Below are 1,100,108 nucleotides of genomic sequence, written 5' to 3' on the forward strand. Positions count from 1 at the left end.
TTTCCCCAGCCCTCAGTCAAGATCCTCGCCTCGATCACTGAGCGCCCTCCGGCGCGGAGCGCAGAGGCCTGGTCCTCCTCCGCCGCAGCCGCGGCTGCAGGACGCAGGGCCAGTCGGAGGCCAGCTCCGCCCTTGGCACCGCCCACAACCCCGCCCCTCCCACGACAGCTCCGTCCCCAAGCTTGGGCCTCTCCCAGCCTCAGGCCCGCCCCCAGCCCGACCCCGCCCTCAGCCCCGCCCCAACCGGAAGAAGCGCCGGCACCAGGCACTTATAGGGTCGGGAATGGGGGTGCCGCCACCGCCTAGTCGGCTTTGCGTCCGCTGAATCCCGGCAGCCGCCGCGTTGTCGTCGCAGCGCCCCCGCCCGTCTTCTGCCCGCCCGCCCGCCTGCCCGCACCGCCCCCCTGGAGCCGGCCGGCCCGGCCCGGAGCCAGGGCCGAGTCCTCGCCATGGATGCCCGGCTGCTGCTGCTGCTGCTGGCGTTGCTGCTGCCCGGCCCCGGGGTGAGTGACCGGGAAGCTTGGGGTGGGGGACAGCACAGGGCGGACCGGGGTCCGAGCCGGGAGCGTGGCGGCGGCAGCGGCCCGAGGTCTGGTGCGCCTCGCCGGAGGCGGCGCTGGGCAGGAGCGACGGCCTCCAGACCGGCCGGAGTGGCGGCCACGGCCGGCCCCGCCGAGGCGTCCACCACCCAGGGGCCTCGCGGGCCAGCGCGGCTGTCACCAGCAGCGCCTCCCGGGCCGCGTGCTCTATGTTGCAACTTTGTGTCGCTCTGGCGGCATCTGGGAGTCTCCAGAAGGCCCCGGGTCCTTGGGAGGCGGCCCCACCTGCCGGACCCTTCCCACAGGTGGGCGCCGGCTCTGCCCGGCGGTGGCCGAGGAGGAAGGACCTACAGGGCCTGTAATCAAGGGGAAGGGAATGTCTTGCGTTTGTAATCCTCTTTTAAACTTTTCAAAATGCTGTAACTTTGGGAAACGAATGCAACTGGAAGTGGGCAAGCATTTTCACCCAAGAGCTTGACTCTTCTTACCTGCCTTGCAGGTTTCTTGGCAGTGGAGGCAGCGGGTTTCCTTTCGTGCTGCAGGACTTCGTTAGGCAGGTTAAGCGGTGAGAATTGGACTCTTTTTCAAGACCCCCACACGGGACAGCGGTGAGGCCGCTTTAAAACTTTAAACCAAACACTATCGCCTCACGGGAGAGCGCCGTGGGGTTGTCCAAAATGTCTTTTCATCTTTTTCTGGAGAGAAGAGCCTGGTTTACCTTTGTTTAACAATTTCAATCCTTCACTCAGGCTGTGGATTTGGACTGGGAGGACATTTTGTGGACAGACTTGCCTTTTTTTTTCTGGTTGGAAGAACCTAAATTAGCGAGTGTGGTTTTTTTTTTTTTTTTTTTTTTTTTAACTATTGTTCAGGATGTGGGTATGGCACATTGGAGCAGGTCCTGTTTAATGACCTCCACTGTGTACTCTTTAATATGGTATATCAGGTACCAGGTGGCCAGGTGGAGAATTGACTTGTGTGTACCTGAGTACCACCGCATGAACTCTTTGGAGGTTATGCATTTTAGGTAAATAATAGTCCATGCTCTTGAGATAACAAGAATTTGGAAGCAGCTGAAGTAATACTGGGCCACCTTTTTCAATTTCAGGGTTTTTTTTCCTAAAGGAAAATTTGTACACACTTCACGATAAAACTCATGTAAGTTAAGTTTTCCTTCTAATTTAAAAAAAAAATCCACCTTTACAACTAGGGTCCAATTTTGAACTTGAACATTTCATCTTGGGTTGGTTAACTGCTGCCTGGCGTCTGTTCACAAATAAGAGTATAAAGAGAATGACCAAAATACATGACACAGAAATCAATCATTTCATATCATCTGGACCCAGGTGTACATGATTTTCTTTGCCACAGCTTTCCATTTGCTGTTCTTTCACTGGATTCTAGTGTTTTGGGTTATTGAATAACTTTGTCTAAAGAGCCAAAAAATAACTATTTCCCTTTTGTTGGGACTATAGTTTCAGTTCATGTAAATATTTCCTAACTGTATTTAGAAATCCAAACTTCTCAGAGTTCACGGTATAATAGTCCAGACCCTTATCAGAAGGTTATGTTTTAGTGTTAACTGCTTTTTAGGGAAAAGCTCAGACTTTCACTCCCAGAATTGTCTACCTGTAAAAATTTTGATCCCTAAACATAGAATTATTGTTTTAAGATTCTAAATGTGGCCCAGTGCAGAGCTTGCAGTTAAACTAGGCAGCAGTGATGTGCAGAACATACTACTGGCTGTAAAATCAGACAAAGCTGAGTTGTTTCTGGTCACTGGCTAGCTGTGCCCTCAGAGTCTTAGAGGCTCAGTTTCGTGATCTGTGAAATGGGGACAGCTAACACACTAACACTTGTGAAGGGACCTGGTGCATCATCGATAATAATGTAAATTCTCCTTACCACCCCGTAAAGGTGTTTTTTTACTCTAAGACATTATTTTTTAAATGTTATACTGTGCCTCTGCAAAGACTATTTTCTTAATGATATTACTTTTTGATTGATGGAGTAACTAGTGCATTGGAGGCAGTATTGTGATTTTTCTTCAGTGTGTGTCTGAGCCAGACATTGCTTCATCCATGAGCTGAGACTCTACACTGCCGGATCCAAAATGCAGTTACATCGATGTTCTTAAGCACTTTAGACTGTGTTTTGTTAATCCAGAATGTGCTGCTTCCGCCAGTGAGTTTTCCCCTCCTTGCTAGACCCGGATCTTGTGCCTGATGTTGGTTTGTGTTGCATCATTGCTGTCACACCATTGCTGCCCTGGGGTCCTCATTGTTCGGGTGCCACTGCTGTCGGGTGGCAGAGACCTGTAGCCTGTGAGGCAGGATGCTTTCTTCAGTTATACGTACACTTGCTTTTATTCAGCTGTTTTGGTTTTAGAGGGGAATAGACAACGTCACTGAGAACTGCAGACCACGCACTGCAATGATCATCTTGAGATACGAGTCTTAACTAGACATGACCTTGTTTATCACTTATTCTGATAGTTATCACCTCCATGAATTATCCTAATAGGAAATATCAGGTATTTATACTGGAGCCAGGAGGAGAATGTTTCATTAAGCTCACCTCCTCCAGACTGCTGGTCATGAAATTAGACTGTAGTTGTGCACATGGGTTTGTGTTGTTTCATTAACTTGCCTGCCCACTTGGCTTTCCCCAGTAGTATAGCTTCTCAGAGCACAGGAGAATATGTGTGTGAGAGTGATTCAATCTTGAGAGAGTTCAACAGTAGACCATATTCCTGAATATAAAACCAGTGAGCTACAATGTAAAGGTTTCTTCATGTCTGGACGGAATGGCACCACCTGCACGGGCCTGGGGGATGTGGTTATTTGCCTGCCGCCAGCGGTGACTCCATTTTTCGGGTTGAAGAATCACTGAATAACTGTTTCATTTTCATTAGAAACCTCTTTGGTTTGGAAATCCAGAGTAATCTTTAGGTTCTATATTGTGTGTGTTTCAAAATGATCAAATCTCCCTAAAGAGATGATACAGGGAAGAAAAGCCTAGTGTATCATTTTAATGGATTCAGTTTTTATCATGCACACATAACCCGGGGCCTGTAACCTAGCAATATGATTAGAGTGTGATGCTGGCTTAAAAAATAGGGACAGTGAATCATAGTCTGTGAATAATAAACATGCTGGTTGGCTCTATTTCCCAGGGGCTGGGGATTTTTGTTTTTCAATCTTTATCTTTACCTATATCTCATGTTGGTTTCAAACTTCCCTGCCTCATGCTCACAGATACTTAAATGAATGCAACAGACCAGATACAGAGTGAGAAAAGTAGAATTAAAAAAAATAATCCCAAAGTCCTTGCTTGCATTATTAAAAAAGATTTTTAAATTACTTTTACACAGTCTCGGCACCACTTCTGATTGTCTTAGGATCTTTGTTCACGTAAATTACACACACCATGTGTTCTGTAATTTTGTTCAGTTTTTTTTTCCCCACAGAATCTTTCCTATAACCTGTTAGGAAATGTTTGCGTGCACCACTGTGTTTGTCACTTTGAGTAGCACCTTAGTAAATTATCATCCACACAAAAGGCATTTGAGCTTTCTGTGCCCAGCCCTGGATTAGAGACTGGGGTCATAACTGACCTATGACCCTATGACCATGGTAATAAGCCATGCTTTACCCTAGTGATCACCCTGCCGGGGTCACCTGGGTTGTTTCCAGTTTTTCTACTATTATAAGAAAAGGTGGATTTTCTCTTTTTTGAATCTTATGTGTTTGGTGCTTTCTGTATGATAACATGGGAAGATCTAAAAAAAATCTCAAAAGTAGAAAAGCTATAAAAAAATTTGTCGTAAGGAAGTTAGACAGCATAATCTAAATTTAAAAAAAAGCACCCACAATAAACCTATACTTATGTTACCCAAACATTACCTCTATTAACACTTTCTTTAATTGACGTATAGTCAGTTTACAATGTTGTGTCAGTTTCTGGTGTACAGCATAATAGTTCAGTTATACATGTACATACATATATATTCCTTTTCATATTCTTTTTCATTATAGGTTACTACAAGATACTGAATATGATTTCCTGTGCTATACAGTATAAACTTGTTTATCTATTTTATGTATAGTAGTTAGTATCTGCAAGTTTCAAATTCACAATTTATCCCTTCCCACTCCCTTTAACATTTTAACAGCTTTATTGACATATAATTCGCATATCATACAATTCACCCACTTAAAATGTACAATTCAGTGGTTTTTAGTATATTCACAGAATTATATAACCATCCCCACAATCAGTTTTATGATATTTTCATCATCACTGAAAGAAACTCTGTATCCATTAGCTGTCATTCCCCATTTCCCAAAAACCTCCCAGTTCCGGTAACCACTGATCGAAATTCTCTCTCTCTAGAGATTTGTCTATTCTGGACATTTCGTATAAATGGAAGCGTATTACGTGTGATCTCTTTGTGTCTGGCTTCTTTCACTTAGCATAATGCTTTCAAGGTTCATCCGTGTTGTAGCATGTGTCAATGCTTTGTTCCTTTTTATTGATGAATAATATTCCATTATATGGATGTGCCCCATTTTGTTTATCCATTCTTTATCTGATGGACATTTGTGTTGTTTCCCCCTTTTTGGCTTTTATATGAATAACGCTGCTGTGAATATTTGGGCACAAATTTTTGAATGGCTGTGTATTTTCATTTTTCTTGAGTATATACCGAGGAGTGGGGTTTCTGGGTCATGTGGTCTAACATTTTGAGGAACTGTTCTCCAAAGCAGCTGCACTATTTCACATCCCACCTGCAGTCTAGAAGGTTCCAGTTTCTCTACATCCTCACCAGCACTTGATACTGTCTGTCTTTTTGATTATAGTTGTTGTCCTACTGGCTGTGAAGTGCTAACTCCTTATGGTTTTGATTTGCATTTCCCTGATGGCTGATCTACTAATATCTAGAAATAATCCTTCCAGATGTTTTTTTATGTGCACATATTTGCATAGATGTTTTTCTTCCCCAAACTGGAATACATTATAGATCTTTTTGTGCTAATAAATTTAATTCTACAACATTATTCCCACTGGCTGTGTAATATTTCTCTGAATGGGCATACCATATCTTGACCACTCGACCATTTAGATATTTTTAGGCTGTTTTTAATTTTCATTACTATAAACAGTTATGTTAAACCTTATTGCTAAACTCTTGAACTATCTTAATTGCTTAATTATTTCCTTGGGATAAATTCCTAGAACTGGAATTTCCTGGTCATATGTGCTCTTTTACAGCCCCCAAGCAATACTGAATGTTTTAAAAAGCACAAAACTAATCTTAAATTGGTTTCATGATAGCCATTTTACAGTAAGTATTTTAGCAGGGTGGATTTTAATTCAAGTGAAAATGGAATGTTTAGGTTTTATTTTGCTTATATTTAGAAGACCTGAAAAACCAGAACAGTATCCTTATGACACCTTATGTACCTAGTAGTTACTGGGAGAATGTTTTATTCTGATTTGTTAATAACTTGTTTGCAGGGTCCTCTGGCCTGCAGTGGTTTCAGATCAGCTTTCTAGCAGATGTGGCCCCCGTGAGCACCCTGAAATACCTCGGGATAATTCTGTGAGTTTGGTTTTGAGGGTAGGCCACCCACTACAGACAAGATTCTTTCGATATTGGTTGTGAGGCCGTTTAAAATTTTACCTCAAGACTGTTTGTAAATCAAAAGTTGACGCATTGGTTGTCCCTTTTGGAGGCCGCAGTTCTTAAAACGTTCATCTGGTCCATACAGCTGCTTTTCCTAGGAAAATTAAAGTACCACTTGACAATAAAGTGAAATGTTTGGTGGTGTTTTGTTTTGTTTTTCCTGCAAACGTACCTGAACTTATTTATCCAAAGGAATGCTGTTTCTTTCAAAACAATCACCCCTTCAGGGTCAATGTTCATGTCAAACAAATCAGTCCTTTTTTTTTTTTTTAACTTCTCAGTACTTCATTTAATAATTCAACTTTAAAATGAAAAAACGGGGGCAGGGTATAGCTCAATGTTAGATCCCGTGCTTAGCATGCACAAGGTCCTGGATTCCATCCCCAGTACTTCCATTAAAAATAAATAATAATAAAATAAATTTAAAAAAACAAAAAAAGGAACTCTGAAAAAGCAAATATTTATTTTTAAGCCGATTATCCTTACAACAACTTAAAACATTTCCCAATTTCTTCCAGTTCTTGCTTGAATATAACTTTGATATGGTCCACACTGAAGTTTTGATCTAAACTGTTATTACTCAGCTTGATTACACAATTTATCGAGAACACTTGGATTTTCGGTTGTGTCTAAAAACCAGTAAAAGACTTTCTATCACGTAGAGGATTCAAAACTATATTCTTTGAAGGGGATTTCCAAAAAAATTCCAGTAACGTGGACAGTGGGAGCTCGTCTGGATAAATGTATAGCTTCCCATCACAGTACGTTAGACTCCTTGAAGCGATCTTGCTGGTCTAGTCCATCGAGTCTTAATATTTTCCCCACCTGACCCCACATAAAGAATAGGGTGTACATCCATCAGTAACAGTGGGAGCACATTAGAACCTTTGGGAGTGGTATTTGGGGGCACATACTACCCTCGCTTAGGCATCACCTTGCCCTCCCAAGTTGAACTGTCACTGCTCTGCTGTGTTCCTGGAGCAGACAGACAAGGAAGCTGAGGCCAGAGAGGGCTGGTGACCTGTCCAAGGTCATGTGCCGGTGGTGGAACTGAACCTTGAATCTGATTCTCCTGCTTCCCTGAAGGAGCAGCTCCCTCAGTGCTATGTTCTGTATGTGTGTTAGAACAAGTAAGTCCTGCTACCCCAGTGACACCTGAGGAGTGGCCACACCATGATGCAGTGGGAGATGGCACCTGGAGAAGGACCAGGAAGAGGAGAAGGTAGATGTTCCTGTAAGCTTCAGAAAGTACTCGGAAAATGCTCTCGTTCCTCCCAGAAGAGTCGCAGCCTCTTTCCCTTTGTTTCAGTCGGCGAAAGATGCAGCTTTGAGATGGAAAGGCTGCCTTCCCCTGAGAATCTCCATCAGGGACATTGACCATTTCCAATGCTGGAGCCAAATCCAGCGACCATGGGGAGAGGGCAGGTTCAGAGGCTCTTACACCGAATTCACAGTTTAAGCACATTTCTTTGCTTGAGGTCTAATAATACCCAAGCAGGTGCATGTTTTTCAGTCAGATCTTGCCCTGAAATGTTTCTGAAATAGCAAAACTGAAAGTTCATGTCTTAGACGCCTTTAACCAAAGTTGCTCTTCCATACTGCAGCACAGCCTTCAGCAAGGGATCCTGAAAAGGCAGAACTCTCTAGTCATCACGCTGGGTCTGTGATGTTTGCCTTTGCAGAGAGGCCCACACCTGCCACAAAGTTCTGGCACCAGAAAGTAGGTGTATGACTCCAGGAAGGAGAGTGGCCTTGGCCCTTGGACCGCAGTGGAAGGACATAGGTTAGCTCAGGTGGGTCTCAGGAGAGGGCAGTGAGGGAGAGAGGAGGGGGCTGGGAAGGTGCCCCGCGTTGAGTTGGCGCTCTTCTCTTGCTGGCAGGGACCGAGTCTTTCTTACCTTTGCATCCTGCAGGGCACTTAGCACAGCGAGGGGCATGAAGCAAGTACTGATTGGATTTCTCTTTGGGGCTCTTGAAAACCCATAAAATAAGGAGCTGTCTTTCATCCTCAGGCAGGTGGGTTGTGGAGTTTTGGCTAGGGGGAGGAAGATGTTGCTTTAGCTGTAATCTGTATTCTTTAATGGGATCTCATCCATAGCATTTCTTTCTACAGAATGAGAGGGGCTTCCTGGATACTTGCTTGGGTGGACATGACCCCTAGTGTATGGTGCTCTCTTGATGGGCTCCCCTCGTCAGTCATGAGATTAATTTTCCCATCGCCAAACCCCAGAAGATTAAGTAGTCTGTGATTATTCCAAGTCAGTTTCATTTCTCACGAGCATGTTTCGCCATTAAAAAATAAACCTTGATCCAGGGTTGTCCTCTTACGTATGTATTAAACATGATTTCCCTAGTTAGTAGACAAATTTTATAATTATAATTCAAAACCACTGCTTCCCCCGGTGGATGATATTCCCCCTCTATTTCAGATGAGGGAATAATTGTTTGTCTAGGCTGCGGAAGTGTTTGTCATGGAAACCGGATTTTTTCATACGTTTTCTGAACAAACAGTGCTGTCAGATCCCTAGAACCTGACGCTGTCATTGATCTCCAGTTGGGTTAGAGGAGTTTGTGGACCAAACTAGCTCTGATCTCTTTTCTCTTAAAGCAAATGATCCATGACTCCTCAGGGGACTCTAGGAGTGAGAGAAACACCTGTACAGGGGCCACAGCTGCAGCCAGGAGTGTGTTATTTGAGGCAGCGCTCCTCCAGCCTGGCTGAATGAGTCACCTGGAGTCACCTGGAGTCCTCTTTAAAAACTATGCCAAGACCCCACCCCAGATGAATGAAATCAGAATCTCTGGAGGCCAGCATTCTTTCTCTTAAAAAAAAAATTATTTTTATTAAAGCCCAGATGACTCTAATGTGTAGCCAGGTTGAGGCCATCAATAATTTCTGTCCCCTCCGGTGGGGAAGGTGTAGCTCAGAGTGGTAGAGCGTATGCTTTGCATCCACAAGGCCCTGGGTTCAATCCCCAGTACCTCCTCTTAAATAAATAAGTAAACCTAATTACCTGCCCCATAAAAATAAATTAATTAAAAAAAAATGATATCTGTCCCTTCATCCTGGACAGAGCCAGTGTGTCCCCCTGTGCCCTGTGATGTCACAGAGCCCTGGACCAGACCGAAGCCAGCTTTGGGCTCATTTTATAGAGAAGTTAGGGATTAATACATTTTGCTAGTTAGCAACAGAACTAAAAATAGAGAAGCAAGCATTGCGTGTTTTCTAATACACTATATTGTCCAATTTTAAAAGACAGATGGATATTTGTTCTTGGAGTACTAACTACTGAAATTGCTTTTTAAAAAATCAGCTTAAACTGATAACTGGCCTTCAGCTGAGATAAACTTAGTTATTGAATTCTAAGATGTTTAGAAGTATTTAAAATTCCACTTACGCTTACTTACTTCTTTTTGCCTTCTGTCTGTATTAAGAGGCCTAAGGAATCAAAACAATATTGTTTTCTAGGTTGCTTCAATTACCTGGCAGGTAAAACATCCTCCAAGTCTGAAAAGAACCTGTAGCCAGAGTGAAGTAGCCAGAGGGACTGGGTATGGAAGAAATTTGTGGAAAGAGTAAGTTCGAGAGTTAAAGTACTAGGAATGAAGCATATAAACAAAAAGGGACGGGGTAAGAATGTGTATGTTGGAAGCAAGTCGTGAGAGGGTACAGCTGGTGATGCTCTCTTTCCCCTTTCTGGGTGAGAGCTGGATGTCTGGGTATTTATCAGCCCTGCAGCCTGAAGGGTTTTTACAGCAGGTGCACAGTTGAAAGGCGCCACGGCAGGAGATGGCCAGTCACCTGTCTCAGCCCCTGCACCAACCTTCGTTGTTACTCAAAGAATCCTAACAGCTGGTTCAGAAACAAGAAGAAACTCACTTCTAAAACTTGCATGGACTGAGCTGAACTAAATCTAAGCTCTGCTGGAACCATGTTGACAAACGTCAGTAGAATTGGGAGACAGCCTCAGACCTAACAGTCGGGTCAGCTTCGGGCCCAGAGCTGCGTTTCCTGACCCAGCTTCACGCGGAAAGGAAATCCCGAGTGGCAGCTGTGCTTCTCAAGTCGGTGGACTGGCGCAGTCTGTCATTTTAGTTGTTTCAAAATGCAGTTTATAGGCACGGTCTTTTGTTTTCATACATGTTTTGACCCACACATGAAAATGTATTCTTTCAGGGAGTGGGAGCTGAGAGAGCAGGGGTTGGGTACTAGCTCCCTGGGAGACTTTGGACAAATGAGTTATTTGCCTCTGTTTCTTCATTTGTACAACAAGGCCATGGAACTAGGAATCTCTTAAGTGGGCTTATTTCTAAATGTCTTCAAGTTAGGAAAACCATTTAGGTTGAGGGGATGAGTCACCCAGCTGTACCGTTTCATGTTCCCTCTTACCCGGGTCATGGAAGATGGGAGGGCTGCTCTGCCTTGAGCCTCCCAGCTTCCCAGCTCCTGAATGTAGTGGATTCCAGCTGTTCAGCCATTCGTTCATCCACCAATTTTATTGAGTACGTATTATACGTTTGAGGTGTTTGAGGCACTGTTTGAGGTGCCTGGGACACATTAATGAACAAAATAAAGACTCCTGCCCTCATGAAACTTACACCTACTTCGCGGAGACAGACAAGAAACAAGAGCATGATAAATACATAAATTATATAGAATGTGAGAAGGTGATAAGATTCTGTGGAAAGAAGGAAGACGTGGAGCAGAGCAAGGGAGACGGGGGCCTGGAAGGTACTGCAGCAGTGGGCTGTCGTCTCACCAGGTAGAGCTCACCTGTCCCGCAGGGCCCAGCCCGAGCGTGGAGCCTTCCCTGCCGGCTGTGTGCTCTAGACGCGAGCCCTCCCAGAGCTCAAGGCTTGGTGTCGGGGTTACCATACAGGTTTGTCCTCTAGTTTGTTTCTCAGCTCATCTTCAGAAGGGCTGGTGCTAACTACTCATGTTTGTTTGAAAATCCTGGGCAAATAGGAGGTTTTGAGTATAATTGTTGTTGATTTTTAACAATAACATAACAAGAGAAAGTTTAAAATTCTGTCAGGGTAACCCCCATGTCTCAGGGGACAGAGCCAGCAATTCTTTGATTTTTGTGATGGTTCTGCTCCCAAATACACGTGGTATATATCGATATATATGGTTGATATAGTATATATACCTTTTTTTTTTACAAACAAAATTAGTTTTTTGTTCTTGTTTGGTTTTTTTTTTTTTTTGCTGTGGAAGTATTTATAAGATCTCCAGATAAACTGAAATACTACAAGAAAGGTGTAAAACCAGGTTCAGGGAATCTGACCTCGAAGGTACCACCTCCCTCTGAACAATCCAGTGACCTTATCCAATCGTTCTGTTAGGGTTCATTTTCCGCTTGCTGTGTTCTAGTTTTGCAAAGAAGAAAACGGTTTCCTTTACACACAGAGATTAAGGACAAGTTTATCTCTAATTTTGGTACTAGAACTGGGGACCAAACCACAGTTGCTTCTAAAACCAACCCTAAGTCAGTCATCTTTATCTGATGATTCAGTACTTGGAAGTCTCTGGGGCTTTCGGTGCCAGGGTAAAGTTCACTCACTTATCTGATTTGTGGTTTGGAAGAGAATAGAGATCTCCCTTTCAGTTTAGGAGGTGGTTGGTTTTAAGAGTCTACATCAAGTATGTGTGCTTGGGAGTCACCCACCTCCTCCCGCATAACATTAGTCGATTTCTATGGTGTTTCTTTTCCCCACTCCGAACACTGAAATGAATCAAATTATTACTAATTTCCAGTGTTGCAATATTTCAAGGTAAGTGGAGACACTGGGATGTTGAAAGACCATGATTGGGAATGACTGTGTTCAAAGGCATCAAGACTTCTAAACTATCAAATTCTTATATGAGTCTTGGGCATGTTTTGATTGGCTGGGGCCAGAGGAGCCTACAGTAAAGGGTGGTGAGAGATGAGGGCCGGGTAAACCATAGATCATCACTCTTCTGAGCTAAAAGTCACATCTAACCCAGTTTTCTTGCTTTATGGAATCGGAAACTGATGCCCAGAGAAATGTAATGACTTACCCAGAGCCCGTACAGAACACATATCCCTGTGCCCAGCTCATCTTCTTCTAGCTTCATTTGCCCAAAAAATGTCTATTGAGCATGTGTCAGTCTCGTGGGGATACCTCAGGAACTTTGGGTTTTTTTAACTTGGAGTTTTAAGGATAATTAACAGGCTTTGGAGTCAACAGGAACACAGGAGAGGCCACGGAATGAGCAGAATGCCTGAGCGGGGATGTGTGGGCTCAGAGTCTTAGGGAATTACTCTGGGCAGGGCTGGGGCATGTGGCCAGGTCAGCTTCCCGCAGGCACAGGGGTGGAACCGGCCGTCTCCATCCTTGCATTGAACTATTTCTCTGCTAGATGGTAAACTCCTCGAAGGAGGGAGTCTTACTGGACTTGGGGCTCCAGTGCCTTGTACAAAACCGGTCCTTCTTTCTGTGTATCTGTGGGATAAAATAGAGTCCAGCGAGCGGGTGGGGTTGAAATAAGCAAACTAGCAAGTAAATTGGATGTAGAAAAGTCAGCCATCAGGAAGAGGCGCGAGGCAGGGAGTGCCTGGGAGAGATTGATAAATCCTTTGTATCCTTGCCAACCTGCTGAGTAACATGAGACCATGACTTACCTCGTCCTGTAACGTTACTGCCCCCCGGATTTCTGCCTCCTGGAGCAAAAGTAGCCTTGAAACTGGCTGCAGGTACTGCAGGGAGGGAGCACCCCAGGGAGTAAAAATAGGGGGGTGGCACCCAGATGAGGGGTCTCAGAAAGCAAGAGACCTGGTGTTGGAGGCTGTCCTGTAGGCCACATTTTGTCACAGGAACAGCCTCATTTATGAAACTCTCCCATGAAATTTTGGGATGTCAGGCTCCTGTTCAGCTGTAAACCAGCTCAGCAACATTCGTCACACGTTTGTATAAATTAACACACCAGAGAAAACTCACCTCAGGTGTGAGCCCTGATTGTGTTGGGCACATCTGACGCCTCACCTGAGAGGAGTCTGTCTTTCCCTCCAGATCTGCTTTGCCCCAGTGTGAACACCATGTCCTCCTGCTCTTTTTGTAAGCTGCAGAGCTAACAAGACATGGAAAGACAGTTCTGATTTTTGTGGCCCACTCTGTTCGGGTGCACACTTGGCCTTCTGCCTGCTTTCCCAGTGCCCTCCTCTGCTTTCTCTCAGCAGCCCTGGCCCGAGAGGTCCTCAGTCCCAGCAAATTCTCTTCAGTCTCAGTGCCTTTGCACAGGCTGTTGTTCCCTCTGCCCAGGAAATTCTCCCCTTCCCTCCCCACTTCCTGTAGACCTTAACTCAGCTGCTGCTCCTTCAGAAGAACCTGTGACACGGTGCTGCCCGCCCCCAACCCTGGGCCTGATCGGGTCCTGTTAACGCGCGCGCGGTTCCCTGTACGTCTCCTTCCCGGCACGTACTGCAGTTTGCTGTTCTGTTTGTGTGATAGTTTTACTAGCATGGTCCCTTAGACTATAAGCTCCACGGGGGCAGGGGTCAGATCACTGTTGTGATGCAATCCTAGTGTCTTACACAGTTCTTGATTAATCTTCATCATAAGAACTGACGCCCAAATGGTGCTCACCGTACACTCAGAGCTGGACACTCATTTAAATCTCTGTGCAATCCTCTGAAGTCGGTGTTACCCCCCATTTCAGAGATGAGAAAACCAAAGCACTAGGGGGTGACCATCCCGGGTGGTCTGGCTCCAGAGTCAGCCACCTCATACCACCCAGGCACTACAGTGAAGCAAACAGATAACAAATATATGTTGAATTGTTCAGCATCATCACACAACAAGGGCTACTACATAAGCGAGTCTGCAGATAATTCAGGTACAGCCCTAGAACTTTTAACGCAGTGCCGATGGGTGAAAACTTCGGCAGTTATACTCTCTTCCTTCTTAAATACCACAAACCAAACATATTTTAACCTTTTCTTAATTATTCTAGATTGTCAGCACCAGCTCTTGTGCGATTGCCATCTGCCTGTGAGGGTAAGAGATGGGGAGCAATTGAGGGTTGAGACAGACTGGATAATCAGGTTTTTGAGTTTTGTTTACCTTTCGATGGTATCTTTGGCTCGCGCCAACTTCTTTAGTAAAGTGATCTTCCTTAATATTTATGTAACTCTTGTCTTTGAGATTCTTAATATGTATTTTGCTTTCTGAGCATTTAAAGGGATGTTGCCGTTCCTCAGCTTTCAAAAGAAAAAACCAATTTGGAGGCTTGGGCACCTTGCCCCACAGTTCAGATGCCCACGTAAGCCACTCCTCTGACCTGGAGAAATTGGCAGTAAGGTTGGATGACCTCCAGATGAGGCAGAAGCCTGACCGGGATGGCGACTTCAGGGAGAGGGAGCCCTGGGAGAAGGGAGCCCGTTGGCAGCAGGGCATGTTCCTGTAAAAGCACGTCCCCTCTCCGCTCCTGGCCCCACACAGCTGTTTTTCCTTTCTCAGGAGGGAGTTCTGTCCTCCTCGGTGTCTGGAAGGGCTTCTTCCTTGAACCCAAAGGCTTGGTATCTCCCTGCTCACAGTTCTTCCCTGCGTCTGTTTCCTGCCTGTCATTGACAAGCTGGAGAAAGCAATACTGTTCGATTGTGGCCAGTCCTCTTGCTTTGCTTTTTATTCCTAAGTCCTCAGTTTCCACACCACAGCTCTGTAGGTATGGTTGTGCCAACGCAGCCTGCCCTTTAGTTCCTTACGCTTTCCCATCTCTGTCCGAATATGAGAGAACTGCACCGAGATGTTTACATCGGCCTCTCAGAGGAGCCCAGAAAATAGAAACCCATGCTGAGATTATGGAAATCTGGTGGCATAAGATTTTCTTTCACATGAAAAAGTCAACATTCAGACCTGTGTTTCCTTCTTTTTTGGGGTGGGGGGAGCACCTTATCCCTGCTAAGCGAAGCAGTCACGGCTGACTGCGTGAGGCTCATCGGTGTATGTATGTCATTGAAATGGTCCTCGCTGCTCAGAGGAGTTGTCCTGCGCTCATCAGTAACGTGCGTTTCCTTGGCACCGGCATTAAGAGAGTGACTCGTTTCATCAAAGGAATCGGCCATGGCTACTGCATATCATCATCTTCCTCATCATCAAAGAGCACTTTATTTAAAACCATTAGAACTGGGCTGGATAAATGTACTGATGGCTGAGACTGTGACCTTTGACTTTTTGTGGTGTTATTCCCACCCCCTTGGATCTACAGTGGGATGTCAGAATTTTTGTCCCAGACATTATTTTAAAGATTCCACCCCGTATAATTTGCAGTGCCTTTTGGTATATTGGTTGTCTATGTAGAATCTACAAATTACATTTTGGTCTCATCCAAAAGATCCTACCCCCGTATCAGAGCAGTGTGCTGATCTCCATCTGCCTTGGCAGGACTCAAGGAGCCCTGGGCCTCAAGTAATTGAAGCTTCTGTTTCCCAGAGAACCGTGATTTACAGTAGTGGAATTACAGTGTGGGGTGGTGGGCAGAGGAGCAGAAGGGGAGGCGGAGACCTTGGTTCCGGTCCTGTGTTAACTGTCTGTGGTGCGTTGGGCAACTGACCTCACCTCTCTGGGCCTTGACTTCCTCTCCTGAGAAATGAGAGGTTTGGAGAAGGTGATCTTCTTCACTTCTTTCCATCTCTTAAATTCTGAAGTTACGTATCCCAGAAGCCATAAACAGTCCCTGCCGACTGATCTGTGCTGTATGGAGCCATTTGGTCATCAGGGACTCTCCAGCTAATTGGAGAGGGGAAGGTGGCCTGGCGGACAGGCCAGCAGGGAAGTGGGTAATCCCTGAATGTGCTTCAGACAATGGGGATTGGGCGAGGGGGAGTCAATCTGGCCAGGTATCTCAACTTGAGGCGTATTTCATCGTGTTTGACTTCTATCGTAAAGGTTGGCAACATCTGGCAAGCAGAGGTGGCAATTATGTCACACATACAGTTGTTTGTAGGTAATTTTTATTTAACTAGAGCATTTATCCACTTTCTGCTTGACCCCTTCCGGTCCCCCCCGTCCCCAAAAGAAATCTCTCAACAAGTATGAAGAACTCAATTGACATTTCAGATTAGTTGCTATTACCAGGACTGAAAAATCTGGTATCTAATTGAGTCTTTTTTTTTCCCTTGGGGTTTTTGTATGAGGGCTTCCTAATAGGTTTAACTGCGGATGAATGTACATACTCAAATGGATCAAATCTGGCTTTTTATACGGCTGCTAGTCCCCTTATGAATTTACAGTCTAAAACCTTTATTAATTTGTTTATGATGCTGCTCTGTTAAGGTGAGTGAGCCTAATAGATTTCTCTGTTTTTCAAGACCTGAATTGCTGCTGTTTCCCTGTAGAGATGACAACAAAGTAATGGTGGCAATACCTGCATTCTAAATCTCAGCCACTAAATGATAGTGAAACCTTGGGTTTGGGTTTTAATATTTATAAAATGTTTGGGGACCTGAGGAATTTGATGCCACCCTAAGAACAAGGGCTTGGTTCCTTGACCAGAGTGTGGTAAAGGGTTTCCCGTAGAATGTTTCATGCCTCAATGTGCTTCCTCCTTTCCTGGTGTCAGGATAAATTGATGGCAGAGGGACCATGAAGACAAGTTGAACTGCCAGCTGCTTGAACTTAGATGCTAATTTAGCCCGGGGCTCCAGAACCAGTTTGGGGGAAGTATGTATTTACCTGTTGTGAAATTAGCTAACCTTTGCACTCAGGAATAAAGTGGGCCTATGAGGAACCTTTTATCCGATCCTTTAAAGGAGTAGCCTAAACCCTGAATCGTTAACTGTCTTGAGAGGTGGTGAATTACACCACACACAAGAATTGCCACAAATACTAGTTTAACACTCTTTGTGGCTTAGTTTGGAAACCACACAGTTCTGTTCAGTTAGGCCTTGCCCTTCACTGCATCCCAGCCAGACACCTGACTCCTATCCAAAGCAAATGTCACGGTTACCTTTATTGACCTAATATCAGGAAATGTAGCAGCTGATAGGCTGGTTGGAAGGAACTATGGTTGATGGATTATTGCTGACCTACACACAGGTAAACAAAGCATAACCGAATTTGGCGTGATTCTGTAATAGACCGAAATCGTTAAAACATAGACACAATAAAAAGTCTCTCAGTATCACCAGTGTTTTAATTCTGTTCTTAATCTGTAGTCTGTTGAATTGGGACAAATGCAGTGGGCTTCCTGTGTCACTGTACAGATGGCCGTATAGAAGTCTCCGTATTTGGAGCTGAGTACTTTACTGTCGGATCAGGTGTGTAAATGAGATGGGAGATGGGGAGCAAGGTTTCAGTAGAATGAGAGTCTTTGTTGTATTTGTCTAACCAGGCCTTTACCTGAGATACCTTCAAAGGAAGGCCTTTGGGAGGGGTGGTGTAGCCTGCCCTCCTGATGAGTGTGAGGCTGTTACACTCACGTGGGCTTTGTTTTTCAACAAGAGACATTATGTAACGGATGTGTGCTGGCATTTACTGGGCACGGATTTCAATCTTCTGCTGCTTTATTGAATTCTTGATGGTTTTTTTGGCCATCATTGGGCACAGTCTTCTACCGTGTGACCAAATGGCATTAGAATGACAGCGCTCTGCTTGGTAGTTTTTGAAAGCAACCAGAATTGCAAATAGCCAGGCTTTGTTGGAGTTTATAGACTAAAGTAGATAATATGGCTGCGAATAGAATTGTAGACGTAGATGTCCCTTTTTTTGAATATCGTTTATTACCTACCAAGGGATTATGTTACGTAATACTATACAGCTGAACTGACATATTACTGTGCAGGTTGACTGGGTTTTTTTTGTTTTTTTTGTTTGTTTGTTTTTGGTGAGAAGCCCTATAGGACTGGTATCCGTCATCATGGCATACCAGAAAGTGTCTTACCCATAGCTCTTAAAATCAACTCACCCATCCTGCGGCTTTCAGCTCATTCTAGCCAGCAGAAGAATCCAGTCTATTTGCCACTAGCCCTCACCTCTGCTCTTACGCATCAGAAACCACCTCCCTCACCCCATCCACACAGGCACGTGTGCAGTCTTATTTTCTCTCCCCTTTAAGGTCCTCTGGCTTTGGTACATCCCCCGGCAGAGAATGCCCTTCTCACCTCTGAGCATTATTGCTAAGGTTAATCATTATAAGCTCTGATTCCTTAGCACATTTTACTCCATCTGCAATTTATTATTCTACGTTTGATGACATGCAGTTGTAATCATTCTCAACATTTCATATGTCCTAAGTAGTAAAACAAAATACCTTGAAAATCTTTCTTATGTAATCCTTCCCTCACTTGCGTACCTGTTTTGAGTATGACCTGTAATCCTGTAATGTATATATTCATGTCAACCAAAAGTTGCTTCACCATCGCTTTACCTCTGTGGCAAGCTGTCTGGTGGGTTTGAGCCCTGGCAGGGAGCCCTGCACTGCACAAGGCAGACTGGTTGTTGGTGGCTGGTTGTAGGTTCCAGGAATTAAGGTACACACTATATTGTGTAAGAATATTCTATTGGAAACATGCTAATATCCTTGCTAGAGTTACACAAGTATTGTATTTTTAGTTTGGAGGAATGGTTTTCTTAACCTTAAATAAATAAAACTAAAGTTAGGATTATGCAATATAACAGTAATCCAATGAACACTGAGGAAAAATTAGTTTAAAAACAAAAAAACCCAGCCTCTCAGCAAATCCTGGAAATCGATGTGATCCTCCTAAAAGAAAAATGCCATTTTGTTACTAGCCAGGTTATTGTATTCTCAGATTACTAGGACTATTTTGGTCTGTTGGGGGTAGGAAGGGGAGAAAATTCACAGGAAAGATTTTTATTTTAACCATTTTTACCGTTTTTACTTCCACTAAGCTAACACTACTGCACCACACACATTTAACTCTTGAAACATGTACCCTTGGGTTAGACCTCATCAATTTGCAGGCCACCTGAGGCATGTATGGCTCTCCTGTTGACTGTGGGGGCCTTCTGTGTGTGTGAACGCCTTTTTCGTGGGGGCAGGATACACAAGTTTGGGAACCTTAACCGATACTGCAATCCTCATCACATGTGCCTCACTCTGGGAGCTGGGTGTGAGACACATTTGCACGGCCCCACTCCTTCCCTCTGACTTCCAGGTGAAAGGTCTGTGTCAAGTTTATTAATCTTATTTCTGACCCTTGTTATTAGGTAGTCAGTTAACCCTTGGGCTAGCTCTTAAAATGTGGGTCTGAAACCTAAGAATTGTATTTCTTTGGAAAATGCAGCCTTTCTGAAAACCCTGTTGAGGAGCATGGGGCTGCCCTGTGCTCTGAGTCTTAGGGCAGCAGCCGCCTGCTGCCTGCTGCTCTTCCTCGGGGACCCGAGGGTGGGTGGAAGTGAGCAGCCACTTCAGTGATCGTCGCGGCAGCTGGAACCGAGCCCGGTGCTTTGCTGGTGGTTCTCCTCCAGCCACTGGTGAGCTGCCTCTGGCCTGACCCATCCCAAGTACTGAGTCATAAACTGTATGTTTATGTTAGAGGCTGTTTCATTTGTTTTTCTGCTACCTAAACACATCCTTGTGTCCATAGTGCCTTCTTCACTGAAGATATTTTCTAAACAAAGTTATTTCAGAACTCGTTTTAGAAATGTTTTTTTTTCTTACCTGAAATACAAGCAGCTGAGTTAATTAATGATGCAGGTGCAACTAATAATTAGCTGAGTTTAGAATATTAGAGAATGAAATTGTTGGCGACTCACTACCTTTTAATCATCTCTGTATGAGCAGGTGGTAGCTGCTTTCATGTGTTTGTGGGAAATGCAAAGTGAGTGGTGCATTTTATGAAATGGTGTCTCTGCCGGACTTTGTGAAATCTTGCTTTATAATCAGAACACTGAACACTAGGATCCAGCCCCAGAATTACGTTTGTTTTCACGGGAGGGTTTTCAGGCTGAGCAGGGCAGCAGCAGGAATCAGCCTAAGTGAAATAAGCTGGTTTTACAGGCGCCCACTTCCCCAGCATCATCTGGCCCGAACTGGCAGGCTTCATGGTCCTCAGACTGAGCATTTCCAGAATTGTTATATCGGGGTCATCTCGTGTGAGAGAACCAAATAGCTAATGGGTGTCTAGTTTTAGGCTAGACCAGATTACCTGCCACTGCCATTCTCACCCTCCACAGTGTTACTGTGATTGGTTTTCAGAAGTCGCCGTGGGAGCCAGGAGTATATAACCCACTAATTTGAAAAATGCGTCAGATTCCAGGTAGTCAACTTGAAACAGATCTGCAGATTCAGCACTTTCTTCCCTCTTTCAGGCTCCCTGGAAACTAGCATGCATAACTCTAGGGCCTGTTGCTGTTTCCTCCATCGCAAGGGGAAAAGGGAGCACTGATGGGGTGAAGGTGACGTGCAAGGTCATCACTGTGAAGCAGTGTTTTTAGATGTTGTGGCACAAATAGTTCTCAGCTGTGCTTGGTATCGCACAAGCCATCTAGACGCTTATTTAATTCACTTGAGTTACAGCAACTGTATCTGAAGGCAGGCATTTTTGTGCTTTAAAAAAGGAGGGGGAAAATAGGCAGAGATTTTATAATATTAATTTGCCTCATGAAAGAATAACACCGTTCAGAGTGGCTTACTCTAATTGAAACTGTTAGGAGCTTCAAAGAAGAGAAAAATCTGTCAAGTGTGATAGGGTTTGTGACATCACTGGACATTGTGATTATCTGTCAGCGCTCTCAGTTGCCATATTTGACTTCTGGCCAAACCTAGTCTTTCTGAGATTTTTAGAAGACTGTGTTAGTTATGTGATTAGTGTTTTATTTCGAGTCACCAACCAACCGTAGACAATTGCTCTTCCTGTGGTTTCCAAGATACTGAGACGAGGCAGGTGGCTTTTGTTTCCATGCTAGTAGTGGAGCAGCACTGATATGTTTTAGTAAGTATTGACCCTTTAAAATGTTAATACTATGATAGGATATATTTGAGGGCATTTAGTTTATTATAATTGTACTGTGGGCTTTAATAACAACAGAATTCTTTTATTCTAGATGCTCACTCTGTCTATGATTCTAAAGTTTTGTCCCTTGTTTAGTGGATATTAGTGATCAAAAGTGGTTGGGTTGCCTAATATCCTGAGATGGAAAGTGCTTCTGGAACTTAATGCTGCTCATTGAAGTTATTTTATTTTATTTTATTATTTTATTTTATTTTATTTTATTTTATTTTATTTTATTTTATTTTATTTTATTTTATTTTATTTTATTTTATTTTATTTTATTTTATTTTATTTTATTTTACTTTACTTTACTTTACTTTACTTTACTTTATTTTATGTTTTACTGGGTCACTGGTTTATGATAAGAGGATATAATTCAGGGACAGCTAGATGGAAGAGATGCACGGGACAAGGTATGGAGAAACGGTGTGGAGCTTCCTCTCCGCGTGCCCTCTCCAAACATACCACCCTTCCAAATCTCTACGTGTTGAAACAGAGCAGGATCCTGTGGGGTCTTCCCTGGTACAGGTCCTTTCCGTGTCCCCCCACTTCTTACTTGTAGGAAATAGGTGAAGCTCCTTTAAATTCCAGCTTCTCTTCCACATACTGACTTGTCCATCTCCTTTCTATTTTATAAAAAATTCATTGCACATTATGTGATCATATTACACAAACTTTAGAAAACAGGAGAAAAAACTGGCTGTAATTTTGCAATATTTTCTTCATCATTTATATATATATATATGTATATGTATGTGTATATTTTTAAAATAGCTTTGCGTATGTATGTGTATTTAGGACTGTTTTAGTTGCAAGTGACAGATACCTCGTTCTAAAACTTAAGCAAAGAGGGGATTTTGCTGCAAGGACTGAGTGTCCCTGAGCCCAAGGACAGGGGCCAGGCCTGAGGAGCAGTGGGAGCCAGGGCGCCTGTTCCCAGCCTTTCAGCCGTGTTCCTTCCCAGGCTTCTTTCTCAGTTCCTCTCTCTCATCTAGATTTGTGCACATGGCAGAAAACATATCCACAGGAATCTCCCGAGTTTAACTTCTCACCACTTCAACCACCCAGATTGTTCAGCCCAATTCTGATCTGATCCCAGGACCCAGTGTGCAAAATGGCTGTTCCTGGGCCACTGTTTGGCAGATGGTGGGGTTGAGGGGCTGCTCAGCAGGGGTTCCGCCTGTCGGGCCCCCAGATATGCATACATCTTCCCTTTTCACATATTCAGCCTTCAGACTGCCCCCGCTTAACATACTGGAGCCATCCCGCATCAAGCTGCAGACCCTCCCCCCTCTCACTGGGGGCAGCCCCCAGTCCCCTTTAGCTGTAGCCCTCTGTGGTCTTATCACAGGGCCACTGTCCTCCCTGCCGACTGCTCTGGGTGACATGTGTTCCTCTGGTTCAGGTGTGAGCAGGTCCAGATGAGGCTTCACCATCAATACTCTGGACTAAAATAATTTTAACACCCCTGAAATTGTTGGTGTACGTGACCTTTGGATTCCAGCTGGGGCAGACCCCACCTACCTCCGGGGCTTCTGTTTTCCTACAGGGTGTACAGAGACTGATTCCCTAGTTCCAAAGGTGGAGTTAAAAGCAGACTCTTCTTCCTCAGCCTTGAGGCTTTCCACAGAGAATAGACCCTGCGGTCAGGCTTGTGAGGGCCCTGGGTGAGCGAAGGGCAGAACGTCTCCCCCAGGCCGGACACAGGCTGAGAGGAGGTGAGCCAGGTTCTGCCTGCCAGGGGGTCTCCACCAGGGAAAAGGAACTCAGGGACTGAGTGTTTGTCCTGCCACCTCGGACTGCCCTGAGGAGAGCCATTGGGCTTTCATTTTCAAGGGGTTAACTTAACTGGGCATCATGCTGGCTCTTAGCAAGAGTGACCAGGTATTCTGGGGTCCGGCTCCCGTACACAAGTAACCCTCCAACCTTTATGTTTAGTGCGAAAAGCCAGCCATACTCCTGTACTTTAAAAATAGCATTTGTGCCAAAATTCAAACTGTTACAATATAAGCAAGTTGCTTTGGCCTGTGTTTAATTCAAGACCCATAGGAACCAGCTGATTGGTGGGACAGTATCATGGTGAAGGAAGAGAAGAATCTCATTTCAGAGTGGCATCGCTAAGTGGGTCCAGACCTCAAAAGGATGTTATTCTAGGAGACCATACCAGCTATTGCCTGCATGTGTGTGCACATGCGTGTGTGCACACACACACACACACACACGGCTGCTATCATGGGAACCCTGTGGATGAGTGCACAGTACCTAGCGAAGGCAGAGGATAGGCAGACCAAAGAAAAAAATTCTATCCAGTATAATTATAACCACAGTGTACATTAAATTTTGGATTGTGTATTTTTAATGTTATATATAAGCTTTTTCTATATTATGGATTTTTTTCAAGTGATATTTTAATGTTTACATATAATATTCCATTGAGTGTATGTATCATAATTTATTTCAGCCATTTAGATTTAATCGGAAGTTCAGGTCTTTCCATTTTTTGTGTGTTTATAAATGGGTTGCAGTGAGTATCATTGTGCAAAGAGCTTTATCCAGTATCTGGAGTTTGCATTATGTCTTTTATACATTTTATTTTATAACATGTCTCTTTTGAAATCTTTATATAATGAGAATTGTTTTTTCCTATTTTGCTTTAAACATTTTCCTCTAATTCTTTGCCTTTTAAAACTTTGTGTTTCGTAAGTATGGGTGTGTGGGGGTGAGTTAGCAGTCTTCTTTATCATGGAGTCTTGCAGGATAACCAGGTTTTCGAAATACAACCAAGAGAAGGAAGTCGGTCAGGAAGCTGAGTGTACTTTCTCCCTCTGTTTCAGCGGAGGCTGTCCCTGGATTATTTCAGAATCTGCAGCCCTGACATGTTAGGGCCTGTGTGCAGGAAGGATTGCTGCTTAGATAGAATCAGGCGACCTGGGTTCCAGTCCTGACCAGCTGTTGTCCAGACATGTGCCCTTGATGGGGACTTGTGCTCTTCAGCCTGGGTTTCGCCATCTGGATCTTAGAAGGACAGCTTTGGGGTAGTGGGTGGGGGGCTGTCTGTGGTTGTCCACGCCCAAGGTGAAGAATCATATTGACCAGGTAGATTCTTCTACATCTCATTGCAGATTTTTGGAAGCCCCAGCACTGTGACGCTTCCTGAAACCTTACTGTTTGTGTCAACCCTGGATGGAAGTTTGCATGCTGTCAGCAAGAGGACAGGCTCCATCAAATGGACTTTAAAAGAAGGTAATTTGGATTTGGTCCTTGGCTGACATGGACATTTGCTCTCAGCTGCTCCTGAGGGAACATGTTCCAGAAGAAGAGAAAAGCAGTCATATGTTATTTAATAAAATAAAAAAAGATAATGGAGGCAAGGAGAGGAGAGGAAATTGTACTCAGAGGGGTTTACAGCTTGAATTGTGATTGCCCGCTAGGTGCATCAGTTGAAGAGGCAAGCTTTATCTTCTTTTGTTTGTTTGTTTGTTTGTTTGTTTGTTTTGCTCCTGTTCAGATTTTATGTTTAAATGGCTCTAGGCTTTTATATTAATAGTTCCGGCTGGTTGGTCTTTACGAAGACAAGCTGCATTAAATTTTTTTTTGTTAAGTTCTAATGATTAGGATCTTGTCATCGTAATTACAAGAAGGTATCTTCTCTAACCTCGAATTACTCATTTGTTTTTATAGAGGCTGAAATAATTAAGAGCTGTAAGATTTGACGTGCATCCAAGTTAGTCGCGTTGTTGGCTCTTTATGCTGAGGGAAGTTGAAGGCGGAGCTCGTTTCTCATTTACTCCACCACGCTTCCATTTTATGATCTTGTCTTCCTGGTGATAGTTGGCAGAGTGGAGGCCCTCCCGCTGGGAAATTGTGTTCAGTTCCCAAAGTAATCTTCCCGGATAAAACCCAGGCAAATCCTGGGATTTGGGGCTTTCGGAGTCATCTCTATTACTCTGTCCTGTCATAATTCTCATTTGGTTTTAGATTCAGGTCTGACCAGTGTGTTCTCTTCCGTCACTAATCTGTGACTCATTATTCTCCTGAGCACAGCAAGTGTTTTTCCTTCATTAATAAAATGTTCCAAAACAGTACCTTAGATGGAAAAATATTGACGTATGTCAGGTCACACATCTTCTTGTCAATTCAGCAGCAAACCTAGTTGCCATCCATAGATGACCTTAGCTGGGGTACCGCAGGCTCCCCGCCTCTGCTGCCTGGGTCGGCGTGGATCAGCAAGAGCTTTAAGTAACGGAAAGGACCAACTCCGTCAGGAGCGAGGGGTCATGAGAAGACAGGGGAGCCCGGTGGTGGCACTGCATTACTAGGCTCCCAGAATATTACCTGTCTTCTTTCTCCATCATGTTGAAGCAGAGATCTTTGTATTTCAGGATTTCTGATTTTTGTCCAAAGATGAAAATTAACAAGTCACAAAAGAATTGAGATCTGCATTTTCACTGTTAAATGTTAGCGCTGGTCCCTCAGTTTCAGTATCCCAAGCAGGGCATTTCTGCCCCAAGCCACTTCATTCTTCTGCTTTACTTTTCCCTGTGTGTATTGTTTTGTTTTTAAAAATTTTATTTATTTTTGCATATATTGTTTTAACTAGGTCTTCTCCAAGTCTAATTTAATTTCTGCAAGTAGCCTCAGCTGTATCCAGCAAAATTGTGTCCTGCCTTGTTTGTTATATAGCCAAACATAAGAATCAATCTGTTCTTTCCTCTCACTTAGAGCTTAAAGAATTTGCCTCCTTTTAAATTTAACACGTGTTTAGAGAACTTAGTCTGTGAAAGACACTGTATGGGGCACAAACAAGGAAAAGACAGCCCGTGCCCTCCAATAGGGCACAGTCTGGGAGGGAGAAATGACAAGTACACAGAACTTCAGCAGAGAGCGGCTTTGTGACCACCAGAGAGGTGCCTGGAACCGCTGTGGGCCCAGGTCCAGCTGAGGCGGTAGCTGGGGGGTAGGCAGGAAAGGCTTTGTGAAATGTTGTGTTGGAGCTGAGCCTCAGTAGGTGGACTGAATTCCAACGGAGAGAGGCCTGGAAAGGAGCAAAGGAGGCACCAGGTCTAGGATGTGGGGACAGGTCCAATCTGGGAAGAGCTTAGCAATGGAGGTGGAGGGAGGGAGGCCAAGGGATGCTGAGCCCTGTTGTACTTGAGTGAACAGGAGGTTGGGAGCCATTGGTGCGACTGAGCAGGTGAGTGATCCTGCTTCCAGAACAATCCAACAGCAGTGTGTGGGACAAGAAGGGCCGGGAAGGCCAGTGATACATGGGGCAGACCTGAAAAGGGGATTTTAGGGAAGGGAGGGGGTGGGGAGGATGAGAGGCATGCCAGAAATAGGATCAGGAGAATCCAACAGCTGGTTCGGTAGGCAGAACAGGGAGGTTAAAGACACTTAAAGGCAGAATTAGAGAAAGCTGATTAAGGTCTAATAATTTCAAGTAATGAAATTCAGTTCACTGAAATTTCAGTATGTGCTAAGTCTCATTGTTTTTCTGAGAATAAACTGGCTTATTTTATCTAAATTGAGCCCTGGGTATCAGTAGCCTTGATATATATATTTCCATACTAAGATTAAAGATGGTACCAGAGACCCGGAGTTTTTGAATTTAATTTTTATCTTGCAGTTATACCTAAAGATTTCTAAATTGGTATTTCTAAACCTTTAATATGTAAATAGATTATACAGGTATCCAAATACCGTTCTAGGCTCTGAGGATACAGCAAAGTCCTTGTCCTCACAGAGCTTTCATTCTGTGGGGGAAACAGTTAAGGAGGTAAATTACATAGTGGTGATAAGGGCTGTGGAGAAAGATAAAGCAGGGAAGCGGCCTGGGGAGTGCCAGGTGGCTGGCTGGGCACGGCCCGGGCGGGGCTGCAATTTTACAGGGATGGTCCCACTGAGAAGGCCCCACTGAGAAGGCTTCAATTATTTGAGCAAGAACTCCTGGAGGCTGGGGAGTCTTTGTGCAGAAGGCAGGGGGTGGGGTGGGGCAGAGGTGGGCGCAGTGCCAGGCAGGGAGCAGGGAGCAGAAGAACAGAGGTGAGAGCGGCTGGAAGGGGCCGGAGGGGAGAAGTAAAAGAAGAGCTCAGAGGCCACGTGTTAGGGACGCAGTGCTCCCTTTCAGAATATATATATTTAGTTCTCTTTTTTTGAAGTACAGTTGGCTTACAGTATTGTGTTAGTTTCAGGTATACAACATAGTGATTTGTTTTTTTTCTTTTTGCAGATTATATTCCATTATAGGTTATTACAAAATATTGGGTATAATTCCCTGTGCTATACAGTAAACCCTTATTGCTTATCTACTTCATACATAGTAGTTTGTATCAGTTAATCCCATACATTTGTCTCTTTCCAACTTCCTCTCCCCTCAGAACATTTGTTGTCCCCATCACTGCCTGAAATGCAATTTATAGACAGTAACCTGCATACACACACAGTTTTAAAAAGAAATGTATTAGGGGGAGAGTATAGCTCAGTGGTAGAGTGTGTGCTTAGCATGCACAAGGTTCTGGGTTCAATCCCCAGTGCCTCTGTTAAAAAACAAATAAATTAATAAACCTAATTACCTCCCCCTACATAAAAAAAAGAATAAAAAAAAAAAAAAAAGAAAAAGAAATGTATTACCTGACTGGTAATCCGAAATAGTAGGAAAGTGACTTTTCACCACATGTATGTAATTTAACATGGAAACGCTTTGGAGGCATACTGACATACTGACACTGCACCCGTGAACGCTGTGCTGTTAATGCAGGCTGACAGAAGTGCAGACAGGATGGTGAGTGGATTTCCAAGATGGTGAACAATTCTTGTAACATTTCAAATAAGAGAAGTACATTCTTACTTGATTTACACAGTAGTCACGGTTTGAGAAGATTCATTGGGTAAAATTATGCAAAGAATGCTTTTGCACTTTTATGTAAAGCAGTTCAGGTTGTAGGCTCAGATAATTATTAAAGGTTTTTGGCCCATGTGAGTGTCTGGCAGGATGTCAGAGCGGCCTGCAGATATGGGTGATTTTCAGCCTACCGAGCATCCCTGGCCTGCTACACTTAGTACCCACATCACCACCCAGTTCCTGTGACCACCAGGAAATGCCCTCGTAGATTTCCTGAGCACTGCCTGTTGAGCCCTCCCCATGGAGACCACAGGTATAGGACCTAGTGGCTGATGTTAAGAATGTTGGCTTTTTTGAAGCCGCTGGAGGAATCTGAGCAGGAGAGTAACATACTCTGGTGTTGTGGACTGAATACTTGTGTCCCCCAAATTCAGATGTTGAAACCTTATCCCCCAGTGTGCTGATATTTGGAGGTGGAGCCTTTAGGAAGTGATTAAGTTTAGATGAGGTCATGAGAGTGGTGCCCCCATAATGAGATTAGTGCCCTTATAAGAAGACGAAGAGACCAGAGCTCACTCTGTCTCCACCACGTGAGGAAACAGTGAAAAACAGCCGTCTGCAAGCCAGGAAGAGGGCTCTCAACGGAACTCAACTATGCTGACACCCTGATCTTGGACTTCTAGCCTCCAGAACTGTGAGAAATAAATGTCTGTTGTTTAAGCCACCCAGGCCATTATTTTGTTACTGCAGCCCGGGCTGACTAAGTCACCTGGCATCCACTTTACAGGATCAGCAGGTGCTGGGTTGGGGCTGAACTGACGGGGCCTGGAGGAAGCAGAGACCAGGCAGGGGCTACGGCACCAGTCCAGCTGAGGGAAGACACGAGCTCGGGCCTGAGTGGGGAGTCAAATTCAAATGGAAGAAATTTGCCAATGCAGACAGACACCTTTAAGTCATGAAACTGGGGTTCTGTAAAATATATACCTGTTATTCCATTTCATGGTTTCTTAACTGTTTACTTTTTTTTAAGGGGCCAAAAAACTAGGAATTTTTTTTTTCTTCCCACAGAGCGGTTCTGGCAGGTGCTTTTGTTCCTCAACTTAACATGTGTTGCTGTTCCCAGAAATGGAGATTTCTCACATCACAGCGGCAAACTACACTTAGTACAGAAAACGAGTTTTATATGTTTTCAAAAACTAATTTGAGTCCTGACAATCTACCTCAGGTGCGATCTTTCTAAGCTGTGATTTTGTAACTGTAGCAACGGCACTGTCTGTCTCTGAAATATCACCAGTGAACACAGCTGTGTATGTTTCATTTCTGCGCCTCCAGCCCAAGTACAAACTGCGAATGCTGCTGTCATGTTTTGTGTTGAGTTTTACAAAGCTGGCCTTGGCTTGGTGCAGTTAAAGGACTTTCTTTTGTATTGCATTGGCTAGTTTGGGGCTTCTTACGCTCCCCTTGAAATACTAGTTAATGCTAAGGTTTGACACTCAGATCACCATCAGATTGCAGTCTATTCTGTAGCAACCTCACTCCCATTCCCTTCCATCTCCTTTCTAGTAATAATAGGTACAGAGGACCGGGTCTGATCTAGAACCATTCTTTATTTACCCTAAAAATAGGCTGCTCTCCCAGCTAGACAGGCCCAGACTCCTGCGATGTCCACTGAATGGTTAATTTTGGAGATTTCTTATGAGGGAAGGATCAGAACAAAATTAGTTGTTTGAAGTTTGAAGAAAGCCTTCCAGGATGTTTCCCGTTTAAGCATGTGCCTCTTCCCGTAACTCCTTCCATGCTGACAGCGCAGCCCTCCCAGGCCGGGAAAGAGTGTGTTCTGCTGCTTATGCTCCCTCCCCTCCAGCAGCCTGCAGTGTTAGGCGCCTGCAAATCCGTTAAGACCCCCTTCACAGCTCACCGCCCTGACTCCTCAAGCCCCGGGAGCCCCTCCCTTGGTGGGTCCCAGAGGCACTGCGCTGAAGCCTCTGGTGTGGCGCTTCCTGCTTGTTGTGACTTTTTGGTTACATTCGTCTTCCTACTGGATTCCAGTAGTTACATCTGTCTTGCGTTCTAACTCCTTGAGGGAATGGAGTCTCCAGACCGTGAGGGATGCTCAGTTAACGTCTGAGACACGCAGCGCCACCTCGGGTACCAGAGCCCTCCTGACCAGACCTCTTTTGGGAACCCTGAGAAACAGATGGGGCTTGACTTTGCCTCCTCAGGATGCATCGTCATGGAATTTTCCACTTCCAGTGTCTGGTCTCGAGTTGCATGGCTTTTTGCGACTTTCTGCAGTTGGTTTTCTCTCGTATCCTTTAGGCAATGTGCACATTCCTCTGAAGAGTCAGAGACCGCACTCAGAGGTGCGAGGGCAACAGGATTGAAGGGGAAGTTGTGAAAGGGATGACGTTGAGTTAGTGGTTCTAACCTGTTTTCTCTTCAGGAGTTTTCTAGGCTTAAGATAGGCATCTTTCTGCTTCATTGCTTAAGCACAAGAAGGTGCTTATTTGCTCTCCGTTGTTTTGCAGGACTGAAAACTAAATTTTTGAGAAGGAATATGACAGAGACTTGTTTCTGCTTTTGAGTATCTTGAAAAAAGTGTTTTCTCTCTTTTTCTTTTTTGTATTTTACTTTTTATCACCAAGATTCTAAACATACACAAACAAAGAGATAATGATGTAATGAACCCTCCTTACCCCATCAGTCAGCTTCAGTAAGCACCAACTGGTGCCTGGTCTCGTTACTCCCAGTCACGTCCCTTCCACATGTGTGGGGTCTGCTTCAGAGCAATACACCTCACATTAGGGAGGGGCCCCCATGAATAGCAGTCACCACACCTGGTGGCACAGATTTCAACTCCAGCGGGTGGGTACTGTCTGCAGCATCTCTTGGTATGTATCGGAGTACAGTTGTGAACACCGCTGAAGTACAAGGTAAAAGGCCTTTTTGGGCTGTGACTTAGTTATTGTCCTTCTGCTCGTCTTTGGATGAACACTCCCATGGCTCAAGAATGAGTTCTGTGAAGTTAACGACATCCTGAGAGGCACTGGGGCGTAGGCCCAAGCGTTAATTTGTCCTGCCCTCCCCTCTTTCAGTCCTTCACGATTGGTTAGAGCATTCAGTGTGCGTTTTCAGGTCTGAGTTACTTCTGCCCAGGTGAGGATGCGTAAGAACAGTAGAATTCGACAGCCATCAGTACTGGGCGGTTTCTCAGATTACTTTGGTGTTTCTACAGGATCATCTTTGTCAAGCATGACGTTTGGTGACTTGCAGAGATTACCCTGAAAGAAAGCCTGTGGCATCCTCTCCCAGTTCTGATGAGACTTGGAATTTCATCGTGTATTTGAGGAGGTTTTGATTAGATGCCCATTTTGAAATGTTCTCCTCATGAAAGCTGAACTTTGAGGAACGTTTGAGAGTTGCTACCCGACAACTTGGACCTAACAACTTTAATGGGAGTTTAAGATGTAGATTACCGAAGTGCCTTTCCTCTGGAGGGAGGAAGTGAGCTGCCAGCGGGGAGAAGTATTCCCTAACTGGTTCACTTGAGTGCATGAACCACATTGGGGAGACTTGAGTTTTGAGTTGGGGAGGGGTGAATGACCTTGTTTCTACCAACAATTTTTATAAGCAAATGGGATCATAAGGCAGTTAGGAATTCATTAGGAGTCTTTTGGTCCTTAAGTACCTTTCAAAAGGGCCAGCCCAGAACACTTTAAATTATTACTAGAGGTGCCCTTAGAAGGGTCTGGTTTGGAGAATTTCCAACTGTGTCATGACGTCGTCCTTGAACCTGGAGGAGTCTTCCAGTCAGAGAGGAAGCTGGTTTTAAATGCCAAGTGTGTTGGGGGGGGGGCAACTGGGCGGTTGTGCTTTAGAAAGAAGAGCGAGGAGGAGCAGGGCCCATCTAGATTCCCCCGGAGCAGCACCGTGTTCCAGAAATATCAGTGCTCATCTGGGGAAGAGAAGAGAACAATCTCTTAGGGCTCCTTGAGAGCCAGTCAAATGGGCAGCCTGTTCTTGCGGCTTCTGTAATCAAAGGGATCTTACTCCTTCCTACGTGAGCGTAAGTCTGCCCAGAGTGACCTCCAGAGAGAGGCCGTCGGGCCCAAACTCCGGTTTGAGACAGTTACCTAAATTGTGGCTGACTTCATCAGAGACATTTTTCTGTGTCTAGGGAAGCCTGACCTGATGCTGACAGGGTCCTTCGTGCTGTTCTCCGGGGATTTCTCTTTGCACTTCCAGCCCCGTGGAAGTGTAGGATCAGGCTGTCAAGATTTCTACTATTGCTGAGGGTGGTAGGAAGAACTGGCCTTTCTTTTCAACCTCCTGGAAAGATTTTCCTTAAGTAGCTTTTTTTTTTTTTTAGCTTCTCTTTTTAAATTTTTTTTTCATTTTAGAAAAACTTTAACATACACAAAAGTAAAGAGAACAGTGTCATGAAGCCCTTGTGCACCCAGCACCCAGCTTCAGTAATGATCAACATGACCATCCCTTCCCCTCTCCTCCATTATTTTGAAGCAAATGCCACATCAGTTTTTGCATAAATTTAAATAATTTTAAAATGTGAGTGAACAGACTGAGCTCTGCCTGGGCAGCTCTTTGTCAGCTTGTATCATGTAGGTGTCTGTGTGAAAAAGTTCTTTTCATTAGGATAAAGGTATTTGAATGACTATATTCCACATTCAATGTTGGATATCTTAAATTCTTGACTTCCTTTCATTCTGCAGACAGCATTACCTGCTAAGTGTAAGGGAAGCGAAGACCTGAGCAGCAGTTACACAGGAGTTCACTTTGATTATTCACTGAACTGTCATTAGCCCCAGGCACTTTCCTGTGTGTATTTCACAAGAAACAAGCTAGATGGTCCTTGCCCTATAAAGGGCTTAAAATTCAGTCCAGCCCCCAGATATTTAAGAACCAGAGAGGCCACATGCAATGAAGTGCCTGTTGCCCAAGAAATGTGGTAAGTGCATCGTAAGAACATACCAAGTGCAGTGGGCGTTCAGTTTCCGATTTTCTGCGGAAAGGGGTGTTTGAAGGACTGGCAGAGTTAGGCAAATGGAGTTGGGGCAGGTAATGGTGAGCACAGAGACCAGCACGAGAGCGTGGGCTGAGTTTGGGGAAGAGATGTGATTGAAGGGTGATCACAGAGGAGAATTGGGTCTGGATTTTGCAGAGCCTTGAATGCTCGAGGACTGTGGTTCCCAAACCCTGCTGAGGGGCCTGGGCGCCACAGTGCTCTCTTGAGGCACTGCAGCTGGTTTAAATGTGTGCGAGAAACACAGCAATACTCCACCAGTGTCAAATACTACGTGAAAATCTATGTGGAATGGTAATGAGCGTGGCCGTGTCTATATGAGTGTAAGATCTGAAGTATGTGTGTAGCACTCAGCAAGTACGCACGGTCCATTACTAAGTGATTATGGTTAACAATGAAATAAGTGTTTTTCTTTCAATTTATATATAGTATTTTTTTTCACATGGCTTCTAGACCTCCTTTTTTTTTTTTTATTTTTTTTTTTTAATTGGAGATCCTGGGGTTTGAACTCACAAACTCGTGCATGCTAAGCATGGGCTCTGCTTTTTCACATGGCTTCTACGTTGCAAGGCCCTAAGTACCTAAGTCGTTTGGACCTGACTGCTCAATAAATGGAACCGTTGGGTATTTCTTTTGGCCTCGGGCCCTGGGGAGAAATTACCCCGACACAAGGGGTGCTGTGAACCAAGAAAGTTTGGGAACGTTTGATTTGAGCCACAGAGACGGAAGATATTTGGGAGGCAGAGGGATCTGTTGTAGGATTTTACGTGGAGGGAAGACGGGAACAGACTTGCCTTCGCGGAGCCCTCTCCAGCAGCGGGTGGAGCACGATCTGAAGGGCAGAGATCCGAGACAGACCTGGCTAGGAGGCTGCTGTAGACCCAGTGGGAAGTGGCGACCACTGCATTTTGTGGTGGTAAAGGAAATGAAAAGGGGGATGACGTAGATTTTTGAGAAAGTAGGTCAAATCTTATAAAACTTAGGATCTAATTGAATGGGAGAGGGTTAGAATTAAGAGAAGGGGAGAGTCGAGGAGAACTCTGAGATTCCAGGCTGTGTGCGTGGGTGGAGGTGGGGTCAGTGAGCCCATCTGGGGGGTGCGAAAGCAGGAGCAGGTTCTAGGAGGGGGAGGGGGACAGGCTGGGGACTGAGGTGCCCCATGAGCAGTGGGGAGTGGGACTGGGTGATGGACTCCCCAGGAGAACGTTGTCAGATGTCAGGTAGAGCCCAAATAAGAGGGATTTGCAAGTGTTAGATTGGGCCCCTGGAACTTGCCGCTGGCAGTTTTGAGCTTATCCTGGGGGTAGGGCAGAGAGTGAGGTGAGAAAGGCTCCGAAGGTGAGAGGCGCGGGACCAGTGGCTTCCTGTCTGGCTCAGAGTCAGAACTACCTTGCATGTGTTAAAAACACAAATTCCCTGGCCCTACCTACGGAATCCACTCCTTAGGGGAAGGACCTAGGAATCAACATTTTTAAAACTATAGATAACTTCCACACTGGTGGGAGTGTACAGCCGTACAGACATTTCCGAGAACTGTTTGGCAGTTTCATGTCAAGCCAAATGCAAACAGTACGGCTCAGCCGTTCTGCTTCTAGGTATTTCCCCAAGAGAAATGAAAATATAGGTCCAAAGACTTGTACACAAACATTCATAGCAGCTTGTTCACATTCTTCCAGCCAAAAACTAGAAATAACCCAAACGTCTGCCAACAGATAGATAAACAAACTGTGGGATAGCCATATAGCGGAGGCCTAGTCAGCAGTAAAAGAGAACAAACTGATACAACAATATGAATGAATTTCAGAAGCATGATGCAGAGAGAAAGAAGCCAGACGCCAACGAGAACCTCCTGTATGAATTCTGTTTGTGAAATTTTAGAACAAACATAAGGAACGTATCGGTGGTTGTCTGGGGTGGGGAACCTTGAATCAACAGGTGTGTGAGAGAATGTTTGGGGGTGATGGAAATGTCATATCTTGATCATGAGGGGAGCTATGTGGATGTGTCTGTTTTTCAAGACACACTGCACCCTTAAGGTAGATGCATTTAGGAGAGAACAGGGAGCATGTGGAGAGGAGGGAGGGGGAGCCCAGAGATTCAGTCTGTTTGTAGGCGGAAGGGAAAGAGTTAGCTGGAAGGGCATGAAGTTCCTTGGAGACACAGTATCATCTGGGCTCTGGATATGTGAGTGTGAAGTAGCTGTGAACACGGAGGTGAAAGCATGTCCTTTTACAGAGGTGTGAAGGGAAGGGAGGAGTTGGGCCAACGTGAAGGGTGAAGGCTAGAAAGTTTCGAGGTGCTGACCCTGCCCCCCCCCTAGTTCCTCTGTGTCACAAGAAGGGCATCATGGGCGGAGAGTAGGGAGCCTTGAAGCAAGGAGTGGAGGTTGGAAATACCAGGTGTGAGGAACAGAGAACAGAGGCCAACCAGGAAGTAGATAAATATATCTCCTGTGACGTGGGGCCCAGCTGCCCATACATGTTTAATGGTGTCTCCACAAGTGATGAGTGTTTTCTTCCACAGTGCTCCGAAGCCTGGGCGGAGGAAAGGGGACTGCAAGGTGGATTCTGGGCTCAGGGTTGATAGAGCGTGGCTGCTGGATTACAGACGTGATCAACGGTGGATATCCAGGCAGGGCGAGGATGAAAGTAGGAAGGAAACTAACATTCATCGATTGCTCCATTCAATAAATATTGAGCACCTCCTGGGTGCCAGGCACTGTTTTAGATGCTGGGGGTGTAGCAGACAGCAAAAGATGAACCCCAGCCCCTGTGGATCTACAATGGTCAGAAGTCAGACATTACAAAAATAAGTAAAATACACAGTATTTCAGAAGTGGTATCACGGAGAAAAATTAAGCAGGGATGAGGGGTAGGGAAACGTGGTGGGTAGGAGGTGGTCATGGAAGACCTCTCTGAGATGGTGACATTTGATCAAAGACTTAGGTAGCGGGAACAGCATATGCAAAGGCCCTGAGGCAGGGGCAGGCTTGGCATTACTCAAGGAATACCCTGTATTTCATGATGGCTGGAATGCAGTGAGGAGGAGACAATGGGAGATTGCCAGAATGGCTGTGGGAGGGTGGGATTGCATGGGATTTGTAGGCCACTGTGTGAACACTAGTCTCTGCTGAGTGAGATGGGACCCGTCAAAAGATTGTGAGTGGCAGAGAAGATAATCTGATTTATGTCTATGGAAGGATTACTCTCTTCTGTCAAGGCACTGGCTTTAAGTCTCAACAAACATTTAGTCCTTCTTTAATCCACATAGAGATGCCCTATAAGGTTGGTGTTGTCATCTCTATTTCTTTTCTTCCCTTTACTGATGAGGCAGTTAGGGCCTCAGAGAGATGAAGTAACTTTGCTGAGGTCACTCAGCTGGTAATTGGCAGAGCTAGGATTTAAGCCTAGGTTGTTCTGATTCCAAAGGCCACATTGACTAGGAGAAAGGGAGTGCTTGAAAGACAAAGGGTCTGGTGATGTTGAAGGGATATTGGGAGTAAGAAACAGAATGATGGTCATTCTAGAAATAGACCATAGAGTTTTGCATCCCATGGCATGTGCTGGGGGAGAATGAGTGTCCACAGTGTGGTTTGAGGCCTGCCTGTCTTCTAGAATAGTGTTAAAAAAAAAAACAAAAACAAGATAGTCAAACCAGTCTGGGGAGAAAGCTGGAGGGTGTGATTTGGGCAAGTGGTGGCTGAGGTGCTGGTAGGAGATGGTGGAAATGTCCAGCTGGTCCACAAAGAGGAGCTCCCGGGAGGGGGACTTAGAGTTCCCCACGTGGGGAAGCTACAGAGATGGACGTGCTCTCTGAGAGAACTGAGGGGTGGATCCAGAAATTTTCTTCCCTGTTGGAGTAAGGAGTGGAGTGAGGAGTGGAGGAGGGACGAGGGGCTGGTAGAGAGAAGAGTGAAAAACCAGGCGGTGCAGGGCCACAGAAGCCGGGAGGTGGGGAGATTCAAGGCGGGGAGGGCCGAACCACACGGTCTAGGGCAGCAGGCGTGTGCGATCCCCCGGGTGCTGGGGAAGTAGCAGAAAGGTCAGAGCTGTTGGTGCTGAAGGACCGAGACCTCAAGTCCCAGGGCTCAAAAGGGAGCCAAGTCAGGTGTGCATTTGGGGCCCGGTTCTGAGGGAGAAGGTACAAGGCTTGCGAGAGGATGGGATGGAGGGTGAAGGTGAAAAGGTTTTTCGTGAAAAGACGGAAACTCACTTCTTTTGGAGATGAAAATGTTTAAGTTTTTACCCTTATGAACTTGGACATAGGAAGGATGTTGAACATCTCTTTTGAGTCATTTCTGCCTCAGGTTGCAAAGGACTAGTCGGTGAGCACAGAACAGGAGCAGTGAATGTCACCTTGCCTGAGCCGGGCTTCTCCCATGTAAAGGCCTGAGCTGGACCTACGAGGGAAACCGAGGCCAGCGGCTACCCCCGGAGAAGTGGGCCGCTCTGTTCCTCCCTGCGTTAATCTTGGAGACCAAACACTGACTTCAGCCATTTTTCCCCCCTCTTCTGATGTGTTAACCTTTACCTTGAGTCACACCCATTTTTTACACTTGCAAAGTAACCCTTTTTTTTTTCCTTCTGAAAGTAGAATAGCTTTGTGAGATGCCTTTTATCCTTATCAGACTCCATATAGATAGAGAGGCTTATTTTGTAGCAGTGTTTATTGATAGTCTTAGAGCTAGGCCACTGTTTCTTTTTACGTGGCTGATTTTTTTTTAAAGCAAGAATCTTGCCTGGTACCGGTTCTCATTATTAAATCCCAAACAACTACTTTTTCACGTTAGGCTTTCATTGCACATTTTCAGGTGATGCTTTTTGCTTTTATTTTGCTGGCTTTCCAAGCATTTTCATCTCTAACCTTTCCTATTATGGAAAATTTCAAGCCTTTGTAGAGAGAATGATAAAATGACAGATCAGTATTGTCAATTCTGTTTTTAAACAGTTATCAACAGGCTGCCGTTTTCTGTTTTATCTGCCCCACCATACGATTTTTTTTTCCTGTAGCATTTTCAAGCAAACCTCAAATGATTTAAAAAAAAAAATCTGTGTAACAGGTCAGTGTCACACACTGGCATGCCTCCGTCAGCTGTCCTGGTAGTCGTGCTGCGACGTGGCCTGCAGCTCTGCCGGTGTTTGTTCAGGGGCCCTGTTTTACCGAGTGGCTGGGAAGGCGCCCCTGCTGGAGTTCGTGTCCTCCCAAGCCTAGGAGAAAGCATGGCTCGTAAACAGTGACGTAGGTGCTCATCCATCCTTCCCTGGCTCCTGCCAGCGGCCTGTGTCTTCACTGGAACCTTTCTGGTGCAGGATACACTCTGGGACCTGAGGCTTCCATGGCGGGTGACCAGTGGATAAGCTCTAGAAAAGCAGAAAAATCTGCCCCTAAGGACGAGACCCTGAGAGCGAGCAAACTGTCCAGCCAAGATAAGCTCAGGAACAAGAATCGGAACCCTGTTGGTGTCCACGTCTTATTTCTGGTGACTTGCTAGAATTTGGTAGTGCCTTCTTTGTCTGTGTTTAACCACGATACCTTTAAGTGGCTGAAACCGCCAAAAACGACGCCCTCTGGACTGCTGTGTTTTCTTTGGTATATGGCATTCTTGCTCCTCCCGGAGTGCACGGCTTCAGGGCTGCGTTGGAGGAGCCGGGTTATAATTGCACCTTGACTCGTTTCAGGAGAGTGAGTGCCGTGTGCCCTCATTTCCTGTCTCTTGCATCAGTCTGTTTGTGAGAGTGTACCGGGAGGTGATTAATGGGAACGATAAACATGTGCTCGCTGACTGAAAGTTCCTCCTGTTTCCTGAAATGCTCTTGGTTTTAATGAATTGTTTGTTTGCTGCCCACAGACCACATGTGGTGTGTGTGCTTCGGTTGTTGTGAACACTGTATGCCTTCATGTCGGAGTTGGGCTTGTAAAGCAAAGTCAACATGTGATAAGGCTTGAAAGGGTTTTCTTCATCCGAGAATCCAAACTGGCTAGGGAAATTAGACAGCTGTCTCTCACCAGAAGCAGTGCCCGTGGAGCCTGGACCTCGGTATCCAACATCATATCGCAGTATTTGACGTTCTCGCCCCCCAGCTTTGAAGTGATGGATAGCCCACGGGGTCTTGACTGCTGGCAGTGCCTCTCTGCTGTGCGGCCTCATGCCTGTGGATTTTAGCTCTGTTACTGCACTGCTGTGTCCACGTCCTCTCACCCCCGCCACCATCCACCCCATGGAGTCAGGAGCACCCTCTTGATTTGCACCTGGGAGAAGTTCTGCCATTTTGGACTACTGCAAATATTAAAACTGATTTGGAGAAAAAAAACTCTTTTCCCCCTATTTCAAAAGTAATGCCTACTTTTGTAGAAATTTGGGGAAATACAGGAAAGGTGGGGGAGTCATATTTCCAACAAAGATAATTTACAATTAACATTTTTTTTGTCTTTCCATATAGTTTTTTTAAATGCACATTGAAAGTTTTCTCCTCAGCTGCAATAATACTCTATGTACAATGTTATCTTTTCACTTGAACATAATAATATAAAGATTTCTACATGTTTTTAAACTTTATAAGCCCTTTTAGAAGCCTTAATTTGCTGCCAAGTGGACATTCCATAATTTAACCATACCACTGAATATTTAGGTCATTTGTGGTGCTACTGTGAAGATCTTTGTACAGAAAGCATTTTCTATAGTTTGTGTTGTTTTTAAACTAGATTTTATAGGAATCAAATTAATGAATCAAGAAGAATGAATCCTTGAAGGCTCTGAGATTGTCGCATTGCTGCCCCAAAGGGGTTTACCATCCAAATTCTCATCAACAGCAAAATTGCTTCTTAAGGCAGTTTTGCTTTTCCTAATGGGACTATCTAGTGCCACAACCAGGTATCTGACCAAATGATGATTTAGGTTTTAGAAGTCCTTGGTATGTCAGGTAGCGACCCTGTGACCCATTGTCTACTTGGGTTGTCACTGGTGCGTCCCTCTCTGTCCATCGCCCAAGTTCCATGCACGTTTCTTGACAGCAGTTCCATTCTGCCCTCAGCCCTCTCTCCAGTCTCAGTGAGGGTCATGGGAGCTCACATTTGTGTTTCTGTGTGTGACTTTTCTAAAGTGCCTTCACATACGTTATCTCCCAGTGATGAATTTAAGTTATCCGTACACTTTGTGAGTTGGTCCTGGGGACTCTCGGAATCTTGATATAATCTGCCTGACGATGCCTTTGTTGTTGTTCTTTTGCACAGATCCAGTCCTGCAGGTTCCAACACATGTTGAAGAGTAAGTTTTCTGATTTGCTTCAATACTTCCCTTTAATTCATTTTCTATATTATTCAATCAATATTTCTGAAGCTCGTTGCTGGGAGCATGAGTTTCAGGTAGAATGAGAGAGATGGAGAGACACAGGAGACACAGGATGTCTTGCAGGTGCTGTGATAGATGCCTCTATTGGGGAGGGGAGGTCAATTCCCTATGGGGGAGGCGGGGAGGCAATGGTATTAAAAAGCCTTACTTGAGATGTAACTTAAGTTGTGTTGTGACCTAGCCTTCCTAAGTCCTCAGGAGGACCCCGGGGTCTTTGGCCCTCTCCCTCTTCATAGTGCTTAGCCATGGAGAGGATGCACGAACATGACCCACTACTGGAGTGTGTGTGTCGGAGCAGAGGTTGGATAGCACCTCTAAGAGCCTCAAAGGATGCTATGTCCTGGGTGGAGAAAAGATTCGGCAAGGGGTTGCTGAGTGACTAGTCGTAAGTCAGTCTTTAGCAGGTTAACTTTACCAAAGAGCACCTCAGACCTGCTTCACGGGAGGCCACTGATGAGACCTTGACCCATCTCCTTGGCAGGTTCTTTCTCATGTCCAGCTTTCAGAGTCTACTTTCATTGCTTCTTCAAAATAAATGTTTGTTGAACACCAAAGGTAGATTTGTTCTCCCTGTTTATGTACTGTGCCATGCTATTAAATATTAATTGTTGAAGTTCTCTATACATTTGACTTGGAAACTGACAAGCAGACGTGCTGTGTCTTTCTTATTTATTTTACGTTCATCCAGAGTGCTTTGACCAAATGATGATTTACTCTTCTGTGATTTTGCACAGGTTTCCCTTTGCAGGTTGCTTTCCTCCATCCGAGTAGAATGTATGCTGCCCTAAGGATAGTTTATTATCTGTGGCTAAAATGAAAGCAGTGGGTGGAATTGTCTTACACCCCCCCCCCCCATTTCCCTGCTCCCTGCCAATCATGGCTTTGCATGGCTTTGGTATTTTGTTCTGTGCCCTAGGCTACAATCTATCTGATACTTAACTGCTTAATCTCTAGGCCTGCCTTCCTCCCAGATCCCAATGATGGCAGCCTGTATACGCTCGGGGGCAAGAATAATGAAGGCCTGACGGTGAGTGTATTTAGCTTCTTTGTCCTCCTGAGGTTCTAGATCACTGACCTTCAACTGTAGCTGCGTGTTGAGATCACTTGAGAGCTTAAAAAAACGAAACAACAACAAAAAAATTCCAGGGATTCTGAATCAGGTGGTCTTGAGTGAGGCCTGAGCGTCAATATCTTTTCATAGCTTCCTTGGTGAGCTTTTAAATGTACAGCCCAGAGTTCAGAGACCTTGCTCTAGACCAGCAGGTTCTCATGGCTTAGCCAGCACACTGGAAGGCTATGATACTCCTTTCAGTAACAGGGCTCACTTTAGTGATCCTTAATTTGGGAGGTTGTATAGTTGGAAACACCGTGCACACCCCCAGCAGACATCCCCTTGTTGAGGGGCTGGGGGTGGGCACGTGATAATTCCTTTCCCCCCTCCACTTGAGAGTCTAGACCAGTGCTTCTAAGCCTTGGCTGCACGTTGTAATAACCTGGAGAACTCCAAAAAATACCGTCTAGGTCCCAATCCCAGAGTCTCCATTTAACAGATCAAGGATTTTTAAAAAGCTCCCCCAGACAAGAGAATTTAGAAACGGTCCTGTATAGATGGTCACCTGGTTTGTGACAAAGGTGACAGACCCTGCAGTGCAGTGGGGAAGGACGGTCTTTTCAGTAAATGGTATGAGTTAACTGGGATCTCCATATGGAAAAAAATCTTGGCTCCTACCTCACACCAGCCACACAAAACTCAGTTCCATGTAGACTGCAAATCTAGGTGTGAAATGTACAGCCAAGCTTTAAGAAAAAGGAAGAGTACAACATTTTCATGACCTTAGAGCAGGTAAAGATTTTTAAAATTAGAGACAATAAAACAACAGACCATAAAATAAACAAATAAAACAACTAACCATAAAAGAAAAAATTGATATATTGGGTTTTATTAAAATTAAGAATTTTTCTTCATTAAGAGAGGCAGGCCACAATGTATTTGCGATACACATATTCAACAGATGATTCATATTCAGAATATGTAAAGAATTCCTATGGTTTATTTTTAAAAGACAAACCAATAGAAAAATAGAAAAACCGGCAAAAGAGGATATCCACATGGTCAACAAACATATGAAAAGATGGTCCATAGGGAAAGGCAAATTTTTAAACGCACAGAAATAAAACATCACAGTGTCATACTACTACCCACTCACTAGAATGGCTAAAACAAGAAAAGTGGAAAAAGAAAACAGGCGTTGGGGTGCAGTAGAGTAACCAGAACTCCTGTCCACTGCTGGTGGAAGTATAAATGGGTGTAACCAGTTTGGAAAACTGTTTGGTAGTATCTGTCAAAGCCTCATGACCCAGTAATCCCCTCCCAGGTTATATACCCAACAGAAATGTGTGTATATATTCACCAAAGACATGGACCCAAATGTGCTTCGCCTGTTTATGATAACCAGCAAGTGAACACTACCCAAATGACATGGGTAATAAATGGGATAAGTAAGTTACGGAATAGTCCTAGAATTTAATAGTCTACACCAGTGAGAACAGACAATCTGTGACTCTGCACAACATACATGAACCTCACCAGCAGAAGCTTGGATAAAAGACCAGCGAGAAAGGCTGCACACTGAGTGATTCACTTTTATGGAGCGTGAGGACAGGAAAAACTAGTCTATGCTGTTTGGCGGTTAGGATGATGGTTTATTACCTGAGGTGGCTAGGGGGCAGCGGTTGTGATTGGAAGAGAAGGCAAGAAGGGGGCTTTCAGAGTGCTGAAAACGTCCCATTTCTTCATCTGGTGCTGGTTGCAGGGGTGCATTTTCTCTCTGCAAAATTTAACGAGCCGTACACTTACATGAGCTCTGTTTGTAGGCTCTGTTTCAGTAAAAGGTTGTAAAAGGCTCTGCATGATTCCCATGTGCAGCCAAGTTTGTGAACCACTGGTCTAGATCATAAGTGTCCTGTGAGTTCTAGTTTGGGTATTTCAGAATTATTTTGTGAAGACTTTGTATAAAGTGTCTCATTCCAACATCTCAGCAGCCCTCTGGGATATAGGAGTTATCTCCACATTAGAGGTATGGGAAACCGCCTATCTAGGTGGAGGAATGTGCCCAAGGCCACGGCGTCAGGGGTTGGGGTGGGGGAGGCTCCCAAGAGCTCCACCTTCCGAAGGACCCTCTTATCACCACCTGAAAGCCTCCCTATGCTGTGACTTAGCCGCTCCGGGAACAGCGAGTTTCCAGCTTGGGCCTTGAATCAGGAGGCCCAAGGCAGCCGTGCTCAGCGGACCCCACAGCACTCCAGGCTGGAAGCCTTATGACAACTTTCTGATCCTCTGAAACATCTGTTGGAAACCTAGTCATTGCAGCCTCTCCGTGGCATTGTTTTCCTTTTCGAAGTCTTAGTTTCAATGTTGGGATGATGAGAAAATCCACACGTTATTGGTTATTTAAAGTTCTGTTTATTAAAGCTAGAGAAAAATCTTTACTTTCGTGGACAAAAAGGTGACAGTGTCATAGAAGCAGGCATCTACAGGACAGTTTCAAGAACACAGAATGTTCCAAAAATAAAGTATTCTGAAACAAACATCGGCCAGAAGAACTTGTCAGATGTCAGCTGTAGACTCAGAAGAATCGGTTTTATGATGAAATTCAGTTGAAACATGTGGATTGCCCTGAGTTTCTTTTCCTGGCACCTACCATAACCTCCTTTTCATACCCAAAGGCCCAGTTTTATTTTGTTTTTCAGTAGAGAATTATTTGCTGAAGAATTATCAGAACTTCTTTTCCCACCTCGAACTCCTGTGTTACCCACAAAGTGACTCCTTTCCCTTGGGGCTTCAGCTGGTCACCCAGGCTGCTTCTCTTCACAGCAGTCTCAGGGCTCCCTCCCACCCCAAAGAGCGTTTTCTATTCTGTCTGGCCGGCTCTGGAACGATTTTCCAAGACAGGAGAATTCTTTCTGTCCCTGCTGCCCCCGAATTTCAAAGATTCTGTAACTCTCCATATTTGTGTGTCTTTTCAGCAAAGTTGTGTCATCCCCAGAAGTGCTCTGGACCAGCAATTTTGAGGGGCTTGTGGAGGAAAGGAAGTTAGCATTTACAGTGCCCAGGTCCTGGGAGCCGAGGGCTTGTCGCAAGTGGCTGGGGGAGCCTGGGGTACCTCTTCTCCTTGGTTTCCAGTTAGGAACACTCCCCTCTACCATCAAGAATGCTTCTCTCTTTTTAGCAGAATTGGGTAACAGAAACAATGTGTGCAGTAAAATTGTAATAATTGCACAAGACTTGGTTAACTTCTTTTTCCCTTTGCTTTTTCTTTCCCTTTCTTTCTTTCTTTTTTTTTAAAAGAAACTTCCCTTTACGATCCCGGAGTTGGTGCAGGCATCCCCATGCCGAAGTTCAGATGGAATCCTCTACATGGGTAAGAGTTCCTGTTTTCCCCACTGCAAAACTTTGATCCCATTGGAAATGAACCCCAGAGTCTGGGAGAGTGGCGTGTCGGAGGGAGGTGTGCACTCACTCCCCCACCATCCCTTCTGGGAAAGGTCTTTCTTGCCTCCCTTGTGCTGGTTCACGCCAGGATCAGCTGACCAATTAAGAAAGGGTTCCCCCCGCTTGGGAGCAGACGTGACACCAGTAATATGGTTACTCATTTAACAAGCTTTCAGCTGCTGTGTTGACCTACCCCTGCGATTCAAAGATTGCAACATACCCAGAGCAACTGGATGAAATTTAAAGTGAATACAATAGTCTGAGCCAAGAAAGGGAAGCCAGGCCCTGCCTATTAATTATAGGGCTTTCTTAGTATTTCCTGCTATCAGAATATTGGGTAAAAACAGCACTTAACAGCTTGCTTAGATAAGCTGCCTTCATACCTACAGAGGTCACATCTTTCTAAGCATCAGATCACCTGCTTTTCTTTTACCACGTTGCTGCCAAAATGTCAATAAAAATGCATTTGTAGCACAAAGGAGAGCTGTATTTATCTGGAAAGTGTAGTAGTGATAACGTTCTGTATTCATAAAGCAGCTTTCTTTCTGAGGGACTGAAAGTGCTTGTTACCTCTTCATCCCTCGGGAGCTGTGTCTGTTTCTGGGCCTCAAGCACAGACCGGATTTTAAGTTTTTGGCAAAGGAAACTGGTGCTCCTGCTTCCTTCCACACCTTCAGAATGAGGAAGCCCCCAGCCCGGGGAGTCAGAGGAAGTGATCAGCACGGGCTTTCTCTCTCCTCTGGGCCGTGCCCCGGGCCCATCGGAGCATCTCACCATCCTTGTCAATGTCTCTGTCTGGGCGTCCAGCTCTGGCCCACAGTCCGTCACTTAGGGTGCGTTAAAAGTTGTGGCTGTTGCCCAGTCCATCCGTTGAAGTGGTACCTGAGTTAGCCGACTCTGACAGTCCTTTAGATAACAGAGGGGTGCCACGGCAGATGGAAAGGGGTTCTGGTCACAGCTGTTTGGTGACGTTTTCTCTCTATCTCCATATCTCTTTCATATTAAGATTTTGTCATTGAGAACGGAGAGTTATGATCCACAGACAAGTTTCAGGCGTGTGGACTGGGCATGTATGCTACATCTGTTAGGACTAAATGTAGCTTTAGCGAATTCTAAAGCCCCATGATCTTGCTGACATCTCAGTATTCTGCTTCCAAGAGTCCCTTGAAATAGGAAACTTTTGGCCAATAACATAGGAAAAGACAACTGACCAGAGGTCTTGCCTTACAAAGCAGAAGTGTGCCCATCAGGGTGTATGTATTGGCCTTCAGGCGCTAACTGTATTTATGTTGAAATCTTAGTGGTAATTATATCCTGTGTTTATAAAGCAGCTTTCTTAGGAACTTGCCATCAGCCGGATGCTCTGTATACATAAGCCTTGGTACTTATGCTTTAAGTTTTCCTAATCGTGTTATTTGGCCATGCTCTCTACCTGTTTATACCTTTTAATCAGCCAACTGAGGTGACAGGGTGGCGTGTGGCTGAGGAGTCACGTACTGGCGGGGGTCACAGGCTGAGCTAACTTTGGCCTCTCTTGTGCCAGGCTGCCACCAGCTCTGCCGCCTCTTCACAGGTACCAGCTCATTAGAGCTGTAAATGGTAACTGTAGATCTTCTTTACGTGAGGGCTCATTAGTAGGGCTGTTGAGATATATGGATGATGGTTACCAGAGAGATGAACCCCTGGATACCTCTCTGGATTTATATAGATCCTAGTCTGTGGGAAAAGGATTATCGTTATAACCCAGGTTCTTCTAATTTAAGGCCACTCATCAAAGCAATAAAACCTGTGAGTTATTATGTTATTAGGCTTGGAGAAATTTTTATACCATGACTAGGTTATTAACTGGTTATAAGATTCAGTGGCCCGAGAAGTTTTATTATCTCCACATTACCATTAACCTCATCACCCTTGGAGCATCATAGAAATGTCTTTGACATCGTAAGAATTTCAGGCCTGTCTCTCAGCTCAAGAGAACACCTGGGGCTACTAGTTTGGTAGTGATTTTTTTTTCAATGTTGGGCGAATGTAAACCACACTTTGTCCTTGTGACCTTTCAGGTAAAAAGCAGGACATTTGGTATGTTATTGACCTCCTGACCGGGGAGAAGCAGCAGACTTTGTCATCGGCCTTTGCAGATAGTCTGTGCCCATCAACCTCTCTTCTGTATCTTGGGCGAACAGGTAAGAAGGAACCTTTTGTCAAGTACAACCTACCTGTTTGCAAAAAAGGACCTGAAGTAGCCTCCCCTTGGGTCTCTGCCTCTGGGCTTCATTCTCCAGAAGGTTGCCAGACCTGTCTTCTCCACATGCAGATTTTACCCCGTTGTGCCCCTTTAAAAGCCCCCCTACAGAGGCTCCCCATTGCCCCAGGATTATGGTCCAAACTGCACCGCAGCCCACAAAGCCAGTGATGTAGCTGCTCCTCCTCTGTCTCCTCCCTCGCTGCACTTCCCTCCCGTTGACATTTTCCAGGCAGGGCGAACTACCTGCAGTTTCCAGAATAACCAGTGCTGTTTTAAAAAACTTGGAGTCTTAGGTCCATCTCTACCAGGCACCCACATTTTTGCCTGTTTGGCCGGTGTCCACTCTTTTTCCCAACGCTGCTCAAAAGGCACCCTCTCTGCGAAGCCTCCCTAACCTCACAGCCGCACCCCCCTACCCCCCAGCCCAGGGACGGCAGCCGTCCCATCCTCCACGCACTGCCCATCACTGGCCCTTTATGGGCATCGCAACCTCCTTGCTGCACTGTTTCCCATCTCGTCTCTTTTCAGCCTCCTCCTCCTTCTCAGTGCTTGACACTGCATGTTTCTAAGTGATATTTGCCTATTTTCTGCCTCCCCCACTAGACTGTCAGCTTCCTGAGAGCAGGACCTGGTCTTGTGCACCTGCCAAGTCTCCAGCGGGCTCAGTGCTGGCCCACTGGGTGCTCAGAGGCCACAACGAGTGAGTGGGTGGCCCAGGGATCCACCTCACTCCCTTCATGAGTGCAGCACCTGGCCTATACCAGTACCCCGTAAAGACTGTGGAACCAACAGTGAAAATAGAGCTGAAGGGGGAAGCAAGAAAATGTTTAGTATGAAAAAACTATACCAAAAATCTAGGATAAGATCGTTATAACTGAGCACTAAATCTAGGTCTAAACGTTCAGGTAGCCAAATCTGTTAAAAGAAGAGAGACAGAACCTTCCTTCAGGTGCTGTGGGAAACATTGCTTTTGTAAACATGAGGGACACTAGTTTTGGGCCCTGGAAACTGCCTGGGCTCTCCTGCAACCAGTGAGGGTTGGCGGGTGTCTCTCTTAAAACTGTGGGACCCTCCACTAACTCCCACCCCCTGGTAAGAATCAAGTATTCCAACTGTAGTGGCCACTTAGGGTTGGTTGGTTTGTTTACTGTTTCCATCAAGTAAAGCCTTGTAGTGGCTCCACCTTCACCCAGGAATAAACAGTGTTTGCTTCTCAGGTAGAACTGCGGTGTCTGAGGGAGCTGGGCTGCGCTGGCGCTGGGTGGAGCGTGTGTGCGCGGGTGTGGAAAGCTGTCTGTTGTTTTCACCGTCTGTCGCTGCGTAACAGACCACCCTAGCTTAGTGGCTTTGAACACCGACATTTTACTGCTCACAGTTCCGTGGGTCAGGAATTGGGAAGGGCTCTACAGGGATGGTTGGCCTCCCCTCTACAGACTGCTGGCTGGGCTCGCTCAGATGTCTGGGGCCTTGGTTCAGCTCCACGCAGATAGCCTGGCAACTGAGTTCGCCTCTTGAGTAAAAGTGGACGTTACGATGCCTCAAAGGCCTGGGCTCGGAAGTCCTGGAATTTCACTTTCACTGCGGTCTGTTGGTCAAAGCAAGTCAAGAGGCCAGCCCAGAATCAAGGGAAATGGTGGGGAAAGAGACCCAGCCTCTTAATGGGAAGACTGACAGGTGCATTACAGGGATGAGAGGATTGGGGGTGGTGATCTTTGCAGACACTGCCACTGGTTCTGGTTGTGTTAGTTCACAACCCTCCCACATGCAGAATATACTCACCCCTCCCCAGGACTCTCGGAGGCCAGTCACAGCAGGGGCTCAAATTCCCTATCTTGTGATCCACATCAGGTTTGGAAGTGGGTGAGGCTCCTCTTGATCTGGAGACCTGTGAATTAAAGAGACACATTATCTCTCCCCCAACCCCACCTCTTCCCTCCCCTCCATCACACAATGCTGAGACAGTAGGAGCCCTGCAGAAAACTGTCCCATTCAAAAAGGGAAGGAAAGAGTGCCACGTAGCAGTCCCTGGTCCGTAGTGGTTCTGGAATCCAGCCAGGCACTTGTTTTCGGGTTCCCCTACTCTGAAGTGGGGGAAGATTCCTTCACTAGGGCCCAGTCTTGCCCTCTGGAATTGGTTCCCCAGTATATTCTTAGCAGCCTGGCCCTTCCCTCTGAGAAGTCCTCTCTCTTCCATAAGAAAGAGTTAGGATTTTGTCGCTTTCTCAATCTGTTCCTTGTCCATTGAAAGCTGGGACTATAGAGGCTTCCCCACCCCGCAACTTTTGACTGTCTCTGGCTTTTTCAGTCCGTGCTGATGTCACTCCTTGAAAAATCTTTGTGGGTTTCCTGTGTGTCACGCTATAGTCTACGCCATTAGATAAAGCCATAGCCACAAACCCCTCTCCTCTGAGGTATGGGACAGCACTCTTACCCAGCAGAGGGTCTGTGAAGGACCCCCTAAATCCTTCTGAGGTCTTACAGCCTCACCTTTGGTTTGATCTTGACCCCGACACCATTTTTCAGTGGTAGTACCTAAACTTGATCTTTGCCCTAAGACCATTTTTTACACTGAGAATCTTTTCCAACTGGAGCATCAGTCCCGGACCCTGTACATTTCCTCTGTACTCAGCTTGAACACCAAATGGTTTCTTCTTTAGTTTGCCTGCCTTGCACCATAATGTATTCAGTTAAGAGAAACCATTTGGCGCCTTCTGCATTCTGCCTGGAAATCTCCTTCGCCAGATCCACAAGTTCATTCAGTGCTTTCTTTCTGTTTTCCAAGTTACTGCAAGTTATTAATCGTGTCACCACAGCCTAACCTGGGTCACCGTTTTCAGCTTCCAGGATCAGGATCCTTACTGCTCTTCTGGCCTCCATCTGCCGCCCAGTCCCAAAGTCAGTGCCATCTGTTTTAGGTTTTTGTTACGGCACCATCCCATGTCTTGGTGCCAATTTCTGATGTCAGCTCTTTATCGCTATATGATAAACCCCCAAAAACATTAAGTGGCTTAAAACAACACCGTGACTTTGCTCATGATTCTGTGAGTCTTGAGTTCAAGGGCACAGCTCAGGCGGCTTATCTCTGCTGCTGACTGGGTTCACTCATGTGTCAGGGACTCTGTTTTCCTCCACATGGCTTTTCTCTCTCCACATGGATGGCCTGGACTTTTTTACATGCCATTTAGGGAGGATTTGTCTGTTGTGACTTAGATGAGGTCAGCAGCTCCGCAGGCGCCGCGGCCCCTCCGGGTAACAGGCTGGTGTGTGTTCCCCAGAGTACACCATTACCATGTACGACACCAAGACCCGCGAGCTGCGGTGGAACGCCACCTACTTCGACTACGCGGCCACGCTGCCCGAGGACGACGGGGACTACAGTAAGTTCCCCCGGGTGGCCTGGGTGCGTGTGACCTACGGGGAAACCAGGGCTCCAGAAACCTGGATTTCCTCTTAAGATACTCGGCCACCAGGTTCAGGACTTGCTGGACTTGCCATGGATTTGTGTAAGTACTTCAGCAGTCAGTGTTGAAGGCAGGGGCCTGGGAGACAAGTGTGGAGGGGACCCGGGTGAAACGGTAGCGAGTTTAGCCTGAGAGGAGGGAGGACACACTTTGTTGAGTCCCTCTGTGTCACAGAAGGAATGGACTTCGAGCCCATGACAAACAGAATTGAACATCAGCTTGTGACATTAACCTCCTGCTCCCTAAGTGTGCTCATCCACCACCTGTTTCTCTCGTGAACATTCCCCCAACTCAAATGAAAGCTGAGAGCCAGTTTTGCCGTCTTAACACCGGCACCTGAGCGTCTGACAGAAATCTCTGTGGTCACGTGTGGGCAGCGTCAGTGCTCAGCTCTGACTTTCAGCTTGACCGGTGGGTTCGAGATGGTTGCTGTACAATGCCAAGTTCACAGGATTGCCATCGGTTCCTTTCTCCTCAGTATTTACTCTCACTAACTGAACAGAATGCTGTCACCAAGTGAAGAGGGAACATTACCAAGCAAACTGCCTTCGAGAGGGCATTCCTCTCTTATGTTTATAAACTGGGCAGTGCTCAGTGTCTTGATACCAGAGAGCGTGAGCGAGTTCATTGGAAACAAGTGAACTTGTTCAGAGGTGATCTGAGAATGCTCCAGAAGGCTGGTTTCCTTTAGCTGAGTGACTGCAACTTGTCAGGAGAGCAGAGGATGTGGTTGCAAGGTGGGGTGAGACTCGACATGCTGTGTTTATCTGATCTGTACAGAAATGTCCCACTTCGTGTCCAATGGCGATGGGCTGGTGGTAACTGTGGATAGTGAATCTGGAGACGTCCTGTGGATCCAGAACTATGCTTCCCCCGTGGTGGCCTTCTACATCTGGCAGCGGGAGGGCCTGCGGAAGGTGATGCACATCAACGTCGCTGTGGAGACCCTGCGCTACCTGACCTTCATGTCCGGGGAGGTGGGGCGCATCACCAAGTGGAAGTACCCATTCCCCAAGGAGACGGAGGCCAAGAGCAAGCTGACGTGAGTCGGGGGACTCAGGGCAGGAGGGGGCAGCTGTGACCATGGTGTTCTGATCCTGTAGCGGCAGCATGGCGAACGCCAGGGGTCAGGGCTCACGGTGGGAATCCCTGAAGCCACGAGAGATAGAAAGAGCCAAGCCCTGCTGGTTCAGAAACCTAAGAATCTAAGAACTGGGCACCCCTTGATGCTTCAGATTTTTGAATATTAAATAAGTTAAAATTATGGGTGGGGATAAGAAGGAGACTGCCAGTGTAACTATATTACAATCTGGACATCTCTCAGGTGGTGGGAATATAAGAGATGTATTTATTCTTTAACTTTCTATATTTTCTAAATTTTTATTGTAAGTTATATTTTCTTTAAAAAATCAGAGGAGAAAAGGGTTAGGGTGCGAGTGTCTGCGACTCAGCAGGCCGGTGCTATCCACCCGCACCCGTTGATAGCCCGTAACTCGGCCGCTTAGCCTTGCCGAGCCTGTTTCCCGTTTGCCGAGCTGTGGGGAAGGTCACATGAGATAAGGTGCAGGACAGCGTTCTCTGAGCTGTACAGCCCCAGTCAGCTGTAAAGTGTTTGTTAAGAGAGGTTTAGAGAATTTAGTAGGTGACCCACCCCAGACTGGCTATTGACAGTAACCAGCTGGTGTGTCGCCCTGCGTTCTCATGCTGACAGCCACGGATAAAGCCAGACACCCCGTCCCATGCCCCAGAGAGGGGCAGACCACCCACCAGAAGTCTCACCCAGTTTGGAATCTCCTGTGCATCCGCTTTGCTTCAGGGTCCAGATCACAGCAGTTGACTGTCTCTCAGTGCTTCTGTAGAAGTTGTAGAATCTTTAGGAATCACAAGACATTTTGGTGCGGGTGCTGGTGGCAGCGCAGTTGCCAGGGCCGTCTTGGAGGCCGTGCGGTGGTTGCGAGCTTTCAGTCTCTCCTGGATGGTGGCTGCACGTGGCCCTTTCTGCGGGCTTTTCAGGCATAGTCTAGTGCAGCCCTGCCATTTGCAGATGAGGAAACCAAGGCTAGCAGCCAGGTGGCTTGCGTGTGCTTTGCAGACAGGCAGCGACAGTGGGGCCTGCAGCCCACTTCTCCTGGTTCCCGGGGCAGGGACCTTCACACCCCCATGACTCTGAGCTCAGGGGCTAATGTGACTTTTCCTGGGGATGGTATTTGGGGCTGTGATACTTCTTTCTAAAAATCTCCCTTCTGTGAGATCCAGAAATTAAATGACAGTGGAATGCATGTATCTGTCTGTCTCCTAGGCCCACCCTGTACGTTGGGAAGTACTCCACCAGCCTCTACGCTTCCCCCTCAATGGTACATGAGGGGGTCGCTGTTGTGGTAAGTCCACTATGGGGGCCCTCAGATGCCTCACCACTCGTGCTCCATTTTAGCAAAGAATGACTGAATTATATATGAACATCCTGTTAGTTACGGATGCACGACACAAAGCTTTTTTGGGGGGGGTAGTAATTAGGTTTACTTATTTATTTTTGGAGGAGGTGCTAGGGATTGAACCCAGGACCTCATGCATGCTAAGCATGCACTCTACCACTTGAGCTATATACCCTCTCCTCACGACACACATCTTAAATCCACAAAAACAATTTCTTCATGTACCACGTTCTGCTTTGCGAGGAGAGACTTGTGACTAAAGCAGCCTCCTAAGCCTAGGAAGCCCCGCTTACTTGTGGGTTCAAGTCTAGACTCCCCAGGCTGGAGTTCCCGCTACCAGTCCACCACACGCTGGTGTCTCTGTGGGGCTGCACACTCACCTTCTCCCTGAGTCCCAGGAGCGCCCTGTTCATCTTTCTTAGCCTTTGTTCAGGCCGTGCCTCACACTTCCAGTGCCTCCTGTCTTCCTTCTTCCTTTTCAAATCCTTTTCATCCTTTCATGGCCGGTCCAGCCTCCTTGGACCTCGCAGGTCGGTGTCTCTAAGTGTCTGAGGCATCATGAACCCGGCCACTGTTTTGGTCCTTATGGCGTTTGAGCTGTTTGGTTGGCATCTCCTGTCTTCCCAGTGAGTTGGTCAGCAGCTCCCACCCCAAGGCCGCGCCTGCCTGGGTCCAGTGGTGCCCAAGCCAGCGCCAGGCTCGTGGCCGGCGCCTTCCCACCCTCGCCAGTTGTATCATTTGTGAACTCCTTCGCTTATATCTGCTTCTCACAGTAGCCTTTTGCACACACCCTTCCTGTTTCACACCCAGACGTAAGAATTTAAAAAGATGTCCACGTTTAAAAAGACATCTGAATTTTGAAAGACATTGGTGCAGCCTTGTTGCGTCCCGAGGGAGGTGAAGCCGCTGCAGGGGCACTGCTGTCCTCACGGGGGTCCGCACGGGCCGCCCCGGCCTCACTGCAGTCTGTCTCCACAGCCCCGAGGCAGCACCCTTCCTCTGCTGGAAGGCCCCCAGACCGACGGTGTCACCATCGGGGACAAGGGGGAGTGTGTGATCACGCCCAGCACGGACCTGAAGTTCGACCCCGGGTTCAAAGGGAAGAGCAAGCTCAACTACCTGAGGAACTACTGGCTGCTGATAGGTGAGAGTTGGGTTCCCCGCGGCCCCGGGTGATGACGTGCTGCCTCCTGGTGGCCAAGAGCCGACATTGCCTGTTACGGTCCTCAGCTCGGCCTTGTGTGCTCAGTTCACGTCCAGGCTAGTCCTTGAGACCCTGAAATATTTCACCCCCAAGGAAAATAAACAGGGTAGCTGGGTGACCACGTCAGTCTTCAAAAATTGTGTAACTGATGTTCTAAAACGTTAGTTTGAATTCACATGGGAAGAGTTCATGTGGGAGTTGGTGTGGGCGTGGGTGCGAAGGATTGGGGAGGGAAAGATTTGAAGGCGCAGGAGGGATTGAAGTGGTGAAGAGACTGAACTTGGGTCCAAGAGCCACAGCAGGAGCCCGGGGCCACAGGAGTAGGGGGCAGAACCTTCTTCCTTCTCTTCTTTTCTGCCACCAACACTACGGGCCCTGGGATTGAATTGGAGGCTCCTGTCAGCCAGAGATACGACATTGAGATGACACCGGGCTGGGAGTGTGATAAATGAAGGCCGAGGTGACAGGAGCTGTGTCTCTGGCAAGTGTCCCAAGTAATTAGAGCAGGACAGAGTTTTCTTGAATTGGATTTGCCCTTCCGGGGAGCCCCCCACGTCTGCTGCTCCGTGCCCCAGAGGCTGGCGGGAGGATGCAGCCCCATGGGAGTGCCTGAGCACACAGGGACTTACGGGCTTTCTCCTCCACTTTCTGTCTTGGTGCCAGGGCGGAGGGCTCAGGCCTGGGGGAGCCGGGGAAGGGATGTGGAGTGGCCTGGGAGACTGGGGGCCGGGAGGCAGCAAGGCCATGGTGTCTGGATGGGGGTGTATCTGAGCGTCACAGAGAGGAGACGGGATGTGCTGGAGCCCTGGCCTTCCCTCTGTAGTCATCCAGGTCTTGTTGCTCTTCGTTCATCCTCACTCCTTGTAGCCATTTTTCTTTTGGTTATGATTTTTACCAAATATTGGGCAAAGGAGATAAGACAATTCTACCCTTTTTTGAACAGAAGTAGTTTGGAAAGCATGTGTGAAGGGGCCCACAGTGAAGGAAAAAAAGAGCTGATGGGCAGAGGCCATTAAAATCATAAGGCCACTTAGTTTTCTGTACCCGTGAAGGGAGACACTGACTGCCCACCAGTGGTTAAGAAGTGAAAAAATTATTCAAAACTAAGGAAATGTGTATGTGAGGCCATAAAAGATATGGGAAAAAGTCTTCGTGGCTCAGTTGCAAAATGATATTCTTTTAAAATGGAAGGGTCATCCAAGTAAGAAAACTGAGAAACCCCACAAAGTACGAAGAAGTAATCAGGGAAGCACCAGCAGTTCCAAAGGCCCTTTGGAGAAACTCCAGAGCTCGTCATTTCTAAGTAAGGCAGTGGGACCACGGGACAATCTTTGTGAAGACTGAGAGCCACGGGAGAAGGGTATGCCCATTTATGGCCACACACGTCCTTTGATTTGGTTTTTTGTGGAAGACATTAAGGACATCCCCATTAATCTTGAAAGTAGCTTGAGTGGTGAGGTCCATGGGTTTCCCCAGCGCAGTGGCCCTCACCTGGGGTGCTCTCAGCTTTCCCTGGGAGCCTTGTCAGGCAGACACACATGGCCCCAGAGATCCTGATTCAGTAGGTTCTGGGCAGGGCCTGTGCTTCTGGCTCTGGAGCCTGGACGTAATGGATGCTGAGAGGTAAATCACAAAGGCCAGGTACGGTTTGTACAGAAATGTTTCAGGAGCTCACGATTATGTTTGTAGCACAATTGGTTCAAAGCACAGCGTGATAACAGCTAATGGCCCAGCTACAGGAGAGGCCTGGTGCAAGGATTCCAGGAGGGAGAGGGAATTTGGGCCATCACTTCCATCGCAGTATGTTGGTCGGTGCCTTGCTGAGGGGCAGGACTTGGAGCACTGAGGGCAGGCAGGCAGGCAGGGCCCTGCAGCACAAAGAGGCCTGTGGAAGGGCAACCTCACTTCTCTTAGAGCGAAGGTCTCCTGTTAATGAGCCTCAGAGTTCCCTGGAGGTACTCCTGTTCAGATCCCTGGGCCCCACCAGCGAGTCTGAGATCTGACGTGGGCAACCGCTTCAGGAGATCCTGCATTCTCAAGAGTTCCTCGGAAGACAAGGGGAACCAGGGATGGTTCAAAACACTAGGTTTCCCTTAATGAAGAGTGTCACATTGTAGATAGAGAACTGACCTACAGAGAGAGAGTTAAAGAGGAGTTCTCAAGATGAAGAAACGTACGTAGCTCGGACTAGTTCTCTCGTGGAAATACATACCGTACAATCTTTGATAGGTTTGGGAGAACAGTGGGCAGATCACAGGGTGAGACTGGAATTGGGGAGAGACCTGGTCCCAGGGAGAGAACAGGAGAGACGGTAGTCCTGGTGCTGAGAGCCCAGCCTGAGAGAGTGGCTGGCTCTCTTGGGTGGTGTGTGGAGTCGGTTAATTTTAGCACTAAAGGCATTGTCAAGCCACATCAAGCCTCAGTTCCTTGTTTTATTCAACTCTTGCCTTTCCTATGGCAATTTGCACACAATAGATGCTCAGTAAACACAGAATGAATAAATACTAGGCAGTCTTGAAATAGTTGAGCGGGGAACAGAGAAGGAACGCTGGGAGCCGGCGACCCCCTTCCCTCCAGCAGACGTGTCCTGCCGCTCTCCTGGGACCCCTTCACTGCTTCCCGGGCTGGAAGCTCATGTTTAGGTTGTGGGTATAGAACTCTGCCTGAGCAATTTAAATACCAAGATGGGAATTTGGTACCCTTGTGGGGAGTGATGTGTTGGATGAAGCTTTGTACTGCCTCACGGCACACAGGCTCGATTAGGAATTATCCACACAATCATGCTCTGACCGTGTCCCCGACATCCCAGTCCCTGTCATGACAAGGACACTTCTTTGTTCCAGAAGGCTGCATTCGTGCCATGGAGAATGAAGTTTCTGTCTCGATGGGATGTTTCTGGTCATGGCCTCTCATTTTCTCTCACTTTACAAACCTGAGCGCCTGTGTCATGGGCCCCTCACTGGGCAGCAACTGTTGCCTAAGCTTAGTGTCCGGAGTGACCGCCGTACGGGGAAACCGTTCTCATTAGAGGTTTTGTTTCCTCTCGCAGGACACCATGAAACCCCGCTGTCAGCGTCCACCAAGATGCTGGAGAGATTCCCCAACAACCTGCCCAGACACCGGGAGAATGTGATTCCTGCCGACTCCGAGAAAAAGAGCTTTGAAGAGGTGTGTGGGGAAGGGACAGGTGTTACTGGCTCCTGTTGGCAGGTTTGTCCTCATCCCTCTGAGAGTTTGCAGGCTGCCCGGGAGGGAGGAGGGTGTACAGTACCAGCAGCAGGCAGTGCTGAGGGTGGACACAGAGGAAGGGGCGCATAAGGGGAGGCTGTGGGAAAGGCCGTATGATGAGAGAGAAGCAGAGAGCACTGGGGGGCGAGTGCAGCAGAGGGAAAGGCCCAGAGGTGCCGCTGACCCTGCACGCCCAGCTCTGGGGCCGAGGAGACAGGCTGCCGGGGAGGGAGCAGTGGAAAATGGGGTCACATGCCTGCAGAGGAACCATGTTCCAAGCCCCGCAGTGAGTGAGGAGCAGATAAGGGAGTAGGTACGGAGACCTAAGGTTTGGTGAAGCCAGATGTGGCCCACTGTGGCTGCTTGGTCTGGCAGGGACACAGGGGACCCGCAGAAAGGGCGTTGGGTGGCAAGGAGGCCTACCTGGTGGCAGCAGCCAGGAGGCGCTGGCCTCCTAACCCCTGGGGGATAGAGCCTGCCATCAGGGTCTCAGCTGGAGGCAGACGCCACCCTGACTAGGATGGTTTGAGGGGAGTTTTGTCGGGAGACCGTTCACACGGTGGGCATTCTGGGGTTCTCTCAGGATACTTGGGCTGAAGCTGGTGAGGAGAGAGTGGAGGGGGCCACAGACCAGGAGCCTGGAGCTGCAGTTGAGACACTCACCATCCCCTCAGGACTCCAACTCTGTCTCATCTGCTGGTGTCCCCATCAGAGACCAGGGGCAGGGCGACCACTGCTCTGCCGTATGGGCAGACTTCTGGGGCAGAGGGCAGGTGGAGCAGGTTGGAGGGTGGCTCTGCTGGGGGCGGGAGCAGGCCAGTGCGATGGTGGGGAGGGGATCCCAAGGCCGCTGGGCTTGGTGCTCCGACAGCCCTGCCATGAGGGGCTGGCGAATGAGAAGAGGCCCGGGCTGTGGGCGGGGTCAGAGGAGGAGGGGAGTAGCTGGCTGATGTGGGCTCCTCCATCATGACAAAGTCATGTTAGAGGTTTAAGATTTTATCCAGAGAGAAAGGAAAAGAAAGTCACATGGATGGTTAAGATTCCAGGATACACTGAGTTGTCCCTCATCTCTAGAGGTAGCCAGCCAGAGAAATACACTGAGTCCTAAAACGGTGATCTTGAATCGCATCGGTGTCCTAAAATCTTGATGTGATTTTGATCTGATTAAAGTCAAGCATATTTTTGTTATTAAACACTTAGAAAATAGAAATATAAAGAGGAAAATTAAACAATACCCTTAATCTAACACCCCAGAGATGGCTGTAGTTGAAATTTTCCTACTTAATCATTTAATCTTGAAAAGTCCATTAAAAGTCCTTTAAAAGTCCATTCAAATACTCTGAGGTGCAGTTATCTCGTAATGAGCCTAACTTTTTAAAACAAACACACTTGAGCAAATATAACCAAACGAGTGTTGTCTCTGGTCACATGCTCAGCAGACATTCCTCAGCTGCCCGCTGCTGACCGGCCATGACCCACACCCCCGGACACCTCAGACACCTCTGGAGGGAGGGCTGGCAGGAGGCGGAGGGCGGGTCTGTAGGTTAGTCTGGGGAGTGGTCGGAGCAGGTCGGGGGTGCCAGGGAGGCTGTGTGTCCATTTCATCAGGCAGACAATAATGGCACACCCAGAATAGCAGATGTTCCAGAAGAAACCAGTGCATTTTCTTGAAGTCCCAGAGATTCTGACGAGCTTGGGCCAAGGCTCCACTTTATCTTATTTAATTTGGGGCTTTAACAAAGGGTTTTGATGCTTTTTAAAACCTTTGAAACATGGTGGAATATTTGAATAAATGACTTTGTGTTTGAAGTCGCACTGAAAGTTTCCAAGCAACATAAGAAAGCTGCTTTATTACCTTATAGCTTTGTGTGTGTGTGTGTGTGTGTGTGTGTGTGTGGTTTTCCTTTTTTTAATGTGGAATGGTATTACCAAATTGACTACCAGCCTTCCACTAGACTTGTCACTTATGATTTCAGAGTTTCCCCAAATATCAAATCTACCATCGAAGGAGGTTTTTGCCTTTAGTGAGGATTTTCGAAAGAATATAGGATCAGAAAACACTTTCAAAAGTACTGCTCTAAACCGTTTTTGAGTGATGCTACCATCACTGCAATAGTACATGGCCTCCCAAAGCAGTTGCTTTGAAAAAGGCTACAATTATCAGGCTTTGTGGTCTTGGGTGGGCTTCAAAAAAAAAAAAAATCAAACACATTTCACAGTATAGCATTTCTCATAAATTGCTTCTCTCGATTGTTTGACTCATTTATATCTGGCTAGAAATTTTGCAGTGATGTAGCCACTCTCTCCCACGCAAGGTTATCGACCTGGTTGACCAGACTTCAGAAAATGCCCCTACCACGGTTTCCCAGGATGTGGAAGAGAAGTTCGCTCATGCACCTGCCAAGCCCGAGGCCCCCGTGGACTCCATGCTCAAGGACATGGCCACCATCATCCTGAGCACTTTCCTGCTCATCGGCTGGGTGGCCTTCATCATCACCTACCCCCTGGTAAAGCTCTGCCCCTTCCCTTTGCCCATCTTCAAAAACTTTGTAATGAGAGAGACACCAGCTTCTCAGGAAAGGGCAATTTTATACCTACATCTTATAGTTTACTCGACTGTAAAAACCAATCTGTAAACCTTACTCGCAGATCATTTTAAATACTTATTAACTCTATTTTCATTTTAATGACTAGGCATATGAGGTGAAAATCTGTTTAATTTTCCTCCCTTAAAACCTGCCTGTTAGACAGTTGTAAATAGTGCTGCTGCTAATAACAGGGTGTATGTATTGTTCTGAATTAATGTTTTTGTTTTTCTCTGATATGTGCCCAGGAGTGGACTTGCTGGGCCATGTGGTGGTTCTATTTTTAGGGTTTTTGAGAAACCTCTATACTGTTTTCCATGGTGGCTGCACTAATTTGCATTCCCTCCAGTAGTGCACAAGGGTTCCCGTTTCTCCACATCCTTGCCAATGTTTGTTATTTGTGTTCTTTTTGACGATGGCCATTCTGACAGGTGTGACATGGCGTCTCATTGTGATTTTGATTTGCATTTCTCCAGTACTGGTGATGTTGAGCAGCTTTTTGTGTTCCTGTTGGCCGTCTGCATTTCCCCTTTTGGAAAAATGTTCAGTTCTTCTGACCATATTTTAAATGGGTTGTTTGTTTGCTTTTTAATTGAAGTACAGTTGACCAAAAAAAAAAAAAACAACTGAGGAGAAGGGTCTAGCTCAAGTGGTAGAGCACATGCTTAGCATGAATGAGATCCTGGTTTCAATCTTAACCGCAGTACCTCCTCTAAAAATAAATAAATAAACCTAACCCCCCGCCGCTGCCCCCAAAAAAACCCTGCCTGTTAGAGATATCAGATAGAGTGAAAAAGGTAGCGTGGTTATTTCTTTGGCTTTCTAGTTGGAAAGAAGTGGCTAAAATTACATAGTTGAGTAGATCGTGGGTTGGATAGAATATTATGAAGGGATAGTCTTTCATCCGGTTGCTTGGAGCATTGAGACGTTACCACGCAGAACACAAGTGCTCCAAAGGCTCCTGTCCCGGTGGAGGATGGGAGCGCCAGGCCCTGTGTGGCATTTTGCATCTGCTGAAATGTGTCCACTTGCATGCTTTATTTTCTACCTCACACAGTTCTTCATTATTTTCTATCCCCCACCCACAAATAAGGAAATGAGACTCCAGGAAGCTGAATAACTTTCCCAAGGTAATTCAGCTAGTAGAATTTCCAGGATTTCAACCCAAGGTGGAAGAGAGTGAAGGAGAGACAGATCTCTAGAAAACTCCCAGAGGGGTTGCTGACTACACACCCATCACTTCAGTGACCTTCCCACACATGGGTAGTAATTAATAATCACAGGTTGCTGCCCCTTGAAACTAGGATGGAATGGATTGTTCAGAATAAATGAGAGAACTGTGGGGAAGGCAGCGTGACAAAACGGGGAGCGGGACCTCGGCCAGGCTCCCTGTGTCTCAGCTCCGCTCAGCCACATCCCAGCTGTGGGGCTGTGGGCGGATGGCCAGGAAGTCCTGAGCTCCAGCCGCCCCCTCCGCGTCTCTGCATCGCTGACAGCCTGTGCACTGACCTCCATCACGTGCGCAGTCAGAGTAGACAGCAAGCTCGGGTCTTCCCTTTGTCCACCGCGCTCTCAGGCGCCTGGGAAACTTTCTTACAGGCTGGTTTCACTTTTGCAATAATTCCCAGACTTTCATAAAAGTCCCAGAATTTTAGAATTGATTGGAACCCCCTCCATCTGGTTCAGCTCTCCACCTACAGTGGAATCCCTCCTCTGCTGGCCCTGCCAGGCCCCTCCAGGCCGGGGAATGGGCTGTACTGGGAGGTCTGACTGAACCCTTTGTGCCCCCTCTGCCTTCTCCCCAGTCACGTTCTGCCCTGTGGGGTCACATCAGGTGTCCCTGCTTCTGCTGCCACAGGGGGCCTCTCCTCTCCCGCCTGCTGGTCCCGCCAGAGGAGTGGCTGCACTAGTCTGGTTGTGTGTTTCCCTTCCCAGAGCATGCGTCAGCAGCGGCAGCTCCAGCACCAGCAGCTCCAGAAGGAACTGGAGAAAATCCAGCTCCTGCAGCAGCAGCAGCTGCCCTTCCACCCACCTGGAGACGCGGCTCCGGACGTCGAGCTCCTGGACTTATCCGGCCAGTACTCTGAGAGCTCGGGCACCAGCAGCCCCAACACATCCCCCCGAGCCTCCAACCACTCGCTCCACTCCAGCGGCTCTACCTCCAAGGCTGGTACCGGCCCCTTCCTGGAGCAGGACGACGAGGGTAACATGAGCTGCCATTTTGGTGCTGTTTCCTCTTTTGTTGTATCACCACCTGAGCGCCATAACCCTCCTGCCCTTCTAGGAATCTCCATATCCCACGGGTTCCCCAAGTTCCCTCCTACGTCCCTCCCACTCTGGGGCTGGGCTTCTGCCCCATCCCATGGCCTCTCCACCTCAGTGGGCCTTCTGGGAGCCACCTTGGCCCTCCCTCCATCTTGCTTCACACGGGCTGAGAATCTCTGCAGACCAGAGGTGCACTGGCCTTCTGGCTTGAGAGCATCCCCGAGGCCGGCCAGCGGTCAAGTGTAACAGTGCAGCTGCTGATCCATTCTCCTCCAGGAGGTTGGCTCAGGCCGGCTGTCAGGGCCGATATTCTGAAGGGACTGACGCAGACCTAGTGCAGGAGACCTCAGGTCCTCAGGCTCAGGCTGGAGACCCTGCTACTGGTCGCTCCATTTCACACATCCACCGTCGCTACCTGAATGTTTCAGGTGCAAACCTTTATGTGGACCTGTAGAGAGCTCCTGTCTTCCGACTTCCATTCTCACAGTCATTAATGTGAAGGCAGGACCAGAGGTCAGGGGCAGGGGGAGGAGGTGGCCCCGGTGTGAATGTACCAGGGCCCTGGGGCGTGAAGCCTCTGAAGTCCTATCCCTTAACCTGAGCTCAGGAAGCTAATAGCCGTTCTAACCTCAAGGTTGTTAAGGTTATGTTTGTTTAAAACAACCGCTTTTTCCTGTCTTGTCCCAGATGAGGAAACCAGCATGGTGATGGTTGGGAAAATCTCATTCTGTCCGAAGGATGTCCTGGGCCACGGAGCTGAGGGCACAATTGTGTACCGGTGAGTGAATCAGAGAGCTCTGTGCCTTCACCACCTCTCAGTTGAGCTCCCAGCAGCCACAGGGGCACAGCAAGGTCCTAGTGATGAGCAGACAGGAGAGTTCCTCCAGGAAGAGAAGTGATGGCCACAGGGCCATGGGTCCAGGGGTCTCCTTGTGTTTCCACAGCCTATGTGCATCTCCAGACCCATCCTCCGCTCCTTGTCCCACAGGGGCATGTTTGACAACCGCGACGTGGCAGTCAAGAGGATCCTCCCCGAGTGTTTCAGTTTTGCAGACCGTGAGGTCCAGCTGCTGCGAGAATCTGACGAGCACCCGAACGTGATCCGTTACTTCTGCACCGAGCGGGACCGGCAGTTCCAGTACATCGCCATTGAGCTGTGCGCGGCCACCCTGCAGGAGGTGGGTGCCCCCAGGTCACTACCACCGCAGCCTCCCTTCTGGCAGCTGGGGCCTGGTTTTAGGGACTGCTGGGTGATTTCTTTCTCTCTGTCTCCTTTTATTAACTTTATTGAAATTACAATACGGTGTACTCATTTTAAATATCCGATTTGATGCATTTGACAAGGGTATGTACCTGTTTAACCACAAACAGTGGAAATGTCGAGAATTTTCATCACCCCAACTTTAACTGTGCAGTCCCCTCAACTGCCTGGGGCGGTCTTCATTTGCAGTTGGCACCTCTCTCCCTCTTGGCCTCCAGGAAACCCAGTCCATTCTTCTTCCCATCACTGGTCAGGGCTGGTGTGGCCTAAGAGGATGCTGCTTGATAACTCAAGTCATTAAAATCATCCATCGAACCCCTTTTACTTGGTTTCCAGGCTGTGAAACTGTTTCAGTATCATTTGGCTTCACTGTAGGTTTCCCTGTATGAGGCAATGAACTTGGGTTTCTTGACTTCTTATCATCTCACCCGTAAACTAGTAAGCAGAGCTTTGTTTGCTTGTTTAAGTTCGCCTATGACTTTAGGAGCAAGTCTGCTGGAAAATGGGGATTTGGACAAAGAATTTTATCAGTGAAACTTGCTATTTCTTTCTTAAAATGTGATCAAAGAAAATGAGCTGACCCACTATCAAATGTTAATTAAAGCAGAAAACTTCAGGCAGGATTTTTCTGAATAAAATGGAATCACTTAAAAAGAAGGGAGAGAAAGGGGTATGCTAGGGTGCCATGACCCAGCCTCTGTGTCTCTTGCAGTACGTGGAGCAGAAGGACTTCTCCCACCTCGGCCTGGAGCCCATCACCCTGCTGCAGCAGACCACGTCGGGCCTGGCGCACCTGCACTCCCTCAACATCGGTGAGAGGCCTGCCCTTACCAAGGCTGTGGTCCAGGTCAGGTAGTGACTTGCTCAGGTGGGCCTTGCCTCTGTCGAAGCTCTTGGCTACATTGCTGGTGTCCCATTTGTGTTAGAACTTAAGGGGGACTTAACCCATTTGAAAACCAAAACCTGGGTCCGAGAAGGGCGCATCCCCATTACAGAAGGAGGCCAAACACCAGGCTGACGTGGAGTTCTGCATTAGTTCACAGAGACCTGAAGCCCCACAACATCCTCCTCTCCATGCCCAATGCACACGGCAGGATCAAGGCCATGATCTCCGACTTCGGCCTCTGCAAGAAGCTGGCAGTGGGCAGGCACAGCTTCAGCCGCCGTTCAGGGGTGCCCGGTACAGAAGGCTGGATCGCCCCGGAGATGCTGAGCGAAGACTGCAAGGAAAACCCCGTGAGTAGAGGACGCAGCTGTGTGAAAACCGCAGAACCAGCCTTTTGGGCCTTCAGGAGTCAGAGCCTCCAGCCCCAGGCGTGGGGCCGGGCGCTCGCTGCCGGAGAGGGACGTTTCTTTACAAAGAGCTTCTCTCTAAACAGCCCTCCTGTTCAGATGTATGAAAAGGGCGAATGTGGGCAGCTGTCTGTTTACCCTACTCTCCCAATCACTTTCCCCATTTTGGGAACCTGGGAAATCATGACTCACGTAAGGTGAGCAAACTTGGAGTTTTCATTCTTTCTTTAAATTTGTTTTTCTTTTGACAACATTCTATTTTAAGATTTTTTTTTTGGCATACAGAAAATTGAGAACAATGAACACCTCTTTACCTCTAACTAGATTCAACATTTGTCAATATTTTTCGCTTTCTTTCTCTCTGATCCTGAACCATTTGAATATGTGGCCTGCCTCCGAACCCTTTACCCTTAAATATTCAGCATGCATCTCCCCAGAACAAGTACATTCTACTTCCTCACCACCACACTGTTCTCACACATCAGCCATTAATGTTGTTTTCCGTGATCGTTTATTAGCTGACATTTTTCTGTAAAGAAGAGCTTTATTTCTATCCCCTTTCCTCTCTATTTTTTAAAAATCACTGTGGAGTCATGGATTTTAAAAACAGTAGTATAATCCACTATAGTCTTTACTGTTTTCGTTCCTATTCCTTTTGGTACTTAAACTGTTCCAGACTTGGCTAACAGGAACCCCTTCAAGCTGGCTTTTGCATCCTTTTGCTGAGAGCCCAGTGTGTTAGAGCACCTTGCTTTCTAGCTCAGACTTTGGAGAATTATCTGGCAGTTCCCTGATCAGACCTGCATGGGATCAGCCACCCTAAAATAGATTAGATACAGTGGAGTCTTCTTTTTTGGTGGGGGGAGGTAATTAGGTTTATTTATTTATTTATTTATTTAATAGAGCTACTGGGGATTGAACCCAAGACCTCATGCATGCAAAGCACACGCTCTACCACTGAGCCATACCCTCCCCCCAGAGCCCTCTTATCTTACCAGTTCACTGGGGACCAGCAGCTGGTCATTAATCAAAAAAGTCAGTTACGATAAAGAATCATGAGAAAATACATACACACCTTAAACATTTTCTTTTAACTTTCAATACTGTGATTCTTGAAGTGATAGAAATCTCTGATGTAAGTCAAGGTCTTTCCTTCAAATTTGGGTCCAACTGAATGGAGTTGTTCCCTTTCTCTTTTGCGCAAAGCACATTCACATGCTTCCTGTGACTTCTAGATGGAGATTAGACGTTTCAAACACCTCCTGAGTGATCTGAGAGCGGAAGCCTAGCCTCCAGCTATTTACTCAGCTTACAGCTGCGTCTCCCACATCGAAGTCCACCGGAATTTTTGTAACAACTCCCTTGTATCGAGTCTTTCCGAAGATTGATCTTACCTCAGACTTGGTGGCACGTGCATTTTATCAGCTTATGGGGTATTTAAATCACAAGAACAAGTGGTAGAAGTGAGTCTGGGAAAGAACATAACAGCATAAAGCCGAGCAGGTGGGGGCAGAGGGACCCAGGCATGCAGGACAAGAGCCCCCGAGTCAGCGGTGAGGATGCTGGGGACGTCAGGCAGCGTCAGGCAGCATGAGCTGTGGAAACGGGGAGTACTAAGGACCCAGTGAGTAGGTGGGACGTGGCAGTCAGGTAAGAGCTTCCATGGTGGTGGACTTGTTCCTCCTGTACTGAATCTATCACCGACCGAAGGAAAATTCTGCGGTAGAGCTAAGATGATGGGGCTTGGGAATTGAGACCTGCATCTTGTCCTGGTTTGTCACTGTCCAGCTGTGACCCTGCACTTGTCACTGCCACTTTCCATCTATGACTTCATCTGGGGATGGTGACGTTTGCTCTGCTCGCCTCTCAGGACTCTTGTGAGGGTGAGTGACAGTAAGTAGGGTGTCATTAAGGTGAGTTTTCTACACTCTGGGCTTCCTCTCACTAGCACCTCACTTGGTCTGGTGGAGAATCCGAGTGGTGGAGCCCCGCAGCAGGGACCCACGCTGTGCCCAGGAGACCCCCGGTTTACACCCCAAGTAGACAGGCCAGAGGTCACACACACACGTTCCACCTGTAGACACGGGATGGCTTCACGGGATAAGTAAGAGCTGTTATCAAATGTCAAAATGAACTCACTGGAAACTTGTCAAATAAACTCTCTCTCTGGGGCTGTTTTTGCACCAAAAATTGCTGTTTCTATTTCGTTTATTAATGAAGTTTTAAGACTGGTCCTGTGTGGCACCATGCTAGTCCCTGGGGGTCCGACAGGGAAGCCAACACACCAACATCCTTGCCTGCAAGGAGTTCCATGCTCGCTGGGTAAACAGTAACTAACAGAGAGGTCGGTTTGCAAACTAAGTTCCTGCTGCTCCATTCTTTGGCCATTGAATAAACCTGTGCTGTTCCAGTCCCACCACTCCCACCCAAACCACCGAAAAAAGGAATAGTAGCAGCTAGGAGAGAGAGTCCTGTGGGCCCGGCACTGGTGCGAGTCCCCATTTCCACAGATTAGCTCATTCAGGCTTCACAAGAGCCCCGTGAGGTTATCCTCATCTTATCGTCATGAATGGCGAGGCGCAGAGTCAGTGGCAGAGCCGGCGTCCCAGGCGGTCTTTCCCAGGGCCCAGTTCTCCCCTGGGAGCACCAGCACATGCAGGGGGCCCTGCACTGCTCTGAGCAATTGCAACACATTAGCCAGTTCTCCGAAAACACCTTCAAGGTGGCAGAAGCAGCAGCAACACCCCCTGCTCTCCCTGCTGAGCAAGAATGAGATTCCTCCACCTGACGGCCTCTCATGCACCATGTTTCTTTTCAGACCTACACGGTGGACATCTTCTCTGCGGGCTGCGTCTTTTACTACGTGATATCTGAGGGCAGCCACCCCTTTGGCAAGTCCCTGCAGCGGCAGGCCAACATCCTCCTGGGCGCCTACAGCCTCGACTGCCTGCAGCCCGAGAAGCACGGTGAGCGGCGGCGGGCGGGAGGGTCAGGATGGTGCCCGCTCTGTGTCCCCGGAGGCGCTTCTTCCCAGCTGCTCTCCCGGGGGCCTCCGTGAACCGACAACCCGGTCGGAGGCTGGTGGAGGGCGGGGTAGGGGATCCTTGGAGGGCTGCCTTCTAGAGCCGAGCAGCTCCGAGGTCCATTCAGGTCACACGATGACCCGAGCAAGGCCTCTGTTTTCCAGCTTGTGACTTGTGAGGGTTAAAAAAACAGTCTGAGGTCCCTCCCTGCCCTGGCAGTTGAGGAGACAGAATGTCCATGCTCCTTAAACCAGACTCACGTGTGGGCCTGCGGTCAGCATTTGTGGCCTGGGCTTGGGGCGGACAAGCTGGGTCGTTGCTCTCCAGGGACGTGGGCCAACAGGTGTTTCTCCCTGACTTCAGGGTTTCTTGCATTATCATCGGGCCTGGTAACCACGGTTGGCATTTTAATATATTCTCTTCACACAGGCACCTCACTGCTGCCTTTTTAAAAAAAGTACAACTAATTGTTTTGTTCATGGATTACTTTCCCTTTATCCTTGGAGACAAAACAGCTTAGCAGAAAGGCCGATAATCCCTTTATACAGCGATGAACGACTGCCGTTAATACCTTTATTTATAAATTATTTCTAGATATTGGCTATCTAGACATGTGTGTGTATTTTTGTAAAAAATGGGTTAAAACTACACGCTGTATTGCAGCACATGCATTTTTAAACTTCATCTTGAATATCTCTGCATGTTGATCCATATTCAGCCAGAGTGTTGTTCTGGTCACTCACAGTCCAGTGAGTGGAGGCACATGGTGCCACCCGGGCCTCGGACATCGGGGTCTCCAGTCACTCCTCTCCACGAAGCGCACCGCCAGTCCTCTCCGTCAGCTGAAGTTTCGCACAAGGTCTCACTTCCGCTATTGGAATGAGTTACTTTCAGGAGCCTGGAGTCGGAGGACTTGGAGACGTTGTTGAGGTTTGGTGATTTGCTGGCAGCCGTTGGGAGGGAAGTAACGAGTTACACATGTGTTTCCTTCTCCGTAGAGGACGTCATCGCCCGGGAACTGATAGAGAAGATGATCGCAAAGGATCCTCAGAAGCGCCCGTCTGCAAAGCACGTGCTGAAACACCCGTTTTTCTGGAGCCTCGAGAAGCAGCTCCAGTTCTTCCAGGTGGAGACATTTCTTTTCTTTGTCAAAAATCTTCATTTAAACATTTTCCAGTTTTCTTCCAGAAGTTATATAGCAAAGGACGTAGCATGAAACAAATGACCCGTAATCCGATAACTGAGAGATAACCATGGTTGACATTTTAATATATTTTCTTCGTACAGGCAGACCTTGGGGATCTTATGGTTCAGTCCCAGAGCACTGTCATAAAGCAGATATCGCAAAAGCGAGTCATACGAACTTTTTGCTTCCCTGGTGCATAAAAAAGTTACGTTTACACTATCCTGTAGTCTGTTAAGTGGGCCATAGCATTATATCTAAAAAATAATGTACATATTTTAATTGAAAAATACATTATTGCTAAAAAATGCTGATCATCATCAGAGCCTTCAGCGAGTCGTAGTCTTTTTGCAGTAGTAACATCACTGATCACAGATTACAGATCACCAAAACAGGTATAACAGTAATGAAGTTTGAAATATTGTGAGAATTAGCAAAATGTGACACAGAGACATGAAATGAGCAATTGCTGTTGGGAAAATGGCACCAACAGACTTGCTGATGCAGGGTTGCCACAAACCTTCAATTTGTTTTAAACAGAAAAAAGCAGTATCTGTGAAGGGCACTGGAATGAAGTGTGCCTATATATATAAATGTGTGATTACGGTCAACTTGTACATATAGTCTTGTGTTCTTTTTAAAATTTATATAATATTTAAGTATTTTTCCACATTAAATTTGTAAAATTTTTACAACTATAGTCTTCTGTCATAAGGGTGAACCATAATTTAAAAACTATATTATGAGAACATTCAAATACACAAGTACAAAAGTAGAGGAAATACTATAATGGACTCTCATTTATCAGCCAGCTTCAACAATTATTAACTCAACCTCTGCCCTCTCTCCACCCCGTCTGACCCCAGATTATTTGTAAGCAAACCTCAGGCATCATATAATTTCATTCAAGTTTCATAAATATAAACATTCCCTTACTTTGGATTTTTTTTTTCTATCATCTTTTACTCAGTCTTTGCCCAGATTTCTTTTTCCTTCAGATAGATTCTGAGAGGTTATGTAATAGGGTCATCAAATATGCTCTCCGCTGGTGCTTTGACTATTCTGAGGCTTTGTGATTCTGCCTGATGGCTTTGTGAAAAGATGACATGTTTCTGAAAGTTTTCCCTGGTGTGAGTTCACCAAAACTCATCCCAGCGCATCCTTCCCAACGCACCAGCTCTGAAAGGCAGGCACTGGGGCAGTGCTTTTCCTCCTGGGCCTGGGCCAGAGCAGAGCTTGGATTTGGAAGTGACTGTCAGGCTGTCCCAGAGGCTGACTAGAGCTGTGGCCATGGTGGGGCCCCCAGGATGTAAGCTCCTTGAGGGCAGGAGCATCTGATTTCCGGATTTATCACTGTGTTCCTACTGCCTGGGGTACTGCCTGGTCACTATTTGGATGGATTGGGAGGGTGACGCTTCAATGCTGTTCCCCATGGCAGCAGTGGGTACGTATAACAAAGAGCAAGATTGATCACTGTGTCCCACGGGATGTAACATGAAATTTCTAAGGTCAGATGCCTTCAAGAGGCCTCCAAAACCTAGCCGAGTCACTTTGATGATGACAAGATGTCGAACAGAAATAAAACTCACACACAGGGACCTTTCCCCTATGAGGGGTTAGGACGTAAAATCTTAGTATCTCCAAGTCACATGTCCTGGCTTCCGTCCATGTCACCAGCTGTACCAGCTTTGCAGCTGAGAACCATGTGTCCCGAGCGTGCCCGAATTGACCATCAATCCCCTCAAAGGCTTTCCTTTCACAATTGCAAGTTAGATGGTCAGATGACCTGGCTTTGTCTCCACTGCAGAAGGAGAAGACTGCGGTCCACATGAGACCGCTGAGCGTTTCCTCAGCTGTCGGTGGAGCTGCCCTCTGGTGGGGGCTCGGAGAGGTCCATGCTCAGATGTGTCCCTCAGACACGGGGCAGGATTTATGTCCAGGGCTGAGGCCCCTGGAGCCCACGCTCTTGTCACCAGCATCCTCCCCTAAAAGACATCTGGCTTCACCTGTCTTTTCTGATTGTTTGTATGAGGAGTGACAGCCCTCCCTGAGGCATGGATTGGAGCATGTCCGGTGTCAGTGGGTAGACAAAAGTCACACGAAAGAAGTCAGAATGGACTGTTTTTGGTTTTGTTTTTGGAGCCTTGACGAACATAGATAAGACACGGGGTTCTGTGTGGACTCTGGTGCATGTGAAGCACGGTCAAGGCCTTGCGCATCTGTGTACAGCTGTGCGTCTCTGGTGGCTGCTCCTTGGAGAGCAGCAGACGTGGCGGCCCCGGGGGCAGCATTAGCGGACGTCAGGGAGATGGCAGGATGCTTGTCACCCAGCTCTGGGCCTGAGACTCACACGGCAGTGACCAGTTGGCTGCTTCAGTGTGCCTGTCCCTGGCTCTCAGCACCTCCGCACACTGACCGTCACCTGTCGCCCTTGTTTCCCTCACAGGACGTGAGTGACCGAATAGAGAAGGAGTCCCTGGACGGCCCGATAGTGAAGCAGCTGGAGCGGGGCGGGCGGGCCGTGGTGAAGATGGACTGGAGGGAGAACATCACTGTCCCCCTGCAGACAGGTGATCCACGGAGCCCTGGGCCTCTGGGTTGGCGAGGTGTTTGAATAGCAGCAGCCTTTTCTGAGAAGGACATGTGGAAATGGCAACTCCAGGCGGCTGGGGCTCCAAAGGCCACTTCTGGGGTTGAGGCTTTTCTGTGGTTTGGATACCGATCAGACTGTTACTCTGATGGGTGTTCCGTTTGGTCTCTCAGAGTGACAGGTTAGTGACAGGCTGTCAGTGGTCATTTCCGGTCACAGGATCTATCAGGAGGTGGAATTCGAACTCACACTGCTGCTCTCGGGTTCAGTCTGGGAGATGCTCCGGTGCCCTGAGAAGATGGAGTTAGGTCTTGTTTCAGTCTGATTGCTTAATCCCCAGGAGCCCCAGAAATTGTTTTCTTTTGAAAGCTGTGTATTTGTTACATCGCATTCCTTGTGTTTTTCCTAGATCTGCGTAAATTCAGAACCTATAAAGGCGGCTCCGTCCGAGACCTCCTCCGGGCCATGAGAAATAAGGTGAGGGCCATGAGCGCTGGGCGGGCGGGGCCTGCAGCACAGCTGCCTCCTCCTCGTGTCCCTCCTCTGTGGGCCCCTCCATCCACACTGGAATCGTGACCTCAAGAGGCTGGGAGGCTTTGGCCGCAATGGAAAAATTAGAGGCTGTTTGTCCCCTAAGTGGATTTTCCCTTCAGGGGTGTTGAGGTGGGGGGTTATGCTCTGGGAAGCGGGCTCTCTGGTGCCCCCTACCGGCCCCAGGAGGCTCCCTCTCCCGGGACCTCCCCGCCCTGGGCCTGGCCAGGCCCCACCCCGCCTCGGAGCCCCGCCCCTTGCCCCCAGGACGGGAAGAGGCCTGGGAGCAGATGGGTTGTTCCTTTACCGAGACCCAGCTAACGTTCTGTCTGCCTTGAATAAGAGGCTCCTGCCAGCGTTCAGCGGGCTTCCTCACCGCTGACTCCGGTGTCTGTGTCCCGTCTGCAGAAGCACCACTACCGGGAGCTCCCCGAGGAGGTGCGGGAGACGCTGGGCTCCCTCCCCGACGACTTCGTGCGCTACTTCACCGCCCGCTTCCCCCACCTCCTCTTGCACACCTACCGGGCCATGGAGCTGTGCTGCCACGAGAGACCCTTCCAGCCCTACTACTCCCTCGAGCGCCCGGAGTCCCGGCCCCCCATGACTCCAGACGCCCTCTGAGCCGGGCAGCCTCCGTTCTGGTGGCCCCGGCTGTGACTGAGGGCCTGGTCTCCACGGGCCTCACTCAGCCTGACGCCTCCCAGCTTAGCAGGGAGACCAGGCTCCGAAGCCAAGTGCCTTGAGCTGGCCGCTCTGCAGCCGGCAAAGGAGGGTGCTGACCCATGCTGACCTGCGAGGGACCTGGGAAGACGTTGGCCCCGAAAGCTTTACAAAGGCGTGGACGTCTGCAAAGGAGGGCCGGTCCCAGAAGCAGCAAGAGGAGCACCCTCAGCCTTCTCCGGGATAAACTTGCTTCACAAATTGCATTTCTTTTTAAAATTCCTGTTTGATGTCAACCTATGGGCCTTCAAGGAAGAGATGAGGGTATCCTCAGTGTTGCCTGCGTGCTGGGACCAGGAGCATCTCTCTTGGACCAGCTAGGCCGAGATGCACCAAATGCAGCCTCTGCTAGAAGCAGGGCTCGAGAGGTGAGGGTGCCTGGGAGGAAGGAGAAGGATGTTCAGAGGGTGTTGTCCCCCGGATTCGGAGATGCCTCACCGATCACAGATGCGCCCACAGTTTATGAGGTCACTGTAACCAGTGTTTCCTCCCGAGCAGGGAAAGCCTTGAACTTGGGGGGCACGATGTCAGGATAGGTCAGCACTGCGCGCTGGAAGGTGAGGCAGAGACTACGGGTCTCTCAGAAGCGAAGTGGGCTCTCTGTCCTGAGGCAGCTGTGGCCTAGCACACTGGTGGCCTGAATGGTGGCCTTTGGTAGATTCATGTGCTGGGCCACCTGGGGATGTTTAGGAGCATTTGGGGGCAAGAGGTGGTAAGTCCCCTGGCCACCAAGGAGAGCAGCTCAGAATCAGCAGCTTAGGACTGGAGAGGAGCAGTCCAAAGGGACATTCGGCCACCCAGGGAGAGCCCTGGTCAGCCGGTAAGCTTTGAGGCTGCTCTGTCCCTGGGGCCAGCAGGACAGGCCAGGGGGTTGAGAGCCGAGGCCAGGGTCACCACATGCTTCGTGGACAGGCTTCTATGTTTCTCTCAGCAGATTTTAATGACTTTATATTTTGATCATAGTGTAGAATGCTACATAAGCGTGAGATCAACTTCACTTGAAGCTTACTCATGAGGAAGTAATGCAAGAAATATGACATATCTTCTATTTTATGTGGTACCCACAGACCCGTTCCCCTCCAGTAAGAGTGTTCATACGCAGAACATTCTCTGATGCTGAAGAGTTAAATGTTATAGCAACACTATATGCATGTGTGAAATAACTTCAAAGTAATATTTCTAAATTATGTCAATACCATGGGTTTTTTTCCCCCTAAAATTAATATAATTTTTAACTTCAGTTTCAGTCAAAAATTTCTGTCTTCTCTACCGAGAGCCTTAGAAGTTAAATGCAATCAGGGTACCAGTAAGGAAACATTTTCCGTATACTTTCTGCAGCCGGGGGAATGGATCATTGCAGTTCTGTCCTGGTGAACTGAGACTCCACTCAGCTACTGTCGAGGTTTGCTGACTGACAGAGAAATCACTGTTTCTTCTTCTTGTGAGATGTTTCTGCTGGTGTATTTGAATGAAGGCTGTTCCTCAAAAACGCTCATTCTGCCTTCAGAGAACTCAGTTCCCTTCCTTTCCTAATACCTAACGTCACTCTTTCTTCTCCTTTAATGTTATCCTACATCTTTAAACCGCATCAGTTACCTCTCTTAGACCTTGGACCCCGGCATCCTCTGTGGGTCCTGTGGTGTCTTGTGCACAGCGTCCGTTTTCCAGGAACACAGCCAGCCGGTCTTCCTCTCCCCGCTCTGACTCCCCGAGCCAGCGCCTGCCCCTCCCCGCTGTCCTCCATCCTGCTCTGCAGGTCTCTCAGCTGCCCGCTGGCTAGAGGCTGAGCCAGTCCAAGCTGAGTGACTTAAAGGAACACGCCAGCTCTCCACGAGGTTGGGGGGCAGCTGCCTTGCCTTCTCCCTGCTGCTGAATGTTGTCTCTCGGGGGGAGCCAGGTCATTCCCCGCAGCCCAGGATTTGTGTCAGCTCCCTGTTTTGGCCCAGCTCGTCTCCAGAACAACTTTTTAAAAAAATGCCTTTTCTGCTTATCACACTAGTTTTTAAGCATGCAACTTTCTCAAACTCATTTATACAGAGTATTTCCTTTGAGCGCTCACTGTGTCAGCTGGGCAGGACGCAGGTGAACAGAACAGGCAAAAGCTCTGTTTCATAAGAGCCGATGAGACAGAGAGAGAGAGAGAGAGAGAGAGAGAGAGAGAGAAAGAGCAGTGAGTAAATGTCAGCGCCGCCAAGAAAACTCGGGAGTAGGGGGAGGAGGAGGAAGGGCGTGCCCTGGGGGTTTGCACCCATCACATCTGGCCAGGTTGCCTTCTGTCCTTTTTCCCTCTGTCACCGATAGGAACCCCGTCCCCTGCCTTTAGGTGGTGTGAAGAGTTCTCATGTGGGCACTTGTCATGGGAACACCTTGGGCAGCATGTGGCGTATCCTGTTCTGGTTTCTAGAATTCTGGTTTCCTGTTGTGCTTGGTGCAGGGGGAAGGTATCTTTGTTTTGCTAGAAGAGGGTTCTGCTGCCTGCTGCGTCCTTTCACAGCTGAACTGTTTGATCTTTAGTAAGGTTCCTGGAAAGCTGTTTGACTTCTTAGAGGTACACCATCGTATTTTTTAAGACAGATTTTAGTCGCATCTGTTAGGAATCCCAGGGACGCCGTAATTTGTTTAAATCTCGCGTGGAGCCTTGTATTGATTCTGCCTTTGGCGCACCTGCCAGAATTCTCTTGTTGCTTCTTGAGTCCTTTTAACTTCAGTTTTCGAACAGCTCGACGGGTCACTAGGCACCAGAGCGTTTGCACTTTTGGGAATCGTTGCTGTTATTTGATAAGTCACTAAACTACCTGGAGGCTGAGGTATAAGATCCTGGGTGCAAAGGTCCTCTCCCACCTCCCCATCACTCACTCAGTCCCTTGTCCTCATAGGTTCTTCCCAGGGAGATGTCACTCCGACCCATTACATGTGTCATAGTGGAAGATCCCCAGGTTAGTGGGTCCAGCAAAGTACTTCCCTTCCACCAAGTCTAGAAGGGTCCTTAGCAGAGTTCACCCTGATCCTGTGGGTGAGGTTTTGTGTGAATGCAATTCGTTTGTCACTGAGATCTTCCTCACTCATTCAAGAGATGAGCTGGTGGCTGATCTGACCGCTTCCCCCAATGTGGTTGTAGGGCCTTCTCCTCTTGGCCACTTTCGTCTCAGCATTTGGACTCTGACCAAGCCTGGGTTTCCCGGGGCTGTTCTCATCCTGCATCTCTGTTCATCGGACCCTCAGCCTTGAGGGCCTCCAGGAAGGTGGGCTGGTTCCACTTCCGCAGCCTTCTCAGGCTGGAAGGCAGACCTCAGTACATCTGTAAAGAACCTCTTCAAATTCTCTTCAGCATTCTCTCTGCTCATGCAGTTTCTGAAACCCCTCTTCTTCCTATTCCCCAATGTTTCTTTTCCTTGGCCACCCTTCACCGTTCTGAGCAGTCGTTTCAGCTGACCGTGGCCTGGCGCATCGACCTTGCGTGGAAGGAAGTCACCAGGTGTCCTGTCCAGATGAGCCAGAATCCCAACTGCCAGGGCTGGACCTTATCTTTTAAACCACAGGGTCTACTCTTCCTATACTTGGTTTTCTTTCTGAAACAGTGATTTCCCATGAGTAACTGCTTCTGATTTTTGTGTCGGCACTTTAATCCTCTCTGTATTCATTGGAAAACCACAGACAGCATGTGCGATGAGCCGCCCCCTGGAGCAGCCTTAACGGACACTTCCAGCCAAAGTCCCCACCCCGCTCGCCTCACCCGGGCTGTGTGTCTGGCGGGTACAGTATTCCTTTTCAGTAACCCAAAAGCTGTGACGCGGCAGTCCCCACCTACCTAGAAAGCATTAGCAGTCAACTCCGCAGCACTCTCAGATGCAGACCTTATGTAGTGTTCCTTTTGCCATCACCTATTTATTTAACCTATTTATATTTATTTAATTTTTACTCTGAATTGTATCCAGTGACAATTGCACTTGCTTAAAGCACATCAGATTTGTTTTGGACAACACCCCTGACCATTTTAAAACTGGAAAAGGAAAAGTTATACTGTATCCTTCCATGGGATGGACGCCTTACAGTAGTTTTGTCATTGAAGGGTGAATAATTTGGTCAGGGTAAAAATACTAATTTTTGAGTGATTTTTAAAAAAAATTCTGTGCCATTGTGTGTTCTCTGTGAACGGTTAATTGTTTAATGGATATGTGTTAATTGTGTGATACAATCCTCTTTGTGGAACCTAAAACCCTCTTTTTAGCTTTATATTTTATAAACTGCCAGATTGTACAATTTTATGTATTTTTAAAGCTTGATGATGTGAGGGTAATTATCTAAGTTAAACGGCCTATTTTTGTACCTCTTGTACAGTTTTATAATTCTGTTGATTGATGAAGGCATCTTCTGTTGAGCCAACCACAAATAAAGGTAGTTTTAGATTTGGAAGCCAGCTGCATCTTCTTACAGACTTTCCCACCCCTCTCAGACCAGGGGCTGCTCTTGGCTGGCATCCCGGTAGGGGTTTGGCTGGCAAAGCAGGGGGAGGACAAAGGGGAGGGTGTGCTTGCCTGCTGGTGTCATGGCAGGACCCAGGCTGGAAAGCCCTCCTTCGTTTCTGTGGGCAAAGGTTCCTTGCAACACTGCAGCAAGTCCCCCAGAGTATCGATTCCAGGGGCTGAATTCCAGGAAGGTGGCCAGTTTGGGACAGAGATGCCCCCAGGTGAGGCAGAGTTTGGGACAGGTGTGACTAGGTTACTGGGCCAAGAATTCCGCAAGGGGAGAAAAACCAGCAACCTGTGTGTGTTGGAAGCCCGTGACACATCCACCCACACGGAGGGAGGGAGCGCAGCCGCCAGTCAGCTGGGATTTAGGGTGCTTTCAACATGCTTTCACCTTCCCTGACCCCACCGCCTCTGGTGAAGTCAGAGGAGGCTCTGCTTTCTCTGAACCACCAGGAGGGGGCAGCTCCCAGGAGGACCCCGAGGGCCCACCAGTCCTGGGACAGCTTAGCAAGCTGGCTCCTTCCACTCTGCCCACCAGCATCTCATCTCCCCTCTTCAGTGGGCACCAGGAGCATCCCTGAGAGCCATGGGCACCTCGTCTCTCTGCAGCGCTGGCCCTTGGATGCAGCCAAATGCACGGGAGCACGAGGGGGACATTGTTGGCACCTGCTCCCTGTCTCCTGTCCTTTGACGCTACAGCAGAGACAGCTCTTGGAGTCCCTGAAAAGGTATTAAAAGCCCATGCTGGGGCCCAAGTCTTGAACTGGCCCCAGCCAGGGAGGGAGGCACCTGCTAGCACTGTCAGCTGCCTCTTAGAACAGAGAGGTGCAGGTCTGCAGGACGGAGGACACTGCAGGCAAGGGCCATGGTCTCTGGGCCACTGAGACGGGGTTTGCTGTTTTCGTGCTGAGTCAGTGTTGGGCTGTGAAGAGGACTTTTTTCTGAGTATTTGATATATTCTATTAAATACATGTGTATGTAGACGCAACTGTCCTCGATCAGTGAATGCACCTCCTTATACTATCGTTCTCTCCTTCTTTCTCCCCCTTAATGGAGGTACGGAGGATGGAACCCAGGACCCCGTGCATGCCAAGCTCGTGCTCTACAGCTGAGCTATACCTCCCGCCCTTGTACTTTCTATATTTGTCCCACCTGTGTCACTTGTGCTAGACCCATGCCTTGGCTTCAAGAGATCCTAACAGCCAGCATAACCGCCCCACCTGTTTGCCCTTCCCACTGAGCCAGGCACAGCGCTGGGGCATCTTGTGCCCCAATTGCAGGTTGGCCTCATTCCTCGCTCCTTGACGACCAGTACTTCCCTCCAGATCAAGAACATTTAACAACCTCACATTGATGAGGGACTGATCAGATCCTTTGTCAAGGCCAAAAATCAGTCATGATCCTGTATCTGGGCCGGTTAGCTGTGGGCAGAGGAATAGGGCTGGTGAGAAACCTTATTGAAAGATGGCAGGGGCTGGAGGGGGCAGTTTCCAGAAGCAGGAGGGGCAGGGTCAGCAGGACAGTAACTGAGTACACTTGGCCTTGGAGGAGGTTAGCAGGTGAGCCCAGTAAGCATTCTTCCCTGCCCTCTGCTCCCTGTGCCTCCAAGTCGGCCTTCCCCTTCCCAGGCCGGCTCAGTGATTTGAATGAGCCCCAGAAATAGGTTTGTTCTGTTTCCCTGCAGACTACACAAAGCTGGAAAGAGTGAGTGATCACCACCACCGTGAGTCGTGACCCAATTAGGATTCCAGCAGATATGGACAAACTGGAATGCTGGGCCCAACCCCAAGGATGATGGGAAGTCTGGCCTTGACACTCGTGGTGGCTCTGGGGGTGGAGAGCAGGGCCGTGAGGGGCCTGGAAACGGTCACAGACTTTTGAAGAGACAGAAGTTTGGCCTAGAGATAGGTGGGGGGAGCAGGTGGGCGCTCAGATGTCTGTCACGTGGTGATGAACGGGCTTGGCTATCTTGCTTCAGAGGATTTAAGCTGGAAGCAGGGGAGCAGGGTCCCGGACAGCAGATCCCCGGCTGTAGGAGGGAGGTCTGCCTAACACTTTGAGCTGCCCAGCAAGGCCAAAGGAGGCTTTGCAAGTGAGCAGGAGCTGGGTCCTAGGAATCCAACCGAGGGGAAAGGCCTCGCCCTGAACAGGCCAGGGAGAAATTCTGCTTTGTGTCAGAAGTTGGACTCAGGTCTCTTCCAAGTGAGCATTTATCTATGCCTGAGGCCCACCCCTCCGTGGGATAGTTCCTGCAAAGGGGCTGCCGGATGGGTGTGAATCACAGGAAGCCAGTGGGGGAGGCGCTGAGAAAGAGCTGTTCACCATGGGGTGGGGGTGGGGTGGCCGTCCTCCAGGACCAGCAGGGGCTCCTTCTGGTCCAGACAGGCTTCTCTGAGAGGTGGCTGGCCCAACGCGTGAGAACCAGGGGCCACAGGTGACGCATTTAGTCAATTTCCCAAAGTTTGCACCTCAGAGTACTAGTTCCAAAGGAGATTAAACTTAGAAAAAAGGGCTCAATGACCAAAGAATTTTAAGAAATGCTGAATTAAAGATTCCTTATTTGCTGCAATACTGGTCAGAGGCCTTTCACATGCTAACGGGATATTCTCCAAGAGAGGAGATACCCTCATCTCCAATTACTGTCTTTAGTGTAAAAAAAAGAAAAGGAAAGGTGTTTGGAGTGGCAGAGATAATGCTGTTTTTCACCAAATCTTCCTTCCCTCTTTCCGGATACCCAGGAAAACCACATTCCCAGCCTCCCTTCAAGTTAGGTTGGAGATCATAACTAATTCTGGCCTCTGGGCTGGGAGTGGAAGTAACACGGGTCTTTTCTGAGCCAAAGCACTTCAGAGCTGGCACAAGCCTCCAGTTCCCTCTCCCCTGCCTCAGTGATGGGCCTCCGTGCAGGCACAAGGTGGAAGCAATTCGAATCAGGGAGTCACCTGACTCAGAAGACTTCTCACCAGCCAGAGAAGCCCTTGCGTTTGGCCACCGAAATGTCACCGCAGTGCGCTGAGCCCTCCTGACTAATACATTACGGAAATATGTCCAGGGAAAAGGCTGCTACACACACTGGAAAGGTGAGGTCAGCTTTGGCAGGATAAAAAGTTCATGCTCTGAGACCATCCAAGGGTGCAGAGAACAGGGGTTCTCTCCTGGTGCTCTGACTTCCCCTTCCTACCCCTCTGCTCTCTCCATCCGTGACTGATTACCCTGTTTGGCCCTGGGGTGATACCTGATGCCATGTGGGCTGAAGCCATGGGAAGGTGGGAGGGGCAGGGATAGCACACCCCCACTGCCCTCCCTTGGCACAAACTGCGGGGGGTTTTGGTGTCTTTTCGCAGGGGCTGGGATGGCTAGGTTGGAAGGGAGAGGGTAGAGGGTGAAGATGGAACGGAGATTCTCTCAGCACCCGCTCTCCTCAGAACAATTTTAGGGGGAGTGAAGGAGGACCAAGGGTCAGAAAGGGGATAATTTCTACCCGGTGCCACGAAGTGTGGAGCTGAGGTCTGACCTCCATCCTGGGAGGCTCAGAAGGCCCCTTCTTTCTTTTGTGCTACAGAGGGAAGAAACTGAGGGCAAAAGAAGCACAACAACAGGGGATGGAGGGTATAGCTCAGTGGTAGCGTACGTGCTTAGCGTGCGCGAGGTCCTGGGTTCGAAACCCCAGTACCTCCACCAAGGTAAACAAGTATTTTAATTCCCTCCCCCACCTCCTTCCAAACAAAAGAGAAGCAAAATGATGAAAAAACCCAATGAAACCACAGCTGTGGCTTAGCAAATTTGCCCTTCCCCTACCAACGTGGGCTTCGTCACCCCAAGGGGCTGAGGGGTTGGTTTGGCTGTTTGAACACTTCTAGCTGGGCCTTCTCATATCAGAAGCAGGGTCTGAGGAACTTGGCCAGCACACACATGCCCAGGCCAACAAGCCGGGGCTGTGCAGTCTTTCACCCCCAGGTGATGCTTATTATACAAAGGTGCATCGCAAGAGGATCATCATTCATGGTTTGGTGTATCTTTGTCACCTATTAAATATACACGTACATCAGCTTTAAAATCCCATTTTGAAGAATATTGGATGTTGCTTTTAAAAAATCCTGGTTTTGGGGGTTGGGTATGGCTCAACTGGTAGAGCACATGCTTAGCACTCATGGGGTCTTGGGTTCAATCCCTGGGACCACCTCTAAAAACAAACAAACAAACCTAATTAGCCCTCCCAAACTAAGATCCATCCATCAATCAATCAATTAATTGTAAAAAATCCTGGTTTCCACAAGCCAGTCCCTGGGACTGAGAAAGAGCTGGTCATCCAATTCCATGGCAGGGTGGGTTCTCACTGCATCCAGGTAGAGTGAGTGCTCATCTGGTGTCCTTGGCTACTGGCTCCCTGAAGGAATGAGGCCAAGTCCTCAATCGGGGACCCCCGGCGCCCGCCCAGTCAGTAGAGTGTGATCTAAGGAAACCTTTGGGACAGTCCCCTGCTAGTTTGCGATGACATACCTGGGTGCACATCCTTTTATTCATTATGCTAGGCACAGGGTGAGCCCTTGTAACCTAAAGGATCATGTGCTTCCATTACGAAAAATGTGCCTGTGTATTTTCTAAACAATTGTCTCCCCTCTGCTTGCTCTGTGTGTGTTTTCTGGAACTTTTACAGTAGCATGTTGGAACTCTGAGTTTAACCCTCCATGTCACTTACCTTTTTATGTCTTATATTCCCTTCATTGATTTTTTTTGTTCCTCTTGGAAATTTTCCTGGTGTTATTTTCCAAATTTCCTAGGACACTTTTCTCAGTTTCAGCGATCATTTTTAATTTCCAAGGGCTCTTGACCCCTGTCCCTTTCTTAAGGGGAAATTAGTATTTGAGGTAATCAATTCAACATTTTTAAAAAATTTTCTTCAGTTCCCTATATTCTCTCTGTGACCTTTGAGATCAGTTTTGTTTCTCTTGATCTTTTCCAAGTTGCAGATTTTCTAAAATGTCTGGTGATCCTTCTGGGTTATACACACTTAAATATGAGGCTATTGGCAGGGGAGGCTTACCGCTCAGTGGTAGAGTGTGTGCTTAGCACACCCGAGGTTCTGAGTTAAATCCCCAGTACCTCCATTAAAAAAATAAGTAAAAATAAATAAACCTAAGTCCACCCCCCGTAAAAAACAGAAAATTAGGCTATAAAAAGCTGATTGAGAAGCATTAAGCTGTACACCAGAAGTTGACACACTCACACACACAAAAGCTGATTGAGGCCCTACACTGGTGCACAGAGCTTGACAACTAGTGAGTCCTGTTTTTAGGTTCAGTTTTTCTTTTAATAGAGTGTTTCTTTTTTAATGTTGAGTTGTATGATTCTTTGTATATTTTGGATATGAACCCTGAATTGGGTATACCATTTGCATACATCTTCTCCCACTTTTAGGCTGCCTTCCCATTTTGTTGCTAGTTTCCTTCACTCTGCAAAAGCTTTTTACTTTGATGTATTTATTTATTTTTGCTTTTGCTTCCCTTGCCTGAGAAGGCATATCCAAAAAATATTGCTAAGATGAATTCCAAAGAGTGTGCTGCCTGTGTTTCCTTCTACAAATTTTATGGTTTCAGTTCTTACATTCAAGTCTTTGATCCATTTTGAATTTAGTTTTGTATATGATGTGAGAAAGTCATTTAGTGTGACTCTTTGCATGTAGCTGTTGAGTTTTTCCAACACTATTGATTGAAGAGGCTCTCTTTTCCCCATTGTTTCTTCTTGGTTCCTTTGTTGTAGATTAATTGACTATATAATCTGGGCTTATTTCTGAGCTCTATTGTATTGTCTGTTTTTGCATCAGTACCATACTGTTTTGATTATTGTAGCTTTGTGGTATTATTTGAAAACAGAGAGCATGATACCTCCAACTTTATTCTTCTTTCTCAAGATTGCTTTGGATATTTGGGGTCATTTGTGTTTCCATACAAATTTTAGAATTCTTTGTTCTAGTTCTGTGAAACATGCCTATGGTATTTTGATAGGGATTGCATTGCATCTGTAGATTGCTTTGGGTAGTATGTTCATTTTAATAATATTAATTCTTCCAGTCCATGGGCACAGAATCTCTTTCCATTTGTAGTCTCCCATTTCTTTCATCAACTTCATGACCGCTTTCCTGTGACCCTGGGAAAGTCACTTAATCACTCTGGCCTCAGTTTCCCTGTCTGTAAGAGGGGGCAGTAAGTTGGATGTTGATTAGTTAATATGTGTAGAGTGCTTTGTCAGTAATTGTTCACTGTTGTATTATTATTGCTATTATTTTTGTTTTGTTATTCTTATTCTGACCCGGCAGAAACCACAGTCTCTACTATAGCAGCACCCACTGTCTGAGGCCCTGGGGCCACCCCCTTGGCATCTAGCTTGGGTTGGAGGAGTATTTCCTGCATCCTATGTGGCATCAGATCCCTGGACTAGGGTTACAGCTCCACCCTTTCCTCCATCTGCTCTGGGCATTGTTCTGAATCTGAGTGCTGCCATTGAGGGTCTTCTCTGGATCTGACATCTGCACACAGTAATAACAGCCTTTGGCCTCAGCAGCCAAACAGAAGGGCGTGAGCTTACCCCACCCTCCCAACCCAGGAATGCAGTTTGGCCTGAGTCCCCAAAACACTGGGGCGTCTCTTTGGAAGGCCGTATCTGGGGTGCCCCTAAGAAAACAAGCAAGTCTTCTCCTCTCCTGCCTTTCCCAAGCCCTGTCAGTCCACAGGGCTCCAGGCATAACTGGGGCCTCAGAAAACTGGTGTCGTGATCAGAAGCCTCCAGGGAAGGCCCTCCAGAGCATCAAATTCCCCTGTCACCTGCTCACTGCTTTTGGGGATGCCCTCAGTGCTAACATATCCTGTCTAGCAACACACTGCAACTTCTCAGGTCCTGAGCCCCAGGATCAAGTCTCCCTGCCTGGAGTGGGGTGCATCATGAGCCAGGCCAGGGAAATGGAATCTGGGGGTTTGGGCCTCAGCCAGCTTGACCCTTGGTACCTCTGTCTGTAACAGTCCAGACTGCTGGGGAGCTACTGTGGGAGCATTTCCCTCAAGGTGTCCCTGTATCAGCTGAGTCAGCGGCTGGTTGAATTGAAGGCTGAGCAGGGTGTCAGGGTTTCAGTGGACTCATGCTAGGCAGGTGACCAGAGCACCAAGAAACCTGCCCAGGAGTCTCTGCCTGCTGAGCTGTGGTGACCGTCTGTCCTGGACCTGGGACCTGAATTTAGGGCGTGTGCCAGGAGGACTAGGTTATGCCCTCTGCCTCCTGGTTCTTACAGACCACGTGGCTTCCTCAGGACCGCTCAGATAATAAGACGAAATGCAATCATCAGTGCACAGAGGCTGAGGGTTCCGGGCTGTGGCTCCAGGCCACCAGTCCCTGACCCGCGCCCTCCAACTCTCTCCAGGTAGTCCTCGGCTGTTTCCTGTGAGCCCTTGGACACTGCTCAAGATGTCCCCTTTTTGTTGTTGGGGACTGTGTGTGGCCTTTCTCACCCTGCTCTGCTGCCCAGGTGAGCCAGGGCCTGGGGTTCCTGACTGGGCATGTGCCAGCCCAGAGGGTGGGGGGCCTGTTCCCCTGGCTTTGGGCGGGAGAGCTGTCCTGGTCCAGAAATCTCTGAGGCTTTGAGTCCAGCGGCCGCCCACCATGGGTACAAGATGCTGTGCCAGCCTGGCTTCCCGTGACCCTGGGTTAGGGTTAGGGTCGTGGCCTTTTGGATGCCAGGTTATTTGGACCCCACAGCTTCCTGGCATGTGGATGTGGCAGGTTGGAGGCCGAGGTGAAGGGAGACAGAGTTCAGGAGAAGATGAGGGCATGCCCGACCTGGTCAGCAGATGTGGCCTGGCGGATAACAGAGGGCATCACCTTCTGGATCAAAAGTGAAAATGAAACCTCTTGCAGTGGGTCCAGGGGACAGAAAGGAAAATGCCAGCATGTACCCAGCAGTCTATTCTGGACAACCCGCCAGGTGCTTTTCATGACAACCCAGCCCACATGACAGATGGGGAAGCTGAGGCTCAGAGGGAGGAAGAACATTGAACAAGGCCACACAGCTAGTACCTGGCAAACTAAGGATTCAAATCTAGTTCCCTATTCCTGCAAAGCCCCTCTCTCACCCCTTCATTATGCTATTAGTTGAGGGCTAAGAGGGGGCTTGCCAGTGTGGCGGGAGATTAGGACGCAGACAGACCCAGCTCACTGGGATCGAGCACCTTCAGGTCATCACTTGGTGGGGGTTGAGCGCCCAGGGCCCTGTCTACATACATGAAACACTTCTTGGCTCTATGCCACACACAGGGCATTGTGCTGACAAAAGGAAACATGCAAAACCTGGGCCCTGCCTTCTAGAAGCTCCAAAGGGTCTAAGGGAGAATCAGCATGAATATCAGTCATTTGCAAGAGGGTCCCATTCCCTTCTGGATCACACCTCCCCCTGCCTTCCTCTTCACTGAGCTCCAGCCATCCTCATCTCCTCTGGCCTGGCCCCGGGGTCTTTGCTCTGGCAGTTCCCTCCACATGCAGATCCCTGCTGGGCTTTCCAAGTGCCACCCCTGGCCCTGCCACCGGCCATCCACCACTGCTTCTTATCTTTGCTCAAACACTGGTGTTTCCGTGAGGCCTGTGCTGACTACGCTGTTTAACATGGCAACCCCGCCCCGCTCCCTGTTTCCTTTCCCAGGCACTTAACCACCAACTGACAGGCTGCCTATTTCACTTGTTCGTTATCGCCTGTCTCCTTTACTACAGCTTGAGCTCTGCAAGGGTGGGGTTTTGTGCGCTTTGGTGCCTGTTGGATCCCCAGAGCCTAGAAGTGCCTGGCACACAGCTGGTGGTCAAAAAGGATTTGCAGAGGAAGGAAAGAAGGGACGGAAGTGTCAATCCCACAGCCATGGAGGCTCAGAGGACACAGTCCACCTCCGTTTCACAGGAGGAGACATTTGGGCTGGGCCTTGAAGATCCCTCAGCATGGAAATAGATGTGCATCAGAAAGACTAATCTTGAGGTGACAGAGCTGGAGGAAGAGCAACCAGAGGCAGGGAGCGAGCTGTGGGGGCAGCCTCCTTGGTCTCGACACCAGGCGATCAGGTCTGAGCAAGGGGAGAGGACCAGAGGGGCCATCCCTGGCCTTTCTTTTCGGACCCCTCTCCCTTCATCAGACTGGCAGCCATGGGCAGCTCTACTGGGCAGGGCAGCGAGGACACCTGCTACCCAGTGTTTCTTGTCTTCCAGGGTCTGGTGAGGAGGCATTCGAGGTACACGTGTCACCAGAGCAGCTGATGGTGAAGTCCGGAGGGTCTGGGGTGATTAACTGTAGTACCAACTGTACCCACCCTAGCAAGGGTGGTCTGGAGACCAGCCTAGACACAATTGTCCTTCAAAAAGACCAACAGTGGATATCGTTTATGATCTTCAACGTCTCCCAGAATTCGAGTATGCGTTGCTATTTCTGGTGTTCCGGGAAGCTGGGGTCCAAGAGGCTCAACATCGGAGTGTTCTGTGAGTGCTGTGTTGCAGGCCCCTCCCCTGTGTTCTGTGAGTGCTGTGTTGCGGGCCCCTCCCCTGTGTTCTGTGAGTGCTGTGTTGCGGGCCCCTCCCCTGTGTTCTGTGAGTGCTGTGTTGCGGGCCCCTCCCCTGTGTTCTGTGAGTGCTGTGTTGCAGGGCCCTCCCCTGTGTTCTGTGAGTGCTGTGTTGCAGGCCCCTCCCCTGTGTTCTGTGAGTGCTGTGTTGCGGGCCCCTCCCCTGTGTTCTGTGAGTGCTGTGTTGCAGGGCCCTCCCCTGTGTTCTGTGAGTGCTGTGATGCGGGCCCCTCCCCTGTGTTCTGTGGGTGCTGTGTTGCAGGGCCCTCCCCTGTGTTCTGTGAGTGCTGTGTTGCGGGGCCCCTCCCCAGGCCACAGCCTGTGTCTACTGGGTATTCGCAGAGCCGCTGTGTTCTTGCTGCTGACTACTCTCGGTTTGGCCCCCACTTCCCTGGGCTCCTGGGGTGACAGGGAGCAGGACCTGGACCGGGGGCTCAGCGGCTGCTCACACCCTCCCCTCAACTCCTTCAGGCTGCTAGAACCTGTTTTTGAGGTTTGCTTAGAGAATGGCAATCCAAGCAAGACTGAGACAAATCTGAAAGTCATTTCCCATGCAGCACGACAGTCTCCTCTCAGCTCAGTCACACCCCCATCACCAGGACACCCCAAATCCCAGCACAAGCAGCGTGGTGCCCGTCAGGAGCACTGGCAAACCCCAGTAGCCCTTTCGCCTCCTGGAGAAAAGGTTGAGGCACCACCCGGTGGTTGTATCTTCCCCTGAGGGCCCTTGGCAAAGGTGTGACCATCACACAACCTGCCCACAGGCTACGGAGACCTTGGATAAGCCAGGGTTCTCTCAACAGCTCGGCACCAAGGGTGGTGCTCAAGTCCTCATTACCATCATCAGTGGATCAAAAGAGGAGGAAGATGCCCTTAGTCTAACGTATTGTCATTTGGTGACCGGGGCAAGTTATTCTAATTCAAAGAAGAACCAAGGGACTACTGAGTTTGATGGAGAAGAATAGAGGTGGCTGACTCCAGCCTGCACCTCTTAAGAATCTCACAATTCACGGCCCAGTTCCCATGAGTACTCTTTTGGAAGTCTCCTTCAACATACTTATGCAACCTGTTTAACTTTTGAAATTGTATTTAATTTCCAGAGAGGAAGGAGACAGATTCAAACTTTGCATATCCTTCTACTTGGTTGTATTACAGAATCTGGAGCTTTTCCTTGTAGACCCCAGGCCCCCTCCATTCTTGTCCATTCCAGAAATCGTCATGTCCGGAAAACAACCACCCAGTTCCTCCTTCACGCTGACCTGCTTCCTCCTTCCTCTCTTGACCCTCTAGAGCAGGCCAGGCCCCAGCCCACTTCCTGAGAACACGTGGTAACAGGGGATGGTCCTGGCTGAGTGGGGCCTGCTGCTTCTGCACCCCTGTCCTGACCAGACCTGCCTTCCTCCTTCCCTGCAGACCTTCCAAAGCAAGTGCTGCTGAAGCTGCAGCCCACGCGGGTGGCCGTAGGGAGCCCGTTCACCATCGAGTGCAGGGTGCCCTCCGTGGCGCCCCTCGAGGGCCTCACTGTCACCTTGCTCCGTAGCAATGAGGTCTTGCACAGCCAGACCTTTGAGGGGACAGCACTTTCCCCTCAAGAGGCCATGGTCACGTACAGCGCTGAGGCTCAGCTGGAAGACAGCTCCCACAACTTCTCCTGCCAGGCCAAGATGGACCTGCGGTCTCACGGCGTGAAGGTCGTTGACAGCGTCTCAGACTCCCAGGCGCTGGAGGTCTTTGGTGAGGGGGAGCCCCCAGAGGAATCGGAGGGAGACAGTTCACGTTTCAGCCCCTCAGAAGAATAAAAGCCTTCGTCCTGCTCTCTGCCGGCTCAGGGGGAGGCTCCCACGGCCCCGCACTTGTACCAAGGCTTCCCTCTCGCTCTGTCTCCTCCCTGGAGCTCTCTCCAAGCTCCCAGGTTAGACCCCAACTACTTGCTTGACCATTAGTGAGCTGCGGGACCTTGACCAAGTCAAGCTCCTCTCCCTGGCCTTGGCCCGGCTCCACTTGAGAAGTTTGGCCTGACTGACCCCGTAGGTCCCCTGGAGCTCCACTGTTCTGTGACTCTAGATGGCCAAGATGTTCCGTGTCTTCACATGGTTTGGTAGAAGCACCCTCATCTCCACCCAGGGAGGGGCTCAGCCTGGACCATGCCACTGTCCAGGCCATAATGTACAGCAACCACATGCTGGTGCCAGGGGCCGGTGCCAAGGGGACATCTGGGCCCTGGTGGTCTCACAGAGGCCTGGCTGGTGGCCAGGAACCTACTCCGCCTTCCCCCTAGTTAATACCCAACTTGCCACTCATGTCTGCAACACAAGGTGACTGCAGGATGGACGAGGGTCAGGTGGGTGATGGGTGGACCTCTGCTCCCCCTTAGGCTGTGACGCCTAGGACCAGAGGACTTCAAAGACCACTGTCCCCTCCCTCCCCAGAGCCTGTGCAAGACAACTGGATGGTGATCATCGTGGTCCTGTCAGTGCTGCTTTTCCTTGTGACATCCGTCCTGCTCTGCTTTGTCTTCGGCCAGCAGGGTAACCATAGGCGGAGAGGTATCCACGAGGTGCAAGCTGCTTGGATGAGGCTGAGAGGGACCCACCCAGCACAGCCTGCCTGAGCGGCATGGCCACTGGAACTGAGTGTGGCTCCTTAGGGTTGTGGTCCAGCCCTGGCTGAAGGACTGTGACAAGCAGCAGAGGACTTGGGGCCATTTCCTTTCCTAGTCCGAACACAGACCCCTGGACTTAACCCCATGCCTCAGTCTCCTCCTGGGAATGGCCAGGAAGGGGACCCACCAGGCCTTGCTGGACTTCTGTCTCCAAATGTCTCGTCAGCCTCCCTCCACCCTCTCCTTCACAGGGGCCTTCCAGAGCCCCAGCGAGCCCAGGCCCTGGGCGCCTCCATGCTGACCAGCCCAGGCACCGTTCACTCACCCTCATCCGCCCTGGGTGACTCATTCCTCCTGGGGGAGGGTGGGGGAGACGCAATCTGGCCAGAGGAGCAGTGAGACACTGTTCCCCCATGGCCCTCTGGAAACACAGGCGACTTCCCGTTGGAGCAGGACATGGCACTGACCTCTCCTTTCTCCCAACAGAGCCAGCTTACAGGGTGAGAGCAGGAGCCCCGAGGGTCTCCCCCATCACTGGGCCTTCAGAGAGCCATGGATAACATAAGCAGTCCTGTCCTCATACTTCCCGCTCATTATTGGGCCAAACCGAGATACTGCAGCCCTAGTCATCCCAGAAGGAGGGGAGGGGAGGAGGTCGAAGGGGGTATCTGGTTCTCAGGCCTTCCCTAGCCCAGGCAGCTGTCAGTGGGGCAGGACTGGGCGTTCATGTGGCTTCCAGGACCTGGGCACTGCTCTAAGGGGCTCTCCCTCAGGAGCAGAGATCTGGCTGGTTCAAGGTCTCCCTGGAGTGGAGAGGGGACTGATTGACCTAAGGGAGAGGGCCTGGTGTTCGTTGAGGGAGTAAGAAGGGCTGTCAGGTGTGAGTGCAGGGTTGGCAAACGGAGTCTTCAGGGCTGTTTCCAGCCTCATGATGAAGCTGGCGTGGATCCCAGGGCCACGGTGTGTCCTCACGGTAGGCTCTCGGCATCATAGTAGTCTGGGGGGAGACAGCACCCTCATCTTGACTCCCTCCTGCTTCCATGGACCCCAAGGAGGAAAAGGGAAGGGGACAGGCCAGTTGCCTGCCAGTGACACCTGAGTTCCTGCTACACACAGGGCACGTGGCCCTACTGGTCTTCTGATCCACCCCTAGGCCTGGGCCCCGCTGCCCATCCATCTAGTACCTACCTGAAGCCGGGGGTACATCTGCACCCACAGTCTCTGTGGCACTGGGGGGTGGAGGTGGGGGCACGGCTCGCCTGAGGTGGGTAAGAGAAAAGAAAGACCCTCCCATCAGAGGCCCCAGGGTGGCCCCTGGAATTTTACCCACAAGTATCTCCACCCTCAGCCTCTGGCCACCTCTTCCAGCCCAGCCTCAGAGAAGGGCCCTGGCAGCTCCCAGACCCCGCCCCCCTCAACCTCACTTACATCTGCCTTTTCCCAGAGGCAGGAGGACGGTGCTGAACCCTGGCTGTGTCCTGCAAGTGAGGCTGATGGAGGGGAGAGGAAATGAGAGGAGCTGGCCAGGGGAGCAGGGCTCCCAGAGCGGGCATCGGGCAGGGCAGGTAGTGATGGTGGAACACCAAAGGGCCTTCTTCCTGAGCCCTCATCTCTTCCTCCTCCTCCTCCTCCTCCTCCTCCTCCCACTCCTCCTGTTGACCTTCCAGGTAGACCTGGGGATTGTGCACAAAGGAATGGGAGATGATACAGGATGAGTCTCCACTCCTTGAAATCACTTCCCGAGATACACCACAGAAAATGGCTACTGTTCATTGGGACTTTACTACTGGCAAGCAAGGCGCTTTGGAGACAGTTACTGTTTATTTCGCAGGTGGGAAAACTGAGGCTCAGAGGTTAAGCAACTTTTCTAAGGTCACTCAGCTAATAAGTGGCCAAGCAGGGACTGGAGGAATCCAGGTATGACTCCAGAGCTGGGGCAGGGGGACCAGCAAGCTGCCCCTCGTCTCACCCTGTTATGGATTCTGGGTCCTAGGTCTCTTTAATCAACAGAAACGGATAAGAGACTAGACAAGGAATTCAGGCTGGGAATTCACTGGGAACAACAAACAGGTGCCCTTGGTCGCTCCCCCAGGAGGCTGGGCTGGTTCCTTAGATGGGGAGACGGTGGGGTCTGATCGGTGGGTCTGGCTGCAGGGGTGGCCTAGGTGGTCTGCCCACCCCCTTGGTGGTGCTGTGTGCAGGGGTCATGCGCAGTTCCCTGCTTTTGGTCTCTGCACCTCAGACGTGGCAGTTGATCTGTGACCTTTTTGCATCTTACTGTTCATCATTGCCCCGAGCGCGCGTGCGTGCAGTTACTTCGTGCCCTTTGTAGTTTGTGCCTTTTATATCCTGTTGCTGGAGGAGACATTTGTCTAGGTGCAAGCACTGCAGTAAAGGGTCCCAGGTCCCAGCCTATGTCAACCCTCAGTCCCTGGACCCACCTATGCCTCATTGGTGACGGGGTGGCGCTCATCCCAAGGGCCCTGTGAGGGCCTGGGGGTGAGGGCCCGCAGCAGCTTCTCAGGGTCTCCCTCAGCCTGGACTCCTCTGACCAGCCCCGCCTAGAAGCCTGCTCTACTCAAACTGATAGGCATCCTCCTTCCACCCAGCTGTCACTTCTCCAGACCTCTCAAGGTGCCCAGCACTGGTTGACCTCCTGACTCAGCCCCTGCCAGCCTGGATGGTGGAGACACCCCTCACCTCTTCCAAGCATCAGAATCCTACCTGGCTTTCAAGGGCTGGTTCCAAGGCCACCTGCTCCTCCAAGGACCTTTTCCTCATGCCCCAACCAGGTGGCACTCACACTTTGTGCCAATCACAGTCAAAGTTGCCTTGTATTCACAGTCATTCATGTATTCATTCACTTGTTCAGTAAATATCAGTTAAGCCCTAAAAGTATCAGGCACCCTGCAGGCCCCAGTGCAATGGTGCCTGCCCTCCTGGGCCTGCAAGCCAGTGGGGGCGTGCACTGCAGAGCAACCTTGAAAACAAAATCTTCAATGTCTGGATTTTGGGGCCCTCCTACCGCCACCCCATGGAGGCTGACACGGGGCCTTGCAGATAACAGATGCCAAAGAGACCCAGCGAGATGGGTGTGGGCTGTCTCTGGCTCCTTTGTTGCCTGGTCCTTTTTCTCAAGATCGGGGAACCCCAGATGGCTCCTCATCTCTGGACCTGCAGATGGGCGGCCCGGTGGCCCACCCCCTACTCCCCCACCCCCAGCCCACGCACCTGAGGGCGGGGCCAGGCAGGCCAGGGGTCGAGGGCTGCTGCCACCTGGGCAGTCGGAAGCAGCTGGTGCATGTGTGCATTCTGCAGCAGCATCAGCTCCAGCAGGCCTAGGGGACCGGAGTTCAGCAGGTCCATGCCAGGCCTCCCTCTGCCCTTGCTCCGACCCTAGGGCCTTTTCCCCAGTGACCAGCCAGGGGCGCGGAAAGGGGCGTGCAGCAAGGACAGGCAGAGGTGGGTACAACGTGGAGAGATCCCGGAGTCTCACCTTCCTTCACGCGGCTTGTCTGTGGGGATGGAGGTGTGATGGCCCACGGGAGGGGCTGCAGAATGGTCACCCAGGGCTGGGGGGAGGGGGAGACTCAGTCAGGCTAGGTGGGGAAGGAATGGGGACCACAGCCTCACGCTGAGTTGCCTCCCTAACCCCCCAGGAGCCGCATTCTCCTTTTTCCCCCCAGATGCCTACCAGCTCTCTTGTTATCTTTTCCTCTCTGGCTGGGGTCGCTCTCCTCACCCACCCAATAGGGCCCCACCCGAAGTTCAGACCCTCCCGAGACAGCTCCCCAACCCAGCCACCCCCACCCCTGGCCTCTTGGGTAAAGGCAGGCTCCACTCCCTGGCTCAGCCTTCACCGTCAGGGCTGCACTCTGGGCTGGGGGATGACCCCAGCTCCCTCCAGTCCCTGATTCCATGACCAGCTGTGGTGGATCAGGGTTACCTTGACGACGCTGGGCGACGCCAAAGTCTCCATCGGCGCATGCGCAGGTCCGCCCATGCTCCGGGCGCCTGCGGCTTTCACCCGATATCGCCGCCTCTCTCCCTTCTCTCTGTACCTCTGCGACCAAGGGTCCCCGAGGACTCTCACCCCCTACCCTCTGAGGCCTGTCTCTTTCCCGATGTCCACCTCCAAACCCCTGCGCCTGGGCTCCCTGTGTATCGCGTCCCATCCCTCGCTGTACCCCCTACTCTTGCGCATCCCTAGCATGGGGACTCTGGTTGGTGTTGGTTGAGTGAGTCCGTGAGTGACTAGAGAGGCCCGCCCGAAGTCAGATACTTGGTTTTCCGGTTCTAGAGCCCAGTTGACTAGAGATAATGAGTTAAGCAGGGATAGAGAATTCTGTAGGAGCAGGCTTGGGTGCAAGGGGCAGGTGAGTGAGGAGGGCAGAGGATCTGCCCCCGTTCACTCTGAATCAGAGGGCCATCCTGCAGATCCAAGAGTGGTTTCTGGAGCAGACCAAGGAAGGAAACACCAACCAAGTTTACAGCAAAGTCTGAGCCCTGGCCAGAAACAGGTGGCTGGCCCCTTGACTCCCTGCTTGTAACTGTTTGCTCCCTGGTTCCTGATCAAGGTGATCCGCTTCTCCAAAGACGTGGAAAAGTCTGGGGAGTTTCACACCAGTGCCGGCAGTGTCCCTCATCCTGGAAAAATTACCAGAGCATGCATTCTTCGAACAGGAAGTTATCGAGTTCTTCTTTGTTTAAGAACAGGTGAAAAGAGAGATCTGTTTCGGCATCTGTGACCATCCTAACATAGACCCTGTGCAGCAGCCAAAGAAAATCCTAACAGGACGCTGGGATCAGCACCCTTGAGTTGCTCTTCCCCCACCCTCCACTTCCATTCAGCTCTCCTTCCCTGCAGTCCTGGTGTCCCACCTCCTCCTTTGTACCTTAGTCCCTGTCTCCAGGGTCCAGGGCCTGTGGGCAGTGCATTAGCTGTCCCGGTGGGTGTGATGGCTTCAACAGCCATCACCAAGCTGAGATCAGCCACACTGGTTCCAGCGTTGGTTGGCAAGTGAAAACATATCCATGAAAGGAGAGCAAACATACAAGTCTGTGCAAAATCTCCTCTGAGGGAGATGTACAGGGAGGGATCACAAAAGAGAGCACTCAGTTACTGAAGGATAGAATTCCGAGGGTGGTGGGGACCCTCACAGTGTGGCAGGGCGAGGGCAGCCCATGCTGGGGACACAGCCTGGGCAAAGGCACAGATGCAGGAATGGTCAGGGCCTGTAAAGACCCAGTGGCTCGCACTGCCAGGCAGTGGAAGAGGAGCTGGGTAGAGGGCAGTCCCAGCGGCCCAGGCAGGCATAGGTCAGACTCCAAAGCCAGTTTATAAAGTTAGGCTTTGCGGTGTGGGTAATGGAGAGCTGCGGGTGTGTTTTGAGCAGGAGAGACACAAGGGGACGACGTGTGCACAGCCATATTTTAGGAAGACTGATCTCGTTCCTCACATCTTTCTGTCAACCAGAATGAGAACATATGTGTGATGGGGTTGTCCTCCCGGTGGAAGACTATTAGCCATTGACAATTTTGGTGTGCAATACACCAATTAACGTGCAATGATGTCCAAGGCAGTTAAGCAGAACAATCAGAAAGCATAGTAAGATCTAATTTGTGTTTTAAAAGTTATATGTATATATGCATGTGCGTGTGTGTGGAGAGAATGAAAGAGGGAAAGAGGGAGGGAGGCAGGGAGAGAGGCAGTTATGGAGAAGCTGTAAGGGCCGCCCCATCCACCAGCCTACCCACTTCTCCACTCCCTCACACTGCTTCCTAGGACCTCCTTCCAAATAAACTACTTGCTTCCAAATCCTTGTCTCAGGTTCTGCTTTCCGGGGAGTCAAACTAAGATACCCGCCTCCCACTTTCTCCACATCTGCTCCAAGGCTGCGGAAAAGTCCTGGGAAAACCTATTCTAAAATCTGACTGATAAATTTGTGTTCAGTGACGTGAAATGTGGAAATAGACATTGAAGAACATTTGTTTGGGAGTGTAACGCTCATTGGATTAAACTGAGGCAAAGCTGGAGGCAGGGAGGCCAGCCAGGAGGCTGCCACCCTCATCCTTTAAAGGAAGCCCAGAGTAGGGCGAGAAGGCTGTGGAAAACCAGCGGGAAACCTGTGGGCTACTTGTCCTGCCTGCTAGTATTTCCTTTGGGGTGCTGAATAGGCCACCTAAACCTTTTCCATTTCTTCCTACTGGGGACTCTTATTTATGTCTTTGGGGTGCGGGTTGTGGGGTTTTTTTAAGTGTCCCAAGAAAATAGTTATGGAAATATCTCCCTGTCGCCTTGGTAAATGTATTCCTGGAAATAAGCTAGACATGAAAAAAGACTTCTACTCAAATGTGTTCTTTTTAAGAGTGTAATTTTTAGGCGTTGAAAGTGGAATGCTATCCAATGTCCTATGATAGGGAAATAGGTATGCAAATAAAGACAATTCACTCAAAGGAGGAGTGTGCAGACTTTAAAAACCAGGGAACTGGAAAAATGGGCTCCCTCCTCTTCTCCTCAAATCGAAATGGAGAAAAAAGGATCCTTTTAAGATTTCAAGTGGAAATGTCAGTGTTTCTTTTCTGTACAGATGAGGAAGTGCCGAACAGAAAGGAAAAGCTGTTGGAGTCCAGAGGCGTCCCCTCTTGGGATCCCTGGAATTGGGGGAGCCCTTGCTGAAGCTCCCAGAAAGTCACCCCAGATGAACTGACTCAGGGAAGAAACTGACTCCTCAGGCCAGGGTGTGATGAGGCCAATTTCTGAGGGTCCGGATGAGGTTTTCTGACAGGTGATTCTGGTTTGCAGAATTCTTTGGTGTGGGTGACTGAAACTCAACCCAAACCAGCTTAGGAAAAGGGATTTGGGGGCTCATGTAGGGAAGTTTAGTGATGGAGTTGGCTCATAGTTTAACTGACTCAGGTGTCTTCAGGTCCCTCCCTCCCTCCTTTTCCTCTCTCTGCATGGTGTTCCCTCTTCCTACAGACTGACTCTTCTGCTTGTAGGAGACACACCTCAGGCACCTCCAGATGTACTTCAGTAACTCCAGACATACTTAGACAATCCCAAGGAGAGATTATCTTTCTTTTGTACCAGTACATACAAGTCCCAAGGAAGGGCCATGATTGGCCACACTTGAGTCACATATGCAGCTTTTGGACCAACCACTGTGACCAAGAGGATTGGCCAGACCTCGGTGACATGTCCAGCTCCGTGGCCGGGGCAGGGTGTAACCGGAAACGCCATGAGAACCACATATTTGAAGTATGGGAGGAGCCGTTCCTCAAAGCAAGGAGGAATATTGTTACCAAGAGAGATATTCATTCCCCTTGTGCTGTGGGAAACAAGTCATATTTAACACACAGCTTTTGTTTTCCCATCAACCTCATCCCTAATCCAAATGGCACCCTGTGCAACTTAGAAATATTAGCCCCTTCCTCTAGACATTTTGCTACCATTTTCCAGAAAATGACCATCTTAAATATACTGATCTATAATGACTACGAAGGTGATAGGTGTCCAGAATTGTGCAGTGCCCAACCCATACAACTAAATGTAGCATCCCTTCCTCCTCATGGGTTATAATTCCCTTCAATGATGTCAATCCCTCATTAAAGACGGTCTTACTCCACAGAGCTTTGGGTAGTGGCAGGCAGTGCCCAAAAGGGCAGAAGCATAATTGGGAATGACGGCTGCCTCCCACTGCCTCCCCTCGAGTGCCCACAGACAGAGCAGTGTGTTGTCAAGGGAACACTGAGCAGGAATGCCAGACAGTGGCCAGCAGCAAAGCAAACTGGAGTTGCAGCAGGGTTGGGAGTGATGAGAGGGATCCCGAGGAACAGCTCTGGTGAGACAATGTGGGAAGGATCTGAGATAAAATATTTGCTTTTCTGTGAATGCTGGAAGATGCAAAGAAGAGGCAGGGGCCAGCAGTCACTGGAATACATTAATGATAATATACGTGCAAAATGTCAGGTCAGTGAGAGCAAAGTAGGATGAAGACCTTCGGAGAGAAAACACCAAGGCTCACACCTCTGAGGGTGGGAGGAGATGGAACTGTGTGAAGTCTGGCCATAGCAGGGACTTCTCACACCAGAGCCAGGCCTGGCCCCCAGGGAGGGGCTGGGCAGTGCTGTGGCTGTATCCTTGGAGAGTCACTGAGAGCAGAGGGACCTTTTTACCCACCGCTAGGACAGTGGGTGACCACTCGCTGGGCCTTCCTGTGGGCCTCCCTCTGCAACTCTCAAAGGCCTCTCTGGCCTCGGCTCAGTTTGGAGCTCTGGCTGCCAGAAAAGACCACTGCAGTGATGGGTATGGGAGACTGCGGGGAGCTTTAAGGGACACTCTGAATTCACCCACGCATTCTCTCCTCTGCCGGGAGTGGGCGCTGGTGAGCGAGCTGAGATGGGTCATTTCTCAATATGTCCACAAGGGGGCACCACAGCCCCAAAGTGGAAAGTGAGGGAGGGGCGCTAAAGTAACCTCTCCCTCCCTCCAGCATATCCCCTCCCCAACGTCTGAGGGACTGATGTCTAGCCAGCGGGGTGAGGGGAAGTGGGAGTGGAGAAATGACCCTCAAGACTGCTGTGTGGTCCAGATAAACAGCATTGTGTGTGTGTGTGTGTGTGTGTGTGTGTGTGTGTGTGTGTGTGTGTGTGTGTGTTCACGGGATAAGTAAGAGCTGTTATCAAATGTCAAAATGACTTCACTGGAAACTTGTCAAATAATCTCTCTCTGGGGCTGTTTTTGCACCAAAAATTGCTGTTTCTATTTCGTTTATTAATGAAGTTTTAAGACTGGTCCTGTGTGGCACCGTGCTAGTCCCTGGGGGTCCGACAGGGAAGCCAACACACCAACATCCTTGCCTGCAAGGAGTTCCATGCTCGCTGGGTAAACAGTAACTAACAGAGAGGTCGGTTTGCAAACTAAGTTCCTGCTGCTCCATTCTTTGGCCATTGAATAAACCTGTGCTGTTCCAGTCCCACCACTCCCACCCAAACCACCGAAAAAAGGAATAGTAGCAGCTAGGAGAGAGAATCCTGTGGGCCCGGCACTGGTGCGAGTCCCCATTTCCACAGACTAGCTCATTCAGGCTTCACAAGAGCCCCATGAGGTTATCCTCATCTTATCGTCATGGATGGCGAGGCGCAGAGTCAGTGGCAGAGCCGGCGTCCCAGGCGGTCTTCCCCAGGGCCCAGTTCTCCCCTGGGAGCACCAGCACATGCAGGGGGCCCTGCACTGCTCTGAGCAATTGCAACACATTAGCCAGTTCTCCGAAAACACCTTCAAGGTGGCAGAAGCAGCAGCAACACCCCCTGCTCTCCCTGCTGAGCAAGAATGAGATTCCTCCACCTGACGGCCTCTAATGCACCATGTTTCTTTTCAGACCTACACAGTGGACATCTTCTCTGAGAGCTGCATCTTGTACTACGTGATATCTGAGGGCAGCCACCCCTTTGGCAAGTCCCTGCAGCGGCAGGCCAACATCCTCCTGGGCACCTACAGCCTCGACTGCCTGCAGCCCGAGAAGCACGGTGAGCGGCGGCGGGTGGGAGGGTCAGGATGGTGCCCGCTCTGTGTCCCCGGAGGCGCTTCTTCCCAGCTGCTCTCCCGGGGGCCTCCATGAACTGACAACCCGGTAGGAGGCTGGTGGAGGGCGGGGTAGGGGATCCTTTGTGGACTACTTTCTAGAGCCGAGCAGCTCCGAGGTCCATTCAGGTCACACGATGACCCGAGCAAGGCCTCTGTTTTCCAGCTTGTGACTTGTGAGGGTTAAAAAAACAGTCTGAGGTCCCTCCCTGCCCTGGCAGTTGAGGAGACGGAATGTCCATGCTCCTTAAACCGGACTCATGTGTGGGCCTGCGGTCAGCATTTGTGGCCTGGGCTTGGGGCGGACAAGCTGGGTCGTTGCTCTCCAGGGACGTGGGCCAACAGGTGTTTCTCCCTGACTTCAGGGTTTCTTGCATTATCATCGGGCCTGGTAACCACGGTTGGCATTTTAATATATTCTCTTCACACAGGCACCTCACTGCTGCCTTTTTTAAAAAAGTACAACTGATTTATTGTTTTGTTCATGGGTTACTTTTCCTTTATCCTTCGAGACAAAACAGCTTAGCAGAAAGGCCGATAATCCCTTTCTACTGCGATGAATGATTGCCGTTAATCCCTTTCTATATAAATTATTTCTAGATATCGGCTATCTAGACATGCATCCTTTTATAAAAAAATGTGGTTGAAAGTACACGCTGTCTTGCAGCACACGCATTTTTAAACTTTATCTTGAATATCTCCTCACATCGATCCGTACTGAGCCGAAGTGTTGTTCTGGTCACTCACAGTCCAGTGAGTGGAGGTACATGGTGCCGCCCGGGCCTCAGACATCAGGGTCTCCAGTCACTCCTCTCCACAAAGCGCACCGCCAGTCCTCTCCGTCAGCTGAAGTTTCGCACAAGGTCTCACTTCCGCTTTTGGAATGAGTTCCTATGAGGATCCTGGAGTCGGAGGACTTGGAGACGCTGAGGTTTGGGGATTTGCTCCCGGCCATCGGGCGGGAAGTAACGAGTTGCACGTGTGTTTCCTTCTCCGTAGAGGACGTCATCGCCCAGGAACTGATAGAGAAGATGATCGCGAAGGATCCTCAGAAGCGCCCGTCTGCGAAGCACGTGCTGAAACACCCGTTCTTCTGGAGCCTCGAGAAGCAGCTCCAGTTCTTCCAGGTGGAGACATTTGTTTTCTTTGTCAAAAATCTTCAGTCAGCCTTTTCCAGTTTTCTTCCAGAAGTTATATAACAAAGGGTGTAGCATGAAACAAATGACCCGTAATCCGATAACTGAGAGATAACCATGGTTAACATTTTAATATATTTCTTCGTACAGGCAGACCTTGGGGATCTTATGGTTCAGTCCCAGAGCACCGTCATAAAGCAGATACCGCAATAAAGCGAGTCATACGAACTTTTTGGTTTCCTGGCGCATATAAAAGTTATGTTCACACTATCCTGTAGTCTGTTAAGTGGGCCATTGCATTATATCGAAAAAAATAATGTACACTTTAATTAAAAAATACATTGTTGCTAAAAAATGCTAACCATCATCTGAGCCTTAGGCAAGTTGTAGTCTTTTTGCAGTAGTAACATCACTGATCATAGATTACAGATCACCATACCAAGTGTAACAATCATGAAGTTTGAAATACTGTGAGAATTAGCAAAATGTGACACAGAGACATGAAGTGAGCTATTGCTGTTGGGAAAATGGCACCAACAGACTTGCTGATGCAGGATTGCCACAAACCTTCAATTTGCTTTAAACAGAAAAAAGCAGTATCTGTGAAGGGCACTGGAATGTGGTATGCCTATATATTTAAACGTGTGATTAGGATCACATTGTACATATAGTTTTGTATCCTTTTTAAAATGTATATAATATTTACGTATTTTTCCACATTAAATTTGTAAAATTTTTACAACTATAGTCTTCTGTCATAAGGGTGAACCATAATTTAAAAACTATATTATGGGAACATTCAAATACACAAGTACAAAAGTAGAGGAAATACTATAATGGACTCTCATTTATCAGCCAGCTTCAACAATTATTAACTCAACCTCTGCCCTCTCTCCACCCCGTCTGACCCCAGATTATTTGTAAGCAAACCTCAGGCATCATATAATTTCATTCAAGTTTCATAAATATAAACATTCCCTTACTTTGGATTTTTTTTTTCTATCACCTTTTACTCAGTCTTTGCCCAGATCTCTGTTTGCTTCAGATGGATCCTGAGAGGTTACATCATAGAGTCAACAGGTATGAACTCCGCTGGTGCTTTGACTATTCTGAGGCTTTGTGATTCTGTCTGATGGCTTTGTGAAAAGATGACGTGTTTCTGAAAGTCTTCCCTGGTGTGAGTTCACCAAAACTCATCCCAGCGCATCCTTCCCAACGCACCAGCTCTGAAAGGCAGGCACTGGGGCAGTGCTTTTCCTCCTGGGCCTGGGCCAGAGCAGAGCTTAGATTTGGAAGTGACTCTCAGGCTGTCCCAGAGGCTGACTAGAGCTGTGGCCATGGTGGGGCCCCCAGGATGTAAGCTCCTTGAGGGCAGGAGCATCTGATTTCCGGATTTATCACTGTGTTCCTACTGCCTGGGGTACTGCCTGGCCACTATTTGGATGGATTGGGAGGGTGACGCTTCAATGCTGTTCCCCATGGCAGTAGTGGGTACGTATAACAAAGAGCAAGATTGATCACTGTGTCCCACGGGATGTAACATGAAATTTCTAAGGTCAGATGTCTTCAAGAGGCCTCCAAAACCTAGCCGGGTCACTTTGATGATGACAAGATGTCGAAAAGAAATAAAACTCACACACAAGGACCTTTACCCTACAAGGGGTTAGGACGTAAAATCTTAGTATCTCCAAGTCACATGTCCTGGCTTCCGTCCATGTCACCAGCTGTACCAGCTTTGCAGCTGAGAACCATGTGTCCCCAGCGTGCCCGAATTGACCATCAATCCCCTCAAAGGCTTTCCTTTCACAATTGCAAGTTAGATGGTCAAATGGACTGGCTTTGTCTCTGTTGAAGAAAGAAAAGACTGCTGTCCACTTGAGACCTCTGAGTGTTTCCTCAACTGTCGGTGGAGCTGCCCTCTGGTGGGGGCTCGGAGAGGTCCATGCTCAGATGTGTCCCTCAGATGTGGGGCAGGATTTACGTCCAGGGCCAGGGCCTCCGGAGCCCACGCTTTTGTCACCAGCATCCTTCCCTAAAAGAGGTCTGGCTTCACCTGTCTTTTCTGATTGTTTGAATGAGGAGTGACAGCCCACCCTGAGGCATGGATTCGAGCATGTCCTGTGTCAGTGGGTAGACAAAAGTCACAGGACACAAGTCAGAATGGACTGTCTTTGGTTTTGTTTTTGGTGACTTGACGAATACAGATAAGACACGGGGCTCTGTGTGGACTGTGGTGCGTGTTAAGCACGGTCAAGGCCTTGCGGGTCTGTGGACAGGTGTGCGTCTGCGGACAGGTGTGCGTCTCTGATGGCTGCTCCTGGGAGAGCAGCAGACGTGCCGGCCCCAGGGGCAGCGCTAGTGGACGGTAGAGAGATGGCAGGATGCTTGCTACCCAGCTCTCGGCCCAAGACTCACACAGCAGTGACCGGATGGCTGCTTCAGTGTGCCCGTCCCCCGGCTCTCAGCGCCTCCACACACTAACTGTCACCTGTCGCCCTTGTTTACCTTACAGGATGTGAGCGACCGAATAGAGAAGGTGTCACTAAACAGCCCGATACTGAAGCAGCTGGAGCGGGGCGGGTGGGCCATGGTGAAGATGGACTGGAGGGAGAACATCACCGTCCCTCTGCAGACAAGTGACCCGCGCAGCCCCGGCGTCCGGGTTGGCGAGGTGTTTGAACAGCAGCAGCCTTTTCTGAGAAGCACATGTGGAAATGGCAACTCCAGGCGGCTGGGGCTCCAAAGGCCACTTCTGGGGTTGAGGCTTTTCTATGGTTTGGATACCGATCAGACTGTTACTCTGATGGGTGTTCCGTTTGGTCTCTCAGAGTGACAGGTTAGTGACAGGCTGTCAGTGGTCATTTCCGGTCGCAGGAGCGATCAGGAGGTGGAATTCGAACTCACACTGCTGCTCTCGGGTTCATTCTGGGAGATGCTCCGGTCCCCTGAGTGGATGGAGTTAGGTCTTGTTTCAGTCTGATTGCTTAATCCCCAGGAGCCCCAGAAATTGTTTTCTTTTGAAAGCTGTGTATTTGTTACATCGCATTCCTTGTGTTTTTCCTAGATCTGCGTAAATTCAGAACCTATAAAGGCGGCTCCGTCCGAGACCTCCTCCGGGCCATGAGAAATAAGGTGAGGGCCGTGAGCGCTGGGCGGGCGGGGCCTGCAGCACAGCTGCCTCCTCCTCGTGTCCCTCCTCTGTGGGCCCCTCCATCCACACTGGAATCGTGACCTCAAGAGGCTGGGAGGCTTTGGCCGCAATGGAAAAATTAGAGGCTGTTTGTCCCCTAAGTGGATTTTCCCTTCAGGGGTGTTGAGGTGGGGGGTTATGCTCTGGGAAGCGGGCTCTCTGGTGCCCCCTACCGGCCCCAGGAGGCTCCCTCTCCCGGGACCTCCCCGCCCTGGGCCTGGCCAGGCCCCACCCCGCCTCGGAGCCTACCCCCCCCCCCCCCCCCAAGGAGGGGAAGAAGCCTGGGAGCAGATGGGTTGTTCCTTTACCGAGACCCAGCTAACGTTCTGTCTGCCTTGAATAAGAGGCTCCTGCCAGCGTTCAGCGGGCTTCCTCACCGCTGACTCCGGTGTCTGTGTCCCGTCTGCAGAAGCACCACTACCGGGAGCTCCCCGAGGAGGTGCGGGAGACGCTGGGCTCCCTCCCCGACGACTTCGTGCGCTACTTCACCGCCCGCTTCCCCCACCTCCTCTTGCACACCTACCGGGCCATGGAGCTGTGCTGCCACGAGAGACCCTTCCAGCCCTACTACTCCCTCGAGCGCCCGGAGTCCCGGCCCCCCATGACTCCAGACGCCCTCTGAGCCGGGCAGCCTCCGTTCTGGTGGCCCCGGCTGTGACTGAGGGCCTGGTCTCCACGGGCCTCACTCAGCCTGACGCCTCCCAGCTTAGCAGGGAGACCAGGCTCCGAAGCCAAGTGCCTTGAGCTGGCCGCTCTGCAGCCGGCAAAGGAGGGTGCTGACCCCTGCTGACCTGCGAGGGAGCTGGGAAGACGTTGGCCCTGAAAGCTTTACAAAGGGGGGCGGGGGACGTCCGCAAAGGAGGGCCGGTCCCAGAAGCAGCAAGAGGAGCACCCTCAGCCTTCTCCGGGATAAACTTGCTTCACAAATTGCATTTCTTTTTAAAATTCCTGTTTGATGTCAACCTATGGGCCTTCAAGGAAGAGATGAGGGTATCCTCAGTGTTGCCTGCGTGCTGGGACCAGGAGCATCTCTCTTGGACCAGCTAGGCCGAGATGCACCAAATGCAGCCTCTGCTAGAAGCAGGGCTCGAGAGGTGAGGGTGCCTGGGAGGAAGGAGAAGGATGTTCAGAGGGTGTTGTCCCCCGGATTCGGAGATGCCTCACCGATCACAGATGCGCCCACAGTTTATGAGGTCACTGTAACCAGTATTTCCTCCCGAGCAGGGAAAGCCTTGAACTTGGGGGGCACGATGTCAGGATAGGTCAGCACTGCGCGCTGGAAGGTGAGGCAGAGACTACGGGTCTCTCAGAAGCGAAGTGGGCTCTCTGTCCTGAGGCAGCTGTGGCCTAGCACACTGGTGGCCTGAATGGTGGCCTTTGGTAGATTCATGTGCTGGGCCACCTGGGGATGTTTAGGAGCATTTGGGGGCAAGAGGTGGTAAGTCCCCTGGCCACCAAGGAGAGCAGCTCAGAATCAGCAGCTTAGGACTGGAGAGGAGCAGTCCAAAGGGACATTCGGCCACCCAGGGAGAGCCCTGGTCAGCCGGTAAGCTTTGAGGCTGCTCTGTCCCTGGGGCCAGCAGGACAGGCCAGGGGGTTGAGAGCCGAGGCCAGGGTCACCACATGCTTCGTGGACAGGCTTCTATGTTTCTCTCAGCAGATTTTAATGACTTTATATTTTGATCATAGTGTAGAATGCTACATAAGCGTGAGATCAACTTCACTTGAAGCTTACTCATGAGGAAGTAATGCAAGAAATATGACACATCTTCTATTTTATGTGGCACCCACAGACCCGTTCCCCTCCAGAAAGAGTGTTCATACGCAGAACATTCTCTGATGCTGAAGAGTTAAATGTTATAGCAACACTATATGCATGTGTGAAATAACTTCAAAGTAATATTTCTAAATTATGTCAATACCATGGGTTTTTTTCCCCCTAAAATTAATATAATTTTTAACTTCAGTTTCAGTCAAAAATTTCTGTCTTCTCTACCGAGAGCCTTAGAAGTTAAATGCAATCAGGGTACCAGTAAGGAAACATTTTCCGTATACTTTCTGCAGCCGGGGGAATGGATCATTGCAGTTCTGTCCTGGTGAACTGAGACTCCACTCAGTTACTGTCGAGGTTTGCTGACTGGCAGAAACATCACTGTTTCTTCTTCTTGTGAGATGTTTCTGGCGGTGTATTTGAATGAAGGCTGTCCTCAAAAATGCTCATTCTGCCTTCAGAGAACTCAGTTCCCTTCCTTTCCTGATACCTAAAGTCACTCTTTCTTCTCCTTTAATGTTATCCTACATCTTTAAACCGCATCAGTTACCTCTCTTAGACCTTGGACCCCGGCATCCTCTGTGGGTCCTGTGGTGTCTTGTGCACAGCGTCCGTTTTCCAGGAACACAGCCAGCCGGTCTTCCTCTCCCCGCTCTGACTCCCCGAGCCAGCGCCTGCCCCTCCCCGCTGTCCTCCATCCTGCTCTGCAGGTCTCTCAGCTGCCCGCTGGCTAGAGGCTGAGCCAGTCCAAGCTGAGTGACTTAAAGGAACACGCCAGCTCTCCACGAGGTTGGGGGGCAGCTGCCTTGCCTTCTCCCTGCTGCTGAATGTTGTCTCTCGGGGGGAGCCAGGTCATTCCCCGCAGCCCAGGATTTGTGTCAGCTCCCTGTTTTGGCCCAGCTCGTCTCCAGAACAACTTTTTAAAAAAATGCCTTTTCTGCTTATCACACTAGTTTTTAAGCATGCAACTTTCTCAAACTCATTTATACAGAGTATTTCCTTTGAGCGCTCACTGTGTCAGCTGGGCAGGACGCAGGTGAACAGAACAGGCAAAAGCTCTGTTTCATAAGAGCCGATGAGACAGAGAGAGAGAGAGAGAGAGAGAGAGAGAAAGAGCAGTGAGTAAATGTCAGCGCCGCCAAGAAAACTCGGGAGTAGGGGGAGGAGGAGGAAGGGCGTGCCCTGGGGGTTTGCACCCATCACATCTGGCCAGGTTGCCTTCTGTCCTTTTTCCCTCTGTCACCGATAGGAACCCCGTCCCCTGCCTTTAGGTGGTGTGAAGAGTTCTCATGTGGGCACTTGTCATGGGAACACCTTGGGCAGCATGTGGCGTATCCTGTTCTGGTTTCTAGAATTCTGGTTTCCTGTTGTGCTTGGTGCAGGGGGAAGGTATCTTTGTTTTGCTAGAAGAGGGTTCTGCTGCCTGCTGCGTCCTGTCACAGCTGAACTGTTTGATCTTTAGTAAGGTTCCTGGAAAGCTGTTTGACTTCTTAGAGGTACACCATCGTATTTTTTAAGACAGATTTTAGTCGCATCTGTTAGGAATCCCAGGGACGCCGTAATTTGTTTAAATCTCGCGTGGAGCCTTGTATTGACTCTGCCTTTGGCGCACCTGCCAGAATTCTCTTGTTGCTTCTTGAGTCCTTTTAACTTCAGTTTTCGAACAGCTCGACGGGTCACTAGGCACCAGAGCGTTTGCACTTTTGGGAATCGTTGCTGTTATTTGATAAGTCACTAAACTACCTGGAGGCTGAGGTATAAGATCCTGGGTGCAAAGGTCCTCTCCCACCTCCCCATCACTCACTCAGTCCCTTGTCCTCATAGGTTCTTCCCAGGGAGATGTCACTCCGACCCATTACATGTGTCATAGTGGAAGATCCCCAGGTTAGTGGGTCCAGCAAAGTACTTCCCTTCCACCAAGTCTAGAAGGGTCCTTAGCAGAGTTCACCCTGATCCTGTGGGTGAGGTTTTGTGTGAATGCAATTCGTTTGTCACTGAGATCTTCCTCACTCATTCAAGAGATGAGCTGGTGGCTGATCTGACCGCTTCCCCCAATGTGGTTGTAGGGCCTTCTCCTCTTGGCCACTTTCGTCTCAGCATTTGGACTCTGACCAAGCCTGGGTTTCCCGGGGCTGTTCTCATCCTGCATCTCTGTTCATCGGACCCTCAGCCTTGAGGGCCTCCAGGAAGGTGGGCTGGTTCCACTTCCGCAGCCTTCTCAGGCTGGAAGGCAGACCTCAGTACATCTGTAAAGAACCTCTTCAAATTCTCTTCAGCATTCTCTCTGCTCATGCAGTTTCTGAAACCCCTCTTCTTCCTATTCCCCAATGTTTCTTTTCCTTGGCCACCCTTCACCGTCCTGAGCAGTCGTTTCAGCTGACCGTGGCCTGGCGCATCGACCTTGCGTGGAAGGAAGTCACCAGGTGTCCTGTCCAGATGAGCCAGAACCCCAACTGCCAGGGCTGGACCTTATCTTTTAAACCACAGGGTCTACTCTTCCTATACTTGGTTTTCTTTCTGAAACAGTGATTTCCCATGAGTAACTGCTTCTGATTTTTGTGTCGGCACTTTAATCCTCTCTGTATTCATTGGAAAACCACAGACAGCATGTGCGATGAGCCGCCCCCTGGAGCAGCCTTAACGGACACTTCCAGCCAAAGTCCCCACCCCGCTCGCCTCACCCGGGCTGTGTGTCTGGCGGGTACAGTATTCCTTTTCAGTAACCCAAAAGCTGTGACGCGGCAGTCCCCACCTACCTAGAAAGCATTAGCAGTCAACTCCGCAGCACTCTCAGATGCAGACCTTATGTAGTGTTCCTTTTGCCATCACCTATTTATTTAACCTATTTATATTTATTTAATTTTTACTCTGAATTGTATCCAGTGACAATTGCACTTGCTTAAAGCACATCAGATTTGTTTTGGACAACACCCCTGACCATTTTAAAACTGGAAAAGGAAAAGTTATACTGTATCCTTCCATGGGATGGACGCCTTACAGTAGTTTTGTCATTGAAGGGTGAATAATTTGGTCAGGGTAAAAATACTAATTTTTGAGTGATTTTTAAAAAAAATTCTGTGCCATTGTGTGTTCTCTGTGAACGGTTAATTGTTTAATGGATATGTGTTAATTGTGTGATACAATCCTCTTTGTGGAACCTAAAACCCTCTTTTTAGCTTTATATTTTATAAACTGCCAGATTGTACAATTTTATGTATTTTTAAAGCTTGATGATGTGAGGGTAATTATCTAAGTTAAACGGCCTATTTTTGTACCTCTTGTACTGTTTTATAATTCTGTTGATTGATGAAGGCATCTTCTGTTGAGCCAACCACAAATAAAGGTAGTTTTAGATTTGGAAGCCAGCTGCATCTTCTTACAGACTTTCCCACCCCTCTCAGACCAGGGGCTGCTCTTGGCTGGCATCCCGGTAGGGGTTTGGCTGGCAAAGCAGGGGGAGGAAAAGGGGAGGGTGTGCTTGCCTGCTGGTGTCATGGCAGGACCCGGGCTGGAAAGCCCTCCTTCGTTTCTGTGGGCAAAGGTTCCTTGAAACACTGCAGCAAGTCCCCCAGAGTATCGATTCCAGGGGCTGAATTCCAGGAAGGTGGCCAGTTTGGGACAGAGATGCCCCCAGGTGAGGCAGAGTTTGGGACAGGTGTGACTAGGTTACTGGGCCAAGAAATCTGCAAGGGGAGAAAAACCAGCAACCTGTGCGTGTCGGAAGCCCGTGACACATCCACCCACACAGAGGTAGGGAGCGCAGCCGCCAGTCTGCTGGGATTTAGGGTCCTTTCAACATGCTTTCACCTTCCCTGACCCCACCGCCTCTGGTGAAGTCAGAGGAGGCTCTGCTTTCTTTGAGCCACCAGGAGGGGGCAGCTCCCAGGAGGACCCCGAGGGCCCACCAGTCCTGGGACAGCTTAGCAAGCTGGCTCCTTCCACTCTGCCCACCAGCATCTCATCTCCCTTCTTCAGTGGGCACCAGGAGCATCCCTGAGAGCCATGGGCACCTCGTCTCTCTGCAGCGCTGGCCCTTGGATGCAGCCAAATGCACGGGAGCACGAGGGGGACATTGTTGGCACCTGCTCCCTGTCTCCTGTCCTTTGACGCTGCAGCAGAGACAGCTCTTGGAGTCCCTGAAAAGGTATTAAAAGCCCATGCTGGGGCCCAAGTCTTGAACTGGCCCCAGCCAGGGAGGGAGGCACCTGCTAGCACTGTCAGCTGCCTCTTAGAACAGAGAGGTGCAGGTCTGCAGGACGGAGGACACTGCAGGCAAGAGCCATGGTCTCTGGGCCACTGAGACGGGGTTTGCTGTTTTTGTGCTGAGTCAGTGTTGGGCTGTGAAGAGGACTTTTTTCTGAGTATTTGATATATTCTATTAAATACATGTGTATGTAGACGCAACTGTCCTCGATCAGTGAATGCACCTCCTTATACTATCGTTCTCTCCTTCTTTCTCCCCCTTAATGGAGGTACGGAGGATGGAACCCAGGACCCCGTGCATGCCAAGCTCGTGCTCTACAGCTGAGCTATACCTCCCGCCCTTGTACTTTCTATATTTGTCCCACCTGTGTCACTTGTGCTAGACCCATGCCTTGGCTTCAAGAGATCCTAACAGCCAGCATAACCGCCCCACCTGTTTGCCCTTCCCACTGAGCCAGGCACAGCGCTGGGGCATCTTGTGCCCCAATTGCAGGTTGGCCTCATTCCTCGCTCCTTGACGACCAGTACTTCCCTCCAGATCAAGAACATTTAACAACCTCACATTGATGAGGGACTGATCAGATCCTTTGTCAAGGCCAAAAATCAGTCATGATCCTGTATCTGGGCCGGTTAGCTGTGGGCAGAGGAATAGGGCTGGTGAGAAACCTTATTGAAAGATGGCAGGGGTTGGAGGGGGCAGTTTCCAGAAGCAGGAGGGGCAGGGTCAGCAGGACAGTAACTGAGTACACTTGGCCTTGGAGGAGGTTAGCAGGTGAGCCCAGTAAGCATTCTTCCCTGCCCTCTGCTCCCTGTGCCTCCAAGTCGGCCTTCCCCTTCCCAGGCCGGCTCAGTGATTTGAATGAGCCCCAGAAATAGGTTTGTTCTGTTTCCCTGCAGACTACACAAAGCTGCAAAGAGTGAGTGATCACCACCACCGTGAGTCGTGACCCAATTAGGATTCCAGCAGATATGGACAAACTGGAATGCTGGGCCCAACCCCAAGGATGATGGGAAGTCTGGCCTTGACACTCGTGGTGGCTCTGGGGGTGGAGAGCAGGGCCGTGAGGGGCCTGGAAACGGTCACAGACTTTTGAAGAGACAGAAGTTTGGCCTAGAGATAGGTGGGGGGAGCAGGTGGGCGCTCAGATGTCTGTCACGTGGTGATGAACGGGCTTGGCTATCTTGCTTCAGAGGATTTAAGCTGGAAGCAGGGGAGCAGGGTCCCGGACAGCAGATCCCCGGCTGTAGGAGGGAGGTCTGCCTAACACTTTGAGCTGCCCAGCAAGGCCAAAGGAGGCTTTGCAAGTGAGCAGGAGCTGGGTCCTAGGAATCCAACCGAGGGGAAAGGCCTCGTCCTGAACAGGCCAGGGAGAAATTCTGCTTTGTGTCAGAAGTTGGACTCAGGTCTCTTCCAAGTGAGCATTTATCTATGCCTGAGGCCCACCCCTCCGTGGGATAGTTCCTGCAAAGGGGCTGCCGGATGGGTGTGAATCACAGGAAGCCAGTGGGGGAGGCGCTGAGAAAGAGCTGTTCACCATGGGGTGGGGGTGGGGTGGCCGTCCTCCAGGACCAGCAGGGGCTCCTTCTGGTCCAGACAGGCTTCTCTGAGAGGTGGCTGGCCCAACGCGTGAGAACCAGGGGCCACAGGTGACGCATTTAGTCAATTTCCCAAAGTTTGCACCTCAGAGTACTAGTTCCAAAGGAGATTAAACTTAGAAAAAAGGGCTCAATGACCAAAGAATTTTAAGAAATGCTGAATTAAAGATTCCTTATTTGCTGCAATACTGGTCAGAGGCCTTTCACATGCTAACGGGATATTCTCCAAGAGAGGAGATACCCTCATCTCCAATTACTGTCTTTAGTTTAAAAAAAAGAAAAGGAAAGGTGTTTGGAGTGGCAGAGATAATGCTGTTTTTCACCAAATCTTCCTTCCCTCTTTCCGGATACCCAGGAAAACCACATTCCCAGCCTCCCTTCAAGTTAGGTTGGAGATCATAACTAATTCTGGCCTCTGGGCTGGGAGTGGAAGTAACACGGGTCTTTTCTGAGCCAAAGCACTTCAGAGCTGGCACAAGCCTCCAGTTCCCTCTCCCCTGCCTCAGTGATGGGCCTCCGTGCAGGCACAAGGTGGAAGCAATTCGAATCAGGGAGTCACCTGACTCAGAAGACTTCTCACCAGCCAGAGAAGCCCTTGCGTTCGGCCACCGAAATGTCACCGCAGTGCGCTGAGCCCTCCTGACTAATACATTACGGAAATATGTCCAGGGAAAAGGCTGCTACACACACTGGAAAGGTGAGGTCAGCTTTGGCAGGATAAAAAGTTCATGCTCTGAGACCATCCAAGGGTGCAGAGAACAGGGGTTCTCTCCTGGTGCTCTGACTTCCCCTTCCTACCCCTCTGCTCTCTCCACCCGTGACTGATTACCCTGTTTGGCCCTGGGGTGATACCTGATGCCATGTGGGCTGAAGCCATGGGAAGGTGGGAGGGGCAGGGATAGCACACCCCCACTGCCCTCCCTTGGCACAAACTGCGGGGGTTTTTGGTGTCTTTTCGCAGGGGCTGGGATGGCTAGGTTGGAAGGGAGGGGGTAGAGGGTGAACATGGAACGGAGATTCTCTCAGCACCCGCTCTCCTCAGAACAATTTTAGGGGGAGTGAAGGAGGACCAAGGGTCAGAAAGGGGATAATTTCTACCCGGTGCCACGAAGTGTGGAGCTGAGGTCTGACCTCCATCCTGGGAGGCTCAGAAGGCCCCTTCTTTCTTTTGTGCTACAGAGGGAAGAAACTGAGGGCAAAAGAAGCACAACAACAGGGGATGGAGGGTATAGCTCAGTGGTAGCGTACATGCTTAGCGTGCGCGAGGTCCTGGGTTCGAAACCCCAGTACCTCCACCAAGGTAAACAAGTATTTTAATTCCCTCCCCCACCTCCTTCCAAACAAAAGAGAAGCAAAATGATGAAAAAACCCAGTGAAACCACAGCTGTGACTTAGCAAATTTGCCCTTCCCCTACCAACGTGGGCTTAGTCACCCCAAGGGGCTGAGGGGTTGGTTTGGCTGTTTGAACACTTCTAGCTGGGCCTTCTCATATCAGAAGCAGGGTCTGAGGAACTTGGCCAGCACACACATGCCCAGGCCAACAAGCCGGGGCTGTGCAGTCTTTCACCCCCAGGTGATGCTTATTATACAAAGGTGCATCGCAAGAGGATCATCATTCATGGTTTGGTGTATCTTTGTCACCTATTAAATATACACGTACATCAGCTTTAAAATCCCATTTTGAAGAATATTGGATGTTGCTTTTAAAAAATCCTGGTTTTGGGGGTTGGGTATGGCTCAACTGGTAGAGCACATGCTTAGCACTCATGGGGTCTTGGGTTCAATCCCTGGGACCACCTCTAAAAACAAACAAACAAACCTAATTAGCCCTCCCAAACTAAGATCCATCAATCAGTCAATCAATTAATTGTAAAAAATCCTGGTTTCCACAAGCCAGTCCCTGGGACTGAGAAAGAGCTGGTCATCCAATTCCATGGCAGGGTGGGTTCTCACTGCATCCAGGTAGAGTGAGCGCTCATCTGGTGTCCTTGGCTACTGGCTCCCTGAAGGAATGAGGCCAAGTCCTCAATCGGGGACCCCCGGCGCCCGCCCAGTCAGTAGAGTGTGATCTAAGGAAACCTTTGGGACAGTCCCCTGCTAGTTTGCGATGACATACCTGGGTGCACATCCTTTTATTCATTATGCTAGGCACAGGGTGAGCCCTTGTAACCTAAAGGATCATGTGCTTCCTTTACGAAAAATGTGCCTGTGTATTTTCTAAACAATTGTCTCCCCTCTGCTTGCTCTGTGTGTGTTTTCTGGAACTTTTACAGTAGCATGTTGGAACTCTGAGTTTAACCCTCCATGTCACTTACCTTTTTATGTCTTATATTCCCTTCATTGATTTTTTTTGTTCCTCTTGGAAATTTTCCTGGTGTTATTTTCCAAATTTCCTAGGACACTTTTCTTAGTTTCAGCAATCATTTTTAATTTCCAAGGGCTCTTGACCCCTGTCCCTTTCTTAAGGGGAAATCAGTATTTGAGGAAATGAATTCAACCTTTTTAAAAAAGGTTTCTTCCGTTCCCTATGTTATCTCTGTGACCTTTGAGATCAGTTTTGTTTCTCTTGATCTTTTCCAAGTTGCAGATTTTCTAAAATGTCTGGTGATCCTTCTGGGTTATACACACTTAAATATGAGGCTATTGGCAGGGGAGGCTTACCGCTCAGCGGTAGAGTGCGTGCTTAACACGCCCGAGGTCCTGGGTTCAGTCCCCAGTACCTCCATTAAAAAAATAAATAAAACTAAATAAACCTAATCCCCCCCCCCCGAAAAAACCCAAAAATTAGGCTATAAAAAGCTGATTGAGAAGCATTAAGCTGTATATAGAAGTTGACGCACACACACACACAAAAGCTGATTGAGGCCCTACACTGGTGCACAGAGCTTGACAACAATGAATCCTGTTTTTAGGCACCCATATGGGAACCCTTAAATGCCAGAGTGCAAAGGCCTTTGCTCTGGGTTCTTAAATATCTTTGGAGAAGAATCTTCTGCTAGTTGGCCTCGGGACTGGCTGCTACTGTCTGTTCCTCTGCATCAGGGGTAGAAAGGAAGGGTCAAATATTCTATGAAGTAAATTCCAGTTAATTCCAGTTCCCACACCTCCTTCCCTGAGTCTCCAAGTTGAAACCTTTCTCTGGTTCTTCCAGGCAGATCTGCCGTCCTGAGTGACACCACACTCACGCATAACTGTCTGCAGAGGCAACCTTGGCTAGAGCTGTGGCCTGCAGAGAAAACCATGCCTACTGTGTGGGCACAGCAGGTGCAAAGCAGGGACACTGGGGGAGCTGATGCGAAAGTGGTTGTCCTTGGCGTCTAGACTGAGGGAGACAGGGATGTGGTCAGAGGAAATTCTGGAGGTGCAGGATATGGAGGAGGAGCAGTTCTGCAAGGTAACAAAGTAAGATGTGCCTGCAGGGGTGGGTGGTAGGATGGAAGTAAAGATTTGTCACTGAGAAAGTGAGCAGGTGTTTGGGCTCAGGTGTCACTGGGCATTCTTGTAGACACTGGGGTTGCCCAGGATGACAGCAGGAGTCAGGAGTCGGGGAGATGGGGGAGACAGGAAGACACAGCCAAAGTCCTCCATGAACCCCAGGTAGGAGGAATGGCCTTGGGATGGGGAGCTGGCATGGGCCTCAGGGAGGACAACCCAGGAGAGCGGGCTTGCTTCCAGAACACTGAAGTCACGAGGAGCCACCCAATACCCAGTGCCCTCTCAGCTCCAAGTAAGAGGCACACGGGGAGGAGGCCTCCTCAGAGGAGGGCCAGGCTCCAGTCAGAGCAAGAAAACAAAGAGGTGTTTGACAAGGTGAGGGATGTGGGCAATTTCTATCCATTAAAACAGGTTTTAGAGGGCAAATGGGGGAACTCGGAGGCAAGAGTGAAAATGGGGGAACGCTCAGGACCCGGCGGGAAACGAGCAGCTTGTATTCAGACTGGGGAGGCCTCGGACTCCACTCGTGGGCAGATTAGCTCGCCTTTGGGTTCTGACTGGAACATTATGGCAAGTTGCTCAGAAGCCAGAGGTAACTTTGGCAAAGCCTGAGGCCCTTTGATCCACTGACAGGGGCTGAGGTGGTTCTCTGTTGTTGCCACAGAACCTGACTGGCTGGGTGGCCTCGTTACAGCTGCGGAGGCCTGTGCAGAGCTGGGACAAAGGGAGGCCAGGTTCAAGCCCCAGAACTAGCCTGGTAAGGCCCTACTGTTGCCTCTGGGTCCAGCCCCCACAGCTGTCACTTCTGACCTTGGCACATACTCTAATGGTTAAAAAAACACACAAACACCTGGTAGTATCTAATTGATGTTTTAAAAACTAACATTTGACTCTACTCAGATATTTCTGAATCTAATATTCAGACCTCAAAAGAAAGCAGCCTCACAGTAAAAACAAGACAAAATAAAAAATAATCTCGTAGAGCCCTTGGATTTTGCCTTTGCTCTCTCTAACAAGCCAAGGAGCTGTCTTTGGCATCTTCCCTAAAGAAAGAGTTCCGCTTCCCGTCTGAGTTCCTAGTCAGGCACCTCAGTTTATTCTCCCCCTTGCAGTAAAGGTGAAGGGAAGAAAAGACCAGCTGGCTACCTTGACACCCGTGTTTTCCGCAGAGAAAGCCCTCTCCGTTCCGTGAGAGGCCATCTCAGCCCCTCCCACCCTCAGCTCTTTGGCTGTTGGGCATTTATGGATAAAATCGCTGCGCCCACATAGATCGCTCCCCTTGAAAACAATCTCTCAGGATCCCAGCTCATTTCAAACCTACTTGTGATTGTAGAGGAATGTCATCTACCACGTGGCCGAGGGACCGAATTCCCCAGCCTTTTGCACTAGGCGGCAGGACACTTGCTCGCTTTGCGCCCGTGCCACCTCTGTTCCCCCAGGGCCCCCGGTGCTTTCATTCCCCAGGGTCCTCTTTCCCACTGCTAGGTGGCTCCCTATGAGATGAGGCTGGGGTCCAAAAAGAAGACCCAGGGGCTGGCTTTATCAACAACTCAAATCTTTCATGAGCCAGTACGTTTCTAAGTAGCTTTTCTCAGTTAAGGATTAGCACAACAATATATAACATAATATGTCAGGCCCTTCCCTGTATAAGGATGATCTTGGGGTCCGACACTCTGTAGATCCATGCAGTAGTCAAGCCACGTACTGGGGTGTCCTTGAGCACAGCCTACAAGGACACAGGTGGGCGCATGTCCAGGCCCCAGCTGCAAGAACCACCACCATCGTGGTTGAGTGTTTACCGTGTAGCAGGCTGTGAGTCAGTATTTCATATATTGTTGTAAAAGCCTTCGAGGGGGGCTCTGAGGTGGGTGGGAGGGGCTTAGAGCTTGGGTGTGGGCTCCCAGTGGGCTGGACTGGAATCTCAGCTCGGTCTTGTGCTATTGCTCAATTACTGCACACAGCGTGCGTACGAAGTAAGCTCGAAAGAAAAGTTGTCTATTATTATTACCCCCATCTTACAGATGAGCAAACTGCAGCTCAGAGATGTTAAGCAACTTGCCCGAGGTCTCACAGCCGGCAGCGGGCTGAGCTGAGAGTCAAACACAAGCCCTTGAACTCCACTTGGCCAGACTGACCGCAGGATCTCTGTCATTCGGTCTATAGGCCGGTAAGTCTACAGCCTGCTCTGGGGAGCCCTGGCCTCCCAAGAGCCTGGACAGTGTTTCTATTCTGAATCTCTGGTTTCTGCTTGTAGTTGTGATTACCTTGACTTTATTTAAATGGAGAATACCTTCTCATTCTTGCGAAAACGTTGTGGTCCCAAGATCAGAATCATGAGCATTACCTGGGAACTTGTTAAAGGAAGGCACATTTATTCTCACACCTCACCCCAGACCTGCTGAATGAGAAACTCTGGTGGTGGGGCCCTCCCGTGATGCCATGCATGCTAAGATTTGAGAACCTTTGCTGCGGAACACGTGTTTCAGGAAACCAAGCCACGAGCAGCAGTATGGCAGTTAACATTGATTGCTCCTGCTCTTGATGGTTCAAAGGGGAAGGCACCAAGCTTAGCAGAGGAGGGAAGGAAATAAACAGACGTAAAAAGTGATCTGCCCAGAAGCCACACAATGGGTGGAGGAGGAGAGGGGAGTTGAGGAGGGTACTGGCCCAAATGATGCATTAGAACTGTCTGTGTAGCTCTTAAAGCAGGCACACAGGATTAGAGTTGGACGGCGGTGGGGTGGGCCCGGCGCCGATATTGCTAAAAGCTGCGTATGTGGTCCTATCCTGCTGTCTAGACTGGGAACCCTGCCCTGGTGGAGGTGGCTTTGGAGGCTTCACAGCCTGCATCAATCAGGCTTCAGCATCCAGGTGGAGCTTAATAGTTTGTAATATGAAAACAACATCCTCCCTTCTGAAGATGGACACACTTAGCATTTCTGTCCCTCTCGCTGGGTGCCTCCTCGTGTGTCCTCTGTGCTCCCAGTACACGGAGCCCGAGCACACCTCTGTGCCTTTCCCCCCAGGGTTACTGCATGAGTTTTCACCCAGCTTTCTGCTCTTCCACCCTGAGTGCTGGGTCTCAGCACTGTGCACACTGGAATCACCTGTAGAGCTTTAAAAAGGACATGTGTGTGTATATATATATATATATTACACACACACACATACAGATGCATACGTACATATATACACACACAATATGCAACTGTTGCAAAATGCAATAGTTGAGGCATACTAAAAATAGTTACTGAAATTTAACTGGGAGCCCTGTATTTCAGGAGAGTCAGAAATAGTGCTGGTGACTGGGTCTAGACCCCTTGGACAGGAAACTGTTCAGTGAGATGCACTGGAATTCTGGGCTCAAGTCCCCTTCCTGGACCAAATAGGGGGTCCCCAAGGATGTGCTCAGCCAGCAGGGAGGTCTCACTGGCCCCTCCCCCTGACTCCAGGTTATTACAGACCCAGCTCTGGTGAATGTGGGACCTGATGCCAAGTGAGCTGTGGGGGGCCCTGTTGGGGCTCCTGCCATGTGGTCTGAGGCATCCACAGTCTCCCCTGGCCCGAGGAGTGCCCAAGTGCAGCGAGATGCCGTCTCTGACAGAATAAATTCTGTGTTATGAAGGAATGGTGCGTCAGGCACAGCGACCTGCGGTGAACCGCGTACAATGTGTATGTAAGTTTTCTCATCGCTATGCAATTGACTTTCACCCAGAAGTAGAAAAGCTATCGTCAAAATGCTGTATTACTTCCTAGGGCTTAAACCACAATATGGGGGAGATGTTCGCAGACACTGATGTCATTGCATTCAGCCTCTTACTGTGAAGACCTAGCACCAAATTAAGCCACTGGTGCCAGGGCCAGTTCAGGCAATGGGCAATTTTGTTCCAGAACATTCCTTTGCTGACTGACGAGCTTCTCTGGCATAGTTCATGGCCTCTTACTCTGGACTCTGGTTGCACAGGGCAGTGACCAGCTGAAACTGGCATAAGCAAAAAGAGCAAAAGGATTAGCTTGTGGAAGCCAACCTGCAGGTACGGGCTTCAGGAGTGGCTGGAACCAGCAAATGGAACACCCTCAGGACCCTTTCACCTCTTCTCTGTGCATTTTGACCTTCTCACCTCCTGCAAACCCACCTCCCCTGTGGCTGTGGGGCATGGCTTCAGGCAGCCTCTGCCCTCTGCAACCAGGCAGGAAAAGGCTCTCTTTCCCCAACTTGTTTAAGAAAAAAACAAAACTCAAGGAGAGACCTGAAGGTTAAGTACTATGATGCCAACCTTTAGGGAATCATTGCACTAGGAAGGTGGGATCTTATAAGTAGGAGGACAGAAGCCCCCCAGGATAGAAAAGGAGACCTTCCCCTCAAATAAAAAACAAAAAGGCAAGTCCAGACATAACTCGTGGCGAAATTGTGAATGAGACACGCACTCTAATTGGTGTCTATGACAGACGCTATCCAAACTGTGAAGTCACATGGGCCCCTCAAAGCCTTGGACCCCAATGCCCCCCGTTCCTATGTTCTTCACTGGCTTCGTTTTGCCAGCAGTATGGCAGGAAGATTCCAAAAAGAGCTCCTGTGAAGAAACTGAGGCATAAAAGTACCAAGAGAGACAGCTCCAGGGCCAGCAGACCCTCAGCGTTTGTGGCCTTGGTGTCCTGGCGGTCCCTGAGTTGATCTAATCTGTGACTTTGCCAAGCCAGGAGTTTCAGTGGTAGGTGCTGTGGGGCGGGCATGTGGGAGCAGGAACCTCCGCTTATGTGTGGCCCAGTTGGGTGCCCGGCACCCACTTCTGCACCCAGCTTTGATACTTTCTGCCTGTGGGTACAAAGCCACTCTGCTAAGGCAGTTCTTTTTTTTTTTTCTCATCGCCGGGTGAGGTGTCAATTGTGCAAAGATCTGAGACAGTTCTTAGTCGTAAGTAGAAGTTTTGTTGTGGCGGGGCACGTCAAATGCAGGGAAGACCCAGCTGTGTGCTGTTGCCCAGCCACCTGCGGGGGTTCACGGGTGGCTCATCCTGGAACTGTCTCATACGTCACAGGCCCCAGGTGGCGCAGAAACCGCACATGAAAAGACAGGATGGAGGAAAACAATATGGCGGCTTCCGAAAAAATTAAACAGAAAAAAACTACCATAGCTCCAACAATTCCACTTCTGAGCATTTACCTCCAAGAGTTAAAAGCTGGGTCTCGAAGACCTGTTTGTACAGCCATGACCCCCGCAGTGTCCCTCCCAACAGACAAAAGGTGGAAGTAATCTGAGTCCATCGACCAATGAGTGGATAAACAAAATGGGTGTGTTCATACAAGAGAATATTAGTCAGCCTTAAAAAGGAAGTCTTAATACATTCTATGGCACAGATGAGCCTTGGGGCATCGTGCCAAGTGAAATAAGCCAGTCACAAAAGGACCAGTGCTGTGTGAGCCCGCTTATAGGAGGTCCCGAGAGAGCTGTCAAACCCTGAGACAGAAAATAGAACAGTTGTTGCCAGGGGCTGGGGGGAGTGGGGAGGGGGAGTTAGCGTTTAAAGGGGCCGGGGTTCCAGTTTGGGATGATGATAAAGTTCTGGAGAAGGATGGTGGTTGTGGTTGTACAACACTGTGAATGTAGTTAATGCCGCAGAACCGGACACTAAAAATGGTTAAAATGGAAAATGTTACACTTATCAGAATATGAAACAAGCTGTTAAGTGGCTGAAAGTGAGGTTAGTGTGAAGAGAGGGCCAGGGACAGGAAGAGAGGCTCCTGAGAGGGAAGTGTAGTCAGAAGCCTGACTGCGCACACTGAAAGGCTGGCGGCCCCTCCGTGGCCAGAAGCTGGACCCCCGCCGCCCTCCTTCCCCAGCACAGCCACTCCCTGTAGCAGATGACAGGTAAGACCAGCTTTTCATTTTCCTCTTGGCCGTGAAGAAAGAGCTTGGGAAGGAATGTCAGTCAAGACTTGAGATATAGGGGGAGGGTGTAGCTCAAGTGGCAGAGCCCATGCTTAGCGGGCATGAGGTCCTGGGGTCAACCCCGGGTACCTCCATTAAATAAGTAAATAAATAAGCCTTATTCCCTCCCCACTACAAAAAAAAGAAAGAAAGAAAAGAAAGAAAAGAAAAGAAAAGAAAGAAAGAAAGAAAGGAAGAAAGGAAGAAAGGAAGAAAGGAAGAAAGGAAGAAAGGAAGAAAGGAAGAAAGAAAGAAAGAAAGAAAAAAGACTTGAGATCTTGTCCCTTCCCCTCTCTGGTGGACCTGTTCCCCTTCCCCCCTGCCCCCAAATCCCAGTAACCATGGGGGCTGGACCCCAGAGCTCCCTGGGGCTGGAAGTTCCCTGCTCTGCTCTGCGGAGACCGGCCTGTCACTTTCGTGGTTGTTTCCTGGTTTTGTTCTCTTTTGTCCTCTCTCTTCCTCTCTTGCTGGACAACCGTGATTGACTCAGAAGTGTGGGGCTACGTCCTTGCCGTGGGCCACGTGCTAGGGCCTGGACCACCTGAGCTGGGGCCCCACCGGATGCGTGCCATCCTGGCCTCTCGAGATTACACCTGGGGTTCATCATGAATCCCATTCAGTGAAATCCTCAGTGACGTGGGGGGGGGCCTCCTAACCTGCGGTTCATAGTCCCACAGAGCCTCTTCTTCTTTCTAGATATGTAGGAATTTCTCTTTTCCCTTTGGGTTCCTGTCGTAAAACTTAACATGTGACACAAAACGTACACATATATATGCATTATGTGTAACGCAGGAGAGTATAGTGAACAGCCCTGAACCCACCGCCCAACACAGGGATGGAATATCACTAAACGTTGCGTCTACCTACGTGCTATTCACTCCCACTCAAGACATAATAACCACCCTCCTTCATTTTGTGTTAAGTGTTCTCTTGATTCTTTGGGTTTTTTTTTTTTTTTTTTTAGTCTTTATCACAGATGCATGCCTATTTTTTAAAAAAATTTTTATTGAAGTATAGTCGACGTTCAATATATACATGACAGAGGTAAAATAGTGATTCACAATTTTAAAGCTTATACTCCATTCATAGCTATTATAAAATATTGGCTATATTTCCTATGCTGTACAATATATTCGTGTAGCTTATTTTATACCTAATAGTTTGTATCTCTTAAGCCCCTACCCATATGCAGCCTCTCCCCCTTTCCCTCTCCCCACTGGTAACCACTAGTTTGTTCTCTGTATCTGTGAGTCTGCTTCTTTTTTGTTATATTCACTAGCTGGCATACCTATTTTTATTTTATGAAATAGTTCTATAACATTTACTGGGTACTAGGCACTCTTTCAAGTATTTGAAAATACTAACTCACTTAATTTTTTTAATCCACACAGCATCCCTAAAGGAAGGTACTATTGTTAATCCCATTTTACAGAAGAGGAAACTGAGACATAGAGAGATTAAGTGACTTGCTCAAAGTCACACAGATCGTATGACATTAGAATGGGACATATCTCCTGCTTCCTAGTGCAAAAGTTTCTCCAGGGCATGTATCTGTCGACTGAAATAAATGCACAGCCTAGAAGCTGAGAGTTATGTTTTATTTCGTGCGAGGACTCAAGCCGAGCTAAGATGACAGCCTCTCAGATCGCTCTGAGGGACTGCTAGGAAGAGGTAGGGGAGGGGCTAAGATATATAGGAGCTTTACAACAAAGACCAGGTAGTTAGAACAATAAAAAAAATTACTTGTTATCTAAAGAAACCAGGCATCTCAGGTTAAAGAGTGTAGTCCTTTTCTATGTATGGGAGGAAGCAAACATTTGGGCTCATTGAATTCATTCCCTTGACAAGCAGCTAGCTATCTAGGGCCAGTATCTTGTCTCTTACTATTCTGAGTCCACTCAGGGTGCACCATTGTGAGTGGCTGCAGAGGCTGGGCTGCAGGCTTGTCTTGACGGGAGGGTGGCGGCAGCCGCTGATGACTTGGTTTCAGCATTCTTTATTTACTGATATGGTTTGCAGTATTTTCGTTCACATATCTAAGGGTGGAATTGTGGGTTTAGAGTATAAAGGACATTCAGCTTTACAAGATAATGCCTGATTATTTCTGAGAGATCCAATGTACACTCTCATCAGCAATTATAAGTTTCTTCTGACCCACAACCTCTCCAGCAATTGGTCTTGTTAGCTCTTAACTTTTGCCAGTCTAGTAGATATAAAATGATATCCCATTGTGCTTTTCATTTTAAATTCCCTGGCCGCTGTTGAGTTAAATCATCTTTTCATTTGTCTAGATGTTTTGCTTTCTTTGAAATGTTTGTCTGTATCTTCAATATAATCAAAATTACCAGCTGTTATTCTAGTATTGGTGATCTTGAGGTCTGGCTTAAGAAATTCTTCCTTGCCACAAAGACACAAAAATAGTCTCCTATATTTTCTCATAGAAGTTTTAACGGTGTTCTTTTCCATAAAAGTCCTTAAACTGGATGGAATTAATTTCTACATTTGAGTGAGGCAGAGATACATTTCTCCTCTTTTTTTCTCCTTATAGTTAACCGCTTGATCCAGTGTCATCTATTTAACAGACCCTTCTTTCACCCAGTGATCTACAATGCCACCTCTGTCATGTGTCAGAGTTTCATACAAGCCTATTTCTGGCCTCTTTATTCTGTTCCATCAGTTAATTAGCCTACATCTGCGCTAATACCATATTTTATAGTAAGTCTTAATATTTAGTAGAGCAAATCCACTTGTTTTATTCTTCTTTGTCTTTGTCCCTTTGTTCTCCCATGTAAGTTTTATAATCAGCTCTTCTTTTCCATGGAAAATTCTATTGGGATCAGTTGGAATTGCATTAAATTTGTAAGGAGAGAATTGTCCTCTTTATGATACTGAATCTCTTATCCATGAACATGAGCTATCTTCCCATTTATTTAGGGTGCATGTAATGTCTTTCAGTAATGTTTTATCACTTTCTTTGTATAGGTCTTCTATATGTTTTGCCAGACTTGTTCTTATCTTTTTACTATTGTCAATGGTATATCTTTTAAATTATATTTTTGTATGTTACCCATATACACAAAAGCAATTCCTTTTTGGATATTGATCTTAGAGCTAACTCCCTTGCTAAAATCTCTTGTTCTTTTGAATTACTTGTCTGATCGATCTTTTGGACTTTCTCTCTAAGCAACCGTATCGTATGAAAATACTGATAATTTTGCTCTTTTCCCATTGCTAGGCCTTTATTTTCTTCTTCTTCCTTCTTCATTGTCTAGGGCCTCTGGTATAATGCTAAGTAGAAGCAGGGATAGTGGGCATTCCTGTCTGGTTCCTGACTTTAAAGGAAACGCCCCTTAGATTTGCTCATTAAAAAAAAATCTATATTGTAAGTTTCCTTAATCAGGTTAAGGAACTTTCCTGCTAGTTTCCTAAGAGTTTTTATTATGAAAGGATGTTGAATGTCATCAATTATTTTTCCTGGAACTGTTAAGATGATCATATGTTTTTTCTTCTTAAATGAGTTAATGTAAGTTTTTAGTCTGGGTTCCTTCAAGAGCAGAGCCTGGAATAAGGACTTGGGTTCAGGTGGATTATTTGAGAGGTGATGCCAGAAAGCAGGATTGAAGGAGCAGGGAGACTGAAACAGGGAAGGAGGAAAAGCCAGTTAAAAGTGTTGATGCTGTAGCTGTAGGCAAAGGATGTTCAATTCTGTTGGGATTTCTGATAAGCTAATGACATGTGGAGGTTTCCCTTCTATTGTTAGACCACATTTGCATAGCTGAGATAAGCCCAACTTGGATGTGATGGCTAATATTCTTAATACACAGCTAGATGTGGTTTGCTTATATTTTTCTTATAATTGTTGCATCTGTATTCATGAGTGAGATTGGTCTTTGATTTCTCTTTTTCATCCTATACTTGTCTGATTTCGGGATTAAGGTTACACTGTCCTCATAGAAAGAATGAGAGTGTGTTCCTGCTATTTCCATTCTCAGAAAGAGTTTTTATAAAATCAGAATTATCTCTACTGAAACTTCTGTAACACTATCTAGAGCTGGTAATTTCTTTGTAGGAAGATTTTAATTTATGGGTTTAATTTTTTTAATAGCTGTGAAACCATTCAGGCTTTTTATTCCTGCTTAAATCAAGTTAGGTAAGGTCTATTTTTCTAAGATTTGGTCTACTTTGTTTCATATTTCTTGGCATAAATGGTTTACAGTCTTTTATTTTTAATTGTGGTAAGATCCACATAACATCAAATTCACCATTTAACCATTCTTAAAGGTATAGTTGGTTGTGTTACAATCACATTGTTTTGCAACAAACTGCCAACACTTTTTTCTCTTGTAAAACAGAAACTATACCCATTAAACAAACAATTCACCATTTCCCCCTGCCCTCTGCCCCTGGCAACCACTGTTCTACTTTCTCTTTCTATGAATTTGTGTAGTCTTCTAGTTCCTTTTTTAATTTTAAGATACATTATTTTAATTTTTAAAATTGAAATATAATGTACAATATTGTGTTAGTTTCAGGTGTTCTACATAGTGGTCTGGCATTTGCATACATTATGAAATGATGACTATGGTCGGTCTAGTAACCATCGGTCCCCATACAGGGTGATTACAATATTATCGACCGTATTCCTTATGCTGTGTATTATATACTGGTGGCTTATTTTGTAACTGGAGTTTTGTGCCTCTTAATCCCATTCACCGATTTTGTACTCCTCTCTCCCCTCCCCGCTCTGGCAACCACCCATTTGTTCTCTGTATCTAGGAGCCTGTTTTTGTTTGGTTTTGTTTGTTGGTTTTGTTTTTTAGATTCTACATATAAGTGACATCATAAAGTATTTGCCTTCCTCTGTCTGATTTATTTCATTTAGCATAATACCCTCGGGATCCGTCCATATTGTTGCAAATGGCAAGATCTCATTTTTACGGCTGAATAGTATTCCATTGTGTAGCTATACCACTTCTTTATCCATGTATATCAGTGCACATTTAGGCTGCTTCCATCTGTTGGCTATTGTAAATCGTGCTGCAATGAACATTGTTGTGACTCTATATTTCCAAATTAGTGTTTTTGTTTCCTTTAAGACAATACCCAGAAGTGAAATAGCAGTTCTATTTTTAATGTTTTTGAGGAACCTCCATACAGTTTTCCATAGTCTTTTCACCAATTTACAGTCCCACCAACACTACAAAAGTGTTCCCTTTTCTCCACATGCTTGCCAACACTTGTTATTTGTTGTCTTTTTGAGGATAGCCATTCTGACAGATGTGAAGTGATATCTCATTGTGCTTTTGATTTTCATTTCCCTGATAACTAGTGACATTTAGTAAATTTTCATGTGCCTCTTGGCCATCTGTATGTCTTCTTTGGAAAAATGTCTCTTCAGATCCTCTGCCCATTTTTTAATATGGTTTTTCCTTTTTTTTTTTTTTTTAATGTTGAGTTGTATGATTCTTTGTATATTTTGGATATGAACCCTGAATTGGGTATACCATTTGCATATATCTTCTCCCACTTTTAGGCTGCCTTTCCATTTTGTTGCTAGTTTCCTTCACTCTGCAAAAGCTTTTTACTTTGATGTATTTATTTATTTTTGCTTTTGCTTCCCTTGCCTGAGAAGGCATATCCAAAAAATATTGCTAAGATGAATGCCAAAGAGTGTGCTGCCTGTGTTTCCTTCTACAAATTTTATGGTTTCAGTCGCTACATTCAAGTCTTTGATCCATTTTGAGTTTAGTTTTGTATATGATGTGAGAAAGTCATTTAGTGTGACTCTTTGCATGTAGCTGTTGAGTTTTTCCAACACTATTGATTGAAGAGACTCTCTTTTCCCCATTGTTTCTTCTTGGTTCCTTTGTTGTAGATTAATTGACTATATAATCTGGGCTTATTTCTGAGCTCTATCGATTTTTGTGTCAGTACCATACTGTTTTGATTATTGTAGCTTTGTGATATTGTTTGAAAACAGAGAGCATGATACCTCCAACTTTATTCTTCTTTCTCAAGATTGCTTTGGATATTTGGGGTCATTTGTGTTTCCATACAAATTTTAGAATTCTTTGTTCTAGTTCTGTGAAACATGCCTATGGTATTTTGATAGGGATTGCATTGCATCTGTAGATTGCTTTGGGTAGTATGTTCATTTTAATAATATTAATTCTTCCAGCCCATGGGCACAGATCTCTTTCCATTTGTAGTTGTCTCCCATTTCTTTCATCAACTTCATGACTGCTTTCCTAGGTATGTGACCCTGGGAAAGTCACTTAATCACTCTGGGCCTCAGTTTCCTTGTCTGTAAGAGGGGGCAGTAACTACCTCATAGTCGGATGTTGATTAGTTAATATGTGTTGAGTGCTTTGTCAGTAAATGTTCACTGTTGTATTATTATTGCTATTATTTTTGTTGTTGTTGTTATTCTTATTCTGACCCAGCAGAAACCACAGTCTCTACTATAGCAGCACCCACTGTCTGAGCCCCTGGGGCCACCCCCTTGGCATCTAGCTTGGGTTGGAGGAGGGTTTCCTGTAGACTATGTGGCATCAGATCCCTGGACTAGGGTTACAGCTCCACCCTTTCCTCCATCTTCGCTGGGCATTTTTCTGAAGCCCAGTGGCACCATCTAGGGTCTTCCCTGGACCTGACATCTACACACAGTAATAACATCCTTTGACCTCATTAGCCAAAGAGAAGGGCACGACCTCACCCCACCCTTCCAACCCAGGAATGCAGTTTGGCCTGAGTCCCCAAAACACTGGGGCGTCCCTTTGGAAGTCCGTATCTGGGGTGCCCCTAAGAAAACAAGCAAACTTTCTCCTCTCCTGCCTTTCCCAAGCCCTGTCAGTCCCCAGGGTACCACGTCCATAACTGGGGCCTCAGAAGACTGGAGGTGTCTTGGTCAGAAGCCTCCGGGGAAGGCCCTCCAGACCATCAAATTCCCCTGTCACCTGCTCGCTGCTTCTGGGGATGCCCTCAGTGCTAACATATCCTGTCTAGCAACACATTGCAACTCCTCAGGTCCTGAGCCCCAGGATCAAGGCTACCTGCCTGGAGTAGGGTGCACCATGAGCCAAGCCAGGGAAATGGAACCTGGGGGTTTGGTCCCCAGCCAGCTTGATCCTTGGTACCTCTGTCTGTAACAGTCCAGACTGCTGGGGAGCTACGGTGGGAGCATTTCCCTCAAGGTGTCCCTGTATAGCTGAGTCAGGGGCTGGTTGAATTGAAGGCTGAGCAGGGTGTCAAGGTTGCAGTAGCCTCGTGCTAGGCAGGTGACCAGAGCACCAACAAACCTGCCCAGGAGTCTCTGCCTACTGAGCTGTGGTGACCGTGTGACCTGAATGGGACCTGACTTTAGATTCTCTCTTCCCTGAGGGAGCCCCAGCAGTGTGTCCTGTGGGATTTGGGGCTCCCTAGATGTGGGGCTTGTGGGCATCACTGTCCTCTGTGTCTACATGTCACTCAAACACATGTGCACCCAGCACGTGCCCTGCCTCTAATGGGAGCGTGCCAGGAGGACTAGGTTATGCCCTCTGCCTCCTGGATTCTTACAATCCACGTGGCTTCCCCAGGACCACTGAGATAATAAGAGGAAATGCAGTCATCAGTGCACAGAGGCTGAGAGTTCTGGGCTGTGGCTCCAGGCCACCAGTCCCTGACCTCCGCCTTTCAACTCTCTCTAGGTAGTCCTCGGCTGTTCCCTGAGAGCCTGTGGACACCGCTCAAGATGTCCCCTTTTTGTTGTTGGGGACTGTGTGTGGCTTTTCTCGCCCTGCTCTGCTGCCCAGGTGAGCCAGGGCCTGGGGTTCCTGACTGGGCATGTGCCAGCCCAGAGGGTGGGTCGCCTGCTCCCTTGGCTTCAGGTGTGAGAAGGGATTCTGGTCCAGAAGTCTCTGAGGATTTGAGCCCAGCAGCTGCCCATAATGGGTACAGGATGCTGTGCCAGCCTGGCTTCCCATGACCCTGGGCAGCGGGTGGGGGTCCTGGGATTTTGGACGCTAGGTTGATTGGGCCGCACAGCTTCCTGGCATGTGGATGTGGCTGGTTGGAGGCCGAATGGTGGGCTAGGTAGGGGCCTCAGGAGGTGAAGGGAGACAGAGTTCAGGGGAAGGTAAGGGCACGCCCCAGCTGGTTGGCAGATGTGGCCTGGCGGACAGCAGAGGGCATCGCCTTCTGGATCAAAAGTGAAAATGAAACCTCTTCCACCGGGTCCAGGGGACGGGAAGGAAAATGCCAGCATGTGCCCAGCAGTCTGTTCTGGACAACCCGCCAGGTGCTTTTCATGACAACCCAGCCCACATGACAGATGGGGAAGCAGAGGCTGAGAGAGAGGAATAACCTTGCACAAGGCCACACAGCTAGTACCTGGCAAACTAAGGATTCAAATCTAGTTCCCTATTCCTGCAAAGCCCCTCTCTCACCCCTTCATTATGCTATTAGTTGAGGGCTAAGAGGGGCTTGCCGGTGTGGCGGGAGCTTAGGACGCAGACAGACCCAGCTTGCTAGGATCAAGCATCTTCTGGTCATCACCTGGGGGGAGGTGAGCGCCGAGGGCCCCGTCTTCATGCATGAAACACTTCTTGGCTCTATGCCACACACAGGGCATTGTGCTGACACAAAGGGAAACATGCAAAACCCGAGCCCTGCCCTCCAGAAGCTCCAAAATGTCTAAGGGAGAATCAGCATGAATATCAGTCATTTGCAATATGGTCACATTCCCTTTCTGATCTCACCTCCCCTTGCTTTCCTCTTTGCTAAGCTCCAACCATCCGTGTCTCCTCTGGCCTGGCCCCGGGGTCTTTCCTCTGGCAGTTCCCTCCACTTGCAGATCCCTGCTGGGCTTTCCCAGTGCCACTCTGGGCCCTGCCACCAGCCATCCACCACAACTTCTTATCTTTGCTCAAACACTGGTGTTTCCGTGAGGCCTGTGCTGACTACGCTGTTTAACATGGCAACCCCGCCCCGCTCCCTGTTTCCTTTCCCAGGCACTTAACCACCAAGTGACAGGCTGCCTATTTCACTTGTTCGTTATCGCCTGTCTCCTTTACTACAGCTTGAACTCTGCAAGGGTGGGGTTTTGTGCGCTTTGGTGCCTGTTGGATCCCCACAGCCTAGAAGTGCGTGGCACACAGCTGGTGGTCAAAAAGGATTTGCAGAGGAAGGAAAGAAGGGAGGGAAGTGTCAATCCCACAGCCATGGAGGCTCAGAGGACACAGTCCACCTCCGTTTCACAGGAGGAGACATTTGGGCTGGTCCTTGAAGATCCCTCAGCATGGAAATAGATGTGCATCAGAAAGACTAATCTTGAGGTGACAGAGCTGGAGGAAGAGCAACCAGAGGCAGGGAGCGAGCTGTGGGGGCAGCCTCCTTGGTCTCGACACCAGGCGATCAGGTCTGAACATGGGGAGAGGACCAGAGGGGCCATCCTTGGCCTTTCTTCTTGGACCCCTCTTCTTTGATCACACTGGCAGCCATAGGCAGCTCTACTGGGCAGGGCAGTGGGGACACGTGCTGCCCAGTGTTTCTTGTCTTCCAGGGTCTGGTGAGGAGGCATTCGAGGTACACGTGTCACCAGAGCAGCCAATGGTGAAGCATGGAGGATCCCAGGTGATTAACTGTAGTACCAACTGTACCAAACCAGAGAACGGTGGTCTGGAGACCAGCCTAGACAAGATTGTCCTTCAAGATTCCCCGCAGTGGAAATTGTTTATGATTTTCAATGTCTCCCAGAATTCGAGTATGCGTTGCTTTTTCTGGTGCTCCAGGAAGCAGGGGTCCAAGAGTCTCAACGTCGGCCTGTACTGTGAGTGCTATGTTGTGGGGCCCCCTCCCCTGTGTTCTGTGAGTGCTGTGTTGCGGGGCCCCTCCCCAGGCCACAGCCTGTGTCTACTGGGTATTCGCAGAGCCGCTGTGTTCTTGCTGCTGACTGCTCTCGGTTTGGCCCCCACTTCCCTGGGCTCCTGGGGTGACAGGGAGCAGGACCTGGACCGGGGGCTCAGTGTCTGCTCACACCCTCCCCTGGATTCCTTGAAGCTGCTAGAAACCCCAGCACAAGCAGCGTGGTGCCCGTCAGGAGCACTGGTACACCCCAGTAGCCCTTTCGCCTCCTGGAGAAAAGGGTGAGGCACCACCCGGTGGTTGTATCTTCCCCTGAGGGCCCTTGGCAAAGGTGTGACCATCACACAACCTGCCCACAGGCTACGGAGACCTTGGATAAGCCAGGGTTCTCTCAATAGCTCGGCACCAAGGGTGGTGCTCAAGTCCTCATTACCATCATCAGTGGATCAAAAGAGGAGGAAGATGCCCTTAGTCTAACGTATTGTCATTTGGTGACGGGGGGCAAGTTATTGTAATTCAAAGAAGAACCAAGGGACTACTGAGTTTGATGGAGAAGGATAGAGGTGGCTGACTCCAGCCTGCACCTCTTAAGAATCTCACAATTCACGGCCCAGTTCCCATGAGTACTCCTTTGGAAGTCTCCTTCAACATAGTTATCCAATCTGTTTAACTTTTGAAATTTGTATTTAATTTCCAGAGAGGAAGGAGACAGATCCAAACCTTGTATATCCTTCTAGTTGGTTGTATTACAGATTCTGGAGCTTTTCCTTGTAGACCCCAGGCCCCCTCCATTCTTGTCCATTCCAGAAATCGTCATGTCCGGAAAACAACCACCCAGTTCCTCCTTCACGCTGACCTGCTTCCTCCTTCCTCTCTTGACCCTCTAGAGCAGGCCAGGCCCCAGCCCACTTCCTGAGAACACGTGGTAACAGGGGATGGTCCTGGCTGAGTGGGGCCTGCTGCTTCTGCACCTCCATCCTGACCAGACCTGCCTTCCTCCTTCCCTGCAGACCCTCCAAAGCAAGTGCTGCTGAAGCTGCAGCCCACGCGGGTGGCCGTAGGGAGCCCGTTCACCATCGAGTGCAGGGTGCCCTCCGTGGCGCCCCTCGAGGGCCTCACTGTCACCTTGCTCCGTGGCAGTGAGGTCTTGCACAGCCAGACCTTTGAGGGGACAGCACTTTCCCCTCAAGAGGCCATGGTCACGTACAGCGCCGAGGCTCAGCTGGAAGACAGCTCCCACAACTTCTCCTGCCAGGCCAAGATGGACCTGCGGACTCGCGGCGTGAAGGTCGTTGACAGCGTCTCAGACTCCCAGGCGCTGGAGGTCTTTGGTGAGGGGGAGCCCCCAGAGGAGGTGGAGGGAGACAGTTCACGTTTCAGCCCCTCGGAAGAAGAAAAAGCCATTGCCCTGCTCTCTGCCGGCTCAGGGGGAGGCTCCCACGGCCCCGCACTTGTCCCAAGGCTTCCCTCTAGCGCTGTCTCCTCCCTGGAACTCTCTCCAAGCTCCCAGGTTAGACCCCAACTACTTGCTTGACCATTAGTGAGCTGCGGGACCTTGACCAAGTCAAGCTCCTCTCCCTGGCCTTGGCCCGGCTCCACTTGAGAAGTTTGGCCTGACTGACCCCGTAGGTCCCCTGGAGCTCCACTGTTCTGTGACTCTAGATGGCCAAGATGTTCCGTGTCTTCACATGGTTTGGTAGAAGCACCCTCATCTCCACCCAGGGAGGGGCTCAGCCTGGACCATGCCACTGTCCAGGCCATAATGTACAGCAACCACATGCTGGTGCCAGGGGCCGGTGCCAAGGGGACATCTGGGCCCTGGTGGTCTCACAGAGGCCTGGCTGGTGGCCAGGACCCTAGTCTGCCTTCCCCCTAGTTAATACCCAACTTGCCACTCATGTCTGCAACACAAGGTGACTGCAGGATGGACGAGGGTCAGGTGGGTGATGGGTGGACCTCTGCTCCCCCTTAGGCTGTGACGCCTAGGACCAGAGGACTTCAAAGACCACTGTCCCCTCCCTCCCCAGAGCCTGTGCAAGACAACTGGATGGTGATCATCGTGGTCGTGTCGGTGCTGCTCCTGTTTGTGACATCCGTCCTGCTCTGCTTTGTCTTCGGCCAGCAGGGTAACCAGAGGCGGAGAGGTATCTACAGGGTGCAGGCTGCTTGGATGAGGCTGAGAGGGACCCACCCAGCACAGCCTGCCTGAGCGGCATGGCCACTGGAACTGAGTGTGGCTCCTTAGGGTTGTGGTCCAGCCCTGGCTGAAGGACACTGTGACAAGCAGCAGAGGACTTGGGGCCATTTCCTTTCCTAGTCCGAACACAGACCCCTGGACTTAACCCCATGCCTCAGTCTCCTCCTGGGAATGGCCAGGAAGGGGACCCACCAGGCCTTGCTGGACTTCTGTCTCCAAATGTCTCGTCAGCCTCCCTCCACCCTCTCCTTCACAGGGGCCTTCCAGAGCCCCAGCGAGCCCAGGCCCTGGGCGCCTCCATGCTGACCAGCCCAGGCACCGTTCACTCACCCTCATCCGCCCTGGGTGACTCATTCCTCCTGGGGGAGGGTGGGGGAGACGCAATCTGGCCAGAGGAGCAGTGAGACACTGTTCCCCCATGGCCCTCTGGAAACACAGGCGACTTCCCGTTGGAGCAGGACATGGCTCTGACCTCTCCTTTCTCCCAACAGAGCCAGCTTACAGGGTAAGAGCAGGAGCCCCGAGGGTCTCCCCCATCACTGGGCCTTCAGAGAGCCATGGATAACATAAGCAGTCCTGTCCTCATACTTCCCGCTCATTATTGGGCCAAACCGAGATACTGCAGCCCTAGTCATCCCAGAAGGAGGGGAGGGGAGGAGGTCGAAGGGGGTATCTGGTTCTCAGGCCTTCCCTAGCCCAGGCAGCTGTCAGTGGGGCAGGACTGGGCGTTCATGTGGCTTCCAGGACCTGGGCACTGCTCTAAGGGGCTCTCCCTCAGGAGCAGAGATCTGGCTGGTTCAAGGTCTCCCTGGAGTGGAGAGGGGACTGATTGACCTAAGGGAGAGGGCCTGGTGTTCGTTGAGGGAGTAAGAAGGGCTGTCAGGTGTGAGTGCAGGGTTGGCAAACGGAGTCTTCAGGGCTGTTTCCAGCCTCATGATGAAGCTGGCGTGGATCCCAGGGCCACGGTGTGTCCTCACGGTAGGCTCTCGGCATCATAGTAGTCTGGGGGGAGACAGCACCCTCATCTTGACTCCCTCCTGCTTCCATGGACCCCAAGGAGGAAAAGGGAAGGGGACAGGCCAGTTGCCTGCCAGTGACACCTGAGTTCCTGCTACACACAGGGCACGTGGCCCTACTGGTCTTCTGATCCACCCCTAGGCCTGGGCCCCGCTGCCCATCCATCTAGTACCTACCTGAAGCCGGGGGTACATCTGCACCCACAGTCTCTGTGGCACTGGGGGGTGGAGGTGGGGGCACGGCTCGCCTGAGGTGGGTAAGAGAAAAGAAAGACCCTCCCATCAGAGGCCCCAGGGTGGCCCCTGGAATTTTACCCACAAGTATCTCCACCCTCAGCCTCTGGCCACCTCTTCCAGCCCAGCCTCAGAGAAGGGCCCTGGCAGCTCCCAGACCCCGCCCCCCTCAACCTCACTTACATCTGCCTTTTCCCAGAGGCAGGAGGACGGTGCTGAACCCTGGCTGTGTCCTGCAAGTGAGGCTGATGGAGGGGAGAGGAAATGAGAGGAGCTGGCCAAGGGAGCAGGGCTCCCAGAGCGGGCATCGGGCAGGGCAGGTAGTGATGGTGGAACACCAAAGGGCCTTCTTCCTGAGCCCTCATCTCTTCCTCCTCCTCCTCCTCCTCCTCCTCCTTCCACTCCTCCTGTTGACCCTCCAGGTAGACCTGGGGATTGTGCACAAAGGAATGGGAGATGATACAGGATGAGTCTCCACTCCTTGAAATCACTTCCCGAGATACACCACAGAAAATGGCTACTGTTCATTGGGACTTTACTACTGGCAAGCAAGGCGCTTTGGAGACAGTTACTGTTTATTTCGCAGGTGGGAAAACTGAGGCTCAGAGGTTAAGCAACTTTTCTAAGGTCACTCAGCTAATAAGTGGCCAAGCAGGGACTGGAGGAATCCAGGTATGACTCCAGAGCTGGGGCAGGGGGACCAGCAAGCTGCCCCTCGTCTCACCCTGTTATGGATTCTGGGTCCTAGGTCTCTTTAATCAACAGAAACGGATAAGAGACTAGACAAGGAATTCAGGCTGGGAATTCACTGGGAACAACAAACAGGTGCCCTTGGTCGCTCCCCCAGGAGGCTGGGCTGGTTCCTTAGATGGGGAGACGGTGGGGGCTGATCGGTGGGTCTGGCTGCAGGGGTGGCCTAGGTGGTCTGCCCACCCCCTTGGTGGTGCTGTGTGCAGGGGTCATGCGCAGTTCCCTGCTTTTGGTCTCTGCACCTCAGACGTGGCAGTTGATCTGTGACCTTTTTGCATCTTACTGTTCATCATTGCCCCGAGCGCGCGTGCGTGCAGTTACTTCGTGCCCTTTGTAGTTTGTGCCTTTTATATCCTGTTGCTGGAGGAGACATTTGTCTAGGTGCAAGCACTGCAGTAAAGGGTCCCAGGTCCCAGCCTATGTCAACCCTCAGTCCCTGGACCCACCTATGCCTCATTGGTGACGGGGTGGCGCTCATCCCAAGGGCCCTGTGAGGGCCTGGGGGTGAGGGCCCGCAGCAGCTTCTCAGGGTCTCCCTCAGCCTGGACTCCTCTGACCAGCCCCGCCTAGAAGCCTGCTCTACTCAAACTGATAGGCATCCTCCTTCCACCCAGCTGTCACTTCTCCAGACCTCTCAAGGTGCCCAGCACTGGTTGACCTCCTGACTCAGCCCCTGCCAGCCTGGATGGTGGAGACACCCCTCACCTCTTCCAAGCATCAGAATCCTACCTGGCTTTCAAGGGCTGGTTCCAAGGCCACCTGCTCCTCCAAGGACCTTTTCCTCATGCCCCAACCAGGTGGCACTCACACTTTGTGCCAATCACAGTCAAAGTTGCCTTGTATTCACAGTCATTCATGTATTCATTCACTTGTTCAGTAAATATCAGTTAAGCCCTAAAAGTATCAGGCACCCTGCAGGCCCCAGTGCAATGGTGCCTGCCCTCCTGGGCCTGCAAGCCAGTGGGGGCGTGCACTGCAGAGCAACCTTGAAAACAAAATCTTCAATGTCTGGATTTTGGGGCCCTCCTACCGCCACCCCATGGAGGCTGACACGGGGCCTTGCAGATAACAGATGCCAAAGAGACCCAGCGAGATGGGTGTGGGCTGTCTCTGGCTCCTTTGTTGCCTGGTCCTTTTTCTCAAGATCGGGGAACCCCAGATGGCTCCTCATCTCTGGACCTGCAGATGGGCGGCCCGGTGGCCCACCCCCTACTCCCCCACCCCCAGCCCACGCACCTGAGGGCGGGGCCAGGCAGGCCAGGGGTCGAGGGCTGCTGCCACCTGGGCAGTCGGAAGCAGCTGGTGCATGTGTGCATTCTGCAGCAGCATCAGCTCCAGCAGGCCTAGGGGACCGGAGTTCAGCAGGTCCATGCCAGGCCTCCCTCTGCCCTTGCTCCGACCCTAGGGCCTTTTCCCCAGTGACCAGCCAGGGGCGCGGAAAGGGGCGTGCAGCAAGGACAGGCAGAGGTGGGTACAACGTGGAGAGATCCCGGAGTCTCACCTTCCTTCACGCGGCTTGTCTGCGGGGATGGAGGTGGGATGGCCCACGGGAGGGGCTGCAGAATGGTCACCCAGGGCTGGGGGGAGGGGGAGACTCAGTCAGGCTAGGTGGGGAAGGAATGAGGACCACAGCCTCACGCTGAGTTGCCTCCCTAACCCCCCAGGAGCCGCATTCTCCTTTTTCCCCCCAGATGCCTACCAGCTCTCTTGTTATCTTTTCCTCTCTGGCTGGGGTCGCTCTCCTCACCCACCCAATAGGGCCCCACCCGAAGTTCAGACCCTCCCGAGACAGCTCCCCAACCCAGCCACCCCCACCCCTGGCCTCTTGGGTAAAGGCAGGCTCCACTCCCCCGCTCAGCCTTCACCGTCAGGGCTGCACTCTGGGCTGGGGGATGACCCCAGCTCCCTCCAGTCCCTGATTCCATGACCAGCTGTGGTGGATCAGGGTTACCTTGACGACGCTGGGGGACGCCAAAGTCTCCATCGGCGCATGCGCAGGTCCGCCCATGCTCCGGGCGCCTGCGGCTTTCACCCGATATCGCCGCCTCTCTCCCTTCTCTCTGTACCTCTGCGACCAAGGGTCCCCGAGGACCCTCACCCTCTACCCTCGGAGGCCCGTCTCTTTCCCGATGTCCGCCTCCAAACCCCTGCGCCTGGACTCCCTGTGTATCGCGTCCCATCCCTCGCTGTACCCCTTATTCTTGCGCATCCCTTGCATGGGGACTCTAGTTGGTGTTAGTTGAGTGAGTGTGTGAGCGACTAGGGAGGCCCGCCCGAAGTCAGACACACTCGGTTTTCTGGTCCTAGAGCCCAGCTGATTAGGGATAATGACTTAAGCAGATATAGAGAATTCTGTAGGAGCAGGCTTGGGTGCAAGGGGCAGGTGAATGAGGAGGGCAGAGGATCTGCCCCCTGTCACTCTGAATCAGAGGGCTGTCCTATGGGTCCAAGAGTGGTTTCTGGAGCAGACCAAGGAAGGAAACACCAACCAAGGTTGCAGCAAAGTCTGAGCCCTGGCCAGAAACTGGTGGCTGGCCCCTTGACTCCCTGCTTGTAACTGTTTGCTCCCTGGTTCCTGATCAAGGGGAACCGCTTCTCCAAAGACGTGGAAAAGTCTGGGGAGTTTCACACCAGTGCCCACAGTGTCCCTCATTCTCGAAAAATTATCAGAGCATGCATTCTTCTGACAGGAAGTTATCAAGGTCTTTGCTTAAGAACAGGTGAAAGGAGAGATCTGTTTCGGCAGCTGTGACCATCCTAAGATAGAGCCTGAGCAGCAGCCGAAGAAATTCCGAACAGGAAGCTGGGATTAGCACCCTTGAGTTGCTCTTCCCCCACCCCCCACTTCTGTTCAGCTCCCCTTCCCCGCAGTCCTGGTGTCCCACCTCCTCCTTTGTACCTTAGTCCCTGTCTCCATGGGCCAGGGCCTGTGAGCAGCGCATTAGCTGTCCCGGTGGGTGTGATGGCTTCAACAGCAACACCAAGCTGAGATCAGCCATACTGGTTCCAGCGTTGGTTGGCAAGTGAAAACATATCCATGAAAGGAGAGCAAACATACAAGTCTGTGCAAAATCTCCTCTGAGGGAGATGTACAGGAAGGGATCACAAAAGAGAGCACTCAGTCACTGAAGGATGGAGTTCCGAGGGCGGTGGGGACCCTCTCAGTGTGGGCAGCCTATGCTGCGGACACAGCCTGGGCAAAGGCACAGATGCAGAAATGGTCAGGGCCTGTAAAGACCCAGTGGCTCGCACTGCCAGGCTGTGGAAGAGGAGCTGGGTAGAGGGCAGTCCCAGCGGCCCAGGCAGGCGTAGGTCAGACTCCAAAGCCAGTTTATAGAAGCTAGGCTTTGCGGTGTCGGTAATGGAGAGCTACGGGTGGGTTTTTAGCAGGAGAGACACAAGGGGACAACGTGTGCACAGCCATGTTTTAGGAAGACTGATCTCGTTCCTCACACCTTTCTGTCAACCAGAATTAGAACATATGTCTGATGGGGTTGTGTCCTCCCAGTAGAAGACTATTCGTCATTGCCAATTTTAGTGAGGAATACACCTATTCATGTGGAATGATGTCCAAGGCAGTTAAGCAAAACAATCAGAAAGCATAGTAAGATCTAATTTGTGTTTTAAAACACAAATATGCATGTATATATGCATGTGCGTGTGTGTGTGTGTGTGTGTGTGTGTGTGTGTGTGTAGAGAATGAAAGAGGGAAGGAGGAAGGGTGGTGGGGAGAGAGGCAGTTATTGAGAAGCTGTAAGGGCCGCCCCATCCAGCAGCCTACCAGCTTCTCCACTCCCTCATACTGCTTCCTGGGACCTCCTTCCAAATAAACTACTTGCTTCCAAATCCTTGTCTCAGGTTCTGCTTTGCGGGGAGTCAAACTAAGATACCCGCCTCCCACTTTCTCCACATCTGCCCCAAGGCTGCGGAAAAGTCCTGGGAAAACGTATTCTAAAATCTGACTGATAAATTTGTGTTCAGTGACGTGAAATTTGGAAATAGACATTGAAGAACATTTGTCTGGGAGTGTAACGCTCATTGGATTAAACTGAGGCAAAGCTGGAGGCAGGGAGGCCAGCCAGGAGGCTGCCACCCTCATCCTTTAAAGGAAGCCCAGAGTAGGGCGAGAAGGCTGTGGAAAACCAGCAGGAAACCTGTGGGCTACTTGTCCTGCCTACCAGTATTTCCTTTGGGGTGCTGAATAGGCCACCTAAACCTTTTCCATTTCTTCCTACTGGGGACTCTTATTTAAGTCTCTGGGGTGCGGGTTGTGGGGTTTTTTTTAAGTGTCCCAAGACAATAGTTATGGAAATATCTCCCTGTCGCCTTGGTAAATGTATTCCTGGAAATAAGCTAGACATGAAAAAAGACTTCTACTCAAATGTGTTCTTTTTAAGAGTGTAATTTTTAGGCGTTGAAAGTGGAATGCTATCCAATGTCCTATGATAGGGAAATAGGTATGCAAATAAAGACAATTCACTCAAAGGAGGAGTGTGCAGACTTTAAAAACCAGGGAAATGGAAAAATAGGCCCCCTCCTCTTCTCAAATCGAAATGTAGAAAAAAGGGTCCTTTTAAGAATTGAAGTGGAAATGTCAGTGTTTCTTTTCTGTACAGATGAGGAAGTGCCAAACAGAAAGGAAAAGCTGTTGGAGTCCAGAGGCGTCCCCTCTTGGGATCCCTGGAATTGGGGGAGCCCCTGCTGAAGTTCCCAGAAAGTCACCCCAGATGAACTGACTCAGGGAAGAAACTGACTCCTCAGGCCAGGGTGTGATGAGGCCAATTTCTGAGGGTCTGGATGCAGTTTTCTGACAGGTGATTCTGCTTTGCAGAATTCTTTTCTTTGTGGGTGACTGAAGTTCAACTCAAACCAGCTTAGGGAAAAGGGATTTGGGGGGCTCATGTAGGGAAGGATAGTGATGGAGTTGGCTCATAGTTTAACTGACTCCGGTGTCTTCAGGTCCCTCCCTCCCTCCTTTTCCCTCTCTGTGCATGGTGTTCTCTCTTCCTACAGACTGACTCTTCTACTTGTGGGAGACACACCTCAGGCACCTCCAGATGTACTTCAGTTACTCCAGACATACTTAGACAATCCCAAGGAGAGATTATCTTTCTTTTGTATCAATACATAGAAGTCCCCAGGAAGGGCCATGATTGGCTATGGTTGAGTCACATATGCAGCTTTTGGACCAACCACTGTGACCAAGAGGATTGGCCAGACCTTGGTGACATGTCCAGCTCCGTGGCCGGGGCAGGGTGTAACCGGAAACCCCATGAGAACCACATATTTGAAGTATGGGAGGAGCCGTTCCTCAAAGCAAGGAGGACTATTGTTACCAAGAGAGGTATTCATTCCCCTTGTGCTTTGGAAAACAAGGCATATTTCACACACAGTTTTTGTTTTCCCATCAACCTCATCCCTAATCCAAATGGCACCCTGTGCAACTTAGAAATATTAGCCCCTTCCTCTAGACATTTTGCTACCATTTGCTAGAAAACGACCATCTTAAATATACTGATCTATAATGACTACAAAGGTGATAGGTGTCCAGAATTGTGCAGTGCCCAACCCATACAACCAGATGTAGCATCCCTGCCTCCTCATGGGTTATAATTCCCTTCAATGATGTCAATCCCTCATTAAAGACGGTCTTACTCCACAGAGCTTTGGGCAGTGGTAGGCAGTGCCCGAAAGGGCAGAAGCATTATTGGGAATGACGGCTGCCTCCCACTGCCTCCCCTCGAGTGCCCACAGACAGAGCAGTGTGCTATCAAGGGAACACTGAGCAGGAATGCCAGACAGTGGCCAGCAGCAAAGCAAACTGGAGTTGCAGCAGGGTTGGAAGTGATGAGAGGGATCCCGAGGAACAGCTGTAGTGAGACAACGTGGGAAGGATCTGAGATAAAATATTTGCTTTTCTGTGAATGCTGGAAGATGTAAAGAAGAGGCAGGGGGCAGTAGGCACTGGATTACATTAGTAGTAATATACATGGAAAAATGTCAGGTCAGTGAGAGCAAAGTAGGATAAAGAACTTCAGAGAGAAAACACCAAGGCTCACACCTCTGAGGGTGGGAGGAGATGGAACTATAGGAAGTCTGGCCGTAGCAGGGACTTCTCACACCAGAGCCAGGCCTGGCCCCCAGGGAGGGGCTGGACAGTGCTGAGGCTGTATCCATGGAGAGTCACTGGGAGGAGAGGAGCCCTCTGTGCCACCGCTAGGACAGTGGGTGACCACTCGCTGGGCCTTCCTGTGGGCCTCCCTCTGCAACTCTCAAAGGCCTTTCTGGCCTCGGCTCAGTTTGGAGCTCTGGCTGCCAGAAAAGACCACAGCAGTGATGGGTATGGGAGACTGGGGAGCTTTAGGGGACAGTTACTCTGGATTCACCCAAGCATTCTCTCCTCCGCCAGGAGTGGGCGCTCGTGTGGTAGCTGAGATGGGTCATTTCTCAACATGTCCAGTAGGGGTCACCACAGCCCCATAGTGGAAGTGGGGGAGGGGCGCTAAAGTAACCTCCCCTCCCCCCAGGATATCCGCTCCCCAACCTCTGAGGGACTGATGTCTAGCCAGTGGGGTGAGGGGAGTGGGAGTGGAGAAATGACCCTCAAGATTGCTGTGTGGTCCAGATAAACAGCATTGTGTGTCTGTGTCTATGTGTGTGTGTGTGTGTGTGTGTGTGTGTGTGTGTGTAGTATGTGGATTTGGATATACAGATAGGCATACACTTAATAAAAATGTATTGAAACTAGGTACATACAGGTGGTCCTATGTGTATGTGAACAGACAACTGCATGGATATAAGTAACATGCATGGAAATTGACAAATGCAGGAGCGTGACTGGGGTGTGCACATGGCGACACCTGATACAAGTGCAGCATCTGGGATATGCGGCATCTGTGTCCATCTGGGCGGGAGAGTGTGTATGGCTACATGCATGTAATAGTACACATATGTGCATGAGCCTGACGTGAGCGCAGGAGCGCATCTGTATGTGTGAGCATGTGCGTGAATGGGTGTGACAGGTGGTGGAAGGAAGCATTTGTGTGTCTGTGAATGATGGTTTATGTGTATGGCTGAGAGGGTGATTGTGACATTGGGGGGTTGTGCAGGCATGCGCGTGTAGAGAGTGTGTGAGTGTGCAAGCCGTATGAGCCCTGGGAGTACTTCCAGGGACGTGTGAGAATGAGCCTGCATTAGTCTGTCAAGAGAGGGAGACAACGGCGCGTGTGGGCTAGCCGTGTGCCCCAGTAAGTACGTGTGTGCCACGTGTGGGTGGGAGAGAGTTTCGAGTGTGTCACCCCCAGGGTCAGCCAGCCCCGGCCCCAGGGCAGTCCCAGGCCGAGCCCAGCGCACACCCAGTGAAGGAAGAGCGGCCGAGGCTCCCACCTGAAGATTGGCCCAGTCCTCAGGTTTCACTCATGACCCTGTGACATCAGCGGCAGCAGCTGTCCCCGCCGGCCCGGCCCCCCGGCCAAGTCCCCCGGAGTCCCAGCCCCAGCCCGAGGTGGGCACGACACTCTGGGCTCCGCAGCAAGCACTCCACTCCCGTCCAACAGTGAGTACAGTGCCCCTCCGCACCCCGCCCCGCACCAGGCACCCCGAGGGCAGGCCACCCCAAGGGGCAGGGTGCCCTGGCCCCAAGCCCAGCCTGGCGCTGAGGAAGACACCACTTTGCTCCTGGCACCGCCGTCCTCCTGCCCACACCGGGCCCTGCTCCGCGGCTGCCGCTGCCCAAGCTCCTTGCGCCATGACCCTGGGTCCCCACGCTGGCCTCTCTTGGCACTGTCATCTGCTCTCTGTGCCCCTGCCTGGCTGGCTGTCCCTGCCCTCAGCAAGGGTCCTCACCCTGGTCACAAATGGCCCAGTGGCTAAGGCTCGGCTCCTGGCGGGGTGACCCAAGGGACAGAGACTGGGCTGACTTTCTTCAGGAGAGGAGAGTGGAGGAGCCAAAACAGTGACTCGGCTGGGCCTGTTTGCCGTGGCCCAGAAGGCAGGGGTGTGGGGGGAGGAGAGCAGGAGGCCGAGTGGAGGGTGGCAGGCGGCTCCTTTGCTCAGCTGAAACAGTAATCTGCGAGATGCCAGCAGAGGACACATCTCAGGCTGCGTGGCTGGCCGGGCTCTGCCCACCGCCCCTGCCTCTCCCCGCCTGTGTGGGGCACAGTTGGGCCCCTTTCCTGTAGAATCCGAGGAGAGGGCCAGAAGAGCAACCCCACAAAGCGGAGTGGGTGTACAGACGGAGAGCCAGAAAGCCTGGAGTGTGGGGGAGAAGATCGGGTCACAGCACTGAGGGGACTCTGGGAGACTCAGGGGGCAGGAGGTAGGGGCCAAGGTGAAGAGGCAGGACAGATCTCAGCTACCCCTCTCCCTGCTGACAGAGCTGGGCACCCAGGACTCTGGGAGTTAGGGTGGGCAGGTGCTAGCAGAGAAGGCAGGATGGCCTGAGCAGAGATGGGAGAAGGTGTTTCGGAGGCACATGGAGCTGAAGGGAGGTGTGCTTTGAGGGCTGGTGTGTGTGTGTGTGTGTGTGTGTGTGTGTGTGTGTGTGTGTTAGGAGGCATTTGTTTAAAAGTTTGGGGATTTCTCATCTAGAGGCCTGGAGGGTGGGGGCTGCTTGGGGCTTTCCAAGAATGCACTGGTTGGGGAGGGAGGCCCTGAGCCCCTTCCTGTCCACCCAGTTCAGTACTGTGTTCTGCTGCCTCTCCACCCTGCTCAGGGCATGGGGCCAGGTCATGATGAGAGCTCATGGTGGCCCCCTGGGAAAGGCGGCCTCCAGGTGAAGACTAGACATGTCCCTCTCCTATGCAATCCACCTGCCTCAGGGACCTGCCCAGAAATCAGTCACCCCAGAGCCCAGGAAGGTTAGAACCCAAAGGAGCCTTGAAGGCCATTTAACTCAGCCCCTAAGAATAAGCCAGCTTGGGGAGAGTAGCTAGAGACAAATTTTGGGCAGGGGTCTGGCTAGCCTGGAGAGGGGAAGGGGCTGACAGAGAGGTGGGGCAGAGCCACAAGTGAGCATTCTTGTCACTTGCCCCCCAGGGCCCTGAGCTAAGGAGACCTCAGGGGTGGCCATGACTGAACACAGGTATGCAGAGCTGGGGTTGGGGGCACAGAGGGCTGGTTCTCTCAGGACCCTCCAGATTCTTCTGGAGTCATCCGCAGTCCCCTGCCCATGGCCAGTGGTGTGGACAGTTGTTGCCATTGTGCTAGTATTTGGAGCCACGTCACCTGTGCAGGATGATACAGGGGCCCAGACATAACCCAAGGGCCCGTCCCCGTTTCCATCCCAGGCATCTTTTAAGGGATTGGCTGAGATTTTAGCAGGGCTTGGGAAATGTAGGTAGTCCCATCCCAGCCTGGCCTTGCTTGTCATTTCTGGTTGGGGACCTGCATGAGGTGGGGGCTCAGGACTCAGGGTCACCTCCAGCTCTAGGCTGGCCTGAGTATCAAGGTCTCCTTAGGTGGCTTCCCAGCCGCAACCCCAGGCCCAAACCCTGAGGTTGATGCCGAAGGCAGAGGACTCCTGGCCCGATGTTAGGAGTGGTCCTGACAAAGTCCCTGCCTTCAGGGGCAACTCTGGCCACCAGAACAGAGAAAAGTGTGGCTATTGTCCAGGAGAGGGTCAGGGTGGCACAGCTGAGGTAGGGTTCAGAGAAGCCCCGCCCCACAGGGCAGGAAGAGCCAGAGAGGAGAGAAGGGATTGGACCTCCCAGAGAGGAGTGGAAAAGCTCTTTCCAGGTGAGCGTTGAAGGGAGATGAAAAATCTGAGCCTGGAGGCCTCAGAGAGCAGGTAGAGAGAAGGGAGGGGAAGGAGGAGGGGGGACGTCAACGACCACAGTCCAGGTTACACAACCCTTATGCTCTGTGACTCCACTTACAGGAAAGGCTCAGGCTCAGAGGGTCCTGTCACTTCCCAGAGCACACAGCTCGTGAGTGGCCAGGGCTCTGTCCACAGCAGACAAGGCCCCTGCTCCCTGGGGAGGAAATGACACTGGGGCAGGGCTGGGTCTTGGGCAGAGCTTGAGCCCGAGACCCAGGGGGCAGCCCTAATGGTTCCCAGCTCTGCAGCGGCAGGGACAGGTCCGGGCTCCATCAGAAGGTGCTCCTGGGGCTGGGGAATCCCGGGGTCCCTCCACCTCCACCGCCCCTGCCCCAGGCCTTTCATGTGCTCTGGCCCCCATTCTGCCTTGTCAGCAACAGCTATTTTTATTCCCTGCAGTTTTCAGTCAACAGCCCTTGTGCGGGGGATGGGGCAGCCGGAGGAGTGGGAGGGGCTTGAGGAGCCCACAGGCAGCGGGGGTGGCAGGGGAGCCGCTGTGCCCCTCAAAGGGCGGGCTGACCCCCCTCCTGCAGGCCTCCCTGTTCTCTGCCAGGAGCCCTGGCGAAACTGGGTAGTGCAAGACCACAACAGGTCACCAGACCCACTGTTTCTGAACTGGTTTGTGAAACCAGGTGCCCCCCTCCCCCTCCATGGGTGCTAGAAGGTCATGGTCCAGTTTAGACTGGGGTGATGATACACCTTAGTGGTTAGGAGCCAAGGTCTCCTTCAAGAGCCCCAAGGGCCAGGCTTCCAGCCCCAGTGTACTACATAAATAACACTTGGTAAGTTCCCTACCTTCTCTGTGCCTCTGTTTCCTCATCTGTCAAATGGAGTGATAACAATAGGTGATGGTCAGGATTAAATAAGCTCATGACATACATGTGAGGTGCCCACGACAGTGCTTAGCCAGTAGTTAGCTCTACATAAGTGTTAACTAGTAATTCATTATTATGCTTGTTACCAGGATGTGACTCTGAAATAAATGTCTCCTTGTGGGGAGCAACAGAAGTGAGGAAGGAGTGGGGCATAGCTCACTGGTAGAGTGCACACCTAGCAGGCATGAGGCCCTGGATTCAATCCCCAGTACCTCCACTAAGTAACTAAATAAATAAACCTAATTACCTCCCCCTCTAAAAAAAAGAAAGAAAAAGCAACAACAAAAAAATTGGGGAAGTAGCAACAAAGTGGGCCTGGCCAGGCAGGAAGCAGGGCAGCCCTGTCCAGCTCTGGGTACCCTGCATAGCTGGGAGAGGGTGGGGGTCTTATGGGGAGCCCCTTTTATCAGAGTCTGGGTTTTGCAAATGTGGCCATAAGGGCTGTGAAACGGAGAGGGAAAAATCCAACCCACCTTCCCTGAGGCACACATTTTAGTAAGAGCTGCAGGTGACTTTTATCTTTTCTGAAGCTTGTTAAGTTCTTGATTGGCCTAATTTTGGAGAAGGATCTTTCTGCAGGGTAGCTGGTGAGAAAATATCCATGGAGCAGTTTCTGGGGTAGAGCAAAATTCTCTGAGTGGCAGAGCCGCCCTGGCTGAAGGGGCGGGACAGCCCATCAGCCTTTCTAGGGGGTTTCAGGTTATAGGCTTGGGTTCTGCAGGCCACTTGTCCTGGTCCCTGGGCCAACTCCCAGGGCCTGGCAGGGGCCACTGCCCAAGTCGGGAGGGTTCAAAACCCACCCTACCCAGAGGGATAGGGGCTGATGGAGGGAATGGGGAGCCAGGCTGACCCTGGAATTCTCCATGCTGAGGATCAGTTTTGCACAGTCCTCTTCTTGGCCTCTGGGTGGATATAAGGCAGGAAAGAGGCCTGTCCACTGAGCCTGGGAGTGGGGCGGGTGCATAGCAGAGAGAAGAGAACAGAGGCGGGCATCTCCAGGGGGAGACGGTATGTAGGAGCAGGCAGGGTGAGAGGAGGCAGCCCTGCATCAGGGGGAAGGGGTTCCACCCCAGGGTGGGTGATGTGGGCCTAGATGGGTGTGTACACACAAGTTTAAAGGGAGCATCCATGGCACTTAGGGGCTCCTTTGTAAGAGCCGAACCAGCAAAGGGCAGGAATCCGCAGGCCTGGTGGAACTAATGAGCCTCCCTTCCCTTTGGAGCAGCTGGGAAATGACTCACAGAAGCAATGAGAGAGAGAGAGAGTGTGTGGGAATGGGCTGCAGACGGACTCTTGGGTACATGAGGGTCAACTGGTGCAAATGAAAAGCCAAACCTCGACGAAGCTCTTTACCAAACTACAGGTGAGGAGTAGAGATCCCCACCACCCACAACTCCCACCACGAGACCCCAGAAAGCCAGAGCCTGGCCCCACCAGCACCTGCCAGATGCCCACCCCACCCCACCTCTTTCAGGGGCTTGGCCCAAGGATCTGGTCTGCCCTTTGAAGAGGACAGACAGGTGAGGATCAGGCCAAACCAGGGGGCAGCCGGATGGGACCTCAACCTGGGCGTGCCCTGTGCTGGGGAGGGCAGCCATGCCCAGCCCAGCTCCCCACAGGCCAAGAGGGAGTTGGTGTTTGTAGTAACAGGCTTGTGGATTTGGCCTCAGAGAGCTACGTTCGAATCCTGGCTTTGCCACTTGTTAGCTGGGATGATGAATGCAAAACACTTGGAACAGTGTCTGGCACGTGGTAAACACCAAAATGAACGTACGCATGACTGCTCTGCATCAAGAAATAATTCTTACGCCTCCACCTCTTGGGCCCATGCACGTCACCTTGACAGGTGACTACACTGAGATTTGGGACCCAGAGGAACTAACCCCCTCCCACTCCGTATAGACTCTTTCCCGACCTGACTGAAACCTGGAATTCCACATCTTGAGATAAATTCCTTTGATTTAAGGCTCAGTTTTGGGAGGGGAAAACAACTCTCAGGTCTTTGGTTCTGGGGAGAAAAGGCTTCCAGGGCTGACAGAGGAGCTGGGAGGGCTTAGCAGAAGGGGCACAGTTCACTGAACCCAATTTGGCCCTTTTGTGGCTTTTTATTTCATCAGGTTCCTAATCAACCAGAAGCACTCTGGGTGGAGGAAAAGGGTTGGGTCGGGTTTGGGAGGATGAGGCAAGCTGGGAAAAAACTAGCGGATGTTCTCAGAGAGCCTTTGGGGATTGGCAGAACCAGAACTGATGGGGGGGGCACCAAAATATCCTGAACAGGAAGCCAAAGTTGGCATACAGTAAGTGCAAAATAAATGTGGCCACCACTATCATTCTTACCCCATGGGGAGGACAAATCATCAGGCTGGTTGAACCAGGTGCCTAAAAAGGGAAGCTTGTTTTGACCCAGTGAGCCCCACCTGGAAAATGCAATCAGCATCGGCTTCCCCTTGTCCAGGGTACCCCCATGTGACCCTCATGGTTTCCGGAACATTCAGGGCTCCTGAGTGTCCGGAGGTTTCTGCACTAGGCTCCAGGCTGTCCTCCAAGATCTCCTGAAGCAGATTTCCTCTGCAGAGAGTGTTAGCCCAGGAGGGGAGGGCCACCTGGGGTGACTTCCTCCAGGCCGCTGGCCTGCCAAGGCCCTAAGTGCTGGCAGAGAAACAACACAGCTACCCCCTTCCCACCCCTATCCCCAGCCAGTCCCGGCTGAGAAAAAGCTGGGACTTGAGATTTACAGCTAGGGGGATGCAGGGATCCATTGTGCGTTCTTGGCGCTGGGCCACAGCGGAAATGCAGGAATTTGGGAAGTAGGCCACCTGGATGCCTGGTGCTGTCTTTGGCCAGGACAGGAAAAGTTTGATCTCTTTCAGTCTCGCAGAAAGTTCTCAGTCTGAGCCCCCAAAGCAGGTGAAGGCTGAGGAGGGGCCTCCACTGACTGGCTGCAACTCTGGGTAATTTTGCTTCCAATTCACAGAAAAACAAAACAGCTTGAGCCTGGAAATGCAGCTTTACTAGAGATGAAGGGCATGCTTGCTTGGCAAGCAGGATGGTGATGGGGTCTGAGCAAGGCCAGCAAGCTACCCACCATCTCTACTTCCTAAGGGATGTACCCTATAGGGAATAGGGAAGGCTGTGAGGGGCAGGCCACAGCCATTCTCAACCTTCTGGGAGTATCTCACACTCATTTTTACATCCCAGGCTGGCAGGACATGGTTGAGGCTTCCTGGAGGGATTCAGGCCAATGCAGTGCAGCTAGGTGGGTTTCTGGATGTTTGAAGGACTCTCCTTGAAATCTTGGTGTCCCAAGAGAGAAGGTTCTAGAAGCATATAATGGCAGGAGGGGGGGATGCTGTCTGTCTTGAGCCTCACTTGGCCAATAATTTGGGACAACCAGAATCACAGGCACCCAGCTAGCTATAAGGGATGGCCTTGAACTGAGAGAATCAAGATCCAATAAACTTTCACAAAAGACTGCATGTGAAGAAGTGCAATAAATGAGGGGAACTTAAACAGAGGTACATGGAAAATCCTGCACCTGGATTTATATTAACCTTACATCCTGAAAACTTGCTGTAATCATTATAGTTCCAGGAGGGTTTTCTGCCAATTTTTTTTGGACTTTGTACATAGACAATCATGTCATTTGTGAACAAAGACGATTTTATTTCTTCCCTCCCAATTAGTATAGCTTTTATTTCCTTTTCTTGTCTTATTGCATCAGCTAGGACTTCCAGTATGATATTGAAAAGACGTAGATAGAGGCAACATCCTTGCCTTGTTCCTGATCTTAGTGCAAAAGCACCTAGGTTTTCACCAGTAAGTGCTATGTTAGCTGTAGGATTTTTATAAATGTTTTTATCAGGTTGAAAATTTTCCTCTCTATTTTTAGTTTCCTGAGAGTTTATCGTGAATGGGTGTCGGATTTGGTCAAATCCTTTTTCTGCTTCCATTGATATGATCACATGTATGATTTTTCTTTTGACTATTGATGTGATGGATTACATTAATTGATTTTCTTAGGTTGAACGTGCTGTGCATACCTGGGATGAATCCCATTTGGTTGTGGAGGATAGGTTTTTATTTTCATACTGTTGGATTTGATTTGCTAATATTTTGTTGAGCTCCACCTGGATTTAAAAGAGAAGAATCAATTATAGGATGAGGAAGAACTAATGTGTCCACAGTTCATGAAGAAAAGCTGCAGGGGTGTCTGTAAACTCACCTTGTGGGTGGACTGCTGAAAAAGTAAATGCCATCTTAGGATGAATGAATACAACGAGAGTCCAGGCCAAGGAGAAAAGGCCTCTCCGTGTGGTCAGACTATATCTGGAATTGGGTGTTCCAATCTGGCAGCCCCACAGAGGGAGACAATGCTGGGCTGGACCTGCTCCAAAGAAGAGCCGCCTCGCCCTCTAATGTCCTCACCCTCGGCTCCCTGCCTGTGGACAGCTGGCCCCGGCCTGGTTCCCTGACTCCAGACCCTTCCTCTCCCGCCCTGTCTCTGTCTGCCTTCAGGCCCCCAACACTTTCCCCACCACTTCCGCCCAAACTTCGGTCTTGACGCAGTTTCCGACAGAGCTTCTCACTTACTAAAAGGGCCCTGGCGCCTGTGGAGCAGGGTTTTTAATCTTGGCTTGGCCTTTCATTTATCACTCTCTAAAATTATCTTATTTGCTTCCCTATTTACTATCTGCCTCCTCCCTCGGGAATGCAAGCTCAATGAGGCCAGGAAATTTGCCACTCCTGTATCCCTGGCTCCCAAAACAGAGCCCGGCATGGAGCAGATGCTCAGGAAGTGTGTGTTGAATGAATAAGTGTGTCAGCTGGGGGGCGTTACTACGCCTCTCTGGGCCCCAGTTGCCCCATATGTAAAATGAGGGAGTTGGACTTGATCTCTCGGGTCCTTGCAAACCCAACGTACTTAAATTCGGTGAGAAGAAGAACCCCCAGGCCCTCAGCCTCCACATCTCAGGAACAGGCTGGGGAAGAGGCCGGAGACTGAGTTATGGCTGGTGGAAGGAGGGTTCGAACTGTCACATGGTTTCCTTTACTCTGAATTGTGGCCTGAGGGACCACCTGGAAATCTGCCAGCAAGACACCCAGCCAGTGAGTGACATGGGGCATTACCAGTGCTTGTCCCTGCCAGAAACTCACTGTGCCCACATCCCAGATGTCTTCCCTCCCCTGGTGCCACTGAAAACAAGGCATCTTGTCCCATCTGTTCTAGACACACTGTAAGGGTAAGCAGGAGGCACATCCATGCCGGCCAGTTGTGGCCCCAGCCCGATCCACCATCCCTGGGAAGGGCTCTCCAAAGCAGCAGGATGATGTCCAGACTCCTAGACGTGGTTTCCAAGGCCCTGGCCACGCTGCCCAACCCATCCCCCCCCCAAATCCCTAAACAGATTCTGTGCCCCACTAAGGCCAACACAGTATATTTCCTTATGTCCCGCCTCTGCCTTTGCGCTGGCTGTTCCAGGGGCTGGATCACCCGGTCCTTGGCGGCTACCAGAAGTTTACTTAAGTTTTACTCTGAGTGCAATAGAAAGTTCCTGGAGAAATGTAAGCAGGAGAAACAACGTGATTTGTTTCTTTGTAAAATGGCACCACTGCTTTACGGGACTGGTTGGGAGAGGCCAGGGGCAAAAGCAGGTAGAAACTACAAGAAACTGTTGTGATAGGACCTGGGGGGGAAGGAGAGGTCAGGTGTATTTTGGAGATGGTATTGATAGAGCTTTGGACAGGCTGGCCGTAGAGGTGAAGGGAGAGGAGAATTCAAAAAGACGCCTCAGTTTTTGACATGAGCAAATTTTGGTTTGGACGGATGACGGTGTTTTCTCCTGTGCTGAGGGAGACTGTGGGAGGCAGGGGGTGTCAGTGGAAAAGCACAGATGTTTCACTCCAGGTACTGCAGGTTGGATGCCTACTAGCTATCCACATGCTGGGGTCCAGTCGCCAGTTGACTTTATCTGTCCGGAGTTCAAAGGAGAGGCTTAATATATTCCTGTAACACTAGTTACACAGGAATGATGCCATCCAGACCCAGACAGAGCCCTGAGATTGGGGAGAAGAAGAGGGACAAGCAAAGGACACTGAGAAGGAACAGCCAGGGAGGCTGGAGGTAAACCAGGGGCGGGCCGTCATGGAGGACAGAGAGCATAGAGCGTTTCCAGAAGGGGGCTGCGGCCAACTGGGCTGAATGTTTCTAAGAGGTAGAGGGAGGTGAAGACAGAAACGTGTTCAGCAGACTTGGCAGCAAAAGAGGGTGCCAGCGACCTGACAAAAGCCGCTTCCGTGGAGTGAGGGAAACGTAAGCCAGGTTGGAATGGGTCGGAAAGCAAACGAAAGGTAAGGTGGTAAAGACAGCCGGTGTAGACACTTCCCAAGAAGTTTGTCTGTGAAGAGGAACACACAGCGCAATAGTGAAGGGAGATGTGAGGCCCGGAGGGTGGTTTTTGTCACCACTGCCACTATTTTGAAGATGGGAGAGCCTGGCCATAGACGGGGAAGAGGTGGTGGTGGGAAAGAGAAGGTAACTAGAGAATGAGGTCCCTGGGAAGGCAGGCGAGGTCAGCGGCCTGAGCCCAAGTAGAAGTCCTGGTCTTGACTCTCCTTTTGTTATAACAGGATGGAGGAAGAAGGGGCGGGGGCAGCGAAGATAGTTCTGTTGATTTGACTGTGTGTGATGGATCCTGTTTTCTCACTGAGGACTCAGACCGAGTCACCAGCTGGGAGCATCAGTGGGAGAACTGTGGGGGTGTTGAGGAGAGAAGAGAAGGCATGAAATAGTTGTTCTCAAAAAGTGGAGAAGTGAGACTCGCAGAGAAACCTACACTTAACGGGGCAGAACTGAGGGCAACCCTGGAGTTTGTAACCATGAAGTCAGCATGAACCCAGCCAGGTCCTGCCATCGCTGCAGTTCAGGGGCGGACTCAGAAGAGCATAGTCGGGGCAGGCAGGCTGTGGTGTCCCCGGGGAGGGGCATTGATGGAGAGAGAAGGTGGCAGTTGAATACTTAACGGCAGGATTGTGATGATGGCTCTTGTAACTGAGGTTGGAGGAGGAGGGAGGGAGGTGAAGTCTGAGGCTTCTGACGCCGAGGAAGAAATCCCAGGGTCAAGGGCTGAAGGAGAGAAGGAGCCCAAGAATTACTCAACCAGGCACTTGAGCTGAGAGGTAGGAGGTCGGGGAGGGGAGCGCTTGAGGCGGCGGGTACAGAAGAGCTCCAGTTTCTGGCTGTGATTTAGGTTCAGGGTGGGCTGAAAGGAGAAGTGGGCTAAGGAAGAAGGGTCCTCTCATCCATCCATCCATCCATCCATCCATCCATCCATTCATTCATTCGATAACCTTTTATTCAGCATTTGGCACACTGGTGGTACTCAGCCAGGAAGCCACTGAAGGATTAGGCAGGGGGTGACATGATCAGATTTGTGACTTTACAAATGTAGATGGTGGATTGGAAAAGAGCTGGGCGGGAGGGAGGCAGACGGGGTGTTGTTTGAATAAAGCCCATGAGGGGTGATGAGCAGAAATAGCCTGGGGGATGCAGAGACATGCGGGTGCTGTGCGGTTTGGAACCGACCAGATACACAGCAGGATGCCTTCACCACCAACAACCAAAACCGTAGCCTCCACTGGCCTAGCCAAGGAGGGCATTTCACAAGACATCCAGATGTGAAGTGGCTTCAGGCGTGGTGAAGAGGGTAGGAGGAGAGGAATTTAGGATCAAGGGCAAATTTTGAAAGGAAAGATGAGGAGTCCATTGGGGGCCAGCTGGGGACCAGCAGGAGGAGGTGCCATGCTGGCTGTGCCATCTGTGGGTCTGGTGCCAATGTGCCAGGCACTGGATTCCGGAGGACCCCAAGCCCCGGCTTGTGAGGGGTCTGGTGGGGGAGACAGACACCCACAGACAGTCTCACAAGCAGGGCATGAATTACCGTTAACCAAACTGCTGCGAAGGCTGTGGCCACACATGAAAGGGAGTTGTGACTTGACCCGCCTGGGGCTATCAGAGTAGCGGGAACAGATGTGGCAAAGCTGTAGAAGCCATGGAAAGGAGGTGGATGGTGGTTGTTCCTGTGGCAGAGGAGAAGGGCATGGGTAGAGGTGCATGCTGCAAAAAGAAAACAAGGCTGCTGACCAGGCCCTGGAAAAGCAGCGTCTTCCAGGGGCCGAAAGGAGGAGCTCACAGAGCAGATACGGAGAAAGCGGATGGTTGGGCAGGTCACGTCCTCCTCTCAAGAATAAAGATGGTGACAGTGAGATGCTGGAAGGAGGGCCAGCTGTGAAGAAACCACTGGGTCTGTCCGCCGGGGGCCTCTGGTGACACTGATGAATGCAATTTCTACGAGTGCTAGGGCACGAGCCAGATTGTTCGTTTCTGGTTTTCTGTGGTTCCACATGGGCTTCGGTGAAGGAGGAGTGGGCAGCCTCAGGCCAGAGGGTTGTTGCCAAGTGGGGCCTGTGAGCTGGGAGGGTGCCCAGCAGCCGTGGTCCCTCCAGGGCTATCTGTCAGGTCAGTGTCTTCTGTTCTGATGGGTATGTGGCGATAGTGATGGGGCTGAAGGTGTGTGGCCAGTGGTGGGTACGACTATGGGGTCCACGTGAGGGGTGGTTTGGGGCTGGTTGTGTGTGTGTGTCCACGTGTGTGTTTCTGCACACACACTCCCACGTGCACAACGGGGCCAATGAGCAGCTGAGGGACGGGGTCAGCTGGAATGAGCAGAGTCATCCCCGTGGAAACACGACTCCCCAGTGATGGTAGGGAGCAGCTGGGCAGCCGGCCCAGGGGCGTGGCCAGCTCTGCCCAATGGCTCCAGAGGCTCCCTGGGCCGCCCTCCCCACCTGTTGACCAAGCCTGAGGAAGTGCCCGCACTGGCTAGGGCAGGAGTACTGCTCGGACGTCTGGGTCCGCTATCACAGGGCTGCCCTCCAGTGTGGCTCTGGGTGTCCCTGGGAGGGTCTGTCTGAGCCCCTTTGGTGGAGGGGTGATTCCAGGGCATCTGTCTATGTGGGCCTTGCAGTGGCTGTGTATGACCAGGCTGCAGTGGTGTCCCTGTGCCTGCTAATTGGTGTAGGTCATTCCCCAGAGCCTTTGTGATAAGTGACCCCCCCACCACCACCTTCCACAGGGAACAGGCTCAGGAGGGCTGAGCAGGAACGGGGAGGGGCCAGGAGAGGCCAAGGGACTGACCCAGGAGACACAGTCTGCACAGCTCTCACAGGTCTTTAAAGCTCCTGGTGGGTTCCCCTCTAGCCACCCAGTTCATACAGGGGTCATCAGCCAAAAGCAGTCCCTGGGAGCTCTAGCCCCGCCCCCACCATTGAAACTGTCCATCTCCGTGTCCCCAGGACCTTTCCTGTGTGTCATCCTCTTCCATGTTAGCATCTGCAGACTCTCCTGACCTGCCCCCAACCCACACCCTCACACTGCATCTTCCTGTTCCCAGCCTCTCCACCTGTCCATTGGTTACATCCCATGGGTCCTGTGGGAGGGAGCTGGTGGGACCCTCTACAGGGCCCTTCCTTCCTCCCTCTCCACACCCAACACCACGCTTCCCCAAAGCTCAGGACAGGGTACTCCACATTCCCACATCTTCCCTTTCTCTTCCCTCCAGATCAGGTATGGCAAATACAGGCAGGTGCACCACATTCTCCTTTCTCACGCCCCTGGCAGACAACACTAATTAATCACAGCAATGATTTTGCACTGAGTCTGGCGCTGCAACGTCCGTGGTCCCTGCCCATATCTTCAGGCAGCCAATAGCAGCTGATCCATGTCAGCCCCCAAGATGAAATCCATTTGCCCTTCCCGCTTTAGGCTGATCCCACCAGGCTCTCACCTTGGCCCATCCTCTGGCCCACCTGCACATTTCATGTCTGATTCCTTTCTGCCTCACTGCAGAATAGAGGCCACATGGGCATAACCAGCTGTGGTTTTCTCTGTTTCCATAGGCTGAAGCCACACAGTCCCCAGAACTTGGGCCCAGGAGGCAGTTGAAGGCACTGGGGCGTTGGCCCTAAGTCCCCAAGGTCAAAGAGGATCTGGTTGGCTTGCTGTCAGTCCAGAGGGCAGCCAATCCCCTGCTGGGGAGACTGTGGTGCAGGGCTCGGGGGTGATGCACTTGTGTCCAGCACCTGTGCAGCAGCAGCACCCGGGCCCTGCAGGCACACCTCCCAGTCCCCACAGGGCCTGCGCGCCCACCTCCCCACCCTGGCCCCTGGGCAGGCAGGAGGTGAGTAGTGGACAGCAGGCCCAGGGCCAGGTGGCCGCCCAGCACCCCGGGGGCTGCACACTGCAGCTGCCCCGGCTGCCCGCCACCCTGCTGGCCCCTGAGCCCAGAATGCAAGGATGGCCAGAGCATCTCTGCCCGTGGTGGTGCCTCTGGGCCCCGACAGCCTGCGCCCCTTCACCCGGGAGTCCCTGGCAGCCATAGAACAGCGGGTGTTGGAGGAGGAGGCCAGGCAGCAGCGGAACAAGCAGATGGAGATTGAGGATGCTGAACGGAAACCACGCAGTGACCTGGAGGCCGGCAAGAACCTGCCCCTTATCTATGGGGACCCCCCGCCAGAGGTCATCGGCATCCCCCTGGAAGACCTGGATCCCTACTACAGAGACAAGAAGGTCTGGGCCTGGGAGGGCTCCCTCTACCTGTCTGCCCACCTCCATCTGTCTTCCTGTCCCAGGCTCACGCTCTCTCCCTGCCTCAGACCTTCATCGTGCTCAACAAGGGCAAGGCCCTCTTCCGCTTCTCCGCCACACCCGCCCTCTACGTGCTGAGCCCCTTCAGCATCGTCAGACGCTGCGCCATCAAGGTGCTCATCCACTCATATCCTGCCTGAGAGCGAGCGGGGCGAGCACAGGGCCAGAGACAGGCGGGGAGGGGTTAGGGAATGGGCAAAACAGTGGAGGGGGACACTCCGGGCCAGGAGGCCCTCTGTCCACCTCCCCTCCCCACCTGCTCCCTCACTTTCCTTGACCCTCCCCCCAACGCTGTTCAGCATGTTCATCATGATCACCATCTTGACCAACTGCGTGTTCATGACCATGAGCGACCCGCCGTCCTGGTCCAAGCACGTGGAGTAAGTCTCCCCTCCCCTGTTCCCCGGTCCCAGGGGTCTGCACTCTGAGGATGCTCAGAGTGACCCTGCTCTTGTCTTCCCAGGAGACAAACACTGTCACTGTCACCCCATCAACACTTTAAGCCCCTGGGGTGGGGCACACACTCTCACCAATGTCCTCAGCCCCCTGGGTGGCATATGTCATTTCTGTGCCCTCCCTCCCATGAGGTCCGTCATGGCCACCCACACCCCAACCCAGGCGTGACAGGCCTGGACCTGGCCGGCCCTCTGCTCGCCAGGTACACCTTCACAGGGATTTACACCTTTGAGTCCCTCATCAAGATTCTGGCCCGAGGCTTCTGCATCGATGACTTCACATTCCTCCGGGACCCCTGGAACTGGCTGGACTTCAGTGTCATCATGATGGCGTGAGCAAGGCCCCAAGGGCATCCTGAGACTGACAACAGGGAGGGGAGAGGGCCAGGCCTCAAAGAGGGCAACTGCGTGGGCTGACCCTCTCAGAGGGTGGACCGCAGGGCCGCGGGTCGGGCATGCAGACGGTGAGCTGCATACTTCTAGGAGCTGCCATCCCCCAGGGTCTGGCTTGGAGGCTGTCCCGGGCCCCTCCACGTACACACAGCAGCCCTGGGTCCCAGGCCCTCAGGCCCTCACCCACAGGAAGAGCTGGGCTACCCTTGTCACCCCTACTCCTCAGCAAAGCTCTGCACTGACTTCCCCACCTCTCAGGCCCTGATAGGAATCTTGGGGTATCTGACCTATCCCACCACACCGCCATGGTAACCCCAACTACAAGGATTCCTTGGAAGTCCTCTTTCTGAACCCGGAAAAGCTGTGGCTTCTGCCCTATCACCCCACCATCCCTCGGCTCTGACACAGCCTTCACCCCAACCCCTCCCCAGGTACCTGACGGAGTTTGTGGACTTGGGCAACATCTCAGCCCTGAGAACCTTCCGGGTGCTGCGGGCCCTGAAAACCATCACGGTCATCCCAGGTACTGGGGAGGAGCAGGAACCCCCCATGCCCAGGCCTGGACCCTGACACTCAAGTTCTGGGAGCCTGACCCAGGTCACAACCCTCCCAGGCGGAGTAGGACCCACACCAAAGCCTGGACACAGAGGGAAACTTGTGGCCAGAGAGAAGAGGTCCCAGGTGGGAGGATGGGTGTTTGAGGGGCAGCATAGCAAGATGATTAGAGCAAAGACTCTGCAGCCAGACTGCCTGGGTTCAATTCTCACCTCCACCACTTCCTAACTTTGACCTTGGGCAAGTGGCTTACCCTGTCTGCCTCAGTCTCCGTATCTGTAAAATGTGGATAATAACAGTACCATTCATGGGGTTGTTATGAGGATTCAAAGCCTTGATAGTGATAAGGTACTTAGAACCATGCCTGGCAAGTGAAATAAGCAGAAACCTCCACCTGAGAGGGACAGAGGGAATCAGGGATGGAAAGTCCCAGCCCTGAGGGCTCAGTAAGGAGCATGCCACATACCCACTGAGCAACAAGGCCAGTGCAGTTCCAAAGTAATGCATCAAAAAGCATGAAGTAAATAGAATCTGGCTCATCCAGAGCCTCAAAAAAACATGTGGAGAAACTGGAGAAGGCTCATTAAATGAGGGAAAGATGATCTGAAAAGGTATGGAGAATAGACTCGGGGAGGAGGAGAAATTAAGTCCCAGTGCTAGAAAGCTCTGTGGTCAATAAGGAAAGAGTATTAAAAAATTATAATAAAATAAATTTTAAAAAGGAAACATCATATGAAAGATTTTGTTTGTTTCTGTAGGACTTTTCAGAGCCTCTGATAGGATAATCTGCATATGGACTCTCCAAGAGGGAACTACAGAGCTTAGCATTTCCCAAACACGACTGAACTCGTTTTGTTAAAGGCACAGCTTGCCAGATTAGTGTTCTAAGGAACAAACTTGGGGAGTGCTGACTGAGCAACACGTGTGAAGCTCCCCAATAAGCCTGTGTGTTGCTCTGAGTCAGGCCACCCCCTGTGAAGTCCATTCTTTGTAGTCCATTCTTCTAGTGGCTGAGATTCTGTGGCCATTTGAAGGCTCCAGATTGAGAATGTAATCAGAGAAGAACGGGGCTAATTTGGGAAGGCTTCAGGGAAGCCCCAAGTAAGTCAAGGCTTGAAGAAGGCAGAGTAGGCAAAGGCTCAGGGGAGCGAAGTCAGTGAGTTATCCCCTGCCCCACCCATCCCCATGCTCTTATCCTCTCTGTGGTCAGGGCTGAAGACGATCGTGGGGGCCCTGATCCAGTCAGTGAAGAAGCTGTCGGATGTGATGATCCTCACCGTCTTCTGCCTGAGTGTCTTTGCCCTGGTGGGGCTACAGCTTTTCATGGGAAACCTGCGGCACAAGTGTGTGCGCTGGCCCCCGCCCTTCAATGACACCAACACCACGTGGTACGGCAATGACACCTGGTACGGCAATGACACCTGGAACAGCCAGGAGAGCTGGGCCAGCAACTATACCTTTGACTGGGATGCCTACATCAATGATGAAGGTAAGCATGAGGGTGGGGGGCCAGTGGGGTCTTTCCCAGCCCGCACAGCAGCCTCTTGTGAGATAAAGAGCATGGGGGAGACCTGAGATAAATCCATCACTTATCAGCTTGGGTAACCTCTGATGAGTCACTTCATTGCCCTGACCCTCAGCATCTTTACCTATAAAATGGAGACAACAGTACCCTTCTCAAATGCTTTGTGTAACAACAAATGCCAGATTGTTTTGAAAATCCTGAAACGTTTGCTATAAAAAGCAACAATCCATAGTCCCTATTCCCTCTCCTACACACTGCCTGTTCTTCTCCGTCACACCACGTGCCCGCACCCTGGCGGGGCCACCACCAGGCACCCGTACACCCACATCCTGTTCACATCCCCATACTTCACAGGCACACACACAAGACACAGTCTCGTATAGCCGCCATGAGTCCACACAGTGCCATCTGGCAGATTAGAAAGTGGCACCTGGCACCCAGGATTCTGTCTGCCACTCACCCCTTAGTCAGGGGTCCTGCCCTGGTACACAGTAGCCCCATACACATCCACGCATGCTCTCCCCACACCCCACATCTCCCCCTGTGCCCCGGCCGCATCCCACACTAGGCACTGAGCTGACACCCAAATGTATCCACTCAGAGACCTTGGGACTTGGAGCTGCCCTTAAAGGAGAGGGAAGGGGCCCTCAGAGAACATCCATTTAGTGCATGTGGCCCCCACTGCACACAGACGTGTCCACAGGTGTGCAATGGGTACTGTGCCCACAGTGTCCACATGGTGACATACTTCCTTTTTTGGCCTTTGACTCCCAAAGGGAACTTCTATTTCCTGGAGGGTTCCAACGACGCCCTGCTCTGTGGGAATGGCAGCGATGCTGGGTGAGTGATTTAGGGGGTGGGGTGAGGAAAGGTGCCCCATGGGTGTTGGAAGATGGGGGAGTGATTTGATTAGGGACAAGGACCTGGGGTAGATGGAAATACAAAGAAAACTCATGGGCATGGGTGGAACGCTTTCCTGTTTTCGGGACACAGACAAGACTGAAGGATGTTTTTGTCTTGGGGTACCCCCACCTATCCCCTACCTGGAGCTCTCCTTTCTCCCTAAAACCAGTCCCCATCCTATCCCCAGGCACTGCCCCGAGGGTTACGAGTGCATCAAGGCCGGGCGGAACCCCAACTATGGCTACACCAGCTATGACACCTTCAGCTGGGCCTTCCTGGCCCTCTTCCGCCTCATGACACAGGACTATTGGGAGAACCTCTTCCAGCTGGTACAGCACCAACCCCCACCCCGCCCATCAGCCCTACAGCCACCTCCCCCCATCTCCACGGCTTCCTCAGGGCTTGGCAGGGCTCCTAACACGGCCGTCTCCTCCATGGGATCCCCTCCATACCACTCCATACGGGTCTCGGAGCCCTGTGACACTGGGCCCCCGGCCAGAAGTGAGCCCAGCCTTTCCTTCCTTTTCCTTCTTTGCCTTAGGAGCTGAGATCTGGGCCCAGCACAGACTCCCAGGCCTCACAGTAATCAGTAGGACAGCTTAGAATCCAACTCTGCTCATACACAGTTATTTAGCTTCCACTGTTTGCAGGCAGGCAGGTTGAGTCTGGAGCCACAGACAGTGCCTTCTGGTCTCTGGTGATGTTTCTAACACTGATGATGTTAATGATAATAGCAGTAATAGTAATAATAATAGATATTACTTGCTGAGCTCTAGCTAGGTGCCAGGCACTGTGGGAAAGCTAGGATTCAAGCTGACCCCCAAAGCCTATGTTTACTATTTTTTTATCCTGGTTCTCTATCTCAAGATGTCTGGCTGGGGTTCTCAGGGCTCTCTGAGCCAGGAGACAAGGAAAGTCTGGACCCCAAGTATATCTTTTGGAGCTCCCCAGGAGGTGGCTTAGCCTGCCAAGGATGGCCACACCCTGCCTCAGAGGCTCTCAGATCGCCAGACTCTGTGAGGCGCCCTCTCTGTTTTCTTCTTGGGGCGATGGGTGTGGGTGAAAGCAGGCAGGGTGCTCTGTGATGCTTCCTCTCCCTCCCCCAGACCCTTCGAGCAGCTGGCAAGACCTACATGATCTTCTTCGTGGTCATCATTTTCCTGGGCTCCTTCTACCTCATCAACCTGATCCTGGCAGTGGTGGCCATGGCCTACGCTGAGCAAAACGAGGCCACCTTGGCTGAGGACCAGGAGAAAGAAGAAGAGTTTCAGCAGATGCTGGAGAAATTCAAAAAGCAGCAGGAGGAGCAGGAGAAGGTCTGGACTCAGGAAGAGGAGGCCGAGGGTGTGGGAGAGGCACGGGGTAGGGGCTGCAAGGCCGGGGAGGGCCCATGCTGGAGCTCTGGTTGGGTGGGAGGCATCCAGGCAGTACAAAGTATTTTGCAGCTCAGTGCCTCAGTTTCCCCATATATAACAAGGAATCTGGAGTAGTTAAACCTGAAGTAGCCATCCAGCTCAAATGGTCTTATGATTCTCATGGGCAGGGTTTAGGTCCATGCTGGGGGCGAGGTGGGTTCTGATGAGTCCCTAGGGAGCAGCTGCCCATCACCCATCATCTCATGAAGCTCAGGGTCCATCAAGGTTTCAGAGAGAGAAGAGTCCTTTGATCCCTACCCTGTCACCCCCACCACCACTGAGGTTGCCACCCCTACCTACACTAGGCTGGGCACAGGCCAGATAAAGGGGCCTCAGCCTGAAGGACTCAGGAAGAAGCTTGGAGAGTCCATTGTCCATCCCCATGGCTCAGAGATGGACTTTATGTCCATCACCCTTGCTGGTCCACAGGCCAAGGCCGCCCAGGCTCTGGAAATTGGGGATGCAGATGGGGACCCAGCCCACAACAAAGACTGCAATGGCAGCCTGGACACATCGGCTGGGGAGAAGGGGCCCCTGAGACCGAGCTGCAGCGCAGACAGTGGTGTTTCAGGCGCTATGGAAGGTGAGTGCTCGACCTCCCCATCCCCATCCTACTCTCAGGGTGGATGAGGAAGGGGGTTGCCTGGCTGGGCCCAGCTTCAGGACAGTAACTTAATATTGGCATCGAAGAAATGGCTGTGATAAATATAGTTCTGGCTTAACCTGCCCCAGTTCTGGCTGCAAGGCTGGGCTGCTGTGGGAACTGGGGGCTTCCGGGAGGGCCCTGGGGGCTGCCAAGGCCATGGGGAAAGACAGGATAATAATACTAACCAGGAAGGTCCAGTGTTCCGGAAACTGGAGATTGTGCTCCTCAAATATATTCTGGGTAAAAGTTAAAGGTCAAAGACCAGACTCTGCCCAGATAGAATCATAGACTCCTCCAAATTCCCATGCTGCCCCTCATGCCTCGGGAAGAGATAGGATAAGGTAATGAGGAGAGGGTGGATAGACACATGGATGGATGGATGGATGGGTGGGTGGGTGGATAGGTGGGTGGGTCGGTAGATGGATGGGTAGGTGGGTTGCTGGGCTGAAAGGTGAATAAATAGGAAGAGACATGGGTATATGGATGGATGAGAGGGAAGGAGAGAGGAGGAGGAAGGGAGGAAGCAAGGAAATCTGGCCTAGAAGGGATCTGGTCCCCTCCCAAGGCTTCTTGTTCCAGGATTGGCCTGGAGGACTTCGCCAATCTCTAGAGGGCTCCATTTTCCCTGACCTTGTGTGACAAGCACCCAGGTGTCTATGTGCCCTACCAGAATACGCCCCAGGGATTCTGGACAGAGCTGGCCAAGGAGGTCACTCCACACTGCCCTTGCTGGGACTGTTGTGAGGAGTTTTGGGCCTCAGACACATTTTGAGGCAGCTGCTGGAGCACCTGGGTTCGGGTTGGGGTGTTGCTGTCAGACCAGAATCTGCAGCCTTTGAGAGGTCCAGTTTACTAATTCCTGGATGGGGGTGAGGGTTAGCCATCCCCACCCCTGGGGTGTCCCAGTCAGGCACTCACACCCAGGTCTCCACGGGGCTGCCCCCAACTCCAGCCCCCTTTCCTCATATATGACATGGGGGCACTAGTATACTCATCTCCTAAATACTAAATACCATCTCAGGTGGTAATTAAATGAGATCTCACCTAGGCTGAGAACTCCCACAGGCAGCAGAGGCCTGGAAGACCAGGAAGAGAGGCAGCTTCACCCATAGGCCTTACAGAGCCCCAGGGTTCGGAGCTGGAGTGACCAGAACAGGGAATGTTTCCAGAAAGCTACCTTGTGGGAAAGGAAGGACTGGCTGGGGACAGTCTTAGAGGGGCCGTATACTGGCAGTGGGAGGGAGAGCTCTCAGAGGGACTCTCGAGCGGCACTGGTCAGTGGCAGGTGGGACTGGGACCCAACCCTCAGGCCCAGGCACAGTGGTGTCTCCCCTGCTGGGATCGCAGCCCTGAGCCATGGGTAGGAGATGGAGGTCAGGAGAGGAGCCCGGGTGTTGGAGGGGGTTTGCCAGGAAGGTGGAGTTGTAGTAGAGCATTGTTAGAAGGAGCCTGGGGTAAGACTGCTGAGGGCGTGGCTTTTGAGGGTCAGAGCTCTAAGGGATTGTGCTTTGGGGGCGGAGCATTGAGGAGTGGGGCCATGTAGGCGGGGTCTAGGGGTGGGTCTTGAAGGTGACCCGCTGAGAGGCAGGGCTTGGACTAGGCCTCCATGAGGGGGCAGGGCTTGAGATGTGGTACTCTAAGGGGCGGGGCTTGGAGGGTGGGACCAAAGATCTAGGTGGAGGAAGGAGCACACGAGGGGGGATCCTCATCAGGTGTATGTTTCCGCCCAACTCCCAGAGCTGGAAGAGGCCCACCAGAAGTGCCCACCGTGGTGGTACAAGTGTTCCCACACAGTGCTCATATGGAACTGTTGCACCCCGTGGGTGAAGTTCAAGAACATCATCCACCTGATCGTCATGGACCCCTTCGTTGACCTGGGCATCACCATCTGCATCGTGCTCAACACCCTCTTCATGGCCATGGAGCACTACCCCATGACCGAGGACTTCGACAGAGTGCTCAGCGTGGGCAACCTGGTAGGGACAGGACATGGGGAGGTGGTCCTTCCCGGGCAGGATGGGAGAGGGGCCACAGGGCCTGATGGGCTGTATGGAAATAGGGGGCACTATTAGGGGGTGTACGGGGACAGACTGGGGTTATTTTCCCACATATGGGGGCATGAGTTGATGTACAGGGAGGTACATGGGGTGATCGATGGGAGGTGGAATTTGGGTTTCAGGGTATTTGGGGGCAGAGACAGTGGGGATGAGGTGCTGGACTTCTTAAGATCAGGACTCCAGGGGCTCTGGTGTGCAGGCCATGCCCTGCAGGCAGAGATGGGGGAGTGAGAGCATGGAGGTGGGAAAGGGGCTGGATACCAAGTCTCCCCGCTTTCAGAGGTTGTTGTGGGCCTAAGAGGGACTGGGGACTTGGAAGTGGGGACATAGAGCCCCGGGAACCTGGGCCCAAGAGGCACTGGCTCACCCTGGAGGCCCAGCCCCACCCCTGGCTGCTGCCATTTCTCCAGCATGGCCAGGCCAGCTCCCCTCTCCAGCCCTTTCTGCCCCACTATTGTTGACACTCACTGATCCGCCTGCTTATCCCTGCCCATTAGGAGCATTATCACCTCGTTGCAGCCCTGGTGGAGCCTGACAAAGGGAAAAAACCGCCTCCTCCTCCAGCCCTGCCCCACCCTTCCCAATTCTCTTCCACAGTCTTTCCCAGTTGGCAGATTGGCAAGATGCTCCCCCTCCCCTGAGGCCGAGGGGAGCCTAGAGAGTGGAAGACTTGGGGCCTGGAGCAGGACGAGGACTGGGTGGGTGGCACAGGAATCAGACCCCAGACTCCCCAGCCTGCGAGGCAAGCACGTTTATCCCATGGAGATGCCCCAGGCAGCCGTGGCCAGGCTGGGCTGGAGGGACAAGGGTACACTCTGGACTCGAGGCGCAGCTGCTGGGGTGTGCGTGATGGGCCCGGCCCGCCGCCTGCCCACCCCCTGCCCACACTCTGCTGCTGTCTGGGCACCTGCTATGGCCGGGACAACTCCTGGGCGGGGCTCAGTATGTGTCTGGGCAGGCTGTGGACCCGGGGCAGCTGGTGCCCGGCAGGAGGGGGGGCCCTGCCTAGGGAGCTTTCAGGGGCTCTGCAGCCCTCAAACTCCAAGTCAGGGGGTTGCAGGGATCAGCTCTGGCTTCTCACTGATCCTCAACTTCATCCGCTTTTGGCCCCTGCCCTAGACTTCTGAGTCCACCAAAATTTTCTGAGTCCTGGAACCCCCACCAACCAGGGTAGAGAGGCTATAGGGTGTAGAGACAAGAGACTGTACTAAGCACCCCAAGATCTGGGTTTGAGACCTGACTCATTCCCATATGGGCACATGACCGAGAGCTTGCCGCTGACTGCTCTGAGCCTCAATTTCTCATCTCTGGGACAAGCGTGATAATCTTGCCCAGCTTCAGAGAGATCGGGATACTGCTGAGGTCGTAGCCACATAGCACTCTGTGAGTGATGAATATTATGATTGGGGTGAAGCCCCAGGAAGTCAAGTGACTGGCCTATGGTCACAAGGCCAGGAGCAGATGGGTCCTGGGCTCTAGATGGTACCCGGTCTGCCCTGTGGCATGGCCGTTCTGCTCCTCACTCACGTACACACACCTGCCTACCCACCTCAGGGCTCTTCCGCCCTCCCCTTGAGCCCCTGGGCTCTGCCAGGAGGTGGGAATAGGGCGGGAGACTCTTGTGCCCCCGAGGCTCTGTGACGGGGACTGCACCCCACCCCACAGGTCTTCACGGGCATCTTCACGGCTGAGATGGTACTGAAGCTCATCGCCCTGGACCCCTATGAGTACTTCCAGCAGGGCTGGAACATCTTTGACAGTATCATCGTCACTCTCAGCCTGGTGGAACTGGGCCTGGCCAACGTGCAGGGGCTGTCCGTGCTCCGCTCCTTCCGTCTGGTGCGTGAGGACCCAGGACCCGGGACCCGGGCTGAGGAGGGGTCGGGTGGGGTGGGGATGCTCAGAGGATAGGTGGAGAAACCCCCAAGAAGCCAGAGGGCTGGAAGTGAGGACCCCCTGCCCTTGTGGGCACCACTTCACCTCTCAGAGCCTTTCTTACTGGAAATAGGGAGAAAATTGTCCTTCCCCTTATTACACAGAGCTGCTGGAGGACCAAAATGACAGTCCAGGAGCTGACATTTGGACTTGACTACTAAGTGACCTTGGGCAGCCGTAGGGCAGACCTGAGAGCTGAGGCTCAGAAAACGCATCAGTAGTGGAAATGGAACTCTGAATTAATGTCTCTCCCACCACCCCATAGGAGCACTTTTATTATGTTTTTAACTTTATTGTGGGACCTATCATGCACCCACCAAAGCATAGAGAAGGTAAGGTGAACCTCTGTGTACCTATCACCCAGCTCCAACAACCATCAACATTCTATAGCTCTTGTTTTATCTGTCCCCCAACTTTTTATGGTAGGGGGAGTATGTTAAAGCAAATCCTGACATTTAATTTCACTTGCAAATACATTAGCCTGTATCTTTAAGAAAGAAAGGCTCACACAAAGAGGATGGGGTGGTAGGTTATGAGCATTTCCATTTAACAGAGAGGTAAACTGAAGTCTTGCATCCCTCAGGGGGTGGGGGGTTCAAGCTGCTCAAAAGCATTATTTCTCCCATAAGGATGGGGCTCCCTCGGGGTTAGGTCAGGAGTCCCTGGGCCTCACTGGCCCCTGCACCCCTCTGCCCGGCAGCTGCGGGTCTTCAAGCTGGCCAAGTCGTGGCCAACTCTGAACATGCTCATCAAGATCATCGGCAACTCGGTGGGGGCGCTGGGCAACCTGACGCTGGTGCTGGCCATCATCGTGTTCATCTTCGCCGTGGTGGGCATGCAGTTGTTCGGCAAGAGCTACAAGGAGTGTGTGTGTAAGATCTCCTTGGACTGCAGCCTGCCCCGCTGGCACATGAACGACTTCTTCCACTCCTTCCTCATCGTCTTCCGCATCCTGTGTGGGGAGTGGATCGAGACCATGTGGGACTGCATGGAGGTGGCCGGCCAGGCCATGTGCCTCACCGTCTTCCTCATGGTCATGGTCATCGGCAACCTGGTGGTGAGTGAGGCTGGCTGGGTGGCACCCCCACCCTCGCCCAGGAAATCCAAGTGTTCAAACCTATCCTGTGCCTTTATTTCCTTTAAATCAGGCTGTCGTCCAAGGGCCCTTTTCCTCCGAGGTTGAACTGTTTGAAATCCCTGATACTTGACCATTTTCTCTCTCTCCCCAACCCCAGATGGCAGCTGTATGTGATTTAACCCAGCAGCTCTCAAATTTTAACCTGATTAAGGACCACCTGGGGGTTTCTCAAAATCTAGATTCCTGGGCCCGTCCCCCAGAGTCAGATGCAGCAGCTCTGAGCTGGGGCCTGGGAATCTGCATGTCTCATGCATTCTGGGGCATGTTACTGAGATGTTACTGCTGCTGGTCCAGGGACCACAGTTGGAACCTAGTGTTTTGGGTAAAGTAATATGATCCCTGGAGTCAAACTGACTACGTTCCAGGCCCAGCTCCTTCACCATCTGTGTGACCTTGAACTAATTACTGCTTTCTGGTTGGCTGGGTTCTCTAACTTCACGTGGAAGAATGGTTGGCACCTCATGGGGTGGCCGGGAGGACTGACTGTGACAGAAGAAGGCCCAGGGAGGGGTTGGCACCGGGAACTCCTGGGCCTCTTGTTCTCCTCTCCTCTCACCCTCCCTTCCTGGGAATCAGGCCCCGGGCATTGGGAGGACCAGAGTTGGCATAAACTGTACCCATCCTGCTACTTTCTGTGGCTCCGGGCTTGGCGTGGGAGATGGTGCAGGGAAGGAGGTGCAAGGGCAGATGAGAAGCAGGGGCTGGGGGCCGTGGGCCAGCTGACCAGAATTTCTGTGGCTAGGGCCTGGGGAAGCATCTCTCCTTACCCTCCTGACCCGACTCCTCCCCTTCTCCGGGTGGGGGTCACCCCTGCCAGGAGTGCCAGGCCCAGCTGCCCCCTGCAGTGGCCAACGCTGCCCTGGGCAACAGGGGGGTGGGAAGACGCATGTCCCCACATTCCGCAAAGGCTGGTGGAATCCTTGAGCTGCTGGGTCAGCACTTCTCAGATATCGCTGAGCTCCAGCTGGGGGCTGGGTTGGATGGGTGGCAGGGGTGTCACCTCGACTGAGAAGGGGACCATGGGATGGAGTCCTGAGCCCCCAGGGGCAGCTAGACAGCAGAACCCAGGCTGGCTGTTCCTGGGATGCGGGGCTGGGGGAGCAGGGAGAGAGAGGGAAGATGCCCCAGCAGAACTTTGGGGCAGGATTCGGAGTGGGGGTGGTGTGTGGCAGACTCTGAGTAGAAGTGTGTGAAGGCAAGTTTAAGGGCTTGGGGGTGACTCACAGGGCCTGCAGGGGGTTTCTGTCTGTGTGTGTGTAAACTCAAAAACATTTTAGGCCCCCACTTTGCTACTTGCTGACTAGGAAACCTTGGGCAAGTTACTTACTCTCTCTGGCCTCAGTTTTTCTCATCAGGAAAATGGGGATAATGATGGCGGTGATGTACTCCATTGGGTGGTCGTAACGATTACATAACAAATGTTTAAGTGCTTAGTGATGTGCTTGGCCCACGAGGCCAGGGGAGTCCAACATCACAGGCTTGTTGGGAGCAGTGGCAGTGTAGGTACCCGCCTCTATCTTCACACTCCTGCCCCAGTGTTGGGCTCCTGCCCTGTGCCAGTTCCAGCACAAGGGGCTTTACGTGTATTATCCCTAAGGCTCTCCGTAACCCTGTGAGGCAGGTAATGTTGGCTCCGTGCTCCCTGGAGGCACAACTAGTGTGAAACTGAGCCCGGACTAGAACAACCTGGGTCTGTGCAACTCCACTAACAACAGCATCAATAGTGGCAGCAGTGACACTCATCATAAGGCAGCATCAGCAACAGCACTGCTGACAGCTGACCTCTATTCATGTTTATTTCGCGTTCTGAGCACTTTCTGTGTTGATTTCTCAATGCTCACCACCCCCATCCCTGATGAGGGATGGACGTGCTGCTGTATGTCTCTGTTGTAGCTGAGGAAGCACAGGCTCAGGGAGGTCCATTGGTAGCCTGTGCAGGATTTGAACCCAAGCAATCTGCACTGCACTGAACTGCTCTGTGTGTCACCCACCCCTCCCCCAACCTCACACAGACATGCCACTGACACTGTTTTCCAGCCCAGCTCCGTGGCTCTCCCACTTTGCTCGAAGGGAGCGAAGCGGCTGAGGGAGGTGGCACTGTCAGCTCCTTGGGCACTGTCCCCACCCACCACCTTCCCAGGCCTCATGGAAGCAAGTGTCTGCCAGAGGGCACTGGGACACCTGCCAGGGAGTGTGGGGACCCAGGTCCCCTGCATCCATGACACTCCAGCACTTCCTTGGGGCTACAGTGAAGGAGAGGAAATGACCAGGTCATAGGTAACCCACCCTTCAGAGCCCCCCGGGGAAACATGAGGTCCACCCCCCTTCCCTCCAACCCCCCCCCCACGCCTTGCCTGAAGCAGCTATTTCTGTCCTGGGCAGGAGCCGTGTGCAAACCCTGCTGACCCAGAGAGCAGCTAATTCCCATCTCAGATGTGTTTCTGGCAACTGGACACCTCCCCCCAGAGAAGGAAAGAAAGATCAGTAAATGTTGGTGGGGGGCAAAGGCAGAAAAGCAGCTAGAAGGCGTGGAGATGGGAATGAATCCCCCCAGCACATCTTCCCAGAGAGAAAAGATATACATTACAGAATATACATAGTTTAAAGATATTATGCCAACATGATAGTTAAGACAATGACAAAAAGACCTTGGAGGACACTGGTGAAAAGCAGGTAGTGAGACAGGTGGAGAAGACAGTCAAAGGAGGCAGTCGCCCCTTGGTATCTTGGGAGATTGGTTCCAGGATGCCTGCAGATACCCAAATCAGAGGATATTCAAGTCCTATAGAAAACAGCAGTACAGTTGGCCTGATTCCTCACATCCACTCACACACCAGTCATGCCCCAGGCCCCCAGAGTAAGACCTGCCTCTGGCTGACAGGAGCCAGGACCCCCACCCTAGCCAGGCTGCACCTTCTTTCTCACTGCCCTGGAGTGTGGGCTGTGGAAGGCAGGGCCGCTGCACTGTGCAAACTCTGGGGTGGCCATTCACATTGTAGTCTAAATAAATGTTATCCTCTAAAGTTGTACAATGACTGGAAACCTGGATGCTAGTTCTGAATGTGCTGTGTGTCCTAGGGAAAGTCACTCCGCCTCTCTGGGACCCAGTTTCCTTATTAATAAAATGCTTAGCTGGCCTCGGAGTTCATTGCACTCCTCTCTGTACCTTGCAGAGTCTTCTGCTATTGCACACATAACAGTCAAAATGTTTTGAGTGCCTACTGTGTGCACCACTTGTATGACCTTTTAATCGTCACAACAACGTGAGGAGGTAGGCACAGAAATCATCCCAATTTTACAGATGAGGAAACTGAGGCACAGAGCAGTGATATGACTTGCCTCAGGACACATAGCTAGTAACCTGAGGTTCAAGGTCAAGCAGCATGGTTTCGAAGCTCAGGCACCCCAGTCTCTACTTCCATGCAAACCCACTGCATTGTGTTTGATCACATGTCTGTCTCTGGGCTGGGAGCAAACTGAGGCCATTTGCTCCTGCACACAGTGGGAAGGGCTCAGCAAATTTCTGTCTGATAGAAAATAAAGTTAGTGGGGTAGATCAGTAGCCTCTTAAGTCCCTTTCAGTGGGATATAAGAGTAAAGGACCAGGTAGAGCAGAGAACCCCAAAGGAAAAATAGGAGGTGAATAGCAGTAGGTCAGATGCCCCTTCCACAGCAACAGGGGACATATATCCGAGCACCAGGGAGCACAGGGTCTATTAAGAGTCCCACTTAGACGAGAGAAGAAGGCTCAAAAGATTCAGGTTCCCAATAAGTCCTGGAAGCTTGGACGCATGAGCCCTGTTTTTCATTCTGCTTCCCCTGGCAGTGGAGGTGGAGGACAGTCACAGAAATCATCCCTGTCACCCTGTGGGCCTCCCCAAACCCTGCCTTCATCTTGGTTGGCAGAGTCCTATCATGTACCCAAGCCCCAGTTCCCTCATCTGTAAAGTGGGCGTGATGGTAACACTCCTCACCTCCATGAGCAGTTGTAAGGATTCTGTTGGGTGACATCCTCATCGATGGCCAACACGTGGTAGGTCTGATCGGGAGGCTCATGGACCCTTGCAATGGCTGAAGGTGGCACCCTCAGGAGCCCAGAGGCTGAGCTCAGGATCCCCCCACCCCCTGCTCCCCAGGTCCTGAACCTCTTCTTGGCCCTGCTGCTCAGCTCCTTCAGCGCCGATAGCCTGGCGGCCTCGGACGAGGATGGCGAGATGAACAACCTGCAGATTGCCATCGCACGCATCACATGGGGCATCGGCTTCGCCAAAGCCTTCCTCATGGGGCTGCTGCATGGCAAGATCCTGAGCCCCAAGGACATCATGCTGAGCCTCGGGGGGATTGGGGAGGACGGCGAGGCCGGCGAGGCTGGGGAGAGTGCCCCCGAGGAAGAGAAGAAGGAGCCGCCGCCCGAGGAAGGTGACAAGGACCTCAAGAAGGACAATCACATCCTGAATCACGTGGGCCTGGTTGACGGCCCTCCCCCCAGCATCGAGCTAGACCACCTCAACTTCATCAACAACCCCTACCTGACCATCCACGTGCCCATCGCCTCCGAGGAGTCCGACCTGGAGATGCCCACGGAGGAGGAAACTGACACTTTCTCAGAGCCTGAGGATGGCAAGGTGAGCCCGTCGCAGGGCCTGGTTCGAGGGGTCAAGGGTCACAGACACGACTTCATATTTTTGTGTGACTTTGGGCAAGTCACCCATCCTCTCTAAGCCTGTTTCTCCATCTGTAAAATGGGGTAATGGTATCTACCTTGTGGCACTACTGTGAGCATTAGATGAGATGCTGTGTGCAAAGCACATAGTCAGTGCTCTGTGAATGGTGACTGTTAGGACTGTTACTAATACAATTATTCTGATCTGTCCTGCCTGTCCTAATACCCCAGGCCCCTCCCTTCACTCCTGCCCCACAACTCCGCCTGGGTCCCCTCTCACCACCAGGTGGCGCTCTTGGACAGGATGTTCTTACCTGTGGCACCTCAGCTCGAGGGCTGGAACTCGAGGCCTCTCTTAATCCTGCTCTGGGCTTGAAACCCCAGCCAAGTCCTTGCCGTTATCATCTACTTCTGTTTAGGGGCTGGTGCCAACCTCCAAGCATGGGCCAAAATGCCAGGTCTGGGCTGAGGACTCTGAGGAGAGGGGTCAAGGGCCCCCTGCCTTGGGTACAATCAGAACAGAGAGCTGGTGTGCAGCCTCAGCAGGAGCCCTGAGCCACCTAGGCCGCCTGTGCAGGGCACCTGCTGCTGGGCTGAGATGCCCCTCCTCTACGAGAGTGGGCATAGAACTGGCAGTCGCCTCCCAGAAGCTCAGGCTGAGGCTGGGCTTTGCCTGGACCTCTCAGGGGAGCTGACTCTGAGGCCCCTCGCCCACCCTCCAGCTCTGGCAGGGGACGGACTATCACATAAGCTAGGACAGGGTCCCCTGCCCACCCCCACCCTATGGCCCTGGGCCTAGCTGGGCACCAGAGCCTGAATAAACTTTGGCCTGAAAGCTCTTGACTCCTTATTCCCCCCAAATTCGTGGCATGCTGACTTACCAGGGGGCTGGGTGCCTGCCAAGCTATAAATACCCTGGGAAACGTGGCACCAACCTCGGTAAGAGGAGCAGAGGTGGAGGACGGCTGGAGAGCACCCAGGGCCAAGGCTCTGAGGACTCTGTGTGTATGGGGGGTGCAGCGAGCGTGGCTCCCAGGGACTCTGAGGGTTGCGGTGCACAGGCAACGAGCAGGGCAAGTGGCTCAGTGGGTGCCCGGCCTGACTTAACACCCGGTGCCTCTGTTTCCCTTTCTGTCAGCTGGGCACAGGGACCTCCCTAGTTTTCTGGTCACCATTCTGGGAGCTGCTCCCCAGCCTACCCTGTCCATCTTCCTTTTCAGGGGCCTCCCCCCACCACCTGAGCCACGAAGGGGCCCCCTGAGGAGTGGAAGCTGGGGCCAGGAGGCTGGCCTGGAATAGCACCAGGAGGAGGTGGGGGAGGCCTGGCCAAACTGGAGCCCCAGCCCCACCTCTGCCCGACCCCACTCCCATCAGGTGCTCTTGGCCTCAGGCTGGAACTTCTGCTATGGAAAAATTTCCATCCTTTCTGGATTCCTCAGCCAAACAGGCCCTGAGGATGGAAAGGCTCAGACCTTGGGGGCACCATCCTCCATTATCTGCAGGCTGTGGCAGCCCCAGCTCCATCCTGACCCGCTTCCCTCCCTAAGCCTCCTCCCTGTCCCACTCCAAACCTAAGGGCCATGAGAGCTGGACCACAGCTGCCTCAGTCACTGTGCTTCTTCTGCAAAGGGCCCAGTGCTGGCTCCATAATCCAGAATTGAGTGAATGAATGAATGGATGAATTGAGTGAATGAATGAATAGATGAATGAGTCTCCTCGTCCCCTCCTTCCCTTCTCCATTCTGCTCTCCCATCTTGACTTCCTCGGCCCCACCTGGTGGGAGGACCCAGGGGTCATGTGACCCTGTGGCCCCTGCAGAAGCCGCTGCAGCCCCTGGATGGGAACTCCTCCGTCTGCAGCACTGCCGACTACAAGCCCCCCGAGGAGGACCCCGAGGAGCAGGCCGAAGAGAACCCTGATGGGGAGCAGCCTGAGGAGTGCTTCACGGAGGGTGAGCCCACACGTGCATCCCTACTTGCCTCCCCGAGCGCAGCAGACGCCAAAAGGGACAGGTCAGGCTAGGGCCCAAGGCGGGAACAGCCCTAGCCCCAACTCATTGCCTCCTTGGGGACATCACAGGGACACGCACATCACAAAAGCAGACAGGGCCTCCTTCCCTTAATGCTACCCTGCCTTGCTGCACCCTAGGAGAATACAACCCCAGGAAGCAGTGTCAGAGCTGAGGATGCCTCTGAATCCCTGACCCCTGACCCCAAGTGTGTGCAGTGTCAGCCCTGTGGGCTGCTGTGCAGAACCCCTGTGAGCCCTGAGTGTGGCCAGCATGAAGCAGGTGCTGAGCAATGGCTGCTCTAAGACCATCATCCTCCTCCCCGGCTTCATCTTCCAGAGAGAGGCCTGCCCAGCCCTTCAGGAACATTTTACCCAGAGGGCCTGGATTGTGCAAAGTGAAGGCTACCTGGGCAAGGTGGGGAAGGGTGGGGACAGCTGATGGTTACCTGTGCTGGTGGCCTGCACCCCTGCGCTCTGGAACGTGTCTCTGCACGTCCATCCCGGGCAGCGGGTGACACATGGCTGGAGTGGGCTGTGGAGGGAGGGCCTGAGGCCCCCATGTGAGGGGTGGGGCTGGACTGCCCTACTTCTCACCCATTTCCAACTGGCAGCAGAGAACCCAGAGACAGGTGTTGGAAGAAGGGGCCCCTAGTCTGGGGGGTGGGCATCCTGGGCAGGTGTCAGGAACAGGCTGACTGTGCGTCCTAAGGCAGCCCCCAGGCCTGTGACGTGGTACCCCTGCTGCCTTCCCTCCCCAAGCCTGTGTGCAACGCTTTCCCTGCCTCTATGTGGACATCTCCCAGGGCCGAGGGAAGATGTGGTGGACCCTCCGCAGGGCCTGCTTCAAGATTGTCGAGCACAACTGGTTCGAAACCTTCATTGTCTTCATGATCCTGCTCAGCAGTGGAGCCTTGGTAGGCACCACCCCAGGGGACGGGCACGGGCAGGGGCCATGCCTGAAGCAGACCTCCTGGGGCTCCCTCCTTTCCATACCCTGGGAGGGATGCAGCCTGGACAGCCCCGAACCCACAGAATCCTAAAGAACTCACCAGTGGTTCCAGGATATGGTGTAGAATGTACTGATTTTTTTTTTGAGACAGATGGGCTCTGACTCTGCATGCATCCCCAGTTACCAGGTCCCGACCAGGCGGCAGGCGGGGAAGACCCCGCGACTGTGGGGTTGAGGGGCAGGATATGTCACTGTGACCCCCCCAGCAGACTATTGAGTGTTACTATGATTAGGCCTGGGAAAGAGGAGGCGAGGGGCTTCTTCGCACTGGGAAACTCACTGGCTCACCCCCTTGATGGGTGTGGGGAGTCTAGGGGATGCCACCAGCCTGGACCCCCCACAACCCAGGCCCAGTGCCAGACTCCTGGGAACCAGCAGCATCAGGCAGGGTGGCTGCTGCCCCAGCCTCCGGGCCCCGGTCACCCCGCCCCTCTGGTGCCCCCAGGCCTTCGAGGACATCTATATCGAGCAGCGGCGAGTCATCCGCACCATCCTGGAGTATGCAGACAAGGTCTTCACCTATGTCTTCATCTTGGAGATGCTGCTCAAGTGGGTGGCCTACGGCTTCAAGGTGTACTTTACCAACGCCTGGTGCTGGCTCGACTTCCTCATTGTGGATGTGAGTCCGCCCCACCCCTGGCCCCACCGCCCAATCTGGAGGCTGTCCTTTTGGCCAATGACCTAAGGCAGCCTGGTCAGGCCCTGCACTCCCTGACTACCCCACCCTCCCTTTACAGGTCTCTATCATCAGTCTGGTGGCCAACTGGCTGGGCTACTCGGAGCTGGGAGCCATCAAATCCCTGCGGACGCTGCGGGCCCTGCGTCCCCTGAGGGCACTGTCCAGATTCGAGGGCATGAGGGTGGGTGCTGAAGGGAATTCCAAGCAGGGCTAAGGACTAAGGGAGCAGCCACTGCAGGGCAAGGTGCAGGGGGCGTGTCTGTACTCCGGCCACCACCGGGGGAGGCATGGGCCCAGGGCTCTGCTGAAGGCCAGATTTGGAGACCCACAGGTATCCTCCCACACCAGGCCAAGTGCCCATTCCTGCCCTCAGCCCCTCTCCTTAGCTCATCTCTGCCACCACTGGGGGCAGTAGAGGCTGCAGCAGCTCCCAGGAGGGGCCTGAGGGCACCCAGGCCAGAGGAGAGGAAGGAAAGCAGGTCTGTGGGTTTATAGGTGTCCCTCCCCAGCCTCAGACTGGGGCCCCCAGGGCTCTGAGCCTGCCCACCCTTCCCTCAGGCCCTTGAGGGCGGAAGTGACAGGTAAATACAGGGTTGGGGCAAGACCAGTGGGACTTCCCCAGCCAAGGGAGCTCTGTTAGGAACAAGACCCACTCTGGAGGGACAGAGCTCCATGAAGAGCTGGTTGCAGGCCAGCAGGGCACTCAGCCTGGGGGCTCCCTCATGTTCATGTGAGAGGCCATCCAGTGCTGGGCCCTCCCATCCCCAGAGCCGGGGACCCACTGCCCCCAGCTGGGGGGAAATGACCTGGCCATGGCCACACAGCTGGTTGTTGCCCCAGCCAGGAATAGAGCTCCCCTGGGCATCACCAGGCCTGTGCCACCCACTTTGTCTGGAGGTCCTGAACCAGCTTCTCCTTGAAAACAGACAGTTCTCAGATTTAGCCCAGCCTGAAATAATGAGGTTGGCCTTGGTGGCCAGAGCTGGTGGGGCACAGGGCTCCGGTCCCAGGGGTCCTACAGCTTCAAAGACCCTACTGGCTTCTTTTCTGTGTCTGTGTCTCTACTCCTGTGAGCAGATAAGCAGGGGGCTGGGTCACGGGGACTGAGTTTCCTATGGGGGCCGAGGAAAGAGTGTTTGTCTCCTGCCTGGTGACCCGTGGCCGGGCTGCTTCCAGAGAAGCCCAGCCCACCACTCTGGGCTGATGGCTCCAGCCAAGCAGAGAGATCTCTTCAGCCACCAGGCCGGCAACCCTCTACCCTCCTCCTTGCTTACCTCCTCCCCTACCGCCATGTAAAGCCCAGCAGACTTCTCCCTCAGGCTTGGCTCAGATCGGGCCCCCTCTAGGAAGCCCTCCCTGAGTAGCAAGGTCCAAATCTGCCTGGTCCCTTGGTTAGTGTGGATGGGGAGCCCTCTCCCAGAGGAGACCGGGTATCCCCACCTGCCTGGGGGCAGTTCAGACACTGACCCCGATCCCCGGCCGCCAGGTGGTGGTGAACGCCCTCCTGGGAGCCATCCCCTCCATCATGAATGTGCTGCTTGTCTGCCTCATCTTCTGGCTCATCTTCAGCATCATGGGTGTCAACCTGTTTGCCGGCAAGTTCTACTACTGCATGAATACCACCACCTCCGAGAGGTTCGACATCTCCGAAGTCAACAACAAATCTGAGTGCGAGAGCCTGATGCACACAGGCCAGGTCCGCTGGCTCAACATCAAGGTCAACTATGACAACGTGGGTCTAGGCTACCTCTCCCTCCTGCAGGTGGTGAGTGTGACCTGCTGCCCCTGGTGGTGGTGGAGGTACCCCTGCATTCTCATTGTACCTGAGCCCACTGCCACTCCTCTTTAGGGGGCCACCCAACCTGCCTCCAGGGCTGTGGGACCCTGAGGTAGTGTTTAGACCTCTCTGGTCTCTGATGCCTGCCCAGTGGGGCTCGGAGCAGGCAGCCTCTGGCGAGGACCAGGCTGGGAAAGGGAGGGAAACTCATGGATGATGGAAGCCAGGACCTGCCCCTCTCCTCACACCCAACCACACTCTCTTAGGCCACCTTCAAGGGCTGGATGGACATCATGTATGCAGCCGTGGACTCCCGGGAGGTAAGTGGGGGGGGTGGAGTCTCTGCAATGTGGCTGGTGAGTGAGCCAGGGGAGAGGTTCCAAACCCATCGCCACCTCATACCACCTACTCAGGAGCCCCTGAGGGCCTGCAGACTAGGGGTGGATTGGCCCACTGTGAAACGGGGAGCAGGGAGCAGGCAGCATGTACCCTCAGCCCACCCAGCAATCCATCCCATCCTGTGGCCTCTGCAGCAGGGGGAGCAGCCGCAGTACGAGGTGAACATCTACATGTACCTCTATTTCGTCATCTTCATCATCTTCGGGTCCTTCTTCACCCTCAACCTCTTCATTGGTGTCATCATCGACAACTTCAACCAGCAGAAGAAGAAGATGAGTATCCGACCCTGGCCCCCTGCCTCCTCCCTCCCTTCGTCCACTCCTTCCTCCATGTGTTCACAAAAGCTGCCTCAGTACTCTGCTGTCACCGGTGGCCTGATTGAGGCAGCAAGCCTGGGTTCAGACATGGCCCTGAACCTCAGTTTCCTTATCTACAAAATGAGGTTCATGCCACCTAACTTGCTGGCCCCTTCCAGGGACCCAACAAGGTGCTGATGGAAGGTGGCCCAAAGCAGGCTGCGAGGCCCCTTCCCTCTGTCTGCCACCCACTCCCCTCTCCTCGTCTCCCCTCTCTGGACCCCTCAGCCCCCCTTCCTCTTCCTCTCTCCCCCCTCCCCTTGCCTGTCTCTGTCCCCTCCAGGTCCCCCTCCCCCTTCCCACCATTCCCCTCAGCTGGGGTGGGGGCTGCTTTAAGGGTGGTGCCTGAGGTAGGGAAGTCCTGGAAGCCAAGAAGGGGGACTTCCCCAAACTTACGGGCCCCATCCCACTATACTTTGGAGGGAAAGACATCTTCATGACGGAGGAACAGAAGAAATACTATAACGCCATGAAGAAGCTTGGCTCCAAGAAGCCCCAGAAGCCAATTCCCCGGCCCCAGGTACCAACCTTCCAGGCCCCTCCCACTGCAGCCTATATGAGGCTCCTGCTCAAGGGGGCCAAGGGGGCAAAATGCAGTCTGTGCTCTGCCCACTAGGCTGTGTCCCTGGCATGAGGCTGGGTCCACCTACAGGAAAGTTGGGTCCAGCTGCTGGGAGGGGTGCCTCTTTGTAACTGTACAGATACTTAATGCATACGCAGCAGCTGCCTGATAAACTCTGGCCATTGGTTTACTCCTTACTCAGACCTGCACAGCCCCCTAATGTCTACCTCCTCCACTGGTGGCCTCTGGGTCAAGGTCCCCTCCAAGAGGGAGGTGGAGGATGTCCACACAGCCCCCCCAGGGAGCAGTGACTTTGGGAGAAGGATGAGGTGTTGTTGGGGGACCTTGATGGGAGGAAAGGTCCCAGAGTGAGGAAGGATGCCCACAGAGCCCATGGAATGGCCTGTCTGGTGGGGCTCCCCTCCCTGCCCTGGCCAACTCCACCACCAGCCCTGACACCTTCTCTCTCTCCTTCTCCCTCCCCACCTCCCTCTCTCTCTGTCCTGCTGTCCTGTCCTGCTGGTCCCTGTCCTGCCCTGACTGCTGCTGCCCACACCCCCCACGTGCATCCCTGCACTCCCTTCCCTGCTGCAGAACAAGATCCAGGGCATGGTTTACGACCTTGTGACAAAGCAGGTATTCGACATCACGATCATGATCCTCATCTGCCTCAACATGGTCACCATGATGGTGGAGACGGACGACCAGAGCGAGCTCAAGGTGGATATCCTGTACAAAATCAACATGGTCTTCATCATCGTCTTCACGGGCGAGTGCGTGCTCAAGATGTTCGCCCTGCGCCAGTACTTCTTCACCATCGGTTGGAACATCTTTGACTTCGTGGTTGTCATCCTGTCCATTGTGGGTGAGCAGGGCCAGATGGGGCTGAGTCCTTCAGGAAGGCTCGGTGCTCCCATCCTCATGTCCACATCCCAGCTCGTGCACCTGGAGTGCTCACACACACACACACACAAGTGCGTGTGCACCTGGCGTCTATGCTTAATGCACAAAGGCATATATGGTGGGCTCCCAGGCAGCCTGTCACCTGTACACACATGAATACACCTCAAGAAACATTTACCTGACTAGTAGCTGCACACTCAGATGCCCATGTGCTTCGTGAAAAACGTAAGACGCTTCCAGTATCCATACACATAAGACAAGTGCGTGGATGCGTGTGTAATTATTATAGTAACTAGCTACCACCTATTGATCATTTATGACTTGACTGACGCTGTGCCATGCCCTTCATGGGTATTAGCTCGCTAGTTGTATATAACAATGCCCCAAGGCTGGTACAGTTGTCGCCTCCATTTTACAGATGAGGAAACTGAGTCCCAAGCCAGTTACGTGACATGCCTGCAGTCACATGCCCATAGGTGTCCTCTCACTGTTATCTATGGCCTCCGCAAGGAGCCAGGGAATGGGCCTTCCCCTCACAACACCCACTTTGGCACATCCTACCTCCATGCAGCCGTGTCAGGGCAAAGCTGGAGCCCTGGGCCCCACGACCTCTGGGAGAGCCTAATGGGTCAGGCCATTCGGGCTGTGCTCTGAGCGCTGGGCTTCTCCTGACCCTCCCCAGGGACGAGCGCACCTGGCCAGGGCCCCCTTGAGCCGTGCATGCTCCCCGCTCCCCAACCCAGCCTCCCATCCGGAGGGCAGCCGTCCTCACCACTTCCTCCCTGCAGGACTCGCGCTCTCCGACCTGATCCAGAAATACTTCGTGTCACCCACGCTGTTCCGTGTGATCCGCCTGGCGCGGATCGGGCGCGTCCTGAGGCTGATCCGTGGGGCCAAGGGCATCCGGACACTGCTCTTTGCCCTGATGATGTCGCTGCCCGCGCTCTTCAACATCGGCCTCCTCCTCTTCCTGGTCATGTTCATCTACTCCATCTTCGGCATGTCCAACTTTGCCTACGTCAAGAAGGAGTCCGGCATCGATGACATGTTTAACTTTGAGACCTTCGGCAACAGCATCATCTGCCTCTTCGAGATCACCACGTCAGCTGGCTGGGATGGACTCCTCAACCCCATCCTCAACAGCGGGCCCCCTGACTGTGACCCCACCCTGGAGAACCCAGGCACCAGCGTCAGGGGCGATTGCGGCAACCCCTCCATCGGCATCTGCTTCTTCTGCAGCTACATCATCATCTCCTTCCTCATCGTGGTCAACATGTACATCGCCATCATCCTGGAGAACTTCAACGTGGCCACTGAGGAGAGCAGCGAGCCTCTCGGGGAGGATGACTTCGAGATGTTCTATGAGACTTGGGAGAAGTTTGACCCTGACGCCACGCAGTTCATTGACTACAGCCGACTCTCCGACTTTGTGGACACCCTGCAGGAGCCGCTGAGGATTGCCAAGCCCAACAAGATCAAGCTCATCACGATGGACCTGCCCATGGTGCCAGGGGACAAGATCCACTGCCTGGACATCCTCTTCGCCCTGACCAAAGAGGTCCTGGGCGACTCTGGGGAGATGGATGCCCTCAAGGAGACCATGGAGGAGAAGTTCATGGCGGCCAACCCCTCCAAGGTCTCCTACGAGCCCATCACCACCACCCTCAAGAGGAAGCAAGAGGAAGTGTGCGCCATCAAGATCCAGAGGGCCTACCGCCGGCACCTGCTCCAGCGCTCCGTCAAACAGGCGTCCTACATGTACCGCCACAGCCAGGACGGCAGCAGCGATGGGGCCCCCGAGAAGGAGGGGCTGATTGCCAACACCATGAGCAAGATGTATGGCCGTGAGAACGGGAACAGCAGTGTGCAGAGCAAGGGGGAGGAGAGGGGCTCCACTGGGGACTCCGGACCTGCCATGGGGCTCATGCCCATCAGCCCCTCAGACGCTGCCCTCCCTCCCTCCCCGCCCCTGGGGCAGACGGTGCGCCCAGGGGTCAAAGAGTCTCTTGTCTAGCAGGCGACGGTGAGGAGCCTGGCACAGCCCCAGAGCTCCCCGGTGGTGCCTGCCCGCTGAGGGAGTTAGGGCTTTGAGTCTGGGACTGACCCAGCTCCCTGTCGGGGACAGGATTTGGCCATGCTGGGGCTGTCACCCAGGCCGTGGATAATGGGAATTGTACCTGAAGGCTCCACTCTGGGCCTGAGGCCTCTGCCTCCATGATTTTACCTTCAAATTGTTCTCACCTCCTCGTGGGCCCTGCTGCCCTCCTCATGGCCCTGGGGGAGGTCAGAACATCCGGATCTCTGTCCCCTACTTGGGGAGGAGCTGGCCTGTGATGGAAGGATTGGCTGCCCTCCTACCACCAGAGTCTTAAGGGCTACTGACCTCTCCCCAGGAAGTGGCTCAGGTCCCCCAGCCCATCCCGGACAAAGTCGTCTTAACCTCAGTGAGAGCAGACACCTGACCTCAGGGCCTGCCAGCCCTCCCCTGACTCTGGGATGCGGCTCTGCTCTGCCAGCTCAGGAATTCCCTGAAAGAGGGAAACATCACTGGTCCAGAAATGGCTCCACAAACCTGATGGGCCGCTGGATCCTGACACATCGTGCTGGGTTGAGGCCCCTGAAACCCTTTCCTGATTTGTCCATTTTCCAGGTCCCGGCTCCCCTGGCTGGCTGCTGGGGGAAGGGCAAAAGGGAGGAGTCCACTTGGGAACTGTCTTTTCCTAGGAAGCACGGATGGGCGGTGCAGCTTGGGTCCTGCCAGTGTTATTGCTGCACTGGGGGCTTTCTTGGCCTGAGCCCCCAGAGCTGGGGTGGGGCCAGGGGCCCTGGTGCTCAGGAAGATGATCCCCGTCCCCTCCGTTCCTCCCTCCCCGTCAGCACCACTGAGGGTCCTGGCAGCCTCACCAGCCCTAGAGGTCTCCTCCTCATCCCCCCCACCCCCCTCTCATCCTCCTTCCTCATCCTTCTCCCCTCCTCAAAATGATCCAAAGAAAGTTCTAGTTGAGCCCATGTTAGAGATTTCAGAACGGGGCAGGCACCACTCACCTGGCTCAGACCCAACCTTCCAGCTTCCTGCTGCCTGGAAAGCCAGGCGGCACTTCTGCCCCGGGGATGGCAGTGCCAGGCCTTGGCCGCCTCCTGAGAACAGACGAGGCCCAGCTCGGAGGAGGGGATGAGACCCCGGCTCAGGGGTCACTGGATATACTCACCTGTGTGTGCGCCTGTGTGTCTGCTTCATGCTGTGTGTCTACCCGCGTGTGTGTGTGTGTGTGTGTGTGTACCACTGTGTCTCATGGAGCCTGTGTATGCATGTGTGTAAGGGTACATTTGTGTATCTGTGTGGCAGTGTGCCCCGTAGTTTCTGACTGGTGTGTGTCTATGTGTGTGTGTTTTCTGTGCAGGCCTGTCCATGTCCATGTGTGTGTGTGCCTGTAAGTGTGAACACTTGTGGTAAGGTTTGCACGTTGAGTCCCCTGTTGCCCTTAGTTCCTCTTCTTTTTCTTCTTGTTTCTTGTGAACAGTTTGATTAAAACTCAGGAAGCAGCAAAACCTCCAAAACAACATGTGCGTGTGTCTGTGTGCGCACTGGCCGGAGCCCTCCCCTCTGCCCTGCTCACGGCCTCCTCGCCGGCCCTCCATGCTTCCCTGGAGGAGCCCCCACCCCTTCTGTCTCCTCTTGGCTCTTCCTTCAGAAGGTTCATCCTGGAGGGCTCAGCCGCCTCCCTGACCCACACCCAGCCCGCTGCCGCTCCCTCCTCCTCATGCTCCAGACTTGCGTGGCCCAAAGAGCCTCAGCCTCTGTCGGTCGGGATACCATCCATCGGCCCGGTACAGATTGCAGACCCAGTGTCACTGAGCAGGGTCCAGGCCTCCCCCTGCCTGCGGCCTCCTCCCCTGCAGACCCACACCCATTGGCGCCCTGTCCGGGTGGGAACAGGCCAGCGGACAGGCCCCTTTGTACAGTTCTTACAATAAACCTCCCCCTGGTGCCTCTAACACGTGGGCTTCTTCCTCTGTGCCTCTGTGAGCAGACATCGCCGGAAGTTGAGGACAGCCAGAAGGGCTGAAGGGACCTGGAGCCAAGTTGGGGAGAAGTGGGGAGCTGCGAGGGGTTGGGGAGTTGGGAGAAGGAGGGCCCCAGATCCCTTCTCTGGCTGTCTCCTGCCCCCCTCCAAAAGGAGGCTAGGGCTCCAGCCAAGAGGCTGGGGTCCAAGTGCCACCTTCCCCTAACCGTCAGCGCCATACGCCCTCTCCCCACCCATGACAGCACCCAGGAAATAGGTGTTGGGACCTGAACCCCAGCCCCTCCTCTCTGGAAGCCCCTTTCACTTCTCTGGCCCCAACCCCAAGGCCCTAAGGTGCCTGTGGGCACATGACGGGCCCCTCCCTCTCCTCGGAGATACAGTCCCCCCAGGATGCTGCCTCTGACCCCTGACCCCAGAGAACCCCAGGACCCCATGGATTTATGACAAAGAGTAATATAATGTAGTGAGCTCAGTCCACAATCCTCGTGGGTAAAATAGAATTTTAGGTATAATTTTGTTGTCTACACCTTGATTTCTGATAGCCAGCGCTGTATTCCTCCAAACTAGTAAATACTTAGTCCCTTTCAGGATTTCTGTGTCCCCTTTTCCTGGGTCCTGAGGTTACCTAGCACCCCTGGGGGCTGGGGAAGTGCACCCACAGGCCACCCCCAACGTCCCTTAGCCATGTCCCTCAGCCATGTCCTTGAGGCCCCTTTCCATCCTGCAGTTCTCTTTGCCTGTGGGCGAGAGGGGTCCAGACCCCTGCAGGGTTCTCTGTGCCTTCAGCCAGGATGCTAACTCTCCTCCCTGGGGTGGGGAGGCCCCTTCTCCACACCTCTCCTGGGCCCTCTCTGGCCCCAAGGATGGGAGAACTTGAGGGTGCCCCGGCCCACCCTTCCCCTGAGCCTTGAATGGTAGAAGAGAAAAGGCAAAATCCTGGGTGGAAAACCTGGATAACATGGGCCACTATTTCAGAATTAGACCCCACACCCAGTTATCAGCGCTCCTCACAGCCCCGAGTGTAGACTGTGCTTCCAAGTACCTCACCAAGCCCTTCAGGTGCACGGTTCCTTTCAAGGCTCACAACGACCCTGTGAAGAAGATATTATTACGATTATTTCTATTTTACCCAAAAGAGGAAACTTGGTCTCTGAGAGGTTGAGACTGGGTGTTGCTTAACTGGGTTGCTATTGGCACAGGAGGCAGGGAAATGCTGCTTTGTGAGATGCCATCCTTCCCACTGCAGGGCCTTCAATGTCCCTGGCCCAGGAAGGCCAGTGATGCCCATTGGGGATTTGACCTTGGCAATGGCCCTCACGTGTTTCCAAATGCTCTCGGGGTGGTGCAGGACCACCCTTCGTTGAGAACCACCAGGTAACTTGGCGGGGCTTTCTGGCTGGTATCCTGCAGGGTCAGGATTCAAACCTGCATCCTTCTGAGCCTGCAGGCCTCTGGTACCAACAAGCCGAGCAGGGTCAGTAAGAGAGGGCTGGGGGAGGGCAGAGGACAGAGCCCTTCTTTCCAGACTAGAGTTCTGCCCTCCCCAACCCTTCCCAGTGTTGCCGGGGGTCCCTGCCCTCTTGTTTCCCCAAGCCCCCAGGCTCCTTGTCCCCTCTCCCTACACTCCCATCTCGTATTTTGATGCTGCCTTCCTGGAAAGGTGGGGTGGGAGCTGCCAGATGTCTGGACATACAGCCCAGGGCAGCCAGGGACAGAGGCGTGAGTGGGCTTACGAGGCCTCCTGTTCCAGGAAAGAAAAGGCGTCATGAGCCCCAGACAGAGCTCAATACTGTTGTCACTGGGGAGGGAACAGCATGGCCCCAATTGTGACAAATAACCCTGCAGATGGTGGGGCCCTCACTGTCCCCACCCCCTCTTGAAAACAGATCCCTGCCTGGCATGAATGGGAATGAAGTCCAAAGGACACATCTGCATCCCTGCCCACGGGGGATGCGGGTAGCTTCATGTTTGGAGGATGCCAACTACTCTCCCCAACCACCATGCCCCCTACAGTCACCCTGGGCCCCAGGACCAGATCCTGAGCACGCCCCGCACCACACAGCCCGGGCAGCACACCCATGTGAGGAGGTACAGGCACACATACACATGCGTGTCCCCTGCCTTCCCCAGTCATCCTCCCCACTTTGGGGACACCAGCCCCAAAGCTAACCAAGGCCTCCATCACCAGGAGCTACTTTGCTAAAGGAAGAAACCTCTGGATTTTTCCCTATTCCTTTGGGGGGGGGTCTCCAGCTACCCCCACCAGCCCCAGGGGCCTGTGATCCCCAAGCTGACCTCAGGTGATGTTTATATTCCTGGGCTGTTTGTTCTGTGAACTGAACATCTGACACCTTTTCAGAGAAATGTTTTTCTTCATCTGAAACATCTGGAAACAGCAGGAACGTCTGGGACTGCCGGGAACAAGCTGTTCCTTGGATGAAAACTTAACCCTCCCGTCCCCACTTTGCATAGCTCCAGTCCTGGCTTGTGCTTCCCCGGGGGTGGCCCCCACTGTGCCAGGTGGGGCCTATGCCCAGGACCTAGAGGGCAGCTCCCAGACCTCTGCCTTCCTCACAACTGACCCTGGCATGGGAGGCAGGTCCACGTCTCCCTGAACCAAACAGAACTGCCAGCAGCACAGGCCATTTGAAAACTGGAGGGTGGTGAGGAGAATGAGATGTAGGCAGAGGACACACAGGATTGAGCGTCTTCCCTCCCCTCCTGGGGATTGGAAGAAGAGAGAGTGAGGGGCCGAGAGAATAAAGAGGCTGCCATAAAACATAAAACTCAAAAGTGGGCTCTGCTGTGGGGCTGAGGGGTACAAGCCTTCTGCAGGTGGCTGTGCAGGTTGTGTATTGCAAAAGGGCACCTCCCTCCTTGCCCCCAAGGGGCCAGGGCTGTGTCTGATCCAGGGGCAGGGGCCCAATGTTGAGCTTCGACAAGCTCCTGGACACTATGGTCCCATCCATCATTCTGCTGTTGGGTGAGATAAAGCCAGAGAGCCTTTTTGCTGCAGAACCTGAAGGCTCCCCTACACTAGCATCCTGTCCTCCACCCAAGACCCCTAGAGCCGTGAATAGCAACACTTCAGTTCCCTGGGAGTCCCCGATTGCTGAGTGGTGGGTTTTCCCTAAGCCGTCTACACCTAAGTCTACCCCTCTTTGGCAGCTCCTAGCAAAGGAGGGGGAACTGTCACCAGGGCCTGGACCAAATCTTCTCCCAAGTGGCAGCCACTCTCAGCCTGTTCTTGTGCAAGAACTTCTGTGGCTCCCTTTCCTCCAAAGGGTCAAATCTCTGTCAACCCCCAACACAGCCACCTGCACTTCAGCCAAAAGGCTGTGTGCTGGGCCCCTCTGGGTGCCTGGCCTGGGCCCATAGCTAGCCCCCAGCCCTCCTGCACCATCTTTCCTTGGTACCCCTCTTCTCGCAGGGTGCAAGTGGGTCCAGGGCAGGGGGGCTGCTCACATTCAACCACAGGACCCATGTGTATTCAGCTGAGTGCCTGTGAATCCAGACTGGGAAGGAGGCTGGCCGGCCCTAAGGCATGACCATGGGGATGGGTGGGGACACAGGGACGGAAGCACAGAGCTCCCTTGGAAGACTCGGAGTTTCCCGCCTCCCAGGGGCGTCCACCTCGGACCCCGGCTGTAGTGCCCAAGCAGGGGTGACCTTTGAGCCTTAGCAGCACAGCTGACAAGACAGCCGGCCCTCCCCCAGGGTCCCCGGAGAGCTGGTGCCTCCCCTGGGTCCCTATTTGCATGGCAGGAAGGGGCCTGGTGGGGAGGAGGCGGGGAGGAGACAGACTGCAGCCGGAGCAGTTACACGTTTTCCCCCCAGGAGCCTCCGTTGTCACCGGCTTGGGGTAGGGGACAGAGCATGACCATGGCAGGGCCGGCGCTGTCTCCAGGGCTCAGCAACTGTCTGGTGCTGCTGCTGCTGCTGTTTTCAGGTACAGCCCCGCCGAGACAGGCCTGCTAGCTGGGCTGCTTCCCGCTGGTTCTGTCTCCTGCTCTCTCCAGCCTCCTCCTTCTGTCTCTCACACTTTCTGCCTCCTGTCTCCCTCCGACAGCCCTGGGGACCAGGTCTGTGGGTCTCAGCCATGCTGACGGGCTCAGGGGTCTGTGGCCCCAAGGCCTCTCCCGCCTGGAGCGGGTCAGGCTGAGCTGGGTGTGAGGGATTGGCGGCTCTGACAGCATAAGGGCTAGGCCTGGGAGGAAGAAGGGAGAAGAGTGTGGTTCACCCCCAGCCCTCGAGGGCACCGCACGGGGGAGACAGTGGAGAGGCTGCCCCCAACCAGATCCTGGGGCAAGCATGTCCCAGAAATGGTGCCCTGGTCTGGAAGACAGTAGAGCCTTCCAGCTGCAACTTCCTTCCTGGCTCAAACTGGCGCCTGCTCAAGGTCAAAGACAGAAACGGGGCTGGGAAGTGGGTCTTCTGGTGACCCCAGCCCACTCCAGAGCAGGGGTATGGAGGGCTGAGGGGTCTTGAAGCTGATGTCCGGGCAGGAGGAAGTGGGTCCGGGAATGAGAGGGCGAGCAGGGGTGGGGCAGCCAACTCTGAGTGACTGGCCCCGCCCATTTCCTCCCATCCAGCAGGTGAGACGGTGTTGGTGTCAGACAGAAAGGACCTGTACCGGGATCCCGAAGGTCAGCACCTCCCCCTGCCCCTTCTGGGGACAAGTATGTCTGTGTCCAATGCCAGTCACTGTCCTATGGGCTGTCCCACAGCTGCCCCTTGTGTCCCTGTCCCCCCTGGGTCTCCCACCCAGGACTCCCATCCCCAGGCCTCCTTAGGGGCTGTCTCCCTCTGTAAGACCTGGCTCCAAGGTCCCTCCAACCTCCACTCCTCCAGTTGTCATCCTCATTAAACATAATTTCTCCAGTCCCAGCCACGAGGGGCTGGGCTAACCCCAGGATTGGAGGGAGAGCCAGAGGGAATCTTGCTGAGGACTCAAGCCCAGTCTGTCTGGCTGGGGAGTTGGGCTCAGCCCCAGCAGTGGCCCTTAGGGGCCCTGTAAGGCCGCAAGGGCTCAGGGGTTCCTAGGGGACCGCTGCCTGGGAATGAGGCAGGAGGGAGGTTCTTGGAGCAGGTGGGTGGGGAGAGCACGGCAAGCTGAGAAAGAAGGTTTAGGAATAAAAAGAGGAATGAGTCTATGCAGGAAGGAAGAGGGAGATGATAGAGGAGAGATAGGCTGGGGGGTGGGGTGTCCTCAATTGCCAGGCTGAGGATTTGTGGGGTGACCCTGAGGATTTCAGACTAGCGCAGGCAGCCTAGGGCAAGGAGAGATGAGGGCACCAGGCCAGGGGGGAAGCTGTCCTACGGGCCTGCATCGGGCTGCTGTAATGGGCATAGAGGGGAATCGGAAGGTTCCAGACCCCTTCTAAAGGAAAATCAAATAGGGAGAGTAGGCAGTCAGGAAGAGGCAGGTCTGGTGGTTTGGCCTGTGGCCTCTCATGTGGCTCGGCTCCCCTACACCTCTGCCTCATGACTGTCCCACACCCTGAGAAGCAAGGACAGACAAGGGGGCACTGAGCCAGGGTTAAGTGCTGCCCAGGGTGGGGGCCCACTGTCGGGCTGGCCATCAGGACGTTAAGAAGTGGGATTTTGATCCTAGCCTTGGTGCCCACAGGAAGCACTTGTTCCCACATCCTTCAGTACCCACGTTTCATGGCCAAGAAACGGGGCTCCACGGTGGAAATCAAGTGCTACGTGGAGTACCCGGAGAACTCGGACATTGTGACCTGGTTCCGGAAGCAGGAGACGGACCCAGAGCCCAAGTTACTTCCTTATGAAGAGGGCCGCATCTCCCATAGCCATAATGGCTCCACATTCACCCTCGTCATCCAGGGCATCCAGTTTCAGGACAACGGCATCTACTTCTGCACGAAGAAATGCCGGAAGGAGCCCTCGAGGACAGAGCATGGATGTGGCACGGAGCTTCGGGTCATGGGTGTGTGCAGGGCCTGCCTTCAAGCCAGGGAGGAGAACAAGGGTGCACATGGAGCCATCCGTACCCAACCCCACCCCACCCCACCCCCAGCCCAGCCCATCCTGCTGCCAGTAGGAGGCAACACTGTGGGAGTGGCCATGGCCCTCGAGCATCCAGGAGAGCCCCTGAGAAGCAAGTCCTGAGAGGTGTGGCCCCAAAGAGGGCCCCCAGCCTCACTGTCCCCGCCCTGCTTTTCCCCAGGGTTCAGCACCTTGGCACAAATGAATCGGCGGAACATGCTGAAAGATACCATAATCATGATCCAGACCCTGCTCATCATCCTCTTTATCATTGTGCCCATCTTCCTGCTGCTGGACAAGGTGACCGTGGGAGCGGGGGAAGCGGCTGCAGGGCAGATCAGACATGGGCAGGGTCTCTGTTTCCCCAGCCCCAGAGCCCGTCCATTGGCTCACCTGTCCAATCACGCCTTCATTCATCAGCTGTTCTTGCACCTCACCCCTGACCCCTGACCCCTGACCCTAGGCCAGTCTCTCTGGCCCTATCCCAGCCTGGCCCAGCGGTAGATGGGTGGGGAAAGATAACACTGCTCTCCATCCCTCTCCCCACCAGGATGACAGCAAGGCCGGGATGGAGGAAGATCACACCTATGAGGTAAGGAGCAGGGTGGACCCTGTAGCTCTGAGGGCAGTGGGGGGTGGTCAGAGGCACCATCTGTTGCTATGGTCAGTGAGTGGCCAAGGCCTGAGCTCCCTTCCATTGTCTCCAGGGCCTGGACATTGACCAGACAGCCACTTACGAGGACATAGTGACTCTGCGGACAGGGGAGGTGAAGTGGTCGGTGGGTGAGCACCCAGGCCAGGAGTGAGGGGCCGCCCTTCCACGCCCTGGGCTCAGCCCGCTGGGCCCTCGCTGACTGCTTCAGAGCCGCCCAGCTCCCAGCCCACCCTCTTTTCCCTGGATTCCCCCCGTCAGCCTCCAAACTGGCCCACCAGATTCACCTGCCCCACCAGCCCCTGGTCCCCAGCTCTTGCCAAAGAGACTGGGTTGGAAGGGCCACAGGGCCGTGATTTGGAGCAGGGAGTTCTCTGGGGATAGACTGGACCCAGCCCTCTGGGGGTGCTATGCTGGGATCCATTCCTGTTCAGGACGGGGAAGGCAGAGACTTGTTTGGAACCTGCAAATGGACTCAGATGAGACCGGCTTCCTGTAGAGCCTGGGAAGGGCCATGGCCCACCCACCATGGCTGCAGGTGGGCCGCTGAGAGCTTCATCCCTTTCCCATTCTCTCCCACCCTCTCCCGCCCCGGGGGGCTCCTGGCCTTGAGCCCACTCTCCCACAGAATAAACAGTGTGTTTTGAGAAACCACACACAGGCTTGTGACATCTATGGGGACGGGGTGGATGACAGTATCTGTTTGGGCACAAATGTCTGGGTGCCTGCGGGCCCATGGGGTGTGAGAAAGGCCCTCTCCTGGGCTTACTCGCTGCTTCTCTCTGAAGGCCCAGCTGGGACCCGTGGTCATGGGCTTTCTTCCCCTGCTGGGCCCCCAGCAATGGGGAAGGGCTGACGGGACTGGCCCTTCTCCTCGGCCGGATGCCATCAACCTGTGTCAGCTTCAGCTGGTGATGAGCAGCACCTGCGTCCTGGGCTGCAGGGCGAGTCTCAGCCCTGGAGGAGACTGCCCTCCCCCAGCCACCCCAATCCTATTGTCCTTCAAGGCGCTCCACCTGCAGGAAGCACTCCCAAAGCTCCCCAGTCCCTGCCCAGTCCCCGCTGGGACGCCAGCCTCTGCAGCTCTGGGTAGGTACTGCCCCGTACTCCCCGTGCAGACCTTGTTCTCCAGTTAAACTAGAAGCTCCCTGTGGGTAGGGTTTCCCCTGCCTCTGCCACACCCTACTGTCCCCACCAAGCCTGGGCTTTTTTTTTTTTTTAAGTTTGACCCAGAGCTGTCAGAGAGAGATTCCTAAAGTGAAAGGCTTTGTGTGGTGAAGTCTGGGGGGCTTTAGTCAGGTGACTAAAGGTTATTCCCAGCATCACATCAGATGCCCCCTAGGTCCCCCAAGGTCCCCACAAAAGGGACTCTATGGGCCTACAAATCAGGGCCCCAGCCTGCCAGCTGTGGGGGTGACTGGGCGCAGCTCACAGCTGGGAGCCGAAATGCAATTAAGCTCCATGTACAGAGCCAGGCTGAGCTCCATCTCTTGTCGACCTTGGAGGGACTCCAGAACACCTCTTTGCCATTTACGCTCTGGATTCGGGTGGGAGAAATCCCTGCCCTCAAGGAGCTGCCAGTTTAGCTGGAGACCCAAGGCCAGACCAGTGAGCGCAGCACCTGTTTTGACCAGCTCCTCCTTGGAATTTGGTGGAGGGGGCAGGTGGCCCAGGCCCCCATGCCTGGGGTTTCAAGTCAGTCTCTGAGGCAAACAGCGCCCACTCAGAGCCAGGCTGGGCCAAGGGGGCCAGGCCTGCTCCCTCCCTGGTCTCTGGGCTGCCAGAGGAAACTGGCTTGTTTTGGCATCTGCCTCCACTGAGCTGGAGCCCTTCCTCTCCTGCTGCTTTGCATAGTGGCGCTAATTCTGTCCTCGACCTCCACCAGGGACCCTGGGCAGCCGGCTGGGGGTGGGAGGGAGTCATCACTTCTCCCCCCAGCAGGGTCTCCCCCTGCTTGAGACTGGGGAGGCCTTGGCTCTTTTTGAAAGACAACTTAGTACCTTTGAATAAGTCACTTTCCCTAATGCATCGAAGTCCTATTGGCAGAGAATCACTTGAGCAAAGAGGCCTGCCTCGTCCACCAGACACCCCCAAAAGGCACTGCCTTCATGGTTTGATGGGGAAGCACCCCCACCCCAGTCTGTTCTGTTTTAGAGGCTCACACTCTGGGTGTCCCCCACATCTGTCCGCTGGGTCCCTGGCCCCCAGAACTGACTTAGGCCATGGAAACAAAGCTGGACGAGGCCGGTGGGGACGAGGAACATCAGATCTCAGTTGCTTTATCTACAAAATTGTAATCATAAAACTTGTCCCAAATTGAACCAGAGGCTGGCTTCTAAAAAAAATTATCCTACTGTAAAATGGACTTGGTTTTCTTGCGTGTACAGCTCAGTGAATTAAAGCACGTGTTCAGATTTGTATAACCACCACCACAACCAAGATGCAGAACATAAGCCAAAATCTTTTACTGGGCCCCCCAAACACTTATGTATTGAACATCCTTTAACTGCCAATAAGATTTCACTGAGCACCTCCACATTCCTTTATATGATCCTGCTTAAGCCCCAGCATAACCCTGGAAGGGGGGGTCACACCATCCCCACTTTACAAATGAGGAAATCAAGGCCCAGGGAGATTATTACAATAATTGACCGGAAGTCACATACAGACCTTCTGACTCCAAACTCAGCATCCTTTCCACTACATCACAGCTGCCTCCCTCCTTCCTTGAGCTAGAGGAGAAAGAGTCTGTAGGGAATCTGGGACAGCTTTGCCATGTCCAAAGGTTCCCCTCGGTCACAAGTCCCAAAGCCCTGAAGGCCCCACTCCTTCCTAATAGGTCAAGACATCACGCCACTGGGCCATCCTTTCAGGAGTCCAGCTCTGGGCCACTCCTCAGCCCTCTTCCTCCCAGAATGCAGCCCCAAGGCCCCTTGGTGGGCACATAGCCGGCTGCCCACTGGGGGAATCCAGCCCAGTCCCTCGGGGCCCTGGTGTCAGCACAGGCTGGTTCCTCCTCCGTTCTAGCTTGACTTCCGGCCCCCTCGCTGCAGGTGTTGCTAGGCCGGGGTGCTCTGACCCGAGTGAGGGTTTGGCTGTTTTTCCAGCAGAATCGGAGCTGAGAGAAAGACTAAACAAAACTCGGAAAGCTGCCCCTGTTTTGGTATCCTGGCAGGAAGCATAGGACCCTCAGCTGGTGTCCAGCCTGGCCGGGTCTCCTGAGGAGGGCCTCAAAGCCCATCCAGAACACGGGGCTTGGGATTCCTGTCCGTGTGTACTCCGCTCCCTGGAGGCCACCTTAGCACCTGGATTCAGAGCCTACACCCGTGAAATTCCTGGATTGGTCTCTGCTCTCCACGCTGCACCTGGTTACAATGCCCTGGGGACCAGCCACTGACTCAGGTGCAAACAAAAACAAAACCCAACAAACCTGCCACCTGGGACACCTCAGTTGCCCTTTCCCACCCAAAAGCCTTTACTCGGAAACTTAGGTGACTCTACAAATCAACAATCCTTAAATCCTGAATTCACAGTGTAGTTTGTTAAAACACATTTAGACAGAGCCTAATGCACTTTTCAGATTTTAAAAAAAAAAAGATATTGTCCCCTCGGACCTAAGACCACTTTCTCACATGGCAGGAGTGGGTGGGCCAGACACCTCTTGAGGTCCTGTTTGGGGCTCTGGTTCTGCAGGATGTGGGTCTGTGTGAACACCGTGTGTCCTCGCAATCAGTATGTGCACGCTGCCCTGTCTAAATTTTACATTTGAACTTATCCAGGTATGGACTGCTGTGCATTGCAAGATCCTGTACTTTTATTACCATTTTTTAAAACCCATTATGTTAAAGTCACTGTACGGTGAGGCGAACACCTGGACACAGCGTGCGCTGCCTTGCCGTCTCCGGCTGGGTGGCTATTTGAGTTCTTTCCTTGGCACTGTCCTTTCATCCATTCAATCCACTCCACACATGCTCATTGAGTTCCTGGGCCTGAGATGGTGCCAGCTGCCAGATCCCCCCATTCCCAGGGCTGTGCTCTCACCGCTATATCTTAGCTGTTGCCTTCAGGGTAGTTTTCACAATGTGAAATTTTTGTACATATTTTACCATTAGGCATTTATTTGTTTGCTGTTGTCTCTCTTTCCCGTAGACTGTAAACTCTAGCAGAGAAAAGATCGTGTCCTGTGTTCCTCTGGATATACTCATCTGCCTGGGATGAGGTCTGGAATGTGAAAGGCACAATGACTACTTGTTGAATCAGTCAATTTGTAAAGAAGAGAATGAGTGAATGAATGAAGAGATAAAAGGCATGAATCCAGCCTCAAAGAGCTTCCATTCTTGTAAGGGGAATAAGACGTTTACAAACAACCACAGAATAAGGTAAAAGGAGGCAGAGGTTATTTCCAGCTGACAGCACCAATCAGGAAAGCACCCCAGACTTCCCATGGCTGCTGAACACACCCCGGTACTTATTATTTCTTTTTCAATGGGTCTGTGTCCCTAGGGAATAATCCCCAAAGTGGAAATTGCTTCGTAGGTCCCATTGTGTAGATTGTTTTGCACTTCTAAATTGTTCAGAGATCCTCACCCAGTGTAAACAACATCCCCATCAACCCACAGGAGTGCCCATCCCCATCCTCCCCCTAGCCCCAGAGCCCTCCAAGGCCCTTCCTCCATGCTTGAACCCTCTGGCAAACTCAAGGGTCCGAAGAGATAAAGGAAGTGAAAATGTGATGTACACTGAAACGTGCAACACAAATGTGGAGGATGATATGATTTGCTTCATTAAATCGGGCTACAACGGGGTGTTTTTTTCTGCCACTTTTCTCGGTGCCTATGGACCTCACTCTGGGCTGAAGCTTCTTGCATTCAATCCCCCCAAACTTCACTAAACATTTTCTGGGTGGGGACTTGATCCAATCCTGCTAGCTTTGCACTAACGATAGTTCTGTCCATGCCCAGCAGCGCCACTGTCTTTCCTGGATGAGGCTTCTCAAGAGCTCAGCACGGTGGGAAGACTGGAGATTGGGCAGCCATCACTTAATGCTGGAGACTCCAGGCAAACTTCTTATCCCTTTGAACCTGAGTGCCCTCGTATGAAACGCACCTCACCCTCCCCGCATCACTCAGTAGAGTGCCTGGCACATGGAGAGCACTCAGAAATATCGACTCCTTCCCCACCTCCCCTGGAGAAGCCCTTGGGAATCCCCATATAATATTCTTCGTTTTTCCTTTTGCTCTGCCTCCCTTTTCCCAGCTCCACGTCTCCACATAATATTCTTTAAAGCTCTGACCCCATGTGCTGTCATCAACATGGTGCTGAGACTCATGCTGGAAGCAAAGAAGAGGAGGAACGTATCCCGCGGGCAGTCCCAGCCTCTGGCCTCAAGGGAGGCAGGCCAGAGCTGGAGGTGGGAAGCGTGGACCTCCAGTGACCCACGGAGGACTGGAGAGAGCTGCCACCAGTCCCTCTGACACTGTCACTAAGACCAGGGCAAGTATGACTCTCAATAATGATATGGCCCCAAACCCCGCGGACCTGAACCTCAGAGGGGCTCTGGAAGCCTCAAAGAGGCCACTTTCGGATCAAGAGTAGATCTGTGAGTTTGTACAGTAGGTACAGAGAACTCCAGAGATGGTCAAATTTAGGAATATGAAGGGCTTCTAAACACACTGAATTTCATGGATTCCACGATGATGGGGGTTCATCCCAAACCCTTTGAGGCTGACCCTAGATATGCTGATCACAGCCTCTCCCCACTGGCCACCATGCAGAGGCCTTTGCCGGGCAGTCTCTGAGCCTGGAGAAGCTAGGGGTCTGGCCCCAGGCTGTGCTGGGTGACTCCCTAGCACTGGAGGGAAAACCCCAGTCTAATTCAAAGTTTATCTTCTACTAGCAGTGAATTATGTGTGTGTCTCCATCACTAAAGACCCTGAAAAAGTCAAGACTAGAGAGAAGGAACACCAGTATCCACCCCCACACCCTTCAGCTCTTCCCTGTTTGGGTCCAGTGGCTGCCATCATGGTAACTTTTATAAAAGTGTAATCCCAGGGGTTCCCGGAATCCTGTGGGCCAACCTAGTTCTGGGGTCAACAGATATGGGTTTGATGAGAGGAGATGCTCCCCCGCCTGGCTGGTCCCACCTGTTCTTGGCTGCCTGATAGGGAGCCTTGGCCACCCCTCACAGGTGCCCACCTTGTGTGGCTCTTGAGCAGTCCCCAACTTGGACTCCTGTACCCTCCATCCTGAGGCTTCGCCCGTGGTCCACAGTTCCCATGAGAGTACCCCCAGTGTTAGCTAGGAGCCTGTCATGAAGGGTTGCACCTCAGTGCCCCTTTCCCCAGGTGACATAGAAGGAAGAAGTGGGGGAGGAGGCAGAAGGCTGTGTGGGGCTCTGAGACCCTCCTCCACTTCCTGCCAGGCTCCTCCCCTTTGGTGGAGCTGAAAAGAGAGGAAAGGGGCGTCCTCACCTTCCCTGTGGCCCCACCTTCCTCAGAGCCTGTATCTTAATAACACTCCACTCTGGTCCTCCTACAGTCCTGTCTGGGAACAGTTCCTACAGGTCCCAGTACCCTCCTTAGCAAATACTAAATCAGGGGCATGTTTGGGTAATGGTTCAGGAATGACGGGAGAAAAGAGAGCTCTACCTTCTGGTCCTAAAAGGGGGAGGTCGAAAGATGCAAGCACTCATGTTCTGGACCATGGGGGTGTGACTTTTCACATCATAACCAACCACCGCTAGAAGGGTTTGCTTCTTTGCTTTCTCACAGAATCAAGTGCTAAATGTTCTTAGACTCCAGGGGTGGAAGGTTTAAATGGAGGGGAATGTGTTCTTTCCTGCTCTTATCCCTGGGGGCAATTTGATGCTGGTGCCTTCCAGATGTTGAAAAAGCCCCAACCCTGGGCACCAGGAGGCTGGACGGCTGCAGCTCTAGCCTTCCAGACTCTAGCCTTGCCCTGCTGTGGTCTCCACCATGCAGCCTGTGTCTCTGGGCCAGCCTCACCTAGAAAATGAGGGACAACAATCTGCCTCCTAAGGGAGGACAAAATAAGGCATCTGGGCCTTTCTGATTAGCGGCAGGATCCTTGTGTCCTGAGGGATTTAGATGTTAAAAAAAAAAAGAGTGGTCCCTACTCAGTCTGATTTGAAGAAAGGGCTTAGTTAGCATCCTGCAACATGGAAAGGACAAGGATTTGGAGATCTGCTGCCTTGGCTGAGGTAGCTCGTGTAAGTAAGCCTCTCTGAGCCTTGGTTTCCTCCTCTGTAAAATGGGGTGAAAATAATATCTCCTTTGCAGATGGTCACAAGGGTCTAATGTGAGATTGCATAGGCATGCTCTTCACAACCTGGTAAGCTCTATGCAGATATTAAAAGGAGAAGAAGAGATCCTGTGAGGAGGCTACAATGACTGGAGAGGGCATCTTTCAGGGTGCGGTGCCCGTAGCTCCAATGTTGGGAGTGAGACTCAAGCCCTCCAGGACGCTTTCAAATTTAAGATTCTCTGACAGTGACAAGGCTACGGGAGGAAGCACTTGCAGGTAGTGTCTGTTCCCGGGATTTCTGCTTCTCAGTTTGCATCTCTGTGGTAGATCCGAGGAGCAGGGGCAATGCCTCCAGTTTTGGTTCTGAGCCCCACCGTCCTAGGGGAGCCTCTGAGCTTGGGGAGAGGGGAGGGCAATGTGTGGGGCTGGAGCCCTCTAGTGGTCAGTCTTAGCACTGCATCCAGCTGCCTCAGGTGGATTAGGTGACAGGAGGATGGTGAAGGGGCAAAGGCAGAATCTGTGCCCAGAAACCCCATAATCTCTTGCTATTGGTAGCCCCTTTTCGCAACACACACATTCTCTCTGATGGATGGAGGGGAGTAGTGCAGGAAGGGGGAATGGAGCAGTAGAGAGCGAGGAAGCGTCAGCATAGCTCCATCCATCCTGACACAGCCTCTCTTTGGGGGACCAGCTTGGGCCCTCCTCACCCTGATGGACAATACACAATGACACCCTGCCAGCGCACACCTGGACTCAGGTTACTTCCTTCTACCACCTCTCCCTTAAAAAGAGAACAGATTGGGTGGTGTCTCACACAGATGGACCCTGCATGTACAACCCTCAGGGCTGGTGACAGGGGCGAGGGGAAGATGACAAGCCTGGGGTACATGACCCCAGAGGAGGAGCGGGGACAGGATGAGTGGGAGGAGGTTCTAAATTATCCATTAGCACAGGCCGGTCAGCGGCCCATGCATAAATGTATAGAAAATAAGTGGGGGCAGAGGGAGAGAGAGGAGGCCGGGGCATAAAAAGGGCCCACCAGGGACCAATTCCAGGATCCCAGGGCCTCGCTCCCCAAACCGCTCAGGGTCCTGTGGACAGCTCACCAGCTGTGATGGCTGCAGGTAAGTGCCCTAAAATCCCCTTAGGCTTGATGTGTACGGAAGGGTGATGTGGGGGCCCTGCAGATGGATGGGGCACTAACCTTGGTCTTTGGGGCTTCTGAATGTGAGCGTGGATATCTATGCCCACACATTTGGCTACATTTTAGAAAGGAAGGGCCCCTGGAGCACAGAGAGGGCTGGCAGGAGACGAGGCCTCTGGCTCTCCGGGCCCCTTCCTCGCTGGCCCTCCGGTTCTCTCTCTAGGCCCTCGGACCTCCGTGCTCCTGGCTTTCACCCTGCTCTGCCTGCCCTGGCCTCAGGAGGCGGGTGCCTTCCCAGCCATGCCTCTGTCCAGCCTGTTTGCCAACGCTGTGCTCCGCGCCCAGCACCTGCACCAGCTGGCTGCTGACACCTACAAAGAGTTTGTAAGCTCCTCAGGGATGGGTGCTAGTGAGGGGTGGCAGGAAGGGGTGAACCCACCCCCCTCTGCATAATGGGAGGAAACTAACAAGTTCAGGGGTATCTTATCCAAGTGAAGATGCTGTCAGGTGAGCATAAACTGAGGGGGGCTGTTCTGCATAAAGCAGTGAGGAGGACAGTGCACCAGCTCAGATCTGGTGCGGGTGTTCCTTCGTCCAGGAGCGCACCTACATCCCGGAGGGACAGAGATACTCCATTCAGAACGCCCAGGCTGCCTTCTGTTTCTCGGAGACCATCCCGGCCCCCACAGGCAAGGACGAGGCCCAGCAGAGATCGGTGAGTGGTCATCGCCGCCCGGCCGAGGAGCAGGGACCTCGTTCTTCCTAAGAATGTTGCCCCATCTCTTCACACTGGATCCTGGGTAGCCTTCTCTCCAAGGCGGCGGGTGATGGGATGGCGGCGGAGGGTGATGGATTGGCGGTGGCAGGTGATGGTGGGTGGCGGCGGGTGATGGTGGGTGGTGGCGGAGGATGGTGGGTGGCGGCGGAGGATGGTCGGTTGGCCTGAGCCCGCAGCACCCACCGCCCCCACTTTGGTCCACAGGACGTGGAGCTGCTCCGCTTCTCGCTGCTGCTCATCCAGTCTTGGCTCGGGCCTGTGCAGTTCCTCAGCAGGGTCTTCACCAACAGCCTGGTGTTTGGCACCTCAGACCGCGTCTATGAGAAGCTGAAGGACCTAGAGGAAGGCATCCAGGCCCTGATGCGGGTGGGGATGGCCATCGTGGGTCCCCTATCTGGCCCCAGGCCCGCCCTCTCCTGCCTTAGCCTAGGGGTGGGGGGCTCAGGTGGGCTGGGAAGAGAGGCGCCCTGCTCTGTCTGTAGCGTCCAGCCTAGACCCAGGAGAAATCTTTTTCCCATTTCCCCTTTTGAATGCTTCCTCCTTGCTCTTTTCCAAGCCTGGAGGGGAGGGTGGGAAGTGGAGGGGAAGAGAAGGAGCGGCTCCCAAGGACTCGGCCTCTCTGTCTCTCCCTGTCTTTTGCAGGAGCTGGAAGACGGCAGCCCCCGGGCTGGGCAGATCCTCAGGCAAACCTACGACAAATTTGACACAAACTTGCGCAGTGATGACGCGCTTCTCAAGAACTACGGGCTGCTCTCCTGCTTCAAGAAGGACCTGCACAAGGCTGAGACCTACCTGCGGGTCATGAAGTGTCGCCGCTTTGTGGAGAGCAGCTGTGCCTTCTAGTTGCTGGGCAATCTGTTACCCCTCCCCAGCGCCTCCCCTGACCCTGGAAAGTGCCACTCCAGTGCCCACCACCCTTTCCTAATAAAATGAGGTTGCATCATATTGTCTGAGTGGGTGTCATTCTATGACGGGGAGGAGGGGGCGTGTTGGGAAGACAACCTGTAGGGATCCTGTGGGGTCTGTGGGAACCCAGACACTGAATGATAGTTGACCCAGTTCTTCCTGAGCTCCAAAGAAGCGGACACGTTCACTCCCCTCTGTTACACACCAAGTCCACTCCCCAGGCCTGAAGTCCTGGGCGGCTGGAAAGTCATAGGTCAGCATCTCCCCACCCCTACCCCATGACGTACTTGGAGGCTGCCCAACCTGCACCACAATCCCAACCTAGCCCCCAAGAGTGGGAAGAAAGGAAAGCAAGACAGGCTATTAAATACAGAAGCAAAACGCCCCAATGTATGAGGAAACAAGAGAAATCATAGAATTACTTTTGTGTAGAAATTTTAATGTGAATACACATTAGGCCAAATTGCCCTTGGGCAATGGGAACAATGAACTGGGGCAAGGGACGTGAAAGAGAGATTGTAAATCAGGGCTTGCAAATTCAGTGCCAACAGGTGCCAGGTAGATAAATACATAATAATGAGAACTGCCTGGGAAGGGAGACATGGCAGCTGGCACTCCGCTGCCTTGTGAGGATACAACAAGGAGTTGGGGCGGGGGGACCAGAGCAACCTAAAGAACTCAGGCTCTAGCTAAGCATGGGACCCATCCCACCTCCTCACTCAAGTCTGCATTCAAGTTCTGCATTCAATTCCTGCATTTAGGACTGCAGGAGCAAGTCTGCCAGACCTTCTGATTATTCGGGACAGACAGGACATCCAGACTTTCACATGAAATCTAATTTTTAAACATTGGTAACTAATTGATATTGAAAGTTTTAAGGGCAAAAATTAACCCAGACACACTTGGTCTTCAAGCTGTTAGGGAGCAATTTGTTCTAAGAGGAGTGGATTGGGATAACTTGGTATCAAGGAGCGAATCAGAGAGACTTGGACTTGAAACCATGCTCCTGAATAAATTGCTTAACCTCCCTGAGACCCAGTTTCTGCACCTACAAAATGTAAATAATACTATATTGCCTTGTAAGGCCTATGTGAGGGTTAAATGAAATGGTGTTTCTGAAGTGATTGACACATTACAGCACTCAAGAAGTTGCAGCCGTTTTTACACTGAATTGTGGGGTTTTCCATGTTTTCCAATGGAATATTTAACTACTTGTTACTAAATTATGTTCTGTTTTCCTAATGGCGTCTCAAATGTTTCTTTTTTTATTTCCAAATGAACTTAAAAGGGCGGCTTTTTTTTGCTGAAGTATAGTTGATTTAAAATGTTGTGTCAGTTTCTGGTGTTCAGTATAGTGATTCAGTTATACATAAATATACTCTTTTTCATTATAGGTTATTACAAGCTATTGAATATAGTTCCCTGTGCTGTACAGTAGGAACTTGTTGTTTATCTATTGAATATATAGTAGTTTGTATCTGCTAATCCCAAACTCCTAATTTACTGCTCCCCTTTCCCCTTTGGTAACCATAAGTTTGTTTTCTATGTCTGTGAGTCTGTTTCTGTTTGATAAATAAGTTCATTTGTGTCACTTTTTAATATTCCACATATAAATGATATCATGTGGTATTTTTCTTTCTCTTTGTGGCTTACTTAGTATGATGATCTCCAGATCCATCCATGTTGCTGCAAATGGCATTATTTTATTCTTTTTTATGGCTCGGTAGTAGTCCATTGTGTATATATACAACCACAAGTTCTTTATCCAATCATCTGTTGATGGACATTTAGGTTGCTTCCATGTCTCAGCTATTATAATAGTCCTGCTATGAATGTTGGGGGGCATGTGTCTTTTAAAATGAGAATTTTCTCCAGATATATGAAGGACAGCTTTAGAATTAAGTTTTTAGTCACCCAAACATCTTGGCTAAGTAACTAGTGACCCATAAATCAATATGTAGATGCTCAAAGTAACTATTAGTCAAGCATGATTTTACAAAGTCAATCATTCTTTTACAATGCAAATATTCAACCTAATAAATCATCCTGAAATCCCCAAATTTTACATGCTATAATGAAGTGTCCTCAAAATTGGACTCACCTGTGTTCATTTGGGATTGTTTACATTTAGTAACGTAAATGTAAACGGGGGGAGTGGTTGAAAGTTGGAACAATCAGACCCCTAGAGCTCCATTTCTTAGCTCAGAAACCACTCCTCTACCTTAGAATATTCTTTAATTGTCTGACTTTAAAATCATGGAGTTTTGAAGTTAGAAAGGCCTCCTAGATCATCCTAATGTCTTCTAATTTAGGAATCTTAACTATATAGCATTCCTCACAGGTGGTACTCACTTGTATAGCACCCGTGTCAAGGGAAACACTGTTTCACAAGATAACTTATTGCATTAAGCCACTCTGTTTTCAGGCAAGTATTTCTTACATCAAGCTGAAATCTGTATTTCTGTAACATCCCTCATTTAAACTTAGAATTACTTGCAAATCTCATGGTCTTTAGAAATTGATGTATTGAGCACAAATATAATTATCTCTTGCACTGAATAAGTGTTTTAAAAGGAAAGTGGGCCTTCTTAAGAAGTGTATGCTAAATCAGTGTGGCAGGAGAGGGGTGCCTACAGAGAGGGGAGTTACAGCCACTAGAGGGTTTTAAAGTAGGGTTGTCATGACAGCGGTAGACTGCAAGGGGAGCCACACTGCAGAGAGCGTCCTCTCAACTCCTTAACAGTGTTGCTGAATCAACGCAACCAAGGCTGGCTGAGAATTACGAAGATGCTAGTTGATTTTGCAAACTTTCTGAATTTAAAAGATCTTAAAGACCATCTACCCTGAACTCTGATTTGCCAACTGTTATTCTGCCTTTCAGCTCTTCAGTTAGGCAGTGGATACCTTCACTGCAAATTAGAAACGCCTGGGGTATTTTCTAAACAATTCTGACAGTAGCCTCCACTCCCTGAGATTTTAACTTTAACTGATCTGGGATGGGATCTGGACAAGAGAATTTTGAAAGCTCCCTGGGTGAGATGGCTGAGATGCACTGAGTCAGGACCACAGAAATATGATGCACGTGTCCTCAGGTACTGTGCTGGTAAAGGAGTGGGGGGTGGGGAGCTGGGGGAGGACATAGGAGACCTGGGCCATTTGCTGGGCTCTCTGCTTCTAATTCTAACCAGTCATTTTACAAAGTTCTAAGCCAGTAGCAAAAAGACAAATACTGGGTGATTCCTCAAACATGAGGTTCTTAAAATAGTCAAATTCATAGAGACAGAAGGTAGACTGCTGGTTACCAGGGTCTAGGGGGAGGGCCCATGGGGAATTGTTTAACGGGCAGAGTTTCAGTTTTGCGAAGTGAAAACGAGTTCCAGAGATTGGCTACACAACAATGTGAATGTAGTTGATATTATTGAACTGTACTCTTAAAATGGTAAATTCTATGTTATGTATATTTTGCCACAATTTAGATTTTTTAATTGAGGTATAATTGGCATAAAACATTATATTAGTTTCAGGTGTACAACATAATGATTTGATATTTGTATATATTGGGAAATGATCACCACAATAAGTCTAGTTAATATCTGTCACCATACATAGCTACAAAAAGTGTTTTCTTGTGATGAGAACTTTTAAGATGAACTCTCAGCAACTTTCAAATGTGCAATACAGTATTAGCTATAGGCACCACGGTGTACATTACATCCAAATGCATAATTTAAAAATTTTTGAAAATGTTTTCTAATGAAAAATCTTCCCCTGGGTAAGATTTGTGAGATTTGAACAAGGAAGAGTTCAGTAGGCAGAGCTCAAGTAATCCTAGACCCCTTGGAATAATGCTCTTCTGACTCCGTGTAATTTTTAAAATTTACTGGAACCATTCTGAATTTCTTCTATCAGCTTTGCTGAGACACATGGTGAGTTGTGTCCTTTTTATATGCAGCTCAGAGCAGAACTGAGCCTTTTTCCTTTCTTTACAAGTCCTCCTCAGAATTACAGGACATGGGCTCCTGGGATAAGCAAACATGATACTGCTTTGTGCTTCTTTAATTCAGAAGGCCCCAGCAAGGCTGAGAAACACTTTGAGAGATACCAGTGTTAGGGTGACCAACTCGTCCCAGTTTACATGAGACTTTCCCAATTTTAGCACCAAAATGTTCCAGTGTCCCAGGATCACCCTCTGCTCGATGCAGACTGGGACAATTTGTATCCTCCTAGTAGTCCTAAATCTTAGAGAACAAAAAAAAGGGGGTGGGGGGGGAAAGAAGAGAAAACAGAATAGAAAAGGAGAAAGAGAGAACACAATGGAAAAAGAGAAAGGAAGAATTGATGGTATATATCACTTTTTTGTATATATATTTTTATTGAAATATAGTCAGTTTACAATGTTGTGTCAGTTTCTGATGTACAGCATAATGCTTCAGTCATACATGAACATACATATATTCATTTTCATATTCTTTTTCACCATAAGTTACTACCATATATTGAATATAGTTCCCTGTGCTATACAGTATGAACCTGTTGTTTATCTATTTTGTATATATTAGTTAGTTTCTGCAAATCTCAAACTCCCAATTTATCCCTTCCCACCCCTTTCCCCCTGGTAACCATAAGTTTATTTTCTATGTCTGTAAGTCTGCTTATGTTTTGTAAATAAGTTTGTCTTTTTTTTTTTAATTCCACATATAAGTGATATCATATGGTATTTTTCTTTCTCTTTCTGGCTTACTTCACTTAGAATGACAATCTCCAAGTCCATCCATGTTACTGCAAATGGCATTATTTTATTTTTTTTGGCTGAGTAATATTCCATTTTATAAATATACCACAACTTCTTTATTCAGTCATCTGTCAATAGACATTTAAGTTGTTTCCATGTCTTGGGTGTTGTAAATAGTGCTGCTATGAACATTGGGATGCAAGTATCTTTTTGAATTGATTCCCTCTGGATACATGCCCAGGAGTGGGCTTGCTGGATCATATAATAAGCCTATTTTTAGTCTTTTGAGGAATCTCCATACTGTTTTCCATAATGGCTGCACCAAACTACATTCCCACCAACAGTGTAGGAGGGTTCTCTTTTCTCTATACCCTCTTGAGTGTTTATTTTCTGTGGACTTCTGAATGATGGCCATTCTGACTGGTGTGAGGTGATACTTCGTGGTAGTTTTGATTTGCATTTCTCTGATAATTAGTGATACTGGGCATTTTTTCATGTGCCTATTGGCCATTTGTATGTCTTCACTAGAGAATTGCTTGTTTAGGTCTTCTGCCCATTTTTGGATTGGGTTGTTTATTTTTTTCTTATTAAGTTGTATGAGTTGTTCATATACTCTGGAAATTAAGCCCTTGTCAGTCTCATCTTTTGCAAATATTTTCTCCCATTCCATAGGTCATCTTTTTGTTTTGCTTATGGTTTCCTTTGCTGTACAAAAGCTTATGTTTAATTAGGTCTCATTTGTTTATTTTTGCTTTTATTTCTGTTGCCTGTGTAGACTGCCCTAGGAGAACATTGCCGAGATTTCTGTCAGGTAATGTTTTGCCTATGTTTTCGTCTAAGGTTTATAGTGTCTTGTCTTTAAGTCTTTAAGCCATTTTGAGTTTATTTTTGTGTATGGTGTGAGGGAGTGTTCTAACCTCATTGATTTACATGCAACTGTCCAGTTTTCCCAACAGCTGGTGTGTATGACTTCTGATGGCCCTCAATGGCTGCCACAGATTTTTTGACTCTTGCTTTCAGTTTATTATAATTGTGGGAATGATTACCGTCCACATGTGATAAAAACTAATACTTGTGAGCACATGTATATGACACCATGCTGGTGTTTTTTAAAATTTTTTAATTGAAGTATGCTAGTGTCTTGACAAGTACTAAGTCATTTCTTTCCAAATGGAATCCTATAATAGGTTATCACTACTATTATCCCTATAGTAAGAAGCCCCACTGAAGATTTGTATTTTCTCAGGCCTAAAAGAAAATCCCCTTGACTTTCCTAAGAGGATAAACTTTTGGAGTATTAAACGTAGTTTTCACCTCCTGGAGATAATCAGCGTCGTCATAGTTAAGTGTGAGCCAGTTGCTCCGTTGTTCAGAAGAGGAGTGTGATCAAAGCCTTTTAGGGGGTGGGGCCTCCTGGAGAGGATGGCAGAATCCTTCTAATTCCCTCCTTAGAAGGAAGGGCAGAGACCAGCTCTATACTCTGGAAAAGAGATGTAATGAGACCCTTTGTGCTGTAAGAATTGACTGGGAGGGGCCTCCTGAATCCCTGGGAAGAGAGACAGAGGTTCCAAATCTACAAGGGGAAGGGCCTACCCAAATCTGAGGACCCTTGGGGAACAGCTAATCCAAAGTACCCAGCTCTGTCACCCTGGAAACCCATGCAAGGCATCACCAGAGCTGGACCAAGCCCTGACCAAGCTGGACCAAGCAGATCATCCTCCCGGAAGATCCATGGCCGCCAGCCTGGGAACCTGGATCTGCAGTACCACAGGGCTTGATGGACTGTGTAGGAATCCCTGTCAACAGTGACACCATGTGGCAGTGAGAAGCAACGGCAGGAGGAGGCTAAGCCTCCAGGCTGAGGTGGACCCGAGTCTGAGCAGCCCAAATGACTCCCTTCTTCCCTCCTGTTTAGGAGTCACTGTGCTGGCGAGCACAGGGGCCATGACATATGAGACAGCTACTAACCTGATGCAGCTGAACCCAAGACACTGAAATGGCTAAAGATTCCTGGATGAGGCAACTCTGTACTCTTCTCTCTTAAAACGGCTTCCTATTTCTCCAAGTGTCCAATTGAGAAAAGTAGGTAATTTATATTACTCACATGATGAGAGAGTAGTGGCTACTACATTTAGTAGAAAAATTAAAGCTGAGAAGGTCATTTTGGAGGGCTGCTGTTTTGCAAAATCAAATAAGGTATTTCCAACCCTCCCCCGCTCCCCTCACACCGGGAGCCTTCCTTGGTCCTGAGTTAGGTGTTCTAAGGAACTGTGCTTTCTTAGTCATAGTTTATGGTAAAATTGTGCTTTCCAATTGACTCGCTCTAGCTTGTAGCGGCAGGGACAGTGTTTTGTTCACTGCTGTATCTCCTCTGCTTTGTACGTGTTGAAACCAAAGGCTTATTTTATACCTAATCCATAACCCAGACTCAGGGAAAGTCTGGGATGAGTAAAACAGTTTTTTCTCTTTGATGTCTGATGCTGTGCTCTTTCTAGCTGGTGTCTTCAATTTGGAAGGCTGTGGACCTCGATCTGAAAGTCTTTAGTTTGCAGGGCAAGTCAAAAAGACTGTTCTGTGAACTAATGCACCACTTGCCCTGGGCTGGTTAGTTATGTTACCCACTTGACATTCTTTTCTTAGAAATTGTACTCAAAGTAAAACTATATGACTTAATAAAAGCTTTCAGCAGTGACACAGAAAAGAAATACTTTCAAATATCATAAAATCACTTTTATTTTTATCATATCCAACATTTCAGTGACCCATAAATAACTGATTTGGGAGGAAAGATCTGGTTTTACAATTCCTCCTGTCATCTCTAGGGGGTGAGTATAATCTTTCCAGAGAGCAGAGAAGGCATCTCAGTCATAAAATTATATAGTGAACACTGTCACGGAGGGATTCCTCCTGAAGCTTAAAGTAAGTAGTTTGCAGACATATGAAAATATATATACTTCTTCATGGACAGGGGGAATAATCATTAGAACTCTACCCTAAGAACCTGTATGGGTAAAATAAAATTAATATGCTTAATGTGAACTGATAGATGATTACAAAAAGGAATTCAGAGATGTCTGGAGCTCAGTTTCACGGAAGAATGCTACCTTCCACTTCAGGGACAGAACACTGGGCTAGGTAAGCTACCTGTATGACCCAATGTAGAATTTCTTATGACTTTTATGTTCCTCTAAGGTACACAATAGATGATTAGTGAGTTGGAGCCTGCCCAGCTACTGGGCCTTAATGATGTCATCGAGCTCAGCTCTGGGAGCTGGCATTCCAGAACCCTGCCTGGCTCAGGGGAGCAGGGGGATGTGCAGGCGCGAATAGGGTTCTGATTCCTAGCCCTTTGTTTGGTATGGACTCCCTTCTAAGTCCTGTCCCCAGACTAAGAAACTGGTTCCCACTTAGTCATGAGGAAACCATGAGAAATGAGCTGTATTTCAGAGATATTTCTGACTATCTCTTCTCTCTGATGTTTGAGAGCAGAGGGCAGTGGGAACAGGAATGACAGGCATGGCAGGAGCTTCTTCTCTGAATCTTAAGAGTGGACAGGTTAAGCATGCAGCCAAGAGCAAGAGGTCCTCTCAACTAGCTGAACAATGAGACTGAAATTCCTACTCAGAGGAGTTGAGCTTGTGAGTGGATTGGACACATGGGACATGAGGGCCTGAAACACTGTTTTATGGGACCACAGAACACAAAGGGTAATGTCTCTTCCTTTCTCCTCTATCCTCTCTTCCCTCTCTTCAGAAACCCCAGTAGTAGAAGGTGCTTTCAACCAAACAGCTGCTTCTAATTAACAATTATGTGCATTGTACTTTTCTGCTTGCTGAGCGGCAGACTGGCTTTCCTCTTCTTTCTTCTTCTCCTTCTGCCTGTAGGGCAATTTCCTCCTCTCTTTTTTGCAGGGCCGATAGTTCAAGTACAGTGCTATGGTGATTACACCCACTCCAAGGGCGACGATAATAATGATGAAGATGGTGGAACTGACTCCTTCACCCAGTCCTGCCCAAGCACAGAAGACAGAGAATTGAGAAGGTTATAGGGCAAGAGAATCACCCCACCCCAGGCCCCCAAGCCCAGCTGTCAGTCTCACCCTCCCCAGCCCACTGCAATCTTTCCTCTTTCCATGTTCGTTTAAGAATCTCAAACCCTCCGGGGGATTTCCATCCTGGGCCTGGCAGCAGGGAAGCTGCAGTCACCTTGCACAATGACAGCAATGTCTTTGCTGGCAGAGCCCAGGTGGTTAGTGGCTGTGCAGCAGTAGATTCCAGCGTGGTTCAGGGTTGCCTTCTGTGGCACGTCAAGGTCAAAGATCATGCCATTCCAGGTACACACCAAGGCTGGTGTCGGGTTTCCCTTTGGGACACAGGCAAGCTTCTGCTCCATCCCTTCCAACCAGGTCTGGTTGCCAGGGCAACCAGATTCCTCTAATCGTGGCTTGTCTGGAAAAAAAAGAGTCCTCAGAAGAGCCAGCTCAGTGTGCCACATTCCCTTGTCACCATCACCATCCTGTTCAGCTCCCTCCCCCTCCCTTAATCCAAATGCTGTGTCCCTTCCACCCAACAGCTTTCTTTCCCAAGGTGAGGACCATCAGTTCCCTGCTTTGAGCTATTCTTTTTCCTCCTGTGGACAAGTCTGAGAGGCAGCACAGGGCATTTTAATGGTTTAAGACTAAATGATCCGAACTGCTTGGTCAATGGTGGCCCTGGGTCCCCTGCTTCCCATCTTTGCTTCTCAGTGAGTGACATGTGTAGGGGTGAACCCAGAGATGAGGATTTTTCTACTCTTCAAATACTAAGTTTTATGTGGAAATTTCCCTCCTCAGCATAAGCTCCAACTGTCAGTTTCTATGTTCTCAGCCACTGGCCCTCAACTGATACTGCCTGATCACGTTAACCACTGTGTCTCTTCTGTTCCCAGTTTCCCCCCAGGTTTCTCCCCACTCACCTTCCTAGGGATAAAGTAAGCTTGGAGAGCTTTAATTTTATTGTCTCTTTTGATTTTTTTTTGAATGAGAAAAAGGTGGCAACTCTAATAATGAAGCTGCTGGCCAAAATCTCTGGAAATGAAAGACTAATAATCTTTGTTCTGACAAGAAAGATCAGGTCTCTACTCACATAAGACATGGAGCTGGATCACAGTGGTTTTGCTCAGCTGCTGACCCTGAACCTCCAAAGAGGCTTCACAGGAGAGATTTCGGCCATCATCTTCCTCACTGGTGGTAAGTAAAAGCCAGGCAGGCTCCCCAGGGGCAGGGAGATCTGGGGCTCCCTGAAGCCGAAGAGTAGGGCTGGGTGATGTTAACACATGCCCTGAGCAGGTCACATTAATGTCCATCCCTGCCAATGGGTATAATTCTTGGATCTCCAGGATCGGTGGAGGGAAGCCTATAAAGGAAGGAAAAAGAATCGAACATACTTCTCGAAACTGGCAGCCATCTTGTACTCTTGCTGCTGGTGGTACCTCTTGGGTAGACAGACGACAGGGGAAAGGCTTTGGATGCCACTGCTGCTTCTGTGCTCACTGGCAGGAGCGACGAGATGGTTTGGGAATTTGAGAGCTTCTCCTATAATAAATGCCACATTTGTGAACATTCGGCTATGCCTCTGTGGCAAGGATAGCAAGATGTCTTTTCATCTCACAGGTTTCCTCCTCACCTCAAATCATTGTTCCTAGGAATAAGTTCAAGCATCCGCAACCACTCTGTAGGTGGGATGGCCCAAGGAAACAGGGTGAAGCCTGGATAGAACTACTGCCTCAGGCCTGCACTTAACAGAGAAAGATGAAGACTAATGTTCACTTGGGAGAGTACCTAATGAAGATCAGTAGGGATATTTGCAGTTGAATTACCAAACCTTTACTACAGAAGTTTTAATGGCAGAGAATCCTCATGAGGGAGGAGGCAGGTCACTTACTATAGACATGCACTGGCTCTTTTGTTTTCTGTTCCACTGGACCCAGCGATACAAGGCAAGACAGCTCTTGATCACCAGTCTCCATGGCCCGAACGGTGGCATTGGCCCAAACTGTGTCTCCCTCCCAGGAGAGGCAGGGGCTCAGCTCCTGGTCTCCCAGGAACATGTGGATCATTACTTCTTTGGCTGGGAACACCCTAGCCACCTCACAGCTCACAGTCTCTGCCATCCCAATCTCCAGAAGTGAGGAGACCCAGATTTGGGGACTCTGAGACAATTCTGTCAAAAAATGAGGAAAAGGAAAGAAAGGAAAAAAGCCAAGATAAATCATGCGTCATATAGGACCCCACAATGTAGGGAGGGGGGCTAAAAGTTCTCTGTCCCCCACAATGAGCTTAAAACTCTAAGTAGAGGTGGTACTCAATTACCCTTACACCTCATCCTAAACTCTATGGAAACAGAGTCCCAAAGGCAGTAAGTCCCAAAGGCCCAGGTAAGATGAGGAAAATGAGCCTCAGGATTCCTTCCACACCTGGGCTCTGACTCACCAAAGATCCGAAGTACCCTGATGGCCGAGCTGTTGTGAAAGAGCCCTCCACCATGTGAACTCAAGTCCAACTCTGCGTGGCAGGAGAAATTGCACCGGTCATCCTCCCTTTGGGCTTTGGCACTGATGGTGACCTCAGCTCTTTGGGAGGCCACAGCCAAGTTCCTAAAGTCCTTTCTATGCAGTTCTTGGTTATCCTTGAGAAGGATAAGGGTGAGGTTCTCCAGAGGTGTGACACTGGGCACATGGCACGTCACTGTAAAGGCTTCACCCACAGCCACCCATGCAGGCTGCAGTTCCATGATCACCTGCTCTGGTGGCTCTTTAAGACAAAAAGGTGGGTTTGATGAGAGAAGACTACTCACCTCTCCAGAAATAAATGGATTAGGGCAGGAAACCTGTGATGAAAGGTGACCACTACCCTTCAACCATCTGGTGAACGGTGTCAGTTTTCTGCTGCCCCTGCCCTAGATGGGATGAGTTCGCCTTCCAGCTCTTCTTCCACCCATGGAAGGTGGCTAAAGGCTTAGCCAAGAAATGTGACTGTTGAGGGGAGGTCCCTTGCTTTGATTGCTGCTGCCATTCTGGAGAGCTCTTCTCTCTGACCAGAGGAGGTTCAGAGGCATGAGAGCTTCTGAGGAGCTCCTTAGCATCACATGAAAACTACACCCTAGCTAGCCAAGTTCCTACCCCACAGAGACCACACTGACTCTTACGGCTGTATCTTTACCAATGCTATTTGCCCATCTGAAAGACGCTTCTCACCCGTCCCCATCACTTTAAATCCTAACCATTTGTAAGAGTGAAGCTCAAGAGCCTCCTTTTCCATGGAGACTCCTCCAACTATCCCAGTCCACAAAGACCCTCCTATCTCTAGTCCCTATTTATTCTAAGAATTTGTGACAAACAAGAATTCTAAGAATTTGTGACAAATAATTCAGCACTAATTTTATACTTTTTGATAATTTATAAATTAGCATTATTAGCATATACCTCCTGTATTTGAACATATTCTCAAGCACACATGTCTGGGTGCTCTCTACAGTCTGTTCCTAATTTAAAAACCTACACCAAAAGGAAACAGAAATGATTGGCTCTAGAATTCCTACAGTATGACAGAAATCCTTATTAAGGGCCCTAATTCTCTCCCCTAAAAGAAATCTCTTTCTAATTATTTCCTAAATAAGGCACAGTCACATTCTCCCACTCTCCCCACCATCCCCAGCCCCCGGGCCCACTCACGATACACGGTGACGCCGAGGCTTATGTCCTTTTGGACCCCAGCGCAAGAGAAGAAGCACTGCAGGACGGAATTCTGGGTGACATCCTCCAGGAGAAACTCTTTCCATTGAGGCCCTTTGCCCACCTGGGTTTTCTTTAATAAGGTCTCAATTCCACTGGGCCCTGGGTCTGGACAGGTGGTGCTGCAGTTGACCACTAGGGACTGTCCATACTTTACCACAGCCTGATCTGGCCAAACAGAAACCTCAAAGAGCTCTTCTGCAGCTCCTGAAAATGATCAACCACATATGCCAAAGGCTCTGGTGAGAACCACAAGACCTAGAGAAAATACACAACCTATTCTGTCTAGTTACAGGTTAGAGAATAGGATACCTACCCTGCATGAAAAGGTACAGGGGCCTAGATAAGAAAAAGACCTGTAATGAACAAGTTAGAAACCTGATTCTACCACCGTTCCCTCCTCTCATCATCATTCCTGGATCTCAGTTTCTCCATTAGTGTCACCACGGAACCTGTGGCATTGCTAAAAATCGTGCCCAGGAAACCATTCTCTTCCTAAACTTCCAGAAATCTGGAAGCTCCCGGGACTGGCTGCTGAGGGCCCTCATGGGGTAAGTAGACCCCTGAGAAAAAGAGCTTTGTTACTTATACCTCAAAGCAGTGTTTCTCAAATTGGGGTCTAAGAATTGCCTTCACCAGAATTATGCTGGGATGCTTGCAACTGCGGATTCTGGCTCCACCTCAGACTGAATGATTAAGAATTTGTGAAGGTGGGACCTGGAAATACTGAAGCGAACAAAACAAGCACTCCTGATGACTTCTGTGCCCACCAAATTATGAGAACCACTGGTCTAAAGGTGGACTTCCAGGGTCACTCATTTCCATAGGACTTTTCACCTCTTCTTCTCAAAGTGAGACAATTCCATTTTGCTTTGGTGCTAGGGCAACAGATTTTTTGATGCTTAGGAGTTTAGTCTGTTAGGGAAATCTTCTCAGGTACAGTGAGAGAGACATCGGGTAAGTTTTAGATGTCTGATATAGGTGAGGGGCACAGTCTCCTGAAAGCTTTCCTTACAAGTCCCCTTTAGCTATTCCATGTCCACCATCCACTTCATCTCCCAAATACCAGTCCCCTCTGGGAATTCACAACTCTCGCAGCAATGTGACCTACTGAGGCTCCAGTTTCTTTCTTGCCATCTGGAGAACTCACTCTTCACAATGAGCTATGGGCTCTGTCCTATCAAGATCCTACTGTAGCTCATCATGACACAAACGATGGCAACAAAGAAGTTAAAATATTCTTGAGAGCAGAATAGGACAGTCCTGGGGCAACAGGGAGCCAAGGAGAAGGTATATTTCTTAGAGACGGCACTTTCTTATGGTCTATTATCCCATCCCTTAATTTGAGTTATCCCAATTACAAGCCAGAAACACCTAAGGACTCTCTGTCCTAGTGCTCCAAGAAATAGGAATCTCTCCCAAGGGTCCGGATGAGTAAATACTAAAGTGTCGCCCCACTCAGGATTTCCTATCCTCTTCTTCATTGACCTGTTCTCTGGCACATACTAGCTAAAGAAACTTTCCCAATAGCCTCACCTGGGCAAGGGATCAAGGCCAGCAGGGCCTGGACACCAAACAGCAACATTTCCATCCTTATAAGAAGGGCAAAAAGCTGGAGAGGAAGAAAGAAGAAAGCAATACTGGAGAAAGTGACAAAAATAGAGAAAAGGGGTACAGGGAATTCTTTGGTACTGTTAAAAGTTAGCTTCTTTCCTGAAACCTTATGTGGTCTGGAGAAATTGCAGCAAGAGTATCAGTGGTGTTATCATACTAAAAGAAATTCTTGCATCTATTTCAGTTTGGTTTATATGCTTAGCAAAGACATAGGAAAATATGAGAAAGAATGAAGGGGATATTAGATTAAGTGAGGTCCCTGTATAAGCTTGTATTGCACTTAACTGTTTACATGTTTGCCTCTAAGGGAGTAAATAGAAAAAGGCTGTTAGCATGGAAATGTGAAAAATGAGGTTCAAAGAAATGAAATTTGGCTGTGGTTATCTGGCACTGTCTGGTGGAAAATGACCCTGAATCTAGAAAACATGTTCTCTTAAGGGAGAAATGCTTCATCAGGCCTCTCTTTTCATGACCTCTGTGGAATAGCCCTCAAGATAACCCATCTCTTTCCGATCTGCCTCCAGGTTCACCGAGCAACAATTGGATTACCAATTTGGCTTAAGTGTCCACTTCTTTTCTCTGCCAATCGATACCAAGTTTTTCTTTCAAAACCTCATTCAAGCAAATTTCTTCTAAGAAAGGTTTCTTGACTAATCCTATCCCATTTCATAATTCCTCACTTAATTACACATTATCTGTACCTCACTTTATGCCAAACATGCTTTCTGAATCTATGTATGTTAAAATGTAATTCACCTCAGTGAATTGTTCTCATGATGTAATCATTCCTATACTAGGAATTCCTTAAGAACAAGAGAATAATTTTATCACCTTGGATCTGCAGCACCTAGCACAGTGCCTAGCATATTATGGGTATTCCATAAATGAATGACCCTCTAATTCTACATTTGAATTTTCATACACTAGGTTTTGTACAGGTCTACCTTTACTTGTATGTTGGTCTGAAAGAGGGTGTTTTTGGTCTTTCTTATACATGCATAAAACAATAGGCATATCAAAATTTACACCTGCAAGTAAATGTTACCATTCAAAACAACCACTTTGGGAGGCTATAATCTTATTTCAGTGATGACACCATTATTCAAAACATTTTTGGGAAGTGATTTTAGAACTGGCTTTTAAGCTGCATTAAAAAAAAAACCAGCCTCTTTATTAAGCTATTCTATTATTGATATTACTTATTACTTAATATCATTAAAATGATATTACTCAGTCACCTTAGTCCCCAAACCTAGCTCTGAGTGACTTAATCTCTTTCAAAGGAAGATCTCCTATCACTGAAGAGATTCTAAATAAAGTAACCTCAGACTCTGAAGGAAAATTCAAAACAAGAGTTCTGAGTAATAATAGCTTGGTTGAAAAAAGTAGAAAAGCCCCAAGCGGGACTGCTTAGATTCATACATTCTTTCAGCTAACAGTTGTTGAGCCAGGCTTGTCGTAAGGTGTTGAAGTTACCAAGGTTTATCCCGTGACGTAGGAATTCCTGGGAGTTAGTCAGAAAGACAAATGTAAATACAAATAATGATACACTGTGCTGAGAAGTTTATTAAGGCATGAGGTGATACGGAGAAGAGGTCAAGCCAGGCTTACTTGAGAAAATTAGACTAGTTCATCCTTGTTTTCCCTTGGCATGATATGATCAGGTACTGAAACATGAAATTTTATATTCATTCTCTTAAGGAGAAAGAAAGCAGTATCCCGAACAGGAAACGGTCTTTTTAAATCTTGAAATTCCTTTTGCTTACTCTGTAGATTATACCCTACATTAAGGGTTTAGACGGTCTGAAATTCGAGGCCCATACTCCAGCCACTAAAGGGTTACAGGGAGAGCAGTGGGCAGTGAGCCGAGGGCGGCAAACGCCTACGTGCGGCTGGATGGCTTTGGTGGTGTAGCCTGAACTGGACTCCTGTCCAAGGTTGGAATTCTCACCATCCATTTACATCCCAGAGTTTCGTGCAGTTTCTTGTACAGACCTGAGTCGCATCCCGCCCTTTGCACTGTCTCTCCCCTCTGCTGGAATTCGCTTCCTCCTCCCTGAACACTCCTTCACCCAGTTTAATGTACCTTTGCAACGAGGCCTACAATGACCGCCCTCTTTTAAAGCCTGGGTGCCCAGCCGCACCTCAGCACACCGTCCATCGACTGGACTGCCTTCTCCTCCCCCAGCGGTGCCACCTCCTACCTCCCTGCCCTTTACCCCTTCGGCCTGGGAGAATTGTCCACTTCTGGCCCCGATGGGAAGCCCATGAGGGCAGGGTCTTTTCACGGATGGATCCCAAGCACCCAGAACCAAGGCAGGCGTTTCAGCAGACTATAAATGAATGAATGAACTAGATAAAATATTTACCAATATTGAGTGAGGGTCTGTGACCTCTGCAAATACTCAAACTGAGGCCACTTGCTGCTCGGAAGGAGTTTCCTGTGAAGCGTGTACACTACGTGGCTCTCAGCCTAACAGGCCATGAAGGCTTTTAATGGCAGATTTTTTTTTTTTAATTTTTGATTACACGGGGAAAATACTTCAGTGAATGCTCCTCACGGCTTCCAGCCCACTAAAGTGTGAGGAGGCGGGGCCCGCTGGGAGATCGCCACAGATTTAATAGGAAAACCGGGAGAAGACCCCGGCATGAACCTAAGCAAAGAAAACAAGACCTAGATTCTCACTGAGGGTGGCTCCTCGCTGCTCCAGCCGCTCCTCCAGCCGCTCCTCCAGTCGCTCGGAGGCCTCGTCCGCCGGGTTCTCAGGCGCCCGCCACGCGCTCAGACCGTTTGATAGGCACCGCCGGGCGGGGGCGCGCGAAGACGCTCCTGGCCAGAGGATTTGCCTGATCTGCCTAGAAACTCATGACGTCTACAAAGAAGCTTAGCGAGGGTTGGCTGAGACAGGGCAGGAAGCTAGAACGACAGGAGGGGCTTACGGGGAAGATGAGAGTAGGGACGCCGGTAGCCTGCTTGGCTGAAAAGGCATATTTAATTCAAGGTAATGGCTATTAATAAAGCAACGTGAAAACAAAAGAGAAAGGGTTCTTGTAGCAAATAATGGCTCTATAAGGAAAACAAAAGTTTGTGGGCACCCCTGTGCCTCTTCGTCTAGTGGTGCGGCCTGAACACGTGAGACTCCCGCGCGGAAGTGGGCTGAGCGCGCAGCCTCGTTCCCGCCTTGTCTTGGCGGTAGGCTTCTGTTCGTCGCTCGCTCTAAGTCCTGCCCCGACTCCTCCTGGCTCTTTTGGGTGGGCTGGGCAAGGGGTTGGAGGAGACGCCCTGTCAATGTCTGAAAAGTCTTTTCGGCGCCGCGCCCCCAGTGTTTCTATACCCCACTCTCCACGTACAGGTAACACACCTGAGCGAACTAGAGTTTCCGGCCTCACTTCCTACCAAAGGTGCCTGCGCTCTTGCTCCACCCTCCCAGGGGTCTCAATGAGATAAAAATGAGAATGAGCGTGTAAATCCTCCTCCGTTGCTTCTTTTCACCCCAGGACCCCTTTCTTCATCTTCCACTTTAAACGTCTCCCAAGAGTCGTCTCTAAACCCTTTCCCTGAGCACAGGTTGGGCCGTACTCATTAGCATCCTAGTGTGGCTTTGGCTCCTCCTGAGTCCTTGGTCGGATCATGATCCATGGGCTGAGTTTCTTGGTGCAGTGAAGTTTGAGGATTTGGGAATGTTTTTTCAGGACGGCGACTATTATGTGCATCCACTATTTGGTTTTATAGAACTACCTCCGAGCGAAGAAGAGGCACTACTTTTAACCCCATTTTACGGGTGAGGAAACGACTTGGAGAGGCCTTGGTACTCTTTATATGGTGGCAGGCAGAGAAATTATTAATGTAGTTGGCAACTTTGGTGTCCATTATAAGTAAGAACTGTTTCTTTTTGGCAGCCTAGGGCAGCTGCCTTTCTTGTACCCTAGTACCACTGCCTCATCTTCTTACATACTGATAGTTTGAGGGAGAATATTGGATAGACTAGAAGCTTTGGGACTAAACAAGCTTGTGTAAGAAACCCTCTTCAGTGTCTTACTAACTTGAGGACTACGGGAAATTTACGTAACTTCTAGTTCCCTCATCTGTCAAAAAGAGTGGTATTTAGTTTATTTATGCAAAAGTGCCCCCTACCATTGTTTTTGACACTAAAAATAGGTGTTCGATAAACGGTCGTCTGTCTTTTCCTTTTACAATCTCAGAAAGGCCTTTCCTGACTACTCCCGCTAAAACTGCCTACCTTTATTTTTCTTTATAGCATTTATCAGTACCTGACTTGAAGCTAAATATCTAGTGGTGCTCTAGACCAGCTGGTATGGGCTAGCCCTTCCCTTCTCAGCTCCGCATATGGTGATGTCAGGTTGAAAATCTGAAAACAGGCATGATGGAAATATTTACATCATTGAAATTGTCCAAGGTTACAGATTAGGGTTTGATTTTGTTTTTCTGAGAACTGGTTGGTAACTATTTACTAGCATACCGCTGTATATGTCTGTTTATTGTTCTCTCTCTAGAATCTTATGGGTCATGAGAGCATGATTTTCATCTGTCATATATTGCTGTCTCCTTAGCCCACAGAAAAATAACTGCACATAGTATGCACTCTATAATAAATATTTAGTAATTGAGTGAGCTGAGAGTCTGTGCAGAGTAGTGATTTCACACCTTAACTTTCTTTGTGGGGAAGCATCACACAGCTCCCTTCAGAGGATTGGTAGTTTTGTGACACTGGCCTCCTTTGACTGCTTTCCATTTTCCTTCTGCTTTTCCTTCCCTAGGCCCCAAAGGTAGTGGTGAGGATGAGATTTTGGATCTGTTCAGAGAAGACATCACCAGCCCCTTCTTCCAGGCTACAAGGTTGGCTTATCATCCCCACCCCTGGCATCCTCTATCAGTAGGAGGGAGTGGAGGAACTAAGCTTGTCAGAGACATGCCCTCAACTTGTTCCATCCCCAAATAGCTCAAAAGGGCAAAGTAGGGAGGAGTCCTAACACCATTTCTCAAAAAAGATGTTTCTTTTACCTCTTCATAAAGTTCCCAGCAATCACTAGGGTATGGGCTAGTTTTAAAAGCTTTTGGAGCTTTCTAGGAAGTTTTAATAGATAGATTTTTCATGGTAATATTTTAAGTAATATTTAATTTGTCTAAAGTCATAGAGTAATTTAAAATCTTTATTAAAAATGCATATATGTCCAAATTTATCAAATTTTACAATTTAAATATAGGCAGTTGATTGTCAGTCATTTCAATAAAGTTGTTTTTTAAAAGTCTTTATAGAAACATTTAATATTTGTAACTTTTTTTTTCTTTTTTAGTATCAGTAACCAAAACTTCAGTTTCATGCAAGAATGTTAGCATTTTCAGGAATTTTTTTTTGGCCAATTTCTCAATTTGCATATCACTTTAGTATGTTATTTCTAGCAAAATACATTTGTGATGTGGTTGCTTCTGTTGCTTTCAAGTAAATTTCTTATTTTACCTGATTTTTAGCATGTTCACTATTTTTTATTTGTTTGTTTTCTTTTTGGTCCTTTACAAATTTATTTTTCTGGTTAATGCATAGCACATCTGAGACTCGTTAGTAAGATCTATCATAGTAAGCCCTCTGGCCACCCTCATTTCTCTTTTGTAGCTTTGAATGGTCTTGCTCATTTTTGGTAAATCTTTCTGCAAAGTGCTACCAAATCAACATCCTAGTCACTCTTTGTTAGAAACCACAATTTCTGCACTTACATTTGGCAGAATTTTTCCCACTGCTTAGTTTTTTCAGGTAGTTTTGCATGTCATTTTCTATTTTGTCATATGCTTACATTTGTATTATCCTTTTTCCAATTCCTTAATGGCATATCAGTCTTAACTTTCATTTCTTCAACTCACATTTTAAACTTCAACATCTTTAAGGGTGTTAACATCTAACAAAAATAGCTATATAGTATAAAAGCTGTTTTTTAAACTATTTTTTGATCACTTAGTGACTTGAATTTTGGCAAATGAGCTTGCTCCACCTAACCTACTTCTTTATGTGAAAGGTGCTTTCCTAGGGAAGTGGAGAAGGCATTCCTTCTAATGGATGATTGCTTTGGCCCAGGTAGTTCATGGTTGTGGGACTGGGTTATAGAAACAGCAGGTTTGAACCTGACAAAAGGAGGAGAAGCCCCAGGTAGGCAGCCGTCTTCTTCTGAACCTGCATCTCTCGTTTGACTGCTTTTTAAACTTGGTTTCTGGACTCTCCAAATCTGCCATGTCCCTGTTCCCTCACGACTCATTCTCTCCCTTACCTGCTCTTTATCCCTGGGGTTGTCAATGCCTGACTCAGGGCAACTTGTTTATAAAGGCTAAATGGCTAGTTAGGATCAGTACAATCTTAACCAGAATTCGAAGAGCACATAGATTAAGGGTTAGACATCAGGAGTTAGTACTAAGTGAATCAACCTTGGCGGCCCATTAGAGTCAAGGTGAGAATAAGATCTGAGCTAGGGAGTAAACAAAAAATATCCAGGAATCCAGGTGGAAGGTTACAAATCAGTAAGTCCAAGAAAGGCTCAAGAAAGACACGGAACTCAAAGTTAACTCTATGGTTAAGCTGGTTTTAACCTTCTGCCCTGATGAGTTAACTCCTGATTGGGACCAACTTGGGACAGAGTTCTGGAGTAGGAAAGCAGAGGTAATTTTTCAGAGTTATTTCCTGAGCAGGCATTGTGTCTGCACTGTCCTGGAATTCACACTGGAGGGGGTATGTGGATAAAGACAGCCCCAAACAAAAGCCACAGCACAATATATTGAGGACTCTTACAGAAATTTAGTGCGAGTGCTATGGAAAACAGAAAAGAGAGCAATAAATTGACAATGGTAGTTGTAGGGTGGGGATAGGAAGTCACGGAAGATTCCGGAGGCAGTGACATTTGAGTTGGCCTTGAAGGATAAACAGACTCTTGCATAGCAGAGAACTGGGGAAGAGCACTTGTTCGTTTAATAAATATGTATCTAGTACTTTACTTTGTGCCAGGAGTAGTTCCAGATAGTGGGGATACAGCAGCAAACAAGACAAAGTCCCAGCCTTAGAGGGGCTTACATTCTAGTGACATCAGGCAGAAGAACCTCAACATGAAAGGCATGTTCAGGGAAGGGCAAGTTCAGTGTGGCTTGATGGAAGAATACATGGGATGTTGGTAGAAAATAAAATTAGAGAGGTAAGGAGGAGGACAGAGAATACAGAGCCAATTAGGCCATGTTTAGATACAGACTCTTCTGTAAGCTATTGGCTTTAAGCATTTTAGAAACAGTTTATGAACCCTTTCTGCCAAAGAAATCTTGCAAGATCATGTAACATAAAAAAAGCAATAAAAGTAGAGCTCCTTGGTTGAAACAGGGATGGGGGTGGGGGTGGGCAGCAGCACAGGGAGGGGGAGCAAGGAAGGAACTCCTAGCTCTGCCCTCTTACCTCACTGTCAACTCTCCTCAACAGCTCTGAGAAAGCCAGAGGACTATAGTGGGTTTAAAGCCCACTGCTGAAGATGATGGAGGGCACACAGACATCAGAAAATGGAGAGACGTGATCAGATTTGCTATCTGGGGATAAAATTGGCAGAGGAGATGGGGTAGAATGGCCCCCATCAGGGAAATAAGTTGGGTAGGTTTATGGAACAGATGCTGAGAACCTGATCTAAGATGGGTAGGGTGGATCCAAGAGAGATTTAGGAGGTAAAACCAGTAGAACTTGGTGACTAAGACCAAGGGGAGTAAGACAGGGAAGAGTGAAAGATGATTCCAAGAAAAAAGGTACTTAAGGCTTTCTCTGTTCTCTTTGCTTGGGTTGCAGGTACCCTGGGCATCTATTTGGGTCACTCCAACTTCTTTGGCTCTCAGTTACCTGCAAGACCAGTTTGAATGTCTCAGCAAGGCAGGGCTGGCCCTTTGCCATGTCTTCATGCCCTTAATCAAGGTAGATACAGGGGAGGAGACTCGGAAGGAGAACATTAAGATTCTGATTTCGGACAGATGGGTTTAAATAACCTACAGAGCATGTAGAAGGGAGTTGGAAATAGGTCTGAAGCTCAGGAGAGAGGTGGAGGTTGGAAATAAAGATTCAGGATCATCAGAAAGTAGACAGTAATTGAAGGGATGGGAGTAGATGAGTCTAACTGGGTAGGTCAGGCATAGAGAAAAGAGATGAAGATAGAGTGTCAGAAAACAAGCACATTTAGTGCCCGCGAGGAGAGTAAGGATAAGTCAGAGATTCCCGTGGGGGACCCTTCTCTTTCCTCTGTCTCAGTGGTCTGTTTTTCAGTTCTACCAGTAGCTCTGGGTCCAAATTCAAGAGCTAGGAGGTCACCTCTGGGAGGATCTGAAAAGTGACTAGCAAAAGGACTCTGAGACCACAAAGCCACCCAGGTCTCTGCATGTGCAGTAACCCTCCACCTTGCACGGGGAGAGAACAAATGGTAGGATTATGTCCCAGACCTCGGCTCCCGAGAGGCCAGGAGTGTCACCTGGGCTGTGGACCTGAAGCCCACTTCTATTTTTTTCTCCCAGTTTTCAGTTTTATTAGGTAAAATTGATACAATTTGACTGCATATTTACAATATATTGCATGTAAATGCTTATATACAATATACTGCACATTTAAAAAAATTTACATATATGTACTGTTCATTGTTCCTAAGAACAGTTTAGAGCTTTAGCTTTTTAAACTTACGTAGTTATCAAAGGAATAAAGCCAACTACAAAATAAGAATCAACAGAATACTGTAATCCAATCATAAAGGACAGTCAGATGTGCTTACACATATTCAAGGATTCAATCATCTAAGTTATAAATAATAAGTAGTTCATTTGTGTCCTTTTTTTTAGATTCCACATATAAGTGATATCATATGGCATTTTTGTTTCTCTTATTTCACCTAGAATGATGATCTCCAGGTCCATCCATGTTGCTGCCAATGGCATTATTTTATTCTTTTCTATGGCTGAGTAGCATTCCACAGCATACATATACCACATCTTCATGCAGTCATCTGCTGATGGACACTTGGGCCAACTCCATGTCCTGGCCATCACAAATAGTGCTGCTGTGAACATTGGGGTGCATGTACCCCGTTGAATTATATTTTTCTCCAGGTATATGCCCAGGAGTGGGACTGCTAGATCACATGTTAAGCCTATTCCTAGTTTTTTAAGGAATCTCCACACTGTCTTCCACAGTGGCTACACCAATTTACATTCCCACCAACGGTGTAGGAGGGTTCCTTTTTCTTCACACCCTCTCCAGCATTTATCATTTGTAAACTTTTTAATGATGGCCATTCTGGCTGGTGTGAGGCAATATCTCATTGTAATTTTGATTTGCATTTCTCAGTGATGTTGAGCATCTTTTCATGTGCTTGTTGGCCATCTGTCTGTCTTCTTTGGAGAAATGTCTCTTTAGGTCTTGTGCCCATTTTTTTGGTTGGATTGCTTGTTTTGTTGTTGTTGTTGTTTGATATTAAGGTGTATGAGCTGTTTGTATATTTTGGAAATTAATCCCTTGTTGGTTGCATCATTTGCAAATATTTTCTCCCTTTCTGTAGGTTGTCTTTTCATTTTATTGATGGTATCCTTAGCTGTGCTAAAGCCCACTTCTTGAACCCTGATATCTGCTCCCAATATTGGAAGTCTCTGCTCCAAGAGTTCTACCTGCTAGACTGTGTTGGCTATGAAAATATGTACGTTGAATACTGTGACCTCAATGTGCACATGGGAGAGGAGCTTCTTGTCTTACACTGATAATCCAGTAAAACTGTTTTCTTTGCCTAGCTCATCATAACTTCTTTTGCATAACCTCCTCCACAAAGTCTTCGCTAATCCCTTTCTCCCACTAACAGCCTCCTCTGGTTCCCCAAAGTACCTTGTGAATATATTTATCTTAGCAGTTGTCATATGAAGAAATGATCTATTTATGCATTTTCTTCTTTACTAGAATATGTTAGGGACTGGAGCATGGAAGATGTTCAGTAAATGCTTCTCAAATGGCAAATACAGTGTCTGCTGCTTTACTCTCCAGCCCTTCTGCTGCTCTGACTAGGCAGTGCCGTAGGCCTGCCCACCTCACCCCACCCCACCCCACCCCCGCCCCACCACCACATCCATGTGGGAGGTAAATGCATCAGCTGCCTGGATGCTCCATTTGGGACAGGTTCTCCTGGTATAATCCCAGAATTCTGCTATCGTGGTAGATGTTTCCCACCATGACCTGACTATCCACATTGTTTCTCTTGAAATTCCAACCTCCTGAGGGCCGTCCACACTGAGGAATGATCCTTTGCTCGCTTGCTCTAGGGCCATCTTGTTCCAAGGGCCTCCCTCTTGTGAACACTTTAGGGGCTATTTTCTCCACCAAACAACCAGGTGAGGAGCCAAAGAGCCCATGCTGGAAATTGTCCCTTTGCCTTTGGTTGTATTAAATACTTTATTATTAAACACTTTATTAAGTTCTTTCGTTCCATTTGGTCTCTTTGAGCCTCTGTAGATGCAACAGGGTCCTGAGGTTATAGGAAAGTCCCTCTTTTGAGACCACAGAAATTCTCAGAATGAAATTCTGAAAAGTGGTCACAGAGCAGAATAAGTATCAAGGGGAGAAGGGAGGAAGAGAAAAAGACATTCCAAGTTGAGGGAACAAAGGCATGGGAATGCTGCCTCCGTGACTGCAGGTCCTGTAGTTGGCTGCCCCATTAGGTCCTATGAGGACGCCAGTGGGCATGGCTTCCCCTCCCAGCATCTCTGTGGTTTCTTCAGCATTAATTTAGTGCTCTCTTTTCACAAGGTCCTGAATTGTCTCTAAGTGAGATCAGATCCACTCAGATCCACATCCTATTGAGTGACCACCAGTAGTATCTCCTTCCAACCAAAGTACTCCAGGAAACCTCTTCTGATTAATCAGGCCCTACCAATCAACCTCCTTTCCTCTGAGTCCCCATGGCACTTGCTTTTCAGTTTGAGCACTGTTTCTCTGCAAGTAATAATGGACCACAGGTAACAGAGAAATAACAGCTACTAATGAGAAATCATATATAGGGGGTAAGTGCCTGGATTGTGTATTCTGAAGCCAGATCAGAACCAGGTTTGAATCCCAGCACCATCGCAGTAAGAGCAGGCAAGTTACTAAATCTCTTTGCCTTGATTTTTAAAATAGAGGTAAAAGTAGTATTTATCTTATATTTGTTGTGAGGATTAAATGAGATAATATGTGTAGTAAATGCTTAATGTGTGTTAGCTATTCTCTGCCTACTGTCTAGGAAATCTTCCTTAATCTCCACCACGTCTTAGATATATCTATTTATCCCCCCTAATACCTTGAGGATATTTTATTGTAGCAATTAACTCATTGTTTACATTTTTTATCATTTTATCTCACTATGCCTGAAGATCATTCACTTGTTTACATATTTGTTGAGTAGACTGTAACAATGATTAAGAGACAAAATATGGACCCAAAATAATTGAAAACAGGTACTTAAATAAATACATGTAAATGCACGTTCATAGCAAAGCCACTGATAATAACCAAGAGGTGGAAACAGCCCAAATGTCCATCAATGGATAAATAGATAAGCAAATCATTGTCGGTACACACAGTGAATACTATTCAGCCATAAAAAGGAATGAAGTATTAATACATGCTGCAACATAAATGAACCTTGAAAACATCATGCTAAGCAAAAAAAGCCAGGCACAAAAGCCACATGTTATATGATCCCATTTATATGAAATAATTAGAATAGGTAAACCCACAGAGACACAACCAAAGTTGGTGGGTACCAGGGAGTAAGAGGAACAGGGAATGGAAAGCAACTGTTTAATGGGTTTAAGTGAACTGAATTGTGCACTTTAAAATGGTTAATTTCATGTTATGTGAATCTCACTTCAATAAAAAAAATTTAAAAAGAGGAAGTTCTTGCCTTCATAGAGTTTATATTTTAGTAATGGAGCCAGATCAAACAGTAAACAAGTGCACACATAAACAAGTAATTACATATTGTGATAATCACTTGGTAGGAAGTAAAATAAGGGTTGAGAGTGGAAAAGTTAAGCAAGAGCTGAGGGCAGAGGCTCTGAGGCCGGAAGAGGCTTAGCAGTTTGAGAAATTGCCAGGAGAAACTCTAGACTAATTCTTAGGCAAAGGCAGCAATTTAAAATGAGCCCGAGAGGTAAGCAGGAGCCAGGCCGTGCAAAACCTTGAGTCACGAGAGGGACTTTGATGTTCAATCTAAGAGCAATGGGGAGCTGGGGAGGGTTTGAAGCAAGGGATTAACAGGACCTGAATAACGGTTAACAGTTTTATCTGTTTTTAAGCACATTTAAATGTTTAAAATCTTTTCTAGAGTACAGGTTCTCTCAGAGGGGGTTTGTATCAGAATTACCTGTGAGGCCTTTTTAAAAATACAACTGGGAGCTGTTGCTGGGGGTGTGTGTGTGTGTATGTATGTATATGTAGCCAGGTGGCTTGGCAGGGATATTCTGGAATAGCTCTGCACGGGGTTTACCCCTACCACTTCCTCTGGAACAACTGTTGCTCTAGCAGCTTGAAAGGGTTGAAACGGACATTGACTGCATTATCATGAATTCATTACCCACTTTACAGGGGTGGGTAAGGGGCCTGGTTCAATGACAAAACAATTCTAGTGACCTATTCTCAGACTGGCAGATAACCCACTTTTAGGGAGAAAGAGGAGGGGGATCTCTGAGAAGAACAAGAGGCAGGAAAGCAGAAGCAGCAGCAACAACAGCAGGGTTTATCACTGGAGGAAAGATATCAGGAAGTACAGATGAACAGAAGTAAATTTCTAAAAACCGTTGCACTATAAACAGGATCTGGGGTGCTATGGTGCAAGACTTGGTTGGGGATGAAAACAAAGCAGAGGATTTGTATGGTGAAAAAATCTATCTCCGATACTCAAAAGTGTAGTCTGAGTAGCTTGTTAGAAATCCAGAATCCTGAGCCCTAACCCAGAACCTAGGCCTACTGAATCATAATCTGCATTTTTAACGAAAGCCTAGATGTTTCTTATGCTCTTTAGAGTTTAAGAAGCACCGGTATCACCTGGATAAAATTCTAGAATACCAGAGGGTAGGCTTCCTGGCACAGCTGAAGCGCTGTATTTTGAATACCTTCTGACACAGGACAGTGATTTCTGACAAGGTATTGAATTTTTGAAAAGTGCTATAAATCCTAGAGAAAGACCTTATTTAACTCCGGGAGGTTTCTCCTAATGCAGAATTCCTTCGCTTCGAAACACTTCCTGTGAAGTAAAGTACTAGGCTTCCTTAAAGAGAGGCAGAGGCATGTTCAAAATATGCGATAAGAACTCGGCGCTTGGCCAAGCCGACTCTTCACACAGCTGGATCGGGTCTGGAGCAGCCCTTGTCCTTTGGCAGCTCTGAGCCACCAGGATAGGCTTTTAAAGAAAGTCAAGTTGGCAGCTGTTCTATTCCAGAAAACAGCTCTAAATTGTCTTTAATGCTGAAAACGTAGAAGGGAGATTTGACAAAACTATTTTTAGGGAGCATGGACCGGAACCTCGGCGAGCCGGAGGAACAGGAAGAAGTGCTGCAACTACGGTTCACTGCTGAAGCCCTACGTGACCTTCTACCCCTGACCCCGCCCCATACTTCCGCCCCCGCCCCATCGGTGGAGGGCCAGCCCAAGGCTTGTGGGCGGGACTCTGGGTTCGGCAGTTAGGGGCGGTGTCTGTTGGGGGCGGGTCTCGCGAGGGGCGGGATTTGAGGAGGCATCCTCACATTGGGCGGCTGAGTATAGGTGGGGCCTAACGCTGGGCTGGGTTAGGCGGAGTTAGTTGCCGCCTCTGGGTAACTGGACCCGGGTGGCCAAACCTCCGGAGGCCCGGGGCGGCTGGCGGGCCCGTAGCAGATCCCGGATCCGGAATTTCCCGGGCAGGACCGGAATCAGGATCGGCTCTGCCTCAAACTGGGTTTGTGAGGAACTCGCGAACTTGGATTAGGAAATCCCGGAACCCGGATCAACAAACCCCAGAACCCGGAATTTAGATCGGAAAGTCCCGGAGCGCGGAGCGCGGAGCGAACTCAGCACGGAGCCCGGAATCCGGATCGCGACACCGCCGGACGGGACGGAGCGATGTCGGGCCGAGGCGCGGGCGGGTTCCCGCTGCCCCCGCTGAGCCCTGGCGGCGGCGCCGTTGCTGCAGCCCTGGGAGCGCCGCCTCCGCCAGCGGGACCCGGCATGCTGCCTGGACCGGCGCTTAGGGGGCCAGGGCCGACTGGAGGCGTGGTGGGCCCCGGGGCTGCAGCCTTCCGCCCCATGGGCCCCGCGGCACAGTACCAGGTGAGGAGGGCAGATAGGCGGGCGCCGCCGCGAGCACGCCTGGGGTAGGGGGCGAAGGGGGCCTCGAGTGAGGGCCCTGGGGCTGCCTCCTGGAAAGAAGGCACGGGGGCTCTGCATGCGGAGTTCACGGGGCACCGCGGAGGGCAAGGCCAGGGACCCTCGGGCTCTGCGAGGTGGTGGTGGAAGAGTTAAGGGAGAAGGTAAGAGTGACTCTGGGATAGAGAGTTTGAGGCAGTTGGGAGGGTCTGGGGTCTTGCTTGGAACAGGAATTCTGAGTGAGAGATGGAGTTGTTGGAGCTAGTGAGTTGTGAACGGTGGGTTGAGAAGTCTACTGTAGCTTTTCAGGTAAGGGGTCCTGGGAGGTGATGAGAAAGTTTTGCAAAAGGGCCCTCACTGAGACACCAGGGTTACCCTGCATTGGTCTTGGTCCTTCTCCAAGTTTGCTCTGTGTTTTTTCTAGTTGGGAACTGGCAGAGTTTTAGCGTGTCTGAGATGGCTCCCAGCTGCTGAGGAGGAGGAAGAAGGGCCTGGCTTCCCACAGCGCAGGAGGCAGAAGATAGGGCCAGGGAATTCCAGCCTGTGCAAGGGGGAGTCTACTCCTGCATCAGGCCCAGGGGCCTTCACGCAGGGATAACTCTGGGTTAGACCAGAGAGGGTGGTGGACAGGCCTGAGGAAGGAGAAAAGCCCAGCCCATTGTGGACAGACTGTTTTTGGCGTTCTGCCTGGTGTCATAGTGTCCAGGAGTTGATTAGTCTGGAGGAGCAGAGAGGCTCCACCGAGCTCTGCTGGTCTGGGGCTGGACCAGCCTGTAGAGAGCTGCTTCAGAGGGTTCTGTCCTGACCCCTATGGGGTTTGGCTTTGCAGAGGGCTTCTCAGGTTGCAGCTTCAAAGGCCACTGAGAGTCCGAGACTCTGTCCTTGGGGTCAGTGTGTGAGGAACTCCGTCTAACCCTGCTGGAGGGGCTTATCAGTCCTCCAGTGCATTGTTTCTGGTTGCCCCTGAATGCTTGGCAGTTGTGTCCATCCTTTTCCCACCTGTCTCCACTTTTAATTAGCTTTTAGGTTTTAACAATGCCGCGTCTCAGTCCTGTGTCTTAGCTCTTGACACTGGCTTCTTTCTAGTCTTAGGGAAGCTGGGACTCTCCTCTACCTCAGAGCTCCAGGTAGAGGCCCCAGAAATGGATTCGTATAGAGTAGGGTACACATATCTCCCCTGACCCCTCCGCCCTCACTTTGTAGAGATGCTTAACAGTAATTTTTCCCTCTTACTCCCCTTTCTCCCTCCTACCTCTAAAGTAACAAAAGGTCTGGGTATTGACAGAGACGGACCTGGTCCCAACGACTCCAACTGGGATCCATCATTCCCATCTTGCTCTCTCTCATGGGGATTCATGGGCCCAAGATGTCTCTGCATCTGTCATTCCCACCCTTGGGCCAGTTCACTGGGTCTTTGGCCTGGGACAGATCTAAGGAACATATAGGAACCTCTGCAGTTTCCTCAGCTTGCAACCTGTGGGAAATGTGGCCTGGAGAGAGCCCCTGAAAGGATGATTCCACAGCGATTTTCAGGGAGTGTCCTTGGGCCATGGCAAGGCTGAGCTGGCTGGCTGGGTAGCCCCAGGCTTCTAGGAGCAGGGACGCAAGGAAGGCACTGAGTATCTGCTCCCAGGGGCTTCTCATCTCCCTCCGCACCCTCCTCCTCTGGTCCCCAGCTTCTCATGGCTGTAGAGGTCGATGGGTGGTGGGGGGAGGCCCCAGTTCACTTTGGCTGAGTTCAAGAAGGATCCTGCTTGGCCTCTTTCCAAGTTCAGTTATGTGACTTCCAGGAGAAGGGATTTGAGATTTGAGGAGTGAGGGGGCGCCTCTCTGTTGGGATGCATGAGGTGAACTGGGAGAGCAAGGCTCTCAGGGCCCAAGTTGGGCAAATAGGGGAGCCTGTTAATAGGAGGGAAGCAGGGACCCCATCTCCTTGCTGTGGATCACAGTCTACTAAGGAGCTTAAAGAAAACAAAAAATAACAACCCCCCAAAAAACACAGATTGCTGGGTTCACTCCAGAAAGTTGAAAATATTTTCTGCATATGCAGGGCTTTCTTCTCTCCTCCTAAGTCCTTAGGTCCAGCCACCAGGAGCACCAGGGCCACAGGCTCTGGGCCAGGGCAGAGTGTGCTCTCTGGAGGCGGCAGCCTCCCGCCCCTGCTGTCCCTGGTGGTGGAGAGAGAATCCAGCTGGGGATGTGGGCTGCTGCTGGGCTGAGGGAGAGGAGGTTGCTGCTTGCTTCTGAGGCTCAGGGCACAGAGCTAGGCCTGCCCAGCCCTGCTGCAGGTCGGGGGTTAGGGAGCCCAAGAGTTTGGGGATATTTTTGTTTTTTTTTTTCTTTTTTTTTTTTTTTTTTAACTCTTGGGTTGTTTTTTAGAAGAGGAGGAGTTACTGGTGCTTCAGAGCCCAGGTGTGGAGCTTGGCAGGGCCGAGCTGGGACTTCATGAACTGTAAGCAGCCTTTCCCTGGGCCCCTTCCCCCTCGGGAGAAGCCTGGGGCCCTGGGCGAGCTGGCGCTCCGCGCTTGGGAAGTCTGGAGCAGATGTCTGGAGGGGCCTCTTCCCGGCCTGCCGCCTGGTTTGGGGACTTCCTGTTCCGGGAGCACCTGCCTAGGCGGAGTCAGTGTTGCCGAGGTTTTGTGAGCCGCCTAGCAAGGAGGCCCTTGCTCCCACTCTGCAGGTCCCCGCTTCAGTTTTTCCTTCCCTTCAGCTCAGGAGCTGTCGGCAGAAACTAAAGCCCAGGGTGCTTGGCGCTGGGCTTACATCTGTGGCCACCCTGAGTGTTTTTTTTATCATCTCTGGCTGTGGCTCATTAAGGCAGAGAAACAGACTGTCTTTCGCCTCTCAGCAGCTCAGCTGAATCTCTTCCTGATGAGGAGAGACTTGTGGCAGGACTCCAAAAGTCTCAGAGCCCCCCATGTTTAACCCCATCCTCTCAAACGCCTCCTTCCCACCCTACTCCTTTCCCCTTCCCCACATCTTTGGGGCTTGTTTCTCTCCATCTCTGCATCTGGTCAAGAATCTGACCCTCCTTGGTGAGAACATGGGTTTAGGGCTAGATGAAGAGGTGGAGTGGGAATCTCATCTCTGTGAGGCTGGACTGGGGGCGGGGGTCCTTTGATTTGGTGTGAGTCCCCACCCAGCCTGGCTTGGTTGGCTGATTGTGCTGGTTGCATAATCTGGGCCCTGGGGCCAGCCCTGTGAAGCTGCCAGGGACAGTGTGTGCAAGGCAGAGCTGCCAAACAGGCCTTACAGGCAGCAGCCATGGGGAAGGGGGGTGGGGGTTACTCCCAGATGGGCTCCACAGAAATGTTGGGGGCTGGACCTCAATGGGAAATCCTGCAGGCTTCTAAAGAAGCCGCCTCTCACCCAGATTCCTCTGCTGACCCTAAGGCTTTGGTCCTTGCATCCCAGGATAATCTAATCTCCGTTCTCCAGTCTGGCATTGCCAGGGCTACGCTGAGCCCAGACCAGCCCCAGCTGCCAGGTGGTGTGTGGACCACGGGCAGAGTCCAGGTGCCAGCTGCTCTCTCTCCCTCCAACCACTCAGGAGCCACAGCTTCCCCTTTGGGATCTTCCGGCGTAGGGATTGGGGGCCAGGCAGCAGGGAGGTGAGAAAAGGGTCCACTTCCGGGTTGTGAGCATGGGCCATATGGTGACCAGATGGTCTCTGTACTCTGCCTGAGGCCCCCCCCACCAGTTGGGACGTGCTCCAAGGCCTCCTGTTGCAGCTTGCTCACCTGGGGTGCCGCTGCCTGGTGGGCTTGCCAGCCCATTGGACTGCCTTTCTCCCCTCAGTCACACCACCAGGCTGGCGACAGGGGATGGACATTGGGGCTGTGCCCGTCAGCCTGCTCATATCACACTGCACCCCACCGCCTGGCTGTGACACTTTCCCCAGGCCTCGTATGCTGCGCTTCTCCCTCCAGTTGGGAGAAAGAGAGGGATGGGAGTGCTTGGTGGAAACATCTGAGAGCCTCCAGAGTGCCTAGAAGCCGGCTGTTCCCCAGGAGCAGGGGCACAGTCTGCTAGGGTTGGAAGGTGGTTGGAAGGTGGTTGGAAGGTGGCGATGGGCCCTGAGAAACTCCCATGGGCCCTTCTCTCTGCGGGCAGGATTCTCCTCCCACCCCCTGGGCTCTGCAGGCCTCATTCGCTGGCACAGCTGCCAGGGCGGTTGAAGGGGGCGGGGCAGGTGTGGTTTACACTTCTGCTCTCGAGTGCCTGCTCCCCTTTGTTCCTGGCACTCCTGCCTGGGCTCTGGCGTGCCGCTCAGGGCTGGACCCGGCCGAGGAGAGGGATGGAGGGAATGAGTTATGGGCCCCGTAGGGCCCTGCCGCTGACCTATGTACCCCCATTGGCTCACTTCCCTCAGCGGCCTGGCATGTCACCAGGGAGCCGGATGCCCATGGCTGGCTTGCAGGTGGGACCCCCTGCCGGCTCCCCATTTGGCACAGCTGCTCCACTTCGACCTGGCATGCCACCCACCATGATGGACCCATTCCGAAAACGCCTGCTTGTGCCCCAGGCCCAGCCCCCGATGCCTGCCCAGCGCCGGGGGTAAGACCATCCTGTTTCTTCTACCCTACTTAGCACAGCTCTAGTGGAACAGAGGGTTTCCTTCTGTCCTAAGAGCTGTGATGACTGAGGAAGTCTCCTGGTTCTCTTGGGGGAAGGTCCTGGGGACTGGAGAGGTAGATGGGGCTGGGGGGAGGTCCTTTGGACCATTGACCTCTTAAGGGGTTTCTGTCCTCCCAGGTTAAAGAGGAGGAAGATGGCAGATAAAGTTCTACCTCAGCGAGTGAGTATGTTGGGAGGGGGCCCAGGAGGCCCACCCAGTGGCTGGTCAGCTTGGGGTGGAAGGAAGGGAGGAAGGAGCCAGAGTTACAGCTGAAACAAGCTGATGAATAAATTCCTTCTCCCTTCCTCCAGATTCGGGAGCTTGTCCCAGAGTCTCAGGCGTACATGGATCTCTTGGCTTTTGAGCGGAAGCTGGACCAGACCATTGCTCGAAAGCGGATGGAGATCCAGGAGGCCATCAAAAAGCCTCTGACGGTGTGTGCAGACCTGGCCGCTACTGGGCCTTCCCAAGCTTCTCTGCCTCTCCCTGGCCTGGTTTTCAGGGGCTGAGTGAGGATCTGTGATGGGCTAGAGCAGGATTAATCACACTGCAGGATACTGCCCATCGAGCACGAACTCAGTGTAAAGTGGTAGGGCCAGCGTGTTTTAATGAAATATAAAATAGTAGAGATTATAATAATTCCTCACAATAGTACTTACCATAGTGGCAAAGAAATTATTTTATGACATTTTTGTTTCAGATATAAATATGTGTGTGTGTGTGGATCCTGGATCATGATTTAAAATGTAAATATTATAGATCATGGTCAGAAGTTTGAAAGGCAAAACTAGAGCGTAGATAAGGATAGTTCGTATCTTCTTCCCCATCCCTAGAGAAGTTTTCCTTTCTTTTTTTTCCTCTTTCTTTTTAAAAAATAGTAATGTAGAACAGTCCCTTGAATGGTGAAGGCTTTCCAGGAGATGATATTTTGGGGCCATGGTGGGTGTTTCAGTTTCATTTAAAATATGAGCCAGAAGCTTCTGATTTGCCTGATAGCACCCTGTTTGTACCTCTGTCACACCACTGATCCCCTGTTGTTGGAACTGTTGGTAGTACATCTGTCTGTCTCCCCTATAAAATTGTGAGTTCATTGAAGACCAGGACTGGGATTTCCTACTCCTGATTCCAGCTCCTAACAAGGGGCCTGGCCCACAGTCACTGTGTTGATTGCCGAATGACTTTGGTTGGGAAGATTGGGTGGCATTGTTTTCCAACACGTTGGTCCGCCTCCAGCTAATCAGTTGTCTTTCCCTTTAGCAAAAACGAAAGCTGCGGATCTATATTTCCAATACATTCAGTCCCAGCAAGGCAGAAGGTGATGGTGCAGGAACCGCAGGGACCCCTGGGGGAACCCCAGCAGGGGACAAGGTGGCTTCTTGGGAACTCCGAGTAGAGGGAAAACTGCTTGATGACGTGAGTTGGGGAAGGAGGTGTCTGAAGGGGAGGTGGCCTTTGTGGGTTTCAGACTTGGGCCAGACACCTGGGCACTTCCGGGGAAGTCCTGCCTGAGGGGGACGACTCTGCCAGAGTTCTTGCTCAGCACGGCTCCAGGCTAGTAAGAGGTTGGAGATTTGTATGGTTATTACAACAGTTTTCCTGCAGATGGCAGTAAAGTGTCCCGAGGAAGGGGTACCCCTTTCTCATTCAGGGTCCTCTATTGGCTGGCAGTGGGCTGCATAGAGCCCTTTCCCTGCCTCCAGTCTCTCACTTTTCCCTGCTTCCTTCAGGGCCCAGGAATCCTCAGTGCCCTGAGCTTAAGGGCTGAAACAATATTCCTCTGTTTTGGGTTTAATATAGCTTAAGCTTGAGAGCTCAGCAGCACCCCCATCTCACACCCTTTGTATCCGCAGCCCAGCAAACAGAAGAGGAAGTTTTCTTCGTTCTTTAAGAGCCTCGTCATTGAGCTGGACAAGGAACTGTACGGGCCTGACAACCACCTGGTGGAGGTGAGAGTGGGTCTGAGGTTCTGGTGCACAGGCTGACCTGCTAGGTGGGCAGAGAAATGGCCTTGGTCCCCTTGCAGGGCCACATGTGCATGCTCTTCTCCCCTCCTCCCTGCCAGTGGCACCGGATGCCCACCACCCAGGAGACAGATGGCTTCCAGGTAAAACGGCCCGGAGACCTCAACGTCAAATGCACTCTCCTGCTCATGCTGGATCATCAGGTGACATGCCCTGGGGCTATGTCTGGGGTCATAGGGATGCCCTTCTAGGGGACAGGAGCAGGTTCCTATTGTAAACCCTTCCCATCCCTGCCCTATTCTCCCACTTTGATTTTTCACAAGAACCCCTCCTCTGATCCCCTCTGTCCATTCCCAGCCTCCCCAGTACAAGTTGGACCCCCGACTGGCAAGGCTGCTGGGGGTGCACACGCAGACGAGGGCTGCCATCATGCAGGCCCTGTGGCTTTACATCAAACACAACCAGCTGCAGGATGGCCACGAGCGCGAGTACATCAATTGCAACCGTTACTTCCGCCAGGTTAGCTGGGATGCCACCCCACTCTAGTCTCGCAGCCCCTGCCTTGCCTGCTGCTCCAGAGCCCCACTGGCCAGTCCTTGGCCACCTTCTCCTCATGGACCCTGGGACTCTGGGTCCACTTCCCTTTATGCCCTCAGAGGCATCACCAACCCTCTGGTGCCCTCTCCAGATCTTCAGTTGTGGCCGACTCCGTTTCTCTGAGATTCCTATGAAGCTGGCTGGGTTGCTGCAGCATCCAGACCCCATTGTCATCAACCATGTCATTAGGTAAGTGGGAAGTGGGGGATGGGAGGGCTCATCTAAGAGCAGTTTACCTTTGGCTGATGTAAAGCCAGAGAGAAGCAGCAGGTTTGGTTGCTTGCTCCCAGAGTGTGTGCATTTGGCCCTGGTGGGCGGGACGGAGACGGCTGTGTGCTCACCTTTCTCACCCTGTCCTGCCTTGTATCTGTAGTGTGGACCCCAATGACCAGAAGAAGACAGCCTGTTATGACATTGATGTGGAGGTGGATGACCCGCTCAAGGCCCAGATGAGCAATTTCCTGGCCTCTACCACCAATCAGCAGGAGATTGCCTCCCTTGATGTCAAGGTGGGTCCTCTACCTCCCAGCCTCCTCTGGGGCCCAAGATGGGGATGGGCAGGCTCTGTCGGTTATTTGCATTCTTGTAGCACCTTGGAAAGTGATCTTCATCTGAGTTCTTTGGGGTTAGGCCTAGAAACAGACTCCCTAGGGGTGGGGACCAGTCTGACACATGCACCCTTTCCCCAGATCCATGAGACCATTGAGTCCATCAACCAGCTGAAGACTCAGAGGGATTTCATGCTCAGTTTCAGCACTGACCCTCAGGACTTCATCCAGGAATGGCTCCGTTCCCAGCGCCGAGACCTCAAGGTGTGGTCCTCTTTCTGGAGGTTGAGCCCATGTTAAGCTCTGGATGGTTTTACCCCCATCACTATGCTTCTGGTTCCAGGGGCAGATCAGCTCAGGTGGGTATCATGCTAAAGCTTTCCTCCTGGCTCTCTGCAGATCATCACTGATGTGATTGGGAATCCCGAGGAGGAGAGACGAGCTGCTTTCTACCACCAGCCGTGGGCCCAGGAAGCAGTGGGGAGACACATCTTTGCCAAGGTGAGGCAGCTCTGCCCTGCCTGCTGGCCTGTGGTTGTGAGCTGCTACACACGGGAGGGGCAGGGTGAGCTGCTGGCCACAGCGGGCAGGAGACAGGCCTGAGCCGCTGGTCTCTCCTCCTCCAGGTGCAGCAGCGAAGGCAGGAACTGGAACAGGTGCTGGGAATCCGCCTGACCTAACTGCTCAGGGATCCTTTCCTCTCTCCAGGCCCTGGAGCCACCCCCTCCTCCGCCCGGAAGGGGACCACCCTCTAGGGTGCAGACGCGTAGGATAAGGAGCGGGCTGAGGATGTCTCCTGTCACCCGCTGCTCCCCGGCTTTAGCTTCATAAATGTAGTGATAGGATTCCTTGTTGCTTGTCCCCAGAGCCTTACTTACTGACCCACTTCACACGTTGGCTTTAGTTGGGTTCACATCAGAGGCCTCCTCGCCCCGGGCAGGCAGGCCCAAGTAGGGCCTGGAGGCTGTGCTCTGACATAGTAACCGAGACCTTTCAGAACCAAAGGCCGCTGGCTTTGCTTGTTTACAGACCCCCTTGGGGCGAGTGTCAGCACTGGCTCTGGGGAGCTGGGCGAGGAAGAGGGGCACAGCTCCCTCTTTTCCCAGCCCTTCTAAACCAAAGTTCTTTGCCATTCCTACCAGCCCAGCCTAGCTGCTGGTTTTTTCCTTTCCTTTGGGTATTTGCACTATTTGTGGAGCAGGTTTTTCTATGCGGGAGCCACTTTTTTTGTACGGGGGGGTAAGTTGGGGTTTTTTAGGGAGCCCTAATCGGTGCCTCCTCCTTTCTTTTCTTTCCTCAATCTATGCAAGCGGCTCTGGCCGCCATCATCTCCTGGGATGCCAGAGGGCTGCCACCCCAGCACTTGGGCCCAGGGGTAACGCCTCCTCGAGGGAGTGTACACACTAGTCCTCCAGCAGGGCCTGAGGTGTGGGTGTGCGCGCTTGGTGGAGAGCAGGGGGAGGCGAAGCAGGAAGGTGGGGAGGACTGTTGTTGCCCTTTGGAGCTCGGAAAGGAGGGTGGGCCTAAGGCTTGGCAAGTGCCACTTCTGGCAGGTTTGGAAATTTCCAAATAAACCTTTGTTTATTGGTGGTACCCAGACCTGGTCACTGAACAGTGCGGCCACTCATTAACAGACTCAAGTCCTCAAGGGCTTGTCCTGCAGAGCTTTATTTGAGGGATCCACACTAGGGACACCCGCCTCACTTCCACAGCTTCTTGATAGACATGTTTTTCTCACTGTCCTTCTGCATGACCTGGAGAGAGACAACATTTGAGTTAGAAACTGGGTGAACACGTACCCTATCCCCACTGCTCCAGAGCTATCATCAGCAAAGGCAGAAAGATGGAGGCCTGTACCTTGGCTACTGCCATCTCAAAGTCCTCCTGGGTGACATGGACTCGCCGTTCTCGCAGAGCGTACATACCGGCTTCGGTGCACACGCCCTGCGCGGGGAAAGGAAGACAGGTGCTGCTGCAGTGCCCTTGAACCCAGAGCTTCCTGCCTCTGCCCCTCTCTCCCTGGGCACTCCAATTACCTTCACTTCAGCCCCTGACGCTCCCGGCATGAGCTCTGCAATTTTTCTCAGGTTGATCCCCCGGGTCAGGTTCATTTTCCGAGAGTGGATCTTCAAGATGTCCAGCCGGGCCTAGATACGGGAGAGAACAGCCTGAGCCCACAGCCTACCCCCAGAGCCAGAGCCACTCCCCAGCACTACCCATCACAAACCTCTTCGTTAGGGGGAGGGAATTCAATTTTTCTGTCGATGCGCCCTGGGCGAAGCAGTGCTGAGTCCAGGATATCAATCCTATTAGTGGCCATGATGACCTGAGTAGACAGAACGGGTGGCATCAGCTAAGCCCTTCCTGAGGCTGCACCTCACCCAGGGCTTTCCTTTGGCTCACCCCACGGCCAACCCCACCTCACCTTGATATTCTTGGTGGCCTCAAAGCCATCCAGCTGGTTGAGCAGCTCCAGCATCGTGCGCTGGACCTCACTGTCTCCTCCGGAGCCCCCCTCCAACCGTGAGGAGCCGATGGAGTCGATTTCATCCATGAAGATGATGGACGGAGCGTGTTCGCGGGCCATGACAAACAGCTCCCTCACCATCCTTGCCCCTGTGCAGAGGCCAAGCTGGCATCAAAGAGCTGATGAGCTCCCTACCCTCGCCTCCACCCCTCTATTCCAGCTTTAGTTGTGGTGTTTCTGGCCACAGTTACCTTCCCCGATGAATTTCTGTACCAATTCAGAGCCAGAGACACGAATAAAGGTACAGTCTGTATGATGAGCCACAGCCCGGGCTAACAGCGTCTTCCCAGTGCCTGGGGGTCCGTACAGAAGCACTCCCTAGAGAGCAACAGCACGACTCAGGGCAGAAAGCCAGCCCCATGTCTCACTCACTGAACGTTTACTGGGTTTGCACTGTGCTAGATAGATCCTGTGCTAGACACTAGAGACACAAAAAGTGAGCATCAAGGTCCCTTCTGGAGCATATACCCAAACCACTTCAGTGCTCTGGCACCATCTGCATGGGAAGGGCCAGCTTAAGTAGGCTCCTGTCAATCCCAACATCTCCCCGACCTTGCCCCCCACATTCAGTTCTGCCCCAGCCAGGAGACATATGGCAACAGCATAGCCTCCTCCACAGAAGCCCTGCTCACCTTGGGCTGTGCGATGCCTAGCGCTTCAAAGAGCTCAGGATGCTTAACGGGCAGCTCGATCACTTCTTTGATCTCCTTGATCTGCTTGTCGAGCCCACCAATCATCTCATAAGTTGAATCTGGCACCTTCTCCACCATCATCAGTGACACTAGTGGGTCTACCTTGTTAGGCAGGATCTTGTGCAGAGTGTAGCTGTCATTTCTGAGGGCTACCCGGCAATTGGGTGTCACCTGGGTGAGGGGAGAGAGTTTGAGGAAGTGGTGTGGTGAGAGCTGACCCCCACCTCCCACCTCACCTGCAGCACTCACGTCATTGATGTCGATGTTCTTGTCCACATCTACGACAAACTTGCCCTCGGGATGTACCTAGAGAAACAAGGGCTCATGACCTTCCCTGACAGCCACTGAATCACCAACCTCACCCAGGAAGACCCATGAGTCTTATTACAATAAAATGACAGAACAGTGTCCTCACTGCACATAGTATGGCAATGCAGTGGGCAGTGGGCTGGCCCCTAGGGTCATACTGTCTTTACCTTAACCAACACTTTCTTCTTATCCATGGCCCGGACCACTTCCCCCACATAGGAGCCCTGTTCCTGCAGCAGCTGGAGCTCTTCCCGCAGCAGGCGAACTGGATGGGAAACAGACATAGTGGTCACCCAGACACTTTGGTGTCCCCTCGCCCATGACTAAATTCAACATGTGTGAACAAAGCGCCGTTTTAAAGTTCTGAAGGGAAAGCCTCAAAAAAGTAAAAAATTCATGTTTTAAAAGAGATTACGATGGGGCTTGGGAGAGAGATGTGCATGTGAACAACTATGTGACGAGTGCAAAGCATCCCCTTCTACTGGGAGAAAATAGTAAGCACCAAATGTGAAGACTCACTTCAGGAAGACTGAACAGCCAGACCTCAGACAAAGTGCCCACACGGAGCCATCCCATCTCTCCCCCCTCACCTTTTGCATTAAGCTCATTCCTCTGTGCCTGCAGCCTCCGGAGATTTTGGCTCTTATCATTCACAATCAGCTGCAGAGGACAAGAAGCAAAGGGGTGAAAACAGTAGGAGGTTAAAATGTTGGCCAAGACCCTCATAGGCTGGTATGAGTTGAGTGAGGAAAGAGTACAGGGCACCTGCATGTTTCAGATTCTCCAATATTGATCCTAATGACCCTGTACTGTCCTCCAAGAGTCTCTCTGGAGCGTAGGACAACCATCAAAAAACAGCTGCTTGTCTAATACTGGTCCAGGAATAACAAACTCTAACTAAGAAGAGTTAATAGCTGGCTCATACAGTCAGTCTCACAAAGTGGTAACATGGTAGAGTGGGAAGATCTCTGAGTTAGAAGCCTAAGTTCTAGCCCCACTGCTGGCAATTAACAGCTGGGTAAGGCTAATGAAAGCCATTTAAAAGGTCTACATCTATTACCAAACTGCCAGTGGGTCCAGCATCTCCTACCCTGTCTCTTCTCAGGACTAACGTGAAGAACAAATGAAAGCACACGTAAAACATTTCAAAAATGACAGACCAAATACAATATCTGCAAATGTGACTGGAGTTCAGAATTTTTCGTTGTGGCTCTCTGCCATTCAATTTATATTATTATTCTCATTTCTGTGGTCCCTGCTCCCTCTTTAGGCTAGAGCACTGGGTTGTCCAGTTCTTCATTCAGTCCCATGGAATCAGCATTGTCCAGACTCCTCAGTTCTGTCTTTCCTCACTATGCCTCAACCTGTCTCTGATAAATTTCATCTCCTGAGCCTGTGTTCCCTTTTGTAAGAAAGCCCTTCATTCAGGCTTCTTCCAAAAGGTATGGCCTTGGGCTGCGGTACCTTTCTTGTTAAATCTGACTCTTGAAGATGTTTAACAAACTGAGTATTGATTACCTTCAAATGGACGGGACTTAAGGGGAACAAGAGACTGATAACTTCATGTACTTTACATTGTTGGCCTGTTTCTTCTTTCACTGAGCCACCAGTGGAACTATATGGATTTGAGAAATCTGCTTCGTCAATCCTACATCCCCTTCTAGCTCCCTCTGGACCTTTGGAGTCCATTCTCACCTGGAGTTCTTCAATCTTGGACAGATAGTATTGGCGGAGTCCACTGCCTGCCTTCCCCTCTTCCAGCTCCATCTGAAGACACAGTGTAACTATTACACAACAGGCTAAACATCGAAGGTAAAAAGCTACTTCCAGCTTGGACTATGAAGACTTAATAAAACTTGAGTTCTAACCCCTCACTCCATCTCTTCAGAACCCTCCATTTCCCCATGACTAAACTAAAAGCAGAATGAGAATGCCTCCTACATCTTAAGACTATCAGGAGATCAAGAGACGACACACACGGGAACGCTATACAAACCCGAGGCGTTATTACTACAGGAGGAGCCAGCAAGAAGGACGGGTGCCCTGACTCCAGCGACTCGCGAAAGGGCCGGTTCCCGCTCCCCCGGCTCCTCTCACTCCGCTTCCACCGGGTCCTTCACTCCTGGCTCTGCCCTGACCCGCCGGGGGCGGCGCTGACAAAGCAGATCCGGTCCCAGGCAGGGCCCAGTCTGCATTGGTCCACCCACCCCCAACTCCCCAGACTCTGTTGCGCCGGCCGACTGCCCACTTTGGATCACACTTGTTCCGCATCAAGTCCCGGTTCCCATCCCGGCCGCCGCCACCGCCATACCTGCTCTGGTCCGTCAAGCGCCATCTTCCCTCTTCCGATATGACCGCCGGCATCAAAGTCTCCTTGGCGCGCAGGCGCAGAATCAGGGGCTTGGGGCCCGAAGACAAGGACAGAGAACAGTTCCGGGTCAATGTGCGGGGAGAAGACAGACGATAACAAATAACAGGGACCATGAGAAGAGGAGGGCTAGGGGAGGTCAGGAGATTTGGAAGGGGATGAAGAGGGCACGAAACTCCTAAATGTTACTGTCTAGAAACTCGGTTTTGGTTAAAGTAACCTTCTTTCCTGGTGCCAGCTTCCAACTTACAGAACCTGGGGACAAAGTGTAGAGAAAAATTTGTGGCCACGCTCAAGATGGCGGAAAACTTGGCGTCCTGGACGCAAGAGACGCAAGCGGAAGCGGAAATGCGTTTGCTGCCTACATGTGCCGCTCCAGGGGTGGTGAAAACGGCGCTGGGTGGTGGAGGAAGGAACGGTGTTTGCGGCGGCGAGTGGAGAACGGAAAGTTTCGTCTACTGCTCCGGGAAGAGACGTCCCTATTTCTGCTTTCTCTCCAGATTGAGTGACACTCCCCCATTCCTCCATGGGCAAGAAGGGCAAAGTCGGGAAGAGCCGGCGGGACAAGTTCTATCACTTGGCGAAGGAGACTGGTGAGTCAGGGTTCGCGCCGTTTGCGGGGGAGCGAGCCACAGACCTTGGGCAGTTCGCCCCTCTTTCCGAATATTGAGTTTCTCTTTCGCTGAAGGGGTGGTGGATTGTGAGGCCGCAGAAATCCTGCTGGGAAAACGCTTCGCGGACTTTATTATTTTATCGCTGTCCCCAGGTTACCGTTCCCGCTCTGCTTTCAAGTTGATCCAGCTGAATCGCCGCTTTCAGTTTCTGCAGAAAGCTCGAGCCTTGCTGGACCTGTGCGCTGCACCAGGTGGATGGTGCGTAACACCCGGCACTTGTAGCTCCTTAAGGAAGCTTTCTGGGTGCCGGCCTTGGATGACAGAGTTGCACTGAGGGAGGGAGGGATACAGTAATACCAAACTCAAATTTCGTTACTCTTCAGAACATAAACTGCAGAGAAAAAGGTTTGGAACGTGTACACATGACATGTCTGGCTACTGCACTTGGCAGGTGTTCCTCACACCGGTGTGAGAGATCACATTGCCAAAAGAGGGGGAGGGTTAGTTCTGGGTATTTTAATCTTTATTTCTCTTTTATAGGCTGCAGGTGGCTGCCAAGTTTATGCCTGTATCCAGCCTTATTGTGGGTGAGTGACAGGTAGCTCACCTGGGTATTTCAGAGGGTGGAAGTGTGAGACACTAACTGTAATCTCCATTTCTTTCCTGCTTGAGGCACCGTTTTTCAGTAGCCTGCCCTGATTTCTTCCAGGAGTGGATCTGGTTCCAATCAAGCCTATTCCCAATGTGATAACACTCCAGGAGGACATTACAACAGAACGCTGTAGACAGGTGATGGCAGCCTCTTTTCCTGTCCCCATTATATGCAGACACCCACAACCGTTCCTCTTCCCACCCTGGTCCCCTGAAGGTACATTTTTCCTGTTTACCATACCTTAAGAAGTGCCTGCATACTGTCTATATTACAGATCCCATAATATGTCGTGTCTACCCCGACTTTATTTGCTCAGGAAAGAGGTGTTTGGGGAAGGGTATAGCTCAAGTGGTAGATCTGCTTGCTTAGCATGCACAAGGTCCTGGGTTCAAGCCCCAGTACCTCCTCTAAAAATAAATAAGTAAATAAACCTAATTATCTGCCCCTGCCCCTGACAAAGATAAGAAGAAAGAAAGAAAAAGAAAGAAAAGGTGAAATAAAGACATTTAAAAAAGAGAGAGACGAAATAGGTGTTTAGAATTGGAGGAAGTGCAGAGATTTCTGTGAAATCCTTTCCAGTGGATTCACTAGTAGACTGTAAGCTCCATGGAGACAAATGTGTAATTTTTACTTATTGTTGTATCCTGTGGGCCTGGCACAGGATTCGGCCCATGGTGGGCACTCAACAAATGACTGGGTGGATGAATGTCTGAACCTGGGAATCCATTCATAGCCATCTCTGCATTTCTGTTGTCATTATCTCTTTCCTTCTTTGTAGGCCCTGAGGAAGGAGCTGAAGACCTGGAAAGTTGATGTTGTGCTCAACGACGGGGCCCCCAACGTGGGAGCTAGCTGGGTCCACGATGCTTATTCACAAGGTGCTGAGATTGGGGGATGGAGAGGGAGTGCATGGAGATGAGGGTGGAGGTGGGCACGCCCTCCCAAGCTGTGGAGGTCCTCAGCTGTCTCTCTCCCACAGCCCATTTGACATTGATGGCTCTGCGTTTGGCTTGTGATTTTCTGGGCCGTGGTGGCTGCTTCATCACAAAGGTCTTCCGTTCCCGTGACTATCAGCCCTTATTGTGGATCTTCCAGCAGCTGTTCCGCCATGTCCAAGCCACCAAGCCACAAGCCTCTCGCCATGAATCTGCAGAGATCTTCGTGGTCTGCCAGGGTGGGCATAAGTTTCTTTGTTCTCTCGACTCAGTCTCCCATCTACCAAAGCACACTTAATATTATTAATAATATTTTATTATCTCAGGATTCCTGGCTCCTGACAAGGTTGACAGTAAATTCTTTGATCCCAAATTTGCCTTCAAGGAGGTTGAAGTCCAGGCCAAGACTGTTACTGAATTGGTGACTAAGAAGAAGCCAAAGGTGTGCTTGGGGAGTGGGGCCACCCTCAGGTGGAACTCTGGGGCGGTTGGCCTGATGTGTCCTCCTAACACCCCAGGAGGGACTGCTCAACTTTATTTCCCTCCCTAAGGCTGAAGGCTATGCTGAGGGCGACCTTACTCTCTACCACCGAACCACAGTCACTGACTTCCTCCGAGCTGCCAACCCTGTTGACTTCCTCTCCAAAGCCAGCGAAGTGAGTCCCCAGACCTGAGGGGTGGAAGGGGCCCCAGAAACATGGCCTGAATATCTCCCCTGACTCCTTCCCCTTCTCGAAAACAGATCTCGCTTGATGATGACGAGTTGGCACGGCATCCAGCTACCACTGAGGACATACGGGTGTGCTGTCAGGATATCAAAGTGCTGGGGCGCAAGGAGCTTAGGTGTGCACTGGAGGGGGGAGCCCCGAAGGCAGAGGAAGGCCTTTGAGTGAAATGTTGGATCTCTGGGATCAGGATGCTGCTGTGCTAGAGGTTGGGATGGGGGCCTGAGCCCTAGGAGTTATGTGGCTCAAATGTGGAATTTGGGGTGTGCACCTAAAACAGAGGAGGAGGTGGGGACAAAGAGGGAGACAGAAAGGTCAGGAATGGTGTTTCTGGGGCAGGTGCCTCCTGAACTGGAGAACGAAGCTTCGGCGACATGTGGCCAAGAAGCTGAAAGAACAAGCAAAGGCAATGGACATCAGGTGAGGAGGGGGATAAACCAGTGCAGGTGTTGACTGGGTGCTGGGGGGAAGCGTCTGGGAAAATAACCAGCTCCTGGGGCTGTTTTGTCAGCCTCAGCTCTGGGGAGGAAGAGGAAGAAGGTGATGAAGAGGAGTCAACAGCTGGGACTGGGCATCAGCCCTCTAAGGAGGAGGAGGAGGAGGAACAACTGAACCGGACCCTGGCAGAGATGAAGGCCCAGGAGGTGGCAGAACTGAAGAGGTGAGGGGAGCTGGAGAGAGTCCCTCAGCAGGTGAAGATGGGAGAGGATAAAGGCCTGGACAGGGAGTCTTCAGAGCTGAGCAGCTCTGATTCCTCAAACCGTCCCATTCCCTCAGGAAGAAAAAGAAGCTGCTCCGTGAGCAGAGAAAACAGCGGGAGCGTGTGGAGCTGAAGATGGACCTTCCTGGGGTTTCCATCGCAGACGAGGGGGACACAGGCATGTTCTCCCTGCGCACCATCCGGGGTCACCAGGTGAGGCAGGGTTGGGGCAGATAGGAGACAGGAGGATGTGTTTGGGCATTTGGAGGTGGGGGCACCAGATGTCTTTTTGGTAGGTGCTGAATGGCCATGACTCTTGGTTGCTGTTTTACCCATAAAAGATGACTTGGTGAGGGGAGACAAGAGGAAAAATAAGAGCCTCTTTTTTCAAAGGCCAGGAAGGAACATACACCTGAAATGATGAAAGTAGGGAGATTTGTGACTGTGATGTAGATTTAACCTCATAGAACTAGGATATTAGAACCAAGAAGCCCTTGTTGTAAGAAGCTTGCGTTATAGATGAACCCGGGCCCTGGGTTACCAGCACGTGCGATGGACGGTTCATGGGAACGGCGTTCGTCAGTTCACGGAGACCATTTAGCACCCTGCTGCACTAGGCTGCCCGTGGGGCTATCTGCTGATTACTGGACAGTCTCCTTTTCTTGATAAAAGCAGTGCACAAAGTGAGGTTTCGTGGCTGTTGTGTGGGAATGTAATAACCAGGTCATCAGGAGAGGCAGTAGCAGATGACCACTTATGCACTCTCTGCCTCAGTTTCCTCATCTGTAAAAGAAGTAACAAAACCTACCTACTAGAGCTTTTGGAAGGAATAAAAAATGATGGTATGTGATTCAAAAAATAGTAGTTACCTTTGCAATGAGGAAAAGATTTAACCAGATGTCACCTCCAAAATCGAAGTGAAACAATTCTTCCTTTTAGATGTATGTTGCTTGGGTTCCTTTATTTAGTAGAAACAAGAGTTGTAGATTGTATATTTCTCAGGTGATAAGGTCTGAGAGTAATTTTTTAAAAACCAGTGTTGTAGAACATTTTAAAGTTTGACACTATATAGACCACGGGGTTCTTTTCGGTAAACCTGTTTCTGCTGTCATTGAAGATGAGACAACTGAGTGAACTAGAATGGGATGTTTTAAAGTTAACCCCATCACTTCCATGTTTGTAAAAAGTAGATAATGTACTTGCCACAGTATGTTTTGCTAAGTTGCTAAGAGTAAACTAAGATAATGAACATGGGGGGAAGAGAGCAGTATGTTCCTTGTTAGTGCCCTTGACCGCTGTTTCTGTCAAACCTCAGTTGTTAGAGGAGGTAACACAAGGGGACATGAGTGCTGCAGACACGTTTCTGTCTGATCTGCCAAGAGATGACATCTACATATCCGATGCTGAGGAGGAAGATGCATCTCTGGATAGTGACCTGGATCCAGAGGAGCTGGCAGGAGTCAGAGAACCTCAGAGTCTAAAGGAGCAAAAGTGGTAAGAGGGGGTTTGGGGGTGGTGTGCAGGAGGAAGTCCTGACACCCTCAGCTTGAGTCCTGAAGCAGAACTGGTGGCAGGTACTGCCAGCAGGAGCAGGGGGAGCAAGTCCTCCAGGGCACTGACCCTCCACCCACTTTCCTTGCATCTGCAGTGTACGATTTGCTGAAGCAGAAGATGATAAACAGGAAGAGGAAGAAGAGAATCCACTGCTGGTTCCATTGGAGGAAAAGGCAGTACTGCAGGAAGAACAAGCCAGCCTGTGGTTCTCAAAGGTAAGCAGAGGCTGGGGGCTGGGACAGACAGGGACTGGCGTTCCCTGGGAGAAGGGTGCCTGACGAGTTCCCTGTCACAGGACGGCTTCAGTGGGATGGAGGATGATGCCGATGAGGCCCTGGAGATCAGTCAGGCCCAGCTGTTGTATGAGAGCCGTCGGAAGGGGCAGCAGCCACCACCACCACCTTCCAGTGTGCAGACTGAGAGGAAACCTCCTCCGTGCCAGGAGACCCTTAAGGAGGCAGAGGCTCCTTCAGAAACAGAGGCTGCCACTGGCCCTGGAGGGGAAGAGAGAGATGGCAGCTCTGACAGTGACAGCAGTAGCAGTGAGGACGAAGATAGGTGAGTGGTTGCACCTACCGGGAGAAGGGATGAGAGGGAGCAGTGGTTCTAACCGTTACCCGCTAAGTTGGGGGTTTTCAAACTTGGCTGTAGACGGAGAACTTTAAAAACACTGACGATTCTGATTTAAGTGGTCTGCAGTATAGCCTGTGTGGCAAGCTTTCTGCAAATTCCTCAGTTTTAAATAGGAGCCAGGGTTGAGGTGACGCAGGAGGGGATCTGAGTGGTCTGGGTGATGATGGGACATTCGTGCACGGTCCTCACTTCCACAGCTGGAAACCACACCGCAGGAAGAAGCGAAGCCGCGGGCCCAAGTCAGATGACGATGATGGGTTTGAGGTTGTGCCTATCGAGGACCCGGGTGAGAGCTCTGCACCCAGTGGAATGGGAGGCGGCATGAAGGCTCAGTGTTGGGAGCTGAGCGTTCGCCAAGGCATTTGACTTTCTCCTTCCCTCTCTAGTGAAACATCGGATACTGGACCCTGAAGGCCTTGCTCTAGGTGCTATTATTGCTTCTTCCAAAAAAGCCAAGAGGGACCTTATAGATAACTCCTTCAGCCGGTAAAGGACCAAAAAGTCGTGATAAGTGGCGGGGGAGGGGTAGGTGGATGATTGCTTCTTTGAAAGCCTGGTCATGAGGGCTGTGTCCTCTCCACCAAGGTACACATTTAACGAGGATGAAGGGGAGCTTCCAGAGTGGTTTGTGCAGGAGGAAAAGCAGCACCGCATACGTCAATTGCCAATTGATAAGAAGGAAGTGGAGTATTACCGGAAACGGTGGCGGGAAATAAATGCACGTCCCATCAAAAAAGTGGCTGAAGCTAAGGCCAGAAAGAAACGGAGGGTAAACAGCGGGGCTATCGGAGATTCTGGGTGGGTAGGGCAGGACAGGGAAGAGGTCAACCCTGACGGAGGTCCCCACACAGATGCTGAAGAAGCTGGAGCAAACCAAGAGGAAGGCAGAAGCTGTGGTCAACACAGTGGACATCTCAGAACGGGAGAAAGTGGCACAGCTCCGAAGGTGAGGGGCTGGGGGGTGCTGTGGGGAGAGGTCACCACAAAGGTGCATGGGGTTGAGGGGCAGAAAGCCTCTAACCTGTGTCTTCCATTTACAGTCTCTACAAGAAGGCTGGGCTCGGAAAGGAGAAACGCCAAGTCACCTATGTTGTAGCCAAAAAAGGTGTGGGCCGCAAAGTGCGCCGGCCAGCTGGGGTCAGAGGTCACTTCAAGGTGGTGGACTCGAGGATGAAGAAGGACCAAAGAGCACAGCAACGGAAGGAGCAAAAGAAGAAGCACAGGCGGAAGTGAGCAGAGCCACCAGGACCTCTGGGAGGACAGTATGAGGAGGAGTGACTTGGTGCTGCTTACACTCCAGCCTCCTTGGTACAGCCCCACCCTTGTCTACATGGAGTCATCAGAAAGAGAGGTGCAGGGTACTTAGAACTCTCCTCCTGGCCAGAAGAATGGTGCTTCATTGAAGCACCATTGAAATGTGTTGGTGCTGTCCCAGACCCTACAGCCCTTCTGTGAAGAATGTGAGGTGCTGGATGAGAAGTCACAGCATTTTTAAATCATGAGGAGGTCAGTACTGTACTCTATTCCTGGGCAAGTGGGCCTCTCAAGTCTTCCCCCTTTGTTAACGGAATAAAATCAGGATGGACGATAGATGTCTTTTCTGACCGTTCCTGAAACAAAACATGTGAGTGTCCAGACCATGTACTGCACTGTTCGCAATCTATTTATATATGGACTTACTGTGAAGCAGAAAAGACAGACAATCCACAGGTCCCAGTAGTAAAACATTTACTAGAGCAAGCAGAAAGGAATGCACATCTTAAAGAAATCTTCACAAAGTCACAAAATTCGATGTATATTTCCGTTTATAAACAAGATAGAACAAAAATCATCAAAATCATTTCAGCAAAAGATTTTTCTACCATTGTGGCAAGTTAAAAAAAATACAATGAAATAGGAGAAGACACTTTAAAAGCTCTTGTATTTATTTTTGTTTTTTAATTTTAAATTTAGCAACACTTTAGACCAGGAGCAATCCTCGGCCAGGGCCATCTTCCCCGTCCCAGCGTGTGGCTCTGGGTCGAGCAGGCTGCTGCTGCTTCCTGTCTCGGGGCTGGATACAAACCTGTCTGGGGAACCTGAGCATCAACCCTCACTTCGAATCAGACACCTCCCTTCCCTGCAAACATTCAGAAGCACCACAGTGCTTCCCAAACATCCCTAACACCTCCATGGATTGGGTCTGCAGAAGCCAACTCCTAAAAAGGGGACTGACTGGCCACAGAAAAAGAACTTTATTTGCAGATGTTCTTAAGGTGACATTTTAGTAAAAAATACACACTACATATAATATAAACCTAGAGTGAGTTTTGTGCCCTATAAGGCCCTTTCTTCCAAGGTATCCTCAGCTGACCCTCGTGACATCTCACCCAGAGCCAAAAGAAGCTTCCCAAGTCTTAACTGCTTCTAAGGACCAAAGCAGCTTACCAAGAAAACATCTGAGAAATTATCCAGATGAAGGAGTAATGTCTCCAAGCTCCAGCTATCCACTAAGGGCAGGGGGTCCTTACACCTTGGGCCCCAACCCAGCCCTGAGACACCTAGTTACCAAAAATCTTTCTAAAAATAAAATTAAAGACAAGTGATTTCACGCTTCAGCACATACCCTCTAACTGTCCCATCGACTTTTCTTGCGCTTAGGTGGCTCGGGGACAGCGAAACCATCAGCTGTCTTATCTGTCTTGCTGTCCGTCTTGTCCATCTTGGTGCTATCCACCTTGGGGTCCATCTTGCTCTCACGATTACAACTCTCTTTTCTGCTTTCACCATTCCGACCATCATTTGCACCTCGGCTCTCCCCATGTCGGCCTCCACCTCCTCCATGCCTGTTCTCTCCATGAGGATGGCCATCAGTATGACGGCGGCCTTCAGCGTGACGGCTGCTGCTTTCTGGGTAGCGGTATCCGTCTCCATGACGACCACCATCTCCATGACGTGGGCTATCACCATGCCGATTGCCACTCTCTCCATGACTATGACGGCTGCCACCCCGGTTCTCAGTGTATCTCTCTCTTTTCCCATTGCCACCCCCAATCCCTTCTCGGCTGTTATTCCCTGAAGCTGTGTTGTTGACTCCCTGGGCTCCAGGAGGAGGATAGGTCACTGGGGCACTGCTGAGGTTCCCAGTATTGCCAAAGCCTGGGATGCCCTTGGTGGCACTGGGAATGGGGCTGTCAGGACTGTTATGGCCCTGCTGGGCTGAATTAGTCGGAACTGAATTCAAGCTCCCCGCACTAGTCCAACCACTCGCCCCAGCAGCAGAGCTCCCAGCCTTCTGGTTGCTTAAGCTGGCAGCAACAAAGTGACTCTTGTACTGTGACTAAAAGAAAGAGACAACAGCATTAGGTAAGACAGTAAGTTCAAGAAACTTGACAGCCCCACAGTGCTGTGGTTTCTGTACCCCTCTATTAATGAAAAGGGTAAATCTTGGGCTCTAACTGAAACATAAGTCCAGAGAGATAAAATACGTAATCTAAAGCCTAGATAGTTAATTGGACGCCAGCTAGCTAACTGGAGGAGTATGTATGGAAGAAAAATGGGTTCCGAGTTCACAAGAGACACAAGAGTCAAACATGTCTTAGCTAAAAAATGGCAATTACTCTCAACCAGATTACGAAAGCCATGGAGGTGGGCAACACTGTAGGCTGTCAAGGCAGGGAGGGAACACCAGTCCTGCTGTAGGACAAGAGCCCTGAGCGTGACTGCGGATGACCAGTAAGAGGGGCTTCCCTAGCCTCTACAGCTGCATCTCTGTAAACTACAGTTAAGTTGATATTCAAACTGAAAGCGGGGGGAAGGCCCTACCGAAATCCAGCAAGCACTGAGTCTGCGAGGCCAGCTACCATCACAGGACGATGGCCCCCTCATCACTGCCCAAGAGGTACTACTGAAAGCTCTTTTAGCTAAAAGCTAAATGCTTAGTTTCAGACCTGGAAAGCTGCTTTCATTGCTGTCAGCCGATCTCCCATGGCTCCTGTGGACGGCTTGTAGGCTTCGTAATTGCTCATTACATTGTTATTATTTCCTCGGTCCTAAAAAATAAACACACCCACGAGGATGGAAGATTAAGTAGGAAAGTCCACTGCCACAGACTGGGCCTCAATATGCTGAAAACTGAAGTGGGAGCTAAAAAGGGAATGGGATGTTTTTAGAAAGTACTTATGTTTTGTGAGAAAAGGCACAGTAATGAATCATTTTTAACATGCTTATGCCTTTCAACCCAATAATTCTATTTCTGGGAATTAACCCTAATAATCAGAAATGAGGTCACATTATGCCCAAAGCTGATCATGTGGCATAATTTATACACAAAAAATAAACATGTATTTCTGTAAAAATTATGTAAAAGCTGAAAAGGACACAAGGCAGTATAGCGCATACATGACTGCTCAGGGATTCAGAGTCTGAATCTCAGCTTTAACACTTCACCAGCGTAAGCCTGAGTGCCTCCGTTTTATTCTCTCTGCCTACTCTCACTGAGTGGTTATTAAGATTAACTGAGTTAACCTATGTGGTTGCCTGGGCTGGCCATGGCATACACTAAGTGCTATTAGTTATTGTGATTATCTGCGTGATCCACATCATCACCATCATCACTAATGTGTGAACATGGATTTAACAAAGACACCAAGTTAATTATAAGGCTCCAGAAATAGACTGGCAGCTTTCTTCCTTAAGAATCAAAGTGACAGGAAACGAAGTTAAGAAAGCCAGTCAGAGGGAACTTTTATTACCTAGTTTGTGAGAAAAACTAGTTCTCATATCCCTGATGTGATTTCCCAGAGAGTGCAGGAATCATTCCTGAGTTTAGTCACAAAGCATAGCCAGAGTTTACAGAGTGACCCCGATGGCTCTAGACCAGTGTTGGAGGGCTTGTAAAAGACTGCTGGGCCCCACCTCCAGAGTTTGATTCAACAGGACTGGCAGGGGAGGGGGCCCACGCACGCAGTAGCCTGCATTTGCCACTGGTCCAGGGACCACAATTTAAGAACTACTTCTAAACTAGACTGATTTCCTAAGCATGCCTAGCCAGCCAGGAACACACAGGTACTTCTTCAGTAGAAAGTCACACTAAGAACCAGCACTGTATTGACTCCAGTCAGCAGACTAAACACAGCTCCCTTCTAGACACAGTTCTGAACTCGCTGAGGCTCTCGGGTAGACGAGAACAGGACTCAAGACCAGCCCTAAGGACACTACTGTAGCCCACACTCACCGTGTTCTCAGCGCCGAGGCCAGGCCGCTCCCTGTAGCCTAGGCCTCCTCCACCAATGTTCAGCTTTTTCCCTTTCCCTCCTTTGAAGCGGGATTTCCGAAACCAGGCATTCTGCATTGAACACAATTCAAGGTTAAGCCAGGAGAGGACGAGGACAAGTTCAAAGAGGAAACTAAATGGAAGGGAAGAACTTTTTGCTTCATCTTCAGCCAATGTATCTATAGCAAGGGGGAAACCGTTCACAGGAACCACAAATTAGCTTCTTTTTGGTAATTTAATCCACGAAATTTGTCAGGAAGCTTTGATTCTTATCTAAGTCTTCCTTTTACTGCTGCTTCCTTCCTTCAGGGCCTTCAGGAAGGGAAGTGATTAAGATACACCTCAAATGCAGAGCAGTTATTTGGCCATTTCTAACTTCCTTCAAGAAAATGAATTTATTTTCTATTTCTCAAGCAACCTTTTTTAACATCTCTGGGGGAGGTTACAGCTTTATCTGACAATCACACGTTACAATCAAAAAGTACTTGAAAGGTAGGGCAGCCTTGGGCAAGGTACTGATCAGGGAAGCTGATTAATTTGAGAGCACAGGAACCCTGAATCACAGTGAGATGCAGGAAAATGCCAAAGACAAAATACATCTTCAAAATTTTAGTTTCAGATTGGCTCTCTATACCCGGGAAAGGGAAGGAAACATTCTACTCTCTCCTGAAATGCAATCCTTCACCCAGGACCTGAAGCACGGGTAGTACAACACCACAACTGCAGTAAGGGTTAACAGTTCTGTGGGCTGGCCTATGAATTGTATCCCAAACCCATTTGTAATATGGGGGCTGTGTGTACTAAGACTCAAGATTTAATTCATTAGATGCCTCACTCAGTTTTGAATTGGTAACCAGTGGAGTCAAAGGTCTGAGATGTAGATCTGAGGAACAGTGAAATACACCGTACTTTTTAAAAAAATATCACACATTTTTAGCCCTCAAAAGAAAAAACTGGGGGAAAGGGCAGTGAGGAGAAAAGTTGCCTTGAGATTAAATTTACAAGTGTGATATGGGGCAAGCAGGTGGAAATTTCAGAGGGACAGATTTTAGCCAAAGAAAGGAAAAGCTTTTCAACACAAATGCTGCTGAAAGGAGAGGGTGAGAAAACAGAACAGATAAATTTTAATGTCCTACAATACCAATCTATACCTCATAAGTGCTGCCCCGGCCCGCCCAACTTCCTTGTCATGTTTCTGTTATCTGCTGTTAGCTGCCTGACTTACTGAAGTTTTTCACGTAGTTTTACAACCTGGAGCAATCTGAAGTGTGCCCAGCTCCTCACCTGCATTGCCAGATCTAGGAGTTCCTTAGAAACATGTTGATTGGCTCCTTCCAAGTTCCGGACAAGGTCACCAGCAAAATTGCTGTCCTTGGGGGTCAGCAAGGTATAGGCCACGCCCTTCTCACCCGCTCGTCCTGTGCGGCCAATCCTATGAGTATGGGTATCAATGTCTCGCGCCACATCATAGTTAATGACAGTCTTAATTGACGGAATGTCCAGACCACGGGCTGAAATAAAATAATAATAATTTTAAAACCCCAAATTCTTTTATTCAGGAGTCAAAACAACAAAGTAACCCAAAATGCTAACCTTCTAAGAACCCACATTCCTCTTGTCTAGGCAAAGTGCATGGTCTGTTGTGCTGAGATACAGGCATGTAAGTTGCCCTTCTAGAACAAATGCTACTATCACAGATTCTGTGATGCTGGGCCAACTTAGTGTAAAGGAAATCTATCTTTTGCTATCAAAAACCTGCCATGGTGCCTCTCTCGCACCAGAAACATGTTTAAAAAAAATTAAAACCAATATCAAATGTGCCTTGAAGCTGAGAAGTGATCTTTCTGGGAGAAAATACCAGTTTTTAAGAGTGCCTATTAAAACTCGGAACAAACTCAAAAACCATACTTCAAAATTTTTCTTCTGATCTTGAGTAAAGTATGCCCGACCTAATAAATCAATGTAAGATATCTACTATATTCAGACACGCAACAAGGGCATAACGTATGATGTAACTGCGAAAACAATTTTTTCCAACTGTTTTCAGGGATTCTTTTCTTCAGAGCGAAACATTAAGTGAAAAGTGGTACCTGGAGCTCCAGGTTGTGATCAGTGTGCTCTGAACTGCTGCTCCATGGGGCGTGGCCAGCCAAGCCAGCAGAGTGCCTTCAGTCAGCCCCCTCAGGTATTGTACGTGTTATACAGCAAGACAGAGCACCCTTATAGCACAGGCATCTAAGGTTACTGGGGAAATTCATATTCTACCTGCAACATCTGTGGCCACAAGGACTGGGATGTCCTTTTTCTTGAAGTCTGAAATGACCTTGTTTCTTTCACTCTGATCCATGTCACCATGAAGCAGGCCAAGATTATGACCCTCCTGCTTAAGGTTATTGGCCAGCTCTTCAGCATTGGCTTTTTTAGTAACAAACAGGAGAACACTCCCGGAAGAGGTAAACTCTACCAGACGCCGGGTAAGCCAGTTCCATTTACTAGGCCCAGAATGGAGAATCTCCACAATCTGAGTCACATCTTCATTTGCCTGGAAAGAAATAAATGAAATAGATGACTGACATTTGTGCCTCAGGACACATGAGCAAGGACCAGACATCACATTTTCTACCTGCATCTAGAAGAACCCTGAACAATCCTTCTCCTTGGGCCTTCCTTCAGCAAGTCAAATGCAGCCCAAACCTTAACATGTGTTCTCAAATCACAGTGATCTCCATCTCCTCTAACGTGTATGTACATGTAGCTAACTACTTTGTAAGCCCCGATACTCTGCCAGTACTTTCCTATGTACCTATTCAGATTACTCCTAAGAGAGTAAGCTCCTTCTCTGTCCCTCCCACTTGCTCCCAGCACAATTCATACGTGCACATACAAGGCACTCAGAAATGAAAACCAGACAATGTTAAAATACTAACTGCACAGAACTTTAATAATAAACCAAGCAAGCAGCTTAAGGAATTCTTAAGGCTTTACTGAATTCCAAATCACAATTCCAAGAAATTTTCCACATAGGGCATATGTATAGTTAAGAGAAAAAAAAAACAAACAAATCTTAACTCACTTTCAAACCACCCCACTCCTCCTCCCACAATCATTAAAATGTCAATTCCAAAAAAGTAATTACTTACTTATTTAATTAAAATAAAATAAGACAAAATGTCAGCTTCATCCTAACTGACCAGTAGTCTTCCAGGCAAAACTTGCTTTTCCCCCAAAAATACTTGGAAAACTTTTAAACATTCAGAAAGAGTAAAATGAACAAAAATCAACTCCCATGTACCCATCACCAAATTTCAACAATTACCAACATTTTGCCAATCTTGCTTCATCTATCCTCCCTTGGGTTTTTTAAAGCAAATTTGAAACATGTTGCCTCATCTGTAAATGCATAATTATTTTTTTTCTCTTAATAGTGAGAAATTAATTCCATGTCTCCATAATATGAGAAATAATCCACTGGGATCCCATCCAACCCTGCTCAGGGTTACCTCTCCAATATCTCCCTGCACCACACGAATAGGGTCAATCAGGATGTCTCTGGCCAGTTTTTCAATCTTTTTCCGAAAAGTTGCACTGAATAAGAGAGCTAAAAGGTAAAGTAAATTCTGTTAAAGAAACAGTATGACTTTTCCTTTTGAATACTCAGTAAGCCTCCTGTTGACATTCATTGTTCAGTTAAAAAAAAAAAAACCTATATGAAATTTTAAACCTAGTTTAAAAATTGATTCATTAAGGAAAAAAGATCTGCCCTTATTCTATTATTATACATTTTCAGTTAAGACAAGGGTTGTCAGCATGGTTCAGAAAAAGGCTCTTGACTTCAAATCAGCAGATCTGCACTGTGTACTGCCTCTGTATGGACTGGGGCAAGAATTTAACTCTCACCCTTGGTTTTATCATCTGTAAAAATGACTTAAGTTCTATCCAATGATCTCTAAGGTCCTATCCAGCTCAGATAAATTGTCATTATCTCTCCCTTTATGGATCTCACTAGTACACACATGGTCATTTTTGCTGCCATGACTGTGAATGCTTATAAAGTAACAAGGTGTTTATTCTGAGTACAAATATAGCTTAGTTAAACTGCTTCATACATACTCTGTCTGTCAGGACGGACATGACTTGCTATGGATCGCACTTGGTACTCTGGAAGAAGTAGAACAGTAAAATTAATATTATAACTCTGTATGATAGTTTGGGATGCCTAGAAAAAGTCATTTTATTTAAAATCTTCATATAAAACATTATAAACATTAAGGAAATTCTGAAACTTCTAGACTTATCACTCAGTATGAAACTCAGAAACACCTGCCCTCCATCTAGCTGGGCCAGGCCCAGTGGTGGTCCAATCAGTAAGACAGTTATTTAGAATTTTCACACAGCTGGGTAAGTCAAGGAGGACAGGAAAGCAGAAGGCCCTGAATATGATATCCACCTACTTAAGAAAAGAGACCTAGATCTCCACAATCAAAGGCACAGGAATAAAAACAAAGCCTAGCGACAATACTCACCCTATACACACAGACACTTTCAAGTATCTTCAACCTAGTCAAGCCTAACATACTTCTGAGAGAACTTCTAAAAATAGTTCATGTCTTAGCTATATCCCTATGGTCTATCCCTGTCCAGAAGTATCTTTAGCTTCTCTCATGCAGATAAAACACTGGTATGTCTAGAAAGACATGGGAAAAATAACATCATGAGGATGGGACAGAAGAAACTAGTATTCAAGGCATACCAAATCCCATGTCAAACATTCGATCTGCTTCATCAAATACGAGGTAAGAGACTCTCTGAAGATTGGTAGCTTTCTTCTTCACGTGATCTATCAGTCGACCCTATGAGATCCAGAAAATGAAAAGTACAGTCATCCCTCAGTATCTGTGGGGCATTGGTTCCAGAATTCCCCACCCCAACCCCGCCAGGAGGACTCTCAAGTCCCTTGTATAACATGGAGCAGTATTTGCATCCTGTGTACATCCTCTTGTATACTTTATCCCATCTCTACATCACTTATAATACCCACTACAACGTAAAGGATACATAAGTAGTTGCTGGCACAAGGCAAAGTCAAGTTTTGCTTTTTGGAAAATTCCCCCCCACCAATACTTTCAATTCTTAGTTGGTGGAACTCACAGCTGGGGGAAACTTGTCGATGTGGAGGGTCGACTGTATAATTAAAGGCATTTACAAGAACTTTCTAGAATTCTGCTAACAAAAGTGCTAATACTGTCTTGGACTGTAACAGACACTAGTCTGACAGCCTTAGACTACGCGCTACAGAGACCAAAAGAACAGAAATTTTGTAAACTCAATTGGATTCTTCCTTTACATTAATTATAATTTAAATTGTGAGAAGGTGGCCAGAACTATTTTTGTGAGGCATTCTGAAATGACCTAATTTAAAGCCTCATTGCTGATTTTTAATACTTAGACTACAGTCTTCTGGGCAGTTCTGACTACTCTAAATATGTTTCTGATTTTTGATGCTCTCAGTTAAGCATGGCTCCATTTTTTAGAAGAGCATAAGAAAAACTCTGATGTAGAGGGAAACTGGTAGCATAAAGAATCTTACTGGACTGCTATTTTAGTCAACCAATCGAAATTCAGCTAAATCCAGCCGCTGTCACTCAAGAGTATCCTCAGCCCTGCCTTACTAACTACATTTTCGAGGAAATGCCCTCCAACAACTGACCGATGTCCCCACACCAAAAGAGGCTGAGAAGCTACTCAGACCCAAGACATACTTACTGGTGTACAAACAACAATCTCTGCCCCTTCCTGCAGGGCTTTGGCCTGCTCCCACATGCTCCCGCCTCCATACACGGCCACTGATCGAAGATTGTATGCTTTTCCAAACCGCTTACATTCTGCATGGATCTACAAAGGCGACAGAATGATGTATTAACAAACTGTGACACTAACAGATAACCTCTGTCATAACCCAGAAGGGAGTTCTGAAAAACACAGAATGTGATAACAGAAAACCAAAAGCTAGAAAATGCTTTAAAATCAAAATTTTATTTATAATGCAAATGAAGAGTACCATTATCACATCTCCATAAGCTATCTAAAATCTTGTGATTAATTTTCACTTCTCTTCCTGACCCTGTCTCATTGCCTTTCCACCAAGCACAATGAATTAACAATGCAGGAGGGAAACACTGGGAGCTTACAACACAAACAATTCCCATATTATATTTTTTCTCCTAAAATAGTAGTTTTTTTTAGGGAAACGTATGTATTTGGTGATACAGAAAAAATATAACACATAATATTTTCCAGAAATTTCATGGTAGCACTACAATGTGAATGTACTTAATGCTCCTGAACTGTAAGTTTAAAAATGGTTAAAATAAGTAAATTTTATGTATTTCACTACAATTAAAAAAGCTTCCTGGTAATTCTACCCGCTTGACTGGCTAGTCCCTTTTCAGTTCACACATGGAAGGGGGCATTCTACATAAAGCACATACCTGCTGGCACAGCTCCCTAGTAGGACACACAATCACTGCAATTGGTCCATCACCTGGTTCCAATTCCTTCTGGTCCATTATGTGAATCAACATGGGCCAGATAAAGGCTGCAGTCTTTCCACTGCCTGTTTTGGCAATACCAATCATGTCTCTACCACTTAACGCCACAGGTACACCCTAGAGGAAAAAAAAGTATCCACTCTAAACTTGCAGTCTTAAATGTGTACTGAAGGAAATCCCAGGGAAGGGTAAATCACTATTAATGACATTTATTTCCAATGGAACAAAAATATCCTGGGCTATGCATACTGGCTATGGAATAATGAGAAATACCTGGCATTCCCATAAACAATTTTTAAGAAATAATAATATCATTGCTAAAATTTTAAAAAATTTACCCCCTTGAGAAAGTACAGACTACCTATCTCATCTATATACCGAAAATTTTCAATAAAATTCATATATAAATGGAAAACAGAAGCTATTACTTTCAGTTATAAATGAGAATTTTCAAGTCAAGGACAGAGGAATCCTTGTCACTGGCTGTGCTAAATTTGTCCACACACAAATGTTTTTTTGTTTGGTTTAGGCCTAATGAACTATATTCTTCAAGACGTATTTTGAAATATATCATATCCTATTTTCAAGACATTTATCAGACACAAAAGAATATTTCCCAGACCCTTACCACTTAACAGTGGTAAAAATTCACTTTTGCTTTTTAATTTTTAAAGTTTTCAAAAATACTATCCATGTCAATACAGTTCTGTACTAAACACTGTTTTACTGCTTTGACTTGTTTGTAAAATAAATATAGTCACTGAATGTCATTCTACTTCATTTTCCTTTCAATATGTTTTACTTACCTGGCACTGTATTGGCGTGGGCTGTGTGTACTCAGATTTCCGAATCTGGTGCATAAGTTGTTCATCAAACCCAAAATGAGCAAAACTACTTCCTGGTCTAGGAGGTGCAGCACCAGAAACCTAGAGACAAAGACAACTTGCAGGAATGACTTGTACTTCAAAATAACCAGCACCGAAAGTTCAACAATATCCGCCTTTATCTATCTAGCAGTTAGGTTCAGTATGAAGAAGTGAAAATACAAGTCTGCAACCAATAGCCTACACTGTCTGAAAAGGTAAAACTCAAAATAATAACAGATCTAAAACTTCATGTAAAAAACTCCAAGATAAAACTCCTGAGAAAGCAGTCACGTGATTTTAAAAGATTAAGGGCCTAGAAATATCTTAAAATTAATTTTCTCTTAAGAGATAAAAAGAAGTAATGTTCAATGAATTAGAAGTCATTAACTTTTTTTTCATTTGTATAACTATTAGGTAGGTAGCAGGAAAAAAAAATTTACTCTTGAAATAAAATGAGGAGTGCAAATGAGTTCCAAATAAGACATGTCTATACCCACTGGTTATAAAGATATAATCTACTGTCTCCAATTTGTTATTCCTGAAGAATTAATGTCCCACTTAGTGACAGTGCAGACAATGCCAAAACGTTTCAACTGTACCCAGGTGAAGAATGGGGCTCCACCTCCATGCTGACTCCAACAGTGGTGACCTTTCAATGTTTCTCCGGTGATGCTGATATTTCTAATCAGCATTTCACTTCAAAGTTTTTTTTGAAGGGGCACTTCTTGGAAAATAGGCAAGTACATGCGCGCGCATATGCATGCACGCGCACGCACGCACACACACACAGAGCACCCCCGACAACCACTCACCCACCCCTTAGAAAACACAAGTTCAAACATCATGTACCAACTGGTAAAGCCAGAAAGTTGTCCACACCAAAGCAGACACCACCATATTATCTGTATGTTTCACGTAACATCTAGCATCACCCTAAATAGTGTGGCCAATGTGCAGCCCAAAGCTTTTTAGTGAACAATTTAAACTATTATTCTGATATTAGTGCATGCATATTTTTTAGAGTTGTTAGTTTTTTCTTCTAATTAAAAAAAGTGTGCTGCATATAGTTTGAAAAGCAAGTGTATCTTAATTTTGAAATATTCTAACATTTCCCATGTTAGTCACCTCCATTAATCTTGTCTCCTCTTCCTGAAGATGGGAACCCCTTGCTTCATCTCTAGCCCACCCAATACAGTTCTTAGCACATTGTTCTCACTGCAGAAATACTTACTGGTTTTAGTTTTAAGGTCACATGACCTACTGTTCCAACACAACATACAAAGTTGACCAAACATACTCATACAGCATTCATGTGTGTCACATGAAAGAAAAAAATAATCATATCTTAAAATATCTGGAAGACTAAAACAATAAAATCAAGACACAAGAGCTCAAGGATCTAATTATTACTCTATCAAAGAGAGTTCAGGGACCATTAAAAAAGAAACTAAAGGTTATTTTAATTTGGATAAACAACAATACTAACTCCGGACTTATTAATATTAATATGCACATTGCCTTAACAACTGACTTACCCGAAGATTGAGCTTATGCCGGAGATCTATTAGCTGCTGTGGGGTGAGGTTGGTTATCTCTTCATGCTCATTGTAAAAATTTTTTTCAAATGGTGGATAGTCAATCTGCAGGTCCAATTATTCAAAGTTAGTCTAGAATTCAAGAGTCAATCCTGTAAGTTTGATTTTAATGCAAAATAACCTCTTACAAATATTATACAAGTAAAGCCATAACCAGCTAGAGAGAACAAAGGAATTCATTTATCCATGACAAAAATCCCAAAAGTACAGCCAGTACGTTCTCTTATTCCCTTTTTCAATATAAACACAAATCTACTTCCTAAAGAGACTCTTAAGAACACCTCAGATTTGGACAACTTTGACACAGACTAAGGAATCTCTAATGCCAAAGGACTCAGATATTCCACATGTAACAGATCTAGGCATTTAAAAACACTTCTAGTATCTAGGCATTTAAAATCACCTAGATCTAGGCATTTAAAAACACTTCTAATATTTCCTTTGGGGAGAGCTCTGCCTTTAGTGGGAGTTCTATTCTTTTTGATAACATGGAACTGTTTACATAACTTTTAAATTATATGCTCAAGCATTTCCAACTCCAAAGAGGGAAGAAGTCACATTTGCTACTCTTTTCATAGCCTACTGTACTAATAATACAAAACATTAGCATATTATTACATATGAATTTGGCTAAATGATTCTCTTTTTTGACATGATATGTCTACAATAAACTTATTTTTTAAGAGGAACTTAAGACTTTCATAGATGGTCAAAAACTTCATAATCTTGGATACAGCCTAAAATTAATCATCTTTCTATCAACAAAAAATAAAGAAGTATAAAGTTTTCCTTTAGCATTATTAATAGGACCTTTGTTATGCTCCCTACAATGCTGCACACTATGCTGTTAACAGGATTTTATTTAGTTCTCTTCACTTATCAAAATGGAAGCTCCATTAGGGCAAGAATTTTTGCTTCGTTCACAAAAACTCACAAATATGTAAATTTTTTACACACACTTTTTTTTGTATCCAAAAGAAAAAAAGAAGAACAGAAAGAAAGGGGTATCCCGTCCACATTTCTGGTCTCTCCTAGTAGACCGCCCATTCGTATTAGGACAACTGTGGGATACCCCAGGCATAATAATGAAGTTCAAGCACTTTGTCAAGTATCTCAAACATTTTATTAGACAATTATTTCAAATACTTGTATGTTTTCCCTTACTGGATTTTTCACCCTTTATCATGGATATATCCTCCTAGATCAGTTTCACATATTTAGTTTCATTTGCCACCAACTTCTTATGTGGTAACAGCTATGCAAAAGGAAACTGAATATAACCCACACTCCAACCTAGGCCAGTAGTTCTCAAACTTGTTAGTCTCAGGTGCCCTTTACACTTTTTACACAAGTTTTTGTTTATAGAGACTAAATCTATTGATATTTACTGTAGTAAAATTAAAGCAGAGGGGAAAAATTTTAATTTATAATTCACCTAAAAATAACAAACCCAATACATTTTAACATAAGTGCTTTAATAAAAATAACTACTTTATAATACTGTTCTACATTTTTGCAAATCTTTACTCCTCTGATACTATACTGAAACCTGACAAGCGGTCATTCTTAAAGGTTACTGTCATTGTGAAATCTGAAACCGTATCAATAAACTTTCATTTTGTTATATTATAATTCATGGGTCTATCATGTAGTTTGAGTGGAGCTTTTATTCATGCATGATTTTGTAACATACACTGGCCAATTGAAAATACTGGTTCACTGAGATGGTATGATGATCATCCAAAACATTTCATTATATAATTATATATAGATACACACACACACACACACACACACACACACACACACACACACACACACACATATAACATTTATCACCATCAATTTCATTACAACAGACTTTAAATATTGGAAAGCTGTCAAGCTCACTGTGGTGAATTTAAGTTTCCCAAATTCTAATTTTTGTTTGAAAGCTTGAATTTCTATTGTCGACTGAAATAAATGCGCAGCCTAAAAGTTAAGAGTTATGGTTTATTTGGCGGGAGGACTCGAGCTGGGCTGACAGCCTCTCAGATCACTCTGAGGGACTGCTCCCAAGAGGTAGGGGAGGAGCTAGGATATATAGGAGCTTTACAACAAAGACCAGGTAGTTGGAACAACAATAGATTGCTTGTTATCTAAAGAAAACCAGGCATCTTAAGTTAAAGCATTTAGTGCTTTTCTACATATGGGAGGAAGAAAACATTTGGGCTCACTGAATTCATTCCTTTCGACAAGCACCTAGCTATCTAGGGCCAGTATCCTGTCCTTTCTTATTCTGAGTCCGCTCAGAGGGCACCACTGTGAGTGGCTGCAGAGGCTGGGCTGCAGGCCTGTCCTCACTGGGGGGTGGCGGCAGACGCTGATGACTTGGTTTCAGCATTCTTTGTTTACTGACATGGCTGCAGTATTTTCATTCACATTGCAGTATTTTTGTTCACACTATCATGGGCAATAAAAACTTTCAACTGTTTTCCTTAAAGTGTCATTCATTTTCTCAAGTGAAAATGGTGTTCCATGAAGAAAAGCAGCTAGTTCAGCTCACAACTCAAACACCTAAGTGCCTGTCCCCTTGAAACAGCTGTCTTATTTTGCCATGTGATAGAAATGCTTTATTCATTCTTCCCATTTTGTCACACACAATGAAAAGACATGTAACATAAGGATCAAGATTTAGTAAATAAGAATTTTTACTGTTTCGTCAAGGATATTCTTAAGTGAAGCTGGCTTTGGGGGGGGGGGGTAACCATGATGGTCTGGCAGGGAAGAACACAGTGACAAGAACAGCTGGTACCACTGTCTTGATTCATGCTAAGGTGTCTGCACTGCTTTTATCCACTGGTGCAAATGCTGACACAGTGAAGAAGGCAAATCATCTTAGCATTACTATAAATTCTTCTGACTTTGTAGACTCCCTGAAAAGATCCTTCTGAATCCTAGGGCCATACTTTGAGAACCACTGCTTTAGATCTAGAATCACTAGGGTATACAAGATCTATCTAGTCTGATACTTAACCTGCATGAAATACTGATTTTTTCTTTTTTTCTCCAAGTGGATATACTGATACCCTTGTTTCCTTTTCCTGATTTAAGGAACCTGTAATTCTTGGTTCCATTTTGAAGGAATAGCCTCTCATCTGCCCCAGATCTGGGAGAAATAGTAAAGATTTACAGCAATTAAAAAGCAAATGCAGGCCCAGGGACTCACTGTGAAAGAAAGGTGGCAAGCGATGGTGTGGAAAACAAGTACAATTGCTTGAAAAAAATTCTTAGCCAAAAATCGAATGTGAGCAAATAATTCAGCTATACCTTGAACAAAAATATAGGCTATAAAGCCTCAACCACTCAGTCACTTTCTGACTCAATCCCTGGGCAAAGACCTCAAGATCCCAGAGGACAGATGGTCTTGTGATCTAAGGAGTACAAATCAGGAGTACTCAGATACTGGGAAAACCTAAATATTAAAGCTGAAGAAAACTGTACCAGCTTGAAAGAAGAGTTAAACTCAGCAAAACACCATACCTCTGAATGATCAATAGGAGGAAGAGGATCAATGATTTTTTTGGAAGGTGCAATTGGATTTCCATCACTATCATATTCCAAATTATCTTCCTCCTCCTCTTGAACCACACCAGCAGTTGGGTTCTCTGCCATGTACCGAAAATAAGCTTCCTGCAGGAAAGCACAAGGACATAATCATACCCAAGTACAATTGAGAACATTTCTGCTCCTGTAATTAGTGTACACAGTGTACCAGATGACTGCAGTTTAAATATCTACCAAGTAAGGCAAGACTCTTACTAGCAAAGATTCCTTTAAACAATAGCAGTATTCAGAGGGACAATCAGAGGAAACAAATGAAAGTTAGTACCATAAAAATGATTTAGCTTGCTTAACAGAAGACTTATAAATCTATCTGTTCCACAGCCTTCCTGATTTAGCCTGCTTAACAGAAGACTTATAAATCTGTCTGTTCCACAGCCTTCCTGGGGTGTGGTGTCTAGCTACCCTGCCCAGAGCTGTGGAACACATGCTGTGACTTTACCAATCCAAGTTTGGAAGCTGACACTGATTAGAAGGGTCACAAACATGGAAAGGGCTATTGATCACTCTGGTTCCCATCTCACCATCCCACAACTGAATGGGGAAAAAATACTGAAGGACAGTCAGTTAATTAGTGTTCCATCTCGAGACACAAGAATCACAAACGGAGCCCTTAGGAACAGGTAGAGGTTAGATATTGCTAGAGGCTATCTGTAGATCCCACACTACTGTTATTTCTTGATTTATCAGACTACACGTTAATTTTAATTAAAAAAAAAACAAGCTGAATAAAGCTCATATTTGTTTTTGATGCCATAGGTGATCAAAAGTTCCATCTTCAACATGGGGGAAAGCCACATGAATCTTTATATTACCAGTTGGTCACACATGTAGAAAAGGAGCAAGTCAAATGACATTCCCTGCTGAACGTCAGGAATGGCCATTTCAGTGAAGGCAAGCTCTAGCTTGTCCCCAGTATAGACTTTGTGGGGTAAATGTAAAAGATAGAAATACTGCATAGGAACTCACTTGGTCATCTTCCTCTTCAATGTCATCTCGAATACCCCTGGAAAAACAAGCGGAGAAACAAACTTCCCTGCAAATGTTCCACATACCCAGCTCCACACTTATAGCACATTAGTGTTGAATTCCATACAGCCAGGAACTCTCAACACTAACAATAACAAAGCAGCAATGAGCACAGTGTAAACTATCCATCCATCATATATGCCTGGTTTCATTCTATAAGCTGCAGTTTGCATTTCTTTTGAACATGATGATATGATACTCCTAGAAACATCAAATTCTAAAGGATATAGGGAGTAAAACTTTTAAAGTTAGATACCCAAGGATCCTAGTCTAGTCTGGTCAACCCCATACAAGAAACAATGCAGTTGTGAAAAGCATTTTTTAAAGTATATTTTTAAAAAAACAAACCTGCATTGGGCATACACTAAAAAGAATGTTATAACCTTCTTAATGTACCTCAGAGTTTCTAGCTCTAGAGTAATTGCATTCAGCCAAAATCCTTGGGGATAGAGAGAAAAACTACATCACCTCTTTAAGTTTGGCACTAAAACTCCCAAACAATTCAAAGAAAACTTTCACCTCCACTTGCATCTCTCAGGAGCTACAAAACGTACAGCTGCTTAGTTCCCACAATCATCCCTTTTTAATCAGACTTTCTGCCTAACCTAGGGGACTTGTAATTCCTAAGGCAAGCAACACCACCAGTACAGGGCAGCTGGAAGAGAACGCAATACAGAGTAAGCACTGAAAAGAGGGCTGAACCTCCTTATGGCACAGGAACTTTGCGGGGGGGGGGGGGGTGAGCACTGACTGCAAAGCAGAGGGAAAAGTCCAACCACGCCTTCTTGTGCTTAGAAGCAAAAGACTTAAGAGGAGTGTCTTCAGCAAGGGAAAGAGAAGAATTCTCTTTCCCAGAAAATAAAGTATTTCAAGTTCTGACTAGTTGCTAAAGCATGATGTCACCCTTAAATGAATTAGATTACTTATTCATAATATACATAGTATGTTATGATATAATCACCATTACTTCTCAAAAATAATGCATTAACTTCTTTTATATTAGTTACGGGACAAAACTCAAAGCAATGAACCCGAACTTTAGTAATGATGCTCTCTTGACTCCCATTGTAATTCATTCTGTTTACTAAAAATTATTTATAATTGAATACCAAGTATTCTACCAAAAAGAATGTTTTTTTAATTACTGCAAATGCAAAGTCATCTCTATTAACTATAAAAACATTCAAGATAACAGGAATAACTTCAAGTCAAGACATCTGTGTACTTTAATTTTCTCTATAAACTTTGGGGGTACAGGTTTTGCAATAATGCAGCAATTTTCATGTAACTTTTCTGAAGGAGAAGAAAACAACTTACTTTACGTTTTTCCTTTCCTTGTCCTTTTCTTCAAGTCTCTTCATGTCTCTCGCCGCTTGATCCTAATGAAAAAAAAAAAAGAAAAAAGGGGGAAAAGAGGTCATATGGAATCAACTAAAAACACTGAAAGGGAAATTTCGTGAAGAATTTTTAGATTTGAGTAAGAACCACCACAGTTCTAGCTATATGCCTTTGCTGCAATCAACGATTATTTTTCAAAGAGAAACACCCAAAGGTGGGAGGGTATAGCTCAGTGGCAGAGTGCATGCTTAGCACGCACAAGGTCCTGGGTTCAATCCCCAGTGTCTCCTCTAAACATCAATCAATCAATCAATCAATCAAAGTACCCCTCCCATAAAAATAAGTAAATAAATAAAGAAAATTAAAAATTGAAAAAAAAAGAAACACCCAAATGTTCTAAAAACTTGACTCACCATGGACTGCATGATTTTTATCTGCAAATATATCATGTATGGAAAAATTAGCAAAATTGCTTGATTAGTCTATTTTTTAAAGACGACTTACATCAGATTACCAATGGGGCTAGTAAAAAAAAAAAAAAATGCGTATTTCTGGATCTGGCTCTGGAAAGGTGGGACAATTTTGTCCCCAGTGGACATTTGGCAATGTCAGGAGACACCTGGTTGTCACAACTTGGGGTGAGGGACCGTTACTAGCATCTAGTGAATAAAGGCCGAAGATGCTGCCAAACACCCCACAATGCACAGGACAGCCTACAAAGCAAAGAATTATCCAGCCCCACTTGTCAATGGTCCTGAGGTTGAAAAACCCTACTCCAAATCTACTAAATCAGAATCCTTGCTGGTAGAGTTAAGTGCATGTAATTTTCCCACTTTCCATTGGCAATTCTTATGCACAACAAATTGATAATTACTGATCTAAATTAATTCTCTGTTCTATACATGTGAAAATCAAGGTCATAAGAATTAAGTAATTTACCCCAAGGTTAAAACACATTCTGCATAACTGTTTATTACAAAACAACATGAGTTTTTCCGACTTCTTTGATTAAAGAAATACCACAATATATTACCTGACATGGTCAGATTTTCTATCTATTCAAACATTCCTTATTAAGAAATATTTTAAAAACAGAAGTTACACATAAACAACTTATTTTTCAAGGGACTGGGCCACATATAAGATACACTTCAGGCCAGGGCTAAAGTGAAGATGACAAAAGTAGTGCAACATAAGAAAAGGGCCCAAAATTTATAGAACATATTTTTTAAGCCTACATAAATCTTTGTTGAAACACTAGCTAAAAAATCAATCTTCATCCAGTTCAAACACTAGAAAAGTTTACAATTTATAGAAAAGTTTACACTTGATCAGGGATTAATACAGTATTTTGGAATAACACTCTCCCCAAGATCAGACAATATCCAATCTCTGTCCTAAAACCAGTAAAACCCCTTTGGATACTGTACCAAAAAACACCCAGAAGAATGATTCTATATCAGAAAAATTTAACCCCCCAAAAGCTTCAACTATTTAAAATTCCAAGCAAGAGAATCTGGGCAATTATTGGATATTCCTACTCAAAAAGGGCTATGCCAGCTTGAACTTAACAAAAATTAAGTTTAAATTTAAACCTAGAAAATTAAGAGCTGATTTTTATCCTAACTCATCTCTAGGGATCTCAAGAAATAATGAGAAACCTTTGGGAAATGTCCATAGCTCAAGAAGACGGGAAAAGAAAAGGATATGCGTAAGATATCTCAAACACAACAAACCATTAACTTATTGCCTTTTACTTTTGAGAGAATCATTCAACACATTTACTAAATTGCTACCATGCTGCAAAGCACATGTATGTTCTTAGTAGTTTTGTAAGCATTATGGTAGAAATACACAATGCTACAAGAACTCAGATACGGAATGATAAAGCAGAAAGAATACGGGCTTTAGAGTTGAATCCTGGCTCAGCTACCTATTAGGTGTATATTCTTTGGCAAGTAATTTGAGTTGTTCTAAAACAAAGGCAAGAAACTCAAAATACTTAATGGGTACCAATTTGACAATAAACAAAGTCAGGCCAGGGTAAGAAAAGTTGTACTCTTTTGACAGACATGATTTACTTGTACTTTAGCAAGGAAGAATATTCTAAAGCATGCTCTAATTTTTCTTGTATCACATAGTCCTGAGTCTTTAATTTTCTGATATTTGATGAGACCTGAGCTCAAGAAAAATATTTCTCCACTGTAAGAAAATTACAACACAAGTGTGATGATAAATGGTTCTAAATGACGGCCTCAGTGTCAAGTAAACAATAGGGACTGATGGGACTCCCATGAACTGGAAAAAGCCTGCCGTGTCTATAGCAGGCAGCCATTTGCTCAGCAACAGCCTATTTTTGCCACAAAAGTATGCAGGCCTAGCCTTGCCAGATTTTCCACTTTTCAAGAGTCTGGACTTTTAGACAAAATCTCTCAATCTTAAAAACACTGGCTCACATTTTTAAAAAGCAATGTTTAGGCCAAAACAAAAACACATTTATATTGGATTCTTTATTCCCTTACTTCCTGAGAGGAGAGATGAATTCTGGCTGAAGACTTCAGGAAACAAGTAACTGAGGAATCTAGAAGGATTTTATTTCATAAGCAATCAAGTGACAGGTTCTGAGCAAGAGTTATAGCATGATAAGAAACACACTTTAGTTTAAGTACTCTGTAGCTGTACACCACATAAATGGGAGAGAGGAGAAACCAAAGCAGGGAGAGAATTTAGACCAGGCAAGAATTAATAAGGGTATATGGTAGGATGACTACTGTGAAAACAAGAAGAAATAGATGCAAAAGGATATTGTAAAGACTGACAGAACTTGGCAAACAACGAGAGGAAAGACAGCATGATGTACTGCAAAGAGCTAGTCCTTGGGACTACTAAGCATGAAAAATTAGATTTGAGTCCCAGCTCTGCCACACAGTACAATGTGATTTGGGGAAAGGATTTGAATTACCTTAGGGTTCAGTTTTCTTATTAGTTAAAGTTATATATATATTTTTTTTCCTCTGCCTATTTCTCTTTGTTATTCTTAGGATTAAATAAGTCACAAACATGCTAGATTATCTGCTAAGAAGAAAAGAATGGAAAATTAAAGGGAAAAGTTAAGCCAAGGTAACAGTGTGAATATTGCTGCCATTAAGAGAATTGAGGCCAAAAAAAAAAAAAAAAAAAAAAGACCCGGTTGAGGAGGAAAAGATGATAAATTAGGTTTAAGGTGCCAGGGCACACATCCACGTAAAAATGGCCAATATGCGCCTAGAAAAGCAGATGAAACCAAAGAGAGATTATGGGACAAAAGATATTAATTATTCACATACAAGTTACATTTTAGAAGTGGATGAGGTCACTAAGTAAGGTATAAAGAATGAAGATAGCAAGTCAGAACAGAGAACTGTAGGAGAATCATATTTGAGAAACTGGAAGAGGATCACAAGAATGACAGAAAACAGTCAGATGGCTACATTAGGATTTATTTGGGTCTACTGATATGGTAGTTACTGTTTTTTTAAGAGTTATAGAGATACAGAGATACTAATGGATGAAATGATTTGTCAGAGACTTACTTTAATCTAAAAGAGGAGTGGGAGGTATTAGATAACACAAGACTGGCCAAAAGTTGTTAACTGATAAAGGAGGGTGAACGGTACGTGGGGCTCATCTTATTATTCTACTCTTGAATGTGTTTGAAATCTTTCATTAATAAAAAGTAAATAAGTAAATAAATAGAGAAGTCAGAGAGATGGGAGAAAAGGACAAAATGCAAAATCACAAGAGCCTATGGAGAAGAGTTTTAAGAAGGAAGTGGTCACAAGTTTCAATTTCTACAGTGAGGTCGTGAATGTTGATGGTAAGACATAAACATTAGCAGTGCAGAAGAAAGAATTTGTAATTTTAGCAAGTTCCTAAAGGTTAATTACTTTACATAAATATGTATTTAATAAATCCTAGATTGAATAAGATAACATTCATTCCATTTTAGAATATACCAAGAATTATTAAAACAAAACACACACATGCAAATCTTGAGCTAATATGTTCAAGGGCTACCGTTCAAATTCCTAGACACTAATCATCTCTGAAAACGCTAGAAGGCAAGTAGAAGTCTATTTAAAAAACTACAAAATACAAGAGCAACTCTGCCCCAGAAGGGCCAAAAACCAAATACTGAATGAGGACTAAAGCACGAGGTTAATTTGATCTACTTCTAATTGCTGAAAATTTTAACGTAACAGAGATGATACTTGCCTCCACTTCAGCCATGAATGCCTCTAAGGGATCATCATCGCTGTCAGAATCTACTGGCTTGGAATGAAACTGCTGGCGAGTAGGTGAGTTTTCAGCAGGAATGTAAGGTAAATCAACATTGCTAGAATCTTCTTCCTCATCTTCAAAATATCTGAAAATTAAGATGTATAATTGATAAAGTGTTTAATTTGGGGTCAGGTGAATCTTGCATTTAACAAAAATTTTTATTATGGTATATGTTACTATTAAGAGATTTAAAATATAAAGGTCAAATTGGAGACCTTCAGCCTTTGGCTTAGGATCTAACTATTAAGTATCAAAATGCATGCAAAATCCTAATTGCAAAAAAAAGTCACAGCAGATTCTCCATTCCAATAGTGTCTGTTAAAATCACATTTCCAGTTCTGTCAAAAGGAATTAGTTTTCAGTACAAATTTAGTACATCACTGTTAAATAGATATAGCAAATATTAGCATATGTTATGGAAAAAATTACTTTTGTGTGTTTATTCTTTACAATCCTTCAAAAATTTTTAGAGACATATTCATTAGACTAGAGACTTTCTTCAGAGGTGCTGGGCTATTTTCTGAGGACCAACAGAAAACTTCTAGAATTAAAAATAAATGTTTAGGAATATAGCCAATATTTTATAATAACTATAAATGAAGTATAACCTTTAAAAATTGTGAATCACTATGTTGCACACCTGAAACTTATATAATATGGCCTATCAACTATACCTCAAAAAAAAAAAAAGTGAAAAAAAAAAAAAAAAAAAAAAAACAGAACAAAAAACTCAATCCAAAATCCTCACCATATTAGTTAAGTACTGAGAAAAAAATCTTCAAAGTCTGGAGAAAGCACTACTTTCCCTCTAACAAACAGCCCAGAAAAGAGTATCTATATAGCTCTTTAAAAACTAATAAAACAAAAATATTCTTTAGACTTTACCTCAGAATTAAATGCAATAGTAATACAACCAAGTATTAGTTTAAGGAAATCACAACTGCAGCTTAAAATTTTGAAGCATTTCAAGTCTTCATAGGAATTATTTCAAAAGCTCTAACCACTGTTATGTGCTACACACACACACACACACACGCATGTTCATTTATATAGTAGTTTCATTTAAAGTATCCCTGAATTGGTAAACTGCTCTCTAGAATAATGATCCTTGACTTTGCTGAAACTTAAATACCTACTTCTGCATTTAACTGCTAAATAACATACTAGTTTTTTTTAAATGCTGCTGTGTACTTTTAAAACTCTGTTCTTGAGGGGTTTTTTTAATTAAAAGAAAAAAATCTCAAGCAGTGTCACAACCAGGCTGGAAATAACAGCAATACAAGATTTCTTCATACTCGGCAAAGAGGGAAGTTACATATAATCTACAGGAATCAGAGCTCAAACTTTCAAACCCCAGCTTTTTAAAGCTATCACCTTGCTAGATAATCAAGTTAAAAAAGATAACTGGTAAATAAATATGTTTCCTGAGAACTGCGGGCAAAAATATGAGATTTTCCTACCACTATTAAGATGTTACAAAGTAAGAGTTTTAAAGACTTGGGTTTTGAGTTCAAACTATATCTCTACAGGCAGACAACTTCCTGTGTTTCCAAGACCATTTATATGGTGTAAATAAAAAACTTCAGTAAAGACCATCAAAAACCACATGAATTACTTAAAACTCTTTAACCATATTCAGGTTTCAATGGCTTCAAATCCTTTTTGGAACAAGTAAAAGTAAAGAGGCACACAAGTACTGTATTCCTTAAGAATGAGTAAACTTGACAAGTTAACTTATTAGGAATGATGCAATTCAGTGAGATAATCAATTTAAGAAGTCGTATTAATACTGGAAAAATAAATGGTTTCTTTGCTTCAATTTCTGTTGATATAATGAATGTCTCAAAGCACAAACTTTGCTAAATTACCAGGAATTACCACTTACGCATTTTCTTCATCAAAGTTGGCCCGTTTAGAACCAATTTTGTAGAAAGAAGGGAGCTGTGGTGGAGCTGACTTTCCAAATCCAGAAGAAGAGCTGGTTGCCCCAAAGGCACTGTGGGACTGTTGTGGGAGTTTTGGTTCCTCCTTCTTTCCAGCACTAATAGCAAAACCTCCAAAGCCAAATCCTCTCTTAGTACCAGGGCCACCTTTATTCCAGTTCATGGTGTCAATGATTGATCTGTTAGGAACAAGAGACATAATACAAATTTTATTTTATAAAGTAAACAGCCCACTGATTTTTACATCTCTTCCAACATCTACCTACAATTTTATTTTAAACTTTTGCCTCTCAATTAAAACTTTAGGTTTGTACTTCAGATATGCAATATTCTACCCTAATGAAATGGTCACATTTTCTGAAACACTGAAGAAATTATTATTTTATTGAGATCTCACTCCAAACAGGAATGCATCATTTAATATCATACATTTCAAAAGGATTTGATTGTTGGTTTAACATCTTATTAAGCTGCCAAAAACATTCACAACATAACAAATATTTGAGGGAATCTGACATGCACTAGGCTTGTGTCAGACAACTGAAGATACCAAGATAAAAAGACTTAATCTCTTAATCTTTATTCTCAAGGAATTTACACTCTACCAAAAAAAAAAAAAAAAAAGACAAAAACAACCTACAATTATTATAATATAATGTAATGTTTGCAGTAACAGGGATTGAGGTACTATCAGAAAACCGTTCCCAAATTAAAGTTCACACTGTAGTTTTAGCTAGCTAAAAAGTTTTAGCCAGATGTCTGGTAATGACTTCTAAATGAAGAATCAAAGAATCAAAACTTAGATGACAGATGAGTTATTTGTAGTACCTATGTGATTGTCTCTAAACGGCACCTGTAACCCATGCATTTATTGAGCAACTGCCCACTAGAATACCACCCAGGAAGAAGCCATGATTCACTGATATGTTGCCTGAAGTATTCAGTTAGCCTATTATTAAGGATTACAAAGAAATTTCCTGAACACTGATTAAATCAGTTTAAGTAACACCTTATATTTTGTTAGTCTTGGTTCCAAAAAATCTTTTTTAATGACACAACCTAAGTTTTGTAGAAAAGCAGAAAACTCAGAAAGCAAAAAGGAACAAAATTTAAAATTACCTGAAATTTCCTCTCTGATATGCAATTTTGTTGATATCTTTTACAATTTTTTCCATGCATATATGTACACACACACAAATTTAAAAAAACTGAAACCATAGTGTACATATTTAGCTACTGATTTCTTCACCTAATAACATGAACATCTTTAAATGTTAATAAATCTATTTCTCCACTAGTTTTACAATGTTGTGCAACATATATAGCTGTATCTTTGTGCATACTCTTGATTACTTCCTTGGGATCAATTTTTAAAATGCAATTGCTGAGCCAAAGGGAATGTGCATTCCATGATTTAAAAATTTTAATTACTACTTAACATTTATGGAAAAGTGTCCATTATACACTGAGTAACATGAGAAGGGCATGAACAAGGTGGGTGGTATGATTCACAATGTAACTCAATGTAAAAGCATGTATTACCTATACAGAGATTGCTGGAGGGCTGTTTATCAAAACATTAATAGCAGTTATTTTATTTTTACTTTCTTCTTTGTATTAAAGTTTACCATTAATAAGAAGAGTTTAAATGTTTATAATAGACTCTGAATCCAATGTGGAAAAGAGTTCCAAGAACTGCTTTTTACAATGGCATTGCTGAAGTAGACCACGCTCTACTTTCCTGGTTCCATGCCCCTCCCCCACGTACACCTGGTAGGTTTTGTTTCAACTACTATTATATAGCAGTTCAGTCTGCTAAGTATTAAATTTGATTTATGCTATGTCAATCTCCACCCTTAGTTCCAGGTAGGGACTGTCCTTATTCATTTTAGACCTTCCATAGAAGTTATTTATGGCTATAATAAGCACTTAATAAGTAACAGTTTAGTTGACCTTAAGAGCATTTCCTGCTTTCTTCAGGAATCCCTTTAGGGGGATCAGCATAATTCTAGTGAGATGAGATTTATTAAGAATATTTACAAGCCAGAAAACTTTACCATCTGATAGTACTGTTTAACCAATCTGTAAGCCTGGCTTTACAAGAGTTGTTCCTAAGCAACAAAAACGATAGATTCTGAATTTAAACCTCATTTTTCCTAGTGCATATAATGTAAGAAGCTGCTAATAAATAAGCCACAGAAATCAGAAAGTAGGCAAAGGAAGGATGGAGGGGAAAAAAAACCTTTACGTTTGGGTAGATTTTAAGAATTACAAGAACAAATCTCCTAGCAGGAAAACTTTCAATGGCTTACTAAAAGCTTGCTGAGGAAGGTCAGGCGGCATACTGGGTGCTGGGCATTTACAGATGAAAAATAACAGTCCTACTCTCAAGGAGTTCACAGTATACTTTAGCCAGCTTTAAAAAAAAATGACATGTTCTTACAGAGATACTGCACAAAGTGCACTCATTGATGGCCCAGCAGAAGGGTACCCAATCTATGATGAATGGGGTAGAAGGCAGTTTTTCTGGAGATGACACCAGTGTTAAGTTTTGAAATCTGAAGAGGCATTAGATCCAGGAAGAAGTGTCAGAAGAGGGCATTTCAGATTGAAGGCACCGTAAATACTACCACAGAAAACTGGAAATAGTTCAGTGCAGGTGCAGTTCAGTAGGACACTTAGGAAAGTTACAGGGCACATGTTCAGAAAGACAAGGAGGGCTCAGATGAACAGTTTTCTATGCTATGCTAAGAATATACTGTATTCTGCCAGCTATCAGGAACCATTAATTTTAAGCAAAAAGGGGACATGTTTCTGATGAGTGTTTTAGAAAGATTAAATGAGTGATAGTAGGACAAGTTGGACAAAAGGAAGGTGATTAGGAAGTTGTTATAAAAATACAGATGTAAAGTGACAAGGTACCTGAACAATGAAGGAAGTGGTTATGAGGAAGGAGAAAAGGCGGAGATGGTGGATCTGAGTTATTTACTTAGAGATCTGTGAGGAGGAATCAACTGTGGTGAGTGACCAATAACTGGATGTAGAAGCTAAGGAGGAAGGAAGAGTCTAGAATAACTTTGGAGGTTTCTGGCTTTTACAGATTGGGTGAATGGTGGTGCCATTAACAGAGATGAAAACCTATAAAGCCAGGCATGGAGAAGCAGGCAGAAGATGAGATCAGTTCAGTATCTACAGGAAAGCTAAGGAGAAGTAACAAGGTCTGTAACTACAGAGAGAGATGTGTGATGGAGCGATAGATTTGATATGAGACACTTGCATTTGAGGCTACCTATGCAGATAAGCAAGCAGAGACAGGGCACAGAGAGAATGACAAGAGGGGCAAAGCAATCGTAGTGCACGTCAATATCTAGGAACGGGCTGGGAAGAGAAGCTCATACGGAAACTTGAGAAGGAACAGACAGGAGAATAGCGGAGAACAGTGACACAGGTGGTTGGGAAGTTTTACAGAAAGAAAGTAATGCCCAGTGGTAAAAACTAAAGAGAAGACAGGTGAGAAAAGAAAATGCCTCTGTTGGAGCAATAGGGGCAGGGTTAAGGAATGATTGGTAAGTAAGTGGTAGAGGATGAAGACTAGGCCAAGAGGAATACAGATTACTTTCCAGGCTGTTTAACAATGACAGGAAGGAGAGTGTGAGGTGTTAACCAGAAGAATTTTGTTTAAGGAAAAAGGTAAGCACGTTTTTATGCCAAAGAGGAAAAGCCAACAAACAGAAAAATCAAAGATGTAGAATGAAAGGAGAAATCATAGAAACCAGGTGCTGTGGAGACCTGACAAGACCAAAATCCTTAACAAGGAGTAAAAAACTCTTCCCTCACCCCCCAAGACTGAGGATAGGAGAAACGGATGGGCATGACATAAATTAATCCTACTAAATAATCAAAGGGCTCAAATTACAAAAGAAACAAATTCAACACTTGGTTTTAAAAATACGACTTTTGCCACAAACAGGCAGGCTGTGTGACTTTGGGCAGGTGAGAGTTGTTTAATGGCTTACAGACATAAGATGCACAATATGCAATACTTTCTTCTTTAACTCTTGGAGATTTGGGTCAACTCAAAGGCTGAGAACACTTAACTGTCCTCAAACCTTTCACTAGTGTGATCTAGGACACACTGTTCATTTTCCCTAATTAATTGCCTCTAGTAAGGCCAAACAATTGTGCTTTCTATTTATCCCACTGACTAGAATGTTAGCTCCACAAGGGCAGGGACTTCGCCTGTTTTGTCCAGCACTGTATCCTTAGTGCCTAGTGTGTGTATAGTATTCAAAAATTTTCTGTTTAATGAATAAATATCATGCATTCAGGCTTTTCAACATTCATTTTTGGAAAACCATCATCCCCCATTATCAAACCTTGCTATCTAGCTATCTAGATCTCCTGATTAAATCTAAGCCAGATCATCCGCAATGTACCATTAATTCCACACTCTCTTGAGAAAAGTTTTTCCTACATTAATCCATATATATGGCTACAGATCCTTGACAATCACAGAGGTTTGAGGGACTGTAGCTGATATAAGAACCAAAGACAGAAGATCTAATCTCTATTTGGTTTTATGATGTTTAAAAAAAAAAGGGAAAAAAAGAAAAGAAAAAAGGAACCCTCTTTCGCTTAAACTTTTAAGGCTATTAAAATTAATCTGCATCCTCTAAGTAAACACTGTTTGGAGAAGAGACATCTACTAAGTAGTTGATAAGAAAGTCAAAACAGTGAGAATATTAAAAAATTAACTGTAGTCCTGCTATTTGTGGGTCTCCTCAAAGTTCCTTTTATTTGGTCATACAGGACACACACACATGAACTTCTAAACCTCCTCTCTAGTTATAATAATACGCCTGGAAAATCCTTCCCACAAGCTGGCAAACTCCTATCAAACAGTTCTGAAATTTCACCTCTGCTTCCATAAACACTTCTAAAATTGATGACAGGAAAGATGAAAACACGCAACAGCTTCAGAGGATACAGAAATCGCATGGCTCCCAATACCCAGCTAAAGTTCACACGTTTCATTAAAAACAACAACCAGCAACAAAAACAATCCAACTTTAAAAATGGGCAAAGGACTTGAATAGACATTTCTCCAAAGATATACAAATGACCAGTAAGCGTACGAAAAGATGCTCAACATCATTAATCATTTGGGAAATGCAAATCAAAACCATTATCACCTCACACTCATTAGGACAGCTACTATTAAAAACAAACAACAACAAAAACTCCCACAAAAACCCAACACAACAGAAAATAAGTGTTGGCAAGGATGTGGAGAAACCAGAACACTTGCATATTGCTGGTAGGAATGAAAATGATTCGGCTACTATGGAAAACAGTTTGGTGATTCCTCAAAAAAATTAATCATAGAACTACCATATGATACAGCATTTCCTCTTCCGGCTATATATCCAGAAGAACTGAAAGCAGGGACAGACATCTTTACACTCATGTTTATAGTAGCATTACTCACCATAGTCAAAAGGTGTGTAAGTAACCCAAGTGTCCATCAATGGATGAATAAATTCTGACGCATGCTGTAACATGGATGAATCTTGAGGACATCATGTTAAGGAAATAAGCCAGTCACAGAAGGACAAATGCTGTATGATTCCACTTAGGTGTGTAAGTAACCCAAGTGTCCATCAATGGATGAATAAATTCTGACGCATACTGTAACATGGATGAATCTTGAGGACATCATGTTAAGGAAACAAGCCAGTCACAGAAGGACAAATGCTGTATGATTCCACTTATATGTGGTCCCTAGAATAGTCAAACTCATAGACAGAAAGTAGAATGGTACTTGCCAGGGATTAGGTGGGTGGAGGGTGGGGAGTTACTGCTTAATGGGGAGAGTTTCAGTTTTACATGATGAAGAGTTCTGTGGACACTATAGTGGTGATGGTAGCAAAACAGTGTGGATGTACTTAATGTCCCTGAACTGTACACTTAAAAATGGTTAAGATTTTTTAATGTGTATTTTACCACAGATAAAAAAAAAACTATGAAAACTAAAGAATTAGAATTCCACTTGCACATATATTTTCAGATTATTTTATTCAGTTTATGACAGAGATTAACACTGTCTAGACCTCAATTTCTACTCTGAAAGGCAAACATATTTGTGAAATTTTAGCTTTTTTCTTTTTAAAAAAATAGTGCTTTTTAAAATAAAACATCTAATTTGAAAAGAATTATCTGTATAATAGAATTATAAACACAATTTATGAGATTTGCTTTAAAGAGAACCACCTAAGTTTAGTCTGAGAAATAACTTTGCTTTATTCTATAAACACTGATAACCACTTTCTGTTATGTGCCCAGTATTGAGGCACACCTCTCCTTTCCCACTTCCACTATTGCAATAATTTCCTAAAACAAACAACCAGACAACCAAGGCAAAAGGGAAGCTATTACAAATAGAACCAGGTAAGGCCTCTTTTGAGGGGACAGATTCTTGACATTTGACAAGTAACCCCCAACCTCACAACTTAACTGTTCTAAGAATGTCTTTTATCAGAAAAGTGGTGGTGATATACATCTAGAGCCTGCATCTACAACCAGCAAATACTCCATAATCCACGAGAAGCGACACTACATGGTAAAGTATTAAGTGGTGAAGTAATAGAGGGTCAGAAATAGAGAAAAGAGAAAATAAATTTCCATCTCCTTTGGCAGGTGTTTGTTAATATTGTGAAACTAGAGAAAGTCACACTCAAGGGAGGTGAACGTTCAGATTCTCAGCAAAACCTCCTTCCAGGTTCCTCCAGACACTGGGCCCAAACTTTCTTGCCTTACATTTCTGATCCTGTCATTCCCTTCGATTAAATAGCTTTCCACAGTTACTTAGGCTGGAATGAGACAACAAACTACTTTACAAGCACTTTGGTGAAGGCTCTTCCCTCCACCTGCATTCCCTCCCCACCACATCTCTCTCTATACCTACCTACCTAAGTCCTATTCCTCAAAGCCTATCTCAAATATCAACTCCTAGAACTAAGGCACAAATATGATCCTCCCCAGAGAAGTGGTATCTCCTTCCTCAAACTCCCCTTCTAGTCTTCAAAAACCCAAGATTTACTCGTAACTATCTGTGTTCTGGATTTCTCTCTCCAGCTCCATGTTACAAGTTTTATGAGTGAAGAAGCAGGCTTATTTATTTTTTCCTTTTCTGTTTTCTAGAGAATACACTCATTGTTCATGTTTATTTGATACACAGGAGACCCAAGGATATTTACAATTTGGCTGAGGAGAAAAATTAAAGATAACATAAAGTCCTGCTTGATACTGTTTTAGGCACTAAAATGCTGTGGTTTAGCAGAAAATCATAACAGCAGATTCTGGAGCCAGCCTGACTGCGTTTAAACTCTGGCTTTGCCATTAACTTGATGGGAAACTCGTGGAAGTTATTTAGCTTCTTTGGCCTCAGTTTCCTCATCTGTAAGATGGTGAGACTATCACCTACTTCACAGGGTTGATGTGAAAAATTGAATTCATACCCAGAAATATACTTAGAACAAAGCTTGGCATGTTGTAAGTGCACAATATATATTAGTTGTCATGTGTATCACTAATAGTTTTTCTCCAGAAATCAATTTCTCCATTGGTAAAAGGAGAATATCAAGCTAGACTTCTCAGGTTTCTTTCAAATCAGGAATTCTATGTATCAGTGCCACATGACACTTAAGATGTCAGAGATCACCATGAGCTGACAAGTGGGAACAGGCTTCAAAAGAGAGCTAGGAACTCAGGCTAGACACAGAAAGATGCAAGCTGAGTAGTGAAGTGTGAAGGAAGAAGACACTCTAGGCACAAAAGCTAGAAATAGCAAGGCTAGGAAATTAGAATAAGTGTGGAGCATAAGAAAGATAATTTGGCTAGAGCTTATGTTTTGGGCAATGGTGGAAACTAAGATATAAACTAAATGACTTTAAAAATAACTAAGAACCAGTAAGTATAAAATTACATTACTTTATCACTTGTGTTTTTGGAGGGGACAGTTCTAGCTGATCACCATCTACTGTATCTAATAACTTGCCCTGAGACTATCTCGTATTATAAACCTGTTAGTTCTTTAACAAGAATCTGTTAAGACCCAAGAATTTCAACACATTATTCTAAAGGCAAAAATAAGTAAATGCTGGGTTACACTTATTTTAGAAGAATCTCTTTTCTCTGTTGGCTTAAAGAAATTAAAAGCTGATTATATGACTATCAATTTGATAAAACTGAAACATAAAGAACTGTACTCTTTCATGAATTACACATATTATTACAATGTAAGTCAAATCTTACCACTCCTCTACTGCAAACCTTCAGATAGGTCCTATCTCAGGCAGAAGAAAAGTGAAATCCTCACAACAATCTAAAAGGCCCTGATTGTTCTGTGCTCTCCCCCACCCCCACTCCCATTCTTCCCTGACCTTATCTCCTACTACTCCCTCCTTTGCTCACAGTGCTCCAAGCATACTGGTCTTCTAACTGTTCCTCTAACAGGCCAGCATTGTCCTTTTCAAGGTCTTTACACTTGCTGTTGTTCCCTCTGCCTTATTTCCACAAAAACTAGCTAGGCTCACTCCCTCACCTCCTTCGAGCCTGTCTAAATATCATCTTGTTTGTAAATACTTCCCTGACCACTCTATTTCAAAATGCAACACCTCCCCATTGTTCTTTCCAGCCTAATTTTTTTTTAACCTAAGGCATCAATCATCTTCTAACATATAGTATAATTTACATATTGTTTTGTCTCTCTTCCCTCCGCTAGAAATTAAGTTTCATGAGGGGAGGGATCACAGACCCAGAACAGTGGGAGGAAACAGACACACAGAAGGTACCGACAAAAATATTTCTGGAATGAATGAAGTGCAGATTAGGCCATAAAATGCCCCTTCTAGGTAAAGGAAAATAGAAGACATTTTTATCCCACTGCTGAAAGCCCAAAAATCAATTCTGGTACGAAAGACTTATTGTTCACCTTCTATGTGCCAGAACTGGGCTTGGTTCTGGAAAGTTAGTGAATTAAGACAGAATCTGTGCCCTTAAGAAGCTCGGAGGTGTGTGCACAGGAGGGAATAGATATAAAAACATCATTTACAGAAAACAATATACATGGGAAGCCAGAGAAACTGAATGACCGCCTAAAGGAGTGAGGGGATAAGGGGACAATGCTTCACGAAAGTGATAAGGCGGCTATGACTCCCCCAGACTCTGGAATAGTACCACAGTTCTTCCTTACATTATTATTAGCCCGTATGCTTGCAACTCCACATAAATTATTTAGTCACGTCAGATAAGCTCTTAAGTAGGCCGCAAAAAAGTTTGTGTGACGATGGTGATGCTAATCACTTACGTACTCAAAGCTACACAAAGATCACCGACCACGTCTTTTACCGTCTTCCGATTTGGCAACTTTTGCCTATAGGGTCCCCCTGATTTGGAGGCTAGCATCTGCCAGCTGCTGCCGACCTGGGTCAGAATCCTCCCCGTAGCTATCCCTCTCCCGGAGCCCAGTACCCTGCAAATACCTTCCCTAGCAGGGCGGACGGGCGGGCGAGCGCTGCCTCCGGAAAGCCGCCAACTGGGCCTCCGTAAGAGTTGCGGGAGAAGCGGGAGTCGTGGGAGGACGAAGAGGCTCGAAGGACCCCTCGAGGCTTCAGCCCCGCACTCCCACCCCTCCCCGGCCTCCTGGGCCTCAGATTCCCGGAGGTTCCACTGACTCTTTGTTAAGAGAGGCCGCGGTTCCCTGGCCCTCATTAGGCCCCGCAGTTGCCTCCGGTGTCCCATGGGTTACGGCCCCGAGTTCAGACCCACCTCGCACAAACCTGCAGCTGTGGCTGCAGCGGCAGCTGTTAACTACCGCCGACGTGAAGAAAATCCCACAGACCGAAGTACGCGCGGTACAGGCCTGGTCCCGCCGCGCTCCTCCCTCTCCGCCCCCTTCGCAGCCGCCGCCGCCGCCGCCGCCGCCGCCTCTCGGCCCGTTGCTGACTGGGGGAGGGGAAGACAAACCGGACATGCGCAGTGCAGAGAGCGCGGGCAGAAGGGCGGGGCCTGGGTCTACGGCTCCCGGAAGGCGCCGCGAGTTCCGGAATTTAAAGCTCCAGAATGCCTCCCGGACTCAGACTCTGGCAGGCAGTGATGCTGGTGAGAAGTGTTCATGGCCTGTTGAGGAAGTGGGCCTGGGAGTGAAGAAAATAGCAGTGACAGGGAGCCTCCCCAAAGTCATAAGAAAACGGCTTGGGCAGAAACCACATATACATAAAACTGTCGATCCCCTGAACTCCGCTCTTTTGCAAAGAAGACCTGGGCAACATTTCTCCGCCTGCCTCTGGCCACGTGGTCCCGTAAAGCATGGCGACCTTTAGCTTCCGGAGCACGGGTTCAACGTGACGACAGCTTGACTGCACCCTAGTGGAGAGCGCTGGGATCGGCTGGAGCAGTTCCGGCCCAGGGGCGGGGGTTATGTAATTCTCCCAGCAGCCCCACCTCGCCTCAGCTGGGCGGGGGAGGGCGCGGTCCCCGAGGCCGCGTCCCGCCCCCGCGCCGCGCGCAGGCGTGGACAGGCCGCACGCAGTCTACGTAACGGATGGCGGAGGCTACGTGAAGAGTGGTGCGGCGTGACCGAGCTACTTCGTCCCACTGTGTCCTAGAGGCGTCGCGGGCAGTGAAATCGTAGTGACTCGGCAGACGGTGGCCTGGCCAAGAGGCTGGCGGGGTAGAGGAGGCGGCCGGAGAAGCGTTGGGCCAGGTTCTAGCCCCCAGTACAGGTAGGAAGCGGGCCGTGACGGGCTAGCCGGTGGGGCCGGGCAAGGCCGAGCGGTGACGCTGAGTTGCGTGGCCTAGCCAGGTCCCATTTCCCACCCAAGCCCCTAAGTCCAGCCTTTGATGACATGCACCGTCCCCGCGCCTTCTCGCCTCTCCCGGGTTTCTTAAAAACAAACCAAACTTTGTCCACCCCTAGGCCCATTTTCTGTTGGGGGTTCTGTTCGGAGTTAGAGTGACTTTAACGGTTTGGGGGAACTTCCAGAACTGTAAGCAAATGCCAACTCTCAGAGCAGAGTTAGAGGAAGCCTACAGTGTGCAGCAGAAAGAATGGAGCATAGAATTGATTCTCCTTGCTGGGAAAAAACGACCCGGCTGGTTTAAGAGAAGCAGCAACCTCTGTGGTCAGTCCTCTCTGAAGGTTTCTAACATAAGGCATGTTTTTACCCAACATGGGTAAGGAGACAGGGGAATGTCTCTGTGATATCCAGAAGCCTCAGAGTCTGGCCATTGTCAGGAAGGCCTAATCTAACATGCCAGCAAGGAATGATTCCTGCACTTACTCCACTTTCATTTTTAAGTCCAGACCCAGTCTATGAGACTGGCAGGTGAGCCAGCAGAAGGAATCACACCGGACTTGTTAGTGCTGGTGTTCCCTGCCCCAGGAGTCTCAGGCAGGGAGTTGTGCGTTTGAGAAATGAGGTGACAGGTGCAGCAGAGGGAAGGCCAAGGCACAAATGGCTTAGGTAATTTTAACCTAAATAACCTTGAAGGAGCCCTGTTACACAGTGCTGAGAGATCTTAGAAGTGCTTTTATTGGTGTGAACATTCTAAGTGGAAATTTAGTTTGAAGTGATCAGACCTTTTGGCAGGCAGTTAATCAGGTTGACTGTGCCAGTGTTAACCTTGATTTGCTTCTACTTCAATAAGTTTAAAACTGAGATCTGTAAGGGAAACACTAACAATGAAGTATTTTTAAATCTTAAAGGGCTCAGTGGAAGGATATAATGGGAACTAATATTTAATGAGTGCCTGCTGTGTCCCCGGCACATACCTCCTGTAACATGCACTACAGTCCTATGAGGCAAGTAGCCACTGAATATCCCTTTGTGTAGGTGGGGAACCCAGATTTAAGTAATTAGTCCAAGATCATATGGCTGGCAAATAGTGGAGCTGATGTTTTAAAACAAATATAACTCCACCAACATGTGTGCTCTTTTTCATATTTCTTCTACTTTTGGTTATGAACCTGGGGATGCTTAGAGACACATCACAAACCTCTTTGAGGTTGTTGTTGAGAGGGCAGCTATGTTTTCCCATAAAATGTCCCCTGGTGCTAACCTCAAAGATCGAGTATTGGAAAGGATATAGTATTGGCCTATCCGTGGTGACATTTCTCAAATCATTTGTGCCTTTCAAAATTTAAGAAATTTGTCCAATTCTGAGACTATTTCTTGAGCAGCCAGTGGTTGCAAGGTATTGGGCAATAGCCTTTGATAGTGAACTGATTTCCTTTATGAATTTATGGCATTATAAATACGAGATACAGAATATTTGTTATCCCAGAGCACCTTAAGAAATTAGTACATACTTCTTTTTGCCACCCATTCACTCCATTAGTACTTAGCTCCCTGCATCCTGGCTTCCATACTTAACCACTCCTCCACAGTTGCCAATAATGATTTCTTTAGAAACATTTGGAAATTTTTAGTCCATATCTTACTTGAACTTTTTGCAGCAATTAAAACCAAGCTTTGTTTTCTTCTTAGGTATATGCTTCTGCTTTGACTTCTCTGATACCGTTTTGACCAAATTCTCTTTTTCTCTAACCATTCCTTCTTAGTTTCCCATTACAGTTCTTCCTATTATGCCCACCTCTTAGCTGTTATGATTTGCTTCAAGACTTTTTGGTGTCCCCGCCCCCTTTTTTTTTAACCAACTCAGTGCTCCCTGGGATCTCATCAATTTCCACACCATCTCTATTTCCAGCTTCAGCTTGTATCCTGAACTCCAGACTTACATTTCAAACTACTTCCTTTTTTCCTTTTGTAAAATACCTTAGAGATATTGTGAAAATTAAGAGATAAATGTTAGTCATCTAACATTCTGCTTGAAAACACTCCAAAATTTTCAATAGGTACTACATTTAATTTACTGCATTTCCCCCAATTTTTTCCTCCTTTATTGTTCTTTATCTCAAGGATGAGTTTGTCCAGCTGTTAATCAAAGCAAAAGTTGGAATCACCCCAGATCTTTCTTTCCTACATTCCGTATATTCAGTCACTTTATGCTGACAAATGTAATTCTTAAGTATCTGTCAAAATCTGTTTTCCTGTCATTCTCCAGTTCAGTCTGTTTTATCTCCTGTCTAATCATCTCAGCCACTTCCTATTTTTCCTGCTTCAGGTGGTATTTAAATAAGGATCATCATGACCTGGCCCCTGCTGGCCTTTTTATCCTCATTTCCCCCATTTGGGTCTGCAGACCCAATGCTCCAACACACCAAACTCCTGAAATATGCTGTTTTAGTCCTTTATGCTATAGCTGTTCCTCAGTCCAGTGCCTCTTCTTGAGTGCAGAAGCTGTGCTTTCATTTTTTAAAGAACTTTTTATTGCAAAAACACATAAGAGGGAAATTAGAAAAATAAAGGCAAAATGCTTATAATCTTATTATATATAATAACTTTACATGTAGGTGTATGTTCTTCTAAATCTTTTTGTTTGTGTATTTGCTTCTAAAACAACATGAGTTCTAACTTAATTTGTGACAATTTTTTAATGAACAAGAAGTAAACTTGTTTTTTGTTATGTATGCGTGTTTAACCAGTTTCAGATTTTCCCTATTGTAATACTGTAACACATATCCTTGAAGCTAAATTTTCTTGGCATAGCGTCTGATGTGGGGATATGCTCAGTGAAGGCACATTTGATTCGTTATGGTAGGATCATTTTATGAAAAGCAGCGAAAGCCAGAAGAGTTTTTACATAATTCTGCAGAAATTGGTTAGCCTTCAATGATTACTGAATCCTGACATAGCAAAAGTTGTGTTTTAGAAGGATAATAGTTGCTTTTAGGTTGGAGAAGTAGGGTGTAGGGAAGAAGTTAAGACAAGGGATGCCGTTTAAGATAATACTGTGCTTCTTGAGGAGGTGGTGATAACTTGGATTATCAGGGTGGCTTTGGGAATCAGAGAAGAAAACACCAGAATTTGATGGCTGATTAGATTTCAAAGGGAAAAGAAAGTGAGAAATTAGGTATCTTGCTGTTTTTGACAAGTATGAGACTGGAAAACATGGGATTGATGATAATATAGAAAAATTCAGGTACCTGTTGATTTTGAGATAATTGGAGGGCAGGGGTCAGCAGAATGCAACCCCAGAGGCAGACTGTTTTTGTACAGCCTGTGAACTAAAAATTGTTTTTACATTTTTAAAGGTTTGTTTTTTAAAAAAGAAGAATATGCAAAGAGATCAGTATGTGACCCACAAAACCTAAGATATTTACTCTCTGACCCTGTGCAGAAAAAACTTGTATGGCATCAAAATGGACATGTCTGTTAGACAATCAGTGATACGGGGCTGGTGTTTAAATAAGAGGGGAGGACTGGAAATACAGCCTAGATAGATTTGATGGTTGAAGTCTAACTACCATTCAAACTCTAACTCACATGATCTCCCCTTTTTTGTAAAGCCTTAAATGTTTGGTAAGATGATTTCATTGTCTTTCGTGTTTTCGTATCATTTGCTATATTTTTATCACAGATCTGATTTCATTATATTTGTTGGTTCAAGAACTTGTTTAGATGGTAGAATACCTAGTGTTCTCTTCAGAAAGCTATGAAATATTAGTGTATTTAATTCCATTAGCAAAAAATTGCTACTTTAAGTAAATAACAGAATCACAGCCACTGTCTTACACTATTGAGAAGCAGCCTGAGAAGTGGGTCATATCAGGGATTCTGGAGGCAAAATTGGGATCAAACCATAGCTCTGTGTCACCTGGTAGTTGTACTACTTAGCATCTCTGTGCCTCACTTTTCCTTATCTGTGATGGGGATGTTAATTAGCTACTTTCCTCAAAGGGTTGTTACGAGAATTAAATTAGTAGCTTTTTGTAAAGCCTTTAGGACAGTGCTTAGCACTTAGAGTCTTAAACATTTGCTTTGATGATGATGATGATGATGATGATGATATCCGCACATAAAGATCTAAGGATGAGTGGCTTTTCTATTCATGTATCGTTTTTGTTACCCTAAGAGATAAGTGATTGCATCTCATTCTTATTTCATTATTCCCCTTCCCAGTTCCTATGTAAAGCTTTTTATAGGCGTTCCAAGAATGCTCACTGAATACATAGTATAAATGGAAACCAACCTAAAGAAATTAAATGACTTGTCTGAGATTTTACAGATAACTAGTGAGAGTCCAGACTAGAACCCAGATCTCTTGATCCTCACCTTAACTGTTGTTTATATAATGCTGTTGGAAATGAATAGTATTAAATAAGAGAAAAGCAGGAAAGAGGCTTAGATATATTTTTAACTATTTACAAAATTTGATTGATATATGTAAAATGGCAGTCCTTTTAGGTTTTTTGTTTTTGTTTTTTAAGCTCATTTTTAAAGTGCAATGAAAGCCTTCCACGCTTTCTGTGTTGTCCTTTTGGTATTTGGGAGTGTCTCTGAAGCCAAGTTTGATGATTTCGAGGATGAAGAAGACATAGTAGAGTATGATGATAATGACTTTGCTGAATTTGAGGATGTCACAGAAGAGTCTGTTACTGAATCTCCTCAACGGGTGATAACCACTGAAGATGATGAAGATGAGACTACGGTGGAGTTGGAAGGGCAGGATGAAAACCAAGAAGGGGATTTTGAAGATGCAGATACGCAGGTAAAGGCTCTTTTTTATTGAGTTCTTGGGAAATTGGAAGGATGGGAAAATGCGTAACTAGCACTTTCCCCAGATGTTAATTAATAGTAATGCCCAGGTCCGAGGGAGACCTTTACTCTCTGGTATGTTCATTTTTATTCAGTAGGTGGAGCTCTTCTAAATGTTTGCAGTATGTTCCCACCTTTTACAGTCATCAAACAGTGAATTTTATTTTTCTCCTGTGTGGAAAGCCTGGCTGGGGAAGGAGTTGGGTGGGTGGGTGTTGGTGGGTGGAAATTATGTCATTTAGAATTAGAGTTCAAAAGCATGGAGAGTCATCATTTGTTAAAAACATGTAATATCTCTGTGTTCTATGCTTGCTGCTTTCATGTTCTGTTTTCCTCTGCAAATGTTGCCTATGAAAATGAGATAAAATTGCTGGTGACATTTGTGGGGAAAAACAGATTGTGCCTCATTTCTGTAGGAGGGAGACACCGAGAGTGAGCCATATGATGATGAAGAATTTGAAGGTTATGAAGACAAACCAGATACTTCTTCTAGCAAAAATAGAGACCCAATAACAATTGTTGATGTAGGTATACAGGATTTTGAACTTCAAAGTAACAAACAATATCTTGCTGTCATTCATCTCAGAAATATAATTAGTGACACATAGCTGGTGTTGGTGTAACAGTGGGAGCCATGAAAGAGTCTGGCATCAGTTCTCCTAATAGTGCTCTACACCCAGTGAAACAACCCTGTGTTTTATTCCAGCCGTCCTAGTTTTATTTATCAAGGAATGAAGAGGATAGACACTGGATTTATTTGGGGCAAAACTCAGAATCAAGATGAATATAGAGGGCTTTCCAGCTTTTCATCCCATTTGATTATCCTCATAGTTCCTTAAAGACTCTTTTACAAAGCTGACCTAGAACACCAAAATGGACGTATTTGTCAAAGTATAGCTGTACTCAGTGACAGTTATGTAAAGTGTCTACTTCTGTTCATGGACTTTCTCAGTCTCCTTCATCCTGTGAGTTAGACTTCAGCCTCAGCCAACAATTAATGGAATGATTGTTCTTCTTTAGGTCCCTGCACATCTCCAGAACAGTTGGGAGAGTTATTACCTAGAAATTTTGATGGTGACTGGTCTGCTCGCCTACATCATGAATTATATCATTGGGAAGAATAAAAACAGTCGCCTTGCTCAGGCCTGGTTTAACACTCATAGGGAGCTTTTGGAGAGCAACTTTACCTTAGTAGGTAAGTTAGGCTAACAAGTCTAGCTGCCTGCTGAAAACCACCTGGTAAGAACTGCTTATTTCCCTCAGTGTAAGCGTCTCACTGCTTTCATGGACTGCTGAAGAGGATGCTTTTTTCCTTCCTCAAAGATCCCATTTTTGTTAGGTATTACACACTGAATAAATTGCATTTATGACATAATTTTCTCATCTTTATTAATTAACATTTGCTATACAGCTTCAGACTATGAGATGATTGGTGTTATCGAAAGTTGATAAAAAGTCTGGCCAAAAGCAAAGAATCCTGACATTTTAGGTAGATTGATAAAAGCTTTCAGTTCATCTTTTAGAAATCAGAAATCCCTCAGAAGTCCTTCAGGTTTTAGGCACGTTGGTCTGAGATCCACTGCAGAGGTGTACACTAAAGTGTCTTAGAGGAAGCCCTGTCATTGTGTAGTATGTGGGGTAAGGTGGACTCACCCACCTTCACCTGTTTGGCTTTCAACACTCTGCTTCCTTCTAATAACAAGCAAGTATCCATTTCCTCTGCTCTTTAGCAGGACTGTTTATTATGTTGTGCTACGTACTTTGTATACATTGATTCATACTTTGTATTCATTGAGTCTTATTTAATCTTTGTAACAATACTGTCAGTTGGGTATAGTTTCTATTTTCCTAAGGAAGGAGCTGAAGTCCAGAAATGTTAAAGGTTGTCTGAGCTATTAAATTGCAACCATGATGTTGGAACCTAGTCTACCTGCTTCCAAAGTCCAAAGAGGAAAAAAATAAGCAGCCTTTAATGCCCTCTACTTCTGTTCGTGCGTTTTCATGTGGGTCAGTCTGCTTTACCTTGTAAGGCTGAGCACTTTTTGGTTCACTTAATGAATAAAGTGAAGAGAGGAAATGATTGAAATTTGAGCTTTTTCTAGATCTAAAATACAACTCTTAATACCACTATTATCATTTTGCTGTAGGAAAAGCAAACTTGGATAAAGTTAACTGGAAGGTGACACAGTAAGGGGGTGTTGAACAGTTTGTATTAATGATATTTTTTATTCACTATATAGGAAGATTTTTTGTTTGTTTGTTTTTTAAATTTCTGGCAGAGACATTTAAACTGACTTTGCTCCATTTTGTACCTGCTCTTGAGAAATTTGTACTCCATGCTGATCATCATTTTAAGTAACAAGGACACAGAAAGTAAAGCTGGAGTCCATGATTTTTTAATGGAGACAGTAAAGCATTTTAAAAGTGAAAGGAATAATAATGCCCATCTATTGTAATCTGTTCCAAAGGAGAGTTCTATAAGATAGCAAAGTATGCTGACCTGAAGTTATCATCATTCTGGGGTCTGAGTAGAAGAGGGTGTGGTGTTAAGGCCCCAACATTTCCAGTGAATCACATTAAGTGGTATTACCTCTAGGGGATGATGGAACTAACAAAGAAGCCACCAGCACAGGAAAGCTGAACCAGGAGAATGAGCACATTTACAACCTGTGGTGTTCGGGTCGAGTGTGCTGTGAGGGGATGCTTATCCAGCTGAGGGTAAGTAGGGAATTTCTGGTACAGTGAATATCTTTGTTTCGTTTTCTCCAGTGTGATCCCAAATCATGTAGGTTCAGAGTCTTATTTCTTTCATGTTTGACTTAAAATGAGATCTGAAAATCATCTTTTTGCTGACTGGCAAATGTAGAATATATTTGATAAAGCATTTGATTCCCCCTCCAAAGTCTTTTCTTTATAGTAAGTAGGAGTTGCAACTGTTCTCTTGATCTTTGTTTTTGTTTTGTTTTTCAGTTCCTCAAGAGACAGGACTTACTGAATGTCCTGGCCCGGATGATGAGGCCAGTGAGTGATCAAGTGGTATGTATTCTTCCTGCTGGTTTTCTCTGTACAGAGTGAATTTGTAACTTCTTAGAGCTTATTCTGTTTCTTGCCTGGATTCTCTTTGGACTTTCCTGACAGTGTGTCCCTTGCCAAAAAATGTAACCTTTTCTATGTAGACAAATCATCTTCCATTCAGTGTGCAGTTGTGTGTGTGTCGGGGGCGGGGGATAGGGGTTGGGGAGACACACATGCTTTTTGTAGGGAAGGAGGTAATACTCTACCACCAGGTAGATCAGCTGTATCAACCTGGATGATGGAGGGAAAATCGATGGTTGCAGACAGTTTACCCTCATAGCTAATTCTTCTCCTTGTGTCTGCTTTTATCTTTGGCAGTAAGCTGGGTTTTTTTCTCAAAAATTTTTTGCTTCAGGTAATGGATCTTGGGCCAAATGAGCTCATCACATGATCTGGGGACCTTATTGTTTGGTATACCTTCTTCCCTTTATTGAATTAACATGTTAATCTGCAAATTGTGTCCTTCATCAGAAATGCCACATTCCCGCTCCCTTTATTCTTCCAATAAATAGTTGTGCTGACTCCCACTGTTACGAGAAGCAAAAATACACAAGGCAGCTTTCTTTTTTATAAACTAGTAGAACAAGAAGTGTATGCATACATATCAAAATATAAAGGTGTACTTGGTTAATAAGTGCTACATTGATATAATTTTTACCGGATTGAAACTCGTTGCTGTTTTAAAGATCTCATTTTTAGTTGCGAACCTGTATCTTTTATTTATTTCAATTTTTATAACATGGCCACTGATTATTTGATCTACTAATTTTTAGAGCTTCGTCAGTTAAAATTCAAAGGAGGAAGTTGTGCTGCATTTTTTGCCTTCCTTTTGTAGAAATTATTCTTCGGAGTATTGTTAATCATTTTCCGTTCTTTCCTGAGATAGACTTAATCTTCTTTATGCCTCTGAGCCAGCCATCCTTTTACCTTTTTTTTTTCCCTCCCTGCAATGACAGCCTCAAAAAAAAATATGGTTCTTTATATTTTTTAGCCCTCTTTCCTGGGTTCTGTCTAAAGTGTTACTTTGTGTAATTTTCCCTCAGTGATGGAAGGGCAGGAAACCTTAAGCAGCCACCATCTTGCCAGATGTCTTCTGTATTTCCCTACATTAGCATTGTCCTTCTTACATGTATACACTGGTCATTTTTTATCTAATAGTAGTCATGTTTTATCATACCAGACTCTTCAGGCTTATAACTGTATCTCTCACCCAATTTAGAGTATTAAAAACTGTTTAACCTGCCCCGGGGTTTTTTTTTGTTTTGTTTTGTTTTTTTCTTTTTTAGGGTGGGGAGGGGAGGTAATTAGGTTTGTTTATTTATTTTTGGAAGAGGTACTGGGGATTGAACCCAGAACCTCATGCATGCTAAGCATGTGCTCTACCACTTGAGCTATAACCCCACCCCTGGGGTGTTTTCTAACACCAACAACCAGTTTTCTCATTCACCAGATACCAGCTGGGTATCCAACTATTCAATTTAATTTGGTTCTCATATTATCTACCTGGAGTTAGTGCCAGATCCCACAGGTTAAAGGTCTCAGTCCCACAAGATTGTTGACACTTAAGATGCAAGTTGCAACTCCCAGGCCACCATACTTTTGACTGCCCAGCTCTAAATCAGAAGTTCCCACAGCCCTCCCCTCAGCTTTAATAATTTGCTAGAATGACTCACAGAACTCAGGAAAATACTACTTGTATTTACCAGTTTATTGTAAAGGATACAGTTCAGGAAAGGCCAAATAGAAGTGAGGCATGGGGTTGCAGGTGATGCACAGAACTTCATCCCCTCTCTGGGTACACTGCCCCCTCCCGTCCGCCAGTAAGTTGATGTGTTCAGTGACTTGAAGCTCCGGAGCTTGGGGCCTTCTTGAGGTCATTTGGGCTGTTGGCACAATTCAGTTTCCCGTAGTTGTAGGTTCCCATTTTCTTGCTAGTTGTCACTGGGAACCACTCTTAGCTCTTAGAGGCCATTCTCAGGTCCTTGCTGTGTGGTGCACCCCAACCCCCACAGCTCTTTCACATTTTGACTCATTCTTCAGGAACGACCCAGTCCCTTTTGAGGACTCACTTGATTAGGTTAGTCCACTGATCACAGTGCACCTTTTGATTAACTCAAATCAGCTCATTAGGGACTTTAGAACCTAACAGGTTAGCTTTGTTGTTTTTGTTTTTGTCTTTTTTAAGCAAATAAAAGTAACCATGAATGATGAAGACATGGATACCTATGTGTTTGCTGTTGGCACTCGGAAAGCCTTGGTGCGACTACAGAAAGAGATGCAGGATCTGGTATGTCAAGTTCTTCCAACTCAAATAATATGCAGAAACTGTGCCTTTTCATTACATAAACATTCCACTTCAGAGCATAGGATAATTATATCACTTGAACATTGTTAAACACCAGTTTGAAATAGGTCAGTACATATTCTCTTGAGAAAAAAAAGTCCTCGTGCATAATAAAATGTCATGTCTTACTTTCAATTACTTCTTCCTCTAGAGTGAGTTTTGTAGTGACAAACCTAAGTCTGGAGCGAAGTATGGACTGCCAGACTCCTTGGCCATCCTGTCAGAGATGGGAGAAGTCACTGACGGAATGATGGATACAAAGGTAAATGTAACACTGACATGTGTTTGCATACCTTGGCCATTTACAGGGCAGTCTCCCTGAAAGCCGCACTGTACAAGTTCTTTTTTATGTTTCTTTCCCACACAACCATTAAAACACCTTCTTTAAACAATAGATTAACTTGTCAAAGAGGCAGTGTGATTAGTTAAGACGTTCTCTCTAAATCAAGAGGAAATTGTCCCTAGGGTTGCTAACGGCTTTCAAGTTTTTTGAAAAAGGACTACAACTTTAATCCTTATCACCATGTCATTTAGTGCCATTTTTTTAAGGTTTCAGGTAGTATAGCAGATGGGTACATAGAGAGCTATCTTTTTCTTACTAGTTGTGTATCGTAACAACACATCTTAGTATCATAAAAATACAGGATACCTCAAAGACAGTTCTAAATGTAAGTTCTGGGAGATGTGGTTGTGAAGAATCCCCTGAAATTATTTTAGATTTTATGTTCATGCTCTCATTCGTATTTAGGACATTATTTTGAAAGATACTTTCAGCAGCTAAGTAGGAAGAATTTTAATCGTTGGTATGACTAAAGAAAGGTACTAGTTTGTTTGTAGAGCGAGTCCTTATTTAAATTTAATTTTTTTAAACTTTAGCCTTAACGACATTGTATAAAAGTAAGAAGGATTAAATAGTGAATATCTTTATGAAAAAAAGGAAATGCATCAAACCTACTTTAAAAAAATAATTTTCTTTTCTTTATTTCAGATGGTGCATTTTCTTACACACTATGCTGACAAGATTGAATCTGTTCATTTCTCAGACCAGTTCTCTGGTCCAAAAATTATGCAAGAGTATGTATGGAATAAAAATACTGAAATTATTATCTTCACTAGCTCTCTGTGTTGAAATACTTGAAAGGTGCTCCTGCAATTTCTCTTCCCAAATAAGTGAGGGACGTTGGTGACAGGCATCCAGGTTTTCCTTTACTTTGACTACATGCATTGTGAAGGTAACTGGAAACCCATGGGAGACAAATAAGCCTCCCCCATTTGCATGTGTCACCGTGTGTGTAAACACCACCCACTCAGTGAGGCAGCTGAGAATCTTATAGAATGGCTAATAGAAGAAAGTGCATTGGTAATCTCTATCCTTTGTAGTCTTAAGTGTTTTTTTTTTAATTTATGATATGAATCTGTAACGTTTGATTGCAAATCTGTGAGTTTTGTAATTCATGGCCTTTTCTGGCTTCCTTCTTTAAATGGTTGGGTGATTATATTCTTTCTGGCATATTATCAGACACCCTTAATGCCCATAAAGTTTCTGGCTTTATAGTAATAATGTTCAAATGTACATATTAAAGGCTTGAGTTTGTTGTTTGAATTCACAGCCTGTCTCAGAGCATATTTAAGCTTATCCTTGGTGTAGAATTGGTTCTGACCTAAATTTTTGGCTAAGGGCTACTCTTTCATAAGCTGCGGAGTTGAGTACAGTTAAAAGCCAGTTTGGATTTTAGTTCTGTGTCAGAATGACTCGAGTAATCAAAATTATTTGTGCCTCTAGATAGTGTTGCATCATCCTTGCCTTGCTCAACTCAGTAACAGCACTGTGGGCAAAGTATCATGTTGTGGCATTCGTGTAGCATTTTGCGTGTTGGGGAAAGTGAGGGGGGGTTGAAAGTCAAAGATTGCAAGAGGAATCTTTGGTGAGTCAGAACTAAAGTATATATGCTATAGTAGGTTACTTCTAAGTTTATTCTGAGGCTGAATCAAAATAAGATCCTATATTATAGGAAGATAGATTAAGAGTTGGAAATAAAACATAAAACTCCATCAAAATAAAAAGGTTATTTAAAATATGGGCCTCATACTTAAATATAGGCTCATTTCTGGCTCCCCTGGTGAGATGAAATATATCCTCCCTGGAGGGGACATCACTGGGGTTGTTCAAGGATAGGATAAAGATCACTTGGAAATACATCCGTCAGATAAATGAGTAGACCAGATGACTTGTAAAGCTCCTCTGGGCTCTGAGATTGTATTGGACTTGGGGACGCCAAGCCAAATACTGTGCTGATTATTTGCAGGTATCTGTTCATCTAAGTGAATTGGGTGACTTATGTACTTGGAAAATCTCTCTCTCGTGTTCTTTCTAAATAGCCTTTTCTTTTATGACAGGGAAGGTCAGCCTTTAAAGCTGCCTGAAACTAAGAGGACACTATTGTTTACATTTAATGGTAAGTGTTCTGTGTCCTGTGGATTCTTTGTTTTCTGTGAGATGATCTTAAGGAGAGTATTGTTTCTTCCTAAATGGTAGCTATTAAAAACTCCGTTAAAACTAACCCCATGCCAGCTTATTGGTTTTTGGGTTTCTTCAATAAGAGATATTTTAATTTCTATTTTCTTTGCATTTTAGCTGCCTAAGAAACTTGGAGAAAGGTTAATATAGAAAGAAAACAAAGTTAATTAATACCAGAAGTATGAATGCTGCCATTAACTCAATAGGAAAATGGCTTTGTTTTCCAGTGCCTGGCTCAGGTAACACTTACCCAAAGGATATGGAGGCTTTACTACCCCTAATGAACATGGTGATTTATTCTATTGATAAAGCCAAAAAGTTCCGACTCAACAGAGAAGTAAGACCTGCAGCCTTTATTGTATACGTTGGCGCCTTTTATTGTGTTTTCCCCGTGGGGGGGCGAGGGGGTGTCTGCTATCAGTGATTTCAGCAATTGTGTCTTTGCTAGTTGACTTGAAAGTGCTAAATGAGACTGATTTTATGAAGGAATAGTAAATGGGATTTTGCTTCTGTCGGATTGAATTAAATTTCTTATGAAACGCTTTGTTTCTTGGGGAAAGGGCAAACAGAAAGCAGACAAGAACAGAGCTCGCGTGGAGGAGAACTTCTTGAAGCTGACGCACGTGCAGAGACAGGAAGCCGCACAGTCTCGGCGTGAGGAGAAGAAAAGAGCAGAGAAGGAGCGGATCATGAATGAGGAAGATCCTGAGAAACAGCGCAGGTTGGAGGTGAGACAAACTTTCTTGTTGCTGGGGTAAAACTAAGACTTCTAAGGATGCCTATTTGTGCCATATTGGCTCCTAAGGTAATTCTGTGTGGGAATGTGCACAGAGTAAAAGCTTAGCATGTCTCAGCACTTGGAACAGTTAGTTGGTGGTCCTATAAAAAAGAATAAAGAATCCTTCCTGTTTAAATTGTGTTAGAGTCTGTGATCCTAGAGAATGATGTGAATTATTCCATTCCTCCAGCCCAATCCCTTTTTGAAAGTTCCACTGTCACCTTTCAAGCTAAGCAGTTACTGAAGTGGAAAGAAATTAAGAATTTTAATAGAAGCCAGCACATGTGCCCTGTGGTCCAAATAACCCTGTTCTATGAAATTTTTATTTTGATCATAGAATTAGAGAATTCTAATATTTTTTGTTTGTATTTTGTTTTATATTTTGTACATAACTAGAATGTCAAACTTAGGAGCTTTGGGGGCTGTAGTGTGCTGTGTTTCAAACATCAGCATGTTCTCACATTTTGTGAGGTGAAATGCTGTAGTCCAGCTCGAAAATTTTAATCCTTGTAAATGCTGGTCAAAAAAAGAGGAAGGGAACAAAGCTAAGAAATGTGAATTTTAATGAGAATAACCTCAGGGATTGAAGAAAATTCTTGCAAGTGGAGGGAGTAGGCTGCCAAGAAAAAGTGAGCCCTGTGTGGCACTTCAGTTGCCGGTAGAGTTATTAATGCTGTTGGGTGAAGTGCCCAGAATACAGCAGGACTCCTCTCATCCTATCCTTCCTCATCATGTTTGGTTTGGTTTGGTTTAGTTGACGGGTATTTTCCCTCTGAAAATAGAGCTCTGTGTTTATGCAATGTTCTTTATAAACATAAATGGCTTTCTAATGGATATGCTGGAAGAATCTACATGGACTCATTAATAGACAGTCCCTTTCATTTTTCTATGAGAAAAGAAGTTCTCTAGTTATTTCTAGGGTTTGAAACTACAATAGGTTTAAGAAAAAGGGGGCCCAGAACTTGAGTCAGATTGTAAACTGCTTGTGGCTATAAACCATGTGTTTTTTAGAACTACCACTGTATAGTATCTAGGCCTAGGTACCTTGTGAAAAGATCCAGTAAGTTAAATGAGAAAGGAACCAAAAAAAAAAAAACTTTAGTGAATTTCTGGCTTGAATGGCTCATTTATACAAACGATTTGGACCTTCCTGCCACTACTGGTATAGCTTTGTTTGTTTTGTTTTGTTACATATTTAATTTGAAAAATATAAAGAAACATATACACAGATGTTAAAATTAACCTTAATTCTATCCTATAAAAATATAATTCTTCAGACAACTGCTATCCTTAAAGTAACCACTGTTAACCCTATATAGTTTATTTAGTTCATCAACTACATATATGTTTAGTGTACGTATCCTTTTTCTTAATGTAGATCATCTTATAAACTTTTTATATTAAAAATACAGTAGTCTATCAAGAATCTTTCCATATTTGTGCTTTTTTTTTATTTCCTGAGGAAAATGATCCTAGGAGAGAAAGAGAGAGATTGGCTGTCAGTAAGAAGTTGTACCAATTTATACTTTTACCAGGATATGGTATGAGTTCCTCTTTACTCATATCTTTATGAAAACTATTTAACAAGCTTTTAAATGTATGATTCTGATAGTGTAGAAGTGGTATCTCATTTGTTTTGCATTTTTTGAATTATTATTGAAAAGGAACATTTTTCATGTAATTTATTGACATTAACAGAAATATGTTTCTTAAATATGTTAAGGTAAACAGATTTCTTCTCTTAACCACTATGCTGTATTCTGTGCATTGGTAATTTTACACATGCATATAGTATGTAATATGGTAAGGATGGAGAGTGTTGGGGAAAGAATGAGTATGATGGAGGTAGGGCTTGGGACAGTGGGAAAGGGACTTTGCGACAGTATTTTGACCATTCTATATAGCTGTCCCAGAAGAGTATATAGCTTTTGACATATACGCTATTGCTGTTTGCTTGCTCCTGAGCCCTCACAGGAGGCAGCAGCTGCCAAGGGAGGTGGGTTCGTTCCTGCCTTTGTGAACCCAAACTCAGAATGCATTTTTCCAAAGAAGTTCAGTTCTTCGAAATACTTACATAATAGCACAGCTGTGGATATATAAACATTCAGGCTTATACTGCTGTATAGATGGATAGTTTTCTGTTATCTAGTGTGGGAACCTGACACAATCAGTAGTTCCCAAACCAACAATTTACAGATCATCCTTTGAAACTACATTTATTATACTGTCAAGAACTTTATATATACTATGTTCTTTTATTTTTCCTCCCCTATATTTTCTCAATCTTGTACCAGTGGAGGTGTATTTTGTTCAGGACTTTTCTATCTTAAACCCCTAAAAAAAAAATTAAGTTTGAGATTGCAGCTGAAATAAGCTTTAATCAGATATGACCACTAATAACTAACTGTGGAGTCATACTTTGGCCTCTGTGACTTCACTCAGTATAGATAATAATAACCAGTAACTTTTGGTACCAGAATTATGTGTTTGAAGCTTCTTTCTCCTTCTGCACAGCCTCCTAATTCCTAAATAAAAATATGATAAAAGTTCCCAATTGAACATTATAAATTGAAAAGTGTTGTGCTTGAATGTAACATCTATGCTAATAAGAAGGGATTTACAATTAATAACCTGATCAAACAAGATCTTAAGGTTTTAGAACTGAAATACAAATCCTTGGCAGATACATATGTTAACAATGAAAGTTGGGCTAGTGTTTCCTGTGTATAGGAAAAATCAGACCAGAATAACAAAGTCTGCTTAAATGTAGTGTTTAGTTTCTCCCTAAGTTGAGGTTTTAGTTACCTTTACTTTGTTTCAAGTTACTTTTCAGTGACCAACATACATAATTAGCAATTTTTATAACTATCTTCTGGAACGTTATTTGTGGTGCAGGCATAAATAGTATAGGCAGTATTCTAATTTTGATTCTTTTTTTTTTTAAAACAAGTGCTCAGATCTAATTTTGGATTCCCTCTTTTACTCTAGGAAGCTGCCTTGAGGCGTGAGCAAAAGAAATTGGAGAAGAAGCAAATGAAAATGAAACAAATCAAAGTGAAAGCTATGTAAAGTCATCCCAGAGATCTGAGTCCTGATGCCACCTGTAAATTTTGAAATCCCAGGAAACAAAAAACACCAGTTCATTTTTCATCTGAAAGTTTCCCAGAGACTGAGAAATCCTTATGTCGTCATCTGTTCTGTTTTGGGTATGGAGTTTTACAAAGGTTATAGATACATTGGAAGGACTCTGTTTCAGTAATTTTCTTCCAGGTAATCCAGTTTTGATTATTTTATAGAAGGAATGCTATATGAAATCTGTAGTTTTAAAACATTTAAAAAATTAGAACATGAGTCATCAGTGCTTTTAGTGCTTTGATGTTTGAAGAAATACCATGGAAATTTATAGGTACATAGTTAGATTGTTGCTTTTGTTCAAACTAGGCAGTTGAAATGGCTATGAAGACTGACTCTAAACTGAGATTCCACAAATAACTATTGGAATTGCACAATAAACATTGCTTGGTGTTTTCTTCTGTGTCTACATTAAACTTGTAAAAAAGTAAAATTTAGAACACTATACATACGTGGTATTGAAATTTCAGGGACTCAAAACAGTCTAGTTCAGTATATGTTTTGTAGGTGGGAGGTGCTGATGCCAGTATTGTAGGCTACCTGTAGGCTTTAGGATACTTATGCATACGTGGAAAATTCTAGGGATAGGTAGTACAGGAGCACGGTTTTCTCCTACCTGCTACCACGAGCCAATGACAATGTGAATGCTGTATTTTAAGTGGTTGTATGTTTTAAGTAACACATGCATGAAAAGTTAATTGCTTCATCTAGATGAGCTCAGTGGTCTATGTGAAGTCACAAATGTTTTCCTTCTTGGTTGCTGCAACCTATTGGATGTTCACGGAGAAGCTCTGTTCTCTGTGTTATGGCTGCGTCCCTTTGCTTCTCCTTCTGCTTTTATCTCTTCCACAATTGAGGCTGGGTATATTCTTATAAAGAAATAGCCATGAATATGCATAAATGTACTTTTAAAAATGAGCTTTCCTAAACTATTGAGAGTTCTCTCTGCCTCTGGAGGAGGGAACTCTTGGGGGAGAGGCCCATCTATCTGCACGAGCTTTTAGCTTGTTCAGATATCTGCATTTTATAAATGCTTCCTACTAAGAAAGCATTTTTTAAGTCACTGCTTGTACCCGGTAATTTTTGCTGGGGATGGGAAAGGGTTGGGTTTTTGGTGGGAGAGGGGTGGGTGGGTTTTTGTTTGTTTGTTTTTGATGCTTTATGTGCAGGTGTGTTCTGAGGCAATGACAAGTTGCTGTGAAAACAGCATGTGCTGCTGCCTTTGTAACTGCATGGAAATTTTTCACATGGGTTTTTCTCTTAATTTTTCTCTTAATTAATAACCTGCAAAAGTTAATGCAGAAATGTGTAAACTGAGATGCAAATGTAATATTTTTTAACAGTTCATGAAATTAAGTTATTAAAATAAGAAAAATAACATAAAATTTAATTACCTTAATGCTATATAACTCTAGAATTAGTCTTGTTTTACAAACCTTTAAAATGCATTTTAGAAATCAAAGTTGATTTGCTTAGCTATCTTTTGACTAATAAAAGCTTTCTTAAAATCCCACACATTTGGACCATGGCAGCTAATTTTGTAATTTAAGCATTCATATGAACTACCTACGGACATATATTAAACTAATTGACAAAAATATCAGAGTGCCGCCTTTACTTTTCTGGGATTGCCCTACAAGAGTATAAGCCCATAGGAAGGTTCTTGTTCAATAAAAGTCAGCACTGAAATGCTTTTCCTTCAAAAGAGTTGGCATTGACAATAATCCTTTAGTTGTTACCAGTTAGTTTTAGAATGTTTTATATTTTTAGAGCCCCATATGTTTTTAAGGGGCTCCTCCCCAAAGACCCCAACTAGAGTTAAGACACCGTTGTCTCTCCTGTGACTAAGAGGACAAAGAGAGGAGAATGTTGTTGACTGTCACACATTGGAAAGCCACTAAGCCTACCAATCTTGCCTACATTGCCTGGGCACTTAGCAATGCCAAAACAAGCACTGGACTGGAGGATAAAGACCTGGCTTTTAGTTCCTGCAAAACCCGTTACTAATCCTTTGATTTGGGTCAAGTCACTAACCTTTTGAGTCTCTGTCTAACCCTTCTACAAAGTGAGGATAGTAATTATTTTCTTTACCTACCTCACATGGAGGTAAACACCAAGAGGTAATATATGTAAAATTCTCCTGTAAATGATAGCACTTTAGCCGGGGAAGGTATAGCTCAGTGGTAGAGCGCATGCTTGACACACAAGGTCTTGGGTTCAATCCCCACTACCTCCTCTAAAAATAGATAAACCTAATTACCCGCCCCGCCCCCAATGATAGCACTTTAAAAATGTAAGGTATCATCTAGGCCTATTTTCCAAGTGGTGTATTTTTGCTTTATTCTGTTTTGCTTTTCTTTACCCCAGTGGAAACCAAGTAGACCCTTTCAGAGTTCTCTAACTTCACCTGCAAAACTTGACAGGTGTACTGGGGGATGTGGAGGGGGAGGTACTTTACAATTCTGTTTCCTTAGTAATAGAATCTTTCCTTGTCAGGCACCAGATGTGAAACTCTTTCTTTAGGTGAGACTTAGACCAAACAAAAACATTAATTAGCATTCTCATTCCACTATCCAAGATGTATGGGTTTTAGTGTGAGGGGTGAAATACTGTGTTTTATCATCCCAGATTCTTTCCTCGCTGTTCCTGCCTCCATTTATTTTAAATGATTTGAAAGGATTAAGAGGGAGGACACAGTTATATGCATAGGAGTGGCTTCTATTACAGACTGCTAAAACAATGGTGAAAATTATTTTTTCAGTTTCTGGAGTTTGCTAATGGGCAAAAGATTTAGTTGCATTTGGAAAAAAGTGTAGTGTCTTTATCTTTGTACAAGTTGAATGCCATCTTAGCTCTCTGAGCTGAGAAGTAATACCAACTTCAGAAAAACTTTTTTTCTAAAAGGGAGAAACTTGTATCTACTACTGTGCCACTTTTAATGGATATTATCTTTTTATTTTCATTTTTTAAATTAACTGTCCTTAATTTCACCTATTTGCTTTTATCCAAATATAACTTTTACTTATGTAAAAGATATCCAGGCTTTTTAAAGTATTTAGTTCTATGGGAGTTACCTGGAAATCAGATATTGCATCTGCCTAGGTTATTTGTTATATCAACTTTGCTTGAGGGAGAACTCTTTAACTATTTTCTTACCATGTTTTCAACTTAAATGCTTAAATAGCTTTCTTTTGCCTCTATTTCTTGCATGTAACTATCACTTAGCAAGGTTATAGCAAAGCTAGAATTGAAGACAGTTTCCTGCTTCAGGAAAGAGCTCTGGATTTGTGGGTAGAGACCCAGGTACTATTCTAGTGCTTTAACAAGCCTCTTTCCTTATCTATAAGTGGGCATTATCTACTTTCCCCTTTCTAAAATGCCTATTCAGAGGATCATACTAGATAACATGTATAAAATGCTTTGACATATGAAATGCTCTATAAATTAAATAACCTTGCTCAACTTGTTAATTACACATCATAAGCATTTCTAGCTCTTACATGAGTATTCTAAGCAATTAGTTTTACCTTTCTCACAGTTAATTTATGAGATATCTTGAAGAGGGCAGTGTGCTTAGTTAAAATGATACGCAGAATTAAAAACAAAAGAGCCAGGATCTTCAGTCCATCTCCATTCCTCTAGATTTCAAGCCAGTTTCAGAATGCTTTAGAAATCTTGGAGAGTTCCAGCCCTTATTATATCTAAGTGGAAAGCATTAGGGAGCTTGTGTATTCCAGGACTCATAAGTCAAAAGCAAAGCAAGAGGAGACTGTAAACTCTGAAAGTTGATCTTCCATTACATCAGTTTTCTAACATCTGAATTTAGGAGGCCCTTTTGCGAAGAAAACTAAAGCTAATTGAAATTTGCTCCTTGAAACAGTTACTACAGAGTATAGGCCAAAATGTTCTTAATCCAGCTTTTGTAGGCAGTCATATAGATGGTGAGATCTTTTAGCCACTCCTCCCCCCCCCCCCCCCGCATTTAGAAAATGACACAGCTACTGGGCTAGGTATTAGAACAGATGAGAAGTATTCCCGTGTTTAAATTCCCCATTGTGATGGCTGCATCAAGTTTGGCATCTTTTCAGGCCTGACTTCTCTAGTATCCTCGATTCCAAAGACCACATGTGAAGATGGTCTTTTCAGAAAAACACTGCAGGAATTTTGTCTCAATTTGTTACTATCTTGCTTTGTCGATTTACCAAGTTTGCTGCTGAGAGAAGAAGTATCTTACTTGATAATGAGAGAACAGTGAGGATATTGCTTAGGGATGTTAAAGCACTCTGTAAGATCAAAGTGATGTATGTAAAATTGAACGAGATACTGAGATGGACTGGCAAAGCTCACATTCAGTTTCGGCGTCAAATTTCCATCAGTCCGTGTTTGAATGTAGCTGAACTCCCCCATCTTGGAAGTTAGATCGGTATAAATCTGTGTCAAGAATTAGCTGGGAAGGGCTAATGTTCATTACTTGATGGTGGGTGTGTTATTCAACTTTCGATCCACTCCACCCCCGTGGACGGAGTCAGTCACTGAAAAACGCAGTTTCACCGAAGGGAGTCTCTTGCTCCACCACTTATTGCTTCATCATTTCTCAAGCCTGCATGCCTCAGCTTAGACTAGCTTCCCCATCAAGGCAAATCTGACAGGTTTCTGCAAACAGTACATGTCGCAGAGTTGTGGGTAAGTAAGATTCCAGAACAAAAAGATCTGGGGAGGGGGAGATAGTTCCCATTAGTTGAGCTATTTTCCTCCTTTTACAGATAAAGAACTTGAGGCACAGAGAAAGGGTGGGTTTACGCTTTGAAGCTTGGCAGTCTGGTACCCGAGAGGCCAAAGTGAGAAGCATTTGAGATACTTTCAAAGAAAAGTGCGAGGCAGGTCTTTTGAAGTCCTGCCACACGAAAGGAAAAAGAACAAAAAAATACTAAGTAGCCAAGTCAGCAGCCAGTGTTGATTTTGCCTTAGTCTAGTCCCCTTGACTCTTCATTGCTGAAACCTTCCTACTTCCTTCCTGCTGCGGGGGCGGAGGCTCCGGGGAACCCTTTTCGGACGCCGAAGGCCACACCGACAACTAGGTCGTTGGCTTCCACGCTTGGGAAAACGAGTTCCTTCTGTTGGAGACGTAACGCCCTTAGGTACGCGCAGCGCTTAAGGAGATAACTCAGAACTGGAGAACCGCTCCCTTCTTGAAGTCGCTGCTGAAGGCGGGTCGCACCCAAAGCAACGCGGGAACCGGGCCGAGGCGGGGCTTCATCACCCGCTAGGGGCTGGGCGGGGCTTCCTCACCCGCGCGGGGCGGGGCGAGGCGGAGTGAAGCTTCCCCAGCCGCTCTAGGGTGGGGCGGAGCTTTCTCATCCTTGCGAGGTGGGGCGGGCGGGGAGGAGCTTCTCCACTCGCCCCGGGGTGGGGCCGGGGATGGGGCGGGGCTTCCTCATCCTCGCGGGGCGGAGCCGGGGTAGGGCGGGGCGGAGCTCTCCTCTACCCGCCCACCCTAGATCCCTCTACTGCGCATGGCACGTTGCGTACCTCTCTCCCAGCAACCGGCCTGGCGGCGGCGCGGCCTTAAACTAGGGAGGCGGAGCTGAGACGGGGTCGGAACTGCCTGCTAACTTCAGGACCAGGTACCGGGCTGGAGGGGCCGCCTGGTGCGCTCCAGGGATCAGTCCTTCCTCGCCCCGACGCCGATTCCATCTCCCCAGGGGCGGCTTCAGCAGAGCGGCCATCCTAGGTACCCCCCTCACCTTCCACGGGCCCCTTTTCACCCGAATCCTTCTCGATTCCCAAGATGAGGGGCTGCAGCCCGAGAGTAGAATAGGCTTGGGCCTGACCCGGAGACACTGGAGCGGAGTTACCCCGCGGGATAGGCGAGCGCCTGCTTTCCCTCTCCCTTTCCTCTCTCATTTTCAGGTGGGAAACTTGGGGCCCAGATGGTAGTTTGTCTGATCTTTCAAAGAGGAGCCATATCCTATTGCTGCCTTCTCCCCGCACCCTACCCCCCACCGCATCCCCATCTCATCCCAGGCTGGATAGGCAGTGAGTCAAGCCCTCTTAACGACAGAGATCCAGGTGACTCCCAAAATCAAACTAAACAGAGCTTCTAATTATCTTGTTTTCCAAAATGTTTAAATGCCCACAGTAGATTTCGGGTGGAGATGGGGTGCGGGTAGGGGAGTAAGTGCGAGGGAAGGCGAGTGGTTAAATAAAACTGTTCACGGTTTCAGGAAATAGGGAACTAACTTCTCTGCCCAGCCTTCTGCTAAGATATCCTGGCATATTCTAATTCGACTTCTTCTAAAAGAGGAAAAGCCTTTTGAATTGGTCCTTTTCTTATTGTAGTATCTGTTGAAGTAGAACCATATTCCAATATGGGAGACCTTCCTGTAGCAGAGAACACCTGAGATGAGTAGTGAGGGACAGGTAAAAGTTAACCAGGTTGCAGGGAGGGTGTAGCTCAAGTGGTAATGCACATGCTTAGCATTCATGAGGTCCTAGGTTCAATCCCCAGCACTTCCTCTAAAAATAAACAAACCTAATTATTCGCCCACCCCCACCAAAATAAAATAAATAAATAGTGCAATAATAAATCAAGTAAATTTATTTTAAAAGTTAACCAGATTGGGAGAGTGAAAATGGTCCAGAAAGGGAAGCAATATCTTTAAAGTTTCTTCCTTTGGTCTCCATTTCCTACCTGCCTTTCAAGCTCCATGTCCTAAATATGGACCTATCCCAAGGCTTGCTTCCCAGCCTTCTGCTTTTCTCTCACCATTTTCTTCTTTGGTGAATTTCTGTCACTCGTATAACTTTAGCTAACTCCCAAGACCACACAGACTCTTTTAAGCATCAGTCTTAACTTTTCTAACTGAATGCTATATATTTCCCCTTAGGATATATAACTGTTTTCTCAACCTCAGTATGACTTAAGAGCTCAAACTCATCTTTACACCAAAACCACATCCACCTCTGAGCTTTCCTATTTTGTCTTTGACACACTACTCTTCCCCAGTTACTCAGCACAAAAAAATCGGAGTCGTCAGAGTTGTTCATAGGTAGAATGGATTCCCTTATGAGTAGTGAGTCTCTGGCACGGGAAGTTTTGAAGCAGAGACTAGATAACCTTATATCCAGGAGTTTTTGAAAGCTATTCCTCCAAAGAGTGGAGGATGGGCTAGATGACTTATGGTGTCTTTACTAATTAAATTTCTTTATTTTTCCTTCTCCACTCTCCATCTGTTTCTCAGCATTCCCTCTGCTGCAGGCTCTTATCATCACAAAATTGGTCCTTTGTAATTGTATTCTAACTGGCATTCTTTTCTCTGGGTTATTTTCAACTCCCCTTCTCCCACCCCTTTGCAGGTTAATAATATTCCTTAGAATGTTCGGTAGAACGAGGTTTCTCAAATGTTAGTCAATATGGCAGCATTACCATCATATGGGAGCTTGTTAGAATGACTCCCTAATGAAAATCTGCACTTTAACAAGATCCTTAAGTGATTTGCATGCACAATAAAGTTTGAGAGACACTACCTTAGACCACTGTTTTGTGTTTGTCAGCTTTCTGTTCAAAACCTACAGTGGCTTCTACTGCCTGCTGAATAAAACCCATACTCTAGCATGCACTTCGGGCCTTTTCGTTGTTCTCATACATGTGGAGTTCTGCCTCTGTGACTGCCCTCACGTTACCTGGAGAGAATATGCAAAGTGCTGACACACCTCTCAGCACATTTGGTCACTCATTCAGTATTACTGAGTGCCTACTGTGTGCTGGGCACTATTCTAGAAACCAAGAGATACACCTATGGACAAGTAAGCACTAAATAATCAGTAGTTAATACTATTTCCTGCTTGAAATTCCCATTTTCTTTAAGTCCTATGTGACATTTAAACCCTACCCATTCAATGAAACTATCCAGGTCCACCCCAACACATGGTAATCTTTCCCTTTGCTGAACTCCATAAGTAGTTGCCCATTTCTACTTGTGCATTCCCCAGACCTGCTGAATTAAAATTTTTGGAGGTGAAAGGTCGGGCATCCATAGGTTTTTCTAACTACACAAACTGATTTGAAACATGTCCTGGTTTGGGGACCAGTGGTTCAGATCATTAACGAAGCTGTTGAAATGGCAGCTAGAACCAGTTCTTGGGTCTCTCCAAATGGGCGGTTATATTTGTTGATACAGTGTTTTGATTTTTTGTTTGTTTTTTGTGGGAGGGGTAATTAGGTTTATTTATTTATTTTTAATGGAGGTACTGGGGATTGAACCCAGGACCTTGTGCATGCTAGGCGTGTACTCTACCACTGAGCTATGCCCTCCCTCTGATACAGTGTTTTGGAGTTGACTTTATTTTCTGTTTCCATTATTTTTTCCAGAGCATAGATAATTACTCTTGAGGATAAAAACCATGTTTATCTACATTAATATTTTTTCTTTCTGTTGTAGACTACTATTAAATTTCTTTTACATGATGCTTTTTGTCTAATGTTATTAGACAAAGTGCATTTGAATAATCTTGTTTTTCAAATTCAATCTGTATTTTTACTATTTCATGGCAAGATAAATGAGTCTAAACATGGTGGGGGGGCTTCTATAAGAAAAAGTTAGGTGAGAATAAATGCAATTTGATAAAAATCAATAGATGATTTTGAAAGGCCTCCTCATTCCCCTAGATTAAAAAAAACATTGCTCTGCCTTCTTTGAAGCAGTTCTAAGGATTTCTAGAATTCTATGTACCAGACTAAGTCCCTCCCACCCTCCATTGTTATACCACTACCACAACCCCTCACAACCCCAGCCCACCTCAAAAAAGAAGGAAAATGTGGGAGGTGTTTTCCTAGATTCTTCAAAAGCATTTCTAATTATTTATCTTAAGTCATCACTTTTTACATCAACTTTATTGAGATACAATTTACCTATAACAAAATACCCTTATTTAAGTGTACAGATTGTTGAGTTTTGACAGATGCACTCACATCACCACCACGCAGTAAAGATGTAGAACTTTTCCATCACCCTGTAAAGTTATCATATGTCTCTTCGGAGTTGGCCCCTCATCTCACTATTGGTCCCAGGCAACCAAGATCTGCTTTTTGTCTTACTTTTACTTTTTCTAGAATTTCATGTAAATGGAAACAATACATAGATTTGTCTGACTTCTTTCACTTAACATGATATTGTTAAAAATTTTTTAAGAACATGATATTGTTGCATATATCAGTAGTTTGTTCCTTTTTATTGCTGAGTAGTATTACATTGGTGTATATACCACATTTTAAAAATCCTTTTCAGTTGGTAGACATTTGGATTATTTCCAGTTTGGGGCTGTTGTGAATAATGCTTTTATGTACATTCATGTACAATTCTATGAGAATATGTTTTCATTTCTCTTGAGTAGGCTACCTAAGGAGCAGAATTTTGGGGTCATAAGAAGCTATTAAACTATTTTCCAGAAAGGCCATACTTGTTTGCATTCCTGCCAGCAGTGTATGAAAGTTCCAGTTGGTTGATAAACTTTCTAACACTTGGTATTTACTTTTAGCTATTTTGGTGGGTGTTTAGTGATATCTCATTGTGGCTTTGTGTACATTTCCCTGATGACAAGTGACGTTGAACATCATCGTGTGCTTAGTGACCACTCGCGTATCTTCTGTTCAGATTTTGCCCATTATTTAAACTAAGTTGTCTTACGGAGTATAGAAATTCTTTATATATTCTGTGTTTAAAGTCCTTTGTAGACATACACACACAATATATTTTCTCACAATCTTTTCATTTTCTTTTTTTTTTAAGTGAAAGTAGATTTATTGAAGAAGATACACACTCCATAGACAGAGTGTAGGCCATCTCAAAAGGCAAGAGAGGCAACCAGTCTTTTCATTTTGGCAGAAATTTTTAATTTTGATAAAGATCAGTTTATCATGTTTTTCTTTTATATTTCATGCTCTTGATGTTTTTTTTTTTGAATCTTTACCTATCCCAAGATCATGATTTTCTCCTCTGTTTTCTTTACTAGTTTAAACTTTTCCTTTAGTTCTATGATCCATTTCAGATTAATTTTTGTGTACACCATAAGGTAAGGGTTGAGGTTCATTCTCTCTAAATAGATACCAAGTTGTATCTAGACTATTTTTCCCCATGAAATTACTTTGGCCATTCTCTTGAAAATTAATTAACTGTATATGCATGAGTCTATTTCTAGATTCTGTGTTCTATTCCATTGATCCATTTGTCTATCCTTAGACCAAAATACACTCTCTTGATTACTGTAACATTAAAGTAAATCTGGAAATCAGGTAATGTAAGTCTTTTAACTTTGTTCTTTTTCAAAATTATTTTGGCTATTTTAGGTCCCTTGTATTTCCATGTAAATTTCAGGGTCAGTTTATCAATGTCTTTTAAAAAGTCTGCTGGGATTTTAATTAGGATTGAGCTGAATCTGTAGATCAGTTTGGAAAGAATTGATATCTTAGCATTATTGAGTCTCCCATTTTATGAACATGGCATATCTCTTATTTAGATCATCTTTAATCCCGCAGTGTTTTATAATTGTAAATGTACAGGTCTTATCCATAATTTATTAAAATTATTCCTAATTATTTTATGTTTTTATAGGTATTGTAAATGGTATTGTTTTTTCAATTTCACTTTCTAATTGGTCGTTGCTAGGATATAGAAATTCAGCTGGGTTTTATAATTGACTTTCTTTCTAAATTCCTTTTCTTAAGTATAGAATACTTAGAATTTTCTATGTGTACAATCATGTTGTCTATCAATAAAGAATTTTACACCTTCTTTTCCAATCTGTACACCTTGTATTTCTTCTTGCCTTTCGGCATTGGCCAAAACCACTAGTACAGTGATGAACAGAAGTGATAAGAACATTCTTGCTTTGCTTCTATTCTCAGAGTAAACTCATTCGTTCTTTTTATTGCTAAGTAAGTTGTTAGCTATAAATTTCTTATACATATCTTTTACCAAGTTGACTTAGTAAATTCTATTTCTATTTTATTCCTATTTGACTATTTCTAGTTACTGAGAGTTTTTTTTTAAATCATGAATTGGTGTTGAATTTTGCTTTTTCTCCATCTATTGAAATGATTGTATTTTTTCTTATTTACTCAGCTAATAAGGTAAACTTATACATAATATAAAAATTGTATTATTTTTAAAAATCCCTTAAACTTGGTTCTTAATTTGCAAACAACTTCAAAGAAAGACAGTTTTGTATATATTGATCCATTTTTTTAATGTTAAATCAATCTTTTATTCCTATGGTAAACCCCATTTGGTCATGATGTGTTATGCTTTTAGCCATTCTATAAGTTCGTAACTATAAATATCAAAGATAAAACAAGATCAGGGTGATTTGAAAAAAGATAAGATACATTTGAGAAATGGCAAAAGCTCTTGGAAATGGGTAACTCAAATTTAAAACTTAGTAGAAAGGCTGGAAAATAGAATTTGAAGAAATCTCCTAGAAAGTGGAGAGTTGTAAAGTAGGAGTGAACTAAGTATAATGCTAGGGGATAACTCTAGAATTACACCTTTAACTGTTAGAACTTCTGTTCCTATCTCTTTTCAAAGAACTAATATTCCCCAGAATTGGAAGATCTAAATCTCCACACTAAAAAGACTGACTAAGTGCAACTGGCCTAGAAAGCAACCAGTCCAGACTGCAGGAGGGAGATGGAGGGCCTCGGGAAGGCAATCTCCAGGGAAACTTTGGAATGCATGAGTTTGAGTGTATGGAAAAATACATTGATAAGACTAATAGCAGAGACGTTGGGGTATTTGGGAAAAGTTAATAGCTACATGGAAAAATAAGCAAGCGAAAAAATGAGGCAGTTATTAACTCTAGAGGAAAAAAATGGGTGTACAAAAAAGAAGACGTGATCATCTCTAACTGCCTCAACTAAGAACCGTGTTTGCATAGTCATAGTAACATAAATGTGGACTATTGTTTTAATTAAAAACTATGTTAGAACTATGTTGGGAGAATGAAGGCAGGGAAGTAGGGTGCAGGAAGGTGATATAGGAGAGCTGAGTCTTCATCTTCCATGGTAGGAAGTTAGTAGATAAATGTTTAAAGTGGGTAAGTCATGGACATAAACAGTATTTAAGAATGCTGATAAGAAGCAGGATAAACAGCCACAAGAATTGAAGGTAATTGCTTCTTCATAGCGGTCAGTGGAGGACTGGGTCAAGAGAAATTTAAAAATTAATTTAAAGAAAAAAAACCATATAACAAACTTCTCTTTTCTTATAGAGACTGCAGTATTTCCGAACGTACTTGGCCAAAGTACACCCAGGTTTATTGTCATTGAAAGTTTCTCTAAACAAATCCTTAGAATCTAGCAATTTGTAGGTCTAGTACAGTGCTTTGAATGTAGACTCATGGTAAGTTTTTATTCATCAACAGGTATTTTTATAAAAGGAGATTTGACTAACTCAATTTGTGTCTATCTTCCTTTTAGGTTTAAATTTTTGAAATTGAAATAGGTCTACACATTAGGAACTCATGTCTTTTCTTGTAAGTAAACCAGAGCGAATTAGGGTGAGTGTTTCTATTCTTCTTGCTTTACTATTTTTATTTTCTGAAAAGCAATGTGTTTTGGCAGACATTGTAGGTGGTTTTTTTATATGGTGCTCAGAATCATACACAAGTGAGGGATATATATAATGAAGCAGGTATTAAGGCCTCCACTCCTGAGAAAAGAGTTTGCAGGCAGAGACTGACCAGAGACACAATATGGCCATCAGCTTGTCTGATAGAGAAGAAACAAGGTGGCCTATGTTACGAATATCAGTCATGCCACATTAAGTTAGTTGCTAGCCCTTTTCAGTGTAGATATGTACCGGCTAGTGATCGTTCCATTTCCTATGTATTTTCAGTGAGTGTGTGTGTTTTAAAAATCAGCATCAAAAAAAGATCAGCATCAAATTGTAATCATTGAAACACTTTTTTTCTAAGTATATTCATAGGTATTATACCTGAGGATTTCACCAGCTAAAATGATCTCAAGAACAAATACTGGGTTTAGCTTCTTTACAAGCTTCTATAATTTCGTAAAAGACTGTCTTATTTTATTTATTATCAAGTACTTAATTTCTAAGTGCAGTAGTAATTATTTTAAAATTCTGTAACAGTACATATGTGCTGTGAGACATTATGAATATACCACTTTCTGTAAATATTAAGGTCAAGTTATATTTTGTGGTACAGTGCATATGAACTTTTTATATCAAGTTTTTTTAATTTAGGGTATTCTTCTTTTAATTTGGAAAAAAATTGGTATAGAGAAGGGCAGAGAATGATGTTATAGTTTCACTTCATAATCCATATTATGCGAATTATTTCTGAATGTTACTTAAGCTTCCTTTTTCTTCTGTTTATGTGTATAAGAACAGTTTATATTGGAAAGAGTAACTTTCACTGTTAATTAAGAGAAAAAAACCCCAAATCTCTCCTTAGCCTGAACTCTACCCAGTGGAAAGGATGCCCCTGAGCCAAACTTTAATACCAGTCCTTAAGTGAAATGCAATCTTGATTCCATTGCTTTTAAATATGAGCTTCCTTTCTATTTCAACCTAGCCTGATTCAGGTGAAACCAGACCACTGACCAGTATGCTGGAAATCTAATACTCGCTTGAAATAGGCCAGTAAAGTGAACCACGGTTTGGTCAGGCTAGTTTGGTCCTTGTAAACCTGGCAGAAAATGTAAATGTTGGTTAATATCTTCAGAAATCTTAGTGGATGAAAGAATATGCACTGTGCTGTTTCCTTTTACAAATTAATAGAGACTTGTGAAAAACTGTTTCAGCCCTGTTTTCTGTTTCCAGCAGTATTGTTCAAATTGGCATTAATTATGCAAAGCATCTGTAACAGACAGCCATGGAATGACTAAGATGGAAGCAAAGGCAGTTTTATATGTAGGAAGGATGAAAACATTCTTCATTTTTAGGACCAGTACTACTTGTTCCTCTTCTGTCAGATTTAACAATTGTTCATCAAATTAGGCAAAGAAGAATAGAGAAAAAAATTAATCTATTGTTTTCAATTGGTTTAAATCCAAGATTGTTCTCAAAACTTTTCCATAGAATTGTATCTTAATTGTACTACATGATTCTGTTTTTGTAGTTATGAATTTGTTTGTCTATCTAATGGCTGATAGCTAATTTGTTGTGGCTTGGAAGAAATACTAATTCTCTTTGGGGTTTTCCTCTTTAGCGGTGGGTCTCGGAAAAGTTCATTGTTGAGGGCTTAAGAGATTTGGAACTATTTGGAGGTAAGTACAGTATGGCATTTAGCTATCACTTCAGGATAAATACCACTACCCTTTATTGATTACATCATTGTTATAGACGTTAGTGATTTGAAGGACAAGTCATACTATATATTTGGCTCCTTTTTGAATCCATGGTTTCCCTAAAATTTGAGGACTAATCTGGCAGTTGGCCCCTGCCTGTCTTGATTGTTAGAACGCCAATATTTACTTAAAAACACACATTTCTTCTAAGTATTTGTCAAGTTGAAATTCACATTTTTAGAGGAAAAAGCTAGATATTTAAAAGTCTCTATCCTTGAAGATTTAAAAAATAAAATTATAGTCAGGACAAAGGCAGCAGTGATATAAAAGTTATAGTTTTACAGACCAATCTAGTTGGCTGATCTTTTCATGGTAGAAATTATGAGACTTAAGAGAACTAAGGAAAAAATCTGTAAGGCAAAAATATTAACTTCTATTGTAACACCCAAATGTTGACTCAGAAGCAAGGTAGATTTGCAATTTTGAGGTTTAACAGACCCAGACATTCCCCTTCAGCTGTTTTCAAATTGAGCTTTTTGGGGAACTGTGATCTTAATTTAAAGCAAAGAAAATTCTTTTTCTTTTTTTGTTTTCTATTTAATTGGAGGTACTGGGGATTGAACCCAGGACTTTGTGCATGCTAAGCATGCGATCTACCACTAAGCTATACCCTCCCACTTGAACGTTCTTTTTCTATAAAAAGAATTGTAGTAAAGCCCCGTTCTTTGTGTCTGAACACCAGGGTACTCTCTTTGACTCCTATAGCTAAAGAAATGGGTTATCAGATTGTGCACATTGATTGACTGGTCCAGAATACCCTCTAGAGGCTTGAGTAATTGAAAACTCAAACTTATTAGTTACTAGGTGGTACCTATTAATTCATTTTCCGAATGCTACTCAAAGAACTTTTGGCATTGTATTATTCATGAACTTTGTCAAAGGGTTGTGTTTTAGACAAATAAGAGTTTAGAAGAATGATGAGTTATTTTTGATTCAGTTATAAAGAATAAAAATAAGCTGCACAATGAAGGAAAGGCTAATGGAACACAAATACTATATTCTGGTCCTATTCTCATTTTTTCCCATCATTAATGAGAATACAAAGGTTTAAAAGTAAACATTAGCATTAATGGAAATTGAGTTGGGAGGCCAGTTTACAATTAATTAGTTAAAAATATTCTGGTTATATGAATTGGATTAATGGATTTTAGCTTCAGTGTCTTGAGTGTAAGATCTCTCCCTATCTTTTGATAATTCCCTAGTCTCTGGTCTGAGGAGGATAAAGAGATTGTTCTATATATTGTTTACATCTTGATGAAGTGTATATTACCAAGTTTGTACACTTTGGTATATTACCAAATTTGCCTTCTGCTCTGGAGTACTGAGTTTGATTTCCTCTCATCTATTCATCTGGCTTCTTACTTTTGACAGACTGTCTTAAGCAACTGCTTCTGCTATCTGTGTACCGGGAAACTGATGTCCAAGGCACACACACACACAAAATCTTATTTTGATAAATTGAGGCTAATTTATTCTGCAGCCAATCTCTAACAGCATAACATAAAATATTTGGTAATGTGTAATCATTCCAGTACTTCACAGTTAAAAATTTGATCATTTTTATCACTTTTACAGGATGGAGAAAATCAAAAGCACAGATATGAAATTTGTCTGATTTTGGAGCAGAAAGTCGTTTCAGTTGTCCTTTGCTTTATTTGTTTTCACCAGAAGTAGCAGAGGGTCAAAAAGCCCTTGCTTTATTTTCATTCAGAATAGCTTGTATCTGGCTGGAGAATCATATTGGGTAATGATCCCACGAAATGATCCCACATGTTGCTGTATAAAACTTTTTTGGGTTTTGTTTTTTTTTTTTTGGTAAACCTGTTTTCTAGTCCCTGCACTTCCTGGGAAATAGACAGCCAGGTCTATAACTTTATACAGAATTTTTTGTTCACAGCATAAGACTCTGAAACCAGCCTATTGAAAGTAGAATTGTGTGCTGATGGAAAGTCACTGTATGACAAGAACTGCAGGAGTTGGGTTATACTCAGTAAAGAATGCTCTCTGTAGAACAGGAGCCTTGTCCAGTTTTGAAGAGCCATAGATTTATGTTTAAAACCCCATCTAGCTGCAGCATTTTTACTGTGGATCTCTGTGTCTGTGTGCGTGTGTTTACATGTAGCACTGCAGGCACTTTTTGCTATAATGACTCTTAAGTAGTTTCTATGAATAAACGTAGTCCTAAGTGCAATAGTTGCTGTTCTGAATGTGGGTGTGTCTTCTGCTAAAAACAAAATGCCAACAATCCATTTCTCTACTCCAGAGCAGCCTCCGGGTGACACTCGGAGAAAAGTAAGTGACTTTCTAGGCTCTAGCACCATGGCTGTTGCATGGAGATGATTTGTTGTGGAATTCTGTGAGTTCTTTTGTTTTTTGTGATTGGCTTATCATTTTATGTTTCTGCTCATCTGTCATTGAGCTTTATTTGTAGTGTAATTCTTCTACTTGTGAAGACTCAGGTTTCACCCTGGAGAGATTATGATATGTACTGTGAAAACTGAAAAAGTCTCAGGCCTTTTCTGTCTCTCTTGGGGATTAAGGTCTCCTGTCCTTCCCAGCCCTACCAATCACCCACCACCCTCTCCAAAAACAAGAGAAAATGTCAACAGTCTAACATGTGGTTATCTTTTAGTGGTACTAAATTTTCCAACCTTAGTCTGTTAATGATAGATTCCAGTCCACAGAGATAATATAGATTCCTGTCTATATTATATGGCAGGACCTCAAATCTCCAACTTTTAAAACAAAACCCCAAATCTTAAAGTACAAAACAAAAAAAATGTATTATTTTATTGGCAGAAGTTACAAGACTCCTGCCCTGCCTCTTACTGTTCTAGTTTGTTTTACCAGTGGAAATGAAGCAGCGTACCGAGCTGTTTTTGATGCTGTGAATCATTGTCTCACAAAAAAAGGATAAGAGTCCTTTTCTCCACAGACTTCTTCCTCTTCTCAGATGACAGACCTTTGTGCCTTTTGCAGGACAGCCCCAAGGTGAATGCAGGATAATGCTGCTGACTAGGGGTTTCTCTTTGAGTAAAGCTTGGCTGGGCTTTACTAGCAAAGAGCACCTTTCTATCAGATTCAGATATTTTCCAGTCAGGAGACCAAAAACATGCCCCACAGGGTCAGTTAGGTATTTTTCCAGAGTACAGTACCAATTATATACAGTTTTTATATTTTCACAGCTGCCCATGTTATACCAAAAGCTATCCTGTGTGAAACCTGTGGGAGGTTGAATGTGTTTATTCGTTGGGCATTTCATAAATATTGTCTTTATGTGCTTTTTTGTACTTTGTTTTAAACTCTTTAAACAAAGTTATTTTATGGTCATTTCTGAATATCAGTAACTTATGTATTTTCAAATGCTCCAGAATGAACAAAGTGCTTTTCATGATGGGATAAACTAAAAAAAGATTTTGACGGAATTAGTTTCTCGCTCTAGGCAATTGGAGGTTGTGCATTACACTAATACAACTATGCCATGCTGTGTTTAAAGAGAATGGACTTAATAGCTCATCCTTTTCATCTGAATTTTGACCTTTTCTAAATCTGAAACAGTATAATGGACTAACATGCCTTTCTTGTGGTAAAGTCAGACCAAACCTCCTCCACTCAACATATTGCCTTTGTTTGTTTGTTTTCCTAAACACAGGTTGGCTTCTCTCTGCATTCAGACTAGAACATGCACAGAGTAGGAAGCCTCCATTTTAGGATCATTTCCAGTGAGCTGGGGACAGAATGGTGGAGGAACCACAGCAACCACCAGACTAGTTCATTCCAGATTGCCCAATGAACTCACAGTCCCAATTCCCTAAAGAATTTTATTTTCTAAAACTTAACATTTTTAAGTAGTTTTCTATAGTCAGCAAAGACGGGGGAAATATTTGTCAGGTTACAAAATAATCACATCAGTAGATTTATGAATCATTCCCTTTCTAGGCTCAGCGAAAGTGTGTCTTCAGTGTGTAGCCTGGGAGGTGGCATGACTTACATGCACTCCTAGCAAGGAAAGGGGGGATAGGCAATTTAAAAAAAAAAAAAAAAAGCATCCTGTCTGTAGTTCTTCCAAAGGGAGTTATTTAAAGCGTATTATTATTTTTTTTAATCTCAGGACTCAGCTATCCTTTATAGTCTTTTTTTTTTTTTTTTTTTGAAGTTAGAGAAGCATTAAGGAGTTTGCCTGGAGATCAGAGGAGAGACCTTCAAATACAAAGTAGTTGTAGATTTGTTCTCATTGGGCCATATTGTTACCTGCTGAAAAATGCAGTACTTTCTCATGTGCAGGTGTCAGGTTCTGATCTACACAGTTCCCCTAGTAACAGGGGAGCTAGTGAATATGTTATAGGAGGGCTGGCATTTCCAGTCGAGGTCAGCATGTTGAACCATCTCCAGTGGAACTGGCTGGTTCGGTTGCTCTCCTCTTCAGCCCATTGGAATGACAAGGTCATGGGCAGAAAACCTCCTGAGTTCAAATGTTGCTTGAATGATTCTTTTGTAAGGATGTGCCAGCATTGTTGTAGGCGTTGGGAAATACATCAGTGAAGAAGACAAGGCCCTGACCTCATGGAGCTCTCAATCTAGAGGAGGAGACGGGCAATAGATAAACTAAACTGCAGTGATCACTGTGAAGAAAAGAAAGCAAGATGATGCAATAAAGTGACTGGGAGCCTCCCTGACTTTGGCTGAACTGTCTTCAGTGAATAGATGACATTTAAGTTGAGACCTCAGTGACAGAACAAGAAAGGTGGTGGGGGCAGGGAAGGAGTAGGGCAGGGGTGCTCCAAGCAAAAGGATGGCAGGTGCGAATTTGCTAAGGCTGTGCTTGTCCAGAGGGGTCCGGTGCAGCAGGTCCAGGGAGTGTGGTGTGGGATGGAGTCATGGGAGCAGGTGGCAGCTGAGTCATGTGGAGACTCACAGGCCAGGGTAGAGGGGTAGGTGACCCTGATTTTATCGAGGAGTAGATTGATACCTGAGAAAACAGCATCTGCAGAGCAGCACGTGTGCAGCGGGTTAGAGGTACAAGGTGGAGATGGACTCTTCCAGACGAACTTTGCATGCAGCTTAAATTCTCAGCAGCGGGGAGTCGCCGTTTCCAAGCTCGCGGCTTCAGCTTTTTGTTCACATCGCTACTCCGTTTTGTCCCTGGGTTGTCTGTACCTCTCTCACCTGTGTGAGGCCCCTGGCTTGTAGTAACAAGAACCTTAAGGTTGTTTTGAAAACAAGATAGTTTCAAGAAGCTACAGTGGCTATTAAATGATCTGAGAATTTGTTTTCAGAGCATTTGAAAGCACAGATATGTGTAAAAACCAAAATCAAACCAACCTTAACTTATCAGGCTCTACTTAGGATTCTGTTTTCTGCATTCTCTCTGTTCTGTCTTCTTTGTTGAACACGAGAGTGACCAAAAGTAGGCAGCAAAAGGAGGAGGAGAAGAATAGAATTTATAGTTATTGAACACCCATGATACCAAGTAGCATAAGTTCTTTACATATTTTATCTCATTTCATTGTCACGACAAACCTGTGAAGTGGGAATTATTCTAGTGATGAGATGCCGAAGATCCCAAGGGTTAGAGGGGCTTGCCCAGGGTCACAGAGTAGGTGATAGACTGAGTTCAAGTTCTGCCTCTCCCTGGACCCTAAGCCTAGAGTCTTCACATCGCACCATATGTTTTACTCAAAATAGCCTTTCCCAAATTGGGCAGATGTTAGGCACAAAAGACTTCTCTGTACAGGTACCTCTGGGAAGTGTTAGGTTAAACAAAGTTAAACTTTGTCAAACTACAGAACTTCTCAAAGCCTTTAACACAATACATAGTACCCGTTGTAACAGTCCATGAGAGAGAGTGCTGCATTTTGTAACTTACTTGGCCATGTAAACTTCTTTCATGTGTTAACTGCCAGGATCAATGTTCCATGGGGTCTGCTTTGGGGAAATCCTACAGAAAACAACTAGGTAGAAAAACGGACAAGAGACAGAAAGAGGCATTTTCACTTTGGAGGAGTCCCGCATGGCGAATAAATATATGAAAAGATGCTCAACTTCATTAGCAATCAGAAATGCAAATCAAACCCACAGTGATATTGGCAAAAATTAAATCTGAATATATCAAGTGTTAGGGAAAAGATGGATCAGTGAGAACATACTTGAATTGCTGGTGAGGGTGTAAACTGACATAACCATTTTGGAAAACAATTTGGCATTATCTCCTCAAGGTGAGTGTTCATATACTCTGACCTCCAATTCTACTCTTAGGTATAAGCTTTAGCATATATGCGTCAGGAGAGATGTTCAAAAGTGTTTTTAGTAGTACAGTTCATAATAGCAGAACTGAAAAACAACCCAGAAGCCCATCAGCATTGGAAGGATAAAGTGAAGTACATTCACAAAATGAATATTGCACAACATGGGTGTACAACTTGGCTTTATATTTCTATATGTAATATATATAATAATATATGGGTGAATCTTAGAAATATAAAGCTGATTAAATTAGAACTGTGGCTTGCCAGCAGGGGTCAATTTTGTTTGACTGGGTTCCTCTCAATGTCAGTGTAAATGGTACCAGAGGCAGAACCCCATTTGATTTCCTTCTATTGGTTGTGTCAACTGTTTTGAAACCAGATGTGCTTGAAATGTCAGGACACCCCCCAACCCCCAGAAGGTGATGCCGCCACGTGGGAACATTCTCAACTGAAACACTTCTGGCTCGTGCTGAGCCAAAAGCATTTCATGCGTTCAAAGACCTTTTCCTGATCAGAGGTCAGGTTTATGAAATGCAGCATGTGAAATATGAGCTGGCCTAAGGCTCTCTGTTTCAGTTTTACACGTACCTGAAGAAAAAGGATCCAAAAGAAAGAAAAACACTCATAGTCCCTAAATCATACAAATAAATTTGGTCTGGAAGAAGGAAACAGCCTGTTAAGCTAAAGGAAGAGCTGTTGGCCTGCTATGAATTCTGCTGGGCACTTTCCATCAGGACTTCAGATATGATGCCTGCATCCTAGATGGCTTGCGTCCACCTTCATTTGCAGCCTGAGTGGGCAGGACCGAGGGAGCAGGTCACTTCTGTCTGGGATGATGGCTGAGACCTGGCCCAGTGTGTTACCTGTTTTCTTGCTTCACTTGGAAATATCAGGTTATAAATAGTCTGGGCTCTTGGTTTGCTAAAGAGGAGGCCTCTTATAGCCACATTTTGCCTATAGCAAGATTCAACATTTGGGATACGGTAGTCAGGACCTTAAAAATGGGACCCTAAAGCAGCAGGAAGTTCAAGAGAACCTCCCCCTGCCTACCCGTCTGCCTTCTCTTTTCTAAATGTGCCTTTCTCCAGACATCCTTCCCCAAGTAAGACTTTCATGGTTTTTAGCCAATGAGGACAAGGACAAGCAGATCAGTTGTTGACTGGAACTGGCCCTTGTCCCCCATTTGTAGATAGCACTCACACTTACTCTGGTATTAGTGCCGATTACTGCACTGAACAGCTGAGATTTTACTCTATTTCTCATCAGATAGTGCTGGAACTACTTCCTTGCTCCAGAGTCAGAGTTTATGTGTTTGTTTAGAAGCCAGTCTCCTCGTGGGTCTGAGTTACCATCTCCTCACTCCCAAGTTTCCCTTACTAACCTATTTTTCTTTTTGTTTAGACCAATGAGGCGAGCTCAGAGTCGATAGCATCCTTCTCCAAACAGGAGATCATGAGTAGCTTTCTGCCAGAGGGAGGGTGTTATGAGCTACTCACCACTATAGGTAATGTCCAGGGCTGTCATTGCTTTCATGCTCCAGGGGCCGCTGCAGCTTTCTCGGCATCCTTAGATGGATGTGTGCCAGAAGCTGTCAGCCAGTTAGCAGGATTCATGGTGACAAAACTGGCTTTTGTGGGTCTTCTTTGGTTTTCTTCTTCCAAGTATGAAAAAGAGATCACGTTTCCAGGAGAGAAGCTTTTTGGCAATTTTCTCTTTCGGGCTGTATACTTCTGGAGTCCCAGGCCATAGTCAGAACAGTTGGCTGAGAAGGAACTGATGGAAGGAAAATCAAGAAATAACAGAAGTGAAAAGTTTTACCTTGAGTTTTCTTTTAAAATCAGTCTCTGTAAGGAAGCTGAAAACCTTTGTTATTGTCCCTGTTTATGGCATTCCTCTGTCCTTTTAGGCAAAGGATTTGAGGACCTGATGACAGTGAATCTAGCAAGGTACAAACCAACGGGCGAGTATGTGACGGTACGAAGGATTAACCTAGAAGCTTGTTCCAATGAGATGGTGACATTCTTGCAGGTAATAAAATGTGAATGTGACACTGGAGGGTGGGCACTTAGTTCCAGTAGTAATTACAAGGCATCCCTTACGTCTGTCTTCTGAAGTAGCTTCCAGGAAATGAAGTGAGATCAAACCAAGAAGTTACAGAAGCTCTCGGTGAAAAATCTTGGGCATTTGGCATTAAGGATTCTGTAACACTGCTCGGCCCAGTTTATATTCCCCTCTTCTCCAAAGATTCCTTTGGGCTCATTTATTTATTATTCAGAGAGGCTAAGCAACTTGTGCCTGGTCATACACACTAGTCAGTGGCAGAGGTAGGATGCACACCCTGACAGTCTCGTTCCAGGTAGAGGGCAGCCTGCCCCACCACAGTGGACCATCTTCCAGCTCTTACTGTCCTGTTAGCCTGATGGGCCTTTCTATTGGAGAAGCAAGTAGCTGCCCTCATATTAAACTAGGAGAGGCTGCAGGTCTAGTAACTGCCTGGAGACTGGATTCTCCTTCACAGATGAAGGCACGTGCTGAGAATTCTTCCAAGTTAGGGCCTGGGTCAGTGTATTTGAGTACAGTTGGTTGCAGCCTCTCCCCCTTCTTTAACTACAGTGTTTTTCTGAATTCACGCTCATCTGATGCTGCTCTAATACCAGCTCCTGGGTTCAGTGTAGTTTTGTGGGTCTGAGGATAGAGCAGAAAGTCAGTCCCAGCTCAGCTATTTGGGGAAAAACATATCTGAGTTTGTTCTAGAGCATTCTGGGCTTTGTGATTCTTTATTCTGGAGACCCGTGGACAGATAGCAGGTGCTGCCTATTTAGTCTTGGCTCATTTCCCAGAGCCTAGGACCCTGGAGTTTCTGCTGTTCTTTTGTCCAATTTTTTTTTTTTTTACATCTCTGTCCAAATTTATTTTAAAATTCGTGTATCTTACAATTTCTATAGCTGCTCCTGAGGAAGGTGCCCTGAGCCTGAGGTCACTGGAGAAATCTCTCCTCATACTTAGTAGTTATTGTTTGTTCTTTAATGCTTTCTTTCCTTGTTTCTCTTGATAACGACATTTTCCTTTACAACAGGAAAACATTTTTTGTTTTCTTATCTTGGAGAGGAGTTCTGTGTCTTGGCCCTCGAAGTCGAGCTAAGCTTGTAAGTTCCTCAGTCTTCAGTCAGCAGCTTGTTTTTATCGTCTCCGAGGTGAACGGTGACCCTCGGCTGTGTTGCTGGCTGTCCCCCTGTCGGTGGGGAGTCATTTCTGGATGCTGTCTACAACTCGCGGGCAGAGCCGGGCTGGCTTCCCCGCTGAGACGGCAGAGCCTAGTCTCTCTCATACTGGCGGGATCTGCCTAGGCAGCCCCCAGGATTCTAAGAAGAGGACCCAGAAAGGCCTAGGTCCCCGTACAAGTCATGCTGCCACCTTCATGTTGCGCGTCACTCCTCGGTGCCCCTGGGTTCTGACTGCAGCTTACCATTGCTTTCAGGGGGAGCTCCATGTCTCTAAACTCTTCAACCACCCCAATATCCTGCCGTACCGAGCCACCTTTATTGCAGACAATGAGCTGTGGGTTGTCACGTCATTCATGGCGTATGGTGAGTGGGAAAGGGGTCCTGGCAGAGAGGGGTTCTGTGAACTCTGCTGTCAGCTTGCTGATGTGTGTGTTTTCCTTCTCTGTTTCCCTTCCCTCTGTCCCCATGATTCCTACTTCAGGTTCTGCAAAGGACCTCATCTGTACACACTTCATGGACGGCATGAATGAGCTGGCGATCGCTTACATCCTGCAGGGGGTGCTCAAGGCCCTGGACTACATCCACCACATGGGATATGTGCACAGGTGCTTTCTTGGGCCTCCTCACCCTTTACAAGAGGGGTGTCTGGGTGCATGTGCCCTCCAGTAAACAGTTGAAGGTTGACTGAAGTGAGTGAGGCCAGTGTTTAAAGGCTCGGACTCTTGCCCTTGCTTCTGCTGGGGGGACAGAGCATTTCCCCGTCAGTGCTGAAGCCTGGTCCTGAGTGCTGTGTGAGGGGGACATCTGACATGTTGTTGCCTCTGCACGCCTGCCCCCTCCTTCCTTGGAGCACCCAGACTGGTGAGTGTGCCCCAGAGTCAGCCTTGTGCCGAGAGGCTCAGGAGAAGACAGATTGCTTGGAAGACAGTGTCAGGAAAAGCGGCTCCTGGTAGGAAAGATAATAAAACTAGGACCCCTACCTAAGTCCACATACAGAGGAGCACTTCAGATGGATTACAGGCCTAAATGGAAACTAGACACTTAGATAAGAGGAAATGTGAGGAAATATTTTTGTGACCTGAGGCATACCATAACTTCTAAATGTTTTACAAGCACAAAACATAAGGCAGGAAATTGATTGATTTGATTATATCAAGATTAAAGCTTTCCCTCCAATAAAGGACACCATGAACAAAGTTAAGAAAGGAGTTACAGTGTGGAAGATGTTAGTTTTGTCTAAAACACACAGGAGATTACTAACAAGGAAATCTTGTGACTCAATAAGAAATGGATAGCAAAGCAGTAGAACAATGAATAAAGGAAAGAAAGCCCAGAAGACTAAAGGTCATATGAACAGACACTCAAACCTAGCAAGAATCAGATAATCAAATTAAAGCAGGAGGATGTCACCTCATATACCTAGGACTGGCAGTAATTCGGAGGCTGAGTAAGGACTGGTGTGGCGAGGAGGTAGGTCTCCTGTCTGGATGGTGGGTGGTGGCCCAGTACAGCCTATCAGGGTCACTTGGAACTGGGACCATCAGTGCTGCCTCTGGGTGCACACCCCCAAAGAAGCCTGCCCACAGGCCCATCGGGGGTGTGTATGTGGCCGCCTTTGTTCATATTTGTGGTGATTAGGGGCAGCACGAGTGTCCCTTCCTGGAAGAATGGATTAGTAAGTGTTAGACCCCACCCCAGAGAGCAGGTGGCAATCAGAAGCAACAATTAGATGTATACAGATGGTGGTTGGAGAGCTTGAAGATAGAGTACTGAAGAATGGGATGCATAACACGGTACCACTAGGTGAATTGAAAATGGCATGCAGAACAGTGATGCACTTTATGAGAATGCTAGCAAGCAACACGCGCAGATTAAAGGCAGTGGACAGTAGAGGAAGCAGTGTTCTGGGAGCATAAACAAGAACTTTAACAAAACATAAATAGGTTTTAAAATCTGGTGATTTGAAGAAAAAAGCTGGTAATATGTAAATAGGGTCATTCTGTTTCTTCTTTTTCGTATATGTTTGATTTTTCATAAGAATACGTGTTTATGTGTATATAATACATACATATACACGTATAACACTCACACACACACCAGGGTAGAGCACTGACTGGATCTGGTGTTTGAAGACAGAGATTCACAAAGCTTGGTGAGGGACTCCTGCTGCCCGGTGACCCCCCTCTCTGCCCCCAGGAGTGTCAAAGCCAGCCACGTGCTGATCTCCTCGGACGGGAAGGTCTACCTGTCGGGTTTGCGCAGCAACCTCAGCATGATCAGCCACGGGCAGCGGCAGCGTGTGGTGCACGACTTTCCCAAGTACAGTATCAAGGTCCTGCCTTGGCTCAGCCCGGAGGTCCTCCAGCAGGTCTGTTCACGGGGTCCCTAGGAGCCCCCATGCCCCACCAACTCATGATTCCCCAAGGAGACCTTCAGGACTTTCCCGGCGATGGGGTTGCCCTCTGCTTCTGAGTGGAGCAAGGGCTTCTTGGAGGGAGGACTTCCCTGTTGGCAGGTAGACCTGGGAGGCCTCTCTGCCCAGGCGTTCCGGGCCCATTGCAGTGATGTCGTTCCCCTCTGTGGGGTCCCAAACTGGACCTCATGCTCCCTTCCGAGAGGCTCCCATCTGAGGGGAAGAGCAAGCATTTGGGAAATGTTTGGTTCTCTCTCCACCCCTGTACTAAGCAGGAGCGCTTCCTCCTGCGGTTCCACAGCATCACCAAGACATTCATTCCTCCTAAAATAGCAACTCTTCAGTGGTGCAGGCGAGGAAAGTCTTAACCACGGGTCCCAATTTGGGTACAAGCATTCTTTTCTTCTCCCCAGTTTTTGCTCCAGTCACTTCTTTTTCTACGAACAGTGACCAAGGCTCCAGTGGAGTGACCTGTGGCTCTTTTCTCCTGATTTAGAATCTTCAGGGTTATGATGCCAAGTCTGACATCTACAGTGTGGGAATCACAGCCTGTGAACTGGCCAATGGCCATGTCCCCTTTAAGGACATGCCTGCCACCCAGGTAAGCCTTCAGCCCAGAGGTTTCCTTCTGGCCTCACTGCCTTCTACAAATACTTGTTGAGGACCTGCCACACTCAGGACACCGCCAGGGCTACTAAGATGAAAGACCCAGTCTCTTCCTTCAAGAGCCCTCCCAGTAGGGGAGATAGCTGTGTGACTGTTGACCTCTGTCTGTGATATCTGCGGTGGTAATGGAGCCCAGCTAGGGCAGGGCAGGAGCAGGCTCTCTGCTCACAATCGCATGGCCTGGAGCCTACATACCAGGTGTCTATCTAAAACATATACATCAAGCTAACAAATTTTTATAAATTTGTAAAATATGTCTATCTTCATACCTTGATCAGTATACCTGGAAGGCCAGTTTCTAACTTAGGATTCTTAGACTTCTCAGGTTCTGCGCTACCATGTTGCAGCCAATACCACTGGAGCCTCCAGCCTGCAAGTTCACCTTCTGTTCATGCCCCTTTTAACGACTGCCCTTTGGCCACTCTAGGCATACACACAGCCAGTGGCATTGGAGACAGACCCAGGGAAGAGGCTTGTCTAGGTCTTATCAAGTCCAGGAAGTGGACCTGGGTCATTTGGGCAAGGATACCTGGGTCCCAAGTACCTGGAGAATGACCTAGAACTGGGAGGGGGTTGGGGCAGGGGTGTAGGCTCTGAGTGAGCCTCTCTCTGAACCCACAGACTGCTTGTCCTGTGGGAGGCGAGCAGCTAGAGAACAGCCAAAGGGCTGCTCTAGAGGAGAGGACCCAGGGAGGCTTCTGGGCAGAGCTGACACTTGAGTCTTGAAGACAAACAGGAATTAACGGTGTGAAGAATGGAAACTGGAAGGAGACTCTTTTAGGCAGCAGGAAAAGCATGTGCAAAGACCCAGAGGCAAGAAAGAATAGGATCTGGGAATAGCTAGTAGTTGTAAATGGCTGCAGTACAGGTGCTTCTGGGGGTCTGCTGGGGGACATGGCTGGAGAGGGAAGCGGGGGCAGATCATGGAGGACCATGTGGGCCATGCCAGGGCATTTGGTTCCAATCCCAAAGCACACGGAGAATTGCCAAAGGCCTTTTTTTTTTTTTTTTTTTTTTTTTGACAGGGAAGGTAATTAGGTTTATTTATTTATTTTTAGAGGGGGTGCTGGGGATTGAACCCAGGACCTTGTGCTTACTAAGCAAGCGCTCTACCACTAGAGCTACACCCTCACCCCCACCAAAGGCTTTTAAGCACAAGAGTGATAGCATCAGATACACATTTTAGAAACATGACTCACAGATGGATTCGCTCTGGGAGGCTGTTTAGGAGGATATGGAAATCTATCCTAGGTAAGGATCTAGAAAATCTAAGTAAGATGGTAACAGATGTTCAGGAAAGAGTGAAAAGGCTGTTTAAGATAAACAATAGATACAGTTCCAGAAACAGAGTCTCCAGTAGAACTCCCGGTGATGATGGAACTGTTCTGTATCCGCACTGTCCAACACGGTAGCCACTAGCCGCCTGTGCCTGCTGAGCACTTAAAATGTGGCCAGTGAGACTGAGGAACTGAATTTAAGTTAATCTAAACATAAACAGCTCTCTGTGTGACTGGTGGCTGCCATATTGGACAGCACAGCTCTAGAGGGAGTTCCAGGTTTCTGTATTGGGTCCCTCGTGAAGGTGACGAGGACATCCATGAGGACAGCAGTTCCTGCGGTGGGCTGCTGGGACATGGAAGGAGTCTGAGGACTTTGGAACAGCTGCCCAGGCCTAGCCTGCCCCTGGGTGCACTGGTCCCCTGCGGCAGCTGCAGCGACACCCCAGGATACGGCGCTGTGGGCGCTGCGGAATGGACCCCATCGGACCCACCTGGGAGTGGCAAACTAGGGCCAGGCTTCAAAGAAAAGACCTGGCTGCTGCCTTGACCCTAAGGCGAGGGCTCTAGTTAAAAAGATATAATACCTTATAAAGGGGCAGAGACTGTGCACCCCTTCCTTCCAGCCATGGTGAGGGCGGGTACTTCTTTGCAGTCCTCCTCTTCAGTTTGGGCTAGCTAGGGTGTGGCTGCCGAGCCTGTGGCCAGCACGCCTTTGGAAAAGTCAGACTTAGTCCACTGCTGCCTTCACTCCCCCTGAATCACTTGTATATTGGGAAAAGTGTATTTGTGAAGAAACCCTGGCTCTGTCCTCCCCAGATGCTGCTGGAGAAACTGAACGGCACGGTGCCCTGCCTGCTGGACACCAGCACCATCCCCGCTGAGGAGCTGACCATGAGCACTTCGCGCTCAGTGGCCAACTCCGGCCTGAGTGAAAGCCTGGCCACCAGCACCCCCAGGACCTCCAACGGCGACTCGCCGTCCCACCCCTATCACCGCACCTTCTCTCCCCACTTCCACCACTTTGTGGAGCAGTGCCTTCAGCGCAACCCGGATGTAAGGTACGCCTGCTGGGCTGGGAGGGGCTTCTGGGGGCGCCGAGGCAGCTCTGGAGTTTAAGGCAGGGTTTGAGGGGACGCATCTGCCCTGTGAGGGTCTGGGTTCCCCGGAGGAGTCCGGAGCTCCCGCAGCACGAGGGATCAGCACGAGGCTTTGCTGAGAAGCCAGCATGGCTGTTGTTTCTTGTTGAGCTGAGGGAAGGCTAGAGGGGCACTTGAGGATAAGGCAGAGCAGCAGGATTCTGGAAACCAGGCACAGAGGTGATGCTGGTCTCTCCTCCCCTTTCTCTACAGACCAAGTGCCAGCACCCTCCTGAACCATTCTTTCTTCAAGCAGGTACAGTAGCACTCTCCCAAGGCCCCCTGGGTTTTTTTTTCCTGGCCTATGGTTCCAGCTACCTTCAGTCCCCTCAGCTTTGAGGTCTTTGGGTATATTCTTCCTTTGAAGCAGAGAAATGACTGTGTTTCTGAAGCCCTTTGATGGCAGTGCTCCTCCCTCTCGTAGAGACTCTTGGCTCCAACAGTCCATCTGTCACTGGGCCATGGTCCCTCACCCCATGGTGTCCTGGGACTCAAAGCAACAGGATCCACCCCCAACTCTCTTTCCTCCCCCAGATCAAGCGACGTGCCTCAGAGGCTTTACCTGAGTTACTTCGCCCTGTCACCCCCATCACCAATTTTGAAGGCAGCCAGTCTCAGGATCAAAGTGGAATCTTTGGCCTGGTAACAAACCTGGAAGAGCTGGAAGTGGATGACTGGGAGTTCTGAGCCTCTGAAGAACGCACATTCTCTGTCCCAGGACGTGTGAGCCTGCAAGGACCCTTCCTGAGGGCTGGCCACATTCCTACCCTCCTGGGTGCAGGTTGGGCAGAAAGGACATTTCTGCCAGGAGAGTTGGCTGCTTACTGACTGGGAAAGAAATTCCTCGAGAGAAGCTATCCTTTATTGCTCCGAGGCTTTTAAGACACAAGGGAATCCCAACAACCAGGGATTGGGAGGGGCTGGAAAGCTGACATTCACAGTCCTGTGAGCTCAGGCACCCTGACCTCTTCGGAAGGAAGAGATGCTGTTCTGGCCCTGAGGGCTGAAGTCCAAGCCCAGAGTTTGACTCAGTGCCCCAGGGAACTGTGTGACTTCTTCTGCCCACCCTGGCTCTCCTACCAGCCTGATTCCATTCTTTTCCTCTGCTCTCGGATCCTATAGGTTCACGGAGGGGCAAGCAATAAGACCCCTTCCCCTCAGACCTCGCCCTAATAACTGAAGAGAAGGGTATTTTTTCTTTTTAAGCACTAGGTTAAGGCTGGGGAAGTCCCTCCTTATCCCCCTTTCGCTTGGGCCCTGACACCTAAATCCTTCCCTTGATTCATCTGTGTTGCTCATTCCTTTCCCACCAAGAGTCCATGTGACTGCCTCCTGCCAGCTTCCTCGGTGCTTCCTCCAGGGGCCGTAATGTCTTGCCTAACCTGAGGGCTTAAGTCCTTATGCTGTATTAGTTTCATTGCCAGAACAAATTAAAATTTCCAGAGAATCCACAGGAGAATGACATTGTTGTGTGTTGGCCGCGCAGGCTCAGACGTGACTCATCCCACCCCGGGTTCTACCATCAGAGAGTGGTCCCACAAGTGCTTGTGGAAGCACAGCAGTGACCTATTTCATGAGCTAAACAACCTCACAACACACACACATTTCTTTAAAACTCATCATGGATTTGTCTCTTAATTATCTAATGTTGATACTATCAGTTTTACCCTGTGGCCATCAAACTGCTCTGGGGCTAGAAAGGTCTTTGTGCAGCCCATCCGCAGGACCACTTCTGAGCCACCAGGAGTCCAGGTAGCAGAGGCTCACTTTTGGCAGGAAAGGAAGTGGAGGGGTTTTGTAACAGGACTCATGGTATCTCCTTACCACTGGAACTAATACTCAAAGAGCAGGTAACCTAAGAACCAGACCCGGCCCCTCCCATTGTCCTGGCTGGTGGCCAGCGAGTCCGGTCTAGAGGACAATTCTAACCTCAGCCTCCTCCATGGTCCTTCCCAGCCTGCGTGCGTTCCCTGCCAGTCCCTCCGCAGGGGGTGCCCTTCTCCAGCTCAGGCACTTGTCAGATGAAGGAGGCACCCCTCCCTCTTCCCTGGAGATGCTTTGATCCATCAAATGCCCTCACTTTCCCTTTCCTCAGAAATTGTAACACCAGTTTACAAAAGAAAAATAGAAAATCTCTTGGGCAGTTACAGGGGTTGAGGGGAATGGGAACGACCTGAAATGGCGGAGGGAGTGAGAAGGCCAGGTCACATTTATTTCCAGTCCTGCCCAGCTTTTTTTTTTTTTTTTTTTCTTTTTCTTTAAACCTCAAGTTCCCTTTTCTTGACAGCATTATCAGCTTGTTTTCTTTCCTCTGAAGTGCTTTCTTCACCTTGCCGTCAGCTCATCCTCAGCGCCCAAAGTGCTGATTCTGTGGTGGCCACCTTCAGTTCAGCCCGCAGACCGTCCTGGGAAGGGCAAGGGGCCTCTGGAGAGGCAGCCAGGCAGTGCCCACGTGCCCGCCCGCCCGGCTCCTTGTGCTTCCGAGGGCTTCACCTTCCTTCCATCACCACAGCGCCCCTTGAGAGTCTGAACGCAGGTGTGGAAGCTTGGCCAGGAAAGATGCACATTAACAGTCTTAGAAGTCTCACACACACCACATCCAGGGAGTGCTGAGGCCTGCAGCTCAACCCAAACATAAATCTTTCTCCAGAGAAGGATGGGGTGCTGAGAAGCTGAAGCACAGCGTGGGTGTGCTGAGTGAGCCAAGGGAACAGCTGGGAGCTGGGGAAGCCTGCTGCCTCCCTCACTCCCCTGCCAGGCAGAAGGTGCTGCGCTGTTCTGTTCCCTGACAAGTGTGTGGGCTGCACTCTGGAGCCACTGGTTCTATTCCTGCCACAGTATGGGAACAAGCTATGTTGAGGGCTGTGCTTCATGAAATAGCTTCCAGCCCAACAGTCCCTGGTGCCCAGTGTCTCTGGTGTCACCCCCAGAGATACCAGCTGTGCTCCCTGCACAGCTTATGCTCCACCCCACAAGTGAGTGACAGTCCCCTGCCCCCTGTGTGCCTCAGACCTGTTGTGCAGTGTGCTGGAGCCGAGACCGCCGGCTTGGCCAGAGGGCAGGGAGTAAGGAGCCAGGGTTGGAGTAAGGAGCCAGGGTTGGGGTCAGGAGGCCTGGCTTCTCACGCCAGCCCTGCTGCTGTAGCTTTGCTACTTGGAACAAGTCACTTCAAATCTTCAGGCCTGGCTCCCTTGTGTCAGATGAGGTTTGATGAACCGAGGTTTGCTTATTTGAAGAATGTAAATCTCTTTGCCTGAAGAGGGTGTCTTCGACTTCCCGCAGGGGCTGGGGAGGAGGGAGACGGGGGTGACTAAACCTACAAAATCCAGTTACAGAAGTGCTTTAGGACGGCAGCGTCGGGAGGACATGCGCTCCTGGGCCCGTCTCCGGGACGGCAGAAGGCGCTGAGGAGTGGCGGCGGAAGGTGACTAAACACGGGGTTCCCACGGCCCTCCCTGCGGCACAGGCCGGGCTTCGCGGCCTCGCTTGGCAGGACCGCGTGCCCGGCCGCCGCTGCCAACTTCCTCGACCCAATGTGCGCGCGCGGGGGCGCCCCTGGCGGCGGGAGGACTCCGCGCCAGAGGGGCCGTGGGAGCCGCGCGGGGGCCCTGGGCGGGTCCATGGTGCCGCAGGGCCCTTGGAGCGCCGGACGGGCGCGGGGGCTGTTGGGTCTATCAGGGAAAAGGAGGCAGCGAAAGGCCCAGGCGCGCCTGGTTATCCTTTTCCGCTGCGGGGGCGCCAGGAACGCCATTTGTCCCGCGCACGCAGCCGTCTCTACCTGAACTTGCCCCTGCCTCGAAGCCTGTGGTATCGAGCCCTCTGGCTCCGGGCCCTGCCTCCGTCCGGAGCGGGCCGACGGGGCGGCCGGCTTCGCGAGGCCCGCGATTGCGGGGCTCCAGGGGCGGTGCGGAGCGCCGGGAGCGCGGGGTCGGCGCGAGGGGTAGACAAAGGCGGGGGACGCCGAGCGAGGGGAAGACAAAGCGCAGAAAGGGGGTCGGCGGCGGCGCCGGAGCCCCGGAGGCGGCTCCGGGCGCGGCGGAGCCAATGGGCGGGCGCGGGGCGGGGGCCGGCGGGGGCGGTGCCGCGATAAGGCGGTGGCGGCCGCGGCCGCTCAGGGACCACTGGCAACCGCGGCAGCTTGCGCGCGCGCACTCCTTGCACTCGAGGCGTCCCCCGGAGACCGACCCCCGCCTCGCGGCCCAGGCCGGGGCCCGGTGAGACCCGCGGGCGGACCAGGGGAGGGGTCGGCGTCCGGCTTGCAACCCGGGCCGCCCAGGTGGGGGCTGCGGACGCGAGAGCCGCCGCCCATGGGGTCCGGACGCCGAGCGCCTCAGCCCGTGGCTCTCGACCCGGGCCCCGAGGCCGGCGTCCGCAGGGGTCCCAGGTCTGGAGTCCGCTTCACGCGGGTCCAGGGCCGAGGAGCCAGGAGCGCGGGCGGCCAAGCCGGCGAGCGCTGTCCAGAGGCTGCGCCGGCCCGGGCGGCCAGGGCCCCGGCCTCCGCGCTTTGGCCCCGCGCTGGGTACCGGCGGGCCGGGGTCAGGCCGGGGCGGCAGATTCTAGCCGCGGTTCCTCCAAGCCCGCCCTCTGCTGACCTCCCCTCTCGCCAGGCGGGGTCTGGGTCTGCGGGCGCTGGGGCGGCTGCGCGCGGAGCCCCTCCCCCAGCTGCTACCCGCTAACTCTGTTCTTCCCCTGACACATGGTTCCACTCAGGGACCCCTGCCCCCTGGGGAGCCGCTTTAGGGGGTGGCGGGCGGAGGGGAGGTGGGTGAGGGGCGGAAGTGGCAAGACCCAGAGCAACAGGAAATGACTTAGGGAAAGTCCCAACCACAGCCCCCAGCCCCCTGCTTGTAAACACCCCTCCCCCACCCTGCGGGCTGGGGAAAGGCTTGTGGGGCCCTCCCAACCGACTTCCCCTTGCAGAACGCACCGGGTGCACTCGGGGACTCCATCGCCTCCAACGAGCCATGTTCCAGGCTGCAGGAGCCGCCCAGGCCACCCCTTCTCACGTAGGTGATCAGCCCGGTGGGAGGGCACTCCCCAGCCCCTGCAGGTGTCATGCCTGCGGGTGAGGGGGTGAGGAGCAGCTTGTTGGCCTGTCCCCTTCCTCTCCCCCTTGAGTGTCCCTGGGATCTGGGCTGGTGACTGCAGCGATGGTCTGGGACATCCCTCAGCTGACCCTGCCCCAACTGCCCTCTCCCTCAGGAAGCCAAAGGCAGCGGTGGCAGCAGCACGGTTCAGCGCTCCAAGGTAGGGCCCTGAGCCTGTCGTGTGCGGGGAGGAAGGGATGGGAGCTGCTCAGGTCCCTGATGGAGGCTCTTCCCCAACAGTCCTTCAGTCTTCGGGCCCAGGTGAAGGAGACCTGCACTGCCTGCCAGAAGACCGTGTACCCCATGGAGCGGCTGGTGGCTGACAAGCTCATTTTCCACAACTCTTGCTTCTGCTGCAAGCACTGTCACACCAAGCTCAGGTGCGCCCCCGCCCTGCCCTTCCCTTCCCTTCCCGCCCTGCCTTGACCTGACCACAGCTGTTTTGCTTCTGCAGCCTGGGCAGCTACGCTGCACTACACGGGGAATTTTACTGCAAACCCCACTTTCAGCAGCTGTTTAAGAGCAAAGGCAACTACGACGAGGGCTTTGGCCGGAAGCAGCACAAGGAGCTCTGGGCCCACAAGGAGGTGGACCCTGGCACCAAGACAGCCTGAGGCCCCTCTGACTGTCCACCCCTCCTCCCTCCTTAGAGGGTCTGGAGCAGGCGTGGGAAGGGTGGGGAAGAGATTGGTGCGAGTGGGGGCAGGGTGGGAAGGGGATGAGGCCCTCTTGCTCAGGCAGAGGGTTTCCGGCGTAGGGCTCTGCTCCAGGATTCCCTCCTCCTCCCTCAGTGGGTGGGGGTTTGGGAACCAGGATTGGGGTTTGCTTACCACCCTGCTTCCTGCTTCTTTCAGCCTGCCCCAACTCACCCCATGGCCTCCTGGGAGGCCCCCAAGCCCAGCTTCCCTATCTAGGTGCCTTTTCTCCAGCAAGGAGTCAGCATGCCCCCCTCAGGGTCCCAAGCTCCCTCACTGCCACCAGGGGCCCTATGTGGCCCCGTCTCCCCATCTACCTCTGCCCTTAGCCTGGTCCTGAGCCATGGAAACTGGAGAAGGTGAGCCAGTGTGTCGTCTGCCGGGCCTCACTGAATGCCCACCAGGACCCTGAAGGGGAGGGGAAGGGAAGTGGAGCAGCCCTGCTGCCCTGAAAGGCAAGGCAGGGTGTGCCCAGTGGGGCTTGAGACCGTCTGGCACCGCTGAAGTCAAGCAGAAGCTAAAGCACCCACCAGGCTGAGAGCCACAGAGACTGGTGGGGGGCTGGCGGGGCCATGCTCCCCTCTTTTCCCATTTCTTCTGGTTCTGACTGTTGTGATCAACCCTGTTTTAAACATATTTCAACAGATCCTGACTCTGTATTATGTGGCCTGATGGGGGGCTTGTTGGCAGGAAGGACAGACTCACCATGTGGAGGTGAAGGGGGACAGGGTCAACCCAGAGCACTCCTGCCCTTGGTTGGGGGGGCGGTGGGTGTCAGAGAAACACAAGGCAGCCTGGGAAAAGGGGATCTCCTCTTCCCTGTCAAGTCTCCATGCTGCCAAACCCAGAGTATTTAATAACCAAATCCCTCAGCCTTGTGTTACATAAGAGGTCAGGCCAATCAGTGGGTCACATTGCCTAGCTTCACTGCACTTCAGTGTGTTAGGGTGAAAGGCAGAATCCTTTTACCAAGTCTTTGGTGGATCCCCTTTGCCCTGGAAATCAGGAAGGGATGGTGGGAACCAGCAGACCCATTGCTATCAGAGGTTCCTTAGTCTCTGTGCCTTTTCCCCATTTGTCATCTTCCCCCTGCTTTTTCAAGCTCCAGGGAATGTGGCAGCTGTAGTCTATCACAGGTAGTCTAAGGAAAAGCAGCTCATCTGTTCCTGAAGGACAACGGTTTACAGCAGAACAAACAAGGAAAGCTTGAAAGACCTGAGGCCTCCCCGAACCCCAGCAGCATCCAGGCAGAAAGTCTGGGTTGTCCTGCCCCAGACTCAGCTGTCCTGAATTCCCCCAGCTGTCCGTGGACTACATGAGTTGGCGGAACAAGAGGGCAGACTCCTTGGGGATATGCTGCTTCCACCCCATACAAGTTCTTAAGTTCCCAAGTAAGCTTATGTCCAGAGGACATGAGGGAGCTGGGCCTCAAACTGGTGGCAGGTGGGCCACTGTGCTGTGCCCCTGGAAGTGGCAGAGCTAACAGTAAGCAGAAATGGCACCCTGAGCCTGGGTCCTCAGAGTAAGGAGAGCTGCTAATAGCCTCACTCAGGACAGGTTCAACTTCCGTACCAGAGGCATCAGATGGGGACAACAATGGTCTCTTTCTGCTTGAGCTAAGCAACAGCGGCAGATAGACTGTGAGGGAGACACCAGATCCCTGCCCTGCAAGGATACGACTTAGGAGTCCTTCCCTGAGCTGGCCGAGCACAAAGGTCCTGGGAACCCAGCCACAGTGATGCTCAGGTCAGGAGAGCGATCAGTGCCACCTCAGTAAGTCAGCCCTGGTGGAACCACCCTCAGCAGAGCTCCTAGGAGTGGGGAGGAGAGGAGGCGGCCCCTCTGAGCTAGCGGTCCTACCAGCCAAGTCACATCATCCCAGGAGCCCTCTTGCAGCTGTTTCAGGTTGTCTGCTGAGGGATGTAGGCTTATTGTCTGCATACTGGGCTCCTCCTGGACAGACACCTACTTCCCCCACACCCCTGCCCAAAAGCACTGCCACAGGACCCCTCAGGTATAAATGATCCCTTTTATTGTTAAGTAATGCGCGACACTGGCCTGGCTTTGCACTGCAAGCCCTCGGTCGAGATATAGTCAAATAACTATGGCTGCAGGTTCTTCTGCACGATCCACAATTCAGACACAGACACAGAGCTGGGGTGGGCAGGAGGGGCAGGAGGGCGGTGGAGTGTGGACTGTCCCCGGCCCTGGCCTCTCCGTGTTGGGTTGGCCAAGGCCGACATCCCCCACGGAATGACAAGCAAATGGTGGCACGGCCCTTCCCACAGCCAGCCTGGGGCTGCTAGGAGACTGCCCTTCAGAGCCTTTGGGCCAGGCCATCTTAGGCCCATAACTTCATCTGGATTATTTAATAAAAAAACAATAAATTAAAATTAAGCAACAGCTTGGTCCTGAGGATGCTGAGCCAGCATGTCCACAGTTTTTGGCACAAAAAAATCAGGGTCTTTTGTTCTTTTTGGAGTGCAGGGTTTGTTGGCTTGTTTACAAAATCATTTTTTAAAACATTCCCTGTGAGGTAAGGCCCCGGGGTGGGTGGGGCTCTGTGAGAGCCTGAACCTGGGACACAGAGTTGTCTTATCTTGACAGTGCCGGCACCACGCTCTTGTTTCCTGTTGGGGGGTGGGAACTGGGGACGGAGTGTGGGCCCAAGAAGAGTGCTACAGCCGTCAGGAACGGGGTTGTGGAGAGGCCGAGCTGCCACCTGGCAGCTTTGGTCGAGATGAGGGGCCGGTCCCCACCCTGGGCAAGAGCCGAGGTGGAGGTAGGAGCACATGCTCACTGTCTTCAGAGGGCTGGGCTGGGGGTGCCTGATAGGCACCTAGGGGAAGAGGATGGAAACAGGGCCCAGGCCCATCTGGCACCGTGCAACACACATTCCTGCAAAACCAGCTGCTTTCATTTTCTCTTCTCTCTCTTGAGGCGTCCATCACCTGTAACAGTCTAGAATTGATATATATATAAACCATCAAATATGATCTGAGATATAAATTAACAAGTACAAGGCCTCACATTACATGATGTGAAAAGGCTAAAAACAGCGATAGAAACTACATTCATAAAAGTGCATCGTCAACATACAACGAAGGCTTTGGCTTGTTCTGGTGCCCATGGGGGAGTGGGCATGGCTGGCAATGAGCTGCCTGGAGCTAATCCCCAGCTCCTTGGAGATATGTCATCCCTGGGCACTGGCTTTTTTTTTTTCCTTTAATGACAACTCCCAAGGAAACTGGGTGTTCAGAGGGAGGAGCTCTAGCAATAGGCACATTTTGGAGGGGAGGGGCCGGAAGAAAGGACCAGCGCCCCAGGCTGAGGTAAATAAGGCCAACTCTAAGCTGCTTGGAGATTCTGACTCCCTGGCCCCTGCTGCCATTCCTCCCCCACAGGAGCTAGAAGGGAAAGAGGCTGAGACCTCATGGTGATGGGCAAGGGTGGCCATGGAGGAACTGAGCTGGTGGTTTTGGACACAGTTGGTGGCATCATTCAGGCTCTCCTTTCTACCAGATAGATCTCCAGCCTAGCAAGTCACGACTCACAACCAGCCTAACATGACTCCCCTGGCTGTCCTGAATGGCCCACTCAGTGTGGCCAGCAGGCTCAGATGCCTTCACTGTGTTGTCCATCTTTCTTTCTGCTCCAGTGGGGGGAAAGGTGCCAGACAAGGAGCACAAAAGCCCTTACCTTCCTTCAGCTCTTTCCAATCTGGCCCAAGGCCCAAGCCCACAGCAGGGGTACTCAGCCCAGAGGGCACGCAAACTCTCCAGTTTAGAAACTGGGTACATAAGAGTGACTCCAACTTGTAAAACAGAGACAATTGCATTGACAAAACTGGGTCTCCCCCTCAGTGGGGACAGTTCCACATCTCAGGCCCCTGCTTGAGGGTGAGGGGAGTTGGTCAGGGTCATGGGGGCAGGCAGGACAGGCTCCTCCTTCCCTGAATAAGGCAGCATAACATTTGCTTCATTCATCTTTGGTAGAGGACTAGGACTGGCAAAGCTGGCCTGGGGGCTCCAGGGAGCACGTGGCCCAGGCCTCTGCTTTCCATGGGCTACGGGATGCTGGACTTTACCTCAGGCTTGGGTGGGCCTATCCAGCCCAGAGATGCCCTGATGGTCTCCAGATATGAGGAGGACAAACAAAATAACACTCTGAATGAAAGTAACACTATTCAGACCCTCGTGTCCATCCTGTGCCCCCAGACCCTCCTCTGGGGTCTGGTGCTGACTGCATTGTCAGGACACAGCCCCGAGGGAGGGGCCCATGGTGCCTTGAACACTGTTCCTAGCCCCTTCCCCTCCACACTGAGCTTAGGACGCCGGTGCTCTTGGGTCTGGTAGGCTGGGGGCTCCCAGTCCTTAAGGCTGCAGCCACCCCACCTGGCTCTGAGCCCCAGTAGCAGAAGGGCACAGACAACGCTGGCTAGACTGCAGCTCCATGGTCCACAGCCTTGCCTGGGAGAAGCAGCAATACTGCTGAGCCCCACAGCAGCCCCCTGCCCTTGCAGCAGGGGACAGCCAGCAGCAGCGTGGCCTTAAGAGCTCAGTACACGAGCTGTGCAAAGTGGTGTGTGAGCAGCTCCTCGGCTGAAGGTCTTTGGCGGGCCTCCACGAAAATGCGCCTCAGGAAGTCCCGGCCATGCTCAGAGATGTGGGAGGGCAGCTGAGGATTGGTGGGCTGGGTGGCAATCTTGAAAATGGCGGCCATGGCTTCATACTCTGCCCAAGGTGGTTTCTCTGTCAGCATCTCCACCACGGTGCAGCCCAGGCTCCTGGAGAGAGAGAAGCCCTGTGTCACCCCTCAGCCAGCCCCAGGCTCCCAGCCTCCCTGCCCACTGAAGTGAAAGGAAGTGTTTTTCTCACAGCACATTGAGGCAGGAGATAAGCTGGGGGCTGACACCCCTGTAGAGGGTTCCTAAGGCCAGAAAAGGCTTCAAAGCCCTGTTAGCCTTGTCTACAAACTACACCCACCTCTGAGCTCCAGGATACATTAGTTTCCTACTGCTGCTGTAACAAATTACCATAAACCTAGTGGCATAAAAAAAAAAAGAACACATTTCTGGAGATCAGAAGTCTAAAATTAGTTTCACTAGGCTCAAGTCAACGAGTTGGTGGGGATGGTTCCTTCTAGACACTCTGAGGGGAGGATCCATTTCTCTGCCTTTTCTAGAGGCTCCCTGCATTCCTTGGCTGCTGGCCCCTTCCCTGTATCACTTCAGCCTCTTGCTTCCATTGTAACATCTCTTACTACCGACTCTGTTCTCCTGCCCTCTTTTTATAAGGACTTGTGTAATTATACTGGGTCCATCTGGATAATCCAGGATAAACTCCCTATTTCAAAATTCTTAAATTAATCAAATTTGCAAAGGCCCTACTGCCTATAAGGTAACATTTACTAACCCCTTAGGGGTCAGTACATGTGTATCTTCAGGGGGCTGTTATTCAGCCCACCTCAATAACGTTCTAAGAGGAAGAGATGCTCTCAAGATTCTCAGGCCCTTTCAGAGGATGGACATGAAATTAGGTAGCACAAATGCAAGCCATCTGAGCACTAGGAGAGAGAGCAGAAACCTGCTATTGTTTAGAACACTGATCCAGGCCTTGAGAATGGATCCTACTTCTTTCATAGATTTAGCAGACATCAGGGATGTCTTCCACGGCCTAAGTTTCCAGCAGTAACCAACAGTTGCTACTCAGAGTTAAAACACAACGCTTCTGCTGTATGAGCTGCTGCAGGCACCACCAGCTCTGAGTACATGGAGCCTGCATCTTGGCTGGCTTTGCTGGCCAGAGGCAACTGTTCTCACTTCCTCCTGCCACACTGCAAAGCCCCCAGGCCTCATTTCTAAGTTGGTGCCACTACAGCCCAGACAGGGAGATGGGGTCCCAGCATATCCCCAGCGCTCACCACACGTCTGCCTTCCTTCCGTAGCCCTCACCGCTGATCACCTCAGGGCTCATCCAGTAGGGTGTGCCGGTGACTGAGCGCATGCCCGTGCCTGACATGCAGATGGTCTGCAGGCGCTTGCTGGCCCCAAAGTCCCCCAGCTTCACATTCCCAGCAGAGTCTCGGAGGATGTTGGCTCCTAAGGCATGAAAGAGCAGAGGTTGCAACCCTGGACCCCTGGGCACTTTCCATCATCCTCCCTCAGTCCTTCCCTCCCAGGTCCAAGGGCTGCTGGGGAGAATGGGGGCTACCAAGAATTAGACCCAGACTGCACAGAGCAAACAGGCTAGTGACAGGAAGCCTCAACCCTGCAGCACAGAACGGTCATCACCATGGCCAGCATCAGCAGAGCACTTAACAGTATTTCCCCCAGTTGCTTAACTGATCTTTACACCAATCCCCCAAGGAGGCAATTAGGGTTCTTTTCAGAAAGTGTGAAATGACCAGGCTGGAAGTTCCCAAGTGGCCAGATCCTGTGGACCCCACAGCCTGCCCCTGCTCACCCTTGATGTCCCGGTGAACAATCATGTTGCTGTGCAGGTAGGACATGCCCTCCAGGATCTGCCGGGTGTATTTTCGGGTCACACTTTCTGTCAGAGCTCCATAGGCCTTCAGCTGGTCTTTCACTGAGCCCTAGAGCCACAGGAGTCAGAGGGAGTCACTGCAGGAAGGCAGCAGGAAGAGGGCAAGGCTATTTCCAGTCCCCAGCGCTGCAGCGAAGGAGTGAGTCATCAAATCCCCATATGCAATGTGCCAGGCACTTTGCTAGGGACTGTTAGGCAGCTTGCAGAAAAGTGGGAGACAGGCTTTCCCTTAAGCAGTGGATGACCCAAATCCAGAAGGGAGACCTGTCTGCTCCAGGTAAAGGCGGCACTCACTGGCCAGTGCAGCTGCCCTGTAAGCCTCGGGTCAGGCTGGCCTGGGACATTTCTCATCACACAGCATCACTGCAGCCAGAGGAGGGCCCTGCTGACTCCAAACCCTGCTGTTATTTCACCTTCTCCCCTGAGCCTCTGGGGTCTCAGGTGATCAGACCCATGTAAAAGGGACCCCCATTCCACAGCCCCCAGCCCCAGGTCGGGCCCCCTCTTTTGTGTCCCACACGCATCAAGGGGCACATACCCCCGGCATGTACTCCATGAAGATGGTCAGAGTCTTCTCGGCGCGGTCCCGCAGGCAGCCATAGTACTGCACTATGCGCTCGTGCTGCAAGTTCTTCAGCAACTGGATCTCACACTCCAGAGCACTCACCTCCTAGGGGAGGGGCCCAGAGGTCACCCAGGCCCTCAGGGTGATCCTGCCTAGGATCAGCTCAGCCTCTAGTCAGTGGCTTCAGAGGAGTCTGTCTGCCTTGGAAACGTCAGCTGGAGAAAAGGGGGACTCACAATGGTCTGGCCCTTGTCCACAATGTTGGACAAGCCTTGGGATGGTGGCACTCCCAAGCTGGAAGATAGCAGCAGTGGGGTGGGGCTGCTTAGTTAAGGTAACTGCTATATTTGTCCACTCAAAGTGGAATAAAGGCCATATCCAAGGCCAAAAACTCCAAAGATAGGCTCCTTCCTGGTTCAAGGGCTGAGAGAACATCTGTTTGGTGAGAGTAGGGCAGGTACTGCTCCTTGTGGCAGTGGCCATCACCTCTCAGTTTGGGTTGCTTGGCACTTTGGCACCAGCTCAGTTCCTCATACCCAATCCCTCCCCAGGGCCAGGGTAGACAGCAGGGGAGCCTGGGAGGAAGAATGATGGGGGAAGCAACCTGTAGCACCTCAAGCAATTAGTCTGTGCAATGAGATGGGCATTTTGTTGAGAGGGAGGAACAGAAAGTCAGACTATGAGGAAGGCAGTACCTTGCTTGTCTCAGGACTGTCTGGGTCAAACTGGACCTGCTTAGAAGCAAGTTCGCGTCCTGTGTCCACGTCATAGCACAAATAGACCCTGCCAAAGGCACCCTGGCCTAAGAGCTTCCCCCGGCGCCAATTGATAGGAGCACTAGGAGCTACAGGGGAACAGAAGGAAAGAGCATTCAAGTTCAAACACTTACTTCCCGACATTCTGCCTCATTCTCCAGAGGCTCCATCCACCCCCGCCAGACCTGGCAGCATCACATCTCTCAGCCAGCACCTCCACCCCCATCTGGAGTACGCCTATAGCCCTGGTCAATCAGACCTTAAGGCCCAAGTCCCGAGAAGCAGAGGACTGGCTAAAATCATGGTTGAATGCTCATCTGTATTGATCAAATACCTTTACTTCCAAAGCCCCTAAATATCTCGTTATGTCAGGGATTAGGAGATTGTTCTTCAGTTTAAACATGAAAAAACTAAAGACCAAAGAGGAGAAGTGGCTTGTCACACAACAGTGGAGTGAGGACTAAGGTCCAAGGAATGTGCTGCCCACCCGCAGGCTCTTCTATGGGGTGTGGATGGGTCAGAACAGCCAACTGCTGAGCCGAACAGCCTCAGTGGACCCACTGGCCTCCTGCCCAGCAGGTGGTCTGAGCATCCCCAGGGCAGCCTCCTATTGGCTAGGGCCCACTCCTCACACTTGGTCGGCACGTTCCTCTCCTGCACAGAGAGGGCGTTCTCACTGTCCGCACTCCGCAGGCGTCCTCGAGGGTCCAGGTACTGCACCGCCAGACCCATGTTCTCGCCATTCGTGCTCAGGGAGCGGCTGGAGGGCACCAGGGTGAACAGGTTGCCTTGATGTCGCCGTATTCGGGGAAATGTTCTTCTGCCTGAAGAGGTGCAGGGGCCAGAGCAGAGCAAGTCAGATCCCTGGCCACGAGGCTGAATGTGCAAACCGGGTCATAACACCAGCTCTGCTCCCTCCTATCTGCCCTCCTACCAGACTCATGCCAGAATGGCTAATGTCTCAAGCACCCTGAGAACCAGGACAATAGTGGGAATTAGGAAGCAGCCACAGGTGGTTCAGTGAGCCCTGGCCAAAGGGAAGGCACAGGGCTGGCCCTCAGGCCCCACATCACTCTCAGGGCCAATCCACGGCTGGTTTCTGTTTTCCTTGGCATCCTAACCCTAAGCCGCTATGGAAGCTCCATCCCATTTGCTGCCGGGAGAGGCAGAAGAGGGTGTCGGAGAGCTGGAGCCCTGGAGCACACTGTGCACTCAGACAAAGGATGGAGTTGCTGTAGCATTTGTAGCATCGTCTGCAAATACCATCCTCCCTCCTTTTTTTAAAAAACAAACAAACAAACAAACAAAAAAACCCTGTCTCTACTGCCACAAGCCTGGGCACAGTTCCTCCGGAATAAACAAAACACAGAGTTTGGAGTGTCTGGGCCACCGCCTTGCAGTGGCTTTTCTGTGGTGGAGCTCTAACCACAGCTCTTCTGAGGTGGCCGGCAGGGGGCAGGATGAAGGTGCACTCACCATCGTTGTAGTCCTTGTGGTGCACAGACACGTGGTAGCGCCGGGGGTAGGTTCCACCTTTGACCCCTTTGTCATAGAGCTGAGTTTCCCGATCTGAGTAAGACAGAGGAATCACTGGCTTCAGGATAGGCCAGTGTGAGTGATCCATTTAAGCCTCTAGGTCACCCGAGACCTCAGAGCAGTAGGCCCGAGAAGAATTAAAAAACAGCCTTGCACCCATCCCAAAAACAAAACAAAACAAAACAAAACAAAACAAAGAAATAGCCTTGGCTTCTCTTCCTAACTCAGCTCTCAGGAGCAGACTGCCTGCAGCCCCACCCAGACACCCTACAGTGCTCACCCAGGCTCTGGAGAACTCACCAGAGAACTCCTGTCTGTTGTCTGGGAAGCTCTGGGCTCGGGACATTCGTGATTTCCGGAAGGATGGGCTAGAAAAATAAAACAAATCACAAAGTAGACTTCTGGGTACCTCCAAAGCAGCTCACCCAGATAGCCTCCTTTTCCTAACTCCTTCCCACATTATCTGGTATGAAGCAGAGTTCGAGAGAAACAGCCATCTTCTGAGCTCAGCATCCTACTTTACTAGTCTGAGGCTCTCATCTGACTGGACCCTGAATAATGAATCCCTCCAGTCCAACCAACTTCCCCTCTAACAGCACTTTCTCTTCTTGCCCTTTCCTCCCGCTTTGGTAACAGGGGAAGAGCTGTAAAACATCCCCTACCCAGGGCAGTAATAAAGATAGCAACACCCTGCATCTTCCTTTCAGACTAATCACCACCACCCCATTTTAGAGATGAGGAAAACTGAGGAACAGAGTGGTTAAGGGAAACTTGTCCAAAGCTAACTGACCAATATTTGGTGGTGCTGGGTCTACATGGCTCCAGACCCCATGAAAGGAACATGGCAGCCTTGAGCTCAAATCAGGCCAGACCTCAAGGCAGTAAGTCCAGGTCACTGAGTTTGACTCCCAAGGAGGAGAAAACAAAGCACTGGAGGGACAGAGGATAAATTAAAGAATCAAGTAGGTAAACTGAGCTATCTTTCCCAGCATCCACCTGAATGGCCCTTTCCCTCATGTACGAGAGCTTTTTGAGAGAGTCATAGGTCAGAAACTCTCAAGGCAGTGATGCAGGGCTATCCCCTACTTCCCAACTGCTAGACCTTCTGTAGTCCCGTCCCATCCCCTTCTCCTCCCCTGGCTTGGCAACAAAACTTAGAAGCGAGTCCAAAAGTCAGTCCCTGTCCTGGCAGAGCCCTCAATTTGTGGCAGCAACTTCTGGCACTTTTACCTGTGCCTCTTTGCATTCCTGGTTGGAAAGCAAGCCCAAAACAAGGCTACGGATTGGATGCCAACAAGCAACTGTGACTGTTCTATGATACCTCGAGGGGAGACCACACTCACCAGTGCGCAGGTCTGTTAGGAGAGACACACACAGATCTGGCCATGGTCACAAGGAGAGTACCGATGTGAGCAATTAATCAGTTACACAAAGAAAAGAAAACTCCCCTAACCGCTCCAGAGCCTCTGACCACAGCCCTAAGCCCAGCCAGACATGGTCAAACGTGTTCTTGGGCATAACAAGGACAAAGTGAGAGACTGGTTGGATCAATGCCAAAGCCACCTCCAAACACCCCCACTGACCAGTAAACCAGCTCTGCAGAACCATGTGGTGTGTAAAGGACAGCACCTGTCCCCTCCCAAAGTGTAAGAACAAGATTACACACCAAGCAGGCAGTGAGGTAAGCTAGGCAGTCTAGATATTTTGTTTCCTGGTTTTTATATTCCACTTTCTTATTCTACCAGAAACACTTGGAGAAAAAAAATGAAAGTAAACCCACAAATTTTGTCCCTAATATGTTGAAGGTCTGCTGCTTCTCAGTCCAGATCACAGCAACGAGGCCGAGAGTACAAGAGCAGCATGTATTATGTGGAAAGTCAAAGCACGTAAAGCACTTGGAACTACAGAGCAGGCATTTAACACATGTGAGTGGCTATTATGAGCTACTATTATATTCATCTAATTATACAAACAACATTCTCCTGGTGTTTGGAAAACTAAGGAGAGGGCTAGGAATCCCAGTGAGAGGCTTCTTTCCCAGAAGTAAGATGTTTTAACCAGGGGCCTGCAGACCAGTGCCTAGATTGGAGACACATACTAGTTAACTCTATTTCCTCAGTTTATTAGTTTCAAGAACACCTAGACACTAACCCCCAAGCCAGCCACAGCCCCATACCTGTCTGCTGACCTGTCCAAGGATTGGCAGCTTCCTGACAAGGAATTTTCAGCACTGCTCAGGGGATCCAGCATCTGCAAGGCAAGTCGTAAAATAAAATCCCAGCCCCGGTCCCAGCCAGGTGACCCAGCCAAAGCCAGCAAATGGTCTTTTTTTTTCAAAATATAAAAGTGCCCTTTCTCTGCCTGGGCAACGAGAAGACTGGTTAGGAAGGTACCACTCTCCGCCGTAGTCAACAAGGCACATTTCCAGGAGAGATGAAAAATGCCTGGCTGGCATCCCAAGGAGCCCGGCCAGGAGAGCAGAGCAGAGACGCTGCTTTTCTCATTGGCATTTTCTTGGCTTGTGAACTTTGGATCCTGGCGCCAGAGATGGTTCTACCCCACAGAGGCTTCTAGTGCATTTGGGTGGGACTGTAAATGCTTCTGTTCACAGCCCATAATTTATAATTTACAAAGACAAGTATTGCCCTCATTTCACAGGTGAGCCAACTGCAGGTCTAGAAAGGTGAGGAGAATTATCTGAAATCATGACAGCAGTCAGTACAGAGCTGACACAAAACAAAACCTTCCCAGGTTCCTGGCTCCCATGCGGAGCCATTAGGTATCTATGTAAATTAACATGCTTCTCTGGTCCTTCGTCAGACTAACAGAAAGCCTTCAGATTAGATTTTTTTCCCAATTAATTTCCCCTTCATTTTGCCTATGGGGGGTACTCACTATCAGAGAATTCATTACCTGAGATCTAAACATAGGGAATCGGAGTATGAGAATTATGACAATTCATGAACAACTTTTATAAAATTGGTTTCCAACTCAAACTTTCTCCTCCCACTTAATTCTAGAATCCTACTCACCTACAGTTTCACCCATATACTGACTTATATGATTTTTAAAAACTGCCAATAAGGCAAATTAATTGCAAAGTAAAACTGCAAAAACCTTGCTAAGGATATAGGATTTCCCCAAGTGGATAAAACCAACATGGGAAAGAACTGCTCCCAATCCATCAAGTGCATATTTGGCAAAGTCAGACCAAATAACAGAAGAAGAGAGAAAGAGCAAGTATAACTAGGTGACAGGTGTAGTGAAGGAGGAACACCAAAGGTTCAAGAGGAACCTTCAGAAAACACTGAATCCCATGAAGTCTTCTGGGGAAAGGACCCTCTTTATGACAGTGCTGCAGAAGTCAAAGGGAAGTGAAGGAAGTTACATTGTGCTAGCAAGATTTTTAAAAATTAAGGCAAAAAAATTAGCATGAATCATGCTTTGTTCATCCTGAAAATTAGCAAATAGATGCAACTATTACTCAAATCTGATCAAAGAAAAAACAGGATAAATTTATCTTAGTTTCACTTTTCAAGAAAGTCCTGGTTGAATATTCTTTCACTATGCTGTTTTGGTCTCGGTTAAGTGGATTTATCTTGAACAGCCCTTTACTGGCAGCAACTCTCTTTAGCTAAAGAGGCGGGCAATGGAGAAGGACTTGGGCATTCCCCAGCTGCCACCCTCCTTGGCCTCTTCTTAAAAGTCTGTCTTCACTAGGAGTCTAACACTTCCATGCCTTCCAGGGCAAGGGAGGTAGAGCAAGACAGCGAAAGGACCAGGGTATAGGGCCACGGGGAGGGATACGAGCAAAGACAATTGAACTCATTTGCAATCTCTGAGGTTTTGCACCCAAGTCACCCTACTACAGCTGATGCCCAGAGGTACTCTGTTTAGAGAAAATGGAAAGGATGGTCAGTAAGATACCTAAGAAGGGAATCTGCAGCTAACAGCACTCTACGTCACTGTTCTAAACGTAAAGTTATCCGGAAGGCAGGACTACAGGAGAGAGAAGCAGCAGTTTAAAAAGGCTTCTCACAGCCTATATAGTTTGAATAATGCTGTACAGAGACTAGCTATTGAGGGGGAAAAAAGGCTGTAAGAATTAGTTTTTGGAAAAAGGAAAGTTATAAGAATCAGGGTTTTTTGGTAAAGTCCCCCATGTGATCGTGCTGGTTCTTCAACTGTATCCACTTACCCTTAAGAAATTTCCCCCTTCAAGATCAAATCCCCAAAATTTATAAGACAGATCTTTGCAGTCAAAGCAAGCTCACTGAAAGAACTTCAGAATGAAGCCAGAGATCTCATTCTTGTTGAGTTCACTAAACCAAAGGGCAATTTTCATCAAGTGAGCCACTAGTTTAAAAAGCTAGCCATTAAAATGGGTGAACCATTGTGGTAGACACACCCTAAGGTGACACCCACCCCAATGAGTCCCAGCCTTGTATAACCCCCTCCCCTTGAGTATAGGCAGAATTTGTGATTTGCTTCTAGTGAACAGACTACAGCAAAGAGGATGGGATATGCATTCCCATGATTATAGGTAAGTTACACAAGACTCCATTTTTGCAGACTGGAGCAAGAGATTCTCCTGCTGGCCTTGAATAAACTGTCATATTGTGAGAGGGTCAGATTTCAAGGAACTACAGGCAGCTTTTAGGAGCTCAGAGTGGCCCCTGGCTGACAGCCACCAAGAAAACAGGTACCACAGTGCTACTGACCTCAAGAAACTAAATTCTGCCAACATCTATTTGAACTTAGAAGGGAACCCCAAGCTTAGAAAGAAATGCAGCCTGGCTGGCACTTGACTGCAGCCTTATGTGACCCAGAACAGAGAACCTAGCTAAGTCACGCCTGGATTCCAAACCCAAGGAAACTGTAAAATAATAAATATTATGTTGTATGTTGTTTTAAGCTAAGTTTGTGGTAATTTGTTCTGTAGGAATAGATAACTAACGTAGTTGTCTAATACGATAAAACCTCACCTGAAGTAACAGTCCTACTTTGGATTGGTATACTCCCTACATTTCATCAAGAAATGGCCAAGGAAAAACAAAATCTGTCAGCTTAGGGTTGGTCATATGTTAAAACTCTGCAGAAATGACAAGTGGTTGTAAGAAGTATGCAAAGAGCAGAGTGGTATTCTGCAGGGAGAACCGTGAGAGGACCACAGAAGAGGAAAAATGTGTTGAAGGCACATCCAACACCAAGGAGGTGAGGTAGCTTAGATCCTGCCTTTGGTAGGAACTGATATTTGGCCCCCAGAAAGAAATAATCCATATTTGAGCAGGCCTGGTAAACAAAACAGCTATCTGATGGGACTCAAGCACCTGACCTCCACACTATGCCCACTAAGATTCTTCCATTATAACCTTGGTCTGATGCACCCCAAGCCGCACCCCAGCCCTGTCTCCCCCTCCCCCCCGTGTTATACTCACACACTGCTCGCTGGTCTCTGGGATGAACTCCCCCTCACTGTTGATGCTGGTGTAGGACCCCTGTCGGGCAATGCGCTGCTGCCGCTCAGGCACGTAGCCAGGGGGAGGTGAGCTTCGGCCAGCGTTCTGGGAGCCTAGAGCACAGAAACAAGACCGTTGACTGCAGAGCCCAGGACCTGCAGCCTGAGAGGAGCAGGAGGCCAGCCCAGACCAAGCACCTGCTGCAGAAACTGGTGGAGAGCCGTTTGGCTCTTTGCACATCATGGAAGTGAGGGTGGGCCTAACAAAGTGCTGAGGCTCAAGGAAATGTCCCGAGCCAGGTGGCTCCTCCCACTAATCCAAGGATCCTGAGAAAGAAGGAAAACAGCAGAAAAGTCAAAGAATGATAGGGAGCATATCTTTGAAAGATAGTCTTTAAGGAATTTAAACTCTTACTTTCAATGTCCTTCAAGAAACTGACTCCGTCTTTCTTCCACACAAAGTCAGTCATTCAGAATATATGACTCATTTAGTTTGTAGGGAAGATATGGTAATGAATTTGCCACCAAGAACACTTCCAATCTCTTGCTGGAGGCATCAACCCAGACTCTCTCTGGGGACCACTGGCACAATTAGGTATCTCAGGTGGGAAGGCTAACCTGAGGTTCTTGGTAGCCTGGCTTCCCCACCTGACTCTAAAGCAGAGGCCAGAAACAAAACTGCTCTGAAGACAGGCATAGAATTTTGCTGGATTTCCAGTCTCAAAACCCCACTCACAGGGTATGGGCTACCAATTTCAAGATAAAAAGGTACCCGAGCCATGTTTCAAATGATCTCCAACAGCCCACAGAGGAGAGAATCTGTTTGTCCAAGTTAGTTCTAAGCCCTGGCAGAAAACTGACACTGCTCAGAGTGTGAATTTAGGGGTATTGTTTCATGAACTAACAGAGCAATGAAATCAGCCAAGGCAATCCTTCTTTTCTTTTTTACTCTCTGTTACCTCTCTTTTAATCCTCACAACACCCCTGCAGTGGAAGTGCATTCAAGTCATCCACAGTGAGCAGAAGGGGAAGCCACAGCTCAAACTTATACAGTGACTTAATGGTGGGGCTGCAGCTAGATAACAGACTTTGTAAGTCCCAGTGAAGTTTGGCCAAGACAATTTTGAAACCATAATTTATTTTCAAAAGGGCAGGCATGCTGCTCAACACAGTGGTGGAAAGCAAAACTTCTCCCGAAACAGGTCAGGCCATACATTCTCCAATCCAAACAGAGGAGGGGGATGGATCCCACCCATGGGGAAATGTCACAGCCTTTCTGCAAGGAGCAGGAGGGAGGCTAATATGGGGATTTCTTCACAGCACAAGGGAAACACAGTGCCCTGTTCCATGCAGCTCAAATTCAGAGTTCTTTCCCTGGTCACTTGTGAGTTGGAGGCCAAGGATGCAAAGTGCCATCAAGGGGAAATCTGGAACAAGAAGAAGAAAGCTACTCCATTTTCCAGAGGGCCAGATATCAATGATCCATGCAGCTGGACATTTCCCATGCCGCTGTAGCACAAAATCCCAGTGCAACCAAGAAAAAAAGATGGTTTTCTCATGCCATACCATGCCTCAGAACATAGAGCACAATTTAACACTTGGCTTACAAACAGCCTAGTGCCTGCATCCCACTTCTAGCTTTGGATAACATTCTAGTAGCCCACAAGTTCTGTGGAAATCCAATCCCTAAGTTGGCAACATTTGTCAGCAGCAGAAGTAACCTAAAGAGGTGAGCAAGGTATAGTGAGAAAAGTCTAAGCTTGAAAATTAGATGAACAGAGGTTCAAACCACGCTTTGCCATTCATTAGCTGAATAATTTAAGCTCCCGCCTTCCTCACTTGCAAAAACAGGGAGAACTATCTAACATATAACCCTTTTTGGAAATTACGAATGTGGTAGAATAGGTACACATCTACATGGTAGGAACTCAGTAGAGTTCCATTCGTTTCCTTCGCTCTATGTGGCAGATACAATGGCTTAGACTCAAGATCCATCCGACCCTTCTAGCGGACCTTCCTGCACTTCAGAAGTTAATCAGCTAAAAGGCCTCCTTCGTTACGTTGTATCTAAGATCTCCTTTAGGTTCAGCCAATCAGAGGCACTTGTGTGAGATTTAGATGACTTCCTACTGTTCCTGGGCATAGCCCCGAAGCCTTAGTTTTTCTGCCACTGCATTAGCAGAGGCCCCACACCCGGTCCCCAGTTTCCCTGATGTTAAGATATCCCTGTGTAAGTGGTGTGTGGACAGAGCAGAAGGGCCCTGTGCTTCTGAACTGGTGGCTTCCTGATTACAGAAGAAGGAGGAACTCTGTGGTTTATCTTTAGACTTAGAGTCTGTTTTTTCACTCCCTATGATTCTGTAAGTCAGAATATGCACTAAATGCCTTCTTCCTGAAACTCATTAGAGTGGATTCTGTTCTGTGCCACTGAACCCTGACCAATATAGTCTGGAGTGAAAAGGTATTACACATTTGACCTAAACAAACAACAAAATGTCTCTTGTGAGGGACTGATAAGAGAGAAAGAAAAACTCTCACTTATTGATGAAATCCCAGACATTGGTCCAGACTATCCCTAGACAGGCTGAACTATCCTCAGTCTGTTACATGGAGTGTCGAGGGTCAGAGATCCCTGGGATAAAAGATCCAAGGCCCCTTGACATCCATTCTCTCCTTCACCAGTCACCAGTGAACTCTCCTCTGGTTTTGCAGGTGAGATGGGACTAGCTTACATGAGGTCAGCACTACAGATCCAGGAGGGGCTGGGGGAAAATAGCAAAGGTTTTCTGAGCTTTTATTTCCAGCCAGAGACTTTCACTTTTTCCAATACACATTGCTGCCTGCAGAGAGCCAGCCTTGTTATCTGATGGGCAATGAGCCAGGGGCTATTGTGCACAGGCCCACAGCTCAGGGCAGGAAAGGGAAGTCTCCCCAAACCAATGGCTATCAGAGGAAGCGAATGGAAAAACCAGGAGCTGGCAGAACTGCTCCAGAGCATTTTCGGTTTTGTTTCTATCTTCATTTCAGAAATTAGGGGCCAATGAGACACACAACAGCAGTTGAGAGCAACTGAGACAGGGTCCTGAACAGGACAGGACACTGAACTATAAGATGCATCAATGTTCACATATTTACCAGCAGGGAGCCAGACAGCGCAAACCACAGTGCTATGCAAGACCTATCCCAGGTCTCAGAAGGCAAGCACAGCAGGGATGGCAGGTTCTCTGGGACACCCTTCCCTGGCATTCCAGCCTGATCTTGCTCTAGTCTCATAGGGCCATTTGTGCCAAGGGGCTCCCTCTCAGCACCAGCTGAAACAAAAGAGCAGAGTAGTCATCCTGTGTTCAGAGTGGCCCACAATTTCCCATGAAAGCACCCTACACAGGATTTAAGCTGCCAGCTGTCTGCATTCCTCCCAGGGCCTGCTAGCTCTCTGTAGCCTCCTCCTTAACCCAGAGCCGCAGAGTTGGAGGAAAATGCTTGTCCTAGGATACAGTTGATTTTTTTTTTTTTTGCTCTGTTCTCTGACTCAAAGCTGAAAGATAGGCTCTTGGATTCTAGCTCTTCTCATAGGAGACTCCTGTCAGGAAGCGATGCAGCCAGGAAGTTGCCTCCACAGGGAGTTCTGGGGCTTTGGGTCAGTGTTAATGTGCGGGTCATTGCAAGTACAAAGAGATAGCTTTTTTTTTTTGGCCACCAACTATTTTCTCTAAATCCTGTTCTCTCTTGGGGGGCAGATGAGATGAGGGGAGGAATCAAATCTTTTTTTTCTTCCTCAATGGAAAATCTTAACTAATGTTTCCCAATGTGCTCACACTAAACCAGCCTGTGCAGAACAAAGCTTCTCGATATTTTCATCCCATAAGACCCTGAGAACGTCATGTGTTTCTACTAGCAAAACTCCCAAATTTTATGTTGAAGTTGCTAATATCACTAAACAGTTTCTGGTCTCATCTAGTATCACAGAAGAATTTATAGGAAGAAGGTGGAAAACCTGTGGAAGTTAAGGCAGCTGACCACGCTGTTTCCATATACACACGGTCACCACCTCTGCCGTCCTGGTTTCCACTTTTGCAAATCTGTACCAGGACTGGAGGTCTGCACTGTGTACTGCTCTCTAACTCATTATATATAAGTCATCTCATCCTTTCAACATTCCTTTTTTCCCCTCTGCCTGAGTTTTTCCTCTTTTCTTCTCAGAAAGAGGGCTCCTCTCTCTTTGCCACGGCACTATAAGCCCCCTGGCCTGGATCCCCACTTCATCCCAGCAGGAGTCAGCTCCCCCACGGTCCCCTCTTCATCACCTTCACTCCTCTTTTCAGCTGTCTTTGTGCCTCCTTTCATAAACATGCTCAGATCTCTGGCCTAAAAATATCCTGACCTTGTTTCTGCCACTCCCTTAATCCACTAGCCCACCTCTTTTTTTCTTTCACGGCCAAACTCCTTGAAAGAACTGATTGCCTCCACACACTGGCTACCCATTCCTTAGGGACTGCAATCCGGTTTGCCCTACTGTGGGATGCAGTGGCAAGAGGAGGAGCAAGATGGAGTAAAACGGAGTCAAAGGCACCTAAAATGCACTAGACCCAATGGGGGTCAGATGTGGCAGCGACAAGTCCTTTAGTTGAAGCTTGCCTATATGGCTTAAGGGTAACACCATGTATCAGGGAAGACAAGGTGCTTGAGCTGGGCTTCAAAAGTGGACACAACTTCCATAGGCAAAGACGTGAGGAAGGGTATCTTCATGTAGGGAAATTCCATTTGCCTTGTCTGGAGCTCTTCCCAGGGGTCTCTCTTTTGCATTAACTCATTACCTAGTAGGTTTGTTTTTTGCTTTTTTTTTTTTTTTTTCAAGCATGAGCTAGTTTAACAGAGTAACTGGCTTAAAAACAAACCTGGAATTCAAGGTATGTATATTATGATGGAAAAAAACAAAAGGTGGACATGATAGCTGGTTTCAAATATCTGAAAAACTGTCATAGGAAAGATGTTATCTGTGTTGCTCAAGAGAGCAGTACTAGAGTTACTGCGTAATGTGAGAGAAGACAGAATTTTCATTCAAAACAAGGAAGAATGTCAAATAAACAGAGCTGTCTAAAATCGGATTGGGCTACCTTGCACTTCCTCATTATTGAAAATGTTGCAGCGGGAGCTGAATGGCCTGCATGTTCAGTCTTTCACTCAGTGCTCACAGGTACATCAGTGCTGGTGGGCAAGGAGAGCAAAGAACCTCCCTCCAGTTGAGAAGGGTTCAGCCACTAAGGATTCTCTCCTTTGACCTGATTTCTACTGCTAGGACTTCTCCTAGTCCCTCATGCTTAAACTCTGACTCCTTTCCTTCTGTTTCTTTCTACTCCCAGAAGGCTTTACCCTATACCAGCATAGCAAGTACTCAGACATTTGTAGATGAAAATGACAAGTCTGTGTCTCTTACTGTCCTGTCCAACTTGGCTGGTACCATGTAAGGCCTCCTCCCCACCCTCTCCCAGTTTCTCTCCTACTTCTCTGGTCACTCCCTTCCTGTGTCCTTTGCAGGGTCATCCTCCTCTAACTGCCACTGTCTGAGTCCCTAAGGCTCAGTCCTAGGCTCTCTCCTCACTCTATAGTCTGCTTAGAAACCTCCATTTGAGCCCATGGCTTCAAAGTGACAACTTCCAATTTTTCCCTCTACCCTAGTTTTCTCCCTTCTGAGCTGGAGACCTGTGTAGTTAGCTGCCCATTTGCTATCTCCTACTGGCAGTCTCAGAGGCATCTCCAACTCAATGTGTCTAAAATACCAGGTCTGTCCTTCTCAGCAGGTGAGCCAGGCTCTCTTCTAGTGTCCCTGTCTTGGTGAAAGGCAGTGCCATTTATCCAGATCCGTAAATCAGTAACTTAGGTCCTGATCTCTCAGCAACTTAAAATTCAATCCAATAGTGGTTCTTAAACTTTTTGATCTTGGAACCCTTTTTCATTTCTAAAACTGAGGACACCAAAGAGCTTTTTTTTATGGGGGTTGTATCAGTTGATATTCACTGTATTAGAAATTAAGGGTCAAAAAGTTTTATATCACAATAATATACAAGCACACATTCCATTAACCATAGAGCAATGACATTATCTCAGGCATGTAACCTCTGGAAAACTCCACTATATACTTACAAAAGAATGAATGAAAAGCTAAATCATATCTTAGTATTATTATGAAAATAGTTTTGACTTCGCAAGCCCTCTAAAAGGATCCCGGGGACCCCCTAGTCCCATCCCCAGACCCCACCACAGCCACAATGCCATGTTCTGTCACAGTTTCACCTTCTAAATGTCTCAGGTCCACCTGCTCCTCCTCTCTCCACTACCGTCACTAGCCTGATCCAAGTTACTGTCTCCCTTTACCCGGACCACTGCATTAGCTGATACGTAATATGGTTCTCTTAGATCCAATCTCCAGTCTGTTCCCCACACTGTATGCAGCTAGAGCAGTCTTTTCAAAATACAACTCCAAATATGTCATGCCATCCATTCCTCTTCACTTAAAAACCCTAAAGTGGTGCTCACAACACCACACACCTTTTAGTCACAGCCTATAATTATACATGAATCAGATCATGACAAGTAAGATCTGACCTCCCACAGGTCTACAAGGGCCATAGGGACCAGAGCTGTGTCTTTTTGCTTCCCATGATTCTGGCACACAGAAGATACTTTGGTAATTCTTTCTTAAATGAATAGATGAATGAATGAATAAAAATGCAATCTGATCGGGAGAAGGATACAATAACAAGGTAACATAATAAGCAATACAACAGAGAGGTACAAGGGGTCACCATTTTCAGTGGTTCCCACTGCCTACCAAACAAGCCCACGTGCAGTCAAGGCTCCTCAGTCAAGGCAGGCATCCTCTCTCAGCCTTCTCTGTTTCTCCTCCAAATACATCAGCCAGTGTTAAGGATTTAAGTGAGATCTCTAGCAGCAAATCATTGAAAAGTCCCCTCCCCTAATCCTTCTATGGAAATCCTCCATAATCTCTAAAAATCCAGCTTACACAGCTCCTCCCCTGATTGCATTTCCCAGGTCATTTCAGTTAGACATAATCTCCGTCATTTTCCAGCTTTAGAGAAGGGCTGGCAGGCTCTGCTCACTTCTCTCGTCAAATTCACCGCTCCAACCACCCGGGTTCTCAGAACTCACCACCTTCTTTTGTGATTGTGCCTGGCAGATGGTCTTTCCTGTGTCTGGAATATCTGTCTCTGCTTTAAGCTCAGTAAATCTCCTTCCACATGTCAGCTCTGATGTTCCCCTACTTTTGTGAAAACTGTTCTCCAAAGTCCTGGGCAGACTTGGTTATTGCCTTCTCTGTGCTCCCACACCACCTCCCACATGCCTCCACTGCACCACTCATCCCAGCCCAAAGGCTGGTATATAATGCCTGCTGAATGAAGGAACCCAGGATCTATGTGTGCTGGGAGGCTGTGTTGCCCATTCTCTAGATGAATAGGAACTTGTTTGCAGAAATCTTATTCCTCAGCATTTGCAGACAAGGAGATTCCACATATGGCCCCTACAGTGACGGCCCAGCATTCAGCCCCTGCCTCCATACACAAGTCACAGCACTTGTTTAGGAGCAGGGGACCTAATCACTGTCCCACATCAGTCATCAATGTTCACTCCAAGAATGCCCAACACCGCCCTTCTCCAGCCCCTCACTCTACAAGGGCTCTGGAACAGAGGCCAAACTAGCAGACATTCCCAGATTCCAGGGCCAGAGAGGTTCTGGGTAAGGTCTCCCTGCTGGGGTGGTGGCTTTCTCTCCTCAACCAGCTTATTGAAAACATAGCCACCAATTACCCACAACATTAGAGAAATATGAAATGCATATACAGACTTTCAGCTTGGCAATACCTACTACCAGTGCTTGCTCGGGTTGCAGAATTATTCAGTGAGGCAAAGTCAGTGCCTTAGCAACATATTCTTCCTGCTGCTCCCTCAGGAGGCTTATCAACCCCAGACAAGCTCAGCGATAGGACCAATGCTCAGATCTCCCCAGGCTCAGCTCAAAATCTCCAGAGAGCAGTTCAGATGGTGCAATTCTACCTATATGGCTAGAACCTGGATGGAGAGCAGCAGGGGTCTCAGCAACACGAGGGCAGCAACCTCAACACAGAGCTGAGGAGGCCAAATTTCCACAATTCAAGAAATAAGCTTTCTCCTCACACTGTAGGAAGTGGAATCCAGAGCAACACTGGATTGCCTGGAATACTGCACAGACCTGAGTGAAACTCTTTTCCTGGGGAGGTCTGGCAGCAGCTATATAGCCTTCTTCCTAGTGAGCCAACTGTATGCACTATGTCAAGGACAGTGTCCTGTCCTTCCTAAACAATTTAGTTTGACTCTCCAGCGGTTTTATTGGTCTATATGTTCCTCAAAGCATAAAGACTCCTCAGGAATCACAAGCAAGAAGTTTGATGTAAAACTCAAACTTGGACCTAACTCCTAACTCCCCAAGTCCCCAGTCCTTTGGGGAAAGAATGGTAAAAGACGAGGGTAGGCTGCAGCTGGAGGTCTTCAAGCAGATGTCTGAGGAGATTACGTCAAGACTGCTGAAAAGGAATTTGATTATGCCATTACAACATTATAGTGTAAGCTCCCTGAGGGCCAGGACTCCATCCCAGTCATTTCTCTACTTCTTCTCCCCAAAGAAACACATGGAAGATTATTCTGAACAAATTAGCAGTCAATAATGTTTGATGATTGTTTTTAAATTTATAATTTTTAAAAATAACATTAAAAAAATGGACAGATAAATGAGACGAGAGGAAAAAGGGGTGAAATACTCACTGACAGAGAGGTGCCTGCTTCTGGGCTCGGGGGGCTGGTAGATGGTATTTATATCTCCCGCCGACTGGGAAGCTTTGATTCGCACCTGCCTGGACACCCCGGAGTGGGGGGAGGAACTGGTCTGCAAGATAAGAGGAAAAAGCTGAGCTCTCCAAGCAGGCAGGCTGAGAAAGGCCCCGTTATCCTTCCCTAGGACTCCCGTGCTCTCAGCCACCTTCAGGCTTTAAGTACATGAGCTACCCAGCTCTCCCCCAAATCTCACTCCTCAGTCCAACTGAGCAAATCACTATTTGCTCAATGTAGTTTTACGGCCTCGGTGATACAGAGCACTGAGACCCAGTGCCCGAATTTAATAGGTGATGACCCAGACACGGAAGAACAACAGGCGTCCCTGTAATAATCTGCCAAACAGAAAAGAGAGTTGTAAAAACTCTCTCATAAAATTCTCCAGAGAGCTTGGGAAGAATAGGAAAAGCAGGAGATTATTTCAGCTGCAAGATCACCTGCTGCACTGGGGGTTCAGAATGGCAACCTCCTTGCCCCCCAAATTTTGGTTGGTAAATATTTATCTTTAAAATAGTTTGATATGCTGCTTCTTCCCTAACCATAATCACTCCCTGAAAATTAAGGTAAGGAGATCTCAGTTGCTTCTTACTACTGGGGTTTACATGTGAACCATCTCAGGACTGTGTTCATCTCGGAAAGGCTAGCACAGGTGCGATTCTGCCAGAGGTCAAGGACTTCAGAACAGGGTCAGCAACCTTGCCATGTCTACCCCCACTTTTGCACTGACCCAGCTGAGCCACCAGGTGAGCCCTAGAGAGAAAACAAAGCAATAAAGGGGGGCCCTTGCACAGAGAAGGCTGAAAACTGAAGCATGGCAGTAAGCAAGAGATGTCAGGATGTGCTCACAAAGAAGCAGGGCACTAAAGAGGGTGGAAGCTCGGGATTTTTAAGTAATGTGGGTCAAAGTTTCTACTTGTTTCTCTCTCTCTTTTACCTCCTGTAAGAAGAAAAAAAAAAGTCCGACCTAAACAAACTATATCCTGCCTTCCAGGAAAAAGGCGTCCCACTTTCAGGGGCGAGATCAGCTGCCAAGCAGCCTCCTCTAGTCTCCCCACACCAGACTTTATCACATCCAGGATTGCCTTGACAAACTGTCTTGCTCTAATGGGAAGTCAGAAACAAGGGGAAGTGACTGTTCTTGCTGAAGCCTCTGATGTGCAAGAGCTCTCTGCCGAGGGTCAGAAAGGAAAAAACAGCCAAAGCCACACACTGGGGAAGCAGGCCAGCGAAGGGCAAGGAAAGGCCACAGCCTCACAGTCAGAAAGAGAAGAGCTACATGCTGAGCACCCCAAGGACACCTGCTTGGACACAGTTCCTTACACATAGTGGGAATTCAGTACATCTTGGCAACATGAATCTGAAATGTACCAAAGAACATACACTTTAAACTCTCAATTTTCAAATCTAAAGGACGAGACAGGAAAGTAGGTTCAACAGCCAGCACAAGCATAGGTTCCTAAGAGAAAAGGCTGACCGTACAACAGGTTAGAAAACAAAGAGAATCAGTGAAGGTTTCAAAGCAGGGCTTCTCACACTTTCATGTGCACATAAATCACCCGAGACCTGTTAAATTTCAGATTCTGATTCAGTAGGTCTGGGGTGGGGCTGAGAATCTGCTCTTCTAACAAGCTTTCAGGTGAGGCTGATGCTGCTGGCACACGGACAGCGCGCTGAGCAGCAAGGTCTCAGGAGGCGAGTCATGCTTAGGGTGAAGGCAATGGTTCTCAGGCCTAGCTGCCCATCAGAACTGCCTGTGGGGTTTTTTGACACCTCAGACCATCTACAACAGAATCTCTGGGGACAGGGCCCAAGGACTGGTATTTTTTAAATCTTTCCCCAAGTGTTTACAATATTCAGTCAAGTTTGAAAACCCTGATTTAAGGAGATAAAAGAGAACAGTGTGGTAAACAAAATGAGGTTGACACAAGGGTTCAGGGAACCTTGAACAAGACCAAGAAGTGGGAGAGAGGAAGACAGGACTAGGAAAAATAAAAGGGGCCTGTAAGAGAGTGAAAGGAGAGCCATCAAGTATAAAGTGTGTACCTGGCAGAACATTCTAAAGACAGCAAACAGAAGGTGGCATTTGACCATTCAATGAAAACCTCACTGAAGGACTCTGTGGGCAGCAGTGTGCTGTGGCTGACACAAACAACATGAAAAATTACCAGGGAACCACCTACATAAAGACTGCAGTCACTAGAAGTTAGGAGATTAGCAGAAAAAGAGATTATAAAAGTTGACCCACAAATTATCTCGATAAAAGATTTGATGGTATCAGACAAAAGGAAAAAGTGGACTCAACGATGCAAGGAGAGAAGAAGGGTATGTGTGTATATGTGTGTCCGTGCGTGAGCTTTAGTTTGGATCTCACCAGTCTGCTTCACTGGTGGCAAGAGACCTTTCCTTGGAAGACCATGATAGTTACGAAAGCTGTGGAAGTATCCAGGTTATTTAATAAATTTACAGCTTTAATATCCATGACTTTATTAAAAACCTTAAAAAAAATCTGTTTTGAAGCTATACAACTTGAATAAAGAATGCCATGTTTACAATCCATGTACAAATTCTCACTTCTGTTTTGTTCTATGATAACCCCCAATATTCAAAAGGTTCATCCAAATTGAGATTAGATGTATGAATCTGTGTTTTTATTATCCCTACTCTTCAATGCCTCACAGACTTTCTTTATACATATGTACGCTTAGGCTGCCTTTCCTGAATAAAGAGTTCCAGGCTTTCCAGACTATTCACATATAAAACTGATCCAACCCCTTGAAAATTTTGTCTTCTCTTGGACCTTTCTTATTAGTTCAGTTACTTTCTGAGCTGCGGGGAAGAGAATGACACATCTTACAAGTTTTCCTCACAGGCACATTATACTTTCTGCTTTGCTTCTAATGAACTATGGAAGAACCTGGGTGAGATTTTTCAAGGACTACAATAATTCTAAGATCCATTCCTTGGATGGCATCTGATATGTACTGGACTAGTTAGAACATCCAGATTCTAGACCAGCTCCGTCACTATTTACTGTCTCACCTAGGGCAAGTCACTCTAAGCCTCAGTTTCCCCAGGAGTAGACTGGCAATAACAGATGCCTAACCAGGACTCCTCAAAGCTGCAAAAATCAAATAAGAGATGAAAGTACCACATATACCTTAAATGTTATTATTTTTAAACAACAGCCATACTGAAGCTATTCTGTCCAACAAGTTTCATTCTAACTTCCTGCACTTGCCCCATTATTCTAGGAAAACTGAAAGAATTAGCGTTTAGATTATCCTTGATATTTCAAACTTAAATAGTAGACAAGATAGTGTAAAATTCACTGATGGGAAATTTGGAAAGTGGGCAACACTTGGATGAGATTATAAGTTTACTTTTATCAGAGAGAATCTAAGGCAACAAAACAAAATGCCACACTCAGTTTAAGGTGGTTGGGTATTTAGTTTTTATCATATGCAGATATAAGTGACGATAGAATGTTAAGATTGAGATTACATTATGATAGTAGAAGGTCTAGAAAGTTATAAGAAGGTCAAGAACAGAAAGATAAATTAAGAGTTAGATGCACGCATGTTTAGAAAAGAAGTCTTTAATAGGAAATGGCTAAGAGTTGATGGTGCAAGGCAGAGGCCCAGGGCAACAAGAACTACTGAAAGAGATGGTGAAGTATCGTAAAATGGCAGTAAAACCAAGGCTAGAGAAAAGCTCTTAAGACTAAGAAGAGGTTCTGTGACTACCAAAATCCAGGAGTTCTCAGGTAAGAACAATACTGAAGCGTAAGACATGGCCTTGGCCAGGTGAGATAGGAGGGGTATGACTATACATCTTGGTGAGAGATGAAGACAGAGGAAAGATCAGAAGTGGTCATAGAAGGATCAATAAAAAAAGGAATCCAGAGAGAAGAAAGAGACAGTACATTTAAAAACAGGAATAAGAAGGGAAATAAAGGTATAGGTGGTAACAAAAGGTGGACGAGGTGACAGATTGCTAAAAATAGAGGAAACTAAGTAGAGAATGAAGTGACTGACAGTTACCATCAAGAGGAGATGGAGACCTGGGTGATAAGGTATTCTGGAGAAACATATGTAAAGTGTGATCTGTGAGCTGGTGCCAGGCTGTACCAGTCCTCAACAAGGGAAATACGGAAATGGTGAATAATCCTTTAAAGACTTTTACAACAGTTTGGCAGAGTGACTTATGTCTATTGAATCTAACAATAAAAATTGTGGGCTTATACTTTGCAGATGTCTAGTTAATTTTTCCATTTCATTTTTCATTTTTTTTTCTGTTTTTAAAAAAGAATTGGTCCTTGACAGATTGGAAATCAGAACAAAACTGGTATTTCATCACAAACAGAGAAGCACTGCTCTAGAGGTGGGACTCCTGAGAATATAATTTTGGATAATGATACCTCTGTTTATTAAGAAGCCAGAAGTCTAGCTGAGGACGTTCCCAAGGAAAGATTTCATCACCACCAATACCTGTTAGTCTTAAATGTAGAACTTCATAAATGCAAAAATTAGGAGCAGCTTAAGTGTTGCAACAGCAGAAAAAATAGTTAATTAAATTATGGTATAGCCAGTCAAGGGAATTATGTATTCTTATAAATTATAATCATGAACAGTATATATTAATAGAAAAACATACATGACAATGTTAAGTGAAAAATTAAGTTAGAAAATTGTATAAATACCATGACAACACTTAAAGTGTGTATACATATGGCCAAAGACTAGAGGGGCGTATGCAAAAATTAATCAATATTATGGTGCTAGGATTGCACAAGATGGCCCTCTTTTTAACTTTACAGTAAGTTTTACTGATTTTATAATAAATTTTTAAAATATACAGCCTTAGGGGAAATATATATATATGTATATATATATATATTTATACATCCTTAGAAAGAGACATCAATATGGCATTTATTTTATGCAACATCTAACGCAATGCCATGAGTGTCAGAGCTCCAGTGGTCATCCTTCAAACAGCTCTGGGTTGCAGCAGCATCTGAGGCTGAGTGCACGCCTTCGTGGATGGGAAAGTGGATGTAAAGAACCAGCTGTCTACAGCTTGTCATCAGGGGAGTGGAGGGATCACTAGCAGAGGTGCTAGCCCCCAGTTAAACAGTGACATCATTAAACTAAACCCCAATTCCAGCTCCTTCTGTAAAGAAGGGGTTTGCTGAATATGATCTCTGCTTGACTCTTGCTAACAATAAGCAGCACTCACTCTGTTCTCCTAAGAGGATGGGTGGGTAAGGGGTTCCAAAACAGTAAGACACAGCTCCTGCTCTAGAGGAGCTTGTAACTTTTTGGGGTAAAACTTAACAATATGCAACTAGAGGGCCCCCACGAAGGAACCTACGAACTAGTACGCAAATTATATCCAATGACTGAAGGAACAGGGAATAATCAAAATGACTTAAGTCAAAAACACTAATTAAACTGTAGCAGGCAAATCAAGCTAGACCCTTAAAAAGCTTGATACGGTCTGGCAGAGGGGAAGAAGGAAGAGCTGCAGAATAGGGGGAGAATGCTGAAGAATGTGGAAAGATGAGACTGGGGAGCTGAAAGCAAGGGTAGTCAGTGATAAACCGGGGATGTTGGGCTAAATTTAGATTTTATATGATAGGCAATGAGGATGCATTTTAAGGAGCAGGTGAGTAACTTGAACAGAGAAGTGAAATAATAAAGTATATATTTTACTTCAGAATACTTCCAAAAACATATCCAGAAAAAAGATATATTGGGATAGAGAAGACCAGTCTGTGTGCTCAAGGACACACCTGTAATATTAGAAAATGTCTTCTTTATTACAAGGCTTCCTAACTGCATTCTCCTGCGTCTTCCCCTAATCAACAGACAGCCCAAAGTTTCTTTAAAAACAAATGGTCAGCATGAGCTCCATTCCATCTAAACTCTGTCCTGGTATGTGCGTCCACAGTCCTTACGCAGCAGTGTCAGGGGTCCACAGTTGGCTGTTTTCAAGCATAAGGAAAGAGTGTCAAGAAACCTTTAGGAACATGCAACTAAAGAAAGGTGATAGAGGAATCAATGATTAGAAGACACACCCAGATTACAAGCATTCTTTTGAAACGCAGGCCCCCAGGGACCCTTTAGGAGCAGAAACTGTGCAGGGATAACTCCTCACCTCTGACAGCCCCTGCAGATTGCCCGCCATTTCCTAAAGCAGCAGCTAGTAAGTTAAAAGAGGCCCTTCAGCCCATGGCCTTTTTGCCATTGAACAGAAGGGAAAGTTTATTTCCTACACACGTCCCAAGAGAAAGTCAAGGGTGCTGAGGAGTTGTGGGAGTTGGGTTTACAAAGCATGATAGTCTCAAATCCTTGACCACCTTTGCTAATCAGCACCCCACACTAACCAAGTCTCTCTTCTTGGGGCCCAAACCTAATTGGAAGAACATAAATACAGAGAAAAAGAACTTTCCCCTTTATCATAAAATGTTTTCTTCCTCCCACACCACAAACCAAGTAATCTTTAGTTGCAACTTTTTAACACTAATATTAAATCAAATGTAGAAGGTTAGCGGGCTGCTGACCAGTGGGCTGGACCACAATTATGGTCTTGCTTTAGCAGTGGCTGAGGAAAAGAACATTTTCAAGGAAGCAAGGTGAACTCCTGAAGGACTGCAAGCTTTGTCTTCAGATGTCAGGCCATGACAGGGGCTACTTACATGGTTTCTGTCCTGCGACAGCAGCAATATCCTAAGACTCTTCATGCTTGAGCTTCTATCCAAGATGTCAATTGCTTTATCAAGATCATCTTGGTTCTTCAGCAGGATGGAGAGCTATGACACAGGACACAGAGAAGGAAATTACGTAAGTCTTTAGTTTGCAAAAATAAAATAAGTTCGGAGGAAAACAATTTCATTGGATATTATGGGGTCTTAAAAGATCTGAAACCACAGAGATTTTTTTCAATTCAATAATTTTTAATAAATTTACAGAATTGTGCAACCATCACCACAATTCAATTATAAAACATTTCCATTGATCCAAAAGGATCTCTTGAGCCCAGTCATAGTCACTTCCCCATTCTATCTCTTACACCAGGCAACCACTCATCTACCTTCTGTCTCTAGAGATTTGCTCTTTCTGGATATTTCATATAAATGGAATCATAAAATTCATATATATTCAATTCAATTCATACAGTCTTTTGTGTCTAGGTTCTTTTGCTTTGCTTAATGTGTTTGAGTTCATCCATGCTGTAACACATTAACACTTTGTTTCAAGATATTTTCTGAGAAGAGCTTTGTCTCTAAAAGTATCCTTTACTCCAAAGCATCAAATCCCAAACAGCTATAATCCCCATATTTCTTTGCAAATTAAGCAGTAGAATCATGTCCCACCCTACCCTATGCTGACATCAACAGAAAAAGCAGAAAAGGCACAGGAGGAAGAGGGGGCAGGTAGAGGATGAAAAAGTTACTCAAATAAGAACACAAACTTAGACTGCATAGCAGAGTTTAGTATCTTAATGTTTAAAGGTAAAAATCAGTGACTAGAACCAAAAACTACTTCCTCTGTTTTCATTCCACTGACATATTAAAGAGAAGATCCTTGAAGTACAAATAAGTCTCCCTTGCTGTTAAAAGCAGAAGACATTATAAGTACTTACTATTAAAAGATGCAAAAGTATGCTTTGCCTAAGACCTAATATCAGATCTTACATATTTGTGGCAAACATAAAGCAAAAATCCAATTAACTTCTTCAGTTCCCAATTTATAATCCAAGGAAATGAAAACTAAATCATAGGCCAAGAAAAAAGAAATAGTAAGAATAGTGTTTAAAATAAAATCTCAAGGCAACTCGTGGAATGAAAGAAAATTTTATAAATCATATTGTTAAAGAATTCCTTCCTGGGTAACATTCAAAGTAGGGATAAATAAGGACTGGGGTGGGGGAGAGGGTGGGTGGAGATGGGGGAAGATAAACTACTGAAGTAAGTTTTAACTTTTAAAAAACCTACAATTATGCAAATGTATGATAAAAATCTAGTATTCAGAATATATAAAGAATTCTCACAATTCAACAATAAAAGGACAAATAATCCAGTTTTTTTAAGTGGACTTGAATAGGCATTTGTCCAAAGGACTTGAATAGATATTTGTCCAAAGAAAATAAACAAATGGCTAATAAGCACATGAAAAAATACCTAACGACATTTGTCATTAGGGAAACGAAAATCAAAACCACAATGAGATACCACTTCACACCTACTAGGATGGCTATAATTTTTAACAACAGAAAATAACAAGTATTGGTAAGGATGTGGAAAATTGCAACTCTCATACATTGCTGGTAGGAATGTAAAATATGGGATATGGGAAAGTTGGGCAGTTCCTGAAAAAGTTAAACACAGAGTTACCATTAAGACCCATAATTCCACTCCTAGGTATACTTTAGAGAATTGAAAACATATGTTCATATAAAAAATTTTACACAAATGTTCATAGCAGCATTATTTACAATAGCCAAAACATGAAAACAACTCAAGTGTCCATCAACAGATGAACAGATACACAAAATGTGATATACCAATACAACAGAATATTATTTATTCATCAGTAAAAAAAGGAACAAAGCATTGACACATGCTACAACATGGATGAAACTTGAAAACATTATGCTTAGTGAAAGAAGCCAAACACAAAAGGCCACATATTGTGTGATTCCATTTACATGAAATGTTCAGAATAGGCAAATCCAGAGAGATAAAAAGTAGGTATGTAAGTGGTTGCCAGGGACTGGGGAGAAGGGGGAATGCGAAGTGACTGCAAATGGATACAGTGTTTCTCTTTGGGGTAATGAAAAAGTTATAGAATTAAGCAGTGAAGTTAGTTACACAACTCTGTGAATATACTAAAAACCACTGAATTGTACAGTTTAAAAGGGTAAATTTTACAGTAGGTGAATTATATCTCAATAAAGCTATTATTACAAAAATATAAACATAAAATAAAATCTCAACAGATTTTTCACTTGTGGTTCATAAATCCTGGTAAGGCAAGGTTTACAGGGGAAACGAAAGAAAAATAGGTTGAGAGATTTGAAATTAATAAAATGTAAATTAGGCAACTCTAGGTCATTGACATCATTAGCTGAGTATAGAAAGATGTGCATGATTTAAAATAATAACAATTATTTATATTTGTATTTAGAATTAGTATCTGCATAAGCATTTGAATAAAGGAATGCCCAACATTCTAGGCAGTCACTTTCTTGGCAAAAGAGTCTGAAAATGCATTTGGGGACATCTGGAATTCTTAATGGAAATACTAACAGAAAGAGAAACAAGCACTAAATCATCCAGAAGTGTCTATACTAACTAAAGAACACCTTCTTTAATGCTGATTGGCTAGCTGACTTTAGCCTTACTTTTGTATACAGTCACTGAAGCTTGAGCTACAATTTTTTAAAGTTCCATGAATTTAACATTTATATTTTTGGGATTTTCATATCTTTTATTTAAAATGTGTTAGTCTACAAAATTTTTTTTTTTTTGGTCAGACTTTTTTTTTATAAACATTTTTTATTGAGCTATAGTCATTTTACAATGTGTCAAATTCCAGTGCAGAGCACAATTTTTCAGTTATACATGAACATACATATATTCGTTGTCACATTTTTTTTCGCTGTGAGCTACAAGATCTTGTACATATTTCCCTGTGCTATACAGTATAATCTTGTTTATCTATTCTATATATGCCTGTCAGTATCTACAAATTTTGAAATCCCAGTCTGTCCCTTCCCACCTCCCGTTCCCCTTGGCAACCACAAGTTTGTATTCTGTGTCTGTGAGTCTGTTTCTGTTTTGTATTTATTTATTTATTTATTTATTTATTTATTTATTTATTTATTTATTTATTTATTTATTTAGATTCCACATATGAGCGATCTCATATGGTATTTTTCTCTTTCTGGCTTACTTCACTTAGAATGACATTCTCTAGGGATATCCATGTTGCTGCAAATGGTGTTGTCATTTTTATGGACGAATAGTATTCCATTGTATAAATATACCACATCTTCTTTATCCAGTTATCTGTTGATGGACATCTGGGCTGTTTCCATGTCTTGGCTATTGTAAATAGTGCTGCTATGAACATTGGGGTGCAGGTATATTTTTGAAGTAGGGTTCCTTCTGGATACATGCCCAGGAGTGGGATTCCTGGGTCATATGATAAGTCTATTCCTAGTCTTTTGAGGAACTTCCATACTGTTTTCCACAGTGGCTGCACCAAACTGCATTCCCACCAGTAGTGTAGGAGGGTTCCCTTTTCTCCACAACGTCTCCAGCATTTGTCATTTGTGGACTTCTGAATGATGGTCGTTCTGACTGGTGTGAGGTGATATCTCATTGTAGTTTTGATTTGCATTTCTCTGATAATTAGTGATATTGAGCAGTTTTTCATATGCCTATTGGCCATTTGTATGTCTTCCTTGGAGAATTGCTTGTAGTCTACATATTTTAAATACTTTCATTTGTGTTTTTTATTTACTATAGAGTTACTGGTTTATTTTCTAAATTTGCTTTATTTCTAAAATTTATCCAAAAAACAAAAGATTAGATGGTCTTTTGTTAGCTATTTGGCAGTGCATACATCCAACTGTAGTTGTACATTTTGTATGAAGAGGACCAGAGAGTTTTTAGCCAAGAAATCTCAGCCCCAAAGTATGGAAGAAATTCTTAACTCTTCAACCAGTAAAATAAAACTACACAGTAAGGACCTGACTCTCAAAGAGCCAATGAGGTTGCCCAGCTTTCCGGCCTCACCCCACCCAACTCAATTCCCTCTCTTAACTAGGCGCGCGCCTTAACTCACACACACACACACACAGCCTTTCAAACTAACGCAAAGCACCAGCCTAAGCAGATATAGCCTCTAGGATCTTCCTTGGAGCTGGGAAAGCAGCCAAAGAACTGACATTCGAAAGAATTCCTTTCTGTGCTCACTTCAGCAGCACATATACTAAAAAAAAAAGAAAAAAAAATTCCTTCCTGGGTGATACTAGAACTATGAATAAGTAAGGACTGTTGGGCAAGGGTAGCAGGAGTTAAGAGTTAAAGAAATGATTAGAGTAGGTGCTAACTTTTGAAACAAGCTACAATCAGAAGTTAAACTCTGAGAGAGGAATCCAGCATTTATGCCTGTCAATAGAGGACCAACCCACCAATTTCCACACCTCCCCAGCCCCTGCTGAACCCTCTGCTATTAACGCTGTGCTAGAAAGAAAAAGGTAATCTACAAAATGCAAAGGAGAGAATATAAGCCCTGGCCCTGATCCCATACCTGTTTCCACCATGGAGTATTAGAGCTACCGATACTGGATGAGCAGAGGGAATGGAAATAGCTACGTAATCTCACATGTAGTAAAAAACAGAAATCCCAGAATTACTGGAATTAAGAAAACAGGCTCCAGAAAATGAAAACAGACGATACTGGAGGGACAAACTAGGAAATCCTCAGTTAAGCAGAGAGAAAAAAGGTAGGCAGCTGTGCCTGCCTTGTCCACACACTATCCATCTTTCTTACCTCATTGTTCATGTAATGTAGATCAAGAGGCTGCCCAAATACTGTCGTCACCTTGTGCTCCACATCTTCGTATCTTACAGGCCGGCTGAATGCTATAATTCTGAAAAGGAGTAGGAAGTGTGGTTAATTGTATATTTTAAATGCAGGATTTAGAAAGCTACAGCTTCTGAGTGATGTCTTCCTTTTCTTTTTCAACATAGAATTCTTTCTCTGTATTCTTTTTCTTCTCTTATCTACCTTTATCTTTTCACCCTTCTTCTTAGCATCTCTCAGATTTGCCAGTAGTACCTACAAGCAGTACTCAATCCCAACCATTGTTCCACCAGTTTAGCTCAGATCTTTCTGTCAACAACAGTTCGGTATCATAGCAGAACACCTGGATTTTAAAGCTATGTTCCAAAGACTCTTGTTAGGAAGAAAACCTGGAGATTGGAGCAGCAGTCCTGAAAAAATGGTCTCAACTCAATCTCAGGACTTGAAAGGTATTTCCATTGTCCATTTCAGAGATGCCACAGGAATCTCAATGCTGATTTCCTCAGAATTGACATTTCCTACCACAGAGTCACAGGAATTTCCCTTGAGCTTGGTTATGTGCCTGATCAGTCTTCTTAACCAGTGACACATGTGAGCATGTAAGTAGTGTTGATATTGATGTTTTTCTATATATAAAGACTCATCAGATCAGTTCAAAGAACAATTTCTATAGAGAGTAGAATAAGAGCATGTTCAAAGAAGGAGGCCTTAAAATGATTTGTCATTAAATGTCACAACAAAATGTAAAAGTGGTGATAGAGGAAACAAGGCTGGCAAAATGTTGATAATACCGAAGGTGGGTGACAGATCCATGGAGTTCAGTATAATATTCTACTTTTGTGTATGTTTGAAATTTCTTTAATAAAAAGTTCTAATCACTGTAGTAGGTTTAACTATATGATAATGGAGATGGTCAAAAATTTTGATGTACAAAAGTGGCAATTTCATATGGATCCAACCCCATACTCTAAAATTTAAATAATTAAAACAAAAATAGGTAGGGAGGTATAGCTCAGTGGTAGAGCACATGCTTAGCATGTACAAAGTCCTGGGTTCAACCCCTAGTACCTCCTCTAAAAATAACTAAATAAATCATCCTGGGTTCAATACTCAGTGCCTCCTCTAAACATAAATAAATAAATAAACCTAATTACCTACCCCCTCCTCCCAAAATAAGCAAAGAGATAAACAAAACAGAAGAAAATATCAGAAAGAAACATATATATTCTTTCTCTCTAATATATATAAAAGAAAATATAGGATTAAAAAAATATTGGAGCAGAGGTCTTCCTAAGTATTATATAAAATACAGAAAACCAAAAGAAGACAAATTTGACAACAAAAATTTAAACTTTTGATGCCAAAATAAGCCATCAACAAAGTTAAGAAGACAAACATCAAACCTGGAAAAATCAGTAAGAAAAAGACAACCCAATAGAAACGTAGGCAGAGAATATGATGAGACAATTCACAGGAAAGTTATGAATGATTAATAAACACATGAAAAGATGCTTAATGTGATGGGGAAAAATGTATACTAAAGCCACCTCCATCTCTCAGGATGCCTAGGCTGGATGAAATGTGACTAGTGTGTGATGGAGTAGCAGCACTCAGCCACGAGCCTCTATAGTTCTTGCCTTCCTCCCTGCTGAGAGGAAGAAGTGTGTAGTTCTTTGGTTCCCTCCTTCCCCAGAGTGGGAAGTGCTCTGGAAGAAGCAATAAGCCACAGGAAAGAGGGATCTAAGCCATGGGACTGTAATGGAATCTGACCAGTTTCTTTAATGTTCTTCTGTGTCAGCCTGGCTCAGATCAGTGGGCAGCATAAAACCCTTCATCATCTAGAACTGTGCTGTTCAATATGGTAGCCACTAGCTACACGTGGCCATTTAAATTCAAATTAACTAAAATTAATTTTTAAAATTGGCTCTTTCAGTTCTATTAGCCACACTGCAAGTGCTCACTAGACACATGTGGCTAGTGGTTAGTATGTTGGAAAACACAACTATATAGTCAGCCCTCCATATCTGCAGGTTCCACATCCACAGATAGAAAATATGAAAACAAAAGAAAAAACCTCCAGAAAGTTCGAAAAAGCAAAACTTGAATTTGCCGCACGCTGACAACTATTTACATAGCATTTACCTTGTATTTACAACTATTTACGTGGAGTTTATATTGTATTAGGTATTTAAGTTATCTAGATAAAATTTAAAGAATACAAGAGGATGTGCATAGGTTATATGCAAAGATTGTGCCATTAAAATTTTTTATTTGAAGTATAGTCAGTTTACAGTGTGTCAATTTCTGGTGTACAGCATGTTTCAGTCATACATATACATACATATTTATTTTCATATTCTTTTTCATTATAGGTTACTACAAGATATTGCATATAGTTCCCTATGCTATACAGTATAAACTTTTAAAATCTATTTTATATATAGTAGTTAGTATCTGCAAATCTCAAACTCCCAATTTATCCCTTCCCACCCTCTTTCTGCCCAGGAACCATGTTTGTTTTCTATGTCTGTGAGTTTGTTTGTTTTGTAAATAAGTTCACTTGTGTCTCTTTTTTAGATTCCACATTTAGGTGATATCATATGGTATTTTTCTCTTTCTGGCTTACTTTACTTAGAATGACAATCTCCAGGTCCATCCATGCTGCTCCAAATGGCATCGTTTTATTCTATTTTATGGCTGAGTAGTATTTCTCTGTGTGTGTGTTTGTGTATATGACAACTTCTTTATCCAGTCATCTGTTGATGGACATTTAAGTTGTTTCCATGTCTTGGCTATTGTATGTAGTGCTGCTATGAACACTGGGGTGCATTGTATCTTTCTGAATTAGCATTCACTCCAGATATATGCCCAGTGGGACTACTGGATCATATGTTAAGTCTATTTTTAGTTTTTTGAGGAATCTCCATACTGTTTTCCATAATGGCTGCACCAAACTATATTCCCATCAACAGTGTAGGAGGTTTCCCTTTTCTCCACACCCTCTCCACCACTTATCATTTGTGGACATTCTGATGATGGCCATTCTGACTGGTGTGAGGTGATACCTAGAAGCTTTGATTTGCATTTCTCTGATACAGTGACACTGAGCATTATTTCATGTGCCTATTGGCCGTTTGTATGTCTTCATTGAAGAACTGCTCGTTTAGGTCTTCTGCTCATTTTTGGATTGGGTTGTTTGTTTTTTTCTTATTAAGTTGTATGAGCTGTTTGCATATTCTGGAAATTAAGCCCTTGTCAGTATCATCATTTGCAAATACTTTCTCCCACTCCATAGGTTGTCTTTTTGTTCTGTTTATGGTTTCCTTTGCTGTGCAAAAGCTTGTAAGTTTAATTAAGTCTCATTTGTTTATTTTTGCTTTTATTTCTATTGCTTGGGTAGACTGCTATAGGAAAACATTGCTAAGATTTATGTCAGAAATGTTTTGCCCATGTTTTCTTCTAGGAGGTTTACAGTGTCTTGTCTTGTGTTTAAGTACGCCATTTTACGTAAAGGATTTAAGTACCCAAGGAGTTTGCTATTCACAGAGGGTCCTGGAACCAATTTCCTCAGACACCCAGGGACTACTGTAAAACATTTCCATTATAGCAGAAAGTTCTATTGGACAACATTGATAGGATATTACTATAAACCATAATCTGTCCTTCACACAAAGCCTAATATCCCAGGAAGATAATTTCTCTACAACTTTTCCTTCATCCATCACTACCTTTCATTTTTGAAAATTATATTGAATATATTAGTTTATATTCACTGGGAAATCCATCCATATTATGATCCTTATATTTTTTCCCTCAAACCAACTGTCTTAAGCAATAATTAGGTGCTATCTAGATTGAGTGTCTAGATATGAGTGTTTTCTGAATACTTCTGAGAGAACAGCTTTCTATTAATTCCTAATAGTAAATCATACCTCCTTCATCAGAACCTCAGCAACAGTTCAAAAGGGGCCAACCTTTCTGAATAAAATACCAGGAGACCACTCAGATGTCCCTAGCACACCATTAGGAAAAGATTAGGCTCAGAGATAAACTCTCTGCACTCAGCCTGGTGACAAGCCATTCATAGTCCCTCAAAGCAGCCCAAATGTCTGGTCAAGATCAGAAACCAGGACTTCCAGGTCTGATAAGATCTAAGCTGCTGCCATCACATTGAATAACAGGCATTTTTAGACCAGTGCTTCAAAGAGGGGTCTAACACCCAGGACAACCACCTCCATTAGTGTCCAGACATGAAGGGAAGGAGATTCTAATCTACAGTCCTCTTCCATCCTCCTGGAGCTAAGAGGGAGGAGGGTTAGGAGTTTGGTCCCCAGCCTTCCTAAGCCAAGGGGAAGTCAGCCCACCAGAACAGACTTTTGGCAAAGACAAATGGGAAAAGTCACTATTTCTTTCCTCTTTTCTGTCAATTCTAATTCTATAAGGGCCTACAACATTTAGATAGATAGTATCTACACTCCCAGTAAAAAGTAAAGAAAGCCCACAACAACATTCTCTACAAAATCCTAAGACATGAAATACATGAAACCAGAGCTGTCTGGCACACAGTAGCTTGAACTTGGCTTCCCTATACAAACTCTATGAAGTCCTCAATTCCACACATAGTACACAAACAGTGAAATGCCGTGGCTCCTGAAAACAGCCCCATAAAGAGAGAATGTAAAGTTTTCAAAACCTTGATACCAACACTGCCGCTCAGGGCTTCAAAAGGCCATTCCTGCCTGACCACCTTAAATATTTGTGGTTTCGATCTGGCAGTGTCTCTAAAACTGAACACACACACTTTTTCAGTGTAAGTCCGCTCACTGTAACTGCATACCACTTTGGGAACAGGAATTCAGGAGAGCGTAACTGTGTAATTAGGCTCCAACACAATTGAGCTTTTGATTTCATATCTACTTCTGAAAACTCTCTGCTGCTCCAGGTTTGGCAATCCCTCCAAAAACCCAGTCAGGTCAGACGTATGAGTCAGAAGTATGAAAAACAGCAACAATGAAGTGACAATTTAACTTCCGTGCTATTGGAAGGACACAGGATGAGCAACTGGGGACAGAGCTCAGAAGACTTTCTTCCCTGTAGGCCTGTAACAGCCCTAGAGGCCACACGGCAACAGCAGGAACCTGGCTCTGCAGACCACTTTTGCACAATGTTTCCATCGGGCAAACTTTGACAACCTGCAGGAGCGTGAACGTATCTTTTTTAAGGGAGAATAGTAGCCACAGATCTCCTGGGAAGCTAGCCTCAAAGTGGGCTGAAAGATGCCAGCAGCAGAGAACTACCAGTACAAGAACGTTTGAAGGTACTAAGGTCCTCTGGTGGGACTTGTAAAGTAGGAGGATCTTATCCTCATGGATATGCTCTTTGCCCCTCCAAATGCTCAAAGCCAAGGAAAAAGGGCTAGGGGCATGGGTGTGAAGGGGGGAGGGGTGGTTATCAATGGGACAGAAAGGCAAAGAGTGGGAAGCAGATACCGAAAAGCATACTTACATGCATACATGCCACACACATGCATACACAGGGTCTCATATATCCCACGACCGGAGTTCTGTATGCTTTCTTAAAGTTCTTCCTTAAAATAACTTGAGAAATTAAATGGAATCATATTTTTTTCCACTGAGAACTTCTGCCTTGACTTTCTACAAGAAACTAAATACTGACAATGGAGTAAAGGATAAGAAGAGTTTTGTAACGTTACTTTCATTTCCCTGACAAGGTAAGATATACTGACTGAGAAACGCCCTCTCTCTATGTCTTCAAATGATCTGAAATCTTTCACAGTGGAGGGAATTGCTGCAGTTTCCCATGATCTAGACACATTATAAGGAAACTTTCAATTCACCAGCCTGACCCCTGATGGGGACAAAACCAGGGACACTAATCCCAGGAATGGGAATGGCACCACGTCACAGGAGAACCCTCATCTCTCTCTGGTGCCCACCGGTGGCACAGTGTCAGTGTGTCTGGAAGCCATGACTCAGTAGAGCTGGAGTCCTGACTTCCTCCCTGAGTAAAATGGCAGATCTCACAGTAGCAGAATAAGAGCAAAAGAGTAAAACCTTAACAGTTGGCTTCCAATTCGAAGACCAGAAACAAAGTTCAATTGATAGGCCAAGCCAAGAGTGAAATTTTCCCCTTGATGCCCAATAAACCCCATTACCCAGCCAGTGGCCCCATGGGGAATCACTCCAGGGAAACAGCTTCCACAAGCTGAACGCTTTCTGAGGAATGCAGCACACATGAACACAACCACTGATAAGAAGGCAGACTTACCGCCGCTCCCCGTTGTGCTCAAACTTGATTCTGACGTCACTCTGCCAAAGAAATGATAAACAGGTTACGGGGGTTCTCTGGCTTGTGTCACTCCCGCCCTTCCCAGGTTAAGCCTCAGGCAGTCCTTTAGCAACATCAGGCAAACATCCCTGATGGCCCCTGTTGGAGCTTCTCTACCGGACAGGCATTCCTTCCAATGAGTTGTAGCCTTCCAGTTCTAACCTCAGGGGCAATAAAGCTCTTGGGACAAGATCCCCAGGTGGCTGCCCCAGCTCAGGTCCTCTGCTCTGATATGCCATTTGGAAGTTCACACTCTCTGTTCCCATAACTGGCTCTGGAGTTTCTCTCCCACCATATCACTGCCTCCTGGCCAGGATACTTTTCCTTCTTGGCTGATGTCACTAAACAGAAAAAGAAATCTTAATACTGATACTTCCTAGCTATATGACCACAAGCAAGTAACTTATCCTCTGTGAGTCTTAGTTTTTCCATCTAGAGTAGGCCTAAACACAATTTGCACAGTTGCTATGAGAACTAAAAAAGAAAATGTAAGTAAAATACCAAATACATCGTAGACGAGTGATAAGTTGCTGCTGCTACTGATAATTTCCATGATCCTTCAAGGCTACCCTCAGTGGGCGTAAAGTGTGACCCTGGACAAATACCTTATAATTGCCCCCAGCTTTAGCCTAAATGTCCATCATGGGTACCCTCTAAGCTCCAGGAGGACAGGAATCATGTCCATCTTGCTTCTGTAGCCCAGTGACAAGCAAAGGTTGGTATATGAAAAGAGTTGGGTGCAAGTATCTGAAATAAGAGGAAGTAGAAGTGTTAGAATGTTAAGTAACAAATCAAGGAGGAAAAGATACTGTGAAGGGCAAACAAACATCCTGAGGCGTTAAAGATGACAGGAGAAGGGAAGAGATTTCACAGAAGAAAAGAACAGGTATAGAGAAAAAGAAAGCTAAGATTGTTAGGAAACCAACAAGTAATAAACATGAAGGTAAGAAAGAGTTCATAGTCAGTGATGAATATCATTATAATTCTGTATAGTGAAAACTATACTGAGATAGACAAATTAAGAGATTGTGTGGTTTGGAAGAAAGAAGAGGGTTTCAGAGTATTTGAAGATGAAGAACACAGAGCAGACAGAGAAAACAACAGAAAAGGGAAAGCTGACAGGTAGGGTGGGTGCACAAAGGACTTCTTTTTCCCAAGAGATTTGGGGGGCTACACTTCTCTTCCAGTCAAGAACTAGACCAGTGGTTCTAATTTACACTCTAAAAATTATTGAGGACCCCAAAGAGCTTTTGTTTATGTAGATTGTATCTACTGATATTTGCCATATCAGAAATTAAAGTTGAGAAAATTCAAATTTATCTTATTCATTTAAAAATAATTAAAAGTCATTACATGTTAACATAAATACATTTTAATTTAAAAACTGTATGTTTTTTAAAAAGTGAAGTGAGAGAATGCAAATCTCTTTAACGCATGGCTTAATAGGAGGCAGCTGGATTCTCATATCAGCTTCTGTTTTCAAACTGTTGTGATAATACTCATCATGCAGTTTCTGGAAAACTCTACGTTCCTAAGAGTATGAGGGTGAAAAGGGCATTATTACGAAATAGTTTTGACCTGATGGACCCTCTGATAGGTTCTCGAGAACCTCCTAGGGGTTCCGAGAACACAGCTAAAGGGTCACTAAATTAAAATATGAGTACATCCTCTAACCCGTTATTTTAAAGACAAGGAAATAGAGGCTCAATGAACTTCATATCCCTGAAAAGTTCACATACCAAATAGTGGACAGCAAAGCTCCCCTGAGGAGCAAGGCTGCAATGTGACAGTTCTTCAAAATAACAGCCCTGATACAGCTCTCATCCTTTGATGTAATATATGGACCACTTTATCCATTAACAATAATATGACAAGCGCTAACAATTATTGAGCATATACTATATACTAAATCTTGTTCTAAACATGTTGCATATATTGATTAAACTAACCCTATTTTCCAGGAGAAACTGAGTTACAATGAAGTTATATCAGTCCTCTCAAGATCACAATGCTTTAAGAGAAGAACCAAGATTCGAACCCTGGAAGCCCAAATATGCTACAACTTAAGTGTCACACAGGCAAGGGAGGTTTATTTTACTCACAGATGCAGGGCTTCAATGGGAGCAGTGAAAGAAACTATAAAAGAATCTTTTGAGACCTTACTTTTCAGAAATCATGGAGGAGATGAAGTAATAATGGAGTCAAAATCAGGAGATCAGGGTAGCAGTCATGCAGGAAGCAATGAGGCCTGGGGAACCAGTAGGGGAGGCTTTGGCTGAGGTTGTGAGTGGATGAAGATGAAGGAGTTGAAATGGAAAGGCACTGTGCCCCATCCGGTCTACATTCTTGGTGAGAGAGTGAGTGTGGGTGTGTGTGTGCATGTGTGTATGCACCTGCATATGCACAGGCACCTGAGCAGAAAGATGGACACTGCTGCAGAGGAGATTATCACATAGATTCAAGGCATGGACGAGTGACAGCAGTTTTTTCACTGTCTTTTTTTTCTCCTTCCCCTGAAATGCTAAGCCCTTCCCATGGCAAGGGCCTTCCAAAACATGATGCCTGCGACACGCTACCACGAAGTGACTTGCCATCTCCAGCATCCCACCATCCAGTTCCACAACTAGCTCTGGACCATTTCAAGTGCTCCACGCAGTTTACAGTCCTGCCCGTCCCTGTAAGTAGGTTACCACATCCTTTCACCTACTCCTGCTCACAGCCTGGCATAAACTTGGTGGAGCTCTCATTATTATTTTATTAATAGATTGTATTTTTAGACCAAATTTTTAGATTTACAGAAAAATTGAGCAGATAGAGCAGAGAGTGACCATATACCCTTTTCCCCCTCCCCAACCCCAGTTTCCCCTATTATCACACATTAGTATGGTACATTTCTTACCACAGTTAATTAACCCATACTGATATAGTAAATAAAGTCCATAGTTCATGCAGATTTCCTTAGTTTTTTCCCCCTGTGTTGATTGAAAACATTTTTTATTCCTCTGCTGATTTTTATCTAATTTTCTAATAGTAATAAAAAACACATAGCTCTCTTCCGTAAACTGGGACACTATATTCAGATGCACCAATGAAGGAATCCCCTCTGTCCCTTTGTGGGACTGAAGGAAGTAAATCTATTTCACAATGGGCCATAATGTAAATACTATTCTACATGAATTTAGTCAGAAAGGGAATCAAACTTGTGCCTCAAGCCACAAATCACTCTTACTCAAGACTAATCTAGCCTATGATTAGTAAGCAGTGAAAGCAAAGATGCCTAGACTTTGAATCCCTTGTCTGACGTGGTAACAGCCTTTTCAGGTGCAGGCCCATGACTGACTTCCAAGTACCACATGGTGTGCCCAAATCTGCCTAGTTCCTAAATCTCAGTTTACCGTGTCAGAGTGACTAGAAGAAGCCATGGACAAGAAAGTTCAGCTAAAGACAACTGGATTCAATTCCTCCCTGCCAACCATCCTCCTGGCCTCTCTGAGGCATTTCGCACTGGTGGCCACAACCTCTGTCATGAGATTCCCTCCCCTTGGCCTCTGTGACTCCACCCCAACCCAGGGAGCTGCCACCACTCTAACCACTTCTGCTTCTTTGCCGATTCCTCTTCCTCATGCCTTCTCCCACCCCTCCCCCAACATGTGACTGTTCCTCAATGTTTGGACTTTTGGCCCCTGGATTTCTCTCCCTCTTCTCACATCCTCTCCTCAGAAGGAATTTTTTTAAAATATGAAGCAACCTCTAAACAGAAGATTCCCAAATCTCTATGTCCAGTCCCAATTTTTCTAGCAAAACCTCATCTGTCTGCCACATATTTGAGGCAGATAAGTCATTGTTAGGAATACAGCACTAGAGTCAAACTACCTAGCTTCAAATCCTAACTCTACAACCTCCTTATTGTAACCTTGAACTTGTTACTAATCTCTGTGAGTCAGTTTCCTCATCTGTAAAGTGAAAATAGTGATAGTATCTATCTCATGGAGTTATCAAAATAATTAAGTGAAATGACTGGGTAAAGATATGAGAAGAGTACCTGACACAAAGTAAGTGCTCAATCAATGATAATACAGGTCCATTACCCTTCAGCCAAAACCTCTGGGGCCACGAGTGTCTCAGAACGCACATCTGGGTCTAGAGAGGTAGTGGTATGTGTTCTCTACATTAAGTGACGCCTCCCCCAGGGAGAGGGTGTCTGGGCAGCACTCCCACAGCAGAGGCCCGAGCGCTCGCGGGTATTCCGGGCACGTCTCTGCATTGCTTAGCCTCTCCTGAAGTTAGCCTGGGGCTTTGTAACTAGTTCTGACCAAGAGCTGGGAACAGAACTGACTTCTGTACTCTCTTCCTTGGCAGCCACGTGCTCCAGGTCAGTGGAGCCACCCCCAATCAGGAACCCAGGAGTGTGGGAGCACTGTCCTCACCTCTCTGTGCTGAACATGTTGTGTAAAGTCACTAAGATTTAGGGTTTATTTGTTAACACAGCCAACACAAGTTTTTATAGAGAAAAGTGTGACTATTCACAGTAAGTGGAATAAGTAAAGATTATAAACAACCCTGAGTCTGTTTAGGCAAATTCTGTTGCCAAATGAGTCTGCTGCAAATTAAACAAACCAACAAAACCCAGCAGCAACCACCCTTTTAGCTTGTAGTACTCTCTGGATTTCAGAACTGCAGATATGTGACTGTGCACCTGCAAAAGCCACACACACAGTCTCAGAGTCCTTCACTGTAACCACAAGCTCAACCCTACCATGTGTGTATGCATCAACTACCCACCTAAACTAGTCTGCCTTCTCAGTGTTGCCATTTCTCACACTGGCTACAGGCTCAAACCTCTGAGTTCTGCTTGATTCTTTCCTTCCTTTCCCTTCCTCACAGCCAGACAGCAAGTTCCAATTCTCCTCTCAAGGGATCCCAGCGTGAGACTCTGCTTCCCATTCTCTCCTGGCCATTACTCTCGCTGAGCCCTCTCCCCTTCAATCCTGAGTTCCTGAAGCAGCTTCTGTGCTTCCTGGCTCCCCTCTTGCCGCACATTCTACATTCCTCCACAGTCTAAATCATCTTAACCACCACTTTCACCACATCCCTTCTTTGTTCAAAAAGTAATCAATGATACCCACGACCTATGGAATAAAGTCTAAATTCTCAACTATCATTGAAAGCCCTCTGGAATTTAAGTCCACTCCATTTACCTAACCATCTCACACCATCTGTTCTCCACGGAAACCCTCCCTCCAGCCAGATCAATGGACACCCTATTTCCTGAAATGTGCCATATACATTCCTTTCCCCAGGCCTTTAACAAGGTTTCCTGACCTGGAGTGCCACACTTCCTCCTTTCCACCTAACTAACCTTTCACACATTCTTCACAGTCTAGTGCCATTGCCACCTCCTCCAGACAGGACTCCACAACTCCTTCGGCCCACGCTCCTCTTTCACTTTCCTGGCCTCCTGTAGCCTCAGTATCTGTACCGTATATTTAGGCATAGTCACATCCTACCTCAGTTTCTTGTTTTCACATGTTTCTCATTTCCAAAAAGACTGCATGACTCCTAGGGTACAGGGAGCAATACTAATATTTATTTTGTCTCAGAAGCCTGAGTATAGCATAGGCATATGCTGAACTGAATGGAGAGGTGCCACAGCTGCTGAGAAAGAAGTTCTAGTACAAAATTCGGGTCTAGGCAGGTTCAAGATGCCTGCCCACCAGAGCCAAGCTGGTGAAAGGAAGAGTGAGAGCCACGCCCAGGAGAAGGACAGTGCAGGCTCCAGGCTGAGCTATAGATCTGGGGACTCAGCAGGCAGTAACAAGACTAAACAACGATAATGCCAAACTTCAGTAGAAATGACCTTCTCAGAGTTTGAACTCAGTAACTGAACATGTAACCCAAGAAGGTTCCAAAGAGTCCAAACAAATCAAAGTGTTTATTCAACAAAGGTTTGTGAACCTCTGACTGGCAAAGCCCCAGCTAACCATCCCCTCTGGTACCCTGTCTCTGATTCTGTAGTACTCCCTCTCCCTATATTTGCTACAGACCTTTGATGGCTCCCACATCTTTGGCTCTAGAGTCCTTATTTTCCCAAAGACAGTAAATAAATGAGAAGAAAAAAAGGAGGGGGAACAAGAATAATTTTACTTGTATGACTCAGGAAAGTCCTAAGAGATCAGTGGAAGAGATGATTATAAAGCCACCTTCTTCTCTGCCCTAGTTCTTTCAATGTCCCCAGTCCTCGCATTGTGCCTGGCATGCAGTAGGGACTTGGCGAGTGTTTGAATGAATCAATGATTGAATGGTGTATTAGTTATTTGTTGATACTTAATAAACTACCACAAAAAAAGGGAACCCCTTACCAAACAGAACATGAGGCTTGTATATTGCATTATGTTTTATTTTCAAACTAGCCAGCCTATCTAATCACATCCTTTGAAACAGAAAGGGAAGTCCTGAAGAGTTAGGTCTATCACAGTAAAAGCAAAAGATAGTCTGCTCAATACTGACCCTGCTGGAGGAACAGCTCATAGAATTCTCCTCTAGAACTGATGGCCAAGAGCCTGCCCTCTTCATGCCTTCTATGAAGAAAGCAACTTTTCCACTGTGAAGCACCCACTGGTGAGCATCTGGAGGGTCAGACCCAGACCCTGGGCTCTGTTCAAGCCTCTACCTACCATTCTGATAAGATTCAAGGGAAGCAGGAATCCGTGGAAATAAGGATTCTATTTCTTCCTCCACTGGGACTTTCATATATTTGGCTAGCTTCAGAAGTCTACAAAGGTCCATCTGACAGACAGTAATGACAATCCAATAAAGGTAGAAAACTTTTAACCCTTTCAGTTCCATGACAATCTGCATGGTTCTGGTTAGAAGTGTTCACAAGAGCTCATACCCACAATGCCAGAACATAACAGAAGTGATGTAATCACTACTACTTTACATCTGTACATTATTTTACAATGTATAAAATGCTGTATATTCTGTCTACAGTCTTACAGTAACTTTCAGAGGGAGGCACTATGTCTATATTTTCAGATGGAAAAACTGAGGTTTAGAAAGATTATCAGACTTATACATGTTAAAATTACCGTGACCAGGAGTCAGAAGAGCCGGGTTTGCTTCCTGGCTTTACTCAATACCTTTGCATAAGTGTTTTTGTAAACTTTAAAATATTACACACATGCTTAAAGTTGTTGTTACTATTGAAAAGCACTCTGTAAATTGTAAAATCCCACATTAATGGATTATGAACAATTCAATGACTGCCACCCTGGTGCTCTTCTCACTATACTAAACTGTCCACCATCAAGCACTGTGGAGTTGATGACTGCTAAAGAGATGTTGCACACTGGCCTATAAAACCACCCACAGGCCCCAGCTACACCTAGGATGTGCCATACAGCTAAAAATGTGCAGCCAGCTCTAACCAGGTTATAGGCTTCCAGGGACCTAATGTCCAGGTGGGAGAGCACAGAGAACACAGATCCTACCTCCCAGCACATCACTGGATAACCGAGCACCTCGTGCCCATGTACTTCCACAGCTGCTCAGAATGCTTAGCTCTTCTCAAATACATTCTCTTTTTCAATTAATTACCTAGCCTGTTTACTCAGGGAAGAGAATGTCTGGAGTCTTGCCAAGCAGAGATATTAAATTAGGTTTTCCAGGCCTCAGCTCACAACAATTCTGTCAATGAACGGCCAGCTCCTCTGGCATTCCTTGCTGCGCCAAGCTTGAGCCCCATGAAGTTATGCCAATCCCAGCTCCGCCACCTTACACTGGAGTGCTGCTTGCCTCTGCCAGCGCCATCTTCTCCCTGAACAAATCACCTTTCCTGCTGGCCAAAATACTTGGTTATTTTCAACTGGGTCTCTGCAATTTCAATCTTTAGCCCAATTTGACATTTCTCAGACAAATTTGGCATCTCTTAGCCATTTAAATTAGGTGTTGATCTTTCATTCCTCTCTCCTAAGCATGACCTTCTGGCAGAAGAACTGGTAATGGAGAAAACTATTCAATCCTATCCCAGGCCCAAGCAACAAAAACAAGAATGAAAAAACGTGAATTCACTCTGTAAACTATAAAGTCCTATGTTAACAGATTATTAACATCTTGAGACTCTTAGGCTGGGCTCTTTTTATTACATTAAGCTGTAAACACCTCTCCCCACAAATGTTCCCACTACCCACATAGCTCACCCCATCCTTCCTTGGAAATGCGTTCACCGAGACTTTCTCTCTCCTGCTTTCAGGATTTTGCTGAAGAATACTACTCCTGGTCAGCAGCTGAACATCTGCTATACTTCCCAGGAGAGACACTTCTACAGCCTTGGCTTTACTAAGGGGAGAAGCTATTTGGACGTTTTCATTGCCCTTTTACCCAATATTAGCATAAAACTTTGAGCTTCAATTTCTAAACAGCCATGCTAGTTCCACAGCTTCATCTTCCCCCCCAGACTCCTATGTTCCTGGAACAGAATCTATAGAATTCCCATTGATAAGCTTATCACAATACGTAGAAATTCATGACCTGTATGGAGGAGTGAATGTACCAATGAATCATTACACATCTCCAAGCATGTACGTAATTTCTTGCCCAACAAACCAATAGTCCCTTATATAATATATAATAAAGTTGTGCTGTCCAAGATAATAGCTGCTAGCCACATGTGACTATTTAAGTTTAAATTAATTAAAACTAAATAAAAATTTAAATTCAGTTCCTCAGTTGCTCAATAGCCACATGTGGCTAGTGGCTACTGCACTGGACAGCACAAGTTTAGACCATTTCTGTCATCACAGAAGTTTACTGGACAGCACTGACAGAGGGCCACTTATAAGTAATACTGCTGTGAAAAACAGTGACAGAACATAGGTAATGAGTAACCAGTGCTCCCTATAAATCCACTAAAACAATTTGTCCAGGAAATGAATTCCACACTCTTCCAGCACTAGTATCAGATTTAAAAGCACATTTTAGTTTTAACGAGTAATTTCGTTCCTTACCAAAAATTTCTTTTTCTCACTGGCCCCTGCACATGAGCTTGTTGTTACTGTGGGGCTGTTCAGAAGGGTTGAGCTGCTGCTGTTGTGTTTTTTCTTTAAAAACAAAAAAACTGAGGTTAATAATTTGTATTCTTCATGCAACAGAAAAAAAATGATGATAGTCAAGTCAACTATGGGTCCAAATAGTTAGTACCTCTTAAGATTACTTGCTAACACTAGTCAATCCTTTTCACAGCCTTCTACCTCCATAAACACTGCCTTCACTCCAACAACACAGCAGCAGTCACAGTAAAAGATTAGGACTTTTCTTATAATAGCTTTTCTGCTCGAATTAGGATTCCTAAAAGGTAATCCCCTTTCAGGGAATAATCAGAGACCACTCCACCGCCCTCCCTTCTCTACCTGGTCTTTTTGGGCCTTTCAACTCAAGAAAGTTTCCCCTTTTCACCTCCTAACTGATACCTACGCTAATAGTCCCATTTGGAAAAAGATCAGCTGACTGAAGCAGCGCTAGCAAGCACACTCCACATAGGAAGACAGGAAGGAAAGTGAGGTCATTAGGCTCAAACGTGGGGGAGGGGATTCACTTCTGGTAAAGCTCCTTCCAAAAGCAGCTTTGAATAGAAATGAGTTACAGCAAAGGAGAACCCACACAATCAGAATAATGTATAAGAACAGTGTAAGAATGGGCCTTATTCTGTTGTTCCCCCAATTCTGTATGGTAACCACACAAAATGAAAGCAGCTTTCTAAACCATTCTGTCTGTTATAACAGAAACAAAAGAACTCAGGGTCTCTAGTTTTCCTGAAGGCAGGAAATACTCTAGGGGCTATATCTAGCAGACTTCAGACAGAAAAAGTTCTAGGCCCTTATACTTTCTCTAGAAACTAAGAGTCCTTCTGAAGAATTGGTAGACAAGGTGCAAATGAGGAGACAGACGCTTAGCTGATAATGGAGAGAAGCTTAGCTGGTAATGGGGAGGACCACAAGGGAGGATTTCACGGGCAAATTTTCATCAAATACACCACACACAAACATTTGATACCCACTGGGAAGTAAAGCTCACCATCATTCACTCCTCTCTGCCGGCCAAAGGACCCAGGAAGAGGGAGGTAAATGACACTGGAGGGGAGAAGAAGGTTCTCACCAGTGTACAAGTTTAAATGTTAACAAAATAGAAACTGTTTTCTTAAAGAGCACAACTCTCAATAAAACAGGCACTCTCAACTACCTGAGTTAATGAGGAGTAACAACTACAATCACAAAATAAACAATAACAAAATCACGCATTGTTACCTTTAGAATATATGTTTCATTAAATAAATTTTTCTTCCAAATTATGTTTTACATAATTAATACTAAAATCAATTAATTTTCCTAAGTATATACTGTAAGATAGCTAAATACTTTCTAAGTTAGGGATCGTGAATCTGGATAAAATATTTGCCAAATAATTAGTAAAGGAAAAATTATATGAATAATGTCCCCATAATTAGTGAAGAAATTACGCTTATTCTCCACAGCTGAAACACTATGCACACAGTCAGATGCATGAGGCACTGGGACTCCAGATCATGACCTACACCTGGTTGGTATACATCACTTACCATTTAACAGACTGTGAAAGGAAGGGGCCAATGGCATTCAAGCCTGGTATTAGAGTATCACCAGCTTCTCACATACTTCCCACCTGAAAACTGCTCCCCAACAAATTTAGTTAAGTCAGCCATGGCTGCACACACCTGCCTATTTGGGTGACCCGAGTCTTTGTTCTTCATGGTCTCATATCCGGGCACCCGGGGACGTCGGCTCATCTGGAGGGCCACCAGATCCTTCATGATTGAGTTCAATGCCTCCTGTTCATCTGCAAAGAAAGAGAGCACATGGGCTAAGACACTTTAACACAGACTAGAAAAGTTCTTCAACAACTTATATGACTAATACTCAGGGAGTTCTGCCAGGGTGAAATGACAGACCCTGTCAACTATAATCACATGCATTTGATATGTTTGAAAAGTAGATAACTGAGGTCAGACTATGGTGATTTGAATTTTAATGGATTCTTCTTTTTTTTTTTTTTTAATGAATTCTTAACAGCTCTCCGATCATTTCTGGCAGCAATATCTACCAATTCACCAGGGGAAAGGGAGGTGCTAAACAGAGCAATTCTTCCAGTGCCAGAGAAACTCAACCAGGAAAAATAGACGAAAAGTTGGAGTGAAGTGAAGAACACCACAACACAGTGTAACAGAGTACTGAGTGAAAAGATGAATTCATGGAGAGCTGATTAGGGAACAGAGTTAGTCACAGACTTATTCTTAATGCATCATATGTAGAAGAGCATATTTAAAAGGTAACAAACAAGGACCGCAGGTCCCTGCTTTGAAAAGAAGTTGTTTTACAAGCCTAGCCTTTAAATGCCTGTCTCCCAATTAACAAGTTTACAGGCTTTCTGCTTCCCACAGGGAAGTCAAAAGGCAGTTCTATTGTTTTTCTTCCCTAACTGGCGAAGCAATGCATTGTCTCTGCCTGACTGGCATTACTTTTAATCCCCCTTTCTTGAAATAGCATAAGCACTAGAGTTCTCATGCATTGAAGACAACTGGCCATAACCCAGAAACTATACCAGCCCAATTCCATGTTTTGCAAAATTCTCCCAGGTCCATCAAGAGATCCTTGTGTGCTCAAATAGCAATGGGGAATTGAAAATAAATCACTTGCTCTGCAAAGGGACATGAAGAATGAGTCGTTACACTTGCTTTAGTGACAAGTGAGTCACTTAGGGACTTGGGGCACACCTTAAAAGATGTATAGAAGATTCCACCCAAAGAGTGTGCCTATCTTCTGCCCTTTTATCATTGTCTCTTGGAAATATTCTAACACCTCGTGAAAAGGAAAGAGCAGCATGAAGTATAGGAAATAAAATGGTATTATTTGCCTCTTTCCTCCTAGACCAAATTTGCTCAGGTGCCCCACATGCCCTCTGAGGAGGGGCAGGAAAGGAAGAAGGGTGCCCATGAAGAGATTTTTGCCTGCTCAGAAAAACAAAATTAGATTCAAGACTTGCAGGAAACACAAGTAGAGTAGCTTCCCAATTGATTTTACTTCAAAATAAATACAAAAGTATGAGAGTGGTATCACTGTAGCACCAAAAGAATGCGGTAAATGGGATAAGGAATGAGGAGGAAATAGGTACCTATAGAAAGACATTTACCAAAATTAAAACACATATATCCCATCAATTATTTTATATTTTCTAGAAATTTACCTATAGGCTCCTTAAAGAAAGGGAACTTGCTTTGTTTTGTTTTGTTTTGTTTTGTTTTTTACCTCCCACCAAGATTTAAAAACTAGAGCATAACAGCTAAGCTAGGACAATTGGCTGTGTGTGTGTGTGTGTGTGTGTGTGTGTGTGTGTGTGTGTGTGTGTGTGTGTGTAAGCTTATATATTAAATTGGCTTATATGTCACTAAATATTATATGTATAAAATTATTGGGCCAACTGTAACAGTAAATTGTTGGAGTCACTATAAGTATGATTACAACTAGGTGGATGTTCTCTGAGGAGCATCCAGTGATAGTCCTAACAGCAGAATTCGTGGAGTTTTTACTATAACTACCCTTGGAATTGAGAATTCAGTTGTCTTAGCTCAGATACGGAATCAAGATGGCTCTGCATACATACACACAGACACACACACATGCTTTTCAAATCAAATCCATGACAAGTATGACTAGAGAAATCGTTTCTAATTTTGTATGAGATGATGCTATTACAAGAGCTGGTTTATCAGGTTGACAAATTCTGTTTCCAGGAAGCTAACCAATTCCTGGCATTACTTAATGGATAAACTTGTTTGGTAGTTCAAGTGCTGAGAACATACCAGAGGAATGGCTTAGCGTTATCTCCTGAAATCCAGGACAACTGACTCAAGTGAAACAGGGGTACAGAATCTAACTTTGTGTAAAACGTGAGTACATTTCTAGACAGGTTCTTAAACTGATACTTCAAACTGAGGACATGGATAAAGACAGGAAGTAAATCAAGTGGCTCTTTTAGGCATTTCTTCCTGGATTGAGATTTTTAACTGAATTATCAGCGTTACTGTATGCATTCCTTAAGAAATAAAAGCAAACAAACCTGTTAAAAACAAATGTCGGCTTTCATAGAGTGCAGTAGTTAGTTATATGGACTTTGGAGTCAGAAAGACCTGGATTTAAGGAGGCCTTAAATAAAATCACTTTTTCTCTCTAAACCTCAATTTCCTCATCTGTAAAATGGAGGTAATAAAAGCATTATTTCACAGAGCTGCTGTGAGAGTTAAGCGGGGAAAAAAGCTTACAAATTATTCCACATGGTACCTAATAACGTAGTAAAGCTAAAAAAATGCTGGCTGTTATCATCATCAGTGGAAAAAAAGGTTAATGGGGAAAGACCGGAGGCCATTTAATGTACCTTAATACTTAATTTTATTTCTGAATTTTTATTAATCATTAACAACCATTTACTAAATAACTATCATGTATTATACACTAGACAGTTTAAGGTACTTTAAGGTATTCAAACTCTAGGGGTAAAAAGATAACACATAAATACAAGGTTATACAAATAAAGAGACTAAATTAGACAATATACAAGCCAGAATACATATACACACATATGTTAAAAAAATTTTTTTACAGTGAGTAGCAAGAGGTTATGTAGATGATTTTACAGAATAAAGATTCTTTCAGAAAAGCAAGCTGATCCAGCTATGCAGGAGAGCTTTACAAATGAACCAAGGAGAAGGGACATGAAAGGAAGTGAGCGGTAGAGGAAAAGAAAAGAGGGTCAGGGACTGATCCTCAGTGAGTAGTAATCCTATCGAGTAGAGTAGGAAGAAGGTATGTTGGCAGAGAAGCCTTTAAGAGGATTGGGGAAAAAAAGAAGCTAAGACCAAAGAAAAGCCAAGGCAGGGGTAGGCCAGGCAGATCCAATAGGATAGTAGAGGTAGAAACAAAATTTTACAGGGAATCAAGAAGCTGGAGATTAAAAGAAAATTCGAAGTAGTGGAAATCAATTCACTTACGAACTTAACAGGTGAACAAGCTGATGCAGAAGTAATAGTATGCTATAGCCTTGAAAAGATTTCTCTAAGGATGGGGGTGGTCTGACATATCTAAAAGCTACCAAGAAGAGGCATAGAGGAAATTAAGAATCTAGAGGGAAAGAGAAGTCATAGGAAAAAGAAAAGAAGGGATCTACGAAATAAAGTTTACAGTTCAGGCTTGAAAAGTAGAAGCGCTTAAGCAGTCAGTTATCTGTAATTATCCAGTGGCATGTACTTTTTCTTCTCCGGATACCCTGACCTATAGCATGGGGGCTGTCAGGCAACACACGCCTCTCTCACAAGCTCCAGCAGGAAGTCACTCTTCCAGACGGAGCTATTACTTCTATCTAAAAGCAGCGTCTTAAGACACTCCCACTTATGAATTTCCTTGGCTAAAAACCAGAAAAGTTTCCAGAAACATGTCCTTTGATAAACATTGTTGTTCTGCATGATGCCAGACACTCTCTCTTTTCCATATCCACAAACCCCAAATTTCATCTTCGTCTTCACTTGATAAAAAATGTTATTTCTTCATCTCCCCCGTGTTCTCCCCAGCTCTGCCAACTTGCCCGATAACGGTGCTCACCCAGGAGGTCCTGTGCTTTAGAGTGTTTGTGAGTCAGATTTTACTATCTTACTCTTCATGACATTTCTCATACTCCCACTGCCTCCACCCTATCCATACCTGGGAAAACATCATTTCATAGTAAGTATAAGCAAAAAGGTCTGATACTCAATTCACAAGAAACATATTTTTCTTCAAGGACATGGTTGAACCTTTACTAGATCTCAAAGTCAAATTCTGGTGTTTATTTTTCTGTTTCTGGGATATAACAGCCCTTCAGTATTAACTGATGACTTAAAATTTAAAAATACATATTACAAACTAAGCTACTGCTTCCTCATAAGAATCAGTACATCACCATCATATTTTATTTTAATGTTTAATGAAATTAACCTTAAAGGTCTGGGACCACAGGATAAAGTATGTCAATCCCAAAACAACAGAATTAGTCTCTCCCTCCTGTAAACTTTACAGTTTTGACAAAGTACCTATAACACCTCATTGCATTTACTTGTTTATATGCTCTGGTTCACCTTACCTAACTATAACTTCTTAAAGATGGGATAAATACAGGTACAGAGCAAACACCGTATCTGACACATAAGAAATGCCCAGTAAATGGGCAAAAAAATAAATAGCTTACATAGTCAGAATCAAGAAAACTGCTTCTTGTCCTGTATGTAGTCCCCTACGTAATGCTCAATGAACCAACACTTACTTTTTATGAGTATCTACAATTCATTTTTAACATCCAACCATCATTTCATAAAATATCATGACATAGCCATGTTGATTTAATAAACTGTGATCCCAATTTCAATCAAAACAACTGCTAACTATTTAGAGTCTACACAGGTGGCCAGATTCTAGCCAAAGTAAATTGAGACTAGTTTAACTGGGAGTTCCCAAAAGCCCTGGACCCTACAAACACACGGTATCTGTAAATCACAATGATTCTGACTTCAAACCAAGTTAGCAAACCAGAACAACACTATCCTAAATCCTAAACTCAGCTCAGGATCATTTCCTGTAACATTTCCAAGTTGTTGCATATTTTTCAGTAATACTTCCCACTAAATTTTAGATTGCACTTATAAAGAATCCAAATAAACACTAGCAAATTAATCTTAGGTGTTATTAACAGCCTTTGCCACTGTAATTACTAAAACTAGGAGAGAATTTTGGTGTGATCAAGAAAAAGTGACCAGCCAATTCCTACTTTTTTTTAACCACATAGCACCAAACCCCCCAAAAAGAATATTTCCTATTATTTACAGGAATAAGTGCAATTTCCACTAGAAATTTACTAGGGCCAACAGCCAATATAAAATCTGACCTGTTTTCACTACCAACCCAAGTTGTCAAACAAGCTTGAGTCTGGGGCTTAGAACAGCTCAGGAAAATTTGACTGTTAACCAAGGAACCTGTAGGGCAGGGACTCAAATTAGTTTTAGTCCTTTCCTTACTGGGTTGGAGTTTAACAAGTATAATAAAAATATTAATAAGTCTGTGTTTCTCTCCTATTACCCCTTGAATTTATTTAAAACTACAGCAACTAAAGCAAACTAACCCGGGAATTTGAATTTTCATCATGTGTATCACCAAAATGGAAACTAGTACTTAAGTGAGACTCTGTGTGTTTGTATGTGTACATACATCTTCGTTGAGCCCTACGCAAAGCAAACTAAAGATCTAGGTTCCAAGAGAATTCAGTATTAGTTCTAATTGCATGTCAAGGTCATCTACGAAAAAGAAAGCGAGGTATGAGGGGAAAGTGCTGAAGAAAGCCAGGCAGTGGTTCTTAAACCAGCTTGTCTAGTAAACTGCAAAAACCAGGCAAATTAATTCTCCCTTCACTGTCTCACTTTCTTCATGTAAACTGACATTGGGACAAACGAGAAGACACCGAGTTCTTGGTCCTTTTACCTTTGGGGCTCTGGACCCTACCTATACAGTTTCTTTCCTATCTCTCCACATAATCACATACAAATCTTTAGAAAATGTTTTGAAATGTGAAAACAGGCTGACATCTATTTTGTTGTTAGACATGAAATGTAGCCAACACATCTGGACACTCTGACTGATTTAGCAGTCAAGAAAAGTGGAGAATGGCAGTGCACACCCTCAAGTGCTTCACACTCCCCTTTGGGGCTTAAGACTGCCCTCACTGGACAGAGAGGAAAGACTTATTAGCGAGATTATAGCAAATACAGGTTCACAAATCAATTGAAATAGTAAGTAATCAAATTCCTGAACATAAGATAAATGTTTGAAACCTGGGGGGTATAGTAAATGTTCATTTAGTATTTGTTGAATTATGTATTGCAATACTAGGCCTCACTGGGTTCCTTTTCTGCTTACTGTCACACACTTCCCCCCAAAAGCAAGCACTTCTGAAGCAAAGCATAAGAAGGAAACAGTAAACTCAACAAATGAACAAACCCAACTCTTACTGTATGAGGGGCAGCGTGGAAAAGAACAAGGCAGTTCATTCAAAGCCAGAGTTAAAAGATGGACTGCAAAAGAATATCTGCGCGATGTGACACAGCAAACACTTAACCTCCTACAAAAACCGACTTGACCTTGCTACAGGGCAAAGCAAACATTAATGTTCCCTCTTCACAGATGCATTCAAAGGCTTTGCAAATGATCCTTTTACTAGAGTTTAGCACTTGATTAGTTAGGACAATACCAAATACTCTGCAAAACTTAACACTGCGACAACAGTATCAAAATAACTGATTCAACCAGAGAAGCAAAGTACATCTAAAATGTTATTTGGTACTTAACCTAGTCCAATAGTCATTTGCTAAATTACCAAAAAGGACATGAAATACAATTCAGTTCAAATGCTGCATGTGGAAGACATTAAAAGCTCTTCGTAGATTACATCTTCACAACAGAAACTGCAAATATCGATAAAAAAATAATTTCAGAGACTCTTTTGTGTAGTGAACGTTTCTCTCTTTTAAAAGTTACATAATTTCAGGGACAACGATAAAAATAATGGATGTAGAACATTGCAACAGGTTTTTCAAAAAGTATAATGTGTATTATAATTGGCAGCCCGCGACCAATTTCTAACCTCCAGCAATCTGCGTGCAGTTCGCATTTCTCAACCGCGCTGTTGATAACAGTGATTGCCGTTTTAATCACCTCCCAGCCTATCTCCCCGCACGCCCTCCCCCCTGCGCTGGGGCACGCTCGGGGCTGAGAGCAAGCCCCGGGAACTCTCACAGGCCGGCCTGTGTGAGCAAAGGGAAGGAAATGACACAGGCAGGGAAAAAAAAAAGCAAATCAAGGAAAAGACACAACAGCAGCTGGGCCTGCACCAGCCTCCAGCCCGGGCCCCACACTGAGCTCTCGCTCCCCCCGCCCTCGGGCTCGCGGCCCGGCTCTTTTGGGCCGGAGCGATCTGCCCCGCGGAGCGTGGGCCCTCGCTCCTGCCTCTGCTTCCTTGGGATGCGCCCGCCGCGCGGCCCAGCCGAAAAGAAGGCTGCTGAGTGGGCTCAGCCGGCCGGGACCGCCCCGGCGGGCCAGGGGTGCCAGAACCCCCGCCCGGGCCGCGGAGCCACTGAGCCGCTAGCAGGGCGGGAGAGCGCCGGCAGTCCGCAGCCCGGGCCGGGCGGGCTGTCCATGCCTGTCAGGCGGCGGCCCAGGGTCCTCCTCCCCTCAGCCCGGGGCGGGGCGACGCGAAGCAGCGCGGGCACAGGCCGGGGCGGTGGCGACACTCACCCATGGTGGCGATGGCGGCGGCGGCGTCTCGGGCCCGAGTGTCACCTCCGCAGCCGGGGCTGCATGCCGGGGGCCCGGGCGGCGGGGACGGCAGCGGGCCTGGCTCCGCGCGGGGGGCGCGGGCTGCGCTCTGGGCCCCCGCCGCCTCCCCAGGCTCCGGCTCCGGCTCCGCCCGCGGCCGGGCACTGTGGCATGGGCAGGGTGACCCGCTACATCCCTGGCGCTCCTGGGCTCGGCCCAGCCCGGCCTCGGCGGCCCCGCTCGGCCCGCCCGCCCGCCAGTCCCCCAGTCCCGCAGTCGCTCCGTCCGGCCACCGTTCTCCACCTCAGGAACGCTCCGAAAAACAAACCGCTGGTCGCGCAGCTCGCCCCCTTGCCTGTCACTCACCCCAGCGCCCGCCAATCCCAGGCAGTCGCTGGACGTTGGTACCACCTCCACTCACTTCATCGGCCAATAACAAGGAGGAAGTCATTGCCCCCACCGCCCCATCTCCCCCCGTTCTCTCCCCAACACCCCAACTCTCAGCCGCCAGCTAATCATCAGCACCACACGATGAACCAATCCCGCCTACTCTCGCAGGATGCCAATGGGCGAAGCCAAGGAGGTTTCCGAGGGCTGTCTACCGCCTGCCAATCATAGAAACAGCGGCCGGTTCCTTCCGCTGCTAGCCAATCACTTAGAGGGCTCTGAGCACCCTCCTCTGCGCATCCCTCGCAGGCTTGCCCGCCCTCTCTCCCCAGGAGGTGTTGGTGGCTCCAATCACAGCTCGCATTTGAGGCTCCGCCCATATTCCCACCTCCCATCAGTCACCAAAGGCTCCGCGGGCGCGCGGGCTGGCGTGGTTCCCCGCCGGCTACTTTGAGGCTGGAGTTTGGGAAGACGGCTGCAAGGGCCCCTGGCCTCCAGCCCCTCGGCGGTCCCTGAGGCTGACGTCCTACCCCTCCCTGTGCCCACATCGGGAGCGTAATAAGCGGGGAGGGTTCTGGCTCTGAGCGCTTCCCGGCGTGTGGCCACCTCTGCCGCCGGATCCCCTGGCAAGTCCTCCTGTTCAGACGCTGCGCTTGCCGGGAGGCAGGATCGGCTTACCATTGCCCGCCTTCTCCTGGGTCTCACACCTCCAGGGCCACACCTTCCAAGGGGCTGGGGTAGTGCCGAAAGGTGGGTCCTTGGAATCCGCTGGCCAGGGCCGAAACCATTAAGTGGCAAAGCCAGAGAGATTATTTCGGAAAGAAAAATTTTTTCCTAGTTATAATAAAAGCAGTACAAGCTCTTTGTGTTAAAACTGAAAAAATAAAAATTCAACCCAGAGATAATTTTATCTCTTTCCTACCTAAATATGCAAGTATAGCTTCACATTCTTTTGTCGTGTGCTTACATTTTATTATGTGTTTCCCAAGTCTCCAAATATTGTTCGAAAACAATTGTACTGGCTGCATATTTCAAAATGCAGTGACTATAATTAATTTTCCCAACCTCCGTTTTTCAACATTTTATACACCCAGATCTTCAGATTCCAAGTCCAGCAAAATTAATACAGGCTCCATTCCTCTGGCTCCAGTGTAATATAAATCAGATGCCAGAAACATCTTCCTCTGATGTCAACTAAAAATCTTTAGCAGTGGCTTTTCCTTGGGTGTCAAATTTCTTAAGCATTATTTAGACTTCCTTCTTTCTTTACACACCCCCCACCCCCCAATATTTAATCAGGCCCCATGTCCTGTTAGGTTTTTTTTTTCCCCAACAAGCTTTTAAGTCAGTCATTTTCCCACTTGTTGAGATCCCTACTCAGTTTACTGCAGTTCCTTAACTATAATAATCTCTCTTTTCTGGGAAGGGGAGGTAAAGTGGAGAAAGAATTAATATGTATCAATCATTTACTATATATTAGGCACATCATCTCATTTAATCTTTTCAATAACTCTGAGGTAAGTAATATTACTGTCATTTAAATGATGAAAGTGAGGCTCAGAGAAGTACCATGTCCAAGTGGTAGACCTGGGATCCATATCAGGTGTGTCTGACACCCAAAGGCCATGTTCTTGCACTAGGTCAAAGTTTCTCAACTGTTTTTTTCATTATCACCCATCAAGGAGAAAATTTTTAATTACTTAAATTCTCCCTAATGATTGGGATTAACAGATACACACTACCATATATAAATTAGCTATACAACAAGGACCTACTATATGGCACATGGAACTATATTCAATATCTTGTAATTACATGGAAAAGAATCTGAAAAATAGATATATACGTGTATAATTGAATTTTCTTTTTTTGTCTGTGTGTATAATTGAATCACTTTGCTGTATACCCGAAACTAACACAACATTACAAATCCACTATACATCAATTTTAAAAAATTCTCCCTAATGAGAGAAATTAAATACTAAGGAAGATTTTGTCAAATAGCGTTGAGCTTTGAAGGCCACATTCCATTAAAAAATTTTTTCACCTTTTTAGAATCATTTTTTGCCCTGTTGGGGATATCACCCTATTGAGACTGTGTGTAATAAGCCACTACTAGAGGTCACAATCTGCCAACCTGAGGCTGAGATCTGACCCTTAATTTTACTGAGCTGTGAGATATTTTTAAAAAGACCCATTTATGCTAGCGGAAATCTAGTACCCACTCCATTGTCTGTATTCAAAGGTTTATTCAGCAGCTTCTCCTGGAATGTCTAAAACACAACTCCAATTTAACGTATTTTATACTGAACTCTTGATTCTTTTCCCCTACCCCCAAAAAACTTTGCTCCTCTATTTTCCCAGTTGTTAAAATACAAACCTGGGAGAAGTATTCCTTGATTTTACTCTTTCACTAACATTCCTATATCCAAGCATCAAGGCTTTTTGGCTCTTGTTTCAAAATGTGTCTGAATCCAACTACTCACCACTTCCAACCTTGTGCAACCTGCCACCCTCTTTACTGGATGACGGCCCTAGCCTCCTAACTTGTCTCCTTGTTTCTTCTGGGGCCATGCAACAAATGATTCTCCACACAGCAGCCAGAGCGATCCTTATAAAATGTAATTCAGATCATGTCACTCCTCTGATGTCAACCCTCCAATGGCATCCCATCACACTCAGAATAAATCCCAAACTCTCTGTTATGGCCTTCCAGGCCCAACAGGAGCTAGCCCCAGCCAACCTTTCCTACTTCATCTCTCCTACTCCCTCAATCACTATCCTCCAGCCACACTGGCCTTCTTAGCATACTTTGAACCTACCAAGCTCAGGACCTTTCACCTCAGGACCTTTGCACTTGCCATTTGTTCTGCCTGGAATGATCTTCCCCAACATACTCCCACAGCTAATTTCTGCATTTCGTTCAGGTCTCTGCTCAAATGTCAACTTTTTAAGAGTGCCCTACCACCCCAACCAAAATACCCTCTCTCCCCTCCATCATTCTGTATTTCCATTCAGTATTTCCATATTCTGCCTTATTTTTCTTCACAGTGCCTGAAATTATATACTAACGTGTCTTTCCTCCGGCTACAGTGACCATAAGCCTTGTAGGAGCAGGGATTTTGTCCTGTTCACTGCTCTATCATCAGCACTTAGAATAGTGCCTTGCACATAGGAGAGAACTGTAATACAACTACAGTAAGCTTTTAGCTGAAAAGAGCATTCTGATTTTTCTTCTACCTTCCCAGCAACTGCTTTCCTTGAGGGCTTCATTTCCATTTTCTGTCCCTTAACCAGCCATCTCAAAAATTCCCATGCTGCTGTTACCATACTGGACTCTCTTCTGAGTTTCAGAGGCATTTCCTCTCTCCATTTTCATTTCCTCAAGTTGGGTGCTTTTGAGTTATCTAACTTGGAGAGCTCTTCCCCTCCATTTCCCCTCCCCCACTGCTAATCGTGACCATGTCTCCAATCCGTCCACTCCTCCTCCGACCCCAGCTCCACCAGCCTGATTCATACCATCATAATCTCCTATTTGGATTACTAACTGTAACAGCCTCCCAGTGTGTGCTCACATTACAGGGTGATCTTTTTAAAACAAACACCTGATCCAGTCATGCTCTGCTTAAAAATTTTTAGTTTCTCATCATCCTTGGGATAAGTCAAATATGTGAATGTAGCTAAGAAGGCCCTTCAGGACCCAGGCCATTCCTTCTCCAGCCACAAGTTTTTCCATTTCCCACCTCCACCAATCCCATCATTCACATTCTATGTTCTGGCCACAGAGAATTACCAGCAGTTCCACAAATATGACTCTCTCTTGCTTCTAACTAAGCATCTGCTGTTTTCTCTGTCTCAAACACATCTCTCCTTCATTCTTGCCCCACCCCCATTCTTTCAGGGAAGAAATAAGCCTAAATATTGCTCCTCTCAGGGAGCCTTTCTAGACAGGTGCCCCTAAATCTGGGTAGCAGAGCACCTAGTACTTTCTCCATCAAAGCACTTGTCCTACTCTACTGTAACTGCCTTTAAGAAAGTAAGCATGGGCGGGAGGATACAGCTCAGTGGTAGAGTGCATGGTTAGCATGCACAAGGTCCTGGGTTCCATTCCCAGTATAGCACCTCCATTAAAAAATAATAAAAATAAACAAATAAACCTAATTACCTCCCCCCCCACAAAAAAAAAAAATAAGAAAGAAAGCATAAAGACAGAAGCCATGTCATTCAAAATGGTATGCCTAGCATCTTTCATAGAACATTCAAAAAACAAATATTTGTTTACAGAATAAGTGAACCTCAAGAGGGGATGTTAGTAACTGAATGCAATTTCCACAGATATGCCCTTTTAGCTATATGTTTATCTTCTCTATACTGTTTCTCTCCTCATTTTCCCCATGTGAAACCTCCCAACTGGGCCAGGCTTTCTCAAGTCTGTTCCCCTAGTTTTACACTGAGTAGATGCCCCTGGTTAAACATCTAAGTCATCCCTGCTCCTAGTGCTTAGGGCCTCAGAAATGCTGGTCCCATTAGGTGGCCAGTCACACATCAGCTGCACACTTTCCCTTTCTTCCTTCAAGAGCACAGGACAGGGAACAATACAAATGAATAAATTCCCTTAAGAGCTAGCTCAATGAATTTGCTGTAAAAAAGAAAACAAGCCAACAAACCTATCACCTGATTTGATGAAAATTCTTTTAAATTCAGAGGTAAAGTGGAATAAATTCAGATTACCAGTTCAACCAATTAGTTTACCTGCATTGTTAAGGAATAATGTAAATAGAGATTTTTACATCTTGTTTACATTTTTATATATTAGTGACATTTACTTCTATAGAAAAATTGCTTTTCATTTTGATTTTTTTTTTTAATCATGCTGAGTCATTTTTTTTTTAATGGCGGTACCAGGGATTGAACCCAGGCATGCTAGGCATGTGCCCTACCACTGAGCTATTTTTCTCCCCATCTTTTCATTCTGAAATTCCACCTCTATAAATTTATCCTAAAGAATATTTTGCAAGAGTGGAAAGGTAAAGAATATTCATGTAGCATCTTTTGTAAGAATGATAACCCAAATGTCCACTGACAGAGACTAGTTAAATAAATCATGGCACAATAATTAATACAACAAAATACTATGTAGCTACCAGAAAGAATGAAGCAGATCTCTCCAATCTAATACCAAAAGATATCCAGGATATACCTTGGTGGAGAATTGGGGGTGGGGGGAGGGGGGAAGCAGGGGTGGGTGAGACAGGCTATAAACAGGTATGTACAGGGTGATCACATCTCAGTTTTTAAAATGCTCATTCATACTTACTAGGGGGAAAAAGGCCAACATTTATTGAACACTTACTATTGCCAGGTACTGTTTTAAGGGCTTAACATATATTAACTCACTTAATTCTCAAAACAGCCCTATGAAATAGGTACTATTATCCCCATTTTATGGATGAAGAAATAGGTACAAAGAGCTTAAGTTCTTGCCCAGGGTTGCTAGCAATTGGCAGAGTCAGAATGTGTTTCCTGGCATACTGGTACCAGTGAGTAGAGTAGGTTGTTAATAGCAGTTTTATTTTAGGAGGCAGGATTAGATGAGACTTTTTATCTTTTTGTTATATATTTCTATAAGGTCTTACTTTTTAAAAAAACAATAAATATTACCTTTTTGGTACAAACCAAAAAAAAAAAGAAAGGAAAAAGTAAAAACTGCTTCTTGGGTTAGAACAAAGAAATTGATTTCAGTCAAGACTAGTGTGTTATCTATCACGACACCCTCTTTTGACAGACCTACTGGCTCATTTATTTTCTCTTCACAGAACATCTCCAGGAGTCCCCTGGGATTCAGAAGCTGGGGACTCTTATTAGAGTATGGAGCTTTACTAATTGCTATGCTAACTCAACCACATGGCTGAATTTCCATGGCTGGCTGGAGGCAGAGCCTTCACTGCACCTGTTTCATTCACCCAGGGCCCCTGGCAGAGGTGGGGCAGCTACGTACCAACTGAACACTTCTTGTAAGAGTCAAGGCTGTGGACAGTGCCTGTCACTAGTACCCCATCCCACTGAAAGGACACTTGAAAGTGAGCCTGAGCCAGCTCCAAGGTGCTTAATGATTTTGTGTTGCTAAGACAATGACTAAAGATAAGGCAAAGGCAAGCCAGGACCAGACCCCTTTCTTTTTTGACTTTAAGGTGCACCTACTCTCGGCCTCTCACATGCTGTCTCCCTAGTTGGACAATAATGTGACTAGTTTTCCTTTTTTAAAAAATGTTTCCCATGATAAAAGTAATCCATGACTACAGAAAATAAAACTCAGTTATAACACCACCACCCAGAGATAACCAGTTTTGATATTTTGGTATACTTCCTTCTAGACTTTTCTTTTGAACTTCATATATACAGTATGATACATGTTAAAAATTTTTGGATCATACTTTATAGATAAATAGATAGATAGAAACAGTTTTGCATCTTTGTTTTTCACTTAACATATTACACACATTTTCTGACATAAAATATTCTTTGAAAAATAATTCTAGTGGCAGAATAACTCATATCCTCTTTACTTAACTATTCAGTTAAATAGTTACTTAACTATTTAATCTATGTAGCTAAGGGTCTCTTTACCAGATCTAGAGGCAGATCAGATACAAGTAAGCTTTCATTCCTGCCTTTCCCATATTAACTGCAGGGAAGACTGCAGGGCACCGCCAGGGGTCAGTACAGAGCTGCCTAGTATGCTTTGATGTATGAAAACTGGTTACACAAGAATTCATATAAACAAATCCTATCTATTAGATTAGAGGATTATTCACATGAGTAACCAAGTTCCCTTCTAGAGCAGGCTTCCTTAGTACAGACTTCTCAGATCAGAAATGATCACATTCCTTCAGGTTAATTTTTATTGAACATTTACAAAACAGAGCTATTTTATAAACCAAGGTCTATCAATACAAGATGTAGTTCTCAACTGCTTGGTATGAGATCATCTGTGCATAAAGCACTTGAACTTGTTTTAAAAATCAAATAAATAAAATATGAAACTATCTTATAAACTATGAAGTGGCATTTAAACTTTACGTTGCCCTATTTTATGATGTGCTGTTCAGATATTTAGATAGCTCCTATAAAAACTAAAGAATCTCCTAGTATCTATCCTGATATGAAATGAGGCATAAAAGCCTATGCTTTGGCACGATAGTGGATTATTTAATTGGTTTTCCTCCCCCTAGCCTTCACTCTCCAGTCATCATCAAATTAGTAATCTGTTTTCCTACACGGTGAAATTATCATTTACAGCCAATTTGGTTTTAGTTGTTTCTATCCTAATTTACCTTAGGCACATTCAGGAAAATTACTCTGAGCTTAGAACTGGCATAAACAACTTATAAATAGGTGAATAACAGGGATCAAAAAGCCACTCCAGGCCCGACACGCTTGACGGGCTCCAGCACAGGTGGTTGGCACTCCTGGTCTCTCTAAACCCAGAAGTGACTCTTAGGAGCAAAAGACACCAAGGCCCCTATTTCCCACCTGGCCAGGCTTCTGACTCAGCCCTTCACCCTTCCTTCTGTTCTCAGTTCCTCTCCAGTCCCCAGTGCCCCACCATCTGGCATCAGGGATGAAAAGGAGCTAGGGTTGGGCATTCTGGGGATCAAGCATCTTTCAAAACCAGCTTGGTACGGCCTTTCCTGAGTGCAGCCCACTGACAGGTCCCTTCTGACCAGTCTCAGAACACAGTGAGTGACCCAGGCAAAGCAGGGCCTGAGAGTCCCTTATCATTGGCATTTGATTTCCTAGTGGGATTGGGTCTTACTCTCTGGCAGAAGGGCACAGAGGCTCCATGAAGAGGACAAGGATACATGCACAGCAGCTCACACTGCCCTGGGACAGCTCCAGTAGAGTGCAATCCTGTGTCTTCCCTGTGAAGTTCTGTGTCTTAGAGCAGGATCTAACACAGGGCATCAACTGAACAGCTTGTACTCTTCTTAAGTACAGTCCCTGGTACATAATAGGTGTTTGATAATTATTAATTGTGTGAATGAGTGACAGGTTTAGACCATTAGACCAGCACTAGAGCACAAAGTAGCAAGAGAGAGCTCATTTCTAAGGCTAACAAAAAAAGTCTGGGGATTGGAATAGTGGAACTAAGCCTATAGACTTGAAAGAAAGTCAAGAGGGTCCCAACAACTGGACACAAACCCAAGAAAACTCAAGAGCCATACAGCAGCAGAGCAGCAACCCCGGTCAATCACTGTTATTATTTAAGAGCAGTTTCTAGTACATGGACCCTCGGGGCACCTACCATCCCCACAAGGGCTAACTTCCTGAGATCGGAGTCTGACTAACTACTGGCCACATCCTGCATCCAAAAGAATGGGGACGGACTTATCCAGGAGGGTTCTGAGACACCCGCAGAGCTAAGAGGCCTCAAGGAAGTGCAGGGATTCCCTTGACCACAGAGCTGCAGGTCTTATGCCTCCTAACCTGTTAGACTCCCGCCACCCCAACCAACCTGCTTGAGTCTCAGAGGACGCTGCGGAAGTTTGTGCTCCAGAGTAGGCTGCCAGTTACCTGGGAAGGAGCTTGGGGGCATGTGCACCCAGGTTACTCAATGTTGTCATAGACGTGGATCACGTCATCGTGGTTGCCAAGAGCCTGGATGAGCTGGGCAGCCTGCTCCAGGTCAGGGTCAGCCAGTCGCACCTTTGTGTTGGGGATGAACTCTAGCGCACAGGACACAGAACACAGGCCCAGGGAGTCCAGCTTCTTCCTCACTTGATGCAGTAAAGAAGCATCGCAAATAAACTAGGGACAAAGGAAAGTCAGGAGGTGAGGAGCCAGGAGATAACAGGACAAAGCCAGACAGAACTTTGTAAAACCTAGTGGATGTAATGTATCACTGGGTTTAAGTCTTCACTGGCAGAGATGAAGTTTCAGGTATTCTGAATCCTTCTCATTGTCCTCAGAAGAGTAAGCCCTATCCAGCAATCACTTAATAAATGTTTGTGCAATAGGTGAGCTCTTTACCTCATCTGTACCCCGGGTGCAGGAAAGAAGAAACTGGGAGAAAAATGACTTAACGTGTCTCTTAGGGCCCTCTTGGAAGTCCACTAAACACATACTCACTTTAAAAATGTTATTTTCCTCTTCGTCTTCAGTTTCCTTGACATCCTCAGCTCCTGCTTCGATTGCCAGCTCTAGGGCACGCTCTAGGTTCACAGCTTTCTTCTCTCTGTCCTCCACTCCAACCACAATCACCCCCTTTTTGTCAAAGGAGTGGCGAGCTCCTTCAGCCATCATTCCCCTAATAGGAAAGGAAATGGGCCAGAACTGAGTGCCTTTAGACACTCAGCCTCCACACAGCACTGCACAGCATCATTCCCACCCAGCCCCTGGAGTGTATACAGACATGGAGCAGCTCTCTTCCTGAAGAAGATGCAGCTACCATTGCGCCAGGAAACAATTCAAACATAATCTACCCTCTATTTTCTGCGCTGACTGGAGTTTGGAGAAGGCAAAGACTTTGTTCACCAATTCCCATGCAATTAAGATTCCATTTCTGGTGGAACATTTTAAGACCAGGACATTATATGACTACATAAGATAATGGGACACAGGGGTCCTTCCTCACTGGATCCTTTTGGATCCTGTCTAGTATACAACACATTAAGGGAGAATAAATTATCCCATTTGAACTCTGTTAAGGATGAAGTGTGTGTAAAACTCGGAACACCACCAGGAACAACAGTACTTTCCTTACACACAATTGGAACCTAAAGGTTCTGTCCGCTTCCACTCCCCCCAGACACACACCTACCCATTCTTATTCAGGATACGTCTGATGTCCGACTGGCACTTGGAGCCACTGTTAGATAACGCCTCAATGAGAAGAGAAGAGCCACCAGGGCCTCGGCCCTCATACAACAAATAAATGCCCTTGGTTTTCTGCAATAAACAACACAAGCACATTTTCCTGTTTCCTAATCCCCTCCTACATGCCAACCCAGAACCATAGGCACCACAAAGTTGACTCCATGGGATGAGCTCTCTGAGCTGGAGCCTAGGCTCTTAAGTCTTTATTTTTGTTTTCACCCTCTTAGAGGAGGCCCTTGGGGCCAACTTTTGATGTAACTGGAAGTACTTGGGAGGGAGTCTGTTTCTCCTGTCCCTGAACAATCAGTCAGCCATCTCCCAACTTTATTTCCTCCCCTCCCCAGCTGAATCCCACACCTACCCCTCCATCACGCCCACTATAACTCATCCTCCCACATCTTATCCCAAGGGAAACATACCTGTGCTCCTAGGCTGCTGAGTACTGGTACATGAAATTACACATCTGAGCCTTATCAAATAGCATGGCCTCCAAATTCAGTCAATCAAAAACTCTAATGACCAATCTCATTCAGACCTCCCATACCACCTCCGCTCATCCCTTGTCCATGTATCCGATCTTCATCACTCTTGCCATCACCCTGCCCTGCTGTCTTCCCAGGAACTCTCAACTGATGACCTCTTTCTGCTTTCACAAAGGAAATAAAGGACCCACAGGTCGGGGAAAATCCTCTGCCTCCACCACCTCACCTGTACCAGGGCTGACGGGAAGGCAGTATGTACCATGGTTAGAGCATAGGCTCTGGAGTGTGTATGGTGCCAAGTCTGTCATTTTCTGTGTGACTTGGTCAGGTCGCCTAATCTTTCTGTGCCTCAGTGTCCACTTAAGGTTGTTCTGAGGATTCAGTGAGATAACGTATACAAAGTTCTTATCAAGTGCTTGGCCTGGAGTAAACACTCAATATCTATTAGCTGTTAAGATGATTACTTCCTCAGATCCTTTCCACTCATCCCAGAGAAGAGGTGTCCCCTTACCTGGGCTCTGAAGACAACACCCACACCTAGGGTCTACATCCCAGACCCTCTCACCATCACTATCATCTGCACCCTCTCTCTTTCTACTGGCTGTTCTCCTTCAAGGCATAAATATTAGAAAAACAAAGGTTTCCTCAATTTAACATCAGGGCTTTCCCCATACTGTGCCCCTTCTTTTTACGTCATCTCCTCACGATTCAGCTCAACAGTCCTAGGCAGTATGGTCCTGCACCTTATCTATACAACCTATTCCTGACTGTGCTCCCATAACCAATGGCTGAGTCATCAGAAGGCTCTGGGTTGAGGGTGTCAACCACACTGTGACCCTTCTCTCTTAATTTAAAGAGTATGTGATGGCATTCCAGACATGGGGTGCCCTGTTGGGGCTGTGAGCAGTAACAAGGATGTCAAACTGAGGACACACCTCCATTTTCAGCGCTCCCTCAATTGTTGACTTGGGCATTTGCTTGCTGCGACACACCTCTAAGATGCTGGCCAGACTGCTGTTGAGCTCAGGGTTGGGACCTCCTTCTGAGATCGAAAAGAGTAAGCAAAGACATCTCATTATGACATGGGAGAAAAAAGGGACTTCCCTCTCCCCTCTCCACCCCCATCCCCATCAGCCAAAAGAGTGACAACTCACCACTTAGCCCTCGGTTAGTTTAGAACACTCTATCCAGTGTTTGAATGGGATATAAATTAATATTTCGGTAAAGTTTTTAATTCACTCTGAATGAACGACAGAGCATCGGGATGGGCCCTGGTCCAACTCCCGGAGGCAAGCGAGGCCATGGGCACAGTGAGGACAGTGGCGGCCAGCGGTGGGTGACCGTCAGGTTCTCACCTTTAATCGCTAGGCGAATGCTCAAACTGAGCTTAGAAAAGATGCGACTCCTTTCGGTGTCCTTAGGACCCTTGATGTGACGGACTTTGGACCACTTGTTGTGCCCAGCGGGGACAGCCGCGGTGAGGTGCAGCGTCCGACCCCCAGCGGGGCTACAGCCCGGGGGCTCAGGCTGGGAGGCCCGGGGGACCTGGACCCCAAGGCCTCGCGCCCGCAAGCATGGAGCAGCGGCCCGGTTCAGGCTGAAGGTGGCCCAAGCCGCCATCGGCTCTGACCCTGGGCCAAGGTCAGTAAGAGCAGCGGCCAAGGTCAGCCCGCTCCGTCTGCCGCCGAAACAAGCAGATCCAGAGCCTGCGGCTCCCTCCGCCCGTCACCGGAGACCCAAAGTCTCAGGCCCGCTCGAGGCAGACTCCACGCGAAAACCCCACTGTCCCCGCGGCAGCCGGGAATGGGTATTTTCGAGGGTGTTGCACACTTCCTTTCCCCGGTCCGTTCCAAAAACGCGTCCCCACCGCCCGCAAAATCGGTTCCGCCTCTGCACGGTACTCGCCTTTCTGCTGCCCCCGCGCAGAGCTGGGGCTGAGGTGGGGCGACTTAGTGCTCAATCCGTCCTGGTTGCCGGCGCCGGACTTTATTTCCCCACAATGATTTATAGAGGTACATCTGAGTTATGAAACAGATTTTGCTTCAGAATGGCTTCCCAACTCTGAGCAGATCTAGAATGAGAAATGTTTTGTTGTTGCAAAAAAATAACGTAGTTCAACCACCTCATTTTACAGGTAAAGAAATTGCAGCCCAGAGATGTGTTTTGCCCGATCCTTTAGTCTCCCTAAACTTCCTCTTTGCTATCTGTAAATAAGGATGCTACTACTTGCTTTACCAACATAGGCAAGTTGAAAACACAAAATAAGCCCTTGAGGTTTTAAAGTAATAAATTCTTATGTAAATAGCAGTACGATCATAGTGATGAAGTCCCTAAATGCCAAAGACGCTTGAGATTCAGATTGGATTCAGGACGTCCTAAAGAGGGAGAATAATCAGAAGAGATTTCTGGAGCCAAATTCCCCTCTGCATTTTCCCTCTGCTCTCCCAAAAAGAGAAAGCCAAGGCCATTAGGAAGAGAAGATAAAGAAGAAACCAAACAGCAACTGCTGAAAAAACTTTCCACTGGCTCACTGTACTGGTGAGATTAAATCCAGAGGGCTTGGTGTGTTAGATAGAGAACGGCTTAAGCTTGTGGCCTCTGGTTTGAACTTTTAGGTTCAAAACCCAGTTGTTACACTTACTAGTGTAACCTTGGGCAAGTTGCTTTACTTTCCTATATTTCCGCTTCCTTAAACTGTAGAATGGCCATGCTAGGATTAAATGGGATAATGGATAAAGTACATGGGCTTACATTTATGTTAGTTATTATTATATAAGAACCTCCATAACTTCAGATCTACCAATTTTTCTGGTCTCATGTCCTGACACTGCAGTCCAGTTGGAGGGAATTACTCACTGTACTCTGAATACATGTTCTTTATCTCCTCTTTGCTCCTCTACCCTAGTGAACTTCATTGTTTCACTGGTAAGATTTTTATCAGGTTTCAAGACCCAGTTCAGCTGTCACCTCCTTGGTTAAAGCCTTCTTAAGAGTCCTTCTTGGAATTTTTAGATGTAACTAAGAGTGCAATTATGAATTGTTCTTTTGTTAGTTTATTACCAGAGCTACTTGGACTGGGCACTCCCCTCCTTGTACTTTGCAGATTATATTGAAACACCAGATTGCTCCTACTTCTCTTCATTCTTGTATTGAGCACAAACCTGTGTCTTTGCTGTTCTACCTCACTTTTCCTGGCTAATTTTTCAAGAAATCAGCTCAGGCATCATTTTCCATAGGAGGAAAACATCTTAACATTCTTCATTTGCGCTCAGATGTCCTACTCTGTGTGCTTACATAACACTTCATACATGTCTATACCATAGCACTTTTAAAATTCATAATGTTTATGTTTGTCTCTGCCATGACATAATACTTTGAGAACAGGATTATACTTCTGTGCCCAGCATAGTTCTTTTTTTAAAAGAACTTTATTGATATATAAATATACAAGTAACCAATTTAAAGTGTAAAATAATTTTTAGTATTTTCACAGATCTGTGCAGCCATCACCACGATTTTATGTTTTAATCAGTCCCAAAAGAAACCCTGCACCCATTAGCAGTCACTTTCCATTTTCCCCCAATTCCCCCAGTCCTAGGCAACCACCAATTTACTTCTATCTCTATGGGTTTGCCTATTCTGGACATTTCATATGAATGGAATCATATAATATGTGGTCCTTTGTGACTGGCTTCTTTCATTTGGCATAATGTTTTCAGAGTTCATCCCTGTTGTAGCATGTATCAGTCCTTGATTCATTTTTGTTGCCAAATAACATTCCATTGCATTGAATATACCACTTTTTATTTATCCATTCATCAGTTTATGGACATTTTGGTGGTTTCCACCTTTTGACTATTATGAATAATGTTGTTATGAACATTCATGTACAAGCTTCTGTGTAGACATATGTTTTCATTTCTCTTGGGTATATGCCTCAGAGTGGAATTGGTAGGTCGTATAGTAACTCTGTTTAACCTTTTGAGGAACTGCCAGAGTGTTTTCTGAAACAGTAGCATTGTTTTACATCCCCACCAGCAATGTATGAGGTCTCCAGTTTCTCCACATCCTTGCTAATACTTATCATCTCTTTTTGACTCTAGCTGTTGCCATCCTAGTGGGTATGAAGTGGTATCTCCTTGTGGTTTTGATTTGTATTTCCCAAATGACTAATGATGCTGAGCACCTTTTCAGGTGCTTATTAGCTATTCATTCAGAGTATTACTTTTTGTAATTTAAAAATATAGCCTAATATAAATGTTACTTTGAGTAGCAAAAAGCAAATTAAGGGAATTTAGAATCACAAATAAGTGTAGAGGCCAAAACAAAGTTTGAGACTGCCCTAGTCCAATTGGTCTAAATACACCAGGGCAAACCTGTAGTCCCATGAAGTCAGGCTATCCACTCACTGCAACAAGGGAAACTGCACAACAGAGGGATGGTGGGGGTTCCTCACCAAACAAAGGAAAATATCGTTATTATAGAATTATGGGGAAGAGTGGAGGATAGGTAAAGTTTCATTGAAACAAGAGTTTGATAGACTCAAAGGAATACAGAGCTGTATGAAGAGGGTCAACGTCAACTCTGGACTACGAAGTGGACCCAGGGTTCAGTTTCTTCGGTAACTACAAAGTTAAATGTGGAATGTTGTGTTCTGAAACCCCTGATCTGAAGCTCTACATCTGGGTTGGAAATCAAGGCTGCTTCTCTGTCAAAGCAACTTAGGTTTTCCAAGCAAGACTATAAGGCTTCATTCTCAGTGACATAGTTTCAAAAAGCAAGTTTTCTGACAGTCTATGATTTTAGAGAAGAAAGATTCTTAGTGACTTAAAAAAAAAAAGTCACTCAGAAAAAGGAATTGTATATAATACTTTAAGTTGCAGTGTGTGCTTGGGAGAAACAGTTTCTTGTTAACCTTGCAGCTGGTTCTGCTTGTGTCTGTTTATCTATGAAGAATGGCAGGGCAGATTTTTACTTTCTCATCTGAGATAGTATTTACTGTCTCAAGATAAATTCACAAGTGACTGAACCATCTCTAGAGGCCTAGTTGTCAGGGTCATTGAAATCTTTAACTAACAGTGAGCCTTGGATGCCAAAGACTGGCTGAGGGCATCATTCCATTAGGTTTGAACAGGTGTTGTGCAGTACGAATGGCTCTCAATGAATGAGACTACATTCCAGATACTGTGCTAATTTGATGGTAAGGTGGAGACATTACTATTTATTAACTACTGTATTTCCTCTTCCTAGGCACAAGGGAAGACTACATTTCTTGACCTTCCTTGCAATTAGGTTGGAATCACGTGACTAAACCTGGCTGATATGGGCATAAATAAGTAAGGCTTCCCTCTACAAAGCAGCCTTGGAAGCCGTATGTTCCAGATGATGGAGCTATAAGATGGAGGTGGGCTGACTGACCTCCAAAGGACTACATGTGAGCGAAAAATAAGCTTTTGTTGTGTTCAGTCTCTGAGCTTTGGGAGTTTGTTACTGCAGCATAACCCAGTCTGTTGAGATGAATAGTTAGTATTACTCTCCCAGCTTTCCCCTTAAAAACCAGAGTAGGAGAATCATGCTTTTCCCATAAAATATATATTGTCAGACCACAACAGCACAGTACTAACAGAGCCAGCAGATGCTTGTTTTAACACATAAAGTTTCAACTCTCATACCACATACTTATCTGCAGACTTACGGCCACCGCCAGCTCCACGTCCTCTGACGCAGCGGCAGGCACTTACTAAATATTGGCTCACTGAACCCATCACAGTTTGCCTTTCTTCTCTTCCTTTGAAATGGCTTAACATGAGCCCAGAATGAAAATAAACGGAGTATTCATCCAGGACTCACATTTGAATGGCAATGGGAATAGAACTCCTCTATCCTATCACGTTGGGGCACAGGCTGCAGAAGCCGGCTTGGACTTGGAAACTCCAGTCAGCCATCAGAGCCTGGTGTCCTGACCCACAGGATCTGGGAGTTTCTCGGTCATCCTTCCCAGGCAGTAGATTACTGAATCCTGATTATCCCGTCCTTTAGTAAGTCTCTTCAGTTGTGCCCCACCCTCCTTCCCTGCTGCTCCTGCTTTAGTTCAAGCTTTCACTTTTTCTTACCTTGACTAGTATAATAGGTGTAGTGACTCCCTGTCTCACCCCGACTCAGATGCATTTTCTTCATTGCCTCCTAAAATGCAATTTTGAGCATGACCTCCCTCTATTTAAATTTCCTAAGTCTCATACAGGAGTAAAGTCTGGCCTCTCTGCAAAGCACAAAGACAGCCTGCTCTGGTCCTGCTCGCCTCTCACCACACTTCCCACCATCCTCCATACAAAACCCCATGTCAACGTATGATTCTCTGAATAGAATCACAATCTTTCTTGCCTCTATAGATTTGTACATGGATGTTCTCTCTGCCTCAAATGTCTTTATTCCCAGAGAACTCCAACTCAGCCTTCAAATCCCCGTTCAACCAACCTTCATTTGGTGAGATTTTCCCTGACCTCTGTTGACTCCTACCCCTCCTCAGGGCCACCAGTAACCCTGAACACACCCATTACTGCACAACGCTGCCAGTGTTTGTTTATGTGGTGGTCTCTTCTGGCAGATATTTAAACTTGATATTAAATATCAATTAAATTGGGGATCATGGCCCCCGGCATAGAGCAGGTACTCTGTGATTTGTTAAAAGGTGATGAGTGTGATGGGCTAGGGTGGAGTCTGATTCCCTGCCAGTGTCTCTGGAATGTGACCACAGTGGCAGAATGGGAAGAACCGAATTCATCACGAGAAGAAATTCAGTCAGTCTCTACATGTTCAAGTTTTATTACAAAGTATGATGGGCAGAAAATATGGTACTTCTTATACAGGAGGCTGAAACAGAATGAAAGGGTGAAAATTAGGTTTAATATACTCAGGAAGCAAGAAATAAAGTCATAGATCTAACACTCCACTTTCAGGTGCCTTTGAAGTAGCCTTCAATGGAGATTTACCATCGTGGTTTCACATCACAGTGTTAAAATTTTATTACAAGCCCTGTGTATAATCAGTCCTGTGAAAATAATGTTTTAAAAAGAAAAATGGCTACAGTACAGTTCTGAAAGGGGCAGCTTCCTCTCCACCTGATCACGGGATGCCACAAAACCTATAATATAGAGGAAAAGTTTAAATATATAACAAATTAAGTTCAGACACACTAGGCTAAAGGGGACAGAAACTGACAGGCTAGAGCTTAACATTTCAGAGAACAAGAAACCTCCATTTTCTACACAGAGATGTGTACAATCATGCTACAAGTTCACACTCGAGGGAGGAAGGATGGAAAGTCACTGACAGAGGGGTCATAAAATACACAGGAACCAAAGCAAATTGATTCAAATTCGACTCAAGCAAGTCAAAGCTTTAGCTGCACAAGTTTATAACACACTGTATTACCACAGTCAACCCAAGGTGAGAACATTTCTTTTAAATAGCAGATATCACAAGATCTTATTCACTGGGTTGTCCAAAAGGCGGGTACTAGTAAGTTTTCCAGCTGTTCCACAGACTGCCAACATAGTTCCTCTTGAGTTCACACTTGCATTAGCTTATCTGTTTCTGGTTTGATACACAGGTCCAAGCCTCCTGGGAAGGCACCTGCATGTCTCTATACTTACAGAGTCACACCCAGAAAGTAGCCTGAGAGGAGCTGGCCCATCTCATGTGGCCACACATTTGACTTTGACCATTAGCAGCAATGACAATGGTGGGAGAAGAGGATGCAGATGGGCGAGACGGGTGACAGTCTTGGGGAGCCTGGCCCGGGTTCGCAGTGACTGCTCAGCTCAGCTTTGCTCCCGGGGAAAACCCAATTTAAATGCCAAGCATGACCCTCCTTCCTCATCCTGGAGTACAGACAGTAAAGGGAAGAGTCTGCTTCAGGGCTTCTCCTTTAACGGTCTCCTTAAGCCCAAGCCAGGTCATAGAAGGAGCTGCCACGTTCTCAAACTGGGAAAGGCGGAGGGATGGTACTGGGCTCGCCCTCCCATGGTAGTTAAGCCCTGCAGCTCCTACATACCTTATAGCCTAGGAATTCAAGGCTCAGGCTGCAGCAGGGAAAAAGGGGTAGGAAGGTAAGAGAAAGAGAAAAGAGAAAAGGGAGGTGGGGAAAAGTCAGCATGACTGTTTACAACCATTGCTTCTGCTCTCTACAAACCTACAACCAAGAAAAGCCACGGTCCAGAAGAATCAAGGGATTGCCAACACCTGCAGATTTCTACCACCAAACGTCACCAGGGCTGCACTGCAGCAGGAAGGGGCCCCTCTGCCCAGAGCTGTCATCCTGGCCCCACAGTTACCTAGTGTCAGACACCAGATGAACAGTCCACGCCAGCCGCGGGCCAGGCTCACTCCACAGCCACACGACGGACAGTCTGAATGCTTCTCCACCTCATACCTTTACTGCCCTCGGCTATCTTCTCCTTTGTTACCAATGATTTTCTCCCACATCCTAAATCTCCTAAAATTCTAGCCACACCTATCATCAATAACTTGTAGTTGTCTCAACTTTTTCTGTTTCTTCCCAAATCTCAATCAGTTCTCTAAGAGCCAATCCTGTTCTGATAAGAAATTCTCACAGGTTATCAAATATCTTCCCTCTTCAAGTCCTCATCTTGCAGCCTTGTTCCTCCCTGGAAAGAGAAGGTCCCCACTCTCCTGGGTGTAAACACTCAAGCTCTTGAAGGAGAAGGACTTGGACCCATTCACCAGCTCCCTGACGGGGAACCTGAGGCCTAATTAATTCAGCACCTCCCCCTCCTCTCAGAGCAGACAGGAAACAAAGGCAGCTCCTGCTGGGGGGAGGGGGGGGGACAAGAGCAAGTTGAAGGGCCACCGCCAGGAGAGCCAGCGCCCTGAGGTGCCACCGAGGTCTTTCCAGTGCGGTGGGGCAGCTGCTTGGCTGGCACTCAAAGGGAGCAGGCGCAGAGCCTCCCACCCATTCTCTCTGGCTGCCAATCTGAGAACCTAAATGAATCCAACAAACACTTGCTTTGGAAACTACAAAGGATTTCTGCTTCCTGGAGCACAGCTGACCAAGAGGCTTTCCAAATCCTGAGACCACAGAAATCCCCTCCTCAGCCACGAGGCCATCTGGCCCACGGCATAAGGGGAGGGTAAGAGAGCCAGGACTTCAAAATACCAGCATCCCAGTAACTCTGAGTGTGTGTGTGAGAGTGTGTGAGTGTGTGTTTGTTTAGGGAGACTGGGCCCATGTGGGATGTCAGGAGGAAGAGGACCACACTGCGGGCCTAAGGAGGGTGATGGGGCTGGGAGCCCACAGGGCAAGGGAAAACAAAAAACAAAAAAAATGTTGGTTTCCAGAGTAAATAACAACTTATCCAAATATACCCCAATTACTATTAACTAATGTTTTCTCCAAGTTGTTTTCAAGTTCCAGTTGACAAATCTCACCACTCAGACCAGGGAAAGTGCCGAAATGAATCTTAACTCAGAACTCAGTGTAATTAAGCACTGCCCCAACGGGACCAGCCCTCTCTACCACTCTGACATCCATTTCAGACCCTTTTCCACAGAAAGGTACTGATGGCCTCCTAGAGCAAGAAACATTCAATTTAGACTTGCTACCCTTGAGAGAAGGACCCTGGAACCACCAAACACAATGACAAACACAGGATGGTTCTGACCAAGAATTGTTTGCGTCACATCTCCAAACAGTGCAGTACAAACGTGGTGGTAAATGCAGGAGAGCTGACCTCCAACAGACAGCTGGCTGAAGAGCCCCCAAATCAGAGGAAAGCATAAAGGTAGAAGGGGAAATACCCTGACTTAAAAAAGAGCCTTTTTCTTTGGGATAAGCCCCTGTGTATTAAAGCAAAGAGCTCTGACTTTGGGGATACAAATACATCTACTTTTGAAAAGGAAGACTCAACCAAGAGAGTTTAAGGGCCCAGAAGAACAAAGCTAAGTGCTTTGTTTCTCAAGAGCAGGTGAGAGTCCAAGTGGACAAAACCCTGGACTTCAAGTCTGCTTCTCTCTACTCTCAGATGCTCCACTCAGAGGGGACCTGGCAGAGCACATCGAACCAATATCCCCCCAAACTCTGAGCATGTCCCAAACTCTGCCTGCCCAAGGACTCACCTACTACCCCAATCACATGCAAAAGCCCCTATCACGGAACTTGTTTGTGTAACGGAAAACAGACACCTGCAGCCCACAAGTCCAATACTGCTCAGAACCTCACCTGGAGACAGGGCGGCTCACAGGGGTTTGTGGGGCTCTTAACTGGCTGACCCTGGGCCCTGATGCTTTCTTGCTACCTATTTAACTGACGGCCTGGGATCATCACAGCCTATTAGTCCATCCTGTGCAAGAGCAGACAGCCTCTCACACTCTAAAAGACCTTGTTCAGTCTAGACTGGATGCTCAGATTGTGCGCCTCTCAAGCAGGGCTCTCTCCGCTCACAGCGGTCTATACAAAGCGCAGCCAGTACACCACCAGTCACAGTCAACTACACAAACAGATACTGAAGTTCACTTTATACGTCATTCTTGTCTGTCATTCAAGACATGAAAGAGAATGGTCAGGGCTTACATCTGGAGGGCAAGACAGACTCCTAAACTAGGTACTGGAAATGTACTCTAAGCTCAGCTTTCCTGCAACTATTCCCCAGTCAGGCACCCCATCAGCCAGTCCAGCTCAGCTCTAACTCATGCCCAATAGGTTCGGGGGACTTTGACAGAGGTACTTCAGGGAGTAACAGAAGGCTTCCCACATCTGTTTTGGAGCCCAGAATGCCCTTGAAAAGAGCCAGGCTGAGAAAAGGTGTGAGAGTTGGCCGACTTCAGAGCACCAAGGAGGTTTGGGACTCCCCGATCAGGTACGTTCCGCTCAGGCAGTGATTCAAGAAGGCAAACTGCTCAAGGGGTCAAGGGCCTGGGGCCAGATCCAGGCTTGGAGGGAAGAGAGGAAGGTGCTAATAGGGAGGGCGATGAAACAAAGGAAGAGACCAGGGAGTAAAATTCTTCTTGTAAAAAAATTAGCCTGATAGATAAAAAATATACAAAGTTGAAATTTGCTAAAGACATTGATAACAGGAAGAAAGACAACTTCAAATTGCTATTTGTTCCCACTTAAGTGCTAACATGGACAGGGACACAGACTGCTGCCTCGGGCAGCAGACAGACAGACAGACAGAGACATCTGGACAGATGAACACAGCCAGTGCCTACAAAGCTCATGAACACAACGGCTGACAAACAAATATACAGAGATTTTTAATTGAGGAACCAAAGGAGAAGAAGAAAGGAGAGAACATCTTAAAACTCAGCCCTGGGCTGAGAAGGCGCCACACAGCACTGAGTCCGGCACAGAGGGCGGTGGGGTGACTGGCCAGGAACTCCAGGAGCAGCTTCTGGTAACGGTGGGTGCAAAGCAATGAAAGACATACTGGCCACCGGAAACATGTTTCTTCTTACTTTGGGGGTGGGACAGAGGCGGAAACACACAAGCCCCTGCCCCATGGGCATGGCGCCACCAACTCTACACTCTGAGTATCTCCAAGCAGTTGTTGTAGCAGATGGCAATCCAGTCAGGCTGGGTAGACGCCCACTGCACGTTGTTGATCTCTCCCTCGGCTGTGTAGGCCAGGATAGGGTCCTCGATGGCCCGGGGCATTTGCTGGATGTCCCAGATGAGAGCCTGATGATCATCCGCTAGGGACACAAAAAGCCAGCAAGTAAGCTCACAACTCAGGCAGTGAGGATACTGAGCCCTGCATTTTTGGGTGAGTGGGTTGGGGGCGTTGGCATATGTGTGTGTGTGTCACAGTATACAAAGCATCTGTTCACCAAAACCCCAGTGAGGGAGGTTTTATTTTAAGCCCCCATTTTATAGATGAGGAAACTGAGATTCAGAAATGTTGAAGCGCCTGCCCCAAACCACAGATCTATGTGATCTGTGAGTGGCACAGTTGGGACGCAAAGCATGGCCTCTGACTCTCAGGGCTCCATTCACTGCAGCAGAGCTAGCTTGGCAGAAGGGACTTAGATGGGCACCTCTCATCTGGGGCAGGCATCAGGAAAAGAAGATGGGATGGGATAAAAATGATCCCAAACATGTCATTTTCAGCCACTCAAAGTACTTCAGTGATTAAAGATCTCTCTCTGATGATTCAGTTACTTAATGGGATCCCCACCCCGTTTTATTTATACATCAACGACATGTTATACAGATAATGAGCTAAAGTGCCATGTGGACATGTGCCCAAGAAAAGGGCCCTGGGAAACACCAGAAAGAGGGTAATCATCCTAAAAATATATATAAGCACACGAAAAATGTCTGGAAGGAAACCTGTCAACATAAGAACAGTGGTACGAGTAGGGCGACGAGGTTATGAGTTATGTTTACTTCTTTCTAGTTCCTAAGTGACCTACATGTGGTGGTCATATTACTTTCATGATCAAAATAAGGAGTTCTTAATTTAAGAGAAAGAAAAAGGCAATGACCTTCAAAACCACAGTGCCCTCTAGTCCCACCAGCCAACCTGATGTGAAAGCCCATCTCTGATACATAGGGGATCCGAATGAACTAAACTCTAACAGGCCTCCTACCATGGCCTCATAACCTGGGCAAGGGTGTGAGGTGCTCTCCCGGAGACAGCCTGTGTCAGGAGGTCTGGGGGCTTGTTTTGAACACCCAGCACTTCTAAAGCTCGAAGCCCCTCTTCCTCAACGAGCTCAACCGAGCATGCTCTTCAGCAACAGCTCCTTCAACTGGCAGGACTCGGGGCAGGTGCAGTGCACACAACAGGAGCGGGTCTGGCAGAGGCAGCCGCCGGAAGCTGCAGATGGGCTTCTGCAGGGTGGGCCAGCACGTTCTCCTTTCCGTTTCCCCCTCCCACCCTCCCAACCTGCACCCCTGGGAAAGAGGGCCACAGTGAAGAAGTCAGGCCACAACCTGAGGTACAGAGGGAGGCAGCGGGCCTCTAACTGCTCCTCAATGAGGCAGACAGGCATGAGCAGAGGGCCCCAAACAGGAAAAGCTTCATGCCTTTCAAATGAATGCTAAGATGGCAGAAGACCACCAAACTACATTGCTCCTTTGGCTCCATAATGAACAAGGAAATGAGGATGCTACTGATTAGTGAGGAGAGGAAAAGTATGTTAGAAGGAAACCCAAGGCACTGAAGAAAATAAGGAGCAGAGTAGAATCCTGTCTGTGTAAAATCAGGGGATAAGTGTTCATACAGGAGGATGTGTACGCATGGATCCACCTAAGAAGGCATGGAAGGAGACACACAAGCTATTGTTAGAGTCACCTACGCGGAGTGGGACTGAGGTGGAAATGGGAAAGGAAGGAGAAGATGAAGACCTTCCTGTTTTATACAGCTCTGTATTATTCTAATTTTTAATAATAGACATTCCTAGATGGCCAGCATATTTTTAAGGGGTACTCTTCTTGGTCTGGCAAATGGAGAAATGGGAACAAGTCACATACCACTAACCAGGCCAGGCTATGCAGGGCCCTTCAAAGCACCCAGAGCTCAGTGCAAGGGGATATGTGCTTCTGACATCTCCCAGGGGACAGTCCCAAAGACTCAGTTACATCCAAGAGAGGCTGCCCCGCTTCTCCATATGCTTGGATGAGTCCTCTGTGCCAATCTAGATTTCAGAGCCGCACAGTATGCAGCACAAGCCTGCAACTGATACACAATGTAAAGAGTATACAGATGCCCTGATACCACTGAAGGTTACAAGATCATCTGGAAATCTGGACTGCTTCAATTTTGCAAGTGTAGGGAGGCTCTCAATGGAGTTATTTGTGTAAATCTCTCGAACTATCCTTGGAACAGAGTAAGGATTAGAATTCTAAAGAGACAAGAGGAGACAGATCTTACCTCTCCCTTCCATTACTCCCCCGCAAGCAATTACCTGCAGTACAGATATGACACGATGAATGTGGGGCCCAAGCAATGCCGTTGACACATGCTCGGTGGTTGTTTAACCTGGCGACAGGTGTGCAGGGAACTCGGACGTCCAGAATCACTACCTGAGGAAATAACAAGAAAAAGGCCCAGAAACTTCAGGATATGATAGAAAGAAAACATAAGAAAAAAAATTTAAGTATAACTTGTTAATTTGTAGATTTAAAGATTCTTAAGAGAAAGAGGGTCTCGGTCCCAAAAGTATCTACAGGATTGAGGAAAAAGAAAACACAGACCTAGGTAGTTTATAGTCTATGTCATGAGCAACATAGGACCTTTAGGCTGATAAAGAAGGGGAGAAGCGGGAATGGGTAAAACAAATTTGTATAATTCACCAAGCCCCATTAGATGCCTGTGCTAAGAATTCTGTGCACGCTCAGCTGCGCAGGATGAGAGCCCTCTCCCCCGATCCCCAAAGCAGAATTTGAAATGTAAGCAGCCTGAGGTACTGGTTTCATCAAAATAAAATTAATCACTACATCATCTCCATCCACAATTTACCACTTTCATCAAGTAACAGGCTTCAGAGAGTTGCCATTTCCACGTCTGTTCATTAAAGCTGGAAGAATCTATCCAGACTACAGCGGGGTAAACTGCCTGTTTCTTTACTCAGCACCAGAAGCATGTATGATTTGGTTTACTTTTTAGATACTGCTTTTCTTGGCTCTGACTCCAACTCTCCAAGTATTAAAAGTTCTTAAACACACAGTCCTTGTTCTAGATCAGGTTATTTCAATTTCAGCACCATTGACACCTTTGGATAATTCTGTGTTGTGGGGAGTGGTCCTAAGCACCAAGGATGTGTAGGAGCATCCCTGGCCTCCACCCACCAGATACCAGTAGCACTGCCCACTTCCCCCTTCCCCGCTGGAAATATCTCCAGATATTTCCAAAAATCCTCCGGGGAGAAAACGGCCCCCCAACTGAGAACCAGTCTTCCAGATGCACTAAGCAGTGCCAGAGCTGAGCGGCAGAGTCTCTGTTCACCTGAAGTACTCACCTCCATTCCATCCATGGCCATGGTGGCCAGGTAGTTGGGGTCCTGCTTGTTCCAGCAGAGGCGAAGCAGTGGGTGATGCTGCGGGTCTTCGTAAATGATGGTGCTGTGTTCTAGATGACGGAGGTCAAACATCCGTACCGAGCCATCGGCACCCACAGAGGCAAACATGTCCCTGCCACCCCCAGCCCGGCTAAACGCAATATCATAGACCTGTTGGTAAATAAGAAGCTTTAGTCAGATTTAGATCCATTACTGCCCTTTCCTGTAGCAGGGAAATCTGCCATCCCCAGTGCATCTAAATCCCCGCTCATGACACAGAAGGAGGTAAATAAAGCCAAACAGCGCCTGTGAAGACTAGAACCTGAGAGTGCTAACATCAATGACTTTCCAAAAAGTGAAGGTCACTCTGCTATGGAAATTGGCTGGCTGCTTCTCATATTCCTGCGTTCCAAGTCTTCTTCTTCCAGCCCCCATGATGGAACAAAGAGCACACACCCTGCTGACCAGCAGATCACAGTGACTCTGAGCACGTGTTCTGTACGCTTGGACAGGCCCAGCGAAGCCAGAGCCAGCGGCTGTTTCCCACCACCCTGTCAGAGATCGAGACGTTTATCTCCTGGGCCTTGGTGGCTTTCATTTGTGTGCAATCAGAGGCAGATCCATGACCACATCAAGGCCAAGATCATCGATTTGATAGGTGGAGGCCGCCCTCCTGTGGCCACTTAATAGCAGACAAGCTGGTTGTGCGGCAAAATCTGGACCTGAGACTCTTGCAAGAAAGAGGTAGCCGCAGTTCTGAATCACAGGAGGCTCAGGTGTTCCTACATTTACAAAGAGGTTTAATAATTGTTCTCTTGTCCTAGGACATGCTATTACTTCTCCTGGTTGGTTTGTGTTCATTAGTGAGTCAATTTAGGTTTTGAATCACAGTTTTCTGCATTTATTACTTGCTGCAAACATTGCACACCACTAACATCTATGAGAAAGCAGAGGCAGGGAGCTTCAGAGAAAGGGACGAGGAGAGACAGACAAAGCCAGAGCCAGACACAGGGAGACAGAGAGAAACTGAAAAGGAAAAACAAAATGCCAAACAAAATCCATCTTTTGGGGTCAAGGACAAAACAGCTGACTTCCAGCAAGACATGAGTAGAATCTCTCACTCAAACCGTGGCTCCAGCCTTCTTGAGGTTCCATCTACTAAGGGACACTGACAAGCAAGCATCTGTTTCTACTCAGCCTCATAAATTCCTTTTCCTCTGGCTCAGTATGAGAGAATCACACTTCTCTTTCTACAGTAGGAATTAGGAGTAGTTCAGAGGGGAATTGGGCCGGTTATCACAAGGAGGCCTGACAGACCAAGGCCCTGTCCAGCACTCACCAGCTACATGAGGGCTGGGGCGTGTCTATCAGTATGTGCACCCCAGGGGCTGGCTCTCAGTAACTCCCAGGAACGGGGCACCACGGCAGCATCGCTAAGCCATAAGGAGCCCACAGGCAACATGGCCGAGTGTGTAAAGCTCTCTCAGCTTTGCTGCTCCTTCCTCTGTGTGCCACTTGTGTATTTCCTCATAAGCCAAGGGAGGGTGACAACTCCCAGATATATGCTACCCTCTTCTGCACCAACCCACCAGGCAGCAACAAGAGCCCCTGAGCAACTCTTTACTTTGACAGAAAGAGGTGGCTGGAAAAAATCAAAAGTGCCAGGAGGTACCACTGTTTCTCTCAGGGCAACCATCCTTAGGCTCATTCCTTCAAGGCCAGGGTGTTGGTCCAGGGCCTGTTTGCTGTTAACATCCATTCCTGGCCCTTCCCTCTTGTAGGGAGAAGCTAAGGGATTTCTCCTCCTCTCTCTGTTTCTGGAAGCTTCTCTGGCAATGGCGGTGCCCCCTCCATGGCTCTAGCTTTTGCCTAGTAATCCCAGCCCCTGGGCTCCAGGAACCCTGCCTCCTCCCTTGGCCCCTCCGGCCTTCCAACAGTGGCAGCTTCCTGCTGCTCCTGCTCTCTGGATCACCTCACTGTTGCCTCATGGTGTGGCTTCTCACTCTACCATCATCTGTGAGCAATCTCCTGTATTAAATCCCCTCAGTTTAAATATTCAGAGTAGCTCTAGTTTTCTGGATTGGACCCTGAAAGAACAGCAGGCTAAGTTGTCACATAACTAAAATGTAGCAACCTGTTCCACTCGATGCCAAGAGGGTTTCCAGAGCTTTCTTACTGGTCTTCTTTGCAGGGCAAACTCTTCCTTTGCCCCTTGGTTTACAGCAGCCAAGTTCAGCAGACTAGTAACAGACCTTACCGTCGGGAGCACAGAAAGCCAAAGAACAACCACATATTAAGAATGATAACCTGGTTACCAACCTCCCATTCTGTGGACACCCTCAAGTTTCTGACCTAAGGTCAAGGAATCTGTACAGATATTAATACTCCTCGCTATGCAGAGTGAGGTAGAAAAAGAAACACTATCTACAGGAAATTTCCTGTAATTTTGCTGGTAGAGTACTAGCATGTTCTAGAAGTTAAAGATTTGTGATCATTTTCCAAAATCACTCAGAAGAATGCTTTGATTAAGATAATTACAAATAGCTCCCCTCGGCTTTTCCAATAAACATAGAAGAAACATCACTATCAAAATAAACCACTTTCAACTCCAAAGAGTACTAAAAGTATAAGTATTAAGAGAACATACTAGAATTTCATAAAACAAGTTTAGAGATAAAATGATGAATCAGGTTTGTCTGCCAGGAAATTTTCCCTCTTCCTCACACCCTGTTTTCAAAAAAAAAAAAAAAAAAAAATCGAGACAAGTGTAAGATTATTTTTCAATCACATCAGGTCCAATTTTGTCTATAAGAGATTTCGTTATTAAAAAACAGCAATCTCTGGCACAAAAGGAAAAAAATAGACTGTAGAATACGCTGTTTATATCAGCTCAAAAAATGCACTCATTTACAACAGTGTTGTTTTCCACTGTTTTGACACATTACTACTTTCAATTTAGCCAAGAAGACATCAACATTATGTTATGATTTTCCACATCATTTGCAGAACAGTGAGAGAACAGTCTGACCTCACAGGGAAGGCAGAGAAAGCAGCTGCGGAACAGCACCCTTACCTCTTTGTCATGGGCGATCAGCTGGGTCTTCACATGGCCAGACACAAGATTCACTCGCCCCAACACCTGCCCTGTCTCCAGCCCCCAGATGGTACAAGTCGTGTCAATGCTGGAGGTACCTGGAAACAACCAGTGCAAGTCAGTGGCTGACAGGAGTGAGGTTCCCATGCAGGCTTCCTTCCTTGTGCCTATTCATCTGTTCCACCCAGGAGACAATATGCCGCAGACACTTCCTGAGTACAGGGAGGGTACCAGGAGAGCCCCAAAGAGTCAAGTGTTCAATCTGTACCCCAGGGCCTTAGACTCTGACTGGAGAGACGAGGTATCTGCGTAAGGGAAGCTCGATTCTGTATAAGGAATTGATAACCACATTCCATATTTAGCCTCTTTCCCACGTGGCCCCATTTTAGGAAACTGCATGACCTGGGCCCCTGGTTAAAAACTGGCCCAGTGTTACATCTGAGAAAAATGTTTCTCTGCTTCTTTAAAATAGAATACACACTCCCTCATGCCTTTACCTAAAAGATAAGGATCCACCTCATTCCAGTCAAAGGAGGTCAGAGGCGCACAGAAATCCGAGTTCTTATTATTGTTTAGCAAACATTCCAGCCTGGTCTCTGTTTCGCCAACCTGAAGGAACAATGATTTTGTTTTTAATCAGTCAGTCTTATCCACACAAAAAAATCTTTCAAGTCTTTTTTAGACAATATCTTAGTAAATTTAAGCCATGGGGACTTTTTATCATAAAGAGTAATAAAACCCTGAGGAACTAATTGAATGCTACTTCTTTCTAAGCTTTCTCCTCTGCTCAGTTTTGTTTTCCAAATTTTCACCCTCAAATCCTTCTAGATGATCCTTTTCATCCCCAAATCTTCTCACCTTGCCCAAACCAGAGTCTTTGTTCCCTGCAGGCTGGGCACCCAACTCCAGGCTACAGGAGATGCCGCAGGTGATGAGCTCAGCTGAGAGGGGAGGTGAAGCTCCATGATCCACTCCCACACTTTACTAGGGTCAGTATTTTGTTTAATTTACTCAAAAATATCCTGGCCATACATAAAAAAAAATACAATAATGCTACTTGCAGCAACATGTATGAACCTGGAGATTGTCACTCTAAGTGAAGCCAGAAAGAAAAAGAAAAATACCATATGATATCACTTATATGTGGAATCTAAAAAAAAGACAAATGAATGTATTTATAAAATGGAAACAGACTCATAGACATAGAAAACAAACTTACGGTTACCAGGGGAGGGAAGGGGGGAAAGGGGTGGGAAGGGATAAATTGGGAGTTCAAGATTTGTAGATACTAACTACTATATATAAAACAGATAAACAATAAGGTCCTACTGTACAGCACAGGGAACTATATTCAGTATCTTGTAGTAACTGATAAACGAAAAAGAATCTGAAAGTGAATACATGTATGTATATGTATGACTGAACTATTATGCTGTACATCAGAAACTGACACAACACTGGAAACTGACTAAACTTCAATTAAAAAAAAAAAAGTCCTGGCTATAAACAGAGTAAGAGGCCTCAAGTATCCCCACCCCCACAGAAGTCTATTGTCCATACATCACTTTAACTGAGACTTGAGTGTCCACGGCTGACTGCAGCCAGCAGCAGGGCTTAAGGATTCTCGGCGAGATTTACTAGGAAATCTGCTGAGCCAAACAAGGTCAGCCCAGATCCACTACCACTTGTTTCTCCAGGGCTGCAAGGATACTGCCTCCTACCCCAGTCTGTCCTCCGTGACGCCACGCTGCTAACAACAGCAAACACGGAGAAAGCTCGTTGGTCTGGCTGCCCATCAAGCACCGCTTACCCTCCATACACGGAGATAGTCGCCACTTGTCGCCAGCAGGTCTGGATAGACGCCTTTTGTGTCAGGGATCCACATGAGCTTTGTGGTGGGGTAAGGATGGTCAAAGGTGTTTCGGCAAATAAACTCTGAACTCTCTTCATCTAAACCAACAAGCTGAACCTGTAACATGACAAAATTGAGCCATATAAACATTTGTTTCTCTGAAGCAGTATCAAATATACCAGATTCCTGTCAGTGACAGAAGTCCTGAGCTGCCCTACACTCAACTGCAGAGACAGGAACCATGAGAGAGGACATCGAGGCCAACCATCCCACTGCTCAGAAGAGGAAACCCACACTCAATGGGCTGAGCTACACTGAACAGACTGCAAAGCTAGTAAGAGGCAGGGACATTTAAATACAGATTCTCTCACTCCAACTTCCGCACTCTTGATCCTACACCATAGAACAGCATTATTTGCCCAGCTGGTTACACCTTCCCCCACAACCCCTGAGGCACTTGACAATGTGCAGCCATGGTTGTAGTGACTCCAAGACTGGAAGTGCCATAGGCATTTGGTGCCCAGGGGCCAGGACTATCAAACACCCTGAGGAGTGCATCCAACAAAGTAACATCTCACCTAAAAAGGCAATCGTGCACAAACTGGCTGCTCCTCCACCCCTTCATCCCCAACACACATGCTGGCTAGTAACAGGCTTACACGTAAGGGTGTGCCAAAGGACCATTCACGAACCCAACCACCATAAGTGGCCAAAAAAGTGGGTGCCGTTGATGAGAAAGTCCCATCTGGTTCTGGCCACTTTTTCTTTGAGTCAGTTTTGGACCAATATTAACTTCCATCCTTTGCTATAAAACTCAGTCTAGCTCAGTAGGAAACGCCACTTGCTACCATTTGCTTATGAACTTCCACCAGCTTGAAGATGGAGCAGTGGGGATTTCTGGATGATCCATAGTGAAAGGACAAGCACTAACTGTAGAGCAGGAAAATAGAACTCCTGCTCTTCCTGCCTTTCTGACTTCAGTCTCAGATACCCACCCTTCTTTTTTTTTTTTTTTAATTTTATTTAGGTACAACTGCATACAATAAAATTCACTCACTTTAAGTGCATAGTTCAGTGATTTGGGTCTTTTGTGACTGGCTACTTTCAACATGATGCTCTTGAGATTCATCCACGTTGTATCAGCAATGTCTTCTTTTTAAATTGCTGAATAATACTGCATTATGTGGATTTATTTACCTACAATTTATTTACCCATTTACCAGCTGATGAACTTCTGGGCTATTTCTAGTTTAGAGACATTATAAATATTGCTGCTATGAACATTTACGTGTAAGTAGACCGCCAACCCATTTTCTAAAGCGGCTGTGTCATTCTGCATTCCTACCAGCAATACAGCAATATGTGAGTTTCACATCTTTGTCAGCACTTGGTATCGCCAGCTTTTGAACAAAAGTCACTCTAAGAGGGGTGTGGTAGTATTTTACTTTGTACTTCCCTAATAATTAATCATACTGAATACCATTTCATGTGCTTATTTGCCATGCGAATTTATTCTCTTATGATTCTGTTCAAACAGTTTGTAGTTTAAAAAAACTTCATATTTTAGATTCACAGAAATACTGGGCAGTAAGTACAGAGAGTTCTCATATACCTTCTGCCTCCACACACGCACAGCTTCCTCTGCTGTCAAAACACCTGCACCAAAGTGGTACATTTGTTACAAGTGATGAACCTACACTGATACATCACTATCATCCAAAGTTCACGGTTTACACTAAAGTTCACTCTGTGTTGTATAACCTTTAGGTTTTGACAAATGTTTAATGACATGTATCCACTGTGACAGTATCACACAGAATAGTGTGACTTCATTTTTTACTGGGTTCTTTCCTCAGTTGAATTTAGGGAGTTCTCTGTATAGTCTGGATACAAGTCCCTGCTTATGCGCTTTGCAGGTATCATCTCATAGTTTATGCCTGTTCTGTCATTTTCTTTCAGTGTGTTTTGAAGAATAGAAATTTTGAAGTTTGAGGACATCAGTTTATCATTTCTTTCTTTTACAGCTCCATGCTTTTTGTGTCCTAGCAAAGAAATCTTTGCCCAACTCCAGCTCATAAATATTTTCTCCTATGTTTTCTTCTACAAGTTCGGTAGTTGTAGGCTTACATTTAGCATACATTTATGCTACATATGCACATACATGTAGTATGATCCATTCCAAGTTAAATGTTTTATATGATGCAAAGTAGGAATCAAGGTTCACTTTTCTACATGTGAATGTCTGATTGGCCCAGCAGCATATGGTGAAAAGACTGTCCTTCCTCCTTTGAATCACCTTGTTGAGAATCAATTGACCATGTATTTGTGCATCCATTTCTGCACTCTCTATCCCGTCTCAATGATGTATATGCCTGTTCACTGACCAGGATCACAATGTACCGGCTACAGCAGCTTCCTAGTGAAGTCCTGAAATCAGATAGTGTCATTTCTCCAACCTACTGTTCTTTTTCAGAGTGGTTTTGCTATTCTATATCTTTGCTCTTCTGTGTAAATTTCAGAACCAGCTTGTCAAATTCTACAAAAAGCCTGTCGAGATTCTGATTGAGATTGTGTTGAATCTATAAATCAGTTTGTTAGGTTTTCTTTCATTTCTCTCAGCAATGTTTTGAAGTTTCCAATGTACAAGTCTTGTATTTCTTTCATTAACTTTATTCTTAAGTATTTTATACTATTATAAATGGAAGGGTTTTTTAAATTCCATTTTCAATTGTTTATTGCTACTGTATAAAAATACAATTGATTTTTACCTATTAATCTTGGATCCTCTAACTTTGCTAAATTAGTTATTCATTTTAACAGCTTTTTCATAGATTTCTAAGAATTTTTCTATGCATATTTATAGATCTTGGCATCCACATCTGACTTAAAAATCCATATGATGACTAAACCTAAATATTCATTTTTATGGAGCACTCACAGGCTTTCAAAATCTTGTAATGTGCTGGGGGAGATAACCTATGAAGATATAAAAGGAGAAAAAACCCACTGCCCTAAGACAGCAATAAAAGCGACACCACAAAGTAATATATTAGCTGCTTATTTATGACACAGATACAGTTCAGAGGAAAGAGCAGTAATTCAAAATAGGCAAGTGAGGTAAAGGAGCTGGGATCCAAGCAGTCTTCAAGGGTATGTGGAAAGGTTGTAGGGAGGCAAAGAAAGGGAAGGCATTCCAGGCAGATGGGACAGAAGAACGAACTAAATGACCCACTTGATGGCAGCAAGAAAACCTGTTTGAGAGGAACCATCTGAAAGAGCAGCGCAGAGGCTGGGAGTATGTGCCTGGGGCAGGCTGGAGAGCCCTGAAAGCAAACTGAGGACAGAGGTGGGCTTTCCCCTGTGAAGGAATCTGAGAAGCAGTGGTAGGACCAGGAGTCCTCGGAGGTGTGAGAATGAGGCCTGGTAATGCCCTGCAGGACTGACTGGATCCAGGAAGAGGCGGGAGGCGGGAGCTAAGTCCAGAGACCCACAGGGGAACAGGTGGGAAAGGTTTGGGGCCTATGGTGACCAGCAGTGAGAATGGCAGGGGATAACCAGAGATGGCTGGAAGAGGGATTATGACAGAATAAACAGTTTTTAAGGAATTAAAAAGTTGACATTCTGACCTCTGCAGAAAATAAAATGTAAAGAAGGAAGATTCTAAATGGAACAGGGAAAATTGGTATCAGGCTTGCTGGGGGAGGGAGGAGGAAATAGATGAGAAGCTAAATTTTGTGGCTCATTGAGCAGAATAAAGAATAAGCCTCTCATATAGTTTCTGAGCCAGATACTGCATTCATGTATTTATTCAAATATTTACCAAGTGGCTATTAGGTTTCAGGCGCTGTTCCAAGTGCTGGGGAAATGGCAGCGAGCACAAAAGACAAAATCCGTCTCTCTAATCAGAAATGTAACACTGCGAGGTTAAACTAGAAGAGAAAATGCTACACTCACTCCTAAATGTTGCTTTTCAAGTCACCAGATATTTCTCCCCAAACCTCAAAATGTCAGATCCTGTGAGCATCTGACACTTAGGATCCACTTAACCAGACATTCAAGGCTTTCCACCACTCAACCCTAGCCTACCTTATCTTCCACTTTTATTTATCTGGTCAGTGCTTCCCATACCCTTCTTTATGCTGTCTTCATGCTGTAAAATCCTCATCCTTTCTATCGACTCAAATCCCGCCCAATGTTAATAAGTACAGTGGCATCAAGCTTCCAGGGCTCCTTATGTACCTACCACTTGCTAGCAGCTGTAGGAACTTGGACACGTTACTCAACTTTGCTAAACCTGTTTCTGATCTGTAAAGTGAGGATATTCACAATACCTACACCCCATAGAGTTGTATGTAAATTGCTTGGTATAGTGCCTTCCTCAGTGTACGTATGAGCTTTTAATATTACTACATCCCACCTCCTTTATAAACCACCTGCAGTCTTCCTAGTGCAGTAAGCTCTCAGTACTTATCCACACCACCCCTTTGGTGACTAACCCCATACTGCATCACTTACATTACTGCCTCGTGCTGTTTTGTTTAGTAAATGCCTTAAAAACAGGGCCTGTGTCTTAATTCTGCTTGTACTACCAACAGTGATGGTTTCCGAATCTGGCTATCAGATTTACCTAGGCTCCCCAACTCTAGCCCAAGATTCTGATTCAACAAGTGTCAGGTGGGGCCCAGGAGTCAGTATTCTTAAGAACCTCCCTGGTGATCCGATTCAGCAACGTTTGATAACCTCTGCACAACAGCACCCAAGCCGGGGAAGAAGTAAGGAAATGGCTGGACTTAATCTTTCCTGATCTCCCCAAAGACTTCATGTGTTCGTAGACTCGTGTGTTATCTATCCGTAGCCTAACTCACTTCGTTCTTCTGCTCCAAGTTGCCAACCAAGTATTGAAAGGAATAACAATTAGCTTTCACTGTTATTCAATTTTTTGTCCATATACACAGGTGTTAAAAATTTAATGATGAAAGCAATGTAAGTTCTCTGCGAATATTCACATAATACAGAGTGAAGTGGTAAAGTCTCCCATTAACTTCACCCTCAGTTCTACTTATTGACTCTCAAACCACAGTATCTTTCTGAATGGTTCTCTGTACATCTATATATGTGTATATATGATGGGTTAAAAAAAAAAGATAGCCTTGGACAATAAAATGTATTCTGCAACTTGCTTTTAACATATCTTGGGAGATCTCATGTCAGTACAGATAGCGCTACCTCACTCTTCCACAGCAGGCTGTGGTAAGCACACCATAATTTAACTATTTGTAGTTACTGTGTTTTGCTATTATGAACACTACTATGTACACATGTGCAAATGCTTTTATTGGACAGACTGCTAGAAGTGTAAACTATTGCATCACGTTTTAAATGTTAATACCACAGGAACAATGAAATAATAAACTTGTGTTGTTTTAAGCTTAAAAAAAAAAGTAACAAATTCTGTCCAGCAGTCTTTGAAAAGGTGGCTTCCATTTACATTTTCACTAACAGTAATATAAGAGTTACCATTTACGCACACCTTTAAAAACACTGAAAATAATCTTTAACATTTTTGCTAATCTGATGGATAAAAAATGGCATTTTACTACTGAGGATGAACATATTTATTATTTTTACTTCTGAATAGCAATTTTTAATATCTGAGTGCTTATAATGGACAAAGTATCAGCATTATGCTTAAAGCTTTACATGCACCTCCTCATTTAATCCCCTCAACAGCTCCATCAGGTCAGTACTATCATTTTTCCTACCTTCATAATATACTGAGTAAGAGATGTGAAGTATCCTGCCCCGGATCACAAAGCTAGCTGCCTTTTAAATACAGGCAGTCACATTCCACTACCCAAGCTCCTCACTGCTTGCTGAAAAACACCAACTTAAAACATTTGCCCAGTTTATCCCACTGAGTTGTGTCTTTTTCTTTCCTGATTTGTAGGAACTCTTATAGATGGCCACTGTGCCTTTATTTGTTACATACTTCCTTTGGTAAATTTGCCCATAAAAACTCTGAGGGTGGTGGCTTTTTGACAAGACCGGGCGTGTTCAGGGTGGTATGGCCGTAGACAGGGTGGTGGCTTTTTGGAGGGAGATCTTTGAGGAACTGAAAGATGAATTTCTGCCCCGTCCCCCTTGGGGGAATACTAAGGGTGAGGAGTTCTGCTCTCCCAACCCCGCACATAACTAGCTCCAACTGCTAAACTGGTTGGCTGGAGCCTGTGCCAGGGATGTGGGCCACCTCCCCAGCAGGCCTGAGAGCCCTACGTGAGGCAGGCACCACAGCTCTCTTGCCGTTGCACAGCCTGCTCCTGCCCGGACAGGCAAGGTGGCCTGCTCATTACAGGTCTGGCCACTCTTCACTCCAGTTTCTCTGCACCTTTAACTGAGCGAGGGATGTCAGTCAGGTTGGGTCTGCCCATGAGTTAGAAGTGGAAAAGCTGAAAGTCTCACTTAGGCTTTAAAGCCAATCTGCAATTTTCCAACTCACTTTACCAAGGAGTCGCACCACATTAGAAGTGCTTGTTCAGCTATTAATAAGAGTGGGGCTAGATTTCTCCTTTGGTGATTATTATTTGTACCATATAACCCCCTTGATAGGACGCTCCCAAGGGAAAAGGGGTGAGTGACAGAATTTCAACACCAAAATTCTACCCTGAACCTCTTACCATTATGTCCTCTATCATTTTCTTGATCATATTTACAAGTCTTATCTATATTTTAATGATCTTTCAATTGGGTTTGTTTTATTCTTTATATGAACTTTTAGATTAAGAGAATTATAAAACATGTGACCACTATATCAAAATATAGGTATACCAGAAAAGGTTAGTAACTACCCCCATCCCATCATCAATATATCACATTATTAATTTTGTGTGTGTTGCTTCTACATTCTTCTCTAAGCTCAAACAGATTTATGCACAAGCAGAAGGTTTTCCTGCAACTTTTAGAAAAACAGAATCCTATAGCCAATGCTATAAATCTTCTTATTAACTTAACAAAATAACGGGCATCCCTCAGGTCAATATGCAGATCCAACTCATTCCTTTTTTTTTTTTTTTTTTTAAGTTTTTAGGGAGGGAGAGGTATTTAGGTTTATTTATTCACTTATTTTTAGAGGAGGTACTGGGGATTGAACCCAGCACCTTGTGCATACTAAGCATGTGCTCTACCACTTGAGCTATACCCTCCTCCCTCCAACTCATTCTTTAATTGATGCATAGTATTTCATAGAATAAATGTACAATAGTATATGACCACTCCCCTAATGGTGTGCACTGCTTCCCTTTTCTGGCACTACTTCTTACAAGCTTCACTTCTGGAGACCAAAGTCCCAAGAGTGTGATGGCTGTATTAGAAGGTATATGCATTTTAAATTTTAGTAGATGCCGATTTACTTCCCTGACAGGCTGTAGCAACTAACACTCTTACCAGCAGTAAGTAAAAGGTGTTTACTTCCCATACTGTCAGCAATACTAGAAGCAGTAATTTAATTTTTATAAATTTGAAAGGGAAAAGTAGCATCACAGGGTCAATTCTCATTCCCTTTAACTACCTCTGAGGTGGAGTATCTTTTCCTGTTTATTGATCGCTTGTATTTTCTCTCCTATGAACTGGCTATTTATACTTTGTTCATTTTTCTATCATACTAAGTAAATTAGCTCCAACTAGGGTGTCATGTTTTGAAAATATTTTTCCTTGGCCTATCATTAGTCTTTTGACTTTGTCCACAGCTTATCTTTTCACAAAGAAATGTTCTATTTGTATGTACAGCTGACCTTTGAACAACGTGGAGGGCTGATCTGTGCATAAGTTAGTATGCGAGTCCTCTGCAACCTTGGATTCAACCAACCACAGACCCTGTGCAGTACTTAGTATTTACTATTGAAAAATTCCCACTTACAAGTGGGCCTGTGCAGTTCAAACCCGCACTGTTCCAAGGGTCAACTGTACTACAGTCTGTCAGTCTTTCCCTTACTTGACTCTGGACTTAATGATTGGCTTAAAGACTGCCTTCTCCTCTGCTCACCCTCCACTTCCCCAGTACAAATTTCCTAGTCAATCTTCTACTGTGATTGTGGGAATTTCCTTTACATTTAAATATCTGATCTGGAATTTTCATATACGCTGTAAATTAGAGGGCTCTAATTTTTTTCTGCCAGGTGGACAATTATGCCATACAATTTATTCATTTTTCCTAGTGAATTAAAGTTCTATCTTATCACAAACTACATTTCTATGTGTATGTATGTGTACATACACATAGAAATACCTTGGAACATTCTATGTGGTTCAATCAACTATATGTGGCATTGGCTATAACTACACCAATTCCAGTATGTTTATTCTGATCTGGTAGGGCAAGTGTTCCCGTTTTTCAAAACATTCTCTCTCCCCGACCCCTCAACTATTGTTGTTTTTTGGGGTTTTTTTTTTACATCGGTATATATTTATTTTTAAGACTCTGGAGACAGACAGCATTCTAGTTCTCACCCTGCTCTTACCTTCTGTGTCACTCTGGGGAGTTACTTAGTATGTCTGGAGCTTTAGTATCCTCATTTTCCCGTATGTTTTGATATACATTATTTTTATCAATCAGTTGATTTCCCTTAACTTAAAAGTATTTTCCCCTTAATACACAATTTTTATAAATTATCTTTTTAAAAAAGTGATTTATTTTCCCAATGGAAATCTTACACATTCTTAGGTATATTCTCAGGTATTTACAGCAGTACAACCTATAATAGCTGCAGATCTGTTGACACTGCTCCATTCTTTGTCATCAAATGTGGCTAGATTTCTCCCTCCTCTCTTCAAGAGGATGCAATCATTTTGCCTGGATGTCCAAAAGATTCTTTCTTCACTCTTAAAATGTAGAAACTTTCCTAGGAAAGTTTTCAGTGCCAATTGTTCTGTGTCCATTTTTCTTGAGATATAGTTCGTGACTCATCACTTCAAACCTTTATTCTATAAAGTCTTCTTTAACTACATATTTGAGTTTTTGTGTTTCACTTCTTTGATTTTCTTCAGAGACACCAATTATACCTAAGTCAGATCTTCTTTATTTTCTGCATCAATTACATTCTTATATCCATTTCATTTTCTCAATCTGTCTTCCCTATCCTTCACTGTTTTCAGCTGTTTGTATTCATTTTTATTCTCTTTCCAATGTGGCTTTTACTCTTGTGATAATTTTTGTTTTCTCTTCCACTGTTTTTCTGGGCTCTATCTGTTCCTGTCACCAAGCCTTATTTTACCTGATCTCCTATACCTCTGCTTGGAGTTCTTTATTTTCTTAAGTTCTTTGAGTCTACGGTGACAGGACTGGCCATTAATTTTCAACTAAGGTGAAAACATTTTTCTAGTGTGGATACTTTACTTTCCACTTGTTTCCCATTCCCCCCCCCCCCTTTCTTATAGTATCTCTCTACTGCTACTGTACTGGTTCCTTTTGAATGAGGCAAGTTCTCTCTAGATGATCTGAAGCACATTCCCAAGGTAGAAAAGTCAGGACCATGTTCTAAGTTAGTATAAACACATGAAGCTTTTGCATCTTCCCAGTCTACAGAGATGAGGTGCTGTCAAGCTGCTCACAATTCAATCTCTCTTCTAACCTGCCTCATCTAATGCTTACAGAGACGATGGCACGTGTGTGTGTCTCCTTGTATAGTGTAGCCCCCCTCTCACCCAAGGTGTCAAATGGGGTCTGGAGAAGCTCCTGCTGAACCAGATAAAGGATTGTTGATTTTGCCCATCAAAATCCTACTCTGGAGAACTGTGCTCTTCTGATTTGAATCTGCAGTCACAGATATTCTTTCGCAGCATTTTCCTGTACCCATTTGATCTTCATTATACTGCCATCCTTCCTCACTTACTGTGGGAGCATAAGGAAAAAGTATGACTTTAATCATCTTTTTGTCAACATTAGGTTACTCCTCTGCCTTTTCCTCCATAGTCTTCCCTGTCCTCCTGCTAAACTTCCTCTATCTCCCACCTCCACTGCCTTTCTGCAACTATTGCTTCACAACTCTTTATCCCAACATGTGAAACAAATGCCCCTACAAAGAAAAGACTGTGAAGCAAGATCACTTTTACTTATTTTTAAACTGTGGCTATTACTATCAGATGTCTCCTAAGGAGTAGATATGAAATATAAAATATCTACTCCTTGGAGGCATGACCACATCTTCACTTTCAATTACTTTCATGAATAACAACATAAATTACTATTCGCATCACTCATACCTTATATTAAAAAAAAAAATTAAAGCTGCCATGTCTATTTTGTTACTATGCTCCTTAAGGGAGGAAACTGTGTATTCAACTTTAATTACATACAGTGCTAGCACCAGAACATGAAGGTGAATGCAAATGTATACATGTGTGTGTGTATATATGTGATTTTTTAAAAAGCCCTCAAGTTATCTAAATCAATATACCACTCTTGTCAGATAGACATTTTCCCACAATTGTTAATAAAACCAAAATCAGCCAAGGCAAAATTCTGTCAGAATAAGCCAGCTTTTCTTGGTCTATTCCACTTGTCTTCCCTTTAAGCCTGTTCCTGACTGACTATTGTTGATCAATGTCTGCAGAGAGGTTCTGCCTTGTCAGACTTTGAGGTGAGTTCTGGCATAGCACCCAACACCCCACCACCACACCTGTCCCTGGCGCCCCGGGCTGCTGGCTCAGAGGCTAAACAATCATCTCTGACATCACAGCCCCAGGTAGACCAGACTATCTATTGAACACAGATTCATTCCTTGTTCAAATCACAGCATCTCCAGTAAGTCTGTGTAAACTAGGTTAGGGCAAAAAGCAATAAAGCAGCAAAACTTTTATCCAGTGCTCCCATGGAGGAATTAGTTCTCTCACTGTCTAGAAAACAGGAAGGAAGCATTCAAACCAGAAGAGTTTTAGACTTTAAATTCCTCTGCTGACAGTCTTGCCAGGGAGGACTGATGGAGCACTGCAAAATACTAAATATCTACAGAAATACTTATGTGTACTAAAATACTTTCTTTTGATTGCTGCCAATGTTACAGCTGCTAACAAAGGATACCATCACTATGACTAAAAGACACATGTAGGTTCAATACATATTTGTTGACTTAATGAACAAATGAATGAAAATCCTCAAAGACTGCCACAAATACTGAGAAATGAAAATTTATATGCCAGAGTCAAAATCATTGTGTGCTAAATAGATAAAGTACCTCTGCATTAAAGATCTCACAGAAATCAACACAGCCTGACATGGCAAGCATTCATCCCATGTGTACTTCAAGTACAAGGCAGTCTTATCTAGGTTTACTACCAGTATTCTTCAAAAAGCATCAGGTATACCTATGGTTTCTCTCCTCAGAACCTCAACAATGTTTTCTAGATGCTAAATCATAAAATACAAATGGTTAGCTAGTTAAATATCAGGGCAAAATAAATCCCACTCACTCTACCAATTTTATTCAAAATCAACCCCGAAACATACAACTAAGTGGAACAGAAGTCATCTTTCCCCATAAAACAGGGGAAGTACCACTTGTCTAAAGACCATAGACATTGTCAAAACTCAGGAGACATACCAGAGTTATTGCCTCTAAGCCAGGTAGAAAAAGAAAAAATATGCTTAAACTAGCACATTACAGTACCTGGAGTCCAATAACAAAAGTTAAGAACTCTGACCTAGGTGAGGGCATTAAAATAGTTTTAAGATGCTGCATTACCTACATACATGTAACATGTATCCTTATACTAGTGCTCTCAATTTTATTAATCCAGCTTCCAAATCAGGACCCCGAGTTCCATTCTCAACTCTGCTATCTACCACAGGCCATAAGGAAGAAAGAGGTTCAAGCTATGTTTTGTTAGTATTCTGCTTTCTGTAGGCAATGGACTCCAAGATCAATGTATACTCCCTGGGATTTGTTTGTAAATCGTGTATGTGTGATCCCTGGGCAATGAGAGACCATCATTTTCATGAGTTTCTCAAAGGGGAGTCCAAAAAAAAAAAAGTTAAGACCTAACTCTAGAGAAACAGATGTGCTCCTGAAAATGTAAACAAAATTACAATGTTCAAATGTTTATTTACAAGACCTTTATGTGTAAAAAAAGAACGTCTTTCCTACAACAGTGGGTCAGAAATAATAAAATTTACCTGTGCAATGCCCCACAACTAGTCAGTGAATTAGACAGGACCCAACCCGAGAGGACCTGGCTTTCTTCCCTGCACCATGTCTGTGTCCACACAGTTCATTCTTCTTAAGTCACAGCGTTCACGGTGTCAAGTAGGTGTACAGGCTTTAAACACCACTAAGCATGGCTCTCAGTTGCTCTGAACACTATCAATCACAACGTTTACTCTAATACAATAAATGGAAGAGATTAAGGAGTAAGGGAAAGAAAATGCTTCCCACGGACTTACTCAACAACTTTCAAAAATAAGTTTATGCTGCACTGCCGGCTTAAAGCTTCCTCCTACTATCCGTGCTTCTATGAAGGATTCTCAAATTGTGGATGTCCAGAAAGACTTAATACTCAAGGTTCGAGCCCAAGAAAAGATCTGGCAAGTATCATCCTTTTCCATTCGCAAAACAATGGCGGGATCACGACCATACGCCAAGATTTCTAAAAAGAAATCGCTCTGAAGAGGTCGAATATGAGGCAGCAATGGCAATGCCAATCCCGGCAGAAGGGCTGAGGATCCTTGAATAGTACCTGAGGGTGGGAGTAGGGGGCGGGGAAGCCTGCGCAGTAAACAGTCCTAATAGAAATCTGGCGTGGCCAGGAGTCAATGACCCTTAGCTGAGGCGCCAGCATTTTCTTCACAGCCATCACCCCCTCATCCCTCTTCCGCCCCCCAACTGAAGCAATGCAGCAGGAGGCAGGGGACAGGAGTGATAAATGGCATAACTTTTGGGTGTAAACTCGCGTTTGAGACCTGTTTCCGTCACGAAATAGCTGTGTGACTCGGACAAGTCACAACACGGTGCCTCAGTTTCCCCATCAAAAGATGGGGATAAACTACACTCCTAACTACTCAAGAATGCTGCCAGGATTAAATAAGAACGAGAGCGAAACCCTCTGCACAGGGCCAGACACAGAGGAACCGCTCCATGGAGCTACGGCAGGTCCGCAGGAGGGTCCCGGGGTCTGGACTCCAGCCCGAAAAGGGCGCTCCCGGGGCCCGCTCCCCGCCAGCGGGGTTCCGAGCCCCTGCCCGGCCCACCTTGTTGTTGTACTCCTCCACGAAGCTGCCCAGCGCCAAGCGAAAGCGCTTGTCGGGCCGCACGCTCCAGTTCATGGCGTAGACGGTCCAGGGCGCTTCATACTTGTAGATCTCCTTCCGCTTGCCGTGCAGGGACATGGTGGCGGCTGCGGGGCCGCAGTGAGGGCCCGGACGGCAGCGGGCTGAGGCAGGCGGGGAGAGAATCGAGCGGGGAGAGAATCGAGCGGGGAGCCGGGACTGGGACCGAGGGGTCCGAAAGGAGGCGGGGCGGGGGCGGGCAGGGACGGCCTAGCCCGGAAGCGGGGCCGCGGCGACAGACAACGACAGCCGGGCCCGACCCCCAGTTTCAAACCTGCTTCGGCTCGGACAACAACCACCTTCCGTTCGAGACCCCGCCCCGCCTTTCGGAACGGAAGCCGCGGGTCTCCCGTAGCGGCGCCGGCCGTTGGCTGCCTGACACGTCCTTTTGAACGATTCCTTCTCCTCATTGGCTATTGTGCCGGCAGCTTCTGAAACATCCTCACTATTGGATTAAATGTTTGTCATTCCACTACTTGCCCCGCCTAATTCCAGAGGGGCAGGCCCTTTCACAGAGCCAAAGGTTATTGGCTGACACGGATGTCAGTCAGAGAGATAACGGCGCAGTGCGGGTGAATGGGGGAGTGGGTGGCATAGAAGCCAGCGTGCGGGTGGTGCAGGCCTCCAAGTTCTAGGCCAAGTCTCTGGGAGTGGAACCTCTTGTGTGACCTGCTCTGACTTCCCCACTGCAGCTGCTGTTCCGAGCGGCTTCTCCACGCTGTCGAGTAAAAACGAAAATTCTGCCGTAAGGGAGGGCTTCCTGCATTTCGCGGCACTGAGCTCCGCCGCCTGGCTGCCTGGTCCGCCCCAAACGGGAACTACCTTAATTCCCCGCTCTGCCACCCAATCTTTAATGGGAATAATTTTCTCCTAGCTAAGGGGTAGGCCGCGGACAGGCTGTTTGCAGACGGACCCGCCAGTGTACTCAGAGCCAGGCCAGCTTCAGTCCGGCTTTGCTCCGCTTACCTGGCGGTTCTGGAAATGCTCGGAATTCTATGGTTGGTCTTAAGCAGGCAGCAACCCGACTAGCGTGGCTCTCAGTTTTTGTCGTTTCCCATTCTGTCCTTTCCCCCATCGAGGGTCCCAAGGCAAATGCTAATCTAGCCCTAAATACACCTATGTCTCCAGTTTGAAACGGAGAAGGGTCCAAATCTGAGTAACATGTCTTCATAATTTAAATGGTTTCCACTAATTTGATTTCAACAAAACTAAAGGAGGATTGTATTGTTAGAGGATATTATTAGATATAGTTTTGATCAATGTGATTGTTAACAGACAACTCAAAGAATTCATGAATTGAGTGACACTGTTACCTCTAGCAAACCCCTTAGAGTCCCATCCACTTTCATATGTTAACCAGTTTTCTGTGTTTACGTTTTTAAAAAAAGGAAAGAAAAAGTACAAAAGTGTTGCTGAACCTTATCTTACTCTAATAAAAAAATGCTTTTCATCCACACACATGAATTCATTGAGAGGAAAATACCCTCTTTGAAGAGATGCATTTCCAATAAATTTTAGTTTCTATAAATATTTGAATAGAGATATTTATGTTGTTTTGAACAACTCAGTACTAATAAGTGTAACCCTTAAAAGCCTTAGTAAGGTTAGAAAAATTGATATAAACATTTCAATTTATGTATGTGTGTGTGTTTCAAACAGATATAATAAGATTATTAGTGATAGGCTTTCCGGCATGGAAATAAATTACATGTTGGGTAAACTGTGGATGGATGGAATAGAGTGGAATTATGAGCAGAGAAAAAGGAATGATGTTAAAGAAGAGCCTGTTATCCTGTTTTTAAAATGAAAGATGTTGGCTTCTGAATCACTGCTATTTGGATAGAAACAGATCAGTATAAAAGAAACAGTTTATAAAATGTCAATATTTACAATACACTGGAAATTATGTCCTTTGCAACTATTTAAACTTACCAATGAAATATTTCAGATGTCAACTTAAAAATGTGTGAGGGGGGAAATACATTTTCAAACTTCTTTTAGGGAGTACTGAAAAAAAGGACTGAGGACCAGTGACTTTTTGGACAACAACCCATTTCAGTGGAGTAATTACCTGCATATGTTCTCAAACCAGATCATCTGGGTTGAAATTATATCCTCCTTTTCCTATATTTTTGGGGAATGTTCTTTTTTTTAACTGAAGTATAATTTACGCATAGAAGTGCACATATTTTTACAACCTGAAGCACACTCATGTAATCGCCCTTAGATCAGGAAATAGAACAGTACCAGCACCCCCAGAAGTACCCCTCTTGCCTGGGTAAACTTCTTGGTCTCTCTCTCTGTGCTTCTGATCCCACATCTCTAAAAGGGGGATAATAATACAGACCCCACAGGGTTGTTGTAAAGAGTTAATGAACTAATATCTTCAGAGCAGTCAGCACGGTGCCCCCCAATACAGGGTGAGCACTCTGGAAGTACTGGCTGTTGTCATGATTCCCTATGGCCACCAAGTCAGGGCCTCTCTGCTTCCTTTCACCCCAGCCTAGCTAAGAGTCCCCTGCTCCTGGACCCAGTGGAGCCACCTTCAGGTCCCCAACACACAGCTCCTGCAAGGACCTGATGACCCTCAGGTAAGTTACACACCGAGCCCAACATGAAATGTGCAGGCTTTATTAGCTGTGAGACACTCCACTGCCCACTAGGGTCCCATTGGTCATCACAGAACCATCAGGGGCATAGTGGCTGGGGGCTGGAGCTCTGTGCCCTGATGTGTCCACACAGAGGACACTTTCATCTCCAGCTGGTTCACAGGCTCTCAGCAGGAGGTCTTGACCGCCTGTAGGGGCTGAGCTATGTGGTGGTGGGTAGTTCTAAGCTGAGAGGTGAATGTGCCCAGCCCAGAGCAAGGCTCTGACATAGATCAGAAATGTCTCTTATCTTCACTGACCCATCTGTCCCATAAATTAGCTCCACACCTGAGGCCCACTCACCCTCTGCCAGGCCTGCTGTCTGAACAGAGCCCTGGAGGAGGCTGGGAAAATCCTGAGCCTCTTCACTCATGCCATCTTGGATCAACTGGATTGGCAGTCTGTAGCTATTCTAGGTGAATGGTTTTCAGAGGGCTATTTTAGAGGCTGTCTGCCTCCCCCAAATCCTTAACTGTCATCTCACCCACCTTCAGTTCCTTCATGGTGTCTTTTATCTTGGGGTTCAGTGACTCTAACTCCCCATAAATCCAGGATCTGAGCCGTGTCTCTGGAACTCCAGCTGTTTGGGGACAGAGCTGAGGTGTTCAGGGAGGGAAGGAAATCGGGGACCACAGACAAGTCCCTGTACCTCCAGGGGAGACAGAGGTGAGGCCAGGGGTGACAGGAGCCCCTCAGGCTGCTCCTGTTCCAAGGATAGTGTCAGAGTTTTGTCCATTTCCAGGGCTGGGTGGGGCATCCTGGAGGAGGAGTTCCTGCGCTTCAGCCTACATTCATCCAAATCACTGTAGTTTGGGGTCTGGGAGGGTCAAGAAAGAGGGAGACACACAGTGTGGGGCACTTCCCCCCCAGCCCCTGCCACCCTGACTTTAGGGATGAGAACTGGCAGGAGCTCTGTCCTGCTGCCCTTGCCCAAGATGTGAAGTCCATGGTCACGATCTGGGCTCTGCTCAGGCTGCCTGTCATGACTCAGACCATAAAGGAGGACAGCAGAAGTCACAGCTGCTCTTAGGCCACAGAGGCCCTGTGTTTGATGCCCACTGAGATCAAGTTAGGGGTGGGGGCAGGCTGCCTCCAGACAAGCCCCTGGGGATGCCCTCATCTGCTTACCTGTGCAGGGGGCAGATTGCCCTGGGGCAGTCTAGTTCCTGGACTCTGAGGAGCTGAGGTCGCAGGAAACAAGGCCAGGTTGTTGGAGGCAGGTGCTCCCAGAAAGTAGCCAGTGTGGTCCTGGGGCAGGGGCTGCTGAAGGAGCTGCAGGATGCGGCTGAGGTCGGAGGACATTCGGGACTCCAGCCTGCCAGACAGAACCCCACAGTCAGGGTCAGATCAGGGTTGGGGTTGGCAGGAGCAATTTAGGTCCTGAGGGCAGTTCTGCTGGATGAAGCTATTTCCCTGCTGCAATTCACACCCCCTGCCCACATTCCCCCTAGCACATCCCTGACTCCAATAATAACAGTGACCAGGCACCATGCACACATCATTTAGTCCTCATAATGAAGCTTTGACGTGGGTATTCTAGTTATCCCCGTTTCAAAAAGGGCAAACTGAGGATCAGAGTGGTTAAGTGACTTGACCACAATCTTGCTGGTAAGTTGCAGAGCCAGAATTTGAACCCAGTACTGTACTGCCCCTAAGCCCTCACTCTGCCACCACTGCCCTGCCACCCACAGGCCATGCCCCTTTCCCAGGGTCCTTGGAATTTTTTTCTGCAAGCGGTTATGTCCCTCCCCCCAGAAGGCTTCCGTAGCACATTCCAGGGTTTGCTGGGACAAGCTATCCAAGGAACTGTGCTTAGTGACAGGGATGGGGAAGTCTGCAGCTAAATAGGACTGGCTGTTCTAAAACCCATGGGGCACCCAGCTATGTCCCTGAGGCACCAGGAGGGGGCACCCATGCCTAGCCTGCCACTGGGCCTGCCTTCTATAGCTGCCCACATCCCTGGCCTGCAGGTCACTCACCTGTTCATCTGGGCCTGGAGCTGCTCTAGCCTGGAGCCTAGCTCCCGAGGCCAGCAGTCTGGGTCTCCCTGAGGGTTTGAAGGGCTGTGATGGTTTGAAGGGCTGTGATTTGGCCTTGGGGGCACTTGAGGCAGCAACTCAGGCCAGAGGCCAGATGCATCCGAGATGCTTAGGGAAGGGGTGGCACCTGCAGTGGGAATAGGGAAGCTTGAGCTTCGGACCAGCTGGTTCCACAGGCCTGACCTTCTGGAGCAGAGCCCAGGGCCCTCCCCCTACCTGCCACGGGAACACAGGGTAGGGGGAGTGGAGCTCCTTACCTGGGTGCCCAGGAGTACGAGGTCTTGCCCCCATAGAGGTCTGGCTTCCAGGACCCAGAAAGCTGTAGCCCTGGGAGGGGGGCTGGGGCCCCAGCTTGGGGGGGTTGGCTGGGTGGGGACGTCCAGCCCTGGCCTCACTGTCCAGGGAGCTGCTGCCCAGCGGATCCCTTGGTGCTTTGATGTGGAGCCCCAGAGGGCTGGCCGGTATCCACCCCTGGGGGCAGCCCTCACTCAGGCTCTGAAGACACAGGGGGAGGAAGGGTACAAGGGCTTCTAGCCCTGAGCCTAGGGAGGGAGCCCCTCTCTACTCACTGAGGGACTGCTGATGCCTCTCCCAGGGGAGGCAGGATGGGGAAGACCTGAGAAGGGGTGGGAGGCAGGGCAGGGGCAGACACTCATTGGGGCTGGCTTTGCTCACCTGACTGGTTGTCACCAAGGAAGAAGCCTTGGTGGTCCTGGCTGCCTGGAGCCTGCTGGGGTGATGACTGGAGACCCCCACCTGCCTTGTGGGGAACAAGAGCATCAAGTAACAGGGACCAAAGCTGGGACAAGGCCTCTTTGCCCTCCCCTGCCCCTCTCCCTCCGTGGCCCTGTGGCAACTAGGCAAGAAAGTGGTGACAGGTGGCTGGTCTCCCCCATCACGCTCCAGGCAGCTTTTCTCCTGTACACGTGGGCAGGAGATGAACAGGAGCTTGGAGATGTGCAGCCCCCCACAGAGTCTTGGGAGAGGCTGCGCTGAGCAGCAGGGTTGGAGTAGGGGGAGGTGGAAGCGCTGTTCTCCTCGCTTTCCCGAGTGCCCCTGGTGCCCCTGCCCTCAGCGTGGGCTGATGGGGGAATTTCCTCTGAGGAGACGGGATCTGGAAGTCCCAACCCATTCAGGAGGTGCCCTCAGCAGTGCCCTTGACAGCCCACCCTCCTGGCACCGTAAGACCTAGGGGCACCCAGGGGCTGAAGGGGCCTTGGAGGCCACATCCTTCTTGTCCTGGTGTCCAGCCGCTGAGCACTTCGGCCACCTGGTGGCTGCTAGCTGCTGGTCCCCCAAGGCATGGTCCTTACAAGATGTCTCCTAGGCAGGGCAGGTGGGAAGGGGAGACACCGGGGAGGGGGAGGACAGCAGAGGGCACAGGGTGGGGAGGGCTGTCCGTAGCATGTAGACCTGCCTTAGCACTGCCTCCAGAAGCTGGGCGTGGACTGGGCCAGCAGAACCTCTCCTCCTGAGGCTGGTGGGGGGGAGGGGTCAGTGTCAGGGCCTCAACCACTGTTGCCCCTGCCTGTCCCCTCCATCCCACTGGCTGGTTCCAGACCCCCTCCTCCATACAGCCCCTCTGGGCACTTCCACTCAGGGCTGGCCACCCGCTCCTTGGCAACCCTGAGCTCCAAGGAGGTTTGGTCTCCCGCACACCCTTGAGACGTCCTTAGTTGTTTAACTACGCAGCACTTTCCTCCCCTGAGTTGTTATAACCTCTCCATTGAGTGATAAGCTTGAGAGGGGAGACTGCGCTCTCACTGTTTACAGCCCTGGGACAGGGATGGCAGACCCCACCCCCACCCCCTTGCAGCTTATAGGATGTGGTGGGGAAAGCCTGGGCCATGGAGTTGCGCAAACCAGAGTCCCATTTTGGCTCTGCCTAGGACTATATGGTTTACTGTATGCCACGTGGCTTTGGTCATTTGTCCTCTGTAACCCTCAGTTACCTCATATGGAAAATGGATAGCACCATTTGCAAGGAGAAGACTAAATGAGATCATGTAAAAGTAGCCCAGCGCCTGCCACGGTAGCAGGTGCACAGTAACGGGCAGCTGCCATCAGACTTAGCAACGTGCTGGCCATGGTAGGCACAGAAGAAATGATAGCAAAGGATGCAGGAGGGGGTTGAAATAAAGGGAAGTGGTCAGATGAGGCCCCTTGGGCCAGGCAGGCCAAGCTTTCAGCAGGTGGCCTGTTCATCTCCCATTACCAGCTGGCTGAGGGCCATCCCTTCCCCTGGCCCACTCAGCCCAGACTCACATCCCGCAGGTTGAAGGTGACTTCCAGCTTACTCCAGAAGCTGTCTGCGAAGGCGGGGTACATGTCCAGCACCTCCAGCAGGTCTGCCCGCTGGATCTTGTGCAGGTCACAGTAGGTCAGGGCCCGTACATCTGCACTGGACTTGCCCGGCCGGGCATGGAGGCTAACAGGCTCCCCAAAGATGTCATTCTTTCCTGCCAGCCAGAGGGGTGGGGGTCTCTCTAGTGCCTGGCTCCAAGCTCTCTTCTGAGGAGCCCCCCTGAGGACCTCCTGACCTCCCCTCACACTTCAGGGACCCTGCTAGGCTGCGCCTGGGGCTCAGGATCACGTGCTGGAAACCAGGCTGGGCTGCTGACTGAGGGTGGGGAGAGTGCCCTTTCCTTGTCCTCAGAGCTCTGCAGAGACCCCTCCCTCCCCAGCAGGCGGGGCCCCTTGCTATCTCCAAGCCCTTCAGGACCACCTTCTGTCAGAATCCCCCCTCCTAGTTCCACTTGCTTTGGAACTGCCCATACCACCCCTATCCCCAGGGAGAGTGGGCAGTAGGGACACTAAGGCTTCTTGCGCCATGTCTTCCTCTTTCCTTAACCTGCTGCGGTGCTGTGGGAGTAAAGGGAACCCAGGGTCAGGAGGAGGGCCTGAGGCTTCTCTCTCTTTGTGTTCCCACTCCGATTGTGGGGCTAAGGGACCAACATGGCCCTAGCAGAGGAAGCATGGGGAAGTTACTTCTCTCTGGACCCTGGTGGCCTTATCTTTAAAATGAGTGTAACCATATCTGCCTTGTCTACCCCATTGGGCTGTCCAGAGGAGCAGACATGAGGCTTGAGGAAGTGCCTTGAATTGCAAGAGGCACCAGACAGGTGCATGCAAGGCACTGGGAGGGATGGATGTCACAGGTGGACAGGGGCTGGATATGGGGGTGTGGGGTGAGGGTATTGGGTCCTCCTGGTGCTAGCCACTGGATGTAAACATAAATAGATGCTGTCCCACTCACAAGGAGCCCCCCAAATCCCCAAGGGACAGATTACAGAATGCTCTCTAGGGCCTTAGAACAGGGGAGAGCCAAGAGCAATGGAGCTATGGACGAGGGAGGGGGCTCATTTCACCCAGGGTGCTTGGGAGCAGGGAGGAGAGGGGCTTACAGAGAAAGTGAAGTGGGGGCTGGGTTGTGAGAATCTAGGAGGACTGGGCCCCCAGGAGAAAGGCAATCTGGGTGGACAGAGCAGCGTGTGGTCAGTGCTGCACAGTTAGGGCTGAGGGCAGAGAGCCCAGGGCCGGGGTGCCAGGGACTAAGATTGCTTGCAGCCCACTCCCAACAGGAAAGCCCAGCCCCCTAGCCTGCTGTTACTGCACAGGGGGCACTAATTGTTTGCACAGTGATGGGTGGAGGCATGTGCCCCAGGACAACAAGATGAAAGGTCGTTTACAGAGGAGGGGACTGAGGCTTAGAGACAGAAGGGACTCTCTAGGGTCACATGTGAAACCTAGAAGCTGGAAATCTGGGCAACATTATAAAGCGATGGTTTTCCACTAGATAAGGATTATGACCTAATGTCCATTTCCACTCAGGACAAAACGAGAAGAGCTCATGTCTCTAACTGAAACTTAAATTGGACTGGCTTCTTAATTATTAATAATAATTATCATCTCTCCCACGTGGATGGCACTTCTAAGCTTGGCTGGGAGTGAGGGAAGGGCTCATTGAGGAGCCCATGCTTGAGCTCAGCCTTAAAGGATGACTGGGGTCTGTCAGGCAGGGGTACAAGGTAGGGGATCTGAGCAGAGTGGCAGCATGTGCAAAGGCACAGATGTGTGACAGATAAGTAGGTTTAGAGAACTAAGTAGTTTGTATGGCTGGAGTGTGAAGTACCGGGGGAGGGTGGCAGGACTTAGGGTGGCCAGAATGCGGAGGGCTGTGCATGCCAGGTGCAGGGGTTTACGTTTGTCTCATGGGTCATGGGGAACCACGGAAGGATTTTGAACTGAAGAGGAATATGCACAGATGTGAGTTTCAGGTCACTGGCAGAAGGTGGAAGATGGAGTATGAGAGTAGACCAGATTCAGGGTCACGGGAAAGGAGCTCCTGACACCTGCCAGGAAGGACACAATGAGGTCTGGACCCAGGCAGCAACAAGGAGACGAGATATTAATGAGGGGAACAGACAGGGCTCTGTGGCTGCCTGGATAGTGAGGGTGGGGCAGGAAAGGAGAAGGGTGCTTCCTTGGTTGACTCTCAAGTCTCTGGCCCAGACAGTGGAAGGTTCACAATGATGAGGATGCCAATGGAGCTGCTTTTGAGGGAAGATGATGATTTTAGAATGAGATATGTTGTTTGGTCTGCCTATGGACTATAAGGGTGACCATGCCCAAGAACAAATGGAATATTCCAGTCTAAGGAGAGATTGGGGCCAGGAGACCTTGTGGCATAGGTGAGACTGAGATCACTGGAGCAAGGAGCTGGCCCAGGTGAGGGTGTTGTGGGAGAAAAGAGTGAGCTCCACACATGGTGAAGCCCAGCTGAGGGGAGACCAGAAGGAGATGACTGGGCAGAGAGGTGGGAGGAAAGCCCGGCCATGGAGACCAAAGGAGGGTGAGGCTGCGGTCTGGGACTTGGAGTGGCTGAAGTCAGGGGGAAGGCAAAGAAGACGAGAATCATCTCAGACAGGTGAAACGACCTGCCCAAGGTAAATGACCTGCCTAAGGTAAGTGGCAGAGGTGGTCTGTGCCCCAAATCTGTCCCCTGCCCAGTGTTCGTATTCCTTCCTCCAAAGTGTCCAGCTGTCCCTGCAGCTGTGCTGAATGAGACTCGGGACACCCTGCCCCCCCCCAACAAACAAACAAACAAATAAATCTTGTTTTCTCACCCTGAGTTTCCCAAGGGTGGGAGAAGGTAGGAGCTTAACTGGACTTCTGAGTCAGACACATAGCCCTGGAAGCCCTGCTTGTCCACTTACCCACATGACCTCTCTGAGCCTCAACTTCCCTATCAGGAGAATGGGGCCTTTGGCAGGGGTTTGGTTTAAGGATTCAATGAGCTGGGTCTACAGTTCTCTGTGGCACAGGGTCAGCACATGGCAGTGAAAGGTGCCACCATCATCGTTAGGAATGGACTGGTCCAGGCAGGACATCTCCAGTCCACCGCACCCCCAACCCTGGCCTGGCCCTCTGCCCCCGACCCACCTAGAATGGCTACGACCACGTCATCACGCAGGATCTCGATGGAGCCGCGGGAGATGAAGTAGAGCGTGGAGAGCACGTCGCCGAGGTGCACGAGCGTGTCCCCCGGCGGCGCGTGTGTCGTCTTGAATTTGACTGCGAGCGCGCGCAGGCAGCCTTTGCTGGCGCCATGGAAGGCCGGGCAGTGCTGCAGCAGCGCGCGGTGCAGGTGCAGGCAGATGTCGGCCTGCAGGCACTCGGGGAAGCCCTTCAGCACCTGCGAGGCGGGTGGTCGCGTCCAGTTGGGCGCAGCCTGGGGTGGCGCTGGGGGAGTGGGTGGGGAGGGCTCTGGGGACGCCCTGCGCCCTCGGGACCTGGGGCTCCCCTGGGTGTAAGCCCGAGCTGGGACTTGAGGTGGTCGCTCACACGACCCCAGGGAAGGGCGGCAGGGGCTCACCGCGTTCATGTCGATGCCGTTGGTGTAGGACCAGGCATGTTGGAAGTATTCTTCGAGGCGCTGCCGCAGAGGGTTGGGGATCTGATGGAAGCGGATGAATTCCTTGACTCGCAGCATCTGCGTGTGGTAGCGCGCTGTGCCCGAGTATAGGCGCTGGATGATGGCGGACACGTTGCCAAAGATGCTGGCGTACATGAGGGCTGGGCAGGCGGCAGGGAGCAGGGTATGGGAGGTGAGCTCCTGAGCATCCCCACCAGCCCACATCGCCCCGGGGCCTGCTCCAGGCCTCCCTCTCCCTGGGATCCCCCAGTTAAGGATCCCTCTGTCCTGGGCAAAGTCGGAAATGTCCAGGACAGAGCCAGGGCACATGGGAGACAAAGACCCCAAGGCTTCCTACCCTCCTCCCTCTGCCCTCTGCCACTCAGCATCCTCCTGGGCCCAGAGGCCAAACTCCTGAGAAGAAAGAACTAGGGCGATGAATTTTTTTAGTTCAGATTTATTTTCTTTGTCAAGTTGTAAAAATATAATAAAGGGAAAACTCTTAATCTCCTGTTTTCACCCATTTTCCCCCCTTGTTTTTGTTTTTCTGAGCTTTCACATCTGTAAATACTCTGAACATGACAACTTAATCTACGTGTAAAATTCCACACTGCCTCTGTGTTCTTAGACGAGGTGTCTTGGGAGGAAGCACAGTGCAGGGCCCGAGATCACACAGTCCTGGGAATCAGCTCCTGGGGCTGCAACTGGGTCTCTGTGTAACTCCTGGCAAGTTAGAACCTTTAGTTTCTCAGTCTGTGAATGACTCATACTATGGCCCTCATGGGGTAGAGATGGGAACAAAAATTGAGCCTCTGAAAAGTACTTAGAAAAGTGCCTGGCGGGGCTAGCTTTGTGGGCGTGGACCTATGCTAACAAGGACCCGGGCTTGGTTTAATGCTCTGCCATTACCATCTTGAAATTCTTAATAATTTTTTAACAAAGGGCTCCACATTTTCATTTTGCATTGGGTCCTGCAAATAAAGTAGATGGTCCTGGTCCCTGACATATAGCGAGGGTTAAATTCTGTGAACAGTTGATGCACACATATGCAAAATTTCATTGTGCTGCAAACTTAGGATCCGCCTATCACACACATTGTTACTGTGTTGGTAGATCTCACTACAAAATGAAAATGGAATTCAACGGACATGAAGTGGCACTCACAGCCGATGAGCATGACGCAGATGGAGAAGACCTTTTCAGAGTTGGTGTTGGGTGAGACGTTGCCGAAGCCCACGCTGGTAAGGCTGCTGAAGGTGAAGTAGAGGGCCGTGACATACTTGTCCTGCACCGAGGGGCCTGAGGCTGGGTCGCTGCCATTGTAGCGCTTGCCGAGCTGAGCGCCTAGGCTGTCCAGCCAGCCGATCTTGGGCTCCAGGTAGGGCCGCTCCACGTTGCCAATGGCATACCAGATGCAGGCCAGCCAGTGTGCAATGAGTGCAAAGGTGCACATGAGCAGGAAGAGCACAGCCGCCCCGTACTCAGAGTAGCGGTCCAGCTTCCGAGCCACGCGCACCAGCCGCAGTAGCCGTGCCGTCTTCAGCAGCCCAATCAGGGTTGTGGTCTGGAGGGGCAGGGAGGGGGCCAAGGGGCTGGGGGTCAGACCTTGAAAGGCTATGCTTAGGACCACATTTATTCACTTGTGAGTATAGTCACCCAGTCATTCAACAAACATTTTTGGAAAGCCTGCTTTGTGCCAAGCTCTTGGCAGTGGGGCACAGTGCAGGACCTTAAGGAGCTCTCAGCCTCAAGCTCAAAATAGTGTTGTGGTTGCTAGGACAGAAGTCCAAGAGGAGCACAGAGGAAGGGAAGGTCAAGTCTGCAGCAACAGGGCAGGGGAGGCTTCCTAAAGAAGGTGACATAGGACCTGAGTCTTGAGAGACAAGGCTGGGTCTCTAGGCAGATGGGAGGGAGAGGGAAAGGGCATTGCAGGCACAGGGAGCAGCATGAGCAAAGGCATGGAGGTGTGAAATGGCACAGTCCACGTGGGAAACCTAGGGCGATGCTGAAGCCTGGAACACAGAGTAGTGAGTAGTGAGGAATGAGCCTGGAAGGTGGACAGAGGCTGCTACTGAGGCCACAGGGTCCACAGAGAACTTGGCTTTTATTCCAAGTCACCAGGGAGCCATTGAGAGTTCCAAAGACTGGGTCAGATAAGGGAAAGAGTCAGATAAGTGATCTGAAACTCATTCTGGTCTCTGTGTGCAGGGGGTGAGGCTGTCAGGTGTGCGGCTGGGGCAGAGGTGGGTAAGAAGGCCACTCAGTGTCTAGGCAAGGACAATGGGGTGGAAAGGAGGGGAAAGGACTTGGGGACAGATTTTCCGGGAGTGAGTGGGCATGGGAGCAGGGAGTCACGATGATCACCCCGTGCTGGACAGGCTGGGTGATTGGGAGTAACTGGAACACAGGAGGCAGAGCTGATTTGAGTGGAAAGCTGATCCCAAGAAGGTACAAGAAGAGCATGAAAATGCCCTCATATCAGCTGTGGGAAGCGGAGTGGGCATGGGGGGATGGAATTGGGAAGGGATTCAGGACAGCCCATGGATTCCCTTTCTAACTCCAGGGTATGTATGGTTTAGAAGTCAGCACAAGGAGCTAGGACTTCAGGAGTGCCGTCCCAGAAGGGGCAGAATTCTGGAGCACAGAAAAGGCACCTTGGGCTAGAGGATAGCCTCAGCTTCTCCTTCTCCAGGGCTGGGAGATGACAGATGTCTGAGGCTCGGTTTCTGCCTCTACCTGCTTTGGCAAAGGTGCCCAGTGCTAGGGCTGGGGCACAGGGGACGGCTGCAGCAGCCAAACTGAACGGGGTCTGCTTACCTCATCAGAGCCAGTGCGGAAGATGAGCAGGTCGAAGGGGATGGCGGCCACCATGTCGATGAGGAACCAGCCCTTGAAGTAGTGGACGGCGATGCGGCGGGGGTGGCTGACCACCTCGTCATTGGTGTTGACATAGGTGGTGCGGAAGTTGATGACAATGTCAACGACGAACATGATGTCCACGATGAGGTCTACCACGGTGAGCGGGCTGCAGGTGTAGCCGCAGTCCCCGCGCTGAGACTCGTCCTGGTCGCTGAGCAGGAAGGCGGCCGAGTAGGGCGTGAAGACTGCTGTGTAGATGACTAGCAGCAGGATGAGCCAGTCCCACACGGCCTTGAAGGGGCTGTAGTGCAGGAGGGTCCCACGGTGAATGCGTGGTGCCTGCAGCTTGTACTCTGGCAGCACATCCGCACCCAGGGACAGGACCTGGAGGTGGGGACCACGGGGTGGTCAGCAGGGTGGCCACCACTGGTGAGATGAGTCTGGGAGGGGTGAAGATGTAGGGGTGAGGCCTAGGAAGGGAGATGTGGGTGGTGGTGGGTGAGGAGGGCTGTGCAGGGCAGGGGGATGTGGCAAAGATGGGGTGTGTGTGGCATGTATGAGGGGGCAAGTTCACAAGGGGATGGGGTGCTGGGAAGAAAAGCAGAGAGGAAGTAGGGTCCAGAGGAGGGGTGCAGCTCTGTCCCATAGTGACCCCAGGTTTGAAGCTCATAAACTCCCTCAGAAACAGGCCAGCCTGGAGAGGGTGGAGACAGGGCTCGGGGAGGGGAGAGAGGAGGGTGGGGCTCAAGTAGACTGAGGGGGTGGTTGTTGAGGGGTCAATCCTCTCTGGTGGGTTTGGGAGGTTCCCAGCTGTCAGGTTCCTGGTGGAAACAAGTCACTCCCAAAATAGCCTCTTCATGCCTGAGGGCCCTGTGGAGCCTGGACCAAGGACGGCCTTCTCTCAGAGCCCTCTAGGGAAACAATCTAACTGCAGGGTATGGAGCTTATCTGGGCCCTTGACAGATCCTGAGCTCCAGAGGCTCTGACTACTTTGCACACGTCCAAGGAGGTTTTGATCATTAGACTCAGCTGAACCCCCTCTGCTCTGCCCCTCCGACCCCCACCTCTGAGACTATGGCCAACATAGGGTCAGTAGGGCCCAGCCCAGCATGCCTAGGCTCTGCCCAGGTGCCCAACACAGGAAAGACACAGTTGCGGCATCTGGAAGGGCATGCATTTTGAAGCCAGCCCTCCCAGGTTGATTCCAGTTCTGACACTGCTATATGTCTGTCTTGGGGCAAGTTTTATAACCTCTCTGAGCCTCAGTTCCCTCATTGGCAGAAGGGGATGACAAAGGACAACAAACTCTATGGGGCTCTTGTGAGGAAATGAGCGGGTGCATCTTGATAGCAGACACTGCGCCCACAAGGATGGGGCCTGAGGGGTGTCCCGTGGACCCCACCACCACCACTGGAGAGGGCCCAGCAGATGGTCCTGGTTTAAGAAAATCTGCAATGTAAGGTTCTAACCTTGCAAACCAGATCCATTAGCAGATGGGATCACAATACGGAAGATCCACCCAAGGGCTGGTTTCAACCAGAGTCCCCGATTTGCCATCCAAATTCCTAGGAAGGGCCGTAATGTCCTAACCCTGTGGTGACCTCCTGCTCAGCCCTGTCCTCACCTCCTATTTTGCCTCCCCAGGAAGTTTCCTCTGACCCTGCACAGACTCGGATCACCTTTTCCAATCTTCACCCTGCTCCTTATAAACACCCCTGAGCACAGTCATTCCCCACTGGCCTATAGGCCGCAGGTCCCTCGTCTGGCATGCCCATCTTCTATTCCCAGCACTTAGTCCCCATGGGGGCTCAACTAAAGGGGACCAAATGAGCACTGAAAGCTTGGGCTGTCATAGCCATCCTCTCCCCTGGCTGCTCAAGACCAGCCAGGATGAAAGAGCAGAGCACGGGGAGCGAGAGGGAGGCAGCAGGAACTCTGAAGGTGGGGTCACAGGAGAGTGTCTGCTTCCTCAGGCCATCTGGCCGGGGGCCATTTCCCCCACCACAGACCTCCCTAGTCTTCCACCACCTCCAAAGCCAGCACAAGGGCCCTTCCCTGGCAAAGCCAGCCCTTCCCGGTGTCCCTGGAGCTGCAGGGCCCCCAAGATGTAGGAACTCGGGTGTGGGATCACAATCTTGTAGGTCCTTTGAGTTCTGGTTGAGGCCAGTGTGACTTCCTTGCTCGGGGCCCATGCTGGCCCCTCCTCCGAGCTCTGTCAGGCACCTCCTCATCTTAGGGCCTGCATGGGGTGTGTTAATAAAGCCCAGAGGGACTAAGGCAGGGGACAGGACAGGAGTAGGCAGGTTGGATGAGGGCAGTGGCCAGGGGCCCGAGCCAGGTCTACCAGTCTCCACATGCAACTCTTTAGTCTTACAGCCCCCATCACCCCTGCCACCAAACTGAGGGCTCTGGGCTGTGCAGCTAGATGGGCTTCCCAAGGTCAGGCCATTGGGCCACCTTGCCTGACCTCTGAGGGTCCAACCCTTCAGCCTGGGGTCCTTTCTTCCCCACAGTTCTTGTGCTGGGTAAGGAGGTGGGTTACAAGGAGTTCCCACTCGTGTGGTCCAGCACAGAGAGAGCTTCAGGTGACAAGGGGGGCAGGAAGGCAAAAGAGTGGCCCCCATCCCCTCATGAAGGCAAAGTCCCAGGGGAAGCTGGGAGCAGGCTCCCTACCTTGCCCTGTACCTCCTTGCTCAGCCCTGGCCTAGGCCACCCTCGATGCCTCCTGGGACTAGCATACTCAATGTTAAATGTGTCCCCAGTGGCCATAAGGCCCAACTCTCTCCTCCAGATGAAAGCCTTGGGGCCCAGAAAGAGGATAAGGTCCCTTGCCCAAGGTCACATAGCGAGCAGGACCCTGGTCACCCGAACCTCGGGCAGGGCTCTTTGCATTTCCCTCTGGAGTGGTCAGGTGGAGACTGGGGCATCAGGCCCTGTGAGAAGGGACAGTGGGCTTGGCTGAAACAGTGGATCCAAGGAGGTTTGCCTTGGGCTGGCCAAGGAGGGGAGGGAGGCATTCTGGGCCTGATCCCTAAGGAGCCATGCAAAGGGGCCTGAAGATGCCAGAGGCTGCTGCCCCTCCACTGGGATTGCAGGAGGGTCCTGTTGTGGGGGCTGCCTGTCCCCTCCAAAGCAAGGGGCAGGAGGAGGACTTAGGGCCCCCCCCATCCTTCTCAGTATGGCCCTGACACCTCCCCTCTCTGCTTCTTCTCTGGGACTGGCAGAGCCTTGGGTGAGCCCTCATGGTGACCTGTGTTTTCCTCCCTCCTAGGCTTCTCCAGGCCTAGGATGTGGCACTATTCACAGGCTCTGCTGACCCCATCCTCCTCTGGTTGCAGGAGCTGGGCATCAGCGTGGTGGCCCCAGGGGAGGCCTTTAAGGCGAAAGAATCAGACTCAAGCAGGACAGGAAGCCTGGAGCTCAGACCAGACGCTAGGGGGCTGGACAAGCTGGCTCCCTCTGCTAGCCCAGGCCCCAGAGGAGACCTGGCCCAGGGCCTGAGAAGGGGCCCTTGAGGCCCAGCACAGCCCCATCCACCCTGCCCTACGGGCCGCACCTGGGTGACCTTCTCAGTGACGTTCTGGGTCCGCTCCACCACCTTGTGGGGTGCGATGATCTCAATCTCTGTAGTGGAGCCTGAGCGGTGCTTCTCCAGGTTGAACTCCACGAAGTTGAGTGTGAACTGTGGGATCTGGCTGATGGTTCTGTACTTGACCCTCCCCGTGCCAGGCCCCTGTGCACCTGGCCTGCCATGAGAGCCCTCTGAAACCAGGGCAGGGTCAGAGCAGCCAGGGCCAGGGGACTCGCTGATCCACCTGGTGCCCGCTCCTGCCCCGCTCCCCCCCAACCTGCTCCCCGCCTCACCAGAGCCCAGAAAGCTCTGGGACAGCAGGCGCTGGGTCAGGCTGCGGCTCCCTCTCTTGGCCAGGAGCTGGGCCAGGTCCTCAAAGTTGAGGATGAACATGATGACAGCCCCATCTTCATTCTTCACAGGCACCACATCTACCAGGCAGCGGAAGCTGGAAGCTGCAAACAGCATGGGCAGGGGGTTGTCACTGGAGGGTCCTCTCCTACAGAAACCTGGCCAGGGGGAGCCAGGGAAGGGGCTGGGCTAAGGTCAAGTTAAGGGCAGCTGTGGTGGGTGAGGAGTCCTGCAGGGTGACCAGAGCTATTGGGCAGAGGGTTGCTGATGCTGCCCAGCAGGTGCCCCACCCACAGGGTAGAGGTGGAGAGAGCTGCTAAGCTTCTCATTAGGAGATAATGTAGCATCGGGCCCAAGTCCACACTTGGCCCTCAGCTCAGGGCTTAACCTTGAGGTTTGCTTCTGCTGTAATTAAAGCCGAGCAGATGGGGTGGATTAAGTGGGGAGGTGAGGTCGGGCAGTCTACCCCCATGTAGCTCTGCCTGGCCCTGGGTTCAGCTCCCATATTCCCATCCTACAAAGATGTCCTGCTCCCCTGATGCTGGAAGGAACTCACTGTTGAGAACACACAAAGTGCTGGGCACTGAACCAGTTGGCACATTAGGCCTCAAGCTCTGTCATGGCACCCAGTGGGTCCTTGCGGGGCACACGTAGACCCCTGTACTGCAGAGCCTGGGGTTCTGAGAAACTGACATGCTGGGGCTGGGTGGCGACATGGAGTGGGGATCCCTGGGCTCTCAGTACACAACACTTTGGAGAGGGGAGGGGACTTGTCTGGGATGAGGACACTGGAGTGAAGGTCTGGAAGGGTTCCACTGTCCCAAGGCAGAGGTGCAGGGATGGGTGGGGAGCAGGCAGGGCAGTGGCGTGGGGTCTGGAGAGGGAGAAGGAGATAGATGGCAGTGCAGGGACAGGACAGGCCCCTCCTGCCACTCTCTCCACCCTCTTGCGCAGCCCAGACCCAGCCATTGGTCCCACTCTTCCTCTTCCTTGGCTCCAGGGTCTCACTTTGCCTCCCCCAATAGGTGAGTGGAACAAAACAAGCTAAAACTTTCACTCTGTGGGCTAGGTAGATGCCCCAGGGCACCCCCTCCCTGGTACCTGGTCATCCCATGTCCCTCAATTCAAACTGTTGGCGGTGTCAGGCCCAAGGGTCAGGATGCTAAGAGGCAGGGCCTCAGGTAAACATGGATTTCAGAAGGCGGGTTTGTGTCTGTCTCAACTGCCAGCACCCAGCACCTGTTCCAGGTGTAGCTTGTTAACTGAGTGAATGAAAGAATGTGTGTAAATGTGAGTGGGTGGGAGGTTGGCAGGCAGGAGTACTTCTACTTTGGGGTCCACTACACTCACTCATCCCCTGGCCCCCCCTTTTGTGCTCACGTCCCTTGGCACCTCCTCACACCATCAGTGCTGGGGTGCAGCTGAGCTGTCCCCATCCTCCCTCCCACTTTCCTCCCTGGGAGCAGGAATCTCCCGGATCAGATTCCCGGACTCCCAGGCACCAGGCAGCCATCTGCCAGCTGCTGCACTGGGCCCCGGGGGAGACATCCACACCGAGGAGAGGCCGTCCACTTGCCTCTGTGACCCACCCCCGGCTCACAGTGCCAGACGCCTGCCTCCCAGGCCAGCGCCAGGCTCTCTTGTCAGCCTGGGGCCTGGCAATCCCTGGGCACTGGGACCTACCCAGGAAGCCTCCTTGACCAGGGGCTTGAGACACCGTGTCCAGGGCCAGACTATCTCCTCACTCTCTCTGGTACTGCAGAGATCTGGCCTGGGATGGGGAGAGGGAGGACAGAGCTGGACAGGGGCAAGGCCTCCAGGCTCTCTATGCTGCTAGAGGCTGCCGAGGCCCAGTGCATACCCACTGATGCTATCTTTGGAAAACTGAGGCTGAGAACAGACCAAAGACCAGCCCATCAGAGCAGTGAGGGCTGGAAGAGCCACACCTGACACCCCGTGCCTGATCTCCGTGCCTGCTGCCTGAGGGGTGGGTAGAGACAGGAGGCTATGAGGATTTGGATGAGTTCAGAGCTTTCTCTTTCTGATCCCTAAGCTGTCCTTGCTCACAAGTAACTGTGTCTGGGTGATCGGAAATGGGTGAGTCTGTCACCCTAGAATGTGCCCAGGAGTGGCAGTGTTCCTGTGCCCTTGCTCCATCCCTGGAGAGGGGCCACAGGCTATGCCTCGTTCTCCCTTCTAGGGGCCTCTCCGGGGACCACCTCTCTGACCAAGGACAGCAGGCTTGTCTGCCCCCTGTGATACTGCACTTCTCTGTCTCTTGGATGACCCCTTCCTTCAGTTTCAGAGTCCTCACCCCTCACCTGCAAGCGTCCTTGTTTTCTGTTGCCCCCATCTCTTTACACATCCCATCCAGCAGGTGGTGAGCCCTCAGGGAGGAGCTGATGCTACAAAAAGTTGCCACTAAGAGGGTGGCTGCTCCATACCACCTCCCTGCTGGCTGTTTCTGGCATTCATGGGCACTCACTGGTGCAGAAACACCGGGGTCCCAGACCACAGCCCTTACCCTGTCCTCCTTACTGGGAGCTGAGGACTGGAGGAGCCCCAGGCTTCCTCTAGTCTGGCTGGGAGATAAGGGGACTCTCTGGTTTGGTGTCATCAGAGAAGATCCAGTAAAGGCAGGCAGGGCTGGGCCCCTCTGGCCGGTCCCCAGTGGGGACAGGGCTTGGGGGGCGGATCTGAGTGCTCTCCATCCCTCCCTCCAGACTCTCACTGGCACTAGTCTTGTGGCCACCCCCATTCCTCCTAGCTGTTAGTTCTTACTTTTCCTAGTGAAGGCAGATGGAGGATGAGCCAGATTCTCAGGGGTCTCTGAGCTCTGTCTCATGGGGTAATTTTTGTCAAGTGCCCTGGCTTCTTTAAGCCCGACTATACACAGCTGCACAATTTGGAGATATATGGATACAGACCCTCCACTCGGACTTGGAGAACTGTCAGTGGATTACCCCTTTAGAGGAAAAGAGGATTATAAATCAGCTAGAATTCTGTTCAGGACCCCTTCCCTTCCCACCTCCCTGGAGTCAGTGGAACAGTGGGGAGAAGAGGGAAGAAATCACCATTAGGATGCCCTTTAGCAGGACTATAAGATGTATGTGTGGGGGTGGAGATAATTCAGTGGTAGAGCGCATGATTAACATGCACAAGGTCCTGGGTTCAATCCCCAGTATTTCCATTAAAGAAAAAAAAAAGGTGTATGTGAATATGGAAGAAAAAATTCATGTGGTCAGAGTGGACCATAAAGTGAACATAAGTTATCTGAGCATCATAACCTTCCTTTAGGGGAATGTAGGCCAGGAGTTTCCCTTTTCTGGGTTTCAGGCCAATTTCAGGCAGGTCCAGGTGGTCAAGGTCTTGGGCTATAGGACAGGGAAGGGCTTAGGGTTGGGGTGGGTATAGACTGGGATTTATACGGCACCAGGTATATGGGTAATTTTTCATTTTCACCCAGGCCAATTTCCAAGACTAGGTCTCCAGGGTCCCTTATGATTACTAGAGGATGCCAGCAGGGTTCTGAAAACCTGAGTCCTGATCTCAGAGGGTCAAGGCCTTGCCTTGACCTCTGTCCCCTGCCCAGGCATGTGCAGGATGCTGAGGGGACACTGTGAACCATGATCTGACATCACTGGGAGTCTGTGATCACCCCTCACCTCTCTGGGACCTAGGTAGAGCTCCGGGGTCAAGGAGAGGGACAGAAAAGGATGTGTTGTCCCTCATCATTTCCTGCTGTCCCATCCTGTTCCCCTGGTACACTTCTCACTCCTTTGACTGGCACTTCTTCTCTGCAGTGATGTGAGGAGGTGAGGTTGCAGCTTTTAAAAGTATTCTGACTTCATTAACTCTGTGGATGCTGCCAAACTAAGACAGGTTCTTCCTAGTCCCCTAATTACCACCCCTGCATTCAGGGGGTTGGTAGCAGCAGAGGACAACCAGAGGGACAGCCAGGACCTGCCCAAGAAGCACCCGGAAGCTCTTAAAAACACACGCTCAGGTTCACACTTACACTCAGGCTCCACATACATACCAGGGCCCTGGAACTTGGGCTCTCAGTACCCTCAGCCCCAGTCCAAAGGTGCCTGCCCTTTACCTGCACTCAGGTGGCCCTTATGCATTCTTCCCTAACGAGGGCTCTCTTCTGGGGCTTCCCTCCTTAAAAGTCGTGCTTACAAGCACAGAGGCTATTGGAATCCTTTATTCTCTCTTGCGATTATTCAGACCAGATATCGCTGAGGGGAGAATCCAAGGACTTGGGGTCCAGTCCCAGGTTGGACCCAAGCAACAGGATCTTGGCCAAGTACCTTCTTTTTCTTGGGCCTTGGTTTCCTCGTCCATGAAATGAAGGGATTTATCTAAGCCAGTGGTTCCTGAACTTGGCAGAACATCCAAACTGCCAGGGAGATTTGTCCAAGTACACCTGCTTGGGCCTCACTTCACACCTCTGAGTCAGCTTCTCTTTACAGAGGGTGTGTTTTAGAAAACAAACTTCAGGTAATTCTGATGCTGAACCAGGCTTGGGTGGGGGGCATTGGTCCACGTGATTTCAAAATGACTTTCAGGATCTTAGTCCCCACCCTTCTCTTTCCTCCCCACACTGATCCAGTGGAGACTCTGAAGTCCTGCAGGGAGGATCTTAAAGGGCTGCAGAACTCTTTATCCTCAGCCCCTGCTCTATGCTTTTGTTCTGTTTGCAGTAAGCTTGGGCTGGCAATAATACCCCAAACTGGGTGAGCCTCCAAGTCAGGGCAAACTCCAGACCCTATCTCCCCAAGGAGCTGGTGCTGGGTGAGCCAGGCCCACCCCTCTTTTCAAGCCAGCAGCCCCCATGCCTTGCCTGGCCATGAAGGCCTTGAGGGGGTGACTCCTCCCCTAATCCCCAGAGCAGACGGAGATGAGGAAAGGTTAATTTCCGTCCCAGCTGCCTGACAGCTGGGGCTGACAGTGACAGAGTGGACAGCCAGGAGACCAGGGATACGGGGGAGGGATGGTGGAGCGGGAGGCCCTGCCTGGGGCCAGGACCAGTTGGTGGTTCAGCCTGGTCCCTGGCCTCTGAAAAGGACCTCAGAAGACACTGCATCCAGTGTCCATCACTTCCCCCTATGGATGAGGAAACTGAGGCCCAGAGAGGAGACAGCATTTGTCCAGGCCCTTTGGTTCCCTGGGTCAGTGCCCTTCCCATGGCCACTCTGTCTGGACAAGGGAGGGGCCAAGCCTGCATTCCAGAACCTGTGGCCTGAGGGTGCCTCACCATCCTTGCGGTAGTAGAGGATGTCCACCTTGCACTCCTCGGCCCCCAGCAGGGCCTGCGCCAGGCGGGAGACGGCACTGCGTGGGGTGTTGGGGCCTGTGAGGAAGTCGCAAGTGCATGGTCTCTGCATCACTTCCACTCGGGAGTAGCCGAAGAGTTCACAGAAGCCGTCGTTGCAGTAAATGATGGCACAGTTCTCCATCTGAGCATTGGCAATCAGGAACTTACGACCTGGGGTGGGAGGTGGGAAGCCCATGGCAACCAGGATTGGGCAGCAGAGAGGGAAAGATCAGAGGGACCCTTGGAAGCAGTGAGGGGGAATCTAGAAGGTGGGACAGAGCAGTAACCAGAATGAAGGAGGGGGGAGGTCAGCTCTGGGGACAGTGGGCAGACCAAGGTGGCCAGAGTCATGCGGGAAGTTCATCGAACTCCTGAGAGTAAAGAGAGGGTGGTCAGGAGGGGAAAGCAGAACAGAGATCAGAGAAGTGGGGGAGGGGGAGTCAGGCCTGGGGATTGTGGGAAGACCAGGGCAGTAATGGGGTCAGTGAAGTGGGAGGGAGGCCCAAAGCTTCCTGGAGGCTGGGAAAGGGGTCAATGAGGAAGAGGGAGCAGGGATGTGACCATATCGGGGCCAGGCCTGGGAGAGCTCCAAAAAGACAAGAGTGGCCAGAGTGGGGAGGTGAAAAGAAGAGAGGCAAGGAAATCTCTGGAGAAAGTGATGGCGGTGGTGAGGGCTGTCCGAGGGTGGCGGGACAGTGATAGAAGGAAAGGTCAGGGCTTGGAGGTGGGTGCCAAGAAAACATCTCAGGGGAGGAGGGGGCTGCACTCTGCCCACCGTGCCCCAGAAGAGAGGGTGGCATTTGAGGTAAGTGGATCCCACTGGAGAAGGTGTTCCGGGATATTAAAGGGAAAGATTTTGTATTCAGCATCAGATATCCCCCACCCTGCTCCATTCGAAGTTAGTAAAGAGGTCTTGTCACTCCTGTCACGGAACCAGGACTCCAGATCCTGCCCCCACCCAACGCATACACTCACTCTGGCCCTCGAACTTGCGGATGATGGTGTCCAGGTAAGTGTTTTGGGGCGCGACATGGCCCCTGCGGACCGGCATCTTTCAGCTGCGGCCTCTGCCCGGAGCCACCAGCGTCCCGGCTCCCTCCGCCTCCGCCTGTCCTCGGGCTCAGCGCGTCCGGCTCCGGGTGGGCGCCGCCCCCGGGGAGGGCCGCGGGGCTCCGTGCCCCGCCCGCACGCCTGCGTCTACCCTCCGCTGCCCTCCCGAGCCCTCCCCGGCCAGCCGCTTGCCGCGCCTGCTCCTCTCGGCTGCCGCCCAGGAGCTGTCCGCGCCGCGGTGCTGAAAGAAGCCGCGCAGCGGCTGCAGGGCGGGGTCCGCGGGGCGGGGGCAACTTCTCCTGGACTCAACGGGGCAGGGGCGGGGCCTTGACTCCTAGGGGGCGGAGCTGGGCTGGAGTCCCGCGCCAGGAATGGGGCAGGGCTTCTCTGAGGAGCTTCTGCTCTGTCCCAATGGCCAGTGGCCTCAGCCTTTCTCGGACACTCTCCCAGAAACAAAGGGCAGTTCGGATGTAGCCAGGCCGCCTCTTACAGGCAGGGGAAGGCGGAGGTGGGTGGTGTGCGCAGAAGGGGTTGTTAGAGGCCTCAGGTGGTCTTCTCTGAAGGTTTCTTTCTGGATCCGACTGTTGGGCTGCACTCTTGCGCATCCTTACCAAGTGCCCTCCAGCTGAACTCTAGTGCCCATGCAGAGCTCCTAGTGGCAAGCCCATCCAGGACCTGGTCCTGGGAAAGTAGGGTAGTAGTATACATGATGTACAGGAAATATACAATGAGGTGCTTTCTTTAGACGCCTGAGAGAGCTATTAGCATACCGGTACTTCTTGGGAGGAGAACAGATTTAAAACCACTTGTTAGCCAGTGACCACTGATAAAAGTGTCTGAGTGCTGACTGAAAATGAATACACTAAAAGAAGCAAATGGGGATGGGTGAGGTTTATTGAAAGAGGCTTCTTGGAGAGAAGGGAGAGAAGGGGACTACTGTTCACTGAGCATCTTGGTGGGCTTGGGAGTTTTGCATAGTTTTGAGTCAGGCCTTGGAGGGCAAGCATTCATATGGGGAAAGTACCTTAGGCAAAGGCCAATAGTGGAATCAGTGAAAGGAGCTAAGCTGGGGGATGGGAGAGGTAAGGTGGGAGAAAAAGGGAATTGATAAAGACCTTCAGATCCCATTTTGAGCGTCTAAATTTAATTGATGGACAACAAAGTTCTTAAGCAGTTAGACATGAAGGAAATATTCTAGTGAAAGAAACTTTACAATAGCAAGTGGGAGAGGGAGACTGGACAAGGAGGCTCAGTGAGGTTTTTGCTGGAGTCCAGGTGAGAGGCTTGGAGTCGTGGGCTGGGTGTGCCTTTGCCATGCAGAGCCACAATGTATGATGGGGGCCTCGTTGGCCACTGTGGCTGGGGGATGGGAGGGCTGCAAGTGCGGCTTCCTGTGGGGGGCAGAGTTGTCCTGGCTGCTCCTGTGTTGGGGGCAGGCAGGCTGGCTGTGGAGGAAAAGTGGGACTGCTTCTCATGGGCTCAGTGCCTGAGGTGCTGAGCTCTGAGGAGGGATTTGGGCAGTGGGACACTCATTCATTCATTTGCACACTCATTTAAACATTTTCCAAATACCCACTATGTGCCATAGTCTGTGTTGGCTGTAGATGTTACACCGTGTCCTGATGGCTGTCTTGCCCTCACAGAACTGACAGCTAGTAATGAGGACAAATAAGGGCATTACAGCACAGCAAAGTAAGAGCAGTGAGAGAGACATCAAATGAGGGTGCTGTGGAGTCTGCAGTCAGAACAAAAAGTGCTTGGGCTCAGTCAGAACTCAAGAAGACCTCTTGAAACCTGGGCAGAGGTGAGGACCATGGAGATCTCAGCCCAGTCCTTCTATACCTTGAACCCCTGACTTCTGGGCTCAGATCCTCAATTCAGAGAAAGCTGGTACCATCTTTTGGCCACCTCCACACTAGCTCAACTGCAACCCTGGAGCCTCCTCCCTGTGGTTACTGACTGTGATGCTACTTCCCCTCAAGGTTCCCCTAATCTCTGACAGGCATTGATTCTCAGCCTCCCCAGGTGCCCCTGGGGCTTCAGTCCAAACTCAGTAAGTTCCATATATTGGGTGTGGCAGACAGACCTGGGCTGGAAAGAAAGGGCTAGAAGGGGCAGAAGCAGAGGCCTTCCCTCTCTGTTCCTAGGTTTATCCCTAGAGTACTCATTTTCCAAATGTCCTTCTAAAGCTCTCCCTCCCCATCTTCCCCTCCCCTTTGAGCCTGGAAAGGTGCTGTTTGCCCTATGCTCGATCCCCAGGGCAACAGGCGAGGCAGCAGGTGTGTGTGCTGAACAAGGCCATCTCCAGAGCAGAGTGGCTGGAGATGAGCTTTGTTTAAATATTAAAGAAGTCAATCATTAATCAACACTGGCTTGGTGCCCAGCTACCCACTGTCTCCATTTGGGAGGGCCTGGACTGCGGCAGGGAGGGCCATGGGGCAGTTTTTAAGGCTACTTGCATCTCAGATAGCCAACAAGCAGCTTTCGGGGCCTGGATTATGCAGCCCAACATAAGGCAGGCCAGAGGATCAGCAGAAGGATGTGCTGGCCAGTATGCAGAGCACAGTGCTCATGAACCAGGCACCGACGATTTGTACAGGAATGTCTGGTTCTACTTGAATACATTTTATAAGCAGTGTCCTGTTTCTGACCAGAGCAGATACTCCTTGGGCACTGCAGTCCCTGTCCAGTCCCGCAGTTGGGCTCCTGAAGAAAGTAAGACTATGTGAAGAACTAGTTCTGGGCATGAATTGGGATGGAGGGCTGGTTTGGAGGGACACAGCCACTGGGTTACTAAAACTATGGTTCCTGAGCCCCTGGGGGAAGGAGGTTGGCCTGGAGCCCAGGGTATACATGGAATCACACAGTCACCTGTGGATATGGCCTCACATACATGAGTTCACACTTGTACAGTTACAACCCCTGTGTACCCAGATCTGCCACAGCTGCACCCAATTACAGTTGGGCACTAGGCATGCAAGCAGTCCCCTCCCCAGACCCCCAACCCTCTCTAGTTTGGCCACCCTCCTCCAGCACCACCCCTTCCCCACCCTCCCACTCCCACCTCACCAGTCGCACTGGTGTCTAGTCCCAGCTCCACCAGTCAGATCTCATCCACGGAGGCATCCTGTTGTGCTGTGTGGAAATCCGAATGATCAGGCTGATTGAGCACAGTATCAGGATGAGGCAGAGTCCCAGCAGCATCCACTGTCTTTTGGCAACCTGGTGGGGCTCCATGGCTATGCCCAGGAAGTAGGCTTTGGGTGGCGTCTTGAGTGCATTGGTGTCCTGTGCACTGGTGTCCTGTGCGCTGGTGTCCTGAGCGCTGGTGTCCTGTGCACTGGTGTCTTGGGTCAGTAACCTTTTTTGCAGGGTGTACAGCCTGTAGGCCAGCAGCAGGACCACCAGGAACATGACAAAGCTCAGGGCCAGTAACATCCACTGCCCAAATTTGGCCTGGTCAGGGTCCAGCTCCAGATCCAGGAATGCCACTCTGTCTGTCTCTTTTTCTGTGGAAGACATGGGAGGTTTATAGAGCAGGTAGAACTGGGGAGGGTGCCTGGGGTGTCCCATGGCAATCAGAGAAGATTTGACAGCTACTGGCTTTCTCCCTCAGCCTCTGGCACCTACTTTCTAAGCCAAAGGTGAGGTCTTGCCCTGGAAGGAGAGAGAAAGAGGAGAAGGAAAAGAAGGAGATGGTAGAGGCAGGGCTATGTGACACTCACAATGGCTCCATGCAAGGGTCAGGAGGCAAAATACTGACCCTGTGCCAGTCCGTTAGTCTAGCTGGACAGTATGCAAGGAAGCAACTGAGCCAGCGGCTGGAGCATGGGCTGTAGTCTTGGCTGAGTCTGCATCAGGTGCAGACAGGGTCATACAGCAGTAGTGCTGTGCTCATTCAAGCCAGGTCATAGATAGGCTAGGTGTTAAGGCTGGTTTGGGTTAGGGGCTGTCCCAGGGCAGGCTGGGGTGGGGCTTGGGGCTGGAACAGAGGTGAGACTAGCATCAGATTACCAAACCTTCAAAGGAACAGCTGAAGTCTGGCCAGCCCAAGATATCCCCATGCCGCACATTCTCAGTGACCAGCCAGTCCAGCAGGGGCTTGAAGTAGGTCATGAGGGCCTTTGCAGACACCTTGGTCTCCCCAGTTATCTTCTCCAGGACTTCTGGCCAGGGCTTGCTCCAGCCCAGCTTTAGGACATCCCTGGAAGAGTGGGTACAGCTGTGAGGCCGTGCGGGGCATCCGGAGTTACTGCTGGGACCCCCTCAGTATGCCTCCCCCCACCTTTAGGGCTTTGCCAGCCAGACTCTTCCAACAGAGCTCAGCGTAGTGGATGAAATTGCAAGCTTTGAAATAACACGAACCTGTGTTTGAATTCTGACTCTGTCACTCAGCTGTGGGAGCTTGGGCGAGTACTTAACATTTCTAAATCTCAATATCCATGTCCAGAAAATAGAGAAAATAACAGCATCCATCTCCTAGGGTTGTTGTGTTGACTAATAAACACAGTTCTGGGCGCATAATAGGCAGGCAATAAGTATTTGCTGCTTCTTCTATTATTATTATTATTATTCTTACCACTACCGTGATGATGATCATCCTCCTAGACTCAAATAGGCATAAAGTCTTGAGACACTGTTTCCCGTGAGGTGCTCAGTGTCAGTAGAGAAAGGCAGCTCTTCAGCCCTTTCTGGTCTCACAGGGAGTGTTTGGGCGGATTAGAGAGATAATAAGCGTGGGATGTGTTCTGTGCACTGCCTGCAGCGCTGCGTAAATGTCAGCTCTGTCTCAAGGCACACCCAGTGCTGGGTGGCGGGGGTCTAGCTTGGCCTGTGCACTCATGGTGGGGGTACAGAGTGTGCTACAGCCGGGGCTCTGGGCTCCTCCACCCCAGGAGCTCCCGCAGAGGCAGTAGGAGACATATGTTGACGCTTCTCAACCTGTTTCCCTGATCTGACCAGAGGAGAGATGGGGTCCAGAGGTCCAGAAGTCAGAGTGTAGAATCTAGGCTAACAGGACCCAGGTTCCAGATCCAGCAGTGCTAGTTATGGGCTGCAGAACCACAGACAATCAACCAAACCTTTCTTAGCCTCAGTTTCCTCATCAGTAAAATGGGCCCCTATTAATACCTGCAGTTCACTATGGTGAGGATTAAGTTACATAATGGCAGCAAAAGAGGGCTTTGTAGCTTGCAGAGACTTATACACATGACTTAACAAACAAGTGGGAAAGAGTAAAGTGGGGAAACTAAAGGTCAGTGGATCCTTGGCAGAAACCACTGGGGGAAAATGTAGTTAAGATTCTAGAGAAATAGAGAAACGTTATCAAGATAAAAAGAATAAAAAACATAAACAAAAACCCATATCTAGCTTTTGGTAAGAGGGTTTTATCAGATGCCAGTCCTTCAGGCTGGGCTGACAAGAGATTTGATGTGGGAAGCACATGAGACTTGCAAAGGTGACAAATGGGCATTGTGCAGAACCCTCAACTCCCAGATGGCAGCAATGGGACCCACGGGCAAGGTCAGGTCCTCATGGCTGGCTGGGTGAGGCAGAGGACTTTGGGAACTTGGACCAAGTCCACTTTGACCCTCCATTCCCAGCAGAACCAGCCCAGAGCAATCACATTTAGGAAGAGGAGTCAAAAGTAGCAAAAATAAGTTTTAAACTATATCAGGCAAAAGAGTGGCCAAGAATCTTGCCCTTCTCCTTCTCCCCTGCAAGCAGTTGCCTGCCCCACCCTGCCACAAAATTACTAGTGATGACTGGCAAGTCCTCTACATGTTTTGGTGCCAAGTCAGACCCTGGGAACCTCGTATGCCCTGGGTGGAGTCAGGAGGGAAGTGATGAGAATAACTGAGGTCAAATGTCCCGCCAATCAAGTGGGATGAAGGTGCAGAGTAAAAAGTGAGTTGATGTATAGAAAACGGATGTCTATGAAAAATGCTCAGTATCGCTAGTTATCAGAGAAATGCAAATCGAAACTACAATGAGGTATCACCTCACACCAGTCAGAATGGCCATCATTCAAAAGTACATAAATGATAAATGCTGGAGAGGGTATGGAGAAAAGGGAACCCTCCTACACTGTTCGTGGGAATGTGGTTTGGCACAGTCATTATGGAAAACAGTAAGGAGATTCCTCAAAAAATGAAAAATAGAGTTACTATATGATCCAGCAATCCCACACTTGAGCACATATCTGGAGGGAACTCTAATTCAAAAAGATACAGGCACCCCAATGTTCATAGCAGCACTATTTACAATAGTTAAGACATGGAAGCAACCTAAATGTCCATCAATAGATGACTGGATAAAGACATTGTGGTATATTTATACAATGGAATACTACTCAGTGAAAAAAAAGAATAAAATAATGCCATTTGCAGCAACATGGATGGACCTAGAGATCGTCATTCTAAGTGAAGTAAGCCAGAAAGAGAAAGAAAAATACTATATATCACTCATATGTGGAATCTAAAGAAAAAGAAAAGGAAAAAAAAGCAAAAAGAGAACACTAATGAACTCATCTACAAAACAGAAATAGACTCGCAGACATAGTAAACAATCTTATGGTTACTGGGGGAAAGAGAGTGGGAAGGGATAAACTGGGGAGCTTGAGATTTGCAAATGATAACCACTATATATAAAAATAGATTTAAAACAAATTTCTTTTGAATAGCACAGGGAACTATATTCAGTATCTTGTAATAGCCTTTAATGAAAAAGAATATGAAAATGAATATATGTGTATATATATGCATGACTAGGACATTATGCTGTATACCAGAAACTGACACATTGTAACTGACTATACTTCAATAAAAAACAAACAAAAGAAAACTGATGCCTGCTATTTCTTGTACTCCTATGTTGAGGAACAGCGATCCCTCCTTTGTACCCTGGCATGACCCCTTCACCCTCTTTGCGTGCTCACCAAAGCCCTTTCCTACTGCACCAGCTCCTTTCTTAGATTATGGTTACTGATTTATCCTGTGGCCTCTTGCCCCCTGCTGGACACAGGGCAGGCTGGTCGGCACACATACAAATAAATGTTTGCTGAATAAATAAATGATGGGCAGGGAGCAGAGAGGGCTCTTACGTTTCATACATTCAGAGAAACTCAAACCTGGGCAGTCAACTAGAATAAACCCCTATAGTGTGAAAAGATGCAAAAGCAAATAGACTATGGAGACAATGAGGCACTCAAGGTGTAGCCCTCCCTGAGAGCAAAGCCAGGGATCAGTCTTACAACTCCATTTGGCCACATGGTTGCTGACCAACTGCATAGTGGAATCACAAGTATGCTCATTAAATTTGCAAAAGATCATAAATAATTGTGGATATTTGTTAGGATACTAAATAGTGGCTTTGTTCATCCTCTGGAAAGCAGGATAAAACTCCACGACCTCAACCAATTAGGGAAATAGACCTATTGAAATCAGCTGAAACTCAATGGGGAAAAGCACATGTCAGTGGGTAGGCGTCACATCTCAGTGGTTGGATCCCTGATCTTGGAACCAGTAGACCTAGGTTTAACCTCACCAGACTGATATCCTTTGACTTACAGAAGAAATAGGGTGAAAGACAATGTCTTCCAGAGACAGTCTGGGGCTCAAAGCATGACTTTGCCACTTGCTAGATGAGCTACGTACAATGATATTACCTCTCTAAGCTTCAGTTTCATCATTTATGAAATGCGGATAATACTATCCATTTTGCAAAGTTATGAGCTGCTAATGTGAAACACCATAAGAGCGCTAGTTAGCCCAGCCTGTGGCAGTAAATGCTTCCCACCATCAGGTCAGCCTCCTGCCCGCCCTACTCCAGGTTTGCGTCAGGACCAAAGACCAACTCCACAGAGGCAGGGCTGGAAAGGATGGGCTAGATAACAAGTGAAGGAAAAAAGACTGCAGATAGAGGGTCAACGTAGACCACAGGCTGATCAGAGCATGCCAAGTGGTTGGTAACCTGGATCAGCCTGGGAACCAGATCTAGGCATTTCTGAGAAGAGAGGGGAAAAGCAGAGTCCACCCAAGGGTGCATCCAATGCTACTGGGAGGATAGGCAAGCACTTTGCAAGGAAAGAATAAGGGGATTCAGATGGAAGATAAAGACTGAGGCGCGACTCCTACACCGGCACCTCATCTGGGACAATTTGATTTATTGGCGTATGTGAGCGAGAGAGGGAGTGTGTGTGTGTGTGTGTGCGCGTGTGTGTGTGCGTGTGTGTGTGCGTGTGTGTGTGTGTGTGTGTGTGTGTGTGTGTGTTTTAGCAGGAGGGGCTAAACAGTCTCTCTGGGGCTTTCCAAGAGAAAGCCTTGTGTAACCACAAGGGACTAAGGGCTACACAAGAGAAAATGGGCTTTGATTAATGTAGGAGAGACTGCAGTTTGACAGAAGGAAGAACTTCCGCCAGAACATAAACTTTGCTCAGGGGGCCTAGTGTGGCCAGGTGAGAAGAGGGAGCTGGGGGTAGGCTTCCAGTGAGGCAGGGGAGGGGAGCTGAGAACAGATGAGGGAGAGGGGCACTCACTCCAGAAGCTTGCCAGCCTCCTTGGAGTTATAGATGTCACAGCGGTGTAGCGGTCCCATGTGGCCCGAGGCCTTGCAGAGCGCTTCGTGGAACTGGAACTGGAGCACTAGGCTGATGAAGTACCTGGGGAGAGGCACGTGGTGTCAGGGCCTGGCCCACGTCAGCGGTCACAGCCTAGGCAGGTCCGCCTCGGGCTGGCCCTGGAGTATGGCAAGGGCTCTCCTTCTTCGCCTTCTGGACCAGCAGCTGCCTCCTCTCCCGCCCTCCTCTCAGGGACAGCAGAGATGCTTTCACATCAGCTCTGCCCTCCCCACAGGATCAGATGCAAAAGCCCAGAGGATTCAGGGCACAGCCCTCAGAGGGTTATGCCATCCGATGGGAGGAGGTGGCTATGAGTGGACATTTGGATCTAGGGCCTTCCTGGAAGTCCTCAACCTGGCTCCTATGTCTCCAACCCCCAACTCCCATGGGCGGTTCTGCTGGCGGGGCCCAGGCCTTTACCGTATGTAGGGCAGGCTGGCAGAGATGTGGAACTTGGCGCCTGGATCAAAGTCTTCCTCTGACCGAGCGACAGGGGGGCACAGACCCTGGTACTTCAGCCTGGTGGGGTAAACCGGGGGCTTCATAGTGCCACGGTAGGGTTCCCAGAGCCTTTTCCTTTGGAAGCACTTGCACAGCTATCAAAGCGACTTGGCATATGAAGGACACTTAATGCATATTCACTGATTAAATAAGTGAGTTGAAAACACATGGGATTGGGAATCAGAATTAAATAATAGCAGTAGTTAACATTGACTGAGCACTTCCTCTGTGCTAGGAACTGCGCCTAGCTCTTCACACAGACTCGCTCAACACTGCCCTGGTTCTGGGGACGAGGAGGGAACGAGCTCGGCAAGATCCCTGCTTGCATCCTAATGATGGGGGACGGTTGGAGGCCAGTCAGCAAGGCTGGTTCATCTCGTACCAAGTGCCAAGAAGAAGACAGACTAACATCCCTGTGGGGTAGTACTACTGTTATTCCCTTCCTACAGATGAGGAAACTGGGGTTTAGAGATCAGGGAATTGTTTAGTAGGACACAGAACAGTCATTGGCAGACCCCAATAACTTTCAAGTTAAAGTCCAGCTTTGCCCCTCTGAGCTATGTGACTGTGGGAAAGTTACTGACCGTCACTGATCCTTGTTGTAAAATGTTGTCTGTAAAATGGGGATTAAATGACACATCTTTGGGATGAGAAAAAGTTTATGAAAAGCCTCATCATTTCATTGCTGGCCCACTGGAGCCTTGAACCATCCTCCCAGGGAGGTTCCACTCAGTTGACAGGGTCTTGTTCAAGCACCAGGGAGCTGCCACCCCTCCCCTGCAACCTCTGGTTTCCATCACTCAGCTGGTGGCGGGTGTGGCTGAGAGAGGAAGGAAAAGGTCCTGTGCGGACATACCAGGTGGCTGGGGTAGGGGGGTTGCCCTTGGAGGGGCACAAGGTCAAGACTTTGCCAATCCCACCAGTGGGGCCTGGTCCTGAATTTGTGGCAGGGGTGGGAGGGTGAGAAGGCAAAAGGAGGGCGCCCAGCTCTGCCATCCCTGGTTTGCAGTGTGACCTTGGCCTGGTCACACATTCTTCTTCTGTGAACAGCCATGGGTGGTGGTAAAGGTTCAATCCACATAAGGGCCTGGTGCAGAGCTAGCAGGCCCTTCATGGTCTGCTGTGGCCAGCCAGCAGCCTTGAGCTGGTCAGTCTGAGGCCAGATGGAGATGGCAAAGCCCTAGCCATGGGCAATTATCCAGTCAGTCCTTGTGTGAGCTTCCCACCCACCCAGGGAACGGGTGGGGACCCTGCCAGGATCTCCAGAGAGGTTGAGGCCTACTCAATGCTGGTTCCGGATACGCCGTTGAGGCCCTCTGACTGCTCGTGCTGGCCTTATACCCTTTAGCAGGAATGCTTTTGTCTGGTGACAACAAACAGCCAACACCACTGTGGGGCTTCCCCACAGCCCCAGGCCCCCAGCAACACACACCCAGCTCTGCCCTCAGAGAAGAGGCAGCAGTGCTTTTCAGGTGGTATCCTTCAGGCTGCCTGGAAAGCCCTGCCCATACCGGGGCTGGGAGTGGCAGAGAGCCCTGGCAGTGGTCCTCCTCACCTGAGGCTCCACCACTCCTGGTTGTAGACAGCCTTCTGGATGGTGCCATCAAAGATCTTCCAGCGATACAGGTCCACCAGGTAGGCGAAGGGGATGAAGGCGATCTTCTGCAGGGCAATGCCCATCAGGAAATTGACCTCCTCCTCTGGGGAAGATGGGACAGTCAGGAGGCAGCTTCTGGTTCCCCCTCCCTTCAGCCTCACCTGGAGAGTCCTAGCTGCAGCCCCAGGCCCAGGTTGCCCTCCTCTGGTCCTCTTGGTCCCCCCATCACCTGAGTCCTGGTGCTGGTGGCTGAGCAGTCCTCGGTTAAGAAGGTACTTGTGGGAGGAGGCCGAGAGGGTGACCACTGACCCCACAGCTTCTTCAAAGGCTGGGTTGGCACCTTTGCGGAAGATCACGGAGAGGTTCTTGTACTGCAGGAAGTACTGGATATGGCCCATCTGGTGGAAGATGGAGAGCAGGTCTTCTATGGTCACCTCGGTGCACTTCTTTATCCTAGGGTTAAAAGGCAGGGGTCAAGGAGCATGGGGATACCCTGGGAGAAGGAGAGATTTCTCCATTCAGGCTTTGTTAAGGGACTAGGGTGACTGGGCTGGAGACCAACAGGGCCTTTACTCCAAGCCCCATGTCCAAGCAGTGGCCAAGCCCTTTGCTCTCACACCCACCTCACCCATGTTGCCGGCTCACACCCGCTCTTCAGACGGGCAGCCGGGTGGAGAGCAGAAGGAGCAGAGGGAGGGGTGGGGTGATGCTGGTCACAGGGTAAAGCACCTGAAGTCCTTGCCGTTGTAGAAGTCCCAGGAGGACGCGTGGCACTCCACCTCCCGCCCGTCCGTTGGCCTTTCCATCATGGAATTTTTCCAGAACTCAGGAGGGGTGGAAAGCAGCCCCAGGGAGGTGAAGAATTTTTCAGCCTCTTGGAACATTTTCTCAGGCTTCCAGTGCTGTGGGGAAGAGGGAGTGTGTGGGGCTGCCCAGGGCTGCGGAGTGCACGGGGCAGATGGAGCTGAGCACTGACCTGGCCTTTCATGATCTTTGTGATGTCCTCAGGGGGCTTCTCCGGGAAAGGGAGGACCAGGTCTAAGATGCTGACCCAGGACTGAGCCCACATATTCCCTGGGAGGAGAATGGAGGGGGTTAAGAGGAGGCGGGACGCCATCTCTCTTCTCGCTGAGCGCCCGCTTGGAGGCCTCCCCCGCCTGCTCCACCTCTGCCACCCGCTGGGGTTTTACCCAGGACGTGGGCAGGGATGGGCCCCCTCAGGTCGATGAGCTCGGGCCCGTAGAAGCGGTGCAGGGCCCGGCGCACGTAGGAGTGTAGGTTCAGGTAGAGCGGCTGCAGCTCCTGGTAGAGCTTCTCCAGGTCTTCCTCCAGCATGTTGGACTCATATGTGGACCGCCACAAGGCCCCCATGTCTTTGTAACCTGGCACAGGACAGGGGGCTCAGAGGCACTCACCACCCATCCTTCAGCCTGGCCTGGCCTGGCCAGCAGGAGACCCAGACACCTTCTGGGAAAGCCACTTGACCCCCTGTCCTTGGGGTCTTCATCTGCCAAATAGGAGATGGGCCACTGTCCATATTGGATGAGACTGAGGTGGAAAAGCACTAAGCAAAGTGCATACTGTGCACTCCTCCCCCTGGCTAAGGCCCTGTTCCTCTCTCAGCCACCTCGAGCCCCACCCACCCCGGCCCTGGGCCTCAGATCCTCCCAAATCCTGGCCCCCCCACCGTGGCGGAGCCTGGGGTGCTCTTTTCTTCTTGCCTGGCTGCTCCCAACATCCAGGCCATGGATAAATGGCAGAGAGGCTCTCTGACCACTTCTCTGAAGCAGGTCTCCCCTATTCTCTCTCTTAGCAGCCCCTTCCTTCTCAGCATTCATCCTGAGTGGTAACTGGAGGCGTGTGTCTGTCTCCCAGAGGACTGTGAACCCTAGGAGGGTGAGCGCCTTCTCTGTCTGTTCACCTGTGTATCCTCAGAACCGCCCCCTACTCCGGCACTGGCACATAGTAGGTGCCCATCACTGTTTGTGCAACAACACAATAAATAAGCCACATTTGCCCTCCCTAGGGGCAGGGCTCAAGGCTCCCATCTCCAGGTCCGACCACTGCCCTTCCCCTCTGCAGAATCTGCCTCGCCCTTCCCAGGCATTGCAGTGTGCGGTCCCCGGGGCTGGGCTGGCTGGCAGGGGTGGGTCAAAGGGCCTCACCGTTGAGCTTTGCAGCCTTGTTGCTGAGCTGCACATAGCGCTCAAAGGTGGTGCGGAGCTGGCGACCCACAGCATCCCTCCAGCCCTGCCAGGCCCATAGCAGCTCCTTTTGGTCCCGGGAGGTGGCCATGACTTCTTCGAGGTCTGTGTCCAGAAAAGGAACCAAGGTGGGACCCTACTCAGACCTGCCTTCTGCCCTTACCCGCCCGAGGCAGCCCCTCACCCACCCTGTCCCCACCAACAAATGCATTTGGGGCAGGGAGGAGGGTGGGAGTTTGGGAGGCTCCTGGAAGGAGACTCACGTTGGAGAGGGGTGGCCTCGGGCACTCACCGGGCTCCAGGGACAGGCAGGGTCCCTCATTCAGGCACACCTGGCCCATGCTGTATGTGGTCTCCATGTAGGCCAGAATCTGGTTGTACTGGGGGAACAGGTGTCACCTACGGTAGGCCCGTGACTGTGGGCCCACCCCTAGAGCTAGCCCTACCAGCCTGGAGCGGGCAGGCCTGGCTGAGGCACCTTCCCACCAGCCTCTGCTTCCCTCCTCCCCCAGAGGAAGCTCTGCCCCTGCCCCACCTACCTCCTTCCTGCCCCAGACACTATGGCTCCCCACCCAGCAGCCCTCCAACCCCCAGGGTAGGGAGCATGTGCCTGGAGACCTGGGGGCTCCGTCCGTCACCTCCTGGAGCTTGTCCTTGGGCAGGGCCGCCTTGCCTATGTTCTGCAGGTTACTCAGCATGCGCTTCACGTCCGGGTCTTGAAAGTTGGCAATGTTAAACAGGCGGGCCCGGGTGCCAAAGTATAGTGTGTGCTGGGACCTCTCCATGTCCTTGTGCAGCTGGAAGTAGGGTCACAGTATTTGTTGCCAGAGGTTGGAGGAAGGGGTAAAGATCCTACGTTGAACCCCAAGGCCACAGATCCCCAATCTCCTTCAAAAGCCCATATCATTGAAAATTTGCTGAGAGGGAGAAGGGAGGAGCCCAGTCCCTAAAAGCAAGGAGGGGATATTTACAAGGGGAAAGAAGCAAGAGATCCTCGACCAGTGAGCGTTTAGGGCTACCAAGAGGCCTGGAGCTCGCAGTCTGTTCTAACATGTACTTTGAGTCTTCCCTCTTTCCTCTGGCTCTGGACAGGGGGCAGAAGGTGTGGTTCCCCCAGCTCCCCACCGAGACCCCTGAGAAGAGCAAGGGGAGAAGGGGCTGGGGTGGAAGTGGTACCACACCATCTCCTCTCGATTTTTCTTGGTGATGTTGGTGACATAGTTCCAGGTGGCTTCCATGAACTGGTTCCAGACAACCTGTGCTGTATGCTCGTAAAACTGCAGGAAGGTCTTTGCCACGGTCTCATTGTAGAGCTTGTCTGCAGAGAAGCAGATGGGCATTGTGCTGTCCTGGGAGGGGCCTGCCCGTGCCTGGTCCCCTTGTCTGATCCCATGCTCCTTGGGGTCCCAGCCCCACCTGAATCCTGATCACCCTTGGTCCTGACCCATGGCAAGAGCTGCCCATAACAGAAGAGCACAAGTAGGCAAGGTCCAGGCAAGTCCATCTTGTGCCCATGACCAAGAGAACAGCAGAGCTGGGTAAGGCTATGGGCCAATCATGATCCAGCTCCATATTGTGACATCAGGGTCTAAAGGGACAGCCATGGAATGTCAGAACTGCAAAGCCCCAACCCACCTTCAGGTCCATCTGTTCCCATTTTACAGGTGAGAAGATTGGGGTCCAGAATGGTCAAGCCATACAACCTGGTTCACACAGCTAGTCAGTGGCAGAGCCAAGAGGAGAACTAGGGTTCTTGACTTCTAGGCCAGAGCTAGTCCCACTTTACTTGGTCACTTCTCCCTGGCATTGGAGCCATCCTTGGCCTTGGCCAGGGATTAATGAGCCCCCTCCCTCCAGAGGCTGGAATCACCTCTTAACAGGTGAGTGGGGAGATGGAAGAATGGATGGGTGGATGAATGGAAGTGACATCTCTGGGTCTCTGGAGTCTGGAAGCACAGTTATCTCTCCATGTTCTTCTGACTTGACCTCCTGTGTTCACATTTTTGGCCTTTTTCTCTCTCTCATGGGATATGTGATCACCCTTGGGCTGTACAGGACCCTTCCTCCCTTCCCCCGTCCTTACACCTGTTTCTGCAGGGACAGTCTGGTACTATGTTTGTAGTCAGGAAGAGGAACCAAAGGTGGAGGGCTGTGAGAGATGTAGGGGTGTGGCTGGCACCTTCTATTTAGGGTGCATGTCCTGAGCCTGGTTTGATCACCACCTGGCAGGACCCCAGCTCTCTGTGGCCTTTGCTGACTCCCCAGTAGCCTGACACCTATAGTCTTCATTTTCTTTGGGTAAACACCCAGAAGTTGAATTGCTGGATCATATGGCAGTTCTATTTTTAACTTTTTGAGGGACCTCCATTCCGTTTTCCAAGTGGCTGTACCAATTTCCCTTCCCACCAACAGTGCACAAGACTTCCCTTTTCTCCTCATCCTCACCAACACTTGTTACTTCTTGTCTTTTTGATAATAGCCATTCTAACAGGTGTGAGGTTGTTTCTCATTGTTTTTTTTTAAACATTTTTTTATTGCATTATAGTCATCTACAAATTTTGAACTCCCAGTCTGTCCCTTCCCATCCTCCTCCCCCTTGGCAACCACAAATTTGTATTCTATGTCTGCATTGTGGTTTTGATTTGTGTTTCCTTGATGATTAGTGATGTTGAGCACAATTCATGTACCTGTGGGTCACCTGTATGTCTTCTTTGGAAAAGTATCTGCTCAGATCCTTGCCTATTTTTTAATCAAATTGTTTTGCTGTTGTTGTTATTGAGTTGAATGAATCCTTTATATATGTTGAATATTCAACCCTTTATCAGATATATGATTTGCAAATATTTTCTCCAAGTCTGTGGGTTGCCTCTTCATTTTGTTGATGGCTTCTTTTGCTGTGCATAAGCTTTTTAGTTTGATGTGGATCCACTTGTTGATTTTTGTTTTTGTTGCCTTTGCTTTTGGGTCAAATCCAAAAAAAATTTTTTGCCAAGACTGATGTCTAGGAGTTTACACCCTATATTTTCTTCTAGGAGTTTTATGGTTTCAGGCCTTACATTCAAGTCTTTTTTTTTTTTTTAATTAACAACTTTTATTATAATTCACATATTTCATAGAAAAAGGAATGTGGCATCAGATCAGGTTGTATGAAAAATACTAAATGCAGGTTTGTCCACGTTGCTCTGTTTACATCTGGGACAGGGTCTCCCCGAAATCAGGTGCAGCAGCAGCACTTGTCAGATGCCCCTTTGCAGATGTAGCCCTGGGCACACTTGGCACAGCCCACAGGGCAGCAGGAGCAGCGGCTCTTCTTGCAGGAGGTGCATCTGCAGTGTCTGCATGTGCAGGAGCCACATAGCTGCAGGAGCTGCCAGTGGAGCAGGAGCAGTTGGGGTCCATTTGGTACGAGGTGAGACCGGAGGTCCAAAGAAAGTTGCAAAGAGGATCTAGTTGTCTGGTGGTAGGCGTGTTGGTGCCCAAGACCCGCATGCTCCCTTTACAGCCAAAGGACATTCAAGTCTTTAATTTATTTTGAGTTGATTTTTGTCCAGTTTCATTGTTTTGCATGTGGCTGTCCAGCTTTCCCAATACCATTTATTGAAGACATTATATTTTCTCTATTGTATGTTTTGACTCTTTTGTCATAAATATATTGACTATATATGCGTGGGTTTATTTCTGGGCTCTCTATTCTGTTCCATTGGTCTATATGTCTGTTTTTATGCCAATATCGTACTGTTTTGATTACTATAACTTTCTAATATAGTTTGAAATCAGGAAGTTGAGATGCCTTTAGCTTTGTTCTTCTTTCTCAAGATTACTTTGGCTATTCGGGATTAAAACACCATATTTTAAAAAATGCAAAATACAGAGCTGAGATGGAAAGCAAGAAAAGGGATGCTTCAGATGCTGGGGAGACAACAAGGGTTCATGCAGCAGTAAGTGGAGGCCCATGCAGGAAATCAGAGTGCATCCACACCCAAAGGGCTGCAGCATTGGTGCCTGTATGGGGGTGGCTGGTCACAGTGGCAGTAATGCCTCCATCAAGGGAGCCAACAGATGGCTTCCCTTTTAAAGGGGACTTGCAAGAAGCAACCATGAAACTGACCCTGGGGACAGCTTCACAACCTGTTGTGTGCATGGGAAGGGTCCCGCTGCAGAAAGCTGTTCCCACTGAAGATGGCTCATAGGTCAAGATTACCAAATACAAGAGAAAGTCCCATGCCTGCAGTGTCAATAATGACCACCAGTCCCCACTAAGACCCTTAGACGGCTTTCAGGATAAGAATCCTCACAGCCAACCCATGAGGTAGGTACTGTGATCAACACCTCCAATTCACAGATGAGGAAACAGAGGCACAAAGAGGCTGAGCAACTTGCTCATAGTCAGTCACATAGCAAATAGTGGAGGGGGTCTCAAATCCACATGTTTTGCCTCCCAGAGTCTGTGCTAAACTACAGACACATGCATGGATAGACCACACCTGAGGAAGGACAGCTATTAAAGCAATCTGAAAGGGACTTGAAACACAGGGCTCAACAACATCTACAAAAACTAACTCAAAATGGATTACAGACCTAAATAGAAGAACTCAGACTATAAAACTCTTTGGAGAAATCATAGGGGGGAAGCTTCATGCCATTGGATCTGGCAATGATATCTTGGATATGATACAAAAGCACAGGCAAAGAAAAAAAAAACAGACAAATTGGACTTCATTGAAATGAAAAGCTTTTGCACATCAAAGGACTCTAACAACAGAATAAAAAGGCAACCCACAGAGTGGGAGTCAATATTTGCAAATCATATGTCTCGTAAGTGATTAATATCCAGAATATATAAAGAGCACCCCAAACTCAACAACGAAAAGATAACCCAAGTCAAATATGGGCAAAAGACTTGAATAGACATCTCTCTGAAGATGATATATAAATGGATAATAAGTACTTGAAAAGGTGCTAAACATGACTAATCATTAGAGAAATACAAATCAAAACCATGAGATTCCACAAGGATGGCTATTATTCAAAAACAAAAACAAAAACAAAAACAGAAAAGATCAAGTGATGGCCAATGTGCAGAGAAATTGGAACCCTCGTCATTGCTGATGGGACTATAAAATGGTGCAGCCACTGCGGAAGATAGTATAGAGTTATGGTAAGATCCAGCAATTTCAGTTTGGGGGTGTATACACAAAAGAAGTGAAAGCAGGGACTCAGTGAAGGTGATGGCTGCACAACTGAATGTACTCAATGCCACTGAACTGCACATTTAAAAGTGGTGAAAATGGGAAATATTATGTTATGCATGTTTTATAACAAGTAAAAAAGTACAGTTCTCTCAAGTGATAAGGAAAAGAATCCGTGAAGCAAGAATGGGCTTTTGTGAAAACACAGTTTTGAAAGAAATCGAGATGCAAAGATGAAAGATACAATTATTAAATTGGAAAAATTGTCATCTCAATGCACAGGCTAAGCAGTGGGCTGGAACACAGGGGAACAGAGGCCTGAGAAGTCACAGCTGGGGAAATGGCTTGAAGCACAGGACAGAAAAGGAGATGAGAAACAGGAGCAGGAATTAGGAGTCCAAGAGGGGTCTGGCAGGTGTCCTGATGAGGAGATGGAAATGGGTGAGGAGATGATGGCTGAGCGTCTCCAAAACTGAAGAAAGCTGAGTCCCCAAGGTGAATGAGCTTATTGCACTCCCAGGAAGAAAGTATTGAATGATGCAGGGAGGAATCACCAGAGAGCTTGATCTGGCTGTCAGGGAAATGCCCTGGACGACTTTCTCCATCGCTCTAGTGAGGGGCTGATCTCAGCCTGCCCTCCCAGCTCTCAGGGTCCAAGACTCCAGGGTGTGTTTGGAGTCAGATATGAAACCATCTTTATCAGGAGATAATGCATTCATTATAAAGAGAGGATACGATGGACTAGGAATTTCCCTATGATCTCGCTCAATCAACTGCAGCCATCATGACAGGGTTGATAAGAACCATTTCACACGTGTGAAGCACAGAGGCTCAGAAAATGGAAGTTAATCGCTCAAGGTCATATAGGTACTAAGTGCAGAGGTGGGATCTGACTCAGGTCAAATCCAAAGCCACTGGATTCATTCATTAGAGCTACAGGGCAGCTGCAGGCAGAGTGGGGAGATCAGAGAAACTGTCTAGAACCACCACCACCAATAGCCTGCATAGGTCAGAGCTGTTCACCTGGAGTAACGGGCATCGGCAGGTGCAGCTCAGGGAGTAGGTGCTCCTCAGGGAGGAGGTGCTCAGCCCTCAGGTCACTGGTAGAAAATGCCAAAATGGCCTCTATTCCTGTTGTTACCACTTCCTCTTCCTTGGCCACCTCCCAGGTAGACACGGCCTCTCCCTGCTCATCCAAAGAGGCAGAAACAGGAGTCTGAACAACTTTAATATTTCATAAGGCTGAGTGGATAAGGCTGTTTAGTGTTCTCTGCAGCGCAGACCTTTGGTGTTGGATGCTGGTGCCCTCACGCTGCCCACAAGCTCTGACGGGCAACATGAACCTCTGCCATTCATGAAGACAGGAAAGGGGGTGATGTGACAATAACCTTGTATGGCAAAGAGCTTTTGAAACATCAGGCTGGGGAAGGGGGTGATTAAAGAAGTCTTTGGTGGAAGAGAAGGCTTGGAACTATTTAGAGGCTATGTTTATAAATTCCATTGTCCTAAGTAATCATAAACTTTCACCCTCTTGCATATCCAAAATACCTCAACTCCACATCCTGCCGCATGCATAGGCCTGTACAACCAAGTCTATGCCAGCACACACACATACAGACACAAATCCAGACACACAAACACAGACATATGCACAGACACACACACACACACACATACACACATGATCACAGACACACACACAAACCCAGACACACATACAGTGACAGCTGGAGAATGGGGGGCAAGGGCTGTGGACTAAAGGATATTGGGTGACAGATATTAGGGGCTGAGCCTGGCTGGGGCCAAGGCATCACAAAATCAGGAAGAGGCTCAAGGCCGAGGGTCCTCACTAGGGACCTCTGGCCCCGGAAGATTGACCAACTACCATTTGGCCAGGTCCTAGGTTTGGCACTTAAATACCTGAAAAGTAGGTCTAGTCATGTTAACTGGAGAAAGGATACACAACTGTAAATGCAGTGTGATCCCATTTAAAATACGTGCTGGGAAAAAAAGGCTGGAAAAGTACATACCAAATGGCAGCATGCTTATCTCTTGGTGTGGATATAAAGGGCTCTTATTTTCTTTATCGTTTTCTGTATTTTCTAAAATAAATATGTAGATTAAAGGTTTTAAAATGGCCCTCAAAATGATTCTCCCTCAAACCCCGCCTGGCCTTCCGAGGGAAGGCTCAGGGTGAGGGTGTGTGCAGGAGGTCGGGCAGGGGTGGCCTCTGGCAGGTAATCCCTGCATGGGCGGCGTCGGCTACTGCTGGGCTCCAGCATTTAGGGCCCCTGCCCAGCTGGGGCAAAGGGACCTGGCCCCAGGCCCCACAGGCAATACTCAAGTGGCTCTGCCCACACGCACAGGTGGACATGGAGCCCATGCAGGCAAGCACTTGAGGTGACCACGGGGCCCTTTCTGCACCCTCTGCATGTAAGGCACTGTTCCCAGGGAACCAGAGGACAGCCAGGAGCCTTCCATCTGGGGGACTTGGCCATTTATGGGAACAGCTGGGGCAGGGCTCCAGAAGCCTGGGATGTCTGCTCCCTCTTCGCTGCCCAGAGCCCTCCTGGGTTGGTGCCCAGGCCTGGCAGGGGCTGCGTGCCACGGCAGGACATGGGCCAGCTGTGTGGGCTGGAGGGACGACAGGTGTGGGCGCGGGGTGGTGCTATGGCCAGAGCTCTGGGCCATTTTCCAGCCTCTTCCTGGAGGAGGAGGAAGACTCCCCAATGAAGTGACCCACTTGACTGGCAGGAGGTGGGAGGGCATCCCTGTCCCTGTCCCTGGCTTCCCCTTGAGGGACACAGACGCTGATGGGGAGGGCAGGACCTTTAATTGTATTCACAGAGAGACGGGCGGGGGCTCCATGTTAGGTGGCCTGGTCCCTAGGGACCAGGGTGCAGGGGCCACAGTGTTTGTGGTCTGGAGGAGGGGAGGAGGGGCGGGGCAGGAGGAGGGGGAGGAGGGGGAGGAGGATGGGCTGGGGTGAGTGCTGAGAGGAGCCCAGTGTCCCCGGCCCACCCCGGGCCCCCTCCCGGTCTCTCGGAGGCACGTTCCCCGGCAGGCCTGGTGCAGCCTGCTCATCTCAGGAGTGTCTCAGCTCCACCTCAGAGCCAAACTGGGGCCCACGGTGGGGCTGGTGCAGGCTGTGGTGGCGGACGCTGAAGAGCCGCTGGGTGAGGCCCAAGGTGGCCACCAACAGGGTGACACCCAGGAAAAGCAGTACCCACTGGCCCACGCGGGCCTGCTGCTCCTCCAGGTTCAGGCCCAGGAAGTTGACGCGGCCAGTGCCCAGGAGGGAGCCTTCCAAGCGAGCTGGGCCGGGGAGGAAGGAGAGCAAGGTGGTGGGTGGTGCTGGGGGCCCTAGGCTGGCTTCCCAACCCCTGTTCTGAGGTCAGATTCCAGCCTGGTTGAACTTGGGAAGGGTCCCAGCCCCGAGTGAGCCCCTGGGGCCAGCCTCGGACTGAGGTGGGGTGGATGGTGGTACCAGAGTTTGGCGTCCAGTTGTACTGAGGCCAGCCCAGCGTCTCCCCGTGCCGCCCGTTCTCAGTCTGGAGCCAGTCCAGCAGTGGCTTGAAGTAGGTCATTATGGCAGAGGCGGACATGTTGGGCTGGCCTGTGATCAGCTTCATGGCTTCCGGCCATGGCTGACTGAAGCCCAGCTTCATGGCATCCCTGGGGAGAAGAGAAGGGAAACAGAGTCAGAAGGACAGGTTGGGGGGCTCAGTGCCCCTCCTACCCCAGCCTAGCACCCGCATTTTATACCTTGTCTCCCAGCCCCCACTTCTCTTTGGATTGAGAGGGCCTGGGCCGGTCTAGGGTGGTCACAGGGAGGGGCGACCCAGGCTCAGAGGGCTCTAGTTCCCTACTGGAGAGGGCAGCCCCAGTGCCAGAATGACGGGTGTTCCCAGAAGAGCCCCACTGGGCTCCTCAAGGCTGAGCGAAGTAGGTCAAAGGGTGAATGACATTCAGGAGGTAGCCAGGGAAGACTCACGCCAGGCGCTTCCCGGCCTCCTTGGACTGGTAGATGTCACACTTGTGCAGGGGGCCCTGGTGGCCCGCCGCCTGGCACAGTGCCTCGTGGAACTGGAACTGGATGATGAAGCTGATGAAGTATCTGCAGTGGGGCAGGTGGGCCTGAAGCGGGTGGTGGAGGGGCTGCGCCACCGAGTCCCACCCACCCTGCCTCTCGCTGCTGTCAGGGTATCAGGGGGAGACCACCCTGGCCTGCAGAGTCATCCAGGCCCCCTGCACGCCTTCCACCCGTGAGGCTGCCTGCACATCTTGGGAGGACCTGCTCTGAGCAGCTCTGGGGATCCCTTATGGGAGAGGAGGGGCGGAGGCAGAGCCCTTCAAAGATCTGGCAAGCTGCTCTGGAGCCAGTGAGGTCTGCTTCCCTGCAATACATGCAAAGAGAGGCCAGGCGTTGCCCAAAGGGACGCGTTTCTGACAGGCAGAGAAGCCAGCCCGAATGACCTCCTTTATCCCAAAGCAGCAGGAATTCCCTGGTAGAAGCCTGCCACTCAAGGCTGGAGCAGCCTTTCCAAGTCTGGAGAGGTTTGCATGTCCTAAACTGGTGGTGCAGGTCTCCCGCCTTAAGTGCTGGGCACAAGCCGTGTGCCGCTGACTTTCCTGGCATTTCCCAAAAGTGCTTTGCCAAGGCTGCTGGCCAGAATTTGGAATGTGTCTCCTTCGCCCACCCCAGCCTAAGGAATTATCTGTGCTAAGCTCGGAAGCTAACCATCACGTGGGTCTGGCTTCTGTATGAGAGTGATTGCCAGCTTGGAAGCCCAGACACCTGCTGAGAAGGTGGATGGAGGCCTTCCCTGTGGGTCACCCTGGCGCACTGGCCAGGTCAGGCCTGCGCTGAGGTGCCCTTGAGTCTCCTTGGCTCCCTGCCCACTGCTGCTCCCTGAAGCATCTGAGCAGCCTCTCTCCCCATCCTGGACTCGGAGACAGTTCGCCCACCCCACACCTATTTATTATGTCTTGACGGTGGGTGAACATCGTGCCAGGTGCTGGGGAGGAAGGCTGGGCACAGTGGGCATGAGCCCCCATCACTGGACTCTGGGGGACACAAGGGGTCAGGGCTAGGGCAGCCACAGCCCTCCTGGCAGCCCTCACTGCCCTCTGCACTTCACTCCTGGGCAGCCTGGGTTACCTGCAGCCCAGGGGCACCCAGCGCTCTACTCTGCGGTCTCCCCAGACCCCGTCCTCCTGGGAGGGCTCCGGATCCTACAGTTACCCTCCCAGGCCTCAGCAAGTGCTCTCCTGCAGTACATGGAGGGAACGGGGCTGCACTGGGCACATTCATGCTATGGCTGCATGACTCACAGCGCTGGTGTGTTTCTGAGTTCCGTTTAAGAGAATATTTAATAAGCTGAGCTACGGCCACCACTTCCCAAGCATGCTGTGTGTTAGCCAGTATGCTAAGAAGTTAACTCTGGCAATGATTCCATGAAATGGGATTTCTACAGGTGAGGAGCATGCTAAGGGGAATGAGGAACTTCCTCAAGGAAACAGAGTTCTGGAGACGAGATTTGAACCCAGTTCTGTCTGAGCCCAAGCCTCTGACCCCACACCCCTAACAATACAGCCTCCCAGGCTAGCTGGGTCTCTAATCTTAGTTTCAGTGTATAGAAGGTATTCCAGGAACAGCTTAGATTTTATCACAGGAAATACAATATATAGTAAAGAAGTCATAGTCTTGTTTAAAAAAATCAACAAACAGTGCTTAGGTCATGATCTAGCCATTGGTCATGGTTAATGTTCACTAACCAAGGTCTTGTAACCATTATTCAGCCATAGTGGAGTTTCTGTTTTCAACTGTCTGGAGTGTGGAGGCTCTCGTCAAATTAAAAGAGTGAAACCAGGGTCAGCCTTGGTGACAGGTGAATGGCCCAGGCACAGCTCGCCATGCAGCTGTGCCCCCAACAGGGCAGTGAGGAGAGTCTGCACACTGAGCCGAGGTGCTGTCCCTCACCCGCCCTCCTCCCTTTCCTGTTACCTGATGTAAGGCACACTTGAAGGAATGTGGAACTTGGCCCCTGGGTCAAAGTCGCCTTGAGACCTGGCCACTGGTGGACAGAGGCCCTGGTATTTCAGCCTGTCGAGGAGGAAGATACATTGGAGGAAAGGTTTGGGGCGAATCAAGCCAGGGAGAGGTGGCATTTTTGCCTGGAAGGACAGTCCCTGCACCTGGGGCTGCACAGGGTGCAACGTCACCCTATGTCCCCCACCACTGGCACACGCATGCACACCTGGATGCCACATACACAGACCCTGTTACCGTGGGTGCACAGACACAGGCATCTGCACACACACCCACAGCCGCATTCTAGAACCTGAGGCTCCACCACTCCTGGTTGTAGTTCTCCTTGGTGATGCTTCTGTCAAACACCCTCCAGCGCCACTGGTCAACGAGGTAGCTGAAGGGGACAAAGGCGATCTTGTCGAGCGCCATCTTCATCAGAAAGTTGATGTCCTCCTCTGCCAAGGGAAGGGAGCCCCGTCACCAGATCTAGCCTGCCTCCTGCCACGGCCATGCTGGGTGTGCGAGGGGAGGGGAGGAGCGGTCTGTATCTCTTTGGGTCTTACGACCTGCCTCTTGGGATGGTCTGTGGGTTGCATCCTTCCAGCTCACCCTGCTGGTGGCCCCCCTAGTCCCCACTGCTCTGTTCCCACCTCTGCCCATGGGCCATGAAGGCTCCCCTCTCCCACTCCCAAGCTCACTGCCCTGTCTTGGCCGGTTTGCCCACCAGGGTCTCCTGTTCCTCTCTCACCATAGCGGCCATCCTCACTACTCAGCAGGTTGATGTTGTACAGGTGTTTGGGGGTAGTCACTGAGAGGGCCAGCACGTCCCCAATAGCCTCATGAAAGCCTGGGTTGGCCCCCTCCCGGAAGGTCACAGGCAGGTCCTTGTACTGCATGAAGTACTGTATGTGGCCCATTTCGTGGTGGGCCACCACCAGGTCCTCCATGTTGACAGAAGTGCACTGCTTGATCCTGGGATACACAGGGGGTAGGGAGAGGATGTGGAAGGGGGCAGTGAGGAGCCCTGGGGCAAAGGGACCTGCTGTCATTACTGTATACTGAGCATACCCCCATGACTGCTAGATGCATGGAACACAACATTATGAGAAGGAAAACCAAAAGGAGAAATGGAGTGAGCCTGAGAAATGGGGAATCTGGGGATTGGAAGCCCCTGAAGCATGGTCCTTCAGGCCACTCCTCTGCCTCCGCTTCCCTGAGCAAGTCCAGCCCACACCACCATGTTGCCTTCTGACCGCGCTTGTGCTCTACAGGCGCGGGGCGCCCAGTCACGGCCAGCTCAGGGCTTTCTAGGGCGTGGGTCCTGGGCTTCCATATTACACACGTTGTCTTCCCAAGACTTGGGCCTCCTGAAGGAAATGACCGTGTCCGAGCTTTTCTGCATCCCACGTACCCAATGCCAGCATGCGTGTTCACCCCAGGATTTCTCACGGCCGGGACTGAAATGACATCTGCAGAGCTGTCCAGACCAGAAGCTTCCACCTCCCTCTCCATCTTGCCTTGTTCTTGTTCGGAAGCCCATGAAAATTTCCCTTGGATCTAACCAGAGCTCTTCAGCTCAGCCGACCCCATTTCCCTGTCATTCTAGAAGGTTGGGGTCTGTCCGCCTTCTCCTATGACTCTCCATACAAGGGAGGATCCCTGAAAGAGTGCCCACTCCCTTGGTTCCATATAGGCCCAGCCCCACAGCTGCAGCCCTCATGCCTTTGAAGGAAGCTCCTGAGGCCAGGCGAGCCAGTGGACCCTGTCTGCTTCATTCCAGGATCTCTGTGTCCACCCTTCTCATAAGACACGCTAACTCAGCTGTGGCAGATCATTTCTGCCACTTCTCCCAAGAGGTGGGGTCTTCTCTCCCTTCTCTTGAATCTAGTTTGGACTTGTGGTTTGTTTTAGCCAACAAAATGTGGCAGAAGTGACTCTGTGCCAGTTTCAGATTTAGTCTTTAAGAGGTCTGGCTGCTTCTGCCTCTGCTCTGCGATGCTAGCTGCCAGGTAAGAAGTCTGACCCCCTCAGGCTGCCAGACTGTGAGGAGGTCCAAGCTAGCCTGGAGAGAGATGTCCCACCAGCTCCCAGCTGCTCCAGCCATCCCAGCCCAGGCACCCAGCACATGAACAAAGAAGCCAGCACTCCCATCCCAGCATCTGCCACGTGAAGGAAAGCTGAGGAACCCAGCCAAAAGTCAGAACCACAGCCCCAGACAGACAACCCCACTGAGTCATCCCAGCCATCATAGCTACCCCAGCAGAAGTTTCCACTGTTGCAGAGCAGGACAAGCCATTTCCACTGTGCATTGCCTAGATTCCTGCCTCATAGAATCATGAGCATAATTAAATGGTCGTTTTATACCATTAAGTTTTGGGCTTGTTTGTTATGCAGCAATAGGTACCTAAAATACTGTCTTCCACCGAAGACAGCTTCTGAGCCTTTGTAAGTGGTGAGAGCAGATCTGTGCGAAGCCCCCACATTCCCATGTGTCTCCCTGTCAAGGCACACACACTCAGGGAGAAGGCCAGCTGTATGCAGGGGCCGCCCTAGAGGGAGGGAAGGCAGGGTAGCGCACACAGGGCTCACACCCAGGGGGGAACCTTGAACGCTGACCATCTGACTGAGCTGACAGGTTGGTCAGTTGAGGAGACCCTTGTGTTACGGATGTGGTTCCCCCGGCACAAACCACTAGCCAAGCTGCGGCCAGGCCCAACTCTCTTGACCCTCTGTCCCAAGATCTGGCCTCTGCACCCGCGGTTCTGCTCATGTTCTGGCAGAGGAGACGGCAGTGCAGCCTCTACTTGGCTCGTGTCCTTGCCCTCTGGGCTCAGGATCAGGTCCCTCAGCTGCAGCCTGGACACACCTGAAGTCCTTGCCATTGAAGAAGTCCCAGGCAGAGGCGTGGCACACCACCTCCCGCCCATCAGTTGGCTTCTCCAGCATCGACTTGTTCCAGAACTCGGGGGGCACAGGCAGCAGCCCCAGGGAGGTGAAGAAATTGTCTGCTTCTTTAAATATCCTTTGGGGTGTCCAGCCCTGCAAGCAGAGGGAACACTGCCAAAGCTGAGGACGACGGGGACAAACTGTGCTGCAGTCGGGGAGGGGACTTGGGGAGGGCCAGGCTGGAAGGAACTCCTGTATCCCACCTGGGCAGCATCCCCCGCCCCAGCCATCCCGTGTCCTGTGGCCGCCCTGGAGGAGCAGGATTGCAAGCAGGGGGCAGTTGCGGACCTGCTTTATCATGGCCTCTGTGACATCCATCCTGGGGGCTGAGGGGAAGGGTACCACCAAGTCATAGATGTTGGACCAGCTCTGTGCCCACATGTTCCCTGGAGGTGAGGAGGGGAAGAGATGGCAGAGAGGTAAGATATGATGTCTTAGGCTCAGCACCATTATGCAGGGAGAAGGAACTGGATCCCAGTTTTGCTGATCATAATGGTGTCTCTTGACACCAATCTACTGTTTGCAGACTGTGCTTGGCATTTGACATATTTCGTTTTCAGTCTGCACATCCAGTCCAAGAGGCCATCACTGTCCTGGCTTATGGATGAGGACCTTGCTGTCCCTGAGCAATGAGGACCAGCAGTGAGGACTAGCAGCTGTGACAAATGTGGAAGCTTCAGGTCCCTGGAACATCTATGCTCACACAGCCACCACTTACTGAGAGTTAAGTAACCCATGCAGGGGCCCACGGCTCCTAAGCAAGAGGGCTGGGGTTTGAAGGAAGGCAGGCTGCCCCCTTACCAGCCACTGCTGTGTTCCCCCATGTCACCTGAGGTCAGTTTATGTGGTCACCTGGCAAGAACCACCCTCCTTGAGGAGAGGTTGATGCCTCTGCGTTTAGGGCAAGAGAAAAGTGGAGAAAAGGAGGCTATTCAGAACAGGTGGAAAGTGCAGGGGAAGATCTGGAGAGTCTGTTGTAGGCACAGGAGATGAGGCTTGAGCTGACATCAGGTGGAGTTGACAGTGCAAACCAGTGAGAGTTGGGGTGAATGAGGAGAAAGAGAGACGGGGTGAGCAAGCTGGGGCTAGCTGCTCCGCTCACCCGGGGCTGAGTTCTAAGCCTCAGCTCCTGGGGCCACCGGGACACACCGCTTCCTGCCCTGGCACCTGTGTTTCTCAGCTGCCGAGCCGATGTCCACACTGACGCTCTTTGGTCTCACCACAGGGGGATGGGGGGCAGCTGCAGGGACCCTCAAGGCTGAGGAGGAGCTAGACCCCAAGCTGGACTGGGGTCTCCCTCATGATTTGTAAATGGTCTGTGGCCCTGTCTGGCCTCTCTGCTCACAGTAAGAAGCCCCCAGGAACATGCTCCCGATGGCCCGAGAGAGACGGGAACCCAGTAGCCTCTACTTTGCCCCAGTCCCTTCCATCCCTTATGGGGAGAACCTCCTGGGGAGGCCTCAGCTCCCACTCATAGCTCCCTCCTGGAGCTGTTCCTGTGGCAGGCATATGAACTTCCCCCACCATCCCATCCCTGGTGACCTGCACGACGAGGATCCGAGGATCCGTAGCAAATGTGCCACCAAATGCAAGCAGGGGGCTCTTCTCCCCATGCCCCTCCCCCACCCCACATTCTGGCCCTGGGCAATGTTCCCTCTGGGCTCAAGTCTTCACTCCCCCAGCCTCAAGTGTCACCTGCAAATGCCTCTCAATCTGCCCTCTGGCCAGCCTGGGCCCACTCTCCCTCCACTTGCTCTCACCCAGCAGATGAGCTGGGATGGGGCCCTCCAGGTTGATGTGCTCAGGCCCGTAGTGGCGGTGCAGGGCCCGGCGCACGTAGGCATGTAGGTGCAGGTAGAGTGGCTGCAGCTGCTGGAAAAGCTGCTCCAGGTCATGCTCCAGGAATGGCATCTCGTACATAGATCTCCAGGAGTCCCCTCCATCTACATAGCCTGCAGAGGGGACACGGCCAGGCTCTCTGAACACCTGACCATTCCCTGACACCCCTGCCTCCTCCAGGGACCCCCCTCTCATCTCTCTCAGGTCTCAGAGGACCTCTGTGAGGGCCCTGGTGGGGCTGGGACCAGACAGCCAGTGATACTGGCCAGCAGTGGGTAGGGGTGGGGGGACTCACCATTGAGCCTGGCAGCCTTGTTGGTGAGCTCGACATATCTGGGGAAATGAGGAAGAATGGCCCTCCCCACCTTGTCTCGCCAGCCCTTCCATGCCCACAGCAGTTCTTCATAGTTCCGGGATGTGGCCATCAGATTCGACAGATCTGTGGGGGAAGGGTTGGATGGCTTGAGCCCCCAGCTCTCGGCTCACCTCCCACCTACTTCAGAGCTGGAATAAAACTGGAAAGGGACTGCACAGGCAGTAATTGGAGACAGGCTGGTGTCCTTTCCCCAGGGGCTCACAGGGAGCCAGGCCCAGGCCTCGGCGCTGCATGTACATGATCTCTGGCATCTGCGGGGTTGCAGCAGCCCTGTGAGGTGGGACCTTGTCCCTCTTTCCACAATAGTGGTTTGGTGACATGGCTGCATCCCCCATCCAGGAAGTGGCCAAGCTGGGGCATAAACTAAAGGCCCGAACCCCAGAGCTGCCACTCCCCACTCGTTCCCCACCCACCTCCTCCCTGGGAGAAATGGCTTGGAGGTCCAAAACCCTAAGTCCTTGTTTAGTCTCCTCCTGACCTCAAAATTAACCTAGGCAAGTCAAGAGACCCCTCTTCCCTATCTATAAAACGGGGATAATGCTGGCCTGGGGGCACAAGGCCCCTGAGCAAGGACCATGCCTCCTTCACGCTCCGTGTCCCCCCAGGGCACAGGGCAGCTTTCACACATTGTTATTGAATTGATGGGATAAAAGCAGAGCCATGAAGATAAAGTACAGAGATCCATTCCAGCATCCTCAGGGAGCCAGAAATCTTGGGTTTGTGTCCTTCAAAGCCATGGCTGTGTGAACGGCATCCTCGATTACGGATTACACGGAGCTGACGTCCACCTTACAGAGCTGGGATGAGGATGGCGTGAGCTCCAGAGTCAATCCTGCGATCCTGGCAGTGGCTCCCCTTCCTGCCTGGCCTGGCCTGAATCCGAGGACACTTGGGGCCCCCACAATTCACTGACTTGTGCTATCCAGCTACAGAACATGCTATGTGCCACCTACTTTCTGCAGAGAACATACCTTCAAATTAATTTTGACTGGGGAAAAAAACATATTTTGAGGATTTTACATCTGTTCTTGCTGACGTGAGTGTTCTTTTTTGCGAGTGTTTCTTATTTTCACTACTGGCACTGACCTGATGGCCTAGCCCCAGGTTAAGGGGCCGCCTGACCGATGAGGGTGCTGAAGACCACCTTCCCTTGAACCCTCTTCTCTGTAACACGTGCACATGTGTCCCCTCTCCCCGACTTTGCGTGTCTACCCACATACACAGCGTGCAGGCCAAGCCCTGGCCCAGGAAAACTGTTCTGCTCTCTTGTTTATTTTCCACTTCCCTTTCTATTTGTCAATTGTTCTACCATGGGAGTGGGCAGAGGGCCAGGAAGAGACTGTCTCTGGGTGGAGATTTCTTGGGAAAAATGTTTATGCCTCTGGCTCCCTGATCCTGGGAAGGATGGGTCAGAGGGAGGAGGGGGTGTCTCTGCGCGCAGGTACTAGGGTGTCAGGGCTGAGCTCCCTCAAAGGGGAGAAGGAGGGAAGGACTAGCCAGTCTCCTGGGAGAGAAAGAGGACACGCATGAGCCAGTTTACTCCTTCCAGCAGGAAGTGGTGGTGGAGGGAGTGCAGTGGGAATGGCGTGGACATGGCTTTTAGGGGCTGAGGCTTCAGTTTCTGGGTGGGTGGGTGGGGCCAGGAATGGCCAGAGAAGGCTGTGAAGACAGGGATATGATCAAGGAAAGAGAATGGAGGGGCAGTGCCTAGAGTTACTATCCCTACTGGGGAGTCTAAGACCGGAGAGACAAATGTGAGATACCCCTGCTCTGAAGGGCAGAGGTCAGGGAGGAACAAAGAGGATGGGACCTAGAGGGAGCAGATGGGCGGAGCCAGGGGAAGGGCGGGGTCTAGGGCAGAGATGAAGTAGATGCTGACTCTAAGTGGCAGCAGAGAAGCCCTACTGGTGGAAAAGAGAGAAATGAGTTTCCTGGGCATGCTGACCCAGTGAGTCAGGAGAACCAAGCTCCGCCCTTTCATGGCCAGCACCCCTAACACCTGCCTCCCCAGCCCTCCCTTTCACTCCCCGTGCACTCACCAGGCTCCAGCTGTAGACAAGTGCCATTGGCGTAGCACACAGAGGCCACGCTGTACTTGGTTTCCAAGTCCAGCAGGATCTGGTTGTACTGCAGGAGGAAGAAGAGGGGCGTGAGCTACACCTCTGGGCTACCAGCTCAGCCCCAAGCACCATCGTGGGGCCTGTGCAGCTGGGGAGGGTGCTCCCAAGGCTCCGCCCTCTCAGTAATTCTGTAGGTGTGTGTCAACACGGCAGAAGAGGAAGCAGCAGGAAGGCCAGACGCTGTCCCCGCTGTCCCCGTAGCTGGGACCTGCTCCTGAGCTTGGATCCGCCAACCCCAGCTCCCTGCAAGCCACGCACCTCCTCCAGCTCCTTGACAGGCAGCGCTGCCCGCTCTAGATCCTGAATCTTCTTTATCATCCGCTTCACGGTGGCATTCTGGAAGTTGGTGACATCGAACTTCCTAGCCCAGGTGCCGTACTTGACGGTGTGGTTTGCCATCTGTGTGCTCATCTCCAGCTGAAGGCACAGGGGGAACCTCATTATGAAGCCCAGGTGCTTTGGAAAGGCCGCCTAGGAGGAGGCGCCATGTGGGGGAGCCGATGGGTCGGGGGTGGCCAAGGTGGGGCAGTTTTATCATGTTGCTGCCTTTGCCTATAAAGACCCTCTTCAACCTGGACACCCTGTACTGTTCTGTGTGCAGCACCTGCCCCTCAACAGATGCCCACAGTTGAGTAAGACATGTAGTGGCAGAGGCAGAGAAGGAAACCCCACCGATATCTTAAAGGCTGTCAGGATGGAGGCAGCTTGAGTATTAGCTCTGTGGCCTCTCTGAGCCTCAGGGGCCAGTGTAAAATGGGAATAAGATCATTAGTTCTTCAAGGTTGTTGAGGAACAAATGAGGCAACAGATGTCAAGTGCCAAGGAACAGTGGCCAGCACACAGCATGTCTTCAAGAAATGTTAGTTCTCTACAGCTTGCCTTTGTATAATCCGCGCTCAGCCACACACACGGTGAGTGGGGTTGGAGGGGAAGTGTGGCATTCGCCATGGTGGCAAGCGAGGGCTTCCAACCTTTTAAAAACTGACTCTAGCATCACTTATTTATATATAAATGATTCCCTTACCAACAACAGATTGATGATTAATGAAAGACAGCCTGTTCAGGCATTGAATGTGTGTCCACCCAAGTCTGAAATTGAACACTGTTTTCAATATGTCTTTGGACTATTTCACAAATTCTGACCACCTGCCCCTACTGAGATGACACCAGGGTGCCCTGGGGGAGAAGCACGTGTGTGCAGTCCATGGCCAGGTGCGAGCACTGTGGGGTATGTGGAGGGGCCCCTACCAACATCTTGCTGCCCTCCGATGTGATATTGGTGTTGTAGTTCCAGTTGGCCTCTGCGTACTGGTTCAATACCACCTGGGATATCCGGTCATATTCCTCTACAAACTTGCTGGCCTCAGTCTCATCGGACACTAGGTCTGTGGACAAAGCAGAGGGAAATAGGCAGGCCTCCCCTTGCCCTCCCGCTGCTGCCCCTGCCTCCGTGCCCCGCTCCCCGGCCGGTCCCACTTGGGCTCTGGGTTTTCGGGCTGCTGGTTGTTGTCTGGTGGGTTGTTGTCAGGCTGGTTGTTGTCTGGCTGCTGGTTGTCGTCTGGCTGGTTGTTGTCTGGCTGACTGTCACCTGGCGGGTGGTCCCCTGGCCAGGGACCAGCAGGGGGCACCCACAGCAGAGCAGGAGGAGGAGGAGGCAGGGCAGTCCTGGAGCAGCCCAACCTTGGCCCATGGCCGCGCAGGAGAGCAGAGCCCTGCAGCCACCACTCTCTGACCAATAAGAGTGGAGTCTGCAGTGTGACCTCATAGAGCAGTGTGCCCCCCAGCCAGCCCCCAACTGGGGCCTCTGACCTGGGCACACCCTCTCTAGGATGTTGGGAAACATGTGCCCATCTCACCCAGGGTCCTGCCAAGGAGCTCAGGGGGCTGCCTGGCCCACCAGGGCAAGATGCCAGGGCCCCTACGGGAGAAGCTGGTCAGGAACTGTGAACTGAGGGCCTAGGTACAGAGCCCAGAACTGAGATCCCGCTGTAGCGCCCTGCCCACCCCCACTCAGGGCTTTACCAATGCCCTCTGGGTAATTGTCAGGCATCGGTGGGTGCCACTGATATTCTGGCCAGCCCAGGACCTCGCCGTTCCGCTGGTTCTGCTCCTCCAGCCACTGTGTGACTGGCTGGAAGTAGTCAAGCAGCGGCTGAGCATCCAGGGCACCTGAGCCGACCATGTCCTTCAGCACCTCCTGCCAGGGCTGTGAGGAGCCTGCCTGCAGCACCTTCCTGTCAGGCAGAAAGGGCACTGTGGACACAGGGGCCTTGGATCGGGGTCCACCACTGCTGCCCTGGCCCTCCTGCCCCACCTCTGGCCACTTCTGACACCACTGGGAGGCAAGAACAGCAGCATTTAGACTTGGGGGCCTTGGAGCTCTATGAAGGGTGTGGGGGCCATTTGTCTTGCCCCATGCCAGCCAGAAGGCCCTCTCAACAAATATTTGATGAGAGAAAGAAAGGGAGAGGAGAGGAAGGAAAGGCTCCCTCCACTGCTGTGGCCCCATGGTGCCCCCACCAACAGACTCTTCATCCATATCTCCCCTCACCTCCCACCGCCCTCCCTGTGCCCCTACACACCGGAGCTTGGCCCCCGCCTGGGTGGACTGGTAGATGTCACACTGGTGCAGTGGGCCCTGGTGGCCTGCCTCCTTGCACAGGGCTTGATGGAACTGGAACTGCAGGACAAAACTCACAAAGTACCTGCAGGCACAGGGTGGGCGTTAGGGGGTGGGGGAGTCCCCTTGCCCAGACACCATCCTGCCTCCTACAGGGCAGAGGTGGGATCAAGGGCTGCCTTGGGGGAGAAGGGAGAACCAAGCTTGGCTCAGGAAAGAGGCCCACTTGAATTCTAGGCCCTTTGGGGGATCCAGAAGAGTGTGGGGACAAGCCCTGGGAAGGGGGGCCCAGGATCACAAAGGACGGGGAAGGGAACTCAAGATGTGACAGCACTGGGGGCGATAGTACCTGATGTACGGTGTCACATTTGGGATGTGAAACTTGGCCCCAGCATCAAAATGGGTTTCGTTTCGGACAACTGGAGGACAGATCCCCTGATACTTGGTTCTGGAAGAGGATGTGGTTAAATTGTCTTAGGACCCAAAGGTTGTACACAGGCTGACTTTGCCTTTGCAGAAAAGGCTGCTAAGCAGGCATTCCAACCTGCCACCCCTTCCCCACCCTGATGAACTGGGAAGACTCTCTGGTGGAGGGAGTTTAGGCAGGAAAGAAGAATGCAGTGGGTCAGAGGATGGAGGCACTGTCAGAGAGGTGGGGCCTGGGACTGATGGAGGCAGGAGGCGGGCTGCTCAGGAGGGTGGGGAAGGCCATTTGGGGTTAGGCCCTCTTTGGTACGTCTTTGCTCACCGAAGATACCACCAGTCATAGTTGTATCGTGAAGGTGGGGTATGCCCACTAAAGACCCCCCAACGCCACTGGTCCACCAAGTAGCCAAAAGGCAGGAAAGCAATTTTTTCCAGTGCCATCTTTAACAAGTAATTGATGTCATTTTCTGTCGGGAGATGAGAAGAGAGAGGTCAGAGGGAGAGGGGAGTCCAGCCAGGACAGGGTGGGCCTGGGGAGAAGCCAGCAGGAGGTGGGGCTGGGCAGATGCAGAGAAGGGAAGGCTGGTCTTTGGGACTGTGGGGCCTGACTTGGAAGAGGGCCCTTGGGCAGCTGAGTTGGGACTCAGGTCAGGGTGGGCTGTGAGGCTCTGGGTGGACCTCCAAACCTGCCTGACGTGGGGCATTGAGGCAGAAACAAGAAGAGCAGATGGAAGCTGGGGCAAGTAGGGACCTGCTGTGGGACTGAGTGGGGTCTGGGTGGAGCTGGGCTGGATTCTTCTCACCCCCTCATACCCGTGTCATTGGTGACATGGTCCAGCAGGCCAATTTTGTACAGATGTGCAGGAGTGGAAGTGGAGAGTGCCAGCACATCCCCAATGGCTTCGTGGAAGCCTGGGTTGGCGCCTTGGCGCAGGGAGACGTGCTGGCCCTTGTACTGCAGATAGTATTGCACGTGGCCCATCTCGTGGTGCACCGTGGACAGCTGGTCCATGGTGACCCGTGTGCACTGCTTGATCCTGGGGCAGGGAGAGGGCACAGGTGAGGGCAGAGAACAGGGCAGGATAGGGACAGAGCATGGGGAGGATGGCATTTTAGGAAAAGGAGCCAAGAGGGCACTGCCCTGGGGTGAGAAGGAACTGGTGGAAACCTATAAATCCTTTACCCTGCCCCAACCACACTGAGGCCTTTCCTTCTGTTCCAAGGTACAGGGCTGGCCGCCTGTCAAGGCTGCCCAGCCAGTGCTGGGGCTGGGATGGATGCAGGCCTGGGAACTGGCTTCTCTGTGCCTGGGCTGCTGGCCCTTCCCAAGCCCCAGAACCCTCCTCCCACATCTGGACCTGAAGTCTCTCCTGTTGTAGAAGTCCCAGGCAGAGGCATGGCACACCACCTCGCGCCCGTCACTTGGTTTCTCCAGCATGGACTCTGCCCAAAACTCAGGAGGCATGGGCAAGAGCCCCAGGGAGGTGAAGAATTCCTCTGCCACCCGGAACATGTGCGTAGCATTCCAGCCCTGGTAGGGGTGCGGCCGTGAGTCAGGGGCCAGCTGCTGGGGCTCACTGTGGCTGCCCCGGGGGCTGGGGTAACCCCCCCAGGTCAGCTCCCTGCTTCCAGAGGCTGAGCCCCTACTGACCACAGCAGATAAGCAAAAGTGGACTACAGCTCACACCCCCCAGCAAGGTCCTGGAGGAAGGGGTTGGCACCTCAGCGAGGACACAGACCTCAGCTCACAGCTTGTGCACACACTCCAGGCTGCTGCTCTGTAGAAAGGGAGGGGCCCTTCCCGCCCCCTCTTCATCTTTGACTCCCTCTTGTTGCCCCCACCCTGGCCAGACCCCAAGCTTACCTTCTGTACCATAGTACTGGTAACATCAAGATTGGGCTTGTCAGGGAAAGGCACCACCATGTCGTAGATGTTGTCCCAGCTCTGGGCCCACATGTCCCCTAGACAGAGGAGGGGAGCCAGACAGCATGGCTCCCCATCCAGCCAGTGCCTGCTTCCCCATGCATGTTGCTGGACAGCACCTGGGGCCAACACCTGGACCCAGTGGTGCTCCAGGGCCACAGCCTGCTTAGCTGGCTCACACACTAGTCCTGCCCACACTCCCGAGTGCTCTGTGTTTCCCGGGACTTGCAGAGGCCAAGTGTGAGCCCAGGTGGTACTGCTGGGGTCCTTTCTAACAGTGCCAGGGTTCCTGCCTTCCAGCCCTGACACAGGCCACAGGATTGTTTCCTGGGGCATAAACTAGACTTATTTTTCCTCCTCTGCTGCACCAGGAGCCAAAGTCTTCAGTGTGACTCCTGGCTCTGCCTTTAACTAGTTCTCTGCCCTCTGTCAAGTCACTCACGCAACCTAAGCCTCAGGGTCTCCATCTGAAAAGTGGGAACAATTATGATCATGAGAAGGATCACCTGCTTTGTAGTATTGCCGATGAGCCACTCCGGCTCATGTGCGGGGGAGTAAGCAGTGCAGTGCTCTGAAATGTGAGACACAAGGACTCTGGGACGTGTGTGAAGGCAAGACCAGGTCCTTACCCAGCAGGTGAGCAGGGATGGGTCCCCTGAGGTTGATGTATCTGTCCCCATACCGGCGGTGCAGCGCGCGGCGGACGTAGGCATGGAGATTCAGGTAGAGGGGCTCTAGCTGATGGTAGAGATGCTCCAGATCCTCCGTGAAGGTAGGAGAGTCGTACCAGGAGCGCCAGTAGGCCCCCGTGTCTGAGAAGCCTAGACATAGGGTGGCATTGGGGTGCAGCTCAGGCCTTCCCACCTCCCAGCTACCACTTGGCCATCCTCCTGGCTTGGAGCCAGTGTATCTGTCAGCCAGCTGGAAGGGATGGCTTGAGGGGTTGCAGTTCTACAATTTTGTAGCTAGGAGTTGTTCCAACTCCAGCTAAACAGATTCTGGAGAGCACAAGAAGCAAAGATGAGCCCTAGGGCTGGGAGGAGTGCCAGGAGGGGTGGTGTGAGGGCAAATGGGGCTCAAGCCCAGCACGACCATCCACTACCTGTGTGACCTTGGGCCGGTGTATGGAGTCATCGTAACAGCTGCTCTGTCTGCCTCAGGGCGGTGAGGCTCATTGGAGACTGCAGATGGGAGGGCAGTGCCCACACAAGGGTTGGGGCGGGCATGCTCACCATCCTGCTTGTAGGCCTCATTGCTGAGGGCAGTGAAGTCCTGGTACAGGGGTTTCAGTGGGATGCCTGCGGCGTTGTGCCAGCCCTCCCAGGCATATAGCAGCAGAGTGTAGCTTCGCGAGGCAGCCAGAATGTTGGTGAGCTCTGAGACACAGGTGAGCAGGGTCAGTTAGAAGAGTTCAGCAGAGTTCCTACACTGGTCCTCACTATCTCCATCTTGACATCATGATACCCGCAAAGCCAAGGGCAACCTACAAGCTGGACAGGATGGAACTGGGAGCTATACAAAGCAAGCACTCAGGCAGGATCCTGGTCCCCAGGGAAATGATGATCTAAGGTGGCTGACATAAAGAGGACATTTAGAGGTCGAACTCAGACAGACTCTTCAAGGCTCCTTAGGCAGAGTGGATGACCTCAAGGCTACCGGGTCCATGGGGGTGGGGGGTGGGGGAGAGGAGTAGGGTATAAGGGAAGCCATGAGAATGTAAGGCCTCTAGAGGGCTCATAGGGAGAATGAGAAGACCCAAGAAAGGGCAAACCAGACAGCCAGGAGGAAGGCCAGTGGTAGTGGGAAAGGCCAAAGCACACATGGGGTAGGGTTGGGAGTTGGGGCTGGAGGCTGTAGATTCCAGGAGTCAGTGTGTCAGGAGAAGCAGGGGTGTGGGAGCATCTGAGGGTCCAGCTCCAGTTGGAGGTCAATGCCTTTGGGTTTACCCACTCACTCTGCAGACCCTCCCCAGAAACATGCGGTCCTCCTGGGTGCAGCAGGGTGATTGGGAAAGGTAGGCAGCCTGAGCAGATGGAGACAGTGGACACAGGGCCATACCTGGGTCCAGGGACCAGCAGGTGGCAGTCTTGTTGGGGAAGCAGACCTTGGCTGTGGAGTAAATCCTGGTCATGTTGCTTAGCAGAGAGTTGTACTGGGGAGTGAGAGTTGAGAAAATGTTAGCGAAGAACCGCTCTCAGAGATAATCTGGTTACCCCCTCCTCCTTTTGCTGGGAGGAGAAGGAGGTGCAGAGAGGGGAATGTGGCTTGGATAAGGCCAACTTCGTAGCACTCAGAGCACATCTGAACACGAATGCACAGATTCCCCTTCCAAGGGGGGGCAGCCTGTGAGGGTAGGAAACAAATATCCTTAGAATTAGGGATCAGGGTTCAAGTCTGATCTCTGCCACCATCTAGCAGTGAGGGCAAATCCCATTCATTCTCTGGCCTTGATGCCTTCTCAGTCTTCCTCAATCTTCTAAGGAAGCCCATAAACTAAACCACCTGTGGAGAAACTTTGACAACATGTTTGATATTTTACAATTTAATTGAATCTTGTTTTCTATTCCATAGTACTTGCTTTAATATAAAGTAACTTCTCATCCCATCTCCAAGGAAATTCAATGCTTCAGAAAGCCGTCCTAGGCTTACACAGGCTTCCCCTACAGTCAGGGCTAGTAGAGATTCCAGGGCCCCTCCGTGGCAGGCTCCCCACCTTCCACCACCATGGGGCACTGGGAGGCACCTCGGTCACTTCTGCCTCCACCCCTCAGGTCCACCAGGCCCACCTGCTGCCGCTTTGCCTGGGGCAGGTTGGCAGGGCCCAGGGTGCGCACGACACTTATGATGCGTCTCAGCGTGGGGTCACTGAAGTTCTGCCAGATTGGGTCGTACAGAGCTTTGGCCTTCTGGCCCCAGGCCTCTGAAAACTCCTGAGTGAGCAGGGCTGCTTCCTCCTGTGGGCACCAGAAGGGCACAAGAGGGTCAAGAGGAGAAGCCATAGCGCTGGGGGAGGCGAGGAAGGCCAAGGCCTTGTGGAGACTGGGGCTTGGGATTACTGCTCCCTCTTCCTGGGCCCTCAACATGAAGAATGAGGGAGTCTGCCTCAGGGAGGCGGTGGAGCAGAAACTGGGGCCAGAAGAGAGGCAGGGGGAAGAGAGGGTGAATAGACAGTGATGATTGGTGTCAGGCGCAGTGAGACAGGGGTAGGTTGAAGCCAGAGAGGACAAGAACCCAGAGCAGAGCGGGCACCCTCAGCTAAGACTGCCGCCGACCCACCCGCTATCATCCCGGACGCTGCCACCTGAGGGGACTCGGTGTCGAGGGGCCAGCCTTATCCATTCGGTTCCTTATTGGGTAGGGACCACGTGCCCAGCACCCTGCTCGGGCACCCACTGCTCGTCTGGCGGAGCGGGATTCGTGGAGAGGCCCGCGGGCCCCGCCGGGACCACACGGCTCTGGGGCCAGGGGCGCGCTCCGGGCAGTGACTCCCCGCCCCGCGGCGCCGGCCGGCCGCCGGCCCGTGATTGGACGCCCAGCTCCGCCCCGCCCCCGCCCCGGGCCCGCGCGCCCACCTGGCGCTGCGCGTTCTCCTGGGTGATGTTGGTGTCGTGCGCCCAGCTGGCGGTCGTGCTCTGGAACAGCACCTGCTCGGCGCTCGAATTGAAGCTCTGAGCGAAGAGCTGTGCCCCGGCCTCGTCGGCGGTAAAGTTCCCGGGCTGTAGCGCGGGGTCCAGCGCCAGGACTACCGGTGGTGGCGGCAGCGGCAGCAGCAGCAGCAGCAGCAGCAACGGCTGGAGCGGCGGCCACGGCCTCGAACGACCCGACGCAGTCCCCATGGTGCGGTGCGCGGCGCTGCCCCTTCTCCCGCCCGCGCCCGCACTGTAGGTTATAAAACCCGGCCGCCGCCGCCTTCCGACACACCCCCACCTCCCCGCCCCGCCGCGCTTCCTCCTCGGCTCCAAAGTCCCCCCGGTCGCCGCGCGGGCCTGACGGAGCGGGGCGGGGACCGAGGCTTCCCGGCCCGCCCCAGGCAGGAACGCATGCCCGGGGAGGGTGCCGAGGTGGCCCCTGAGAGATGCATACAGCCCAGGGGTGGCGGATCGGCCTTAGGTCAGACTCTCACAAGAGAGACTAGGAAGCACCCCCTACCCCCAACACACACAACACACACCTCTGGGGGACCCAGCAGTTTGCTGGAACACCCAAGCCTGCCCAGCGTGCCCTCTGCATCCATCATACAGCCTCGGCGCAGGGACCCAGGAGCCTAGCGGTCTCTGACGCTCAGTTTTCCAGCCTAACCGCCCCAGGGCTCTCTGGGCTCGGGAGTGACAATGTGCGGGAGCTGTCCGCACTGCTGCTGGTGCAGCGGGACAGGGTTAATGATCGTCACCCGGTCCAGCTTCTCCACTTAGGGGGAAGGGGTGGGGCCTACGCTGATGGGAGTTTGGCCTTCCGCAGGAGAATGGAGGCGATGCTCAAAGCCCCTGGCTCACCTGGGGACTGGGTGGGGCACCTGCTTTCTTCATACAGGTCATTCACTCAGGCAGAAACAACCACGTAGACTTTGAGAGCTAGAGAGATGAGAGCAACCTCCTTCTTCGACAGATGAAGACATTAAGACTTAGGTTGAATGGCTCGCTCCAAGTCGCCGGAGATGTCCACACTCCCCATCACTTTCTCTGTCTTACCCATGTGTCCAAGTGACAAGCACGGGGGAGGAAAGAGTGGCATGCTCTTGAGGCCACAGTAGAGGCTAAGGGTCCTCCCCTAACTCTTCAGCCCTGGGAGGACCTACACCTAGCAGACACCAACAGGGTGTGGGCAGGGAGATGGAAAAAGCAGAGTCTGGGCAGAGAGAGCAGGGAAGGAGCCATGACAGCTGCTCAGGAGACCTCAACCCACTCGGCTGCTTGGGACCCTTGGGAATCACTTAGGCTCCAGTGTATCTGTGTGTGGTGCCTGGGGCTCTGAGGGACATGTGGGCCCATCATGCCCTGTGGAATGTGTGCAGAAGGCTGTGTTGCCCGAGTACTCCCAAGGTTATGCTGAGTTGTCAGATGACATGGTGCCAGGCAGAGGATGTGTGGAGGAGGAGGGGGGCTGGGGAGGAAGGTGGGGAGAAGAGGAGGGTGGCTGCCCACCCCTAGGAGGAGGGGGAGACAGGGCATTGTCAGTGTTGTCATTAAATACTATGGAGGGGGAGAGTAGGGAGAGAGCTGAGCCCATGGCTTTCCCTCACACCAGTGGACACTTCAGGGCTAAGTGGATGCCTGTAACCAGAGCAGCCCCATTGAGGGCAGGGGCTTGGCTCAGAGCCAGCCTCCTCAGAGCCAGCCTGCTCTCGGGTGGTCCTAACAGCTTGGTTTTCCAGGCTTTAAGGGCAGTGGGCTGTGTGTGCACTGTGAACTGCTGTCTGCTGGGAGGGCACAGGGTCTCTTGACCAGTGGAGGCTTTGGTGGGGGTGTGGGTTTTCAGAGTGGTACCCCTTCGGGCCCTAAAGGAGGGGTCCTAGACAAGACGGGTAGGGAGGGAAAAGAGCCTGAGGCTTAGTTTGTAACCAGGGAGCCCTTCTCTTCTACCGGGAGAGAAACAGGAGGGAGGCAAGTTTGAGCCAGGACTTGTGTTTGAGAACTGTGTCTGGGAAGCTGGTAGGGCAGGTGTTCCATTCTGCTGGTCCATTCTCAGGTCTAACCATGTGACCCTGTGATGATGTCTAAAGAACATCTGGGTTCCGGACTGAGTTCAGTATGGAAAAGCGTCTGCCTCATTGAAAAATCATAAAAGCAAAGGCTAAATGGAGTTGGAAGATAATCTAAAAGTAAGTACAACTTACATTTGGATAGCACTTTAGACTTTTCTAAATTCTTTTGTGTAAATGATCTAATTTGATATTTATATTAACCTTGAGAGGTAGTAAAGAGATAAGGTCTTTTGTTCAGTCAACTACCTCCCAGCTGCCATCAAAACAATGGAGCATGTTCCAAATCCCCCAGGAGGATGTAATTATGACCCCACGGATACCTGACCCACCAAGGAAATGCAGTCTGCTTGGGAGAGCTTGCCATCGCTCCATTTCTCTTCCAGGGAAGGACAGGTTACCAGTTACCAGTTTGGGAAAAATATCCATTAGAAAATATGCCCAACAATGGAGTAGTCCAGAAATAAACCCACACATTTATGTTCCACTGATTTTTGACAAGGGTGCGAGGACAATTAAATGGCACCCTTGGGGTAGGGGAAAGAGAAGAAAGTCTTTTTAACAAACAGTGCTGGAGCAACTGGATTTCCACAGGTAAAAGAATGACGTTGGACCCCTACCTCATACCATTTTAAAAAATTGACCCAAAATGGATCACAGACTTAATGTAAGAGCCAAAATCATAAAAATCTTAGAAGAAACAGGTATAAATCTTTGTGACCTTGGGTTAGGCAATGGTTTCCTAGATATGACACCAAAAGCACAAGTGACAGAAGAAAATAGATAAACTGGTCTTCATCCAAATTAAAAACCTTTGTGCTTCGAAGGACACCATCAAGAAAATGAAGACAACCCACGGAATGAGAGAAAATGTTTGCAAACCATGTAAATGACAGGGGACTTGTGTCCAGAATATATGAAGAACTCTTACAACTCAATGATAAAAAGACAAATAACAATTAAAAATGGGCAGAGGATTTGAATAGGCATTCTCCAGAGACACACAACTGACCAATAAGCACATGAAAAGTTGCTCAACTTCATTAGTCATCACGGAAATGCAAATCAAATCACAATGAGATACCACTTCACAACTACCAAGGTGCCTAAAATAAACTTTGGAACACAGATGGGCAGTTCCTCAAAATGTTAAACAGAGTAACCATGGGATCCTGTAATCCCATTCCTAGGCATACACCCAAGAGAATTGAAAACATGTCCATACACATACAAATGGCCAATCGGCACATGAAAAAATGCCCAATATCACTAATTATCAGAGAAATGCAAATCAGAACTACCATGAGGTATCACTTCACACCAGTCAGAATGGCCATCATTCAAAAGTCAACAAACGATAAATGCTGGAGAGGGTGTGGAGAAAAGGGAACCCTCCTACACTGTTGTTAGAAATGTAGTTCAGTGCAGCCATTATGGAAAACAGTATGGAGGTTCCTCAAAAAACTGAAAATAGACTTACCGTATGATCCAGCAGTCCCACTCCTGGGCATATACCTGGAGGGAACTCTAATTCAAAAAGATACATGCACCTCATTGTGCATAGCAGCACTATTTACAACAGCCAGACATGGAAGCAACCTAAATGTCCATTGACAGATGACTGGATAAAGACGTTGTGGTATATTTATACAATGGAATACTACTTAACCATAAAAAACAATAAAATAATAACATTTGTAGCAACATGGATGGACCTGGAGATCATCATTCGAAGTGAAGTAAGCCAGAAAGAGAGAGAAAAATACCATATCATATCACTTATAACTGGAATCTTAAAAAAAAAAGATATAGATGAACTTATTTACAAAACAGAAACAGACTCACAGACATAGAAAACAAACTACGGTTACCAGGGATAATGGGGGTGGGAAGGGATAAATTGGAATTTCAACATTTGCAATTACTAACTACTATGTATAACATAGATAAAGTTTATACTGTATAGCACAGAGAACTACATTCAATATCTTGTAGCAACCTATAATGAAAAAGAATATGAAAAAGAATGTATGTGTATGTATATGTATGACTGAAACATTATGCTGTACACCAGAAATTGACGCAATAATGTAGACTGACTATACTTCAATTAAAAAAAGAAAGCATGTCCATACAAAAACTTTTACACAAATATTCAAAGCAGCATAATATTATTCACAATAGCCCCAAATTGGAAACAACCTAAATGTCCATCAACTGATGAACAGATAAACAAAATGTAGTGTATGAATACACTGGAATATTATTCAGCCATAAAAATAAATGAAGGATCGATGACATGCTGCAACATGGATGAACCTTGAAAACAGTCACAAAAGGCCACATATTGGATAAAATCATTTACACGAAATGTCTAGAATAGGCAAATCTGTAGACAGAAAATAGATTAGTGGTTGCAAGAGGCTAGGAGGAGAGGGAATGGGAGTGACTGCCAATGTTGTGGAATTTCTTTATGAGGTGATGAAAATGTTTTGAAACGAGTAGTGATCAGTGACTATTCTAAAAACCACTGAACTGTACACTTCAAAAGGGGGGAATTTTATAGCACATGAATTATATCTCAGTAAAGCTGTTATTAAACAGTATGCCCAAATGTTGACTTCCATCATTCTATGTTCATCAGGGAATCTCCTGATTACTATTATTTCCCACCTACTACCTCTCTGCTTAGCCAAAACCTACCCATCTCTCAAAGCCCAGCTCAAGTCCTGCCTCTAACATGAATAGGCAGCTTCCTCAACCCAGGCTAAATTGCCTTTCTCCATTTACTCAGCATTAACTCAAATGGACACCAAAAGCCAGGTGTAGGGGAAATAGCCTGAATTAGGAGCCAGAAAAATCTGGGCTACACTTAAGCCTTATGATATAAGCAAAATAACCTCTTTGAGCCTCAGTTTCCTCTGTATATTAACTGTAAACATGTTTACCCATCCTCCCTCTAACGGTTGTGGGAAAATGAAGACAGATATCTCTTGTCAGTTGTCACATGAAAATAAGATGTTATTATTATCAAAATTATCAGCCAACACTCTTTATCGGTAAGGCATTCGGCTGAGAGAGAAATACAAGATAATTGCCTTTAATGTAGAAGCAGGTGAAGAGAACAGAGCTCTCCAAGGTTGTGCTTATGGCTGTTTGTGGGAGCACAAACTTGGGTTAACAGACTTTGATACTGAAGTGATTGCTTTATCAAATCATATTCTCACCTTTATGTATTCTCAGCTGTATGTAAGCACATAAGAAATGTATAATCAAAACCAATGCTTTCTATATTTGTCATTATACTGCTACTTCAAAGCAAAATGTCTAAGAGCAAAAAAGACTGAATTCTCAATACCTGTCACCACCTTATCTATGGAATTTAGCTTACTTGCCTTGAAGCTGCTTTGCTAGCAGGAATCTGCTACAAATTGTCTCGTCGTAAAAAGCAGAGACATGCTTTCCTTGCTTTGCTTACTTAGCTCAAGGTCATAGGTTCAGGGCTGCTTGTGCTTATGGAAAACCATAACTTGTCCCCTGCCCTAACCTGCAGGACGTGCTTTGCTTATCAGGCGCAGGTGGATGTGAGCTGCTCTTGCTCACAGAAAACTGTGACTTAGCCCTTGGCTGGGAACAGTTGGGCTGCTTTGCATGCTTAGATGATTTCTGATCATTGTATAGAGACTCTGGTGGTCTGGGTTATCAATTATTTGGAACACTAACCTTGCTCATGATTGAGGCTTAAAATAACCATTTGTACCATCAGTATTGTAACCTTCTCTCTAAATTTAAATTAAGATTATAATGTCTCTGTGTTTCACGAACTGAAACTGCTAACCTGCATCCCTGCATGTATACCATGCCCTTTACTCATTCTTATGACGTATTTCACTTTGATTCTTTGACTATTCTCAATAAATACAAGAGCTTTGGAGGAGCTAGGGGAGTCAGTCTCCAGCTCCCTCTCACTCTGTTGACCTGATAAAGTCTTGAGTAATTTCGTTCTTCCGTGGTAGGACTTCTGCTGGACAAAATCCACAGAGAACAGAACCCACAGCTGTTATAAATAGGAGGTGCTAAGGAGCTAGAGGAGGATGGTCATGCAGGCTGGAGGGGACTGGCAAGGCAGCTTCACCCAGAGGAGTGCAGGGTTTAGCCTCAGAGAGTCGGAGAGGTTTAGGGCTCCCTGGCAGAAAGCTTGGGCCAACTGTGGAAGTGCGAATGACGAGGATGCTTGGAGGCCAAGGGTGAGTACAGTTTGTTTAGACTTTAGACCAGTAATGTTCAATGGAACTTTCTTGTGATGATGGAGATGACTGTCTAATGGAAAGATAATGAGAACCACATAATTTTATGTTTTCTAGGAGCCACATTAAAAAATTTTAAAAGAAATAGGTAACATTCATTTTAATAACATTTTATTTAAATCAATATATCCAAAATATTATGTCATTATAAAAATCAATATAAAAATTATTAATGAGATGTTTTACCTTTTTTTTGTGTACAAGTCTTAAAACTCTGGTGTGCATTTTACACCTCTGAATTTAGATGCTAAAATTTCAACAGCATAATACAGCAATAAATTTGTGTTCAATGGGGAAATAGCTTACACTAAGTTAAAATTAAGTAAAATTAAAATCCAGTTGGACTGGCCACATTTCAGATGTTCAATAGCCACACTGGCCAGTGGTTTCCATGTTGCTCACTGCAGCCATAGAGTTAAGCTTATGTGGGCAGATGGTGAGACTGGTACTGGAAACAGCTTCCAAATCTACATTGCCAGCTCAGAACTCCCTGGGTTTTTGGGCTCACACTCAACTGCCTTCCAGAAGTAACTGTCTGCGGTCTGGATTATGATGGTGACGACGGTAGGGCCCCTTTACCCCAGAGATCACCCTGCCATGGAAATGTGGAATCCCAGCTTTGCAAAGTAAGGCTCACCTAGCCCAGCTGCCTCCAATTGAGCTCCTGGACCCCTAGGGGTCCTTGAGGGTGCTTGTGGGGGGTAGGGGTGGAGTTTGATAACCATTTCAAAACCTCAAACTGTTCAACTGAAATTATACCTTCCTCTGGGGGCGTCTGCACAGGTTGCTCACAGCACCGCATTTTGTGCCTTCAGCTGACGAGAGCCGCTAGTTGGATACCACCAGTGTTCGCCATCTCATCACAAGCTTGGCTGCTTTAATTAACTCAGTATTTACTGATTCTCGTTACGGCCAGGCACCTCTGCATGCTGAGGACTTGAGGACTCGGCAGTGAGCCCCACAGAGCCCAGATTCTGGGAGCTGACATTCTGTGTGCTTGTGTCTGTGGGTGGCAACAGACACAACAAATAAACATGTGCCGAGGATGATAAAGCTGTGTCCAAGAGTAACTGAAGCTGAGGGGTTTAGAGTGAAGGGAGAGGACACGGGTGTGCAGTCAGGGAAGAAGGGCCCTTAGGGGGCCAGGGAGCAGACTTCTGGGGAGCAGCTTTTCAGTGAAGGCATTAGCACTTGCAGGTGCTGCTCCTTGCCTTTGACGAACAGCTAGGGAGCCAGTGCAGCCAGAGCAGAGGGAACTGAGAACAGGCTGAGTACAGACAGGTGGCCGGAACAGTGACTTGCTTATTCATTCTTTAAAAAAAAAAACAACAAAAACCTTTATTGTGGTGTGATTCCTGTACAGTAAACTACACATATTTCAGATGGACAATTTAATGAATTTTGACAGAAATATACACCAATAAAACTACCACCACAATCAAGATAGCTAACATTTCTATCACTCCCCAAGAGGTGCAAATTTCAAACTCCTGATTTATCCCTTCCCATGGTAACCATAAGTTCTTTCTCGATGTCTGTGAGTCTGTTTCTGTTTTGTAGATAAGTTCACTTGTATTCCCCCCCCTTTTTTTTTTCAGATTCCACATATAAGTAATATCATATGGGATTTTTCTTTCTCTTTCTCGCTTACTTCACTTAGAATGACAAACTCCAGGTCCATCCATGTTGCTGCAAGTGGCATTAATACAATCTTTTTTTATGGCTGAGTAATACTGAATTGTGTATATATACATATATATATGTATATACACCATATCTAAATATATGTATATACACTACATCTTCTTTATCCAGTCAGCTGTGACCTGGTTATTCTGAGATGAGAACCCAGTAGAATTGTTGGGTATTGGAGATAGGCTTTCATTTTTTAAAATGTCTCCTTATTATGTTACATATATAACATAAACACGTATGTATATATGCTATCTAATGTATATGTAAGTTATGAAGCATAATAAAATGAAGACCCATAAACCTACCACCCAACATTACTCTGGTCCAGCTGAGTCCTGTCCTTCCCTTTTCCATCTCCTGCCCCCACATGCACCCCCAACTGACTCCCCCCAAAACTGTCTTTGTCATTCTCTTGTAAAGAATAGTTTTAGACAGAAACAAACTCACAGACATAGTAAACGATCTTATGGTTACTGGGGGAAAGGGAGTGGGAAGGGATAAATTTGGGAGTTTGAGATTTGCAAATATTAACTACTATATATAAAAATAGATCAAAAAACAAATTTCTTCTGTAAAGCACAGAGAACTATATTCAATATCTTGTAGTAGCCCTTAATGAAAAAGAATATGAGAACAAATATATGCATGTATATGCATGACTGGGACATTGTGCTATACACCAGAAACACACTTTGTAACTGACATACTTCAATTAAAAAAAAACAATAGTTTTAGGACTTTGTATGTATCTCTAAACATCACACTGTTCAGTTCTGCTTGTTTTAGAGCTTTACAAAGATGATGTCACCTAGGTATGTACCTAAGAGAAATGAACACGTCTGTGCAAAGACATGCCTGCAAAGCAGCATTATTCAAAGGAGCTGAAAAGTGGAAATGACCCAAATGTCCATCAACTGATGAATGATTAAACAAAATGCAATAGATCCACACAGTATTAGTTGGCAATAAAAAGGAACAAAGTTCTGTTACATGCTACAACACGATGAACTCCAAAAACATTATGCTTAGGTGAAAGAGGCTACCTATCCCATGATCCCATTTATATGTAATGTCCAGAAAAGTCAAATCTATAGAGACAGAATTTAGATCAGGGGTTGTCTGGGGCTGGGGGTAGGAATGGGGAGTGACTCAAAATGGGCATGAGGGTTATTCTGGAGGTGATGGAAATGCAGTGAAATTAGATAGTGTGATAGCTGCACAATTCTCTAGATAATCTAATAATCATCAAATTGTACACTTAAAATGGGTGAATTATGCCACAACATGGAAGAGCACATTGTACTTTGATAAGGCTTTTTAAAAAAATGCATTATATTAGAGTTTTCTGAGGCTTGTTTTTCTCTCACAGTTATGTTCTGAGGCTTTATTGGTGGTGTTCTTAGTTACAGCTCAATTATTTTCACAACTCTATCATAGGCCATAATAATCTGTCATGTGATTATGCCACAATTTCTTTCTCTCCAATCTCTAATCCTGTCACCAGACATGTGAGTTACTTCTTGTTTTTCATTATTACAAAACAACTTCCCAGTAACATTCTTGCATGTCTCCTTGGTTTATACATAAGTAACTTCACGTCTGTTGAATCTAATAATAAAATATCAGGGCTTGTATAGTGTGTCTTTTTTCACTTCATTTTTTAGGAATTCATTTTTACTGTATTTTGCAAAAGTATTATTCCCCCAACAAATAGAATATCAAAACAAAAACTAAACTGGTCCTCTTTGAGAAATATTACTCAATTTCTGGCTCAAGTGCATGCAGATGTTCAAAGGTATGCAAAAGTTCTAGAGGGTCCAAATGTCAAAGTGCTTTCTGAAATGCTCGTACCGATTTGCACTCCTGCCAGCAGTGGATGGGAGTTTCTACACTGCTCCGCATCTTCACTGACACTTAGCATCCTCCAATTTTTTGTGCCAATTTTGTGCATGTGACATTTTTATTCCTTTGTTGCTAATGAGGTTGAACATCTTTTCATATGTTTATGGGGCAATTATGCTTCCTCTTCTGTGCTATTCCTGTTTGTTTCCTTTGTCCATTTAAAAAATTTTTCTTATTGACTCATACAGTTCTTTATATATTCTGGATATTAGTTCTTTGTCATTTAAATGTGTTGCAGAAACCATTCCCAGTGTCTGACTCGGAATTTCCTTGCGGCGTCTTTGATAAGAGAAGGTCTTACTTTTAAAGTAGTTGGATTTTCTCTATTTTTTCCTTTTTTGCCTAGCTCCTCTTCACTCCATGCAGATTCTGCCATTTTCTGGGTCAAAGCCTCTGCATGGCCCCTACTGAACTCCGGAGCAGAGTGTGGACAGCCCTTTTGAGTCTGCATCCTCCTCTCAGTCCCACTTTACGCTCAGCAGTTTATTCTGGAGCTGATGTTTTCATCCTCCAGTCTTTTCTGCTGCAAAAATCTCTCCTTGTCTGCTGGAAAAATCCCGTCACTCCTCAAATCCCAGCTCCAGCACAGCCCCCTCCCCTCCTCTTCCCCCTTCTTCTCCTCTTTTATTTATTTTTTTTAATTTAACAGTCCAGAGATCTTTTACTTTTTTACACCCATCAAGCTGGGTGTGATGAATTCATGGGGAATGGGTTCCAGCAGCTCAGGCCCTTCTCGCTGGTCTCACTGTGGGGCAGAAGAGGGGGAGGCTAGCACTTCAGTTGAACCCAAGTAACTCTCTCTTTGGCTTCCTACTTGTTCTGATCACTTTTCTTCGCATGTTTCAGGATGCTATCTCCACTGGTGGGGTGCTTCCCATTGAAACTGAGCAGGACACAAAAACCTTTCCATGTCCCCCATTTCTTATTTATGGGGTTCAGTTAATGTGAGTTTACTGGTGCAGCCCAAGAGGGCTGGGGTGGTTCTGGCAGCCTTGTGGGCCCAGTGACATGCTGAACCTGGGAGTTGACGGAAATCCTTAGATCTTTTTCATGTGAAAAATTACATTTGTTTATGGGCATCTGATTTTCCCCTTGTCTAAATGCAGAATATCTGTAAAATTCAGTCTTACTGCTTTTGACTTAGCAATACCATCTTTTGATGAAATTTTCTTAACTTTAACTTTCACGTCTTAGTTCTTCCCCCTCAGCTTCATGTCAAGCACAAATTTAGAAGAAAGATACTGTTTTTTAAAAAATGTTGACATCCCAAGGACAGGGCCCTACGGCAGCTACGCATCCTTGGACCCTGGCTCCACTATGCTCTGCCTTTGGAGATGTCAGGCCCCGACTCCCCGGCAGGGGAAGGGGGTGCATTTCTTCACTCCAGGCCCAGCTCTGTCACAGTGGACAGTGACGATCCATCTCTGCCTCTCAGTCGGGAACATCTGAGTAATCTTTGACTCACATCTGTCCTGTCTCCTATTGCCTAATCTTGCCTGGTCTACATTAAAAATGTCTCCCTCCTTTCTTTCATTCACTGGATCCCCCACACAGTTCTCCAGAGACCACGCATTGTGCTTGTGCTGGAGATGGTCTCACCCACAGACTCCCCAGATGCTCAACAAGCAATTCCTAAAGAGGTGACAGGCCCTGAGTGCTGGCTGGGGGTGTCAGTTGGGCTGAGTCCTGAAAGGAGGGGTAGGACTTGAGCAGGCCAGTCACTAGAAGATTCATATTTCAAGCAGATGAAACAGAAAGCAGTTTCCACCGGTGAACACAAGGATGTGAGCGGAGGCTGCCAGGCCAAGGTGGGACTTCCTCCTGAGGAAGGTCTTAGTTTGCGCATTGCCAAGACTGCATTTGTATCTCAGAGCCGCCAGTGAAGATAAGTGATTAGCAAACTCTGGGGCTCAGGGGCGCCCAGAGGCTGAGGGAACTGGTAGACTATTTAGCGTGTGCCCAAGGAGGCAGCTACTGATTGGATGGGTGGGTGGAGTTGAGGGGGTGATGATGCCTTGAAAGGCATGTTCCTAGGCGGAAAGTATTCCAGAAGCAGGTGTGGGTGGTGGGAGGGCAGGAGATGAGGATTTGGTGTTGCATGGCACAGGTCCTTCACTGTGAGGAGGTGTATGACAGGAGCCAGCTCTTCTCACTCCTACTGCCACCAGGGTTCCTCCTGTCTGCTCGCCCTCCTCTGGCCACGAGACACTTTGCCCCCTTTTTCTGCCTGCTTCCTGCCTCTCCAGATGCAGCTGGACTGGGCATCCACTGCAAAGAACCTTCCAAGATGTGTCAAATCCCTTCCCACGCCTAGGTCCCAGGTGGTCACAAGCTCAGTTGAGTTTCCATCTTAATCACTGGTAGCTGAGTGTAGAGTGGCAGATAAGAGCTGCCCCCAGAGAACCAGGAGCTTTCAAAACACTGCCCAAGACCCCGGAAGGCAGGCTCTGAGCCCACAAAGCCAGGCCTAGAATTTTACCGATTGTGCCCCCTCCCTTCACTTCGCCAGCATTAACGGTGCCTCCTAGGCCCCGGGGCTGTGTAGGTGCTGGGGATACAACGTGCACCAGTGTCCGGCTACGTCTCTCAAGCCAGGCATCTAAGCACTTTATACATCTTCACTAATTTGAAACTCCAAGCAACCCTGTGAGTTAGGTACTATTTGATTCCCATTTTACGGCTGAGGAAACTGAGGCAAAGAGAGGTTAGTAAGTCGACGAAGGTTGCACAAGAGGTGCGGCCCAAGTGCAAAGTCAGACAAGTGCCGCTCCACTGCCCACTCCTCTGCCACCTTCCAGAACGCTGGTCCACTCTCACCAATGTCAAGGGTCATATTCTTTACAGCAAGATGTTCTTATTTTCACTCCCAAGTCTTAAGCCCACTTCTTCTGGTTCTGCCCCTAGTGAGGCTCCTTCCCTCTGTTCATGGTCCCTGAGTGGATGTGAGCGGAATGACCTTGCTCTTCCAGCTCCTCCCCCTTTCCCAGTCCCACCGCTACTATCCCCACCTTGGGACAGACCTTCATTATTTCTGCCAGCCCCTCTTCTGGGCTCCCCGTCTCTCTCCCTCAGGTCCACCCTTACAGCTGTGAGAATGAATGTTTGTCCCAGAGCACGGATCTAACCTGAGAACCCCTCCCAGCTCATCAGCTGGAGGATGAAATCCAAACTCCTGAGTGTGAAGTCCAAAGTCCTTCCTGCAGTGGCCCCTGCACCCTCCAGGTCCCCAGCCCTTGCCCTACCTCCACAGGCCCCTCTATCAGCGTTTCCCAGAGACCAGTGCGCTGGCTGGTTGTGGCCCTTGATAAAGTGTTCAACAGTCAGCAATAAAGGGAGAAGAACAAGAGTGAGACATAGAAAAGCAATCAGCATCTATCAGCCAAGATGCCAGCTGTCTTTTCTGGGTCACAATATCTTTTATCCTAAGAATTTGTTCTGGTTTTTTTTTAAGTGAAAAATACTACTTCTTTCATAAAACGGTGCTGAGAGAAAATGATGGATTTTTTTTTTTTAGTGTCTTTACTTGGCAAACTAAAAACGTTTGCAACTCTAGTCAGATTCCTTTTTCCCCTGACAGTTCAGTGGTCTGCGGGGCTCACCCCACTGGTGTGTCAAACAGACCTTGATGTCTTGGGCTCCTGGGTCTTTCTTACCATTCATTCCTTCTGCCTGGAATGCCCACCCACTGGGTTGGTCGCCACCCACTGCCCCTCAAGGCCTGATCTGCCTTCCTGAAAGCATGTCTGAGGCACCGCTATCTTCACACACATTTCCAGAGCCTGGAGCAGGCCAAGCCGCCCATGTACTTGGCAGGTCTGCTGAGAGCCGGACTAGGACGAATGAATTCCAGCCTTCAAGGCAGGCTGACTATGGTGGTGGCAAGGGGCAGTGGGTGGGCGTGCCAGGCTTCCACCGGCCTCAGCTGTCAGGCCAGGGCATGGCCAGCCCTCTCCTGTTCTGAGGGCCCAGCTGAGCGCAGCGAATCTGCCTCAACCCCAGTGAGGACCCGCTTGGGGCTCTGGAGCTGAGGTGTCTAACTGGCCCTAACATACCCCCTGGCACCTGTGTGTCTCTTACTCATTGTTGCCAGAGGGGACAGGAAACTGAATGAAACCACCCATGCTCTGAAATGCTGGAGATTATCATCTGCCTCCTGGAAGCCCAGGGAACCCAGGGTCAAACAGGAAGACAGAGGTGGAAGGAAGGAGAGACGAGCGAGAAACTGAGAGACAGAAGGAAACAAAAGCAAGCCTGTTGTGGAAACAGTGACAGCAACAAGGGGGACCCACAGAGAAGGGGAGTGAGGAGGACAGCCACCATCGGAATGGCACGGGAGCCTGAAGCTGGGGGTCCAGCCAGCCTCCCACCGAGCTGGGGAGGGGCACCCCACTGCGGCCTCTAATACGGTGTCCATCATGGGACCCAGAGCCCGAGGCAAATTCATCCTGGGTTCTGCTCCCACCTCAGAATGCCCAGGGCCCCTGAAGGGCCTCCGGCCCCAATGCCAGCCCCAGCAGCATCCTGCACCTGCCTGGTCTCCCATTCCTTCCCTGGGACCCTTCCATAAACTCCCTGGAAGGCATCAAAGATGGCTCAGGGGAGGGGTTCATAGGGGAGAAAATGACATTTTTTTTAAAGTTACCCTGAAGAGTTCGCTTTGTTTTAGGAGGCTCGCTTGAGTGGATCTTTCATGCAGATGTCAGGCAGAAAGTCCCATGTTGAGTAGAAGGAGGCAGTGCCCTTCTGTGGCTGGTCAGAGGCCACCTCAGGTCACCCCCCTTGAGAGTGGGGTGGGTGGGTTGACCAACGTGCATAGGAGGAAGAAAGAATCTGAGATGAGACCCTTTTAGCTCAGCAGACCTTCTCTGCTGAGAGGCGCTGGGGCTTCTGGGGAGAAACTTCTCCATGGAGGAACCTGGATGGGGCCCAGTTGGACCCCGTCATCTTGGGGGCAGCGGCTGGTGCTTGCTGTGCATGACTGATGCTGACCTGGCCACCTGGGCACTGTGGAGATGCCATGGGGGGCAGGACACAGAGCATGGGTCCCTAAAGTGCTTAGAAGCTGGGCTCACTGGCATGGCACCATTGGTCTTGACTCCATGGCTAGTGAAGTCAGGACTGAGCCCTGGGTCAAAATAAGCTCTTTGAGGTGCCTGGATTTATTAGATGAAGGGAGGCCTGTGGAAGGAGAGAAAACTCCCCAGGATGGATGAGAGCACTCTAAGGCATGTCCGTTTGGACCTGATGTTGCCTTTCAAGCCATGAAGGGCTACAGATCATAGACTGCTGGGATGGACAAAGATATATTAGAGTCTCCAAGCAGTATCCTTGCCTTCCAACAGCCTTAGGCCGTGGAACCTAAGAGCTGGCCCTTAGAGTACATTTCTCGGCCCTGGAGCTTTGGGATGAGCTACCCAGAAGTCTATCCAGAAGACCTGAGCTACCCCTTGCTGTAGGAGCAGGAGGGCCCAGCTCCGGCCCTGCTCCAGGCACTGACCCCTTGGATCCCTTCAAAAGTAGGACGCATGACTGCTCCACAGTGGGTGATGAGGCAAGAGACTAGGGAACAACTGTAGTTCGGGGAACTGACTGAGGGGTGCGATTTTCCCCGGCCCCAGCCCACCTCTTAGGGTCTCCCACTGGCTGGGAGAGATCAGAGGAGTGTGGCTTCTTGGGTGAGGGAAGTTCTGAGCTAAGGTCAGGGTGCCTTTTAATCTGCTCTCAAAACAAGGACCAGCTGGCTGATAGGAACACTCAGGCAGAAGGCGATGGCCAAGGTCAAGAGAGGTATAAAGGATGAGAGGAGGGACAAAGCGAGGCCAAGTGAAACCTCTGACTCAGGACACGCAGGATGCTGACTGGCGGGGACCCTGGAAGAGTCGGCAGCCTTGTGCACACTCCTCAGAGACAGGGCCTCATGTGACCCGCCTCCGTCTGCTCTTCTGGGTTCAGCTGGGCCCTCCTCTGGGAGAGGGTTGCCCTAAAGCTCCAGCTGGGAAACCCTGCCTGAGCCTTCAGCAGTCTCCCACTTGGGGCGTCCTCCACCGTGGCTAGGTCATCCTGTACTTTCCTCCACACCGCATTCCTCACGAGTTGCTGGGCTGAGAATGAAGGGTGGCGGGGTAGAAGGGATGGAGCCAGAGTTGGAATAGCTTTAAGGAACCAAGACAAAAACAAAGTGTGGGAGTCCTGTCCCTGGGGTTTATGGCTGGCTGCAGAGGTGATTAGATGGCTGGCGTTATCAGCAGCTCACACCCTCCACGTCCATGTCTCTGCTGACACCACCCCAAGCTCTGGCCACTCCTCACCCCAGGCCTCACACCCTTGAACCCCTGTGTCTTTCTTGCTCTCCACAATACCCCTGGTGTTCACAGAGCAGGTCTTCAATGTTTGTTGACCGACTGAATGACTGGCAGGCTCAAGGAGAAAAGTGCGGAGGTAGAACTGAGGACACGACTGGGACACAAACCTCCTCCTGGTTTCCTTCCTGGAGGGGAGAGCTGGCCCAGTGAGTGTGACACTGGAGCTGGGCTCCAGTGCCTCCTGCTCAGGCCGCATCACCAGACACTGGGCAAACGGGCTGGACCAGGGGAGCTTGGTGGTGCCTACCAACTGTGACTGATGTCCAGATTCTCCAGACGGTGACAGATGTGGTCAGTGCTCAGGACTATGGACCCTTCTTCAGCGCCCCAGGAACCTCTGGTGGAGTCCCTGCTACACCCCTCACATCTTCAACCTGACTTCTGCAACAACCTGTTTGCATCCCTGCTCTCTGGTCTGCACATGCAGCTGACTTCTCTGCTTGGGGAAGAGGAGTGTTGGCGGGCAGGGTGGAACGGGGATGGCGTGCACGTTCCTTTCCAGGGGGCCTCTGCCCTCCCTCTGCTTCCCTGGTTGGAACCACATCCCCTGGTTCTTCCCGTGCCTGAACCTCACTCTGCTCTCCGCAGAGAGCCGTCCCTGGCACCCCTCAACAACAGCCCTCCCTCCTGTGACACTGTCCCCTTCCTCTGCTTCATGTTCTTTGCAACACTGGTTCCTACATGCAAGTAGGTTTCTGTGTGTGTGCGTGCACGTGTGTTTATCTTTTAATTATCTGTCTCTCCCACTTCGTATAAGTTACATGCAAGCAGGGACCTTGTCTGTCTTATGGATTACTGTCTCTCCAGGGCCCAGAACAATGTCTGGCACAAGTAGGTGACCAATAAACCTTTGTTGAAAGAAAGAGAGGAAGGGTGAAAGGAAGGGCGAGAGGAAAAACAGACTTCTTCCTGATCCCCCCACCATGCCCTGTGGGGGGCTGCGCAGAAGCAAACTGCGAGGCTGGGCAAGCCCACCCCTTCCACGGTCGCGCCCCTTGGGTGCCCCGTGCTGTCGAGCCACCTCCTGCCCTGGGCTGGTCCCCTCTCCGCCTCTGCCTCCCATGTGCCTGTTCTGGGCAGAAGTGAAAGCTGGCCTGACAGTCCTGGTTCTCATTGCTTCTCCATCCCTCCTGAATGTTCTTTTGGCTCGCGGACAGGTTACTCTTGTTTATCTACATCTTGTTTTTCCAGACTGGACCAACTTTGGGGTCAACTCGGGATCCACAGCCTGTGACGTCCCTCAGCCCAATCCCCTCGCACTCCGGAGTCCCAGGTGACTCATTGTCTTCAAAGGAAGCTTTGTGGCCAGTCCCCCACCTTGCTGCCCCTCCTGCCACCATCACTGCTCTCCGCTGGACATGCTGGCTGCACCTACTGGGGCTGCTGATTTTCTGGCCACCTCCACTACCCCTGAAGCTGGAAGAAAGGATTTCCCCACTGAGCAATTATAGTTCCATTTTAAGCTCATCAAAGTAGCCGTGTACTTTCAGATTCAGATCAGTTTTCTTTTCAAGGATGTTGGAGCAAGGGCCCCATGGAGCGAGCCTGACAATGCCGCCACTGGCTGACAGCCACTCTAGCCCTTAGTATACAGGTCAGCAGATGTGTCCTTTGATGATTATCACCCCTGGGCCAGGCCCACCGCCTGGAGCTGGAGGAGCTGGCGCAGGCTTTGGTTCAGGCATGTGGATTCCTATTCTGGCAGTACTGGTGGGCCTCCTCACCTGCCTTCCAGCCAAGCTCCTGCTTTCTCTCTGCTGTCCCTTTGCCGGGTTAACCCCTGCTCGCCCTATGGCTCTACAATTCTATGCCACTCCCCAGAAGCTTTCCCTGGCCCTCACATCTGGGATAAGCACCCTTTCTATGTGCTGTTAGGGCCTGAAGAGGACAGGGCTGGGCCTGTCCCACTTCTTGTTACATCCCCAGTGGCGCCCAGCACCTGGCACCTTGAAGGGACTCGACAAAAAGAGCTGTAAAGAGTGACTGAATTTGAATGTTTGCATCTTACAGTGCCTTAGGTCTGGGGAGCCCCATCTCCAATGCCTGTGGGGTTCTCTGCAGCCCAAGGTTAAGGCCTGTGCCTAATGCTTCTGCTGAACAGGAGTTAACTGGGTGTTTCAGCCTGCTAGGGGTAGGGAAGCTTTGCTGGGAGAGGCCAGAACTGCTGAGAGGCCCCTCACCAGAGCAAGGGTAGAACTGCCATATAAAATGCAGGGCACCCTGTTAGATCTGAATTTCAGATAAACAGCAAATACATTTTTAGTATATTGTATGTGCTATGTGAGACATCCTTGTGCCAAAATAATATTAAATTCAAATGTAACTGGGCATCTGGGTTTTCTTTCCCCTTCTAAGTCTGGGAACCCTAGCAAGGCAGACGTGATCAGCCAGGCACTAGGGGATCTGAGGTCCTGCTTACGAGGTACATTCTGCTGGCTGTCTGGGTTCTTCCTGCTTTTCAAATGCTTTTGGCCAAAGAACAGGGTGAGCTCAAGGTGTGGTTTCTTGGGGCTGCTGCTAGCACACTTAATCCAGGGTATCTCCCTACATCTCAGTCCCTGACCCCAGCTACTGGACTGAATGGTCAGGAGTGGCCTTTCTGAGGAGGGAATGTTTGAGTTGAGATTTGAAGGAATGAGCCAAGTGATAGAGGAAGAACATACCAAAGGAGAGTGGGAGTGAACCTGGTGAGTCTGAGGAACATAAAGGCTAGTGTAACATTGTAAACTGACTGTACTTCAGTAAAAATATATTAAAAAAAAAAAAAAAGCTGGTGTAGTGTAGTGAATGCAGGAAGGGATGGGTTTGCATAGAAAACCTTGGCCACATCTTGGTCCCCAAGAAGGGGCCTTTGGGCTACTCTCCTTGCTGATCACCATGGCCGGCTAAAGAGTAGGTGCTTCTCTGGTCTCCAAGGCTGAGTCTCAGCAGCAGGGACGGGGTAGGGAGGGACTGAGTGATCGCCATTCTAGGTTAGGGATTCTAGCGGCAGAGGAAAGGACACGGGGTCTTGGTGCTTGACCACAGTTTGGTGGGATCACCTGCTCTTTAAAATGGTGGGGTGGAGGCATGAGTCCTTAGAGATAGGTCCCATGGGACTGCTACCCATGGAGGCACCCTGCCTCACTCAGACAGCCACTCCCATCTCATGCTGGGAGCACTGCTGGTGGCTGGATGTGCTCTCCCTCCTAAGGGGTGGGGGGAGGACCCAAAGGTCCCATTCCACCTGGCAAGAGTCTCTCTCCCAGTTTTGGAAGGGGCTAGGGGCTGAAAGTCCTACATCAAGAAGCTCAAATCAGGTCCTCAGCAAGGCTCTGCACCTCTGTGCAGCCCTGTCCATTCCAGTCCTCATCCTCTAAACCCAAATATGCGGACCAAACAATGGGAAAGGGCTTGGTGCCAAGGACTCAACTCACAAGGCACTTGTTGCCTGCTGTTTGCCTGTCGGTATGTGAAGGAAGCTGTTTCTTAATTTAAAATGTCCATTAACTCCCTCCAACTGGAAGGGTTTGGGGGAGGGTTGAAGTTTGGTCACTCTGAGGGGGTGGGCCCAGCTGAGTTTGCCCTCTGGGAAGATGTGCTCAGGGCAGTGTCTTGCCATGCTCCTGAGACTATATTCTCTTTGTAAGGAGGCACTGGATCCCTAAGGTCCCCCTTGGCCAAGGACTTCCAGAAGTCTCCAGCCAGGGCCCATGAGAAGTCCTCCAGTGCTGGGGGCGGGGGGGTCCCTTTGCTGAGGCTCATATACGTCTCCAGGGGAGGAAACCTCATTTCCCTACTACTGTCAGGCCTTTGGTAAGTCTTGCCAGGCATCCGACACGAAAGAACCTTTTGTTCTGAGCTTGTAGGAAGTCTGAGCTGGAGTTGTTATCTACTCACAGCGTTTCCTGGATAGGGGGCCTGGCCCGGGACTTCGGTAGGGGCTGGCCCCTAGCCTTGGCCCTGGCTCCTTCCTCTCTTAGCCGTCGGGGCAGGGGAGGTTGCTCATGGCAAGCTCTAGGCCTTCAGGAAAGACTGGCGAGAAGTGATATTTATCCGTACGCTGCAGGGTTGGGGTGTAGTCAGTCAGGCAAAGACTCCTGGCTTGGGAACGGAGGGCAAAATCGTCATCTTGCGTTGAGGGGGGCGGAGGAGGGCACTGCAAAACTGGGCAAGGGGTGAGTTCAGCCTCCCAGCATAGTGACACCTCCTCCCTCCGGGCAGTGAGGGAGGGGCGAGTACCCCTGGGGCTGCAGGAGCAGCAGCTCGGGCCAAGACCCGGGCCACTTCTGACACCTAGTGGCCACCTGAGCTCGGGGCGGGGTTGGGTGGGGGGAGGGGAGGGGAGGGAAGAAGGTGGAAGGGAAAGGCAGGGCGTGGAGGGAGGGACTATGGAAGCTCGGAGACCAGGCCTGGGCGGGGCGGCCGTTCTCCCGGCCCGCATCCCTCTGTCCTCTGCCCTGGGCCGGGCCTGGGCAACCCTGGCAGCCCATCCCCTCTCATCTTCTCCCGCGGCCTTGGAGTCAGGCCTAGGCTAGGAGGCCCCCCCAATCCCACGGGCCACGCAGACTACCGTACGCCCCCGAACGTGGCCCGGATTCGAAGGTTACCTGAGCTTGGGTCCGGAGGCTGGGTCACGGTGGCCGTGGGTCTCCCGCCGGAGCCCCCGCCACGCAGGTGTCAAGGTTCTGGCCCGGGGTCTGGCGGGGCCCTGTCCCCAGACCGGGGACCATGGTGGGGCTGGGCCCGGCTGAAGCGTGAGGAAGCGCCGGGGGTACTTCCTGTCCCCGCGCCTCCGCTCGCCGTGTCGCCAGCCTAGTGGCCAACCCGCCGCGGGCGCCCGGTCGCCATGGCGACGCGGCAGCGCCGAGGGCGGCGCGGCTCGCGGAACCTGCTGAGCAGCCCGGGTGCGGCGCGGGGAGCTCGCGGGCCTGTCGGCGGCGCTGCGCAGCGGGGTCGAGGTCCGGGCCCGGCGTCCGGCCAGGTAGGCGCCCTGGGCCGATGGGTACGAGCCGAGCCCCGGCGCGGAGTCCGGACCCCAAGGGCTCGGGTGTGTGTATGGAGGGGGGCCGGCGGGCTCAGGGACGCTCTGGGACGGGCCAGGATCCCAGCGCCGCATCCAGTTTTTCTCCTTCCCTCTCCTGCCACCACACCTGACTCAACCTCACCTGCTTCCCCGCCTCGGAGCTTGTCCCACTCCTTCCTGGAGCTGTCAGCCGTAGGCCCTGTGTCCGCCTCTGTGCCGAGTCTCTGCGGAAGTTAGGACGGAGCGGCAGGTGACCCCAAGTTTATCTATGGGCACACGACTAATATTTTGCCCTGTTCTACAAACAAGATAGCTTAGAAGTGGATCGACTAACGTTTGCCACGGCTGTCCTTTTGCAACCCGAAACCGAGCTGCCAGCTGCTTTTCTAGTTGCGGTGTCTCCATCTGCCTGTTTCCTCTTGCGGTGAGATTTCTAGCTAGATCCCTTCCGTGTTCCTCTCGAATATCTCCAGCCTCTTGGTGTGAGAGTCGGGGTTTCTCGTTTGGGAAATCCTTATTCGTTGGGTTGGCTTTAGTGGGCCCTGAACTGTGGGTAGAGGGGTGCAGAACTGACCTGAGGAAGGGATCTGCTGCTGCCTTTGACACCTGGGTAATGGCAGGGCCACCTCCCCTCTCTGCCTGCTCTTTCCCCAGGACACCCCAGAGGGGAGGATCCATGTGGGCCCCGGAGTCCCAGACATGTCTTTAGAGGCTGGCACCCCTCCCAAGTCTTTTTGCCTTCTGGTTGCCTCTCTCCTCTCTCACTCCACCTTGGCTGTCTTTGAGGATTTTCTAAGACTCATTAAATGAAGCTCTATCTTATTTGAATTCTCTTTCTTTGTTTTCATAGCAAATGAAAACACCCAAACACACACACACACACACACACACACAGCTTTGCTACTTTCTCATGGATTATCTTGATTTCTCTTGTGAAATTGGATTGAGGCAGAAAATACAGGCAAGTCATAAATGCTAACAGGAGCCCCACAGGGAGAAAGCGCTGCTGCAGCCCCGCCCCCAAGCAGGAGGAAACTGGGACCTGAGTGGAATGCTCTGCTTGTCCCACTGCTCCCAGCCTGTGCCACCTTCCCTTGGCAGGCAGAGCTTGGGCAGCTTCTAATATAAAGCGGTTCAGCAGCACTAGAAGGCTTTGGTGGAGGAATTCACCCCAGATCCAGGGGTTTCTGCCCACTGAGGGGATTCATGGTAGACAGAAGGGGCTTGTGGATTTATTAGCAGGTATCATGCTGTCTGCTGCCATCTGGCTCTCTGGGCCCCCAAACCTCACGTATTAATAGCTTCTGATGTATGACTCTTGCTAAGGTGCTATTAGGACCGGATTTAGTGTTTGTTAGATTGCTGTTTAATTGAATGCCTACTGTGTGGCAGGCACTGTGCTAGGCACTGGTACATATTTATCCTGCTTAATCTTTCCTACAGGCCAGTAAGGCAAATCTCAGCATCCCCCTACCTTATCGATGAGGAAGCAGGCTCAGAGATGGCACTCGGTTGTGCAGGTGCACGCAGTCATGAACAGTGGGGCTTTGAAATCACATCCATCTGACCAGGGGTGCATTCTGACTTTCCTATTCCTCCATTAAAAAATAATAAGAATTATATTTTACAACTGCATTGGTATAAAGACAAATATTATCCGGGTTGGATTAAAAAGTAAAATATTTCCTTCAACCCTAGAAGTTTGTTTTTTCTTATGTTTGTAACAGAAATCAAAACCTTTTTTGTGAGTCCCTACAAGTATTGAGCTCTGACACTGGGCCTCTGGACACAGTGGGGAACTGGGGTCAGCGTCTGACTTCAAGCTCTGCTTTCTTCCTGGGGGCTTCTTGGGAGTGGGTGGTAAGAAAGTGGCCCACCTAACAGCTCGGGTTTCATTTTGCCTTCTTGTTCATCACATTCGAGGACATTCTTGGACAAATGGTTGTTTCCCCTCTTCACCCATCAAGAAAAGATCTAGCCCCCAACACAATCTTTTCTAACCCAATTAAAACCCTGCTGCGGATAAGGAGGACTATGGCTGGGCCAGGCTCTCTGCCTCCAGGCTGTGGGACGTGTGCTGTGTCTGGTCCCCCTAATGAGATTAGGCCTGGTGGCCTTTCAATGAAACCTAGTGCACCAGGGGGTGGGTAGAGCGGGGAAAGGGGTGCTCAGCACGTCCAAGCCCTGCGGGCAGCTCCTGTCCCTGTTTGATTGCATTAAGTGGAGTCTGACTGCAGATGTGTGTGTGGGGGGGGAGGGGTGACTGTCAGAGGTCCGACATCCACATCCTGTGCTCTGACAGGAGGGTGGCCTAGTAAGTCGCCATGTGAGCCTTCTCTGGTTCTGAGACTCTTGTCTGCTGGGTCCAGGAAGCCTTTGGGGGTGCAGAGGGGCTGCTCCCAGGCTCTGACACTGTTGCTCTAGGAATGCAGGAGGCGCAAGAGCAGCCAGCATTCTGTGGTTCCACCCAGTTAGGAAGGAAGGGTGAGAGAATTTTCCCGCTGGCCAGATTGGGAAATGAAGGAGCAGGATTCAAAGGTATTTGCTTAATAGGGAGTGAATCTCAACTGATTTCAAGGTTTTCAAATGCACACGTGTTTGTGGGTGAGTCAGATTCCAGCTGGGGTCCTTGCAGTGTCTTCTCTGCGTCCCCCGGCATTGGAATCAGCCACTTTGTGCAGACATAGGTTGTTGTTTATGTTGCACTGAGTAAGCGATGGGGCGATGGCACTGCTGAAGGGTCTCAGTTCATCTCTTAAGCACAGAACCACTCACTACTGTGTCTTTTCTGTAAATCTGGATTTTTCACACTTAGATCTTATTGGCTGTGAGGTCACCACCTGTGGGCAAGCCAAAGGCCTGCCCGAGGTGGGATGGTGTGCATTTTCCTGTTACCCCTCACACGTGGACTTATCTTCTAAGTTGGAAGGGGCCATAGGGGAGACCGCTTGGGCCTCCATGATTCCAAAGGTCATTTTTCATCTCTGGCTTCCTCTGGGATGCCCAGTTACCGCGGCACAGGGACCAGGAGAGATACCTTTGGAGCAGTTGTCATGAAGATCTTGCAGCTAGTTTGTCTCCGTCACCCCTTCTCTCTAACCCACCCTTTCCCATCCCTCAGCCTTTTCTCCCAGGACAGCCCACAGGGGACACCAGTGCTTGATGTCGTGGGGGGTGTTAAGTTGCCTTAGGAGCATGGTTCCCAGGGGGGTGAGGAGGGCCCAGGAGGACTGACATGGGAGGGGAGAGGCCGTTCTGGAGTCCTGCTTCCGAGCAGATTCAGATGCCCTGAACACTGGCTTCGGTATTTGGGAAGCTTTCCGCTCTCCCATGTTAGGAGGTTCAGAGCCACACCCCTAGCAGACAGCAGCCTATCGCAGCTCAGAGGAGCGGCCACTCGAGTGTGGTGAAGTCAGCGCGCACAGTGGAAAGTGCTCTTGGAGCTTAACTCATAGCCTGAATTCTCATGGCCTTTTACTGTAGAATCTGCATCTACTCTGCATCTTGTCTGCAAGGTCCCCCGGAAAGGCGGGGGCCTTGTCTCATCTGTGTGTTCCAGCATCCAGCAGTGTGGCTAGTGTATCACAGGTGTTCAGTAAACAACTGAGTTGAGCAGTTCTTTGCTGTGGATGATTTGGGGCAGGTCATTTATCTTCTCTGAGTCCCAATTTCCTCATCTGTCAAAGCGGGCTAATACTCCTGTCATCCTCGTAGGTTGCTGCGAAGACTGAAGGAGAGAAGTGCTGAGCACAGAGCAGGGCTTCTTAACTCTCATCTCCACTCCGCTACCTTGGGTGCAAACCTCGTTAGGGTTCGGATTCCCAAGGGAATTCAGGGTGATGGTTCTCAGTGTAGGACATTAAAGCTACATGTTTAGTCATTGCGCTGTTCCAATGTGTTTTCTTTTCAACACCACCAAGCAAGTCTCCAATCCTCAACAGATACTGCTGGGTGTCCTACAATTTAACTCACCTGGAGACAGCGTCAGATCCCACAGATGACAGGCTCAGTCCCACAAGACTGCCCCCTACCCACCTTCAGACACCAGTTACAAGTCCAGGTTTCACCTGTGCTGCTGACCAACAGGCTATAGATCAGAGCTTCCACGACCCCTCCTCGGATTCAGTTACTTTGCTAGAGCAGCTCACAGAACCCAGAGAAACTTGCTAGGTTACGGGCTTATGACAAGAGGATATGATAGGGACTGCCAGATGAAGAGATACATAGGGCAAGGTCTGCTAGGAGACACAGGAGCTTCTGTCCCAGAGAACTGGGGTGTGCCACCCTCCCGGTATGTAGATGCAGTATGCCGTCACCAACCTGGGAGCTCTCCAGACCCCGTCCTTTTGGGGTTTTGTGGAGGCTTCATGACACTGGCATGACTGATGAAATCATTGACCTTTGGTGGTTGCACTCAATCTCCAGCCCCTCTCCCCTCCCTGGAGGTCAAGGGTGGGACTGAAGGTGCTGACCCCCAGTCCTGTGGGTGGTTTCCCTGGCAACCAGCCCCCATCCTTCGGGGCTTGGTTTACATGATGTAAACTTTAACACAACAAAAGAAACGTTTCTGAAAAAAAACAAAAGAAACGTTTCTGGCTTTCTTCCACTTGGGGAACTCCTAGGGTTTAGGGACTCTGTCCTGTGCACTTCTTGTTATAAATCACAGTATCACAGCTATGAAAAGAACTCTAATTTCTGCCTATCTCACTAGGAGATTGTCTGGGAAGGAAAAAAGCTGGCTCTGGCTTAAGTCACCACGGAGTGAGTTGGGACCCAGAGGCGACAGTCCTTTGCCACTCGAGCTCCCTCTCGTCCTCTATCTACTTGGTGGGGCAGAGCACGTTCCTTCTGTTCTTCCTAATTTGGAGCTAATCAGATTCCGACTGCGCCCAGGGCTCTCGGGGAGGAATTAAATAAAGGAGAGGAGGACGACATTTCTCATTTGGTACATTTCCTGTTGGAGTTGGCGCTGGGGATCAGATCCCCGAGGATACCCAAGGGAGAGTCAGATGCGTTCCGGCCTTCCTGGAGCTCACAGGGCGCTTCAGCGGAGGGGCCCACAAGAGCTTAACGTGAGGCAGGACACCAAAGAGGGTAAGTAAGCGCCAGGCCAGACTTTGGGACACAGACGAGGGGGACAAAGTGGTGAACAAGATGCCCATTTCAAGTCGTGGAGCAAACTGATAGAGGTAGGGAGGGTGGAGAGGAGCATGAAGGGGAGGGAATAAGAGCAGGTGGAGTTAGAGCTGGGGACCTGGGAGCACATCCTCCCAGTCGACTTGGTAAGAAAAGAGAGAGGGCTGCAGAGGAAACAGAACTACGATCAGGTTATGGAGTTGGCACCTGACCAGCACACACGGGAGGCCCTCTGTGAGGGTGTGGCAGCATGACTGGGGCCCTGGCTTTGTCCCTGTCCCTGGTGGGTCAGGCAGGCTGAGGAGGGTAGGGAGATGGGGGCAGAAACTCCAGGCCCTGGCTGGGGTGGTGGTCATGAAGATGGCCAACAGGAAAGTGTGGCGAGACGTCGGGGAGAAGCCCTAGGATTCAGCGGCCAGTCTGCTGAGGCGCCGAGGTGTCAGCGCTGGGAGGTCAGCGTAGACGGGTAACTGGGTGTGCTGAGTCTGAACTGTTTGAGGGATGTCCAGGTAGAGCTGCTAGTGGACAGTTGGAAATGGGGTTTAAATTTGGGGGAGAGGGCTGTCGCTAGATTTAGGAGTCACGGGGGTAGAGGTGATAAACATGGAGGCAAAAGTTCCAGAAACGCGTTCACTGTTGCTGAGGGCTCCTAGAAACAGGGCTTCCCACCTGCCATGGGTAAGTTTCTGGAAGATGACTTGACAGAATGTTTCCAAAACCTAAAAAAGAAACTAGCCCTTTGCTCAGGATTCCATTTCTCCATTTAGGAATTAGGCAGGTGTGCAAAGATGATCACAGTGTTGTTCATTTAGTGAAAAACTGAAAGCTGGCTAAGTGTTGAGATGAGGGGGTTGGTTAAAACATGAACCAGCCGTACAATGCAATACTGTGAACGTATTAAAATGATGAGGTGGGTGTATATTCACTGACATGAAAAGATGTGTGTGCCCTATCATTAAGTTAAAAAAAGTAGGTTAGAAATTGGTATGAGATCCTGTTTTTATAAAAGAAAAAATATCTATCTCTAGAAGAAAAGGATATAAATCAAAATGTAAGTTACTTGTAATTTCTCTCTTTTTTTTTTGCTTATCTGTATTTTACTTCAAGGAATGTGTATTAACACCCCCGGTGACCCCTCTTTTAAAAATGGGGCAGTTGCCAACAGTTGGCAAAGGTGGCAGAGAGAACTGGAGGTAAAGACAGCCTGGTGACCAGGAGGACAAGCCAGACTGACTGGAAACTGGTTCTTGAGCAGCTCAGGGTAGAGGGTGTGTGCTCGGTGTGAGGGAAGGGACCCCGAAATGTGTTAGTCGAACACTGCTGCTCAGCTGCTCCGCTGTCCTTCTCTGCTGATAAGGAAGGAGAAACAGGGTGTCTTCACTGCTGCTGGGAGAGGCCGGGCCGTGGGAAGAGGGGAGCTGGGGGAAACGGCGAGGTCGACCCTCTGGCCACAGGCCGCCAGCGCCCAGGCCGAGTGAACAGAGGCCAGGCTTATTTATCAGCCCCCTCTTCTCCTCCCCTCCCCCAGCTGCCTCTCCCACCTGCGCCTGTGTGTGGGGAGAACCAGCAGATTCAGGGTGAAGAGCTGGCATGGAGGCCATCCTGAGCCCCAGCAAGGCTGTAGGGACATCAGGGATGGGACTGAGGAGCCAAGAAATGCCTCCCACTGGCCCCTGAGCCTGGCTCCCTTCCTCAAACTGCCTTGAACCCCTTCCCTTGTCTGTGGGACAGGATCCTTGGGAACTCAGTGACCCCAGGAGTTCTCATCTTGTAGGTCTCCTGTCCTGTGCCTTTGGTTGGGGAGCTTGGCCTGAGGGAGTGCAGATCCACAGCCCGGGTGTGGAGGGGAAGAGGCAGGAAGGGAAAGTCCTGTCCTGTGAAGCGGCTCAGAGCACGTTCCTTCTACCAGCCTGGTGGGGCCTGTGCGGTGGGCAGGATGCCTCTCATCTGGGGGCTCAGAAAGCTGGCACGGGGGAGGCAGGCTCCCCATTTCCCAGCCTAGCTGTCCTTAATGATTCACCTGGAAGAATTCCTGCACCTTCAAGGAATTTGCTCACTTCTCTGTATTTCACCCTTGAACCCCACCTGAGAAAACCCAGGGCCTTCTGAAAAAGAAAGTAAAGCACAGGCACTGGGCCCTCCTGCTCTCGCCAGGACTGGGAGGAGCTTTACTCACACCATCATGTCATTGCACGTGGAGAACTGCCAGCAGGTGTGGGTCTGTCTCCCAGCAAGGCTGGGCCCTCCTGCTGAGCTGCTCCTGGGCCTTCAGACTCTACGTTAGCACCGAGGCCTGGGGGAGTGGGCTGAGAGCCCAGCGGCAGGGTTCTGTGTGGGAGGACTGGGATGTATTTTCGGTGGCCGTGGGCCGTTCCCCTGAGCTCTGCTGTTTTTCCTGCCGCAGCTGCCTCAGCATGGAGAGCCATGCCAGCTCGGCATCCACCCCTGGGGCGCTGCCTTACTACGTGGCCTTCTCCCAGCTGCTGGGCCTGACTGTGGTGGCCACGACTGGTGCCTGGCTCGGTGTGTACCGAGGGGGCATTGCTTGGGAGAGCGCCCTGCAGTTCAACGTTCATCCCCTCTGCATGGTCATAGGCCTGGTCTTCCTGCAGGGAGACGGTGAGTCCCGGGGCCGTGCCTCCTCAGACAGACAGTTTGCAGGGACTCTCTCACCCCTGAGGTCTCTCCAGTCAGAGAAGGAAGCTGGCTTAGAGCCTGGGGACACTGGGAATCGAAATCAGAGGCCCTTTGGTGGGTGGGTGGGTGGCAACTCCTTTCAGACCTGTCCCAGCTCTTTTACCCCTTGATTCAACAGGGAGCATCCCAGGGTGTATGCGCTTCATACAGCAGAGGCCCCAGGGCTGGGCTGTGAGCAAGGCCCTCAGCTGTAGAGGCAGTTTGAAATTGGGGGAAAGAAAGTGAGTGTGTGTGTGAGTGTCAGGGGAGATGCTGCACTGGGCCAAGTGAAAGCTCCTCTAGGATCCAGGCCGTGCTTGGATCCCACCTGCCTTGAGGCCAGGGGACCATGGCCTTCTCTGGGCAACAAGAAAGCTGATCTGTATCTGCTAGATCCACACCTCCTAGAGGTGGTCCAGGTGACAGCCACCCCCTCAGCAGCAGAATCCTAAGAGGCATTCCCCAGACCCCCCGACCCTGACCTCCTCTGCCCAGTGAAGGGGAATTAGCTTGGGAACCAGGGGTTTCCCACCAAGGGAACCTGTTTACTAAAACTAGTGAATATCTGATCAAGCTTCAGTATTGGACAGTTTGAGGACCATCATAGCTAAGAGGTGAACTCAAAAGCCTGGTGACACCTCAGTATGACTGCATGATGACCCTGAAACACAGCCTGGAATACACAGGACAACTGACAAGGAGGTGGCGGGTGGGTGGGGGTGGGAGGTGCGAAGGCACCGGGAGCCTTGTTTCCTCCCTCACTTCCAGTGGCTTGGGGAACCTGGACAGGCCCTTAACTCCCGTCACCTCTCCAGCTGGGCTGCCTCCTTGCGCAGGCAGGAAGACCTCGAGCTCAGGTTAGCGCACTGACATTTCCTTTCTCACGTCCCATCAGCCCTGCTGGTTTACCGTGTCTTCAGGACTGAAGCGAAACGTACCACCAAAGTCCTGCACGGGCTGCTGCACGTCTTCGCCTTCATCATCGCCCTGGTGGGTGAGTTCCTGGCACGGCCTACCCTTCCCCACCTCTGCGTAGACTCGGGAAAGAAGCTGCGTTACTGTCTAGTCCCCCCTCTGCATCCCTCTCTGCCTTCCAGGCAGGGACTGTGGGTGCTGGCAGCCACCGAGCCGGGCCTGGAGCCCAGAGTCAAGGCTAGTCGAGTTTCCCTGGGGCCACTTCCCGTTCCCTCCCTGTCAGCCCTGTCCTCAGCCGACCCCTCTCTGGTGCAGGTCTGGTGGCGGTGTTCGACTACCACAGGAAGAAGGGCTATGCCGACCTGTACAGCCTGCACAGCTGGTGTGGCATCCTGGTCTTCGTGCTCTTCTTTGTGCAGGTGGGTCCTCTCTGCGCCCCAGGCACGGGGAGGGCTGGGCGGGGCGCGCGCTGCGGGCGCCCGCACAGGTGAAGATGCTCCAGCAGGGCTGGGCGCGAGGGGGCTTTGACCCCGACCCCGCGGCCCCAGGCCCAGCCCTCAAGCGCACAGTGAGGGACTGGGACCGGGTCTGGAGCGCCCGCTGGGGCCGACATTATCCCTAAGTGCCCGCCGCCCACCCGGGGCGCCAGCCGAGGCCCGCACGCGGTGGGTGGAGGGGCCCGCGGTCCTCGTGGCGGCGGCCCCCCTGTGGCGGCCGCGGGCTGCTCAGTCTCCGGCACCACTTGGCCTTTCCTCCCAGTGGCTCGTGGGCTTTAGCTTCTTCCTGTTCCCTGGAGCGTCGTTTTCCCTGCGGAGCCGCTACCGCCCCCAGCACGTCTTCTTCGGCGCCGCCATCTTCCTCCTCTCCGTAGGCACCGCCCTGCTGGGCCTGAAGGAGGCGCTGCTGTTCGAACTCGGGTGAGCGCCGCCGCCAGCCAGCTTTGTGTGGGGCCCCCGAGCAGGGGCTTCTCTCCCCCCGGGGGGCGGTGGGGCTGGGGTCGGGATCTCACAGCACCTTTCGGCCCAGGGGCGACCGGCACCCGGCCTAACGGGCCCCCGGGGCCTCCCCATCCCGACCCCGCAGGGCCAAGTACAGCGCGTTCGAGCCCGAGGGCGTCCTGGCCAACGTGCTGGGCTTGCTGCTGGCCGCCTTCGGCGCCGTCGTGCTCTACATCCTGACCCGCGCCGACTGGAAGCGGCCCCTCCAGGCCGAAGAGCAAGCGCTCTCCATGGACTTCAAGACGCTGACGGAGGGCGACAGCCCCGGCTCCCAGTGACCGGCCGCCACCGCCCATGTGGCGGCCGCTGGGGGTCCCGTCTGTCCCGCACCTGCTGGGGCCGCCGTGGGTCTCCAGGACGGTGGCCCGTGGAGGGCTGGGGAGGCGAGGGGCTGGGCAGCGTTCCTCTCTGAGCGCTTAGGGTTTGGCCTCCTCCGCTTCCCCTCTTCGCTGCTGCTTTAGTCCTGTTGTTCATGCCCAGACCCCCGCCCTGTTGTCCCTGTCACCACCCCCTCAGATGGAGAAGCCTTGGGTAGGGTTTTGTGCCCTTAGTCCTGGTCGGAGAAGCACAGATGCCTGAAGGAGACGAAGAGTGCTGGGCCACGTCCAGGGAGAAACCCGGGGCTCAGCGACGGGCCTGGCAAAGCCAAGACTTGCTTTGTGTAACACTGGACTCGTACCAGAAGTCTTGCCGGCCCGAAAAACACCGGCCTTGAATGGGCCCAGTCTTTGGCAGCGGAGCAAGTGATATTATGTGTAAAATATGTTGGTGTTCAGGGCAGTGTTCCCCAGGAGAGGGGAGGAACTGGCCCTGGGAAGCCCCAGAGATGTGGCTTTGGCCCAGCTGCTCTAGAGCCTTCCCTTTCTTTAACCCTTTGGCCCCAGGACAGCTTTGTGGGGAGAGGGGTTCAGGCACAGGACTTCAGACAGACCTGTCCTTGGCGGCCAAGGGCAGCCCAAAGAAGAGAAAGGAGATGGTCCCCTGTGTAGGCTGCTGTGGGTGGTGGGCTTCCTTGCAGCTCCCTCCTGCAGAGGCTCCGCTCCCCGCAGGGCCTCCTCCATCCTCAGAGCTCATCAGGCGCTGCTCTGACAGGCTGACGGTACAGACCTTTGTTTTAAACAAAAAGCTGCCGCTTTTGCCTTTTTTCCCTTTTGATGGGGAGGGGTGGGGGCTGCCTGCTTCTGTTCAGGAGGAAAGCCTCATCCTCTCCTACCTGAGACCCATCTTTGCAGGAAGCTGGGGACTGAGTTGGAATCAGATTAATCCCCCCAACCCCATGGCTGTGTAATGCTGTTAGCTGAGTCACTGTTTGGCTTCAGTCTAGAAATAACGTGATTAGAGCATCGATCTTGTGCTTCTTGGACTCGGTGAATGCTCTCTCCTTGTTTTCCTTGTTTTTCGGGCTTTGAGGAGCATGACGTAGTTTGAGACAAGACCCAGTTTACCTAAGTGAAGAGATTAATGAAATTTCCAAATCTGACTACTGTTCCTTTAATGGTTGCCTTTTTCACACCTAAATGCTGCCTTAGAGAAAGGGGCTTGTCTCCTCTAATGCTCAGATTTCTAAAACTCGGCTTTTGCAGTGGGTCCTCCCTCAGGGATGCCACTTCTCAGAGCAGGGGGCTGTGGGTGGCACCCTCCACAGCAGGGCTGCCTGCCTCCCTCCCCAGGCCTCTCTCGCCCGCTGCAGCCCCTGCACCAGGATGCTTGCACCCTGTGTAGGTTGTAGGCTCTGCAAGGGCGCAGGCTCCAGCAGTTCTTTCATCGCCTGGTATAGTCAGTGTTTACACGTGGGAAAACTCCACCTTAGACAAAGTACCAAAGTACAATTGTGTCTCTTCCTTGGCAGAACATAGAGAAACAGAACCTTGGATTTGCAGTAACAGTCTGTAAACTGGCCTGTTTGCTAAAGTGTATGCTGGATGACTGAGGAGCCAAAAAGCCCCCCAAAAGCTGATCCGTGGTGGTTTATTTTGCCTGTGGCCAATCTTCTGTGATGTAGTGTCGTGTTGGTGCAACAGATGATTCAATAAATGTCTACAGCAGATCCCTTGCCTGTTATCTTCATTTACTGTGGCAGTAAAAGGAGCCAGTGCTGTTAGCAGATACGTGAAGTTAGTCTAGGAGGGTCAAGAGAAATTGAATATCCCCGGGTTGGGCACAGCTGGTAAAGTGATTAATGATATTTATCATGTACAAGCGCAGAAACAGCCCACTGGCTGTTCTGACTCTGGACCCAGTGAGGGAGGCTCTTCCACATGGTTAGAGAAATTCTCTTTTCTAGGTGGCAGGTGGAGCTGTAAGAGCCTGACAAGGGCATTGGCAAGAAGTTTCCGGAGTGTTGAGTTAACCCTTTTCCTTTTGAAAATGTGTCTCTTCATTCCTTAAGAAGAGGAGCAAAGCTTTGAGAACAAGCCGAGATTCCACTTCAGATCAGTTCTTGAGGCTCAGGCAGATGTGCTTATGGTAAACCTGGGTGCGATCTCAGGTCTCACTGTGATGACGCACCATGTGCTCCTGAAAAGCACTGTTGCTTAATAACTGAAAAACTAACCGAGGGGGCTCTCTATTGAAAGGGACCCGACAGCAAATCCTCTGATAAGGTAAATAATCCTTAAGTGACATGGATTCTTACTTCCTAGCATTTACTTTATTTTCTGTATCTTACCCGGTTTCTAACGTGTCTGAGCTGGAGTGCAAGAGGTCTTTGCTTTATGCATCTGTAGAGTCTTTCTCCTGAATCAAGGCTTCTGTGTGGACTGTGCTTAAAAGCCTGCGAAGCATGGCCTGGTACACGTTACAAGCTGATCTCTCGGTCACGGTCAGGGCTGGCTCTCTGTGTACGGGCAGAGGTCTCCTGACCCTGTGAGTGTCCCATTTCACTTCCGCCTTTTGCACTAGCCTCTGAATCTTAAGCGTCTCTTTGTGTCTGTGAATATTCAGAGGATCCCAGACTTGTGGATGCTGCCTCTCCCTCCAGGGGTCTACTCCTGCACCAACTCAGTGGGTACCTCACCTTCTCACTGGGTTTGGAACCTGGTTATTCCTCTTGCCCTTGGCACAGAGTTGTTTCTCCAAAGGAGCACAAAGTAGCATCTTCCAAGCTTCCTTCTTGACCACTGCCTGTGCTCCCAACAGGTCATTTAAACTGCTTGCTTTTCTTGAATTACCCCTTATGAGGAAGCGGGCAGCAGGGTACCAGGCTTTCAGGACAGATCTGATTCAGAGTCCCACCTTTGCCTCCACGACCTTGAGCAATTTAAACTCTTAGGATGTGCTTCCTTATTTGTGTTCTGGAGAGAGAGCAATGTGTTTTAAGAGGAGTAAATTAAAAGAATTCATGCGATGCCCCTATCACAGCTTCTGGGACACAATGGTCTTCTCAAGAGAATGGCCCATTACAACGGACTCTGAGCGCGGTCTCTTCTATGAGGCCCTTGTAATCACAGGGCCTTCCAGACAGGATGCCCTTGGTATGAAAGTCCCACCCTTATTCCTGCAATGTGAGGTCTCCGTTTTCCAAGTTTCTTCAAGCCCCTTGAGGCTTTTAGAGCTGAAAGAAGATGACGCTACACTCTCCGCCCTCCCTGCCTCCACCTCAGCCTGTGGAAGGGAGTTCGACCTCCCACGTGCATGTGTGCACAGCAGTGCGTTGAGCTGTAAAGAGCTACTAAAGGGCACCTGTCAGGGAGTGAAAGTGACAAGGACAAGAAAGTCTGATCTGGGACTTCTGAGAACCTATTAAGAATGTGCTGAGTTCGGCTTGCTGTTGCTCTGAGCAGCTTTTTAGTCAGGTCAGGGCAAATTCTTGGGAATTAGCTTTTTAGGAATTACTACCTTTCACATTATATCCAGTGCTCCAGGAATCCTTAAAAAGGTGTGGTTTTTTTCCCAGCCACTCACCCATTTTTTGACTTTTAATGAAATAATTGGAGGAGACCAGGAATAGTTTTTCGGACTGAGCAGGTAGTTCCTTCTGGAGTCCTCTCCTCCTCTTTAAAGACAGTTCTGGTGTCCAGGCTGGGATGACTGAATGCCTGGAGTTCTCCTGCTTCCTCAGCTTTGTTTGGGGGAAATGGATGTAGTTACACAGCAGGGATGTTTGTTCAACACAATCTGGCATCTGGAGGAAGTGGTCTCCTTCCTTGCTTGTCCCTGAAGTAAACAGAGAGGTCGCAGCTAGGCAGGAAAGACTGCAAGACTCCGTGCAGGCACTTTTAAAAAGGCATGGAGTCTCCAGCCAGTTTCAGGAAATCTGCAACCTCTCTGTCCACAATGCAGCTGCCTAGCTCTCTCTGTGGCAAGGATTAGAAATTCTGGCCGGATTTCTGAAGGAAAAAATAAAGTCATTGGAAGCAGTGGGCTTCTGGCTTTGACCAAGTAGACTTGGGAACTAAAGCTACAGCCATCCTGCTACCTCGGGCTACAGTCTTTTAACTTACCAGCTCTATGTGGCAGTCCACTTCAGCCTTGGATTTTGGTATGGCAGCTGGACTGGGGTGGTGGGTAGCCTCAGCTATTAAAGTGAAACAAGGAGAACACGCTGCTCCTTTACACTGAGTATGGCTGGAGGAAACCTCTCAGTGAATGCAGCGAGCCTTGGCTGATGGCCCTCAGGACTGTCCCTCTCGAGTGCCTACCACAGTGTCCAACTCTGAAGAGAAGTGCTCAGTAACTTCACTGAGTGAATAAGAGCCTAGAGGGGTGACTCTGAATGTCCCGTAAGAGACCAGTCAAATCATTAGGAACCTGGTCTTTGCCAGTCTTCCTTGGGGGAGGCTCCTCGGCTCTGCAGGCCGCAGTGAGGATGAGCTTGAGTCAGCTCCCTGGAGACGTATTGTAACGAAAGGAGAAAGCACAATGCCGTGTTTTTCCAAGTGTTACCCATTTATAAATAAGTACATTTGCTTTCATACATACGGTTCATTGTACAGATGGCGATCTGTATACATGGGCAGGAAGTTGCATTCATTTAACTTTTCACATCTATCTCACACAGCTCACATGTACAGACAATAAAACTGCTCAAGCAAGTACAGCAAAGGAAAATGTCTTTCCTTATACACAGGGGGCTAGGTGCCTCTGTTGGATGTGGGACATCCCCACTGCACGAGTTCACAACTGTGTGGTGTTCAATATATCAGGATAGAGAACAAACATGCATTGGATAATATACTGTACAGAGAAAGTCCTTTACATCTGAGTTATAGAAAACCTAAAGGAAAACTAAGTGCATTAAAGCTTTTTCCAGCAAGTGTCTTGAAAGGACAGCAAAGAGGAGGAAGAATCAAAATCATATTAGTACAAATCACTCTTTTATTGTAGACTGTACATGTCTGTACTAATTAAAATCATCTTGGATTTGGAGGAGACAGAACAGAGACAAAGATGCTATGCTGGATGGAAAGGAGGCCATGCCTGAGAATGGCACCTGCCCTGAGCCTGACGAGGAACTGGCCCCATCCGCAGGAATCAGCCAAAGAAGAAAAAAATGGAAACAAAAAACAAACTGAGAAGCCAAACCAGAACAGGAAGTGTAACTTACAGGATTTCCAAAATAACCTGTGATGAAGTAGAGATCTGGAGCCAGCATTTCTAACTTTTTTTCCAGTAAGTTGGTTCACAATAAGGCAGGTACATTCAAGTACTGAATATTCCAGAATTAACTCTCTGGTCCTGGGGACCAAAGGGATTGAGTCGAGTCCCCCCTAACCAGATGTTCCGGTTAGTGATTAAACAGAAGAAAAATCCAGCCAGCAAGTGCTCCAACAACAAAGCAGCCGGGCTCCTTCCTTTCCACAGAGTAGGTGCAAAAAAAACAAGAGCAGTGCTGGCCTGCATCTACATGCAGCCAGCTACAACCTGACAGGTCAGCTTAGTGGAGATATCACCGAGTCAGGAGGAAGAAATGAGATGATATGGGTGAGGAAACATGAAAGTAACACTTGATTTTTGGTGTCCAATTATGCGTTCATTTGGTACTGACTTTCAAAGCTCTGACTGTGGCCATCACTTGGCCACAAGCATCTCAGGGTGGGTCAGCTGCTGTGAGGCATTGGACACCGAAATACAGGTTACCAACACTTCAGCCCTTGAGTGGTCTGTGTTATAAAAGTTGATGAAGACCCAGTGATTATTCAGGTAGCTCTGCACAGTGGCTCCACCAGCCCCGCTGTGCTTGTGTCCAGGCCCCCAGCCAGCCACCTTTTCTTGGGAGCAGCCAGAGCTGAGTTCAAGGCATTGCATGGTGAAGGTTTCCATGACACGTCTTTGTAGGTAGCTCCTACCCCTAAGCCCTTTGTTCATTGTTGTTAGTCATGGTAGATGGTCAGTCTGGAATTCCTAGAGGAGAAAAAGCCACACCTCCCAGTGCACAAGCAACTGGGCAGCACAGGCCTGGTGTGGGAGCAGCAACAGGCTGCCTCTGCAGGGTAGCCTCTCGAGAAGTGGTCAGCCCAGGGACAGTCAGGTAGGGTGGGTGAGGCCAGGACAGGGTGGGTATATCCTGCCCACCCCCCACCCCAGGGGCAGCCTGTTCCATTTTGTGGCAAAAATTCAGTGAGCAACTGGTTTTATTCAAGGCATTTCTGCAGTAGAAAAATAACTGTCATTGAATCAAACCATCCAACTGTGACATCTCTGGAGTTATATAAACGTTGGATGCCAAGAGGAGCTGAAAGGGGTACTCACAGAGAAGAAATGGGTCTTTTACATACCTGTCCATCCACCAGAGCAAGGGAGTTCTGGTCAACCTTCCCTCAGCCCCTGCCTGGCTGAAGGCCCAAAACAGGTAGTGTTCAAAGAGCTTATCTTGCCACTACTGGCACAGATGTGTGAAGACCCCTTTCCTGGCTTTTGTTCCTGCCTTCCTGAACTCTCTGAGCCCATGGGCCTGCCTGCTGGCCTGGAAGTGGCTCCTCCAGAGCTGCTGCCATTCTTTGCAACCAGATTAAGCCTGGTGCAGAGCCGCAGTGACACCTAGTGGTACAGTATGGTGAAGCAAGGTGACATCCACATAACCCACTGTCTATGACTAAAATCTAAGGAAAATACTTACGGATATTAAATTAGATACTGATTAATTTTTCTATTGGGTACATCTCTGGATTATAAAAATACCAATATTTAGTGAGGAGGGTTCATAAACTATTATACAATATAAGGACCGAGAATACCTTTCTCTAAACTGTTCTGTTTACAATAATTTAGGAAAAGTGTTTAATAATCCAGGCTTAACTAAATTAGCAAACGTGTATCTCTGGACAACGACCTGGGGTACTGTACAAGATTCTAATCAGTGGAATTTTCCTGAGCCTTCGAGTTTAAGTTAAACACATCTAGAAAGAGGGGCACATGGGAGAGGAACAAGAAGGGTTTGTGCTCTATTAACTTGGGACTTTAATAGTGCACGCCTGCAACCCGGACAAGATACAACAGCAGATACAAAATGGTCTCCATTTTGTCCATGCCAAATTCTCATGTTACACAGGTTTTCCCTTTACTTTGTAAATAAACATTAATTTTTAATTGTTAATTGTGTGCCTTACTGATCCAGTAAATAAAGTAAACATGTCTCAGGAGTCCCTAAGAAAATTGCTGGAAAAGCACTTTAAAATCACTGCAAATTTTTTTTTGTATTTAAAAACTCTTAATCTTTTTGATGCTTATATACAAGTTATTTCTTGTGCTATAAATGTTGTGATCCACTGCTTGCTTTCTTTCCTTTTTTTCCTTGAAAAATACACTAAAAGACAAGGGTGGTTTTGCTATTTTCTAGTGAAGACATTACTCACACTTAAATATCCAGTATTTATCAGAGTTACAAATTCAAACAATAAAGTGCACCCATATATAGACATGATGTGATGGAAACCCATTAGTGCAAGAATTCTGGGTGAACGGAACATACGATTTGGTGAGAAACCTGTAAGCTGAAGTTTGTCACCACTGTCTCCATTTCAGGGTGATGTGAACTGGGTGAATGGAACTTACCAGGTTCATCTGAAAGACTTCCCCCCACCTGAAGCCAGACACTGATTCAGCAGGTGCCGCTGGGGGAGGGGCATCTGTAAGGTACAGCACTAAGACCACCCCGTGGCAGTGAAGTAGCAAAACAGGGCACAGGCAGTCTGCTCACGAGGAAGAACTTCATCTCCTGCTCCAGTAAGGCCCAGCTGGCATTTTCTAGTCAAAAACAACTGGCGCCCAGTAGTGATATTCATGCCCTCTACCAGTGGCTAAAAAAGAATTGCATTTTGACTGTTACAGTTTAGGTGTTTTGCCCAGTAAGGCATGGACCTTAAATCTGTCTGTCCTGGAAAATCCTAAGAGACACACTGGGGAGAAGTAGCATCAGTGACGTATTTGTGAAAAATACAGAACCTGCTCACCCACTGATAGGTGAGTGCAGGTGGTGTATGTGGCACTCCAAATACACAGGGGCACTTTTCTCACAGACACTGAGAAATTTTCAAAATGTAGCAACAGCTCCTCAGTGAGAGGTGGTTAAAAAGGGTAAGATGCAAAGAGCCCAACGGGGCTGAGACCTGGACAAAAATGTCTGAGCGGCTGCTGGCTGCCATAGCTATACATTTCACCTTCTTGATGAGAGGAAGAGAGAAGGGAAGAGAAGAGACACTGATGTCTGCTCTGGTCTAGCTGAGTAGGAGACAGTCCTTAAGCATCAGAGAGAGGGGAAAGTCTGGGTTTGAGTTAGCCCTGCTATTTACTTCAACCACCCAGACCCAAATCCTGGCCCATTTCAAGCCTGGGGGTGGAGGGGTCCATCTGTTTGGCAGAATCTAAGTTAGTAATGATTCTGATTTCAGCTTCATGCTCCCCACGTCTTAACAATTCTTTCAGAGGAGACTTACTATCACAAACAGGTCTGATCATATCTGGATTTTTATTCAGGAAACTGCCCTTTCTATAGCCCTTTACTAACAAGAGCAGAACGATCCTTAAGAACAGAGAACTAACTCTCTTTTGATATTTTTAGTTATTTTGTTAAATTTTAAGAGGTGATGTGCGGTAGTACCAGCCTGCGCTAAGCCATTGGTTTCAGTGTTCTTGCCGTCCACCTCAAAGGACCGGTAAGCGAATGACCATGAGACACAGAAGATGCGTGGGGGTGACTGGACCAGAGGACTTGCTCCCTATCTCATGTGCCCCCTCCTGGGGCTGAACAGGCTCTTTCTTCACCCTGAAACACTCTGCTGCGTCTGGTTTTCAGTATCACTCCCCAAACACTCCTACCTAGACAAAGAAGAGACAATTCCTGTAGTAGCAGGTAATGAAACTATAGATCTTGAAATGGAATCAGACAACACCTGGTGTGGAATTCAAGGGCCCTGGGTGCAAGCTCTGGGAATAAGCCTACGGTCCCCAGAGAATTCAGTTTCCTTCTCAAAGAACCAATTCTTCATTATACTATCTAGGGTTTGTTTGTTTTTTAGTAAGAGGACCAGTAGAACAAAACCTGGCTCTAGGCGAAGATCCAACTAACAGGATTACTACAACAGTCAGCCTTCAGGAAGAGTATGCTTTTTGTGGACCATGATGCTCAGTGACATATCAAGACCTAAAAAGTAGGTTTCTTCAAGACAGAGATATTCTGCAGCCTTTCATGGAGAATCCAGAACAGTCTTTCTCTCTATATATATTTATTTATTCCCTCCCCAACCCATGGAGAATTGGTAGCTTTAAATGGTTAATTTGGCTAAAAACATAAAGAATAACTCGCCGTGAATTGTTTAAAAATATCCATCACTCCCATCTGATTTCCTCACTGACTGAAATATTTAAAGGGCTGGTTGTTTTCCAAATGTTCCTAAAATGCCTCTTGGTAAATCAACGTAGTGACATTTCAAATAATTAGGTAGGTGTTTTTCTTCTCATTTAATAGACCTATTTCTTCTCTTTCTCCTTGATCCTTTACCCCCGTAGGAAGACCAGCAATTATCTAAGTAAACATTCCAGACCTGACAGCTGCAGGGAGCTGGCGGTCCAGGGGAGGAGACCATGGCACAAGAATGCACTGGGGCCGCTATTTGGATAACACTGGATAAGAATGCAAAGGCAAAGGGGCATCACACTCTTTCTAAAGTTCCTAGAAGAAAACGAACAAGAACATCTTATTTTTGTAAAAAAGGAGAAAGACATTTACACGACAAGAACATCCGTGAAAGCGATTGTCTCCTGGAAAAAGCTGACCAGTGTGTTAAAGCGCGTGGCACGACAATCTCCTCGCTGGCTTCTGAAGAGAGAGAGCGTGTGGCTGGGGCACAGACAAGAGAAACCGAAGTCCTGGCTCGCTCGAGGCCAGCTTCCCAGTCGGCTGCATGCAAAGGATTTCAGCATGTGGGCTGCCACCTCTGAACACCACGCAGAAACTACATGAGAAATTAAGCCAGAGAACTACCTCAAATGTGGAAACCAAGCCTGAAAATGTGCAGTGAAAACATACGGGTCTCACTCCAACAAACGTCTTTTAAACATTAGACTCCACAAATGGTCTCTTTGGTTTGATAGGGGATGTCTGCCCTTGTCGAGAGTCCCGGGACAGCTGCCTGTACAGGTTGTCCTGGTACGCCTGAGCCACAGGGAGGGTCCGAGCCACCTTTACGTCGGGGTACGAGGAAGCCTGGCTGACTCTCTCCAGGAGGTCCCCACGGGACCCATTAGCCAGCATCCCATGGGGGCTGTAATAATCATCCTCCAGCAAATGGCCATTCTGTGCATTGTTGGTTTTGTTATAAAAGGCAATGTTGCTGATGGATGACGGTGGACTGAAGGACTCAGGCTGAGGCAGGTTGCCGGGAGACGTGGGACTGAGAACGGTATCCACTGATGACACTGCCCAGGTCCGATTCTGCTGGTGAAGGTGGGGGTACTGCTGAGTCCGGGCTGTTTTATCTATGATCCCCATGAATGGTGTGGTCCTGGATCGGGTGGGCTCACTGGGGTAACCTCCCTGAGTGGGAGACACTGGCGACAGCTCATCACATGACCTATCGTACGCCGGCTTCAGTGGGATCTCCATTTGCTGAATCGAGGAGGACGGCCGGAAGGTCGGAGTTAGGTTGGAGGCAGATGAGATACTGTTGCTAGATGGAGAGAAGCGGAGGCCTACACTTTGGGAGTGCAGCAGTGGCCTGGGAGTTGGGGGGTGGGGTTTCATTTCATTAGGGTTGACACTAATAGGTCTTCTGATTAAATGTGACACATCAGGGGACCCTAGTTGGCTGGAGGAACGCTCCAGATCTAGTTTTGAGTGACAGACTGGGTAGTAGGATGCAGACTGGCTACGCCCAATCTGTGGTGTCTGGCTGTATCTCACGCCACCGCGATAGGCTGAGGAAGGTCGCTGTGGAAGGTCTTCTTTGGTCAACCCCCCATGCTGACAGATGGCACCCGCACTCAGGCTGGCCTGGACATGCTGCACAGGCCTCCCATCCCCTACAATCCCCCCGATTGACCCTTGATAAACCAGCCGGCTCTGACTTACTCCTATGTCTCCCTGTGAAGACTGGTATTTACCAGCCATGGGATGGGCTACTTGGCCATAGGCCCCTGTGGAGATGACGGTGCTGGAATGAACGGCAGAGCTGGGCTGGTTGCTTCTCACAATCTGGGCTTTGGCAGGCTGGAGCCTGAGCCCTTGCTGGGGAATGGCCACAGGAAGCTGGGGCATCTGGTAGGGCCGCTGGGCCATTTTGGACAAAGGCGATTTCGGTCTGCCGGGAAGCTGACCAACGTTTGTGTCTTGCTGGTAGCGCACGGGTGAGCCTGACTGTGATCTATAGACACTCATGCTTTCCGCGGGAGGGCTGGCCCGATACTGAGGGCCTCTTCGGAGAGGGGAAGGGGGAGGGCTTGGGTATTCCTTGCTCTGCCCTCCCACGGGAGGGGGGCTAAAGCGGTAAGACCCACCCTGGTGCGCTGGGGAAGTATGCGGAGGACTAGGCCTGTAATGCGAGTTCTGGTGAGTTGGAGAAAGAGCAGGCGAGGTGGACTGATAGCTCTGCCTGGTGGGAGACCCTACAGAACTACTGGACCGGAAGTCAAAAACCTGATGAGAACCAAGAGGTGAGCTGGAGATGTAGGCTGAGTCGCGATGCGCCGGAGAGGAGGGCGGGCTCTGGATTATCGGGAGCCCCTGACTGGGCCGGGCCTCCGTCTGGAGGCCAATGGAGACATTCTCAACTTCCTGCTCCAGGTACTCCTCCTCGAACATGTCCTGTGCCGAGTAGATGTCTTCACGCTGCGGCTCAGGTTCCGCTTCTTCTGGTAATGGCTGCTGCGGCTGTGGCGGCGGCGGCGGCTGCACCTGTCTACACTCCTCCTCCACTCTCATCAGGAGCCTCTGGATCTCACGGTTGTTCGGACAGAGCTTGATGGCCTCGTTCAGGTCCTCTAAGGCTGCTGCAAACTGTCTGCTTGACAGAAGGTAAACACAGGAACTGGAGTTATTCTGAATCAACAGGAATCACCAAGAGCTGAGACACGGTCACTCTTTCAGAGAACTGTTAGCATCTTGGGGGAGTCTGGGGGTGCTTTGGTTTCGTGTGATTTGTAAGAAAGGAAAAAGGCAGGCTGTCATTCTAGAAGAATCCAGAATGACTCCCTAGCCCGTTCAGCCTCCATCTTCCTTCTGGCCTCTCTGGGATTAGTGGAGAAATGTCCCCATTTTGTCAGTCCAGTGAGGCTCTTCAGGAAGTTTCTCTTAGTGTCCAGATGCACACCAGGGAGTATGAGGATTGGGTGGGGTTGTCATTTACAGGGTCACTGTCAATTAGCTTAGGAACAAAACAGTAACTACAATATTTAAAAATCTTGCTGATCCAGCAGAATTTTTTCTTTATATTTTGGCTCCAATTTTCAGGCCTGTTCCATCCCAGGCAAGAACCCTGTCCTCTGCCCTTTCGACCCCTCGCCCCAGAGCACCACTGCTCCTTCATTCTGCTACCTCAATGCTGGGCAGGTGTTAGGCTTGCTGACTAGAAAACTCAGGCTCTAATTTACAAACGAGGACACAACTATCAGAGGTATTCCCATCCTCTCTGTTAACGCTGCCCAGAAAACGGGCAGTTGGCCTTGTGGGAAAGGAATGATCCAAGGGGAAAGAGAATTTGACAGTCAAGCTTCTGTAAGAACTCTGTTACCCCGGCTAGTTAAGACTAAGATCACTGCCACCATTACCACTAGACTGAACCTGGGTTTGATTTTCAGGACCATATCCCCCTGGTCACAGTAGGGAGTCTGAAGGAGTTCTTTCCCAGGCAGAGTTTGGGAGAAGGGCAGGGCGCTGGGCAGGGCGCTGGGCAGGAGGCATGAAGAACAGTGACAAATTATCCAAAGATCATCGACGGCAGGTTCTAGACCTTTCTGGAGCCTTCTGTGCCCATTGGCCAAACCATAGCAGGTGTCATGAGGGATGGGGTTTCTCTTGGGCCCTCTCAATCCTGGCAGCAGGACCTCCTGTCTCCATGCATGTGTGGTGTAGTGTTGGGAGAAGCAGGGAGGCGAGAAGGAGGTTTGATGCCACCAGACTTGAGGAGAGCCCAGAAGGAAGACTAATGATCCAGGGATTCCCCAAATGCCTGTAAGAGAGAGGAGCCTGTGATGTAAGTGACCCACCCTACTTCGCCCCCTAAAAGGGTTGGGAGGATATTTTGCTTAAGTGACCTCTTCTCAAGTCACCAGTGTCTCTTTGTGCTATCTGCTTTGGGGGTTCAAAAGTGATTGAGATATGGCAGAGGCTTCCTGGAAGAAGGTGCCATTCTCCAACAATGAAAAGGCATTTTCTCCCAAAGTAAAATGCTCTAGATCTCCAGAGCCCCGAGATTTGCCAGCCGTAAGATGCGCCCTGTGCTATGGGAGCCATCCCCTAAGCTCGGCCCCGAGAGTCCTCAGGGACAGACACAGTTGGGTACATAAGCCCCAGGATGGCCTACGTTGTCTTGGCCAGATTTCCAGAAAAGAGACCTCTTGCTTCTCACCCTCTCTCTCTCTCCTCACCTGCTGCTGCGTTTGGCCCTTGCTCTTGCATAGTAAGCTTCATAAGATTTCGGTTTCAGCTCCAGGGCCTTAGTAGCAAATTCCTCCGCCATTCCAAAATCCTGTCATTACAATAGGTGTGCAAATGAGTCATTGAAGAGATATGGAAAATAGACAGCTTGGGAATAAAACAGATTATATGTACATTTCTTTGACATTTATGGATGGAACACCTGGGATTCTCGACATGCCTGGTGTGGCTCTAGCCACGTGGCCCAGACGGGAAGTTCCTTCTGCCTTTTGCCCTGTGTTGTCCTGCAACTGCTCATGGGAATTTACCTGCCCAGAAGTATTAAAATACTTTTAATGTGCCCTCTTTCTGCCTTTCTAACAAAGTTCTTTCTAGCTCAGAAGCCAAATGTCAACCCAATGAAGCTCTTGAAGTTGGAAACCTGAACTCCCGCCATTCCTTGGCTTTAAAGGGATGAGAGAAATCCAGGAAGATGGTGTCTGTGTGATAAGCAACTGACTACGGAGACTAGACAGAGCAGGGACGTCAGACAGACGTGGGCTCAGTTCTCTGCTCTGCAATCCCACAGAGCGTGCTGTGTGCGTCTCACCCACACCTACCTCACAGGTAGGATCAGGAGCAACAGGGCCTTGGAAAGCCCCGTACCCAGGTCCTGGCAGGTAGGAGATGCTCAATGGATGGTAGTTTCTTTTCTAACTCACAGAGGCTTCTCTGGCCTGAGCTTTCTCTTAACTTGTTCCTTACTTAGGAAACATTTAAAATTTTAAAAAAAATAATAGAACAAGAGAGAACCCTAGCTATGACTAGGGTCTGTGCTGCCACCTCATCTCTTGTGAGGCTTCCTGGAAGAACATGGCCTCGTCTGTCCTCATCCTGAGAAGCCCTAGGAACAGGAACCAGGGGAACAAAGCCAGTTTTCAAGACCCCTTACATACTAAGCCAAAGCCACAGAACAGCACAGCAGCCTCTGGTTAACCTTGTGACTCCTCGGGCAGAACAAGGGCCCTGAGACAGAGGTAAACATGAAAAAAAAAATTAACAGGCAATTTTCTACCAAAGACGACAGACTTCAGGTGGTCCTGGGAGGTGGTTAACTGTTTCTGACCAGATGTGGAGCTAGAGAGACGGTGTTCCACCAACAGGATCATCTTCCAGCTCTAGTGTTTTCAACCTTACCCTTTAATTTTTTCTTTTGGGACAATCAATATTGCTGGGAAGATGAGAGTATTTTTAAGAAGCAGGATATTTGTTAGACAAAAAGGAAGCCAGCAGGTTGGCAGCAGCTTCGGAGCCCTGTCTCACTCTCACTAGCTGCTGCCGGAGGAGACCCCTGGTGCTGTTTCTTCTGTTTCAGGTAAGAACCTCACTGCCCTCTCCTGGGAACCTTGGCCCTGTCCCCACTCATCTCAGCGCCAGGGGCAACTCTGCCTCTTGGGCATCACACCCAAAGTCTACATCTGGGCTCTTTTCACTGTCAGGTTTTAGATAGATGATATAAAGGTCATCTTTCTGGAATTGATAGCAGATCTCTTGCCACGGAGGCTAAAGGCTCATTTCTATATACCTGAGTTCTTTATTCCTTTACTAAAATGTTTCTGTTTGGATTATTTTTATCTCCTAAGGAACTGTGAGACCTCAGGCTGGTGGATGTCAGAGGTTGCTGACATGATCTTAGCTATTCCCAGTATCTGAGAGAGGGTTCTTGGCCCAGGAGTATCTGCATGTCAAGGGAGCAGTGGCGGAGGCCGCCAGAGACTATCTACAAGGCAGGCAAGAAGGGCCAAGGACTACTGCGGAGGCAATAAACGACCAGGAGAGCTCTAAGATTCCCTCTGCGACAAGAAGGGGCACGGCATGTTAGGATAAAAAGATGAGGAAAGAACTGAAAAGTTCAAGATTAGCCTTAGAAATTAAACTTTGAAGTCCATGGTCCTGAACCCTCTTTCCAGCCCTTCCGTAGTAAATGACAAAGGGGCCTACCAGAAAGGAAGGGGACGACTGAGATTGTGTCTGGCAGCGGGGGTTCTCATGACTAGTGCTCTCACATCCTGGGGGCAAGGGAGGATGATGCTGATAATTCTCACTTGCAGTGGGAATTACGAAAATTCAGAAAGCTACGAAGTGCCCACTAGCATTCACTTTTTTTAATAGTTTGAGATATGGATTGTACTTAGACTTGATTTCTTTCAAATTGCAAATGTCAGTGCTCTGTGAAGGACAACCAAGTTCCAAATGGGGCAGACAAGGATCTCAGGGGCCTGGTAAAAGCTAGCATGACATGGACCATCAACTTCCAGGACGGCAGAAAGGAGCAGGGACAAGAGGGACTTACGTTCATTTTCCTGCGACATCGAGAGAGGTTGAGGAGGAGAGACACCTTTAGTTCCCGGAAGGTTTTCAAGTCCTCACCAAACCCTTCTCTAGGGAATTTCTTCAGGGCGTACTGGTAGCGCTGGGCAGCTTCCTTTACTTTACCTTTCTAATGGGAATACAAGATGGCAAAACATACTGTTGGTCTGGAGCAGCTGAGGAAGTTTGTCCCCATTCGTTTCCTCCACTCAGCGGTTACTACTAAGGGTTAGCCCTCCCAAACACAGTCCTGATGGTGACAGCCCAGTCTTCTCTACACACAGCTCCCCGGGCAGGAAGGGCATGGTGAAGGGGATTCCCAAGATCCAAGCCAGAGAAACAAAGCCTGGGTGAACAAAAGGCCTGGGTTCGCAGCTTCCCAACTGGATTCCCAAGGGACTGAGCTTGTTCATTTCAAAGGAGCTCTTTCTTGACCTGATCTCCCTGGGATACATCATTTCCTAGTCCCAGCCACTCCAAAGGTATTACCACTTCTCTGCTTTTGGCTTATCTGGACATCTCTTTTTGTTTGATGTTCCACCTTGCCAGTCCTCCAGAAGAGGCCACTCTTCCTCACAAAGGACGTGGGAGCTAAAATAGTCTCCTACTGCTTCCCTAACCTCATGGCATAAAATAGTATCAGTCTTCCTCCATTTTTGGAAAAGACCTGGGGTAGGGTGGTGGTAGAGAAATGAAATTTAGAATTTGTGATACCATCTGATTATGCAGGAGGGTTTTTCCAAGGTGAAGTAGATCTATGACCCACCTAGAGACCTGGTCACAGGGGCCTTGAAATTTTCTCACATTTTGTATCTGAAAATCTATGAGTTGAGCCCAGAATGATACAGGCACCTGCTGTTCCTTTAGCTGATCTTCATCTACTCTATTCCTTCTGTACAGCTGCAACTCCCCTAGGGATCCTCATCTTTCATTTTCTCGTGAGCACCCTTCACTAAGGAGAGACTTGGAGTCTTCCAAGGTAGAGTTCTGAGTAGGAGCAGCAGTAGCTCTGCCCGTTCTCATTAGGAGGTAGGACTCCTTGACTCAGAACACTGGAAATTATGTTACAAACAGGGCTTAGATCCTTGACAGCAATGCCATTCTCAAGTCTGTAAGTGTGACACCGAGGGAGGCCCTTCTTTGAAGTCATGTGAAATCACAGTTGGGTCAGCACTCAAGTTACCTAGAAGCCTAGGGGCTCTAGATTATTATGACCCACTCAAAGGGTCCTCAGGAAATACAACTCGACTCCCAGGAACTCTGTACACTCCTCACACAAGGCAAGAATAACGTGCTTCAAAGCATTTTCTCATCTTTGGGCCTGGGCTTGTCTCAGTGACGCTTGCTGCCAAAAGCTGGGTTGGATTTGTATTTACCTTTAGAAGAAGATGACTCAGCTAATCTTAACACAACAAGATAACCCTGACGTGGAATGTTCCTAGGGATGGGAGTCTGTGTTAGGGCGTGGTGCCTTCGGCTTGAACTGTGAGTACAAAATACGCCACCTTCCACACTCTGGCTGTCACTCAGTGAGTGGCTTCAAGCAAATCTTATAATTGCTATTTGTCTCAGTTTTCTTATCTTATTCAGGGATGCTGATAAGCTATTATTACCACAGACTTTAAAATCTGTATATATATTAAATAGGAAAGCTAAGATAATGCCTCTTTCCCACAGACTGGAAATATCTGCACTACATAATTTTTCGTTTACTTGTCCCATGGCTTCTGGGCTCCAGTGAGCAGAGTTCATGCAGCATCTATGTAACCGCCCGCCAGTGACCAGGCAGAACTCGGTTTTTAGGTTCATCGGCTGCGAGCACGTTTAGGTTACTCTTGCTCTCTTGCTGAGAAAACAAAGACCTGAGACCCTCACCCTACAAAGCCCATCTTTGAGGGCTGGCATTCTCTCTTTGCCTCTAGAACCAAGGATAAGAACGGTCAAGACTGGTAGATTCTACATCTGGAAAACAGTCAGTGGCTGTTTTGAGGGAACTTTGCTCCTTTCTCCCCTCACCTTATAAAACATGTCCCCCTCTTCCATCAGCTTGCTCAACAGGATGATCATGATGTCCGGTTTGGAGGTGGCCATCGCCCATGTGGCTGGACCTGTAGTGTACAGGATGCATGATGGGTAAAAAACTCATACAATGTAAGGGTGGTAGGAAGCTAGGTGAAAAAAACACCCTGGGGGAATTTCTGCTGAGAGAACAACTTGCTCCACAACGATTTCCTCATCTTTTAGACCTGGGAGTGTCCTAGTGACTCCCACTGCCAAGAAGCTGCGTTGGATTTGTATTCACCTTAAAATAAGAATATGTGAACTGTCTGAGTTTGCACCACAGGAGGGCAGCAGAGCCTGCATGCTGTATTGGGGCAGGCGATGGCTTAGTTTGGAGTTATTTTAAATAAGGAAACTGGGAGAAAGGGTTTATGTTAAATGTCACCATAAGATTTAAAAAATCCAAAAAGGTAATTTATTTCAGAATCTGGAACTCAAACCCCCCAGCTTTATTTAGTCTCTTAATTTTTAAAGATGTACTTTGCAGAAGGGAAACCATTAAAGACTAAAGGCTCCCTTAATTTGTAAGTATTAACTAGGACTCCTGGAATTCACGCTGAACCAGGAGCACAGTCCCAATGTCAGACAGATGTGAAACAAGCCAACACTACTGAGGACTACTTCACCCACAGAGAGAAAGAAGAGGTTAACTCGATTAGTTTACAGATGCCTGAATTATTTACCAACTAAGCTTTTCAGGGTTAGTTATCAAAAGTTCAAGTTATTCTCTACAACAGTCATTAAAAAAAATCTTCTTTTAAGGTGAAGTAAATTAACAGATTAGAGGTGTAGGGAACTCATGCAGGCTAAATCAAAGAGGAGAAGGCAGAGCTGACCAAGCCATCAGACCACGCCTGATGCTGACAGCGGTGAAATATACCTCGTGGGCGACTCGGTAACGTCTGACAACCTTCAAAGAAAGGAGAAAACAAAAAGTTGTAGGAGAGGAAAAAAAAATGGATGAAGGTGAAAAAAAAAAAAAAAAGAAGGAAAAAGCAGCAGTGAGAGGCAGGCAGCAAAAAAGCCAGCATATCAGCCAACCCTCGTCTACAGGTCTGTGGGATGGGGAGCGGATGGGACAACAGCAGCAGGGACTTGAGAGTCCGAAGCACATACAGAGCAAGGGAAAGCAAAGGCTCATGGCAGTGCAGGGATCCAGGATGCTCACGGGTGGGGCTGCTACAGAGGCATCAGCACACAGATGTGCTTAAGGTCAGAGCAGCCTCCCGGCGAAGGCTGCAGGGGCATGGCAGGTGACCGTGTGGTTCTGCACACAGGGAAGTGTGGATCTCGGCTCAGATGGTGCCTTCTCTGAGCTGAGAGTCCTTCTGTTCACTTGGACAATAACTGGGCCAGGGCAGAGGGGAAACTACACACACTCACACCAAACACCCAGGGCAGCCAGACCACTGGACCAGTCTGGCCTCCGGGCACAGATGGCCAACACCTTCTTCCTTTCTCCTACCTATCTTGGCTCCTTTCTTCAGAAGAGTGACAACAACAGAAGTGTTCCGGCACCCCACTGCCCTATCCAAAGGGCGCATTCCGCTGTAGTCAACATGCTCAATCATGGCCCCGTGATCCACCAGGAACTGGACCTAGGACATGGATCAAGCAGCGCAGTTAACACAGGTGTCACGGCTCAGCACTGCTCTACTCAGGGCTCTGGCTGCTACCTGCCCTTTATTCAACTGCAGGTTTGAACCAGGCTGGGCAGCCATGGTATTCCAGGCCATATGTATATTTTTGGTCTTTAATGGTGTTTTGAATATTCCTGTCCTCTAGCAAGTATAGATCTGAGAACTTTTATCAGAAATCATCAACCCCAGATAACATTACGGATGGAGAACCTTCCCGATTCCTACCACCTGAGGCTTGGTTAAGGGCACTCACCACTTCAGCATCACCATAGAAAGCTGCCAGATCCAGGGGGGTGCGGCCGTTCTTGTCGGCATGGTCCGTGGCAGCGCCATTATCCACCAGAGAACGTACTACTGAGAGATGACCCTTCAAACAAGCCCAGCTGAGCGCCGTCAATCCTTCTTTGTCCATTAGAGCAATGGAGGCACCTACAAGAGCAAGGGTAGCACAGGGCTGAGGAAACATGAAAAACACAGAATTTCACAACAGGAGGGGAGCTGGTACTTAAGGTGAACACTCAGCCAAAGCACAGCTTTTTTTTCTGGTATGTGAGTTATCTTTGGATAAAACTGTTTAAAAAACTGACCCGACAAGCCGTTAGTAGAAAGAGAGTCCACCTCTTTTACTGGGTGTCCTTGGTTCTGCACAATCTATCCCCAAGCTTACTGTCTGTCCTTCAGTTTCATTACTCCCCTGTGAGAATCCTCTACTCTGGCCAAAACGGATGTATCCACTGTCTCTAAAATCTCCTGTAAGTATTTCTGTATACTCACTTCTGGTTATGTTGCCCCTGTGTGTGGAACATCCTTTCTTTCTCCACAAGTTGCTCCACTTTTACCCATTTTCTAGGAACCATCTCAAATCCTTGTCTCCAAGAAGATTCTCCTGTTCACCGTTCCCTCATCTTGAATCTGCTTAATGTATGTTACCTTATTCTGTTAGTAATCTTTTTTTTTAATGTATCCCCCACTTATATGTAATAAATTCTCAACAAGTATTTTCTGAACTCAGCAAAAGTCTTCAATTCATAATAGTATAAATTCCTTGAGAGGGTCTCATAAAATAGCTCAGAACATGTTTACCATTGATGACAGTACCAGGCCACTTTCTCCCTCCTTAGAATGTGAGGGAAACGGTCTCATGGGAAGAGACTGAGCCCCGGCCACAAAGGGAATGAGGAGTTGAATTAGACTAGTCAGCCTTCAATAACCCCATCCTCACTCTTAGCCCCTTTTATATTCTGCGTATTCTTTCCTTCAGCATTTCTATTTTCATCTATAAAGAGCAAGCACATTTGACATAAAGTTTTGCAACTAGTCTAGAATTCAACATACTTTTGGTTCTCAGCCTAGACTGTAAGCTCTGGATGGCAAACAGCCTCTCATTCCCTTGCTAGTTTTGAGGAGTACCTGAGACAATTCTTTTCCCAAAGCTGGCATGTCATACTGAGAAATTAGAGATCAACTTACTGCACACACAGCACACTTTCCAGGCTGCCTCCCCAGCTGGACAGGATTCAGATGTCAGGTCAAGCTTAGGCCCTGCCACGGCCAGGCTCTGGGGCTACTCTGCAGTTATCTGGCCTATCACCTCTGTATCCCTAGAGGTCAGGTAACCAGACTTTGCGGCTTCCCATAAAAGGATGAAGGGCTGGAAGGAATCACACCTCTAACCCCAATGAGTGCCTTCTATGTCCTGGGTTATCTTTTCACAATGGTGTAGTTTGCAATGAAAACACTGACTCTCTAATATGGAATGGATTTGGATATTGGACAGACTCTAAGGAGTTTTTGCAGATGCAACATCCATAAATTCCCTGGACAGAGTCTCCAGTGGTGGAAAAATCAGGATAAGAAGGTTCTGGATGTATGTTACAGATAAACTGATTTTCCAAAGATCAGGAAAGCTGAAATTTAAGAAATTAAAAGGAGATTTATATGAATTCGTATGAATACACCCATATATTCAACTTACTTTGCAAATTCAATTTGTAATCTTCCTCTTCTCTCTTTTATTCCCCTTGTAGTTAATGGAATCACAGTTCTCCAAACATCCATTTAAAAACTTCGGTGTATCTTCAACTCATCTTTCCTTATTTCCTACATGTAATCAATCTTTGTATCCAAAACCTTTTTTGCACTTGGCCTTTCTGTTCTATCTTAACAGCTACTGCACCTGGATTAACCATCACTCTCATCTCTTCTATGACAACGGCTACCTAATTAATCCCCTGGCCTACTACCATCCCTTCATCAACAACTACTAGTCCCACTACTGCCAGAGTGATTTTTTTTTTTAAAGCACAATTCTGACATCAATTCCCTTTTTAAAAATCTTGAAAGGCTTCCTCTTGCCCTCCCATAAGTCCATACTCTTTTAGTCTGTCCCTTTTCAATTTCTTTTTACATATGTTTCCAATGTTATTTCCCAGTAGTCCTCACGTTCATCCCTGGACAACTTGCACATTTTCCCAAACCTGTTGTGTATCGTTCCTCCTCTCTTACCTTTCATTTACATGATTTCCCCTCCCTGAATACAGAACATTTTTCTTATTCAAATTTCAAAGTCTGTCCTGTTCTAACTCAAACACCTCTATTAGAGCACTTAGGAGCCTCTGCTCTTTAAGGCAGTTATTTAGCTTTGTTTTAGCCCTTCCTTGTCAGATTATGGACCTTTTAAAGACACAGATTATACTGTATTAATTAGAAAAGAATCACTCATAGTTCCTACCATAGTGTTTTGCAAATAATGCAGGCTAAATAAACATTTGTAGAATTTGTTGATTTAGTCAAAGTCTCTGATTTAAGTGTGAAAAAAAAAATGAAACAGTACAAAGAGCAGAATGTCTGCAGTGTAAGAACAAATGTCTGGAATCTGGGCCTGATGGCTTCTACTGGCATGCGGCAGACACTGTGCAGTCACCCAAAGCTTATCAGTGGCTGAAGTCATCCTGCCTTTTCCAGTAGAGTCGAGCGGTTCTGGGACATTTACTCCAGCCATGTCTTATCCTGAGAATCTAGGTATATCCCCCTTGCTCCCCCTGCCCCTTCTTAGCAGAAGTAAGGGTAGATAGCATGAAACCAGCTTTGTTTGGTGGCTTGTACTGGGGAAGTAAGAACCACTTTGCACGCTGGGAGAACAGTTCTCTGACTCTGACCTAGTTTTGTGAGTCTGAGGAGACAAATCTTCTTTGGAGGAGAGTGCTAGAGATCCAATAAGTCTTTGACTGAGTTGTAGTTTGAAATCTTAGAAGAAATCTTGTTTTCTTCCTAACTCAATTACCCTTCAGCTGCTCCAGCCTGGGTATGATTCTCAGGAGGTTTGTTTCCTTGAAGAGTATGTGCTTGTAGAGATTAATTATAGATGATTAGATCCAGTTTACTAACAGGGGAGGCTAACTGGAATGTAGTCAAGGCTGGTCAGTCACACTACCTCCTGCTTCATATAAATGCTCAAGCTCCAGTAGGTGGCACTGTAGAGTCACCAGTGACTTGCGCTTTTCTACAACAGAGGTCCACCATCACTCACCACTGCTTCGCATAGGTGACTGAGGTCACAGCATTTTGAAGGAGCCTGAAATGCTTTTGATAGTTGACCACAATTTCCTTTAATTTTTTCCCATTCACCAGGAATAGGTGAATGTTGGTAAAAAAGGAATTTATTACAATAGGAGGATAATAATATCCGGATTCCTCAAATAGGGTCCCCACTGTCAACAATTGTTTCAACCTCTGTTTGCCTCCTTTGGATACAAGAAAAATATTAGTTGTGAAGGCTTAGGAAAGAATTGATAGTTAAAGCCAAAATATAATCCCTGGAAGATGAACATTTATTGGGTGTACATTAAAAATTCACACTTTGGAAATCACTGATTGAATTAAAGAGCTTAGAATGTATAAATTTGATTGGGATACCAAAAATCCCTCAAGCCATAAAGAAATAGAGAATGTCAAAATTAGAAGGGTCCTACTGTATATGAGGAGAGAGGAGATGGATTTTGTTTTTCTAACCAACTGGATTAATGATATCCATTCTCAACAGTCCTGGGACCCGTCAGTGGAAATCATGAGTTCCTTGGGTTATTCTGGGTACTGACTGCCCAGCTCTGGCATCCTAGAACTGACCTTGTGCAAGGAGAAAGTCCACAGTTCCTAGATGGCCTTCGGAAGCTGCCATCATCAGGGGAGTACGGCCCTGCTTGTCTGCCATGTTGACATCAGCTCCATGGGTGAGTAAAAGATCAACAATCTGCAAGTGCCGAGAAACAGGGTCCAATCAGCCAGGAAGAGCTGCCGAGCAGACACACGCACACCATCCCCGAACAGGCAAGTCACCTCTAATGTAACTTCCCACTGCAGGAACCCCCTCTGGTTCCTGCACAATCTAGTATAAGATTTGATCTCTGACTCTCTTAGGCACAGCCAAGTGAGAAGAACTCAACTCTAGATGTCTGACTCAGCCACTAAGTAAAAAAGAATCTAAGATAACAAAGGCCAAGATGTAGACTAAAAACCCCATAATGGAAGTGCCAACACAAGTTACTGCCTATGTCAGTGCCATTTTATTGACCTCTAGGGGTTGCAGCCTGCCTGCAGTGAATATTTATGACTGAACAGAATATGGTAAAGTGCCTCTGATAAGTCTGGCACTGTTGGGCTCTTAGAACTTTTTTTCCACTCAAATATTTTCAAAGATTATAACCAATATGCTTTCTTTTCCATCCTAAGTATATAAATGAGCATTTATCCAGATCCAAACATCTGGAAATCGCATAACTAGAATTTACATACACCACATTTTCTTTTTGCAAGTCTCAGACACCTGCACATACGTGGCTAGCAAGGATCAGCTGAGGTTTGAACCTTCCAGAGAACCTGTGGGTGCTGTGAAATATGAGAAGGAGGTCACTCCATGACCCAGTGGCTAGTCCTTCTGCACAATACAGATCTTCATGATGATTTTGAATGTTAGCTACTAGACATATTCTCAATTAACCAGAATATTAATAATGGAGGCCCAAGTCCTCAAAGCCAGTGAATGCTGGGTAACCCAAATTTTGTGATTTTTTTTTTTTTGTTCTCTGCTTCAGAAGTTCTTAAAACTCACCCCTGCCTGGGGGACTGGAAGTAGCTACCCTGCTTACCTGCCAGTGGCCCTGGCGAACAGTGCTGAACAGGGGCACTGCCCCTCGGCGATTTGGTTGGGCCACTGCCGCCCCTTGTTCCAAGAGCAGACGACACACCTCCAGTTTGCCCCTTCCGGCTGCAGCTGTCAGGGCTAGGGGCAGAGAGCACAGACTGAGGACAGTTGGCCTTGCTCTCTCTAGCCCTCTGTGTTAAACATGGCAGCAGATCTGTGTTTGATTAATGTAACTGCTACTCTACCTCTGAGAGTGACTTTGGCTACTTTTGCCATGTAGGAAATTTTCAAAGAAAAATAATGAATAAAACTACAAGTAAATGGGCTTACAACACATAGAGACAATTATAATAGCAAATTTATTGAAAAACCACCTTCGATCAAACTTACTTGGTTTCATTTTTCCTACCCAGACTGTCTTCTTTGCTTTTGACTTCTTTTCTGATAACTCTTCCTAGCTACAAACCTTTTCCTGGGCTATGCATGAGTGAGAAAGCAGAGAGAAGGGCCTTTGCAGAGTCAGGCCTTTCTGAGAGTTACGAGAAACCAACTCTGGCCAACCTCTACTCCTGGAACCTTAAACTCAGAGAACCAAAGTCAGAAATTGCAGTCTAAGAGCCTTAGGCCAGTTTTCATTCTTTTTCTTCATCAGCTGAGACAGAAGTTTCTACTACACGTGCCACCATTTTTATATGAGAGAATTATTCACGGTAATAGTCTTAAAGATGAAAGAAGTGTGACAAAGTCTCCCTTCTTCTGAATACAGAAGAGTGGATTTACAGATAAAAATATCAGCTACAGTGAGTCTAAGGGTCAGACACAGCAGGAAGAAACTTAAACATTCTTCTTTGTGTGCTATTGTCCATTGTTTAAGGTCTCTGATACAGTGGAGTGCTTATTTCATCCTCCGAGTATTATTTCAATAGCAGTAAGAGGAGTTTGTCGATATAATTTGTACTAAGTTCATATTTGAACAAATACATATTTGTCTCATTTAACATGGATCTCAAACGCGTAGGCTTAGAGTTTTAAACGGCTGAGGGTGTGGAAGATGATGAATACCATCATCAGATGGCAGGAGTTACGCTTTTAAGAAAGAGGACATAGAACTTTTTCCCCACATAGACTTGAAAAATTGATGTGGTACTCAGGCCTTTATTATGGCCACCTACTCAATGACAAATCAGAAGACGATAATATTTGTGAGGCGCAGATAATATTTCAGTTTGCAAATGTTGGTATGTAATCAAGGAAGCAACTGAAATTTAAATCAAATGGTCACTTGTGATTTTTTTTCATTTAAGTGCCAATTATGGCACTTTGTCTTTGGGCCTGGACAAATTTATCTACAACTGACTCATATGCAAAACCAAAACTACCTATAATTTCCACTAAGATAAACCTTCAAAGTAGTCTTTTCCTTCCTCAAGGATAAAAAGGGCTTATAAAGGAAAATGTGACAGTTTTAGAAGCTATATTCATTCTTTAACCAGATGTATTTATGCCTTGTCTTATGTGTATTTTCAGTTTTATTTTGGAATTTTTTTGGGGGGGAGGGGTAATCAGGATTTCTTTTCTTTTTCCTTCTTTCTTCTTCTCTTCCTTCCTTCCTTCCTTTCTCCCTCCCTCCCTTCCTCCCTTCTTCTTTTAATGGAGTAACTGGGGATTGAACCCAGGACCTCGTGCATGTTAGGCATGCACTCTATCACTGAGCTACACCCTCCACCTCTGGGACTCTTAACATAGGCATTTCTGTCTTGTTCCTCATAGAAGGGCAGAGGCTTCATCCTATCTGAGGTGAGAGTCACTTCCAACCCCTGAATGGATGAGTTACAGCTACTGATGGGTTTGATTATTTACATGACAAAGAAGTTTTGTCTCTTCTTCTTTAAATCAAAATGACCTTCCCTCTTTTCCAAGTTCATATTTCTAATAGCTCAGGAAAAAAACCCCACAAAACTTTAGTTCTTGAGTCAGAACATAAGAGTAGCTTAAGAACTTGACTGGCGATCATCACATTGCATACATTAAATTTACACAATGTTGTATGTCAATTACATCTCAGTAAAGCTGTGGGGGTGGGGAAGAACTTGACTGGGTTAGACACTCGTTAAGAACCATAAGAATCATCTTGTTAGTACATAAAACAAATGATTTGGAAAATTTCTAACTCTCATGTTCTGACTCCATTTAAAGCAGCTTCTAGGTGACAGGGCTGTGGCAAACCTCCCTTTCAATGTCTTGTGTCTGGCAGGGTGTGGAGGTGCAAATACATTCTTTTTCACAAAAGAATTTCCAGTCTGGAGAAAATACAGACAGTACTTCATAATCAAGCCTCTCATCAATGATCTAGGTCACAGAACACATTTGAGAATTCACAACCAGTGCCCACCCTGAAAGCTAAACTTACGCTGTCCACTCCAACCTGGAGTTGTGGTGCTCTGGCTGGCCCATTTCAAGCCGCTGGACAACACATTTACATGAGAGGGAATGTTCCATTTGGCCTTTTTCTTTGTTGTATCATCTCTGTTGCTTAGGTTATGATGTAATTTGGCAGGAATCTCCAGCTGATAGCTGGATATGGTCATTAACACAGCTGGCCAATTTCATCTCAGAACAACACAACTATGTAAAATTGGAACTGTACTTCTCAAAATCCAAGAGCAAGGAGTTGCTTTGGCTGGATTTTATATAGGTCTTATCAAAAACTGTTAAACTTTTTGAAAGAGAGAAGATTAAGGCAAAGCCAGTTCTGTAAAACAACAAGCTGATTCTTAGAGTGAATGTAGCAGTCTGGACCCAAATCTCTTCCTAAGAGACTGGTAACAGATTTTGTTCCCTAGCTCATTGGCATCTGATGAGATTATCTGACAGGAATGGTCCTTTTTCAAAGGGAAATGCAAAGAGTTTGAAGAGACAGACAGGATGTAGCTCAGAGTTGAGGAAACAGCCAAAGCCTGCTTGGATGGGATGATGAGACTAAACAGAATGCACAGAAAGCAAATGGTTCTTTTGTTGAGCTATTTTCAACCTTGAAAGAGTACAGCACAGATAGATCATGTAAGACCAATGGGATGGAGATGGTGGGGGAGACATAAACTGGTCACTGCTATCCAAAACAATATTAATTAGTTAAACGTTTATGGGCCTCTTTGTCAGACACTGTCTCTGCTCTTAAGGAACTCGGGGTTGAGTAAGGATAACAGACAAATAAACAAATCCATTACTATATAGTGTGACCAGCACAACAGAGATAAGTCCACAGGGGTTGTCTGGAGGTGGCTTGGAGGTAGAAGTGTCTGAGAAGGTCTCCAGGAAGAGATGACAATCTGAACCAGACACTGAAAGAGAAACAGGAGACTTATAGGCAAGGACAAGGGGGCAGCATTTGAGGCACAGGGAGAGCACGTATAAAGGCACCGAGGTACGAAATAGAATGTTTATCTATTTTGAGAAGATAGGCAATAGAGGATGCTACAGATCATGACTGGCCCTTTTATGCTACATTAAATAAGTCACTTAATGCTACAGGTGGTCACTGAAGGGTGGTAGCAGGAAAGTGACATGAACAGATGTGGCTTAGAGAGATCACTCTGGCTGAGATCTGGGAGATAAATCACAAAAGAGTGAGGCCAGAGAAGTGAAGATCAGCTAGGAGGCAGCTGCAATAACTTAGGCAAAAGATGACGAAGGAGTGAATTAGGGGTATCTTGTTTATTTTATGAACTCTCACTTCTTTTGGGCCATGGGATAGCCCAGGCCCTCCAGAGCTGCTAGAGTTGTTTAATGCTGGTTCTGGTCTGCAGCCGTAAGACAAAGGAGAGGAGGGACCGGTGAACAGTCTTGTCACCTTAATTGCTTTCTTTCTGTGTTGTTCTGTAAGAAGTCTGTGAAAACCCTGCGGGATGGGAGGGGGTCAGCCAGATGGTGAAAGCCAGATGTAGGAAGTCCCTCTCTGAAAGGATAAAGGGGCCATAAAAGGAGGACAAAGACAACCAGGATACTCTAGTGATTTGCTTTTAGAAAATCTGGTATATAAAAAATACATTGCAATTAATATTTCACTATATGCTAAGATAATGTTTCACTGATTCTAAGATGAACTTTTTTTCCCTCCACATTTTAACAACTCTGAAATCAAAATGCATCTTACAATTGACATGAAAATAAAGAACTTTTAGTTGAATAGGTAGTTTTTTTTTTTTTTGGTAATGACATAGAATAATGGTTATGTAGTTTCTCATAGTTAGTAGTGTCTTGGATTCAATATAGTAAATGATACAGATTGTTGGAAATGTCATGACCACTGTATTTTCCTGTGGTAAAAATTATGTTATTTAGGGCAGGGTTGCAGAAGTGAGACCCCAACCAGCTGACTGTAGGTAATAGACCTTCATTCCCTATATGAGGGAAACATGTAAGATTCCGCTATTGGAAGAAATAACACAATTCAATAGGTCATTATAAATTTTAAATGATTATGTGCTATAAGTTTGAAAGAAACACGTATACTTAGTAAATTGATCACTATAGATAGAAAAGCAACTCAGAGACTATTTTATACAAGTGGTGAGTTGTAGGGACTTTTTTTTACATAGCAAAGACATTATTTCCCAGAAATTTTTCTGAAGTCAAATAACTTTTCATAGGTCTATAAATTATACTGCAAATGTATTTCATTCTAACTTATATTTAAATAACATGTTTATAATGCTGAAATTATTTCATTTAAATGTCAAATTAAATACAACACAATTCTGCTTACAAGCAAATTGACATGAAACTTTGATTTTTTTTTACAATCTTGAGAAATGTTACATATGTAAGAAAATTAATGTAACAAACTTTATTGCACACTTTAAAGCAGGAAATATTTCTAAAGTCCTGAGATCGTAAAGTTTTATTCTAACAAGACCTTTATAGCAAGAAAAGTAAGTCTTCCACTTAGTTCACACTCTTCTTGAACATTTGTGAGGAATTCTCTCAAGTACAGCACTAGCATGTGTTTGACAGTCATCATTATGATTGTTTGTCTTGTAATTTTATCCATTATCACCACTGGGTCGCGGCTCTTTTCGCCCTCCCCAGTGGTCACATGTGCCCGGCGGCAATAGGAGATGCTGGGAGGTGTGGTGACCTTGTGCTGGGGAAGGCCAAGCTGATGGGCACGGTAAACCCACACGTTCCTCCTGCAGCTCCAGGTCTCAGCAGGCACACTCCAGGACTGCTGACGTCCCGGCCAGTCCCTTCCCCTTAGTCTGTCCTCTGGCTTCCCTCAGGGTGGGGCCCCAGAGACAGCAGCTGTTTCCAGCTGCACATTTTCCTTTAATCTGTCACAGGCTCTTAAGCTGCAGCTGCCTGGCATCTGCTCTCTTTGGCTCTTACAGAGGGAGGGATTGTTCGAGAAGCAAATTCCTAAGCTTTGGACCATTCTACATGATGTTGAAGAAGCCATGAAAACCTATGTAAGGTTTTTGCCATGCGTGGAAACATCCCAATTCAACAGGTAATTATAAACTTTAAATGGATTCAAGTGTCTTCTCTTATTTTTAATAACATTCTGACCCTAGCCAAAGCATATCCCCTTCTTATTCAGTAAAATATTCTCCCTAAATTGTCCATCTCGAAACATGTCTACTTCTCCTGGCAAGTATGACACATATCTGTGGTGACTCTACAGTTTTCATTGCCCTGGTTTCATAAAAACACATAAAAAGTTATTAATGTTTCTCCAGATGTTCCAGTTTAGATTTGGGGGAAAGACAACAATCATTTCCTGCAAAGGCCAAAAGGAAGAGGCTTCTGCTTGTGTAGTAAGTACCAGGCAACATGGAAATAGCTTTGCTACAGACCAAGAGGGACTGCACAGGGCTCTGCCCTACAGGGGCTACTTCATTTTGCATCCTCATAGCAAGTGTACTCAGAACATACCAGCTTAACCATGTCACATACCGCCCTGCCATGGTAACACTTGGTTAATTAAGCCAGAGGTGTCGATAAAAATTTAACCTCTTGGTGTACAACTACAGGGGAAATATTTATTCCTAACTGCTACAAGAATCACATTGAAAAAAAAAATACAGAAAATCCACAACTATTTTCTGCTCTGGCTTGGCACATTGGAAGGAAACTCTCAGCCTTTTAAAAATATTTGGAAACAAGATGGGGGGAAAGTTTTGTTTGAAATACTCTGGTGCTAATGGCATGGAGCATCCAAAGGGAAAGAGGACTAAAAGAAGGAAACTGCTTGACTTTTTACTTTGGCTGAATCGGTCTCCAACACAAAAGCCGTAAGACAGAGACTGCCAAAGGTCTGCCAGAAGGAAAATCAGGGTGTGAGATGCAGAGTATATCCCCACACAAACAACACATTCACGAGACAAGAGAGTGATGGCCACGAGAGATACCTGTCTCTCCCCAGAGACTGTCAAAGCTGTTGATCTGTGCTCGCTCCACTTCCTCTTCATCTTTTTCTGGAAGATCAAGTAGGTAGGAGACAATCTGAAACAAAAAGTTGTGTCAGCTCAAACTTCAGGTGGAAAACTCTAATACTGACATTAGCCTGTGAGGTTTGGAAGATACTCGGATAATTCAAGGGTCATGAAATCTCTTGCACAAAAAAGAAGTCAGAACTGACTGTCTTAGCAAAGAAACCCAAAGCTTCTGTGATGAGCATTTGTTCTACTAGGTACAGTTTACAAGTTTCTCTTAAACACAATTGACTTACACAGCATGTGGTTTTTAAAAATTACATACTTATCACAGTCAAGTTAAAGAAGCAATGAATCCCTCATCTTCCCAGGAAAAATACCAAGAAATAAACAGAAAATAAATATGGAGAAAACTGAGGGCCTGTACTTTTTCACAGGAAAGCTGTTATCTTCTTGTTTCCTCTCCGAATTATAAGGACTGCTTTTGAGGATATTACAGGGAGAATGGCTGCTAACAAAAAAGGAAAGTGACAGCTCTGTTTCCAGGAATTTGACTGTAAAAAGAGCTGAAAAACCTCCCACAGATAATAAAAATTCCAGTTTTACTTAATATTCCTTTGGTTATGTATCAGGTCAGTTGGCAGGGTAGCTGTGTCACTGAAGCATCCCATGCAGTGGTGAGCAAACATATACTGGCCCATGAAAGCTGATCATTAAATTTTCAGAAGTTTGCAAGCCAGTTGTTAAACAAAGATATTTATTACAAATTAACAATTAAATAAATCATACTAAAAAAGTTAAAATATCAAATCTCATAACTCCTTCATTATTTAACCACATTTTACTATTATCTACACTCTTAAGGTTATTTATATTTATTGTGTCTGTATGGTGGAAATTTTAAATAATTACGTGCTCTTGTGCATCTCTCTGAAACTGTGTGTTTGGTGATGTCACACTGGTAGCTTGAGATCAGTCATGGTGGGAGTATTTATACCCTGGAAACTGGCAAACTTTACAAATCAGAATTTGATTTAGTGGTAAAGCTAAGAGGTTCCAGTTTAATGAACATAAACTGTACGAGGGTGAGAAATAGTTTATCAGTAGATTGCATATCAGATTTAATGACAACGAAATTATTGGGAAAAGAGTTATTAGCAAATTGGGGCACAACTTCATTTATCAAATTATGGCTGAGTTGTAACCACAGGTTGGGTACAGATATAAATTTAGCAAAAATCAACAAAAGCATTCAATTAAGAGCACTGCATATTTCATTATTATTTGTAAACCATGTGCTATGTTTTTATACCTATAAAATTTATAACAAATCTAAGTATGTATATATACACACACACACACTCTCTTGCTCCATTCCACCACTCTCCCCTCCCCAGAGCTGGTTGTTAAACATTTTCTAGCACACTACCAATTCCACATATTTTGTCATTATATTAATTACTTTCATTAACAAATAAATTAGCAAAAATACCACTTATATAGAGTTTAATAGTTTACAAAGCACCTTTCATATCAGCCTTGTAAAAAAGAATTTTTTAGTCTCACTTTGCTGGTGGGAGACTAAGATTCTAAGAGATTAAGCAAATTGCCCACGGTCTAGAGCTAATGAGTAGGAAAGCTGGGACTCAAACCTGGTCCTTCTGAGATTCCAAATGTTGTACCCTTCCCATTCCACACTGCCCACCTATGTGAACACAAGTCAATAAATCATCCCTCTGAACCTAGTGTCACAGTCTGTTAAACAGGGCTGGAAAGATGGGGAGGAATCAGTGTAGACAATTTCCAAGGTCCTTTCCAACTCTTATGCTCTATAATTCCATAATTCTGGATACCTTGGCACCTCCTTATTCCTCAGAGCAGTGACCAAAAAGCTAATTCACATTAATTAGGCTGGCAATTTTGTAATAATGCAACCCCTTTTTTCAGGTTTCCTAGGTCCCTCAATACATAGCTTGAACCTCCCCGCCCCCAGACCTCATCACCTGCTTTCTTACCTCGGTGTAACCCATGCTGGCTGCAGCGATGAGGGCCTGCTGGATGGCGTGGCTCTTCTTAAACACTCCTTGCTGCTGGCCCGCCATTGTCCAATCACACTGAATTAAAAACTTGACAACTTCCAGGTGACCTCGGAGTGCAGCATGCACTAAAGCACACTGCCCATTTTTATCCAAGTGATCTACCTAGGGGAGGCGACAGAGAGATCCGTGTGAAAAAGCTCTGCGGCTGCACTCCCCGTCTGGTCACACCAGCCACTGCACATGTCTGGACGACTAACAGTCATCCTTTCCTATTCCTACTTCCATTCCTTTCCTATTCCGATTCCTTTTCCTCTAAGAAAACTTAGAGGATACTTTCCTACTCAGGCTAGATCTTCAACGAGCTACAACTCTGGTAGATGCCCTTCTGGGGAGAATCTGTTTGCATAATGTCAGGCTTTTGTTTTCACATCAAGAGAAACAAAAAAGCAAAACTCCCAGCTCCAATTTTGTTTTCCTGAGGAACATTCTCCTTTGTCCTCAATTAGACCCAAATTTGAAAGACTCTGTAAGCTCTGTTGGCACAAAAACACTGTCTTTGAAATCATGAAGGAGAAGAAAAACATTCTGAAGTTCAAATTTTTCGGTCTCCTAAAGAAGCAAAATATCTCATATCATGAATCACACATTCAACCACTAAGCTTTGGCAACAGCCACTTCTCTCCTCCAACGGGAAGACAGAATCTCAAAGATCTGGCCAAAATGGCTAGAGGTACTTGGAACTTAATGCTAGACTAAGTTCCAACAGTAGTTTTTACAGTTGCAGTGTTGGTTACAAGTTTAGTCTGAAAGAAGAGACTGATTCAGATCAATCTAGTAGAAGGTCCCCAGACACAAATCTTAATAGATGAACAGCCTTTTCTGGCAGGTGGGCAGGTTATCTTCCAGTGGTAGGTAGAGCACGTATAACCTAAGTTCTGTATGTATCTGGTTCTCTCCAGCTTTAGTTTCACCTAGTCATCCACATAATAAATGGTCACTGAATGCCTACTAAAGGTACCACATAGGATACAAAGGTGGTAAGACAGAAAAGTATAGATTCCCTTCTCAAAGTTTTGAACAAGATAGGGGAGATGAGACCAATAAGACAAAAACCTGTCCAACAAAGGTGTAATATAATAAATGTCATAAGGTGGAAGAGGGTATATAGCTCAAGTGGTAGAGCGCATGCTTAACATGCACGAGGTCCTGGGTTCAATCCCCAGTAAGTACCTCTTCTAAAAACAAACAAACAAACAAACTTAATTACCTCCTCCTTGCAAAAAACAAAACAAAACAACAATTAAAAAACACAAACAAAAAATCCTAAAAAAAAAAAAGTCATAAGGAAAGTAAAAGTGCAATAACATTTCAGAGCATTCCCAGCCAGACTCAGGAACAGGAACATTCAATTCAGTTATTCAACAAAATAACTGGCTAAGTTCTTAAGTGGCTTAGAGGGGTGAGAAATGAGAAAAAGTGACTTTATTTGGTGACTGGCAGTTGTTAGTGACTTGAGGGAGTAGCTTCAGGTGAACACCAAGAGGCTGGGATGTCGTTTTTCCTTTTTCCTTTTTTTTAAAGGATATTATTTATTAGGCATTGCATGAGATTAAAAGAGACTTCATCTCTTTTTAAAAAGGTTCTATCATTTTCAGTTATCACAATGCCCCTCTCAATCCTTTTTCTAGAAGAAAAAAGTGAGACTGAGAGAGGTCAAATGGCTTGTCCATGCCCTCACAGAAAGCAAGTGTGAATGCAGGTTTTGACCACGCTGTGCTTAATTCCAAAGCTGATGGTTTTAATGACTTGCCCCCTCTTTCTCTCATGGAAGCCAGACTACAAGTGCTTAAGGAGTAGTGAGGAAGAAGTGGTAGCAAGTAGAGATGGCTCTTAGGACAGGCTTGGTGGACATGGAAGGGAAGAGACGAACGGTGGCTTCTGCTTAGGAGAAGAGAGGGAAGTTTCTCTTTGGGGTTAGGGAAGACATTCATAGGTTTGTGGGAACTGAGAAGAAAGGTAGTATGAATTTAGAAAAAGAATGAAATGATGTGAGAGAATGAACAACGTACTCTGATAAAAAATATAGGCGGAGGCAACTGCTTTGGAAAAGAAGGTAAAAAATTCCTTCTCTGTGGCGGAAGTAAAGGTGAGTGCAGGTAAGGATTAATAGTTTTGAGACAGAGGCACACTGAGATAAACTCAATCTTGGTAATTGTAGGAGGGCAAGAGTTTGATAGGGTCTTGAGAAGATCATGAATGATTTACATATCTGCTCTGGGGAAAACAAGAGATGAAAAAAATCATAGCTGAGCAATAGGAAAGACCCAGCTGAGATTAGAATATGAATTTACAGTGACAATAACAAGGCCCAGTTACCACTGTTTCTAGGGTGTTCATTCAAATTACTAGAACATTATAGGTGGATCATCCCTGTGTCACAGTTAAAATCTAAGGCTGTAGGATTTCACTGAGAATCCCAGGTCCCAGTTCCCAGTGGAGTCTTAGGAGTCTGAGTTCTTCCCAAGTACGAACACTGGACGCCTCAGAACAAGGTCATACATACTACTTATATTTCACTGCAAAACCACCAAAATGCTCAGTGTGTTTTCAGGATGTAAACAAAACGCTACTGGGCTACAATTTTCCCCAGAGGTCTACATTTTTGAGACCTGTATTTTTCTTTTCACCAATATTTTGAAATTGAGTTATTTCATACCAGTGGCTCTTGAGATATGATAAAGCAAAAATATTTTTTAAGGAATGTTTTGAGAGAATTAAAATACACTAACAGAAATGATCTGAGCACCTCTGGTCAGTATGAGTATAGAGAGAATCACCTTCTCCCCATGCCGCTACAGGGATGGTCTTCAAGGACTGAAGAGGGAACCTCTCTCCGTTCTTATGTCCATGGCTAACAGGAAAGGCTTAGAGTCTGCAGGCGCCATTTGCTCCCCCACTTCTCTTTCCTCACTCTGAGCTCAATAGAGAATTTCTTGGTTATTACGTGGGGACTTTTTATGGCTGCTAATAAATACCAATTTCCTAAGTGTCTCTCAAAAGTTTCAGAACTGTGTCCAGATGCAGTGTGGAACTGGCCATGCGAGTGGGCAAACAGTAGGATGTAATCAGAGCTACTTCTCCCTTTAATCTGCTCCCTAATAGGGTCTGATGTACTCTACCTAGACTCCTGAGGTAACACAGGGGATCAGGACTACAGCAGGAAGAAAGAAAAAGGGAAGGAAAAAAAAAAAAGCAGCAGAGCCGGAGAGCCGTTACCTTGGCCCGTTTCTTGCACAGCAGCACAACGATGCTCAGGAAGCCTGCTGCTGCGGCATAGCCCAGAGGAGTCAGGCCGCTTTCAGAGGAGGCATCCACGTTGGCCCCAAACTCTAGCAGCAGGGCCACCATTTCTGTGTAACCAAGATGAGACTGGACACAAAGAATTGGAGCATTATTTAAAACCTCTGTCCGGTAATTAATGTTGGCACCTCCCAAAATCAGCAGTCGGCTGACCTAGAAATAAGCAAATAAACAAAAATAACATTCACACAAATTATCAGTCACATTCTGTTAGCCATCTTTTATTAAGTCATCTGGGACTCCACAATAGTGCCCAGTAGCATTTAGTAACTGCTTTATTTTATAAACTTTATTTGTTCCTGTTTCAATACCTTGCCTTTGAAAAGGGATGTGAAATGTCCCCTTTATGTAAACTGTTCAGTAATTAGAGCAAACACCACCCACACTTTAGTGTCGGTCAGAAAAGCTCCCATCGAAACAAAGGCGACCTGATTGATACACTCCTTCGAAGCAGCAGGACTGATTCTATGAATCAGAGTCGGCTTAGAGAAGGTAGAAGGTCGACACGTTTGGTCTTCAATTCACAGAATAAAATATAACAATTGAAAATATATTAAATTATCAATAAAAGGCTAATAAATAGGAGATAGTATAAGACAAGTCAAAGATCAACTAAATAGCTACTTAAAATGTCCTCCTAATTTTATTTTCTCATGGTTAATTCTTTAATCAGTCTATAATTTATATGTATTTACTTTTATATTTGGAGTGTAGAGGTTTCGTAAAGATGCCAATGCCATGGAAAGACCTTCTGTGCTATAGGAGATCCAGAGACCTTGGAGGATGGAAGATGACACGCCAACTTTTTTACTCAAACCCTGAAAAAGAAATACAGAGACAGTTAAATTACTAGCTCAGCTAAAAAGTACCATCAGTAGTAAGTTAGGGGCCTCTAGGTTTGTGGTACCAACAAATGAGAATAGAGTCTCGCTCTAACAACATCCATGCAAAACAAAGTTCATCTACTGATGTGGACGTGGACCAGTCCCGCAGGAACAAGCTAACGTAAATTGTCTCTACCTTGGCAGTCTGTGGCAACAAATCTACTTAATACCTATCTTTTCTATGTCTGGATGTACTTTTCTCCCCCGTATCTTTTCTATTAGGCTTACTGAATCAATCTAGTACCGTGTTGTTTAGACTTCATATGTTTGGGTTTTTTTGGTATTTTTTTTCTTGTAGTTGATTTCTAGTTTCATACCACTGTGGTCAGAAAGGATGCCTGATATAATTTCAATCTTCTTAAATTTATTGAGAATTGTTTGTGGCCTAGATCTACTCTAGAGAATGTTCCATGTGCACTTGAAAAAGTGTGTATTCTGCTGTTATGGGATGAAATATTCTACATATATCTACTAATTCCATCTGATTGTCATTTAAGCCTAGTGTTTTCTTACTGATTTTCTGTGTGGATGATCTGTCCATTGATGTAAGTGGGGTATTAAATCCCCTACTATTATTGTATTACTGTCAATTTCTCTCTTTATGTTTGTTAAAATTTGCTTCTTGTATTTAGATGCTACTATATTGGATGCATATATATTTACAATTGTTACATCAACTTGTTGGATTGATCTCTCTATCATTATCTAATGTCCTTCTTTGTTATAGTCTCTGTTCTAAAGTCTGTTTTGTATGATACAAGTATTGCTACCCCAGCTTTCTTTTGTTTCTCTTTGTGTGTAATACCTTTTTCTATCCTCTTACTTTCAGTCTGTGTGTATCTTTGATTTGAAGTAAGTTTCTTATAGGCAGCATATATATACATAGGTCCTGTTTTTTTTTTTAATCCATTCAGATATCCTATGTCTTTCAATTGAAGTATTTAGTCCACTTACATTTAAAGTAATTACTGACATGTATGTACTTACTGCCATTTTGTCAATTATTTTCTGGTTGTTTTTGTGGTTCTTTTTACTTCCCCCTTTAATGTTGATCATATCACATTTTACATCTTTTTGTTTTGTGTATCCCTTAACTACTTATTGTGGGTACAGATGATTTTTACTACTTTTGTCTTTTAACGTCCCTACCAGCTAAATGGTTGATCTATTGCCTCTACTGAATGTTTGCCTTTACCAGTGAGATTTTTTCCTTTCATAATTTTTACATTTTTTAGTTGTGGCCTTTTCTTTCCCATATAGAGAAGTCCCTTTAACATTTCTTAGAAAGCCAGTTTAGTGGAGCTGAACTCTTAGCTTTTGCTTATCTGTAAAACTCTTTATCTCTCTTTCAATTCTGAATGATAACTTTGCCAGATAGAGTATTCTTGATTGTAGGTTTTTTCCTTTCATCACTTTGAATATATTATGCCACTCCTTTTTGGTCTGCAAAGTTTCTGCTGAAAATTCAGCTGTTGGTCTTATGGAAGTCCTTGTATGTAATAAGTTGGTTTTCTCTTGCTACTTTTTAAGATTCTCTCGTTATCTTTAATTTTTGCCAATTTTAACTATGAGTCTCGGTATGGACCTCTTTTAGTTCATCTTGTCTGGGACTCTCTGGGCTTCATGGACCTGGATGTCTACTTACTTCCCCAGGTTAGGGAAATTTTCAGCTATTACTTCTTCAAATAAGTTCTCTGTCCCTTTCTCTCTTCTCCTTCTTAGACCTCTATAACACAAATGTTGGTATGCTTGATGTTGTCTCAGAGGTTTCTTTGTTTATTTACTTTTATTGAAGTATAGTCAGTTTACAATGTTGCATCAATTTCTGGTGTACAGCATAATGTTTCACTCATCCATATACATACATATATTCCTTTTTAGATTCTTTTTCATTATAGGTTACTAAAAGATATTGAATATAGTTCCCTGTGCTATACAGTAGAAACTTGATGTTTATCTATTTTATATACAGTAGTTAGTATCTGTAAATCTTGAACTCCCAATTATCCCTTCCTGCCCCTTCCCCACTAGTAACCATAAGTTTGTTTTCCATGTCTGTGAATCTGTTTCTGTTTTGTAAATAAGTTCATTTTTGTCTTTTTTTTTTTTTTTTTAAAGATTCCAGTTACAAGTGACATCATATGGTATTTTTCTTTCTCTTTCTGGCTTACTTCACTTATATCACTTACTCTGATGATCCATACATGCTGCTGCAAATGGCATTATTTTATTATTTTTAATGCTGAGTAGTATTCCTTGTATAAATATACCACAAATTCTTTATCCAGTCTTCTGTTGATGGACATTTTGGTTGTTTCCATGTCTTGGCTATTGTAAATAGTGTTGCAATCAACACTGGGGCACATGTGCCTTTTCAAATTAGAGTTCCCTCCAGATATATGCCCAGGAGTGGGATTGGTGGATCATATGGTAGGCCTATTTTTAGTTTTTTAAGGAATCTCTTCTAGCTCACTGATCTGTTCGATATCATCTAATCTACCATTTTTTATTTTTATTTTAATTTTTTTGGGGTGGGAGGATCAGGTTTGTTTGCTTATTTATTTAATGGAGGTACTGAGGATTGAACCCAGGACCTCATGCATGCTAAGCATGCACTCTACCACTGAGCTATACCCTCCCTCCCTCATCTAATCTGATTTCTTCTCGTGTACTTTTAATTTCAGTTATTGTATTCTTCAGCTCTGTTTAGCTCTTCTTGTATTTTCTAAGTCTTTGTTGAAATTCTCCCTGTATTAATCCATTCTTCTCCCAAATTCAGTGAGCACCTTTATGAGCATTACCTTGAACTCTTTAATAGGTACACTTCTTATTTCTACTTCATATAGTTCTTTTTCTGAGGCTATGTCTTATTCTTTTGTCTCCTCATTTTCCTCAATTCTCTGTGTTCATTTCTCTAATAGGTAGAGCAGTTACATTTTCTGATCTTAGAAAAGTGGCTTTATGTAGGAAATGGCCTTGGGGCCCTGCAGCATATTCCCCTCTGGTCACCAGAGCTGTATGTTCTAAGGGCACCCCATGTGGGCTGCATGTGCCCTTTTGCTGTGGCAGCGCTGATTACTGTGGGTGCACTGGCAGGTGGGACTGGATCCCCAGACTGGTTGGCTGCAAGGTCATAGCTCATGAAGGTAAAGTAGGCTTCCTGTGTGATTAGCTGTGTGGCCCAGGGTGGATGAGGGGCCGCTACTTGTCCACTGGTGGGTGGGGCTGGGACTGCATGGCTGTCTGCACAGCCTAGGGGCCTGGGGCTGGTGCCAGTCTGCTGGTAATTCTAAAATCTTAGCTGGGAAAGTAGCAACTAGAATAGACAAAGTAGCTCATTTCTGACTTCTCCCTTTACCTTTAATCCCAAACCATTTTCCATCCTTGGGCCTCTTCCCAAAACTGTCCTTTTTTATCCTAGAAAATCTGATCTACTTCTATGGCTTTACTCTTACGATTTTAACTAAGCATTATTTACTTCCTTTCCAACTATAAAATGTATAAAGTAAAGCTATGAGTAGAACCGTAATAGTCAACTTTCTCTTGAGCACTGACTTAAATGGGATTCCTTGGATATGGTCATTTAATCCAGAGAAGTACTGTGAATATTATCTTAGAGAAGAATAATGCTGGATCAGTGTTTATTAAAGAACATGGCAATTTTCCTTTGGCTCAAGGTGTCTGGCATCAGAGGGAGTTCAGAAAATGCCATATTTAACTTCTCCAAAGAATGGAACAACTTACTCATCTGTTCATGGTCTACAAGTTTGGATTTTGCATTCCTGAATGTAGACTGCCTGTTTTTTCTATGTGATACAATTCCAGTCATTTAAGAGTACCAGAGGAACTTTAAATGAGAAAGCCTAAGATGTTTAGAGAAAAGTGGATGTTTCCAGAATAATGAGTCATAATTTTTGCTCCAGGGGACTTGGTTGGATTTCCACATCTCATAATGGTGGATATAGGTAATTTGGACAAACATTCCTGCTAAGGACAGCTAGGAAAAGCTGTATAAAATTAAAAAAAAAATTCTCCTTGAAGACATGGGAAGACTAACAAGTTAAATAATTACTGGGCCAAGATCCAGTATAGGCTAGAGCCCAGGAGAGCAGTTTAGAGTTGCTTTTTCCCTGGATATATTTGCCAATTCTGGAGAGTTAGCGAGGAGTACTTTTGATAGCTTTGGGATTTTAAGGGCAGTGAAACTATTCTGTATGATACTGTAATGGTGAATACGTAATCCTATGCATTTGGCAAAATCCACAGAATTGCATAACACAAAGCATAAACCCTAATGTAAGCTATGGACTCCACATACATAACAGTGGGGGAGTGACTAAATGGGAAATATCTGTATTTTCTGTTAAATTTTTCTGTAAACCCAAAATTGCTCTAAGAAACACAGTATATGAATTTGGGGGGAAAAAAATCCCTGGGTTTTACTCCAGAACAATGAATGATAATCTCTGGGAGTAAGGCTCAGAAATATGTGTGTGTGTATGTGTGTGTGTGTTTAAAGCTCTCCAGGAGAATATAATGTATAGTCAAAGAAAACCACTGATCTAGAACTATAGATAAATCTCAAATATACAAAGTTAAGTAAACAAGTTATAGAGTTATATGGAGAGTATGACACTATGTTAAGTTTAAAAAGCATGAAATACTTCTGTACATTGTTTATGAATACACACCTATGTTGGTGAAGTACAACATATGGATGAGAAGAACACATGCTAACTTAATAAGGGTAGAAATTATCTCTGGGATGGGAGAGAAATGGCGTAAGAAAGGGATATAAAGGGGGCTCCTATTGTATTTGTTACATTTTAATTTCTTTAAAACAAAGAAAAAGACTTGAAGGAAATATGTAAAAATCTTTTTAAATCGGGCCGATAGTATCTGATTATCCAATTATCTGTGCTTTCCTGAATGTTTGAAATATTTCATAGTAAGATTAGGAAAAAAGAGGAATAGGGGTATTTCTTCCTGAGACAAGAAAAAGTGAGGTAAGAACTGATGATGATGTAGATTGATTTATTGGTGAAAAAGGAAGAGGAGAGAAGTTAAAGGAAGTCACACTTGATGGCTTTGATTTTTTCAGTGACTGATAAATCAGGCTGTTTGTTGAGTTAGTTGACTTGGTTAAGAGCTAGAGGGAAAAAAAAAATGGGAAAAGGAGCTGAGTAAGAATAGACTGTGGTAAATGAACTTCAATTAAATGGTCCAGTAAATGGACCACAAATCAGCACTGAGAGTCCCAGTGAGGCTAGAATAAATACACAGGAAATAAGCCTGAAATACAGAGGTGGACTCTAGATTTGGAGTATGAGCTTTACTTGTACGATGGACTTGTTCTACTGATTACTTCTGCTTGGTGGAGTTGACCTTTTGCTATGAGGTATGGGAGAAAAGAGTTTCAGTTCAGTTAAACTGAACTCATCAAACGTGACAGACAGATCCTAATACCAGGCAGAATAAAGTAAAAAATAACCCTTAATTAAATTCTGAGCTGACAGATTTCTAAAGAGAACCTCAGATTCAGATAACTAGAGAAAGCATCTTTTAGTATTCATCTATTGCTTACGCCAAAAGGAATCTCTTTTTGTCAGAGATAAATGGTAATGGAGTCCCTTCCTTAAAATATTTGTTAGAATCAAAAAATTTTTTTTCAGGATCTAAATTTTTAACATTGTTTACCAACCTGCAGTAAGCTTGTTCAGTATTTTGAATACTTCAAGAACACAGAGAAAGCATGAAGAAACAAGAGCAATTTTGTCTTAGGGATCTTAGAAATGGCTCAAGTATCTTAAGATCCTGGCAAAAACTAACCTTAGGGCTTATCCAACAGGCTTCTTTAAGGCAAATTATTTACAACTATATTATCAGGGATCCACGTGTAGATATCCAAGCATCTCAAATGGATTATTTACTGTTCTTATCTGACCACCCACATGACCATGTTTGGTTATAATACAAGGATCCTGGTAAAAATGGGAATGGTGCCTTTCATGGTAGAGAAGGGGCTGGAAAACTATAGCCTGGTGCCAAAGCCAGCCTTCTCTCAGTTTTTATAAATCATGTTTTGCTGGAATATGGCCATATCCATTCATTTCTGTATTGTCTCTGTTTTTGAGCTAAAATCGCAGAGTTAAGTGGTTTCCACAAAGACCAAATGGACTGCAAAGCCATACTTGCCAATCACTGTTGTAGAGATGCTAGGTAACCTCTGAAATGAAAGGGTGATATTACTGTCTGGAATTTATGCTTATTATTGTCTTATCAAGAAAAATTTTTACTAATAATTCTGATCATTAGACCTTATATTAGATATAGGTCTAGTACATTACATTTTATGATATACCTTTATATATTTTATATCCACGATCCTTGTAACAATCCTGAGAATTAGATATTGCCACCAATTTACTGCTTAAGGTAAGTGGAAGTCTATACCTGAACCCATGATTTTAACTGATGTAAAGGGATCTTTCTTCTACCCTCCAGATTCCTACTTATAGCACTCTTCCCCCCGGCCATTAGTTCTGTTCTGGTAATAAATGTTAGAAGATTGATCAATTAAAGGAATATTTTAGAGGGCAGCATTTAGGGAGCTGATCTCAACAGTACTCCGATTAGCACTCTAGTGACCAGACCCAATCCAACAAAACACCCTGCATTACAAACTAGATTGAAATATCTCTGCTATAATTCACAAATATCTTGCTTTCTTTTCATAGATTAAAAACAATCTAATGGCAGTTAGAGGATTACAGAAGAATTATAAACACTAAACATCACTGGTCATTAGGGAAATGCAAATTAAAACCACAATGAGATACCATTTCCCTTCTTTTTTTTTTAATGGAGGTACTGGGGATTGAACCCAGAACCTCGTACATGCTAAGCATGCACTCTACCACTGAGCTATAACCCCCACTTGAGATACTATTTCATAACCACTAAAATGGCTAGAATAAGAAAGACTATTTCTAACAAGTAGTGGCAAGGGTTTGAAAAAACTGGAACCCTCATACATTGCTGACAGGATTGTAAAATGGTGCAGCCATTTGGAAAACAGACTGGCAACTCCTCAAAACGTTACCGATGGAGTTACTATACATCTAGCACTTCTACTCCTAGATTATACCAGAGAACCAGAAACATGTCCACACCAAAACCTGAATACTAGTATTATAAATGTACTAAATGCCACTGAGTTGTTCACTTCAATATGGCTAACTTTATTTTAAAAAAGAAGAAGAGGAAAAAAATCTGTATGGTAAGTTCATAGCAGCATTATTAACATTAGCTAAAAACTGGAAACAACCCAAATGTGCAACCAGTGAATGGATAAACCAAATGTGGTATATCCACAAAATGGAGTATTATTTGGCAATAAGAAGGAATAACAAGAAACTAATAACAACATTGTAAATCAACTATACTTCAATTTAAAAAAAATTAAAAAAAGAAAGAATCAAGTACTGATACATGCTACAACATGGATAAACCCTAAAAACATGCTCAGCAGAAGAACCCAGAAGCAGATGACCATATATTGTATGATTCCACTTATATGAGATGTCCAGAAAAATTAAACTTATAGAAAGTAGATTAGTGGTTGCCAGCGGTTGGGGGAAGCATGGAGAGTGACTTCAAATGGGCACAAGGTTTATTTTTAGGGTGATGGAAATGTACTAATAGTGGTAAATAATTACACAACTCAGTAAATATACGAAAAGTCATTGGCTTGTATACTGAAAATGGGTAAATTTTATGGTATATAATATTATTCCTCAAAAAGCTGTTAAAAACAGAAAGAATAAAAAGGTTCCATAGTCAGCCAAATATTCAGAATTATGGACCCTTAACCTCAAATTTTTAAAGTGATTAATGACGTTATATGTAGTTTTATGAACAAAGATAAAATAAGGGAAATGTAAAACTCATTGGAAAGAAATATAAATTGGACTGTGTCACTGCTGACTGGAAGTTCTTGGTGGTACTGGTTATAAGCAGAGTCTATCTCTGCCTTTTCATGACCCTCAGCTGACAGGAACTGAAAATTCTCGCAGTCTAGGAGAAGCTAATGCCTATCAACAAGGAGCCCGTGCGTTTATAGGACCCTGAAAAGAGCAGCATCAGATAAACCACGTCCAAATCTACATTCTTCAGCTCACAGTCATGTCATCACCATATGCTATACACCCGGGTATTTATGGCCTGAATCACACACGGAGCCAGTCTTATCTCAGGCAACCATGTTGTCTACAGCAACATAAGATAAAACTGTGTCAATGACAGGAGCATATGGTTTAAGGGCAGGTCTTCATGACAGACTGGTGGTTGCCAGCGAAGAGGAGGGTTGAAGGAAGGATGAAATGGGTGAAGGGATCAAGAGGTACAAAATTCCAGTTATAAAATAAACAAGTCATGTGAACATTAAAAAAAAAAAGTAGGTCTCCATGTGTTGGATCACACCAGGTCAAATGAACCTCAGCATTTATCTGTTTCATGTGGTATTTATTTTATGGTACAGAAAAGATAGGCATCAATTTCTTTGCATTTGATCCTAGGCAGAGAGTGATGCTAAAAGCTTAAGCATTTAAAGCAGTGATACTTAATACCTAGTTCGCCATCTAAACGAAGGATAATCATCTCAGAGTCTGCAGAAGTGGCGGATATTTTTTGGTCCACTTGAAATTGGAATGAAACACCTTGTCTGTTATTTTAGTATCACTCTGCTCCCATTAAGGTCACTGGGTAAGGTCATTTTTGGTACAGTAATTTGTTAGATAAGACAATTATGATTCAAATAAAGGACCTGTCACTGTGGGTTTCACTTCTGCCCATCTGGGGAACAGGCTTTTCTGGCTGTGTGCTTATACACTGGGAAGAATTTGCTAGGCTCTTGAAGTTGCCCTTAATGCCATTTTTCTCTCTGAAGAAAACCATTTTATCTTTAACAGTATCTCCTGGGGGAAGTCCTGTTTTTCTCGATCCTGAGTCAGCAGAAGTGGTCTGAAAAGACTGTAGGAATTGGGAGGAAGCAGATGCAATAGCAGACTACGGGCTAGAAAAATCAGGAGAACAAATTTCCTCAACTTTTGTGCTTTACCCCACAACTGCTATCTAGACTATAAATTCCTTGAAATTAGGGGCTATATCTTTTTTGGTTTTATGTCCCCAATACTTAGTACAACGTCTCAGTAAGCAGTGAATAAACAAATGAATGCATCCAAGCACAAACAGATGAATTACATGCCCTCTTCTGGGTCCTCCATCCTGGCCCTGTGAATGTTGAGAGAGGGAAGCTGATGCTTAGAGTTCTTAAAAGTTTTAAAACTACTGAAAGAAAAGATGGAATTAAAATTTGAAGAGAGAATGGGGGAAGTAGCTCAAAGGAAGGTTATGGTTGGTTCTAGATCAACAGTTTGGAAATCACAGCACTAGGAATATTAAAATCTTCACTAAAACAAGTAACAAAACTGCTCTAAGTGATTTTTTTTTTTAAGAAATTGTGAAAAACCTGTAACTAATGCTACTACATGACTATTTTCAGGAGATGGGAGGTGATATATGGAGTACACAAGTACATGTGTGTATGCTTCTTACATAAATGATTATACATGTAATTTCCTGGACAGCCTAGCAATCCACTAAACTGGGAGATGACAAATGGGGTTTTGGCCTAGGGAGGAACAGGTCAGAAATTTTACGAGATGGACCAACTTTGCAACAAACTAATTTCAGAAAGCAGAGACCACACTGACACAACAGCAGCTTCGTGCACACAGTGTTACGGAGAGCCTGCTGGAAATGGAAAGAAAAAACGCCTCCAACTTCCTTAATTACCTTAAAAATGTGTGCTTTGAGGATGTGATGTCCCAATTCAATAGTCTGCTGTCGGTTTAGTTTTCCCTCTTGGCGGGAAAACCAGAAGGCAAGTAATGTGTGACCACTCCTGCAAAGAAAGAGAGACTCATTTTAGAAATTCTAATGCCTTAGTTCTTCTTTGGGTAGAGGACTGTTCAGGTCTATCTAGCCATACCATCAGCAAAACTGTCTCATTCAACCAGTTTCTTACAGAAGGGCACCTGCTACTGGGTAAATAATGGGTACTGAAAGGTTCCTAGCTTTTACCAGTCCTTTACCCAAATCACACGTGTGAATATCACAAAATGTCATTTCTAGTTGGCTTACACCCGTCCCACACACAGATGGCATTGAAAGATTCATTTTATTTTCTGTCTCTGTCAGCTCCTCTTATTTCACCCGTGCTTTAAATGTCAGTGTTATTTCCTCAGGATCTCATTTTTGGCCCTAGTCTGTCCTCCGGATTAGTTCATCCATCCTCAGAGCCTTTGCCACCAGCTAATTCCCATTATCTTTGTCTCTATCTAGACTTCGCAGCCTTAGGTCAACATACATCCAACTGTCTACTGGATTTCTCTACCTAGAGGTCTCATAGTACCTCAGATTCAATGTGTCCCAAACTGGATTAACAACCTCGTCCCCATGTGAAGTTTTTTTCCCGATCAGCCTCTACCAAGCCTCTCTCCATTCTAACATTTTCTCCCAGGCAAGGAGTACTATCATCACAGGTTGTATATACCCTTAGTAGAGTATCTACCACACTGTTACATGTTCGCTCCTCTACTAGACTGTAGGTTTCCTGATGGTACCCATTCCCCATCCCCATCTCCTTGTTAACAGATCTCCAGTCTGTTCATGAAAGAGAAACCCTTTCTCTGCCTCTGCATGTTGTCTGATCTGCCCATGATGCCAGAGCTGCCACAGCCCTCTTGTAATTGTGTGGTCTGCTGGCCTGAAGACAAAGTCAACAAAAAGACGAAGCTAGGAGAACTGCTGAAAAGGAGAGCCTGAGCCCTGACTGTACAGAATCAGAAGCTGCCCTAAGTTTGGACTACTTGTTACATGATGTGACAAATGTCTTTATTGTTTAATCCATTTAAGTTGGTGTTTTCCATTTCTTCCAATTCAAAGCATCCTAACGATGATATACTCTTATGTGTGTGGATGTATGTATGCATATATGTATGTAAGATATGTGTGTATGCACAGGGCTGTGAAGTATATTTTTATTTCCATTTACGATAGAGACCTTGAGTTACTTATAGTCTCCATAGTGTCATATGTGGTGTACTGCACATAAAAATTCTCAATAAAATTTTTTGGAAGCAAGAGAAAATTGGGCATCAAAGAAAGGACACTGGATCAGCTTTGGGATGCGCCTTCTTACCACATTTACTGTAGCCTGTAGGAATCATGGACTCTCAGCACTGTCTCTATACTCCCCACCACCTTAGTGTCAGCACTGGTATTTATGCTACTGATAACACAACTCCTTTACTCCTTTCACTTGGAGAGTCATAGAGAAGGGAAATGAAACCTTATTCCAGTTTCAAGCCTAATGAATTAATCAAAAGAAGGAAAAACAGCAAGTGAATTTTTGTCAGTGACACTTTCTTTAAAGGAGGCCCAAATGTCTACTGGACGATTTTCTCTCATATTTAACACTGGCTACTCTGCCAGGCTCAACATTTGAAGATATCTTATACTGAAGTCTGAAAAACAAATGTGTTACACTTTTTTCTTCCTCCCTCCCTCCCTCCCTTCCTCTCTTCCTTCCTCCCTCCCTCCCTTCCTCCCTCCCTCCCTTCCTCTCTTCCTTCCTCCCTCCCTTCCTTCCTTCCATAGCTTCAGTAAAGAACTTGGAATACAGGAGATGGGACAGCTCGCATCCTAATAGGAATCATCTCAGATTTCATTTCTGTAAAACTTTAGAAAGAAATTCTACCATCTTCTGACCTTCAGCTTCACAGAATTTCTGAATTCTAGTGGATACCAGGTCACTTTATTTGACTGGGTAAGATTAACCATAAAGGAAAGAGACTTATGTAATTGAGAGAATGTCTCAGACAACTGTACCCTGCATAGAATCATCAGTCTCATCAGAAGGTGTAAGCCCAGGGTTGTTTCACACTCACAAAATCTAGAAATTGCTACCGAGCTTTTATATATCCTTGAAATATAACCCTTTATATATCCCAAAGTAGTCGGTAGGCTATTTTAATAGAGCACAGGCAAGTTAGAAGTTAATGAGAACCATTTATAAAATGCCCTATCTCAAGTTCTCAAAATCCTATCCACTTATTAACAATGAAATTATTGTCTCCTCCCTGGTGTAGGAATTATTACTTTAAGTGACTCATCCATGACTGTGCACAGTGACTAGAACTCATGAATACAGGCCTCTGATCCACTACTTATGCTTCAGGCCACTAATGAGAATCCATGCCCAGCAGGATTAAGGAAAAAGCTCATGTCTGACAAGGACATGGATTTTCAGTTAAACACAGAACTGACTGCCCAAGTGCTTTCATTTTACTACCATAACTAAGACACCCGGTAAGATGCTTGCATTTCTCTAGGAGGCATTTTAGCAGCTCCAGGCAACACTTTGCTTTTGCTGTTGTTGATCAGGCACCAAGGAGAAACAGCAAGCCATACAGGTCAAGGAAAAGTGGAAGGTGACAACTGTAGTTCATTTCTTTTTGGATTCAGGCATATTACATTGTTCATAAGAGAACGATTCTGATCAGTTCACTGGACTCAAAGCTTATGGTGTTCAGGACGCTAAAAGTAAAATAGCAATTTACACTGAGGGCTGCCATTTCCATTTGTGTTTTACTGTTCTGACAAAATACAATGCCACTGGCTAACCTATAGTCTGAATGTGTCTATATGTGAACTTGTCTGTATTTATTTCTACTTTTCTTATTATTTGCTCACTCCTGAACCTTATTCCTTTTGACTCCTAGCCTCACCATTCCCCAAGATCCTTAGTAGCCTCTTAATTGGTTTTCTTTTAGTCTTTGATCTTCTTTCCTTCCTTTTATTTTCTCCCTCCAGCATTAGGTCTTACTATTTCCCTGGAGACTGTCTCTTTTCTCAACATTTGTGACACTGCCTTAGTCCTTTTCCCTCCATTTCCTTCAGTTACATAACTTCTTTGCTTTATTCTCCCTTCACTCTTCTTCCCTAGGTAGCTCTCGCCTGGACTCCTGGCTTCAACTCTCATTTCAATGTGAATGGCTTCTACAATGACTTCTCCAGCACTGAGATCTCCTTTTGCTTCTCTAGCTGCCTGCTGGATCCCTCTCCCTCCAAATGACCTGTCAGACGGCACTTTTTGAAGTTGAAGCTTTCCCTCAAAACTAAATCCCCTTAAGACTCTTTTATTTTTTAAAAAAATATTTCCAGTCACTCAGGCATAAAACCTAGTGGTTGTTTTTCTCCTCCCTTTACACTTTCTCTCTTGGATAATCATTCTCTCCACTGCCTTCTCCCTGGCCCATGCCAATAATCTACACCGCAGAAACCTGAGCAAAATTCTCCTCAAAATTCTTCCATGATTGGCAAGCATGGCCTCAATAAAAAAAATTCTTCAATGGCTTTATATTTACTCCTATACATAATCCTTAGCATAGTGTTCAAAGACTCTCCCTAATTTGTCCCTTATCCATTTGTCTGTCTTTACCTCCTTATCTTGTACTTTTAATTCCAGACAAAGTAAATTATTTTGGAGTTGCAAACATGCTTTCCTTCTGCCTGGAATTCTCTTCTCCATTTAGCTCATTGGGCAAACTATTTCTCATTCTTTAAGTCTCAGTTCACATCATCTCTCCTCCGTGATGCCTTCCCTGGTACCCCCTACCCCAGACAGAGTGAGGGGTTCTTTCTTTTTGGTACTTGTCCTTGGCACATAGCTTCATAGCTCCATCACAGCCCCGACTGCAGCACACTCTCTCTGCCTGCATGTCAGTCTTCCCACTAGACTGCCCTGGGCTAGAAGCCATGTTTTTTCACACATGTACCCCTAGCTAATAGGAGTACATAGATGCAGAATAAATGAATAATAATACCTTACATTTGTACATTACCTTTTGGTTTTCAAAATACTAGAACACTTATAGGCATAGGAGTAAATATTCCTCCTAATATGGCAGGAGATTGACTGAGACTCAGCAGGACTGAAGAACAGATCCCAGCTCACATGACTAAGATGTAAAAGAAATGAGGTGAGAACCCAAAGTCTTCTGAAACCTAGTTCCATTACCACGCTGACAAGATTAGCAACTTGTTCTTCACTTCTGGGCAAGTTTGTATGAAAAAGTAATGTAAAGAATAATATATTCATTTTCATAGTATATACTCTGAATTCTTTTAATTAAAATCAATAACTGTCAATTTTGACACTTTTTGATTAGCATTTTGGGAGAGAGTAGTTAAGAAATAGAGACAGCTCTAGTCAATGTGACATTTTAGGCATCATTGAACACAACTGTGTTTTTTCCCTCTATAATTAAAGATGATGGTAATCAAAACCAGCTTTAATGTGCGTTCACATGTGGTTATAAAGACACATATGGGGGATGGCAGTGGCGAGGGCAAAAGAAGTATTTCCCTGTAGCTTATATAATGAGGTCACCTTGTGATTCAGTTACCCTGCAGACTCCCCATCTGCATTCACAGTGCTGCCTCCTCACCTCTGAAACAAAATCAGATAGATCTATGTTCAAACCCCAGTTCTGTCCCTTACAAGCTATAACCTTGGACAAGCTTTTTAATGTCTCTGTAAGACAGGGATAGTAATACCTATCTTTCAGGACTTTGGTGAGAAATAAATGAGAGATATTCCGTGAAATGTACTTTATATTTCTTTTATATCCTCCGTAGTAAATAGCATTGTGCTATATTAAAGGAATGTACATTAACCACCCAAGACTTTAAACATATTAGAAGATGACTGTGTGCTCAAATAGACTTTTAATCTTTAATGTGTGCAGCCGGGTGATATGTGATATCCTAAAGTGAAGTCTTTGCCTCTCCACACATAACCCCACTACCTTTACAGCCAGGAGGGAAATCCATGTATGGGTACCATTCACTGTTAGCCATTGCAGGAAAACCTGGTAGTGTAACTTCAGGCAGAGTAGGGATAAGGAAAGAGCTAACCGGTCTCAAGAAATAAGGTAAAAGTTAAGCTAACAGGAGTAATATAAAATTCGCATGTAGATCAGAGGTCTTCAGGAGGATATAAGCCTTACATTCAAGATATATTTGCTTTGAGATATTTTAGGAGAGAGTCAATCACATGTCAGAGGTAGACTCTTCCCCCAGCACTGTCCCCTCTCCTGGACATACATGCTTTGACAAAAGGCATAGAAGGTAGTATCCAGAACAGTCGAGGGTAGATACAACCTCCACTCCACTTTCAGGCATCAGCAGCCCCTCGATATGGATTGCTGGAGACAAGTGGTATTCACACTTGGGTAACTACAAATGAGGAGACAGTGAGGAGCTACCCTGACCTGGTGTCCCTGTTTCCCTATTCCTCAAGAGTTCAGGGTTATGGAGTCTTTAAGACAAAAAACCCTTTCTAAGGCAAGAATCACCATCTCTACCCTCTGCCCACTGAACAGTTTGGAAGTTGGGTAACAGTCGTTTTACACAAATATACAATGGAGCTATGTCTGTTTTTCTAATAGATTTTCACTTAGCACCCAGGGAGATAGTTAATCTTAAAGTTTCTATTTGTAGTACTGAAACATACTAACACATGGACTCAAGTATTTCCAGCATGGATGTCTTCTCCATTGTTCTAGTCACAGTCACTAATGTGTAGTCACACAGATTTCACCAGCTCTTGTGATGACAAACTGGATACACAACACTTCAGGGTTTCAGGGAAACAACACTTAAGTGTTTTGATACCCTTCTATGCGGTGCTCAGATGTGATAAAATGTATAGGTACAGCCAGCTGGCGAGGAACTGCTTATAATCTAAAGCTTATCCTATCTGTTTTCCAATGTAGGCTGAAATAACGTGTGTTGCTGTGGAATGTCTCTGATTATAGAAGTAAACGTAGGAAATTATTTAGGGCGATTGAATGAGGGTGGTATTATGGGGCAGAGATGGAGAGCTATCTAGGTTTGTGCTCCTTTCCACAGTCAAGAGTTGTTGGGAAGCAGTTACTTTGCCAGGAACCTTGTGTTCACATTCAAGTGGGATCATGTGACTGAGTTCTGGCTAACGGAATATAGGCAGAAATTATATTCATCACTTCAGACCCAACCCAGAAACATCTCCTTTGTCTTCCACGACCTTACGCTCCTTGTTTCCCTAAGTATTATTCTTGTAAATTATTATCTGGCTCACCATTTTCTTCTAGCATTTAAATATACATACTCTGTTTTCATGATTCTAAACTTCTTGGTTTATACTCTTAACCTGGGTGATCTTGTTTAGTTCCATGGCTTCTACTGTCAGTTATTTGCTGATAACGCCCAAATCCATAACCCTGTGCCTTCAACTTTCTCCTTTTCTATTTTCCAAAGTCACATTACTAAATATATCTGCGTATCTTCCCTTGAAGGTAGTTCATCATAAACATGTCTAAAATAGGACTCACCTTATCCCCTAACTCTGTTCTTCCTCCTGCCTTTGTTTATGCTAGAATCCCTACTCCATTCAGAGTGTTCTTACATTAAAGGTCTTGTTATTTCTCACCCAGACCATTGCTATAAATCTCATCACTAGTATCCCTACCTGTTTTTCAGAGCTATTTTTCATATCATCAGAGTTATCGGATCATTATCTCCTCCTTCTCACAATGTTATAGACACTTTCCACTGTCTGCGGAATAAATTGTAAAGTCTTAAACATGGCATTCAAGACTTTTTTCCTAGTGATACTTCCTTTCATTCTCTGGCCATGTGTCATTTTCTAATCATAGCTTCTCACAATTCCCCAAAGGTACTTCCTATCGTCACTTGCTTTTTTTTTTTAAATTTAATTTAGTTTTTTAGACCTTTTTTTAATTGAGTTATAGTCAGTTTACAATGTTGTGTCAACTTCCAGTGTAGAGCACAATTTTTCAGTTATACACGAACATACATATATTCATTGTCGCATTCTTTTTCGCTGTGAGCTACCACAAGGTCTTGTATATATTGTCACTTGCTTTTATTCCTGCCATTATGTTTTCTAGCCTGTCTACAGTGTTCTCCTGTTCCAATGCTGCTTACTGGAATCAACTCATCCTTCAAGGCTGACCCTGAATGTCACTTGCTCTGCAAAGTATTTTCTTTGTCTAGGTTCCCTTGGTACTTTGTACTATGGCACTGTTACTGGCTGCTCTGTGTCTGATATCCCTTTGGAGGGTAATGGCTTTAGTGACATGGCGTGTCTTATTCACCTAAGTTTCTCTAGTATATAGCCCAGTCTTTGATGTAGAATAAAAGTTCAGTAACTTTTGGGTTTGAGGAAGAGCAACGCAATGACTTCCACATCTACTTTCTAATTTCACTACCCAGTTCAGCCTTAAATTTGTAGGCATCTCTGCTGCTACTGATCAACTGTGAAATGAGGGTGACTGTGACTCAATTAGTGAGAATAGATTGACAATCTTGATCTTTTTCATCTCTCATCTTAAAAATCCTGCCTGCAGATAAACTTTGGTGGTTGCTGCCTTACAGTCTGCTTATTGCAAATGACACCCACATCTTTACAAAAATTCTTCCCTCCACCTTTAGCTTATCAGGCAGTAACTGCTTTGGCATGTTCTTTTTGTGGCTTTCTCATGGAACCTGAATACAAAATACATTTCTAGTTAGCTTGTCTTGCTGTTTCACTTTCAATGTGGAAATGAAAGAGCTGATGATAAGTAGCAGACTGTAAGTAAGGCATGCCCAAGATGAACTTTTGTAGAAATGGGTGGAGCAGCGTAATTTCTTTTCAAACATAGAACCTGGATAGAAATTTACTGCTTTCTCCCACTTTGCCTTATAGTTTCCCACTGCCCTTCTGTTCTGTTAATGAATCTCTGACCCTAGGAGAATGGACACTTCTCTGCCTCTCCTCTGCCAGTGAAGTCTTTAGGCGGTTGGCAGGGCTTCATGAAGCAGAAGAGCTGTGACTCCACTGGACTGTCACAGTTTGAAACACCAACAACAGGCTTAGGAAGATTGATCACGTCTTCCTTCTCCATGTTCCTTGCTCTTTGTTTATACCTCTAGCACAACACTCTGCCTTAAATTATAGCTAGTTCTAAACTTGCCTGTTAAAACTAACCTGTAAATCTTGGTAGATAGATCAACCTTACTTATTTTTGTATCCCCACCCACAGTGCTTAACACAGAGCCTTGAATATATTACTTAATAAATGCTCACTGAATGCATGCTGAAATGCATGCCTTCACTTACTCCTGCTGCACAGTAACAGAATGAACAAAAGATACTTTCTGTTTAACTGTGAGAAGAGTTTCTCAATGCAAACTTAAAATCAGTACTACTTATCATTTCTTTGTTCACTCATTAATTCATTATTTTAAAAAATATTTACTATGTACCAAGCACTCTATTAATGCTCAGAAAGACCAAGATGGGCATGACAAGAAGGTTCTTGTCCTCATCAAGTTCATTCAGATTCTAGAGAGGAAAGTGGACAATAAATAAGTATTCACAGGCAATAAATTAATAAAAGACTGTGGTCAGCATTAGAAAGTAAGAAGGCTGCTATGATAAAGAAAACCAGGAAGGACTTTCTTAGATAAGGTGACAAGTGGAAGTCTCTTAGGAGGCTGAGATCTGAAGGAGGAGTGAAAGATCTTGCCATGTGAGGAGAGAGGGAAAGCTGGCGGGAACTGTCAAGTGCAAAGAGCCAGGGGTGGGAAAGAGCTGAGCAACTTCTAGGAACTGGCAGATGACCAATTATGACGAGAAATTGTGAGTAAGAGGGAAGATGAGTGAACTTAGTTACAGAGGTAGGCAGAAGCTATCTTTGTAATATAGAGCTTTGACGAATCTGGCTTTGATTTTATTCTAATCACAAGAAGAAGCCATTGAAGGATTTTCAGGAAGAGGTCACATGGTCTGATTTGTGTTTTTTAAAAATCTCTTTGGCTGTCAGGGGGAGAATGGAATGAAGGAGACACCAATTAGGACACTAAAGTAAGAGCCTAGGATATGGTCAGTAGTGATGGAAACAAGAGGATATTTACAAGTAAAATTTGGGTGGTAGAACCAACTGGATATGCTGATGGCTACAGGGAAAACATGTCTCACAACTGTAGGTTCTTATGGTTTAGAGAATAGAAGGCTATTAGTGTTGATTTTACCAAATGTGAAGATCTATCTGTTTTGGAAAACCTCTAGAGACAGCTGATTAAGTGGCTCCACTCACAAAAAAAGAAAATGTGCTGTCACATCCCACTGAGCTGGCAATAACTCCTTCTGATTGCTGTGCCATTAATCTCGGTTTGACAACCTAGGAAAGCCTGTGGGATTTCCATCTTTTCACTCAGCCAGTGTTCCTTCAGAGACTCATTAACAGAGGACAAATTAGCCTCTATTTCCTATGCTACTTTTAGTACCAAAAATTTCCTTTAAAAATTTCCTGCTCTACTTCTTAGGTGAAGTTGCTGTTACCAGTACTGGGCTTATACCCACCTTAGAAAAGCAACATATATAAAAAATTTAAATGTATAAAGAAATATTATTTTTGTGGTAAAGTCAGACAATATAGGAGAGCATAAGTCTCTTCTGCGTTTTCATCAGCTGACTATCCTGCATGCCTACCAAGTCATAAAGTGATGCTCTCTCCATCTTACAAGCAGAATTTCTCTGTATATTTATTAACTTAGCAAACTTCACATGAGTTTTTATGACAGTAAAAAGAGGTAGTTCTTAGTTTTAAACAGGCATGGAGAAGGATTCTGATTACCAGCTTTTTTCAAACCTAATTTTGGACTCAGAAAAGGAAAAAAAATTTTTTTTGCTGCCCTTTTCAAAGGTATGCGAGTTTTAATGATGGGAACAATTTACCTATTTGACTAACAGAGGTGGGTCCCATGATTTATGCTAAGAGAAACAAATTTCTAAAGTTTAAGGACATATTCCAAGATATATATTAAATTGCATGTAATTTCTCCCTTGCATTATATTCCAAAACCATGACCATGGGTCACTGGAATAACAGTTATTCCATTATTATCCTGAGTCTCAAATTTATTCTTGATGCCAACAGGGAGTTAGAAACTGGATTAGATAATAAGGAAAAGATATTTATTGGCAAATTAGACAAATCCCCAATAATATTACAGTCAACGAACTCCCTCCCCAGAAATCGCATATCCAAATCATGACATCAGAAGACTGACTTCCCCTTAGTGGTAAAAAAGAATTAGAAGTGAAGCAGATCTAGACCCAAACAGAGATCAGAGAGCTAATATTTCTAGGCAGATAAAATCATCAACTAGTACTCAAGGGCTAGTAAAAATGTGTTACACCTCTCTTCTCTCTGCTTTAACTCTTCCAAACTTCCTAAGGGCTGATTTAGTTCCAGAAGCCTTTTTTTTCTCTTCCTATGATCTATCACTTTGCTGAATTCTTTCCTAGTGCTTTTAGAAATCAGAATCCATCTGCCAAGTTAAGGGTTTGCTGTGGGAGCCTGCAATGGCTCTGAGAAGTGGTAAGCTCAAGTTTGTGCTTCAGTGAGGGTAGGGTTAAATGTCATCCTGTCTGGAGGCTCATGTTTGGAAAAACCAAGTAAATAAAACCACCACAACCCTGCAACTCACCATTTTGTGGTCATTTCAGTTTTATGTATTTTACAAGAAGAGAGGCTGCACAAGTCCCTGGCACAAAGTTAGTTTTCCTTTATAGGGAGAATGCCCTCTTTTTTCCCCCCTTAGACAAACTATTTCTTCTCTGTCACTCTGCTTTGTGACGTGGATTTTGGAGCACCCACTTCCAATGCGTAATTCATTAACATGGCCAAAGCAATTAGGAAACTCTTAACAGAATATTTATTTCTGTGTCAATTCTGGTAACAAAGAATCAGGTAAGTACTCAACTACCCCCACAGGTACAGGTAGGACTTGGGCAGCCTTTTCCCTTTTCCACCACCAAAAATTTGCTACTCTTAGTTTGCGGAAATCATGTCAACCCAAACTGGGCTTCGAAATCACCACCTCATTAGGTCACACAGCTCAAAACTTGTTACATAAAGTCTACAACAAGCGTCTTACATTTTATTCAAATGGTTAAAAATAAGGCCGCTGAGTGTTCTAATTTTACACACACACACATATATACACATCAAACTGTTGATCTGAAGCTGTTCCTGGGGAAAGGGAGGCTAATATCATGAAAAAGAGATAACGAGGAAAGGAAACAGAAAAAAAGAGTGGGGATTCACTCAGGGCTAGCCTAAAGCTATGTAGAAATATTAAGCAGTAACTGGACAGCACCACAAGGCTGGTGGCTCCCAATTGTCTATTCTATCAGCCTCACATTTCAACCATCAAAGTCATTGATGGATTGGATTAAAAAAGGCTGGTGATGTCTTAAAATGCACAAGTTGCTTCAAATGAGTTTTCTACTTCCCTCTTATTAGTATAACAGCAGAGATTAGTTTATTAGATTAGTGAGTTAATCTGATATCTCAGTGGTCAAGGGAATAAAATACAGGACAGATTGATCTCAGAGTATGACAGAATAGGATAGTAATGAATAGTGGGAAACAGAAAGCAGAATAAGGCGGTGAGGTCTAAAGCTGTGAGTGCTTCAAGGGGCATACTTTTACCTAGAATGCAGATCTAAAATCTTAGTTTTGATGTGATAAAGGATTTTTTAGTGATACTTTGCTTATAGTTTGTTAAACACAAACATGCACATATGTACAAATATCCTACACTTTGTTACCAAGCCAAGAAAAAATATCAATAACTCATTTCTTTCTGTGACAGTCAGAGGTATATGCAACATTAGGTCACTTCTTCTAGGATGTCAACTGTCTGCCCTGATTCTGGGACAATCAGCCGTCTGATATTTAAAATACAGAAAACTATCTCAGCTGTAGCACTGGCCTCTAGCTCTGCTTCCCAGCACCACCCTCAGATTACTGACTCTCTTCAATTTAGCAAAAGTACCTCCCTGGGTGGTTTATTTCTGACAAAGGTCAACTACTTTCTGGCTTCAGTAGAATATTCTCATTTGTGTCTAACTCCCTAATAAGGCCAGTAAGTTCAGGGTGAAGAAGTGAGGGTTGAAAGCCCAGGAAAATGGACTAGGAGAGATGTTCTGTTGCTTCTGAAACTTCTCCCTACACGGAGTTTATGCATGTCAGGTACTGGCCTACCTAATGTGATTTCAGAGGCACTAAGTTAGTCTTCCTTTGTCTACTGAAATACATTAGATGCTCTAGAGAGAAGTTGGAGAGAAAGTGGAGAATAGTTTGTACTCGGGAAACAATGTACAGGAAGTAGAGGCTGAAGGCCATAAAGGCAAACTCTGCCTGGAGAGAGTCCTGCTAATCATACTCGCCTAAAATGGAAAGCAATTACAGCCAGTTTCTTTGAAAGGCCAGCTTGGGCTTTGCCAATGACATTAAATTCTTAGTGAATTTCCATCTCATTGACCCAGGGGGTCTTAAGCTCTGAGATCAATACCTTAGTAACGAAGCTGGTGCCAGACAGCGCTGGGTAGAAGGCTGAATTCCAACTGAGATGAAAGAAGTGAGGAAGCTTTTTTGATAACTCCTGATCCTGTTTATTCTCTGCCATTAAGTGATATATGATGGTCCCTCAGCAGCCCTGAGTGTTATTCAATCACCAGGGAACAGACTACACAGCATCTGAAGTTACAAGTGTTTGCTCTTCTTGTCCCAGTGCACCAGCCTCTTGCCAAAACGATCCTAGTTAATAAACAATGTTGAGAGGGTAAAGCCATGATACGGCTGCATAAATACCATATTTTCTCCTTTGGGAGCCCGTAGTTCTATCTGTTGTAAGGACACTGTTAGTTCAGTGCTTGTCAGGCTGCCTTGGACCTCAGTTTTCAATCCTCTGAGATGTTCCAGGATGAGAGAGCAGATCAGCTAGGAAAGTTTCTCTGGAAACTGATTTCAAAGTGTTCATTAGGCGAACCTGACTGGTTCTTAACTATGTTTCTTAACTATGTTCTTAACTGGTTTCTTAACTATGTGGTTGCCAACTTTGTATTATGCATCAGCAGCAGTACTAGTGAAAATTTATAATAAAAATCCTCTTGGGAATGGTATACAACTTACAGAAGAGACTCAGACCCAGTTGGTAAAGTCTTGTGCCCCAAAATGCTAATAGCAGAGGATTATTGCTGCCTATTCAACGAGCCACACACCTTAGTTAAGGTCCACCTAAAGGGTCTATTACTGCAAAGAGCGGAGGACAAAGAACATTTCCCAAACACTTTCTTCATCCTCTGTGCTAGTCTAGACATTACACTATGTGACCTCGCTTAATTCTCAACAACTCCAGGAATTATTATTCCTTTTATGTAGATATGAAAACTATCTCAGAAACATTATATAACTTTCCAAAGGTCACAGCTCCTAAAAGAGGTAGGATTTATATGTAGGTAATGTGACTCAAAAGTTCAGTTTCTTTCCACTACAGCATGTTTCTTTAAAAAGTTCCCCTCTCAGGGAAAATAGCACAAAATCTCCCGCCTGACTATATCTTCATCAGAATCTGGAACTAATTTTCTAATGAATCGGCATGAAGTAGGCTGCACAGCATGCCCACAGGCACAGTTGCCTCTAATAAGGCCTGAGGAAGAATGTGCCCCCAGAGAATAAGACCCCAGCACGGCAGAGATGGCTTGTCTCCCTGAGGAGTCACAGCAGAAGGCACAGTCAAATCTGGCCTGTCCTCTTTTTGAGCCAGAACAAGCTCTGTGCTTGCCAGCTATGTTGTTGGTGTCTTCTTTGTTTCCAGGAAATCAGGAACATACCTGCTTTTGAAAACACCAACTTCATTAAAGGAGTAACTCTTTTAAAAAGGCAGTGTGGAGAAGAAAGCACACCTCCCTAGAAAGCCAGGATCTAGGTCCTATCCAAGAGAACGGCAAACAGTTTCACATCTGGTCTGGTTTGTTGAGCTGAGAAGGATTCTTAAGTCAGGGTCAAGCTCATTAGGAAAGAGTGCTGGGGTCAATCAGAGACACCTGCCATGGGTGCAGGGTAGGGGAGTGGTGGTACATACATTTGCCTAACCCCTCCCCCTCTCCCCTACCTATTAATTTTATGACTTTGGGCAAGTGATTCAGCGTCTTAAGGCCTTTACAGTAAAATGAGGATAATGACACCTCATTTATCTAAAGGCAGAGTGGCTAGATGAGCTGATCTCCTCAAGTTTTTTTTCAGCTATTAGGTTTAAGATTCCATTTTCCAGTGTAAATCTTAGCACCGCTGGGCTTTAATGGGGTCAGTCAATGGTGACTATAACTTTTAAAAGGGCAAGCACAATTTTAAAACGATTCTGCTCTACGACAAAGTGATGAACAATACAACAATTCTTTCTGAAGAACACTGAAGAGGTCCGTTAAATGGTTAATTATATCCTGTGACCCATACTGGGATCAGAGAAAATTATTTAGAAAAATATAGGAATGTAGGGAGCATTCTAAACATCTATGCAGATTTTTAATCTTAAGGAAATAATATTGTGAAAAAATATAATTAGTTAACTTCAGTATAGCCTTGTCTTAAGGAGAAACAGAGACGATGTTTCCTTTATGTGAAATGTTCAATAAAGAACACTTCTCACGGCTTTCAATACCCATGCTCCATGCAATAAATACAAAATAGGCTCAGAATTGCTTATTACAGATCTATGGCTTACCTGGGATCACAGAGAAATTTGGTTTTCTCTCCTTCTTCTCTCCAGATAAGCCATTCTCGAAAAGAAGGATGTACAAACATACGAGTCATGTCTCTGCGCTTGATTAGGAACATGGAGAGGTTCTCCATTCTCTGCTGAAAATCCTCCCATTCTAGTGTGCCTTCAATGCTACCTGCATTGATGGCTTGGAAGATATGTTCATCAGTCAGTGGGTGGAGAGAGGCCACTGCCACATTCAGGAGAGGCATCACCCGGTCAAAGGAAGACTGGGTTGGGAACTTCATATTGCACTGCAGTAAATAAACCTCAGAGAGAGAAACAGGAACTACTTTGTAGCTAGAGCTCTTTAACACTAGATAGCCTTTCTCTATGAGGTCAAATGTAAGTTTCAGGTATAGATAGGACCCTTGACTGAGGGTCTTGAGATGAGAACTGAGTTTGCCAAATGTAGTATTGTCCATTTTGCCATTAAGTGAAATATTATTCTGGATCTCTGAGCTGCTGTGTATCCGGTGCAGGATGTAAGCCTGCAGGTCCTGGTCTATGGCTTCATTCTCTTCTAGTCGATCCAAAAAAATCCTATGGAAAGGCAGCAGCTTGGTAATTTCCTAAAATAGATGGAGAGAGAGAAAGAGAGACAGAAAGACCTTCAGTTTCCCCTAACTCTTAGATAAAAACCATGAGGTCCACAAATTTATCCTGAACTTCCAAGTAGCCAAAGAAAAGAGGGAAATATAATCTAGTATTAGCGTCCACAGAGTAAAACATATTAGTTGCACAGGAGGGACACAACTTTTCCTAATATTGAGACTTAAAATAACTTTTATGGGTCTTCATAAAGGATACTGCAGGAGTGATTTAATGGGCAATATTCCAAATAACACTCCTAAACTAGAAAACAGAGTGCTGTGTAATTTTTCTCAGTGTAAACCATGGCATAATGTCAAAGTACAATTCATGAAGAGATATGTATAAGGACTCAAAGAACGTCACGTAAAAATGTCACTTTCTAATCCTCTTAATAAAATGACTTTATTTTAATGTAGGTGTTTTGGAGATGTCTTAGCCCAAAGGAACACTTCTTATAGTGGGAAGCTTGGTAACTTGATGATCTGCTTGGAAGTTATCTTAAGGAGGTAATAGGGCTTTGTGGTGACTCTTATGCTCTGGGATCCATCTTTTCTTATCTGCTACACACTTTGCTCCTTAACTATCCATTCTCTCTCCTGTATCAATTTCTTCTCTCCTGAATCACACAAATGTGACTCCATACTCCTCCCTCCAACTACTATCTTAGTTCCCATTTTTAGCAAAACTTAACAGAAAAGTTTTCTCTGCTTACTGTATTGAATTCCTCCCTTCCCATTCTCTCCTCCATTTGTTGCGATCAGGCTTTAATCCCATCACTTCACTGAAATGGTTCTTGTCAAGATTATCAGAAATCTTCATTTTGCCAAACGCCATAATCAAGTTTCACTTCTCATCCTCCTCAGCCCCTCAGCAGTCTGACACAGGTGATCACATCTTTCTTCTTGAGTCACTGTCTGCAGCTGGCTTCCACAGCATGTTCCTCTCATTTTCCTCTTAGCACACTGGCCACCCCTGTCCTGCCTGTTTTGCTGGTTCCTCTCTCATGTCCCCATTCTTTCCTCTTATCTGGTCCCCCTCACTCTCTAGAGTAGTCTGGTCCCATGGTTCTAAACATCATCTATTTGCAGATGGTGTCTAATTTTATGTTTCCAGTTTAGCCACTTCTCCTGAGCTCTCATCTTATATCTTGGTCTCCTCAACGTTTATACTTGAGTGTTTCATAGACAATGAGACCAAATCAGAATTACTAAATTTTTCCCCCACAAAACCTTACCCTGTCAATAAATGGTACTACTGCTGACTCTACCACCAAATCATAGGAACTGTCTATGATCTTTCTCTTTTCCTCAAGTCAACATTTACCTGTTGCTCACCAAAACCCCACAATTCATTTTTGAGTCTTCTCTCTTTCTCACACCCACATCCAGCCCATCATCAAATCCTTTTGATTATCCTTCAAAATACAGTTCAAATATGACCACTTCACAAGGTCTCCACTGTTACCACTCTAAGACTAGTCACCATCACCTTTCATCGGTACTTCTTCTTACATTCTTCATCCCCTACATTTTATTATTTATAAGCCAGCAGCCAAAGAAGTCTTTTAAAAAGGTAAATCAGATCTCATCACTTTATAAGGCTCCTTGGAGAGGCCATTCCTATCTGCGCCCTATCTAAAATAACTGCCATTCCCATTTATCCCTTTACCATGTTATATTTGTCTTCATTAGCACTGACACTACCTAAAATTTTAATATATGTTAATTTTCTACTTATTTATTATGTGTGTTCCTCATGAGAACGTAAGCTTTAGAGGGTGGGGATACTGTCTGCCATGTTCATCATCATATCCTCAGCTCTTGGAAAAGAGCCTTTTATACTGGAAGTACTTAAAAAAAAGTCTGTGGAAATAATGATCAATTATGAGGGTTCATTTTTAAAGACCTATGAATTATTTCATTATCAGAACTAAATAAAAATAATTTTAAAAATTATTGGTTTAAGTGAATGAAGTACCTGGGAAGTTACTGCAGGTCCTGATCTATGAAGACACTGAAATCTGGACTTAGTGTGTATAATACTTTTCCTGTTCTTCGGCATAGTTGAAAAATTAAAATCATCTGGTCTACCGAGTCATACGTAAAACATCTGAGATTGCACATGGCTTCATGTAAAAATATGAACGAACACAGTATCTCCTAAGTATATATTTAGTATAACTAGTCAGAGCTTGTGTTCCTGGAAGTTTCTTTTATTCATTCTTCTTTAACAATCAAGCTATTGGCCAATAATGGTAGATTACATAATTTTTAGTTGTAAAGATGCATTTATGTTGATTTATCCACGTTCTTTAATTCAAATTACTTTGATATTTTTAATAATAAACATCTGCAAGTTGGTGGTCAGGATTAGAAGTATAGCTTCTGGTCAAAGAAGGCAGACTGACCTAAATGGTCAATCTACAGGAATAATGCTAAGTGCCTTGGAGAGGGGTAAAGGAGGGAGCTGAGACTGTCTTCTGTACATTAACAACTGTTATACGGGGGTTGTATCAAAATGTTGGGATGAGTGTATAATACATGAGATTTTAATGTTCATCAAAAGATGTTATGGTTAGGGGAAAAAAAGTTGAGAGGCCCTGTTTCAAACTAAGTGTGAATATGTTAAAAATTGAAGATACCAACTTAGCTTTAATGTGAATGGTAGAGAAGGCCTATATGCCTTTTAGGCTCATTTTGACACTCCTAGTCATTCTTCCAGGCCATGAAGTGAGTGATTAGTGAGTGAGCAGGGAAGGAAATTTTTTAAAAATCTTATCTCCCAATTGTAGTAAATTTAATCTAAAGCCTTAATACTGCCAACATTTCTTAGAGAAAGGCATATACAGAAGAAAGTCCATCTTCATGCTATAGAAAAGTTGTACAAGTAGAAACAGAGGGAAGAACTAGAAATTCTGACTCTAGACTGTACATTGAACTAGATTTTGCATGGCATTAAATGATTAAAAATATAAAACAAACGTCAAACAGTAAATTAGTGTTAGAGGCTCTATTTGCTTTGCCAACGCAGAACAAAGTCTAGAACAATGGACTTTCTTTTGATGTTTTAGGGACACTTTATCAAAACTTACCCAGAGCAATGGGAATGGGAACTTGAGCTAAGAGAGTCATATACAGAAAAAGCTCTCTCTAGATTTTCTCTCTTACTCTCAAAACAGGCTGTTCGGGAATTATTCCTGCTAGTGCTCTAGGACGTGGCAGAGATTTATCACTCAGGGTATAAGGACCTAGAAATTTTTCAGTTTAAGCATTCTCCAAGGGAAATAATTTATGGTCCAAAAGCAAACAAACACATACCTGTAAACTGGTCCTAACTGTTACAATTAGTTTGAGCCAGGAAGGAAATTTTCCAATCATTTTACTCAGAAATGATACAATCGTATCCCCATAATCCGGTTTGTGAAATTCGGCTTCATTTAATCCATCAATTAAGATGATGAAATCTTCATCTGGGATTTTTCTCTCTGAGATAGAAAGAAAAGAGTTACTTAATAATTACCAAGCAGATAAGTGAGTTCTTTTTGGGTCTTTGATCACGTATCTATTTGGAAAAAAAATTACAAAAGGTCTCTGGTGGTTTAAAATGCACAGGGTTCATAATTTATTATAAAGACATGGAATAATTCATTTTCTGAATTCATTCTGTTTTTCACCAGGTGGGAAAGCCTTTGTCACATATATAGTATATGAAGCATATGTATCTTCATCATCATTTCCCCCAGGTTATCAGTGACAAGACAGCCTGAGTATTGCATTTATGAGAATTTGCACATGTAAAGTCATTTTTCTCTCATCCTTGAAAAAGCTGGAAAGAACTTTTTCCTTCTATCTGATAGCATTAAAGAGAACAGTATCTTATGTTCCTTTGGTAATCCATCCCCCCCAAAAAGGGTTTAATTTGAAGTCCACAGCAGTATATAGGACTATATGTGAGTAAGTAGTGGGAAGGTAGGGATGGAGGAACAGAGAAAAGGAATCCCAGCAAACAGACAGATCTAAACTAGGCAGGCTGGATTCCCAGATCTTACAGAGCGAGCAATTTCCTAGACTATATCTAATTAAGCAGCTTCAATGAGACCAGATCCTTGTGTGGTCTTCCCAGGGAAGGAGGAGTCATGCAGGAAAGATAAATATCTGCCACTTTTGTTTCCCGTGCCCTCCTGGATGCTATGCTACCCTAAATTGACAAAATCAGTTTATCTGTAGGGCTAGGCTGTAGAAGAAGGTTTGGTGAGATTTCAGGTTTCCATTCTCATTAAATGTTTATTGATTCTCGAACTGTACTGAACAATTAGAGATTAAACAATCCCCAGGCTGAATGAACGCTTTAGTATAAATCAATTGCAAATAACATGTAAAAGTTACTAGTTAGTAGGAACTTATAGGTTATGAAGAGAGGAAAGGAGAGGGAAGACAGAAAGAAGTCACTGGATACCTGAAGCAGGAAATAGATTATATCTGAGGAGGAAAAGAAGGTGAAACTAGGGACAGGAGGAAATGTCTGTGGACTTCTGTATCACATTGGCTCTTTTAGCCTTTAAAAGAGTCAAGACTAATCGAAACTCCACATGTTTTTGTTTCGCATTTGAAAATATGCAAATTTTTGCATGATTAATGAAACTCTGCATTTTCCCCCTAAAGTATGAGCTTTATATAAAGAATTTAATTTGAATAGACTATAAGTCAGTTCTCAAATTATAAAAAGTTTTAACTTAACCTTCATCTGGTGACTTTTTAGGAAGAGAAATGAACTATGGATTCTAGCTCTAACTATAAACAGATTATTAGCGAAATACATTCTAGATGATGAAGGGCTAAGAAGACACATGACTCCTTTAGGGAGTCCAAAGAATTAAAGAAGGGAGAGGAGTTGCTTGGAATTAGTTGGGATTTACCAACACAAATGGGGGCTCTTACGTTCTTGATTTTGAGGACATTGGCTCCCTTCAATATAACCGTCTTTAATTTCAATACAGGAATTTTCTAATTGCTTGGCAGATATAATAAAGCTATCCTTTGCTACGGAGTACCATCACCAACCCCACCCAGTGGTGTGCTGGAGCTGTCCTGTGCTAGTTCTGGAGAGCCCACTGTAACATTTTCAAGAGCTGGTTGTTAAGTGGCTGGTAGCTTCAAATTGGCCAAAGTAGGATTACTTATTTACACAATGGAAACTGGCAAATGTTACAAGCCCTTCACCCCAGAGCTGGCTGTTAAAAATTTTCCAGCACACCACTGTCTCCACCACTTCAAGTATATCCCCTTTAACTTCACCCAGGCTCCTTCATAGGAAGGCAGTGACTGTCAAATGGAGAAAAAGGTGATGATAATGCAGGCATCTGTTGAGATTTTCTTTGGGAAAAATATTTCAAGCACATTCTCAAGCATCAAGATCAAGATCAAGCTCTAAATTTTATGATCTGAGTATTTTAAAGAATGAAATAATTCAATTCCTAATAAAATTAAACTTTCATTTCTATAAATCCCCAGCAGATTGTATTACTCGTCCCATAAGTAGACAATCTATCATTTCTTTTAAAAAATGAGTATGACCCACTTAGAGCCTAAAAAATTTCCCTTTCTTTTGCTAAGTGATGAGGTTTCTCAATGATAAATTTAAGAAGTGTGAACTTACTGATCTTTAGTCTTTACCGTTCAAATGTAACTAGCTTTACAAGAATGCTTGCTCATTTTCAAACTTCTGTGGATTATTTAAACACATACTCTAACTCAGTAGCTTTTAAAAGATTTTATAGACAAATGAAAATTAAAAAAAAATTGGGGACCAATAAAGGATTACTACTTTGTAATTTGCCATGTAAGAGCATTTATAGTACAACTGCCATTCATTACATCATCAGAGTTTCACAGCATAAAAAATATTTTAACATTAAAAAAGGAGGGATATAATCTATCTAACTTTATATATCTATGCAAAATTATATCTATATTTTACATCCACACGAATTCTAGGCTGTTTCTATTTTCTTACTTTGTCATGGAAAACTTTAAATGGACCGGTGCTTAGGAGCCACTGTCCTGGCTGACAAGTCCCTGGAAAGGTTTCCTAAGCCCTTTAACCCTTGTTCTGAATCCCTTGTAAATACATATTCAGCAGGGATCCCCCACTGCCCTCACTTACACATATGTTAGTAAATACTTGAACTGTCTTCCTTAGTAGTCCCACTTCAAGACTCTACCTAGATTCCAGAGAGGAATAAGAATTACAGTAACTGCAAGAAAAGAGGTGGTCAAAACTGAACCCCAGTACATGAGATTTTATTACTGGTGTATTGTATAGGAATTATCAAAAATGATAAGGCTCATATCAGACAACATTTTTTGGTTCAAAAAAAGCTGCACATTACATGTGAATTATCTTCCTGTTAGTTGTGATAACAAACTAGTATCTCCTTTCATTTCACATTGGTGACTGAAGCAAAAGCTCTCCAAAAAACTTCAAAACTTTTCCATTTGTTTTATATGTATGTGTGTTTGTGTGTGTGTGTGTGTGTGTTTTAGTCACCACACTTGTAGAACCTTAAAGTACCGTGAAAAATGTTGACTCTCATTTTTTGAAGTAAAGTGTGTAATTTGAAATTTAGCTTCTGAATCTAAATTCAAACTGTTTTCCACTGAACTCTCCTGGAAAGAAAACTCCAGCTACTTTAAAAAAATTCTCTATTTAAAAAATTATTGTGATAAAATGTATAAACAATTAATACAATTAATTGTGCAGATCTTAACTGTACACTTTGGTGAGTTTTGACAAGTGTATATACTCATGAAACTAACATCTTGATCAAAATATAAAACATCTCTATCACTCCAGAGAGTTTCCTTAGATTCCCTCCCAATCCCTGATAGGCAACCACTGTTCTAATTCATATTATCATTGATATGAATGTAAGAACAACACTAAGAAGAATACTAAGAATTGAATACTAAGAATTCATTGAACATCCATTGAATGAATATACTATGTTTATGCATTCTTTTGTTGAAGGACATTCGGGCTGTTTCCAGTTTTTAACTATTCTGAATAAAGCTGATATAAACATTGTTGTATGAGTCTTTTTGTAGACATATGTTTTCATTTCTTTTGGGTAAATACATAGGAATAGAATTGCTTGGTCACAAGGCAGACTTATATTTAACTTTATAAGGAACTGCCAAATAGTTTCCCAAAGCAGTTGTACCATTTTCAACTCCCTCCAGCAATGTATAAGGTTCCAGCTGCTTATCATTTTCACCAACATCTTTAAAAATGTTCAACTTTAAAAATTTTAATCACTGTAGTGGGAGTAAAGTTGTATCTCACTGTGATTTTAATTTGCATTTCCCTGATGACTAATGATGGTAAACAACTTTTTACATGCTGTTTGTATATCTTCTTTTGTAAAGTGTCTAAATCTTTTGTCCATTTAAAAATTGGATTATTTATCTCTTCATCAATGATTTATAGGAACTCTTTAGGAACTGTGGATACAAGTGCTTTGTTCCACACACACGTGCACGCACACACACGTGCACGCACACACACATGCGCACGCGCACACACACATACAGAGTGAATGATTTTCTTTTTGTGATCTGCTTTTCCTTTTTCTTAGTGGTATCTTATGTTGAGGAGACATTTAAAATTTTGATGAAGTTCAGTTTATTAAATTTTCTTACATGATTAATGATTTTTAGGTCCTTAGAAATCTTTACCTACCCCAAGCAGGTATAAAGATATCCTTCTATGTTTTTCCTATTAGCTTTTATATTTTGGATAATGATTTACCTTGAATTAATTTTTATATATGGTGTAAGGTAAGGATTGAGATTAATTTTTTCCATACATGTATCCAGTTGTTGTAGTATCATTTAATGACAAAATTCTTTTCCATATTGTCTTGATACCTTTGAGGAAGGTCAACTGCCTCCATATATGTGGGTTTAGTTTTAGATTCTCCATTCTGCTCCATTGCTCTATTTATCTATCCTTGTGGGAATACCACCTTGTCAGTGGAGTGCTAGAGCCACCTCAAGCTGGCTCATGAGAGCTGACTGCTACATTTTTTATGTTCAAATCAGGCCCCCACCCCTGGGCTGACTGTTAAACATCTACTAACACTTACTGCCTGTCATGATTTCTGTAGCCTTATATTACATCTTGAAACCAAGTACTGTTGGTCTTCTAATTTTTTTCTTTTTCAAGAGTGTTTTGGTCATTTGTGCTGTCTCCTTTTTCATGTCTGATGTTAATTTGTGTTTTTCTCTCATTTTCTTGATCAATCTTGCTAAGGGTTTATTCATTTTACTATTAATTTTTTTCTATTTCACTGATGGTTGCTCTTGCTTTTTATCATTTACTTCTTCCTACTTACTCTGGATTTATTGTCCTCATTTTTTTTTCTAGTTAATTAAGTCAGAAACTTAACCATTGATTTCATATTACTCATTTTGAAATATACTTTAATTTCCTTTGTAATTTCTTCTTTGTTTCATGGGTTATTTAGAAGTATGTTCTTAAATTTCTAAATATTGGAGGATTTTATGTGTATTGACTTATAATTTAATTCTATTATCTCAGAGAACATTTTCTATAGATTTTAATTTTTTGAAAATTTCAGACTTATTTTATGGCCCAGAATATGGTCACTGTGCACTTGAAAAGACTGTATATTGTGTAGTTATTGGGTAGTGTTCTATAAATGTCAATTGGATCAAGTTGGTTGACAGTGTTGTTCAAATCTTCTATATACTTACTAATTTTTTTGTCTACTTGTTCTATTAGTTACCAAAAAAGAAGTGTTAAAATCTCCAACTATGAGTATTTGCATATTTATCTCTTCAGTTCAGTTAGTTTTTGATTCATGTATTTTGAACCTCCATTATTAGATGCATACACATTTAGGATTATTTTCTCGATGAATCGGTCCTTTTAGGTTCATCAAATGCCCCTCTGGCAGTAGTCCTCGTCTTGAAGTCTCCTCTGTCTCACATTAATATACCCACTCCAGCTTCCTGTGCTCCATGTTTATAGGGTATGTATTTTTCTATCCTTTCACTTTCAATCTGTGTCTTTAAATAACGTTTCCTGCAAATAGCATATGGTTGAGTCTTGCTTTTTATCCAATCTGACAGTTTCTGCCTTTTGACAGATGTATTTGGTCCATTTAAATTTAATATAATTATTGATATGGTTGATTTTTCTCTCTCATCCTGCTTGTTTCATCTCAAAAAAAAAATTATTCTGTTCTTTCTTTCCTGCTTTCTTTTAGACTAATCAAATAATTTTTAGTATTTATTTTATAAATTGTGTTTCCAGCTACTGCTCATGACGGTGATTTTGTTTTAAGGATAAGAACATGGGAGTTTGACAGAATAATTAAATTTACTCAGAACAACATTTTTCAATGGGGATATCTAAAGCTGCTCATGGAGACCTAATGAGCAGCAAATATATCCAGTAGCAAAATTATAAAACACATGAATTATGTTGAGAATCTGGAGCTGAATCTGCAAGCATTTGGATATTCTCCTTGAATAAGCCATAAGATGTAGATCCTTGTATCACTGTCCTTCCTTCAAGTACCCCATATGTGATCAATTTATATGGTCACTATTTGTTCAAAATTTATTCCCTGAAATGCCCACTATGTTCAAGGTGAGGTAGTCACTATGAAGGATAACAGCTGAATTAAGAAAGGTTCCTAACTTCAGTAGCAAACAATTTAGTCAAAGGGATAAGTACAGAAATAACTAATTCTTATAAAGCACAAAGTATAATATCTGACATATAATAAATGTTCAATGTTAGTTATAAAAATTTAAATTCTTATTACATATATAGTAATGTGTGAAGTACCATAAGTGAGAGATAAAAAAGCCTAATGTCAATTTGAAAGGATACCGTAACTTACTAGAGGGGGCAGGTGGTATTCCTTGAATGAGGTGGTATTTAAGCTGGTCCTTGAAAGATGGTGAGAATTCTGACAGGCAGAGATGTGAAGAGAAGGCATATCAAGAAAAGGAAACAATAAGCAAATGTATGGAGGCAGGAAAATGTAGCAGAGTGTTTAAGGACTAATGGATGTGTTAGTTTACATGTAAAGACATGGAAAGTGGATAATAAGGCTGGAAAGCAGGGTGGATCTAAGCCATTAAGTACCTTAAATGATAGACTAAGGAGTTAACTGGAAGTTAACTCAGTGAGGTAATAGGGAGTCATTGAAGGTTTCTGAACAGGGACATTTAGTGATCAGAGCAATGCTTTATGAAGCTTTACCTGGAAGCAGTACATAAAGTACAGAAGACTAGAGAGACTGCGGCAGAGACTGCCCACCCGGTATGTCATGAATGGGTCAAAGGTGTGCCTTAAAAACGAATCCTTTCAGCCCTCAGGGCATCGGGCTTGGTACAGTTGGAGCTTCAAGGCCCGTCATGCCCAGCCATGAAGAGTCATGACTTTTTTTATTCCAGTGTGCTACACAAATTTTAATAACTTCCCAAGACCGTTATGATGTGAAAGAAGCACCAGATCAGAAAACCAGAGAAGGCCAGGAAGCGTAGCAACACAGATGTGATGTCATGGGCAACTGAATAGCCTTGAGGGTGACAATGGTAGGAATGATTTTGAGATTAACGGATGTGAGAAACACTAAGAAGGCAGAATTAACAGGATGAGAGATTGGCTGAATGTACAGAAAATACACTTAAAATATTTGCAGAGGAATCCTAATGTTTAAAAAAGTCTAGGGTATGGAAAGGCTAACAGGTAACAGAGGTACAGACAGAGTTCATCAGAGTTCATATCCAAGTAACCAGCATGAGAGTTGACATAACTGAAGACAGTGCCAGGGGAATGTAAATTAGAATCACTTTTTCCTATGAATGCCTCCAAAACTGCCGAGGAAAGTATGTAAGTCTCTCAGGAATAAACAGGATATCCCAGGAATCTCATGCTTACTCAGATCCTTTTCTTCGGCTTCCAGAATTGACAAAACATTGTGAAAGGGATGGGGCAGAGAGATGGGTGAAGGAGGAGATGGTTACACTTAGGCCACAGCCAACACTAGAGTCACAGAGTGAAAAGGGAGAAAAGGCATGATGAGCATGAGAAGGAGATGGGTTCCATTTCAGTTCCCCCTACTTCTTAAAAATGTCTTAATACATTTTAGTGGACCGTTAAGTAATTTTTAGTATATACACAGAGTTACACAACCCTGGATGCCACTTGATTTTACGTGAACTGTGGAATAATAAAAAGAAAAATAGCAAATATAAAGACTGAGGAGGTTTCTAATCATAAAAACTCCATGACACTGAGTTGGAGTCATGGCTCTACTGATTTATTTGAACTCCACAGAAAGGACTGGAAACTCTACTATCTTTGGTTCAAGAAAAATGCATTATATTTGGAAATGAGAATGAAAATTTTTATAAAGAAAGGAGGAAGTAGCAATCCCTGGAGAAATTTTAATTTTTTCAAGTAAAATCTTTTATCTGTTAACTGTATCCTCCAGGGTATCATCTGTGGAACATTTAGTTTTGGCAATGTGATAAAAATAATCATTTCTATAGCATGCCCCAGGTAAGCTTGGGCTCCAGAGCCTCCACCTTCCACAGCCTCCACCTTCCACCTTCTTGGCACCCCATCGGTACCTTTGTGGAGGTTCTCCAGGGGCTCCAGGACTCCCCTCCGGAAGGAGGCCATGGGGTCTTGAACACAGGACCGAAGGCTCAGCATGCTCTGCAGGTGAGGCTCCCGGAGAAGCTGCTCCCGGTAGGCCGCCAGCTGAGGTGAGCGGCACAGCAGGGCAGCAACATTGTGGACGAACTCTGGCACCAGGCAGGTGTAGGCATTATCTGCTTGGCAATAGTGATAGGCAACCACCTACGAGAGAAAGATGTGAATGCAAACAGGTTTATGAGGAGCAAGAGCACAGTCGTGGTTATCATATGATTGTTCTCTAACACTGTCTTCTGTCTCCACATTCCTCAACTTTTTCAAGTAACAGTAAACGCTGCTAACTTAGAAAAGGCCTGATTTATCTAGGATCAGAAATTTGACATGATATTTCTGTTGTATATATATGAAATTATAATTCATAATTAACATTTATAAATACAAATTGAGTTTCCATTCTGGATTACAAGAAACAGGAAGCAGGCCTGAGAATGAAGATTTACATTAATCTCTACTTATTTGGCATGTAGCAGTACAAGAAAGAGTCTGATCTTGTAACAAAGCATTAGGAATAAAATAATCAGAGAAATACCATATGTTAGATTCAACAAACATATGCTTCTTAATTATCATATAAAATTATAGTTGTGTTATAAACAGCCTTATAAAAATAATTTAGATTTAAAAGTTATCACTAGATATTTCCTGAGCACCCAGAGATAGAATAAGAATTAGGTAACAGGAAGAAGGAAAGGGGTGAGATTTTTGTTAGATTCAGGTGTTAAATTCAAAGAACTCAGAATATGGATGAGTCTTAATATTATCCAAGGTCTGGCTGGAACTTGGAATTTTTAGCTCTGTTTTTTTGTTTGTTTGAATTTGTACAGAGCTCCCTCCATACCTTCTGGTTGTTCACTTTGTCTCAAGGGCAAGTGCAGAGGGGGGTGATTTTAATACACACCACTCTGTTGATACCATACTACCCACAAAAGTGATGGGATCCTATAGGTAACAAGGAACTGCAGGGGAGATTCAGCTTGAATGTATGAAAGCACCTGGCTGGGTGCACAGAACACAGGAAATGTGCAGTAATGTTAGCGGGTGCCACCACCACCACCACCATCGCCTTCTTCCTCTTCTCTTCCTCTCCATCATCATCATGGGCATCACCAAAGTTCTGTATATTCTCTCTTTTTCAGCTACTGGCTTTGTGCCTACAGGGATTTGAAATTTGCCCCAGGAGGACTCAGTTACACTACGGGACTCCGACTCTTCAACCATCTCTCAGAGAACACAGTCATCCATGAACATGTCCTGCTTTGAAAAGACTCCTCATCTTTAGGTTGGGCATCCTGCTCTTTAACAAATGCTGGAAATGTCACTTTTTAAAAATACAGTTGAAATTCTTCTAAGCATTAGAAAAAAACTGAACAATACAGGAAATGTCACAACATATATAAAGCTGAGGGCAGGAATTGCTTGTGAGTGAAGCAATAATGTCTGAACACGACGTGGAACTGGAAATGAAGAATTCTACTTAAAAATCTCCGCTCTTTTCTGTAGACAGATTGATCACTCCTTTATTACCTATCTTAAGCACAACACAAGAAACCTCAGGAGAAAACTTGGCAGCAATTGATCTGTCCTCTCAATGAACAGTGAATGCCAGTGGTTATGCCCACATGGACAGAAATCTCCACTTTATAAAAAGCAAATGGCAAACCTCTGAATCAATATGAACTTTCATCATATTTTACCTCAATTGATTTCACATGTTGAGGCAAAGCACAGCTGAGCAAATCAGCTATAACTCTTCACTCTTTACCTAAAGTAATGGGATACAAGTTTGAAGATAAAAATTCTGAAATCTAGGAAGAGGGTTCTTTTTACTGATTTCATTAAAAATCATCTATGCTTTTGGTTAAATGAGGTTTTATCCAACAAAGATCATTGCTAAACCCCCTCTATAGCTGCCTTTCTTTCTTTTAATTTTAGGTATTTTTTAGGCTTTCTAAGAAAATCTCAATTCCTCTGCAGAATTCAGGCAGAAAGACCATTCAACATCTTCATGAAATTTGTACAAGACCACTCAATATCTTCATAAAATTTGTATGTTGGCTCAAAATAGGTCACTTACTAGACATTTCAAAGTAGTCACATAGTAGGTAAGTATACTGTCAAAAAGCATTTGGCATTCTCTCCCCAAATTGTCTATGGGCATCATCTACCACTCTTTCTACATATACAAATAGGAAACAAGTCTGAGAATGTAGCTTTTCCCTTCAGTCTGTCATTGCACCAGTGTTCAGTGATGGATATTAGATCACTCCCCTACAACTCTGAGGAAGTCGTCGCGGCCACCAATACTCAGTCACTATTATTTCAACCTCTTGGAAATGGTTCAGGATTAGTCCACCCCCAATAAATCAGCAGGTAAAACCTTTCTCTTTGGTGAATTCTTGTCTCTCACAATGACTTGCTGAAATTTCATTTTCAGCTACGTCTTTCTTATGTTATTAATTTTTTTCTATCTCAAGTTTTCCTCATGTTACATCCCTGAACTTCTAATTAAAACAATTCTATCCAAAATATATCTGATACGACCAGAACTGTGTTAATTCTTACAGGAAGACAGTGAGTAACTTTCAGATTACTCCTGTGAGGGAAGAAAAAAAAGGGCAAGGTTGTAGGCTATACAGATTAAAAAAAAAAAAAAAAAAAAAAAGACTGGAGGTCAGTATAGCCTTGGGTAGAAAAAGGTTCTGATTTAATGCTGTACACAGAAATGATCAAACTAAGCATAATCCTCATCAAAGGCCCTAATCAAATGACTGAACAGCAGCAAACCTGTCAAGCCTGTGTTAAGTCCCAGGCCTTCACTCTTTAAAGATTATTTTCTACTTTCAATGAATAATCGGTGAAAGGATTAGGCTAATCTCACATAAAGAAAAGGCAGCTTTGAATATGTGGAATTCATCTGGACATAAAAATTTGATTTACATAATGACTGTCACTTAAATTCTAATGTTGCTACTGACCTTCCTTCAGGTCTGCTCTCATACTCTTGTTCCCTGTCTATTTTTCATCACTCCTTCTAGAACTCCCTCACCACCACCTGACTGTTTTCTGACTCAGCACATCCCTCCCAACACATCAGTTTGGCTTTTAGTGTTTCTAGGGGCCTGGAGGCTCAGTGTAAAAAACTACCTTCTCTTCCTTTTCTCCTGTCCCTCAACTCTGACTCTAATCCTCATCCTGGGACTGGAAGCTAAGAATAGCTCCAGACTTGGGTTCAGCTTCAGTAATTTTCCAGCTTGGAGCCCTTTTTTGGGGGGGCAGCAGAAGTTTTATTTATTTTTTAAAACTTTTTATTTTGAACTAATTTTAGGCCTACAGAAATATTGCAAAAAGATGTGGGTTTCTATATATCCCTTACCCAGCTTCCCTTAACACCTTATGTAACCATAGCAGAATTATCCAAACCAGGAAATAACACTGGCACAATATTATTAATGAAAGGCATCATTCAAATTTTGCCAGTTGCCCACTAAAGACTTTTTCTGGTCCAGCCTTCTATCCAGGACCCCATTTGCTTTTAGTTGTTATTTCTCCTTAGACTCCGGTAGTCTGTAAGAGCTCCTCAGTCTTTGTCTTTTATGACCTTGACACTTTTGGAGAGTACTGATCAGTTAATTTTGTTGAATGGCAGTCAATGTGGAGTCTTCCTCACAACCCAACTGTGACTTTTGGGCAAGAACACCACATAAACAATGTTGTGTCATTATCAGTGGGTCACGTTCCAGGGCTCACGATATTGATGTGTCCTGTTACTGGTCATGCTGACCTTGATCACTTGGTTAAGGTAAAAGTTTCTCTGCTGTAAAGTTACTATCTTATCCTTTGTAGTTAACAAATATCTTGGGGGAGATACTTTGAGACAATGCAAATCCTGTTTCTCCTCAAGTTTCTGACCACTAATTTTAGTATCCATCAGTGGATGGTGTCTGCAACATTATTCTTATTACTGCGATGTTGTACAACATGGTGATGGCAGTTAATATTATATCGTATATTTGAAAGTGGTTAAGAGAGTAGATCTTAACAGTTCTCACCAGAAGAAAAATATTCTGTAACTATGTGCGATGATGAGTATTAACTAAACTTACTGTGCTAATCATTTTACAATATGCACACACATCATCTTTAACTAATACAATGTTATATGTCAATTATATCTCAATAAAACTGTGGGGGAAAAGCACTATCAGAGAGGAAATAGAAGATGCTGAGGCACCACATGGATGGGGCATGTAAATAAGTAATTTATGACAGCCAGAGAAGGCTTCTTAGAAGAAGCAAAATTTCAGCTGCAATCTGAGGGATGAGGCAGTAGAGTTCCAGGCAGAGGAAAACAGTACATGCAAAGGCCCTCAGGCAAGACGCAGCTTTACAGGTTCAAGGAACTGAATCAGTTTTAGTGTGGCTAGAGTGTGAGTGAGTGGGGAGTGGTGGGAGATAAGACATAGCAGGGGTTTTCAACTGGGGTGGCTTTGCTCCCAGGGGACATTTGGCAGCGTCTGGAGACAGTTTTGGTCACCACAGCTGGGGGTGGGGAGAATGTTACTGGCTAGTGAGTAGAGGCCAGAGATCCTTCTTAACATATTACAATAAACAGGACAGCCCCCAAACAAAGAATTATCTAGCCCAAAATGTCAACAGTGCTGAGGCTGAGAAACCTGGGGCTAGATATAAAAAGTAAAGACCCTTTATTATAGTGCATGGGATGTTTTAAGAAGGGAGTTTGGATTCCATCCAAGGGCAATGAGGAGCCACTGACAGCTCTTAAGTAGCAAAAACAAAGGTATGCTTTATAAAGATTACTTAGGCTCCAGTATAGAAAACAGACTACAATTTATTGATTCATTTAACACATATTTATGTGCTACGCCTTGCGCTAGGAGCTGGGGACATAGTCGTGAAAAATAATTTAAATCCTGACCCATTCTCGTGGAAGAGATAGATTAAAAAACACAAAAATGACAAACAAATAAACAAGGTTGTTTCCCACATTCAGTATCCTGAATGTTGACGAAATCTGGGTCTCACCATAAAATTCCAATGTTAATTTTTAGAGGAAAGATGCCCTAGACAAACTTTAAAAAATACCACCTATAGGCTATTTGTTGTTTGGTCTGGATCACATTTCTCCTAAAATGTAAATCTTTTCAAAATAGGTAACTGGAACACAAATCAAATCTTATACTTCATTGTCGTTATTTTTGTTTTTCTCTTTCTGTGTGTGTGTGTGTGTGGCTTCAGTCTATGCTCAACACGCATTTCAGAACTGTTGAAACGATCACTTCTTTGGCTGGTAACTTAAACAGCAGCAGAACAATCTCAGGAACCATGATCATCTGACCTTCCCCTGATTTGGTACAGAACTGATCTCTTGGCAAGGATGACATTCCATTTTTTTTCTTACACAGATTTCCTTAGGAAAAAAAAAAAACCTTTGCTTTTTGTGTTTCAGTGACACTTCTTAAAATTAGCTGGTTTCTCTAATTAGCTTATTTCAGATGGATTAGCTTCTTAATCTATGGACTAAGCCAGTGATAACTTACCTAATGTGACAAGAGTTTCCAGTTGCATAAAAACTTTTTGAAGAAAACTTTCTGAAGAATTTTAAGTCAGCAAAATGACCGAAAGGTGCTCCTTCATTATAATTTTCTTGCTTTAGAGCCATATTCAATTACCGATAGATTTTTCTAAGCGAACACTAAACGAAAATCTTCCCTGTCATACTATAGAGGAAGCACAGTACAGTGGTTAAAAGCAGGGACTCTGTGTATGACTGAAAAATTGTGCTCTACAATGGAATTTGACACAACATTGTAAAATGACTATAACTCAATAAAAAGAAAAAAATAGAAAAAAAGAAAAAAAAAGCAGGGACTCTGGAGCCCGCCTGCCTCAGCTGAAATCTTGGTTCAGTCATGTATTAGTTACCTCAGCGAGTTATGTAACCTCAGAGGCTCTGTTTCCTTATCCGTAAAATGGGGAGAATAAAAGGGCTCACCTCATTGGCTCTGTACACTAGCTCTGCCATTTACTAACAGTATAACCTTGGAAAAATGAATTATCACTGAAGTACAGCTTCCACATCCGTAAAATGGGGATAATGACCACCTCACAGGCTTAAGACAAGAATGAAGTAAAATAACACATATAATGTAAACAGTACTGAGCTCAACACACATTAAGCCCTGAGTAATTGGAAGCTAGCCTTTCCTTGTCCAGAGAATTCTGCATGTATGACCACTTGGTAGCAACAGACTAAAAGCCTTCAAAAGCTATCATTGTTATAGTTAAAGCCACACGCTCCAAGAAAGGCCCTGAATGAGATCTCTGTACCCCTCCACTGTGACTCTACTTCAGAAGAAACATGTAATATTAACTGGAAAAACATTTAAGAGATGTAGACCTAGTAAAACCTGTTACTTCAAGTGGAAAGTAAATAAATAGATAAATAAAAATAAGAAGTGAAACTGCCCTAAAGTTGTGACAAGAACTCTTCAATGTTCTCAACCAAGTAGCAGCACAAGAAGCAGCAAGAATACTGTGGAAGACCAATGATAACTAATGACGTGCTAGGATCGTCAGCAAGAACTTTATCAGATCAAGAGGTTTTTCTCATATATTAACTTACTTCATCAAAATATGGATTTAAAAAGATAATTTCTGCTTATCAGTTTGTTACAGATGAGAAGCATAAGAAGCAAGACTGCTGGTTTCTGCTCTATGTTTTTACAGCACAAACTTGTATACTTGAACTTGTATACTTGTGTCCCATGTGGGTTAATATGCAAAATTTTAATTGAAGAGGCCATTTGTTGTACAATATTTAGTATAAACTTAAAAATATCCCATTTTTACGAGCAAACAGATGTATTTATATTTTGCTTAAGGGAGAAATAAGCATAAATTTTAAAATATGCTCTTTGAGTAAGTGTAAATAATCACTAACTTCTTACTTATAATATTTAATACTTTCCAAATATTAAACCAAACATCAGTCTTAATCTAAGGGGCTAATTCTTATAAACTGTTTAATATAAATTTAAAAATATCCCATTTCTAGGTAAAAAAGATTTATTTGTATTTTGCTTAAAGAAGACACAACCATAAAACTTTAAAATGTGATCATTTTTCAAGTGAGTGTAGTTACTAATTCCCTACTAAAAATATTTAACATTGTCCAATATTGAACACAAACATCTTGAGTTTTTTTTTTTTCTCTTGATGAGAGACTAAGAAGTGACAACCCAGGGAGACTTAATTCTCTGAGCTCTTTTTAGCACTCATCACCATGTGACATATACATTTGTTTGTTCACTGACTTTCTCCCACCACAAAAATGTGGGCTTCATAACAGCAGAGAGTGTATCTGTTTTGTTCACTGCTTTAACTTTAGCCTTGTACTACCGGTGTTCCAAGCATATATTCTAAAGTGAATAAATAAATGACTGTGATGATGGAAGCTCTTCAGCATTTGCGTATTTCTAAGATGATATTTATTCTGATTGTTTTAAAGAAGAGGCTGGAGTCAGTTTACACAGAATATTTAGAAAAAAACAAAGATGTCTTTTAAAGTTGCACTGAATTAGCAGATATGAGGGAAATCTCAGACTGTTTTCAGAAGCCCATTTATAAATGGGTGTGTACCAGTAAGCGGGGATAATTAAAAATGTAGCTGGGGGAAACATGCTGTTTCTGGCTCTGAGCTGAAGAGGATTTCTATGAAGAAATTAGAACCTTATGATACTGCAGATGACTCTCTGCTCTTCATTACTAATTAACCATGACAAGAGACTTCTTTAAATATCTGAGACAGACATTTTGCACTCTACTTTTCTCCCTAAAATCCTCAAAAATAAAGAGAATAAGAAACAGAAATGCAAACTCCATCTATAGGAATACCCATCTATAATCTCAGATTGTAAAATATAAAGATGGAAAGCGGATATAGGATTAAATGACTTAACAGACAGAAGAAGGAAAAAATAAATGCCTGCTAGGGGTAACAATAGGAATAAGTCCAATTACCTGTAAAATCTTAGAAAAAACATAGGAGTTAGAAGCACCAGGTACTGTGGAAGATGAGGGCAAAGAAGGGAGGTGAAAACACAAATTATTTTATTAAAGTTTATATAAGGAGCAGTTAGATCCCCATATATCCAACCCCATCCTGCCCAGCCAGGTGACTACCTTCCCCAAAACCCACAGAAAAGAGAACTATATTCACTAGAGAAGCTAAACATAGAGGATCTAGGCTTAGGGATGGATACAGACACAGAGTAGGGGAGGATCAGGTACAGGACTGAAAACTGGAGGCTTAAGTAAGAATTTGCATACTGAGTAATGAAACTCCAGCCCCCTTTTCCTGTCCACCTCCAGAATGCTGGTAATCAGGATACATAACCTCCAGGAAGGAAGCTGGTGGAATCTTTGCTAGAGAAGATGAACAGTATAAGAAAAAAAAAATTACGGACACTGACTTTTGGGTATTGCCAGTAAAGGTTGGTGGGTTGTCTTAATGCTCTATAGTTAAACTCTCTACGTACACAAGCTTCTGTCAGTTTTCCAGTGCCTTACTGTTAAGGAAGAGAGAAGAGAACACATTGCATCCATAAAATAAGAACGGTATGCTATTAGGAAAAAAAAAAGAGGAAGAACGTGGGAAAAAAGACCTATTAGAAATTAAAACTATGATAGCTAAAATTTTTGTATGTGAAAGAACTGAAAGGTAATGTTGAAGAAATCTCTTAAAGGTGGATCATAAAACAAAATAGAAAAACAAAAGTACAGGAAATAGAAAAGTTAAGGAAAGTAGAAAATTAGTATAGAAAACCTAAATTTTGATTAAAAGGTGTTGTAGAAGGACAGAAGAAGTGGTGATGAGGAAATTATCAATAAATAATACCAAATAATACCAAAGCATCTCCCTGAATCAAAAAATATCTTCAGGACTCATAAGGTACTGACAGAATATGAAAAAAATACCCAAGAACAGTGGTAATAAAAAGATTCTAAAAGCTTCTGGAGAGAAAAAAGGTATATATATATATGAAGAATTAGGAATAAGAATAGTACTAAATTATTTAATAGCAATACTGGAAGTTCAAGATGGATGTCTTCAAAATTCTGAGGGAAAATAATGCTTATCCTAGAATTACATTATGTCAAACAAATAGTAATGTATCAGAATGGAATAAAGATGCCTTTAGAAGCATTAGGTCTCAAAAAACTTACCTCCTATGAATTCTTTCTTAGGAAGCTACTGGAGGATGTGCTCCATCAAAAAAAGGAATACGTCAAGAAAGATGACATGGGATCAAACACAGAAGAGAAGTAATAGGGATTTCCAGGATAACAACTAGGTCGTAAGCCTTGAGGACATTTCTAAGTCCAGATTAAGCTGGATGGAAAGCTCTAGGATAAATGTCTGCAGGGGTGGGGGGCGAGTGGGGGAATGTACCTGATGCGGAAAATTGTATTGAGAGGCATCTGACAAAAGCATTAATGGTTATGGAAATACAGCCAGAGTTTTGAAGAAAAATAAGCACATTTTAAAATGAGGCATTTCATAACCCAAGGAAAACAAAACTGCTCGAGAAGAATATGTTATCTGTGGTTCCACAGTGAACCATATTTATGTAATATTAATACTGAAAATACTATAATATGGATTCAGACAAAAATCATCATATACCTGTACTGAGATAGTAGAGGGAAGAAGGAAGGTGAAAGTGCTAAAATTCTCATCACCCGTAATAAGAAGCAACAGATAATGTATAAAACTGATGAAAAAAGTTCAGCAGCACATGAATACTATTTAGAAACTGGAGGTAAAGTGTAGAGAAAATCTCTAAATATTGAAAGTGGCTGTCTTTGGGGAGAGGGTGGGAGAGGAGGGGAAGAGAATTTCTGGTTTTTATTATAAGCCTTTTAATATTATTCAATTTTCTAATATATGCATATGTTACTTTGATAAAAATAGAAATTTAAAACCAAACACAGAAAAATTATTGACAGTGTAGTATAGCAAGAAGAATTTTGAACTAGGAATGAAAATAAAAAAACCACTGATTACTTTTACTGTGATCTTGGGTAAGATAAAGATAAGACTTCTTTGATCTCAACTTCTATATCTATTTATTATGGGAGTCTGGTTATTTCTAAGGGCCTTTCCAACAATAAAGTTCTGATTCCATAGTAACAAGTATTTTTCTAGAAACAGCAAAAAAAAAAAAAAAAACCAAAAAACTTTTCTCCATGTTCTCACAGTACACCTGTATGAACTTTTGCTCACTTTGCCAGGGGTCTCCCTCCCATTGCCCCCTGCATGTTAAAATGGAACTAGCTCGCCTGTGACCTGGGAATCTACTGTACCTGCGAGGCTAGTCTCCGCATAGCCTCCTCTTGCCGCCGGCGCATTTCTGGAGTTCCTGGGCAGCTTCCACTGGTGATGGATGAGTGCGCTGAAGGTGGCTGTGTAAGTGGCAGCTCTCTGTTGGCATCTAAATCTGGATTATTAAAAAGATGAGATGTTTCATCAGGTAATCATAAAACTCTCAACTAAAGGAAGATTGGTTAAATTCCATTTGTTCTTTGATCCAGCAGTTCTACTCCAAGGTATGTACCCAAGAGAAATAAAAACATATGTCCATGAAAAACTTTGTACACAAATGTTCCAAGAAGCAAAATTCATTAATAGCCCCAAAGCAGAAACAACCCAAATGTCCATCAACTGAAAAATGGAGAATTCATACAATGGAACATTACTCAACAATAAAAAGAAATGAGATACTGATATATGCTACAACATGCGTAAGTCCTGAAACATTACACTCACTCAAATAAGCCAGTTACAAAAGACCATGTATTATATGATTCTATTTGTGTGAAATGCCCAGAATAAAGAAATACATAGAGACAAAAAGTACTAGGGGTTATCTAGGGGTGGAGACAGAGACTTAGGTGGGGAAATGGAGATTGCTGCTAATGGGCATGGAATTTTCTTAGAGGGAAATGAAAAAGTTCTAAGATTATAGTGATTGCTGCACAACTCAAAAAAAAAAAAGCACTGAATTGATGATTTAAATGGATGAATTATATGATAAGTGAATTGTAGCTTAATAAAGCTATTTTTTAAAAATTCTATTTGTTCATGTTATTTAGATAATATCTTAACTACTAGACATTATACACTGTATTTATGAATATAGATACTTAAAAAATGGGTACAAAATAGGTAAACTGTTATTTGATGGTCAATAGCTATTGAAAAGGAGGAAGTGAAATAGAAGGAAACAGTTTTAATTTAACTCCCTACCAGTAGGACTGAATTGAGACTTCTTCCAACCAAATGGCAGAGTTTATTCCCTGACCACAGGGCAGGGTTCTGAACAAACTGCAGGAGGGTGAGTGTGGAAGATGGCAGCGAACGAAGGCTGAAGAAATGTGTGAGATCAAGTTCAGTGACTGTCACTGTATCGTGCCTGTTGTTCACTCTCTCTCCCCACCCTGTGCCCCTTTATCTGGTATTTGATTTTGTGGGTAATTATTATCCGAGAATTGTCTGTCTTCTAGCTGTTCCCTTTTGGAGATGCCCCCTTTTTTGTCTGGGTGTCTTTACTTTCTGCTTTGTATTCAGAGAACAGTAGAAACAAAAGTTAATAGGGAGGAGCAGTGAGTGTGCACAGCAAACTGGCAAAACAGACTTCTGGAATGAGCAGAATAGGGAGGGTAGGGGTTACTCACTTAATAGTTATTTGGGGGGCCTGGCAGCTGTTGGCAAATGTCAAATCCAAACAATAACTACACTGAGAATTTTAGTGATAGGAAAATATCGTCTTGTATTAGACAAAGCTTCCCTAACTACCGTGCTGAATATACTTGTAGTTAATGTAATAATGCCTGAATTACACAACAGGTCCATTTTCACAAAATGTTTCTGTTCTTTCTGTGTATGTGTTGAGGGGTGGGTGATGACGGTGGTGGAGACTGATGGGGGAGTCACGTTTGGGGAGGGGTGTAGGCGGAAAGCAGGATGACAGGCTAGTGCCTGCCTTGACAGCTTTTCTGTACCTTCCCAGGGAAATGACAAGGAGGGGGCGGCTGGGGGCTGGGTGTCTGTGGGGGAAGGACACAGCCAGGCAATGCAGTGCTGCAGGCTAAACTGCTCACATTTTCCTCAGCAGTGCTGCTCAGTGTGGAGGAGGCAAGGACAGAAGAAAGAATGACAGAGAATGCAGAAATGGAAGTTGGGAGCTCCAATAATTTTCCACTTTGTTTCATTATTACTACAACTATATCATCGGTACCACTGATTGAGGGATCGGAAGGCCAGTGGGATTCCGAACAAACCTATCAAAGCTTAATGTAAATTAAACTGTAAAAAATTAAGCCAATTCTCTCTCCACAGACATCATTCTTATTCATTAATAAAAAAAATTCTGCTACTGCCATTAACACTCCCTGGGCTGGCTAATGTAGTAAACAGACTGATGCTGGAAAACAGCTTGTTCTTTATCAACCTCTTATTCTTGACTCTTCTTAAAGAGTAGTGGTTCAGTTAAGATGGCACAGGTAGAACGTAGTTTGGACATCAAAAATGCAACAAAAATGATTACATTGAAGATTACAAGGCAATGCTGGTTCTGTATAATTCTGATAAATACATAAGCACATACTCTATCTCCTTTAACACCTTTTCAAGTTTTGAAAGTTAACTATCAGGCCGAATCTACAGTCTCAACATGTGGACATTTATCACATGAATGGGAGTGTCCCAGTATTTTCAGAGTTTCTCTGGAGGTAAAACCAGTGGATGTTAGAGAGTAACTTAATGAACTCCCTTTAAAGAACCTCTGCTTTGGGGAGCACATAGGCTGTTTTCTATAAACTCCTGCTCTCCCAGGCTTAGAGGGGGGCACTCCTAGGTACCTTTGCTTTCAGAGAAAGCAGCTCTTCTTGCCCTTGAGCCATGACTCTACCATGCTGTTATCTGCAACAGTGATACACAGAGGAGTCAGAGAGACTATTACCTATCTGTTTTTCTTTCTGACACACTCAAATACTTAACCTCTGGGATGACTCAGATAAGAAGTGGTCTGGGTAATACTTAAGCACTCTAAGGAAAATACTGGAATAGGTGCGGAAGTTACTTTCAACCATGAAGAAGACATCTTAGAATCACAGAATTTTAGCATAGGGATGAATCTTAAAGATCACTTTATCCCACTTCCTCATTTTACAGATAACAAAACTGAGGTTTAAAGGATTAAAGTAAAATTCTCAAGGTTATAAAGTGTAGTCAATTTGAGTGTTGGGGCTCAAACTGTGGGGTCTTGACTCCCATGACATTATGACAAGCTACTCAGAAAAACTTCATGCGGAAACTGAGTATGATATTGCTCTTAAGTCATGAATTCTTCCATACCAATTTTCACCATACTCTGGCAAGCAGGAACTCTTGTTTTAATCAGTTTTCTTTCTAGACATTAGTTCTTCTACTTGTCAGATATCCGTAAGTTTACCAGAGGCAATCTGCCTACTTAATGACATGAAACTGCTAATTAATTTCCACAGGAAGCCAAGATGTTTGGAGGGTATTCAGTGAGTGCCTGCTGAGTTTCTATAGCACTGTGCTGGACTCTGCAGCTACTATGATCTCAAACAAACCATTTCTAGTGGTTGCTGTCTGGAAATCTGTGATGAGCTACATTATTGATTTGGATTAGCAGAGCAATAGTTTCTTTTTTGTTCTCTTATACCTAACAGAAACCAGGTAGATTGGTTCTATACATATACTGTGTACAGGAAGAACAACCACACATTCATTTCCTTTTATCTTCTTCACTCAAGTGAGTTCCATCGATAAAGAGAGGGAGCACAGCCAAATAGATGAGGCCGGCCTCTGACACCAGGCTGCTTGGGCTCAAATGCTAGTTTCACCATTTACTGGCTTTGAAACCTCGGAGGCTTGCTTAACCTCTCTGAGCCTCAAACCATTTATCTGTGAAATGAAGATAACAGGAAATACCTCACTGAGTTGACAAGAAGATTGGCTGAATTAATATTTGTTAAGCTTTTATTAGAGAATGCCTGGTATGAAGGACCACATGAGGATTTTAAAAATAAATAAGATCCTGATGGTGGTCATTTAGCTGCACCCAGCCTGTGATGAAAGAAGCATGAATATATATGAAATCTCAGCATCTTCTCACAAGGAAGCAGGAGAAACCCTTCAAGGACACAATGACGTTCAAATCCAAGCAGTGCAATGGTGACATCAATCGCAAAGAAATGAAGGCTGCAAACAGACTGTGTTGGCGTGTAAATGAGGACGGGGCACTGGTGGAGCGAAAGCTGACACTGATGGATGCAGACAGCTCTTACAGGCAACTTCTGTGGTCACTATCCAAAGGACAGAGTAGCCAGACAGTCAGTAGGGAAGTCATAAATTTATTCTGAGAGAAAGGTTTTCAGTCACACTTAGGTGACTGTTGCATATGTGGGTTAAATGTAAACAGAGTACTACATTCTTTCCCCCAACTCTGAATTCACGGTCCTCACATACAAGTCAGGTTTTGCAGATCAGAAAACGAAAGGATATGAGACTTAAAAAATGTCAGAAAGAATTCCAGAGCAATGAAGCAGGGAGTTCTTTAAAAAGGAATACATACGTTTAGGGGAGGCGTGGGGACTGTCAGAGGCGATCTGTCTCATCCGCGTTCCGTGGCAGCTGAGGGCCACCAGCCTGGAGATGATGGAAGTTTTGCCGAACCCAATGTTTCCCACAATCACCACACCTTGGTTCACGCTGGCATTTGAACTTTGAAGTTGAGCGTCTATTTCATGGAAAACCCAATCCCGGCCAACAAACACGGACTCTGTAGTGATGCTGGGCACTTCAAAGAGCAGAGGCTTCAGGGAGATATCTGGAGGCCTATAAGGTGCAAAGCGAACTGGAAGGAACAGTAAGAGAACAGAGAACTTAGGTCAAACTGCCAACACTGAAAGAAATAAGGAAAAAAAGCAGTATGGTTTAGGAGACTGTTGGGAGTTACAGTATGATGGTACCCTGGGTTACTGAGAAAATAACAAAACTCCGAATTTTGGTTCTACACAGATGAGCAACAGCAGGGGGGCTAGAGCCATTTGATACCCTAGCTGGAAGAACACAAACATGGTTAAAACAGTAATAATTCATGCTATAGTCAGAAACAGTGATATTCAAAATTATTAAACAACGGGGATGGCCCAGTCACCCGCAATCAGGATAGATGCAAAAATAGGGTCCTGAAGGCCTCTTTCTATGCCTGGGGATAACCTTTAAAGTATTGGATTGTGAGGAGATGTGGGGCTGGCATTTTCTGGGGGAGAAGCTGGGGTGAGGCAGGGCATCCAGATGGCTTATGGCATCAGCTCTTTACCAACCCGTAAGGATGCATTTCAGTATTCAACAACCAACGTGGCTGTATCACCACACATCAGTCCTGCGGAAAGCAATGTAAAGATAATTTGTCTGTTTCTTTAAAAATACCAATAAAAACAGAAATTCCTTTAAGTTTGTGATGGTATTTTTTTTTAATCTAGGAAGTGTATTATGGGAAGAAAACTTCTAAAAGCACTGATGGTTTAAAAGGTTTTCAACATGTTAAGCAATCAAGGCAGTAGAAAACAAACTTTCACCTATTACCTTTATACCTGTGTGGCCAATTTGAAAAAAAAAAGATTTTTGGTTTTTACATACTTCTTGGGGTCAGATCCCATTGCTTCTCCTATGGTTTTTGTGTGTGTGTGTGTGTGTGTGTGTGTGTGTGTGTGTGTTGATGTAGTTGTGAGATGTGCTAAGGCCAAGCATGAGCTCTACTTTCAGTAGTTTTCTAAAAACGCACAACAGATGTGACTTGGTTTCAAAGTTCAACCTTCTATATTAATGGCACGAAGAAGTCCTGCCTAACTTCCCTTATCTGAATTAAATACTTTCTTAACTGTTTTAAGAGTAGTTGGAGATGTATCATTTTATCTGTTACCCAACATTTCACTTCTGTATCTTTAAGCTGAGTACAGTGCTTTGACAAATAGTAGATGCTCACTAAATGCTTACTGAAATAAGTAAAAATAAGGTATTACACTCTAACTCCTTTTTATATTTTGCAGATTAAAGGCCAGGGGTGGGAAGAGGATGAGGACAAGAGAAGGAGAACTAATAAAGGGGGAAATCAGATCTATACACACTGCTCATATTATTCTAGAACATACTTAAACCACTTACACATCATAAAATAGGATAAGAAAACACACACACAAGCACACATACATGTAAACACTCTTACTTAAAACTGTCTGAAAGCCATTAGAATGATGACTGAGCATTTAAACAAAGGATAACAATTCCAAAAGCAGTAACACTAATTAAAAATATAAAGCCAAACTCTAGTAATAGAAGCAAATAGTTTCCTGTATCAGTTTTAAAATGTCCCAATTGTCACTTAAAAAAGAAAAGGTTATGAAGATACAGCTACACAGTTACAATTTCCTGATTCACATCTCTTTATCAAAATGTACTCTTTTCAAAAATATATAATTACAGAATTAACTGAAAAACTAGACTTTAACTTGCTAAAAAATTAATTCTAGTGTCTTACAGCTAACAGTCTATTTTACTTTTCTTAAACATTATTTTACTGAGTTATAATTCACATACCATAAAATTTACCCTTTTAGAACACATAATTTGGTGGTTTTTAGTATATTCATAAAGTTGTACAACCATCACTATTGAATCCATTGTCCAAAGAAAACCATATACCCTTTAGCTGTCACTCTCTAGTCCCCGTTTCCCCCAGCCCCTGGCAATCTGAGACTTTCTGCCTTTGAAGATTTGCTTATTGTGTTCATCCCACATACATGGTATCATATGATATGTGGCCTTTTATGTCTGGCTCCTTTCACTTGGCATGTTTTGAGGTTCACTCATGTTGCAGCATGTATCAGTACTTCATCCTTTTTCTTGCTGAACGATATTCCATTATATGGATATAGCACATTTTGTTCATCCATTTATCATCTCACAAGCACTTGGGTTATTTCCACTTTTTGGCTATTATGAACCGTGCTGCTATGAACATTCATGTACAAGTTTTTGTGCACATATGTTTCCAGTTCTCTTGGGTATATATCTAGGAGTGGGTCATATGGAAACTCTATGTTTTAACTTTTGGAGAAGCTGCCAAACTGTTCTATTTTACTTTTGCTATTTTTAATGGAAGTGATATATATCCACTACAGAAAATTTAGGAAGAGCAGATGAACAAAATAATTTTACTCCCATCAGCCAGAGAGAAATACAATTCACTTTCTACCTAAATTTTGTCTGTACTGTATATACTTATTTTTAAAACAAAAAATGGGGTCATACTATAGACACTGTTTCATAATATGCTTTTTTTTGCTTAGCAGTTCTAGAGTTCTGAATAAGTTGACTTATCAGACTTGCCAGCTTAACAGTTGCTTCATTGGAGAGACTGATCCTTGGCACTCCTCACTCCTCCATTTTCCACGATGTCACTTAATAGTAGGGGCTGCTAACCATTCAGGGGTTCTTCTGGGTATCTGTGTGCCTCTGGTGAGCAGACACTGAGACAGACACTCTGAGTTCAGACTGAGCAGTCGTAGGACTCCCAGCAAGGGAGGAGAAAATAGATCGTTGGTTTGAGATGAGTCTGATTAGGCCTAGAGAGAGATCTAAGTTCACACAGCTGGTTTCAGAACTAGAATCAAAACCCAATTCTGACTCCAAAACCTAGGGTTTTTTTCTACTACATTATGTTGCCGCTCTTTAGGATATCACTATTAAATCTGAATGTGATACGAGTTATACCACTGATGACCAGGACTGAGTAGACTTAGCTGACTGGCTAGGCTAACTTCTTTCTCCTTCACCTATACTGTGTTTCCCTTTAGGAACTACATGCTTGACCAGAAATAACCTTTCCAGAGAGAGAAGAGCTTCTGCTTTCTAAACTAACAGACTTATCTCTTCAGGTCTGAGATTACCTTTAGTATCAAAAGGGACTTTCACGAATATGACCAATGCCAACTTATAATGTGGGATAAGTACAGAATCAGCTTAAATGCCAAAGTTTTTGAGAAAAATTCTATTAAGATAACTTGTTCTCACATTGACGTAATCTCTCATCATATTTTATTCTACTGAGAAAGCTTTGACATTTTAAAAAGTTATTTTAAAATTTTTCTAAAAATGTAATCAATTCACAAAAGCCTCAAGGGAAGAACAGACAAAATTATCCCAGTACCATATGGTAAAACAACTGTAGACACCAAGAACAGCTTAGAAACAGTTTCTGTACCTCAGAATCTAAGGCTTTTCTCAGATCAATACAATAAAAGAAAGCCACGCTTCCTATGTACCAACAATAAATTTAGGGCATATGAACAAGGAACTTTGGCCTGCACTGTGGGATGTAGAGGTAATGAATACTCTCTGTGGAGTTTATATTCCTAAATAAGTGTTTCTTTGTTTGGAATATCAGCTGGCTTCCGAGAGGTTTTCTAAGGCAGAAACCACTGAAATAATCCAGTGAGAAATGACCACAGCAACTATAGCTGAGCTAAAGCAAAAAAGATGACCTAATCCATACATTTAGTGACAGATGTGGTTCTTACCCCTGGCACCCAAGAAGTGGCAGTCCCAGGGCAGCAACAGAGCAGGAAGACCATCCCATCCTTCTCAAAACATTCTAAAGCATACTAATATCTGGAATTTACTTTGAAATTTGTAAAAAAAAAGGATGGGTGGTTAAAGAGATGGATAGATATGTGATAAAATAATCAAACACAAATGATATATCAAGGTGAGTACACGAGTATTTACTGTAAAATTCTTTCCTTTTTTTTTTTTTTTGGTATATCTGAAAATTTTCCTAACAAAATGTTAAAGGAAAAAACACAAAAAAGAAAAACATTCCAACAGGGCACACAAACAGAACAAGCTTTGAAAGGCAGTTTTTTAAAGGGATTTAATAATCACCCCAGACTCAGACCACTGTGTGCATCCCCTCTATGCAAATTAGGCCTGTGACAGACAAATGAATTCTCTCTAGGAAACAGTCTCTTTGAGACTATCAATTCAAATAGTTATATATCTAGGCTTATAGAGAAAAGTGACCTTACTTTAACTAAGGTAAAGAGTAAACATTTAAAAAACAAACAAGAGTGCATTAAGGCTAACAGACCAGTTTGTCGAAATGCAAATAAACAGCTGCAGCAGCGGGAAAAGGGGAAGGGGAAGTGGGGGCAAAAGTGCTCTAACTGGATTTAGACTAAAGTATATTTACTCATGGAAAACAACCATGAATCATCCTAAAAGAAGTCAGTCACAGGACTGGGAGAAGAAAGGGCGTATGTAACACAGCCAAGGTCTGTGCAAACAGGAGCAGAGTTGTATTTCCTCACATTCTTCCATAATGACTGTAAAGTCTAGCCTGGAAGCACCTCTGTTCCTCAGATCAAAAGATAATTTCAGGCTTATTCTTAGGGTTTAGGCCATGCATGCTATTCTCTGCAGAGAGCAGAGGAAAAACACATGCGCTTCAAACAAAACCTTGTCTCACATTAGCACCAAACACAAGTCAAAAAACAGGCTGATTTGTTTTTCTTATTAAACCAAGGCAAGAACTCATTTGTCTACTGAGTTTCCAGAAGGCTCACTCTCCCATTTGCAAGAGTCAAATCTCTTTAGGGACTGTTGTTTAATTACGGCACTCAGGAACAGGACTACAGTAGGCAGGTATTCCTACCTCAGGAAATGAGTTTTTGAAGAGTGTAAAGCAATCTGAAGCAGGTCCTAAAAAACAATCTAAAGATAGTAGCCTGAGAAATGTTCATTCCAGATAACTTTTGTTTAAAAAAAATTAAATAAAGCAGATTCACTTTTTGGGTCAGCAGGGAAGCATATACCAGAGTGGGTAAAACTGCAGACTCAGAGCCAGGATGCCATGGTCTGTATCCTGTCCTTGTTACTTACTAACTGTGGGAACTTAGGATACTTACATGTTTTTGATATCTCAGTTTTCCTCATCTTTAAAACGGGATAACCATGACATGTGAGGATTAAAATAAGTTAATACATTTTGTGAGCCTGGGACAGCGTCTGCTTGTTAACTGTGGTAGCTGCTACCACTATGCATATCACTAAGCCACAAAAGACACCCAGTGTAACCTAATCCCCTCCCTCTCACATACATTTATTTAAAACAAAACATCATGAAAAGTATACTGAGAACATACTCTCTTTGAGCCCTCAGCACTCTGAGCTTCTGACTTATGTCCCTTCTTCCTTCTACCACTCAACATTTTGAAAGAGCCATGCTTACTATCTTCACTTCCGAGGCAGTAACTCATTCTCACCCGGCTTCCTCCCATATTACTCTGCTGAACTTGTTTTGAAGACACCAACAACTTTCTAACTTTTAAGTCCAATGAATTATTTTCAGTCTTTATGCTTAACCACTCCTCAGTATTTAACACTTTTAACTAAATCTCACTTTTTGAAAGATATTCCCTTATTGGGCTTAACATAACACTTTCTTCCAGTTCTTTTTTTGTCCTCTCCTCTTGATATATCTTTAATGATTCCTCCTGTTCCAGCCATCCCTAAAATATTGCCAATCCTAGGTTCTATATTTTATTGCTTTCTCTTCTTAGTGGTCTCCTTGGGTAATCTCAAAGGAACAGACTAATTTCACAACCATCTAAGTGGTGATAGTTTATATTTCTATTCCAGATCCCATTTCTAAACTCCTGTACAGCATTTCCAACAACTCACAAGAGTTATCTATGTGAATTTCCAATAGATATCTCAAGTTTAAAATGTTTAAAATGAAAATTATTTTCTCACTCCTGTTAACCTAGACTTTATTGTCCATTTATTATCTCAATTAATGAAATATCACCTAAGACAGAAACCTGGGATTCACCAGGATTTCTTCTTCCTTAATCCTTACATCTAATTTGTCATAGGTCCTATCAATTATTCTTGAGGAATATCTCTCAGATAGAATTCCTTTTTCCTTTTCCCATTCCACTGCTACTGATAGTGACATAACCTTGGAGGAGTTGCCGGATCACTTTAAGCCTAGTTTTGTCATCTGTAAAATGAGGATAATAAGAAAATGTACATTTAAGCTCTTAGTTCAGAACCTAGTTAATCCACAATAAATGATAGCCTAAGTTTAGATTCTCAACATCTTTTGCTTTTGACCATGTACTTAAACAAGCTTTTAATAAACAACCTTGTATCTCACACACCCCTCCTGTATACAGGTATATGACATAATCACGTCTACCCTACACTTCTACCCACATATTTCATCAACTTACCCTACCACAATTACTCAACCTAGGAAGTCCTTACTAACTAGTACAGTTATTGTTGCAGGGGATGTATGTCACAGAGAACGTACATTTACAAATGTTTACATTTACTAAATGAATTTGTGAACGAAAACAGTATGAATTTTCCATTCGCAACTGCAGAGAAATGTTTATAGATTTGGTTTTGGCAGAACAGGAGGGCTAGAGGAAGACAGTTATAGGATGCAAACCCAGGTCTTTGAAAATCACTGAACTGTACTATGATAATAAAAAGAAATGAATCATTTGTTTGCCACCTTTCAGGGATATATTTCTGTTTAAAAGGCTAGTGTCATAAACAAGAGGGTCATTAAATAACAGGACATTCAGGGAATAAAAACTGTTATTTTCCAAGCTCTGTACATATCACAGGCAAGGCCTGGATGCTGGCCAAGACATCAACAATCAAAGAATCATATTTCTACAGGAAGCTGGGGGAAGGGAAAGTATCCAGAGAAGACAGGATATATATTTTTTAAAGACTATTTTTCCTTTCTTCTAGAGAAATTACTGAGAAGGCTGAAGCCACACATACCCATTTAGTAACTACCATCTTACTAGTGCTATATGTGAGATTTACTTTGTACAAACGATGACTGTATTTAATTCTTCATTATTATAGGTAAAATATGTATTTTGGCTTAAAGAAAACCCAATTCTAACTACCAAGCCAGTCATTTTCTAATGAGAGATGGGTTTATGCTCTCATTCATTTCATCCATATACATATATATTTAATTTGACATGAATTTCCACTTCTGGCCAAGATGGAGAAACAAGGACTAGATTTGCCCTCCCACCTAAAACAACTCCAAAACAAGGAAATAAACCTCTAGACAAAATACATGAAACAAAGGTTTTCAAGGCATTAGACATAGGCAATGAAAAACAGTAATCCCTAACAGATGGAAAACCCTATGTCCACTTACAACATTGAATTTTCAGACCACAATATAGGGAGGAAGAACCCAGTCAGATTCTGGCAGACTCCCTTAGTTGAGTAGATGGAGCTGAAAATCCACAGATACCAAGGCAGCAACTGTTCAAAGAACAGAGTACTGGAAAGGAGAGAGTCGTACAGAAATAATTCTGAAGATCTGTGGAAATTTAACTGTTGAGTAATCTCAGAGTAGTGACTGGCACATGTATAAGGACTAAAGAGAAGAGTGCCTCCTGTTTACAAAGGGCCAGGAGTAGTGCCTGTTCCTACCAGCCAGAATGGAAAGCCTCACAATTTATAGAAGACTGGATAAATCCAGAAAGATCTTGTCTCAAAAGTATGGAATAATGAGACCTGTGAATATTGTTCTGGTTCTACTCATCAAATCTTAAAGACAAGAACCAAAATTGATCATACTGTTTCCAAATAACTCACCCACATTCCAGAAAAAAGTTGAAGAATAGTTATTAGAATATAAACATAAACAACACTCAATAAAGTAAAATTCACAATGTCTGGCATCCAAATGAAGATTATCAGCCATGCAAAGATGTAGGAAAATATTAAGTCATAATTAGGAGAAAAACCAATCAGCTGAAATTGACCCAGACTGGACACAGACGTTAGAATCAGCAGAGAAGAGTATTAAAACCATGATTATAACTATATTCTATATGTTCAAAAGGTAGGGACATGGGAGATATAAGAGACCCAAATTGTACTTTTAGAGAAAAAATATCACAAGATGGGATTTGTGACAAATTTGACATTACAGAAGAAAAGATGAATAACCTTGAAGACACAGCAAATAAAACTATGCAAAGTTAAACACAGTGAAAAAAGAGATAAAAAAATTTTAAATATTTTTAAAAATAAAAAGAGCATCAGTGAACTGTGGGACAACTCCAAGTGGCCAAATATAGGTGGAACTGGAGTCCTTGAAGGTGGGAGACAAAAAATACATTTAAAGAAATAATGGTTATAAAATCTCCAAATTTGATGAAAACCATCAACTCACTGATCCAGGAAACTCAATGAGTCCCAAGTGCAATAATAAGAAAATGATAATGAAGGCACATCATAATCAAATTACTCGAAACAAGTGATAGAGAGAAAATCTTAAAAGCAGTAAGAGAATAAAAAGACACATTAAGCACAGATGAACAAACATAAGGATGACAGCAGATTTCTTTTCAGAAACAATGCAAATGATAAGGCAGTAGAACTAAACCTTTAAATTATGGAAAGAAAAAACATGTCAACCTACAATTCAGTATCTAGTAAAAATATCTTTCAAAAATGGTGACACAGAGTTTTCAGACATATAAAAGCTGAAAAAAGTTAATAATTAATCACCAGCAGACCCACAACATAAGAAATGTTAAAAGAACTCTTTCAGTTCAGTGCTTGCTTCGGCAGCACATATACTATAATTGGAATGATACAGAGAAGATTAGCATGGCCCCTGCACAAGGATGACATGCAAATTAATAAAGTGTTACATATTTTTACATTATGCAGTACACCAGAAATGGACACATTGTAACTGACTATACTTCAATCACAAAAATAAAAACAATAAACAAAACAAACAAAAAAAACCCCAAAACAAATAAAAAGAAGTCTTTCAGGCAGAAGAAAAATGACATCAGATAGAAAAATAGATTAACACAAAGAAATGAAAAGCACTAGAAATGGTAACTGTGTGGATTAATATGTAAGATTTTTTCAAAACTCTTTAAAAGATAAGTGATACCTCTATATATGGTGGTGTTTATTACATTTAGATAAGTAAAATGTCTCATAACAATAACATAAAAGCTGGGAGGAGAGAAATGGAAATACACTATAATATCGAAGAGAGTTTAACATAATAGACCTGAGACTGCTAACCTTAGAAAGTCTGCTTATAAAGTTGGCCCTTACCTGAAGTTTGGAAACATGAATTTTGAGATTTCCACCATTCCCAGAACTAAAAAGAATGGCTCACTGTGCTTAAATTGTTTGTATAAACAATACGATTTATGCTGAATATTCGCTTTTCTTCTGGGAGTCTAGAATTTTGGTATGTTTTAGGCAGGAAGGTCTACATGACCTGACCCCAGTAAAAATCTTGGGCACTGAATCCCTAATGACTTTCCTGGTAGACAACATTTCACACATGTCACAACTCATTGCTGGAGGAATTAAGTGGATGTTGTATAACTTCACTCAGAGAGAATAGATAGAAGCTTGTGTCTGGTTTTCTCTGGACTTTCCCCCATGCACCTTTTCTCTTTTCAGATTTTGTTTTGTATCCTTTTACTGTAATAAAGCATAGCTACAGGAATGACTATGTGCCGAGTACCATTAGTCCTCCTAGTGAGTCAGTCAACTTGGGGGGCACCTCCAAAGACAAGTATTATAAAGGTCTTGAAACATTTATCAAGATAGGTCATATTTTGGCTCATAAAAATTCTTCATAACTTTAAAAGAATTCATGCTGTTCAAAATATATTTTTTGACCACAATACAACTGAATTACAAATCAACAGCAGAAATATATCTAGAAATACCCCAGAAATATCCATGAGTTGAAGAAGAAATCAAAAAGCAAATTTTCAGGCCATAGAAAAGTGTTTCAATGTTGTTTCAGTTGTGCTGGGAAGCCATTAAGACTTTTAAGCAGGGAAGTAATATAACTTAAGTATTTGAAAGATTACTATGGCTGCTGTGTATATTATATCGTAAGAAAGAGAAAGAGAAAAGTAAACTTCACATAAAAATTCATAAAGTTTTTCTTTAATTAAAAACTAAAATCAGATTTTAAAATGTGAAAAAAAGCAAATTAGTATTTTGAACTGAATGAAAGTGAAAACATAAAATCTATGAAATGCAGCTAAAGTAGTATTTAACAGGGAAATTTATAGCACTAACATGCCCATATTAAAAGAAAGGTCTATGTCAATGAGCTCATCTTTTACCTTAGCAAAATAGAAAATGAAGGAAAAAACCCAAAGCAAGGAGAAGAAAGGAAATAATAAAAACAGAATGGAAGTAAGTGAAGTAATAATCAAGAAAACAATAGAAAAGATTAATGAAAATAAAAGATTTAATGAGCTCAATAAAACTGTTAAACCTCTAAGCAGATTAATCAGGAAAAAAGAGAAGACATAAAATATCAGTGAGAGTAGAATCAAGAATAAGTGGTAACATGACTACAGATTAAAAGGGTAGAGGGATACTATGATAACTTTACACCAATAAATTTAACAGATTAGATAAAATGGGCGAATTTCTATAACACACAAACTAACAAACCCACACACAAAAAAAACAGACACATAACCTGAATAGGTTATATCTACTAAAGTAATTGAACTGACAGCTAAAATCTTTCCATAATGAAAACTCCAGGCCCTGATGGTTTCATGAGCAAATGTTACCAATTATTTAAGGAAGATATAACATCTATTTTACACAAACTATAAAGCTCAAGAGAGATACTTTCTCATTACTATGGTATTAAAACCAGATAAAGACATTATAAGAAAACTACAGACCAGTATCTCTCATGAACATAGATGCAAAAAAATATATAAAATTATGTTAAATTGAGGCCAGTATATAAAAATGTAATACATCATGACCAAGTAGATTTTATACTAGGAATTAAAAGTTGGCTTAACATTTGAAAATCAATGTAATTCACCATTTTAACAAAGTAAAAAAGAAAACCATTATGATTATTTCCACAGATACAGAAAAACCAATTGACAAAATCCAACACAAACTCCTGATTAAAAACAAACAAACAAACAAAAAAACCCAAACAACTCTCAGCAAACTAGCAACAGTAGGGGAACCACCTCAACCTGATTAAGTGCATCTACTGAAAACCTAACATTTATCTCATGGTGAAAGACTGCATGGTTTCTCCCAAAGATCAGAATAAGGCAAGGATTTCTGCTCTCTTGGCTTCTATTCAACATTGTACTACTTTTAGTCAGAGTAATAAGGAAGGAAAAAGAAACTATCTTTACTCACAGACAATATGACTATCTAATGTAGAAAACACTATGGAATCTACAAAAAAGCCATTAGAAATAGTAAGTGAGTTTAGCCAGGTTTCAGGATACACGGAACAGTATACAAAAATCCACTGTACCTCTGTATACTAGCAATAAACAATTAGAAATTAAAACAAAAAGCAATACTATTTAGTATAAGAAATATGAAATACTGAAGGGTAAATATGACAAAATATTTTCAACATCTGTACATTGACAAAACATTGCTGAGAGAAGTTAAGAAAGATCTAAATGAATGGAGACATATATTATGTTCATGGATTGGAAGATTTAATATTGATAAGAAGTCCGTTTCCTTCAAATTGATCTACAGATCCAATGCAATCCCTGTCAAAATTTTAGCAGCCTTTTCAGTAGATATTTACAAGGTTTCATATGGAAATACCAAAGAACCTAGAATAGCCAAAACAATAACATTTGGAGGGTTAACAATATCTGATTTTAAGCTTTATTATAAAGCTACCTCAATCAAGAGAGTGTGGAATTAACATCAATACAAACAAATGAATGGAACAGAAGGAGTTCAGAAACAGATCCATCCATACATGGGTGACTGATTTTTGACAGCGCAAAGGTGCAAAAGGAATTCAGGGGAGCAGGAATAGTCTTTGCAACAAATGGTGTTAGAACAATTGGACAGTTACATGCCAAAAACAAAACCCCAGAAAACTCTGATACCTACCATGCACCACATCATATACAAAAATTAACTCAAAATCAACCATAGGCCTAAACGTAAAACCTAAAACTATAAAATGTCAAGAAGAAAACACAGAAATTATTTGTGACTTTTGGTTTGTCAAAGAAATCTTAGATATAACACCAGAAGAAAAATCCATCAAAGACAAAAATTCATAAATTGGACTTCTGAAAACTTTTGTTCAAAAGATACTGTTAAGAGAAGGAAAAGACAAGCCATAAACTGGGAAAAAATTGCTAAGCACATACCTGATAAAGGACTCTTATCCAAACTATACAATGGACGCTCAGAACTCAATAATAAGAAACCACCCAATAAAAAAGTGGACAAAATATTTGAAGAGACAATTCACTAAAGAAGATATTTGATGGCAAATAAGCATATGAGATCAACAATAAGCAAAATGTTGTATAGCAGATCTCTAGAATGTTTTCATCTTGCATGACTCAAACTTCATTAAGCCCATTGAACAGAAACTCCCCATTCTCCACTCCCCGCAGGCCCTAACAACCACCGTCTGGCAATTAGTGTTTATATGCAACTGTTTCTCATCCCTAGCACCACAGTGTACTGAATTATCTACAATAAGCCACTGTATTTCTATTATTATGCTACTTAAAGCTTTTTATATTATATTGTCTATGACATAGTATAGCCTGTTGCTTAAGAGTCTGCCAGATATGAAATGAATCCCTGCACTGTCAGTTACTAGACATGTAACGTTAAGCAAGTTATTTAACCTAAGTCCCAGTTTTCTTACTACCACTACTTGCATCAAAGAGTTGTGAGGATTAAATAACATGTTTAAAGCTCTTAGCACTGTCTATAAAGAACAAGAATTCCAATAAATGTAAGCTATCATTTTTTCTGTCTAAAAGTGTCCCATTCTCAACATCTGTCTTTAGTGTTTTAAGAAGTCCACTGTATTCTATTAATGTGAGGATAAAAAAGGGGAAAGGCTTATTTTACCCTGGAAAATAATACTTTGAGTCTTTGAATAACTTGTATATTAAATTTCAGCTTTCTGACACCGGTCTTATCGGAAAACATTTGTTGAGAAAAACTTGGAGTCACTGCTTAGTGGACTTTTCAGGAAGGGAACAATGATCTTTGAAAAACAGTAAAAGAAATACTTTTATTTCTCCAGAAGAACTAACTCCCCCAAATGTTACCACTTTATACATGTTTCCTCACATTGAATACCTCAAATTACAGGGAAAATGTAAAAACAGTAAAGGTTTCAAAATGTGAAGTAGCTCATAAAAGAATTATATAACTATGCCAACATAATTTTGTGCTATTATAACGTTGGTCTTGAAGGCACAATTTTTACTGGTGAATCAAAAATGGCTAATTACTTGAAATTTAAGATTAAACATTTTTAAGTGAATGCTCACTGATGAAATAGCTATGGCCCTACAAAGGAAATTCTCCAGTTCTGTATTTTATTAGTATCTGGGGAAGCTAGTCCATAAAAAATCTTTTATTACATACTACAAGATTGGAATGCTTAGATCATTTTACTGAATCAAAAATGTTTTACAAAGTGTTACCTAAGTAAATTTATTGTCATTATGGTTACTTTAATAAGATTTAGTTACTTTTGGAGAAAATATAATGATAGAAAGATTAACTGGGAAGCTGATTCTTTAAATTTAATTTAGATCAAAACATCAAAATGGCTTAATGGTTATTTACTTTTCTTTATTGCACTTAAGGCATTTAAAAATATTTTCAGTGATTTACTCTTACAGAATTAGATATCATGATTACGATTTCCTTCATGTTACTCCACAGCCTTTCTTCATGTGTTATTTAATGCCAGAGGTCAGTATGTGCCTGTTAGATTATGTGGTTTCTAGACTCATCTCTTCCCCAAAGGGTATTTCTCCTTTTCAGGTCTTGTGAGGGAATTTTGTTGTGCATTAGCCACTGTTTGGGTTTTCAAAGTTTAAGACAGAATTTACCAACTATGGCTGGTTTATATAAAAACCAGATCTGTGCACCTATCTGGAGCTACTTTCGAAAGCAGTGATCTGCTTAAAAATGTTACAGCTAGACTACTCCAAAAAGCATATATCAGTTCCTAGCAAATATTCAGAGACATCCAGTTTGAGTATTGCATTTTCAAATTTTAGGCTACTTCACAAAAGAGCTTACTGGGGCTGAGAGGATCACCTCACAAAAGTAAAGCTTATAATCTACCCTAATATTTGTATGTAGGCAGTTATGTGCATGCAACTTTATCTCTGGATTTTGGATTCGCCTAAAGAGAAAGAAAGTAAATATTATAAAAATAAAACAATGAATAATGAGATAGAAAAGGCTGATGGAAATATTCCCTTGTAAATGTGAGAGCTAGCCAGGCAATGATCAAGATGACTACACAACCTCAGGGACGTATGACTCAGTGAGCTAATGTCAGAGTATTAGCTCCATGACATACATCTTAGTCATCTGCAAAAAGGATTCATTGTTTTGGAAAAGTAGGGAACTCACAAATGGCATGAAGCAGTGCCACTGATTTTATTTGATAAAAATTCGATTCTCTGCCTTGACAAAGCAAGTTAACTGTGGCAGGGTCAATTTCACATCAATTCTGCCAATGAGTCAGATTATCATTTGCACATACACCTCCTCCAACCTAGTATCTACTAAAACAGGTATTAACTAAATCCAATGCCTGTGAATGGCCATTTATGTAATAGGACTTAGTAAAAGTCCTAAGAAAACCAACATTTCTTGAGAAATGAAGTTTTAATTAGGAATGTGTAATCTCTTCAAGTAGAACACTGTGATTATAATTTAACATCAGGCAGGTTCTAGAGTCTTATCATTAATAATTGGTTGTTAATTTACCCTAAGTAGCTACTATTCAAAGTCATTATGCTATGATTTGCTTTGTATATTTTAACTCCCGCTGGCTCCATTTATATATTGTCATAAGATTTATTTCATTTAGCCATAAAACCCAGTACCTTCTTCTTTCCTTTTACTGGATAGCAAACTTAGTTTCTGTCTTTCTCTGTTTAAAAAGAATCCATTAAGATGATCAGAAAGAGTGAGAGGTTTCAGGTAGATAATATCTAGCATGACTCCACATTAACACAATGGTGATTAAAATTAAAAAATAGAACCCCAAAATAATTTTTAAAAACTTGACTTAAAAACTTTAAGGTTTCACATGAATATCTGTCAAGGACATAGGCTTTGGGACTTGAAAGGCACTTGTGGTAGGTTAGCCAGCTATGTACTCTGCATGTTAGGACACAATCTGCTGTAACTATTTTGTCATTAGAGCTCAAGCTCTTGGATGGTTGACAGCGAGGACTCAGCTAACTTGCTGCAGTAAGATCCGGGACAGTGCACTTATGTGACCTTCTCCCCACTGTTGGGCTGGGTCCCTGGAAGCATCAATTTTAGTAGAACAGTTGTTCAAAACAGTTGTCTTGGGAAGTAATAAAAAAAAAAAACACTTTTTATTAATGAAGCAAATGTTAATGTTAATACCCAACTTGAAGATCCAAGTTGTAGTTCGTGGGTTACCCCAGCAACTTCTGCCTCAGCAGTCGAAAGACTGCCACTATGATCAAACAATTATAGTTACTATTAAGGTAACTGCTAAGTGAACTATGCCTGTATATTAAACCATGTTCATGGATAACTTTTAACCAGTTCTCAAACTACACTCTTTCACATTTCTGTAAACAGACCGTACGGTCCTTAAAGGCATAAAACTTATCTTCAGTTACAATGGTATTCTCTAAATCAGTTGTTCTTAAAGTGTGATCTTGAAACCCCAAGGGGTTCACAAAGTCAAAACTATTTTCGTAATAGTAAGAGGTTATTTGTCTTCTTCCACTCTTATTCTTTCACAAGTGTAGGGTGGAATTTTCCAGAGCTTCCATGCTGTTAGTACATAATGGGTCAACCATTAAAAAAAAAAAAAAAAAAAAGAACAGGTATTTTAAAAATTTCTCAGTTTTAATTTCTAGTATGGTGACTATCAATAGTTACAACTCATATAACACAAGATTTTCAGGGTCCTCAACAATTTTTTAAGTGTTTGTAAAGGGATCCTGGGACCAAAAAGTTTGAGAACCATTGCTCTAAAGAGAATAGTGCAAGACTGCCTATGAAGTGCGCAATAAATGCTTGCCACCTCTTTATAGATCCAAGGAATTTTACTTCAGATTATCTCTATACTTGAAATCAATCAGTAAATTTAGGATCCCTTGATACACTACAGTGTACATGACCATTAGCTACCTTCTCTGAAGATCCAGTGTCATTTAAAGCCAGAATTATGATTTTAAAACCATTTTGTAATACTTGTTTGACTTCTATATTTTAAAATATAGAATGACAAAACCTGTACTATAGAAAGATATATCTTAATATATAGTAAAAAAGATTTTCAATAACTTTATTACTTTTTTCTGAGTAAAGTTGTTTTACTTCAATCATAACCAGAGTTAGGAAAAGAAATAAAACTGAAATATGACTGCAAATTGTATGTTCCTTTAAATAAAATTAGAAAACATGATGTGACATGTTTTTTTAATATTATGCCAAGAAAACAATATGATTCTGTTTCTACAATAAAGGGTAATGTTTTGGACAGAATAATCACAAATTACAAAGGCTTGCCAAACAGGTCTACAGAAACATAATTTGGAAAGTCTGTCCAAGTTTGCTTTCCTTTCTTTTTAATGTCTTTTAAGTCATGCCATAATCTACAGAGTTCATTTGTGAGTTGTAATCAAGATAACATGTTACTTTTTGAGGAAAGATTATTGTCCAGGGCCTCAAAGTTCTAAATTAAAGTATGTTACTTTTAGAAGACAAAATACTGCTTAGTAAACACTCAAGTCTCTTATGAATTAATGCACTCATCTGGATGGCATGTTCCAACCGTGTAGACTGCTAAAAGAAAATCTCTTGAAAGAAAAGGTAACTTCAAAGGGACTGGAATGTTAGTATCACTGTATATTTATCAATGGACAAACTCCATCTTTAGTATTAATGTAAATAGTAAGTTGAGATGCTATCTGAAAGGTATATGAAATTAGTTTTGTAAGGAATGCATTATTCTGGTGCCTAAAGATTTAAGTATGTTTTGGAAAAATCTTTGGATGCACTTTGGTTTTATTCAATGTTCAGGCTGAAGCTCAATGCAACAGAAAAGAGTTTTGTTGTATTCTAAAGACCTTACTGAATCTTCAGATACTAGAAGCAGACATGTGCCATCGAATATTAACAGAACCCAACATGAAAAGTTATCAAAAATATACAGCTGAAATACACAGTCATTAATTTCTATTTCGATGCAGTACAAAATCCATTATTCAATGACTAGCAAAGCAGAAAATAAAATCAGCAATGTCAGTATGTTTTTCAGTAATGTGGTGCAAGGTCATGCCAATGTGGCAGATTTTCAACCAAATCTGAAGGTCCAGATTGATCAACAGCTATATCCAATCTTCTTTATTAGGGCTACACATTCTGGTCTCAGCACAAATCATTTATTTGGTCTTTGACTAAATCTACTCAGGTGTCAGATATACTCTATTTACCAGCACTAAAGTAGCACTTGACATAATTCCACTTTCTAGGATAAGCAACTAGTATATAGCTAACTGAAGAAATGGCAAGCAGGATGGATAGGATTGGGAACTAAAACCATCACTGGGGCCATCAACTCACTACTAGACCGTGGTTATAACAAAATGAAAACCTTTATAAAGATCAGATTCCCAACTGTAGAAGCACGTAGCATGCATAGAGAGTAAAGAAACAGGTGCCTGAGTAGGAAAAGGTAAGTTGTTTAGATGTTGCCAGGACAGGACTAGAAGCACTAAAATTCTAAGAAAATGAAAGTACTGTATGTCACTAGTAATGGCCAGAGAATATAAATGAAATAAATTCTCTAGTGAAACTCATGATTATTGGCACCAAGTTCACCTGCAACATGGCTAGGGCTGAAGTTGGTCAACAATAACTTCTAAATTCCAGGACCTTAAAAAGGTTATTTCTCCCATCACAACCAGCCCTTTATACTTGTTTTCTTTCAGAATTTCAAAGAATCAATGCTTCCAATTGTTGGTAACTACACTGCCTTCTACAATGAGTACAATGTATTTGCTTATCTTTCCCTCTAGATTCAGCAGATGTGAATTGGTTACATGCTCACTTCTTAAGGGAGGCTTAAGTAAGTGTGGAAATTGGAAACAAAGGAACCTTTTGCCTCCTGCTCATTTCCATTTTCCCCTGGGCATCCCCATGCAAAGCCCTCCAGTGGCTCTAACCTCTTAAATCCTGTTGTGTGCGAGCACTGGCCATGCTCTGTCTTGGCATTCGAAGAGAAGTTCTCAAAGGTGTATGTCTCTGCTCATCCAGGTAAGCGAGGTCCTCCAAGTGGGCAGAGCTTGTGGCTGGCAGGACAGAAGAGTTTAGTCAGAATACATAAGTTTAGAAAACTTTTAGTTAGTCTCTATCTCCAAACTTTGGAATTGGAGCAAATACATTTACCAAGAGTTTGCTCAACTCAAAGTCCTCAATCAGTGCCTAGAACACCTACTAGGGAAACATGTCAAGAGTCGTCTGCAGCTCCTTCATCACTATCAAACGCCTGAGCTTATGAGATTACTAGCAACAAGTTGGCAAACACATTAGTAACTGACAACAAAGATTATTAGCTTTTGCTTCTTTCAGGTCACAAATCCCATTTGTAAAACAAGACATAAACATCATCAGTGTAGAAATCTGTTTCAAATTATATTAAACTGTAAAAAACAAAAACAAAAACAAAAAAACCCTACGAAACTTTATTTTCAACATTTTCCCTTCATGTTAAAGAATGACATATGAAAACACTGAAAATAATTTTCATGTGTGTGTATATATATATACACATTGGAAAGGTGGGCACCTGGGACAATGGAGAATTGCCAAACAGCATTTAGGGAACTGCCAATGTCCTTGAATTTCAAAAAGTATTCTGTTGCTCTCTGAAACAATCAAGCAATAATGGCATTCCATTGCATGTATAAATCCTTTAACCCCTAACCGAGTCACAAAAGAGAGAGAGGAAATGGCAGAAGATAGGGGGGAAAATGGGTACTGGCACTGCCATATACTGAGAGCTGTTGGGTTCACTAGCAATGGATCAGAAAGTGAAGAAGTCAAGAATTAGGAAATGCTGAAGACAAAAAAAATTTTTTTTAAGCAAAAATAAAAGAAACCTCAAACTTCTGTAAGAAAATGATTATTTAGCGCTTATAAATCATTAATGGAACCATTAATTCAATTTGTTGCCAACTATGTAAGATACTGTGCTGGGGGTTAGCTCAGTAATTCCGTGACAATTATTTACTGAGCACCTCGTATGTGCCAGGCACTGTTCTTTGCGCCCTCACTGGCTTAGCTGCCAGTCTACCTCTGTTACTGTTAGGAATGGATGAGAGGAAGCAAACTGGGATAGCTCTTGGTAGCTGAGCTCCAATGAAGCATTGTCCATATCCCCAGTCAAGGTAAGACATAGTCAACAATAACATAAAGTGGGTTATAGTAAGTGGCACAAAGTACTCCATGAGCTGAAAAAGAGAGAGGAAAGATGGGGAAAATAGAAGAGAGGGAGAGGAAGTGAGAAAAGGATGAGAGAACAAGTGCAAGAGACATGTATTCCCCTCACCCTTCAATTACTGCAATTGTCTACCTGGATCTACTGAAATCCCACACAAAAGAAATCTATCCAAATTATGCATATAGTTTATACAAAGAAATAAAAGTCTTTGAAAGCTAGTCCAGGGAATTTAATACAAGGAAGGGCAGCCGAAAGCTGTATTACACACCAGAGGGAGGAAGACAGTATCAGAAGAATATACAATAATCTTGATTTCTGCATTCTGAGATGGAAACTAATCAGAATAGAAAACTATCTAATCTCTTATTTAAAAACACTGCGGACAATGACATTATCTCCATAAGTATTCTAATCTGCTTCTGTGAGTTAGTTCTTTCTTATGTTTAATATAGTCCCTTCTGCTTTAACCAAAGTCTGTTTTCTTTTGTTTGGTTCTTTATCCATATGTGTATGTGTATCCCTTCCCTACCCAGGGGTCCCATCCCTACACAGTTCTCCTTGGTGCTCAGATATGTGAGCATCAGCTGAGCAGGGCCCCTTCACAGAGATGTGAGTTTGGTTTTGTGGGGCCTTTCCTCCAGGCTTCTATGGTTTAATCATCCCAACCTCTTCTTGTCCCACAGGCTCAGAGGTGGTAGCTGCTGCCTGTAGTTGCTAAGTCCATGATATCTCTGGGTTCTCTTTTTACCTTTTCACTTCTTTAGAACCTAGTTAACAATTCTTTATACGATCATATTTTCTGTTAAAATTTTTTCTATGTGGTTTCTGTCTCCTGACTAGCCCTTGACTGAGATAGCACAGAAAATAACTGAACAGCAATCCTTTTCATACATGTGATGTTGATAATAAAGCAGTATCACAGAAAGATGTAAAAGGAGTTTTAAAGGCCATCAACTCTAGAGATCAGCAAACTATGGTCTGTGTATGAAACGTGGTCTCCTGCCTATTTTTGTAAATAAAATTTTATTGGAACATACTGCCTGTTTGTTTAAATACTCATTTTCCACAGAGTTGAGTAGTTTTGACAGAGGCCATATGGCCCTAAAAGCCTAAAATACTAGCTGACCCCAATCTAGTAGACCCCCTCATATACAGATAAGGAGACAGTGAAGTCACTTATCTACAGTGACTCACTCATTCGCTGGAGAGCCAGGCCTGGAAACCAGCTATCTAGACTCTCAATACAGTGAGTTCTATTTGCATTGTACCCTCCTCCCCTTTTATCCAAACAGATTTAATTCTTTCTTAAAAGGCTTAATTTTCATCCTTTATTCATCTTTGCCACTTTCCCTCTTTTTTTTTTATGGCTTCAAAGAGCAGTGATCAAACTTGGGCGGTAAAGTCCTTGTCAGTGCAAAGTAAAGTGTCTTGCATGTCAATCTCTGTACTTCAAATATTTTCCACAGTAAGAAACAAAAGAAAAGAACAAACAAAAGCCCCAAATTTGTTTTTTTTTAATAAGAAAAATACTTATAAGGTACTTTTTAAGCTTAAGAGTAATATGAAAAGATCAATGACAATGAGAATTTTTTATTTATATTAGAACAAAATTCAAGTGAAACTGTGGCAGCTGGCTGAGTGACAGAAGTTTCTGGTTATCATTATGGCAGTATTAATGGTACATTATATAATTTTAAAGCAAAGTTTTAGCAGAGTTCTTTTACTAAAATTATTCTATATGCTAACACATTAAAATGATTTGATATGTTTTACTAAAAAGAAAATATGTATTTCATTCATACTAGGCAGAATGATATAGAAATATACAATATGAAGTGGAGCAGAAAGCTGTGTTAAAAAAGTTTTTTAAAATATATTATATCCTTCTATGAATCTTTTAAAGATTAAACTAAAAGAGATCTATGCTTGGAGTACAGATTTAAATTAAGTAACAGTTACATAATCCATTTTAATTTCTTTGCATTAAAAAAATCATCTAGAGAGTACTTTTAGCCACAGCCTTTGTTTCACGTGTTTAACTTCTTATATTCAATGAAAAGCTATTGGTACCTTTTGTAAAATATAAATGTTTAGTTGTGAACTTAAGTTTTACTAAACTAAGCTTTATCATAGTAATTTCTAAGAAAATGAACATCAGTTGTTTTATTCTTTTATTTCACAAAACCAAGAAATGTAGTAAAAATGCATTTTGGAATGAGCACATTGCTCAATTTCAGACAGACGACATTAAAAGAAAAAGACAAATATTGCAATCACTGAACTGAATAACAGTTCATTCCTTTACAAATCCAAACACATGTAGGCAAACTAAACTAAGGGAAAGCAGAGATACTCAATATTAAGCACAATAGCTCTAAAGCCCTGATCCAGGGCTTTGATCTGAAACCAGCTAATGGGGAACTATTGCTTAAATCTGGACTGCAACTGAGTTATGGTTAGTTTTACCTAAGTCTATTAAAACATTCATTCTTTTTCTTATTTTAGCAATTCATACCTTTTTTTGTTGCTCTCTGGATCTATCACTATTTCATTAAATAATCCAAAATAATTTTTTTGCCTTTTTCCTTATTAAATCATTAAAAAAATAAATTATTTTCCTTAGTCTTATTTTCAGTTTCTTTCTGCTTCATCATTTCCAAATTTCTTGTTCCTTCAAATATATTATTCAAAGGCATATGAGACATATACTGGAAAGATCAGACAAGAGACCTGAAATTCTGTTAGCCGTGGCCTTTGTTTCACTAGCTGTACACAGCTGCACTCTCCCATTGAGTCTTTGACTCTTCCATTTGCAGGACACTTTCTGAGAAAAAGTTTTTGTCACACTTTGCCAAGCATCTTAATCATTGTCAAAATTTGCTCTGGCGACACTTTTTCTGTTTCCCTGACAGATCCCCTAGTCAAAATTAATTGCTTCTCCCTTTCACCATCCTGATACACATACGGCTAATTAGAACTTGCATTATTCGGGTAATTGTTTAACATGCCTGTCCTCCCTTACTAGAGTACATAGTAGGTTCTTGAGGGCAAGAAGGCAATGTCCGATTCATCTTTGATAACCCTGTTTTTTCAGAGTAAGTCAGAGTGCCCAGCATATAATGCTCAACATAGAACTAAATTCAGGCTAGCCCTAAACTTACATTTAGAAATCTGTCTAGCTCTGTTCTCACCTTCCTCATTGCTCTGCTTAATGCTTAACAGACATCATAATGGTATCATGCTTGGCTCCAATGATATTCATATAATCTTCCTTCAGGTACTGCTGATCCCTCTTTTACTTTTTTCTATAACACATAACACTTTCTATCGTACTATATAAATTATTTACATACTATGTTTATTTTACTTTCCCTGGTGAGAATGTAAGTTCCATGAGAGTGAGAATCTTTGTTTTGTTTATTGATGATTCTCAAGTGCTTTGAAGAGCGCCTGGCATACTATAGTACATGCTCAATAAATGCTTGTCTAATGACTGAATTATTGTATTTAACATACACATTGTGTTTTGGCTGTATTTAAACAGTCAATGAACAAAGAATTAGGTTTTATCCCACTGGGTTATTTGAAAGCTAAGGATGAAGGGGATGGCTACAGCAACAATGCCTTGTACATCACCATCCCATACAAATACCAGTGATGGGCCTATAGGGATACACATATTCCCACCCTACAGTGCTACTCTTACTGTGAAACTGTCCTGGCAATTTTTTTGAGATAATTCTGTCAAGTTAAATTAATATCATAATATGTAATGAATACTTTTCAGATACAAGTATAAGACATAACTAGGTAAGCTGAAGTGAATTGAAGAAATAAAAACAAATCAACAGTAAAAAATTTTATATAAAAAGAAAATGCTTTTTAAAAGTAAGCCCATAAAATCTATGCCATTAAAAAGTCTTATCTTAGAGAAGGGAGAGGGAAGTGGAAAAAGGGAGCATATATTTTTCAGAGATTTCATCAGCTTGGAACAGCTGATTCATTTATAGAACATTTAACTGACATACTTTTTGAATTTAATACACAAGTGGGCAGAAAAAAATCCAGCAGACAACATTTGGTACAAAACATTCCAGAGGCAACTCTATATTACAGAGTTTGAAACCAGTATAAATTGTTTCTTCTTATATCAGTTGCCACTCATGCAAACAAATTTTAGTAGCACAATTGCCATTCTGACTGACCCAAGCCTGAAATGACACTTTATGTTTGCTACAGCCTGGGCAAGCAGCCATTCTGCTGTCCTTTACACCCAAGATTCATAAAACCAACTTTCTGACTGCTAAAAAATCCATTTCTGATGGTTTTTTTTTGGGGGGGGGGAGGTATAAAATCTTTATTACAGTTTCTGATTGGATTCATTTAAATCCCCCAGGATTCCCATTTTGCATTTACCTGATTCTTAAGATCCTTTTCTCAGGAAAATGTGCAGCTCCAAACATTAACAAGTAGATGGTGAGAATTATATTTTAACTGAATTCTGTTAGTACTTTTCCCTGATAGATTCTTCATTTTCACACAAAGTACTGAGGACAGCTGCTGCAAGTGAACATTTCCTGTTTCCCATATCCCTCCAATTCACTGCCAATATCATTTTAAGACATCAAGGATAACCACAGATAGCCTACTCTGGTAATTTCTGCCATGCAACCACAAGTCCACAAGGGTTCTCTACTTCTTTCCAACACAACATGCTTAAAATTTCATATGCAACCGTGATTTACATTTTGAAAACAATAAAAGACAACTGAGCTGCTCCAGGAAAACCCCAAATCTTAATGCTAGATTGCCAAAACTCACCTTTAATGACTTCATCATTCAAGTAATTCATCATTCAGAAATTTTTATGTTTTCAGTAAATAGTACTATCTTCATATGTGGTATATGGAGCTTTTAATTGATACATTAACAATAGACTTCACTTGTTTAAGAGTCTATGTTTCTAAAGGTATGCAGCTAAATCTAATCGATCAATATATTTATATATTAATTAGACTTCTATTTGAGTAGTTAATAAGAAGTATATGACTGTTTAAAAATTTCATTACATATATTTCTTCCATTTATGTTGCAGTGAGTTAAAAGCTCAGAAAATATTTAAAAATAATAAATCACCATAAATATTTTCATATGTGCTGACTCCATTCCCTGCAAATGAAAGTGTTATAAAGCCACACGTCCTTTCTATTCTTTTAAAAATCAAGGATCTTACGGAATAACATAAACAGTTTTATTCTGTAGAGCGCAATCCTGCAGCAGCCTCAAGGACTTTACATAGTTCCTTCACAATTTCCCGGTCCTGACAGATGGTGCCCCTTACAGATACCAACGAGTTCAGGCTAAAGAGGATACTTCCTTCCCCTAAGTGGGCAGAAGTCTCTAACACAGCAAGGACCATTTATACAACTAATCCACCAGATTTTTTCCAAACTGATGTAAATTGTATTTTCATATTATCAGTTAACATTATTTGGTCTCTAAAATAATAATTCTATTATTCATACTGAGATAAAGTTTAAAAAAGAAGGGAAACTTAAAAGTTGGATTTAAACAAAGCCTTTTATTATTGGCATTCATCACCAACTTCCTTGCACCTCGCTGCCAGACACTGTTCATATGCTTAGAACAATTCAGTAAGTAAAAACATACTTATTTTTTTCCCTTTTTTCAAGCTCAGCTCATATTTGAAATCCTCAATTATTCCTATTTATCAAGAAGATCTGAATATTTGATTTTCTTCCAGTTTGGGGACCCACTTTTATGTATACACTAGAAAGTAAAGGAAAATATGTGTATCGAGAACTCAAATGAGGAGAGGACCCTCCTGAACTAATACAATTTATTTTAAAAACTGATTTAGATAACTAATCGCTTAAACTACCAAAGGTTGTGGTCTTATCAAATATTTACACACATTATACAGTTAGCATATACAACAAATTCTTACAACTCAATAACAGGAAGACAAACAACCCATAAAAAATGCACAAAAGATTTGAATAGATATTTCATCAAAGAAGATAAATAGTTAATAAGCTCAACATCATTAGTCATGAGGAAAACGCAAATTAAAACCACAAGACAGCATTTCACATCTGCTAGAATAACCATGATAAGAGGTAAGACAACAAATGGTAGAGAGGAGGTGGAGAATCAGGAATCCCCAGTCACTGTGGGTGGTGCAGCTACTTTGGAAAACAGTTCGGCAGTTTCTTAAAAAGCTAAACACAAATTTATCCTATGATCCAGCAATTCCAATCCTAGGTATCTATTCAAGATAAAAAAAAAAAGGAAATATATGTCCAAAGACGTGCACAAGAATGTTCATAGCAGCAGCAGTCACAATAGCTAAAAAATGGGAAAAAATCTAAGTGTCCACCAACTGGTGAATTGACAGATAAAATGAGGTACAGATATACAATGGAATACATTTTGCAATAAAAAGGAACAAACTTTTGATATATGCTATGTCATAGATGAACCTCAAAAACATTATGCTAAGTGAAAGAAGCCAGATACAAGAGACCCACATATTGTATGATTCCATTTACATGAGATGCCTAGAAAAAGTAAACCTACAGAGATAGTAAGTAGGTAAGTGGTTGCCCAGGGCTGGGGCTGGGGATGAAATTGACATTCGACAGACATGAGAGATTTTATTGGGATGATGAAAACTGATTTGGTTGTGTAACTTGGTAAATATACTAAAAATTACTGAATTGGGTGACTAACTTGAAATGGGTACATTTTATGATATGTAAAATATAGCTGAATACACTTGTTTAAAAAAAAGGATAAAGAAAATTCACAGAGAGACTGCTGCTTCAGAACTTTACCTAGGCTACTACTAAACTAAGGTGGCAATTAGAATAATTTCTGGTCAATTTGGGTACTGATTCTAGGTTTATGCTCTCAGTAAGTGGCACACTTTAAGTAAATTATCCATTTGTTGAAGTTACTAGGTTATTTTTAATCAACAGTTTAAAAATAGGTATTTCTTCAAAGATCTAGTTGTGTCACCTGGGACTGCTATTTCTAAACCAAAGACAAGGCAAAACCCCTGTGAAGACAAGAATCTATATGTATACTTTATACATTTTTAAGTGGAGATATGATTTACATAAAGTACATAAATCTTAAGTGTTTAGCTTAATAAAATTTATGTATGTATATGCCCATGCAACCACCATTCAGATCAAGATATAGAAGTCTTCCTTAATTGATTTTCTTAACAAAGGGTAACCACTGATTTAGTTCTTCACCACAGAAGAGCCACAGTTTTGTCTGTTTTTCTCAACTCTATATAAATATACATGCTCCATATAGTATGCACTCTATGATGTCGCCTATAGCAGTAGTACATTCTTCTTCATTGTTGTATACAATTCATCTAGTCTGCTGATGGACATCTGGATTGTTTTTAGCTTTTGGGTATTATGAATAAAACTGACATGAACATTCTTATATTTGTCTTTAGGTGAATATAAGGACTTATTTTTGAAGGCCATTCTATGTAGGAGTGGAACTGCTAGGTTTTAGGTAACATGCATATATAGCTTTATACACCTTAAACAGATACTGCCAAGCAGCTTTATAAAGTGGAAGTACCAGTATATTAATATACTCTCATTAGCAAAGTATGACAGTTACAATTGCATCCCATCCTTACTAGCACTTGGTATTGCCACTCGTAATTTTGTGGGCATGGGTATTTCATTGTCAAGAACTGTGAAGGATCTGATATTTTATCCTACTTCTAAGCTAACAAGTCTGGATGCTGGAAGAAGACATGTGAAATCTAGGTCAGAGATGAAAGACTGTTTATCAGAGGAATAACAGTCGCCAGAGAATCAACATTTGTGCCAGTTATCTGAGCTCCAAATTCTACAGAGCAATACAAAGAGGGCTGGTGATATCTGCACATGTAGATGGTTGCATTGCAAGAGGCACTCTGTGCCTACAGATTAGTTTGCATTTTCCAGGATCTTATATAAATGGGATCATACTGTATGTACTCTTTTTTAATCTGGCTTCTTTCAGCATAGCTATTTTGAGATTCATACATGTTGTTGCAATATCAATAGCCTGTTCTTTTTATTGCTGGGTGGTGTTTACTATAAGGATCTGTTTAATTTACCCATTTACCTGTTGATGGACATTTGGGATACTGACAATTTGTAGCCATTACAAATAAAGCTGCTATGATCCTTTGTGTACATCTATGTAAGAACATATGCTTTCATTTCTTGTGTATAAATCCTATTGATTTTTTGACCTCACGTGTCTCTTACATATATTATAATCATATGTAAATATATAATGTATATTACATTTACTATATGATAATGTATGTATATTAAGAATTGTAATATTAAACTTTCACTAAGCAGAGAGGGGAGAGTGTCTTTTCCTTTTCACTTTGTATTTTTTTGTTCAAATTTGAATTTTTATTTTATATGTTACATAATATATATAAATCTTTAATTTCTTATATGAATCTTTAATTTCCAGAATATATCAGCAGGGATCACTGGGCAAGGAGATTATGGCTCACTTTTTTGGTTTTGCTTTCTTCTTTGTATCTCTCTGTATTAAAAAAAAATCTAATAAATGTTATTATTTAAGGTAAAAAAGAAGAAAGCCTTCCAAGTACTCTCTCAAATCTATTGATACAGCCTGGTAATTCACTCACTGTAGTCCAGGACAATACCAGAAGCTTCTAACTATTTTCTCTAACTCCAGGCTATCCTTCAGTCTGTCCTATAAGGATGGATACATACAGTCATTCCTTTGAACTGCAAATTTGATAATACGGCTCCTGCTTAAATTCCTCACCATCAACAAAGTAAACCCAACACTTATCAGTACATAAGGTCCTTGGTATCCCTTTCAACGTCATTTTCTACCATTCCTTCCAGGTACCCCAGGTTCTAGCCATGCATAAATACCAATTATATGCCAAGTTCTTTGACTTCCTGGTGCCTCCTTCCTCTTTGTTATCTTAGTCCTTCCTATGAATTCATATTTGTCCTTCTCTGTGATGTCTTCTATTCTCCTCTACTCGACTTTCTCTTTCTGTATTTAGGTGCTTCCTCTTCTGTGTTCCTAGGGTACTTTAGAAATTACTGTATTATAGCATTTATCACATTGTAGCTGAGTACATTATAGAAACAACAATGGAAGTCCATAAGAACTCCTTCCTATAAGTCTCCATAAAATTCTTATGTTATTATTTGCATCAGTCACTGCTCAAATGGATATGCAAAAACTTACTGAAATACACCTCTAGACACGGTATGTTGATGCCCACAGGCAGTAAAGTTACTAAATGGGAGTTTGCAAAGAGTATGCCATGAGAGGTAGTTTAGAAGCCTGAAAAAAATCACAAATTGAACAATAATTCCCTAAAAGTTGACCACAATTTAAAATATTTTATTAAGTAACTAGCATATCAGCATTTACAAGATAAAATTCTAAATGAACTAAAATCTTACAATCCATGTAATGGAAGAATGTACTCTTCACCTGATAAAATGTTGCTTGCTTTGTAAAGGTTTTTAAAAAACATATTTCAAATTATATTTTTACTTGGTATAGAAACCTGGTTTCCAAATTTCTATACAGTAAATTTCTTCAGTATCTATTACTTAGACAGATACTGAAGAAGACCTTCAGTGGTAACACTGATGTTCTGACAGCTGCCTCATGACAATTTCTGGAAAACAATAGTTATAGAAAACTTTAGAGACAGTGAGGGATGTATTGTATCTGGCTAATTAGTCCTGGACGACTTTTTGTAAAATCTAAAGTTACTATTTGCATAGAGCAAAATTATGCATCTCTACATTTATGCTCAAGAAGGGCAAAGTATTTTATAATCTCTTCAGGGAACTAAAAAGAGAGTAATAGAAGCTTATACCTTTGTTTCCTACTAAGTGCTCAGTGCCCTTCTCAAATAACAGAGTCAGAATTCTCTTAGAAATCACTGCAGCTTAGTTAAGAAGTAAGCTGGGATGTATCATTCAAGTTGGTGGCTATATTTCCCATTTTTATGTAAGCAAGGATTAAATGCTTCTCTTCTGGATAGACTGAATTTGCCTAGCAATTTCTCATAAGTTATCATATTCCAGATTCTAATATGACATCATGGCTGGGGATCAACATATTTAAACATATTTAAAAGAAGCTAGGAGAGAAAATTTTCTATCCTTACATAAAATTAAATAATCTTGAAAAATTAATATTAAAGTTTTCTACAATTACTGATCTTCCAGTTGAGCTTTTCTCCCCAATAATCACATCTGACGACAGAAGCTGATGGTCTCCCAGAGGGTGGAACAAAGAGTAACAGTTTAGAAAAGGTGCAAAAGGGAAACAGGAAAGGCAAGAAACATCACACTATCATCTGCATAACATACATAACATAAATAATTATATTTGGAAAATAGGAGCTCTTGACTACAAGTATTCTGTAATCTTGTGTCAGTGAGATAAACCTATCCAGGCACTCATTAGGCAAGTAAGAAAAACAAATACAACTTTGATTTTGTAGCACAGACAAAGTCCAGATGATGATGCATTCTGAAAGTGTCAGAATACCCAACTGTTCTACAAAAGTCCTGGTCTCAATTATTAAACAGTAACTTGGCTGTATAAAAAATATCCCCTGACATTAATTCTGAACAGCTGCTAAAGAACAATGGCTCCATATTTCAACCGTCAAACCTTCTGTATCATTCCCTTATGACTGAGAGTTTCAGTTACTCTTCAGCAGTGTAGGTACCTGGTAAATCTACTATAAGATACCAGGGTATTATGAAAATATTGAGCTCTTGGAATGGGGAAGTTGAACTCTTACCTGCCTGTCACTCTCTCAAACTATGAATAACGATTTCTGATAACACAAATTCTACTGAAATATGTATCAATTTAATAATGTTTTTTAAAACTGAAGTTTTTAAAAACTAAAATCTCGAACTGAAATCTTTTCGAAGAATTCTGATGTGAGAAATGACTTTTAACAGTTTGACCATATACTTTATAGGTTCTGTTCCTGATTTTATGTGTGTTTTTATAAATTTTGGAAGCAGAACTGAACACTTAGGGAACACGAGCCTTTCCAAGGTTCAAAAAGATACGCACATGTATATTACCCAAACACAAAAGAATAGCTTAGTCAAAGAAGATGAATAGAAAACATAAATACTGTGAGAGCAGAATTTATCTTCATTTCAATATATATGCCAATGAAATGGTGATCAAAAAAAACCCAAAAAACTTACCTGCTACTGAATTTGGCCGTGGCATAAGATACAGAGGAATAGACTGTACTGATTGCGATAAAACTGTTTCCAAATTCCTCTCTGGGATCTTATTCAGACTATAAGTGGAAGCCGTCATGTTTTCATCTACGCGATATAAACAGGAATCCATGCTGGATTTTTGAGACTGCCAAGGTTTTAGGTTTCCTCCAGATCCTAATTCCTTACTGCTTTCCCCAACGTATTTTGTACGTTCCATGTTTTCAGAATAGCTTGTCAATGTAGCTGAAAAAAAAGAGTAATGAATTAAAAAAGAAAACCAAGCTTAAGAGATTAATCTGTTCACTACAATCTAAATTCATGACTAGATAACAGGAATATTAATAATGTTATTTTTAAAAATTTACTAATGATCATTTTGTCTCCACCATGAAGTTTAAATAATTGAAACCAAAATATAACTCTCTCACATATTTTCTCTGTCATATATTTACTTTAACAATTCTATTTAAATGAACTAAACAAACTAACACATCAGTGCTAAAGGACCTACAACTAGGGCCTATCAGTGCTAAAAACTTCAGGATTTCATCAAAAGGGGATTTATACACTTTTCATGGATTGCTGGAGAGCCCCAGAGGTCTCAAAAAGGTCTTTACAGTCTTTTTATCTTATATTTTTTTCTCATTTAAGTTATTTCCTGGCCCTTTATATGTAACAAAGAATTAGAAAAAATAAACAGTCCCTGGGTAGAAGCTAATACAGGAGAAAGAATCTGTCCAAATAAGGAAACAATAAGCAGCCTTATCGTATAGCTGCCCTCTCCTCTGTAGCTCTAGTCCTACTCCAGTAAACTAAGCATGTATGTTAAGTCCCTTAATGAAATCAAACAAAAACTGAAAGGGCTTCTAGAATTTTATCTTGTCTTACCACTAATTATAAACAGGAAAATTTTCATCGCTCCTATAAATAGAAGAATTTTTAAAAAATCAAAATCTAGATTATAAAAATCTCAGCAATAATTAAAAAACAAGAACAAAAGATGTCATCTCAGCAGAGTTTTTACGTTAGTTCATATTCTCTTCTTACATTTTAAATGTACCTATTGTTAAAAGGGGAGACCCAAGTTCATGAGGTAATTTCCATGATCCTTTTTTGTGAGGTTTTTCTCTTTGGAAGTTTAAATGGTGTTCTGGACCTTGTAGTAACAAGGGAAGAAGATGAATTACACAGGAAGACACCCTGGTTGCCTTCCAGCCTTGATGCTCTTTAACATGTCCTCCTTGCATCTGAGAATTAAGTGCTCCCAATGGGTCTTCGTGTCCTCACCAATATTAGGGAGCCCAGTTCTGCGGCAACATCTCCCTGTCAACTCCACCTGAGGGGGCAGTCATCACTCGGCTTCTCAAAGATGCCAGTGCTCTCCACCCCTACTCAGTCATGAACTATTCTTTTTATATATTGTGCCTGTTATCCTTCTTACATATTGCTGGATTCAGTTTGTTCATGAGAGACACTGGTCTGTACTTTATGTTTCATGTCATGTCTTTTGTTTGGTCTTTGGGTAATGTTGCCCTCATAAAGGGTTCCTTTCACTTCAGCGTACTGGAGCAGTTTGTGAGGAAATGGTATTATGTTTCCCTTAAATGTCTGGCAGAATTAACTGTCAAGGCATCTGATCTAGGAGTTTTCCTTGTGGGAAAGTTTTAAACAACAAATTCAATTTATATTTAATAGCTTTAAAGCTATTCAAGTTCTCTCTCCTTGAATAAGCTTTTTTTGTGTGTATATATGTTTTTATTAAAGTATAGTCAGTTTACAATGTTGTGTCAATTTCTGGTGTGCAGCAAAATGCTTCAGTCACACATGAACATACATATATTCTTTTTCACCATAAGTTACTACAGATATTGAATATAGTTCACTGTGCTATACAACATGAACTTGTTACAAGTTCCCTGAATGAGCTTTTAGTAGTTTATTTCAAGGAATCTGTCCTCCACTTAAAATGTCAAATTTATTGGCATAAAGTTGTTCATGGCATTCCTTTATCATCCTTTTAATGTCTGTGAGGTCTCCAGTGATGTCCCTCTCTCACTTCTGACTTTGGAAATTTGTATTTTCTTTTTGTTCTGATTAATGTGGCTATAGGTTTATCAATCCTACTGATTTTCTTAAAGGACCAGCTTTCAGTTTCATTGATTTTTCTCTCATTTCCTATTTCACTGATTTCTGTTCTTTATTACTTCCTACTTTCTATTTACTTTGTTTTGAATTTCTTCTTTTTCCAGTTTAAGTGGTAATTTAGTTCACTGATTTAATAACTTTCTTTTTTCTAAAATAAGCATCTAATACTATAAATTTCCTTTTAGGCACATCTTTAGCTGCATCCCACCAATTTTGATGTTTTGTTTTCACTATCATTCAATTTAAAACATTTTCTAATTTCCACTGTGATTTTTTTGACCTAAGGGTCATTTAGAAATGTTGCTACTTAATTTCCAAGTTTTTCTGAAATTTCCTGGTATTTTTCTATTATTAGTTTCCACTTTAATCATACTGCAGTCAGAGAATACTCAAACCATACAGTTTGTGTATGGTTTGAGCCCACTTAAATTCACTGAGACTTGTTTTATGGCCAAGAATGTGCTCTGTCTTTGTGAACCTTCTATGTGCACCTAAAAAGAATCTCTGGTCTTTGGTGGACTAACCTATAAATAACAATTAGGTCAAGCTGGTTGATATAATTGTTCAGGTCTTCTATATGTTAACTGATTTCCTACTTGTTCTATGAACTACTGAGAGATGAGTGCTGAAATCATTGACTATGTGCGTGGATTATTCCCATTATGAAGCTCTGTTATCAGGTGCATAAATATTCAGGATTGTTATTTCCTCTTGATTAAATGATCCATATATCATTAAGAAATGACCTTCCTCTACAGGTCATCATTCTTTGTTATGAAATCTATTTTGGTCACACCAAATCATCATTCTTTTGTTGGGGGGGGGGATTAGGTTTATTTATTTATTTATTTTTAGAGGCGGTACTGGGGATCGAACCCAGGGCCTCGTGCATGCTAAGCCTGCGATCTACCACTTGAGCTATACCCTGCCCTCCCATTATTCTTGTATGTGGTCAAAGCTACTCATTTTAATTAAAAATTCATTTCATATGTTCCCAATGAATTTTTATGGATTATAGAGCATATTTTATAATTTCTAAATGTGTTCAATGATAGTATACAGGTGTATATATTTTATGTGTATGTATTAGTGTGTGTTCTTTTTAAATAGATGGATGCTCCTTATCCTAATTTCTGGAAAATGTCTCATTACTTGAAATTGTATTTAAACATTTTCCTTCCAGTAAAATCTGACTGAAGTATAATTTCATCTGGTATAAAGATGTGGTGATTTATCTGGCTTTGTAATTCTTAGAAGCTTGGAGTTCACACAGCTGTTAGGGTCAGTACACTGAAAGCCAGAGAATGCAAACTCTTGTTTCCCAGAGCATGTAAAATGTCTGTTATTTAACTCTTTGCCTTTTTGTGTGTGTGTGTGTGTGTGTGTGTGTGTGTGTGTGGTGTATACAAGCAGTTTATACCCTTAGGCCCCAAATCAGCATTGGCTAGTTACTTGTACCTGTGTGGTCTTACCCTGCTATATATCTCAGAAATATATTCCTTTTCTCCAGATAAACCCTCAGCACATTCAGTAGATTCCAAACATTACACTTTTAAAGGTCTGAGAAGGTAGTAATGGGTTTCACTGTTTTCAATATTTCAAATGACTTATAAATAATAATGTGTTTACTGGTGACTAGTTTACTAAAACATCAAGCGTTTATAAACTTAGCTGGAATTATATCAAGGGTGACAACACTAGTTACCTCATGGCAGATATATATGTTTGATAAACTAAAAATGAGAAATAAACTACTAAATAATGAATAGAGTAGTGCTGAAATTTTTTTTATAAATAAGGGATCTATCAACAAAAATTATGAACGTCTTCATTGGCAGTGAAAAAGGTTTGAGAAATTTTGAATTAATTCATTAATTCACTAAGATAGAATTATTCAGTGGCCCTATTTTATTATTTATTTATTTATTATATACTCTATTTTATTATTTAAACAGTAAATTTATAATATGGAAGGGCATCCATGGCCATGATATTTAAAAGCAAAGACAAAGAAGATCCCAGTTTTCCAATGTGAGAATAGTACTGATGTCATTTTATACTACAATTCTACAATCTGCACAAACCAAACTTGATATCAAAAAGTTCATTTATTTTTCAATAATGAAACCCAAAGGTATTCCTTGCCCATTTTCACTAGAGAGAAATGTGCCTAGTCCCCAGCACACAGTATATGTTCAACAAACATTTGTTGAAAGAATGAACAAATTAATTTTATTGGATGCTTAATTCACAGAAAGAGTGAAAACATACAATTCACATAATATGCCAGAAGAAAAATTCTCTGGGTAACCATTCCCATTTAGGAATTTTGTGCCTTTTTTCCCATGGATGCTTTTCAGAACATGGTGACTTTTAGTTAATTCCATTCACCTAATCTATCCAATAAATTTTTATTGAGCAATTAGTGTCAGAATACAGTGGTAAACAAGACCAGTCCTAAACCCAGAAGGTTCTTAACTCCAGTAGAAGGACACTTCTGTCACAAAGCAGATCATACACAGAAAAAATGAAGAATGACAAAATGAAAAGCTATTTTTAATAACAGCATGCTAATATCTGCATATTATTCAATTTTATGGATGGCTCCTATCTTACTCAACCATTCCTCTATGGTGAGATCTTACCATATAATTTAAAGTCATCAAGGTGTATGATGCATCAGAGACTGCAATGATATTTTGACTCATGTAGTTACTAAAAGTTTCAAAAGTCTAAATAAAGCCCATGCAAACTACATGTCAGGTAAGCTGGCCTACATGAATTAAGCACCCATATGTGCAAAGTTTCTATGAATGGAGTTGAGGAGGAAGGCATGGCCCATCATTGAAAAATATACATATTTGTTTTCCACTAGACCTACTCTACCTCTATTTTACTTTGCTAGACCTAGTCATTCCCAAGACTAGTGGGAAAATACTGAGTTGTAAGTAACTAAAGAGATTTTTCTGAGACTTTTTCCATTTTCCTTCCCTGATGTAAAAAAAAAAATTGCTAACTCAGTATAAAGAACTGCTTACATGGCATTTCTGTTTATATTGCCATATAGGCCAGGAAGAGATAACAGAAAAGAGGAAGGAGGAATTACAGGCTTATAGATAGGCTTATTGTGAATAAAATTAACTCCATATATTTAAAAACAGTTTTACTGAGGTATAATTTACATACCATAAAAGGCACCTGTTGTAAATGTATGTGAGTACAAGCACATTTGCTTGCCTTCTATAATATTTAAAAACTGATAGTAATAATTTTTATCTTGATTCACTATACTTTGGTTGATAAAGATAAATTTTTAATGCTGAATAATAGTCTTAGGTCATCTGAGATAAAATTATTTTCAAACTATGCACTGCTTTGTAATAATTAGGACCATGGGTTTTGAAGTCATACAGACCTGAACTTGAATCCGCTTTGCCTCTTTATATCTATGTGATCTGGGACCAATTATTTTTAAATCTCAGTTTTCTAAGTCTAAGAAAGATTATTACACTATTATGTAAGGCAGAGTTAATTTACAGCTAGACTGGGCCAGCCACCCTATGCTTATCTCTGGGGATGCCTGGAAGTCTGCTACTGACTCTTAGCCAAGATAAGGTCAACTGGGATAACTAATGATTTATAATTTACTGTTTAAAGTTTGAAACTCCCCTGGTAGAACCAGGACTAGGTGTTTATTGACAGCTTACACCTGGAGTACTTAAGACAGCCTGCTGTGGCTATGTGACCAGAGGGCCATAAAAATCTTCACTTTAAACTTTTGGGGGAGCTCTCCTGAAACCAAGATTCCTTACCCAAATCTTGGTGATTTATACTCTGGGGACAGAGCACATCCTATTTGATTAAGAAAGAACCCAGAGACCTGCACCTGAGAGTGTCTTGGGCCCTCCGTGCTCACATGCTGTACTGTATCTTTACTAAAAGCTTTTTGTAAGCATTCTTTGTGGAGTCTTATGCATCCTTTCAATTTTCTGATCTTGTGAAATCTCTGCAACTATTTTCTTAGAAGATCATTATAAGGATTAAGTAAGTACCTGGCCCATAGTTTGTAATCAATCAATGGTTATTATTATTATTACTGTATTAGCTAGGTCAATTACACAAGAAAAATGCTCTGTTTGGTCTCCTTGATCATTTTAATGGGAAGTGTCCACACGTCTTTAACAAAGATGCCATGCAATATAAATATAACCCTATAGCTAGCAAACATTTACTTAATGCTAAGTAATTAGAGAGGTGGGAAGGATGACACGGTCACTAGCATAGTAACTGGAAAAACTTAGTAGTGAAGATAAACCTGCACATTTCTGAAAACAGGTTGGAGAAAATACAAAAGGACCCTCAAATTATCTAATGTTCAGTTTATGACTTGGGAGGTGACTTTTTAAACGTGACAATTTGAGTCAAAGAACACATAACATCCTATTGAAATATATGTTGCTAAAGGAACAAGGGGTTTTGACAAGGAGTTTCTGATTTTGCTTTTTAATTATTAGCATGAAACATTAGGAAAACATCATCACTGAGCAATGGGCACAGCCATAGATATTCCATACCTGTAGTTGTTAAGTGATATAAGGCTATAGGATCTAAGACCAAATTTAGCAATAAATTAGGACCCAAAGAAAAAAACATTCCGAGATTTGATTAAAAGAGGAAATTCAAGAATTACACCCTCTGGAAGGAACTATGATCTTCAGATAAACAAAAGGGGGAAACAAAATGGATCCATGTTTAAAATCATTTTGCTATATAAGACCACACTAAAATAGACCATTATTAAAACTTAATACGAAAAAAGAATAGATAGAAAAATGATGCATATCTCATAGAGGTTATGGTTATTAAGATTTTTGTTTGAAGCTCTATGTACAGCTGAAAGAGTATATGTAGCTACTGGTATCTAACTAAGCACGAACATAAGACGATTATACCATTAAAGTTATGCCAATAAAATAAAAAGAGTCACCAACATAAAAGTACCTTGTAAATACCTGACATTTGTGTCAGTGATATTTCACCACATATTTAAGAAAGGTGAGTTTGAGGAGAGGGAAGCTATGATTAGAACAGAGAACGCTTTCTGTAGCAGAAATTAAATCATATATGGGGTGGGTCGAGACCACAAAGAAGTCATAGTTATTTACAACCTTTTAGAACTCTAGAGAGGAACTTTTTACACTTAGAATACTTAAAAATTCAGAAAGTCTGCATTTCTAGTATTCTGATTCTCACAACTAGAATTCTGTATATTCGGACATGCTATAAGAGTGATATTGGCTGGCATGTGGATCGCTAAAATTACAAAATGTAATGCATTAAAAGGGATCACACTGAACTGCCTGATACATAAAGGAATTACAAGCAGATAATTAAAGTAATTCACTGAATAACTTTTGTGCTTTTTGCTGATGGGGCAAGATTTAAATATGGAGCACTAATAAGCACTAGATCATCTTGGAAATTTTTGTTTCAAATAACATAAGGGATCTTAACTTGGAAAAGTGGGTGTTTCTAGGAGGGAAAAATAGTTAAAGCATATTTAACAGTTAAGGTAGGACGTCTTTACACTGCCAAAGTAATAACAATAGCTTTGCCTACTATTACTTATTCCATATACAATTCTCTTCCAACTCAAACTGCATTTAAGAAAACTAAAGGGAAACAAATCATTTCTCAAGATAAGCTGCTCATATATAAATTGATAGCTGCTCTGCAAAGTAATTTTATGAGCAGATATTATTCTCTTTCTTCTCTCATAATTTTGCAAGCAAATCTGTTTCAGTATTTACACACTTTAAAGAATGGAAATTCATTATTCTTGAAATTAGCTCTATTATCCACAAAGGTACAACGGAACACAATTTTGGAAATTTATCAGAAAAAAAAAGAGAGGAATACTATCTGCTAAATAATAAATCAAAGCAGGATCCCATTTTTAATTTTCTGAACATTATGAACTTTTATTCTGAACATTCACTAACATGTTATGCTTCCACTTTGAAAGGTAACTACTTGTAAATGGATTATGTCCCATCTGTCAGCACCATCCCTTCTGCCTGGATGAACGTATTTCTAAAGCTGTTTTTCAACGTATGGCAATATGGACGACATGAAGTTATACACACGCTAATAATACCGACAGAAGAACCCAGGAGGAGGCTTGGCGAGGGAATATAAAAGTCATTTTGCCAAAATTAATCATAAAGAGAACTTGAGAATAAAATTAGCCAAAGAAGAATTCTAATCTCTACTATTCATCAAAAATTTAATAAAGTTTCATCTTGTACCCAATAGTCACTCTAAACACTCCCAAAAGAGTACCTGAAAGTTCCAGGGCAATCCTTCATCCCCTACCCTTCTCACCTTTAAGCTTTCCTTCCTTTTATAAACATTTACTGAGCACCGATTATGCTACCACATGCCAGTCACTGGACTAGGTGCTACAGTTAGAGATGAACAAGGCACAGTTTCTGCTAATAAGAAATTAACAGTCTAATGGTGGAACGTGGGCTCCAAAAGTAATTACAAAACCATATGCTAAATGCAATGATACAGATATGCACAGGTAATACTGGGAAAATGAAGTAATAATATGTATTGGATAGAAGTTAGAATGGATAATTGATAAGAGGTGATGATAGTGGTGGTAACAAACTACTTTGGCTGAATTTTTAAAAATACATAGGAATTTGTCAAACATAAGAGGAAATTATAGGCAGAATGATCAATATGAGCAAAAGCAAAGAGATGAAAAAACTGGAATGTGTAAGGTGACAATAAAATCTAAGTTTGCTAGAGTAATATGGACAAGGCTAGCAGGAGTGGGATTAAAGGCTGGAGAAACTGGCTGTGGCCAAATCAGGACAGTCTGGGCTTCATCTTCTAGGTAAATGGGAGCCAAGGGAGTGATTTGATCAGACCTGATTTTCAGGTAGTTCACTTCATTTTATAGATAATAGAAACAGAGAAGTAATTGTTTTTCAGTTAATTCACTTTGGTGGCTGTATGAAAAACAGACTCAGAAAGGACAAGATGAAAAGCAGACAGAGAAAAAAATGTGACAATGAATATATACATGTTCATGTATAACTGAAAAATTGTGCTCTACACTGGAACTTGACACAATATTATAAAATGATTATAACTCAATAAAAAATGTTAAAAAAAAAAAGCAGAGAGAACAGTTAGATCTGTATTAATCTAAGATATTGAGGACTATCAACGCAATGCTAGGAAAGATGGAAATAAAATACAGGGGTGAGAAATACAGGGGGAAGGAAGGTGGCCAGGACTCCTCTCGGCTTTCTGGCTTGTGTTTCTGGGTAGGTAGGAATGTCATTACAAGAGGACAGTTTGGATAACTTTATGCCAATAAACTTGAAAAAGATAAAAACCATAACTGAAGGAAATAAGGAAAACAGTTCAAGAAGAAATAGAACATTTTAAAATTCCTATAGTATTAAATACATTGAAGTAGTAGTTTAAAAAATTTGCATGAAGAAAACGTCAGATCCTGAATACTTCAATGGCAGGTCCTACTAAATAGTCAAGAAACAGATAATTCCAATCTTCTACAAACTTTCAAAGGTTAGGAAAAGAGGCTATTTTTCATCATCTTTTTTCCCTCTATGTACTTAACTTAGTTAAAATATTTAGCCATTTAATGGTAAAATCTTCATAAAGATTTCTCATACAAAGAAATCACAAATTAGAAATTATTATGCTAGATACTGACAGTATATAAAATTATTAGACATGAATCCTGCCTTTAAGGAGCTTTGTAATAAGTTTTGAAATTAGGAAATGTGAATTCTCTTTGTTCTCCTTTTTTAAGATTGTTTTGGCTATTTGGGTTCCTAGATTCCACATGAATTTTAGAATGGGTGTTTCTATTTCAGCAAAGAACTTTGTTGGAGTTATGATAGGGATTTCAATGATTCTGTAGATTGCTTTGAGAAATATTATCATTTTAACAATATTAAGTCTTCCAATCCATGAACACAGGATATATTTCCAATTATTTAAGTCTTTTAAAATTTCTTCAGCCATGTTTTGTAGTGTTTAGTGTACAAGACTTTTGCCTCCTTGGTTAAATTTATTCCTAAGTATTTCATTCTTTTTGATGCTATTGTAATGGAATTGTTTCCTTAATTTTCTTTTTGGATTATTCATTGTAAGGGTATAGAAATGCAACTGGTTTTTGTGCATTGATTTCATATCCCATAACTTTGCTGTAAAAATATTCTTTTTATTGACTCAGTATTTATTTAAAATGAATAAATTCACAAGTTGATATATATTGATTTAAGTAGTAGAGATATGCTCAGTTGACATGGCATTAACATCTGCCATAAATCTAAACAAATACATATTTTGATTTGATAGCCTTCAGAAGGAAACCAAATGAGGAAAAAATATTTTCTTTTCTTTATTCCTTCCTCATTCCCATTTTCCTGGCCTCTTCAGCTTTTGTCATTTGTTGACCAGCTTCTCTTTACCCCTTCCTGGAAACTTTTATCTTTGGCACTGGCAGCATTATACTGCCCCAGTTTTTCTATTTGTCTGAGTACTCCGTTTTGGTATCCACTGGCTCATGCTCCCACCTCTCACTCCCTGTTCAATCTGAGTATGCCCTAAGGTTCTGTGCTCAGTCTTGCTTTCTTCTCTTCGCATTTCTTTCCTTCGGATTCTTCATTTCCCAAAACTTTGCTCATTTCCATTTGATTGACTCCCCTTGACAAGTATACAATAGGCAGTAAGTATGTGAAGAACTTAGAACCACCAAGAAACTACCAGTTCAGTGAGGAATGAACTTTTTCTGAACCACTTCTGTTGGTAGATAGATGATGTATGTGAATTTCCAGGAAGGAGAAAATTTTGCTATTTACCCCTTCTTTTATCAGATAATATATTTAAAGGACTGGTTAAGCAGGGGGGGATACCTCTCATTTTGTTTACCCTTTATCTCTCTCCAGCATCATTAAAAAGTAAAGGACACATTTTATACACACATCTCAACAACTCAAAAGCAGAATTTTTGAAAATCTTAAGCTTGTATAATTATTTTAAAAAGAAAAATAGACATAAAATGATTAATATAAAAACCAGCTCACCAATGATACCACTATCTCTGCTTTCAAGGGTGGAGGTTGGACTCGTGACAGCCCCATAGCTGCAGTCCTTGGCAGTTGCATTTGTACTGACTGGCAGGAGGGTGGAGCAAGGACTACTGGCTGGCGGAGAGGCAGTGCTGCTAGTCAAGGTGGAACAGGGACTTATCCGTTGGGTGATTGCTGAGGTCTGAAAAATTGGAATAAATAAGATAAACTGATCAGCTGTTACAGTAAAATATATCTTATGGTAAAACATACGCTTTGATGACAAAAAGAAGAAAATCTACATGCACAGCTTTTACATCTATTAGGTTCTATTTGTTTTTGCTTTCCAGGATAAAGAATTCTGTGTTCTATAATTCAGGTGAAACCTGATTAAATTTAACAGGAGCAGAGACTGTGGCCAGTTTTTCTGCCTAGGAAATTTCCAGTGACAAGTAGTCTTTATCATTGCCATGAACTAACAGAGGAATTTTTTTTGTTAAGCACAAGTTGTCCTTGCTATTTTCAATCAATAAAACTTTTCTGAAGGCTTGGAACTTTGTGTCGTTAATAATTTTCTTCGGGTAGGAAAAAAAATCTCTGCAGCCTAGGAGGAAATAAAAGTAAAGTTCTTAATGCAAATAAGTAGGGTTTTTTGATACATATGTGGCTGCTCGGAGATAATGAATGCAGGAAAAATGCCTTACTCTAAAAGTTTATCAAATAAAATAGATCAAACAATATTAATTTAATACAAAACTAAATAATTTCTCTGTAGAAACCGATTAGACTGAGATCTCTGTATTCTGAATGATTCTTATACCTGAAGTTACTGCCTTTTTACATTTTTGATGAAAAAGAATGAATAATCACCAAAAAAACTGATGTAATATATTCTGGTTTACTTAATTTAATGACAACTCACTTTACTTTAGCTCCTTCTACCCAAATGAATTAATGAAATAATGAATAAAAGTATATGTATTTCAAACACTAAAGAAATTTTATCCTTCTCAAAATGGTAACTGATCGGTGGCAAAATTACTTTAACTTTAGGAGTACTAATTACCTTAACTGAAGGAGAACTGATGATAAATTTGACATCTTTAAATGTTAAATTAAAAAAAAACACTTCAACTTCTTTATATATAGAGTCTGTATTCATATTCTCTCTGCTAAAATTTAACATTTACATTTTATAACTTGACTGGAAAATGTGTTGATCACTGGATATGAGAATATTAAGGCTGTTTGACTCATCCCAAAATGATTTTCAGATGCAATTCCTTGTATTTAAACATCTATGTTGAATCCAGGTTTTGATTTTAATTTAAATGCTATAACCAGATCATAAAAGATACATTCAACTCAACCAAGCACAAGTGATATTCTCAGAACCCTGCAATCAAGTAAATCTTTTCAATTATATGAATAATATTAGAAACTGATTTTTCTTAATAACACAATAAGCCCTCAAATCTATGCCATTTTTCTTCTATATGATTTTTCTCCACAGGAGGGAGAAGTTTCAATTTCTTTGCAATCACCTCTATTTTTATAAAATGATGTAGGTCTACCAGAGCAATGATTTTTCAACTGGGCATGCAGCAGAATTACCTGTGGAATGTTAAACACAATTTTCCCTACAAAACTGACAGATACTGAACCCCACTCCAGTCTTACTGAATTTGAATCCCGCCTAGCTAGAATTTGGCATGGCAATTTTTAACCTCCTCATTCTCAGTTTAAAAAATATGTGGGACTGTACTCGAACTGTATTAGAGTCTTTTACACTAGATATATCTATTGTAATCCCACACTGAAAAAGTTTCATTTTGGTATGAATCTACTACTTTAATAGTAAACTCATTTCTGTTTTTAGACAAGATTCTCAGTCTGTTCTTTGAGAAAGGAAACTGTTATTATATGCATAATGTAGTCATTGTGGAGGTTAAGCTCAAATGACACTATTTTTACTACACGTTATTTTCTGTAAAATAAAGCATATATCACAGAATGCATACCTTAAAAGCTTTAAATGTAAAGGCAAAGCTTAAAGATCAAGCCATTCAGAAAGCAGAAAACTGTTCATGGCTCGTGAATTAAAAGGCAGCCCTTATATTTATTTCAGGAGGCTAGTTAACGAGCCATAGAAATCTCTTCTAGGCACAGAAAGACAACATTATCTACTCTCCACACTGTAGGCTAAAATAGACATCTAAGTAAGCCGCTCCATTCCTAAAACCTTTCAGTGGTTTTCCCATTGTTTTCAGTGTTCTCCAGAAGGATCCAAAATTCCTAGTCTGGATGTCTCTCTTTTTTTTTCTCTCCAGTCTGGATCTCTTAAAGGTTCTACAAATATACAAGATAAGAACCTAATGATGGAATTTATAAGGTACATCCTAATACCCTGGAAACCACTGACAGAAGAAAATATTGCAGCCAATTGAATATTACATTCAATACTTTGTCCTTGGGGGAGGGTATAGCTCAAGTGATGGAGTGCATGCTTAGCAACGCATGAGGTCCTGTGTTCAATCCCGACAACCTCCTCTAAAAATAAATAAATAAATCTAATTAACTCCTTCTCTCAACAAAAAAGAAAACAAACAAAAATTACTTTGTCCTTTGCAGAAAGAAATGATATATGCTGACTTGCTGATGTTGGATCCTGTCATTACTAGTATATTCTGAGGATACCCTTACTAGGGTCCTCTTTTTACATTACTTCCTTCCACATTACTTAGGGTCTTTCTAAGCAAAGCAGCCTATTTTTGTTAGTATGCTGTTTAGCTCAGAAGACAGTCACTAAGTGAACAAGACGTTCTAGTTATTAATAATCTTCCTAAGACTAGAAATTCCAGTGGTTAGTTTAGCCACTTTTTTCCATGGTTCCAAGATAGTTTCCTGGTGTATTATATTCCAAGGTTACTGTGTAGCTTCATTATTACCATTTTACACTTGTTTCATGTTTTATAGTTAAACTAAAAAAAAAAAATATTATTTCACTTTCTCCTTATCAATCAAGTATGAGGCAAAATGAATATAATTTCCCCCATTCAAGAAATGTGAAAATGAAACTACCCTAAGTATGAAAGCTATGAAGTAACTTCCCCCAAATCGTAGAGTTCCTGCATATATTTACATACTAGTTATATTGCATATTATTTTATATCTTTTATATATATGGAATTTTACAGCTTACAGAGTGCTTTCATATTCATGATTTAACTTGATTCTCACAACAATCCTATCAGGTGTTATTATTTCATATTACAGTGGAACAGTATAGTGTGGCTATTAAGAACATAAGTTCTAAAAGCACACTGCCTGGATTTAAATATCATTCCATCACTTTTTAGCAGTGTGCTTCCATTTTTCATCTAAAAATTGAAATATAAATGTACCCTACCATACTGAGCAATAAGGAAGCTTGAATAAAACAGTGCAAATAGAGGAATCAGTACAATGATTATACAGAGTAAACATTTATTAAATATCAGTTATTATTACCTATGAAAAATCTAAAGTACAGAGAGGTTAAGTGACATGTCCAAATATACAGAATGGTAGGTGGTAGAGTTGGAACCAGAACACAAATTTTCTACCTACCTCCTAGTTCAGTGACTTTTCTATTACATTATATCATTTTAATTATATTAAATCAATGATACTACTACTTTACTTATTTTAGGATTAATTTATTCAGTAAATGTACAAGTAAGGCATACTCTATAGACTTGTGACTTTATTCAGATATCACTGTAACATGCTGTGACATGAAGCATCTCAAAAGCAAACAAGTATAAATTTTAGCACCTGAAGAAATGTGGCTTTTTAGAAACAACACAGTCCTTGAAAAATTCTCAGACTATAATGACACATTACTTGGTCATTATTAGAACAGTCATGTTTTTACCTGACATGAATATCAAGAAATAAAAAGTAAAATAGATATTTTATTACTACCAATTTTTAAAAAGCCCTCTACATATGTCATTCTCATTTTTTATTCACAGAGCATAGCATACTGACATGGTTACAGTGTAAACTGGTAAAAAAAAAAAAATTAAGGTGAGAAAGTAACTAAGGAAGGCCTCTCTGAGGCGGTAACAGAACTGAGCACTGGATGAAGTCAGGAAATGACTTACGTGGGAAGAACATTCCAGTATAAAGGAACATTTTCTGTGTCAAGAAGGCCAGTGTTGCTAGGGAGCTGCAGGTGAAAGGGAGGGGGTGGGAAACAATGTAGGAGAGGCAGCAAGGGGTGAGATCAGGTAGCGCCTTTCTGGCCATGGTGAAGATTTTAGATTTAATGTTAAATGTGATGGGAATACAGGGGAAGACGGAGAGCAGAAAAGTAAAAGAATCAGATTCACATTTTTCAAGGATCACTCTGGCTATGATGTGAGCAAACTATATGGGGGTCAGAGTGGAAGCAGGGACCTATTAGGAGGCCATTTATTCATACAGTAAATATTTACTGGACACTTACTAATAGCAGATGTTTTTCTAGGTGCAGAGGATACAGTGGTAAATAGGACAGGGAAAAGTTCCAGGCCTTCTAGCCTTACATTCTAGGAGCTAGTGCAGGAGCCCAGGCGAGAGATGACAGTGAGCTGGACTTAGGGGTAGCAGTGGAAGTAATGAAAAGGGATCAGATTTAGCACATTTTCTGATGTGTTTAATTTGAGGTGTATGTTGAACATTCAGGTAGAAAAGGTACTGTAGGCAGCTAGAATTAAGGGGAAAGGCAGGGCCAGAGACAATGCAGGCGTTAAGATGTAAACATACAAGAATGGAGGAGTTTCAATATGATTAGAATCTCTGGGTATCTGAATTTTACAAAAACCTTCCAGGTGATTAAAATGTGCAGCCAGCAAACCAATGACGTTAGGAGTAAGGAGTCCGAGGAGAGACTTCATTTATAAATATATTCAAATAATCCTTGTACACTTTTTTCACTTTAAGACAAAACCAACACATGACATAGAATCTTCAATATTAAGGATATGCATTTGAATTTGTCATCTACTGAGTAAAATGATTCACTACAGGACATTCATTTTAAAGATTAAGACCACACAAATGGATCTCAGTCTAATGCTTCTTTTGCCACGTTTTAACTGAAAAGAATGGAAGTAGCCAAAAGAAGAAAGTCTATGAAATAATAATTTTTTTCATTTTGCTGATATTTCTAAAGTTCTGAGATGAATATTTAGATAATTAACTTTTCAGATTTTCCACTTTCCTAAAATCAAAGTTTTTTTTTTTTAGCATATCTTTAACTGTATATTACAAGTTGGTCATATTTTGTTTTTATTATTTCAGTTTAAAGTATTTTCTGTTTTCTTGTGATTTCTTCTTTGACTTAAAGGCTACTTAGGAGTATCTTAATATCCTAACACTTGGGGGATTTTGATTTTCTAAGTTACCTTTCAGCTATCATTTTCTGAGTTATTTTATAATTGATTAATTCTACTATGGTCACAGTAACTGCAATCTTTTAAAATTTGCTGAGACCTGCTTTATGACTCAGCATAATGTCAATGTGGTAAATCATCCATGTGTACCTGAAAACAACGTGTATTCTGCAATTCTGGGGTACAGTGCTCTTATATGTTAATTTTGTTTGTTGGCCTATTTACTTATTTCCTCATTCATTGAATAAATAAGTCCAAATCTTAAAGTAGCTTTTTATAACTTAAGAATGAAACTAAAACATGTTTCATAAACCAAAGAAATACAGTGATTATGGAAAGTTAAGCTGTATCTCTAGGCTCTAAAGGCATTCAACATTGGGGATTATTCTTCTCAGAATACCCACACCCTGCAACATTTTTCCTCTCCTGGATCTAACAGGATGATTCATTCCACGTTTCACAAAGTTGAGAGGAAGCAGTTTACCTGATTTTCATCCTGTACGTCCATGTTGTATTGATCACCTGGCTGAACTTCTGTGACTTTCTCTCCAAGGAGGAAACCCAGACGAGTCATGAGTGTGTTTGCTGCCTCATCTACCGATGGAGGGGGACCAAGTTCTTGCTCAGCATCACCTATAACAGGATGACATTGAAACATATGAATCTTCCAAAATAAAATGGTCAGTTCTGCAACTATTCTTACATTCAGTTTGATCATTTCCCTTGTTTTCACATTCTGAATCCAAAATTACTAGGTCCCTTTCTAGAAGCTGAATTTCCCATTTTTACATATTATAACTGATAGTCTACTCAGACTATCCTCAATATACTACTTGAAACCCTTGGGTTAGAATGTTTTTATAACTTAATGAAGAGAAGTTTCCCATTTCTTTGGCAGTTAGCCCTCCAATACACGTCCTAGTCTTGGGACCTAGTTCCTGGCTACAATCACCACCTTCATTCAGGTTCTTCCATCTTTCTTTTACTTACAGTTCGTGTAAATATTCTTTTTTAAATTTTGAAATCAGTTCAAACTTACAAAAAAGTTTAAAAATAGTACAAAGAACATTTTTTGAAAATACAGACATGACAGCCCCGTTCTTCCCAGATAGTATGCGTTTCCTATAAACGAGGACATTCTTTTACATAACCACAGTATCAGCACAGAAATTAGGAAACTAACATTTTTACATTATTATTATCTCACCCAAAGACCCCATTTAAGTTTTGACATTTATCAGGTAACATCATTTCTAGCAAAAGAATCCAATTCAGGATCACGTAGTACATTTAGTTCTCAGTTCTATTTTACTCTCTTAATCTGGGACAGTTCCTCAGTTTTTTTTTTAACTTTGATGACCTTGACACTTTTGAAGATTACAGGCCAGTTGTTCTGCACAATGACCCTCAATTTGAATTTATCTCATGTTACTTCACGATTTGATTCACATTATGCATTTTTGGCAGGACTATCACCAAAGTAATACTGTGTTAACTTTCTTCACTTGGTTATGGTAGTGTTTGCCAGACTTTTGCACTCTACAATTACAATCTTTATCTTTGTGATTGTAAGTATTTTGAGGTGGGATACTTTGAGACTACATAAATAGCCCATTCCTTGACAAACAAATTAAAAAAACTTCTGTGACAAAAATATATGTAATAAAATTTTCCATTTTAACCATTTTTAAGTGTACAATTCAGTGGCATTAAGCGCATTCACAATGTTGTGCAACTATCTCCATTTCCAGAATTTTTTAATCATCCCCTAGTAACCTGTATCCATTCCCTGCTCTTACTAGCCCCTAGTAACCTGTATTCTATTTTCTGTCTCTATGAATATGCCTAGTTTTGGTATCTTACACAAGTGGAATCATATAATATTTGTCCTTTTATGTCTAGCTTATCTTACATCACACATTTTCTAGGCTCACCCATATTATAACATGTATCAGAATTTCACTCCTTTTTATAACTGAATAATATTCTATTGTATGTATATACCATATTTAGTTTACCTATTCATCTGATGTTTGACACTTGAGTTGTTCCCACTTGTTAGATATTATGCATAATGATTGCATGAACATTGGTGTACCAGTATCAGTCTAAATCCCTCCTCAAGAAACTTTTGCCTACTATTTTTAACATCCATTAATCTTTCCTGTTTGAGTTCTTGGTTAATTACTACCATATTCGTGATTTTTCTAAATCCATCACTCTTCTACAGTTTAGTTTCTTTTCATCTATCTTTCTATCTAAACTCAAAGATTCCTATCTTATTCAATGCATTATAATGTTACTATTATTATTTATTTTGTTGCTCAAATTATCCCAGACTTGGCCAGGCAAACCCTTTCAAGTTGGCTCCTGTAACTTACTGACATATCCCTGTCATTTTCTGAGCACTTCTTTGCTGTCTGGCACAAGATATTCCAGGCTTTTCTTGTACATTCCCTGCCCATCTCGTGGAATCAGCCCCTTCCCCAAGAAACCCTGGTTCTCTTTAGTGGAGAAAGGTATTGAGAATATCAGGTATGCTCATTGTGATGAAGGTGTCACTATCCCCCAGGTCCACTCTGTGGACAGAGTTAGGTAATATATTCATACACATATATAAATACATGTATATAGACACACATGTATCACTATATCCATTTTTATTTATAAATCCATATACAAACTTTATGCTCCAAAAATTCACAGAGATGCTCTAATTCCAATTCAATACCATAGGGTTAATTCTAGATTTCTTCCTTTCCAAAGTTGTAACTCTCTTCTCCAATAGTGAAAAATCTGGTTCTCGTTATCCTTACTTAACCTACTCCCCCTACATGTAACACATTCACTGCTGTTCGCTGCCACCCTGCACACAGGTGCGTTACTCACGCTGGCTGGGTTCCTACCCTATGCCAGATAGCCCTGAGCTATCATTTCCCCCATAGTCATGGTCATTTTTTAAAAACTGATATATAATTCATATACCATAAACTCTAACCACTTAAGGGTACAGTTCAGTGGCTTTAGTATATTCATTAATTTATGGAACCATCACTACTAATTCCAGAATATTTTCATCACTCCAAAAAGAAATCCCACTCAGGTTCATTTTTTGCCCTGAAAATTTAGATCCCTAAAATTCTTTTCCCTGGCATTCATCTTAATCCTCAGCTTCCAGACTGCTACACTTTTCCATACAATTAGACTCTATGGTTCTCTTTCTATTTAGGCTATTTTTCAGTGGTCACCAACTATAGGAATTTTTTTTTTTTTCAAATCTTTTCACTGAGGGATGCTGAACACTGAGGGCTGCTAAAGTTTTTCCTTGGACTCACCATCAAGATAAATTTATTTCCAAATAGAGAATTTATAGACATAAAAAAGAGCTAGGGAACTCAATCAAGATGATCTTTTCTAAATGTGATGCAGAACAAATTTATCTAAACTGAGTATCTGCTGATATTAACTTGATCCACTGTCCACTGTCAACATTTTTTTTAGATTTTGTTTCATGTTCAGATACATTTAGTTTAACCTTACGACAATCTACAACAGCACAGATCCTACAGGACATTACAAAAATCTTTTTTTTTTTTTTTTGAGTCAGAAATGTCCTTTCAGCATAGCAAGCATTAACTACAGTGTCATATGGCTTGACGCTAAAAATATAACAGCATAATTTTTTTGGATATTCAGTGCTGCACATTAAACTACTCCAAATGTCAAGAAAGTGAGATTTGCATTGCAATTTTTCAACATTTATCTTAACTTCTCTACTAAAGCCCCAAACTGGGGGTCAGAGGAAGGGGATATAGGTGTATTTTTTGTACAGTATTACTGAACTCAAGTGTTCCATCTGTGAAAAATCTATATAGATCTCTCATTGAATTTATGTCAGAGTAGAAGAACAGGCTCTATTTTCCCTATCCTACTCCCTCTCCAAGAGGCAACAGAAATGGATTTCTCTGTCAGAGAACAGAAAGACATCTGAGGGGCTTTATTACCTCTATAATATCCATCAGTTCCTTATCTCTCTACCTCTGCCCACCTAAGGTATTCTAACATAAAATCTCAGGAAAAAGCTGTGTTATACATGTAAATGTATCTTCAAAACAAGTCCCGTAAACCTAAAAAATAATACAAATGAATGCATACATAAAACAGAAACAGACTCACAGAGATAAAAAGCAAACTTATAGTTACCAAAAGGGAGATGGAAGGGGGAAGAGACAAACTAGGGGTATAGGATTAGCAGATACAAACTACCATATATAAAATAGATAAGTAGCAAGGATATACTGTATAGCACAGGGAATTACACCCATTACCTTGTAATAACCTATAATGGGATACAATATGGAAAAATAATGAATAATGAATCAGGTGCTGTACACCTGAAACTAACACAATGTTGTAAATCAACTATATTTCAATAAAAAGAAACAAATAAGTCCCCTATCCTCCACTCAAGCAGATTTCCACCTTTAAGCCCTTGCTATGAAAAATTTTTCATTTCGTTACTACAGTGTGTGGAATTTCCTTTTTGGCTATTTGGATACTACTTCTAAACTATTGAGTCATCTATTTAATATTATAAAAATCTATCAAAATCTATTACAATAACAAAAGAGTATTTATAGTATATGAAATCTGAAGTAAACAGTTTCTGGTTAAAATGCTAAATGTTATTCTGAAGATATCTATTTAATAAAATTTTGAGTGTCTTGGACTTCTTCAGATTTCACAATACATCACTACATTACAAACAAATGGCAGGCAGGAAAATGTTAACCACTATATATAAAAATAGAGAAAAAACAAATTTCTTCTGTATAGCACAGGGAACTATATTCAGTATCCTGTAATAACCTTTAATGAAAAAAGATATGAAAATGAATATATGTATATATATGCATGACTGGGACATTATGCTGTATACCAGAAACTGACACACTATAACTGACTACACTTCAATTAAAAAAGAAAATGGCAGGCAAGAGGCTATAATTATATTATAATTTCATGCATTATTCACAAAAGTTGAAATATTAGTCGAGAAAAAAGCTAAGAGAAAACAAACCAAACTGTTCCTTTTTCTTCTGGGCTCTTACACTCATGTCACTATTATTCTTATTGTATCACTCTATTCTCTTAAGTGTTTTTTTCTAAATACTAGTTTCTTAAAAAGATACTAATATTTATTATTTTTAAGAAGTCCATTAGTTCATACACTTTATATACACTGAAGTATCTATGGGAAGAATGATATAATAACCAAGTTTTGCTGAAATACTACAGGAAAAAATAGCAAAGATATAAGATAAAACAAAGTTGTCAAAAAAATTATTGAAGCTGAGAAATGAGTATATAGTAGTACATTATTCTATTCTGTATTTCTGTGAACGTTTGAAGTTTTTGGGGAAAAAAACCTATGCAGAGAAGTTTCTTTTAAATAACTTAGCAGTTCTCAACTGGTGACAAGTTTGCCCCCCCAGGGAACATGTGGCAATGACTGAAGATAATTCTGATTGTCACACCAGGAGAAGGGTGTTGCTACTGGCTTATGGTAGGTAGAGGCCAGGGAAGTCTGCTAAACATCCTACAATACACAAGACAGCTCCCTACAACAAAGGATTACCTAGCCCCAAAAGTCATTAAATAGCATTAAGGTTGAGAAACCCTGAAACAGCCAGAATCACTTTATCTTTTAAAATCTGTCAAACTGGATGAACTCTTAACACACAGTCAGCAGGAAAATAGGTGTCTAACCTGTTGTTTCTGAGGATTCTTAAAATTACTTCAATTTTTGACTTACAATGAATTCTTAGTCTTTGGGCTGTTTCCTTCCTGACTGTAGGGTCTGTTTTCTGCATTACTAGATTCTGCTATAATGTTTTCCGTCTTCAAAGAACCTTAGTCTTATGGTAATGAATGCATAGGACCTTATTAAGGTTCCATTGTGTGTCAAGGGTGGGGGGTTGTATCAAGGCACAGAATAAACAAAACTAAAAATATGATACATTTCAGATTTTTCACAGATTATCTTTAATGAATTATAATAACAGGTAGCACATATGGGTATTAAAATTTCAGGTACTGTTTCTAAGTATTTTACATATACTAACTCGTTTAATTATCACAACTGCTCCATGAGGTAAGCAGTCTTATCCTTGTTTTATGAATAAGGAAAGTGAAGTACAGAGGGATGAGTAACTTACCAAATTCATATGGCTAGTAAGTGGCTGAGCCAGGAAATCTCTTAACCCCTAAGCTCTACTGTTATCCTCGATTCCAGTCTCTCACCATGTTGCTGGGCATCATTCCCTGCCTCCCCTCTCCCCAGGGTATTTGCTCACAACTCTCAAAATTCCTCTTAAATCCTCATACTAAATATTTTACCTATCTTTTTGTCTCATCCATGACTATCCAGGTGATGTTAAGAAGATATCATCTTCAAAACCAAACACGCCCAATTAAGACTGTCCCTAAACAAAGAGTACTTTCCTTGAGTGGAATTCTACTGCAACTGCTTTAATAATGATGAATTTGGACTATGACAAACAAAACAAGATGGCTGGTAGGTTGCTGGAAAACAATCACTTGGAGACTATTATATACAAAGTGAATCATACAACATTCAGACATTATGTTGATTAAAACTATTTAAATTTACAGCTCTTCTTTCATCTTGGCTATTTGGGAGTAATGTGTTTACGCATTAGGCTTTGCTCCCAAAACACTAAATGAGCAATACAGCACCATAAAAACTAAATGATTCCAAAATTTACATCGAAATGGAAAGGTCCAAGAATAGTAAAGAAAATGTGAGTAAGAATGACCGCTATTACTTAACATCAAGATTTAATATAATGCTAAGTTAATTAAGAGCGAGTATGACTGAAAGAAGCACAGATAAAGACTAGTGGAACCGAATAAAGAATCCAGAAACATTATATATTTATAATCACCTTATTTAGGACAGAGATGCCACTGTAATATTTTAGTAACACAATGGTATTCTTAATAAATGGTAATGGGTCAGTAAGTATCGTATAAAAATGAAACCTGTCCCTATACCTCATCCCACAGAGAAAAATAAATTCCATGTGGATTATAGACTCAAATATGAAAGGTAAAAAAAAAATTTTCCAGAAGATAGCCTAACAGAATATCTCATTTGCTAGGACTAGGCAAAGATTTCTTAAACAGGACACAAAATGTTCTAACTATAAAAGAAAAGATTGGTAAAGTGAAGTTTATAAATAAGAAAACTTCTATTCAACAAAGACTCCATTAGAACAGTAAGGCAAATCATAGAATGGGAAAAAGTATCTTTAACTCATATATCCAAAGGACTCATACCTAGAGTATACAAAAAACTCATATAAATCAATAAGAAAATAAAGATAATACAATTAAAAGATGAACAAAAAAATCTATACAGGAATTTACAAAATTCCTATTTTATTAAAAATGTTCAACATTATTGGGGAAAGAAAATCAAAACCACAATGAGCCAACACTCATGTATGTATGTATGCGCAGTGCAGAACAGCACACAAAACAAACAAAAAAACACTTCATAATATGGGGTAAAAGAACCTTTAAAGCCTGTTGTACTGGTGTGACTGTAAATTGGTAGCATCAAATTTGGAAAAAAATTTAGGTAGAATATTCTAAAACCTTATGATCCAGCAAGTCCACTACTAGGTATATACTGAAAGGAAAAGTATATATAGGTATATCAAAATAGACATAAAAAACATTCATAGATTTGTTCATAACAGCCAAAACTGAAAATGCCCATCAACAGTAGACATACAATGAAATATGACAGCAATAAAAGCAAATCTCACAAACATACTATTAAACAAAAGAAGAGAGACTCAAAAAGGAGTACATAGTAAATGATTTCATTTATATAAAGTTTGAAAACTGATATGAGAAATAATTGATAATGGCAGGCAGAATAGTGGTCACGTTTACAGGGTGTAGATAATCCTGCAGAGGAAGCATGAGGAAAGCTTCTGAAGTGCTAGCACTGTTCCATATCGTGATCTAGGTAGTGGTTATAAATGTGTTCACTTCATAAAATTTCATAGAGCTGCATAACTACTATCTGTATAACTTTCTGCATTTTAACTTTTCTAAATTATAGAAAATATATTAAGGACATAGGGTACTGGCTTTGAAAGTGAAACAATATTCACAAAACTGTTTTTCTTTTCTCCAAGAATAAGGTTTATAGCTATGAAAAACAGAATAATGTTATACATATATTGAAAATTTTAGTGTAAAATAAATAAATTATCTGACCATTTTCCCTCTTATACCAGTTAACAACTTAAAGTGGGGCAATGACATAAAGGATACAGAGAAGTCAAAATATACACAAAGTACATACAAGAAATATTTTTTAAATTAAAGGAAGTGCTAGAGAGCAGAGAGAAACAAACAAAACTCGTCCTGGAAAGATGGAGGAGAAAAAGGAGGAAAGAAGGTTTTTGCAGGAGGCCATATTCAAAATACTTGTTTGATGTTCTTAACAGAATTAGGGGAAAAGGACATAGGGAGCAATTTTCAGATTCAAATTCTGTATGACTTACCAGTTCAACACAAATATGAAACTCTAAGACCAAAACTGAATAATATACCATATTGAGTACTGTTTTAAAAGAGTGTTTTAAACAGAAACAGACTCACAGACATAGAAACCATACTTATGGTTACCAGGGGGAGAGGGATAAACTGGAATTCAAGATTTGTTACTAACTACTAGATATAAAATAAACATCAAGTTTAGGCTGTATAGCACAGGGAACTATATTCAGTATCTTCAACAGTAACCTATAATGAAAAAAGCATATGAAAAGGAGTATACACATGCATATGCATGACTGAACTATTATGCTGTACACCAGAAATTGACACAACATTGTAAACTGACTAGACTTCAACTAAAAAAAAATTTCAGTTTATTTCTGGAATAATATTGATAGTAATACTAATAGTATAACACAGTAACTTACTGAGATATTACTGTCAGTAATTTTCTAAGTGCTTAAATGTATTAAATCAGTTAATCTTCACAACATTCCTTATCCTACAGATAGTAAAAATAAGGCACACAGATTAAGGTCTTGCTTGCCCATGGTTACAGAATTAGGCAAGTGACAGAGTCAATTTTGAAGTCCAGGCTGCCTGGCTGTTGGACCTATTATTTTGCCAGGAAATATGTGATTATTGAGTACAGATTGTTTAAATGGTTATTTTACTTATTAATGGTATCCAGCAGAACAACCTGCGAGACAATATAGGAAAGCATTAATAACTAATTCAGCAAATATTTACTAAGTACTTTCCGTGTGTCCAGCACTGTGTGAGGTATTAGGTGAGCAATGGGCATGGACAGTCCCTATCCTTAAGGAGCTAATAGTCTCCTGGGGAAAACAGAAAATAAATAAATATTGATTGAATCATAGTAATTTAAACTCTGAGAAATGTAATGCAGGCAAGTGCTATAAGAAAGCAAGTGGTGAATATTTCAGAATATTTTGGTCTTTAAGGTCTTGATGACTACAATTCTCTTTTCAGAGATGGTTTACACTTTACAACATTCGCAAAAAGTGCCTTCTACTTAAAGTAGCCAAACTGCAGAGGGATTAAACAATGATTACAACCATGGCAAGAAATGAATGTCTAATAGCTAATGTATCCAAATTCCTAATCTGTATTTGTAACATGGCAGGCTACACATAGTCCAGTTCCATAGACTCTCTTAATGCTCAGCATTCTCTTAGCATTTTCTCATCAGGCTGTTTACATTTTCCTTTATGATCTGTTAATTATAAACTGCTTGTTCTCATCTATTTCAAGACTCAGAAATTTGTACCACATTTAATCAAAGAAAGAAACCCATGCTTTGTCTCTAACAGAGTTACAAAACCTATGATTAGCTTGGCCCGACTGCCAAAGCAAACCTGGTTATATTTTCATTTCTCAGTTCTTAAATGGTAACCTAAACTTTTCCTCTTCTGATGAATACTGGAAATGAGTGACTGATAAAAGCAGTGGCTGCTATGTGTCACAGTAAGTGCTCAAGTTGGCATGGAGCTCTTTCACATCCTCCCTCAGTTGAGGTACGGTGATCAAGAATCAGACCACCACCACCAGCCTGTCTCCACTCAGAGTCTGACTAAAGCATTCCTCTACATTTCTTAACTCCCTTGGGCATACTTGAAGAAGAAGGGGAGGAAATACATGAAATGATTATTGAAACTGTGGGATGAGTATGTCTAAAACTTTTCCACAATGAAAGATTTTTTTGGCTTGGCCATGTGACTTCATTTGGACCTTGGAATGTTAAGAGCAGAGGCTTGAAATGTGCCTGAGCAGCTGGGCTTGGGTTCTTGTGCTCTGATGATCCACTAAGAGAAAGACCTTCTGCCCAGCTGATGCCCCTCCAGCCTGGGCCCCAGAATGAACACCCACAGGCCTGAGTCCAACTTGAATCCCAGAGCTACTCAGCCAATTTGCAGCCTGAGACAGAGCCATCTCAGTCAACACTTGCAAATCCATGAGTAAGGAAAAAATTGCTTATTTTTGAGTTGTTACAAATTTTAGGGGTGATTTTTTACAGAGCATTATTGTGAGCATTTAATTTTTATACATTTAATTTGACTTAAATGTAACCGTAACTTAATTAGCAGATCAAAATGAAATCCTGGTGGTTTTTCCTATCATGTGTGTTTCTGTTCAATATAACCATTCTCTTACTCACCTTCATTCCTACTCACTTCTAGTTTCCATCGTATTCCAGATTTTATTCTATTTCTTACTCATCTACTGATTTTTTCTTTCTAAATGATACACTTTTACATACAAATTATATTCTTATAAAGTATACAATTCAGTGAATTCTGAGAAATATATACATCTGGGAAACTACCACCAAAACTGAGATACAGAACATTTCTATCATCCCCAGAAGTTTCCTTGTGTCCCTTTGAAGTCAAACCCTCTTTCTCTAACCCTAACCACATCACTTTTTCTGTTTTTAGAAACAGAATCCACTGCTTTGTTATCTTAGTTTATATTTTCTATAATTTTATATAAATGGAATTAAACAGCTTATATTCTTTTTGTTTGCTTGTTTGGATCCTGTCATTCAGCATAATGTTTTTGAAATCCATCCCTGTTTCAATAGTTTGTGCCTTTTTACAGCTGAGTAGTATTCCTTTGCATGGATACACCACATTTTTTTTTTCCTGCTGATGTACACTAGACTATTGCCAGTTTGGGACTAATATATATGAAGATGCAATGAACATTCTTACAAAAATCTTTTTGTGGATATATATTTTAATTTCTCTTGGACAAATACAAAAGTGTGTTATGGCTGGGTTACAAAGTTTAAAAATTTAACTTTGTAAGAAATTGCCAGTTTCCAAAGAGATTGTTCAGTTTACACTCTCAAGTAGTGTATAAGAGTTCTAGTTGCTCCATATCCTCACTAACAGTGGGTACTGTGAGTCATTTTGATTTCAGCCATTCTAACAGGTGCACAATGGTATCTCGTGGTTTTACTTTGCATTTCTCTGATGACTAATGACATTGAACACCCTTTCACGTATTTACTGGCCATTCTTATATCTTCTTTTGTGAATTATTTTTCGTATGTTAAAAAATTAGGTTCGCTTCTTATTATTTGTAAGAGTTCTTTCTTTTGGATATAAATCTGTCAGATGTATGTATGCTAATATTTTCTCCTATGGCTTGCCTTTCCCTTTTCTCAATAGTGTCTTTTGAAGAGCAAAAGTTTTAAAATTTAGATAAGGTCCAACTTTTAAATTTTTTCTTTTATAGCTCATACTACTTATGTCCTATCCAAGAAGTCTTTGTCTACCATAAGGATGCAAAGATTTGCTCTTAGAAGAGCATTTAGGTCTACAATACACTTTGACATTGTGCTGGTATGAGAAGAGGGTTGATGTTCATTTCCCCATTGAATTTCCCTGACACTTTTATTGAAGAATAATGGAAATCCTTTAACTTTGTTATTCTCTTGAAAAATTGCTGTGGCCACTCCAAGTTATTTGCATTACTACACAAATTTTAAAGTCATAGAAGTTTCTAAGTTTAGAATCAGTAAATCTTGTAAATTTCTACATTTTGGGGGGGATTATGTTAAATCAATTTGGGAGAAAACTGCTATTTTAACAGTACTCAATCTTCTAGTCCATAAATATGATATAGTCTTCATTTATTTGGATCTTTGTCTCAACATTGTTTTATTTATAATTTTTAGTGTACATGTTTTGTTAAATTTATCCCTAAATATTTCATGATTTGGGATGTAATTGTAAATAAAATTGCTTTTAGATTTAATTTTCTAATTGTTCTTTGGTAGAATATAGAACTACTGCTGATTTTTATATAATGACCTTGTCATTCTCATTTAAACTTACATAAACACACTTATATAAATGTTATTGGAAATGCGTGTTACAAGTTTCTGTTTGTGTATTGCTCTGCTGATATATAAACATATTTTTGTAAAATAAAGGTAGTTAAGAGTTGGGAAGGGAATCTCCACATCCATGTAGAATACTAATACACTGAGGCAGGTTATCACGAGCTTGCTTTACAACACATTTGGGAGAAACAATGATGAGACACTCAGGAATTAACTAGCTCTGGCATTAGGACTCTTAAACAGGAAAGGGAGACAGTCAAAGACTATCTCCCCAATTCCTCAGGCATGTTCCTAAATATATACAGAAACTTTTATTTGTTCACAGGGAAAACAATTTGGGGTGGAAGACTGAGATGTCACTTTCAATGTTTCTGAACTTAACTCTTGGAATCTGGTTCTGAGTTCTTCCAGGTGGGGATAAAGACAGGTGGAGGAGAGGCAGCATAGGGTTGTAAGAAAGGTTAATAAAAGAGCTGTAAAACTAGGGCTCTGTAAAAAACCAAAAGGGTAAGTTAATTCTAATTTAGAAGTCTGACAAGAGCTGTAATGCTGGTATACTAGAAAAGGGCTTTACCTCACCCAGCATAGCTTCAGTGCTGTGAGATGACTGTATCAAAATTAATCAATGTGGAAAGTGACACATCACCAAGGCATTAACAGATTCCGAAGTCTTCTCAAGATCTGCCTTTGTGGTTGGGAGTGACAGTATGGCAGCTGCCATGCAAGTCATGAAGTGTAGATGAGAGAGAATGGCACAAGAAGGATGCTAAGACAAAGGCATAAACCACCCAGGCCAGGAAAAGAAATAACTTGCAGAGCAGGATTATAGCGGCTATTTTGTTCCAGGGGAAATACGGATTGTATCATTTAACTACCACAGGTGCTATGCTATTGCTCTCATGAAGTGTAAGAAATCTTAAAAAAAAAAAAAAAAAAAAAGGAATTGACACAACATTGTAAAATGACTATAACTCAATAAAAAATGTAAAAAAAATTCAAAAAATTAAAAAAGAACATAAATACAAAAGAAAATCGAATTCCACCCCTTTACTTTTTATGTGTATAAGTCTTAGTCTTATCAAAAAAACATTTCTTTTGTGTTTTTGTTAATATCCAAGCATGGAAGTCATATATGTTCTATGTCAGAATACTGTAATGATGTTATGTGAAGAAAGGTAATAAGAACAAGCAAAGGCTATTTATTCAGAGCTTGCTATAGCAAGGGAATAAGCCATCATTATTTGCACTTGGCAGAGACTCAAAGGCAGGCAGAGGAGCAGAAAAGCTTTACAGTGGGGGAAAAAAAAAGAAGAGGCTTCAGGTGTGCCTTGATCAGAGGCACTTGGCACAGAAAAGCTGAAATGGGGCACCCTACATGATTGGTTAGGTGTGCATATTTAGCTTTCTCCAACTGGTCCTAAGTTGGAAGTGAGGGCAAATACTAGGGAGGCTGTCAGTTAATAATCATGCCCTGGTCATTTTGTTTTGATTGTTATAGGGGTTATTGTTGGCTTCCTGGATTGGTTGCTAGAGACAGAAGTCTTACTTCCTATAAGTCTGACTTGTAGATAGTAGGTTGGCTCCCTAGGCTATATGCTGCGGATTCGGGGTCAAAATTCTACTTTTATATATGGTCTGGCTAGTGTATACATTCAGTTTCTTAAAAGATAGTGTGTTAAGATAAGTTTGTTCATGTAATTCTTTTTCCTGATCTTTGAAGACAAATATGTCACATTTAGCGAGCAGACAATATATTCCTGAAATCGTCATCCTTTGCTTTATCCTCACTTGATTACATTCTCTGATTATATTTATTGCAGTTCTCTCATAGCTGATTGATCTCACTTAGCTGCCATGGCAGAATTCTGACTCAGTGAAGCTTTATGCCCCTTCCCATATGCTAGTCACACTGGCCGTGCATGTAGCCTTCCTTCCATGGAAGGAGAAGTTTAGCAGGAATTTCAAACAAATGAGATACTACAAATAAAAAGCTACTGAAACAAATACCATTCTACTTTTCTCCACACCATAATGAAATTACATTATAAATACAGATTAAGAAATCATGGTTCCAGTTGTTGAAGCTTACAAGCCCCTCTGCAGTAAATTAGAAAGTAAAAAAGACATATTCTTAAGTAGAGAAAAAACTACATACTGTACACATATTTTTAACATACTAAAATTTTCATTTTGCCTTCTTCTGACTCTTTAGGTTCATTTCATTCATTCAACACACACTGAATGAACACTATGAACTACTATGTATTAGTCAGTTGCTCCACTAGGCACTGTGGATACAGTGGTAAGGATAACGAAGAAAATGTATGAATTGCCCAGATGGGTGTTTTTAGTCATTTTAATGTTTATTTTTAATTTGGATATTTGAAAAGAAATGATTTAGGGATAACTGTTATTCAGAAACTTTCATTAGAAAAATGCTGTGATGATTCACCTATAGTTTAATTCTTTTCTTCTAAGGCAAACAGCATATCATCTGTGTCACTATTTTAAAATGTTACTTGGTTAGGGACCAGATAAGGTATTTGTTGTACTAGAGAATTCATCATAAAAATAAACTTTAACTAAGAAAATAAGCATCTTTGCGCTGGCAAGGTACTGGAAAACAGCATCCATATTTTACGCCATTGACCATAATGGAAGTTTTACTTGTGTAAAAATGAATTCTAAATAGAGTTCTTTCACTTTAAGACTTATAAATAGAAAAATTGTTTAGATGAAACAAATAATATCTTTAGACTTTGGGGGTAGCTTTCTGTTCTATATTACCAAAGATGATTTACATGGATTAATAGAAGATTGCATTTTTAATATATGCACTAGGCATTTTGTGGTAAGTACAACAAATGTATTATGTGGCTTTTGATACTCAATGTTTTAATAAAACATTAACCAGCAGATAAGAACATTCCTTTTAAAACTGGCTTGCAACAGAGCCAAGCAATAGAAAGCCAGACTGTAGTAAGATTGAGTTCCCTGATCCTCTTCAAACATTAAGAGAAACTCACTAATCATTTTGCATCATGACTCCTATTCCTTATCTAATTTTTTTTCTGGCAGCAAGATAAACATCACCTTCATCCACACACAATTATAATTTAACTATTACTGCCATTGTAGAAAGGAAGATAAAAGCAGAAAATACAATAATGCTGAACTTACCTCAATGATCTATGAAATACATCTGGGATTTGTGACTGGATGAAGCACACATTTTTCTCCCCAATCTAATGGTAACAGGTCAAATAACACCAGGTGGACATCAGAGCAGAAAGGCAAGCTTTTCAACAATTCAATATCATGGGTAATATCATAACCACGATGGGCAAAACTTGTCAAAATTTTGATGCAAAATAATAATTTCTTTGAGATTTGGTTTCCAAGTTCAAATAGGAGACAAACTGTTCAAAGAGATGGACTATGAACCAACTCTAAAAGCCTGTTTGAAAAGGGAATTTCTTTATATTTAAAGTAATCAACTGGCTAATATCATTTCAGTTTCTTAGCAGATAGCTCCCAGAATTTAAGGGGATTGGTTTGTCCAAAGATGTAGTGTTCTAAGACTGTTTTAGAGTACAGTCTATTCCCATGCAGCTTCATGGGGAGCAAATATGCTCTTTTATATACTTTCAGATGCATATGTAATCTAAAAATACAAATCCTAGGAACATTTTCCTCAAAGGAAATAATGCTGGTAGGGACCTTTCAGTAATTGGAGACCCTCCAGCTGAGGACACCAATAGAAACTGGACAAAATAAAATTTAAAACCCTTGAAAAAAATGTTAAGGACCCAACAAGATGGTGACAAGTCTTCAATATAAGAACAGGGAGAAGACAGTAATTGGAAATGGAGATCTTGAACAGCACAGAGGTCCACATTAGCACTGGGGGCATTTGTTAACAGGGAAGAAATGATTGAGCAGCTAAGCTGTGCTTTTGGTTGTCTCATAAGGTCAGGGAAACAAAATTGGAGTCTAGGATCTGGCAGGAGCAGGAACTCTGGTAAAACACCCCACTTTGGGCTGAGACACTTAAGAGCTACATCTGATGGGTAAAGATGAACCAGAAGTAAACTAGGCCTTGTGGTCCTGATTTGTGTCACCTCATTGGCCTAGAAAACTTCAAAACCCTGAACTTGGACTGAACTGGTCCCAGGTGGCAGAAGCAAATGAAAACCCTCTCGGGGGGAAAAAAAAAACCCATCATCCTACCTTCAGATTATTTCTACAAATATTTTCAAATATTAAATCCAGCACACAAAAATAATTAGGGGTAGGAAAAGGCAAGAGAATCAGCAGAGTAAGGCAAGAGAAATAATGATAAAGGTCACAGGGTTAGAGTACTAGAGGTAATCTTTTAAGATTATTCTTAATATTGTAAAAATGTGGGAGAAAAGAGCTAGAGTCTATGGGGAGACGAGAGGTAGAGCTGGAGGAAGGAGGAGCAGTGAAAGTTATAAGAAGAAAAGTCATGTCATCACCTCCGTGTTGGAGAACATAGTATTTCCCTAACACCACTAGAGATTATTTGAGGAAATTCTCCCTCAGTTCTTTTCTTTTTAAAGTAACATCACATTTCAATTGCTCAGTCAGGAATGGTGCTTCCTCCTGGTATAGCTAAACCACAGCAGCTGATAACAAATGATATTCTAAACAGTAGCATATATAAACTAATAAAGGATCTAAATCAGGAACTCTTGATATGTGATCCTCTGATACATGCTCTTTCGGAAGTCTGTGAATCTCCTGAAACTGTATGTTTTAAAAGGGAGACAATAAGGGAAATTTTCATTTTTCCATCTTCCAATTCTTTGCCACCTACATTAAAAAAAAAAAAAAAAGGAACGACTCCCCGCAACCCATAGCAGAGGCTGCAAACTCAAATACCCTCAGAATATAAGCAATTTTAATATATCTGGCAAGGCTAGGGGTAATGGCAGTAGGAAATGATAAAGTGAATTGTGAACTGCAGAATATACAGCCAGCCTGAAGGCACTCTAATTCTGTTTCTTTTTAATGTGCTTGCCAAACCGTTTTTTTGATACCTTCTCTAGAAAAATTTGTCTACTATTTTAAAAGTAAATATAAATTGGAGGTTAAGATGGTGGTGTGAGATGGTTTTCATAGTTCTTAGTAAGAACCACCTATCAGTATGGAGGATCCAGAGGGCAGAAATGTAGGGAAGAAGGATCTGGAGGTAGATGGGAAAACGAGATCCATGTTAGGCTACCAATGACACAGGTAACTGTCAATCTCAACTGAGGGGGGAGAAGTGCCTGAACTGCAGCAGGTGCACAGAAATCTAAGGAATCTTTAATCACAGCACCCCATCTCTTGAAAGTGAAAGTGTCTGAATTTCTCCTACTTATCTTCCTTTCCCTTCCTTCCTTCCTAAATTACTGACTCTTTAAATTAACTCACCTAGAGTCTAAGATAAAGAATCAACTTTTAGGGAGTCTCTCCAGTTGCAAAGGGCAGTATTTAGATACCTAGCTTCAAGGTATGGAATGGGAGTTAGCAATAATGCAACTTCCTTAGAACACTAATCTTTGATTCTTTTTTTGGGGGGTAGAGGAAGGTAATTAGGTTTGTTTATTAATTTATTGAATCCAGGACCTTGTGCATGTTAGGCACGCGCTCTACCACTGAGCTATACTCTCCCCCGTAATCTTTGATTCTTACTAATTTTGGTTTGTTCAGACCAGCTCCCAGGTAATAATATTACACAGGACAAACAAACTTAAATGTCTTACGAATTTTTTTGAAAACCCAGACAATATGCAAAATTTTGTATGCAGGTGTAATTTTCTGGAGTGACTGTCTATAAATTTTATCAGTGATCCATATATATATATATATATATATATATATATATATATATATATATATATATACACACACACACACACACACATATATAAAATTATGTTATACACAATGAACTTACACAATGTTATATGTCAGTTACATCTCAATAAAGCTGAAAAAGGAAAAATTAAAAGCCTAAAAAGTAAATTTATCTACTAATAATCCTATACTCTGCTTACTAATAACCTAGACATACACAAATAAATGAAGAAAAAAAATCCTCCCAACACACACACAAACATACACAGTGATCTCCCTTTTGCTATTTAGGAATAAAATTTTTATAAGATTACGGACTCTTTGCATTTTAAAAAATTCATTAGTTTGGCACTTAGCTAAGAGAACAGGCTTTTAAATGCTTATAATCTTTCATCACAACATCCCACTATTCTGGCCCTGTCCCACTGGAAGTGGGAATTACTGTAGGGACAGGACATATAGAGATAGAAAGTACTCACTGCTTGGCAACACTTACACTAGTGTTTCCTTGCTTACATAATTGCCCCCAATGTACAACAAGTGCTACGTGCACATCAATGTATAATGATGACTATTTGGCTGAAATGAAAAGCAATACTTGACAAGCTCAAGAACTTTAAATGCTTCACTGAAACCTCAAAGACTGATGTTTATCACTGAATGTTCCTTAGGGTTTTAAACTGAGATTTCTAACGTCTGCTTGAAAAGACCTATGTTTGAGATACAAAATGTGGTAAAGATGTGCTACTTCTGTAATACTATAATACGTCTATATTTCCATATTATTCCCCTATTGGCCTGGATTTCCTTATCCAAAGCGCAATTTATTCTAATGTGGAAAGCCAGGTATTTACACGCTGGTCACAGTAAGAAAAGTGTTATCCTCAAAAGTCACCTTTGTCCAAATGGCAAATTTATTCTCTGTTGGCTTCCAAATCTGGAATTTATTCTAGAACCTACACATTAAAATAATGTGATGTAATCACCCAGGCTTAAAGAGAAAACACCATTTTAGGAAGCAGTCTTTCACTGGACTGTAATAGTACAGATTATGCAAGGGGAAAGGCCTACAGCTATAAGGGCAGAAGGGAGTTCTGAATACAAAAAGGATAGGATAACAGGAATCCTGGTGAACCAGTCGCTAAAATCTTCAAAGAACGACTGGTAGGACCTCAGAGACTAGAGAAACCGCAACAAAGAAGGGTAGTACAGCCTGATGGTTGTGAGATTTAAAGCTGAAGTGTTAGGGAAGAAGTAGGAGTATGGCCTAGAATTGACTCTCTAGGGCCAGCAATTAAGAGAATTTGAGTGTTCACATATTCCTGATTAATTTTACTATCCTTAATATTTACTGCTATCTCTCTCTAGTATTTACCTCTACCTTTTACTCTGGTATTTTTCTTATTTGAAAAATGGTCTAATTTTAATAGCTGTTATTATTTTGTAGTTGAAAGCATTTGTTCATTTAATATTTGTTGGATACTATATAGCAGGTACTGGTCTGAGCACTAGGGATGCAGGATGAAAATGCTGAACAAGCTCAGAGATCCTCTAGTTTAGCACAGTTCATTTAGTATAAACTAACATCTCAGCTCCCTAGATCACAGTTTAAGAAATCCAGTTCTAAGCAAAGATATCTGTTCTAATACAGTAAATATGGTCTAAGACAGTAACTGGATACAGTAACTTTCTATAATGTATATGGTTCATGCTTTTTTGTGTGTGTGTGTGTGAACATGTTTTAAGACTGGCTACATACTGGTAAGGGGAATAATGTTATACTTTGAAAAAAGTTTTTGAATAATGGTAGGAAAGGTAGGATCAGTACAAAAAGGTGGTAAATTATCTTTTCTTTTTATCTTTCCTTTCTATGTTAATCTAGAAAAACAAGTCAGCACTGAGAGATAAATCAGAAAATGTTAGCTGCAGCATCAGAATCTTAAAATGACACATGAGACAGATTTTTCCAAGCCTAACCTCATGAAAGTGGCATGAATTACTTCATATCACTTATTTTCAGTAAATATTTTTAAAGTCAAAACCCATTACAGCAAGTTTAAAGGAATAATAGCATTGAAGATACAATACTATTGATTATAAATTGCTTAATAGTATGGATTAATCTAAAAATGTTTATCTGTAAATAATCTGTATAGATTAAGGGGAAAGATCTACAGACAGTTAGAAGGCAGCAGGTAAATTCTGAATACAAAAAGGGTGGGATACCAGGAATACTGCAGAACTTTTCCATTGGAAGACAAGGATGAGTAGGATTCATGCTTCCCAGACACAGAATAACAGCACATATCAAATATGTAGAAAAAGTAAGGAAAATTCATTGCTTCATTTAAACAACTTTCTTTAAAATTTCAATTTACTCCCTTGAGTGAGGGAGAGCTGGACTGGTGACTTGCTTCTCACGAACAGAATACAACAAAAAGTGACAGGATGTCGCTTCTGAGACCAAGTTATAAAAGACTGTCACTTTCACTTTGCTTGCACTCTCTCTGCCTCCTGCTTGCTCACTCTCATGAAGCAGGCTGCTGTGGGGTGCAGTGCCCTGTGGAGAAGCCATGGCAAGGGACAGAAGGTGGCCTCTGGTAAAAGCCAGTGAGGAACTGAGGCCTTCAGTTCAACAGCCCATAAGAACTGAATCTTTCCAACAACCATGTGTATAAACTTGAAAGAGGATCCTTCTCTAGTTAAGCCCTGAGATGACTACAGCCCAGGCTGTCATTTTGACTGCAGCCTGTGAGAGACCCTGAATGACAAAACCAGCTAAGCAGCATCCAGATTCTCGACCCAGAGAAACTGAGAGATCATAAATGTTGTTGTTTTAAGCTACTAAGCTTTATGGTAATTTATTGTATAGCAATGGATAACTAATACAAAGACCTACTCACAAGGGTAATCAATAAATAGAATTTAACCAGTACTCCCCACATCTTTTAAATTTAAATGTTATAATCAGTAACTTCTAGATAAGGAAAAACAAAAAGACAAAGAGGATTTTAAATGACTTAGAGATAAAGGATGGCAGTGGAGACATCAGATACAGAATTCACAAACCTCTAGTGGGTAACAAAACACAAGTCAAGAATACCTTTCTGTCTTTTCCTTGTTCTCACTGAATTTTTCATGAACATTGGGTTGCAGGAATTCATGTACTGCTCAGAGAAAGAAAAACACAAAACTCCATTTTTTCAGAAATAGACTTATATTAATACATACACGTGAGTGATGTTATCAGTCATAATAACTGATGTTCCAGACATTGTGCTAAGCACATTATGTGTATTATCTTATTTAATCATGACAAACACCCTATGGAGCAGGCAATATTACTATGTTTATTTTACAGATGAGGAACCAGAAAATTAGAAAGATTAAGTAATAAAAGTTATACAGCTAGTAAGTGGCACAGTCAGAACTGAACTCAAATTTATCTGATCCCAGGACCTGAGCTATTTACCACTATGAAAGGCTGACTCCATTAAAAAAAAAAAAAACCCACAAAACTTAGTATCTATATACAGACTGCTTATAAAAACAGGCCAATGACTACAGGTTACAGACATAATTTATCCTCTTTGCAAAGCACTCATAAAAAAGATATGATAACCTTCTTTACCAACAGCATTCTTAGACAAAAGACAGTTCTGAAACACTAAAATAATTGTAGCTAAAATTTACCTAGCACTAAGTATGGACAACATAATTGTTATTATTTTACACATTTTAATTTATTACATCTTCACAGCATTCCTAACATGTAGGTAATATAATCCTCATTTTACAGATAAGGAAATTAAACATTCTTATGGTTAAGTAATTTGCCCAAGGTCACACAAGCAGTAAGTGGTAGAGTCAGTATCTGAACACACAGGCAGTCTGGCTCCAGGATCTGTAGCCTAAACTAGTGCATTTTACTGACTCAAAACCAAAAGTTAAACTGGTTTTCAGAGTTAATAAAAAAAAAAACCCTGCCCATTTGGATACCTAACTAAATTATGGATCTAAGCTCCATATTCACAGGCCAAGTTTACAATTTGTGATGCAAAATACCTTGAGAAAGTTAATCTAAAAGTCAGTTAAAAGACGGTTAATCTCTTAAACAGTGATTAAATATAAATCAGGAAAACAACTGAAAATGTTCAAAGTGAAAAGTTTTATTCAACAAAGCATCTGTTCATCGAAATTACTTTCTAACATGTTGAGAACTTACTAGTGGACAAGGGAATGTGGGGATAAAAAGCTATTCATACTCACATTTTAGCTCTTTGGCATGTTTATGTTCATAATCAGCAATCAGGCAATATCTCTCATACTTAAAATATACTAAAATTATTCCTGTTTCTCTCTCTACTTCCTATACTGACTTTCATATCCTGATCAGGGCAGCACTGCAGTTCAAGTATTCCCTTCATTTGGTTTATAAGTCTGCCCAATCGCCAACTTGTAGGTTTTTCTTGTTGTTGTTCTAACAGTTGCACCATTAGCAACCTTTGTTTCATTTCAACCTTTATAAAAGCATTTCTTTTTTCCTTTTTTTTTTGGTTGGGGAAAGTATGTGTCACAGATTCCTTTGAGAACCTGTTACAGAAGGAAGAACATACATGCATGCAGAATAGTGTCTTTTTATAATTTTAAGGAGTTTAGACCCCTCCCTAAAGCTCACCAATTTAACTCAGGTTAAAAATCCTGCTGTATTCTTATTGTGTTTACAACATGGTAGACATAAGGAATACACAATGGAAGATGTGAATTACAAGAAAAAGGCTCCTGGTACTCATATACCAATCAAAAATCAGATAGAGGGCTTTATTTATAAAGTATAAAAATCACAGCAAAACAAATGAAGCATGCCTAACTATTTAGGATGAAGATAACATTTGACAATGTTTTCAGGAAAAAAATGAGAAAACAAATCATCTTTTTCTTTAAAGTGGAATGACTGTGATTATACAGGAGTTGGGAAAGGAGAATTCAAAGGAGTCCTTTTTATTTAACATTTTACCTATCTACAGTGGTTTGTACTTGGGCTAGAGAATGTACAATGTTGATAAGAAATCCAAATGAAAAATCCTTTACAAATTCAAAAAATATCTAATATGAATATTCATTTTCAAATAACTATCATAAAATGCTCTTCCATTCTTGAGTTTCAAATACATTCTAATTTTGTTGTCACCTTAAATAACATTGTCCTTTGAAGGACAGAGGCATTTTTAAAGAGATTTAAGAGGATCTATTATAAAAAGATTAATCTCAAATTCCTCTGAAAGTATCTGGTGTGGATAAAAGCCTGTCTATTTTCAGAACACTGGTCTGGACTTTGGCCCTTAACCTCGCACATGTAGTCAAAAGCCCTATAAAACTGTCGACCTGGCCTGCCATCTGTGTCAAGGTTCATTTCTACACTTGAAATTAAAGTACTACTATAATGTGCAACATAAAAACTTTAAAACTAAGGTATAGGAATATTGCTGTCATTCAGTTTATTGCTGTCAATAGTTTCAATACCAATTCATTGTACAAATTTTAGAAAACGAAGATGTTAATGGTGATGACGAACAATAATACCAGGAAGGGTAGCTAATATTCCTTCTTGTTTATTTTGCCCGAGCTAAGCATTTGCTCTAAACATTATTTTACTTACTCTTAACGGCTCTCTGAGATAGACTCATTGTAAAAAAAATTTCTATCACAATTTTATAGATAAGGAATTTAAGGCTATGAACATTACATGCAGTCACACACCTAGTAGGCGACAAGACTCAGGAATTAAACCCAGATCTAACTTCAGAACTTGAGCTCTCATTCACTTACAAATGCTGGCCAAGAAAGAAAATTAAAACCACCTGTAATCCCACCAGCCAGATAACAACCACTGCTAACATGAACTAATCTACTCTCTCCTTGGACATCCCAACAATCCCAATTCTCTCCCTCTTTAGGCAACTAATGTTAGTTTGGTGTATTCTAGACATTGTTCCCTATGAATGTATATTCATGTATCTATACAAACACATACTTGTTAACTTATAGAAATAACATGTTATATATAATGTTGCTGTGATAGGAAACTGAGGCACGGAAACATTACATGGCATATTCAAGATCGCAAAACTAGTATGGGACAAAATCATAATTGAAACACAATTAAGACACATTTAACTAAAAATGACCATAAACCTTTACATCTTTTTTTTCCTGATTATTTAGAAAACACTCTAAGATCTTGCGCTATACCTCAGGAACATCACTATAATAATTACAAAATTAACTAACATTTATAAGCATTTACTATAAACCAAGCATTCCATCAAGTACTCCGTACTTATTAATCTGATTTAAGATTACCATTCCCATTTTTGCTAATGAGGAAACTGAAGCTTAGAAAGGTTAAGAGACTTGCCTAAAATCACACAGCTAATAACATTCTGCAGGCAGAAAAGTTAGAGTGTAGGATGAACCTGTTCTCTTATTTTGGGAATTGTTTTATTAAAAGCACTGATATCAGTTGGTTACCCTAAAAAGAAAATACAGCCCTGTCTCATACTTAAGAACTGAATTTTCTACTTTTTAATTTAAGGGTAAGTCAAGGGGTGCTTATAGGATTTACACAATAATAGAATTAGGGGCAATGTACTTCTGGGCTATATTGTATCCACGTCGAGAGTTCAACCATAAATCCTGCTTGTGACCTTACATAAATCACTTAAATTCTCTAGGTCTTAAATTCCCCACTGTAAGACGATTATCAGACACAATTCACTTGACATCCCCTACTCTGCTAGTTCAGTTATGTAACATCAATCATCTCCATGGTTTCAGTTGCAGAACCAAACATACTGTTTACTTGTATTTTTCCACATACAACAAATCTGATTTGAGGAACAGTAAAACTTAAATTAAGCATTCTAGAATCTAATATTATGTAGATCAAATCCCTCAGTTTACTAGACAAATATTTTAGATCAACAGCTACATCCCACTGTAGCTTTCCCTAGACTCTGCAGACCAGTATCAACGACTTGCTCTGGTTTGATCCACAATTTCCTTTTCCTTGAAGGACAACATTGAAAACTTCATATGGATACACAGATACCGCATACAAAACAACAAACTAAGAAAAATATGTGTCCATTTCTCAGACACAAAAGCTTTATTCTTCCCACCTAAAATACAGGCACCAAAAGGTTTAAGTTTAGATAATAAGGAAACATCCCCAATTACTCTTCAGAAGTCAACAGCAGAATGAAGCCTACAGCCTTGTAAGCAGCCTGGGCAGCCCTGTAATCCAGCTGGTTCTCAAAGTGTGGAACCTCAACCAGCAGCTTCAGTGTTAACTGAGACTTTGTTAGAAAAGCAAATTCCCAACCCACCCAGGCTTCCTGAATCAGAAATTCTGGAGGTGGGTGCTACAATCTGCATTTGAACAAGTCCACCAGGTTATTCTGAAGCATTCTAAAATTTGAGAACCACTGCTTGTTTTAACCTTTAGCTTATGATTGTTATCTCTGAAAGATATACTGTTTTCCTAAATATGCATGTGATAAGGAATAAAAGTGGCCAGGAAGATATCAGAACACTAGCTTTAACTGTACTATTATGTATGAAAATATAATAAATTATATCATTAAATGACCGTTGTTCTGTTAGTATATTTGTTCGCTTTATGAGTATACTGACCTCATTTGTTTATTGTTAATTTTTGGTACCGTGTATAAGATAATAGCTTCAACCCTCAGGTCACTAACCTTACCTCTGTAGAAACTTACTTTCACAGAGTTTAATAACTATTATAAAAGAGCAAATCACAGAGAAGTTTCTGTGTCTTTAATCCGTTTCAGATAAGAAAAGGAGACACTGCGGAGCATGGCAATGAACATTTTGGCAGTATGTTTTAGTTTCTTCTGGTTTTCTGAAAATCTTAACTGAGGTTTGGTTTGGTTCAGTTCCAATTCAGCAAAGATTCGTGCTTGTGGAAAATACACGTAAGTAATAACATGGACAGGATTTCTCATAGTGATTCAGCACTGGCATTGTAACCAAGAACAGCTACCTTGCTTCTTGACAGTAACAATAACTAGATTAGATTAAGGATGTCAGATGGGCAATCAGGAAGTAAAAGATTAGTCTTCCCACAATCATTCTGATTTGCAAATCTGGAAAAGAAACGGCCTCTGATAGGATTTCTCTTCCAAAGCTCAATGCAGAAATAGAGAATTAGTGCATTTATTTATTTTATTACATTAAAATGTGTGAAAAAATGCAAAGCATAATATTTCATTGCTCCCAAAATGTGACAATACCTCAAAACATGAAAAAAGATTCTTTTAACAATGTGCTAAGGTGCCATTTTAAGAAGCTATTTTGTTCCTTTTAGAAATAGAAAAGCTGGTTCCTGATACATATCTGCAATTGATTTAAAAATGAACAGTCATCTAGGACAGTGGATGAAGCGTAAGGCTCTGCATGCACCCTCAAAGCAAAATCCCCAAGGTCTTTCAATATTCAAAACTGATTCATAAAATCAAATGTCTCTGATTAAGTTTGGCTCAAGTTTTCACCTTTTAATTTTTTTTCTTTTTTCTAAACATGTCTTCCCTGGCTTCAGAGGTTCCCTGATATTTCAGATTACAGCTACCATTATCTTCCCTCAAACCAGAAATCATCTTATTCTGCTGATCCCCAATGCTGTAAATATGTAGTAGTTGCATCCACTGTGGTTTAATAGCAATTTTAATGAGCACAAATAAACAAAAGACCTAAAACCAAGTCTTCTAAAGTCCTTTACTGAAGCTATGATCTGTATACTCAACTAGAGCTGTGAACATTTCGACACAGCTCTATAGACTCACTGTAGAGTGAGTGTAAAGGATGTTGCCAGGCAACTCATCTAAGTTTGGAAGAATCTAAGCATTGATAATGAGTCTGTCTCAGTTTGGCTCCCACACAAGAAGGGTTTTAGTGAACTCTCACATGTGCTCACAGGCCATTCATGAGAAGAGGTGTTTCTAACAGAGTGTCCAGTAGTCCAAATTAGGAACCTTTAATGTTTCTTTTCTAACTCAAGTATGATGTTTCCAACATCATAATTATTTTCTACGACTGTCCAGAAACACAACAGGGATTAAGTAAAATAGGTAATATGTAAAGGACCAGTGTTGAGTGAACATTTTTATTTCTATCTTTAACATGCCTGATTGCACATGGCCAAAGCAAAATTTCCCCAAGTATCTCAGATCACAAGAATCACCCTGAAAACGATTTCTCTACCAAATTAGTTTAATTCTTTTGAAAATTATCTCTGAAATTGTTTTCAATACCTACTCACATAATTATACCCACAGTCAAAAAGGATGTTCAGTAAAACTGTGTTCTAATAAGGAAAATACGCAATCAGTTGCAAAAGAGGTAACGGATATATTTTTATGAATAAATAGTATACATGCAAAACACTGCTCTGCTGGATGGACCTGATCCAAACCTCCCTCTTTCAAAGCAGGCACTTTGCATGCACGCTTACCAGGGCAGTATGCATCCACGTCCAGTTTCTGAGCTGAAGTGAGAGTTGGTGAGCCAAGCTCGGATTCTGGAATTCGTGGGCTCTCAACAAACTTTGCTTTCCTCAGAGGGGCTAAGGACAAGAAAGAGGGAGAGGGAGAAGGAGAGGGAGAGGGAAAGAAAAAAAAAAAGAGAGAGAGAGGAAAATAGGAAGGAAGGAAGAAAGAAAAAGGAAAGAGAAACAGGGAAAGAGAAGGGAAAGAGAAACATAGAGGGGTCATGAGTAAGGGGAACAGCAGGCAACAGATGGAAGCACTTAAATGAACGACACACTCTGTCAGACTCAGATCAGGTTACCCTACTTTTTTGTGCCAGAAAAAAAAAATTAACTGCATTCTTCATAGAGGAGATGGGTCTTGTTAAAAAGTCACTGCAAACTGGAAAAGCTAAAATCTAATCATCAAAACTATAAGCGTAAATTGTAATTGTCTAGTCTATTACCTTCAGTTATTTTCTTTCCTTATAAAGCAACGAGCTTTCTTGTCTTCCTTTGCCATTAAACACAGGTATTAACTGAGTAAAGTCCAGGACTAAGTTTTAAGATTTTGTTTATAATAATTGTAATAAAAAGTTTTCTTTATCCAGAAATACCTACTGTAATACTAGGTTGTGATGAATGCCTTCAATAGGATTAATCTACCTAGCTTAACAAGGAAATCAATCACCTAACTGCTCAGCTATTGGGTAAGAAGTCAAAACTGCTAGTGGACCAAGATATTAACTAGGCCATGCAGGTTTGAAACCGTATGCTAAAGATAGAGATGTGATTTAATTACAAATACAATCTTGAGGTCTATGGAATAATAATAATATTCCATGCCATGGAATCCATTCATTTTTGTAAGGAATGAATGAACAAAGTATAACTCACAAACTGAAAGTTTTCTTACTAAAAGCTTATATAAAATTTATTTAATGATTTTTAGGGGGAAAGTTGAGGAACATTACTGATATACATTGAAACTATCAGTTAAATACATTAAAAGTTAAACTTATTAAAAAAAGTGAAAAAAGATTAAAAAAAGTTAAACTTATGACAATTGTTTTGATACTATCAAACTGAGTTCTACTAAACTATAACAGGGTTAGAGTGCTTAGCATAATACTGGTGCAAAAACATCAGTTGAATCTGAAATTGATTTGTATGCATTAGACATTTGTATCATAACTATAGGTGTCCCAGACATGTGAGTGCTTAGGATCATGTTACTTTTTTCAAAAGTTTCCGCATATTCTTCAAAATCCTCATCCATTATTGATTCACAGGGGATTCTAAGTTATCCCTAAAAGACTCTGTAAAAAGTAATATAAAACTTTGTCATTATGATGAGCAGAATTCTCCTCTATTTTCTTTGGAAGATAAAATATAAAGTATTAAAAAAATATTTTTGATATGTGCCAATATGCAACACCTATAGTCAACTAAATCACACTTTAAATCTTAGGATATGTATGTATATATCAAGTGTATGTTAAGAAAACAAAAGAAAGCCTCACTGTCCCCATGGCAACAAAGGCTAAGGGCGCTAACAGTACATATGGTTCTCCACCCAAAGCAAGCTTTGGAATTAGCAGAGCTCTTACCTCTGCTGAGTGCAAAACTTGAGCCTGTTTTAAAAATCACTATCACAAATGAAGATCTCAAGCGATTTATATGCGTATCTGCAGGCTACTTACAGCCAATTTTTGAATCTCTTTCATTATAATCTCACCAGTCAATTCAAAATTAATGAAACATTTTCTGTATCCAACATTGCTTTGTATAGGAGAAATTATTATAATTTAATTCTTAAAACTCTTAAGTCCTTTACTAGAATTTTACTATTTTATTTTATGATGAAAGTGTAACTGTTTTACCTGCTGAGTTCTGACAAAGACAGCACAGGTCCCTGCTCCAGGGACTCTATACATCTAAAAATCTTAATAACAATTTTTATAATGAAATTTGGAGCTAGTAGACAGACAGAATCAGCAATTTAGGGTAGATATGTAAGAAAGAAACTGAAGAATGGCAGGAGAAATTGAGGGAGGTAGGAAGAATGTGTAAGAATTATGAGATGGGGTCAAGGGGGAAAATTAGGATCCTAGAGATCTGTGAAACTCAAATCCATGCAGACTTCTTTATTTTCCCTTCTCAAGGAATTCCAACTGTTACCTTTGTAGCTCATAGTGGAAGTTTAATTCTTTTTTTCTACTTTCATCTCTACCCTCATCCGTGGGACACTGTGCATGTCTAATGATGAATTTAAATTATTTTATAAGGTAGATTATAATGTTGCTCTCACCCAAATAATAGAAGACTACTGTTATCTCTAAGTCAACCACACATGGAAGATGGGACACAGTGTTTTCTTTGGAAGCCTGGAATTCTAATATATTTTACTGTAAAAAAAAAAAAGTATATAAGATGATTCAGATGGGTAAAAGAACCCTAAGTCAGAAGGGTTTACCAGGTAGTTAAACAAGTAAGTGGTTGAAATGAGATAGGTAGGGGACTTTAAAACCAAACCAGGTACTTCATTGCGACATAAGGGATAACAGGAAACTACTGATCTGGGAAGAACTGAACCAACACTGGGAATATGAATCTTATACTGTAAGAGACTTGAGTTTGGAAATCTGGCAGAGGTTGACAGGAGGATGCAAGCTGGTTAAGAGTATGGGCTTAATCATTCCAAAGATTTAGGTTGTGTCTCTACTACTTAGTAGTAGTAAGAAACTAGGCAAATTAGTTACCCTCACTAAGCCTCAGTTTTGTCAAAAAGTCAGGATTATTACGAGGCTTAACTGGTGCCCGGCTAGCTCAGTCGGTAGAGCATGAGACTCTTAACTAATTCCAGACATGTAAAGTACTTAGCATGGTGCTTGGATATGGTGATATTAGCATAGAACAAATCCTCTATAAATGCTGGCAGTTTTTATCATTGTTTCTGTTGTTGCTGTCATCATCATCACCATCACAGATTCAGCATAATTTTGGAAGTCTGAATTGTGTGCGTGAGAGGGGTAAAACAAAGATGTCTATGACGCCATGGCAGAATGAGAAGAACAGTGGTATCACCAATTATGTTTTAAAAATTGACAAGAGAATAATGTTGAAGAAAGCATGTAACACCTCAGAAGGTAGCAGAATACCCAAATCAAAGTGGTCCATGTTTGACAACGAGAAATTTGTGGGTACAGAGAGAAAGTTAAAGAGTATGATTTAGACCACTGGTTCTCAAAATGTGGTGCCTAGACCAGCAGCATAGCATCACCTGGGAATTTGTTAAAAATGCAAATTATCAGACCTCAGGTCAGAAGAGTTGATGATCAGAAACTCTGGAGGGTGTGAGCCCAGCAATCTGTGTTTAGCGAGCCCTCCAAGTGATTCTGAAGCACACTAAAGTTTGCAGACTGCATTAGAGAGAGATATCTACAAATACCTCATGCTAACAGATCACTGAGAGAACTTTTCCTAAGAAAAAAGTTGAAATAAAATAGAAATCAAGGCCTCATCTCTGAGACTATTAACATCTGTGGTAAAAGCTAGGATTTCTTTTTAGTCACTCTTTCAGCAATGTAACTCTTATGTTACATTACTCGAAAAAAAAAAAAAAAAAGCTCCAAGTTATGAAGTATTCATCATTTGGGGCCTATTTTGAAGAGAGCCCAATATGTCTGTACTCACTAATTCTTCCCATGATCTTTGGTGGGGTGGGGTGGGGGCGGGGCAGGGGAATAAGAGTAACCAGATATATCACACAGAAACGTTCATGGTGAAAGAGATAATCCACCTATGGAGGCTCCTCCGTAAACTGAGATGCTGTAGATGATGCTGAAGCTCACCTAGTCCAAGCAATTATAAAGGCATTAAAATATGAATTTTTAAATAACTACTTAAGTATTTGTTTTTGATAAAAGTTTCATAGCAAAGAGGAATTTTTAGGAAGAAGCTGGCACAAGATTCAGATAATCATGGGAGAATGTAATGGAGGCAGATCAAATAAAGCAAGGATCAGGAAAATGAGAACTGAAGGATAAATATAGTGATGAACAGAACAACATAAAGTACCAAGAAAGTACTTTCACAAGTTGGTTTTGAGATAAAAAGCATATTCAGTAAGGTTAACCTAAAGACAAATTCATTGTCAAATGTAAAAGGAGGATAAAAAGATTTTAGGCATAGACAAGAAAAAGAAATACAAGGCACCCAAATTAGAAAGGAAGAAGTAAAATTATCTTTGCAGATGACATAATCTTATATGTAGAAAATCCTAAAGATTTTTATTCTAAAAAATTAGAATAAACAAATTTAGAAAAGTTACAGGATACAAAATCAACACACAAAAATACAATAATGATAAACAATCTGAAAAAAAAATGAAGAAAATAATTCAATTTAGAATAGCTACAAAAAGAATACTTAGGAAATAAACTTATCTAAGGAAGCTAAAGACTTGAACACTGAAAACAACAAAATGTTGCTGAAAGAAATTAAAGACACAAATAAGTGGAAAGACATCCCTTGTTCAGAAATTGGAAGACCTTGTATTGTTAAGATGGGAATACTACCCAAATGATCTATAGATTCAATGCAATCCCTATCAAAATCCCAATGACGTTTTTTGCATAAATAGAAAAACCCATCCTAAAATCCATATGGAATCTCAAGGAACTCTGAATAGCCAAAATTATCTTTAAAAGAACAAAGCTGGAGATCTTAAACCTCATGATTTCAATATTTACTATAAAGCTACAGAATTAAAAACAGTGTGGTACTGGCATAAAGACAGACATATAGACCAATGAAAAAAAGTAGAGATTCCAGAAAAAAAACCTATGGCCAAATGATCTGACAAATGTACCAAGACCATTTAATGGGGAAAGGACAGTCTTTTCAATAAATGGTGTTAGGAAAATTGGATATATACATGCAAAAACATGAAGTCATAGCCTTATCTTGCACCATATACAAAAATTAAATCAAAATGGATCAAAGACCTAAACGTAAGTCAAAGCTATAAAATTCTTAAAAGGAAACATAGGAGGAAAATATCTGAACTACAGAATTGTTACAGATGTAGAGAGAAACAGGGGAAAATCTATCTGGGAAGAGAAAACTCTAAATAAGTTATTAACAAGAGCTTCATAGGCAGAATCTTATAATATTCACAATATTTTAGAGCTTTGGGTACCACGGATTTCATGGAATGGGGGTGGGAAAGAAGTGGAGAGGGAGAGATACTATTTGTGACACTCTATTTCCTCCTTAATCCCCAAACTATGGTGGGTTTAAAATTGGGAAATAGGTGGGAATAGCATCCTTCCAATCCAACTGGTATCTTGATTAACTACTTCTCACGACTGTGCTTCAATGGTAACATAAACCACACCCTGAAAAAAGGAAGAATACCAAGGAGCTTTTTTCCTTTTCAGTGATGCATCTCCCCCACAACAGAGGGATCAAAAACAAAATTTGAAAAAAATTGAGAGGGAAAGAAAAACCAATAGAATTTGACAATTTGACATAGGCTAGATGTTAGTGAAAAGAAGATGAAGAGAAAAAACTATAATTCATATAGTTCCTTGTTTTTCGCAAGGAAAAAATATCTATGTATAGAAAATAAAAAACATGTAAAAGAAATAAACACCCTCAGCTGCAATCCAGAAAAAGAAAATTAAAATTTGGTATGACAATTTTTTATCAAACAATGGCTAGTCTACTGTAGAAACAGTTTCTGATTCATTACAATGAAAAATAAAACTTTACTGCTCTAACCAATTACAAAATTAACATATAGTTGGCAAAGTATCTTTCTGGTTCACTTTTTTTCTATAAAAGTTTAAAAAAATGAATGTTTTATAAATTTCTCTTTTCCCTATTTCCTCCCCAAATAGTATATGTTATTATCCTCTTTAGTCTCCCCATTCTTCCAACTCTAAATTACAAGTAAAAATTACTGCATGTTGTTTCATACTCATATTATGCTGTGAAGTATGAAATAATTAGAACACATTTATATTAAATCTGAATAAAGATATATTAGTACAGCTAGAAATACAAAATTATTCTTGACAACAGATTATTAGAGATCTGATTTCTTTGAAACCTATACAAATATAAGTGAAATATGAAATGTGCGCAGTGTGACAAAGTCAACTATGTTAACCAATAGAAGTATCAGTTCATTTGTGGCCCCCAGTTATCCACGGATGGACTCTCAAACAAACGTTCCCTATCTCCACTGATCATAGTGAAGAGCTTTATAATACTTCATAATATATGAAGGGTCTCATCTGTTCACTCACCAAACTTGGCACAGCAGGGAAAACCCTTCAAAAGTTTGCCTCTGGTCATGAAGAAATGGAAAAGGAAAGGTAGAGAAGATGGAGAAGAGAAAGTATTTTATTTAGGGGAGGCGGAAGGAAGGATACAGGTTGACAGGATTATTGGGACAGGATGTACTGTGGGTGTACACAGATGAAACCAGCCCTTCTAACAATTCAAGCAGAACAAGAGCTAGCACCAGAGTCCAGAGGAAAAGAGGTGTTTTCATCTACCCACAAGCTGGTCAGTAAAGACTTAAGTCTCTCAAGCTTACTTTTAGACGTCATATAAAAATTCATAAAAATTATGAAATATATTTCATAAAAATGATGGTTCTCTCCCATAGACATATAACCACAGTTATAGGCCAATCATGGTTCTTTCTTTGTCCCTAGGGCAGGCCAAGAGCTAAAACAAACAACCCTAAAATCTCCATGGCTTAAGACAATAAAAAGAGTTCTCATTCAATATGGGTGTTCAGTAAGACACTTCTTATCTTAGAGTCTCAAAGTTCTCTAGTAGATTCTTTTTATCAAGCTAAAGACCAGGGGGGAAAAGGGAAGAACTGTACATGTGAAGTTTTTATAGCCTAGTCTGAAACTGGTACACATTATTTCTACTCATATTATTCAAAGTTTAGTCACATGACACATTTATTTACAAAGGCGGCTGGGATATACAGTTTAGCAGTGTGCCCAGGAGGAAAGGGGAATAAATTTTGGTGAATGTATTAGTATTCTTTGCCATATTCTACAAAATTTATAAAAGTTAGATGCAGAACTAATGAACAAAGCAGTAAATTCTGTATAAATTTAGCCCCTTTCTTTAAATGGGCTGAATATACATTATGAAGAATTATGAGCCGCCTAAATTTATACAGTTATTTTCTTTCAAGTATAATGCTTTAGGCTGTAATGCTTGGAATATAGTATTGTGGCATGTGGTAGCTGGCTAAGAATTATTTGCTAATGAATAGCATACAGTATAAAGTCAAAGACAGCCATTAACAAATGAAAGTTTTAATAAAACAAATGACTTAAAAAGTGAATTTCAAAAAGCACTCATGTGTAATATAAATGTTAATCACACTATAAATCACCTCGCTGACTTAGACTTTCATAAAACAAACAATGCATAAATCATCATTATAATTGGACTATAATTATTTAATTTCCAGCTTTATTTTCCATAAAAAAAAAATCCAACAAAATACACTGAGAACATAGTTGAGTTAAAAGGGAAACACCAGAAAAGGTACTCTGGCTGTGTCCAAGCTCTTCTACATTTAGGGATACTTGAAGGAAGCATTAACAAAGGAAGTCAACAGGAAGGCTAAGCAGCTGCTTTCTGAGCTTTCTAACCCTCCAAGGCACGTAAGTTACTGGCAGATCAGTCCGATCTTTTTGAGCCTTATTTTAAAAGCTTTGTTTAGGCAGGTCTGGAGTGAATTTTTACCCTAAAGACGTTTAGCCCTACTACCAAAGTGTGTCCTTTCTCCAATCTCTACTGAATGCTCCAGGTTTTAAATAAGATCTCTACACTCTGTAATGAAAAAAATCTCCCATTCCTGGCAGAACTCTAAGAATTGATCGGTTTCTAGGTCGCTGGTATTTATTCTTTATTTAGCCTCATGGAGTCTCACCCCACCTATGAGCAACTCAGTATTAAGTTAAAGATTCAAAAGAGCCCCTATGCAGAATTCCATAGTTCTGTTTCTGGTTAGCTCCCCATTCTTAAGTGCTCTGTAAATCTCAGTTGCCTTGGCTTCCTCAATTTCTGATGTCTGTTTCTTCAGTTTGGTAAGACTGTCATTCTCTGTTTGAGTTCTCCATCATCAGGAGAGTATCTTTAGGCAAAAAGCCAAGGTTCACCTAGTTTCCTCTCCCATCCTTTCTCCCAGGGATCAACATTACTATGCTGTCAACTGTCTAATGTCTGAAAAAGATTGTTTCTAGTGGGAGTGCAAGACCAGTACTGCTTACTCCATTCTGATGGGAAGAAGTCTCTCATGGTGTTTTAATTTACATTTCCCAGATGTTTAGTATTCATAATGTGGCTGACAAAAGGCAGAACCTTTGTCTTACATACCGCTATAACCTTAGCAATGCTTGTAACAGTGCAGGGCACAGATCAAGTACTATTATTTGTTAAATTAATTAACTATTTATGTTTGTCTATATATTTTTAGAGGTATAAATGATCTGTTTATGTGCTTCATCCATTTACTGTTTATGGACTAAGAAAGCTTGTGATTCTAAGGTATATCCAAGATAACTCAAGAGTAAGTCTCCCACATAAGTTCTATTTTCATGCAATTATGCTGTGCTACACAAAGGGATACACTAAACAAATTGATACATAGATAGACTATACAACCAATAAATAAGGAGACACATGGTGCTCCAAAGAAACAGTTACTTCAAAAATGAGTGCAATAATTTTTAAGACATTCCTGTAAGATAGTACGTCAATGGAATTTTTAATAAATAGAAGTTCTCATTTCAATACGAAATTGAGACTTAAAGCTTTATTTACCATACATGTTATTACAAAGAAAAAGGCAAACTATTGTAGCCTACAACACATTGTTGTAAATGTCATCTCTTTACAGCAGTGAATGGCAAAACTCAGGGTGTTTGAGATAAAATAAGGCAGTGTAGATTTCAATTACCTATTTTAATATCTCTGCATATACAAATCAATAAGAGTTCAGAAAAGCCTTTTAATATGCTAACACAATATTCAAATGCCAATTAGTTTAATAGTATTAGGTTTCATTTCTATACATCTGAAGAAGTGCTGGGTTTTTGATAAAATTGAAAGGTGTCCCAAATTTCAAAAATATTGACATGTTGACTTATGTATGATTACAGGTTTATTGATATAAACAATTATATATATTTGTCAGGCCAACTTCTGAGTTTTAAAGTACTTATGTTATATATAACTACATTAAAATTTAAAATCGTACATGAATATGTTTATTCACAGGAAAATTAGAAAAGAGAAGCAGCAAAAATAATGCAACTAAAAATTATCAGAATCCTACCTCTGTTAAAGTTTCAGAGCATATGGCCTTTCCTATTATTTTATTTCATACACACTATTAATGCCAACAAAAGCAGATAAAAATGACTGAAAGGAATACTTAAAACCTAACAGCAGCAAGTGAATTCACTGGGCAACATTTTACATGAAGTGAGACAGTATGATGCCTGAGAAGAGCTGCATCACTAATATGAACCTGAATTTTTGCCACAGCCTTTTCTTTGCTACATGATTCTCACCTCCTCAAAATATAAAATGACTCAAATTTTATACATGTAACTTATAAATATATAAGATTTATATATGTAATTTATGCCATAATACAGAGCAGACTTGGTGAAGGCTTGAGGCTACATGTACTTGTAAATGTTTTAAAAGTTAGTCCCCATCTCTCCCAAGTTAGAAGAAAAAATATATCTTTTCTATCACTTGTAAGACAGAAATACTGCACTATAATTCACATTTTCTCATCATAAGTAGGAAGAAAGAAAAAGAATAAAGAAAACAGTGATTAAAAGAAAGCTTTAAAGTGAGACTTGTGTTACATGGTTAGTATTATTAACAAATTATTTAACTTTTCCAAGCTTAGATTCTGCCTCTTTAAAATGTGAGCCATAATTTTTCTTTGAGTTGTTATAAGGATTAAACTTAAAGAATAAATTATAGATAAGGCTAAAAAAGAAGATATTAATATTTATTATTCTTTAGTAATAGGTAGCTGAAGCATAATGTGCTACTCGAGGCCACAGACTGAGTTACCCCTGGGACAGAAACTAAAATGTGGATCTTGGATTCATGGATTAAAGATAATGCCACAATAGATGTTCTATACATCTCTAAACTAAATGATCTACAAAATCATTATAATATGCCACTTACCTCTCAAGGTTATTGTAAATATTTAAATGAACTCATCTTTGTAAAGCAATTAGCAAAGTGCCTTACACACAGAACATGCTCAATACTAGATGTTGTCGTTGTTATCAGTACATATATGATGACGACGATGATGATGGTGTTGATGATGTGACAGGTAATGGAGGAACAGGGAGACATACAAATTTTAAGATGCTGATCAGTATTTGGCACCTAGAGGGTATGATTTATGACACCAAAGTGCAAGAACTAATCTACTCATGCTTCTTGATTCAGCTGTGTCTATCTCTCTGCACCCAAAAGGACAGCTGTTATTTAATGGATGAAGTTATTCCCTTTAGCAGAATATGTATTATAACAGGGTACTAGTAAAGGTCCTCTTGTATGTATGATGGAAAAAGGTACAGTAGGTTGGAGAAGTATTTATAATATGCGAAAGCTACTGGTTAATTCCCTTTTGAACACTTCACAAACTATGATTTAAAAGTATGTTAAGTTATTGGATCCAGGATTCTGGTATTGTAAATCAGAAGTACAAATTCCATCCCCCTTCTATTATTTGTGTCTTAATTGTCAAACCCTACTAAAGTCTTTTAAGGCAGGGGCTATAGAATAATCACCTCAGAACAGCATTTTGAGAATGATGTATAATGCCATCACAGTGCTGTTTTCCACCTAGCATCAGCTATCAGTAATGGCTGAAAATATGCTGACTAGGTACAATAACATAAAATTCCTTAGAAAAATCATTTTAAGTATACTTAAGAACTGAAGAGAATAGATTTGGATAATAAGCATGTAAATAATGGTCAGCTGTCATTTCCTGACAACTCAAACTGATTTCTCCAAAAGGTCTAGGGTTAAAAAGAAAGCAGAAAGTTGATAATTAGGGAAGGAAATTAAAACCATTTTTTCCTTTTACAAAACTCAGGAAAGTTAACTGAAGAAGATCCTGGGTAGTCAATGTGGGAGGCAGAAAGCTGCTGCAATCTGCCATAAGGGGAGACGCTGTGCCAGACTGTAATAAAACTCTACAAGGATAGATAACAAACTAAGTCTTTGTCGATGGACAAAAATGACTACTGAGACCTTTTCAAAAAGCGTGAAGGACCAGTAACTTTCTGGCTTGTTTTTGGACTGTGCAGTTGCAATTAATCTTATAGTAAAGAACTCAACAACAGAGAATATTCCACTACCCACTAACTGTAATGAATCACAACATTTCTCTAACCTTAGACTATCTGTCAGCAATTTCTAGTCTTTGTAACAGTACAAGTTGCAACACATCACTCTGAAACCCTGGGATCATCTGTCTGGGAAGGAACAGAGAGGAAAATGGGAAGAAGATAAACTCCTGAGAAGAACATGGTATGGGAAGATGAGTTGCCGCCTCTGATGCAAATTAAACCATGAAAATAGAGAGCTAACTGGAGGAACAGAACAATTTTCCACCAGGCAAGGCTTTGATTTAGAGACAGAAGCAGAGATTTTTATTCTGGCTTTCCTTAAACACACAAAGGCATGAAATACTGTTTGCTTTATTCTTTGTTGTATGTTAATAAGAGGAGTGGTCTATAAATATGCAAAAAGTAGACACTGATTTAGCCAGAGGTCTTTCTTTTCTCAGGGTTTTCATTAGGCTCCTCCCTCTTCTGATTTTTAAACTAATTAAACATATTGCTTTCTTCACTGTTACTTTCTTTAAATCTGAAAAAAATCCTGGTAGTACGATGGAGACAGAAGCAGTGTTATACAACATAGTAAAAAGGAATGGAAGCCAAAAGTAAATCTCAAATTTAAAAGGTAAAACATTTTTCTTATGATTTCTGTCTTTAATAATGTACCTCACTGGATGTATGAAAAAGAAAAAACATGTATGTAACAATAAGCAGCAAGGAAGTGAACACTAAAATCAGAGTTACTATAGAATTTGGTCCTAAAGCTAAATGTCAGCTCCCCAACACTTAAGTATTTCTATGGTTAGAAAGAAATAGCTTTAGGAAGTTTCAGTATTAATGAAAGACAAAAATCTCAAAATCCTATTTGGGGAGGTTCTGTTTCTGTACAGCCCAGTAAGCTTCTCTATCAGATGGACCCTCTCACTGATAATAACTATAAACTCTCGACAAAACAAACAAACAAAAAATCAACCACCTCAAGGCCCTGAGGATTGAACACAACAGAGAGATTCTGGAGGACAACTGACAATTTCAAGAAAAGACCAGACTGGGATTAATTTCTCTCTCTCTCCTTTTTTTTTTTTTTTCACTTTTGGTCTACAAGCAGACCACAGTCAGGACTATATGGGGTCATTAAAAGTCCAATAGTAAACCTATAGTTTTTCTAGTCTGAAGTATCAAAAGACAGACCTTGTGGCAACAAGAGTCTGAAAAGTGAGGGGAGGAGGATTTCCAGAAAGAGAGAGAGATACACAGGAGCTTGACCAGATTCTATGTATAGATTCCATTCAAATCTCTGGCTGATTCCTGAACCATGCATACGTGGAACAGACTGGCTAACGGTAAAACAATTAAACTGAACTGAACTGATGCCCAAGAGACACCATTTTCCATGAGTCAAACCAAGTTAATTGCCTGCCAAAAGAAAAATATCAACACTCTTTGAAGGAATATGAGGAAATTCACAGTATCCACTAAATAAAATGTTCAGGATACAATACAAAATTAGCCAATACATGAAGAACCAGGAATATGTGACTCATTATCAAAAGAAAAGATGGAGAGCAAGTCTAAAACACTACAGATATTGTAATTAGCAAATAAGGAATTTCAAACAGCTATTTTAAGTATTTTCAGCATGGTAAAGAAATATATTCTCTTAATTTAAAAAGGGAGGAAATCTTAGCAGAGAAGTAGAAACTATAATAAAGAACCAAATGGAAATTCTAGAACTGAAAAACACAATAGCTGAAATAAAAAGTCACTGAAAGGGTTTAATAACATATTTAAATGTTTAAAGATATTAAAATTTTTATTGAGGTACCAGTGGTTTATAACATTATATACATTTCATGTGTACAATATTATATTTCTATTTCTGTATACAGCATGTTCGCCACCAAAAATTTATAAACATGACAATTTAAATAAGTGTATAGTCTGTATGTATATGTATATATGTATATACACACACATACATATACATTTATAGTATGTAGTAAATTGAAAACAATTTGAAGATAAATGAACAGAAATTATCCAATCTGAAAACTACAGAGAACAAAGACTAAAAGAAACAACAAAAACAAAACAAAACAAAACAAAAAACCTCAAGACCTGTGAGATGATATCCAAAGGGCTAAAATATATGTAACTAGAGTCTCAGAAGAAGAGACAACAGGGTAGAAAAAATATCTGAAGAAATGCTGGCTAAATATCTCAAATCTGTAGAAGATAACACATTTTCAGAATCAAGAAGCCCAGAAACCCCATGCAGGATAAATATGAACAGAACCACATTAGGCCTGTCATAGTCAAAATGCTGAAAACCAAAGAAAAAGAGAAAATCTAAAAAGCAATCAGAGAAAAACAATGTATTATATACAAGGTCCAACAAATTGGGTGATGTCTAACTGCTCATCAGAAATTATGTAGTGCCAATATTGTCTTCTTACAAAGTGGAAATCAAGAATACTGTGTTATACCTCATAGAACAAGAAGCACAGAAATGAAAAATAAAAGTATTTATGGCCATAATCAATAAAACAAACAACAAAAAACTGACATAATTTTGTTGGGAGGAAAAGTGGGAGCAGTGCAAATAAACTTAATGTTTCATTAGATGTATTTAAAACTGATCAATCAAAAATTTTAGAAGAAACATAATAATTCAGAGATATGGAGGTAACCACTGAAGAAATAGCAAAAAGCATATAAGCAACTGTCCTCCAGAGGAGTGGAATTAGGAATGGAAAAGGATGAGGCTGGGGACTGCAGCTTTTCATTTCAAGTCCTTCTGTACAAATTGATTCAATTTGAAGGTATAATACCTTCATTAAAACAAACATATACAAATAACTATTAGGGAACTACTGTTTCTCCCATCTAAAAATTCTGAAACCCATCTTTACTGGATAACTTTGATATGCAAGGCATTACAGTAAGCACCAAAATCTGCCTTTTCTTCCTCAATACCTAGTCCTTGATATAATCTCTACAGAGCTGTCAATAAGACAGCTGAATTTACTGGTAGTAAGAGAGTTCTGAGTTCTTGATATGAGCATATGGATGATATTTTAAAGTCATAAGAATGTGTGAGATCATCTAGAAGACAGAATGGGCAGAGAGATACCATATTCTTCTTATGTAATTAGACTTCCTTTTACGACTTATGGGTAAGGCTAGCCCCAACTTCCCCTTCGTGCATATTTTGTCCCTAACCTGTTCTGCTTTGGTTAATGGGTCATCCTGCATTACTTTTCTAAAATATTACAAGAAATAGTCCTCATGTTGTCTTCTTGTATGCAATAAAATATTGTAGCTTAGGCTTTGAAATTCTGAATAGTCCATGATTTCAAACTCTGCTGAATATTTTTTACATATTCAGAAAACACAACTAGTTTCTCTTCATATTATCATGAATTTTCTGTTTTTCCCCTCTCCTCTCACTAGTAAATTTCTTAAAGAGTTTCTTATTCGTGATTGATGTAAATTTTCCTGTTTCTGTCCAAAATGCTTCCACAGTATTCAAAAGTTATCTTGAGGAGCCTCTAAGAATCCATCTTCCTGATTTCCCATTAATGTAAAACATGATGAAATTAAACTCTACAATATGGAATCCTTGGTAATTTATCTGAAGAGGGACTAATGTTTATATTTTTTAAAATATTCTGGAAAAATTATCAAATTCATTGTGTCAATATTATGTGGAAATACATAATTAATATGTAATATATAATCTTTCTTTCTCACTCTTTATTTTAACACCTTTATAGTGGTATGGTACAGTAAACTACACATATTTCAGATGTACAGCGGATGAATTCTGATAGATGTATACACCAATGAAACCACTACCATGATTAAGATAGCTAACATTTCCACCACTCTCCAAGAGGTGCACAGCATATTCCACAGCAATTTGGTTAGAGTTATTTTCTTTTAAGTAAATTCTACTTAGTCACGGTTCTCACAAAACTTCCCTGGGTTTTTAATTTCTAGTCACTACTTTGGATTTTCTGATCTGCTCCACGTTTCTTAATTTGAATTCCCTGAAGCTTACTCTTCATTGATGCTGTCTGACTCTTGTAAACTTTGTTAAATTAATTCCACCCCCAGAACTTTGAAGGAATAAAGAGTTAATGTGTTTTGTTTTTAGATTCCTGAAAAATGAACTGATTATTAATTATTCATAGATTTTAGTGCTGTTTTTGCATATACTATAAGCTGCAGTCAGGTATGTGTATTACAAGTATTTCTGATTTTAGTGTTTTATATATAATTCCAACTGTACTAAATTCTTGGGGGAGTTTCAAGGCAGAAAAAAATAGTTTGCTCTTAATTAAGAATATGTAGAACTGTCTGGTAATAATACCCATAATAAAACATTTTATCATTGTACATTCAATTATAATACAAGTTAGGTTAGATCACATGCCCTGAAATGTAAATAGAGAATTAACAGATTTATAAAGTCACTGTCAACACTGACTCCTTTTAAGAAAGTAATTAATAAACAACTAACAAAAGACAGTACATCTTTTATTGTGTTATTTAACTCAGAAAAAAAATTTTTTTGTTAAGATGAGAAAAATAATTAACATAAATACTGATGGAAAAATATAAACAGCTTTCTCAATTTAATTTCCTATTTTATGACTGTGTAGACATATAAATGAGATTACTATAAGGGAAATAGAAGGTGGTGACTATAGTTTATTTTTCCAATTTAATTGGACTTATAACAACAGATAGAATATAGCAGATACAACACTGTCTGGGCTCTCATTTGTTGCTATGTGTTCCTGTGCATAGGTGTACTTTAGATTCAGTAGCTCTATCATATCTTTCTACATGAGCTTTCAAAATTATTTACACTATTAGTAATAAGGACCACTTAAAGGTGTGTATGTCTAACTGTGAGCATATACTAATGGTATGAGCACAAGTTAATACTCAGTGCTCACTATGTGCACTATGTGCCACACACAAGTGCTAAGCACTTGACATATACTGTTTGCTCATCCTCAACATTCTTACAAGGCAGTTACTCTCATTATGCACATTTTATAAATGAGGAAATTGACACTGTGAATGTATGAATAACTTGTAAAAAGTCACATAGCCAGTAAGTGGTAATGCTGGAACCTGAACTTTGCATGTCAGACTACAAAATCCAGGAACTTAACTACTTCTGTAAATACCTTAAAGTACGCACTTTCATCCAAAGGAAAAGAAGATTCTTTATTCATAGCTCCCTGGTTCGCTAGCGGGCATTTAGGCTCAATGGATAGGGGTTGCATGTGAGTAAACACAAATTTCTGCTTACAGTTAAAGCTGGACCTAAGTCACACGCAGATAAGACCTGAATTCTAGGTCTGTTCCATGGTAATCTATGGCTTGTCTCGTGATTCTCCCAAACTTGAAAAATATGATGGTGATACACACTAGAAATTCTCTCATTCTACCCTGATAGGGACTAGTAGTTGACAAATTTATCAAAAATCTTGGAAGTGGGGAAAGACAAAAATGATGTATGTATGAAACTCTTTAACCTAATATGTAAGTACATTTACTCACCAAACTTTTAATGTAAAGCCAAGGCCTCTTTGTATGAATATGAGTTACAATTTTTCTTTCTGGCATAAAATGCACTAAAATATTTTCTATTCATTTTATTTAAAATAAAACAAAATGTAGATAACCCTGAAGTTTTTTTTAACTGAATAAATTTGACATGTATCACTGCATAAATTTAAAGTGTACAGCCTCACAGCAAAAAAAAAATGTGACAATGAATATATGTTAGTTCACATATAACTAAAAAATTGTGCTCTACACTGGAATTTGACACAACATTGTAAAATGACTATAACTCAATAAAAAATGTTTAAAGTGTAGAGCATGTTATTTTGATATATTTATATATTGTAGTATGGTTGTCAATGTAGTCATACTGACCACATTATGTAATTATAGTACAATTATTACTATGTATATTTATAGAAATATATACATACATAGAAAATATAACTTAATTATCTTACCACAGTAAGACAGACAATGAGCATTAATTTAACTGCCTCGCAGTAAGTACATGCCACCACAGGAATAACAGAAGTACCTGGGAATATCAGAACGTAGCCAACTGGCGTCTAATATAAATAATAAAATGTATAAATGAATAAAATGTACCTCTTCCATAATCATCTGGAGTGCCAAGGTGACTGCTTTCATGCTGTGTTCTCCACAGTTACCCATTTTTCTTTCCTTCTAAATGACCTAACTTCCTTTGGTCACTTACTTCTCTAAATGTGCTCCTTTAGAACACTTACTTCTTGCACATGACTTTGGAGTTGTGTAAGAAAAAAAGGAGGATGGGGTTTGATGTAAGTTTCAGAGATGCTTAACACTTAAATAGGTTCCTTTATTGCAGGACTTCTCGCAGCTTTAAAAATGCTAAAAACTGTTAGATTCTCCACCACCAGTCCTCATGTCTGACATGAAGGTATCCTTTCTCACACCACCACAGCTTGACCCAGCTCCACATTACTACTTATTTTTTCAAAATGAGTAAGCCTTTCAGCTTTTACTAGTTTCATTTTTCATCCTGTCTCTTGATTCTCAATCTACTTCTCCAAAGAAAGACATGCATCTTTTAATAAAGGATCTTTAGTTCCTCAAAAATGATACCCAGACTATAAGATCTAAGTAGTATGCCTTAAACTTGGGAATTCATACAGATAGGTAATAGTCTGTTGGGGTATGCAAACTTACAGGAGAAAATGTAGCATATTTTCCTGAAGGGTAAGTTTTACTTAAAGATGTTCTGGGAAACATTTTTATGACTATTAAAAAATATAGAATGTAGACTACTTTAAAAGGAAAATTATGAGACTTTCAAGAAATTTCCAGATTTGCTCTTGGATGGCCCTTTACGCTACATCCCATACTCCTTCAGTATGCAAATTCCTATGTCCTAAAGGTACTCCCAAGGAAAAATCCAAGGACCACTGAAATAAGTCAATGGAGGGGAAGGGTAGAGAAGAGAATTATTACTTAGAAAATGTTTCCTTTGTGCTAAGTACTATACTAGATCCTTTACATATATATATATATATAATCCTTCTTAATGCCTACAATAACACTACAAAAAGGTTATTATTTCATTAACTTTATAGAAGAGAAACTTCAGAGAGGTTAACATGTCCCAAGCTGCTGTTTACAGAGATGGTTAAAATATTTTACTATACAATACTGGAGTGATAATGAAACCACATTTATCATAGAAATATTATGACTAATGTCCACGAAAAAGAAATAATTAGGAATCAATCTTTTAAAATAATTTATCATCAATATGAGACTTTTGATCCTAATGTAGATCCTGAGAGAAATGAGGCACCTATTTCCTAGTAAAAGCTTATTAGTGGCACTAACAAATTTTCAGATATTCAAAGTGGTATTAGGATGACAAGTTTAAGTTACTGGAAACTAGGGAGGAAACCTAATAAGCCTTTTATATTTATAAATTTTATATATTATTTATTTACAATCACATTTCCCTCCAAATAAAAGCAATGCCAACTTTCAACTAAGATTTTACTGAGTTATCTGTTATATGAGTAATATTCTAAAGACTAAACGATTTCAGAAAGTAAGCCCGAAGATGTCAAACTACTCTGAAATTGAGGGGTTAAACTTTAAGTCCAAAGCATGAGGCTTAGTTTTTTCACAGAACGCTGCCAGTTAAACCTGCAACCTGAATCCTTAGATACTGAAATAAACTGGATGCCTCTTACTTCAGAAAATCTAGGATATGATATACAAATTTACCAAATCAATTTAAGGGCAGAATCTCTCAATACAGGGAGCTTCACTAGCGGATTTTAAATTAGACAATTTACAAACAGATATACTTATGGACAACCTTTCAGGAATATACCCATTAGGCAAGGACCCAAATATTTAAAAAAAAAAAAAATCACATGATGTGCCAGAGAAGATTACTCCAAAATGAATAAATCCGTTTTTAAAAATACTATCCTTATTAGAAAAGCATCCAAATCAATCTTTGTTACTATTAATAAGAATTATGGTTTCAAAGATAATGGACTACAAAATTCTTTGTATCTATACACTTATGAGAATAGACTAGTCAAAAAGTATTAACTTATAATGTACAGTTATTAAATATACATGAATTTTAAAATTCATATTTTCTTGCATGGCAGTGGTTAAAATGTGAATAATCAATTTATTTAATCTATTAATTATAAGCTTTCAAATAAAAGTAAAATATTTCTACTGATGACAGAAATGACAGTAAGTATAAATAATTAGTACTTTCATTATCCCATAATATATTAATTCTTCCTATTTAAAGATTTCTTAAACATTGGGCAAAGTCACATGTATGGATCTACAGGCAAAAATCTAAAAATGGAAGAAGGAATATAAATGAAAATGTAGTAATGATAAACACTAGTAATTTAAATGTAAATTTATAGTAATTTAATCTAAATTAAAGGAACCAGTTATGTCTCTGGAGTCTAACTTCTTGGAACAACATGCATTTAAGAAAAGCAATTCAGGAAGATAAATAACTGAAAGAATAAACCGCAATGAAATGCCTTTTCCTTTTGTGAGGTGGCTGAAGATTAGTCTAAATATTCTAATTTTGAAAAATCAAGTTTTAATTTTAGTACATTTATAAATTACCACGGTTAGCTGAAGAACCAAAAAGAAAAAATAATTAAAAGCCAGAAAATAGACACTATCTTTTGAGAAAATTTCATCTATAAATTTATCTTAAATTGGTAATTACTAAATGGTCTAAAAACAAAAGTAAGAACAGTAAATCTCTAGTTTATCTTTCTCAACTGGGAAAACATAATATAAATCAATATAACTAGCAAATAGTGTCACATTAAAAAAAATCTTTAAACTATGCAAGAATATCCATTTGTAAGCATTCCATTTAATGAAATAAGAAAAGATCTGATGTGTTAAGGAAGCATGCTTACAAAATTCTAGGTTTCCATGCATATTTTTTAAAATGTGTTTTACTTACAAGGATATTCTAATAGGAAGTAGAAATCTATTCTGGAATCACAATCTAACAAAAAAAAGCAATCTGATCTTCACATTTCATTAAAACATTGAGTTAACAGCTTTCTTTACAATGAAATACTATTTTTTAAATATGAAACTATTTTAAAAGATTCATATACATACAAGTAAAAGAAGACAATTTAAAATTAAATAAATGTGCCTAATGACATTTCTTAATGGCTTCCCTGAAAACTAAGTGTCAAATTCTCTTAGGCTGTGTGTTTCTTTTTCTACAAAGCTCGAAGTAGGCCTTATAGCTCAGAAATGCATATAACACACAAATACTGTACTCATTGTACTCACAGGCTTTGGTTTTTCTTCCTCATTAGTCAACACTATATAGTCTTTTCTCCTGCAAACCTGAAAGGCTTCTTCTTATTCACTGGTCATGTTGTTACCAGATCTGACACGCCAGTAAAGATCCACGCTTTAATCTTCTCCAGCCAGCTCTTCACACTGCCCAGAACTGACTGTGCGTTACAGGTGATACTTCTTATAGCAGGTGCTGGTTATGGCGCTAAGCACAAGTGATGCTCCCAAAGGACCTTAGAACCCCTAACAACATCACCTGCTTCTTTTTGTATCCAGAGATGCAACGTGGTATTTGTTTTGAACAGCTAATGATTTCAAGAAAGATTAGAGAGACGAGTTCTTTCCATTAGATTGCTTGACATAAGCTTATCCTTTCAGAATACTGCAGCAAGTATAGATTGTATGATTCCCTGAGGAAAAAAGATATTTTTATGCAATTTTTCTCTGTGGCGCAGTTTAGTTTACTCTTCTGTTAGAGAAAATTGCTGGAAGAACTGGTTCTTAGGTTTCTAATGGCGCAGCGTTAACATAGTGAATGATTCACAGATGTTCTTAACATTCAGGAGTAACACGGAAGGCTAGCAATTGCAGCCCAGGTCCAGGGCTGATGAATGGTGCAGTGCTGCTGTTGTCATAGCAACCAAAGGGAAAAAAAGCAGCACCATATAAGGAGCTGTGACATGGATTCTGGGAACAATTTATATTAAAAAGCTGTAAGCTCCTTATGCCTTAAAGCTATACTTTCTTACTGATTCCTTCTCAGATTTTAGTCTTCCGAATTCCTAAATCAGAGTTATGGGAACATACACTGCAAAACAGAGTAAGTAGACACTAAAAAAAAAACTGCATATTGAGATTTCTAAAAAGATTAATAATACTTTAGCAAGCTAATATGTGCCTGTAATATCATAATTTATTGGGTTAAATGGTAAAATTAGACACTGATAAATAAGGAACTGTCTAAAATGTGAGATAGCAGAAAATTTATTTTTAAATAATTAGAGACGTTAAAAACTTGATTAAATGTCTTTCATTCAGATGGAGCATCAGATACACCAAAACTGCATAACCATCAACTGTCTGAGTAACACAGTAGCAATGGCTTCAGTTTCAAAGAGAGGCATACTACCTCCTGCATTCTTTACAGATGCAGAAAGGTTCAAAAGACACTAATTGCCCTGAAAACACTCACAGCCTTCACTCATGATCAAGGAAATTCCTTGCATCAATCACTGGTGAGAAAGGGTTACTATTCCATTCCATACTTCTGAAGGCCTTTCCCTTCTGGGCCTGGAGAACTTTTCTCTTGCTATAGCTTCTCCTCACCTCCCTGGAATCCAGAAGAGTCCCTTCTCTCTCAGTGGACAGCAGAATAACTTCAAAAAAAAAAAGACTCCCAGGTTTAGGGGGAGCTAGGGAAAGGGTCAATGCATGGATTTAGCAGTAGTAACAGCACTCTCTCTGTAGTATTCTAGACATGGCTCTGAAATGACTTGTTCAGAAAAAAATCCTTCACTAGGCTTCTAAAGCATGGTTTGCTGGTACTATTCATCTATTTAGATAAGGCAATTCTATATAGAATTGTTCTGTATCCGATCAATGTGTGTTTCTTTCTCATCACCACATATTTAATGAAATGTTCAGAAACAAAGTAAAGCAGAACATTCAGGTAAATATTTTTTATTATATTGTTCTCTTATGTGGCCAGTATTACCATTATAATAATAATTCTGGTATAATTATATATTTAATAGTCATAGATTTATGTTGCATTAATCTCCATAAGTGATGATAATCTCAACAAAATGTGAATTAAAAGGACAGCGATGTAGTAGGAAGGACATGCACTTGGCTAGTCTTCTGATTGTAGCTGTAATAATGGCTCAGTTGCTTACTAGACATAACCCTGGGTAAGTCACTTAACGCCTACCCTCAAATTCTTCATCAGTAAAGAATGGGTAATAACATATTTTCTACTTTTTTCCTAAAGCTACTGTGGAAATAAAATAATATAATGCAAACATTTGAAATTCTAAAAATCGAAGTCATTTTGTTTAAAAATACCTAATGAAGCAAAATAGCAAAGATGAAAAGGAAAAATGAATTTCAATAGAACTCAACAGACATGGAAAACAGCCTAAAAGAGAAAATTTTTTTTCAGGCTAGTTTTCATGTCTGAGTATTTGGTGTCAACATATTGCACATATTTGTTGCAAGGATCTATTACATTTTAGAATTAAAGTAAACAGAGATGTTGTGGACTAGTGTTAAAGGATTATTTAAGATAATCATGTAAAAATAATTCAATTGCTCCAACAGAACTTATAAATGTCTTTAGAAAATAACTTGAGATAAAGAAGCATGAGCCATTTTTATAGAATGGTAGTACTAATGATCATGTAAAGTAAGAAACTCACTTCAAATAATCTTCAATTACTTTTTCTCTCACTTAAGTAGAAAACTGTAAGACAAACCTAAAAACAAGCATTCATGTTAGATTTGAAAATTCCATGGACAACACATTCAGTTGTTTCCCCTGATAGTCTAATTTATCTAGTGTTTTTTAAAAAATCAAATATTTTCTTGCCTCAGTGGTTATTTTTGAGAGAAATTCTCTTTGTATCTTTTAGAATATCAATAACTCAATATTTTAAGTAAAATGGGCAACTTCCCCTCTCCCACAAATCAAATTGAGCTGATGCATGCATTAGATGGATTTCAGAATAATTTTATAAAAAATGCAAACTTGGACAATAAATCATTTTTTCACTGACTTTCATCTTAATGTTACTTATGGTTTGTAGGAGCTGATAGGGATGAGGACATGGTTAAGACACTTTAAAAGACAAAGTATATAGGTTTGGTTTGGTTTTTGTTTTCTGAAAAATTGAGTTTAACTTAAGGTAAGGGTAGAAAGAGATTTAAGGGACTGAGCTATTCCCCTGACTATTAATTTTTAACTCCCTTATGACTAATTTAGGTAAATCATTCTAAACCTTACACAGTTTTATACTCTTTTTATTCTTTTCCCAATCTTCTCCCTTTGTAAGCTTTTCCTAAGAAATCATCATCAGTGCTAAACTCTCTAGTGCTTAAACATAGGGTAATATTTATGAAAAGGTGAATAAATGAAATCTCTATTGTCACAGAAGTAAGAAAGCATCCATCCTACTGATAGCAATTCAAGTTTTGGCCAGATTTCTAATGTGGGTTTTTTCCTTTCCTAGGAATGGCCACTGCTCCAGAACAGGACTTCAGCTTGCAACAAGAGTGACAACTAACAGAGAAGAGAAAGAAATAAACTCTTAAAAATCATATAATATGGCCTCTACACATAAGCCAACAGTTCATCTGGTGATCAATAAAAGAGTTTAAAACAACTGGCAGGGTTGGATATATTAAGAAGCTGTATTTCTGTTTAATGAATGCTATGAATGATATTCAAGGGATTTCTAAGGATAATTTTTATTATAAACAGTTTTCATTTGATATGTTGACTTATTACCTACCCCTGATAAAAATTCCTCAAATGTGTGTTGCTATCTCTAAATTACAACTCCAATATTTGAAAAAGATTATTAGCTGGCAGTTAGCTCTTTCAGAATATTTTTATTGATAAGTTTAACATATAAGGGCACACTGAGCTACAAGATATACTTATAAATCTCCTTTCTCTCACTTTACTTAATTCACTAAGTAACACAGATACACATATGGCTTCTTTTTAAAGTCATTTTCAGAAGCCAGAAATACATTATATATCACAAATTCAGTATATATCACAGCACTGCTCATTATGTCTAAACAAAACAGATCACCCATATACATAGATGATTCTCAAATGGCTGTATTTCTTATTTTTTAAAATGCAGCCAATGACATGAAAGAATGAATGACCATGGGGTAATGTATTTATAATAAAGAAAATGTCCTTTGGAACCCTCCCTCTGGTGTTTAAAACGTTCACCTGAAAGGGAATATTCTATCATGCCATGTATTTATTACTCTTGCAAGGTGAATACATCAATTAGGGCACATAATTTCCTATAATAAGGAAAAAATATAGTTTAGCATTGTAATAAGTTCTGTTATTATAATGGGGATATATATCCTGTGCTAAGCTGTATATAATCCCATACTATCATTTACTTCCTGTTTGGAGAGTCACTAAGAGGATTTCTTTTGAATCATGGATATTTACTTTTTGCCCTTCGTGGTGCTTTGTGACTGAGAAGTATTACTGATGATCAAGATTGTTTAGTACTTACATTCAAAATTTGATACTTTTTGAACTGCTCACATTCCACAGCACATGGGTAGATAAGCAAGTAAAGAAAACAGGGACAATTAAGTGTAAAAACCGACTTCCTAGGGTCTATGACACAAAGTCATGGTGAGTTTTCTGGGGAAGATCACAAAGGAAGCATGGACAATGAAGATTTTTTTCTGTAAACTTCATTGCCATCTTTAAATGTGGTATTCAACTCTTAGAAACACCCTACACTAGAGAAAAAGGAAAATTATTAACCAAGTAATTTCCATCCTTCTCACCTATTAGGATTCCTTTTATTATTTTCCCCATACAGACTTAAATTTTGAAAGATTCTGTCTGTCAAAAATTTTATTTATTAATTTAAACAAACATATAATAAACTACTAACTGGAGTTTCAAATAAATATAAGTTGATCACATAAAGGTGATATAATTTCGTCCAAAGCAAAATAAGCTAGCCTGTGTAATTTTATGACAAGTAAATGTGTATTTTCTTTTAGGTTCTTTCAAATATTGAAAATTACATTCAGACCATAGTACTGAATGTTACAGAGCTTCATGGTAGTAACTGTCAAATCAAACTTACATCTTTTACACAGTAAGTGCCAGGCACATAGAGAAACTCTCTACAGACATTTCTGTATTCCTCTCAGCTCTAAGGTATTATTATTCTTTCTGTACATATGAAGAAATAGAGGCTCAAAAAGTGTTAATCTGTCCACATATACAGCTTACAATGATTGAGTGTGAAATTTTAAGCCAGTTATTTTTCCAACCGGAAAGGCCAGGCTCTTGACCAGCAGGGCACTATTGGTTCTTTTGGGCCTAAAGTTCTGAGCCTTAACTCTGCCACATTATAGGTATATCTATATCATTATTCCATAAAGACCTGCTGAAAGCAAAATACTTCTTTCTGATAGGTTCTCACTGTTAAACACTTTCTTTGATGTTAACCACTTGCCCCCTCCGGAACTGTGCCTGTCCGCCTGTAGATTCCCTTGGATTAATACGTTCCACCTATTTCCTGGGACATACAACAACTACATACTGCTAATTACCCTAATGTTTAGGGTCTGTGTAGACCAAACTGTATCTTACTAAGTAGCCTCCTCTACCTCAGATCCTAAGTGTCCCTCATTTGATCCTTCATTGGGCCACCCCTCTAATAGAAATATTGGAAAAAGTCAAATCTACACCTCATGTTTTAGGCAAGCAGATTTCTCAAAAAAAAAAAAAAAGAAAAGAAAGAAAGAAAAGAAGCTATAAGCCAATATTCAATAATTCTAAAAGAGAATACAGTATATATCAAAAGTTTTAAAAGTAATTTGCACAATCACAAATGTATGGAAGAATATAAAGAAATAAATATGGCCATACCACAAATTTTCTGATAAAGATGGATTTGTGTCCAAAACAGAAATACACAAAGAGAGGACACAATCAAAAGAGCAGAAAATCCTCTAATTATACTGTCAAGGAAGAATACAGCCCCTAGTGAGATGAGCTATGCTTTTAAGATAGCAAAAAAAGGATTGCTGGGATATTTTTAGAATAAAAAGATAAACCTGGGAAGTCCAGATCTAGTACATGGGAAAGACAATGAAAGTAATGATTTTGTTCCAAGCTTCCATTTATGAATCAGCTTTACTTAACATCCATAATATCTTCCTAATCCATACAATAGCCTGTGAGGTAGAAATAACAATAAGAACAATGATAATAACAATATTATAATACAGATTAGATAACATGTTCAGAGGACTTAAGTGGAAGTGGCAGAGTTAGGGCTTGAACTCTATATAACAAGTGTAACTCACTCCAAAGTTTGCCATGCTTAACAACATCCTGCCTCTAAGCAAGAGGCACAGAACAATTACCCAACCCTTATTTTGCTTTAATGTTCTCCGTTAATTATACTTAAACTAAAAAAGGGTAGAATAAACATTGTTAAGAAGTCACCAAAGTTCAAAAACATACTCCTGAAATCCAGGCCCACACAATTTACATTTGAGTTCTAAAGGAACACGAAGACAGCAACATGAAACTACTAAAAGCAATCTTTGAAAACCCAGGAAATTAGCAGGGCTACAGGACTAGAAGATGGCAAAATATCGATATGAAGTAGTTTACATAAAACCTTTATGAGAGGAAAAACGCTCACTAAATAAAGGGTCAATAAAGGGTCACAAAGAAAAGTAATTCCGAAATCATCCATGTCTATTTTGATATGGTCACTAGACAAGAAGATGAAGGAGATAACAAGATATAGTACCATCTTGATACTGGACAAATCTTAAATGAAATCTGTTAAGCTAGAGAAAGCAGATATGATAATGGCTTTCCAGGGTATAAAGGACTGCCATATGAAAGAGGAGGTTCATTTACGTCATATAGCTCTAAAAGGCAGAAGCAGGACTAACGAGTGGGAGCAACAGAGGATATTTGCATATATGTAAATAGAAAATTGATGGTTAAAACTATTCAACAAAGGAATAGGCTAAGTAGAAAGCTTGCCATCATTGCAAGTTTTCACAGAGAAGCCACTATCCACTCAGATTGCTGTGAAAATTAAATTTGCTTACTATGTAAAGCACTTCAGACTGGAACATAGAAACAGCTCCAAATACATTATCTATTATTACTATTACTGTTATTATTACCTAAAAGTTTAGTAAAACTTGCCTATAAAATCATCTGGACCTGTTGACTCTTAGGGTTCTCTGATGTCTGTGGTTACTGGGTTAGTCATATTTTTAAGTTTACTTGAGTCAATGTTACAGTTTGTTTTCTTCCATTTATCTAAAGTTTTTTAAAATGTTGTTTTGCTATAAAGCTTATACTACATTCTGTTATAATAAAGAACATTATCATCAGTGGCTATTTCATTTCTTGTTCTATGTGTTGTACCTGTTATTTATCTTTTCTCTCTCCTCTTTTCCACTTTGATGGAAAATCATACCTGTCAAAGATTTTTTTACTCTCTTAATCTTTTCAATGAAATTGTTTGTGGTTTTACTGATCAAGAATTTTTATTGCTTTTTAGTTATATTCATTTTTGCTTTTAATTTTCTTGATTACTTCTTTTATGTTTACTTGTTCTTCTATCTCCTTGAGTTAAATGAACAGTACATTTACTTCCAGTATTTCTTGTTTTCTAATAAAAACATTCAAACATACATACAACAAACATAATATGCACACCAGAAAAAAAAGAGAAATAAATTAGCATATAATAAACTCTAAGGTGGAGGCATCTGGTTCCTCCAGGGCAACTGTGACAGAGGCAGTGGTGTTCCTTTAGGATTGTAGGGTGGTGGGAGTTCCTGGTTGCATTCAGGCCCTCCTCGAGATTCTGGAAGCTACCATAAACCTTTGCTAAATGTCTTCCTGTTTAGACTAGCTGAAGTGACTCAGTTTCCTATGACTGAGATCTAACCGAACAACTACTAAGAAAAAGAAAGTAGGAGGTCAGCTAATTTGCTTACCAGGTAACTTGAACATCAGAAAAAGGAGACATATTAGGAATCTTTTTCTTTTTTCCTTTGCACAGATGAAGTCTGATAATAACAGCTTCACAAGAAAACTATAAAAACATCTCCCCAGGAATGATCCTTACTTGTAGCATACGCTGTAATTTTCCTAGGAAGACTATTTTATTCTAGAAAATATTAGCCCTCAAATAAAAAAGAATACATTGTAGGAGGAAATGACCATTAGGAGAGATACAAGGAAATGGGAAACTGAGCACAAGTTTATAAAGAACAACTTCTCATAGGCAGGTACCCACTCAGTTCTGCTAAAAAACACTATCATGGTTTCTTTCCATCATGCATATACTTGGCTAAGTCAAATTAGACCCTAAAATGTGAGTATTTGAGTCCAAAGGTTCCTTTATACTGCTGATCCTCACCAGAGTAACACATAAAAAGAACATCCTGGTAAATTCCACAACCATGTTGACAGGTTTAGTGATATAATTTCTAAGCCCACATCATTAAGTTCCACTTAGAAGAGGATGAAGAACTGTTGACATGCAAAAATAGAGTAACAAAAACTAACAAATGAGAGTCTGTGGTTAGAGGAGAAAACAGACAAATTGTATTTATTGGTTTGGGCATACTAAGTGTAGGAACAAACTGCCATATGCCTTCTACAGGTCATCTAAGGTATATTATAGTTCAGTTTTTCATGTTCATAACAACTCTAAATCAAAGTTAGACTGGTTCAAAAAGGTTAGATTAAGTTCTCCATATAAATAAGTAACACATTTTTAAAAGATGATCTTCCAAAAAGTTTTTGAATGATTTTAAGAGACAAATTCTTAATACTAGAATAGGACAACGATCTAAAGTAAGTTCTCAGACAGTGTTTCAGATTGCCAAAAATATACATTCTTGGGCTCCAGATTTAATGAGACAGACTCTGAGGTGGGACTGATTAGGTAAATCTGAATACTCTGCAATTTACATTTTTAAAAGAAACACTCAAAGTATTTCTAATACAAGTGGTCTAGAAACCTCACAGTGAGAAATACTGTCCATAAACAATTTAACAAAAAGATTTTACTACAGCAAAAGTCATGAGTTTGATCTCCTTTTTTCTGTTACCTTTTTTTGCCTGTGTGTGTATGTGCATGTGCGTGTGTCTGTGTGTCGGAGAGGATGCATAAAATTAGAAGAAAGGAATCAATTATTCCATTTCTATGTTCCAGGCTGTGTGTACAGGTATCTCATTTAGTTTTCATAGCTTTAATATGTAAAGGTAAATCATTATCACTTCTTTGTATCAGAGGAAACTAAAGAAAGCATAAATTAACCAATTTGCTTCATGTAACCAGTAAGAGGCAATGCTGGGATTCAACCTGGTTTAAGAGAAAAGCCCATTTATTCCCATTACACTTGTGGTCCTCAGACTTCAATTCATGCTTGAAGAATGGATAAGGAGGCTCAAAAGGTAGGCCTTTGGGCTCTTCAACCTTGTTTCAATCTTACAAAAAAGCCACCACTTGTGTATTTTGTTATAAGAAGTCAAACATACTAATATACTGCTCTTCTAAGTGTCAAAATGTAAGAAAAATGTAAATTTTTTTTTTTGGCCCTTACTCCATTAAGGGACATTTTGGCATTTTTGCAAACTTTCCCTAGTAGTGGTTGAACAGAGGTAGGAGGATAGAACTACTATAGTTCAGTGAAATATACAAAGCAGTACTACAGCTGCATATAATCCCACTAAGAATACAATGGTCTAAATACTTCTACCCAGCATGAATGACTTCCATTCAAATAAGAAAAAAAAGTTATTGAACAGAAAATTATTTGCTGTAAAATCCAAAAAGAACAGACAATTATGCTGCAAGTCCAATGTGTGTAAACATTACAAAAGAATTCTTTATTTGATAATGTATGTTGCCATTTAGGTGCTCAAAATATACACAGTGGCAAAGACTCTCTCCTTAACTGAACTTCAGTCAGGCTGCTCTGAACCCTCCTTTTGACTAAGCCTCACCACAGCCCAGCTGTAGCGAGAATTCTGTGAAGTCAGTTCAGCAATAATCCCCCTACCCTTGATTTCTCCTATTAGTAATTTTCTACCACTGCCACCCTCCCCACCTTGCTCTTTGGCTGCATTTACTCTTATACAACAGTACCACGAGTATGCTGAGATAAATCAGACTACATAGACTAACATGATTTCTAGGCTCTTTATATTTCCATATTGGCTTTTCAATATTTCTTTCAAAACTATGTTTCCATTTTATCTAAGACATAAAACGAAAAGGAAAGTAACATTTTTCCAATGTTCACTACATGCTAGGTTGTATGTTTAAGAAAACTTATTCAATCTTCACAGCAACCCTGTATTTTTTTCTAATATAATTCACTAAATATCTGAAATTCCAGTGTATCTAAAAATTCCAAGATACTTATCCTTATGTGAAGAACATATCATAAGTACACTAAAATATATCAGACTATGTAGACTAACTATGTATAGGCTCTTTTCAATGTCAAAATAGCTTTAAGCAATTTTCCTAGGACATCTCCAAAACAAGTCAATGATTCCATTTCATCTACAATGAAAATTAATATTTTGGCCTTAGCTGGCATCTAAAATAACCAGGCTGCAGCAGGATCAACTTGGTTATTTTGACTTATTCACCATCTAAATTGGATTGCTACATGGTCATTCCAATCTATTGGTAGCAAATACTTTTAAAAAATCAGGACAAAGAATTCCTAGAGACTTTATCTATCCATATGACATCAGTATTTTAAGGTTACTCCTCAGAAAAGCAGAGGAACTTACTTAAGGTAATTAAATAAATTACTTGAAGGTCACCTTCCAAAGGTCAGAATTCAAATTTGACACAGCTGGTAGCAAACTCACTTAAATCTATTTTAAAATTATAATTTTGATTGTAGCTAACAATAATTGACTACTTATTCTGTGTCAGACACTGTCTGATTAGCTTTATACAAATCAACTCATCCAATTCTCTTAATAGTTCTATGAGGTGAATACTATTATTATCCTTATTTTAGAAACGAGGAAACTGAAGTACAGAGATTTAAGCAATTTTGCACAAGTCTGCACAATTAGGAAATGGCAGTCAGGGTCCATTTTGTTGCCTTATGAGATATTAGGTTCTACACCTGGCAAAAAATACAAACATTATAGAAGGGTATACAATAAAATTCATGTCATCTCTCTCCCACTTTTGAGTTGGAGTTATTGTATTTCCACTCCACCACTAAATGTATGTATGTCTGATGTATGTTTGTGCATGTGTGTATCATTTTAAAACACAAATGCATTACTATTATTAATATTTAAATGTTCATTTTTTACTATATAAATAATGTATACATTCAAATACTACACACGCATATACATTTCAAACTTGTTCAAATTTATTTGTAAAATAAACTCTTAGCAATAAAATTGCTGTGTCAAAGATTACGTGCATTATAATTTTGACACATACTTCAAACTATCCTACAGAAAGGGTGTACCAATTTACAGCCCTAACAACAGTGTGAATACTCAAAATTTAACTTTTACTAAACTTATAGTGTACATGTACATAATAGGCAGGGAGTATAAATTCAGTAAGTGCTGAATGAGTCAACTATTGGCACTCTCAACTAACTTTATTTATTTTAAGAAGTATGCTGAGGGGCTTTATGATACCATGAACAAGAATATCTTGGAAAGGTCACTATTCGAATAAGAACCTAGAAAACAGTGTCAATTCCATTACCACAGGTAACTGGGGCCAACAGTATGTCTCTGCACACTCTCTTCCATGCTTCCCTCAATGCAGAGCAATGTCCACCTAAGCCAAATGACCCCTGAGGCTTGACCAACCTCTAGGGTATTCCGGTTTCCCTATATTGCTTATATCATTTGGCTATATCTTCTGTTTCTTTTTTTTTTTTTAAACAAAAAAGTCTTCATTGATATACCAGGTACTTTGGGTGAGCTAGTTAAGTTCTCTAAACCTCAATTTTTCATTGGTTTCATTTTCAAATTTGGGGTTTAAAGGCCTGGGTATTAATCTTGGGTCTGACTGCTTCCCAGCTGTATTATTTTGAGCAGACATTTTACCTAAGACCTAGTTTATTCATGTGTAAAATGGAGATACATGTGAAGAATACATGAGTTTACACGTGTATATCACATGGTAGGCATTCAAATGAGATTATCATTATTACTATTACTCATCAAAAAGTATGACTCTTAATACAGCCAAAGTTTTAAAGTTCCAAATTGGTATCTAACATTAAAAGCAATTTTTTAAAAACTTCTCACCAAATTTAAACAAAGTTTGTTACATTCTGAACATTTAATATTTGCCAAATACAGTTTGAAACAAACATTAAACAATGTGATAACCATCAATGGGTAGGCATGACTATCCGTGAGGAAGGCTGTATTATTAACCCCAATTTACAAATGAAGAAACAGAAGCATGCAGTTGTAAGTGACTTTCTCTGAGATGGGATACACACTCAAGCAGTATGACCACAGAGCCTGTTTCTCTCTTAATCACCTTTACTGTAACTTGTTCTTGTACTGAATAGAGCAATACACACACACACACACACACACACACACACACACAAATAATTAGTTTTCAAGCTTTCCACATATTTACTCCCTCGAGGCTAAAGATAAGTCCAAGTATTTGGAAATGGATCTTCATGTACACCTGTGTGAAGGACTAAGATAAATATGTTAAGAGCACAAAGGTTATATAATAACAATAGGAAAACGTTTCTGTTTTACAAGATAAAACAAAAAAAGATCAATTGTTTTCTCAATACTATTATTAATTTGTCAGAAGTTGAAGATCTATTAAAGATGAGGAAAACACACCCAAAGTTAATGAACATGGGATACTCCAGACCCTCATATTCCATTCTTTACACATTGCCACCAAGATCTGATTAAAAGGTAAATCAGATCATATTACTTCCCATTCCAACTCTGCTTAAAAATCCTACAGAGCAGGTTCCTTACCTTGATCCTAAAAATTTTGGCTTCTGCCTGTCTCTTCAACTATTTTTTCTCCCCTCCCCTCTGACTTATTTTGCTGAGGCCACACTTGCTTTCTTTCTATTCCTTGAATATGTCAACAGTTTTCTGTTTAGGACTTTTGTTGTGCCTGTTCCCTCCACCCAGAAGGCTCTGATCCCAGATCCTCCCATGGCTGGCTTCTTTTTGTTACTCAGACTTCAGTTCAACCATCTCCTCTTCCAACTCTTCCTGACTGATCAATAGAAAGAAATCTACCTCCACCCCAGTCTCTCTCTATCCTATTTCCTTCTGTATTACCTTCATATTGCTTGATGCTATCTAAAATTAAAATATTTACTTATTGGTTATATGTTTATTATCCATCTCCTTCCCAACTGGAATATAAATACCTTGAAGGTGGGGCCTTAACTTCTTTTCCTCCACTCTACTTACTGTGTCTAGAGAAGTGCCTGGCATTTGGTAGGTCCTAAACAAATATCTGTTTAACAATTATGTAAAAAGCACACAAGAATAATGAGCAAACTACGTTGACCATGGCAGAGATAGGAGACTAAATATTAGAAACTTAGAAAGAAATTTTAAAAAGATGACTATTCTGGGCCAGTTTATTCACGTTTGGTTGGTAATACAAACACAAGGAAGATAAGGCACTTGAAAGTTTAAATGTGTGGATAAGGATAAATTAGTAAGGGTAGCCCTAATGGCCATATTAAATTAATGTATTTTGTTAAGAACCATTCTCTGGAGGACATTTCCTTATGATTAGCTACTCTCTCTCCATTTAACTTTTTTTTTCTTATTTATAGCAAAATATAATTAGGGAAGGAAAGATAACTGATGAATAATCTATGAAGATTTTTAATTTAAATTTCAAAGTAGTTTCATTCCAGGTTAAACCAGAAAATTCTTATCATCTGCTTCACTTGGCAGAAAATTGGCCACAGAAAAATTTTCATGGTATTCTTTTTCAGGAGACAGATTTCTTTCATTCATATATTTAAAAATTCATTCTCAATCTTTAAATTCTTAAGCCTTTGACAATCTTTTCAGTAAATAAAACAAAGCTATTTAGAGGATACTTATACTTCAAGCACTGTAAAGTTAAAACTGAATAGCTCATACATGTAATTAACCAAGAATATCTCTTATTACTGCTTCCCTGTATCACCTCTATGATATTAGGCATGTTGTTGACTTTGTTACTAAATATATTTATCTTTTAGGTTATCTAAAGGTTGCCTATTTAAGTTGAAATTGAAACTGGGATAGACAAATGGGATACGAAAGTGATATCTCCAAACCTCAGGCAATCCAGCTAATTTCTATAAGGAAACTGAACTTTTCCTGCTATTTCTTCCAAAATGTGTGGTAAAATGAAGCACATCACTTGACAACCATTGGATTTGGTTACGTGTATTTTCAGTAATCAGTAATACACTAAACTGTTAAAAAAAAGTTGGGAGGGGGTTTCAGCATTGAAAATTTATCCTATTTTCAGAAATCAGAAGGGAATAATTATTTTAGTAAATGTTATTATGCTATTTTACTGATTTTTACCAAGGACGAGTAGACTTTGACTCAGTTATTTGAAGATGCCTAAAAAACAATAAACATGAAGGGCATGACATATTTTGTGCAACCTTAAAGAGGCATGATTTAAGCTTTGTGGAACTACAGAATAAAGAAATACTATTATTTTAATGAAAATTATAAACACTGTAAAAACTTCATTCCAAATAGACAAAAGTCTGAAGCTCCCACTTTCCCCTCTATCACATATTTTATTCTGAAGCATCATTTGATAATCAAACCTCCCTACTGTCCAGCTCAATGCCAGACACATAGGAAGAAGACAATATATCCTCTGGGAATGACTTAATTTCTTGCCAATATACACTTATAACCCATCAACACCAGTCAACTTAGTGACACAGGATATAAACCAATAATGTTAAAAGAAATCTAACAAAGTGACCTAGGCTTAAATATTTTCCCTCATAAGTATCATTTAATGTATTAAAAATTCTTCCCTGAAAAAAGCTTAAAGGGGTAAAAGTTCATTTAATAAAAACACAGTTTCACATCTAACAACTTGATCTGACTGCACAATACATATTGTGAGATCATATTAAAGTCAATGCAATCCACAACTTATGTATGAATGATAGTAAAGTTGGAGCACTGTACCATGGAGAGGTAAATATCTAAATCAGCTTTTAAAAATAGGTATAAAATACACAAATCAGGATTTCAAACCAAAAAAATGACTGATGTACCTTTGGAACTGTGAAGACTTTACTATTCTAAAATTACAATATCTCCATCTGTTCATCTGACATGAACAAGCTGATAAATGAAATCAGAACAACAGTATATTCTGGCAAAACTAGAAATTTCCTGAAAGCCTAGAAAAATATGTCCACAACAGATGGATCATTTAGAAAATAAATACATCAATCTGTCAGTTTGAGCACTATTCTAATTCCCTAAATTAAAATCAGTAGGAGCTCCACTTTTCCAAGCTTCTGTGACATTAGTAAGGCCAAAGAGGAAAAAACCTGAAGATGCACATAAACATATCTGATATGACCTAATGTGTCATACTGTTAGCTTTCCTGTTAAACATACTAAATTTAGGTAAAGTCCTTACCAGTTAACTTCTTCACAGGTTGGAGCCGAACACTGATAGACTGATGTGTGAGTAAGGGGGAGGATGGAAGAGAGCGAGACATGCCCTCCATAATCCGAATGTGCTGCATACCTTCACTCACTGGAAGTGGTGGGACGGCGTAGTCTGGCTCAAAAGCACAGTCGCTTTCTGTGGAGATGCCACCTGTTATACAGAAAAGGATGGAACAAAAGAGCTGGTCAGAAAAGATTCTTCTATTAAAATTCTTCTCTACTAAAATGTATCTTTTAGGATGGCTCAGCACAGCATATACTGATATTGATTCTCACTGTGAAAGGACAAATAAGGTAGTTTCAACATATACATTCATTTCTACACTTCCTAGGTACTTAACTTCAGGTCTAGCACTAGGAAAGTGAACTAGGATTGCTCCTTGTAAGGGGCTCATTGTCTAGTGAGCAATGCAGTCATATTAAAATAATAATTATAGTACAAAGCAGCAAGTGTTGAAATTAGCCTTCAATTGTTTTCCCTGATAAGACAAATATGAAAGAAGATATTCACATGCTTGATGATCCAATATGTACAACTGGTAGAGGGAGCACTGTAACTCTATTTCTTATTCTCTTTCTCCAAGAAAGTACACAAAAATACAAGTGGATAAGGCTAAAATTATACGGTGATCTTTGACTCTGATCAAACATTTAAAGAAGAGTTAAGTCAGATGCTGTTTACTTTTACTTATATACTACTGACTTCTACTTCTGGTAATGGAAGATTAATATACTTCGGATCAATTTTTCCCTAAGAAAACTAGAACTGTATACATTTTTAAAATCTTCTTAAAGGTACTGGAGAGTTAAAAGCATGATGAAGAATTACAAGGAAAAGACTGAAGCCGGGTATTTGGGGCTACTTTTTACTTAGTGGCACCTGAAAGGCTGAGAAGCTACCTACAGTTTTATAGAGCTAGAAATAAACCTATGTAGAAATAAACCTATGTAGTCAACTAATCTTCCATAGGGGCACAAGAATAGAGCTGGGAGGACAAATACCGGAATGCAGGGAGAACCAAGTTGTGAAGGGGGAGCTGATAAAACTCCAACACTTTTGTTTGGAACCCCAAAGGGCTACACTCTTGGAGTAAGTATAAACCAAAACTAAACTTGCCTATACAGGACTAAAGATCAGCTCCAAAGTCTAAAACAAAATTATAATTAAGGCAATCTTGGATTGCTAGTGCCTGCCAAAAATAAACATAAATCTTTTTAGAGGGAGATACCATCATAGGTCTCAAATTATTTCCAGTTTTTCATACACAATATCTGGTCCTTAATTAACAATAACAAAGAGGTAAGATAACATGAAATGAGCAAATGAGAAAGACCATGAAAAATAGTTTCAGAGGGAATACAGACTACAGAATAATAAGGCACAGAATTTAAAGTAGTATGCTTAACATCAAAAAGATTAAAATACTTAGTTAAAATGCATTTAACCAAAGAGATGAAGGGTCTATATATTGAGAATTATAGGACACAGATGAAGAAGCTGAAGATACAAATAAATGGAAAGACATCTTGGATATCTGTTCATGGACTGTAAGAATTAATAACTGTTAAAATGTCCATACTACCCAAACCCAAAGTAATCTACAGACTCAATGCAATCCTTATCAAAATTTCATAGAAAGAGAAAAATAATCCTAAAATTTATATGGAACCACAAAAGACTCTGAAGAGCTATAGAAATCAAGTAGTCTTGAGCAAGAAGAACAAAGTTAGAGACATCATACTTCTTGATTTCAAATTATGTTACAAAGCTGTAGTAAAACAATTTACTACTAGTATAAAAACAGACAAACAGACCAACGGAACAGAATAGAAAACCTAGAAATAAACCTATGTAGTCAACTAATCTTCCACAGGGGCACCAAGAATACACAATGGGGAAAGGATAGTCTTCAATAAATAGTGTTGGAAAAACTGAATAGCCACAAGCAAATGGATAAAATTGGATACTTGTCTTATTTCAAACACAAAAATCAACTGAAAATGGGTTAAAGACTTAAACATAAGACCTGAAACCATAAAACTCTTAGAAGAAAACATCGGGGAAAAGGTCCTTGAAGTTGATCTTGACAATGATTTTGTTTTGGACTTGACATAAGTGCAAGCAACAAAAACAAAAGTAAACAAGTGAGATCACATTAAAATAAAAAGTCTCTGCACAGCAAAGGAAACCATCACCAAAATGAAAGGCAGTCTACAAAATGGGAGAAAATATTTGCAGACCATATATCTGATATGGGATTAATATTGAAAATATATAAGAAACTCACACTCAATAGCAAAAAAAAAAAAAAATAATCTAATTAAAAATGGGCAAAGGATCTGAATAAATATTTTCCCAAAGAAGACATACAAATGACCAACAGGTATACAAAAAGATGCTCAACATCAATAATCATCAATTAAAAAAATCAAAATCACAATCACAAAATCACCTTCCACCTGTTAGTACAGCTATTATTAAAAAGTCAAAAGATAACAAGCATTGACAATGGTATGGAAAAAAGGGAACCTGAATACACTGTTGGTGGGAATGTAAATTGGTACAACCATTATGGGAAACAGTATAGAGATGCCTCAAAAATTAAAAATAGAACTACCATATGATCCAGCAATCCTACTTCTGAGTATATATCAAAAGGAAATAAAATTACTATCTCAAAGAGATAGTTGCACTCCCATGTTTACTGCAGCATTATTCACAGTAGTCACAATATGGAAACAACCTCAGTGTCCATCAACAGACTGATGGGTAAAGAAAATGTGATTTTTATACACACACACACACACACACACACACACACACACACACACACTGAGGAATATTATTCAGCCTTAAAAAGGGGGGGGATTCTGCCACTTGTGACAACATGGATGAAACTGGAGGACATTATGCTAAATGAAATAAGCCAGACACAGAAAGATAAATAATTTCTACATAACCTCACTTATATGTGGAACCTAAAAAATAAGGTCAAACTCACAGTAGCAGAGAGAATGGTGGTTGCTAGGGGGTAGGGGGGTGGTGGCAAAAGGGAGATACTGGTCAAAGGGTAAAAATTTTCAGTTATTAGATGAACAAGTTCTGGAGACATAATGTATAAATGTACAACATGGTGACTACAGTTAATAATAATATATTGTATACTTAAAATTTACTAAGAAAGTAGATCTTAAGTATTCTCACATACACATAAGAAAGGGCAACTACACGAAGTGATAGATATCTTAATTGGCTTGATTGTGGTAATCATTTCACTATGTTCACATTCAGCAAAATATGTTGTACACCTTAAATATATACAATTTGTATTTGTCAATCATATCTCAATAAAAGCAGGGGGAAATGGAAAAATTTTAAAAACAAGCACATGGTCTTAAATTATTATAATTGGTCAAAACTGAGAAGATTAAATCAAGGGTCTCACTTGAGGTCTTCAATTGTGCTAAAGTTGCAATTTCACCATTTGTAATTCTAACTCATTTTTAAAACTGCTGTGATATATCATGTATTTATAATTTAACCAATCTCTTGTTAATAGCCACTTATGCAGTTCTTTTTGTAGTATTTCAGTAGATCCTAGACATAGCCAATTAGAGGCAAAAGTGCTGAGAGCTTCTATTGAGAAATACTGACTAAATGCTGTATTAAAAGTCTGTTATGGTAGAATAAAAGAAAAAAGTAGTATGCTTACTATTTAAAGAAAATAAAAGTTTAGAATTTGAGCAATAATTAAAATTATGAAAATAAAAACTCAATGATGGATTAAAAAACAAATTAGACACAGATGAAGACAGCATTAGCAAACTGGAAGATAAAACATTTGCGCACCAAAAGACACTAACGAGAGTGAAAAGACAACTCTTAGAATGGGAGAAAATATTTGCAAATCAAGTATCTGATAAGTCTGGAATGCAGAATATATAAAGAATTCCTACAATTCAATAACAAAAAGACAAAATGCAATTTAAAAATAGGCAAAAGACTTGAACAGACATTTCTCCAAAGAAGATATACAAATGAATAATAAGCACATGAAAAGATATTCAGTATCACTAGTTATATCAGAAATGCAAATCAAAGCCACAATGAAATACCACTTCACATTCAGTAGGATAGCTATTAAAACAACAACAACAACAACAACAACAACAACAACAACAACAACAACAACAACAACAAAGTGCTGATGAGGATACAGAGAAATTAGAACCTTCATACACTGCTAGTGGGTATATAAGATTAGCTGTTGTGTAAAACAATGTGTCAGTTCCTCAAAAAGTTAATCACAGAATTATCATAGAACCCAGCCATCCCTCTTCTATGTATATACCCAAAGGCAATGAAAACAGGTTTTCAAGCAAAAACCTGAACACAAATGTTCATAGCAGCATTATTCATAATAGCCAAAAAGCAGAAACAACTCGTATGTCATTACCCGGTGAATCAATAAACAAAATGTGGTATACACAATGAAATATTTAGCAATAAAAACAATGAAAGCTTGATTCATGCTACACATTGATAAACCTTGAAAACTTTATCCTAAGTGAAAGAAGCCAGACAAAAAATGCCACATGTTGTATGATTCCATTTATATGAAATGTTCAGAAGGAGCAAATCCAGACAGCAAGTAGACTAGAGGTTGCCAGGGATGACTTCAGGATTGAGGAGTGGCTACTTAATAGGTACAGGGTTTCCTTTTGGGGTGATGAATTAGATAGCAATGATGATTACATGAAACTGTAAATGTACTAAAAGCCACTGAATTGTACCATTAAAATGGTTAAAATTTAACCTCAATTAAAAATATTGTGTAGATTTTACCATCTACTCACATATTTATTCAAACCAGAAGCCTAGTAATCATTAATTTCTCCCCATCTTTGTAACAAATGCACTAGCTATTCTGCACATTATCAACCTCAAATAGATTTCAAATATGCCACCATATTCTCTTCATTTCTTCTACCACTACCATAAGTCCAGATCACTATTATCTTTCCCCCAAACTTCTGCTGATAGAAATCAAGGATTACTTATCCTTGGATTTCAGAAATTTTACCAAGATAGGTCTTAACTTTTTCATTCTCATTAGTCTTTGGGTCCTTTCTTTTACTATGATGACCAATTCTTCTCTTCCAACTGTTTTTTTTTTCCCCCTCTCTCTCTCCCTGGAATCGTGATTAGATGAATATTATTATCTCCTGGATCTATTTTTCAAGTCTATTTCTCTCTTACTAGATTTCTAATCTTTGTGTTTTCATGAACAGACATGAGACTTATTTATATCAAATTACAGCATTTTACAGGTTTACAAAGAGGCATGCCATTAGTGTAATTCCCGAACTGAGCAATCCTTTTAGAGAAAAATCAGCATTAAATTTTTTCAAGCAATATATATAGAAGAATGTACTTGATTTAGTGAAGTACCTCTTTTCATTTAAAATGTTTCAATGTTAAAACTTCTCTGATAATTTTAGAATCTAATAATACTCCTTAAGGAATAATACTGCAATTAGTCCAGTATGGATGTCCTAGTTTACTTTTCTGCTTAAAAATATTTTCCTCCACTTTCTTTGTCCTATAAATTGTGCTTGAACTCATTGTAGCTATAGAAAAATATATATATATACACATTTCAAGTAAAGTACTGGTAAGCATTCACATAACCTGACTGTATTAGTCAGTCTTTCCTTCTAACAACCTCAAAATCTCAGTAGTCTACAACATTTATTTTTATGCTCACAAGTCTGCAGATTGACTATAGGTCAGCTGACCTTGGTTGAATTGTCAGGTTCAGAACTATTCTGACATGCCTTTCATATTTGGTCTAGTCACTGAAGGGGGAGTGAATATGTGGGACATGCTCTTCTCACGGTACATCAAAGGACTGCAGGAGGCCAAGTTAAAGGAGAGGACCATATTTAAGATCTCTGTTCACTAACATTCTGCTGGCCCAAGCAAGTCATAGAGCCAAGAGCGACATCAGTGGGGCATAGAAATATACTTGGCCTACTTCAGTGGGAATTACTGAAAAGTTGCATAGCAAAAAGAATGGATGTACAATTTTATAACACAAGAAATGAAAAGTTCAAAATCCAATTTACCAAGCAGGTAAGACAACATTTACTGGTACCCTAAATTACTCAATCTTCATTTTCTACCCTTCTTTTTCCTACTACTCACTTTTCCTGCTTCAATCAGCCAAATAAAAGTTACTGAAATAATGTGATGGAGATACGGCAGAATAAAATAAATTGTTAATGGGACAGAAAAAAATTCAGTTATGCTGGAAACATGGTGATTAGATATTCAAAAGTTGAACTAAGAAAGCACAAGGATATCAAGTAATATGAACACTAAAGAAATGTTAGGAGTAATTATGATTCAATAAAAATTTTAGTCATCATTAAGTCTCATATTTAATACAGATGATTATTAGATATTAAAGTTTAAGTTAATAAAGAAATTCTTTAGCCTAAGGTAATAACTCTTCTGGAGAACTGCCTTTTAATTTTTCAAGTTACATAAATAACCACAAATAAAGCTTATAAATCAAAAACCTCCAGCATGATAATTCATTGAACTAAATACATGATTTGTGAATTTTCCAGTTTATATGTTATCAAAAGTTTATTTTTTAAAAGTACAAAGAAAGACAAAAGCAAAACACAGTACATGATAAACTAGCCCATAAAGTCTAAGTGGCTTTTACATATTTCAGAAACAAAGGGGATTTGGCTAAAATTTTCAAATGTCCTTTTAACTCATGGCTTATTCACTCTGTGACTCAGTAATATTCTCACAATAAGTCCATACATTAGGCAGGAAATAAGCCAAGAGAAGACCCTGTAGTCAGGGTCATGTAGTCAGATAGCATGATTACCTATATGAAAAAATTTTTTTAAATCTACCAAAGAAGCCACTAGAAAAAAATAAGTGAGTTAGGCAAACTCAAAGGTTACAGAGTCCATATACAAGAAGCAAGTGTCTTTCTATATACCAGTAGTGAATTCCTGGAAAATAATTTTTTTAAACCAGTAACATTAAAATAGTGCTATGAAAAAATGTGAAATAATTAGGAATAAATGTAACAAAATACATACACAATACTTGTGTGCTGAAAATTACAAAGCACTGATGAAAGAAATCAAAGACCTAAATGGAGAGATATACTATGTTCATGGATCTGAAGATTTTATGATGTCAAATCTCAAAGTGATCTATAAGTTTAAAGCAATCCTAATCAAAATCCAGCAGGCAATTTTAGTAGAAATCAAAAAGCTGATTTTAAATTTTATATGTAAAAATGAAGGGACTTGGATAGACAAAACAATTCTGAACAAAGAAAATCAAAGTTTGGAGTCTCGCAGTATCTAATTTCAAAACTAACATAAAGTTACTGCAGTTCAGAGAGTATGGTTTTGGCAAAAGAATGGACACACAATCAATGGAACAGACTAGAGAGTCCAGAAAAAGACCCACACAAACACAGCCAACTAATTTCTGACAAAAACACAAGGGTAATTCAATGTTGAAAGATAAACTTTTCAATGAACAGAAATGTAAATCAAAACTACAATGAGGTATCACCTCACACCAGTCAGAATGGCCATCATTCAAAAGTCCACAAATGACAAATGCTAGAGAAGCTGTGGAGAAAAGGGAACTCTCCTCCACTGCTGGTGGGAATGCAGTTTGGTGTAGCCCCTGTGGAAAACAGTATGGAGATTCCTCAAAAGACAAGGAATAGACTTACCATATGACTCAGTAATCCCACTCTTGGACATATATCCAGAAGGAACCCTACTTCAAAAAGACACCTGCACCCCAATGTTCATAGCAGCACTATTTACAATAGCCAAGACATGGAAACAGCCTAAATGTCCATCAACAGATAACTGGATAAAGAAGATGTGGTTTATTTATACAATGGAATAAAATGGAATAAATGGAATAATAAACCAACAACATAACACCATTTGCAGCAACATGGATGTTCCTGGAGAATGTCATTCTAAGTGAAGTAAGCCAGAAAGAGAAAGAAAAATACCATATGAGATCGCTCATATGTGGAATCTAAAAAACAAAACAAAACAAAACATAAATACAAAACAGAAACAGACTCATAGATATAGAATACAAACTTGTGATTGCCAAGGGGGTGGGGGGTGGGAAGGGACAGACTGGGATTTCAAAATGTAGAACAGATAAACAAGATTATACTGTATAGCACAGGGAAATATATACAAGGTCTTATGGTAGCTCACAGTGGAAAAAAAAATGTGACAATGAATACATGCGTGTTCATGTATAACTGAAAAATTGTGCTCTACACTAGAATTTGACACAACATTGTAAAATGACTATACTCAATAAAAAAATGTAAAAAAAAGAAAGACAATCTTTTCAATGAACAGATTTGAAACAATTAGATATCCATATATAAAAACATAAACCTTGACCTATACCTTCACCACATATAAAAATCAAATTGAAATGGGCCATAAACTGTAAAGTAAAACCTAAAACTATTAAGCTTCTAGAAGAAAATACAGAAGAAAATCTGTATGACCTTGTGTCAGCCAAAGATTTCTTACAATGGACCCCAGCTGAACCATATAAGACAAACTGATAAACTGGAATTCATAAAGATTTTAAATTTCTAGTTTTCAAGATACTGTTACAAAACAAAAAACCAGTACCAACTAAGAGGATATATTTGCAAAACATTCCTGATAAAGGACTAGTAATTAGAATATAAGAACTCTTTTAACTCAACAACAAGAAACTACTCCAATTTAAAATAGGCAAATGATCTGACAGACACATCACTAAATAAGAGATATGATGTCAGATAAACACATTTAAAGATGCTCAGTATCACTAATTATTAGGAAAATGCAAAAGAGAAGATGTCACTACACACCTAGGGAAATGGCTAAAATTAAAAAACAAAAATGCTAACAAAACCAAGTGCTGAGAAAGATAAACCATAACTATTATATATTGCTTATGAGAAAACAAAGTGGTAAACAACTTCGGGAAACAGTTTCGCAGTTTAAATACAAACTTACCATATGACTCAGCAGTCTAAAACCTAGACATTTACCAGAAAAAATGAAGACAGAATGCCACTGCCCCTACTCTACCACAAGTACACATATTCAAATAGCAGATTTGTTCATAGTCTCCAAAAACTGGAACCTACCTAAACATCCATCGACTGGTGAATGGATAAACAAATTATGACATACACATACCATAGAATAATATTCAACAATGAAATGGAATAAACTTACTGATACATGCCCCCCAAAATCCAATCTTAAAAGTATTAAAGCGTAAGAAGCCAGACTCAAAAGGCTACATACTATCTGGTTTCATATATAAAATATTCTGAAAATTACTATAGTAAACTGAAAACAGATCAGTAGTTGCCAAGGATTAGGGGTGAGGGAAAGAGATGACTACAAAAGGGCATGATGTTATATGATGTTACATGATGATGAAAATAAGCTACACTTGGTTTTAGTTGTAGTTACATGACCATATATGTTTGTAAAAATTTGTGGTACTACATACTTAAGAGGGGAAATTTTTACTGCATATAAATTAAATTTCAAAAAAACTTGGTTTAAAAAAACCATCATACTTTGTGATAAAATACACAAAATCTCGTGATTTGCGAACTGCTCCGATTGTATGTTTTCTTTCAATGAAAGTCTATTTTTTAAACGTATACAGGGAAAAGAAAAACCCAGCATAGGTGATAAACTGACTCCTAAAACAAATCTAGACATGTCAAACCTAATATATGTATCAACAATGCATAATTTGTCAAAGGGCTTTCATATATTTCTGAAACAAAAAGGTTTGGCCTAAAGTATTCCTAATGTCCTTTCAAGGCAAGATTTATACCACTGGGTCTGCAACATTCTCACAAGTTCATGTATTAATCAAGAATGAGGCAGAGAAAGTTTTAATGATTAATAAAGCATCACAAAGTCAATCAGCATTAGACCATTAGAACCCCCAAATCCTTACCATGGTCTCTAAGACCTTACACAATCCAGCCCTACCTACTTAATTCTCTGACCTCATCACACCTCCCAACTTCTCTGACTTCATCACTTCCCACTTTCCCCTCAATGCACAATGTTTCAGTCACATTGGCTTTTCAGTTCTTTGATCTGGCCAATTTTATTCTCAATTTATGGCCTTTGCCTGTTTCTTCTGCCTAAAATAGTTAGTCCCAGGATCTTTGCAAAGCTGGCACTCCTTTGTCTTTATAGCTCAAATGTCACCTCCTCAGAAAGGCCTACCAGGACTAATCTAAAGTTACCACCCACTGTTTTCCCCACCTCTCATTCTCTATTACATAATCCTACTTTATTTTTCTGATAGCACTTATCATGACCTGAAATCACCTGGTTCTTTCCTTTGTCTCATTCCTCTAGAATGAAAGCATCAGAACAGTAAGGACTTTCTCTGGCTTGTTTAGTGCTCGCGTCCCCTGGCCTGATTGAGACCTGGGTACTGGGATAGCCCCTGGGGTGGGCAAGGATGGCATCGCTGACTCAGGCCCCACTGCTCACCCTTCCATCTGCCTGGGACTCTCTGCCCTAGGGTCTCCTGTCGGTGTTTTCTTCTCACAATCCTGGTCTCAGCAAAGAAAAAAGACCTTTCCTCACAGAGCTCCAGACACAGCTGAAGAAAAGTGGTGACAGCAGGCATCAGAGAATGAAAACCTTCAGCTTTTCACTACTCTTACTTGCATGAACGAGATGCAAACAGAATCTTGGTGAAATAAATCCTGTGAATGTAATCTATGTGGAAAAGCCTTCAGAAGGAGCACTCATTGTACTTTGCAGGAAAGAAATCATAGAGGAGAGACAAACCCTGAATTCAAGGATTCTAAGAAGGTAACCATTATTCCCTTCAGAGACATGGGAGAATTCAAAGTGAAGAGAAACCCTTCAGATAAATTTCATAGCATGAGAGCATTTGGTCTACAGTCATCCTCAAAATATACATGAGATCTCAGACTGGAGACAAGCTTTATTAATGTAATTAATGTGTAAAGTTTTTCAGAAACATCTCTAATTTTGTGGTATGCAAGAAAATACATACTGGGCAGAAACTCTATGAACACAAAGATTAAGGGAAAGCCTTCAGCAGGATCACTTGTTTTATTGCTCAGCAGAGCACCCACACTGGGGAGAAACTCTACAAATGCAACGACTGAGAAGAAGCCTTCAGTGGAAACATTAAGCTCACAATGCCTATGTGAACACACACAGGAGAGAAACACTATGACTCTAATGAATTCAGAAAAGCCTTCAATGGGAGCTTTAACCTTACTGAACACATGAGTACATCCTGGGAAGAAAGTCTATTAAGACAATGACTGTGAGCAAGTTTTCAGAAGTCACTCATTCCATGGGAAAAATGTGAACACATACACAGAACAGAAACCCTATATGTGCAATGAATGTGGGAAAGGCTTCAATGATCCCTTCTGCCTTTACCGACATATGAGAATTCACGCTGGAGAGAAACCTTATGAATATATATACCATGCGGGAAAGGCTTCAAGCCCATAATTTTCCCTGGTTCTGCATAAGAGTTTTTATCTCTCTGTCCTCTTATCACTTGATCTGGATACAGACACAGTTGTGGGAATTGAACAGCAGAACAGGAAAACTAAACTCCTTGTTTTTTAGCCAGACTACTGGGAATGGAGGGCCTCAGAGCTAGATAATGTTGGTGAGATTGGGGTATGAAGAGATATCAAGGAAATAATCCCAACCAGTTGTGTATAACTTCTGGGCTCACCTCTGAGCTCTACCTGCATGGATCTGACTCATACCACAGGTTCTGAGAACAGAGCAACAAGATATACTTAACTACCACCCTGATCCCAGAATGGACCCTGGGTCACACACATAGAACTGCTTAGTACTGCAAATGCTTAGAACACTGAACTGACATTGGAACCAAAGTCTCCAGAAGGCAGATAGGAATGTGTGTCTTGAACATAATCTGGTTGATTAGCCACTGACACACACTCACACACACACACACACACACACAAATCAACACTCTCCTTAGGACTTAAATAAAACCTAGGGCCTCATAAAATAATATTCAGAATGTTGAGGATATAATCCAAGATTATATGGCATGTGAAGAAAAAGGAAAATCTCAACATGAGAAGAAAAGTCAATAAACAGATGTTATTCCTGAGATTACAGACATTAGACTGAAAAACCAAAGTCCTTAAAGCAACTATTACAACAATGCTTCAATAAGGCAAACACTCTTTTGTTTTTTTTACTTTATTTCAAATATCCTTGAAATGAACAGAAAGACAAAAAGTTTCAAAATCTGGTGTATATTTTACACATACAACACATCTCCTTTCAGACCAGGCAAATTTCAAGTACTCAACCGCCAGCCACATGTGGCCAATGACTATTGCACTGCTCAGTGAAGTTCTAGATCTATAACCAGAATCAAGTTCAATTCATTTACAGAATACAAGGTAAAATGTGTCATCCAATCATGAAACACTGGAAAGATCCAAGGGTGACAACTCTTACAACATTCCTATTCAACACATCTATTTGGTCTGTGCAGAAGATAGACAAACCTGGAGAATGACAGTAAATTTCTGTAACTTATTTGGGTTGTGAATACCACTACTCCTGCTGCTACAGATGTGGTTTTGTTGCTAAAGCAAATCAACGTATCCCTGGCACCAGGTTTGCAGCTAGACCTGAGAATGAGATCATCATGAGCAGTAAGCATTTAGCTGTCAGGGTCAGCTATACATTTTCACTGTCCTTCCTCCTATTAATTCTCCTGCTCGAGGTAATAATCGAATCCACAGGGATCTTAACTGCCTTTCCATTCTATAAGGGCATCATGCTGGTCTACTACGCTGATATTTCATACTGATTAGCCTTGGTGAACAGGAAGCAGCAACTGATCTAGATACAGTGGTAAAACACATGCATGCCAGAGGGTGGAAAATAAATCCCACAAAAATTCAGAGGTCTTCCATACTGGCAAAATTTTAGTGAGCCCTATGGTCTTGAGTAATTCAAGCTGCTGTACTTACTCTCTCTCACCACTGAGAAAGAGGTGCAATTCCCAGTAGACCTCCTTGGATTTTTGAAGCAACCTGTGCCTCATTTGAGTGTGCAACTATGAACCATTTACCAAGACTGCTGGATGTGACAGAGGCCCAGAACAACAGAAGGCTCTGCAACACATATGTGCTGCTGTGAAAGCTGCTGCCACCTGGGTTACGTAACCACCAGATCCAGTGCTGCCTGACGTATCTGTGGTAGACAGGGATCTTGTACGATTATTGCAGAACTTTAGGTGAATCTCAGGGCAGATCCCTAGTATTTTATTAAAAAAAAAAAAAAAAGCTGTGTCATCCTATGCAAATAACTATTACCCTTTTCTGAAAAACAGCTTTTGGCTTACCATAGGGCCTTAGAAAGAATGCTTGATCATGGGCCACCATGTTACCATGTGACCTGGGCAGCCCATCATGAACTAAGTTTCGTTGAACCAACAAAGCAATATGGTTGGGTGTGTACTGAAGCACTTCATCATCAAAAAGAAAAGGCGTACATGAAATCAGGCTTGAGCAGGTCTTGAAGGCATAAATAATTTGTATGAGCAAGTGGCCCAAGTGCCCAAGGTTCCTACTCTCACTATATTGCTTCTCTTCTATCTGTATATATTTTATCTTATAGAGAATTCTCTATGACTATCTCACTGAAGGGGAAAAAAAATCAGCTTGTTTACGATAGGTCTGCATGTTAACATGTAGATGCTAACAATCCTAGAGCCCCATTCCAAGGTAGTCCTGAAGGACAGTAAAGGGAAACCATTCCAGGAACAGAAGTTTGAACAGGGTACCAAGTTGTTCATTTTGCCTGGAAGGAGAGATGACAGAGGTACCTTTCTATACTGACTCATGGACAATGTTTAATGGTATGACTGGGTATTCAGAGATTTGGAAGGAATAATTAGACTACTAGTGACAAGGAAATCTGGAGATGAGGTATACAGACAGATCTCTTTGAGAGGGCGCAGAGGATGAAGCAATTTATGTCCCATATGAATGCTTACCAAAGAGCAAACTCTGCAGAGAAGGTGCTTAATAACCCAGTAGACAAGATAATCATTTTGAGGGACTCGGCGAATCTCTTTATGCAGCCATTTTATCTTTACCCAATGGGCTAATTAACAAAGAGGCACGGTAGCAGGGATGGAATATATACACAAGCTCAGAAACATGGACTTCCACTCACCAAGGCCACAGGTGAATGTCCAACCTGCCAAAAGTTCACACATGCACTGGGGAAGAGGTAGATGAATGCTCCCAATGTATGGTACCATTCATGGGATGGTCAGCCAGTTACCCTTCTACTCATTTCTAATTCCTGGTGATTTCCCCTTTCTTCTTAGTAAATCAATTATGAATTTAAAATAAATATTGTTTATAGTGTGACGGTTTTCAGACTGTCTTAGTCTGCCCCCTTGTGGGAACCAGCTCTTCAATCTCTCACTGGGAATAGATCTTACAAAATCCAGCCTGCTCCTCAAATAAAACAAAACTGAAAATGTAATAATCTTACCCCAGGCTTTACTAATAGGTTCCTTCCTCATCCTTTGTTATCCAACTACTTATGACACTTTATTAAAATTTAAGAACTTTTCCACAGAGGTTTCTGTCATTTTTATCTTTTGCCAGAAAAATTCAGATAAGAATATTTTAAATCAAAATCTTTCAAATCACCCAACAGTCCTTTTCCAACATTTTTAGTTGCCATGCTTTTATTCTTTTTCATGCATAAATAAGGGTAAGCAAGAAGTGGCTTCCACAAGTGTTAACTAGGCCAATTATCATAATGCTAAGCAGGATATTTAATATGTTCTGATACAAAATGTACTTAGGGCTGCATATTCCAAATGTTTAAGATATTACTAAATAAACTATTAATCACTTTGAAAATAGATAAAGATATAGTGGAATAAATTATGGATTACTTAAGCTAAGGAGGATTATACACATTATAAGAAATTAAAATTTAAGTATGTTCCTGGAGGGATGGACATGCTATACTAGTAATTGGGGGAGAAGAGAAATAAAACTGCATTTCATCTTTTAAAATCTTCAAACTAATACACACATACACATCTGTGCATGTGCCAGTATGAGTTTAGGGGAAAACATGGAGGGATACAGACTGAATACAGTTAAGACTGGTTACTTCAAAGAGTGGAAGAGGAAGAGCATTAACATATCCCTTTTAAATGTCTACACTGTTTGGTAAATACAACTTTTTACTTAATAAAATGATCATAATCCATATTAAAAAATACAAAGTGTAAAAAAAAGAAAGAAAGAAAGAAAAGAAAAAGACGAATGAACATAAATACAAAACAGAAATAGACTCATAGACATAGAACACAAACTTGTGGTTGCTGGAGGGGTGGGGGGGTGGGAAGGGACAGACTGGGAGTTCGAAATCTGTAGATACTGACAGCTATATATAGAATAGATAAACAAGACTATACTGTATAGCACAGGGAAATGTATGCAAGATCTTGTGGTAGCTCACAGTAAAAAAAAGCGACAATGAATATTTGTATGTTTAGTTATAACTGAAAAATTGTGTTCTACACTAGAAAGTGACACAACATTGTAAACTGACGATAACTCAATAAAATTAATTTTTTTAAAAGTGTGATTGAAATATATAAACATATTCTGACACATCCCTAGCCCCCCAAGATAATAAGAAATTGTTGGCTAGAGGACCAATTTCAAGTTTAATTTTTTGGAAAATAGAGTGTTACACAAAGAATAATCTACAAGAAGTTAAATATCAGAAAAAACATAGGACTAGAAATACAGACACTTCAGAGGGATTTATCATTTAAGGTCAAATCTTCCAAGTCTTATCCAAGCACCAACAAACAAATGTGTGTTTTAAATGTCAGAATGGAAAGATCCTAAATACATGCTACCAACAAGGCTGAATTGACAATTTTGTGGTAGATTAGTGTAAAGCCTGAAGTATTTTCCTATGTAAAATAATACCACTTCACAGCATTATTCTGATAATTAAATGAGGATTATGTGAAAGTACCTAGCTCAGAGCCTGCCATCAATGTATTACTAAATTTTCATTTTCTTTATTTCTAAGGCAATCTATGTTGAAAGCTAAATAATTTTTATCAGAATGAGAAACTACTAAAGCAACAAAACAATCCTGTATAATAGTGATGCCACCATACCAGATATACTCTTACACGGAGATAAAGAAATGATACATTGAATATTGAAATAATTTTCTTTATCATTCTATATAATAAAACACTACTAGTTTAATAAAGAAATCTTTGTCACCAGACTAAAGAATACTTTGTGTATCTTTTAAGAGCATGAACATCTCATTTCTACTAAATATTTCATATATTTGCAAGGAAAGAAAAAGAATCAGAAGACAGCATATTTGAAAATTCAGTAAATTATTACTATAGATACACTAGCATGTAATAATCAAATAAAATTGGCTATAAATAATGGGAGTCACACAAAGTCAAACACTACACAATATTCCAGTCTTTCAGCATCATCCGATCATGGGCATTATTATATCAATACATATCTTATATATCAGATCCTAATGCCTACATAATACTATCTTTGCAGAAGTAAATCAAAATAGGGTTTCAACCATACTACACTGGCTCACGCATCTATTTTACTATCTAGAATCAAGTAAGTTCTGTTTTATGTACAGATGACCTCTAATGAAAAATCATTTGATGCAGATAATGGAGCTAGTACAACAACAAACAAACAATTCTGATGAAGTAACCCCTGATTCCTAAAATACAGAACCAGAATGCATAAGATTGATAAGCTTCCTTCATCAATTTGATGGCCTAAATGCAAGACACTGGCACTATGCTAGATGCAGTGTTCCTAAAGATCCTACAGTTAATGAACTCCTGGACTGCTAAGAAAAAAAGAGATCCAACAGACAAATAAGACAAAGGATAATAAATAATACAATCCAATAATATACAATATACCATACTGGAAAGCAGAAAATAACCACCCAACCTTAGAAGGCTATACTAGGGTTAAACTGGCACAGTTTTACAGTCATATCACAAGAGCCCCATTTCACAAATCAATAGATAGTTGATAGTATGACGAACTACAGACATCCAACAGATTTCTCACACTGCTGCTCTCCTTTCTCAGTTAACATAAGTAACAGAAGTGAATACTGGATCAATATGTGGCCTGGGCACATCCACACACTCCCATGCGTGCGAAGTGCTAGATATTCATTCGCTTCCAGGCAACAAATACTGACAGATCTTTACACACAAGTGTTCTAAGGCCTAGGGTGGTAAATAAGATAAAATCTCTGTTCAAACTAAACCTATTTTCTAGTAGGTGAGACAACAATAAACAAGTAAATAAACACAGATACTGGAATTTATTATGAAGATTAGGGCTGGGTATTTAGGAGGTCAGAAAGAAGGCCTCTTTGAACTAAGGAGAAAGCTACAGTCTTTTACTCAAGAAAGAGCAAATATATACGCCCTGCAAAGAAAACACTCTTAACATGCTGAAGCAAAAGGCCAGCTTAGATGAAACAAGTGGACACCGGAGGGAGTGGGAAGACAAAGTATTAGGGAAAGGGTAATTCAGGTAGGGTCATATAGGGAATGATAAAGACTTCTGGAGTTTCTTCCGAATGTGACAGGAAGCCACTGGAGAATTTTTTTCATGTGTGGGGAAATACATGATTTGATTTGTTTTAACAAGAGCACTATGGCTATCAAATGGACAACAGACTCTATGTTGGCAAGAATGGAAACAGTAAGTTAGGACATTATAGTAATGAAGGAAAGAAATGATGGTAGTTCAGACTAAAATGACAACAATATAGGTGGTATGGAAATGATAGGAAGTGTATCTTAAAAAGAACAAATTCTTAAAGCATAACAAAACAAAACAAAAAGCCAGTAATGGAGGAGAAATGTTAGAAAATCCAAGGAAGACAGAAACTAGATGCAACTGGAATGAGGAAATTATAGCCCAGAGCATGTGTGGGAGGATAACTCTGAAAGATGAGAGTGTTTCCAAGTCTGTTTTTACCACAAAACCAAGAGATGCAAGGAGCAGGAAGTGCCCTGGGGCAGCAATCTTAATGAGTGGGGAGGGATCTGATTCAGTGCAAGTAGTCAGGCCATCTCCTATCTCCTTATTTTGAAAAGCAGATGACATCAGAGGTCTCTGTCCCTAAACTAGAGCAATAAGTGTCGGTATGTTTGAGACAGAATCCATTGTATCTGAAAGGCAGATCAGAAGCCAAGCCAGTTAGTTAACACATAAGAGAGAGCCTTCATGCCCAAAGGGTGAGACACCTCACCTTACATGTCTACTGTTATTACTGGAGAAGAGACATGAAATAGAAACTGTATCCACAATGAGACAGGGCAGATTATCAGGCATTATGTACCTCTACAGGCATATCAGTTGTTTAAAGTTAATGTTTGTTCTGAACAGACTGGCATCTGTCCTGGTTGGTTGATACTTACAGCATACTCATTATTAAATATTTTGAATATTATTCCCAGACAGGCATATATAATAAATATAATAAATGGAAGGGCTCTGGTTCTGGTTTAAAATGGAGTAAGCACTACCTTAAGTGAATGTACCTAAAACCCCAGAATGTAACTGAAGAGCCTGGAAAGAATGATAGAATAGCAATCTGAGGACTCTGAAAATTAAAAACTTGCAGGCAAATTGTGGAAGGAAACCAGAACTTGAAGGACAACCAATTTAGTGGTGCATTCATTTCTTTTGTTTATGTCCCCAAATTCCCAACCTGAACTCAAAGGAAATCCAAATCCTGGCATGGCACACTAGGGACAAAAAGAAAGACACAAGTCTTCTCTTTCTGATTAGAGAGTATAAATGGAGCAGTGGAAGTGGAGGGTGCTCCATATGGGACTGTGAGAGTGGGGGAAATCTGTTTTTTTTCTCTTTTTAATCTTTCTCTTCCAGCTCCGCCCGTAGGCAAGACTATTTCACTTATGGCAGCTATAGAGGGAGGGGAATCCTTTCTGTTCAGAGGACCAATGATATGAAGAATGTGATAGAATTGCAAGGAGAAATAGATAAATCCACACTTATGCTCTGAGATTTCAATATTCCTCTCCTAATAAGTGGCAGGATGAGCAGACAAAAAATCAGTCAAGATATATAGAAGATGTGAACAACACTATCAATTAACTTGACTAGACTGACATTTATAGAATCTTCCATTCCAAAAGAATGTATTATACATTTTTCACATGTATACAGAACATTTACGATAGTCATTTTCTGAGCCATATAACAAGTCCCAATAAAATATGATTTAACTCATAGAATGTGTGTTCTTTGACCACAGTGAAATTAAATTAGAAGTCAATATGAAGAAGATATCTGGAAAATTTCCAAATGTTTGGAAACTATATCAACACATTTCTAAATAACACACAGGTTAAAGAAGAAATCAAAAGAGGAATTGGGCAGTATTTTGAAATAAATGAAAATAAAAGCATTCATTCATCAAAATCGGTTAAATGCAGCTAACTCAGTACACAGAGGGACATTTCTAGCACTAAAATTTCTGTATTAGAAGAGAAAGTTCCAATATTAACAATCTCAGCCTCTACCTTAAGAAACTAGAAAAAGAGAAAATTAAACCCAAAGCAGGCAGAAAAAAGGAAATAATAAAGAGCAAAGCAGGAATCAATAAAATAAAAAATAGGAAAGCAATACGGAAAATGAAAGAAAACTGAAACTTGATTCTTCGAGATCAATAAAATTGAATATATCTCTATCTAGAATGGTCAGGACAAAGAGAAAAAATACCCAAATTATCAATATCAGAAGTGAAAGAGGAGACACCACTACAGATTCTACAAATTTTAAGATGTTACTCAAGAAGAAAAAGAGAGCTTAAATCCTATATTTATTAAAGAAATTTAATTTGTATCTTAAAACTTTCCCACAAAGAAAATTCCAGGCCCAGACAGCTTCCCAGGGAAATTATATCAAACATTTTTGGATGCAATGATACCAATCCTACACGAAATACTCCAGGAAGTTGAAGAAAGGGAAATATCTCTAAACTTTCAACTTATTCTATGAGACCAGACATACCCTGATACAAAAATCAGACAAAAACATTGTAAGACAAGGAAATTAAAGGTCAATATCCCACATGAACATAGATGCAAAAAATAATTAAAATTGTCTTAGCAAATAAAATCTATCAACTGTACAAAAACAGTCCACACAGGCCAGATGTGCTCACCCTGCTTTAGAGCATTACTTCCCAACCGTAATGGTCCAAATCAAGTAATTTAAAAATCTGTATCACACCGGAGTAAACTGATAAGGTTTACCACTGGAGGTGACTGGTATGAACGTCAGTTACAGCAGACAGTGCCCCAAGGACTGAGAACTTATTCTAACATCTCCTTTCCTACACACTACTTGTTTTTACTTAAGTTGTGAACTTTTTTCACTTATTATTTTATGTATTTATCACCAGTTTAACCTTGAGCCTTTCATTAATTATCTGAAACTTTTCTAAAAGTAATTAAATGCATCAGAATTCTATGAACCTCACTGTCCTGAGATAGGCTCTCTTAGAGGCTTCTAACCTACTCCAATCTGGTCTGGTTGCCCTCTATTCCTGTCTTTTCATCATATGCTGAAGATTTCTTTACCTTTCTCCTTTGCTAAATTTCCTATTTCCTGTAACCTTTCTCTTTTTTATTTGGCTGACTTTCTCATTTGATGGCTCACACCCTCCAACAGTCTTCTGAGAGGGTGTAAGGCAGGCAAAAGGAAAACAAACCAAAAAAACTTTACATGTCTTAAAAACCTTAATTTTACTCTTCCCTCTGATTAATAGTTTCAATGCATATGAAATACAAAGGTGTTGAAATTATTTTCCTTCAAAATTTTGAAGGTGATGCTCCATTCCTCATTCAGTTTCTAATGCTACCACTGAGAAGTTCAAAGCCAACTGTTTCCTGTTACTTTGTTTGATATGTTTTTTTCCCTCTCTGGAAGCATGGCAAGATCTATTTGGCCCAGTGATTTGAAATTTTACCACAATGTGTCTTAGTTTGTGTTTATATCCATCCATCGTACTAAGCACTCAGTAAGCCTTTTCAACAAGGAATCTCATGTTCTTCAGTTCAAGAAAATTCTGTGGAATCATTGTGTTGATGATTTCGTTCCTATTTTCTGTTTTTTTTTTTTTTTTTTGGTGGTGGTGGGGTGGGAACCACTATCGTTTGAATATTGAAATTCCTGGATTGGTCCTGTAACTTTCTTAATACTCTTCATTTCTTTTCCATAATCTTTGTTTTTTGCTCAACCTTTCACAGATTTCTTCAACATTAATTGTCTAATATTTCTACAAGGTTTTTGATCTCTGCTATCAGAATTTTAATATCAAAGAGCCTCTTTTAAAAATCAGAATATTACTCTTTCATAAAATCTCCTCCTTGTTTCATGGCTGTATTATTTTCTCATATTTCCCTGAGGATGTTAATAATGGTTCGGTTATTTTCCTCTGCAAAAGTTCTGCTCTGTCCAACTTGCTGTAGTCTGTTCATTTTAATAGCTATTTTTCATAAATTAGCAAGTTTCCTCAATTATCTAGTAATCCTTGGTTAGCTGCTAATATTTAAGAGGACTAAAAGGCTGATTATTTTCACTATGGGACTCCTGCCTTCCACGATGCCTGGTGACTTCTGGTCTAGAAAGCCTCTATTTTTCCCTTTTTCAAAGAATAAATTTCTGGGCTTTGCCAAGGTTAGCTGGGCACTTGTCCAGCTGACTTGTTAGCTAATTTTGAGGAGGAGGTCCCAGGAACCAAGGACTTCTTCAACTGACTTTCAACCAATCTTCCTTTTACTTTCTCTTCTACATGCTGCCATTCTTAAGGTTTTTTTTTTTTTTTTTTTTAGTCTCTTGTAGGTGAATCAGGTTATTTTCTTGATTTTCTATACCTCTGAGCTTAGGGTTCAGTTCTCAATTATTCATATACTCTTCAGTTTCTAAAAGTGTGTTGATGTTATCTCCTCTCTAATCCCTATTTACTGGTCTTTTAGCAGGTTTCCGGAAGGAGCAAAAGTAGAAATATGTGTTCATCCTATCTCTTTACTCCTGATAAAACGGATTCTTATTCATTCCAATACATTATAAATCATTCTGTATTTTTATTTGTCATCTGAATAAAGAGATACTACAAATAAAACCTCCAGAAGGTAAGAAATATGCTTTCACTATCAGTTAACTCTCGAGATCAGATAAGACAGTTGTGTTCAGATCATGGAAATCACTGATTTTGTTGTTTTTAAGTTCAACTTTTGTTACTAAAATTCAGTTACACTCAATGATTTGAAAAATATTTTAACTGATACAATCCAGAGAGCATAAGGTAAATTAATAATCTCCCATATCTATATCTGCAACATTTGATAAAATTAAACTTTAATAAAAATTAGTATAATCTTTTCCTATTAATTTGTACTAATTTCATTTTTACTGCTGTATGGTCAGGATACCCATGATGGCAGTTCTCTTGCTCTCTATACATCCCCTGCTTGACCAGTCCCTGCTTTACCTACACCCAACTCACATGACTGACCATTCCTCTTAATCATAGAGTCTAATCAGTAAACATTTATGTACTTGCCCCTGGTCCCAGCTGGGGGTCGTTCTAATCTTTAGATCAGAACATCTCCACCATGACAGCTTATTAAAGGGGTAGCAAGCGGTGTGCTTCTCTGCTGGTTTCCCTGGTAACCAATGAGCCACTATGGGACTCCTACCCTCCATGATGCCTGGTGTCTTCCCCCTGTAACTGGTAACCTCCCTCTCCCCATCCCAACTGTCCCTGGGAGCAAAGATTGTTGTCATGTCCTGCTCCACCCAGTAGGGTGTTGCTCTAGGACCTTGCTTCAGACGTGTAAGATCCTCTTATCCATTAAACCACTAACGTCTCTGTTGCTGACTCTGGGCTCTTTCTTTGGTCCTCAGGCTGGGCAAGAACAAGGCTTGCAGGTTTGAGGGTGCAGCTCAACAAGGGTTTTACATACATAAGCTCATTTTCTTTCTCCTCCCATCCACAGGTTTACTGAGATATAATTAATGTATACATTATACAAGTCTAAGATGTACAATGTGTTAATTTGATATACTTCTATATTACAATTCATTTTTTCTCTTAATTTCTTTTTTTATATCAAAATAAATGTAAGGGGAAAAAGTCTGAAAATTAGACAAATTCCTGACGTATTTATAATACATGCATATTATTTAAGAATGATTAAGTACCAGCGTAAGTTAAAATTTCTAAATCAACCTGCATATATTATTCCTTTTTTTATTCTGCAATAAAAATTTTTATTAAAAATAGTCCAACTCTAAAACTTGGGAAGAGCAAAGTTGGAGAAAAAAGGGAACAGGATTATAGAATAAATGAACCAGGAGCTTTTACAGGATTAACACACCACATATTTGTATATCTAGGTTTTATTTTATTTGTAAATAAAGATGCTCTAAAAACCAAACTCAGTAATGACTGCGTAAAATTATGAAGTATACTCATCAGTTTGGGTTCTTCTCATTCTCTTAAAGATGACTTCACTCATTCAACAATATTTATTCAGTAATCACTATATACCAGGTACTTATTCTTGGCACTAGAAATACAGCAGAGAACAGAAAAGACAAAAACTCCTGCAATCATATAACATTCATTCTAGTTTTGGACAAAACCCATAAAATAAATACAAAGGTGATAAGTACTAGGAAGAAAAAGGAATGTGGAGGTGCAAATTTAAATAAGTTAGTCTGGGAAGACCTATTTGAAAATCCACTGACACAGAATATGTTAACCTAGTTTTGAAATTGTCACTTCAAAAAACCAAAAGGCCTATGGTAACAAATTTTAAACAAAAAAGGAAAATAAGCAAGAAAACCTGAATTTCAGACAGTAATTATAAACAAAACCCATTTCTTCTGAGAGAGCTAAGACAACAAATATTGCATTGATGAAATTTTTAAAAATCAGTATGATGATACCCCAAAAAGTGTTACTGCTAAAAATTTACTTTTGGTTATATCCCAAAAGTGATATTAAGACATAAACCTCAATGCTCCAAAATTACTTAAAATCTTAGTATCATTTAAAAAAAAGACCATTTTTCATTTCCTTTTATCTTGAATAAATGATTAGCATACAGAACTAAATAGATTATAACACTTAAAACCCTAAATGAGAATTATCTAAACTAGACCCAGTGAAAACCCCAATCATTAGATTAAGTACTAGAAAGAAACAGTAGATATCTTTTCTTTTTAATTTAATAATAAATTTAATGAAAACTTACCTTGCCCAGAGCGGCTTTGGCGAGAGTCTACACTTGACTGTCTTCGATCCGGTGGTTCCTCGTTTCCTCCATCTGCATAAAATTAGAAAGATCATAAGCAAACAGATAATGAAACTGATATAAAATCATCTCAGTGCCATCTATATCTTAAAACTACTATATTATCATTTGTTTTCATTTCTTATAATCTCAATCATTAAAATACTTAAGAATTTTTCATATACAAACCAAAGGTTCTTACCCTTATTTCTGTGGGGATGGTTTACACACCCCTCTGAAAGTCTAAGGAAAGTGAAGGTGTCCTTACCTACCCCCATACATATACACTCTACTTTGTGTATAATGAAGCAATGTTATCAACTCTGAAGTTCATTCACAGAATTTCAGTTTAAAAGCCTTGACTTAAAGCACTACCTAAATTAATTATAGCTGCTTATTTATCTAAAGTATGTCAAATTATCCCTAGAGCTGTACATTTTACTATAATAAAAATTACATTTACATGTTTTAAGAGAGATAATAGAAAAATTATGTAATACACAAAAGAGCACTATAAATCAGAATCAGAAAAACTCAGAAATGAGGAGGCAGAAACCAAAAAACAATTACAAGTGAAACAAAAATTTCAGTAATGAAGACTAAACTATAAGAAATACAGGAACAAATAAACACAATGGATCTCAAAAGAAATAAAGTAAGACAGAAGAAAATCTTTAACAAATTTTTTAAAAAGAAGAAATAGATTAAAAAGAATCTGCAAGAAGGCGACAAATATTGGAGGCAGACAAAGAAGATCCACCATTAGGATAAAATAGGAGTCCCTAAAGAAGAAAACCAAAGTGAGAGAACAGAACAAATACTAAAAACTACAATTCAAGAAAGTGTTCCGGGGGGAAAAAGTGTCTATGTAATATATATAGTCATATGTGTATAAATACATTTCTACATACATACACACACATTCACAAATATATTTGAAACTACATAGTTCAAGAGATCCTTGTGTACTACTTAATCAACTTAGATCAATGCACCAAGAAATTTTCTACTAAAATTACTGGAATTTAATAAAGAAAAAGGAAAAAAATCTTTTGGGCATTTAGGCAAAAACATTACATGATTAATAAGGGAAAATAATGGAAGAAAACAGAATAATGTATTTAAAATACACAAAGAAAGAAAATTTGACTTAAAGATTTTACATCCAGTAAAACTTACCTTTAAGTATAAAGGGTCAAGAAAAATGATATTAACATGCAAGAACTCAGGGAATATTCTTCCCATGGACCTCTTCCTAGCTCTACAAGAGAATTAACTTTAGGCAACCAAAGTAACTGGAGAGACAATAAATAAGGACTGGGGGTGAGCATTAAAGATACAACTGACTGTAGAATTAAGACTAAAAGAGGGCTTTAAATAGAGAGAATATAATATCTAATGGTTATAAGGTCTGACAATGAAGATGCAGTACAACCAAAACAAATGGAAAAAGAACAAACAACAAAAAATAACTGATTTTCAGTAACCAAAATTGGTGGCAGTAATGTTATGAGACCAACGTATTTATAAAGAGGGATAAAGCAAATGAGTAATTATGGGATATCCTAATGATATCATCCCCTTGAGAACCAGAATTCTCAGGGTAGAAGGAAGGACCTACAGACATAATAATAGAGAAGAAGTTATGTAAAAACTCTTAAGTAGTATTGGATCTATATTGGAAACATGTATGTCCTATCTCTGTCCACTTAAAACACCTAGACACAGTGACTGGTCAAGTAGCAATGACCATCCCTTGTGCCCCGACTGCGAAATGCCATTCGTAAAGAACTAGCTGGTTTAGCAAAGGAAATGTACTAGATAAACTTGGAACACCCTGACATACGCAATAGTAAAAGCTATCAAAGACAATGTAAAACTAGGATCATGTCAAAAAGACTCAGTGAAGAAGCTCATCAGCATGCAAGAACCCAGGGAATTATTGTTCTCACGGACCCCTTCCTAGCTCTACCAGAGAACTAACTTTAGGTAACCAAAGTGACTAGAGAGACATTAAATAAGGACTGGTGATGAGCATTAAAGGAACAACTGACTGTAGATCACAATGATGTTAAAAAAAACAACAACACACCACCCCCACACTAACTGGTCACCTGAGGTTGGCAGGGACGCAGTTCATTATCTTGAAAAATGGGGAAATAAAAGGAAGAATTAGCAATTTATCCTACATTTGGTATAAAACTGTACTAGTAGCCAAACTATATGAGAGATCTCCTTATAAAATTATTCCAGATAATAAACAGGAAACAAAAGACAGATTAGAATATTACCATTTCACAACTTGCAACAAATTTACAGCTAGGCAGGCATCAAGCATCAATGGCTAATAACATCAAAAAAGAGTAAAAACCAAACATTATATGCCTCCTGATGATAGAAACACAACTACAGTTTTGCAAAAGCAATCAAATCTGAGTCTGGTCAAACCTCTGAATCTAGCTGTCAGTTTTCAGGAAAAACAAAGGACAGGAGAAAATGTTGAATTGTTTCTGAGTGTACAATTAAACAAAATACAGGCTGTGGGAAATTCTTGGTCTCTCAAAAACTAAAGGTAAAGGATAAAGTATTACAAACTGCTAAATTACTGTGGAATAAAGATTCATTTTATGAAAATAGAAACTATACCAGAAATCTATGATACCTTATATCAAGTATTAAAATGTGTAAATATATTCCTAGTCAATTTCCTTCCTAGTAATCATCTAATTTTTTAATGCAAGTATCCTTCTCTTTTACTTGGGAATCAACAACAATGAGCAAACTCATATTCAGGCATGTCTTACATTTTCACTTTTTCCATGTGGATAAAATTAAATACAAGCATTACATTCTGTTTTAACATCAAAACATGCCCTTGAAGTATGTGAGAAGTAATGTGAATAAAATGTAGACATTTTCCCTCACCAGTACTGTCTTCCTAAACAATATAAGGAGAAAAAATAAAGAACAAGGTTTCAAATAGTATTAACTTTGCACTATCTGCAGAATGTCAAGGTATCAATAAAACAACCTACAGGAAAAATACAGACAAAAAATCGTTTAAGATATAGTTTTGAGTCAGCCAGCCAATAAGACAAAAAGTCACTAATTTTGATACCATCATAATCTAAAATGTTTTAACTGCCTGAATTTTAAAAAAAATTAAGTCAGATATACACTGCAGCAAATTCAAGCAATTTATTCCTCTGAGATTGAAATTTTAACCATGTCTTACCCCAGTGGAGGCTAAACACAAGATCTGAGATTAAGTCTCAGGTAAAAGTAAACAGTTAAAGATTTTTAAAATAATAAACTCACCACTGCCCCAAGATGGTGTAGAAAAAAAATTTCAAGCTCTTTAAAAGTGTTTGTAGTATGCTTATGGAGTCAATGAATCCATTATCCAAAATAGCAAGACTGCAATGATGTACAGTAGTTTAAATGTTTTTGCTTTGCTTAACACACAATTCCTTCAGTATAGATAAGACCTCCCACACATGATACATACATCTACATTTATGGACAAAACAGAAGACCTTCAGTCATCAAGCAAGTCAAGTTATTTGCATAAGACTGATTACCTCACCCTGGAGTGTAAAAGGTAGAACAGGGCTGTGTCTGTGAAGTTAGAATTTACTCATCAAGCTTGAGTTAAAGACTTTAAACATATTTATCTGAATTTCATAGAAGAAAATCAAACCCACAGTATGTAACAGATGCAGAATTAAAAAAAAGAACCTGACTGATGAATTTAAGTACTAGCTTTTAAAATTAGAGCTTAGATTTCCTGGATTTGTTCTCTCCTCAGAGAACATTTTTTTAAAAATCAGCATATTGAGTTAAATCCAGCAAATAACATAAAACAATATAACTTTAATACTGAGAAACATTGTTAATAGAATTCCTAGTCCCATTATTTTAAAAGGGAAAATGTCATAGGAAAATCTACTTCATAGGGTAGGCAGCTTTCAACTAGGGTGTATTATAGCACTAGAAGAGCTGTAGGAGAGAAATACCAACCACATAGGAATATTCAGTAGTTAGCAACTTCCTATGAAGGAATTTAAGTTAGAGAAAATCTAGTAAGAAAGTACCTAAATAATTGCAAGAAAAAAAATTTTTTTCTGCAAGTAGAGGATACTTTAAATACATATTCTTCTCAGTCCAGGATAAAAATATTAACAGTTGAAGAATAAACAATTTAAGTGACCTTTAATTTGGTAGCCCAAGCCCATTTTTAAGTGTTCTCAGCTAAATAATATGCCATAATAAATATTAGTTTAGATTTTATGAATTAAAATTTTAAGCTGGTTGTTTTCAATCTTCCTTTAGAAACATACATATATAACCCTAAAGGAAGGGGTGAGAGGTATTAAAACTATATACATATAATCTATTATACATATAGATTAAAGTTTTATTATTCAGGTATAAACTCTGGTCTCTCTTACTATTTCGGTGTGAATCTACAAAAACTGTGTACACTTAATGCCAACAAGGGCAGACATGAGTTGGAGGACATGAATGAAACTTAAAGAGAATGCAAAAGAAAAGACCAGGAAGATAAGCCAGATTTATTTATTAGGCAAGGGCCACTTATGAAGAAGTATATCAGATGCTCCCTGACTACATAAGCACGATGATAACCAGAAAAGATGAAAGCAGCTCACCTGTTTGATGTAGAAAAGAGAAAAGAACCACTATTTGTTCAATATCTATTCTTTGCTGAATATGGTGCCAGTAAGGGCTTTACAACATTATCTCATCTAAAACTAATAATAACTACATGAAACAAATATTACGCCCATTTTAAATGTGAGACTGAGACTCAGCAACGTAAAGTGACTTTCCCAAAATCACACTGCTAGTAAGTAGCAATCCTAAAATTAACTGTCTGATTTCAAAAATCTGTGTTCATTTTAAGACCCTCCACTGCTTTCTAATATAAAAAAGAAATTATTCAGATGGCAGTTGTGGTGACATGGAACTGAAGGGCAAAGAGAGCAGAAGGAGAGACCAATTAAGAGGCTACAGTAAAAATCCAGAAGAAGGATGAACATCTGGACTAAGTGAGTAGTACAGGTGGCGAGAAGAGGTCAAATTCTGAATATATTCTAAAGGTACAGTGGAGAGAATCTGCTGTCAGAAGAGAGAGATAATGAAATAAGTTGGGGTAATTCTGATATCTGGGACCCCCAAAATAGATCTGCAATTTACTGAGACAGGAAAGACTGTGAAAGAATAGATTTGGGGATGAGAAGAGCATTTGGAGCTCAGTTTTGGACATACTAAGTCTGAGACGCCTATTAGACAAATAAGCAGAGATGGAAACACATATGCCATCATTACATAAATCACATTTAAACTGTATGACATCCCTAAGGAAGGGAGTATAGATAGGAGAGAGACGGAGAGAGAAAAAAAGTCAGTGGTCTAAGCCTTGGGGCTGAATTCAACAGCGGAATTCAGAGAGGCTGGGGATATGAGGAGAAACCAGCAGACAATAAGAAGTAGTGGCCAGAGAATAGGAACAAAACTAGAAGGGTATAGAAGTAAAGAGTTCCGTGGAAGGGAAAAGGTCAAATGTTGCTAGGTCAAGTAATATGAAGACTGAGAATTGATAACTGAATTTGGTCAATGTAGATGATTTAGTATGGCTCCTGTGGAGTGGTAGGTGTAAAACTTGATGGGATTAAGTTCAAGAGAGATTAGAAAGAGCTTCTGGAAAAGGTCTTGTCTCTTCCTAGACATGGAAGACAATCTATGGAGACCCTGGATATTCTGGCTACCATCTTGGAAACACAAGGGGAATAACTATAGGATAAAATTAACACTATGAAAATCAGGATAGAAACATAGAAAACAATTGATGGTTACCAAAGGGGAAAGGGTGGGGAGGGATACATTAGGAGTTGGGGATTAACAGATACACATTACTTTATATAAAATAGATAAACAACAAGAACCTATTGTACAGCACAGGGAATTATATTCAATTTCTTGTAGTAACATATATGGGAAATAATCTGAAAAGGAAAAAAAAATGTATGTATATGTATAACTGAATCACTTTGCTGTACACCTAAAACTAACACTGTAAATCAACTACACTTCAATAAAAAATTTAAAAATGAAAAAAGAAAATTAGGTAAAGATAGAAGACACTAAGACCCTTGTTGACAACTAATTACTGAACTACCCCATCTCTGGACTATAGTTACATAATCCAATAAATCCCCTTCATCATATAGACCAGAGATCAGAAACTAGCCCACAAGCCAAATCTAGCCTGTCACCTAATTTCAGACAGCCAGTAAACTAAGAACAGTTTTTACATTTTTAGATGACTGAAAAAAAGTTAAAAGGATAATATTTTGGGCCAATAAAAATTACATAATATTGAAATTTCAGTGTCCATAAAGTTTCATTAGAACACAGTCATGATCACTCATATACAGTCTATGGCTACTTTTGCACTATAATGACAGAATCCAGTAGTTGCAACTATATGATCTCCAAAGACTAAAATATTTGCTATATGGCCCTTTGCAGAAAAAGTTTGCTCACTCCTGTTACAGGCAATTCTGAGTCAAATTTTCTGTTACTTGCAACCATAAAATTGTAAATGACACACTCCCCTATACTCTGGCAGCACCAGAGTACTTGATGATATTCAGAAAGGAAATGCATTATAAGACCTCTATCAATTTGTTTATTTATACTGTTTCTTCTACCTAAAATGCAGTTACTTCTATTTGGCAGTATAATGAAACTGTATTCAGCATGTATTAATAGCGCTTAGTGTCTATCAGAGCTGAGTTGGACTCAATCTTTGAACTATTATCATTTATATACCCTTAGGAAAAGAAAATTAATTAAATTCTCTAAACCTCAGTTTCTTTATCTGTGAAATTGATATGGTAATACCCTATTAAGTTGTGGGGAGAAACAAATGTAGTAATGTACATAAAACACAGCATTCCATCTGGCACTAAATAAACACTTATTTAATGCTAACTGTACTTTTAATCTGTCACTATCATCAGCAGCAATATCCCTTCACCAAAAGATGGCTAAAACGTCATTTCTTATCTTTTCTGCAAAGACGTTCTGGATGTCTACCAGAAAGAATTAATTGTTCCCTCTTCTGTGCTTCCAGAAGGCATGATACATATCTGTTTTATAGCACTGCCACACCGTATAATAGTTAATTATTTACATGATTATCTTTCGACTATAAAAATGTTCAAACTGTGCCTTTAAAAGTCTTTTTTTCTTGTTATTTTCAGTTACAATTTGGGAGTCTACAGGTATTCAAAAAAAAAAGTTTAATTACCCTTTTGTCAAGTGGCTGCTCTAAAATTAATGTATTCATCAAATCAAGTTCAAGTAAAAAACAAAAAGTGGTATTGATGTAGTTTAAGACACATTTTTAGGAGTTGTGTTTTCCTTTTCTTATACAAACCACTGCTATAAAAAGGAAAGATGACTGGCATTATACCAAAGCACGACTTTATCCTCCACATTAATCTCCATAATCTTTACTTATCAATAAAAATTTTCATAGATAAGCCCAGATCCACTTAAAAGTTATTTAGTTCTTAAGAAAACATCTGAGTGTTCTTCCTCTGAAAAGAAAAGGAAGCATTCTACACCAAATAAAATATACTGATCAACATGCAATCAATACCACAGCTAACACTATTCAAAAGTATACTATAAAATACTTTCAAAGCTTGCCAGAATACAAAAGCGACAAGTTCATAGGTTTTCATGGACCTAGGTTGTACACTCTAAATCTAAAAAAGAAAAAGAACTTCCCTATGATGAGTTATTAATTTGTATTTGCCTAAGGCATCCAAAATGTCCTAGAGAGTATGATCTGTAGTTCAAGAAAAGTTCTGCTAAACACCAAATGTTTTGATTCTCATGATGCAGCTATTCATCAGTGATGATGATTAATAACAAGAAAACAAAGTAGACTTGTTAATTGTAAATGGAGCAATCACCAGTAATAATGTCAGTATTTTAGAAGTTGATGACTGTGCTTTCAAGGGGCATAATAAATAAACAAAATCTCATAGGGAGATCCTTTAAACCCTAAACCTGGTTTCCCTCTTAGTCTAGTCATTTGTCAAAACTAATGAATCAATATTGACACATTATTATTAACTAAAGTCCACACTTATTTAATTTCCTTAGTTTTTATGTAATGCTTTTTTTCCATTCCATGATACCATATCATCATCTCTCCTTAGTCTCTTCAGATTCTAACAGTTTCTCATACTTTCCTCATTTTTGGTGACCTTGACAGTTTTGAGGAGTATTGGCCAGGAACTTTGTAGACTGTCCCTCAATTTGGTTTGTCTGTTTTTCTCACGATTAGATTGGAGTTAGACTGAGATTATAGGTTTTGGGGAGGAAGATACAGAAGCAAATGGCCACCTTTACCATATCATTTCAAGAGTACAAACTATTAATAGTATGAAACTAACTAAACTAATTAAATAAATGTGTGCATATATATGTATATATATCTTACGTAACTGAAAAGGAAAAGAGAAGGTTGAGCTTCTTAGACTGTGGCAACATTAATGAAAATAATCATTACTTATTTGGTCTTTACTATGTGTAGGGACTATGCTAAACTTTTTTACAAATCTATGTCATTCAATCCTCAACGAGGCTTTATAAAATAAATACAAGTTTTCTTATTTACTAGATCAGGAAACAGGAATTGAGACTTCAAGCAAACCTGGTCAAGTTGTAGAGTTAGTGAGTGCAGGATCCAGGACCTGAAACGGCCTGATGCTAGGGCCTGTTCTCTTCTCCACCATTCTAGGTCACCTCCTTGCAAAAGGGAATAGTTTATTTTCACATCTATATACAAACATACCATGTCATGTTAGAGAGCTCTAACAGTATCATTGTAGGAGATGAAGAAAAGATGAAATAATTCCAAAGTGAACTAAAGTATAACTGAATGTCAATAATTAAGTATATACGTACACACACATACTTGCTTTATGTTTGGTGTTCTTATCTGTTGAAATTGGATGCTGAGGAGGATACATATGGGTCTCAATCTTGGCTATGCATTAGACTGACCTAGGAATCCAGGGATTTTTAAAAATCCTTATGCTCAAGCTACTCCCCCAGCTCAATTAAATAAGAATCACCGAGACTGAGACCCAGGCATCAATATTTCTTTAAAACTCCCTGGATGATTACAAATTGTAGCCAAAGGTGGGAAATGTTAGTAGAGATTAAGTGGTGCTGTGATATAGTCATGACCTGAATCCATCTGAAATTGTCCAATGCAGAAGACAGATACTATAGGTAAAAGATACTTATTGCACAGAAAGATATGATCTCTCAATTGAGGACAAAGACTACATTCATAGGTTCAATTTCTGATCTCTTTTCTTCTATTACAGAATTTTTATGATTTGGGGGGGAGGGAGTTGTGGACTAAATTAGGATAATATTGTGTAATGTGGAGAAGGGTTTTACCTATAGTTAACTAGTCTAAATTTATACCTTTGTGCTGGTCTTGAGAAGTTACACTACCAAGATGATGACTTCATCCAGATGTAAAGTTGCCTGATTCTAAAAACTAGAATAGTCTCTGCTTCTTCACATTAACCTGGGTCCCAGGGAAGCCACAGCTTCTACAGTATGAGAAAGGATGTCCAGGAACAGAACCAGATTTTATTTGCAAAGACAGACAGGAACAAAAGAATGTAGTGCACTTAGGGAAATTCAAAGAGTCTGGTATGGCTAGAGCACAGAAAGTATAGGGAAGAGGCAGGATATAAAAGTAGAAATGCTGGCAGAGGCAAAAATCACAAAAAGCATAATCATTATTCATGATGATCAATTTGACCTTTATCATATAAGTGTGGGAAAGAAAATGAAGGGCATTAAGCAGGGGAGGAGCATGATCTGACTAGTGTTCTCAAAAGATAAGTTTGGAATGTGTATCTAAGTTGGCACAATGGGGTCATAGGCTAAAGGCAAAGAGATTGTTGCAATAAGCCCAGAGGAATGGAAAGCCTGAGTAAATGTACTAACATTAAGAATAAAGAGGAAAAGACAGGTTCATGGAGTATTTTGGACTTAAAACTGCAAAGACTTCGTATCCATTTGAAAGTGTTGTTTCTAACCACTATCATCAATTTTCTCTCCCTTTTCTTCCTTGAATCCACTTCCATCAGATATTTGCCCATAACAATCAAAAAAATTCACAATTCCCGAATCTACAAAATCCACTGCTAAATCCAATGATCATTTCTCGGTTTTCTTTTTTCTTCCCCCCCCCACTTTTTTTTTTTTTTTTTTTGACTTATCAACATTTGATGTAGTTAATCATTCTCTTTCCCTTAAGGCTTTCTATTCACTTAACTTCTAAAACACCACACTTTTCTACCTCTGTAGTGCCTTCTTCTCAGTCTCCCTCCCTTGTTCTTTCTCATCTTCCCCATCTCTAAATGCTGCCTTGCCCCAAGGCTCACTTATCTAATCTGTACTCTATGCTGTGTACATTCCCTTGGTTATCTCAAAAAGATTTATGGTTTTGTGTTGAATCTATATGCTGATTGTTTCCAAATTTACCTCTCTAATCTGGACCTCATCCATGAACTAACTCCTACCCTACTTTGAATATCAAATAGACATCTTAAGATTTAACATGTCTTAATGTTCCTCCATAAACCTGTTCCTCTCACAATCTTCCTCATCTCTAAACAGGATCTCCTCTCTTTTAGTTGCTCAAGTCAAAACCCTTGGGAGTCATCCTTAACCTCTCTTTTTCTCTCGTACTGCACAAACAATAAATCCTGTCAGCCATACATTCATAACATATCAAAACTATTTCTCACCCTCTGCTACTCACCTCATGCTGCTACGGTGGTTTCCCTCACCAAGATTTAAACACTCCAAGAATGTACCCATATCAAGGCCCCTGCCTGGAATACTTTTCTCTCAGACATCACTATGGTTTGTTTCTTCACCTCCTTCAGGTAGGTACCTAAATGTCCCCTCAATGATGCCTTCCTTCCCTCACCATCCCTACCTAAAATTGGGCCCTCACACACAACGTATTTACATAGATATACTTTTTTCTCTCTCTTCTCTGCTTCATTTTTCTCCTTAGTAGTTAACGCTAGCATAGTCTACATTTTACTTGGTCATGTTCTCCACTAGAATGTAAGTTTCATGAGTGTAAATAATTTTGTATTCACTGTTCCATCCCCTATGCCTAGAACAGTACCTGATACATTATAGGTGCTCAAAAAAATAGCTCCTCAATTAATTAATTTACAAGAGTGAAATGACTAGAAGAATGAATTTCTGGATTCCTTAGAATTTGTGATTTGGGAATTTCCTTGGATTGAGTATAATATCATTAACGAAGATAGAGAATAAAAAATCGGGGATTAGGAAGGAGAAATAATAAGCCACTCTAAGGAGTCAATTAAAATCTGATTTAATCTTAACCTCTATTTAGCATCTCATCAATTTCTAGATCTAGAACTAGATGGAGGGAAACACGAACACCCAGAAATGAAATTATTTAACCCCTTGGGGTTTTTTTGTTTTTTTGGTTTTTTTTGAAAACCAAGTAAGTCATTCTCAAACAAGAGTTCTGTAATGATTCTCAATTCTCAACTCAAATACTTACGTTTTACTTTAAAATCCATTATTCTACTAGGGAGCTCCTTATTCATCTACTTGTATGAAAACTGGAAAGGTCCATCTATATAACAACTGTCTTTTGAAATCTCTACTTCAATGTCTCAAATATACTTCAAACTCAAAATATCCAAACATGAAAATCTAACCTTCCCCTCACCCCTTCAAACCTGATTCTATCAGACAGGGCTCCTCATCTCAATAAATTCATCACAAATATTCTTGATTTTCCTTCTTAAATGTCTCTTGAATCCATCCTCCTGTCTCCATCTCCAACCTGCACCCATTCCTGTATACATTTTCTTCTAAATGTACCACAAAGCAGCAAAGTAATCATTTAGAAATGCAAATCTCATAGTTATCCCATTTAATGTTTAACTGCTTAAATGATCTCCTATCAGAAGAGATTAAAATTCTTAACATGATCTATAAAGTTCTACTTTTCCAGCTTCATTTCTAATTAGTTCTCCCTTTGTTTCCCTAATGTTGACTTTCTTTCAGTTTCTGATCTCTACTCTCAGGATGGCTAGAGCAGAAACCTGAGAAATAACTACTATATACTTGGGGAGTCAGGATAAAATGGTCTTCACCCAAAATTCCTGCCTTCATACATGAGGTAAGGTATGAAACTTACTTCATACATAAGTAAGTTTCAAATACACTAATAACAGAATTTTTATTGTATGTCATATAGTTCACAATAAAATAAACCCTTATAAATATTTTTCTTATTCCCTAAAAAGATAGCTACTGACAGACAAAAAATCAAATCTCCCCTCCCCACTTCATCCCCAAGGCACAGCATCTTTTTGTTTTGACTCATAAGTATGTTTAAATGTATTGACACTCACCAAAAAACCAAAGTAAAAAAAAATCCCCAAATCATATATTATCTAAATATGCTTCAATTTTTTTCAAATAAATTATTCTTTATCTTATGTGCCTAAACAGAACTTTGTTGTTACTGGTTTATATTTATATGTAAATATGTTTTTCTAAGTACTTAACATAATACCATGCACTTGTGAGCACCTAATTTTTACTGTATTATTTGACTGTAATAATGATGGCAATGAAAATTAAGATTCCAGATCAAAATGCTTTAAGGAAAAAATGCTATTAAAGCTAACAACATGACCTTGATATACAAAATATACAAAACGCAGAAACATATTTCTTTCCCTAAACTTGTCAATAAGGTTCTTACTACAGTATTACCATTTTGTATTTGTTCTCCAAGAGACTAGGAAACATGAATACAATGATGAAGCAACTGAATAACAGAAATCATTAGGATCAAGTAAAATATAGAAATATGTAATTAAAGAATAAGGAAAGAACCGAAAAAAGAACCAGAAAACAGACTCATATGTAAATAAGGAAACTCCAGATATGAGAAAACAGCACTGTAAAATACAAGAAAGGAAAGGCTACTCAACAACAAGATGGGAAAACTGCCTTTCTCCATCTGATAAAAAAATAATTAGATCCCTTTCTCATACTATAATCCCATCACCAAAAATTAATGGGAAAAAAAATCAATATGTACTAGAAATCTGAGATGGAAAAACAACTTTAATCATTTTAGGAAAATATATTTGCAATCGCTAAGGAAACTTTTCTGAAACAAAGTAGGGGAGGGAAAGAATGATAAATATGAATAAATTAAAAATTTAAACTTCTATTCAATAGGAGTCTAGAGTTTTAATCTTATAACCAAAAGCAACGTTTTAAGACAGAATAAAGACTGAGAGAAAATATTTGCAGTGAATGTCCCAGACTAAAGATCAACCTAAGGGTCTATGAACTTCTGCAAAAAGAATAAATATTTTAGGCTTTACAGACCATATTTTTTCTATTCCAGAAACAGACTCATAGATACAGAAAACAAAACTGGTTACCAGAGGGGAAAGGGGCTGGGTGGAGGGATAAACTGGGAGTTTGGGATTTGCAGATACTAACTACCACATATAAAACTTACTAACAGCAAGGTCATACTGTATAGCATAGGGAGCTATATTCAACACCTAGCAATACCCTATAATGAAAAAGAATATGAAAAGGAACATGTATAATTGAATCACTATGCTATACACCAGAAATTAACACAACATTGTAAACAGACTATATTTCAATTAAAAAAAAAAGAAAGAAAAAAGTTCTCTGTTGCAACTACTCAACTCTGCCACTGTAGCACAAAATCAGCCTTGACGGTGTGAGTGTAGCTCATAATAAAACTTTATTTACTGACACTTGAATTTGAATTTCATATAATTTTCACATTTTGTGACATTTTATTCCTCTTTTTTTTTTTTTCCTGAATCATTTAAAATAAAAACTATCCACACAAAAACAGACGGTGGGCTGGATCTGACCCATGGACTATTTGCTGAACTCTGTTAAGAATATATAAAGAATATTCACAAATCAGTAAGAAAAAGATAGATAATCCAAGAGAAAATGCATGAAGCCTATGAGGAGGCTTTTAACAAAAGAAGAAATCTGAAAGACCAATAAATCCGTGAAAGGATATTTGGCCTCACTGGAAAATAGGGAAACAGAAATTAAGTCAGTAGGATACTACATTTCATCTACCAGAATGGGGAAAATGAAGAAGTCTGACCATATGAATGTTGGCAAGGATATGGCAAAACAGGAACTCTCAAACACTTCTGAGAAGAGTATAAATTGGTGCAGTGACTTGAGAGAGAAATTATCAAGTAAAAGTGAAAATGCAAATGCCTACATTCTGGCAAATCCACTTCTAGGTATAGCCCCTGGGTATGTGTGTAAGGATATTCACTGCAATATTATTTGCAATAACACCAAACACACACTAAAATAAACTCAAATTTATATTAGGAGAGAAATGGATGAAAGAAATATGCTCATAAAACTGAATACTACACATGAAAGAAATAAACCAAGTCCATATACACCAACAAGAGCAAAGTAAGCAAGATGCAGAATTACGCAGAGAGAATACCATCACTTAGTAAATTTTAAAACACACACACTATACTAAACTAAAAACTGTTCACAGATACAATTACATTGCAATTTTTCATCTCCCATAAAGGAGATTCAGACATCAATTTATTTTTCTTTTACCAAATTCTAATCTGTCTGTATGAGTCTGTATATAATCTACCTATATGTTGTAACAGCAATGAGAACTAGTGAAAAGCCATGCTACACTTTATTTTGAAAGTTACAGGAATTTACATTTATGAAAATTTATTCTTACAGCAAAACAGAGAATGGTCCAAAGGGTACTAAGACTGAAGACACAGTAATTTAAGTGAGAAAAGAGGAAATCCTAAAATAAAGAAGTGAGAATGAAAAAGGAAAGGAGAAGACAAAATTGAGAAATATTCAAAGTTTTAATCAACTGGGCTTGATGACTGATTAGCTGTTGGCAGTCATTTTGGGGAGTGCAGAAAGCTTCAAGTATTTTCCAACTGCTTCCTGAATATACTTGCTCTGGCTTTTAAATAGCTTTTAGAACTGACATCTACATTAGCTGATGACGATAATGGGCCATCAGCTATAGCTAAGTGATAGAAAAAACATTTGAGAAAACAAAATATCAGTTAGAGCAATTTTGAAAGAGATGTTGCGGAAAGGCTTTTTTCTCTGCTCTGCAGTTTCTGCCAGAGCATATAAATACAATGTGTGCTCCTGCCGGCTAAGGATACTGTTGAATACTAACATATCTTAATCTTCAGTTACTGAAGGAAGAGATGATGAAAGAGTTTGAGATCACATAAGCACACATGCTGGTTCCAACATTTACTGTAGGACTTTGGTCAAGTCCTTTAACTTCTTTTTCTCTGCCTCTGTTTCTTCATCTTTCTGCTAAATGAGTAAAATAAAATAACAGAATGTATCCCATAGGTTGTGAAAATTAAATGAATCTAATTATGTGTGTATTTATGTATGTATGTATATCTTTGTACACACACACAAAGTGTTTGCTGTTATTTTTCATTCATCAGTTACTAGGCACCCACTAAGTGCTGGGGCACTGTACTGTGTGTTGGAGAAGTGGGGATGACAAATTTACACTGTTTGCCCTCTTACAGTACACAGCCATTACACTGTGAGACAGACACATGAGCTAATGTGCTGTCTTCACCCTAAGTAATTAACAATTCCTGAAGCTAATTCTCAGTCTATCCAAGACTATCAATAATTTTAATGTCATTTAATCTTTTGACAATTGCTAAAAATCAATGGAAACGGCTTATGTTTACACCGAGAAAAATCTTTACTAATATCCAAATCTATGGACGTTGCCATTTTCTAAACTATATTTTCATTCTTATCTCAAAATTTTTACATTATTCCATTTCTTCTAGCCTTCTAAAAGATTCTAATCTAAAAGATTTCTAAATAAATAAATCTAATGTTAATCTAAAAGATTAATAAAGTTCCTAGAAACTTATCTCTAAATTTCCCCCCATTCTATGAATGTATTCATTTTCTATTTCGTTTATTCTGTAAAATCATAAATAATACCCTCAGAAACTACCTGGATCTTAGAATTATAAAGACAATGATGGTTAAATGAATATTAACAAGAATTTTTTATTGCTTAGCTGAAAACGAATTATTCCCTATTTATAGCGTAAAATCTTTTGCTTTTATGCTATCATAGAACATTTGTACATTTCTTTAATAAAATGATGTTTCTTTATCGTCAAAAGCATCTAGTACAATAGTCATTCCCTCATCAACTTACTCTGCAACGTGCTCCTTCCACAAAAGATATCTTAATTGCATCCGGCTCTCTATCGCAAATTTACAGTACTAATCCTTGCCAGCCATTTTGTTTTCAGCTTGTAACACTAGCAGCCAGCTAGCTTCAGCCTGACTCTATTAGCATATCGGATAATTTACAAAACAAGCACAGAAATGGAACTAAAAGATATAGCTGGCCTGTATCAAAATATAATACATTAGAAATACTCTTTAAATAGGCTTTTCTACAATGCCTCTCCACTTCTTTTCAATATAATAATTGAAATTAATAATTATTTTCTTAATTTATATGTACTTTCCTGCTCACAGTAATGTTTCCTTCCCCTAGATCCTATAAATGAGGTTGACGTATTACTGTTTAAATACAAGACTTTTCAAATTTTAACAGAATAAACTACAAGTGTATTTTAAATATTTTTTGTAAAACGACAAAGGGGTTGAATATTTGGTACTGTAATTTACAACTATACTCCAGCAAGCCACCTAGTCAAGAATAACAAATACTTAAAAGCTAACATATATTGCTCTCACATCTCAAGGGTGTTTCTAAGAGCCAACAGACAGCAAACAATTCTTCACCTGTTTTGACTTGCAATAGCCTGCTGTTTGAACGTCAATAACAATGTGCCCTCACCAAGCATCACTAAAGTCTTAGACGACAAATTATCTAATGCAATTTTAATATGATGGGAAAGGGTAGGGCCAAAGAGTTTCTATTAGTGTCCTGTTGTTCTTTAGAACTCTTTTCCATCACATCCTTCCCCCTCCCCCAGTAAGTCCCACTCATCCATATTTAATAAATGTTCTGAAATTATATTATTCATTAACCCATTCTATCACTTAACATAAAACTCCTTTTAGAAAGAGACCCTTCTAGCTTATTAAATAATAGTATTGAGAAAGTTTGTTAACTTAATAGAATATAATACTCCCTTGAAGTACCAATAAGCACAGCAAAAAAAAAAAAAAAAAGAGAGAGAGAGAGAGAGAGGCTGAAGGGGGAAGAAAACCTTCAAGGAAATAAAATGCTCAAGGATAAGGATTACCAAAGTGTTATAACTACTTCATTTTCTCTTCCAAACTCCTCCCTGTCTCCAAGGCATTTTTATGTTTTTACTGTGCTCCTAACTAACCATCCAGGCTGCTGTAGAAGCCTCTCGTTAGAATGGATTTCAAGACTGCTGTGTCTTGTGAGGAACCAATCAGATTTCTTTGTTTCATCTGCAACATTCCATCAGGGTTATATAACATTTTAGATACATGAGACATTCTAATAATTTAGTATATTTTAATTTATAGTTAGCTTTCTATTGTCACTAAATTCAGCACATAAAAATCCCATATTATTCCTCTGTGTTATTCAATAATACCAAAGGAATATAGTACAGATGAAAGCGTTATTTTTTTCTTTTAGGAGAGAAGATAGAGTGAATTAGCTTTGTCTAAAAGAAAGAGTTTTAGAAAATATAAAAATATGAGCACTCCGCAGACTAGTAAGGTTAATGCTGATTCTTATTTCTGTCTACAGTAAAGTGGATGAGGTAATTCAACACAGTAGCAAACAGTCATACAGTTGGTAATTCTTATCACAAACAACATGTCATTCATAGAGAATAAAACATTACAGATTTTAAACTCAGGCTTAATCATTTGCAAATTTTTTAAAGCACAGAAAAATTAGGTTTTTAAAATGCTTTAACAAATATTTTCTCAAACAAGAAAATCTGAACTCTAAATGTCATAGCCCAATTTAAAATCCACAATACCAGTCAAAAAATAGTATACCAGCAGCACGGTTACCTACAGTATCAGAATACTTGCAGTACACTTGTACTAGAACTACACAAATATTCATTCTCTCTCTTCTCTCTCTGCTAGAGATAATGCTGCATAACTTAAATGCTGCTCTTCTGTGCTATTAATATAACAACTCAGATATTCAAGAACAAATTCAGCTGGAACGTGTGAATCTAGTCTTTTCTTTCTTTTTACAACTCAAAGGCATCCCACATATGATGGTTACAAATCAGCACAGGATTAAAATAGTGCCCGAATGCATAAAAAAGCTGACTCTGTTGGGTGTGGCTTAAGTAAATATATCTTGTCTCAACTGGACAGCTTCTCAGAAACATGCAGCCACCGAGACCCAAAACCTATGAGTACATAAGTAAAGTGCTTCCGGGAGTGGGTGGGAAACTAAACCTCTATGTTTTTTTCTATGCTTGATGTTCAGTTGTTTCTATACTGTACTTCTAAAATGACAGTGCCTTCAGTCAATGCTGAGTGTTGCTCAAGAAACCAAGGACAGAAATTTTACTTGTCCTACTTCCTCTCCTTATTTTATACTGTCTACAACATGGCCGTTCTTACTAACATTTTGCTTTCTTTCATAAAAGAGGTAATCATTTAAATCATGACTATATGCAATGCGAACTCACACTGCATTACAGTCATCAATAAAATATGAAGTGCCAACTCCAGTATTCATTCTACTTATTTTCCATCTCACCAGAGAATGCTCTACTAATGCTCTCTACTCTTACAAAATGAACAATATAAGGAAAGAGACATTGCTAGGAGCTGCGACAAATGTGCAACAGAAAATATAAAAACCTCTAAGTATTTACTTTTTAAAAAATCTGGTATTAATAAGAAAAAACCCTTCATGTATATGTATATATTTATATGTATATACACACACACATTACACATATTTAGTACAAATATAAATCTGTTTATAAGCTACCATGCATGCATTTATTAATGCTACACATACAATATACCTGAAACCTCTATATAGAGAGGGCATGCAGATTTCAGAACTATACGTTTTCATTCCTAAGTGGCCATAATCAAATATTAAAACAGCTCAGGATATCTGACATACTGAACTATATCTAAGCTTTTAATCCTGTTAAACAATTTTCTCTGCTATTCAGTATAGCAAACCCACCTTTGGATCATATTGACGGTTATTTTTTTCCCATGCCCTCTACGTGCTGCACCATTTTGTTTGTCTTCTGGACAGTGGAGAAATCGGCAGAACAGCAGTGAAGGAGTGTACTGGAGTCAGCAGAGGCAGTGCCAGCCTCCTACTGCAGTCTGTATATTGAACGCACTCAAACCCACAGGTGCCTACGTAAAATCCTCCAGCTGCAGCCTGCAACTTAATGTTTCCTTCAGCAGCAGATCTGTATGCTACTTTCACTTTGTTTTAACCCAATAAATGATCAGGATACACAACAGTATGCATCTTTTAAAAATGAATTTTACACAAAATACTTATACAGACATTATCTCTATTCAGTAGCCAAAAATGAGTGACTTTTTAAATCAGAGGGAAAACCACCAAATCATGAAGATTCAGAAGGATAACCACCAAAAAAAAAAAAAATATTTCTAACATTTTATAAATCCTAAATTGATCATTTAACTTTTTCAAGAAAGTATATCAAAAAGTAACACATTTTCTTAAATAGTTTAGAAAAAATTTTTCACATGCCATTTAAGTGTATCATGTGTAAGTGCATAAAGAGGCCTGCCTCTAACCATATCTTTCTGTCATAAATAATCCACTGATAAGAATACAGAACTTAAAAGGAAAACTGAACCTAAGTAAACCATTATCCAAACACTGACAGATGAAACAAAAAACAAGAGACCCACAATCCTTTCACATAAACTCCAAATGTATATACTCTTACTCTACTAGAATAACAGAATTTAAAAACTGAGAGAAACCTTAAAGATGACAAATAAATCTAACTCTTTAATTTTTCAGATCAACAAATTAAGAACCAGAGAGGTTAACCCTAAAGTATCTTTTCCAAGGTCACATAGCCAGTCACTAGTAAAACTTGGATTTCTAAACACATCTTTTAATAAAAAGCAGTACTGAAACTCACCTAAGATTAAACAGTAACCCAAATATTCCTATAACTATTAATTAAAGTTTGTGGTTAAAAAACTTTTACAACAGGAAATCTCCAGACCCAGATGGTTTCACAGGTTTCTACCAAACATTTAAAGAAACAACAATTACAAACAATCTCATTCAGAAAGAAGAAGGAAATACTCCCAACTTATTTTATGAGGACAAAATTATTTTGATATCAAAGCAGACTAAAGCATTACAAAAAAGAAAAAATACACCGACATCCCTCATGAACACAGAAATCCTCAACAAAATATTAGCAAATCAAATCCAGTAACGTATTTTTTAAAAACCCACACACACTATGATCAAGAGGGGTTTATCCTGGGACTGCTAATAAGCTAGTTAATATTTTTAAATCACCCAACGTAATCCATCATATTAATGATTCAAAGAAGAAAAATCACATGATCATATCATTTGATAAGGAAAAAGCATTTAACAAAATGCAATATCTATTTATGACAAAAACTAGAAAACTAGGAATAGAAGAGAATTTCCTCAACTTGATAAAGAACAGCTACAAGAAACCTATAGCTAATATCATAATTCGTGGTCAAAGACTAAATGCTTACCCCCTAAGATCAGGAACAAGGCAAGAACACCCACTCTCACCCACCAGCATACCAGAAATACTCATCAATGCATACAGACTGGAAAGGAAGAAAAAACTGTTCCTATTCTTAGAAGACATTATTTTCCACATAAAAAATTCAAACAAATTTACCAAAAACAAACCAACTCCCCCCACCCCAAAAACACCTCTTAAAACTAAGAATTAAGTTTAGGAAAGGTCACAGCACAAAGTCAAAAAACCGTGTTTCAAAATTATTTATTTATTTATACTTTTATATATTTAGCAATGTACAATTAGAAACCAAAATTTTAAACACAATACTACTAATAATAGCTTGAAGAAAAGGAAAGAAACTGCTATAAATCTAACAAAACAAATACAGGATCTATATGCTCGAACTGCAAAGTGTTGATGAAAGACATCAAGTAAGACATCAATAAACATTTGTTCATGGACTGGAAGACCTGATATGGAAATATTCCCATTCTACTCCAACTGATCCATAGACAATGCAATTCTAACCAATATCCCAGAAGATATTTTCATAGCTATAGATTCTAAAATGTATACAGAAAAGTAAAGGGATCTAAAATATCTAAAACAAGTTTGAAAGAGAACAAAGTTGCAGGAATTACACTACCCTGTTTTTAGACTTACTATTAAGTTACGATAATCAAGACACTGTGATATCTGGCAAATAGAAACAGATCAGTAGGACAGGACAGACAGTGCAGAAATCTCCCCAACAAATATAGTCAATTGATTTGTGACAATGGTGCAAAAGCAATTCAAAGGGGAAATGATAATCTTATCAACAATGGAGTTGAAACAGTTGCATATCCAGATGCAAAAAACAAACATACTTTAACCTCAGATATAAAAATAATTCAAAATGGATCATGTATCTAAATATAAAACTATAAAATAGGAGAAATCTTTATGACCTGGGTTAGACAGTTTTTAATTATGATACAAAAACCATGACCCATTTTTTAAAAAAGATTAACTGAACTTCATCAAAATTTAAAACTCTGTTCTGCAAAAATCGCTGTTATGAGAATAAACAAAACAAGCAAATCACATATCCAACAAAGGACCTGTTTCTAGCATATACAATGAACTCTCAAAACTCAATAGTAAGACAACAAACAACCTAATTAAAAATTGGGCAAAAGATCTGAACAGATACTTCACCATAGAGGATTTATAAAAGGCAAAATAAGCACATGAAAGATGTTCAACATCATTCACCATAGAGAACTGCAAATTAAAAATCACAATGAGACAAGAGTATGCATTTAATAGAACGACTAAAATTAAATATATATACATATATATGTGTGTATATATATATAAAATAGACAATATTGAGTGCTAGCAAGGATGTGAAACAACTGAAACTCTCATACATAGCTGCTGGGAATGAACATAGCATAGCCACTCTGAAAAACAGCATGGCAGAGTCTTCTTATAAAGTTAAACATACACCAACAATCCCAATCCTAGGCACTGACCCTAGAGAAATGAAAACTTACATTCACACAGAAACAAGTCCATGAATGTTTATAGTGGCTCTATTCATAATTGCCAAAAATGGGAAACAACCCAAATGTTCTTCAGAGGGTGAATGAATAAACAAACTGTGATACAGCCATACAATGGCATACTACTCAGCAATTAAAAAAGAACTATTGCTGGACCAACAACTTGGATGAATCTCAAAGGCATTACGATAAATGAAAGAATCCAGTCTTAAAAGGCTGTATTATTCCATTTTCCACTAAGTGACATTCTTTTTTTAAAAAAAATTTACAGAGATAGAGAATAAATAGGTCATTAGTTTCCAGGATTAGGGGTGATGGAACGGTGTGAGCAGAAAGGGATATCATAATACCACCTGTACCATCGTGTATCCTAATTGTGGTCGCAGCTATACACATCTATGTGTTAAAATTCATTGAATGGCACACCCCACACACACACAAAGTAAATTTTACCTTATGATAAGTTTTTAAAACTTCAACCACTACTAGATGGTTCTAAGATCTCTACCCTCTCCTCTGAGAGCTTAATCCAAATATCTAACTTCCCCTGGTTATCCCATCATCATCTCAAACTATTACTACCTCTAAAACTGAATTCATTACATTTCCCCTCAAACCTCAAATGAATGGCACTCACAATTCACCAAATCACCCAAGCCAGAAACATGGGCTTCATCCTTGAATAAGTTCTATGAGTTACTACCTAAGACAGTAACTTGATCTATAGGACTGCTTTATCTCCAGCGGCTCTAACTGCATCCAGCACATAGCAAGCGCTCAGTAAATATTTTTGTTGAGTGAATGAATAAGTAAGACTACGGCTCTTCCTTCATTTGACCCACACCCAATCAAGCTCAGTTGATTCTTTCTTGACATCTCTTCATCCCCACTGCCGCCCTCTTATTTTAAGCTCTTATCATCTCTCACCGGATGCTGCTACAATTGTTCCTAAAGGTGGCACACACACATTCTTTCTAGGAACTGCTTTTTACCAACCCTCATTTCATCTCCTAATTGTCAAGCTCTCTCACAACTTCATGCCCTTATGTTGGCTGTATCCCCTGCCTGAAACTTACTTTTCCCCATTTCTCAAACTGGCTAACTACTGTTTAGGTTCAATGATAGTCACTACCTCCTCCAAGAATTATTCTATCTCCCTCCAGTTTGAGATGGAATCCTTCCTCTGTACTCCAATAGTATCCTATGCAGATCTTTATCCCAATACTTCTCCCACTATATTTTAATAGTATTGGATTACTTGCACTGTGGGGTATAAACGAATAGGGACTGTGTCTTATATCCCTAAATAAACTGTATGTCTCAGTACTTTACTTGGCCATAGTAGGTGCTCACTATATAATCAGGGGTGAAAAGACAGAAAGCAAAGAGAGAGGAAGGAAAGAAGCATCTAAATAGTCTCTAATAGTACTGTAGCCTCAGATTATGAAGTGATTGGAAGGTTAGCAGAATTAAGATTTACTAGCAGTCTGGTCATCAGTCTCTTAAGAAGGGAACAAAAAGAATGGCAAAGCAACACAATATTCTGAGTAAAGAAATGGCTGCATTAACCAACTAGTATATGAAATATATGAATAATATCAGAGGTAGTGGAATAAGGCATGAGGTCAATTTTTAGTGCAAAAAAGTAAAGACAGGCATTATTTTGAAAAAAAATAATTTTTTTATTCAATGCTGTCTTTCTCTCACTGAACATCTCCCTTTCAAGCAGCCAAGTCTTTTGCAGTTAGGTGACAGCAAAAAAGCAGACAAATCTGTTTCAAATATTTGTGTTTGAAAAACCTGGTCCCTTACAGACACAAAGAGGATTCACATCATTTAAAATAATATTCATGAAAAAAAATAAAGTAAGAGCAGATCTCCCATTCCCCTCCTACTCCAGACTAGAACTCCCCTAACCAAGAACAATCATAGAAATCTATCTTCTGAGACGATTGGCTCGTTAGTTCCCCAGGCAAGGTGTCTCATACAGTAAAATCCTATAGTTCAGAGCCTAGTCCTCAGCTTTGTAGGTCAGAAACCAAGTCTTTAAAGACTTTCAATGTGGATAAAACTCAAAGAGATTGATTCATGGCATTCCAGCTCTATACCACCAGCAAACTTCATAGCAAAATATTAGTAGTATTAACAAATGTAAGGAGGTCCTGTCTTTCCTATTTTGGGACAAATACAGGCTTGTCTTTCTAACTGTTGGTATGGGAAACACTGCTAGTTTTAAAAATAAACAAACAAAACCCATAACTAGGTTATAGTAAAACAAAGTGCTAGACTCCTCTGGTTGCCTACCCAATCCCTTCTTTCATACTAATAGAATCCTGATTTTATTTTTGGTTATTTGCTTCAAGAGAGACTGGTTCTCTCGCTAGCCTCAGAGCCAAACCTTAATTAGTAAATGAATCTTGAGAATACCAGTTGCAATTCCATTAATTGGTATTAAGAAAGGTTATGTGCTATAATTTGGCCAATGAGATGGGAAGTGAATGGGAGAGGGAGAGATGTGGCTTTCAGGAAAGTTTTTCTTAATCTTAAAGATGGACCCAAGAAAGGACCAGTTGTTCTACCAGTCTCTGAGTAACTGTGTGGGTACACAAGTTAAAGGTAAGGCAGTCCTCTTGCATCTACATAAGGACAAGTCTGAGAAGAATAAACAATATACTAAAAATGCCAGAGCACAAAGAGGGGGCTGGGGAAATGGGTCCTTGGTGATGCTACTGAGCTTCAGAATTAACTTACCTTTAATCACCATATCACCGAAATTCTTCATTATGTAAACTTATATATCCCCTTCATATCTCAGTCATTCTAACTTGGATCTTTGGTAATTCTAACCATTTAACTGCTACAATAGCAAATAAAAGTGACCAGGGAAAAGACTATAGGATCTAATCAAATTTAAATTTTAACATAAAACTCATTTCCTCTAGAAATCTCAAATTTAATAAATCTAGGGCAGAATTGCTGAGTTTAGATGTTAAAATCTTTTACTTAGCAGTTTAAATACCCTGCAATGGCTTACTTGTGGCTTTAAGGATATAACCTGAACTCTGGCATGGCATACAAAACACTGTATTAACTGATGAGTGATTAACTGTCTATTCTTTTTAGCAACTTTCTAACTCAACCTATGTTCCAGGAATAGAGAATTCACTGGTAAATGCTACTTTCTCTACGTGGACCCCTAACACATATCTATCCTTGAAAGTTCAACTTGCATTCTCTTCCTCCCTGCCTATTCCCCAGCTGTTGTCACCATTGGTTTAAGATTCTCTCTTGTCTCTCATTTTGAGTTGCCTGAGAGTAGTAACTGTCTCCATAATGTATCATAATGAATGATACACAATAAGCACTTAAAAAAAAAATCTTTGTGGAGTGATTTAATGAACCACGTTTAGAGGTAGTCATAAGTTCCTTCCATTACAGTATTGGATGATGCAGATTTGTAAAATATATCCATCATCACAAGTTCCATCAAATAGCACTAAAGGGTCACTAAGTTATTTTTAAATGATTCAAAACTAGTTTTATCTGATTTTTTTAAATAGCAAAATGTAAGATAAAATAATGTCATGAGTTTTTAAGAAAATTCATGCCATGTAACAAATATTAATATGGACCAAGGAAACAAAATAGATAAGAGATATCTCTGCTCCCAATAACATGCTTGATAGACTACTATCTAAATGCTTTAAAATAACCATAAATGATATTTACCAAGTTTTTTCCTAACCAAAACCATAGGCTCCCTAAAACAACATCTTTGGTGAGCAAAAAGGAAATCCTCCCACAATTTTCAAACATTACACATATTTCGCATTAATGTAGATTAAATAATAAATGAGTATGATTTTGATTAAAGTGTTTAATATAGTGCAAGAAACGTAAGAGTCAATTAATGTATGCTGAATCTAAATCAACTATATGCAGAGATGAACAGTATTTTTCCAAGTTTTGTGTCTTTATATATATATACCACAGATTCATCTGAGGATTTGTACAGAAATAAAATTAGTATCATAGCTATAAATTATCATATATCTTTTCATTAATATTACTTCATTGATATATCCTATTGGTTAAATGAAATAATTTTATAAAAGATATTTTATTTGAAATTTGCTGCATCATGCAGTTACCATGCAAGGCTCTCAGTCTCATTCTAATAGTAAGGATGACATTTTCAATATTACCTGCTCCTTCAGTTTACTGAAAGTAAAAGATTAATGATGGTTTAGGAGAAAAAAATTAAATAAAACCCAGCTTTTTCATCCTTGGTTTAAAAACAGGACCAGCTTACTTTCATTTTGGTAAGGCATTAAAGATCCCTTTGTAATGCCTCTAAAAATTAGGATTCTTAATGGCAAGATACTTAGGGATGAATAAAAGAAAATCATGACTCCAGGTCAGAATACTTTGAATCTAGAAAAAAGTAAGTAAACCTATTTTCTCTAGGAAATCAAATAAAGCTTAAAATATAAGAAATCTTTGAAAACATGGCAGGGGATGCAGAACCTGTTTTTAAGATTAAATTTTTGGTTATTGAGTTTCTTAAAAGACATGCAAGTTGTACAAGGTGCTTTCCGTTTGTAAAAATACATTCTAGAGGTCCTTGAGGACCTGTCTATGAATGCTACACCAAAACAATTTTTAAAAGATACTTTTTTCCTTTTAGCATCTCACTCATTTCTTCGCTCTACTGTTAGCTTTTTACCATCATGGGTACATGCATGTATTTTTATTAAAATTCTCATATATTATAAGCAGAAGTAAGCATGATTATATTATGCATGAGGAGGCCATGTGGCATAGAATATCATAAATTTGCAAAAACACAAATCTGTAAGTTTTCTTTATTTGAAATATAAAGTTTTCTAAGAAAACAAAAAGCTAGACATATTCAGATGAAAAATCTGACAGTGTTAAAATAATTTATAATTTTAACTTGGTGACAGCATTATTATATATCAAAATATGCTTATAAAAATAAAGCATTAAAAAGAAAATTATATATTTAACTCACTAATTAGATCAAATTTTAAGTAAAAAATTAGAATCTACTTCCTAAATATTTTTCTTCATTGCGTACCCTCAGATATAAGAATGCAGGATTCTAAGTGGCATATCTGACATACATTTGGATTTTTAAAGTAACTGATCTGCAAGAACAGTGTGCAAATTAAACCAGTTTAAATAACTTAACCTTTTAAAAAATACATTGTTTAAAATATATAAGATTGGATTAATAATCAAAGACATTTTTATCAGGGGAACTTCAATCAGTATTAAGAAATCACTATTTTAAATTTCAAGCACCTTGTACAAGTTGAGGATAGGCAGAAACTAAATAGAAGAATGAAAATTTACTTCCTTTAAATCACAAAGAACTAGTCACAAAAGGACTTGTGCTGACAGCATAAACCCTACATAGCTTCCTCTGGCTTCCTTCTTCATCCATCAACAAGGATGGAAACAGTAAACTATGAAAGTACCAAACTGTGAAAGCAGGCAATAATGGAAATGAATCTTTAGGATGAAATATGGCAATGCAGTAGTAAAAAGTCTTATGATATCAAACTGTCCTAAATCCAGAGGAAGCATAATCCCAGAGGAAGCATAATCCCAAAAGAAGCTCAAATAAGACTAAATTAGAAAGGAACACAGAAGAACAGAAATAAACTATGGAGTTAAATAAACTACATTTGAAAGCAAAATTTACTGCAAAGGGTATCTCTGGGTAGTTAATCATTCAATATGTGATCACTGTGTACCTAGTATGAGCCTGGAATAATGCAATGTCACCAGTTAGCCAGTTTCTCTATCTGGAAATTTCACAAAAAATTACTTCCTCTTTCTTTTCCTTTCTGAGGCACTCTAATAACCAAATCCTTTCTACTCTATCTCAAAGATGTCTTTCTTGAGTATCTGCTTTATTCCTACTGCCACTTCTTTAGCCTTTTCATCATCTTTAACTAGTATCTCCTCATTGCAGTCCATTTTATATACTGATGCCAGAGTTACTCTTCCTTAAAACTTTATTCATTCTTAAAACAAATATCACTAACTGCCTACTATGTGCCAGGCAGGTGCTAAGGATACAGCAGTAGAAAAGAGAATGAATTTGTCACAAAACTTGTATTCTAGTAGGAAGGACAGATAATAAAACAACAACAACAACAACAATAACAACAAAAAATAACCCAAGATGGATAATAAGATAGATAGTGATAACTGCAACACAGACAAAATATAAAAGGTGAAACAAAATTAAAGAAGGGGTTAGAGTCTTAAATCTGGTAGCCAGGAATGACCTCAATTAGAAGGAGACTTCTGAATAGTTTCCAGTGAAGTAAGGGAGCTAACATTCCAGGCAAAGGGAACAACAAGTATAAAACTCCTAAGACAGGAGAAGGCTAGTATGACTGAAATGATGTGTACAAGAACAAGAGGTACAGTTACAGGAAATGAAGTCAAAGGTAATCAGGAAGAGATCTTATAGAATTATGGAAGGACACAGGCTTCTAATCAACTTATGGCAGTTTCTAAACACTGTACTGAGCACCTCATTGTTGAAATTTCTCACTATGTCCTTCACTATTTGTCAATCCCTTCTTCCTTGCCAACCCTCTTGCCCATCCCCATTTGCCTATCCCCAAATACTCTACCTGAAGCATATAAGAATGGAGAAGACACCCACAACTAGAAGGGAGGCGTTATCTAACTTAATTTCTCCAATTCTAATCTTCGTATTTGCCACTCTAGTTGAGAATCCCTAACATTTTCAGTAAATATTACAGGAATGTATGGGCAGAAAAATGACTGAGACCAATATTCTACTGCATTAAAAATATATTTTATTTTTATTTTAAAATTTTATTTAAATAATCAGCTCATATAAGTCAACATCAAAAAACAAACAACCTGATTAAAAAATGGGTAGAAGAATTTAAGATCTGCTAAAAACTGACTTGCTACTTCAAAGAAAAGACATTTAGTGTTCAGATCTCAGTTTAGACTTAATTCCATTACTAACAGTCTCATTTATTCAGTGCCAGATGAGATGATTGTCCTGATCAAAAGGGTACAAAAAATACAAAGTATTAAGAAGACTGACTTGGATAAAGTAGAAAGTTTTCTGAGTAAGAGTTGTAGGTAATAAGGCTAGAGAAGTTGGGTAAGGTCAGGTGCCAAGCAAAGAATTTTCTAATTATGAAAATTAATATGGCAGCAGGATGAGAGTAAGGCAGATGACAGTGAGTCAGAGAAAATAGTATATTTATCCATTCACTCAAAAATTTGTAGTGATCTACTGATTTCCAGGCACTATTCTAAATGCTGGGAATAATATAGTTAGTGAACTTGTAGGACCTAACATTTATTAAGGAACACAAACAAAAATCAAAACCATGCAAAGTAAAATACCTCTAAGAGTGATGTGTACAATAAGAATAGAAAGGGTAACTGGATGCAGTTTGAATGTGGTAGGGGCTGAGAAGCAAGACCAGTGAGGGGATTAAGAAGAAAAAAATGGTGAGTGTTAACAAAGGCTTCATAAGCTTAGTGAAAGACTTTAAACTTCTTTCTAAAACCTACTGAAATCTACTGTAGAGTTCTAAGATTTGGGTTGATAAAATCTGATGAAGTTTAAGATCACTTTGGTCATTTAACTAAGTCAAAGCAGTAGGAAGACTAGTCTGCCACAGGCAAGTACCTGTGAAACTAATGCAGTATTGTAATCAACTATACTTCAATTAAAATATATTAAATAAATTAAAAAACAGAATGACAAGTAAGCGAAAAAAACAGAAATCAGCAAAATTTTTAACAACTGTGTGAAATGGCTTGACAGCAAATTAACAGGGGCAACCAAATTTCTCCATAATGGGCCAAACAGTAAATATTTCAGTCTCTTTCCCAACTACAGAATTTTGCTCTTGCAGCATGAAAGCAGACACAGACAATACATAAACAAATGAGAGATATGGCTGTGCCCAAACAAAATTCTATTTACAAAAACAGGTGGTAGGCCAGATTTAGCCTGGAGGCCACAATTTGTCAACTCCTGGTATAGGAAGTGAAGAAACCCCAAATTCAAAGCTAGTTCTCCCTACCCACTGATTCTCCACAAAAGAAGTTCAGGGTGGCAACAATCTGGGGGACTGGAAGCTTGACAATAATGTTGAGCAAGATCTCATAAAGAGATGGTACTTAGACCCCAGAGTTCTGCTAACAGGAGAGGTCTAATGTACACATAGAACAGACCTTAACCTAGACCTCCAAAACACATGTGAACTGAGACAAACCAGACTGCAACCTAGCCCTTATCCACTTCAACCCTCCATCAAAGCCGAGAGATCAGACCCTCAGTCACAGCTGCCTTCCATAGGAAAAGGTTTTCTCTCTCTAGGGAAAAATGTTATTTTCTTTAGCCTCTGTAGTTCTTTTAAGCACAATGTCTGGTAAACAACAGAAAAATGTGAGATGTGTGAAGAAGCAAAGTAATTAACAGAAACAGATGCACATATTACCTAAATGTTGGACTTAACAGAGACCATCAGCTATTAAACTATTATTTTTAGCAATTATATGTAAGTTAAGAAAAAGGTTAAAAACAGATGAAGAGACTGAAAACTTCAACAGAGAAATGGACCATCTTTAAAAGAATCAAATGAACGTTCTATAAAGAAAAACACTACCTAAATTAAGAATTAACTGACTGGGCTTAAAAGCTGACTGGACTCAGCATGAAAGTATCAATAAACCTGAAGACAGGCCAACATAAATTAACCATAGGGAAAAAAAATTACTAAAAAACAAAGAAAAAGAACACAGTTTGAGGTGCATTAGGTAGCAGACAACAATCTAATATACAAACTAAAGTTTTAAAACACAGATGAAAAAAGGAAACAAGAAACACTTTAAGAAATAACAGCTAAGGTTTTCCACAACTGATGAAAGACCTCAACATACAGACAGACTTAAGAAGCTCACCAAAATCCAAACAAGATAATTGAAAGAAAAGTATATCATAGCTAAATGCTAATACTCAAGATAAAGAAAAAAAATTTTTAAGGAACCAGACTAAATTAAGCTAATAAATAGGTCACATTCCATTCTAAGGAAAAAGCAATGAGAATGACTACTGACTTCTCATCAATTAAAAACGTAACAGAATAACACCTTTAGAATATTGAAAGAAAAAAACTGCCAATCTAGGATTTTATACCCAGGGGAAATATTCTTCAAAAATGAAAGTAAAATTAAAACATTACGAGAAAATAAAAGCTGAGATAATTTATTGTCAGCAACCTACACTTGAAGAAGTGCAAAAAGAAAACAAAAGGAAAGGAAAGGAAAGGAAAGGAAAGGAAAGGAAAGGAAAGGAAAGGAAAGGAAAGGAAAGGAAAGGAAAGGAAAGGAAAGGAGTGCAAAGGAAGTTCTGCAGGGTAAAAAAAAATTATCTCTGGTAAAATATCATTTTACAAGAAGGAATGAATACTACTAGAAAAAGGCAACATATGGGTCAAGTGTTCTAAAAAAACACTTAAGAATGTTTTAAAGACTAATGACTACTTAAAGCAACAGAAATGTATTGTGGAATTATATACTATAGTGGGAGTAAAATATAAGACAACAAAGAGTAGGATATAAATAGAGTTAAATATCCTAAGGGACTTACAATGCTCACAAAGTAGTAAAATAAAAATTCAAGTTAAACCATAAAAAGTTAAAGATGCATATGGTAATCCCTTACATAATTTCTATTTAAAAATCCAAGGTATAGCTAAAAGGACACAAAAACAGAATTTAAAATATTTCATAAATTCTAAAGAAGACAAGGAGCATGGAAAGAAGAAAAAGGAACACATGGAATGCAACAGAAACAAAGAGCAACAGAGAAACTTAACTAAATTGTATCAACAGTTGTATAGTCCATGTAAGTGTACTAAATATACCATTTAAAAGTAGAAAATCAGACTGGATTTAACAACAACAACAAGGCAAAACTACATATTTATGAGAGATACACCTTAAATACAAAATCCAGATAGATTTAAGGCAAAAATTTTGGAACCTCAAGTAAGCAAAATATTAACATTACAGGAGCTAAAAAATCAGTAAAGTTTACTTAATAAATGTAGCAAACTTCGCCCTATCAAGAGAAAATACATATAAAATCTGAGCAAAATACAGCACCATCCCCCTCCACTACCACCAAAAAAAAAATCACAATGCTTTAAAACAAGGGTTGGCAAATTTTTTCTCACAAGGCCAGATCATAAATATTTCAGAACTGTGGGCTGTATGGTCTCTATCACAAATGGGCATGGAATCCAAAAAAAAAGAAAAAGAAAAAGGAAAAAGAGGACACTGATGAACTCATCTACAAGAGACTCACAGACATAATAAACAATCTTACGGTTACTGGGAGAGGGATAAATTTGGGAGTCTGAGATTTGCAAATGTTAACCACTATACATAAAAATAGATAAAAAACACAAATTTCTTCTGTATAGCCCAGGGAACTATATTCAGTATCTTGTAATAACCTTTAATGAAAAAGAATATGAAAACAAGTATATGTACATATATGCATGACTGGGACATTATGCTATACATCACCAACTGACACACTGTAGCTGACTATAATAAAAAAAAAAAGAACAAATGTGTGTGGCTATGTTACTATAAAATCAGACTATGTGAGAAGTTAGTAATGAGACTTCCATATGTCAATATTTACGGAACACAGCAAAAGATGTATCATAGAAAAATTCATAATGTAAATGAGAAGAAAAATAAAAATAAAATTAGTAAATCCAAGAGTAAGCCTCATACAATGCTAAGAGAAAAAAAAAACATTCAGCATTAGAAGAAACTGAATTAAACTCAAATGAACACAACATGTATAACTTTATGCAAATAAATTTAAAAATCTCAATGAAATGGACATTTTCCAGGAAAATAATAAATTATCCAAATTGCCTAAAGGAAACCGAATTAGATCACTTGACAATAAAATAGAAAATACTCAGCACAGGGAACTATATTAAATATCTTGCAATAATCTTTAATGAAAAAGAATATGAAAACGAATATATGCATGTATATGCATGACTGGGACATTATGCTATACATCAGAAACTGGCACATTGTAACTGACTGTACTTCAATTAAAAAAAATTTTTTTTTAAAGAAAACACTGTCAAAAAATGACTCAAAAAAAAAAACCCCAAGAAGCTCATGCTAGCCATTTTTATGTCTGAGTTAACTAAACTTTCAAAAAATAAATAATTTATATGACACACGAAGCACAGTAAAAGATGAAATCATGATAATTCAACTTGTGAAGGTAGTTTAGCAAAACTTTAAATTCCAAAAAAATAGGATGAAAATAAGACTGGAATTAGAGGTGAAAACATGAGAGCATGTGTATGTGTCTATCTGATGAGAAAGTGCTGTTTGTTTAATTGCTAAATTACTACAAACATCTGAAATATAAATAAAACCAGTCAAATCAGATCTGTTTCAAAATGCAGTTTCAAGGTTCTTACCACTTTTTTTGAGCCTCTAGTCGCATTCATTTTCACATGCCACTGTCCTCTACCACCAAATCAGAATCCTCTTTTATACAGCCATACTCTGTCACTTCCCCTAATGGCTTTTCACCTCAAGTTCTATGACAGCTTATCTTAATTGGCAAGGACAAATGAACCTCATAAAGAGTAAATATCTCAATTGACAAACACAAATTGGACAAACTGATGGGCAGAGAACAGAAAGAGACAGTAATCAATAAAAATATGACAGTTTGGGTTTTATTACAAAAGACGTAGCTCTATAATTTAAAAAAATCCTTTCCTCCTATTCAATAGGAGTATATTTTCTAATCAAATTTGTTAGAACAGGTTACAGAAAAGGTAAAAACACTTGAAGAGCTTATGTTGTAATTTCCTGGTTTATTAGTGAAATAAAACTTACTATCTCTGGAAGGAAAAAGATATTTTCACAGTATAAATATATTTATATGAATACTATTGTACATATTTCTTTATAGTTTATAACAAACATTCACTATTCAGAGAGCAATAAAGATTTTAATTAATTTCAAAGCGCAACTAGGGGATGAGGCAGGGAAAGTGGGGGGAACATCAGTAATAAATGCTTCTAACAAAGTGCCCTATTTCCACAGATGATCTGATTTTTGTTCATGAGGTGGGTGGTTAAAGAGAAATTAACTTGAACTCAAATATCAAGCAGCCAATACACTACCCAGTACTTAGTGATTAATGAATAAACATGTATTGACAGAAATTAAATCATGATCTATAAAAGTAAAATGATAAACTGGGCTTCATCAATATTAAAAACACTGCTCTACAAAACACCCTGTTAAGGGGATAGAAAAACAATCAATAGACTGGGAGAAAATATTTGCAAACCACTTATCTGACAAAGGCTAGAATATATAAAGAACTCTCAGAACTGAACACGCACACATACAAATAATCCAAGTAGAAGATAGTCAAAGGACGTGAAGAGCTATTTCTCCAAAGAAGACATGCAAAAGGCAAATAAGCGCATGAAAAGCCACTCAATATCATTTACCTACTAGGGAAATGCAAATTAAAACCATGATGAAATACTGATACACATCTATCAAAATAATTAAAATAGTGACAACACTAAATTCTGCTGAGGATGAGAAACTGAATTATACACACAATGCTGGTGGGAATATAAAATGGTATAGACACTCTGAAAAAGAGCTGGTACTTTCTTTAAAAACTAAACATGCAACTAAAATATGTCCTGGCAATTATACTTCTGGACATTTACCCCAAAGAAATGAAAATATATGTTCACACAAAACTCTGTACATTTCCCCATATGACCAGCAATTCCACTCCTAGATATATTCCCTCCCCCACCCCCCCAAAAAAACTAGTAAGAGGCTCAAACAGATACTTGTATGACAATGCTTAGAGCAGCATTATTCAAATGGAAATAACCCAAGTGTCTACCAACAGATGAATGAATAAACTAAACGTAGCATAAACATACAGTGAATAGTAAGTATTGTCATAAAAAGGAATGAACTTCTGCGAGCCACAACAGGAATAAACCTTGAAAACATTATGCCAGGTGAAATAAACTATACACAAAAGGACAAAATAGTGTGATTATACTTATATGAAATACCTAGAAAAGGCAAATTCATAGAGACAGAAAGATATTAGGGCTGGGGAGATGGGAAACGGGGAGTTACTACTTAACTGGGTTTGGCATTATAAAAATATTGGGGGAAATAGCAGTGATGGTTGCACAACACTGTGAATGTAATTAATGCCAATGAACTGTATAATTAAAAATGGCTAAAATGGTGAAGTTTGTGTTACATATATTTTACCACAATAAAAACTTAAAAAAAAAAAAAAATCAGTCCATGGCCTATGATACCAGTGCAGTGCCTAGCAGAAGAGACGATTTCAATAGTTAACAGAGATGAGCTTATAAACAAACCTTAGAAAACACATCAGGAAATGATCCACTAAGAAAAAAATCACAAAACATAACAAAAGAACCAGTACCTCCAGTATCTGAGGTAACACAGTGATACAAGAAAACATAAAATTTAACAATTCCATTAAATCTCTAGCTTAAGTCTCAAAGACAGACTGGTTGTTTGAAAATTTAGAAGGTATCTTTTGGTCTTAATGGCACTGTATCCTACAAGGTGTTGGACAATTTCACAAAATGAAATGGCAATAGTACTCTTGCCTCAGTAATGCCATGGTTTTCCTTGCTCTCTGTCCTAGACATATCTAGCCTATTTGCCTATGCAACCATGTATTTATAGTTAGTTTTCATATCTTGTAAATCATATCCTCAACAAAATCAATTATTCTTTTTCATCCTTAATTATTCTCATTTATTCTTCCACAGAATTTTACGGTTATTTTACCCAACTGAAAATAAGCCTGATGTTTTCCTGAATAGAAATGAAATAAATTTATGTGCAAATCCAGAGATGGGATACGTCTTTCATTTGTCCATCTTACACACTTCAATAAAGTTTCTTGTCAAATCTATTCCTGAGAATTTGATGGCTGTTACCACCGTGTAATTTTTTTCTCATTTACATTTCTAATCGTAAATATTGGTGGAGCTAAAAGTGCCAACCACTTTGCCAAATTACATTATTATTTCTAGTAGATATTTACTGGATTCTCCAGGGTTTTTACCTCACTTAAAAACGAAAATGACACTGCCTTATCTTTTCTAAAATTTACACTAGTCCTTTTATTTTCTTATCTTTATTGTATACTAGAACCCTCCAAACAATGTAAAAGAATGGTAATAGGAGAAATCTCTAGCATCTTTCTGTTATAATGGAAATGGTTGATCCATTTCTTTGCTTAATGTGATGTTCGGCTGTTGGATTTTGTGAATACTCTTCATTATATTTAAAGTATCCTTTTTCTATTTTAATGGCTGCTCAGTTTTATAAAATGCTTTTTCAGAATACAATGATACCATAATGTGGTTTTAAATCTTTTTCTAAGTAAAAAACTTATATTGATTTTCTGATATAGAAACATCTTTGCATTCCTGGAATTCTATTTGTTGTAGCACAATATCAGGAATTATTTACATAACTATAATTTTTACTTACTTTGCTCTCTTTTTTTTTCCATCTCCTGCTTTCCTCACATTTATTTTTTATTTTGGTAGGAGACAGCCTCAAGTTTTTTTTTTTTTTTCTTTTCAACAAGAATAACATTTAACGAAGCACTAGCGTAATCTTAACAAAAAATAAATCAGAAGTTTTAGCCAAATTTCAACATAGAATATTTACCAAGTTATTTTTTCTTTCCCAATGGCTGTTATATACTAAGGGTACTATACTTTCTGAGTTCTTGAACATCTAAAGTTGACAGTACTTTTCCCCCTCATACTTGAATGATGGTTTGCCAAAACAATTATATCATGATACCAAATAATGGCATTCGTTATATCAAAGAAGCATATTGGAACTTTTACTAATTACTTGCAAATATTTTTGAATAATAAAAACAACAGTTAAGAAAAAATATTTAAACATTCATTTTTTAAAAAACACAGCACACATTTTTTCTTTATAATTTATAATTCCAAAGAGTTACACAGTTGTCTTTTCACAAAATAAGAGTTCCATGTCCTACATATATGAGAAACAATTTTCACATCACAAATCTGAATTAAGCTATAAAACTTGAAGCTGATCTTCACATGTCCTTAGGGGGAAAATTTTGCCTGAGAAAATTCATTTGTTATTACTTGATATAAAATCTATTTCTGTTAATTATTTATCTAGTGGCCCATATAAAAGCTCAGATTAGCTATTTAAAAGACAAATCAGAACAGCCAATTTCCCTTTATTACAAATGCTTTTTAAACTAAATACTAAATTGGCTTCCTAAAATAAAACAAAACAAATGATTATGCCATGAGAAAACCTACCTTACTAATCTTAAAAATAAACCATGAGCCAAAGTTAATGCAAAGAATAAAGTACCAACCCAATCATGCCTTAACAGTTAGACATTTTAAAAATGATAATGATGAAAACATTAATGACATTCCATAAATATGCTTCTTCTTTTAATATCAAATTTATTCTTAATTTGGAATCCTGTCTTGGAGAACATTTTTAAAAAGTGCTGCTTCTGTACAAATAAGGTTCTTGCCATACAGAATACAAATCACTATTTTTGTAACTACTCTAAATTATAATCATTTTACATGAAAAACCATGGAGAAGAATAAATACTAGAATAAGACTCCTTGAAATCAGTATTGACATAATTAAATACCTAGTAAACCAAAAGAATAAACTTTAATACTACAGTAAGCTCAACATATATGGATTTAATAATATGATCGCTACTAAAGCAGTAGTTACTCAAAAGTCTAGGATACAATAATTTGTAATTTTGCTAAAGCACAAATTTGATGTCTACCTCTATATGGATAATATGTGGAAATGAATCACTTACCTGGCAGTCAGGGCAAAAAGACTATCTAGCATCTGCATCTTAATATGGCTTTACTGTTTTCTACTAGTTATTTTATATAAATTAACTGCTGTGAAGTGACAGAAAATCCTACTGCTGGTGTCAAAAGTGAACAACTAAAGGTGACCAAGAGAATCATAGTTTTTTGGCCAGAAAACAAATTTGGATAAATCTTTCTTTAAATGTCAAATCTGGAGGCAACCTGGTTCTCTGACATGTATGAGTATGAGTGTACGTGTGTGTTTCTTCGAAAAAAAAAAGTGACTGGCAGGGTGATGTCAACTATTATTTGCCTTCTGCCAAACCCAATCAATGTTTGGAGCAATGCAATAACTAAATGCAATGCAGTTCTCTGGATTCAATTCTGAAACACGATGAGGACTTTATTGAAAAAACTAATGAAATCCAAACAGAAGTCTGGAGTTTAGTTAATAGCAATGTACCAATGTTGGTTCCTTAGTTTTGATAAATGCACCACGGTAATATAAGATGTAACAATGGGGGAAATTAGGTAAAAGTTATACAGGAATTCTCTGTATTATCTTGGGAACTTTTCTGACTAAAATTAACCAAAAATGAAAAGCTCATTAAAAAAAAAAAAAACTAGGCATAGGAGGAAATAAAATTATATTAGTAAAAACAAATGAAAACAGCACATTTATAGTTACCAGATACAGACTTTTAAGACAAATAAATACAGATATAGACTTACTACCTTCAGGGAGATAAACAGACAAGAGTGAGAATATGATTAACAAAAAACTAGAAAAATTAAAAGAACCTAATGGTGTCCACCTGCAAATTATTTTTAGTTTGAAAGGGGAAAATTAGTATCCATGCAGCAGAGAAACTGGACAGCACCCTGATACGATCATCAAAATCATTAATGAGTGACAGATGGACACTGTGTGCCTCCAGCTGTCATAACCCTAGATGAAAACAACATACATCTACGTAACATTCAGACCACAAATACACAACCTGAATCTAATAATTTTTTTTAAAAAAATCAAACAAACCCAAAATTAGGAACATTCAGTTTTTTTAAAGAGAGAAAGCTTTCATACTTCAAAAATGTCAAGAAAGGCTGAGAAACTTTTTCAAATTAAATTAGAGTAAAAAGATATAACAAGTAATGTAATATCTTATTCTGAAGTGGATCTTGGAAAGGAAGGGGGAAATTCTATTAACAGAAATTAATGGGTAAATTGACAGAATTTAGAGAACAGACAGTAGACTGGATAAAGGTATTGTATCAATGTTAAATTGCTTGAGACTGATAACTGTACTGTGGTTATATAAACGAATCTCCTCAAGAAATACTCACTGAAATTTATTACGAGTAAAGGGGCATGATGTATTTAACCAACCCTCAAGTGATTTAAAAAAGTGAGGGAGAGAGGTTGCAGTGCGGGAGAGAGGGAGACAGAGTGTGTGTATATATATAAAGAGAGAATGATAAAGCAAATGCAGTAAAAAGTTCATGAATCTGCAGAAGGGTATCTGGAGTTCTCTCTACTATTGTTGTAACTTTTCAGTAAGCTTAAATTTATTTCCAAATTAAAAAAAAAATCAAACAAGCAATTGGAAGTTCTAAAACTGAAATATACAAAAACTGAAATTAAGAACTGAATGCAGTTAAGAAAAGACTATATACCAACATTGAGTGAATTAGTGAACTATAAGATAGATAAAAAGAAAATATCCAACATAAAGCATATAGAGACAGAAGGACAGAAAGAGTGTAAGAGACAGAAATGATATGCATGTGGTCTATCGAATGAGTAACTGGAATCCTAGAAAGAAAGGAGAAAGAGAAAATGGGAAAAAAATAAAATTTGAAGAGATAATGAGTAACAGCATTTCAGAATTGATGAAAGACATCAAGCCACAAATTCAAGAAACCCTACAAATGTAAATAAATAGCAGATAAACAAAGATTAACAAGAAAACCTCTCCTAGGCACATCAATGTAAACCTAGAAAACTAAAAACAAAGAGAAAAAAGTCTACTGACAACAGTCTTCTCACCAGAAATAATTCAAGAAGCTAAAGACAACTAACAATATTTCAAAGTGCTGAAAGAAAATAACTGCCAACCTACAGTTCTACTCCCAGTAAAAGTATCCTGCAAAAACAAAGACATTTTCAGATAAATAAAAGCAAAGTAAATTTGCCACATAAAGATACCACCTAAAGGAAATTATAAAAAGTGTTCTACAAACAAAAAGAAAGGTGATCCCATCTAGAAAGTGAAGGATGCAGGAAGGAACAAAAGCTGAAAAGGTCTAATATGTGGATAAATCCAAATAATAATGACTACATAAAATAACAACAATAATATCTTGTTGAATTTAAATACATACAGGTGAAAAGATTCTAATGCTCCTGCACTGTCCAAGAAGAAGGTAAAAGTACCAATTAATATCAAAATTTGACTGCTGTTTAAATCTTCAAGGTAACCACTAAAAGAATTTTAAGAGTATATAATCTCCAAGTCAATAGAGAAGATATGGAATATACAAAATGTTTGATCAATCTAAAACAAAGCAATAAAGGAGAGAGAAAAAAGGCACAAAACAGTCAGGACAAGTAGAAAACACACAGCAATATGTTATATTTAAACTCAAATATATTATTGGTTGAGTAAATGTAGATGAACCAATGTCTCCCTTAAAAGAAATAACGTTTCTGAATGAATAAAAAAAGAAAATTCAACTATATACTATTAACAGTATAAACATATAGAAATGGTGAAAATAAGAGAATGGAACAAATCATACCTAATAAATACTAATCAGAAGAAAACTGGGATAGCTATACTCATATTAGACAAAGTCAACTTTCAAACAAAAGGCATTATTAAAACTAGAGAGGGACATTTCATTACGGTGAAACAGTTAATTCACTAGGAAGATATAGTAATTCTAAATTTCAATGTATCTAATAAGATAGCTTCCAAGTACATAAAATAAAAACTATCAGGAACTAGAAGGAGAAATACACAATTCCACATAGTGTAGGATTTAATCACATATTTCTCAGTAAATAATTTTTAAAAAATAGGCTAGGATACAAAATATTCAAGGACTACCATCAAAAACTGATCTACACTGCACTCATAACTGTGGAATCCACATTATTTTCAGATGCATCCAGAACATTTACCAAAATTGATCATGTGCTGAACTATAAGGCAAAACTCAGTAAGTACGAAAAGGATAAAACAATATAGAATAGGTTCTCTGATAAGAGTACAATTAAGCTAAGTTAATAATAAGATAACCAAGAAATCAACTGTTTGGAAATTAACAATTATACTTTAAATACCTATGAGTCAAGAGGAAATCACAACAGGAGCTAAAAAGCATTTTGAAGTGAATGATAATAAATACACTATCAATGTACATCTGTAAAATGCATTAAAAATAGGAAATTTAAAAGATTAAAAGAATAGCAACAAGGAATACTGTATAGCAGAGAGAATTATACCCATTATCTTGTAATAATGGAATATAATCTGCAAAAACACTGAAACCACTGAGAACACCTGAAACTAACACAATACTGTAAATCAACTATTATTTCACTTTAAAAAAAATACTGACAACCCTTTAACAGAAAACAAACATTTAGTATTTTAATCTTCAATATTTCTCCCAAAAAACTATATATACAGTTTTGGTTTATTTCTACCTTAAAAGTCTAAGAATTACACCCTCGGTTTTAAATAAAATCTTTATTGTAATGACTGCAAAAATGTTCAATTTATACTTCACTTTATAACCCATTGAGGACAGTTCCTATTTTTACAGTCTCATTCCTCAAAGAGTATCTAGGATTGAAATAATTTTACATGTTAATTCAAAAAGTAAATTTAGGTCTAGAAGGTCTTTATTAGGTAGTGCACAGAAGCATGACACTCTCATATAATAGAAATAAATATTTTTTCCTTCATAAACTTTTCCTTTACCTGACTATTCCTGATAAGTGTTCACGTGTTCCTCTTAATAAACAGTTTGACAGCTTATAGGAAAATAAATTTTCTTTGGTTTTCTAAATTACATAAGCCATTTAATAAATGAATATGTAAAGTACTGTAGCATTAATTCAGATTACTAAAAAAAACTTTTCTAAAATATCACACAGAATAAATGTAGGATAGTCACTTACCACTTGACCTGTTTTTACGACTTGATTTCCCTCCAGTAAGAAGCATCTTGAGACTATTCCGAAACATGGTTGTGCTATTCTAGTACTCACAAAACTGTAAAAGAAAATGTGGGAAAACATGTTAGAAAACTTAATGTTCTATTCAATTACTTATATTAAGAATTAATTTTAAATGTGCTATAAGGAATTAACTACTATGAGTATGTAGTACTGAAATTTTAACTACATGACAAAAACATTTATTTAAATAATTTAATATAATTTAAGGTTTAAGTATTTCTTTAAAAGTATACTATAATACTTGGAGTAACTTAAAAGACAAAGGTGGATATCACTGAGGATACACAGAAACAGAAAACAGAATTAGGTTGCTATAAATACGGTTTAGCCTTTCACCTGACTCTCTATTTCTTGGACAATTTCCCCACACACAAACCCAAAGTTTAAGAGTCTAGAAACTCTCAGCAGCTGCATATTTTCCATTGGTCAAACCAGAATTTCATCTCACAAGACTACTGATACACATGAATCAGTACCTAACCTCTTTATGTCCCACTCTTATCAAAGGAAAATCCTGCCAAGTGTGCTTTGGATTATGTCCTCTCACCTTCTCAAGAACCTTTATCCAAAAATCATCTTTCTTTTCTCTCTCGTGCAGCTTTAATTTTTTCTCTCTCTACTGAATCATTCCAGTCATAACATAAACATGCTTGTATATCCTATCCAAAAACAAAAAAGCAAACCCCTCTATTCCCACACGGTCCAATTACTGCACCTAGATCCTTACTCTTCACAACAAAATTTCCCAAGTGCCAGTACTTGGTGCCTCCAGCAGAATGAACAGAGCAAACGTGAACTAGAACAGAGTTCTAGTGCATATACTGTGTATCCCAAGCTCCCTCAAGATGCAGAATATTACCATCATACTGGAAAGTTTACTCATGCCTTTTCTCAGTTAATTCTTGTATCTGCCTTTAAGAGACAACCCATTATTCTGATTTTTTTCTAGATTACTGCATACATTTTTTATGTAAGATTCTTGTGCTCTACATATTATATTTTGAGGTTTATCTATATTGTTGACTACATGAATAGTTCATACTTTCTTATGATGAGTAGTATTCCACTGAAAGAAAATCCCACAGTTTATCCATTTTTCTACTGATGGACACCTGTGCTGGTTTTTGGCTGTCACGAATAAAGCTGCTATAAAAATTGTTTTATTAGTCTTTTTAAGCACATATGGTTTAATTTCTCCTGGGTAAATATGTTAGGGGTGGAGTCATGCATTAGGTATATGCTTAGTTTTATAATAAACTACTAGACTTTTCTCCAAAGTAATTGTACCATTATACTCCTAACAGTGTATTAAGAATTTCAGTTGCTGTCCATCCTGGTCAATATTTGATATTGCCAAGTTTTAAAAAATTAGCTGTTCTAGTGGGAATATAATGGTAGCTCATTATAATTTATATTTACCCAGTGACAAATAATGTTTAGCCCTTTTAATATGTGGTAAGAAAGAAAATATATTTTCTTTTTTAAAGTGTCTATCAAATCTTTTACCATGTAAAAATTGGATTGTCTCTTTATTATTGAATTGTAGATGCTCTTTATATATCTTGGATATATATCTGTGTGTGTATATATATATATATATATATATATATATACACACAATACACACACACATACATATATATATATCTCTCTCTCTGTATATATATAATATATATATTTTATATATATATTTATATCTGTTAGATGTATGTTTTGCACATAATTTCTCCCAGTTTGTGACTTACCTATTCATTTTCTTAATGTTATTTTTGATGAGCAGATTTCTTTAAAGTTTTATGGTTATTACTTTGTATTCTAATAATCCTTTGCCAACCTCTAAATAATGAAGATATTGTTTTCTTCTAAAAGTTTTATGATTTTTAGCATTTATGTGATGTTTGATTTATTTTGAATTGATTTTCACGTATAATATAAGACACAGATCAAAGTTAATTTTTTCTAAAATGGTATCTATTTGTTCCACCACCATTTGTTGAAAAGACTTTCCTTTACCCATTAATGACTTCACTGAAAACAAATGACGATATAAGTATAGGTCTTTTTCTGAACTATGTATTCTGTTCCATTGAACTACTTGTTGATACTTATGCCAGTACCATACTGGAGCTTTAGAGTAAGTCTTGAATTCAGGTCTTGTAAGTGCTTCAGCTTTTTCATTAGTTTCCAAAATTGCTTTTTTGGATGTTTAGGTTCTTCACATTACCATATGCATTTTAGAATCAGCTTCTCAATTTCCACAAAAAAACAAAAATGCCTGCTGGAATTTGATCAAGATTATATTATCTCTTTAGACAATATAATTTACCACATAATGAGAAATAAATCATATTATCAGTAGATGAAGCAAAAGCAATTGATAAAATTCAACACTCATTCATTATTAAAAGAAAACTTATACAAAATTAGAAATAAGAGTTCTTTAATATTATGAAAGTGTATCTTTAAAAAAGCCTACAGTAAACATCAAACTTTTGATACATAAATATTCCCCCTGACACTGAAGAATGTGACCACTTATTATCACAACTTGCACTTAACATAGTCCTGGAGGTCTTAGCCAGTACAAAAAGGTAAGAACATGAAACAGAAAGTATACAGAAAGAGAAGAAAGAGATAAAAATGCCACTTTGACAAACAACATGATTATGTACTTAGAAAACCTAAAAGAATTTATAAACTATCAGAATTAACAAGTGAGTTTAGCAAGGTCATTAGTCATAATGTAAAAAACATAATGATTTAAGGTGAACAACAAAAAATAACATCCTTTTTATCAGTGAAGATAAATATAGTTATGACTCCTAAAAATATTTCAAGTATTTATGAAATACTCCTTTTATATATGCAGCTTGAGAGCTACTTTTAGGGATTTTTCCTCCTAATCTTACTTTAAGAGATTATCTGAGAAGTAGAAATTCTAAGTTTAAGAAGCACTTACTTAACTAATATTTGAAAAACTTGAAAAAAAATTGTATTATATGTAGGGACATATATGAAATATACTTCATATTTTAAAATATATCATGAAATTTAAACAGTAAATTTTATAACTCTTCAACTTGTATTTTCTTAGAAGAGAATGAATAACTATTTTCTTACGTATCAGATCTCCTGTGTATATACAAGCAAGAAAAATATGTATTACATAAAATAGTCTACACGTATTATCTTTTTACTCTTCATTAAAACCTTCTTAAGACAGATGGTATTTGCTTCATTTTAAACAAAAGGAAGCTGAATTAAAGAAAAGCGAAATAGTGGGTGAGGGTATAGCTCAGTGGTGGAGTGCCTGCCTAGCATGTATGAGGTCCTTTATTTTACCTTACTCTAGTGAGTTAAAAAAAAAAAAAAGTACTGTTACAGGTTGGCATTAGTCCACCAAGAAAAAATATGACAAAACTCATTTGGGAAGCAGAGAGAGGAAATATCCTGCTTTAGTGTACACAATGATGTCCCACCCATATCACCATTGCAGGATCAGTGCATTCAACCCCCAGTATCTCCATTTAAAAATAAATAAATAAATAAACAAACAAACAAACCAAATTACCTCCCCGCCAAAAAAATTTTTTTAATTATAAAAAACTTTACAAAAGAAAAGTGAAATAGCATGCCCACAGTTATAGTTAATGAATGCCTAAGGCCATATTTGGTTGTGGTTTTTGGGGGGGAGGGGCGCGGGGTGGGGGAGGTAATTAGGTTTATTTATTTATTTATTTTTAGAGGAGGTACTGGGGATTGAACCCAGGACCTCATGCATGCTAAGCATGCGCTCTACCACTTGAGCTATACCCTCCCCAACTAAGGCTATATTTGAACCCATGCTCTTTGTCCTCTTCCTCAGTGTGTATTCTTAAATAAGAAACACTTAATAAATCCACTTAAAACAGCTCAAACTATGAAATTTCTAAATCTGGTAATCCAAATTAAAAGCCCCAAAAGTAGTGTTCAATGTGGTTCTTGTTTTTAAAATAAATTTAATTTAAAAAAATTTTTGTGGTACTACTGTATACTTTATTTTACCTTACTCTAGTGAGTTAAAAAAAAAAAAAAAGTACTGTTACAGGTTGGCGTTAGTCCACCAAGAAAAAATATGACAAAACTCATTTGGGAAGCAGAGAGAGGAAATATCCTGCTTTAGTGTACACAATGATGTCCCACCCATATCACCATTACAGGATCAGTGCATTCATCCCCCAGGTTGGCTCAGAGCTGCTCCCCCTTCTCCAAAGAGCTGCTCCAGACTGACTAGAGCCACCAATAATGACTCATTAATACACGGTACAAAAGACTAGCTCCTTTAATTCAAGGGGGGACAACTTTGTTGTATGATTTATGCTTCAAAGCCTTCACTCATTTCTTTCTATGCTTTATTTTTCTTCAAATACTTATCTCTAAATGATATACCTGTTTATTGTCAGTTCCCTGACTAGAATATAAGCTTCATGAGGGCATGGAAGTTGCTTGTTTAATTAATTGCTGCAAGTCCATAACTGGAGAATAATGCCTAGTAAACAGTGGGTGCCAAATAAATATTTACTGAATTCATCAATTCTATTTCTTCAGTTTGTATATCACTGTCTAAATCAAACCCCTTGTAGAGAAATCGGTCTTACCCTTTATCCCCAATGGCTAGCTTACAGGAGGCGGTAAACACTTCAATGAATAAATAAATAATGAATGATTAAGCAAAGACTTGATTCATCAAATTATTAACCTGGTAAAGAGGTAAGGGGATGTGATATAAGTAAGCTTTAATAGACAAACAGGTTATGAACTAACTAGAACAATGAAGACTTACTAAGGTAACTGTGTCAGGGAAAGGTACAGAAATTTTAGGCAAGTTCAAATTTTTATCTAAGGAAAAATCAAGAAAATTCTAATCAAACTTCAAACTTCTCCCAAACTTAGACCTTACTATTATATACGTACAGTTCTCCAAAGTTTCAAAAGTAAAAAAATATATAGACACAGGTTATTATTAGAAGAAAAACAAATTATTCCTTAAAAGGTACTAAGACTAGGAGTCAAAATGAATAAAAATTTTGCATCTAAAAATAAACCAAGATAACATTCTAAAGTTAATTTAAGTAAAACGATGATGAGTGGAATAAATTAATTACAATGATAATCACTTTTTGAAATAGTTTTTTTGTCTTTGCTAGACCTAAAACATTTTATAAAAATTGACTAAAATGCATAAAGAGTGAAATGAAACATAAAATACTTATTTAAGGCTAATTATCCATCTCATAGTTACATTTCGATAAAATGACTTTCTTATTCAAGTTAGCATACCACTAGAAAATTTATTGTAATAAAACATTAATATAGAAATGCCACAAAATTGAAGCTAAGTGGGAAATGACAGCTTGAACTAATTGAATTTATGACAGTAATATATAGCTGAATTTCATCCTACTTTTCCAAGTGTTAGAGTCAAACTTTTTTTTTTAATGTTAACTTTCTCAGGAGAAATCATTAAAAAAAAATCCTGGCAAGTGAAACTCTGAAAGGAGGATAACAACATTCACAGACCCCCAGTCATTTCTAATTGTCTCGTACTTAACTGATTCGAACCTTATGTTACCTACATGGCCTCTAAGCTTTTAAGTTTGTGACACCTGGTCTAAACCACTTAGGAAAAGTATTGACTATTCTCTTCCTAATGGTCCACCAAGGCTGGGAACTCAATATACTATCTCAGTATCTTTCTGCACTATTTTATTAGTGGACAATCAATTTTCATTTTCAATGTTCATCCCTCCTGTACATTTAAAGTCCTTTTCTTAACCACTTATTCAAAGAAGGAATACATTTAAATATCTATGTAATAATAATGTAATCAAGTTAACTGTTAAGGACTTCTGCAACATCCAGGCTAATCACAGTATTACCTTTAACTTTACCATATCAGACACTTTCCATTCTATTAGCTAGCTTAAAAAAAAAAATCTGTTTCTATATCCTTTTCCATTTTCAGTGGTTTGGTATTATTTTTACTCTTATTTCTGATATTGCAATGTATTGGCTTATTCTTATTTTTTTTCTTTGCTTTCCCATTCTAGAAACAAGTGTCTTGACATTTTAACTAAGCCTAATAGACAAATTATACTATTGACATGCTCTTAAAGTTCTAGAGGATCTGAAGAACATGTTTCAAATAGTAAGAAAATAAAAAATAAAGAAAAGTAATACATTAAGATATTGTCTATAGCACTTTAATTACAAAAACAAGAATGCATACTGATCCAAATGATGAATTAAGTATTATCTTTCCTTATTCAGGAAACCAACAAAATCGCCTTTTATGATTCTCTCCACAATATTAATTTGGACATTGCCTTCCAAGTCCCCTTGAAAATAAATCTGCTAGTATAACTACAAAAAGTAAACTATACATCTTTAAAGTAAATGCCACTCATTTTTGAGTATTTATTACCATTCCCTTCAGAGAAATTTTTGTAAGGGAAAAACATACACACATACCCATGTTTACTAAACATTTCAAAGAAAATTTTTAAACATTACAGAAAAGGATGCAGTGGTTAATAATGATACAGACATGATAATGTTGGGAAAATGGTAAAATTATTTTATAATACATGATTTTAATGGAGGATGCTAAGCATCCTTGATCTTAAAAATACTTGTTTTAAAAAAATCTTATAGATAGCATATTCCTTATACAGAAAACCTAAAAAAACATGGCAGAAGAATGTAATCACTGACCATATAGTTGTTTGGTGTTTATTTAGTACATTTTTATCTCACTGGACTGTAAAAGCGAGATCACCACTGAAAACCTAGCACCTGGCACAGAAGCTGGTATATAAAAGGTATTTAGTAAGTATCTATTGAAGGCATGAGAAGTTCCAAAAAATGGATTCATGAGTAATCTCAGTCACGAACAGGGAAGAAAAAAGATCTCAAAAGAGTATGCATATAACTATAATGGGAGAAGTAAAGACCAATGAAAATGCAATAGTGTGAACAGTGAGAGTACTAAGTACAAAGATAAATCTAGCAACATGAACTGGGGCTTTTGAAAAAGACAAAAACTCTATGTTTAAAAAAAAGATAAACAATGATAGGACAAGATCAATACAAGAAAGAAGATCATTTGTCCACTATCTGGAAATTGCACGTTTTCCCATCTCTGAAGGGCACATTGAATGACCAGTATATTATCAAGATGGCTTTCCATTAAGTGTTGACTGAGGTAAATTACTAGATGTCTCAGATACTTTCCATGAAATAACTTTAGAAGCACCTACAATTAACCAAATTTATCAAAGATTAGAGACAGTGAAAATACAGGCACAGAAAGACTAATAGAAATCTAGAGTATCTATATAATATACAATAATCATAAAATGCCTGCTCATACCAGAACTTCTCTGAACCAGTTATATCCAGAAAAGCCACTGGACTGAACAAAATTACCTGAGCTCTATCCCCAGATAAATTTTGATAATTCCTCTAACAAATTCCAAACTGCACTGAAGAGCTTCAAATTATGCAATCTCATTCAAGATTTGAGGGCACAGGAAGGAATGTAGGGCAATTAACTTCTCAAGTAAGGGGAGAAACTGATGATGGGCTCCATAGCCAGCTTCGTATACCGTACAAGTACTACTTATAAATCCCTATTTAGACCAGGTTTATAAACAGAGGTCATTATGCTGCCTTCCACTTTTCACCCAATCAAAGCTCCTTTGGACAGCATCTACACTGCACTGGGCCACCTAGTGCCCAGTATTTGGAGCTAACTGACACTATGTCTCTTCACCTCAACGTCCTTCCCTAATCTTTCTCCCCATTAGGCTAAGTTGTCTAACTTCTAAATTTCAAATGAATCAAATATTTTATCACAGATTGTCTGTCCAGATAGATTTACAATTGAGTAAGTTCTCAGTCCATCCCATCCTTAGGATCCCAAGGATCACTATGTCCCCAGCTTGCCACTCTGAGCCACTGCGGCTACCAACATCACGTGAGCCCCTGCAGGCTACAATGCCTAGGAAACAATGTGAGCTAGCCAGTCAAGATAATAGTATTTAGAAAAGGTATTGAAAAAATTGCTTTATTATTACACAATGTATGTTTACTGTAAATGATAGAAAAGAAATAAGGAGAAAATAGAAATATGCTGGACTTTCCTAAAAGAATGATTCAACAATGAAATTTTTCACTATTCACGTTCACTAATTTTCACTATTTCACTAGTAAAAGTATCACTATTACATCCTCCTTCAATTTTCTTATTGTTTTGCCCAAAGTCATAACTGAAGAAGATAAAAAAGTTTAGAGATGCCAGCTTTATAGTCTTATTTTTAAGCTTTTATAGAACACATTTGAGAATACAGCAATTTATTCTCATCCCAAGATGACAAAGAGAATATTGCCAAAGAAAGATGTTTCACAATTATTAGATGAGAAGATAAATGCAAAAAGAGAAATGGCAGTACTCTGGACTCTAATGATGAAGGTAAACGCAGTCATGTAAGGGAGACTATGAGTCTTCATATCACCATATCATAAATGAATCTTTTCATACTTATGAACTGAAGAATGAATCCTAGAAATGCAAGGTTGGCTCAATATACTGAACAATCAATCACAGTAATACACCTTATTAATAAAAGACAAAAATCTTAATAATCATCTCAATAGAAACAAAAAAAATATTTGACAAAAGCCAACACCTATCTTGACAAAAACACTCAACACACAATGAATAAATAGAAGGAAACTTCCTCAGTCTGATAAAGGGCATCTATGAAAAACCTCAGCTAACATCACGCCAAAGATAAACTTAAGTAAACAATTCCATTTACAGTAACATCAAAAATATTTTTTTAATTAAGGAATAAATTTAGCAAAGTAAGTGCTAGACTTGTACACTGAAAACTATAAAACATCACTGAAAGAAATTAAAGAAGAGCTAATTAAATGTTCATGCATTAGAAGACTTCATATTGTTAAGAAGGCAATACTCCTCAAACTGATCTACAGATTCAGTGCAATACCTAACAAAATCCCAGATACCTTCTTTGCAGAAATCAAGAAGCTGACCCTAGAATTCATATGGAAATGCAAGAGACAATCTTGAAAAAAAATATTCTTGAAAAAGAAACAATCTTGAAAAAGAACAAAGTCAATAAAGGACTCCCCAAAGGTATCCACATTTTAATCTCTGGAATTTGTGAATATGTAGTTTTAAATTGAGGACTTTACAACAGAGTGAGTGTCCCAGATTTTATTCAGGTAGGAGAGATGTAATCACAGGATCCTTAAAAAAGAAAAAAGGCTGAAGAGGAGGAGATGTAGTGACACAAGCAGAGGTCAAAGGGATTACAGCTGCAAACCAAGAAGTGTAGGTGGCCTCCAGACAATAGAAAACGCAAGGGACGGATTCCCTCCTAGTGCCTCGAGAAGGAACACAGCTATGCCAAAACCTCACTTTTAGCCTCATATAAGACCCATTTCAAACTTCTGACCTCCAGGTAAAAATAATATATTCGTGTTGTTTTAAGCCACTAAATTTGTGGTAATTTGATACAACAGCAATAGGAAATGAATACAGTCACAATAGCAGCCGATATGCATAACATAGTTACTATTACCACATAATAAAGTCTCAAACACCTATAAAAGTATATAGTGTTGTCACATTATTATTAATGTCGCTGTTCAAATGCAGTGTTAAGAACTGTTTACTGTACTACTCTATATATCTTTTTATTTTTGAGCAAAGTTTTCAGTTCTTAGTGAAAACACTTGATTTTTCTTTTTTTTTGTTGTTGCCAGTTTAAAGTGATTCTCTACTTTTTACAGCAAGTTACTCCATATCACTTAGCTCAACAAACTGAAAGACACTGAACAACACACTCATTTGTGACAAAACTAAATTTCACACATTGATCAAAACTGTACACCATATCTACAGGGTTCAGAGGACACCAGAGTCCCATAACATATCACATAAGAACAACAGCTTCGGGCATGCCACAGATTGCATGCTTAGGGTACAGAAACCTAAATCTTAGATTCATATCTTGCTATCAATCTATATAATCTTCAAGTTTTCCAGTTAGATCACCAGAGAGAAAGATGGGCACATAAATGAAAATCTGGCATCCAACAACACAAGAAAATATACATAGAGCTTTCAGTTTTCTTAGATTTTAGTAGTTGGTTTCAACAAATGCGCCAATAAAAAATGAAGGCTTTAGAGTCTTTGGCATCAGTCTCCTTTGGTCTTTGGTTCCCTCTCTCCAAATGAGAATCCTTATCTAGCACTTCAATCACTCTCTCACCAAAATCCCAAACTCCTTCGCCCCTTTGTTCTGTGTTCCCACATACCAGAAAAGAATAAAAATTCAAGCTGATTCCAGCTATACCAAGGCTGCTAAAGCACTACTAGAGAAAGTCACAGTATTTAGTCAGACTGATACACTAGAAATCCATGGCTGCAAATTTCAACTGACCCTTTTCACTGCTCAGCAATCTACTGTTTTTCTCTAGTCAACTCCCTTGGAACACTCTTTGAACTCCCATTTCTCCCCCAACACTCTATAACACAAAGAAAACCATATGCCATCCAAATTATCAGAAAGAACTTCAACTACCTACTGACAAATGTACAAACTTAAACACAATAACATACATCTCCTCCTATTAAAATAAATGTCAAATTTTCTACCTTCGTTCTGTATTCCACCCCATCCCATTCTTCCTAGGATCTTCTCTATTTTGACTTCTGTGTCGTGAACTTCTTCCTTACTGGCTCCTTCCATCATCATTTCACTATGCTCAAGGTCCTCCCATCTTTAAAAAATAAAACTATCTCAGTGCCCTCCCTCTCTAGTTCGTCCATTGGCCTTACTCTGCCACCTATTACCTGGATAACCAAATCTAACTCCAGGCTTCTTTTCTGAACAACTCTCTTCTAGCATTTTCTAGCTACCATTTTCTAGCCCTGTAAATTGGCATCATTACTAAGTTGTTCAATCATCTTATTCTTCCTCACACACTAACTTTTCTAACCAGCTAGCATATACCCTTATTTATGCCTTAGACTAGATGAGCTCCCACAATTATAACTTCCAGTACTTAACACCTTGGTTCTTGACCTCCTATAACACTAATAAATTACAATGTTTGACTTCCACACTAAACATATGTGTCACATGAAGCAATAAACCATGCTTGTCATGTTCACTGCTATCCTTATACTTGCTTCTAAGTTAGCTTTTCACATATGATGGAGCTTCTCATTCTGTCTTCTGTCTAAATTTCCCTTTTTCATATTTTTTATTTCTTTATCTCTGTATATTGCTCCACAGTCTTCCACATGGATGGTGAATTTACAGACTCCGTTGTCTGACAGTGAGTGTTCTTAGAATCATGACAGTGGCTCCGCTGCTTCTCACAGCTATAAGCAGCACTTCCCAGTTATAACTCCAGGAAGCTGGAGTTTTGTTTCAGGCCAAATTATATGAAGACATACTCCATAGGAGAAATATAAATGGGCAATCATTTTTTTAAAGGGCAGTAATCGAGAAGATGAGAATTAAAAGAACGCTCTTGTTCACCCAAAAGGGAGGCAAAATTTTAAGACTAAAAATATCCAATGTAGCACAATTCCAAGGAAATGGGTACTCCCACAATATTCTTGAAAATATAAATTAGTAAAATCTTTTGATGGAAAATTTGAAAATACCTATAAAATACATGTAGATTATACATAATTTCGATCCTGCAATTTCACTTTGGGAGTCTACACTCAAAAGACTACTCAAAGACACTATGTGTATGTGTGTGTGTATTTACCACGTATCAGACCAGGCACTATTAAGCACTTTACATGTATTAACTTATTTAACACTCCCAACAGTCACCTTAGCAGGCCACAGGTCAGACAAATATTAGATGCAGTATTCAAATCTAGGCAATGTGGCTCCAGTAAATTCCAGAGAGTCTTCACTCTCAAATCTTATCTCACTGTAACACCCATACAAGAATGCTCACTCTAGCAGTGTATGAAAAATGAAGGAAGGCATGGGTGTTTATAGCAGCTTTATTTGTAACTGCCTAAACTTGCAAACAACCAACATGTCCTTAGCAGGTGAGTGGATAAGTAAAACTGTGGTATTCAGATAACAGTATTATTCAGCAGTACAAAGAAATAAGCTATCAAGACATAAAACAGCATGGAGGAAACTTAAATGCACATTATTAGGTGAAAGAAGACAATCTGAAAAAGACTACAGACTATAAAATTTTGACTATATTACACTCTGGAAAAGGAAAAACTATGGATAGTAAAAAGATTAGTGGCTGCTAGGGGTTGAAGGGGAGGGAGGGATGACTAGGCAGAGCAGAGGATTTTTAGGGCAGTGAAGCTATTCTGTATGATACTACTACGGCAGATACCTGTCATTACACATTTGTCAAAACTCATAGAACAGTATACCACCACCAGTGAACCCTAACGTTAAACTATGGACTTTGGGTGATAATAATGTGTCAGTGTGGGTTTATCAGTTTTAACAAATGTACCACTAGGATGCCGGATGTTGACCGTGGGAAAGGTTGTACGTATATGGGGACAGGGATACATAAGAACTCTATACTTTCTACTTAATTTTTCTGTGAATCCGAAATAGCTCTAAAAAACAAAGCTTATTCATTGTTATTTTTCTTTAAGAGAAGGAGAGAAGGAAGAGAATGAGGAAGGGTGAGAAGAAGGAAGGGAGGACCCATTAACAGGAAAATGATTAAATTTTGCCATGTGAAATACTATGAACTATGAAATACTATGTATGGCTTAGACAGCATGCATCACATCTATTCTAAGATTAAAAATTCTCCAAGCTTTATCTTGAAGTGAAAAAAAGCAAGTCACAGAGCAGTATCTTGAGTATAGTCTTACAATTTCAAAAATTATGTGTTTATTGACCTGTATTAGATACACATCTACTTAGAACAGTGGAGTAAAATTTGTAAGAGAAGTTACACAAAACTTTACAGGGGCTTCCACAGGAGATGAGTATAATGTTGAAGGGAAGATAAATGTGAAACTTTTATTAAATATACTTGCATAATTTTTTAAGTTAATAATAAATAAAACTCAGTGCAGCATGTAGTACATTCACCATCTCTGTCTAGTTAATCACCCCAAAAGTATTTACTCATTATTGATGTCAGCATAAATTTTTAAACTATTCATTGAGTCAGTATAAGTCTTCTGTGATCCCCACATAAAGCAGATAAGATCTCAGAGGCTGATGGATGAGCGCATTCTTGAGAATCTATGCCTTTCAAGTTGACTGCCCACTCAGTTATCCCACCAGCCTACAATGTCTCAATGCATACCCAGTGGCATATATACCCTCCCAAAATCCAAAGTTATTTTCTAAAAAAATTTAAATTGTAGCTCCTTTTTAGTGTATACCCATTTTCTAGTAAAGTATTTTAAAGTTGCGTCATTGAACTGTTTTGTCACCAGTTCAGGAAAAGGTCAAATGAAAAGAAGAGTATTTACAAAAGTGCCACTACCACTTCCTGCATCATTTGCTCTCCCTTGGTTTCTCCAAACCATATAATGAACTGGTCCAGCATGCCTGTGAAGTTAAAATTAAACTATTTTAGAGGCAAAGTCCAGGCACTAAGCATTCTTATAAATAACATCAAGAAACAACCAAAACAGATACACATAGTAAAAACTTTATTTTAGTAAGATGTATTAGCTAAAACTCTTTACAAATTATATTCTTGGGCTTAGGAATGCTTCTCTGCTTCTAAAACACATAAAATACAGATGGCAAAGCTTCCTTCAATCTTTTTCTAGTATTAACCTATATATAAATTCATTAAATGTCTTTTGTTTACTATTTATTCAATGTTTATTATGAATCAACTAAGTATGAGGCCTTGAGTAGGCGTGGGAAGAAAGTTTTGAAAGGTTAATAACAGTTCCTGCCTAAAAGGAACATCTAGTCTGTGGTAATGAGAATTAAGAAAAAGTGAACCCAAGTACAATTCAAGATAGAAGGTGCTAGGTACCACAAGAAAATTACAACATGTAATGAGAATTTACAAGAGGGGGAGATTACTTACAGGTTTAAGTAAATGAACACTTCTTAAGTGTCTACTATGTGCCCAGCACCATGCTGGACAATAAGGATAGCAAAATTTTCCTGTCCTCAAGAAACTCAGAGCCAATAGGGGAGCAAGAAACCTTATAAATGACTTATTATAAAATTCAGTGGTAGAGGTATTCACAAAATGCATGGTAGTATGAAAAACTACACATGCTTATCTACCTACCTTTAGATAGTGGGTAAAAGTATGCTAATGAAGTAAAATAAAATTATCCTGCTGGTTCATTGACATAATTTTGAGGGGTCAAAAGATACTTAAAGAAAAAAGTATAAGTGACATCTCATCATACCTCCTATCTTTAAAATACAATCACAAAAATCATTATCTTTATAAGCATGGTTTTTAGACCTAAGGATGATTTCTAAGGCAGTTTATGGAAGACACTAACTGTCAAACAAAGTTAAACACTCCTATTAGTGGCAAAACACTAATAGGACTCATAAGAACAGGAATCCATCTATACCAATACATTAATTTATTTTAATTCCCAACAGATATTCATAGATAAAGCTTCAGTTGATATAAATAAAGCATTAATAATTAAAATAATAATTTACTAATACAGGTACAGAGAAAGTCCCCACAAATTAAGTATAAGATAAAGGTAAAATGTCAGACTGAGCAAGAGAGGAAGAGGTTCAACAAGTGTTGGGTCAAGTAGCTACCCATTACAGTAAAAAATAAAGGGGTAGTGGGAGAAATGGATAGATATCTACTTTTACCCATACACAAAAATAAATTTTGGATGTATTAAAAATACAAATATAAAATATTAAAAACCTAAATAATAAAAATACTAGACTTAAAGAATAGGAAAACTCATCCTAAAATTCTATGCAGAATCATACAATAAAAACCAAAGGTCTTATGGAAAAAATGGTGGTAAGGGCACAACACTCAACCTGGATGCATTAAAAAATAAAAAATGGCAAGAATCTTAAAAAAGCACAATTTTACACATATTAAATACTACAATAAATATGGTATGTTACCTTGAAAACGACCTGAGATTTGCTTGAGGAAGTGTCAGAAGGGTTGCAACTTGTAACTTGTAAAGTGGTAGGAGGGTTATCAGATGCCATGTATAAGTGGTAACACCAAATGTGGATGGGTATAACTCATATTATACAAGGTAAGCAGAGGTAGCTGGAAAATGTCTGTCAATTACATTATAATTAACATTCTCAAAACAAGTGGTATAGCAGAACTAATTAAATAAGTGCTTCTATCCACCAAAACACAAAAAATAAAAATAAAGAAAATACTGAAATCTCAGTTCTTAAAGTATTTAGGATGGGAAATAATTTACTGTTTTCTAATGAACATCCTTAGCAAGCAATGACTGGATGGTCTCAGACACTGCAATAACCTAAAATCAAACAAAGGCTGTCAATAAACTCATAATTCTGTAAGCAATTAGTAAAACAGCTACATTATCATTAAGGAGATCAGAAGAAATTACCCACAAGAACACAAATTTTTGTTGACCAAACTAGTTAATGCGAGGGATAATCATAATGATGATTAGTTGCAGTAAGAAATTAACTATCTACTTTTATCAGGATACTTGTCTTCCAAGGCAAGTTCTTCTATGATTTCATCATAAGATATGGACACATTCAAATCAACTTGTCAAATCAAATCACCTTCAAAATTTTAAAAATGCTACATACACCTTTACTTGACTTCTACCTTATTCCCAGCTGTCTGCTTTGAACATTTATAGATAATGCCAGGACCAGCCTCTGGTTTCTGAAACTGACAGACATAGGAAGCAGAAAATACCAGAAGGAAGGCCAAGTTTGACCAGAAGATGGCTCAAAAGAAGATGCAAAGCAGATTACTCAATTTTCCCAGAATTTTCACCAAGTCAGAACTAGCATTAGAAATCAAGTTTCCGAATTATCCGTCCTGAATCATCATCAAGTCACATCTGATTCCTCACCATACCTAACAAGTAAGAGACACAATTAAAATAATGCAATTATAAGAACTGGGATTTGGGGGACATTCTTCATTGTCAGTTACTAGTTTTGTGAGCAGGAGCAAATTAATTAGCCTTTCAGCGCCTCAGTTTACCACCTGTAAATTGAGGCTAATAACAGAAAAGTACCTTTCCAACATTTGTTGTAAACAGTAAGGGAACTAAAGCAAGAAAAGCACTTAGCACAATGTGGCATCAACTAAGCAATCAACAAACATTAAAATGTTAAATGAAAATTAGTATTAATTGGGGATACAAACCATCATCAATTTTTCCCGTATCTTTCCATCATCACTTTTCTAAACTCCTTATTTTTTGATTTATAACATGCGTTTTACCTTGGTTGCCTATTTCTTCTCTTTAAAAATGTCACCTTCCTTGAAGTAGACTTTTGCACAAGTCAAAATAATTTTTCATAGCTTCTCTGAGATAAAGTTTAAGGAAGAGTTTACATAAAAACCACAGCTCCTTTTCTTCACCCTGAAGGAAAGTAGAGAATTAACCTTGCTTCCTTCTGTCTCTATGCTCCGTTCCTGCGCATGCTGAAGACCTGAAACTGGTACTGGCTTTGTCTTCTGAAAGGAACCTCAGAGAGTTTTGCCTAGGTAAATCTGGGATACCTAAATCAGAATCATCTTATTTTATTTGCCCTAATTATGTAGCCCTAATTGTATACCATAAAAAAAATTTTTTTTCCTTGTTCTCCAAATTCCCGATTTGCCTATTTTGGGCTAAAACCTATAGCAATTGTTACTATGCCTTAATACATAATTTCACTGTACATCAACTGCATTTAAATTTCAAAAATCCTTCTTACACATGAACACCACTGCTGTTCTCAACATACAATCAGAAAAAAAAAATCCTCAATATAGTATGAGTACAGCTTAAGTGACAAAAAAAAAAATCTGCAAAAATATAATCAGAGCAAGAAAGTAGGTCCAGACATCCAGAGAGTAATGTAATCTGATTTCCCAGGTATCTGTCCCCTATCTTGCAAGAAAAATTATTGCTCTCATCAAGCAAAAATATCACAGGTCAATCAAAAAGATTGTGTTTCGTAGAGATTTACTATATTGACTATAAAAACCATGGAGGATATCAATCTTCCTAACATGCTTTTTAAATCATGTTACTTCTCATTTCTACATTTTAGTATCCTGCCTCCACACCCCCCAAAAACCTCACTTTCTCTCCACTGTATTTACTCCCTACTACACCTTCATCCTCATCACATCAGCGGATAATAATAATTGAAATGCTTACTGTATGCCAGAAACTGGGCTAAGGATTTGAAGTGTATTCATTCTTTTAACCAAAAATCCTATGAAACAAGCCTTAGGATGAGAAAACTGAGGCTTCAAAGGGTGAAGTAACTTGCCATAAATCATACAGCTAGTAAATAAAACAAGTCAGAATGTGAATTCACATCTGTCAGGCTCCAAAACCTGTGCTTATAATTACTCCCTCCCTACACAGTATGAGAAAATGTTTTTCTTCAAATTTCTCCAGCATGTAGCTCGACGTCTGGCAAGTTAATTCAATAAATACTTTCTAAAAGGATAAGTTTAATTATTCTGACATTCAAAGTCCACCACTGGGAGAGATGAGGAAATTCCCACCATTTCTTAAGGCAAATCTTCTTCCCCAACCAAATGATAGTCACTGGGGTCCATGGGATTTGAACCCTGGCAGTGGGGGAAGGAGGAGGAAAAGGAGAAGAAAACTTAGGCTTTTCTCCCAATGTAAATAATAATTTCTCCTTGTTGTAATATCTCCACCTTTACATATCTTACTATAAGCTCTTTGACATGTTTATAAGTAAGCTATAGAAACATACTTTAATGAGTAGATACCATTAAGACTACAAAGAAAAAAATGCAGACCGAACAGGTATATGAAGTACATATTCATACATACATACATACATATTTGCAAATAAAAAATTAAAAGAATATAAAACAAACTGGGGACTCTTGCCAATTTGAGGACATTTATCAAAATAGCAGATTGTGACACTTTATAATTTGATATATTAGATTTTTCAGTCAGATATGCTAAGAAATACAACTGATCCTTGGACAACATGGGCGTTAGGGGCACTGACCCTCTATGCAGTCAAAAAACCACATACAATTTACAGTTGGCCGTCCACATACATAGGTCCCCTGTCTCCACAATTCCACATCTGAAGAGTCAACCAACTGCTGATGTGTAGTACTGTAGTATTTACTATTGAAAAAAATCTACGTGTAAGTAGACCTGCGCAGTTCAAACCCATATTGTTCAAGGGTCAACTGTATTAGTATTTAGGTGTGTGATAATTATAAATTCCAGAACGCTAATTAACTCAGTAAAAGAAACCTGAAATGATCTGCTTTCTCACAATCTCCAAGTTATTAAACATTATTGTATCTAGTTTACTTTGAAGAGTCAGCCACAGTCTTTATAAGATGCTTGTGATAATCCTCTGTCTGAACAGATCTCAACAAAGTTATTCACAGCATTCACAGTTTATGTTGATTCTGATACAGTAAGAATCTCATTTTTACATATCAAAAGATCAAGCTTCAGGAACCCTCTGGAGCTCACTATAATTTTTGAAACACCAATAAACTAGTCTTACAAAAGCATCACATTTTACTAAAAAATCTTAAATACCATTTATACAAAATCTTTACTTAAATTAGACTGCTAAATAGACAATATAAAGAGATCTTGTAATGGAAAGAGCACGGTCTTTGGACAGAGATTTACTTATGTTCATACCCTGCCTCTACCAATTACTAGCTGTGTGACTCTGTACAAGTTGCTTAGCCTCCTGATCCCTAGTTTCTGCTCTGCAACAAACAAGACACCACCTAACTTGCAGGGCGTTTTAAGGAACAGAGATGTGTGATTGCATATCACCTACCAATTGCCAAAGTTGCCTACCCCAAATTCTCACTCTCTTCCTTATTAACAGAACACTAATTTTGGGTAAGGCAGCCATATGCCTAAAATATCAAACTTCCCAGCCTCCCTTGCATCCTGTGGTAGCCATGTGATCCAGCTATCACCAATGAGGTGAAAGCATAAGGCTTATAAGCAAAGACTGAACGAAACCTACTGGTTTGCTGCTAAAAAGCTAAGATGTCTGAGGAGGAAAGAGCCATCTTGCAATCTATAGGGCAAAAGCCACCCTTCCAGAATAGCAGAGAAGAAACTCAGAAGGAGCCAGTGATCCTGTTGGCACTGTGGGGCTGCCATAAACCCAGGACTGCCTATATCCATATTTCCTGCTACCTAAAGGAAAAAAATCCTATTTGATTAAGCCACTGTACTTGAGTTTCTGTTACAGCCTAACCTAGTGTATACAAGCACCTAGGAAAAGAACCCAACACCCAGAAGATCAGCAAAGGCAATTATTCCACAAAACTTCTCATTTAAGAATGTGTTAAATTATTCATCAGTAAAGTAGTGTTAAATTATTCATCAGTAAAGCAATGAAATAGTAGGATATCAACTAACACACATACACACACATATGCCACACATAATCCACTTACTAAAAATGAGGTATTATAATGTATTCATTAAGATGAAAATTCTATCAGTATAGGATCAAAGAATGTATAGCTTTAATCAAGAAAGATGTCCTTGATGCAATAGAAGAAAAAAATGCGGTTGGGTGGAAATTATATTATTATAGTTTATAAGTTCATTCACTAATATTTACAGCATATCCACACCACAGTGTGTGAGCCCTAAATGCTATGGAATGAACTATATGCATCTGAGACAGCTATGAGAAATCTAATAGAAAATAAAGGTCCAGACAGGGGTACTAAACACAACTAGAACTAAGGATTCTATTTTAGATAAAGTAAAATTTTAAATGGAAAGTTAATGAAAGACAAAGAGTAAGAAAAGGTTTAGTTGTTCTCTTTTTCGTAACAGAGCTCTTACTTTAAAATAATGAAATAAATTATAAACTGATAGTCAAGAGAATACTATCAATGTACTTTTCTGAATCAGAATATCAAAGAGTATAGAATGAAATACAAAGCAAAATATTGAGAACAGGTAAGTAACACAATGACCAGGGAAAGGGGCAGACAAAGGTGAAGACAGATCAAGACAGTCAGAAAATAAAATTAGGGATTAAAAAAAAGAGATATAAACTTTAAGGACAAAGTTTAAGGTAACCCACTTACAACTTTAAACCCTACTCACCTATACTCTGCCAGATCTTTTCCTGCCACCTCAGCAAACATATTTATTACATTTAATCTTTAAATCTTTTCCTCTACAAATTATCCTAGTCCCCCTTCTTAATAATACCCCTTTCCCTTTCCTTGCGAGTCCTGTAAGATCTATTAAAATTCTATTTTTTCTATCAATTTTTCTGAAAACCTTCACATATTCATAACATGTAAAACAATTGTTTTAGATGTGCATCTACAGTAAATGAAAGTTTAGTTTTTCCTTCTTTTGACAACGAAGCATGCTAAATTTGAACCACTGCTCTAAGTTGGAAAAAATGATTTAAGCCTTAACATTTAAAGAGCTCTGTGTTCCAGATAGGAGTAATTAATTCATTCAACTCATTCAACAAGTAATTATTGATTATCTACTCTATGCCAAACACTATTCTAGATACTGAGAATACAAGGAACCAATCAGCAATCCCTGCCTTTAGTGAGCTTAGAGTCTAGATAAATGTTTTTATATAAATAAATAAGTAAACTATAGTATGTCAAAAAGTGACAAACTCTAAAGGGGGAAAAAAGCAAGGAAGGGAGACAGGAATATTGGGGGTTGAGGGGAAGAGATTACAGGGTTAAAATTGTAAACAAATAAGGAAAAACCTGAAGATGATGATAAAGTAAACTACGCAGGGAAAAGAAAATTCTAGGCAGAAGAAACAGTAATGCAAAGGCCATTAAGCCGGAAGCACGCTCAGCTTAAGGAACAGCAAGAAGGCCTGTGTACCTTGAAAACAGTGGGCCAAGGAGCAGGAGAGAGGGGTGAGGGAAGATGAGATCACAGAACTGAGTCAAGCCATACAATGTATAGGATCTTATTAGCTCTTGTAAGAGGTTTTAGCTTTTATTCTGAGTAAAATGGGAAGTCCTAGGGCAGATATGAAAAACAGTAAAGACATGATCTGATATATTTTTAGAAGATCATTCTGTCTGCTATTCTGAAAAGAAATTGTAGAAGCAAACCAGTTAGGAGGCTGGCTATAGTCATCTTGGTAAGCAATATTAGTAGCTCAGACCTAAATGGAGGTGGTCCATAGTGTTCAGATTCTAGATGTTTTGAAGGTACAGCCAACAGATCTCCTGAGAGATTAGATATGGGGACGGAAAGTGAGAAATCAAGGATGACTCCAACATTCTGAACAAGCAGAAGGATGGAACTGCCATCAGCAAGATGGAAAACACTGCAGGAAGAATAGATGGGGTGAGGGGAACAGTGAGAAGTTAATTTTGGGCAAACATGCTTGAGGTATCTACTAGACATCCAAGTAGAAATGTCAAGTAAGCAGCTGGATATATGAGTTCAGGATTTGGGAAAGAAATCTGGATTAGATACAGACATCTGGGAGTTATCAACATACAGACAGTAAATAAAGACATAAGACTGAGTGAGATTATCAAGGGAGTGAGTGCAGACTGAGTTCATATGAGATGAAGACCATTGTATTTAGCAACATGGAGGTCACTGAGGTCCTAGATAAGAGAAGTCTCACTGGAATAGTAAGAGCAAAATTCTCTTTGAAATAGGTTGGAGAGAGAATGTACTCCAAGGATGCGAAAATACATACATAAAAGATTTTTCATTACAGTGTAATTTTTTACTGCGACATAATGGAAACCACGTAAATGTCCCAACACAGGAGACTGACTGAATAACTACTGACAAATATACACCATGGAGTACTATATAAGTGTTATTAAAAAAAATAAAGATCTTAATAAAGTAATATAAAATTATTTTTCTGATATATTAAGTAAAAAAAGCAAAATGCAAAAGAGCATTACAGTATGCTACTTTTTCTGTAAGAAAGAGGAAATAAAATATGCACAGATACGCTAATTTTTGAGAAGAATAAACACAGGAGGGACAAACCAGCCAGACTGAAAAAGCACAGAAATCTTCCTCATTTCAAAAATCTGGGAGCTCAGCTGTAAAGCACCATTTGATCTCCAAAAACTTCCCAGTGTTCAGATACCAAGCCCTCCTGACAAAAAAGAAGTCCTAACACCACCCTCAATACACTTGAAGCTGAAGGGTGAGCTGAAATAAACTAAGCTACAACAAAGCCCAGCCACAGGTCAAAGATAAATCAGACTGACTCAGCCTCCCATTCTAGTAACTAATCAGAGGCAGCAGCATGCCCCTCTGGAGATAAACAGTATTACCTAGGTCCCCACTACACTTTTATACAAAACGCCTAGCATAAGATCAAAAATTAAGAGATTTCAAAGAAGTAAGAAAACGTAACCTGCACTAACAATCAAATTCTGCCTCTCAACTCCAAATGTATCCTTTTTCACCTGCTCTGTGGAAATGGATCTGAGCCCTTTAAATATTTTTTTCTTTTTCCAGCCGGCACAGTGTTAAGCTTTATTAGCAGAAGTTGCTGTAAAGACTCTGTAGGAGGAAAGAGTCATTTCTGGATCCCAGTGTGATTGCTCAGCAGGCTCCTACAGTGTGCACGGTTTCTCCAGAAACTGGTTCCTACAGCACAGGCAGCTTCTCTAGCATCAGGCTCCTACAGCATGCACAGTTTCTCCAGTGTCCTGCTTCTGTACTGCATGGTGGCCACGAGTTCCCAGGGACCTGCATCTTCTCCGAGCACCTGCCCTCTACTGGTTTTATAATGGATTACCTTTGGTGAAACATTTTCCCTTACATAGCATTTCCTTGGCAGGGTGGATTTCTAGCAAGTTCTGAAGGGCAGATTTCCAGAAAGTTCTGCTAGTGTGGCATCAAAGCAATCTCTCTGCCATTCAGTGAGTTATGGCCATGTTCTCTCCAACAAAGTCTGGATGTTGACTGAACTACTCTAGCTCAGTCTAGGAGTAGTGGCTTCTCTGTACATCTACTATTTCTACATAATCTTTATTTCTTACTAGTCAATCCCTCATTACTCCATTTCCCTGTAATAGTTAATAATTATTTATAGTAAATGTTTGCTGTTCAAATTACGATGTAGTTTCTCTCTCATAACTGGGCTAAGACAAATACAGAAGCCAAACCAAAGAATATTTAGTGTATGATTCCATGTATATGAAATAGAATAGGCAAAACTAACCTATGGTAGTAGAAGTCTAAAAAAGGTGTGCCTCCCAGTTGTGGGGAGGGAGGAGGGCTGGATAGAAAGAGGCATGAGCAAACTTTATTCAATAATAGAAATGCTCTATATCCTGTTTGTGGTAATAGTTACACAGATTATACAACTGTCAAAACTCATTAAACTGAACATTAATATCTCTGCATTTGATTCCTTATCAATAATATCTCAATTTTTTAAAAAGAGGAATCCAAAACTCCTTAGGGAAGTGTCTGATTCTACTGCTAGAGTAGGAAAGCAAAATATGAGCCTGGAATATCATGTTGTTCCAAAAGTTAAGGAAATGCTAAAAATAATGATCAGGGCATATAACAAAGAGCCAGCCTGAAGCTGCTCCCACTGGGCAAACCAGGAACAATTTGAGCATCAAACTAAATGATAGAAATAGACCATAATCCACTAAATAAAGTAGGAACCCATGTGTTCATACTGTTCTTTAAGGAATAGAGGCAGGGAGGCTTGGCTGGCTCTTTCAGAATAGAATAGCAACTAATAAGTACAGACAAAATTGCTGAGTTAGAGATTCATCATTTTGCAAATACGCTAGTAATAATTCCAGTGAGAATTATTAATGATGCTAAAACTGGTAGGTATAAGTCTGATGAGCAACAAGAGATTTAGATAATTTCAAAATATCTCCCAACAAATTACTTATACGCTACAAAAAGAAAATAGTAACTTTTCAGTGGAGAAACCCAGAGGACTACACTTCAACCAAGTGATCAAAAGTTAACATTACCAATATGGGTTAAATCAGAATTATGTGCCTTTTGACAGGATGTACTGAGAAGGACACACATCACTTATGTGATATTCCTGCCCACAAACGTATAATCTAAGGAAAGAGACAAACAAAATTGAGGTACAGTCTACAAAATAATGACACTCTTTCAGAAGTGTCAATGCCAAAACACACGAGAGAAGCTGAAGATTAAAGACTAAATCCACAGCAAAATGCAACGCATGATACCAGAATGAATCCTAGACTTGGGGATGGAGGTGAGGGAGATGCTATATTGGGGAAAGAGAGAAAATTTGAACATGGACTGTGGATTAAATAATAATATTATATCGGTATTAAATTCTCTGATTTTGAAAATTTTATGAGATGTTTGACAATGTACTTATTCTTAGGAAACAAATACTGTAGTATTTAGGTGTAAACACATGACTATGACCTACTCTCAAATTACTCAGGATTACACAGGCAGAATAACGCACATGTTAACAACCGGTGAATGTGCCTGAAGGAAATTTTTTGTACCATTCTTCCAACTTTCCTGTATATTCTCATTTCAAATAAACAGTTGAAGAAAGGGCAGGAGGAAAAAAACTAGAGAGCATTATGGACAACTCTTGAAGGGTTAGCAACAAAATGGAACAGAGAAATTAGGTGGAAGTTGGAGGGGAAAGTGAGGTCAAGCAAACATTTTTTAACATGGGAAAAATAACATGTTTGAGTGCTGAAGGATATGAATCAGAAAAGAAAAAAATTAAAAAGGAGAGAACTTTTAAAGCAATGTTCTTGAGTAGACAAGAGTGGATTTGATCAAGCGCACAAGTAGAGAAATGGCCTTTAGACAGAAGTACGCAAAGTTCTATAGCAACTGTCAGGATATGTGAATGCAAATCCTAGTAGATGAGTAGATGTGACTAGGATTCTACAGAAGATCTTTTCAACTTTTTTAATAAAGTAGGAAGAAAAATTATTAGCTGAGAAAAAAATGGAAAGAAGTATTAGAAGTGATATGAGAAGAAAAGTGTGAAATAATCACCTATTCATTCTCCCACCTCCTAGATAGCATGATTACCTGGAAGCACTGGAATTCCACTTGAGGTTTGTGGTCATAAATTTCAAATGAAATGGATCAGCAAGACTGTGTGTTTTTCACTAACTACATTCAGATTCATGGGTGCAGGCGTGGAACAGGTGGAAGACTGGGCTTAGCTAGGAATATGGTTTGGCACAGCAAAGACATGAATCAAGAAAGAGAAAACGGTGTCAAAGTATGTGTAAGGGAGAATTATGATTATGACTGATTTAAGCTGAGGAAGAAAGGGAGAGAGGATATGAAAAGGGTGAGACAGTGAAATGGTGGCAGAATCAATGCATTAGTCCTACTGGGGTTAAAGGATTACTGCAGTCAGTGTACTAGAGACAGATGGAAAGATAACAAGTGGTGGTCAGAGAGTGGGATGCATGAAACTGAAATTATGGAGAGGTTGCAATTACTAGTCAAGATCTAAAGGTATGATTTTTGAGTGAATAATGTAGGTAAGATGGAAGTCAAGATCACTGAGGGATATTCAAAGAACTGAAAGATCTGAAAGTTGAAATTACCAAATAGTATTGGGAGGAGAGATGAGGAGAGAAGAGGAGGAGAAGAGAAGGAGGTAAGAAGGAGAAGCAGCAGCAGCAGGAGCAGCAGCTAGAATCCTGTGTTATAAAGATTTTGGCTAGCTTTTGTTCCCAATTCCTGGGAGGTAATCTCTAAATTTTATGAGTGATAGGACTGTCTATGTTATTCATGGTGGGCCCTGATAGCTAGCTTATGCTAACTCATGATGTAACTCATAGTAGGTCCCTAAATAGTTGGTGCTAATGAAATGAATCAGGATGGGTAACGGTTACACTAAAAAGACCAACTATGTGATTGTAGGGTTGGGGCTTTGAGCCATGTGATATCAGCCTGACCTCCACAGAGGCAAGCTGGGGCTGAAGACTTAATTTAATCAGTGGCCAATGATTAAATCAGTTAAATGCCATAACGAGCCCCAATAAAAACTCCAGATGTCAAAGCTTGGGTAAGCTTCCTTGGTTGGCAATACTCTGTGTGTACTGTTATATGCTGATGTACCAGGAGGGTGGCATATCCTGACTCCAGAGGGAGAGGAAACACCAGAAGTTTCACGTCCGAGAGCCTCTTAGACCTTGTCCTATATGTCCCTTCTTTTGGTGTATTCTGTTTTGTATCATTTTTGCTACAATAATACTATAATTTTAAGTATAGCACTTCCTTAAGTTTTGTGAGTTGTTCTAGTAATAGGAACCCTCAAATTTATAGCCAGTTAGTCAGAAGTGAAAGTCCCAGCTGCAGCTAGTGTTTGAAGTGAGAGTAGTCTTATAGAGGAATGTGCCCTTAACTTGTGAAGTCTGGCCTAACTCTGAGTAGTAAGCATCAAAAGTCATTGTAGACTTCTGTCGTCCTGAACAGGAGATACAGTCAACAGCAATAATAGGAGGTTGTAGTAAATAAAATCTGATGACATGAGATTCAAAGCTAGAGAATTTTAGGAAAGAGAGAAGAATAGTTTGAAGGCTGAAAAGGAGAATAAGGAGGAACTCTACTCTATCTCCAGGTCCAGTGTGAGGGGTATGCAAAGAAAAAAAAAAAGGAAGGGGAGAGGGCATCACTTGCAAGGGCAGAGGGAAAGCAATGTCCTCAAGAGAGATAAAATCCCTAAGGCACTACAACTTACAGGTTGTAAAGATGAGAAGTAATCAGTGAAAGAAATTCACTAAAATAGAGCATCCATGAAACAGAGATGGTGGTACCTTGGAAGCCAAAGACTCTGAGGGGAGAGAGTAATCAACTGTATCAAATGGTACTGATAGGTCAAGCAAGATGAGACCAAAAAACAACCAAACGATGAAGCAATGTGAAATCCACTGATGACTCTAAGTAGTTTCAGTGAAATGGTGGGAGAGAAAGCCTGGCTGGAATGGGTTCAAAAGAGAATGGAAATCGGACTTTTCAGCACCTTGGAAACCAACAAAAAGCATACAACAAACTAAGAAGTGTTTATTCATGCAAACTACTTAATGTTGGATAAGAGCAACAAACTGTTGCTCTTTTTGCTTGTGGGTACTCTCGTTTTTCCTAAAAAGAACTGCTGTCTCCAACAAGCAGTCTTCAACCATGGTGGGCCAGGCCACGAAAACCAGAACTTTGCTGCTACTGCCAAACAGAATTCAATTTGTAGCACTGCCAGTTATAGTAGTCATCCCAGCAGCAAGTAAACGGGAGGGGCCAGCATCTCCACTAGCCTAAGGTTGTAGTTCTGTTTGGAACAAGCAATGGACTAATGGACTGGAGAGTTAACAGCAAGTTCCAGGTGGTGAGACAATTACAGGAGATTGATAATCCCTCCTCATACTCCAGGTGCTGATTGTGTGTGTGTGTGTACCAAGACAATTCAATGGAAGAAAGAATAATCTTTTCAACAAATGGTATTGAGCAACTGGATAGCCACACACAGGAAAATAAGCTTAGATCTTTACTTTATACCACATATAAAAAGTAATTTAAAATGGATCACAAACCCAGCAATTTCCACTCTCACGACTCTATTCAAGAGAAATTAAAACATATATCCACATTCAAAGCTTGTACCTGAATGTTTACAGCAGCATTATTCATAATACAACAAAACCCAGAAACAGTCCAAATGTCCATTATTTAGCGAATGATAAACAAAAAGTGCCATATCCATACAATGGAATAATAATCAGCAACAGAAAGAAAGAAAGTACTGATACATGCACAACATGAATTAACCTCAAAAACATTACACTAACAAGTGAAAGAAGATAGAAGGAAAAGACTGCATCATATAAAACAAAGCAAAACTACATATTGTATGATTCCATCTATATGAATGTCCAAAGGCCAATTTGCAGAAACAGAAAGCGTATCAGTTGTTGCCTAGGGTTGGGGCTGGGAATGGAAACTGAATGCAAATGGGCTCATGGAAAATTTTGAGGGGTGATGGAAATATTGTAAAATTACCAATAATCACTGAACTGTGCTCTTATAATGGATAAATTATGTGATGTGTAAATTATACCTCAATACAGCTATAAAAAAGAGCACAGGATAAGGTGAACAAAGACAACTATTTTTGCAGAGTCTGGTATAAATGCGATAAGAAATTGGATGGTAGCTGGAAGGAGAAGTAAGGTTAAGAGAGGGCCTCTGTAAGATGAAAGAAATTAACTGTTTTTTATTCTGTCGACAGCGATCCAGAAAAGGAGGAACAGAGAAGAATTACAGGAAGAATGTCCTTAAGAAGGCAAGAAGGGGTGAGCGCTCATGGACAATTGGTGGGAATAGCCTTCAAGAGAGGAAAAGACAATTAATTCACAATAACTTTAGTAAAGATGCAGGTGGTGGGAAGTTTGTTTCTGTTTTCTTAGCAAAACAGAAAGTAAAGTCACCAGCTGAAAGAGAGGATGGGAAGGGAAATGTGGAAAATTTGAGCACAAGGGAAAGACAGAATCATCTAAGTGAATGGGAGTATTGAAGAACTAGAATAATGCAGTAAAACAGCTTGGCAGCCCTAAGTAAGGAATTTAAAGTCATTTGGTACTGGCCAAGAATTTAAAGTCATGGTAGTTGTTCTGCTCCAGTCATATTCAGCAACAAGTGTACAGGTGTAAAATAAGTAGAGTTGGTTTTAACCAGGTTTGGGTTTTGCCAGGCAAGAACCACGAAGGGAGAAAGGTCAAGTCAAGGGGGTTGAGGGAGATGCAGGAGAGCAACTGTAATGATAGACCATGGGAATTCACTTAAAAAGGAAGTGAGGACATGAATGCATTGAGGAGCAGTGAAAAGGTGGTAAATTAAAAGGCCCCTGTGAGATCAAGGAATTAAGATGTTGGGTACTAGAATAGATGAGATGGAGGTGGTAGCTGGAGAGTAAAATGCTCAAAATTGATACTACAGAAAGCTGTAGTTATTGGTAATAACAAGATCTAGAGTAGTGACTCTCAATCCTGACTATTCATTAAAGTCACCTTGGAAAAGGTTTAAAATTGTATCTCAGGCCACACCTTAGACTAGGCAAATTAGGATCTCTGGGAATAAGGCCTAGGCATCTGTAGTTTGTCAGAGCTCCCCAGTTAATGCAGAAACACTGAGAGTTTAAAAACATTTGCATGGGATATGCCAAAGAAGTGAATGGCTGGGGTAGTTGACAAGACAAGATTAGTAGAAAAGAGGAAGTCAAGAGACCAGAATGTTAGAAGGATCATCTGTATAAATACTGAAATCACCAATAACTACAACTGGAGTAGTAGACCAGCAATGAGCCCAGAAGAAATATAGAAGCAACTATGAGAAAGCAAAGAGAATACTTAACCCACCTCACTAGGAGGAGCTACCACTTAAGAACTCTTCAAGGGAAGCAAGTGCCCTCAGGGAAGAGGCAAGTTGCAGTCAGAGCAGGAAGGTAATAATGTTTAGAGAAGAGGTTAAAGATAAAAGAGAGTTCTGTAGATGACTGACAGTGAGATCCAGAAGGCACAGAGAAGGGTTTCATGATCATAAAGGGGTGAAAATTGAGATCAGGCAAGAGAGATGAAGGAAAGAGAAGGTCCAGAAAAAACTACCAGCAGAGAATAAGGCCAGGAAATTTCAGAAAGCAAGCCGCCATATTTTTTAACACTACCCAAAAACAACAGATGAAAAAGCTTTGTGAAGTTAAAAAAAAAAGCTTTCCTGAACCCAGCCACATTCTAAAAGATTCATTTAATTAATTTCACAGAAAAATGAGTCACAGAAAAGTATCAGGGTCAATCTCATATAAAGTTGTTAGAAGAAAAGAGAGCATACGGAGCAGAGTAACATCCCTGAGGACAATGAAGGCATGTTAGAAACGTGTGCCTACACAACAGATCAAAACTACAACATGCTATTTCAAAATGAGCTAAAAGACCTTAAGAAAATGACACAACACAGGGAAGAACAACAGATATAAGAATTATAAAAACTCAAAATGAGATGATTTAACTCAGGTAAGAATTAAAAATAAAAGGAAAGAAGCATTCCAAAAATGAAGACAAGAACAGATAGTCCCTTAAGAAAAATAGAAGGTAAGAAAGAGAAAAAAAATTTTAACTCAAAAATGAGATAAAAAGGATTTGAGAAAAAAAAGTGACAAATATTGAAGACAGGCAAAGAAGATTGAACATACATATGACAGGAACCCCTGATGAGGAAAATCAAAGTAAGGAAAAGAACAAACAGTAAAAACATTAATTCAAAACCACTTTCCTGAAATTTAAAAAAAAACTGACATTACATTTTGAAAGAGCACAATGTGTACCTGAGAATATCATCTCAGAATGACCAAAATGATTTTACTATTACTATTACTATTACTATTACTATTACTATTACTATTACTATTACTAAACATTAAAGAATTAGGAGGGGAAAAGCTAGAGTCAAAAAGAAGGAAATACAGAACTATACAGACAGGAGTTAGAGTCTAGAAAATGAGAAATGAATTGGCAGTATTGGGTTTCTCATGATATAAAAAGAATAAAGGACATGAGATTAGGCTTGATAATCTCACAGAGCCTAAGGATGGCAAGACTTTTTGTGTAGAAGATAAAGAACCAGTTCTTTATAAAGAAAGGAAAATCAGACTAGCATCAGACTTATCTATTGCACAAGAAGGTTGAAGACAATGGTAAAAGGTGTATGTGTTATATAGGAAAAAAGGATAATGATCCAAGAGCACTATACCCAGCCAAGATACCATTTACTGATCAAAAGAAAGCATCTTCACTTAAGCAAGGACTCAGAAATTATGCCACATATACTTTGAGGAAATTACTCCAAAGTGTTATCAAATGTTTTTCTGGCATCTATTAAGATAGTCATGGGTCTCTTTTTTCCAGTCTCCATCACTCCCAGAGTTGGTGGCTGGCAACACAGATATGGCAGAATCCATGAACAATATCATGTATGATAAGTCTGAGAAATACTTCAAGAAACTTAGATCCTAAGGAATGCATATTCTGCCAACAAGTATAAGAAGAAAGGCCTCAAAAAGATTCAGGCCAACGTTTCCAAGACAATGAGCACCTGTACAGAAGCCAACAAGGCACTTACTAGCCCAAAGTAATCAAATACAAGATCTTAAAAGGTGCCAAGCCCTAAATTGAACAGACTCATCCATATCATCCATCTCAGATTCTGGAAATGTGCTCACGTCCATAGTGTCAGGAGTACCAGGCTTTGGCAACCAAAGGCCAGTAGTGAGGCCAAGGTCAAAGTCAAGGCCCAGATACCAGAAAACCCTCCCAAAGATGCCAGGAAAAAAAAGTTTTTGTCTATCAACTCTGAGGATCAAAGAACTGTTCAAAACTTAAGACTACTCTCTGCGTGGAGACATCTCCCTGTGCTATTTTATATAAATACAGCACAGAGTCCCCCAACTTACCCCAAAAGAGATAATCATACGGTTTTTATCTTGAAATTTGTTAATAAATTGTTAATATTTAACTGTCCTTGCCTTCCCGGAATGAAATCTACTGGATCATGATGTATTATCTTTTAAAAACACTGCTGGATTTATTTTGCTAATATTTTATTTAAAATGTTTGCTTGTCTAGTCATGAGTAAGAGTGGACTAATGTTTATAATGGCAAAAAAAAATGAAAACAATCTTAACATCCATCAGTTGGGGAACAACAGAATAAATTATGGTGTAGTACACTATGGAATGTTATTCAGCTTTTTTTAATTAGAGTTCCATTTACTAAACTGGAGATAGCCATGATATATTCTTAAATGAATAAAGCAAGTTACAAAAAGCCTATATATGTGTGTATATATGCTTATCTGTTTTTGAGCAAAGAGAAAGATGTTAAAAAACACTCTAAGTGTTGGTTAACTGACTACCCCAAGGAGTAAAAGTGGAGAAGGAGAGGAAAATACTTTTTCTTTGTTCACCCTTGGTTTGTTTATTCTAATGGTTGCAAACAGAAGAATAAGTGGTCTTTTTCAAGTGCATTAGGCAAGATGTCTTCAGGATGAACTAGTTTTTATTTTGTAACTAGCACAAACTTATCAGTTTATGGATATTATGACAACCAAGGATAAAACTAAGAAAGTGAGTCAAGTCCATTTAAAGAAAAATAGTCAATGAATAACTGTAAGCATGATATATACACAAATTAGCAGAAATGGGCAAAATGTTACACAAATAATTGAAGCTTGGGGAAAAATAAGATTTTTAATAGGTAGCTTGTTATATTAAAGAGGGCAAACTTTTACTGGTGTATTATTTTATACTGTAAACAGACAGTTCTTTTTATTAAGCAGATCACAAAAGAAAACCAACCACCTTGACCGATAGTTACATACAAATCTTTAAAAAAAAAAGAAAATAAAGAAAAATTACAAAAAGCTAACAACATGGTCCTTGGGGTAGGGGGAAAGGAATAAAGTTATCACACAGAAAAAGTTCCAGTTATTCACAAAAAATGAGAAGTGTTTATAAAAATAGAAAATGTTTACATGATCAAATAGGAAAAAAGAACTATCAAAGGGCTCACTGTCTTAAGAAGTGCTGTGGTTTGCTATTTTACAGAGGAGAGTAAAAATTAATTTTTGTCCAGTTTGTGGTGCTTAAAGGGAAATACTCCAAAAAGAAACACATACCAGGAGTTTGCCCAACAGCATCTCCCTCCTAAGAGTTTCTATTTTTAAGTTTAGTTACTCAACAACTCTTTCTCTCGGCTCTCATCAAATCCTGCATAAAAGAAAATTTCAAGACACAAATAAAATTTAAGAGTAGCCAAATTACCACAGGTTTTTTAAAAAATGACTTGCTGGGCTGAAAAGGATAGCAAGACAAAATAACAAGGAAAAGCTGAATTGACAATGCTTAATAAAATACTGTGGAGAGGAGCGATGTAAAACACACATCAAAAAACAGAAATCCAGGACACTTTCCAAAACCTAATAAAAATTACCATTTATTAAGTACCAGACGTTGTCCTAAGAATTTTCAGACATTATTTCATTTCATCATCATCAAAACCCTGCAAGAGAGATTTTAGCCCCTCATGCAGCTAGTAAGTGACAGAGCGATAATTTGAACGTGTTTTCATGATTCAAAAACTCACAAATTCATTCTCTCTACTATAAAATGAGTCTCACGACTGTAGAATTTCAAAAGCTTCTTACAACTGAACAATACTACTGTCATCCTATAATACAGCAATGTCTGAACAACAACTTTCATCTCTCTTCCTCTTTAAATCCCTAAAAAGGAACAGCTAAGATTCTCTGATGCTGAAGCAGAATTTGAGTGTGTAGTAAGTCTTCATCCCACATGTCTACTAAAGTTAATTACCTTCATTCACCCTAATTCACAATCCTAGGGAGCTCTACAGGATTCCATGGAATTTGAACAGAAACAGATTTCTAGAGTACAAATATCCATCAAGCTTCTTCAGCTTTGCCTTACCAAATTTTAGCAATTAAAGTTAGAAACTGTGAGACCCTACAACGCAAGATTAGGAACAAAAGGCTAAGAAAAGACTTCTTTCATGTAGGCAAAGAGAATTTGCTGCGATCTGAGGCAGATTCTCCATGCCTAAGGGATTAAATCACAGTATCTACATACCCGCTCCCATTTCCAAATTTAATAACTTACAAATCTGCTTATAAGGCTAGATCCATAGGTGGGAAAGGGAGTTTCCACAGCAATAAAAAAAAAAACTGGAGTCATATTTCTTCATGTTGTGAATCTCTATAATAAGATATATTATCTGATATAATCATATATGAGAATGCAAGCACAGGATTACAGACAAGGAAATAAGCATGGCTACCCAGTCCAAAGACATCTGTTTGGAATAACAGAAGTTTTCCATTATTATTGCTTATACACTTTTCTTTGTGAATTTTATGTCCGCAGTACTTGCTGATACTTATAAAAAGAAACATATAAGTCACTGTCTTCCTTTTCTTGATACCTTTGCCAAGGTAAAGAAAATGGTGAAAGTTACCAACATTGGCCAGTGAAATTTTAGGAAAGGGACAAACTTTAAAACATTTTTTCAACTATATTTTTCCCAGAGGTAGAATGAATATCTAGGACACAGAATTCTGAATTACAAATTTAGCTTTTATTTAAGGAAGAATATGAAATTCCCACCTTAAACTGAAAGACTATATTAGTGAAGGTAAATTAGTAAAGGTAGTCAATAAATATTTAAATGAATTATTTAATGTATTAATTCACTGCACAAAAATCCCCCGATTTTCCAACATAACAAATCTAACTCAACTTATATACCTTAAACATAATATGTCTGTATAATAGACTAATATACAAAAGTCAAAGTTTTCTTCATATAGCAATAACCTTTTTAATATAAAAGATGTATATGAGAGACTGAGACCAGGGCAAACAAAGAAAAATGTTCTTTTATATCTGTGCTCCAAACCTCTCTACTTGGGATATCTCTTTTGAGGAAAAAAAAAAAAGTAGGATCAAATAATACATTTTGTTAGAAACTTCTTCAGAGTTAGACATGAGTGTCATTAGGAGGCACAAGATGAAACTGTCAGATAAATCATTACTAAGGTGATTAGATTTTTAAAAAACATACCAACAAGATTATTCACTATAATGCAACTACTCAGTTTAAATGACTGACATCAGAATCTCCCAAGTTCTGATCGAAAGAAAGGCGTCTGAGAGGTAGGATATACCATGTACTGAATGAGGACAGAAATTGATATTATGGGGAAGGAAAGGGTAAAGAAAGGGCATGATAACGACTAACACCAACCTAATTCCTTCACTTCTTAAGCTTAGTTATGTTTACCTTTAACTATTCAAGGACAAACAGAAGCTGAACATAACAAGATACTGTTACAGTGTTTGGCCCATAAGAAAGCAACTTACCTGATACTTGTAACATCCATAAACACAGCTTTCAAATGATCTATAAAGATTTTGTAAATAAAATAAACTGGCCTAATAAAAAAAATTTGTTTCCAGAAAAAAAAAAAAAACTATGGTATTACAATTACTTCTAATATTACCTTGAATCTTAAGTACTCAAGGTAAAAATATCCCTCTAAAAGAAAAAGAACCATTGGGTGGAGAAACATTGCTGTAAATCTTTAAGCTCTTCTTGTAACATATTTCTCTCCACAGATTTTTAGACTCATCAAGTCTCTATTACCATACAGACATCTCCTCAACTCATTATTTTTAATTGTAAACAATCCTCATCTAATACAAGTTACTACAAAAGATGCTATTCAAATAAACCAAGTGATAGTTTTCATGGTATTATAACAAAGACTAAACTATATATTTACACAGTGCCTACTCTCCAAATGATAACAGTATTTGATGACTACAGGCACTCAGCAGATAGGTCAATGCTGAGGAAAAAAAAAATAGTCCAAATAATTGAACTAGCTTCCAAACTATTTTACAGTATTTGTTACCTTGATCAGACTAGTATTAGAAAATATACAGCCACCTGCAACAGCTTGGTCTAGCTCCTTGAAATAAAATCTGGGTGCCATCAGCAAAAATATTACAGCTAACATTGGTGATTCTATATAAGTACAATCAAACATAATTGAACTACTATGCCCAATCAGTGTAATTCTGTAAGAGAAAGAAATATGACAAGGAGAGAATTTTGATTCATTCCTCTAATCACACTTGTTCCTCCTTATATCTAATTAATATCAACCACCTTAATATTCCCCTTTGGAACTACTGGTTTAGTATATTCTTTTCTAAGCCTACTTCCTTCTCCATTCAAAACAATGCACACAGTCATTCAGAAAAACACAAAAAGAACAAAGGCCTTTATGAGGAAGAGGAGGGGAAAAGCCAGAGACAGTCAAGAACCAATGATGGAAGAAGGAAATAATCCACTAATGTTTAACCATGTTAGTAAAACTTTATGATAAAGATGCAAACAACAAATTAGGTTTTATAAGCGTGCTAAAATGAACCATCAACCAATATAAATATAGAGCATGATCTGAGTCTATGACAATTTATTAAATATACTAAAGTACATAAACATTACATGAATAAGTCTTAGACACAATCAGTAGATTATACTGGATTTCCTTATCAGTCAATGTATATAAAAATGAAGGAAATGTTTGATTACATGACATATGTGATTCACAGAATGGCAGAAAGTTTGGCTAAGAGAAGGAAATAATTGTTACAAGCACAGGAGGTGACATTCCACTTCTCAAACTGGGTGGAAAGTATACAAGTGTTGATTGCATTGTTATTCTTTTATACTGTACACATTTTTATAAACATTATTTCAAATGTAGTCAATATCTATAAAACAATGCTTAAGTGCAGGAAAAACCTGAGCAAATAATTGTTGAAGGAAGAAACAAAAGATACATATGCATCCAATCCACTTTTGTTAATTACTTCTTAAAATAAATAGAGACCATAAAAATGTAAGTTGGTAGGAAAAAGATAATTTTTCCATAGAAAATTATTTCTGTGGCTCAACAGAGAGATCTACATACTATTTCTTCAAAAGCACCAGTAAATCTTTGCTGCACACTATATACACAAACACATCCAAACTACTTGAAAGTAAAACTTTGTACCTCTAAAGTTCCTCCCAAAGCCAACCTCCATCACAAATACTTCCTTAACCATACAGAAAGTACTGATACTCCTCTACTCATAATCCCAGAAATAAATTAGAAAACTAAATTCCTGAAGAATTCATAAGTAACCGTATTTTTGGTGTATTTGTAAGCTTAACATTTATGTGTCTTCCAACTTACTTAGGCTCATCCACATCTACAGAATTTGCTTTTTTACGATGGGCACCTGCATTTTAACAATGTGTGTCAATACTAATTTGATTGAGAAGGCAATACAGTTCACTGACGAAGAGCACAGAGTATGGAACCAGAGTTCCTGGATTGAAACTCAGCTCTTCCACTTGCTAGCTAAATAACCCTGGGCAAGTTATTTAACATCTCTGTGTTTCAGTTTCTCATTTGTAAAATGGAAACAACAGTACATACTTCATACGGTGCTGGAACTGATTAAAACCTGTATAACAGGACTGGCACAAAGCAGCTGCTATGTAAGGGTGAGCCACTACTACTAGTGCTAGTACTACTACTAGTAATAACACTGCACCATCTTCCCAAACATACTGAAAACATTCTGAGCAATTTGAATTACTGACTAAAATAAGCTACTTTTAAAAATGGACATTAAACATGAAGCCTGACTAACGGTAAGTTTAAAGCCCGGCAACTCTGTATAGATGGTCATAAATCTACATAACCACTCTATGAAGAACAATCAGAGCTGTTTCCCAAACTGCAACTATCAATTTCTTCCCTTACACAAGGGGGCAGTGATAACAAGAAAAGAATGGGGCTCTGCATCACCTCTTCCTACAGACAGTAGGGGGTGGCAGTACATATGGCTTACAGTCAGAACAAAACAGGAAGACCCAACAGAACTGCTCTTTATTCTCCTCTGGCCCTCTCCTCTGCTTTAGCCTCAACATAGCCTCAAGGTGAGGGACACAGCAACAGAAAAGACTAAAACCTAAAATTAATCACCAAGGAAAATCCAGCTTTGTCTTTGAAGCAAATGATCCCTCAATAGCTGAATCTGGATCCAGGAGGAGGCCAATCAGTATGAATTTTCAGATTATCTGGCAAATTACTTACTGTTCCTATTATAAGAACAACATTCAAGCAAGTAATTCAGTTTCTCTACAAGAATTATAACAGAAAGCACATTTTAAAATCTCATATATCCTAATGAACACATGCAGATATTTCTGCTTGTTTCATAGTATACAGACACTCACTGAATGTATATAAGTTATATTAAATACTCATGGAGCTGTCTTTTGTTACTTCTGAAATTCCAGCTATGTTCTGACAACCCTCTCAAAACACAGATGTTCTTCTTAAATGAAAGTCACAATGTTTTGCAGCATGTGGGTAATTGTGTGTGTGTGTGTATGTAGAGAGGGAGAGAGAGAAAGAGAGAGAAGGAATATTTAATGTTTTATTTCTGTGCTCACATTCCTAAGATGATCTACCTGGCAAATGCTGCAAGAAGCACTCCAATGACAGTATCCATGTTGTTGCTTTTTATGCCACATTTACTGTATTCAATTTCCTTTTCCCATTTTGCCCCCCAACATCAAGAATATTTCACTGTAATTAACCATTGCAATAGCTTTTGGCTTCAACCCCTCAAAAATGCCTGAAAATTTATCCCTTTTGTTCACCATATTGTTTTGTTTTCCTCATTCCAGAAATTTTCACCTGTGTAAAAATGAAGAAAGGGGCACATACAAAAAAATTTCCTTTTGCCTAATGATCTTGAACTCAGAATTATGGTCAAGATGTGAGGTGGTTTGGGGGTATTTTTGGGTGTTCTTTTTTTTAATTTTTTTTTTTCTTTTCTTGGAGAGGAGCAAAGACAGTGAAAGACACTCAAAAAACCAAATCTTCTTCCTAATGTTAATTATCATTGTTTATGTTTGGTGAAAACCATTTTAAACATTCCACACCTGAAACAGAACACAGGATACAATTGTGTCAGTGCTCTACACATTGACGGCAAACCCTGGAATTATTTTGGCCCTATTTTTTTCTCTCCCATCTCACAACCAAACACAGTTTGCCTGTTTCTTTCACGTGGGCACTATCTCTGTATCAAAAAACAGCATATCATAGCTCCTCTCGATTTCCTGTGATAAAATATCTAGCAATAAACCCTACTAATCTCTTCTTAGACTACGCCTCCTTTCTCAGAGGAATTAACAGTATCACTAATAACACTTCTAACCGTGAATTTCAACGCCACACAGGCCAATCCACCCTGTGCCTTACCTGGCACATTTCACAACTACTTTTATGCTGCATTCTAGGGGCACATTTTGCAACTCGTTCTGCACCACATTCTCTGCCACGTTTAGCAATCTGCCTCGCATCTTCTTTCGGGTCCCAGTCATCCGGAGACTCTCTCGGTACCAAAGTCCATGACACCTTTGGTGACACCTAAGTGATCGATCCCGGACCCATCCGAAGCCACCCTGAGTGCCACATTAGGAGCCAACCTTCCGCACGCCTTGGACACCGGAGGCACTTCGCTGCCCATTTCGCTCTCCCCGCTCGCCCCCACCCTTCTCCCTGGAGCCCAGGCGTTGAAGGAGAACGCCCCTGTCACTGAAGCGACCTTTCCTTCCCCAGCTCCCCGGGTCTCTCACCTGCCGCTCTGAGGGGGGCTCGCTGCACCTCGGGGTCAAGCCCCAGTCCCCGGGGTCTCCTGTGAGGATCGCGCCGCCCGCCGGCGCCGCCCGCGATCCCAGAGCACCTCGCTGCGCTCCGACGCCCGCGGTGGGTCTGCGTCCGGGAAAGGCGCGGCGGGGCCTCCCGGCGGCGAGCGCAGCCCGCGGCAGTCCTGTCAGCGACGGCGCGGGTACAGGCTCTCGCCCCTCAGCACCGCGGCGGCGGCGGCGGCGGCGGCGGGCGACTCGCTCCGCCTCGCGCGCGGCACAGCCAGGAGGTGAGCGTGAGGGGGATGGGAACGGGGGCGGGGCCGCTCGGAAGAGGCGCGGAGGGCGGCGGCGGGAGGGTAGCGCCACCAGCCCCGGGCCCGGCACACGGAGCGCTCGCAGCTTCCCCAGCCGGGCTGGCGGCTCGCACGAGGCGGCTGTGCAAGCGGGCCCCGCCGGAACAGCGCGCCCAGCAACCCGCTCCCGGCCGGCCGCTCGCTAGCGCCGCCGCCGCGCCGGGGGCGTCGCACCCTCCGAGGCCGCCCGCAGCCCCGCCCCCTCCGGGCCGGGGTGGGGAGGAGCGCGAGCGCGGAGGGAGAGCGCGTGCGTGGGGGCGCGTGCGTGGTGGAGTGCGCGCGCCCCCGCCCCCTCCACAGTTTGGGGCTGGGGAGCGGCAGGGAGAGAGAGCGAAGACCGAACCCTTCTCTCAGCCAAGAGGTTGGGTCCTGGCTCTGCCGCTCTGTGAGGTCTTGGCATTTCTGTTTCCTCAGGGGGCTTTGACTGGTGGGGTCGTGGGCATTCATTGGGGCGGAGAGTGGCGCTCAGTGGCAGACAAGGCCCTGGATGGTTCGGCTCCGCCCCCAGGGGTGATGTCACTCCTGAGGTGCTGCTGCTGTCACGTGCGCCCACTTCTGGGCTTGTCCTGCTGCTTTGATGGCCAGAACGTTCCTCTAGATTTCCCCTATTTAAGTTCCCTAATACACATATCACTCCTAGAGTCATCGAACGCTACAGATTCTTTCCCTGATGCTCAGTTGTAATCTGTGGACTGCTTCAAAGTGCCATCGTTGGCTGGTGTGGGAAATAGAATGAAGTGCAAAACCAGAAATTTGAGGGAAGGGGGAGTGGAGAAGGGGGTGAAATAAGGGAGATATATTATCTAGAATCACTGCTGAAACTCACCAGCCACAGCTTGAGAGCCTGAGGTGAACTTGTGACGCTCCTTCCGTCACTGCCAGGTTGGACAAGAAGTCAGGGGGTTTTAGGAGCTAGTCGGCAAGACACAGAAAGCCACCACAATAAAGCCTTCTTGAAGGTCATATTTTGCCCACTTCCCTCAACCTAGATCTTCTTCCTCTTTACCCTTCCTTTCCCCTGCGTCATAGAACAGCAAGTCAACTGTGTTGGATATCTGGACATAAATTTTTTGTGTGTGCTGTAAGATGATGCAAAGCAATCACTGTTACCTACTCTACCTGGCTAGTCCTTCCTTCCATAAACTGAGTTCACCTTTCGTGGTCATCCATTCCCTAATGAGACACCATGATTGTAAATAGATGCACCAAATTACTTCAGTCAAGCAACCTGTGTCTGTGGTGGTTCTAAGATTGGTTTGATAACATTCCTTTGAATCTACTTCATCCAGGATTTTCTTTGGTGTTTTTTTTTTTCAAAATTAGTATTTCAGAATAATGCAAGAAATTGAATATGAAGCCATTTCCAACAGCTAGTTTCTACAACGAGTGCTTGAAAAGTTAGAGCTAGAATAGCTTTGAATACTACAGCTAAAATGGCAAAGTGAGGGATTGGTATATGGAATCTTTTGGCAATAACTCCAAAAAGTTAAATTTTTCTAATTAAAACCTACTCATCTGTGGTGATATAGGCAGAATGGTGATTACTTTGGAGGAACTGACTGAGAGGGGGCAGGAGGGAGCCTTCAGGATTGCTGGAAATATTCAATACCTTGATCTAGCTCTTTGATTATAAGGGTTAATATATGCAAAACAATTTGTGTGCTTTACTGTATCTCAATTTTTAGAGGGTTTTTTTTAAAATTGTATACACGAAAAGAAGCATTGCAACGTCATTATGATTGGAGTCTGGAAACCTGGATTTGAATCTCATTGTCAACCACCACTTACCAGCTGTGTCACCTTGAGCAGGTCTCAGCCTTCTTTTTCTTCAACTTATCTACTGTGGGTAATGTTACCTCACAAGATGGTTGTAAAGATTAAATGAAATTGTATTTGAAAAGTACTTATCACAGAGCCTGGTATATAATAGGTGCTCATGAAACATTAGCTATTTTTCTGTTATTCTTCTTGCACTCAAATTTACCCTATTTAGTTCTCTTTTGGTCTTTTTTATTTATTTGAAAGATCACTTTGTATCTTAGCCTTTGCCTGTGAGTTCCACTGAGCTGACAACATTCCTTTCCCCAAGAAATAACAAAAGGCAGTCAGGGGTGTAATGTGTTGGTGTTCAAACTAGTTCAGGTGGCGCTACTTAGAAATTATGGTGCTCATTTTGGAACACCATGAAATATTATTAGATTGAATTCTGCCATATGGACTTGACACAGTTTTACTACCACTAAATCTGGCTCTATTGCATTGATGCAGATCTCCCACATATTAAAAAGTAATGTATTTTAAAGAAATAATATGTCTGCATTTTTCCTTTAAAATTTGCAACTTTTCACAAGGTACAAAGTACCAAAAGTTTCACAACAATTCACAAAATGAAAACCTTTAAATCCATTCTTCCTGGAAATTAGAAAAACACTATAATTGTTCAGTTTTAGCAGCAGAGCTCTTTATTGGATTTTCCCACAGTAAGCTCTAATAGCTGTGACCCACAGGGTCTCTTGCTCTGATGAAGTGAGTAACTCTGACTCACTATCCTCACCATACTTCCAAAGATCAGTCTCCACTTCTTTTGGCTGACCTTTCCAAGATCCCATGTTCACACTGAGTAGTGCCAGTGCCCACTGAAATGAACTTATTGCTTTGCTGCTTTGATCATCTAACATGATTCTACTCAGCACATTCTCTTCCACATGGTTCTGCTGTTAAGTCTTGCAGTTTGCCGCCACACTCTTTGTGGAGGAAACAGTCTGTCCCTGATAGAGGTAAGGGTCGGGTACTGCAGAGATAGAGAGCGACATTGTTGAGAGAAGGCACCTCTGTTCTCAACTCCTCACCCTGATTTCCTTTTCTGTCACTAATACCTGGAATCCTGAGAATGCTATCTTTTTTTAACCTACTGAAAATCTATTCCAGTCAAGATGATAATTTAGTCTATAACTTGAACTTGGAAACATAATGTATGCCATGTAAGAAAAACCTATAAATAATTGTCCATAAAGTAGCTCAACCATACCCTATCCCTCTCAACGTTTCAGTGCCATCTATACCATTCAAAATGACCTTCCTTTCTCTATCAACTCTGCACAGTCCCTCATCTCTGCGTACAGCATGTCTTCCCTGGCACCTCCAAATCTCTTCAGTAAACCATTAGGCCCACCTTTTCCTCTAACTCTCTCCCTATTGAATAAAAAGTAATAACATCTGCCATTGATTGATTGCCTGCTGGCTGCAAATACTTTACTAAATGCCATATATATATATACATATACACACACACACATACTATCTCATTTAATTCTTACACCATCCTATCAGGTAAGTATTGTTATCTCAGCTTTCTAGATAAGGGAGGAAAAGAGACTCTGAGAAGTTAAATGACCAGATCAGGGTCACCCTGAATGGCCAGCAGAGCCACAATCTGAACCCAAACATAAGCTTTATCCTTTATCAGTTAACCTCAGAATGATGCTATGTAAAATGAAAATGAGAACACAGAATACATCTTTTTAAAAAATGTGAACCATGTTACACAATGAAAATATTCCTGAAAAGTTGATGTAAAAGAGATTTTTCTCAATTCTTTTTCTTTAAATACTTTTATTTTATTTATTTTTGTTTGTTTTTGTGGAGGAAGGTAGTTAGGTTTATCTGTTTATTTAAATGGAGGTACTGGGGATTGAACCCAGGACCTCAAGCATGCTAAGCATGCACTCTACCAATGAGCTATACTCTCCCCCTCTCATTGATTGTTTTCCATACTCTCGTTTCTTTTTACCTGCAATTGATAACTTCTAACTCAGTAGCTTCAACATTTTCCCCACCAAGTCTAACCTCAGCCTTTTTGAGGAATACTTAATTTCCAGACTAACACTTAAAAGCATTTCCACACAGAGGAGCTACTACTTAAAAGAAGTTTCTAGGACATTTCTTTTTTGGAAAGTGAAAAATTCATGTATAATATGAATAAGCAAAACCATGTATTTTTACATTGACATTTATAAATGCCTAACAAGTACTTGTGCCTACTGTATGCCTGTAACTGTGGTAAGTGCTACAGGGCATATTTAACTAATTTGAGAGAAGTCTTGCCTACTAGATCCTCACAATCTATTTGGGAAGCAAAATGCTTAAAACATTTAAATGTTAATACAGCATATTATAGAATTGTGTCACATGAGCAAAACGGTGAGTTCTGCAATAGTTCATAACAGGGAGAGAGAGAAGTTTGACTAGAATGGTATGGGACTGCTGCTTAGGAAAGTAGAATAAGAAAAATATGTAGATGGAGAGAAGGACTATTCCATGAAGGGCCCTGGAGAAACAACAAAAGTTCAGAGCAGGGAATAAGCATAACACCTCAGGTGCAAGAATCAACCCCTTTTGGTGATGAGTTGCTTTCTTATTTCATAACGAAGACAATCAATGGTGTGAACTACAAATACACATGTTGCAGGTCTGAAGAACTGACCAGCAAGCAACAAGTGTGAATGAATAGAAGAGTATTTACTAATCAGGAGATTAAAAAATCAGTAAGAGGTTGGGTTGGTGGGCCAGGACCAAACTGCAGAGGGTTTTGCCCAGGAAAGGAAATACCATGAGGTATTATTGGGCAGAAAAATGACAAGAAGACAGTGCTTAAAACATTCATCTAATTAGGTAGATTGAAGCCAGGAGGGACAGGTAACAGCGATTTGCTTAATAAGATATTACTATTTAGTGAACTAAAGAAGAGGATAGCTGGTAGTCAAGAACTGTGGCAGTAGAGATAGAAAGGAATAGTTCCAACAGCTATTGCATGAGCAGAGTTAACAGACCTTTCTGAATAACTGAATGCAGAGGGTAAAGAACAGTGAGAAATCAAAATGCAACAAGGTGACAAGACAAACTGTCTAGAAGATTTGGTACCTGTGACAAAAGCAGGGGAGTAAGAAGGATTGGCTTGAAAGATAAGAGAGAAAGAGATGGTTTTGGCATGTTTTGTGTTTGTAGTACTTTACTGCTTTTGAGTTACAAATCACTTCTTTTGAGAATCTGACAGAGTCAATGGATCCTTTCTTCAGAAAAAAAAATGTCTTCATGCTTATATATGTTACACAATTTGTAATGGATGCCTATGGAATTGACCAGAGAGCTTTTGACCCAGGCTGGGCATGTTAGAGCCCTTTCTGGAATTTTTGTATTTTATATTCAAAGGATCAAGTTAATCTCTCACTAGTAACAAGCTATTGATGCTGTTAGCTGATGGTTTCCTAACACATGAGCCTGAGAAACAGAATGCTCAAGAGCATTTGAATACATGGACCCATTAAACTCCTATCCCTGGATTCCAGGACATACCCTAGTCCTTTATTGAAATTTCTCCATGGTTAAGCTTGTTCAAACCACATTTCTGCCATTTATATATGAGGTATGATTAATTCACAGGTTATAGATATTAATTGAAACCCACCTATGGGCTCCAGGTAAGAACTCCTGATTTAAGCTAATGGAAAGTCACTGGAGTGGAAATAGCCAGTAGAAAGATGAAATTTAGGTGAGATAGGGAGAACCATGAATACTCAAGGAGAGGGAGTACAGCACAGGTGTTTAAGAGCAAGGACTCTGGACCCAGACTAACTGCATTCAAATCCTAATTCAACTATTTACTAAATGTGTGACCATAAGCAAGTTATTCTACATTTCTAGATCTCAAAATACTCATCTGTAAATTGGGGGTTAAAAACTATACCTACCTCACAGGGTTGTTGTGAGGATTAAGTTGGTACATGTGGAAGTTCTGGCAAGTCTCTATGGACTATTATCAGTCAGTGTAACAGGCCTGTGCCTCGGCACTTTGCATGTTACATTCTTTAATCGAATCCTCATAAAAACTCTCTAGGTTTAGAAAGATTATGCCCGTTTTACTAGGTGAAAACATTGAGGCTCAAAATAACTTGCCCCAGGTCCAACAGTAAGAGACAAAGTCCAAATTAAAATATAGATCTAGAATATTTGAATAGAAAATGAAGAGGAAGATTTTCATTACAATTAATAAAGAATATTATTTATGCTAAGAATTAATGTATATATGTATAGATTAATTATGTATATGTGTATTTATTCAGCATCTATCTCACATAGATGCTGAGTATATATTTGTGAATTGAATTTATTAACTAATCAAGATCTGTAAAAAAGAGGGGATGGAAAGATTGTTCATACCACCATAAGCATTCTAATCCATGTATAACTTAGCATTTTAAAATTAAAAATTGGCCCATTGGAAAATATAACAGTTTCTCATGGGTTGAGTTAGCCTGAGCCACCCTTTCAGAATCTAACTCTGTGTTATGGACAGGCTAGAATTTCTGAACTTGTCAAACTGAGGACAATGCTATGGACCAAGTTGACCTTTCAACCAACCTTCCTCAAAGAACCCTTACCTTATTGTTATGCCCTTTCAATTCATAACAACTTGAAACTGTGAAAATACATTTACCGTTATAAATCAGACACCCTAGTTTATCGCTGAAACTTGAGAAACACCTTTCTTTGGAGAAATGGAAGTCCGCAAAGGAAACAGAGAAGAACAGGCAGAAAGCACCTCTATGTTTGGTACTGTTTTGGGCATAGACCTCTTCCTCACATCTCTACAGCGTTTGAAGATACTTAGTATTGATAATGTAAATTCTATAAAAGACACTTGGACCGGAAAAGGAGGGTAAATAAAGTTCCATTTAGAACTCCCTTGGGGAATGGGTCTAGCTCAGTGGCAGAGTGAATGCTTACTATGCACAGGTCCTGGGTTCAATCCCCAGTACCTCCATTAGAAAAGAACAAAACAACAACAACAGAATCCTGGAACTCCCTAAGTTTATTTCCTACCCATTTCTGTTCAGTTTCTTAATACATTCCTGGTAACTTATAAAAAAGTTGACTGTGAAAAAATTAAATGTCCTACTTATTACAAGAGAATTTTTCCCCAGAAAGCTGAAAATAATATTCAAGTTCTACTTGTAACTCATGTTTAAGATATGATCTTCGATAAAGTATTTACAGCATGTATTTTATTTTCTAATTTTGTCCTCATTAGCATCAACCTGACTGAGGATAGAGTCCCTGCTTTATATATAGCTAATGACTCCATCTTTGCTCAATTATTACATTTAGGAAACCTAGGCTTCTTACTACTACTATCTAAAAATGTAATAAAATATTCAAATAGTTATTTTTAAAAATACTGAAAATAGAGATGCTGCTGAAAATAAACTCTTGACTGGTAGGTATGCCATTGTATAAGAGCTTAAAATGTTCATTCACCTGCAAATGCATGGATGTCACAATTCAATGCATTTAAAAAATGAGTGAGGAATAGCATTGTATAGGAAAGTTTGAGGTGATCCAAAGTTGAAACTATAAACATTGATGACCACCCATTTTGCTCTCATAGTTGTATTTTTTTTCCAAGGACAACATGCTAAAGAAATTACAACACTGTCATCTTCAAGGCTATTTATTGTGCCCCAATACAAAGATGATGCCACTGGCCCACCACTAATAAGACATGAAGTTTGAGTTGATTCTCCAATATTTGTGTGGGTTTTATTGAACCTACTCCATCCCCTCACTCAAAGCAACTAAGTAGTTACAAGGTAGTTAAATATTAAGAGAGGCAATCAGCAGCAAAGGGAGAATGGCCTTTACAGAGAACCACCGCACAGTCATGGTTTAGTACCACAGCCCTTATCAATCAGCCAGGAGTAAGAGTAAAGTATCCAGTTGAGTTGTGTAAATTGTCTTCTTCATATAATGGCATATGCTTAGTTTCTTTTTAATCAAAAGAGGCTACAGACAAGAAATGATTTTTTAATACAAGGAAATTATAGTTTTGCTGATGTGAAATGTAGAAAAGTTTTTAAATATGAAAAAGAGGTGGGAGGAAGAAAAGTTAGGGGAAATGAAGGTTTCGATTGGACCCGAAGCCTACGTACCAATTTCTCTAGGTTTAGTCAACCTAACACAATGTAAGGGGAACAAAAGGAAGTAAAGAATCAGAATTCAGTAGAGGAAAAGGAAAAGGGCGTTTTCATGTTACATTACCAACCTGAGAATTGCGATGAAACTCAATTTGTGTGAAACTCGGCTATCTGATAGTCTTATCTATCTGAAATAAAGGCGGTGGGAAAAGACCTGCAGAAATAGAATAGAGATCACTAAAGTCCATGCCCTAAAGACCATGCCCGTTACTCCTAGAGAGTCACTGAAGCCCTTTCTCAGAGGCTATTAATTTTTACTTGGTTTCGATTTTATAAGACCTGGCAATCTGGTGTCCAAACTCATAAAAAATTAAAAGCAGTAAACTAGAAGGGGGAGGAGAAATTATCCCATGCAGGCATGCAGGTAGCCTGAGAAGGAGAAAGCTAGAAGTCTGTAAGGAGAGTGGAGATGAAAGGAGGCATAAAAATTGACTTAATGATCAAAAAGCACAGCAATTTCGTGCCCTTAGCATCGGGAAAAACAGTCCTATGTACCTCCATAGGGCTTGGGGAAGAAACTTTTAAATTTGATTCATATTAACCCTGAGTAATCAAGAAAATTAAATTATATGCAGTATACAGACACCCTCAGAGTTAAGTAGCACTCAACTTTATGTAAATAGTTCCATAAGGCACATAATAAAATTTTGAAGCTGTGAGAGATTTTATATCACATTGAGGAATGCAAAAGAGTCAAGTGTATAAATGAACACAAAGTAAGAGTGCAAGACCAGAAGTTGCTGATTCAGGGAGATAATGGCCTTCCATTGTCAGTCTTGCAGGGCTTTTGTTCCCACGCAGATTCTCACTGCATCAGCTTGTGTTATGACACTGTTCCCTGTCTTGTTACTTTCTAATCATGTCCAAAAAGTGGGTAAGTGATGGACAGAAGGCAAGACCAGTTCGTAAGAGTAAAAAAATTGAATAAGAGCTAAATATTAAAACTTTAAACAAATGCGAAGATATTTTCAACTTACCCTGATTTTGTGTTATCCAAGACCTTTCAAGGAATATCTGTATTCTGCATAAGATAGAGAAATATCACTAATAGGAATATATTTTAAGGAGTAATCCAAAATAGAACAAAGATTTTATGCACAAATTTCATCACCGTAGTATTTAGCATTTTAAAAATTGGAAGCAATCTAATTTGCCAACCTTAAAGAATAGTTAAATAAATTATGGTACATAAATATTTGATGGACAATTATGCAACCATAAAAACTATATTTCATAGTTAGAAAATTTGTGTGGCTTAATATTAAGTTAAAAAACAAGATACAAAATTATACATCCAGTATAATCTCAACAATGTACAAGATACATGGAAAGAAGATGAAAGATTTCATTAATGATGGCCACAAAAAATTTTGTTTCAATTTAGGGACAAACTATATGTGCCATATCCACACAAAGAGAACAACAAATAGTCACTGAAGGAGATTTAAAAACTGCATAAACAAAAAGGCATACCATGTTCCCTCATGGGAAGACTCACAATATTGTAAAGGTGACATTTTACCCAAATAATTTACAAATTCAGTGTAATTCCAATCAAAATTGCAATAGGATTTTTAACAAAATTGACATGCTAATTCTAAAATTCATCTGGAAGAGTACATGCTTAAGAATAGCTAGATTTTTTTTAAGTATAATGAGAGGCTTCTTACTAGATATCAAAACATATTATACAATCACAGTAATTAAAGTGTGATATTAGGTCACAAAAAATAGATTAATGAAAGGGAGTAGATCATCAACTGCTGACACAAACATGTGGAAGCATTTCAGATAATTGAGAATAAATGTCAGGATAATGAGTTATCCACTTAAAAAGTATATATGTGTGTGTCTATCTCTTACATCATACCCTTCAAAAATAAATTAACTTCCCTTTCACAGCAACTAACATGATCAGGGTCAAGGCCTGAAAAGGCAGCAGCCAGCAGGGTGGAGACCAGCATGGCTGGGAATGGCATAGCTGAGGCCAAAGAGGCTGCAGGCCACAGGGGTGGGGCAGAGGAGACAACCAAATGGCAGGGAGATCTGATACGTACAGGGTTATTGGGCAAACGAGGAAATAAAAGAGGCTGGTGAGAGCAGGCTTCTCTGTTTTGGAGAAGGGAGTTACATATTTGGAAAGTGAGAAGCCTAAAATGAACTCTGATTTTAGATTGGAGAAATTGGTGTGAACTCTAAGTTTTATATGTCCTTGTCCTAATTTGGATGTTTGTGCTTAGGTTAGATAGGAGCATGCTCTTGTTCTTAGGAAATATGTACACTGAAGTATTTAGAGGTAAGGGCTTCATGTTTACAATGATCAGATATCTCAAATGGTTCAGAAAAAAAAAATGTATATAACATGTAGGGTGGAGGAAGGAGAGAAGAGATGAAGCAAATGAAATGGTAACAATTGGGGAATCAAGGCGAAAAGGATATGGGAGTTCATTATGCTACTCCTGCAACTTTTCAGTAAGTTTGAAATTATTTCAAAGTAAAAAGCTGTAAAAATAATTTCCAGATATATCAAAAATCTAAATAATTCTACTTCTTGGAATCTGTTGCCCCAGATATCTTAAGTATACACAAAGGTGTTATATATGTATGAGTTCTTATTTCAATATAATAATTAGATGTGGGGGAGGGTATAGCTCAAGTGGTAGAGCATATGCTTAGCATGCACAAGGTCCTGAGTTCAATCCCCAGTACTTCCATTTAAAAAAAAAAAACTAATAATAAATAGACCTACTGACCTCCCCCTGCAAAAAAAAAAAAAAAAAGATTTGCATTTTAAAAAAAGAAATATTAATTAGAAATGTAGGAAATATGCATCAATAGGGAATGGTTAAATAAATTATAGTATACCCATGCCATGAAATGATGTGCAGGCATAAAAAATAATAAGATAGATGTATATGTACTGACAATGTACCGACATAGAAAGATCGCCAGGATGTATTGTTAAATGGAAAAGCAAGTGACAGACCAAGAGGTAGAGTATGAGTCTATTTTTTTTTTTTAAGTTTTTAAAAACCTGCTATGGATGTGAGTTGTGTGTGTGAGTGTGTGTATCTAAAAAACAGTCTGAAAAAATACACACCAAACTATTAGGAATGGTTAACTCTAGGAAAGGAGAGTAGTAGTATACTTTCCAAGTTTTCCATAGTAATACTTTCATTATCAGTTGAAAAAAGCTTAAGTACAAAAAGGGGTGGTGGTGGGGAGTATGGCTCAGTGGTAGAGTGCATGCTTAGCATGCACGAGGTCCTGGGTTCAATCTCCAGCACCTCCATTAAAAAATTATAATAATAAATTTTTTTTTAATTTTAAAAAAGAAATGTATACATACATTCTAAAAGATTTCCTCTCAAGGTGATTATAATATTTAATACTGGGATTTACCTTTGTTTATCTGGAAAACTCCTTGTCCAAACTCCGCATATACGGAATTGACCTTCCAGTGGACGGTGCCCAGGTACACTTTATCATTAACTTCACAGAGGATTAAGCAGCCTGCTAAGCCACTCCCTGCTTGCCAGGCCACCGTCCAGAAGTGAATTCCCCTGCAGCTCTCCAAAAGGAGGTCAAACAAGTCCCCAGGGACTCTCAACAGAAAGAAGTTGCCAAAGGCTAAATTTGGCATCGAAGTCAGGCCCTAGACTGGGATAAACTGTGCCAGCACTTTTCAGTTATGCTTTCAAGACCTTGATCAGAATAGGCAGGACTAGATAGCTGTTTCCAAGAGTGGTTTAGCAGCCCAAATTGGAAACAATTGTTCAAACTGGAGTTTTAGGGTGAACTTGAAAATGTAAAATTCTTCCTCTGCCTCCTTGATCCCTGTTATCTCTTACTTAAAGGATATTTAAATTCCCCTTCTTTTCTCTTGCTCCAAGCAATTTATCCTACTGATAATTCTTGCCACCCTGATCAGATCCTTAGCTTAGCCTTTCTTAAGACAGAAAAAACAGGCTAACCATCTTTTTCATTTTTCTTTTTCCTTTTTAGGTGTAAATGGCCTGTTTCCTATTTAAGTTGCTTTTTTTTTTTTTTTTTTTGCCTTTTTTTCTTATACAATATTTTACTGAGTTATAATTCACATATTGTCAAATTTATCATTTAAAGTATATAATTCAGTGGTTTTTACTATATTCACAGAGTTGAGCAACCATCACAATAGATTTTAGAATATTTCATCACCCCAAAAAGAAACCCTTTGCCCATTAGAAGTCACTCCCTATTTCCTCTCAATCCTTCCAGCTCTAGGCAACCACTATTCTACTTCTGTCTCTATAGATTTGCTTATTCTGGACATTTCATATGAACAAAATCATTCAATATGTGGTCTTTTGTGTGTGGCTTCTTCTTTCACTCAGCATAATGTTTTTGACGTTCATCCATGTTATAGCATGTGTCAATATTCCATTCCTTTTTAAGGCTTCATAATATTCCATTGTTTGCCTCTATCACATTTTATTTATCCAATCATCAGTTTATGGATATTTGAGTTATTTCCACTTTTGGCCTATTATGAGTAATGCTGTTGTGAACATTTATGTGCATGTTTTCGTGTGGATATACATTTTTAGTTTTCTTGAGTATATACCTAGGTGTAGAATTGCTGGGTCCATTTTTAACTTTTTGAGAAACTGCCAAACTGCTTTCTAAAGTGGCTGCACCATTTTATGTTCCCACCAGCAGTGTATGTAGGTTCTAATTTCTCCATCTCCTTGTCAACACTTGATGTTTTCTGTTCTTTTGATTATAGCTATTCTATTGGGTATTTCATTGTGGTTTTGATTTGCATTTCCCTAGTAACTTATGATGTTGAACATATTTTCATGTGCTTATTGGCTATTTGTGTATTTCCTTGGGAGAAATAGCTATTCAGATCCTGTGCCCATTCTTTAATTGGGTTGTTTGGGTAGAAGACTAATATGAAGGCAGCATAGCTAGTACCAGGTCAGTTACGAGGCAATTGCAGTAGTTTGAGTAAGAAGTGGTGGAAACTTGCATAAAAGCGCCAGTGGTAAGAATAGAGAAGAGGAGGTCAGACTCAAAAAATCTTTAATAGATAAAACTCTATAAAACTTAGTGTGATGATGAATGAAGGAGAGGGAGAAATCTGGGATGACTCACAGATTTCTGGCTTGAGTCACTGGGTGGATGGTGATGCCATTAACTGAGAAAAGAAATATAAAAAGAGGAAATTTGTGGGCTTAAATAATGAGTTCAGTTTGGGAAAATACTTAGGTATAAGACACCTGGAAAATGATCAGGTAGATAGATGTGTCCAGTAGGCAATAACTTTACTCTTTCTCTGAGGCAGTTTCCTGATCTATAAAATGGCAATATTTTAATGGGAATGAAATATATATCAGAATTCTGCCGAACTTAACTGTGACTCAGCCAGGAAGCCCATCAACACAAAAACTTCCTGGAGGAGGCGGAAGGGCCAAAGCAAATGTACATTCATGGCAAGATGGGCCAGTGGTGCCAGAGGAATTTGCTGAGTGGGAACGGAGGAGTGAAGAGTTGTTCTTCATGAGACTGTGCGGCTATGCTTTTTCCAGAAAATGGAAAGGAAGCCAGCTGAGCAGGGTCATCTCTAGTAATGACACATTTCGGTCCACAGAATGAATGGGCACAACGATTTCTTCACAAGATGGGGTGAGCCTGGCCATCACTGCCAGGGGCTAGCCTAAAATATGTTTGAATGAGGACATTTCTGGACACCTCAGACCCATGTAGAGTGTTTCCGCTGGGAGCAGTCCCTACCCGTGGGGATATTCATCTGAACAGTGACCAAAATCTTTGAGAAGAACCTTGCCAAAGGAAAGAACTTTAAATTAATTTAACATGCAGATTTTTTAAATTGTTGGACTGAATTTATCTTTTCATGATGGGAAGGCACCTCAAATAATCAGGATGTCTTGTGTTCAGGATCTAATTTCCCAAATGTCAGCATGCGATACATTTCAAAAGTAATTCACTTTGCAGTGTGTTTTTCCCATTGCACTCATATGGCAGAAATTATTGCAAATAATAGCCTAGGAAGCTGGGACCGTCATTATATCAGCTAAGGGGCCTGACTAGGCTATTAACAGTGAAGGTTATTTCTACTGAAAAGAGAAAGAGAATTCCACACCATTTCAAAAGCAAATGTATTTGATGTCTTCTATTAACTACCCACTGCCTCTCTGTAGCTCCACATATTCCCTCCATTTCTCAAGCCTGTTTGTACACATTTGCCCAGACATAACGTACTGTTTTGCCTCTGTGCTTTGCATGATCTTCTCCCTGCTTAGAAAAATCTACGCCCCTTTTCTTCCATCTATTCTCACCTAACCTTCAAAACCAGAAAGTACCTCTTTTCACATGCCTTCTCTAATAATCACTTCTTGAGTGTGAACATTTATTATCTTTGCTTTCCTTATCTATTGCAGCTTTGTCTATACTAAACCATATTTTCTTTTTTTTATGACTTTTAAGAATATTTTTTGAAGAGGGATTTATTTATTCAGGGTTTTTTTGTTGTTGTTGTTTTGTTTTTTGGTTGGGGAGGGAGGTAATTGGGTTTATTTACTTATTTTTAGAGAAGGTACTGGGGATTGAACCCAGGACCTCATGCATGCTAAGCATGCACTCTACCACTTGAACTATACCCTCCCCCCATACCATATTTTCTTGCAGTTAATAAAATATTTCTTTGGATTTCATCTCAAGTTGTGTTACATGTGTATGTTTTAGCCACCAGTTAGACTTTACATTCTTTGGAGAGTTCAAGAGCTATGCCTTTTATTTCTTTAGCATCCAAGAATAATACAGTGACTCACATTAAAACCATACCTGTGATACACTCCAACCAGCCTTATACATTTGACAGTGATACCAAGAAGGATTTTATTAAACAGGTATCAAATCAATTTCAAAAGATTAAAAATGTAATATGAACATCTAATCTGTCCCTTGTGAATCTTTCATCTAAGAAGTTATTAAAACTTTTCTTATGTATGTTTATAATAATTGCCTTTATCAAATCTCGTGTAACAATTTATTAACTAATGAGTGGAAGATTCTGTCCTAGAAACCAGCAAGGTCAGCCCGCTCATTCATTACCAATTTATTCTTCAACAAATGTAATTATTCAACAAACATTTATTTAGCACGTAGTATAACATATAGTAGATACTTTGAAACAACATTACATTTACATTCTATTTGTGAAACCAAGAAACACAAAGCGAAATAAAAACAAAAAATAGCACAATAAGTTGTCAGTTTAAGTTCTGAATAAGTAAGCCATACAATATGGTGCTGAGTTGGAGGGGTGGGATAGGAAATATAAATGAAGGAATGGTCAGTGAACTCTTCCTGAAGATGTTATGATGTAAATTTGGCCTCAAAGGATGGACTAGGGAGAGACCAAAGGCACAGAGACAAGAATGTACATGCCATGTTTGGGTATTTGATCCACCTCTATGAGAGGGTACATGAAAAGCTTTTTAAACATCACAAGACATCATTATTATTATTGTTTTGAACAATCAGTAATTTAGATGTCTTCTTTCTCATGCTATGTATTCCTTCTTGAATTTCTGGGCTTCTAGCTCAGATTCTTTTGACTTCTACTTGAAGAAGTCCTTTTATTGTTTCTTTTAGTGCACATCTGCTGACAGTGAACTCTGTAGGTTTTTATTTTTATGAAGATGTCTCTGTTTTTCCTTAATTTTTGAAGAATATTTTTTACCAGGTATAGAATTCCGAGTTTGCTGTAATTCTTTCCACTCTGTAAAGATGTGATTTCATTGTCTTCTGGTTTCTATCATTTATTTTGGTAAAGTTAGCTGTCAGTTTTACTGTAGCTCATTTGAAGATAATGTGCCTCTTTTCACTCTGGCTAATTTTAACATTTTTATATTAGCATTTGGTTTTCAGTGGTTTGACTAAGAGTAGTTTTCCTTGTATTTATCCTACATCAGACTCATAGAGCTTATTGATTCTGTGTCTTAGTGTCTTCTGTTAGTTCAGGGAAATTCTTGGCTAGTATATCTTCAGATATGGCTCCTGCCACAGTTCTTGTCTCTACTCCTTCTCGGACTCCACTAACAATCATAATATCTTTCATCATGTCCCTTTTAGCTCTTATATTCTTTTCTCTATATTTCCATACTTCTTTTCTCTGTGCTTCAATCTGGATATTTTCCACTGCTCTATCTTCTAGTTCACTAAACTCTGCTGCTGGGTCTAATACTATTTAACCCATCCATTGGATTCTTAATTTCAGTTATTATACTTTTCAAGTCTAGGATTCACAATTAATTCTTTTTTATTAATACCAATTCTTTGCTGAAGTTTTTCATAATTTCATTTAATTCCTTAAACATACTAACTCCTTTTTTTGGTGGGGAGTTGGGGGCAGTTGTGACTAAATAACACAGATATGTTTGTCCTCTATAGGTTTATAGCCATGGTCTCTTTTGTCTCTTTCTTTTCAGCTGTTTGGTCCTATTTCCTGGCATTATTGATTTTTTTTTTTTTTTTGAATGCTAGACTTTATAAAATGGTAAGACTCCAGATGATGGTGTTACCCTCTGCAGAAGAGTTTATCTTCTGGCAGTGAGGTCCACTGCAGGCACATCACCTTTATCCAGGTAAGACTGGCTTGCCCTAATTCTAGGGCATAGCCCTTTCAGGACTCTTACTTTAAACATTGTTTGTTTATCACAGTCTTCTTGATGGACACTGTGATGATTAATTTTATGCACCAACTTGACTGGGCTAAGGGGTGCCCAAATAGCTGGTAAAACATTATTTCTGGGGGTGTCTGTGAGAGTGTTTCCAGAAGATATTAGTATTTGAATCAGTAGACTGAGTAGGGAAGATCACCCTCACCAATAAAGGGAGGCATCATCCTCAGAGTTGAGGGCCTGAACAGAGCGAAATAGTGGAGGAAGGGTGAATTTTCTCTCTCTCTCTCCTTGAGCTAGAACATCCATCTTCTCTTGCCCTCAGTTGTTAGTGCTTCAGGTTCTTGGGATTTCAGATTCCGGGACTTACACCAGTGGGTCCCCACTCTCAGGCCTTCAGCCTTGGACTGGGAGTTAATCATTGCTTCCTCTGGTTCTCAGGCCTTCAGACTTGAACTAAATTATATCACCAGCTTTTCTGGCTCTCCAGCTTACAGATGGAAGATCAGAGGACTTCTTGGCTTCCATAACTGCTTGAGCCAATTCCAAGAATAAATCTCCACTTCTTCTATCTATTTATCAGTCTATCTATCCATCTATCCTGCTGGTTCTATTTCTCTGGAGAACTCTGACTAATACAGACTATGAACTCCAACTTTTGTCTCCAAGGACAATCTCAAAATAACACTGCTACTACTAATACTACCACCATTATGGATAATAAAAACACTTAAACATTTTTCACTAATGCTCTGCATCCCTGTTTTATAGTTGGACTGCAACTACATGTTCAGAGCATATAGCTATTATATATCATACTCTCTCTTGTTTAGCCTTCATTGAGTCTTAGTTATACCACTAACTGTATTTAATGCTCACCCTCAGTCCTTACATTGATGTCTCACCCGTCATTTTGTTTGCCTGAAGCTCATTTGCTAGAAGATTCCTTAGGAAAGGCTCATGAGAACAGTATTTCTTGAGTTCATAGGTGTTGATAACAGTTTGCCTGTGTTCTTATACTTGACTCATGCTTCTTTCCTTAATTATCGTAAAGACACTACTCCATTTTCTGATAACAATCTAAAAAAATGTAAGTCTGGTGATAACCTCATTTTCTTTCCCTTATAAGATACATTCTTTTTACCCTAGAAGCCCAAAGGATTTTTCCTTTTCCTTAAACTCCAGTAAATTTACTAGAATTTGTCATTCTGTATTTATGGTATACTCTATCAGTGTATCATTTCAAATATTTTTCTTTTCTAGAAAGGTTTTCTTGAATATAGTTTTAGTGTTCTGTTCCCTTACTTTTGTTTTCTTCAGGGACTTCTGTCATCTGTGTTTTGGATCTTCTTGGTCACTCTTCAATATCTGTTACTTTCTTTCAAATCTTTTTTGTCTCTCCACCTAAAATTTTTTAAAAATACTTTCTTCTACTTCACTGACTTCTCTTCAGGCACTACTGTTCAGTTTATTCACTCTTCTTTCCTTTCTAGAGTGTTCTTTATTTCTTAAATTGTTTTACTTAATTATTTCCTGAGTCCTATCACTTCATTTCTGAATTTCAAATTCTTATTTCTCTCATTCCCTATCTTTTTTTATCTTCTTAGTGTCTTTTAGCTAATTTGGCACTGATGAGTCATACTCATGATCTGTTCTGTGGGTAGATCTTTCTGTGTTTCCATTGTCTGTAGGAATGTTACTCAACTCTTTGTCTCCCCTTCTTTTTCCTTATAAAAATCATGTGGTCTTGGTTTTTTTCTTTTGCTTCTTTAAATGTGAAATTAGTTTTCCTGAATTTTTGTTATAAAGTGGTATTCAGGAAAGCTTTCCTTACTTAACAGAACTTCCTCTGTATGTTAAAAGATAAGGTAACTCACTTTATGACTTTTCACTGCTTGGTCTGGAGCTTTTCTTTCTCTTGTCTCTTGTCCAAGTCCTGTTCAACTTATATTCTACTCCAAGTAGTTTCTCTTTGATTTGAGATTCTGTCCTCCTACAAAGGGGTTGGTTTTGAGAGTTCATAGGAGCTAGGCTGCTCCAGCTTCATCAGACTTTTTTCCCATGGATTTGATATTGTTATTGGTCAGAACCCCTCCTAGTTTCAACTGGTGTTCTCAAATTGGCTTGCCCATTTCCCAGCCAATGTCTATTGTCTACTTTGGGGTCCTTCTCTTTTCAGGTCCATCAGATGCAACTCCCTTATCCTTCCTCTCACACTGATACCATGCAGGTCTTGTGGCTATGTGGTTTGAACCTTCCTACTTGTATTTTGGAGTTTGGGGGAACCTTGTCACCTGGTTTTGTTGTAAATGTTGTTCTTGGGTTTTAGGGTTTGCCATCCATTTGTTCTGTTTTTCTGTAAGGAGACAGAGGGAATGAAAAACTATGCTACTGCTGCTGTCATCTTCCCAGAGTCCTCTCCTGAGTTAATTCAATTATAAGTGTACTTTGTATTCCAGTCCCTTTGGGAGACTGCTCATAACTTATGGGTGTTGATGTTTTGCTTCAACTTGGGTCTGGGAAGGTTAAGGGCTTTAAATCTTAGCTGTTTATGATACCACAATTAATGACTGAACATAAGGAAGCTAAAAATATGAACATAGTAAATTGCCAACTCACATGAATTTTTTAAAAAAAGATTTAAATTTAATTACAGCAGAAATATTTCTGAGGAGTTGGGGATTGTTTTTAACAATAAATAAAAGAAGCCATTTGTGTATATATTCTCAGAATTAACACAATGCAGCTTTCTTTTATGGAGTACATATACATAAATTACTTATATACGAGCGCCATAGGATATAATATATCTGCATATATTGTTATAAATTTTATTTTAATTTTATTACTCTTATAGTTGGGAAATTATAACAACTGGCAAAAAAAAAATTTTATTTTCAGTAGGCAGGCAGTCAGTTGACACTAGCATTAGCTCTAAACAGAATCTAGCATGGACTTTCAGAGCTAGAAAAAGTCTCAAGTGGTCATTTTGTCCAGACCACAGTCTTAAGAATCCTTCTAACTCAATGTGTTTAAGTACAAACAAATTTTTTATTGAAGTATAGTTGATTTACAATGCTGTGTTAGTTTCAGGTATATAGAACAGTGAAATATATATATATACACGTATGTGTGTGTGTGTGTATTTATATATATATATACATACATATATATATATACACATACATATATATATGTTCTTTTTCAGATTCTTTTCCATTATAGGTTATTACGAGATACTGAATATAGTTCCCTGTGCTATATAGTAGGTCCTTGTTGTTTAATCTATTTTATATACAGTAGTTGTGTATCCATTAATCCCAAACTCCTAATTTATCCCTCCTTCTCCCCCTTCCCCTTTGGTAACCATAAGTTTGTTTTCAATATCTAGTACAGACAATTTTTAATTAACAATACCTATAAGAAATAGATTTTTGGTTTTGCTATCTAAATTTTCTATCAGATGACCTCAAGTGTACTGACAGCATGCACAACAGACAGAAACAATACTTAAGCATGACTTCAAAAAATTATAACAGAGCTACGGTAGCTAGGAAACAGCAGCACAGATAGTGCAGTGAAAAGGAATAGTTGAGTAGCCAGGGGTAACTCTAGGGCCATGTTACGATGCTAGGAGAGTGGCACTGCTCATGGTTGCCATAGCTACAGAGCTGCACAAGCTATAGACATGCAGACCCTATGTAACCACCCACTCTGCTGCCACTGCTTTCCACACCTGCCCCTTTGAGTTTTCTACAGCTCCAGTGTAAGGAGAAAAAGGCCATATGGCTTAAATCAAAATATTTTTTTCACTTCTGAAAATCAGAATACTAGAGATTCAGAGCAGAAGGCAAGGAAGCATTGGAAAACGCTTCTTTCCCAATGGTCAGGAGGTTTCGGAACATCCATTCCAGGAGAAGTCTGGTGACCCTTAGTCACCCACCTCCACATCTGCTTTCATGTTCCTTGTCACCCTCTCTATCTCTCTCCTGGCAACACAGATCCTGTCTCTCTCTGCCTTCCTCACTCCACCAACTCCCTGTCTTGACAGCAGCACCAGGGAGAGTTATAATATTACTCAAAGGAATATATGTGAATTAAAGTGGTAGAGCAGGGGTTAGATATTTTGGTACTCTGTTTTCTTCCAGAGGGATTAAGAAATTATTTTGGATGCTACTGCCAGCTTTAAAGCAAAGCCAGGATAAGCTGAAGAAAAAAAAAAAATCAGTAGTTGTGGGGGCAGGGAATGGGGAGAAAGAAAAAAGAACAAAAGAGGGAAGAATCTTGGATAAAATGAGCATGGTCCCCAGATATCACCCTGACTTTGGGGGGAGGGAGGTGGGCAATTACAAACACATGTTGGGGAGGGTATCCAGGGGAACATTTGATTTTCCCTGGTATACTCTTCCTGGTGAAATAACTTGTATTTGGTCAACTGGGGGACTTACTTCTTCACATTCATGGGTATCATGATGTGAATCAAATGGTTGAGGGACTTTCTGAACCTCTTTTGGGATCTCAGATGAAGTGAGGCCTCCAGACCCTTTAAGCATACATTCTTTCTCTGCTAGTCCATAAAAGCCAACCCTGTCTGAAATATCTGAGATGGAGTGGCCTACAGAAAAGATGGTTTTGCTGTCTGCATTGGTTTCCTAGTTAGTTAGTTGCCATAACAAAGAACCACAAACAGAGTGACTTAGAACAACAGAAATTTATTGTCTCATGTTCTGGAGGCTAGAAGCCCCAAAATCACACTTCTTTTGAAACCTATCTGTGAATCCCTCCTTGCATGGTCCTAGCTTCTGGAGGTTTGCCTGCAATCCTTGGTATCCCTTGGCTTGTAGATACATCACTCCAATCCTGCATTATCATGTGGGAGTGCTCCCTGTGTCTCTTCACATGGAGCTGTTTTTTGGCAAGGACACCTAACATACTAGATTAGAGGCCCGCCCTACTTCAGTATGACCTCATCTTAACTAAATACACCTGAAATAACCCTTTTTCCTAATAAGGTCACATTCTGGGGTACTGAGGGGGTAGCACTTCAATGTATCTTTCCTGGGGAAACACAGTTCAACCCGTCACACCATTCATCCTATCTGAGTTCAAATTCAAACTCAGGCACTTATTAGCTGTGTGATCTTGGGTAAGTCAGTCAGCCTCTCTGAGCTGAGGTTTCCTCATCTATGAAATGGAGTGCTGGGGGAGGGCATAATACCCCCCTACCAGGGTTGTTGCCACATGGTGGACAATGCTAGAGCAGCTCTGAGGACTTGCCCTTTCCTAGAAAGAAGCACCACTGACCCAGTGAGTGAATATTAGGGGACAAGAAGTAAGATGTCAGGCTGGGTGATTAAAAGTGGGTGAGCAAACCACTCCACATGACCCTGTGTGGGTCAATTTAAAGTAAAAAACATTTGATGTTCTTCAGATTAAAAGGCAGGAGTGTAATTAATGCCTTGCTTTTGCCTCCGGGCTGCCTCTGTGATGAGCCGTGCTCCCCCCATGTGTTCTCTGAGTACTTGCCTCATGTTATTTTTATGAGGTGCAGTGGTGCTAAGTATAGACACTTGCTAGTTCATTTCTTCCTTCATCCTTCTTTCATTCAGCTAATCTATTTTGAGCCACTAGTATGGGCCAGGCACTGTTCTAGGCACGAGGAAATAGACTCCCCACATATGGGAGTAGAGAAGTACGTGGTTGGGCTGGTGAACAGGTAGAGTCGGCAAGGCAGTGCCAGATAAAACAGTCATGTAAGGGCACAGAGGATGGGAAGCAAGTGGATAAAGTAATGAAATACAGAAGTTGAGCTGACCATGAATTAAACCCAGCCTCAAATGGTAACATGAAAATGGAACAAAGTGGACAATGGTTAATGGCATCACCACAGGGGCAGTCAGACCTCTAGAAATGTCAGCATCGCTTAGGATGCAGTGTTACTGTTGTGAGCAGGTTTTCTTCCTGTCCCTTAGGTAACAATTGCCCTGTCAATGTGGTGACAAGTATGCTCTGCTTTTGCTTTTGCTAATCTTGATACATCAATTCACTGTCTCCATAGGTCTCTAAACTCTCCAAGTGTGAGCATGGGGTTGGTGTGACCGTATTCACCCCTATTGGGTAGAGCCCTTGTACCAGGCCATTACATAAGCCTTTGACCTTTGGGTCAAGCCTCCAACCTTGGCCCAATCAGCTGAGGCCAAGGTGATGGGGTCACATGGCAGGCATGTACTTCACGCATAAGGACCTCTCAGAGAGGTTTAAGACTTTCCACAGTACTTTCCGGAAGGAATAAAACCATAGGCAGGACTGTTTTCATCAACATTAGAATAGTGTTTCTCCTCCTTGACTTCATAAGAGACCTCCATCCATTTCTTCTCTCCAATTTGGGGAGCTGGACACAGTTCAAAAATATCCCTGTATGGAGCACCTAATTTTATAAGTTGCATATATATTATGTTTGTTTGGAATTTACTCTACCCACCCTCCATATTCACATACACACACATTTATTAAGCTCATGTACTTAAAATAAATAAAACCCCTAGCTCCCATTTTGAAGAAGAAATAAATTATTTTCTACACATAGTTTTCCTTCTGGCATGCTGACATTAAGAGTAGTAATGCAGAATCTTCCAAAGTGTGATAAAATGAATGGTTTCAGTTTCAAGGTGGGATTTTTTTACCACTTAATATAAAACATTCTGGCAATGTCTACCAATTTATATTACCTAGAGCAGGGCTCTGAAAACTTTCTGTAAGAGACCAGATAGTAACAATTTTGGGTTCTGTGGACTATATCACAACCACTATCCATCACAACCACTCATCTCTCTCGTTGTAGGACTAAAGCAGCCGTGGACAATATGTAAATCCATGTGTGTGGCTGTGTTCCAGTAAAACTTTATTTACAAAAGCAGACAGCAGGTTGGAATTGGCCCGAGGCTATAGTTTACCAGTTCCGGATCTAGAGGATAATTATTTATGGTTTCTGCTATTTGGCTGGATAAGAGCTGAACCACTAAGAGGAGCGGTTTTTCTAACAGATAGCACAGAGGTTCACTGTTCTACTGACTTTCCTTATGTAGATTAAGTTATACAATAATAAGTAATTGAAGGTCACCACGTCGCACAACTCTGGAGTCATGCAGTGCCTAGCCTTTGTGGCTATATGCAGCAGCACTGAATGTATTTAAAGTGATTTTTCTGCAGTTCCGATCTGAGATCAGCTAAAGGCCAAGGAATGGGTAATGTGTTCATTCATTTACCCATCCAACATATTGGTCCAGGCACCGTGACAACTGTCAAAGACATACAAATAAATCAAACAAGGTCCTCAAGAAGCTTATGGTTTAGTAAGGTGTTTGCTAGGGCTGCTATAACAAAGTGTCACAAACTGAGTGGCTTAAAGAAACAGAAGTTTATCATCTCAGAGCTCTGGAGGCTAGGAGACTGAAATCAAGGTGTCAGGAGAGCCATGCTCCCTCTGAAGCCTGTAGGGGAGAATCCTTCCTAGCCTCTTCTTGGCTTCCGGGGGTTTGCCTGCAGTCCTTGGCTTATAACTACAGCTCTTCAATTTCTGCCCCTGTCACTACATGGCATTCTCCCCGTGTCTCTGTCTCTTTTCCTCCTCCTGTAAGGACACCAGTTATAAGATTCAGAGTCCACCCTACTCCAGTATGACTTCATCTTCACTGAACTTACTATATCTGCAACAACCCTATTTCCAAATAAGGTCATACTCAGAGGTACCAGGAGTTAGGACTTCAACATATCTTTTTGTGGGGGACACAATTCAGCCCATAACATGAGTAAGAAGAGATGTGAAATAAATGTGAGACTGATGGTTGCTATCATAGAAGTCTGGGAAAAGCACATGGTGAGGGCGGGAATAGCGGGGTTAAGTTTTACCTGGAAGAGTGAGGAAAGGTTCTATGGATGAGGTGAAGCTTGAGCAGATTCTGGAAAATGATGCTGAATGTTTGCCAAGAGCAAACAGGGCAGGAGTTGGGCTGGGGAATGGAAGAGCATCCCCTGCAGGAGCAGTAACAGAGGCAGTTCAGTAGTGTGACATAACCAATTTCATAATGTTCTACCACGACCCGGGATTTAGGCTTCCTATTTGCCAGAGAAATAAAAATGAGGTCTAAACACTTTGGCTATTTGATGCATTTATGACAGTTATTCAAGATCACTGGCAGCTTCAAAATTCTAATTGGAAGGTGGGTGACTAATCAAAGCTACATTTGCATAATAAATATGCTCTTTTTTCTTAGTTTTCTTTAGTTTGCCTGTGATAGATTAATAAAGATAGAAATGTTGTCTAAAGATGCCTTTATTGGCACATCACATAAAATGGAGAAGATGTCAATTGCATATTTCAAAGAATAAGCACGCCCAGGGGTGGCTTGAGCGGGCAGGAGTGAAGTCTAGGAAAGGGGGCAAACCCTTCTCCCTGCCTCTCAGCCACTCACATCCCTGGGGATTGAGTTTTGTTTCTGTTCCAGGCACTGCTAAGTGAGTGCATGTATTCTATCTCATTATCCCCAATTTATAGATGAAGGCAATGAGGTTTAGAGAGGTTAAATACACTGCCCTTCTCAAACAGCTAGTGACTGCATTTTAATGATAATCTAAAAAACCATAATAAATGCGGGAACTAGGATTCTGCACTGTCCAACACAGTAGCCACTAGCCACATATGGCTATTTAAGTGGAAATTAATTTAAAAGTCTGTTCCTGGATTGCACTAGTCCCCTTTAAGTGCTCAATAGCCACGTGTGGCCGGGGGCTGCCATATTGGACAGTGCAGATATGAACATATTCATTAAGAGTAAGATGACCCCTTTATAACAGTACTGCCTTATGATTCTGCTCATGTTTGCTTTGTGTTTATGATCAAGTTGGCACAACGTAGCATTCTCCAGTTGTCCCAGGCAAATAAGAATAGAGTTGGCCTTAGTATGTGAATGATGCATTACCACAGTATTAATGACAGTAATCTAATAGTTCAAATAAAGAAAAATTGAGAGAGATCATTTTATAAATGCACCAAAATCAAAAGAGCCTGCCCTGTGGCTATCAGTACCATGTTTACTTTGTAATCGGTTATGTAGTTTCAGCAAAACATCATTCATCTCATTAAATTAGTATTGTCAATTTAAATATCATGGACTCCATAGTTTTGTTTAAATTTAATCTGAAAAAAAAAGCCTTTGGTTTATAAGAGATCTAACTATTAGGAGTTTGCAGTTAGTTCTGTTTGTGTACATTTTATGATAACATTATACTAAGGATAATTTAAGTAAATATAAGGATCAGCAGAGAATTTTCACTCATCTTTAGAAGGGGTCATTATATGACCCAATATTGAAAAACACTGTGAAAACCTTTAGGATGAAGGAGCCTGAACACCTTACCTGTAATACACAGTCCCAGGCCCACTGAGCAGCATGATTGTCAGTATCCTATCAAATCCAGATGAACGAGAACACTCTTGGCACCAGTATGCCATAATTTACCCAGAGATATATTAGGATACCGATGCTGCAGCTGGCAAGACTTCACACTGACGAAGCATTTTACTCCACAACTTTCTCATCATCCTTCTGTTTTAGAATTCAATTAGTAAAACTTGATTTACACTATTGATATATACCAAATTTTCCACCACCCCTTCATAGCCCTTAATACACAGAAAACGTTTGTAGTGAGGAAGGAGACCACAAGGCAAGACTTACCCTTCTCATTTTCTGGCACAGGAATATTTTTTTCTCTGTCTTAATCAGACCAACTCTTCTCAAGCACCTCACTGATGGGAAATAGGACTCAAGAGCATCATTTTCTTATTACCACTTCGCAATGTTTTACTGAACGATTTCGTGTCTTCTCACTTAATCCTCAGCCTCCAGCTTTCCCCTTGAAATCTGCGGATGAATTTCACACTCTCTAAAGCAAACGCTGCTTTCCTCACCATAAAGGAGAACAAGTGTATCTAGGCTGGGCTCCCTCAGTGGGTGCACCCCAGGGCTGCAGTCAGCTCAAGCTGGTCTTTCCACTGTGATCGCAGTAGTCAGAGAAGCGCATTCAGGCAACTTCTACATCACTGGGGAAGTAAATGATTATTTCTAGTGGTATTGTGTATTATTATACCGAGACCCCTTCTTTATGTTGTTCATCGTATATGTATCCCCAGAACCTTGACTGAATTTCTTACCTCTTATTTATGAAAAATGCTTGGTAAATATTCCCACTATTTTCTGCAAAATGAGACACAGCTTCTAATGTAAGTGGCAAATAAGTGTCCAAAACCTATGAACCATAAAGGCTACTATAAAGTGCTAAAAACAAAACAAAAAACAAACAAAAAAACCCCCTGCTTACCACCTTGTAAAATACCACCCAAAGATATGCAAACTAACACTGAAGAGTTTTAAAATCCACTTCCCCTCAGAAGGTGTTTCTGGTTGCTAAGTAAAGCAATCTTTTACTCAGATTTTTGCAAGTGTAGCTAATTATACTTGTTGAAGTTCAGTTATGCCAAGCTAATCATAGTAGTCACCATTTGTTTGGCTCTTGCTCTATACCAAATACTATGCCAAGCTACTTGGATATATTATCTTATTTATTCTTTACAACTACTTAGTGAAGGTAGATGGTGTTATCTCTATTTTATAGATTAAAAAAAAAAACAAAACAAGAAATGGGGAGGCTCAGAAATTTGTCTGAGGTCACATAGCTACTAAATATTGGAGTCCGAATTTGAATTCAGAACTTCCTAAAATTCCAAGCCTCACAAACAATAATACAGTATAATAAGGATATGTATAGTAATGAGCCATATCCTAGTCAATTTGTTGTTACTCTTCAACCTAAGCATCCTGATTTTCAATATTTACTTCCCACTTTAGGGAAAATGTCAAGACAAAGTTTCACTATGGTCAGTTACAGATCATTATTAAGTTATATCTCACGGTACTGGCAATTCAAATACCCTTCACAATTTACCTTTCTTCCTGCTCTTAGTTCACAAAGTTTGGCCCTCAGTCCCCAAAGCACTTTCATCTCTAGTCAGAGAGTCCTTACGAAGAGAATTGATGCCCCTTTTCATCCCAAAGTGAGCTCTCAACAGCCCTCTGCAGTCATGACTTCACTTCTCCAAGTGGGGTCACCTTCGCAGGAGAGTTCAGCCACCAGCAGCTGGGCTTCCACGGGACGGGAGCTGAATAATGAATTACCACTTGAAGATGCAAGGGGAATTTTGAGGGTCCGGATTTTCTTCCAGGTTCTTGGTAAGCATCCTAATTTCATTTAATAAAAAATTACTGATCTTTGGGAAAACACAAGCAAGGTTTAAATTCAGGTTACTTTTAGAAGATCTGAGTATTTATCTTGAGTATTAATTAGGTAAGCTTTGATAATTAACTCTATCAACCCTAAACTAGCCTGCTTGTAAACGCAGCTATGCCCTCCCCTCCCCTCACCATTATTACTTCTTGCCTCTTATCTCTGATAAGTTTATTTAGGGGAGGGACAATGTATCCCCAAAGAGAAGAGTAACAGTCTAGCAGGTACTGACTGGATAGTTATTTCATACGCTATGAAACCTATTCAATAAAATTTACCTAACGTGGGATTTGTGATGTTTGTTATGAACTTGTCCAAGGCTTGTATTTGCACCAAGAATTAAAAGGGTTTGCGAGGTAAATAAGTAATATCTACAAAATTGTGATTTGTAAAGAAAAGAGGATCTTAATCTGAAGGGGGAAAGCATGTCTTTTGCTATGAACTGAATTGTAGTTCCCCAAAATTCATCAGTTGAAGCCCCAGCCCCCAGTGTGATGGTTTGTGGAAGCAGAGCCTTTGAGAGATAATTAGGTTTAGGTGAGGACACGAGGGTGGAGTCCATATAAGAAGGAACACCGGCGAGCTTGCGCACTCTCACTCGGCTCTGGAAGGATGCGGCTAGAGGTCATTGTGTGTGAACCCAAGCATGCTGGCACCCTGATTTCGGACTTCCAGTCTCCAGAACTGTGAGAAAATTAGTTTCTGTTATTTAAGCCACCCAGTCCATGGTATTTTGTTACAGCAGCCCGAGCTGATTAATATATCTTTCATTACTTTAGAAGCATGCAAAGATAATTAATAATTTTACACTTATTATTTGTGTGTGTTCATTAAAGCAAAACTGGTGGGACCTCTCCTTGGCAACACTTTTATGATACTCTTTAACTTGGAAGTGATAAAACTGCCTTTAAATCAATTGTTTACTGCAGCTTTTTCAATAGTTTAGACAGAGTTGTAGCCAATTAGTCAGAATTTGTGAAGTTTTACTCTCTTGACCCAAAACTCTAAGGAAATTATTATGTATCATAACAAATGTTATAGCCTATAAGGCGCATGGACATATTTCTCACAGCAGAATTTTGTGTTTTATTTTAAGAATGTTAAAATTGAATGGATTTATGTGGATAATCATTGGAGCTGGGTGTTGTGTATGTGCGGTTCATTGTATTATTTTCTCTACTTATGTGGATGTTTTAAAATATTGATAATATAGAGTTTTAAATGAACTTAAACATCTGAGCTACATATAATGGGTGGACAAATTCATTGTGCAGCCTAAGTGCGGTTGCTTAGTTGGGTTTTGGTCCATAACCATTTTTAAAAATGGAAAAAAACAACCTCCTGGTCTCTTTTTTTAAAAATGCAAACTGTGCCAGCTAATTTGAATGAGAGAGAATGTTATTCACTCTATTTTCACAGCTGTCTTATCAGTTTCCTAAACTCAATTTGGGTGGAGCACAGGAATTTCACTATAGGGGGGGACTAGGGGCTTTGTTGTTGTGGTTTGAAGATAACGATTATCTTTCCAGGCTAAGCTCTTGGAGTGAAGACATTTCCCCAGAAGGGGAAAAAGTAGGACCTTAGAGATGTCTTCATAGAGCTTGTAGAGTGGTTGAAGCTTAACAGTCTATGGAGAACTCTGCCAGCCTCGTGGGAAAATGATTTGGTATTCAATTGTTTTCACTTGGGCACTTTCCCAGACTAGATAAAGCCTCTCCATTCCATCCTACCCCTCCTCCCCGCTCCAGTTCCCTGAACCCTAGGTGTGGCGGGCTTGCTTTTGTTCAGGATGAAGTAGGGCAAGAGTTATCAGGTAAATAAGGAAAGTACCCTTTCAGCCGCCTTGCCGGCTTGACGTCATGCCTGTGTTCTCTTGGCTTTAGTGTGGAAATGATAATTTCCACAACTTTAAAGGGAGTGTCTGTTACTGTTTCACTTTATGAGCTGAATAATTATTTAGGTTCTTGACCTCTTTACATGATCTGGATTTCCATGCTTGTGAGATATGAATTGAGCTGAGGACTTTATGAGAAGCAGAAAGATTTTTTTTTTTTGCAGAGTTTTCATTTCACTCATAACCTAGTTTTAGACTGGAGTTGTGGGTGGGTGAGCATCCAGGCCCTTCATGAGGGATTACACAATCTATTAGAGTTATACAAAGTGGATAGAAAGTGCCTATAACCCACTTTTTCGAAGTGTTTCATAATATAGATTTGGAAACCCTAGAAAATTCTTCAAGGCATGGAATTATTGACACTGTTTCGTGATGGAAGAGAAGAAATCTCAAAACAATTAAACACTCATTGCTCCTAGAGTTCACAGGAGGATAAGTGTGACAGACTAAGGGCACTGGGGAATGCTTTGCCCTTGGGACTCGTCAACCACTTATTGTTCAAAGGTTTGAACCTCACACCTAGAAAAGGTTCCCATATTCAGGGGACAGCAGTTGGTGTAACTATTAGATTTATCACAACAGATTTTAATCAGAAATTTTCATTAAGTGATGAAGATAATTAATAGAATCTGAAACTTAATTTGGAAGCCCCTCATCCCCACCTAAAAAAAAAAAAAAAAGTTAAAAGATTTTTTCATTAAAATGAAAGCATACGTTAAGATCTTTCTTTCGCTTTGTCTCTCCAGAATTTTTAAGAAAAACTTATTTTCTATGCTTTCATCATCATGAATCACATTTTGAGAATGCATAAGATATGCAGCAATGTCATTAAGCAATCGGGAAAAGTTATGTAGATGCTGATGAGTCATAATGGTCCTAGATTCAAAGATCTAATCTTTCACTGATTTATTAAATATTTGAGTGCCTGCTACATGCTAGGCACCATTCTAGGTGCTGAGCATATGACAAAACACAGGAAAGACAAGGCTCTAGTTCTCACAGAGCTTGCCTTCTATTGTGGAGAGAGCCACACAAAGCAGTGGAACCCCAGGTAGTAATAAGTGCTAATATGAAATAAAACAGGACAGGGTGGTAGAGAGCTGATGAGTGAATATTTTAAATTGAGTGTTGATGGAAGGCCACTCTGAGAGGGTGACAATTGAACTGAGACCCAAATACTGGGAAGAAGCCAGTGATGGAAGATCAAGGGAATTCGTATCTTAGGGAGAGGGAGCTAATAGTGCAGAAGCTCCAAACCTGATCCTACACAAGTAACAGAAAGATAGCCAAGTACAGCTAGGGCTTGGCAAGCAGAGGAAGGGGTAATCTGGTCAGAAAAGGGACCAGAAACCTGATCATGTAGAGCCTTGAAAGCCAGAATTTACGCTAAACACAATAGAAGGACATTAAAGGGTTTTGAGCAAAGGAGTGATTTTTTTGGGTTTTGGGGGGTTTTGTTTGTTTTTTTAATTGAAGTGTAGTCGGTTATAATGTGTTAATTTCTGGTATACAGTACAATGTCCAAGTCATATATATATATACATATGTATATTCATTTTCATATTCTTTTTCATTAAAGGTTATTACAAGATATTGAATATAGTTCCCTGTGCTATACAGGAGAAAAAAAATTTAATCTATTTTTATATATAGTGGCTAACATTTGCAAATCTCAAACTCCCAAGTTTATCCCTTCCCACTCCCTTTCCCCCGGTAACCATAAGATTGTTTACTATGTCTGCAAGTCTTTTTCTGTTTTATAGATGAGTTCATTGGTGTCTTTCTCTTTTTAGATTCCACATATGAGTGATATCATATGGTATCTTTCTTTCTTTTTCTGACTTACTTCACTTAGAATGATGATCTCTAGGTCCAAGATGAGAGTACTAAACTACATTTATAAGCTGGTGGGAATGATGCAGAAAAAAGGGAAAACTTACAGCCCAAGAAGGATATTTAGGGGTTATCTGTTGCATCTCCTCCAACCAGACCCAAGAAAGAAGACAATTTGGAAAACAAAAATGGCAAATGGCATCATTTTACTCCTTTTTTTGGCTGAGTAGTATTCCATTTTATAAATATACCACAACTTCTTTATTCAGTCATCTATTGATGGACATTTAGGTTGCTTCTATGTCTTGCTTATTGTAAATAGTGCTGCTATGAAAATTGGGATGCATGTTTCTTTTCAAATTAGAGTTTCCTCCAGATATATGTCCAGGAGTGGGATTGCTGGATCATTAAGTAAGTCTATTTTTAGTGTTTTGAGGAATCTCCATACTGTTTTCATAACGGCTGCACCAAACTACATTCCCATGAACAGTGTAGGAGGGCTCCCTTTTATCCACACCTTCTCCAACATTTATTGTTTGCAGACTTTTTAATGATAGCTATTCTGACTGGTGTGAGGTGATAGCAGAGAAGTGATGTTACTGACTTATATTTAAAAATATTACTCTGGCTACCACATGTGGAATGGATTATTAGATCCTTTGATGAGGATAAAGATGGAGAGAAGCAAACAGATTTGGGACATTTTTGAGGTAGAGTAGATAGCCCTTGGTGGATGCAGAGTTGGGGAATGAGGGAATAGATGATCCCCAGACTATTGGGGCCCCTGTTGGAGCTATTTGACAAATAAGAAAAGCTAGGAGAGGAGTAGATCAGGCTCGGGTAACAAGGGTTTGCCTTGGGAGCATGTTAATTTGGAATTGAAATATCTGAATTAGTTGTGAAGTAGGCAGCTGGTTAAGAAAGTTGGGGCTGGAAATATAACTTTGGGAGATGTCAGCATAGAGAGTGGAACAAGGGCCAATGAAGTAGGTTGAAGAGAGGATTAAAGGTAAGAAATGAAGACAGTAGCTACTGACAACTCTTTATAAGGTAACATTGTCAATAGGGGATCAAGATATAGGGTTGCAGGAGCATGTGGGGTCAAGGACAGGTTTTAAAAAAAATAGTTTATATATATATATATATTTTTCAAGATGAGAGTACTAAACTACATTTATAAGCTGGTGGGAATGATGGAGAACAAAGGGAAAACTTACAGCCTGAGAAGGCTCTTTAGGGGTTATCTGTTCCATCTCCTCCAAACATAGACCCAAGAAAGAAGACAATTTGGAAAACAAAAAGCATAGCTTACTATTTGGTATGTATGTATTGCAGGCTTTGGGGGAAAAGAAGATAAGCATGGCAAAAAAGGGATTTAGGGAAGGCAAGAGAAGAAAGAAAAATCTTTTTAAAAAGTACAGAATAAGAAAATAACATCTGTGGGGCCAGGGGAGGGGGCTGAGGAATGAAAGAGTTAGGCATTTTTCTAGAAGGCATCACCAGATCCATCATCCACTAAAGTCTTTGTGCCCTAGAGAGGGCAGTGGTTAAAACGGTGCTGACATAAACTCCTGGCTCCATTTCTTGCTCAGGGGGAGCAAGTTAGGGAACTGCTCTGTGTCTCAGTTTCCTCACCTCAAACTTGGGCTCAGGAGTACTTGCCTCATGGGTTAGTGTGTGAATTAAATGAAACCATTCATGTAAAGCACATGGCAAGCTTAGCATCTTTCTAGGCCTGTCTGAGCCTTTGGGCAAATCCTCCCTTAAGTTCCTTGAGGCCAGGGAACATGTCTTATTTTTTAACTTTCCATGGCATCTAATATATAGCCTTAACTATAAGTGAATTTTGAATGCTTGCCTTTTTTCCTCTCCTTTTCTTTGCCTTTCTGTCTGCTGTGCTAAATGCCATCTCCTGCTGTTCACCACCTTATCTAGTATCCCTTTATACTTAACATTTTTGCACCATAGAGTGTTCTGTATGGTATGGAAGCACAGAAATCATGAGGGGAGGCTTTGGCTTTATTCTGTCTTCCCTCCCAAAGCAAGAAAGACTTTAAACAAGAACACCTTTATCAAAAATGAAAGTTTATACCAATACTAAATTTCTTTTATTGCAGAGTTTGTATATAATTTCTTTTCTTGATCTGGTTGGTGAGCTTCATAAAAATTGGTTCCTAAGAAGCTCTTACCCATATCTATTTTTGACAATCTTAGTCTGTTTCATGTGTGTGTGTCCTCTCCCATTAAAATGTAAGCTCCCTGAGGACAGAGACCCCACCTAGTTCTTTTAAAGGTTTTATTATTTTATTGTTTATTTTTATTATGAAATATTTCAGCCAGAGGGAAAAATAGAAGTAAAATGAAATATACAAACATATATTTGTATGTGCCAGTTTAAAATATTATTTATACAATTATACCTGGCTGTGTCCTCACTCTCCCCATCAGTAATCTCTGTCTTGAATTTTGTACTTATCCTTCCTGTGCAGATTTTATCCCTTAACTGCATATGTATGAGTCCATATCCAGTTCTGCATTCCTAGGGTTTCTCATGTGAAAACATGGTAGGATCTCAGTCAGTTTGTTGAATGAATAATGCTTGCTCACTGGAAATTAGGAAATGGGTCTTTTCCTTCCTTTTCAGTTACTCTTCCCAAAGTCTTTCTCACATACCAAGTGATTTGGAGGGTAAAATAGGTACTTAAATTACTGCCCTCTATAAAATCTAAGAAATAAATGATAGATATCTTACCAATTCTCATGGTATCTGCCTCTAATAGGAGCAGAATGTATTACTACAAACTGAGTAATAAAATCACCTATGTATAGAGGGAGAGGGTGTTTACTGAGAACCCTGCCAGTCGCCATGTGTGGATATCAGTATCCTATCTGTCATTTCCTACAGGAGAACATGTTCGGCTTAGACTCCACTAGTGAGAGGCACTTGCATGAGATCAGGTAGGGGAAGAGAAGGAGAAGTCATTGTTTTCTAGAGGCAGTTGTGGGCAGAAGAATGGGCGGCAGCAGATGGGAGGGCTGACATGGGATTTTCCTGCAGCTTTTGGGTGTTCTGAGAATATTCCGTTGGTTTCACAGGCAGCTGAGATCAATGGCAGTAGCTTCCTTGTGATCCCTGCACTTCTAGATTTCCTGAAAGAGAGCGTAAACACCATCCTTCTTGCAGCTTCCACAAAGTTGTGAAAGCCTCTAACTCCCTGTGTTCCACCCCTTCCTGTTTGAAATACCTAGAGTTTAGTTTCCCGGACTGTACCATGACGGATACTAGGACCTCGTCCACCAGCTTTCATTGGAAACCCTAGGAAAGCAGAACTTGATATAGATGTTCCCTAAGCCCCTCAAAGCAGTTGTGATGGGACCTTTGAAATTGGGTCCTTGGCTTTGGGAACTGGGAGCTCCCCCTATGCTTGTGGGAGCTGAAGAAACAGGGTTTATGGTAAAATGAAATAATTAACATTAAGTCTATAAAGTGTGTAGAACCTACTGAGACAAAAGAAGTGCAGTATAATGAACTAATGTTTTCCTACATGCCTTCTATGCAATTACATGTATTTGAAGAACACACCAGAAACAGATCACAGGGCACAGAACTAGGTGGCTAAGGGACAGGGGTTGGGAGAAGACTTATTTTGTACTGTGTGTGCTCTTGTACCTTCTGAATTTTACGCCATGTGCATATATGATCTGCTCCAAAGACATATGTTTATGTTTAATAGCAACAGTTGTATACTGTTTTGTTGTGTTTTTTTTTGTATACTGATTTTACAATCATCAGGTTTTTAAAAAAATCATGTCAACCATGACATGAAAAAACAAGAACTTGGACCCACTGCTTATGGAATTTTGTAGAACTACTTGCAGGGGGCTAGGAAGGGTGCCAATCTGGTAATGTCTAGTAAAGTTATTAATGCACAAACCCTCTCCTCATTAATCCTCTTTTATGTATATATCCTGGAGAAAGACTCATACATCAAGAAAAAGGGTACTGTTCATTACGGTGTTATTTATAATAGTAGAAGACCTGGAATCATAAAAGTGTCCATTAATAGGAAGTACAAAAAATGATTTAAAAAAAGAACTATATGGAACAGTTAAAATGGCCTAGTTCTATAAATGTCAATGTGGATAGTTCTCAAAATCTGTTCTTGAGAAAAGAAAGGATTTGCTGAGTGATGTATACAGCATGGCAGCATTTAGGTAAATTCTGAAACGCATACTAATAGTAAAGTATAAAATAAGGGGGCAGAAAAGGGCTCATACCTAATTCATGAGAGCAGTGGCCTCTATTAATAGAAGAGGTAGAGGTTGGGATGGAAAACAAAAGAAACCTCATTCTTACTTTCTTTTTTTTTTTTTTTAAGTATGAAGCAAAATGATTACACATCCTTTTATTCATTCTGGTAGTAGATATCCAGTTTTAGATTATCTGTAATTTTCTATGGTACTCCTCAAAATAGTACTTTATATTCCCTCATCTCCCACACATTCCCCAACCCACTAGAGTCTGGATTTCGTCCTGCGTCTGTCAGGATCCCAGCAGGAAACAAAGGGCACACTCAACTCTGCTAATTGGAGGACAGTTTAATCTAGGGACTATCTACAAAGATACTGACGGGACACAGGGAAGCCAGAAGACAAGGGTGACACCAACAGCCAACAGGGGACTGCCAACAGCAGGAAGCTGTCATTACCCTAAGCCCACAGGAAGAGTGGAAGGACTCTTCACAGGAGTAGAGTCTTCACAAGCGTGGTGGCCTTTATCAAGGAATAGAGCCAGCCTGTGGTGACCCACCTCAAGGGAACTGGAGAGAATAGGTACCTCCCCTTTTCTCTCCTCACTTCCTGATTTCCTGTCAATGTTTTCTGTTGGCCAAACCCAGCTGGAAGCTGTTGGGTCTGGAAATCCACTGATGCTGCCTATCCAGGTTCAGAGCAGGAACCAAAGACTGTCAATAGGCCCCACCATCTCTCACAAAATTTGTCAATGCCCCCTAATTGTCAGATTCAGGAGATGTTTCAGATGTTTTTATTATTATTATTATTTTTTAGTATTTTTATTTAAAAATTTTGATCTACTTTTTTTTCCCCTCTTTTGGGGGAGGTAGGTAATTAGGTTTATTTTTTAATGGAGGTGCTGGGGATTGAACCCAGGACCTCATGCATGCTAAGCATGTGCTCTACCACTGAGCTATACAGTCCCCTGACTTCAGATATCTTTAAACTTGACTTCTTGGTACATTCTACAATTGGCTTCTTCTCTACCTTTATACCCCCTCCTCTAGTTTTCCAACTAACTCAAATGTCTCCTTGCCAGTCTTGTTCCCTGGAAACACAACTACCCTCTCTTAAGTGTTAGATGTCTCTAGGTATCCATTTCTGGTCCTCTTTTCTCACTCATTCACTCCCATGCATTTAACTCCCAACTCTTTGTTGATAAAGACCAAAAGCTTCACTTTTAGCCAAGATCTGTCATCTTACTTAGACTAACTTATTGATAACGACATGGGACTGTCTCATTCACTTCTCAAAGTCAGCACGGCAAAGTCCGACACATCACCTTCTCCCATAGACCTGCCCCTTCTCTTTTATTGTTATGACCAATTGAATGGCCCTGCCGCCACCCAAGCAGAAGCCCTGAAATCTCCTTCCTCTAATTCCTTCCCTGTCCACTTCTCTTTCCTTCGAAGTGGGGACTGGTCAAAGGAGTGCTCAACCAAGCACAGAAATGTTGGGCTATTAACTGGATTTGTCCTGGAGGGGTGACAGAGCTGGGACAGTAAGGCCAGAGCCAGGATATCCAATCTAAGTGGCTTCTCAACGGTGCTGAGGGTTAGATTTTTCTGGGTACCTGGATCCCGCCTAAAACCAATTAATCCAAAAAATCTGGTGTTAAAGTGAACTTATAAAGGGAAAACACACCTGTGTCTCATCTATTCTCAGTACTCCACTACAACACTGCATCCCTTCTGAAACCAGATGTGTAGGTTTTCCATACATCAAGCAATTCTGTGACACCAGCGGAGTGTCCTACAATTAACTCAATTCTGACACTGAAGATAGTGTCAGACATCACAGGTTAAGGGTTCAGTCCCACAAGACTCTCTCCCCAACTTGAGGCACCAGTTGCAGGTTAAGGTTGTTACCTGTGCTTCTGACAGGCTAGCTAGAAATCCGAGCTTCCCAGGCTCCCCTCCTCTGGTTTGATTAATTTGCTAGCATGGCTCACAGAAGTCAGGAAACCAGTTAACTCACTTGATTACAAGTTTATTACAAAGGGCATTAAAGGATACAATCAGATGGAGAGATACATAGGGTGAGGTCTGGAAGGGTCCTGAGCACAGGAGCTTCTGTCCCAGTGGAGTTCAGGGTGTGCCACCCTCCCAGCACGTGGATGCATACTTGTTTATCAACCTGGAAGCTCTCCAAACCCCATCCTTTTGGGTTTTTATAGAGGGCTCATTACATAGCTGTGTTACATTGGTGTATAGGTCATTGGTGACTGAACTCAATCTCCAGCCCCTCTCCCCTTCCCAGAGATGGGGGTGGGGGCCTGGGATGTGAGACTAGAAATTCCAACCCTCTAATTGTGGTTGGCTCCCCTGGCAACCAGCCCCCCTCCTTAGAGGCTTTCCAAATTCACCTCATTAACATAAACTCAGTGTAGTTGAAAGGGGCTTGTTATGAATAACAAAAGACACCCATTTCACCTTTAAGTGCTGAAGCTATTTCAAGAACTGAGATGGAAACTTCATAATGTAACAAAAGATGCCTCTATGGCTCTTCACAAAGGTTTTGGAAACCGTGTGCCAGGAACAGTGAGTGAAGACCAAATCTATATTTCTTATTATAAATCACAGTATCACAGGACTGAACTGTGTTCCCCTGCAAATTCATATGTTGAAGCCCTAACCTGCAATGTGACTGTATTTGGAGATAAGGCCTTTAAGGGGGTAATTAAGGCTAGATGGTCATAGAGTGGAGCCCTCATCTGATAGGACTGGTGTCCTTATAAGAAGAGAGACACCAGAGCTCTCTGGAGCCCTCTCCCAGTACATGCACAGAGAAAAGGCCATGTGGGGTCATGAGGAGGAAGGTGGCCATCTGCAAACCCTAGAAGAGGCTGCACCAGGAACCAACCCTGACAGCACCTTGATCTTGGACTTCTAGCCTCCAGAACTATGAGTAAATAAATTGCTATTGTTTAAGTCACCCAGTGTGTGGTATTTTGTTATGGCAACCGGAGCAAACTAGTACACCTGGGATGGAGTCCAAGCGGGGATCTTTCCCATAAACTCCTTGGGTTATTCTCATGCACAGCCAGGTTGGAGAAACACTGAGCCAGGCAGAAAACCGGAGATACCTATAAAAAGACAGTCAGGGTGACTAACCTGGGAGGGCCAAGGAGGAGGAGCAGCCCAGGTAAAGGAAAGCCAGCCCCAAGGATGCCTTTTAACATCTCAGCACAGTTTCAGCCTGGGCTTCCACTGGTCTGGCAGAGTAATTAAGGGGATCCAAGTAGGGTGGCCATGTACTTAGCAGTCATCAGCTCCTGATAATCTCAACTCCTAAATATTTTCCACCTCTGCCTCCCCCTCTCCATTGTCACTATCCCTTTCCTCCTAGGCTCTAGTTTGGGGTTTGGCAAGCTATGACCCAGGGACCAAATCTGGCCTGCCACCTGTTTTTATAAAGTCTTACTGGAGTCCAGTCACACTGGTTTATGTATTGTCTGTGGCTGCTTTTGTACCCCAGCAGTGGAGTATTGCAACAAAGAACATAGAGCCCAGAAAGCCTGAGCTGTTTACTGTCTGGCCCTTCACAGAAAAGGTATGCCGATCTCGGCTCTAGCAGGTGTCTACACCCTCGTGGTGGTTAGGCCAGAGACCAGTCCCTTAGATATTAGTGTCTCACTGGTCCAAGAGAATAAAAGTCCTTCACAGTGTACCCAGGGTGGCATTTACTGAGCACCTACTATGTGCCAGACTCTAGGTAAGAAGTAGGGATACAACTGGACAAGAAAGCTCCCTTTCCCTTATACTCCAGCAAGAGGGGCCCCTACTGGGGGCCCCTCACTTTAGTAGAGGGCTATGCATATTCCAAATACACACAGAAACAAACTTGTTAAAGAATCCGTCGTTACCTCTGTCACGTGTGCCCTTGTGCTTAGCATTGGCAGAGCATGACCTGTAACTCCAAGCAACCACTCTTGGAGCTCATTCAAGCCCCAGGAAGATGCTTCACTACATCCCTGGCATTATGTCCTCAGAACTAGAGATGACTGTGTCAGTGACACAATGGTGTGTGGGCTGTGCCATGGCTGAGGTTGAAGGAAGACGTTTCTTGGACATGCAGGGATTTGAGCAGTGGGAGGGCTTAGGTGAGAGAAAAGGCAAGTTAAATATGTTGTCAAATCCTTCCTCTCAGCATGAACGCAGTAGTTTGTTGAAAAACGAAGTCTGATTTCCATTGGGGCTGAGGGGCCACTTTCTTGCTTCTGTTAGTATTCGTCCAATTTGTAGTTCTCAGGGTACTTATGAAATAGTAAGATATCAACTATATTAAACAATTCACATTATATTTGTGCATATGTATGCCTAGATATAGTAAATGAAGAGTAATGCCAATTCTTTACATTGTCAACTAATAGACATTGCACACTAGAATTGAAATCCTTTTGTGTATATATTAAGATTTCATTGTTTTCAGAAAATTAAATTTAAAATTTAGCTTTCAACAATTTTGATTTAAAATTTTGACTTTGTTTTATTTTATCTTTTTAATGCATAGTTTTGAATAAGTTAGAAGAAAAATAAATCAAAATTTGCTTATTTTTACTTTAATTTCCTTTTTGATTAAAATAATCCAAAAATTATGTACTTTTAATACAATTTTATTTTTAATCCTTTAGATTATTTCAAGCAATTGAACACACATTATGTGAAAATCTGGATTATAATAACGTAATTGGTGGTTTTGCCAAAACGAAGACAAAAATAAATTTTATAAAATAAATATACAATAGTTATTAAATCGTGTCATTTTCATTACTCATCTGAACAGTGGTCTATCAGCAGAACACTCATTCAGATGTTCACAATAATAATTAAATTGTCTTTACTATTTTGCCAGCTTTTAATCATGTCAAAATAATAGCTTGACTTTTTTTTTTTTTACTGCATATGAAGGAATACCTGTCAGGGAAAGAGTTTAAAGGTATTTTATTTAACTATTTGCTCACTTGTATTTTATAATGTGGTTTATAATGCTTAAATATTTAGACAAATGATACATGGGACTTTATACTCTTGCCCCAGGGCCCTCAAATGAAGAAGCAGGCCTGCAAGACAGATGCAGTCTTTGTCCTTAAGGAGCTTACAGTCTAGAGGGAGAGACTAGTAGGCTGTTGTAATCATGTTGTGATCCAATAGGGCACTAGGGAAACATGTGCAGGGCATGGAATGTGGTCAGGGAGGACTTCCTGGAGGAAGTTATTTTTAAGCTAAGAGCTGAAGGATAATTGTTAACCAGGTAAAGGAATGGAAGGATTAGAAATGGAAAAAGGACATAAGCTGAGGAGAGTTGCAGGCAGAAGGAACAGTGTATGGCAGGGGCAGCCAAGTTTTTCCACAAAGGACCAGACAGTGAATATTTGAGGTTTTTCAAGCCATACGGTCTCTGTTGCAACTATTCAGCTCTGCTGTTGAGTGTTGTACGTTGTACTGTTACATGTATTGTAGGCAAAACATAAGTGAACAAGCGTGGATGTGTTCCAGCAGAACTTTATTTACATAACAGGCAGCAGGCCTGCGGATCCTAGTTTGCCATCTCCTTGGTGTATGGGAAGGCCCAGAGTTCAGAGAAAGCATAAGTGAGGCACTGACAGTCCAAAAGTATGTCTGCTGCATAGAGGATGAGGTGGAAGCAGGGAGGGAGGAGTCTGGTTGTTAAGAACAAGGCTACAGAAAATGGATGGGGGAAGTCTGGATACAGAGACTGGGGCGGTTGCTGCTGTTGGCATCCTAAACTGGGGTGGTCGTGGGCAGAGGGAGAAGGGTGAATGGTTTAGAGAGAGATGCAGTGATGGCCGTAGGGAGGGAGAGGGTCAAGGCTGACTCCCAGACAGGCAGGGGGTAGACAGTGCTAGGGGAGGTGGGAGACAGCGGGGAAGCAGATTTAAGGGGAAGGTTGGGGATAGATGATAGGATATATGCCCCCGAGGGCTCAGCTCAGTTCTTGCCATACACAGTGTGTGCACGCTCGCGCGCGCGCTCTCTCTCTCTCTCTCTCTCTATATATATATATATGCATTTTTTTTTTTGGTCAGAGATGTGGCTGGCAGTTTCTATGAAAATACAATCTATAAATCTTACGAGAGTCAGAGGGAAGCTGAGCCTGCAGAGCTAAATACGTTTGCAATGACAATCCTGGGGAATAATTACTATTGACAGGTTTTCTCTAGCCTATGAGGATTGTAGGCTTTAGTTACTCTGCTCCCCTTTTATTCACAACTAATTTAACAGCGCAAGGACTAGGTATCTGCTAGGAACAATAGCCAACTTGGTCAGGAAAGACCCAGGCAGTACATCTGGTCAACCAGATGGATTAGCCCTTTCTGATGTGAAGTGTCCCAAGATGCAGGATTTACTGCTGGCTCGGGGGTGGGTGGTGGTGATGTGGCTACAGCCCCTTGCCCACAGCCATCCTGGAGTGGTGTCTTGTGTAAAATGAGGGCTTGTGGAGAAGGTGGGTGAGGGGAACAGGCTTGTTGAGCACTCCTGACTCATAACCTCACTGGGGTGGGTTAGCTGTAAGCATCACTCATCTATCAAACCAGAAGGAGGGGAGTGTTTGCATCGCTGAGACAATTCTGAGATTCTCTGGGTGTGACTTTATGGACCCGTGGTCTTTGCTATTAGTCAGAAGCACACACCACAGAACACCTGCCTTAGAACAAATGCTGCTGGGGCTTTCTGAGGAGTGGTGGCCCCAGTGACACAGTGGGAAGCAGGTGCCGTGTGGTGCCTCTTCAGGCTCCGACTGGAGTGCTGTAGGCCTCCATCGTCTCACCTGGATGACCGCCTCCCTGATTCCTCTCTTGCCGTCTTCCAGTCAGGCTACCTGAGTGACCTTTTTAAAATGTAAATTGGATCTTGTCACTCCTTTGTTTAAGAGCCTTTAACGCCTTCCCACTGCATGTAGGAGAGAATCCAGACTCTGCATCATGGCCTCCAAGTCTGCCCACTGTGGCCCAGGTCTCCCTCTGTGATGTCTTCCTCCTGGAATTCCTCCAGCCCAACTACACTGGTTTTCAGTTCTTCCAGTACCCCAGGCTTCTTCCCACTTGAGGGACCTTATTATTCCCTTATTCTAGAAAGTTCTTTGTCCCCTTCACCCCTAACATAGCTGGCTCCTTCTCATATTTCAGATGTCTACCTAAAAATCACCACCTCTGGGAGAGTAGACCTTCCTGACCACCCTCGCCTCCCTCTTTTATTCTGGCATAGCATCAGGGTCTTTTTTTTAAATCATAAAACTTGGCATAATTCATCATTTTACAATTATTTATATGTTTACCTATTTATTGTCATCTCCTCCCCACCCCCACCCCCTAGACTGTAAGCTCCTTGGAGGCAGGCTCCATACTTTGTTCACCACTGTATTCCAGGAGACTAGCACAGTGCCTGGAACATGTACGTGCAATAGATATTTGCTGAGAAGTAAATAAAAAGCCATTCAACTGATGCATCAATTGATGGATCCATTCGTAAGTGTACCTGTCCATGTGTGTAAATGTATAACTTCTGATTACCTATTGCTAGATGACAAACCACTGCATTCGATGGTTTGAAACTTATCTCTCATGTTCTGTGTGTTCAGTGGTCTCAGTGGGGCAGTTTTTCTTGAGGTATCTCATGTAGTTGCAGTCAAATGGCAGCTGAGGCTGTAGACATCTGAAGTGACAGCTAATGCCAGCCGTCATTAGGGAGCACAGCTGGGCTGTCAACTAGAATGTCTACACCTGGATTCTCCATGTGGCTTGGGCTTTTCACAGCTTGGTGGCTGGGTTTGGGAAGGAGTGTCCCAAGGGAGTATCTCCTTTTGTCTAGGAGACCAAGGCAGAAGCTGCAAGGCTTCTTAGGACCCAGCCTCAGATGTCCCACAGTGTCCTTTAAGCCATATCCTAAGAGTCCTTAGTAAGTCACAAGGCAGCAAAAATTCAGGGAAGAAAATCTTACAAGGGCATAAACGTTAGTACTGAGAAGCATGGTTCACTGGAGGCCATCCTTGCAGACTAGCTGCCATGGTCTCTTATCTCATGATTATGGAGATACTTCTACTCCTAGTCTGCATTCCTTGGTTTATTTCTCTTAGACTCTTGCCCAAACCTTCTACGATTTGTGTCCTTGATTGCAGTAAGGATGCTTATTGGCAAAGGTTGAGCATCTCTTTCTCAAATTTTCTGAGGGTTGAAATTAGTCATTCAATTTCTAGTTACTCCAGGAAACTGTTCTATGTTTTGGATGCTAACTTGCTGTGGGAGGAGCACAGGCTTTCTGCGCCTCTTGGTGTGGTGGAGGAGAGGCCAGTGCTGGTCAGCGTCCAGGAATCTTGGTGCTCACTGTTCATTGCCCAGAGCAGTGCACTGACCCTAGTACGCTCAGCACTGAAATCACTGGCTTAGAGAGCCAAGGCTAAGAAGAATTGAGTTTTGGGATAGTTTCAAGGGTAGAAGATGCCAGCCCTGTCTCAGTTTTGCCTTGGAGCTAGTGTTTTTATCCAAATGTGAAAAGCTCTCCCTCTCCACCTCTCTTGCACTCCCACAACCCGCCCCACCTCCCCTTCTTTTCCAAATGTCCTTCCAGCTGCTATTTTTGATACTGGCCTCAAGGCAAATGTTTCACTGTAGCAGAATTACTGTAAAATTCCTTCCTGTGCTCCCACAGATAATGGGACAATTCTCTAGAGAACCCCAGAAACCTGCCACTTCAGAAATGGCCTGAAGGCAATCCCAAAAGGCAGATTTAAGGAAACAGAACTATCATAAAAGGTTATCATCAGAGGGACGGGTCAAACAATACAACTGTTTTTAATGGCACTGACTGAATGTATATACATTTTCTTTCTCTTTGGTGTATCATCAGTTTCAAAGCACCAAAGACAACTGAGGGGCAGAAAACAGTATTATGGAGTCTGCTGATGGACCCATAAATATACAAACCTGGGATATAAAAAGAACTTCAGTGGGCAGTGTATAAACAAGGAGAAAATCTTATCCCAAAACAACCTGAAAAACTGCAGAGGAAGCAGCATCCTTGAAAAACAATGAGTCATAAATCTAATTTTTTTTTTGACTCCTATGATGGACAGAGAACACAAAAAAGGACGAGCATGAATACTGATAAGTGTTTCCATTTCACTGCCATCTCAGCATGGCTGGAGGAAGAGTGCGGATGGTCTGTGTCAAGTTGAAGAAATAAGGCTGTCTGAATTATCATGAAAAAGAATCCTCCAGTTAAACACTTCCGGAAATTTGTGTGTTGTCTTGAAGCGGTGCTCCTGGTTGCTAATTGGTTTTTCCCTTCATGCTTCAGCTAGTGAAATAGACATTTCACTTCAAGATCATTAGTTCAGTACTAAGACAAGTTCAGATGGGCACCTTTATTGGATCCATTTTAAATTAGAAAAAATACAGATTGTTGACTGTGTAAGAGAAATAGGTAGAAGTTCCTCCTCAGCAAGTCAGAATGTAATTTACAGAAGTTACAAAAATTGACTGTCAAATGTTCCGGGCAGGACTCTGCCAGGGGACACACAAGTAGAAAGGTGAAGACTTATGAGGTCAAATGTACAGGTGCTGAGTAGACTTGGCCTCAGTTCCTCATCCCTCCATCTCTCCATTCCCCTTGCTGTGGGACTTTGAAGATCCTTCCCAAAAGGGGAAGAGTAGATTTTCCTACCCTTTGACTCTGAGTTTGTCCATCTGATTTACTTGGGCCAAAGGAACATTCACATAGATAGTACAAATAGAGGCTTTAAAAAGACTTGCTCAATAGGACATGCTACTCTTCTACCTCTGCCATTGCCAAGGGAAGACTGAGCCCAGGTTGGCTGGCTGGTCCCAGGAGGGAAGGAAAGACACACGGAGCAGAGCTGCCCTGCTCAGTTCAGCCTGCAAGACAGCCCCAGCCAACTGCCCGTGAGTGAGCAAGCCCAGCCTAGTGAGTGAGCCAACCCCAACCAATCCCCAGATGTATGAACAGTAATAATAAAGGATTATTGTTATTATGGTGGATTACTATTGTTATGCAACAACAACTAATCAGTAGAGGTTTCATGGGGTCATGCTGGCTCCCCAGGTAGTTCCATAACCTCAGAATAACCCTAATATCATAAGGGTTACTAACCAAATAAATCAAGAGATATTAGTGGATATTTGCATGTTTGGCCCTCTCTTCCTATCCAAAACCAAAGAAAGCCTTCCGGAGCCTAAGGAGAAATCCTGGAACTTTACCTGAAAACTCCATCTTGGCTTGGGTTCCTCTGCAAGTTGACACTGAGATAAGGACTCAAGTGCAAGTGGTTTAACTGGTGTAGGTGTGGGAGTGGGTGATACAAGGAAGGAAGATGAGACAACAAGGGATGTGTTACCAAGCCAGCTACTGTGAGCAACTGGAGCTTGATCCCACTGGGCGAGCCGAGAGCCGGTGTAGAACACGCCTCAGAGTTCTCCCATCCAACGGATGGGGAGCTGGGGTATTTCTGCAGCTCAGGCCAGTCAGTCACTGGCTAAGGGCTGCCAGAGGGGGAATAATATCCAGGCACTTCCAGCCAGCCACATGAGCAGTAGCCAGACAGCACCCTCAGACAAGGAGGTGCAGACACTGGCGATCCGAAGTCTGCTTGTCCTATACCAGAAGTGGTAAGGCAAGGGGAGAAGGTTGAGGCACTGACAGTGTCTGCCACTCCTCTGTTCTGGCTCTACCTCAACTGGAGGAGCATGAAACCAGGGTAGGTGGGGTGCGAGGCAGGTCAAGCATGTGCAGGTTAGATCGGAGCAGTGGGCGCCCATGTATGCGGACCTGAGCTCCGTGCTCCTCCCTGCCAGTCTTCTTTCATACTTATGCACATTTTCCTGTGGCTTTTCCAGCCCTTTCTCATCCCTCCTATCACTTTCTAGGGTGTCTATTCCTCTGGGGTGAAGATAGGTGGCAACACCCATGACAGGCTTTTATTGTAGCTGCCCGCAAGTCTGACAATTTCAAGTCTGTCTGGTCTGTGGAGCAAAGACATTAATGCTGTCTGTGAAATGGGAAACACAGGCCCTGCGATCTTATAACATCCAAAAACACAGTGTCAGACTGCCATCTGAAAAGCACAACATCCAGCGTTGATAAGTACAGTCACACCTAACACAGTAGCTGTGCCTCTAAAAGGCTGTGTGTATTAATCAGTGCTCCTCCAACATTTTCATCAAAGTTCCAATGCCAGCAGGAAAAGTTAAATAATGTGCCCCCAGCCCTGCTCGGAGCCCAGAGTGCGTTTATTTGAATATAAAAATGTTTGAAATTATCTAACATTGAGTATTGAGGACATGATGGTTTTGCCTGCCAGCATCCCTTCCTTGGAGGAAATCAGCGTCCACCTACTGCATCATTGCCAGGGGGCTGTTATTTAGAGGGCCGAGCTGCTGACGTGGATGAGGCCAATCATGGTACCCCACTGGAACGGATCTCAAGCAAGGCACAACTGGTGCTTTTTTATTAGGTGTATGGATAGGAGGAAAAAGAAGTTCTGGGTTTTTTTCCCTCATGGTTGGCTAATTAAGGTAAATAAGGATCTGAAGTTGCCAGCAATCAGCTCGACTGCAGGTTGGAGAAAGCCTGTACTCAGAACAACGCTAAGCAGGGCAGAAAGATGGAAAGAGAGCTAGAGTTCTAACAGCATTGGAGCACCTATATCCAGCCATACCTGAAGCCTAATGGGCTTCCCAGACAAGTGAGCCCCTCCATAAAAGGAGGGTAGGCTTGCTTAATTAAGGTAGTTCATTTGCAATTGAAAGATTTCAAAATTGTTTGGCAAAATAGACATTCCAGAAAAAGTGCCTTTTTATCCTATGGCTTCCTATTCCCCCCAGCACATTGTCATGCATCCCCTAGGAATGTGTGAGGGAGGTCTTATCTCTTTATTTCAGAGATGCTTTAATTGCATCTCGAACTATTCTTTAAGTCAGCATTGATTCCAAACCCTTGGCTCTAAATGTCCCCAGCTCCTCCCTAACCTGAGCTGCCTGCGAAGAGTTTAAGCTCTTTGCTGTATCATAACCCGACTCCCTGCTACCCCACCCCCAACACTTCCGGGTTTGCTCCCACGCCTTCTTGGATCCTCTGCTATCCACTTAACATCACTCTGTGCAGACATCACTCTTCCCTGCTTCTCTTCCTCTACCGTCTTGATAATAATGGACAATCTAACCTTTGAAAAATCAAATCCATGAGATGTTTGGAGAGAACCTGTGACAGATATCTGGGGTCAGGGCAGAGAGGAATATGCCAGGGTGGCAAGCCATCACCAGAGCAGGCTGGGAAAATCCTGTGATGTGGAAGCAGCGAGTCTGGTTTTCAGGAACAGAAGGCAAAGGCAGGATCCCAACAACACGACAACCACAAAACATTCCTCTTTTATTAAGAAACTCTTGTACATATAGCACTATACTTACACGCTATAGGAGTCCACAAAAGAGGCTGTGGACAGGCCCTGCTTTCAAGGCAATTTTAATTTAGCTGAAGGATAAAGTAAAAATTTAGAGAATGATCACGAGGTAAAACATAACAGTGCATGGCAGAGCAGAACAAAGAGCATCAGATGAGTAATAAGCAGATGTGGCAGAAAGGAACGGCTGAGTGAGGTAAGTTCGTGAAAGAGGGAGTCTTGGAGGAAATGAATCTTGAGCTAGGCCCTGAAGGAAGTAATTGACAAATGTAAACTCTCCAGCTGGCCAGGGGGAAGAGGCTCTGTCTGCAGAGAGTTGTGTAACTCAAATCTGCCCTGACCTGTTTGTGAAGACGCAGGCCAACTCTGAAGCTATTTAGCCTGCATCTGTAAGGCTGCACAAAACCACTGTTTTGTCAAAAGAATGCAGTAGTTTGGCATGAGGCACACCCCGCAGATGATATCATGTCTGTAGATCAAAGTCGGGCTAGTGTCACCTGTGAGGGAAAAGAGTTGGAAAATAGTTTCCAGTATGGGTTTTGTTTTGGGTTTTTTTCCCCCTCTGTTTCTAAAGTTAATTTTTAAGGTAAAGATTTTCATCTTGATTATAGCTCTTGGTAAATAAACATTATTTTAGAAGTCCAATTCCTTGCAGTGAAATGCAGAACTTACGGCAATACAGATTCCTGTGGATATGTTAAATGTGCTAATTGAAGCAGAAGTCCTCTATAAAACACAAACAAACAAACCTACTTTTTGCCTTTGGAGCAGAAAGCTAAAGAGAAACATAATAAACGAGGTTGCAGATCATTTCTCTCCTTGCAGGAGATAACAGCTCAAACCTGGTCTTTAGCCATAATGAAAACACATTTTTCAGTTTCTTATTCTGGCCAGAATAAGAACAAGTTGTAAAGAAACCACTTCTGTCAAGACTAGAAACTTTGGCCTTACTGCCATTGGTAAAAGCAATGCAAGAAATACTATTTAAGGCTAATTTTGCTGCCCTTTTGAGAAGACTTTTGAAACCATAAAAAGCCCGTAAGGAGAAAAAAAAAAAAAGAGGACAATAAGCTGAATTGGAAGGATGAGTTCCTCCTTGGCAGTAAGTGTCAAATTACAATGTCCCCTGTCTGTGGGTAAAACAGAGAACTCTGCTCTTCAAGGCTGCCAACCTCTTACTTGACAACCCCTACAAAAATTTAACAATAAGTGAAACTGACAGCCTGCTTCACCAGGCTGGGAACACATCTAACTTCTGCAGAAAGACAGCCGGACTAGAGTTCAATTCCCTGGAGCCTGAGCCCCAGCAACACCTAATGAAAACAATGATGGGCACATATTTATTTCCAAGGCATTTGTAGCCTGTGTTCTGGTTCCAGTCTTACCGCAGAACCAAGATCAGCTTTCACATCTTTTCACTAAATGGATGGGATGTGAAATTACTCACATAGGTGATCTGCTTTCTCAAGGGCTCCAGTAATTGCTGTGCCCAGCCCAGCAGAAAAGAGTCACTAACAAAAGCACAGAGACAATTGGTTACCATCAGGTTCCTCTGGTGCTGGCACAAGTACCTGCAGTAAAAAAAAAATTACCTCTTGAATTAAGCCTATTTCTTCCAAATCCAACCAACAGAAGAGAGTTAGCAGGTGATTTCTTCTACAGTCCTGGAAAGCTCATGTACCCAAATCTAATCATAGCCAGGATTTGTGGACTGAGAAACTCAGGGCCTAACCTCCTGCCTCATAATTTCTACTTACCCTCCCCCAGCTCACTCCACTCCCCCCATTTTTCATTCTGCTCCATTTGTGAGATGAGGGCCAAATGACCTCTTTCACAATGGACCATAGTGGACAGCTTCATCTCATTTCCATCTTTAAAGGCTCGACCTATGTAGGACGCTCAGGTTGCTGACAGCTCCTGGCTCCTGCCTTTTTATTGGTTTTGTATCAAATGCACCAGTCTATGTAAAAGGGACAAAGAATGAAGACAAATGTAAGCTACTGTCAAGGTAAATTAGGACCTAGGCAGACAGCCTGTGTAGTATGGATGTGAGAGATACTGCTCAGTTGTTAGACCTCAGATTGTCTTGCAGCCACCAAAAGCTGACCCAGGATTAATGAAATATCATTTGCAGGAAGGTGCCCATAAGGTCAACTTCCTCACTGTTATAAGAATGATTTATTTCCTCTAAAAAATTCCATCTAATTCAACCAAAAGTAAATTTAATAAAAAGCACTTTATATGCTTGTATAAATATAACTAAAGTAGGAAGTTGCTATTCTGACAGTTTGGCAATAAAGGTACAAGCAACAGAGAAACAATTCTCATGAAGTACACAAAAAACTGGGCTGCAGATTTTACAAGAACAGGTTTACCTTTTGGAAATTCTGATTCAGCTTGGGATCTGGGCTGTCGATCTATCAATAGAAAAGCACATTTCTTTCATTCCTTTGCATGTCCAAAGTTAAAATAAATAATAATAAAATATTCCTATCCATGTTTGGCGTCAAAAAGAAGTTCCTTTTTGTAGTCCCAGAAAACCAGATAGGAGAAGAAAACCAACATGTTCTGAATGTCAGGCCTTATGTTAGGTACTTTACATACAGTATGTATTTCATAAATGTTATCTAATTTAATTTTTACAACACTGAAGAATTATTAAACCCCAGGGTGTCTGGCTCCTAAGCTTGAGCTTCTCTCTCTATATTCCATTATGACACAAGGTTTTCTAATTTTCAGAGAAATAGAATAGAATGAAATTTACTTGACAGTAAAATCATAATGAAAATAACTTAATCCTCTATTGTGATCAAAAAGGCACTTTATTTCAAGTTTTATTTTTCTAAACAGCAACGATTGTGGCTTAGTTATATCTTACTACTTTCATATACATCGTGGTTAAAAATAAAACAGAAATAGGTTAGGCTGTAGCTATACTGATCCTATGTCATATTCTAATATCAAACTATTGAATTAATTGCCTTTTCTAATAAAATGAGAAGCAGAAAAAAAAGGGTAATTATTTGAGAATTTTGGCTGTGTGGATTCCATATAGTATGTGGTATTATTTACTTCTTTGCATAAATCCATTATGGCCTGCTTTCAACCTTTGGGCCTAAGGACATTAAGCAAAACAAAATTATGGGCCTTAATTCTCCCAAACAAACATTTTATTTTCTATTTAACTATGAACTTTAATAATAGTTGACCATATAAACAGATTCAATAAGGGCTGAGAAAAATTTGTGGATCTCAGCTGCCTAATAGACGGAGAGGAATTAAGTAGTTTAGGGGTGCACTCCTGATTTCTGAGAGCATTGTTATGGAAAGCCACCGCTCTTCCCCACAGAGTGTTGCTTGGAGAATATTAAGAGAAAAATTGTATTTTTAATGCATTTCTCAAGTTCATTTCCATCATCTTTCCCTCAAAACCCATTTTGCTTTTTTAACTATCTAATCTGTTAATTTTATCACCATTTTTTAAGTCTCCCTGGATGAAAATCTTATGCTAGCATTTCCCAAAATGAGTTTTATGAAATACTAAGGCCTGTGATACACTAATAATGTTCTACCAAATGAAGAATCTCTTTATGGAATGCTACAGTAAAGAAAATTACACAGGTTCTACTTCTGGTAATGACCCAGGAGCTTCTGTTAGACCAACCCTTCTGCAGGTAAAAACTAAATTCTTGAGAAAGTATAATTCTTAAAAAAACATAAAGACTGGAAAAATTGAAAGAAAGCAAATACCAAATATGGGCCAGTGCTATAAGAAGGGGAATGGCATTGGATGAAGTTCTCATTTTTACAGCTGTTGGTCTTTTTGTACAGTAGGCCTCTACAGAGAGCTGTGCCAAGTAGAGTGGCAGAAACTCAAATAGTAACTCAGTATTACTGAATTGAAGAACTAGAAGACACAGTTCTGTGTGACCACAGCAGCTAGAAAATGGAAGGCATTTCAGAAAAGAGAGAACCAGAAATAAGGAGGCTCACAATTTATGTATATACTTTGCCCAAATCTCTGTCTGATATTTGTACTATGCATTCATGGGACAGACTCCAAGCAGCCCAGCTAAGACTGAAAGAAATAAACTGAGATTTTAGTTGATGCTCTTCTCAGGGAAGATAGTTTGCAATTTGAGTTCAGCCACATTATCTTTCTGCTAAAACAAAAACTGAAAACTCTTTAAAGGAACGTAATAGAATTCAGAGTTTCTACAATGTATTATTCTCAATGTCCAAGATGCAATCTAAAATTATGCAACACACAAAGAAATGTGATTCCTACTCAAGGGAAAAGATAATCAGCAGAAATCAACCCCTAGATGACCCAGATAATAGAATTGGCAGATGAGAATTTTAAAGTAGCCATTATAACTAAGTTCAATGATGTAAAAGAAAATATGCTCATAATGAATAAAAACATATATCACAGCAGAAAAATAGAAAGTATAAAAAGTAGAAATTCTAGAACTGAAAAATATATTAAATAAAATTAGATGTCTTTAATGCAGAGTTTTCAAATAGGTTCATGTGCATCATGAATCTGAGGAATATGAACTATGGAAATATTTGCCAAATTTATGTCATCACAGAACACTAAAGAACATCTCTATAACTCACAGACATAGAAAACAAACATATGGTTACCAGGGGGATAAGAGAGGAGGCAGGGATAAATTGGGAGTTTGGGATTAGCAGATATAAAACTGCTATGTACAGAACAGATAAACAACAAGATCCTACTGCATAGCACAGGGAACTATATTCAATGGCTTATAGTAACTTGTAATGGAAAAGAATATGTATATATTTATATGTATAACTGAATCACTATCCTGTACACCAAAAACTAATACAACATTGTAAATCAACCATACTTCAACTAAGAAAGGGGGAAAGAAAATAAAGAACATCTCTATAGAACACTATTTGTGATATACTACCTTTAGAGATTCAAGTTAAGGTATCTATGATTAGACTGTAAACAAAAGCTCTAAGGCTTTGATTTGACTCTGGTACTGAGTCAGTATTCTGTAGGGCAGATTCTGAGTTATGAGGCAGAGAACAAATATGTATTAAGTGCTTGCTATGTGCCAGGCAGTATTATTTAATAAAATGTTTTATTGTTTTTAATTTAATACAAAGTATTTTGCTAATAAGAAACTTGGGCTAAGAAAAATAGCTTCTTTGTTCAAGGTCATCAACTAGTAAGTGTAGACCAAGATTCAAACTAAGTTCTGCCAGAATTCAAAGTCCACACTATTCTATTCCCTTGATACTCAAAATATGGTGTGTGAACTCGCAACAGAATTATCTGGGAGCTTGTTAGAAGTGCAGAATCATAGGTCCTGGTGAAGCCCTACTAAGTCAAAAATCTGCATTTAACAAGATGCTTGAGAAATTTGTATGCACATCAAAGTTTGAGAAGCGTTGGTCTAGACCAGTGGTTCTCAAAGTGTAATCTCTGGACCAGCAGCATCAGCATCCCCTGAGGACTTGTTAGAAACAGAAATTCTTGGACCCGATCCTAGAACTATTAAATCAGAAAATCTGTGTTTTAACAAGCTCTTCACGTGATTTGATGCACACTAAAGTTTGAGAGCCACTGGCCTGTACCATGCTGCCTCACATTAAATTACTGAAAATCACTGAACCTGGCTAGACAGGAGAGTGAGTAAAAGGCAAGAGTGAGTGAAACTTAGATCCTGACAAAAATAAACCCAGTAGGATAAAGTTTCAAGTAATAACCTATATGAAGGAAAGCATACAGTTTTACTGGAAGACATAAAAAGATATTAAGTCTAATTATGAAGGAAATGCCAATGCTTTATAAATTAACAGGCCCATTTAATATAATTCGAATTATTATCCTAGTAAGAAGGAGCTTGATAAATTTTAAATTTCATATAAAAGAATAAACAAGTAAAAATAACTGATAAAATTTTGGAAGAAAAAGAAAGACTAACTCTATCAGAAATGAAAATATGCTATAAGGCTACAATAAACAAAACTCAAGTATGTATAACTAGATCAATGAAATAGATTATGTGTTTCTTAACGTAGAGATTTTCAAAAACAAAAAAAGGCGGGGGGCTTTTTCAAACAATGCATGCCATCCCTTGGAAATTCTAGTATGCCTCCACTTACAACCCTCCTTGTAAATCATCACATGTTGTGAGTTTGAATTCTGTGGAGGCATAAAACAGACTAAGAACCACTTCTCCATATTAAGAATTTAATATATGATTAAAAGTGCATCTCAGATTAATAGGGGAAAGTCTAGAATATTCAGCAATTCATACTACGGGAAATGGTTAATTATTTGGGGAAAAAATTAAGTTAGAGCTTCCCATCAGAATTTGTACCACATATATTCCAGGTTTTAAAACAGTATAAAAACACACAACAGAAAAGATAGATACGGTTACATAAAAACTTAAACTACTGTATATCAAAAAAACACAAAAAAATTAAAAGGCAATAATCAATTACATAGTTTGTGACAATTATGGAGAAAAAGTTAACAATATTAATATTGAAAGCATTCTTACAAACTAATAACATCATTATTAATGTATCCATAAAAAAAATAGGCAAAGGACAGATAAATTGTGAAAGAATACAAATGTCAATAATTGTAATTTTTAAAAATAAGAACATGGTTAGAGAAAGGTGTTTTGATAACAAGATTAGTGAGAAGGATGTCATGTTTCCCTTAAAAATTTCTTTTTAAAGAGAAATGCTCACAATGTGAACTGTATTCCTTATTATGTCATATTTAAATCTTTATTGAGATATAATTGACATAACATTGTATTAATTTCAGGTATACAACATAGTGATTTGATATTTGTATATATTGTAAAACAATCTGAATAAGTGTAGTTAACACCTGTCACTATACATAATTACAAATTTTTTTTCTTATGATAACTACTAAGATCTATTCTCTTAGCAACTTTCAAATATGCAATACCGTATTATTAAACATAATAACCATGCTGTGCATTACATCCTCAGTATTTATTTATTTTATAATTGTAAGTTTATACCTTTTGACCCTCTTCACCCATTTTACCCATCCACCCCCTACCCTCCACATCTGGCAAGCACCAGTCTGTTCTCTGTATCCTATGAGTTTAATTTGTTTTAGAGTCCATGTGTAAGTGAGATCATATTGTATTTGTCTTTCTCTGACTTATTTCACTTAATATAATGCACTCAAGGTCCATCCATGTTGCTGCCAACGACAAGATTTCCTTTTTATAGCTGAATAGTATTTCGCTCTGTGTGTGTGTGTGTACACACCACATTTTCTTTACCCATTCATCTATTGATGGACACTTACGTTGCTTCCCTATCTTGACTGTTGTAAATAATGCTGCAGTGAACGTGAGGGTGCATGTACCTTTTCAAGTTAGTGTTTTCATTTTCTCTGAATAAATACCCAGCAGCAGAATTGCTGGGTCACATGGTAGTTCTATGTTTAATTTTGACAGGAAACTCCATACTGTTTTCCATAGAGACTACACCAATCTACATTCTCAACAACAGTGCACAGGGTACCCTTTTCTCCACATCCTTGCCAACACTTGTCATTTCTTGTACTTTTTTGTAATAGCCATTCTAACAAGTGTGAGGTGATATCTCATTGTGGCTTTGATTTGCATTTCCCTGATGCTGAGTGATGTTGGCTACTCTGTATGTCTTCTTTGGGGAAAAGTCTGTTCAGATCTGCCCATTTTTAAATTGGGTTGTTTGTCTGTTTGCTATTGAACTGTATGAGTTTTTAAAAATATTTTGGGTATTAATCTCTTAGTAGATACATGATTTGTAAATATCTTCTCTCATTTGGTAGGTTGCCCTTTCATTTTATTGATGGTTTCCTTTGCTGTGCAGGAACTTTTTAGTTTTATGTAGTCTCACTTGATTTTTGCTTTTGTTGACTTTAGTTTTGGTGTCAAATCCAAAAAAAAAAAAATTTCATCACCAAGACTTATGTCAGGGAGCTTACCGCCTATGTTTTCTCCAAGAGTTTTACAGTTTCAAGTCATTTGTTCAAGTTTTTGATCCATTTTGAGTTAATTTTTGTGTATGGTGTAAGATAGTGGTCCAGTTTCATTCTTTTGCATGTGGCTGTCCAGTTTTCCCAACACCATTTATTAAAGAGACTGTCCTTTCTCCATTGTATATTTTTGGTTCCTTTGTTATAAATTAATTGATCATATATGCATGGGTTTATTTCTGGACTCTCTATTCTGCTCCACTGATCTTTGTGTCTGTTTTTATGCCAAAACAACACTCTTTTGATTAATAATCATATTCTAAAACATTAACTGCTAAGAATTGATAACAAATTAAAATGCATATTTTTAACTTAAATTTGGTTATTCAGATTTGATTAAGGTTTTGCCTGACAATACTTACATACCATTATGTTTTTATATGGAATGGCAAAGTAGCAGAACTTTTCTAGAAAGCTAGTTGACAATGACTTCATACAATAATCCCACCCATGGAAATTAATCCTAAACAAATAATCAAGTTTACCACACAAAAACAAAAAATGGAAATAATATGAATGACAAAACCCAGAAAAATAATTATATATATATGATGGTAGATTCATTAGATATAATATTATGCAGCCATTAAAGTCATGCTTTCAAAGAAAATTTAATAATGTGTAAATAGTTCAATATAATGTTAGGTTAAAAGGGCAAGATATAAATTATATACAATCGAATTTGAATTTTGTAAAAAGTGAAAAATAAGCTATTAAGAGTGGTTTTTCTCTGGATAGTATAGTGAGGGTGATCTAAATTTTTTATTTATTTTTTCTTTATTACAATAAACATTTATTACTTTTATAATGAAGCTTTTAAAAAGGCATTTAGTGAAATAGTAAGGTGATTCATGGAAACTCATGTTTTATCTACTACTACCAGCCCCAAAATAGGGCTATTTCTTAGAGAATCAATCAATTAAAAGGTATATATTGTGCCAACCACTGAGTTGTATGCTACTAGGGGCAAAATAAATGGTCACTTTCTCTGGCTCCAATTAGCTTAAAAACCCAAATGGAGAATTTTTCTCCAGTCTCTGTTTTATGTGTACATAGGTGATGAGAAATAAACAAGCAAACAATCCCCAAAAATGCCCCCCAAAATGAATTTTTCTCTGATGTTATCGATTGAGGACATTTGCTTCTAATACTGTAAATTTCAGAATTCTGATCTTAATCATTGCTCCCTGCTGGCTGTTCTGCCCTCTTTGTTCCCTCTTCCTTTCCTTGTTGGTTGACATCAGGTCTCTACATCTTCCAGACTCCTCTCTAGCCACACTTTCCCCAAATATATATTATTCCTATGCCTTCCCCTAGGTGCCTACTAACATAAAACAACACATATCAACATTTGTCAAATCAGTTGACAGTGCTTGTTTTTATATATCCTTTTGCCAAGAACTGTGACAGGTCTGAGATTTCCCCCTACTTGCACATTAAGAATTAGTCTTTCACAGTTTCGTGGATGCTGACAGAATGTGTAAGGCTCCCAGGTCAGAAACAAAGGCCTTTTATTACTCATGGAACATCGAGCAGCATGAGTTTCATGATTCCTTTGGTTCCTCTTGCCCCCAGAGTCTCGAAGAGTGACACAGAGGAGTCCAGGTGGGTGCTGTGCATACAAATAGATATGCCTCAAAGCTCAGAAACCTTAAATTGAGGAAATCTGAATCTTTTATAATGACTACAAGCAATCCCGCCCAAACTTTGCCCTGGAGGGAGACACTGTATCATTATACTTGACAGTAAACAAACTTGCCCTTTGCTACAGAAGGGGATACAATCTCTATCTTCTAAGGCTCTTTAACTATACAAATATCCTTGAAAAGACAGGCTGGGACAAAAGCTATCAGTGCCTCTGCTCACAAGATAGGGAGAAACTTGGAAGACCCATGGAAAATTGTCTCCCAGAATCTTTTCCAACGTTTTTGGGCAACTTTTTACTTTGATACAATTTCAAACTTACAGAAAAGTTGTAAGCAAAAATAGCTCAAGGAAAGCCCTTATACTCCTGTGTTGCTAATTACATTTTGCCTCATTTGCTTTATCAGGGGTGTGTGTGTGTGTGTGTGCACGTGCGCGTGCACATGCATTTCTGAGCAATCTAACAGTAAGTTGAAAACACCATGCCACATAATGGAGGTTTGTCCCAATATTGATGATGTTAAATTTGATCACTAGGATCTGCCCAGTTCCTCCACTGTATTCTTTTCCCCCTCTCTATATGTATATATAGTTATAAATATATTGTTATATATATGCTGTTCCCCATGAAAAATTTACCCCCTGGTTTTAGCATCCATTGATGACAATCTAACTTCATCATTTCTTCTGTATTCATCAGTTGCCTTGCTACCATAAAGAAGAGCTTTCTCCTCTCCCCCATTTTTTTAAAACTTATTTACATCAGTATGAGCTCATAGATTCCTATTTTACTGAACAGATTATAATCTATCACCAACATTATTTACTATGATGCTAAAGTTCTCTCATATTTGGCCAGTAGGAGAGTCTTCAAGCTATCTCTGGTGCAACAAGATCTTCTAGGCTCATCTCGTGCTTTCCCCAATTTTCAGCCCTAGAATTAGTCTTTTCTCCAGTGGTTCCTTTCAGTATTTTGAAATCAAGATCTTAGCTCTTAATGTGCTCATTGTTCCTGGTGTGATATTGTTTCTAGGCTCTCACAGCAAGCAGACACACACTCACACAAAATCATGAGTTCATATTGACCTCTCCAATTCCAAACCAACACTGAATGACACATCCTTCTTTCTTTGAGATGTAATTAACATATAACATTGTATTCGTTTTAGGTATACAACAAAATTACTTGATATATGTATATAGAGAGAAATGGTTACCGTAAGTTAACATTCATTACCACACAGTTACAAGTTTTTCTCTTGTGATGAGAACTTTTAATATCTACTCTTAGCAACTTTCATATATACAATATTGTTTTGTTAACTCTAGTTACCATGCTGTACATCACATCCCCAGGACTTATAACTGGAAGTATGCAACTTTTGACCACCTTTATCAAATCCCCAGCCCGCCCCCTGCCCAGTAACCACAAATGTGATCTTTTTCTAGTTTTTTTTTTCTGTTTCTCTCCCCCGACACTTTTTTTTTTTTAAGATTCTACGTATAAGTGAGATCATATACTATTTGTCTCTGTCTGATTTATTTTACTTAGCATTATGCCCTCAAGGTCCATCCACATTGTTGCAAATGGCAGGATTTTTCTTTTTATGGCTGAATAATATTCCTTTGGGTATCTATACCACATCTTTATCCATTCATCCATCAGTGAACACTTAGGTTGCTTCCATGTCTTGGCTATTATAAATAATGCTGCTATGAACATGGGAGTGCAGATCTCTTTTTTGTTTTTTTTTTTTCCTTTGGGTATATTCCCAGAAGTGGATTTGCTAGATCATATGGTAGCTCTATTTTAACTTTTAGAGGAAAATTCATACTGTTTTCCATAGTGGCTATACCAATTTAAATCCCATCCACAGTGCACAAGGGTTTCTTTTTCTCCCACTCCTTACCAGCACTTATCTCATCTTTTTTGATGATAGCTATTCTCACAGGTGTGAGGAGATAACTCAGGCCCCTAATGATTAGTGATGTGGAGCACCTTTCATATATCTGGCCCTGTGTATATTTTCTTTGGAAAAATAACTATTCATGTTCTGCCCATTTTTAATTAGTTTATTTGAGTTATTTTGCTATTGAGTTATATGAATTCTTTTTATATTTTGCATATTAACTCCTTATCAGATATATGGCTTGCAAATAGTTTTCCCAATCCATAGGTTGTCTTTTTAATGATGGTTGATGGTTTGCTGTGCTGAAGCTTTTTAGTTTGATGTAGTCCCACTTGTTTATTTTTCATCTTGTTGCTTGTGCTTTAGATGTCATATCCAAAAAAATCACTGCCAAGACCCATGTCAAAGAGCTTTTTCTGTGTATTTTCTTCTAGTAGTTTTACAGTCTTTGGTCTTAAAGTCTATAACCTGTTTCGAGTTAATTCTGGAGGGAAGATAGATGTCTAGTTTCATTCTTTTGTGTGAACTTCCAGTTTTTCTTGCACCATTTATTGAAGAGACTGTATTTTTCCATTGAGTATTCTTGGTTCTATTTGTAAATATTAGTTGCCAATATATGCATGTGTTTATATCTAGGTTCTTGATTCTGTGTCAGTGGTCTATGCATCTGTTTTTATGCCAATGCCATACTGTTTTGATTACTATAGCTTTATAATATAGCTTGAAATCAGGAAATGTGATACCTCCCACTTTATTTGTCTTTATCAGGATTGCTTTGGCTATTCAGGGTCTTTTGTGGTTCCATATAAATTTTAGTATTGCTTTTTTCTACTTCTGTTAAAAAAAAATTGCTGTTGGAATCTTGATAGGGGTTATATTTAACCTATAGGTGGCTTTGGGTAGTATGGACATTTTAACAATATTAATTCTTCCAACCTATGAACATAGGTTACCTTTCCATATATTTGTGTCTTCAGTTTCTTTCATCAATGTCTTGTGATTTTCAATGTAGAAATCTTTTACCCCCTATATTAAGCTTATTCTTATGTATTTTATTATTTTTGATGCTATTATGATTGGGGTGATTTTCTTGCCTATTCAGATAGGCAATTTAAGTGTCACCATACTTTTTCCTAGTGTTACAAGGCCTTTCATCGTGGTGAAATATTTTTAGGCACGCTAAGCACAAATCCATTAAATACTTTCCTTATTTCGCTAATGAACTCTTGTGGGTGGTAAAAATTAATTTCATTCCACCTATGATACTCACATATCTGTTTTTTTCAGATAATTCATCATTATTAGTATATAGAAACATTACTGACTTTTATATGTTAATTTTGTATCCTATAACTTTAATGAATTTGTTGAGATCTATGTTTTTTGGTGGAGTCCTTAGGATATTCTATATATAAAATCACGCCATCTGCAAATTGAGACAATTTTACTTCATCTTTTCCAATTCAGATGCCTTTTTTTTTTTTTTTTTTTTTTTTTTTGCCTCCTGGCTAATTTCCCTAGCTAGGACTTCCCAGTATTATGTTGAATAGGAGTGAGAATGGGCACCTTTGTCTTGTTCCTGATCTTAGAGGAAAAACTCAACCATTCACCACTGAGTATGACAGCTGTAGGCTTGTCATATATGGCCTTTATTATGTTGAGGTACTTTCCTTCTATACCCAACTTAAGAGTTTTTATCATGAATAGGCATTGAATTTGTCCATTTTTTCTACATTTGAGATGATCATTTTTTCTTTTATCCTATTTTATGATGTATCACATTGATTTTCATACTTGATCATGGTGAATGGTCCTTTTAAAAATGCAGCTGAAAAAAATGCTGAATTTCATTTGCTAATATTTTATTGAGAATTTTTGCATCTATTTTCATATGTTGTCCAGTAGTTTTCTTGTTGTGTCCTTTTCTGACTTGGGTATCAGGGTAATGCTGTCACTGTGAAAATGAGTTTGGGAATGTTCCCTCCTCAGTTTTTTGGAAGAGTTTGAGAAGGATTGGCATTAATTCTTTTCTAAATGTTTGGTAAAATTCACCAGTGAAGCCGTCTGATCCTGGGCTTTTCTTCATTGGGAGATTTTTGATTATTCATTTAATCTCCTTGCTAATAATTGATCTGTTCAGATTTTCTGTTTCTTCCTGATTCAGTCTCTGTAGGGTGTATGTTTCTAAGAATGTTTCCATTTCTCCTGGGTTGTCCAGTTTATTGGCATATAGTTCATGTTCATGGTAGCCTCTTCTGATCCTTTGTATTTCTGTTGTATCAGTTGTAATGTCTCTTTTTTCAGTTACGATTTTGTTGATTTGGGTCCTCTTTTTTTCCTTGGTTAATCTTGGTTTGTCAGTTTTATCTTTTCAAAGAAATATCTCCTAGTTTTGTTAATTATTTCTATTGTTTTCCTGTTCTCTATTTCATTTATTTATGCCATAATCTTTATTTTCTTCCTTCTGCTAACTTTGAGCTCATTGTGTTCTTTTTCTAGTTCCTTAGGGTGTAGAATTAGGTTTTTTGCAATCTTTATTTATTAATGTTGGCATCTATTGCTATGAACTTCCCTCTTACAACTGCTTTTGTTGCAGTTTTAGTATGCTGCGTTTCCAGTTTCTTTTGTCTCAAGATAATTTTTAGTTTTCCCTTTTAATTTCTTCTTTGATCCATTGGTTGTTCAGAAGAGTGTTTAATTGGCCTTCCATTTTAGGTTATGATGTTATAGTTTACATATTTTTATGTTGTATAACCAATAAGAGATTATTATAGTTATGTTTTAACTACTTTTTTAACTTTCAAACTAGAGTTGTACACTACACAACCTAACACTGACTATATATTTACCATTACTAGTGAGTTTTTATACTACCTTCTTGTGTTTTATGATTTTAAGAGTCATCTTTTTACTTCCACTCAAAGAATTCCCTTTAGTATTTCTTAATGGGATGGTCTAGTGTTGATAAACTCCCTCAAGTTTTGTTTGTTTTGGAAAGTCTTTATTTCCCCTTCATTTCTCAAGGATAGCTTTGCCTGGTATAGAATTCTTGGTTGACAGTTTTCTGTCACTATAAATTGTATGTAAACTATAACAACATAACCTAAAATGTGAAGGGGTGAAGAAGGAAAAGTATAAAGTGTGAGAATCATATTGAAATTATCACTTTAAAGTAGGGTGTTATAATTTTTTTTTAACAATATTTTATGTAAGCCTCATAGTACTCACAAGGAGAAACCTGTAGTAGTTACACAAAAGAACAAGCTAAAGAAGTCAAAGCATACTTATATCAAAACACATTCAAAATATTTCAGAAGCATTCCATTCTCTCCTAGACTAAAAAGTTTCTGTTGAGAAATCTACTGATAAACTTATACCCTTGTACGTAACTTCTCTCTTTTCTTGTGCTGCTTTCAAAATTCTTTTTTTGACTTTTGACAATTTAATGATGATGGGCCTTGGTGTAACCCTACTCAGGCTCAAGCTATTTGAGGTCCTTTGAGCCTCAAGGATCTGGCTGTCCATTTCTCTCCAAGTTTGGGAGGTTTTCAGCCATTATTGCCTTAAATATGCTTTATCCCTTTCTTTTTTTTTCTTCTCCTCCTGGAATTCTCATAATATGAATATCGCTTCTGTTGATTGTGCCTCATAGTTCTTGTAGGCTTTCTTCACTCTTTTTCATTCTTTTTACTTTTTGCCCTTTTCAATTGTCCTGTCTTCTCGGTCACTGATTCTTTCTTCTGCATGGTTGAGTCTGCTTTTGAAGCTCTACTGAATTCTTCAGTTCAGTCATTGTATTTTTCAGCATTAGGATTTTTTTGTGTGTGATGGTTTCTATTTCTTTGAACTCCTCATTTTATTCATGCATTGTTTTCCTAATTTCATTTAGTTTTCTGATCAGTATATTGAGATCACATTTCCATATGAAGAATAGCATTGTCATGGCAAAGAAATTATATCATTTGTTAATGATCAAATACACTGTCACTTTTTAAAAAATAAGCTGTATTTCCTTTTTGGTTAATTTTTAATAATTACAAAGTAAAAATACATGAACAGAATCAATAAATGATATTCCATCTCATAAGATCCTAAGTAGGTAATATTTTTCTAGTTATAAATTCTCTTCTGGGCTGTTTAGATGGCAAATGTAAATAGCAAAAAGAAAAATCAAACTCAAAAACTGAAGAAAAAAAAAGAGGCTAGTATTTTATGGCTGAACTATGAAACATGCTTGATAAATTACACCTGTGAGGATTGCCAGTTGTATGTGTGTACACACATGTGCAGAGTGAAATTCATTGCATGTGAGAATGGGGATGTGTAACTCACTTAGCTTTTTTGAAAATGAGCAGGCAGACATACCAAGATGTTCAGGAATGGTGTCTTTCAACATAAAACATAAATAGGATGTAGGGAGAAACACCCCAGTGGAGGAACTGGGTGGGTCTCAGTATAAATCCTGGCTCCATGACCAGCCAATTATAACACCTCTGAGTTTCAGTTTTCATATCTATAAAGTGGTGGTAAGAATACCTAAGCATCAGGGTTGTTGTGAGGATTAAAAGAGATTAAATGTTAGTGACTTGTGGTTAGGAATCAGGCTTTCACTCACCACCACAGCCAGGGGTGTCTGTCTGCTTTCCTGTCTCCATGGACTCCTAAGGGGGTAGTGTGGTCTCAAAGAGCATGAGTTTTGGAATCAGTTTGACTCCAGCTAGGATTCCTGGCTTTGCTACTCAAAAAGTTTTGATCTCAGGCAAGTTAATGTCCCTGAGCCTTATCGAGATAAGGATACCCATCACATTAGATTAATGTGCAGTAAATCATATGGTTTCTGTTTAGCTCCTACCACAGCAACTGGTAGGAAATATTTATTCAATGCAAACTGTGTTGCCACAACATATATTTCTGAAATGTGATGACCTTACGTGCCATAGGTAAATGGGGAACTGATATAATATGGAAGTCGTTGGTTCCTATGCAAATTTTTTCCAGCATGTTAATGTTCTAAAGCAACCAGAGCAAGCATTCACACAGTAATTACCTCTTCAATAAGAGGAAACCTTTAGCACCCTATGAAGGCCTTACGGAAAAGCTGCCTTCCTTAGCTGCAGAAAGTGACTCGGTGACTAAGTATCACTGTGTTATCCTCATGTCGTGTTTCCTAGAGAAGCCGAGGGTATTGATGATGAATCTGTGAAGTCATTTCTCTTTTAAACTACGACAGATAAGCGAAGAACACTCCTTAAATTGCATGTTGAATTTTGATGCAACTGATCTCTGTTAGAAATGAATGCCCTCCAGGACTTTTGTCTCAAAAAGCAGCCCCAGGAACCCCAGGGTTCAAGGCTGGGATGCACCTAGCAAATGTTCAAGTTAAGACAGAGTGGGACAAACATTTTGTTAGTTTTGACATTGCTGGGGTTACAAAGTTGCATAGGTTTTGGGTGGTATGCCCCAACCCTATTTTTTTCCCCCAGCAGCCGAGTTTTTTTCAGTGGGCTATTTTGTAGCCCCATGGGAGCTTTTCAGGACCACATAGATGGTATTTTGGGGGGACATCTGTATACGTTCCCTTTCCCTCTAATGTTTCGTATTGGATAAAATCTAAGCAATATAAAAATGTAATAATGAAAACAATGGCTCACATTTACTGTGTATGCTTTACAAATGAGTCAACACCCATTTAATTCTCATAACAATCCTGTGAACTAGGGGCTGCTATTACATCCATTTAATAAATGCGGAAACTGAGATTTATCAATAACGTGAGTAAACTGAAATGAAGTAAGTTGCCCAATGTCACACAGCTAGCTAGAAAGTAGCAGAGTGAGAATTTAAAAACCTGTGCTTTTTCTATGCATTTAGCCACACATATTATTTTAATTTGTTAAGCCTTTTAGCATAAATGGGATTACACTTAAATTGTTTAATTTATAGGCGTTGCCCTATTAGAAAGCGTATGTAAAGGAAAGCTGTTAGTAATTCACAGCTATTTACATTTCACAAGACTCACATTCTATTCCAAGAAATCAGGCTCATCAATTATTTGCATTTGGTAACATGTTAATTATACAAATAATTGGCCTTGAGACTAGACATGAACATGAAAGTGTAATGAATAGTTTTGCTAATTGCTCTTTTCTGTTATGGACAGTCCTTGATCTGAAGTATTAACAGCTCTCATATTCAGCTTGCTTAAGTCTCTTAACTTTCTAATTTTCACTTTGTGGAAAAGTCCAAATCGGGGATGACCATTCGATTTCCACTGTCATGCCAACCCTGATTGGTTGATTAGGGCTGTTGGGAGCACTGTGTTGAGAGATCCCGGGGTGGGCGCCCCTCCCCTGCCCGCGCTGGACCCCTGGGGCATCACCTGGTGATAGATGAGTCTATTCACCACAGGTGAGTGTGGGTTGACAGCAGGTGAGCCAGGTATTTGCCATCTGGTCTGAATGTTGAGAAACTTACTCCTGCCTTGGAGATCATAGCTTGCTTTCTCCTACCTCAAACAACCCTACAAATATGCCGTGTTCTGGGGTAGGACTAGGAAAATAAATCAGATGTGGTTTGTCTCCTAATAAGAAAGGCATAAGTGGCCGTAAACAAATTAAAGGTGCTCTCAAAGCAATAGATGGGGTGACACAAGGGGATCTGAGGAGAAAACAGATAATTTATAGTAACAGGAAGTCTGGGGCAGAGACATCTCGGGTCAAGTGTCCCTTTCGAGGTGAGCCTTAAACGATAGCTAGAAATGGGTGGGGGATGAAGTGAGGAAGGCTCAGTGGTTTTTGTTTTTGTATTTTTTGTTTGTTTTGTTTTTTTTTTCCTTTTTGGGGCAGATGATGAATCACCTGCTGTAGCAGAAAAGGGGGAAATGTGAAACAGGCATGTACAAGGGAAGAGTTCAGTGAGGCTGGAATGTAGGAAAATAAAGGAAGGTAAAGTCAGGAAACAGGGACAGGCCCAGTTTGCCAAGGGCCTGGGAACACCAGATTAGGAATGTTCTAGAACACTCTTCTCTCAAGGTGTGTCCACAGGGTATTCATAGTTTTTAATGTAACAAAAGGATCTTGTCATCAGTGATGCTGGAGAAATGCTGGATTAAAAACAGATTTCCATTTCACAGTAGCTTGAGCTTTTAACATGCTAATATATACTATGAATATCCAAGAAGGACCTGCAGTTTGCAAAAATCCCAATTTAGTGATCACAGATGAGCCCCTCCTGAGATTAGTGTCCTGCGGGAATTCAGGAAAGAATGATCCCCGTGGAGTACATATTCAACATTATCTGCTAATTGACCAACTGACTGGTCTTCCAGGCACCTGGACTAGTGTTGCAGGCACAGGGAGAAAATTACTTGCCCCAAAGGAGGCACCAGTGCCCCTCCGTCCCTTTCTGTTACCCACTCTGCTTTACTGTTAGAAGGCTCTGCCTTCACTAGGACTCCACTGTACTGCTCGCACTGCTGGGGCTCAGCCCCCGACCCTGCTTCCACGGATAAAACTTTGCCTTGGTTTAGGGCCCTGATAATGCCATTTTGAATCTCCTGTTTGTCACCCTGGATCCCATATGTGCTGCCTGATGCCCTTTGACCCATCCCCAGCCGTTCACAGCCCTGGGGTGACCGTGACCCTGCTTCTGCACCTGTTCAGAAATGAGGCACCTGTGTGCTACATTCAGGGGAGCCGGGTTCATGCATGTCTGATAAACACCCTTCTTCCACCTTTCCTGGTTGTGGTGGCTTCCAGGTAAGAGTCCCTAATTCTGTTTGGAAGGGATGAACAAGTAGCCTCTAAATTTATCACTTGCTTATCCCCTGTGGAAGAGAAAAATTTTAACAGTGACATGTTAACAGCTGCACTCCCAAGAGGCTTGAGTGGAATGGGCCAAATTAGGCGGGATCACACAACAGTCTAGAAGGGGCAATGCAATCTGTAAGTGTTTCAAGATCCCTAGACTCTGTTGGGTGTTTAACAACAAGAAGCCAGCTGGGGTGAGATTACATGATGCCAGTAAGTGGGCAAAACCTTGGCAGATAAACTTTGCTGAGAATAAGAGCAGGACAGGGAGGAAAAGGACAAACTGCAGACAATGAGATGCTACCACTGTGAACCAGCTGTTGTGGCCCAGAAAAAGGACTGGGGATTCATTGCCAGAGTATGCAGCAACCACTCTGGACCCCCAAAGGCCTGCCAGCTTGGAGAAATTATTAGGAAGAATAAGGAATAAAGATACCAAGAAAGTATTACCTAAAAAGAAAGAAAGAAAGAATTACCTTTGTAAGAAATGTGCAGCTCCAGTTGGTGCATTTCAAGAAAGAAATAATGGAGCTGATGAGGCATTTCAAGGGGTCAAGGGACTGGAGGAGCTTCTGGTGGAGGCTGACAGGGGATATACAAACGTCTAGAAATTTATGAAAGGTGCAGAGAATATGAACATAGACCAGAACCCACTTATTAGAACTAGGAAGTATCCTGAGGTGTTCTCAAGATGTCAGGCAAGTAAAAAATGGTTACTAAATGTATGGAATTCATTACCCTCTCCCCGTCCCCTGCCAAACAGGTAGCAGAGGCTGAAATAGAAGGAGCTTCAGAACTGCTTACACAACGTTATGGCCACTGGGACTATCCTAGGTTATGGGGGGAAGTCTGAGTGCTGTAGACGAGATAACAAGGAGGCCAACTGTGTCTTCCTACCACAAAGCCTTGGCCGCGTTCTCAGCATCAGTGGAAAAGATTTTGGGTTAGACTATAAGTGCCAATCTTACTTAAAAAAAAAAAAATGAGGTAAGGCGTCAATATGAATGTGTATATTGTCACAGTATCAGGTGCCTACCCTACGCTGGGTGCCAGGCTCGCACTTTATATACATTATCTTTAATCCTTATGGTAATGTAAGAGGTAATCATTATCCCCATTTCATGGATGAGAAATTGCTCTAGGTTACATAGCTATTCAAGGTCACACGGCCAAACAGTGGCGCTGGGACACCCTTAATGGTAATACCACCTCTCATCTCACCCATTTCTTAGGTTTTCCTGTCCTTCATGCCTAAATTTAGTCTGATTACCAGCTTAACGTTCCCAAAATGATGCTTTTCACCTTTGCTCATTGCTAAATAAAATGACCTCAGTCGTTATAGGATCAGCACATGTGTTCACATTCAGTTCAGAGAACCAAGCAGGAAAGAGGGACAGTTAAGTTTCCAGGGCTGAGGCATGAAAGGGAGAACAAGGGATCCTGAGAGGGGTCGGGCATTTCACACGTTCTGACACGTGTGAATCCATTTTAATTTTCATTTTGGAGTTGACAAGACTGAGTCTCAGGCAGAATATGTAAAATACCAAAGAGCCCACACTGCACAGGCAATGGGCTCATTATGGGAAACCAAATCTAATGCCAGAGCCACCTCCCTTCCCTCTCTGCTTTCCTTCCTGTAGGGAGGCAACCACAGAGGTTACCTCCATGGCCACAAACCCAGCAGGGGCTCTTTGCTCTATACTTGCTAAGCTGAATGCTGGTAGAGGCAGAGGAGTTCCGTGCCATACAGAAATTCCAGCTGGAGTTGTCTGCTGAATGGATTTTCATCGGTCCCACCCTTTACCTTGTCAACATTTTTCCTAGTCAGCCATAGTGGTTCTTTTTAACAAGACAGACGGATCCTTTGATTTCTCTAATACAAGGTTTCTCAGACTTGGCATACTGGCATTGTGGGCAGGATAGTTCTTTGTTGCTGGAGGCTGTCCTTTGCATTGTAGGGATGTTTAGCAAGATCCCTGGTCTCTACCCACTAGGTATCAGTAACACCCCCCACCCCCACCACTTATGACACCCAGAAATGTCTGCAGAGCTTGCCAAAAATTACCTAGGGGGCAAAATCACCCCTGGTTGAGAACCATGGCTGTAATGCAGGGGGTATTAAATGGTCTCCTCACCTTTCTACCAAAAACCCAACAAACCAACTCACCCCTCGCCAGGGTTGTCAGCCAAGGAGAGGTGGTCCAGTGACACCTGTGGGTGGAGCCTGGCTTTTCTGGTTTGGGGGAGGGAACGCAGCATGCAAATTGCTGGCCCTATACTTACTTGATGCCCCCACGAGACGTGAAAAATGTAGAGCTTTCAATGTGCAGATGGCTCGCGCTGCTTAATTACCAGCCGAAAGCATGCGAACATTTTCCTCCCTCTCTCTGCCTGTAACAGCCCGCCAGGAGCAGTGGAGGCATTAACAACAGGGAGCGGTTGCCCTTTCCCGCATCCTTATCACACACTAATTATTTTATTCTAAAGAGACAAAGTAGAGAGAATGTAACATATGATTCTGACGACAAATACTTTTTTAAAAAAAACCAAAACTGTCTGCTTTTCCTAGTGACTAGAGCATAGGAGCTGGTTGCTAAGCAACTGGGAAACTGCAGACTCGTGTACTGGCCATGCTGGTTTCGGAAATGAGCCATAAAAGGAATTCCCCAGTGAGAAGGGATCCCATACCATTGCCTGGTTGCCATGGACACCATACATAAGTGATGGATCCTGGGTTATAGGCCCTGCTTAAGAAAAAATATGTTACCCCTGCTTAAGGCTTGAGTGGTATGAGAAAGGTATGGAAGCCCTCTTCTCCTGTTATCCGTGTGGGCACGTCCCGGCCCCTTCCCCACGTGCTCCCCTGAAAGAGAGGTCTGAATCTAAGTGGCTGAGACATTCCATCCAATTTCAGCTCTGCTTTTATTTAATATGTTCCAGTCTTTGCTAGCATTGGAAGGGAGTCTGCAATCTGGAGAGCAAATTTTTAAGCAAGAAAAGATGCCTCGGGTGGCAGACAAGGCTGTCTGTCTGTCTGTCTATCATCCACCCCTGTGTGGGGGCCGCACAGCGCCCGAATCAGGCACAAGGGCAACTCTCCCTGTTCACACGTTCTATTGGAATTTTGCAAAACAAGAGATTAGCGGAGAAGAAGACAATAGCCGTGACTCCGAAATGAAATTGGCATGTCATGCAGAGCGAGGCCCACAATAGGCCACTGCAATTCTGTCAGAAATTAGAAACAGACTTCAGATAATAGGAGAGAAAAATGTGAGGCAAATATAAAGACGTGGAGCTTCACATACAAAGATGTGCAGGTTTAGCTGGGCTTCCTGTGCCAAACAGCAGAACAGACAGGCCTTGATGTAACCTCACAGACTACATCCTCACAGACAGGACATTTGGGACACTTGGGACACTCAACTCAAACCCCCAAGTCTCTCAAATGAGGAGACTGAGGCCCCCAAAGTAGCAGCAACTTGCTCAAGGTCATAGGAGACAAACAGTTCTGAATGGTGGTCTGTAAAGGACACCTCTGCCTTTTTAACACTGCTGCATAACAAATTACCCCCAAAATGGAGCAACCTGACATTTATTACCCTACAGTTTCTGTAGGTGAGGACTGCAGGAGCATCTGAGCTGGGTGCCTTAGACTTGGGGTCTCTCACAGGCTACAATCAGGATGTCAGAGGTGCTGCAGGCTGGAGTCTCAGGGCTCCACAGGGGAGGGTCACTCACGTGGTGGTTAGCAGACCTCAGGTCCTCACTGGCTGTTGGCTGGAGATTTCAGTTCCTTGCTGTGTGGACCTCTCGGTAGGCCAGTAAGCATGGCAGCCGGCTTCCTCAGAGCCAAAGAGCACCTAAGATGGAAGCCACAGCCTTTTTTAAACTAAGCTTAGAAGTGATAGCCCATCATCTGGGTCATATTTTATTTGTCAGAATAGAGTTACAAGGTCCAGCCCATACCGAAAGTGAAGGGATTCCATGAGGGAAAGGAGGTGGGGACCACTGGCCATCTCAGAGGCTGCCTGCCATGATAACCAAGGATGCTTCCGGGATTCAAGATGGGAGAGGGGAGAGCAAGGGTGCCTAGGAAGGGGCAACTGGGGGGAGCTTAAGGGAGGTGATAGATAAATAGGAGGAGGAGAAATAAAATAACAGAGGAGAGAAAGAAAACCTGGTAGAGTAAGAACAGGGAAAGGTGGGGGAAGGGAATTGGGGAGTTGGAACGAAGGACATAGACTGTAAGAAAAGAGAGAAAATAGTTCCTGGGTTTCAGCACCAAAAAAAAAAAAAAGGAAAGAAAGAAAAAAGAAAATTGAGAAAACAGGCTGGGAGATGGGGGATGAATTGGGAGTGAAGATAGGGGAAGAGAGCTGGGAAGCAAGGAGCTGAAGCAGACAGTTCAAGAGAACAGGGGGAGAACGTGTAGGAGCCCCAAGGGAACCGGGTCTCATTCTTGGACCCACAGTGCTTTGGACTGTCTTGAGCAGGTGTTCAAAAAATTCTGTGGCACGAATCATTTACTTCTCCTGAATCCAGTGAGAAATCCTGCTGCTTTAACTTACTAGCTTCATGGGCAGTGAGAAAAGACTGGCTCTCTCTCCCCACAGCCCCCCTCTTGTCTCCCGTTGGACTCAGGGCAAATGACTTAGCCTCGCTGGAATGCAGGGTCCTTATCAGTAAAATAGACAGGTTGGCGGGATGATCTTTAAGTGTTTTTCTAGCTCTGAAGCCTCCCAAATTACCTATCAGGGACTAGAATTAGGAGTCAAAGGAGAAATGGTCAGTGGATCTGATCCAGATACAGGCTACCACTGAGGCAGATGGGACATAGAACTGATCTGTATTCCATTTTGCCAAGATGCCAGTCCACCAGCATAGCATGCCTCTCAAGGAAAGGTCAGCTCCATTCTTTTGTGGCAACTATGTGCAAGTAGAGACTCCATGAGCTTAATTCTCCACATCACCAAGATTCCCCTCTGAAGCTATGTTAGGAACTCACAGACTCATCAACCCTCAAAACAATAGGACACCAACCGGGCCATGATTGGCTCAGCTGCCAGAGGGCCATTAGGGATAAAGACAGCAGCCGGATTTGCCAGGAACACGAGGTTCCAGGGCCTCCAAGCTATGTCATGGGGATTTAAGATGGCTGGGTTTAATCATGCTTTTCAGTTTTCAGGAGCTGGTACCTGTGAATAAAGGACACCATCACATACCTCTGTTTGGCCCCTCCCTACTTGGGCAAGTTACAAGTGGTAGGTCTGCCACACCATAGTCTACGAGGTACCCAGGGATGTGCCAACACTTTCTTTTTGGAACTTCAGCACTGCAATGACAGCAGCACGTCACAAGCTGATGCCATGTTTACAGCCTGTTGGGTTTGGTTTTTAACTGAAGTATAGTTAATTTACAATGTTGTGTTAGTTTCGTACAGCAATTCTTTTTAAGATTCTTTTCCATTATAGGTTATACAAGATACTGAATATCATTCCCTGTGCTATACAGTAGGTCCTTGTCATTTATTTTATATATAGTAGTATGTGTACGTGAATCCCAAACTTTCAATTTATCCTTCCTGTCTTCCCTGCTTTCACCTTTGGTAGCCATAAGTTTGTTTTCTATGTCTGTGAGTCTGTTTCTGTTTTGTAAGTTCATTTGCATAATTTTTTTAGATTCCACACATAAGTGATATCACATACTATTTGTCTTTCTCTGTCTGACTTCACTTACTATGATTATCTCTAGGTCCATCCATGTTTCTGCAGATGGCATTATTTCATTTTTTAAGGCTGAGTGATATTCCACTATGTGTGTTTGTGTGTATATAAAATTTCACATCTTCTTTATCCAGTCATCTGTGGATGGACATTTAGGTTGCTTCCATGTCTTGGCTAGTGTAACTAGTGCTGCTATGAACACTGGGGTGCATGTATCTTTTCGCATTAGAGTTTTCTCTGGATATGTGCCCAGGAGTCGTATCGCAGGATCATATGGTAACTCAGATTTTAGTTTAAGGAAACTCCATGCTATTCCCCATTATGGCTGCAGCAATTTACATTCCCACCAACACAGTACTAGGGTTCCTTGTTGCAGGCACTTTCAAAAAGCAGCTAGGAGGCAAGATTTTGCTAAGCATGGAAATCCACTGATGGTGGCATAAAAGCAAATCTCAAGAATAAAGGCTGTATGTTTACTTCTATATCATCCATTCACTGAAAATGATGAATGGGAGCATTCTGAAAAGGCTCAATATTAATCTATTGGCTGTGGCCACCGGTTCCATTTCCTATTATTTCTGCAGAAAGAAAATATTTTGAAGGAAAGACTTCACTTTCCTAATTATAAGTCTCTAAAAGCCTTTTTTGATTTGAAGAAAATGCACACAGAAAACACTTACCAAAAAAATTGTTTTAGTGACTCTTGGGTGCAAGGGGGAGTCTACCTCCTCACACATAACATACTCGGAGAAGCGAAGTGTAGCAGATGGTCGATGTCCTGCCCGTGCCATTTCATTTGGCTTGCCTTCCAACTGCCAGCATTTACTGTCCAAGAACTTTCTTGGATTTCAGTAGTCCCTACCCATTTAGAAGGTAGAGTGCTAGGAAATTATTACCAACCCCCTCACCACAAGCAGCCTTTCACCAGTGACTGATACAGCCAGTATATAAATACCCCAGCTTCCTCACCCTCGGGTGATACAAATCTGAGGTGTCTCCCAGAGATTCCCCAGCAGGATTGAGCCCCACTTGCCCGCAGCAGTAACCTGCTCCAGGACGTATCTTGTACTGACTTCCTTCCCTTCCCAGTATCACTTCCCACTCTCGTGCTGTTGTTTTCTGGCATGATCTCCCTAATAAACCATTTGTACTTAAACCCACATCTCAAGGTCTGCTTCTAGGTGAACCCATGTTTCTGCTGGGGCAATAGGAAGAAACAGGAAAAAAAAAAAAGATAGATTGTTATTTAAAAGAAGGATTTCTGTAAGCCATGTACTCCCAGGGTGCATTTAAGAGTTTATTTACAGCTCATCACCTTCCTTTACAGAAATGCTATGGGCTAAGTTAGGTAAGAAGTGCTGTCAGCTAAAGATGAAGCAATTGGAAATGGTCATGGAGGTTGCTAGGACCACTGAGTTGATTTACCAAACTTCTCTTTACTCACGACTTTCCTGGTAGGAGAAATGCAGGAGGCTTGTGGTACCCACACTGGATCATCGGGTTTGCCTCCAGCAGCATCTGGTCCCGAGGCTGTTCCAGGGCAGGAGTGGGGGAAGGGAGAGCCAAGACAACATAACTTGAAGAGCAACTGAATAGGAAGCAGCTTACAGCATGTGGGCTCAATTTTTTTCAAAAAGCTCATACTATAACTGTCAAAAATGGCACTATGAACCCAAATTATAAGATAATTATGTTCAGTCCCCAATTCCACACAATAAAGATTATTTGCTCTCCTGCCCTAGCAACCATCTCATAAGGGGGAGAAAAATATGGTACAAAAACCAAAATGTAAACTCGCAAAGCAGTAATGAAACCGGCACACAACTATTCATTTCAAGTCTATTTTGAAAAGCCTTTGATAATGCCAGTAATTCCCCGTAAAGCTCCTATTCTCTTGCCATGGTTCCCTTCTGCGGACGGAAAAAAGGTTTTGCTCTTCTACAGCTATTCCATTTAGGGAGATAAAGTCCACTTTCTTTCCCAATTTTAAATGTTTTTCATTCTTAAAAAGAATACCAGAAACCCCTGACCACCTCTGTCTAGCTAAGCCTACCACCCAGGCAGGGCTCAGGGGCAGCAGCAATGTGAATCCTTCTCGTTTTGCACAACAAAATTCATTTTATGGTCTTAACAAGGTGCTTAAATGTAGCAGAAGAGCCTTGTCCACAAGGTGCTGAAACACTCCCCGAAAAAGGTAGAAAATTCAACCACCTGTCTACCTACACATTTCCAAATATTCTGATGCTTCATAGCATGCCAACCAGGTAGTCTCCCTTTTTTGTCTTGGGTGACACCATGGAGTCCGAGCAACTCCTCTGGGTGCCCCTGGCAGGTGTACCTACAACAGAGGGAGGAAGAGGTGGGGGCTCGAGATACACCTTTGGTTGCAATAACAGAAACTGACTTAGACAAGTTCAAGGAAGAGAAGGGCGATGGTCATATGACCTCACACTCTCCAAGGAAAGGCTGAGCAATCCCAAGGCTTGGGAAGAATGGGAACCAGCAGCAGTTGCTGTGGGGGAGTGAGGTGGCAGAGAAAGGACGGCAGAGCTGTGTGCAGGGACGGAGGCCCCGAGAAGGGAGTGCGCGGGTGGGCAGTTGGTCCCTTTCCTATAGGAAGACCAAAAGGAAGGTGAGGAATGAAGTAAAGTAATAGGAACCAAAGAGAAAAGGAAGATATGCATTAACTGAGGAGTGATGAAACAGCATCAACAAATGCTTTAGGGGAGAAAAAAAAAAAGCTTCAGCCAGACGTCAGCAGCTCACTGGCACTGAAGATCAGCCATGCCCAGTGCAGCAGCAGCTGGCGGAGGACTGCAGGTACAGAGCCCTTCTAACACGCCCACATTGGTCCTCCTGGTTTCATGGACTAATTTTAAAGAAAGTTGTGTCAGTTGAAAGGATGTGCATGATCTTGATGAAGCCCATGTACTTTTCACGCTGAAGTTTTAAGGCTTTAATAACTTGGCTTAGGTGTACGATCGACGTCATCCATGACTGTATTCTGGGCACTCTGAAGTTTCTTCCTGCAACTGATGTGGACTCGAGTTGCCGTCACTAGGTTTCTTTTTACATATATGGCAGTCATTCTGTGTCCCAAGGTATATGCCCTAAACATTAATAAATCGGTGCTTCAAGTCCACTTCAGTTTTTATCAGGAATGTTTCCTGAACACCTATGATGTTAAAAGCACTGTGCTGACTATTTATGTGGTTACAGAGTTTGAGTAAGATGTAGCCCTGCCTCTGTGGATCTTGTAATCTGGAAGTGGAGGCAGTGAGTGGAGGGGGAATTAGACACAATTAGACATTTATACTGGCAACCACAAGACACCCAGGTCTTATCTGCTTCAACAGAGTCTCTGCTTTACACCTCTTCCAGCTCCCTGATCAGAGCCTTTGGCCACCCTTCATCTGTTATACCTCCCCCAAACTAAATCTTACCCATCCTCTCATGCTGTTCATTCCAGAACCACGCCATCTTGTCAGATCCTCGCGTAGCACGTGATCTCTTTGGAACCTCTGCAGCCTTTGTGTATTCCAGTGTGAGGGAAGTTATCACTGGAGGTGAAGTGGTGCCTGTAAGATACCCTGAGTCAGCTGGCTCCGTGAACATCCCCCAGGGAGGCCGTGAACCCTGGGAATTTGCCTGAGCTGCTGCACACTCACACCCTTTTGCTATTCAGACACTTAGTCTGCCGTCATTCCTGACTTCATTCGGGACTTCATGTTTCTGCTTCCTCCTGTAAGAGTTCTCCGTGCTTTAATCAGGCTGGAGGGAGCGTGTGTGCATGCACACAGGTACCAAAGGGGAAATGATCATTCTAATGGGCTTCATTCCCTCTCTTGCTTTCCTGTCCACAGCTGCCTCTTAAAATCCAGGTGAGGGATGGCTACATGCCATACAGGTGTTGATGGATTTACCTCCATCAGTCCTGCCCTTGGAGAGAGGCTTGACCAAGGACAAGATCGGCCTGGTGATTGTGAAAATACTGTGTTGTTGGCCTTACCGGAGGGTGTCTCATGCTGGAAACCCTGTCCCCGGAGATCTGAGTACTGTAGCTTCTGCTTTCCTTCCCTCTGCCCTGATTCCAATGCAGATAGGAATCAAATGCCCTGGATTTTCCAGTCTGCCTGTTGTCAGCATCAATGCTTGCCGATTACCCAAGGGTCCTCACAAGACACCGCTGGCCCACAGCCCAAGTTCCATGGGGGTAGCAATAAACTCTTACCGCTTTGGAAGTGCAGCCCTCAGCACAGACCCTGGCCATAAGCATCTGATTCTTATCAGAGGCTGAAGGACAGGTTTTACCAGAGCTCCCATGCCCAAACTTGAAAAGCAAGTTCATCTGCCCTTTTACCACACTCACTTGGGGTTCCATCCTATTCTTGAGAAAAGGTCAATGCTCCACCACTATAATGACTCTTGAGATCACTGTGTGAGCTAGTGACCACTGGCTGTTGGTCACCGAGGCTGACCCACCACATCAGTTTGCCTGGGACTTAGGACGCTCGGTGCTAAACATGAGAAAGTCCCAAGCAGCCCGGGACAAGTTGATCACCCTGACTAGAGCTGACCTTGTCCACTTAGACCAGTTCCCCAGCGTGCATGGGACCTACACCTCAGCCAAAATCCATGGGGGACAAAGAAAGAAGTGCTTCTGGAACCACAGGCTGCCGCTTGTGTGTGCACAGGATAGTCTTCCTCCCCCTAGACTTGGATGGGGAAGGAGCAGGGAAGAATAGACAGTTTCATCATCACCATGTCCCTGGACTGTATTCTAAGTCTTATCAAAAAGGGATGTGGTTAGTTATTTGTAGATTGGGAAATAAATGACTGGTACAGAATTGGGCCATGGGCCTGGAACACCCAAACCTCCCCTCCATCATCCACTCCTTCCTGCAAGGTCATGAGGGGATCTATACTGACTGAGGACAGAGTGAGGCAGAGGGACACTTACTGTGGCTGGCATTTTGGCCCCAAACCCCATCGTCAAACTCAGTGAAGTGGCTTGAGTCATGGATAGGGCTCACTCTGGCTGAATCAGAATCAAAGCACCAATCGAGTTCTCAGGTCAAACCACGCTGATGCGAGGAAAAGCCACACCAGGAAAGTCACCTGTGAGCAGAGCCAAAGAATCAGGAAGGGGAACATGAGTAAGGGAGCATTTGCCCTGATGGCCAAAGGTGGGTGTCCTAGCCAGGGCATTGGGAATCCTACCCCTCCTATTGCTCACACCCCTGGCAGCAGAATCAGGCAGTGGCTGGGGCTCCAGGCCACGCCTTCTTTTCCTGGAATCCTTACAGACGCAAGATGCAAAGAGAGACTATACATGTGCTCTGGGACCTTTATTTTAAAAGCTCTGTCTCTGTGTCCATGGCCCATTAAAACGTCCTAAGTTGACCAATTTATTGAGCTTGTCTCCTTTTGTGGGAACTGAGTTTCCCCCATTTTGAAAGTCATTTTTGTGTAAGTATCCACAGGACTGGTGGTCAAGACCCTGAGCTTCAGCGTTTTTAAGGATCTCTGTGATTGACTTAAGGCGAAACATTAAACTTCTCAGCTTCCTCGCCTGTAAAATTGAATGGACTAACTTTTGGACACTAAAGCTTCTTCCAGCTTTAAGATTCATCTCTCTCTCCCCTCAACCCCCTTCTCTCTCACACACATGCTTATTCTGCTTTATTTCTGGGCATTAACTCTGAATGCTATGCCAAACCATATTAGAGCCAGAGGCAAAAAGGAACAGTCAGTAATACCTGTCCTCTCTTTAAATATTAATATTTTATTCATGAATTTTTTGCATTAATTTGGATTTTAATGCAATATTTAAAATCTTGGCGCCTGAATTTTTGGTGCCCTCTAGGCCAGTGCCTCACCTGCCTCATCCTAGTCCCAGCCCTGTCAACCGTCCCTAACTCTGGGTGATGATGGAAGAAGGGACTGTCACAGGCAGAAAGAAGAGACTAAATGCAACCCACTTGACAAAGTTACCAAGGGCCAGCCATCGTGGTTATTTTATTATCAGTAACCCACCTATAATTTCTAGTTATTTGTTTTGTTTCCCCCAGACTAACAATTCTTTGAATGGGGGACCCTCATGTCTTTTTTTTTTTTTAAATCCTACTCTCCATGTACCAAATGCCAGCACAGAGTTAAGCACTGAATTATTAGAACAAAATGACAAACCACGCACTGAATTCTCGATTTCACACTCACCCTTCTCTTGACCTTCCATGAGACAACTATCTCTCATTAAAAAATTTCTCTATGTTCAGACAATAAAAGCCCAAGTAGCTGGAAGAAAACCAGAAGAGTAAAACAGTGGTTTTTACACAGGGTTATCAGATAACAAAAAAGAAATGTGAGTTTTATTCCTCGCTTTTTTCTTTCAGAGTCGAGAGGAGCAGAGGGAGGTAAAACACAGATGAACAAGCTTCATGGGACCGAGAGAATTTCAGAATGTCCTCACTCGGAGGAAGGTCACCATTCTTGGACCTGATAAACCCAAGGATGCCTGTCACCCACTGGCCAGCAGCAGGGTCTGCGGGCAAACATGTTCTAACTGCACAAGCCTGGGCTTGGGGCGGAGGGCAAAGAACGTAGGATTGAAAGAATATCTGCAAAGTCTGCGTTAGAGGACGTTTCAAAGGAATTTTCTTTCTTTCAATTAGATGCATTAATAAAGACTGGAAGCTGTAAAACTGGATTCGTGCCAAAGTGCTGGCAAGTCTTTATCAAGTAAATAAGCGATCATGGGTGTTCAGGTGCTGTAGGGCGGGATGACACTCAATTGTGTTCTCTTATTTGGCTACTAACTGGCTGTGTGCCCTTGAGCAAATCACTTGTCCTCTCTGTGCTTTATGTTCTTTAGCTATAAAAGAGGGTGTTGGACTAAGACAGCTGCTAAGATCCCTGCTACCTCTGACATCAAATAGGAGAAGCACTACTGAAGGACTGAGGGAAAGTTTGTTAAAAATTCCTTCCTGTTGTCCTTCTGCCCTGCTAGCCTTTTTCATCAAGAATGTCAAATTCTTAATTAGTAGGTTACCAAACATGAGGAAGGCAAAGCTGTACTATATACATTTGGGAGGAAAGAAGGTTTACCTTTTTAAAGGGGAGAAACAGAGCTTGCTTAGGAGTCTAACTGAAGCAAGTCACACCCCCACAAAAACGAGATGGAAGCATGAAAGATGGTGAAAATCTGGGACTCTGTGCAAGCGAAAAACAAGAGCCATGTTGGTATTTTTAAAAAGAGTCTCATTCCGTTTGCAACATCTTTGTGCCTCCTTTATGGATTTCTCCATCTTTTCCAGCTCTACAATGAGCTATTTTAAGACTGTTTTCCTTCTCTACAGTAACACTGTTCAGATAGCAATTTAATTGTCATCATACTTTTTCTTAGTCTTTCAAGGCCTTTCATTATGGTAAAATAATTTTAGGCACACTGAGCATACATCCATTAAATACTTTCCTTATTTCACTAATGAACTCTTATAGGTGGTAAAAATTAACTTCATTCCACCCATGATACTCACATATCTGTTAAATTTTTATAGTTGAGAAACGAAGGTTGCAACTAACTGAAGGCAAATGAGAATCTCCTCTCAAAACGTTAAGTCTGTTGTTTCATTTCTGCCAAGTTGTAGCCGAAGAAAAGCCTATAAAAATACTTCACAAAATGAAAATGGCTCAACAGGTCCAATCTCAGGGTTGATGTCGCAAAAAAGTGTTTTACAGGCCGGAGATGCTTAGGACTTAGAAGGCGCCCATGTTAATGCATTGGAAGGGAATCTGAGCAGACGTGTTTAAGCTTCATCTCAGGGGGCCAATCACTAGCACGCTTGCGTGGTACTGACAACATCAAGGTCCTGGATTGAATCACCACCCAGCTCAGCCAATGTCGCTTAATTTCCTAGCTCTGGCTATAACCCTAACACCTCTCTGCCATTTCACACACCCCTATGGGAGGTTTCAAGCAAGGAGGGTGGAGGATGGGGATGGGGTCAAACCCTGCCCTGCAGCATAGAAAGGAACTCCAAGCTCAGGCTCTACCCACTGAAGGATGCCACTTTGACACACAAGGGACAACACATTCTAACGGTGATGGTCAGACCCATTAACTCTGGTTGGAAGGTGCACTGAAAAGGAAAACAGAAATCATCCCATCACATTGGTGACAATAATGATCCTGTTGGTAAGGGGGGTTGGGAGTGGAGGCAAGGGATGTGCCTTCAGAGATAAAAGGGCAAGAGCCAGAGTTCTCTTTAGGGAGACGGGACAAATGTCATATGGCAAGAAAGGTCCAGGGACTGTCCCTCCAGAGAAATATTTCCAGAACCATCAAGGGCCTTGACGACTGAAACTGGGATTTAGTAAGTGCTTCCTTACTTAGAATCAGTCCCTTTCATAGCCAGCTCTGATCTACTTAACGTCGGTGCCTTAGGTAGAAGGAGCAGTGTGTGGATTTTTCTTCAGTCAGATTTAATTCCAGTTTCTGTCTTTAAATGGGTGCAAACTGCTCCAAAGTGTTCCACGAGCCTGGTGCCTTAACCCCACTTCTCGTCTTTCCTTCATCTCTTATTCTGAATTTTTCCCCTCATTTCTCTCCCCCTTTCTTTCTAAACCCCAAATGGTGGATTGATGAGAGGACACAATTGATAGTAAAAAGAAGATTGTGTAAGAGAAGACAGACAGAAGCCCCTCCAGTCACATCCCGTGGCCTGGACGGAACCACTAAGGAGGGTCTGGTGGAGTTCACACTGATGTGGAGTTTAGGGTTTAACAACATAACCAGGAGGCTCAGTGACCACTCTCAAGAAAAAAATAAAGAAGAGAGGAATGAGAAGGCAGTTGTCATATTTTTTCATTTTATAGAAATCATTATTTCATTGCACTCCCATTTATACATTCATACACACAACCTGATACCTATATATATGTATATGGCAGTGAGCCATGTAGGACTGCAGAGAATTATAAGTGGAGTCTGCCTTAAAAAAAAAAAAAAAAAGGTTTCGCTCTTCGAGTGACAGTAAATTGGATAAATGCTATTTTTAGATGAAATATATCTAACTCATATCCAGATGTGATTCCACCACATGAAGAGAAAAACAAATCTATCTAAAGCACTGAGCTGTACTTGAAAATATTTTTTAAAGATCTCTGGCAATAATGATTTATCATGGAAAGGCTCAGACACGTGGTACTGACCACCAGCCTCTGCAGCGGTTCCCTTGGGAACAGCATCTGCACACATGGCTTCAACATGTCGATGATCCCAAGGTTTACATTCCTGATTTAATTGTTACGAACTCTCTGGGCTCGCGACTTGTGGGCAGTGTATTTCCCCATGAGCATAAAGGACTAAGGGGAGAAGAACAAATGGGTTGGGATTCTGGGCTAAGCCAGTGGGGTTCTCAAACGCCTGGCGTCTCGAGGGGTCCATCTGCTTGTTCAAAGGATGCTGCTCCCACACCAGACATTCTCGGAAGTCCTCCTACCCATTCACTCGGCAAATATGATTAAGCACCTACCATTTTCCACGCTGAGCACCAAGTGAGGAGCAGGACAAACACAGCCCCTGGCCTCATGCTTATAGTCTGTAGTCTGGAATTTCTTCTGGAGCCCCAATTACAAGTTACAAGAGAAACTCAAATCTTCTTACTTTAGTGACAAATAGTGGTGTCGGGTTTGATCACAGTCTTTGCTATCGTGAGTGACCTTGAATATGGTCCGGCCATCTGAAATGTCAATCCCTGAAATACAGTTCCCAAAATATAGAATATTTTGAAGATATTCAAAACAATGGGAATATGGGCTTTAAGGGAAGAGTTACAAATAAATGCTAGGGTAGGGGCATCATCCCTGGAATAAAGGCGTGGCCTCTCCAAGTGATTCTTTCTGCAGTTTATGCTCCTGCAAGGGAGTGAGGACGTCTGCCAAGGACAGCAGCAAGGTGGCAGGGAGGAGGCAGGGCGAGAGGGTGTGGCAGGGAACTAGGCGGGGCAAGTTGGGCAGGTGATAAAGAAATCCCTGGATAGAGGAAGGAGTAGGGCTCTCGTGGAGGATAAAGGCAGTAAATGAGGGCACTTAGGAAGACTTGAGCCCAGATGGTTAGAGAACCTTGGCCAAGCATGTAACAGAATCCATCAAAAAACTGGAAGGGGACGCACAGGAACTAGGTCTGCCACCTGGGCACCAAAGCCCAGGGCGGTAGAAATATCCAGGTTACCCCACGCAACCTGGCCATGAGGAGCCAGACAGGTGATCTGGCCTCATGCAGGGCTGGGGAAGGACATGGCAGGCCACATGGCTTCCCGGTGCCACAGGAGTGCCAGGCCTTTCTATTTGTAGGAGCAGCCACAACTACCTTCAAATCTTCACGACTGTCTGAGCGGCGCCATCTCTGCCCCAAGAAGAAGATGGAGCCACCTAAGGATAACTATCTACTCATGGACAGTCAGTAAAGGGTTAAGATGGAACAGGGGCTAATGACTTTGACATTCTTTCCTATGGATTTCTTAAATGTCCAGGAGCCATCTGAAGATGCACCCATACAGAAAAAATCCTCTTTTCATAACTCACAAATCATATGCACTGTTTTGCAGTTTAAGTGGGTTTTTTTACCCCCAGCATTAGAGATGGATTTGCCTGTACCCGATAGACTTTCCTAAATCTCTCACAAATAGCCCACTCTGCAGAGAAGCCCAGCTGCAAGCTGGAGTGTGCCTTGAAGGCATGAAAATCGAGCTGATCAAACTGATGAAGATATCAGGCCCGCAGCATCAGTTTCACTCACATTATACTCTACGCTAAACCAAGCAGGGCAAGCCAGAGTTTGCTTCCTTTCCCTCCTCAACAGCCGCCCCATCGGGATAATCTTTTAAGCCCAGAGGATCAGAAATATACTCATCTTGTGCTTCTTGACACCCTGGGTAATGCTGCTCCCCAGTCGTGATGTTAATGGAGCTGTTCTCTTGGTCTCCACCCCAGCGCCCTCCTTTACACCGGCAGTTTAAAAATACACCTCAGATGGGATGGCCTGGTGGGTGGGGGCCAGGCTTCCCACCTTGGCTGCATACAGTTGCTATTTATTTTTAAAATCAGTTTTCAAAACTGGTCTCTATGCAAGATTTTGTTGGATAAAACAAAAAATTCGGAGGAGGTTCCATTTCACGTATACATGAAGGTGGGGTGCTTGAAATCACTGTCCTAGACCAAGAGTCAGCAGTCATTTCAACCATATGTGGGATGAACAGGACTAGACAGTGGGGTAAGCGAATTCCTTCTGTGGTCTGTTAAGCCCAAGGCATGGATAAGAAAACAAAAATGGAATTAATAAAAGGGAGAAGAAAGAAGAGGGAAGCCAGAGAGAGAAAAGGCTCAATTGCTGCAGTAGTGGTTTGGGGATTTGTCTCCCCAGAAAATGCACACATATATTCACCTAGTACTCTGCAAATCATCTGTAGGGCTGCATGGACTGTGAGGTCCCTGATTTGGGGACCCAGGCTGAAAACCATGGAAAGCCTCAGCCCCCAGCAACCGCCTCAGGTCACCCTGTCAGTTACACAGGGTGCTTGCTGTGAAGGCAAAATTCTGGATTCTTCATTTTTCTTTAATGCTACTCTGATCATTTTTCCTAATTCTCCTCCTCTGGATACTGCTTTGGAACCATAATGAACCACAATGAACCGCACCAAACGTTTTTGACATGGGCTTTCAAATATTTCACTCAGGATTCTCTTGATTTAATGGCCTTTATCAGCTACGCTCCAATCCATATCTTTAGATATCTAATCAGAAAAAGTAACGTGGTTGTCAGTTTCAGGCAAAGTCTACCACTTGCCACATGTGTTTCAACACTTGTCATATTTATAGCTCCCCCTTGGAAGCACAAACAATTGACATTTTTGCTGGACACACCTAATGTTACTCTGTTATTTTAACAGCATCAGCCTCCTGGTGTCATCCTCAGGCCTCCTGTGCTCCCTTAGGCCCTGATTGCATTGATACTGAAACTTCAATCAACCTTCTATTTAGAACCTTAAGACCAAGTAATCCACCAGGTCATTACCCTGTCATGCCTGATCATTACCCAAAATAATCACTGCCTTTCTGCCTCTCTACCCTTCCTCTCCTGCACTGGCAAAGTAGGGTTTAATTCCAGCACAGACTTTTCCTTCTGAGTTCCAGCCTCAAGAACCAGGGGCTTGTATGTCCCGAAGACATCTTAAACTCAACATGCCTAAAGCTGGACTCTTCCTTCCTCCAGATCTATTCCTCCACCTGTCTGCCTGCACCCACCGCCATACAAACAGTGCTTAAGACAAAGATATCTGGATTCCCTCCTTCTCCACCCTCACATACATCAGGCGATAAGATCTCCGTGATTCCACCTGCTTCACAGCCAAGTGTGTTAGTTCAGGTCCTCCTCTTCCTTCTGGATTACTGCAGCAATCTAACTGGACCTCCTCATTCCACTTTCAGCCCCTCTCCCCTCCATCGGCTGCCAATGACCTTCCAAATTATGAATCTGCTCTTGTAACCATTTCCACTTAAAATCCTTCAACGGATGCCCCTTGCCTTCAAAATACAAACCGGCATGGAACTCAGCCGCTTCATAAGCTATCCCCGTGTCGCCCTCTGCTCCTCCAGGCCAGCACCCGAAGCTTGGGCCCAGGAAACCTCGTGCTCGTCCTCTAAATGATGGCCTTTCTCTCTTGGCCACCCTTTTCCTTGCTGAACACCTACGTATTCTTCAAAAATATATGGGATGTTTATGCTGGCACTATTTTGGTGCTGTACGCATATATTAGAAGTTTTAATCCTCCCAGAAATCCCCTGGGACTTGCAGAATTTGCTGAAAGTCACTCAGCTGATGAGTAGCTAAATAGAGACTCAAATCCAGGCCTGCCTGATCTCCATGAAGCCAAGACGCCCCACTTCAGAAATGCACTCAGATGTCATTTGCTCCTGGGGGCTTCCCCGACCCCTCGTCTGGCCTGCTCTTATACCCCCTGCCTGGGCTTTCCACTAACAGCCTTGAGTAATACGCAGGGCAGTGTTCATCAGTCTCTGTCCTGTGTTGTGGGCTTTATAGTTGGTAGACGCCTTGGGCCTTTTAATGAGAAGAGAACACCTGTTAACAGAAACTAAAATTTAAATAATGTGTAAACTATGAGTCGACCCCCGACCCCGACTCCAGCTCCTTAGAAGCCACCAATGTTACCCTCCTTGTAAAACCTTCCAGAAACATTTATGACTATGGAAATATATGTACATACACTCTTTCCCCCAACAGATGGGCTCATATCATACAAACTTTTATGCAATTTGTTTTTTTCCTTAAAACTTCATCCTAGACATTTTTCTACATCAGTACGTGTAGATCTACCTTTCTTATAGAAATAATTCCGTGTATACTATTTTTACAATTTGTATAAATGAATAAAACTCACTGTTTAAAGGTTAGAAAGTCAGTCTGAAAATAAAAATTCTAGCCACGGGCTATTTACAAGAGAAACACCTAAAACATGATGCAGAAAGATGAAAAGTCAAGGGATTTATTGAAAAAAATAAGAAAGAACACATAAGAAAGAAACACATGTGTGTTTAAATAAATAAATTGAAGAGAAAGGAAATTTCTGCCTTACAAAAGAAAGCTAACTGGTAAATACAGAAGGAATGATGAAAGTAGAAAATTGCCATTTGGCGACCATCATGTTAATAATTGATTCAAGCAAAAATCTCTAATTTTTACTAAAGGGTAAAAATTTGAGGAGTAACCACTTATTTACAATTGTCTCAAAATCTCTCTTGACGAGAATCAATTTGTAAATTACAAAAGGAAAAATAATAACTTTCTATTGAAGAGACTTGACAGGCACCGCTCTAACCAAGTGATCTGAATTAGCAGCACGATTAACGTGCACATCACTTGATACCCTGCACTAAGAAGGACACAGCATTACTTCTGGGGTATTTCTGTCAAAATGCATAACCTGAATATCACCGTGAGGAAGCATCAGACAACCGCAAATCGAGACATTCTGCAAAATAACAGACCAGATCCTTCAAAAATGTCAAGTTCAGAAAAGACAGTGAAAGCACCAAGGAAGCATTTCAGATTAAAGATGGCTAAAGAGATGTGACAACAGAATGCAACCTGTGATTCAAGACTTTCTTTTGCTATAAAGGACATTACTGGGACAAATCCCAGTGGCCTTTCAAAATTACAAATCTGATCTTGTAACCACGTCTACTTGACGTCCTTCAATTATGTCCTCTGCCTTCAAAATATAAACCAAACCCATTAGCACGGAATTCGATGCTGTCCATGAGTGGTCCCATCTGTAAATACTTCAGCAAGTATCTCTAAGCAATGACTTTTTCATCGTTAATGTAGCCATAATTTCAGAGGGCTGGATGTGGAAGCTACAGGAGACTCAGACTGTACCAGCCAGCCTGTGTACCAACGAGCCCCTCCATCCAGGACGCTGGCCGCACTGGAGTGCCCTTACTGCAGATGAGCTGAATTCAGGATCTCTAAGAGTAAAGCTAGGGTGGTATTTTTAACCAGGGGATTAGAGCGTGCAGTCGGCCCTGCCACCCTCTGCATTCTCTTCTCCCACCCCCTCACTCTTGAGCTCTGTGCAATGATGAACTGTAATCCTGGGGACCTAGTCTTGAGCCTCTGCCTGGGAAGGTTTTGCCCTGCTTTGCCCACTCCCCTGGGCTGGCACCTGGCTCCTCTGGGCTTCTGGAGTGCCCCGGCATTGCTACCCAGGATGCATGTTTTCCATATGTCATCTTTAATAGACACATCTCCTTGAGGTTGACTGGCAAGCAGTGTGGACGGCACTGAACCAGAGGTTTTGAGAGTCTCAAAGGAGGGGGCAAGATGTCCCTGAGTTGGAAATTCTGAAAAGGCCTCATCTCCTCAAAGCAGGATGGGATGGGTGGAGATGTAAAATTGGGCTTGCTCCTACCTGATCTGAGTCCTCTAAAATTTCTCTTCTCCACCCCCTTTCCCCACTTTAATTAAAATGTGATCATCTGCATCTTGAAGGTGGCTTATTGCATGGTCTTTAGAGTCTGAGAACACTGGGCTTTGCACCTATGTAGCCTGGGGAAGGTCAGTGGACCTCACTGACCTCAGGTTCCTCATCAGAGAGCTGAGACTAATGGCACTTCACAGGGTTGCAGTGAGCATTAAATGGAATGCTCTAGATAGGGGCAACAGGGAACCCCTAAAGGTGAGCAGTTGAACAGTCGTTCTGAGGTGGGCTTGGAGTAGGGAAAAGCTGGAGGACTCTCTCTTGGGACATCTGTCATATCCCAAGCAGCAAAAGCATTACCTGACTCTTCTTAAGAGACTTCTTGTGAGATCACTGTAGATTCGCATGTGTTGTAAGAAATAATACGGAGAAATCCTGTATACTCTTTCCCCAGTTTCCCCCAGTGGCACATCTTAAAAAAACTATAGGACCATCACAACCAGAATATTGGCATTGATACAATCAAGATTCAGAACATTTCCTTCACCACATGCTGCCCTTTCATAAGTGCACCCACATCTCTTCCAGCCCCATCCCCTCCTTAACCTCTGGCAACCACTGATCTATTTCTATAATTTTGTCATTTCAAGAATGTTATATAAATGGGATCATATAGTATATAATCTTTGGGGATTGGATTTATTCATTCACATTAATCCTCCAGAGAGTCATGGAAGTGTTGTTGTACCAATAGTTCATTCCTTCCACTGCTCAGTAGTATTGTGGATATACTGCCACTCACATGCATTCACCTGCTGAAAGACACCTAGGTTGTTTCCAGTTTAGGGCTGCTATGAATAAAGCTGCAATTAACATTTGTGTCTAGGTTGTGTGAACTCTTCTGAAGTAAATGTCCAAGAGTGTCATTGCTGGGTTGTGTGGTCATTCCATGTTTGGTTTAAGAAACTGCCAAGCCACAGAAAACCCAGAACTGCCAAAGTAATACTGAAGAAAAAGAACAAAGCTGGAGGAATAACCCTCGCAGACTTCAGACAATACTGCAGACCTACACTAATCAAAACAGTGTGATATTGGCACAAAAACAGACATATTGATCAATGGAATAGAGTTCAGAGCGCAGAAATAAACCCACAGACCTACAGTCAATTAATCTTCAACAAAGGAGGCAAGAATATACAATGAAGAAAAGACAGTCTCTTCAGCAAGGGGTGTTAAGAAAACTGGACAGCAGCATGTAAATCAATGAAGTTATAACACTCTCTAACACCATACACAAGAATAAACTCAAAAAGGCTTAAAGACAAATATAAGACAAGACACAATCAGCCTCCTAAAAGAAAACATTGGCAAAACATCCTCTGACATAAATCTTAGCAATATTCTCCTAGGGCAGTCTACCCAGGCAATAGAAATAAAAGCAAAAATAAACAAATGGAACATAATTAAACTTATAAGCTTTTGCACAGCAAAGAAAACCATAAGTAAAATAAAATGACAACCTACAGAATGGGAGAAGATCTTTGCAAATGATGTGACTGACAAAGGACTGACAAATGATGCAATTTCCAGAATATATAAACAGCTCATACAACTTAATAAGAAAAAAAAATCCAATCCAAAAATAAGCAGAAAATCTAAACAAGCAATTCTCCAAAAAAGACAAACAAATGGCCAATAGGCACACGAAAAAATGCTCAGTATCGCTAATTACCAGAGAAATGCAAATCAAAACTACAATGAGGTATCACCCCACACCAGTCAGAATGGCCATCACTAAAAAGTCCACAAACAATAAATGCTAGAGAGGGTGTGGAGAAAAGGAAAACCTCCTATACTATTGGTGGGAATGTAGTTTTGTACAGCCATTATGGAAAACAGTATGGAGATTCCTCAAAAAACTAAAAATCCAGCAATCTCACTCCTGGGCATATATCCGAGCGAACCTTATTCAAAAATATACCTGCACCCCAATGTTCATAGCAGCACTATATACAATAGCCAAGACATGGAAGCAATCTAAATGTCCATCAACAGATGATTGGATAAAGAAGTTGTGGTATATTTATACAATGGAATACTACTTAGCCATAAAAAAGAATAAAATAATGCCATTTGCAGCAACATGGATGGACCTAGAGATCATCATTCTAAGTGAAGTAAGCCAAAAAGAGAAAGAAAAATACCATATGAAATCACTCATATGTGGAATCTAAAAAAAGAAAAAACGAGGACACTAATGAACTCATCTACAAAACAGAAACAGACTTGCAAACATAGTAAGCAATCTTATGGTTACTGGGGGAAAGAAGGAGGGAAGGGATAAATTTGGGAATTTGACATTAGCCGCTATGTATAAAAATGGATTAAAAAACAGATTTCTTCTGTATAGTACAGAGAACTATATTCAATATCTTGCAATAACATTTAATGGAAAAGAACATGAAAATGAATATATGTATGTATATGCATGACTGGGACAGTATGCTGTACACCAGAAATTGACACATTGTAACTGACTTTACTTAAATTAAAAGAAAAGAAAAGAATGCTCCAGAGGGGAAAAAAAAAGAAAGAAACTGCCAAGCTGTCTTCCAGAGCAGCTGCACCATTTTACATCATGCCAGTTGTATGTAAGTGATCCAATTTCTCTGTATCATTGCTGGCATCTGATATTGTCACTATTTTTTATTTTAGCATTTCTGACAGGCAAGTTTCAATTTGGATTCCCCTAATGACTAGTGATATTGAACATCTTTTCATGTGCTTATCTGCCATCTTTACTGTTTTCTTCATGTCTTTTGGCCATCTTATTATTGGATTTTTACTTTTTTTACTGTTGAGTTTTAAAAAATTCTTTACATATTCTAGACGTCAGATATGTGGCTTGCAAATATTTTCTTTATAGAAATATTTCCAGAGCTGTCTTTTATCCCCTTACCTGAGTCTTTTGCAGAGCAAAAATTTTAATTTGATGAGGTCTAATTTATCAGCATTTCCTTTTATGGACCCTGTTTTGAGTGTCAAGTCTAAGAACGCTTTTCCTAGCCCTACATCTCAAAGATTTCCTATTTTTTCTAAAAATCTTAGTTTTACATTTCATATTTAAGCTGGTGATCTTTTTTAGTTACTTTTTGGTAGAAAAATATGAGACTTTGTTTTTGCCTATGGTTGTCTAATTGCTTCAGCGCCATTTCTTGAAAAGGCTTTCCTCCTTTGAATTGCTTTTACATCTCTGTCAAAAGTCATTTGGACATATTTGTGTGAGTCTATTTCTAGATTCTCTTTCCTATTCCATTAATATGTATCTAATGTGTCTCTTTGCCAATCCTATGCAATCTTAATTACTACAGCTATAGAGTAAGTCTTGAAATCACATAGACTGATTACTCCCACCTTATTCTTTTTCAAAATTGTTTTAGCTTTTTGTTTTGGTTTTCCACAGAAATTTTAAACTATTCTTCTCTATATCTATTTAAAAATTTTTTCTGGGATTTTGATAGCAATTACATTAAACTTTAGATCCATCTGGGGAGAACTGACATCTTTACTATGTTGAATCTTCTAACTGATGAGAATGGAATCTCTCTCCATTTGTTTAGATCTTCTTTGATATCTGTCCTCATATTGTATAGTTTACAACATAAAAGTCCTGTACTTGTTTTGTTAGAGTTTTACCTAGGCATTTTTTGAGTGATTGTTAATATTATATTTTTCATTTTGGTATCCACATGTTCATTGGTAGTATATATAACTGATTTTGGTATCTTGATCTTGTATCACATAACCTTGTTAAACTCATTTATTCCACAGGGTTTTGTTTGTTTTGGTTTAGGGTATTCTGGGGGGGGGGAGGGGGAAAATTCTTTGGTATTTTCTATGTGGACAATTGTGTCATCAGCAAATAGGGACATTTTGATTCCTTTCTTCCCCATTTATATGCCTTTTCTTTTCTTTCCTTATCGTACTGGTTAGACCTTCCAACACTAGGTTCAATAAGAGTGGTGAGAGTGGACATCTTTGCTTTGTCTCAGTCTTAGGGGAAAACTTGGGTCTTTCACCATTTAATATAATGTTGACTGTTGTAGGTGTTTTGTAGATGCTGAAAGGCATAGGGTGGACGTTTCCATTCCAAAAGGGAGAAACAGAAAAGAAGGAAAGGGTGATGGGTCTCAAGCAAGTCTTAAACTTAGCAAGGTAAGTCCCACTAGACCTTAAAGCCTGAGAATAATCCTGTTTGGTTCTCTGCTCTGCCTTATGGACCCACTGAGACAGTGATTCCATCTCTGTGGCTCTGCCAGACAGGGATCTGGCCCCTTCGCTCAGAAGCTGCATGGCCTGTTGAAACCCAGGTGGTGGCTTTGATGATCTCTGAATTGCCTTCAGGGTTGTTCTTCCTTTTCTTTAAATAGCACATATTTGGAGCCAAATAGCTCTATGGTCTGAACTTAGAGGATTTAAGAAATCTAACAGCCTTCCTTCATTTCATCTCATTTTTTAATGTTCCCTTTAATTCAAATTGGCAGTGTCTTTCCTGGTATTAACCCATCTCTATTCCTGGCTTCTGCTGAAATGACTGATTAATTCCATGAGCTGCACCCATGACCTCTCTATCAAATGCTGTTCAGCCACACTCCTAGTGTTCTCTTCAGAACAACCTCTCATTTTTCGCAATATGGATAGGTTGAGAATTTCCCAAATCTTCAAGTTCTGGTTCCTTTTTGCTTAATAATTCCTTCTTCAATTAATCTCTCCCCTTTCACATTTTACTGTAAGTATTCAGAGGAACCAAGCTTCTCCTTCAATACTTTACTTAGAAATCTCCTCAGCTGAGTATTCAGCTTTATCAATCACAAGTTCTACCTTCCACAAAATATTAGAACACAATTCAGCCAAGTTCTTCGCTACATTATAGCAAAAATCACCTTTCCTCCAGTTTTCAAACACCTGTTCTTGATTTCTGTCCAAGATCTCACCAAAATCACTTTAACATCTATATTTCTAGCAAGCGCCTCAAAACTCTTCCAGACTCTACCCATCACCCAGTTCCAAAGCTGTTTTGACATGTCTAGGTATTTGTTATGGCTGCACCCCACTTCTTAGCACCAAAATCTATCTTAGTCTGCTTGGGCTGCTATACCAAATATATACACCAGAGATTAGGTGCCTTAACCAAAATTTATTTTCTCACAGTTCTAGAGACTGGAAGTCCAAGGTCAAAGCACAACAGGGTCAGTGTCTGGTGAGGGCTGTCTCCTTGTGTTGCAGATGGCCACCTCTCACTTACGTCCTCCGTGGCAGAGAGCAAGCAGACTCTCACACTCCTTCTTCTTATAAAGCCACTAATCCCATCATGAGGGCCCCACCCTCATGACCTCATCTAACCCTAATTACCTCCCAAAGGCCTCATTTCCAAATACTAACACATTGTGGGGTTAGGGTTTCAACATACAAAATCTTTCTGGCCAGCAGGTAGAGGTCAGGGGGATGATACAATTCAGCCCATAGCATTTCTCAAAGTTCTCTGTCTTGCTAGGCTGCCCCTTTCCCAGTCCTTTGAGTAGAGACAGCAGGCATTTGTTGGGTTTTTCTTGTCTGCTCCTGTTGGCATTTCCAGGTTGCTGGCTCCTTCTGCTCCAAGTCTGGGATGTACCAGGCAAAAAAGAAAACTCAAGAAACTCACCGCCATATTGTTCCTCAGGTCCTGAAGTCCCTAGCCATTCTGCCTGTCCACCTTTCAGAGTCTTCTTTTGTTTGTTTTAAAGATGATGATCAGGGTTTTCAGTTATACTTCGTGGAAAGAATAGGGAAAAGTACATCTACTCTACCTTCCCTGTTACTTCTACTTTTTAAGAATCCTAATGGAGAGCTGCACCATCATGTACAGACGAACCATTAGGTTGTTAATAAATGTCTTTTTTTCCTACTGAAAGCAATACTGCAATTAAACTAGGGAGCCAACTGTTTGGGGTTTTTGCTTGTTTTTCATTTCTTTATCACTAGGGCTTAGCAGTACCGAGCCACATAGCAGGTAGCTAATAAATGGTTATTGAATGAATAACTGCATTGTGACTGAATGGCAACTTAACTCCTTACCTAGTGTGCACTTAATTGCTTCAAAGATTCTTATCACTTAAAAACCTCAACAATTAGAACTGATATTGAGTAAAACTTGGCTTACTAATTGATAAAGACCTGATAAATGCCTTCTCCATCAGTATTTGCATTTTATGATCGAAAGAACTTAGCGTGCTAGGTATGGGTGCAAATATGATTAGAAGGAAATTCATCAAAACAAAATCCTAGTGTTAACTCTGGGATTACCTGTGGCTTAAATTTCCTTAGTGTTCTAAATTTTCTACAGTGACCACGCTTCGTATACCAAAAGAGTAAAACGATAAAAATCATTCTTAGAGTGAAATCTTTTAAAACTCTATGGCCTGAAGCTGCAGTCATTGGTGGAGGGTCTGAAGTCTCCATAAATAACATCATGCTGTGGCTCTATTTTTTAGTAATCCTGGCATGGCATTAACTAGGAAATAGAAATGGAAGCATCAGGGGGACATACTACTTGACCAAAAACATCACGGCATCTGAGGGAGACAGGCCTACAGGAACACGCACAGAAGTGTCACACAGCTGTACTCAGTGTTGGCAGAGGAGTGAACGACATGGGTGGCAGACTAATGATAACAAAAGCTGGCATTTATTAAGCCCTTACCTCACATCAGGTACTGTTCTGGATGCTGTACATGAAGCAATGTCCTCCTGACACTTACCCCATTTCACATTTGAGAAGACAGAACTGCCCTGTGTGATCCCCCTAAATCACACAACAGAAAGCAGAGAAGCTAGGATTCAAAGCACAGGAAACATGGCTCCAGGACCCAAATTCTGACTTTCAAGGGTGTCAAGGTCTCCTCCGCCCTAAAAATACATCCTCATCCAGCTGTTCCTTGATTTGTAACACTTTCCAAAAGCAGCATCAAGGTGCTTCTGGATGAAGGGAAGGTGCAACAAATCCCGCCCATGGGAATTCTGTGTGGCCACGTGCATCCCTGCGGCATCTCCCTGGTGGCTTACCACTGATTTTGCATTCCTGCTATTTCTGGAACACATCCTATGATTTGACTTCACCCTTAACTTTCGATCATTGCTATACATTTGCCTTTGGAATGGGTCCCAGGCACCCATCAGTTGTGCGTCAGACCTCCTGTGGGTCCCATCCTTAGGTTCTGTTCTAGCTGCTTCTCATATGCATTCACATCTTTAGTCCCTCTGCTGAGGGTTGGCAATACCAGTTTTATTTCTCTGGTTTTGGTCCCTGTGAAAACAGTATTCCTGGAGAGGCACACTAAGTCTCATTAATATTTTCTCCAGTAAACTCACAGTAATGTATAAATTACCTGGGCCAGAAAAACAATAGACTGAATCTCTTAAAAATAGAGGGAATGACTTTTGATGATAATATTGGCTATTTTGAGTGATACCAATAATGTTCAAGACCCCTCACATATTGAATAATCAGGTCACCAAGATGGCTGTTTTCTTGCTCTTTGTACATCCCCTGCTCAACTAGTCCCTGTCTCACCTACATCCTATTCACATGACTGACTCTCCCTCTTCATCACAGAGCCAAATCAGTAAATGCCTACATACTTGCTCCCTGCCCCAGCTAGTGATTGTTCTAATCTTTAGATCAGAACACCTCTATCAGATAGCTTATCAAAGGAGCCGTGAGGGGCATGCTCCTCGGCTGGTTTCCCTGGTAACCAATGAGCCAACCTGAAGTCAATTCCCCCTGTAACTGGTAACCTCCTCCCAGTTCCTGGGAATCCCCACCCCTTCCCCAGAGTAGCTGGAATGATCCTCCTACTCACATTAGCATATGAAATTAAATTACCAAGCCCATAAAAACTAGCAGTGCTGTGCCTGCCTCTGGTCACTCTCTCTCTTGGTATCTGAGATGGCCCACACTCTGTCTATGGAGAGTGTATCTACTTTTACTTTAATCACTCCCCTCCACTACCGCCACCCCTGCCTCGTGGCCTTCTGGATGGCCTACACTTGGTCTATGGAGTGTGTATCTCTCTGAATAAATCTACGTTTACTCAACTACAGCTCGTTGTTGAATTCTTTCCTGTGTGAAGCCCAGAACCCTTACTTGATGGGGCACATCCCAGGGACTCGTCTTGGGACCTGGGACACGGCCATCCTCTTGTGCCCCACATTTTCCCCTGTATCATGAAGCTGGGTAAGTACAGGTCTTGCAGGCCTGCAGGGTGCAGCCCAACGCATATTGTCTTATATAATCTTCACAGCCTTGGCAATGATCTCATTTCCCTTTTACAGATGGGGAACAAAAGCCTCGGAGAAGTTAAATAAGACTGCATGGCAAAGAATCAAATCCAGGTCTGTCTGGTTTGCAAAGCTAGAGTTCTTTCCCTATTTTTTCTATGTTTGTTAGACACTAGTGGAGGAGTGGGAAAAGAAAGGAAAAAATTGAGCACTCCATATATTGTCTCTATATACAAATACTAGCCCATTGCTGGCATCCTCTACCAATTTTTTTTCGCCATTTAGAGACATTCATTGGCTCACAAACTTTAGGTGATAGATTTACACACACATACACAATGTATTTCTTGAAAAATAAGAATGATATTCTGCCAAGAATCACTGGGGGAAAAAATCTAAACAAAATTGACTCTGCCCAATGAATTAGAACACTGACTTCAGTGCATAATATTTCTTCTGTGCCTTCTAAATCATTTTTGCAGAAAACTATGTTAACATTTTACATTAGGGAAGCCGAGATTTCTAATTTTATTTGGGCTTTCTCTGGTTGAACTAAATATACGGTTGCACTTGTTTGCTCTAGACCAGTGGTCCTCAAAGTGTGGTCTGTGGACCTGGGGGATCTCTGAGACCCTTGCAGGGGTGCCCATAAAATTATTATTTTTATAATAATACCGAGATGCTATTTGCCTTTTCTCTGTGTTGAAATCTGCGCTATGACACAACAATGATGGGTAAAACTGCTGGTGTCTTAGCATTAATGAAGGAAGTGGCACCAAACTGTACCAGTATGAAAGGACCACTGATTTTAGAGAATAGAAAGACCTGCCACAGGTGGGGAGAAAGTATTTACAAAATGCATATCTGATAAAAGACTAGTGCCCAAAGTATACAAAGAACTCTTAAAACTCAACGATAATAAACAACCCAATTAAAAAAATGAGTATAAGGCCTCAAAAGACACCTCACCAAAGAAAATACACAGATAGCAAGTGAGCATATGGAAGATGCTCAGCGTGATATGTCATTAGGGAATTAAGGCACTGTGAATTAAAGCAGTAAGATACTACTATATACCTATTAAATAGCTACAGTCCAACAAACTGATCATACTAAATGCTGGCAGGGATGTGGAACAACAGGAACTCTAATTCATTGTTGGTAGGAATGCAAAATGGTACAGCCACTTTGGAAGACAGTCTGGCAGTTTCTTACAAAGATAAACAAGCCTTACCAGAGAACCAAGCAACCACGCTCCTTGATATTAACACAAATGAGTTGAAAACATATGTTCACACAAAAACCCACATACAAATGTTTCTGATCACTTTGTTCATCATTTCCAAAAACTGAAAGCAACCAAGATGTCCCCAAAAGGTGAATTGATAATAAACAGTAATACACTCATCAATGGAATATTACCCAGCTATAAAAAGACATGAGCTGTCAAGGCATGAAAAAGACAAAGGAATATTAAATGCATATTGCTTAGTGAAAGAAGCCAGTCCTAACTGGGTAGATACTGTATGATTCCAACTGTAAGGTATTCTGGAAAAGGCAAACCTTTAGAGACCATAAAAAGATCAAGTGTTGCCAGGGGTTCAGGGGAAGAGAAGGAGTGAGTAGGTGGAGCACAGTGATTTTTAGGTCAGTGAAACTACTCTGTATACTGTAATGGTGGACACATGACATGCATTTTCAAAATGCATAGAACTATGTATCACAAAGAGTGACCTCTAGTGAAACTATGAACTTTAGCTAATAATAACATACCAATATTGGCACATCAATTGTAACAACTGTACCACACTAACGCAAGATATTAATAATAGAACCTGGTGGGGGTGGGGTGGTACCTAGGAACTCTCTGTACTATCTGCTCAATTCTTGTAAACCTAAAACTACTCTAAAAAGTAAAATCTATTCTTTTAAAAAAGTAAATTAAAGTCCACTGACTGGATTTCAGATTCCTCATTGCAACTAACCTTTAAGAAAACACCACTTGTTGAGTCTGGATTTGGGATCAAAGAAAAATGTTCGTAACTATTTGAAAAAGCTGTTAAAATACTCTCTTTTCCAACTCTGTATCTATGTAGGGCCAGATTTTCTTCATATACTTTAACCAAAGCAACATATCACAACAGATTGAATGAAGAGGCAGATATGAGAATCTGTCTTCTATTAAGTCACACAAAATCTAAAAACCATCCCTCTCTTCTCACTAAATTTTTTTAAGAAAACAGTTATTTTCCTTTTAAAATGTTATTAATGTTACATGTAAAAGGTTTTTTTAAATTACTTTAACACAAGTAAGTATTTTTACATTATCTCAGTTCTCATTTCTTATACAGTAAATTTGATAGATATAATCCACACAAACAAAAACAAAAGTTTTTAGAGTATAAAGGGGTCATGAGAACCAGAAGTTTGAGAAATGATGCCCTGGGCCTATATGCTCTGGTTAAACTTTGATTTTTAGGCTATTTTCTGGAGCATTTAACAAGTGATGTACTAATAGTAACTACATCTAATAGTAGTTATATAGAAGCTGCCAATATCCAGAAAGTAGCCATCAGGACTATCTGGGTGTATGCAAAAAAAAAAAAAAAATACACACATACACACACACACACACACACAGACGTGTGTATGTATGCTAAGCATATCTTTTTTTTCAAGCATGAATTTGGAACGTGTTCAGTTTTCATTCTTAACGTTATCTTCCTTTATAATGAAACATTTCAAAGAATATAATAAAACAGGAAGGTAAATAAAAAAACAGTGCAAGTCAAATTTATGGTGTAGGAACAGAAGGCTTGCTATTACAGCTTTTAATGGCAGATAGTTTACAATAAACACTGGGCTTAGCCTGGTAGAAAATAGTCACAGACAGGAGGTAATTACATGTCCATCTCCAAGCATCAGAAACTCTGGAGTCCCTCCAGTTGAATAATGCAGATCTGCCAACTGTCACTCATTTAGACTGAGGCTTTTTTTGGTGGTTGTTTTAATTAAATTGGAGGGAAAAAAAAGAACCTAAGATAAACCTCCCTCTGAAAGTGCTAAATTTCCATGGATGGAGAAATCCATGTCCCATCCTTTTACACTGTCTTTATTTGTCTTGAGTAAATCACACAGACTCCCATAAATAGAGTCACAGAGGCGAATGGAATGTATACGGTGTTAGAAAGGGCCTGTTGCCAGCAAATCTGACTATTACAGTGCAGGTTCTATAAACAGTAAGAGAAAAACAGCTAGATCCCAATACAGATAACAAAAATATAAATGGACCTTTTAATGAGCTTTGCATCATCACATATGAAATAATAAATACACCCAAACAGAGATAAAAAGAGGAAGAGCAAAATTATGCAAAAATTCTGTTGTTAAGATATGTGGGCAGCATGGCTCAAAATAGAAACCAAGCAGCTTTCCAAAGACTTGAAGGTTTTAGATAAAGAAAATATAATCGCTCTAATTCTTGTTTAATCCTGTTCCCTTCAGCTTTTGTCAGAAACAGTTACCCACCTCTGGTTATTTGAGGACAGTGGAACTGTTCACAGAAATATACCTGAAACAGATTCTCACAAGTACAGATTCTAATTCTGAGCCTTTTACATTAAAAAAAAAAAAAAAAAAAGAACCATAGCAAAATTCAAGGTTATGTGTAGGAAGAATAACCAAGATACAAATGCCATACATATTTTACGTTCATCTCCAATATGCCTCACAAATAACTTACATTTATTTTTGCTGTATGAATACTTCAGATTAAAGGGGAATTTAGTATCAATTCTTAAGTTGTTAACTAAATAGGCTTCATGTGTTATTAACACCTTAGATTATTTGCAATCAAGGGCTCTCAGTGTCACACTGTGTACTTACCCAGGATGGCTTCTTCTTGAAATGAAGAATGTGGGTAAGAGTAATTCTAATTTTTATTTGGGTTATCGTTTCATTGGCTAAGAGGTTGCCCCAGGACGCCAATGGAAACTTCCACTTCATTTCACAGTGAATGAAAACATTTTTCCTTATACAGCCCTGTATAGCAGAACTATCCTATCCCATGGCATTGCTAATTATAGCCTGACATACGTTCAAAAAGAATTTTAAAATAAATAATACTAGATTTTAAGAACAGTAATTATCTTTACTTTCAACTTCATTATGAAAATTTATGACACATCACAAAAATAACGTGGACAGTGAGAAAACGAATGAAATTTTAAAAGGAACTGAGGTACTTACTTTTCCACTATTTTTCCCTCTGGTACGGATGCCTGCTTCCATCAGCTTCACAGGACCTGGGCAAAAGTAAGCATTATGGTATTAGATCACACATTTGGTAAACCAATAAAACTCAAAATTGAGTCTGAAGAAGTCTTCGACTTAACTAAAAGTTTGCATTCATAATGCTTACAGGTAGAATAGCCCCATGAGTGGGCTTTAATTGACCCTTATGGCGTTTTTCTAAAAACTGAATTAGTTGTCAACATTCACAAATCAGAATACTTCACAAAAACAGAAACACAGGCCTGCACTTCTGTCTTCCTGAGCGACTGAGCAATCAAAAGGTCTGGCAACACAGCACCTACACGGTCATGCCGGGGCAGAGGGACAGGAGCCGGGCATTGGCGGTTCCACTCGAAGGTGACCTGAGCGCCCAGCCAGCCCACTGTGCGCACGCGCACTGCCCGCTTGGCGCTTTTGTGTGAGGCCCCTGTTAATGAACCACTCGCTCCAGCTGTCAATGAAGACAAGCCTGATCGGACTCACGTGTTTGCTTCATCGGGGTTCCTCCCTATCCTTTCCAAGAAAACCCTGTATTAAGTACAGAGTTTCAGGTTCCGATTGAACCTCAAATGAGCAGCCTTTAGGGCCATTGTCCCAGATCAGAATCACTTCAAATGTATCACTGATCTGGAGATTTTTCTGGGAAACAAGGGTTCATAGCCTTTACTTGAAGTTTCTAATCTACGTTGAGCTGGATAATGTATCTCAATTCAGAATGAAAGTCATTCTGCGACCAAACAGGAAAAAAAACTCGTGACAGAGGTATTATGGAAATGCTTCTCTGTGTATGAGACCGGGATGGGAAGAATTCCTAGATTCCGGACCCCACTCTGCCGCCAACAAGCGGTGGGACCTGGGGTGAGTCACTTAACCCATTAGCCTCTGTTTCTTCACCTATAAAATGAAGTGGATGTTTCTGCATTAAAACCCCAGGCCATACATGAGAATCACCGGAGGGCAAGTGGGGAGGTTTAAAAAAAGATGCCCCAGGCCCCACCCTAGACCACCTGAATCTGATTCTCTGAGATGGGAGCCCAGGAATCAATATTTTACTGACATTCCTCTCTGTGATTCTGAGGCACACAGAGGGAAACAATTCAACATGATCTCCAAGGAGAAATAAGATTCAACATAATCTCCAAAGTTCCTTCCCACTCTTGGATTTCATGGTCCCAGGGCTTGGGAGCAGATGCCAGGAGAAGAGTCACTTGCCCTGCTAATTTCTCCTTTATGTCAGATTGCCAGCAAAGCCTGTACATTTCACACTAAAATATATATATATTTCATTAAATCCCTAAAGGACGCCCAGACTGGAAGCCCCAATTCTAATATTCACTCTCTTAAATTCACTCTCTACAACCAGGGCATCACTTGTCCAAGGCACACTGATTCTCACATTGTAAATATTTTTATCCTGGAGAAGGTATCTAAATCATTGCCACTTAAAGATACAAAGAGCGTCACAGTATAAGATAACAACCAACCAGCCACACCCTTTGCAGGAACACCTGGAATGTGATGAATCCCAATTGAGATGCTCTGGAAGTGAAAAATAGATGCTGAATTTCAAGTATTTAGTACAAAAATTAAAATAGCTCATTAATAATTTTTATGTCAATCACCTGTTGAAATGATGTTTTAATGTAGTGGGTTTAAGAAAATATATTATTAAAATTAAATTCTGTTTGTTTTTACTTTTCTAAATAAAATTACTACTTAATTTTTAATTACTTAGGTGGCTCACATTATATATTTATTGGACTGTGCTGATTAAGACATGTCCACTTTCTGAAACTTCAACTGATGTTTATAACGTTTAAAAGAAGACAGCTTCTCAAAATAAACTGAGTTGGGGTTTGAAAAACATTTAATTACTAGTCTTTACTATCCAGGCTCCTACAAGGGGACTATTCTTAACAGAACTGACTGGACCTACACAGCTTCATCTGGATGGGGATACAGAAATGAAACCAAAAGCAGCCTTCTATGCCAATAGGACACATCTGTACAGTCAAATGTGACCCTGGGGAGAATCCTAGTGGAAAACTTCATGGGAGAATGATGTGGATACTGTTCATTTCCCCCTTCCTTCCACCCAACGTTAGGAATGTAATTTCATGGTATCCACCTGTCCACGATGTTTTCCCCCAACTCCCGCATTCACTGCTGCCAGCTCTGTCCTGAAGCAGGAAAAATGCATATGGTAGAGGATGAACTAAGTTAGCGAATGCATTTGTAGGGGACAGCAGCTTTGCTTTTTCATCACTGGTGTCTCAAATGCTTCAAAGCAGTTGTTTCTGCAGCCTTGTGGGATTTCCAGCCAAAAGGTCTCAGAAGAGCGGTAATCGGGCCCCACCCTTGCGTTATCACCCAGCCACAACAGAGGGCCGGGAGGGAAAACACGTCAGACTGAATGTTTGGAAACAGGGCCAGCTTTAAGTGCAAAGAGTAGGCAACTATCCAGGATATGTGAATTCAGAGGTGCCAGGAAGGCTCCAACATGCTAGGAAAAACTCTTTTCTCCTTAGCCAGCTGAAAGTCTTTTCTTTCCTTAAGGCTTTGAAGCCTAGTAAACACAGTGGCTCCCAGGTGGCCCCCAGGTGGCCCCCATACTGGTCATTCATACCTTAACGTGAGTACTTTTCAGATCAATTTGATTCCATACATATTGACTGACCACGTGTGGCTGCCCTAAGCAGAATTTGATAAGGCGGTTAGGAGCTCCCTTCCAGACTGGGAAGGAAGGAATGTCGGGGAGGAAAAGGGCAGAGACGGGGAGGCCGGGAGAGCTGGCGGCACTGGTGGAGCCTGCCTCTGGCACTGGCTTCCGGTGGAACGGAAATGATGCACCAGCAGGCCACACTGAGTAAAGCCTCCAGCAATACTTGAGGGCACCCCCATCCCTCACCGTGAGAACCCTTCTTTTCCCTCTTTCCACCCCCCTCCCCCTCTCCCAGGCCCACACCTCCCTCTGTTGTAGAGCTTGCTCCTCTTTACTTTCCTTCCTCCCTCACAAGCACAAAGACCACGTCTTATTCCTCTAAGTCCCCAGAACCTAGCACAGTACTTGGCACTTCAGTGCTGCTTAGTAAGCGTTTGATGAATGAATACATGACTGTACCTCTCTGCCTCATGGGGGGCACCAGGACAATCTATCATCCTGCTGATGGCACTTGGTTCCAAACCCCTGCATCAAACTCTGCCTGTGTTTCTAAACCTTGGATACAACATTCTGAAACAAAGATGAAGGGGAAGAGGCGTGAGACAGGTCAGGACATGAAGTTACTGCCACCTATGTGCACACTTACCTGTTCAGATGCTGCCAAAACATTGCTTGGCCCTTTCCCACGGACACTCGTTACTGTTTTATCTCCGACCTCGGTAGGTTTTGTTTACGAAGAAGACCGTTATTATGACTTGTTTTGCTCTATTTTGTATCAAAATTTTTAAAAGTCAGGGTATATCAAAAGCCTACCCCCCCACCATAGTAGATTATTACTCTTTTTAGCAAACTGACCCACCACCGCTTTCCAGCACTTGTGATCTGTGGCAAGTAAGTGCCTGGCACTCAGAAAGCTCACGGTTCTAGCAACAGTTGTGTAGCCTTGGATAAGGGACACAGGGACACTCTTTGTCCTCTGGTTTCTTCAGTGTATTAAAAGAGATAATGGTATATTCAATGGGTATGAAAAAAGCTTAACATTCGTCTGCATGAAGCTCTTTGAAATGCATGAAGGGCACTACAGTGTATAAATTTAACACTTGCCCTAGTGTTCACTCAGAATCCTTGTCCGAACAGCTATAACATCTCTCTGTGGTTGTGGGGACACACACACACACATGAATATGTTTTAAATTGCTTAATTGCTTTTAAAATTTTAAAGTAAACACACTGAAATGATTATGAGGCATCTGTATAATGTATCCAGTGCAAGCCTGCCTCGATAAGAGCTATCTGAGAAACTAAATCACATCAATGCAAGAATAGCAATGAGCCAATTGATGAAATATTGCATTAGCAATGGCCTCTGACCCCGTATGATGCCAACCAAACGCTTTTCCCTCTCTTTGTAATTTAATCATTTTCAGTTAAATTAATTTCTTAAATTCCACTCAGATAAGCCGCCTGTGTTAAACACACACACACAGCCCTCCAGGTGTAGGTAAAATAAAGGACAAACTATACCCTGGATGTGACTCTCTCCCTCTGCTTGATTTTGGAAATGGACAATATCTTTTTTTTTTCTATATCTGATAAGAATTTTCCATAACTTCTTCCTGCTAATGTGTGATGTCAGGGGCTCCCTGCAATACCCCAAGACAGAGACTCCATCACCACAATACAAAACTATGAAAATGCAGCCATAAGAGGCCCTACTGTGTCTCTGGCCTTTTTTCTCTTTTTTCAAAAATTTAACATACATTAACTGGCTGAGAAGGTGGCTTTGTCGAGGTAGCAACTCTAAGAAGAGTGCTAACAAGTCCGTCCTGCACGTCTGTGCTCAGGCTTGCTGGGGTACTGTATTCCACACACATCCAGGAATTTGTTTGAGGACTGAGCGTGGTTAAGTAATGTTTCAAGAATGTTCTCTCATTATCCTGACTCAGAGGGTGCTGTGAGCCAAGAAGGGAGGCCGCACAGTGATACCTTCTGTTCCGTCTGGTTTTCAAGAACTGTCTTCCACGGCGCTGATGCCCGTGGACTGATGTCACTGAGCTTCGTTGCTTCACATCTTCTCTTTACAGGGTGAGAGCAGGAGCCCTTTTCCCTGTTGACATTTTTAAAACTGGGTGACCTCAGAGCTGGTGGGTGGAGGGAGGGGAGGGGGAGCAGAGTGTGGAGGAGAGGCAAGAGGAACCCGGGAAGGGACCAGCGCGGAAAGAGAGCAGAGACCCGGCGACTGAAATGACCAGCCAAGAAATTTGCTGGGGAAAACAGAAATCAAAGAGCGGTTTGGCAAGTTCCTCTAGTAATGAGAAAGGCAGAGAGAGAAGAGAGGGGAGATGGGATGAGGAGGGAAAAGAGGGAAGAGGAAGGAGAGGAGGAGGAGGGCAAGAAAGGAAGAAAGAGGTGGGAGTAAAAGGAGCACGACTTGGTGTGTGACAGAAATGCATCACTAAGGGACATTCTGAGGAAACTCACTGACACCAGAGACTGGGAGTTAAGGATCGGGACAGACTACCCAAGGTGGGCCCTCTGGTCTTGTCTATGCCCTGGAAGTAGAAGAATTAGCTTGATAATTCATCTTTCATCGTCGTCTTGTGCCACTGGCCAAGCATGTGCTTGAATGACATTTTGAAGTTTCCTCAAAGGCTAGAATAGAGATCAAGAGGCCACATCTACCAGTTCTGGTAAGAACCTCCTCACAGGTCTCCACATGATTTGTCAGACACGTGCACATATGCACACCTGCACACATCGGCACACAAGTGCAATTATATTCAATGGGTTGCAATAATCTATAATGAAAAGAATATATATGTATATAACTGAATCACTGTGCTGTACACCAGAAACTAACATAACATTATGAATCAATTATACTTCCATAACAATAAAAAATTTTTAAACTTAAAAAATATAGGTCAAAACACTCCATGGCTTTCCATTGTACTTAGAATAAAACCCAATCCCAAATCTTGCAACCTCACCAGCCTTCCCACACAACAGTCCTCCAGCTATACTGGCTTCCTTTCAGCTCTTGAGTCCCCTAAGCTCTCTCTCACCTCAAGACTTTCCCCATGTTATTTCCTCCACCTGTGCCCCTTTTCCACCCTCAGAGAGCTGGCTCCTCTTCATCCTTCGGGTCTCACCCAGAAAGGCCATCTTTGACCTCTTTGGCTAAATAGGTCCCCATCCTCCCCATCGCCACCCCCAATATCCTCTGTCACTGCACGCTATTAGAGTCTTGGTGCTGATAGCACTTGTCCGTGTGTACTTATTGATTTGTCTACATGTAAATATCCTTGACATCCACCAAAGATTTGCTCATTAAGTGAATGGATAGAGTGTTCTAGATTCACCGGTTGGGGCTGCACTGCTTTGAACACTGGCAGCAGTCCCCAGCAATCCATCTTTAAGCATCTCCTCCTCCTCCCTGCTGCTCCACACCTAGTTCTCAGCTAGACCTCGAAGCTGTTCCTGCTGTCTGTTGATACCCTGAGAGGGCCTCCCCCTGCCCCCAGTTACAGGGGAAGGAAGCATCTTCCTTGGTGGGGGCAGAGGCAATGAGAAGCCACAAAGGGTTAAAGAAGGAAATTAGAGTTAGCAGCTAATCTGATGCTACTTTCATATAACTAGAAAAACAGAAAGAGAATCATAGGGGGGATGGGTATAGCTCCAGTGGTAGAGTGCATGCTTGGCATGCACAAGGTCCTGGGTTCAATCCCCAGTACCTCCTCTAAAAGTAAATAAGTAAATAAACCTAATTCCCTACCCCACTCCCCCCCCAAAAAGCAAAGAAAGACAATCATAAAGGAAAGAGCCCTGAAGAGAAAAGAGTACAGACATTAGAAACAGTCTATGTCAGGAATGAATGCTCTTCTGGGTGGTACAGTCTTGATGACTGGAGATTCACCACCAGCCCCCCAAACCAGCCCTGCCCCTGCTGCTCTAGGAGGCTGCCGTCTGGTTGTTGCTCTGTTTTCTCTCACCTGCTTGGCACTTTTACCCGAAACAAAACTTCATGAAGGTCTAGGAGTTGCTCAGTGCCCTGTTGGTGAGAAGGGTTTGTTGTTGTTGTTGTGTTTGGCCTGAGTATTCATCTGTCCAGAAGCATGTGTAATGATCACGCGAGGTCTCGATGTTGTCATAGATTTCTGAAGCCTGAGTCTTGCTCAGGGCTTGATGATCAGTCCACAAATTACTCTTGGCCAAACATATATGGCTTGAGTTTATCCAAAATCCAAACAAATCAGATACTCCTCCTGGACAGAAGTCAAATTCTTTCCTTTGGTAATAATTTCTCAGAAATTCAGAAAAAGTAGTATGTGTTATGTTCTCAGAGTTCTTGTAATTGCATCCAATCTCACATCAGATGCATCAGTTGTCATAATGAAGGGTTATGAAAAGTCTGAAGCTTCGAATGTGGATAAAGAAATCAAAGCCTGTTTGAACTTTCAAGCAATATCCCAATAAAGTTTAATATTTGCCATTTCTTTGTAAAACAGCACCACAGACCAGCTACAATTCCAAAAGAGGAAAATTCTAAGGGATTCCTTCCAAAGGACATACTTTTTTTTTATTAATTATAGAGAGTTTGCCAATCTCTAATAGAGTCTACTTTATCCCACAAGACAATCAGGTCTCAAATATTTGACCTATGAAACCTGACAGGCATTACTAAATTTCAAATTGTTTATGGATGGCTGCAAGCCCCAAACTGGATACACCCTCACAATTAGGTATGAGGTCATCAAATGTCACTCTCTGAAATTCAGAATAAAATAATACTAATATAAAATTAGCTACAATGGGGCTGGGCTACAGCTCAGTGTAGAGCGTGTGCTTAGCATGCACGAGGTCCTGAGTTCAATTCTCATTACCTCCATGAAATGAAATGAGCTACCATGATTTTAGCAACATGGGATTAACATTCTTAAGAAATAACAAGTCTTTGGAGATGTTTAATAAATTCATGGGTGCTGTAACTTGGGGTACCCTCAGATTTCAGCAAGGAGAATTAAAGCTACAATATGCACATGATAGTGATAGCTACCATTTGTTGAAGAAGCTTTCATGAGGCAGGCAAAATGCCAGAAACTTTGCACTTGCTATTTCATTGTCCTCACACCAAGCTGGTGAGGAGGCTCTGACTATTCCCGTTGTAACTGTGAGGATCTCAAGGTCTGAAGGGAGCTAAAAGTTGTTCACTATCATACAGTGAGGGTCACTGATGGGACTCTAACCCAGGCCTTCTCAACTCCAAACTATGTTGTTAATGGCATAATTGGAAGAGAAATGGTCCCATAAAGTTGAGCAAAAAGGCGGTTAACTGAAATAAAGATGTGGTTAAAAAAAATTTCCTAAAGCTTTCAGGTGAATAGTCCAAATCAGTTATCCAGACAAACATCTCTGGAGGGAAGGAAGGTTAGTCCTTAAGGCCTCCTCAGCCTGCAAGAGACATCCCTTAAGAATGCTCAATTCCCTTTGATCTAATTCAATATTCACCAAACCTTCTGATCTTTAATATGATCCCCTGGGGATGCCTTTCCACCAGGAGGGAGTACCTGGTACACATGACCATGGTCAGCTTTATTTTCTGGGATAAAATAACAACTTAGTCAGGTGGAGGACATTTAGTTTCTGCTGAGTGGAATTATTGGGAATCAGTTCATAAAAAGATCAACTCTAAATTAACTAAAACAGCATTTCCGATCTTACAAAACCAAGGACCCAGTCCTGGGTCTTCTATGACTTCCACCAGAATGTATATACATAGACCAGAGGGCTCACCTTGAAACAGCCTGCCAAGCTCTTTAGCCATCTTAATGACATCAATAAAGGACCATTTTTAATGAGCGATATTAAGAGATGGTCACATCGCATACCCACAGTCTGGCCAAATATATCTCTGGGATGAATGCAGAATATCACAACAGACCATGGCATATTGAATAAGCCATTAGCCAGTTTTGAAAATTAATCAGATGAACCCCCTGCAGAGAGAGGCCCTGGAGGAGAACCCATGAAGGGGACTATCATCCTTTCTCAGGAAAGTCACTCCCAGAGATTCATTCTGTAAACCATCTGCCATGGCACACATCTTGTGCACTGAATGAAGGCAACATCACCTCATTGGCTTCAACTGATGAGAACAGAAGCCCATTAGATATGGCAAGGCCCAAGGTCAAAAATAACCATGTCGTATATGAGGGAGTCCATCTCCTTCTGAGGCTACTTGGCATGAAGCTCTATGCCCATCAGTGATTAGATAGTGACAAAGAGACCTAGTTAGACTCTCTCTCTCCCTTAGGAAGAGAAAATACTAGATGAACAAAGACAGCACGGGTTTTTCCAGATCAAGTGAGTAGCTTGGCCAGGTCTCCACGGGGCACCCGTCCCTTGGGAGGCTTAGAATGCACAGCTGCCCCTCTGGACAGCTTACTCGTTGCACTGAGTTAAATATTTCCCTCAAAAATGTGATTTCCAGAACCAAATATGAGGTCGACTTCTGAAATTTTTTACTTGAAATTGCCCTTTGCAGAACTGTTAGACTAAAGAACTTCTTGACGCTTACTTGCAAGCACCAAATAGCTCAGTCATTAGACTCCACTTAAGTCTAAGTTTTTTTTTTTTTTTCTTCATTTATGTTTCATCTATCAGGGACAGTGTGCAAAGAGCAGTGAAGAACAGGATCCTTTCCCCAACCAGGAATTGTGTTTCTTCCTCACTTCACTATTTCACTTCTTTAGCACTTTGCTCTTAAATGCTATAACTAATCCTATTTGTAATTTGCAGGCTAAGCTCAAGTTTACTCATTAAACACTAAGCTAGGAGTTGCTCAGTAATTTTTTACAGGCTGACCTCTGGCACTCTCATCCTCTTTCAAGGGCACCATGATTCTTTTCATAGAACTTAAATTTCAGAAATTTCTTTGAAATGTAGGAGAGTTTAAAACTGGGACATGAAGCAACATCTCCAAACCTTGTAACTTAAAAATCTTTAAATATTTCTGGTTGACAATCATATGCCTTAAATACAATCTTTAAATGTGCCTCAGAAAGTAAAGTTACTGATTAGTGAGTGCTGACTGTACACCCAGTATCACGTGAAGTACTTCATCTGTCCTGCCTCATTTAATCCCCACAGCAATCTTTTGAGGTAGAAAGTATTATTTTATACAGATGCTGAAATGGAAGGAGAAAAATCTGGGTCCAGTATGTACCAAGGTGCTTTTCTGACTAGGAGACAACACAGAGGAATTAGAAGCCCTGCTTTGAAACCTGGTCTGTTACTTACCACTTTTCTTCAACTATTTCACCTGGGTTTCAACTTCCTTCTCTGTTAATCATCAATCATTATAATTATTTTTATTTGAGGGGGACCTTAGCTCCAACAGAACAAACTCTCTACCTACTATTTCACTATTATAGTTTCAATCCAGTGTGTCTTAGAGGTTTTGCATGTTCAAGCATCTCTTTTTGAAAAGCAAAAACCATGGGGAGAGGTCTTAGGTTAGTACTTATCAGTTAAAGCTTCAATTATCAGTTAATGTTTTAATAAGGACTTACTTGGTAGCTAGCTGAGAACAAGAACAGAATGTGGGTTGGGCCACTAGAGATGGAAAGGTACTAGGGATTGCTGAAAGACCGATGAAGGTTGGATGACAAAGTGCCCAAAACAAAGACTTCATCTAAGTATATCTCATCTGGGTTCTGCGTGGCTCAGGATATGCCTCAGAAGTTGGTGTGAAGGCAGAGAGTGATGTTCAGTGTGTAATACAGTCTCATCTGGCTGAAGTATGAGCGAAGTGCTAAATGAGGAAAACCAAGAACATGAGCCCTGGGGAGAGGATTTAATTCCCCAGAGAGTGAAGAATTTTGAGAGCTTCGTAGCAGGGGCCTGATGACATTGGATCTATACTGATATAGAACAGGGGAAATGGTGGGGAGAAGGTGTGGAAGACGGCGGTCCAGGGTGTGGTTAAGAGGACCTTATAATAATCCAGTTAAGAGGTTAGGGAGCCCAAAACCAGGGTGGTGGTGATAAGAACAGAAAGGAGGGTGTGATGCTGTAGGGGATTTGGGGGATTGCCCAGAAGACACCCAAACCACAGACACCGAGGTATTCTGGGCACTGATGAAAGCTCCAAGAATTTCTATTCTCCTTTTCCCCTATTCTCTACCCAGTCAAAAATGTCCTAACTTGACCTCAGCTGGCAAATTATTGAATGCCTAAATACACACAATAAATGGAAGAGACTCATCTTTGCCTATGAAAACCACAGACAGAAATAAACCTGGCAGAGAGTGAGTCTAGCACAGGTTCCGGTGCCTTCTTTCCAAATCTGTGGGCACTGGTCTAAACCTCTAAGAACCTCCTTCCTTGGGAAAGGCAGCCAAGAGTACTGATAAACAGGAGATAACTGGGTTCCTGTCTCAGTTCTGCTGCTGATAGGGTGCCTCCCTTCATCATTTATTTCATCCTTTTTATGTTGGATCAGACATTTCAGAGATTCCCCTGCACAGCTCAAACTCCAGGGCTGCACTGTCTTTCCCTCTCCCAGTGTATTGCCTTTAATATTATTTTATTCAGTTGAAAACATGTTCCTCTCTAGTTTTCTAACCTCATTCTTTGTAAAGCACAGCACTGATTCAGGGCAGGAGTGAAAGCCTCGATATCTGGGTGTGGGCTTTGAACATCAAGACAAAGCCAATCTGCCTCCTTCTTCGGCATCTCTTCTCCGCTTGCCGCCATCACCGCTTTGCCTTCCTGACCGCATCCAGACTAGTTCCCACGGCAACCGGCGGGGCGCCCACGTCCGGGCTCAGGACCGCCAGGCCGCAGCCCCGCCCCGCCCCCCAGGGCCGCGCTCGCCGCACCCAGCTCCCGCGCGAGGGAGGAGGCCCGGTTGCCAAGGAAACGGGAGGACGCCAGGCAGCCGCCCCCACCGCCACCGCCCCAAGAAAGCCCGGGCCACCGCCGCTAAAAGCTGCCTCCGGGGAGGAGGAGGAAGAGGGGGCGGTAGAGGGAGGGGAGAAGAGAGGAGAGAAGGAAGAGGAGCACAAGGACGGCCCTCGCGCGATTGATGGGCTGCTCCCCCGCCCTGGACCAGCCCGCCTGCGCCGTCCCTCGGCCCCTTTAGCCCCTCGCAAGGGGAAGAACTGGCTCGCAAGGTAACGGCCCGGTCAGCCCGGACCGCTCCCGCCGCGCCAGCGACCGTGCGGCCCCTGGTCCTCCGAGGAAGTAGGGGGAGGAGATGGGGACCACCTTTCATTTCGACTTCTACGATTCTGTAGGGAAATCAGGCCTGAAGCCTGGAGGCCTGGCCGCTCCCTCCTTCCTGCTGACCACAGTCGCCGTATTTTTCTGCCTCAAAGGCACAGGTTTCGGGGACTCTGGGATCATTTATTTGCCCAATGGCAGTCGACCCGCCCGTACATAACTTCCCCGCAGACTCTCCTGGAGTCCAGGTCCAGGAGAATACACACTGACCACAGCCCCTCGGGTTTTTGAGTACGACAATATTGATATTGTTGACAGCATCAAATTGCTTGTCAAGCCTGTGACATCCCCGCTCAGCCCCAAAGTTTCCCAAGTACACGTCGAGTCTCTCTCTTCTGGGCTTGATGGTCAGTGTCTGACCTCCCAGCTCTTTCCCAGTTTCACAATAAAATAGTCACCGCCAAAGAGCTTTTCTTACAAGCCCTTTACAGCACAACACTTCTCTTGGATCTCCCGAGCCAAACTAGCTGGAAGAGCCAGACCACCTACCCTCACCCCTCTTGATTCTCTCTTTTTTTCTTTTGGTCATAGTATTCTCTCAGTAGCGGAGTGGTAGGAAAATTGAGCCCAAATCACTCATCTTTGTAGCTTACTCAAAACATTTTTATAAGTTAAGATTTTTAAACTCTTAAGATTTTTTAAAGCTAAATTTAAACGAATTCTGTCATCTTTGTCATTACAAGTTAATTAATTACGTAAAAGGATGAATAAGGTCTCCTGCAATCCTTCTTCCAAGCACCCAGTTATAGAAAAGAGGAAACTCATAAATCTGATTGTCAAATATGAACATAGCCATTTAATTTTGGTTCAAAGGAACATTCAACCTAAAGAGAGGCTTACATTGACATTTTTCTTTGTGATCGGACCAATAAAATATTTACTTTAATGAGAACATAGTAAGAAAACAGTGAAATCCCTTAATTGTTCATAAAAAGAACTCCCTTTGAATCAATTCTTTTGCCAAACGTGGCCAGAAAACAAGAAGACAGAGTCAATGATTTTTTAGAGAACTGAAAGGAATATATTCTGCAATTAGACTTTTTTCTCCTTAGTCTGGGAAATTCAATTTTGAATTCATTGGAAATGTACACTAGAGAGGAATACATATGTCACAAAGTTCTTAGAATATTTCTGACCGAAATTTCACAGATACAGAATTTTGAGGCCAAGAAAAATCATTCACTCTCACTTTCAGCAAAGCAAGACTCCTTTCCCACATGCCTCCTACTCCCTTCTCTTTTCCTGCTCCTTCTCCCTATTTAACATGGCTGCTTATGTTGATTTCTAAAGCACAAATTTGGCACAGTATGTTATCACTGGAGACTTAGAAGCGTGCATAACCATGAGAAGATGTTAAATTGAGAAGCAGTTCAAAGGTGACAAATAGAAGAGAACACGGAATGCTATTTTAGAAACACCCGCCCTGCCCACATTTTTTATTATCACTCTCCTCCCCTCCACCTGTCTATTTGCTAAGGAAAAATTTTTGGCTTCAAATGGCCATCTGGTTAAGTAGGCCCACATTCACCGAGCTCCACGAATTAAGCATTATCTCAGCTGGATTTATTTCCATCCAGTTATTTCTATTTTGTGTTCATCCTGGTCAGTTTTTTGAACCTGCAGAACAATATGAAGTTCAAGTGACACTTCAGAAACGTGGAGAATGTTTGCCTAAACCAGGGTGATCCACCTACCATCTAATTCCTCTGTCTCCAATAATCTGTTTCCTTGGGGCCTGGAGCATTTGTTCTATCTCCCAAAGTACTGATGTATTTAAGAGATTACAGGTGGCACCATGATGCTTCTAAATATTTGTATTATAGTAGAGTACAGTACTAGAGAGTTTAGGGGAGGGCAAAGAGACTTCTGTAGGCAATTTTAAAGTCCTTTATTTGGTAGGTGATTGTGAAGTCAGAGGTAACCTAGCAAGGAGTAATTCAAATAGTGTAATTTCCTACCTATTTAGACAAAGTGATTTCATGCCTCTTGACTTAGAAGCCCCCTTAAAATAACACTGCATTAAAGCCAGGCTAGATTAGCTGGCTTTTCTATGTTAATTTTGTAACCAAAATGTATCAGCCAAGTGGACTCTGGGACGTGTTCCTTTAGTGACCGTTAACATATTTTCATTATGAATCCTTATGCCTTCTGCCTGATTAATATTCAAACAGGCTTCTCTTTCCAACAGTAGCAGCAAGGGTTCATCCTTCTGCCTGTTTTAACACGACTGTCTTCTGAAAAGCATCACTTTATTCCATGCAGATACAAATTTATGTGAAAAGTTAAAAGTGGTCTTTTAGAGTTCCATAAATGACTATTAAAATGTTCAGAGATAAAATTTAGGTTTTGTGTGTCATTGGTGGCACTACCTATTGGGTTGTAGTTTTAGATTCTGACTCTCAACGACCAGCTTTCTATACTTGAGAGAAAATAACCCCTGAGGGACCAACACAAGTTGCTAGATATATTGTTCAGGGCTCAGTGTTAAACCTGGCAAGAGTTCACAGTGACCAGACCAGACACTGGGTCACCATGGGTCAAGGGCAGCCTGATTCTGCCAATATCTGTACAACTGGAGAAAGAAAAAAAAATTAAAAAAATAAAAAAACAGAATAGGGAAGAAAAGCCTTAGAATGTAGACACCTGAGCACAGGGATGTCATCTGTCTTATCTTGCTGTCTCCCCAGAGCCTAGAGTAGTACCTATCATATGATTGTCATTTAAAAATGTGTAGGAGAGAAGAATCATGCTGGAGGCATCACACTGATTTCGAACTATATTACAAAGCTACAGTAATCAAAATAGTGTGATCTTGGCAGAAAAACAGACACACAGATGAATGGAACAGAACAGAGAGCCAGAAATAAACCCACACATGTATGATCAACCAACTTACAACAGAGGAGCCAAGAATATACAATGGGGAAATGACAGCCTCTTCAATAAATGGTGTTGGGAAAACTGGACAAACACATACAAAAGAATGAAACTGGATCCCTACCTTAAACCATACACAAAAATCAACTCAAAATAGATTAAGGAATTGAACAAAGGACCTAAAACCATAAAACTCCTAGAAGAAAACAAAGGCGGTAAGGTCCTTGATATTGGTCCTGCCAATGATTTTTTTTTAATGTGACACCAAAAGCAAAGGCAACAAAAGCAAAAATCGACAAGTGGAACTACGTCAAACTGAAAAGCTTCTGCACAGCAAAGGAAACCATCAACAAATTGAAAAGGCAACCCACAGAATCAGAGAAAATATTTGCAAATCATGTATCTAATAAGGGGTTAATATCCAAAATATATAAAGAACTCATATAACTCAATAGCAAATACACAAACAACCCAACTAAAAAATGGGCAGAAGATCTGAACAGACTTTTTTCCAAAGAAGATATACAGGTGGCCAACAGGTACATGAAAAGGTGCTCAACATCACTAATCATCAGGGGAATGTAAATCAAAACCACAATGAGCTATCACCTTACATTTCTTAGAATGGGCTTTTATCAAAAAGATAAGAAATAACAAGGGTTGGCAAGGATGTGGAAAAAAGAAAACCCTTGTATACTGTTGGTAGGAATGTAAATTGGTGCAGCCATTATGGAAAACAGTATGGAGGTTCCTCCAAAAAATTAAAAATGGAGCTACGTACGATACAACAATTTCATTTCTGGGTACTTATCCAAAGGAAATGAAAATACTAACTCAAAAAGATATATGCACCCCTATGTTCATTGCAGCATTTTTTTTTACAATAGCCAAGACATGGAAGCAATGTAAGAGTCTATCAATGGATGAATGGATAAAGAAAATGTGATATGTATGTGTATGTGTGTATGTATGTATATATATATATATATAAAATTCATCTACAAAAAAGAAGGAAATCTTGGCATTTGTGACACCATGGATTGACCTTGAGGGCATTTCGCTAAGTGAAATAAGTCAGACAGAGAAAGATAAACACTGTATGATCTCATTCATACGTGGAATCTAAAAAATGAAACAAAACAACTGAACTCATAGATACAGAGAATAGACTGGTGGTTGCCAGAGGCGTGGGGTAGGAAGTGGGTGAAATGGGTGAAGGGGTCTAAAAAGTACAAACTTCTAGTTATAAAATGAATAAGTACTGAGGATGTGATGTACAGCATGGTGACCAGAGTCAATAATACAGTGTATTTGAAATCTGGTAAGAGAGTAGATCTTAAAAGTTCTCATCACAAGAAGGGAAAAAAATGTAACTCTATGGACTGGCAGATATTAACTAGACTTATTGTGCTGAACATTTTGTAATACATACAAATATCACTGTATACCTGAAACTAATGTTATATGTCAGTTATAGCTCAGTAAAATAAATAGATTTGTCAAAATAAATGAAAGAGCTTCCCTGGACCATAAACAGGAACAGTGTGGGAACTTTGATGACCTTACAGATGAGTTCTAGCAGATTCGCTATGAACAGAGCCATTTAATAGCTCAAAATTTTGGTCCTAAATTTAGACCACACCATCCAGAGCCAAACTTCTTGAAAGCATCACCTCTGCTCACTTACCTCTCATTTACACAACTCAGTGCAATCTGTCTTCAGCCCCGTCACTCCACTAGATGCTCTCACTGAGGTTATTCACTCCTCCTTGAAACATGCACTTCTCAGCATCTATGAAACTGCACCCACCAGGATTTCGGTTTTCCTCCCGCCTCTCTGGCTTCTTTCCAGAGTTTCTCTTCCACTACCCACCTGTTCTTAAAATCGAGTGTTCTTCAGAATTTTGTCCTGGGTCATCGTCCTCTTTTCAATACTCATTCTGCCTGCAACTTCATTTGTCAGCAAAAATGCCCGTGATGCCCGATTCTTTATTTCTCTAATCAGCTTCAGAGCCCTACATCTAACTGCCTGCTTGACATCTAAATTTGCTGTCCCCCAGCCCCTTCAGACTCCACATTGTTTTCTCACCAACCTGCTGCTCCTTCCAAGTTTTCTGAATGGAATGTTGGCACCGACCAGCCAGCTGCCCGAGCCAGTAACGTGGGCAGATTCCTTTACTCCTCCATCTCCCACCCCACCCACCTTGTCTCCAGGTCCTAATGGTTTTCTCTCCTGAATGTCCATTGAGTCCATCAGGATTACAGTGTGGCCACAGATGGGAGACCCTCTGGGTTCAAATCCCAGCTCTTCCGCTTACTAGCTCTGTCACTTTAGACAGGTTACTTCATCCTTCTGTGCTTCAGTTTCCTCATCTGCCAGACAGAGGTATAATTCCTGCCTCATAGAGTGAGCATGGAGATCGCATGAGTTCGTAAGTGTCAGTGTTGAGAACAGTTCTTAGCACCTCCGGAGGAGACTCAGTAAACAGTAGCTATGACCTCTTCCTCCTCCTCCTTCCCTCCCCTGTGGCCACCCCAGTGTGGTCACATCTTACCTGGATTATTCCAACATACCGCCCCCCATGGTCTTTCCACTTCAATTCTTACCCCACTCCCCGACTCTCCACCCAGTCTCCACACTACAGCTGAAGGAACCTTTTAAAAATGCAAATCTAATCATGCCCCGCCCCAGCTGGAACCTTCCAGGGGCTCTATGTGGCCCTTTGAATCATGACTTTCAAGGTCAAGGCCTCTCGTGAGCTGCCCTCCAGCCCTGCTATTGTTGTTCTCTCTCTCTCTCTCTGCTCCAGCCGCCCTCCTATTCCTCATCCACATCAGCCCCTCCTGTCCTGAAGCCCTGATACCTACTGTCCTTTCTGCCCAAGATCCTGTCTGTTCCCACTTTGGGCCTAGCTCACCCCTTGACAACCCCAATGTCATTTCCTAAGGAAAACCTTGCCTCCCACACCATGCTCTGCCCTCCCCTGGTAACACGTCCTCAGAGGACCCCATATTTCTGCTCCATTGTGCTTATCGCCATTAGGGCTCACCTGTCAGTGTTCAAAGAGCTGGGATTTGAACCCAGAGACTCTCACGCCAGTGCGCACACTCTAATCATGATGGAGTCAAGGGATACTCAGGAGAGACAATCATCCGGAACAGCTTTTTACATGGAAGGGGCAGAAGAGGGAAGAGGAAGGAGAAAGATGCCGAGGTTATTGGCTTGAGCAGCTGGCTGGTCAGTGCTGACAGTCCCTTCAGAAAATTCCAGAGGAGGAGCAGGTTGGTGAGGAAATAATGTGGATCCTGAAGGGAATGGGGGAAAGCAATAGTCAGTGTCCATCCCCCACCCTAGGTTGTAGCAACACAAAGGCCGGGGCTGCCGCCTTGCTGAGTGCTAGTGCCTGAGCTGGAATAGGGCTGCGATCATTGCAGAGTAAGTGAGCTTAAGTCACCAGGGGCTCATAACTTTGGTCCTTGCTAACTTAACTAAGTTCTTGAGTTTACTTTTTTCTGAGGTCTGAATGACGTGTCTGCCAATCTAACTCCCCACGAATAACCAGGATAGGCTCACTGAAGCCAGCTGATGAATGTGGCTGCATTATTTATGCCTGGAACAGGAGGGCTGTAAGGCCATCAACACCCATACAAAGAGCCCTTTCATCCTGAAAGGAGCATCTGTGCCTTTCAAACAATGGAAATTAGATTAATTAGAAAATAAAAGCAATTATACTAAGATAAATCCAAATACGGCAAAGCAACGAAGGATTATATCACAATCCATTTATTTATCTTTTATATGCAGGTCGGGGATTAAGAATCATGTTGCATGAAGCAAAGGATAGGCAGAAGTTCGTCAGTGATGTTCAATATCTGCGGGACATGCAGCACAAGGTCAACTCCGAATATCAGGTAATTGCAGAAAACCAGAATTATCTTCCACCTTCACTTACAGGATTATGAGAGAGTTTTGGACACAGCATCAGTATATGATAAGCAGTGTTAGTTTTCTAGAATCCCAAACCCACACTTATTAACTATGTGATCATGAAAAGCCACTTTACCTCACTGAGTCTCAGTTTCCTCATCTGTACAATGGGGATAATTGGACCCACCTGAGAATATTGTTATGGAAATGAAATAACATTTTTCAAATATTTAGCACAGAGCTTGGCACACAACCCTTACCAACAAATGACCTCAGGGCCTAGATCTGATAAATCCACCATCAAGAAAAAAGACATGAAGGAGTTAACTGGGTGGTCCTACCATTTATAAAATAACCCTTCCGTCCTCAGTTGTCACCCTGCCAGAAGCAAGGTGGTTGGCACATTCTACAATAAGCTAACTATTTGTCACCCTAGTTACAGTGTTTACGTGCAAAAACAAAACAGACAGGGAGCCTGAGGAGTCATGATGTAATTACCCAGAGCTGGCATAGGACAATCTTGACAGACTGGGTTGTGGGATTCTGGGAGCAGTTAGAAAGTGTCACTCAGCCCGCTGGCTGCAGGTCAGCCCCCGCGGATTGGGGAGGCATGTCCTAAGCCTCAGCTGAGGACTGAAAAGCACTCCTCTAAAGACAAGGCAGAACTGCCGCTCTCAGGGTTTTCTCCCTCTGAGCAATTTCAGATATAGCCGAAGCTCCCAGGTCACCAAGGAAACCAGGCCTCACTCAGTAACCTGATTTCACCTGTATCGCACAGCTTAGCTCTGGGCCTGGAAATGGAGTCATCAATTTCCTCCCACCACTTGTCAACTCACCTCCAAGGCTATAAACGTGAGGGAGTTTCTGTACAATAAATAAGAAGGTAAACAACCGAACGGGTCACACTGGGAGTCCCTCTACTTTTCACAAAGATGCCTCTGCCACGAGGCCCATGTTTGGAAATTCTTGTTTGAAATTGTCTCTAGAACAGGAGCATAAGAAAATCAGTCTTATTATTTGATGGTTTCCACTGAAGAAAATTACACAACTGTGTGGCTTGGAGCCACTGCGGCTTCATTTTCTAATCTCATTTGAGCTTTCAACACTGTCCTTGTTAATAAGGACACTGTCAACACTGTCCTTATAAATAACAATATTTATTAAGTGCCTACTACGTCCTGAACAAAGTCCCTTCTCTCCTGGAGTTCTTATATTCTAGGATTGAGAAACAAACTACACACACAAGTAAATTAACATGTAAGACAATATAATATATGATAAATATCATGAGGCAAATAAAACAGAAGTAATGGGGATGGGGTGATGCAACTTTACACAGGCAGGGAAGCCTCTTTGAGGAAGTAACATTTGGTCATGGAGCAGGAGGACAGCAAGTGCAAAGGCCCTGAGGCAGAAACTAACTTGGAGCACTGGACAAAAGGCCAGAGTGGCTGAAACAGTAAGCGAGGGTGTGGAAGAGGTAGATAGGGCCCGATCATGTCAAGCCTCTTAGGACAAAGTTTGATATTTGGAGTTTTTCCTTATCACAGTGAGAATTACCAAATGATTTTAAGCAGGAGAGTGGTATGATCTGATATACATTTTTTAAAGATCACTCTGGCTGCTGTGTGGGAATAGGTCTGGGAGGGGCAAGAGAAGAAGCAGAAAAACTAGAAAAGAAATCCTGATAGAAATTTAGAAGAGATCCGCATGGTAGGAGTAGGGGTGTCGAGAAGTAGCTGGTCCAGGAAATAGAAGCAGCCCAGGCTTGCTTATAGATGGGAGGGGTGGGGGAGGGAAAGAAGGAACGAAGGATGACTCACCTCAACATGTTTACTAGTCCATCCGCTCCCTCTGTGATCACAATCCAAACTTTACTTTTTAAACCTCCAATCCCTATACTTCAACAAAAACGTCTCTTCCTGTTTTACATACACGTGAAACCAAACAAAGAGCCCCAGGCCATCAGGTGGGAAGCCTCTCAACCCTTCCCCTCCCATTCCAGGCTGCACACCCATCTAACCCTCAAGTCCCTAGGGGTGAAGGACATGCTCCCTGCTGGTGCTGGGCCTGAGAACTTGGTCCACGCCCCTCTGCCTCCAAGCCCTCTCCATCTATGGACCTCTCATCTGTATCCTTGAGATTTCTCCTCTTATTAGCTCAGCCCACACACATGCTCGACTCTCTCACACTAAGAACAAAAGAACAAAGCTGTCTGTGGACCATGTGTCCTTTTCCAGCCGCAGCCCTGGCACTTTCTAGTCTCCAGATACCCCCAGACAGGCAGCCACACCCCTGTCTCCGCTTCCCTATCTCCCCCCAGTTCATTCCCTCACCTGCCGCAGCCTGGCTGTCTCCTCGCTTCCTCCTGAAACTGTTCTCACTGAGACCAGCAGAGAAATTCAATGGACACTTTTTAGTCTGTTTTCTGAAGCTTTATCTACAGTTTGACACTATTATTCTCTTCTTCTCAAAACATTCCTTCTCTGGCTTTCTGATGTCACACTCTCCTGTTTCCCTCACATTCCTCTCCCTGTCCCTCAAATGTTAATTCCCCCAGGTTTCCATCAGCCCAATTTTCCTCTAATTCACAAGGTTTCTGTGGCCCATCTCAACCCCTCCTATGTTTTCACTCACCACTCACATACTGATGATTTGTAACCCCGAGTCTTCTCAAAGTGTCAGAATCACACACACACCCGCTTGCTGGACGGTTCCATCTGGATATCGCACAGGATCCCCAAATTCAGCACGTCCATGGTTGGACTCCACATGTCCATCCCATTCCTGCATCCCCTCTCTGAAGACAGTGACCCAAGCCTTTCCTGGCTCTTTCCTTTCCCTCCGCACCCATATCCTCCCAGTTACCCAGTCCTGCCAGGTTTACCTAAAAACTTGTGAGCTGGTGCCTTCCTTTTTCATCCTTTTGCCACCAGCTTGGTTCCAGCCTCCAAAGTTTATCTTCAAGACGATCATGATTTCCTCACAACCAGTCTCCCTGCCTCCAGCCTCCCTTGCCACCTTTCAGATTGCCTTCTTGAAATGTATGTAAAATGTGCACTGACTGTGCAATTCGGTGGTTTCCCCTCACGTAGAGGCAGGTCCCAGATTCAAGAACCACAGCCAGCCCAGCCCAGTCCTCAGCTGCTGTACCAACCTCCTCTTCCCTCTTCCTCACTGTCTTGACAAAGGAGGGTGAAGACCGCAGTTTTCATTTAGGACCAAAGGGAGCCTCTGTACTCCCACAGCACTCTCTTTAAAAAACAGCTTTATTGAGGTATAATTGACATATCGTAACATTCACCTGTTTTAAGTGTAGAATTTAATGACTTTTAGGAAATTTACCAAATTTGCCATCGTCACCATCATCTGATGTTAGAACGTCCCCATTGTTCCAATACCAAAGCGTCCTTTTCACACCTCTTTTTCATTGCTTATGAAATTGCATTGAAATTGCCTTTTGTGTGACTTCCTATCCAACCGGACCACAGCTTCTGAAGGGTAGGGGTGGAGCCTTACTCTTCTATGTTGAATGGAACACCTCGTCACTGATGAAAGCCAGCATTCCTTAACTTGACTGCCAATTCTGTTTATCAGACATAGATCCAGCTGACATGTAACTGTTGCTCAAATTCAAATCCACCCTCATTGAGCATTTTCAAAACCACCAACCACAAGGTCTGCAAAAAATAAATATGGTTGTCTTTTTTTTTTTTTTAACCTTTTTTATTGAAATCTAGTCAGTTTACAATGTTGTGTCAATTTCTGGTGAATAGCACAATGCTTCAGTCATACATGAATATACATATATTCATTTTCATATTCTTTTTTACCATAAACTACTGCAAGATAGTAGTTTTATAACAAATATAGTTCCCTGTGCTATACAATATAAACTTGTTTATCTATTTTACATATAAAATATGGTTGTCTTTAATATATTCTGAGCATTGTTGAATTAAATGTATAGCAAGCCACAGAAACTACTTAGATGGGAACAGTGATGAGTTACATTATCGAATCTACCCCTTGCCATGTTCCAGAAGAGGTTTAAAGCAGTGGTTTAAGAATGAATTGCATGACTTTAATGACCCCTCAATAACTTGGTCCATATACGATCTGTGTGTATATAGATAATTTGCTAAGATAGATTTTGCACTGGGTGGACATTGAAACCCTGGGCCATCAGTGAACTTGGCTGTTTGCTTGTGGAAATCCCCGCTTTCACCAGCAGCACAGTGGCATGCTTGAACACAGGGGACTCCGGGTGTGCAAATAGCATAAGACCTAATAACCAGATATGACTCCCAAATCATAGGCATTTGCCACGGACGCCTTCCTGTGCTGGACTCGCCTTTAATGACTGGCTCAAATTGAAGCCCTTAGAAACCTCCTGTATACGCTGTTCCTAAGACATCCTAAAATATGCACCAAATTAGCAGTGCCTTTACAGGTCTGTCTGTTAGCGGTAGGACAGGAGGGTTAAACCCAACTCAAGTTATTTTGCTGCTGCTCCTTTTGGTGGTTGGGTGGGACCCTTTTGAAAAAAACAAGAGAAATAAACATCTCTTTGGCATATTACATGCTATTTCAGAATCCGGTAACTAGTACATAATTATACACCATCTCAGAATTTGGCTCTGTTTCTTCAAGGGTGTTCATGCTGCATAGCTTTTTTTCCCCCCTTCTTTTGGTCAAATGTGTTTATGTAACTTGTAGCAGAATTTAGCCATTAATGTCCACTGAAAGCTAGAGAGGAAGATTGCATGTGGCATTTCAGGATGATTTTCTGTAATCTATCAAATGTGTTCAGATGGGTTTTACTTCAGGTCACTTATTCATTCTGATTCTTTCAAGTGCAGATCAAACAACTAACACAATGATATAAACGTTTTCAAAGGCCTGACGGGTGACTATATGAGAGGGCAAGGGTTTAGGGGGACCATCCACGCAGAGGGTTGAGGGAACGGAGATAATTCAACTTTTCCTCCTGTAGGAGCCGTGGGGAGGGTTCTCTGCTCACCTCTGACGTGTTTCCCTACTCTTCACAGAACAGAAAAATAAACTCACTTGAGGGGAATATCATGTGAAGCCGTTTTTACACCTCTGAAGTCTTAACCTCTTAAAAATGAGTGAACTTTAATCATGTCACCAGTGATCATTAAAACCCCAGACTCTGCATTAGGCATGTTGGATCATAAGAACAACAACAAAAGAGGAGCAACTGAAGGCAGTGGCAAGTCTGACCTCTCAAAATGCTCGCAGAGTTTTTGTAACAATAGCCTTGAAAGAGGCCACTCCTGATCAGGATGCAGAGTTGGGTCATGGTTACGCTGGTTTTAATACCAGGGTTATGAGACTGGAAATGTTCCTATGGTACATGGCTTCTTAAGGCACCAGGAGCCCAGATGGTGACTAGAAGAATGGCACTGATAATAAAAGGAACAAAAGGAACTTTGAGCATCCCTGTGGATTCAGAAATCTATAATTCTGAAGAAAAATCGGTTTACAGAGGGACCCTGAGTGACCGCGAGCAGGATCTCCTCAGCTGGCTGCCCTGGGGAACGGGCAGGCTTAGGAAACAGACCTCTACTTTGGGGGCAGAAAAATGAGGATAAACTTCAGGCTTGAACAAAAAGAGTCTTTCTTCTTCCATGACCAAGATCAGAGTCACATTGTTTGGCAAAGGCTGAGAAAAAGGAGTAAACCAAGAAATGGGATTGGAAACAATTAAATAATGATAATGATGATGATGCTGTTGATGGTAGTGGTGAAGATGATGATGAGGGTGATGGTGATGATGGTAATGATGATGAGTTTTATTGAACACTCACCACCAGCCAGTCACTCTGCTCAGCATCTTACTAACAGCACTTCATGCTCTCCCAGTAACCTTGCAGCACAGGGACATCTCTCTCTCACAAACAAGGGAAGCAAGAATCAATGGAGTTAGTCCGCTTGCCCAAGGTCATGATGCTAGAAAGTGGCAGAGCTGGGGTCTGTCATGTTTACCAGTACTGAGTTACAGTGAGTCACAAAAACCACGTCATCCCCCAGAGGCGTATGTGCACATTCTGTGTTCTGCCCCCACAGTGGCAGCTTCTGCACAGAAGGCAGCCTGACTGCACATGTCGCAGGCAGAGGAGTGGACTGGGGTGGGGAGAGCAATACCAAAGCAGGACCCACGATTCTCCCCGGAAAGAAGAAATAAGAAGTCACCTGAAGCCTCCCATTTTAAGACTGCCCTCAGCCAGTTTTGTCCCATGAACAGAAACTTATTTATAGCAGTCTAGCTCCAGACACGTGAAACTGAAAGGGAAATAAAGTTCTAGAGTAAAGGGAGCCCCTGGCGATGATGAATTACTCCTCCTCCATTCCTCCTCCCCATCCTATGGATTTCACACTCCTCTGCCCCTGTCACTTCAGGACCCTCCAAGAAGAAACAACATCAGCATCAAAAACAATAAAAAGAAAGCATTCACGTTGACAAATAAGGAGATAAACAGCCCCGGGGTTTCGGGAGGTGGGTGCAGGAATGGTCAGGTTTGGGCTATTTCTAGGACTGGAGTTCTGGATTTGGTTCTGTCCCCTGTTCCTTCTCAGTGAAGCTTTAACTTCTAGAGGACTAATGTTTGATTTACATGGAAAAATTGCTTGGCTGTATCAAGATAAAAGTTAGGAAGTATCCACCTTGTCACTGGTTTGTTCTCCTGCTCCTTTCTGAGAGGAGAGATAAGGAACCAGAGGGGAAAAACTTTTTTTTTTTTCCAACATTGCAAACCATTCTATTCCTGCTTCTCCTCCTCCTCCCTTTTTGGTAAAGAAATATTTAAGTCGCATGCATTCTTGGAGAGAATTTTCAAAAAACACTCAGCCCACAAGAATTCTGTTCATCCCACAAAACCTGCCATGGTCCTGCGTGCAACTGCTAACATGGGCTCCTCCACTTCCAGCCCATCAGCGTTTTCTTCTCTCGCCTTTAATACAAGTCGGTTAGGATAACAGAGACATCTGCTGCTCCAGGAAACTACACTCCATGCCGGGGCTCCTCCCCAACAGGAGCTCCAATCCGAAGTCATCATAAAGGACTGGAAAAAAGAGGCTCATATTTAGTTGAACTTCACTAAACTCTACAGCTGACTCTCTTTAGGTTTACCCTGGTTTATTTTCTTATTTGGTGTCTGTTTGTTTAACTTATTTACTATAGTTACTATCCAGTATTTGGGAAGGAGAGAGGGTTCTGGTTTAAATTATTTATTAAAACATACACTGTCCAGGATTTATTAAAAATGGCTTGCTATCTACACGGCGTCGTTTTTGAAAATAACAAGCGTAAGGCAGGGAGAAAACCTCACCTGGCCTGCTCTCCCTACCCAAGCAAGGTGGGGTGAAACTGCACCTTACTCTTGGGAATCCAGGATTCCACTTGCTGTGGGTACCACCTGGCCGCTGTGGATGAGCCCAGAGGTCAGTGCTTCACCAGCAATTCTGTGGTGAAGCACAGTTAACTGATTCTCAGTTCCCAATTCCAAGTGGTAAATGTTTTGTTGATATCAGGTCATTTCTACTCTTAACCTGGTAGCAGAATATTGGCTTTCCCCATGGCCGTGAAATTCTGACAAGTCCTCCTACATCAAGAAAGGAGAAACATTTTCTAACAGAGGGGAAAAGATGCGGAAGGAATCTTTCCTTTCTCAAACCCAAGCAGAAAGAGGGAGATGTCAGATCTAGTTTAGAGACAATATTGTCTCTTCACACTGCATTTCTTTGCTACAGCAGTGGGTAATCCTGCTCTGGCAGGGTAAAGATGAGTTGAGGCATTAGATCTATAGAAATACTCCAAGAAGCTTTACTATTTGGAGTATTTAAAATACCAGTTGAAACCCCCACAGCACAGAACGGGTTTGTTCAGTCCTGATACTGGAGGAGATATATTTTGGTACTAAATCTTCCTTTAATTTTGTTTAATAAAATGGAAAAAAATTTTTGGTTATTTGATTTTTTGTATTTTGCATTTGGGGGTTGATAGTTCCCTTCTCTGAAAGAAAGATGCAATTCAGCTAATATTAAGTGCTAGATACTGAGGGATTCAAAAAGTAAGGGGTGTTCTTTACCGTTAGCTTCTTGCCTATCAGTAGGAGAAAGAGACTCAAAAACAAAAGAACGAAATATGATAGGAAGAAAATTGCATAATTCAAGCCACAAGCAATTAATATGGCCCAGGGAAGAGTAGTAAGTCAGGGGAAACTACAGAGACGAGATGCCACGTGAGCCCCTTCTTAGTAGATGAGCAGGGTTTGCCAAGAGAATGTGCTGTGACAGACATTCCAGGTGGAAGGAACAGCATGTCCTGAAGCTCTCATGTATGCAAATTCTTATCCTGTTACTAGGGTGATCCAAGTGGATACAGTACAGTGGAGGTAAGGATGAGGAGGTATCACCATAGAGGGAATGAGAACAGAATGAGAAACGAATATGGTGTATTAGGTTCTTCCTTCTTTGAGAAGGTAGTTGTTCGGTAAGTACTTGACGAAATGCCTCTTCCTAAGTTGTTTGAATTTATTAAGGCAACAACTAATATTTTTAACCTGGCATTTTGGGCAAAGGAAAGAGGGAGTGATGCCTGGGAGACTGTCTTCACTCCTGGTAAAACAGGTATTGATGATCACGTAGAGATGGACGCCAAGCATTGCATGTTACTCACAGGAGGCATTAAGCATAAAGTTATCAAAGCTAGTCGGAGACCGAGGCCAAAGAAATTCTTTTTTGGTTATTCTCCAGGCTTGTCTGAGACGACAGGAATATAGAAGAGACCCAAATGAGAAGAAACGAGACCCGTTTTGGGGACAAGAGACAAATTTTGAAAGATCCCGGTTTTCAAGTGGGTCCTCTTCCAAACAGGTACTCAGAACTCTGGGAGAGTCTTTTGCTGCGTGTGTGTGTGTGTGTGTGTGTGTGTGTGTGTGTGTGTGTGTGTGTGGTGTGTGTGTGGTGTGTGTGTGGGTACTCAGAACTCTGGGAGAGTCTTTTGCTGTGTGTGTGTGTGGGGGGGGGTGTGGTGTGGAAAAAGACAATTCAAAAAGGAAATGTTGAAGATCTTAAAGGGCAGGGCAGGGAGAGGCAGGGGCAAGAGCCCCCATCCTGGGTACCACCTGCTCAACCTCCTCCTCCTCTGCTTTGTGACCTTCCCTCTTCACCCTGATTGGACCTCACTCTTCTTTCCTGCAGACAGTGGGCCCAATAGAGGTGGTCTCTGAGGTTCCATCCAAATCAGAAATGCTACAACTCTTTGATTTTAAGAGTTGGAAACACTGGGCCTTCTAAAGCACAGCATCACACTGGATCCATACCCCTATATCTGTGCCTCCCTGATTGCCTATGTGCATATAGACATGGATAGACAGACTTACCATCTCACCCATTGCATTGCTTAGTCTAGTTTTTATTTTAAATAGAGTAAAATGTAGTAATAACTGCATCATTTAATAACTAGGAATTGTTCGATTATTTTTGTCTGGATGATAAGAATAAATAATAGGATCAATATGATCACAATGTGAAAATGATGCTAGTAGTAGTAGTTACCATTATTTGAGTGATTACAATGTTCCAGTGCCGTGCTAAGTGCTTTTATACATGTTAGCTTTTTCGATTCTCATAAATCTCTGTATAATTTGCCTCATTTTACAGATGAGAAAACTGAGCCTTAGAAAATTTAAGAAACTTTACCTAAGACTTCACAGCCAGTATGTGGTAGGAATTCCCTTCCAGGCAGTCTGACCGCTGAGAGTGTGTTTGGAGCCACTGAGCTACATGATCATATTTCATGTTTAAGATCTTATCTGGGCAAGGGTTTTACTTATCCTGTGTAAGCACTAAATACCGCAAGCGGCCCTCAACACTGGTTGTTAGTACGGCGAATTGATTTAAGATGAGTAATATGCCTTTTATGAATTCTTATTTAATATTTCATGCCTGAAATATGCTCTAGAGGACAGACTCTCTTTTCTATCAGTGGTGTGGGTCCCAGAGATAGATCCTGGATACCCGATATCAATCAAGCTCTTGTTGGGATTTCTTCTTTAATCTAAGATGTTCACATTGTGGTTGTTTAATGTTCAAAGGACACCTTAAAAACCTCAGTGACTGATGTTTATAGACGTAGACGTATCCCTGGGAAAGACCTACACTCCCTATTAAGGAAACATGAAATCACACAGTAAAATATTCCACCCAGAGTCTGAAGGTGAAAGAGACTCTCTCACAATACCGGAAGCACTGAAAAAACACGTTGCCTGCATCTCTTCCTGTTAGTCAAGGACTCAACATAATGCCTACTGCTGATTGAACTTAGGGAGTGAGATTAATCCAAAAATTAAATCTAGTTTGCCTAGAACAGCACATTTTTAGCATTAAGATAAATTCCCGCCGTTTTGCACTTAGAAACAAAAACCAAGGACAGATTGTTTTAAATGTAGTGTAATTTAAGTCAAACAGTAGCATGTAGCACTCTTTTGAGACTGGAAATACCAAACAAGCAGGCAGCTGGGTTCTTCTAGCCTCATGCAAAGACTCACGTGCAGACTCTCGGTCATTCTGTACGGCAACACTCGTGCATCTGGGGTATTCTAGGACCTGATGTTTCATGCTCCTCTCCACAAACTTTGTCTGGGGGACAAGCCAGCAACAGATTCCTGTCATTTCCTTCTTCATGCTCTAAAAATTATTCATTCTTTAAATCTTCACTGCAAAACGCTCAGACCACATCTGAGAAAGGACACAGCTGTGCATATAAAAGTAATTATGAAATAAAGATAAAAATATGTGGTAAAATGCATAAGACTGGCAATTTCTATAGCCCAAGGACAGGATTTTTCATGTTCGCTGTATGTCACTGAACCTCAGTATGTCAGAGAACTTGAGACAACTTTCCTTCATACTCTCAACTTTTTCCATATGATGATTTCACCCGGGTTTGGGTATTGATTGTACAAGTGCCTTCAAGGTTGCACCTTCTCCATCAAGAAGAGCGACAAAATCAAAATTTTCCATAGCGAAATTCACCTCTGCTTCGCTCCCTGTATTAAAGATATTCTTTAGGAGATACTGGAGGGTTTGCCTCTGGATACAAAAAAGCAGGAAGGGCCAGGGGAGGGGAGATGTCACTGACCGCGTCCCTCTCAACAGCCCTCTGGCACGTGTGCTTATAATGCCAATCCCTCCTCACCCAGCCCTTCGACTCTTGCTTGGTACCAATGAAGCCAGAGAACCCTTAAGAGATGCCAGCCAGATCCCAGAAATCTTCATCTCCCAGGATCATGGGTTGGTTTGACGATTTCCCCTCCCAGGTTTGGACCCCTACCCAAATTTCTATGGAAATCTAGTTGTCTTTAAACCTTCATAGTCTGGGCCTGCCCTGCTATATCTCGAATCCTGAGGGAATGCAGAACTTATCAAACCTCTTTCTGCAGGGTCTTGCACACCAGGGAGATGCAGGAGCTAAGATAAGAATGCTGGCCTCTCCCAAAGGAAAACCCAAGCCAGACAGATCCAATTTCCAGAGCTTAGTGTATTGAATGTTGCATCAGGCACTAGGGCTGCAAAAGGTCTTCAGTCAATCGGAAAGGGGCAGGAGAAAGACACAGCTCAGTGAGACGGTGTAAACCCAACCTAAGCCCTCTTCCCTAGGGGAATGCTCCCCTGAGTCACTTCCTTTCAGAGATGCTGGAGCTGAAAACTCTAAGGAACATTTTCTTCTGATTTGAGGAGGCAAGTGCATTCTCTGATTGAGTGGGTGCTGTGAGAGTGGATTGCTTCATCCATGGAAATTTTCCACTGTACAATCACAAGGTGAAGCGCGCCACCAAGTTTTGACATTTGTATTGCAATTTCCATCACTTGTTCGTTCCTTACCCCAGGCTCAAGACTGTCACAATTCTGATGGGCCTGGAATAAGCGAGGCATTTACCATCAGGCAATAGAGCCAGTATCAAGCTATCATTTCCAGACACCCACCAGAGAAGGGCAATCCCCAAATGCACAGTTAACCTGGCAGCCAACCTCCTCACTTCGACCGGTGGCTTTAACCCCTGGTTATGCAGAGATTGTGTTAAATCTAAATCCAAGATAGAGCGATTGCTATCAAGCCTGTGCTGAGGTCTTCTCTAAAGTGGCACCTCCTGAATACATTTAAGTTAGCTGTGTGACACAGCACCAAGAACACTTATTGTCAAGGGCCAGCTCTGTCCCTCATTACAGTGTGAATTCAGGCAAAGCACTTTACTTCTAAGTACTTCAATTTCCCATCAAGGAGATCCTGATTATTATGCTTATCTCATAGGATCATTGTGAGAATGAGTGAGACTCTTTAAGTGTCATACTAACATCAGGGTCATTATAAATTGCCTTGGTGTCTAGCTCTTCTTGCAAATGATGCTCCAAAAGTTATCAATGGAGGAGCAGGTCCTTAGGTTTCTGGAATACCTTTTCACCTCAGCCCAGTGCCAGGCCACATTTCTAAAAGCCAACCTAATTTGCAGCTTAATTTTAGACCCTTTTCAAAGTTACATACTGCCTTGTGGATTGTTGAATCAGATTAGAATTTAACAGGGAAATAAACAGCAGCTCCAGAGAACCAATGGGATATTGGATGATTTAGTAGATTAAAAAGCAAAGCAGTCTCTCAGGATGAACAGGAAACAGTGTCCCCGGGACACTGTTGGCCCAGAGGAGCCTGCAGTGATAACACAGGCACCAGGATATTTTGCCCTATGAAGACTTCACGGAGGAGGATCAGGAGTCCCAATTTCCCCGTAGAAGATTATGAAACTGATCAGCCCAGGACTTGGAGGGCAGCAACCTTTAGTGAAGAAAGTCATCATGATTACCATATGATCCAGCAATCCCGCTCCAGGACATAAACCTGGCTAAAATGAAAACATTAATTCGAAAAGATACATGCCCCCAGTGTTCACAGCAGCACTATTTACAATAGCCAAGACATGGAAGAAGCCTAAGTGTCCATCAGCAGATGACTGGATAAAGAAGTTGTGGGGAAAAAAAAAAAAAAAAATATATATATATATATATATAAAACTCAGCCATAAAAAAGAATGAAATAATTCCATTTGCAGCAACATGGATGGACTTCAAGATTATCATACCAAGCAAAGTAAATCAGAAAAAGATAAATATCATATGATATCACTTATATGTGAAATTTTTAAAAATGATACAAATGAACTTATTTACAAAACAGAAACAGACTTACAGACATAGAAAACAAACTTATGGTTACCAAAGAGGAACAGGGGGAGGGATAAATTAGGAATTTGTGATTAACAGATACACACTGCTATATATAAAATAGATAAACAACAAGGACCTACTGTATAGCACAGGGAACTATATTCATTATATCTTGTAGTAAACTATAATGGAAAAGAATCTGAAAAAGAATATATGTATATGTATAACTGAAGCACTTGTCTGTACACCTGAAACTAACACAACATTGTAAATAATGATACTTCAATTTAAAAAAAAGTCATCATGGGCCCTTCTTGTCTTCCAAGATCTTGCATCCTTGCTGGATAGGACACTGTTCCAAAAGCACAAATCTCAAGGACTGAGGACATGCTGTCACTGCATTTACTTTATTAGCAAAGAGAGTGGAGACCAGCTCTCAGTTTTTCAAGAGCCCCGTTTGCTAACAGGAATAGGATTATCGTCCTTTCACCATCAGCAACAGAGCAGCTAAATGTTTAGATTCCAGGTCACAAGGACCCAACGTTACATTGGAAGGAGGCAGTTAACCTGACACCAGCAGCAGCTGGCTCTGCCCCAGGTCTGGCTCAGCAGGATGTTTACATCGGTGAGATCACCTGAATCTCCCAGAAAGCAAAGTAAGCTTAAATGCGAAGGCGGTTACCCAACAGAAACATTTTAATTGTTTTGCTTGGGATCATCCAAGCAAACTTGGGAGGTTAAAATGAAAAAGAAATCCTCTTCAAGTGATCCGCGGTGGCTTAAAAAGTCAGAATATGCATTCATAGGTGAGGGCAGCCAAAGCCTAAAACCATGCTGTCCAGTACAGTGGCCACTCGCCACGTGGGACTATGTAACTTTAAATTAATTAAAACAAAATTTGAAATGCAGTTCCATGCTCAGTAGCCACATGTGGTCCGTGGCTGCCACACTGGCCAATACAGATATAGGACATGTCCATCACTGCAGAAAGTTCTGTGGGACAACACTGCTCCAGGTAATAGTCACATCCAAAAATCAAAACAAGACCCCATGGACCAGGAAGGGGTTTTGGTTCCCAGAAACTGGCCCTGCATAATCCACACTACAATGCTTTGCATATGGAGCTCCTTGCAAATGTTAGCTCTCCGGTGATGATTCAGCTGTCCGTGAAGGCTGGCTGGATTTGCATTTTGTGTTCTCCTCTGACCTGGATATATTTGCATGCCTCCTTTCATTACCTGTCTGTTCAGCCTATCCTGCCTGTGAAACCTTCAGCTTCTACTCTTTCAAACGTCTCTTAGGGTGTTGTTCTCCCATTAATCTGTCAATGTCAACCTACCAACACCCTTGATGGTATCACGAAAGCAGCCTCAGCCTAGCAAACAGCATACGCGTTCCATGACTCACGCTTTTAATTTTCTCTAACTTCTCCTTGTCCGTTGTCAGATTCCCCGCGGGTCGGGCCTCACATCGTCCTGGCCCCAGGCCCCTGTGCAGCTGAGGCAGGTCACACACGCACCCACTGCTTCTGGCTGCCAAAGGCCCCGCCCTGGGAAGCTGTGAGTCAGCTTTAACACCTGGCGTGGTGTTTGTCACCGACGCCCCCTTGACTCTAGCGCAGATTCTGCACCCTCGAGGTGCACCTGAGTAATAACTCAGCTCTGCACACGGCCTCTCAAGCCCAAAAGGCACTTCACGGAGACGGAATGTGCAGCCTACGGTTTCTTGAGTTCTCATCGGTGGGAATTTTTGTTCGAGCTTGTTTTCCGTTTTGGCTGTCCATCTGTTCACCAGGGCGTGTCCCTCAAGCCCTTGAGACTCAGGATGCTGAATGCATCACCTTCTCCCCTCAAATGGGTTCCTCCCCCTGAGCTGCTTTCTGCCCAGGCCAGAATTCTGGAGATTCTTAGACTCCTCCCCCCGCTCCTTCTCACACTTCACAGCCATCAGACGCCAAAGCCGAACTGTCTCATCTCTTCTCTCAATCTGTCCACCAGCACCTCCCTTTGCAGGGCCTTGTCTTTTTTAATTGCCTGGATTATTATGGTCGTTTTGCCGTCATCTCGTCCCTTCCAGCCAGTCTCCCAGGCAGCAATAAGAGTGATCCCTCTGTATAACACAGATAAACAATAAAGTCCTACTATATAACACAGGGAGCCATATTCAATACCTTATCATGGCCTATAATGAAAAAGAATATGAAAAGAAATATATACCTGTGTATAAACTGAATCACTATGCTCCACACCAGAAACTAACACATTATAAATTAACTATTTTTTTTAAAGTGATCCTTCTAGAAGCAAATTGGATCGTGTCATTCTTCTATTAAAAGTCCTTTAGTGGTTCCCCAGTCTCCGGGATCAAGTTCAAGCACTTGACAAAGTGTTTGATGGCCTTGATGGCCCTCAAGGCCCTTAATGGCCTGACCGTCAACTCTGAGGTCACTTCCTCTAGGAAAAGTGTCCAGAGCTGCTCCTGGGGGGGTCAGGTGACTTTGCTCTGTCCCTCCTTTGTATCCCCATAATGCGGTCTGGGCTCAAGTCCACCTTGGGGTACACCTTCCTGTCGGGCTCCTCCTTAGGCTGGGAGCAGGCACTGTTTATTGTTGCTGACAGCACCCACCTCACAATGGGAGCTTCATGAACATCTGGCGGCTGACAGTCACCAGAATGTTTTAGGAATGTGCACCCACATTGAGGTTGTAGCGACAGACACCCAGCAGCCAGAGCGGGACTCCTCACCTGAGCGAGAGGAGAAGGCAGGTACTGTTACTCACAGTGAACACTCTGTGACCTGGCCTGAGATCATTGGGAGGAGTGTGGTTTGGTGAGGCCGCCAGTGTGCAATGGCTAGTTTGGGCTTGAAGATTGAAACTGCAAGCCACCATCTGGAAGCCTCCTTACTGGTGGTGACCAAAGTAACCAGAATTTCCTAGCCTACCGCTCCCCAAAGGGACAGGTGGCTGCTTTAAAGCTCCAGGTTAGTGCCTTTTGTCAGGTAGGAAAGAACACAGAGACAGAAGCAGCTCTCCGTGGACAAAGGAAACTCAGAACAGTCCCAGGTGACCCAGGACTCACTGGTACTTTATAGGAGGTCATCGTACTGTGGCTGAATACAGACACAGTCCCACCAGACGACCCACTAGACTGAATGGAAGATTTCCTCTGTGATCAGATCACGGAGTCTGGAATAGCTCGTGTGCAGACCCCTCTGCGGGCAAACCAGGGTACCAGAGGCCTGTAGCAGCAGTAATGCCACAAACAAATAATAACTGTGTCTGGGCAAAGCCAGCAATGCTTCCATTCCCCTTCGTTTCTGTGCTTTGCTGGAGTTCCACCAGGTGATTTTAAAATAGGGCCAGAATGTGGTCCTGCCTTTTCAACAGATAAGCAAGACTGCCTAGAGTCAATCCTTCCACAGGGTGATTCTGCCACACGGCCGGGCAAGACAAACACCATTGTTATCCCAGCTCAGTGAAATCATGGGTGCTGAGAATTGGTGGCCTCTGAACCAAAGAGTTCCCCGTGTTAATTGGACTCAGCAGCTCAGAAATTGCATGAGAGAAGATGATAATAAACTGGCTTTTTTCACATTTAATGTGGCGCTGTGTATTTCAGTTTACGACATATTATTAAAATTCCTTACTTTTAAAAAATAGTTCTAATTGCTTTTTAAAATAAAAAACTTGTTAAAAACCAAATAAAATTCAGATATCAAAAATTAGTATTTTCTTCATTAGCAAGACATGACTCTTCAGTGCCTACCTGCATTAAACATAATTTATAAATACAGCATTTCATCCTAAAACCTTTTGTTTTGTCGATAACAACAATTGCTTTGTTTGTTAAGGAATTATGTAAGTCACTGGTGTCCAAGACGTTGTTCCATCAGGTGGTGTAGCCATGAATAAGCCGTGCCCCCGCCCCGCCCTCAGGGAGTTCCCAATGAAATAAGATGTTACACAGATGCCTGCGGTTCAAGACAGTATCTGATGAGTGGCATAAGAAGACTGGGTAAACCTGGGAAAACTTCATAGAGATGCAGATGTTCAGCGGGATCTGAAAACATGGGCAGGAAGTGGGGGTGGGGAGCCGAGGTGGGGCAGACATTACAGGTGGAAGGAATAGCCTAAGTCAAGGAGAGATGGGCACATTTGGGAACAGGTGAGCCACCCAGTCTTCCGGCAGCACAGGAAATGTGCATCAGAGCTCCCCTCCCTGGGGGCTGAGTCCCTATCCCTCCCGCACCCCTTCCCCAGGATCAGAAGGCAGGAGGGTGCCCTTCCTGCTCCCTCATGCTGCTCTCAGACCATTGCTCCCCAGGCTCTGTTGGAAACACCGTCCACTGAGGCTGGTGCTGTTTTATTTCATCAACCCTCCCTAGCACCACCCCTGCTGTCTCCTGGCCACTCTCCTTTATTCAGTGAAGAATCTGTCCACCCCACCTCCTGATCTCCAGCCACAATCCCAAATGACTTCAGCATCCACCTGGATGACCCAGCCACACCTTGGCTTCTCAGCTCCCGAGGCATCTTAAGTGCCCCGCTACATCCCGCTCTGCATGCCCCACAAGGGCACAGCTGAGACTGCATCATCGACCGAAAGGTCTCCATCTCCAAAATCTGCTGATCGCCACCAGCCTTCCTCTTCTACCATGACATTTCTTCCTCCTCTCAGGGACCTCTGGTCCTCCCCCTTTGCCTTCTCATTGTCTCCTCTGAACCGACTTTCCCTTCCCAAGCAGCCTAGGTTCTGTGCTTGATCTTAATCAAAAGGGAAGTTTTTGGCTTTTCCACACTGCTCTGGTGAAATCCTGCCCATCCACCATCTATCTCTGGCCCTGATCCCACGCCACCAGTGACTGCTGGAGAAAAAGCACCCACCTTTGAAAAATGGTGTCCCTGGAAGGTCACAGCCACCAACCTCCTAGTTTCTTTGGTCAACTCTCTCTTCCACTTCAAGCCTCCTTCCCTCTCCCCAGTCTTCAGTCCCTCCTGTCTTCCACCCCAAACCATAGTGGTCCTCAGATGGATGCTTCCTCAGCTCCCTGCTGTCCAACCCACCCACCCGCTTCCTCCTGCACCACCCTCCTCTCACTCCCACACAGTTCCCAACCTGGCCCCCTGCACTCAGGACCCCACCTCCTCACTCTCCTCAGGACCCTTACTCCATCCATCATATCCATCATCCCTTCTGCTCCTGCATCTCCAGCTCTGGACCAGAGCCTTCCCAACAGCATTTAATCGTGATCGAGGTATCCCATAAAAAACTTCAAGAAAGCAACAGAACAGCCCTTCCTTGATTCCCACATCCCCTCCACATACTTCTCCTTCACAGCCAAAGTTCTCAAAAGAATTATTTACGCTGACTGATTCCACTTCCCCACCTCCTCCTCTCTCCTCAACCCACTCCAATCTGGCTTCCCCACACATCCTTCCGCAGAAATGGCTCTTTGCCAGATGACTTCCATGTCTCTGATGCAGGAGGGTCTCTCTCAGTCCTCAGCTTGCCCGCTGACTCGGCAGCTTTGTCTCACCTGGTTGCTGGATCCTCCTCGAAACAACACGTCCCCTACGAAGCCACATTTTCCTGGCTCCCTCCGCACTCCCTGGAGGCAGCTTCTCCTCCTCCTCCTCCATCCTTGGGCAGCGTCCTGGGATCCTTCCAGGCTGGTTCTCTTCTCCCTCTCTCCTGAGGAGGGTTCATCCTGGTTTTGAATCACAGACCTCTTAGGCAGTAACGGTGACCTCCCTACGTCCTCTTCTTGGAATAGCATTTTCAAATGCATAAAATAAGATGCATAGGATTTCAAAGGAAATCACTTTTACTGAAATAGTCATCAAAGTATTTTCAGAGATCTGTGACTCAGTAATGTACGTGCTGCTTTATTAACACATTAAATAGCAAGTGATGGGCATAAAGGGTATTTTGAGACATCTGCAACAAATTTAATGAAATGTGAAAATATCTGTGATTTCCATGGGTGACAAATCACAGGTACTGCTAATACTGCTGTGGTTTGTTGCCTGCATTTATAAATGAAATGAAGGATATGGTTAGACTTCAGCGAGAAGTTAGTGGAAGTAGAGATATAATTTTTTTTTCCCCATCCACATTCATGGTCCACCCCAAGAAGCCCTGCTCTGTCCATTGTCCTCAGGCTATCTGCCCAAGATGTTACCCGCCAATGACTCCCAAATCCCCATTTCCAACCCAAGCTCGCTTTTGCTCTCCAGATCTAAATAATGAATGGTTTCCTCAATAATGTCTACTCGGATGTCTCAAACTCAACAGGCACAGAGCTAAAGCTCCCAGCCTGGCCCCTTGCTTGTCCTTTTGTTTAGCAACATCCAAATCTGAGGTTTTCCTCCTCTCTATCATATTCACCTCGTCACCACATCCCAGCCACGTCCTTATCCTTTTAATCCATCTGTGTGTTCACCTCTGCTGTCACCTAGTCAAGATACCGCAGAGGCCTCCTCACAAGTCTTCACACTTTCACTCCTGCCCCAAAGCCCGCTTTCCACACTGCAGGTGGAGTGATGTGCTCAAAGACTCAAGTCGAGAGCAAACCTGAATGACCCAATCCCCATTTTTGGTACAAGCTGAGCATCAAAAAATGTGATGAGATAACTGAATAAAATATATCCTTGAGACCATAGTGATGATGATGATGATAAACTAACAAAGAAAGAAGAAGGCAGGAAAGGAAAGTTCTTTAGAGAAGGCCAGCTACTAATTGTAGGAAAAAAAGACAGAATTAGACAAACTGTTGTTTTGCTGCCCCAATGGAATTATCAATTCAAACAAAGCACACCAAAAGATGCTAAAATCATGGGGTAGAACATGTAATCAATAAGCCACTTTGTGTCAAAGAATCATCCCACATATTACCTGCTAATTACAAAAGGGGAAAATGTATTTTCACATTGGAGAATCTGGCCATCGCCACCGTAGCCTATGGACCAAGCACCATTGTCAGGCACTGACGTGATGTTATAGAGAGAGATAACACATCACCTATAGAATATTCCTACCCAAAATGATTAACCTGAAGCTTATTATAAAGAAGCCATCAAATTCAGAACATATGACCTGCTAAGAGGGTGGGTCTCTTCCAAACAGTGAAAGTCATGAAAAGGCAAAAAGGGCAGAGAACTAAAGAGACATAATAACTGCATGCAATATGTGTATCTTGATTGGATCATAGATCGAAACAAACAGCTAAAAAGACATTTTTGCTTGTATTGTTTGTTTTTTGAGGGGGAGTAATTAGGTTTCCTCATTGATTTCGGCTTGGAGGAGGTACCGGGAATTGAACCCTTGACCGCTTGCGTGTTGAGCATGCGCTCTACCACTTGAGCTATGCCCTTCCCCCTAAAAAGACATTTTTGGAACAGTTTGAATATGCTCTATATATCAGATAATGTTATGGACACATTAAATTCTCTTGGGAAAGATAATAGTATTGTGGCTTTGTAGGAGAATGTCTATTTTGATAGGAGATGCATGTCAAAGAATTTAGAGGTAATTATCATGAAGTCTGGTCACTTTGAAATTGTTCAGAAAAAGAATATATATAGCAAAGAGAGATAGCAAATTGGCAAGGTAAAGGGTAATGGATGTTATTTGTACTGTTCTTTCATCTTCTCTGTAGATTTGAATTTTTTTCAAAAAAAAGTTTTTAAAAAATGAAGTTGAAAAAATTGTAGAAAGGTATCTATTGATGCAAGGTATTGTTAAGCAACAACATGTGTATATGGTACAATTCTATTTTTGTAAAAAAAAAAAAAAAACCAATATTGAGACAGATGCATAGACATATGTACTAGGGTAATGTTAGTTGCTATAACAAAGGGGCCAAAAATGTGATGACTCAATCAAGATACAAGTTTATTTCTTACACCTGTGACGGCCCAGGTGGGCTGAACCCAGTCAGCAGGCAGCTCTCCTCTACTAGGACTTTCAGGGACTCAGGCAGCTCTGTTGTCTTCAACACGTGACTTTCCAACTTGTTGCCTTTCCAGCTGAGGTGCAGGGCCAGAGATGATCTCTGAAGCAGACTGCACACATCAGTGCTGCTCCCACTCTAATGGTGAGACTTTGCTCCTGAGGCCACACCTAGTTGCAGGGAAGACAGAGTCATTCAGTCCCAGGTGGGCAGCCACATCCCAGCTGCAACTCTTCTCCCTTGAGAAGGGATTTCAGTGGAAGCTAGTAGGTTTCCATCACAGTCCTTTAAGTAGGGTCTGAAGGAACTCAGAACAAGCTATTTGCAGTTTTTATTTCAAGGTTAATGGGGTTTTGAATGTTGTAAATGTTCTCTCTTTATCTTGGTCTTTATTTTTCCATTATGAACATGATTTTTTTTTGGCAATAAGAAAAAGACTGACACTTATAAAAATAAGCCATTGAAACTACAGAAAGATTATTTCTTTGGCAAATTTTCTGGATGCTTGGTTTTCTTCCTCTGGAAGAAACATATAAGCTAATCTTCAATACCATATTAAGCATTTTTCTACTCAGAAACCTGTTAGAGCCTATTCTCCATCACGTTGACTCTCAATCCTTTGCTTGAATCTCAGAGGCCCCCATGTGACCCCATCATGCCAGCCAGCTTTATTTCTCACCTCTCCTCCCCACATCCTTGGCTCCGGCCACAAGCCTCACTGCCTGAGGATGATGTCACATTTGCTACTCCATCCATATCTTGGCTCGTGTGCTGCCTCCAGCCTAAGCCAGTTCCTACTGATCCTTCAGATACCAGAAAACACCACCTCCTTCATGAAGCCTCCCTTGACTTCTCACCTTTTTCTGTGAGTTCCTTTGGGATTTAGAATTGGTGCCACCCAATGTATCACCTAATTAAATGTTGTTTTGCATTTTGTTAGTACGGTATACATCACATCTCTCCCACTGTGAGCATCTTTACATGGGGCTGAAGACAGAGTAGGTGCATGTGATGCTTTTCAATAAATTCCCATGTCTTTGAGGAAGAGCTATTTTCATGGATAACCTCCATCTCATGGCCTAGCCTTTTATGTTCTTCAAATGCTTCCTTCAACTAAAAGGAGACTATGAATTCAAATAAAGGATGAAGGAGAAATACATCGTAGCAAAACCACACCTGAAAAATATCCAACTGAAGGTAGTCTCAACATACCACTCAACACTACACCTTAGTACTCAAATTTTTTAAATCCAACAATATTTGATCCACATGCCACTTCCCTCCCCTCTGCCCACCCCCACAGAACTCCATTTCAGAGAACACTACACACCCTTGTCCCCAGAAGCACGGCCACCACCCACGTAAACTGACAGCGATCTCTGCAGCACACAAGGGATTCACATGCATTTAAAGGGATACCTAGCAAAGGTCATAAAACATGTCCTGTTTGCCATTTCGGTAGCTTGCAGTTCTGAGTGTCACTCAGAGGCCCTTCCCAAGTGGGATGGATCATCATCAAGAGGCAAGTCCTGATGGGGAGGGTAGAGCTCAGTGGTAGAGCATGTGCTCAGCATGCATGAGGTCCTGGGTTCAATCCCCAGTACTTCCTTTAAAAAAGAATAATAATAAATCTAATTACCTCCCCCCAGAATAAATAAATAAATAAATATTGTACCAAAAAATTTTTAATTAAAAAAGAAGAAAGTCCTACAAACGTCCCACGTGCCTCTCCTTCAGAGAGCAGACCCAGTGGTGAACAAATGCAGTGAAGACTTTAATCATGGAGGCCACTGTTGATCTCAGATCAGTGTCTCAGGCTGGGTCATTCCAACTCGCTGGCACGAGAATCAGAGAAAAGATGGCAGGCGGGAGAGAGTTCTCTACAGAGGTTGTCAGTAGAGACAAGTGCTGGTGAAATGCATGCTTGTGGCAGCCCAGCTAACTCCCAAAAGCTTCCTGTGGCTTTTTTTTTTTTTTTTTTTACCATGCAACACAACCTTTCCTAACACTTTGAACAGGTTTATCTATTACTGAAACTTCTTGAGCACAAGGGCTTCTACTGCTGACCCTGGTCTAGCCCAGCCCCACCTGGCAGCCGGGTCTTCAGATGGGGTTAAGCAGCAGTTTGATTCAGATGAGTGATACCTGAATCCAAAAAAACCCTGAAGGATGACTAATCACTTCTTGGTTGTTCAAGTTTACAATTCTGGTAAGCTCAAAATTGTCCTGAACATGTGAAAAGATTTTGCCACTCTTAGATTTTTTTCTTTTGTAATGATTACTACCCAATTTTTATTTATTTATTGAAGTATAGTCAGTTTACAATGTTGTGTCAATTCCTGGTGTACAGCATAATGTTTCAGTCATACATGTACATACATACATACATAGATTTTCATATTCTTTTTCATTGTAGGTTACAAGATATTGAATGGAGTTTCCTGTGCTATATACAATATAAACTTACTGTTTATCTATTTTATATATACTAGTTAGTATCTGCAAATTTTTAACTCCCAATTTTTCTCTTCTACCCCTTTCCCCACCCCAGTAACCATAAGTTTGTTGTCTATGTCTAAGTCTGTTTGTGTATTTTTTTTTAAGATTCCACATATAAGGGACATCATATGGTATTTTTCTTTCTCTTTCTGGCTTACTTCACTTAGAATGAAGATCTCCAGGTCCATCCACATCGCTGCAAATTTTTTTTTGTTAATGGAGGTACTAGGGGTTGAACCTAGGACCTTGGGCGTGCTAAGCATGCGCTCTACCCCTGAGCTATACCCCTCACCCCCCTCCTAGAGTTTTTTCTAGAAGAAAGAATGTTTAACTGGCTTTGTCATTCAACAGTACTCTGTAGAACATGCTAACTTTGTATTCCTTGAACGCGTAAAGGTGTCCATCCTGCCCAGGGTGCTTTTTAATACAAGCTGCCCTCAATTCCCTAAGGTGGTTTTTGTGTTTGAAGCATAGTATGCATGTGGACTTTGGGGACAGGACTCTGAAGATATTCATTTGCACCCACAGTCCCTTGCTTGCCCTTCGTGTTTTGTTCCTGTTTTGAGTGCCGTGCTTCACGGCCTTGATCAGTCTCTTTCATAATCTGATGAGAATACTTTATTTCCAATGCAGTAAACACAGTCTCTCTCTGGCATCAGCCTGACGCTAGTCTTTGCCTCTTTACTTATTCACAGCAGTCATGTCCTGATCTTTGCGCTATGTCAGGAGAGCCACTCAGCTCAGCCTGCCCTCACATGACACAGGGCAAAACTGGGTTTTGTCCACACCAATCAGGATTCAGTGGCGCCCCCTGGGGGCGGGAGGGAAGTGGCTACCAGCTGAGAACCAGTTCCCTAGGTCTTGGAAATGTGCCAGCAGGCAAGAGCTGGAAAATAACTGGGTCTCTGCTGTCCCTGACGACTTTCGTCTCCTTGCTCTTTGGATCATCTCTGCTCATCGTCACCCCACCCTTTCAGATTCACCATCGCTAGGTCCCAATTTAAAAATCTAGTCATTCTCCTCCCAGACGTATAAAAGAAATTTATGGTTGCCAATGGGGAAAGGGGGCAGGCAGGGAGGGATAAATTAGGAGTTTGGGATTAACAGATACACACTACTACATATGAAACAGATAAACAACAAGGACCTACTGTGTAACACAGGGAACTATATTCAATATCTTGTAATAACCTATAATGAAAAAGAATCTGAAAAAGAATAGATAGATAGATAACTGAATCACTTTGCAATACACCTAAAACTATCACCGCAGTGTAAATCAATTATACTTCAATTAAAAAAAATCTAGTCATTCTCACATCTCTAAGGAAATGCGTCCCACCTCCCAACCCTTGGGTCTCCATCTTCCAGGAGGTCTAATTAGAACCATTATAATGTTTCTAAGTCACTACTTCAGTGCCCAGGGCCATTTACATCCCCTAATGTAAGTCCCTTCTCTTCCCAGTCTGAGTTTTTCTCTGAGGTTTTGAGAGATTCTAGCTCTGGGCAAGGTAATATCTCTCCTTTATTATGAGTGACGCCAAAAGAGCAAGCTGGGGCTCTTTGGAAAATGTTAAGTACAAAAATCATAATACTCCAGAAAAATATTAATTTTAACAATAACTTCTTTAAGTTAGCGTGGCTTTATTAGGACTTTCTCATCAAATTACCCAGAGAGAACTAAAAGTCTACACATGTATTACGTAGTTTCTTTTTCTTTAAATGTTTCAGGCTTTGATTTTGACAGAGCTGGTTTTCTTCCGCTAAGGAAGAGCGATGTGCTATTGCCTCCACCTCCACGTGACATTTCAACTTAGGAACATAAGGGGGAAGAAATGAAAATTGTACTTACTCTTCAAAATCACAAGAGGAAGAGACATAGTTTTAAAATCAGCTTTAAATCAACAATGTAATTTTTATTGTTTGATCATCTTTAAACGTTGTTAAATATTTGCGTTTAGTAAAACGTTAGCGCTTTACTGTCTGAAAGAGAAATTATATCATATTTTCTTAAGTCTAGACTAATGTCAGCTGGCTATTTATTTATGTGACTATCATAAATTTTACAGCCTTTGGAAGAAACCAAGAGTCCAGTGTAGGATCTGTGCCACCTCTCTGTCCATCTCTCTTTGAAAGAGGTGAAAACCCAATAGAATTTTTCAGTAGGGCTTTTGGTGTGGGTTTCAACAGCAGGTAGTTAACATTCAGTAGTTAGCTGAGCTCCAGAGTCTTAAATCCTACATCTTAGTGCCATAATGAGTTACTACAACTTCTTCCACCCAAGGATCATCCTCCCTGGATAATTTGATGGGCTTTCATAGGAGAGGATAGATTAGAATGACTGAGGACATGAGTGGTCATAAAAAGTTGAAGTGATTTGCTGAAGATAACAATGAAGCAAGAAGGGAAAGACCCAGTAGCACATTCGTAAATATTATAGTTCTTGCCATTGTGGCTTTAGTTTCTAACTGAGAAAACACCCACTTCCGGCTATAATTTCTGGACTCAAGAATGACTCCTAACTGGAAGTAAGATTGATGGAACCAGGAACCAGAGAAGGATGTACTGGGAAGGCAGGTGCACAACTCCATACGTAGTAGGCGCAGTTTAATTGGCCAAGCTTTCTTTCACTTTTGGTGCTATGAAAGTATGAAGTATAATGAATGGGTGAAGAGAGGATAAATACATGGCTTAACACCCCACCCAGTAAAGCGTCTCTTCACCAACTCCTCCCAATTCACCACTGCCTGGGGCAAGCAAAGAATTCTAGTGTTGGCTGAGGGTGAAGGGGATGGACCCACCAGTAACAGTGGACAGTAACAATCACTGCTCCTGAGGCTGTAACCATGGACATTGGTAGTCTTAGCCCAGAGCATCTTTCCTGCCTTTCAATTGGCTGAAAAATAGATGTGTGAGCCGGCTTCTCCATTCACTAATGTAAGTTGTTCATGTTGGGCGGTTTGTGGAAGAAATTCTGTCACATGCTCACTGATGCACTTCCTGCCTATGACAATCTGAGGCATCATAATTAAAATTTGCCCACATTTCCTTCTCTGAGAATGGAAAGCCTATCTCATGTTCAGAAATGACCGGATGTTTCATCGCTGACATTTCAGAATCATCTTCATCTGAAGATGTCTATTAAATTCCAGAATCAAAAGAAAAAAGGGAGAACAACCAACTCATTATGTCTTTTCCTTTCGCCCAACCTTTTATCTGAGGGTGGTCTGTTTTCTGAAGATGTAGGGAGAAACAATTATTATTTGTTTGAAGGCTGTATCCAGGCTCTGAATTACAAAACACGGTTTATAACCTCGGAGGATAATGATCTGCCCACCTGTAGATTTGTCCCAACTTCCTTAGAGAAGACTGACAGGTAGGGGACTTTTCCAGAGTTTAGTTTGTCTTATGTTGCACCCCGTAATTCAAAGCTATTCAGAATATTTTCCTGAGTCAGGAGCCCTAAAATGAAAATGCCGCAACTGTCAGCGAGAACGGAGAGCAAGATCAATACAAATTGCCACCACTGGGGAGGTGTGGGGGACACTAATTTAGCACTCTGTGTCTGCAAAGGACTCCGCTTTCAGAGGACTTTCCAGTGCCGGTCTACTGTGCAATGTAGTATTTCGTGCCCCTCCCCCCAGGCAGGAGGGGAGGGAACCTTGTGGTTTTGTTTGTTGTGAAGTACATCCTAGCAAATCATATTAACACCAGGATCCAAAACCATAAGGCAGGGCTTAAGTCACCCTTCAAGACCAAGTTTCCCCCAGTCATTTATATTGTTTTCAGTCATTTCTTGGATAGGCGTTAAGTGTGGCAAAGTATAAAACTACTGAATGCCTGGATAATTTTTATTGCATCTGCAAGGCTGTGTTGAGGTATTCTGACTCTGCACAAGTCATGGTTTGTCCTGACTTATACAGATTTATACTGACTTCTTTATGGAAGACTGACAAGTGGGGGCCTTTTTAAAAGATTAATCTGTCTTATGTTGCACCCAGTAATTCAGAGTATCAACCCGAGGTCTCATTTATGCAGTCCCAACACTCTTATCTAAATTTCCTTTTCATTGTCAAGTGTACAATTAACATAAGGACCATTTTTCCTCCTCCACCCGCAAAGTAGTTCAAAATAACAAATAGCAGCAAGAAGTTTAAAAGCACGGATTGTTTCTCCTGCTTTCTCATATGTAGCTTTTCACATGAGCTGTTTATTGGTCATCAAATTACTTAAGGGTCAGGAATTCATTCTTTTCATAATGTTCTACAAAATAGACTCATTAACTTTGCTATTATTTCTAAATTGATACGCCCAGTCCATGAATATCTGACTGGTGAAAGGGCACACTGAGCTGACAGGATGCTCCAGTGTCATTGCTGAGGGCTTGCTGTATTTGGCCCGTCTCTTTCTCCTCTGCCAGCAAAGATGACCTATTTAGCCACCAATACTCAGACACCTTTCATTTTTGGTAGAGTTCTGGTGAGGAGGATCCTCTAGCCGAACCAAGATTACCTACCAAGAATTCTGCATATAAGAGCGATTCCAGACTTCCAGCAATTGACCAAACATCAGTCAAGCAGAAACACAAAAGTACCATGACTCCAAAGAAATCAGAGAAAGCGGGCCCCAGCAAACCCTCTCCAGGTGAGTGGCGGGTTTATTGAAATTCACAAAATCTAAGATCCTGGCATCAGAGATAATGACAACAATCAAATGGGGTGGGGGGATCCCTTGATGACACCTAGTGTTTCCAAGTGGCTAATTCAGGTTTTGGAGGGTTCGATGATGGTACACAAGTGATAAAATGCATTGCAGAGTAGAACCTCAGGTCAAGGAGGTGTGAATTATGCAGAGCAACTGTCTCCACTGCCCACATTTTCTGCCCAGTCACTGGCTTTGTGTGGCCCCAGCCTAGAATGGCTGCTTTTTCATCTTCTTCACCCTTCTGGGGGGATAAAGGCATTTGGCCCCAGGTATCAAGTTTTATGACTCCATCCAGAGCATGAAGAGAAGCTTTCAAAAGCATCTGAATTGCATAATTTACAGCCGAGAAAGAGAGTAATAAAGTCTCCCAATTCTGGGGTTGTCCTCTCCGGGGAAAAAACGGGGCTTGATAAATCCTCCCCTTTGTGCAATTTGGTAAATAATTCACTCTTTAGCTGCCTTTGAAGGGAAGACCAGTCCTCTGCTTGAGGCAGGAGCAATTTAATAGTGTCCAGAAAGGGGATAAATTCAACTGAAAGTTTAGAGTCCCTCGGGCTCATCCGCATTAAAGCCAACATCTGTGGGACAAACTTGATTCCTCTGGGAACTGACGTCGTCGGAGTTGGGGTAACTAGGCAGAAAGGTCTGCCTTCTGCTTGCAGTGTAATGGAAATGATCCAAATTAACTGCCGAAGAATTCGTAAATAGCGTGCAATTCATTTAAATCCCAATCACAATGACTCGCTCATCCTAAATAGCTCCTGTCTGCAACCACCCGTCCAGTTAAGTCTTGACGCATTTTTAGACAAGGGCAGCTCTCACTCAGATTAGCCACCCACGCTTTATAGCTTTAATGAAGTTAAAAAAAATTTTTTTTTGACTTCTGAATTGATGTCATTTCAGGCAAAGCCCCAACTCTTCTTCCTTATTTAATCAAGGGAAAGTATCACCATGGTTAATAACGTCTCATTTTGAAGACTTTCAGCAGGAATTAGGTTTTTAATTCAGTTGTTTAAGAATGAAATAGGGCAGATAAGATCACTCCCCAAATATTTCAAAATACGTGTTGTACTGTATCAAACTGAGGATGTTTTTAATAGGAAAAAAAATGAATTTAAGCTTAAATAATGCAACCCCAGTCACTCGATATAATTTTTAGCCTTTTTGCCAAAACTGGGTAGCCATTCGCATGGTGTGCTTTGCCCTCTGCAGAGGTAGATCATTCAAATGGACAGTTGAGGCCCACTCCGTGATTTTAGTTTGTCTGATTAATATAACTGTCTTCCCAACTGAGCAGATTCCATATGGAACTTCCAACACTGACAGAAAGGGAGAATTAACTTACTTTACATTCTATAAAACATCAAATTCAAAGAATGACTAGACTAAAGCACTAAGGTTTAGGCAAGAGAGCCACGTTGGCAGGAAGATACTTATTTCACCACATGAGGGATGTTCCCTGTGGTAAAAGCTTTTAAAAGCCACCAGCTTCAAAAAATAATAAAACAAATCTTAAAACACCAGCTTTCTCATCATATTCTAGCCCTAGACCCTGTCCACGCCCCACGCAGCCGTGAGCTGGACTGTGGCCCAGCTGTCCAGCCGGTGTAACAGTCCTGGTGACGGATGTCAGTTACGACACAAGCCAAATCAGTCCTACAGCAAATTGGGTTGATCATGTTAGCTAAAAGCCAAGCCTCAGTGTGTTACGATCCATTCGTTTTGCACGTGTAGTCTCACCCTCAGAGTTCCTTAATTAGCACAGCGAACTGTGAGCCCAGAGACACGGCAAGAATTTAAGCTGACTCTATCCAGGCAAAGTCGAGTCCAGTGGTGGTGACAATTGAGAAAATTCAGATAAATACCCAGCTATCATAGAAAAAGAGGATTTGGGACCTGAATTATCTGGACACATTGATTCGGTTCACCAAATAAATTCATAGGTTCCTGCTTTTCTTTACCTCTGCAGGGAAATAGTTTCCTAATAGTTTTGGGCCATCCCAAAGTTAGCAGAGTCACCAAAACTTCTTCCCATGTCAGACCTGAGTTCTGTGCAAAACCAAAGCATCAGAACAGTGAGATCCCTTTGCAACATCCATCTAATAGGCTAACCTTCCATACTGTGTTGTGCCAGACTTTTCCCAAATAAAATAAGACAGCTGAGGGATATGGCTTGACTTACATTCAAATCTATACAATGATAATCCATTATAATCCTTATATGTGAACTATCACCTGGAACCCCTAAAACGGCTATTTACAATAGAGAAACCCCCAGTGCCCTCTAATGATAGACATAACTGAGAAGGCATCAGATTTGCATTGTACTTCACACTCTATTAGAATGAATTCACACATTTTAAATTAATTCATATATTCCATGGAGCTGTATCTAGAGCTGGCTTGTGATTGTCCTTGTTGCCTCTCTTTGTGCAGCACTTTTGGGCAAGTGCTTTAGAGTCAAAATGCTTGGATCAGCATCTGGGCCCCGTTTCTCATTTGCTGTGTCCCTTTGTGCAAGGAACTTCTCTGTGCCTCAGTTTCCTCATCTGTAAAACGGCGAAGCCGGGGGGGTGAGGCGCAGAACAGGTGTCCCTCTCTGGGATGGCTGGGGGGTTTCAATCATAAAATGTACGCTCAGCCCAACACCACAGCACTCGATACACGATAGCCTTATGGTATCTTGCACACGAGAGCTGCATTCAGTAGGAAGAATGGACTAGAAATATTGCCTCCCTGCCACCACCACCAGTCTTTTTTCCTTTACCAAGAAAAATCAGACTTGTGTTTTTAAACTCCTAACACAAATGCAGGTACATTTTTTACTACACCCTGAATTTCCAAAGCGAAACACCAAATGGAAAAAGATGAATAATCAGAAAGCATTCACCACCAAGCCAGAGAGTTGCTTTCCCTCCAAAAAGACATGGAAAATTCAGGCAGTGAGTCAGGACCCAGCTGGGTCTGATGTGCAGTTGATTCAGAAATCCTACTTCATGACCAAGGTGAACACTGATGTGGGGGGAGAAACAGGCCTAGCAGAGTTACATACTCATCTTTCATAAGCAGAGGGAGGCTTGGGGATTACGCTTTACTGAAGACCCAGTCTGTACCCAGGATCTGAGTCCTGTCGACCTGTACGAACCAGTGGGAAGCCCAGCAGACAGCAGGCCTGGTGAGTGCAGGGAGCTATAGTGGCCGCTGACTCCTGGACGCCTGCCTGGTCCCCAAACCCCTCCCAGCCCCTTCCTGACTTGGAGAGACGCCACCTCTCCTTTCCAGGACATGTAGAGGCATCCAAAGGCCATTGTGCTGTGGGGTTCTGGCACCTGGAGCCCTAAAGCACTCTCAACCCCAGTGCCAGGCTCCTGGGATGTGAGTGTGCCCTGTCCTGCCCTTTCCTCTCACCCAGAGCCCGGGCAGAGTCCCCCGAGTTACGTGCCAGGAAAACGGATCTGGATGGAGTCCGGTGAGCCAGCTTCCAAAATCTTGCCCTTTAAAACAAAGCCAAATGTTCTGAAATTATCCTCGCTTATTACTGAGTTCAGTGTTCATCATTACCAGACTCAAATTTGTAGGAGCAGCGAAACCTCTTCCGCCTAATAGTGGCTTTATTGTGAAGATGTAAAACTAAGAAAAAGCAGTACATTCAGGTTTTAAAAGATTCACATCTAAAACAACCGTGCTCTCTTTGGGACCGGGAAATATTTATTTGAAGAGCAGCCAGGACAAGAAATTTGAGGGCAAATCCCAAATCTTCATAACTTACCTTGCAAATAAATTCTGTTGAAGATTTTCTCTGCAAGGCCAAGAGTAGTGGTTTCCAGGCAAGTCCACTGGCATCCAACAACTTTCCAAGCTACCTGCCCAAGTTAGAAAACAACCAACATAAGTGGATGCTCCCATATTTATAAAGAGAATCAGTTCTCAGTCCATTCATGGTGATGCTGCTAAGACAGAGGTGTCACAGAGGCCGAAATTTGAGGTTCTGGCTCCAATCCTGGTCTACCGCTTACTAGCCCTATCAATGTAAATTAGCAACTTCTCCAAACCCAGCTTCCTCTTGAGTAAAATGGAGTTATTACCAACCTCACAGGTAGACAGGAGGACTAAAATTCTGGGTATAGACAAGGCTTTAGGTAAAGGTTAACCCCAGTCCTCCCTCCCTCTGTTGCCTGCTCCCAACACCATATGCTGCCCCCAAGTTAGCATCTTTATAAGAGAATAGCTCAACCAAAGGAATTTTAGTTTGAGATGTGAGAGGCTAAAACCTGATTATAAAATGTTTAACTCTTTGATTATCAATTAAGTCATCAATTTATCCAGTACCTATGGGATGTCAGCAATACATTCAGCTGCCCCCACTGTATCAGAGTGTATGGTGCAGGGGGCGTGGGTTTTCCCATCCATCACCCATTCATTCAGCACTTTGATATTAGGTGCTGGGGGTACAAAAATAAAACCCTCCAGGGGCTCACAGCCTAGTGGGAGGGCAGGACACCAACAAACCCTGACCACGGTAAGTTCTAAGAATTTGTGGGGAGGGCCAAGTCAGGTGAAATCCTGAAGGACAGGGGATGTAGCCAGGGGAGGAAGTTCAGAAAGATGTGCCCAGCGGGACGCTCTGAGTGTGCAAAGGCATAGAGGAGACAGCGAGGCAGAGGGGGAAGAGAGAGAGGACAGACAGACCGACACCAAGGAACTACATCAAGGAACTACAAAGAGTCTAGGGCCTTATGCCTCAAGGTGTTCCCAGACTAGGAGCAGAGGCATCACCTGAGAGCCTGTTAGGAATGCAAGAACTTCAGGTCCCAGCCCAGCCTTACGGAATCAGTACCTGCATTTAACAAGATCTCTGCGAGATCTGTATGTACATTTGAGTTTCAGAAGCTCTGGTTTAGGGTCAGACTACAAATTAGGCAGTGTGGAGCATGAAGTTGACACCCTACAGGTAAGCAAGGACCACGCCCCCAAGGGCCTTGAATGTCACGCTAGAGGCAATGAAGCATCAGATCTAAGTAGGGGAGCAATGCCAGCAGACTGGCAATGTTAACAGCTGACTGTGTCAAGGAAGGGAGGCTGTCTGGGGGAGCAAGGACTGCCAGACAGAGGCCAGGAGACCAAACAAGCTGTAGCTGCAGTGGACCCAGAGAGAAGTGAGAGGGCTTGGACCTGGAGCAAACGCAGAGGCGAGTGGAGAAGAGGGCCTGGGCTAGAGGGATGTTTAAGGAAGTAAACCTGACTTGGTGACTGTTGGGATGGGAATGATGAAAAGGGAGGAATCAAAAAGAACCTGGAGTTCTGGCCCAGAAAACGAGGCCAATGGTGGTTGCCTTTGCCAAGGCTGAGAAAGCAAGAAGAGGGTGGCTCCTGTTCCATGGGTGTTGTCTTTGAGAAATAGCCAGGACAGCCAAGAGATGCTGGAAGCACCTGGGTATCCAGGTCTGCTGCTCAGCAGAGGACTTCCGGCTGCCAGGAGGAAGCCAACGGCCTCCAGTGAGTAAGTGGCTGAACCTACAAGAGTGTCTCCCGTGTGACAGCGGATGGAGTTAGAAGAGGGGGAAGTGAAAATAGTTAAAGAAAGACAGGAGAGAACAACTACAGAGACGTGATCCAAGAAGTGGGAACCACTCCAGGAGCCAAGGGAGGCATCTGGAAATGCAGGAGTGGGTAACAGTGTCCGCTGCTGTAGAGGATTCCAGTTTTAGGCCTGATACCCCGCCTCCATCAGTAATGGTTTTCAGCCGGATGGTTATAACGATGGCATCTTAGCACTGGAACCAAGTTCAGCTCCAGAATTTCCCAAGCTTCTCTGATAATAAGAATCACCAGGGAGGGGGGAGGGTATAGCTCAAAGTGGTAGAGCGCATCAGCACGCACAAGGTCCTGGGTTCAATCCCCAGTGCCTCCTCTTAAAAAATAAATAAATAAACCTAATTACCTACCCCCTAAAAAAGATTTAAAAAAAAAATCACCAGGGAGGTACTTAATTGAAATTCCTGTACCTGGTTCCCATTCATGACCCAGAGCATCAGAATTTCCAATGAAGGGGTCCGCAAAGATGTTTGTAAACAAGCCCTACAGGTGATTCTCATCAGAGGTCCAGGCAACTGTCTCACCGCCTTGCTCCTCCAACTTTATGGGAAGCACCTGGGGACCTCGAGAAACTGCAGGTTCTGATTCAATAGGTTGGGGTGAGCCAAGATTCTGCATTTCTAAGAAGCTGGCAGGTAACACCCATGCTGCCGGTCTCAGGCCTACTCTTGGAGGAGCAGGGCTAGAGAAAACACCTGTCTCATTCTGCAGACGAGGAAACAGGTTGGGAGGAGGTAAGCCGCTGATCCAAGGTGACCCAGCTTGGATAGTGGCAGAGCTGAGAGAGCTGTCGTGCATGAGGGGGTCTCTCTGGATCGTGACTCCAGCAAGGTTGGCAGATTGAGTGCGAGGTTAGCAAACAAATCATTAACTTCACTTGGACATTTCCCCCTCCCGTCCACCTGCTTCTCCCCACTTGCTCTCTCTCCCTTCCCACGAGCCCACCAGGGTCTCTCTGCTTCTTTCTCTTTTCCCAAGCTTCCCCGGCTGCAGCAGAAAGGCCAGGCTAGGGCATGACCACAGCCTCCCACCAGGGGCAGCTGGAAGACCTGGGGAGAGAGCCTTACCTAAGTGAGAGCCTGCGGGCCTCCATATGTTGCTGCCAGAACAGCTAATGAGACTGGCTGTGGGAGAGGAGAAGGGACCCAGAGCTTCCACGTGGGAACTTAGTGGGAAAGAACTTCCTGCATCTGTCAGGGACACTGGAGCCGACTGGCTGGAAAGGGGTGTGATGGTGATGCCGTTCTGCCTGATTAACTCCTCAGTGACTGTGAGATCCCTGCTGGGTGCCTGCTGTGCCACCTGGAGATGCCACCCCCACCCCACTCCCTCCACCGAAGAACGATTTTTGCGTCTTGATTCATGCACAGACGTTTTAATGTCCTTCCCCACCGTGAGTGCTGCCTCCTGACTGCTCTTTTTCTTTTGTGCAGGTGACAGCAGCGAGCACCCCCTGTTCTGTGTTGAATATTCCCCTTACTGCTCCGTCTTTGCTTTCTCCCCCGTCTTGCAGCCCAATACCAATTGCTGCTGCCTCCTCCTGCCACTAGTGCCCCCCGCCCCACCAGCGGCCCAGGACTCTTCCCCCTACCTCCCTCCGGTTTCCTTTCCCTCCTTCCTGAGCCCCACCGCATCCTCCCCAGGCCCCATGCCCGAGTCCCCCGCAGCCCTGTGCTACTTCCCCATCTCCTGCCCCAGCCCGGCCGAGACCCCTGTGCTGTGCCTGCCCGGCCCCAGGAGGCCCAGTAAAATTTACCTCGTGTGGTAAGACGCCCTCGGCAAGGCACATGGCATGGTGGAGTTGGGGGCCAGGGTGGGGTGAACTTCAAGCTCCCAGGAGTCAGGTGGATGGGAGGGCTGTGGGGGGGCCAGAGGGCAGTGCCATGAACCACGGCAGGAGGTGTGTGAGGGGGAGCAGAAGACCAGACAGCTGCTGCCACTTCCTTCAGCCTCCTCCTAGCACAGGAGGAGCGAGCCACCAATAAAATCCCATCAGCTCTGGAGACTCATTTGATTTCTTCACTCCTGTGTCTGCCACAGTCTGGATCATTAACTACCAGAAACTGAACCGGCTCTTGTGTGTCAGATCAGACCCTCAGCTCTGGGAATGGGCACGCCGAGCCGCCCCAAGAGGGTGGCCCCAGGGGTAGGCCTTTGGGAAAGCACACGCTGCCTCTGAAAGCCCGTTCAGAACCACACCGAGGAGGGACAAATGAAAAGGCCCTGTCGCTGTTTACATTTTCTCTCCTGACTACTTATTAGGCCCTACACTTCCCCAAATCAAAAACCCCACCTCCCGGGTCCCCAAATAAAGCTATTTATGGTCCATAATTAAGCTTTAATTAAGCTCTCCTCTGGGTACGTGAGACAACACACATCTCCCACGCTCTCAGACGGGCAGACACCGCCTGTTATTTGTGACTGTACAGAAAGCTGCCACTTACACCAAGGCAACATCAGCTCTCGTGATTAAGCTGCCATTCTCGCCACTATCTGAAGGGAGCAATAAGTTTTTTTTTTCCCAAAGGGCATCTCTTAGGCAGAAACTTGGCATCTCGTAGGATCTGGGCAGCGAAGTCAAGATGGCATGGGGGAGGGGTAAAGGTTCAGGATATGGACATTTCTCTTCACCTTTCTTTTTGACTTTGTTTATCCAGCAGTGTGTCTGTATATGTGGCAGGTGATCAGGTGAGGTGAGGAAATTTATGATCATCAGGTGCAGGGAATTAACGTGGACCGTTCAGTGGTCTCGCTTTTTAGTCATCAGGGTCGTGTAGAAATATAAGATTTCTACCTTTTTCCCTTTCCTAGTCAAATTAAGAACTATTCAGTCAACAGTCAGTGTCCCTGCACTGTCAAGAGATCTGAGGCGGACACCTATTATGTCAACAGCTGTTTGGCTTCTTTGTTCCTAGAGGCATCGCTTTGCCCAGATACTAGAAAGATATGGGCTTCATGTTGCCCAAAGCCAGCCACAGTCTTCCCAAAATTTGCCGACCAACTTTTTAGGATGCTAAGTTGCCTGGCAATGAAACTCCTGAACACAACCTCATCCCGTTCTCTGTGAGGCAAAGGGTGTGTCCTGCTACCTGGAGAGGAAGTTATAGCTCACCTTTCAGTGTAAATATAACTTGGTCTTCCTGCAAGTTAATATACGTGACACAGCCATCTTAGAAAGGCTTCAGAAGTCTGAGGTTTGGTTCGCTTTGGGTGCAGCTATGGTGATTAGGAACTGGAATTCACGTACATACAACGTGTGCAGCTCTGGTCACCTCATTTGTGACTGCAACTGCAGATAGAGAAGAATATTTTGCAAGAGTTGGCTTTCCATAGAATTCAAAGAGTATCACAGGGAAGGAGTCAGTGATGCAGCCGAATTCGATTATAATCTTTAGGCTAAAATGTCTTACTCACCTTTGTGAGCCCTCAGATTATTACATAGCAAAGGCACAGGAGTATTTGCTGAACAAATTATAATTAAAAAAGAGTTGCTATTTACCTTTTGGATTCTATAAAAGGATTAAGGGAGAGAGTCAGCAAGAATTTCAAAGGAATAAAGGCTGCTGAATAAGTTAGTCTCAATCTATAAAGCCTACATAACAATAAATTTCTGGTCAAATTCAGTTATCTCAGGGGAGTGACTTCAGATTTCCAATTATTATTCGTAGTATTTTCACGGTTTATGGTAGAAGCAGCAGCTACCATTTTTAGCAGCTGATAAGCACCAGACACTGAGTTAGGCCATTAACATACATCATTGCTAAACTTTACAATAACTGAACAAGATAAGAATATTCCCATTTTACAGATATAGATACTGAGATTCAAATTGCCCAAAGTCAGAGGATTCTGCCCGCTCTCTCAGCAGTGTTTTCTTCATTGCCAGGCTTGGTAAAACAATCTCCAGTTTTTCAGCTTTATTACTTTAGTTTGCTGAGAACTCAGTTAGAGGAGTTATGGAAATCATTTTGGAAATTATTTAAGAGATCTGATGCTTTGAAGAAAGTACTTTTTTGAACAAGAAAACAAAATAACCTTATCTTAAGTCATCCTGGGTGTTCAGCACAAGAAAAAAAAATGGTTCTACTTTTGGAATTCCCATGGTTTCAGCCAAATGCATCTTCTCAAGCCCTGCAAATCCTCCTAGGCGATTATTTGTCCTGCAGGGGAGTTTGAGGCCACACAGAGGCTAAGACAGGGTCCTCATCCCTCAGGAGCTTACAGTTCAGTTGAAGAGAAGAGACACACACCTTAGGCAATTTTGGAATACTGTGAAAGTTCTGGCCAGAGTCAGAGCAGATGCAGTGGACATAAAAGTGGAAAGAGACCTCCAGGGCCCTGCTGGCTGGCACAGGCTAGTACAGGCCAGGGAAGAAAGGTCCTCTGGGAGGGAGGACCACTCCCCCTGAGGGAGTAGGGGTGTGGATGGGGTGGAGGTGTGGTGGGTTGCAGACTGCTGCCTGGAGTGTGAAGGAAATTTGAATGTTCTGCTGGGAATCAAAGTAAAATCCTTGCAACAAGAACCTTTGGGCCAGATCTTGAGTACGCACTGGACTTGGCCTGTGCCCCAGGCCTGTCCCTTACCTGGTCCTTCCTCTGCTCCTCCTCGGTAAATAGTAATCCTGCCGCTGCCTCCCCTTCATCAGGTGCCAGGCAGGAGGCAGCCGTTGATTTCTGAAAGCTGGAGCGGGATGAAGCCTCAGTGATGGGGAGAAGCCTCTTTACTGGAGGAATGCAGCTCTTAGGGCTGAGAAAGCCCCCCCCCTTTCCTCTGTGCCGGGTCCCTTACTGTAAAGCCCTCCATCCTCTCTCTCACCCTCCTCCCCTCTCCCCCATCTTGGGTCAGTGACATCCTGTCTAATCACCACCCTACACCCTCCAAAGACTATATTCTCATTTTCTGGAGAATTCTCTCCTTTCTGGTCATGCCCACAACCCCTCTGGACTGCACCAATTTGTCCTAAGCTGGAATTGATACCACCAGCAGTTCTCCTCTTCTAGAAAGTTCCCTGTGGAACACGATCCACTCTGTCTTAGAGCACAGAACCCACTGCCTTCCCCTGCGAGGGCCCGTCAGGGACAGCAGGGTAGTATCTAATCACTGTATTAAACTAGGCTTCATGGGCTGCCAAGGAGAACTTTCATTCCTTTCCTGAATCTGGATGAAAACTATTTACACAACCACAACTCACACCGTGGCACACAGATCCAGCTGTCTGCACGTGCCAAGAAAAGCTGTTCTCTCACACACGACTAGGGGACCCTTCCCAGCTTTACCCCCATTGCCTGCTGGCGACAGCTATTTGTGAAATTTCTGAACTGTCCAAAATGGGGGTGAGCCAGGCCAATTTTCTTGGAAGCATTTAGTCTAGATTTTCAGTTTAACTGCCTGTGAACTCAGGGACTCGCAGAGATGCATGGAAAATGACAAAACTTTCCCCAAACTCACATGCGCTGATGCTTAATCCACGTGAAGAAGAAACCTGAGATTATTCGTACCAATGAGCAACCTAATTCAGAATGTGAATTTAAATATATATATATATATATATATATATATATATATATATATATATATATATGGAACTCAATTCATGTTCACAATATACATACAGTCTTCCTGTGAGTCTATCACCCCAGCACAGTGGCAGGTCACATATATATAGGCAAGAAAAAAGGTATATGGTCCCCAGGTGCTTGGAACCTTTCTGGAAGGCCATGCTAGCTGCTAAGAAACCACCCAGGGATACGAATATGTGGGTGCAAAACGGGCTGTGATTCAAACTTGGATGAGCACGTGGGGAGCAGGGCCTCTGTGTGTCTCAAATGTAGAAGGCTCTTGGGTGGGAGGGTGTAGCTCAAGGGGTAGAGTACGCTTAGCATGCACAAGGTTCAATCCTGGTTCAATTACCAGTTCAATTACCAGTACCTCCGTTAAAAAACAGATAAATAAATAAACCTAATTACCTCCCCCCACCAAAAAAAGAATTTAAAAAAATTTTCTAATGTAGAAGGCTCTTGACAGTTTTACCAACAGGCCTACCCCGACGTCTATGAATTAGGACGCTGGAAACGTCTTAGCAAAACAAAAGCCCCCCACTAGAGACTCCCCATAGCAGGTGTCATGGGTGCTTATTAATGGTAATAAGAGCCTTGTGAAGAAGTTACTATTATTTCCACGTAACAGGTAGGGAAACCAAATCTTCCAGAAGTGATTTGTCCAAGCCCACGTGGCTGCAAGGTTGTGGAAACAGGTTTCAAATCCAGCTCTTCCCTGACCTCCTGGGTCTATTGTTCCCTTAACCGCCTTCCCTGCTGAGGACCCTCTAAACATTCTCTGTACAGAAGATGTTTCCCTGTAAAAAACTAATTATTGAAAAGATTCTGCACCTTTCAGCAGCCCAGGCACCACAGATTTTATCAAGGAAGAAGAGGCCAGACCTGGGGAGACTGACAGTCAGCCCAGACCTGCAGAGCCCGAGAGCGTGCGGGGACAGAAGCAGACAGAAACCGCGGCTGCCCGGGAAGGCGCTGGCCCTCAGGGGAGCAGGTAAGGGCCCCGTGGCTCAGGCACCGTGGGCCTCAGACAGACTTGCGCTGTTACCTGGTGAATTCCATATGGTTTTTAGGTACTTGTGCTTTGATGTGAAGAGACCGTAGCTCACAATGAAATACGTAAAAGGTTTTAAAAGCCAACTATTGGATCAACTTTCCTTTTCCAAGGGAGGCTGGTGGGAAAAGGCAGGGCAGGGGGAGATTTTTACCTTCCTCTGCCGTTACTCCGTAAGTGTGACTGCGCCTGGTTTTGAGGGGATGCCCTCCGCTGGGCTTCTGGAGAGGGGAGTGGTGGGTAGTAGGTGTTGGGGGCCAGGACAGAGAAGCAGTCTGCAGCTCTGGGGATGTCTCACCTGGCCACAGTTCCCGCCCACCTCCCAGGAGGGGTAGACAGGTGTCTGTGGATGACAAGACTGCTCACCTCCTGCAGAGATCTTCTCCCCTCTGATCCAAGGCGTCAAGATCTTAATGTGTAAGAAATGACATCAGAACAAATCCATGCTTTATTTCAAAACATTGGTTCGGTGGATACCTCCTCTTTCAGTCCTGAGCATTCATACTAAGGCCCAAGCCACACTCCTCTGCTAGGCACATTGTCCTCTCCTGCAGTGGCAAAAGGAGGAATGGGTACTAAGGAGCCCCCTTGGGAGTCAAGGAAAGCAACATTTGACAGCCAGCCTTGCCAAGGATCTGTTCTTCTGCTTGGGGAAACCACTGAGCATCACCCTTCCTCACCACCTAATGAACACAGTAGCCTTTACTTAAAAATATGAAATATACTGTGGTGGACACGTGTGAATATATCTGTATCTGGATGGCTTGAAGTCAGGAGCAATGAGAACATATGGGAATCTGCAGCAGCCAGGTGTCCACGGGCCCCCAGTGATCTGAAGCCTCCTGTCGGGAAGGGCAGCCCTCACTTCTGCCTCCAGGTCTTCCTCCTCCCAGCGGTGGAGCCTTGGGTGGTCAAGTAGCCAATGTGGGTTCCCATGTTTTAAAATAAAGATAATGAAGTCAACCTTATTGCATGGCTCTAATACCTAAAGGAAATAAGATTCTGACCAGCACTTGATCACAGTGGGCACTCAGCTCCTGCTAGTTCCTCTCCGGCCATCTCCCCAGCAGTCCTCAATGACCTCTACTGTATCTTCCAAATTTTCTTTGAAGAATATTGACTACTTTTATAACCAGAGGGAAACAATGACAAGTCTATAGCTGTAAGAATATAGGAAACTGCTGATCAAACACATGCAGAAGTCTAGACCAAAGACATAGTCTTAAGGCAGAGGGATGATTTTTCTGGTTTCCTCTCATGGCACCTAGAACATTCAGATGTACCTAGTGGAACTCCTAGGAATGGCAGGCGCTCCACTCAGCTGGAGCCCATCTGGAGAGGCATTCAGCATGAGTCACATATCCTTGGCACCAAACTGGGTGTCTATCCCCAGGCCCAGAGCTATGATGTCTGCTCCCTATTTGATAGACACAAGAAATAGGGTTGAAACAGCATAAATATAGAATGGCACAGTCTGCCACCTTTAGGGGACACACACACACACACACACCAGGAACTGAATTTTTAGAGAGGAAGGCAGTTGTGGTGACCAGGAAGGGTGGAGACGCGCCCCCTGGGGTGTTTCAGGAACCCGCAGAGCTGCAGGGCAGCACCTAGCCTGTGACTTCTCCTGCCCCAGCAGCCAGTGTCACCAGGTGACAGCTCGGTGGCTTCCGTGAAATAAGCTATGGTTCCTGTTGTTTGCAGTTTCTGTTTTTCAGAAGTGGCTCAAGCTAATTCTTTGGCCTGTTAGGTGTCTCCCGAAGCCTCAGGGCAGAGGGGGCAGCTCCGTGTGTTCTGGGAACAATGCGAAGATTCAGGTCCCAGCACTTGCTAGCTAATTTCTGAGGCCCTTCACCAAATTCAACACGAAAAGTCATCAGCCAGAGCCTACACTTCCAAATCTTCCACATCAGTTTTTTCTCCAAAAAAGTAAAAAAGAAAAAAAAAGGAGAATTCAGGTTGTCACATAGAAAGCAATTGTTCCTTAAAATGCAATCAGCTCGGTCTGGGTGGGCACACAGCTCCCCTCCTGTACATCCACAGCCCGATGCCCAGAGCATCCTGCTCCCATGTCTCTTACTGGGTTCATAAAACTCATGAGGGGCCTAACAGGAAAGCTTAACTGATTTCTAGAAGAGCTGATGAGTAAAGATTCTCACTGTGTCCCTGAGCGTCCCATGCAGTAAGCAATAAAAGAGGCTTACAGAGTATCAGGACATCAGAGACTCAAACTGGTGCCCGCCCCCCCACCCCCAGGAGGTACCTCAATTAAAACGAGTCAGTATTGACTGAGCCCTCGGCTAAGCTGGTTGCTCAGAGGATTTGCTTTCCACCTGCCTGAGCTGTTACCACACAGGACTTCCTGGACCTGGGGCACCCCATCCACTCTACAGGGTGAGCCACTTTAGAAATCAAACAATAAGGGCAGCAGGGCCTCGCCAGATCCTGCGGGATAGCGGTGAGGGGGGCAGAGGGGGAAGGCTGATGTCAGGAAGGAACATGGATAAGGGGCATCAGAGAAAGAGGTTCAGTGTTTTTCAAAAAACCCTCAACAGTGCACCTGCGCGCGCGCACACACACACGCACGATGAATTAAATGGATCCTTGTTTTCACGAGGAAATTGTTAGTCCAGCCAGTGTCTTCAGGGGTAACACGGGGTAGAGGTTGCAAAGACAAACTGTAGCATCAGGCAGAGTTGAGTTCAGATGTTCATTCCATGACTCACTGAAAATATGACCTTGGGCAAATTATGTGGCTTCCTAAGCCTTGGTGTCCTCACTTACGATGTGGTATGATTGTGGCATTTGCCCCATAGGGTCACAAGCCTGTGTGTATGTAACACAGTTAGCGTGGTGCCCGCAATAAGCAGTGCTTGTTCATTATTTTTATAGGGCAAGTTTTGACCAAATGATTTCGCCAATAGAAATTCCTACCCATTTGGGCTCTTGAACTCTCTCCTCTTACTATACCTCCTCCTACTTTTTAGATTCAGGGGGCAAGAAAGAGGAATTCTATCATAGCCAGAGGTTCTGACTGAGGAGATAATGCTGTCATGAGAGGGTTGTGGTTTTTATTTGAACTAAATAGCAAATGTAACCCCAATGATCAATTTAACTGGGCACCAGCTTCTAGAGTCTTCCTCCTGATCCGCCAAATTAGATTGTACTTTTCTTAAGATTTTGTAAAGACATGTGTGAAGCAGGAGTGTCCTAAACGTATGTTGAACGAACTGGGATGAGGAAGTCCTGGTGGTTTCTGTAGATGTCATTCCTGGAGTGCTGTGTTTTCTTCTCAATAAATACTGGAAGGGAAAACCACCAGCTTTCTTTCTTTTCTTTTCTTTTTTGGTGGGGGAGGGAGGCAATTAGGTTTGTTTATTTACTTATTTAATGGAGGCACTGGGGATTGAACCCAGGACCTCATACATGTCAAGCACGCGCTCTACCTCTGAGCTATACCTTCCCCTCAGAAAACCATCATTTGAGAGATTTTACTCATCAGCCCTGGCAGACGTGGGGATGGATAGTCTTCCCAAAGCTTCTGCAGAAAGGCTCTGTATCCTCAGGGTCACCCCGTGTCCCCAGAACCAACCTGAACGCCGCAAATGTACCAGAGTTCATAGGCAGTAAAATGAAGCTGACTCTACTGTCCTTCTTTGGCACGTCCAGCCACCATAACCCCGCCACTCTTCCTCTCTAGGGCTGGTTGGCTGCCTTGCGGGACTCTTGCCCTGTGTGTCAGAGGTCTTTCCCCCATGAGCACCTATAAGAGAATGATAAACCTGTCTCTTCTCAATGCAGATCCAGTAGTTCAACAAGAAGGTCCAATACGGACAAGTGACACCAAGATGAAGAGGCCAACTCGAGAGAGAAGAAACTTAGTCTCCTCCTCACAGCTAGTGACGGTGACAGAGAAAACCCCCGAGAGAGCCAAGAAAGGAGACCTGAGTGCTCTTGCCCAGAATGAGCCGCACCCAGCCCTCTCCCAGGCTTTCCAAGGAACAAGTGGTTCTCAACTGTTGAGCGAGTCCCTGGGGCCACCGTTCATAAGCACCAACTTGGGAGGGCCCAGAATAACGACATTTCAGTTCAGAGATGAAGATTTTTATTCCGTTTTATCCTTAAACCCTAGAGGAGAAAATGATGATACGGAAGAGGAAACCCACACAGAGGAAGAACTTTTGTTGGCCGGTATGCTCCCACTCCATTCTCCTTCCAGTCGTAAGAGAAGTCGATTTCTTGGGACATCGGCCACTCAGGCCAAAAATAAGAGTTTTGTAGACCATCCTGCAAATTGCAGAGCTAACTCTATAAGAAGAAGTGAGTTCAGTCCTGGCTTATTAAGAATAAGCAGTGCAATGGAGCCAGTGACAGAACAGCCTTCTGTTGGGCCAAGTATGTTCCAAGAGCCTAGGCTGCCTGATGCAGGGTCTTCTAAAGAGAATGATAGCAGTGACAGTGACAATGAGAAAAAGATCTTTCATTCATGGGACACCAAATCAGAACCCAGCCCAGATGATGATCTCCATGCTGACAATGTATTATTTACTGGTGGTACTTCTATGGAAGATAGGCCTGGTCCTCATGATTATCAAAGAGACTGGCAAGCCTATTTAAATGATTCTAGTAATTCTTTTGACTGTTTTCTTGCTAGCAGACCACCATCTCCAAGATCATCAATGAATTCATCCTGTAACACTCCTGGATCATTAATGCATTCTGCTCTGAGAGATGATACTCCAGGAGACCTGTCAATGTCATCTACTTTCGTCCCTAATTCAGACTCAGAGAGAAACTCCAGGTTCAATGTTCGTCAACCACTGTCCGTCATTAGACATAGGAATCTCCTGGCCAGTGCTGAAAACCACAGTTATTTTCCAGTAAACAGTGTACATGAATTTGATGTCAGGGGAGCAGAAGATATTACTTTAACAAGCCAATCTCAGGAGGCTCCATTATGTACAGAAGATCTCTTACTAAATCATCAAAGCAGCTTGTCCTTGGTGGAGTCTTCCAGCTCCCCTCCATCACAAATGAACTTACAAGATCATTTGCATGTACCTGGGTCCCTGCAAGAAAATATACCTTTTACTTTCTTTGAAGTGTCTGAGTTCCCAAATCAAAATGATACTGGGAGCAGAATGGAGGTCTCTGGTTTCACAGATGAAAAGGAAGCCACTAAAATAAAGGCAGGCCCTGAGAAACTCAAGAAATTACAAGAAAGGTGAGGAATTTTCATACTTACACGTATATACATATATATTTTAATTCTATTTCTCTAATGTCAAAATAAGCAGTGCTTTCATTAGAGGCATCATGGGAATTTCAAATCATAGATACGATTCCTTGACATTTTAATGATTGCTTATTTCAAGAAAATTATCTGTTGTGTTGCTTTCAAAATATATGTACCTCCAAAGGAAAGTTTGGTGTTTCAGCCCAAATTCAGTATTCAGCCAAATTCTTCAATATTGTCAAAGTGTTTTTACCTTGAACACCATAATTTTTAAGAAAGGCAAGTTTGCAAGATATAAGGGTTTCTGACTGCTATGTAGGGCTTGTCCTTCTCCCCAGCACTTAGGAACCAAGATTTAGGTTTGCTTTCTCCCCAGAGAATGAGCCATTCAGCACTTGAAGTTCCCCAACTTTCCCTCATGGGACTTTGGGCAAATCCAACCAGCAGTTCTAGAATCTGAATCTGCCAAACTAAAAGGCCAGCCCCGGTTACCATGGTTACATCAGTTCTCACAAGGGCCGAGCTGGGGCAACCACTGCATCCATGTTCTGTGCTCTTTCTCATGCATGAGAAAGAGAGAAATAAGATCTTTTTTAAATCGCTCTTTTCTTTGATCTTTCCTTCCTTGTGAGATTATTTTGGGATATTTCACAACTATGAAATGCAATACTTTTCAAAGCCACCATCAAACACCATGTCAGGATTCCACCATTTCGTTTATGATAGGTGTTTTCATAAGCCTGATGATTGCTTACTGATCTGGAAGGTGATTCCACAAATGTGAGCCTTCTTTGTAGGTTGGTTTGGCTCATTTGGGCCATTAATTATCCTACTGATACTCACTTATAAGTGGGAAAATTCCATGGCAATGAATTAGAATGGAGAAAAAAGGACAAGCTAGGACACAGAATGCAGACACACTCATGTCTATTATCCAACTGCAGGAATGAAGCAACTTCCTAGTTAGCGGCACCATTTTTTTTTTCCACATATCAAACAAACTACCAAAAGACCGACCCAAGGTTAAGGGCCAGAAGGTCTCACAGCCAGCCACTGTCACCTACCCAGAAATACAGCTTCAGACCCACTTGTCAGGAGTCCAGACTTCCACCATCCCAAAGCAATGCCTTTGGGTTAAAAATGATTTCTTTTAAAAATGCACTCACTTCTAGGTGTAGTAATTCATTAAACAGCTATTACCTGCGTGCTATATCAGACACACTTTTTTCTGTATATAATAATCCGTATGCTTTTCTTACAAATTTCAAAAATATTCACTTTAGGAAATACTAAAACTAAAAACTTACAAGAAAAATCATCAATAACCCTATAATCCAGAGATGAATACTGTTAAAAACTTTGTTTCCAGCCTTTTATCTCTGCATAGAAATGCAATTTTTAGTAAACGTTGGTTCATATTTTATAATATGCCTTATTTTAATTTTTCAAGCCCACTTCTCAATGCCACTTATTCTTTTTAAAATTTTCCCCCAGTTAGTTACTTCAACACATATAAATAAGCATATAACGGATGCGCTAGAGAATCAGACACAAAAACAAAACCCAGACAAGCCTGTGCCCACCTTCCAGCCAACAGGTCGTTGCAGAGCTTGTGAACCCCTCATCCACCCTATCGCCTCATCTCCCTCCTTCAACCCCCTCCCCGCTCCCTAAACCCAGCAGAAACCATCCCTGTATTGCAATTATCATTCCTTTGCTTTTTATTTTGTCGTTGTTGGAAGTTTTTTGCTCTGTGGTTTTACCATATGAATATACGTCCTCCTAAACAATATATTGTGTATATTTTTGAATTCAATAGAAATGTTACTATTAGTTTTGAATTCTGTAGAAACGGAATACCTGTTCTTCTGTGACTTGCATTTTCCCTTTACATCATTAACCAGATGCATCCTGGTTGATGTTTTCTGGCTTTAACTCTTTTGCTTTCACTAGTACAGGCTATTCCGCTATATGAATATACCACAGCTTAGCCATTCTCCTGTCGAGGAACATTTGGGTCCTGCACACAATGCTGCATGAACATTCTTGTAAACGTCTCCTGGTGCGCATGGAGAAGAGCTATCTGGGCTATTTTTGTTAAGAGTGGGCAGCACATCTTCCACTGGACTAGTAATGCCAATGTATTGTCTCACCAGTAATGTACACCATTTACATCCTTGTCAGCACCTGTATTCATTGGCATTTCAAATATTTGCCAGTCTGATGGGAGTGATACTGTGGCTTCAGTTTACATTTTCATGACTGTTAATGAGGTTAGGTGCTTTGTTTGCTTTTTTTTTTTTTTTTTTTTGGTTGGGGGAGGTAATTAGGTTTATTTATTTTTTAATGTGTGTGTGTGTGTTTTGTTTTTTTTACTAGAGGTACTGGGGATTGAACCTAGGACCTGATACATGACAAGCATGCACTCTGCCACTGAGCTATACCCTCCCCACCTTGCTTGATCTTTTATACTTTATTCTGGGGGAGGTAATTAAGTTTATTTATTTTTAATGGAGGGACTGGGGATTGAACCCAGGCCATGCTACGCACACGCTCTACCATTGAGCTATACCCACCCCTTGTTTGCTCTTTTAAATTTTTTTTTTTTTTTTTTTTGCAGGGGGGAGGTAATTAGATTTATTTGGTTTTTCATTCGAGGTACTGGGTATTGAACCCAGGACCTCGTGCATGCTAAGCATGTGCTCTGCCACTTGAGCTGTACCCTCCCCCACCTTTTAAATGTTAAATGACCATTTGTGTCCCTCTTCTGTAAAATACTTTCTATGCCTTCTGCCCACTTTTAGAATATTTTTAAGAATCCTTTAAATATTCTGGCTGTTAATCTGATCCTTTGACAGTTATGTGTTGGAAATTTCTTTTGCCAATTTGTAGTTTGTCTTTTCTCTTGATGTTTTTCAATGAAGATGAATTCTTAATTTTAATTTAGTCAACTGGTTGTCTTAAATTCTTTGCTAACCTGGGGTCATTAGGACACTCTCCCTATTTTCTTCTGAAATCTCTACAGTTTTACTTTGCACGCTTAGGACTTAGTGTGAAATGAATTTTGGACCTAAGTGCGAAGTGATGTTTAATACATGGTGTGAGGTATGCACTGTGAATGCCCAGTTGTCTGTTCTGTCCTACTGATCTTTTTTGTTTTTCCCTAATAGAATACCACCTCATCTCAATGTCTGCAGCTTTATAAGTTTCAATAACTGATGATGCAAGGCTTCCTTCCCCAATTGGTTCCTTAAGAGTCTTGACGATATACATTTAAGATCCAGCTTGTTGAGATTTTCATTGGAGTCACGCTGAGTCTATAGGTTATTCTGGGGAGAACTGACATCTTGGGATATTGGATCTTTCTTGGACAAACATGACCTACTTCTCATTTTGTTTGTGCCTATAATGAAAAAACATAATTCAGTTCCTTTTCATCGAATTTCCCTTTCTTGGGGAGAAAGTTCTCTCAAGAAACTGAGCACACACTCCTATATCCAGAGCAATGTCCATTTCTTCCTCTCTCCTTTGATTTTAGTCTCCAGTTGGTTTCCTTTCCTTGACCAGAAAATCCCCAGTCCCAAGAGGATTCTAAAGAACCAAAAGTTAGCCTTAGGTTTCTCAGGTCTCTCTATAGGAACGTCAACCAGCTATTCTTGACTCACCATTTATTAGACACAAAGGTTTGCTTACATTTTCATTAATTCCATCTTCATCGCATTCCAGCAGCTCACATTCTGGAAAGTTGGCATAATTTATTGGCAAGCATTGAGTTACTGGTGAGCTCACGTCCAGGTCCACTGGTCTGTCACTCATCCAAGCCAGCATCTACTGATTGGGCTCTATGTGCCAATCCTTTACCAGACCCTAGATGCACTTAAGCATTTGCAGGGCAGGTTCAGCATTATCATGGCCTCCAGGCTGCCCGGGCAGCAGCGTCAGGACAAACCCCATGGCTTTACAGGTGAGGAAACAGAGCCTGGGAAGCTTACATAGCCTGTCCAAGGTCACCAGACTCACAAGTTTTAGAGGCAAACCTCTAATGCAAGCCCACGGACCACAAACCCCTACACCCACCAACATGCCACCCGGCCAACCTCCTGGCAGTGGCCATGGCAGGGATAGGGGCTCCCAGATCTTCCCTCGGTTTCCCTGTGTAGCCCTTTCCCAGCCCGTGGAGGATGTGGCAGATGCTAGTTCTTCTGGTCAGCTCACACCCATCAGTAACTGCACAGAAGCCTGATTTAAGAATCCGTACACCTGTTGTCAGTAAGCGTTCCTGGAAGACTGTTTAGCAGGGTCAGCGGGAACAGTGGGTGACCCGGGCAGCCCTGGTGGGCAAGGCATGGGGGGCCGGGGATTGCTCCCTCTCCCTCCTCCCGCCCTATGAATGCCTTGGAAACTGCACATATGTAGACTCCTGGTGACGAGGGCTTGTTTTCCACGTAGTCTCCTGCAGGAGGACTCCGATGAGGAGGGAGACTTGTGTCGCATCTGCCAGATAGCCGGGGGTTCCCCCAACAACCCCCTCCTGGAGCCCTGCGGCTGCGTGGGAAGCCTGCAGTTTGTCCATCTAGAGTGCCTGAAACAATGGCTGAAAGTGAAAATAACATCAGGTAGGTGTGGGGGGAAGAACGGCAAACGGGCAGCGACCCTATGATTAACCGAGGCTCCGCGGTGTGGAGCTTGACAACAGGGCACTCCGAGCGGCCCCCCGGGGGAACGTGGCCGCCCAGCCCGGGACTCCTGCTCACGTACCCGGACCCCGACCGTAACTGAACGCTGTCTTCAAATTACAGGAGGGAAGTGATTTTTTTTTTTTTTTTTTTTTTGCAAGTGTAAGGGAAGGATCCTAGAAAGTGCTATCCTCTGCTTGAGGCCTGAGCAGAGATGCTAAGATTGCCTCTCAGGCGGAAGGAGACTAGAAATGGGTCCGTGGTTGGGCCGCAGCCCGCAGCCAGCAGCCAGCAGCCATCCCAGCCGGTGGACGCCCGGCAAAACCAGTTCCGCTTCCTTTTACTGGTGCAGGAAGGGGTGGTGTCACCTAGACACTGAGCTAAGCTGCCTTTTTGCAGCAGAAGTAGGAAAAGAGCACTGATCTAATCTTTCTAGAACTGTATTAGATAAAGAGATCCCCGTTGTGCTCACTCTGTCAGCTCTGGCTTTAACACGTCTCCTAACTGTGTGTGAAGCCTGTTCCCAGCTCCCTGGGGAGGTTACAACCTAAATATAGCCACGTCAGTAGGTTGGCTGTAGTTTTCTTGGCAGAAAACAGGAGGTTTCTTTAAAACATGGTTTTAGGAATGAGAGCAACTTGAACAACAAAAAAAAGTAGAAGCCAATGCAAAGAACAGTTGGTTTCTAAAAGAGTCACTATGTCTTTCAGCCTCCCCTCTCTGAAAACTCCTTACCCCATAAGTGGATGCTGTTTTTCTCCTCCACCACTTCACCTCCTTGGTTATCATTGTGCCAGACAACCCTGGAGACCTATGACTTGACCCTGTCCCCCTCATGGGGTGTGGCCCTGCCCCCTCACCAAGAACAGCATGCCACTGAGTCAGGGAATGAACATGGGATGATCCTAGCAAGTGTCTCCCTGAAGCCCCTTCTCCATGTCCGCATGAGAAACGTAGGTCCCACCACTGCCGGAGTTGCTTAAATGCATCTCCACGTAGTAAGCAGAGTACTCAGCCCTTCAGAGAGCGAATAACAAGTGGATCTCAGCCACTAATGACTCCGCCATGCAATGTGTTATCTTACTAGAAATTTGGGCCAATTAAACATCTAGCACAGAAAAAAATTACTCATGAGATGTGTGATGAAAGTACTGCTAAATGCCTGTAAATGCCAGTGCTAGTCTGAGTGTGTTCCTCAGGATTAACCTGGAGGACACATGGGACATTCCATAGCCTCAAGTATTATAGAATGATGTTTTAAAAAAAAAAAAAACACCAAGCAAACAAAATGCAGATAAAGGATTACTGTTCATCCTTGTCCTTTGAAATTCTCTATTATTTACTGCATCTTTGTATCCCCCAGTGGGGAAAAGTATAAAATTGTACAAGCCCTATATTAACCAAATACATTCACGTAACCGATTAGTCCGCTATTATCTAAGGCATAAAATAAACACCAGTACATCATTAGCCAAACTGCAGCACATACACAGGGGGAAAAGCCATATAGCATAACGGTTGCTCAGACATAGAAGCCACAGTTCTGCATCTTCTACTTTTGCTAGAATTCATGCTAAAACAAACAAACAAAAAAAACCCTTCTCCTGTTTCTTTTCCCAAAGGAGGCTGAGCTCAGGCTCAGATGCTGGCCCCAGAAATGCTGTACCAGTGCCCGCACATGGCCCCGGGGTCCCTCACATTTCTCAGGTGGGAAGTCACCTGCTGGAAGTAAAAGTAGACTTGGAAGCCATAGATTGAGGATGGCTTCTACCACCAATTTGGTCCTTACTAATTTATTTGCTTGGATCTGTGTTAGGTCTGCCAGAAAAAACAACAGTAACATAGACCCAATATTCACTCTTTTAGCAAATACTTGTGCTATAGACTCTCAGCCTCCTTGTAGTAATTCCAATTTTATGAACCAATATGTTTATATTTAAACAGAAACCAAGATCTGTTATTTAAAAGTCATGGGAAAATCACTTATAGGAAGCTGCATAATAATGAAAATGGTTACAAAGGAAATTTTACAGATCTCAGATTCAAGGTCATTTTCTACAGAATATGGCTGACTTTTAAGAGTCTCTGAAACTCAGAATTCCTCACCCACACAAGTTCGCTCTCAGAATATCAACACAGAAAGACCTAGGGTTATATATAACAGAATTTTTTAATTTAAGGAGCAGATCTTAGCACTGTGAAGACCTGTGAGATGTGTAAGCAAGACCTGCTGGTCGACCTGGATGATTTCAACATGACTGAGTTCTACCAGAAGCACCAGCAGTCCCGGGTAAGAGAAGCTCTCACCCTCTCCGGCTCCACAGGCTAAAGTCAAGTCGAGGTGCAGGGCGAGAGGAAACTCTTTCCCTGGTATAAGGACTGTACGAGGCCTGTGCATGGGGTGAGTTTTCTCTCAGAAGATGTGTTACTAAATTGGACCTCTGGAGGGTTGGAAGACTTGGTTGCCCGGGGTTGAGATCCCACTGCTGTCAGGGACAAAGTAGGAAGCTACAGTAACTAACTGGACACACAGAAATACAGGAATAGTCTAGCAGGCTCCACACCCAAATTTGCTGAAATAATTTAAGTTCTGAAAGCAACAAGAGAAAAAAAATCAGGGTCTTGCAGGAAATAGTCCCCAATTTATATATCAAGTAATTCCGGGGTAAGAAGGAACTGCTTTGCTGAACATTCAAAAACACGTAGTAAGTGCCTACTGTGTGCTTTTTAATACCTCGTAAACTAATTCTCCTGGGACATCTGGATTGCAATTCTAATACTGTGAAAAGTTTAGTTAACCTTCAGTGGGAAGGTGATTTACGCGCAGGATAAGTTTATTGCCCAATTCTTAGGCAAACAATCTTCTATTTGGAACTGCACTGCCCAATATGGAAGCCACAAGCCACACGTAGCTAACGAACAAGTGGTTACCTCCAGTCGAGATGTGCTCTAAGTGTTCTACACTGAATTTCAAAGGCTCAGTACAAAAAAAAAAAAAAGAGTGTAAAACATCACATAATAATTTAATATTAATTATATGTTGAAATGATAATATTTAAAAACATATTGGGTTTGATCAAATATATTATTAAAATTAATTTCACCAGTTTCTTTTCGCTTTTTAATGTCGCTCCTAGGAATATTCAAATTACATAGGTGGCTTGCCTTGATGACTTATGTTGTATTTCTTTTGGGTGGTGCTGATCTAGAAGGTACCCTGCCCATAATAAGCAGTCAGTAAATATTTATCAAGCGAAAATAGCCCATCAGTACCATTATAATTCAAGACCGACCTCCCTCATTACACAGTGAGAAAAAAAAATGATTAATGACCACGACTGTAAAGCACACAATTTAAAAACTATAAAATCATTATTAGCAACTAAAATGTCACTCTTCAGAGGAGTCACTTCGGCTTTCAGATCATTAGCCTGTCTGTATCTAGACCCCTTTTTTTTTTTTTTTTTTTGCAAAAAGCTCATCTGAGTCAAAATAGTGCATCTGAGTCTGGGCAATTCTGTAGTTGTCTTTTTAAAATCCTAAGGCTACTGGATTTTAAAAGTCGAAATATTGAAAAGAATAGAGATTTGAACAGCGCAACCAATAAGTATGATATAACAGACATAAGACTACCCCAGCCTTGAAGAGCTGGGGCCTCAGGAAGCTGGGAGGGGGGAAGGGGGAGAGAAAGGAAGAAAAAAGAGAATTTCCTGGGAAATCAACTCAGTATTTTGAGTCTATACATTTTGAGATGGGAGGGTCTCAAGACAGTCATAACCCCCAGGCACTGAGATCTGAGATGAGAAACAGAAGCCACACACGTTCTTAGCCCCTGAGGATGCTGGAGTCAAACGATTGAAAGGAACCAGGCCCTCTGAATGCCTGAGGTCAGGGTGCCAGCCAGATGCAGATGGTTCTGTGCAGTCATTTCAAAGAATAAATTATTTCAGGAAGTGGAGCCCGCGGGACTTCCTGAGAAGGACAAGTTCAGATGAGGCCAAGTGACCCGAATCCCACCAGAGTGGTCTGCAGACTCCACAACCTCCGCACAACCCCAGGGAAAGCTTCGTCTAGGAAAGAAACCTGTTGGTCCCAAACGTTCCCACCCTGTTCTCCCTCTGCAAAGCCGAAGACACTGCCGCCACCATACGCTGTAGGTTTACCAGTGGTACTTGTAGAATTGACTCAACTAACAGCAAATGTTTTCAGCTGTTTTTAAAGTGTGTGCATGCATGTAGACGAAGCAGCCCAGCCCACCAGAAGGCACACCAGCTTTGACTAAGTTGTGAACCTAAATCCTATTCCCCTCCCCAGAGCTGCCATGTGACCTTGGGGAAACTACACACACTCTCTGGATCTCAGTTTCTCATCTGTAGGAAGTGAGAGACAATGATTTCCTACCCCACAGGATTGGATGTAGGAAAAAACCCGAGCACATCACCTAAGACAGTGCCTGGGGCAGAGAAGACTCTCAATAAAAGAGGGCCATCATATTGCAGCTGCAGAGATGCCCGACCCCTTTGGACTGAATGAGAAAGCTAAGTATACCAGGAACAGGCTAGAGTCCATCGTTGAGCAAGGCCAACTGGCCCCCACAGGGGTCATATCGGTACCCTTGGCCTCACTGCATCCTACCAGCTGAGAGAACAGGCTACAAGGACACCCTAAAAAGAACTGTGAACGTAACTATGTCAGCCAGGGTCTGGACTGGAAAGAGATGGTGGCGCACACCAAAGGGGTGAGTGATGAGAGCTGAATGAACGGCCAAAACGCAGGCAGTAAAAGAGCAGCAAGGAATGACTGGGCATCCTGGGACCAGCCACTGACCACTGACCTTCCTAGGCCTGGAATGACAAGGGGAGGAGCAGCCACCGGGATCAGGAGGGCCGTAGCTATAGGAGTCACCCCAGCCTGTGACCTTCAGTCTAGGGGAGCTGCTGTGGCCACACCTCTGCCCAGCAGAGAAGGAACAGGAAGAACAACTACCCCAGACTCTGTCTCCTCCCGCCCTCTGGCCTCCTGCAGGGCCTCCCATTGGCTGAACCCAACAGGAAGCCAGGGGCCAAGGGGGCCTAGTTAAAGTCATCCATTGAGATGGGCCACAGAGCAAGGTGGAAAGTGGATCTGGAGGGGAACATGGAAAATATCCAGCACGGTAATTATGCTGCATGGAAGCAGAAAAGAGTTTAAATTAGTTTCAGTGAGAATTTGACAGGCCATCAAAGCCTTTTAAAAATGCCCTTCATTATCGTCTCAGGGAGACACTAGGTTGACAGACCCACCCCGGTGGGAGAGCAAAGGTCCCAGGAACCAACATGCAATATTTATCCGCTGATGGAAAGCAGTCGAGACCTCACACTTTTACAACCGTTCTGACCATTCTGATGGCCGGGGGGAGTTTAATAGTGTCTGTTTGCCTACAGCCTGAGTTAAACTTGAGAAACCAGGGAAGTGTGACATAGACAAGTTCAGAAACTCTCCATGGACGAAGACTAGAGTACCTGTTGTTTAGCACAAGGGCTGGAACACGACCTCGGGCCTGGCCAGGGAGCTGATGTGCACGCCTGTGCTTCTGAGGTCCAGGCCCTTTCCCTGACTCCCAAACCTTGGCTCCTCGGGGCCCTCTTAGGCAGCCCTCAGCACTCTTCACTCCTTGGCAAAGGGGTTCCCTTCTTGAGAAGTGGAGTAGCTGATGCCAGATACAGACAAGTACAAAGGAAAGGTCAAAACCAAAAGACACCTAGAACTGGCTTCAGCTCAGTCTGGCTCACGCTTGGTCTCAGCTAGCTAGCTAGCTAACTCACTAACTTCTTTTCTTGTGCATTTTTCCCATTTAGATTTTTTTTTTTTTTTGCTTTTCCTTAATTATAAAAATCACCAACACACAAAAATCTCCCATAATCAAAATTAACATTTAGCAGCATGTATTTTTTTCTATTAAAATACAGACGCCCAGACCCAGCCCCAGAGATTTTGATTTAATTGATCTGGGATAGTACCAGGGGATCAATTTTTTTTAATGTGGCAAAATACACATAATGTAAGTTTCACACATTAACTTTTAAAACACTTGTTGGATGCCTACTGTATGTCAAATACTGTGCTGGGTGATAGTGTGGTGGTACCCAAGGCCAACACAGTCACTGCCTTCAAGTGGGGAAGCCAGCAGTGTCCCTGGGGTGGGAGGGCCAGAGTGACTGATACACAAGCAGCTGTGGGAACAGCTGCAGAGAAGCCCTCCCCACAGAAGAGGCATTTAAGACCAGGAAGGAAAAAGAGGAATGAGCTCTCTAGCCACATGGGAGACAAGACACCCCACTGGGCATCTGACCATAGACTGTGGACGTGCCCTTTGGGTGCCCAGTCAGCACTGTCAGTGACCTTTAAGGCTGTGGAGGGGCTTGGACCAACTTGTTTTCCTGATTTGCTTCAATGCATCTGAGTAGGGGCAGCATGAACCCTGCCCTTGGCTTCTACCAGGGCAGTGAAATCCCATTATCCCTACGTCTCTCAGACACTGGGTGTTCCCACAGGGCCCCGTAGGGTCAAGGCTTGTTGCTAGGCTTCGAGTGGCTAGATCAGGAGCCCCTATAGGCTGTCTGAAGAGAGACACCCTGAGGCTAAAGCAGATGTGGGGCCCCAGGACCTGGACTAAGCACCTCAGAGCTGCCGGCACCTGGTGGTCCAGTCACAGGCCTGTCAGGGCTGGCAGAGGTCCACCCCTACCCTTATTCAAAGGTGCCTGAAAATTCAGCCCAGCAGGCGTTCCACACCCACGGCCAATAGTAGAGCCGCACCTCCGCATCGCCTGTGTGCAGCTCTTTAACCTAGGAAGAGGACTCACACGTACTTGTGGGTGGGGCCCTCAGTCTCGGAGTGGAAGGAAGAACTCCTGGATGGCAAGGTGTAGAGCTCCAGGTAACACTCCAGGCTCCAAAATGGACCAAGAGAAAACCGGTTTAAGAGAAGCGTAGGTCACAGATTTGTACACTCAAACGCTGCAGAGGCCAGGCAGGTAACAAGTGATCTGAGTCTTCCGTTGGGAGTGGTGGCAACAGTGGCAAAATGGAGAGTACTCTCTGCAGCTGCCGAAGTTCACGTCCGTCCTTCTTTCCTTCCTTCCTTCCAACCGGAGCACATCTGCGGGCCAGATTCAGCTTCCTGGCTGTCAGCTGTTGATACTTTAGAGCAGGGGTTCTCAAGGCTGGGTGGTCCCCAGACCAGTGGCAACAGCATCACCTGGGAATCTGCTAGGAATACACATTCTTGGGCCCCACCCAGACCCACTGAATCAGAATGTGGGGGAAGAGGTGCCCAGCAACTACATTTTAAAAGGCCCTTTCAGTAATTCAGATACATGTCAAACTTGAGGCCGTTAGAATCAAAAGTCAAGTCTAGAGGAGCCACCGTCTGGTCCAGAATTATACATTGTTTTTCTCATTCTTTCATCCACACACCATATACCTGGCCTGGGCAAGGCACATACGGTCCTTACCCCAAACCCCAGCTTTAGTTCTTGCCTCTTGTAGGATGTTTCTTTGTTTTGCAGAATACCATGTCCACCCGTATTAGTTCATTTTGCCATAATGCCTTGACGAAATAAGCAGAACAGAGGATACTTCTCCCCTTTTATAAATTGTCCCTGTGCAGTTAAAAGTCTCTGCCCAACGTCATAGGACGTGATGGTCCTAGGCTGCCCATTTGGAGGGTCAAGGCCCACCAACGTGATGGAAACGTGCTCCTGCCACCTTGGCCCTGTGGCACAGGAGGGTCTCAGCTGGCCTCTGGCTGTCATTGCTCTGAAGCACAGGCCTGACTTCACTCCATCTCAACCACAGACTGATGTCCTTAGACACACAGTCCCCTAATCACCCTCACACCTGGGAGCATCCCATGAACGGATTTGAAGACTTGACAGAATGTTCATCCAGGCTGTCCGTTTCTTCGAGTGAATTATGTTGAGAATTTCCATCCGTAGCAAATCTCTTGGCCGAAATGAATTTTAACAAAATGAAGGAGGGGTAAGCAGAAAAGAAAAACATCTGGCAAGTGGGCTGAGCGCTGCAGAGCTCCTGTCCACTGCTTCACATGCCTCTCCCTCCCCTACAGATCTCCCCACCCCACCTCCACCTCCAGCCCCTGCACTGCGAGTGGGCAGCAAAGTGTGATGCAGTTGGGTCGTAGGAGGGGCCGGTCAGGAGCAGCTCCAACAAGTAACACTCAAAAAACTAGCTCATTTTGCCTTGCTGAACAAACACCATGGATGGAACTCTTTCTAATAACAGATCCCTCCCCGTTGTGGCTCAGAGTATAAAGAGTGACTCCGAGTTGACTATGAAATGCCTGCACTGATTGGTTGGCCCAGCCCTTCCATCTAGCATCCCAGGCTCTCCAAAGGGCACACATAAAGGAGCCCGGCCAGTAAGATTTATGGCATTGAGTAACAGGTTCCCTCCCACAGACCATAGAAGAGACACAATCTCCTCGAAGTGACTTTTCAAATTATCTGCAGAAAACATTAGTGGATATTTTCCCATCTGCATGCCTCTGGGTCTTATTGAGTCATAAAAAGTAAATGATTTCCCTGAAAGCTTTGACAAACCTGATAGTTCCAAGCCATTTTCTAGCTGATTGATTTGCCATTATGCATCGGAGGATCTTCCAGCAGAAAGGCTTACTGGCGAAGGGAGTGCTGGGGAGAGAGCTCGCGGGAGGCCGCCACACCAAGGAAAGTGAACAAGGGACAAGGCTTGGTTTGTGTGAAGGAGCTAAATGGCGCGGCGCATAGGCTGGGAAGGCTTCCCAGAGGTGGTGCCTTGTGAGACAGAGGCAGACCCTTGGGGAAGGTGGGAGGAGGCCATTAAGACAGAAAAAAGTAAAAACAAGCAACTTCCTCTCTGCCTATTCTAGGCCAAGGTCAGAAGAGCAAGGCTAAAAATAGGAGGCTAACCACTAAAGACAGCTGACTAGAGCCCTTAAAGATGGGTCTATAGGACAGCGGAGGAGCCTCGAGCAGTGACCTTGGGGCCAGTGGTCACCTCAGTCCGGAGCTGTTCCCAATTCAGAAGAACACATTGATCTCTGCTGAGCGTGGGCATCATTTCTGGCAGCTGTTTGGTCCTGGAAGAGGTGTGCTCTGCTCCAGCTTCCTGAGCTGCCCTGGGCCAGACAGGAACAGGGAGCCCGGCCCTTGAAGGGCCTCGGGCGCTGAGGAAGGAAGGAAGAGGCGCTGAGGTGGTCACTGTGTCAAGTCTGAGCTTCCATTATTCTGGGACAATGTTCCGGCCTTTCCCAAGGGTGATGTAAAGGGCCACGCCCTCTGCCGGGATTGTTGTCCCTGGGGGGCTTCCTGAGCCCCTCCCAGCCCACCCCCATCCCCTACCCTGGAAGATCTGACAGAAGGACGAATAGGGGAATAAAGCGGCAGGCAGGGAGGTGTCATGGCTAACGCAGAGAATTTATTGAAGGTCGATGCAAGTCCACAGGGGAGGCCCTGTACCACAGACACCCCAGGGGCTGAGGACCCAGGAGCCACCCTGTGCTCTCAGACCAGGGAGAAAAATATCACACAAGCTACCACCAAGAAAAGGCAAAAACATTAACAAATGCAAGATGCATGCAGCAAACAATAAAGACAAACTCTTCGGCATCAGGGAGGAAAGGAATGATTGGAACAGATGAGGTTCATTAGGACAGCTTCCACAAGGAGGTAACCTGGTGATGGCTGTAAAGGAAGTTGTGGACGTGGCTTAGGAAGGTGGAAGGTGGCAGAGGAGCATTCAAAACAGGCACAGAGAGGGAGGGTATAGCTCAGTGGTAGAGCGCATGCTTAGCATGCACGAGGTCCTGGGTTCAATCCCCAGTACGGCCATTTAAATAAATAAATAAGTAAGTAACCTAATTACCGCCCCCCCCCCCCCCAAAAGAAACCACTTTGGTAAATCTGACCCTGGTGTAAAAAAGAAAACAGGTGAACAGACCCCACGAGGAAGAGCACTAGCAAAGGCCCTGAGGTTCACTGCCATAAGACCCTGCAGGGTGCGTGCTCTCTGGGGCTTAAATGATAATGGACTGTCCAGGGTGGGTGGGGAGTCAGGGAGCCCTTAGGTGAGACCATCATTCAGCCCACCTGTGAAGGGAGAAAGGTAACAGAGCCGGGCCTGAGGTCCTTTCTCCGGAGGGATCTAGGAAAATCAAGTACCCCCACCACACCCCACCCCACGGCACCTGTGTCCCCAGTTCTCCTACAGACAAGTTTGCCTTCCTGAGACACACCTCTCACCGTGTTGACTCCTCTGCTCTGAGGCCAGCAGCTTCACTCACACTCACACACACACACACACACACACACACACACACGTACACACAGCGTGACATCCAAACTCCACAGTTCTTCCTAATATGGTCCCACGTTACCGTCTGCCCAGCCCATGCCAAGATTTTTTTTTAATTCAAAACAAACACCCTCCCCCTATATACTCCAGCCACACCAGTGGGTAGAGGGTTTTGCCCGACATACGCTCTGCCTGTATGGTTGCCCACATTCAGTGCCTCTGTCTGAAAGGCCCTGGACACCCCTCACAGCCACCCACCAAAGTCCCTCCCATCCTTTTAGGACCACCAAAGCCTCCTTACCCCACGTCAAACACAGCCAGTCTCTCTTCACTTCCCTCCACGCCTCCGTCATGGCTCCCAACGACTCCAGCTCATATTGGAGCCGTTGTGATGAGGCTTTCTCTCCCGCATCACAGGATGAGGTCCCAGCAAGGTGCTGAGACCTTCCGCCCTGTGTCCCCAACGCCCAGCTCAGGGCTGTGGCAGGTTGCTACTAGGTACACGTCCGCACTGGGGCTGGGCCTGGAGCATGGGCCTCTCTCAGGCTCCTCCACTAGGCAGGAAAGAGTTCCAGCAGGGCTGCCCGGTCTCTACCCTGGACCGCCTTCTACCATCTTCCCTGGTCCCCCAGGGCAGGCCTTGCCTTGGGGCTAGGGCTCTTGTCCTATTTCTTGTCCCCTCTTGGCCTTGTTACCGTCCACCCCATGATTTAGACCACAAATACTTTATAAATGAACTTAAGAGCGTTCTTTCCCACACGTAGGCACAACACGAGCTGATGAACACAGGCTTGTACCTGGTGCTGCTGCTTCGCCTCTACCAACGGAGGTTTGCAGAACTCGTGAGACTCAACGACAACCGGGCTGCAAGAGAGAGGGTGAGTCCGGCTCTGCCTGGACCGTCGGGCAGCAGGCACACGAACCTCGCTGTGCATCTGCGTGTGGAGGTCCTCGAGGTCACCTGGTAGAATGTGGTACTGTCCTCACTAGGACTAAGACTTAGTGGCTGCTAAGTGTAGGTACAGTGGCCCTCTGGCTGAAAAATAAGTGACAGTCACATAATTGTTGAATATTAAACATGAATAGTAATTAAATGATCATTAATGGTCATATCAGCAAGGGAATCTCCAGAGATATTTGCCCCCCAGAATAGAGGCCAGCAAGGCTGCGGGGGCCGAGTGTGAATTATGTGTGGATGTCCACTGCCCAAGCAAGGAGGGTCCATGAAATACAGGGACCCTCCCCAGCAAAAGAAACGTTTATTTTGCTTTGGACCCCAGGGTACATTATTTCAGCATGTGGGTGTGTGTGCCAAGGAACAAAGTGCTGATGGTGTCCCGTTTGTCATTAGAGAAGTGGCTGCCCTTCCTTTAATAAGAGACCTGGGGCCCTCTAGGAGGCCACACGGTGTGGAGGGGGAGCCTGGATCTGCTGCTCAACCAAACTGTGGGAGACAGACAGGCCGACCTCTGAAAGGTGCAAAGACACTTGGTCATTGCCAAGTCAGAACCCTGAGCCCCAAAGGGCATCCCTCTGGGTTAAATGCCTCCCGTGGCCTGGTCAGGAAAGAGCGCTAGCAAGACAGGGCCGCCTCTCTTACCTCAAGGCCATGCCAGGGGCTGCTGTCTTTTAGTGTTCTGGGTCCCCAGTACCCCTGGAGGCCTGGAACTCAACCTCTGCTCCCATACAAAGGTCAACCCTGGAAGGCAAGCCAGTCTGGCAGTGGACAAGCCACTGATGGTACCACAAGGCAGTTTTAGTGACAGTCGGCCACCCCATCCTGTGTACCTCTCTTTCTCTTCACTTTCCTCTCTCTGTGTCTCTGTGTCTCTCCACTTCTACCTCAAGTGGACAAGAGGCCTCTGCCACACCCGTCACTGCCTGATGTTGGAACCCGGTGACTCCAAGTGCTCCTTACACGGCCCCAGTCCTTGTACCACTGGAGGCAGTGGCCATCCACTGGAGCCATCCCTGCTAGAAACGCTGGGTTCAAACCATTGGTCATTAAGAATTCTAGATCTGTCCCACCATTTTTCTGGCTTAAATTCTCCCCTTAAGACCCTAAGCTCTCAATTAAGACAACAGGCTGGGTCTTTTCCAAGACATCTCCTCAGGAATCTCACCCTCTTTTTGACCCAGGCCTGTCCTTCCTTTAACTCTTCCGTAGTTTTAATGGTGACATAAATTCCTCAGAGAAATACTTTTTTTTTTTCTAAAGAAGTACAGGAAGCAGGAAACGATCCTTTGGTAACATTTCTGTAACCTCATTTTCATGATTCCACATCTTTTTAATGAACTTTTTATTGCACACTGAACTTCAAAGCACCCAGGGTTTGATATAGGTTACAGATGGCCACAACGTCAGCAAGCAAATGCAAGCGACATCAGCCTCAGGGACGGCAGAGCACACACGAGAAGGCAACTAGCAGTACAGCCCAATGGGTGACAACTAGGCCTTAAAGCATTGACTCTGAAGAACTTTCTGGTCAAACTATCCTAGAGAAGGAGTAAGTGACCCAAAGAGCAAGCTGGGAACCAGGAGGGGAGGAAGCAGAAAGAACAGGGCATCTCTCTTCTCTCATAACAAGCTCACCTGTAATTTGAGATTCCCTGAAAGAGACCTCACCCGTTTAAACCACCAAGCAGTAACCAGGACAGACAGCCAATTCAGAGGTGCCCAAATGGAATGGGAAATCACGCGGCTCTTGTCAAATTCACGCTCTTCTGGATTTGAGTCTTAGTACTTTCCTATAGAAACCACTTGGACTCTAAGGGTAACATCTAGCAAAAGAAAGGCACTAGGATGGGCAAGAGTCCCTCCCTCCCTCTCCTTTACCTACCAGAACTGGAAACCCATTCCTGCCGGGCTTCTGGCTGCATCTCACTAAGACACCCAGTGATGAGTGCCTGTCAGTGGTAGTGGTCATTCATTCACTCACCCATTCATGCCCTGGCCTGTTTCAGGTCCTGAGACAGGGAACTGGGAAAGTGGCTACCAGACATGATGCCATGACGTCCCTTTCTTTGAGGAGCTTATGATGGAGTTAGAAGATGAGACTCACATACTCATAAAACCAGGAAATAATCAGAAAGTAGCCCTTGGTCAAGAGAACCAGTGGAGCTAGTGAATTTCCAGAGGCTGTGAAATTGACAACACAAGATACTCCCTGACTGGGGCTTCCCGGGGCTTCCAGGGAGCTCAAAAACACATAATTTGTGAGGTTGTGAGCTTTCTGAAGGCAAAGCCAGGCCTTCCACACCTGTCTCTCATGATGCTAGGCACACAGCGATTCATATTTGACTGCTGGCCATGTCCCAGGCACGCTGGATGCCAGGAACACTTACTGATTACAAACTTGCTAAATTACTGCCAAATATGCCAGATAAGGACGTGGTCTGCTAAGGGTTTCACACAGGCAGTCGGAGGGAAGGGTGTGTTCATTGGCAACTTGGACACGGAACCCTTACCTCGTTTGTATACCACAGTCCTCCAGTGCCTAGAAAATGCCCAGCACACAGTAGGTGCTCAGTAACCTTGATGCTCAGTCAGCTAATGAACCAATACCTGCTTCTTTCAGGAGGCAAGTCTTGAGTTACGTTTTGAAGAAAATGATAGCACAAATTGGTGGAGAGAAAAGGGTGTTCTAGGTAAAGGAGCACTCCCGGGTTCAAGATATATTTGTTTTCAAAGATTTTCTGTGTGCCTACTATGTGCCAGGTTCTAAACTAGATTCTGGGAATACAAAGATGATCAAGACCCTCCTCACTTAAAAGGGACTCAGAGTCTACAGAGATAGACACGTAACCAAGAGTATCACAAATGTGCCTTGTGTTACGACAGGAGATGCTGCCAGATGTGGAGGGACCCAGAGCAGAGTTAGAGGACCTGCGGGGCCACCCTCCTCCCCTCCTCCTTCCACTCCTTCTCCAGGACAGACTCTCCAGGCAGGGTCTTCGGGGACACAGGCCAGCATTTCAGAGGCCTTGCTTTTACTCCAGTTAGGGTGGACTCTTTGCCATCAGTTTTGCCAGCACTTGGGGAGCCTGGTGGCAAAGCTGCTTCCATTACTGCTCTCGTCAGCTGATCAGCTGAGGTGATGCTTGAACTGAATCTTGGAGAGCTTAGCAGAGGGACAAGGGAGGGAAAGGGCATTCCATGCAGAAGGAAACCCAAAAGCTCAGAAACGAAAAGACTTGCATGTCTGGCAAAGTCAAGGAGTTGAGTGTGGCTGGACCCAGCAGGAAGTGAGCAGGACGCGAAGGGTTTGTGTGCAGCTCTGGGAGGCCACTGGAGGGTTTCTAGCCTGGGACCGGCAGGCCGGGAGACCTGCGTTTCCCACAGGTCTGGAGAGAGAACTGGAGCAGCCACGCGGAGGGTGGGCTGGAGGGGGAAGAAACTACTGGGCAGCTGTTGCACTGGGACAGGGTAAGGGGGGCCAGGTGGGGAGCCCTGGAGATGGGGGACAGATTTAAGTGGGCACAGAGTGAGGTGCAGGTCGAAGGGAGCATGGACTATTATTCTCTGCAAAGGCCCAGCAGGAAACTGGCCTTTTCTCATTTCTGGTGCTCATGTTGGGAGCATGTCCAGAGGAACACAGGGCCCCCAGCCTCCCTTGACCCCACCTGGCTTACCCTTTAATCTGACGGGGACATGGGCTGTCCTGCGTGGTGAAGCTAAATGGACTTGCCTTCCCTCCCCTCTCTCCCTTTCAGCGCCCATGTGGGGCTCTCTAGAATTCAGGGCCTACACCCCCAGAGTCCCCTGTCCTGGGCTTCCTGCCAGCCTGGGTTTTGTGTGTGCCACACTCTCATTCTCCACAGGGAAATGTCCCTGTACCCTGAATTCCTCCCCCTGCAGCTCCCTATACCCTTAAAGTGTCTAACTTGCTAAACTAGATAAAATAGAAAGACTGTCAGTGTGCTAAAAGGCAGAGTGCAGAAGGGCCCCGGGGGGGGGGGTGAGCAGCCATGATGCTCTCTGGGGTGAGCAGCCACCTCTGCCTCCTGCCCCAGGTATGCTGTATTCACACGTCACCCGGAGGGAAATGGGGGCAGGGAGGGGACCACAGAGGCCGCCCTGGGAGGCAGGCAAAGGCTTGAAGTAGCTCTGAAATCCTACAGGCCCATTCACATATGAGGCTAGATGGACTTTCTCTAGGCCCTCCCCCTTGACGCAATTTCTACAAAACTGAAAACCGTGGTCTCAAAGGACCAAATCTTCCCAAAATTTGCAAGGCCCATGCTTGGCGCACAGTTGGGAAAGCTTTCCTACTCACCAAGATGGCGCTTCCTGGTGGAGCATGAGAGATGGTTTAAGTAGACGTGGTCACCTGGCACAGAATCCAGAGGCAGGATGAGGTGGTCCGGCAGCCAGGCTGCGGCTGGTAGTCCTGATGTATAATTTACCAGATAACCAGGGCTGCTACTCTAGAAGAAATTCCATCCTTCTCCTGCCTTCATCCTGGCCTTCGGGTGAGAAGGACCCAGGCGCCACAGCTGCCTCCACCCTGGCCAGGCAGTTGCCCCAGTAACAGTGTCCGGCTCCCCTTGTCTTGTCCCGCAGCCTGTCACAAAGTCCCTCTTCTCCCAGGGGAAGAGCACCAGCCTTCTGCACCGGAGCCCACATCCTCACAGCCTGGCACAATGGGCTCCCACGGAGTACACAGTGTTTCTTATTGTGGCATAAAATGCCATAAAGTCAGAACAAAGAGGGAGCCCAGAGCCTTGATGGGCCCGCTGCTTCCTGCCAGGCAGAGAATACAAGCGATTGTTTCAAAGCCAGTGGTGAGGCAAGTGGCCAATTAGCGCGGCCTTCACCCCCACAGCCTGTAAATGTGATTCCGACCATCAGGACGAGATTCTGCTACTCAGATCAATTGCTGAAAGGAAGCAAGTCTGTTCACGGTGCCGAAATTAGAAGCTCAGAACCAGCTAAGGTGACCTGGGTGGTTGCTGCCGCCTTCTTTAGGAGGCTAAGCCCCACAGGTGCTGAATATCAGCCTTGCCCTCAGCACCTCCACCTGTTTTCTCTGCCCCTTTAAGGTGATGTAAGGGATTCCTAGAACATTCCTGAGACTGGGGGATTATACATCTATTCACAAGTGATGTGAACAAACAATTCATTTTTCATTATCTTCTTTCTCATAGTTGTCAAGAAATTACCCACAACCCAGACCGGAAGAAAATGAAAGTAGGTTTGGGGGTCAGTCCTGCCATGTTGAGGGTGTTTGCTAATTTGGTTTTTTTCTGTGGCTGGGTTGACCCTAACGGCTGTGGAAGGAAGTAATGACCACCACCCAGAGGCAAAAATAACCCCACAGAGCTTGGGAAGCTCTAGCCACTGCAGTCAGGAAGGCGAGCCCAAGTATGCTGGATGCAGAGGAGATAAGAATTTTAGTTCATCCTGAAAGCAAGGGTCAAGGCCAACAAAGGGAAGATAGTCTCCTCAGGCGTGGGGTGACGCTGCAGGTTTTTTCCTTTCCCTTCGCTGGGATTCTCCAGCATCCAGTACTTGGGGAGCCTCTCTGGTTTTCTTCTAAAAATCGTGGAAAGGAGTTATTTAGCCATTACTGAAGGGACCACAGTCACTCACAAGCTAGTATTGGATTTATTGGATTTTCTCACCATTTGGCCCAAACAAGTGGGTCTGCTGGATTCAGAAGTTGAACAAGGGAAACAGGTGTCCTGAGAAAGGCCAAAGGAGGCAGGACAGCTGTCTTCAAACAGGCTCATTATCCCATAGAAAACCCAACTGAAGAAAACGTGCTCAATTAAAGCAGGAGGGCTTGCTGTCAGACTCGGGAAGAACTCCATCATCTGGGAGAAGAAACATTACAGTGAACTGAGAGGGGTAGTCCGTGACAGTTCCACCCCCAAAAGCTGTTCTGGGGAGAAATTTCACAACTGCATGCCCTAAAAGGTTTAGAACAGCGATTTCCACACTGGCTTTGCCATCAGAATCACCTGGGGAACTTACCAAAAATACAGCTTCCTGGGTCTTTCCCAGAGGCTCAGATTCAGGTGATGGGATCGGCCCCTGGTGATGCTGATGCAGCCAGTCACCGTGACGCTTTTGGGGACCCCGGACAAACCACCCGGAGAAGCTGAACCAGCTCAAAACTCCACAGGGTGGGGCCCAGATGACGACCCTAGAGAACCCAATCAATTATTCAAGGCACGCAGTCCTGAGAACCCGAGCTGACCATTTTTAGAGAGGGAGGGAGGGCCCTTCCCTCGGTTCACAAAAGGAACCCGCAGAGCCTGGGTCCTGGGCGCGACCGCGGGGGTCCAGCCGAGCCGGGTGAGGGTCCAGCGCCCCCCTCGCGCCCTCCCTAGGCCTTGGGGCCACTCGCCGCCGGGGCGACCCCGAGCCGCCGCTCCCGCTCCGGCAGCCAGGAAGGGAGAGCGGGCAGGGAGCGGTAAGGTCTGGCAAAGACCTTTGTGTGCGGGCGCACACACCCACCTCCACGCCTGGCCTCGCGGGTCCCCACTGCGGCATTTGGCGAGAGCCTCTACTCCGCAAAGGGCCCTCGCGCGTCGGCCGGGAGGCCTCGGCGACCCCAGGCTCCGGCCAGGGTGTCGGCTCCGCGCCCGGCTGCACCCCTCCCCAGCCCCCCGCCCCTAGGCGCCCGGCTTTTCGCGGTTCAGGGAAACCTGCGGCGGCCGGGCGCGCCCGAGTGGGTCTGGCTGGGCAGGGGCGACCCCTAGTGCCCAACGAGAGCCACTGCCGCCCTGCTGCTCCAGGAGGCACTGAACGGAATGGAGCGCCCCCCTCTCCCACCCTGGCAAGGGGAAGAGGGACCCTTGCCTCCCAGCCTGGGCCCCAGAGAAAGACGATGCCCCTGCAGGGCAGGAAAACGGCATCCCTGGGGTTAAAAGGAGGCTCCACTGAGGGGACCCCGCCCTCCTGTGTTGCTCGGAGGCAGATGGTCCCCTGATGTCATTTACCGCCCCTCTTCAGGAAGCTGGGATTAGCTCTAGGATCCACCCCTCCCCTATACCAGTCCCAAAGTGGGGGCAGTGAATTCTTCCCTGGAAACAGGTCTAGGTGTGGAGTGGGGTCCGCTTGGCCCTGCCCCAGCCCTGCACACACCCCAGACGCTGGTATGGGAAGCCCGGCACGGAGGGACTGTCCTGGCACGCTGGTCAGACGCAGCCCTTGCCTGGCTTTCCGCCAGAGCAATGATCAAGACAGGAGCCAGGGCAGCCTGAGGCAGATCCACATGCCTCCTGCCCTCCCCCGGGGCCATACTCTTCTTTGGTCCTTGGCAGCCTGGCATGACTCACCCAGTTGGCAGCGCTTTGTTAAGATGGGTTGCCAGAGCTGAGGCACAGCTGTGACCTGCTGCCCTAGCTCAATGCAGGTAAACTGCGAGGGGAAAAGGCAGAACATCAGGGCACACCAGGTGGCACAAAGAGATGCCAGCCTCTTTGTGGCTCTGTGGTGACCATGCCAACCTTCTCACTGGGCACCACATCCCCTCCTAGGAACCAAGGCCACACGCAAATGCCACAGGTGGCCCAGAGGTAAGGGCTACTGGGGAGAGTCCTTGGGTAGGTGCACCTGGGTCTAACAACATGTCTCACACAGCCCCCTCACAGCTGCTTCCCAGCTGGCACAAATGACTGTCACCACAGCCAAGTCCAAGGCCAGGGAGGGGAACACTGCCTCCTGCAGCCACCAATACAGGTGTGGACAGGAACAGGCCTGAGGGCCTTCAAGCTAAAGGCTGGGCCAGAGCACCTCCCCTTGCATATGGACAAGTCAAGGCGACTAGAACAGGAGAGGGTGACAGAATGAGGGCAGCTCATGGGGCTGGGGCTTCCTTGTAGTGGAGGGAGAAGTCAAGAGGGTCCAGATGCGGGGGTGGGGAGAGGTATTACTTGCTCCTGCTCCCCTGCCATTCCTCACCGGGCAGAAACCACTTCCAAGTAATCAGTAAGCGCTCACTCAAGCCAGTGGGAAAAGAAATATATTGAGAAAAAGAGTTTACCCCAAGAATAAAGGAAAGCACCCCCCTGGACCCCCCACCTCCTCCACTGACTCCACTGCCATCTCACTGCCTCTTCACCCTCCCTCCCTCCCTCCCATCCTGTGACCCTTTGTTCCCAGCCACTGTCATCTCTGAACAGGGGTCTCTGTTCCCCACACTGTTCAAACTCTGTAGTGTGTGTGTGTGTGTGTAGCCAGCCACTGGGGCTGGGGGCTGGGGGGAGGAGGGCAGATGGGGGCCAGCGATGCCATGCCTCCACGACAGATCCCACCGGCAGCTTCAGCTCCGTGGCCTGAGAGATCTTCTTGCTTTCCAGGTTCCGAGTTGGGAGACGGAAATGAAAGCGGCATTTGTGAAAGCAACAGGCGGATAGTCTAGCAAGGAAGCTGCCCCCGGAGTGAAGCAGAAGCTTGTCCCCTCAGCTGCCCTTTCTCTATCCCCATGTCCCTCCTTCCCTCCTCCTCTTTACCAAAACCGAAACCAGTGTGTTCCCACTTATCTTTTTCACCTTATGCCACTCTCTTCTTGGGATCTGGCTTGAGCATCTCCAGACAGCAACTGACCAGCCCGGTCCCAGACAGCCCAGGCCAAGTGGCCTGGGCTCACTGGGACCCCGCAGGCTGCCCTGCTGGTGCCTGGAAGCCCGGAAGCCCAAGAGGACCCAGCAGCCCCCACAGGCTCCATGGCCTGGGGTCCCTCTGCCCAGGGTGCCCTTGCAGGCCTCACTCCAGCCCAAGTAGAGTCAGTAAACTGACTTTATTCACCCAGCTTGGCTTTGTGCTTATTCCAGTTTCCTCAGACAAAGGGTCCAGGCCTCAGACTCAGAGGAGAGGGAAGCCCCATCATAGCCCCACCCCACCTGCCCTTCTCCTGCCCCCCGGGGAGGACGCATCCTGGACCCCCACGGGCTGGGACAGGCTGGCTGCCCAGCCACCCCAACCACCTCTGTGGGCGCCTACTTAGGAGGGTTTGGTGCATGGACTCCACACTTCACTCCCAATTATGTCTTAGGGCCTAATGACCAGATCTGTGCCAGGGTGAAAAAAGAGCAGAGAAAGTAAGACAACTCTGTGCGTGTGTGTGTCTGTGTGTGGGAGAGAGAGAGGGAAACAAAGATAAGTGAAAAAATAAAATAAATAATAATAATGAACTACTAATACATGCAAAGACATTACAGGAAGTGAAAGAAGACAGACACAAAAGACTACATGCTGTACGGTTCTATTTGTATGCAATTTCTAGGAAAGGCCAAACTGTAGGGACAGAGCAGTGGTCACTTGGGGTTGGAGAGAGGAGTGGAGACTGACTACTCGAGGGGACTTTGGGGGATGATGAAGGGCTTCTAAAAGCTGGTTCCCGGTAACGTTTATGCAACTGGATAAATTTACTGGAGCTCATTGTGTGTTTAAAATGGGTGAACTCTATAGTATAATCATAAAATATGCCTCAGTAGATTTTCTGCAAAATGGAAGAAGGGACAGAGAAAAGAAGAGAGAGAGGTGAAAGGAAGAGGAAGAGGTGCTTCTCCCTCCCACCCTCAAGTCTCGCCCTCCTCAGACTAGGAGCGGCCGCTGCAGGTGTTGCTGCCAAGGGGGTCCCCGAAATAAATGATGGTGCCAACAGGATTTTCAGAGGGCTAGAGTTGAATTACGTCAAAATCTCGTCCTACTGCCCTGATCCATTCCACACTTAGACAAAGTCACTCAACCACTGCAAACAAGTAGATTCAACTAGGCAGCCTGGATCCAAGATACAAACAAAGGGACATCTTTGAATGTTAACAGAGCCCAGAAGAGCCGCTCAAGTTGAAAATATCTCCGTGATGTACATAAAATTCCTAAAACCTCAGGTTCCTCCATTCACATACAGAGCCCCAAGCCTTGATCATTCTGAGAAAATAGGCCTTTCTTTTTAACTGAACTTTAAGGTTGGCTGAAGATGAAAGACTTGTCCAGGAGCCAATACTGAAAAAGGTCTAAGAAGGGACAATGCATATTTAAAAATAAGTTTCATAGAGAGCTTGATGGAATTTGAGGCGGCCGGGTAAACATTCTGACAGGCCAAACCCACTGTAAGATGTGACAGTGTTTGAGGCAGCTACCCTGAGATCGTTACAGGTTCACATCAGCCAATGTTGGGTTTTTGGAAACCATTTGAAGGATTTACAGGTGCAGCCAGGAGTGTCTCCTGTGAGGTCTGGGGTGGGGGAGACGCAGCAGAACAGACAACTACCTGTACCATCGATTCAGCACCACTGCAGCCCCGGGGTCTGCCTGAGGTGCCAAAAGGACTGAGTCTCATTTTTAAAAGACAATGATGAACCACAAGGTGCTACTGTATAGCATAGGGAACTATATTCAAAACCTTGTAATGGCGTATCATGAAAAGGAATATATATATATATAACTGAATCGCTCTGCTGTAGACCAGAAATTAACACAACATTGTAATGAACTATACTTCAATTTTTAAAAAAAGACAACGAAAAGGGCTACCTCCTTCCTCTATGACTGGGTGAGTGCAGCTGGAATCTATTAGAGGTGGAGGCACACTGGACAGGACACAGTGTCTCTCTAAGCCTTTGGCTTTTTAAGCAGCTTTTGCCAACCATCAATGCTGTGCCAGCCAGTGAGGACACAGGAGAAATGCATGATGCCCACCTTCTTGGAGCTCTGCCTTCCTGGGGCAATGGGACAGATATAGAAAAAATCAAACAGGTAACAGGAGCCCACGTGTGCCACTTAGCACTTCCCATGAGCTGGGCCCAGGGATAAGCATTTTACATGTATCTCTAATCCTCACAATAAGCCTATGAGGCAGATATTGTTAACCCCACATCGCATGGGAGGAACCTGTATTAGGGCTCTCCAGAGAAACAGCGCTACTAGGATCCATAGAGACATACAGAAAGAGATTCACCATGAGGGACTGCCTCCCACGATCACAGAGGCTGGGAAGTCCCACGATCAGCCATCTGCAGGGTGGAGACCCAGGGAAGCGGGAGACATGATTGCAGCTCAAACCTGGGCTTGAGAACCAGAGAGGACAGTCGTATGTGTCCGGGTCGGAGTCCAAAGTTCCGAGAGCTAGAAGTGCTAATGCTCAAAGGCTGGAGAAGATGGATGTCCCGTCTCAGCAGAGAGAAAATTCGCCCTTCCTCTATCTTTTTGTTGTATTCAGGCTCTGGACGGGTTGGATGACACCCACCCACACTGAGAGGGGTGATCTTCTTCACTCAGTTTATTGATGCTAATGCTAGTCACTTCCAGAAACGCCCTCCCAGACACATCCAGAGATAATGATTTACCAGCTCTCTGGGCATCCCTTATTCCAGTCAGGTTGACACAAAAATGTAACCATCACAAAACCTAACCTCAGGAAAGTTAAGTGATGCCCCCAAGTTTACAGGGTAAAGTTGGTCTGTTAGCCATGCTCCTGGCCAGCCTGAGAGAGGGTTACATCCCCAGCCAGCTCTGGAAGTCAGGGGCATAGTGGGTCACCAGGGCCACGTGGTGCAGGAAAGGACCCTGAAGGATGGTGGAGGCCAGGCATGCAGAGGGTGGTGGAGGGGTGGTGAATATCCGAAGCTAGTCAGTTTGGGGCATCGACGGCCAGTGATGAATCCATTTCAGGGAAATGCCTGCTTGCTGCTTTGCTCGTCCCTTTCTTTGGCATTGGCTCCCTGCCTGCTTTTGTGGACAAGGATTGAAATCTGCAGCTCCAGCAGGGCCAAGTCTGGTGGGAGTCAGGGCTGAAGTCAGCCTCCCCTGGGCCTCTTGGCAGCCTTGGCCCCCGAGATACAGGCCTGAGCATTTAGGCCCTTTCATCTCATACCGGTCCCGCTTGAGACCCCTCCATTTTCCCTCCATCTCCTTTCCTCCCTCTTCCTGCCTGCCTTTCTTGGGGTCCTCCCTCAAGACACAATTCTTTCCCTTGTCCCTGTAGCAGGCTGAAGCCCTAGTGCTCGAGGCAGCCTGGCAGGGCGTGGCCAGCTCCGTTCCAGGAGGGCCATGTGGTGTGGCTGGCCGGCTCCCCACCCCTGCAGCTTCACAGCACTGCCCACAGGGCCAGGCTAGCACTGCCAGGACACCTGGGAGGAAGCCATCTCTGGCTTGACAAGAAGAGGTTGTGAGAAGGCCCTACACCATTCTCTGGAGAGCAGCCCTGTTCTCCCATTCATTCACCGATTCAGCAAGCTGTCATGATGTCCAGGTGAGCCAGTTTAGCCCTGCAAGTGCAGGCTGGGCTCAGTGCCGGGGTTCAGTGCCCTCTGCCCAGGCCCCGGGGCTGGGTCTCAGCGCATCAAAGATGGAAAATAGAGGAGGGGCTTAATGCTGATGGAATTGAAATGAGCAGAAAGAAAGGAGGTTCTGCCACATTCTCTACCAGAGCCAGCACTGGCCTGGGGGTCAGAGGCAAATGGCCCTGAGCCAGGAGCCTTCCTCCAGCCTGACAGAGATGCTGGGGCATCCTCCTCCCTCTTTAGGGCAGACAGGAGCCTCCAAGCAGAACAAGGTCTATGGGGAGCCCCCAGGTGCCTGTGAAGCTGTCTGAAATGCTTTGGGGTGGGGTTCAGGGCAAGGACTAGAACCACCAAGGACAGAAGTGTAGAGTGCAGACAGGTATTTCTGGAGTGATTTAAACCTCTAGACCCGCAGCAGCCACCAGGCATACAGGTCTTTGCGCCCTCAGCTGCTCCTCCCACCCCTCACCCCCCACCCCCAACCTGGGAGCCCACGCCCCTGCCTTCTCCACTCAGCTTTTCTTCTCTCTCGGGGCAGCGGTCAGCAGCCAGCTTCCCAGGGGGCTCCTGCCCAGGGTGGCTCCCAGCAGCCTGGTCCAGCGATCTTTGAGCTGTGGCTCATGGCAGGGCACTTAACTCACAAAGGGAACTGCTCCCCAATTTGGAGAGCTAATCACTCCAGGATGAAGTATATTAATCATGAAGGACACACACACACACACACATACACACACACACACAGGATTGAGGCTCCCTCCCTGAAGTGACCGGGCCCCTCCGTGTTTCCCGGTGCTGCTGCAGAGGAGAGAGCCGGAGGAGGGCCTTGGGCTTGGCCTCAGTCTTGGACTCAGAAAAGGAGCTCACAAGCCCTCCTCAGAGCTCCCCAACTCAGTAAAGGCACCCCATTTACCCTGCTGCCAGGCCACAAGCTTTGGGCTTCTCAATGTCTATCTTTCTATATCATTTAAGTTAAGGCTTTGAACCACGTGATGGTATTACCTATTCAGAAAATTAGAAACTTGCTTTTGAAAATCACAAATGAGGCAAATACACACACACATGAACACAGAATCTGACCATTGCTGCAGTCCTGATCCAAACCACCTTCTGGAAAGGTCAGACTAGCCATTCCCACTGACTGCCTGCTGTACGGAACATCCACACTCTCCACCGCTGCCCTCAAGGCCTCGGGCAGGCCCCTCCCCACACTCCAACTGGCCTGGCCTCCCTGCTGGTCCTCTGAAGCACCAGGGACCCCTCAGCGGGGCCTGCCCCCTTGCTATTCCCCCTGCCCAGGACCTGGCCTAGATGTTTGCACCCCTCCCCTACCTCTTTTTTCATGTTCCAGTCTCACCAGTGAGACCCTCCCCAACCATCCAGTCCAAACTAGTCCCCTCCCATCGGCACCTAGCACCCCCTGGCATAGCTGACCATCCTTGGCTGGCAGGGCCTTCTCTTTGTTGGCAGCTCTCTTTCTCTCCAGCTCAAACATCCTGAATGAATGAGCAGATGAGTGAAGGTGGGTGGGAGGGAGGTCCTGTGGTCCACTCCCCTGCCTCTGGGTGGTTTCAGAGCCAGAGCTCCCCAGGGACAAATGTGCACTCCTTTCTTGCTCAAATGCAGGTCTGACCAGCTGCCTTGGAAGGATGGTGGTGTGGGGACCCCAGCAGGGCTGGCCTGGGCACCTGGAATGCTCCCCTGGGAGCTGCAGCCCAGAAATAGCAGTCTTAGCTGGCGTTCAGGGGGCAATTCCTACAAGAGCGTGAAGGCGTGGTTCTGACTGCTTTGCACAGGTGATCTGACTGCTTTGCACAGGTGATCTCATTTAATTCTCAACTATCCTTAAAGGAACCCTAAGAGGTGGGTCCAGTTCTCCCACTGTACACACTGGAAGGTGAGCTAAGTTGCCTGCGTTCACACCTGTCCAATGGCTCCTGAGCTCCCTCATCCACACACAAATCCCCAAGAACAGAGAAGGGCGAGGTCCTGGAAGAAGAGACGGGAGTAAGAATGTCTCTCCACGGGGTCCTGAGATAAAAAGCAAAATAGATGTGAACTCCCAAATATGAGGGACACGGCTCACAACAGGACAAAGCAGGAACCCTTCTCTCTCAAGCCTCTTAAAGGTGTTTTATTTGTTTGCTTTTCTTTTCTTTTTTTTAAACAATAATGGCACATTAAAAAAAATTAGGAACTACAAAAAAGGACCATGTCTTTGAGTCTGTGTTCACATTATCCTGTGCCACAGCACCAGGACTGGTGATTCTGGCTGGGATTCTGGCCTCCTGGTAAGGTGCTGGGTGGGTCAGCGGGGCCACTCCAGGGGCTTGGGCACTGCTCCTTTGGGCCCCACTAGAGGGTGGGCACGTGGTGCTGTCCCCGGGCTTCCGCCCCTGAGGCCCCCAGGATGCTGGCAATTCCCCTCTCTCTCTCCAAACTAGATCCAGAAGCTGGAAATGTTAGGGAACTTATTTTGGTCCCCACAGGGGACTCTTTGGGGACAGAGCCCTCCCCTGACCGGCAGGAGATGACACCCCAGCCCAGCCGGGTCACCCCCGGGAGGTCAAGGTGTCTCTCCCCAGTCCTGTCTCCAGCCCAACTGACACCACAGTGGTGCCCAGGTTCTCAGGCACAGCCCAGGTCCCTCCTGCCACACCCCACAGCTACCCCAGCAGGCACAGGAGTGACAATGCTTAGCCCCCTCAGCTGACCCCCACCAAGAGCAAGAGGGTGCCCCAAACCCCAGGGCCCTGGCTCAGAAGGAAGGACTGGGTGAGAAGGGGGAAAGGTAAAGGGAGTGAGGTGAGGGGCTCAGAGCTGAGGCTGCCGGGGAAGGAGAAAAGCGACAGGCCGGCTGAGGGCGCAGGGGAGGCTCCTCCGACTGCAGTGAGAAGGGGGTCCTGGGGCACAGGGTACAGGCTGGGGAGGGGGGCTAGGGAGGAAGAGGCAGAAAGAGGCTCCTATCCTACCTCTGGTTACCATGGGGGGGCACAGGCCCAGGTGACAACCTCTGGGCCCCCCAAAAGGGAAACACCACACTGCACTCAGCCAGGTCTCAGCCCAGCCCCCATGGGAGGGAGGGACCCCACCAGCCCAGGCCCTGCCAGCCCCAGCCCCAACTGCAGCTCCCAAGGATACCCCTCCATAGGCCAACTGGACTGTAGCTGGTGGGGGGCCGGCTGACCCAGGGCCCAGCCTCCCCAGCTCCTCCGGCCCCGGCCCTGACCACGCCCTTGGCTCTACTCCTGCTGCTCGTTCATTTCCATGTCGGACACCAGGATGTTCTTCTCAGTGGCCTCGCCAGGGCCGGAGGAGCTGCGGCTGTAGCGGGCGCCCTCGAAGGCCCCACGCTCCACGCTCTGTCGCCGCCGGTAGAGGATGAGGGCCGCGGTCAGCAGGGCCAGGAGCAGCAGCACCGCCATCAGCACCACCACCAGGGCCGCCGGGTTCTCCGGCAGGGCTGCTGCAGCAAGAAGGACGCTCGGTCAGAAGCCTCACTACCACCACGCACCGCCCAAAATGATGGGAAAAGGTGGGAGAGGGCTAGTCTCAGCCCTGCTTTCGACTCACCTGATGGGGAGAAGCTGCTCTCCTCAGCTGCAGGGAAGGAGGAGAGGCAGTTAACAGCAGTCGTAGTATTATAATAATAAGCAAACGTGTAAGAGCACTTTCTGAGCGTCAGACACTTCACTAGCTCACTCAGTCTTGTAGGTACTGTTATTATCTCCATTTTATATAATAGAAAACTAAGGCCACGGAGTTTAAGTGACTTGCCCAAGGTCACAGAGCTGGTAAACAGTCTGGCCTAGGATTGAACCCCCATCCCTGCCCTCAACCGCTACAAAATGATGGGTTTGCTGTCTAGTGTGGAAATTTGCAGGAAGAGCCAGTCCTTCATACAGGCTGACTTATCCCAAGGGAGGGTCCTGGGGGTCCCAGGCCTGGCTGTTTATGCCCTCCATGCACCGTGTCGCCTGCAGGATGAGAAGCACCCCTAGCTGAGCCCAGCCCCAGACGTGTGGGGTGGAGGGAGGCTGAGCGGTGCACCCGCTGGGCGGGCAGGGGCGGACACTCACCGCGAGGGAGCTTGCAGACCACGCCCATGGTGATGTTGGCGCAGGCGCCCGGGCGCCACAGCCCGCTGCTGCTCTGGATCCAGTAGCAGCTGTTGTGGCTCAGCATGCTGGGGCCCAGGCCAGGGGGCCCCCAGTTGGAGTAGTTCACAGCTGTGTTGTCCTGCCAGACCAGGGTGCCTCCTATGGGAAAGAAGGCACTGAGGGGGTGTGGAGGTGGGGGTGGGGGAACAAGGTGGAGCAGGAGCGGGTGGGAGAGAGCAGGCCTGTTCTAGAACCAACTCCCGCCTCCCATGAGTCCTCACCCCCACCAAGCCCTGGTGGTGGGAGGGCATCTCCCCTACAGCCCGGGGCCTTTCCCACCCGATCCTAGGCACAGGACACTCACCTTTGGGGTTAAAGTTCATGCCCAGCCAAGCGCCCCGACTCTGGCCCTCAGAGCTCTGCAGATGCTCCCAGACAAACACATTCTCCATCTCATCCAGAATGGACAGGACAGCCCCACCCGCTGGACACAAAGGAGGCCCACGTCAGGGCAGACAGGTCTCGCTGGGGTAGCAGAGACCCCCGGAGAGGTCCTAGCCCTCCCTCTCCAGCCCCCACCCCTGGCAGCCTGAGTAGAGGATGGTGTGGAGCGTGCGAGCGCATGTGCGTATGCAGGGGGTGTGTGTGGGGGGGGGTTGTGTTATATCCACCTTATGTCTCAGAAGGTCTCCGTGCACTGGAACATGAGGGGCACTTTAGTGTGAGTGATGCTTTGGGTAGTATGTAGCATGGGGACTGCATTCATGGGGCCTCTGAGTGTCCACAACAGGGGTCACCACTTGAAACGCCCACGTGTGGGCTCTAGCCTGCCCAGCCCACCTCTCTGGCAGCGCTGCAGCGCCTCCTTGTGGCCCAACAGCAGCTCCATGTGGAAGGAGTAGCAATGCTCCCGGAAGGGAATCCAGGCCGAGTCCGCCAGCCCCTGCGGACAGCTGCCGTGGTAGCTTATTCTTCGGGGAGGAGGGGGCCCTGTGGGAGTGCAGGATTGAGGGTCTTCAACTGAGTGGCTCAGGGTCCTCGGGGGGTTGACCTAAGCCTGGCCCACCCCTCAGCCCCAGCGGGTGGATGCTCACCGTTAACTCCACACACAGCCCCCTGCAGCTTGGTGTCACAGCTGGTGGTGCGCCAGGCCCCATCCACGTCCACATAGGCGCAGCCCCCTGACTGCTGGGGCTCCCCATCCTGCCAGCTCACGTAGCTCAGCGGCTCCTCCGAGACCCAGGAGTACCGCCGGGAGCCCTGGGCACAGGGGGCCATCAGGGTGGGAGGGAGGGAAGAGCCGGGGAGGGGGTGGTTGGGGCAGGTAAGGCCTGGAGTTAGGAGGAGTAGGGAGGGAAATCAGGGGAGTGGGCCCAGCCCAGGTGCCCACCTCCTCACTGGCCAGCCCGATCCAGAGTGGCGTGCGCAGCCCTCGGGCAGCCTGCGTGAGGAAGGCCTGGGTGTAGGGGTCGGGCACGTGGGCCAGGCTGGTGTTGCGGCTCTCACACAGCAGGAGGGCGTCATGCCAGCGCAGCGGCTTCTGCAGCAGCCGGAAGGTGCCGTTGAGGTAGGAGAGCTCAGCGCCCGGGGCAGGGGGTGACGCGGCTGGGGATGGGCTCAGGGAGGGGTCTACAGGGAAGGGGGCAGGGCTCAGGCAGGGCTCTGCCTCCCTCATCCCCTCTCCACGCATGAGGTGGGGGGAGCACCGGGCATCAGGCAGAGACCAAGTCTCCTCTGGGCACAGTGCTTGGCACAGGTAAGTGTTAGCCACTGTTACTATTAAACAATACATTCTTGCCAAATAAATGGATGAGCAATCTAGAGCTTGACCAGGAACCCAGGGCAGAGAGACCCATGCATGGAGCTGTAGGAGCCTCAGACACAGAACCTCAGGGCCCCTGACACCACGCTAGTGTCTAGTGCTCCCTGGTCAGCCCTCCCAACCCCAAACCTTCCTCCTGAGACCCCTCAGTGCTCACTGCCTTTCCCTCTGATTGATGCCGTGTCTTTCTGTACATCTGCTTCCCAGGCAGACACTAGACTCTGGGGGTCCCTGAGGTCAGGGACCATGTTTCACCCCTGCTGGCACGGCCCACAGCATCTAGCCTGGGGCTGGGGTTTCCAGGTGCCCTGGTGAGACGTACCCGTGCCCCTCTGGCAGATGAAGCCATGCGTCTCCTCTGTGCAGCTCCGATCGTCCCAGCGGCCAGTGAAGTGAGCTGAGGGGCTGTGCAGGACCACCGCACAGCTGGTCTGAGGGGAAGGAGCTGCTCAGGGGAGCCCCAGCAGCTGCCCTGCCTTGTGCCACTGCCCCCAGAAGGCTGCACTATGAGCAAAGCAGCTGAAAGAGGGGGTCCCTGGGAGAGAAGGCAAGGGCTGCAGGCCAGGGCAGGGGTGAGGGGCAGAGGAAAGAGTGGGGAGGGGCTTCCTCACCGGTATGTTGCCGCTGGGAGCTGGGCTGGGACCGGAGGGCTCCCCAGGGGCCCAGTTGGCGTACAGCAGAGGCTCCTGCTCCACCCACTGGAAGTCCCTCTGCGAGGCATGGAGGCCAATCCAAAGGTCAAAGGTGACATTGGGCAGGCTGGCTGTGATGAATGCTATAGTCCCCCAGAAGAGAGAGTTATGAGTGACAGGGCAGCTCCCTGCTTGCTCTGCTCTAGCCATTTTGGGGAGACTGTGTCAGAGGAGACCAGGGCCTCCCCAAGGGCCGATCCTACCTTGCTCTAAGGGGTTCGCAATGGTGACCAGTTGGGCCTCTTGCTGTTCACAGGAGAACTGTGCCTCTGACCACTTCACCCGGTCCTGGGGGTCCTGGCCCTGGATTCGGAAACACTGTAGGGCGGAGGGGGAGGCGTGACGTCCATCTCCACTGCCCTGGCCCACAAACCCAGAAACTCTGCTGCACACCCCACAGCCGCAGGCCCGGGGGAGGCTTTGGGGGCCGTGAGCGAAAAAATCAGAACCAGGACACCTGGGTCTCCTTGACCAAGGCACCAGCACCCTCTCGACCTGGCACAGCAGATTCAAGAACTTGCCCACGCTCTGGGAAATTTTTAAGTGGGAAGATTTCTTTGGGCCACCAGATACGCTACTATCCACGACAATAGCGCCTGGGCCACGCCTGGGGACAAGGTCTGTCTTGCTCTCAGCCAAACACCTTTCCAAGTGTCTGAAATCTGTCATTTTGCCCTGTGAACTTAATATTCATCTCTAGGATATCTTAATCCTTATTTTGGAATGACCGTTGTTAGGCAGCAGCTACTAACTCTGTAATTTTATGTTTCTCTTTCTCCACCTTTATTACTTCCACAAGGTTAAAGGAACCCTGTGTGGGGCATCTGTTATCAGGTGAAGTCTCTATATTTGGAGATGAAAGATTTCCAGTAACTTTCTGCTCAGAGGTGGTGAGATGGGGGAGGAAGAATGTGAGGGAACTTTGGAGTCACAAAGAAGGGCAGGAAAGGGGCGAGTCACATCTGGACTTGACTTTTCTGGCCTCAACTTTTCTATAAAATGGGAATAAAAATACCTGTCTCTTGGGATCATTTTCAGGATTAAAGAGAGTGCAGGACACAGAGTAGGTGCTTAAAAAGAGAAGGCTCTGACTAGTCATGATTACATCTAACACCAACTTCCGGATGCAACTGTCAGATGTGCGGTAGAAGGCTGTAAACTGAGACATAATGCAAAAGTTTTCTGGAGGTTTGTCACAAGGCCTGTGCATTTGACTTCACAGAAGTAATTCAGAGCCACTCTGAAGCCTCCTTTAAATAACTAGTAAAATCAGTCATAAAATTAGAAGCAGCAGGCCATCAGTGCCAGCGAGAAGAAGCAGCGAAAGCGAGGAAGTATTCAGTTCAGTCCAGTGAACCCCTGGGGCCTCCCTACCACATGCAGGTGTAGTAAGCAGAAGCCAGGTGCCAGTGGCCCTGCTCTCCAGGAACTTAAAGCTCATGGGAGAGGCAGACCTGTACACACTGCAGGGGAGGACACGAAACTAGTAAAACAAGGTGTCTGGGGCCGGGCAGTGAAGGGGCAAACAGCCTTGCATAGTTGAAAAGCTTTTGTTAGACAGGAGAGTAACTGGTATCATTACAATGACGCTAACGCATTAAGAAAGGGACCAATTACACATATAAGATCTAATTTTGCTTTATATTAGGTGGGAGAAGCCATGAGAATAAGTTTTTGGAAAAATTTAATGATCTGAAAAAATGCTCAAAATATAATACTGAGAAAGAAAACCTGGCTGTAAAATTGTGTTATTTAGTATGATCTCAATTATGTGGAAAAAGTCGGGAAGTGGAGTAACAAATATGGACAATGGTTATCTCTGGAGAGTATGAGTGAGTTTTCTTTTCTTCTTTTTTTTCCAAAATGTTAATACTACACATGTCTCACTCTGTTTGTTTGTTTTTTTTAAGGCAGAAAGGTATAGTATTCATTTGAATATTCTGAAGACAGCGAGAGCTTCACAGCACCAAGGGCTGGCTGCACGCCAACAAATGACAAAGATTTATGGATTATGTCATCTGGTGTTAACTAAACCAGTCCTCGCACTTGGGCTAAGTGGTCTTACAACGAATGTCCTGCAAAGAACAGAAGGATCCAAATTCATACTAACAATGCTAGGGCAAACCAGAAGGAAACAGTGCCCTTCTCTTCCTGGGATGAGCCCTTGTGGGTAAAAACAATGAAGGTCTAAGCAGGTCTGATAAATCAGCCCGTGAGTCAGAAAATAACCACTTTTGGAAAGAAACTCACACCACAGAGGGAACATTTTGAAAACATGTTTAGAGGCATATTCATTCTGATTAATTTTATTGCCCCAAACTTTCCTAGCTGCACTTCGGTTAAGAATTTTCTAAACGTTGTTTTAAAAAATCTTCTTTTTTTAAAGACTTTTTTTAAAACCCTCTCAATCTCGGGTGCCCCCTCCCCAGCGCCTACCTTGTTGAGGAACTGGCTCCAGCCGGAAGGACAGCCCCCTGTGGGCGACGGGTCTGGCGGCTGCTGCTCTCGGGTGCTGTTGCTGCGCTTGCAGATGTAGGGCAAGGCCGTCAAGCACCTCTGGTCCCCCCAGTCCTCTGCAGAAAGGGAAGAGCAGTCACCCCGACTGCAGAGCTCCCACCCTGGCTTCATGTGCTGAGAGGAGGCAGGACTGGGGCTCAGGACTCTGTGTCCAGCTCTGAACTCATGTCCTGTGGCTGCAGGACCACAGGGACAGGCCCTCCCTTCCCTGGGTCTAGCCCTCCTTGGGTCATGGGAACAGAGAGAGTGAAGAGAAACGGATGGCCCCTGCCCAGGCTCATGTTGCTGCCCTCAGCATCAACCCTCTCCTCGGCATGTGCACCCTCCCCACCCCCCTCGGCCTCACCTCGGCTGGCCATCATGTACACGCACTTCTTGTCCTTGCCTATGGGCCGAGGCTTGCCGGGTGCCCAGGAGATGAAGTTTATAACGGAACCATCTGTCCACCTGCAATGGCACAGACCAGGGGTGACTCCAGCCCTGGCACTGGGCTCGACCTCCCCTGCAAGCAGTAATGAGGGGCGGGGACAAGGGCCCAAATCCTGGGGCTCAGTGGCCACAGGCTGAGGAATGGGGCTACTGAGCTCAGTGCAGCTGGGACCCAAGGACCTAGTGCCTCCAGGTAAGGCCAGCCCTCCTGGGCATTCACTTCTCTAACTAGAAAGGAAGTCTGAGAATCCCAGAGCAGGGGTCCAAGCACAACACTGTGCTTGGACACCCACATGCTCCTGGTGCTTCCATGCCTCCTGCTGGTAGATGGACCCCAAATACAAAGAGGCCCCCCTGTACCATCAAATGTTCTTGCCCACATCTTGAGGGAGCTATTCATGAGTGACCCCAGCATAATAGGAGCTGCGGTTATTTAGTGTCCAAAACTGCTCTGGATGCTGTGCTAAGGACCCACATACCTTATTTCTAATACTCACAACCGTCCTACCAGGCAGGTCTCATTGTTTCATTATCATATGAGAAAATCGAGGCCCATAAAGGTTGTCACTTGCTCAAGACCACACAGCTTGCAAGAGGCAGAGCTGGATTCAAATCCAAATGTCTGTCTCTGTGTGGGGCCGCCTCCCTACCTCCAGCCTGGGCTGAGGCTAGCCATCTACGCATGCGCCCCTCTCACGCCCGCTGCCCCTTCAGGGCTCCCACCTGAAGCGCCCGTCATTCTCTGAAGTGTGCAGGCCGATCCACCAGTGCTGCTCCTGGCCCCGAGAGAACTAGGGAAGCCGGGTGGGCAGGTGAGGGTGGGCAGGGCCTTTCCCTCTCTCCCAGGCCTGCCCTCCTGGCTCACTCACGTGCCCACCTTCTGCAGATTGTGCCCTAGGAAGTCCAGCTCGGCCTGGCTATGCACGGAGGTCAGCTCCGCCTGGAACCATGTGCAGATGCGCTGCGCCTGCGCCCACGTGGAGTGGTGCTCGAAGAACTTGTACTCGGCCTCCTGGAAACGCAGCCATTCCCTCCGGCCTGTGGGGACAGAGCGGCAGTAGGAATGGCCGCCAGGCTGGGGCTGCCTGCCGGCCCCGCCATGTCCGATGGAGGACAAGGGGGGTCCAGGGCAGGCGAGGCTTGCGAGCCCATCGGACCTCCGCCAATAGGGCTGCAGATGCCCCATCCCCCTTTCCTCTGCTGGAACCCCTAGCTCCCTTCGTTCTGACCCTACCAGGCCCTGCTTGGGAGATGACGCCCCTTTCCTTCTAGCCCATGGGGGATGGGCAGGGAACCTCACCTTGCGGACTGTCGTCGGGCTCCCGCACATCTGCGCCTACGGGGACAACAGGGACAGAGACGCTGCAGGAAAGGGGACCCTCTCCTGGATCCCCGGCCCCGCTGCCCTTCACCCCATCCCCTGTCCTCCAGCCACCCCACCCAACCTCGAGGGATCTTGCAGATCCAGTCCAGCTGCGTCTCGCACTGCAAGGCCACCCACTGCAGGGAGGCCAGGTCGAGCACTGCGCAGCCCCTGATGTCGTCGTCGTCGTGCCGGCTCCGGTCGAAATTGTGATAAGAGAACTGATGAGGTCGGAGGGGGAGAGGGATCTCAGGTACCAGGCGCAGGCTGCCCCCTACCCCCATAACAGGCCGACAAGAGGCCTGATATAAGCTGGGAACCCCCAACCTGGTCTGGACACCAGCCCCCCTTTCCTCTTTACATGCCAGCTCTGGCCAGAGGCCCTGCCTCTACAAAACCTCGCTCACCTCGGAAAGACCACGCCCATGCCCAGACCTCGCCCACTCAGGCCCCGCCCACCTGTTCCGCCTCCTACAGGCCCCCTCACCCCGAGGCCGTCGCTCCAGCGCCAACTCTTCCCAGCTCCGGGGTCTCGACGGTTCAGGCCGATCCAGAACCAGTGCTGCTCGTGGATCTCGGGCTCTGATTCACTTAAGCACAACCAGGGGTGGAGACAGAAGACATGAGGGATGAAAGGAGTAGAGGCTACTTGCAGCTGTGATGCAGGCAGTCCCAAGGGCCTGGTGCCTCTCCATCTTGGCTTGACGCTCACTGGGCAAAACACTGTTGGGGCCCCCTTAACAAGTTCTCTCCCCAGAGAGAACTGGGCTAGCTGGACCAGGCGCCTGGCTCACTGGGGGTGATGGCCTGGCTCCCTTCCTTTGTTTCCCTTTGGGTGGGGTTTGCTTTGCCATCAAGACTACAGGCTTTCACATTAGGAAGTCAATGGGAATCGTGCAGAGACCTGGGGCCCTGGAATCAGATGCACCTGGATTCCAGTCCTGGGTCACCCACAGATCAATTCTGTGACCTTGGGCAAATAAGCCAACCTCTCTATCAGCCCACAAGAGATAAGGTCTACTTTGTAGGGTTCGTGAGAGTGCTAAGGAGGGTGCTGAACGTGGATTGACTGTTAGCACAGTATCTGGTACGTGGTGAGGAGCGATCAATATGAGCTATTATAATTACTAGTCAAATAATGTAATCATGATGTTTGCTAGGAGGCGATACCGCTGGAAGCCTGGATCCCTTTGGACTTCTCCCAGTGCCAAGGGAATTACAGAGCTGCGTGTCACAAGATGCCTTAGGAGCCCACAGGACAGAGATGGGGTTCTGGAGGGACCTCGTGGGCAAATGCTCACTTTTGCAGCCTTTCTCTTCCTGTCTCTCAGGAAAAGCTGTTCATTGAGAAGTGTGGGCTATTATAGGATGGTGATGGGGCATTCAACTTGGATCAGCTTACAGGAGATTTTGCCATGGAGGAAGGATGGTGAGGGTGGTTATTTGTGTAAAATCTGTGAGTCTGAGGTGGGTGTTGCTGGCTTTGGTGAGCAACACAGGGTCTCCGACTCCACAGAGGGAGGACAGGATGGTCCTGGCACTAGCAGCAGATACACAGGTCTTTCAAGCCCTGAGACAGGCTTCCCTGGGGTCACCTTCACCTGGCCCCTGCCCCCTGTCCAGCAAAACGAAGAGGCACACACTCGTGCATGCAGGGCCCCCCACCCCCACCCCACAGTCTCAGTACCCGAAGATCTTATTGAGCATATTGGCCACAAAATGCTCCTCCTCATAGCTTGCCAGGCTCAGCAGCTGGGCCCCCAACTCCTGGCAGGCCCCCTGGGCCTGGACCCAGTCCTTCTTGTCCTGCAGCCGCTCCCAGCTGAACACCTGCAGGAGCAAAGTCCAGTGGTCCAAGCTGGTCCCCCGGCCCATCTCCCCATAGGACACCTGCCCTCCCATGACATGAATGGGAAGCGAGGCTGGGGCCTCACTGGACAGTGGGTCCAAGCTCACTAAGACAGTCCTGCTCACCAGAGAATGAGTCCCAGGGGACAGGAGCTGATAGTCATCTTCCAGAGAACACTCCCTGCCTGGTTCCCCGACCAGCAGGCCGATCTGGGCTCTTGTCCCAACGGAGCCACAATTTGCCATAGGCAAGTCCTTTCCCCTCCCCAGACTTCAGCTTTGTTGTATAATACAGGACTGTGGACTATATCAGTGGCTCCCAAACCCAGCAGGGTTTGAAAAACACAGATTACCAGGCCCCATCACAGCCCACTGAATCCCAATCTCCATAGTGGCAACCGGGAAGATTTTTTAAAATCAGACTCCCCAGGCAATTCTGAAGAGCAGTCAGCCTGGCCCCAACACTGAGAACTGAAACCAATGGTCTCTATGGGATTTTTCCAATTCCTCAAAGGTTTACTGAGCACCTACTACGCTCCAGGCCTCAGATTCCACTGACAAGAGCTCATCAGAAAGTCCCTGTCTGCAGTCCTTTTGGGGAAAAGTTTCTCTGGTGCCCAGCTGCCTGGATCATGGTTGGGGCCACCCACCAGCCAGGGATGCGGTCTCTTTGCTCTTCTTTTTCCTTCCTACTCCCCCACCCCCAGGCCTACAGGCTGCCTACCTTATAGCAGTGCCGGAGTTTGGGGTCTGAGCCCCAGCCCTGGGGACAAGCGCCGGTGAGGCTGGGTGTGGGGTCCGGCCCAGGCAGCTCGGGTGTCACTGGCGTGCCCAGGCTCTGCCGGCATATGTAGCGAGCCCGGAACGAGGTGCAGTTCTTCACCTCCCACAGTCCCATGGCGCTGCCCGTGGCCAGGGCCACGCAGCCCCCACGGCTGTACCCTGAAGGAGGGAGGAGGGAGACCCGCACACTGAGAGGGACTCACAGTCCAGCCCTCCCACATCCCGCAGGGCACCACCATGGCCCTCAAACTGGGGGCCAGCTTGGCCATCTCTGCAGGGACACGCTCTGTGGAATCAGGGCCCCAGGGGAAGGAAGAGAATGGAGGCAGAGTCCTAGCTCTATGTTTACTCCGTGAGACCTCAGGCAAGTTGCTTAACCTCTCTGAGCCTCTTCCATCATCTACCTCATCTGGTTATTGAAAGGGTTAAAAAAGACAATGAATGCGAAATGGTACTAATCCTAACGGCAAGCACTTGTGCAATTCTAAGAGCTTGACCCACATTAAGCCACTTAAGCCTCAGGCCCACCCTGTGAGGAAAGTATCATTACTCCACTGGACAGATGAGGAAACTGAGGCTCAAAGATACGAAGCTAATAAAGTGCAGTCAGGACCTGAGCCTGGCGGTCTGGCTCCAGAGCCTGTCCTCCTGACCACGTCACCACACTGCACGAACGGTCTCGGTCCTGGCAGGGCTGGACCACCGTGGCCTCCCAGCTTCACCAAGGAAAGTCAAAGAGGAGGGGCTCACCGGGCTGGTCCCGGTTCCAGTGGGTGTACATGACCTCGTCCCCGCTGAGCCAGCGGAAGGAGCCGGTGCTGTTGAGGTCCTGCAGGGCCGTCCAGAAGTACTCGCCATCCCAGCTGTAGATGAGGCTGCTGACAAAGGCCTGCTCAAACCTGCAGGAGGGAGGCTGGTCGAGGCAGGGAGCTTGCCCCCCGCCATTCCCTGGGCCACGGGCCAGATGCCTTGCTCCAGGAGCTTGGGTGCTGTGCCTGATCAGAAACTTGGTCTGGGAAGTGGAGGACCCCCTGCAGCTGACACACAGTAACCCAGCTCCCCTTCTACTGTCTGCACCTCCATGCCTTGCTGAGAAGAAAGAGAGAAAATCAGACACAGCCTAGACCTCTTTTGGGCATCCAGCTCACTCCAATGCCTATTCCTGCCCCTGCCCAGGACCTGCCCCATGCTGGGGCCACTTAATAAACGCGAGTCATTCTGGTGACACTATTAGAAAAAGGCCCTGGAGCCAGCTGAAGCTCCAAGGACTCAGGTCCCTCTGCACTTGATGGCAGGATGCTGCCCACGCTAGTGGAGGGACCACACTAGGCCAGGACCTGGGGGAGGGCTGGTCCCCCTCCTGTACCTGTTGGTGATGGTGACCAGCTGAGAGCCATGGTCGGTGCACAGGCGCCGGGCCTCACTGTAGGTCACTTGGTCCTCTCCCAGCCAGTAGCAGGATGGGCTGTGCCACGTCCAACCCTGGCTCAAGACAGTGGGCGGAAAAGGGGCATGTGTGGGGAGGACTGTCCTCTCACCCGTGAATCCTGGGGTAGGGCAATGCTATCAATGGCACCAATGAATTTTCTGCAGATTGGGCATGGGACAGAGGGGACTGGTCTGACACCAGAGCCAGCTCTTTCCATGCTGTGTTCTGCACCTTCTCACTCCACCCTCCCCTCCTTACCAAGGCCCACAACAGCCAGACCTGCGTGGAAGCCTGGCCCAAAGAGGCAGCCAGTCACCCGGGCCCCAGCGTGGCCAAGAAAGATGAGTGGCCCATGGGCTCCTCTCTTGGGCATTTGAACCAAGAGATGCAGTGGGAAAACTGCCAGTTGGCTGGGAAACCAGAGCCAAAAAACAGGGAGAGCTGCCAGGATGTGGAGGAGGCTGGTAATCCTCAGGGGCCTGGAAAAGCTGGAGCGTGCGCCAGGCCCAGCGAGGGGCAGCAAAGCTGTGAAGGGAGACCACCCCTCCTGAGCTCCTAAGCCGCTGGCTCTCCACCGCCCACCCCCACGAGGCCAAGGAGGCCACATACATGCATACACATATAAACATATATGCATACACACCTATGCATGCACACACACATACACATACGTGTGTATGTGTGAGGGAGCATGTGGGGGATGTGCATGTATGTGGGGGTATATATGCATGCATTTGTGTGTACATGTATATGTGTGTATACGGGGGGCCACAGAGTCCCATACGCTCAGCAGAGACCCTTGCTAAGACCCTTGATTCTCCCAAGAGTGGCTGCCCAATGCCCACCCGACTCACTCCAGGCCAGCCCTGGTGCAGGGCACTCAGTGATGCCCCCACCCCACTGTCCCACCTCATCAGAGCCACCCTGACCACGCCGGCCCCCAAACTCTCCAGCCAGGCCCCTGTCTGCTCTCTTCTCCTCCCCACTGGAGGTCATGCCTGCTGGCATTCCCTCCTCCTCCCTGGAGAAGAGTTTTGGGGGGAAGGTTGGGGGAGTGTGGTAAGGGGCCTGAATCCAAAGGAAAACAGTGAGAAGCCAGGCTGGCAGCGAGGGGCTGGCAGGAGGAACGTGGCCTCGGCAGAGGGAGCCGTCAGAGACCCAAGGCACAGTTTCCTTTACAAGTAAGTAACTGTATGTGTCCACACCACCACTCATGTCCTGCTCAGTCAGGGGCCGGGAGTGGACCTGGAGGAGGGAAATGGGTCAACACCCCCTTGTCCTCTTTCATACCCTCTCCCGGACTCATTTATTCTCCCATTCAGTCCTGACCCCTTCCCTCCTGGGGCTAGAACACAAGGAGGGAGACACCAGAATGGCCTCGTTCCTCCTGAGGAGACAGACGAGCACATACTGTATCAACGGTGTGTTGTGTGGCAGCAAAGACTGAGGTGGGGCAGCAGGACTTGGGTGCACAGAGGACACGGGCTCTCCCCAACAGCCTGCATGCAGGTGACAACTGGACCAGAATGGGGGCCTGCCCACCCCCACCTCCTGGTTCTCTGCTGCCTTCAGGGAGCAACTTTCCTATGGAGCCGGGCTCGGGGCTGGGAGTGGGGAGCTCTGCTTCCTCCCAACAGCCTCCCTCCCCCACCCCACCTCATCCACTATCACTCCTTCTGGACCGGAGCAGTTTGGAGAATAGGAGAGAGGCGTGTGCCAAGGAAGGGCCAAGGCCATGGGAGACTGTGGGATTCCACCTGCCCCTCACTCCCCTGGGAGCTCCCCTGGTTGGCACCCCTCCCAGGCAGCTGCAGAAGCACCCTCACCTTCCGGCAGCCGTGGTCTTCCTCAGCGGTGCCCTGGCTCAGCTGGCCTGCCTTCTTACAGATGGACGGCAAGGACTGGTTACAGGGACTGTCATTCCAGCGACCTTCCTAGAGACACAGGGTGAGGGGAGTCTCAGACCATCTCTGCCAAATCTCCCAAACCCCTTCAGTGAACCTGGTTTCCAGACGTGGCCCTGCCTCTGACATGCTATGTGAGCCTGAGCAGGAAGCTTGACCTCTCTGTGTTCCAGGCCGGAAAATAGGGAGAGCAGGATGAGGGCTGTAAGCCTTACAGGGCTGATGAGAGCACACAGAGCTGGTGTGCAAATGCCCTGAAACTTCGACAAGCGCTGTCTAAATGGGAAAAGGTGCTCTTTTAAATTTTTTAGAGCTCATTGCATAAACATCTAGGTCAAGCTGGCTAAGACTACTAGCAGGACAGGGAGACGAGAGTCCCAGTTTGGCAAGGTGTCCAGCCAGTACCTGCAGATCCAGGATGAGCGGAGGCCGTGTGCCCAGACCCTCACATGGGCGGATGGCGCTGCCGAGGAACTTAGTCCTCGGCCCCTCCTGTGTCCAGGGCACCCAGTCAGCAGTTTTTGTTTGCCTTGAGCTCTATCCAGAGGGCAACGGTGTTTGTGTGTCCCAGCCCCCAGGAGAATGCCTGGCACATAGCAGATGCCCAGCAAATAATTGTTCATAACTTTTAAAGAGCATCCCCTAAGTCAGATGCCTCCACAGTCCCTGGCTCTGTTGCCTGTCCTCACAGTCATGGCAGAATGTCCTCTCTGTCTCTGGAGTGAGCAGTCTGTCCCTATGGTTTTGTCTGTTTTTTAAGGGTCTCTTATCTCTGCTTGAAGCCCTGAATCAATTCCTTCATTGACCCACAGTGTGTCTCAGCCAAAGCCATGGCAAAAAGTCCTGACTCCATCATTCCTTGAAGGGACAGGACCCTGGGCTGGGGAGGGCTGGCACACAGCAGCCCTGTCTGCGGAGCCTGTCCACATAATATGGGTTCTGACGCCACCTGCTGGCGGGGAAGTGCAGCTGGTAGGAGATCAAGATCACTGCAGGCACCGTCCTAAGGCAGCACAAGAATTAACTCTATTCTAATCCTCCCCATGACCCTCTGCAGTTGGCACCATTAGAGTTCCACTGACAATGAGGAAACCAAGGCACAGAGAGGTTAAGTAGCTTGCCCAAAGTGACCCAGCTAGTTGGCAGTGGAGAGGTGATTCAAATCCTGGCAATCTCTCCAGGTGGAAGGGACGGGACTGGGGCATGAAGATGGGGCTTCTTGAGAGGCAAGGGGGTGGTGTCACAGGTAGGAGATGATAGGACATCTTTCAGCTGGGGTAGCAGTGGGTGGGTCCTGGGGCCCTGTGATAGGGAGAGGGAGTTCTCACCGGCCCCCAGATGGTGACACAGTCCTCCAGGCTGTCCCGGAAGTTGTTGGGCTCAAAGGGGTGCCAGTGGGTGAAGCTCACGAGGCTCCCATCGGACCACTCAAAATTCATCTGCAGTTTCAGATCGTTGAGGCCAATCCACAGCTCCTCCACCTCTGAGGGCGCAGTAGGGGAGAGGGGTGAGAGGACATTGGGAGGTCAGCCTCAGCCACTGGCAGGGGGGGAAAGGGACCATCCCTGAGCCTCTGGGGCAGACAGGACGGGCATTCGGGAGGCCCCGGCCTCCACCCCAGCCCCCTGGACGCTCAGCCTTTCACCTTGCTTGATCTGCTTGGTGATGAACTCCAGCTCGGCCATGCTGTGGATGCTGAGCAGGTCGCCCCCACCCCGCAGACACATCTTCTTGGACTCCTGCCAGCTGCGCTTCTCAGCCTGCAGGCGGTAGCAGTGGCCCTGGAAGGGCTGCCAGCTGGGCTCGCACTCCACCTTCACGTTGGCCCACACATCTGCGGAGACCCGAGAGGCCGCTGCTCAGGGACCCAGCCACCCAGCCCGGGCACCAACCCACTGGGTGTCAATGCAGCCAGGGCTCCAAAGTCACCTCCTCCCCAAACCTGCCCAAATCCACCCTTCCCACCAGGACAGATCTGAACGCTGAATGATGATGAAAAGACAAAACCCTCCAAGGCAGCTAGAGCACCAGGAAGTGGTGGCAGATTTCACCCAAGACAGGATGGCCGCTCTAGCTGGGGCTCTCAGAAAGAGATGGGGGGGTTCAGGACAGCCCAGCCCCTGGAGCCTCAGTTTCCTCCTCTGTAAATGGGGTTTCCTGCTGTAAGACTCCGATTTATCTCATGTTCACCTTGTTTATTTAATAAGTGGCACCACCGTCATTGTCTCAAAGAGCATCTATGGTGTATGGCCCTGTCAGTCTGGGGTGAAGAGGGTGGAGAAGTGGGGCCTCCCCGGGTCAGCAGCTTGTAATCCCTGGCTGGGATTTCTCCTCTTGCTCCCTCTCCCACCCCCAGCTCCTCTCCCTGCACCCCTCCAAAGGTCCTAGGCCCTTCCTCACCCCTACTTTTGTGCATTTCAGGTTCACCCTCTGGGGATCAGAGTCCAAGGGCAGCTGAGGCAAACAAGTCCTTACTTTGGCCTTGGCAAGAGAAAACAAGACTTCAAACCACCCACAATTTCGGGCTCAGGCAGGAATCTGCTTGACTGGGCAAGAAAGCATGTGACCACTCGAAGCGTAACCCCACTGGGATCCGCTCCATCCTGGGAGATGCTCCAGGGTCCAGCCATACAATCTCTCAGAGATCCGGCAAAGTAGGCAGGGCCAAGAGCCTGAGCAGGCTCACTCCCTGGCTCAAGACCCATCAATCACCTCTCATTAGCAGCTAAGACCCCAGGCTGCCACCCAGACAAAACTGTTTAGTGAGTGTTCAGCCCCAAGGGGGACCTGTTTTGGGCTGGGGGAGGAAGGGAGCTCATGAAATGTGGCTGCTTTGCGGGCATGATGGTGCCTGCCCTCCAAATGACGTGCTTTGAGTGATGAGTCCTGAAGACAGAGCCCACCCAAGAAACTTCCTACAAAATATGGCTCATGCAGAGATGTGGGCCAGGATGAAAGAGGAAATCCAAGGCCAGGGACATATCTGCAGGTCCGTGAGGTCCAGAGGAGGACTCTCCACAGTGGCCACACAGGACACATCCAGGGGACAGAGGACACGGTGAGGGGCAGTCTCAGTGGGGACCACAGAGAGGCCAGGCTTGCTGCTCAGCCCTACTAACCATACTCCACCCTGTGGCCCTCCTTCTTTGAGAAAGCAGCTTCTGGAAAGACCTGGAATCGGTCAGGCTCCCGCCAGCTGGAGGTGAGGTACCCTAGATGTGGAGTGCCAATGTTTTAAGCCTTTGCTCCTGACTCCCCAAGGGGTGAGGGGAGAAAGCAGTGGCTGACGGCCCTGAATCAGTCTTTCACAACACTTTAATTGCCAGAAGCTAAAGTTTCACACTGTAAGCTCTTTGCTTTCTGTGTTTTGTGAATTTTTTCTGGTTTTGCCATATTTCCCTTGTACAAATCCCTGCTTGGCTGTTCCCATGGCGACTGACTCCTGCAGCACTCCTTCCAACCAGCTCTGCCACCTGCGGAGCCAAGCCGCTCCTTTGAGCCTGGCCAGGTCTCTAGCCTTACAGCAACCACACAAGGGGTTAAGAGTTTATCCTCAATTTGCACCTCAGAGACTAAGCTGCTTGCCCAGGGTCACACCCCTAGCACTAGGGCTAGGCAGTGAATCACAAATGTGAGCAAGATACTCCCTGCCTTAGAAGACTGCAAAGGCTCCCACAGCCTACCTGGCCCTACTGATATTTCAACCGAAGCCACGATCCTTCAGGGACTGCCTGCAACGTGCCTTTTGGAGTTGTTCTTGTCCCCATGCCCTCCAAGCCAGGACTTCTCAAACTGACCCAGCACATGAATTGCCTAAGGAGCTTGCAAAATGCAGGTTCTAATTCAATTAACTGGGGTGGGGGAGGGGCACCTGAGAGTCTGCATTTATAACAAGCATTTATATCATCATCTGGGAAGGCGAGGCTATGCTGCTGGTCCAGGGACCACAGTTTAAGTAGGTCTATACTCTAACCGTTAGTCACGGTGCAATACTCACCATCACTTAAAGCTGCTGTGAATTTCCATGCCTCCATGCCTTTGCACAGGCAGTTCCCTCTGCCAGAAATACCCTTCCCTCACACCTCTTATGCCTTTTAAAACTTATCCTGAACTTGAAAAGCCCAAATCAAATGTCACTTCCATGAAATCCTCCTTAACTCTCAAAGCGTAATCAATTTCTTCTCTAAGCCCCTCTAATATTTATTTGACATATTTTTGATAATAGTACATAACTCAGGGTATGCCAATTGCGTGTTGAGATGTCTGTCACCTCCAGCATACTGTGACCACCAGGAGGTCACAGTCAGTAATGAAGCCTCTAACACGGTTCTCCACAGAAGTTCCCGAACGAACGCAGTAACGGCGCATTTCAATTTGTTCAGAGGTCAGCGGAACCAGTAGAGAACAGGGAGGGCCAGGGCGCCGGCGCCGTGAGAGCCGCACCCCCACCCCGGGCGCGGGGGCCGCCGCTCACCGGGAGGCGGGAGCTCTGCCGTGGCGTTGGGCTTCTTCTTGCAGACGTAGGGCAGCGCGATGCTGCAGTCGCGGTTCTGCCAGCCGCCCGACGACTCCGTGCGGATCACTCCGCAGTTCTCCTCGCTCGGGTTGTCCGGCTGATCTGTGGGGAAAGCAGGGCGCCAGCGCCCCAGGAGAGAGAAACTCACCCCCTGGCCCCAGGAGCCCACCCGGAGCCCCGTGCGCCCCCGGAAACCCGAGCCAGCCCAGACGTCCGGTGTTCCGCTGCGGCCCTCCGCCCTCGCTGCTTCCTCACCCGGGCCCACGTGGGCCCAAACCTCTGGCCGGGCTGCTGATGCACAGCCCCGTGCCCGCGGCGGAAGGGATGCGTGGGAATGAAACCGGTCCATCCCCGAGGCCCTGTGCCCTGAGGAAAGGGCATCCGCTCCTAATTCAGACAGAGGCACTGCATGGACCAGCGGTGCCCACTCCAGAAGGGGGAGAAAATCTGCCCCCATCCCCACTGCTCGCCTGGAGTAGGGTACCAGGGAAGGGGTAAACAAGAGACCAAGGGCCTGTGGGGTCCCCCAGGCCGCCCTGTGCCCTGAACCCCGCGCCTCACCACTCTCCCAGTTGAGGTACTTGAGGGGCGAGTTGTCTGACCACTGCCAGCCACCACTGGTGTCCAGGTCGTTAAGGCCAATCCACAGTGTGGAGCTATAGCCAGTGAGGAGCCCTGACAGCAAGAGAGCCACCGTGAGAAGGGGGTTGCTCCATCCTCAGCCCTCCACTCTCCACCCCACCCACAGCATCCTTACCCCCACTGGCAGGCAGAAGGGGCTCAGGGTCCTCCAAAAGTAGGGGCAGGTGCCTGAGACCTGCCCCCCTGCCTTGCCCGCAGAGTGAGCCAGGCCCAGCCAAGCAGCCCAGGCCCAGGGTCCCTCACCAGCCTCACCATTGATGTAGGTCTGCTCGTGGATCTCTGTGATGCTCAGCAGATCTGCCCCCTGCTGCTCACAGCTGGCCCAGGCCTCCCTCCACGACAGCGTGGACTGGAAGTTAAACTGGTAGCAGCTGTCAGTCAGCTGGTCCTTGTCCCAGAAGGTCTCACAGTCGTTACCTGCCACCATGACAGCCGGGTGTAGGTCCCTCCCAGCCCTGGAGGAGTGCAGAGACCCACAGGGACTGCCCCACGCTACCAGAGGGGCCTCCCCAAAAGTTCTGCCACCTGCACAGAGGCCCATGAGGGCCAGCCTCCCACCAGCCCCACCCAGCTCTGCTCTCACTCTTGATGGGGCAGAAGCCCCAGCGCTCATCCTTGCCGTAGTCCTGGGTGGTGGCGCACCACAGGTGCCCGTCCTCGCGGCCCGTGCTGGTGCAGCCGTGGAACCACTGGTTGTCATACTTGAACGGGATGGTACACGGCTTCCCGTGGGAGTTCCCCTGGATGGTGTAGACCTCTGCAGGAGAGGGGAGCCAGGCCCTAGGCAACTGGACCCCAGAGGCTGCCCAGCCCCCTCATCCCTCAGGGAAAGCCCCCTATAACCCGGGGAGCCGGGCTGAGCAGGTGTTAGCAGAGAGCGGGAAGGGGCAGTGGCACCAAACAGTGGCTTCAAGGCTCCCTCTGCCATCAGGTCAGCCCAGAAGCCTAAGAGAGGTCCCACAGCTCATCTCATAGGGCTGGGAAGGGTGGGTGTCCACCAGCGCCCTTATGCCTGTCCAAAATCCAGCTGCCCCTCACACCAGGTTACATCCTGGAACTCTATGTGGCTTCTAGGAAAAGGGGCCCAGGATGGAGCTGCCCAGCAGGAAAGGCCCCTCACTGGGTGATTCTGGTCCCCGTTCACCCCTGCAAAACAGGGATCAAGACACTTGTTGGGGGGTTACCTTGGGGTCTCCCCTGAAGAACGGGCCTGGGGGAAGGGATTTCTCATTTAGTTTTCTGTTACATGCTTTTGTACTGTTTGAGGTCTTCCAAGAGTATGTTAATTTCATAATTTTTTTAAGAAGCAAATTAAATGCTTTGAAGTTCATTTTCTTGATTGTTCAAAAATTCTTCTCATTACAATTAAAGAGGTGACTGCCAGAAGTTTGCAGAGGTCAAGGTTTTGTCACCCCAGCGTCTGTCCCTCTGTGGCTCCAGGCCCTCTGCCACCCGGGCCCCAGCCCTCCTCTGCCAGCAGCTTCTCACCATAGTAGGGCCGGGAGCATAGATCTTCATCACTGCCATAAATGCGCCACTGGCCACTGCGAGTCTGGTCACCACGCTCGGGGCTGCCAACCTTGGACGTGTTGCCAGAGCGGCCGCCCAGGAGCAGGGAGAGCTGGTCACCCAGTGTGCGGCAATGCCAGCGAAGGCTCAGCGCCTCCCGGTCACATTCATACATGCCCAGGGAGGCAGTGGTGTTGCTGCCTGGCCAGCCTGTGCCCAGGCACTGCATGGTGCCCAGGTTGAAGAGCCGGTTTCGGGAGACCCACTTCCAGCGCTGGGCAGGAAGACTGGCATTGCAGGCTGGGGAGACTCGGACTTGCCCACCCTGGGCCTCCAGGCAGCCCTGCAGTCCGTGGCTGAAGATGAGGAAGACGTTGGGTTCTGGAAGGGAAGGCAGGACATGAAGCCATCACCGGGGCTCTCCCCACTGTCCCTGAGGGCCGGTGCTGCCCACAGACACTGACCACAGTCCCGGTGCTGGGTTGTGAGCCTTCTCTCCTACAGCAAATCACTCATCCTCACTACCAACCCTTTGGGGCAGTGGTGAGAGACACTGCTGTCCCCCTGTGCCCAAGGGAGGAGGAGCCCTCATGACCAGCCTCTGTTCTAGCCCCATGTCACCTGGAGGCAGGGCTCAGCCTTCTGTCCCACCCCTAAAAGCAAACCCAACTCCATATAGCAAGCGGGGAACTGTTCATTTTTTGGAAGCGCTTATGAGGAGGATAGAGGTGTTTATATTACACACCACACCACAACCTTTATCTCAACCTCCGTTACACAGCGGTATTTTTCTGCCAAAGTTCTTCTCTGACCTGGAGTCATTTTGTCTCACGTTTCCCTCTTGCTCCTGAGCTTCACCAGCTCCATCCTTTCCTCTCCTTTAGACTCTTTCCGAACCACTCACCACCATCCATTCGTGCCCCTATAACCATCTCACTCTTTAGTTTTTAGGCAGCATTTAGCTCTCTGGCTCCCCCGATCCCGCATCTTCTCACCCATCACCTCACCCAGCAGATACTCCGTGGAAGACATTGAAATCCAACTTGCCGCCAGCACACTGACTTTACAGATTAAGAAATCAAGACTAATATGAAAACAAATATATGTATGTATATGCATGATTGGGACATTGTGCTGTACACCAGAGATTGACACACTGTAATTGACTGTACTTCAATTAAAAAAAAAAACCTAACAGATTAAAAAAAAATCAAGACAAATTTACAGGAGGTAAATCATTGGTTGCCTGGGGCTGGACTGGGGTGACGGGAATGGAGAGTGACTGCTAACAGGTACAGGGTTTCTTCTGGGGGTGATGAAAATGTTCAAAAATTAGACTGTCATGATAGTCAACGCAATTCTGTTAACATCCTAAAATTCAATTAAATGCACATTTTAAATAGGTGGGTTTTACAGTATGTGAATTATGTCTCAGAACTGTTATATCTTAAAGATGTTATTATATCTTAAATGTGGAGAGAGAGAGAGAAAGGGAGAGAGAAAGGAAGAAACTGACCCGAGTTTAGAGACTTGACGTGACCTACGCGTGGTCTCACACAGCCAGTGAGCAAATCCAGGTCTCTCTAACACCCAAGTTTCACCACCTTCCTCTTGTTCCTCAGCTGCCATTCAGGACACAACACACACATTCAACACATCCCAGTCTCCAAAGAAATTTTGTATCCATTAGCCATTTGCTCTTCAGGATAACTTTCATGCCTTGAAAGCATGAATCTGACTGCCAGGGTTCGAATCTGAGCTTTGCCACTTAATGTGTGAGTTGGGCATGTTGCTTAACCTCCCTATGACTCAGTTTCCTCATAGTAAGACTACGGTAAAGGTTAAATGAGATAATGTACATAAAGCGTTTGGAATAGGATCCAGTACACGAAATATGATGATGATGATGATGACATTATAGGCAAAGAAACTGACTATGGGTAGTAAAACAAACTGACCAGAGTCATAAGGCTGGAGAGAGATGGAGCTGAAATTTGGTCTTCTGAGTCCAAACCCCAACATCTTTCTGTTCCACCATGCTGGCCTGATCATCCCTCTATAAGCCATTCTTCACAGCCAGGCAGAATGATCTTTAGACATGTAAATAAGTTCCAAAAATTTTTTTAAATAATACTGGAGTGTTGAAGGTCATGAAGAAAATAGTAATGACTTCAATGACATAAAAATTTTTTCCATGGCAAGAAAAATGCCCTAAACAAAGTCAAAATTCAAATGCCAAATATATGTAACTTTTTAGAGGCAAATAGTTTATTCCCTAATATAAAAAGAGCTGCTACAAAAAAATATGATAAATTATAAGGAAAACAGCAACAATATAGTAGAAAATGAATAATAGATATGTATACACAGCTTTAAAAACGTAACTGGCTCTTAAATATTTGAAATATTTGACATAACAGCCTCTCTCATAGTAAAAGAAAAAGCAGTGTAAGTCAGATTAGTCTCTCTCCTGTTTCAAGGGCTTCAAAGGCGATTCAACATTCTTCAAATAAAACTCAAACTCCTTACTACAAGCCACAAGATCCCACATGTTCTGGCCTCACCTACCAGTCTGATCTCAGATCATACTACTCCACCCTGCTCAAGTCACAGGGATCTCCCTGCCCTTCCTTGAACAGGCCTGACTCTTTCCTGCCCCAGGGCCTTTGCACTGTTTCCTCTGCCTGGCATTTCACCTTTCAAAATAAGCCACATCTTTACAGAGGCCCTCCATGACCTCTCAGTCTCAAGTAGTAATCATAGTTACTCTAAGCATATCTACTTGATTGTAATTCTTTTCACAGCACGTGTTATTATATGATTTTTTTTCAACATCTGGGTTATCTGCGAGTCTAGGTCTACTGACTGATTTTTCTCTTGATTATGGGTCACTTTTTCCTGCTGCCTGCATGTCTGGTAATGTTTATTACATACTGGACATAGTGGATAACGTTACAAGGAGCCTGGGTGTTTTTATTGCATATTGGATGTTGTGGAGGACATGCTAAGGGGAGCCTGGATTTTTTATCTTCCTAAAGAATGCTGAGTGTTGTTGTGACAGGCAGTTAAATTGCTGGTGGATCATCCAGCTCCTGTGGAGGCTTGGTTTTAGGTTTTGCTAGGGTGGGGTTGTTTGGGTTTTTCCTTTAGTCGGAAGGCGTGGCCCTTAGCCTTGGGTTTAATCATAAGGTGAGGCCCTTCTAGAGTTGCAAAGAAAAACCTTAAGCAATTACTAAGCCCTTCTAACTCAGTGGAACTTGAATTCCAAACTCTGTGTCCCCAGCACCAGGACTTCACTGAAATGTCTCCTCCCAGCTGCCCTTTCTTGCTCGGTTTCTTAAAGCTGCACTCAGCCCCTGCACAGTTTACAAGCTGCCAAGGATTTGAGGAGAATTTGTGGGAAAACATGGCCTGCCTTTCCTGGATTTTCCCTCTCGAGTTTTAGCTTTTCTGGTCGCCCCTCCGCTCCTACCAGTGAAGCTGCCACCTTCTGTCTGAGCTCCTCAGATGGGCAGCGCTCTCAGGAGGAGAAGCTGCTTAAATGAACCCCTCCCACATCTGCATCTTCCTGGTCAAGGACCCTTTCCTCCCAGCGTCTGCCTGGTTGTGCTGTTCGCCTTAGCCTCTAAGGACTCTTGGCCGGAGAGTTAGACTAATACAAATTAACCTGCCGTTTCCAGAACCAGAACTCAGAATCTGACATGGTTTTGTTCATTTTGTCTCCCATCTTGTTCAGAAGCTTCTGGGGACCTGCTCTGTCTTCACTGCTGTATCCCCAGGACCTATCACTCTGCCTGACACACAGCAGTGCTTAGTAACAAATAATGAACAAATGAATGAATGAATTTCATTCCTAGATAACAATCACAACCAACCAGTCTAACTTTCTGCCCCTTGTCCCAGCTGCCAAATTACTTTTCCTAAAACAGAGCGCACACGCCTCCTGCCACCGAGCGCTCAAAATTCCACAGTGGGAAGGCCAGTGGGGGAGCGACACTGGTCACTCTGTTCTCCAACAACACCAGGATGGGGTCCTCCCTGGGCAAGACACAGGTGACTGACTGAAGGACCAACGACGGCAACCGATGTAGTTAATCCTCCCACATCAGGGCCCCTCCCCTCAACTTGCTCCTTCCCTTCCAGCCACCTTCCTGGAACCATAAATTGGCCCAGGACTGGATCCAGGCCTGCCCCAGCCTCCTCTAAGGATTAGGCATCTGATTCACAGAAAATCCCCTCCATCAAGGACAGTAATAACAGAAAGCAGCCCTTGGCAGGGGGTCGGGAAAGGGTCTGGGACCAGAAAAGAAAGAAAGCAGTGCTTGCTTCCACGGGTGCTCTCAGAGATGGGACTGGACGTACAGCCCAAAACGCCACGGGAGCCCACAGCAGCCCAGGGGGCAGAACCTTCTCCTCCACGCGTGGGCTAAATTAATCCCAGCCAGGCTGAGCAGTCACAGCGAGCGGCAAATGAAGGGTCCAAAAGAGGCCCATGTCGGTCAGGAGAGGCAAGGCTGGGATCAGGCCACCTTCCCACAGCTTAACAGGTAAGGAAACTGAGGTCCAGAGAGGGGAAGGGGCTAGGATGTCCAATCCAATCGCAGTACCTCTTGAGGCCTTTCCTCCTGTTACATCAGTCACCACTCCAAGCCCCCACGGCACCCCCTCAACGCTGCCGTCTGAAGTTCTACAGGTTCAAATCCACATAACTCTCTGGAGTGCCTGCTCTGCACACAGCATGTACCAGGCAACTCCGGGAACACGAGGAAACACACAGCTCCCTCCTACTTAGAGAACAGTGGGTTTGGACACAGCAGGACGTGAGGGCAAACAGGCCCCTAAAATCCAGGTGTCTGGGGACAGAGGAGGGAGCTGTGCCTTCAGACTCTCTGAAGTCACTGAGGATGCGGGGGAGGCTGAGGGTGAAGAATGTAGGTCACAGAATGGCAGCGAATGAGAGAAGGACGAGGAATCTGGGGGCAGCAGGGAGGCCTGCAGGAGCAGTGCTGGGCCGAGGGGAGGCCAGGGGCTCTTCTACGAGGTAGAACCCAGGCGCTCAGCCCAGCTAGGGGCCTGGGGGACCCTCGGGAGAGGGCGTTTTTCACCCAAAGTTGAGGGCTGGAGCTGGGGCTGGGCCCACACAGAAAGGAAGCTGTTTCTCCAGGGGCCAATGGAGGAGGAGATCTAGCTGGGCCTCGGCCGAGCTGGCAGTGCTGCAGAGAGAGGGAAGGGCGCGAAGGCATTTTGAGAACTAATTCTGTGTTCTCTGCATCCGTGCTCTCAGCAAGCACACACGAAGTGGCAGAGGGAGCTCAAAGCACAGAGGCCTGAGGCCCCCCATTCCCAGAAGACCCCCTCCAGCCTCACCCACCCCACAGCCTCCCTCCACTCGCCTGGGGAGCATGCAGGGAGTGGAAGTGGCCCTTACTGGAATCTTGGTAATGCCTGCATCAGAGACCAAGATGACCTCTTGTATTCTGATGGCAAGCACACCAACAGCACAACACTAGGCACCAAGCTGCAGGTCACGATGCACTTGTTGGTGAGTGCATAAATGAATAAATGAATGAATGAAGCCAGGCAGGGAACTATGCACTGAGCACCAGCTGCACATCATTCATTCGTTCAACAGATATGGATTGAGAATCTAATCAGGGCCAGGTAGGGTGCCAGGCAGCAAGGGTGTCCAGATGAGCCACACAGACATAAATCTGGGCACCATAGGGGCTGGAAGGTGCCAGGCTCTGCGTGAAAGGCGTGGAGACAATAATGGACTCCCTGACCTCACTGAGCTGCCCGTAGCCTCTGGCTTTTGCTTTTGTCTGCCCAGCAAACTTCCCATCCGCTTCCCTTTCTTATTTATAAAAAATCTTCCTGCATCTCTGGCTATGTGAGTGGACCCAGGGCTCACCCTTAGCTAATAATCGTGTCCATCCCCCGGCCACAGTGATTGGTCACTTAACTCAAACAGGGCTAAACCAGAGTCCTCCCCTGAAATACATGAAGTCTCTTCTCTCTGTTGAGATCACTAAACTGGGGCTGCCAAACGTGGCCACGTTTCCTTATGAGGAGAAGGCCTTGCTGCTGTAGGTAAGAAAGGGGATAACATGGAGAGAGACACACAGCTGAGAGATGGAAGGAGAGGTTGCAAGTCCTCATGGTGCAAAACGTCCAGGCGCCGAGATCTCCGTGGCTCTTATTCCATCCTGGGCATCACTCAGGATTGTCTGCAGCCACGTTCCTTTTTTTTTTTTTTTTTTTTTTTTTTTTTGCTGAGCTTGTTTGCATCGAGTTTCTATCTTTATAACCAAAGAATCCTGATAAACACACAACCCTAGGCGCTGGAGCCAGAGCCTTTCCCCCAGTATGAAACACTGGTCCAAGCTCCTTACTCCCCTGGAGGCCTGTTCTGGGGTCCCCTCTGACCGTCAGATCAGTGATGAGCTTCTTGGGCCACATCAGAGGAGGTGCCGGGAGGCTGGACCCACCCCATGCTCCTGATCGCTGCTCCCTAGAGGCTTTCTCATCCATGCAGACAAGCATTTATGACTCACTGTACTAGGTACTACAGGGAAACAAAAGGACAGGGCTTCTGCCCTCAAATGCAGCCGGAGAGGCAGAACTCACGAAGTAATCCACGACAAAGTTATAAGCAACACATCAACAAGGTGCAAATCAGTCAGGTCTAATTTATACTGCATGGTTGGGGGTAAATGGACAGAAACAGATCTTCCAGGAAACTGAAGTGTGACAGGAATCTTTCTGGTGTGGACTCCACACTCCCTTGCTTTTCAGACATCCAGGGCATCACCCTGAAAATTTACTCCTCTGCTCAGGGGCAACTGGGTTTTCAAGCTGTCTGCCCTACGCTGAGTAACCCCATCTCCTCCCCCCCGATGGACGGTCCCTGTGGCCTCCTTTCCTTTCTCGTCTGCCATGAAATCCACATGATGTGCTGGTGGCGTCCTGAGGCTGAGTGCAGACGTTCACAACTGCCTGTCTTTTGGAGCAAAACCTCTCAGCCGTCCCTGCCGCTTCCCGGACTCAGCCTAGCGTTGGAGGCAGCCAGAGGTCTGATCTCAGATGAGACGGCTGCTCCCCATCACAAGTTGAAGACATTATGCTGAAGGAAGTTAATTGTAGCACAGTGCCTGGCATGCAGCAGGCCCTCCACAAATATCTACTGAATGAGAGGCATGTCAAACAAAATCCAGAAAGGGGCAAACAGAGACAAGGACAGGGAGGGTGTTCCAAGTTGGGGGGATGGCAGGAGCAAAGACTGGGGACCCAGCAACCAGCCTGGCTCAGCAACTAGAGAGCTGGGGATCAGGGACCAGGGACCAGCTGGTGAGCCCCAAGAGCTGACAAGATTTGGTCCCAGAGGGCACAGCTGGGTGGCATCCAGCCTCTCTTCCATCTCCCCCATCGGCACTCCTCCCCAGGCCACGCAGAGGCCAGGGGTCATCCCAGGGAGAGCCAAGGGCCGCCCGCAAGGCCGCCAGCCAAAAGGAGCAGCTGTTTTCAATGAGTCGCTTGGCCCTGAGGCCAGGGCTGGAAATGTCCGAGTCAGCAGAAGCTGCCAGCCCCGCCCTGCTGAGAGGCTACTCTGGGGACCCAGCACCCCACCCTGCACCATCCTCTATCAGAGGCTGTGTCCATGTCCATGCACGCACATTGGACCTGAGGCGGGGCATTCCTTCCACGGAGGGCAGGGGAGTCAAGGACTTTTGAGGCCCAGTTTCCTACCTAATTGTGCCACAGCCTCACCAAAATCCTGGGCAAGTGTGGGCTTCCCTCTGCTGTCCACCCTCCAGGCTTCTCACACCCCCTCTCCTCCCGAGCCACCCCTCCACTCTAGCCAGGCCAAATTGCTTGCCCCTCATCATGTACAGTACACCTAACAATACCCAACACAGGGGCCCCACCAAGGCTCCGCTGTCGCATGCATGCATGTGTAGTCTCTCAATCTCTCCAGCCCCATGAGCCTCCTCTCTCACTCATTTCTCACTCTCCCCCATTCCATACTCAGGGTGATTTGCTGTGCTCTATTAAGATGTTAATGCAAACTCTGGCAGAGGATGAGTTTAGAGGTGGGCTTGTCACTTAAATGCTAGAGAAGAGGGACATGAAGAGGGTGGTGGGAGTGAGAATTCATGTAAGTTCAGAAAGGCAATTTTAACCCTCCAGTGGCTCTGCCTGCCAATCCTCGGGTCCCCCAAGTGGCCCCTGGGGCTCTCTGGGACACAAATCCTCACCCGCCCTGACCTTCCCCCACTCCGGCGATTGAATGCTGTTTGATCTCATCCCCTGCTGGCTTTTTGTCTTCTCAGGGTAAAGCATCACAAACTTTTCTTCCGTCTGTCCTTTCCCAAGCCCCATCTTGTAGGAAGGCTAGGAAGGGTGGGGTAGGGGTGTGGTGTGCTGCCGAGCCCAATTTCGCCTCTAACCTCTGGCAGAAAACGAAACCCTCTGCTCCTGGGCAGCTCCCGCGGCCTGGCTCCTCCGCCCTGTCCCCACGCCTCTTCCTTACCGGAGCATCCCAGGGGCGGGCCCACCTTGGACCCTACCTCCCGCCCGCCCCCTGGACCTAAGGTACTGGGACCCGCCTGTCCTCGGAGTTCTGGGTCTTCGCGTCCGCTCTGCGCCCCACTTCGCAGTGCACCGCTTGTCGGCGGCGCGCCCTCCCTCCACGATGCGCCGCCCCCACTGCCGGCGCCCCAGCTTCCCGCGCGCCCCGGGCAGTTCCCGAGCCTCCGCGAGGCCCCGAGGTCCGCCCGGTCCCCAGCCCAGCTCTGCGAATCTCAGCTCTGCGGCCCCCACCCCACCCCCCCGGCGCCGTCTGCTAGCCCGCAGCCAAAATAAACAGTCCAAAGCCACTTCCTTCCCCAGGGGGCAACTTTCACAACAACGGCCGGCTCTGGTCGCGGCAGGAAGTGGCTTTCTGGGCCAGCACAATCCAGCCTCACTGACCGGGCAGCGAAGGGCAGCATTCAGGACCCGGGACTGGAGCCTCGCCCAGCTCTGCGTTTGCGCTTGGAAGGGAGCGCGCGTGGGTGGGGGTGTGTCCACCAGACGCGCAGGCATCACCCGGCTGCTCCCAAGAGCATGTCTCCGCCAGTAGTGCCCACCTCCTCGTTGACCGAGACCCCGGGCCTCTGCTGAGCCACATTTGTTTTATCTGTGGGAGTCCTGAGCAGATTATTTCATACAGTCACTGGCAGGAGAGCCCCAGCCACAGCTCCATAGTTGGCTGATTGACGATAAATGAGAGAATTTATTAGGAGGCAACCAGGCAAATTTAGAGAGAGCAATTTTTTAGATTTTAATTTTAACAAAGTGGCTGCAGAGGTGTGTGCCGGAGCCAGGGTCAGTAACTGAAAGCTAAAATATTAGAAGTCCCACAACCCTGCTAACTGCGTTGTCAACAGAAAGGAAGAATCTCCTTCCCTTGGGCCTTTCTGTATTTCCCAAAGTGAATTTTTTTTTCAACGTAGATATTCACAAAAAAGAAATGTGTGGAGGATTAACCTGAAATGTATTGCTTTGTTTGTGAGAGATTGAGGTTTCAAATATAAACAGTCAATTCACAAGTAACATTTTATGAACAATTTCTAGCTGACAGTCTTTCAAAGAACACAGAAAAAAAAATGGTTGGGACCCCTCCCTGCTGCACACAACTCAATGAGTTCCTCATTGGCCAACTGCCCTTGGAGGACCCAGGCTGTGTCCTTGGCCTCTCCGTGATTTGCCTGAGAGTCTGGATTCATGGTACATGTCTGTTGAATGACAGAATGAATATGAACAGGAGGATCTTAGAATCCATTTTGTCAGTCTTTTAGAATGTGGAAACTGAAATCCAGAAAGGTTAAGTGACTTGTCCAAGGACACTCCAACAGCTGGAACCATGACCTTTTCATTAGGACTAAAACTTGTTCAAGTCCTTAACAGCCCGATGCCAGTATTTCCTTATATAAGTTGACCTTATAATTTATTGTCTCATATTGTGAATGAGAAGGAGAGTTAGTAACAATTCCACCACGACAAGAAGCTTGAGCCAGGACTGTCGCAGCAAACTAGGACATATGGTCACCCTGCACTTGCAGGAAGAGACCACAAATAGTGATACAAGCTAATGTTTACCATGCACTTGCTGGGTACAGGGGACTGGGTTCCAGGCTTTCTCATTAATCCCCACAGCAACCCTCAGAAGTAGGTAAAATTCCTATCTCCACTGGATAGATAAGGAAACTGAAGTATTAAAATAACTGAAAGATCAAGCATCTTGGTAACATGGCCAGTTAAGAGGCAGAGCTGGGATGGGAGGCTAGAAAGACCAGTCAGTTCCAGAGTTGAAGTTCAAACTGTTCCAGGTACTTTTAACTGATAATCTGTAAGCACAGTGTATTTGGCCTTCATGGTACGTGAAAGAAAAGTGAGCCAACATTTAACACTGGAGAGATTTCACATAAAAATCTGAATTTCCAGCTACCCTCAGACACACTGGGCGGCCTGATGACACTGGGCCAGTGTGCCTGCAGGGAACCAGTCACAATTTCTGGGGGCGGCTGCCCACCTGGGTGGCGACTCACCAGTTTGCCACAGTCCCCACCCACCCCTTTTGCAACCCCTACCCCAAAACTGAGGTGGAATGAGAGTGGCCGTATATTTTCATGCTCCCACCATGGTTTTTATCAGAGTAGAAAAATATTCTTCAGTATCCTGGTCTCCATTAAGAATGGACCCTCCCTTCCCTCCAAAAACAAAAACCGAAAAAAGAAAGAAAGAAAGAATGACCTGAGGGCTGTGCTTATTTCAAAATTGGAAAAAAAAAAAATGTGTTCAGGGGCTTCCCTCTAAATTAAGCTCCACTGTCCCGCAGTCACAATGTCCCTGTGACACGCTGCATTCCTTTCTCGACATGTGTTTGAAACGCAGCACAATATGATTCTGATAAATCGTGACAAGTTTCACTACAAGTTTTTGCTCTGCTCGTTGGCAGTTTCGTGACCTTCTGACGTGGCGACATTCAAGGACTTGTTTGGTTCTCAAAGCAAAGCATGGCCCACTTTAAAGCCATGATGAGAAAAACAACTCTTTTGAGCCGCTGCCTCGGCATTTTACAGTATGACAAGCCCGCTCATACCCAGTCTGGACGTTTAGATAAGACCTCAGTTTGGGATGCCTACCACAAGTGGGATGTTCCCACTTTGATTTTTCTGGGGCACCTTTTAAAATAACCACTTAGAGTTGAGCCCTTGAAAAATGAGTGACCTGGGTCCCAACCACCTTCTAAGTACTAGGTGTCTGCCACCCTGTTCTCTAGCGCCTCTCATTGGTGACCAGGGATGCGCCCCACCCCCTGCCCAGTTTCTGGGATCTGTAAGTAGCAAATCGTTATTTCTACCTCCCCTGTATTGATTGGTTTATTGAAACTGTGCTTTCAATCAAAACAACCCTAGGGTTTTTACTTTTCTAAGGTGGAAGCTCAGTTGCTTACAGATGTCAACACCAAATCCACGAGCCTCTTCTAATCTGCATATTCTTAACTGAATACGCCAGCTCCGGCTTCTCAACATAAAAGTTAAATGAACTTAGGATCTTTTTTGCTTTGAACCTTCTGGATCTCCCTAAAACTATATGCCAAAGATGAAACTTGCTGTCCTCTGAGATGACAGGCAGATGGGACCTTCCTTATTCACACCTTCTCCAGAGGCACCAGGGTGAAGGGCTTAGGAGGGTGGCTCTGGAATCAGGACCCACCTAGGTTCAAATCCCTTCTTAGGCCCTGGGGCTGGCTGCCTCACTTTGGGGAACGCACCAATACGACCCACCTCCTGGGTTTCTGGGCAGATTAAGCAAGAAAATGCTTAAAGATGTTCTGTACCTGGTAAGCACTCAGTAATTGAAGGCCATTATTGTTTTTTGACATTGAAGTGCCTTTACCCAGATGGGGGCTGTGAGCTCAAGAATCTGTTTGTTTCACAGCAGAGAGCCTGGGAACCAGGCTTCGCAGACACTGCAATCTGGATAAGAGGAAGTGATAAGAGTAAATAAAGCCAAGGACTCGCGTGTTTAAGCTGCTCTTCAGAAGAATTACAAGAAAAATAAATCCACAGTCCAGATGTGGAGTCCTCCCCTGGTTCCCAAGGGTGCCTGGTCACTGGCAATGATCATTTTTTTCTGGCCTCTGAACTTTTGGACCCTCCTCAGGTGCGCCTGGCAGGGAGATGCAAAGAGAAGAGGCATGGACAGTATGTCAGGGAAGAGTAGGGGGACTTCTGGGGAGGTCAGGGAAGCCTGGGGTATGCTGCTCTCCCGGCCACATTCTGCGGAAACAAACTCCAAGGGCCATCGTAAAGGGAAAATGAGGTCACAAAACACGCAGCTGGAAGGGAGGGTGTGGAAGGAGGTGGCGTAGCGCCCACACTACTCACCACGGCAGATGCTGGGACGGGAGGAGGAGGACAGAGTCTGCGTGGGACCCTCGCTAGGACTCAGGCAGTCACATGGCATTGGGGCCCCAAGAACAGAAGGAGGAACGGGTTGGGGCAGTGCAGGCCAGGGAATCTAGCCTAGGCGTTCAGGTTCTGATTCTGCCATCACAATGTAAATGATCGTAGGGGACTCTTGTTTTCTTACCTATAAACTGAATTCAAAAATACCCTCCTCACCCCTTCACAGGCTCCTGGGGAGATCTACAGGGATATTGACATGACCCTTTTAGGGTCTCTCTCTCCCATTAAACTGTTCCTTCAGAACAGGAGCTGTGTCTTATCCATTCATCTCTCCAATTTGGGGCATACAACAGGTGCTCAGTACATGTATGTGTGTGTTTTGTTTGTTTGTTTTGTGGGGGAGGTTTGTTAGGTGTATTTATTTATTTATTAATGGAGGTACTGGGGAAGAACCCAGGACCTCGTACATGCTAAGCATGCACTCTACCACTGAGCTATACCCTCCCCTCCAATACACGTGTGTTGAACAGAGCTGGACCAGGGGAGATGGAAAGGCAAGCTGCCCTGTGTCCTACAGACAGGGGGTTAACATCCTCTGGGTTACACCTTCCTTTAAAAACAGATCATGTGTTGACAAAGAATAGAAAGGAATAAGGGAAACATGAAATTATTTGTAATGCCAGGAGGTCAGGATTATGCATAACTTTCTATTATGTTATTATAATGTTTCTGGAGTAAATAAAACCAAGGGAAAGGAGACACAGAGGGCATCTTAAGATCTTTGAAGGAACCAAACCTCTCTGCATTTCCTACAGAACCCAATTCTGTTCTCCTCAGTGTTTGGCGAGGTTGACTTGCTTTGCCCTGGAGGCCACTACGAGTCATACAGGCAAGACCCCACCATCACCACCATTGTGACATCACCCAGACCTCCAATGACACAAGAGACACAATACAAAGAATGTCTGCGAGGGCGCCCCCCCCCAAATTCCTTCTCTTTTCCCACCCTTTTGCTCCTTTTTGCTGATTTCTTCCGTATATTTTGAGAACCGTATTTTAAAAGTCCTGCTCCCACAGCCATCACAGGTCTTCCTCTCTGATCTTAGTTACAAATCAATGGTGCGGTCAGAGAGCTCAGGCTCTGGACTCAAGTCTGGGTTTGAATTCTGCTCTTCAACTAGTCATCTGAGTTCTTCATCCTTCAGTGCCCTCACTGGTTCAGTGGAGAAAATACCCCTCGTGTTTACTGCACAGAACAATTACTGAGCACCTGGCACGTGTCAGGAGCTGTGCTGGTGCTGCCCACAGGGTGGCGGGCAGGACTGGTTAAGACCAGGGAGGGAAAGACTCACCACACTGCCCCACATAAGTGAGCTCATGGGAGCAGTAGCCCCAGGGGGCAATCCTTCGGGAAGAGAATTTGGCACCCTGTGTCAAAAGCCTTCAAAAACACAAAACTTTGACCCCAGAGTCCACTTCTTAGGGATTTAACCTAAGGAAATAATTAAGAATCTATGCAAAGATTTCACTACACAGCATTATTTATAATACCAATGACTAGGGGAAAATTAATATCCAACAAATTATGGTGTTAACTGAGTAAACTGAAATACACTTACGCAACAGAGTACTATGCAGGCAATAAAAATTAATTTATAAAAGAGTATTTAACCATGAATAGAGGTTCACACTGTAACTGATTTTTAAAAACTGAATGTATAATATGACCTTATTTCTACTTTCTTTTAAACCAGGTAAAGTCTGAAAAGACCTTTTTGCATTCTTGTAATTAAACGTGGGTGTCCAAATTGCCAGGGGTGCTTGTTTACAACGCAAGTGGCCAAGCCCTACAGCAGACCTGCAGGATGAAGGAATGAATATCTGGATTGTAAACAAGATTCCTGGGTGACTCTGAGGCTCACCAGAGTTGCAGAACCACTGTATATGCCTAAGTGTTAACAGCTATTATCACTGACTTATGGGGTAGCTGGTGATTTTTATTTTCATCTCTTTGTATTTTCTACAATTTACATGTTTGGAATTTAAAGAGGTATGCCCTGAATGTCCAATAAGGGATGAGTTAAGGTATATATATACAATGGAATCTTACATAGCCAAGGGAAGGACTGGGTGGAAATATACTAATGACAGGCTGGCATAAGAAAGAAAGTTACAAATCAAAACTGAAACACCTATGTAAAGTTCTATACAGAAAGGGATGGAGAGGAGAGGAGACACAATTTGGACGGATATTCTCCAAAAAGTTAATAGTGGCTGTTTCTTAATGGTGAATTTTTAGCTACTCTTTCTTTTTTTTGTAACTTTTCTATTTTTTGAATTGTCTACTATGAGTAGGTATCTTTTTTTTAAATCACAAAAATGTATTCTTATTCTGAAAAAATATATATGCAGCCTTGTTCAAGTTAGCTAAATGAAGCTCCTCCAAGTTCAAGTGTGCTCCTGGGGGCCTAGTGGGGGAAGGAGAGTTAGTGAAACAGAAAGGGTGGGGGAGCATAAAAGGGTAAACGCTAGCATTCCAATGAAGAAGAAAACCCAGTTCCACCCAAAGGGCTTTGTAAACCGTACTGAAAGGGCCAACTGTGTGGAGGAGGAGGGGGATCAAAAAGATACTTCCCAAATAAAAAAACGTAAATGAAGAACACACAGGGGAAAGATGTTTGTAACAAATATGGCAAGAAGCTCATATAAGCCAATGAGAAAAATATAGAGACCCCAGTAATTTTAAGCCCCTAAGACCTGAAGAGATAAGATGATCAAGGACATGGATGAACAGACAGTTCACCCAGAAGAAACATTCACGTCTAATGAGGGTACGGAAAAATGTTTAAAAGCACTTGAAATACTGGTAATGTTCCTATTTGCTGGATCTGATCCTTGGTTAAATGGGTGTGTTCAGTTTGTGAAAATTCATTGAGCTGAACATTTATGATGTGCTCACTTTCCTGTTTTTATATTATACTCTGAGAATGAAGAATTGTAAAAGCAAGGGATGAATAAAGACAAAATAGAGGCTGGGAGAGAGACAGAGAAGAAGCACATAGGTAGATACAAGTATTATAAAGTTCTCTGTCATGGATTAGGTGGTGGATTCACAAATTCATTATCTTATAATGCATAATTATTTGTTTACAAGAAGACCATGCAGAAAACCAAACAGTTCTGGATTGCGTTCCCTGCTCTGCCACTCACTAGTATGTGATCCAGGCTCTTCGCCTCTCTGGCTCAATTTCCTGATGGGTGAAATTGAGGAATGTGAAGATTAAAAATATAGCGCATGTGTTATTGCCTAATACTGATCCTGGCGAACTAGATGTACTTAGTAAGTATGCATGTGCTTTCCATTTCTCATTTGTTGCACAATGTTATATAGAAACATCACAAAGTTTTCAAAAAGGTGGAAGCTTTCTGAAAGGCTGATTCCCATCCAAGTACTAACCAGGCCCGACCCTGCTTAGCTTCCAAGATGAGATGTGACTGAGTGCGCTCAGGGTGGTATGGTCTATACTGACTGATACCTTTCTGATTTCCCTCATCCCCTAAGCACTGCCATTTAGAGCTTATAAAATTTTGTATCCTGATGTTTGTTCTTTAAGTGCAAACTTGTGTTACAGCATTTGCATCCTCTCCTGTTGTCCCTTCTGCAAACACTGGGCAGATAAGAGCAGGATCACAAGGTTCACCTTTGGGGGTCTGTTAACAGAAATAGCCGCAACGCTAGTGCCCACACCCACGACCCAGCTCTTGCGGGTGAGCACCTTGAGAGCGCCCTCAGAAAACCCTGCTCTGAGGCTGACTCTCCTACACAGGCCTCCTGGCCTGCAAGCCGGGGAGGCCCAACTCCAAATCATCGTTTAAGAAAAAAGAGGGGCAGGTGTGGAGTAGCTCACAAAACTGCAACCAGGGTCTCAGCTGGCTGGGGTCTCCGTCCCTGGAGTCGCCCATCCAGCACACATTATCCACACTTCCCTCCCGCAACCAGGCTGTCCCATTCCTGCTGGACCCCACAGTGCAGGGCTCCCTCCACGCCCAGAAAAGCCCGCCCTCCCACGAGACTGATTGGCGCTGCAGAGTCACGTGCCTCAGGCTTGGCCCCCCCCCAAGTGGGGGATGGGAGTGGGGGAGGGTGCTACTGGAATCACGTGGTTGGACAAAGAGAAAGTTGTCCTCTGCCACTCTGTTGCTGGAAATTACAAACAGGTTTTTTTAAAAAAAAAAAAAAAAAAAAAGCTTTAAAAAAATAGTCACTCTTGTTAAATAATATGTAACATAATATGACAGAATATGACATACATAACCTGTTAAATTTTGGTATGGTCTTTCTACCCACTTTATCTATATACCACAAACACACACACGCACACACGTCCAAACAAATGTTTTTGCATCTTGTCTTTGTATTTATTATTTTAGAGAAAGGGTCTTTCTGTCTCTTAATTTTGTGAAAACAATTTCAATGGTTTTATGCTCTTCTGTGATGTGATATGCCACGTCGCAGTTACTCATTCCCTAGCTATTACTACTGGTCTTCAATTTGTAAGCAGATTGTCTTAATTATAAATAATGTTGTATTGTATATATTGTTACATCAATCTTTGTTGGCACTTTGTTAAGGGTATCTTGCTTTTTTTTAATTGCTGGTGATTTAAATATTTTCCAAAGGCATATTAGACATTGGTATTCCTTCTCTGTGAACTCTGTTCCCAGCCTTTATTGTCTTTATCTATTCTGATCTCAGATGCCTTAAAACTACTGGGGGTGCTTGTGTTTTTCTTATTGGCTTATATGAGCTTCTTGCTATGTACATTCCAGATATTTCTCCCTGTCTGTTGTTCTTTTAAATTTTATTTGGGACCCCCTATGGTCACAGCTTCTCCCACCAAGGGTAACTGCTCCTGCCTTCAAATAGCATAGATCAGTGTTGCCTCTTTATGTATTTTACACAGATGGGTCATGTTTCATGAATGCCCTTGCATCTGGCTTAGTGTTTGTGAGCTTCACCCACATGTCACATGTGGTTGAAGGCTGCTCATTCTCATTGCTGTCTAATACTTCATCGTGTGGAGCTACCACAATTTATCCATTCTATTCTTAATGAGCCTTTGGGTAGTTTCAAATTAGGGGCTAGTTTTCAGTTTTTGACTTTTATGAATAGTGCTGCTATGAGCAACTTCACTTTTTAAAGACTATAGTTTAGTCCCTAAGATTATGTAATAAATACAAAGGAGAAAGGGCACCTTTTTAGTGGAGAGATCTGGTTGACACCACCTGAACCAAGTGCTCAAAGTTAGCATCATCAATAAGGGAACAAACTGACTTAATGTGACACAATGGGAAGGACATGGCATCCCCCCTGTGGTTTTCTTTCCAAAAATGTTTAGCATGAACTTAATGATTCAACAATCAGACAAATACAGACTGTGAGCGTTCTACAAAACAACTGGTCTGGAGTCATCAAAAACAACCCAATCCAAAAATGGGCAGAAGATCTAAACAAGCAGTTCTCCAGTGAAGACATACAAATGGCCAATAAGCACATGAAAAAATGCTCAATATCACTAATTCTCAGAGAACTGCAAATCAAAATTACAATGAGGTATCACGTCACACCAGTCAGAACGGCCATCACTCAAAAGTCCACAAACGATAAATGCTGGAGAAGGTGTGGAGAAAAGGGAACCCTCCTACACTGCTGATGGGAATGTAGTTTGGTACAGCCATTATGGAAAACAGTATAGAGAGTCCTCAAAGAACTAAAAATAGACTTACCGTATGATACAGCAATCCCAGTCCTGGGCATATACCTCCAGGTAATTCTAATTCAAAAAGATACATGTACCCCAATGTTCATAGCAGAAGTATATACAATAGCCAAGACATGGAAGCAACCTAAATGCCCATTGACAGATGACTGGATAAAGAAGTTGTGATATATTTATACAATGGAATACTACTTAGTGATAAAAAATAAAATAATGCCATTTGCAGCAACATGGATGGACCTGGAGACTGTCATTCTAAGTGAAGTAAGCCAGAAAGAGAAAGAAAAATATCATATGATATCACTTATATGTGGAATCTAAAAAAAAGAAGAAAAAAGAGGACACTAATGAGCTCATCTACAAAACAGAAACAGACTTGCAGACATCGTAACAGTCTTATGGTTACCAGTGGGAAGGGATAAATTTGGGAGTTTGAGATTTGCAAATGTTAACCACTATATATAAAAATAGATAAAAATAAATTTCTTCTCTATAACACAGGGAACTATATTCAATATCTTATAATAACCTTTGATGAAAAAGAACATGAAAACAAACAACAACAAAAAAACGCAATGCCATAAAAGACAAAAAGGCCAACAATTCTAGACTAAAGTAGACATGACACCATACTGAGTCCTGGACTTGAATAACTGTTGACGTTACTGGGACAACTGGAGAAATCCAAACACGAACCGCATACTACAAAAAAGTATTTATCTGTTCTATTTCTTGAAGGTGATTGTGGATTTATAGAGGAATATCTTTGTTTTTCATTGATACATGGTACAGAACTCAGGGAAATGTCATGTCTACAGCTGACTCAGAGCCTCACCACACACACACGGTGAGGTGAAGCAAATGCAGCCAGATGTTAACAGTTGGTGCTTCTAGGTGAAGACTATATGGGTGCTCACTGCATTATTTCCCCCCAATTTTTCCAGGCATTTGAGAACAACTATAATACTAATGTGGTCCTCTGGGATTTTTTTCCCACTCAACAGCATGTCTCTAAGACTCACTCATGCCAGTGCATGTAGCTGAGGTCCGTTAGTTCACTGCTGCATTATATTTCATTGTGTGTCTATTTCCTGTAATTTATGTATCCATATTTCTTTCGTTGTGCGTTCTTGTTTTTGTTTTGGCTATTGTAAACATTGCCTTCCAGCCCCTTCCAAACCACCAATGCTCTTATGTCCTCAGATCCTTCAGAAACGAGGTTAAGCAGCTATGAAGTTAGAAAACCCTTTCCTCAGGGACCAAGACTGGCTGCAAGGCCATTTCCTGTTGAATTCCTGCTTGACCAGGCTGGTCTGACTCAGGGCTGTTTCTCTCTGTGGTCAGACAGGTTCCTGACCCTCCGTCTGAGATTTCAGAGCAGTCTACTGCTTCCATCTTTCTTCTAACAAACTTAAAACGTGGCACCTAAAATGACATCAGTAAACCTTTGCCTCTATTTACGTTGCGTTACATTTTGGGGCAGGGATTGCTCTCAAAATACAAGCTTCAGGAAGGCAGGAGCCATGCATGGCTTGTTCACCACGGTGTCCTCAGTGCTAAAGACCAGGCCTGGCACATTGTCAGTGTTCAGGAAAACAAAAACAGTTAACCGAAAGAATGAGAAAATAAATGTCAGTGGTCAGGCATGCATTTTCATATAGTTGTTACCGGTATGTGTATATTATTTTGTAGGATTGCCAGGTGTCATGAGAACTTTCCTTCTTAGATAAAGTTCCACATAATGATTAATTATCTATTTGTCACTTAGAACCACATAAATTGTCCATCGTGGTAAGATATCTTGGTTTGATTAGCCATGCTCTTCGTATTGGGCGTCTGGATGGTTTCCAATTTGTGGTGCTATTATTAATAGCACTTCTATGAACATTTTTTTTCCTCTTTGGAATTAAGGCCTTACAAATCCCCCAAAGTGGAATTATGAGGTCAAAGGATAAGAAGTCTTACATATCTAGTTTCTCACATGTTGTCTGAAAGAGGGAATCCTGAATAACTGAACTAACTTATGTGCCCCAGGCATACATGTTAGTTTCCTCACAGTTCTGCCAAGATTAAGTTTGCCATTTTTACTAGTTTAATTACATATTTCTTAATTGATGTGCACTTAGGATGCTTCCATATTTTGGCAATTATAAATAACGTTGCTGTTAATGGTGGTGTGTATGTAGTTTTTGAATTAATTCTTATTTTGTGGTTCGCTTTATTCCTCTGATAACTATGTAATTTTAAAAAGCTGAAGCTCTAAACGTTCTTAGAAACAATGAAAAGTACATATATTTTTTTTAATGTGCAGTATATTGTGTATGTGTATTTACATGCAATATATTGTGTATGTACAAATTGTGACAATTCTACCTAATAAAACTGAAAAATGAAAAAAAAAGCCACAATACCTGACGTTCAGTAGGTACCTATATAATTGCTTTAAATGAATTAATAAATCTCTTGCATCATCAAAAAAAAGTTAACTTCTAATGATCTTTGCAATGTGACAACCTGCCATCCAAATTTTCTCAACTGTGATCAGCTAAAAATTAAAACTACACATTTTAATTTATAATCCAGTTGTCCAATAACATTTCAAATTAAAGATTCCTTTTCCCATTAGTGTGTTGCTTCTGGTGTGTCTCACACTGAGTCCTTATAACAGTCTAAGTCTACTTTTGAAATGCATTCCAGTCCACTGGACTTTTTTTCTATTTATTTTACTTTAAATTTTATTTTAATGGAGGTACTGGGGATTGAACCCAGGATCTCATGCATGCTAAGCATGTGCTCTATCACTGAGCTATACCCACCCCCAATGTTTATTTTAATTCAATGCCATATGTTTTTCATGATTGTGACATCATCTAAAACTGGAAGGATAACTCTCCTAATTGCCTTTCTACTATAACAAACAAAATTCTCATCACAAGAAAAAAAATTTTGTAACTATGTGAAGTGATGGATGTTAACTAAACTTAAAACGGAGATCAGTTTGCAGTACACACATAGAGCAAATCATTATGCTATACACCTGAAATTTAACACAATGTTCTATGTCAATTATATTCAATAAAACTGGGGCAAAAAAGCTCTTTGCGACACTTGTCTGCTCTTTTTATTTGTCTGTTTGTTTCAGTAAACATTGACTAAATGACACTGTCCCCAGGGCTGAAAGCTGTGCAGGGTCCACACAACCCGGGAAGGAAGGAAGTGGCTCAGCCAGACGGGTGGCAGCGATGAGTGTGTGAAAGGAGTCTGGGGAGGAAGGCTTCTTCCCGCGAGGGAGCGGGGACCCCGGGACATACCTGCGAAGCCAGGCGCTAGAGCAGAGGCTTCACCCAGCAGAACTCAGGGCACCAGAATGTGACCTCCTCTCAAGGGTTTAAAGAGAAAGGCTAGAACCTGATTGTGGAAGGCCTCAAATTCTCAATTCAGAATATTGAGACTCTTCTGTTGGTGGATAAAGCTGCCCTTTTGGATCACAAATCTGGCAATAATGCTGGCTCTGGACGGAGGATGGAAGCCAGGAGGCAGAGACCATGGATGCAAAGTGCATCACAGAGGCCAGAGGGAGAGGGAATTTTCAGTGTCCATCAACAGGGAAGCAGTTAGAAAAGAAAGTCCACCCTTCCAATGGGCTACTGATCACCATTAAGAATGAGGCAGCTCTGAAGCCTGTCATAGAAATGCCAAGAATATTATAAAATAAAAACTCTTTGCAATATACAGTATAAAGCATGGTCTGATTATGTGTGTGCATGTGCATAAAGACAGGAGACTACCCAGAACTACAGACAGTGGTTACTGTTACGGTGTCGGTGGTGGGAAGGGAGGACTCAGATTTTTTACATTTTACTTCTGTATGGTCTGACCATTTTCCACCGAGCATGCATTATTAAAACTGAGACTATCAAGAGTATCCATGCTGCAGGGTGAGGTCTGTGGAGGGCACCGGATTTAGTAATTAGGGAACCTAATTACCGTGACCGCTGGGAGGCAACTCCTTAGGCATTTGGCAGCCGTGAGGTGGGGTGACCAGCCGTCCCTGTCTGCCTGGGACTGTCTAGATTTTGCACTGAAGTGCACGGCCCCAGGGAACTGCTCAGATCTGAAGTGACGGTTAGCTGGAGAAACTTCATGACGCAGAGAAGCAAAGAGGGAGAGTAGGAAATTCAGGGGCCAAAGGGGTAAGAACAACTGAGGATTTTTTTTTCTTTAGGATTTAAATTTACTTTCAGAAAATGCATGGTTACTTTTAGGCACTTACAGTAGTTAGCAAAGTGTCATCAAGAAGTAATGGGTAATCAAAGACCTACTTTGATTTTTTTTTTTTAAGTGGTGGTAGTTAGAACGTTGTATGTTGAGAGGTAATTAGGTTTATTTATTTATTTTTAGAGGAGGTACTGGGAATTGAACCCAGGACCTGTGTATGCTAGGCATGTGCTTTTCCACTTGAGCTATACCCTTAAATCCCTTGATATTCATGTTTTCTCTTCCTAATAATAAAAATAGCAATAATTTCATATTATTTGCTAAGAAACGAGTGTGTCCAGCATCACACCTTGCATCTCATACACGTATTATGTAGTATCTGTGTAATTCTTACAGTACCCCTACGAGGGGCTATTATTTTATTTTTCCCATTTTACAAATGTAAAGACTTGAGCTTCTCCCCGAGGTCACACAGCTGGTGAGTGGCATTAACTGCAGTGCCACTGATCCTGTCCTGATTTACATTTCCAGAGGACTAAGAGGAGGCGGGATGTCCCCAGCCATACCACCCTCCTGCCTCAGTCTGCAGTGGGGAGCACCATGCCCACCTCTCCTTTCAAACTCTCTCCCAGGATGTCGGGAGAGGCTGAGAAACCGGCTTCTTGTTTTTCCCTGTAGGAGCTCCAAGCCCACCAAGCCCCTAGAGATGGCCCTGGAAAAAGAGAGAAAAAGGGGTCTTCCCTCGTTTTGGGGTGTACCCCTGTGTTCTCCGTCTGAGAGACTGTCTCCCTTTAGCCCAGGTGAGCCCAAGAGGCAGAACCAGACCCCTAAGTGTCCTTCTCAGGATTCTGGGTCTTGAAGAAAGGGGCAGTGGGAGCCAGGCAAGAAGAGGGGAAGGACAGCCCAGGTGGCAGGGAGGGTGTGCACAGAGCCTGGAGGTGGGAGGAGCAGTGGAGGTGCGGGGAAGATGGAGCAGGGCGTGCTCAGGAGGGGGACACAGGGAAGACGTGGGGACTGGGTGACCTGGGAAGAAGCTGAGGTCTCGGTTATCATCCAGCAATGCAACCAAAGCATTTGGGGGGCAAAATGCACAAGGAACTGAAGACGGTGCTGAGGGGAGGCAGAAAGCATGGGCCCAGCCAAGTAGGATGGGAGGGGTCTACATGACTCAGAGAGGGGACAGAGGGTCAGAAGAAGAGGAGGAAGGGCAGGAAAGAAACTAACCACTGGAGTTTCACATGGGGCCACAGGTGAAGTTTGGTGGGGAACCAACCCAGGGTGTCCTCCAAGGGGCTGGAGATGGCTGATGCCGCAGGTCCCCGGGGCCGCAGGTGCCACTACGTAGCCTTTATCCAGCCTGCCTGTTCACGACACAACTCCCAGCTGAGGAGTAACTGGGATCTGCAGGGCCCAGGGTGTGTTCCAAGAGCTGCCTCACCACTCGAAGGCCCACTCCACCCAGATTTATAGGATCCAGTCAGAGGAAGCGGCCCCTCCCCATCTCATGAAGGACTAAACAGGAAGGGCCACTTCCGGTCAGCAATGCCCAGGCCCTCCAAGTCTGGGGACCCCCACTGGGGGTGCAGGGGAGATGGGTTCAAGAGAACTGGCCACAGTCAATCCTGCTCTCGGAGCCGCGCAGCCTCAGTAAACACCCACTGACTGAGTGAATGAACGAACATGAATCCTTGACTGCCAGGAAGTGGGGTCCCTCCACCATCAGGCCCTCTCAGTCACTCACTTATCCATGCCACCTCAGAGCAGACACCCCAGGTTCCCTGAGGACACCAAGGGGGGGTTGGTCCCTGCCTCTGGGGCCCCCTGGGACTGGGGGAGAGACAAGCACCCAGACAGCTGGGGTGCAACTGAGGGCCACCCACTCTTCCCCTTCCTAGGTTTCCTCTCAAAAAGTTCATCAAGAGGATGTTCTAGAGGCTTGCAGTTATAGAGGAAAAACCAATGAAGCAGAATCTTCCAGCCTTTCCTAACACACACCCCAGCAGTGTTAATATTACGGAGATGCAGCCTGGTCTGGTACTGAAGTGTTCAGGCTCGGCAGACACACCTGGGTTCGAGTATCACTTTCACCGCTTCCTAGCGGTGTGCTGGTGTGGTCTTGGGCACACATCTTAACATCTCATTTGTTGACTACCAGAGTGTAAAATGAGTGATAACACACCCCAGGGTTGTGAGAGGTGGACGAGCCGTTGCCTGTGCAGCACGCGGCACGGCACCCAGAGCATACAGAATGGTCACCTCTGCAGTTACCACTTCATCCTTACAGGGTGCGATTATTTAATGCTTAAATTAGTGGTGAGTCCAAATGAATGCTCTTCTGAGAATTTTACGGTACTTCTGAATGATTTCATCAGCCCAAATCACTATACTCTGCAGGCATCAGAAAACTAGATTCCTCTTGTGTGAACAGTGGGGACCAAGACCCCAGCCTCCTCCTCCCCTGCCTGTGCCCTCACCTTGTCCAGGTCAGCCCGGGAAAGGGCCGGATCCTAGCACCAACCACAGCTCAGCTGAGCATGACTCCAGCCCTGGCAGCTCACAGAAGGTGAGCGGGCTGGAGCAAGGAAGACTGAGTTTTGGGGAGGGGGGTGTGGATTAAGAAGGCTCTGAACTCCATGACTCACCAGGAACTTGGCCGGAAGTGCAGGGGATCTGTCTGGCCCACTCTGGCAGTAGCAGCAAGTACCTGATGCCTTTCGAGAGGAATGCCTCCCTCCCTGTCCTTTAGACAGCAGAGCCTGTCCCCTCAGGAGGATTACCAAGGTCTTCTCACTCTCTTCTCACTCCCAGACCCGGATGCCTGATCCCTGGGGCTCCCAGCAACCCTCTTTCCAATCTGAACTTCACTCCTCTACTCAGAAACTCCCACAGGTGCTCCAGGGTTCCCCTACCACCAGACAGCAAGAGGCTCCCGCCTTTGGCCAAAGAAGCTTCCTCTTCACTTGAGCTTCTCCCCCACCCTACTCAGGAACCCTCCACCCCAGCCCAGCAAGCTTCCACTGAATCCCCAGAACAGCCTAGCCCACCTTCCCGTCTCACCCTTTCTGCTCCCCTCCCTGCCTCTGCAAAGCCTGGTCCCACCGAGGCTTGGTGACCCTTTCCCCCACAAAGTTTGTCCTGCCTTAAACAAAATTTTCTTTTCTCCAAGGATGCAACTTATACTCCTCTGTACCTTCTTTCCTCCCCAGGTATTTGGCTCAGCACTGAGCAGAGAATGCTACAAAAATGCATCAATACTACAATCAACAAAGGTTTTCAGCCACACACTTTGTGGGGTATGCCACAAAGGTAGAGAAAAGACAGATTCTGCCATCCCACACCAAGGAGGCGCTGCTGCTCCGCCACCCCCAAGGGGTGCTGCGGTGCCCCATCCTCTCCTCTTCTGGTGGCCAGGAAGCCACCATCCACACCCCGCCCCCAGGACAAGTTTCACCCTTGCAGCGCTGGCCTGCCAAGCCAAATCCTATCTTCCACAGGCATTTCCTTGGGTCACTTGGATCCTGGTGCTGATAAATTCTTCCCAGGAACCACTTAATTCATCAGGTACAAGGGGATGCGAAAGGAATTTGACCTACAAGTATTCTAGGCAGAGGGAGTAGGGCAGGGATGGTACCTGTAACAACTTCATCCTCCTCTTGCTCAATGGCTGCCCTGGAAACCAGGCCACCCCCACCTCCACCCCCAACACCATCCTCAGCTTCCCTCCCCCAACCCCTGCGCACACCTTCTCTGGGGGTACTTAATGCAATACCACTGGGAAGGGGCCCCTCCAAGGTTGTGGGACAGAGGCTGAGGAAGGGCAAGGAGGGCCGGGAGGAGACTTGGAGGCAGAGGGGCACTCCAGGCGTCCTCCCAGACCGGGCCTCTCACCAGGCATTTCCAGCTCCCTCTGTCAAAGGTTCCATGGGGGGAAAGGCCGAGTCAGCACTCTGGCCGCAACTCTCCCAGGGCCTGGCTTTAAAATCTGCTCTGGGGCTCTGGGAATGGCCATCTTCTTCCACCCCTCCCACCCTGTCAGCCTTCCGAGTTCCTTCACAGAGGAGCAAGACACAGGCAGGAGTGCAGGGAGGCAGAGGGGACAGCCTGTGTGCCTAGACCTATGTGGGTAGGGAGTTGCCGCCTGGTCTGTTTGTCTGACATTCAGTTCCAGGTGGGTCTGGAATTCAGGAGGGGGCTCTGCTCGGTGTGAACATGCGTCACCCTGACCCCCACCTCTTCCACGGGCACAACTGGGGCAGATACATGTCTTGGTGGCCTGTGTCATGTCATCCCACTAGCTAGGCCAACCCAGCAAGCACTCGCCATGGCTGGAGGCCCCAGAAGGGCTTTGCACAAAACTGCACTCGCTGCACTGACTGTCCCCTTCCACTCACCCCCACCCCCAAATTGAGTATGAAGCAAGACTAGGCTTTATGGGCCCAGCACTGGGGCTGCAACAGCAGTTCCAGTTCTGACTCCTGCACCCTCCCCAAGAAGCAGATTGTTCCCTTTCCCTCTCGGATTCTTGGTGAGGGGTCTGTCTCCACACACTTCACTGTCACCCTTTGAATGAGTAACAGAAAGAGAAGGCACAGCTTCAGTTTCTTTGTTTTCTGTTGGTTGGGTTTTTGCATCTTTAGCAGCTCTTCTGCTGCCCAAGACAGTCAGAGCCGCCCACACACCACACACAAGACACACACACACACACACACTCACACACACGGTGCCCAGCCTATCGCTGTATCCTCCTGATGGCACAAAACTGCCCCACAGAGCTCGATTCAAGCGGTGCTGTGCGGATGCTGTATGCCACAGTCTGTCCTTGAAGACCAAGTGTGGAAAAGAAAATATAAACACCTCCGAGGTGCCAAGAAGGGCAAACAAGTCCTTACAAATTATTCACAAACAACAATAACGCAACGGTCCTGCAGCAAAGCAAAGAGCCCGGCCTGGAGACTCCTGGACGGAGCCTCTGGTTTCCCCGGACGCGCCCTGCAGGTCCCCGGGCCCGGGCAGGGCTGGCGCCGGGTGGTCCGGGAGGGCGGGCGCGGGGGTCCTCCCGGAGCCCGCCCTCTTCCTCCGAGGCGGCTCAAGACCCCCGGCTCCCCTCCCCCGCCGCGCGCCACATCTGGTTCCACTCAGGTCCTCCCCCACCTCCAGGCGCGCTCCTCCTCCCTTTTCCCCCCGCTTTCAGAAAAGCGGAGACGATTTTTAAAAACCCAGTCACACGCACACGCACACGCATACACGCTTCTGAGGGGGGAAAAAAGGAGGGAAAAGTCGGCAGAGGCTCGCTCCCCGGCGCCCCCCGCGCCCGGCCCCAGAAGTTGGCCAAGTTGGCAGCGCCTTACCCGGGAGGGCGGCGGCGGCGGCGGCGGCCCTGGGGCGGCCGAGATGCAGACCCCCGAGGAGCAGGACGCAGCGCAGCAGGTGACGAGGCCAGGGCGCGGGGGCCGGCCGGCCTGGCCCCATGCCCTCGGCGTGGCGCTTGGGGGACGCAGGGACCGAGGGTGCACGGGCGCGGCGCGCGGTGGTAGCCCGGCGCTGGGCTATGGTGACCGCCCGCGAGGGGCTGGCGTCTTCCTCCGGGTCGGGACGAAGTGATGCCTCCCGGGGAGAGGAGGGGAGGTGGAGGGAAGGAGGAAGGCCGGGCGGAGGGAGGGCGGAGGGAGGAGCGCAGAACCAGGGAGGAGGATTTGAGGGGCAGAGGGGAAGTGAAGCGGGCAGCGTGGGAGGGGAAGAGGAGGAGGAGCGGGCGCGGGGCTGTGGCCGGGGCCCGAGGCAGAGCGCCGAGAGGGAGAGGAAAGGGGAGGTGGGCGAGGAGGAACCGCGGGGTCCACGAGGACCCCGGTGTGCGCTCGTCCTCTCGCTCTCCGCTTCCCTCTCTCCCCGCCTCTTCTTCCCTCTCTTCTCTGTCCGGGCCTGGAGCCCCAGACGCTGCGTCACAACTCCCCGGCTGGCGCGGGCGGGGAAGCAACTGCAAGACTTTCAGCAAACTTCACCGCGTGGCGGGACATGGGCTGCGAGGCCCGACTGGGCGGGGGCGGGCGCGGGGGCGCGCGGCTGACCCAGGCGGCCAGACCCAGGCCACTGGCGCCCCCTCTATCCTGCCTCTTTCTGCTTAGCATCTGTAAGCCACAGAGCATCCGCTACCTTCACGCATAGGAGGACCCCTCCCCCGGTCTGGTGGGGAAAGGGCGGAGCCCAAGGCTCGGCCATCAGGGCAAACACTGGGGGAGGGGGAGGCAGGGCCCCTGTGCCATGTGCGGAGCGCAGACACTTGTACCTCTTGTTTTAGCATTTGCGTGACCCCCGTGTCAGCGTCCCTGGCACAAAGAGGTGTTAGTGCTTTTGCTAGTTGGGGCTGTATCCAGAAACTCAGGGAAAATCTGTTCCGGAAGACAGACATCATCACTCACCAGCAACAGGACTGCTGGCTGGTCGCAAAGGACCAAATGGAAATTTCATAAAAGGGAAGACGAGCCACAGTTATTTCATATTATGCAACAGGTCATAGCAGAGCAGAGAACAGGACTGAGAGTTAGGACGTTGGAGTCCAGCCGTATCTCTACCTCTGATTCCCTGAGCTACCTTGGAAAAATCACTTGGGATCTCTGGGCTCAGAGCCTGAGACAGAGACCCTAATGCAAAGAAGATGCATGTTCTCCCACAACGAGCAACCAAATAAAAACACTATGAAACTGTAATGTAAATTTCATTGTTTCCTGTGCTGTCCACCTTGGTGCTATTCTTGGAAATAACAAGTTCAATGTTTTGGTTTTTTGTTTTTTTTTTGTTTTTTTTTTTTTTAACTATCCTTGCCTTGGGTTAATCTTTCCCCATCACTGCAATGAGAGTATGGGGCGGAGATAGTCACTTAGCTCTTTCCATTTCTGCTGGGCTGAGATTCTTGCAAATATCAATCCAGAGGCTGTAGGACCCCAGAGTGAGCACCCAGTAAAATCCCCTAGAGTCCTCTGGAAAGAGTCCCAATATCTACACTTTGGCCCTAAATAGCAGTCAGGCCAGAAAAGCCCCTGGTACTCCATAGACAGCTTGGGCAAATCTGCCAGAACGAAGGCCCTTCTGGTGACTGTTGCTTCGCTGCCCCTTTGGTACACGTCTTCTTGCGGGGGCATGTCCTGGGATTCTAGTGCCTTGCAGACTACTGGCCATCCTGGGGCTGCCTCAAAGATCATCCTCTTGGCCTCCCCTTTCTCACAGTCCTCTTACTTGCAAGGAGGTTCAGGATTTGCCAGCTTCATCTAAGCTGCCCTCTCTTGTCAGAGCAGCTGAAACACGGGATGCTTCTTCTCAAAGTCATCTTATAGGCTTCTATCTGCTCACTTATCTCTGGATATGCTGGCCACAGTTCTCACCCAGGAGTCTCCTTGCCTCTGAAAGGGAACTCAAGCAGGGCTCCCAAGGAGCCCTCCAGGTTCTGAAACAGGGTTGGATTGCCCTTTCCCACCAGCCCAAGTAGGTCTGGGCATTCTTCAAACCAGCAGCGCAGAAGCTGACCACCTGACATCACCAGTGAATCACGTGGCTCCACAAAGTTCATCACTTGCCAGCACAGTGCACCAAGTGCCCAGCACATAAGAGATGCTCTAATTTCTTCACTCACCCATTCACCAACCATTGGTGGCCAGCCCTAGGCAAGCTGCTGGGGACTCCAAGCAGAGAAGACTGCCACTCAAGGGCTTAGCAACTCAAAAGTGCGTTGACTTGCAGGGATAGATGTTTGTCCAAGTCTCTGAGGCACTGTTCTAGTCTTGGCCAAGGGTGAGACTTCCTGCTCCAGCACACCAGGGTTACCTGCTGCATTCTGCCAAATGCCTGGGCCCATGTCTGTGGCCACCATCTGTCCTAGAGCTTGAGCTCACAGGGCAGAGCACTGGCTGAGTCTGGGCGATTCTCCCTGTGGAGAGTCCAGCCAAGTCCCTCACCATTCCTGTTACAGCTCAGTCAAATAGCCATTTATTGAGGGGCTACTATGTGCCAGGCACCAGGCTAGGTGCTGGGGACTTGTCCAGTCCAGGGGATTTCTGCCAAGATGATATTCACTATAATGGAATCAATACTGAGACACAGCTCTCCTACAGACACTGACCGTCAGCCAGCAACAGGCACTTGTGGGTCTGCTGATTTCATCAAAACTCGTTTAGAGGAAGAGGAGCACAGACTTTGGAGTCAGAGCGACCCTAGTTAGAATCCTGGCTCTCCCACTTACTTGCTTTGTGACGTTCAGTGAGTTACTTAAGCTCTGAAGTCACAATTCGTATTTGTACACAAGGTAACAATTCCTATCTTGTCCTGAGAATGACATGTTTTGTGTAAATAGAGGGCATGGCCCCTGGATAAAGATGTTCAGGGAATGTTAGTACCCTCCTTGAGCCCCATCTTTGCCATTTGGACATCAGGTCCCTTACTCCTTACCCTCACCCTGCTTGCCTCTATACCCCACCCCACCCCACTGTCCATGAGATCTGCAGAGGTCAGTTTTATCAGGATTGCAACACTGGGAGTTTTCCTTTGTCTGAGGGAATAACACAACCTCCCTTCCTGGTCTGAACATCTCCATGTTTAGCTGTATATAAAAATGGTATTCTGAAGTGCAAGCTAAGCCAGGTAGAAGCATCTCTCTGCTCACTTCGGTTGGCTAATACATGCATGTCTATAAGTAGCCCAGCATGGGGCAGTGGGACAAATGCAGGCCTGGGGGTCAGAATTGAGGTGGAATTCCAACCGGCCATTCCACGTGTCCTCCAGCAGGTCATTTCCCTTCTGAGTCTCAGGGACCTTTATTTTTTATTTTTATGGGGGAGAGGTTGGATTTTCTTATTTATTTATTTATTTATTTTTTTTAGAGGAGGTACTAGGGATTGAACCCAGGACCTCATGCATGCTGAGCATGCGCTCTACTACTTGAGCTTTACCCTCCCCCACTTGAGGGAACTTTGGTGTACAAGTTTTGGTGTCCTTACTTACTGTGCTTAGGGTTCTTCTCGAGTAAGTTTCCTCTTCCCTGGTTCTGGGGCTCAGCAGCCTCTCCAGCCGGAGGGTGCCCAGTGGAGCAGAGCCCGTGGGCACTCCCAACACCTGGGCCTAAAACAGAAGCTTAGGAAAGAAAAACACAAGGCAGGAAGAATGCAACTGGATGGCCAAGCAGGATAGGAGGACATAAGGAAAGGAAAGATATGGCCAGTCCTTACCTGAGGCAACTAGACAATGGATGTGAACCTCAAGGGACAGCTAAGATTTTTTCCTCACCTTGTCCCTTTCCAAGCCAGGGAAAAAGTCTGGTCAAGCATGAGGCTGGCCTGGGCGGATCCCACCCCCTCTACCCTTTTCCTGGGCTCCTGCATCTCAAACCCTTAGCTCTCCACTCAGGCGCTCTGCCCTTTGAGTCCATGTGGCTATGCCCTCGTCCCCTGCACTGACAACCTAAGATGGAAGGAAGAAGGTAGGCATGGGGTTCAGGGAGACCCAAGTGTCCAGTTTTTCCAGGTTGTGTGATCTTGGGACAGTTAACTTTAAAGAACTGTTTCTCCCACATCCACATTACAGGGGAATTTTATGGCTATCTGTCTTCTTCTGACTGATCTTACCCCATTATGGCCGTAACTATAACCTAAAAACAATTCTGCCACTTTCCCTAGGTTCTTTCCCTTACTCCTTTTTGTCAGAGGACACCCAGAACGGCCCCCGACTCACAGAAGAGCCACTGAGTTTGTATCCATTCATTTTCAGCTCAAGGCCTGGATTAGACATCCTTTGAAAGGACTCCAAACCCCAGCTTTTTCTTTCCCAGGGAATAGGAGATAATTACCCCACGGCCCCTTCCAAGAAGCAGGAAGTGCAGACTTCCTCCCCGTGAGTCCAGAGTTTGGACACGGTCTCCCAGCTGGGGGAGTCCCACAGTGATGTCCACAGCCATCAGCAGGGCCCTGGAGTAAGCTCAGAGCAGGATGCTCACAGATCAAATGTCACTAGGATCCTCGCTGGCTCCTGCCTCCACTCGGGAAGCTTTAGCAGGTCAGAAACAAGCTGGCCAGGGGAGGTTGAGAGACGGGCAGAAGCACCAACCACAAGCAAGAGGGGGTAGCAGAGCTGAGCTGAAGAACCAGCTGAAGTTGAGTGGGATACAGTTCCTGGAACCTTCTACTGCCCTCCCCAGCCAATGCCAGAGCAGGCAGAGAAGAATGTCTACAGGGCCCTCTCCCAACCTAGAGCTGTAGGTCCTTTGAGCCTGTCCCTGCACTGAGGACTGGGCGAGCCAGAGGTTGAGGCCTACTCTGCTGTGCAGCTCTGGCTAGGCTGGCAGCTTCTGCACCCCTCTCTTCAAGATGTCACCTTAGGCTTCAGGAGGGAGGCTCTGATGCTCTCTTCCCAACTCAGGAAGGACAAGCAGGATGAAGTTTTCTCTAGTCTCAGTCCCTCCAAAGCAGTGATTGGGCCTAGTTCCTCCCACAGCCTTCTGTGGAGCTCACAGACCTTGGCCTGAGGCAGAGCAGGTGGGGAGGGGGTTCTGCATCTGCAGAGCCTCCCCTGACCCACACATCCAACCTCAGGCCCCTGGTGGAATAGAGCCCCTGATGCAGGTGGCTGCGTCCAGCTGGCCCACCACCCCGACTCCAGCTCCAAGAGTCTGGCCAGACCTTCCACAGCCCCCAGTGAAGCAGCAAGAAGTGGACTGGGGAATCAGTGAGTGATGACCAGTATTTTCTAAATGAAGTAAAATAGTAAATATCAGAGGGTATTTATTGCACATGAGCTAAGTTCTAGTCTGTGAAATATGCACTGGGTTGAGATGTTAAGTGTTTCTTATTACAGTTGTCATCAAACAAATTTGAAAAATACTGCTGTTGAAGACCTGGAACCAGCTGTGCAGGCTCCGGGGCTGCCCTGCCCAGCTCCGACCTGCTCACTCCCTGATCAAAGGCCTGCATCTAACACCCTGCCCTGACCTCCTCCTTGGTCTCACATCAAAGCTCCCTCACACCCACCTGTCCAGCCCAACTTCCCCTTCCAGGCACCGTGCTCCAGCAGGCCAACTACTTGTTGTTCCTCCAGCTGGGCCCTGGGCTTACCAAGGGGCCTCCTCTCCTGATGCCAAGTGAGCACACACATGTGAGAAGGCAGAGAAGGGAGAGGTGTTCACGGTGCAGTGAGACCCCAGAGGAAAGAAGGCTGCAAGTGAATGCCTGGAGGTGAGAGAGAGCACGGAGACCCAGGCGTGACAAATGTTTCCTGAGAGGAGCCCAGAAAGTGTGAAGGACCCTTGGCTGCAAACACCACCACCCCTCACTCTGCTTCATCCTGCCTGTCTTTCAAAGCCCAGCTCAATGCCGTCTCCCAAGTCCCCAGGGACCTAATCTCACTCTTGTGGAATTTATCACCTCCCAGCTTACGTTTATGACTTGTTGTTTCTAAATGATAACATTCCTTAAAGCAGGAGCCAAGTCTGATGCACCTTTTTACCTCCCGGAGCCTAGCATGTTACTAACAGAAGGCTCTCAAGAGCTGTGTTTTGAGAAGATGCATGAAGTTTGAAGCTGTGACAACTAGCTCAGAGTGTGAGTGCCTGGCCCATGGTCACACAGCAGGTTTAGAGCTGTGACCTGAACACAGTCCTCACTAGAGGCTCTCCTGTCATCTTGTTCTTCCAAATTCCAAAACCGGGCACAGCTTTGTCTAATTACCTCGGGCTGAGGAGCAGGGTTAGCGTTACAGTTGTGGGCAGGGTTCTGAGAATCTGTAGATGCAAAGAAGCAATGGCTCCTGAAATTCGTTTGTAGGGAAAGATCTTCCTTTTCATGCTTCCCAGTGGCATGCCCTTCTCTTAGGGCTCAAGGCTCAGGTCTGACTATAGGATAGGCTTCCTTCCAGAAACAGGCCAGGGCCCACCCGCACTGGAGGGCCTTCTATGTCCTGCAGACCTCTCTCCAAGGGCCCCTGTGACACAGAGGAGGCATCTAGAACACCCTCTATTTTTAACTTTCTCAGTTGCTAAACACATCTGTACACCTCTCACCCCTTCAAACCTTACAGTAACCATGAGGAAGTCAAGACAGATGGTCTGATTCCCACTTGTCAATCAGAACACAGGACCAGGAAGCTACAGTTGCCCAGGGTTGGGGTGGAACAGGATTCTTCGGCTTTCTCATCTATAAAGCAAGGTGACATGGTTAAAAGGGCCTAGGGAACCTGAAGCAGGGATGTTCTGGGAAACCATGGCCCCACCTTCCCACCAGTTCAATTCCAGCCCAGGACTGCAGAGGTAGGGCTGCTGCCCAGGCCAGCTGGGTCTCAGCAGATTTCTAAGGGCTAGCCATGAGGGAGGGAGGGACACAGTGAAGGGAGCCCAGGGGAGTGGGGCCCTAGGTTAGAGCAAGGCATGTGACCAGCTGGAGCCAAGGTGCAGCCTTCACCACCACCCCCCACCCCATAGTCTGGCCAAGGATGGCACTCACAGGATCCACTTCACAAAACTCAGCCTGCACTCCCTCCTCTTCCACCCTGCTCTGCCTATTGCTGGTCACCAAATCTGTCTGGGCTTCAGTTTCCTCATCTATAAAACCAGTGAGATGCTTCTACCTTGCCTACACCTAGGATGTGAAGCAACACAGCTGAGAAAGTTCTCTGCAAAGCAGTAGTGCAGGAGCCCCTGCCTGCCTTCTGCACCTGCTCCCCACACTGCCTTCAGGGTGAAAAGGCTTGGACAACACAGGCCACCATGGTTGCAGGCTGTGCCTGGATGCCGAGGAGGATGAAGTTACCAGTTCTCTAGCTGGGCACTTCCCACCATGCCCAGGAGGCCTGACCGGTGGCCAGGGCTGGGCGAGGCTGAGTCGGCCAGCCAGCTGCTCTTTGACCCCTTCGCACCACGGGGTCTTTTGCCCAGCATCACACACACCCACTCCGCCGACTCCAGCCTGTCTCAGGCCTCTGCGAACTTCCCCAGCACAATAGGGCTCTTTATTCCTTGCCCCCACCATGTCTCAGACCTGCTCCCAGGCCTGTTTTCCCAGCCTCTGGCAGGTTCTGCCACCCCACCCGCAAAGCTCAGCACTGGCCAGAGTCCCTTCCCGCTCTCGTCCTTAACCCTCCTCCTCTCCCCACAACCTCTCTTCCCTAGGCCCCTTCCAAGCAGCTGCAGTCCAGCCCAGGCTGTCCTCAGCCCTGATCCAGAGGGCCAGGCTGGATTCATAAGCAGACCTAGGTTTCAGTCCTCCTGCAGCTCTGGAACCCTCAGGTAAAAGAAAAATGAGATCAATCAATTCATAAGAAGGTACTGATGAGCTGTTATAAATATTTTAAAAGAAGGCCAAAGGTGGGAAGCTTTACCCAGAGGAGTGAATGGTTCTCGAGTATACTGTTAGGTACCAAGGCAGCTGTCCAAAGCTACAGAAAACTTGTCCTTCCTGGACTAGAAGGCAGGCAGGAAACAAACCTTCTAAAAGCATGTGGGTGACATCAGTCCTAGGACAGCCCAGGGCTTAGAGTTGATTTTTGTTCCTAACCCACAAAGTAAGAGAGCCACCTTAGTCTTCCAGCTAGGTGAGTTCAGACAAGGCCTGAGAGCTACCCTCCAACTGCCCCCTCATTGGGGTGGATGATAAGAAGGTCATCAGGGCTTGTGCTCACGCCATCTGGGAGACAGGTAACTGGAGGGGCTGGCCGAGAACGTGCATTTCTAACAGGTTCCCAGGTGATGCTGATGCTGCCAGCCTGGCAGCCACACGGGCCTATACGATGCTCCTCCCACACCAAGCCAGAAGCAGTCTTGGATCCAGGGTAAAAGAAGACTGCTGACTTTGTAGGACAGATGTTGAATTGAATCTCAAGCCAGAGAGGAAAGCTCCCCAGAGGTCTGCATCATTACCCAAGGCAAAAGGATCTGACAACCTGGTGAGTAGAAGCGTTCTGAACCTCAATCAGAGAACCTGGGGGTTCGAGGACCAGCTCTCTCACTTACTAGATCTTGTGATCTTTTTTAAAACCACATTTTTTTATTCCCTTATGTGCCAGGCACTTTACATGCCTTCTTTCTACTCTACTACAACCATGCAAGGAGATACTCCTGAAGCTTGCTGAGGTGGAATTTGAACTAGGTCTAATTCTGAAGCCCAGGCTCTTAACCTCCAGGTGCTTATGCCTTAAGAAACTAACACAGAACAGCTAGTTTGTGCACCGTGTCTCTCCCCCGCTTACCCCAGGCAGATTTTAATTACAGACAAAGAGAGTTCAGGCAATTGGAATGATGAGTAAGGGAGAGAAGGATTCTCAGAAAGCAAAAGATTGCCAAGGTGGGTCAAGTCAGTTGTAAACTTCACCTTTGTAGAAGCAAGGAGCTAGACCCAAAGCTTGCTTCTAGCTTGAGGATTCTAGGATATAACTATGTCTAGAGTTATTTTCCAAATTAAGAAACACAAGAGCTCCTTGACTGCTTATCTTCT

At 44.1% G+C, this 1,100,108-nt stretch overlaps 28 protein-coding genes, 2 long non-coding RNA genes, 2 other non-coding genes and 1 pseudogene across 93 annotated transcripts; 16 read left to right on the forward strand and 17 right to left on the reverse strand.

The window, feature by feature from the left end:
- Window positions 1-249: 249 nt before the first annotated feature.
- ERN1 (endoplasmic reticulum to nucleus signaling 1) lies at window positions 250-77,362 on the forward strand. Of its 2 annotated transcripts, XM_032457078.1 has the most exons (22): window positions 250-503; window positions 24,329-24,449; window positions 40,319-40,352; window positions 41,391-41,463; window positions 44,785-44,857; window positions 46,989-47,111; window positions 50,449-50,550; window positions 51,415-51,676; window positions 52,934-53,012; window positions 54,045-54,210; window positions 57,320-57,438; window positions 59,814-60,005; window positions 62,019-62,286; window positions 63,036-63,126; window positions 63,337-63,526; window positions 64,322-64,421; window positions 64,646-64,845; window positions 67,721-67,868; window positions 68,924-69,051; window positions 71,555-71,678; window positions 72,108-72,175; window positions 72,638-77,362. In XM_032457078.1, the coding sequence occupies exons 1-22, from the start codon at window positions 450-452 to the stop codon at window positions 72,848-72,850; spliced, it is 2,928 nt and encodes a 975-aa protein (XP_032312969.1). In that variant the 5' UTR covers window positions 250-449; the 3' UTR covers window positions 72,851-77,362. The 2 variants fall into 2 exon arrangements, with proteins under 2 accessions (XP_032312969.1, XP_032312970.1); XM_032457079.1 differs by lacking the exons at window positions 250-503; window positions 24,329-24,449; window positions 40,319-40,352; window positions 41,391-41,463; window positions 44,785-44,857 and having other exon boundaries at window positions 46,992-47,111; window positions 50,384-50,550.
- Window positions 77,363-85,228: 7,866 nt separating this feature from the next.
- ICAM2 (intercellular adhesion molecule 2) lies at window positions 85,229-92,496 on the forward strand. Its single transcript, XM_032498596.1, has 4 exons — window positions 85,229-85,322; window positions 86,653-86,919; window positions 88,413-88,733; window positions 89,429-92,496. Exons 1-4 carry the CDS (start codon window positions 85,229-85,231, stop codon window positions 89,608-89,610), a joined length of 864 nt encoding a protein of 287 aa, XP_032354487.1. The 3' UTR covers window positions 89,611-92,496.
- On the reverse strand, window positions 90,570-93,888 carry LOC102506271 (proline-rich protein 29). The gene is made up of 5 exons (XM_032498597.1): window positions 93,296-93,888; window positions 92,833-92,939; window positions 91,030-91,274; window positions 90,790-90,860; window positions 90,570-90,598 (listed from the first exon to the last, which is right to left on the reverse strand). Exons 1-5 carry the CDS (start codon window positions 93,774-93,776, stop codon window positions 90,570-90,572), a joined length of 933 nt encoding a protein of 310 aa, XP_032354488.1. The 5' UTR covers window positions 93,777-93,888.
- A 2,911-nt stretch (window positions 93,889-96,799) lies between these two features.
- Window positions 96,800-103,156, forward strand: LOC116669298 (serine/threonine-protein kinase/endoribonuclease IRE1-like). The gene is made up of 4 exons (XM_032498598.1): window positions 96,800-96,862; window positions 98,985-99,132; window positions 100,187-100,314; window positions 102,836-103,156. The coding sequence occupies exons 1-4, from the start codon at window positions 96,800-96,802 to the stop codon at window positions 103,154-103,156; spliced, it is 660 nt and encodes a 219-aa protein (XP_032354489.1).
- Window positions 103,157-120,022: 16,866 nt separating this feature from the next.
- LOC116656647 (intercellular adhesion molecule 2-like) lies at window positions 120,023-138,334 on the forward strand. Of its 5 annotated transcripts, none has more exons than XM_032457082.1 (6): window positions 120,024-120,388; window positions 128,137-128,241; window positions 129,990-130,060; window positions 130,184-130,256; window positions 131,302-131,622; window positions 132,319-138,334. In XM_032457082.1, exons 1-6 carry the CDS (start codon window positions 120,382-120,384, stop codon window positions 132,498-132,500), a joined length of 759 nt encoding a protein of 252 aa, XP_032312973.1. In that variant the 5' UTR covers window positions 120,024-120,381; the 3' UTR covers window positions 132,501-138,334. The 5 variants fall into 5 exon arrangements, with proteins under 5 accessions (XP_032312976.1, XP_032312973.1, XP_032312971.1 ...); XM_032457084.1 differs by adding an exon at window positions 129,688-129,845 and having other exon boundaries at window positions 120,027-120,388; window positions 129,990-130,256; XM_032457085.1 differs by having other exon boundaries at window positions 120,023-120,388; window positions 129,990-130,256; window positions 132,264-132,395.
- LOC116669299 (proline-rich protein 29-like) lies at window positions 133,462-136,413 on the reverse strand. The gene is made up of 6 exons (XM_032498599.1): window positions 136,354-136,413; window positions 135,990-136,065; window positions 135,725-135,831; window positions 133,922-134,166; window positions 133,682-133,752; window positions 133,462-133,490 (listed from the first exon to the last, which is right to left on the reverse strand). The coding sequence occupies exons 1-6, from the start codon at window positions 136,411-136,413 to the stop codon at window positions 133,462-133,464; spliced, it is 588 nt and encodes a 195-aa protein (XP_032354490.1).
- A 3,536-nt stretch (window positions 138,335-141,870) lies between the features above and the next one.
- SCN4A (sodium voltage-gated channel alpha subunit 4) lies at window positions 141,871-183,258 on the forward strand. 2 transcript variants are annotated; one of them, XM_006177405.3, is made up of 25 exons: window positions 141,871-142,043; window positions 155,135-155,804; window positions 155,891-156,009; window positions 156,173-156,262; window positions 156,541-156,669; window positions 157,162-157,253; window positions 158,496-158,774; window positions 159,587-159,650; window positions 159,901-160,042; window positions 160,820-161,029; window positions 161,558-161,711; window positions 163,512-163,750; window positions 165,497-165,670; window positions 166,467-166,823; window positions 171,041-171,529; window positions 173,386-173,518; window positions 174,337-174,491; window positions 175,032-175,205; window positions 175,324-175,446; window positions 176,752-177,030; window positions 177,309-177,362; window positions 177,576-177,713; window positions 178,213-178,317; window positions 178,954-179,224; window positions 180,051-181,276. In XM_006177405.3, the coding sequence occupies exons 2-25, from the start codon at window positions 155,532-155,534 to the stop codon at window positions 181,274-181,276; spliced, it is 5,469 nt and encodes a 1,822-aa protein (XP_006177467.2). In that variant the 5' UTR covers window positions 141,871-142,043; window positions 155,135-155,531. The 2 variants fall into 2 exon arrangements, with proteins under 2 accessions (XP_006177467.2, XP_032312977.1); XM_032457086.1 differs by lacking the exon at window positions 141,871-142,043 and having other exon boundaries at window positions 155,532-155,804; window positions 180,051-183,258.
- Window positions 183,259-186,888: 3,630 nt separating this feature from the next.
- Window positions 186,889-194,776, forward strand: CD79B (CD79b molecule). Of its 7 annotated transcripts, none has more exons than XM_032457087.1 (7): window positions 186,889-187,020; window positions 187,125-187,236; window positions 187,880-187,933; window positions 188,917-189,237; window positions 189,478-189,596; window positions 189,847-189,888; window positions 190,004-190,604. In XM_032457087.1, the coding sequence occupies exons 2-7, from the start codon at window positions 187,164-187,166 to the stop codon at window positions 190,100-190,102; spliced, it is 708 nt and encodes a 235-aa protein (XP_032312978.1). In that variant the 5' UTR covers window positions 186,889-187,020; window positions 187,125-187,163; the 3' UTR covers window positions 190,103-190,604. The 7 variants fall into 7 exon arrangements, 6 of the variants coding, with proteins under 6 accessions (XP_032312978.1, XP_032312979.1, XP_032312982.1 ...); XR_004311683.1 differs by lacking the exon at window positions 186,889-187,020 and adding an exon at window positions 190,737-190,934 and having other exon boundaries at window positions 187,079-187,236; window positions 190,004-190,486; XM_032457088.1 differs by lacking the exons at window positions 186,889-187,020; window positions 190,004-190,604 and adding an exon at window positions 194,098-194,776 and having other exon boundaries at window positions 187,069-187,236.
- A 3,415-nt stretch (window positions 194,777-198,191) lies between these two features.
- Window positions 198,192-200,078, forward strand: LOC102518081 (somatotropin). The gene is made up of 5 exons (XM_014553006.2): window positions 198,192-198,335; window positions 198,579-198,739; window positions 198,954-199,070; window positions 199,338-199,499; window positions 199,776-200,078. The coding sequence occupies exons 1-5, from the start codon at window positions 198,326-198,328 to the stop codon at window positions 199,974-199,976; spliced, it is 651 nt and encodes a 216-aa protein (XP_014408492.2). The 5' UTR covers window positions 198,192-198,325; the 3' UTR covers window positions 199,977-200,078.
- Window positions 200,079-207,501: 7,423 nt separating this feature from the next.
- On the reverse strand, window positions 207,502-216,983 carry LOC102506017 (intercellular adhesion molecule 5). 3 transcript variants are annotated; one of them, XM_032457092.1, is made up of 8 exons: window positions 216,830-216,977; window positions 214,078-214,153; window positions 212,482-212,748; window positions 211,241-211,561; window positions 210,693-210,971; window positions 209,895-210,164; window positions 208,977-209,219; window positions 207,502-208,779 (listed from the first exon to the last, which is right to left on the reverse strand). In XM_032457092.1, exons 2-8 carry the CDS (start codon window positions 214,130-214,132, stop codon window positions 208,571-208,573), a joined length of 1,644 nt encoding a protein of 547 aa, XP_032312983.1. In that variant the 5' UTR covers window positions 214,133-214,153; window positions 216,830-216,977; the 3' UTR covers window positions 207,502-208,570. The 3 variants fall into 3 exon arrangements, with proteins under 3 accessions (XP_032312983.1, XP_006177502.1, XP_032312984.1); XM_006177440.3 differs by having other exon boundaries at window positions 216,842-216,976; XM_032457093.1 differs by lacking the exon at window positions 210,693-210,971 and having other exon boundaries at window positions 216,842-216,983.
- Window positions 216,984-227,977: 10,994 nt separating this feature from the next.
- Window positions 227,978-237,844, forward strand: SMARCD2 (SWI/SNF related, matrix associated, actin dependent regulator of chromatin, subfamily d, member 2). Of its 4 annotated transcripts, none has more exons than XM_032457098.1 (13): window positions 227,978-228,491; window positions 232,900-233,084; window positions 233,283-233,325; window positions 233,457-233,579; window positions 234,403-234,558; window positions 234,996-235,091; window positions 235,208-235,309; window positions 235,464-235,625; window positions 235,795-235,892; window positions 236,077-236,212; window positions 236,393-236,515; window positions 236,651-236,752; window positions 236,878-237,842. In XM_032457098.1, the coding sequence occupies exons 1-13, from the start codon at window positions 228,285-228,287 to the stop codon at window positions 236,929-236,931; spliced, it is 1,587 nt and encodes a 528-aa protein (XP_032312989.1). In that variant the 5' UTR covers window positions 227,978-228,284; the 3' UTR covers window positions 236,932-237,842. The 4 variants fall into 4 exon arrangements, with proteins under 4 accessions (XP_032312989.1, XP_032312991.1, XP_032312990.1 ...); XM_032457100.1 differs by lacking the exon at window positions 227,978-228,491 and adding an exon at window positions 228,557-228,691 and having other exon boundaries at window positions 236,878-237,844; XM_032457099.1 differs by lacking the exon at window positions 227,978-228,491 and adding an exon at window positions 230,936-230,979 and having other exon boundaries at window positions 236,878-237,844.
- Window positions 237,845-237,895: 51 nt separating this feature from the next.
- On the reverse strand, window positions 237,896-242,238 carry PSMC5 (proteasome 26S subunit, ATPase 5). 3 transcript variants are annotated; one of them, XM_032457103.1, is made up of 12 exons: window positions 242,091-242,238; window positions 241,475-241,546; window positions 240,370-240,439; window positions 239,947-240,044; window positions 239,720-239,776; window positions 239,411-239,641; window positions 238,970-239,096; window positions 238,677-238,867; window positions 238,479-238,577; window positions 238,288-238,398; window positions 238,109-238,195; window positions 237,896-238,005 (listed from the first exon to the last, which is right to left on the reverse strand). In XM_032457103.1, the coding sequence occupies exons 1-12, from the start codon at window positions 242,112-242,114 to the stop codon at window positions 237,952-237,954; spliced, it is 1,221 nt and encodes a 406-aa protein (XP_032312994.1). In that variant the 5' UTR covers window positions 242,115-242,238; the 3' UTR covers window positions 237,896-237,951. The 3 variants fall into 3 exon arrangements, with proteins under 3 accessions (XP_032312994.1, XP_032312995.1, XP_032312996.1); XM_032457104.1 differs by lacking the exon at window positions 242,091-242,238 and adding an exon at window positions 241,776-241,950; XM_032457105.1 differs by lacking the exon at window positions 242,091-242,238 and adding an exon at window positions 241,721-241,743.
- A 140-nt stretch (window positions 242,239-242,378) lies between these two features.
- FTSJ3 (FtsJ RNA 2'-O-methyltransferase 3) lies at window positions 242,379-254,099 on the forward strand. 2 transcript variants are annotated; one of them, XM_032457097.1, is made up of 20 exons: window positions 242,379-242,740; window positions 242,914-243,019; window positions 243,302-243,348; window positions 243,471-243,550; window positions 244,192-244,291; window positions 244,393-244,587; window positions 244,675-244,790; window positions 244,900-245,004; window positions 245,091-245,191; window positions 245,413-245,493; window positions 245,585-245,734; window positions 245,851-245,986; window positions 247,089-247,267; window positions 247,422-247,542; window positions 247,623-247,885; window positions 248,158-248,246; window positions 248,347-248,446; window positions 248,546-248,729; window positions 248,812-248,936; window positions 254,090-254,099. In XM_032457097.1, exons 1-19 carry the CDS (start codon window positions 242,674-242,676, stop codon window positions 248,908-248,910), a joined length of 2,319 nt encoding a protein of 772 aa, XP_032312988.1. In that variant the 5' UTR covers window positions 242,379-242,673; the 3' UTR covers window positions 248,911-248,936; window positions 254,090-254,099. The 2 variants fall into 2 exon arrangements, with proteins under 2 accessions (XP_032312988.1, XP_032312987.1); XM_032457096.1 differs by lacking the exon at window positions 254,090-254,099 and adding an exon at window positions 249,001-249,550 and having other exon boundaries at window positions 248,812-248,906.
- Window positions 249,720-284,741, reverse strand: DDX42 (DEAD-box helicase 42). Of its 2 annotated transcripts, none has more exons than XM_032457094.1 (18): window positions 284,296-284,741; window positions 274,399-274,635; window positions 272,448-272,598; window positions 268,173-268,234; window positions 266,796-266,832; window positions 265,746-265,895; window positions 262,164-262,268; window positions 260,569-260,688; window positions 259,703-259,879; window positions 258,978-259,106; window positions 257,965-258,064; window positions 257,325-257,372; window positions 256,715-256,812; window positions 255,480-255,756; window positions 254,499-254,725; window positions 253,176-253,286; window positions 251,890-251,991; window positions 249,720-251,279 (listed from the first exon to the last, which is right to left on the reverse strand). In XM_032457094.1, the coding sequence occupies exons 1-18, from the start codon at window positions 284,487-284,489 to the stop codon at window positions 250,569-250,571; spliced, it is 3,036 nt and encodes a 1,011-aa protein (XP_032312985.1). In that variant the 5' UTR covers window positions 284,490-284,741; the 3' UTR covers window positions 249,720-250,568. The 2 variants fall into 2 exon arrangements, with proteins under 2 accessions (XP_032312985.1, XP_032312986.1); XM_032457095.1 differs by having other exon boundaries at window positions 284,285-284,445.
- Window positions 284,742-285,017: 276 nt separating this feature from the next.
- On the forward strand, window positions 285,018-303,620 carry CCDC47 (coiled-coil domain containing 47). 2 transcript variants are annotated; one of them, XM_032457102.1, is made up of 13 exons: window positions 285,018-285,240; window positions 289,825-290,128; window positions 290,592-290,699; window positions 291,196-291,370; window positions 292,772-292,893; window positions 293,146-293,211; window positions 295,436-295,537; window positions 295,746-295,856; window positions 296,583-296,668; window positions 297,992-298,050; window positions 298,340-298,449; window positions 298,673-298,840; window positions 301,879-303,620. In XM_032457102.1, the coding sequence occupies exons 2-13, from the start codon at window positions 289,865-289,867 to the stop codon at window positions 301,957-301,959; spliced, it is 1,452 nt and encodes a 483-aa protein (XP_032312993.1). In that variant the 5' UTR covers window positions 285,018-285,240; window positions 289,825-289,864; the 3' UTR covers window positions 301,960-303,620. The 2 variants fall into 2 exon arrangements, with proteins under 2 accessions (XP_032312993.1, XP_006177458.1); XM_006177396.3 differs by having other exon boundaries at window positions 285,020-285,240; window positions 289,848-290,128.
- A 3,188-nt stretch (window positions 303,621-306,808) lies between these two features.
- STRADA (STE20 related adaptor alpha) lies at window positions 306,809-332,807 on the forward strand. Of its 17 annotated transcripts, XM_032457113.1 has the most exons (15): window positions 306,809-307,160; window positions 307,563-307,646; window positions 307,933-308,091; window positions 314,495-314,574; window positions 316,249-316,306; window positions 318,651-318,679; window positions 324,034-324,136; window positions 324,539-324,660; window positions 326,111-326,219; window positions 326,338-326,461; window positions 328,053-328,224; window positions 328,766-328,870; window positions 331,032-331,273; window positions 331,565-331,607; window positions 331,886-332,038. In XM_032457113.1, exons 4-15 carry the CDS (start codon window positions 314,539-314,541, stop codon window positions 332,036-332,038), a joined length of 1,296 nt encoding a protein of 431 aa, XP_032313004.1. In that variant the 5' UTR covers window positions 306,809-307,160; window positions 307,563-307,646; window positions 307,933-308,091; window positions 314,495-314,538. The 17 variants fall into 17 exon arrangements, with proteins under 17 accessions (XP_032313004.1, XP_032313001.1, XP_032313006.1 ...); XM_032457110.1 differs by lacking the exon at window positions 307,933-308,091 and having other exon boundaries at window positions 307,563-307,753; XM_032457115.1 differs by lacking the exon at window positions 307,933-308,091 and having other exon boundaries at window positions 306,810-307,160; window positions 307,563-307,753; window positions 314,495-314,550.
- A 2,612-nt stretch (window positions 332,808-335,419) lies between these two features.
- On the forward strand, window positions 335,420-337,779 carry LIMD2 (LIM domain containing 2). Of its 2 annotated transcripts, none has more exons than XM_032457126.1 (5): window positions 335,420-335,565; window positions 336,272-336,357; window positions 336,554-336,598; window positions 336,679-336,818; window positions 336,893-337,779. In XM_032457126.1, the coding sequence occupies exons 2-5, from the start codon at window positions 336,316-336,318 to the stop codon at window positions 337,050-337,052; spliced, it is 387 nt and encodes a 128-aa protein (XP_032313017.1). In that variant the 5' UTR covers window positions 335,420-335,565; window positions 336,272-336,315; the 3' UTR covers window positions 337,053-337,779. The 2 variants fall into 2 exon arrangements, with proteins under 2 accessions (XP_032313017.1, XP_032313018.1); XM_032457127.1 differs by lacking the exon at window positions 335,420-335,565 and adding an exon at window positions 335,609-335,627.
- Window positions 337,780-339,148: 1,369 nt separating this feature from the next.
- MAP3K3 (mitogen-activated protein kinase kinase kinase 3) lies at window positions 339,149-397,583 on the reverse strand. Of its 4 annotated transcripts, none has more exons than XM_032457107.1 (17): window positions 397,216-397,582; window positions 389,568-389,689; window positions 387,826-387,918; window positions 378,761-378,801; window positions 372,440-372,539; window positions 367,573-367,686; window positions 360,807-360,927; window positions 351,973-352,106; window positions 348,723-348,784; window positions 346,835-346,902; window positions 346,475-346,567; window positions 345,631-345,822; window positions 344,939-345,087; window positions 344,217-344,348; window positions 343,598-343,727; window positions 343,056-343,233; window positions 339,149-341,919 (listed from the first exon to the last, which is right to left on the reverse strand). In XM_032457107.1, exons 1-17 carry the CDS (start codon window positions 397,217-397,219, stop codon window positions 341,691-341,693), a joined length of 1,962 nt encoding a protein of 653 aa, XP_032312998.1. In that variant the 5' UTR covers window positions 397,220-397,582; the 3' UTR covers window positions 339,149-341,690. The 4 variants fall into 4 exon arrangements, with proteins under 4 accessions (XP_032312998.1, XP_032312997.1, XP_032313000.1 ...); XM_032457106.1 differs by having other exon boundaries at window positions 348,711-348,784; window positions 397,216-397,581; XM_032457109.1 differs by lacking the exon at window positions 387,826-387,918 and having other exon boundaries at window positions 341,691-341,919; window positions 397,216-397,583.
- A 6,919-nt stretch (window positions 397,584-404,502) lies between these two features.
- Window positions 404,503-409,819, reverse strand: LOC102515219 (translational activator of cytochrome c oxidase 1). Its single transcript, XM_006177389.3, has 5 exons — window positions 409,337-409,819; window positions 408,917-409,023; window positions 407,444-407,571; window positions 406,753-406,930; window positions 404,503-406,431 (listed from the first exon to the last, which is right to left on the reverse strand). The coding sequence occupies exons 1-5, from the start codon at window positions 409,599-409,601 to the stop codon at window positions 406,231-406,233; spliced, it is 879 nt and encodes a 292-aa protein (XP_006177451.1). The 5' UTR covers window positions 409,602-409,819; the 3' UTR covers window positions 404,503-406,230.
- Window positions 409,820-414,762: 4,943 nt separating this feature from the next.
- Window positions 414,763-441,575, reverse strand: DCAF7 (DDB1 and CUL4 associated factor 7). 2 transcript variants are annotated; one of them, XR_001365018.2, is made up of 8 exons: window positions 441,180-441,575; window positions 427,904-428,062; window positions 426,591-426,702; window positions 426,073-426,191; window positions 422,961-423,170; window positions 421,908-422,025; window positions 419,454-419,690; window positions 414,763-414,851 (listed from the first exon to the last, which is right to left on the reverse strand). XR_001365018.2 is itself a non-coding variant. In XM_006177388.3 (7 exons), the coding sequence occupies exons 1-7, from the start codon at window positions 441,315-441,317 to the stop codon at window positions 419,518-419,520; spliced, it is 1,029 nt and encodes a 342-aa protein (XP_006177450.1). In that variant the 5' UTR covers window positions 441,318-441,575; the 3' UTR covers window positions 419,240-419,517. The 2 variants fall into 2 exon arrangements, 1 of the variants encoding a protein (XP_006177450.1); XM_006177388.3 differs by lacking the exon at window positions 414,763-414,851 and having other exon boundaries at window positions 419,240-419,690.
- A 2,180-nt stretch (window positions 441,576-443,755) lies between these two features.
- KCNH6 (potassium voltage-gated channel subfamily H member 6) lies at window positions 443,756-465,108 on the reverse strand. 4 transcript variants are annotated; one of them, XM_032457129.1, is made up of 14 exons: window positions 464,935-465,108; window positions 463,900-464,101; window positions 458,582-458,743; window positions 458,274-458,479; window positions 454,676-455,101; window positions 453,023-453,422; window positions 451,820-452,019; window positions 451,387-451,639; window positions 448,210-448,403; window positions 447,358-447,421; window positions 446,620-446,700; window positions 445,885-446,071; window positions 445,034-445,220; window positions 443,756-444,722 (listed from the first exon to the last, which is right to left on the reverse strand). In XM_032457129.1, the coding sequence occupies exons 1-14, from the start codon at window positions 464,989-464,991 to the stop codon at window positions 444,438-444,440; spliced, it is 2,904 nt and encodes a 967-aa protein (XP_032313020.1). In that variant the 5' UTR covers window positions 464,992-465,108; the 3' UTR covers window positions 443,756-444,437. The 4 variants fall into 4 exon arrangements, with proteins under 4 accessions (XP_032313020.1, XP_032313019.1, XP_032313022.1 ...); XM_032457128.1 differs by having other exon boundaries at window positions 463,900-464,130; XM_032457131.1 differs by lacking the exons at window positions 447,358-447,421; window positions 448,210-448,403 and having other exon boundaries at window positions 463,900-464,130.
- Window positions 465,109-466,079: 971 nt separating this feature from the next.
- Window positions 466,080-485,788, reverse strand: LOC102505490 (angiotensin-converting enzyme-like protein Ace3). The gene is made up of 15 exons (XM_032457134.1): window positions 484,141-485,788; window positions 479,110-479,246; window positions 478,567-478,725; window positions 478,221-478,308; window positions 477,890-478,033; window positions 476,915-477,106; window positions 476,701-476,798; window positions 476,454-476,626; window positions 475,954-476,177; window positions 475,683-475,827; window positions 474,047-474,145; window positions 473,546-473,668; window positions 469,029-469,213; window positions 468,079-468,518; window positions 466,080-466,454 (listed from the first exon to the last, which is right to left on the reverse strand). Exons 1-14 carry the CDS (start codon window positions 484,154-484,156, stop codon window positions 468,094-468,096), a joined length of 2,208 nt encoding a protein of 735 aa, XP_032313025.1. The 5' UTR covers window positions 484,157-485,788; the 3' UTR covers window positions 466,080-466,454; window positions 468,079-468,093.
- On the reverse strand, window positions 481,011-481,701 carry LOC106728754 (annotated as a pseudogene).
- Window positions 485,789-485,931: 143 nt separating the features above from the next.
- LOC102514118 (angiotensin-converting enzyme) lies at window positions 485,932-505,238 on the reverse strand. Of its 2 annotated transcripts, XM_032457133.1 has the most exons (25): window positions 504,975-505,238; window positions 504,189-504,356; window positions 503,461-503,554; window positions 502,635-502,778; window positions 502,032-502,223; window positions 501,343-501,440; window positions 500,837-501,009; window positions 500,292-500,515; window positions 499,801-499,945; window positions 499,402-499,500; window positions 499,015-499,137; window positions 498,455-498,666; window positions 497,681-497,817; window positions 496,691-496,849; window positions 496,352-496,439; window positions 494,232-494,375; window positions 493,858-494,049; window positions 492,386-492,483; window positions 492,018-492,190; window positions 489,900-490,123; window positions 489,462-489,606; window positions 489,125-489,223; window positions 487,112-487,234; window positions 486,605-486,792; window positions 485,932-486,432 (listed from the first exon to the last, which is right to left on the reverse strand). In XM_032457133.1, the coding sequence occupies exons 1-25, from the start codon at window positions 505,236-505,238 to the stop codon at window positions 486,203-486,205; spliced, it is 3,936 nt and encodes a 1,311-aa protein (XP_032313024.1). In that variant the 3' UTR covers window positions 485,932-486,202. The 2 variants fall into 2 exon arrangements, with proteins under 2 accessions (XP_032313024.1, XP_006177446.2); XM_006177384.3 differs by lacking the exons at window positions 498,455-498,666; window positions 499,015-499,137; window positions 499,402-499,500; ... (7 more) ...; window positions 504,189-504,356; window positions 504,975-505,238 and adding an exon at window positions 497,909-498,445.
- A 6,263-nt stretch (window positions 505,239-511,501) lies between these two features.
- LOC116656762 lies at window positions 511,502-526,093 on the reverse strand. The gene is made up of 2 exons (XR_004311688.1): window positions 525,956-526,093; window positions 511,502-512,718 (listed from the first exon to the last, which is right to left on the reverse strand). It is a non-coding gene; the product is annotated as an uncharacterized LOC116656762 (long non-coding RNA).
- A 97-nt stretch (window positions 526,094-526,190) lies between these two features.
- LOC102513870 (cytochrome b561) lies at window positions 526,191-538,143 on the forward strand. Of its 4 annotated transcripts, XM_032457139.1 has the most exons (7): window positions 526,195-526,329; window positions 526,681-526,795; window positions 533,912-534,126; window positions 535,079-535,177; window positions 535,414-535,517; window positions 535,858-536,015; window positions 536,182-538,143. In XM_032457139.1, exons 3-7 carry the CDS (start codon window positions 533,922-533,924, stop codon window positions 536,372-536,374), a joined length of 759 nt encoding a protein of 252 aa, XP_032313030.1. In that variant the 5' UTR covers window positions 526,195-526,329; window positions 526,681-526,795; window positions 533,912-533,921; the 3' UTR covers window positions 536,375-538,143. The 4 variants fall into 4 exon arrangements, with proteins under 4 accessions (XP_032313026.1, XP_032313030.1, XP_032313029.1 ...); XM_032457135.1 differs by lacking the exon at window positions 526,681-526,795 and having other exon boundaries at window positions 526,191-526,329; XM_032457138.1 differs by lacking the exon at window positions 526,681-526,795 and having other exon boundaries at window positions 526,259-526,395.
- A 2,819-nt stretch (window positions 538,144-540,962) lies between these two features.
- Window positions 540,963-845,282, reverse strand: TANC2 (tetratricopeptide repeat, ankyrin repeat and coiled-coil containing 2). Of its 9 annotated transcripts, none has more exons than XM_032457143.1 (27): window positions 845,159-845,282; window positions 805,508-805,601; window positions 762,714-762,785; window positions 738,240-738,311; window positions 701,789-701,899; window positions 674,398-674,546; window positions 668,509-668,695; window positions 657,209-657,472; window positions 644,629-644,754; window positions 625,854-626,135; window positions 621,556-621,689; window positions 611,082-611,313; window positions 602,727-602,893; window positions 598,780-599,387; window positions 583,885-583,993; window positions 573,841-573,963; window positions 573,062-573,298; window positions 569,762-569,947; window positions 567,723-567,816; window positions 561,320-561,453; window positions 560,301-560,424; window positions 556,429-556,604; window positions 556,001-556,133; window positions 554,491-554,582; window positions 552,458-552,604; window positions 550,116-550,216; window positions 540,963-548,533 (listed from the first exon to the last, which is right to left on the reverse strand). In XM_032457143.1, the coding sequence occupies exons 2-27, from the start codon at window positions 805,572-805,574 to the stop codon at window positions 546,586-546,588; spliced, it is 6,075 nt and encodes a 2,024-aa protein (XP_032313034.1). In that variant the 5' UTR covers window positions 805,575-805,601; window positions 845,159-845,282; the 3' UTR covers window positions 540,963-546,585. The 9 variants fall into 9 exon arrangements, with proteins under 9 accessions (XP_032313034.1, XP_032313032.1, XP_032313031.1 ...); XM_032457141.1 differs by having other exon boundaries at window positions 540,963-548,530; window positions 738,129-738,311; XM_032457140.1 differs by having other exon boundaries at window positions 738,129-738,311.
- Window positions 634,954-635,060, forward strand: LOC116656934. The gene has a single exon (XR_004311938.1). It is a non-coding gene; the product is annotated as a U6 spliceosomal RNA (small nuclear RNA).
- Window positions 842,732-925,900, forward strand: LOC116669300 (putative hydro-lyase KRH_21160). The gene is made up of 3 exons (XM_032498600.1): window positions 842,732-842,812; window positions 845,142-845,457; window positions 925,587-925,900. Exons 1-3 carry the CDS (start codon window positions 842,732-842,734, stop codon window positions 925,691-925,693), a joined length of 504 nt encoding a protein of 167 aa, XP_032354491.1. The 3' UTR covers window positions 925,694-925,900.
- Window positions 925,901-947,313: 21,413 nt separating this feature from the next.
- Window positions 947,314-1,035,844, forward strand: MARCHF10 (membrane associated ring-CH-type finger 10). Of its 3 annotated transcripts, none has more exons than XM_006177436.3 (11): window positions 947,314-947,657; window positions 965,429-965,535; window positions 974,333-974,452; window positions 993,724-993,895; window positions 1,005,948-1,006,100; window positions 1,009,965-1,011,387; window positions 1,015,849-1,016,015; window positions 1,018,256-1,018,365; window positions 1,027,174-1,027,287; window positions 1,032,557-1,032,599; window positions 1,035,719-1,035,840. In XM_006177436.3, exons 2-11 carry the CDS (start codon window positions 965,446-965,448, stop codon window positions 1,035,778-1,035,780), a joined length of 2,454 nt encoding a protein of 817 aa, XP_006177498.2. In that variant the 5' UTR covers window positions 947,314-947,657; window positions 965,429-965,445; the 3' UTR covers window positions 1,035,781-1,035,840. The 3 variants fall into 3 exon arrangements, with proteins under 3 accessions (XP_006177498.2, XP_014408481.2, XP_032313043.1); XM_014552995.2 differs by having other exon boundaries at window positions 1,005,951-1,006,100; XM_032457152.1 differs by lacking the exon at window positions 1,032,557-1,032,599 and having other exon boundaries at window positions 1,035,719-1,035,844.
- TRNAV-GAC lies at window positions 1,009,555-1,009,626 on the reverse strand. Its single transcript has one exon. It is a non-coding gene; the product is annotated as a tRNA-Val (tRNA).
- On the reverse strand, window positions 1,014,098-1,028,819 carry LOC116656763. Its single transcript, XR_004311689.1, has 3 exons — window positions 1,028,808-1,028,819; window positions 1,015,261-1,015,266; window positions 1,014,098-1,015,227 (listed from the first exon to the last, which is right to left on the reverse strand). It is a non-coding gene; the product is annotated as an uncharacterized LOC116656763 (long non-coding RNA).
- A 5,905-nt stretch (window positions 1,035,845-1,041,749) lies between the features above and the next one.
- On the reverse strand, window positions 1,041,750-1,091,593 carry MRC2 (mannose receptor C type 2). 2 transcript variants are annotated; one of them, XM_032457150.1, is made up of 30 exons: window positions 1,090,998-1,091,593; window positions 1,063,176-1,063,577; window positions 1,062,271-1,062,444; window positions 1,061,940-1,062,104; window positions 1,061,607-1,061,720; window positions 1,061,004-1,061,147; window positions 1,058,175-1,058,363; window positions 1,057,858-1,058,012; window positions 1,056,452-1,056,559; window positions 1,054,563-1,054,678; window positions 1,053,947-1,054,095; window positions 1,053,138-1,053,355; window positions 1,052,253-1,052,395; window positions 1,051,053-1,051,155; window positions 1,050,648-1,050,786; window positions 1,050,503-1,050,538; window positions 1,050,080-1,050,240; window positions 1,049,926-1,049,993; window positions 1,049,120-1,049,220; window positions 1,048,693-1,048,829; window positions 1,046,460-1,046,574; window positions 1,046,176-1,046,339; window positions 1,045,887-1,045,995; window positions 1,045,133-1,045,371; window positions 1,044,837-1,045,002; window positions 1,044,583-1,044,732; window positions 1,044,107-1,044,226; window positions 1,043,722-1,043,901; window positions 1,043,216-1,043,242; window positions 1,041,750-1,043,105 (listed from the first exon to the last, which is right to left on the reverse strand). In XM_032457150.1, the coding sequence occupies exons 1-30, from the start codon at window positions 1,091,116-1,091,118 to the stop codon at window positions 1,042,885-1,042,887; spliced, it is 4,434 nt and encodes a 1,477-aa protein (XP_032313041.1). In that variant the 5' UTR covers window positions 1,091,119-1,091,593; the 3' UTR covers window positions 1,041,750-1,042,884. The 2 variants fall into 2 exon arrangements, with proteins under 2 accessions (XP_032313041.1, XP_032313040.1); XM_032457149.1 differs by having other exon boundaries at window positions 1,041,750-1,043,108; window positions 1,090,998-1,091,592.
- Window positions 1,091,594-1,100,108: the final 8,515 nt, after the last annotated feature.

This window comes from Camelus ferus, chromosome 16 (assembly GCF_009834535.1).
Source record: "Camelus ferus isolate YT-003-E chromosome 16, BCGSAC_Cfer_1.0, whole genome shotgun sequence".
NCBI classification, from domain to species: domain Eukaryota; kingdom Metazoa; phylum Chordata; class Mammalia; order Artiodactyla; family Camelidae; genus Camelus; species Camelus ferus.

Excerpts from the sequence above, each read along its gene's own strand:
- ERN1 (XM_032457078.1), top strand. The coding sequence starts at position 450 with ATGGATGCCCGGCTGCTGCTGCTGCTGCTGGCGTTGCTGCTGCCCGGC. Across the intron at positions 40,353-41,390 it reads GTTCCAACACATGTTGAAGA|GCCTGCCTTCCTCCCAGATC; the intron begins GTAAGTTTTCTG and ends CTTAATCTCTAG. Across the intron at positions 41,464-44,784 it reads AGAATAATGAAGGCCTGACG|AAACTTCCCTTTACGATCCC; the intron begins GTGAGTGTATTT and ends TTTTTTTAAAAG.
- ICAM2 (XM_032498596.1), top strand. The coding sequence starts at position 85,229 with ATGAGGGCATGCCCGACCTGGTCAGCAGATGTGGCCTGGCGGATAACA. Across the intron at positions 86,920-88,412 it reads GCTCAACATCGGAGTGTTCT|ACCTTCCAAAGCAAGTGCTG; the intron begins GTGAGTGCTGTG and ends CCTTCCCTGCAG. Across the intron at positions 88,734-89,428 it reads CCAGGCGCTGGAGGTCTTTG|AGCCTGTGCAAGACAACTGG; the intron begins GTGAGGGGGAGC and ends CTCCCTCCCCAG.
- LOC102506271 (XM_032498597.1), bottom strand. The coding sequence starts at position 93,776 with ATGGGACGCGATACACAGGGAGCCCAGGCGCAGGGGTTTGGAGGTGGA. Across the intron at positions 90,861-91,029 it reads GCCTCTGGGAAAAGGCAGAT|GCGAGCCGTGCCCCCACCTC; the intron begins GTAAGTGAGGTT and ends TACCCACCTCAG. Across the intron at positions 90,599-90,789 it reads AGATGTACCCCCGGCTTCAG|ACTACTATGATGCCGAGAGC; the intron begins GTAGGTACTAGA and ends GTCTCCCCCCAG.
- LOC116669298 (XM_032498598.1), top strand. The coding sequence starts at position 96,800 with ATGTCCAGCTCCGTGGCCGGGGCAGGGTGTAACCGGAAACGCCATGAG. Across the intron at positions 96,863-98,984 it reads ATGAGAACCACATATTTGAA|ACCTACACAGTGGACATCTT; the intron begins GTATGGGAGGAG and ends GTTTCTTTTCAG. Across the intron at positions 99,133-100,186 it reads CCTGCAGCCCGAGAAGCACG|AGGACGTCATCGCCCAGGAA; the intron begins GTGAGCGGCGGC and ends CCTTCTCCGTAG.
- LOC116656647 (XM_032457080.1), top strand. Across the intron at positions 128,242-129,989 it reads CGCCCTGCTCTGCTGCCCAG|GGTCTGGTGAGGAGGCATTC; the intron begins GTGAGCCAGGGC and ends CTTGTCTTCCAG. Across the intron at positions 130,257-131,301 it reads TCTCAACGTCGGCCTGTACT|ACCCTCCAAAGCAAGTGCTG; the intron begins GTGAGTGCTATG and ends CCTTCCCTGCAG.
- LOC116669299 (XM_032498599.1), bottom strand. The coding sequence starts at position 136,413 with ATGGAATCAGGGACTGGAGGGAGCTGGGGTCATCCCCCAGCCCAGAGT. Across the intron at positions 134,167-135,724 it reads CTGCCTGGCCCCGCCCTCAG|GTCTACCTGGAGGGTCAACA; the intron begins GTGCGTGGGCTG and ends CACAATCCCCAG. Across the intron at positions 133,491-133,681 it reads AGATGTACCCCCGGCTTCAG|ACTACTATGATGCCGAGAGC; the intron begins GTAGGTACTAGA and ends GTCTCCCCCCAG.
- SCN4A (XM_006177405.3), top strand. The coding sequence starts at position 155,532 with ATGGCCAGAGCATCTCTGCCCGTGGTGGTGCCTCTGGGCCCCGACAGC. Across the intron at positions 165,671-166,466 it reads TGCTCCGCTCCTTCCGTCTG|CTGCGGGTCTTCAAGCTGGC; the intron begins GTGCGTGAGGAC and ends TCTGCCCGGCAG. Across the intron at positions 179,225-180,050 it reads TGTCATCCTGTCCATTGTGG|GACTCGCGCTCTCCGACCTG; the intron begins GTGAGCAGGGCC and ends TCCTCCCTGCAG.
- CD79B (XM_032457087.1), top strand. The coding sequence starts at position 187,164 with ATGACCATGGCAGGGCCGGCGCTGTCTCCAGGGCTCAGCAACTGTCTG. Across the intron at positions 187,237-187,879 it reads GCTGCTGCTGCTGTTTTCAG|CAGGTGAGACGGTGTTGGTG; the intron begins GTACAGCCCCGC and ends CCTCCCATCCAG. Across the intron at positions 189,889-190,003 it reads AGGAAGATCACACCTATGAG|GGCCTGGACATTGACCAGAC; the intron begins GTAAGGAGCAGG and ends CATTGTCTCCAG.
- LOC102518081 (XM_014553006.2), top strand. Across the intron at positions 198,740-198,953 it reads CTGACACCTACAAAGAGTTT|GAGCGCACCTACATCCCGGA; the intron begins GTAAGCTCCTCA and ends TCCTTCGTCCAG. Across the intron at positions 199,500-199,775 it reads GCATCCAGGCCCTGATGCGG|GAGCTGGAAGACGGCAGCCC; the intron begins GTGGGGATGGCC and ends TGTCTTTTGCAG.
- LOC102506017 (XM_032457092.1), bottom strand. The coding sequence starts at position 214,132 with ATGGAAATGTTGCTGTTTGGTGTCCAGGCCCTGCTGGCCTTGATCCCT. Across the intron at positions 212,749-214,077 it reads GGCCTTGATCCCTTGCCCAG|GAGCTGCAGAAGAGCTCTTT; the intron begins GTGAGGCTATTG and ends GATCATTTTCAG. Across the intron at positions 210,165-210,692 it reads AGAGCCAGTGCATGTCTATA|GCTTCCCTCCACCGATCCTG; the intron begins GTAAGTGACCTG and ends CTTCCTTTATAG.
- SMARCD2 (XM_032457098.1), top strand. The coding sequence starts at position 228,285 with ATGTCGGGCCGAGGCGCGGGCGGGTTCCCGCTGCCCCCGCTGAGCCCT. Across the intron at positions 233,326-233,456 it reads ATAAAGTTCTACCTCAGCGA|ATTCGGGAGCTTGTCCCAGA; the intron begins GTGAGTATGTTG and ends CCCTTCCTCCAG. Across the intron at positions 235,893-236,076 it reads GTCATCAACCATGTCATTAG|TGTGGACCCCAATGACCAGA; the intron begins GTAAGTGGGAAG and ends TTGTATCTGTAG.
- PSMC5 (XM_032457103.1), bottom strand. The coding sequence starts at position 242,114 with ATGGCGCTTGACGGACCAGAGCAG. Across the intron at positions 239,777-239,946 it reads AGAAGAAAGTGTTGGTTAAG|GTACATCCCGAGGGCAAGTT; the intron begins GTAAAGACAGTA and ends TTGTTTCTCTAG. Across the intron at positions 239,642-239,719 it reads AGAACATCGACATCAATGAC|GTGACACCCAATTGCCGGGT; the intron begins GTGAGTGCTGCA and ends CCCCTCACCCAG.
- FTSJ3 (XM_032457096.1), top strand. The coding sequence starts at position 242,674 with ATGGGCAAGAAGGGCAAAGTCGGGAAGAGCCGGCGGGACAAGTTCTAT. Across the intron at positions 243,349-243,470 it reads TGTATCCAGCCTTATTGTGG|GAGTGGATCTGGTTCCAATC; the intron begins GTGAGTGACAGG and ends GATTTCTTCCAG. Across the intron at positions 245,494-245,584 it reads GCAAAGGCAATGGACATCAG|CCTCAGCTCTGGGGAGGAAG; the intron begins GTGAGGAGGGGG and ends CTGTTTTGTCAG.
- DDX42 (XM_032457094.1), bottom strand. The coding sequence starts at position 284,489 with ATGTCCGGTTTGTCTTCCCCTCCCCCAGTCAGCAACGGGCCGAGAGGC. Across the intron at positions 274,636-284,295 it reads CGCTGCAGCCACAGCTGCAG|ATCAATCATTGACACCATGA; the intron begins GTTTGTGCGAGG and ends TGTTCCTAACAG. Across the intron at positions 255,757-256,714 it reads TGCAGGGAGATATTGGAGAG|GCAAATGAAGATGTGACTCA; the intron begins GTAACCCTGAGC and ends ATTTCTTTCCAG.
- CCDC47 (XM_032457102.1), top strand. The coding sequence starts at position 289,865 with ATGAAAGCCTTCCACGCTTTCTGTGTTGTCCTTTTGGTATTTGGGAGT. Across the intron at positions 290,700-291,195 it reads ACCCAATAACAATTGTTGAT|GTCCCTGCACATCTCCAGAA; the intron begins GTAGGTATACAG and ends GTTCTTCTTTAG. Across the intron at positions 293,212-295,435 it reads GGCCAGTGAGTGATCAAGTG|CAAATAAAAGTAACCATGAA; the intron begins GTATGTATTCTT and ends GTCTTTTTTAAG.
- STRADA (XM_032457110.1), top strand. The coding sequence starts at position 314,539 with ATGTCTTTTCTTGTAAGTAAACCAGAGCGAATTAGG. Across the intron at positions 314,575-316,248 it reads GTAAACCAGAGCGAATTAGG|CGGTGGGTCTCGGAAAAGTT; the intron begins GTGAGTGTTTCT and ends TTTCCTCTTTAG. Across the intron at positions 316,307-318,650 it reads AGATTTGGAACTATTTGGAG|AGCAGCCTCCGGGTGACACT; the intron begins GTAAGTACAGTA and ends TCTCTACTCCAG.
- LIMD2 (XM_032457126.1), top strand. The coding sequence starts at position 336,316 with ATGTTCCAGGCTGCAGGAGCCGCCCAGGCCACCCCTTCTCAC. Across the intron at positions 336,358-336,553 it reads CCCAGGCCACCCCTTCTCAC|GAAGCCAAAGGCAGCGGTGG; the intron begins GTAGGTGATCAG and ends CCTCTCCCTCAG. Across the intron at positions 336,599-336,678 it reads GCACGGTTCAGCGCTCCAAG|TCCTTCAGTCTTCGGGCCCA; the intron begins GTAGGGCCCTGA and ends CTTCCCCAACAG.
- MAP3K3 (XM_032457106.1), bottom strand. Across the intron at positions 360,928-367,572 it reads TGTCGCAGGACAGAAACCAT|ACCAGTTCCTCCCCCCACTC; the intron begins GTAAGTAGCCCC and ends CTTATCTTGCAG. Across the intron at positions 345,088-345,630 it reads GAGGAACGTGCCGACCAAGT|CTCCTAGTGCTCCTATCAAT; the intron begins GTGAGGAGTGGG and ends GTTCCCCTGTAG.
- LOC102515219 (XM_006177389.3), bottom strand. The coding sequence starts at position 409,601 with ATGGCGGCTTGGGCCACCTTCAGCCTGAACCGGGCCGCTGCTCCATGC. Across the intron at positions 406,931-407,443 it reads CGTATCCTGAATAAGAATGG|GGGAATGATGGCTGAAGGAG; the intron begins GTAGGTGTGTGT and ends CTTTCCTATTAG. Across the intron at positions 406,432-406,752 it reads AGGAAAATAACATTTTTAAA|TTTATTTGCGATGCTTCTTT; the intron begins GTGAGTATGTGT and ends CTTTGTCCCTAG.
- DCAF7 (XM_006177388.3), bottom strand. The coding sequence starts at position 441,317 with ATGTCCCTGCACGGCAAGCGGAAGGAGATCTACAAGTATGAAGCGCCC. Across the intron at positions 422,026-422,960 it reads TGGCCATGGATGGAATGGAG|GTAGTGATTCTGGACGTCCG; the intron begins GTGAGTACTTCA and ends TTATTTCCTCAG. Across the intron at positions 419,691-421,907 it reads GTGTCATATCTGTACTGCAG|CGGATGATCATCAGGCTCTC; the intron begins GTAATTGCTTGC and ends TTGTGTCCCTAG.
- KCNH6 (XM_032457128.1), bottom strand. The coding sequence starts at position 465,010 with ATGCCGGTCCGCAGGGGCCATGTCGCGCCCCAAAACACTTACCTGGAC. Across the intron at positions 464,131-464,934 it reads CCGCAAGTTCGAGGGCCAGA|GTCGTAAGTTCCTGATTGCC; the intron begins GTGAGTGTATGC and ends CTCCCACCCCAG. Across the intron at positions 453,423-454,675 it reads TCCGCACTGGCTCTGATGAG|ACCACAACCCTGATTGGGCT; the intron begins GTAAGCAGACCC and ends CTGCCCCTCCAG.
- LOC102505490 (XM_032457134.1), bottom strand. Across the intron at positions 476,178-476,453 it reads TACAACGGCAAGGACTTCAG|GATAAAGAAGTGCACCGAGG; the intron begins GTGCTTTACCCT and ends TTTTAACCCTAG. Across the intron at positions 475,828-475,953 it reads CCACCAGCACCAGGACTCAG|AGGAGGAGGTCAATTTCCTG; the intron begins GTGATGGGGGGA and ends CATCTTCCCCAG.
- LOC102514118 (XM_032457133.1), bottom strand. The coding sequence starts at position 505,238 with ATGGGGACTGCGTCGGGTCGTTCGAGGCCGTGGCCGCCGCTCCAGCCG. Across the intron at positions 501,010-501,342 it reads CCAGTACTATGGTACAGAAG|GGCTGGAATGCTACGCACAT; the intron begins GTAAGCTTGGGG and ends CACCCCTACCAG. Across the intron at positions 489,224-489,461 it reads CAGGAGTGGTGGAGCCTCAG|GCTGAAATACCAGGGCCTCT; the intron begins GTTCTAGAATGC and ends CCTCCTCGACAG.
- LOC102513870 (XM_032457135.1), top strand. The coding sequence starts at position 533,922 with ATGGAGAGCCATGCCAGCTCGGCATCCACCCCTGGGGCGCTGCCTTAC. Across the intron at positions 534,127-535,078 it reads GGTCTTCCTGCAGGGAGACG|CCCTGCTGGTTTACCGTGTC; the intron begins GTGAGTCCCGGG and ends ACGTCCCATCAG. Across the intron at positions 535,178-535,413 it reads CTTCATCATCGCCCTGGTGG|GTCTGGTGGCGGTGTTCGAC; the intron begins GTGAGTTCCTGG and ends TCTCTGGTGCAG.
- TANC2 (XM_032457140.1), bottom strand. The coding sequence starts at position 805,574 with ATGTTTCGGAATAGTCTCAAGATGCTTCTTACTGGAGGGAAATCAAGT. Across the intron at positions 567,817-569,761 it reads CCAGCATGGGTTACACCGAG|ATTGTCTCCTACCTACTTGA; the intron begins GTAAGAAAGCAG and ends TTTTTGTTTCAG. Across the intron at positions 552,605-554,490 it reads AGGGGGACATGTTTTATAAG|AAAGGTAAAGTAAAGGAAGC; the intron begins GTGAGGGGAGAA and ends TATTCCCATTAG.
- LOC116669300 (XM_032498600.1), top strand. The coding sequence starts at position 842,732 with ATGGGCACCTGCATTTTAACAATGTGTGTCAATACTAATTTGATTGAG. Across the intron at positions 842,813-845,141 it reads TCACTGACGAAGAGCACAGA|CTCCCCGGGTCTCTCACCTG; the intron begins GTATGGAACCAG and ends TTCCTTCCCCAG. Across the intron at positions 845,458-925,586 it reads GCGCGCGGCACAGCCAGGAG|AGTCGAGAGGAGCAGAGGGA; the intron begins GTGAGCGTGAGG and ends TTTTTCTTTCAG.
- MARCHF10 (XM_006177436.3), top strand. The coding sequence starts at position 965,446 with ATGTTGCATGAAGCAAAGGATAGGCAGAAGTTCGTCAGTGATGTTCAA. Across the intron at positions 1,011,388-1,015,848 it reads CTCAAGAAATTACAAGAAAG|TCTCCTGCAGGAGGACTCCG; the intron begins GTGAGGAATTTT and ends TTTTCCACGTAG. Across the intron at positions 1,027,288-1,032,556 it reads ACCGGGCTGCAAGAGAGAGG|TTGTCAAGAAATTACCCACA; the intron begins GTGAGTCCGGCT and ends TCTTTCTCATAG.
- MRC2 (XM_032457149.1), bottom strand. The coding sequence starts at position 1,091,118 with ATGGGGCCAGGCCGGCCGGCCCCCGCGCCCTGGCCTCGTCACCTGCTG. Across the intron at positions 1,052,396-1,053,137 it reads AACTCCGGCACTGCTATAAG|GTGTTCAGCTGGGAGCGGCT; the intron begins GTAGGCAGCCTG and ends TTGCTCCTGCAG. Across the intron at positions 1,046,575-1,048,692 it reads GGAGCCAGTTCCTCAACAAG|TGTTTCCGAATCCAGGGCCA; the intron begins GTAGGCGCTGGG and ends TCCGCCCTACAG.